The 1,062,500-nt window shown below is 45.1% G+C and overlaps 6 protein-coding genes, 3 long non-coding RNA genes and 1 pseudogene across 27 annotated transcripts in view; 6 read left to right on the top strand and 4 right to left on the bottom strand.

Moving 5' to 3' along the window:
• MRPL45 (mitochondrial ribosomal protein L45) overlaps positions 1-720 on the top strand; it is a 14,517-nt gene extending 13,797 nt beyond the window's left edge. The window contains exons 7-8 of the mRNA XM_056547573.1: positions 159-329; positions 411-720. Coding sequence (XP_056403548.1) covers positions 159-329; positions 411-509 — 270 coding nt within the window. The 3' untranslated portion in view covers positions 510-720. The remainder of the gene's footprint in view (positions 1-158; positions 330-410) is intronic.
• Positions 721-27,534: 26,814 nt separating this feature from the next.
• Positions 27,535-86,165, bottom strand: GPR179 (G protein-coupled receptor 179). Of its 2 annotated transcripts, XM_056549152.1 has the most exons (12): positions 85,961-86,165; positions 85,602-85,712; positions 47,730-47,838; positions 42,786-42,870; positions 42,408-42,601; positions 38,588-38,656; positions 38,394-38,503; positions 38,073-38,311; positions 35,963-36,101; positions 35,110-35,215; positions 34,887-35,030; positions 27,535-30,234 (listed from the first exon to the last, which is right to left on the bottom strand). In XM_056549152.1, coding segments are annotated over exons 2-12 (3,588 nt in total). In that variant the 5' UTR covers positions 85,604-85,712; positions 85,961-86,165; the 3' UTR covers positions 27,535-27,843. The 2 variants fall into 2 exon arrangements, with proteins under 2 accessions (XP_056405127.1, XP_056405126.1); XM_056549151.1 differs by lacking the exons at positions 85,602-85,712; positions 85,961-86,165 and adding an exon at positions 59,565-61,098.
• LOC130297178 (U2 spliceosomal RNA) lies at positions 80,442-80,532 on the bottom strand (annotated as a pseudogene).
• A 252-nt stretch (positions 86,166-86,417) lies between the features above and the next one.
• On the top strand, positions 86,418-139,143 carry SOCS7 (suppressor of cytokine signaling 7). Of its 3 annotated transcripts, none has more exons than XM_056549154.1 (10): positions 86,419-87,147; positions 103,369-103,433; positions 103,509-103,613; positions 105,497-105,598; positions 112,243-112,373; positions 112,454-112,622; positions 122,253-122,381; positions 123,445-123,580; positions 135,752-135,906; positions 137,513-139,143. In XM_056549154.1, the coding sequence occupies exons 1-9, from the start codon at positions 86,558-86,560 to the stop codon at positions 135,870-135,872; spliced, it is 1,548 nt and encodes a 515-aa protein (XP_056405129.1). In that variant the 5' UTR covers positions 86,419-86,557; the 3' UTR covers positions 135,873-135,906; positions 137,513-139,143. The 3 variants fall into 3 exon arrangements, with proteins under 3 accessions (XP_056405130.1, XP_056405129.1, XP_056405128.1); XM_056549153.1 differs by having other exon boundaries at positions 137,533-139,142; XM_056549155.1 differs by lacking the exon at positions 105,497-105,598 and having other exon boundaries at positions 86,418-87,147; positions 137,533-139,143.
• A 34,607-nt stretch (positions 139,144-173,750) lies between these two features.
• On the top strand, positions 173,751-308,023 carry ARHGAP23 (Rho GTPase activating protein 23). Of its 4 annotated transcripts, XM_056547473.1 has the most exons (25): positions 222,674-223,292; positions 241,735-241,911; positions 243,218-243,236; positions 245,290-245,388; positions 246,625-246,703; positions 246,837-246,891; positions 249,681-250,944; positions 251,528-251,683; positions 258,666-258,777; positions 262,099-262,156; positions 270,425-270,562; positions 270,700-270,993; positions 271,818-271,879; positions 273,187-273,311; positions 273,543-273,664; positions 277,476-277,631; positions 283,223-283,301; positions 284,852-284,925; positions 287,282-287,371; positions 289,103-289,228; positions 290,875-290,916; positions 293,612-293,705; positions 293,984-294,006; positions 299,582-299,613; positions 306,768-306,875. In XM_056547473.1, the coding sequence occupies exons 1-23, from the start codon at positions 223,104-223,106 to the stop codon at positions 294,001-294,003; spliced, it is 3,630 nt and encodes a 1,209-aa protein (XP_056403448.1). In that variant the 5' UTR covers positions 222,674-223,103; the 3' UTR covers positions 294,004-294,006; positions 299,582-299,613; positions 306,768-306,875. The 4 variants fall into 4 exon arrangements, with proteins under 4 accessions (XP_056403446.1, XP_056403448.1, XP_056403444.1 ...); XM_056547471.1 differs by lacking the exons at positions 222,674-223,292; positions 293,984-294,006 and adding an exon at positions 173,751-174,322 and having other exon boundaries at positions 306,768-308,023; XM_056547469.1 differs by lacking the exon at positions 293,984-294,006 and having other exon boundaries at positions 306,768-308,023.
• Positions 308,024-365,189: 57,166 nt separating this feature from the next.
• On the bottom strand, positions 365,190-854,402 carry SRCIN1 (SRC kinase signaling inhibitor 1). Of its 12 annotated transcripts, XM_056548575.1 has the most exons (24): positions 854,156-854,402; positions 729,611-729,649; positions 605,532-605,815; positions 482,470-482,586; positions 473,564-473,587; positions 430,548-430,743; positions 430,194-430,392; positions 426,375-426,537; positions 419,553-420,385; positions 417,379-417,471; positions 413,027-413,061; positions 409,910-410,085; positions 405,498-405,673; positions 405,210-405,340; positions 404,383-404,530; positions 401,172-401,490; positions 395,803-396,043; positions 395,358-395,512; positions 395,022-395,174; positions 392,639-392,770; positions 388,123-388,203; positions 385,186-386,439; positions 382,158-382,301; positions 365,190-370,112 (listed from the first exon to the last, which is right to left on the bottom strand). In XM_056548575.1, exons 1-24 carry the CDS (start codon positions 854,175-854,177, stop codon positions 369,981-369,983), a joined length of 5,247 nt encoding a protein of 1,748 aa, XP_056404550.1. In that variant the 5' UTR covers positions 854,178-854,402; the 3' UTR covers positions 365,190-369,980. The 12 variants fall into 12 exon arrangements, with proteins under 12 accessions (XP_056404550.1, XP_056404551.1, XP_056404554.1 ...); XM_056548576.1 differs by lacking the exon at positions 729,611-729,649; XM_056548579.1 differs by lacking the exons at positions 729,611-729,649; positions 854,156-854,402 and adding an exon at positions 649,046-649,184.
• LOC130296721 (uncharacterized) lies at positions 570,030-582,247 on the top strand. 2 transcript variants are annotated; one of them, XR_008849264.1, is made up of 3 exons: positions 570,030-570,078; positions 580,144-580,273; positions 581,993-582,247. It is a non-coding gene; the product is annotated as an uncharacterized LOC130296721 (long non-coding RNA). The 2 variants fall into 2 exon arrangements; XR_008849263.1 differs by lacking the exon at positions 570,030-570,078 and adding an exon at positions 570,799-570,890 and having other exon boundaries at positions 581,993-582,245.
• LOC130296722 (uncharacterized) lies at positions 691,776-702,545 on the top strand. Its single transcript, XR_008849265.1, has 3 exons — positions 691,776-691,795; positions 700,131-700,281; positions 702,152-702,545. It is a non-coding gene; the product is annotated as an uncharacterized LOC130296722 (long non-coding RNA).
• On the top strand, positions 820,777-828,345 carry LOC130296723 (uncharacterized). The gene is made up of 3 exons (XR_008849266.1): positions 820,777-820,826; positions 825,401-825,541; positions 828,095-828,345. It is a non-coding gene; the product is annotated as an uncharacterized LOC130296723 (long non-coding RNA).
• Positions 854,403-1,052,528: 198,126 nt separating the features above from the next.
• EPOP (elongin BC and polycomb repressive complex 2 associated protein) lies at positions 1,052,529-1,054,691 on the bottom strand. The gene has a single exon (XM_056548381.1). The coding sequence runs from the start codon at positions 1,053,862-1,053,864 to the stop codon at positions 1,052,617-1,052,619; it is 1,248 nt and encodes a 415-aa protein (XP_056404356.1). The 5' UTR covers positions 1,053,865-1,054,691; the 3' UTR covers positions 1,052,529-1,052,616.
• Positions 1,054,692-1,062,500: the final 7,809 nt, after the last annotated feature.

The raw sequence follows: 1,062,500 nt of genomic DNA on the forward strand, positions 1-1,062,500 counted from the left end.
GGAATGCCAACGCATTTCTGGCACCTAAGCACCCTTAATCATGGCTGATTCACCCAGTGTAAAATTCTTTCTGTCCCCACCACTTTGTTGAACTTTAGTGCTTATTTCCTTTTTTTGCCCCTTGTAAGCTCTGTGTGTTTGTGAATAATTTCTTCTAGATCTTAATAATTTATGATCGCTTTGGTCGGGTGGAATGTGGGAGTGAAGAGCCACGAGATGTTCTAGAGTACTTGGTATTTGAGCGTCACCTGGTGAACCCATATGGGTCGTGGAGGTTGCATGGCAAGATAGTGCCTTCCTGGGCACCACCCAAAGAGCCCATTAAAAAGGTCAGTAGAGCCAGAAAGATTTTATCCTCATCCTGTTCCATTGCTATGTCAGATTTACCATTTTTTTTCCGGTTTTTGTAGACTGTGCTGTTACCAGGTGCAGAATTGAAGCCTTGGCAGGAGCTGGAAGATGTAGCTGTGGAGAAACAGGAACTCGCACCAAAACAGTGGTATAAATAAGGCACCGGCAGCTTCCTGTCTCGTGCATTACAGTGGTCACATGTGAGAGGTGTCATTTATGTCATCACGTTCAGCCATGGACAATATTGTAGCTGCCTCCGGTCATGTACAGTATACTGTTGTTAGGACATCTATTGTGTGCACAATGGTATGTGCCCTGGTATCTGCAACTTTTGTAGTAAAATTAAATTTTGAGTTACTTTAAGACAGAGTTCTTGGCATCTGTGTTCTGTGTGTTTTATGAATGCCAGCCTGAAAATCATTGGGTTCTAATTAGGGATCGACCGATATTGATTTTTTAGGGCCGATACCGATAATATGTGACCTTTCAGGCCGATAGCTGATAACTTATACCGGAATATTGGTATAAATTATCAGCTATTCTAACCCCCCCCCCCCCCCCCCCCCCCCGGCCACGCAGAAGCCGCTGCAGATCAATGATTTAAAGCGGACGCTTTAAATCAATGAACTGCAGCGGCTTTTGCGGGGCCAGAGACCACCACCGCCGCTCCCGCTTCTCTCCCCCTGCCTGTCCTGGGGTCCTCACAACCACCGCCGCTGCCCCCATTGCATCCCCCATCCCCGGTTTTATAATTACCTGTTCCCGGGGTCCGCGCTACTTCTGGCTTCGGCAGCGTCCTGAGCTGTCACTGTGCGCACTGATGTTGACGTCGCGTTGAGGACGTCACTCGTCATTGCGCTGCCCAGCGCGCAGGACGTCGCAGGAGCCAGAAGTAGCGCGGGCCCCGGGAAGAGGTAATTATAAAACTGGGGATGGGGCTGGCTGGGGAGGCGGGGCGGGGCATTATCGGCATATCAGCAAGGTAATTGCCCATATCGATAATGTCCAAATCGTCAATATCGGCCAAAAATATCGGCCAAACAGATAATTGGTCGATCCCTAGTTCTAATAAAAGGAATTAATAATGAGCAAGTAATGTTAATGACTAGTGTATGCAGACATCATTCTTTTTGTTTGTTTTATAAATATTCGACTCCTTTTTCTTTTATTGGGTAACCTTACCTCAGAAAATACAGTTTTATATATGTCCAAATTTTCTGTGCTGGTTTCTCATACAGGACTTGGGCTCCTGCTATTGCCTGAACCACAGGCACCATGAAACACTAAGAAAGGGGATATACTGGATTAGAAAACAAATCTGATTTCTTCCAAAAACAGCACTACACCTGTCCTCAGGTTGTGTGTGGTATTGCAGCTCAGTTCCATTGAAGTGAATGCAGCCATGTTGTAATACCACACACAACCTGAGTACAGAAGTGGTGCTGTTTTCTAAGAAGACATTCTCTCTGTTTTTCTATTCATGGATAACCCCTCTAACACTAAATTTGTCAGTGCCATTTCCCAGTAATTGTAGTTGAACAGAGCTCCAATTCATCAGCTGATTGACAGCTCGACCAACAATCTGTGATTTTCTCACCTACTTTGCAGCATATTTGGGTGGTGTTGTGTTTTTTTTTAATTTTTATGGTTATCCACCATAAGGTGATTTCAGTACTTACCTGCCAGACCGTGATGGACATGCTCAGGAAGGATCTGTGCTGGTATTGGGGCTAAATGGCTACGTTGTGGTCGCCACACGGCTGTTTGTGAGCTGGCAGCTCAAACTGGTGGGTGGCGAATACGAGATTGCGGGGATCCCCAGCGACAGGACCCCCGCGGTGAGACATCTTATCCCCTATCCTTTGGATAGGGGATAAGATGTCTCAGGGCCGGAGTACCCCTTTAATAGCACTTAGGGTTTGGCTTGCATTAGAAGTCCACAGGCAGCACATAGACACTGGTTATGGACTACTGGGATAGTAATTACATCTACTACAGAGTCACTGCAGAAAGGCAGGAGAGTGTTTTTGGATATGTGCTTAGGAATCGCCAAGTCATACTGTAGTGTATACTGCAAATCTTATACGTAATGCTGTTATTTACATGGTTGACTTTACAATGCATACTATTAAATGGGCACTGTCAGATACAAAAACCTTTAATATGTTATAAAGCATTGCAAAACAATCTCTTTTGCAATTGCTTTCATCAGAAAATTTTTAAGATTTCATGCAGAAAAAGGCAGTCAAAAGACTGGCCACTAGGGGTCCCCCTCCCTGCTTGGACACATACCAGCTCGGCGTGTCCAGTGGTCATCGCCTACGTCATGGACCCAGTGGTGTTATTGACAGCAGGTCCAGCACTGCTCAAAAAAATAAAGGGAACACTAAGAAAACTCATCCTAGATCTGAATGAATGAACTAATTGTCAGAAATACTTTCGTCTTTACATAGTTTAATGCGCTGACAACAAAATTACACAAAAATTATCAATGGAAATAAAATTTATTAACCCATGGAGGTCTGGATATGGAGTCACACTCAAAATCAAAGGGGAAAACCACACTACAGGCTGATCCAACTTTATGTAATGTCCTTAAAACAAGTCACAATGAGGCTCAGTAGTGTGTGTGGCCTCCACGTGCCCGTATGACCTCCCTACAACGCCTTGGCATGCTCCTGATGAGGTGGTCGTCTCCTGAGGGATGTCCTCCCAGACCTGGACTAACGCATCCCCCAACTCCTGGACAGTCTGTGGTGAAACGTGGCGTTGGTGGATGGAGCGAGACATGATGTCCCAGATGTGCTCAATCGGATTCAGGTCTGGGGAACGGGCGGCCAGTCCATAGCATCAATGCCTTCCTCTTGTAGGAACTGCTGACACACTCCAGCCACATGAGATCTAGCATTGTCTTGTATTAGGAGGAACCTAGGGCCAACAGCACCAGCATATGGTCTCACAAGGGGTCTGAGGATCTCATCTCGGTACTTAATGGCAGTCAGGCTACCTCTTGCAAGCACACGGAGGGCTGTGCGGCCCACCAAAGAAATGCCACCCCACACCATTACTGACCCACCACCAAACCGGTCATGCTGGAGGATGTTGCAGGCAGCAGAACGTACTCCACGGCGTCTCCAGACTCTGTCACGTCTGTCACATGTGCTCAGTGTGAACCTGCTTTAATCTGTGAAGAGCACAGGGCACCAGTGGTGAATTTGCCAATCTTGGTGTTCTCTGGCAAATGCCAAACGTCCTGCACGGTGTTGGGCTGAAAGCACAACCCCCATCTGTGGACGTCAGGCCCTCTTACCACCATCATGGAGTCTGTTTCTGACCGTTTGAGTGGACACATGCACATTTGTGGCCTGCTGGAGGTCATTTTGCAGGGCTCTGGCAGTGCTCCTCCTTGCACAAAGGCGGAGGTAGCGGTCCTGCTGCTGGGTTGTTGCCCTCCTACGGCTTCCTCCACGTCTCCTGATGTACTGGCCTGTCTCCTGGTAGCGCCTCCATGCTCTGGACACTACGCTGACAGACACAGCAAACCTTCTTGCCACAGCACACATTCATGTGCCATCCTGGATGAGCTGCACTACCTGAGCCATTTGTGGGGGTTGTAGAAGAGGTCTGTGGTCACCAACTGCAGAACCACTCCTTTATTGGTGGTGTCTTGCTAATTGCCTAGAATTTCCACCTGTTGTCTGTTCCATTTGCACAACAGCATGTAAAATTGATTGTCAATCAGTGTTGCTTCCTGAGTGGACAGTGTGATTTCACAGAAGTGTCATTGACTTAGCTGTGTAGCTGCACTGCCTGTGTGGTGAACACTCCAGCTTCTCCCCATGCTGTGAGGGATGCAGGAGTTTTCCCCACACCGGAGCTCCACAACAGCCGACATCAGAGCGCTTTTACCATCACTGATGCTGTGAGTTCTAGGAGCGCACGGGGAAAACAGCTGATGTCCGCTGGTGCAGCTCCTGGGATCGCACGATCGCTATTCAGCCCTCTCTCCGCCGCTCACTTGTCCGCCCACCACTCACATCTCCCCTAGAGTTAGCATTACTACAACTCCCAGCATGCCCTGACAGTGTGGACATGCTGGGAATTGTAGTTTTGCTAATGCTAGGGGAGATGTGAGCAGACATCTGGAGGGGCGGAGACCTGCAGTGAGGCCACGCCCCCTTCCTTGGAGAGGAATTTGTGGTGAGCTTGGGGGAATGAAGGGATGAACAAGGGTGTTGCAATGTAGTGTTGCTGGGTATAGATTTAACTCTTGATTGTCGTGACGCCAGGGTGGGGCTTCCTCTACCGCCACATGTCCCAAGAGCGATAGGGGGGAATAAAGGATTGTCCACAGCCGGAATTGTAATAAACTTGAAATAACTTTACTGCAGATTTTATGCAGGATGCAATTAACAACAGTATTTCCACTGAATTTAGGGGTATGTTTAGGTTCAGTAGTCACGTAGGATTTGGTAGGATGGAGTTGGATTAACTCATGGTTTAGAATGCGGCTGAAGTAGAAGGCTTCAGGCCTAGATTGTCTTTTCGCTGTGATAACAGATCTGCTTACTTGGAAATCCCAAGGGAAAGAGCACGAGCAAAAGAGAGCGATGATTGGCTAACAGCGTCCCTATATAGAGAAGGGGCAGGATCAAAGCTTATTGGTTCCCCAAACCTGTCAGTCCTAGTACAAAGCATTATGGTACATCACATGACCTATCACATGACCCAAAGGTCCTTAACATTAGCATAACAGAATTATTAAATATCACATGACCTAAGGTCCTGTACATTAATTACACTATAATAAAATATATTAAATAAATACAGTTCTAATGACATTAGGAAGCGACTAGGGGTTAAGCCACCAAGAGAGCCCTATCTGCATGGAGGAACTCTGACTATGGGGACCCACGACTAAGTTACGGGACCAAGTCCAGTACCGGGACACCACAAATTCATGCAAGTGAGCAACAATAAAAGCGTAATAAAAAAATAAATAAAGTTGCTAGACACATAAAAATGAGATGTACAGTGGTCCCTCAACATACGATGGTAATTCGTTCCTAACGACCCATCGTTTGTCGAATCCATTGTATGTTGAGGGACCCGTGCAATGTAAAGTATAGGAAGCTGTACTCACCTGTCCCCGCCGCTCCGGACCAGGTCCTCACCGCTCCCGATGCTGTCCCAGGGGCTCCCGATGCTGTCCCGCTGCTCCGGTGTCTTCTTCACGATCCTCCGGCTTCTTCCGCATCTTCTGCAGGGTCCGGGCCTCCTTTTCTGGTGACGCTATTACGCTGCTGCGCCGGCGCGGCGTGAGTAGTGACGTAATAACGACGCAGGAAAGCGAGGCCCGGACCCTGCAGAAGATGCAGAAGACGCCGGAGCATCGCGAAGAAGACACCGGAGCAGCGGGAATAGGCAGGCGAACCTGCCCGGGATGCTTAAACTGCTATCCGACAGCAGCTTAAGCATTTTGCGCTGTCAGATAGCAGTTAATGCGATGGCCCCGACATATAAAAGCATCGTATGTCGATTTTATCATATGTCGGGGCCATCGTAGGTCGGGGGGTTACTGTACATGGTCAGGATTAGGTACTAAGTAATATATATATATATTCTTGGATTTGACGGGTGCGCTTTAAATCAGACACATGATGGTGTCACGGCGCGCACACTTACCTTTCTGATGTACACACTGTAAAACTGTGTTCATGTCAAGCTGTCGGGAATATAACCTTCCTCTGAAGGTTGTACGACCTCTCATACATGTGTCTGCCCTTATTTATGGTTCATTCATTGACTTAGTCAGGACTCACATCACAAATATCATCAACAAAAGAATCTATTCAATTGTACATGCCCCATAGACAGGATTTATACTTATTTTATCCTGACAGTCTTATTTTTCCTGAAGTGTTTATATTTTGTGATTCTGTGATTTGGATGTTCTCTCGTATGACAGGAGCCTGATATAGAAAGTCATCATGTCAGACAAGTAGGAAATGTCACTCCTGTCACACGTCAGGAAACCGTACACCCGCGACATACGTCTATTGTACTTTATCAGACAAGGATAGATGATTCAAGACCCAGACGGATAGAAGTGTCCTTGATAACTAATAATCAGGGTGTCCTAATGAATGGATTTCCTGCAGATTCTGTTAGGGCTGGGCAGTATACCGCTTCATACCGAATAACGGAATTTTTGTTCTGCACGATATGAATTTTAACTCATTCCGCAATACTGGTCTGGCCCCTCCCCCTCGGGAATGAATTATCAGCCCAGGGCTGCGCTGTCCCCATCAGAGAACTACTCACATGTCACCTGCAAGCGCTGTTCTGCCTCCCCCCCAATTAATTATCAGCTCAGCGCTGTCCCCATCGGGGTAAATACTCACATGCCACCCGCAAGCGCTGTCCTCCTCTTCCTCCTGTTTGTTGCGGCTGCCGACGCTGACACTCTATACCAGTGGTCTTCAACCTGCAGACCTCCAGATGTTGCAAAACTACAACTCTCAGCATGCCCGGACAGCCAACGGCTGTCCGGGCATGCTGGGAGTTGTAGTTTTGCAACATCTGGAGGTCCGCAGGTTGAAGACCACTGCTCTATAGTGTGCGGTATCCCTATGCCCGGGCTGCAAAAAATAAACAAAATAAACTTTAACTCACCTCCCGTTGGTCCGGTTCCGGCCTCATCTGCTTCCTGGGGACGTGAACGTCGGACAGCCATCAGCCTATCACCGGCCGCAGCGATGTTCCGCCTCGGCTAGTGATAGGCTGAGCCCACTGTCATGTAAGAAGCCGGCCAGAGCTCCTTACATGACAGTGGGCTCAGTCTATCAATGGCCGAGGCGGAACATCGCTGCGGCTGGTGATAGGCTGACAGCGGTCCAACATTCCCGTCCCCAGCGTAAGGCCGACGTAGGTGCGTTAAAGTTTATTTTGTTTACCTTTTGCAGCCCGGGCATATGGATACCGAATAGTATAGAGTGTCAGCGCCGGCGGCCGCAACAAACAGGACGAGGAGGGTGGCGCTTGCGGGTGACATGTGAGTATTTACCACGATGGGGGCAGCGCTGGGCTGATAATTAATTTGAGGGGGGGAGGGGAGGAGGAGGAAATACTGTTATATAACGTGGAACCGCCAAAAGTTACAAAAATACCGTGATACACACATTTGGTCATATCGCCCAGCCCTAGATTCTGTGTGTGTGTTAGTGGCCGTACACATAAGATGGCCGACCCAGTCCTGCCGAAGTATGGCCGACATTCATCTATGTGGTTGTCCAGTCTCTGCCTTGTCAGAAGAAGGCTTGGGCACGCTGGTATTCGGCATCATTCTTAGTTCTCAAAGGAAATGAGGTGCCATCAGGATGTTTGCCAACTGAAGTCTAAAGCTAGACATGCGATTTTTATCTGTAGATCATTATTTTTTTCATTTTTGTAAACCCTTCATGGTAGCCAACGCTATATTTTTTCTCTAATTTGTTTCTATTTCTTATGAATTTTTTAATTTCATTTTTTTTGTGCACAATTATGCTGGTAGCCATGATGTTTGATCTGTTCTTAAAGGGGTACTCTGGTAGAATTTTTTTTATTTTTTTTAAATCAACTGGTGTTATACAGCTTTGTAGATTATTTCTATTTAAAAATCTTAATCCCTCCAGTACTTAACAGCTGCTGTATTTGTAATGTCCCAGTACAGGACAGGGTCCCTTACTACCCTATTCCCTGTCAGGTTGAGACCCTCAGTGTCCTGGGGGCTCCGCTGCAGGGTCTCCCCCTGTTGTTTCCAGAATGTTGTGTATACTGCTTTAATGTATAGACAGGATCCTAATGTATAGATAGAGCAGAGGACATGTGAGAGGTTGTCTCAAGGACCTGTAAATCTGTCACAGTTATGTTATGCTGTCACATGATTTGTTGTCACATGTTCTCCCAGAGAGCACCATCTTAACCTATGACCCGCAGCTTGACCAATGGGCCTTAGTCCAGCCCCCACTATATAAAGGGGCGCCCATTACAATTCACTCTCTTCTCTTACCACCTGCTACTGAGCACAGCAAACACCAGAGATCTCAGAGCTAGTGATCAGATACCTGGAAGGCCACAAAGCTACAGTCATTCCAGTAAGTCAAAAGTCTATGTCTGCTGTCACTACAAAAAGTCAAGTCCTGCATATGGTCAAGCTTCAAGATAATTGTCTCAAGTCTATTACAAGTATAATTGGTCCCAGCAAGCTGCAAGGTCTCCTGAGTTCCTGGCGACCTAATTCCACCATAATTCCATCTGTCTTAAACTCAGTAAAGCCTCAACTAAACCATAACTGGTTGTGGACTCTCATTTCACTACTAGCCATTGGAATAGCAGAGATACCGTTCGTGTGGTTCCGGTACAGAAAAAAAACACTATGGCGTCACGAACACTAGGGGTTAACAACATCTTTCCCCCGGGGTTAATACCATCTGATCCCACCATCTACACCGCTACACCCGTGGTCCCGCCATACACTGGTGGTCCACCACATATGCTCTACAGGAAGTTGTATTTCTTTCTGGAGACCACAGTGCTCTCTGCTGACTCCTTTGTCCATGTCAGGAACTGTCCAGAGCAGGATAGGTTTGCTATGGGGATTTGCTTGTACTCTGGACAGTTCCTGACATGGACAAAGGTGTCAGCAGAGAGCACTGTTGTCAGACTAAAAAGAACTACACAACTTCCTCTGTAGTATACAGCAGCTGATAAGTACCGGAAGGATTAAGATTTTTAAATAGTAATTTACCAATCTGTTTAACTGTCTGGCACCAATTGATTTAAAAAAAATAAAAAATTCCATCGGAGTACCACTTTAACAGCCTTCAGAGATATGCTTTACGGCAGGACCCACTGAAGTAGACCATAATGAACAGGACCTGTCTCTGTAACATGAACTGCAAACCAGGAGGTCATTCCAGAGGAAGGGGGAGGCTGCTGTCTGAGCAAAAGCTATTGTATGTACATCTCTTATCCTTTCACTGTACTACTGTCTGTGCTGTGAAGAAAGGCATTACTAGGAAATCATCTGTATCAGTGGCCAGAATGAAAACTGGTAAATTTCCAGATTGTTATAAAATATAGATTCTAAAATGTAAAATTGGAAGAAAACATATGGTTAGCATTAAAAACATTATTTAAAGGGGTAATTTTTCATTTGAACAAAATTTTTATTGGTATTTCAATTATATAACAATAGGCTTTGGAATAGTTTTGTTGAAGTTTGTGAATGATAGCTTTATATTGGAATACAAAGTCAAAATAAAATGAACACTAAATTATAATGTAGCCTGTAACATAAATTAGATTCATTCATGTTATAGTATTATACTCAAACACTTTATATAATTTTCTGATGACACTTTAGGGTAGGGTCACACGTAACGGATCCACTGGTGACCCGACCCATAGTGTGCCTCCAGCAATCCGCCTCTCTGAGCAGCCAAACAGGCCCGCGAGTTGCTGCACGCATGCGCAGTGTATTCTGCGACTCACAGGTCCCGTGTGGCTGCTCGGAGCGGCAGATTTCTCTGCAAGCAGGCCGCTGGGCGGGGTGGCAACAGCTGGAGGCACACTATGGGTTGGGTCATTTGCGGATCCGCAGCGTAAAATACGCTGCGGAGCAGTTACGTGTGACCCTACTGTTCGGTTGCTGAGTTTGTTCCACACTGCTTTTAGCAGCTGACAATTTTCCCAAATAGCCGGGGCATGGGGGAGTGGGTGACTATGTGGGGGTAGGGAGGGGCAGATCACAGGGCCAAACTGCTGGGCTATAACTTCAGGGGGACATGGGGGAAGGAGAGGGGTCGTCACTCCTCTTCTTCATCGACGGCCGGGTTGTCCTTTCCGCAGGCTCCGAATGTACCTGTGGCTGTCCCGGATAGACATGTTCTCCCTGTTGATCACGAGGCGGTTCCTGGCCAGGCCTCCTGGATAGCCTCCATGTCGTGGGTCCCAGGGAACAGACCGTAAAGCACAGAATGGTATGATAGGCAGTTCCTTGGTACAGATACTCTGAGTTCGTGTTCCAGGCCATCCAGCAGACCCTCCACATAGGGGTACCGGGGGAAGTACCGGGTTCTGCACAGGTTGCGGGCATGCATGAATGACCTAAGAGATAGTCCTCCCTTAATGACCATCCATGACAAGTACTTATGTCCATTGGTATGCCGCTTTGAAGCCACATTAGTCCAGACAGTCTCTGCTGTGGCCGTGGGGAGCCCCGGAATGAGCTCCAACAAGTCCTTAGCTCGGATTAGCTTGTAGATGGTCTTTGGCTTCCACAGATCAGGTTTCAGTCCCTCCAGCTGGTGCTCCCTCACAAACCGGACCACGTCTCCAAAGAACCAGGGAGTGTTCCAGTTGTAAGGGATGGAGCTGTCCCACTTGTCCCAGCCGAGCTGTCTCCAGAGGGGCAAGAGAGACAAGCGAGACATGGAACTGCCCACTGAGCCAGTCTTTTCCACAAGAGTCCACTGCACGCTGACACATGCAAAGGAAGCCCTCAGCAGAGCGGGGATATCGGGCACTCCCTTCCCACCCTTGCTGGGCTCCTTGTACATCCCAGTCCGCTTGACACTATTTTGCCCCAGATGAAGTGAAACACAGTCCCAGTGATGGCCTTGCAAACGGTGGCATGGGGAGGCATTGGAGCACAGGCAAAACTTCACTCTGCAAAACCAGTGTTTTGCCCTTTAGTTACCTTTAACCCTTTAGTTACCAGCTTCAAAATTTTATCAAAACTTCATTGCCAGTAGCTCATAGATGGTGATCGGGACCACCGCGGCAAAATCACAGGGTCCCGATCAGCTTAGGGCACGGAAGGAGGTCTCTTGCTAGTTTTCCTCCTATCCAATCGGCCTGTGCTAACACTGATCAAGGATGTGCTATGTCTGCTTCCCTGTCGTCCTAACCAGCAGCACAAGTGGGGTGTTTCTGCCCCTGTGAAGCTGGCAGGACGGTGGAATTTTTAATTCCGCCCAAGCAATTAACATAATTGAACCCCCCATATAAGGCCTCCTCCCCAGGCCATAGTGCTTTTTTTCGTCCTGTGCTGGACAGCAGGACGGGGCAGGCTCATTAAGCCTGCCTGGATTTATATATTTTTTGATACATATGTTCTGCAGCGTGGCTGCTTATGTTTGGGCTTTTTAGCCCTTTCCTTTACAGGTCTGACCTGTGCTTATCTCCTCGCAGCGTTCGCTGCGCTTCTCCGGTGCGATGCTCTGTGTCAGTGCATTCCCCGTGCGGATATGCGCTGTTTGGGAGCTCCGTACCTGGTCAGTGATTCAGGTCGGAGCTCCGCTCTGAGATCGCTGTACCAGCTCCCCCCTTTTTTTGGCGCTAGCGGTGTCGCGTGCGCGGCCGGACGCCGGGACCGGACGCCGGGACCGGAAGTGCGTCACTTTCCACTTCCGGCCCGGCGTCTTCTCTGGTAGTCTCTGATATTCGGAGTTTTCACTCCGAAAATCTACAGGACCCTTTATTTATTATATCTAAGCCTGTGGTAGGCTTATATTGGCTGTTGTTATTAGATTTTTGTACAAGAGTGCTTGTGACCTGGGAACTAGTTTCCCTTCCTGTATCTCATTTCCGGGGATGGAGCCTATTCAAAGTTGGCGCCATCCCCTTCCCTATATAAGGCAGCTCTTGCCTGGTTAGGGTCTCTGCTGTGCTCAGCTAGACCTGTGACTGCAAGACTGGTGTATTTTATTCAGCTTGTTTTTTCTCAACTAGGCTTCCTTGCATAGGTGCCGCCTATTTTTTCCTATCTTAGGGTGGGATTTAAAAAAAAAAAAAAAATATTTTTCCTTAACGGTTTTTCTCTCTCTATCTTTATAGAGGATGTCTACTCCACCCTCCGGTGACCAATACTCCGGACGTAAGGCGTCCTCTAAAAAACGTCACCTTACGTGTGCCGACTGCGACACTCCTCTTCCGGACACCTATGAATATAATAAGTCTCCTGGATGTCGTCCTCCGGCAGATCCTGCGGAACCTACCATCCAGGACATGTTTATATGGATGAAAGAGTTCATGGGGAACTCAATAAATGAGATTAAAAGCTCCTTCTCTGCCAAGAGACCTAGGACATCTCCTAGTCCCTCCTCCATAGCAGAGTATACAGCTATGTCCGTGGGAGACCATTCGGAACAAACAGTGGAAGAAGTCATTTCTCCCTCCATCTTTCCCGTTGAGAAAACTCAGCGTTTACTAAGATCCATCCGGTCAAGGGACCAGGATGCGGATCAAGGGGAAGCCTCAACATCCACCCCTAAAGAACCGCTGGTTTTTAAAGTGGATGACTCCTTAAAAAAGTTAATGACCACTGAGTGGAAACATCCGGACAAACCCCCTGTCCTTACTCGGAGGTTTAAGCTCATGTACCCCCTGGCCCAGTCAGAAGTCTGGGTCCCACCCCCCAAGGTGGATATGGCTGTTACCAGGATAAACAAGCGGGTCCTTGTTCCCACGGACGACGGTAGCAACCTCCAAGACCCCCTCGACAGGAAAGTGGACTCCCTGCTCAGGAGGAATTACTCTGCTGCCTCAGCCTCTGCTACGGTGGCCATTGCCTCTAATGAGGTGGCCAATTTCATCAAGGATCGTATCCTAAGGATCCAGTCCGACATCGATGGTAATGTCCCCAGAGAAGACATTCTGGACTTGTTCAGCACCTTGCTACTGGGTGCTGACTTTCTTTGTGAGGCCACTCAGCAGCATCTAAAATTGGCCGCAAAGTCTATGGGACTATCCTCTGCAAGCAGACGCCCCTTCTGGTTACGCCCTTGGGTGGCAGATACCACCTCCAAGATAAACCTTTGTGCCATGCCTCTTGAACCCAATAGGCTCTTCGGGTCCGAGCTGGACCGAATTATGGAGGGTTTTGCCGATAAAAAAGGCAAGTCCCTTCCTGTGCAGACCTTTCGTGGCCGCGGTAGAGGCCGAGGGGGCAGATCTCAGGGCTCCTCTGGGACCCAGAGGCGCCAAAGTCAAAGATCTAAGCGTGGTGGCGGACGCGGTCGGGGCAAAGACCGCAAGTCTGAGCTATGACTCTCACCCAGATCCCACCAACGTCTCCCCTCTCCCTTCCCCTCCAGAGGTCCTGACAGAAGCTCTGTCTCCAGTTTTTTCTCCAGTAGGAGGCCGTTTGAGTTTATTTCTCTCCAATTGGATGAAGGAAATCCAAGACCCTTGGGTTCTAGAAGTTGTCCGGTCGGGCTACAAAATAGAATTTGTCTCCCCCCCACCAAGGAAATTTTTGCTAACAAAAAGACTCCCTCAACCAGAACAATCCATTCTGGAGGAGTCGGTACTATTGTACCTAGAGAAACGGGCCCTAGAGGAGGTTCCTCCAAACCAGAGAGGCCTGGGAGTATACTCCCCTATATTTTTGGTACCAAAGCCCTCGGGCACTTGGCGAATGATCATAGATCGCTTTCTGAACCGTTTCATAAAGAAAAGAAAGTTCAGAATGGAGACTATTCGGTCAGTCACCAGCATTCTGAATCCTCTAGATCTGATGGTCACCATCGACCTCAAGGACGCCTACCTGCACGTCCCCTTACATCCTGCTCACAGGAAATTTTTGAGGATTGCTGTCACCATAAAGGGTATGGTAAAGCATTATCAGTTTGCCGTACTGCCCTTCGGGATCTCTTCCGCTCCCCACACCTTTACAAAGGTTGTGGCTCCGGTTGTGGCCGCCTTAAGATTAAAAGGCCTGGAAATCATCCCTTACCTAGACGACTGGCTTCTAAAAGCCGCATCTCTAGACATAGTACAGTCTCATCTTCAACTGGCTCTGGATTTTCTCCAGCATTTAGGCTGGATCATAAATTGGGACAAATCAGAGATCGTCCCCTCTACCTCCAGAAGGTTTCTGGGGTTCATAATCGACTCCTCTCACATGACCTTATCTCTGACCCCAGAGAGGAAGGAGAAAGTCGTAAGAGCCGCCGAGTTCTTAATGGTTCCCCAAAGGGTCTCCATCAGAACTCTGATTAAAATGCTAGGCCACATGTCAGCGTCTGCAGAGGCAGTACCTTGGGCCCTATGGCATCTCCGTCCACTTCAAGATCAGCTCTTGAGTGTCTGGAATCGCAACCCCAAAGGGTTGGACAAAAGATGTTCCCTGTCTGTCGAAGTCCGTGCATCCCTCAGATGGTGGACAATTCTGTCAGATGGGAAGTCCTTGATTCAACCTCATTGGATCATTCTGACCACGGACGCCTCCCTTGTAGGCTGGGGAGCCCATCTGGACAAAACTCCGGTACAAGGTACCTGGACTTCTCAAGAGAGACTCCTCTCTTCCAACATGAGAGAGTTGAGAGCAGTCCGTCTAGCTCTCTATCACTTCGCTCCCCTAGTTCTAGGGCAAGCAATAAAAGTCCGTTCAGACAACACGACTGTAGTGTCTTACCTAAACAAACAGGGAGGCACAAGGTCCAAAGTTCTCCTCGAGGAGGCCGGACTAATTCTCTCTTGGGCAGAGACCAATCTATCCCACCTCTCAGCAGTCCACATCAAGGGGGATCTCAATATAGTTGCAGACCGTCTGAGCCGCGGTCTTCCAGTCCAAGGGGAATGGTCCCTGAACGAGGATATCTTCCACAAGATAACCCGGAGGTGGGGTATGTCAGAGATAGATCTCATGGCAACTCGTCTGAATGCCAAGGTGAACAGGTTTTGCTCTCTTTACAAAGAGGACAATCCTGTGGCAGTAGACGCTCTGTCCATTCCATGGAGGTTCAGGCTGGCCTACATTTTCCCTCCACTTTCCATGATACCGAGGGTATTGATGAAAGTCAGGCAAGACCAGACCTCAGTAATCGCCATCATACCATTCTGGCCAAAGAGGTCCTGGTTCACCCAGCTCATGAGGATGAGTCAAGGGTGTTATTGGAGGCTTCCCCACGTGCAGAACCTTGTGTCTCACAACACAGGCTCCTGCCTAGATCTGAGGAGACTCAATCTGACAGCCTGGAGATTGACAGGACCCTACTAGGTAGTGGTCTCTCTTCGGAGGTCTTGAGAACCCTTGCTCACTCAAGAGCAGCATCTACTAATAGAGCTTACTCCAGGATAAATCGGATTTTCCTACAATGGTGTGCGAAGAAAGAGGTAGTTGCCTCAGATCCTCCTTTTTCTGCTTTGCTTCAGTTCCTGCCTTGACAAGGGTCTTAGCCCATCCATTCTAAAAGTGCAGGTTGCTGCACTCTCTGCCTCTCTAGGCAGATCTTTATCTCAAGATCTCCTAATCAAGAGGTTCCTCAAAGGAGCCGAAAGACTTAAGCCTACAGTCCTTAGGCCTATTCCTCAATGGGATGGGATTTGTCTGTCGTTCTCAATGGGTTGAGTTCTCCCCCCTTTGAGCCTTTGGACCAAGTGGACTTTAGGTACTTGTCCCTTAAGGTCACCTTTTTGTTGGCTATAACCTCAGCCAAAAGAATTGGCGAGCTTCAGGCCCTTGCGGCTTTTGAGCCTTATACTCTCTTTTTACAAGACAGAGTCTTGTTGAGATATCTACCGACCTAACCAAGTTATCTCCTTACCAGTTCTGTGCTCAGAGCCTTCCTCTTCTGAGGAAGCTGCTAACCATTCCTTGGACATTTCAAGAAGTCTCAAGATATACATCTCAAGAACTGGTGAATTCAGAAGATCCGAAAACCTTTTAATTTCTTTTTCAGGAGGGAACAAAGGTCTAAAGGCCTCCAAACCCTCTCTGAGTAGATGGGTCAAAGAGGCAATCAGTGAGGCATTTATAGCTCAGGAGCTAACTCCTCCTTCTTTTGTTACTGCCCACTCTACCCGGGCAGTTGCTACCTCCTTTGCTGAAAGAAGGTCCGTTCCACTAGAACAAATTTGTGCTGCTGCCTCCTGGAGCACACACAACACATTTATCAAACATTACCGGGTTAATGCCAAATGTATGGGAGAGCTGGCCTTTGGGCGTTCCATCCTAAGTACCGCTCCTCCTTAGTCCCTCCCTATTTGTGATTGTTACTTGCTAAGTCCCCACTTGTGCTGCTGGTTAGGACGACAGGGAAGCGTTAATTTCTAACGCAAATTTGTTTTCCCTTAGTCCTAACAGCAGCACACAAATTTCCCGCCCTTGTAGTTTGTATAATTTTGCTTGTTATTAAAGCACTATGGCCTGGGGAGGAGGCCTTATATGGGGGGTTCAATTATGTTAATTGCTTGGGCGGAAATAAAAATTCCACCGTCCTGCCAGCTTCACAGGGGCAGAAACACCCCACTTGTGCTGCTGTTAGGACTAAGGGAAAACAAATTTGCGTTAGAAATTAACGCTTTGTTTGCAATCGAATGATTGCATGTAATAGTCCCCTATGGGGACTGAAAAATTGTCTGTAATCACACCCTATTTCCATGTTTCAAATAAAATAATATTATTAAAAATAAGCATAAGCATATGTGTGAACTATTAAAAGAATTGCTGATTTTTGGTCACTTCATGTACGAGAAATAAATGATTAAAAAGCGATCAAAGGGTCCCATCAAAGCAAAAGTGGTATCGATATAAAGATAATGGCCCAGATTTATCAAACTGTGTGAAAATAGAGCAATTTTCCCACCAAAACCAATCACAGTTCAGCTTTCACTTTACCTCAGCTCGTTAGCTGAGCTGTGATTGGTTGCTGGGAGAAAATCTCTCTGTTTTTCTCTCACACAGTTTGATCAATCTGGGATAATGTGTAATTTTTACCAAAAAGTGCACGGCATAGAAACGGAAGCTGTTAAAATAGCAAAATGGTGTTTTGTTTTTTAATTTTGCCTCACAAATAACATTTGAGATTTCATGGTAAAATATGTACCGTATATACTCGAGTATAAGCCGAGTTTTTCAGCACGATTTTTCGTGCTGAAGACGCCCCCCTCAGCTTATACTCGAGTGAACTCTCCACCTGTCAATCCCTTCTCAGTGGTCTTCAACTTACTAGAGTATAAGCCGAACTGAATATAAGCCGAGGCCCCTAATTTCACCCCCAAAAAACCCAGGAAAAGTTATTGACTTTACTATAAGCCTAGGGTGGGAAATACATCATCCCCCCCATGTCATCATCCAGACCCCCGTCATTAACACCCCCGTCATCATCACCTTGTCATCATCACCCTGTCATTATCACCCTGTCATTATCACCCCCGTCATCATCACCCTGTCATCATCCCCCCCCCCCCACCCTTCATCATCACCGCCTGTGAATTCATTGGTCTTCAACCTGCGGACCTCCAGATGTTGCAAAACTACATTTCCCAGCATGCCCGGACAGCCATGGGCTGTCCGGGCATGCTGGGAGTTGTAGTTTTGAAACATCTGGAGGTCCGCAAGTTGTAGACCACTGCGGCCTTCGTCATCATCCAGACCCCCCCTTTAGTTTTCTACTCACCTCCTAGTTTTGCAACATCTGGAGGTCCGCAGGTTGAAGACAAATGAATTCACAGGCGGTGATGATGAAGGGTGGGGGGGGATGATGACAGGGTGATAATGACAGGGTGATAATGACAGGGTGATAATGACAGGGTGATGATGACAAGGTGATGATGACGGGGGGGTGTTAATGACGGGGGTCTGGATGATGACATGGGGGTATGATGTATTTCCCACCCTAGGCTTATAGTAAAGTCAATAACTTTTCCTGGGTTTTTGGGGTGAAATTAGGGGCCTCGGCTTATATTCGGGTGGGCTTATACTCTAGTATATACGATAATGTAATAACAATTGGTAGCGCAAAAAACAAGTCTTTTTTATGGGTCTGTAGGTGGAAATTTAAAAATGTTATGGTTATTAGAAGGCGCGGAAGGAAAATCGCTGCGTTCTTAAGGGGTTAAAATATATTATTGATCCTGCTTAACAGCTTAGACTGACAAATACCTAATGCCAGAATTGCAGGTTTTTTTTTTTTGTTAGTTTTTACATTTCAGCATATCACATCGCAGAAAAAATAGAATAAAAACGGGCAAGAAGTGGAAAATTAAAAGTGTTATGGTTATGAGGAGGCAAAAACAAAAGTACGAGAATGAAAAATCCCTTCCTCCTTACAGTATTGAAATATAATATTGGTGATCTAGCTAAACGGGTTAGGCTAAGTTCACTGTTACGCCTAGCGCTCCGGGTCCCCGCTCCTCCCCGGAGCGCTCACGGCGTCTTTTTCCCTGCAGCTCCCCGGTCAGTCCCGCTGACCGGGAGCGCTGCACTGTCATGGCCGTTGGGGATGCGATTCGCACAGCGGGACGCGCCCGCTCGCGAATCGCATCCCAGGTCACTTACCCGTTCCCGTCCCCTGCTGTCATGTGCTGGCGCGCGCGGCTCCGCTCTCTAGGGCGCGCGCGCGCCAGCTCCCTGAGACTTAAAGGGCCAGTGCACCAATGATTGGTGCCTGGCCCAATTAGCTTAATTGGCTTCCACCTGGTCTCTGACTATATCTGATCTCCTCCCATGCACTCCCTTGCCGGATCTTGTTGCCCTTGTGCCTAGTGAAAGCGGTTTGTGTGTCTAAAGCCTGTGTACCAGAACTTCTGCTATCCACTCTGACTACGAACCTTGCCGCCTGCCCCCGACCTTCTGCTACGTCCGACCTTGCTTCTGTCTACTCCCTTGTACCTCGCCTTTCATCAGCAGTCAGAGAGGTGAGCCGTTGCTAGTGGATACGACCTGGTCACTACCGCCGCAGCAAGACCATCCCGCTTTGCGGCGGGCTCTGGTGAAAACCAGTAGTGACTTAGAACCGGTCCACTAGCACGGTCCACGCCAATCCCTCTCTGGCACAGAGGATCCACCTCCTGCCAGCCGGCATCGTGACATTCACATTACCGTTGCCGATGGAGCTCCACATAGCGAAGCACGATGGCAATGTGAAAGAGGCCTTAGATGGACAAAAATATCAAATGTCAGAATTGTGTTTTTTTTTTTTTTATATATTTTGTCAAGTGGACCAGTTGCCCATGGCAACCAATCAGATTGCTTATTTCATATTATTAACCCCTCAAGGACCAGGCCATTTTACACCTTAGGACCAGAGCGTTTTTTGAACATCTGACCACTGTCACTTTAAGCATTAATAACTCTGGGATGCTTTTACCTATCATTATAATTCCGAGAATGTTTTTTCGTGACATATTCTACTTTATGTTATTGGTAAAATTTTGTTGATACTTGCATCCTTTCTTAGTGAAAAATTCCAAAATTTGATGAAAAAATTGAAAATTTTGCATTTTTCTAACTTTGAAGCTCTCTGCTTGTAAGGAAAATGGATATTCCAAAAAAAATTTTTTTATTCACATATACAATATGTCTACTTTATGTTTGCATCATAAAATTGACGTGTTTTTACTTTTGGAAGACACCAGGGGGCTTCAAAGTTCAGCAGCAATTTTCCAATTTTTCACAAAATTTCCAAAATCACAATTTTTCAGGGACCAGTTCAGGTTTGAAGTGGATTTGAAGGGTCTTCATCTTAGAAATACCCCGCAAATGACCCCATTATAAAAACTGCACCCCCCAAAGTATTCAAAATGACATTCAGTCAGCATTTTAACCCTTTAGGTGTTTCACAGGAATAGCAGCAAAGTGAAGGAGAAAATTCACAATCTTAATTTTTTACACTTGCATGTTCTTGTAGACCCAATGTTTGAATTTTTACAAGGGGTAAAAGGAGAAAATTTATACTTATATTTGTAGCCCAATTTCTCTCGAGTAAGCACATACCTCATATGTCTATGTAAAGTGTTCGGCGGGCGCAGTAGAAGGCTCAGAAGCGAAGGAGCGACGAGGGGATTTTGGAGAGTACGTTTTTCTGAAATGGTTTTTGGGGGGCATGTTGCATTTAGGAAGCCCCTATGGTGCCAGAACAGGAAAAAAAAAACACATGGCATACCATTTTGGAAACTAGACCCCTTGAGGAACGTAACAAGGAATAAAGTGAGCTTTAATACCTCACAGGTGTTTCACGCCTTTTGCATACGTAAAAAAAAAAAAAAAAAAAAAAAAAACTAAAATGTGTGTTTCCCCCCCAAATTTCACATTTTTGCAAGGGTTAATAGCAGAAAATACCCCCCAAAATTTGTAACCCCATCTCTTCTGAGTATGGAGGCACCCCATAAGTGGACCTGAAGTGCACTACGGGCGAACTACAATGCTCAGAAGAGAAGGAGTCATATTTGGCTTTTTGAGAGCAAATTTTGCTCGGGGGGGCATGTCGCATTTAGGAAGCCCCTATGGTGTCAGGACAGCAAAATAACCCCCACATGGCATACCATTTTGGAAACTAGACCCCTTGAGGAACGTAACAAGGGGTACAGTGAGCATTTACCCCCCACTGGTGTCTGTCAGATCTTTGGAACAGTGGGCTGTACAAAATTTTTTATTTGTACAGCCCACTGTTCCAAAGATCCGTCAGACACCAGTAGGGTGTAAATACTCACTGCACCCCTCATTACATTCCGTGAGGGGTGTAGTTTCCAAAATGGGGTCACATGTGGTTTTTTTTTTTTTTTGCGTTTGTCAAAACCGCTGTAACAATCAGCCACCCCTGTGCAAATCACCTCAAATGTGCATGGCGCACTCTCCCTTCTGGTCCTTCTTGTCCGCCCCCAGAGCACTTTGCGCCCACATATGGGGTGTATCTCCGTAGTCGGGAGAAATTGCATTACAAATTTTGGGGGGCGTTTTTCCCTTTTACCTCTTGTCAAAATGAAAAGTATGGGGCAACACCAGCATGTTAGTGTAAAAAATTTTTTTTTTAACACTAACATGCTGGTGTAGACCCCCAACTTCACCTTATCATAAGGGGTAAAAGGAGAAAAAGCCCCACAAAATTTGTTAGGCAATTTCTCCCGAGTACGGTGATACCCCATATGTGACCCTAAACTGTTGCCTTGAAATACGACAGGGCTCCAAAGTGAGAGCGCCATGCGCATTTGAGGCCTGATAGGGGTGGACATAGGGGTATTCTACACCAGTGATTCCCAAACAGGGTGCCTCCAGCTGTTGCTAAACTCCCAGCATGCCTGGACAGTCAACGGCTGTCCGGCAATACTGGGAGTTGTTGTTTTGCAACAGCTGGAGGCTCCATTTTGAAAACAGTGGCGTACTAGACGTTTTTCATTTTTATTGGGGAGGGGAGGGGGGCTGTGTAGGGGTATGTGTATATGTAGTGTTTTTTTATTTTTTATTTTGTGTTAGTGTAGTGTAGTGTAGTGTAGTGTTTTTAGGGTACAGTCACACGGGCGGGGGGTTACAGCGAGTTTCCCGCTGCGAGTTTGAGCTGCAGTGCAAAATTTGCTGCATCGCAAACTTGCAGCCTGATACTCACTGTAAGCCCCTGCCCATGTGAATGTACCCTGTACATTCACAGGGGGGGACCTCCAGCTGGTGCAAAACTACAACTCCCAGTATGCACAGTCCATCAGTGCACGCTGGTAGTTATAGTTTTGCAACAGCTGGAGGCACACGGGTTGGGAAACACTGAGTTAGGAAACAGACAATGTTTCCCAACCAGTGTGCCTCCAGTTGTTGCAAAACCACAACTCCCAAACATTCTCAGGCATGCTGGGAGTAGTAGTTCGGCAACATCTTTAGAGCCAGATGTTGCCGAACTACAACTCCCAGCATGCTTGGAGTTGTAGTTTTGCAACATCTGGAGGACTACAGTTTGCAGACCACTAATACAGTGGTTCCCAATCTGTGCCCATCCAGATGTTGCAAAACTACAACTCCCAGTATGCCAAAACTGTCCAGGCATGCTGGGAGTTGTAGTTCTGCAACATCTGAAGGGCCAGATGTTACAGAACTACAACTCCCAGCATGCCTGGACAGTAAGGGCATGCTGAGGATGTGTAGTTTTGCAACATCTGGAAGGGCACAGTGGTCTACAAACTGTGGACCTCCAGATGTTGCAAAACTGCAATACAGCAATGCATGTCGCTTTACGGCGACGTGCATTGCTGTAAAGGGCCCGACCGCGGCTGAAGATCAACTCACCTGTCGCCGCCGTCTCCGCCGCCGGGATCCGGGTCTTCAGGGACGAGGTAAGTACCGGGGCCGGTCCCCAGCACTCCCCCGTCCCCCGCCGCGTCCTCCGGTCTTCCTCCCGTCCTCTCCGGACTTCCAGGGGCCGGGCAGGGCGGGAGGAAGTAACCGCCCCCCCCTGCGATTGGTCGGTTAACTAACCGAAGAATCGCAGGGGATCGGAGGAGGTGGCAGGCTTGCCACCTCGCTCCTAGTCTTCAGCATGGTCCTGGCTGTCTGTGACAACCGGGATCATGCAAAATTACCGGGCGGTTGGGTCCCAGAGACCCGATCAGCCCGGTATCGCCGCAGATCGCAAGGGCGATTTCCCTTGTGATTTGCGGTGATCGCCGACATGGGGGGCCTACATGGCCCCCCTCGGCGTTTGCCCTGGATGCCTGCTGAAGGATTTCAGCAGGCATCCGGTTCCGATCTCTGCCCGGCGAGCGACAGAGACCGGAAAACGCCAGGACGTTGTGGAACGTCATTGGTCCTTAAAGCCCAGGGTGCCATGACGTTCCACAACATCATTGGTCCTTAAGAGGTTAAAAAGGCTTCTGAAAAAAAAAGAAGCAATCTGATTGGTTGCCATGGGCAGCTGGTTAACTTCCCTCTTCACAGGTTTTGATGAATCTCCCCCATATATGTCTCTGACCATGTTTAGACCGTGCCCGATTGGGAAGCTGCCCAGCCACAGAAGCCACTTGCCGACACTGCTGGATCTTCACGCTTCCACAGAGATTTCACATCATAAAACCAAAGAGGTGGTGATGTGTCCGTATGCCTCTAAAGCATCCAATCCTTTAAAGGGGTACTCCGGTGCTTAGACATCTTATCCCCTATCCAAAGGACAGGCGATAAGATGTGTGATCACGGGGGTCCCGCTGCTGGGACCCCCACGATCTCGGTGCAGCACCTGGCATTCTGTACCGGGTGCTGCCTCCGAGACGTGACGCCATGCCCACTTCATTCATGTCTACAGAATGCCGGGGGCTGCACCGAGATCACGGGGGTTCTAACATCTGGCCCCCCACGATCAGACATCTTATCCCCTATCCTTTGTATAGGGGATAAGATGTATAAGGCCGCCCCAGGCTAAAAAAAAAAAGGTCCAGATTTAACATTCTGCCTAAAGCCAAAACTGTCTGGTTTTGCCCATAAGAACCAATCACAGCTCAGCTTTCATTTTACCAGAGCTCTATAAGCTATAAAGCTGAGCTGTGATTAGTTACTATGGGCAAAACCAGACAGTTTTGTTGTTATGCGCATGGGGAGGAAAAATCCAGGTTTGGAATATGTATTAAATGGAAAAACACTGAACTTGGGAGTCTTAGATAACAGTATATTTAGCTGTAGTCACCAGTGTCTGGCAGCTGCGGCCAAGGCAAATAAAATCATGGGGGGCATCAAAAGGTGCATAGATGCCCACGACAAGGAAATAATTCTACCACTGTACAAATCACTAGTCAGACCACACATAGAATACTGTGTACAGTACTGGTCAGACCACACATAGAATACTGTGTACAGTACTGGTCAGACCACACATAGAATACTGTGTACAGTACTGGTCAGACCACACATAGAATACTGTGTACAGTACTGGTCAGACCACACATAGAATACTGTGTACAGTACTGGTCAGACCACACATAGAATACTGTGTACAGTACTGGTCAGACCACACATAGAATACTGTGTACAGTACTGGTCAGACCACACATAAAATACTGTGTACAGTACTGGTCAGACCACACATAGAATACTGTGTACAGTACTGGTCAGACCACACATAGAATACTGTGTACAGTACTAGTCAGACCACACATAGAATACTGTGTACAGTACTAGTCAGACCACACATGGAATACTGTGTACAGTACTGGTTAGACCACACATAGAATACTGTGTACAGTACTAGTCAGACCACACATAGAATACTGTGTACAGTACTGGTCAGACCACACATAGAATACTGTGTACAGTACTGGTCAGACCACACATAGAATACTGTGTACAGTACTGGTCAGACCACACATAGAATGCTGTGTACAGTACTGGTCAGACCACACATAGAATACTGTGTACAGTACTGGTCAGACCACACATAGAATACTGTGTACAGTACTGGGCACCAGTGTACAAGAAAGATATAGTGGAGCTGGAGAGGGTTCAAAGACGGGCAACCAGGGTAATACAGGGAATGGGAGGACTACAGTACCCAGAAAGATTATCAGAATTAGGGTTATTTAGTTTAGAAAAAAGAAGGCTTAGGGGAGACCTAATAACTATGTATAAATATATCAGGGGACCGTACAGAGATCTCTCCCATGATCTATCTATACCCAGGACTGTATCTATAACAAGGGGGCTTCCTCTACGTCTAGAGGAAAGAAGGTTTCTACACCAGCACAGACGGGGGTTCTTTACTGTAAGAGCAGTGAGACTGTGGAATTCTCTCCCGGAGGAGGTGGTCATGGTGAACTCAATAAAAGAGTTCAAAAGAGGTCTGGATATGTTTCTGGAGAGTAATAATATTACAGGTTATGGATACTAGATTTATAGGGACAGAACATTTATTTAGGGAGTTATTAATCCCTAATATTCAGTTTAGTGGAAAAAGATTCATATAACGTGTATTCGATTGATCTTAAGCCTTGCTAATTCTGGGCTTAGGAGTCCAGTGGGTGGTTCCACTCTGTGACAGCCTTTCCTTATATGACTTTTAATTCAGAAGAAGATGTCAATCATCACTAATATGGCCCCCTTTGGATGGACTTCTTCGCATTAAAAGGCATCTAATGGTCAGTCATATAAGTGATTGGCAGAATCATATAGGAATGACTGCGCATCATTGAGTAGAATCGCCAACTGGACTCCCCTAGAAAGAAAAGAGATGTAAGTGAATAAAATACATGTTTTACAGCATCCTCAAACGTTATATCAATCAGACCAGTTTCTTCTGCTCAGTAACATGAAGCCTGCAGATTAGACAACATGTTCAATGTGGCAGGTTTCCTTTAAAGAGGTACTCTGCCCCTGGTTATCTTATCCCCTATCCAAAGGATAGGTGAGAAGATGTCTGATCGCGGGGTGTCTGGCCACTTGGACCCTCCGCGATCTCGGGGCTGGCACCCCGGCGTTCTGAACATTCTGAACCCCTTCATTCCTATCTATGGTAAGGGGCATAACGGCTGTGGTTGCTCATCACACCCCCTCCTATAGACATGATGGATGGGGCGTGGCGAGACATAACGACCACAGCCAGCCGAACCCAGCAATCTGAATATGAATGTTCAGAACGCTAGGGTGCTGACCACCTGCGATCAGACATATTATTCCCTATCCTTTGGATAAGGGATTAGACGTCCAGGGGCGAAGTTGGTAGTGTAGGTGTGAATTAATGGGGTACTCCTGTGAAAAACAAATGTTTTCAAATCAACTGGTGCCTGTAAATTATACAGATTAGTAAATTACTTCTATTTAGAAATCTTAATCCCTCCAGTACTTACCAGCTGATGTATACTACAAAGAAACAATATCCAACAAAGAAATAGAAACCAGGCACTACAAGGGTTAAAGCAAATAGGTAGACTCAGCTGTGGTAGCCACTGATGTAGGTAGGGGTCCTATACACAGGTCTGTGTGGTGCTCAGTGTCTATCATAGGAAGGTACTGTAATATGTAGCATAGAGAACGAAACAGAGACACGGCAACTCATGAAGTAGATGTCTGTGAAACTGTGATTTATTCAGGCAATGAGGCAAAATCACATGGAATGAGGACTCGCGGGAGTGGGGGAGAGTGGAACAGTCGCGGGGACAAGGCAAAGTCCGTTTCACGTCAGATGACGCTTCTTCTGGCTATCACTGGAGTGGGGGAGAGTGGAACAGGTGCGGGGACAAGGCAACGTCCGTTTCATGTCAGATGACGCTTCTTCTGGCTATCACTGGAGTGGGGGAGAATGGAACAGGTGCGGGGACAAGGCAACGTCCGTTTCACGTCAGATGACGCTTCTTCTGGCTATCACTGGAGTGGGGGAGAGTGGAACAGGTGCGGGGACAAGGCAACGTCCGTTTCATGTCAGATGACGCTTCTTCTGGCTATCACTGGAGTGGGGGAGAGTGGAACAGGTGCGGGGACATGGCAACGTCCGTTTCACGTCAGATGACGCTTCTTCTGGCTATCACTGGAGTGGGGGAGAGTGGAACAGGTGCGGGGACAAGGCAACATCCGTTTCACGTCAGATGACGCTTCTTCTGGCTATCACTGGAGTGGGGGAGAGTGGAACAGGTGCGGGGACAAGGCAACGTCCGTTTCATTACAGATGACGCTTCTTCTGGCTATCACTGGAGTGGGGGAGAGTGGAACAGGTGCGGGGACAAGGCAAAGTCTGTTTCACGTCAGATGACGCTTCTTCCGGCCTCGAGGTCGGAAGAAGCGTCATTTGAAGTGAAACGGACGTTGCCTTGTCCCCGCACCTATTCCACTCTCCCCCCACTCCCGTTATAGCGAGTCCTCATTCCATGTGATTTTGCCTCATTGCCTGAATAAATCACAGTTTCACAGACGTCTACTTGGTGAATTGCCTTGTCTCTGTTTCGTTCTCTATGCTACATATACTACAAAGAAAGTTGTGTAGTTCTTTCCAGTCTGACCACAGTGCTCTCTGCTGACACCCCTGTCCGTGTCAGGAACTGTCCAGATTAGGAGCAAATCCCCATAGCAAACCTCCCCTGCTCTGGACAGTTCCTGACATGGACAGAGGTGTCAGCAGAGAGCACTGTGGTCAAAATGAAAAGAACTACACAACTTCCTCTGTAGTATGCGGCAGCTAATAAATACTGGAAGGATTAAGATTGTTAAATATAAGTAATGTACAAACCTGTAATTTGAAAACATTTGTTTTCCACCAGAATACCCCTTTCATATCTGTTGGTTCTACCGGGGGCAATAGCCCGGCCGAAGACTGCAGCCTGTCTTGACCAAAAGCATGAGAGAGGGGTTAGCTATTTGGCCTTCTTCATAGAGATAACTGCAACTAAGATTTGTGAAATATCATTTTCTTAGTAACTATTATAGTTTTAAATAAAGGACTTTATGTACGAACTAGGAAACCAGGGAAGAAAAGAAATACTTTTTATTTGTAGATTTGGGCACAGACAAAGGATCAGATTTATGTCATCATTTTGGCAAGCAGAACAATTTCTATATTGCCGATATTTTAAAATGCATCTTAAAATCAAATTTTTTTTTAAATTAATATTCTCCTTTGCTGAAATACTCACACGTAAATTTCTGAGGAAATCTGACACACTTGGCTCTGCTTCATCACACTCGCCTTTAGGTTCTACCTCTCACACAATTTATTCATACTGTAACTTTCTCATTTAAAACTTTCTAGGCTATAAATTTTTATATAAACTTTACTGAAAGTCCCATGGACACACATCAGCTTTGCTTCCCGACACCTCGGTCTCATTGACTTCAGTGGGTTCCTCGAGCACTTCCCAGGGACAGATCTCCGACAATTTGTTTGACTTTTCCACACATGCAGCTTCAGCCTTTTGTCTAGTTGTATCTACTGTGTTCTTTACACTGCTCCCTGGTTCATCTGAACATCTCGTACTTTTTTCTACTAGAGAGTAGTGACAGCGCCTCTCATGCTTAGCATTAGTTTCTGAGCCATAGAGGTCACCAATACGGCTCTCGCTCTTACTCATGGTTTTGGTCAGTGGCCGAGGGTCCTCACTTGACCAGCTGCTTAAGGAATCCTGTTTACTCTGTGACTTCACTAGAGGACTCTTTGAAGGCCTGCTCGTCTGGGATGAATCCCAGGTAGATGTTTCATCCATTACCTTTGAAGAAGGTTCCCAGCTGTGGCTCTGGGACTGACTCATGGTTGCAGGAGTCTCTTCAGAATCTAGGCTTTCCCAAGGACATATCTCACCTCTCCTGGCTTCCAAATCCAAACTATCAGAGGTTTTAGACTGAACCGGACACCCATCAAATGTCTTGCTCTGTGACTGGCTGAGTACACCAGGAGAACCTCCAGATTCTTCACTCTCCCATGGACATATGGCATCTCTTTGCTTGCCAAGTACTTCTAGCTTCATGGCAAGCTTGCTACTACTCAAACCTCCCATCTCCAATACCTCATCATCTGCTTCCCAATGACATATATCTTTTCTTGTCTTCTCTGTATTCTTCCTTTCCCAATGACAGCTCTCTGTTCTTGCGTTCTTCTCCTCCCCTTCCCACACATTTTCATTGTGACCTTTTTTTTCTTCTGCTGAAGGGCTGTGGAAAGAAAGGTTGCTGCCTGACTGACTAAGTGGACCTCCTGGACCCTCGCTGTCTGTACTCTCCCATGGGCATATTTCAATTCTTCTACTTTCCACGCTATTTGATTTTTGCTGAAATTCCCTAGGACCCTCCATGCTTTCCCAAGGGCAGACTGCTTCCCTCAACTGGCTCATTCTTTCTAACCTGCTGGCCGGAGAGGTATGTTTGGAGAGTTTTGGAGTAGAATGTTTCTCCTCTTGTTTTATCTGGGTGTCTATACTTTTATTTGGCTGTGGGGAGGAGCATATGGGCCCTTTAGTTTCCGCCATGTTGAATGCTGGAGGTTTTTGTTTCTTTTCCTCTGTATAATTGGATTCTGTTTCCCATGGACAAACCTCTTCAAGCAACTGTTTATTGGTGTCTACAGTCCCGTCTACAGCTTGTCTCATCCTTTCCTTGTTTTCTCTTAACACAGCTGTTCCTTTAAATGCCCTGACTGCAAGAACCAGACTTTTTAGGGTGTTCTTGTATGGCGGCCTTGCGGTTTCTATTGACTCTGACTTCACCCCTGTACCTGTTGTTGCTAAGCCTGTATCTTTGGATGCTTCACTTTGTACTGTTCCAGGCTTAATGGTTAAAGGAGAAGAGTTCTCAGTTTCATTTTGTTTCCAACATCGATGACCCTCCTCTGGACTCTTGGGTTCTTCACTACTGCCTAAACTGTGGTGCTTCCCTACCACATCTCCCTTCTTTACACGTGAGCCATGTGGCTTTTCTGATGAATGAGAGCTGTCCAAACTGCTGCATTTTCCTGGTGCATAGGTGACGTGTTTCTGTGACCGATTTTCACACTGTGTTGGGAGTTCTTGAACTTCCCACGGACAAACTTCTGCTTTGTCAAAGCTGCCACCCAACAAAGGGTTTCGGCTTCCTTCCATTGTTCGCTCTGTGGACATATCTGTTAGTGGTCCCTTTCCTCTAGCACTTCCCATCATGCTATGGGATTTCTGTAGAGTGCCAGGCTGTACACTCAATGGCTTTTTATCAGCTAGTAGATTGTGGGCACTAAGAGATTTACAAACCAAGGGGGCCTGACGAAGAGAATCACCACGTGAGCGTAGTGATACATTCCGAGCAAGATTTCGTCGCATGAGGGAGTCTCGTAAGGAGGCGTCCCGTGCTGAGCTTTCCAAACGTGGGGAAGTGGCTCCTGTATCCTTGGATTCTTGCATGTGGTCATAAGTGCTATGTGACTTTCTTAAGGAGAGAACTCTCTGCCTCAAAGACTCTTCGCGCAGTTTAACACTGCTACTGTCCTGTTGCCTCCGCCTTTGTCCACCGGTAGAACCTGGTGATCCTTCTCGTTCCTCGCGTCCACTTTGCTTTGAATCTGGGACTTCAGTGATACGTCGAATAATAGATCGACCAAGTCCCCTTCGAGAGCTGCGTTTCTTCTGCAGATGGGGATTGTTTAGAGTCATTTTCTTTGTTTTGTGGACTTCCAGCTGAGCATAAAGTTTCTTCAGTTCATCCTGCCGAAAGGAATGTTAAAGGTGACAATCTGTTAGGACTGTGTGACATTATATATTCTTTATACATTGGTCAAACAGGAGTTACAGAACTCTTTTCTATCCTGTGCATATCAGATGGGCTTTATGATACAATGTCCATAATCCTCTAAAACTCCATTGTGGAATGTTCTGCATACAGCAATCTCTGTACAAGCCGTGGATCTAAAAAGGAGGGATTAAAGAGGTACTCCACTGCCCCAGCATTGTGGAGTACCCCTTTAAGTAACAGTTTGGGGAACCAGGGGAAGAAGAGATTTCCCTGAATCAGTACTCCATAGATTTACTTGCATCTCCTTATGTTACCAATACAATTAAATAATCAGTTTCCTGCACAACCATTAAAACAATAGAAAGAACAAGAGCGCTCCCTGGGGTGACACCTTCAGTAAAAATATTAAAAGCAAGTGGGCCAAGGACCAACTCACCTATGTCGGTTGTGCAATATACTGGCACATCACGTTAATTCGCTTAAAGATGTACTCCCGTGGAAACCTTTTTTTTTTTTTTTTTTTTTTAATCAACCAGTGCCAGAAAGTTACACAGATTTGTAAATCACTTCTATTAAAAAAATCTTAATCCTTCCAATACATTTTAGGGGCTGTATACTAAAGAGAAATCTAAAAATGAAATGTATTTCCTGTGATGTCCTGACCACAGTGCTCTCTGCTGACCTCTGCTGTCCATTTTAAGAACTGTCCAGAACAGAAGAAAATCCCCATAGCAAACATATGCTGCTCTGGACAGTTCGTAAAATGGACAGCAGAGGTCAGCTGAGAGCACTGTGGTCAGGACATCACAGGAAATGCATTTCTTTTTTAGATTTCTCTTTAGTATACAGCCCCTAAAATGTACTGGAAGGATTAAGATTTTTTAATAGAAGTGATTTACAAATCTGTTTAACTTTCTGGCACCAGTTGATTTAAAAAAAAAAAAAAGTTTTCAACGGGAGTACCCCTTTAATCGGTTGAGGCTGCTGCACACTCCTCCTCACACTCCAGGCGCGAACAATAGACTCCAATACCACATGACACTCCACGGAGGATCATAAGGCGCTGCCAATGAGGTAGTCCAGATAAATGTGAAAACTTGATTAACTAAAACATACTACGCGTATGAAGAAGAAACCGGTCCGGTTTCGCAACGCGTAGGATGTTTTAATGAATCAAGTTTTCCCATTTATCTGGACTACCTCATTGGCAGCGCCTTATGATCCTCCGTGGAGTGTCATGTGGTATTGGAGTCTGCACAACCATTAGGCGCTTCCTCTGTGATGTGAAGCAGCTAAACCCAGAGGGTAGAGGCTAGATCTGCATAGCAGTGAGGGAAGTGGGACAGGTAAGTATTGTCAGGTCGTTTAGTCATTGGGGGAGATTTATCAAAGTTGCCCATAGCAACCAATCAAATGACTTCTTTCATTTTTAAAAAGGTGTCTGAAGGATAAAAGAAGCGATCTGATTGGTTGCTATGGGCAACTAGTCAAGTTTTCCTCTGCACAGGGTTTTATAAATCTCCCCCATTGAGTTTAGGGGGCACAGCATGTGGCAATCTTATATTCCGAGCCCAGTGTGTGCCTGTATTATATTTTGGGACATGGTATGTGCTAGTATAGAGGCTAGTATAGATCCGAAGACATCTGGACAACAAGCTGTATATAGTTGTGACATAGATGAAAGAGAACGGAGAAGACGTCACCTGTGAATCACTGCATGTAAATGGTTTACGCTGCCACCGATCTAATCTGAGCGCTATGGTCACTCGTGGGGTTCATAGTGAGATGATATCTGGCACCTTTTAGCAAAAGTAACAATTTCCAGCATATCCTTATCATTGTTTTAAGTCATACTGGGAACTGTAGTTTCACGTACTACAATCTTCAGGGGCATGTTTTAACCCCTCTTGGCATTTGGTTTATTTGGTTATTAGTCTGGATTCACACATAGTTCGGTCAGTATTTTAAAAAAAATTTTTTGCCGAAACCAGAAGTGGAACCAACACAGTGGAAAAAATAATGGAAAGATTTGAACCTTTTTCTGTGTTCTGCATCCACTTCTTGTTTTAAAGGGACCCCCACGATCTCTGTGCAGCACCCAGTGTTCATTTAGAAAGATTGGATCAGGCGGTGGGGGTCATGACGTCTTGGCCACGCCCCCTCGTGATGTCACGGCCACACACCCTCAATGCAAGTCTATGGTAGGGGGCGTGGCGGCCGCCACGCCCCCTTCCATAGACTTGCATTGAGGGTGTGTGGCTGTGACATCACGAGTGGGCGTGGCCAAGACGTCACGACCCCCGCCGCCTGATCCAAGCCTTTGGAACAAAATGTTCCGAACGCTGGGGCAACGGCGTACCCCTTTAAAACAAAATACTGACCGGCATACTGGCCCTAATTTACTTACAGCATTCCGACTCTTTTTGTCTGTGTAAATTCTGAATATGCGACAGAAAAAAACAGACAGAATCAGAAACACTCAGAGTGAGGGGGAAAAAAAACTACAAAATGGGGGCGTTTTCAGGGAAAGAGGCGTGTTCTCTACATTTCATCCAAAATCACTCGTCTTTTCTGAAAACCACTCTGAAAATCACGTGAATTTTCTTAGAGGAAAACCCTATACTTTAAAGCATGTATAATGTTTCCGAAAGCAGAGTAAATTAGTAAATAGGTAAAGAAGAATTGTCCAGCGCACGTTCCCGTTAAAATCCAAATCTTTATTCAAGCATATACACCAGGTACGAAGGCAGGGTAGACACAGGTGACGCGTTTCAGCCCGTCAAAGGGCCTTAGTCATACCATGACTAAGGCCCTTTGACGGGCTGAAACGCGTCACCTGTGTCTACCCTGCCTTCGTACCTGGTGTATATGCTTGAATAAAGATTTGGATTTTAACGGGAACGTGCGCTGGACAATTCTTCTTTACCTTGCCATTGCCAGTACAGGGTACAGTCCGTACCAGTCCGTGCGCAGTAGGACGTAGGAGGTCGAGCTGAACACGGATTGCACAGCTTCCACAAATTAGTAAATACCATGGAAAAAAAAAGGTCGGAACAGCAAAAAACACAACAAAACTTACACTGCACTCTTGGTAAATCAGGGCCAATATGTGTGAACCCAGCATTAGGGTAATTATATTTTTCACAATGTTTACACTGCAAACATCCAGCATGCTAAAAAGGGACCTGTTAAAGGGGAATTCCAGGAAAAACATATATATATATATATATATATATATATATATATATATATACACGTATATATCAACTGGCTCCAGAAAGTTAAACAGATTTGTAAATGACTTCTATTAAAAAATCTTAATCCGTCCAGTAGTTATCAGCTGCTGAAGTTGAGTTGTTCTTTTCTGCCTGACCACAGTGCTCTCTGCTGACATCTCTGCTTGTCTCAGGAACTGTCCAGAGTAGGAGCAAATCCACATAGCATACCTCTAATGCTTCGGACAGTTCTTGAGACAAGCAGAGGTGTCAGCAGAGAGCACTGGTTTCAGACAGAAAAGAACAATTCAACTTCATCAGCTGATAACTACTGGAAGGATTAAGTTTTTTTTAATAGAAGTAATTTACAAATCTGTTTAACATTCTGGAGCCAGTTGATTTAAAAAAAAGGTTTTTCATGGAAAACCCCTTTAAATGGGTACTCCGGTGGAAAATGTTAAACAGAATGTTAAACAGATTTGTAAATTACTTCTATACAAAAAATAAAAAAAAATCTTAATCCTTCTAGTACTTATTAGCTGCTGAATACTACAGAGGAAATTCTTTTCTTTTTGGAACACAGAGCTCTCTGCTGACATCATGACCACAGTGCTCTCTGCTGACATGTCTGTCCATTTTAGGAACTGTCCAGAGCAGCATATGTTTGCTATGGGGATTTTCTTCTGCTCTGGACAGTTCTTAAAATGGACAGAGATGTCAGCAGAGAGCACTGTGGTCATGATGTCAGCAGAGGGCTCTGTGTTCCAAAAAGAAAAGAATTTCCTCTATAGTATTCAGCCGCTAATAAGTACTGGAAGGATTAAGATTTTTTAATAGAAGTAATTTACAAATCTGTTTAACTTTCTGGCACCAGTTGATTTAAAGGGTACCTCTCATCAAATAAACTTTTGATATATTTTAGATTAATGAATGTTAAATAACTTTCCAATAGCATGTTAATGAAAAATATGCTTCTTTCTATTGTATTTTTCCCGATCAGTCCTGTCAGTAAGCATTTCTGACTCATGCTGGAGTCCTAAACACTCAGAGCTGCCAGCCTGCTTTGTTCACAGCCAAACAGGCTGTGAACAAAGCAGGCTGGCAGCTCTGAGTGTTCTCCTTTGTGAACAAAGCAGACTGGCAGCTCGTAGTTTTTAGGACTCCAGCATGAGTCTGAAATGCTTGCTGCCAGGACTGGTAGGGAGACCCCTAGTGGTCATTTCTTCATAGTGGAAAATTAAATAGAAAGAAGCATATTTTTTAATAACATGCAATTGTAAAGTTATTCTGCATACATTAATCTATAATATATCAAAAGTTTTTTTGATGAGAGGTACCCTTTAAAAACAAAAAGTTTTCCATCGGAGTACCCCATTAAACATTAAAATCCTTATCCAGGTCTCACTCACTCTGATGTCATCAGGGTCCAGGCTGTGCTCGCTCCAGGCTGATGTGATGCTGCTGTTTAGGTTGGATCTTGACCTCCTTAGGTCCAATTCATCTTCATACACCTCGGCAATTTCTTCTCTCGGAGGGCCTCCTGCATGCAAGAACTAACACAGCCGCTTACATTGGGATCTGGCGAGAGAACATCTTCTAAATAAATGGATGAACACAAATATCATGAATTACCTTGGGCACAAACATCAGGGTGAGTGTCATTGTGACTGTTCCATGTGTGTGAATGAAGAAGAGAAGCAGTGTCCAATCCGGATGAAGTGATGGGACCATAACAAACCTAGAGTGAAGAAGACAATGTAACAGACGGTCACGGGGGAGGCTGTGAATTCTGCATCGCTTATCATGCTACATGGAGTCGGATGGTGCTATGAGTGCGTACCAACAAACCATGCTTATAGGACACACAACCAAAACTAGTTCTAGTTTATTTTAAAGGGGTACTCCGGAGGAAACCTTTTTATTTATTCATTTATTTTAATCAACTGGTGCCAGAAAGTTAAACAGATTTGTAAATTACTTCTATTAAAAAAATCTTAATCCTTCCAGTACTTATCAGCTGCTGACTACTACAGAGGAAATTCTTTTCTTTTAGGAACACAGAGCTCTCTGATGACATCACGAGCACAGTGCTCTCTGCTGACATCTCTGTCCATTTTAGGAACTGTCCAGAGCAGCATATATTTGCTATGGGGATTTTCTCCTACTCTGGACAGTTCTTAAAATGGACAGAGATGTCAGCAGAGAGCACTGTGCTCGTGATGTCAGCAGAGAGCTCTGTGTTTCAAAAAGAAAAGAATTTCCTCTGTACTATTCGGCAGCTAATAAGTACTGGAAGGATTAAGATTTTTTTTTTAATAGAAATAATTTACAAATCTGTTTAACTTTCTGGCAGCAGTTGATTTAAAATAAATTTAAAAAAAGTTTTCCACCGGAGTACCCCTTTAAGGATTATTTTTCAAAAATCGATGTGCGTACCATGGAGTGAAGTTGGAAAACAATGACATTTCCTTGCCCCTTGCCTCACCTGAGAATATGGAATGCAGTAGATATAAGCATCTCATTGTGTATGGCTAGTCCCATGTAACGCGGTTCGTGAAAAGCAGATGGCACCGTACGAGCTCCGTAACACAGGTAACTGCCCCAACAGAGGAAGAGCAACTCGGCTGTGGAGAGAGAACAGCGTTACAGTCAGGGTTTAGTTCTCGGCACTATATATTACCGTACGCTTCTTTCGCCATAATAATGATCTCCTGGTTTATTACTTGTGATATAATATTAAAATCAGATTTTTTTTTACATTTTTTTTTTTTTTTTTTATAATTTTCCCCTGTCGTGAGGGGAGGGAGGGAAGGGGACGGTAGGATAATGTAATAAAATTGTTTGCAATGTTCTGCTAAGAGAATTGTAATATTTATATGTATTTATATGTTTGTTGCAAAAATAAAAACTGGTAATAAAAAATAAATAAATAAATAAATCAGACTGGGCTTTTTTATTTTTTATTTTTATTTTTCCCTGACGTGAGGGGAGGGAAGGGAAGGGGAGGGTGGGATATTGTAATAAAATTGTTTGCAATGTTCTGCTAAGAGAATTGTAATATTTATATGTATTTATATGTTTGTTGCAAAAATAAAAACTATTAATAAAAAAAAAATCAGACTGGGCTTTTTTTTTTTTTTTTTTTTTTTTCCTGTCATGAGGGGAGGGAGGGAAGGGGAGGGTGGGATAATGTAATATAATTGTTTGCAATGTTCTGCTAAGAGAATTGTAATATTTATATGTATTTATATGTTTGCTGCAAAAATAAAAACTATTAATAAAAAAAAAAAATTAAAAAAAAATCAGACTGGGTTTCCCCCCCCCCCCCCCCCTGTCATGAGGGGAGGGAGGGAAGGGAAGGGTGGGATAATGTAATAAAATTGTTTGCAATGTTCTGCTAAGAGAATTGTAATATTTATATTAATATGTATTTGTATGTTTGTTGCAAAAATAAAAACTATTAATAAAAAAAAAAAAAAATCAGACTGGGCTTTTTTTTTAATTTTTTTTCCCCTGTCGTGAGGGGAGGGAGGGAAGGGGAGGGTGGGATAATGTAATAAAATTGTTTGCAATGTTCTGCTAAGAGAATTGTAATATTTATATGTATTTACCATATATGTTTGTTGCAAAAATAAAAACTATTAATAAATAAATAAATTTTAAAAAATCAGACTGGGCTTTTTTTTTTTTCCCCTGTCGTAAGGGGAGGGAGGGAAGGGGAGGGTGGGATATTGTAATAAAATTGTTTGCAATGTTCTGCTAAGAGAATTGTAATATTTATATGTATTTATATGTTTGTTGCAAAAATAAAAACTATTAATAAAAAAAATCAGACTGGGCTTTTTTTTTTTTTTTTTTCTTTTCCTGTCATGAGGGGAGGGAGGGAAGGGGAGGGTGGGATAATGTAATATAATTGTTTGCAATGTTCTGCTAAGAGAATTGTAATATTTATATGTATTTATATGTTTGCTGCAAAAATAAAAACTATTAATAAAAAAAAAAAATAAAAAAAAAAATCAGACTGGGTTCCCCCCCCCCCCCCCCCCCTGTCATGAGGGGAGGGAGGGAAGGGAAGGGTGGGATAATGTAATAAAATTGTTTGCAATGTTCTGCTAAGAGAATTGTAATATTTATATTAATATGTATTTGTATGTTTGTTGCAAAAATAAAAACTATTAATAAAAAAAAAAAAAAATCAGACTGGGCTTTTTTTTTAATTTTCTTTCCCCTGTCGTGAGGGGAGGGAGGGAAGGGGAGGGTGGGATAATGTAATAAAATTGTTTGCAATGTTCTGCTAAGAGAATTGTAATATTTATATGTATTTACCATATATGTTTGTTGCAAAAATAAAAACTATTAATAAATAAATAAATTTTAAAAAATCAGACTGGGCTTTTTTTTTTATTTTTTTTCCCCTGTCGTGAGGGGAGGGAGGGAAGGGGAGGGTGGGATATTGTAATAAAATTGTTTGCAATGTTCTGCTAAGAGAATTGTAATATTTATATGTATTTATATGTTTGTTACAAAAATAAAAACTATTAATAAAAACAAAAATAAAAAATAAAAATAAATAAAAATCGGCTTAAAGGACTTACCCAGGGACATCATGTAGTCCCAGCGATCATAATCACATGTGTAAAAGATCAGGCCTTCTTGCGTTTGTGTGCGGATGACCACAGGAACACCTCTTTGCAAATTCTCCAGTGTCCCTACAGTCCATGCCGCAAGGAACCAGATACAAACCGTCACTATGATGCACAGCATTCGTAGTAAGCGCATACTCGTCATGTAGGGGACGCGCTGGGCCGTCCTCGATAGGAACACTTTCATTACCCTGTTGGCGTAGTAGATGTTACAATATATCAGTCCGTGCAAAGATCAATGCCCAACTGAACTCATATCATCTCCAATCTTACCTGTACAATTTTAGCACAATGGTCCCGTATACTATACAGAACCCAAGTAGACGGAACCATCGGAGTGCTATGCAGCGAAACACGCCGGGTTTAAAATACACGATAAATACCTGCAATCCAAAAAACGGGCTTTTAGGGAAAACAAGAACTTGTCAAGGGCTGATGTATTGCAGCAGATCATATGTGTAACTCACTGGAAAGTAGAGCAGCAGTGACCCGAAAAGGATTGTCTCCAGGAGCAGAAGACCCGAGGCTCGAATCCTCTGTATGGGAAGAGTCAAGATGCAGGGGTTGTCAAGATGTCTCAGGACGTAGATGAGCATCCTTTTGGCAATGCAGCTGTTCCTTAAAGGGGTACTCCGCTGCTCAGCGTTTGGAACAAACTGTTCCGAACGCTGGAGCCGGCAGCTTGTGACATCTAGTCCCGCCCCTCATGACATCACGCTCCGCCCCCTCAATACAAGTCTATGGGAGGGGTCGTGACGGCCGTCACGCCCCCTCCCATAGACTTGTATTGAGGGGGGCGGAGCGTGATGTCATGGGGGGGTGGGGCTATGACCTTACGAGCTGACGGCTCCGGCGCTCGGAACATTTTGTTCCAAACGCTGAGCAGCGGAGTACCCCTTTAACAACATTGTACATATGGAGGTCCATATACTAAAATGAAAATACCTTCAGTACTAACTATAATCATTGTGTAGTTGTCAACTATAGCTATATGGTGATATATAATAGAGAAACTAAAATATCATGGAGTTTAGCCATGTATATTACTTTTATAATACAGCAATGTAAATATACATCGGCATGACCAGGAATGAACATGTCAGCCAATGTTTAGCGATTATCTGCCTGGTTAAGTAAACACCGCTATTCCATATAACGTTACAATTCCTAGGCACTTTTTGTTTAAAGGGAACCTCTCATCAAATAAACTTTTGATATATTTTAGATTAATGAATGTTGAATAACTTTCCAATAACATGTTAATGAAAAATATGCTTCTTTCTATTGTATTTTTCCCGATCAGTCCTGTCAGCAAGCATTTCTGACTCATGCTGGAGTCCTAAACACTCAGAGCTGCCAGCCTGCTTTGTTCACAGCCAAACAGGCTGTGAACAAAGCAGGCTGGCAGCTCTGAGTGCTCTCCTTTGTGAACAAAGCAGACTGACAGCTCGTAGTGTTTAGGACTCCAGCATGAGTCTGAAATGCTTGCTGCCAGGACTGGTAGGGAGACCCCTAGTGGTCATTTCTTCAAAGTGGAAAATTAAATAGAAAGAAGCATATTTTTTAATAACATGCAATTGTGAAGTTATTCTGCATACATTAATCTATAATATATCAAAAGTTTTTTTGATGAGAGGTACCCTTTAAACTTATGCTGTGTCTCTGTTATCCCTGCTGGAAACGTATGAATAGACTAATATCCAGGTGTTACTCCTCTTATTAACATTGGGACTTGTCTCTTTACATTCCAACACTGTCCAGTCAAGTGTGTTATTAAAATGAAGGAAAGTAACAACCAGTTGTCGATGTTTATACTTATACCTAACACATTTCCAAGAGTAATAACAGAGGAACAGTAAGGAGTTCTAAAAAACTTTGAGCTAGAATGATTTCAAGTGCAAATATTTACTAAAGCAGACATGTCAAGAGAACAGACGAGTCCCATTTAAAGGGGTACTCCGGTGGAAAACTTTTTTTTTTTAATCAACTGGTGCCAGAAAGTTAAACAGATTTGTAAATTACTTCTATTAAAAAATCTTAATCCTTCCAGTACTTATTAGCTGCTGAATACTACAGAGGAAATGGTTTTCTTTTTGGAACACAGAGCTCTCTGCCTACATCATGACCACAGTGCTCTCTGCTGACATCTCTGTCCATTTTAGGAACTGTCCAGAGCAGCATATGTTTGCTATGGGGATTTTCTCCTGCTCTGGACAGTTCTTAAAATGGACAGAGATGTCAGCAGAGAGCACTGTGCTCTTGATGTCAGAAGAGAGCTCTGTGTTCCAAAAAGAAAACTATTTCTTCTGTAGTATTCAGCAGTTAATAAGTACTGGAAGGATTAAGATTTTTTAATAGAAGTAATTTACAAATCTGTTTAACTTTCTGGCACCAGTTGATTAAAAAAAAAAAGTTTAAAGGAGATGTCCGGTGCAGAATTTCTCTTCCATCCTTCCCGGGATGCAAAAAAAGACAAAACAAACTTTCACTTACTTTCCTACATTCCCCCGGAGCTCCACAACAGCTGATCGGTCGGCCGGGCTGTTTGCTTCCTACTTCCCTTAGAACGGTACGTCACACAGCGCTTCAGCCTATCACCAGCCGCAGCGATGTCCCGCCTCGGCTGGTAATAGGCTGAAGCGCTGTGTGACGTACCATTCTAAGGGAAGTAGGAAGCAAACAGCCCGGCCGACCGATCAGCTGTTGTGGAGCTCCGGGGGAATGTAGGAAAGTAAGTGAAAGTTTTTTTTGTTTTTTTTTTGCAGCCCAGGCAGGATGGAAGAGAAAAAGTCTGGGCCGGACACCTTTAAATTTCTTGATTTAAAAAAAAAAAAAGTTTTCCACGGGAGTCACCTTTAAGGAGGTCTTGTCACCACTATTGACATGTCTGCTTTAGTAAACAATTGTATTCCTCATAAATGAATGTAACACATTTTTTCTAACCCTTTGTTGTGCCATTCCTCTTTTATTCTTCCTGTAAATTTATGAATAATAAAAAATAAAATAAAAACTCCCAGGGGTCCCATGAAACTACTGTGTCCTACTGCTTCTTCCTTCTGATCTAGCCTGCGGGGGCACTGAGTCTGGCAGTTGTATACATGCAGCAATTTCACATGAATTTTGGTCAAATGAGAACTTGTAGTCACACATTCATTGCCCTGCTAATATGGGAAGTAGGATGTCTCTGTACACCGACCTCCCAAAGCATCTGTCAGAGGCACACAATATAAAGCAGGTAAGTCATATATAGTATGTAATATATAGTATGTAATGCACCAGGTTGCCATGTAAGCTCTTTCCAATAGGGGTTATCCAGCTTTTAAAAACCAAACAATTTTAAATGCACCAAATACAAAAAAGTAACAAACCGTTACTTCCGCCGCCGTTCACACACCTATCGCCCGTTCAGCCTCCAGTCAGTGCTCCAGTGTTACTTTAGCAGCAGACATCACTTATTTGCCGTGGCCAATCAGCGGTCTTAGTCATGTTCCATACTTCTGGCATCATGGCTCCTATCAGCGTTGATGCCATACGGACTCGGCCGCCAAGGCTGCTGATTGGCTGCATTGGCTCAGCACTGTGACGTTCAGTGAGCCCCTCTGAGTTACCAATGAACTTTCACTTTAGGGGTACTCCGCTGCTCAGCGTTTAGAACAAACTGTTCCGAACACTGGAGCGGGCACCGGGAGCTCGTGACATCATAGCTCCGCCCCCTCATGACATCACGCCCCGCCCCCTCAATGCAAGTCTAAGGGAGGGGGCATGACGGCTGCCTGTATTTGTAGCACAGTATAAGTGTTAATTTTACGAAACCTAAAGGGGTATTTCGGGTTTATACATTTTATAAATGATAAGATGTATGATAACAGGGGTCACGCCGCTGGGGACCTCCACGATCTTGGTGCAGCCCCTGGCATTCTGTGCCGGACACTGCTTCTGAGACGGGGACATGACATCACGGCCACGCCCCCAAGTGACGTCACGCCACGCCCCCTCCATTCATGGGTGTGGGAGGGGACGTGACGGCCATCATGCCCCCTCCCATAGACATGAATGGAGGGGGTGTAACGTCATGAGGGGGCATGACCATGACGTCATGTTGCCGTCTCGGAAACAGCGTCTGGCACAGAATTCCGGTGGCTGCACCGAGATGGCAGCGGTCCCCAGCGACCCCTGCGATCATACATCTTATCCCCTATTCTTTGGATAGGGGATGAGATGTATAAACCCGAAATACCCCTTTCATTTCCAAACTTTATGGGAAAAGAAAAACTTTCACAAACTCACTTTGCTCTCTCGGAAGTTGTAAGACACCAGCATACTCAAGAAGACTCCCAACATTGCAGAAGCTTGTAATGACAGCACAGTCACCCGCAGAGCCCATTCTTCTTTCACCGTGCACGGCGAGCTATCCACACAAGTGGCGCAGCCTTTACTACAAGGTAGACAGGACGTGGCCCCAAGGTAAGAGTTGTCTTGGCCTGCAGGGCGTACATGTATATATATAAATGAGTGATACAGACCCATATGGTGTAATCTGGTTTGTAAACACGCAGAGGAATTGTTACACACACGAGAAATACAAAAATGATAATAGCATACATCTATAAGAAGACACACCTATGTACGGATACACATAGACATTTGCACACAGTGTTACATTACCCTCGGGCTGTCTCCTGTAATAGCCAGGCTGGCACATGCATCGGTACCTGCCCAAGATGGAGCCGTCTCTTTCATCCGACACGCACTATGGGGGGATACGCAGCTCAGAACATGCCAACTACATGACACTACTTATACTGGACATTTTAAGTATTCATCCCATACTGGGGATTAAAAATAAACATAAATAGAACTCCAGTTTTGACTGTAATGTCAATATCCGAGGGAAGCTTAAAATATATACATATATTAAAGGAATGTGTCAGCTCTATTGCTGTTAAAGGGGTTATCCAGGAAAAAACATATATATATATATATATATATATATATATATATATATATATATATATATATATATATATATCAACTGGCTCCAGAAAGTTAAACAGATTTGTAAATTACTTCTATTAAAAAATCTTAATCCTTTCAGTACTTATGAGCCTCTGAAGTTGAGTTGTTCTTTTCTGCCTAACTGCTCTCTGATGACACCTGTCTTGGGAACTGTCCAGAGAAGAAGCAAATCCCCATAGCAAACCTCTTCTTATTTATTTATTTATATAGCGCCTACACATTCCGCAGCGCTTGGACCTCTCTGCGGCTTTTGACACTGTGGATCACCAACTCCTCAGTAGTCTCCACTCCATCGGTCTCAAGGACTCTGCTCTCGCCTGGTTTTCCTCCTATCTCTCCGGCTGCTTCTTTAGCGTCTCGTTTTCTGGCTCTACTTCTTCTCCTCTTCCCCTTGCTGTCGGGGTTCCCCAGGGATCGGTCCTGGGTCCTCTACTCTTTTCACTCTACACATCCCCCATTGGAAAAACAATCAGTAGATTTGGTTTCCAGTGCTACCTCTACGCTGATGACACCCAACTCTATACCTCCTCCGCCAACATCACCCCTGCACTCCTACAGAATACCAGTGACTGTCTCTCTGCCGTCTTAGACATCATGTCCTCTTTATATCTGAATATCTCTTCTACTCTGTGCAGTTCCCGAGACAAGCAGAGATGTCAGCAGAGAGCACTGTTGCCAGACAGAAAAGAACAACTCAACTTCATCAGCTGATAATTATTGGAAGGATTAAGATTTTTTAACAGAAATAATTTACAAATCTGTTTAACTTTCTGGAGCCAGTTCATATTTAAAAAAAAGTTTTTTTTTCCTGAAATACCCCTTTAAGCATTGCAATCACTATTGTATAACTACTGATAGTGAACGTCAAACTTATAAAATCACCTTTTTATTTCTCAGCCAAGTGTCAAGGAGGCAGGGCCAAACTGCTCAGGTGTCACAGCCTGGTACACCTCCTCTCTTAACCTCACCTCCCAATATATAGAGCCCATATAGAGCACTGTATGTCAGTAAAGGAGGGGCTGGGAAGTGAGAACAAGGGAGGAGACCTGCCAGGTTGTGGCACTTGAGCAGCTCTCCCCGCCTTTATGACACTTGGCTGGGAAATAAAAAGGCTATTGTAAAAGTTTGACAACCACTATCAGCTCCAGATGCAGGTTGGTTTATACCATAACAGCTATCCATACGGTGTCTGTAGCTAATAGAGCAGACAGATTCCCTTTTAAAAGGTTTGTAAAGGATTAGAAAAGATACAGTTGCACGAAAGTAAGTGACCCCTTCAAATGTACCAGGATTTCTGCATTGATTACTATTAAAATGCGGTTTAATATTTTACTTTGTCACAGTTCTGGACAAACACAAAGTAACTAAACTAATAACACATAGACAGTTGTACTATTCATGTCTTTTATTTAGCCCATTGTGTAAACACCCACAGTGTAGAGAGAAAAAAAATGTGGTAATGACTTCTGTGGTGAACCGATTCACCGATGTATTGTCCATAAAATAAAGTCACAGTCAATAAAGTTATACTCTTCCTGTAAGTGGGCACCCTATTCAGATGACTTCAATCCAAAGAACCCAAGGTTTTAAGTAAAAGAACCACAGAAGCCTTTATAAACCACGAAAACCTCTGTTCAAGTGTCCACAATTAGTAAACACTGAACATGAATGGGGTTCACGGAAGAACGTCACAAAAATAAAAAGACAAACCAACTGGCCCATCTCAGATTTGCCCAAAAACTTCAAGTTCTATGGACAAAAGAGGCAAGAGTGGAACTTTTTAGTACAAATGCACAGTAATGGAGGGAAAAGAGGAGCCTGCACACCAACACCCAAACCTCAACTCAACCATATGGGGGAGGGAACATTATGGTTTGGGGCTTCTTGCTGCCGGAGGACCAAAACGTCTTGGGATCAATGAGGAAACCGTTAATTTATTCGGGAGAATCTAAGGGCTGCTGTCCATGACCTCAAGATGATAAGGTGTTGAGTGATGCAACAAGACAATGAACTAAAAGCACACAAGTGGATAAACAAAAGAATTCACATAGAAGAAAGAGATCGCACTCACCGATCCTGAGCAGCCGTGCTTTATTTCGTGCAGTGAACGGGGGTTACATCTTCAAAGGGCAGGTAAAGGAACGACACGTGTTTCGCGTGTAACGCGAAACACGTGTCGTTCCTTTACCTGCCCTTTGAAGATGTAACCCCGTTCACTGCACGAAATAAAGCACGACTGCTCAGGATCGGTGAGTGCGATCTCTTTCTTCTATGTGAATTGTGTTCTATGGACAGTGTTGGATCTTTCTGAGGTCAGCACCGCTTATTCCTTTGATGTGCAAGTCCAGCCGTGGGACCCCTGACCATCAGGTGTGGCGTATCATATGAAAGCATAGAACACAGGTAGTGCCAGTTGCTTCTACTCTACATTAAGACTGTGTAAACAAAAGAATGGTTAAAAAAATATCAAGTCACAGCCCTGACCTGAAGAGAATTCTAGAAATATTGATATACTGAAATGCATGTACAGAGGGGACTTGTAAGGAGTATATCTGTTTGGGGCCGGCACCGTGGTTGGGGTCATCCTATTAAGGATACAGGGGCCCCAAAAGGCAGGAACACAGGTTGTGAGTCTAGGGCCACACATATCCCTGCCGGCCTGACTGGACTACTTCAAATTTCCTACTCGATATGATGCAAACCTTATTTGCAGCTACAGGAAACATTTGGTGGAGCCAATTTTTGCCAATGGGAGATCTACAGGTTATTAAATCCAAAGGTTCTTTTTTTTTCAGATACACATGACTTACTCCACATTTATTATGAGTTTAAAGGGGTACTCCGCCCCTGCTGGGGACCCCCCCCCGCGATCTCGGCTGCGGCACCCCAGACATCCGGTGCACGGAGCGAACTTTGCTCCGTGCCGGATGACTGGCGATGTGGGGCGGAGGCTCATGACGTCATGGCCACGCCCCCTCAATGCTAGCCTATGAGAGGGGGCGAGACTTGCATTGAGGGGGCGTGGCCGTGATGTCACGAGCCTCTGGTGCTGCACCCAACACTCTAAACGAATACCGGGTGCAGCAGGGAGATCGCGGGGGTCCCCCCACGATCAGACATCTTATCCCCTATCCTTTGGATAGTGGATAAGATGTCTAGGGGCGGAGTACCCCTTTACGATACTTTCTAGACACTTTTTCTCCTTGTTCGGTAAGGTTAGGCGCAGATACTAGTGCTTGCTTTGCACCAATACTTGGGGGCTGCACGTGGACTTGTCACTGTTTAAAGGGAAAAGTCTACTTGCTGCCTGCAAATAAGTGCTACAATTAAGAATACAACTCTTTGCGTGTTATTTATTTAGTTGCATTTGGTTTGTTTAACAATCGGAGCACATTTTATGTGTAATCAATGCAGAAATCCAGGTATTTCTAGGGCCCATGCACACTATGGATATTCTACTCCGCTTGCAGCAGAGTCCTACTGATCTCAATCGGGTTGTGCTGGTCCATAGCAGAACCTTCAACATGTATCTGGACCCTGCCAAAACAATAAACATGTTCATTCTTTTGGTGTAATCCGCTTGGAAAAGCCCACTAGGCAATGAGCCTTTGCTTTCTAATGCTTATTCCCGTAGAAAGAAATTTTACACAAAATAAGCGCCGATTACAGGCGGTGTGGATTCACTGACTTACCATAGTGTGCATGGGCCCGAAAGGGTTCCAATATTTCTAAGGGGTACACTATATGTCAACAAAAGGCTTAAAGTGGTACTCCGCCCCTAGACATCTCATCCCCTATCCAAAGGATAGGGGATAAGGTGTTTGATCACGGTGTTTCCGCAGCTGGGGCCCCCCACGATCTCAGCTGCGGCACCCCAGACATACGATGCACAGAGCGAACTTCGCTCCGTGCCAGATGACTGGCGATGAGGGACAGAGTGATGTCACAGTCACGCCCCACTTGTGACGTTACGGCCGCGCCCCCTCAATGCAAGTCTATGGGAGGGGGCGTGACGGCCGTCACGCCCCCTCCCATAGACTTGCATTGAGGGGGCACGGCCGTAACGTCACGAGTGGGGCGTGACTGACATGACGACCTTCCGGTGCTGCACCCAACGCTCTAAACGAATACCGGGTGCAGCAGGACCCAGTGGCAGGACCCCCATGATCAGTCATCTTATTCCCCATCCTTTGGATAGGGTATAAGATGTCTAGGGGCGGAGTACCCCTTTAATGAACTTGTGTTTCCACTATATCGGCTGTAAAGAATTCAAACCCCACTGCTACTTTTTCCAAAAACAGTGTAACACTTGTACGTGGGTTGTGCATGGTATTGCGGCTGATATCCATTGAAGTGGTTGGGGGTGAGCAGCAATACAACATTCAACAAGGGGGCAGGAGTGATGTTGTTTTGGGTAAAAAAGGAAGAAATTTTTTCCTAATCTTGTACATTCCCTTTAATTCCATCTACATTTACCCCTGTAATATAACATATATATATATATATATATATATATATATATATATATATAAATTCTGGTCGTACTTCGTCCAAGTAACATGGTGTCCAGACCACAGTGATAGACGCGGTTACCTGTGTACTGTTCTCATCACAGCTGTGAGTGTTGGCAAACCAGGTAGAGCTTTGGGAGCATTGGTCTATCCCCAGACTCAACAATCGCACGTCTACATGCAAGGTTCCCCTGTGCGAGGAAGAAATGGGGAAATGTTACACAAGGTATTCAGCACAAATTTCCAGAATATGTCCTAATATGTTCTATAGAAAAAGTCAAAGGGGTATTCCAGGAAAAAACTTTTTATTTTATATCAATTGGTTCCAGAAAGTTAAACTGATTTGTAAATTACTTCTATTAAAAAATCTCAATCCTTCCAATAATTATCAGCTGCTGAAGTTGAGTTGTTTTCTATCTGGCAACAGTGCTCTCTGCTGACATCTCTGCTTGTCTCGGGAACTGCACAGAGTAGAAGAGGTTTGCTATGGGGATTTGCTTCTAAACTGGGTGGTTCCCGAGACAGGTGTCATCAGAGAGCACTTAGACAGAAAAGAACAACTCAACTTCAGCAGCTCATAAGTACTGAAAGGATTAAGATTTTTTAACAGTAGTAATTTACAAATCTGTTTAACTTTCTGGAGCCAGTTGATATATCTAAAAAATGTCCTCGATAACCCCTTTAAAGGGGTATTCCGGCTTTATTCCGGCCAAAGGATAGGGGATAAGATGTATGATCGTTGGGGACCCCCGCAATCTCGGTGCAGCCCCCGTCACACCCCCTCCCATAGACATGAATGGAGGGGAGGCGTGGCGTGATGTTACTAGGGGTCGTGGCCGTGACGTTACGTCCCCGTTTCGGAGGCAGCGCCCGGCACAGGGCTGCACCAAGATTGTGGGATCCCCACAATCTTGGTGCAGCCCTGTGCCGGGCGCTGCCTCCGAGACGGGGACGTAGCGTCACGGCCACGACTTAAGGGGGTATTCTGGCTTTATACATCTTATCCCCAAATCCAAAAGATAGGGGATAAGATGTATGATTGCAGGGGTCCCAGCGATGGGACCCCTGCAATCATACATCTTATCCCCTATCTTTTAGATTGGGGATAAGATGTATAAAGCCAGAATACCCCCTTAAGACGCTCAGTTAAGTTGCATTTACAGTTTCACCAGTCATCACTGGAAACAGCCAACAAGTTCATTAGAGAGATCATAACAGTTTAGTTGACCTTATTGCAATGGGGGACATACAGTATAGGCAAACGGTAACCAAAACATCCAAATTCAACTATTCTCAGCATCTTCTGTGCAAATGACCCTTTAACAGTTGGGTTGGAATATTTTGAACATAACGTTCATGATATTGCATTACAATAACATTACAGATTATGGAGAATAGATTTATAGGGACAGAACATTGATCCGCAGATTTATTCTGATTGCAATATTTGGAGTCGAGAAGGATTTTTTTCCCTAGTATTGGGCAATTGGCATCAGCCTCATAAGGTTTTTTTTTCCTTTTTCTGGATCAACACAGGAGGGTCAAAATAAGGTTATAGGTTGAACTTGATGGAGTCTGGTCTTTTTTTTCAACCTTAAAGGGGTACTCCGGTGGAAAACATTTTTTTATATCAACTGGTGCCAGAAAGTTAAACAGATTTGTAAATTACTTCTATTTAAAAATCTTAATCCTTCCAGTACTTATCAGATGCTGTATAATACAGAAGAAGTTCTTTTCATTTTGAATTTATTTTCTGTCTGACCACAGTGCTCTCTGCTGACACCTCTGTTCATGTCAGGAACTGTCCAGAGCAGGAACAATTCCCCATAGAAAATCTTTTCTACTCTCGACAGTTCCTGACATGGACAGAGGTGTCAGCAGAGAGCACTGTGGACAGACAGAAAAGAAATTCAAAAAGAAAAGAACTTTCTCTGTAGCATACAGCATCTGATAAGTACTGGAAGGATTAAGATTTTTTAATAGAAGTAATATACAGCAAGGAATTGTGGGAGATTACAGTTCTGAAGCCTGGGGACTTGTAAATGCAGCTGTGGACCATAATACAGGCTCTAGATAATGGCGAATATAGCACAATAAGAAGTTCTAAAAGGACTAAAACTTTAGTGGTCTATCCACACAATGGGCAATTAACCCCTTTCTGACCCAGGTATAGGGAGGTCACTCCTATGCTGGTTATTCAATAGTGACTGCGGCTTGTAGAGAATTTATAGACTAGTGTCGTGCCTGTCGGTGATCCATCAACACCCCACGGATACAAGGCCTCTGTGGCTGCCATGAAAGAACAGGTAGCCAATTTCACAGCTCAATACAATAGTATTGCATTGAACCATTGAATTGTATAAGCAATGATTGCTTATACAAGTCCCCTAGGGGAATTAAAAAGAAGTACACATATATATATACATACAGTCATGGCCGTAAATGTTGGCACCCCTGAATTTTTTCCAGAAAATGAAAATTTTCTCACAGACAATGATTGCAGTAACACGTTTTGCTATGCACATGTTTATTCCCTTTGTGTGTATTGGAACTAAACCAAAAAAGGGAGGAAAAAAAGCAAATTGGACATAATGTCACCAAACTCCAAAAATGGTCTGGACAGAATTATTGGCACCCATTCAAAATTGTGGAAAAATAAGATTGTTTCAAGCATGTGATGCTCCTTTAAACTCCCCTGGGGCAAGTAACAGGTGTGGGCAATATAAAAATCACACCTGAAAGCAGGTAAAAAGGAGAGAAGTTCACTTAGTCTTTGCATTGTGTGTCTCTGTGTGCCACACTAAGCATGGACAACAGAAAGAGGAGAAGAGGGGAACTGTCTGAGGACTTGAGAACTAAAATTGTGGAAAAATATCAACATTCTCAAGGTTACAAGTCCATCTCCAGAGATCTAGATTTGCCTTTGTCCACAGTGTGCAACATTATCAAGAAGTTTGCAACCCATGGCACTGTAGCTAATCTCCCTGGGTGTGGATGGAAGAGAAAAATTGATGAAAGGTGTCAAAGCAGCATAGTCCGGATGGTGGATAAGCAGCCCCAAACAAGTTCCGAAGATATTCAAGCTGTCCTACAGGCTCAGGGAGCATCAGTGTCAGTGCAAACTATCTGTCCACATTTAAATGAAATTAAACACTATGGCAGGAGACCCAGGAGGACCCCCTGCTGACACAGACATAAAAAAAACAAGACTTTATTTTGCCAAAATGAACTTGAGTAAGCCAAAATCCTTCTGGGAAAATTTCTTGTGGACAGATGAGACCAAGATTGAGCTTTTTGGTAAAGCACATCATTCTACTGTTTACCGAAAACGGAATGAGGCCTACAAAGAAAAGAACACAGTACCTACAGGGAAATATGGGGGAGTTTTAATGATGTTGTGGGTTGTTTTGCTGCCTCTGGCACTGGGTGCCTTGAAAGACATCATGAAATCTGAGGATTACCAACGTTTTTGGGTCGCACTGTACAGCCCAGTGTCAGAAAGCTGGGTTTGCGTCTGAGATCTTGGGTCTTTCAGCAGGACAATGACCCCAAACATACATCAAAAAGCCCCCAGAAATGGATGGCAACAAAGTGCTGGAGAGTTCTGAAGTGACAGCAATGAGTCCAGATCTAAATCCCATTGAACACCTGTGGAGAGATCTTAAAATTGCTGTTGGGAAAAGGAATAAGAGATACCTGGAGCAGTTTGCAAAGGAGGAGTGGTCCAACATTCCGGCTGAGAGGTGTAAGAAGCTTATTGATGGTTATAGGTTATTTTTTTCAAAGGGTGTGCAACCAAATATTAAGTTAATGGTGCCAATAATTTTGTCCAGCCCATTTTTTGAGTTTGGTGACATTATGTCCAATTTGCTTTTTTTCCTCCTTTTTTGGTTTAGTTCCTATTCACACAAAGGGAATAAACATGTGTATAGCAAAACATGTGTTACTGCAATCCTTTTCTGTGAGAAATACTTCATTTTCTTGAAAAATGTCAGAGGTGCCAACATTTACAGCCATGACTGTATATATGTAGTATATATTTTTATCGGGAGGCGTTTTTTGTTACATACACACACACACATATATATATATATATTATTTATTTTTATTTATTTATTTTGTAACAAAAAACGCCTCCCGATAAAAATGCAAATCACACCCTTTGCTCCTTTTAAAAAAAATAAAATCTAAACTTTAACATAAAACAATTTGATTTTACTGTGCGGTAAATGCTGCAGCTGTAAAAAAAAAAAAAAAAAATTGGCAATTTTTTGGTACCGATAAAAACTATATTTGTCTCTTAATTTGTTGCAGTTACTTTTTTGCAACTTTTTTTGGGTGTGTAGCTATGTGAAAATCATGTCGTTTTTCTGCAGTGGTTGTGAATTTGTCATGTGCTCCTTTTGCTGAAAAGTCGTAAAAAGCCCTAATTTAGTCTCAAATCTACGCCAGCCCTGACCAACCTGGCTTACAAAACTGTCTGTGGTCCGCATTAGTAAAAAAGTCTCACACCTTGTGGCAATGGGTTAAAAGGTCGCAGACAAAGTCACAGAGGAGGAACCATATAAAGTGGTGCACTGAAGGGTAATTACAAAAAACATGTGCACTAGAACAAATTATAGGTGGAGAAAAATTGTTCACCTACACCACCTTTGATAGGTACGTTCAGACGAGCGGATTTGAAGCGGATTTTACGCTGCAGATCCACCGCTGAAGGACCCCTGTATGGTGCCTTTTCATGTGCCTGCTCGGAGCGGCAATACGCCTCTATGTGCAGACACACTGAAACGATGAGCGAGTATACTGCGCATGCTCGTGGCGACTCGCACATTGCAGTGTGTCTGCTCGTAGCGCCATATTGCCGCTCCGAGCAGGCACATGTAAAGCCAGCATATAGGAGGTCCTTCAGCGGCGGATCAGCAGCAAAATCCGCTTGTCTAAAAGGGTACTCCGGTGGAATTATTATTTTTTTTTAAATCAACTGTTGCCAGAAAGTTAAACAGATTTGTAAATTACTTCTATTAAAAATTCCTAATCCTTCCAGTACTTATTAGCGGCTGTATGCTACAGAGGAAATTCTTTTCTTTTTGTATTTCTTTTATGTCACGACCACAGTGCTCTCTGCTGACACCTCTGTCCATTTTAGGAACTGTCCAGCGCAGCATATGTTTGCTATGGGGATTTACTCCCGCTCTGGACAGTTCCTGACATGGACAGAGGTGTCAGCAGAGAGCACTGTGCTCGTGACAGAAAAGAATTCCAAAAAGAAAAGAATTTCCTGTCACGATTCGGCTACAGGTTGTGGATCCACTGTGTCAGCGAGGGATTGGCGTGGACCGTGCAGGTGGACCGGTTCTAAGAGGCTACTGGTGTTCACCAGAGCCCGCCGCAAAGCGGGATGGTCTTGCTGCGGCAGTAGCAACCAGGTCGTATCCACTAGCAACGGCTCAACCTCGCTGACTGCTGAGAAGGCGTGGGACAGAAGGACTAGGCAGAGACAAGGTCAGACGTAGCAGAAGGTCGGGGCAGGCGGCAAGGTTCGTAGTCAAGGTGGATAGCAGGAGTTCAGGTAACACAGGCTTTGGACAACACTAAACACTTTCACTGGCACAAGGCAACAAGATCCGGCAAGGGAGTGCAGGGGAAGTGAGTAGATATAGCCTGGGAGCAGATGGAAGCCAATTAAGCTAATTGGGCCAGGCACCAATCATTGGTGCACTGGCCCTTTAAGTCTCAGAGAGCTGGCGCGCGCGCGCCCTAGAGAGCGGAGCCGCGCGCGCCAGCACATGACAGCAGGGGACCGGGACGGGTAAGTGACTTGGGATGCGATTCGCGAGCGGGCGCGTCCCGCTGTGCGAATCGCATCCCCGACGGCCATGTCAGTGCAGCGCTCCCGGTCAGCGGGACTGACCGGGGCGCTGCAGGGAGAGAGACGCCGTGAGCGCTCCGGGGAGGAGCAGGGACCCGGAGCGCTCTGCGTAACATTTCCTCTGTAGTATACAGCTGCTAATGAGTACTGGAAGGATTAAGATTTTTTTAATAAAAGTAATTTACAAATCTGTTTAGCCTTCTGGAGTTTTCCACCGGAGTACCCCTTTAAAGTAGTATTCCGCCCACAGACATCTTATCCCCTATCTGAAGCACCCCATATGATCTCCGAGCTGCACCCAGCTTTCTAAACAGTATGTTTAGAACGCTAGGTTTGGGCGGCCGGAGATGTGACATCATACCACACCACCTTGTGACATCACACCACGCCCCCTCCATTCATGTCTATGGGAGGCGCCGTGATGGCACGTGTGCTGCACGGAGATCGTGGGGGAGGTCCTTTGTATAGGGGATAAGATGTCTGTAGGTGGAGTACCCCTTTAATCTGCATCACAGTTTAGGGATAGACCCTTCAAATGTTTGAACCATAGTATCATGGCGTGATCAATCTATAACAGAAGTCTCAAACTGTGGCCCTCCAGATGTTGCAAAACTTTAACTCCCAGCATGCCCGGACAGCCAACGGCTGTCCGGGCATGCTGGGAGTTAAAGTTTTGCAACATCTGGAGGGCCACAGTTTGAGACTACTGTTAGGGTGGGTTCACACCACGATTTTCTATACAGTTTTTGGATACGGTTTAAAAAAAAAAAAAAAAAACGTATGCAACTGTACAGAAAACCGTGGCCATAGACTTTCCATTCAAAACCGTATGCACCATATTGCATACGGTTGTCTCCGTTTTTCACACCACACGGTTTTTAACTTTTTTTTTTTCTGGACAGAAAACAATGGCCTACCACGGTTTTTGGTCCAGGTGACCCGTATACGTTTTTTTTTTAACATGGGAGTCAATGGGAACCGTACAGAACTGTATGTGTGTACAGTTCCATCCAGTTTTTACCATACGGTTTTTGACTATGAACAGTTTTTTTTCTTGGAATTTCAATCAAACAAGTGAAACTTTATTCATAATGGAGTGAAAAGTTCAAAACGTATGCGTTTTTTTTCTTAAAAAACGGATGAAACCGGACATCACTTTTCAAACCGTATACGGATTAAACTTTGTACACACGTTTTGATACAGTTTAGTCTGGTTTTGAGGAATCCGTTTTTTTATCAAAAACCTAAAAAAAAACTGTATTGCAAAAAATGTGGTGTGAACCCAGCCTTATAGGGAGTTGAAGTTTTGCCACAGTTTGAGACCACTGTTATAGGGAGTTGAAGTTTTGCAACATCTGGAGGGCCACAGTTTGAGACCACTGTTATAGGGAGTTGAAGTTTTGCCACAGTTTGAGACCGCTGTTATAGGGAGTTGAAGTTTTGCAACATCTGGAGGGCCACAGTTTGAGACCACTGTTATAGATAGATCACGCCATGGTACTATGGTCCAAACATTTGTTATGGGCAAAACCAGACAGATTCAGCTACAGATTGATAAGGGAATTTTTTTTTAAATGAACCTAACTCCCCTAACAAACCCACATGATTTGGTGCACATTTGCTACTGCATATTTACTTACAGAAATGCTGCAGATTTACCGCTAAGGCAAATAGGCAGCATTTCTGACAAGTGTGAGAGCACCCTGAGGCTATGTTTACATGGTGGAATGTGAAAATGTTCATGCTGACATTGCCCAAACTTTGGATAGCTGGCAGGACATGCCAGCGCTAGGACCAGTCTCATAGACGGCAATGCATTTCCATGCGGAACGGCAGAAAGAATACACATGCCTATACTTTCTGTGGACTCCGGAATCGGGATTTCCGAGACAGAAACATCTGCCGCGGAAATTCGTCCATGTGCACAGTGCAGCAGAATCCCATTGAAATCAATTCTTATGCGGAATTCCGCACAGAAATCCCTTCGTGTGAACATGGCCTTATAGCTACAGGTATCATAGCAGCATTTTGTAACAACCCCTTGTGTGTTGATCACATGGCTGGGACTGAGCAATGATAAAAATTGATGGACAACACAATAAGACCTTAAAAACCATCAGAATATATAAAGTATATTGGAAAAATAGATAATAGTTAAAGGGGTACTCCGCCCCTAGACATCTTATCCCCTAACCAAAGACGTCAGATCGCCGCGGTGCCGCTGCTGGGGATCCCCGGGATCTCCGCTGCGGCACTTCGCTATCATTACAGCACAGAGCGAGTTCGCTCTGTGCGTAATGACGGGCGATACAGGGGACGGAGCTGCGTGACGTCATGGCTCCACCCCTCGTGACATCACGGCCCGTCCCCTTAATGCAAGTCTATGGCAGGGGGCGTGACGACCGCCGCGCCCCCTCCCATAGACTTGTATTGAAAGGGGCGGGCCGAGACGTCATGAGGGGCGGAGCCGTGACGTATCGATGCTCCGGCCCCTGTATTGCGCGTCATTACGTGCAGAGCGAACTCGCTCTGTGCTGTAATGATAGCGGGGTGCCGCAGCGATCCCCAGGGTCCCCAGCAGCTGTACCGCGGGGGATTAGATGTCTAGGGGCGGAGTACCCCTTTAATATTTGCTATAATATATAAAACCACTTTTTTGCTTGAAATTAAAATAGCCCTTTAAGCTAATAGCATATAGAAGACACAAATAGAGCCTCAAAGTAGTTGTAGCCTGGATCTACCAATGGGGATGCCACCAGAGATGAGCGAACTTACAGTAAATTCGATTCGTCACGAACTTCTCGGCTCGGCAGTTGATGACTTTTCCTGCATAAATTAGTTCAGCTTTCCGGTGCTCCGGTGGGCTGGAAAAGGTGGATACATTCCTAGGAAAGAGTCTCCTAGGACTCTTTCCACCTTTTCCAGCCCACGGGAGCACCTGAAAGCTGAACTAATTTATGCAGGAAAAGTCATCAACTGCCGAGCCGAGAAGTTCGTGACAAATCAAATTTACTGTAAATTCGCTCATCTCTAGATGCCACATTAAAGAGGTATTCCAGGCCAAAACTTTTTTTTATATATCAACTGGCTCCGGAAAGTTAAACAGATTTGTAAATTACTTCTATTAAAAAATCTTAATCCTTCCAATAGTTATTAGCTTCTGAAGTTGAGTTGTTGTTTTCTGTCTAACTGCTCTCTGATGACTCACGTCCCGGGAGCTGTGCAGATCCTATGGGGATATTCTCCCATCATGCACAGCTCTCGGGAAGTGACATCATCATTGAGCAGTTAGACAGAAAACTTCAGAAGCTAATAACTATTGGAAGGATTAAGATTTTTTAATAGAAGTCATTTACAAATCTGTTTAACTTTCCGGAGCCAGTTGATATATATAAGAAAAGGTTTTCCCTGGAATACCCCTTTAAAGAGGATCTGCTTTCCTAATGTGTCTCTTTTAGTATGTACCTTACCCATAAAATAACAATTCTGGAGCATCTTAAAAATGCATAAAAAGATAATTGACAACTGGGAGGGTGGGGGGTGGGGAGACTGATGGATTGACACAATCTGATATTATCCAATCAGTCAGACTGTGTAGGGACCCCCCATTAGAGAAAGGAGAAAGACAACACTTGTCAAGTCATATCTTCAGAAGAATGGCACAATGCAATGTTTCTATATACTTCAATAGAAGAAGCAGCTCACCCCGTCCACCAGCGCAAACACCAGTGCAAAGGATCCACTTGCTACACCCCCCCCAGGATTCACAACAGGAACAGATGACATGGATTATCCCTCAACAATGTGTAGAGTAGTAAATGTAATTGCTTCATTCAGCATCTATACTGTGAGGGAAGTCAGCTTGTTATATGTTTTTATATACGTTTTTATATACTCTTTTATATACTCCTTTGTATATTTTATACGCCATCTTGTATATCATCAGCCATGTTGTCTATAGTCTGCTATCTTGTCTGTATTCTTTCATTATGAACTAATCATGAACTTCACTAGCAATTATAGTTAAAGGGGTTCTCCCTTGTTTATACTGTTTTTTGTTATTATGTTTGTGTGTTATGTGTGTATAAGTATGTGTTTTTTTGTGTGTTTTGTGACTATGTATATATGTATTTTCTTACCTTTTGTGAAGATCCGGAAGCTGCCCCCTTTTTCTTCCAGCGGCTTGCTGTGCACCTCGGCCTCCGCCATGTTGTGTTCGGTAAGTGTGATGTCGGGGTGTGTGTTCTTGCTTCTGTCCTTCCTATCTTCTGACGTCCGAGGCAAATCTTTTCTTCCTGTTTCTTCCGTGGCTCAACGACGAATCTGCGGCCTCTTCCGGCGCATGCGCAGGTAGTTTTTTTTTTTTTTTTTTTACCAATAAAGTTTTTTTTGTCTAATTGACAAACTGTCTACGCATGCGCAAGTACGCTAACAGCGTAGCGTACGTTAGGTCTACGCTAATAGCGTAGCTTCGCGCAAGCGCAGACAGTTTGTCAATTAGACAAAAAAAACTTTATTGGTAAAAAAAAAAAAAAAAAAAAAACGGCATGCGCCGGAAGAGGCCGCAGACTCGTCGCTGAGCCACGGAAGAAACAGGAAGAAAAGATTCGCCTCGGACGTCAGAAACACACACCCCGACATCCCACTTACCGAACACAACATGGCGGAGGCCGAGGTGCACAGCAAGCTGCTGGAAGAAAAAGGGCCCCTTCCGGATCTTCACAAAAGGTAAGAAAATACATATATACATAATCACAACACACATAAAAAAACACATACTTATACACACATAACACACAAGCATAATAACAAAAAACAGTATAAACAAGGGAGAACCCCTTTAAGAAACTTATATTCAAGGTTACAATTGCTGAGCTTACAGGAAGCTTCAAGGCTATTTAGTGTGAAGCCTCACATACATCGACCTTCCTGCTTAGAGACAGACAGCTGTTATGACCATGTATAATCTGGAAGTGTGCCATCCTTTCATGTAGGTCTATAAGAATCTGGTTTCTGTAGTAAAACGTCAGAAGATTCTGTATACAGCTTTGGAGTCGGTGTCATTTATTCCTAGGCCTGGTCACTTATAACTTCTATTTTGGCCTCAAACAGCATATTTGAAGGAATCCATTGAATTACCTAACAATACTACACGTAGGACACGTACAGGAGCAATTGAAACATCTGACGCGTTTCAAGCACAATGCGCTTAGTCATCATGACGACGCACATTGTACATGAACGCGTCAGTTGCTGGATAATCCATGTCTTTAATGCCATGTTGTTTGTAAAGATGCTCCAGAATTGTTATTTTTGGGATATGTTTTCACTAAAACAGACAGGTCAGGTTCTCTTTAGATAGGGAATAGATAATTTAGGGGGCTAGGTATTATGTAACACAACAGCAACATAAGCAAAGTAAAAAGAAAACCTAAAAGAAAACTGAAGATTAATACATATATATATATATTATTGAAAATTTAAGAAGGCATAAATATGAAGGCCTTCAAACAGGCATGATATGTATAAGACAACTGTTATATAGCAGTTGTCTATGGATTTTCTGATGAATAAGGGGCAAAGAGATAGAAAGGCAGGGATATGCACATGCAACTAGGACCTGGCATTCTCGGGCCATCTGCTCTCTGAGATCTGGTGGACGGGAGATTTGGGGCTTAACAGCTGCTCAGTTTGAGGGCGGATGTGAGTGATACAGAAATCAGCGTGTGAGAGTCTAATCTGTGGGGGGGAGGGAAAATAGAAGGACAGGTGAGAGGCAGAATTGGCGAATAACATGCAAAGTAAAAATAAATATTCATAATTATGTGAACCGTGCATAATAACCGGTATATTATAGTATGACCCAGTTGGTATCATTCCCCTCGAGATTAATAATCATTGTATCATCAACAGAAACATTACAGATACATTTTCAGTCAGACCCTCACCCCCCTCCCATCTCTCTTTTTCTCTCCCTCCTCCATGTTCCAAGCTCCTCAAAGATCCCATCTGTCCTCTTCCCACACATTAATATGGAGGTTCACTTACTTAAACTCTGGACTCAGATCAGGCTTGAGCCCATAAAAAGCAGTGGACAGTGAGACCATCCATCCTTGTACAAAACGACTGCCCTCACACTCCAGAAAGGGTTTTGACCACTGAACATGGCTTGGGTCCACAATGTAGCTGTCCCCCCGACTCCACTTGGGAGTTTCTAGGCTCTGGAGGTCATTTAGTAGAATTGCTTTGGTAAGAGAAGGGTTGGCTTGAAAGATGCTCCAGTTACCAAAGTCTATCCTGTGTCTGACACGATGAAGGGATAAAGACAGGTCCTGAAGCAGAATTTCATGGCCCACCTTGGTGGCCTGAAGAAGCAGCTGGGGTTTGGAGGACATGGGGTGTGCAGTAAAGGAGAGCATGGCCTTGTGTATATGTGGATCCCCTCCTGCCAGACTTCGAACCAAGGCATGATACCATTCCATATCCTCCCTTATGCTGGATTCACGCATGTCACTAGCCTGGAATATCATGTTAAGGAAGTTGGTGGCATGCAGCAAGTAGTCCAGTGGCCTTCTGACATGGTGAAGGAGTATCTCAGGTGGAGTCCCCTGTAGATCTGTTAGCTCAAATCTCCGTGAACAGTTGGCTTCTGATAGCGAAAAAAGGTCACCTGAGTGTAGGAACTGTACAGCTGCCTTTCTGCCCTCTTCATCAGGCTGGTCCACATATGGAGTGGATGGCTCAAATGGCGTTGTTTGGGTTGGCGATGTAGGAGATGATGAAAATGGAAGGGAATAGGAAACTGGAGGAGTGGGAGAAGGGTCTGGAAAAAAGGGGACAGACACAGGAACAGAGGGAGTTGGCAGAGGTGACGAAGATGTTGGTGATGGAGGGGGGGTCGGAGTCGGTGTCCACTCGTCAATGGCATAATTCCAAGAAGGGCTCTGAAAATCCTCATTGGCATGGAGGAAATGCTGGGCATGATGGCACCATAACAGCGCCCACCATAGCACCGCCATCTCTCCGTGAGGAAGAAATCATGCCAGGGATCCCATCCCTGCCAATCGTTGGAGGAGTCTTGGCCAGTTCTCTTCCGAACACGGATACCCCATCGCACAGAAGGACCAAATGCCTGTCAGGGCATGAACCATCAGTTGTCTGATGCCATCTACGGAGGAACCCTAAGCAACAGATATCTGCTACGGTCTCACGTGCACTATGGACGTATCTAGTCCTATCTATTGCACTAAGATTCCCATGCTTCCTTCCCACTCCCTCCTGTCTCACCCCTCCCTCTATCTCTACATCTCTATCCTGTACAGCCCATCACCACTTTCTCTCTCAGACTCCTCTTCTCACTCCCTCTCTTATCGGTCTTCCCTGATATATTATCAATTCCTGCGATTCTCTCTCTCTCTTCTCTCGATTCCTCTATTTCTCTCCTGTAACCCCCTCCCTCTCTATCTTGCTACGGTTAAATGTACGTCACTTCATTCCCCAATCTCTGCCTGGCACTGCCCCCTGCCCTGTGCCCGATACCCATAATGTGGCTGCCTAATCCCTGTGCTTGCTAATAGATCGAGGTGTGAGAGCAAGGAATGCTGGGGGACGATCAAAAGGCTCAACTGAGAGGGAGGAGAGTCTGGGAGATGCAGATGTTATGGAAAAGCTGGCAGATTATCATGGGTACTAGGCAAGATGCGGAGTATGATCGGCATTGTATTTGGGAGGTCAGTGGAATATTAAGGACTGACGTTTAGGAACATAGCCATAGGGAAAAGGAAAAAAAATAATGTTTTTGCATGAATTACTATAGTAGTCGTCATTTCTGGAGACTGCTGGGAATATAGAAAACAAGTTGGCATATGGTGCAACAGTGCACTGCCCTATTTTTTAGTAAATGCCAGCTGCAGTTGACTATCGGAGGTAAGGAGTTACCTCTAAACTAAAGGTCACAGCATAAAAGATGGCATGACTGTACGATGCCGATGGTAGAAAGACCGTGTAGGATGCAGACAGTTTTGTGGTGGTAGTCTTGTGGGAAAAGGGGGGTTTGTTCTGTCTTTTCCCTATGTTAGGAGATGCTAGATGTGTCGTCACACCCTGGCTAAAACTCCATGGCAACTGAGGCTGAGTACTGCCCCCTCCATCAGCAGCATCAGACAGTCTGCTGCGAAAAACAGAGCGAGCGCAGGAACATAGGGCTTCCCTATGATAGACAAGAGATTGAGTAAGAAATGTAACAGATACACCCGAACAGAAGAGACGGGCAGATTATACAGAGCAATATGTATTCAGATGATAGAGATGAGAATATTACTAGATGGTAAACAGCTGTCACATGAGCGTGTGTTTCATCAAGTGTCTATCATGGGTTTATTTTGCTACACGCGTTTTGCTGTAATATAACCACAATCTCAACAAGGACAAGGGTGATGGGGAGGACAATAAACTGGCACAGGGTGGCAGTGACAGCTGGCACCAGGTTTCTGGAGTGACATCATTCAGGGGTAATTTGCTAAAGAGCAAAATAACTGGAAATCAGAGAATTATGAGACAGATATGAACGTTGGCTTCATAAAGACAAAGCCAAAGACACAATTCCTTATAAACATAATTGCAACAAAGGCCATATGTCTTTGTATGAAAATGGAGGCAAGAAAGGTACCGTCAGATGTTACGCACAGTATGACGGTACGCTTATGATGGACCACACAATGCCCAAATAATGCAATAATGCAGTGTAACCATACCATAGGGTGCCCAAGTAACAATGCCAATCAATAGAGTGGAGGATACCACTGGATCCAGTATGGCTAGATTGCTATAATGATGGGCACGGAGTATGGGGTAGGGGGGTTGTTGGGAGGTTTGGCAGGGTCTGTACCAGGATACCAGTTGGGCAAAGCAGCTACTGTACAGGTTACCCAAGCACAAGTACAGTGATCCTTTAAATGGGCACTGTCAGATACAAAAACATTTGATATGTTGTAAAGCATGATAAACCAATAGGTTTTGCAATTGCTTTCATTAGAAAATTTTCAGTATTTCATACAGAAAAGCCAGTCAGACAACTGCCCCCACTGCCTGCTTGGACACATACTAGTCCTGCTGTGTCCATGCGTCATCACCTATGTCATGGACACACTTCCTTGATTGACAGCTGTGAGCACAGGAAAAATCCTCCCACTGTCAGCTTGTGTCCCGCTACTGTCATTGAGGACAAGCTGGGAGTTGTAGTTTACCTAATGCTAGGGGAGATGAGAGCAGACAGCATACTGAGGGAGGGGGCGGAGACCTGCATAGTGAGGCCATGCCCCCTCCCTTTGAGAGGAATTCAGACTAGTGAGCTTAATTAAAAGTGTAATAAAAAAATGAACAAAGGTGATAGACACAAAAATAAGATGTACATGGTCAGGATTAGGTACTGAGCGATATATTTTTAAAAAAATGTTTTTTTGTTGGATCTGACGGGTACGCTTTAACTAACATTGGCAACAGGTTACAATATTTTCAACATATAATGGTCTTTTCTGGACCAATGTAGCGTAAAACCAGACACAACATACAATGCTACAGATAGTCCAGATCTGTGAAACGTGTCAATGGCCGGAAGAACTGACCAATCAGAATGGACATTTTACTGGTAAAACCCCTGTATTACTGGCACGTATGCACTGAATTTCTGCCTGATAGCGCCCCCTACAGTACAGGGAGGTATTACATGTTATGTATTCTCTTTACCTGTACCAGGGTAAGCTGCTCCTTTGGACACCAGGTGGGGGCGGCTCCATGTTACTTTTTTAGGACACTGTGTACTGTACAGGACCCCGAAGAAGCTCCTGTCCTTTACATATACAGTGATTACAGCTCCCAGCAGATCTTTCTTACTTTTATATGTAAGGATTTGCTTTATCTGTATTAGTTATCTACTTATTTTTCTTTAATCCTCACTTTTTCCTATTTTTGGATGACATTTTGGGGTTTTCAGAACCAATTACCAGGTTACCATGCAGTTCTGGTCTCAACATACAATGGTTTCAACGTACAATGGTTTCAACATACAATGGTCGTCTTGGAACCATTTAATATTGTAACTTGAGGGACCGCTGTATTCATAAGAGCCCACATGTCTATAAGTGCTATATTGTAACCTTATGGTTACTATGTAATTGGGACATGTATTGAATAATCTGATTAAATATAATCCAAGAGCATATACAAATAATTTTATGGGTCAATCATTTCTATGGTATGTATTATTGTAGCCGTTCCCTTCTATCTCATCATGTACAGAAAAAATACGTAAGAAGAACAGTGTTATATAAGAACTGCGATAAATAATAATGTTACCAAGGGAAGTGGACAGCTTGACACATGACACAGAGGACAACAAGAATGAGATGCCAGTGACAGCCTGCCCGTTCTCCTCTGGCATGCAGCGTATATAGTGGACAGGGTGACACCTAGCGATAATCATCATCTAGCCCCCTCCCCTCTCCTGCAGGCTCTATATATAATGGATTCTCCGCCTGTGTCGCTTCCAATTAGTGTTGTATGAATGGAGAGAGCAGAAGGACAGATGGCTGTAGTGAGCCTGGGGAGCCATGGATGTGTCACAGATGTGTGGAGAAAGTGTCAAGCACACTAAACCTTCCCTATACTCTACTTCATCTCGTAATATAATGTACAATAAAGAGATTAGAAATAATGGGCGATGACATCAACCATGATAAAAAGCAAGCATTGATTGGGGTTTTTTTTTCTAAGGGGAAATATGTTTTTATCTTTGCACTGAAAATGAAACAGTCACTGAAGCCATTTAAAGGGGTAAGAACATATTATTCCCTATGTACAGGATTGGGGATAAGTGTCTTATTGCAGGGGGTCTGACCACTGGGAACCCCGCGATTTCCTGTCTGGCACCCTGTCTCTCAAGGACACGCCCCTTCATGTATGTCTATGGGAGAGGCTTCATCAGGATGTCTGATGAAGCTGCACTTAAGCAGTGAAACGCGTTGCATTCTGGATAATACACTTAAATTGATCTGACCCTTCTGTTGCTTTGGTCCTGTCAGTGCCGGCTAGATCCTGCTACACTTGGAAACTGGTACCATACTACTTTGATTGACTTTGAAGGAGGGCTGCAGACAGACCTTTTATACTACGTGATTACCATTGTTGTGTATGTTGCTACACAACCACCCAGGATGAGCAGCTTTTATCTTTCCAAGATCCCATGTTATTTACCCTATGGAGCGCCTTCTATCTCTCTTACAGATTCTCAAAGAAAATGACTACTATGCAAAATGTATGGTGGATTGAAAGTCCGTCATATAAAATCTAGTCTGGAAAGGGGAGTTGGTGGTGGTGGTGGTCTTCTCAAAGAGGAGCAATAGATAGCCTTACTAATCATTTGCTCTCATTAACACAATCCATACGTTATTATTCTGTATTTATATAGAGTCAAAATAAATGAGCCCATCATATTAATGGGGTACTGCAGTGTAGGACCACCCGCAATGGGGCACATGGGGGATCACAGGGGGAAATGATGAGACACAGGGGGGATATCGGGGGGGGGGGGTTGGAATGTTGTGGCACAGGGGCTAATAAAGGGAGATTAATAATGTGGCACAGGGAGAACCACAGGGGGAAGGGGATCACTGGGGAAATGATGAGGGACAGGGGGATCACTGGGGGAAATGATGAGGGACAGGGGGATCATAGGAGGAAATGATGAGGCACAGGGGGATCACTGGGGGAAATGATGAGGGACAGGGGGATCACTAGGGGAAATGATGAGGGACAGGGGGATCACTGGGGGAAATGATGAGGGACAGGGAGGATCACAGGGGGAAATGATGAGGGACAGGGGGGATCACAGGGGGAAATGATGAGGGACAGGGGGGATCACTGGGGGAAATGATGAGGGACAGGGGGATCACAGGGGGAAATGATGAGGGACAGGGGGATCACAGGAGGAAATGATGAGGCACAGGGGGGGGATCACAGGGGGAAATGATGAGGGACAGGGGGATCACAAGAGGAAATGATGAGGGACAGGGGGATCATAGGAGGAAATGATGAGGGACAGGGGGATCACAGGAGGAAATGATGAGGGACAGGGGGATCACTGGGGAAATGATGAGGGACAGGGGGGATCACTGGGGGAAATGATGAGGGACAGGGGGATCACTGGGGGAAATGATGAGGGACAGGGGGATTACTGGGGGAAATTATGAGGGACAGGGGGATCACTGGGGAAAATGATGAGGGACAGGGGGATCACTGGGGGAAATGATGAGGGACAGGGGGGATCACTGGGGGAAATGATGAGGGACAGGGGGATCATAGGAGGAAATGATGAGGCACAGGGGGATCACTGGGGGAAATGATGAGGGACAGGGGGATCACTGGGGGAAATGATGAGGGACAGGGGGATCACTGGGGGAAATGATGAGCCACAGGGGGATCACTGGGGGAAATGATGAGGGACAGGGGGATCACTGGGGGAAATGATGAGGGACAGGGGGATCACTGGGGGAAATGATGAGGGACAGGGGGATCACAGGAGGAAATGATGAGGGACAGGGGGATCACAGGGGGAAATGATGAGGGACAGGGGGATCACTGGGGGAAATGATGAGGGACAGGGGGATCACAGGGGGAAATGATGAGGGACAGGGGGATCACTGGAGGAAATGATGAGGGACAGGGGGATCACTGGAGGAAATGATGAGGGACAGGGGGGATCACAGGGGGAAATGATGAGGCACAGGGGGATCGTAGGAGGAAATGATGAGGGACAGGGGGATCACAGGGGGAAATGATGAGGGACAGGGGGATCACAGGGGGAAATGATGAGCCACAGGGGGATCATAGGAGGAAATGATGAGGCACAGGGGAAATGATGAGGGACAGGGGGATCACAGAGGGAAATGATGAGGCACAGGGGGATCCCAGGGGGAAATGATGAGGCACAGGGGGATGCCAGGGGGAAATGATGAGGCACAGGGGGGTCACAGGGGGAAATGATGAGGCACAGGGGGATCACAGGGGGAAATGATGAGGCACAGGGGGATCACAGGGGGAAATGATGAGGCACAGGGGGGATCACAGGGGGAAACGATGAGGCACAGGGGGATCACAGGGGGAAATGATGAGGCACAGGCGGATCATAGGAGGAAATAATGAGGCACAGGGGGATCCCAGGGGGAAATGATGAGGCACAGGGGGATCCCAGGGGGAAATGATGAGGCACAGGGGCATCCCAGGTGGGGAAATGATGAGGCACAGGGGGATCCAAGGGGGGAAATAATGAGGCACATGGGAGATCACAGGGGGGAAATGATGAGGCACAGGGGGATCACAGGGGGGAAATGATGAGGCACAGGGGGATCACAGGGAGAAATGATGAGGCATAGGGGGAAATTGTGAGGCACAGGGGGATCAGGGGGGGGGGGGCAATGTTGTGGCACAGATGCTGATAAAGGGAGAGGAATGATGTATGCCACACAGTGGGGTCAGAATAAGGAGCAGAGGGAATGTGACAAAAGGGGGGAATCAAAGTTGGGTGAATTATGTGGCATTAAGTTCAGAAAGAAAGTAATTAATTTTACATTTATTTTTTTTAACTCAAATTTCCCTGTTAAAATGAAGGTGAGTGTTATACGCCAATAAATACGATAAATAAATACAATAAATAGTTTGTCTTGCCTTAGTATTATCACTGCTTTTAAATGATAATTTTTTGGAAAACATGGTTTCATCCGAGCCAACTTGCAGAGTGGTACTGGATGGATTGAATTGACTGTGTATTTCTGTAGATAAATACCATAGAAAATAAGCCGCAACAAACTGTGTATAAAGATCACTTACAAAATGGAAACAGCCAGGCAGCTGATATGTGAGGTCAGCGGAGTGAGGTGAAATGGAACATGTAAGAAGAATGACAGGACAATCTGTAGAATTGTGTAATTGCTTGTGAAATAATAACATGATGTAATACAAGAAAGACCTAATGAGACAGCGTCTGAGCCTTCTCTATTAGAGGGTACTGACTAATCTATGGATGGGAGAGGAAGGCCTCTAAATATTACCCAGGGGTCCACAGTGAACGTAAATCAGGATGTGACAGGATAGAGCAGTGTTTCCCAACCAGGGTGCAAAACTACAACTCCCAGCATGCCCAGGCAGACAAAGCTTAGCAACAGCTGGAGGCACACTGGTTGGGAAACACTGGGTTAGAATAATAAGACAGTTTTGTAAAAAAAAAAATTAAAATTAAAATAAAAAAAGGCACATGTAAAAAGCTTTATGGTTCCAGCGGCTCTTAATACTTACATTTGAGGGGTGCCCAGGATAAAAAAAAATAATTTACAAATCAACTGGTGTCAGAAAGTTATACAGATGTGTGAATTACTTCTATATAAAAATCTTAATCCTTCCAGTACTTATCAGCTGCTGTATGCTCCAGAGGAAGTTGTGTAGCTCTTTCCAGTCTGACCACAGTGCTCTCTCCTGCTACCTCTGTCCGTGTCAGGTACTGTCGTGAGCAGGATAGGTTTGCTATGGGGATTTGCTCCTGCTCTGGGCAGTTCCTGACATGGACAGATGAGTCAGCAGAGAGCACTGTGGTCAGACTGGAAAGAATTAAACAACTTTCTCTGTAGTATACAGCAGCTTATAAGTACTGGAAGGCTTAAGATTTTTTTAATCTAAATATTATACATATCTGTATAACTTTCTGGCACCAGAGAGCAGAGATGACTGTTATGTTACTATTACTGTGCTTTGTTGCAAGAGGACCTGTGGCCAACCCACCCCAACTTTTGATGTTACTATTATTAAATAGCTTAGGGTGTCCTGAACTTTTTATATTTTTCTTAATACACCCTTCTGTTCACGAGATATGTGTTTATAGTTAGTGTCACGTCAGACAGGGATAAGTGCCACCCTGAGCTCACCCACAGCCACATTCCCTGCCTTCTTGAGTATCTGACCTAAATGATGGATCCGCAACTGGACGGCAGCCCCTGTTCTCAGTAGGTTCAGGGGAGTAAAAAGGTCCAAAAATAATAAACAACACAGTACAAACATCAGGGAAGCAGGTATGGGTACAAAGAATTAACAGGGAAAGTGCAATAAAGGAACCATGGGGGATAAACACACTAACAGATAGAGAGTGGACAAACAAGCCAGGTCCAAACCAAGATTGCAGCAAAGGGACCAAATGTCACAAGTGGAGGTCAGAATACACAGATTAAACAATCAAGGAGTATAAAAGGACTAATGCAGAAGAACTAAATACACAAGCAAATCAAGATACAAACTGAATGGGTATTTATGTGCAGCTGAGAAGGTTGTGGACACTGAGAATAGATGTAATTGACTCCAAGACCGCTGATAGGCCCAGGCATTGTTACAGTAATGCATGATTCAGCTAAACACAGGAAAATGAACTCTAAAGTTAGAACCCGATCCTACTTATTACAGTTTATCTGACAATTCAGATAATCCGTCCGATGGGCGTGAAATTATAATAATGGGAGTATGAATATGAGTGTAATTATACAGTCAGGGGGTACAATCCCGCCCATCACCTGATTATTCAGGTGACTCCCTTTATTAAAATTAAATTCACACCCATCTGATTGACTCCCTGAATTGTCAAACTATAAACCCTCATATCTCAGGAACGGAAGGGCATTTCAAGAAACTGTAAAAAAAGGTGTGTGATCTGGACACCCTAAGATATTTAATGAAAATACATTCTCATTTTTTGAGGGCTTGGCCACAGGTCCTCTTTAAAGGGATATTGCAATTTAAACACAAACAAGTGTTGGGGACCAGAGTTTCACCTCAGAATGGACCGGTAAGTTGCGCATGTGTGACGCCCCTTCATTAATTCCACAAGGTGTCGGACCGCACCACAGTCGCCAGATAATAGATACACGGAGAAACCCAGATGGACTCCAGCAGTTACCCAGATAAAACAAGTGGAGATTCCAGCATCCAATTCCATCTTGGTTATTACAGCAGTGCATACAAGAAAGAAAAGCAATGTTGAAACCCATATAACAAACACAGGTCTTTGTCACGGCCTTCCTGTATGCACTACTGAAATAAACCAAGGTCTTATTGGATGATGGAATTATCCACTTGTTTTATCTGCCCCTCCTTTCAATGTCTACAGGAGTTCATACAACAAAGAGTGTCCTTCGTTCCCACTTTCAGATAAATGAATGATATAGACATGCCTTCTTTTTAACAGTTCTACTTGAATCCCCTTATACAACTCAACTAACACACAATAATCTTACAAGACAGGTAAAGTGCTTAAAGGAGAACTGAGGCGTACATTTTTTAAGTCCCCCTGTGCCTGAGCTGCAAGAACATAAAAAACAAACTTTAACTCACTGTCACGATTCGGCTTCCAGGTAGTGGATCCTCTGTGTCAGCGAGGGATTGGCGTGGACCGTGCTGGTGGACCGGTTCTAAGAGGCTACTGGTTTTCACCAGAGCCCGCCGCAAAGCGGGATGGTCTTGCTGCGGCAGTAGCAACCAGGTCGTATCCACTAGCAACGGCTCAACCTCGCTGACTGCTGAGAAGGCGTGGGACAGAAGGACTAGGCAGAGGCAAGGTCAGACGTAGCAGAAGGTCGGGGCAGGCGGCAAGGTTCGTAGTCAAGATGGATAGCAGAAGTTCAGGTAACACAGGCTTTGGACACATTAAACACTTTCACTGGCACAAGGCAACAAGATCCGGCAAGGGAGTGCAGGGGCAGTGAGCAGATATAGTCTGGGAGCAGGTGGGAGCCAATTAAGCTAATTGGGCCAGGCACCAATCATTGGTGCACTGGCCCTTTAAGTCTCAGAGAGCTGGCGCGCGCGCGCCCTAGAGAGCGGAGCCGCGCGCGCCAGCACATGACAGCAGGGGACCGGGACGGGTAAGTGACCTGGGATGCGACTCGCGAGCGGGCGCGTCCCGCTGTGCGAATCGCATCCCCGACGGCCATGACAGTGCAGCGCTCCCGGTCAGCGGGACCGACCGGGGCGCTGCGGGGAGAGAGACGCCGTGAGCGCTCCGGGGAGGAGCGGGGACCCGGAGCGCTAGGCGTAACACTCACCTTCCTACATTCTCCTGTTGCAGAGATATCAGCGTCCCGTTCCTCCAGTGTTGCTGGCTTCTTAGGCTCGAAACGTCACAGTGCAGGCAGCGTATCGCTAGCGAAGTCTCCCCTCGGCCGGTGATAGGCTGAGCACACTGTCATGTAAGTAGCCTGGGCAGCAGGGAGAAGGCATGACAGTGCGCTCAGCCTATCACCGGCCGAGGGGAGACTTCGCTAGCGATACGCTGCCTGCACTGTGACGTTTCGAGCCTAAGAAGCCAGCAACATCGGAGGAATGGGACGCCGATATCTCCGCAACGGGGAATGTAGGAAGGTGAGTTAAAGTTTTTTTTTTTTATGTTTATTCAGCCCGGGCACAGGGGGACTTAAAAATTTACGTTGCAGTTCTCATTTAAAGGTGTACTCCATCCCTAGACATCTTATCCCCTATCCAAAAGATAGGGGATAAGATTTCTGATTGCAGGAAGCCCAGCCGCTGGGGCCCCCCGCAATCAGACATCTTTTCCCCTATCTGGGTGCAGCTGCAACCATTATGCTGGTTATCTCCTGAGGTGTATATACTGCTTCAATAAAAGGTTTCCATGTACAGAAGAAACCTCAATTTTTTTTCCTTTGTGTTGCACATCCTCAGCTTTTCCATAAATAGCAGGTGTTTCAAAAGTTCGATAATTTCCGGTTTGTTGGGTATAGTCGATTGTAACCAGTGGCGCAAAATACACTTCAATGTTGCCAATAATGTTACATGGATCCCCTTATTGGCTACCACTGTAGGAGTACCACTTCTCTGTGAGACAGGAATATGATATGAAATATACAACTTAATGGAGTCAAATACATCCGTATCCCACACTTTAGAAATAAAACTGCGTACCCCTACCCAAAAGTTGTTAACTTGCTGACAGTCCGGAGACAGTGTATAAGATCGACTTAGGCTTATAAACATTTAGGGCATTGGTGGAGTTAATGGAAGGGGACTCTTTGAACGACTACAGGAATACTCTTCTTGGTGTCTGCCCTTGGGTAACCTACACAAATGTGTTTCACTTAGGGAAGTTATTGTGACATTACAAGAGGGTTTCAGGTAAGCTGTTGTGACATCACAACTGTGGACCAGTCATATGCACTGCTGTGATATCACAAGTGGGTTTCTGTCAGGTAAGTTGTGTAACATCACAAGGGAGGTCCAGTCTGATTAATAAATATGACATCACAAGTAGGTTTCAGTCAGGTATACAGCTGTGACATCACAAAAGTATTTCCACTGCTGTAACTGAACTGTTTCAGTGAGGGAACTATTGTGACATCACATGAGGACTATAGTTAGGCTGTAATGTCTGTTTATTTCTTTTTGTATTTTTCTGTTTAGGTGTGTATTCACACACTAGTTTGATCAGAGCAGTTTGCTATTCCACCTGGATAGGGAATAGTTAATGCTCTGAGTGAATGAAAACTCGGGTGCAGTTATTTAGCCAGAGTTCTCTTGCATCCTGGTGCTGGTTATTGAGTGCAATGTCTGTTTGTGCTATATTCTGACTATGTCTGCTAGAGCATTTACCTTGTATTTATCTTGTAATTTTATCTGGGTTTTAAGCCATGGTTATATAACATGCTCCTTGTATTTTAGTCTATGTTACATTAGTCGGTTTTAGTATTATGTCTGTTCAGCCTTGTCGGTGTTCACATTATGTCTGAGTCTTGCTTGTTACCTGTGCTCTGTATGTTATATTCCTGTTTAGCAATAGATCTCTTTTACCTTTGTGTAGGGGACTCTGGGGGTATGGTTTATTCCCTTTGTCTACCGAAGGTCTTCTGCGGGATTGAGCTATCCTGTTTGTTCATGGAGTCTATTCTGACTCATCTGTTTCCTTGTCTTGTGTCCAGTGTGAACAGTGTCCTATATTTCTATCCTGTTTGGTTCATCTGATCTTTGTCCTTTGTACTTGTACCTGCTTGTGATAGTTCTTAGTAACTTACTTGTTCAGTTTAGTGTTTTGGCTCTCAGTTCTTCTGTTTATCCCCTTCATCTCATATCATGCTTAGTCTTGTGTTGTTCATTTTATCATGTCTGCCATTTATCTGATATTGTTACGCCTAGCGCTCCGGGTCCCCGCTCCTCCCCGGAGCGCTCACGGCGTCTTTCTCCCTGCAGCGCTCCGGTCGGTCCCGCTGACCGGGAGCGCCGCACTGTCATGGCCGTTGGGGATGCGATTCGCACAGCGGGACGCGCCCGCTCGCGAATCGCATCCCAGGTCACTTACCCGTCCCGGTCCCCTGCTGTCATGTGCTGGCGCGCGCGGCTCCGCTCTCTAGGGCGCGCGCGCGCCAGCTCTCTGAGACTTAAAGGGCCAGTGCACCAATGATTGGTGCCTGGCCCAATTAGCTTAATTGGCTCCCACCTGTTCCCTGGCTATATCTAGTCTCCTCCCTTGCACTCCCTTGCCGGATCTTGTTGCCTTGTGCCAGTGAAAGCGTTTAGTGTGTCCAAAGCCTGTGTACCTGAACTTCTGCTACCCATCCTGACTACGAACCTTGCCGCCTGCCCCCGACCTTCTGCTACGTCTGACCTTGCCTCTGCCTAGTCCTTCTGTCCCACGCCTTCTCAGCAGTCAGCGAGGTAGAGCCGTTGCTAGTGGATACGACCTGGTTGCTACTGCCGCAGCAAGACCATCCCGCTTTGCGGCGGGCTCTGGTGAAAACCAGTAGCCTCTTAGAACCGGTCCACTAGCACGGTCCACGCCAATCCCTCGCTGACACAGAGGATCCACTACCTGGAAGCCGAATCGTGACAGTAGATCCGGCCATGGATCCCGCTGAGGTGCCGCTGCCAAGTCTCGCTGATCTTACCACGGTGGTCGCTCAGCAATCGCAGCAGATTGCCCAACAAGGACAGCAGCTGTCGCAGTTGACCGCCACGTTACAGCAACTTCTGCCTCTGCTACAGCAGCAACCATCTCCTCCGCCAGCTCCTGCACCTCCTCCGCAGCGAGTGGCCGCTCCTAGCCTCCGCTTGTCCCTGCCGGACAAATTTGATGGGGACTCCAGACTCTGCCGTGGATTTTTGTCTCAGTGTTCCCTGCATATGGAGATGATGTCGGACTTGTTTCCTTCAGAACGGTCTAAGGTGGCGTTCGTAGTAAGCCTTCTTTCAGGAAAGGCCTTGTCTTGGGCCACACCGCTCTGGGACCGCAATGATCCTGCCACAGCCACAGTCCAGGCCTTCTTCACTGAACTCCGGAGTGTCTTCGAGGAGCCAGCCCGAGCTTCTTCTGCCGAGACTGCCCTGTTGAACCTGGTCCAGGGTAATTCTTCCGTTGGCGAGTATGCCGTACAATTCCGTACTCTTGCTTCAGAATTATCCTGGAATAACGAGGCTCTCTGCGCGACCTTTAAAAAAGGCCTATCCAGTCGCATCAAGGATGTGCTGGCCGCACGAGAGATTCCTGCCAATCTGCAAGAACTCATCCATCTAGCTACCCGCATTGACATGCGTTTTTCTGAGCGACACCAAGAGCTCCGCCAGGAAAAAGACTTAGATCTCTGGGCACCTCTCCCACAGTATCCGTTGCAATCTACGCCTGGGCCTCCCGCCGAGGAGGCCATGCAAGTGGATAAGTCTCGCCTGACCCAGGAAGAGAGGAATCGCCGCAGGGAAGAAAATCTCTGTCTTTACTGTGCCAGTACCGAGCATTTCTTGGTGGATTGCCCTATCCGTCCTCCACGCCTGGGAAACGCACGCACGCACCCAGCTCACGTGGGTGTGGCGTCTCTTGGTTCCAAGTCTGCTCCTCCACGTCTCACGGTACCCGTGCGGATTTCTTCTTCAGCCAGCTCCTCCCTCTCAGCCGTGGCCTGCTTGGACTCCGGTGCCTCAGGAAATTTTATTTTGGAGTCGTTTGTTAATAAATTCAGCATCCCGGTGACCCGTCTCGTCAAGCCGCTCTACATTTCCGCGGTCAACGGAGCCAGATTGGACTGCACCGTGCGTTACCGCACAGAGCCCCTCCTCATGTCTATTGGACCCCACCTTGAGAGGATTGAATTCTTCATTCTCCCCAACTGTACCTCTGAGGTTCTCCTCGGTCTGCCTTGGCTCCGGCTTCATTCCCCCACCATTGATTGGACCACCGGGGAGATCAGGAACTGGGACTCTGCCTGCCACAGGAAGTGCCTCTCCCCCCCTCCCAGTCCCGTCAGGCAAGCCTCTGTGCCACCCCATGGCCCCCGTCCTGGTGTCACACTGCCCCGTGCCAGGCCTCGCCCTCTGCCCTCCCTCCCCATTCCCACTCCTGCTGTACTGCCTGCCGTTGAGGAAACCCTCCATTCTTTCCCGGTGTCCTCATCCCAGGGGAGGCAGTTACTGGACAAAGAGAAGGGGAGACCTAAGGGGGGGGGTACTGTTACGCCTAGCGCTCCGGGTCCCCGCTCCTCCCCGGAGCGCTCACGGCGTCTTTCTCCCTGCAGCGCTCCGGTCGGTCCCGCTGACCGGGAGCGCCGCACTGTCATGGCCGTTGGGGATGCGATTCGCACAGCGGGACGCGCCCGCTCGCGAATCGCATCCCAGGTCACTTACCCGTCCCGGTCCCCTGCTGTCATGTGCTGGCGCGCGCGGCTCCGCTCTCTAGGGCGCGCGCGCGCCAGCTCTCTGAGACTTAAAGGGCCAGTGCACCAATGATTGGTGCCTGGCCCAATTAGCTTAATTGGCTCCCACCTGTTCCCTGGCTATATCTAGTCTCCTCCCTTGCACTCCCTTGCCGGATCTTGTTGCCTTGTGCCAGTGAAAGCGTTTAGTGTGTCCAAAGCCTGTGTACCTGAACTTCTGCTACCCATCCTGACTACGAACCTTGCCGCCTGCCCCCGACCTTCTGCTACGTCTGACCTTGCCTCTGCCTAGTCCTTCTGTCCCACGCCTTCTCAGCAGTCAGCGAGGTAGAGCCGTTGCTAGTGGATACGACCTGGTTGCTACTGCCGCAGCAAGACCATCCCGCTTTGCGGCGGGCTCTGGTGAAAACCAGTAGCCTCTTAGAACCGGTCCACTAGCACGGTCCACGCCAATCCCTCGCTGACACAGAGGATCCACTACCTGGAAGCCGAATCGTGACAGATATCCAGTTTATGAATTGCTTGTTAATTCACTATATTCTGCACTGTTTGAGTTTATATTCTGCCCTGTTGGTGTTTGTGTACTGTCTGGTATATCTAGTTGTCTAGTTGTTTTCCGTTTCTGGCCTGCGACCGACTATGTGTATTATGTGTTTTTTTTCACCACTGCACTTTAGCACAGGAAAGAACCGGTGCCCAGTTGTCGATTCATCGTTTAGGATGGATGGGCAAGTAGGCAGGGAGAGATGTTTTAGGGTCAGTTTAGCTCCCACTCTTCCTGTCCCCTGGTCGGTCCTTGACATAGGCAAGTGCTGTGACATCTTACATTTCTTTCCTTAAAGAGGTACTCTGCCCCTAGACATCTTAACCCCTATCCAAAGGATAGAGGATAAGATGTCTGATCATGGGGGCCCCACTGCTGGGGACCCCTGCGATCTCCCTGCTGCACCCGGCATTCGTTTAGAGCCTTGAAGGCTCGAGACATCATGGCCACGCCCCACCCATGAAGTCATGACCACGCCCCCTCAATGCAATTCTATGGAAGGGGGCATGACGGCCATCACGCCCCCTCCCATAGACTTGCATTGAGGGGGCGTGGCCGTAACATCACGAGAGTGGCGTGGCCGTGATGTCACGAGCCTCCGCCCCGCATCGACAGTCATCTGGCACGGACCCCCCGCGATCAGACATTTTATCCCCTAGCCTTTGGAGAGGAGTTAAAATGTCTAAGGTGGAGTACCCCTTCAAAGTAAGATATAGGTGTCTTTATGTTAGTAGGTAAGCCCAATGGTGGACATGCCATATTCACTATAAAATGAGTCAAATGCCATTCAGTTATCAACCTTGAGGTGCTCTTAAAGGGGTACTCCGGTGGAAAACTTTTTTTTTTTTTTAATCAACTGGTGCCGGAAAGTTACAGATTTGTAAATTACTTCTATAAAAAAATCTTAATCCTTCCAGTACTTATTAGCTGCTGAATACTACAGAGGAAATTATTTTCTTTTTGAAACACAGAGCTCTCTGCTGAATCACGAGCACAGTGCTCTCTGCTGACATCTCTGTCCATTTTAGGAACTGTCCAGAGCAGCATATGTTTGCTATAGGGATTTTTTCCTACTCTGGACAGTTCTTAAACTGGACAGAGATGTCAGCAGAGAGCACTGTGCTCGTGATGTCAGCAGAGAGCTCTGTATTCCAAAAAGAAAATAATTTCCTCTGTAGTATTCAGCTAATAAGTACTGGAAGGATTAAGATTTTTTTTATAGAAGTAATTTACAAATCTGTTTAACTTTCTGGCACCTGTTGATTTGAAGAAAAAAAATAAAATTCCACCGGAGTACCCCTTTAACAGGTTGATACTCGAGCAGCAGGTTGTGGCAAAAATGGGAGTGATCCTTTTTAAGGGGGTGGTTTATAGAAACAGGATAGAGTAAATATAATCAGACCCCTATATGAAAGGAGAACTCCAGGCCATAAAAATTGTCCCCCATACTGCCGGCAGTAAAAAAATAAAGATGTACGTACCTTCCTCCGCTAACCGGTCTCTGCCGCAATCCACTTCCTGGTTGCCTGTGGTCGGATGAATCAGCCAATCACCAGCTGCAGCGCAGTCCGACTCGGCCGGCCATAGTCTGAGCGGCATTGTGAGAACACTTCAGGACACAAAATGCTTCACTACACCGGCACCTGCAGCCAGGGCCGAAAACGTCACACTGCCGCTCAGCCTATCGCTGGCCGAGTCGGACTGCGCTGCGGCTGGTGATTGGCTGATTCATCCGACCACCGGCAACCAGGAAGTGGATTGCGGCGGAGACCGGAGACGGTTACCGGAGGCCCCGGGGGAGCGGAGAAAGGTATGTACATCTTTATTTTTTTTACTGCGGGCACTATGGGGGACAATTTTTATGGTCTGGAGTTCTCCTTTAATATCAGACCCCAAACCAGACCTCTATATTAATTTCAGACTCCAGACCAGTCTCTCAAGATATATTCAAACGCTCTATATTAATATCAATCCACAGACTAGAGTCTTAAACTAATTTCAGACCACAAACAAGACTAAATTAATTTTAAACCTCAGATCAGACCCCCTAAATGTATTCAGGCTCCCTGTGTTAATATAAGACCCCAGGCGACACCTCTATATTAATATTCTACCCAAGTCCTTGGGTATATACAGACTGCAGCCACCTATATTAATATCAGACCCCAACTTAGTTCACCCCAGAGCAGACAAAAAAATATTCAGACCCAGAATAAACTACATTCATATACTCCTCGATATTGGCACTTTAGCAGTCACCTTTCCTGGGTCCAAAGCATGGCTCCCAGTACTCAGATACCCACTGGACTTATAGCAAGGCAGAAGAGTGAGACCAATCAACAGAAAATAAATTAAAATAAAGTGAAAACATCTACATATGGCAGATATGCTTAAGATTTTCTGCACTGATCATCATCAAATAATATGCACCAGATCATGTCTATCTTCTGCAGTTTTTTGCAGGCAGTGTGTAAATGAGATTTTAAAAACCTCATCCACTTTGTTGTTAACTATAAATTGTTACGCCGAGCGCTCCGGGTCCCCGCTCCTCCCCGGAGCGCTCGCAACATCCTCGCTACGGCAGCGCCCCGGTCAGATCCACTGACCGGGTGCGCTGCGATACCGCCTCCAGCCGGGATGCGATTCGCGATGCGGGTGGCGCCCGCTCGCGATGGGCACCCCGGCTTCCGTACCTGACTTGCTCTCCGTCGGTCCTGTCCCGGCGCGCGCGGCCCCGCTCCCTAGGGCGCGCGCGCGCCGGATCTCTGCGATTTAAAGGGCCACTGCGCCACTGATTGGCGCAGTGGTTCCAATTAGTGTGTTCACCTGTGCACTCCCTATGTATACCTCACTTCCCCTGCACTCCCTCGCCGGATCTTGTTGCCCTTGTGCCTAGTGAAAGCGTTCCCTTGTGTGTTCCTAGCCTGTGTTCCAGACCTCCTGCCGTTGCCCCTGACTACGATCCTTGCTGCCTGCCCCGACCTTCTGCTACGTCCGACCTTGCTTCTGTCTACTCCTTTGTACCGCGCCTATCTTCAGCAGTCAGAGAGGTTGAGCCGTTGCTAGTGGATACGACCTGGTCACTACCGCCGCAGCAAGACCAACCCGCTTTGCGGCGGGCTCTGGTGAACACCAGTAGTGACTTAGAACCGGTCCACTAGCACGGTCCACGCCAATCCCTCTCTGGCACAGAGGATCCACCTCCTGCCAGCCGGCATCGTGACATAAATATTGCTTTACAAGATACCGGTCCCTTTAAAAACGACTAAAGTAGGCCATACACATTAAACCCTTAGGGACCAACTGTGTGTTTTTATGGCGGTCACTAAGTGCCCTTAAGCTACGCTGCTCCTTTTTTACAGTGGGCAGATAAAATGGCATCGGACTCCGAGGAGTTCTGCTGTTTCATGACAGCTGGACTCCAGCGCTAACCGCCAGGAATGGCAAAACATCATAACCTGGTGGTTTAACTACCACAGTAAAATTGTCACCTCATCTGCACCTCAGCAACAAAATTGTTGGGTGCTGACAGTTTTCCATGTAAGTGTCCCTAATCAGCTGAGCTGACAGGCATAATATACTGCACCACAGTGTGAATGATGAAATGCACAGTTCGTGACACCAGGGAAACGTTAACCACCATGTTCCAAGGTTTAGACAGTTCTCCTGAGCCAAGCACTGGAGACAACAATGATCACAGATGCATGGTTACGGGACACTTTCTTTTAGTGAGGAAGGAATGATGGTAATATCCTTTACAATACAGATTAGAACAGGGGAGATGAAAAGTAACCCTTGAGAGCCTGTTGCCTTACTGGGACTTGTAGACTTTATTTTATTTTTTTATCTAAGAGCCGAGGAACGTGCTCTCGAATCACCCAAAGTGCAAGAAAAAGTGCAAACGTGTTACACTAAAAAAACGTGCACAGAGGATGCGGTCTATCGCAAGCCCTTCTCCGATAGGAGAGAGGCCCCCAACAAACCTTACCCTTCGCCTCCGGACCAAAAGGTACCTGCGAGGTTCCAGGTTCGATGTCCCTTTTCGCCGAAGCTACTAAGGGACCACAAATGCTCCCGGCATCCCCCTTGGCGTTAGCCAAGGTATCTGTCCGCAGAGCCGATAACGGTAGGTACCCCGCCAAAGCAGGAGTACCCAGGGTGTTTGTAGGGAGGTGCGGAACCTAATGGCCACATACACCTCCCCTAGACCGCCAGGAGGGACACCCAGAAGGGCTACCGCATCCTGACAAATCCTGTGGACACACAATACGCAAAAAGTGACACAGTGAGACAAAAATAAATAAATAAGTGAATGTGTGCAGATATACTGCCCGGACATCCGGCCGGATCTATAATAATGTCTCTGATCCTAGCCAGAAGGCCGGGAATCAAGAGGTGAGTGCCACAAAGGTGAAGAGATCATGGTGCCCGTGCTTCAACTCAGTGAGCCAATACAACCAGTGAGTTTCGGCACCTCGGGGTAACCAATCCCCGAGGCACTAAAGTACCTCGGCTCCAGACCCTCTCAGCCTCATGGCGAGACCCGGAGGTAACAGGTCACATCGGGGCAGCAGTCGAGCTGATTCCTCAGAACCAGCCCCGGAACGCCCTGGTACACCTGCTCCCTACCATGCAGCACCCATCCCCACCAGCTCCATACTGGCGTCGCCTGCCACCAGCATGAAACTGATAAGAACAGATACCACACTTGATCTTAGCCAAAAGGCCGAGATGCGATTTGTAGACTTTATACTTTAGCTTTAGACTTGTGACAATCCACACTGACTTTAGACTGACTGAAAAATATTCCCCCGGAGCTTCTAGCTTATCACAAGGCTTTAGACTGTACATGTATGATGGGGTTCTTAATAATTGCGTGGCTGTAGATTTTATACTTTTCCTCAGTCCTCTTCAGACTATTATATACTTCTCCCAGCTGATCTCCACTCTGTTCCTCAGCTAACACTAGCAAGAACTAGACTGAGACTAGACTGAACAACTCCTCCCCCTACACTACTTAAGGATTAAGGTGGGGGCATGCCATTGGGGCATCAGGATCACATGGTTTACTCTGCATGACTTCCCTTAAAGATACAGTAACACTGATAAACTTGTACATAACACAAAATGGCAACATAAAATACAATTTACCTAGAGTAGTGGGCTCAGAACAGTGACACTGGAAGTGCGTGAGGCAATGTTTATCGGACAGGACAACTTCCTGTACTGGGTCACCACATATGAGCAATAAGGAGAACTAATAAACAATTGCTCTCCTTATCACTTAATAATAAACATAAATATGCATGTTTTCCCCTCACATAACCATTTTTTTTTTAAATATATAACAATGAAAACATAAAAAATAAAACTACAGTGACCCCCCGACCTACGATGGCCCCGACATATGATCAAATCGACATACCATGGCCTCTCAGAGGCCATCGCATGTCGATGTCAGCATCGACATACGATGATTTTTTATGTTGGGGCCATCGCATTAAGTGCTATCCGGCAGCGCCAAATGCTTAAGCTGCTGCCGGATAGCAGCTTAATGTTCCCCGTGTGGTGCGGTGAGTATTACTTACTCCTCCACGATGCTCCGGGGTGCCCTCTGGGTCCAGCGCTGGTCTTCCGGTGTCTTCTCTGCCCTCTCTGTTGACGTCAATACGCTGCTGCGCACGTCATCCAATAGGAATGGCGTACACAGCGGCGTAATGACGTCGCTACGCAGGCCCAGTAAGGCCTTGCGGAAGAAAGCAGAGGACCGGAGAAGACAGCGGAGGACCGGAGAAGACAGCAGAGGACCGGAGAAGACAGTGGAGGACCGGAGAAGACAGCGGAGAGCCCAGCGGAGGCCCGGGGACACCATCTCGAGCGGCGGGGACAGGTGAGTACAGCTTCCTATACTTTACATTGCACGAATCCCTCAACATACGATGGATTCGACAAACGATGGCTCTTTTGGAACGAATTACCATCGTATGTTGAGGGACCACTGTACACATATTTGGTATTGGCTATGTTATTATTTATCCTGCATGGTGAATGCTGTAAAATATTTTGTTAAATGCTGTAAAATTATTTTGTAAATCCATCTTCCAAAATATGGAAAAGAAAGCAATCAAAAAGTTATGTGGACATATGTACCAAACAAATAAAACCCTCACAAAAAAAAACGAAAAAAAAAAATAAAAAATAAACACAACCACTCAGCTGTGAATAAATAGATAAAAATGATAGGTCTAGGTATGTGATGACACAATTTTCTATTTTTTATTTTCATTGATTTAAAAAAAATCGACATATTATGATGTATGTAGGTGTTATTCGTGTAAAATGGGAGTTGGAAATCATCGACATATTCAAAACAAATGATGCAAGAATGAGCCAATGTCTGAAGGGCGGAGATCAGTGCTGCTGTAATACTCATTGCCAAACAATGCACAACCGTCAGTAACCCTCTGAGTCTCGAGAGAAAAAGCTGAACTCATTATTAGTTGATCTGCTGTGAATATGGTGCTAAATATACAGTATTTTGGATGTCACGCAGACAATACTCCATCAGTGCCTACAATCCACCAGCAGTTATCAATGAACAGAAGAAAAAGATATCGTATTTTTCGCCATATAAGACGCACCCAATTTGAAAGATTCTGAACTTTCAACCTGCGGACCTCCAGATGTTGCAAAACTACAACTCCCAGCATGCCCGGACAGCCGTTGGCTGTCCGGGCATGCCAGGAGTTGTAGTTTTGCAACATCTGGAGGTCCGCAGGTTGAAGACCACTGGTATTGGAGGCTATACTCACGTGTCCCCGCCGCTCCGGACCCGTCACCGCTGCCCTGGATGTCGCCCTAAATCGCTGTTGCCGCGTCCCCGGGGTGTCCCCGCCGCTCCGGAACGTCTCTGCTGCCCGGTATCCTCGCTCTTCGTCGCCGCCATCACGGCGCTACGCACGACGCTCCTATTGGATGACGGGACGGCGTGCGCGACGACGTGATGGCGACGAAGGAGAGTGCCGGCCATGCAGGAGATCCCGGCACGGAGCAGACACCGAGGAGGCAGGTAAGGTCCCTCCAGGTGTCCTGTAAGCTGTTCGGGACGCCGCAATTTCACCGCGGCAGTCTCGAACAGCCCGACTGAGCAGCCGGGTTAGTGTCACTTTCGCTTCAGAAGCGGCGGTCAGCTTTGATCGGCGCGTCTGAAGGGTTAATACAGTGCATCACCGCGATCGGTGATGTCCTGTTTTAGCCGCGGGTCCCGGCTGTTGATGGCCGCAGGGACTGCCGCGATAGGACAGGTTTTAATGTGTATTTGCCGAATAAGATGCACCAACTCCCCCCCCCCCTCCCCCCCAGTTTTGGGGAAGAAAGAGTGCGTCTTATACGGCAAAAAATACGGTAGATAATAATAATAATTTTATTTATATAGCGCCTACAGATTCCGCAGCGCTTTTATCAATTAGATAGAAGGAAAGATAGATCAAGCACAGTAATGGAATCACACCGTTTTATAAAAAATACATTGTTTATTCCAATCTATAGATAGATACTCCATGGGGGGAGATTTATCAAAACCTGTTCAGAGGAAAAGTTGTCCAGTTGCCCATAGCAACCAATCACATCGCTTCTTTCATTTTTAAAAAGGCCTCTGCAAAATGAAAGCAGTGATCTGATTGGTTGCTATGGGCAACTCAGCAACTTTTCCTCTGGACAGGTTTTGATAAATCTTCCCCCATATAGATAAAGAAACAATTCCCATAAAAAAACACATTCCCTGATAAAGAGGCAAAATGGTTGTTGAGGTGGCGTGGTGGGTGTCCATACACTTGGTATAGCATGTCTGCTGCAGGTATTATGGTGCATTTTTTAAATCAACTGGTGACAGAAAGTTATACAGATTTGTAAATTACTTCTATTAAAAAATCTTTAACATTCCAGTACTTATCAGCTGCTGTTATGATCCACAGGAAGTTCTTTTCTTTTTGAATTTCCTTTCTGCCTGACCACAGTGCTCTCTGCTGACACCTCTGTCCATTTTAGGAACTGTCCAGAGTAGGAGCAAATCCCCATATAAAATGTATCCTGCTCTGGACAGTTCCTAAAATGGACAGAGGTGACAGCAGAGAGCACTGTGTTCAGGCAGAAAGGAAATTCAAAAAGAAAAGAACTTCCTGTGGATCATAACAGCAGCTGATAAGTACTGGAAGGATTAAGATTTTTTAATAGAAGTAATTTACAAATCTGTTTAACTTTCTGGCACCAGCTGACTTTAAAAAAAAAAACAATGTTTTCCAGTGGAGTATCCCTTTAAGTTGTTTTTGTCTCCACTTTTTAATGATGCACATGTAATGCCCATATTAATTGGGACAGGAGTGACTATTGGGCTGTAAATGTAACAATGTGGTGAGATATAGCTTGTATATACACGAATCAGGTGAGAGGACCTCTGGTGGGCATGTAAACCGATCGGACCCTAGCATATATGTTGTGGGGGTGCAGGGGGACAGTCATTGCGGCTGTCATAGTGAAGCCGGACCTTTTATGATCCTATTGGGTCCGGGCTGCAAAAAGTAAAAAAAACAAACCTTAACTCAGCTTCCGCTGTTCCCCCGTTGCGCTTCTATCGGTCTTTAGTCCTCCTTCGGTCCCGGTCTCCTTCCTACCCGTTTGCATGGATCGCCACACTGTGGTCAGAGTATTGCCGGCCGCAGTGATGTCCCGCCTCAGCCGATGATATGTCTGATGAAGAGGGCAGCCCGCCCTTGAAACGCGTTACATGTAATTTTATTATGAATAAACCTTGAATGTTCATATAATACCCCGGTCTAAGGACAGCGCTTCAATTTCCTCATTCCATGAATGCCATTATGTCCTCCCTTCTCCATCAGCCGATGATAGGCTGAGCGCAGTGTCATGTAAGGAGCCTGGGCCCCACCTGCTGCCCGAGCCTGTGATATGACACTGCGCTCAGCCTACCTCCGGCCGAGGTGGGACATCTCTGCGGCCGACAATACGCTGACCACAGTGTGACGTTCCGTGCACAGGGAAGTAGGAAGGAGACCGGGAAAGGAGGTCCAAAAACAGATATCGTCATAACAGGGGAACGGCGAAAGGTGAGTTAAGGTTTGTTTTTAAGGAGTTAATAACCGACACTGAGAGGATCACTGATATCTGTCATTGACTGTGAGTGCACAGTTGCTGACAGCAGCCATCACTCACAGTCTATAAAGGGAGCGCAAGTCCAGCACTCTCTTCATAGATGGAATGCTGCTCAGGACGTAAATGTATGTCCTGGTGCATTAAAGGGGTACTCCAGTGGAAAACTTTTATTTTTTAAATCAACAGAAACCAGAAAGTTAAACAGATTTGTAAATTACTTCTATTAAAAAATCTTAATCCTTCCAGTACTTATTAGCTGCTGAATACTACAGAAGAAATTATTCTCTCTGCTGAATCACGAGCACAGTGCTCTCTGCTGACATCTCTGTCCATTTTAGGAACTGTCCAGAGTAGAAGAAAATCCCCATAGCAAACATATGCTGCTCTGGACAGTTCCTAAAATGGACAGAGATGTCAGCAGAGAGCACTGTGGTCATGATGTCAGCAGAGAGCTCTGTGTTCCAAAAAGAAAAGAATCTCCTCTGTAGTATTCAGTAGCTAATAAGTACTGGAAGGATTAAGATTTTTTTAATAGAAGTAATTTACAAATCTCAAATCTTGAAGCAGAGAAAAATAGTGGAAAAAGTCGGCAGACTCACCATAAACTTCTTTTTCAGGGTGGTTTCTTTATTGCATACTCACATATAAAAACTGATACAAAAGAAGGGAGAGAAGGATCACGGTGGGGGGTATTCACTGTCTGGCGACAGAATCTGTTTCGCTCGGTGCTCGAGCTTCTTCTGGCCTGGACAACTAGGAACAGTTCCATATAAAAAAAAGTGGTGTAAATAGTGGTGCAAAACTACAACTCCCAGGATGCCCGGAGAGCCAATGGGAATTGTGAAAAGATTAAAGCATTCTGTTGTTACACGTCTGTATATATACGGTATATTTTACAGTATTTTTTTTCCACCATACAAAGCAGTGTTTCCCAACCAGGGTGTCTTCAGCTGTTTACAATTCCCAGCATGCCTGGGAAAGCTGGGTGACATCGACATTACCATTAAAGCTGCTTCACATGATCACACAGCTTTCTCAGACTCCTGAATGGCTGGCTTTGGAATATAAGGAAATGCATGAACAAGCTGGGTGGGAACCTGATGTCAGCACAATAAGTCAGTGTTTCCCAACCAATAAACCTGCAGCCAATGCAAAACTACAAATCCTAGTTGTAGACACACACACATATATCTATCTGTCTATATAAAGCAAATAAATAATTGTGGTGTTGCCCATAGTAACCAGCTTTTCATTTGCTCAGGAATGTTAGAAAATGAAAGCAGTGATCTGATTGGCCGTTACGCACCAGGTGTTTGGCCCATCCCCTTTTTTTTACCTGAACTGAACAACAAAACAATGACAGGTCCAAGCTTATCCACCAAATAAATGGCAACTCAGCTCTCCTGCGACACATTTGTGATATCTCTAGGGGGCGGGGCGTCATCCTCTTGCATGGAAACAGGTCCCGCAATGCCGGAAGTGACGTCGCGGCGTGTCGGATACCGGGGGCGGGCTCCGATGAGGGAGCTGTCGGAGCTCGGGAAGCGGAGCTGGGAGAGGCCGAGGCTCGGGCCGGGGCCTGCGGAGCCACCGGGGACATGCGAGGCGCAGCGGCAGAGGAGGAGGCCGCGTCCTACCGGGTGCTGAGCCGGCTGCTAGGCTGCGGAGCGGAAGAAGAGGCAGCCAGGCCCAGGCTCATGGTGTTCCGGAATATGCTACGAGGGGAAGAGGTGGACGATGCAGAGGCCTCCAAGGAGCCGGGGGCGGGAGTAGAAGCCGTGCCTGCGGAAGGGGCGCCCCAGCCGGCGGAGCTCTGCAACCGGCACCGTAAAGCGGCGCAGCCCGGGGAGGGCCTGGAGCTGCAGCTGGGGGCGCTGGGGCTGCGGGGGGCCGGCTGCCCGTGTGAGGAGACCAGCGATGCCCTGCTGGTGCTGGAGGCGCCCGAGGCAAGAAGGCTGCAGGAGGAGGACGAGGATGGTGGAGTAGAGGCTGCGGGGGCCGGAGCCGGGGCCCGGAGGAGTGCGGCCAGGAAGGGCTCCCTGCGGATCCGCCTCTCCAGGATCTTCCGCACCAAGAGCTGCGCCGGCACCGCGGGGGTGGAGAGGAGAGGAGGAGGCGGGGAGCTGCTGGGGGGCTCCGGGGGCAGCCTAACCGACATGTCCCGGGACAAGGAGCTGGAGCTGGGCAGGTGAGAGCCGCATCTCCCCATAGCAGTCTGCCTGCAAAACTACAACCCCCAACATGCTGTAGAGCTGTGCTTCCCAACCATTGTGCAAAACTACAACCCCCAACATGCTGTAGAGCTGTGCTTCCCAACCATTGTGCAAAACTACAACCCCAAATATGCTGTAGAGCTGTGCTTCCCAACCATTGTGCAAAACTACAACCCCCAACATGCTGTAGAGCTGTGCTTCCCAACCATTGTGCAAAACTACAACCCCCTACATGCTGTAGAGCTGTGCTTCCCAACCATTGTGCAAAACTACAACCCCCAACATGCTGTAGAGCTGTGCTTCCCAACCATTGTGCAAAACTACAACCCCCAACACGCTGTAGAGCTGTGCTTCCCAACCATTGTGCAAAACTTCAACCTCCAACATGCTGTAGAGCTGTGCTTCCCAACCATTGTGCAAAACTACAACCTCCAACATGCTGTAGAGCTGTGCTTCCCAACCATTGTGCAAAACTACAACCTCCAACATGCTGTAGAGCTGTGCTTCCCAACCATTGTGCAAAACTACAACCCCCAACATGCTGTACAGCTGTGCTTCCCAACCATTGTGCAAAACTACAACCCCCAACATGGTGTATAGCTGGGCTTCCCAACCATTGTGCAAAACTACAACCCCCAACATGCCGTAGGGCTGTGCTTCCCAACCATTGTGTAAAACTACAACCCCCAACATGGTGTAGAGCTGTGCTTCCCAACCATTGTGCAAAACTACAACCCCCAACATGCTGTAGAGCTGTGCTTCCCAACCATTGTGCAAAACTACAACCCCCAACATGCTGTAGAGCGGTGCTTCCCAACCATTGTGCAAAACTACAACCCCCAACATGCTGCAGAGCTGTGCTTCCCAACCATTGTGCAAAACTACAACCCCAACATGCTGTAGGGCTGTGCTTCCCAACCATTGTGCAAAATTACAACCCCCAACATGCTGTAGGGCTGTGCTTCCCAACCATTGTGCATAACTACAACCCCCAACATGCTGCAGAGCTGTGCTTCCCAACCATTGTGCATAACTACAACCCCCAACATGCTGTAGAGCTGTGCTTCCCAACCATTGTGCAAAACTACAACCCCCAACATGCTGTACAGCTGTGCTTCCCAACCATTGTGCAAAATTACAACCCCCAACATGCTGTAGAGCAATTCTCCAAACCAAAGTGCCTCTGGCTGTAGCAAAACTACCACTCCTAGCATACCCAGACAGTCTTCGGCTGTCTGGGCATGCTGGGAGTTTTAGTTTTGTAACAGCTGCTGGGCCCCTGATTACACTTTTTCTTATATTCCAAAACAAGGCATTCAGAAGTCTGTGAAAGCTGAGTGACCATCTGAAGGAGCCCAAATGGTAACATTGATGTTAACCAGCTTTCTCAAGCCCCTGACTTGTTTGTTTATGTTGCAAAGCTAGGCAGTCAGCGGTCTGAGAAAGCTGTATGATTATCTTAAAGGGGTATCCAGGAAAAAAGTTATCTTTTTTTATATATCTACTGGGTCCAGAAAGTTAAACAGATTTGTAAATTAGAATAAACGAAGAGCACGTACGTGCACTCACCGCTTAACAGAGACGGGCAAGCCTGGAAATCCGGTAACCGGGTGCCGGGTCACAGCATAGGTGCTGGTGTGTGGCGCTTGGAGGCTACATCGGCAGTTTCGCACGTCTTTGACACATGCAAAACTGCCGGCGGAGCCTCCGAGCGCCACACACCAGCGCCTTTGCTGTGACCCGGCACCCTGTTACCGGATTTCCAGGCTTGCCCGTCTCTGCTAAGCGGTGAGTGCACCTACGTGCTCTTTGTTTATTCTATATTGATACTTCATACATGTGTGTGCACCCCGCAGGAGACACTGATGTAGGTCACCGAGGACACAATTACAAGTTATATAAGGTGATATTGCTTCCTGTGTGCTCTCCCCGTTTTTCCTGCTACATTTTGTTGTTAAGATTTGTAAGTTACTTCTATTAAAAAATCTTAATCCTTTCAGTACTTATGAGCTGCTGAAGTTTAGTTGTTCTTTTCTAAGTGCTCTCAGATGACACTTGTCTTGGGAACTGTCCAGAGTAGAAGCAAATCCCCATAGCAAACCTCTTCTACTCTGTGCAGTTCCTGAGACAAGCAGAGATGTCAGCAGAGAGCACTGTTGACAGACAGAAAACAACAACTCCACTTCAGCAGCTGATAATTATTGGAAGGATTAAGATTTTTTAATAGAAGTCATTTACAAATCTGTTTAACTTTCTGAAGCCAATTGATATATGTAAACTTTTTTTTTTCCCTGGAATACCCCTTTAAGGATCTGTAGTGGTAATAGGAGGCTGTCATCCAGCTTTTTCAAGCCCCTGATTACACATTTCTTTATACTTTCAGTGCACGACATTCAGGGCTAGTAGAAGTGATTGTCACCCAGTTTTCCCAGGTTGCTGACTTGCCTTGCAGCACAACTTGGCATTCAGTGGTCTGAGAAAGTCAAATACTGGCCTCAAGCGCCTAGGTGCCACCCAGCTGGTAACGTGGTTCCTCTTATATTACAATATTACAAAGCTAGGCATTCAGGAGTCTGAGAAAGCTGTTTGAATATACTATGGAGCCATAATAGTGAAGAGGTACTTGGTAGGAGGGTAGCCTCACTGGCAGGTGGAATATCCGACTTGGATGCTTGCCGGATCAAACCCACAGAGTCTTACTGTATTTTTCAGTATTGTCTTTATTGACTGCATAAAGGCAATACAGTTTAGGACAACGCGTTTCGGATATTGAATGGGCCTGAGGAAGGAGGACACACCTCACAATTTCCCCTATACTGCATTGCTCTGCATTCAGGAGTAATACAAAGATGATTGTCACTCAGCTTCCCTAGGCCCCTGTTTTACTTTTTGTGCTGCACAGCTAGGCATTCAGGAAGCTGTGTGACTTCCTCAAGAACCTAGGTATCACCCATCTTTCCCTGACCCATGATTAGACATTTCCTTATAATACAAAGCTAGATATTCGGGTCTTAGAATCCAGTTTGAATGTTCCATGGAGCCATAATGGTAACATAGGTGACTGCCCTAGCTTTCCCAGGCCCGATTACAAGTTTACTTATACTGCAATGCTAGACGTACGGAAGAAACATAGGTGATTATCACCCAGCTTTCACAGGCTCCTGACTTGTTTACCTATATTGTAAAGCTAAGCATTTAAGAGCATGAGAAAGCTGTGATGCCCCAGAGAGTTATAATGGCGAGAGGTGTCACCCAGCTTTCCAAAGGCACTTACTTGTTTTCTCGTGCTGCACAGCTAGTCATTAAGGAGTTTGTGAGACCACTTGAAGGATCTGTAATGGTAACCGCAATGTCACCCAACTTTCCCACACCCCTTGTTTCCCTGAATTGTAAACCTAGGTGTTCACTGGTCTGAGAAATCTGTGTGAAATTCTCAAAGACTTATAGTAGTACAATAGGTGGATGTCATCCAGCTTTCTGAGGCCCCTGATTACACATTTCCTTTAACTGTTAGTGCTAGGCATTCAGGAGTAAACAGAGCTGATTGTCACCCAGCTTTTCCGGGCTGATGACTTACAGGTTTCCTTTGCTGCACAGCTAGGCATTGAGGAAGATGAGAAAACTGAGTGATTGCCTCAATAATATGTAATGGTTACAGGTGTCACCCAGCTTTCCCAAGGCAGTAATTAGAAGTTTTCTTATGCTACAAAGCCAGGCATTAAGTGGCCTGAGAAAGCTGTGTGACCGTTTAAGGTGCTGCAGTTGTGGTTGTCACCCAGCTTTTCCCAGAATAGCTTGTGACTCTTTGATTTGTTCTGTACTATGTACTGTGGAGGTGATGAGATGGTGTCACATCTGCACCGAATACCTGATGTTTCTCCTGGCGGAGGAGCGGAGATCACACCCAGAGGGACCTGCTCGAACAGATTATTCTGATGTTTCTGCAACTATCCTGATCGTCTGAAAATTCTGCTACAACTCTCCTGTGTGTGAATTCATCATTCAGCATCCCTGGTATTAAAGCAACTGTGCAAAATGCTGAACTAAAGATCAGCCATAACAGTAATACCTCTGATAGCTGAAGTGAATATCCTTGATAATGCGGTGACTGGGGTGCATGTTAACCTCTTAACGACGCAGGACGTAAATGTACGTCCTGGTGACGTGGTACTTAACGCACCAGGACGTACATTTACGTCATGAGCATAACCGCGGGCATCGGAGCGATGCCGGCATCATGCGCGGCAGGTCCCAGCTGTGGATTGCAGCCAGGGACCCGCCGGTAATGGCCGACACCCGCGATCCTGCGGATGCCCGCCATTAACCCCTCAGATGCCGTGATCAATACCGATCACGGCATCTGCAGCATCGCGGTCACTTAACAGGATGATCGGATGGCCCGCAGCGCTGCTGCGGCGATCCGATCATCCAGCACGGCAGACGGAGGTCCCCTCACCTGGCTCCACTGTCTTCCGGGAGTCTTCTGCTCTGATCTGCCTTCCCGCAGACCAGAGCAGAAGATGACCGATAGCACTGAACAGGATTAGCAATCGAGTGATTGCTTTAAATAGTCTCCTATAGGGACTATTAAAGTGTAAAAATAAAAGTAAAAAAATAAAGTAAAAGAAATGTGAAAACCCCCTCCCCCAATAAAAATGTAAATTGTCCCATTTTCCCTATTTTACCCCCAAAAAGTGTTAAAAAAAAAATATTTAAATTTATAAATATTATTTTATATACATATTTGGTATAGCCGCGTGCGTAAATATCCGAACTATTAAATAAATTGTAAATTATCCCGTACGGTGAACGGCGTGAACGTAAAAAAAAAAAAAGGTCCAAAATAGCTGATTTTTTATAACCTTTTATTCCCAAAAAAATTAATAAAAAATGTAATAAAAGTTTTGTATAAGCAAATATGGTATTAATAAAAAGTACAGATCACGGCACAAAAAATGAGCCCTCATACCGCCGCTTATACGGAAAAATGAAAAAGTTATAGGTCTTCAAAATATGGGGATTTTATACGTACTAATTTGGTTAAAAAGTTAGCGATTTTTATTTTATATTTTAAGCGCAACAGTAATAGAAAAGTGTAGAATCATGGGTATCATTTTAATCGTATTGACCCAGAGAATAAAGAACACATGTCACTTTTACCATAAATTGTACGGCTTGAAAACAAAACCTTCCAAAACTTGCAAAATTGCGGTTTTCTTTTTAATTTCCCCACACAAATAGTATTTTTTGGTTGTGCCATACATTTTATGGTAAAGTGAGTGATGAAATTACAATGGACAACTGGTTATGCAAAAAACAAGCCCTCATACTAGTCTGTGGATGAAAATATAAAAGAGTTATGATTTATGAGTCCTTAAGGGGTTAAAGGGGTACTCCGTGCTGCACGATCTCCGTGCTGCAGTTTAGAGAGTTGGGTTCAGCTCCGGAGGCGCGTGATGTCACGGCCACGCCCCGCTCATGATGTCACGGCCATGCCCCCTCAATGCAAGTCTATGGGACTTGCATTGAGGGGGCGTGGCCGTGACATCATGAGCAGAGCGTGACCGTGACATCACAAGCCGTGGCATAAGTTCACTCTGTGCACCGGATATCTGGGGTGCTGAAGCCGAGATGGGATAAGATGTCCGGGGGATAAGGATGAGGGAGAGGATGAGGGAGAGGATGAGGGAGAGGATGAGGGAGAGGATGAGGGAGAGGATGAGGGAGAGGATGAGGGAGAGGATGAGGGAGAGGATGAGGGAGAGGATGAGGGAGAGGATGAGGGAGAGGATGAGGGAGAGGATGAGGGAGAGGATGAGGGAGAGGATGAGGGAGAGGATGAGGGAGAGGATGAGGGAGAGGATGAGGGAGAGTTTTTTTGCACCAGATGGATGGTAAGAAAATATTTTTCAATTGGCTGGATAACCCTTTTATGAATTTACTTCTTAAAGAGTATCTGTCATATCCCAAAATGTAAAGGCCATATATTTTTGTGCTTCTAGCACCTATATTTCTCTCATAAATACCTTCTTTTAGTGCTACCTTTTGTGTGTTTTTTTTTTCCCTGTGGTCTGGAGGGGGTGTGTCACTCACTCAACATTCATTCACCTTCTACCTGAGTCTGCTCTTCTGTACTGGGTGACTTCATCCAATCACTGCAGGCTGTTCTGTTTCTCTTCCCCCCCCCCCCCCCCCCCCCCTCCTCTCTGCTGCAGTCTTATAGGACAAAAGTAAGCATAGAGGAGTGCTAGTCCTGCCCTTTGTCCCGGCCTGTGCTTCAGCTGGAACAAAGATGATGCTGGACAGGATTATGTTCTTGATGGTATGGTGACTCCTAGTGGTCTGTTTTTTGTTTTTTTTTGTGTGTGTTTTTTTTTCGTATTTAATTTAAAGGGGATAAAATATTTTTATGAAGTGTATTAGAAAGGTTAATGTTTTGATAAGATGCCACACACACACACACACACACACACACACACACACACACACACACACACACACACACACATATATATATATATATATATATATATATATATATATATTTATTGGGCCGTGACCAGGGCCCCTGAGACTTGCGTGCACCTGCCTATTGACCTTCAGGAAGTGCTGCTTCCCCCTATATATATATATATATATATATATATATATATATATATATATATATATATATATATATACATACACACACACACACACACACTGCTCAAAAATAAAGGGAACACTAAGATAACACATCCTAGATCTGAATGAATGATCTAATCGTATGAAATACTTTCGTCTTAACATAGTTGAATGCGATGACAACAAAATCACACAAAAAGTATCAATGGAAATCAAATTTATCAACCCATGGAGGTCTGGATATGGATTCACACTCAAAATCAAAGTGGAAAACCGCACTACAGACTGATCCAACTTTATGTAATGTCCTTAATACAAGTCACAATGAGGCTCAGTAGTGTTTGTGGCCTCCACGTGCCCGTATGACCTCCCTACAACACCTGGGCATGCTCCTGATGAGGTGGCGGATGGTCTCCTGAGGGATATCCTCCCAGACCTGGACTATAGCATCTGCCAACTCCTGGACAGTCTGTGGTGCAACGTGGCATTGGTGGATGGAGCGAGACATGATGTCCCAGATGTGCTCAATGGGATTCAGGTCTGGGGAACGGGCGGGCCAGTCCATAGCATCAATGCCTTCCTCTTGCAGGAACTGCTGACACACTCCAGCTACATGAGATCTAGCATTGTCTTGCATTAGGAGGAACCCAGGGCCAACCGCACCAGCATATGGTCTCACAAGGGGTCTGAGGATCTCATCTCGGTACCTAATGCCAGTCATGCTACCTCTGGCAACACAGCTCACATTGATGTGCCATCTTGGATGAGCTGCACTACCTGAGCCACTTGTGTGGGTTGTAGACTCCGTCTCATGCTACCACTAGAGTGAAAGCACCGCCAGCATTCAAAAGTGACCAAAACATCAACCAGTAAGCATAGGAACTGATGAGTGGTCTGTGGCCACCACCTGCGGAACCACTCCTTTATTGGGTGTGTCTTGCTAGTTGCCTATAATTTCCACATGTCTGTTCCATTTGCACAACAGCATGTGAAATTGATTGTCAATCAGTGTTGCTTCCTGAGAGGACAGTGGGATTTCACAGAAGTGTCATTGACTTGGAGTTAAATTGTGTTGTTTAAGTGTTCCCTTTATTCATTTTGAGCAGTATATACAGTCATGGCCGTAAATGTTGGTACCCATGAAAGTATTTCTCACAGGATTGCAGTAACACATGTTTTGCTATACACTTGTTTATTCCCTTTGTGTGTATTGGAACTAAACCAAAAAAGGGAGGAAAAAAAGCAAGTGGACATAATGTCACCAAACTCCAAAAATGGGCTGGACAAAATTATTTGCACCCTTTCAAAATTGTGAAAAATTAGATTTTTTCAAGCATGTGGTGCTCGTTTAAACTCACCTGGGGCAAGTAACAGGTGTGGGCAATATAAAAATCACACCTGAAAGTAGATCAAAAGGAGAGAAGTTCACTTAGTCTTTGCATTGTGTGTCTGTGTGTGCCACACTAAGCATGGATAACAGAAAGAGAAGAGAACTGTCTGAGGACTTGAGAACCAAAATTTTGAAAAATATCAACAATCTCAAGGTTACAAGTCCATCTCCAGAGATCTAGATTTGCCTTTGTCCACAGTGCGCAACATTATCAAGAAGTTTGCAACCCATGGCACTGTAGCTAATCTCCCTGGGCGTGGACGGAAGAGAAAAATGTATGAAAGGTGTCAATGCAGGATAGTCCGGATGGTGGATAAGCAGCCCCAAACAAGTTCCAAAGATATTCAATCTGCCCTGCAGGCTCAGGGAGCATCAGTGTCAGCGCAAACTATTCGTCGACATTTAAATGAAATTAAATGCTATGGCAGGAGACCCAGGAGGACCCCACTGCTGACAAAGAGACATAAAAAAGACTACATTTGTCAAAATGAACTTGAGTAAGCCAAAATCCTTTCGGGAAAACGTCTTGGGGACAGTTGAGACCAAGATAGAGCTCTTTGGTAAAGCACATCATTCTACTGTTTACCAAAAATGCAATGAGGCCTACAAAGAAAAGAACACAGTACCTACAGGGAAATATGGTGGAGGTTCAATGATGTTTTGGGGTTGTTTTGCTGCCTCTGGCACTGGGTGCCTTTAATGTGTACAAGGCATCATGAAATCCTGAGGATTACCAACGGATTTTGGGTCTCACTGTACTGCCCAGTGTCAGAAAGCTGGGTTTGCGTCAGAGATCTTGGGTCTTCCAAGAGGTCTATGACCCCAAACATATGTCAAAAATCCCCCAGAAATGGATGGCAACAAAGTGCTGGAGAGTTCTGAAGTGGCAGCAATGAGTCCAGATCTAAATCCCATTGATCACCTGTGGAGAGATCTTAAAATTGATGTTGGGAAAAGGCGCCTTCCAATAAGAGAGACCTGGAGCAGTTTGTAAAGGAAGAGTGGTCCAACATTCCGGCTGAGAGGTGTAAGAAGCTTATTGATGGTTATTTTTTCCAAAGGGTGTGCAACAAAATATTAAGGGTGCCAATTTTGTTCAGCCCATTTTTTGGAGTTTGGTGCAACATTATAGCCAATTAGCTTTTTTTTTTTTTTCCTCCTCCTCTTTTTATGTTTTTATTTTTTTTGTTTAGTTCCAATACACACAAAGGGAATAAATATGTGTTACTGCAATCCTTTTCTGTGAGAAATACTTCATTTTCTTGAGAAAATTCAGGGGTGCCAACATTTACGGCCATGACTGTGTGTGTGTGTGTATATAATATATATATATCGTATTTATCGGCGTATAACACGCACTTTTTAGGCTAAAATTTTTAGCCTAAAGTCTATGTGCGTGTTATACGCCGATACACCCCCAGGAAAGTCAGTGCGCTGCGCCGTGCATAGCAACGACGCAGGGGACGCGCGCCGGAGGCCTGCAGCAGCGCGGACCCGACCCAGGTAATTATGCCACCGGGGATGGGGGGAGGCAACGGGGCAGCGGCGCCGGCAATGGGTGTGCTGCCCCTTCTCTCCCCCTGTCTGTCGGCGCCGATAGCCAGGGGGAGAGAAGAGCCAGCAGCAACGCTCTAGACCCCAGGAAAGGCAGGGGGAGAGAAGCGGGCAGCGACAGCCTCTCTCCCCCTGCCTTTCCTGGGGTATATCGGGGTATACACACGCACCCTCATTTTACCATGGATATTTGGGTAAAAAACTTTTTTTACCCAAATATCCTTGGTAAAATGAGGGTGCGTGTTATAGGCCGGTGCGTGGTATACCCCGATAAATACGGTGTGTATATATATATGTGTGTGTGTGTGTGTGTGTATATATATATATATATATATATATATATATATATATAATATATATATATATATATATATATATATATATATATATATATATATATATATTATGTGTGTGTAATAATTCAGCATGATTTGTATAAGCAGAGCGTCCATGAAGAGGTGAATGCATCATGGGTGAGCCGCCTTTTACTGTTCAGGTCCACAGCTTTGTGACTGACATAGGATTCATCCTCTCCTGGAAAGGATGAAATCCACAAATCTGAACTTTTTGGATAATCCATTGACAGTAAAGATCAGAGGGGAAGGGATCGGTGCTTGACAAGTGGTTGTCAATTCCTACTCCAGTGCTATGTTATGCATTGTCCTGTCCCTATCCCCATCCTTCTCCCCCCCCCCCCCCAAAGACCCTGCACTCTGCATTACAAAATTTTACAATTTTAATTGAAGTTTTTATTCAAAGCGTACCTGTTGGCTTAGAAGATTTAAAAAAATGAGGTGTTTTTTTTCCCGTCAACTCTGAGTGTTGACAATGTGATTTAAGTGCTGATCTGAGCCACTGAGTCTCATCCATGGTGCACAGCTATTTCTTATTGATTCCATTTATGGGACAGGACCAGAGCTGGGCTGTTTGCTAGTAGTACTCACACAGGTTCTTCCTTTCCCTTGCTAGTCTGGCTAATCACAGGACATCTACTTAATCCACTCTGCTATATGCCGTGACATAGTGCCGGTGAAAGTGCTCACACTTGAACAGGCTCGCACTTTGCCTACTGATGATTTACACAGTACAGTATATAGATGACATTTGGTAGGAGAAGATGTTACTGATGCCTTGGGTTTTCAAGGTTCTATGTAAGCAGGAATGAAAATAGCAGCAGCACAGAATGGAAGGGGTTACACTAAACTGCTGTAGTTGAGAAGCTAAAGGGAGGGAAGTTTACACTGCGACACTGTTGACACACATCAGTAGGTACACTGATAATTTCTCAACGGACAGCTGCCCTGAGCCTTATAGGCGATGAGAGATGGGAAGGAAGCCATGATTTACCTTTCAGAAACAATGTGGACCATTTTCAGCAGGCAGACTGGCTTAGCTTGCATATACACAGTGCTCTCTTCTAATTTATCTTGCATTGGCACATGCTTTGCGCAGCCCCCACTTTCTTTTGTTCCGTCCTGATCTAGCTGTTGCCAAAGACAGATTTTCCCTGACAACAGGCAGTGGACAACATATTGCAGAGACATGAGACACCTAGTGGCCAAGACTTGAGCTGTTTTTAGGGCTGTTTTTGGTATGTGTTGAAATACTTGCAGGGAAGTTGTTTGAAATGACAGGGATCATTTAGGTTCAGATCATTGGAAATACTTGATAAGTCAGTGGATGGCAGCATATGACAAAAATACATCAACCAATGACCACATCATTTTGTGGCCAAATTGTGCAGCCGTTGACTTCCACATCTCATGCACATGTCATAGATTGCTCATATTTCTCACTTTTAAGTCCGTTTTGAACACACAATTCCTATGGTCACTAATGAATCTTCCCTTGGAGTGCGTTATTCTCCCTGTGTGTATTCAGTCATGTACTGTGCTGAGCTTACATGTTTTATCACAGACCACCTTGAGCTTCATCTATTACAGCAGAGGTTGTGACTGTTTTATCTAAGGGTACATTCACGTGTGCAGGTTGCTGCATATTTTGCTACCAGTTGAAGTAGTAAAAATCATCTGGATAATCTGTAGCAAAATATGGCTGGACTTACAAATGTCTGGCCATTTGTCATAAATGCCATTGGCCATGCTCGAATCGGGGCGAAAACCTTTGCATTGGATCCATCATTGGAATGACAATATGCCTGATGGCCCATAGGTTTCTCCATACCACATTTTAGTGTATGGAACATCATACGCAATAGGCCCAGGTTCTGCATTTATAATACAGATGACTATACTGATGTCAGGATCAGCTTGTCAATGCATGCTAGTTACTGTTGGGCATAGAGATCCATGTCCTGCAGTTTGGCTGGGGGGGGGGATTGCTCTGGCATGGAAAGACACTTAAAGGCGTACTCCGCTGCCCGGCGTTCGGAACATTTTTGTTCCGTATGCTGGGTGCGGGCGGCCAGGGTTGTCACGCCCCCTCCCATAGACTTGCATTGATGGGGTGTGGAGTGACGCCACTAGGTGCATGACTGTGACGTCACGACCTCCACTGCCCGCACCTAGCGTTCTAAACGAACACCGAGTGCTGCACATAGATCATGGGGGTCCCACCTGCCGGACCCCCGTGATCCTTTTGGATAGGGGATAAGATGTCTAGGGGTGAATTATTTCTCATCTGGGGCTATTTGGGTAGCATACACATTTGACCAACGTGTCATCTGATGACCAATGTAGACGTGGATACAAAGCGTGTTGTGATCACCGAGGCTGGGAGATGCTCGCTGTATGTCGTGTGGGGGCAGTGTTATGACTGCTTCAGCATTCGATATTTTTGAGTTTCTTTGCCATGGGAACTCTGTATTTTCTTGCATGATTTATGACAGGGTGCCAGGCCCTCCTTCGGATCCTCTGTCTGTACACAGTGGAGGTGGCATCACATTGCTCTACAGGCTTTCTGTATTTTCTTTTGGGTTTATCAGACACAGGTTCGGGAGAAGTCATTTCTAGCTGTGTTTTTTTTAATAAAAAAGTGAAATGTGAATGTCGCTCCAAGCTAAATGTCACAGCAGACAAGCGTTGTGTTATGGTTGTGTAGTTGCTAGTTTTGTGTATTAAAGGGGTACTCCACTGGCCAGCGTTCGGAAGTAAACTTTCTGAACGCGTTTTTTGCGCTGCCATGGTCGGCCACACCCTTTGTGACATCACGGACATGCCCCCTCAATGCAAGTCTATGGGACAGCCCCCTTCCATAGACTTGCATTGAGGCGGCATGGCCAACCCCCGCAGCGCAAAGATGGCGTTCGGAAATTTTTTTTTTTTCCCCCCGAACGCTGGCCAGTGGAGTACCCCTTTTAAGTAACCTGGGTCCTGTTACTGCTATGGGTGTTGCATGGATCCATGTAGGGCTGCAACCATTAATCAGCATTAATAATTAAAATTAGAAATAGTTGTCGGCGATTTCTGTTATTGACTAATCGAGCATTGATTAGTTGTTGGGCAGAAATGTCATAATACCGGCTCACGATCCTGAAAAGCAGTGCGCAGGGAAGAAGGCCGCGCCAGAAGCAGCCTGCAAACTGGTAATTACCTGCTCCGACAGCAGCGACTGATCGGCATCCCACAGCTTGGCTCGGCCTCTCTTAGTGTCAGGGGTGGATACAGACAGCGGAGGGCAAAGAATGTGCCTAGGCTCCCCCTATCATACGTCAGTTGTTCAGGAACAACTCGGGTGGACCCCCTTATGTCACTTGCTCAGGGTGTCCCCCACCCATATCAGTTGCTCAGGAGGACACCCCCCTCCCTAATAGTTATTTGTTATATGCCGCAGCTCATTCAGGCCCCCCAAATTAGGTAGCATAGCCACCCCAGACACACACACAGATACTTACCAGGTCTGCGCAAGCTTCTCTCCGGCGGCCTGATAAGTGACGTCACTGACGTAGTCCTGTGCGGGTCTGCGGAGGTACGTCACTTGCGCGACGTCCCTTGTCAGACCCGGGTTGGCCGGCTGCAGAATCTGTCTAAAAAGTGCCTGCTGCGCTACTATCCACTGCGGCCGCTTTAGAACAGTGGGCAACGTGTGTCGTGTTAGGGGGCCCGATCTCACATGCTGGACCGCTGTGCAGCTGAACCTGCTGCACAGGCAATATGTATGCCCCTGCTCAGTGTCCCCAATATGTGGACCTCCTGCTAATTCAAAACTACAACTCCGTATGCCTGTACCTCCGAGGATGTCAGGGCAGGCTGGGACTTGTAGTTTTGCAACAGCCTCTGATTGGAGAACAGTGCTGTAGAGTGACTTGTCAAATGTTGTTATGGAGTTGTGACAGATTTCAGAGAGCCGGTAAGTAAAGCGCGCTACCTCATGCTTACCCCGTTTGCTCTTCTGATTTCTGGGGGTCTCTGCACCTTTAAAAAGTTTTGACATGTTTCTGGGACTTTTCAAATGTTTTCTTAAAGTTCTCGATACACTTTAGGGTCAGAGCTTTGGAGCACTTTAATGACATCATGCACATTGAGGCACATAATGTTTCCAATGCATCTAAACACATTAACCTCTTATTGCCCACCAATACACCTTTTTATGGCGGTCATTTAAGAGTACCTATTCTAGCCTGCCGTGGCAGCGCGGGTCTCCCATGCAGGGACTGTCAGATCTGACAGCCTGGCTCCCACTGTAGTGTTTTGAAATCTCCACTTCCCAGTGACGTGAACGCCTGCATTGATGGGTTTCCATGGCTGGATGTCTGGGTATCCAGACGAGCCTGCATCATAGGCATTTACATTGCCTGTCCGCACTACTATAGAACTAGTACAGTGTATTATACCAGCAATCCACTGATTGTTAAAGGGGTACTCCACTGGCCAGTGTTCGGAAAGTAAATGTTCCGAACGCTGTCTTCATGCTGCGGGGGTCGGCCACGCCCCTTGTGACATCACGGCCATGGCCGTGATGTCACAAGGGGAGTGGCCGACCCCCGCAGCGTGAAGACAGCGTTCGGAACATTTACTTTCCGAACACTGGCCAGTGGAGTACCCCTTTAAATCCCCTTGTGGGACTATTAAGAGTAAATAATATAGGTTTGTGTTCTGTTGAGCTTATAGGGCACGGCCTGGATGCTCTGTTTATCAGGTGTGGCATAAAGTGAGTTACTTACCAATAAATACCTTGCCCTCAGAACACACAGAACCAACCATGACTAAAGGTGTTACTAATGCCGAAAACACGGATGTTATCTGTCTGTAAGTGTCCATTGTTTTTATGGCATCTTAAATAAAGCAGCTTGAACTGCACTTCACAGAGCCAGATCCCTTATTTCCTCTGAGTGACTACAGAGCCGCAGTCAGGCTTGGTCCGCGCAGGAGTGGAAAGTCATTGAACGGGGTGAGCTGGTTTCTTTTTTTCATTACACCAAGTGAATGTAGTTTTACATTGCGGCCATTCTGATAGACGACCTTGGCTTGATTCTGCTGGAATGGGAACTACACTTAAATGGGGATACCGAGAGGACCTGACTCTGAGGACCATATCCACTTCTATACCTACCTTCATACTCTTAAATGGGGATACCGAGAGGACCTGACTCTGATGACCATATCCCCTTCTATACCTACCTTCATACTCTTAAATTGGGATACCAAGAGGACCGGACTCTGATGACCATATCCCCTTCTATCCCTACATTCATACTCTTAACTGGGAATACCGAGAGGACCTGACTCTGAGGACCATATCCACTTCTATACCTACCTTCATACTCTTAAATGGGGATACCGAGAGGACCTGACTCTGATGACCATATCCCCTTGATATGGCAGGGCTTCATGAGGCAAGCCGGTAAAGAGAGGTTTTTGAGGACTATTACATTGATGGCCTATCTTCAGTATAGCTAGTACCTGACTCAGCGCTCCTACTTATCAGCCGTTTGGTGCCCACTTACACAGAAAACAAAGCCAGAAACCGATGGCTTCATACATCGTGTATTGGCCCAGCTGAGTTACTGCAGATCTGCTTCCATTAAAATGAATGGACACTGAGCTGCAGTAACCCATAATGGCCACTATACAATCTGCTTCCGATCTTCTTCTCAGTGTATGTGGGGGCTGCGATTGTGGGGGTTGCGGAGTGTCCCCACCCATCTGATATTGATGACTATCCTGTGGGATGGGAAAGTACTTCACTTTGCTCCGGCTATACTTTGTCTTCGCCTATTGACCTCAGTGACTGAAAGTCTCTGTAATACAAATCTGAGGATTTTGTTATGAATGTTGATTGTATAAGGAGATCGTATGAACTTTGTAATTTGTTTTATCTCAAGATTTGGTGTTTAAAGGGAGAAAACATGTTAAAATTTTAAAGAATATTTACAAAACCATCATCTGGTCCTTTATGTTGACCCCATTGGTGTTGCTGATCTGCAGAGGGCGAGGACATCCCCGCTTGCTATACCTTTCTAACACTCTTTTGGGATTACCAGGGGTATTGGTCCTCCGATCTGTGGTTTGCTGGGGACGTTAAACTGGATGTCTTGTCCTAACCACAGACAAGTTTTAGTCCAACACGTATTAGTTTCACTGTTTGGAGTAAAGTACTCTCGCACATCTTACATAAGTTGTCCTATATTTATGTTTCCATAAGTTGGTCATTTGTGTTTTCTTCACAGGAAGCCCCGTTTAACCAGAACTCAAAGTGCCTTCTCTCCAGTCTCCTTCAGTCCCCTCTTTACTGGTAAGTGATGGGAGAAGCTTATCCTGGTCTTTGGTGTTTCCACTACACTGCCTCATGTGTTTTCTTGTGTGACAGGTGAAACAGTATCTCTAGTGGACGTGGACATATCACACAGAGGTTCATGTTCTACCCACCCGCCTACTCCACCCCCACCTCCTCGCAGGAGCCTGAGTCTTCTAGGTAACGCTCTTTCTATTGTCTTCTGTCATTGTGCCCTTACATGGACTCCTCAATCACACATGTCTTCATTGTAGCCTTCAACAACCAATCAAAATTCAGTTTGAAAAAATGAAGGATACTTTCACGTTTTGTTCCTTTTGTGGTCTGTTTGTAAAATGACCTGAATGTAGTCACTAGCTGTGTATGTTGGGGTCATAGGATTGAATGACTTCTATGCCTATTTGTGCACAGATACGACTGAAGCTGACTTGAGATTCAGAAATCGCATCTGTGCCACAGCACAGTCGTATCCGTGCACAAATAGGCATAGACGTCATTCAATCCTATGACCCAAACATACACAGCTAGTGACTACATTCAGGTCATTTTACAAACAGACCCCAATTTTCTGTCTGATAAGACCATAAGGTGTTGTTGTGGTATCAGAAAGCTCTTCCTATATCTGACACTTTTTTCACACTGCATTAAAAAATAGGAGCATATTTAAAGGGGTACTCCGCTGGAAAACTTTTATTAATTTATATTTAATCAACTGGTGCCAGAAAGTTACAGATTTGAAAATTACTTCTTTTAAAAAAATCTTACTCCTTCTAGTACTTATCAGCTTCTGTATGCTCCACAAGAAGTTCTTTTCTTTTTGAATTTCCTTTCTGTCTGACCACAGTGCTCTCTGCTGACACCTCTGTCCATTTTAGGAACTGTCCAGAGTATGAGCAAATCTCCATAGCAAACATATCCTGCTCTGGACAGTTCCTGACATGGACAGAGGTGTCAGCAGAGAGCACTATGGTCAGACAGAAAGGAAATTCAAAAAGAAGAGAACTTCCTGTGGAGCATACAGCAGCTAAGTACTAGAAGGATAAGGATTTTTTTAATAGAAGTAATCTACAAATATGTTTAACTTTCTGTCAGTTGATTAAAAAAATAAAAAAAAAGTTTTCCAGTGGAGTACCCCTTCAAGCTAAGCAAAATAACAACCGAGAAAAAATGAAGGCCAAAAAAAGTCTGTAAAAGCCAGTGTAAATAGAGTACTCACATATTTTTTTGACACCACAATCACTCAAGCAAAGGGGCGGAAGCACTTAGTTAAAGGGGTACTCCGCCCCTAGACATCTTATCCCCTATCCAAAGGATAGGGGATAAGATGTCAGATCGCCGGGGTCCTGCTGCAGGGGACCCCGGGGATCGCTGCTGCAGCACCCTGCTATCATTACTGCGCAGAGCGAGATCGCTCTGCACGTAATGACGGGCAATACAGGGGCCGGAGCATCGTTGCGTCACGGCTCCGCCCCTCGTGACTTCACGGCCCGCCCCGTCAATACAAGTCTATGGGAAGGGGACGTGGCGATCGTCACGCCCCCTGCCATAGACTTGCATTAAGGGGACGGGCTGTGATGTCATGAGGGGCGGAGCCATGACATCACGCTGCTCCGGCCCCTGTATCGCCCGTCATTACGCACAGAGCGAACTCGCTCTGTGCTTTAATGATGGCGGGGTCCCCAGCAGCGGGACCGGGGCAATCTAACATCTTATCCCCTATCCTTTGGATAGGGGATAAGATGCCAGGGGCGGAGTACCCCTTTAAGCAGTGTGCCCCTTCGGCTTTTCTCGAGGTTATAAGTGTAGAAGCTCATAGAAATATACATACACGCTGCTCGTGTAAAGCCGAACACAACCGGAGACACACAGCTCAGGTATCAGCACTTATATTCACACTGATCAAAACTTATCATAAGTATGAACATTTCTGAATCTTGAGTTACACTTAAGAGGTTTGGAAACAATAATGGATAGGTTCATAGTTGTTTTGTCCATCATGTTGTTGTATTTTTGTTTACTATAGTATGTGTTTATTTTTTTTATTTTTTTCCTCCTTCTTTTAGATGATATAGGAGGTATACAACCCGCGTCTGTTTTAGTAGGTCCTATGGGTTCCTCACTACAGTCGTTCCCGCTGCCCCCTCCACCACCGCCACATGCTCCGGGTCAGACTTTACTACTATTTACCTTAACAAAGTTATCATCTATAGCGATTTTACAGTAAATTTTTATATAATTTTTTTTTTCATACTGCTTTATTTTACACTACATCAAACATTCTGTATCTTTTAATGGACTAAAAGTAATTTAGTGACGGGCTAAGTTCACACATTGTAAAATGAAAACAAACAAAGGCAGTAAAATAGATTTAAAAAGCTCTTTTTTTTTTTTTTTTTTATCTAATGTGTTACATTAAAATCCATTAGTCTATTAGTGCACACAATTGTGTAAATAAAAATAATAAACAGCAGTAATTCCAATGTTGGAATTCCTGGTGTGTTTCTTATTTTTTCACAAATTGTGTGCACTGACAGCTGCTTTTCAATAGACTTAAAGGGGTTATCCAGGAAAAAACTTTTTTATTTATTTATTTATATATATATATATATATATATATATATATATATATATATATATATATATATATATATATATATATATATCGACTGGCTCCAGAAAGTTAAACAGATTTGTAAATTACTTCTATTAAAAAATCTTAATCCTTTCAGTACTTATGAGCTTCTATAGTTAAGGTTGTTCTTAAAGCAAATCCTCTTCTAAACTGGGCGGTTCCCGAGACACGTGTCATCAGAGAGGACTTAGACAGAAAAGAACAACCTTAACTTCAGAAGCTCATAAGTACTGAAAGGATTAAGATTTTTTTAATAGAAATAATTTACAAATCTGTTAATTTCTGGAGCCAGTTGATATATAAAAAAAAAGTTTTTTTTCCTGGATAACCCCTTTAAATGGAACACATCATTGTAAAAGTTGAAAAAGCAAGAGTTTTTTTTTTTTTCTTTTTTACATTACTATGTGTGAACTTAACCTAAAGGAGAACTCCTAAGCACACCAGTATATATGTAAAATACGTTCAGTTTAAGTATGGCATTTACCATGTATACTTGGTTTTGGGTAAATAATGTATACAGTATCTCACATTAGTGCACACCTCAGATTTTTGAAAATATTTTATTTTTACTTAAAAAACGTGAAGAAATGTCCAAATTGGGCCCAATTAGGCATTTTTCTTCTTGTGTCATGTGACTTTTTAGTGTTACAAGGTCTCAGGAGTAAATGGGGAACAGGTGCCCTTAAGGACAAGGATTAAATTTTTTTTTTTTTTTTTGCACTTTTGTTTTTTCCTTCTCCCCTCTAAAAATCATAACTCTTTCAATTTCCACCTATGAGGTCTTGTTGTTTGTGCCACCAATTGTACTTTATTGTTACATCGCTTATTTTACCATAAAATTTACAGTGAAACAAAAAAGTGTGACAAAATTGGGAAAAAAACAAACAAAACATTTTAAAACTTTTGGGAGCTTCCATGTCTACGCAGTGCCGTTTTCAGTAAAAAAAAAAAAAAAAAGACACATTATTCTATAGGGCCATATGATTAAAATGATACTAGTTTGCCTAGGTTTTTTTTAATTTTACTACTTTTAAACTTTTTGTACGAAAATATTTTTTGTACGAAATCATTAGATTGCATGCACTGTTCAATGCTATGCCATTGCATAGCATTGATCAGTGTTATCAGCGCTCCATTGCTCCAGCCTGCCATCGCTGACTGGAGCCTCGGAACACCGATCTGACAGTGGGGAGCCAGGTAAGGGACCTCCCTCCATCGTCTCAGCTGATCAGGACGCCACGATTTTTCTGCAGTGGTCCTGATCAGCCCACTGAGCTAGCCAGGACTAGTTTTCTCCTGAGCGCGCTTCATATAACTGGAGTGGGCAGTGGATGCAAATGTACGTCCGTTGTCCTTAAGAGGTTAAATTTGGAGTTATTGCTCTCACACTCGATTAATGGTCACTGGAAGTTCAACATGGCACCTCATGGCAAAGAACCAAGGATCTGAAATAAAGTATTGTTGCTCTACATAAAGATGGCCTTGGCTGTAAGAAGATTGTCAAGACCCTGAAACTGAGCTGCCAACACGGGAAGCAAGACCATACAGCGGTTTCACAGGACAAGTTCCACTCGACGCCATGGTCGACCAATGAAGTTGTGTATGTGCTTGACGTCATAGCCAAAGGTTATTGTTGAGATATAGATGCCCATACTGGATCAAATTGGTCCCAGAAGGTAGCCTCATCTAAAGATGATGCACAAAAAAACCTACAGTTTCAAGAAGGCTAAGGAAATGGATTACTGGAACTATGTCCTGTGTCTGATGAGACAAAGATAAACTTATTTAATTGTGTCAAGCGTATGTGACGGTAACCAGATGAGGAGAACAAAGACAAGTGTGTCTTCTCTACAGTCAAGCATGATGGTGGAGTGTCATGGTCTGGGTGCTGCTAGCAATGAGAAGTTACATTTCATTGGGGGGAACCATGAATACCAACATGTACTGTGACATACTGAAGCAGAGCATGATCCCTTCCCTTCAGAGACTGGGCTGCAGGACCTTATTCCCAACATAACTCTAAACACTTCCAAGACTAAGACTGCCTTTCTAAAGAAGCTGAGAGTAAGGGTACGTTCACACTGCGAAATTCCGCGCAGTGAACAATACAATCAGTGTGAAAGGGTCTTCTGCGAGACCTGTCCACACTATGGAATTTCTGTGCAAAGAAAGAATATGTTCATTCTTTGCGCAGAATTTCGTGAGTACTGCATAGCCGTCAATGGTGACAGAATCTCCGCTCGCGGAATTCCGCAGTGTCAACATACCCTTAAGGTGATGGCCTGGCCAAGTGTGTCTCCAGACATAAACCCTATTGACCATCTGTGGGGGGGGGGGGGTGCATGGTCTATAAGCTCCGTCATGTCATCATGGTGGAATAGAACAGGACTCTAGGGGCAACCTGTGAAGATCTGGTGAACTCCATGGCCAAGAGGCTTAAGGCAGTGCTGGGAAATAATGGTGGTCACACAAAATATTGACACTATGTGCCCAATTTGGACATTTCCTCTTAGGGGTGCACTCACTTTTATTTGCCAAGATTTAGACATTACTGGCTGTGTTGAGTTATTTTGAGGGGACACAACATTAAACACTGTTAAACAGGCTGTGAATTCACTACTGTACATTGTAGCAGAGGGGCGTTACTTCAGTGATGTCACATGAATAGAAGAAAATATTTACAAAAATGTGAGGGGTGGACTCACTTATGGGATATACTGTATATATAATGTGAGGGGTGGACTCACTTATGGGATATACTGTATATATAATGTGAGGGGTGGAGTCACTTATGGGAGATACTGTATATATAATGTGAGGGGTGGACTCACTTATGGGATATACTGTATATATAATGTGAGGGGTGGAGTCACTTATGGGAGATACTGTATATATAATGTGAGGGGTGGAGTCACTTATGGGATATACTGTATATATAATGTGAGGGGTGGAGTCACTTATGGGAGATACTGTATATATAATGTGAGGGGTGGAGTCACTTATGGGAGATACTGTATATATAATGTGAGGGGTGGAGTCACTTATGGGAGATACTGTATATATAATGTGAGGGGTGGACTCACTTATGGGAGATACTGTATATAATGTGAGGGATGGACTCACTTATGGGATATACTGTATATATAATGTGAGGGGTGGACTCACTTATGGGATATACTGTATATATAATGTGAGGGGTGGACTCACTTATGGGATATACTGTATATATAATGTGAGGGGTGGAGTCACTTATGGGATATACTGTATATATAATGTGAGGGGTGGACTCACTTATGGGATATACTGTATATAATGTGAGGGGTGGAGTCACTTATGGGAGATACTGTATATATAATGTGAGGGGTGGACTCACTTATGGGATATGCTGTATATATAATGTGAGGGGTGGAGTCACTTATGGGAGATAATGTATATAATGTGAGGGGTGGACTCACTTATGGGATATACTGTATATAATGTGAGGGGTGGACTCACTTATGGGATATACTGTATATATAATGTGAGGGGTGGAGTCACCTATGGGAGATACTGTATATAATGTGAGGGGTGGACTCACTTATGGGATATGCTATATATATAATGTGAGGGGTGGACTCACTTATGGGATATACTGTATATATAATGTGAGGGGTGGACTCACTTATGGGATATGCTGTATATATAATGTGAGGGGTGGAGTCACTTATGGGAGATAATGTATATAATGTGAGGGGTGGACTCACTTATGGGATATACTGTATATAATGTGAGGGGTGGACTCACTTATGGGATATACTGTATATATAATGTGAGGGGTGGAGTCACCTATGGGAGATACTGTATATAATGTGAGGGGTGGACTCACTTATGGGATATGCTATATATATAATGTGAGGGGTGGACTCACTTATGGGAGATACTGTATATATAATGTGAGGAGTGGAGTCACTTATGGGATATACTGTATATATAATGTGAGGGGTGGAGTCACTTATGGGATATACTGTATATATAATGTGAGGGGTGGAGTCACTTATGGGAGATACTGTATATATAATGTGAGGGGTGGAGTCACTTATGGGATATACTGTATATATAATGTGAGGGGTGGAGTCACTTATGGGATATACTGTATATATAATGTGAGGGGTGGAGTCACTTATGGGAGATACTGTATATATAATGTGAGGGGTGGAGTCACTTATGGGAGATACTGTATATATAATGTGAGGGGTGGAGTCACTTATGGGAGATACTGTATATAATGTGAGGGGTGGACTCACTTATGGGATATGCTATATATATAATGTGAGGGGTGGACTCACTTATGGGAGATACTGTATATATAATGTGAGGAGTGGAGTCACTTATGGGATATACTGTATATATAATGTGAGGGGTGTAGTCACTTATGGGATATACTGTATATATAATGTGAGGGGTGGAGTCACTTATGGGATATACTGTATATATAATGTGAGGGGTGGAGTCACTTATGGGAGATACTGTATATATAATGTGAGGGGTGGAGTCACTTATGGGAGATACTGTATATATAATGTGAGGGGTGGAGTCACTTATGGGAGATACTGTATATATAATGTGAGGGGTGGACTCACATATGGGATATACTGTATATATAATGTGAGGGGTGGAGTCACTCATGGGAGATACTGTATATATAATGTGAGGGGTGGAGTCACTTATGGGAGATACTGTATATATAATGTGAGGGGTGGAGTCACTTATGGGAGATAATGTATATAATGTGAGGGGTGGAGTCACTTATGGGGGACACTGTACTTGTACTTTATATCATTCGATTCATTTAAGGGATTTTCTGTGGCCTTAAGATATGCCATCAATACCAGATCAGTAGGGGTATCCCAGCACCCCCCATGGATCATCTGATCTGCAGTAATTAATCGAGCCATGTATCCCTTTCATTGTTTACCAGGCACAGTGCTGTACATGTTGTTGCTGTTGTTTTTTAGGACCGTATCTCACTGTAGCTCAGACAAGTCAATGATATGGAGCTATGTGTAGTACCAGACACAACAGTGACAAAACGTATGGAGCTATGCTGGGAAAGGGAACCTGCCATAACGTTCATGCTGCCTAACTAGGACTTATCTGGGCGATCCCCAGTGGCTTCTGCTGCTCCTCCTGAGACATCTATTAATCCAGGCTGGTGGATGCTCTAGCGCAGTGGTCCCCAAACTGTGGCCCTCCAGATGCTGCAAAACTACAACTCCCAGCATGCCTGGACAGCCAACGGCTGTCCAGGCATGTTGGGAATTGTAGTTTTGCAACATCTGGAGGGCCACAGTTTGGGGACCACCGCTCTAGCGACTCATGGTTCAGGAATCATGTAAGTGATGAGCGGTTCCCTTTAATAAAGAGGCCAATATGCATGTTCACCTATTGTGGCCTTTTTAAACTAAAATTATGTCGTCAGTATTAAAGTCTCAGAAAACCCCTTTAATAGCAATCCACTCTCCGTTCTGTTACTTTCTAAAAAAAAAAATTGTGTTAAAGGGGTACTCTCCTGGGAAAAAAAAAATTTTTTTATATTTATTTATTTATTTTTAAATCAACTGTTGCCAGAAAGTTACAGATTTGTAAATTCCTTCTATTAAAAAAAAAAATCTTAATCCTTCCAGTATTTATCAGCTGCTGTATGTGCCACAAGATTTTCTTTTCTTTTTGAATTTCCTTTCTCTCTGACCACAGTGCTCACTGCTGACACCGCTGTCCATTTTTAGGAACTGTCCAGAGTAGGAGCAAATCCCTATAGCGAACCTCTCCTGCTCTGGACAGTTCCTAAAATGGACAGAGGTGTCAGTAGAGAGCACTGTGGTCAGACAGAAAGGGAATTCAAAAAGAAAAGAACTTCCTGTGGAGCATACAGCAGCTCGTAAGTACTGGAAGGATTAAGATTGTTAATAGAAGTAATTTACAAATCTGTTTTAACTTTCTTGCACCAGTTGAAAAAAAAAAAATATATAAAAAGTTTTCTAGGGGAGTTCCCCTTTAAAGCACTGCCTTCAGTATCGCATAGCTGAGCTGCAGTGTAAAGCATGGGGGGAGGTGAATATAGACAATTGAATAACAGTAGGATGTTGGTTCTTCTAAAAGAAACTGAATGCAAAAATGTCTTTGGTAATTTTATTGCAGATCCCCTGCCTCGAGTGGTACCTCTTCGGCCGCCTGAGTGTTTGCCAGTCCCGTTGGTACAGCCCCTTCAATGCCCCATTCTAAGGCAGGATCCTAGTAGTTTTGCAGCAAGCCTGAGAGAACTAGAAAAGGTTACCATTAATCATATAATTCATATATTTACCAGTCTTTTGGGCCTGTGATTTTACTTGGCGCATCTTTCTTCCTGCAGTGCGGTTGGTACTGGGGTCCTATGAACTGGGAGGACGCAGAAATGAAGCTGAAAGGGAAGCCAGATGGTTCGTTTCTTGTACGAGATAGCTCTGATCCTCGCTATATCCTGAGCCTCAGTTTCCGCTCACAGGGCATCACCCACCACACGCGCATGGAGCACTATCGAGGTGAGAGCGCATGGTGGCTACTTATGAGGAAGCAGGATGCAGTTTAGTGGAGAATAAAATAAGTTTGTTTGGCTAATACTCAACCAGGACCGGCTTGGCAAACAAGTGGCCGTGTCACTTTTTCTTTTCGCCCATAGATGCATCTTGAACGTAGTGTTAAAATAGCATTAGGGTAGGTTCGTATAGCAATGCGATGATGAGGATATGGATGGATGAGGATGCATGAGGAGGATGGATGATGGAGGAGGATGGATGATGGAGGAGGATGGATGATGGAGGAGGATGGATGATGGAGGAGGATGGATGATGGAGGAGGATGGATGATGATGGAGGAGGATGGATGATGGAGGAGGATGGATGATGATGGAGGAGGATGGATGATGATGGAGGAGGATGGATGATGATGGAGGAGGATGGATGATGATGATGGAGGAGGATGGATGATGATGATGGAGGAGGATGGATGATGATGATGGAGGAGGATGGATGATGATGATGGAGGAGGATGGATGATGATGATGGAGGAGGATGGATGATGATGATGGAGGAGGATGGATGATGATGATGGAGGAGGATGGATGATGATGATGGAGGAGGATGGATGATGGAGGAGGATGGATGATGGAGGAGGATGGATGATGGAGGCGGATGGATGATGGAGGCGGATGGATGATGGAGGCGGATGGATGATGGAGGCGGATGGATGATGGAGGCGGATGGATGATGGAGGCGGATGGATGATGGAGGAGGATGGATGATGGAGGAGGATGGATGATGGAGGAGGATGGATGATGGAGGAGGATGGATGATGGAGGAGGATGGATGATGATGATGATGGAGGAGGATGGATGATGATGATGATGGAGGAGGATGGATGATGATGATGATGGAGGAGGATGGATGATGATGATGATGGAGGAGGATGGAGGAGGAGGATGGATGATGATGGAGGAGGAGGATGGATGATGATGGAGGAGGAGGATGGATGATGATGGAGGAGGAGGATGGATGATGATGGAGGAGGAGGATGGATGATGATGATGGAGGAGGATGGATGATGATGATGGAGGAGGATGGATGATGATGATGGAGGAGGATGGATGATGATGATGGAGGAGGATGGATGATGATGATGGAGGAGGATGGATGATGATGATGGAGGAGGATGGATGATGGAGGAGGATGGATGATGATGGAGGAGGATGGATGATGATGATGGAGGAGGATGGATGATGATGATGGAGGAGGATGGATGATGATGATGGAGGAGGATGGATGATGATGATGGAGGAGGATGGATGATGATGGAGGAGGATGGATGATGATGATGATGGAGGAGGATGGATGATGATGATGATGGAGGAGGATGGATGATGATGATGATGGAGGAGGATGGATGATGATGATGATGATGATGATGGAGGAGGATGATGATGATGATGATGGAGGATGGATGATGATGGAGGATGGATGATGATGATGATGATGATGATGATGATGGAGGAGGATGGATGATGGAGGAGGATGGATGATGATGATGATGGAGGAGGATGGATGATGATGATGATGATGATGATGATGATGGAGGAGGATGGATGATGATGATGATGGAGGAGGATGGATGATGGAGGAGGATGGATGATGATGATGGAGGAGGATGGATGATGGAGGAGGATGGATGATGGAGGAGGATGGATGATGGAGGAGGATGGATGATGGAGGAGGATGCATGATGGAGGAGGATGGATGATGGAGGCGGATGGATGATGGAGGCGGATGGATGATGGAGGCGGATGGATGATGGAGGAGGATGGATGATGGAGGAGGATGGATGATGGAGGAGGATGGATGATGGAGGAGGATGGATGATGGAGGAGGATGGATGATGGAGGAGGATGGATGATGGAGGAGGATGGATGATGATGATGATGGAGGAGGATGGATGATGATGATGATGGAGGATGGATGATGATGATGATGATGGAGGAGGATGGATGATGATGATGATGGAGGAGGAGGATGGATGATGGAGGAGAAGGATGGATGATGATGGAGGAGGAGGATGGATGATGATGGAGGAGGAGGATGGATGATGATGGAGGAGGAGGATGGATGATGATGGAGGAGGAGGATGGATGATGATGATGGAGGAGGATGGATGATGATGATGGAGGAGGATGGATGATGATGATGATGGAGGAGGATGGATGATGATGATGATGGAGGAGGATGGATGATGATGATGATGGAGGAGGATGGATGATGATGATGATGGAGGAGGATGGATGATGATGATGGAGGAGGATGGATGATGATGATGGAGGAGGATGGATGATGATGATGGAGGAGGATGGATGATGATGATGGAGGAGGATGGATGATGATGATGGAGGAGGATGGATGATGATGATGGAGGAGGATGGATGATGATGATGGAGGAGGATGGATGATGATGATGGAGGAGGATGGATGATGATGATGGAGGAGGATGGATGATGATGATGGAGGAGGATGGATGATGATGATGATGGAGGAGGATGGATGATGATGATGATGGAGGAGGATGGATGATGATGATGATGGAGGAGGATGGATGATGATGATGATGGAGGAGGATGGATGATGATGATGATGGAGGAGGATGGATGATGATGATGATGGAGGAGGATGGATGATGATGATGATGATGATGGAGGAGGATGGATGATGATGATGATGATGGAGGATGGATGATGATGGAGGATGGATGATGATGATGATGATGATGATGATGATGATGATGATGGAGGATGGATGATGATGATGATGATGGAGGAGGATGGATGATGATGATGATGATGATGATGATGATGGAGGAGGATGGATGATGGAGGAGGATGGATGATGATGATGATGATGGAGGAGGATGGATGATGATGATGGAGGAGGATGGATGATGATGATGGAGGAGGATGGATGATGATGATGGAGGAGGATGGATGATGATGATGGAGGAGGATGGATGATGATGATGGAGGAGGATGGATGGATGATGATGGAGGAGGATGGATGGATGATGATGGAGGAGGATGGATGGATGATGATGGAGGAGGATGGATGATGATGATGGAGGAGGATGGATGATGATGATGGAGGAGGATGGATGATGATGATGGAGGAGGATGGATGATGATGATGGAGGAGGATGGATGATGATGATGGAGGAGGATGGATGATGATGATGATGGAGGAGGATGGATGATGATGATGATGGAGGAGGATGGATGATGATGATGATGGAGGAGGATGGATGATGATGATGATGGAGGAGGATGGATGATGATGATGATGGAGGAGGATGGATGGATGATGATGATGGAGGAGGATGGATGGATGATGGAGGAGGATGGATGATGATGGAGGAGGATGGATGATGATGGAGGAGGATGGATGATGATGGAGGAGGATGGATGATGATGGAGGAGGATGGATGATGATGATGGAGGAGGATGGATGATGATGATGGAGGAGGATGGATGATGATGGAGGAGGATGGATGATGATGATGATGATGATGATGAGGATGGAGGATGGATGATGATGATGATGATGATGATGATGATGAGGAGGATGGATGATGGAGGAGGATGGATGATGGAGGAGGATGGATGATGGAGGAGGATGGATGATGGAGGAGGATGGATGATGGAGGAGGATGGATGATGGAGGAGGATGGATGATGGAGGAGGATGGATGATGGAGGAGGATGGATGATGGAGGAGGATGGATGATGGAGGAGGATGGATGATGGAGGAGGATGGATGATGGAGGAGGATGGATGATGGAGGAGGATGGATGATGGAGGAGGATGGATGATGGAGGAGGATGGATGATGGAGGAGGATGGATGATGATGATGAGGATGGATGATGATGATGAGGATGGAGGAGGATGGATGATGATGATGATGATGGAGGAGGATGGATGATGATGATGATGGAGGAGGATGGATGATGATGATGGAGGAGGATGGAGGAGGATGGAGGAGGATGGAGGAGGATGGAGGAGGATGGAGGAGGATGGAGGAGATGGATGATGATGATGGAGGAGGATGGATGATGATGATGATGATGGAGGAGGATGGATGATGATGATGATGATGGAGGAGGATGGATGATGATGATGATGATGGAGGAGGATGGATGATGATGATGATGATGGAGGAGGATGGATGATGATGATGATGATGGAGGAGGATGGATGATGATGATGATGATGGAGGAGGATGGATGATGATGATGATGATGGAGGAGGATGGATGATGATGATGATGATGGAGGAGGATGGATGATGATGATGATGATGGAGGAGGATGGATGATGATGGATGATGATGGAGGAGGATGGATGATGATGATGATGATGATGATGATGATGGAGGATGGATGATGATGATGATGATGATGATGATGATGATGATGATGGAGGAGGATGGATGATGATGATGATGATGATGATGATGGAGGAGGATGGATGATGATGATGATGATGATGATGGAGGAGGATGGATGATGATGATGGAGGAGGATGGATGATGATGATGGAGGAGGATGGATGATGATGATGGAGGAGGATGGATGGATGATGATGATGGAGGAGGATGGATGATGATGATGGAGGAGGATGGATGATGATGATGATGGAGGAGGATGGATGATGATGATGATGGAGGAGGATGGATGATGATGATGATGGAGGAGGATGGATGATGATGATGATGGAGGAGGATGGATGATGATGATGATGGAGGAGGATGGATGATGATGATGATGATGATGGAGGATGGATGATGATGATGATGATGATGGAGGAGGATGGATGATGATGATGATGATGATGATGATGATGGAGGAGGATGGATGATGATGATGATGGAGGAGGATGGATGATGATGATGATGATGATGATGATGGAGGAGGATGGATGATGATGATGATGATGATGATGATGGAGGAGGATTGATGATGATGATGATGATGATGATGATGATGATGATGATGATGATGATGATGATGATGATGATGATGATGATGATGATGATGATGATGATGATGATGATGATGATGATGATGATGATGATGATGATGATGATGATGATGATGATGATGATGATGATGATGATGATGATGATGATGATGATGATGATGATGATGATGATGATGATGATGATGATGATGATGATGATGATGATGATGATGATGATGATGATGATGATGATGATGATGATGATGATGATGATGATGATGATGATGATGATGATGATGATGATGATGATGATGATGATGATGATGATGATGATGATGATGATGATGATGATGATGATGATGATGATGATGATGATGATGATGATGATGATGATGATGATGATGATGATGATGATGATGATGATGATGATGATGATGATGATGATGATGATGATGATGATGATGATGATGATGATGATGATGATGATGATGATGATGATGATGATGATGATGATGATGATGATGATGATGATGATGATGATGATGATGATGATGATGATGATGATGATGATGATGATGATGATGATGATGATGATGATGATGATGATGATGATGATGATGATGATGATGATGATGATGATGATGATGATGATGATGATGATGATGATGATGATGATGATGATGATGATGATGATGATGATGATGATGATGATGATGATGATGATGATGATGATGATGATGATGATGATGATGATGATGATGATGATGATGATGATGATGATGATGATGATGATGATGATGATGATGATGATGATGATGATGATGATGAGGATGATGATGATGAGGATGATGGAGGAGGATGGATGATGATGATGATGATGGAGGATGGATGATGATGATGATGGAGGATGGATGATGATGATGATGATGATGATGATGGAGGAGGATGGATGATGATGATGATGGAGGAGGATGGATGATGATGATGATGATGATGATGGAGGAGGATTGATGATGATGATGATGATGATGATGATGATGATGATGATGATGATGATGATGATGATGATGATGATGATGATGATGATGATGATGATGGAGGAGGATGGATGATGATGACGATGATGATGATGGAGGAGGATGGATGATGATGACGATGATGATGATGGAGGAGGATGGATGATGATGACGATGATGATGATGGAGGAGGATGGATGATGATGATGATGATGATGGAGGAGGATGGATGATGATGATGGAGGAGGATGGATGATGATGATGGAGGAGGATGGATGATGGAGGAGGATGGATGATGGAGGAGGAGGAGGATGGATGATGGAGGAGGATGGAGGAAGAGGATGGAGGAGGCTGGAGGAGGAGGAGGTTGTTGAATGAGGAGGAGGAGGCTGGAGAAGGAGGAGGCTGGATGATGAGGAGGAGGAGGCTGGATGAGGAGGAGGAGGAGGCTGGATGAGGAGGAGGAGGAGGCTGGATGAGGAGGAGGAGGAGGCTGGATGAGGAGGAGAAGGAGGAGGCTGGATGAGGAGGAGAAGGAGGAGGCTGGATGAGGAGGAGAAGGAGGAGGCTGGATGAGGAGGAGGCTGGATGAGGAGGAGAAGGAGGAGGCTGGAGGAGGAGGAGGCTGGATGAGGAGGAGGAGGAGGAGGAGGCTGGATGAGGAGGATGATGGAGGATGGAGATATTTATATAGTGCCAGCAGATTCCGCAGCACATTCCGCAGCACCTTACAGTTTTGGTGGTACAAGTAAAGACAAGTATTTGATCAGGGTTTCCCAACCAGGGTGCCTTGGCTGTCCGGGCGTGCTGGGAGCTGTAGTTTTGCCATAGCCAGAGCCACCCTTATTGGGAAACCTTGTATTAGTCATTACAATATTACACACTAATATTCTAACAGGAGGCGTGAGGTTCTTACTTGTGAGAACTTACAGACTATAAGGAATAGGTTTAAGACAAAGGAAGCAAGTGCTTTGTATGTTCAGTCATATTTTATATATAACAACATACATTACTTAAAGTAAACCAGTCACCAGCTAATCTGAGTATGTAAAGAGCATAGGGAGACAATGCAGAATGATAGTGTGGGGGGCGGGGGAGTGCACAGTGATTTTAGGGGGCTAGTTAGAGGATATTATAGGCCTGCTTATAGAGATGTGTCTTTAGGGAGCATTTAAAACTATGCATTTTGGGTATAAATCTGCGGATTTTGGGTATCTCATTGCAGAGACCTGGTGCAGCACGAGCAAAGTGTTGGAGACCGAGCAGAGAGCACAGTAGGATGGTAGACAAGAGAGGAGACATAGGGAGGTGCAGCACTGAGGAGAGCTTTATAGGGGGGGACTCTATTCTGGATTGAATGGGTAATCAGTGTAGTGACTGTCACAGGGGGAGGCATCAGTGTAATGGCTGGAGAGGAAGAGGAGTCTGGCTGCAGCATTTATGATGGACTGGAGAGAGGAGAGGTTAGAGGAGGGAAGGCCTATTAGTAAAGAATTACATTTAGTGATGGCCAGAGCAACAACCAGGGCTTTAGATATTTCCCTGGTGAGTAAAGGGTGGATTCTGTAATGTGTTTGACGTGCAGGTGACAAAAATGTGAAAGGATTTAATGTAGGAAGTAAAAGATCTGAGTCTAGAAGCACTAAGACAGCAAGCTCGCTGCCCTGGAATAAGGGTAGTATCTCACACTGAGATGGAAATGTCAGGTTTGGGTAGTTTATTTGATGGAGGAAATACAAGAAGCTCTGTTTTAGAAATGTTTAGACCTATATGGAGGACACTGTGTTTGAGACAACAGAGACAGTTGCTGGTACTTTGGAGCAGTGCAGGGGGTGATGTCATGGGAGGAGGTATAGAGCGGAGTGCCATTGGCATACAGATGGTACTGGAACACCAAAGCTACTGATAGTTTGGAGAATGTGGCTGTGTAGAGAGAAAAGAGGAGAGGACCCAGGAGCCGGGACAGGAGGAGATAGAGGGGAAGAAGTAGATTCGGCAAATTATATAAAGAAGGAACAGTCAGAATGATAGGTAGAAAACCAGGAGTGAACAGAGTCCTTAAGACCAATAGAGCAGAGACTCTGAACTATGTTACTGAGAAAGTGGAATGTTCGCTCAGGAAACACAATGCATTTCTGAGTGTAATCTGCAGAAAGAAAGAACATGACTATTCTTTCTGTGGATGCCGGAATCAGGATTTCTGCTGCAGAAACATGCTGCAGAAATTCCGCTGTGTACACAGTGCAGCAGCATCCCATTAAAATCAATGGACTCTGCTGCATTCCGTGCAAAGTATTCCGTTGTAGTTCTGCATGGTGGGAGCGAGTGCTGTGCGTGCTGCGTGCACAGGGCTTTGTCACAACAGGTATTCTGTGAACAGCAGGCAGGACGGCTCTGATCTCCCTTCTCTCTGTATGCCTTGTGCTGTGCATAACAGAGAGGAGGAGGAATGACGGCGTGCCTGCCGTGATTGGCTCCCTGTTCTATGCGTGCTCCCGAGTGCATAACAGGGAGGAGGAATGACAGCCTGCCTGCCGTGATTGGCTCCCTGTTCTATGCGTGCTCACGAGTGCAGCATAGAACAGGTAAGGGCGGAAGTCTTAGGGTGGGTTCACACTACGTTTTCTCCCATACGGGAGCGCATACGGCAGGGGGGAGCTAAAACCTCGCGCTCCCGTATGTCACCGTATGCGCTCCCGTATGTCATTCATTTCAATGAGCCGGCCGGAGTGAAACGTTTGGTCCGGTCGGCTCATTTTTGCGCCGTATGCGCTTTTACAACCGGACCTAAAACTGTGGTCTCCCGTATGGGAGAAAACGTAGTGTGAACCCAGCCTTACCCGGCAGGTGTGACGTAATCTAACGCCCCCCTGCCGGCCAAAGCTCACAATCTGAGCAAGAAAACAAAGGCTGTAACGGGGAATACTAAACATAAAAAAAAATATATATATATATATATATACAGGAAACGAAAAGTAATGCAGCGGGGAACCGAGCAGAGACAGAAAATGAGCTGTATGGATAATGGCAGGTACTCTTTAAAGATAGAAGTCTAGAGGAAGATGAAGAGATTGGGGGCCAATGGAGATGTTTAAAATTGGCCGTGAGGAGTGTGAGTATTTCAGTGGATAAGAAGTGAGAATTAGTAAGTTTAGAAGTTTTATAGAAAGTTTAGAGGTGAACCAGAAGGGTGGCTAGATGACTGGCACTTTAACATAATATGGACAAAAGAGTCTAAGGGTTTGGACCTTAAAAGAGGGGAAAGATAGTGAGCGTAATGGAGGAATGATTTGGAAAGTGCATTGTCAGGAGGGAAGCACACCAACTCCTCTGCCATGCCTGTTGTCCGATCTAGGGGTATGTGACAAGTGAAGTCCACAATGGGTCAGAACAGGAGGGCTGAGCAGCAATATGGCATATTGAGCCTCGGCAACAGGAGGAAGGCTGGGGCTCAATACATCACATCATTGCTCAGCCAATCACTGGAAGAGGAGTGCACTGGGGACCACAGCAGGACAACAGAGGCAATAGGGAGCGGCAGGAGGTAAGTAGCTGTTAAAAAAACATATGCTGGAGTATTTCTTAAATCCTTGTTCTAATCTTACTTTTCAGGCACGTTCAGTCTGTGGTGCCATCCCAAGTTTGAAGATCGGTGCCAGTCTGTAGTGGAGTTCATAAAACGAGCTATCATGCACTCAAAAAATGGGAAGTTCCTGTATTTCCTGCGATCACGGGTGCCAGGTTAGTACCTCACTAATACAAGGTGTGTATGGCTGCTTGGTGTGTCACCACATACTTTCATGATCCCTTTGTTCTATTTGTTGCGCTCAACATATGTATGTTTTTGATTGGCCTTTAGTTGCCTTTATGAAAAACTTTTTTTTAAATATTTTGTAGTACTACTAAGATGACTTTTTTTAAAATATACATTTATTTAAAAAAAAAAAATTAAATTTTACAAAAACAAATCTAAAATGAAAATAGCTGCCACTAGGGGTCATCTGTCCTTATGAAGAAAGACTACTCTGTATTTTGAAGCATACTGGATACTGGCTGTAAAGTGTGTCGGTATCCAGTATAGGAGGTCACCATTGCACCACTACAACCTTCAGCTGTTCTTAAACTACAACTCCCATGATGGGAGTTGTAGTTTTACAACAGCTGGGGGTACAATATTTGTAAAATTCTGTTTTAGAGATGTGTATTCTTCAGCTGTGTGCCTCCAGCTCTTGCAAAACTACAGACAAAGGATGTGTGGGCATGCTGGGAGTTGTAGTTTTGCAACAACTAAAGGCAACACTGCTCTAACACAGTGCTTTACAAACACTGCAACTCCAGCTGTTGCAATGCAAAGCTACAACACCCAGCATGCTTGAACAGCCAAAGCTTCCTGACTCCTGAATGACCAAGAGGCTGATAAGACATTCAGGAGTCTGTGAAAGCTGAATGACACACATAGAGACAGCCATGTTGATTAGGATCTAGCTTTACTAGGAACAGATAAAAAATGTATGCATGAAAACTACTGTGCAGTGATTTGCAGGCTGCTCCCAGACTCTGAGCAGATGAGTCATCCTCAGTGAGGGAGAGAGATGAACACGCCCCCTCCACAAGGCAAGAAGACAAAACAAGTGAGCAACATATAAATGCTATTTGTTAGGGATATATAGGTCCTAGACACATAACAATGATGTTATTCAGTACCTAATCCTGATCATGTACATATCACCTTTTTTTTTTTTTTCTTGCATTATGACAGGTACGCTGTAAAGAGTTTTATTAATCTCACCCCTCTTTATTTTAGGTCTTCCTCCTACCCCAGTACAACTACTATACCCTGTTTCCCGCTTCAGCAATGTGAAATCTCTACAGCATTTATGTCGCTTCCGTATTCGACAACTGGTTCGGATAGACCACATTCCTGAGCTCCCTCTACCGAAGTGAGTGTTAAGGTCTAAGTTCATGTCCATTTTCAGTTCATGGGGTCTAAGTTCTTGATTTTACTCTTAAAGAACTTATCCTAAGATCATAAGTTGGTGCCTCTCCATGGCATATGTGATAAATGGCTGATCATAGGTGGTCCTACGGCTGGAGCCCCCACTCATTGTGAGAATGAAAGTCAGTGGTCTCCCGAGTGATAGAACAGCAGTGAGCATGCTCAACTGGATCTCCATTTACTTTCAATGGAATATCTATCGTGCTCTTCTACTCAATTTACTTGGGGGGAATTCCAGCGTTCAGACACCCATGGATCAGCTAGTTATCCCTGTTCTGAATTAGAGAATAAGTTGTTTTTTACTGGACAACCCCTTTAAATTAAAAATGTGCCACAATATATTGTACAGTGTGTGTGTGTGTGTGGATCAGATTTCTCGGTCGCTTCTCATTGGGGGACACCTATACTGATGGGGTATATGCTCTTGCCACTAGGAGGCGCTGACACTAGGGGAAAGATATACCCACCCACTGGAAGGGAGGTAATCAGTTTTTAGCTAGTGTCAGTAGGAGGCAAGACACAGGTCTGTGAGCTCTCCAGACCTGGTCTTTTATTTTCTTGTTTTTTATCTAAGTACATATAGTTTGGTTCTTTTTCCTTTTGTTATTTTTCTAGTTTGGGCGACAGGAGCATGGCGCTACCTGATCTCCCACATGCGACAAAGGGGCACGGAACATAACAGTATGGGCCGTCAACCCCTTATCGCCAACGGTCAGCACCTGGAAGTTGTACCCTGGGTCCGGGTCCCCCACTGCCCCTGCTCGCCTCGCTATGGCAGCCTGGCATGATGCAGCGTGGCCATAAGCTTGCTGAAGCCGCCTGAGGTGAGTATAAAAGATGGAGTCCGTGGGTGAGTATGATCTGTATGGAGGAGGGCGGCACCAGGATCAGGTGCGCCGTGCACGTGAATCATATAGATGCAATGATAGAAAGAAGGAATTCCGGCACCAGCGACTTAGATGCATAAAGGGTTTAATGATAATACAGCATGTATTATACACAGTGTCGAAACGCGTCTTTGTAACGTGTGTATAATACATCATGTATTATCATTAAACCCTTTTTGCATCGAAGTCGCTGGTGCCGGAATTCCTTCTATCTATCGTGGGTGAGTATGAACCCCTTCCCCTTCTGGCAGGGCCTGTGGCAGGACTTCAGGGGTTCATTTTCTCCCTGGGTCTCTGTTAGCGCCGTTACTCTGTGAACTGGTGTTTGTGGTTTGAGGATATGCTGGTCCTCAACGGGGAAATCTCAGGGGCCATGGTCCTGATTTTATATGGTGTCTGGATTGTCCACCAGTAGTCTCACCTTTCTATATAACAGGAGTTACGGCGGCCGTTCTGTCTCAGGCAGCTGCCAACTTTTGCGGCGGTTCCTTGTACTTTCTGTGCTGGCCGGCGGTAGCCATAATGGCGACGAGTAGCTCTGTGCCCCTCTTCTGCCGAGTTCAGCGCAGGAATTTTGTGTTCAGCGGACTCTCTCCCTGCTCTCTGCTCTGCCTTCTATTCGCCCGACAGGGAAGTTTTGGCATCTTTCTGCGCCTATCATGAACTGAAGTTAGCTCCGCCCCTCTCCTCCCAGCAGCAAGCTGTCTGTGCTTGGCGCGCTGCAGGGGTCATTAGTGCTACCAGGGATGTCAGAGGCTGTATCCCTCCTCTGACTCCCCTGGTTCAGGGCCGTAGTCTCTTCAGCCCGGCTGGAGCATTCCTTGCCGGCTCCGCTGTTAATTCCCTGGTTCGGAGTGGCAGGCGCTCCTATGATACGCTGCTCCTGTGAGGCAGCTGAGCACCCGCACGCTCTCTGGCGCCAGCTGCTTCCCAGCAGACGCCTACACTATGCCCTCTGTCAGCGCACGGTAGCGCAGTAGCAGCAGGGCTTGGCAGCTCTCTCCTGCCGCTGGTTGGACGGGGACTCTGAGCTTACCTCCGCCCCCGTCCCCTCTCCCCCAGAGTGGGACCCAGAAGTTTTTTTTTCTCCTCAGCCAGGCATCATTATGGCTGGGTGAAAGATGGCTTCGCCCTCCTTTCCCTCATGGTGCCAGCAGCTGTGTTGCTGGCCGGGGACTCGGAGCATATATCCGTCCCCCGCCACCTCTCCTGTAGCACGGGTAAGTGGGGTTGTATTTCTCCTCCCCAGCCGGTCGCCATTATGGAGATGGGGGAGTTGGCATAGCTCGGCCCTCCTTCCATCTCATGCAGTGCAGGAGGAGGAAAGTGAGAATTAATAATAGTAAAAAATAATAATAATAAAAAGAAAAAAATGACTTAAATAAAAAATAAAAATATATATTTATATGTGTCCAAACGCCCCCTTGTGGCCATTTACTGCATTCCACCTCTTGGTTTTATTCTTACCAATGAGTTCCCTCTGGCGGCAACTTTGTGTGCTGCATCCTTGCAGTCACTCCATGTCGGCCCTTTTTTACCTATCTAATTGAGCCCCTTAAGGTTAAGAACTTAAGCGACCTACTGTGGCGGGTCGTTTCCATGGATGTATGCTCCCTTGGAAGTCCCTGGGGATACACGTTTTATCTTTTCTCCCCTACTGCCTGTTACCACGCCCCTGTGCCTAGTGTGTCCGCCATGTGGCTTTAATTCCCCGGAGGGTACTGGGCATCCAGAGCAGTGGTTTTCTTATCTGCCGGTCATCTATCGGGAAGGGTTCTTGGCGTGTGCATACACGAGGGATCGACCGATTATAGATTTTTTATTTTTTAGGGCCAATACCGATAATCTGTGGAGGTTAGGGCCGATAATTTATACCAATATTCCGGTATAAGTTATCGGCTATTTATCCACTCCCAACCCCCCCCCCCCCCACCCCAAACGGTCTCTGGCCGGTGTGGTGGTGGGTGCGCTGCGGTGGTGGTGCGGGGGGTAGGTTATTATCGGCAAGGTAATTGCTGATAACGCCCAAAATCGTGAATATCGGCCAATAATCTGTCGATTCCCTCCTCCACAGGTCACCAATCTCATAGTGGCCGCATCTGCGGCTGGCATTTTGGTTCCCCACTACTAGTGGTCGGTGTCCAAAGGAGTGACCCTTTGTATACTATGGACCCATACCAGCAAGCCAGACAGTGGTGTGCGTGGTTCCTCCGCTGCCTGTCATTTATCAAATGTCTTGTTTTCCACTCCACCAGGGGAACTGTTTCACTGAGCACTTTCTTCTGCCAAGATGGAACCATTTCTCTCTTACCCCCCCCCCCCTACATGGGTGGGGTGCCTGGCTGGGCCCTCATGTTTGGCTCAGCGACAGCTGGTTTAGTCACCGTCTGTTGTTTGGGTCCAGCCATTGCTCTCCTCCTCCCTTGGCGCAATTCCCTTTTGACAGTGTTAGTTATGCTTTACCGAGACAACAGTTTTTTAGGTAACCTTCTTGTGCCCAGAACCTTGGAGTTCCAGCTGGGTTCCCATTTGCTTCCCCCTGACAGGATGTTGCTCGAAGTACTCTGATCCGCTGGGTCCAAGACTGGTTAGTCTCCTTGTTTGGGCACTCTCCTTGACTGCTGTGGCGTGCCTTATTTTCTAGGTCGGCCCTCCTGGTTCTTTGTGCCTTAGTGATAGTTGCGGTCTCAGGCATGTGTAGTGATCCTGCCCGGCCTTCTCCGCGATCCCATTTGTTGGGCGCTCTCTCTGTGCCGCCCTTCTTGTCTCGACATAGTAGTATGTCTCCCGGAGCGTTTTGTATATGTTAAGTTTGCTTCCCCTACTGGGGTAGAGCCTCCAGTTCCTATGTCTACTACTCTGGTTTTTCCGGGATGCTCCTTCTCAGGGCGTTCCGCTCCTTATTTTTTTTTTGTCCATGTACTCCAGAGATGGTGGGCGATCCGGTCTGCCGGATTTCACCAGTCGGGCAAATTTCAGCTTATGCGTGGATGTGGTTTCTTTTCTGCTGTGAGGCTCTGTGTCATACTCTCCTGGTCTGCTTTTTCCCACTCGAGTGTTCACGCCGTGCCTCTGGGACAGTGGTTTTTGGAGCATAAGGTTTTTTGGTTCAGGACTTTAATCTTCTGCACCATGCCTCTCTGGAGACGGTTCCCATCTCTTCCTCTTTTCCAGAAGTTCTGGTCTTTACCTTGATTTTGCCCGCTTTTGACCCAGACATCTGCAGCTCTCCCTGGCGTTTTTCTCGCCATGTTCTCTAGTTTTGGTTGGTTCTATTTATGGGCTTCTCTTGTTGTTCCCTTTTCCTTTATTGTTTATCAGCCGGGCTCTCCCTCTGGCTGGTTTTGCGCTTCTTGGAGTTGGTTTGCTACCTCCTTTTGTTACGGCCCATCGGGTCTCCAGAGCGCCCCTTTCTTATCTCTCTATGTGGCATATTTGTTTGGAGGACGGTCCCTTCCTTTGGCGTCCTAGTCCATTTCCATGGCCGACGGGAACTGCCGGACCCACAGTTCCAGGCCTCGGTTGTCTTTTGGCCCAGGGTCTCGTCCATGAGCTTTATGGAGTCTGGAAAGTGCCCTTTCTCTGGTTGTTCTTTCCCACCCCAGGGACTGCTTTTGTATGTCCCATGAGTATAGGTGTCCCTCTATGAAGAGCGACTGAGAAAAGGAGATTTTTTTTTTGTACTCCCTGTAAAACCTAGTGGCAAGAGCATATACCCCATCAGTATAGGTGTCCCTCAATGAAGGCTACGAGAGAGTGATTTTACGGTGAGTACAAAAAAAACTCCTATTTCAAAACTATCCACATCATTTGGGGGAGGGGTAATCACAATTCAATTTTTTTTTTATCGCCAGTGATTTTCAGAGTCTTTATAGCCAACATTTAGAATGGGTTATATTGCATGTTGACACTTAAATTTCATCTTGTGATCAGATGCGTGAGTAATTTTATAACCTTCAGAGCTGTATAGATATATTCTTATACGGATCATGAGGACGAGATCACATGAAAATAACTGTTCAGTGTAACCAGCCAACATTGTCATCTGCTTCTGCCCTAATGTACATTCGTCTGGCTTAGGAGTAGAGATGAGCGAGCTCTTCAGAAATTCTGAACTTTTGAAAAGCAGTCGATTTGTGCCGTAAACTGGCAGTTAAATAGTTAAGTTGCGCTGCTGTGATGCACAACTTAAAGGGGTACTCCATGGTCCCAGCGTTAGGAACATTTTGTTCCAAACACTTGGAGCAGGCGGCGGGGTCGTTACATCACGGCCATGCCCCTTGTGACATCACGCCATGCCCCCTCAATACTAGTCCATGTATTAGACTTGCATTGAGGGGGTGTGGCGTGACGTCACGACTCCCTCCGTCCGCACCCAGTGTTCCAAATGAACGCCGGGTGCTGCACAGAGATCGTGGTGGTCCAAGTGGCAGGACCCCCGTGATCAGAAATCTTATTCCCTATTGGTTTGTTCAATTCTATTCCTTAGCTAGTGATCGTTACCTCACCATGCAGGACTGCGGACAGGCTGTCATGTGATGTTTTTCTGTGATCTGACTGAAACAGATTACACCTATAAACTTTTTGGCAGATTTAGCATATAAATTCTCCATTGCATGTGAATAAGTTTGCAGAAACCCTATAAAATATGCTTGGGATGCAGATAGTTGTTGAATTTGATGCAGAAATCGTCTGACTGATACCCATGAGTGGGATCTTACAAAGCAAAGTGCATAAGAATTCTTGGGGAGGGGGGTGCAACAAAAAACACAATTTAGCAACTTTCGGGGTTGCAGTATTTAGTTTTTACTTTACTTTTACTTTAGTGCACTTAACAGTAGAATTGACTTGTTCTCTTTATTCAGTGGGTTAATACAATTACCGTATATACTCGAGTATAAGCCGACCCGAGTATAAGCCGAGACCCCTAATTTCAACCCAGAATCCCAGGAAAAGTTATTGACTCGAGTATAAGCCTAGGGTGGGAAATACATCATCCCCCCTGTCATCATCCAGACCTGTCATTAACATCTTCATCATCATCATCACCGCCTGTCATCATCCAGACCCTCATCATCATCACCTGTCATCATCCCCTTGTCATCATCCCACACATCCCCCCTTCATCATCCCCTTGTCATCATCCCACACATACCCCCTTCATCATCCCACACATCCCCCCTTCATCATCCCCTTGTCATCATCCCACACATCCCCCCTTCATCATCCCCTTGTCATCATCCCCCCCTTCATCATCCCACACCCCCCCTTCATCATCCTCTTGTCATCATCCCACACCCCCCCTTCATCATCCCCTTGTCATCATCCCCGCCCCCTTCATCATCCCCTTGTCATCATCCCCACCCCCCTTCATCATCCCCTTGTCATCATCCCACACACCCCCCTTCATCACCCCCCCTTCATCATCCTCTTGTCATCATCCCACACCCCCCCCCCCTTCATCATCCTCTTCTCATCATCCGCCCTCAGTGGTCTTCAACCTGCGGACCTCCAGAGGTTTCAAAACTACAACTCCCAGCAAGCCCTGGCAGCCATCGGCTGTCCGGGCTTGCTGGGAGTTGTAGTTTTGAAACCTCCGGAGGTCCGCAGGTTGAAGACCACTGCGGCCTTCAACATCATCCAGCCCCCTCTCACCCCCTTTAGTTCTAAGTACTCACCTCCGCTCGGCGCTGGTCCTGTCCTGCAGGACTGTCCGGTGAGGAGGTGGTCCGGTGGGATAGTGGTTCCGGGCTGCTATCTTCACCGGGGGCGCCTCTTCTCCGCACTTCCGGCCCGGAATAGAGGCGTTGCCTTGACAATGACTTAGAAGAGGCCTCCCCGGTGAAGATAGCAGCCCGGAACCACTATCCCACCGGACCACCTCCTCTCCGGACAGTCCTGCAGCACCGGACCAGCGCCGAGCGGAGGTGAGTACTGTACAGAACTAAAGGGGGTGAGAGGGGGCTGGATGATGTCGAAGGCCGCAGTGGTCTTCAACCTGCGGACCTCCGGAGGTTTCAAAACTACAACTCCCAGCAAGCCCGGACAGCCGATCGCTGCCCGGGCTTGCTGGGAGTTGTAGTTTTGAAACCTCTGGAGGTCCGCAGGTTGAAGACCACTGCGGGTGGAGAGTTCACTCGAGTATAAGCCGAGGGGGGTGTTTTCAGCACGAAAAATCGTGCTGAAAAACTCGGCTTATACTCGAGTATATACGGTACATTGATTCCCTGTTTACATAGGTTTTTTTTTCTATAATTGTGCTATTTTTAACCCATTAAGGACATTGGACGGAAATGTACTGCCTGATCCGCTGAGACTTGGCGCACCAGGATGTACATTTACATCCTATACATGACGCGAGCACCGAACCAGTGCTTGCATCATGTAGGGCAGGTCCACAATGCTATCAGCAGCTAGTGACCCACCGGCAATGGTGGAAATCAGCGATTGTGCTGATGTCCGCCATTAACCCCTCGAATGCTGTGATCAATACAGATCGCAGAATCTGGGGCAATGCATTACTTTTGAATAGATAATCAAATCGTCTGTGGCACGGCTGCAGGGATTGGATCATCCAAGATGGCGAACAAAGTCTCGCCTGCCTCCACCGCTCTCCCGGGGTCGTCTTCTTTGGTCTGACATTGAGCAGACCAGAGAAGATGACCGATAATGCTGATCAGTGCGATGCCTATGCATAACACTGAGCAGTATTAGCAATCTAATGATTGCTATAAATAGTCCCTTATGGGTATATAAAAAGTTGAATTAAAAATAAAAAAAAAGTGAAAAAAAGCCTCTCCCTCAATAAAAATGTAAATCGCCCCTTTTTCATATTTTTCCCTCACAAAGTGTGAAAATTTTATTTTTTGATGTTTACACCATTGACCATGCAGGATAATAAATATTATATTTCAATAGTTTGAATATTTCCCCACCCGGCGATACCAAATATATTGTTACACTTGCCTATAGGGTACTATTTATAGCAATCATTAGACTGCTGTGTATCATTCAGTACTATCAGTGATCTTCCTGTACAACCTGGCTCTGCAGGCTGCACAGGAAGGTCTGCAATCCTGCACAGCGGAGGAGGATAAGAGACCTCTGGTGCTATAGAGACATATGAAAACTTTTGAGTATTCAGACCCCAATCCCTAGATGGAGGCAGGAGAAGTGCACGCTAAGAGTCTTCTCTCCTGACTCTGTATCGCTTATCTGAAACAGCATGTAGAACATAGACACAGAGGGGGGAGAGAAGCACACAGTTGCAATTGGGGTCTGAACACGCAGAACACGTTTTGTTTTTATAGTTTCTTAAATTTTTTATGTCCGTTTTTTTCTTTTATCCTTTCCAGGGCCAAGGGCGTACAGGTACGCCCTCAAGCCCTGGTCCCATTCACTGGGTTTAAGCTGTTCTTACCAGCAGTGAACAGGTTAAACCCGGTGGGTCCCGATTGCTACGGGCAGCCAGAACCCACGGCTAATAACGGGCAATGCCGATGGGGCAGATGCCCAGCATTAACCCTTTAGGCGTCTAAAATGAAAGTGAAACTATCCTGGCAGCTCAGCGGAGCTGATAGGGACCATCTCGACAAAATCGTGATGTCCCGATCAGCTTACCGGACGACGGGAGGGTCCTCACCTCCCTCCTCCTCCATTGTCCGTTCGGCGATCTGCTGCTCCAAGCCTGCTCAGCAGGCTAGATCAGCAGAGAGCCGAGAACAATTATCGATGCTATGCTATGGCATAGCATTGATCAGTATAAACAATCAGAAGATTGCATGTTGTAAAAATAAATAAAATAGTTATTAAAAGTCCCGCCCCGTCCCATAGACTTTCATTGAGGGGGCGGAGCTATGACGTCCAGCGTTTGTTCCAAACGCTGAGCAATGGAGTACCCCTTTAAAACATCTTCCTACATGTATATGTGCAGAATCCTTAATGTTTGGGGGGGGGGGGGGGGAGAATTTATCTGATCTAATTAGAACTTTCTTGTGTAATGATCTCTAGTTGGAGCGTGCACATGTTGATCACAGGGAAGGCTTCCATTATAGAGAATAACCGTGTTGCATTTAGCTTTTTTCCTCTCAATTATTTCCTTTGTCTGCCTGTCATACTCCATATCCTTAGTGTGTGTACAGAGAAGTCCTGCCTGGCGTGCCGTCTCTTCCCTACCACTGTGCAGAGCAGTGGGTGTATGTGTAAATACAATTCTCCATCCTATATAATTATCATCTCCCGCATCAACGCTGATTATTAGTCCCAGCGGGCAGAGCCCCTGCTAAGTGCTGTTTATGTTGTACTGGGAGGTCTGGGGGCTGTGCTGTTGTCTGCTGCCGTCTCACAGCTTGTTCACCCCGTCACAACATGGATGACATAGCTGATTGTAGTACGGCGTGAGACCCACATTAGAGTGCTTGCCATTGTATTTACATTGCATTTACTATGCCTCCCAAAATTCTATTGTCTGGTGTTAACCTCAAATATTGTGTGTGAGAAACAAAAGGATAAATAAAATCAATCTTTATATAAAATCATGAAAAATGTCTCAAAACACATACAAAAGACAAGAACAATTTTGCTCTTTCAGAAAAGAATATATGTGTGTAAGTGTATATAATATATGTTTTTGTGTGAGATAGAGATATATATATATATATATATATCTCTATATACACAGTGCATAGTGAAAGTATTCGGCCCCCTTGAACTTTTCGACCTTTTGCCACATTCCAGGCTTCAAACATAAAGATATAAAACAAATTTTTTGTGAAGAATCAACAAGTGGGACACAATCATGAAGTGGAACGAAATTTATTGGATATTTCAAACTTTTTTAACAAATAAAAAACTGAAAAATTGGGTGTGCAAATTTATTCAGCCCCTTAAGTTAATACTTTGTAGTGCCACCTTTTGCTGCGATTACAGCTGTAAGTCGCTTGGGGTATGTCTCTATCAGTTTTGCACATCGAGAGACTGAAATTGTTGCCCATTCTTCCTTGCAAAACAGCTGGAGCTCAGTGAGGTTGGATGGAGAGCGTTTGTGAACAGCTGGAGCTCAGTGAGGTCGGATGGAGAGCGTTTGTGAACAGCAGTTTTCAGTTCTTTCTACAGATTCTCGATTGGATTCAGGTCTGGACTTTGACTTGGCCATTCTAACACCTGGATATGTTTATTTGTGAACCATTCCATTGTAGATTTTGCTTTATGTTTTTGGATCATTGTCTTGTTGGAAGACAAATCTCCGTCCCAGTCTCAGGTCTTTTGCAGACTCCATCAGGTTTTCTTCCAGAATGGTCCTGTATTTGGCTCCATCCATCTTCCCATCAATTTTAACCATCTTCCCTGTCCCTGCTGAAGAAAAGCCCAAACCATGATGCTGACAGCGGGGATGGTGTGTTCAGGGTGATGAGCCGTGTTGCTTTTACACCAAACATGACGTTTTGCATTGTTGCCAAAAAGTTAGATTTTGGTTTCATCTGACCAGAGCACCTTCTTCCACATGTTTGATCTCCCAGGTGGCTTGTGGCAAACTTTAAACTACACTTTTTATGGATATCTTTAAGAAATGGCTTTCTTCTTGCCACTCTTCCATAAAGGCCAGATTTGTGCAGTATATGTCTGATTGTTGCCCTATGGACAGAGTCTCCCACCTCAGCTGTAGATCTCTGCAGTTCATCCAGAGTGATCATGGGCCTCTTGGCTGCATCTCTGATCAGTCTTCTTCTCCTTGTATGAGCTGAAAGTTTAGAGGGACAGCCAGGTCTTCGTAGATTTGCAGTGGTCTGATACTCCTTCCATTTCAATATTATCGCTTGCACAGTGCTCTTGGGATGTTTAAAGCTTGGGAAATCGTTTTGTATCCAAATCCGGCTTTAAACTTCTCCACAACAGTATCTCGGACCTGCCTGGTGTGTTCCTTGTTCTTCATGATGCTCTCTGCGCTTTTAAACGGACCTCAAGACTATCACAGTGCTGGTGCATTTATACGGAGACTTGATTACACACAGGTGGATTCTATTTATCATCATGAGTCATTTAGGTCAACATTGGATCATTCAGAGATCCTCACTGAACTTCTGGAGAGAGTTTGCTGCACTGAAAGTAAAGGGGCTGAATAATTTTGCATGCCCAATTTTTCAGATTTCTTTTTAACAAAGTTTGAAATATCCGATAAATTCCGTTCCACTTCATGATTGTGTCCCACTTGTTGTTTCTTCACAAAAAAATTACAGTTTTTATATCTTTGTTTGAAGCCTGAAATGTGGCAAAAGGTCGAAAAGTTCAAGGGGGCCGAATACTTTCACTATGCACTGTGTGTATATATAGTAATTTTTTTGCTCTCCAGCCCTGTTGTTGTTATCATCATCATTTTTTTTTTTGTTTATTTTTTTGGCATGCCCCTAGTTCTAGGGTGCTGTACATATAAGGGGTTCAATTAATAACGTACGTTATTTTGTGACGGGAGAAAAAAAGTGCATGTACCGTTTTTTTCTCCCGTCACAAATAACATCCGTTATTAATAACAGGCTATGACGGGTTAAAACGGATAATGTAAAAATCCCATAGACTTTAAAGGGATTTTGTAACGGCCGTTTTTAAGGGTTTTCATAACGGAACATATAACGGCTCTTTAAAACAGATGAACTTTATAGTGTGAAAGCAGCCTAACACACAACATAAATCAGACCGTAAATGACAGACAGGTCAAGAGGGAGAGGGCTCTGCCCGTATGGGCTTACAGTCTTCAAGTTGTGGTTTTGCATCAGCTGGAGAGCCATATGTTGGATACTGCTGCTCTTTAGGAACTGAAATGGAATCCGCTAAGCGTTTTTTAGGAATGGATATATTCTAGTCACAGTGGAACAGTTTTCTGGATTAGAAATAAGGAGGTAAGATGGAATGACAGCAGTGAACCCCCCCCCCCTCCCCCATAATCTCAATTCAGAACTAAGTCTCCCCTGAGAACAGTGTTGTGATCGCATGCCATTCATTTTCTTAAGGAGTTGCCAGAGATTGTTAAATGCTGTACTCTGCATCTTTGCTGGTTTCTATAGAGCATATATGGAGTAGTGGTGGGCACACAAGACTGCTGCTCTGTAAGAGACCAGTTCTATGGGGCATTTTTACCTGACAGATCCGCTTTAGTAATCAGATTTTTTTTGCGTTTACATTTTGTGATATCTTGGACTACAGATTAAAGCTCTATTTTTCCATTTCTTTTTCAGGCCACTCATCTCATACCTGCGCAAGTTCTACTACTATGACCCACAAGAGGAAATATACCTGTGTTTAAAGGAGTCCCGTCAGGTTCCCAAAATGGAATCCGGGACAGAGACCTCCACGTAGCAAGGCTCCCACATGTAACTTGTGTTGGACCCAGGTAATAAGAATTTACTTTTAATCTTAGCTTAAAGGGGTTTTGCCTTTGTCTCCCTTCCACTACAAATTCTTAAAAATAACCCGGAGATAGAGTAGGCTAATTTCCCAGCTAGAGTGTACAGCAGGAACAGAATGTCTGTTACAAAATGTTCACTAGACAGGAAGTGGTGAAATGAAGACAACAGAGCAGACATTTTGCTTCAGAAGCAAAAGAAAAAGATCAGAGCGATAGTAAATGACTCAATCTTTCAGTATACACTCATTTAATGGGGGATTTATCAATGTTTTCACCAGAAAACTAATTAAAAAAGTTGCAGAGGCAAAGTGGAGAAGTTGCCCATTTTAACCTATTAGATTGCTGGGTTCTATGGGCAACAGATCAACTTTCTTTCTGCACTGGTTTTGATAAATCTCCTCCAAAGGTTTATCTTCTAGAGACAACATTGTCCATATGCGCCAGACGGGCATATAAACTTCAAAGTGGGGAGGCTCCTGCCCCGGATCCACACCTATGTGCCAGAGTGCAGAGTCGTTGGGGCTATCCATCCATTTGCAAGGCTGCCATGATTTGCTAAGTGTGCACATGGTAACAATATACATGCTATTGCTACTTTACATTCTGTCCAATACAGTACAATCTCCCAACAGCGGACACTCATGGGGAATTAAAATCTGTCCGCTAAGGGAGATTTTACTGTAACTACATATATTAATGGGGTACTCCGGTGGAAAACATATATATTTTTTTTTTATAAACTGGTGCCAGAATGTTAAACAGATTTGTAAATTACTTCTATCAAAATCTTTATCCTTCCAGTACTTTTAAGCAGCTGTATGCAACAGAGGAAATTCTTTTCTTTTTGAATTTCTTTTGTCTTGTCCACAGTGCTCTCTGCTGACACCTGATGCCTGTATCAGGAACTGTCCAGAGCAGCATAGGTTTGCTATGGGGATTTTCTCCTGCTCTGGACAGTTCCTGATACGGGCATCAGGTGTCAGCAGAGAGCACTATGGACAAAACAAAAAAGAAATTCAAGAAGAAGAGAATTTGGTCTGTAGCATACAGCTGCTTAAGGCTAGGTTCACACTGTGGAATCTCCGGGAAGAAAATCTACAACCGGAGATTCCGGGTGCGGCCAGCGCCGAATGAGTCTGTCGGCGCTAGGACTGCGCGGACACTGCAGTCTCCAATAGACTGCAATTTGTTCCGTGAGTATTTCTGCCTGAAGAATGAGCAACGCCATTCTTCAGGCGGAAATTTTCAAGTGGATTTTCCGTTCACAAATTCCGCTTCACAAATTTCCAAGTGTGAATTTGTGAACGGAAACTCATTCACCATACTATACACTTTAGTAAACGGAATTTCTGCCTGCAATTTCAAAGCGGAATTGCAGGCGGAAATTCCGTAGTGTGAACCGAGCCTAAAAGTACTGGAAGGATTAAGATTTTTTAATAGAAGTCATTTACAAATCTGTTTAACTTTTTGGCACCAGTTGATTTAAAAATTAAATAAATAAATGTTTTCCACTGGAGTACCCCTTTAAAGTGTTGTGTTTGTATGATTTAAAGTTCAGGATATGTTTTCATACTGGAGTAACCTGCAGCAGGTCTTTTTGTTTCTTGTTAGGAAACTTTGTGCTGGTGTAAGTACACTGGACCCACCCCAGCGGATGGAGGAATATGAAGGGGGGACAAACCTAAAGTGGACCACTTTGAAGTCTCCCTCCACATTGGCCCCCTATAAAAGACTAAGGGGTGATAATTTAACTTTGATTTGGGTGTCACACTGCCAGCACCCTGATGCTCCCCTCCCCCCTGATTTCCAAGAGCCGCCCCCACTGGAATGTAAGTTGCTGGTCACACACCGTTCTGCCGGCCTCCTTACTATGTTACAGTATTGTATTTTGATGAAGTTTCATTGTAATGAAAGCGAACATCAGGGGTATTTGCCCTATCATAGCTACTGAACAACTGGCCGTCATCTCCTGCATTGTCTTCAGGGCTTCCTGTGTGTTGAGCACCACTAGATATACATTCACAATACAGGGGGGCTTCATCCCCCAAAGGACAGCTATTTATTTTATTAGTGAAGGTCCGCAGGGACCCTACATCTCATGAACAGAACTGGAAGTCCTCTTGACCTATTGTCACATTGTGGACTGACTGTACTACTGTCGACTGTCTTACCCTGAACTCCTGAAGGGAGGACACATCTGAGTTTTACTACTGATGGAAAAAAGAAATTCTACTTTTTAGTGCTGAATGTCCTTCCGTCCTGTCATGTGACATTTTGCTCTTTCGACTCTTTATAACACTGGATGAAGGTTACCACTGGAGACAATACATTCATCTCTATCAGGATGGGTATTGCTGCCCGGCATACACAGGTTAGGTTGGCCGGTAATTGTTGCACCCGCAGTGCGTGCTACCTGACCGCTGTAGCCACCCCCCAAGCCCACACAGAATTGATTGTGGAGCGAGACTGTTTATCCTATTTTTTTTTATTTTATTTTATTTTTTTATTATTTATCCTGAGGGGTAAGGAATTTTTGTCCTTTTTGTTGCCCTTAAAAGGGAAAATGTAAATGAAACTCATGGAGGAAAGTTATTGAAAAATTATCTCCAGCACAACCTTAACTCCCCCATCCCCACCTCCTTAAATTTACTGAAGTTTGTGTATATTTTTGTTTCAGCGCTTAATTTATTGAAAATAGTCCGTGTAATTTATTTTATTGTCTTTTTGACTCGTTTTTCTTTCTTGTTGGATTTTAATATATGAAAACCGCCGCGGATCTCTCCCTGCGTGCGTATCTGGGATGTCAGAAGAAAACATTTGAAGGTGTCCTCCAAGCCCTGTTTGTATATACTGTGTTATAGGCATGAGATGGACACATTCTTCCCAAGTTAATTTTTATTTTTTAACCATATTTTTTGGTAAACCCCCCCCCCCCCCCAAGAATTATTTCTTTGTAGACGTTTGAATAGGAGATAACTGCAAAAATTGTTTTGTGTTAGTGATCGGTCTTTCTATTTTGTCTCTCCTTTCTCCTCCCCACCCCAAGACATTTAAGCATTCGCCTATGTCTTGATTTCAGCTTATGTCTCTGATTCTGATGACTTGACTACCTTTTTTTTTATTTTATTTTTTTTAATTTTCTTTCTTGCCATGTTGTTAAATACTTCAAGACGGGTGGAGAGCAGGTTTAAAATAAACAATTTAGATAACTTCATCCCGGTGTGTGCTTGTTGTCTACATTACTCTTGTCATTCTATGAAATGTGTCTAGGAGGCTTAGCTTTATTCCATATAAGGTTACAGAAGCATCTATATACAGCTTATTCTCAGGCTAGGCCATCCATATTAGGTTGGGAAGGTGGGGCAGACTCCTAAATGGGGGATTGAAGGGCCACAGCCCTTAGCGCTGCAGACGACCCGGATCTGTCCATTTTGCAGTGTCTTGGCCTTGTTTTGCAGCAGCCTCATTCAGTTGTGTGGCTGTGGGCTGTTACCAGACACAGACACTACAAAATGTACGGAGATATGTCTGCTTGAGAAATATATAATGACTGCAGCACTTACTGGAATGTCTGTTTATTATTAGATTCCATCAATCAGCGGATAAAAGGGGTGCTGGAAATAACACCCACTCATACACAGATAGCGGTCCATCATTGAGTAGGACCACCTACATTACTTAACTCAGAATGATTAGAGATTTACATGAAAACATTAACTTTTCCCACAAAACTATAAATCAATTGGCTCAGCTCCTCCTGCTCTATAACATGATACCTGCAGATTGTACTGTATTGTATATATCATCTGCTCAGCTCCTCCTGCTCTATAGCATGATGTCTGCAGATTGTACTGTATTGTATATATATCATCTGCTCAGCTCCTCCTGCTCTCTATCTTGATACCTGCAGATTGTACTGTATTGTATATATCATCTGCTCAGCTCTTCCTGCTCTATAACATGTCTGCAGATTGTACTGTATTGTATATATCATCTGCTCAGCTCCTCCTGCTCTATAACATGATACCTGCAGATTGTACTGTATTGTATATATCATCTGCTCAGCTCCTCCTGCTCTATAACATGATACCTGCAGATTGTACTGTATTGTATACATCATCTGCTCAGCTCCTCCTGCTCTATAACATGATACCTGCAGATTGTACTGTATTGTATATATCATCTGCTCAGCTCCTCCTGCTCTATAGCATGATGTCTGCAGATTGTACTGTATTGTATATATATCATCTGCTCAGCTCCTCCTGCTCTCTATCATGATACCTGCAGATTGTACTGTATTGTATATATCATCTGCTCAGCTCTTCCTGCTCTATAACATGATGTCTGCAGATTGTACTGTATTGTATATATCATCTGCTCAGCTCCTCCTGCTCTATAACATGATACCTGCAGATTGTACTGTATTGTATATATCATCTGCTCAGCTCCTCCTGCTCTATAACATGATACCTGCAGATTGTACTGTATTGTATATATCATCTGCTCAGCTCCTCCTGCTCTATAACATGATACCTGCAGATTGTACTGTATTGTATATATCTTGTGCGTCATAGCGGGCCGGGACCCGTGGCTAAAAGTGTGCGGCACTGAACCTGGTGCCGCGCGCTATTAACCCTTTAGACGGGGCGTTCAAAGTTGAACCGCCACGTCTAAAGTGAAAGTAAGACATTGCCGGTTAGCTCAGGGAGCTGTTCGGGATCGCCGCGGTGAAATCGCGGCACCCTGAACAGCTTACAGGACAGCAGGAGGGCCACCACCTTCCTCCTCGCTGGCCGATCGCCGAATGACTGCTCAGTGCCTGAGATCCAGGCATGATCAGTGTGTGCAGTGTTATAGGCCCCTATGGGAGCTTTAACATTGCAAACAAAAAGTGAAAAAAAATGAATAAAGATCATTTAACCCCTCCCCTAATAAAAGTTTGAATCACCCCCCTTTTCCCATTTAAAAAAAAACTGTATAGATAAACATATGTGGTATCGCCACATGCGGAAATGTCTGAATTATAAAAATATATCTTTAATTAAACCGCACGGTCAACGCCGTACGCGCAAAAAAATTCCAAAGTCCAAAATAGCGTATTTTTGGTCACTTTTTATATCATGAAAAAATGAATAAAAAGTGATCAAAAAGTCCTATCAATACAAAAATGGTACCACTAAAATCTTCAGATCACGGTGCAAAAAATTAGCCCTCATATCACCCAATATGCAGAAAAATTAAAAATAAAGTTATAGGGGTCAGAATATGACAATTTTTAATGTATACATTTTCCTGCATGTAGTTATAATTTTTTTCAGAAGTACGACAAAATCAAACCCATATAAGTAGGGTATCATTTTAATTGTATGGACCTACAGAATAAAGATAAGGTGTTATTTTTACCGAAAAATATACTACGTGGAAATGGAAGCCCCCCAAAATTAACAAAATGGCATTTTTTTCCTAATTTTGTCGCACAATGATTTTTTTTCCATTCTGCCGTAGATTTTTGGGTAAAATGACTGATGTCATTACAAAGTAGAATTGGTGGCGCAAAAAATAAGCCATAATATGGATTTTTAGGTGGAAAATTGAAAGAGTTATGATTTTTGAAAGGTAAGGAAGAAAAAACAAAAGTGCAAAAACGGGAAAACCCTCCGTCCCCCAGTAATATCTAAACCTTGGCATCAATAGTGAGTACATCCGTATGAGGTAATGTCCAAATTGGGCCCATGGTGTCAATATTTTGTGTGACCACCATTATTTCCCAGCACTGCATTAAGCCTCTTGGCCATAAGGTTCACCAGATCTTCACAGGTTGCCCCTAGAGTCCTCTTCTATTCCTCCATGATGACATGACGGAGCTGGTGAATGTCACAGACCTTGCACTCCCCACCTTCCTTTGGAGGATGCCCTATAGATGGGGTTTAGGTCTGGAGATATGATTGCCCAGTCCTTCACCTTTACCCTCCGCTTTAGCAAGGCAGTGATGGTCTTGGAGGTGTTTGGGGTCTTTATCACATTGGAATACTGCCCTGCACCCAGTCTCCGAGGGGAGGGGATCATGCTCTCCGTCAGTATGTCACATGTTGGCATTCATGGTTCCCTCAATGATCTGTAGCTCCCAGTACCAGCAGCGCTCATACAGCCCCAGACCATGACACTCCACCACCATGCATGACTAAGGCTGGGTTCACACTACGTTTTGTCCCATACTGGAGCGCATACGGCAGGAGGGAGCTAAAACCTCGCGCTCCCGTATGTGACCGTATGCGCTCCCGTATGCCATTCACTTCAATGAGCCGACCGGAGTGAAACGTTCGGTCCGGTCGGCTCATTTTTGCGCCGTATGCGCTTTTACAACCGGACCTAAAACCGTGGTTGACCACGGTTTTAGGTCCGGTTGTAAAAGCGCATACGGCGCAAAAATGAGCCGACCGGACCGAACGTTTCACTCCGGTCGGCTCATTGAAGTGAATGGCATACGGGAGCGCATACGGTCACATACGGGAGCGCGAGGTTTTAGCTCCCTCCTGCCGTATGCGCTCCCGTATGGGACAAAACGTAGTGTGAACCCAGCCTAAGCAAGACACGCTTGTCTTTGTTCTTCTCACCTTGTTGCCGCCGCACATGCTTGACATAATCTGAACTACTGTATTTTTCGCCGTATAAGACCCATTTTTTTCTTCCCCAAAACTGGGGGGAAAAAGTCGGTGCGTCTTATACGGCGAATACACCCCTATCGCGGCGGTCCCTGCGGCCATCAACGGCCGGGACCCGCGGCTAATACAGGACATCACCAATCTCGGTGATGCCCTGTATTAACCCTTCAGACGCGGCAATCAAAGCTGACCGCCGCGTCTGAAGGGAAAGTGACCCTAACCCGGCTGTTCAGTCGGGCTGTTCGAGACCGCCGCGATTTCACCGTGGCGGTCCCGAACAGCCCGACTGAATAGCCGGGTTAGTGCTTACAGGACACCGGGAGGGACCTTACCTGCCTCCTCGGTGTCTTCTCCGTTCAGGGATCCCCTGTATGGCCGGCGCTCTCCTTCCTCGTCATCACGTCGTCGCGTACGTGCGTTGGCGTGCGTAACGACGTGATGGCGGTGACGGAGAGTGAGGATACCCGGCCGGCAGCAGAGACGTTCCGGAGCGACGGGGACACGGCGACAGCGATGGAGCGACATCCAGGGCAGCGGTGACGGGTCCGGAGCGGCGGGGACACGTGAATATTACCTCCTATGCAGTGGTCTTCAATCTGCGGACCTCCAGATATTGCAAAACTACAACTCCCAGCATGCCCGGACAGCCGTTGGCTGTCCGGGCATGCTGGGAGTTGTAGTTTTGCAACATCTGGAGGTCCGCAGGTTGAAGACCACTATTGTGTTCAAAATCTTTATTTTTTTTAGATTTTGCACCTATAAATTGGGTGCGTCTTATACGCCGGTGCGTCCTATCGGGCGAAAAATACGGTAAATACATTTTCTTAATCTTATTGGATCACAGGAGATGGTTCCAGTAATCCATGTCATTAGTCTGCTTGTCTTCAGCAAACCGTTTTTGGGGCTTTCTTGTTCCCCATCTGAAGAAGAGCCTTCCTTCTGGAATGACAGCCATGCAGACCAATTTGATGCAGTGTACGGCATATGCAGAGTACTGACAGGCTGACCCCCACCCCTTCACCCTCTGCAGCAATGCTAGCAGCATTCATATGTTGATTTCCAAAAGACAACCTCTGAATATGACATGTGCATTTCTTTGGTCGACCATAGCGAGGCCTGTTCTTAGTGGAACTTGTTCTGTAAAACCATTGTATGGTCTCGCCCACTGTGCTGCAGCTCAATTTCAGGCCACAATTATTTTATTTTTTTTCAGAATTGTTCTTTGCCGGGAGGTGCCATGTTGAACCTCCAGTGACAAGTATTAGAAAGTGTGAGAGTGATAACAACATTGAATGTGACACCTGCTCCCCATTTACACCTGAGACCTTGTATTAATAGCGAGTCACATGACACTGGGGCAGGAAAATGGCTTATTGGGCCCAATTTTGACATTTCCACTTAGGGGTGTACTTACTTTTGTTGCCAAGGTTTAGACATTCATAGTTGTGTGACGTTATTTTGTGGGAACACAACATTAAAGGGGTATTCCGCACCTGGACATTTTATCTCCTCTCAAAAGGATAGGGGATAAAATGTTTGGCCAGCGGCCGGACCCGCCGCGATCGCTGAGCCGGCACCCCGATGTACTGAACATTTTTGTTCAGAACGCTGGGTTCGGGCGGCCATGGTTGTGACGTCACTCCACGCCTCCTCCATTCAGGTTTATTGGAGGGGGCATGATGAGTGACCACAGTTGTCACCCACCTTCCATAGACATGAATGGAGGGGGCATGGCATGACATCACCACTATGACCGCCTCAACCCAGCGTTTTGAACAAAAATGCTGGCCAGATTTACAAAAATGTGAGGGGTGGACTCGCGTACAGGAGATACTGTTGCCAAGATTTTAAAGATATATTACATGTAAAACTTATACACTCTGGTAACAATTTTTTGGAATAAAAGGAAGCCAGTATGGCTGACTAGGGATGAACTGAACATAAGACAAATTTACATAGAATCTAAAATATTAAAGGCTGTGGGTTCGGAAAAAGCATTTCAGGCATCCAAAGCTCATAGGCAATATAGAAGTGAAATCAAGTGAATAAAACAGTTTCCCAACCAGGCTGTCTTCAGCTGTTGTAAAACTACAACTACCAGCATTCCTGGACAGGTTCTAGCTGTCCCAGCAATCCGGAAGTTGTAGTTTTCCAACAGCTGGGGTCACCCTGGTTGGAAAACACTGGGGACAAGTTACACATAGAAAAAAAAAAATATCCCTCCAAATATTTTTCATTTATATATTTATATCTGATACTTGGCAATAAAAGATGACACTGTACTGTTCACTCGTGCCAATGTCAGAAATGATTCCGGGGTCAATAATCAATGTTTTCCACCCAATATCACTTGACACAAGAAGTATAGATAAGTCTGAGCAGATTAAATTCAGCGTTCACCCACGGGTATTAAGGGAATTGGGCTTAGTAATTGATTAACTAATGCATCTAAACTTCTTAAGGGCCTTTTATACAGCGGAGCCTTTTTCCCCTTGTCCTAGCCCCTGCGATCATCCGATAGGGGGGGGGGAGAACTTTTCTGTTGATCGTTGGGGGTTTTGTGGCATCAGAAATCATTGTTGGTCAGTTGCACTTCTCCGCATGTCAGCAGGGACCTGCAACTATCTCGGAATTGAGGGCCCCCTAGCCACGTATTACAAACAAAGAAAGATACAGCACTCCATGGTGTATTAAAAAATAAACCTGTGAGGTATATAGAACAAAAATTCCCCGCTCACCTATGGAGGTTGTGTTTCCACATACACAACAATGGTGAGCGCATGTAATGGTAGTGTCCGCAGCCGACCAGTCAAACGTAGAAATCGGATGGATAGCTTCAAAGAGGAACACCGGTCTATGCGTGGCGCTGGACACAAGTGATTCACACAAATGGATAAAAGCAAGGTAGTTTATTCTCCCATCATGCAACGCGTTTCACTGCAACAGCAGCTTCATCAGGCATAGTTAGAGACACATGAACAGTGAATTTATCTGGGAAATGGGAAGGTACGTCAGGGGGATGATCCCCGGCGAACCAATCCAAAACACCAGGCAATCTGTATGTGTTATAAAAGTTGCCTGGTGTTTTGGATTGGTTCGCCGGGGATCATCCCCCTGACATACCTTCCCATTTCCCAGATAAATTCACTGTTCATGTGTCTCTAACTATGCCTGATGAAGCTGCTGTTGCAGTGAAACGCGTTGCATGATGGGAGACTAAACTACCTTGCTTTTATCCATTCGTGTGAATCACTTGTGTCCAGCGCCACGCATAGACCGGTGTTCCTCTTTGAAGCTATCCATCCGATCCCTAGCCACTTATGGCTTGGTTGAAACCTCCTGGAGGATGTCAGTAAGCAGTTAAAGGGGTTATCCAGGAAAAAAACTTTTTGATATATATTAACTGGCTCCGGAAAGTTAAACAAATTTGTAAATTATTAGAAAACCTTAACCAATTAATTGTAGTTTACTTCTATTAAAAAAAATCTTAATCCTTTCAGTACTTATGAGCTGCTGAAGCAGAGTTCTTTTCTAAGTGCTCTCTGATGACACGTGTCTCGGGAGCTGTCCAGAGTAGAAGCAAATTCCCATAGCAAACCTCTTCTACTCTGTGCAGTTCCTGAGACAAGCAGAGATGTCAGCAGAGAGCACTTTTTCCAGACAGATAAGAACAACTCAACTTCAGTAGCTGATAATTATTGGACGGATTAAGAATTTTTTAATAGAAGTAATTTACAAATCTGTTTTAACTTTCTGGAGCCAGTTGATCTAAAAAAAAAAAAAGTTTTTTCTCCTGGAATACCCATTTAACACGACTCCTTTTTTTGTTGGTGCTCAGATCTAAGGATAATCACATAGCTGCATGTTATGCTGTCTAGGCAACTCCCATTTGCTGTAATAGAGTTGCGCAAATTGCATAACACAGCTTTTTTAGCTGTATATGGCTTCCCAACCACCTCCAGTGGTCACGACGAAGCCGGATGGGGCTTGGGTGGCACTCTTTCTCAATATAGGCGTGGGACCCATACCTATCAGACATGAAGGGACTTTCCATTAATTCATATTTACTCTTTTAGGTCACGTAAATCAGGACATTGCTCTTGGACGCCTGCGTTTTTTTTGTTACCATGCAGACCATTGACCTAATGTGTCCAGAGCTGGTGATTTTTTTTGTGCCCAGCACCTTAGTTGCACCGCCTAGATCATCCGGTACACAGGTGGTGGTGTGATTCCTGCTATTATGCAGATAAGCCAATACGTTTTAGCACACTACAAGCAGATTCTTCTTACCACTATGCAGCATATTAGGAGAATGTTCTGAAAATTAAGATATTATGGAGGACAAGATTTAGACACATAAACATTTATATTTTAAATGAACACTAACAGACTCGAAAACGTTTCATTTGTTGTTCAACTTGGCAAAATATTAACCTTTCTAATATACTTTAAAAAAAACTCCCCTAAAAAAATCTACTTTTTATAGAAACCATGGATTATAAAAAATAAAAGACTACTAGGTCCCTATACCATCCAGAACATAATCCTGTCAGGCTACAGCATCATCTTTGTCCAAGCAGAAGCACAGGCTGGGACAAAGTCCAGGAAGTGAGGGCGGAACTAACACTCCTCTGTGCTCACTCCTGTCCTGTCTATCAGACTGCAGCATGAAAACAGGAGGGGGATTACAGAGCAACCTGCAGTGATTGGAGGAAGAGACCCAGCACAGCAGACTCAGGAAGGAAGTGAATGCATGGTGAGTGTGGGCGGCCTAAGTGCTTGCCTCAGACATGCCCCTTCCTGAGCAGTGGATGTCAGAATGAGTGAGCAGTAAATTGGAGGGATTTGTAAGCCAAATGCAAAAGCTAGACACATAAAAAGAATTTGCTTGACCTAATGAGTAACATATATAAACGTTGTTTTTTTTCCCTTTGATAATGACAGGTTTAATCATAAGACAACCACTTTAATAATGCATATATGTAAAGCAGAGGACATTATGATGAATATTAAAGGGGTGTTTTGGGTAAGTTAAGAAAAATAAAAATGCCCCAAAGCCACCACCATACTTGCTCTGTGTCCCCTGTAGTTAGCCTTGTGATTTTGCCAGCACCTGTTGCCCCTGTTGTCTCCTAAATATTATTTTTCCTTGTTTGCAGCCCAGACTACAACTCCCAGCAGTCAGTGCGGCTCTGTGTAATGGCTGCCAGCCAACAGCTCTTACTATCTGTGTGCATACTGTGTTGTTGTAAACACACTGTACATGTCTTTTCTTTCAAACTATCCACCCCCCACTACATAAATAAGAATGGCTTTCGTCTTGAAGATGTGGTCTGTAGTTTTACAATTCTTTAAAGAGGCACTGTCATTGTTAAAAACATTTCATATATTGCAGGACTCATAATATGACATTTCACAATATACACCTGTTAAAAACATTTTTAATTTTCACCTGAAATTCAAGCTCAAAATAGCCACCACTAGGGGTCGCCTGTCTTTTAGCCAGACAGACTAGTCTAGATTTTACAGCATACTGGATACCGGCCGTAAAGCATACCGGTATCCAGTATAGGAGATTTCTATTGTGTATGCAAAACTACAGATAAAGGATGTGTGGACATGCTGGGAGCTGCAGATTTAAAACAGCTGGAGGCAACACTGCTCTAACACAGTTATTTACAAACATTGCAGCTTCAGTTGTTACTAAACTACAACTCCCAGCATGCTGAAATAGTCAAAGCTTTCTCTGACTCCTGAATGACAAAGAAGTTGCTCAGACATTCAGGAGTCTGTGAAAGATGAATGACACACATAGTGACAGCTATGCTGATTAGCATCCAGCTTTACTAGGAGAAGATAAAACAGATAGGACATGTATTCATAAAAATGCTGTACTTTTATCTAAAAAATCCTTGCACTAATTTTATAAAGATCTATTCTTATATTTATACATTTTATCCTGTGATGAATTCACCATAATGTCTTCTGATTACTGCAGGCAAGCTCCAAGTATCTTCCTCTGACATGACACAGCATAAAACCAGAGAGGAAAGGGTTACAGAGTAGAGAGTACTGATTGGCTGACTGCACAGGCTTGCTCCTGTGAGGGAGACAGACTGACACGCCCCCTCCAGCCTGCACAATGAAAAAGTAACTCCCCAGCAGATAAATGCTTATATCTCTGGATATATAGGTCCGAGACACATAAACATTATATGCACATGATCAGGATTGGGTCCTGAGTAACATATCACTTTTTATCTTTTTTTTTTTGCACTATGACATGTACGCTTTAAAGGAGAAAACTGGCAAAAATAAACATCCCCTAGCCACAGGATAGGGGATAAGTAGCTGATTGCAGGGGATCCAAGTGCTGGGACACCCCCACGATCACCAGGATGGGTCCCGGCTAGAGATGAGCGAACTTACAGTAAATTTGATTTGTCACGAACTTCTCGGCTCGGCAGTTGATGTCTTATCCTGCATAAATTAGTTCAGCTTTCAGGTGCTCCGGTGGGCTGGAAAAGGTGGATACAGTCCTAGGAGACTCTTTCCTAGTACTGTATCCAACTTTTCCAGCCCACCGGAGCACCAGAAAGCTGAACTCATTTATGCAGGATAAGTCATCAACTGCCGAGCCGAGAAGTTCGTGACGAATCGAATTTACTGTAAGTTCGGTCATCTCTAATCCCGGCGCTCAGTGAGGAGTGTATGCCGCAAGCGGCACGCCCTCCATTCATTTCTATGAGACCGCCGAAAAGACCTGAGTACAGCACTCGGGCATCATCGGCACTCTCATAGAAATGAATGTTGGGCGTGCCTTCTACCAGGAGACACCATGCGCTCCTCAATGAGAGCGCCGGGGTTCTTTCCCAGCGCTCGGATTTCCCGCGATCAGCTACTTATCCCCTATCCTGTGGATTGGGGTAAGTTTACTTTCACCGGAGTTCTCCTTTACTTGCACATGTGATTTATTGATTAATCTAGGATGCACCTGTACGTGTCACTGCTTAAAGCTGCAAGTCTAGGAGACACCTGCAATTACGGACGCGTGCGGTAGCACCACATGTGATAGTTGGGAAAACTTATGAGACCAAATACTGATCTCTATTACCTCCTTTTCAGCATTTGATGCCAAAGTACCTCATAATGTAGTAATGGACGTATGGTGCAGGCTTAGAAGCTAAACCCACTTCATATACAGCAGATGCAGGCAGTGTTATACAGCTGACAGCCATAGGCAGCTACAACAGTTTCTAGGAGGTTAGACAAAGGGGAGGCCCCACTATCATCCTAGGGGCCCTCTGGGTCTTCATTGTGGTATACTGCTGGGTTGTAATGGAAGCCTAATGACAGCCTACATGCCAGCCATGATAGTACTCTAGTACTATACAGTGGTCCCTCAAGTTACAATATGAATTGGTTCCAGGACGACCATTGTATGTTGAAACCATCGTATGTTGAGACCAGAACTCTATGAAAACCTGGTAATTGGTTCTGAAGCCACCAAAATGTCATCCAAAAATAGGGAAAAAGTGAGGATTAAAGAAAAATAAGTAGATAACTAATACAGATAAAGCAAATCCTTACATATAAAAGTAAGAAAGATCTGCTGGAAGCTGTAATCACTGTCTATGTCAGTGTTTCCCAACCAGGGTGCCTCCAGCTGTGGCAAAACTACAACTCCCAGCATGCCCGGACAGCCAAAGGCTGTCCGGGCATGCTGGGAGTTGTAGTTTTGCAACAGCTGGAGGCACCCTCTTTGGGAAACACTGGTCTACGTAGAGGACAGAAGCTTCTTCAGGGTCCTGTACAGAACACGGAATGTCCTAAAAAAAAAAAAAAAGGAAAATGGAGCCGCCCTCACCTGGAGCTCAAAGGAGAAGCAAACCCTGGAACAGGTAAAGAGTACAGAACATGTAATACCTCCCTCTACTGTAGGGGGCGCTACCAGACATCAGTCAGTGCATACACTTCAGTAATACAGGTAAAGAGTAGTACAGAACATGTAATACCTCCCTGTACTGTAGGGGGCGCTACCAGACATCAGTCAGTGCATACACTTCAGTAATACAGGTAAAGAGTACAGAACATGTAATACCTGCCTGTACTGTAGGGGGCGCTACCAGACACCAGTCAGTGCATACACTTCAGTAATACAGGTAAAGAGTACAGAACATGTAATACCTCCCTGTACTGTAGGGGGCGCTACCAGACACCAGTCAGTGCATACACTTCAGTAATACAGGTAAAGAGTACAGAACATGTAATACCTCCCTGTACTGTAGGGGGCGCTACCAGACACCAGTCAGTGCATGCACTTTAGGAATACAGGAGTTTTTACCAGTGAAATATCCATTCTGATTGGTCAGTTCTTCCAGCCATTGACATGTTTCGCAGATTGCATAGCATTGTATGTGGAGTCTGGTTTCAAGTTACAATGGTCCAGAAAAGAGCATTGTATGTTGAAACTATTGTATGTTGAGGCCATTGGAAGTTGAGGGATCACTGTAGTACTTTTACACTCTGCAAGGGATCAGTAAAATGATATAAAATTGTCATACATTAATATTTCTGTGTACCAGTGATCCTGGTACCAGATAAACAAAAATGTAAAAAAAACAAAAACATTACATTGTAAAACTGAATAGTAAAATGAAAAACATAATTGTCATAATTTTTTCTGGAAATGTCAGAATTAATAGGGTATGGCCAGACTTGTCAGATTTTTTGTAGATTTTCCACACTGCAAAATTTCCAGTAGCAGCAAAGTGGACGATAATGTCAAAATCTGAACCACATGCTGTGGAAAAAAACAATAAAAATAAAAAATCTAAAAGCCACATCTACTATAAAATGATACCAATAAAAACTGCAGCTCATCCAACAAAAATCAAGGCTCACAAAGCTTGTTAGACTGAAAAGTAAAAATGTTTTTCTGGGGCAGGAATATTTAGTTTTTTATTAGTAAAACATAAAAAATAATAAATGGGGCACTGCTGTAATCATACTGACCTGCAGAATAAGGTGGATGTGTCTTTTTTTTTTTTTTGTTTCTTTATACTCAATGCGACTGGACATTTTTTTATGCAATGACTTTATATTATTTCCCTCAGCGGAATTTGTACGACTAGAGGACCTTTATAGAGCATCACATGACATGAGCAAAATGTCCTTTTACAATGGCAAGACTCTTAACAGGAAGAGAATGAGCAATGTAAGTAAAGTGTTAAAGGGGTAATCCGACTTAAAATAATGCATCCCCTATCAGGATAGGAAGTGTCATGTTTCGGGGATCCGACCGCTGGGACCACTTGCGATCTCCTGAATGGGGCCTAGCGTGTGCACGCCACCGTTCTATTCATTGTCTATGGTGCTGCCATATAGAGCTAACCACTGCTTGGCTGTCTTCTCCCGCAGAGAAAGAATGGAGCATTCTATCCCCATCACAGATAATGTTCTCTCCCCATCACAGATTATGTTCTCTCCCCATCACAGATAATGTTCTATCTCCCCCATCACAGATAATGTTCTCCCCATCACAGATTATGTTCTCTCCCCATCACAGATAATGTTCTATCTCCCCCATCACAGATAATGTTCTCCCCATCACAGATAATGTTCTCCTCATCACAGATAATGTTCTTCTCATCACAGATAATGTTCTCCCTCCCCCATCACAGATAATGTTCTCTCTCCCCATCACAGATAATGTTCTTCCTCCCCCTTCACAGATAATGTTCTCCCTTCCCCATCAAAGATAATGTTCTCTCTCCCCATCACAGATAATGTTCTCCCTCCCCCATCACAGATAATGTTCTCCCTCCCCATCACAGATAATATTCTCCCTCCCCAATCACAGATAATGTTCTCCCTCCCCCATCACAGATAATGTTCTCCCTCCCCCATCACAGATAATGTTCTCCCCATCACAGATAATGTTCTCCCTCCCCATCACAGATAATGTTCTCCCCATCACAGATAATGTTCTCCCCATCACAGATAATGTTCTCTCCCCCATCTCAGATAATGTTCTCTCCTCATCACAGATAATGTTCTCTCCCCATCACAGATAATGTTCTCCCTCCCCATCACAGATAATGTTCTCTCTCCCCATCACAGATAATGTTCTTCCTCCCCCTTCACATATAATGTTCTTCCTCCCCATCACAGAGAATGTTCTCCCTACCCATCACAGATAATGTTCTCCCTCCCCCATCACAGATAATGTTCTCCCTCCCCCATCACAGATAATGTTCTCCCCATCACAGATAATGTTCTCCCTCCCCATCACAGATAATGTTCTCCCCATCACAGATAATGTTCTCCCCATCACAGATAATGTTCTCTCCCCCATCTCAGATAATGTTCTCTCCTCATCACAGATAATGTTCTCTCCCCATCACAGATAATGTTCTCCCTCCCCATCACAGATAATGTTCTCTCTCCCCATCACAGATAATGTTCTTCCTCCCCCTTCACATATAATGTTCTTCCTCCCCATCACAGAGAATGTTCTCCCTACCCATCACAGATAATGTTCTCCCTCCCCCAAAGATAATGTTCTCTCTCCCCCATCACAGATAATGTTCTTCCTCCCCCATCACAGATATTGTTCTCCCTCCCCAATCACAGATAATGTTCTCCCACCCCATCACAGATAATGTTCTCCCTCCCCCAAAGATAATGTTCTCTCTCCCCCATCACAGATAATGTTCTTCCTCCCCATCACAGATAATGTTCTCCCTCCCCCATCACAGATAATGTTCTCCCTCCCCAATCACAGATAATGTTGTCCCACCCCCATCACAGATAATGTTCTCCCTCCCCATCACAGATAATGTTCTTCCCATCACAGATAATGTTCTCCCCCATCACAGATAATGTTCTCCCTCCCCCATCACAGATAATGTTCTCCCCATCACAGATAATGTTCTCTCCCCATCACAGATAATGTTCTTTTCCCATCACAGATAATGTTCTCTCCCCCATCTCAGATAATGTTCTCTCCTCATCACAGATAATGTTCTCTCCCCATCAGAGATAATTGTCGTGCGGTAATAACTCAATTATGAATTATGGTCATAAAAATATTAATTATGAAAAATGAAATTTTTGGGAAATTATTAAAAATATCAAAATTATGACTAATGTTCTCTCCCCATCACAAATAATGCTCTCCCCCATCACAGATAATGTTTGCTCCCTACTCACAGATAATGTTCTCCCCCATCACAAATAATATTCTTTCTCCTCACGGATAATGTTCTTCCCCATCACAGATGTTCTCCCCCATCACAGATAATGTTCTTCCCCATCACAGATAATGTTCTCCCCCCATCACAGATAATGTTCTTCCCCATCACAGATAATGTTCTCCCCCATCAAAAATAATATTCTTTCTCCTCACGAGTAATGTTCTCCCTCCTCACAGATAATGTGTCTTGCTGACTAGCTCACTGTTTTTGTCTTTTCCTCCTCTTTGTAAAATGGTGAGACCAACATAAACCAATGAAATTATTTTTAATTGGTAAAAATACTATACTTCACTGCATTTTTTTTTTAATATTACCGAAAAGTCCAGAAATTTGACATCTTTCCTATTGGTTCCAAGGGACAAATGCCACGCCCTGTTAATTTTCTTCCTTCCTCTGGGTTAAAACGCCGTTCGTAATTACTTGCCTCTACTCTCACCCAAGAAGCCACTGCTCAGGTCCTCTATACCTTTCGAAGGTCCATATATTAGGTCCTCCTCTCGCATGCCATAGCATTTTCTTGTATTATGTATTGCTGCTTGACTTGAGGTCTTCAGAAGCCAGGTCTCCCTTATCCTAAATGGAAAAATGACCTGATCTTGACTTTTTCTGTGGTGGCCCCAAATAACTCTTAGGCTTCTTTCACACTACAAAATTCTCCATTTTTAACCCCTTAAGGACCCAGCCATTTTACACCTTAGGACCCGGCCATTTTTTTGCACATCTGACCACTGTCACTTTAAACATTAATAACTCTGGAATGCCTTTAGTTATAATTCTGATTCCGAGATTGTTTTTTCGTGACATATTCTACTTTAACATAGTGGTAAAATTTTGTGGTAACTTGCATCCTTACATCAGAGGGCTTCAAAGTTCAGCAGCAATTTTCCAATTTTTCACAAAATTTCCAAACTCACAATTTTTAAGGGACCAGTTCAGGTTTGAAGTGGATTTGAAGGGCCTTCATATTAGAAATACCCCACAAATGACCCCATTATAAAAACTGAACCCCCCAAAGTATTCAAAATGACATTCAGTCAGCGTTTTAACCCTTTAGGTGTTTCACAGGAATAGCAGCAAAGTGAAGGAGAAAATTCACAATCTTCATTTTTTACACTCGCATGTTCTTGTAGACCCAATTTTTGAATTTTTACAAGGGTTAAAAGGAGAAAATGTATACTTATATTTGTAGCCCAATTTCTCTCGAGTAAGCACATACCTCATATGTCTATGTAAGGTGTTCGGCGGGCGCAGTAGAGGGCTCAGAACCGAAGGAGCGACAAGGGGATTTTGGAGAGTACGTTTTTCTGAAATGGTTTTTGGGGGGCATGTTGCATTTAGGAAGCCCCTATGGTGCCAGAACAGAAAAAAAAAACACATGGCATACCATTTTGGAAACAAGACCCCTTGAGGAACGTAACAAGGAATAAACTGAGCCTTAATACCCCACAGGTGTTTCACGACTTTTGCATATGTAAAAAAAAAAAAAAAAATAATTCACTAAAATGTGTGTTTCCGCCCAAATTTCACATTTTTGCAAGGGTTAATAGCAGAAAATACCCCCCAAAATTTGTAACCCCATCTCTTCTGAGTATGGAGGTACCCCATAAGTTGACCTGAAGTGCACTACGGGCGAACTACAATGCTCAGAAGAGAAGGAGTCATATTTGGCTTTTTGAGAGCAAATTTTGCTCAGGGGGCTGGCGCATTTAGGAAGCCCCTATGGTGCCAGGACAGCAAAAAATACCCACATGGCATACCATTTTGGAAACTAGACCCCTTGAGGAATGTAACAAGAAATAAAGTGAGCCTTAATACCCCACAGGGGTTTCACGACTTTTGCATACGTAAAAAAAAAAAGCCACCCCTGTGCAAATCACCTCAAATGTACATGGTGCACTCTCCCTTCTGGGCCTTGTTGTGCGCCCCCAGAGCACTTTGCGCCCACATACGGGGTATCTCTGTAGTCGGGAGAAATTGCATTACAAATTTTAGGGGGCTTTTTTCCCTTTTACCTCTTGTCAAAATGAAAAGTATAGGGCAACACCAGCATGTTAGTGTAAAAAATTTCTTTTTTTACACTAACATGCTGGTGTAGACCCCAACTTCACCTTTTCATAAGGGGTGAAAGGAGAAAAAGCCCCCCAAAATTTGTTAGGCAATTTCTCCCGAGTACGGCGATACCCCATATGTGGCCCTAAACTGTTGCCTTGAAATACGACAGGGCTCCGAAGTGAGAGAGCGCCATGCGCATTTGAGGCCTGAATTAGGGATTTGCATAGGGGTGGACATAGGGGTATTCTACGCCAGTGATTCCCAAACAGGGTGCCTCCAGCTGTTGCAAAACTCCCAGCATGCTTGGACAGTCAACGGCTGTCTGGCAATACTGGGAGTTGTTGTTTTGCAACAGCTGGAGGCTCCATTTTGGAAACAGTGGCGTACCAGACGTTTTTCATTTTTATTGGGGAGGGGCGCTGTGTAGGGGTATGTGTATATGTAGTGTTTTTTACTTTTTATTTTATTTTGTGGTAGTATAGTGTAGTGTTTTTAGGGTACAGTCACATGGGCGGGGGATTACAGCGAGTTTCCCGCTGCGAGTTTGAGCTGCCGCGCAAAATTTGCTGCATCGCAAACTTGCAGCCTGATACTCACTGTAAGCCCCCTGCCCATGTGAGTGTACCCTGTACATTCACAGGGGGGGACCTCCAGCTGTTGCAAAACTACAACTCTATCAGTGCATGCTGGTAGTTATAGTTTTGCAACAGCTGGAGGCACACGGGTTGGGAAACACTGAGTTAGGAAACAGACAATGTTTCCCAACCAGTGTACCTCCAGTTGTTGCAAAACCACAACTCCCAAACATTCTCAGGCATGCTGGAAGTAGTAGTTCGGCGACATCTTTACAGTCAGATGTTGCCGAACTACAACTCCCAGTTGTAGACTCTGATCCCGGCGGCGGAGACAGCGGCGGTGGCGACAGGTGAGTTGATCTTCGGCGGCGGCGCGGGACCTTTGCAGCAGTCCAGACCGCCGTAAAGCGATCTGGACTGCTCCATCTGGCCCCTTACACTACCACTCCCAGCATGCCCAGACAGTCCTTGGCGTCTGGGCATGCTGGGAGTTGCAGTTTTGCAACATCTGGAGGTCCACAGTTTGGAGACCATTGTGCCCTTCCAGATGTTGCAAAACTATACATCCTTAGCATGCCCTTACTGTCCAGGCATGCTGGGAGTTGTAGTTCTGCAACATCTGAAGGGCCAGATGTTACAGAACTACAACTCCCAGCATGTCTTCACTGTCACTTTTTACTTCAGTACATCCCTTGCTCCAAAATGTGTGACGCAATGATAAATCCCTGACCATTGCTCCAGCAAAGACAGATTTGTCTGTCAACAGTGATTTCTCAGTAATCAGCTGCGTGGCAAAAAAGGCGCCAAGCCACCGCAAAAAAAAAAAAAAAAAAAAAAAGGCTAAATTTCCCCCTTTATCTCTATTACCTCTAATGCTAATTGGGGTCTTCTGTGTCCTTTTTGGCGCTGCCAGACATCTAGTCCCACGATATTGGAAGTTTTCACGAACTTCTCGGCTCGGCAGTTGATGACTTTTCCTGCGTAAATTAGTTCAGCTTTCAGGTGCTCCTGTGGGCTGGAAAAGGTGGATACATTCCTAGGAAAGAGTCTCCTAGGACTGTATCCACCTTTTCCAGCCCATCGGAGCACTGGAAAGCTGAACTAATTTATGCATGAAAAGTCATCAACTGCTGAGCCGAGAAGTTTGTGACGAATCGAATTTACTGTAAGTTCGCTCATCTCTACTAACAACAATAGGGCTGACATTTTGCTATCCCTGCCTGTATTTAATTTCATGGATCCACTGTTACATTTTCTGAATATAAACTTTCTCTTCTCTCTCCTCTCATTACAAAAAGATGTGCAGGGGTAGGTCCAACCTACATGCTGTATTGTTTAATATTTCATCCCTCACTTATTCTAAATCAGGGTCCGTCACTGCATTTGTATTAATAAAAACTATATTTTTTTACCATTATTTTAGAGCCGTGTTCCATGTAGGTTTGTGTAGTAATACATGTTACCTCTAGGGGGCAGTATGTTCCATATACTTATTTAGTGTTTGTAGTGCAAAAGCTGATCATGTTTTCACCTACAATATTAGGCTAAATTTGCTTATTTGAACTAATGTGAATGCATTTTTCATAAAAACTTGGCTTAAATGATACAGACCACAATTTTTGCATATAAAACTTTGTAGTGGTTGATTATTTCTGTGTATTTGTGTCTTGGTAGATAAAAAAAAAAAAACTTATATTAGGAATCATCATTTACCAAACCTGTAGACATAATACATTCTATATACAGCACATCCAATCCGGTGAGCGCTCTCCTACATGACCTGATGGCTTCAGAATGGAAATTCCATTTTGTGGGATCTGGTTGCCATGGAAACACTTCCTCCCTGATGTGTTTTGATAGTGGTCTGACTGGTAAAGGATATGAGGCTATATTCACCTTACTTCATGCCGCCAATCCCTATCCACCCAGTGTTACAGTCCGCTCATTCATTCATTCCTGCAGACGTCATATCCTGAGGTATACAGGCCAGTGTGTGTGTGTGTGTGTGTATATATATATATATATATATATATATCCAGTGTGTGTGTGTGTATATATATATATATATATCCAGTGTGTGTGTGTGTGTGTATATATATATATATATATATATATATATATATATATATATATATAACCAGTGTGTGTGTGTATATGTATATATATCCAGTGTGTGTGTGTGTGTGTGTGTGTATATATATATATATATCCGGTGTGTGTGTGTGTGTGTATATATATATATATATATATATATATATATATCCAGTGTGTGTGTGTGTGTATATATATATCCAGTGTGTGTGTGTGTGTGTATATATATATATATCCAGTGTGTGTGTGTGTGTGTGTGTATATATATATATATCCAGTGTGTGTGTGTGTGTGTGTGTGTGTATATATATATATATATATCCAGTGTGTGTGTGTGTGTGTGTATATATATATATATATATATATATATATATATATATATATCCAGTGTGTGTGTGTATATATATATCCAGTGTGTGTGTGTGTGTGTGTGTGTATATATATAACCAGTGTGTGTGTGTGTGTGTATATATATATATATATATATATCCAGTGTGTGTGTGTGTGTATATATATATATATATACCGGTATATATATATATCCAGTGTGTGTGTGTGTGTGTGTATATATATATATATCCAGTGTGTGTGTGTGTGTATATATATATATATATATATATATATATATATCCAGTGTGTGTGTGTATATATATATATATATATATATATATATATATCCAGTGTGTGTGTGTATATATATATATATATATACCGGTATATATATATATCCAGTGTGTGTGTGTGTGTGTATATATATATATATCCAGTGTGTGTGTGTGTGTATATATATATATATATATATATATATATATATATATATATATGACCAGTGTGTGTGTGTGTGTGTGTGTGTGTATATATATATATATATATATATCCAGTGTGTGTGTGCGGGTGTGTGTATATATATATAACAGAAATATATAGAAAAAGACAGAGGAGACACAATGCGCATCTAAGCGTAGTAAAAAAAAAATATATATATAGATAATCTGAGTGTAAAAGAAAATAATTAAATTAAATTAAAAATGGATGTCGGCTCCAAGGAAGGGGGGGGGAGCAGCCGTTTCCAGATTCATGTTTTCAGTTGTTATGTTAGGTTTGCTCACCTTTCTGTGTTGTACCGTGGGCACAACACCAGTAGACGCTTGTTTCCCACTATTCTGGGGGACACAGATTGGAGGAGTGCAGCCGGCACTAGACCCGTTCTCACCGCCGGAGGACGGTCACTGGAATGGAAGAATATCGGTCCCGTGGTCCCGAGAAAAAAGAGAAGTCCTTCTGTGGGCGCTCACCTCCGTCACAGATGTAGTCACAGGTATGTGGAAGTTTCCGAGAACTTGGTAAAATAAAACCGCTTGGACACGGATGTATTTTGGAAAATAAAAAGAAGGTTTATTCCTTCAGCATGCAATACAGCAACGCGTTTCGAGGGGCAGGGACCCCCTCTTCATCAATATTGTTTTATTTTCATGTTATGTAACACACACATGTGATTTTCGCGGGCAAATGAGGTATAAATAAAGGACATCCACACTGCCCAATCAGATAGCCTGATGAAGAGGGGGTCCCTGCCCCTCGAAACGCGTTGCTGTATTGCATGCTGAAGGAATAAACCTTCTTTTTATTTTCCAAAATACATCCGTGTCCAAGCGGTTTTATTTTACCAAGTTCTCGGAAACTTCCACATACCTGTGACGGACTACATCTGTGACGGAGGTGAGCGCCCACAGAAGCACTTCTCTTTTTTCTCGGGACCACGGGACCGATATTCTATATATATATATATATATATATATATATATATATATATATCCAGTGTGTGTGTGTGTGCATGTGTGTGTGTGTGTGTGTATATATATATATATATATATATATATATATATATATATAGCCATTCTGTGTGTGTATGTGTGTGTGTATACTGTATGTGGCAGCTACCCTCTGTGCCATTTCACCCCCCCCCCTTTTATCACCCTCTGTGCCATTTCATCCCCCCCCTTTTATCACCCCCTGTGCCATTTAAATCTCCCCCTGAGCCATTTCATTCCCCACCTTGATTCCCCCTCTTGTTCCCCCTGTACCACTCCTTTCCTCCCCACCTTGAACCACCCCCTGTGCCACATTATTTCTAGTCATTTGATTTCCTGTGTGCCATTTCATTCCCGCCATTAATCCCCCGTGCCATTTTTTCCCCTGCTTCATAATCCCCTGCGCCATTTTATCCCCCCCCCCCCACTTTCTTAATTAATTCCTATTTCATCACCCCCCTCTTGTGGCCTCATGGAATGGACCCTAGTGCCTGTATGAATGGAGCCGAACAGACATGGCAGAAATGTCTCTCTGTAGGACTGTACAGTGGTCCCTCAAGTTACAAGATTGAAGGGGTACTCCGGTGAAAAACTTTTTTATTTTTATTTTATTTTTTTAAATTAACTGGTGCCACAAAGTTAAACAGATTTGTAAATTACTTCTATTAAAAAATCTTACTCCTTCCAGTACTTATTAGCTGTTGAATACTACAGAGGAAATTCTTTTCTTTTTGGAACACAGTGCTCTCTGCTGACATCTCTGTCCATTTTAGGAACTTACCAGAGCAGCATATGGGGGATTTTCTCCTATTCTTAAAATGGACAGAGGTGTTCAGCAGAGAGCACTATGTTTGTGATGTCAGCAGAGAGCACTATGTTTGTGATGTCAGCAGAGAGCTCTCTGTTCCAAAAAGAAAATAATTTCCTCTGTAGTATTCAGCATCGGAGTACCCCTTTAATTGGTTCCAGGACGACCATCGTATGTTGAAACCATTATATGTTGAGACCCTAACTCTATGGAAGCCTGGTAATTGGTTCTGAAGCCACCGAAATGTCATCCAAAAATAGCAAAAGGTGAGGATTAAACAAAAATAAGTAGATAATAATACAGATAAAGCAAATCCTTACATATAAGAGTAATAAAGATCTGCTGGGAGCTGTAATCACTGTCTATGTAGAGGACAGGAGCTTCTTCAGGGTCCTGTACAGCACATAATGTCCTAAAAAAGTAAAATGGAGCCGCCCTCACCTGGTGTCCAAAGGAGCAGCTAACCCTGGTACAGGTAAAGAGTAGTAGAGAACATGTAATACCACCTTGTACTGTAGGGGGTGCTACCAGACAGGGAGGTTTTTTTTTTTTCCAGTGAAATGTCCATTCTGATTGGTCGGTTCTTCCAGCCATTGACACGTTACAGAGATCTGGACTGTCTGTACATTGTATGTTGAGTCTGATTTCAAGTTACAATGGTGCAGAAAAGACCCTTGTATGTTGAAACTATTGTATGTTGAGGCCACAAAAGTTGATGAACTGCTTTCTATTGTCTAATACAGTGGTCTCCAAACTTTGCAAAACTACATCTCCCAGCATGTCCGGCAGTTTTGCAACATCTGGAGGTCCACATTTTAGGGACCCCTGGTATAAAATCTGATTTATTTAGGTTTTGTGGGTGTAGTCCATGGACTGATGCCTTTATGGATTGGTGGAAGGTCAAAGCAAAGAATAAAAAGAGGTTGACATCTATATACTTGAATTTTTTGGTATTATTTTATCAGGCTCCAAAATAGTCCTATTCTGAGACCTATTCCGATGAGTTCTCACGGGGCAGATTTTTTATTTTATTTTAGGAAATGTCGGCTAAGAAAATTTGGATGCGTACATCGGAATTGGGTTGTTTTTACTAGAGATGAGCGCACTTACAGTAAATTCGATTTGTCACGAACTTCTCGGCTCGGCAGTTGATGACTTATCCTGCGTAAATTAGTTCAGCCTTCAGGTGCTCCGGTGGGCTGGAAAAGGTGGATACAGTCCTAGGAAAGAGTCTCCTAGGACTGTATCCACTTTTTCCAGCCCACGGGAGCACCTGAAAGCTGAACTAATTTATGCAGGATAAGTCATCAACTGCCGAGCCGAGAAGTTCGTGACGAATCAAATTTACTGTAAGTACGCTCATCTCTAGTTTTTACACATGGATTTCTGCAGGTCCAATTCTAGTGTTTCCCAACCAGGGTGTTGTAAAACTACAACTCCCAGGATGCCCGGACAGCCGAAGGCTGTCCGGGCATCCTGGGAGTTGTAGTTTTGCAACAGCTGGAGCCACCCTGGTTAAGAAACACTGTCCTATTCAGATGAATGGGACAGTCGCAGAGATTCCTACAACAAATCTGCTAATGAATATAGCCTATGAAGTTGCATTGTTCTTATTTTAACTTTTTTTTTAACCCAGTGTGGGTTATTTCTTAAAGGCCTGTGGTCCCTGAGTTGACCCATTTATCCTTAGAACGGCCCAGCAAAGCTAAAATACCCCTCCACAAGAAGACATCTTTTCCCTCCATCCCTCTGACAAAGAACCAGCCATCGTTCCATCCAGAACCCAGGCCGCGCTCCCTCCGCCCCACCCATGGTAAGTATTTTGCCTCTTTTTGCCATAACTGTTTAACCTTGACCCTTGTTATTCGCACAATTTTTTCGTGTGACACAGGAAGCCTTCTGTCCGGAGAAGGGAGATGGCGGTCCAGGAAGAGTTAATATGGAGAGTGACGCCCTTTTCCTGTTTTACAAATGATTTTTTTTGGCTCAAGGAAACCAGAAATTCCTCAGCCAGTGACGTGTGCATGTGTGTGGCACTGAGAATTCTTCTCTAAGGATAAGGGGAATTATTTATACATACAATACATGCGGAGATACTGTATATATTTATACAGCAACAACTTATGTGTCGGCGCTGCACATACATTTCCTAATATGCATGCACACTTTCTAGGGGCAATTTTAGAAGTAGCTAAATCACCTTTGTTTTTTTAAGTGATGGAAGAAAGTGGGATGTCAATGGGAGAAACTCACGTAAGTATAGAGAATCCATGCGGATAAAGTAGTGCTCTTGGGATTGTTGGGATTCCTTATGGCCGGAGCCTAAATAGTCGATCCCCATCCCAGTCCTCAAGGTTGACCAACAGTCCAGGATTTAAAATTTTCCCTGTTGTATTCTTATGGAGTAACTGAAAAAACCTGGAATGTTGGTGGGTCTTAAAGGACTGGGTTGGTGGTCCCTCAAGTGGAAGATGGAAGAAAGTAGGATGTCAATAGGAGAAACTCACGTAAGTATAGAGAATCCATGCGGATAAAGTAGTGCTCTTGGGATTGTTGGGGTTCCCAATGGCCGGAGCCTAAATAGTCGATCCTCATTCCAGTCCTCAAGGCCCACCAACAGTCCAGAATTTGAACTTTTCCCTGTTGTATTCCTATGGAGTAACTGAAAAAACCTGGAATGTTGGTGGGTCTTGAGGACTGGGTTGGGAACTTCTGCTATATATGGTGGTCCCTCAAGTGGAAGATGGAAGAAAGTAGGATGTCAATAGGAGAAACTTACGTAAGCATAGAAAATCCATGCGGATAAAGTAGTGCTCTTGGGATTGTTGGGGTTCCCAATGGCCGGAGCCTAAATAGTCGATCCTCATTCCAGTCCTCAAGGCCCACCAACAGTCCAGAATTTGAACTTTTCCCTGTTGTATTCCTATGGAGTAACTGAAAAAAACTGAAATGTTGGTGGGTCTTGAGGATTGGGTTGGGAACTTCCGCTATATATGGTGGTCCCTCAAGTGGAAGATGGAAGAAAGTAGGATGTCAATAGGAGAAACTCACGTAAGTATAGAGAATCCATGCGGATAAAGTAGTGCTCTTGGAATTGTTGGGGTTCCCAATGGCCGGAGTCTAAATAGTCGATTCCCATCCCAGTCCTCAAGGCCCACCAACAGTCCAGGATTTGAACTTTTCCCTGTTGTATACCTATGGAGTAACTGAAAAAACCTGAAATGTTGGTGGGTCTTGAGGATTGGGTTGGGAACCTCTGCTTTATATGGTGGTCCCTCAAGTGGAAGATGGAAGAAAGTAGGATGTCAATAGGAGAAACTCACATAAGCATAGAGAATCCATGCGGATAAAGTAGTGCTCTTGGGATTGTTGGGATTCCTTATGGCCGGAGCTTAAATAGTCAGTCCCCATCCCAGTCCTCAAGGCCCACCAATAGTCCAGGATTTAAACTTTTCCCTTTTGTATTCCTATGGAGTAACTGAAAAAACCTGGAATGTTGGTGGGTCTTGAGGACTGGATTGGGAGCCTCTGCTTTATATGGTGGTCCCTCAAGTGGAAGATGGAAGAAAGTAGGATGTCAATAGGAGAAACTCACATAAGCATAGAGAATCCATGCGGATAAAGTAGTGCTCTTGGAATTGTTGGGGTTCCCAATGGCCGGAGCCTAAATAGTCGATCCCCATCCCAGTCCTCAAGGCCCACCAACAGTCCAGGATTTTAACTTTTCCTGATGTAATCCTATGGAGTAACTGAAAAAATCTGAAATGTTGGACTGGGTTGGGAACCTCTGCTATATATGGTGGTCCCTCAAGTTACAATATATATTGGTCCCAGGACAACCATTGTATGTTGAAACCATTACATAGTTACATAGTTTATAAGGTTGAAAAAAAACACAGTCCATCAAGTTCAACCTATATCCCTAATGAGTCCCTACTGAGTTGCTTCAGAGGAAGGCAAAAACCCTAATACTGGAGCTAAAAATTCCTTCCTGACTCCAAATATGGTAGTCAGAATAAATTCTGTCCCTATAAATCTAGAATCACTAACCTGTAATATTATTACTCTACAGAAATGTATCCAGGCCCCTTTTGAACTCTCTTACTGAGTTTACCATGACCACCTCCTCTAGGAGAGAGTTCTATAATCTTGCTGCTCTTACAGTAAAGAACCCTTGTATGTGCTGGTGTAGAAATCTTCTTTCCTCAAGATGTAGAGGATGCCTCCTTGTTATAGATGGGAGAGATCTCTGTACTGCCCCCTCATATATATATACACATAGTTATTAAGTCGCCCCTATGCCTTCTTTTTTCTATACTAAATAACCCTATTCTGATAATTTTTCTGGGCACTGTAGTTGAGACCATAACTCTTTGGAAACCTGGTAATTGGTTCTGAAGACACAAAATTCCATACAAAAATAGGAAAAAGTGAGGATTAAAGAAAAATAAGTAGAGAAATAATACAGATAAAGCAAATCCTTACATATAAAAGTAATAAAGATCTGCTGGGAGCTGTAATCACTGTATGTAGAGGACAGGAGCTTCTTCAGGGTCCTGTACAGTACACAATGTCCTAAAAAAGTTACATGGAGCAGCCCTCACCTGGTGTCCAAAAGAGCAGCTAACCCTGGTACAGGTAAAGAGTAGTATAGAACATGTAGTACCACCCTATACTGTAGGGGGGCGCTACCAGACAGGAATTCAGTGCATGTACTTCAGTAATACAGGTAATACATTGTGATTGGTCATTTCTTCCGACCATTGACACATTTCACAGATCTGGACTGTCCGTAGAATTGGATGTTGAGTCTGGTTTCCAGTTACAATGGTCCAGAAAAGATCATTGTATTCTGAAAATATCGTAACCTGAGGCCCATGTAAGTTTAGCGACCACTGAATAATTTAAAGCTGGAAATATTAAAGTCTAGGATCTTGGTGGGTTTAGACAACCATCTGAAGTTTATGGTGGCCTCCGAACTTTCCTCCAGTAGCGAATGTTGGGCATATTATCTTAGCATGACTGATCCTTTTCTTTCTCAGGAACTTAAAGGGGTTATCCAGGAAAAAACTTTTTTTTTCATATATCAACTGGCTCCAGAAAGTTAAACAGATTTGTAAATTACTTAATCCTTTCATTACTTATGAGCTTCTGAAGTGAAGGTTGTTCTTTTCTGTGTGAGAGCTCTCTGATGACACGTGTCTCGGGAACTGCCCAGTTTAGAAGAGAAAGAAGACAGTCACCTCCAAGGAAGGGTGGAGCTCAGGCGCTGAAGGACCAGGCAGATCTCAGGACAATAATACGTTTATTCCCAGTATGCAGCGCGTTTCGCGCATGTGCACTTCATCAGGCATCAGGGTGCCTGATGAAGCGCACATGCGCGAAACGCGTTGCATACTGGGAATAAACATATTGTTGTCCTGAGATCTGCCTGGTCCTTCAGCGCCTGAGCTCCACCCTTCCTTGGAGGTGACTGTCTTCTTTCTTGTGCCAAATTTGTGGAGCGGCAGCAGTGGATCACCATTACACACCTTTATCCATGCTGTGCTGGCTTATGCACAACTTTCTGTGGTAAGCGCTACTTTACTTTGAGCGTTTTGCATGATCTGGCGTTATTACACTATGGAGCGCTCCTTCTTTGTCTTTTTCCAGTTTAGAAGAGGTTTGCTATGGGGATTTGCTTCTAAACTGGGCGGTTCCCGAGACAGGTGTCATCAGAGAGCACTTAGACAGAAAAGAACAACCTTAACTTCAGAACCTCCTAAGTACTGAAAGGATTAAGATTTTTTAATAGAAGTAATTTACAAATCTGTTTAACTTTCTGGAGCCAGTTGATATATGGATAACCCCTTTAAGCTGCTATAAGAGGAATGAATGTGTATGGAAGAGAAATCCATCAGACAAACAAGCGTTCAGCCGACAGGTATCTCAATATATGGCCAACCTAATTTCGTCATTAAAAAAACCTCTTTAAAATTCAGTGATGAAGCCATTTAAACGTTCGTGCACATAGGCCTTACTAAGCATCCACAGCACGGCATATGACTGATACTGAGTTTATTTTCTGCAAGTAACGTAGAACAAAAAGAGGTGGAGGCACCTGACTAACACACCTTGGGAATAGAGACTAGGGCATGCAGATGAAGCTCCATGGTGAATACTGATGAAACTGGATGCAACGGTGGTGCAAGGAAGTGCAAGGTTTCGTGCAAATGCACTTCTGCCGGCCTCCATGGATGACCGGAATGGTGCGAGAAGCTCAGAGGCTACAAACCAGTAGGCTTCGTGCAAATGCACTTCTGCCGGCCTCCATGGATGACCGGGATGGTGCAAGAAGCTCAGATGCTACAAATCAGTAGGTTTTGTGCAAATGCACTTCTTCCGGCCTCACGAGGCCGGAAGAAGTGCATTTGCACGAAACCTACCAGTTTGTAGCCTCTGAGCTTCCCACACCATCCCGGTCATCCATGGAGGATTCAAGACGCTGATTTCGGACATTGCGGTGGGTTGCTGGATTTCACCTTTTCTTCTTTATTCGAGTTTCTTTTCTGTCTAATTCTATATGCATTCAACAGGATCAAGAAAGGGAATGCTCCTTTGGCTGCTGTAGTATGAAAGAATTCATCAGGGAAGAACATATTGCATAACACAAGGGTAACATATAGGGGCGCGTGAAATTTAAGGCATGTACCAGTCACGTAGCTGCTCTTTGAACACACACCTCTGCCATGTGCTTTTTGAGCCCAATTTTTAATGTGTCTTTTCAGAGAGCAACAAAGTACAGAGATATTATCCCGTAGAAGCTGCATTGTGCTATTGTAAAGGCTCTGTGCACACTGTACTTCATGAAGCTTTTTATGGCTGGTTCTAAATGAGCATAAAAAAATTTGCTTTTTCACCTTTGTTTGTGATGACGTTATTTTAGATTATTAGATGGTTAAAAGCAGATTTGTTGTAATACGAGTGGAACAGTTAGCTTGTATGATGGATGTGTGAAACTGTTGCATGGGAGACATGGAATGAGTCAAGTTTGCACACCAAGTTGACGCTAAAGAGAAACTTCATCCTGTGTCGCATTTTAATAAGTGAATCTTTTACTGACAATTATAACATTTCTCTTAAGACCAGCGACGGGGAGGTCCTCTGCAAATTTAAAGGGGTACTCCGGTGGAAAACCTTTTTTTTTTTTTAATTAACTGGTGCCAGAAATTACTTCTATTAAAAATCTTAATCTTTCCAGTACTTATTAGCTGCTGAATACTACAGAGGAAATTATTTTCTTTTTCGAACACAGAGCTCTGTGCTGACATCATGACCACAGTGCTCTCTGCTGACACCCCTGTCCATTTTAAGAACTGTCCAGAGTAGGAGGAAATCCCCATAGAAAACATATGCTGCTCTGAACAGCTCCTAAAATGGACAGAGATGTCAGCAGAGAGCACTGTGCTCATGATGTCAGCAGAGAGCTCTGTGTTTCAAAAAGAAAATAATTTCCTCTGTAGTATTCAGCAGCTAATAAGTACTGGAAGGATTAAGATTTTTTAAAATAGAAGTGATTCACAAATCTGTTTAACTTTCTGGCACCAGTTGATTTAAAAAAAATAAAAAATAAAAAAAAGTTTTCCACTGGAGTACCCCTTTAAGAGGTTGGGGAAGAAGGCCTCATTCACATGGCAGAATCTGGAAAAATTCCATTGCAGCAGGATCCCATTGTTTTCAATCGGATTCTGCTGCACAGTGCACACGGTGGGATTTCCGATTCAGATTCCGGCCTTTGCAGAAAGAATTGACATGTCAATTAATTCTGTGGAATCCGCTCCGGAATGCATTCCTGCCTACGGAAACGGTGCAGGCTGTCCGCCAGAAATTTTCTGGGAGGACATTCCAGCATAAAATCCGCCATGTGAACATACCTGAATAGTCAGACTGTCCACAGACCACGTGTAGTGCGCAGAGATATAGGAGCTAATGTAGAAACATAATGGCTGACGTTATGTATAGGGCCAGTCTTCTACAAAGTCAATGGGAGTGCCCTGGCTGTTATAGATGTGCGGCAGGTATATATTATCACAGGTTTTGATTTGCTGGGGGTTTAGGGGAAAATGTATTATTATGTTTGGATGGGTTTAAGAGTCTGTTTGTGTTGCAATGGTTTGGCGCAGTCATTTTCTGCGGCAAAAGTGTGCGACTTTTCATAAAGATTTCTAAAGCTGTTGCCTCTATAGTTGTGTTTGTTTAGGAACTTTTGCAGTGGTAATCTATTTACTATGTGCGACTTTAAAAGTCGCATTTTGCTATTGCAACTGGCCTCCAAACAACCAAACTGCCTGTGCTGACTCCAAAAAGTTATAACAGCCAAAGTTACCATATGCCGCGCAACCAATTGATAATTTGATAATGGTGCGCGACAGACAAAATTCCAACCAGGAAACATTTTAAACCACCAGACTGACAACAGCCTATTTTAGTAAATTCCCCCCTTAGGGTATGTTCACACAATGGAATTTCTGCAATTCTGCAAAAATTCTGTTCAGGAAAGCTAAATACAGAATTCCGCCGAAATTCCAGCCCTATTGATTTCAATGTGATTCCGTTGCGGAATTCCACAAAAAAGTCTTGTCTTATAGTTTTTCAAAATGCCAAGAATGCCAGCTGCGGAAATTCTGCTGTCTGAATGGAACTGCTGAATCCTGCTTAAGGGTACGTTCACACAAGCGGATTTTTTGCGGGTTTTCCGCTGTGTATTTGAAAGTGGGCGGGCTCTTCTCGGCTGTCCGCAGCAGATTTTCCGCAGTGGAATTTACGCTGCGGGAAATCTGCCGCAATCCCTACTGACTTCAATGGGGCATACGTGCGGATTTTCCGCAGCGTAAATTCCGCCGCAGAAAATCTGCTGCGGACAGCCGAGAAGAGCCTGCCCCTTTCGAATACACAGCAAAAAACCCGCAAACAAATCCGACCATGTGAATGTACCCTAAAGCAATATGCATGGAAATTCTGCTGTGTGAACATACCCTCAGTGTTCAGACTCTTACAGATAAAATGTTCTCTCCCAGATCTATGCCATGTAACTGAGACGGTCATATAGTGCTAGCCTATGGGACATTTTCAGTTTTGGCAAATAGAAAGAGTAGGGGTTAACTGCTGCCAGACACTGGCACTGACTAATGTCTCTGAGAAGATGCCAGAAATCTACCATGCTGTATCCTGTTGAGTCAGGAGTCCCCCACATACTTTGAAGAAGGCCCCCACATACTCTCAGAGGCCATCGCATGTTGAAGGCAGCATCAACATACGATGCTTTTGTATGTCGGGGCCATCGCATAAACGGCTATCCGGCAGCGCAGACTGCTTCAGCTGCCACCGGATAGCCGTTTACGACGCCCCGTGTGGTCCGCTGATGATCACTTACCTGTCCTCGGGGCTCCGGCGCGTCCTCTTCGGGATCCCCTGCATCGTCGGCGCTCTCCATTGTCGTCATCACGTTGCTGCGCACGCCGTCCCATCATCCAATAGGAGCGGGGTGCGTAGCGACATGATGGCGGCAACGGAGAGCGAGGATGCCGGGGAAGCAGAGGTCTTGCCTGAGCGTCGGGGACACCTCGGGGACGCGGCGACAGCGATGGACGGCGACATCCCGGGCAGCGGTGACGGTCCGGAGCGGCGGGAACAGGTGAGTACATCTTCCTCTAACAGTGGTCTTCAACCTGCGGACCTCCAGATGTTGCAAAACTACAACTCCCAGCATGCCCGGACAGCCAACGGCTGTCCTGGCATGCTGGGTGTTGTAGTTTTGCAACATCTGGAGGTCCGCAGGTTGTAGACCACTGTCCTATACTTTACATTGCACGGATCCCTCAACATGCGATGGTTTCAACAAACGATGGTCCATTTGGAACGGATTACCATCGTATGTTGGGGGACCACTGTATCACAGAAGCGGATTACACCGACAATCAAGTGACTGAGTGGTCAAATTCCCTAATTGGATAAAAAAAAAAGTTTAAAAAAAAAAAGTGTAATAAAATGAAAACACAAATAATTTCCCTTTACACATAGCTTTATTATGTAAAAAATAAAAAAGGATATATTTCAGTTGCATCCTGAAGGGGTTAAGTGATAATCAATCTCAGTGGTCTCCAGCCATTGGCTGCCCGAGCATGCTGGGTGTTGTAGAGCCACAGGTTAGAGACAGCAACCAATCACATTGCATCTTGTATTGTAGTGCAGGTTAGTAAATGAAAGCTGTGTTCCTCCTTGGGGCAAGTGCTCCTCCTTATTAACTAGGGGCAAGTGCTCCTCCTTATTAACCAATCAGATTCCAACTTTAAAATAAATAAATAAAAATTGGTTGCTATGGACAAGCGCTACACTTTTTTTTTTAACCAATCAGATTCCAGCTTGTTATTATCCTTGTTACAGTGTGCGCTCCGGTCCCCGCTCCTGGACCGGAGCGCTCACTGTCCCTGTCCCGGTCCACTAAGTCCCTGCGCGTCCTGGTCAGACACGCTGACTGGGAGCGCAGTGATCCCCGACGGGGATGCGGTTAGCGTGGCGGGAGGTTCCCGCTCACGCGCCGCATCCCGACACTGTCCCCTACCTTCTGCGGCTCCTCGTCTACCCTCTGTGTCCCGGCGCGCGCGTGCCGGCTTCATGAAATTTAGAGGGCCAGCGCACCATTAATTGGTGCCTGGCCCAAAGTCTCCTATAAATGGTTCCTGCCCCTTCCTGCCCTTGCCGGATCTTTGTGCCTAGTGCCAAGAGAAAGTGTTCCCTGCCTGTTGCCGACCGTTGCCCGTGACGTCCGCCTCTGAACTTGCGCTGCCTGCCTAGACCTGTTGCTAGTGACTACCGCTTCTGATCCTGTGCCGCCTGCCCTGACCTTTGCTACGTCTGACTACGCTTCTGCCTGTTCCTCCTGTACCGCGCTATCTCAGCGACCAGAGGGGTTGAGTCGCTATCTGGTGGAACGACCTGGGGGCTACCTGCCGCAGCAAGACCATCCCACTTTGCGGCGGGCTCTGGTGAAGACCAGTAGCTCCTTAGATTCCGTTCCCTGGGTACGGCCCACGCCATCACTCCTCTGGTCCAGTGGATCCACCTCCAGTCCCCTGTCCGGGCCGTTACAATCCTGTTGCGTGTTCAGAATTTTAGCTATTTGCAACTGCTTGATTTTTTCTGCCAATCACATTTCAGCTTGTTATTGTTGTAGCATAGGTTGGGAAAAGTAAGGTGAGATCTGATTGGTTGCTATGTTTTAGCGCTTGACATATTTTTTAGCCAATAAAATTCCAGCTTATTATTGTTGCGTGTAGGTTAGTAAAGGAATCTGTTATATGATTGGTTGCTATGTTTAAGAGCTTCATATTTTTAAGCAAATCAAATTCCAGCTTGTTGTTGTAGAGTAGGTTACAACCAGAAAGCTGTGACCTAATTGGTTGCTGTGTTCACGAGCTTGATTTTTTACTTTTTTTTTTATAGCCTATTAAATTCCAGCTTGTTATTGTTGCGGTGTAGGTTAGAAAAAGAAAGCTGTAATCTGATTGGTTGCTATGCTTAATTAAAGAGCTTGTTTTTTTTTTAAGCCAATCAGATTCCTGCTTGTTATTATTGTAGAGTAGGTTAGAAAAAGAAAGCTGTAATCTGATTGGTTACTATGTTTAATTAAAGTGCTTGTTTTTATTTTAAGTCAATCAAATTCCTACTTGTTATTACTGTAGAGTAGGTTACAAAAAGAAAGCTGTAATCTGATTGGATGCTATGTTTAATTAAAGTGCTTTTTATTATTTTTTTTTTTTTTTAGCCAATCAGATTCCTGCTTGTTATTATTGTAGAGCAGGTTACAAAAAGAAAGCCGTGATCTGGTTGGTTGCTATGTTTAAGAGCTTTTTTTTTTTTTTTTTAGCCAATCAAATTGCAGCTTGTTTTTTTGGTGTAGGTTACAAAAAAGAAAGCTGTCATGTGATTGATTGCTATGTTCTATGGCTTAATTTTTTTTTTTTTAAGCCAAATTCCAGCTTTTTATTTCTATGGAATAGGTTATAAGAACACTGTGATGTAGTTGGTTGCTATGGTTATGCGCTTGACTTTTTTAGCCAATCAAATTCCAGCTTGTTAGTGTCACTGTGTCGGTTAGAAAAAGAAAGCTGTGATGTGATTGGTTGCTTTCTTCTATGGCTTGATTTTTTTTTTTTAAGCCAATCCTGCTTGTTATTTCTGTGTAGTTAGTTACAAGAGGTAGTTGGTTGCTATGGTTATGCGCTTGATATTTTTTTTAGCCAATCAAATTCCAGCTTGTTAGTGTCACTGTGTAGGTTAGAAAAAGAAAGCTGTGAGGTGATTGGTTGCTTTGTTCTATGGCTTTATTTATTTTTTTAAGCCAATCCTGCTTGTTATTTCTGTGTAGTTAGTTACAAGAGGTAGTTGGTTGCTATGGTTATGCGCTTGATATTTTTTTTAGCCAATCAAATTCCAGCTTGTTAGTGTCACTGTGTAGGTTAGAAAAAGAAAGCTGTGAGGTGATTGGTTGCTTTGTTCTATGGCTTTATTTATTTTTTTAAGCCAATCCTGCTTGTTATTTCTGTGGAGTTAGTTACAAGATGTAGTTGGTTGCTATGGTTATGCGCTTGATATTTTTTTTTTCAGCCAATCAAATTCCAGCTTGTTATTGTCGCTGTGTAGGTTAGAAAAAGAAAGCTGTGATGTGATTGGTTGCTACGGGTAACCGCTGTCCGTCTCCTCTCCGGCCTGGTCGCCATGGCTCCGCGCAGTCCCCGCCGGGCCGCTCTTATCAGTCGCCATTCCTGCAGCCTATCTGTCCGTCTCCTTCCTCTTCCCCGTGTCCTCTCTCCCTGTGCCCCCGGTGTGACAGCTCCTCGCCCCCCTTCTCCTCCTCCCAGCGGCGGCGGCTCTGCCCTGTATCTCCCCCTCGCCTCCAGCAGCAGCAGCAGCAGCAGGAGGTGGAGGGGGAGGGGAGCTCCTCTGTCATCCTGTGAGGAGGGAGAGACTTATACACACACACTGCGAGCCGGAGAGACACAGAGGAGGAAGGCTCCGGCCATTGCCAGGGATTCCCGGCCCCTCCACCTAAATGAATGGCGTGGCTTTCTGCCTGGTGGGATCCCCGTCTTCCCCCGCCGCTCAGGTAAGGGATGCCGGTCACCGAGGACCCTCTGTGTGCTCCCGGACGGGCAGGGGCTGGGGGCAGGGTGGGGTTGTGGCTGGCAGATCCTATAAGTAGATGGAGCTCTATGGGATCCTCCTCTAGATCCCACTGGGTGTGTAAAACACATAGGCTGAGGGTCTATATATCCTATTTACTTTATATCAGGGTCATTTCACCATATTCCCTCCTTAGTCCCTGTTCAGACCTTAACCCTATAGACATCTGAGCTGTAATACATGGGATATACATATGGGATCGCCCTACAGGATGTAAAGGCACAAGCTATAACTCTCTGTACTCATCTATCTATACGTTTGCCTCTATAGCCGCTTGCACGGAGTGATCTCTCAGGATGTGGTCCGGATAGCGTTCTGGTTACGTTTTTTTGTTTGTTTTGTTTTGTGTTTATTTATTTATTTATTTATTTTTAAGCCAGATGTTTATGCTGGGTTCACACCTTTGCTGTCCCCAGCCTGAAGAACTGCTCTGGTGTATTGGTTGCATGCCTGACCCCAGCAACACCCAATGGACCCAATTGACAATAACGGGGTCCATCAGGAGTCCGTCATGGTGTCTTGCGTTCTATCGGACAAAATAGCACAGTTGAGCTGCTATTTTATATAGAAACTTCAACAGAGATTCCAACTCTGATATAAACCTTGGTAGCCATAGATGCTTCTGTTAGGATACAATTTTCCATTGACTTACATCCGTGTTTCCCAACCAGGTTGACTCCAGCTGTTGCAAAACTACAACTCCCAGCATGCCCGGACAGCCTTCGGCTGTCCGGGCATGCTGGGAGTTGTAGTTTTGCAACAGCTGGAGTCCCCCTGGTTGGGAAACACAGACTAGCATGGTAAAAGTAAAGGAGCGGCGGTTTGTTGAAAACCGTGTGTTATCCTGGCCGCCAGTGAAAACCAGACAGGATGGAAAACTCCCATTGGAATCAATGGGCGGTTGCCAGAAATGTTTTTTTTTTTCCCCCCGGTAAAAATAGTGTAAAGTGATAACGTAGAGACAAACACTGGTGCGAACAGAGCCAGTGCGGAAGGCACAACAGCCCTTCAGTTGTCTGGGCACGGTGGGAGTTGTAGTTGTGGACCAACTGGGCTTGTAAGAAGTTGTGTTGTCAAGAAGCCCTTAAGTTGATCGGTGTCCCCCTCCCAACCAGTGGCTTTACAGCTGTTGCAAAAGTGGGACTTCCCTTATGCTGGCTGTCAAGACATGATGGGAGTTGTAATTTTGTTGACCTTGATCATTGTTCCCAAACCTGTGGCTCTCCAGCTGTTGCAAAACCACAACTCCCATCATGCCTGTACAGACTTGGGCTACAAACTCCTTACCCCTATGTGTGTGTGTGTGTGTGTGTGTGTGTGTGTGTGTGCATATATATATATATATATATATAATGGCTGTAGGCTCTTTTTATACTTCTGATACACATGGAAAACATATTCATGAATACCAGTTACAGAGGCAAAAAAAAGTGTCATTTAGGGGATTTGAAAAAAATTAATAAATACAGATTTGCCATAAAAAGTGTCATTTAGTCCTATGCCCAGTGGTTTCCATTAGGGGTTCCGTCTAGGGGTCCTTGATATAAAGTATACCATGCAGTATGACACATAGCTATATGGCTGAGGTATTTGCAGAGGGAGTCCCCTGATGTATACCCCCTGCTGGACACAAAAACATGGTGTGGAAAAAAGCCTTAAATTTGTGCATCCATAAGATGCCAGCATGAGCATTCTTACCCATTAAATGGTCATATTTTAACCTGGTTGGAAACATTGCTTATTATGGCCCCGATTTATCAAACTGGACCGAGTTTGACAATAACCAAATTTGCCGACAACAACATAACTGAGCTACCCAGCCGCAGCAGGGAGCTCGCTCTTGTGTCTGTCGTCAGCGCATCCGAAGCATGAAATATGCGTCGAATGTGCTCCGAGTGACTCTACCCTAAACCAAAGTGTTCCAGGACCCCACTTCCTGCCCCTGTATCATGCTGCCCGTGGTTTGGACCGCTTGTCACGATCTGTTTAAAGCTCCCAGGAAATCTTGTGCAGTCCGAGACTGATGCGCTCAGAGGACGTTTTTCCAGAGGTCCCATGCAAACTCTATGGGACTTCCAATAATTCACCTTCTGGTTGAATTACACCCTCTGGTGTTAGTCATGGAGCAAGTCTTGGGAGCTTTAAACATACCCTGTGAGGTGCTATTTAAAGATATGGACTGGAATAAATAAAGCAGTATGTGCCCCGGGTTATACCAGCCACTAGTGCTAAAATAATACTATCTCTGCGTCTGTCTCTTTCTCTCTGCGTCTCTCTCTCTGCGTCTCTCTCTCTGCGTCTCTCTCTCTCTCTCTCTCTCTCTCTCTGCGTCTCTCTCTCTGCGTCTCTCTCTCTCTCTCTCTCTCTTGCGTCTCTCTCTCTGCGTCTCTCTCTCTGCGTCTCTCTCTCTGCGTCTCTCTCTCTGCGTCTCTCTCTCTGCGTCTCTCTCTCTCTGCGTCTCTCTCTCTGCGTCTCTCTCTCTGCGTCTCTCTCTCTGCGTCTCTCTCTCTGCGTCTCTCTCTCTGCGTCTCTCTCTCTGCGTCTCTCTCTCTGCGTCTCTCTCTCTGCGTCTCTCTCTCTGCGTCTCTCTCTCTGCGTCTCTCTCTCTGCGTCTCTCTCTCTCTCTGCCCTCTCTCTCTCTCTCTGCCTCTCTCTCTCTCTCTCTGCCTCTCTCTCTCTCTCTCTGCCCTCTCTCTCTCTCTCTCTCTGCCTCTCTCTCTCTCTCTCTCTGCCTCTCTCTCTCTCTCTCTCTGCGTCTCTCTCTCTCTCTCTGCGTCTCTCTCTCTCTCTCTGCGTCTCTCTCTCTCTCTCTGCGTCTCTCTCTCTCTCTCTGCGTCTCTCTCTCTCTCTCTGCGTCTCTCTCTCTCTCTCTGCGTCTCTCTCTCTCTCTCTGCGTCTCTCTCTCTCTCTCTCTGCGTCTCTCTCTGCGTCTCTCTCTCTCTCTGCGTCTCTCTCTCTCTCTGCGTCTCTCTCTCTCTCTCTGCGTCTCTCTCTCTCTCTCTCTCTGCGTCTCTCTCTCTCTCTCTGCGTCTCTCTCTCTCTCTCTCTGCGTCTCTCTCTCTCTCTCTGCGCCTCTCTCTCTCTCTCTCTCTGCGCCTCTCTCTCTCTCTCTCTCTGCGTCTCTCTCTCTCTCTCTCTCTGCGTCTCTCTCTGCGTCTCTCTCTCTCTCTGCGCCTCTCTCTCTCTGCGCCTCTCTCTCTCTCTCTCTCTCTCTCTCTCTCTGCGCCTCTCTCTCTCTCTCTCTCTCTCTGCGCGTCTCTCTCTCTCTCTCTGCGTCTCTCGCTATCTCTATCATTAGAAATGTTCAGTTTTCCATAGATGGGTAGTTTAATTGACTCCCACATAATCAGTTTGGTATGTTATTTCTGTAGTGCAGTGGTCCCCAACCTGTTGCAAAACTGCAACTCCCATCATGCACGGATTTCTGGAGGCTGGCAGGCCACAGGTTGGGGATCACTGCTTTAGAACAATGTTTTACCAACAGCATGCCTCCAGCTGTTGCAAAACTACAACTCCCAGCATGGCTGTCCTGGCATGCTGGGAGTTGTAGTTATGCAACAGCTGGAGTCACACTATTTGGAGAACACTGCTGTAGAGGGAGGAAGATCTGGCATATCTGGCACCTCTTATCTAAATTGGATTGGACTAGTTCCATGTTTGCCGTAGTGATAAAACTGATATAATGTCACCTCTCCGTGCACATAAATAAGACCGTCATCTATTGTCATTTCCAAGAATGTGCCTGGGAGGGAATGAATCCATTCATAGTAAGCATTGGGCTGGCCAGTTGCATTTTCCCGTATGTGACAAGGTACGCCGACATATAAAGATCATGTTTTGATCTGCTTGCAGCGACATGTATGTTTCGGGGCCTCTATCATTCCTATGGTTTCTGGTGCATTTTTGTGGTTTGCATTAAAGATGTCTTCATCATTTGCTTGCACAGTCTGGTTGTCATGGTAACAGCTCCCCCCCCCCCTTTCTTCTCCGTGATCCAGGTATAGACACAGTTGTTGTACTGTGTACGTAGAGTAGTATCTCGTACCGCCTTCCCCCAAGTGGTTTATCCCACTTACAATAACGTGGCCTGATTTTTATCGGCAAGACCATTGGGGCCCAGCACGGAGCAACTTCCGGCGTCCCATTGCTCCCTGCCCTCCTTACAATGGCATCTCACACACATTATGATGCAGCATGACAATGTGCAATAATAGGGTATTAATGAGAACAATTATTTTTCCTTCAACAATATAGGCTTTGTGCGCCCAACGTGCTGTGTCTGAGTTTTATTCAAAGGTCGCAAGTCTGGAATGTTTATTTGGGAGCATTCTGCGGCATTTCATGATAATTTTGGCCAGTGGGTGACTCCGTTTCATAGTATGCTTTATTCACATTGACCCGGATTTACTAAAACTTTCTGTGTAAACTCTGACTAGGCCACATATATCAAACTGGCTCACTAGGAGTTTGTCACATTATCACCCACTGTTTTCCAAATGTGGTGTCTCCAGCTGTTGCAAAACTACAACTCTCAGCATGCCCGGACAGCCGAAGGCTGTCCGGGCATGCTGGGAGTTGTAGTTTTGCAACAGCTGGAGACACACTGTTTGGAAAACACTTTAGTTTAGACTGACTATTGGTTGTGTTTAGAGGTGAGCGAACTTACAGTAAATTCGAAGGCTGTCCGGGCATGCTGGGAGTTGTAGTTTTGCAACAGCTGGAGACACACTGTTTGGAAAACACTTTAGTTTAGACTGACTATTGGTTGTGTTTAGAGGTGAGCGAACTTACAGTAAATTCGAAGGCTGTCCGGGCATGCTGGGAGTTGTAGTTTTGCAACAGCTGGAGACACACTGTTTGGAAAACACTTTAGTTTAGACTGACTATTGGTTGTGTTTAGAGATGAGCGAACTTACAGTAAATTTGATTCGTCACGAACTTCTCAGCTCGGCAGTTGATGACTTTTCTTGCATAAATTAGTTCAGCCTTCAGGTGCTCCGGTGGGCTGGAAAAGGTGGATACAGTCCTAGGAGACTCTTTCCTAGGACTGTATCCACCTTTTCCAGCCCACGGGAGCGCCTGAAGGCTGAACTAATTTATGCAGGATAAGTCATCAACTGCCGAGCCGAGAAGTTCGTGACGAATCGAATTTACTGCAAGTTCGCTCATCTCTAGTTGTGTTGAACCGCTTCAGTAATTTGCACCAGAAATTTGGCATATTTTGAGCCATGCCGCTTTTTTGGGCATAATGGAAAAGCATACAAAAAGTGTCTAAAACTCATGGGTGCGTTCACGCTGCCGTCTGTCCCCGTTTTTTTTTTTTTTTCCATCCCCGTTTCGGTTCCGTTCTTGTAGGCTGTAAACGGATTAAAAATGGTTTAAAAAAAAAAATCCCATTCATGGCAATGTTTTTTTTTTACATCCGTTTGTACCCGTCTGCACTCATTTAGTTTTATTTATTTTTTTGACGTTAGAAAAAACGGCACATGCAGTATTTTTTCTCCCGTCAAAAAAAAAAAACGGAAGAAAAAACTGATACAGTAAATTTAACATTGAAGTCTATGGAAAACGGATGAGCCTTTAATGTCATCCGTTTGCATCCTTTTTTTGATCCGTTTTTACTTCTGAGCATGCTCAGAACAAAAATATATATATTTTTTGTTTGTTTATTAACTGAGCAATAACGGATCCAAAAGTCAAATTTTTTTTTTTTTGAGACGGGAGAAGAACGGGACGGGATGGCCGTGTGAACGCAGCCTAATTTGCACCAAAAATTTGGCACATTTTGAGCCATGCCGCTATTTTGGGCATAATGGAAAAGTATACAAAAATTGTCTAAAACTCATATTAATGTGCAAGTTGGGTAAAAAAAAATTTTTTTTTTTTTTTAATTTATTTATGCTCCATTAGTAAATCTGGGCATTGTGTATACATAAATATACCCTAAATAAACAAAAAAAAAATCATAAATAAATGCTGCTTTCCATAAGACAGGTAAATAGGGGTAGGTCCACACATACCGTAACTAAATCTGCTGCGGATTTTGATACTGTTGACTTCAAAGGGGTCTGTGAAAACTCCGCAATAGTGGCAGATGTGCAGATTTTCTGCAGACCCATAGAAGTCAATGGGGAGATTTACCAAAACCTGTCCAGAGGAAAGTTGCCCAGTTGCCCATAGCAACCAATCAGATTGCTTCTTTAATTTTGCAGAGCCCTTGTTAAAATAAAAAGAAGCGATCTGATTGGTTGCTATGGGCAAGTTTTGCACTGGTTTTAATAAATCTCCCCCAATTATTATTATTCCCCCCCCCCCCCCCCCCCCCCCGGTATGAATGGACACTCAATTTTATGCTAAATTCTGCATTTATTACACTTGAATTTGAATGCCATTTCAGCGAGTCTGTCCACACAGCGGAATTTCCGTGTGGAAATTTCCACCTTGATCCGAATTCTGCCTGGAGAATTGACATGAAAATTTTTTCCAGCGGAATCAACTAGTAAAATCTCAGTCAGTGGAACTTTGTATTCTCACTTCAAACTCCATGTCAAATAATGACCAATTTCTGCTTCATTTTAGCATGTAGCAGAAAATTTCAGCAATGTTCACACTGCGGGACATCTGCCTGGAAAATTTGCGAACGGTCAACGGCGCGGGGACAGCAATGGATTTTTGAGTGGATTCCGCAGAAGGAATGGACTTGTCAGCTCTTTCTCCGGAGCCTGGAATCGGAATTTCGGCAGTAATTTTTCCCGCCACAGAAATTCACCGTTTGCCCAGTGCAGCAATGGGACTTCAGCTTGGAAATTCACAGTTACCAACCTTTGTCTCTTCTGCAGTTGTAAGACTATCAGCATGCCCAGCCATCCACAGCTTGGAGACTACTACTTTAGTGTAGGTATACACATATGCATTTTGCTGCATATTTTCTGCAGCTGATTTTGCTAACATTGACTTCAGTGGTAGGAAAATACGCAGCAGCAAAATAGAGCACATGTGGCCCTACCCTTAGGTAGGTTTACACGTATGTATTTTGCATGTGTGTGAATGTATCCTAAATGTCATGTGTAGGATTGCCGCAAAAAGATAGACGGCAGGGCAGACTTTTGGGTCATGCTGGGAGTTGCAGTTTTTCAACTGGTGGAGAGCCACAGGTTGGAGACCACTTCTCACAGAAAAGTTGCGACATGCTGCAGTATCAAAATAAAAATAAATAAATAATTAAAAAATCATACATACTGAAGAGACCAAGAGATGCTCAGCCACCATGACTATCCCTGGGATCATGCCGACTAACCTATAGGAGAGAGCTATGCGCAACCAGGAGACAGGCCAGTACATCAGGAGACGTGGAGGAAGCCGTAGGAGGGCAACAATCCAGCAGCAGGACTACTACCTCAACCTTTGTGCAAGGAGGAGCACTGCCAGAGCCCTGCAAAATGACCTCCAGCAGGTCACAAATGTGCATGTGTCCACTCAAACGGTCAGAAACAGACTCCATGAGGGTGGTATGAGGGACCGACGTCCACAGATGGGGGTTATGCTTACAGCCCAACACCGTGCAGGACCTTTGGCATTTGCCAGAGAATACTAAGATTGGCAAATTCGCCACTGGCACCCTGAGCTCTTCACAGACGAAAGCATGTTTACACTGAGCACATGTGACAGACGTGACAGAGTCGTGGAAAACTTTCTGCTGCCAGCAACATCCTCCAGCATGACCGGTTTGGTGGTGGGCCAGTAATGGTGTGGGTTGGCATTTCTTTGGGAGGCCGCATAGCCCTCCATGTGCTTGCCAGAGGTAGCCTTACTGCCATTCGGTACCGAGATGAGATCCTCAGACCCCTTGTGAGACCATATGCTGGTGCGGTTGGCTCTGGGTTCCTCCTAATGTAAGACAATGCTAGACCTCATGTGGCTGAAGTGTGTCAGCAGTTCCTGCAAGAGGAAGGCATTGATGCTATGGACTGGCCGCCCGTTCCCCAGACCTGAATACGATTGAGCACATCTGGGACATCATGTCTCGCTCCATCCACCAACGCCGCGTTACACCACAGACTGTCCAGGAGTTGGCGGATGCTTTAGTCCAGGTCTGGGAGGACATCCCTCAGGAGACCATCTGCCACTCATCAGGAGCATGCCCAGGCATTGTAGGGAGATCATACGGGCACGTGGAGGCTACACACACACTACTGAGCCTCATTGTGACTTGTTTTAAGGACATTACATAAAGTTGGATCAGCCTGTAGTGCGGTTTTCCACTGTGATTTTGAGTGTGACTCCATATCCAGGCCTCCAGGGGTTGATAAATTTGATTTCCATTGATCATTTTTATGTGATTTTGTTGTCAGCGCATTCAATTATGTAAAGACGAAAGTATTTCATATGATTAGTTCCCTTAAATTTTTTTGAGCAGTGTAATAAGCAAATTCATTCTCCCTTAGTATGTCTAGAACTTGTGAGGTAGTTTGGAGCAGCCGTATTAGTCCAGTGATGCAGATGCAAATCTAGTACCACTTGGTGCTCACAGCTTTGTGCCCAGCTGCCAGCCTTGGCCGGAGAACCGTATCTTAACATTGTATATGTGGCAGAGCTTCATGCTGTGGTATTCTGTGTGTGTGTGTCCCATGGAGGGATGCGGTGCTGAATAGAACAGAGTACATTCTGCTTGTGTGGCACTAAGTACATGTTGTATCCTTTCCGTGAAATTCTCAGTATGGCACAGAGTGAAGCCCTGTAATACTCTGGCTATGTGGCACAGAGTAGTCATTGTGGGTCATGTAATAGTTAAATATGACGACAACTATACAGAGCCAACTAAGGACCCATGGAGGATTTTTAACATTAACATTTTAACTGTGTTTCCAAACTAGCGTGTCTCCAGCTGTTGCAAAACTACAACTCCCAGCATGCCCGGACAGCCGAAGGCTGTCCGGGCATGCTGGGAGTTGTTGTTTTGCAACAGCTAGAGTCATCCTGGTTGGGTAGCATTGACTTACACGGTGAAAGTAAAGGAGCAACGGTTTGTAGAATAATCTATAAGACTAATGTGTTATCCTGGTGGCTGTAAACCGTTGCAAAACTACAACTCCCAGCATACCTGGACAGCATGGCCAGACAGTCTTCGGCTGTTCGGGCATGGTGGGAGTTGTAGTACTGCAACAGGTAGCAGTCAGGATAACGCATTCTTATACCTTGTTCTTCAACCCGTCGCTTCTTTACTTTCGCCGTGTAAGTCAATGCTACCCAACCAGGACGACTCAAGCTACAGCCAAAGGCTTGAGTCATCCTGGTTGGGTAGCATTGACTTACACGGTGAAAGTAAAGAAGCAACGGGTTGAAGAACAAGGTATAAGAATGCGTTATCCTGACTGCTACCTGTTGCAATACTACAACTCCCACCATGCCCGAACAGCCGAAGACCGTCTGGCCATGCTGGGAGTTGTAGTTTTGCAACAGCCGGAGGGCCACTTTTTTTTTTTTTTTTATCAACTGGTGCCAGAAAGTTAAACAGATTTGTAAATTACTTCTATTAAAAAATCTCAATCCTTCCAGTACTTATTAGCTGCTGAATACTACATAGGAAATGATTTTCTTTTTGGAACTCGGAGCTCTCTGCTGACATCACGAGCACAGTGCTCTCTGCTGACATCTCTGTCTATTTTAGGAACTGTCCAGAGCAGCAAATGTTTGCGATGGGGATTTTCTCCTACTCTGGACAGTTCCTAAAATGGACAAAGATGTCATCAGAGAGCACTGTGCTCGTGATGTCAGCAGAGAGCTCTGTGTTCCAAAAAGAAAAGTTTCCTCTATAGAATTCAGCAGCTAATAAGTACTGGAAGGATTAAGATTTTTTAATAGAAGTAATTTACAGATCTGTTTAACTTTCTGGCACCAGTTGATTTAAAAAATAAATAAATAAAAAAAGTTTTCAACCGGAGTACCCCTTTAAGGCATTTCTGCAGCTTGTGTGCGGGCCACGCTGTGTACAAAAAGCTTTTACATCTCTTTATTTATTATGAATGACTTCCGTTACTTCAGTTGCTGGAGCGGGTTTACATAAATACAGAATTTTTACAGATTTATCGACTGCATCGCTGAGCACAGGCCTGTGGTATTCGGTTGTTTAACATTATCCGGCACAGGCCAGAGTCTGTCCGCCATGGTACATCTGCTTGAGACTACCACGGAGCATATGGCTACGTGTAAAGCAATGATAAGAATGTATCAATCTGCTTCCCACCTGTATCAGCCACGTTGGCAACATTGTTGTATTTATTTAATTGTTTATTTATTTAATTCTATTGCTGAGAGGGAACATAGTAATAAAAATAAAAATATAAAAAGAAAATGTAAACTGTACTTCAAGCACTAGCTTAAAGTGTACCCGTCAGATCCAACAAAAAAAACTTTTTTTTAAAACATATCACTCAGTACCTAATCCTGACCATGTACATCTAATTTTCATGTGTCTAGCACCTTTATTTATTTTTTTTATCACACTTTTAATTTAGCTCACTAGTCTGAATTCCTCTCAAATTGAGGGGGCGTGGCCTCACTGTGCAGGTCTCCGCCCCCTCCCTCAGTATGCTGTCTGCTCACATCTCCCCTAGCATTAGCAAAACTACAACTCCCAGCTTGTCCTCATTGATAGTAGTGGGACACAAGCTGACAGTGGGAGGATTTTTCCTGCGCTCACAGCTGTCAATCAAGGAAGTGTGTCCATGACATAGGTGATGACTCATGGACACAGCAGGACTAGTATGTGCCCAAGCAGGCGGGGGGGGGGGGGGGGGGGGGGGCAGTAGTTTGACTGGCTTTTTCTGTATGAAATACTGAACATTTTCTAATGAAAGCAATTGCAAAACCTATTGGTTATACATGCTTTACAACATATCAAAAGTTTTTGTATCTGACAGTGCCCATTTAAAGGGCAAGCGGTTTTTGTATTTCTTACTAGAAAATATGGCATAAAGAGTTTGTTAGTTTCTTAGGTCAGGACGTGAGCTGCTTGCCAGCTGTTAAGGTGCTCATTCACATAACAGGACATTTATCTTATGTGTATGGGGGGATCTTTCAACTCTTCCCCCAACAAATGATGGATGTAAGGCATATTGAATATCAGCACCCAATCCTTTTGTTCTCGTTGGGGGTATCTGGCAGCGGCTTACTCCCTTCTCCCCATTGAGAACCCATGCACTCTCAACCAAACCTTGTGTGTCCAATAAGTCAGGAGGGAAACTATTATTATTATTTTTTTTTTAAAAGGTATGTTTGGCCAGCATGTAACATTGCATTTTCCTGGCAGCGGAAATGAGTGGGCAGACACTCTTTTCCCTGGAGATATCAGCTGGGGGATTCAGAACCTGGAGTTTGCCTGACGATTTAGTGGTGAGACTGTGTTCACTTGCTGCGACGCTTTTGCGCACTCTCGGAGAATGGGTAACAAGGACATGGTTTTTAACTGCGATTAGCTCAATTTTTGCAGCGGTTACTGATAAATCGCTGCAAAAAAAAAAAACCCAACTTGTGAATACGGCCTAAAAAGGGTTTTGTCTTGATGAGCAGCTACATCTTCTGATAACATCCTGCAGGTTTGCCATGCAAATCCAAGGGGAGAGGGCTAATTAATACCCATTAACAAGGGGGTCCCATGTGGGCGCATTATGGCCGAAAGTCCCATGGCTCGGATTACCCAATTTGACTGCTAGAAATCCATCTTAGATGAACTTCCTATGGTGGTTGGGACAATTTGCTGGATGCAATGTGACTCCATTGGGTTTCATTAGCTATGATGCAGTAGTACCGTATATACTTGAGTATAAGCCGAGTTTTTCAGCATGATTTTTCGTGCTGAAAACGCCCCCCCCCTCGGCTTATATTCAAGTGAACTCTCCGCCTGTCAATCCCTTCATCAGTGGTCTTCAACCTGCGGACCTCCAGATGTTGCAAAACTACAACTCCCAGCATGCCCGGACAGCCGATGGCTGTCCGGGCATGCTGGGAGTTGTAGTTTTGCAACATCTGGAGGTCCGCAGGTTGAAGACCACTGATGAAGGGATTGACAGGCGGTGATGATGAAGGGGTGGGGGGATGATGATGAAGGCCGCAGTGGTCTTCAACCTGCGGACCTCCAGACCTGCGGACCTCCAGCATGCCCAGATAGCTGATGGCTGTCTGGGCATGCTGGGAGTTGTAGTTTTGCAACATCTGGAGGTCCGCAGGTTGAAGACCACTGATGAAGTGATTGACAGGCGGTGATGATGAAGGGGGGGGGATGATGATGGGGGGAATAATGTATTTCCCACCCTAGGGTTATAGTTGAGTCAATAACTTTTCCTGGGTTCTTGGGGTAAAATTAGGGGCCTCGGCTTATATTCGGGTCGGCTTATACTCGAGTATATACGGTACTGTAAATATGTTTAATTTCCCATAATGCAACAGGTTAGACCTATTGATCTTTAAGGTCAAACCTCTTTTTTAGGTTGCTATATATTAATCAGAAATCCTCTGCAGCCCGCTATGTTGCTATTGGATCATTAGATTCCATTTTGACGACATAGTGTCACGTTATTGCTATTTCTGCAATTATCTAATTTCTTTTAAAGTAGCTTGAAATGAGCAGCTTCGCGTCTTACGTTATTCCCTCATAATTTAATGTTGCCTTTTCCATTGTTCTATGAATTCTTTTTGCGTCCAGCGTCTGGTTCTATAATCTTCATAGCACTGCTTGGGAAGAATGTGCCCCAGCCTGCTTCGCAAAAGGTGATAGTGTCAGACGTGCATTTTTGTGGAGTCCTTTTCAAAAATGACATGCGAGTTTCAGAAATGACATGTCCCCTCTGAAAGCAACTGGTTATTGGGTGTGAAGCCTCGCAGGACTGGAGGAGGGGGTTACAACTCCTACATCTAAATGCAGGTACAAGACTGAGGAATTTGTAAGAAGAGTCAAGTGACTTCAGTGTTGTGCAGTTTGCACATAATATAGTGTCCATCATACGGATGTACGGATCATACGAAAATTAAAGGGGTACTCCCGTGGAAAACTTTTTTTTTTTTTAAATCAACTGGTGCCAGAAAGTTAAACAGATTTGTGAATTACTTCTATTCAAAAATCTTAATCCTTCCAGTACTTTTTAGGGGCTGTATACTACAGAGGAAATGCTTATCTTTTTAGATTTCTCTGATGTCATGACCACAGTGCTCTCTGCTAACCTCTGCTGTCCATTTTAAGAACTGTCCAGAGTAGGAGAAAATCAACATATGCTGCTCTGGACAGTTCCTGAAATGGACAGAGATGTCAGCAGAGAGCACTGTGGTCATGACATCAGAGAAATCTAAAAAGATAAACATTTCTGTAGTATATAGCCCCTAAAAAGTACTGGAAGGATTAAGATTTTTTTTTATAGAAGTAATTTACAAATCTGTTTAACTTTCTGGCACCAGTTGATTAAGTTTTCCACAGGAGTACCCCTTTAACTTATCCCCTATCCAAGTAGCTGATCGCAGGACGTGCTTTATTCATATCTATGGGTGCGCTGATGATGCCCGAGAGCTGCACTTGGGTCTTTTTCGTGCTTCCATAGGAATGAATGGCTCACTGATCGCTCTGGTCCTCGATGGTGATTCTCTTCCTCTTAGAAATTGTGACGCCTGGGCCCGGAGTGATGTTGAGGCCCACAGTGTCATACTGCCCCTTAGCCAATCACTGGCCAAAGCGGGACATCGCTGCGGCCAGTGATTAGCTGAGGGGCATTGTGACACTGTGTGCTCCAGCGTCACTCCAGGCCCAGACGTCACTATTTCTGGCATGAAGAGGGGCACCGTTGGAATGCGGGAGGTGAGTAAAAGTTTTTTGTTTTTTTTTATACATGCCAAAGTTGTAAAGTGTAAAAATTCAAGTCAAAAAATTATCGCAAATTTTTGAGCAAAATCTCTGTGCAAGAATTAAAATTTGCACATTCTCTTATGTTTTGTGCAAAAATTTTGTGCACAAAAGCACAACTTGTGTTCACTTGCTGCCTAATATATCCCACCTAGAGATGAGCGAACTTACAGTAAATTCGATTCGTCATGAACTTCTCGGCTCGGCAGTTGATGACTTTTCCTGCATAAATTAGTTCAGCTTTCAGGTGCTCCGGTGGGCTGGAAAAGGTGGATACAGTCTATAGGAGACTCTTTCCTAGGACTGTATCCACCTTTTCCAGCCCACGGGAGTACCGTAAAGCTGAACTAATTTATGCAGGAAAAGTCAGCAACCGCCGAGCTGAGAAGTTCGTGTTGAATCGAATTTACTGTAAGTTCGCTCATCTCTAATCCCACCCCTTGACAGGCGCCATTGTCACCAGATAGTCACCATTACTCACTTTTATGTATGGCTCATGCGTTGACGTCCACAACCATTTTACTGTGTGTTTATTGCTATAATCTATATAAAATGTTGACTAACTTTGTAAATGCTTTGCATGATGTACTTTTGTAATCATGTTTAGTTACAGTTTATGTAATTGTTTCCCAGCCAGTGTGTCTCCAGCTGTTGCAAAACTACAACACCCTGTATGCCCGGACAGACGGGCATACGGGGAGTTGTAGTTTTGCAAAGGCTGGAGACGCACTGGTTGGGAAGCTAGCTTAAATTGTACTCCAGAGCTGCATTCACAATTCTGTCTGTTGCTTACTTTTTAGACCTAAAGATCCCCTTGAGCAGTATAGCTACATGTCGTGATTCCTTATCCCTTAACGACAATGGACGTAAATGTACGTTATGGGGACGTGGTACTTAATGCACCATGGCGTACATTTACGCGCTGTCATGATCGCGAGCACCGGAGCGGTGCTTGCGTCATGCGCGGCAGGTCCCGGCTGCTATCAGCAGCCAGGGACCCGCCGGGGATGGCGGACATTCGCAATCGCGCGGACGTCCGCCATTAACCCCTCAGATGCCGTGATCAATACGGATCACGGCATCTGCGGCAGTGCGGTACTTTGAATGGATGATCGAATCGCCCTCAGCGCTGCCGCGGGGATCCGATCATCCAGCATGGCAGCCGGAGGTCCCCTCACCTGGCTCCGGCCGTCTCCCGGGGTCTTCTGGTCTGGTCTGAGATCGAGCAGACCAGAGCAGAAGATAGCCAATAATACTAATCAGTGCTATGCCCTGTGCATAGCACTAAACAGTATTAGATATCAAATGATTGCTATGAATAGTCCCCTATGGGGACATAAAGAGTGTAAAAAAATAAAATAAAATAAAAACATGAAAAAATGTTATTAAAAAAAAATTGAAAAGTCCCCTCCCCCAATAAAAACGTAAAACGTCAGTTTTTCCCATTTTACCCCACAAAAAGCGTAAAAAAAAATATTAATACACATATACACATATTTGGTATCGCCGCGTGCGTAAAAGTCTGAACTATTAAAACATATTGTTAATTATCCCATACAGTGAACGGTGTAAACGTAAAAAAAATTAAAAAGTCCAAAATTGCTGCTTTTTTGTCACATTTTATTCCAAAAAAATTTATACAAAGTTTATAAAAAGTAAAACCTAGGCAAAAGTGGTACTGATAAAAACTACAGATCATGGCGCAAAAAATGAGCCCTCATATCGCCCCATTTACGGAAAAATTAGAAAGTTATAGGTGGTCAAAATAGGGCAATTTCAAACATACTAATTTTGTTAAAATGGTTTGAGATTTTTTTTTTTTAAGCGGTACAATTCTAGAAAAGCATATAACATGGGTATCATTTTAATCATATTGACCCACAGAATAAAGAAAACATGTCATTTTTACCGGAAAGTGTACAGCGTGAAAACAAAACCTTCCAAAATTTGCTAAATTGCTGTTTTCTTTTCAATTTTCCCACATAAATAATATTTGTTTGGTTGTGACGTGCATTTTATGGTAAAATAAGTGATGTAATTACAAAGTACAATTGGTGACACAAAAAACAAGCCTTCATATGGGTCTGTGGATGGAAATATAAAAGAGTTATGATTTTTAGATGGCGAGGAGGAAAAAGCGAAAATGCTAAAATAAAATTGGTCGGGTCCTTAAGGGGTTATAGTAGGAGATGAAGAGCGTGGTAGCGGACATGCATTGAAGTCTATGGCAGTTACAAATACACTTGATGTCCACATCTATGTCTATGCACGTTTGTTTTTATCGTGCAATAGTTTTAGTAATCGCTGGATTTGTCTTATTACATCATAGTTTTGTGACTAAATAAATATTTCTCCATAGAGAAGACTGAAATAGGCGCAGTAAATAGCTGCCGTGGGGGTAGATGTGCTCCCATATCTGTATGTACAGTCATACTTTCCTTTTGCATCTCACAAATAGTTTATATACACTTGGAAGTTACGGTCTCGGCTACAAGTTTCTGTTGTTCTTCTGACTTCTTTCTGTTAACATTTTATAAACCAGGGCTAATCCCCATGTGGCAGCCAACAGCAGGCATGTGTACATGTATATACATGCAAATATTCAGAGGAGGAATGTCATCTGCACATAACAACCAGACTCTCAGACATGTCCTTACGGAGTGTGGGACGTGCAGTATACAGCCCTTCACTATTGTATATTGTTCCCAGACTTCATACCAGCTGATGAAACTCGTGCATCTGCAGCGACGCGGACAGATCCCTGGAGTGAACTAGTCCAGAGCAACTAGAGAATGGCCGCCGCTCATTTTGTTTTTTCCTTTTTTTTTTTTTCTTTTTCTTCTAGCTGTATGTAAATGTATTATTATGGCTGGATGGTTCATGGGTTGCAGTACTGCAGCACTCCTGCCAGCAGTTTTCCAGGTTCGGCGTAGTCTTGTATTGGCTGGCCGGGTGACAACTGCTGCTTGGAGCCAGAAATGTGCTCATAGTGGTTGTCACTTCCCTTTCCTCACTTGTCTGTGCAGAGTAAAATTACGTCATTGTATTGATCCTTGTTACCAGAGGCCGTGTATTCAGTTTAAAGAGGTTATCCAGTATAATAACCCCCCATCCGCAGGGGATAAGTATTAGATCGCGCCCACTCCCTGCCCAATGCTCAAGCGATCTGATATGCTCTGAAAGCGCCGAACTATGAGATCAGCGATCATTTACGTCGAGGCTTGGGCCGTCAGAAATTTGTCTTCCTTCGATGAAAAAGACACACTGGCTATGATGTTCTTCCAACATTTATTTGCGGTGTGTGTGTGTGTGTGTGTGTGTGTGTGGGGGGGGGGGGGGTCTGGCAGGTGCCTACCCCCCTCTCCACATTGAGAACATACGCTATCCTCAACCCAATCTAGTTGCCCTTGGATTCTACCCTTTGTTTAATTTCTATTTCTCTTCTAACATGAGTGACAGGGGGAGCAGGCTGCGGAAATAACACCATTGTGGGCTCAACCTAGAAAGATCAATACATGTAAATGAGTTCTAGCTTCTACATCCATTTCCAGTCCAGTAATTCTACCAGGGAAGAAAAAGCTGTTTTATCCTCAGCATTTCCACCTTTTACCATTTTAGTGATTCCTCCTTGGGGGGGATGGAGAGGGGGGCCCTTATCTTCTTTTCCTGACCTGACACAACAACCCTCAGCCTGGGATTATGTAAATGTCCATGAATAATCTAATGCACAAGCAGACGTCAGGTCTTCTTTATCTGTTCTGTGAGTTGCAGTTTGTGAAATGGTTTGCCAGATAGTCTGGAGCCTTCTAGCTAAGCTGGGTAGGGGTTTTAGATGGCCATCTTCTGAGCTATTTATCATTTACAGTTGTTGTGCTCCTTCTCTTCTCGCTTCTCATCCTTTTGACTAAGATCAAGTGTAGTATCTGTTCTGTTAGTTGGTGGTTTAGAAGACTACCAAGGCAGAACGGAGAACCACACAGAGATAAATATTCCAGGTAATGCAGGGAATGACCCAGTGGCTACCCCAGGGTAACCTGAACCTCACGATCTGGCCTTAAGGTCCAGGTTGGGTAAGAGCCAAGGTGAAAAAGTGCCCAGGGAGTGATGCCCCCAGGGTGCCGTAACTCTCGGAGTGTGGCGAACCTACTTAAGTGTAAGAATGCAGCGCCCACTTAAAGGGGTACTCCGTTGGAAAACTTTTTTTTTAAAATCAACTGGTGCCAAAAGGTTAAACAGATTTGTAAATTACTTCTATTTAAAAATCTTAATCCTTCCAGTATTTATCAGCTGCTGTATGCTCCACAGGAAGTTCTTTTCTTTTTGAATTACCTTTCTGTCTGACCACAGAGCTCTCTGCTGACACCTCTGTCCATGTCAGGAACTGTCCAGAGTAGGAGAAAATCCCCATAGCAAACCTATCCTTCTTCAGAAAGTTCTTGACATGGACAGAGATGTCAGCAGAGATAAAATAAATTAAAAGCAGAGAGAAAATTAAATTAAAAAAGAAAAGAACTTCCTCTGTAGTATACAGCAGCTGATAAGTACTGAAAGTTCCACCCCTAGGAGTCCCTATACCTACTGGGACACTAAGCACTCCTGCAGCAGCAACCGACATGTCCATGAGTCATGGACAAGTGATGAGTCATGGACAAGGCTACATGAGCAGACAAACCAATCACCTCCCACCACAAGGAGGAACACGCCCCCTTCCCCTGAGAGGATTTCTAACACTGTGAGCTAATGAAAATAGGTATTTTATAATAAATATATGTGATAAAGGCATAAAAATTAGATGTACATGGTAAAGGATTAGGTCCTGAGTAACATTTCTTTTTTTTACTGTGTGGTCTGACAGGTACACCCTAACTTTACTTGGGCACTCACCTCAAGTGTTCTGTCCTTCCGGCTGTCCACTTTTACATGTTTTGTTACAATGATTTTTCAGAGTGCGGTGCCCTTGTGGATGTCCCTTCTGGAGGTCTAGGGGAGGTGTGTGACTCCATATGGTTCCTTATTGCTTTGTTCCCCGTGTTCTTGATTTGGCAGAGATGCTACTCGAGTTGTGCTCATTGTCTGATACTTGGGTTGCCACAAAAGTAGTTGCTGCCAGGTACAAAGTTTGTCCTCTTTAAAGGGGTTCTCCAGTGCTTAGACATCTTATCCCCTATTGAAAGGATACGGGATAAGATGCCTGATTGCGGGAGTCCCGCCGCTGGGGACCCCCGGGATCATGCACGCGGCACCCCGTTTGTAATCAGTCCCCGGAGCGTGTTCGCTCCGGGACTGGTTACCGGCGACCACAGAGCGGCGTGTGACGTCCCGCCTGCGCCCCCGTGTGATGTCACGCTCCACCCCTCAATGCAAGCCTATTGGAGGGGGCGTGGTCGCCGGTAATCAGTCCTGGAGCGAACACGCTCCGGGGACTGATTACAAACGGGGTGCCGCATGCAAGATCCCGGGGGTCCCCAGCGGCGGGACTGCCGCAATCAGGCATCTTATAAGATGTCTAAGCACCGGAGTACCCCTTTTAAGCTTCAGCGAAGGGGGTATATTGACACTGGACCCTTGCAGGTGCCTTTTGGTCCAGAAGGGGGGGGGGGGTGGCTTATCTTTTAGTAAATGGGCTTGCCATAGACTGCATCCTTGTGTGCTTTTTTTGTGTAACACGTTTGCACTTTTTATGTACCTTGCACTGCCTTTTTATGTACCTTGCACTGCCTCTGATTTAAATAAAAAAAAGTTGGTCTGTTAAAAGTTGAAGTGACCAGTCAATCTCTGCCCGTAGTCTGGCCTTCCAGATATAGGATACAGATCACTTGTTCGGTATCAACAACTTTTCAACTATGGCACAGACAACAGCCAAAAATTCAACATAGCAACTTTTTGACATTTTTCTGTCAGTTATAGGCATATGTTACAAAAAAGGGACTGATGGGCCAAGACTGATGTATGACCAAGATGATATACACTGCTCAAAAAAATAAAGGGAACACTTAAACAACACAATGTAACTCCAAGTCAATGACACTTCTGTGAAAGGAAGCAACACTGATTGACATTCAATTTCACATGCTGTTGTGCAAATGGAACAGACAACAGGTGGAAGGAAATTATAGACAATTAGCAAGACACCCCCAATAAGGGAGTGGTTCTGCAGGTGGTGACTACAGACCACTTCTCAGTTCCTATGCTTGCTGGCTGATGTTTTGGTCACTTTTGAATGCTGGCGGTGCTTTCACTCGAGTGGTAGCATGAGATGGAATCTACAACCCACACAAGTGGCTCAGGTAGTGCAGCTCATTCAGGATGGCACAGCAATGCGAGCTGTGGCAAGGTTTGCTGTGTCTGTCCTGAGAATATAGGCGCTACCAGGAGACAGGCCAGTACATCAGCAGACATGGAGGAGGCCGTAGGAGGGCAACAACCCAGCAGCAGGACAGCTACGTCTGTCTTTGTTCAAGGAGGAGCACTGCCAGAGCCCTGCAAAATGACCTCCAGCAGGCCACAAATGTGCATGTGTCCACTCAAACGGTCAGAAACAGACTCCATGAGGGAGTATGAGGGCCCGACGTCCATAGGTGGGGGTTGTGCTTATAGCCCAACACCGTGCAGGATGTTTGGCATTTGCCAGAGAACACCAAGATTGGAAAATTCGCCACTGGCGCCCTGTGCTCTTCACAGATGAAAGCAGGTTTACACTGAGCACATGTGACAGACGTGACAGAGTCTGGTGTGGGGTGGCATTTCTTTGGGAGGCAGCACAGCCCTCCATGTGCTTGCCAGAGGTAGCCTGATTGCCTTTTAGTTACCGAGATGAGATCCTCAGACCCCTTGTGAGACCATATGCTGGTGCAGTTGGCCTTGGGTTCCTCCTAATGCAAAACAATGCTAGACCTCATGTGGCTGGAGTGTGTCAGCAGTTCCTACAAGAGGAAGGCATTGATGCTATGGACTGGCCCGCCCGTTCCCCAGACCTGAATCCGATTGAGCACATCTGGGACATCATGTCTCTCTCCATCCACCAACGCCACGTTGCACCACAGACTGTCCAAGAGTTGGCGGATGCTTTAGTCTAGGTCTGGGAAGACATCCCTCAGGAGACCATCCGCCACCTCATCAGGAGCATGCCCAGGCGTTGTAGGGAGATCATACGGGCACGTGGAGGCCACACACACTACTGAGCCTCATTGTGACTTGTTTTAACCCCTTAAGGACTCAGCCCATTTTGGCCTTAAGGACTCGGACAATTTAATTTTTACGTTTTCATTTTTTCCTCTTCGCCTTCTAAAAATCATAACTCATTTATATTTTCATCCACAGACTAGTATGAGGGCTTGTTTTTTGCGCGACCAGTTGTCCTTTGTAATGACATCACTCATTATATCATAAAATGTATGGCGCAACCAAAAAACACTATTTTTGTGGGGAAATTAAAACGAAAAAAGCTATTTTGCTAATTTTGAAAGGTTTCGTTTTCACGCCATACAATTTATGGTAAAAATGACGTGTTCTTTATTCTGAGGGTCAATACGATTAAAATGATACCCATTATTATATACTTTTATATTATTGTTGCGCTTAAAAAAAATCACAAACTTTTTAACCAAATTAGTACGTTTATAATCCCTTTATTTTGATGACCTCTAACTTTTTTATTTTTCCGTATAAGTGGCGGTATGGGGGCTCATTTTTTGCACCATGATCTGTACTTTTTTTTTTGATACCACATTTGCATATGAAAAACTTTTAATTAATTTTTTTATAATTTTTTTTTAATAAAATGTATTACAAAAGTAGGAATTTTGGACTTTTTTTTTTTTCGTTCACGCCGTTCACCGTACGGGATCATTAACATTTTATTTTAATAGTTCGGACATTTACGCACGCGGCGATACCAAATATGTCTATAAAAAAAATTTGTTTACGCTTTTTGGGGGTAAAATAGGAAAAAACGGACGTTTTACTTTTTTATTGGGGGAGAGGATTTTTCACTTTTTTTTTACTTTTACTTTTACATTTTTCTACATTTTTTTTTTACACTTGAATAGTCCCCATAGGGGACTATTCATAGCAATACCATGATTGCTAATACTGATCTGTTCTATGTATAGGACATAGAACAGATCAGTATTATCGGTCATCTTCTGCTCTGGTCTGCTCGATCTCAGACCAGAGCAGGAGACGCCGGGAGCCGCACGGAGGAAGGAGAGGGGACCTCCGTGCGGCGTTATGAATGATCGGATCCCCGCAGCAGCGCTGCGGGCGATCCGATCATTCATTCAAATCGCGAACTGCCGCAGATGCCGGGATCTGTATTGATCCCGGCACCTGAGGGGTTAATGGCGGACGCCCGCGAGATCGCGGGCGTCGGCCATTGCCGGCGGGTCCCTGGCTGCGATCAGCAGCCAGGATCAGCCGCGCATGACACGGGCATCGCTCCGATGCCCGCGGTTATGCATAGGGCGTAAATGTACGTCCTGGTGCGTTAAGTACCACCTCACCAGGACGTACATTTACGTCCTGCGTCCTTAAGGGGTTAAGGACATTACATCAAAGTTGGATCAGCCTGTAGAGGGGTTTTCCACTTTGATTTTGAGTGTGACTCCATATCCAGACCTCCATGGGTTGATAAATTTGATTTCCATTGATAATTTTTGTTTGATTTTGTTGTCCGCACATTCAACTATGTAAAGACGAAAGTATTTCATACGATTAGTTCATTCATTCAGCTCTAGGATGTTTTATCTTAGTGTTCCCTATTTTTTTGAGCAGTGTATATCAAACATTGTCTTTGTACCAATAAAAAGCTTTATATAGTTAAAGTTCAGAACAATCCACCTTTCCTGTATATACAGATTGACGGAATAGATTCAAATTTATAAAAATAGATAAAATCCAGATATCGGATCAAAATGAAGAATCATGACCACGTGTGAGGATGATATCATTTTACTGAACTGACATATCCTTTAACATGAGAGCGGCCTCCTTGGTGAGCTGATCTCTGCCGATCCGGCTTCCAAAACCCTCGACAAACAGCTAACTTCACATTGATATTTTTTATTCCTTTGCAGCAGTTAAGTGTTATTTAGATGTTATTTAGTGTGCCAGGATAAGGGCCAGCGCATGGAGATTGTATTTCACATTGGGGCCCCCTCTTATGACCATATATACCCAACCATAGGTGTAAGTCTAATATCTTATTTACAATTGATCACTGAGTGATCACTGAAACCCTGGTTTACCACCCACTAATAACTAAAGTACCTAAAACATAACTTTTATTCTTGCCAACAAAAAAGTTAAAATATAATGGACATATCTCCAGCCAGTATTGATCTTTTGTGCTGCACGTCACTGCATGCTTATATTATTATCTTGTGGCTGAAGTCCACAACAATGTACTGGAGTGTCCACTAGTGATTAAAACCTAACACACATCACCCTCCCGACGTTTCACCTCAAGCTGTGGCTTTATCAAGGACTAAAGGGTCAATGGGTCAAGTCTAATATCTTAACATATCTTTCCCACTTTACTGATTTCTGGATGCAAATGGTTTTCTGCAATGCACACCTACACACCTTCATCTATATAAGTCTGGCTCCTTATATTTGAAATCTGTCTTAGTAGACACAGTTGTGGCAGATGTACCAGGCTGTCCAGCTCTGTAAACAAGGACCGTTTACTTATAAAAATCTCAAAAGTTGGCATAAGCTACCAGTTGGGCATTCTTCCTTGCTAAATGGCCTACAGAAGGTATGTAACACTAAGGGGGACACATTTTGTTAACCCGAGACACTGTATTACACACCAATGTTATGTTATAGTGTGCCACTTGGTAAGTAGGTGGCCAAGATGACCTTAAGGACCAGGTTAGATAATAGCCAGCCCCTTCCATGTCTTTAACTACGAGCTTCTTACCTCGGAGGGGGGGTCAGGCTGCCTGGGAAGGACTGTCAGATGTGTGCCACCGTCTGTAAGTTGCTGAACAGAGCAGCAAGCAGCATGGAGGTGAAGGCCGGTGCTTAGATTCCAAGATGGCCCCATCAATGCTGGCTATATCCTCCGCTTTTGAGGTGCAGCTAGTGCTTGCGGAGGGGGCAGCTACAGCACAGGGATTGGTTACAAATGCGCCCAGACCTCACTGACCACTGGATCCTAAATCTGTCAGATATATGGCATAAACTGTGGATATGAATGGGAATGTACCTTTTGTGGAGGGATAGGAAAGACCACTTAATAAACTTTGAAATGACAGGAATAGTGGCTGTATATTTTTAATATTGGTTAGCCCAATGTTTAGCTGACTGCTATCACTCCTGATTTTCGATATAGCGGAAAGTTTATTTATTCTGAATGGAGAGTGGAGGGGAAATTTGCTCTTAGACAGCTCTGGTAGCGCCATTTCTTTCCAAAAACAAAAGGTTTGGGCAGTTAAAATCCAATATGCCCGACCCATCACTACCCTGTTGGCAGAGAGTCAGGAAGGCCCCCTCATACAAGTTAGAGAGTTGAATGGTCCTCCTAAGTCAGCAGGTTCAGCAGATTCTTAAAGAGGGACCTATTTAAAGGGGTAGTCCAAGGAACTGAACTTATCCCCTATACACAGTGTAAAGGATAAATGTCTGATCGTGGTGGGTCAGACCGCTGGTACCCACCAGAATGGGCCCTGCCAACTCACCCGTCCATCATGCACACAGCAACCTTGTCTCATCCGTTGATTGACTGAGCGAGCCGTCACTCCCGCTTGCCTTGAAAGGTGGGGACCAACGCACACAGTGGACGGATGAGTTAATGGGCCACGTTCGGGAGATCATAGGGAGTCTCAGCCCCTCCCCCGATTAGACACCTAACACCTATCCTGTAGATAGGGAATAAGTTCCGTTCCCCAGACTACCCCTGGTAAAATAAGGTAAATACAAATTTTTTTTTGTCTGAGGCCCAGTGCCATGTCATTTTTTTATGCTGGCGCTGGATTAGCCCTTTAAGGCCCATTTCACACTGTGAACGTTTTGCAGGCAGCAGGCTGGGACCGATCAGAGGTGCGCTTTTTTTTTTTTCGATAAACAGCAAATGCATTTCCGAGCGGATTTGGTAGAAACAATTGACATGTTCACTATGTCAAAATCTGAATTTTCACTGCAGATGTTTAGATCTCTGAAATTCTACCTTGTGCAACAAAATTTTATCTGGAATTTTTCAACAGGATTCTGCTTGAAAATTCCACCGTGTGAATGGGGCCTAAGGGTGTGTTCCCACTTTACAGCTGCCTACTTCTGATGAAACCACTGCCACATGCAGTGGCTGGTAATACAAACATTGGCCACTGCATATGGGCACGGTTTCACCCATGTACAGCAGCTGCTGGGTGGAAATGCACCCTTAGGGCTCGTTGGATTTTGCTGCGTCTTTTAGTGCGTATTTTGCTATGGATTTTCAGCTGCTTATTTTCTACAGCTTTTTTTCTTCTGCTTATTTTTTGCAGCAGAAAGTCAATGATAAAATAAGCAGCAGAAAATAAAAAGCAGCAGATCAGCTGCGGAAAATCAGCACAAAAATCCGCTCGTGTGACCGAGCTACTAGAGTAGGGTCACATGAGCCATATTTTGCCAATGCTTATTTCCCCTACCTATTAAATTCAATGGGTAGCAAAATAGGCAGCTGATTTTGCTACCCGTTGACTTTAATGGGTAGGAAAATACGCAGCAGCAAAATACGGCACGTGTGACCTTACCCTTAGAGTACTCTTGTGCTTATATTTTGCATATTATTGCAGCAGAGAATACACACATGTGGACGCACCCTAAGGGTACGGTCACACAAGCAGATCCCCGCTGAAGGACCGCTGTATGCTGCCTTTACATGTGCCTACTCGGAACGACAATCCGCCGCTACGATCAGACACACTGCGATGTGCGAGTTGCCGTGCGCATGCACAGTATACTCGCACATCGCGGCAGCTCTCGGCCTAGCTCATAGAGCAGGGGGAGCGGCCGCGATGTGTACGAGTACACCGCGCATGGGCAGCAACTCGCACATCACTTCAGTGTGTCCGCCTGTAGCTGCGTATTGCCGCTCAGAGTAGGCACCTGTAAAGGCAGCATACAGCAGTCCTTCATTGGGGGATCCACAGCGTAATACACATTGTAAATCCACTTGTGTGAATGTACCCTTATGGAAGATTCTTTGGATTGGGGAGGGGGGGTGGGGATAGAATAAAACTATTTGTATTGAACAGTGAAGTCACAGGTTTTTTGCAAACATGGTTTAGGTCAAGACATATGCAAACCATTTCCACCCGTATGTAAAACCGCAGTGTGTGCCATTTGTTCCTGTTTGTTCTCCTTGTTTTCTTAGGCCGGCCTCAGTGATTGTATACGTTCGCCCTGATTACCTTTCCCCAATGCATAGTTTCTTTTGCCGCTCTTCTTTGATGTGGGCACTCACATTCTTCCTTGTATTTCTTACACTGGGAGGCTGCATTGTGTTGCAGTCATGATATCTGGGAACCACTTGACACAATTTCCGGCCCATTTATAAAGCACAAGGAGAGCCATGCTGCAAGGTAAAGCTTTTTATAGCAGCGACTTCCTAATAAATACCTGCAGTGGTTTACACAGCGCTTGCTGCGTTTACTGGCGGTGTTTGGTTTATGTAGTTGATCCCTCTGTTCTTTCATAGCCCTAGTTCATACGAAGAGATTGGTGTGCCTATTTGTATTGATAGTTACTGCATGTGAAGGGTCATGGTGGTCCGCTGGATTTCGGCATCGTGTATGACAGTGTTTTCCAACAAGTGTTCCTCCATCTGTTGCAAAACTAAAGCTCCCAGCATGGCCGGACAGCGGTTGGCGGTCCGGGCATGCAGGGAGTTATAGTTTTGCAACAGCTGGGGGCACCCTGGTTTGGAAACACTGGTGTACGTTGTGCCTTTTGAAGGACAGAAACATCAGAAGGGTTGGATTTAACCTGTGTTTCTTTGCGATGAGCGGCATCAGGGGTGCCTGACATGTTTCTCCCCGTCTATTAAAACAAGCATGCTTACTCAGCCATTCACGCACCCTTATTGGGGAGTCTGGCAAGATTTTTGACAGCAGGACAAGTGTTTCGGACAGCATTCTAAGGTCTATTCCCAGAATGCAAATTACCAGTGCAAGCCCTGTACAGAAACAGAGGAAGCAGGAAATGCTGTAAGTTTTCCTCAGTAGCCAGCAGAATTATGAATGCAGCTGTGGGTGGGAAACTGCTACGAAACAATAAGATAAGCAACATACTTGCAAAGTGAATTCAGTCGATTCAGAAAACAGACCTGGTCGCACATCCACAACATGCACAATGATCTAATGCTTCTCAGCAACATTTATTAAACTAACAGGTCATTAGTTTACTTTATGATCATGAAGTGCAAGCCCTGTAGCCACGACACGGCCACCTGTAAGTAGTGGGTCCCTAAAATGAAAATGGCGCAGCACTGAGCGGCAACCACCGCCGCAACACCAGTGCCCACAGGGGGAACGACCCACTGGCAGAGCAGCCCCAATGCAATATATATATATATATATATATATATATATATATATATATATATATATATATATATATATATATATATATTTTTTTATTCAAAGAGTTCTTATTAAAACAAAAGTGGTACATAAAGCAAAAATCAGATGGGGGTACAAGAGTACAATCTCACATAAAGCAGTACAAACATAAAATAAGGCGCAGTGGAGAAAATGAGTCCTTAAATAAACAACAAAAAACTCTCCTGCCTGACACCACTATAAATTATAATCCAAATAGATGTGTGTGTGTGTGTCTGTGTGTATATATATATATATATATATATATATATATATATATATACACACACAGACACACGGAAAGAGAAAAATCCTCCAGCATGACCAGGTAAAATCCACTCTTTATTTTGTCTCTAGTTAAATAAAAACAACTTCATAATACATCAGTGCAGAATGAATTAGAATATCTGACGTGTTTTGGCCTCTTACTCGGCCTTTATAAGGTGTTTGCATTGCAGTAAAAAAAAAAAAAACACACATTTAAAATAACGGTAAAAATTACTAAACTCATCACACCTGGTGTCTGTTTTATTAAGATACAAAACATATACGATCTCATTTGTAATTACAAAGAGCATATAGAAAAGGTTCATATATGTTACACGGTAATATTGTAACACAAAATGTACAAAACACCGATGTGAAACACAACCTCAAAATTCATGTGAACTCAGACCAACTTGAATACTGCTGATGCAATAATCATGCATATCCTGGGGCCAAATATACCGTAAGTGTGTGTGTGTGTATATGTGTGTGTGTGTGTATATATATATATATATATATATATATATATATATATATATATATATATATATATATATACACACACTTCTACACATTGGAATTTACAGGACCCTTTTCACCCAAAAGGTTAGGGGTTTCAGTGGCACGACCCCCAACTATCAGACAAGCCTACGTTCTAGTTTGGATATTTTTTTTCTGGGTTTGGATTGTTCTGTTGCTTTTTTTTTCTCCCCCCTATGTTAATACAACTTTTCCTCTGGTAACGCTGGAAATGCAATAGTTTTATACTAAGCTCATGGCCGGATGACGCAGAGGAGCCAGTGTTCTGCCAGCGCAAATGACTAAATGCTCTGAAAAAGCTGAGAACCCGTCTGCATCGTGTATTACTTGTATTACCCTGGTGTGTGGGATCCAAATGGGAAAAGTCAGGTCAGCAGCCCTCTGTTCTGATTTCCTGTCTCATTGGATTGAACTTTTCCTGCTTTTCCAGATGTCTGCATTTTATCACGACCCCTTACATTCATAGTGACAAACATACAAGGCTGCTGGAAGCTCGGGGTCTGTAAGTCTAATCCAGTTACCGAGGGCAAATGTAGGTGCAATCCATCACTATTTCTGCCCAGTGTTATGCTAAGGCTTCTGGTTTTCGACAGTAAACCATGTTGTGTAGGTTTTTATTGGTGGATTGTGTGACTTACATATTGCCTGGATCAACCAATAACTTCAGTTTGACCTGTCCATTTCCCCCCTAAGATGAGCGTTGCTAGCGGACAATTTATTTAAGGGGTATTCCGGCCCTAAGGCTAGGTTCAGACTACGGATTTTCCGCTTTGAAATTGCAGGCGGAAATTCCTCTTGCTAAAATGTACTGTGTAGTGAATGGTTTTCCGTTCACAAATTCACACTTCGGAATTTGTGAAGCGGAATTTGTGAACGGAAAATCTGCTTGGAAAGTTCCGCCTGAAGAAAGGGGTTGCTCTCTAATAGACTGCAGTGTCCGCGCGGTCCTAGCGCCGACTGATTCAGTCAGCGCTGGCCGCACTCGGAATCTCCTGGCGGAAATTTTATGCCCGGAGATTCCGTAGTCTGAACCTAGCCTAAGACATCTTATCCCCTATCCAAAAGATAGGGGATAAGATGTCTGACCTCGGGGGTCCCGCCACTGGGGATCTCCGCTATCTTGCATTTGGCACCCACCACTTTGAGCTTCACGCCGCGCTGCCAGCTCACAAACTGCCGGGTGCCGGTCGGCACCCGGCAGTTTGTGAGCTGGCAGCGCGGCGTGCAGCTTAAAGAGGTGGGTGCCGAATGCAAGATTGCGGGGGACCCCCGTGGTCAAACATCTTATCCCCTTTCCTTTGGATAGGGGATAAGATGTCTAAGGGCCGGAGTACCCCTTTGACTTCTATAACTAACTTTTTTACTCATTCGACCAAGCAGAGTAGACACTGATAGAGTTATTAAAATGTATTACAATTTATCTTATTCTATTTATATGTATAGGTTGTATCTTATTTATAGTTCCTGTGTAGTTGATTCTCCATAAGCAGCCACGATAGGTCCTAAAAAAACACCAGGTATGAGAAACTTCTGCCTTCATACATTTTTTTATGGGCATCACTCCTGATATGGGCTAAAAACATTCAGATACCGACTAGGTGTCTTTTATAAGTGTCTGTGAAATGTATTCTTATCTGGTCACCAAAAAGTGTAATTTAGGAATTGTCCATGATAATTGTCCATGATAATGCTTTCCATTGATATTGTCGGTAGCTATTTGATACATTGGGCTGCGATGCCTCATTGTGGAGCTTATAATGTGGGAATTATAAAACCTGTATTCATACATAGGGGGGTCCTATCTTTTGGGCACATTGCAGAGATGTTACAAAGAATGTCTGTCACTGTGGATGACCTTGTCACCTGTATTACCCAGATAACCAATTGATTTGACACTATGTAATGCTTCATGTCGCCTGAAGTGGCGCTGCAGGGTAACTGAACACTAAGGGCTTGTCCACACTTTTGGGCTTTCGAAATTCTTCTTTAATCTGTTTCCTTTCGGCTGTAGCAGAAATTAGGCTGACTGAGCATATCTGTTGCAATATGCAACGGAAATAAGAACGAAATTAAGACTAAGTTGAATAGACCTGCTGACAGCAGTTTCTTCGCGTGACATGCGACTGCCAGGGTGGGGTTTCAAAACTTAATATGGATTTATCACAGTGCCCACAGCTTAGGTCTCTGATGATGGTGGCCGATACCGATACCAATAATCTGTGAACTTTGAGGCCGATATCCGATAACTTGTATTGATATTCCGGTATAAGTTATTGTCTATTTTGCCCCCCCCGCCCCTGCAGAAGCAGCTACAGATCAATGATTTAAAGCGGGCGCTTTAAATTAATGAACTGCAGCGGCTTTTGCAGGGCCAGAGACCGCTGCCGCCACCCGCTTCTCTCACCCTGCCTGTCCTGGGGTTCTCCTGAGACAACCACCACTGCCGTTGTCCCCCCCTGCCTATCCTCTGGCCAGAGACCGCCGCTGCCCGCTTCTCTCCCCCTGGTGTCCTCCTGAGTCCAACCACCACCGCAGCTGCCCCCCCTGCCTATCCTCTGGCCAGAGACCACCGCCGCCCGCTTCTCTCCCCCTGCCGGTCCTAAGTCCCACCACCGCTGCTGCCCCATTGCCTCCCCCATTCCCGGTTTTATAATTACCGGGGTCCGCACTACTCCTGGCTCCGGCGACGTCCTGAGCTGTCACTGTGCGCACTAATGGTGACGTCGGTTGAGGACATCACTCGTCATTGCACAGCACACGGCAATAGCGCAGGATGCTGCAGGAGCCAGAAGTAGCGCGGCCCCCGGGAACAGGTAATTATAAAATCGGGGATGGGGGAGGCAATGGGGCAGCGGCGGTCTCTGGCCGGGGGGGCTTGGGTGGCAGGGCATTAGCAGCATATTGGCAAGGTAATTACCGATAACGTCCAAAATCGTGAATATCGGCCAAACCAATAATCAGTCGATCCCTAGCTGCTAGTTCCAGGAGATCAGGAGTGGGATAGGGTGGGTGGTGGGATTTCGCTAGAATATTGAACATGTTCAGTCTACAAAAGACGTCCATTCCCACGTTGGAAGCTCTGCCTCGGAATTCCCGTAGTGTGCTTTGAGTAGCAGAATCCCATTCAATGCTGCAAACGGAAGTAAATTCTGTAGTGTGAACAGGGCCTTGCGAACAGATTCACCTACAGATTATCACAGGGGATCCCAGCAGGGGGGGGGATACATTGCGATCAGTTTGTCATGGGACCCATCTAACAATCAGTGATTATCCATAGTGGAGGCTCTAGAAACACTAAAAATGTCATGTATAATCCATTTATATATGAACCAGGAGGACAGTAAATACTAGACACAATGCACTGGGGCTGCTACCACATGGGAATCCTGAGAGTAGGCTCACAGTGTGGGATGTTTGTAGTAAGCGTGTCCCCTGACATAGGGAGGAGGTGGGTAGACAGGGGACTGTAGAGCGGAGAGGAAGGTGCTAAAACTGCTAGTAATATCCTGTGCTGACTCCACAGGAACCTTGGGCCCGCACTGCCCCTTCCTGCTCACACAGCCCTAACACAGGAATTTCATTCACTTTACTGAGGGATGACCGCCAGTTACCCGCATGTTTCCTGCACCGCCACAAGGGTTTGAAATAGGTTTATAATAAATATATACAGTGATATGTCATATCTCCTATCTGATTGGATGTGAGGAACTAGACCTGATCAGTTAAATGGCGAAAATATTTAATATTTGTAGGAGGAGCTAAAGTGTCCCTGTTATTTGTAACAACTTTCAAAATGTCTTACGAATCAGAGGTTTTGATTGGTTGTTAGAATGAGCCAGGAGAATCATGTGGATGTTCGCTGCTCTTCCTGTGCTGGAGACGGGCTCCATAGGGTTACTATATATAGAGTCTGCCTCCTGCGATAGACTGGGGAGAGAAGAGCCCAGCTGCATGCTTCTTTGGGCTTGTTAAAGCGATTGGTTGGAGTCTCGATGCCCAGACCCCAACTGACCAAAACCTTTGACTTGTCTCAAAAAACCTTTTAGCAAGTTTTTACAAGTGACAGGCACTTTTTAAAGCTCAGGCATTTAGGTGCAGAATTTCAAAAGAATGCCATTTTGAAAAATGACAATGTGCGTAGTTAATTTTGTTTAATTATTATTATTTTTTATAACTTGTCATCTATTTATTTAAATATCTGCATATTGTGGGCTAAGTAATCATGTGGATGGTCCTACTCAGTAATTAACAAAATTAGTGTGTATACAGAGAGAGCAGTCAGTCACTGAGTAGGACCACCCACTTGACTATGTGAATAAATGACAAGTTATCTTGAGACTTTTCACTCAGAACTATATATTATCTGCTCAGCTCCTCCTGCTCTATAACATGATACCTGCAGATTGTACTGTATTGTATATATCATCTGCTCTGCTCCTTCTGCTCTATAACATGATACCTGCAGATTGTACTGTATTGTATATATCATCTGCTCAGCTCCTCCTGCTATATAACATGATGTCTGCAGATTGTACTGTATTGTGTATATATATATATATATATATCATCTGCTCAGCTCCTCCTGCTCTATAACATGATACCTGCAGATTGTACTGTATTGTACATATCATCTGCTCAGCTCCTCCTGTTCTATAACATGTTACCTGCAGATTGTACTGTATTGTGTGTGTGTATATATATCTGCTCAGCTCCTCCTGCTCTATAACATGATACCTGCAGATTGTACTGTATTGTATATATCATCTGCTCAGCTCCTTCTGCTCTATAACATGATACCTGCAGATTGTACTGTATTGCATATATCATCTGCTCAGCTCCTCCTGCTCTATAACATGATACCTGCAGATTGTACTGTATTGTATATATCATCTGCTCAGCTCCTCCTGCTCTATAACATGATACCTGCAGATTGTACTGTATTGTATATATCATCTGCTCAGCTCCTCCTGCTCTATAACATGATACCTGCAGATTGGACAGCATTTTGACAGGTTTCCTTTTAGAGCTGTGTCAAAATAGTTGTTCTGTACTGAGCTTATTCGGGGTTCAGCGATCTGATTGTCCTCAGTTTATGTATGTACTGAAGCTTACCGCAGTGCTCCCGCCTTGCTGCATCCTGTATGATCCCATTGTGAGACCAGTGAGAGTGAGCTGATGGGTGTAACAGGTGCACCTAGCTCTTCCTACACATATCTCTGGTAATATGCTCACACGCCCTGCCCGGCTTCATTCCAGGGCCACGCATCCTAACCCCCCCCCCCCTTCATCATTGTCTGTGCCTGCTCACCCCAAATAATGTGCTCATGTGTGGCCGTGCGTGTTTTATTGTCACCCACCTAGACATGTCAGCTAATCCCAGGTCACTGGGGAGATAATGATCTTTATTCTGTGCATGTGTCTGTGTGTGCGCTCGGGCTTTTATCCTTCACCTAGTAAAACAAAGCTGGAAGAGAGAGAATATTCGAGAAAATAGATGGCGCTTTTAGTGTTGTCACTTATAAGGGGCCTTGTTTGATACCTGGGCTACAGGAAAGTGTAAGAAAAAATAGCAGGGTGTGAAAATAAAAAAAACATCATGTCCAAGGGACTAAAACGGAGCATAATCTTGTCCCTCATGACGATCCACTTGTCCTGGTACACATTGCAAATTTTGGGTTTTATTTTTTACGCCATTCACCTTGTGGTCAAATTTACATGTCATTTTGATACTTTAGGTCGACCTGATTACAGCAATACCAAAAATTCACATCACTCCCCCCCTTTTCCCATTTTCGTGCGTAATTGTCAGAACTATTAGAATATAAATTTATATATCCCTTACGGTCAATGGCGTTAACGTAAAAAAAAAAACATTCCACAGAATTACGTTTATTTTAACATCATATCCAAGAAAAGATAAAGTAAAAAGTGATTAAAATGTCTATATTGTTACCAATTTGGTATTAATCAAACAGCGGATTACGGAGCAAAAAATTAGCCCTCATACAGCCCAGTAAATGGAATGCTTTAGTGGTCAGAAAATGGCAATTAAAGGGGTACTCCGGTGGAAAACATTTATTTAAAATCAACTGGTGCCAGAAAGTTTAAATAGATTTGTAAATGACTTCTATTAAAAAATCTTTACCCTTCCAGTACTTTTTAGCAGCTGTATGCTACAGAGGAAATTCTTTTCTTTTTGAATTTCTTTTTTGTCTTGTCCACGGTGCTCTCTGCTGACACCTCTGTCCGTATCAGGGACTGTCCAGAGCAGCATAGGTTTGAAATGGGGATTTTCTCCTGCTCCGGACAGTTCCTGATACGGACAGAGGTGTCAACAGAGAGCACTGTGACAAAAAAGAAATACAAAAAGAAAAGAATTTCCTCTGTAGCATGCAGCTGCAAAAAAGTACTGGAAGGGTAAAGATTTTTTTATAGAAGTCATTTACAAATTTGTTTAACTTTCTGGCACCAGTTGATTTAAAAATAAAAATAATAATAATTAATAATGTTTTCCACTGGAGTACCCCTTTAAGAAAAAAGAAAATTCTAAATAGTTTAGAATTTAAAATTAATAAAACATGGTGGTAACAAAACAAATGTGTTATTTCTGTAATATTAAAATAACATGTATGTTTGACCACACGTTAAATGGCGTAAAAAAGTAAAACCCCAAATTTGCTAAATTTGCTTTTTTTTTTTCAATTTCAATATTATTTTATGTACCTGGACAAGTAGATTTTGCTCCTTTTTTGGATTAATTTCCATACCCCTGTATTCATTATCATATATATATATATATAATATGTGTTTTTTTTTTTTTTTGCAGACTTACAATAGAGAGTGAGTGGTGAGGACTTTCTTACAGATAGGAGCAGTAGTGCTGTGTATACTGGCAAGCCACAAGGGGCTAGTGACAGCCCCCCGACTGTATTAGGAGCCAAAAATGGCAAACTATGGAGCCAGCCTAGTTTATACTTTTATTATGCTTATTTGTGAATAAAACAGATGAAATAATACTAAGAGACAAAGGAGGACTGGTAATAAGCTTTAAAGGAAAACTGTCGCATATTTTCTCCCGCACTATCCACCGGTATTGGTGGATAGTGCGGGAGACGCTGATTAAAACGAGCCCTACCTTGGTCTGATCCGCGGCGCCGTTCGCCCGCACTTGTAGTTTTAATCTCTGTGTATATCCTGCTGTAACTGGCAAAGGCGGGGCTTCTGCGGGCTAACGGACACTGATGTCAGCGCCGCTCATGAATATTCATCCCTCCCTCTGGTTAGGAGCGGCGAAGAGAGGGAGAACAGGAGGGATGAATATTCATGAGCGGCGCTGACGTCAGTGTCCGTTAGCCCGCAGAAGCCCCGCCTTTGCCAGTTACAGCAGGATATACACAGAGATTAAAACTACAAGTGCGGGTGAACGGCGGCGCGGATCAGACCAAGGTAGGGCTCGTTTTAATCAGCGTCTCCCGCACTATCCACCAGTACATGTGGATAGTGCGGGAGAAAATATGTGACAGTTTTCCTTTAAGGAAGTGTTTCCAAACAAGAGTGCCTCCAGCTGTTGCATGCTGGGAGCTGTAGTTTTGCAACAGCTGGAGGCACCCTGGTTGGTAAACCCTGTCTTAGTGGGAGATTTACCAAAGCTTGTGCAGGTGAACAGGGGAGCAGTTGCCGCCTCTCTTTTTTTTTTTTTTTTTTTTTTTTTTTTTTTCAGTCCCCCCCAAAAATTGAGCCATGGAATCTGATTGGTTACTATGGGCCCCACTGTTCCTTTCTACATGGTTTGATAAACCTCCACCTTAGTCTTTTGTTTTATGCATTGTGTTTTATGAGGCTTATAACTTGTGTTGGATGTTCCATTGTTCTGTTTCATCATTGGAGCAGAACAGCTAATAGAAAATGAAGCCAATGGATCATAGACTTTAATGGAAAACTAACATCTATATATACCGTACATTGGCTACCTGGCTTCAGGAATTTTTCTAGTTCATCCGTCTGCCAACATGCCTGATCCTTCTTTTTTCCAACACCATTTGGGGAGGCCCCCATACAATTTGCAAATCCCACTGAAATTGGAAGGTTCAGCCAACACGTCTTAATGTGTATTGGTGAATTAAAGGGGTACACTGGAGGAATACTTTTTTGTTATTAAATCAGCTGGTGCCAGAAAGTTAAACAGATTTGTAAATTACTTCTATTAAAAAAATCTTAATCCTTCCAGTACTTATTAGCTGCTTACTAGAGATGAGCGAACTTACAGTAAATTCGATTCATCACGAACTTCTCGGCTCGGCAGTTGATGACTTATCCTGTGTAAATTAGTTCAGCCTTCAGGTGCTCCGGTGGGCTGGAAAAGGTGGATACATTCCTAGGAAAGAGTCTCCTAGGACTGTATCCACTTTTTCCAGCCCACCGGAGCACCTGAAAGCTGAACTAATTTATGCAGGAAAAGTTATCAACTGCCAAGCCGAGAAGTTCGTGACGAATCGAATTTACTGTAAGTTCGCTCATCTCTACTGCTGACTACTTCAAAGGAAATAATTTTCTTTTTGGAACACAGAGCTGTCTGCTGCCATCACAAGCACAGTGCTCCCTGCTGACATCTCTGTCCATTTTAAGAATTGCAGAAATATAGGAAAAAATAAAGCCTCGGTGGCGCTCCCAAGGAAGTAACCCGAAGTCGTGGATATTGGTGTAGATGATAATTAATTTATTTTACAGCATAAAGAAATCAAATCAAAGAAAATAGTAAAGCAAGACGCGTTTCGGGAGTCACAGCTCCCTTTTTCAATTGCAGGTGGTTGCTGTATGGCAAGGTGTCAGGTATGAGGTTTTAAATACATAAAATGGCGCCAAATCCAGGGGAGCTGGTGACGTCATGTGAGATGGGTGCCGGGGCCAGGTGTGGACTGGGCACTAGAGACCTAAATAAATGTTTTATAGGTCTCTAGTGCCCAGTCCACACCTGGCCCTGGCACCCATCTCACATGACTTCACCAGCTCACCTGGATTTGGCGCCATTTTATGTATTTAAAACCTCATACCTGACACCTTGCCATACAGCAACCACCTGCAATTGAAAAAGGAAGCTGTGACTCCCGAAACGCGTCTTGCTTTACTATTTTCTTTGATTTGATTTATTTATGCTGTAAAATAAATTAATTATTATCTACACCAATACCCACGACTTCGGGTTACTTCCTTGAGAGCGCCACCGCAGCTTTTTTTCCTACATTTCTGCATTCTCCATACGAACCCACCCCTGGGCTCCGTCCACACACTACAGGCCTGCATACCAAGCTACCATCACCAGCAAAGGATACGCTACCACCTACCCGGGTACCTACCTACACCGGCTAAGAGACCTACACCGCACCCGGCGCCACCTCCACTTTTTTCCCGCCGTATACTGCATTTTAAGAACTGTCCAGAGTAGGAGAAAATCCCCATAGCAAACATATGCTGCTCTGGACAATTGATAAAATGGACAGAGATGTCAGCAGAGAGCACTGTGCTCGTGATGTCAGCAGAGAGCTCTGTGTTCCAAAAAGAAAATAATTTTCCTCTGTAGTATTCAGCAGCTAATAAGTACTGATAGGATTAAGATTTTTTTTTATAGAAGTAATTTACAAATCTGTTTCTGTTACTTTCTCACACAGTTGATTAAAAAAATTTTATAAAAAAGTTTTCCACCGGAGTACCCCTTTTAAGAGTATGGCTTTAGATTTCAACCCTGGACTTTCAAGGGGTGATATCTGTGGTTCTGGATGAATTCACACTGAATAATGCTGAAATAATAAACTCTGAAAAAGCTGAAATATACTAAACTCTGTGGCATCTCTGCACACTCTAGTCTGTGACTTTACTATGGTGGACACATTACTGCAGTGTTTCCTGGCTATAATCAACCACCTAGAGAAAATTTAAAGGGGTACTCCGGTGGAAAACATTTTTTTTAAATCAACTGGTGCCAGAAAGTTAAACAGATTTGTAAATTACTTCTATTTAAAAATCTTAATCCTTCCAGTACTTATCAGCTGCTGTATAGTACAGAGGAAATTCATTTCTTTTTTAATTTATTCTCTGTCTGACCACAGTGCTCTCTGCTGACACCTCTGTCCATGTCAGGAACTGTCCAGAGTAGGAACAAATCCCCATCGGAAAACCTCTCCTGCTCTGGACAGTTTCTGGCACGGACACTGAAAAGTACTGGAAGGATTAAGATTTTTAAATGGAAGTAATTTACACATCAAATTTTACTTTCTGGCACCAGTTGATTAATCAAAAATAGTTTTTAACCGGAATACCCCTTTTAAGTAGTGTAGCTCGCTATAGCAGAAAGAACATACCCGAGATTACTGTTGTTGCCTCCACCCCTCAAGCAGGCCCAAAAATAATTAAAGTACAGAAAATTGTCTTCTGAACAGTCCTCAAGGGAACGTTTCTAAAGAAAAGACAAAGATTAAAGAATGAAGTTTAGTGTCCAGTGAATTAGATTAAATGCTTCCAATCAAATAAATATCATTTTATTTATTTTAAGAAAAGGTACAGTGTTTATATACAGTGTTTCTTACTCCATATGTTTGTATATTCCAGTAATGAGGTAAAGTTTATATTATACAATATTCAAATTATATGAAGTATATCCTTATTAGAGCCTAAATGTGCACATGAGCATATGGCTCCGTTCCTTTCTATGGCAATAAAGTGTGCAGCAATGTATGCAGTACGACATTTTAAAACGTCTTTGAAAATATATCCGTAAAAAATATAAAAGAGTCTCCAGTTATCCTTGGGGTGTAAGGCTTGGTTGGAATAAATCAGATTGCACTTAGGTTTGTATTTTGTAAGTTAAAGGGGTACTCCAATGGAAAAGTTAAATGCAATTTATTTATTTATTTTTAAATCAACTGCTGCCAGAAAGTTAAACAGATTTGTAAATAATTTTTTTTTTAGAAAATCTTCATCCTTCCAGTACTTATTTGCTGCTGCATGATCTACAGGAAGTTCTTTTCTTTTTGAATTTCCTTTCTGCCTGACCACAGTGCTCTCTGCTGACACCTCTGTCCATTTTAGGAAATGTCCAGAGTAGGAGTAAATCCCCATAGAAAACCTATCCTAGTCTGGACAGTTCCTGACATGGACAGAGAGCACTGTGGTCAGACAGAAAAAAAATAAACTTCCTGTGGATCATACAGCAGCTGATAAGTACTGGAAAGATTAAGATTTTTAAATAGAAATAATTTACAAATCTGTTTAGCTTCCTAGCACCAGTGGATTTAAAAAATAAATAAAAAAAAATTAAAATTCAGTAGAGTACCCCTTTAAGTATCAATAAATCCAACACACATTACGGAGTCTCATCCATGGTTATGATTCCGTTTGCTCAGATTGTATTGTAAAGTCTTGTCATTGCAGGGTGATGACACGTGATACTAGCTCCCGATCCCTGGCTGTACTGGTGACTAGAGATGAGCGAACTCACAGTAAATTCGATTCGTCACGAACTTCTCGGCTCGGCAGTTGATGACTTTTCCTGCATGAATTAGTTCAGCTTTCAGGTGCTCCCGTGGGCTGGAAAAGGTGGATACAGTCCAAGGAGACTCTTTCCTAGGAATGTATCCACCTTTTCCAGCCCACCGGAGCACCTGAAAGCTGAACTAATTTATGCAGGATAAGTCATCAACTGCCGAGCCGAGAAGTTCGTGACGAATCGAATTTACTGTAAGTTCGCTCATCTCTACTGGTGACCTCACACCCCGGTGCATTTGGTGGTGTCTGAAATGTTTGGGAAAATAATTTTTTTTTCTACATGAATCCATAGAATACAATCAAAATGTTTCTGCATCTAAAATTCTCTGTACAATGGTTGTGAGAACCTGACCATGGACAATCAGAAAAACTCTGGTCTAATGATTCTGTAAATTCTCTCTCTTGACCATGAGAACAGTTGTGACATATTTTGCATAGTTTCCCTAATGGGTTAATAGTCTTGGCCCACCTCGCCCACTCCCCCTCTACGGTCTTTGTCTTGGGTCTGTATGAATAATTAATTTCAGACTCCCACTTCTGTCAGGGGCTTTGTGTTGTGTTCGCAGGGAGATGTGTTCTCACTGCAGACTCCATCCTGGAGTTTTGGGACTTGTGTCACCGTCCTTGTGAAGTTGTTTTACAGTCTGTTTTACGGAGTGCTGGACAATTGGCAGCTTGTATAGAGCGGTGGTACATGAGAGCTCGAGACCTCACTTCAAAGGGTTTGAGTGCTAGGTCCCAGCACTGTTTTACTTGTCAGGACTGGACTTTGATGGCCTTTGTGTGGACCCATTTTTCTCACATTTTTGATATGGACTACAACCTCAAAGAAAAGTGTCATTGTGACATCAAGGCACTAAATGGTGTTAACATTAAAAACATCCACTTGTGTATTTTATGTCAGGGGTAGACCATGTACTGTAGACTGTCTTAGTCTCAGTCCAGTGACTAGACCAGTGTTTCCCAACCAGGGCACCCTGGTTGGGAAACTAGGGACTAGACTAAGGTGTGAAGTTTTAGGCTCCTTTTACATGGGCAAATGTTGCCTGATAGGCATTAAAGGGGTACTCCACTGGAAAAACATTTTCTTTCAAATCAACTGGTGCCAGAAAGTTAAAGCTAGTGATTGTGTGTCTGTATACAAGAGTGTGAAGTATGCAAGTTAGTGTAAGTATAAAAGTCAGAGGGCGTTAAAATTAAGAAACTTTAAATTCAGGGAGTTTAATTGAAAGATTTGATTATGATTTTTTTTTTTTTTTTTTGCAATCCCCAAATCTAGTGTGGCCTCCATGTTGGAAAAGGCAGTCCAGTGTGGATCTTGCACAATGTATGTAATCCTTGAACAGCAGTTTGAGGGTGGATATTGTTGTGTGAGATTTGTGCGAGTTGTTCATTTAGAAGCCCAGATCCTGGATCTAGAGGAGCAACTGGCGACACTGACATGCATTGACTACTTGGAGAGGAGTCTACTGCTCACTGAGCAAGTACTCTCTGGGGTAGAGGTCGGGGAGGATAGTGGGACGGAGTTGCAGGACAGTCAGGCAGTTAGGCTGCATTCACACCTCGTTTTTTACATACGGGTGCTGGATCCGGCTGGGGGAGGGGAAAACCGGGTGCTCCCGTACCCCAGCCGGATCAGCCCGTGACTCCATTTACTTTAATGAGCCGGCCGGAGTCAAACTGTGACTCCGATCGGCTCAGTTTTGACCCGTATGCGGTCTTGACCGGACCTAAAACCGTAGTATACCACGGTTTTAGGTCCGGTCCAAAACCGGATACGGGTCAAAACTGAGCCGGCCTCAGTCACCGTTTGACTTCGGTCGGCTCATTAAAGTAAATGGAGTCACGGGCTGATCCGGCTGGGGTACGGGAGTGGCCGGTTTTCCCCTTCCCCAGCCGGATCTGGCACCCGTATGTAAAAAACGAGGTGTGAATGCAGCCTTAGCTGGGTTACAGTTAGTAAACGGGGTAGAGGGAAAAGTGTCATGGAGGCTAGTCCTAATCTGCCACACCCCAACAAGTTTGCCCGGTTGGCAGATGAGGGGGATGCCATTTCAGAGCTAGCAGTACTGCAGCAGGGCTCTGGCTCTGACCGCCAGGGGGGTGTCTTCTCCAGTAAGGAGGGAGGGAGGAGTGCAGGGCAGACCAGACAGGTACTGGTAGTGGGGGACTCAATTATTAGGGGGACAGACAGGGCGATCTGTCACAAAGACCGGGATCGCCGAACAGTGTGTTGTCTTCCTGGCACTTGAGTTGGGCACATTGCCGATTGGGTTGACAGGTTGCTGGGTGGGGCTGGAGAGGACCCAGAAGTCATGGTACATATTGGCACCAATGACAAAGTAAGAGGTAGGTGGAATGTCCTTAAAAAAGATTTCAGGGACTTGGGTTGCAAGCTTAAGGCAAGGACCTCCAAGGTAATATTATCTGAAATACTACCAGTACCACGAGCCACACCAGAGAGGCAGCGGGAGATTAGGGAGGTAAACAAGTGGCTCAGAAGCTGGTGTAGGAAGGAGGGGTTTGGGTTCATGAAGAACTGGGCCGACTTTGCTGTTGAATACCGGCTCTACCATAGGGACGGGCTGCACCTCAATGGGGAGGGTGCAGCTGTGCTTGGGGAGAAGATGGCTAGAAGGGTGGAGGAGTGTTTAAACTAGGGACTCGGGGGAGGAAACCTACAACGGGGAAGATAGTGTAGATAGAGAAGGGGGACTTAGTAATGTACCTGGGGGTGGAGCTGAGGGAGGGGTTAGAATAGTTAATAGGGATAGGCTTCATAGGAAGAAAAAACATACACCATTAAATTGCATGTTGACTAATGCCAGAAGTCTGTCCAATAAAACAGAGGAACTGGAGTGGTTGATGTCTGAGGAAAATTATGACATAGTGAGTACAGAGACTTGGGGGGACGATAGCTGTGACTGGGCGGTCAACATACAGGGTTATAGTCTATTCAGGAAGGATCGGACAAAAGGCAAAGGGGGAGGAGTCTGTCTTTATGTGAAATCGAGTCTGAAGGCCGCACTGTGGAAGGATATATGGTAGGTATATGATAATGTGGAGTCATTATGGGTAGAAATATATGGAGATAAAAATAAAAAATAAATCTGATAGGGTTTGTTATAAGCCACCAAATATAATGGAAGAGGCAGAAGATCAATTACTGAGGCAAATAAACAAGGCAGCAAATCAGAATGATGTGATAATAATGGGGGACTTTAACTATCCTGATATAAATTGGGAAACTGAGACCTGTGAATCTCATAAAGGAAACAGGTTTCTGACTATAGCTAAAGACAATTATATGTCCCAAATGGTGCAGGGCCCGACCAGAGGGGGTGCCCTCCTAGACTTAATAACCAACAGACCTGATAGAGTAACTAATGTGCAGGTAAAAGGACACCTAGGAAATAGTGATCATAATATAATACATTATAACTTGTTCTTCAATAAGGGAATCTCTCGAGGGCCCACAAAAACAATGAACTTTAGGTAGGCAAAGTTTTATCAACTCAAAGTAGCCCTAAACAATTTAAATTGGGATAATGTCCTCAAAAACAAGAATACTGACACTAAATGGGAGACTTTTAAAAATATCTTAATATCTCACTGTAAGAGGTATCTACTTTTATGGGAATAAAATGGTCAGAAATAAAAGAAACCCAATATGGATGAAAATTTTTTTTATGGGGACAATAAATTACAAAAATAAAGCATTTAAATTGCTAAAACAGGACGGCAGTGAAGAAGCATTAAAAAGCTATAGAGAAAAATGTAAAATATGTAAAAACAGATAAAAGCCGCAAAAATAGAGACAGAAAGATTAATTACCGAAGAGAGTAAAACTAACCCCAAAATGTTCTTTTACTATATAAATAGCTAAAAGGTTAAAAATGAAAGTGTTGGCCCTTTAAAAAATGATGAGGAAGAAATTATAGATCAGGAAAAAGCAAATATATTAAACAAATTCTTCTCCACTGTGTTCACCGAGGAAAATTACCGTATTTATCGGGGTATACCACGCACCGGCCTATAACACGCACCCTCATTTTACCAAGGATATTTGGGTAAAAAAAGTTTTTTACCCAAATATCCATGAAAAAATGAGGGTGCATGTGTGCGCGTGTATACCCCGATATACCCCCAGGAAAGGCAGGGGGAGAGAGGCCGTCGCTGCCCGCTTCTCTCCCCCTGCCTTTCCTGGGGTCTAGAGCGCTGCTGTCGGCCCTTTTCACCCCCTGGTTATCTGCGCCGCTGCCCGTTCTGTCCCCCTGACTATCGGTGCCGGCGCCGATAGCCAGGGGGAGAGAAGCGGCGCCGACAGCCAGGGGGAGAGAAGGGGCAGCGGCACCCATTGCCGGCGCCGCTGCCCCGTTGCCTCCCCCCATCCCCGGTGGCATAATTACCTGAGTCGGGTCCGCGCTGCTCCAGGCCTGAGTCGGGTCCGCGCTGCTCGGGTCCGCGCTGCTCCGCTGCTCCAGGCCTCCGTCATTGCTATGCGCTGAACGGCGCGGCGCATGACGTCAGAGCGCCGCGCCGTGCATAGCAACGACGCTGGGGACCGGCGTCGTTTCTATGCACGGCGCGGCGCTCTGACGTCATGCGCCGCGCCGTTCAGCGCATAGCAACGACGGAGGCCTGGAGCAGCGGAGCAGCGCGGACCCGACTCAGGTAATTATGCCACCGGGGATGGGGGGAGGCAACGGGGCAGCGGCGCCGGCAATGGGTGCCGCTGCCCCTTCTCTCCTCCTGGCTGTCGGCGCCGCTTCTCTCCCCCTGGCTATCGGTGCCGGCACCGATAGTCAGGGGGACAGAACGGGCAGCGGCGCCGATAACCAGGGGGTGAAAAGGGCTGACATCAGCGCTCTAGACCCCAGGAAAGGCAGGGGGAGAGAAGGGGGCAGCGACGGCCTCTCTCCCCCTGCCTTTCCTGGGGGGGTATCGGCGTATAACACGCACACAGACTTTAGGCTAAAAATTTTAGCCTAAAAAGTGCGTGTTATACGCTGATAAATACGGTAAATACCAGGTGAAATACTGCGAGATAAGATAAACTCCCCAGTACTTGTCACCTGTCTAACCCAGGAAGAAGTACAGTGCCACCTACAAAAAATCTAAATAGAGAAATCACCAGGTCCAGATGATATTCACCCCCGTGTTCTAAAGGAATTAAGTAATGTAATAGACAGACCCCTATTTTTTATATTCAAGGACTCTATAGTAACAGGGACTGATCCTCAGGACTGGCATATGGCAAATGTGGAGCCAATATTTAAAAAGGGTTCAAAAGGTGACCCCGGAAATTATAGACCTGTTAGTTAGACCTCCGTTGTATGTAAATTGTTTTAGGGTTTTCTAAGAGATGCTATTTTGGAGTATCTTGATAAAAATAAATGTATGACTCCATATTAGCATGGGTTTATGAGGGATCGGTCCTGTCAAACTAACCTGATCAGCTTTTATGAGGAGGTGAGCTCCATACTGGACTAGGGGCAATCGCTGGATGTCGTATATCTGGATTTTTCCAAAGCATTTGATACGGTGTCACATAATAGGTTGGTGCATAAAATCAGAAGGATTGGGCTGGGGGAAAATGCGTGTAAGTGGGTAAGTAACTGGCTCAGTGATAGGAAACAGAGGGTGGTTATTAATGGTACTTATTCTGATTGGGTGACTGTTACTAGTGGGGTACCACAGGGGTCAGTCTTGGGTTCTATTCTATTTAATATATTTATTAATGACTTTGTAGAGGGGTTGAATAGTAAAGTAGCAATCTTTGCAGAGGATACTAAACTCTGTAAAGCGGTTAATACAATAGAGGACAGTGCACTGTTACAAATGGATCTGGATAGGTTGAAGTTTTGGGCTGGGAAGTGGCAGATGAGGTTCAACACTGATAAATGTAAGGTAATGCACATGGGGAGGAAAATTCCGGGCTGGGGTTATGTATTAAATGAGAGAACACTTGGGACGACTGACATGGAAAAGGACTTAGGAGTCTTAGTTAACAGTAAATTTAGCTGTAGTGACCAGTGGCGGGCAGCTGCTGCCAAGGCAAATAAAATCATGGGGTGCATCAATAGGGGCATAGATGCCCACGACAAGGAAATAATTCTACCGCTGTACAAATCACTAGTCAGACCACACATAGAATACTGTGTACAGTACTGGGCACCAGTGTACAAGAAAGATATAGTGGAGCTGGAGAGGGTTCAAAGACGGGCAACCAGGGTAATACGGGGAATGGGAGGACTACAGTACCCAGAAAGATTATCAGAATTAGGCTTATTTAGTTTAGAAAAAAGACTACCTAGGGGTGACCTTATAACTATGTATAAATATATCAGTACAGAGATCTCTCCCATGATCTATTTATACCCAGGACTGTATCTATAACAAGGGGGCATCCTCTACGTTTAAAGGAAATAAGATTTCTACACCAGCATAGACGGGGGTTCTTTACTGTAGGGCTGGGCGGTATACCGGTTCATACCGAATACCTATTTTTTTTTTCCCCTCACGATATGAATTTTGCCCATACCGCAATACCGGTCGGGCCCCTCCCCCCTCGAATGAGTGAATTATCCGCCGCAGCGCGCTGTCCCCACATCGGGGAACTAGTCATATTTGACCCGCGAGCGCTATTCTGCTTGCCCGCCCCCCCCCGAATTATCAGCGCAGATAATCTGTACCCACATCATGTTACCCGCGTGCGCTCCTCTGCTCATCCTCATACGATTTGCCGACTGCTAGCGCTGAAAATCTGTACTACAAATAACGCTGCAAAAATAAACAAAACAAACTTTAACTTACCTTCCGACGTGGTCCCTCCTCATGGTCCCTCCGCTGCGGTCCTGAGGATGGGAACGTCACAGAGCCATTAGCCTATCACCGGCCGCAGCGATGTCCCGCCTCGGCCGCTGATAGGCTGAGCCCACTGTCATGTAAGGAGCATACATAACAGCGCGCTGAGCCTATCACCGGCCGCAGCGATGTTCTGCCCCGGCCGATGATAGGCTGGCTCTGTGACTTTCCTGTCCCAAGGTAACTGCAAGAGGACCGCAGATCAGGACAGTGAAGACGGTAGCAGAGCAACGGGGGAACGTAGGCAGGTTAGTTAAAGTTTATTTTGTTTATTTTTGCAGCCCGGGAAACGTTATTTGTAGTACAGATTTCTAGCGCTGGCTGCGCGCAACTCATAGGAGGATGAGCAGAGGAGCGCACGCGGGTGACCTGATGTGGGGACAGATGTGGGAACAGCGCAGCTGATAATTGTGAGCTGGGGGGGGGGGGTGTGGTGGTGTTGGGAGAGAAGCGGTGCCCAGGTCACATGGGGGGGGGAGAATACCGTTAAATACTGTGAAACCGCCATCACTTAAAAAAATACCGTGATACACGTTTTTGCTCATACCGCCCAGCCCTACTTTACTGTAAGAGCAGTGAGACTGTGGAACTCTCTCCCGGAGGAGGGGGTCATGGTGAACTCTGTAAAATTATTAAAAAGGGGTCTGGATACATTTTTGGAGAATAATAACATTACAGGTTATGGATATTAGATTTATAGGGACAGAACATTGATCCAGGGATTTATTCTGATGCCATATTTGGAGTCGGGAAGGAATTTTTACCTCTAGTATGAGTTTTTTTTTGCCTTCCTCTGGATCAACTCAGTAGGGAATCATTAGGGATATAGGTTGAACTTGATGGACTCTGGTCTTTTTTCAACCTTATGAATTTCTTAATTTATTCTGTGCAGTCCTCTTCACCCTCCCTTGTTTTTTTGGACTACCCTCTCTCTCCTACTCTTCCAGTGTCCCTGAGATCTGCATTTAGTGAGAACATGTTTAGGAAGGAAGGAAACGTGAGAAAGACGGAAAGCCATAGAGAAAAGAGAGAGGGCTATGTACGCACGGGGAGCTCAGTGAGTGACAGCGAGGAATGCGCAGGAAGTGACAGTGATTCTGTAAACTTTCTACAAAGCATATAATGCTGGTTATTTCATCTCTGAACCCGCAGCATTGCCCTTATCTGACATAGGCTGACACGTCCCTGGCATATGCCCATCATGGCATTCCTAGCAGTCAGATGCACAGTTTGGCTGACCTGTGTTAGGTGCACCGTAAGCATTCTAGCCTTAAGCAAAACCTGGCATGGCCTGGCAAGCTTTGTGTTAGTAAAAATCTCATCTCGGCACAGTTACATGCATAGCCTGGATCCCATAGATAAACATACAGTGTGTACCCACAGACTGTGTCCTGAGCAGACAGTCTAGGCAGTGTTGATGGGCAGGTTAAGCCTCATTCCCCCAGCCCCCCCCCCCCCCCAATCAGCGGCCAGCCAGCCCCCACTTGTGCTGCTGTCAGCTTTGGGGCTGGAGAGAGACAGTGGTAGGGGTGTGGAGAGGGACAGGGTAGAGGGGGAGAGGCACATGCAGGGTGGGGTGAGGGCCTGTGGCAGCTGCCTCACAGGCGACCAGGAGTTTTCCCCTGTGTATGTGGATGCCTGGCTGTGACTCTTTCTTTGTGTGCCGAGGACCTTCCCCTTCCATGAGTTATGCTTTTCTGTGTTTTTCTTTTGTCTATCTTTTCATCTATCTGTCCGTCTATGTGTTTTCTATGTCCTGCGCTCACTTCCATTCAATCGTCTCTTGTGTACGCCAGCTTCTGTGGTGCAGCAGATCTGTCATACAGATAGCTGATCCTTGACACTCACTTTTCGCTTTGTTTTCGAATGTGTCAACTCTTTACGGTGTCACCTCCTCCCACCCTTTGTCAACTATTGCTTCAACTCTTCCCTTGTCCTTGGGAATGACTGTCAAATGAAGACAAGTTCAGGATAATGGAAGACCCTCTTGTCACTTTCAAGTGGATTTTACGTTGCATCACGCAATGCCAGTCATGCAAAGAAGCATGTCGGGCCCTCAGGGGCCAAATTGGTGTTTGGAGAAGGTAGTGGGAGTAGATTGCAGTTCACCGGAGCCATGTTGCATTTGGCTTGCAAGCTCAAGGAATGGAGAACGAAAGTCGGCAACTCTTCCGACCAGGACAAGGGGTTCCCATTGGGGTATACAGCAAGGGGTAAGATTCATGGCCTATTAACTCCTTAATAGCAGAAGTATGTACGGCTGCCTGTTTTCGCAGTAATGTTGGACTGAAGTATGCAGACAATGTCTAGCTGAATATATATATCCTCTCAGAGAAATGTGTAGTATGCCGAGCAGCATGGTTCTACTTATAGACCATCTCTTAGCAATGCCGAATATTTGGTCTCTGTATATATGCGTCTCCGTGTGTCCAGGACAGTGCACATCTCTCAGCATTGGGTATTTCTCCGTTTCAGGTCCTGTAGTTTCCTTGGTTTCATGACTGTCAGCTGTGTTTTTTTTTTTTTCCCCTACAGCATCGGCATCCGCTTGGATGAAAACTGCATAGTTCAGGGAGAATAAGTTTGGGAACTGCTGATCATTGCACACTAGCATTGGCTGAGCGTGCGGCTACTTTGCCTGTGATCTGTATATAGAAATATATGCCGGCCATAAATGTAACGACTGCTCAAGACAGGAGGAGAAATGACATTGGTAATCGATAATACTGATGTGAAATCTATTGGATGTGGTTATATTGTTGTGTATCATTTACTGTAAAGCACATTAAACACTCGGGTCGTGGATTTTCAGTAGACAGTGAGGCCTGTTCTAAATACGGACTTCCCTGTCTATATTCCCTTAAGTTATGGCACTCATTGATTGAAATGGATAAGTAATAGAATACAGTGGTCCCTCAACATACGATGGTAATTCGTTCCAAACGAGCCATCGTTTGTCGAATCCATCGTATGTTGAGGGATTCGTGCAATGTAAAGTATAGGAAGCTGTACTCACCTGTCCCCGCCGCTCGAGATGGTGACCCCGGCCTCCGCTGGGCTCTCTTCTGTCTTCTCCGGTCCTCTTCTGTCTTCTCCGGTCCTCTTCTGTCATCTCCGGTCCTCCGCTGTCTTCTCCGGTCCTCTTCTGTCATCTCCGGTCCTCCGCTGTCTTCTCCGGTCCTCTTCTGTCTTCCGCAAGGCCTTACTGGGCCTGCGTAGCGACGTCATTACGCCGCCGCGTACGCCATTCCTATTGGATGACGTGCGCAGCAGCGTATTGACGTCATCGGAGAGGGCCGAGAAGACACCGGAAGACCAGCGCTGGACCCGGAGGGCACCCCGGAGCATCGTGGAGGGATAAGTAATACTTACCGTACCACACGGGGAACATTAAGCTGCTATCCGGCAGCAGCTTAAGCATTTTGGTGCTGCCGGATAGCACTTAATGCGATGGCCCCAACATAAAAAAGCATTGTATGTTGATGCTGACAGAGAGGCCATCGTATGTCGATTTCATCATATGTCGGGGCCATCGTAGGTCGGGGGGGTCACTGTATTCTTTTGGCATATATTGACTGCCCTTGAATATTGCAAGTAAAGAAATATAAGAATAGCGTCAGACGCAAATGCACTTGTAACGACAGTGTGCTCACGTGTGCGGCCAGCTGTCCCTTTCTTCATCTTGGTGCAGACGCCTGGTATCATAAGACGAGGGTCTTGGGACCACCATTCTCCTTATCAAACATTTCTGGCATACAAGTGGTCCCTCCAAGTTACAATATTAATTGGTTCCAGGACGACCATTGTATGTTGAAACCATTGTATGTTGAGACCAGAACTCTATGGAAACCTGGTAATTGGTTCTGAATCCACCAAAATGTCATCCAAAAATAGGAAAAAGTGAGGATTAAAGATAAATAAGTAGATAAATAATACAGATAAAGCAAATCCTTATATATAAAAGTAATAAAGATCTGCTGGGAGCTGTAAATCACTGTTTATTTCAGTGTTTCCCAACCAGGGTGCCTCCAGCTGTTGCAAAACTACAACTCCCAGCATGCCCGGACAGCTAAAGGCTGTCCGGGCATGCTGGGAGTTGTAGTTTTGCAACAGCTGGAGGCAACCTCTTTGGGAAACACTGGTCTGTGTAGAGGACAGAAGCTTCTTCAGGGTCCTGTACAGAACATGCAATGTCCTAAAAAAAAAAAAAAAAAATGAATTTAAAAAAAATAATAATAAAAAAAATAAGTAAATTGGAGCCGCCCTTACTTGGTGTCCAAAGGAGCAGCTAACCCTGGCAGAGGTAAAGAGTACAGAACATGTAATACCTCCCTGTACTGTAGGGGGAGCTACCAGACACCAGTCAGTGCATACCCTTCAGTAATACAGGTAAAGAGTACAGAACATGTAATACCTCCCTGTACTGTAGGGGGCGCTACCAGACACCTGTGAGTACATGCACAGGGGTTTTACCAGTGAAATCTCCATTCTGATTGGTCGGTTCTTCCAGCCATTGACACGTTTCGCAGATTCCAAAGCATTGTATGTTGAGTCTGGTTTCAAGTTACAATGGTCCAGAAAAGACCATTGTATGTTGAAACTATTGTATGTTGAGGCCATTGTAAGTTGAGGGATCACTGTATACACTGCATGATCGCCTTTGTGGCATTGCAAACTTATGAACGTACTACAATGATGAATCAGAATTTATGGCTGATATGTGTTGCGGGCCTCATAAAATGGCCTTCACGTTACATCGGGGTTTGCCAACCAGTGTGCTGCCAGCTTTTGCAAAATTAAAAGTCCCATCATGCCTGGAAAACCTTTGACTAAGAGTTGTAGTTCTACAACAGCTGGAGGCTCCCTGGTTGGAAAATACTGTATTAGAGATGGGCAGATTCCAGGGGATCCAGTTGATCAATAAATGTGTATGACGGTCTATCTACTCTCCTGCTGACAGCAGATGATGGATTGTTAACAACGAAATGCATTGACATTTTATTAGCTTTTTTATTTTCTCAGGATGTTTGTTTGTTTTTCACTTTTTTTAAAATTTTTTATGTATTTTAAATGTGTTTCTTTTTCACACGTTTATATTTTTTCATATGTTTCTTTTTCACTTAAAAAAAGAAAAATTGTATTTTTTTCACATTTAACACTACAATAAATGTAGGATTTTATGCTGGAAGCTGGAGACTCTCTTTTTTTTTTAATTATTATTATTATTATTATTTTTCCGTTTTTATGATTCTGCTCCCTGGAATCGGCCTGAGATGTTGTCCGTGCTTCCATTGTCAATACGTATGACTCCTAGAGATTGTCTACATGTTTATGTTTATGGCCAGTGTAAGTAAAAATTTTGGGATTTGTACTGAAAGGATTGGTTCAAGTCTGGTGGTGGATCCTGTGCAATTGGTGTGGGCCCATTACGGGGGCATGAAGAGGCCCCATTGTTCTGGAATCATTTGGGTGCTGTCTGTAAAGCTTGCAGACCCTCACCAATACTAACCCCTGTCATGTAAAATGTCAAGAGTGGCTAAAACAAGAGGGTCACAGATGGAATTACTGCAGAGGTTACCCTGCAGATCTGTGCTGGTAAGATCCACAGCATAAAACAAGTACATGTCTCTCCCATATGCTGCACAATTTTCCGCCTTGTTGATGAGTTGCATTGCAGATAGTAAAATCCACTTTTGCAGTGTTTAACCCACTTTAGGGCATATTCACACATACAGTATTTGCTGCGTATTTGCAGTGCTCAATCATTTAGTTTTAGAGTCTGTATGTCTGAATACATCCTTAAAGGGGTACTCTGGTGGAAAACATTTTATTTTTTTAAATTAACTGGTTGTAAATTACTTCTATTAAAAAAATCTTAAAGGGGTAGTACTGTGGAAAACTTTTTTTTGAATCAACTGGTACCAGAAAGTTAAGCAGATTTGTAAATTACTTCTATTACAAAATCTTAATCCTTCCAGTACTTTTTAGGGGCTGCATGCTACAGAGGAAATGTTTATCTTTTTGGATTTCTCTTATGTCACAACCACGGTGCTCTCTTCTGACCTCTGCTGTCCATTTTAGGAACTGTCCAGAGCAGGAGAAAATCCCCATAGCAAACATATGCTGCTCTGGACAGTTCCTAAAATGGAGAACAGAGGTCAGAAGAGAGCACTGTGGTCGTGACATCAGAGAAAGCCAAAAAGATAAACATTTCCTCTGTAGCATGCAGCCCCTAAAAAGTACTGGAAGGATTAAGATTTTGTAATAGAAGTAATTTACAAATCTGTTTAACTTTCTGGTACCAGTTGATTCAAAAAAAAGTTTTCCACAGTACTACCCCTTTAAGATTTTTTTAATAGAAGTAATTTACAACCAGTTAATTAAAAAAAATAAAATGTTTTCCACCAGAGTACCCCTTTAAGGATGTATTCAGACATACAGACTTTAAAACTAAATGATTGAGCACTGCAAATACGCAGCAAATCTAGTATGCAAATTTAACCACACCTCAAGAATATCACCCTACTGGGTACACAATGAATAAAAAATGAGACAGATGGTTTCTGAAAAAATGCAAATTTTAATAAAAAACAAATATCAATATAAAATAGTAGTTAAAAGATCAGAGCATTAGTAATAATAAACTGTCACTGGGCCCTAATGACAGATAGATGTTGAAGCAACTACCTAAAGAATTCTAGAATAGTCCATGGATATTGCTCCGAATTGGACTGTTAGTCCGGCAAAAAAATACAGTAGATGTTTCAAATGATGGCACAATTGTTAGAGTGGCATTAGATGGATTCGCTCACACTTTATATAGAATGAATGGAACAGTCTCACCCTGGCTTCTGGTTCGGCACTGCGGCGGGCCAATGGAAACAAGTGCTGTATTCTCTGCGATGTTCTCGGCGTGAATGCCTTGGCAGTTGGAGGGTTCCGGCAAGGAGCTCCCTCGTAAGCGGTCCGTGGTGTCAGCAAACACCGATGTCGGTGACGGACTCACACTAGAAGCAGCAGACTTGTGGTAGGCTCAGTGAGCGAGATCAGTAGTTAGTGCAGCAGGTGGTTTGGGTTGCGAACTTCCGTGCCGGATAAAGTCCAGATGTTGTTGGTAATTAAGGTAGTGCTTGTATGTCGCTCTGTTCAGATGAAACGGCCTAGTAAAAACGCAAAGGGAGCCAGCACTGGATGACCACTGGGGATGTGCCCGTAATCCACCCGAGCGCCAAAGACGGGTACATTTCACATTCTCTCCAAAGGAAACAGCAGCAATCGCCAGGTCCAGTGTAGTAGCAAACTGATGTTTATTGCATCAATAACAGCAACGTTTCGGCTAAAAATGAGCCTTTCTCATTTTTAGCCGAAACGTTGCTGTTATTGATGCAATAAACATCAGTTTGCTACTACACTGGACCTGGCGATTGCTGCTGTTTCCTTTGATGAAACGGCCTAGACGCGTTTCAGGGTGCTCAAATTGACCCCTTCTTCAGTAGGCAAGTTGCCTGTCCCTTATAAAAAAAATTAGGGACATCAAAACTTTTGATTGGTCTGGGTCTCAGCACTGAGACCCCCACCGATCAGGAGAACAAGTTGGGATAAGAATGCAATAGCACTCTTTACTTTCTTGTTGGTTTGCTGCTCTAGTATAAATTTACGGGGCACTGTTTTCTAACACGGGAGCATCCAGCTGTTGTAAAACCACAACTCCCAGCATGCCCGGACAGCCAAAGGCTGTCCGGGCAGGCTGGGAATTGTAGTTTTACAACAGTTTCAGACACTCTGAGAAACACTGCTATGGGACAGAGAGAAAAAGAGGGGAGTAATGCGCGTTGCTGTGTGCTTTTCCCTGCTCGTTCTTGTCATCGGTGGGGGTCTCAGCACTAAGACCACGACCAATCAAAACTTTCAACATGTCTCTATGACATGCCAAAAGTTTTTCCAAGTGACAGCGCCCATTCAATGTAAACAGTGAAATCTGCAGCAGATTTTCAGGAATATCTGTGTGGACCCAGCCTGGTGGTAGTAGCAGCTGGTATAAAATCTGTTCTCTGTGCCCGTCCTGGTATCTCCGTTTTGTAGGACCTGACCTTGGCTGATTGCTGCACATGCCTGAGATAAACTCTTATAAAAAAAAATAAAAAAAATTCGGGATGTTACAAAATATCCTCCCAAGTATTTTGTGGAATGTGCTTGAACTTCAGTCAGCCAGCAAACTCTGAGACAAAACATCGTTTCTCAATTCTTTGTTTTTCCTTAGTTGGAGAATTTAGGTCATGCTTTTGTTGCCAAGCAGCCATGATAAAGTAACATCCTGATGGATTCTATTGGCTGTGGACAGTAAGGCCCCATTCACACTACAGGTATCATCCTGTAAAAAAAACCTCCGTTATTACTCCTGGCAAAAAGTTCTGAAAACGGTTGGCAAATAATCCTATTCATGTCAATGGGATTTTTTTTGAACATGTCAGTTATTTTTTTGCTGGCACAAAAGACGGTGCATGCACAATTTTTTTGGTCCGGCAAAAAAAAATTAAAAAAATGGTGAAAAGCCGGATGTTAAAATTTAACATTGAAGTTTATGGGAACCGAATGTTCAAAAAAAAAACATCTGTTATCATGAGTTATTGTCAGGTTTTTGAACATCCGTTTTTTGTACTGAGCATGCTCATTACAGCTTTACAAAAAAGGGGTTAAAAACCTGATTTAAGAAAAAAACCTACGGATGTAACTGGTAGTAACGGATGATAACGGATGAAAGACATCAGGTTTTTTTAAGAAGAAAAAAACCCCATTAAAAATAACAGATGATGGTCATCAGTTATCATCAGTTATTACCAGTTATTGCATCCGTTTTTGTTTTTTTCATCCGTTATTGTAAAATAACTGCAGTATAAAAACAGGATGATACCTGTAGTGTGAAAGGGGCCTAAGGCTGAATTCACATGGGACGGAGTTGCTGCAAATTCGAACAGGTTGAAATCCACTGTGGATTTTGGTAGCATTATAGTAGATGATATTTTACAGATCCCATCCGTATGATGCGGACAGATCTTGAAATCCTCAGCATGTCTGTCAGGATCCGGACTGGTATGCAGCAAGGACACTGGAGGTGGATCCTCTGTGTAAGTGAGGTGATGGCGTGGGCCGTAACAGGGGAACGGAATCTAAGGGGTTACTGGTTTTCACCAGAGCTTGCCGCAAAGCGGGATGGACTTGCAGCGGCAGGTAACCCCCAGGTCGTTCCACCCGATAGCGACTCAACCCCACTGACAGCTGAGACAGGCGCGGTACACAGGGACAGGGCAAGAGCAAGGTCGGACGTAGCAGAAGGTCAGGGCAGGCAGCAAGGGTCGTAGTCAGGGGCAACAGCAGAAGGTCTGGAAACACTGGCTTGGGAACACACTATAACGCTTTCTCAGGGCACTAAGGCAATAAGATCTGGCGAGGACAGGAAGGGGGAAGTGGGTTTTTATAAGAATGGGAAGTGATGACACTGATTGGGCCAAGCACCAATTAATGGTGCACTGGCCCTTTAAATCTCAGAGAGCGGGGCCGAGCGCGTGCCCTAGAGAGCGGGGCCGAGCGCGTGCCCTAGAGAGCGGGGCCGAGCGCGTGCCCTAGAGAGCGAGGCCGAGCGCGTGCCCTAGAGAGCGGGGCCGCGCGCGCCAGGACGTGACAGCCGGGGAACGAGACAGGTAAGTGGATTGGGATGCAACCCGTATCGCATCCCCGCCGGCAGTGACAGTGCAGCGCTACACGGATCGCATCCCCGCCGGCAGTGACAGTGCAGCGCTCCCGGTCAGCGGGTCTGACCGCTGCAGAGAAGAGAACGCCGCGAGCGCTTCGGGGAGGAGCAGGGACCTGGAGCGCTCGGCGTAACAATGTCTTTTGTTACGAATTGGGTAGGAATTAGTTGTAGATTTCATTGCAGATTTTTTTTGCACTTTTAAAGTCAAATCTACAAGTATACAAATTCCGACATGTGCAGGGAGGTGCAGCAGAATCTCATTGAACAAAAAAATGGGAGTCTGCTGCAACTGAATTTTTCTAGTGTGAAAAGGGCCTAAGGGACTGAAATGTTGCAAATGTATTTATTTATCTGCAGATATGTTGCAGATTTTGACTTCTCTATTAAATTTTAAATGTGCAGGAAATCTGCATAATTTTGTTCTTGTGTGAACATACCTTAAGGGGGTAGTCCAGTGGAAAACAAATGGTTTTTAAACTGGTGCCAGAAGGTTAAACAGACTTGTAAATTACTTCTATTAAAAAATATTAACCCTTCCAGTACTTATCAGCTGCTGTATACTCCACAGGAAGTTGTGTAGTTCATTCCAGTCTGACCACAGTGCTCTCTGCTGCCACCTCAGTCCGTGTTAGGAACTGTCTAAAGCAGGAGAGGTTTATTATGGGGGTTTACTTCTACTCTGGACAGTTCCTGATACGGACAGAGGTGGCAGCAGAGAATACTGTGGTCAGACTGGAATGAACTGCACAACTTCCTGTGGAGCATACAGAAGCTGATAAGTACTGGAAGGATTGAGATTTTTATATAGAAGTAATTTACAAATCTGTATAACTTTCTGGATACAGTTGATTTGAATTTTTTTGAGTACCCCTTCAAAGGCTCCCTTTGCATGTAAGAAAAAAAAGTTGTCAGGACTGTCTGACTATCTCATGTTTATAGGGGCCCCTTAACTCTCTCTTAACGGAGAATATTGGGGAAGAGAAGGGTCAGGCAGTGCTGGGCGGTATGACCAAAAATGTTGATCACGGTATTTTTCAAACTTATGGCGGTTCCACGGTATTTGATGGTATTTTTTTCCCACTCATTTCTCCTCGAATGAATTATCAGCCGCAGTGTTCTGGGGGACTAATCATGTTACCCGTAGGCGCTGCTCTCCTTCTCCTCCTGTGAGCCGCGGTGCTAGAAATGAATGAGTTGTGAGCCGTGGGTGCAGGATGGAGGATGGAAGATGTCACCTCCTCCTGCAAGTGCTGAAAGCCAGTGGGCCGCGGGCCCGCGGCCCACTGGCTTTCTGCGCTTGCAGGTGGAGGGGACAGCTTCCGTTCTCCGAACAGAAGTCCTGCGCCCGCGGCTCACAACTCATTAATTTCCAGCGCCTGCGGGTAACCTAATTAGTTCCCCGATGTGGGTAGAGCGCTGCAGCTGATTTCAGTTCATTCATTCGAGGAAGGGGGGGGGGGGGAGGGGCCCGACCGGTATTGCGGTATAGAGAAAAATTCATATCGTACAGAAAAACCACACCGGTATTTGGTATGAACCAGTATATCGCCCAGCACTAAGGTCAGGCATGTTGGGTTTTAACTTCATTTTTGTTCTTAAAGAGGTAAGAGCTTGCCTGACAGTGGCTTACCTCTCTTAGTTAGGGTGTGTTCCCACAGGGCGTATACGCAGCGTATTTCACACTGCGCAAAATTTACGGCAGCAGCGGGAAATACGCTGCGTATTCCTTGCTCACTATACACACAGGGCTTTCCGGCGGCAGCCCTATGTGTGCAGTGAGTTTTGGAGGCGGAGCCGCGCGTCACGGACACGCCGGCACACGGCCCCGCCTCCAAAACTCACTACACACATATGGCTGCCGCCGGAAAGCCCTGTGTGTATAGTGAGCAAGGGATACGCAGCGTATTTCCCGCTGTTGCCGTAAATTTTGCGCAGCGTGAAATACGCTGCGTATACGCCCTGTGGGAACGCACCCTAACTAAGACTAAACTGAGACGCCGGATGATTGTGAACGGTCCCATTCAAATGAATGAGATCGGTTATGGCTTCATGTGCCCTCCGGTGCAGCTTTTGCAGCGTCGGAGGGAACTGACACCTGACGCCAGACATATGTAAAGGGGGCCAAAGAAACATCCTTTGAAGTGTAAAGATAATGTAAAATGATGGGACTGATACTCATGGAGTAGTATGGTCTTCTATGTGTAAAGTTTATACGGGGCGCACTTTCGGTGTGCACATCCCTCTGCAATCCGTATACCGCAGACTGGAAGAGATTACAATGTTCACTGTATTCTGTATTCCTGCCAAGATTATACTGCTGGAAAATGTTTCCTGCTCTGCCCTTGAGCACACAGGACACTGTATTTTATATTTTTCTAGAGATTAGGGTGTCCATAGTTTCCACTGGCTGTAGGTCACGGTGTGCTCTGTGTAGTATCCAGCAGTCTAAGAACGGGATGTCTCGCCAACTCCGAACATCTGCAGTACATTTCCCATACATTTTACTTACCTACCCTTGCAGCTTGGCTGAATGTTAGTGATGTAGTCAGAAGGAAAACCTGTTGTCTAATACCTTACTGCATTATAGAGCAGGAGGAGCTAAGCAGTTGATATATACAATACAGTACAATCTGCAGGTATCATGTTATAGAGCAGGAGGAGCTGAGCAGATGATATATACAATACATTACAATCTGCAGGTATCATGTTATAGAGCAGGAGGAGCTCTATAACATGATACCTGCAGATTGTACTGTATTGTATATATCATCTGCTCAGCTCTTCCTGCTCTATAACATGATACCTGCAGATTGTACTGTATTGAATATATCATCTGCTCAGCTCCTCCTGCTCTATATATAACATGATACCTGCAGATTGTACTGTATTGTATATATCATCTGCTCTGCTCCTTCTGCTCTATAACATGATACCTGCAGATTGTACTGTACTGTATATATCATCTGCTCAGCTCCTCCTGCTCTATAACATGATACCTGCAGATTGTACTGTATTGAATATATCATCTGCTCAGCTCCTCCTGCTCTATATATAACATGATACCTGCAGATTGTACTGTATTGTATATATCATCTGCTCAGCTCCTCCTGCTCTATAACATAATACGTGTAGATTGTACTGTATTGTATATATCATCTGCTCAGCTCCTCCTGCTCTATAACATGATACCTGCAGATTGTACTGTATATATATCATCTGCTCAGCTCCTCCTACTCTATAACATGATACCTGCAGATTGTAATGTATTGTATATATCATCTGCTCAGCTCCTCCTGCTCTATAACATGATACCTACAGATTGTACTGTATTGTATATATCCTCTGCTCAGCTCCTCCTGCTCTATAACATGATACCTGCAGATTGTACTGTATTGTATATATCATCTGCTCAGCTCCTCCTGCTCTATAACATGATACCTGCAGATTGTACTGTATATATATCATCTGCTCAGCTCCTCCTACTCTATAACATGATACCTGCAGATTGTAATGTATTGTATATATCATCTGCTCAGCTCCTCCTGCTCTATAACATGATGTCTGCAGATTGTATTGTACAGCAGTGAGCACTGTGGTCGGACGAAAAGAACTACACAACTTCCTCTGTAGTATACAGCAGCTGATAAGTACTGGAAGGATTAAGATTTTTAAGTAGAACTAATTTACAAATCTGTTTAACTTTTTGGCACCAGCTGATTTGAAAACATTTGTTTTCCCACCGGAGTACCCCTTTAAGTGCATGACTATGATGCTATTGGCATAGTCCAGTACAGAATACATAAATCATCATTTTAGGAGGTTGCATTGCCCCCTCTATTGACCCTTAAATTATAGTTCCCAGTCAGCCAGAGATTACACTTCTTCCATGGTAATATGTAATTACATGCGTCGTGTTCTGGTAGACATAACATTGCTTCTGTCTGCCCAGTGCTGAGTCTGTTCTGTAAATGTTAGTATTCTGCTAAAGCAAGATGGTCCAGATATATCAATCTGCCCGAGACAAATACTGGAGAGATATTCTTTACATACTGGAGATATATGTGTGTGTGTAATATATATATATACATACACACACACACACACACACACACACACACATACAGGCCATTTTATTAGGTACACCCTACTAGTACCAGGTCGGACCGACCCCCCCCCCCCTTTTACTTTCATTCTTTGTGCCATACTTTCTACAAGATGCTGAAAACATTACTCTGATATTTTTATCCATATGGACATGATGACATCACACAGTTCCATGATGACATCACACAGTTCCTCCATATGGACATGATGACATCACACATTTCCTCCATATGGACATGATGACATCACACAGTTCCTCTATATGGACATGATGACATCACACAGTTCCTCCATATGGACATGATGACATCACACAGTTCCTCTATATGGACATGATGACATCACACAGTTACTCTATATGGACATGATGACATCACACAGTTCCTCTATATGGACATAATGACATCACACAGTTCTCCATATGGACATGATGACATCACACAGTTCTCCATATGGACATGATGACATCACACAGTTCCTCCATATGGACATGATGACATCACACAGTTCTCCATATGGACATGATGACATCACACAGTTCTCCATATGGACATGATGACATCACACAGTTCCTCTATATGGACATGACGACATCACACAGTTCTCCATATGGACATGACATCACACAGTACTTCCTTATAGACATGATGACATCACACAGTTCCTCCATATGGACATGATGACATCACACAGTTCTCCATATAGACATGACGACATCACACAGTTCCTCTATATGGACATGACGACATCACACAGTTCCTCCATATAGACATGATGACATCATACAGTTCCTCCATATAGACATGATGACATCACACAGTTCCTCCATATAGACATGATGACATCACACAGTTCCTCCATATAGACATGATGACATCACACAGTTCCTCCATATAGACATGATGACATCACACAGTTCCTCCATATAGACATGATGACATCACACAGTTGCTGTAGATTTGTTGGCTGCACATCCATGATGAGAGTCTCCGGTTCCACCACATTCCAGCGGTGATCTATTGGATGAGATCTGGTGACTGTGGAGACAGTGGAGTCCAGTGACCTTATTGTCCTGTATGAGATGATATCATGTGACATGGGGCATTATCCTGCTTGAAGTAGCCATGAGAAGGTGGGTCCATTGTGGTCATAAAGGGATGGACATGGTCAGCAACATGGTCATGTAGGCTGTCGTGTCAGGCATCAACCAGGCATCGTTCTTCCGGTCTCTCACTGTCCAATCACACCTGTCCTCAGGAGGTGAGTGGTATTGGAGCTCAATTCCATTAAAGTGTAATGGAGCCAAGTTGTAATAGCACCACACCTGTCCTCAGCTTGAGACATAGGAAGCATAAGTAGGGGCACATAGAAGTCTATTGCTGTCTTATAGCCTGGAGGTTGTATGGAAATGTCATATGATAGCATTGGTAGCTCTATGGTTGTAATATATAGAAGAGTCCAAATTAAAGCCAGGCCATCCACCTTTGATCTAATGTTAATGGGGACATCTCCGATGGCAGACGTCAAGTGGGTAGTGGGAACAGAAGAGAGAGCCCTTGGCTGACAGCTATATAACATGTATGGGCAGCTTTAATCTGCCTAGTATTATGATGTAATAATGTTTAGTCTAAAGAAGTGTTTCCCAGAGTGCTTGCAGCTGTTGCAATACTACAACTCCCAAAGTATTATCAAGGCAGTTCGGTCATATGTATGAATGGCGACCATGTAATAGCCTCAGCTTATAGGGGTCAGACCTGCAGAGATCAGGGGGTCATTATAAAGAATCATCTCCTCCATCTACTAACACTTGACTCGAGGCTTGTGCCGACCCTTAAATGGGCACTGTCATTTTTTGCTATTGCTCTCTTGCTCTCCTTATGGTAAATAAAAAATCTTTCTAATGTACTTTGTTAAAAAAAAATTTAGTTTTATATGTTTTTATTTGTGTTAAAAAAGCTGCCACTAGTGCCACTAGGAGTCTCCCTACTTGTCCTGAGCACATTTTCCCCCATCTTTTGCACATAGTTTGGACTCCTGCTGGCCTGGCAGAAGTCCAAAATCGGGAAATGCAGTCTGATGTGCTGAGGAGGGGGGGGGGGGGGGGGGGGGGGGGGTGCAGCCTTAGCCATTCATAGCTCATCTCACACACTGAACTGCTCTGGGCTGTGTGAAGCAGAGTGGGGGAGGAAGTTCTCCCCTGTATGGCTTCAAATGATGTCATGTCTGCTGGGTAACGCCCCTTTCCCAGTCTGTGAATCTGACTAAAACTGAGCAGGAAATACAGAACAATATCATGGTAGAAAACAAACAAAAAAATAATAATAATGTTGTTTATCATGATGGGGACCGTGAACTTGGAGGGGATTATAAAATTTAACAAGATCATGACAGGTACTCTTTAAAGTATCAGTCATTTAGTAGATACCACTACCCTCACAGTCACACGATGCCCCCTGTGCAGCTGTGATTCCTTATTGGCTAGTTAAGGGCCTGTGCATTTGCAGAAATTGCTCCCCCTAGTGCATCTTCCATAGGACATTGTGCAGACGACAGGTCCCCTTTAATGTTGGGGTGGGGACACAGCACTCCAGGATCTTGAGGTTTGCAGTGTTTAGTCTGGTTGTAATGTTGTCTTGGGCCTAGCGGTTTTAATGTAATGCATGCGGCAGGCCTGCACAAATAACTCTGCTAGCTTGGCTTGTGCTCTCTGTGCAGCAATATTTGTAGGGTTTAGTTTTTAAGGTTGATGTAAATCGTGGGCAGGTACTCCGTGACATGTACTCTGGATGGCTTTTGTATAATGTGGGACTGTAGTGTGGATGTGGCGGTGGAGCGTGGCCTGTGCAACCTCCTGTAATCTGCTGCATGCTGCTTTCTTTCCCAATATATCCCTTCAGCTGCTGACGCCGTGCCGGGCAGATCCTAATCATCTAATCTTTCTATGAATTTCTGAGCCACAGAGTCAGCTCTGGGCTGTCTGTGCCAGGGACAGTGTGACATACTGTCTCCCCAGAGCTCCCTACTATCAGGTCTCTTTCCTATTGTGATCACGTAGACCACTATAAGCTGGATTTTCCTGCTACCTCGTACAGTAGAGCCTGTGCCTGGTCAACATATGGAAACAACTTAAAGCCTTACAGCATGAAGCTACGCCCTAGGGAAGTCACATTATCAGCACAAAGCTGTATGGGCGCCATGTACAGGGAAAACCTCCTCGAGGAGACCATGCAAAATTGAACCGAAAAGAATTCTTCTAGATCGGCTGTCCTCTTAAAGTAGAGGTCAATATACGTAACATATAAGGTCGTCTCAAACAGGGGAGCTCATTGCACTGAGCAGTCATAGAGGCAGTATATAGTGTGAATATACACTGCTCAAGAAAATAAAGGGAACACTAAGATAACATATCCTAGATCTGAATGAATGAACTAATCGTATGAAATACTTTTCGTCTTTACATAGTTGAATGCGCTGACAACAAAATCACACAAAAAGTATCAATGGAAACCTAATTTATCAACACATGGAGGTCTGGATATGGAGTCACACTCAAAATCAAAGTGGAAAACCACACTACAGGCTGATCCAACTTTGATGTAAAGTCACAATGAGTCTCAGTAGTGTGTGTGGCCTCCACGTGCCCGTATGATCCCCCTACAATGCCTGGGCATGCTCCTGATGAGGTGGCGGATGGTCTCCTGAGGGATGTCCTCCCAGACCTGGTCTAAAGCATCTGACAACTCCTGGACAGTCTGCGGTGCAACGTGGCGTTGGTGGATGGAGCGAGACATGATGTCCCAGATGTGCTCAATCGGATTCAGGTCTGGGGGAACGGAAGGGCCAGCCCATAGCATCAATGCCTTCCTCTTGCAGGAACTGCTGACACACTCCAGTCACATAAGTGTCTAGCATTGTCTTGTGTTAGGAGGAACCCAGGGCCAACCACACCAGCATATGGTCTCACAAGGGGTCTGAGGATCTCATCTCGGTACCTAATGGCAGTCAGGCTACCTCTGGCAAGCACATGTAGGGCTGTGCGCCCCCCCCCCCCCCCCCAAAAAAAAAAGAAATGCCACCGTACACAATTACTGACCCATCGCCAAACCGGTCATGCTGGAGGATGTTGCAGGCAGCAGAACGTTCTCCACGGCGTCTCCAGACTCTGTCACGTCTGTCACATGTGCTCAGTGTGAACCTGCTTTAATCTGTGAAGAGCACAGGGTGCCAGTGGCGAATTTGCTAATCTTGGTGTTCTCTGGCAAATGGCAAACGTCCTGCACGATGTTGGGCTGTAAGCACAACCCCCATCTCTGGACGTCTGGCCCTCATACCACCCTCATGGAGTCTGTTTCTGACCATTTCAGTAGACACATGCACATTTGTGGCCTGCTGGAGGTCATTTTGCAGGGCTCTGGCAGTGCTCCTCCTGCTCTTCCTAGCACAAAGGCAGAGGTAGCGGTCCTGCTGCTGGATTGTTGCCCTCCTACGGCCTCCTCCATGTCTCCTGATGTACTGACCTGTCTCCGGGTAGCGCCTCCATGCTCTGGACACTTCACTGATAGACACAGCAAACCTTCTTGCCACAGCTCGCATTGATGTGCCATCCTGGATGAGCTGCACTACCTGAGCCACTTGTGTGGGTTGTAGACTCCGTCTCATGCTACCACTAGAGTGAAAGCACCGCCAGCATTCAAAAGTGACTAAAACATCAGTCAGGAAGCATAGGAACTGAGAAGTGGTCTGTGGTCACCACCTGCAGAACCACTCCTTTATTGGGGGTGTCTTGCTAATTGCCTATAATTTCCACCTGTTGTCTGTTCCATGTGAAATTGATTGTCAATCAGTGTTCTTCCTGAGTGGACAGTGGGATTTCACAGAAGTGTCATGGACTTGGAGTTACATTGTGTTGTTTAAGTGTTCCCTTTATTCTTTTGAGCAGTGTTCTATGATAACACTCCCTGTCATACAGCTGACTGCACATAGATGCATGACAAGAAATATTATCCTAGTACAGTCACACTGATGGCATTTGACAACGATCATAGGAGACACATGCAGAACACAGTGCTCTATGGGATTGGGAACTCTCAGCATAGAAATACAGGGATTATTTTCTGATTATCTGTGTACGATCAGCGCAGAACAACCTACAGTCAGGTAGATGGCAAGAACTTGGATACTATGAGTAATATTAGTGGAACAATGAAAGGTAACTAACCCCTGGAATGGTGTAGCCAGCGGGCTGTAGTGATGGGGGCATTGCTGTGGATGGTGGGAGTAGCAGCCTTGTCTGGGGCTCTCACATCTAAACTCAGTGATGCTTTACAATAATCGGGGAGTCCTATGGAATTGGGGTCCAGATCCTGGTATATAAACCCATCCTGATATAGGGTAAAGCGGTTTATACTAAGCCACATATATGGGATCACAGGAAGCTCTGTACACCCCACCCCATGTAATGTGATAAATAGTAGAAGAATAGGACCGGCCCAGCGTTCCTTTCATCAATGTGCCGGACGTGTGGGTGTGATCGCCGCTGGTATTGTGTCTGAAAGTTGGGAGGAGACGGCCACATCTCGGGGGACAGGGCCCTATGAGCGAGGGCAGAAATCTGGATAATGTATCATAGTGATGAATATGCGTGTAAGGCAAAGCCTCCATGTGTAATGGTATCATTTACAAAGGGCGTGGTGTGTGCCCGGCCCCCCTATGTCTGTTAGGCGGTCTGTGCCAGTCGGGCATTGTTTGCAGCTGTGTCCTTTGGGCCCTCTCTCTCTTTCATTCCCCCTCCCATATAGATCAGCTGTATGTGGAATTGACTCATTTCCAGGATGTCTCTGTCTGTCACAGACCCCCCCTCCCCCCCCCCCCCCAAAGCCACCAAAATCATGTCATCATCCCAATAATATGTCCACGGGGTGAAGGTAAATCGGTTTATAAAGGAGCAAATAATCCGTGAAATAGACCCCCCCTCCTGATTCTCTGCCAAACAGACTGTGTGACTTCAGGGCAGTGTAGATTGTGTGTTTTCAGATATACTGTATATAGATATTTTCTCATGTGTGTATTCAGACTGTATTTGTAAATGGGGGAGGACAGCAGGGCTAGTTTATAATATTGGGGGAAACTTCCATAACACTGCCATAAAAAAAAGTTACCATGAAATCCTTTTTATTTCTGCAAAAATTGACTGAAAGCTTTTCCACTAACTTGTTATAAATCCATGTGATGGCAGTAGGTGATAGTGATCCCTGACTAGTGAACCCCCCCGTAACCATCAATAATTATACAGTTAGAGCTGCAATACCACACGCAGCCTATGGTAAGAGTGGCGCTGTTCCTGGAAGACAGCAGCCATGTATTTAATCTCCTAGATTACTTCTGACAAAGCCTTAAGGAACAATCATTTTGTCATCTTGGATTGTAAAATAGCCGTTGGCTGAACGTTTGTATATCTGACAGCTATTGCAGCCGTCCCTCCCCCATATGGACACGCTGCATGTATTTTCAATGGTGACACCTCTACCAGTGGCTTTATCTCTCCTGAGAATAAAAGAATCGGGCATTGAGATTCAAGATGCCCTTAGAGATCATTTTGGGTTTAGCCAACTCTTCTGTATAGGGGCCTCTACATAGTTCATCTCGTGCTAGTGGTGATGATCTTATAGACAACTCCTAGTCAGATATGTCATTTCCATCTATTACAAATATGAAAATGTATGTGAATTGCGGCAGGTGTAAGCTGCACGGTCGTGTTGTATATGATTGTGCTGATTGCTCCTCTTTTTTTTCTTTTGCAGGCCCCCTTAGCCCCACGAGATGGGGGTCGACTCAGCAACTCCCCACCTCCTGAAGAGCCCTTTACATGGGTCGGACCCAGGACACTGATCATCAGGAAAACCCGGCATGGATTCGGCTTCACTCTGCGCCATTTTATTGTGTATCCACCTGAATCCGCTGTACATTCCTCACAACAGGTATGACCCTACCTTACACATACACGCTATATAAAATTTATTGTAAGAACTGGTTGTTAAAACAGGAAGCTGTAAATTGCCAAGAGTATGCTAATGTGTTTTCCCTACATAACTTCCTTACAATCTTTAAAGGGGTACTCCCCTGGATTCTGCACTGTAGTACGAGCCCATCTCTCTAAACATTTTGTTCTGAACGCTGGCTGCGGGGGTTGTGACTTCATGCCACGCCCCCTCAATGCAAGTCTATGGGTGGGGGCGTGGCAGATGCCACGCCCCCTCCCATAGACTTGCATTGAGGGGGCATGGCCTGACGTCACAAGGGGCGTGGCCGTGACATCACGACCCCTGCAGCTCGCAGCGTTCGATACAAAATGTTCCGAATGCTGGGGCAGTGGAGTGCCTCTTAAAGGGGTACTCCGCCCCTGGCATCTTATCCCCTATCCAAAGGATAGGGGATATGATGTTAGATCGCCGCATTCCCGCTGTTGGGGACCCTGGGGATCGCAACTGCGGCACCCCGCCATCATTACTGCACAGAGCGAGTTCGCTCTGTGCGTAATGACGGGCGATACAGGGGCCGGAGCAGCGTGATGTCATGGCTCCGCCCCTCATGACATCACGGCCCGTCCCCTTAATGCAAGTCTATGGCAGGGGACGTGACGACCGCCGCGCCCCCTCCCATAGACTTGTATTGACGGGGGCGGGCCGTGACATCATGAGGGGCGGAGCCGTGACGTAACGTTGCTCTGGCCCCTGTATCGCCCGTCATTACGTGCAGAGCGATCTCGCTCTGCGCAGTAATGATAGCGGGGTGCTGCAGCAGCGATCCCCGGGGTCCTGCGATCTGACATCTTATCCCCTATCCTTTGGATAGGGGATAAGATGTCTAGGGGCGGAGTACCCCTTTAAAAGGACTTCATTCTTCCATACAGTATAGTCAGGATGCTCAAAGATCTCTCAGATGCAGCTATTTGTTTTATCCAAGGTCTGCACATTGTATTCGGCTTTGCAGAGAGATGGGCTCGTACTACAGAGCAGTATCCAGCTTTTATTAGTATTTAAAAAACATTTGCACATTTGGAGATTGATGTGGGTCCAATGCTGACAGTCTGACTGTTCTCTTGATAAGGGTCTTTGTCTTCTTTATACTTTTCAGTTTGAAGTGAGATAAAAATATGCAATGGCCTATCTAGTGTTACATAAAATCATATTGAGGGGTATGTTTGGAGTGTTTTGGAGTAGAATATTTCTCCACTTGTTTTATCTGAGTGATGACTTTTTTTATTTTATTTTTTTCCCCTTGCAGGAAGAAAATGGCGGTGCAGGTATGTGGCCTACGATCGTGTAGATATCTTGCCATAGTATAGTCTATAAATAATTGTAGTCTCTGACCTGGTAAATGCTTTGTTCACAATGGTCTTTGATCTTTCTCTTTTTTGTTCCATTTAGTACCTATAGATTAATATGCTATTTTGACAGTTCACATTTATACAGTCATGGTCGTAAATGTTGGCACCCCTGAAATTTTTCAAGAAAATGAAGTAGTTCTCACAGAAAAGGATTGTAGTAACACGTTTTGCTATACACATGTTTATTCCCTTTTTGTGTATTGGAACTAAACCAAGAAAAGGAGGAAAAAAAGCAAATTGGACACAATGTCACCAAACTCCAAAAATGGGCTGGGCAAAATTATTTGCACCCTTTCAAAATTGTGAAAAAATAAGATTGTTTCAAGCATGTGATGCTCCTTTTAAACTCACCTGTAGTAACAAGTAACAGGTGTGGGCAATATAAAAATCACACCTGAAAGCAGGTAAAAAGGAGAGAAGTTCACTTAGTCTTTGCATTGTGGGTCTGTGTGTGCCACACTAAGCAGGGACAACAGAAAGAGAAGAAGAGAACTGTCTGAGGACTTGAGAACCAAAATTGTGGAAAAATATCAACAATCTCAAGGTTACAAGTCCATCTCCAGAGATCAAGATTTGCCTTTGTCCACAGTGCGCAACATTATCAAGAAGTTTGCAACCCATGGCACTGTAGCTAATCTCCCTGGGCGTGGACGTAAGAGAAAAATTGATGAAAGGTGTCAACGCAGCATAGTCCGGATGGTGGATAAGCAGCCCCAAACAAGTTCCAAAGATATTCAAGCTGTCCTGCAGGCTCAGGGAGCATTAGTGTCAGCACGAACTATCCGTTGACATTTAAATGAAATGAAATGCTATGGCAGGAGACCCAGGAGATCCCCACTGCTGACACAGAGACATAAAAAAGCAAGACTACATTTTGCCAAAATGAACTTGAGTAAACCAAAATCCTTCTGGGAAAAACTTCTTGGGGACAGATGAGACCAAGATAGAGCTTTTTGGTAAAGCACATCATTCTACTGTTTACCGAAAATGGAATGAGGCTTACAAAGAAAAGAACACAGTACCTACAGGGAAATATGGTGGAGGTTCAATGATATTTTGGGGTTGGTTTGCTGCCTCTGGCATTAGGTGCCTTGAATGTGTGGAAGGCGTCATGAAATCTGAGGATTACCAACGGATTTTGGGTCTCACTGTACAGCCCAGTGTCAGAAAGCTGGGTTTGCGTCCGAGATCTTGGGTCTTCCAGCAGGACAAACATACTTCAAAAAGCCCCCAGTAATGGATGGCAACAAAGTGCTGGAGAGTTCTGAAGTGGCAGCAATGAGTCCGGATCTAAATCCCATTGATCACCTGTGGAGAGATCTTAAAATTGATGTTGGGAAAAGGTGCCTTCCAATAAGAGACCTGGAGCAGTTTGCAAAGGAAGAGTGGTTCAACATTCCGGCTGAGAGGTGTAAGAAGCTTATTGATGGTTATAGGAAGTGTCTGATTTCAGTTATTTTTTCCAAAGTGTGTGCAACCAAATATTAAGTTAAGGGTGCCAATAATTTTGTCCAGCCCATTTTTGGAGTTTGGTGACATAATGTCCAATTTTGCTTTTTTTTTCCTCCTTTTTTTGTTTAGTTCCAATACACACAAAGGGAATAAACATGTGTATAGCAAAACCTGTGTTACTGCAATCCTTTCCTGTGAGAAATACTTCATTTTCTAGAAAAATTTCAGGGGTGCCAACATTTACGGTCATGACTGTACATGTGCAAGTTTCTATACACAGACAGGACTTGTATTAGAACAGGCAGGAAATATGAGACTGAGGAGACGCCTGCTTTTTCTTCCCCGGATAGAGTTTACATCAGTGAAATCTTTAGAAGACTGGCAATACTGTCTGTATATGTTTTTATTTGCACTAGGCCGTATAAATGATTCCACAATTTTAGTAGTCTTCACTATCTAACGAAGTGTCATCTTTAACCCCTTTCTTTAAGTCTCTTTGTGTTATACTGTATTTCAGATTATCCCTCTGCATCCAGTCGTCTGGAACCAATGGACACCATTTTTGTCAAGCAGGTTAAGGAGGGTGGACCTGCCCAGCAGGCTGGATTGTGCACTGGTGGGTGAAGGGATGATAAAGGAGAGGGGTTATAGTCATAGAGATTTTCAATGTAAAATGGAATTAAGTGTACTGTTCATTTCCTGCCAATTACATAGCACCAACATGTACCACAGCATTGTACACTCCATAGCAACTTTTTTAGGTTTGACTAATTGTGCATTGTGGTATATGAATACAGTGGTCCCTCAAGTTACAATATTAATGGGTTCCAGGACGAGCATTGTATGTTGAAACCATTGTATGTTGAGACCATAATTATATGGAAACCTGGTAATTGGTTCTGAAGCCACCAAAATGTCAGCCAAAAATAGGAAAAAGTGAGGATTAAAGAAAAATAAGTAGATAACTAATAGAGATAAAGCAAATCCTTACATATAAAAGTAAGAAAGAGCTGCTGGGAGCTGTAATCCCTGTCTATCTCAGTGTTTCCCAACCAGGGTGCCTCCAGCTTTTGCAAAACTACAACTCGCAGCATGCTGGGAATTGTAGTTTTGCAACAGCTGGAGGCAACCTCTTTGGGAAACACTGGTCTATGTAGAGGACAAAAGCTTCTTCAGGGTCTTGTACAGAACACGCAATGTCCTAAAAAAAGGAAAATGGAGCCGCCCTCACCTGGAGCCCAAAGGAGCAGCTAACCCTGGCACAGGTAAATGTACAGAACATGTAATACCTCCCTGTACTTTAGGGGGCGCTACCAGACACCAGTCAGTGCATACGCTTCAGTAATACAGGTAAAGAGTACAGAACATGTAATACCTCCCTGTACTGCAGGGGGCGCTACCAGACACCAGTCAGTGCATGCACTTCAGTAATACAGGTAAAGAGTACAGAACATGTAATACCTCCCTGTACTGTAGGGGGCGCTAACAGACACCAGTCAGTGCATACACTTTAGGAATACAGGTAAAGAGTACAGAACATGTAATACCTCCCTGTACTGTAGGGGGCATAACAGACACCAGTCAGTGCATACACTTTAGGAATACACGGGTTTTACCAGTGAAATATTCATTCTGATTGGTCGGGTCTTCCGGCCATTGACACGTTTCACAGATTTCATAGCATTGTATGTTGAGTCTGGTTTCGAGTTACAATGGTCCAAAAAAGACCATTGTATGTTGAAACTATTGTATGTTGAGGCCATTGTAAGTTGAGGGATCACTGTACATCGTCTTTTGTTGAGGACTAAAGCAATATCTATGTTTGTTGGATGAAACATTGTTTGTTTTTCAGGTGACCGTCTCGTAAAGGTTAATGGAGAGAGCATAATCGGGAAAACGTATTCACAAGTCATTGCCCTGATACAAAACAGGTAAGACATGGGGAGAGGGCATAACAGTGATGATTCTGACACACAGATTTAGCTGAAACAGTCTAAATGTCATTTTTAGTTTCAGCTTGTTACATAAGTTTTTCCCCAACATACTTTTTTTTCCCCCCCCCAGTGATGATGTATTGGAACTCTCTATTATGCCACGGGATGAAGACATACTACAGCTGGTAAGGGCATACATGGCAACCCGCATTTACAACTACACCATTCAGCAATAGAATTTTGTTTTAATTGTCCTGTATTATCTAGTGCTAGCATATATAGCACAGTCGTTTATATACAGTATCTATTAAAGGGGTACTCCACCCCTAGACATCTTATCCCCTATCCAAAGGATAGGGGATAAGATGTCAGATCGCGGGGTTCCTGCCACTGGGGACCCCCAGGATCTCGGCTGCAGCACCCACCTCAACGGCTTCCGGCAACACTGGAGGCTTCGGATCCCGACCACACGAGCGGAAGAGCGTGACATCACGACTCCGCCCCCGTGTGACGTCACGCCCCGTCCCCTCAATGCAAGTCTATGGGAGGGGGCTTGACGGCGGGACTCCCGCGATCTGACATCTTATCCCCTATCCTTTGGATAGGAGATAAGATGTCTAGGGGCGGAGTACCCCTTTAATACCAATCAGCTAAAGCCTCTGACAGATGAAGTAACTAACACTGGTTATCTCATGGCAATAGCGCCTGTCCAGGGGTGAAATATATATCGGGCAGCAAGTGATCAGTCAGTATTTGCCAGTTTGTGATGTCTTAACACCTGGTCAAAGAATCTCCAAAATGGCCGGTCTAGTGTTCCTGGTATATAGTGCTTAGTACCTACCAAAAGTGGTACAAAAAAAAAAGACAACCAGTGACGGTCCTGAGTGCCCAAAACTCATTGATGTTCATTGAAAATAAAGACTACCCTGTCTACTTAGATTACACAAAAGAGCTACTGTACAACAAATTGTTGAAAAAAAAAAATGAATGCTGGTTATGACCGAAAAGAGTCGGGACACACAGAGCCTCTGTGTATGGGGCTGTGGTGCCACAAACCAGTCAGAGTCCATGGTGACCCCTGTCCACCGCTAAAAGCGACTATAAAGGCACACGAGCATCGTAACTGAATTGTTAAGGAAATGGAAAATGCTCTGGTCTGATCAATCATGTTTTCTTTTACGTTAGGTGGAGAGCTGGGTGCGTGTGCGTCACTTACCTGTGGAAGAGTTGGCACTAGAGATGAGCGAACTTACAGTAAATTCGATTCGTCATGAACTTCTCAGCTCGGCGGTTGCTGACTTTTCCTGCATAAATTAGTTCAGCTTTCCGGTGCTCCGGTGGGCTGGAAAAGGTGGATACAGTCCTAGGAAAGAGTCTCCTAGGACTGTATCCACCTTTTCCAGCCCACCGGAGCACCGGAAAGCTGAACTAATTTATGCAGGAAAAGTCAGCAACCGCCGAGCCGAGAAGTTCGTGACGAATCGAATTTACTGTAAGTTCGCTCATCTCTAGTTGGCACCATGCGTTATAGGGAGAATACAAGCCAGTGTATTCGGTGTTATGCTCTGGGCTATGCTCTCATGGGACACCTTGCGTTTTGGCATTCATTTGAATGTTACTATGACACACATAACCTACCTAAACATTGTACAGACCAGTTTTGCTCCTGGCAGTTAGTTGCTCTTTGAATAGGATAATGTTCCCTCCCACACTGGAAAACATTTTCAAGAATGGTTCGCTTAACATTTATAAGAGGTCAAGTTGGTGACCCAGCCCCGAAAATACCCTAATCTCAACCTGATTGATCATATGTGCATGTGCTGTAAAAAAACGTGTGGCCACACCTCACAATTTACAGAGAGGGTATAAAGCAGTGGTCTCCAACCTACGGCCCTCCAGATGTTGCAAAACTACAACTCCCAGCATGCCCAGACAGCCAACGGCTGTCTGGACATGCTGGGAGTTGTAGTTTTGCAACATCTGGAGGTCCGCAGGTTGGAGACCACTGGTATAAGGATCTACTGCTAAATAGGGCTGAAACCGTTAATCGGTAATGAAGATTGTTGTCAATGATTGTCATTATCATTTAGTTGGGGGATGTGGTCTGATGACTGCCTGAGTCAGCTGGATGCCAGCCTCTGGAGCTCTGTGCCACCCTGCTCCCCATCCCCCTCCCCACCATCTACTGACAAGGGTTGACCCTGGGTAGCGACAGTGCCTGTTATGGCAGCTTCCCTCCCTCCTGTGTGGTGGCCATAGCTCTCCGCATGACTACTCTGCTTCTGACTACTCTGCTCCTCGGCTGTGTCCCTTGTCCGCTGCCTCTCCTCCTCTGCAGCTGCTGGGGCTCATGCATGTTCAGCAAGAGGGACAGTACACAATATTAGGCCTGTGGTTTTACTGTTATGGCTGATTGGTGTATGTACACTAAAGTCTATATTCAACTGGCAGCATAAATATGTAATGATTATCTGTATAAGATAATGAATAGAGGTGAGTGAATTTACAGTAAATTCGATTCGTCACGAACTTCTCGGCTCGGCAGTTGATGACTCCCGTGGGCTGGAAAAGGTGGATACAGTCCTAGGAAAGAGTCTCCTAGGACTGTATCCACCTTTTTCAGCCCACGGGAGCACCTGAAAGCTGAACTAATTTATGCAGGAAAAGTCATCAACTGCCGAGCCAAGAAGTTCGTGACGAATCGAATTTAATGTAAATTCGCTCATCTCGAATTATGAAGTATAATTAAGTGATTTCCCCAGGTGCCTCCATTTTATTCAGCTTGGAACTTGCATTTGTGACTTAAATATATTTGGGGCCTTAATCCACCACCCTTAGAAGACCAGCTTAAAATGTATCTGTTTACTCAGCTTTCAGTCTGTAGTTAATTTTGCATGCCATTACTAAGTGAGTCACATTTGGAGTCACATTAGGTTCTTAATATATTTTTTACTGCTTGTAATTTTACCTCCAGGCATACTCGCAAGATGCATATCTCAGAGGGAATGAGCCATACCGTGGAGGTGCACATAGTATTCCTGAGCCACCCCCTGTGTTCTATCCATGGCGGGGTCAGCCACCTGAACATTCTCCTGGGTATCCGGTGAGCTCCAGAGTACAGCGCTCCAGCTATGAGGATTATTCTTCCGTCAGAAGCCCGATGCATGGTGATGTACCAAGGAGCAGCGCTGCCCACCATGACAGCTATTCCAGACCTGTTCCTAATCCTCTCCCTCCCCCCAGACCCTACATGGGGTCCCCATCCTCTTCTGACAGATTTAGAGGGCCAGGCCCTCCATGCAATTCTGCATATGGTTGGACTTCACGCTATCAGCCAGAACCACCAAGTCAAGCTCCTGTAGACTCATGGGAGCAACAAACCAACCCCCGCTGGGTGAGTCAGTGGGAGAGACACCAAGCACTGTGCAACTGGATGTCCCAGCAGACGCCTCGAAGGAGAGGTTCTGCTTTGCCCCCGAGAAGACGTAGTGCCTCACAAGATCGCCTAGGAGAAGTCTCCCATCATAGTAATTGGCCTCATAGTGTGTCTCAGGATACTCTCCACCATGCCCCTGATAATGATTCTTGGGGTCATCGGGCGCAGTCGGACAATTTCCTGGCACGTTATGGAAGGTCGGCGGAGCAACTGGAGCTGAATGCTTTAATATCTCCACCGTATGAACGCCCTATGTGGTCCAGAGACAGACCTCCACGGACAACTCAAGTAGTGTCACGTCCTTCTGCAAGTCAGACTGTGCCATCTGTCCCTAGAGAAGTAGCCAAACCTCCAACCCAGCACTCTAGTTCTGGGGATTCTGGGTACATAGGGTATCGGAGTTATAGCCCATCTTTTCAGCGTCGGACTGAGCTGCTGCATGCTTTTTCCTTTAGGGAGACTGCATTTAGTGGCCTCCCTACATTTAGGACAGCACAATATCCAAGTTCTCCCCCATCCCCGACAGAAAGAAGAGAGCCATCCGTAAGTGTCAGCTCCACAGATGACAGCAGTGCCGCAGAGGAAAGGAGAGAGGAGGTGGTACTGAGGCAGAAGCCTCCATCAGGGCGCAAGCCGCCGGCAGCTGCACGACAAGTCAATGTGCTTTTTCCTGAGGAAGGCAAAGACTTAGAGTTCCCACCTTCTCCTGCTGGCAGTGAGGAGACAACTAGTGAACGACCATTGCAGAGGATACCTCCCTTACCGTTTTCTGAGGAGCCTCTGGCATCGATCCCTTTTATTGGTAAGACGGCATTATTCGGTTCTCTTGTTACTAATGCATTCGCCTAACCTGACAGTGACTCTTAAGGGTGTATTCACACGTACAGTATCCTGTCAATATTTGAAGCTGCAGATTTTGTGTGTGTTCAGTCAATTAGTATATGTTGAAATCTGCAGCTATAAATCCTACACATGCGCAGGATACCGTTTGTGTGAATACACCCTGAGGTTAAGGGTCACACGTGCCGTATTTTGCTGCGTATTTCTCTACCCATTATAGTGAATGGCTAGCAAAATACGCATTTGATTTTGCTACCCATTGACTTCAATGGGTAGGAAAATACACAGCAGAAAATACGGCACATGTGACCCTACTCAAGTTGTGTATTACAATAACAGACTTTCCTGCCGTGTAAGTTACGTCTGATTGAGCAGGTATTTTGTGCGTGACTTATGTAATCCTATGACTGCATTCTGTAAATGACAACATAAAAGAGAATCTTGACTCCCCTTTTTTTATTAATAAGATTTTTGTAAAATTTGGACTCTATATGCAAACTATTTGATGGGAATTAGCATTCTATTAATTTGTCTTTTCTTTACAGATGAGCCAACAAGTCCAAGTATTGACCTGCGAGCCAAACATGTCCCTGCCTCCTGTGTGGTATCCAGCGCTATTAACTCTGCCCCTGTGATCTCTGACAGCCCTTCCTCCCCAACATTTAGCTTTTCAATTGGTCGCCATTACTCACAGGATTGCAGTGAGTGCCCTTTATAGCATATCTTATTACTGATTCACCATGCCGCTCATTTAATGTAAAAGTTATAAAAAGAGGTTATCCAGTATTATAAAAACACAGCTGCTTTCTTCCTGAAACAGCGCCACACCTGTCCCCAGGTTGTGTCTGGTATTACAGCTCGCCTCTATTCACTTCAATGGAAATGAGCTGCCTAACGGCCTACAACTTGAGGACAAGAGTGGCGCTGTTTTTGGAAGAAAGAAGATATGTTTTTCTGATCCTGGATAACCCCTTTAAGATAGGTGATATAGTGAAAATGTTTGTAAAAATACAGATATCAAAATAACAAATATTTAAAGTATTGTATGTTGAAAACTGTGCATGACATCAGCCCTAAAGATTCGTGTTGGTCACATGATTTTTCCTGAGGTGCTCAGCCTTAAAGGGGTACTCCGCTGCTCAGCGTTTGGAACAAACTGTCAAGGCTGTCACGCCCCCTCCCATAGACTTGCATTGAGGGGGCGGGGCATGACATCATGAGGTGGCGGGAGTATGACTTCACGAGCATCCGGCGCCGACTCCAGCGTTCGGAAAAGATTGTCCCAAGCACTGAGCATCGGAGTTTCCCTTTAAAAGCAGGGTTGGGGAACCTTTTTTGTGCCAAGTTCCATTTGGATATTTATAAGATCATTCATAGGCCATACATATAGTGACCGTCCCACCGGATATCCCTGCAGCCTCCCAGGCATATGTCTCTGAATCCTTATTACAATCAGCACAATCTTGCGCTAACTAACCGGAATGTGCTTCATCCCAATAAATGTGTCAGATCTTCCTGTTAAAAAAAAAAAACAGCCTTGGTAGGGCCAGACCGAATGATTTTGTGGGTCAGACATTCCCCACCCCTATCTTGATCTATCTTTTTTTTTTCTTTAATTCAATTGTATGTCATCAGGGCCGCCATCAGGAATTTCGTGGCCCCATAGAACCATAGCGTCTGCCCCCCCCCCCCCCACCCACCCACCTTACCAAAAGCAAAAAAAAATAAAAATTCGTAACTACATGCAGCAAGTCAAAAAATGGCCAAATTTTGGCATGTAAATGAATAAAAAAAGGGTCCGTAAATCATCTTTTGTTCAAAAAGTGGGATCCGGCTGCTGAGACCCTACTGATCATCAAATCAAAGGAACAAAAGAGTTTTCTTGGCCCTCAGGGATAAGTCCGGCCATTGTTATCAAATACTGCGGTATAATTGACAGCAATGGTTTCTTGCACTATGGATCTATGATCAGACTGTGAATTGTAATATACCAGAACAAAGTGCTAAACTTTTCCCTAAGAAATTCTACATGTATTTCTTGGGTGTATTCACATGCGCAGTATTCTGCCCATATTTGATGCACAGGATTTGAAGCTGCAGATTTTATGCTGCAGGTTTCAATGTAAAGTAAATTATCGAGCACAGCATCAAATATGCACAAACTACTGTACATGTAAATACACCCATAGGCACATTTAGATATAGATTATAGACATGCAGTGGCGGATGAGGTACTATAGAGCGACCTTTTCACAAAACCACCAACCCCACAATATACCAAACAAAACTAGTCTACGAATACCACTTCACAAAGGACAAATACGGCCACATCTTTATTATACATTACCACCACACAGTGACCGAATACACTGATACTGAATAAAGCCCGAAGTAGTTACTTTTTTTCCCTCCAGGCCTAGATGGCGACTTCTTCCAGGAGACTTGTTCCCGCAGAATCTGTCAGACAAATATTTTAGGCTCTGCACTTTTCCAGCATCCTGCACCTATACAAACTTTCTATCCATAGTGCTCCACACTGTGATAATTCCTCCTTTTGTGCCCCACATAATAATAATAATAATAATAATAGTGCCCCCACACAGTAGATTGTCCCCCAATAGTGGCCACACACAGTAGATACCCCCATGAAAGTGCTCTGACACAGTAGTTCCCCCATTAATAGTGCTCCCACACAGTGGGGACCCCCTAATAGTACAGTAATTTTATCCAAATATATTGCTCCTCACAGAAGATAGTAGTGATGTTCCGATATCGGTATCATTGCTGTTACTGGACATTTTCATGAGGTCTTGTACTCGTGCAAATGTCCCTGATACCTATTTCAATACCTGCCGGGGGTTCGAGGAAAGAAGGGGGCGCAGAGAAGCATGGTCAGCACTGGGGGGGCGATTAAAGCAGAGGCAGGGAGATGGTACAGCGGCCATGCTAAGTGGAGGGAGGACAGACGGCATCACATCTGGGGTTAGGGCTTCTGATGACTTGGAAAGCTGGGTGAAAAATAGTACAGAGTGCAGGGCTCAGTACTTCTTCGGCTTTATGTGTAGTGCCTGGCACCCAGCTTTCCCAGTCTCCTGAAGGGAATATCTGGTGAGGCAGCTATATTGAAGACATAAAGTACCAGATGTCACACTAGCAGTCTGCCATTCAGGAGACTTATAAAGCTGAGGAAGTACTGTAGGTCCTGCACTAAGACTCCTGAATGGCAAAATACTAGTGTGACACTTCTGGTACTTTACTTCATGTCTCCTCTCCAATATGGTTGTTTCATCAGACAGATACTCCCTTCAGGAGACTGGGAAAGCTGAGTGACAGGCAGTACACATAAAGCTGGGGAAATAGTGTGAGCCCTGCACTGGGTACTGCCTGTCACCCAGCTTTCCCAGTCTCCCGAAGAGCATATACCCATATAGTGACCCACACAGTGGATACACATATGCATACACACACATAAGGGGTCCACATCTTGTACAGCCACCAGCTTCACTGTCCAGCCTAGAGCCCCTCCCTCCTCCTTTTCCCTGACTGCAGAGCTGTATACAGCAGGAGGTCGGGGATCTTACTGAGGGGAGGGGGATGGGCCCAGGAGGGAGGAGAGGGGCCCAGGAGGGAGGAGAGGGGCCCAGGAGGGAGGAGAGGGGCCCAGGAGGGAGGAGAGTGGCCCAGGAGGGAGGAGAGGGGCCCAGGAGGGAGGAGAGGGGCCCAGGAGGGAGGAGAGGGGCCCAGTGGAAAGAGGGAGGAGAGGGGCCCAGTGGAGAGAGGGAGGAGAGGGGCCCAGGAGGGAGGAGAGGGGCCCAGTGGAAAGAGGGAGGAGAGGGGCCCAGGAGGGAGGAGAGGGGCCCAGGAGGGAGGAGAGGAGAGGGGCCCAGGAGGGAGGAGAGGAGAGGGGCCCAGGAGGGAGGAGAGGAGAGGGGCCCAGGAGGGAGGAGAGGGGCCCAGGTGGGAGGAGAGGGGCCCAGGAGGGAGGAGAGGGGCCCAGGAGGGAGTAGAAGGGCTCAGGTGGGAGGAGAGGGGCCCAGGAGAGAGAAGAGGGGCCTGGCACATCTTCCTGCCTGTGTGTGGGGAAATGCTGAGCCCGGGAGCTTCCAAGTAGGTAAGTCCTGCAGAGTCCACGCAGGACAGGGGGAGCTTTTTACTGACATGCAGTGCGCAGTGCAGGAGGAGGGGGACAGCTTGCGGGCCCCTGTATACAGTGCTCCAGGTCTGGGCCCCTGACAGCATTACTGCCTGTACTGCCCTGATGGCGGCCCTGTATCTCATATTACAACTAAGGGTGCGTTCACATGGAGTAATTCAAGAGGAATTTACTCGAGTAATTCCTCTTGAATTCTCCACTGCAAATTAATTCACATCTCCTCTGCCCATTGACTTTAATGTTTTGTCCGCTGTCCTGTTCACACTGCGGAAATTCTGCTAGCGGAATTCCGACGCTGAATTCTGTTCCGCATGAAGAATGAACATGTTCATTCTTCAAGGAGAATCCGCTAGCAGAAATCAATAGAAGTCAATGGTAATAAAAATTCTGCCCAACATCATTTTCGCGCTCAAATGGCTGAAAAACCCTTCACTTCTTTCTCCCCCATTTCCGTGCGCAATTCCGCGCAAATTTCGCGCAAAAATAAAATTAGTTTTTCCGCCCGTAAATTTTTCGGCGTGAATTCCTCTTGATTTACTCTGTGTGAACGCACCCTAAAGGTGAGAAATATGGCTTTGACCTAGGAGATCAGCCATGTTTTTTTTCCTTCTGTTTGTCCGGTGTCCTGGTAAATCAGCTGTTTCTCCTCTTCCTCCTCCTCACTGTCCTGTGTCTGGCAGTAAAACAACTCTCCCCCCAGAAGCCTCCCCCCTGCCCTTCCCTGTCTTGTCTAGTAGGATACAAAGATCAGTTTAGCATTACGGTCATTTATCACTCAGACATGTTAAAAGTTTATTCAGTCGGGAGTTTAGTGCGGAGACCCCCACAGATTTTTAGATATATCCAGGAATGCACTTTACTCTCTGGCTTGGCGCTCAGTTCATCTAATTGCAGGAGTCACTGAGCTGGGGAATAAAGCACCCTGACGCACACTTCTTAGGCTAGGTTCAGACTACGGAATCTCCGGTCAGAAAATTTCCGGCCGGAGATTCCGAGTTCCGCCTGCGCCGACTGAATTAGTCGGCGCTATGACCACGCGGACACTGCAGTCTCCTATAGACTGCTATGTGTTCCGCTAGGATTTCCGCCTGAAGAAAGAGCAACCCCTTTCTTCAGGCGGAAATTTTCTAGCGGATTTTTCATCCGGATTTTCCGCTTCACAAATTCCAAAGTGTGAATTTGTGAACGGAAAACCATTCACCACACTATACATTATAGTAAGCGGAATTTCTGCCGGAAATTTCAAAGGGAAAATTCCGGCGGAAATTCCGTAGTCTGAACCTAGCCTTACAGCTATATCTAGAGATGGGTGGGGTCTCAGCTATATCTAGAGATGGGTGGGGTCTCAGCTATATCTAGAGATGGGTGGGGGTCTCAGCTATATCTAGAGATGGGTGGGGGTCTCAGCTATATCTAGAGATGGGTGGGGGTCTCGGCTATATCTAGAAATGGGTGGGGGTCTCAGCTATATCTAGAAATGGGTGGGGGTCTCAGCTATATCTAGAAATGGGTGGGGGTCTCAGCTATGTCTAGAGATGGGTGGGGGTCTCAGCTATGTCTAGAGATGGGTGGGGGTCTCAGCTATGTCTAGAGATGGGTGGGGTCTCAGCTATGTCTAGAGATGGGTGGGGGTCTCAGCTATATCTAGAGATGGGTGGGGGTCTCAGCTATATCTAGAGATGGGTGGGGGTCTCAGCTATATCTAGAGATGGTTGGGGGTCTCAGCTATGTCTAGAGATGGGTGGGGGTCTCAGCTATATCTAGAGATGGGTGGGGTCTCAGCTATATCTAGAGATGAGAAACATATAGAGATAATAGTCCGTTCGGCACTGCGGCTGTCCCCTTAGGTGGGGATATCAGGACCAGGGCTCTGTGGTATTGGTACTTGCTAATGTCGTGTTGGTGGTGCTCTGGCTTGAAGAACGTATAGCAGGTTCACATCAAAAATTAGAAAGAAATAGAACAGCCAGTCACTCACCAATAGTTCTTTCTTCAGGCTTTATTTCATGCCGATGATAATACTCACATACATGGGGGATACAAAAGGGAAGAGCAGGGGGGTACAGTGGCAACAAGCTCCGTTTCGCACACTTAAGATTAATACTCACATACATGCGGGATACAAAAGGGAAGAGCAGGCGGGTACAGTGGCAACAAGCTCCGTTTCGCACACTTAAGTGCTTCGTCCGGCCTTATGGCTCACATACATGGGGGATACAAAAGGGAAGAGCAGGAGGGTACAGTGGCAACAAGCTCCGTTTCGCACACTTAAGTGCTTCGTCCGGCCTTAAGGCTCACATACATGGGGGATACAAAAGGGAAGAGCAGGGAGGTACAGTGGCAACAAGCTCCGTTTCGCACACTTAAGTGCTTCGTCCGGCCTTTTGGCCGGACGAAGCACTTAAGTGTGCGAAACGGAGCTTGTTGCCACTGTACCCCCCTGCTCTTCCCTTTTGTATCCCCCATGTATGTGAGTATTTTCATCGGCATGAAATAAAGCCTGAAGAAATAACTATTTGGTGAGTGACTGGCTGTTCTATTTCTTTCTAATTTTTGATATATCTAGAGATGGGTGGGGGTCTCAGCTATATCTAGAGATGGGTGGGGGTCTCAGCATGGAGACTCCGACCGATCAAAACTTGCAACATGTTACTCAGAAAGACTGGTTCAGGAACATGGAGAAAATCCTCTGACTCCAAACACACTGGAGACAAGTTTATTCCTGTTTACTTTATCATTCATTATGAGGTTTAATGTTTTTTTTTTTAGGAGCACATTTACATTTATAAGATTTTAGCTTGAATTTTTGCACCAAATTTGAGAATCCTAGCAATTCTTTTTCCTTTCTTTTAAAAACAAAAGACCTGCTACAAAATTCCGAGTTAAATAAAAATGTCATATGTACTTACATCCTAAAAACAGTGTTTTGTCCCTAAGAATGCGGTGAAACCCACATCATTTCTGCAGCTATTTCTGGCCTCTGCAATGCTGAAATCTGAGATGTTTGGACAAGAGAATAGTCTGCAGGTCTCTGGGGAGACTAGTCAGCTGATAATCTTCAGATTAGTGTGTACCCAGAACACAGAGGCGCTGGCTGTAGTGCTATAATTTTATCAGCATGCTCAGATATGTCATTAAAATATGAAGCTTGTTTTCCTTGGATTGACACCAAATCGTTCAAGGATGCATAAGGCTCAGTGGCACGGATTACGCCCGGCTACGTGTGCAGCCCTTGCCTGGTACAGTCAGACATTCCAGCCAAATGTCCGGTGAAAATTTGTGCCAGGCGCGAAAAAATTAAGAAACATTTCAAAAACACTGGGAGAAGCCGTTCAGACATGTTCATATTAAACACATTTCCATTTATATCTTAGGCCAGTTTTTACTAACAGCTGCCAGTTCATAAGCCGTACAGTCGGGTAATTTTTCCATCTGTAAATAAATACACATGTAACACGCCCGAAAGTAATTGACCAGAGTCCAATATTTTATCCCTTCCTTATGTGTTCTCTTTCCTCTGTATTATTTAGGCAGCATTAAGTCCAGTCGGCGTTCCTCTTACCTTTTGGCCATCACCACTGAGCGCTCAAAATCTTGTGACGATGGACTCAACACATTCCGGGATGAAGGGCGGTTGCAAAGGTGAGTTTGAGCTTCTTTCACCACAATGAACACAAGGAGTGCATTAATTGGGTGCCGTAACTTGACCCCCTGCCGATCCTGTTTCCAGCAGGGGGTCATGAGGAAACAGCCAAGTTTAAAGGGTACCTCCCATAAAAAAAAAACCTTTGATATATTATAGATTAATGTATGCAGAATAACTTTACAATTGCATGTTATTAAAAAATATGCTTCTTTCTATTTAATTTTCCACTTTGAAGAAATGACCACTAGGGGTCTCCCTACCAGTCCTGGCAGCAAGCATTTCAGACTCATGCTGGAGTCCTAAACACTACGAGCTGCCAGTCTGCTTTGTTCACAAAGGAGAACACTCAGAGCTGCCAGCCTGATTTGTTCACAGCCTGTTTGGCTGTGAACAAAGCAGGCTGGCAGCTCTGAGTGTTTAGGACTCCAGCATGAGTCAGAAATGCTTGCTGACAGGACTGATCGGGAAAAATACAATAGAAAGAAGCATATTTTTCATTAACATGCTATTGGAAAGTTATTCAACATTCATTAATCTAAAATATATCAAAAGTTTATTTGATGAGAGGTATCCTTTAAAGGGTTTATTCAGGAACAAAAAAAACATCTAATTTCTTCGGAAAACAACTCCACACTGTCCTTAGATTGTGTGTGGTTTTGCAGCTCAGTTCCTTTGAAGTGAATGGAGCCAATTTGTAATGCCACAAACAACCTGAGGACTGGCGTGGTGCTGTTTTTGGAGAAATTAGCTCTGTTTTTTTCTATTTCTGGATAACTCCTTTGATGTGCTTGGATGTTTCTGTGTCTGTTCAGTAGAGATTGGTTGCCATAGGTCTACAGGAAAGAAGCGTTAGAGATAAGCATTGGCGTAGCTAGATGGATGCAGCTGTCACCCGGCTTCCTTACCACAATCGCGCTCTCTGGCTGCTACATCTGCACAATCCTCTCCATTGCCTCCCTGCACTCCTGTCTTCTTGATGTGATGTAGTTTGTTTCTGCTCACACATCCCATAGTGTTGTACACAGAATACAATGGCGTCTTACTTCTGCTCATCCATCTGACACGATGCAGTTTCAGCTGCTGGACCTCCAGTCCCTGCCACTTTCTACCCCAGAGTCTGCAGGAAACAATATGGCACAGATGTCCCTTTTCCCTAATAATGCTGCATGCACAGAAACGTGTCCATTTTAGCTTGTAATATGTTGTGCTAAACAGAATCATATAGAGGGACATTTATCAATGTTTGCTTATGTATTCTTTATTTTTTTAGTAATTTTTTCCTTCCTTTTTTATTGCTTATGTGTGACTTATTTATTAACTGGTTTCATCCTGTTGATAATTTTCTTTCCCTTAAGCAATTTTTCCTTTTTTAACTTTGGTAGTAGCTTTTTCTGCTCCATGTTTGAGCTGGAGTAAATTTAGTCAGTTGTTAACCCTGTTGCGCCTTTTTTCGGCGCAGTTGCGACTGTCGCAGTTAATAAATACCTGACTACCCGTAGTCCATTTTAAAATTATTACTACGTAGTTAATTTTTGGAAAAATTGCTTTTCTCGCTTTCCAGTCAAAATGTTGCACAAAAAATCGCATAGTCGCAGTTGCGTCAATTTTGCGACAATTATAGTAAAGAAAACCTGACTAAACCCGTTTATAAATGTCCATAATAGCCACTACTTATTTCTGAGTAAGGTTCAATTTTACATATAACTTTAGATTTTGTCCTCTAAAACTCCAAATGTAACATTTACCGTATTTATCGGCGTATAACACGCACTTTTTAGGCTAAAATTTTTAGCCTAAAGTCTATGTGCGTGTTATACGCCGATACACCCCCAGGAAAGGCAGGGGGAGAGAGGCCGTCGCTGCCCGCTTCTCTCCCCCTGCCTTTCCTGGGGTCTAGAGCCCTGCTGCCGGCCCTTCTCTCCCCCTGGCAATCGGCGCCGCTGCCCGTTCTGCCCCCCTGACTATAGGTGCCGGCGCCCCATTGCCAGGGGGAGAGAAGGGGCAGCGACACCCATTGCCGGCGCCGCTGCCCCGTTGCCTCCCCCCATCCCCGGTGGCATAATTACCTGTTGCCGGGGTCGGGTCCGCTCTGCTGCAGGCCTCCGGCGTGCGTCCCCTGCGTCGTTGCTATGCGCGGCGCCGCGCCGTGCAGCACATAGCAACGACACAGGGGACGCACACCGGAGGCCTGCAGCAGAGCGGACCCGACCCTGGCAACAGGTAATTATGCCACCGGGGCTGGGGGGAGGCAACGGGGCAGCGGCACCGGCAATGGGTGCCGCTGCCCCTTCTCTCCCCCTGGCTGTCGGCGCCGGCACCGATAGTCAGGGGGACAGAACGGGCAGCGGCGCTGATAACCAGGGGGAGAGAAGGGCCGGCAGCAGGGCTCTAGACCCCAGGAAAGGCAGGGGGAGAGAGAAGCGGGCAGTGACGGCCTCTCTCCCCCTGCCTTTCCTGGGGGTGTATTGGGGTATACACGCGCACACACACGCACCCTCATTTTACCATGGATATTTGGGTAAAAAACTTTTTTTCCCCAAATATCCTTGGTAAAATGAGGGTGCGTGTTATAGGCCGGTGCGTGGTATAACCCGATAAATACGGTATATGGGAGAACTCCTTCTATTATACACCAGGTGAGGGAGCATTGTATGTCTCCCGAATACGCTTGTAAAGTCTAATACGTTTTACTTGAATTAAATAATTTTTAGATTTTTTTTTTTCTTTCTTGGTTTCAAATAAACTTTCATTGACCATAACTTTACTACAAAGCTAACAACATGCCCAACAAGTATAGAAAACACATGAGTACAATGGGGGGAGATTTATCAAAACCTGTGCAGAGGAAGAGTGGTGCAGTTGTCCATAGCAACCAATCAGATTGCTTCTTTCATTTTCCACAGGCCTCTAAAGAGGCCTGTGGAAAAGGAAAGAAGCAATCTGATTGGTTGCTATGGGCAACTACACCACTCTTCCTCTGCACGGATTTTGATAAATCTCCCCAAATGTCCTTTTAGATTCAATACCTGTTTAGTGGTAATGACGGGATTGTCTGAACATCTGTGATCAGTCACTGGGAAGTACCTCTTCGCCCGACTTTAGATGGCAGCTATAGAGAGGTCAGAGGTGGCATTACTTCTCCAGTTAATTGATGTCTGAGGACTTGCAGGCACGTGGTGTGAGTGCGCATTAGTTGTGGCAGCTGGGAAGGTGAGCGGTAAAGTGGAGATCTGGAGACGCAGATGAGGAGAATCTGAAAGCTGGTAATGTCTCTGCTAGAAATTTAATCTGATAATTGTCTCTTCCTCCAACCACAGGAGAGTTGTGGGCCGTGTGCCGAGTCTGCGGATGCTGCGGAGCTTCTTCACTGATGGGGTGAGAAAAGGCATTATGTGTCTATAATTACTGATAACCATCTGGGTGTGTACATCGTTCCTCGCTGCATTCAGACAAAATATCTGGTGTTAAATGATAAAAGTCGGATATTATCTGCCATGCTGATCAGAAAATGTTATCTTAAAGGAACATTGCCCTTTCTGGGTTTCTATGGGTTTAGGATATATCAATTAATGGCGATGTGCTTTAGTTTGCCCAGTAGAAGAAAGGGCACCTCTCACAGTGGGTACTCTGTAAGGACGGAGCAAGGGATGCTGGGAGACAAAAGAACGCAGACTAGATATTGATTACTGCTGTTCATTTTCCCTGTGTGATGAGATGTAAGATCAGCATTCTATACAAAAAAGAGGAATGCAGCAGCACACATTGGTCATTAGATTGAGGCTCTTAGCGCACTTTTTTGATCAAAAACGTGTCTCCCCCCCCCCCCCCCCATCTAGGATGGGACCCTAGCACAAATTTTGAGCCTAACACTCAGATACCAACTCACCTCTGCTGGGCATATAGCCTCTGACTGGGTGACATGCTGGATCCATATACAATTTAAACCACCACCTGGGAGGGGTGGGGAGGGGTGCAAGGGGGAGGGGTGCACAGCTAAAGAGGGTGCCATTCCCCCTGTGTAGTAAATACAAGCAAAAAGAAAAAAGCCAGCACAACAACCTAATACACGGGTGCACACTGCTGTGGCAGATACAGAGTATACAAAAAAGATCAGCATTCTCCCTGGTGAAATTCTAAGCCACATCAGAGGCATGTCATAAAATAAAGGGAGGAGTTTACTTAAGACCAGCATTTTTTATGGCAGTCTTATGTGTATTTTACGCTGCGGATCTGCCAATGACGACCCTAGAGTGAGCCCCTAGTCTGTGCCAGTGTGTCCGCCCGGAGCAACAATCTGCTGCTACAAGCACACACACAGGGATCTGCGCGACTGTAGTAAACTGCGCATGTGCAGTTTTTACTCGGACATCGCGGCCGCGCCTCTTCTCCCGGAGCTACGCAGAGAGCAGCCGTGATGTCAGAGAGTAAACTGCGCATGCACGCGCGTTTACTACAGTCAAACAGATCCCTGTGTGTGTGCTGCTACCAGAGGGCACAGGCAGGGGGCTCACTCTAGGGTCGGTCATTGGTGGATCTGCAACGTAAAAAAGCAATGCGGATCCATTACATGTGATCCTACCCTTAACCCCTTAAGGACGCAGGACGTAAATGTACGTCCTGGTGAGGTGGTACTTAACGCACCAGGACGTACATTTACGTCCTAAGCATAACCGCGGGCATCGGAGCGATGCCCGTGTCATGCGCGGCTCATCCCGGCTGCTGATCGCAGCCAGGGACCCGCCGGCAATGGCCGACGCCCGCGATCTCGCGGGCGTCCGCCATTAACCCCTCAGGTGCCGGGATCAATACAGATCCCGGCATCTGCGGCAGTTCGCGATTAAAATGAACGATCGGATCGCCCGCAGCGCTGCTGCGGGGATCCGATCATTCATAACGCCGCACGGAGGTCCCCTCACCTTCCTCCGTGCGGCTCCCGGCGTCTCCTGCTCTGGTCTGTGATCGAGCAGACCAGAGCAGGAGATGACCGATAATACTGATCTGTTCTATGTCCTATACATAGAACAGATCAGTATTAGCAATCATGGTATTGCTATGAATAGTCCCCTATGGGGACTATTCAAGTGTAAAAAAAAAATGTAAAAAAATGTAAAAGTAAAAAAAAGTGAAAAATCCCCTCCCCCAATAAAAAAGTAAAACGTCCGTTTTTTCCTATTTTACCCCCAAAAAGCGTAAAAAACATTTTTTATAGACATATTTGGTATCGCCGCGTGCATAAATGTCCGATCTATTAAAATAAAATGTTAATGATCCCGTACGGTGAACGGCGTGAACGAAAAAAAAATTTAAAAGTCCAAAATTCCTACTTTTTTAATACATTTTATTAAAAAAAAAATTATAAAAAATGTATTAAAAGTTTTTTATATGCAAATGTGGTATAAAAAAAAAGTACAGATCATGGCGCAAAAAATGAGCCCCCATACCGCCGCTTATACGGAAAAATAAAAAAGTTATAGGTCATCAAAATAAAGGGATTATAAACGTACTAATTTGGTTAAAAAGTTTGTGATTTTTTTTAAGCGCAACAATAATATAAAAGTATATAATAATGGGTATCATTTTAATCGCATTGACCCTCAGAATAAAGAACATGTCATTTTTACCATAAATTGTACGACGTGAAAACGAAACCTTCCAAAATTAGCAAAATTGCGTTTTTCGTTTTAATTTCCCCACAAAAATAGTGTTTTTTGGTTGCGCCATACATTTTATGATATAATGAGTGATGTAATTACAAAGGACAACTGGTCGCGCAAAAAACAAGCCCTCATACTAGTCTGGCGATGAAAATATAAAAGAGTTATGATTTTTAGAAGGCGAGGAGGAAAAAATGAAAACGTAAAAATTAAATTGTCTGAGTCCTTAAGGCCAAAATGGGCTGAGTCCTTAAGGGGTTAAAGGGAATCTGTCAGCTGCAATTCATGCTCCAAAATGCTGTCACTGTTAGGTAGCATTTGTCTCCTTGCTCTTACGGTTATCTATCATATATCTGTCAGTGCTTCCATAACATAGAAAAATGCTTTTTTTTCTTTGTTGCCAAATGACAGAGGCATTTCCAAGTCCCAGAAGTCCTGTGCTGTATCAGCCCTTCATTCCCCCTAACGGCCCTGTCCCTGCTTGATTGACAGGCAGCTGGAAGCCAAGCCTAAATCTTGCTTTGACTCTTTTAAATGGCTTTGACTGTCAAATAAGCAGGGATAAGGATGGGAGGGGGCGTGCCTGATCTGCTCAGGACTGGACACCACTTTAAAGGGGTACTCCGCTGCTCAGAATGCTGAAGCCGGCGCCCAGGAGCTCATGACGTAATAGCCCTGCGCCCCTCATGACGTCACGCCCCGTGACAGCTGACAGACGTCATGAGGGGGCGGGGCTATGACATAATGAGCTCCCGGCTCCAGCGTTCGGAACAGTTTGTTCCAAACGCTGATCAGCGGAGTACCCCTTTAGCACTGCTCCACAGAATTATAGTATAATGAAAAGCGTTCTGGAAGCACAGACAGATATATATGAAAGGTTTTGTATGTTTCTTTGGCCCAGCAGCAGTTTAGAACATGAATTGCAGCTGACAAATTACCTGTAAGAAAACGTTGGTTAAAGTAAGATGTGACAAATTCAACAAGAGGCGCCGGCACAGTGGCTGTTTGTGTGCCAGATATAGAACTCTGTGCCAGATATGAGCTGACATATTTATAAAAAGGCTTATAACGGAGCTCCGGTTCCTGTGGTTAAGGATATGACATCACATGCCCACTCAGCCAATCAGCAGCTGATTGAGAAGGTGTGTGACGTCACACCACCAAATTCAGAAGGGTGCTCAGGCGGCCTTCCCACGCCAAATATGTGCAAGAAAATGCTCTGCCCAGATGATCCCTTTAACCTCCCTGGCGGTATGATTCTTTCTGGAAATTTGTACCAAAAGCGGTACAATTTTTTGCACTGAATCTCACATCTCCCCCATCACATTCCCCCTCCCTTGTCACATCCCCCCGTCACATTCTCCTCCCCTCCTTGTCACATTCTTCCCCCCCTTGTCACATTCTTCCCCCCTTGTCACATTCTTCCCCCCTTGTCACATTCTTCCCCCCTTGTCACATTCTTCCCCCCTTGTCACATTCTTCCCCCCTTGTCACATTCTTCCCCCCTTGTCACATTCTTCCCCCCTTGTCACATTCTTCCCCCCTTGTCACATTCTTCCCCCCCTTGTCACATTCTTCCCCCCCTTGTCACATTCTTCCCCCCCTTGTCACATTCTTCCCCCCCTTGTCACATTCCCCTCCCCCTGTCAAATCCCCCCTTGTCACATCCCCCTCCCCCTGTCAAATCCCCCCTTGTCACATCCCCCCCCCTTCATGTCACATCCCCCCCTTCATGTCACATTCCCCCCCCTTCATGTCACATTCCCCCCCCTTCATGTCACATTCCCCCCTTTGTCACATTCTTCCTATCCCCCCCCCCCCCCTCTCACCTTGTCCTGCAGCAGGATACACTGGGTTTGCCGGCAGATTTCAAACCTAGTGTATTTGCTACAGAACAAGCCCTTTCCCCTTCAGCCAATCACAGGCTTTACACCACTGCGGCCTGTGATTGGCTGAAAAGTGAAAGGTCCTGTAAGATGAATAGAGCAGGGACCAGAGCGCACGGAGGGGAACGACATCTTCAGGGAGCGGGACTAGGTGAGCAAAAGTTTTTTTTACTTTACTACTTTTTCCGTTTACATTTAGCTCAGTGTTTTTCTAACAGGGGGCCTCCAGCTGTTGTGAAACTACTACTCCCAGCATGCCCGGACAGCCTTTGGCTGTTCGGGCATGCTGAGAGTTGTAGTTTTGCAACAGCTGGAGGCCCCCTGGTAGGGAAACACTGACTTTTAGTATTTTTCTTTACCTGCTCTGGCCGGCCCCCGCAACGGGAGCCGACCAGAGCAGATAATCACATGTTTTCCCGGGGGCCGCATCGCTATATCGCATTGCTTTTGCGATATATCGTGCAGCCCGGCCGGGAACTCTGTAATTCTACCCCGAGCGTGACTCGGGGTTACCGATCCTGGCAGGGAAAATTAACCCCGAGTCACGCTCGGGAATACCGCTCAGGAGGTTAAGTCACGCCTCCTGCTGCTGAGCCACACTCACTTTTCTGAAAAATGTTATAAAAACCAGCAAGAAGTCACAAATACCTCCCCCTCCCTTCTGCATTTACTTTAACTTCTCTTGTATTTAACATCTTAATAACCACTTCCAACAAATTCCCATAGTCCTGCTACATTGTCCAGATACCGTGAAGAGTTAGTTTCCCTTCACTTGGGTGGCAGGATACATTAAACTTCCCAGGCAACTTGCATGGGATCTCCCAGCATCACAGTTTTGGGAATTTGTATGATCACTTGAGTCTCGGAGCAATTCATGGGCTACAAGATTGCCTGGGAAGTTTAATGTATCCTGCTGCTCGAGCAAAGAGAGATTTGCACTTTAAACCCTTAAGGACTCAAAACAATCTTGGTTTTCGGACTTTCGTTTTTTCCTTCTCATTTTCTAAAAATTAGGACACGTTCAATTTTGCACCTACAGACTCATATAAGGGCTTGTTGCTTTTGGCATCATTAATTGTACTTTGTAATGACATCACTTATTTTATAACATAATCTGTGGCGAAATGGAAAAAGACACCATTTTGCGAATTTTTAGGGCTTCCATTTCTACGCAGTGCACTTTTCGGTAAAAATTAGACGTTATCTTTATTCTGTAGGTCCATACAGTTACAGGGATACCCAATTTATGTAGGTTTTATTTATTTTACTATTTTAAAAAAATTATAACTACATGCACCAAAATTAATACGTTTAAAACTGTCATCTTCTGACCCCTATAACTTTTTTATTTTTCCACTTACGGGGCTATATCAGGGCTGATTTTTTGCGCCATGGTCTGTAGTTTTTATTGGTACCATTTTTGTTTTGATGGGACTTTTTGATAGCTTTTTCTTAATATTTTTATGGTATATGAAGTGACCAAAAATTTACAAATTTGGACTTTGGTATTTTTTACGTGTACGCCATCAACCGTGCGGTTTAACTAACATTATATTTTAATAGTTTGGACATTTACGCACACGGCAGTGCCACATTTTTTTATTACATTATTTTATTTAAAAAATAGGAAAGGGGGGGTGATTCAAACTTTTATTAGAGGGGGGGGGGCTTATTCACATTTATTCTCTTATTTTGTTACCACTTTTTAAATTTTTTTTTATATTTTTTAGTCCCCTTAGGAGGCTATACCATGCAGTCTTTTGATTGCATACACTGTTCAATTCTGTGTCATAGCATAGCATTGATCAGTGTTACTGGCACTCTGCTGCGCAGGCATGGAGCAGTAGATCGCCGATCGGACAACGAGGAGGCAGGTGAGGGCCCTCCTGTCATCCAGTAAACTGATCGGGACATCGCGATTCTGTCGCGATAGTCCTGATCAGCTCCGCTGGGCTGCTGGGATAATTTTACTTTCAGTTTAGACGCCACGATCAACTTTGTCTAAAGGGTTAATGCCGGGCATCTGCCTGATCGGCGGTGCCCAGCATTAGCCGTTGGTCCTGGCTGCCTGTAGCAACCGGGATCCATGGGGTTTAACCTATTATCCACTGGTGAGAAAGGTTTAAACCCCATTAGCGGGATCAGGGTGTACCGGTACGCCCTGAGTCCTTAAGGACTCGGGAACGGGGGCGTACCTGTATGCCCTGCGTCCTTAAGGGGTTAAAGTAATGGATGACCCTTAGGGTATGTTCACACTGCTCCAAATCATATTACAATGAAAGTTCTATTTACTTTAATGGACTTTCCGCTGCCCTGTTTACACTGATGAATTTCTGCTAGCGGAATTCTGATGGAATTCCTTTTGAATTCCTCAGTGTGAACGCACCCCCAGGGTATATTCAAAGGATAAGAATTGTGTGAGGAATCTATAGACAATGAGCAATAGTCTATCCATATTAGATTGGCTGGGCTCCAGCACCCCTGCCAATCTGCTGGTTGATGGGGTCTCAGCTTTTGTGCGAACGCTGCAGCCTCTTCATTGTTTCCAAGTGCTTGTACCTGCGCTCCTTTAGTTAATAGTGGAGGTGCAAGGTACAGGCAGTGCATAGTTGTATGTTTCACTTGAATGGAGCTCTAATGGAGGTTCAGTGATCCCTCAACTTACAATGGCCTCAACATACAATAGTTTCAACATACAATGGTCTTTTCTGGACCATCGTCACTTGAAACCAGACTCAACATACAATGTACAGACAGTCCAGATCTATGTAACGTGTCACAACTAGAGGAACTGACCAATCAGAATGGACATTCACTGGTAAATCACCTCTATTACTGAAGCGCATGCACTGACTGACTGTCTTGTAGCGCCCCCTACAGTACAGGGAGGAACTACAAGTTCTGTACTACTCCTTACCTGTGCCAGGGTTAGCTGCTCCTTTTGGACACCAAGTAAGGGCGGCTCCATTTGGGACACTGTGTGTACTGTATAGGACCCTGAAGAAGCTCCTGTCCTCTACATAAACCATCGTTTCCCAACCAGGGTGCCTCCAGCTGTTGCAAAACTACAACTCCCAGCATGCCCAGACAGCCAACAGATGGAGGCACCCTGGTTGGGAAACACTGAAATAGACAGTGATTACAGCTCCCAGCAGATCTTTCTTACTTTTATATGTAAGGATTTGCTTTATCTGTATTAGTTTTCTACTTATTTTTCTTTAATCCTCACTTTTTCCTATTTTCGGATGACATTTTGGTGGCTTCAGAACCAATTACCAGGTTTCCATATAATTATGGTCTCAACATACAATGGTTTCAACATACGATGGTCTTTTCTGGACCATCGTAAGTTGAAACCAGACTCAACATACCATGCTACGGACAGTCCAGATCTGTGAAACGTGTCAATGGCCGGAAGAACCGACCAATCAGAATGGGCATTCACTGGTAAAACCCCTGTATTGCTGAAGTGTATGCACTGACTGATGTCTGGTAGCGCCCCCTACAGTACAGGGAGGTATTACATGTTCTGTACACTTTACCTGTACCAGGGTTAGCTGCTCCTTTGGACACCAGGTGAGGGCGACTCCATGTTACTTTTTTAGGACATTGTGTGCTGTACAGGACCCTGAAGAAGGTCCTGTCCTCTACATAGACCAGTGTTTCCCAAGCAGGGTGACCCCAGCTGTTGCAAAACTACAACTCCCAGCATGCCCGGACAGCCTTTGGCTGTCCGGGCATTCTGGGAGTTGTAGTTTTGCAACAGCTGGAGGCACCCTGGTTGGGAAACACTGACATAGACAGTGATTACAGCTCCCAGCAGATCTTTATTACTTTTATATGTAAGGATTTGCTTTATCTATATTAGTGATCTACTTATTTTTCTTTAATTCTCACTTTTTCCTATTTTCGGATGACATTTTGGTGCCTTTAGAACCAATTACCAGGTTTCCATAGTTCTGGTCTCTACATACAATGGTTTCAACATACAATGGTCGTCCTGGAACCAATTAATATTGTAACTTGAGGGACCACTTGTATATGTAATGTAAATAGGCGTGAAACGACACATCACAATCTTGTTTCTCTCCAATTCCCTGCAGTCTTTGGATAGTTTGGTTGCGTCTGAGGACGGTCGGTCTAAACGCCATTCAGCTTCTGAGCTTTCAGATCCAGAGCTCAGTGATGTGCACCGGGAAGGATGGCTGCTCTATAAACAGATTCTCACCAACAAGGGCAAGGTATGGCGGCAGGGGATGTAGAGTAGTTATTTGTATGTTGTGTGACCACTGTTTTTTCTTTTCTCTACCACTCAGTGACCAATTTCCCGTCTACGCCTCGTTCATGGTAAAAATCTATTTCTCTTGTCCCCTTGTAGAAGGTTGGCGGCGGGCTTCGTCAGTGGAAGCGCGTGTACTCCATCCTGCGCCCTCACCTCCTCTTCTTGCACAAGGAGCGTCCAGAGACACGGGGTCCAGGGCCAGGTGAGGAGGAGCAGCCGATCAGCATCCTTGGAAGCCTGGTGGACATCTCTTACAGCGACACCAAGAAGAAGCACGTCTTCCGGCTGACGACACCTGACTTCTGTGAATATCTCTTTCAGGCTGAGGATCGGGATGATATGTTGGGCTGGGTAAAAGCTATCAGAGAGAACAGCCGGGATGAGGGTGAGGTAAGGTGGCTGATCCAGCCTAACAATGCCCTAAAAGCCATCAAAAGGCAGATAAACAATAAAAGGCTAAGGATTAAAGTAGGAGGCATGTAAGAAGTTTTCAGATGTGGAGCACTAATCTGTGCATTAGAGGAAAATAGAAGAGGGTTTATGCAACAGGACATTATGTCAAGAGATAACTGCAGATTCTTCTCTGTGTAACATTGTAATGTTAATTTCTAAATTGTATTTGAATTTGAAGTTAAAGGGTACCTCTCATCAAATACACTTTTGATATATTTTAGATTAATGAATGTTGAATAACTTTCCAATAGCATGTTAATGAAAAATATGCTTCTTTCTATTGTATTTTTCCCGATCAGTCCTGTCATCAAGCATTTCTGACTCATGCTGGAGTCCTAAACACTCAGAGCTGCCAGCCTGCTTTGTTCACAGCCAAACAGGCTGTGAACAAAGCAGGCTGGCAGCTCTGAGTGTTCTCCTTTGTGAACAAAGCAGACTGGCAGCTGGTAGTGTTTAGGACTCCAGCATGAGTCTGAAATGCTTGCTGCCAGGACTGGTAGGGAGACCCCTAGTGGTCATTTCTTCAAAGTGGAAAATTAAATAGAAAGAAGCATATTTTTTAATAACATGCAATTGTAAAGTTATTCTGCATACATTAATCTATCATATATCAAAAGTTTTTTTTGATGAGAGGTACCCTTTAAATTTGTTACATTAAAGAGCTAGAAGTATGTGAATTTTAGAAATGTTAGTATATAAACAAGTAATGTAGGTTACAAGATGTGGGACTAACCGTTCCCATTCCTTTCTCTTCCTCCCAGGACCCTGGCTTTGCCAGTCATGCTTTGATTAACAAGAAGCTTAATGACTATCGCAAAGTGAGGTAAGATGACTATAGCATTGAAGACACTTGTTCCCTAATATCATAAAGCCAATGGGGGGACACACACACTTTTTGGTCAAAAAGTTTACACCAAAAAAGTGTTTGCACAATACACTCCAGTTTTCAAAAAAGTGAATGTGTTGTCACATTTTTTTTATAGCTTTACTTGCAAATTCTGGTGGAAAGTGTACACTAGCAGAGGTTCCGTCAGGCGGCCACCGCCGGCACAGTGGCCCGCAGGGCACTGCACTGTCACCATTGATGGCTATGCAGTACTCGCGGAATTCCACGCAAAGAATGAACATGTTGGGGGAGATTTATGAAATCCTATCCAGAGGAAAAGTTGCTGAGTTGCCCATAGCAACCAATCAGATCGCTGCTTTCATTTTTGAAAAGGCCTCTGACAAATTAAAGAAGCGATCTGATTGGTTGCTATGGGCAACTCAGCAACTTTTCCTCTGGACAGGTTTTCATAAATCTCCCCAGTAGTTTCTTTCACAGTTTCAGCGGCAGAATTGTCCGTCGCTGAAATTCCGCAGTGTGAACGGGTCTCGCAGAAGACCCATTCACACTGATGATAATGTTCACAGCGCGGAATTCCGTGAAATCCGTGAGAATTCAGTGTGAACATACCCTTATATATTGCATTTTTTTACTTGACATTGCAAAATAATATTTTATAAGTATTTTCATACTATATTTATTTTTAAATGGGGCCCGAACATATAATCTAGTGGGACTTAGTTTGAACTTGAGGCATTTTTGGCTTTGTGGTACTGTCACAGTACTGCCATGATTTTCTAAATTTTACAGTGGTTATGCAAATCCCAATTAAATACACCTTTTTTTTTGGGTGGGGGGGGGGGGAGATTTACAATTGGTGATTTAAATTTTTGGCACAAAATGGAAAAAAAATGGTGTGAAATAAAAGTGGTGCAAAAAAATTAACATTTTCTAAGGCAACTAATCCCTTTAAACCCTATAAACCTTTAAATATATAAAGACCAATAGAAAACCAGTAAGAAAAAATGCTGTCATTTGTTTATTTTTTTTTACTTTGGATTTTTAATATGTACCCCAATGTCTTCCTTTTTTATGATGTTGTTTCTAGATCATAAATTCTGTGCTGATTAATATATCTTTAAGCTCCAAACTGTCTTATCATTGCGCCCCTATGCTCTCTCTAGCAGTGACTGCAGGTAGCAAGCATTTACGTGTCTGTCTATGCAGGGGGTTTGGAGCTTTATTTTAGAGAAGCAAAATTCACTTTAAGGATCAAGGTATTAATCTCCTTTTTTTCATTCTAGTGTTACCGGGGCTAAGCCTGACACATCCCCTAAGGGGACAAGAAGTTTAGGCATTCGATCAGATCTGTTATGGGCAACAGGTCTGGCTGCCCCTCGCTCACCCAAGCAGGACAGTGCTGTAAAAGGTAGGACAAGATCTGTTTTTACGAATATCATACTGTGATATAGTTATTGAGTAGCACTAGAATATGTTTGTTTCTCAGTCTCTCTGCCAACTTATTTTTTACTTGATGTAACATGTATCATTTGTTACAAATTGAGTCTTACTGTCTCTATATTAACTGTATTGAAATGACAAAAAATCATGAACATTTTGATACCCTACAAATTGATGACTATAGGATTTTTTTGTCTAGCAGAGGAAGGGCCTTCTTCCAAAGTTCCTTGGGGAATCAACCTCATGAAGAAAAACAAAAAGTGTCCACCAAGGGCTTTTGGAGTAAGATTAGAGGATTGCCAACCAGCAGAAGAGAACAAGGTAAGGGTGCCCTCTGATATGGGTGTTATGCGAGGGCATACGCAAAGGGTTGGTTTCACAGTTTTAACCGTCCCTTTGCTCCCCTTTTTAATGGTATGGCGGTCTTTCCTAGAACAGCAGAGAGAATGAAAAAGAAACAAGCAATGTACATCCCTCTCCTCGGCAAAGCCAGTGCTGATTGGTGGAGCAGCAGCTAGCTGACTTCTCTAGTACTCCACCAATCAGAGCCTCTGCTTGCATGCTGACAGAGACCATGGCACTGCTGCAGAGTAAGTGCTGCTCACACCTCTGTCAGACCGAGCCTGCAGCTGAACGATATAGGTAGTGTACATATTGTACTTACATACCGGCCCTCAGGGCAGTAATCTTTACATGTACAGTCTATAGAGGGGTCCATTGTCCTCTGGGTGAAGTTAGTATACTTTAGTAACTAACACAAGCTAGAGGGCACTGCTGTGGAGAAAGACCAATTGTGTCAGCATGTACTATGGAGGCTAGCGATCTGTCACTGTAACAACGCGGAGTCCTGATGCCTGTGGGTCCGGAGGTGCTGGGAACCAAGAAACCCGAAGTCTCTCAATAACAAACATAAGAAGACAAAAAGGTACCCGCACTCACCGCGAGGAAACAGCAGACCAACTTCTATGGCATCTCAGACAGATCCGACCTTCAGGCTGACAGCAGGGCGCTCAGAGTGGAGGCGACTGCCGGCAAAGTTTTGCGCAGATCACGCTTCTTCCGGCCTCGTACGAGGCCGGAAGAAGCGCGATCTGCGCGAAACTTTGCCGGGAGTCGTCTCCACTCTGAGCACCCTGCTGTCAGCCTGAAGTCGGATCTGTCTGAGATGCCATAGAAGTTGGTCTGCTGTTTCCTCGCGGTGAGTGCGGGTACCTTTTGTCTTTTTATGTATGTTAGTATACCTTAGGGTTGCCACCTTTCTTGCAAAAAAATACCGGCCATAGTAATTTGCATAATTCATTATATATGCGTGATATCACAGGATACACATGCGGTGGAAATTTTGTCCTATTCTGACCCATATAACTTTTTTTTCTCTCCTTATATGGGGCTGTGTGAGGGCTTATTTTTTGCACCCCAGTCTGTCGTTTTTAACAGGACCATTTTAGTTTTGATGGGACTTTTTGATCGCTTTTTTTTAATTAAATTCGGGAGTTGCAGTTAGTTACTAACTACAACTCCCAAGTAAGTAGTAGATATGGCCCTACCTCTGTAATGGTGCCCAAGTAGGATCCTCGTTATGAATATAATACAAACTTGGCACTCATATGCTAGTGAATCAGTGGATTTTTATTATAACAGTCCATAACAAACAATATTGACCTTTCAATCCTTCTCGGACCTTCCTCAGAATTATACTAAAATAAAAAATGACAAAACATCAGAAATCAGGACATGGATGTCAAGGTAAGTACGTGCACATAGGGTGATATATAGAAAATATATACATAATAATAATATGCATATTTACAATGTATAATATATAAAATAGCTCTAAGAGGTAGGCAACAAAGGATTGTGGTAATATGCTCATAGGGTGATGGCAGAAAAATTAATATAGTGGGGGCATATTAGTCATATAGCTCTAGAGCAATATATAGTAAACAACGATTGAGTGATAAAGCAAGTGGTAAATACAATATTGCTGCAACATTATGATAATATATATCACATACATAGCGTCATCCCAGTGGGTATTCTAAAAGGAGCATTCATGAAGAAATTACATATATTAGTCCATAGGAACTCCTAAACTTGGTGAGGATCACATGAATAACAGATGCAGAACATACTGAGAGGCAGGTGTCAAGGATATAAACCTAAAAGGAGCAGGGTAAAACATAGCCAGAATTAAGTCCAGTGGAGGAAAAACTTACCAGGACTGGTGCGGAGGGGAGATTAGAGAGGAAAAAAGGCCGTACTGAAGAGCAGAATGTGCAGTGACCGAAGTCGCTAGAGCAGTCTGAGCGGAAATGAAAGTAGCGCGGCTTTAAGTCCTGAAAACAAGGCTGCTGAGACGTCTCCTGTGCTCTGAATGAAGGAGTCGGGGAAGGGCGTCACTGAAATTCATGTGCATTCCAAAGCACCGATGTGCAGTCCTGGACCCATAGATCGTAAGAGGAAAAGGCAAATAATGTAATAGTAGGAACAGAGAATAATGGAATCACCGGGTAGAAAGGAAAATGCACATTAGAATAGGGAATTCTAGATACAGAACAATAGGAGGAAAAGTGGAGAATGGAATAGAGGCTAAGGTATAAAAGAAAAAAATGAAAAATAGATATACAGCTGTCACGCCCCCTCCATAGGCTTGCATTGAGGGGGCGGAGCCGTGACATCACATGGGGGCGGAGCCGAGACGTCACTATGCTCCGTCCCTGTGATCGCTGGTAATCAGACCCGGAGCGAGCACGCTTCGGGGGCTGATGCTAACGGAGTGTGGCATGGAAGATCACGGAGGTCCCCAGTGGCGGGACCCCCGCGGTCAGGCATCTTATCCCCTATCCTTTGGATAGGGGATAAGATGTCTTAGCGCCGGAGTACCTCTTTAAGAAATATGGGTCAAAAATTATTTTAAAAAAGTTGTACAATGTAACATATTGAAAGGCTGCATTCACACTCTGTAAATTCAGACTACTGTCAAATTCTGTCCCTAAATTCAGACTACATTAGTGCTTGTACCACTACCACCATCATGGAACAGGGTCTGTTCCATGTTGGGGGCAGTAGTACAGGGGCTGCGGGATTGATCGCAGTGGGTCTCACTTCTGAGACCTGATCCGATCAGAAGTTATTAAGCAAGGGAGCGGGCGGCATGCTCCTCCCCAGCGATGTACAGTGTACTTTCATTTTTGAATTCCCCGCTGGGAGCCCTGAATGGCCAGTACTGAGGAGTCATTCAGGGCTCCTGGCGGGGTTTTTAAATAGAAGCGCTGCAGTGGGGAAAGATTTATAGAATCCCCGGGGGGCTATATGTCTGCCCCCCCAGCGCTTCTATATATCTTGCCCGCTACTGCACTGCAAGTCTTTCCCCCGCAGCGCATTTATATGCGTATTGTCCCCGCAGCGCGCGTGTGTGTATGTATGTATGTGTGTGTATATATATATATATTCTCCCCCCCCCCTATCATAAGCCCCCGGCAGTGCTATGAATGAAAAGTTTACTATTAGCAGCGAATTAGGTCAGGAAGCCGTCCGGCCCGATGCGCTGCTGAAAGAATACTTGTCTTTCATAGTGCTGCGGAGGCATAGACATATGGATATATGTCTGACCCCCGCAGCACATCTATATACAGATGCCGCCACAGCGCTATGAATGACAAGCATTCTTTCAGCAGCGCACTGGCTAGATGCGCTGCTGTTAGAATACTTTTCATTCATAGTGCTGCCGGGGGCTTATGATAGCGCTGCAGGGGGAAAATATATATACACATGCGTTGCAGGGGATATATTATTGTGCTGCGGGGGACAAGACATATATAAATGCGCTGCGGGAAGCAAGACTTATATAGCGCAGCAGGGAGCAAGATATAAAAAAGTCTGGAGACCAGACCTATATTTTGTCCCTCAGGCTTTCATGCCTTTGGGGAAATTGTTTATTTTCCACCTTGATTGGAGTGACCTGTGATCAGTTCAGACGGTTGGACTGATAGGGCACTCAGAAGTATTTATTGGGGTGATAGAGAACACGTGTGTGTGTTGTACATTGATGTCTCTGTTCTCCTCTACCTCTTGCTGTGAGTTTCCTTAAAGCCACAGATCTCTAATGAAATACATCCCATGTCACTTGCAGGGGGTTCCTCTGATAGTGGAAATGTGCTGTACACTGGTTGAACAGAAGGGTCTGGAGTATTTGGGAATATATCGTGTTCCTGGAAATAATGCAGTAGTGAGCAGTCTGCAAGAATATCTCAACAAGGGTCTGATTGAATCCAACATACAGGACCAGGTGAGAGAAATGGGGATGGATGGCTAAATAGGTTTTATTTTTCCTGTATTAGGCGGCATTCACACCACGTTTTTGCAATAAATTTCCTGTATACATTTTCAATTTGAAAACCGTACGGAACCGTATTAAAAACCATATGCATTGACTATCCATTGAAAACCGTATGCCAAACGATGCATCAGGTTGTGTCCGTTTTGCATCCTGTACGGTTTTGTCAGGTTTTTTCCAGTACCCAAAACTGTAGCCTACCACTGTTTTTGGTCCGGGTGAAAAACTGTATTGAAACGTATACTTTAAAATTTTTTTTTTATTGGAAGTCAATGGGAACCGTACAGAACCGTATGTGCATTTTGGTTCCATCCAGTTTTTGACTTTGCACAGTTTTTTTTCTTGGAATTTCAATCAAACAAGTGAAACTTTATTCATAATGGAGAGAAAAGTTAAAAACAAATACTTTTTTTTTCTTTAAAAAAAAACGGATGCAACCGGACATCATTTTTCAAACCATATACGGCTTAACATTTTTACAGGTTTTGATACAGTTTAGTCAGGTTTTGAGGAATCCATTTATTTTTTTTTTTAAATCAAAAACCTGATACGGGAACTGTATTGCAAAAACGTGGTGTTTTTGAGCTGCAGGCATGAACTGACAGATAATTGGGTAAGACAAATCATGTCTTTTCTATAGGAGATGGCATTTTCATAAATTGCAAAATGTAGTAACAGGCCCTACTGTGGGCATTTGCTTCAGAACACCATTATGCGTGTGCCATTGTTAGTACTGGCATGAGATCTGTATACAGTGGTCCCTCAACATACGATGGTAATCCGTTCCAAATGGACCATCGTTTGTTGAAACCATCGTATGTTGAGGGATCCTTGCAATGTAAAGTATAGGACAGTGGTCTGCAACCTGCGGACCTTCAGATGTTGCAAAACTACAACACCCAGCATGCCCGGACAGCCGTTGGCTGTCCGGGCATGCTGGGAGTTGTAGTTTTGCAACATCTGGAGGTCCGCAGGTTGAAGACCACTGGTATTGGAGGTTATACCGTCACTGCTGCCCTGGATGTCGCCTTCCATCGCTGTCGCCGCGTCCCCGGGGTGTCCCCGACGCTCCGGCAAGGCCTCTGCTTCCCCGGCATCCTCGCTCTCCGTCGCCGCCATCACGTCGCTACACACACCATTCCTATTGGATGATGGGACGGCGTGCGCAGCGACGTGATGACGACGATGGAGAGCGCTGACGATGCAGGGGATCCCGAAGAGGACGCCCCTGAGCCCCGAGGACAGGTAAGTGATCGTCAGCGGACCACACGGGGCACCGTAAACGGCTATCCGGTGGCAGCTGAAGCGGTCTGCGCTGCCGGATAGCCATTTATGCGATGGCCCCGACATACAAAAGCATCGTATGTTGATGCTGCCTCTGAGAGGCCATCGCATGTTGAAATGATCGTATGTCGGGGCCATCGTAGGTCGGGGGGTCACTGTACTTGTGAGCCTAGCTCTGAATGTCAATCATACAATGCAGGGGGACAGGAGAAGCTTGGAGGTGGGCCTTGCAGTGGCACTAAAGCTGCCCCACTCTGCCTTTTTTGGCACTTGCACCCCAGGCACAAACCTTATTTTATGGCTTACGAATATGTCATCAATTTTGGAAAGGTATGGTTCATTTTATTGCCCCATTATCTATCAGCCCATGTCTATAGGCCAGAGCATGCAGATGGGCTGACAGATTCCTTTTAACCCCTTGAACACATGACATTTTTATTATTGCATTTTATGTCTTCCACTTAGGCTTCTAAGAGTCATAATTCATTCAGTTCCCCATCTACAGAGCTATAGGAGTTCTATTTTGTGCCATAATCTGTAGTTTTATGGATAACACTTTGGCATTGAAGGGGCCATTGTGTTAAAGTTGTGTAGCCCATTAAAGGTGTAATACACATTGCACTAGTTAGAATCAATTTGGGGAGAGGATTTTATTGTATAAACTGGCATGTCAGGTCTTTATTGGTTGCATAAACAGATTATTATTGTTGCAAATTTTTGGAATATTGTTTTTATTAGACAAAGTTAAAAGATTAGAACATACAATGAATGAGCAAGAATTACATGTAAATGTGCACAACAGCGTGCCCTTAAAGGGTACCTCTCATCAAAAAAACTTTTGATATATTATAGATTAATGTATGCAGAATAACTTTACAATTGCATGTTATTAATATGCTTCTTTCTATTTGATTTTCCACTTTGAAGAAATGACCACTAGGGGTCTCCCTACCAGTCCTGGCAGCAAGCATTTCAGACTCATGCTGGAGTCCTAAACACTACGAGCTGCCAATCTGCTTTGTTCACAAAGGAGAACACTCAGAGCTGCCAGCCTGCTTTGTTCACAGCCTGTTTGGCTGTGAACAAAGCAGGCTGGCAGCTCTGAGTGTTTAGGACTCCAGCATGAGTCAGAAATGCTTGCTGACAGGACTGATCGGGAAAAATACAATAGAAAGAAGCATATTTTTCATTAACATGCTATTGGAAAGTTATTCAACATTCATTCATCTAAAATATATCAAAAGTTTATTTGATGAGAGGTACCCTTTAAAGGGAACCTATCTCTTTTAGTTATGCTGCTCTGAGACAGATCTGCTATTTCCCGACATGTCACTTTTCCAGGATACATAGCCGGATAACATATGATTGTGCAGGGTGCTGACATGCAACACGCTCTCCGATCAGACATTCACGGCCTGTACTGAGGATAGGCTATGTGTAAATATCCTGTATGTGATGAAAGGCTTGCCTCCTAAACATGAAACACTAAAAATCTAAATACATTGAGGATGTAAGGCAATATATAGGGAATATTAATGGAACCAATTTTAAGAACAGTTTGCTTCTTTTTAGCAAAACTAATCAAGAGTATAACACTCAGCGGACTGCAAAAACAAGCCTGCCCCAATACATAAACCAAAACCTATATATATCAAGTATATTGTCAGATGGAGGCCAAAAGTATATACTGCAAAAAGTCTACTACACTATCCCATGCTTCACCATGGTATCCCATATTTCGGGATCCTGTACTGTAAATAAAAAAAAAGTACCCTTTAAATGTATACTGTTTAAGGGATATCTTAGGCAGCCCCAGTGACGTCACCATCTATTTATAGACATTATCACATTAGGGTAGATGGCCCCTCAAGTTACAATATGAATTGGTTCCAGGACAACCATTGTATGTTGAAACCATTGTATGTTGAGACTATAACTCTATGGAAATCTGTTAAATGGTTCTGAAGCCCCAAAATGTGATTCAAAAGTAGAAAAAAAGTGAGGATAAAAGAAAAAATAAGTAGATAACTAATACAGATAAAGCAGATCCTTACATATAAAAGTAATAAAGATCTGCTGGGAGCTGTAATCACTGTCTATGTAGAGGACAGGCGCTTCTTCAGGGTCCTGTACAGTACACAATGTCCTAAAAAAGTAACATGGAGCCGCCCTCACCTGGAGCAGCCATCCCTGGCTCAGGTAAAGAGTAGTACAGAACGTATAATGCCTCCCTGTACTGTAGGAGGCGCTACCAGACATCAGTCAGTGCATGCACTTCAGTAATACAGGGGTTTTACCAGTAAAATGCCCATTCTGATTGGTCGGTTCTTTCAGCCATTGACATGTTTCACAGATCTGGACTGTCCGTACTTGTATGTTGAGTCTGGTTTCAAGTTACAATGGTCCAGAAAAGACCAGTGTATGTTGAGGCCATTGTAAGTTGAGGGATCACTGTATTCACACTATGGAATCTCCGCACACAATTTTGCTCAGGAATTCCACTCAGAAATTCCTCTGCATGAAGCTTAAAGAGTACCTGTCACCAAACTAAACTTTTAATATATTGTTCCTTATATAATTATAAGAGACTTATTTTATTTTTATTTTTTTTAATCAACTGTTGCCATAAAGTTAAACAGATTTGTAAGTTACTTCTATTAAAAAATCTTTATACTCCCAGTACTTTTTAGCAGCTGTATGCTACAGAGGAAATTCTTTGCTTTTTGAATTTCTTTTTTGTCTTGTCCCCACAGTGCTCTCTGCTGACACCTGATGCCTGTATCAGGAACTGTCCAGAGCAGGAGAAAAATCCCCATTGCAAACCTATGCTGCTCTGGACAGTTCTTGACACGGACAGAGGTGTCAGCAGAGAGCACTGTGGACAAGACAAAAAGAAATTCAAAAAGAAAAGAATTTTCTCTGTAGCATACAGCTATTAAAAAATACTGGAAGGGTAAAGATGTTTTAATAGAAGTAATTTACAAATCTGTTTAACTTTCTGGCACCAGTTGATTTAACTAAATATATATATATATATTTTCCACCGGAGTACCCCTTTAACCCCTTAAGGACGCAGCCCATTTGGGCCTTAAGGACGCAGACCATTTTATTTTAACGTTTTCGATTTTTACTCCTCGCCTTCAAAAAATCATAACTTTTATATTTTCATCCACAGACTAGTATGAGGGCTTGTTTTTTGCGCGACCGCAATTTTGCTAATTTTGGAAGGTTTCGTTTTCACGCCGTACAATTTACGGTAAAAATGGCTCATTTTTTGCACCGTGATCTGTACTTATTATTGATACCATATTTGCTTATATAAAACGTTTAATACATTTTTTATTAATTTTTTGGGGAATAAAATGTTATAAAAAAGCAGCTATATTTCACCGTACAGTATCATTAACATTTAATTTTAATAGTTCAGATATTTACGCACACGGTGATACCAAATATGTATATAAAATATATTTTTTAACACTTTTTGGAGGTGAAATAGGGAAAATGGGACAATTTACATTTTTATTGGGGTAGGGGGTTTTTCACTTTTTTTTTACTTTTACTTTTATTTTTACACTTTTATAGTCTCCATAGGGGACTATTTATAGCAATCACTCGATTGCTAATCCTGTTCAGTGCTATGTATAGGACATAGCACTGATCAGGGTTATCGGTCATCTTCTGCTCTGGTCTGCGGGAAGACAGATCAGAGCAGAAGACTCCCGGAAGTCAGCAGAGGCAGGTGAGGGGACCTCCGTCTGCCTTGATGGATGATCGGATCGCCGCGGCAGCGCTGCGATCAACAGCCGGGACCTGCCGCGCATGATCCGGGCATCGCTCCGATGCCCGTGGTTATGCTTAGGACGTAAATGTACGTCCTGGTGCGTTAAGTACCGCATCACCAGGACGTACATTTACGTCCTTCGTCGTTAAGGGGTTAAGTTCACCACAGAGATGCAGGATCTCTTTCCTCTCCTGAGCAGTGGTATTGCATTAGTAGTTGTCCTGATGTATACCTCAGACAGCAAACCTTAACATTATGCTTTAATAAAGTTGCTGTCTGGTTTGGACAGTATGTAGTTCAGAAGTCCCCCAAAACTTGCTGATTGTGGGGGGCAACCTTTTATAATTTGGTGACTGTAAGGTGTTCTGAATGATGTGAACCCCACGATTACCACAACATTGTTAATTTTATAAGATATTGTCTGAACTCTACAACCTGTAAGTATTTGTCTGATCTCATTATTATGTGCTTTCAGCGCTGGCAGGACTTGAACGTGGTCAGCAGTTTGCTAAAATTATTCTTCAGAAAGCTGCCTGAACCCCTCTTCACTGACGGTGAGTTTGATAGCTCATGTCCAATATGATCAGTGAGAAGTAGTATAACTGTAGGCAGGAATCACATGATGCTCACTGATGTTGATGCAGAATAAAATGATTAGTGAGAAGTAGTATAACTATAGGTAGGAATCACTGGGGAATCACATGATGCTCACGGATATTGATGCAGAATAAAATGATCAGTGAGAAGTAGTATAACTATAGGTAGGAATCACTTGGCAATCACATGATGCTCACTGATATTGATGCAGAATAAAATGATCAGTGAGAAGTAGTATAACTATAGGTAGGAATCACTGGGGAATCACAGGATGCTCACTGATATTGATGCAGAATAAAATGATCAGTGAGAAGTAGTATAACTAATACTATAGGTAGGAATCACTGGGGAATCACATGATGCTCACGGATATTGATGCAGAATAAAATGATCAGTGAGAAGTAGTATAACTATAGGTAGGAATCACTTGGCAATCACATGATGCTCACTGATATTGATACAGAATAAAATGATCAGTGAGTAGTAGTATAACTATAGGTAGGAATCACTGGGGAATCACATGATGCTCACGGATATTGATGCAGAATAAAATGATCCGTGAGAAGTAGTATAACTATAGGTAGGAATCACTGGGGAATCACATGATGCTCACTGATATTGATGCAGAATAAAATGATCTGAGTGTGTTTACCCAAGACCAGTGTTTCCCTATGATTGTGCCTCCAGCTGTTGCAAAACTACAACCCCAAGCATGCTCGGAGTTGTAGTTTTGCAACAGCTGGAGGTACACTCTGATAGGGAAACCCTGCCCTAGACCATGCACTGATTTGCACATAGTATGGGTTTTCCTATAGTTTACCTTCAGTGAAGTTGTTTTTCCCAACAAAAGGATGTGAGGAAATTGCATAGTTAGGAATTGTTAAATACGTTTTTATTTAAAGGGGTACTCCGGTGGAATTTTTTTTTTATTTTTATATATATATTTTTTTAAATCAACCGGTGCCAGAAAGTTAAACAGATTTGTAAATGACTTCTATTAAAAAATCTTTACCCTTCCAGTACTTTTTAGCAGCTGTATGCTACAGAGGAAATTATTTTTTGTCTTGTCCACAGTGCTCTCTGCTGACACCTCTGTCCGTGTCAGGAACTGTCCAGAGCAGCATAGGTTTGCCATGGGGATTTTCTCCTGCTCTGGACAGTTCCTGACACAGACAGAGGTGTCAACAGAGAGCACTGTGGACAAAACAAAAAAGAAATTCAAAAAGAAAAGAATTTCCTCTGTAGCATACAGCTGCTAAAAAGTACTGGAAGGGTAAAGATTTTTTTTTTAATGGAAGTCATTTACAAATCTGTTTAACTTTCTGGCACCGGTTGATTTAAAAAAAATAAATAAAATAAAAAATGTTTTCCATGTTTTCCACCGGAGTACCCCTTTAACATTTACCCATAAACCTTAGGACCATTCTTATCCCCCTATATGTGAACAGTTTTTTAGGACCACCACTGTGGTAACTGTCTTTTAACGGTGTCATCTGTTTCTTTTAAGACAAGTACAACGAATTTATAGAAGCAAATCGCTTAGAGGATTCCAGGGAGAGGATGAAGAGACTTCGCAAACTGGTACATTTTCCTCTGATTCTCAACATGTCATCATTTTATTTGTGCCATTTTTTTTAGGCAAAATGACTTTTTGGTGAATTTTTGCACAAAGCTAATTTTTCACTTTTATACCCCTGCTACGCCATGCCCACTTAGTGTTTTATTTTGTTAAAATTTGGGTAGGGCTTGGTGGGAAGGGGGGCAACACATTTACAATAATTTACACCAGAAATCTATGCCAGCTCATAGCGGATTTAGGTTACTTAGGCTGCTACACGGGCATTGGATTGATGGGGAGTAGAGATGAGCGAACTTACAGTAAATTCGATTCATCACGTACTTCTCGGCTCGGCAGTTGATGACTTTTCCTGCATAAATTAGTTCAGCTTTCAGGTGCTCCCGTGGGCTGGAAAAGGTGGATACAGTCCTAGGAGACTCTTTCCTAGGACTGTATCCACATTTTCCAGCCCACCGGAGCACCGGAAAGCTGAACACAATTATGCAGGAAAGGCATCAACTGCCGAGCTGAGAAGTTCGTGACGAATCGAATTTACTGTAAGTTCGCTCATCTCTAATGGGGAGGATGGCACCTCTTGATAGATCTGGCACATCTGACCTCAGTTGGCTTTAAAGGGGTACTCCACTGGAAAAAAAAATTTTTTTTTCATCAACTGGTGCCAGAAAGTTAGAGATTAGTAAATGACTTCTATTAAAAAATCTTAATCTATCCAGTACTTATCAGCTGCTGTATGCTCCACAGGAAGTTCTTTTCTTTTTGAATTTCTTTTCTGTCTGTCCATAGTGCTCTCTGCTCCCCCCCCAGATCACCAGAATTACTATAATGAGAACAGATAAGATCCACCTAAGGAAATCTTAAATGTTCAATCATGAGCCCATACATCAGTGTTTCCCAACCAGGGTGCCTCCAGCTGTTGCAAAACTGCGACTCTCAGCATGCCCGGACAGCCTTTGGCTTTACTATTATGAGAGCACATCAGATCCACCTAAGGAAATCTATAAATATTCAATCATGAGCCCATACATAAGTGTTTCCCTACCAGGGTGCCTCCAGCTTTTGCAAAACTACAACTCCCAGCAAGCCAAAGGCTGTCCGGGCATGCTGGGCGTTGTAGTTTTGCAACAGCTGGAGGCACCCTGGTTGGGAAACACTGCCATAGATGATGATGTTGTATTGTTTATTGAGTTTATAGATTTTGTTACAAAAACATGTTCCTATATTGTTTGTATTAAAAAAAAATATATATATATTTAAATTTAAAAACTAAATAAAAACTGCTATAAGGGTTGGTTTAAAGGGATATTCCAGGAAAAAAAACTTTTCTTTTTTTTTTTTTTTAATATCAACTGGTTACAGAAACTTAAACAGATTTGTAAATGATTTCTATTAAAAAATCTTAATCCTTTCAGTACTTATGAGCTTCTGAAGTTAAGGTTGTTCTTTTCTGTCTAAGTGCTCTCTGATGACACGTGTCTCGGGAAACGCCCAGTTTAGAAACAAATTCCCATAGCAAACCTCTTCTACACTGGGCGGTTCCCGAGACACGTGTCATCAGAGAGTACTTAGACAGAAAAGAACAACTCAACTTCAGAAGCTCTGAAAGGATTAAGATTTTTTAATAGAAGTAATTTACAAATCTGTTTAACTTTCTGGAGCCAGTTGAGATATATATATATATATAAGTTTTTCCTGGAATACCCCTTTAAAGCCTCTTTCACACTATGAAATAGTTCCGTTTAGGAACTTCCGTCACAAATTCCGTCACTATATCGGCGAAACGCGGCTGTTAAAAAACCCCTGACTGCCGTGACGAAATCACATTGCAGCCTATGGGGTTTTGTAACTGCCCGTTTGCACCCGCATATGCCCGTAATTCATTACGGGCGTTATACAGTGACGGGACATCGTGGCGGAAAAATTACTGCATGCAGTATACGGGTGCAAACGGGCAGTTACAAAACCCCATATGTCTGATGAAGCTGCTGTTGCAGTGAAACGCGTTGCATGATGGGAGAATAAACTACCTTGCTTTTATCCATTGGTTTGCATCACTTGTGTCCAGCGCCACGCACAGACCGGTGTTCCTCTTTGAAGCTATCCACTCGATCTCCACAAAACCCCATAGGCTGCAATGCGATTTAGTCACGGCCATCAGGGGGTTTTGTAACAGCCGGATTTCGACGATATAGTGACGGAACTTCTGACGGAAGTTCCTAAACGGAACAATTTCATAGTGTGGAAGAGGCCTTACACACAGCATTTTGTGGCAGTTTCCTAACCGCTAATGGGTGATAGTTGTTCGGCATTTGACTTTCTCTGATTCCTCAAGGGAATTTTTAATTTTTTTTTTCACTTCAGATTAAAGAACTCCCCTCATACTATTATGAAACGCTGAGCTTCTTGGTTCGTCACCTGAAGACTGTGGCGGATCACTCAGAGAAGAACAAGGTGAGGAAGCGGGGTCCCTGAAGGTACATGTATTGTGTGATAATGCATAACAGGACAGGAGACCTACATAGAGGGACATTTATCAAGGTTTGCTGATGTATTCCTTATTTTAGTAATTTTTATTTTTATTTTTTTCTTATGTGCGATTTATTTATCAACTGCTTTCATCCTGTTGATAATTTTCTTTCACGGAAGCAATTTTTTCCTTTTTTACTTTGGTAGTAGCTTTTTCTGCTCCATGTTTGAGCTGGAGTAAATTTAGTCAATTTTTAACCTTGTTGCGACTTTTTTTTTGCGCAGTTGCGACTGTCGTAGTTAATAAATACCAGACTACCCCGTAGTCCATTTTAAAATTATTACTACGTAGTTAAGTTTTGGAAAAAATTGTTTTTCTCGCTTTCCAGTCAAAATGTCACGCACAAAAAATCGCGTAGTCGCAGGTGCCACATTTTTAGAAAAAAAAAATTTCACTAAATGGCTTGATAAATGTCTGTCATAGAGCGATACAAGTCATGAACAAGGTACACCTATAATAAACTCATGTTCTCGTCAGACCGGGCTGTAAGGATTGATTCTGTGGGATACATTTTGGGGTTCACTATCTATAGACTATGATTATGGCAGTGACCATCGCCGCTTCATAAGTTCATGTTCACTCTTTTTTTGAATTCCTGCTACACCTGTAATTGTAACTTGAAGGCAATGTCCACACACATTTTTTGTGTCCTTTCTTTTCCTAAAATAACAGCTGCTACGCCGGTGACCCAACCCATAGTGTGCATCCAGCTGTTTCCGCCCCTGCCCTGCTCGCAGCAGCAATCCACCGCTCCGAGCAGCCATACAGGGGCCTGCGAGTCGCCGCGCACATGTGCAGTGTACTAAGACATCATGGCTGCTCTGTGATGTCTGACTACACTGCTGTGCACTTGGCGACTTGCAGGCCCCTGTGTGGCTGCTCGGATTAGCGGATTGCTGCAGGCCAGGGGGTGGAAACAGCTGGAGGCACACTATAGGTCGGGTCACCAGCGGATCCGCAGTGTAAAATACGCTGCGGATCCATTACGTGTGACCCTACCCTTAAAGTGATTATATTTGCTCCCCAAGAAAGACAGATTTCCCGCATAGTTCCGTTTTGTTGTGTGTTCAGGATTTCCCAGGGAAATGACAGGTTTCTGTTTTTTTGGTGCAAACTTTAGCACAAAACACAAGTGCCGTGCACCACAAAAAAATCCCAAATGCACGCGTTACCAGCAGTTTTCCTGTTGAGCTCAGTAATTGGAAAAAGCTGTGGTAACTGGTACAAAAGCCAATTTGGGAAATAAAATAAAAAAAACCTGTGCAGAGGAAAAATGGTACAGTTGCCCATAACAACCAAACACATTTATTTTTATTTTTCATAGGCCTTTTTACAAATGAAAGAAGCAATCTGATTGGTTTCTATGGGCAATTGCACCACTTTTGATCTGCACAGATGGCAGATTTTGCTGGATCCATAACAATATAATTTTTTGTTTGGATTTATTGCAAAATTTCACTTCCCCATGTTATCTGTAACATAATATTGACATGTTGAGTATTCAAAATACAGTTTGCTGGTCAATCTCTATTTCCTCATCCACATGTTGCTACCGATACATAGATTTTTATATGCAAATCCACTGCAGAAAATCTCAGGCTTACAGTATATGGTACATGTGAATATCCTCTAACACACTCTCTTCTACCCTACAGATGGAGCCCAGGAATCTGGCCTTAGTCTTTGGTCCTACACTTGTTCGCACCTCTGAAGACAACATGACAGACATGGTGACACACATGCCAGACCGCTATAAGATTGTAGAAACGCTTATCCAACATGTGAGTAGAAAACACATTTACATTAGGGATGTAAGATTATCTCGATTTTTTCACTTGGCGATACTGAATCGATTCAAAATATTTTTGAATCGATTCTTTTAGGGATGTGGAATTTGTATCTCCTGACGCCCGGAACAGCATGTCCCGGGCATCAGGAGATACAAGTTCCACATTTGTGGAGCCGGGCAGGCCGGATCTGACGCGGCAGCGCTCTGGGTGTATGGAGCGGGCTCCGACTCCTGCCCGCTCCATACTCTGCAGCCCCCGGCTGTTCTCAGTAGCCGGGGGGTCGCGGCTAATAGCCAGCATGCGGCGATCGCCGCTGCTGGCTATTAAAGGAGTAGTCCGGCGCGCACTTTTCTCATTTTATCCCGTCCGGGCTGCAAAATAAAGGAAAACACATTTTCTCTTACCTGCCAACGAGCCCCCGGAGCTCCGGTACACTCCGGTACAGGTGTTCGGTCCCCGGGCTGTATTCTTCTTACTTCCTGTTAGCCCGGCACGTCACACGGAGCTTCAGCCTATCACCGGCCGCAGCGATGTCCCGCCTCGGCTGTTGATAGGCTGAAGCTACGTGTGACATGCCGGGCTAACAGGAAGTAAGAAGAATACAGCCCTGGGACCGAACACCTGTACCGGAGTGTACCGGAGCTCCGGGGGCTCGTTGGCAGGTAAGAGAAAGTGTGTTTTATATTATTTTGCAGCCCGGACGGGATAAAATGAGAAAAGTGCGCGCCGAACTACTAGATCGCCGCTGTCAAAGCTGACAGCGGCGTCTAAAGGGATCTGTGAATGCTCCCTGGTAGGCGATGTATCTAGATATATCGCAATGTATCGTCACCTAGACGGTATCGCGATATATCGGGATATATCGAATCGCCACACTGGTATCGCGATTCGAATCGTATCGCCAAATTCTTGGCGATTCACACCCTTAATTTACATGGCTTCCCTATATTTTTGCCAAGATCAGATCTGTTTGGTTAAACAAGTATTGGATAGAGGATTGGACCCCTGCAAGCCCTGCTTAAACGAAGTACAACTACATGTGGGATTATTGAACAATTGATTTTAATATATAGGAACACTTGAAGATACTTAAAATAAAAACGTTATCTAATGAGGAACGTCTGAACATTGCTGAGTTTTGCGCTCCATAGAGCTCTCGTACTCCCACGATCAGCTTTTACGTTGTATTCCCAACTCCCGAAACTATACCCCAAGTTCTGTGGTCAGAGAAAGAGCCTGAATGCTCTATGACTTCATTTTGTCACCATGAGCTGTGTATAATGCTTATTTATTTGATGTGTCTTAAAGGGGTACTCCACTGCTTAGCGTTTGGTACAAACTGTTCCGAACGCTGGAGCTGGCAGCTTGTAACGTCATAGCCCCGCCTCCATGACATCACGCCCCGCCCCTCAATGCAAGTCTATGGGAGGGGGCGTGGCAGCTGCCACGCCCCCTCCCATAGACTTGCATTGAGGGGGCGGGGCTATGACGTCACGAGCTCCCGGCGCGCGCTCCAGCGTTTGGAACAATCTGTTCCAAATGCTGAGCAGCGGACTACCCCTTAAACAATTATATATCTACTTAATGTACCTGCTCTTTTGCTCTGCAGTAACCTTTCCTGTCTCTCTCTCTTCCAGGCTGACTGGTTCTTTAGTGATGAGCATGAAAAAGCTGAAAAGGTAAATACACCCAGGGTAATATACAGAAATGTATAACATCAAGGTTATTTAATAGGTTGTTACATGACGAAGATCCCAGTGATTGAAGCCCCTATTTACCAGATGCTCAACCACTGTCCTACTAAATTAACTAATTTAAATGACTCCTCTCAATAAAATCACTAAAACCCAGGGCCTAAGCCCGGGGCACAAGATTCCTTTAATGATAATACCGCCCCCCCCCCCCCTTTATTCTTGTTGTTAAAACATAACTTTTATTTCCTAATATTAAGATAACTGTGACAAGTGATTTAAAACCAAGTAACCAGCTCCAGAAATATAAATCAATGGAGGGACGAACCCTCTGTCTGATAGTTATAAGGGTCTGCAGACACCCTATTAATCTGGACAAGCTGGATTACTATATTAAAAAACACAAGTAATTGCCGCCCTCTACTAGTTTCGGAGCATCAGCGCCATCCTCAGGAGGAAAATGTGGACTCCTGAGGACATTTGCCAAAACTAGTAGAGGGCGGCAATTACTTGTGGTTTTTAATATAGTAATCCAGCTTGTCCAGATTAATAGGGTGTCTGCAGACCCTTATAACTATCAGACAGAGGGTTCGGCCCTCCATTGATTTATATTTCTGGAGCTGGTTACTTGGTTTTAAATGGGAAGTCCAGTGCTAAAAAACTTAACCCCTATCCTAAGGATAAGGCATAAGTTTTAGATCACGGGGGGTCCGAATACATCGCTATGGCAGAGCCGGAGATTGCCAAAGGCAGTGCTCTTCCGTGGTCAACACGCCCCCTTCTCGCAGGCTGCCGGGGCCCCATTCAGAAGATCGCGGGGGGCCCCAGTGGTTGGACCCCCCCCGCAATCTGAAACTTATCCCCTATGCTTAGGATAGGGGATACGTTTTTTTCAGCACTGGATATTAGTGCTGGGCGGTATACCGGTATGAACCGGACACCGTTTTTTTTTTTTCTCCCACGGTATGGATTTTTGCCCATACCACTATACCGGTTGGGCCCCTCCCCCACCCTCCGAGTCAAAAAAAAAATTTAAGCTTACCCGTAATGGGGGTGGTCCTGGCCATCCATCCTTCCTGTAGTGTCCGGCGGCATTCCAGGTGGAGGGTGAACCGGTCCGGGCTGTCCTTCTTCTCCGGGGTCCTCTTCTCCACTCCGGGCAGGCTCTGGCCTAGTACGCTGCATAGACGCTGCTACGCCGTGACGTCAGGTGTGTCGCTGCACAGCGGCGTCTATGCAGCGTTACTAGGCCAGAGCATGTCCGGAGTGGAGAAGAGGACCCCAGGAGAAGGACAGCCCGGACCGGTTCACCCTCCACCTGGAATGCCGCCGGACACTACAGGAAGGATGGATGGCCCGGACCACCCTTCCCAGACGGTCCCTGCAGCAACTGGGAAGGTGAGTCAGGGTTCTGGGATGGACAGGGATCTGTATAATATACTATACCTACAGTAGGCCCTCCAGCTGTTGAGGCCCTCCAGCTGTTGCAAAACTACAACTCCCAGCATGCCCGGACAGCCAACGGCTGTCCGGTCATGCTGGGAGTAGTAGTTTTGCAACAGCTGGAGGCACCCCTAGTTGGGAAACACTGACCTATACTATATACTACTATATAGTCCAACATGCTGGGAGTTGTAGTTTTGCAACAGCTGGAGGCACCCCTAGTTGGGAAACACTGACCTATACTATACACTACTAAATAGTCCAACATGCTGGGAGTTGTAGTTTTGCAACAGCTGGAGGCACCCCTAGTTGGGAAACACTGACCTATACTATACACTACTATATAGTCCAACATGCTGGGAGTTGTAGTTTTGCAACGGCTGGAGGCTGTAGGGTTGTTTGTTACATCTATTTAAAAGGGTACTCCACTGCCCCAGTGTTCAGATCATTTAGTTCCAAAAGCCCATTTAGTTCCGCTACGTCACCTCCATGCAAGTCTCAATGTAAAAAAAAGAAATACCGTGAAATACCGTGATACTTTAGAAAAACACAGTGATACTCCTTTTTTGTCATATCGCCCAGCACTACTGGATATCTCCTTTAAATCACTTGTCACAGTTATCTTAATATTAAGCAATAAAAGTTATGTTTTAACAACAAGAATAAAAAAAAGGGGGGGGGGGGTTATTATCATTAAAGGAATCTTGTGCCCCGGGCTTAGACCCTGGGTTTTAGTAATTTGATTTAATTGTGGTTCCTGTCCCACCTTGGGGGTTAATTGTGTTTGACTCCTCTCAATAAGATACATGGACTGGTCAGGAAAAAATTCTGCTATCAGTTTGCATGAGATTCCCCCAGTTTAATAATGGTATTGTCTGACTTATTTTAGGTGGCTAGAATTTGTATTAGAATGACACAGCTTCATAAGACCACCACTTTGAGAAGTGTACCCCTTTATGTATAATGGCCTCCTTCTGTCAGATGATTACTCCTGTAGAAGGCCATTATTCAGTGTAATTACGGGCTTCCATTTGTTCGTTGGGGATTACAATATAGTTAAGATACAGACAGTAAATGGACATTATTTCACCTTCCACCCAGGAGAGCTGGTAAAGTGCAAGTGACCATGTAACCCTTTCATGTCCAGTGTTTAGGGCTGTACATTTAGGGCTGTACATTTAGGGCTGTACATTTAGGGCTGTTGCTTTTCTCCATACTTATTCTGTGTTTTGTCTTTTAGACTCCAGTAGATGAGTCGGATGCACAGTCTGTACCAAATATCGAACACCTTCTGCCAAACATTGGACGGACAATAGCACCAGGAGACACCTCAGGTAACTCCTCCTGTCATCATTACCAAGAAGGAACAGTAGAATTGTGAGGACACAATAGTCTTAGAATGTTTTATTCATGTATAGAATATCCAGCATGTCTTATGACTGTCTATTATACATGTGACACTGCTGGCCGTCTTTACTAGTCACGTCATTCATCTTATGGTGTAAACACAAAGGCCTGATCCACCCTGGCATCTTGTGACTTGAAATAATTCCCAGCCTTTTTTCCTCTCCCCCTTCTCCCAATATCTGTCCTCCTCCTCCTCTTCTCTCAGCGGATCTTCAGCAGCCGTGAACGGTATGGTTGGTTTCTGGCGCTTTCCCTCCTAATCACTTTGGATGGTTGCAAGAGAGATGCCTAATATATCACATATAAATGTAGGACTGTAGAGATGGATAGAGACAGATGGAACTGGAGCCCGGGCAGAGGATTACCTGTCCAAACCAGAGACAAAATATCTAAAATTGCAAAAAAAAGAATAAGTCCTTTTGTTTTGCTGTTTACTGAAGAGTGGCAGCAGGAAAGACTCCCGTACATCTCTCTTGCCTCCACCCATTGCCCAGGGATTTAACACTTATGGCTCTTACTGTGTGGCATTGTCACGCTAATGTCCTGTGTTATTGCTGCTCTCACATACTTACAGAGCGGCCCCAGCAAGGTATCTGCAGGCTCCTCCATATCCCACATATACAGTGTCTCCTGAATATGCACTCAATATCCTTTATTTATTCTTTATTCATTCTTTGATTTTTCCACCTTGAATACGTTTTTCTTATACATCCTCATACTTCTTTTCATAGGAGGCATATATTGCAAAAATGGGCACCTTTGGGGAACTCCTAATATGTCCTAATGAAGCTTAGCTACCCACTTAGCTGGTAACCAAACATGTCAGCCTTTTCTGCCTCAAAGGGATATTACCATCTCAGATTTTTATGGCATATTCACAATGTCCCGTAAGTGAGATGAAATAAGAGAGGACAATAAGAAAGCCTGCTCTCTTCTACTCCTCTTATAGGTCAGCAGGTCACCTCACCATACTTTCTCCTTATGGATGGTGGCATCTTGGGACATGATGGAGGACCCATGTTCATGACATAGGTGGATATGCCATAAATGTTAAATGATATCTGTGGTGCAATATAACTTTTCCCCCTATCCGAAGGAATGGAGATAAGTTATAGATCGCGGGGGGGGGGGGGGGGGGGGGGGGGTCCGAGCGTTGGGGGCCCCCCGCAATCTCCTGGAGGGGGCCCCGGCAGTCTGCAGGAAGTGCAGTTTCGTACCCAGCAGAAAGCCTCGGCAGACATGCCCCCTCAATGTATCTCTATGGGGTACATGGAGGGGGCGTGTTGGCCGCCGCGTCATGCAGGGGCAGAACACCCCCTTTCCAGCATACTGCCGCGGCCCCGTCCAGGAGATCACGGGGGGCCCCAGCGCTCGGACCCCCCATCCTTCAGATAGGGGATAAGTTATATTGCGCTACAGATCTCCTTTAAAGGTGGGAAGACCCCTTTAATTAGTTGTAGGTGTACTGCATGGACATGGCCAGATATTGATGGTGTGGATGGAAATACTCCTTTATTGAGTTGTTTTGGCTCCCAATCAGCATTTCTTTGGATTATTTGGCGAGTCCCACTGCCCTCACCTGTACATCTTTGACAGAGACTGAAACGTATAACGTCTCACAGTTTACCTCCCCATATATCCTTATGTCTTATTTGTACCTGCTCCCATTTCTTCCCACCCACTGCTCTTTTCACCATCACGTCTGAATTGTAGGACTGAATTTTCCTTTGCTTTTAGTTTTGTTTTTTATGCTGGAAATATAGTGAGCTGGATATAGAATTGATAAAGAAGATTTCCTTTGGCAATATTAATACATTTTGAGAAACATGTTTAAATTGCATATCAAATGCACAGCAGACTAAAAGGGTACCTGTTTTTAACAAATCAAAAAAAAAAAAAAAATCATTAGTCTCACTGTGTCATGTCAGAAATTTTGAATAACTGGGGTCATAGGGGGAGTTTTATAAAGACCTGTTCTACGAAAATGTTGACCAGTTGCCCATAGCAACCAAACAGATCGCTTCTTTTTTTAAATTTTTTTTTTTTATATATTTTTATTGGAAATGTTCAGGTTTACAACCAAAAACAATTACACGCCAGGACTTTACCGGGACAGTGACAGACAGGTGGATACAATTGGCATTTAGGTTGAAAGCAATATATAGTCAGGTGAGAACAGACAACAACTGTGAACAACCTCCCTTCCCCCCCCATGAGAAAGCTAAACAATGCCAATTGTAATAATTCGCCCTAGCTATGAATGTGCTGTATCAGTAGTTCAAAAAGCATCGGAAAGGGAAACGCAGCCTGGCTCAAAGACAAGAAGCAAGCACACCATAAAAATTAGGGAGTCAGTAATCTACCCAAAGACCCAGAGATGGCCCTCGTCAGGTACCCTTTCGTGTCCCGGAAAGGCCTCATCACTTTGGCAATTTCATCATCTGTCAAAAATGCTGTAATAAAAGTACGCCATTTTAAAAAAAAAAAAAAGCTTTTGCCGATTTTTTTTTTTGTCCTACGAAGGTCAGTCAGGTCAGAGAAGAGATATTGTTTCATGCGGTCCATAACCTCTGACACCGTGGACATGTCTGGTTTCAGCCAGTGTGACAGAAGATTACGTTTCACCACCAGGATGAATAAGTGCAACAATAAGGAAATCTGAGAGCCCTCCGGAGTGATGTGTAAAAGCAGTAGAGTCTCCTCCATAGGTATAACGGCCCCCAGTCGCCGTTCCAGTAACATATTTAGGGAGGACCACACCTCCTGGGACCTAGGACACGTAATCAGACCATGTAGTAGGTCAGTTCTGATCAATCCACAGTTCGGACAGTTCTCTATACGTTCAGGCCAGGAGGGGGAGTGGGGGAGGCTAAAGCCATAGATGGCAATGGTGCATTATGCGGAACTGTGTATCTCGCCAGGTTTCATTAACAGTGGCTTTGCGGACCTTTTGTCCGCCCTCTAAGATAGGCGACAGTAAATCCTGCTTCCCCAACTTCCCTTCCCAATAAGCGAACAGGGATGATTGAAGTGCGGTCCCCCCCTGTCGATGAAGAAAACAATAAAGTCGAGAGAGAGAGTGTAAACTAGAGTCACCAATCACCAAACAGTCAAATGAGGTAGCAGAATATTCATTGGTAAGGTCAGTCAGACGAGCTCGTAAAAAGGCCATCAGTTGACAGTACGGGAGATAATGTTCTGGTCCCAGCGAGTAAAGATCGGAGATCTCATTAAACGTGAGGTATCTAGGTTCCTCAGTGCCAGATCGCTTCTTTTATTTTGCAGAGGCCTTTTCAAAAATGAAAGAAGCGATCTGGTTTCTATGGGCAACTGGTAGACTTTCCTTTGCTCAAGTTTTGATTAATATCTCCCCCAAAATGCTGAGATCCCAACGATCCCTTAAAGGGGTACTCCAATGATCAGCGTTTGGAACAAACTGTTCCGAACGCTGGAGTCGGGAGCTCGTGACGTCATAGCCCCGCCCCCCTCATGACATCACACCCTGCCCCCTCAAGCAAGTCTTGCATTGAGGGGGCGGGGCATGAAGTAATGGGCGGGGCTATGGCGTCACGAGCTCCCGACTCCAGCATTCGGAACAGTTTGTTCCAAACGCTGAGCAGTGGAGTACCCCTTTAAACAAATGGTCAGTCGAACACTGCACCTGTTTCTCCACTCTTCTCTGGGCTGTCAATCGTACACCGCTCATGCCAATCACAGAACAGTGACCATCAAAAACAAATAAGCACAGATTTCAGAGGTTCATTTTAGGGATCAGTGGGGGTCTCAGCATCTAGACCCCACTGATCAAAATTTTTGACATGTAAGGAGTTTTTCTTTAAAGGGGTACTCCGCTGCTTAGTGTTTAAGACAAACTGTTCCGAACACTGGAGGCGAGAGCTTGTGACCGTATAGCCCCACCCCCTCATGATGTCCCGCCCCCTCAATGTAAGTCTATGGGAGGGGGCGTGACGGCTGTCACGCCCCCTCCCATAGACTTTCATTGAGGGGCGTGACATCACAAGGGGTGGGACTATGACATCACGAGCTCCCGATTCCAGCATTGGGAACTGTTTGTCTTAAACGCTGAGCAGCGGAGTACCCCTTTAAGAGACAGGTGCATTTTCAGGGCATATCCCAGAATTACAATTTATCCCCCATCTATCCACTGAATTGGAGGTATGTGTCGGTGGTTGTCCTTCTCTGGACTCCCACCGATCACGATAATAGGATCCTAGGTGCCCCTAACTGAATAATTCAGCCAAGTCTGAATGGAGGAGCAGTGCGCAAACTTGGGGCCCCTGTGGTCATCATAAAGAGGGTCCCCTCTATTTTCCACATTTCTCCTACATGACGCACTTAGGGTTTTTATTTTTAATCTGGGCCCTTGCCTATCAAACAGTAACCCGGCCACCTCAATATAGGAAGAGGTTATCATGTTGACGCAGTTTCACAATTTTGCTGAAAAGAATCTTAATAAACCTTGGAAGCACAGACATTTTTTATTGTTAGTTAGGCTGCAGAAATGTAGAGGGAAATGAAAACTCCAATACTAGACTACAGTACATAGGGAATTATTTCTGTAAAACAGCCCACGTGGTAAAGGACCCCTCAGTGCAGGACCCCTCAGTACAGGACCCCTCAGTACAGGACCCCTCAGTGCAGGACCCCTCAGTGCAGGACCCCTCAGTGCAGGACCCCTCAGTGCAGGACCCCTCAGTACAGGACCCCTCAGTACAGGACCCCTCAGTACAGGACCCCTCAGTGCAGGACCCCTCAGTGCAGGACCCCTCAGTGCAGGACCCCTCAGTACAGGACCCCTCAGTACAGGACCCCTCAGTGCAGGACCCCTCAGTGCAGGACCCCTCAGTACAGGACCCCTCAGTACAGGACCCCTCAGTGCAGGACCCCTCAGTGCAGGACCCCTCAGTACAGGACCCCTCAGTGCAGGACCCCTCAGTGCAGGACCCCTCAGTGCAGGACCCCTCAGTGCAGGACCCCTCAGTACAGGACCCCTCAGTGCAGGACCCCTCAGTACAGGACCCCTCAGTACAGGACCCCTCAGTACAGGACCCCTCAGTACAGGACCCCTGAGATCTGCCTGAACCAAGGAATCTCTAATGTTACAATGAAATACAGAGAACGTTTACACTGAAGTTTTCTGAACACATTGCTTAGTATTGATCTTCTCTCTCTTTTCCATACTTTTCTATATTTTGGAGTTTTCTCCATCCCATTGTGTGTTGTTCTCCCATTCTTCTCCCCGCTCTCCTCTGATAACTGAGCTGGAGGGGCCTGCAATGTTCCCTTGTGTGTGTAGTCTGTGTGTTGTGTACAGGGATGAAGAAAGATTTTCTTTCTTGGACTTTTTCATCTGTATGTTAGCTTTGTGCCTTGCAGAATTGTACTGGCGGCCATAACAATTAACACCATTCATAATGTGACTGAGCTAAAAAGAGGGATCCCGCAGTACTAAGCAGTGATCAATAAGGCTCAGGACCAATGGTTCTACTGTGGGGGCAAGATACAAGACACTCAGAAGTGATAAGAATAGGATTAGCCTATACCTGGAAGAAGTTGTAACCGGCTGCACTTTTGGTGTTGTGTCCATCATGTATTGTGTGTTAACCATGTGTCTGTGGGTTGGTGGTGACCCATTTGTGCTGTGTATGACGTGTAGAGGGAGTGAAGGTGTAAGACGAGACTAATGTGGTGTGTTGTCGTTTATATAATGTAATCCTGACCTATATATTAACCGTTCCTACCATTGGTTTTTGTTGCTCAGTTTCATGTGTTTTTATTCCAGATTCAACCAACAGTGATTCAGCCAAAACAAAGGTAAGAAACACAGATGTCTTCAGCTCCCAGGCCTGAAAATGTGTATACTGTGATCCCTCAACTTACAATGGCCTCAACATACAATAGTTTCAACATACAATGCTCTCTTCTGATCCATTGTAACTTGAAACCAGACTCAACATACAATGTACGGACAGTCCAGATCTGTCACATGTGTCAATGGCTGGAATAACCGACCAATCAGAATGGACACTTACTGGTAAAACCCCAGGGGGTTTTACCATTACTGACGTGCATGCACTGAATTCCTGTCTGGTAGCGCCCCCTACAGTACAGGGAGGTATTACATGTTCTGTACTCTTTACCTGTTCCACTATTAGCTGCTCCTTTGGACACCAGGTGGGGGCGGCTCCATGTTACTTTTTTAGGACACTGTGTACTGTACAGGACCCTGAAGAAGCTCCTGTCCTCTACATAAACAGTGATTACAGCTCCCAGCAGATCTTTATTACTTTTATATATAAGGATTTGCTTTATCTGTATTAGTTATCTACTTATTTATCTTTAATCCTCACTTTTTCCTATTTTTGGATGACATTTTGGGTCTTCAGAACCAATTACCAGATTTCCATAGAGTTTTATGGTCTCAACATACAATGGTTTCAACATACAATGGTCGTCCTGGAACCGATTAATATTGTAACTTGAGGGACCACTGTACTGGTGTTACAGATCTACATGTTTTCACATTAAAGGGGATCGTTCATTATCATCACCCACACTAACCTGTTGGTATAGACTTGTAGTGTGGGTGATGCTGATGATCCGTGACTCTGTTCCTACGTGCACTATGACGTCCGGTATCCTTATAGTGAACGCCCTTCTTATGCACGTGTGAAATGCCTCTCGCGAGCCCCCCGTTAGCCACATTGCACTTATTCACATCTGTGGCCACAGGAGACATGAACTGACAAATGTATGTGAGAGAGATTTCACACGGGAAGGGATAACCATATGCATAAGGAGGGCGTATACCAATGGTCTCCAACCTGCGGACCACCAGATGTTGTAAAACTACAACTCCCAGCATGCCCGGACAGCCGTTGGCTGTCCGGGCATGCTGGGAGTTGTAGTTTTGCAACATCTGGAGGTCCGCAGGTTGAAGACCACTGGCGTATACTATACCATTGTCATCAGTGTCACCCGCACTACAAGCCTTTACCAACAGGTTAGTGCGGGAAATGCTCTATCAATCAATGTTTATTGTAAAAGACAATACACAAACACAATTCAGAGTGCACTCATAATAACTATTAGAGAAAGGAAAGTAATACAAAAAATAAATGTGCTAAAAAAAAAAAAATATATATATATATATATATATATATATATATATATATATATATAAAAAAAATAATAATAATATATAAATAAAATCGATCAGGCTGGTGTCATTAATCACTGCTCATGCCGGTTACAGTGAAAGTCCTGATCCATATAAAGTGCTTTATAAGCATTTGTAGCCGTGTAAACAGTGTATGTCGTACCTTTCCCTGTGGTGCGCTCCCCAAAGGGGTCACACTTACAACCTCGTGGTTCACAGCCCACACAGCCCAGGAACGGCCTCCTGATTCCCTGTTGTATGAGCTGTGGTGCGTAAGTGCGGCAGGCACGCTCATCACCACAGGCTGTATATGGGCAGGACTACAGGACTTCTTAGACCGGGGATTACCGCTTCTTAGGCCGGGATTACCGCTGGTTCGCTTGCAGGCATTCAGCAGCAGCAGCCCCGCGTTGAGAAACAGCTCAGTGTCGGATAGATGTCCTGAAAAAACTCAAGATTGACATCTGACCTTCATGCAGACAATGTCTGGTATGTTAGGTTACCCCAATAAGGAAGGCTGGAATGCATTTCGGGGTTCCACTTGACCCCTTTTTTACAAAAAACATTGCAGCATATATTTCTTATACTCATTTCTTATATTTAATATTATGTATATGTGTGTGTGTTTATATATATAGATAGATAGATAGATAGATAGATAGAGATAGATAGATATGTATTACACTGCGCAAAAAAATAAAGGGAACACTTAAACAACACAATGTAACTCCAAGTCACTGACACTTCTGTGAAATCACACTGTCCACTCAGGAAGAACACTGATTGACAATCAATTTCACATGCTGTTGTGCAAATGGAACAGACAACAGGTGAAATTATAGGCAATTAGCAAGACCCCCCAATAAAGGAGTGGTTATGCAGGTGGTGACCACAGACCACTTCTCAGTTCCTATGCTTCCTGGCTGATGTTTTGGTCACTTTTTAAATGCTGGCGGTGCTTTCACTCATCCAGGATGGCACATCAATGCGAGCTGTGGCAAGAAGGTTTGCTGTGTCTATCAGTGTAGTGTCCAGAGCATGGTGGCGCTACCAGGAGACAGGGCAGTACATCAGGAGACATGGAGGAGGCCGTAGAAGGGCAACAACCCAGCAGCAGGACTGTTACCTCCACCTTTGTGCAAGGAGGAGCACTGCCAGAGCCCTGCAAAATGACCTCCAGCAGGTCACAAATGTGCATGTGTCCACTCAAATGGTCAGAAACAGACTCCATGAGGGTGGTATTGAGGGCCCAACGTCCACAGGTGGGGGTTGTGCTTACAGCCCAACACCGTGCAGGGCGTTTAGCATTTGTCAGAGAATTCGCCTAATGTGCCCTGTGCCACTGGCGTCTTGTGCTCTTCACAGAAAGACGTGACAGAGTCTGGAGACGCCATGGAGAACGTTCTGCTGCCTGCAACATCCTCCAGCATGACCGCTTTGGCGGTGGGTCAGTAATGGTGTGGGGTGGCATTTCTTTGGGAGGCTGCATAGCCTTCCATGTGCTTGCCATGACTGCCATTAAGTACCGAAATGAGATCCTCAGACCCCTTGTGAGACCATATGCTGGTGCGGTTGGCCCTGGGTTCCTCCTAAAGCAAGACAGTGCTAGACCTCATGTAGCTAGAGTGTGTCAGCAGTTCCTACAAGAGGAAGGCATTGATGCTATGGACTGGCCCGCCCGTTCCCCAGACCTGAATCCGATTGAGCACCTTTGGGACATCATGTCTTGCTCCATCCACCAACGCCACGTTGCACCACAGACTGTCCAGGAGTTGGCGGATGCTTTAGACCAGGTCTGGGAGGACATCCCTCAGGAGACCATCCGCCTCCTCATCAGGAGCATGCCCAGGCATTGTAGGGAGGTCATACGGGCACGTGGAGCCACACACACTACTGAGCCTCATTGTGAGTTGGATCGGCCTGTAGTGTGGTTTTCCACTTTGATTTTGAGTGTGACTCCATATCCAGATCTCCATGGGTTAATAAATTTGATTTCCATTGTTCATTTTTGTGTGATTTTGTTGTCAGCGCATTCAACTATGTAAAGACTAAAGTATTTCATACGATTAGTTCATTCATAAAGATCTAGGATGGGTTATCTTAGTGTTCCCTTAATTTTTTTGAGCAGCATATATACAGTCATGGCCGTAAATGTTGGCACCCCTGAAATTTTTCAAGAAAAATAAGCATTTCTCACAGAAAAGGATTGCAGTAGCACATATTTTGCTATACACATGTTTATTCCCTTTGTGTGAATTGGAACTAAACCAAAAAAGGGAGGAAAAAAAGCAAATTGAACATAATGTCACCAAACTCCAAAAATGGGCTGGACAAAATTATTGGCACCCTTTCAAAATTGTGGAAAATTAAGATTGTCTCATGCATGTGATGCTCCCTTAAACTCCCCTGGGGCAAGTAACAGGTGAGGGCAATATAAAAATCACACCTGAAAGCAGGTAAAAAGGAGAGAACCAACGGATTTTGGGTCGCACTGTACAGCCCAGTGTCAGAAAGCTGGGTTTGCGTCCAAGATCTCTGGATCTTCCAGCAGGAAAATGACCCCAAACATACGTCATAAAGCCCCCATTAATGGATGGCAACAAAGTGCTGGAGAGTTCTGAAGTGACAGCAATGAGTTCAGATCTAAATCCCATTGATCACCTGTGGAGAAATCTTAAAATTGCTGTTGGGAAAAGGCGCCTTCCAATAAGAGAGACCTGGAGCAGTTTGCAAAGGAAGAGTGGTCCAACATTCCGGCTGAGAGGTGTAAGAAGCTTATTGATGGTTATAGGAAGCCACTGATTTCAGTTATTTTTTCCAAAGTGTGTTCAACCAAATATTAAGTTAAGGGTGCCAATAATTTTGTCCAGACCATTTTTGGAGTTTGGTGACATTATGTCCAATTTGCTTTTTTTCCTCCCTTTTTTGGTTTAGTTCCAATACACACAAAGGGAATAAACATGTGTATAGCAAAACATGTGTTACTGCAATCCTTTTCTGTGAGAAATACTTCATTTTCTAGAAAAATTTCAGGGGTGCATTACTGGCGATCACGGGGACGGAGCATTGTGACATCACGGCTCCGCCCCGTGTGACGTCACGCTCCGCCCCCTCAATACAAGCCTATGGAGGGGGCGTGACAGATGTCACGTCCCCTCCCATTGGCTTGCATGGAAGGGGCGGAGCCGTGACATCACTATGCTCCGTCCTCGTGATCGGCAATAATCTGACCCGGAGCGAGCACGCTCTGGGGGCTGATTCTAACGGGGTACTGCGTGGAAGATCACGGGGGTCCCCAGCGGCAGGACCCCCGCGATCAGGCATCTTGTCCCCTATCCTTTGGATAGGGTATAAGATGTCTTGGCGCCGGAGTACCCCTTTAACACATGCACACTAACATGCATGCACACTTATACATGTCTTGTGTATCTGTAGACTGTTAGAAATGAGCCAACTAATGGTTAGTGTAAACTAAAACTAGACAAGGGTAATTTGGCGCATCGCATTTTAGGCTACGATCCAATTCCACTCATGGTTGGCCGTGCACCTTGTCTAACAAGGCACATTTTCCTGAATTATACGATGTGCGCCCCAAATTTTTTTTATTGCTGTGCACCTCAATGTGGAGCCAACATTCTGGTGCACCAGGCATAGTAAATATGGGCCATGACTTTTAGCAATAGGTCTTTTGATTTACACCAAAATTAATACATTGAAAAATGTCCTCTTCTGACCACTATAACTTTTTTATTTTTCCGTATAAGGGGCGGTATGAGGACTAATTTTTTGCGCAATGATCTGAAGATTTTATCGGTACCATTTTTGTTTTGATCAGACTTTTTGATCGCTTTTTATTAATTTATGGTATAAAAAGTGACCAAAAATTACACTATTTTGGCTTTTTTTTTTTTAAGTGTACGCCATTGACAGTGCGGTTTAATTAACAATATATTTTTAAAGTTCGGACATTTACGCACGCGGCGATACCACATGTTTATTTTTATTTAGAAAATGTAAACTTTTATTAGGGAAGGGGTTAAATCACATTTATTAACACTTTATTTTCATAGGGGACTATAACATTGCGCACACTGATTTCCTACACTGATCACTGCTATGCCATAGCATTGATCAGTATTATCGTTGCTCGACTGCTCCTGCCTGGATCTCAGGCACGGAGCAGTCATTCGGCTATCGGTCAGCAAGGAGGCAGGTAGGGATCCCCCCGTGTCATGCAACCTGTTCAGGACGCCACGATTTCACTGTGGCGGTCCCGAGCTAACTGGCAAGGTTTACTTTCGTTTTAGACACGGCGATAAAGTTTGATCGCCACATCTAAAGGGTTAATATCGGACATCAGCCCAATCGTCGATGTCCAGCATTAGCCGTGGGTCCTATAGCAACCTGGACCCAACTGTATGATGCGCACTCACCTGCTGAGTGCACCTCACACGTCCATTTGTGGCAAGGGGTTAACATGCATTCACATGGAGGCTAAAATGGAAGATCGCATCTGTTATTCTAAAATATAAAAAAAAAAAAAAAAAAAAAGCATGTTTTGACATGTCCCTATACAAGTGGAAAAATATATATTTTTTATTTTTTTTTATCAGTTAGGGACTGATGATGAGAACAAACACTTCTCCTGCCTCTCTGTGTCTATGAGACCTGGTCTGACCCCAAGACGTACATTGTAAGTCCGTCCAGATCATGTGACACAGAGTTAAGTACCGTATTTATCGGCGTATAACACGCACCCCCATTTTAATAGGAAAATTTAAGTAAAAAAAATAAAATGTAAAATAAATGACTTGGACTAAATGCCACATCATCCCCCCAACTTCGTTTTCTTCTGCACCTCAGTTTGGTCCTGTCCCCTCCAGTGCCACATCATTCCTTCCCTTTAATCAGTCCCTGTGCCACATTTACCCCTCTCATCGCCACCCCCCCAAGTCTCATCATCCCCCCCCCATGTCTCATCATTTCCCCCTGTCTTAGACCACCACTAGCAATACAGACATTAAGCCTTTAGTGCCTCCCCCCACCATCATTTCCCCGTCTCCTCATCCCCCACCCTGTCTCATCATGCCCCCCCCCATCATTCCCCCATCACTCATCTGCTTCACTGACCGCAGTGCACAAGACCCCCCCCCCCCCCCCCCCCCCGCCTGACCTGACCTGCCGAAGCGCAGCCAGGTTAGGAAAATAAACAAAACTATGAAAAGCGGGGGGAATGATGAGGGAGGGGGAGGTAGGGAAAATTAAAAGTAAAACTGTCACCTGTTTTCTCCCGCACTATACTCAGGTACTGGTGGATAGTGCGGGAGACGCTGATTACAAGGTAGGGCAGATCCGAACAAGGTAGGGCTCATTTTAATCAGCGTTTCCCGCACTATCCACCACACCAGTACCTGTGGATAGTGCGGAAGAAAACAAGTGACAGTTTTCCAGAGCGTGGAGGAGACTCTGCTGGTCACTGATTTTAAAGTGGCCGCGGCCGTACTGCTAATACTTAACAAGCAGGCGCTGCTGCAGCCGCTTTAAATCAGTGACCAGAAGATTTATCGGCGTATAATAGCCAGACAGACTTTTTGCCTTAAATTTAAGTTTGAAAAGTTCGTGTTATACGGCGATAAATACGGTATGTCCCTCTTCCGGCTGCTTTTTGTGATCGGTCATGGTCTACACACTCAGACTACAACCAATTAAATCTTATGATATGTCTCTTCAACATATTACATTTTTTTAAATTAATATCAGTGCCCATTTTAATATCCTGAAGACAATAACTATGTTTATTTTCTTTTAGGCATCTCGAAAGGAGATCTATGCCCGTGATATCCTGTCCATTCCCTTCATTTCAGCAGTAAACCGTAAACGCAGGAAACGAAGAGATGAGAAGCGCTTTGGGAGCAGCACAGAGGAGGACGACTCTGAGCAGGAGGTAACACTATTGGGGCAGCCAGAACAGAATGTAGAGATCATAGGAAAGCAAGAAACGGCTGAAAACCCCCAAGATCCAGTGTGTCCAGAGACCCAAGATGGAAAGTTACTAGATGGAGGGGAGAATGGAGCAGAGACTAAAAGCTCTGAAACTAGGTGGCCAGCTCCAGTAGAGGAAAGGATCCCTGCAGATGCCCGTTCAATCGTGTCTGGATACTCCACTCTCTCTACATTGTGCTCAGAGCCGGCCTCAAGTGTCCGCGGTGGGGATGAGGCTGACGATGAGCGCAGTGAATTCAGCCACATGGAAACAGACACAGAGGTGGGCGGAGGAAGAGAAACAGAACGGCCACGCTCACAGGATTCCTTCACGTCTCAAAGGCTCATTCCTGGAGATACACTAGCTCGTAGAAAATTTGGTAAAGGTAAACTTGAAGGCTCTGAGGAGCCAGTGTCCTCACACTCCCGTACACCTCAGCGCATTAGGCCGGCAGCGGACGATCTTTGCATGGCAGCCATGCGGAAGCCCGGATCTCCAGAAACCAGACGCAGGAAAAGCGCTTGGCGACGACACACTGTGGTGCTCCCTGGGCAGCTTACTGACCTTAATTTTAATGACTGGAAGGAGCCAGTTCTTGGAGCAACGTCTGCTTCTGAACCCAGTGCCCGATTAAGTGGTGGTGCCTGGGCAGAGGGAAGGGACTCGGGACTGAGCAGCTTGGAATCTCAGAAAGCCAAAACCCCAGCAGTCCAAGAACCTGTAGCCAACAAAGGGTCCAAATCCCAGAATCCTTCTCTTCCTGGACTCCGCCATTATTTGTAAACACTCCGTTGTTACCATAATCCGTGAATGCTACAAGATGTTCTCTCTCATTATTCCACAGATGCCATGACTTCAGCCACTTTTGGAAAGAAAAGGATTTTTATTTTTTACATTGTTTTGTCCTTTTATTTTTCTTCTTAAACAGTTCATTCTTGTCTGGTGCCATCTATTCAGACCAGATACTTTACAGGACCTTGCAATGAGTCTTGGAAAGTGTCTACAATATCTCCCCCCCCCCCCCACATAAATGACCAGCCATTCATGCGTGGTTACTACGTTACAAAACAAACAAGCGATGATCCAGCACTTGCAAAACGAAAACAGCTTTATTGAAGATCACTGGACACAGGTAAAACCAAACCATATCATCAGACGCGTTTCGAGCGCATGCGCTCTTCTTCGGTGATCATCACCGAAGAAGTGCGCATGCTCTCAAAACGCGTCTGATGATATGGTTTGGTTTTACCTGTGTCCGGTGATCTTCAATAAAGCTGTTTTCTTTGTTTTGCAAGTGCTGGATCATCGCTTGTTTGTTTTGCATTGGGGTGTCCTGCCGGGCACAGGATCCGGGCGCGGCTACGAGGTGGTGAGCTGGAGTATCTTTGTTTGTGGTTACTACGTTCTCTATCCTGGACACATGAAGTCATCGCATGTCTTCAACGCCAACTCATAGCAGACTGCTGGGAAGGTCAGAGGATCACTTGCAATTCTGCAACACGTTTCCCAAATATAAATTCAAACTCTGGTGCCTTATTCCATTTATTTTTTTTATTTTTACATATTTAACCCTTTTCCTGCTTAGTCTGCAAACTAAAGGTGTTCAGAGGCATGCATATTGGTCTGGATAGATGTGTATATACCCTGCGTAGTATTTATATGTACAGTTTACAGGAAAATGCCATTATTCCAGCACCTAGCGGATCAGTGTGCTGCTGATTCGATGCCGCCATTGGCTCTATGCTTTCAGTGCTTCATCCCAGCTCAACGTGCAGTTTCTATCATTCTTTAGAAAGAATGTGCCCTAGATTAAAGGAATTTTACTGTACATTATTTATTTGATAAATTCTGGTAATCTGTATGTAAAATAATACATACTATATGCACCTACATCAGGTATGCACACCGTATACTGTTTGATGTACTGCCCATTTGCAGACCAGCTAGTTGAAGTAAAATTTTGCAGCTGGGTACCAATGTTTAAAGGCAGTGTTTCCCAACCAGGGTGCCTCCAGCTGTTGCAAAACTACAACTCCCAGCATGCCCGGACAGCCGTTGGCTGTCCGGGCATGCTGAAAGTTGTAGTTTTGCAACAGCTGGAGGCACCCTGGTTGGGAAACACTGGTCTAAGGTAAAGGGAAGGTCACTGGCACTAACCTCTATATACTGGTAGAAAGTGCAGGTGACTTTGTTTTTAACACTTTTCCGCTGTAGCCATTCATCTGGGCGCTGATATGGTATTTTCTTCTTTACTGCACTTAAAGGGGTACTCCACTGGAAAACATTTCTTTAAAAATAAACTGGTGCCGGAAAGTTTAACAGATTTGTAAATGACTTCTATTAAAAAAAAAAAAAAAAAATCTTAATCCTTCCAGTACTTATCAGCTGCTGTATGATCCACAGGAAGTTAGTTTCTTTTTGAATTTCCTTTCTGTGTGACCACAGTGCTCTCTGCTGACACCTCTGTCCATGTCAGGAACTGTCCAGAGCAGGAGAGGTTTGCTATGGGGATTTGCTTCTACTCTGGACAGTTCCTAAAATGGACAGAGGTGTCAGCAGAGAGCACTGTGGTCAGACAGAAAGGACATTCTAAAAGAAAAGAACTTCCTCTGGAGCATATCACAGCTAATAAGTACTGGAAGGATTAATATTTTTAAATAGAAGTAATTTACAAATCTGTTTTTAACTTTCTGGCACCAGTTGATTTAAAAAAAAAAAAAAAACATTTTCCACCGGAGTACCCCTTTAAGGCGGCTGCTGCCGTACCTGCGATGCTTTCTCCGCCCACTTCAGATAACCATGCCCTCTTCAGCCGATAACTCCTCCCACTTCATAGACAAGCTGAGAAAAAGGGGATGAATATTTATAAAAGGGGGTGGGGTTATTGCTGAGCAGGCAAGAGAAAGCAATGCACATACAGCAGCAGCGCCTCCGTCCCGAAACGGCTGCACCGAAGAAGCGTTAGCGCGGGTGACCCTGTTTCTGTCTACCTGTATTTTCAGATTAATGTGGGGGAACCCTGCTGTCAGTTTCCCTTTAAACAAGTGATCAAGGAATAGAAAAACAGAGCCAATTTCTTTCAAAAACAGCACCACACCTGTCCTCAGTTCCATTGAAGTGAATGCAGCCAAGTTGTAATACCGCACACAACCTGATGACTGGCGTGGTGCTGTTTTTGAAAGAAATCTGCTCTTTTTTTCAATTCGTGGATAACCCCTTTTGCGGATAACGTCACACGCAGCAGATTCTTTGCAGAATGTTCAGTGACTGTCCCATTAGTGTGAATAGGGATTACAGGAATCCATACATGCTGTCCAAGCCACCCAAGTGGGATAAACAGAACGGCGTTTCAGTCACAGAAATTTCTGCAACCAATCTCATTTTTGTGGTGATAAGGTTGCAAAATGGAAAAGAATGGGGTCTTGAGTTTTTGCTGTACTAGTTCTAAGGGGGATCCAGCAGGGAGGTGGAGGGGCACCGATTCCAGTTCTACCTACTGATGTCACATGATGAATGTGTATGATAAGTGACCGAAGAAGAAAACAATGTAAGGCCGGGTTCACACCACGGTTTTGCAGTACAGTTCCCGTATACATTTTCAATTTGAAAAACTTACGGAACCGTATAGAAAACCTTATGCATTGACTCTCCATTGAAAACCGTATGCGAAAACATGCATCAGGTTGTGTCCGTTTTGCATCCTGTACGGTTTTGTACATTTTTTCCCCGTACCCAAAACTGTAGTCTACCACGGTTTTTGGTCCGGGTGAAAAACCGTATTGAAACGTATAAGTTTTTTTTTTTTTTTAACATGGGATTCAATGGGAACCGTACAGAACTGTGTGCTGACGGTTCCATCCGGGTTTCACCATACGGTTTTTGACTTTCCACAGTTTTTTTTCTTGGAATTTCAATCAAACAAGTGAAACTTTATTCATAATGGAGTGAAAAGTTAAAAAGTTATACGTTTTTTTTTTTTTCTTAAAAAATTGATGCAACCGGACATCATTTTTCAAACCCTATACGGATAAAAATTTGTACACACGTTTTGATACAGTTTATCCAGGCTTTGAAGAATCCGTTTTTTAAATCAAAAATCTAAAAACATGGTGTGAACCCGGCCTAAGTGAAGGGATTGTTCAAACTGAACAATAAGGGGTAGTCTTTCCTCAAGAGTGTGCCTCCAGCTGTTGCTAAGCTACAACTCCCAGCATACCCGGACAGCCTTGGGCCCTTAAGTTTTCATACCCCTTAGAGTTGTTGCAGTTGTCGCGGCTGCCTACTGTAGGGAAGTTCTCCACATTGGTATAAAGTCTACAAAAAATCTGGGTAATGTGCTTGTACTCTTTGTGATGCCAGATTTTATACATATATATATATATATATATATATATATATATATATAATGTATGTAAATTATTTGTTTTAAATAAATGTATTTACGTGAGGAATGTGTCCATAGGCGACCTCCGCTATATGCTGTATGGATGGTAGACAAGCCATGGCGCAGATAGACCCCCTCCCCGCCTGTCTAAGTATGATAATGATGATTTACTGTTCTATCTAAATTCACACCAATTTACCTCATTGTGACAAGAAGCTTTGGTTTACCTCAGCTTGGTATAGGCCGGGTATCTGCAGCATGCCGTGAATTACATTAGAGCAGGGGGATGGGGGAGGGGGGGGGGTTTGCACTATGTGGAACTACAACTCTCATCATGTCGCTTGATAAAAAATAGAGGTTGCAGATCGGCATTGCGGAGGAAGCTCACCAGAATGTGTATGTCTTCTCCTTGTAAGATCGTAGTCTAAGAAGGTATAGGAAGGGTCTTGGTGAGAATGGACATAGATTAAATATGAAAGAAGCAAAAACTATTTATTGGAATTGCTTAAAGGGGTATTCCAGGCAAAAACTTTTTATATATATATATATATATATATATATGTGTGTGTATCAACTGGCTCCGGAAAGTTAAACAGATTTGTAAATTACTTCTATTAAAAAATCTTAATCCTTCCAATAGTTATTAGCTTCTGAAGTTTTCTGTCTAACTGCTCAATGATGATGTCACGTCCCGGGAGCTGTGCATGATGGGAGAATATCCCCATAGGAGCTGGACAGCTCCCGGGACGTGAGTCATCAGAAAGCAGTTAGACAGAAAACAGCAACTCAACTTCAGAAGCGAATAACTATTGGAAGGATTAAGATTTTTTAATAGAAGTAATTTACAAATCTGTTTAACTTTCCGGAGCCAGTTGATATATAAAAAAAAAGTTTTTGCCTGGAATACCCCTTTAAGTTTCTAGAGATAGTTAGCTAGTTAGGAAAACATATTGGGGGTCCATTATGTATATTGTTATGGATAGTATTTTGTAGAACTGGACAGATGCGGTTGGAGGCTGGACTGGTATAGATGGCTTCGGACAGTGTCTCACCCAGACTGTTAACCATGTCACTACTACAGTCTATAGGCCAGTGTTTCCCCGCCAGTGCGCCCCCAGCTGCTGCAAAAGTACAACTCCCAGCATACCCGGACAGCCGAAGGCTGTCCGGGCATGCTGGGAGTTGTACTTTTGCAACAGCTGGAGGCGCCCTGGTAGGGAAGCACTGTCATAGGCCTACATGTTACGGCTGTCACATGCCAAATACGTGGTTGTAGTTTACAATGATCGTTGTGATGAAGAGGCGGACAGGTTATTGGCTTTTTTTAATGTCTCGGATCAGGGTGATGTCTATTATGGATTGGTTAGTGGGGACATGTATGAATTGTAGGGTTAACGCCGGCTGACCTAGGATAAGACACATGGTCCATTGTAGGCCTCCACACATGATGTTTTCATATTAGAACGAAGCCTGGGAGGTGAATGGATGCTACAATGTATTAGGCTTTCGCGTACACGTTTGTACATTATTATAACAGGTATGTGTTTGAGAGATTTACTAGAAAGCTGTTCCACGTGGAGATGTTTTTTATATGGCAGGATTAAGGACGTATGCATAAAAAGAATGAAAAAAAGAAGAAGGTATTGACTCACCAACAGGCCTTTTCATATCTTTATTCCAAGAAGAGGTAAAACAAGTATTTTTTTTTTCTGTAAACGTCGTTCACACCCCAAGGGCTAGATCACCCAGTGCTTTCTTCAATGCAAACAGGTGACAGCTGTATCAACTGCCGCGGTTCTGTAGAAGCTCAGAGAGTGCGTGAAACAACTGTAGCCTGTTTGCATTAAAGAGCGTGATCTAGCCCTGTGAACGAGGTTCAAATAGGCTACAGCTGTTTCATGCACTCTCTGTGCTTCTTCAGACCTGGGGCTGGTGAAATAGCTGTAACCTGTTTGCATTGAAGAGAGCACTGAACCTCATTCACAGGCCTAGATCACTCAGTGCTCTCTACAGTGCACACAGGTAACAGCTGTTTCTGCACCTATACAAACCTGGGGCACGTGAAATAGCTGTCACCTGTTTGCACTGAAGAGAGCACTGGGTGATCTACTCCTTGGGGTGTGAACGAGGTTTAGGCCTAGATCAAACAGGTTACAGCTGTTTCTATGCCTATACAAACCAGGGGAAGATGAAATAGCTGTAACCTGTTTGATCTAGGCCTAAACCTCGTTCACACCCAAAGGACTAGATCACCCAGTGCTCTCTTCAGTGCAAACAGGTTACAGCTGTTTCACGTGCCCCAGGTTTGTATAGGCGCAGAAACAGCTGTTACCTGTTTTCACTGAAGAGAGCACTGAGTGATCTAGGCCTGTGAAAGGGGTTCAAACAGGTTACAGCTATTTTACCTGCCCCAGGTCTGAAGAAGCACAGAGAGTGCATGAAACAGCTGTTTGCACTGAAGAGAGCACTGAGTGATGCTCATTCTCAGGCCTAGATGAAACAGGATACAGCTGTTTCATGCACTCTGTGCTTCTTCAGACCTAGGGCAGGTGAAACAGCTGTAACTTGTTGGCACTGAAGAGAGCACTGAGTGATCTAGTCCTTGGGGTGTGAACGAGGTTCACAGAAAGTAGATACTTGTTTTACCTCTTCTTGGAATAAAGATATGAAAACGACTGTTGGTGAATTGATACTTTTTCTTTCTTTATATGACTGTTACATATATTTCTAAGCTATGGAGGGTTATAGCACCGCCTATCTTGGATGCAGTTCCTGCCTTTACTCTAAACGGCCCAGTGTCATGTTGGACAGGAGTGGGGGTAGTGCTGGCTACTTGGCCTGTAATGCTAGGATTAGTGAAATGATAGATAAGCTATGGTTGCTGAGGCATGCTGGGAGCTGTAGTGTCACAACAGCTGCGAGCCATAAGTGACAATTCACCTGTGGTGTGATGAGAAGATATATGGCTGGACAGTGCGGTGGTAAACTATCCACCTGTATATGAGAATAATGTGGCCCCTCCACAAGTTACAAGCAAGGCTACAGAATAGTATGGTGCACAGCACAACCCCTGCTTGGCCTAACCTCAAGTGGCCTCCTGCATGTTACCTACAAAAAATCTTCCCCCTCCATCTAGACTAACAATACGCCTTTCACTGCCCTGAAATGAAGGATGTTCTCTGGACAATATGTTTTTAGACTGTTACTGCATTATCTTGTAATATATATAAGTTGTGGCCCCCTCTCTGCTGTACACTCCACGTCTATTGCCTGTACTCTGCACCGCCTATGCCTTTCTATTGTCCCCCCTTCAGATGCCTGATCAGTGCCTCCAAACCATCCCCCGTCCATCCGTATAATCTGTTCCTCCAGCTCCACATGTAACCTGTGCTGTCGTGTATGGTAGAGGAAGACTATGGCTCAGCCTCTAATATACATACCCATTACACCCCCCCATATGCTTTATAACCCTTTTTATATTATCGAAACTGACCTCAAGTCCTAAGCCCCCCACCTTCCATGACATTGTACATATATACATATATTTATATATATTGACTTGGTGCTGCTAACAAACTGTTTATAACTTGTTGCTGCAATGTACGTTCTTACCGATGGATTCATGCAATGGTAGATCATTGGACTGTGCTGCGGGATGTTAACGGCAGCAAAAGGGTTAAAATATGCTCCCAAAAAAAAAAAAAAAAAATGTCTTCGGCTTTACTGAGGTCCACACAGTAACATCGTGCATTGCAAGCCTTCTTGGCAATAAAGGAGTTAATACGACCCAGAATCCTTAGTGAAAGTGTTTTGTATAAAAACTGCTGCCATTCCAGACTAGTATTGTGACTAATGTATAATCCTGTTCTGCATATAATGTAAAGTATTATTTCACTCTGTTCTGTAAATATGGTCTCTAAACGTGTAACATAATATAAAATGTATAAGAATTTTTAATGTTTGTATTTTCTTCTCCAGCTTTTGTTTTGTTTTTTTCCTTTTCTTTTTTTTTTTTAATGGAGATACTGCTGAATAAAGCTTCTTGCATGTTTTAATGACCCGATATTCTGCTGCATTACATAGATTTCCCATCCTTTGTGGACTAGTAGTTTATATATATATATATATATATGTCCTGACTATAAAACTAGAGAGGATATGTACATCACTTCCCCTAAATATCCTAAAGATTCACAAACCTTCTCTACCGCCAGCCATGCCAAAGACCTGACGGGCAACTCCGCAAACTATTTCTTGTTTACTTCTCTATTGATCTACAAATCTACATGAAGAATTCTGCAAGTTTCCTGTTAACTGACACTCACATGACAGGTAAAGTCTTAAAGGGGTACTCCGCTGCTCTGCGTTTGGAACAAACAGTTCCGAATGCTGGAGCCGAGAGCTTGTGACATCACAGCCCCGCCCCCTCATGTCAACACGGCCCGCCCCCTCAATGCAAGTCTATGGGAGGGGGCGTGACAGTCGTCACGCCCCCTCCCATAGACTTGCATTGAGGGGGCGTGGCATGGTGTCATGAGCGGGCGGGGCTATTACGCCAAGAGCTCCCAGCTCCAGCGCTTGGAACAGTTTGTTAGAAAATGCTGAGCAGCGGAGTACCCCTTTAAGTTTCCATAAAACTAATTTCTCCCACTACAACAAGCTATAGTGTCCACAAGTTCTCTTCTCGGATACTTTGTTCCTGACGCAAATCCTTAAAAATAGATAATTTCATTTATAATTCACTATATCGACATTCCAGTGGGTCATAAGTTTATATACACCAGGTTTACGATGCCTTTAATAGCTTAGAAAATTTTAGAAAACAATGTTGTGGCTTTAGAAGGTTCTGATTGGCTGATTGACGTCATGTGAGAAGGTAAATGAAGCAGGTGTAACTGTGGCAGGATTTTAAAGGGGTATTCCGCCGCTAGGCATCTTATCCCCTTAGCCAAAGGATAGGGGATAAGATATCTGATCGCGGGGTTCCCGCTGCAGGGACCCCCGCAATCTGCGCAGCACCCGGCCTGTTGAGCAAACACCGGGTTTCAGCGGCAGTGGTCGTCACGTCACGCACCCTCATGATGTCACGCCATAACCCCTCCATTCATGTCATGCCCTCTCCCTTAGAGTTCTTGCGGAAGTGGTTGTGATGTCACACCATGCCCTCTCAATTCATGTCTATAGCAGGGGGCATGACTGTGGTCTTATATACATGAATGAAGGGGGCATGGTGTGACGTCACAACCACTGCCGCCGAAACCCCAGCAGTGGGACCCCCCGTGATCAGACATCTTATCCCCTATCTTTGGATAGGGAATTAGCTGTCTAGTAGCGAAGTACCTCTTTAAAGGGGTACTCTAGTGGAAAACATTTTCTTTTTAATCAACCGGTGCCAGAAAGTTAAACAGATTTGTACTTCTATTGAAAAAATCTTAATCCTTCCAGTACTTATCAGCTGCTGTATACTACAGAGGAACTTCTTTTCTTTTTGAACTTCTTTTCAGTTTGACCACAGTGCTCTCTTCTGCCACCTCTGTCCATGTCAGGAACTATAATAATGTACATTTACGTCATGCCACGTTAAGTCTTTGAAGTTTCAACCCCCCCCCCCCCCCCCCTTTACCCATTTTTCAAATAAAATGACGTAAATAAACACATTCGGAATTGCTGTGTGCGGAAATGTCCTATTTAAATAAAATAATAACGTTAGTAAAACCACACGGTAAATGGTGAAAACTACCAAATCCCAATTTCATATAACATTAAGAAAAAAAATCAAAAGCCATTAAAAGGTCCCATCAAAACCAAAATGGTTAGAATGATAAAAAACTACAGATCACAGCACAAAAATAATAGCCGGAATAGGGCAATATTATGCATACTGATTGTCATAGAAAAAAATAAAGCCTATATAAAATGGGTGTCGTTGTAATCATATTACCCTACAGACTATATATCCACAAAGTGCACTGCATAAAAGTAAAAAAGATCTTAATTATTATTATTTTTTTTAACTTTATATTTTGTTTCCATACATACAAAACAATAACTAAACCACATTCTAATTACACTACCTAATATTCCAACGTTTATTCGTCCTTAAAGTCCCAAGAGAGGGGAAAAAAAAAAAAATAATAATATATATAAAAAAAAAAAATATATATATATATATATATATATTTATTTATTTATTTATTTATTAGGAGGGAAGGGCGAGAGAAAGCAAAGGTTGTTATAACTTAAATAGTCAGTGGCTTAAATTCCAACCATTTGGACCATGCGTTGATAAATGAGGTAATCCTATCATTAGCTGTAGCTATAGACCAGTGGTCTTCAACCTGCGGACCTCCCAGATGTTGCAAAACTACAGCTCCCAGCATGCCCGGACAGCCAACGGCTGTCCGGGCATGCTGGGAGTTGTAGTTTTGCAACATCTGGAGGTGCGCAGGTTGAAGACTACTACTATAGACCATTCCATACCATTCTACTATAGACTATAAAATTCTTGAATCGGGGTGCTCCCACCACATGTGAAGCAGTGTTCCTACCTGCAGGTTACATCGCCAACCCTTATCTGACGTGCCTGGGTACATTTTAGATATTCTATATGGGGTTAGGTGCCACCTATATAACTTCCTATCAGTCTCAAAATGAGATGCGCACTTAGAGGTCCTGGAGCATAGCACAAATGAATTGGCCCATTGTGAAGCGGAGAAGGACTTTCCCAAATCCGTCTCCCATTTAGCACATAGTGGTACCGTAAGGATTCATCTCCTCCTAACAGTACTTGATACGTTTTAGAGATCCCCGGGAGATCCTCTCCAGTCCGAAAAAGACCTGTTTTAATAGAGAGGTCCGAGTCAGCACTGGGAGAGTCGAGGAATCTACAAAGTTCCTCACTTGTAAAAACCTATAGAAATCTACGCTAAGTAGGTTATATCTCTGTAGGAGTTGTGCAAGCGTGGGGGGCTTCCCCTCCATCAACGTATGTGCTTAAGTACATATACCCTGATCCATTTTCTAAAGTTAGAATTAGGGATTTGAGATTGAGTTCTCTCCAGAGGGACCTCCTCTCTAGTCAATGGAAGCAGTGAGTCCTTAACTATGGGGACATCCCAAATAAAAAAATGCTGCCGCTATTGTCGGAAATTCCACTCTTTGTGTTGTGGTTCCCACTCTCTGAATCCATAGTGCCTTCTTTAGAGTATGCTCCAGAACCAATTGGGTTTTGATTTCTTCCCATTGTTTAGAAGTGTCATTGCACCACCAGTATTGCAACTGGTCCAACACTATGGAACACTGATATCTCTGCAAGTCAGGGCACCCATTCCCCCTATATTTACTGGAAGGTGTAGTAATTTAGCTTGTACTCTTGGTTTCTGGTTTAGCCACAGGAATTGAATGATCTTTCTCTGCATCGCTTTGACCATCAGAACTGGCAGATTACGGAAATAATAAAAAATGCCTTCTCTGCATCTATTGTGAGAAGCAGAGAAGGCATTCCTCACTTCTCCATGACCGAGACAATGACCAGGATGCGTTGGGTACCGTCTGTTATTTGTCGGCCCCGAACAAACCCCCACCTGATCGTTATTTATCAAGTATGGTAGCACACTGTTTAACCTACAAGCCAGGATGGAAGAATACAGTTTTAGGTATTTAACAGTGCTATCGGTCTATAGTGCGCTGGTTCGTCAAGCGATTCCCTTGCTTGGGTAGCGTAACTATCAGGGCCTCCAACATTCACATGGAAATGTGCCATGCCTCAGTACCTCATTGTACAGCCTTGTTAAGTCCGGGGTTTGAAGTGATTTATGTATTTTGTAATACTCATTTTATAATCCGTCTCGTCCCAGAGATTTGTTTTGTTTTAGCTCAGCTATAGCTTTATACACCTCTAATTCAGTAATTGGTTTCCCTAAATCACATAGAGGGTGCTGCGTGACCCGCGGTAATTCCAATTTCTCCAGAAAGGAATTAATGGCCGAGGTTGTTGGCTGGGTTATTAACGGGTCTTTTTTAAAATTATATAAATCATTGTAATATTCTGCAAAAACTTCTGCCATGCCCTTAGAATCTTTGATTTTCTTTCTCTGTTTACTTTTTTACATATAATGAATGCGTGATTTAGATTGACGCATCTTTAACCCATTAATAAAAAGGGACATAAATGTACATCATGGTGCCGTGGTACTTAACGCACCATGATGTACATTTACGCTCCACCATGACTGGGAGCACCGGACCGGTGCTCGCGTCATGCGCGGCAGGTCCCGGCTGCTATCAGCAGCCAGGGACCCGCCGGTAATGGCGGACATCCGCGATCACGCAGATGTCCGCATTAACCCCTCAGATGCCGTGATCAATACAAATCACGGCATGTGCGGCAGTGCGGTACTTTAAATGGATGATCGGATTGCCCGCAGCGCTGCCGTGGGGATCCGATCATCTAGCATGGCGGCCGGAGGTCCCTTTACCTGGCTCCGGACGTCTCCCGGGGTCTCCTGCTCTGGTCTGAGATAAAGCAGTCCAGAGTAGAAGATGACCGAGAACACCGATCAGTGCTATGCCCTATGCATAGCACTGAACAGTATAAAAATGAAAGTAAAAAAAAAGAAAATGTAAAATTTTCTTTTTTCACATTTTGCCCCCATAAAGTGTTAAAAAAAAATAATAATAATTAATACACATATTTGGTATCACCGCTTGCATAAATGTCCTAACTATTAAAATATAATCTTATTGATCCCGTACGGTGAGCAGCGTCACATTTTATTTAAAATAATAATAAGAAAAAAATTGATAAAAGTTTTATATGCACAAATGTGGTATCAATAAAAAGTACAGATCATGAGCTCTCATACCGCCGCTTATACGGAAAAATGAAAAAGTTATAGGTTGTCAAAATAGAAGGATTTTAAACATACTAATTTGGTTAAAAAGTTTGAAACTTTTTTTTAAGCGCAACAATAATAGAAAAGTACATAATCATTCAGTGCATAAAACGCGCCAGCAGGACAAGGTCAGACGCCTGGATGGCGCTGCAATTACTGCGGCTGTTTCACACGATGACGTGCTTCATCAGACTGCATGCTCCACCTGTGTAAGGGGGAGGTAAAGTCTTCCGACCCACGTGGCACAGGTGTATCATCGAGATGGATGTACAAAATTCAAGAACATTAAAATCAAAAAATGTCATCCAATATCCTTCAGTATACAAACATACTAAAGTCCGAGTGGTCATTTAAAGGGGTACTCCGGTGCCTAGACATCTTATCCCCTATCCAAAGGATAGGGGATAAGATGCCTGATCGCGGGAGCCCCGCCGCTGGGGACCCCCGGGATCATGCATGCAGCACCCCGTTTCTAATCAGTCTCCGGAGCGTGTTCGCTCCGGGACTGGTTACGGTCGACCATAGGGCCGGCGGCGTGTGATGTCACGCTCCGCCCCTCAATGCTATCATGCCCCCTCCCGTAGGCTTGCATTGAGGGGCGAAGCCTGACGTCACACGGGGGCGGGGGCATGACGTCACACACCGCCGGCCCTGCGGTCGACCGTAATCAGTCCCAGAGCGAACACGCTCCGGGCACCGATTACAAACGGGGTGCCGCGTGCATGATCCCGGGGGTCCCCAGCGGCTGGACTCCCACGATCAGGCATCTTATCCCCTATCCTTTGGATAGGGGATAAGATGTCTAGGCGCCCGAGTACCCCTTTAAACCGAGACTGCCTAAAGCTCCAGTATTGATTATCCATCTCGCTTCTCTCTGGAGAAGAAACTTCCGCTTCTCAATACCTTCAGTGGGGGGCACTCTTTCGATGCCAAACATTTTCAAACAAGAGGGATTATTGTCATGCACTTCTTGTATATGCGAAATAAATCGGGGTGCACCCTTCTTAGTTTTCAACGAATAGATGTGCTCCCTAAAGTGGGTACTTAGAGATCTGTAAAACCGTTTACACGGGCACACTATGGCATACACGAGACTTTTGGTCTCGCAACATACGGGTCCATTCAATGTTACCTGAACTCCTCCGATGCATATATTTTTTTCAGTATTCATAAACCGCACTTGTAGTTCCCTGCCGGGAGCGATTTTTGTAACCAATTAGCACTCGGATTAGATCTGGCAAATTTGCTCTGTACAATAATACTTCCAATGCTTTTAGTGTTTTTAAGAGATGACCGATTTCTGGCTGCTGATGTTGTGTAGATCAGTATCATTTTGAATGATATACCAATGGTTGTGAATTATTTCTTTAATTTCATCTGCCATAGGACTAAATTTAAAAGTAAAAGCAAAACGTTCAGTGTGAATACTGGTATTAGAAGCCATGTGAACGATAGCGATTTCAATATGCAAGCTAAGGAGCTATATATCATAACGCGTGAATAAAGCTAGCGTACAAAGCCGTTTCTCGTTGCTTCGTAGAAGACGCAGTCACATGGCTTCTAATACCAGTATTCACGTTGAGCGTTTTGCTTTTACTTTTAAATTTAGTCCTATGGCAGATAAATACCCCCCTATTTGTTTAATTTTATCAATTTTGCCTGTTGACCGTTTCTTTTTACCCTTTTTTTTTTCGCTTTGGTTTTCGTGGACATGGACCAGATTTATCATTTGGTGCAAGTTGTTAGTAATTTTAGCTCAAATGTTGAAATCCGCTGTTCACAGCGCCTTTTACACAGAACTTATCACCACAGAGGACGCGTATTTTACCCCTTGTGCAGCCATTTCGGGAGTCCCTCCTGCAGTATATCAGCAAGCGTCGTGATTTATTTTCTTTTGTGGGGTTTATAGCCACCATGTGAAATGGATTTTATTTTCAACTTGGGTAGTTTTTTTTTTTTTGTTACTTTAGTGCAGTGGTCTTCAACCTGCGGACCTCCAGATGTGGCAAAACTACAATTCCCAGCATGCCCGGACAGCCGTTGGCTGTCCGGGCATGCTGGGAGTTGTAGTTTTGCAACATCTGGAGGTCCGCAGGTTGGAGACCACTGCTTTAGTGCTTATCTATCCTGAACCTGTGTGGCCATGTCCAATGCTGGCTCAACGGAGGGTGAAGGTTCCCCAGGATAGTATTGAGCAGCCCTTTTTAATGTATTTTGACGCCTTTACATTTTCTTACATTGCTAAGTGTGTTTTCCAAGTGCAAAATTTCTTGGCGGTGATTTGCGCCAAAAAAAACGGGATTTGCGCCAAAATTGCGCAAATGATGAATTACTGACTAAAGTTGAAATCCCACACAGGACCGTGTGATTTTGAGAAAGTTGTAAAAATGAAAGTGGAGAAGATGCGCCAAACTTTGGCGCAAAAAGACACTGCGCCAAAGTATTGCGCCAAAGTTACGTTAAAAAAGGACACATAAATCCTTTGATAAATACCCCTCATAATTCACAAACATTGGTATATCATTCAAAATGATACCGATCTACACAACATCAGAAGCCAGAAAACGGTCGTGTTTTTCAAAAAAACTAAAAGCATTGGAAGTATTATTGTACGGAGCAAATTTGCCAGATCTAATCCGAGTGCTAATTGGTTACAAAAATCGCTCCCGGCAGGGAACTACAAGTGCGGTTTATGAATACTGAAAAAAATATATGCATCGGAGGAGTTCAGGTAACATTGAATGGACCCGTATGTTGCAAGACCAAAAGTCTCGTGTATGCCATAGTGTGCCCGTGTAAACGGTTTTACAGATCTCTAAGTACCCACTTTAGGGAGCACATCTATTCGTTGAAAACTAAGAAGGGTGCACCCCGATTTATTTCACATATACAAGAAGTTACATAGTTACATAGTTAGTACGGTTGAAAAAAGACATATTTCCATCAAGTTCAACCAGGGAATTAAGGGGTAGGGGTGTGGCGCGATATTGGGGAAGGGATGAGATTTTATATTTCTTCATAAGCATTAATGTTATTTTGTTCCAGGAATGTATCTAATCCTGTTTTAAAGCTGTTAATTGTTCCTGCTGTGACCAGTTCCTGAGGTAGACCGTTCCATAAATTCACAGTCCTCACGGTAAAGAAGGCGTGTCGCCCCTTTAGACTAAACCTTTTCTTCTCCAGATGGAGGGAGTGCCCCCTCGTCCTTTGGGGGGGTTTAACCTGGAACAGTTTTTCTCCATATTTTTTGTATGGGCCATTAATATACTTATATACATTTATCATATCCCCCCTTAAACGTCTCTTCTCAAGACTAAACAATTGTAACTCCTTTAATCGCTCCTCATAGCTAAGATGTTCCATGCCCCATATTAGTTTAGTCGCGCGTCTCTGCACCCTTTCCAACTCCGCAGTGTCCCTTTTATGGACAGGTGCCCAAAACTGAACAGCATATTCCAGGTGAGGCCGTACCAATGCTTTATAAAGGGGGAGTATTATGTCCCTGTCCCTTGAGTCCATGCCTCTTTTGATACATGACAATATCCTGCCGGCTTTGGAAGCAGCAGCCTGACATTGCATGCTATTCTGTAGTCTGTGATCTACAAGTACACCCAGATCCTTCTCTACCAGTGACTCTGCCAGTTTAATCCCCCCTAAGACATACGATGCATGCAGGTTATTAGTACCCAGATGCATAACTTTACATTTATCCACATTGAACCTCATTTGCCAAGTGGATGCCCAGACACTTAGTCTATCCAAGTCATCTTGTAACCTATACACATCCTCTATAGACTGTACCGTGCTACAAAGCTTGGTGTCATCTGCAAAGATAGAAACAGAGCTGTTAATACCATCCTCTATATCATTGATAAATAAATTAAACAACAGCGGGCCCAGTACTGAACCTTGGGGCACACCACTAATTACCGGGGACCAATCAGAGTACGAATCATTGACCACCACTCTCTGGGTACGATCCATTAGCCAGTGTTCAATCCAGTTACAAACTAAAATTTCCAAACCCAAAGACCTTAACTTACCTGTCAGACGTCTATGAGGGACAGTATCAAATGCTTTAGCAAAATCCAGAAACACTATATCCACAGCCATTCCTCTATATACACAGCCCCCCTCTATATACACAGCCCCCTCTATATACACAGCCCCCCTCTATATACACAGCCCCCCTCTATATACACAGCCATTCCTCTGTCAAGGCTTCTACTCACCTCTTCATAAAAGCAAATTAGATTGGTTTGACAACTTCTATCCTTAGTAAACCCATGCTGGCTATCACTTATAATACTATTATCCCCTATGTATTCCTGTATGTAATCCCTTATAAGTCCTTCAAACAATTTACCCACAATGCACGTTAAACTTACCGGTCTATAGTTTCCTGGGGAAGCACTAGAGCCCTTTTTGAAGATTGGCACCACATTCGCCTTGCGCCAGTCCCTTGGCACAATACCAGACACCAGAGAATCTCTAAATATCATGAACAAGGGTACAGATATTACTGAACTTACCTCTCTAAGAACTCTTGGGTGCAACCCATCTGGCCCTGGAGATTTGCTTACATTTATATCACTTAACTTACCTTGTACCATCTCTACATTAAGCCAGTTCAGTACATTACATGATGTGTTACCAGCACTGACCTGTACATGATGTGTTACCAGAACTGACCTGTACATGATGTGTTACCAGCACTGACCTGTACATGATGTATTACCAGCACTGACCTGTACATGATGTGTTACCAGCACTGACCTGGCCAATGTCAGCTCCTCAGTAGCTCCGCTTTCTCTTGATCGCCTGTGACAACCTCCCCATTATTATTATTAAGGGGTCCTACATGCTCTGTTTTTTTGTATTTATATATCTAAAAAAAATATTTAGGATTAGTTTTGCTTTCTTTGGCCACCTGTCTCTCGTTTTGAACTTTTGCTGTTTTTATTACATTTTTACAGATTTTATTAAGCTCTTTGTACTGTTTAAATGTTATCGCTGACCCATCAGATTTGTATTTTTTGAAGGCTATTTTTTTTGTTGTTTATTGCTCTTTTAACCTCATTTGTCAGCCATGTAGGATTTAGTTTTAATCGTTTATATTTGTTCCCCTTTGGTATATATTCAGCTGTATAGTTATTTAGAGTTGATTTAAAGATGTCCCATTTACCTTCTGTATCAGTATTTGACAACACCTCCCCCCAGTCTATGTCCTGTAGTGCAGCCCTCAGCCCAGGGAAGTTTGCCTTTTTAAAGTTATATGTTTTTGCCTTCCCCGCCTGTCTTTGTTTTCTACATTTTAAGTCAAAAGTAACTATATTGTGGTCGCTATTACCAAGGTTTTCCAGCACAGTTACATTACCAACCAGCTCTGCGTTGTTGGAAATGATCAGATCCAACAAGGCATCACTTCTTGTTGGGTCCTCCACAAACTGGCCCATAAAATTATCCTGCAATACATTTAGGAATTGTCGCCCCTTTGTAGTTTTAGCCAACCCCGGACCCCAATCTATATCTGGATAGTTAAAATCTCCCATTATTACCACTGTACCTGCCCGGGCGGCCCTCTCTATTTGTTTATGAAGCCGAACTTCTATCTCTTCAGTGATATTAGGGGGTCTGTAAATTACACCAATTATTATTTTTTCAGTATTTCCCTCTTGTTTGAAAATGTTTGGCATCGAAAGAGTGCTCCCCACTGAAGGTATTGAGAAGCGGAAGTTCCTTCTCCAGAGAGAAGCGAGATGGATAATCAATACTGGAGCTTTAGGCAGTCTTGGTTTAAAGGGGTACTCCGGTGCCTAGACATCTTATCCCCTATCCAAAGGATAGGGGATAAGATGCCTGATCGCGGGAGTCCCGCCACTGGGGACCCCCGGGATCCTGCACGCGGGGCCGGCGGCGTGTGATGTCAGACTCCGCCCCTCAATGCAAGCCTACGGGAGGGGGCGTGATAGCATTGAGGGGCGGAGCATGACATCACACGGGGGCGGAGGCATGACGTCACACGCAGCCGGCCCTGCGGTCGACCGTAATCAGTCCCGGAGCGACTGAAGGATATTGGATGACATTTTTTGTTTTTAATGTTCTTGAAATATGTACATCCATCTCGATATTCACATGATACACCTGTGCCATGTGGGTCGGAAGAATTTTTTACCTTCCCCTTAAACAGGTGCAGCATGCAGTCTGATGAAGCACGTCATCGTGTGAAACAGCCACAGTAATTGCAGCGCCATCCATGTAAGAATAAATCTTGGAGCACGGATTTGGTGAGTGGCCTCTCATTCTATTGTTGCCACATTGGTTACCTGCATGTCATTTGCTGAGATTGAGCACCACCAGCACGGGCCCATCTGTCTCACCTTCCTAAGCAACTTGACCAGCCGCATACACCACAGGAGGAGCAGGTTGTGCCGACCGCCGTCTCTTCCATTAACATCATTTTAATCGTATTGACCCACAGAATAAAGAACACACGTCATTTTTACAATAAATTGTACGGCGTGAAAACGAAACCTTCCAAAATTAGCAAAATTGCGGTTTTCTTTTTCATTTCCCCACACAAATAGTATTTTTTTTGGTTGCGCCATACATTTTAAGGTAAAAAATTTGTGATGTCATTACAACGGACAACTGGTCACGCAAAAAACAAGCCCTCATACTAGTCTGTGGATGAAAATATAAAAGAGTTATGATTTTTAGAAGACGAGGAGGAAAAAACGAAAATGCAAAAATAAAATTTGCCTGGTCCTTAAGGGGTTAATTGTTTGGCTAGTAGTGCCCCAGGGCGGTTCCCTTGCCAACAGTATGATACTCGGAGCTGTCATACTGCTAAATCGAATTTATGTAAATAAAGTTGATGTAGTTTATCATTAAGCTCTGAGATCTCCTTAGATCTATCAGCAGGGCTGCCATCAGGGGGGTACAGCCAGTACCCCAGTCAGGGGCCCGGGCACCCAGGGGGGGCCCTAGGGCTGCAACATGCAGAGACCGATGCTGGCACGGTCCCTTCACCTGCGGGCCCCATCGTTCCCCCTGCGACTGGGCCATCAGGTGAAGGGGGGGCTCCGAGCGACCGCAGCTTTTAACACTAAGTGCACCTTTAAGACACACCCAGCGTTGAGCGTGCACTCGACTGCAGCAGCTGATGTAACAGGAAGGAGCCGGCAGCTCCGTCCTGTCACTTCAGCCTGAGCTTCCTGTGCGGCAGCGGCTCTGCGGAGGCTGTCAGCACAGGAGAGAAGAGAACAAGAGCTGCGGGGGAACGAGGCAGAGGTGAGTGTTTTTTTTGTTTTTTTTTTGTTAGAGGCATTACTGTGCTATATATGGGGGCCATGTGAGGGGGCTTTACTTATATGGGGAAAAGTGACGGGGGCTTTACTTATATGGGGTAATGTGAGGGGGCATTACTATATATGGGGGCCATGTGGGGGGGCATTACTTATATGGGGGCAAAGTGAGGGGGGCATTAATTATTAGTAATGCCCCCCTCACTTTGCCCCCATATAAATAATGCCCCCTCACATGGCCCCCATATATATTAATGCCCCCATATAAGTAAGGCCCCCCTCACATGTATGGGGGCCATGTGAGGGGGCATTACTATATATGGGAGGTCATGTGAGGGGGCATTACTATATATGGGAGGTCATGTGAGGGGGCATTACTATATATGGGAGGTCATGTGAGGGGGCATTACTATATGTGGGAGGTCATGTGAGGGGGTATTACATATATGGGAGGTCATGTGAGGAGGCATTATTATATATGGGGTCAATGTGAGGGGGCATTATTACGTATGGGGGCAATCTGAAGGGTCATTATTATATATGGGGGCAATGTGAGGGGTCATTACTATATATGAGAGCAATGTAAAGGGACATTATAATATATGGGAGCAATGTGAGGGGGCATTATAATGTATGGGGACAATGTTGGGGCCTAATATATGCATATATACAGGGGCACAGAAGGGACTACTATATGGGGCAGTGTAATACATATAGGGGGTTTGTATAGAGTTGAGGACTTTGCTGTAGCGAGGAGCCTAAAATGTTTGTCTGGCAGATTCGGTGAAGACGAGTTGTGATCGGGAGAAATCTTCATGATGACCCAGGACAGAGGGAGAAGAAAGAAAAGTGAACAACTCCGATCAGAGAAGACGCCCCTGTATGTAACTATAATGACTTACATGGTCTGCAGCACCTACTTCTATATAGGGGTTATTGATCTTTTGTATAGTGGTTTTTATTCAATAACAATATAGCGGTATTAGTCAGCGGTAATGGTAGTGGTCATGGTGTGTCAGAATTACTGTATATGTCCCTTATATTGTGGTGTTATTAGTGATACTGGTCAGTGTATAGTGATGCTTTTATTTCCTTACAGTATGGTGATATTATTAGAAATAATATGGAGTCGTGATATTATTTTATGTTTCTAAGCCCAATACGAAGATAAAATCCAGCGTGTGCCGCAGGGAGGGAGGGAGGGGGGGGGGGGGCAGACTACAAGCTGTCACGCCCCCTCCCATAGGCTTGCATTGAGGGACGGAGAGTCACACAGGGGCGGAGGTGTGACATCGCACGCCGTTGGCCCTGTGGTCGCCGGTAATCAGACCCGGAGCGAACGCGCTCCGGGGACTGATTACAAACGGGGTGCCGCGTGCAAGATCACGGGGGTCCCCAGCGGCGGGACTCCTGCGATCAGGCATCTTGTCCCCTATCCTTTGGATAGGGGAAAAGATGTGTAAGCACCGGAGAACCCCTTTAAGGGTATGCAATTCGGCCAGTTGTTGTTGGAGTTCTAATATAGCTTGTCTGAATTGTTTTAAAAAAAAAAAGGAAGTCTTTTTAATAAAATTACCTCTTATGGTTGCTTTGTGAGCGCACCATAAGGTGGTTTCAGACACAGCCCCATTGTCATAATTGTATCTACTGGGGCCGGGAGAAATGATTTAGTAGAAATGTATTCAATCGCCATATTAAATCATCATGTGAGCTAAAAGCTTCTCTTAAACTAAGAAAAATGGGGCTGTTGTCCGACCACGTCATGGTGCCAATTGCTGCGGTTTTTACCAAGTCCAGGCAGTGTTTCTCAACTAAGAAAAAATCGTGTCGTGCGGAGAGGAAAGTGAAGTCTCTCTCACCCGGGTGTTGTACCTGCCATGAGTCCAACATTTCATATTTAGTGTCTTTGCATAGGGTTTTGGTTCGAGTTTAATTCCAGGGAAGGTAGAGTCAATGGATGGCCATACCGTCATATTAAAGTCCCCTACCATTATTAATGTTCCTTCTTTAACTTTATGTACTATCTTTAATAACTTTTTAATGAAATTGTGTTGTTTAGTATTTGGACTATATAAACACACCAATTGCTTTTTATTTTTACATTTCTCCCCTCAATTTCTTTTTTCACTGTAGATTTTATGGATAAAATGAATGATACCATTCCAAAGTACAATTGATCTTGCATAAAACAAGGCCACATAGGGCCCTATAGGTGAAAGATTTTAAGAAATTTTAAAAAGGTGTAAAGGAAAAAACACAAAAATGAAAATTGGCTTTGTCCACAAGGTCAACCCTTTACCGACTTCACAGTCATTTATAATGTTCGGCAACGAGAAACTTTGTGTTTTAGAGGTGGCTGGAAAAATACAAACCCAAGAACAGCTAATATTGCTTGTGAAGATGCTTGGGGAAACCGGTACAAAAGGTCACCAGTAGGGATGTCCCGATACCGATACTAGCATCAGTATCGGGGCCGATACTTGACATTTGCATGGTATCGGGGACTCGTTTAATGTCTATGCCTACGGTTTCCCGACCGTAGGCAAAAACGCGTTCGACCACGTTTTTGCCTGCGGTCGGGAAACCGCATACGTCCGAAAATGCAGCCGACCGGAGGCTGCGGTTCACTCCGGTCGGCTCATAGACATGCATTAAATACGGTTCCCGTATACGGCTGAGTGTGGGCGCTGCGATTAAGCCCCGCCCCCTCCTCCCAGCCGTATACGGGAATCGTAAGTACAAAACGTAGAGTGAACCTAGCCTAAGTAGGATATCATTTTAATCGTATGGACCTACACAATAAACATAAGGTGTCATTTTTACTGAAAAATGTACTACGTAGAAACGCAAGCCCCCAAAAGTTACAAAACAGCGTTTTTTTTTCAATTTAGTCTCACAATGATCTTTTTTTCCGTTTCGCCGTACATTTTTGGGCAAAATGACTGATGTCATTACAAAGTAGAATTGGTGGCGCAAAAAATAAGCCATCATATGGATTTTTAGGTACAAAATTGAAAGAGTTATGATTTTTTAAAGGCAAGGAGGAAAAAACGAAAATGCAAAAACGGAAAAACCCTCGGTCCTTAAGGGGTTAAGGACATCACATCAAAGTTGGATCATCCTGTAGTGCGGTTTTCCACTGTGATTTTGAGTGTGACTCCATATCCAGACCTCCATCGGTTGATAAATTTGATTTCCATTGATAATTTTTGTGTGATTTTGTTGTCAGTACATACAACTATGTAAAGCCAAAAGTATTTCATACGATTAGTTCATTCATTCAGATCTAGGATGTGTTATCTTAGTGTTCCCTTTATTTTTTTGAGCAGTGTATGTGTTAGGGCACCTTCCTTGCCTTGGCCTAGGGGCGGGGATCCTATGGTTCTGGGTTGTCTCCCTTCTTGGGGCGTTCTTCTACTTCCCCCTCCGAGGCTATGGCGTTGGAAGGAGTAATGCTGGGATACTTGGTTGTCCTATTCCTTTCAGGTCCCCTGGTCTCCTCTTTGGCCATTGTGCCACTGGTATTCTGCTGGATTTGTTTTCCCCGTATGTTCTTCCCCATGCCTTTATTTGTTTGTCTGTTTCATATTTTTGTCTTCTGTACTTTGGCTCCTCTTTCTCTGTTGGTGCTTCTCTTGTTTTTTCTTCTTCTTTCTAGGTTCGGCCGGCTGTTGGTGTGGTGCTCCCAATTTCCAGGATCTCCCTCGCTCCCCTCTAACCCTCCGGTTGGTATAAGTAAGTACCTTCCTGCATTGCAACCTCAGTTTTTTTTTGTCTCCTCTTGGCTAAGTCCATCTCCTTAAATGTAAAAGGCCTCAACTCGCCCTCTAAACGGCGACTGTTCCACAGAGAACTGGTGTCGCTAAGAGCTGACAATGTTTACCTCCAGGAGACTCATTCTGACAAGACGGGTACCATTAATTCCTTCACCACATGTATCCCCAGTCTTTTTTGGCTTCTTCGGATAGGAAGGTTTCGGGTGTGGCTATCTTAATTTCTAGGTCCTATCTTTTCCAAGTTACTTCCTCCTATGCCGATCCTATGGGCTGGTTCCTTATTATAGAGAGATCCCTGGGGGGTAGGCAGCTGCTCCTTTGTAATGTGTATGCCCCTAACTCCTCTCAGATACCTTTCTTATGTCGGGTACTATCTCGGTTACATAAACATCCCCCCTCCGCTTGGCTCCTTGGGGGTGATTTTAACCTTGTTTTCTCACTCTCCATGGACCATGTTACCCTCACCCTCGCAGTTGCGCCTGTCCTCTATATTTCCACACTTGCTGTGTGCTGCCTTGCTGCATTACCTCTGGCGCATCAATCACCCTACAGGTCACTCTTTCACTCTCTATTCTCACCCTCATAAACTCCACACTCGTATTGATTATTTTTTCTGTAATCTCCCCATGGTTCACATGCTGTTCACTGCCTCTATAGATCCTACCTTTTGGCCTGACCACAGCCCTGTCTTGCTGTTCTTCTCTCTTTTTTCTACTTGCCCTCGTCGCTGTCATTGTCGTCTTCATGACTCTCTGCTTAAATCTCTTCGTTCCCGGGAGTCGATACAATCGCGTATAATTGAATACTTTGCAAATAATGAAGGCTCGGTGACCTCCCAGGCAATTCTTTGGGAAGCCCATAAATCTGTTGTCAGAGGCCATTGCATTGCCTTGGGTTCGCGTTTTAAACGTTTTTATGAAAGGGGTAACAAGGCCCACACTATGCTTGCGTGGCGACTGCGAGACCGCGTTGCTTCTCAGGCACCCTCCTGCTCTGAAGGACTCCTCTGGCACTCTCCACTATCACCCTGAAGCCATCTCTTGTTTGTTTTTTTTGACTATTATTCTAAGCTTTACTCCCTTCCTTCCCAACTCCCCTTGGACCTGGCGAAGTGGGATGAGGCACTTAAATCTTTCTTCTCCCAATGTAGCCTTCCGTCTCTCTCGGCATCTGAACGTGAAACTCTGGATTCTGACCTGAAGCTGTTCTCCAACCATCTTTGTTGTTTCCTTCCCACCCTTGTGCATAAGGATCAGATGGGATTTATCCCCTGCTGACAAGATGGGGGCAATACTAGGTGAGGAAAATCCTAGGTGGGTCTCGTGGACTTGATCAATCGTTGGTCGGAGCAGGCCTTAATCCTAAGTTTAGATGCGGAAAAGGCCTTTGATAGGCTTGGTTGGCCGTTCCTATTTTCTACCCTCCAAAAACTTGGTATCTATGGTAATTTCCTCACTGCTTTGCGGGGTCTCTACTCCTCTCCTACGGCTTCTCTCAAACATCCTGATGCTTCTTCGGCTATTTTTCCTTTGTTTAATGGCACTAGACTGGGATGTCCGCTGACCCCCGATTTTTGCTCTGTGCATTGAAGCTTTGGCAGCGTTGATACGGGGGGGGATCCAGACATTTCTGGGGTCTCACTTCATTATAGGGAATTTAAGATTTGCTTATTTGCAGACAATGTCCTTCTTACTCTCACTAACCCTTTGTTCTCTTTACCTAACCTGCATAGGATCCTTCAATCCTATGGTCCTGTCTCTGGCTATAAAGGTTAATCTTTCTAAATCTGAGGATTTGTCTTTGAATCTTCCTCCCCTTTTGACTTCTCTTTTGAGTGCTCACTATTCCTTTAAATGGTCTACTTCTGCTGTCAAATACCTGAGTGTGCTTCTTACCCCTCGATATACAACTCTATATTCCACTAACTTTCCTGTCCTCTTCTGCAACCTGCGGGCCTCAATGGAGGAATAGAGGTCCCAATAAATTTCCTTTTTCGGTCGTATTGCGGCGGCAAAGATGACTATCCTTCCTAAATTGCTTTATTTTTTCGAAACCTTACCGGTGCGTGTACCGTTGGCCGCTCAATCTTTAAAATCTGCTATTTTTCATTTTATTTGGGAAGCCAAACGTCACCGCCTTCCTATGTCGGTCATGCTGACCAGTAGGCACATGGGGGGTCTGGGAGTCCCTGATGTAACCAGATATTACTGGGCTGCTCATCCACGACACTTGGCAGCCTGCTCATCCTATCATGCATACAGTAAGTGGACGGAACTGGAGAAACTATGGTTAGCTCCAATTCACCCCAATACCCTTCTTTGGTCATCGCCGCCCCCCCCATGTCCTCTCCTGGGCCCTATGTAATTTTCTCGCTATGTTTCTGATTATTGTTCTAGACGGTTCAGGCTTTTTTCTTCCTTTTCTCCTCAACATTCCTTTCTCTATTATCCTGACTTTCCCCTGGGCTTAACCTCTGGTATGGTTCGGGAATGGGGCTCTAGGGGGCTTTTTTGCTGGGCAGATGTGGTGGGTCCTCTTTCTCATTTTCTTTTGTCCAATTGATTACCCATCGGGACCTGCCTTCCTCTGAGGAGACCCACTACAATCAGCTTCACCATTATTTCTCCCCTAAACAGAGGTCACTGATTGTATCCCTTCCCACGAGTTTTGAACGGCCTTGTAGGGGTGGGCCTCAGACTAAGGGACTCCTTTCTAGTATTTACTCTATTCTGCTCTCTCTGTCGGACAACGACCCCCCCCCCCCCAATTACATGAGCAGTTGGGAGGAGGCCCTTAATGTATCTATTGTGCTCCCTCAGTGGCAGATATTTTGGCAACGGGCTTCTGAGGCATCAATATGTACTGTACAGCATATAAGGAGAGCCAATTTAAAATGCTTATGGGCTGGTATCATACTCCGGTCCTGTTGAACAAACTGAACCCTGATATCCCTCCCCAATGCTGGCATTGCGGAGTGGGATTGGGCACTATCTTTCATATATTTTGGTTGTGCCCCCTTATTACAGCCTATTGGATGATGGTTCAGCGGCTCCTTCGTGCTGTTTTGGGTATCTTAGTTCCTTTGGACTCTCTTGTTCCTATTGAGTAGATTGAGTAGGGTCCTTCCGAAGAAGCCATTTAAGCTCTTTTTGCATGTAACCCTGGCCGCTAAGACTCTCATCACAAAACATTGGAGGCAGATCCTTCCGCCATCGGAGGATGATCTGATGGCTGGGGTCCGTGAGATTCGCTCTATGGAATCTCTAACTGCCTCTCTCAACAACACGATCCCTCAGTTTGTGTCCGTCTGGGAGTCTTGGGACAGATTTGTGGATCGACAGCCCCCGTAATCCACCTCTAGTCAGCTGTGTGTGGTAGAGGGTGTGATGCAGGGCAGATGGAATTACCCTGGGGCAGATGGCATTAACCCCTTGTATTTGTGATGCCAGGGCGTGGTTTACCCTCAATACCACCCAAAGATATACTGCTGGATCCTGGGCTAGGCATGGGGGGCAATAATGACTCCGACGCCAAGTTACGGAACAACGGTAGCTTTACTGAATTAGACAGGTGGAATAGTCTATACAGCTTAGCCAGGCTCACGGAGATGACCAGTGACTTCAGAGACTTTAGGGTTTGCTGGGACTTGTAGTGGACTGGGACAATTCTGATGCAGGCCACGTTGACTGAAGACAGGTTGACTTTGACTGACTATACCCCGTTTGTAGCTTACCAGCTCTGACTTGGACCTGGGGGTTGTGGACTTGTAGATTTGTGGCTGCTTGACAGACTTTAGGCCTCCCCTGAACTCCAGACACACACCTAGGACATGACTGCACTGTGGTTCAGCAAAGACTTAACTGGAACTCAAGAGAGCAAGCTAGCTCCACCCAGGGCTTTTATGGGGGAGACTAGGAGGTCACCATAGGTCACCTTTAGGTCACATGATCACTGATACCTCACTGGGTTACAATCACATGACACTGGTTCTTAAAGCTACAACATTTTATATACATCACATAGCAACAATAACTGTACAAGGGGAACAGATGCAGTGGGCTCAGGGGACACTGCAGGGAGGCTGCCTGACAGGGCAGCAAGGGTACAGGGGTACAACTCCTGTACCGGGCCACCACATGTGCCTCTGGCCTTCTTCCTGTTATTCCTTCTCTTTCCTCTGCCTTTCTCGCTCTCCTCCTTTTTGTTTTATCTTATTTGTCTTGTGGTGTGTTCCTGTGTACCCTCCCCCACCCCCTCCCCCTCTTTATTTATGTTTGTCTGTCAAATGATTGGTTACATTACTGTTCAATTTTTTCCTTTCCTTTCTGGATTGGACTTATTTGACTTTCTTTTTCAATATTTCCCTTAAGTGTGATTCCTCTCCTTTAGTTGTATTCCTGCTGATTGATTATGGTCGTCTATAGCACTTGTTGACTATTGTGACTTTTTTTTGCTTTATCTTGTTCTCGTATACCCTGGTTTATCAAAAATATCTTAATAAAAATGGTAACACATAAAACAAGCCCTCATATGGGTCTGTAGGTGGAAAACTGAAAGTGTAGGCTAGGTTCACACTGTGGAATTTCTGTGTGAGGCACTATTACTGTGTGAGGCACTATTACTGATGTGGGCACTATTACTGTGTGAGGCACTATTACTGATGTGGGCTCTATTACTGATGTGGGCACTATTACTGTGTGAGGCACTATTACTGTGTGAGGCACTATTACTGATGTGGGCTCTATTACTGATGTGGGCTCTATTACTGATGTGGGCATTATTACTGTGTGAGGCACTATTACTGATGTGGGCATTATTAGTGTGTGAGGCACTATTACTGATGTGGGCATTATTACTGTGTGAGGCACTATTACTGATGTGGGCATTATTACTGTGTGAGGCACTATTACTGATGTGGGCACTATTACTGATGTGGGCTCTATTACTGATGTGGGTACTATTACTGTGTGAGGCACTTTACTGATGTGGGCACTATTACTGTGTGAGGCACTATTACTGATGTGGGCACTATTACTGATGTGGGCACTATTACTGTGTGAGGCACTATTACTGATGTGGGAACTATTACTGTGTGAGGCACTATTACTGATGTGGGCTCTATTACTGTGTGAGGCACTATTACTGATGTGGGCACTATTACTGATGTCGGCGCTATTACTGTGTGAGGCACTATTACTGATGTGGGCACTATTACTGTGTGAGGCACTATTACTGATGTGGGCACTATTACTGATGTGGGCACTATACCCTGGTTTATCAAAAATACCTTAATAAAAATGGTGACACATAAAACAAGCCTTCATATGGGTCTGTAGGTGGAAAACTGAAAGTGTAGGCTAGGTTCACAATGTGGAATTTCTGCTTGAGATCAAGCCGGCGGCACTAGGACCGCGCAGACTACATTGCCGTCCCCATAGATGCCTCTGGCCTTCTTCCTGTTATTCCTTATCTTTCCTCTGCCTTTCTCGCTCTCCTCCTTTTTGTTTTATCTTATTTGTCTTGTGGTGTGTTCCTGTGTACCCTCCCCCACCCCCTCCCCCTCTTTATTTATGTTTGTCTGTCAAATGATTGGTTACATTACTGTTCAATTTTTTCCTTTCCTTTCTGGATTGGACTTATTTGACTTTCTTTTTCAATATTTCCCTTAAGTGTGATTCCTCTCCTTTAGTTGTATTCCTGCTGATTGATTATGGTCGTCTATAGCACTTGTTGACTATTGTGACTTTTTTTTGCTTTATCTTGTTCTCGTATACCCTGGTTTATCAAAAATATCTTAATAAAAATGGTAACACATAAAACAAGCCCTCATATGGGTCTGTAGGTGGAAAACTGAAAGTGTAGGCTAGGTTCACACTGTGGAATTTCTGTGTGAGGCACTATTACTGTGTGAGGCACTATTACTGATGTGGGCACTATTACTGTGTGAGGCACTATTACTGATGTGGGCTCTATTACTGATGTGGGCACTATTACTGTGTGAGGCACTATTACTGTGTGAGGCACTATTACTGATGTGGGCTCTATTACTGATGTGGGCTCTATTACTGATGTGGGCATTATTACTGTGTGAGGCACTATTACTGATGTGGGCATTATTAGTGTGTGAGGCACTATTACTGATGTGGGCATTATTACTGTGTGAGGCACTATTACTGATGTGGGCATTATTACTGTGTGAGGCACTATTACTGATGTGGGCACTATTACTGATGTGGGCTCTATTACTGATGTGGGTACTATTACTGTGTGAGGCACTTTACTGATGTGGGCACTATTACTGTGTGAGGCACTATTACTGATGTGGGCACTATTACTGATGTGGGCACTATTACTGTGTGAGGCACTATTACTGATGTGGGAACTATTACTGTGTGAGGCACTATTACTGATGTGGGCTCTATTACTGTGTGAGGCACTATTACTGATGTGGGCACTATTACTGATGTCGGCGCTATTACTGTGTGAGGCACTATTACTGATGTGGGCACTATTACTGTGTGAGGCACTATTACTGATGTGGGCACTATTACTGATGTGGGCACTATACCCTGGTTTATCAAAAATACCTTAATAAAAATGGTGACACATAAAACAAGCCTTCATATGGGTCTGTAGGTGGAAAACTGAAAGTGTAGGCTAGGTTCACAATGTGGAATTTCTGCTTGAGATCAAGCCGGCGGCACTAGGACCGCGCAGACTACATTGCCGTCCCCATAGATGGCAATGCGTGTGTGAACAGATCTCCCAAAAGATCCACCCAGAAATGCATTGCAGTCTATGGGGGCAGCCAGTCCTAGCACCACAAGCTCAATCTCCGGCAGAAATTCTGCCCAGAAATTCTGCAGTGTGAACCTAGCCTTAGGGTTTTCCCACTTTCATTTTTTCCTCCTCACCTTTTAAAAATCATGAGTCCTTCTATGCATTGGGGCTGTACACGTACATGTGGGCACTATTACTGATGTGGGCACTATTACTGATGTGGGCACTATTACTGATGTGGGCACTATTACTGATGTGGGCACTATTACTGATGTGGGCACTATTACTGTGTGAGGCACTATTACTGATGTGGGCACTACTACTGATGTGGGCACTATTACTGATGTGGGCACTTCTACTGTGTGAGGCACTATTACTGATGTGGGCACTATTACTGATGTGGGCACTATTACTGATGTGGGCACTATTACTGTGTGAGGCACTATTACTGATGTGGGCACTATTACTGATGTGGGCTCGATTACTGATGTGGGCACTATTACTGATGTGGGCACTATTACTGATGTGGGCACTTACTGTGTGAGGCAATATTACTGTGTGAGGCACTATTACTGATGTGGGCACTATTACTGATGTGGGCTCTATTACTGATGTGGGCAATATTACTGATGTGGGCAATATTACTGATGTGGGCACTATTACTGTGTGAGGCAATATTACTGTGTGAGGCACTATTACTGATGTGGGCTCTATTACTGATGTGGGCACTATTACTGATGTGGGCACTATTACTGATGTGGGCATTATTACTGTGTGAGGAACTATTACTGATGTGGGCACTATTACTGATGTAGGCACTATTACTGATGTGGGCACTATTACTGATGTAGGCACTATTACTGTGTGAGGCACTATTACTGATGCACTATTACTGTGTGAGGCACTATTACTGATGTGGGCACTATTACTGATGTGGGCACTATTACTGATGTGGGCACTATTACTGATGTGGGCACTATTACTGATATGGGCACTATTACTGATATGGGCACTATTACTGATGTGGGCACTATTACTGTGTGAGGCACTATTACTGTGTGAGGCACTATTACTGTGTGAGGCACTATTACTGATGTGGGCACTATTAATGTGTGAGGCACTATTACTGATGTGGGCACTATTACTGTGTGAAGCACTATTACTGTGTGAGGCACTATTACTGATGTGGGCACCATTACTGATGTGGGCACTATTATTGTGTGAGGCACTATTACTGTGTGAGGCACTATTACTGTGTGAGGCAATATTACTGATGTGGGCACTATTACTGATATGGGCCCTATTACTGTGTGAGGCACTATTACTGATGTGGGCACTATTACTGATGTGGACACTATTACTGATATGGACACTATTACTGATGTGGGCACTATTACTGATGTGAGGCGCTATTACTGATGTGGGCACTATTACTGATGTGGGCACTATTACTGTGTGAGGCACTATTACTGATATGGGCACTATTACTGATATGGGCACTATTACTGATGTGGGCACTATTACTGTGTGAGGCACTATTACTGTGTGAGGCACTATTACTGTGTGAGGCACTATTACTGATGTGGGCACTATTAATGTGTGAGGCACTATTACTGATGTGGGCACTATTACTGTGTGAAGCACTATTACTGTGTGAGGCACTATTACTGATGTGGGCACCATTACTGATGTGGGCACTATTATTGTGTGAGGCACTATTACTGTGTGAGGCACTATTACTGTGTGAGGCAATATTACTGATGTGGGCACTATTACTGATATGGGCCCTATTACTGTGTGAGGCACTATTACTGATGTGGGCACTATTACTGATGTGGACACTATTACTGATATGGACACTATTACTGATGTGGGCACTATTACTGATGTGGGCACTATTACTGATGTGGGCACTATTACTGATGTGGGCACTATTACTGTGTGAGGCACTATTACTGATGTGGGCACTATTACTGTGTGAGGCACTATTACTGTGTAAGGCACTATTACTGTGTGAGGCACTATTACTGTGTGGGGCACTATTACTGTGTGAGGCACTATTACTGTGTGAGGCACTATTACTGATGTGGGCACTATTACTGTGTGAGGCACTATTACTGATGTGGGCACTATTACTGTGTGAAGCACTATTACTGTGTGAGGCACCATTACTGATGTGGGCACCATTACTGATGTGGGCACTATTACTCATGTGGGCACTATTATTGTGTGAGGCACTATTACTGTGTGAGGCACTATTACTGTGTGAGGCACTATTACTGATGTGGGCACTATTACTGATGTGGGCACTATTACTGTGTGAGGCACTATTACTGTGTGAGGCAATATTACTGATGTGGGCACTATTACTGATGTGGGCACTATTACTGATGTGGGCACTATTACTGATGTGGGCACTATTACTGATGTGGGCACTATTACTGTGTGAGGCACTATTACTGTGTGAGGCACTATTACTGATGTGGGCTCTATTACTGTGTGAGGCACTATTACTGATGTGGGCACTATTACTGATGTGGGCACTATTACTGATGTGGGCACTATTACTGTGTGAGGCACTATTACTGATGTGGGCTCTATTGCTGTGTGAGGCACTATTACTGATGTGGGCTCTATTACTTTGTGAGGCACTATTACTGTGTGAGGCACTATTACTGATGTGGGCACTATTACTGATGTGGGCTCTATTACTGATGTGGGCACTATTACTGTGTGAGGCACTATTACTGATGTGGGCACTATTACTGATGTGGGAACTATTACTGATGTGGGCACTATTACTGTGTGAGGCACTATTACTGTGTGAGGCACTATTACTGTGTGAGGCACTATTACTGATGTGGGCACTATTACTGATGTGGGCACTATTACTGATGTGGGCTCTATTACTGATGTGGGCACTATTACTGTGTGAGGCACTATTACTGATGTGGGCTCTATTACTGTGTGAGGCACCATTACTGATGTGGGCACTATTACTGATGTGGGCACTATTACTGATGTGGGCACTATTACTGATGTGGGCACTATTACTGTGTGAGGCACTATTACTGTGTGAGGCAATATTACTGATGTGGGCACTATTACTGATGTGGACACTATTACTGATGTGGGCACTATTACTGATGTGGGCACTATTACTGTGTGAGGCACTATTACTGTGTGAGGCACTATTACTGTGTGAGGCACTATTACTGATGTGGGCTCTATTGCTGTGTGAGGCACTATTACTGATGTGGGCTCTATTACTTTGTGAGGCACTATTACTGTGTGAGGCGCTATTACTGTGTGAGGCACTATTACTGTGTGGGGCACTATTACTGTGTGAGGCACTATTACTGTGTGAGGCACTATTACTGATGTGGGCACTATTACTGTGTGAGGCACTATTACTGATGTGGGCACTATTACTGTGTGAAGCACTATTACTGTGTGAGGCACCATTACTGATGTGGGCACCATTACTGATGTGGGCACTATTACTCATGTGGGCACTATTATTGTGTGAGGCACTATTACTGTGTGAGGCACTATTACTGTGTGAGGCACTATTACTGATGTGGGCACTATTACTGATGTGGGCACTATTACTGTGTGAGGCACTATTACTGTGTGAGGCAATATTACTGATGTGGGCACTATTACTGATGTGGGCACTATTACTGATGTGGGCACTATTACTGTGTGAGGCACTATTACTGTGTGAGGCACTATTACTGTGTGAGGCACTATTACTGATGTGGGCTCTATTACTGTGTGAGGCACTATTACTGATGTGGGCACTATTACTGATGTGGGCACTATTACTGATGTGGGCACTATTACTGTGTGAGGCACTATTACTGATGTGGGCTCTATTGCTGTGTGAGGCACTATTACTGATGTGGGCTCTATTACTTTGTGAGGCACTATTACTGTGTGAGGCACTATTACTGATGTGGGCACTATTACTGATGTGGGCACTATTACTGATGTGGGCTCTATTACTGATGTGGGCACTATTACTGTGTGAGGCACTATTACTGATGTGGGCACTATTACTGATGTGGGAACTATTACTTATGTGGGCACTATTACTGTGTGAGGCACTATTACTGTGTGAGGCACTATTACTGTGTGAGGCACTATTACTGATGTGGGCACTATTACTGATGTGGGCACTATTACTGATGTGGGCTCTATTACTGATGTGGGCACTATTACTGTGTGAGGCACTATTACTGATGTGGGCTCTATTACTGTGTGAGGCACCATTACTGATGTGGGCACTATTACTGATGTGGGCACTATTACTGATGTGGGCACTATTACTGTATGAGGCACTATTACTGATGTGGGCACTATTACTGTGTGAGGCACTATTACTGTGTGAGGCAATATTACTGTGTGAGGCACTATTACTGTGAGGCACTATTACTGTGTGAGGCACTATTACTGATGTGGGCTCTATTACTGTGTGAGGCACTATTACTGATGTGGGCACTATTACTGATGTGGGCACTATTACTGATGTGGGCACTATTACTGTGTGAGGCACTATTACTGATGTGGGCACTATTACTGATGTGGGCACTATTACTGTGTGAGGCACTATTACTGATGTGGGCACTATTACTGTGTGAGGCACTATTACTGTGTGAGGCATTATTACTGTGTGAGGCACTATTACTGATGTGGGCTCTATTACTGTGTAAGGCACTATTACTGATGTGGGCACTATTACTGTGTGAGGCACTATTACTGTGTGAGGCACTATTACTGTGTGAGGCACTATTACTGATGTGGGCTCTATTACTGTGTGAGGCACTATTACTGTGTGAGGCACTATTACTGATGTGGGCACTATTACTGATGTGGGCACTATTACTGTGTGAGGCACTATTACTGTGTGAGGCACTATTACTGATGTGGGCACTATTACTGATGTGGGCTCTATTACTGATGTGGGCACTATTACTGTGTGAGGCACTATTACTGATGTGGGCTCTATTACTGTGTGAGGCACCATTACTGATGTGGGCACTATTACTGATGTGGGCACTATTACTGATGTGGGCACTATTACTGATGTGGGCACTATTACTGTATGAGGCACTATTACTGATGTGGGCACTATTACTGTGTGAGGCACTATTACTGTGTGAGGCACTATTACTGTGTGAGGCACTATTACTGATGTGGGCTCTATTACTGATGTGGGCTCTATTACTGATGTGGGCACTATTACTGATGTGGGCACTATTACTGATGTGGGCACTATTACTGTGTGAGGCACTATTACTGATGTGGGCACTATTACTGATGTGGGCACTATTACTGTGTGAGGCACTATTACTGATGTGGGCACTATTACTGTGTGAGGCACTATTACTGTGTGAGGCACTATTACTGTGTGAGGCACTATTACTGATGTGGGCTCTATTACTGTGTGAGGCACTATTACTGATGTGGGCACTATTACTGATGTGGGCTCTATTACTGATGTGGGCACTATTACTGTGTGAGGCACTATTACTGATGTGGGCACTATTACTGATGTGGGAACTATTACTGATGTGGGCTCTATTACTGTGTAAGGCACTATTACTGATGTGGGCACTATTACTGTGTGAGGCACTATTACTGTGTGAGGCACTATTACTGTGTGAGGCACTATTACTGATGTGGGCTCTATTACTGTGTGAGGCACTATTACTGTGTGAGGCACTATTACTGATGTGGGCACTATTACTGATGTGGGCACTATTACTGTGTGAGGCACTATTACTGTGTGAGGCACTATTACTGATGTGGGCACTATTACTGATGTGGGCTCTATTACTGATGTGGGCACTATTACTGTGTGAGGCACTATTACTGATGTGGGCTCTATTACTGTGTGAGGCACCATTACTGATGTGGGCACTATTACTGATGTGGGCACTATTACTGATGTGGGCACTATTACTGTATGAGGCACTATTACTGATGTGGGCACTATTACTGTGTGAGGCACTATTACTGTGTGAGGCACTATTACTGTGTGAGGCACTATTACTGATGTGGGCTCTATTACTGATGTGGGCTCTATTACTGATGTGGGCACTATTACTGATGTGGGCACTATTACTGATGTGGGCACTATTACTGTGTGAGGCACTATTACTGATGTGGGCACTATTACTGATGTGGGCACTATTACTGTGTGAGGCACTATTACTGATGTGGGCACTATTACTGTGTGAGGCACTATTACTGTGTGAGGCACTATTACTGTGTGAGGCACTATTACTGATGTGGGCTCTATTACTGTGTGAGGCACTATTACTGATGTGGGCACTATTACTGATGTGGGCACTATTACTGATGTGGGCACTATTACCGTGTGAGGCACTATTACCGTGTGAGGCACTATTACCGTGTGAGGCACTATTACTGATGTGGGCTCTATTACTGTGTGAGGCACTATTACTGATGTGGGCACTATTACTGATGTGGGCACTATTACTGATGTGGGCACTATTACTGTGTGAGGCACTATTACTGTGTGAGACACTATTACTGTGTGGGGCACTATTACTGATGTGGGCACTATTACTGTGTGAGGCACTATTACTGTGTGAGGCACTATTACTGTGTGAGGCACTATTACTGTGTGAGGCACTATTACTGTGTGAGGCACTATTACTGTGTGAGGCAATATTACTGATGTGGGCACTATTACTGTGTGAGGCAATATTACTGATGTGGGCACTATTTCTGATGTGGGCACTATTACTGTATGAGGCACTATTACTGATGTGGGCACTATTACTGTGTGAGGCACTATTACTGTGTGAGGCACTATTACTGTGTGAGGCACTATTACTGTGTGAGGCAATATTACTGATGTGGGCACTATTACTGTATGAGGCACTATTACTGATGTGGGCACTATTACTGATGTGGGCACTATTACTGATGTGGGCACTATTACTGTGTGAGGCACTATTACTGTGTGAGGCACTATTACTGATGTGGGCACTATTACTGATGTGGGCACTATTACTGATGTGGGCACTATTACTGTGTGGGGCACTATTACTGATGTGGGCACTATTACTGTGTGAGGCACTATTACTGTGTGAGGCACTATTACTGTGTGCGGCACTATTACTGATGTGGGCACTATTACTGATGTGGGCACTATTACTGTGTGGGGCACTATTACTGATGTGGGCACTATTACTGTGTGAGGCACTATTACTGATGTGGGCTCTATTACTGTGTGAGGCAATATTGATGGGGAGTTTGTATAGAGGTGGGGATTGTGTTTTAGAAAGGAGCCTAATATGTGTGTCTGTCATATTCTGCAGGGACAAGTCATAGCTGTGAGAAGTCTTCATCACGGTCTGGGCCAAATGGAGAAAAAAAAGGAAATGTGAACGACTGCGATCAGAGAAGACGTCGTATGTGAGTCGTATGTAATTGTATTCACCTATACTGTCAGCAGACACTTCCTGGTACCTACCTCTGTATGGTCAGTCAGAACTTGTACAGAGGAAAAGTGATGCAGTTGCCCATAGCAACAATCAGATTGCGTCTTTTTATTCTTCAAAGGATTTCTTAAAATTGAAAGAAGCAATTTGGTTGCTATGAATAACTTCTCCTCTCTTCCTCTCACAGGTTTTCATACATCTCCCCCAGGATGTGGGAATATTCACAAATGTATAGGGCAGTTTTACAGTAACCAGAATAGAGTATATTAGATTATTGCAGAGTGCGGTGCAGTAAAATACTTTGCAACAAGAAGGAAAGATAGTAATCTTCAGCTCACCTCCCACTGGTCTTGCACGGATCCTCAGCCTCTGACACACGTAGCACAAAAAGAAGAAAGTCGATCCAGCGATTCCGCTAAAACATCGATTTATTGGTTATTCAGCAGCAGAAAATATCCCGCATGGATAGAATTCAACACACACCACCTGGCCAGTGATTCACAGCAAAATGGACGCGTTTCGAGCGCGTGCGCTCGAAACGCGTCCATTTTGCTGTGAATCACTGGCCAGGTGGTGTGTGGTGAATTCTATCCATGCAGGATATTTTATGCTGCTGAATAACCAATAAATCGATGTTTTAGCGGAATCGCTGGATCGACTTTCTTCTTTTAGTAAAATACTTTGCAGCACAGTGTTTTACCGCACTGCCCTCTGCTGTAATCTAATTAGAGATATATAATAAAAAAAATAATTGGGGGGGGGGGGGGGCGCTCCATGGGCGAATTAATTGGGGGGGGGGATAGGGGAAATCTGACAATGTGATTTTATGGATTTTTTTTCTCATTCTGTCTCTCATAGTTGAGGTTATAACCTATGATGAGAATTACAGCCTCTCTCATCTTTTTAAGGGGGAAAACTTGCACAATTGGTGACTGACTAAATACTTTTTTTTTGCCCCACTGTATTTGCCATTCAGGGGCATAGAAATGTTAGGTGCGAATATCTGACCTAGCTTTTTCATGTTCCTGAATATATGTGCATAAAGTGATCCAGCTTTGAGCAGATGCAATGCAATGGCAGCCATGTGGTTGCTGTACCAAGCAGATGTGACATTCAGGAGCCTAGGAAAGCTGGGGGAAAGTGTTAAATGGGTTATGTAGCCAAAAGTTTTTTTTTGTTTTTTTTTATTTATTTTTTTATTGCATAATTGTTAGCGAGTCCGGGCAGGATTGGACATACGTGTTACAGGAGAAGAACACCCACATAGCGGCTCCCGCTATCTTCTCCTGTAACATGTATGTCCAATCCTGCCCGGACTCGCTAACAATTATGCAATAAAAAAAAATAAAAAAAAAACTTTTGACTACATAACCCATTTAACACTTTCCCCCAGCTTTCCTAGGCTCCTGAATGTCATATCTGCTTGGTACAGCAACCACATGGCTGCCATTGCATTGCATCTGCTCAAAGCTGGATCACTTTATGGGCAGTGATGATCAGAAATTTATCAGGCGGGATAAAAAAAAAAAACAGTCCCTTGAAGGGATCTACTTAGGACTTTAAATGTATATTTTTGGCCACTTGTTTGCTAGATGGCCATGTATCCACCTTTTGCTGTTCAAGGAACAACCTGCAGAAATTTTAAAGCAGCTCTGGCTGTGACTGGAGAAATGGCATACTTCCATATGTAGATTTATTAGGCTGTAAAGTCTGGTTAAAGTTGGAGTTCCACTTAAGATTTTGAATGTTTGATCGTGTCTAGTACTTTGTAAATATAGAGCACCACTTTGCAGAGGATATAAGTCATTCTAAAGATTATATTAGGGAGCAGCGTAAATATCAATTCCTAGTGACTGATTTTTTTTGTGGGAGCTTTGGTGCAAATCCTATAAGTGAACATAATAGTTCCCGACAACCTTCTGCTGAGAATTAAAGGGGTATTCCAGGCAAAATCTTTTTTTTATATATCAACTGGCTCCGGAAAGTTAAACAGATTTGTATATTACTTCTTTTAAAAAATCTTAATCCTTCCAATAGTTATTAGCTTCTGAAGTTGAGTTGCTGTTTTCTGTCTAACTGCTTTCTGATGACTCACGTCCCAGGAGCTGTCCAGCTCCTATAGGGATATTCTCCCATCATGCACAGCTCCCGGGACGTGACATCATCATTGAGCAGTTGGACAGAAAACTTCAGAAGCTAATAACTATTGGAAGGATTAAGATTTTTTAATTTAAGTCATTTACAAATCTGTTTAACTTTCCGGAGCCAGTTGATATATATAAAAAAGTTTTTGCCTAGAATACCCCTTTAACTGATCGGCAACCAGAGGGAGATTCACGCCCCAGCCCCCTTAATGCAAGTCTATGGGAGGGGGCGTGGCGGCCAATATTCCGGCCCCTGTATAGTGAGTCATCAGACATGGAGCGATCTTCGCTCCGTGAGGCTGATAAGTGGGTGCTGCAGGAGGGACCCCGTGACCAGACATCTTATCACCTATCCTTTGGATAGGGGATAAGATGTCTAGGGCCGGAGTACCCCTTTAAAGAGGAATTCTAAGCCTGAAGCATTCGTTACCCATTCATGAAAGATTCCATGACTAAGGGTAAGGAAGACCGAAACACGTCTGCGTTTCTTGCTTTGTAACGTTGAATATCTGATGAGATAAATATACATCTTTTTTACTGCACCTTCAGTTTGCCGGACATTGCTTTCCTGGTATCCACTGGATAGGTGGTAAATACTATATAGTGGGTGTCTAAATCTTGACAGGAGAGGTAGAGTGCATGCTCAGTTGGCTCTGCATCTAAAGTCCTAGTCATGGTTGTACATCTGAGTTACCAAGGTCTCCATTAAAACTATCATCAGGGGTCCCAGCAGCCGGACCCCCATTGATCTAGTATTTATCTAGTACCCATTTTATATTTAAAAGGTCAAAAAGCTCCATTCTCAGATCGATTGACCATAATGCTCGTTGCAAAGTGGTCAAGGACAACTATATTAAATATCAGGCCTTAAAGGGGTACTCCGCCCCTAGACATCTTATCCCCTATCCAAAGGATAGGGGATAAGATGTCAGATTGCGGGGGTCCAGCCGCTGGGGTACCCAGCATCTCCTGTGCAGCACCCACCTTTAGCGGCTTTCAGAACCGCTGGAGGTCCTCAGGCTGAGTCCATCTCGACCACGAGGACGGAGCATAGTGACGTCACGGCTCCGCCCCCGTGTGACATCATGCTCCGCCCCCCTCAATGCAAGTCTATTGGAGGGGCATGATAGCTGTCACGCCCCCTCCCATAGGCTTGCATTGAGGAAGAGAAGCGTGACGTCACACGGGGGCGGAGCTGTGATGTCCCTATGCTCCGTCCCCATGATCGCCAGTAATCAGACCCGGAGCGAACACGCTGCGGAGACTGATTATAACGGGGTGCGGCGTGGAAGATCACGGGGGTCCCCAGCTGTGGGACCCCCGTGATCAGGCATCTTATCCCCTATCCTTTGGATAGGGGATAAGATGTCTTAGCGCCGGAGTACCCCTTTAACTTAAATAGAAGACCACAACAATTTTATGATACAAACAGTTATCAGTAAGCCCAGAGAGAAATATATCAATATTCTGATAAAGGAAAATTATTAGGACAGATGGAGACACCAAAAAAAGTCACCTGCCCCTTGTTTAACATCAAATATTTCAGAAAGAGTTTACGGTATGTTATTAGGCCATTTATGAAGCTATATTGTGTACTACTACTTTCATACACGTTTTTTTATGGAGTGCTCCTTTATCTGATACACTGTGCTACACCGCGTGCAGGGCCTGAATCTGTGGTCTGTATCCTCAGGCTTGAGAAAGGCCTCATGGTGAGGCTGAAACGTCGCACTTACGTAACATGGATGGGCGAATAAAATACTGTTTTGCATCGTACTGGAGCAGCACTTTTCTGCCTTTGGATGTACAGTGGTCCCCTCAAGTTACAATATTAATTGGTTCCAGGACGACCATTGTACGTTGAAACCATTGTATGTTGAGACAATAACTCTATGGAAACCTGGTAATTGGTTCTGAAGTCACCAAAATGTCATCCAAAAATAGGAAAAAGTGAGGATTAAAGAGAAATAAGTAGATAACTAATAGAGATAAAGCAAATCCTTACATATAAAAGTAAGAAAGATCTGCTGGGAGCTGTAATCACTGTCTATTTCAGTGTTTCCCAAGCAGGGAGCCTCCAGCTGTTGCAAAACTACAACTCCCAGCATGCCCGGACAGCCAAAGGCTGTCCGGGCATGCTGGGAGTTGTAGTTTTGCAACAGCTGGGGGCACCCTGCTTGGGAAACACTGGTCTATGTAGAGGACAGGAGCTTCTTCGGGGTCCTTCGGGGTCCTAGAAAAATTAACATGGAGCCGCCCTCACCTGGTGTCCATAGGAGCAGGTAACCCTGGCACAGGTAAAGAGTACAGAACATGTAATACCTCCCTGTACTGTAGGGGACGCTACCAGACATCAGTCAGTGCATGCGCTTCAGTAATACAGGGGTTTTACCAGTAAAATGCCCATTCTGATTGGTCGGTTCTTCCAGCCATTAACATGTTTCACAGATCTGGACTGTCTGTAGTATTGTATGTTGAGTCTGGTTACAAGTTACAATGGACCAGAAAAGACCATTGTATGTTGAAACTATTGTATGTTGAGGCCATTGTAGGTTGAGGGATCACTTGTATCTGACAAGTTCAAATGAAGACAAAGAAAGAGGATCGCACTCATCAGGAATTCAACTCTTTATTCCGTCACCGATACGTAAGGCATATACATAAGTGGAGGCGGGGGGGGGGGGGGGGCGCAGGAGCTCCGGAACAAGTTGTTTCACACCTGTTTGGCGCTTCCTCAAGCCGGTGAATTCACCGGCTTGAGGAAGCGCCAAACAGGCGTGAAACAACTTGTTCCGGAGCTCCTGCCCCCCCCCCCCCCGCCTCCACTTATGTATATGCCTTACGTACCGGTGACGGAATAAAGAGTTGAATTCCTGGTGAGTGCGATCCTCTTTCTTTGTCTTCATTTGAACTTTTATCCTTCTGTTTCTGGAGACGCACCACTATAGGCAACCCTCTAGCTAGCCCCGCAGCCCCCTCGGATGCAAAGAGTGCCAGTAGCCTTTAATTCTGGTAGTGCCGGGTCCATTTTCTTCTTACCTTGATGTATCTGACAAGTGGTCATGAGTCGGACCTTGATGGGCAGAGCACCCCTTTAGACTGAAAGTCTACACACAGTGCTGATTTTTCTTAGACTAGGTGACATGCCCTCACCAGAGACTGATCTACCATTTATTGCTGGAGCGTTGCATTAACACATCGATCAGTTCTGCCTCACAAAGCCCTTGCCATTCCGTACAGTCATAGTCAGGCCACATTCAGATGACCGTAATACAACCCAGGTAGGGGCAAAATATTTTTTGGGGAAAAACTAGAGTGCATCCAGTCCGTATAGTGTAAGTGCTACTTATGGATCCAGTCAAGACAAAGTAAGACGCCCTATATTACTTCAAGGACATGTCCGGTGCTCACTTTTCTTATTGTATCCGTTCCGGGCTGCAAAAAAAAAAGAAAATAAGCTTTCTCTTGCCTGCCTACGCTCCCCCGGTGCTCCGGTACAGGTGTTCGGTCCCCGGGCTGTATTCTTCTTACTTCCTGTTAGCCCGGCACGTCACACGGAGCTTCAGCCTATCACTGGCCAAGGCGGGACATCGCTGCGGCCAGTGATAGGTTGAAGCTCCGTGTGACGTGCCGGGCTAACCGGAAGTAAGAAGAATACAGCCCGGGGACCGAACACCTGTACTGAAGCACCGGGGGAGCCTAGGCAGGTAAGAGAAAACATTTTTCTTTTATTTTTCAGCCCGGAACGGATAAAATAAGAAAAGTGAGCACCGGACATCTCCTTTCAGGTTAATGGATCCTTTACATAAGGGATCTTACCAATAATGCAGTTATTCTTCACCACCAGTGCACTAGTGGTCATGAATACACCTCAAATTTGTGAGCCCTCACGGGCAGGACTTGGGCAGGAATCCTCTCCCCCTATATCAGTCTATCATTACTGTTTCATGTTCGCTGCACTTCTGTTTGTGTTCTATGCATTATAATCCCATATGTGTGGAGATGTCTGGAACTAAGGGCACTCCAAAAAATAAATAAACAATCATGAAGAACAAATGACCAGTAGATATAACAGTATCATCTTTTTGTTACTTTAGTCAACACCAAGATAATAGGTCTGATTCTTACTGAGGACAAACTATTGAGGTGCAGGTCGATTGGCTCCTCATGAAAACCCGACCATATTACTGATGCAAAAATATTGGCTTAAAGTGTACCAGTCTTATGTCAAATTCCTTTTCTGTCCGCCATGGCACAGCTGCGTGCTCCTCTCTCTGCTCTATGTCTATAAGACCTTGATTGCCCCATTGACTTAGATTGTAAGTCAGTCAAGGTTTGAAGACACAGAGCCGGGAGAGAAAGCACTAAGTATTTCTCCCGCTATTTTTTTTTTTTTTTTTACATCACTGGGACTTTGGATGCAAAAAACGCACCCATGGTGTCTACCCAAATAGAAGATTGTAACAATGTGATCACAATATGATTTCAATTTTTGATCTACAGATCGCCTACCTGTCCTGTAGACCAGCGCTGTCCTCCAAGTTTTTGTGGGTTCCAAGTTTCCTGAAAACTTCAAAACATCCAGTTACATTTATGAACCATATGTTGGTATTTTGGCCAATATAAGGCTGGGTAACACATATAGAATTTTGGTCAGTATTTTGGCCTAAAGCAAAAGTGAAAGATTTGCATCTTTTTCTGTGTTTAGGACCCAAATATAGTTTTTCTCTGGATCTGGTCCATTCCTGTTTTTTTCACAAAAAATTCTGACCAAAACACTACGGGGGAGATTTATCAAAACCTGTCCAGAGGAAAAGTTGCTGAGTTGCCCATAGCAACCAATCAGATCGCTTCTTTCATTTTTGAAATGACCTCTGAAAAATGAAAGAAACATCTAATTGGTTGCTATGGGCAACTCAGCAACTTTTCCTCTGGACAGATTTTGATAAATCTCCTTGTGTGTGTGAACCCAGCCTTACAGCGGATCTCTCTAACAGCAGTTTAACCCCTTAAGGACCCAGCCAATTTTCACTGTAGGACCCGGCCATTTTTTGCACATCTGACCACTGTCACTTTAAGCATTAATAACTCTGGGATGCTTTTACCTTTCATTCTGATTCCGAGACAGTTTTTTTGTGACATATTCTACTTTATGGTAGTGGTAAAATTTTGTCCATACTTGCATAATTTCTTGGTGAAAAATTATAAATTATATATTGATTCACATATACAATGGGGGAGATTTACTAAGCTGTTTAGACTCTTTTTTCTCGTCTAAATTTGTCGCATGGTTTGTCGCTGTCTATTTTTTTGCGACTTTTCTGTGACAAATGGTTTAGAACTTTTCTGTTCCTCGAAAGCATAAATGTCTAAAATAGACTGACTTTGTACATAGTCATGTATTTATCATGTGCGACATTCGCAAACCTCGTATGCGACAGTCGCAAATCGCCTATATACGCGGAAACTTCAGACCAAGGCAAACCTGGCGGAATTTTCTTCCCAAGTATAATTTTGTAGGTCCTACAAGCTGTTTGACAGTGCAACACCAAGGAGATAAGCAAATACCGTATTTTTCGCCATATAAGACTCTCCGGTATATAAGACGCACCCAATTTTAAAGGAGGAAAATCTAGAAAAAAAAAAGATTCTGAACCAGATACAATGTAAAGTATAGCCGTTGGCTGTCCTGGCATGCTGGGAGTTGTAGCTTTGCAACATCTGGAGGTCCGCAGGTTGAAGACCACTGGTATAGGAGGTAGTACTCACGTGTCCCCACCGCTCCGGACTCGTCACCGCTGCCCTGGATGTCGTCCTCCATCGCTGTCGCCGTGTCCCCGTTGCTCCGGAACGTCTCTGCTGCCCGGTATCCTCCCTCTCCGTCGCCGCCATCACGTCACTACGCACGCCGCTCCTATTGGATGATGGGACGGCGTGCGCGACGACGTGATGACGACGTAGAGCGCCAGCCATGCAGGGGATCCCAGCACGGAGCAGTCATTCGCCGATCGGACACCAAGGAGGCAGGTAAGGTCCGTCCCGGTGTCCTGTAAGCTGTTCGGGACACCGCGATTTCACCGCGGCGGTCCCGAACAGCCCGACTGAGCAGCCGAGTTAGTTTCACTTTCGCTTCAGACGCGGCGGTCAGCTTTGATCGCCGCGTCTGAAGGGTTAATACAGGGCATCACCGCGAGCGGTGATGTCCTGTATTAGCCGCGGGTCCCGGACGTTGATGGCCGCAGGGACCGCTGCGATAGGACAGGGTTTTAATGTGCATTTGCCGTATAAGACGCACCAACTTTTCCCCTCCCAGTTTTGGGGAAGAAAAAGTGCGTCTTATACGGCGAAAAATACGGTAATGCATGCATATATTCTGTGTTGTCGCTCTGCAACCACATTTTTTTTTTTTAACATTGTCCATTTACTTTTTAATTTTGTGCCTCATCCCCTTTTATTTTTCGTTTGGTTGTTACTTTCTGCCATACCTGAGCAGTAATGTTTTTGCTTTCAAATGTAAGGATTTTGACCTCAGTTTCCTTGTTTCCATCTCCTTTTTCAAAGTTCATTATATTGAATTTGTTAAAATAAAGTCCAATTAATGCATTGCAATAAACCATGTTTAATTGTAATTTTTCTGCATTACAAAGGTAACTCCAACAGTATGGATGTAAAAACATAAATTAACATGTCTTCTTTTTGCGCTGTCCTATATTTATAGCCGAAATTATAACTAACATCATCTTCATTAAACAGTGTTTCATCTCGTACCCTAAAAACTATAAATGTCAAATAAAAAATTGGACAAATGTTTTTTTTTTGTTAACCTTAATTGTCAATGGAATGTTAAAGGGTTACTCTGGTGTGAACTTTTATAAAATTGAAAATCAAATGTTCCCTGTAAGTCAAACATATTGTTAAATCTAGTTTTCGTTAATAAATTAACCCTTCTAGGAATTTAGAGCAGATGGATAATACAGAGTAAAACCTTTCCTTTTGCCTTTCAAGATTTGCATTGTTCACATTTTTACCACATTGTTCTCTGCTGACATCTGTTGGCCGTAATAGGAACTGTCCACAGCACCATAGGTCAGAACGTACGAATGGCAAAAAAAACAAAAAAGAAAAAAAAAACTAAATAATAAAATAAAGAGAAAAAACAAACCTCTTCAGCTAAAATTTCCGTTTCGCACTGGGAGAAATTTTTGGACTTGAGTTTACGCTTTCTGCTGCCAATAACAGATTCCTCCTGGCCAGAAAGGGGAGCCAGTGGAGGAAAGTCATCAGGTGAGGGGGTTACAGAGGGCTCCATGAGGCAAGACAGCAAACATCTGCTTTCAAAAAGGTGCAATAAAATGAAAATGCACGTAGTTTGATTAGCTGAAGCGTACAGGATTAAGAAAGCAAGGGGGAACAGCCAAATTCCCTATATAAGGAGTACCTACCTGAGTTAAACTAACAAGGCAGCTTCTGTAGTTGGAGAGGGTGTGAGTGATATACGCTCTGTCTAATCTAGACCAGGGAAGGAGGAGGGAAGATCTTGCGACAAATTTAACAAAGTCCGTGCGACTTTTGGTAAATTTGGCGCAAATTAGACCGATGTCTAACACATGCACTGCTCTAAACACAGACTTAAATTAGACACACATGATAAATCTCCCCCAATATGTCTACGTTATGTTTCCATCTTAAAATGTTTTTACTTTAGAAGACATCAGAGGGCTTCAAAGTATAGTAGCAATTTTCAAATTTTTCACAAAATTAGCAAAATCAAAATTTTTCAGGGACCAGTTCTGTTTTGAAGTGGATTTGAAGGGCCTTCATATTAGAAATACCCCACAAATGACCCCATTATGAAAACTGCACCCCTCAAAGTATTCAAAATGACATTCAAAAGGTTTGTTAACCGTTTAGGTGTTTCACAGGAATAGCAGCAAATTGAAGGAGAAAATTCTAAATCTTCATTTTTTACACTGGCATGTTCTTGTAGACCGAGTTTTTGAATTTTTACAAGGGGTGAAAGGAGAGAAATCTTCCTAAAATGTGTAACCCAATTTCTCCCGAGTAAGGCAATACCTCATATGTGTATGTCAACTGTTCGGCGGGCACAGTAGAGGGCTCAGAAGGGAAGGAGCGACAGTGGGATTTTGGAGAGTTAGTTTTTCTGAAATGGTTTTTGGGGGGCATGTCACATTTAGGAAGCCCCTATGGTGCCAGAACAGCAAAAAAACAAACAAAAACATGGCATACTACTTTGTAAACTACACCCCTCAAGGACCGTAACAAGGGGTACAGTGAGCCTTAACACCCCACAGGTGTTTCACAACTTTTCATTAAATTTAGATGTGTAAATAATTTTTTTTTTCCCTAAAATGCTAGATTTCCCCCAAATTTTACATTTTTACAAGGGGTAATAGGAGAAAATGCCCCCAAAATTTGTAACTCCATCTCTTTTGAGTATGTAAACACCACATATGTGGACGTCAAGTGCTCTGCTAGTGCACTACAATGCTCAGAAGAGAAGGAGTCACATTTGACTTTTGCAAATTTAGCTGAAATGGTTTTTGGGGGGCATGTCCCATTTAGGAAGCCCCTATGGTTCCAGGACAGCAAAAAAAAAAAACACATGGCATACCATTTTGGAAACTACACCCCTCAAGGAACGTAACAAGGGGTACAGTGAGCCTTAACACCCCACAGGTGTTTCACAACTTTTCGTTAAAGTTGGATGTGTAAATGATTTTTTTTCTCACTAAAATGCTGGTTTTCCCCAAAATTTTACATTTTTACAAGGGGTAATAGGAGAAAATGCCCCCCCAAAATTTGTAACCCTATCTCTTCTGAGTATGGAAATACCCCATGTGTGGACATCAAGTGCTCTGTGCTAAGTGCTATCGCATTTAGGAAGCCCCTATGGTGCCAGGACAGCAAAAAAAAAAAAAAACACATGGCATACTATTTTGGAAACTACACCCCTCAAGGAACATAACAAGGGGTATAGGGAGCCTTAACACCCCCCAGGTTTTTGACGACTTTGGATTTGTAAATGCGATTTTTTTATTCTTATTTTCCACTAAAATGCTGTTTTTTTTACAAGGGGTAATAAGAGAAATGCCCCCCAAAATGTGCAACCCCATCTTTTCTGAGTATGGAAATACCCCATGTGGGGACGTCAAGTGCACTTCGGGCGCACTACAATGCTCAGAAGAGAAGGAGTCACATTTGCAAATGTTGCTGAAATGGGAGGGCATATCGCATTTAGGAAGCCCCTATGATGCCAGGACAGCAAAAAAAAAAACACATGGCATACTATTTTGGAAAGTACACCCCTCATGGAACGTAACAAGGGGTACAGTGAGCCTTAACCCCCCCACAGGTGTTTGATAAATATTCATGAAGTGGGATGTGAAAATGAAAATTTTTATTTTTTTACCCTAAAATGCTGGGGTTACCCCAAATTTTTCATTTTCACAAGTGGTAAAAGGAGAAAATGTCACCGTAAGTTTGTAAATACATTTCTTTGGAGTAAGGACATACCTCATGTCTTGGCGTAAACAGCGTGCCCACCGGTCTCAGAGGTGCCGGAGATCAGTCAGGGTCCTTGAGCTTTGGCTTTCTCCTATGGAGCCAGAACAGTGGGACCCCCCCTCAAGGGGCATTACATGGGGAAAATAACTGTGGTACACTAAGTAACTAAAACGAGGTACAGTGGGACATAAAATTATAATACAGATTATGTTCCCAGAATGATAACCCAGAGCATAGCCAAAACTAAAAAGTATGCCCGCCCCAAATTCTGGGAATGTGATGTGTGCGGCCATCCCTAACCTGTTGCCTCAAATGCGCACCCAGCTAAGGTGGAGAGAGAGCGCTGCGCATTTGAGACAACATAAAAAGTCCCCAATGATAGTGACTCAGTGACTCATGACCCATTTTTTTTTTTAAATACCCCCAGAGGTCTTATCAGTTTTTTTTTTTATTTTTTAGATGAAACATTATTTTGGGCAATTTAGTGGTTTATGGGGTTAAAATTTACAATGTACTCTGGACTAGGTAGATTGGGGTCAAATTATGGAAAATTAAAATGAGAAGGGAAAATTTAGTACTGCATGGAAGTGTGATACTCCCTGAAGCAATCCTTAATGCAGAGGCCCGGATGATTGGGGCAAGTGTCACACTGAGTAGTGGTGTCCTTCCGTATCCCCCTCCTGTTACACACTCTGCATTTTTTCTGGGATCGTCCCTTCTTTCCAGTGTGGGGGACTTCACCTGGAAAGTGTTGGCCTGGGACGATCCTGGCACCTATAACTCCAGTTCCTTCGGAACTCCGGCCTGCTCTTTCCCGGTCAGCAAAGATCAGGACCTTTAGGACTTCTTCTTGGTACTGGAGGAATGTCTCTGTGTTGCCAGCGTGCTGGGACAGTACAAAAGCATTGTACATGGCAACCTGTACCATGTAGACCGCAACTTTTTTGTACCATACCCGTGTTTTGCGCATGGCCATGTATGGCTTGAGGACTTGATCAGAGAGATCAACTCCCCCATATACTAATTGTAGTCCAGAATACAATCGGGCTTGAGGACCGGTGTTGTGGTACCTCGCACAGGGACAGGTGAGCTGCCATTACCATGAATAGTGGTGAGCATAAGGACATCCCTCTTATCCTTATACTTCACCAACAACAGGTTATCATGGGTCAGGGCACGGGACTCAACCTTGGGAATAGGTGTCTGGATCAAATTTAGAGGGAGGCCTCTCTGGCTTTTCCGCACGGTCCCACAAGCGGACGTCGATCTGGCGGCAAGGGATGTGAAGAGAGGGATGCTGGTATAAAAGTTGTCCACGTACACGTGGTAACCCTTATCCAGCAATGGGTGCATAAGGTCCCAAATGAGTTTCCTGCTAACACCCAGAGTGGGGAGACAATTTGGGGGTTCAATACCGGAATCTCATCCCTCATACACTCTAAACTTGTAAGTGTACCCGGAGGTACTCTCACAAAGTTTATAGAGCTTCACGCCACACCACGCCCGCTTCAAGGGAATATACTGGCGGAAGATGAGTCTCCCCTGAAAACTGATAAGAGAATCATCAACCGAGAGCTCCCTGAGCGGTACGTAGGCCTCCAAAAATTTGGCCCCTAAGTGATCGATGATTGGCCTCACTTTGTAAAGCCGGTCATGGGCGGGATCACTTCGGGGTGGACATGCCTCATTATCTGCATAATGGAGGCATTTCCGAATGGCCTCGAACCGCTTCCGTATCATGACCTTACTGTAAAGCGGGGTTTTGTATAGGATGTCCCCGCTCCAGTAGTGAATTGTCAATCCGGATTCCGGAGTCACCAACAAACTCCAGAACCCGTGGCTGATAACCCTCTGGGGGTCTCCAAACAGGTTCACCGGAAGGGGGCTCCGGTAAACTTGTCTGAGGGGTCAGACTCCTAGTACCAGCGACATTGTCGCTTGTACTAGTGCCGGCCACTGGGCCAATATCATGGGGGGTGCGTGGCTTCGCCTGGCGGCGGCCATACAGGTGTCTCATCACTACTAGATGATGAGGAGTACGATGAAGAACACAGGAATGTAGGATCTTCATCGTCCTCACTGGCAGATTCGGAGTCGGAGGCAAGAATAGCGTATGCCTCTGCTGCCAAAAATGCCTGGCGAGCTATCGCCTTTTTTCTACTATGGCGGGCGGTGGTGATGTTGGGGGGGGAGGGTGTGTGTGTGTGTGTGTGGGGGGGGGAGAGTACATACTGTGTGTGATTGGTGTAACTATAACTGTATGGGGGGGAAGCGCTGCGGCCCCAAAAAAATGGGGGGCCAAATGCAGTGCCCTGAACCCCTAATAGGGCCCGGGTCATGCTGAAAAATTGTGGCGGACCCTTGGGGACCTATTAGGGGGTCGGGGGGGGGATTTTTTTAAACTTTTTTTTTTACTTTTCACCCTACCTTTCCCTGATCTATAGGGGGCTTCTTGTCTTCTGTGGGGGCTCCAATCTCAGCAGAGGGGGGGTCCCTGGCTTCCTCCAGCAGCTCTGACCACTAACTGAACTCAGCCAGCGGCGGGAGCTGCAGGAGGATGCTGTTAACCCCTCCCCTGCCGGCTGCTATTGGCTGCCAATAGCAGCGATCCTGGGGGGGTGACGAAATCACCACCTCCCCATAGATAGAGGAGGTGATTGGGGGTGTATCCTTCACCCCCAATCACCTTGTATCTCCGGGTCAGCGGGTCACCAGTGACCCGCATCACCGGAATCGCAGCGATTCACAAGTGCCATTTCTGTGATTTCAGTCACAGGGTCCTTAAGAGGTTAAAGGGGTACTCCGGTGGAAAACTTTTTTTTTTTATCAACTGGTGCCAGAAAGTTAAACAGATTTGTAAATTACTTCTATTAAAAAATCTTAATCCTTCCAGTACTTATTAGCTGCTGAATGCTACAGAGGAAATTATTTTCTTTTTGGAACACAGAGCTCTCTGCTGTCATCACAAGCACAGTGCTCTCTGCTGACATCTCTGTCCATTTTAAGAACTGTCCAGAGTAGGAGAAAATCCCCATAGAAAATATATGCTGCTCTGGACAGTTCCTAAAATGGACAGAGATGTCAGCAGAGAGAACTGTGCTTGTGATGTCAGCAGAGAGCTCTGTGTTACAAAAAGAATATAATTTCATTTGTAGTATTCAGTAGCTAATAAGTACTGGAAGGATTAAGATTTTTTAATATAAGTAATTTACAAATCTGTTTAACTTTCTGGCACCAGTTGATTTAAAACCCCTTTAAGAGAAAATGGTGTTCCTGACTCCCTGGTGGGATGTCTTGAGGCTGTTCCTACCTTAGAAAAATTGTCTGCCCCCTTTTTTTTTCTTTTAATATATATACTGTTATAGAACTTCTATGACCTGGTGCCTAAAGACAGTTCTCCTTAGCCCCCAATATGGCCGCAATCTCTTGCGCTATGTTAAACGGTAAAGAACAGAACTGCAGCACAATCAACTGGTGCCAGAAAGTTATACAGATTTGTAAATTACTTCTATATAAAAATCTTAGGATCGGTTTACTATGGGGTTTTGCTCCTACTTTAGACAGTTCTTGATATGGACAGAGGTGGCAGCATAGAGCACTGTGGTCAAACTGGAAAGAACTACACAACTTCCTGTGGCACTTACAGCAGCTGATAAGTACTGGAAGGATTAAGATTTTTATATATAAGTAATTTACAAAACTTTTTTTTATATATATCAACTGCCTCTAGAAAGTTAAATAAATTTGTAAATTACTTCTATTAAAAAAATCTTAATCCTTTCAGTACTTATGAGCTGCTGAAGTTGAGTTGTTCTTTTCTGTCTAAGTGCTCTCTGATGACACCTGTCTCGGGAACTGTCCAGAGTAGAAGCAAATCCCCATAGCAAACCTCTTCTACTCTTCTAGTTCCCGAGACAGGCAGAGATGTCAGCAGAGAGCACTGTTGCCAGACAGAAAAGAACAACTCAACTTCAGCAGCTGATAATTATTGGAAGGATTAGATTTTTTAATAGAAGTAATTTACAAATCTATTTAACTTTCTGGAGCCAGTTGATATACATTTTTTTTTCCCTGGAATACCCCTTTAAGTATGTGAGTCACTGTATAGTACCGTATATACTCGAGTATAAGCCGAGTTTTTCAGCACGATTTTTCCTGCTGAAAACAGCCCCCTTGGCTTCTACTCTAGTGAACTCTCCGCCTGTCAATCCCTTCTCAGTGGCCTTCAACCTGCGGACCTCCAGATGTTGCAAAACTACAACTGCCAGCATGCACGGACAGGCATTTCCAGGCATGCTGGGAGTTATAGTTTTGAAACATCTTGAGGTCCGCAGGTTGAAGACCACTGCGGCCATCGTCATCATCCAGACCCCCCTTTAGTTTTCTACTCCCCTCCCCTCAGTGGGAAGGAAGGGCGAGCTGGTCCGGGCCATCTATGCTGCAGGGACCGTCCGGTGGGGAGGTTTAGTCGTTCCAGGCTGTCCATCTTCACCGGGGGGGCCCTCTTCTCTGCTCCGGACCCGGCCCCAGACTAGTTACGTTGCCCTGACGGCGACGCACAGGGACATTCGTCCCTGCGCATGAACGTCCCTGTGCGTTGTTGTCAAGGCAACGTCACTAGTCCAGGACCGGAGCGGAGAAGAGGGCCCCCCCCCCGGTGAAGATGGACAGCCCGGAACGACTAATCCTCCCCACCAGACGGTCCCTGCAGCATAGATGGCCCGGACCAGCTCACCCTTCCTTCCCAACGAGGGGAGGTGAGTAGAAAACTAAAGGGGGGTCTGGTTGATGACGAAGCTCGCAGTGGTCTTCAACCTGCGGACCTCCAGATGTTTCAAAACTACAACTCCCAGCATGCCCGGACAGCCGATGGCTGTCCGTGCATGCTGGGAGTTGTAGTTTTACAACATCTGGAGGACCGCAGGTTGAAGACCACTGGATTGACAGGCGGTGATGATGAAGGGGGGGGGAGTGGGATGATGACAGGCGGTGATGATGAAGGGGGGATGATGACAGGATGATGATGACAGGGCGATGATGACAGTCGGTGATGATGAAGGGGGGGATGATGACGGGGGTGTTAATGACGGGGGTCTGGATGATGACATGGGGGGATGATGTATTTCCCACCCTAGGCTTATAGGCTGAAATTAGGGGCCTTGGCTTATATTCGGGTCGGCTTATACTCGAGTATATACGGTATGTATAATATGTAATGTATATGCTGGGAGCTGTAGTTTTGCAACAGCTGGAGGTCCACTGTTTGGAGACCACTACATACCAACAAGAACATTCATAAGGGCATGTAAAAATGTATCTAACCTGATCGCCCCACCAGCACAAGTTTTCACAGGAATGCCGAGTATTTATTTAACCTGTTAAGGCAAAAAATAATAATAAAAAAAACAACCTAAAACTGAAATCTTAAAATTTTCACACAAAAGAAAAAACACATGAATTTTTTTTTTCACAGAATATTTATGGCATCCATATATTTATACATAGAGCTATATTCTACAGTTGTAGCATCGACTGTACAAAATGACATCATTACCCAGAATCACTGAGAAGAGAGACGCTTTGAGAGGCCTTGAACATTTCACAAATATTAACCATGCTCAGATAGACAGATTTTCTTTTTGTTTTTTTTGTTTAGTTTTTTTTCTTTTTTTTTTTAAAGGAATAAAACAAAAACAAATGTATATATTTCCCTTTCGAGTCAATTTTATGTCCCAAAACATTGTTTTTTTTCCCCTTTTACAACATACAGACAATATTGCTAAATTTATCATGCAAAAACCCGGTGTTCGCATGCTTCCTCGCTCGTGATCACATTGTCCAGTAAATTTATTTATTTATTTACGGCTTTTTCACACTCTGTTTATTTTGTTTACCCATAGTAGGCAGCACTTCTGATGTTTATATAGATGTTTTCATTATACCAAGTTTGTATGGTTTTCCTGCATCTATCCCCCATAAGGCTATGTTCACATGGCGCAATTTCCATGCGGAAATTCGCCTGAAAATTCTGCTATTAGGCTAGGTTCAGACTACGGAATCTCCGGGCAGAAAATTTCCGCCCGGAGATTCCGAGTGCGGCCAGCGCTGACTGAATCAGTCGGCGCTAGGACCACACGGACACTGCAGTCTCCAATAGACTACAATGTGTTCCGTGCGGATTTCCGCCTGAAGAAAGAACAACGCCTTTCTTCAGGCGGAAATTTCCAAGCGGATTTTCCGTTCACAAATTCCGCTTCACAAATTCCAAAGTGTGAATTTGGGAACGGAAAATCATTCACTACACTATACATTTTAGCAAGCGGAATTTCCGCCTGCAATTTCAAAGCGAAATTGCTGGCAGAAATTCGTAGTCTGAACCTAGCCTTACTGCTAAAATTTACTGCACATTGAATTAAAGGGGTACTGCAGCCAAAATGCACTTATCCCCTATCCTGTGTATAGGGGATAAGTAGCTGATCGCAGGAGGGGTCCGACCGCTGGGGTGTCCCGCAATCTCCGGATTGGGCCCTGGCTCTGATCGAGGAGCACGAGCAGTAGACGGCACGCGCTCCTATAATCTCTATGAGGGCTCCGAACAGACCCGAGTTTAGCATTCAGCAATTATCGGCGCTCCCATAGAAATGAATGGAGCAAGTGCCATCTAGCAGTAGACGACACTTGTTCCTCGCTGAGTGAGATGGGGTCACGGAGTTTGCGGGGGATCTCAGTAGTCGTACCCCCTGTGATCAGTTACTTACCCCCTATCCTGTGGATAGGTTAATTTCGGCTGCAGTACCCCTTTAAATGGGGATTTCGTTGTGGAAATTCTGCTTTCCAGAGTCTGCAAACATATTGAACATGTCTTTAAATTTGGCAGAATTTTGGGCGGAATGCCAATGAAATCTATGGGGCTTTGAATTTTGCCAGAATTCTGCCGAAATTCCACTCAAATTCTGCAAAACTGCAAAAATTCCCCATCAAGCTTTGCAGAGCGGAATTTTGAAGGAATAGCTGGATTTCCGCCATGTGAACATAGCCTAAGGCTATCTGTCATTGTCGGGGGTGCCTAAGAAAAACCCCAAACTACACATTGAGTAAAATCGAAATGTGAATATGCCATGGAATCCAATAATAAGAATAATTGGTCGTTCAATGCTGTTTTTCATGGGTGGCCTGTTCTTCACATAATCTAGGTAAGTTATGCAGGGTCAGTCATTTAGAGAATTGTCATTGGTCTACACAATCTGACTACAGACTTGATACATAGAGAATTGTGGGAATATTTTAGAACTGGCATGTTAGCAATAAGGGGGGCGCTTATTGCGTATTTTATATGCAAGAAAATAATAGTAATAAGATAAAAAGAGCAGCTCAGAGTAACGAAGAGGATCAGTGGGTAAGTGCACAGTGCAAAATACTGCCGTCTCCTTATTGGAATAAATAAAACGGACTGCTTTTTTTACTCACTCTCCAGAATCAGCGCCACTCTTGTTCATGGGCTCCATCTGGTATTGCAAGCCTTATTCACATAAAGAGTACCCTGTCATTTGTCACATGTCAAACATTTTGATCAGTGTTCAGACCTTCGCCAATCAGAAGAACGTGCTGGAAGAAGTCTGTGCTGCCGCGCGCTGCTCTTTCGGCTCCCCGTCACGTGATGGAGATGGGCTCATAGACTTACATTGCAGGTTTGTCTTGATCACGTGACAAGGAGTCAGGAGAGAACCTGCTAAGTGTGAACTTCTACCAGGTCGTTCTCCTGGTGGAGGTCTGAACACTCCGATCCATGTCGATCTAAACTTTTGATGTGGCCAATCTTTTTCTAAATGACAGTGGCCATTTAAAGGGGTATTCCAGGAAAAAAACTTTTTTTTATATATATATATCAACTGGCTCCAGAAAGTTAAACAGATTTGTAAATTACTTCTATTAAAAAATCTTAATCCTTTCAGCACTTATGAGCTTCTGAAGTTAAGATTGTTCTTTTCTGTCTAAATCCTCTCTGATGACACCTGTCTCGGGAAACACCCAGTTTAGAAGCAAATCCCCATAGCAAACCTCTTCTAAACTGGGCAGTTCCCGAGACATGTGTCATCAGAGAGACAGAAAAGAACAACCTTAACTTCAGAAGCTCATAAGTACTGAAAGGATTAAGATTTTTTAATAGAAGTAATTTACAAATCTGTTTAACTTTCTGGAGCCAGTTGATATATATAAACAAGTTTTTTTTCCCTGGAATACCCCTTTAAGTATAGCTCTAATACTAATGCAACCCATGTAGTAGTAGAATGTTCAAGTTTTCTTGACCAGACCGCTAACAGTTAGGCCAGGTTTAGACAGGTGATCCCGGGGGCATCCGGCGTTAGGACCATGAAGACATTGCCACTTCTGATAGTCCACAATGTTTTCCACCCGGGATTCCCTGGAAAGAATTAGCAAGATTACGTAGTGTGCACTGTGCAGTAGAATCTCACTGACAGGAATGCACCGGAATTTTCATATGAACAGAATTCCAGGTGGAATCCTATTGAACTCAATGGGCCTTTGAATTTTTGCATAATTTTGTGAAATTCTGTGTGAACATGTCCTATCCACAAGACAGGGATAAGTTTGTGATTGGGTGGGGTGGCTGTGCACATAGTTGGCCGCTGCTCCGTTTTTTTGTCTATGAAAAAGACAGACTGCACATGTTCCATTGATTTCTATGGAAGCGCCAAAGAGGCCCGAGTCCCGCATCACCGGCGCTACCATAGAAATGAATGGAGCGCGTGCCGTCTACCGGTAGATGTCACACGCTCCTCAGTGAGTCAGGGTCCCATTCTGGAGATCGTGGGAGGTCCCACCACTTATCCCCTATCTTGTGAATAGGGGATAAGTTAATTTTGGCTGGAGTTCTCATTTAGGTGACAAGACTGGAGCCTAAGCAGGGAAAGTATGTAGAAGTGGCAACTCCATTTGGTGGATGATAAACAGATTTTATAGGCCATTGTGATTCTATACGATTGTCATACGTGGTAAAGAATCAGGGAATGCTGTAAGGTAAACTAAATATATCTGAAATATATGTATTTCTCATAAAGTTTTATCGGAAATACTGTATGCGTAGACTAGTGCATCTAAAGCGTGGGTTCAGAAATATAGCTCAGCTATCCCAGCACGTGTAATGCTCCAACTTTCTAATATACTGTGTTACAATCTAAGGACAACATAGTAACAGGGAAAATGATCAAAATAAGGCCGTATCTATCTTATGTCTGATACTGTATCAATTATTCCTCTAGGGTGATTCTACTCTGAACATACAGAAATTAAGATTTCATGTATTATACGAGTGTCTGCTGCTATAATAGTAATGGGGTGGAGTGTGGTGGAGGTGGTGGTGGGGTGGAGTGTGGTGGAGGTGGTGGTGGGGTGGAGTGTGGTGGAGGTGGTGGTGGGGTGGAGTGTGGTGGTGGGGTGGAGTGTGGTGGAGGTGGTGGTGGGGTGGAGTGTGGTGGAGGTGGTGGTGGGGTGGAGTGTGGTGGAGGTGGTGGTGGGGTGGAGTGTGGTGGAGGTGGTGGTGGGGTGGAGTGTGGTGGTGGGGTGGAGTGTGGTGGAGGTGGTGGTGGGGTGGAGTGTGGTGGAGGTGGTGGTGGGGGGGAGATAACGTGATGGACGTACAGTCAGAACACAAGCGTTTGCTGTTGCTATAGTAACTTATGAAAGAATGTTCAGAATGGAAAAATATTTATAAAAAGGATTTACCAAGGAAACCTAACAAAATCTACAGGGATGACTTTCCTAGGGAAATGTTTAGTAGTGGTATGAACGTAGGCTGATATTATTTCCAGATTTGACTGTTTTAACCAGTGATTGCCATGCTGTTTCAAGACTACAACTCTCAGCCAACATGTCCAGACCATGTATCTTACAGACATGTCTGAATGGAGTTATGTGGGATTTTAATAAATTCACAACCTAGCCTCACATTAGGCCATCAATATTAGATTGGCAGGGGTCCGACTTCAAAGTTTAAAAATGCTGGTACTTGCAATCGTCGTATTATTAGTAACAGCGGTGCAAGGTACTGCAGCCATGTCTGGTTTATTTGCAGGGAGTGTCCAGAAATAAAAATAATTTTTTTTTCCGAAAACAGCACCAACCCTGTCCTCAACCCTGTACAACTTGGCTCCATTCACGTTAATGGAACTGAGCTGCAATGCCACATATAACCTGTGGTTAGTAAGGCTCCCCTGCCATCCCTGTAAATGGTCCCCTGGGCAGGTAGCTATACTCACCTAGTCCCGCCGCTCCGGCTGTAATGACGCACCCTCAGAGTTGATGGAGCAGAGTTAGCACCCCAACCAGGGGACAACTTACGGAGCTGACAGAGGAGACTTTCTAACTTCATATCCTCACCATGCCTGCGGACAGGAACGTTTCTTCAGAGATGGTAGGAAGAAGATCTTACCATATATAATGTGATGTGTTGCCATGCATTATATATGGTAAAATCTCATGATTGGTTCCCTTTAAACAGGTGATCGGTGGAGGTGCCAATCGAGAATTAATGGTCTATTCAGAATATAGGCGATCATTTTTAAAGCCTAGATAACCACTGTAAAGGTCAGATTGTTGGGGCTTTGTGCAAGGACATACAAACCATAAGGGCAAACTATGAACATCAATGAGGTCCTAGGAGTGTAGGAGACAGTCTTTGGTTGGTCCCTTTGGTACTGAGGGGCAGAAACTTGTGCAGGAGCCTAGAGGAGCTGTATTGTCACTCAGCAAACAAGACTTGGAGAATTGACCTTAATAGAATAGGAATAGAATCAAACACAAGGCCCTAATGCCCTGGATGGCCATACCCAGCACCAAGATATGGGACCCATGTCCTTCTTTACTATGGGGTTCCTTCTCTTCTATGTAAGCTGCTGATGCTGCATTTGTGCTTTTATTAAAGACAATAATCTTTATTTTATTACATAATCCTTCTAAAATATTTTTTTTTCTTAAATAACATTTTCCTCAAGACGTTAATAAGCAACATCCAAAAATAAAATAAAATAAATAAATCTGTTTTAATAATTTAACGCTCTGGTAGATTGCTAGAATTTCTTTGGATCTGTTGCTGTGCCGCATTCATTCGGGGATGTTCTGCCATATACATTACATAACAACCTACAATCCCTAAGAGATGCTTTCAGTGCAGGCAATGTCCAGGAATTTGATCAGACATATTGGATACCTGTGGCACCAAGAGATGACGGGCAGATATAGAAAACCCTGTACAGACCCTAAACCCTGCTTCAGGTTTCTTAGGTCTGGAATAAAATCTTTGACATTAAAATTTTCAGCCCCTCCCCATGTGGAGTTACCCTGTTCGATCGACCCCTCCTTCACCATAAAAGGAAATATTTAAATTTTTACATATATATTTATATTCGGTATTTATTTTATATATATAATATGTATATATATATATATATATATATATAGGTTTGTTCGTAATACAATTGAAAAAAAGATGATTTCACTGAATGGAAATAGCTAGTCTGTGACTCAGATATGACCGTATAGGTTATTCCTTTATCTTTATATAAACTCCACTTCCGTTTGTACAAAAAAAATGAACATTTTACAAAAAATAAAAATTTTAAAATAAATAAATAAAAAGCTAAGCGCACAGTGCGTGAATAGACAGAAGCAAATGGAATAGTGTGACTTGCTCTTCAGGTCTCTCCCCTGTCCATAAAACACACGTTCTTAGACGCACAATTCACCAACACACACACACTTCACATTTAGTGTTATCGATGTCTGTGCTTATATTATACAATGTTATACAGGAATGTCCTACAGTTAAAACCCTATCGACCCGTACGGATTATGCCCATAGGGTGGTTCTGACTCCTTTTGAGTTTCTGACAATCCTATTGATGATGAAAGGCCCGGGAACGTCTCTACATTTGTGCCCCTTAGTCCGCCTTCTGCTCCTACCCATGACTGGTCAGAGAATAGATATTGCTATACAAAGATAACAGTGTTACCATCACCAGTCCTGGCATCTCACACTGTGTGAGCGATCATGTAATACCACGTGCCTGACGACACAGAAGCCACCGCTTCCTTTCCATATGTGCTTTCAATGGTTAACCCAGACGTGGCACAAAAACCCGGACTTACCTTTTCTTTCATACTTCTGGGCTACTGTGAAAGTGCGGGTGCTGTATTAACACCCAAAAATACAATCTGCTCTCTTGGGGGGAGGGTTGGGGGAGATAGGTTGGGGTCTTTGCTTATTGCTGGCAACGCAATACACAAAAAAAAGTCATCCTGACATCTCTAGACTTCCACAGAAACTACAGGAACAACAAATAAATTAGGCCTAAAAATAAAACAAAGCAACATACAATGCTCGGGACCCCGAGATACTGTCCGGTAAAGTTCAGGATTGCGAAGATTGGTATCTACATCATTTGGACAGATGAGCAGCTGCAGGTGTGGTAACAGTCACGCCTGGGGAGGTGGGAGGCACCATGGAATGCGTCGACTGCTGTTTCACGTCTCTCGCTCCTCTCCGCGTTTTCAGCCCTTTGCTGCGTCACGTTTCTCAAAGCTGATAAAACGCAGAAGGGGAAAAAAAAATTGGTGAGAGGGCTCTTAGCCAGAAGAAGCTGGCCATCTTAATAGTCCACACTTCGAGGAGCATGAAGAAGAAGAATTCAGATGAGAAGAGCACAATTGAATAAAAACTTGCAAAGTAGATCATTTAGAAGGAAATAGAGGAGTTCCTTGAACCAAAGGAAGTCAGTACAGGGATAGAGGTTCGAGAAGGTGCGTTTTTATCTGATCCAGGGTTATTCTCATTCACGCTGCCAGCCTCTTTAGATGATCTAGCTGCCTGGAAAGGAGAGTGAGAAGTAGACTGAGGAAATAAGGAGCGTGACATTTTAACCAACACACGAGAGAAACATCTGGATTCTGAATGGATGGAGTCCATGAGATGAGTGAAGAATAAAAAGAAAGAGAAAGGGTGATAAATACGGAAACTCAGCTCAGGACCCCCCCCCCCCCCCCCCCCCCAGAGCGAAGAGCTGCATTGGTCAGTTCTATTTGGGTAGACACGTCCAATCTACATTGACAGACATTAAAACAAATGGCCATATCTCTGAATACCGGCTGTAATGTAACCCATAAAATTGTTGTCGCCTCAACAGACACTTCTGGGGTGATTTCCCATCTTTATAGGGATCTTCTCCATTTCTATCATCAGAAATATCTGCAGATCGTGACAAGTACCGTATATACCCGAGTATAAGCCGACCCGAATATAAGTCGAGGCCCCTAATTTAACCCCAAAAACCCAGGAAAAGTTATTGACTTGACTATAAGCCTAGGGTGGGAAATACATCATACCCCCATGTAATCATCCAGACCCCCGTCATTAACACCCCCCATCATCATCACCCTGTCATCATCCCCCCCTTCATCATTACCCTGTAATCATCCCCCCCTTCATCATCTCCCTTCATCATGCCCCCTTCATCATCACCCCCAGTCATCATCCCACCCCCCCTTCATCATCACCGCCTGTCATCATCCCCCCTTCATCATTACCCTGTAATCACCCCCCCTATCATCTCCCTTCATCATCTCCCTTCATCATCTCCCTTCATCATCACCGCCTGTCATCATCCCCCCCTTCATCATCACCGTCTGTCATCATCCCCCCTTCATCATTACCCTGTAATCACCCCCCCCTATCATCTCCCTTCATCATCTCCCTTCATCATCATCTCCCTTCATCATCACCGCCTGTCATCATCCCCCCTTCATCATCACCGCCTGTCATCATCCCCCCCTTCATCATCACCGCCTGTCATCATCCCCCCCTTCATCATCACCGCCTGTCATCATCCCCCCCTTCATCATCTCCCTTCATCATCCCCCCTTCATCATCACCACCTGTCATCATCCCCCCCTTCATGCTGGGAGTTGTAGTTTTGAAACATCTGGAGGTCCGCAGGTTGAAGACCACTGCCAGGCTTTCGTCATCATCCAGACCCCCCTGCCCCCCTTTAGTTTTGTACTCCCCTCCCCTCGGTGGGAAGGAAGGGTCAGCTTGTCCGGGCCACCTGTGCTACAGGGACCATCCAGTGGGGATGGTTAGTTGTTCCGGGCTGTCCATCTTCCCCGGGGGGCCTCTTCTCCGCACTTCGAGCCCGGAATAATGACGTTGCCTTGATGACGACGCGCATGAACGTCCCTGTGCATCGTCGTCAAGGTAACGTAACTATTCCAGGGCCGTGCCCGAAGCGCGGAGAAGAGGCCCCCATGTGAAGATGGACAGCTCGGAATGACTATCCCTCCCATCGGACGGTCCCTGCAGCACAGATGGCCTGGACCAGCTCACCCTTCCTTCCCTGCCGAGGGGAGGTGAGTACAAAACTAAAAGGGGGGGGTCTGGATGATGACGTAGGCAGTGGTCTTCAACCTGCGGACCTCCAGATGTTTCAAAACTACAACCTTATCCTTAGAAAATTCTGGCGCAAAACCTGGCGCAGACAGAATTTCTGCCGCAATGCGACAGAATCTGGCGCACAACCGACAAAACATGTCGGGTTTGCAATAGTAAATGAGGGCCAATATCTCTGTTCTTATTGAAGTGCCTTACTCATGTTATTAAAGGGGTACTCCGGTGGAAAACTTTTATTTTCTTTAGTCAACTGGTGCCAGAAAGTTAAACAGATTTGTAAATTACTTCTATAAAAAAAAATCTTAATCCTTCCAGTACTTATTAGCTGCTGAATACTACAGAGGAAATGTTTTACTTTTTTTGGAACACAGAGCTCTCTGCTGACACCTCTGTCCATTTTAAGAACTGTCCAGAGTAGGAGAAAATCCCCATAGAAAACATAAGTTGTTCTGGACAGTTCCTAATATGGACAGAGATGTCAGCAGAGAGCACTGTGGTCATGATGTCAGCAGAGAGCACTGTGTTCCACAAAAGAAAATAATTTCCTCTGTAGTATTCAGCAGCTAATAAGTACTGGAAGGATTAAGATTTTATTTATAGAAGTAATTTACAAATCTGTTTAACTTTCTGGCACCAGTTGATTTAACAAAAAAAAAAAAAAGTACCCCTTTATTGGGGATAACATCTCCGATCGCGCAGGGGGGTCTGGCCGCTGGGACCCCCATGATCTCTGGGCCGGCGCTGTAGCGCCGGCCCAGAGATCGCGAGGTGTCACTGCGGCCGGATAACCCCCCCCCCATGCGATTGGACACATTATCCCCTATCCTTTGAATAGAGGATAACATGTCTATGGGCGGAATACTCCTTTAATGTACAATGCATTGGGAAAGTCTTCAGACCCTTTCACTGTTTGTAACTTTTATTATTGTTCTAAAATAAAAACAAAACAATCAAGCCCTCCCCATATCAATCTGCACTCAATACCCCATAATGTGAAACCGAATTTTACAAATGTTTGCAAATTTGTTAAATTAAACTTTTTCTTTCCCCCCCCCTTCTGACAGGGGTGGGGGGAGGGGGTTCTAAATAATAAATTGTGTTGTTGCGGTCAGTTTTGTACTTTGTTTTGAAGTAAGATTTAAAATGTTTTATATATTTATATTTTGTAAGAGATATTGGTGACTAGTAAAAATTTATTAAGGAAAAAAAAAAACTTTGGGTGGACATAAATATTCAGACCCTCACTATATTAAGAGAAATAAGAGGCCCGGGGGTTCAATTTCAGGTGCCAATCTCTGAGATGTTTCTGCACCTTGACTGGATTCACCTGAGGTAAATTCAGATGATTGGACAGGATTTGGAAAGACACAGCCCCGTCTATATAAGATCTCACAGCTGACAATGTATATCACAGCAAAAATCAAGACACGAGGTGGAAAGAACTGCCTGTAGAGCTCAGAGACAGGATTGTGTGTAGACACAGATCTGAAGGAGACAAATGTGGTGGTCCAGTACAGGAGTTGTCCTCCTGTACACTTATCCGTCCTGTGTGGCGGATTCTCTGTCAGTGTCCCCTGGGTCCACATCCCTCTTATGGACTGTCAAGGGCTAAATATGCAAAATGTTCTTATGTTGTATGCTGGTAAGTCTTTTTGAGGCATGTGTGCCTTTAAATATTGTTGCTAAGCCTGTGTAACCAGGGAAGGTGCCAGTGATCAGGTGACTTGTTGGTGACCTATGGGACCCCTCCAAATTGCTCCGATATATAGCAAGGAAGAGTTAGCCTAGTCAGTCTTAGCTAAGGTACAGTTACGTGAAGACCTGAGAGTGTCTGATGTTACTGAGGGAGACCAAGGCCTAGTCACGCAGCCACTATCCGTGGAACCCTCTACAGGTGAAAGTCAAAGCCTGGTAAGCCTAAATACAGGAGAGAAGTCTAGTCAGCATAGTCAAGCCTGTAAAGTCTAAAGCCAGAATGGGACTGCATAATTGAGTACAAGTCCACAAGTCACCTAACGTCCACTGGTCATCTCATTGGGCATAAACTGAGCTGTAAAGACTTTAACATCTATCTGCCTCAGTAAAGCTGCCGTTGTTCCGTAACCTTGCATCGGAGTGATTATTTGCCCCGCGCCTGGCCAGGAACCAGCAGACATACCTCGGGAGGTGTAGAGGATAACCATGCCCTGGCGCCATGAATATCAAGGGTTAATAACATCTGCACTAAGGGTTACAACATCTGCCCTCTATAATTCTTACATGGAAGAAGTTCGGAACAACCGTGACTCTTCCTAGAGCTGTCCGCCCCACCACACTAAGTAACTCAGGGAGAAGGGCCTTGGTAAGAGGACGGCAATAACCCAATAGTCACACCGGCTGAGCTCCAGAGATTCTGTGTGCAGATGGGGGAAACATTCAGAATCATCACTGCAGCCACCACCAATCTGAGCTTTATAGCCAAAAAGGAGCCTCTTTTCAGTAACAGACACACAAACACCCACCTAGAGTTTGCAAAAGAAATAATATATTCTAGTCTGATGAATCCAAAGTTGAACTTTGTGGCCTCATAGCATCATGTCTTAGGGACGCTCTGTGAATGTCATTGAGTGGCCTAGTCAGAGCCCTGACCTGTAGCCCATCGAACATCACAACCTGACAGAGCTGAGAGGATCTGCAGAGAAGAATGTCAGAAAATGCCCAAATCTAGGTGTATAAACCTTGTGGCCTCATCCCCATGAACACTGGAATCTCTGCCAAAGGGGCATATAAGAAGTACTGAGTAAAGGGTCTGAATACTTATGTTACTGCAAGATGTTAGTTTAACCTTTGCAATAGATTAGCAAATATTTTTAACATTCTATTTTTCCATTGTCATTATGGGGTAGTTAGGGGAGAATGATGGGGAAACTTAAAACGCCAACTGTCATGATATTTTAGCCCATGTTGTTACAGATGTCCATAATGTGAGTGTAATCATTCCTCTATCGCTTCTCTTCCTTGTTTTATAACTTATAAAATACATTTATCCAGCGGTCAGGCACAGTCAGATAGGCGTGGCTTGGGGCCTTCACACCTATCCTCTCCTTTCAGCGCTGGGACCGCTGTGTAATGAAGACACAGCCCATCCACAGCGCATGCGCCCCTCCTGACGTGCGCGCACCGCCGCCCTGCATTGACAGAGCGAGTACTCGCTCCCTCACAATGAGAGCGCTCGCTCCCGCTGCCTATGCGCTCACTGCGCAGGTGCAGTACTAAAGGAAAGGAGGGGCGCATGCGCGGCGTCTTACTACACAGCGGTCCCACTGCTGAAAGGAGGGGATAGGCGTGGCGGCAGCGGGGCTTTGCGAACCCCAACCCACGCCTATCCGACTGTGCCTGACCGTTGGGTAAATGTATTTTATACGTTACAAAACAAGGAAGAGAAGTGATAAAGGTATGATTACACTGACGTTATGGACATCTGGAACAACATTGTAGTAGTCTGGGGGGGGGGCTAAAAATTCATGACAGTTGCGCTTTAACATTTTTATTTTTATTGTAAGTCAAGGAGCAACATAAGAAAATGTGAATAAAGTGAGAAAGTCAAAAGAATTTCTGAATACATTGTATCTCTGCTTATAAGTATAAGGAGATGAGTGGGAATGGGGGGGGGGGTTGTTAGGGTTGTTTGTGTTTTCTTTTATTAGGGTTTATTTGTGTTTTCTTTTATTAGGGTTTTATTTGTGTTTTCTTTTATTAGGGTTTTATTTGTGTTTTCTTTTATTAGGGTATAAGTGGCTGATCGCGGCGGTGGGGGTAGGGGGGTTGGCTTGTGTCCGACTGATGGGCTTCCCCCACGATCATCTGGATGCAGCTGACGCGCTCCATTCATTCCTATGGGAGCCTCAAAAAGACCAGTGTACAGCTCTCGGGCAGCATCGGCGCTCCCATAGAAATGAATGGAGCGTGTGCAGTCAACCGGAAGACAACACAAGCTCCTCACTGAGAGCCCTGGGGTCCCATGATCGCGGAGGGCCCCAGTGGTCAGACCCCCCCCCCCCAGATCAGCTACTTATCCCCTATCCTGTGGATAGGGGATAAGTTAATTTTAAGTGGAGTACTCCTTTAACAATGTTCAAAAACCTAAATAAAAATTATATCATAAAAAAAAAAATCGAAAACAGATGGCAACATTCAATAGGACACATTGCAGGTGAAATGTGTGGCTGGCCCCAGATTCACGAATAAATACCATCCCATCGCCGGTGATTTTAGAAGCCGAACCTGTCGGATAATTTCCGGGCTGTTGCTAAGTTGTTCCTTATTTTTTTAGGGATCTGACCACAAGAGCTCCCGCTGATTCTCAGGACAAATGTTCAAGCCATAGATTGTAAGCTCTTGTGAGCAGGGCCCTTATTTTACAGTTTTTTTCCAACCAGGGTGCCTCCAGCTGTTGCAAAACTACAACTCCCAGCATGCCCGGACAGCCGAAGGCTGTCCGGGCATGCTGGGAGTTGTAGTTTTGCAACAGCTGGAGGCACCCTGGTTGGGAAACACCACTTTACTGCATTGAACTGTTTAAGAGAATCTTTCATCTGAATTTGCTGCAGACATTGTGGGATAGATGTTAGGATATAAAAGCAAACTTCCTTCGATAGACCTGGGGGGTGGATAAAATATACCATCACATTATAAGATAGGAATACCCCTTACATTTGGGGAAAAAATGCATAAAAAACTAAATGATGAAACAACAACAATAGAAAAGGTATAGGAGGTATAATACAAACAAATAGACATATATATTAGAAATACCGGTGGGAATATATCTATAGCATAAGAGATTGATCTGGGGATCATTAGTGTCTGGAAAACAAAGATGGAGGTAAAAAAAAATCACAGTGAGAAAAAAATGGTAAAAGATGGGTACAATAAATGGTAAAAGACGGGTATAAAAATAAATATAAAATAGTAACAGACTATTAGTAATAATAATAGTAAAATATGATAAAAGACAGGTATAAAAATAAATATAAAATATTAACAGACTATTAGTAATAATAATAGTAAAATATGATAAAAGACGGGTATAAAAATAAATATAAAATAGCAACAGACTATTAGTAATAATACCTTAATAGTAAAATATGATAAAAGACGGTTATAAAAATAAATATAAAATAGTAACAGACCATTAGTAATAATAATAGTAAAATATGATAAAAGACGGTTATAAAAATAAATATAAAATAGTAACAAACTATTAGTAATAATAATAGTAAAATATGATAAAAGACGGGTATAAAAATAAATATAAAATAGTAACAAACTATTAGTAATAATAATAGTAAAATATGATAAAAGACGGGTATAAAAATAAATATAAAATAGCAACAGACTATTAGTAATAATAATAGTAAAATATGATAAAAGACGGGTATAAAAATAAATATAACATAGTAACAGACCATTAGTAATAATAATAGTAAAATATGTTAAAAGACGGGTATAAAAATAAATATAAAATAGTAACAAACTATTAGTAATAATAATAGTAAAATATGATAAAAGACGGGTATAAAAATAAATATAAAATAGCAACAGACTATTAGTAATAATAATAGTAAAATATGATAAAAGACGGGTATAAAAATAAATATAAAATAGTAACAGACTATTAGTAATAATAATAGTAAAATATGATAAAAGACGGGTATAAAAATAAATATAAAATAGTAACAGACTATTAGTAATAATAATAGTAAAATATGATAAAAGACGGGTAGCAAGGCACTGATGAGTAAGGAAAAAGTATTTTAAGATCTTAGGTTGGTTATTGGGACTGGGGCAGGGGTAGATAGATTGTTCTAAAATGAAAATATAAGAGTGATGATAAAATACAAGAAAAACAAAACAACAACAAAGCAAACATGGCCTCCCATTAGAAATATGGCCACCTGAGCAGAGGAAGGGAATGACATGCTTTTAGAAATAAAGGATCATGAAGAAATGTCCTGAACATAAAAATAAGACAAACAGAACACAGCTTGTCACGCAAGAAATAATAAAGAAAATGTGAGACTCGGTAAGGAACACTGTGCAGGCAGCCATTCTGGGGCCGGAACCACTATCCTTTAACAGGGCACAGTATTGGGGTTTATGTTTCTGTAATTTCTCATGTCACCTGCTCCTAAAATTATTATAACACGATAACGGGCTCCATTGTTTGTAAAAAGGGGGAAAATATAGCAAATCTACAGCTCTACTGACATGTTTGGCTTTAAAGAACATCTGTCAAAAACATTCATCACATCAAGCCTCCCCTATAAACTAGCAGGGGTTAGTGTCCCAATGCCAAATAGTCTTTTTTTTTATTATTCAAATCTTTGTAAAAAGAAGAAACATTTATTCTGTGTTCTACGGTGTCTAAGAGGCGTGGCCAAGGGTCCGATGTGTCTGAGAGGCATGGTCAGGGGTCTGATGTGTCTGAGAGGCGTGGCCAGGGGTCTGCTGTGTCTGAGAGGCATGGCCAGGGGGTCTGCTGTGTCTGAGAGGTGTGGCCAGGGATCTGCTGTGTCTGAGAGATGTGGCCAGGGGGCCTGATGTGTCTGAGAGGCGTGGCCAGGGGTCTGCTATGTCTGAGAGATGTGGCCAGGGGGCCTGCTGTGTCTGAGAGGCGTGGCCAGGGGTCTGCTGTGTCTGAGAGGCGTGGCCAGGGGTCCGCTGTGTCTGAGAGGTGTGGCCAGGGGTCTGCTGTGTCTGAGAGATGTGGCCAGGGGGTCTGCTGTGTCTGAGAGATGTGGCCAGGGGTCTGCTGTGTCTGAGAGGCATGGCCAGGGGTCTGCTGTGTCTGAGAGGCGTGGCCAGGGGTCTGCTGTGTCTGAGAGATGTGGCCAGTGGTCTGCTGTGTCTGAGAGGCATGGCCAGGGGTCTGCTGTGTCTGAGAGGTGAGGCCAGGGGTCTGCTGTGTCTGAGAGGCGTGGCCAGGGGTCTGATGTGTCTGAGAGGCGTGGCCAGGGGTCTGATGTGTCTGAGAGGCATGGCCAGGGGTCTGCTGTGTCTGAGAGGCGTGGCCAGGGGTCTGCTGTGTCTGAGAGGCGTGGCCAGGGGTCTGCTGTGTCTGAGAGGCGTGGCCAGGGGTCTGCTGTGTCTGAGAGGCGTGGCCAGGGGTCTGCTGTGTCTGAGAGGCGTGGCCAGGGGTCTGCTGTGTCTGAGAGGCATGGCCAGGGGTCTGCTGTGTCTGAGAGGCATGGCCAGGGGTCTGCTGTGTCTGAGAGGCGTGGCCAGGGGTCTTCTGTGTCTGAGAGGCGTGGCCAGGGGTCTGCTGTGTCTGAGAGGCGTGGCCAGGGGTCTGCTGTGTCTGAGAGGCGTGGCCAGGGGTCTGCTGTGTCTGAGAGGCGTGGCCAGGGGTCTGCTGTGTCTGAGAGGCGTGGCCAGGGGTCTGCTGTGTCTGAGAGGCATGGCCAGGGGTCTGCTGTGTTTGAGAGGCGTGGCCAGGGGTCTTCTGTGTCTGAGAGGCGTGGCCAGGGGTCTGCTGTGTTTGAGAGGCGTGGCCAGGGGTCTTCTGTGTCTGAGAGGCGTGGCCAGGGGTCTGCTGTGTCTGAGAGGCATGGCCAGGGGTCCGCTGTGTCTGAGAGGTGTGGCCAGGGGTCTGCTGTGTCTGAGAGATGTGGCCAGGGGGTCTGCTGTGTCTGAGAGATGTGGCCAGGGGGTCTGCTGTGTCTGAGAGGCGTGGCCAGGGGTCTGATGTGTCTGAGAGGCATGGCCAGGGGTCTGATGTGTCTGAGAGGCATGGCCAGGGGTCTGCTGTGTCTGAGAGGTGTGGCCAGGGGTCTGATGTGTCTGAGAGGCGTGGCTAGGGGTCTGCTGTGTCTGAGAGATGTGGCCAGGGGGTGTGCTGTGTCTGAGAGATGTGGCCAGGGGTCTGCTGTGTCTGATAGGCGAGGCCAGGGGGTCTGCTGTGTCTGAGAGGCGTGGCCAGGGGTCTGCTGTGTCTGAGAGGTGAGGCCAGGGGTCTGCTGTGTCTGAGAGGCATGGCCAGGGGTCTGCTGTGTCTGAGAGGCATGGCCAGGGGTCTGCTGTGTCTGAGAGGCATGGCCAGGGGTCTGCTGTGTCTGAGAGGCGTGGCCAGGGGTCTGCTGTGTCTGAGAGGCATGGCCAGGGGTCTGCTGTGTCTGAGAGGCATGGCCAGGGGTCTGCTGTGTCTGAGAGGCGTGGCCAGGGGTCTGCTGTGTCTGAGAGGCGTGGCCAGGGGTCTGCTGTGTCTGAGAGGCATGGCCAGGGGGTCTGCTGTGTCTGAGAGGCGTGGCCAGGGGTCTGCTGTGTCTGAGAGGTGAGGCCAGGGGTCTGCTGTGTCTGAGAGGCATGGCCAGGGGTCTGCTGTGTCTGAGAGGCATGGCCAGGGGTCTGCTGTGTCTGAGAGGCATGGCCAGGGGTCTGCTGTGTCTGAGAGGCGTGGCCAGGGGTCTGCTGTGTCTGAGAGGCATGGCCAGGGGTCTGCTGTGTCTGAGAGGCATGGCCAGGGGTCTGCTGTGTCTGAGAGGCGTGGCCAGGGGTCTGCTGTGTCTGAGAGGCGTGGCCAGGGGTCTGCTGTGTCTGAGAGGCATGGCCAGGGGGTCTGCTGTGTCTGAGAGGCGTGGCCAGGGGTCTGCTGTGTCTGAGAGGCATGGCCAGGGGGTCTGCTGTGTCTGAGAGGCGTGGCCAAGGGTCCACTGTACTGTGACTGAGACACAGGGAAGTCCTGCCGACAGCAGCCCTGTGTGTCTTGTTGGCACAGGTGCAAGGCAGTCTGTCAGGCACACTGCATATGCATCACAATCCCTGGAAGCAGAGAGCTCACTGTCTCTAGAGACAATTCACTGTGCGTCACCGAGATTGTTCAGGAGGAGAAGATTACACCTCACTAAAGCCCTCACTGTTTTTTGAACTGTCACTAGAAGCAGGGAGAGAGCTTTATGCCTCTAGGGATTGCATGACAGGCTGACAGATTCACTGTAAGTGCGCTGACAAATCAAACAGGGCTGTGGCTGATAGGACGTAGTGCAGAGAGGCGTTGCGACCCTCGGACACACACAAAAAAAAAAATATATATATATATATATATATATATATATAGAAGACACGGGGTGGGCTGCACCTCAAAAGTATAAAAAGATTGGTGCACGCAGCAGAAGGTCCCAGGAGGTTCCGCCTACTCTCCTTTCTGCAAATGTTTGATTAATTATTTTTCACCTGGTGCACTATTTAACTTATTATGCATTTTATATGTATATTTTAATATATATTGTTATGCACTTTATGGGTCCATATATGGTGAACCTACTGAATTGTAATGCTATGTGTATTGCATCTTTTGTACACTTGTTATGTACCGTATGTTTTTTTTATTTGTTGTTCTTAATTATGTAATTGATGTTTTATTGAACACCGCATATAACTTGCCCTATGGTCATTGTTCACTTGTGCTTGAAAAAGGCCGCATGGGCGGCTGAAACGTAGCGATTGGAATGAAATAAATCACTTGTCACTACTTTTGTGTGCTGCAGCAAATCTGTTTATATATATATATATATATATATATATATATATATATATATATATACTTTTTTTTTTTTACTTAAATAAAAACACGATTGAAAAAAAGGGATGTTTGGCATGGGGAAACTATGGGGGTAATTTGATGTGATGATTTCATGTGACTGATGCATTTTAAAGGGGGTAGTCAGGGGAACTGAACTTATGCACAGGATAAACAATAAGTGTCAGATCTCCAAAATGGGGGTCCCTACTTTCATAGCAAAATAAAGTGGTGCACACTGCCACTCCATTCATTATCAGGGTGGAGGATGAATGAAATGTAAATGATTGCTGGGGGTTTAACTGCTGGGACCCCAAGCAACCTTGAAAATGGGTGTCTTCCCCTCTCTATTTTTGTCTCTGGGACTGGCTAACATAGTCAAGTATAGCACTCAATTTCTGGCAGTATCATAGACAATGAATGGAATGGTAGTGTGAATTCCTGCCCCTCTTTTTTTGATGGCAGACTAGAGACCCCTGTCTGAGACTCGAGATCCCTGGGAGTTCAGCTGGTTAGGCTTCTGTTCATCATAGACTTATCCCCAATTCTTGAATATGGGTAAGTGTTACTGGTGGGACAAACTTCTTAATCTTATTATTACTTGACAGACTTATGAATGGTCTAGTGCAGTTTTTCCCAAACAGGGTGCTACATGCCCGGACAGCTGGGAGATGTAGTTTTGCAACAGCTGGAGGGACAGAAGTTACCAAGAGGCAGACGATACCAAAAACCGGTCTGTCTCACATTACACGGATGGTGCGGATCTCATAATGGCCCTGGTGACAAGCTTTAACACACAAAGTGATGCAGGGTTAGGATGAGACATGAGGTGGTGGTGGTGGGGGGGTGGGGGGGGGGGGGGGTAGCCAGTGTGTGCTAACCTTGTGCTCACATCTTCTCTAGAGATAAACTACCTGCTGGTGGCCCTGGATCCTCATGTATTCCATTCTTTGCTTGGAGTGCTTGCTGCTTTTGTCTCCGCTGCTTTGCTGGACGCTCTTTAGCCTTGATCCCACTGGATTTACCATCTTCATGGGTGGAATGGACATACCCCCACTCTGCACCAAAAAAAAAAAGGCAAAAATGTAATAATTAATATGTAAAAAAATATTCATTTAAAGTGAATTTATCACCTAGACTAGATTAGAGCCAGATACTGAAACATGTTTTTTTTTCTAATCAGTTTCCATTTTCTGATTGTAATTTATTTTACTTTATTATGGGGGCAGCCATCTTGCCTGAACTGCTTTTAACAGGATTTAGTGATATGCTTTACAGCAAGGCCCAGGAACAAATGCACAATAAACATCTCTAGACCCTATTCTTTGTATAGGCATGACCTGTGCAGAGGGCATTCTACAGGGTGGGGAAAGGCTGATCACCTATTGTCTTATCTATACACTTTTGTCAATTCTTTACTGCAATGTTGTACAGATCACTATCCGGCAGCCTATTTCTAATCATCACAGACAGAAAAGGAAGCCTCTGCTTAAAGGAGATGTTTCATACTTAAAATTACAGAAAAACTCATTCCCTATCAGATAATACGTTTTAGATCGTAGGGGGTCCGACTGCTAGGGCCTCCCACGATCTCCTGAGAGTGGCACGTCAAGACTCTGCCTTCAGTTATCTTTGGATTCTCCCATAGAGATAAATGGAGGGGGCGTGGTGGCCCCCGCTTTGGGCAGGGGTCGTGACGTGCAGCTATCTGGGACAGCCGGGTCTCTGTACAGGAGTTTGCAGGGGGGCCCCAGGGGTCGGAACCCCAGCGATCTAATACTTTTCCTCTAACCTGCCGATAGGGAATATGTTTTTCTGTAATTTTAAGTATGAGACATCTCCTTTAATATTTGGCCTAGTGGCCAGAATGAAAACTTCAAGATTTCAGGATTATTTTATAATATAGATCAAACTTTGGACCTGCAAGCATCTGATCATGCTGGGGGTTTTGGTTTTGCAACAGTCGGAGGCCCACAGTTTGGAGACCATTAATATTAAAATGGTTTCACTATAATCCATGGGCCATTCAATTCTTGAACAAAATGGCTGTAAGCAAAAAAAATTTGTTGATCAGGTGTTGTTGTGTTACTTGATGCGTGACTCTTTGACATCCCTCTTGAGTGCTTTAAAAAGCTAAGTCAGGACATTGACAGCTCCAGCAGACACAGGTGTGAACTCCACACCACATTCATAATACACTGACACGGTCAGGGAGGAACTCTACTGTTTCCTGTCACTTATCTGCTTCCTACAGCTGAGTTTTTGGCATCCCCCCGACCATACATGTCACAGAGAGATGTGATGCAGTGACCAGTGGGGTCACACACCTGTGATGGCATCGCCCAATAAGTGAACTTTCGTCAAACCTGCTGCTCAGTGAAGATGGTTGCATGTACAAATTGGAAGAGACAACCGGAACTGTCTGCAACTGCCCAAATGTAGTTAGGATAAACCTATATTAAATTTTCCCAACATTAACACATTAATCGACTACTGCAAAGAATATAATGAAACATAAAACAAACCCCTGGATGCACAGATCTCATTTTGTACCATCCACAGAAGCCAAAAAACTAATGAAGTGTTGAGTAGATGGCGCTTTTCCTGCTCCCAGATGTAGCGCCCACTGGTAGGAGCCATGGTGTAGAGATTTTTACAGCTCCTGTTCATTTCATTAGAAGAAAAAAAGAGCCACATAGTCAAAGGGTCCTTATAGATGTCAGATGGCTGCCATATACGGGTGCCGATCTAGTGACTTGAAGTGGAGACAAAAAACCTAGTCCAATGGCGCGATTAACCACGCAAGAAGTGATTGTAACTTACAAAGGATATTTTATTGGAAAACCCAAACAACACGTATCAAGATGAAGGTGCTCTAAAGCCTTGAAACGCGTTGTGTTTAGTTTTTACAATAAACTATCCTTTGTGATTTACAATCACTTTTTGCCTGGTGGATTGTGCCATATGACCAGGATTTTCTCTCCACTCCAAGTCACTGTATTCCTTGGCTGGCTTGCCCTGATGCTGACACCCACAAGGCTGCACCATCTATGTTATGCTTTTATAGTGGTTGTGTCCATCATACAACCCAGGAAAGTAAGCAGAACCCTATGAGAGGGTTCCCTCTATTCTTTACACGCACCAGGATATACTGCCATACGAGGAGCTCTGCTTTCCTTTTGTTCTTATAGATTATCTAGTAGATCTGACCCTTTATTGTCAGTGCTATCCTGACCATTTTTTAACATGAAGACCCCCCCTAGGAGACCATTATTCTAAGCAATTTTTGGTGGTCATCTGTAAGGCTGGGTTCACATTTGTCCGGCAATTTAACATAGATACCCTGCAGTGTGGTTGTGCAAGATAAAAAAAATTATTGCATACAGCGTTTCTTACATCTACTAGTTTGACACTATGCCCCATTTCACTCTTCGTATTGGTTAATGGGACACCAGTTGCAGTGTAGACAGCTGTAAACCTGTGTTGTCTTGCAGCTGTTTTAGCCCACCCTGGTTAGCTAATGGCTAAACAACTAAAAGACATTTTATATAAGACAACCATTGCATGTATGGGGGTGTCTTAACCTGCCTCAAATGACAGAAGTTGGGTGAATAAAGAAACGGTCATTTTGGATTACTTTAACATGACAGCCATTATTTTCATAAACCTCTACCAGAGGGGCTTGGCAGAGACTTATTCTCCTTTCCCCATTGAAAATACATAAATGCTTGGCATGTATGGGGGAATTAGAAAGGACAAATGACCGCAGGACAAGCATTCAGCTGACAGCTATTGTATGTGTAGGAGGAGCTTGATATACAGTATATACTGCAGTTTATATAAGAAGGACAAAGATGCTAAAGCATTCTATATACTCAAATCCATTGCTGTGGCTGAAAACCTCAGGGCAGACATAAGAAAATGAACAAATTAGAGTGACACCTTAAAGATCTGAGGCTTTGGTAGTAAAGGTGGTTTAGTGTTATGAAGGAAGGGGCTGTCCATCCCTTTGAGAGGTTTTACATTAGTGGTTTCCCCATTCAGATGATGAGAAAGGCTCTTCTGCTCTTGCTTTGAGTCCATGTCTGCATGGAAGCGATGCCCCTGTGGATCATTATGCTCTATGGTAGATGAATGGACACCAATGGAATTAATAGTAAGCTCCAGTTCTCGTATGCTTTCCTCCAGGCTGTCCAGGCGCTTGTATGTGTTTTTGCAAATGTCCATGCTCTTCCATCCCTCCTGGGTGTCCTCTTCAGTCTTAATGTCTTTGGGGACCTGGCGCACACTGGTTTCATCATTTGCCGCAAAGTTCAACATTTTCTGAACATCAATAATGCGGAGTTTGGAATTTCCATCAGGCTGTATATGCGACCCTTCTATGTTTATCTGTTGAGGAACATCTGGATTATTGATAGTTTGAAGCTTTGGTATTTTTACTTGTAAATGTCTGGGTTTTGGCACAGGATAGCTTGGTTTTGGTACGTTTCGGTCCTTGTTGGATCTACCTTCATAGTCACTAGATGACAGTCTCTGCTCTGTACTTCCTCCAAAATCTCCCATTTTCTCAAGTATCTGTTCTTCGTGTTCTTTCAACCCCACTACATCAGCCTGCCTGTCACACCACTGACTTTGTGTCTCCTTCGGACCTTGTGCTTCAGTAGATAAAGCCGAGACTGGATTGTCTTTAGGTTGAGCACTGACATTTCCTGTGGAAATCTGTAAAGAATTCCCACTTCTAAGCTCTTCTTTCATTTCACATAAATGTTTATCTTCTAATAACTTATTTTTCTCCTCCATAGATAATGAGACTATTCTATTATTCCTTATCATGAAGCCAATACTGTCATGCTCTGTGTTTTTGCTGCCCTCATCTTTTATATTTGTCGAATTGGACTGGGGGATGAGATTGTGTTTTACACAGTTATGCTGAGCGCCCACATATCCTGTTAAAGACTGAGCAGAACGGTCTAGGTCTTCAAGGATAGACTCCATGTTCTTCGCTAAACAGGACCAATCTGTCACCTTTTCCATCAAGACACTACTGACACCAAGATTTGCAGAATTGCCATAGTTGACCTCATTAGTAAAGTTATAACTTCCATCTGGAGGTGATGGTGGATTGGAAGACCATTCTGTCAATATAATCTGTGGCAGCGAAAATCTCCCATTGTCCACAGATGGAGAAGATAATTCCTGTAGGATAGACAAAAAAAGTTAAATTGTGTCTAATAGGCCCAATGCCTATTTTCTGTACCACTAAAAAGTGTTGTCCCACCAACAATGCTATGCTTATCCTCTACCCATAAGATATGGGATTGGGGGGTGTCCAACTGCTGGGTCTTGAGTCCTACCCTGTGGATACAAGATAATCTATTTGGGTGGGACATGCAGTATTTATACCACTTACTTCTTACTTTGAAAAAAAGAGAATAAATGAAATCCTGAGTCTCGCCTGGGCATGCGGACACGCTGAGTATGACTGCAATCCTATGGTTTCCTGTTTCTCAAAGTTTACAATGTTTATCCAACATTTCAGAGCTGAATATGTCTTCCAACCTTCACTCACAAGGTACTAAATGTTGTTACAGAACATCTACTGGACAAGCCAGAAAACTTTAAAGAATATTTTAAATTAGGTTCCTGTTAAAGGGGTACTCCGGTGGAAAACTTATTATTATTATTATTTTTTTTTTTAATCAACTGGTGCCAGAAACTTAAACAGATTTGTAAATTACTTCTATTAAAAATCTTAATCCTTTTAGTACTTTTTAGCAGCTGTCTGCTACAGAGGAAATTCTTTACTTTTTGAATTTCTTTTTTGTGTTGTCCACAGTGCTCTCTGCTGACACCTGTGTCCGTGTCAGGAACTGTCCAGAGAAGCATAGGTTTGCTATGGGGATTTTCTCCTGCTTTGGACAGTTCCGGATACGGGCACCAGGTGTCAGCAGAGAGCACTGTGGACAACACAAAAAGAAATTAAAAAAATAAAGATTTTCCTCTGTAGCAAACAGCTGCTAAAATGTACTGGAAGGGTAAAGATTTTTTAATAGAAGTAATTTACAAATCTAATTTCCACACAGGAAGAATGGTAGACGGCACTCACCAGGGAAATGCTTTAACTTCTTTATTTGCTTCAGCAACCATATCAAATCAATGGAGCGGTGTCATGCAGGTTACATGGCATGGCGGAGACGCCAGGGATGCAGCGTGGAGGTAACAGCTGTGTCGTACTTCTTCAGACGTGGTCTGAAGAAGCACGGAAGTACGACACAGCTGTTACCTCCACGCTGCATCCCCGGCATCTCCGCCATGTAACCTGCATGACACCGCTCCATTGATTTGATACGGTTGCTGAAGCAAATAAAGAAGTTAAAGCATTTCCCTGATGAGTGCCGTCTACCATTCTTTCTGTGAGGATATTGAATTCGTTCCGTTCTGGACGTAGCACCCTGAGAGGACTTTTGCTTCATACTTTCCACCTGGTGCACACCTATCACCGTTAACGCAGCAGTGCCGGTAGCTATGCCTTTTCCTTGATAATTTACAAATCTGTTTAACTTTCTGGCACCAGTTCATTTAAAAAAAAAAGTTTTCCACCAGTTGTACCCCTTTAACTCTACAGGTCAAGTTATAGCTCAGTGTATAGAAAAATGTAATTCCAGCATGTGTTTTGTTTAGGAGCAAACATATATGAAATACATGGTTTAATTTTTGCTATATAAAATTGTGTAAACATGTGCCTACTAGTCTATAGTTCTAGTCTTACAGTACAGTAACATTACAGATCTGCTATATTTGGATCAACCCAAAATGGATGGCTATTTTTCTATTTACAATATCAACTTTCACGGACGCAGTTCCAGTTCTGCAACGTACCTGGAGACCAGGAGACAGAGACACACAGGATTCTACCAATGGAACCTCTAAGCCGTCATCTTTGGGAGAAGCATTTCCAGCCTAGTAGGACATGATAATGTTCAGCGCTCAGCAGTTTGGGTTTTAATATTCTTACTAGGTGAATAAAAAGTGGCGGCATACTGTTTGACAGTTCCAGCAAAGTAGAAAGGAAAGGTAGGTGAGCGCAGCTTCACAATGCAAGACAGAAGGAGGTTGAAAGATGGAGGAGGTTCTTTCTGCTCTCAGAAGACACGAAGATCTAGTGAAAATCTTGCAGCTTCTTGTGCGGATTCACGTTTTATAGAAAAGTACAGAGTTTTGGTGTCTACATTTGGACAAGGAGAAGAAGCAAGAGGTCTACAGCCAAAAAAGAGGTGGTCCAATAGGAATGGAGGAAAAGTCAGGCAGGTTGCATAAGAGTCTGTCTTCCTGGGTGAATTCATTGTTAGTTTACAAAGACCAAGTATATGGTAGAGGATTAGAGAGAGAGGTGACTGAAGAAGAAAGCATGGCAGAAGAGGAATCACTCCTAACGTATGTCGCATGCAACACTAAATGCCAACGCAGCCATGCTGGGCATGAGATCTGTAGGGAGCTGTACTCTTCCCGTACGACATTGAATTAACCATCTCCTGCCTATATAGAAGGCATTTCCACTGAATATATTGAGAAGAATACAGAGACTACTGCATTCTGATATTTACTCTTAGCTCCTTCATTGTACATTATGTAATACTCAACCTCAAACCTTGGAAAACAGAAGAATGAACATTACATGCTATAGCGGATTATAACAGCACAATGAAGCACTGTACATAGATCCCACTAAAAACAGATACAAAAATTACCTCCATCTCAACATAACATAGCACCCAAAGACCAAAGCACTTGGAGCCCTGGGAGTAATGACTGTGACATGGGCATCAGAGTATTACGCCCACTAACCAATGAAAGTAGTGCAAAAGAGCATCCTTACAGGGGTACTCCGCCCCTAGACATTTCATTCCCTATCTAAAGGATAGGGGATAAGATGTCTGATCGCGGAAACCATGCCAGCACCACGGCGTTATGAACATTATGTTCAGAATGCTGGGTTTGGGTGCACGTGACATCACACCACGCCCCCCTCCTGCCGATAGGAATGGAGGGGACCTGGCGTGACGTCACAGCCAAGGCTGCCCAAACCTAGCATTCTGTAAATAACGTTTAGAACGCCAGGGTGCCCGCACGGACATCGTAGGGGTCCAGCCATTGGATAGGAGGTAGATGTCTCGGGGTGGCATACCCCTTAAAAAATAAAGAATAGAAATGCTGTTTTTTAGACCCCCTTTACATATGTCTGGCGATCTTGCAGTGTTTCCTGAAAGGGAAACTGATGGTAAAACTGATCCCATTAATTTGAATTGGACAGTTCATATATATCCAGTGCTTTACTATAGATCTGCATGAAAGAATTCTGACACGTGTGGAATCCCACTAAGGGCCAGTTCACACTACGATTTAGCAATACAGGAACCGGATACGGCTGGGAGAAGCGAAAACCGGGCGGTCTCGTATCTCAGCCCGGGCCCGTATGTAATGCATTTCAACAAGCCGACCGGAATCAAATGCTGACTCCGGACGGTTTTAGGTTCGGTGAGAAAACCGTATACGGGGCAAAAATGAGCCCACCGGAGTCAGAGTTTGACTTTGGTCAGCTCATTAAAATGAATGGAGTTCGGGTCGGATCCAGCTGGGTTACGGGAGCAGACAGTTTCGCACCCACCAACCGTATCCGGCACCCGCACAATACAAACATAGCGTGAACCCACCCTAATAGGAGGTATTCAGTCTGGGCACCTAGGGCAGCACCAGCTGTAAATACAGCCCTGCACCTCATTGATACCTTTCCCCCTACGTGTTTTAAACTTAAGGTCAATTTACACGGGTAGATTATTGGGAAAATAAACGTTTGTAGGTACGCTCGTTCCTAAAAAATTGACCCATGTAAGAGGGCCAAGGTTCAGCTGACAAAAGGGAAAATGCTTGTTTCACGGCTGATTGCATCTTTTGTGCAAGTGATAAAATCATCATCATCGGCTTCACATCGCCCTGTGTAAACGGGAGGTGTGCTGCTGACAGTGGTGAAGGGTCCCGTCCAACAATCGTTCCTGCAGCCCACCACATGGTTGAGAGAGCAAATGAGTGCCGATCACAAGGATTGGTGCTTGTTATCTCCAGCCGTCAGCAAGATCCCTTAAAATCTAAAATTCTAAATAGGAAAGAACTTTTATAACATACACCAAAATTTTTATGGCAAATTATAGTCAACCTAGACCGGTAGTAAAGGATACCACATAGAGGAAAAAAATATCAATCTTTATTCAGAAAAAAATAGTAAAATACCCAACACATTTTATGGAGGACTACAATAATCAGCAACTGATGAAAAGCATGCTCGGGCTGCCTGAGAATGCTTTTCGTCAGTTGCTGATTATTGTAGTCCTCCATAAAATGTTTAGGATATTTTACAATTTGTTTGCTGAATAAAGAAATCAAAAGATCTGGAAGAAGGGGTGCTACAATTATATAGGGTGGCTGTGTAGGGAAAAAGAGTACTACAGTAAGTTTTTACTGGGACCTGACACTGTACACACAGGGACTTGACTTATACATATACTGACACACTAGTCATATACTGTATATATTGACACATTAGTCATATACTGACACAGTTAAGTTGAGGCCAAAAAGGCAATCTTTGCTTAATAAATGAGGAATTTATATAGGGACACCTTGCATAAGCTGTTAATGAGGCTCATAACATAGTAATATAGTAACATAGTTTGTAAGGTTGAAAAAAAGACAAGAGTCCATCGAGTTCAATCTAAAACCCTACTCCAAAACCCTACCCTTGATCCAGAGGAAGGCAAAAACCCCACATGAGGCTGATGCCAATTGCCCCGTGATAGAGGAAAAATTCCTTCCCGACCCTAATATGGCGTCAGAATAAATTCCTGCATAAACATTCTATCCCCATAAATTTAGTATCCATAACCTGTAATAATATATTATAACTCTCAAGAAAAACATCCAGGCTCCCCTTGATCTTGTTTATGGAGTCAGACATCACAACATCATGTGGAGAGAATTCCATAGTCTCACTGCTCTTACAGTAAAGAATCTCTGATGATGGTGAAACCTTCTTTCCTCTAGACGTAAAGGATGCCCCCTTGTCATGGTTACCGGCCTAGGTATAAAAAGATCACTAGAAAGATCTCTGTACTGTCCCTTCATATATCTGTACACTATGATCAGATCGCCCCTAAGACGTCTTTCCTCTAAACTAAATAATCCCAAGCTTGATAACCTGTCTTGGTCCTGTAATCCTCCCATACCATTAATTATCTTTGCTGCCCTCCTCTGCACCCTCTCCAAGTTCGCCATGTCCTTCTCATATACAGATGACCAGAATTGGACACAGTACTCCATATGTGGTCTGACTAATGATTTATACAGAAGAAAAACTATGTCCTTGTCACTTGCCTCTATGCCTCTCTTGATACATCCCATGACTTTGTTAGCCTTAGCAGCAGCTGCCTGGCACTGATTGCTAAAGTCAAATTTACTGTCCACCAGTACCCCAAGTTATTTTTGGCAGACTTTTTACATAATGTCTTATTATTTAGCACATAATTATGAATTTTGTTTTTTGGCCCAGGTGTATAACCTCACATTTCTCCACCTTAAACTTCATTTGCCATGCTTGTGCCCAAGCCTCCAGCTTTCCCAGATCCCTCTGTAATATTATGTTATCATCCTCTGAGGTAATCACCTCTTAAGAGGGCAGTTGCCAGCCAGGCACTTTTTATGGGTGTCAGATGGTTTACATCACTATGGGGGATATTATACTCGATATTTTAATTTGTCCAAGCAGCATACTCTGAATATAAGAAGTCTGTATGAGATCCTGGGCAAGGTGGTGAGAACTGGGAAAACTAACGAGCCATTGGTTTTAACTCTTTATTGTGTTGTTGACTGCACTTGATCAGTAGTGTAGTACGCGGTCTGCAGTGTGACACTGCCACACAAACATCCAGTATACAAGGAGCCTATATTTGCAGCAGGACCACAGCTGCTCAATATTAACAATACAGTGCCAGAACGCGCACATAGTGTAACACTTTTCCCACAAGAAATGTAGAATATACAAAGTAGAGCAGATATTGATAGGACTTGTAATACTTTGCTCATGCCAGATGTTATCGGTTATACCAGCTGCCATGAGGCGTTAGACATGCGGTTACCATGTGATTCCCCGTGCCTGCTCAGGACATGTGCAGATGAGTGACAGGCAGCTTAGCATACATTAGTATACATTGTCAGTGAAGTGAGGGAGAGAGGAAGTGAGGCATTAGTTTATTATAAAGGACTTAAAGAGAAGGTGGAGTGAAGGATTAGACTGTGAGAAGTGCACAGCAGACCGGGCCAAGGTGCCCAGAACACAAGCTGTTACCTTCCATCCTCCATGTTCTATGGTGGCCTCATTGGACCACAGATGTGCTGGACGTGGCACCGAATGGGATGCCGCTGAATGCTCAGAATGGAACTGAGGTATAAAGAGGGAGCCAGAACTTCTCTGGAATACCTGGGAAGTCAAAATACAGCAGGATGATGGGAGAAAGAAACCAAACACACAGTGTGTATACCTATAAGGACCCTTCCCCTACTACAAAAAGTACATGAGATGTGTTGTACTCTAAATCATTGGGCATCAGTCTGATGTGTACAGAGGCCTTCTGACTCTCCAGAACAAATAAGAAAGACATTGGGTGTAACATGCCCAATCTTGTATAACACTGGCCTATTTTTCCCTCCATTGAAAGAACCAGGTATACTCAGATGAGCTTATACATTTATGGTAGAGAGTACCGAATTCTCATTGTTTCACCCTGCTGTTATGGACTACCATACTGGCTCTCTTATCGATATTTATGCTGAAGTTCAGCTTAATTTCATCAATAGAAGCAGAACTTCTGGAAAATATGGACCACTTATCTGCATTACATGAGATACAGTATCTAACAGTAGATGTAATGTATACCTGCGATTCACTACTTCACATGGGAAGACTTGCCTTGAATAGAGTGCAAGCAGTTCGTGCAAACGGCTAAGGTAATATCGAATCAGAAGAGATAGAATCATGTAGGAGAAGTGCTATTGCCCCTTTAAACAGCTCAATATGATGATGACCCCATCTATTCAACATTAATGCCCCGTCCCAAGAATAACCAATTCATTTTAAAGAGCTGAAAAACAGTTATTTTTCCCAAACAGCTAGTATTTCACTTCTTACCTTTTGCTGAAGCAAAAAGTACATGAGGTCCACCTCTTAAAAAAAAGATGTTGGTTTCATGAAGTGACAATAAGAAGGGAAATTCTTCTATTTACAGCAATTCAAACAATTCTCGCTTCATTGACTTATAACCCATTAAAACTGCAATGACCCAGTATCTATCTTCTATCTTCGGAGCTCTTCTTTATACCATTTGGCACAGCAGAATCCTAACCTTGTTAGTGGAAAAGTGCAATTACACAGCGGTACCATTAGAGATAATGGCTAAATGGGTCTTGGGAGAACAACAATCTCCAAACAACCCCTTTAATTGTATGAAGATGAATACATTGTCCTACAGTTTGCAATATTGGCATTTTTCGAGAATCGTGCTCACCCTTCCCCAGATGGACATTAGAGCTAAACACCACACCACATTCCACTAGAGGGATACTAAGTCAAAATTGGGACACATCACTCAATGGCATTCAATGTCAAATAGTCTAGTAAAGACATTGAAAGCTGCGTGTATTACATTTATGGCTACAATGAGAAGAAATGCCATCACAGAAAAGGATTTCCACCCAAACAATGAACATATAAATATATTATTCATAGAACCGTTTGATAGCAAGAATAAATGAAATGTCAAATTGAAAAAAAAATCCTAAAAGGGAACTAACAGCAGCGTCATCCACACTAACCTGCTGGTACTGCCTGATGTGGGGGCGATGCTGATCACTAAGGTCTTTTCGATTTAGCTGAATTTCAGACCATAATGGATATATAAATAAAAATACAAATATGTAACTTAGCCTTTTGGTGCACTGGGGGCTTCCCTAACCCCTTGGTGTATTACACCTGCCTGCCTGGTCCCTTAAAAAACGTTCCAATAAAAAATATTCATAACTCTCCCCGCTATGTGGACCAACTGAGCAGGTATAACAGTGCACCAAGGGATTAGAGAATGCACCCAGTGCACCAAAGAGACTAAGTTACATATTTTTATCTACGTATCCACAAAGGTGCAGTGTACAGCTAAATTGAAAAGACCCCAGTGATCAGGGTCACCCGCACCAGGCAGTACCAGCAGGTACCAGGTTAGTGTGGATGATGCTGTTCTCAAAAATGTTCCTAAAAGTCCTGGTAACATCAAAGTGTTAAGGTAATTTAATAAGTTCTAAAAGAGTCCTTCAAGCAGTGCTGGACCTTGTTGTATTGGTTGTCCTCCATTAAAAGAGAAAGCATCTGGGGTGTTATAGCTTTTTTCCTGGCAAATTCTGACAACAAGTAATAAGAACCAGGTAGAAGAAGATATATAAGCAATCTTGGGCAGGGGGTCACCATGTAAATTTGGATCAGAGGGCTAGAAGACCCCTAGCTACTGTTTGGTTGATTCTTCGCTAAAGCAAAATACAATTTTATAAATTTGGATAAAATAGGAAGAAAAAAAAGTAAAAATAAAAAAACTATAAAAATCACTGAGAAAAATTTAATGTTAGAGCATATAGTGTGTTTGGTAGGTAGAAAGTAACTAGGATTTTTTTGGTCATAGATTTCTCACCTCTAGCTCCGCAATAATCCGATCTTCATCGTCATCGTCTTTGATGCCAGAGGCAATGATCGGTGGGGTGGACGCTGGGCGAACCACTTCAGACACAGTTCTACGAAGCTTCACCTGAGGTTTCTGGCTTTCCATTTCCTCAGAGTCGGACTTCTGGAATATGGGGGGGGATGAACTTTAGAAGAGGTGCAAATATACACACTACAAATAAAATTAGAAAGCCTTAGCCATGTCTGGCAATCGGAAAGACCAAGAAGCCTCCATATCAGCCACCTCCAGCTATTCAGGATCTACTCAGTATAAATGGGCCCCTAAAGAGTGGACTCCTTGTCTCACCTTGATAAACACGGTATCCTTCTTGCTGGTGAGGATCACCTCTCCTGTTCGAGCTGTGGTGATCCCATGTGAGGACGGAAAGCTGCGGCGGGGTGGAGGTGGGGGAGGGGACTTAGACGGCTTTTCAGTCCTGTATCTAGGGACTGTCAGCTCATCTGTAATAAATAAGCCAGAAAATGATTAACAAATATCCCAACCACTTTGTATCTGTTCTATGGCCCAAATCTATCAAGCTGTCTGAAAACAAAACTGTCTGGTTTTGCCCATAACAACCAATCACAGCTCAGCCGTAATTTTACCAGAGCTCGTTAGACATAAAGTTGGTTACTATGGGCAAAACTAGGCAGATTTGGTTTTAGACCTATTTGGTTTCAGGCAGATTGATACATGTGGGCCTGTATCTTCTCTGCCATCCTCATGTACATGGTACTTTCTACTCCCTTACCGGAGCCTCTTCTCCCATTGGGATCTAATTTGGTGCTGAGCTTTTGTGCTTGCTGCGGCTTACTGGCACGGTGCTCTGGGGTAGATGCTGCACTTCCAGTTGGTTTATGTTTGGCTGCAAAATCCAAGTCTGGAATAGCCTTCATGAGCTCGGCCTGGGTTTCCTCCAGTAGGCGGTTAATGTCTTTGGCACTGTACTGTGTCAGTGCGGCTCGCTTCTCTTCCCAGTCTCGCTCGGCTGCCTATAATGGGAAGAAGGAAAGAGCTCAGGTAGAAGCCGTAATGACAGACTGCTGGTCACACACAACACTATCAACATAGGGTGGGATTTATTAAGCTTCTATGTCTGATTTAGGTGTAGAAAAGTCGCACATTTTTGCGCAGGCCCTTTTTTGCACATAAGTGTGCGGGTCCTTATGCCAGTCACAGCTGCTCTGACAAAGTAGGCGTGGCCTGGTGTTAAAGAGGCGTGGTATAACCTCACATTTAAATGATAAGAGCTGCAGCAGATCCGGCATCACGGTTATCTTTGCTGCTTTTCTTTTTTGACAGATCAGAACAATATTAAAATAAAAAGAAAACAATCCGTGGTGCAGTCCTAGTGTATTATCGCAACGTCAGCTCAGGAAGACAATATATTAAGTAATTCTCGCTTACGGAAGGCTAAGAGCACAACACCTAAATGAGCGTGTAGTTAAAGGAAATCTGTCAGCAGTATCACCCGCTGTGTCAGCTGTCACACAGGCTTGTAGTGTGCGTGATGCTGGTCATAACGATATTCACGGCATCCAGATTCACCCAGCTATTCTGCCGCAATTTTTATGCAAATGAGGGCCTTGGGGCATGGGCGGAGCTCTGAACCAAGCTAGGGGCACGCTGACATCATCTTCGCCGGGCAGGTGATCCGCCCGGCTCATCAATATTCATAACGCCCACCCTGCTCTTGCGCCCCGTGTTAGTGTATGGCGCATGCGCCGTTTCCTTCCCTGCTCTTGCGCCCCGTGTTAGTGTATGGCGCATGCGCCGCTTCCCTCCCTGCTCTTGCACCCCGTGTTAGTGTACGGTGCATGTCCTGTACACTAACACGGGGCGCAAGAGCAGGGGGTTATGAATATTGATGAGCTGATAGCCCGCCCACCCACCCAGAAAGATAATGTCAGTGTGCTTCTAGCTCGGTTCAGGGCTCCGCCCATGCCCCAAGGCCCTCATTTGCGTAAAAATAAAAAGGTGAATTGCGGCGAAACAGCTGGGCGGATCTGGACGCCATGAATATCGTTATGATCAGCATCACCCGCACTACAAGCCTGTGTGACAGCTTTAGTGCGGGTGATACTGCTGACAGATTTCCTTTAAATGGCCATTGGTCAGCAGCCCTGGGCAGACCCGATAGCATCAGAAGCTTCGGCTATACACACTGTACAAGGAGGACGGTGATGGGCAAATGATCCCAGTGATGGCGCTTCTCCAGAGTAAAAAAATGTATTCCAAGATAAATAGCATAAAGCATAAAAGATAGCACATCCAACACCTTTCGGGTTTGAACTGGACCCTTTCTCAAGTGCATGCAGGATGCACGCACTTAAGAAAGTTTCCAGTTCGGACCCGAAACGCGTTGGATGTGCTATTTTACTTGTTTTATGCTATTTATCTTGGAATAATTGGAAGAATTACTATTGAAATAATTACTCTGGAGATGTGCCATCACTGGGATCATTTGCCCATCACTGTCCTCCTTATACTCATCAGAACAATAGGAATGTATATCATTGGTGATAACCTAGGCCAACAGATTCATCACAGCAGTATGAGAGCGCAATAAAAAATTGAGTAAATGAGCATTTTTGACATTAAATGATTTGGAGTGGTCTGCAGCAGGTCTGAAGATAGGATCATGTATTCCATATCAGCCATGGCCAGGCCCGGACTGGTCCAAGGGACAGGCCATCTGACTGAACAAGTAGGGCTGCGACACATTTAACTATAAGTAAATCTTAGAAGCACTTACAGTTAAAGGGTAGCTCCCACCATTATGTTTTTTTTCTTTCTGTCCCTGCCTATTGCCCTTCTATCCCTAATACCCTCACTACCAGGCAGACTTCCCCAGCAGGCACCACGTCACTGATGCCTTCTGGGGGCCAACTTCCGCCCTTAGTTCTCCTAACAGGGCGTCTCCAGCTGTTTCACCACTACAACTCCCAGCATGCCCTGACATCTACTGGCTGTCAGGGCATGCTGGGAGTTGTAGTGGGGAAACAACTGGAGGCACACCGTGATGGCCGCACATCCCGCTCCCCGCCGCGCAATGCCGGCAATCCCCCCCCCCGCCCCCGTCGCACCGCTCAACTCCCTCCCCACCCCCCCCTTAGTTCACCTACTCAGTGTCCCTCCAGCTGTTTCCCCACTACAACTCCCAGCTTGCCCTGACATCTATTGACATACAACTGGAGGCACACCGTGATGGCCCATCCCGCTCCCGCCGCGCAGCCCGCAACCCCCCTGGCCCCGCTGCGCCGCACAACCCACTACCCCCCCTCCCCTCCCCCCCCCCACATAAAACATTCAGTAACAGACACAACATAGACAATCTTACCTGTCACCGGGGCCTGCCAGGGAGCCTGCGCGCATCCTCTTCATTCAAAGCGCTCGCTCCCGCCTGTCTGATTGACAGGCGGGAGCGAGCACCGCAGTGAATGAATTCCGACTCGTTGCCAGGCTTCAACGAGTCGAAATTCATTAGTGACGTCACTGCCCAATGCATTCGGCCACTAGGAGGGCGATCCCTAGTGGCCGAATTTAAAAGTGATTTTAAACATGTTTAATATCACTTTTTTAAATTAAAGTATATTAGAGATATGTTGTAGTACTTAAGTACTACAACATATACATTTTTTGATTTCATGACAGTGCTCATTTAAATGTGGTGCTGAGTAGTGTTGAGCGGCATAGGCCATATTCGAATTCGCGAATATTCGCAAATATATGGACAAATATTCGTCATATATTCGCGAATATTCGCATATTCGAAAATTCTCATTTTATTTTCGCATATGTGAAAATTCACGTATGCGAACATTTATATATGCGAAAATTAGCACATACAAAATTAACATAAGCGAAAATTCGCATATGCGAAAATTCGCATATGCGAAAATTCGCATGTGCAAATTTTCGTATATGCGAAAATTCGCACACCAGTCTCACATAGTAGTATTACAGCCTTCTTTACACCACACAAGCTGGAAGCAGAGAGGGATGATCACTGTGATGTGTACTGTGAAAAAAAAAACAAAAAAAAAACGAATATTCGTAATTACGAATATATAGTGCTATATTCGCGAATATTCGCGAATAAAATTCGCATTGCGAATATTCACGAGCAACACTAGCGCTGAGCTGTTTGACTGAGCGAACAGCCATTGGCTGATGTGGGCAGCCACAAGATGCCAAACATCCTTCCTCTGTGCTACAGCAGGTGTGAAATCATGCACCGGAGCACAGAGCGGAAGAGAAGAGAGAAGACGGCACACAGGAAGGGCTGCTACAATTACCTAAAGGTGCTTCTTTACTTACCTAAAGGGGGTTGATAGAGAGACTTAATTACTTAAAGGAGGGACCTACCTACTCTTCCCCAATCCACTTATCTACCCACTCTACTATGTGGGACACCAAGAGGGGCAATATTACTGTTTGGAGCAATATAGGTGCTGAAAAAGAATGGAGCCTAAAATGTTTGTCTGGCAGGTTCTGTAGAGACAAGTTGTGGCTGGAAGAAATTGTCATGAAAGGTCTGGGCCGGATGGAGAAGAAAAAGGAAAGTGAACGACTCAAATTAGAGAAGAAATCACCTTATGTAACTGTATATGGTTTCAGTATGCAGGTTGTTAATATGTACAGTGATAATATTTCTCCTTGTATACTGGTATATACTTTTATACAGGATTAGGTCAGTAACCGTATGATGGTAATATGTATGGAGATAATATTCCTCCTTGTATATTGGTAAAATTGGTCTCAGTATACAGGATTTGGTCAGTAACAGTATGATGGTAATATGTATAGTGATAATATTCCTCCTTGTATACTGGTATTATTGGTCTCAGCGTACAGGATTTGGTCAGTAACAGTATGATGTTAATATGTATAGTGATAATATTCCTCCTTGTATACTGGTATTGTTGGTCTCAGCATACAGGATTTGGTCAGTAACAGTATGATGGTAATATGTATGGTGATAATATTCCTCCTAGTATACTGGTATTATTGGTCTCAGCATACAGGATTTGGTCAGTAACAGTATGATGGTAATATGTATAATGATAATATTCCTCCTTGTATACTGGTATTATTGGTCTCAGCATACAGGATTTGGTCAGTAACAGTATGATGGTAATATGTATGGTGATAATATTCCTCCTAGTATACTGTATTATTGGTCTCAGTATACAGAATCTGGTCAGTACCAGTATGAAGGTAATATTCCTTCTTCTATACCAGTGTTATTTGGTAACTATATTAATTATTTAGAGCCCTGGCCATTTGAGGGGTATATGATGGGTTGTGGACTCCACCTGCAGCTATTATTAGTTAATCTATAATTATAGGGTATGCCCTCTGTAGGTGTGCCCTTGAGCGAGTTTTATGGCACACTTGTAAGGTATTGTGGGTCATACAGGCACGTCTTCTTGTTTCAGCCATGAGCACAAATATTAATTGAATTCCCATGAAAGTATATACTGTAAAGTAATTTTAGACCATAAAGGAGTCGACTTGGCATACTCTACTGCACGATCTAACATTAGGCGTGGAAGGACGCACTTGCATGCTGGGAGGGTCAGTTGCCATGGCAACCTTCTGACAACCCAGCGAGTTTCGCGTACAAGTCCTACTCTAATTATCGGGACCCGTGCACAATATTCGCTGGGCCTCAGATGGTTGCCTTGGCAACTGTCCCATCCAGCACGCTGCCGCATCCCTTCATGCCTGATATCAGATAGGGCGGGAGAATATGCCTGGCCAACCACTATACGCTCCTCTGAGACTGGTGTTGGCATACAATACATAAATTCTGCATTTAAATGAATTAATATCATATTCTACCGTAATTTCAGGTGCTTGTAGAATGTATAACTCAGTGTTTTCCAACCAGCGTGCCTTCAGCTGTTGCAAAACTACGACTCCCAGCATGCCCGGACAGCCTTTGGCTGTCCGGGCATGCTGGGAGTCATAGTTTTGCAACAGCCAAGGCACCCTGGTTGGGAAACACTGATGAAATTACTCTTTTTTTTGTCACATACATATTGATAGAGATATCTACATAGATCATTGGACCTTCTACATTGGACCTTCTACAAGCTCACCGCTAGTACTAACCTCAACAGAAACCGATTTTTCAGCTCCCACCTTCTTGTTCTGTGTCTCTGGGACTGTCTGAGTCTTTACAGTCACCATTTCCCCTCGGGTGGGGGTACCGGTATGGGAGGCAGCATCGCTGTGACAGATGGGGTCCCAGCTGGATGTCTGAGACTCATTTAGCTGGGAGAAATTTGTTAGGGGGCTAGAGGGGAGCTCAAAATCTTTGCTTTTAGAGATCTCTCCATCGGTTGCCATTTGCTTGGGAGAGGGATTATGAAGATTCTCTGGGGTGTTCCAAACACCATCATCTACTTGCCTAGAGGACATAAGAACACACCTTAAAATAATAGAAAAAGAGACATTTAGAAAACAGCCAAAAAAAAACAACAACTTTGCACATGGACCCTTAAAGGGGTACACCAGAGGGGAAAACATGTATTTAAATCAATTGGTGTCAGAAAGGTATACAAATGTGTAAATTTCTTCTACGTAAGATTCTTAATCCTTCCAGTACTCATTAGCTGCTGTATGGTCCAGAAGAAGTTGTGTCGTTTTATCCAGTTTGACCACAGTGCTCTCTGCTGCCATCTCTCGGTACCTGTCTAGAGCAGGAGATGTTCCCTATGGGGATTTGCTCCAACTCCTTTGCCATGACAAAGGGCCTTGTGAAACTGCATTAAACGGGCTACATCGTGCTGCGGAATGATTTACACGGAACACTACTATAGATGGCACGTGGAGGCAAAAGGGGTTACTGATTCACTGGGATTGCAAGATGCTATATAAGCAGAAAGGCAACACACAGCAGCAGTATCACAGAAAAGGGAGGGGTTCCATTAAGCACTAAATTGACGCTGCTGAGAAGCCATAGGTAAGGGGGGAGATTACACTGAGGCACTGTGGACAAAGAGCATTAGGCACACAGGTATTAACACAAGGGACAGGTGTCCTGGGCTTTATAACTGGCTAATAGGGGAAGCCTTGATTTACCTTCCAGGAACAGTGAAGATCATCTTCAGCAGGCAGACTGGCTCAGCTTGCAGATACACATCCCAAGCTCTCTCAAACTCTCTCTCTCTCTTTTCTATGCACATATCACATGCTAAGTCCTTCCTCCATTTCCTGATTCATTGTACTGATCTATCTGTTACTAGTGTGAGAAGGATAAAGGTATGGTGGTTGATGGGCGATATGTGTCACCAAGGTTCCTGGCCTTGGTGAGTTAAGAGCCGGTAATTTTGCAGTGTCTGTGCTGCGATGCAGGCTGATACTGTGACTGTAGTATAGCTGGAAGGCCAATCCAGGACGGCTCTTACTGGGAATGATCAAGTGTAGGGTGGGGGTCATTCCCCACAATCCAGGCCGGCTTTTGTTGGCCTTAAAGCTAGGCTGCCTCACCAGCTGAGGGGGATTTTGCTAGTTGCAGCTCGCAGAGCAAGAGAAAGCTGTGTGTGGAGTTCTTCCCTGTGGTTGCTCCAAGAGTGGAAGCTGCTGGAAAGCCTAGCTGGAGGCCTGGAAAAGACTTGCTTGACGCCGCAAGGCAGGAACTCAGGCGTGAACAAACACCTAAAGAATACAGGTGGACTTTTGTTACGTTTTCCTTTGTTCTACGTTTAACCCCTTAAGGACCACGGGTTTTTCTGTTTTTGCACTTTCATTTTTTCCTCCTCACCTTTTAAAAATCATAACCCTTTCAATTTTGCACCTAAAAATCCATATGAGGGCTTATTTTTTGCGCCACCAATTCTACTTTGCAGTGAGATCAGTCATTTTACCCAAAAATGTACGGCAAAACGCAAAAAAAAATCATTGTGCAACAAAATTGAAGAAAAAATGCCATTTTGTAACATTTGGGGGCTTCCGTTTCTACGCAGTACATTTTTCAGTAAAAATGACACCTTCTCTTTATTCTGTAGGTCCATACGATTAAAATGATCCCCTACTTATATAGGTTTGATTTTGTCGTACTTCTGGAAAAAATCATAACTACATGCAGAAAAATGTATACATTTAAAATTGTCATTTTCTGACCCCTATAACTTTTTTATTTTTCTGCATATGGGGCGGTATGAGGGCTCATTTTTTGCGACGTGATCTGAAGTTTTTATCGCTACCATTTTTGTATTGATCGGACTTTTTGATCGCTTTTTATTCACTTTTTCATGATATAAAAAGTGACCAAAAATACGCTATTTTGAACTTTGTAATTTTTTTGCGTGTACGCCATTGACTGTGCGGTTTAAATAATGATATATTTTTATAGTTCGGACATTTACGCACACGGTGATACCACATATGTTTATTTTTATTATGTTTATATATTATTTATATGGAATTTGGGAAAAGGGGGGTGATTTAAACTTTTAATAAGGAAGGGGTAAATGTGTGTGTGTTAAACTTTTTTTTAACCTTTTTTTTTCTTTTACACTTTTAATCCCCTTAGGGGACTTTTAGGAGGAATCATTTGATTCCTCATACAGATGAATGGGATTACATACAATCCCATTTATCAGTGTGCTCTGCGCTCGATTGATAAAGCCTGGTCCTGCCAGGCTGTATCATTCAGAGAGCCGGAGCCGACACAGCAGGAGAGGTAAGCCCTCAGGCTACCTCAGTAGTGGATCGCTCTCCCGCGATCGCGCTGTGGGGGAGCGATCCACCCCACAGGACCACCAGGGACTGGATACAGGCACCTTTAGACGCCGCTGTCAAATCTAAAGGGTTAATAGCCTGGCCGCGGCGATTGCCGCATGTCGGCTATTAACGCCGGCCCCCAGCTGCAAGAATCAGCTGGGGGCCTGCCGGTATGACGCGGGCTCGAGTCGGGAGCCCGTGTCATACCTCGGTAATGGCCATTGGACGTGTATACACGTCCATGGTCGTTAAGGGGTTAAAGACTGTTTGCCGTGTGTGAATAAAACACTGAACTTTAATTTGAAAAGCGCTGTCTCCTTGACTCTATACTGCAACCGCACCTGTTTGCAAGAGCGAGTCAACACACTAGAGACAGATTTCCCCTAACAACAGGCAGTAGTAAGTAGATTGTACAGAAGCAAAAGCCAAGACTGTGGGGAAATGGGTAATTTTTGGTAAATTAGGTGATATACAAATATGTAAAAAAAACAAATAGGTTATCAAATGGATGTAAGTCGTGTGAAATGACAGTGCCCATTTAAGAACCTGAGATCAGCGGGAAGATTAGTATTTTATGTTTGCTGGGAGAACTTACTTGCGTATCTGAGCCAGTGTGTCAGTAACTGTCTTGCACCTCTTCAGCAGCCCATCCAAGCGATGTGGCTCTTCCTTGAGGAACTTCACTGCTTCCACTTCCACGCGCAGAACTATTCGCATTTTACTTTGCAAGCTTGGGAACTGAGCTGCAGATTGGTAAGAGGATCTTATTAAAGTCAGGAAATTACAAAAACAAATGAATATATAGATATTAGAAGGACTTTCAGAGAGTTTTCAATCGGTAAAGTTAAAGGTCGCTCTGGGGGGACTTTAAAGGGGTACTCCACCCCTAGACATTTTATCCCCTATCCAAAGGATAGGGGATAAGATGTCTGATCGCGGGGGTCCCGCCACTGGGGACCCCCGCAATATAGCATGCGGCACCCACCTGTTTCTGGTCCGGAAGCGCTGGAGGGTCTGGGTCCCGACCACCGGAACGGAAGTCTGTGATGTCACGACTCCACCCCCGTGTGACGTCACGCCCCGTCCCCTCAATGCAAGTCTATGGGAGGGGGCGTCAAGCCACCTCCCATAGACTTGCATTGAGGGGACGGGGCGTTACGTCACACGGGGGCGGAGTCGTGACGTCACGGACTTCCGTTCCGGTGGGTGCGCACATGCTATATTGTGGGGGTCCCCAGTGGCGGGACCCCCGCAATCAGACATCTTATCAACTATCCTTTGGATAGGGGATAAGATGTCTAGGTGTGGAGTACTCCCTTAAAGGCCAATCCACCCTTAGCGATTGGACCCACCAACCCTGAATGAGTAGTTCCGGGCCTTTTGCTGTTTGGCATTTGCACCAGACCAGACCCATGTACTTACCCTTCAGCTCTGTTAGTGTCTCTCCGAGCTGTTTGAGCACAACCGCTTTCTCCTCCAGTTCCTGCACAGATATCAGGCGGTGGTTGTGTGCAAGATCTTTCTTAATCTTATCCACTGATTTCTCTAAATCACTGCAAAAAGAAAATAATTAATAATCAAATAAAGATAAATCCTTTACATAAGAAGACCCCCACGCCTCTATTTACTCTGAAGGTCAATGTGTTCTTACCAGTGACCCCAAGATGCGGCCAATGGATGACACATATGTTCTTTAACACGAATACTCACTTAAGCTGCTGAGTTATCAGCTCCTCCTCATTCAGATACTTCAGCCTTTCTTCCTCCACCATAGCTCTTTGCCGCTGTAATGGGTCTTCTTGCTTACGCACGGTGTCAGTAAATCTCACACTGATCTCAGTCTCTGTACGTTTCAACATGCTCCGCACCGTCTCCTGGTTCTGCAGCTAGAGTACACATGGAGGTAACAAATGTATGAATGTCTTCTGCTGGGTTAAATTCATTCTAAAAGAGGTTCTCTGTTTTATATTGATCTCCTGCACGGACCATGTACACACATGTCCACGCTGCTATCTAGAACTGTAGTTATCAGTTTGCGCCATTGTATATTGATGGCATTTTAAAAAGTCACAACTGTATACATGCGACTACTAGAATAGGAGGCAGAGGCCCAACAACTAAGGTAAGCTCCAGGTAATAGTGACTATGTAGAGCGTTTGGGGCGTATAGAATTAAATGTGGCCCCATTGTTGTGTACAATATCCCTTTTCTGTAATATTACTGTTTGCATTATACCCATACTGCGAAATCACATGCAATATAACTATGATATCGATATAGTTGTTTTCCAATGCTGTGTGTATTATCCCTGTACTGTGACATCACTGTGTATGATCCCTGTACTGTGACATCACTGTGTGTATTATACCTGTACTGTGACATCACTGTGTGTATTATCCCTGTACAGTGACATCACTGTGTATTATACCTGTACTGTGACATCACTGTGTGTATTATCCCTGTACTGTGACATCACTGTGTGTATTATCCATGTACTGTGACATGACTGTGTGTATTATCCCTGTACTGTGACATCACTGTGTGTATTATCCCTGTACTGTGACATCACTGTATATTATCCCTGTACTGTGACATCACTGTGTGTATTATCCCTGTACTGTCACATCACTGTGTGTATTATTCCTGTACTGTCACATCACTGTGTATATTATCCCTGTACTGTGACATCACTGTGTGTATTATCCCTGTACTGTGACATCACTGTGTGTATTATCCCTGTACTGTGACATCACTGTGTATTATCCCTGTACTGTGACCTCACTGTGCATTATCCCTGTACTGTGACATCACTGTGTGTATTATCCCTGTACTGTGACATCACTGTGTGTATTATCCCTGTACTGTGACATCACTGTGTGTATTATCCCTGTACTGTGACATCACTGTGTATTATCCCTGTACTGTGACCTCACTGTGCATTATCCCTGTACTGTGACATCACTGTGTGTATTATCCCTGTACTGTGACATCACTGTGTGTATTATCCCTGTACTGTGACATCACTGTGTGTATTATCCCTGTACTGTGACATCACTGTGTATTATCCCTGTACTGTGACATCACTGTGCATTATCTCTGTACTGTGACCTCACTGTGCATTATCCCTGTACTGTGACATCACTGTGTATATTATCCCTGTACTGTGACATCACTGTGTATTATCCCTGTACTCTGACATCACTGTGTATTATCCCTGTACTGTGACATCACTGTGTGTATTATCCCTGTACTGTGACATCACTGTGTGTATTATCCCTGTACTGTGACATCACTGTGTATATTATCCCTGTACTCTGACATCACTATATGTATTATCCCTGTACTCTGACATCACTGTATGTATTATCCCTGTATTGTGACATCACTGTGTATATTATCCCTGTACTGTGACATCACTGTGTGTATTATCCCTGTACTGTGACATCACTGTGTATATCATCCCTGTACTGTGACATCACTGTGTGTATTATCCCTGTACTGTGACATCACTGTGTGTATTATTCCTGTACTGTGACATCACTGTGTGTATTATCCCTGTACTGTGACATCACTGTGTATTATCGCTGTACTGTGACATCACTGTGTGTATTATCCCTGTACTGTGACATCACTGTGTGTATTATCCCTGTACTGTGACATCACGGTGTGTATTATCCCTATACTGTGACATCACTGTGTGTATTATCCCTGTACTGTGACATCACTGTGTATTATCCCTGTACTGTGACATCACTGTGTGTATTATCCCTGTACTGTGACATCACTGTGTGTATTATCCCTGTACTGTGACATCACTTTGTATATTATCTCTGTACTGTGACATCACTGTGTGTATTACCCCTGTACTGTGACATCACTGTTTATTATCCCTGTACTGTGACATCACTGTGTGTATTATCCCTGTACTGTGACATCACTGTGTATTATCCCTGTACTGTGACATCTCTGTATTATCCCTGTACTGTACATCACTGTGTGGATTATCTCTGTTCTGTGACATCACTGTATTATCCCTGTACTGTACATCACTGTGTGTATTCTCCCTGTTCTGTGACATCACTGTGCATATTATCCCTGTACTGTGACATCACTGTGTATTATCCCTGTACTGTGACATCACTGTGTGTATTATCCCTGTACTGTGACATCACTGTGTGTATTATCCCTGTACTGTGACATCACTGTGTATTATCCCTGTACTGTGACATCACTGTGTGTATTATCCCTGTACTGTGAAGTCCCTGTGTATTATCCCTGTACTGTGACATCACTGTGTGTATTATCCCTGTACTGTGACATCACTGTGTGTATTATCCCTGTACTGTGACATCACTGTGTATTATCGCTGTACTGTGACATCACTGTGTGTATTATCCCTGTACTGTGACATCACGGTGTGTATTATCCCTGTACTGTGACATCACTGTGTGTATTATCCCTGTAGTGACATCACTGTGTGTATTATCCCTGTACTGTGACATCACTGTGTGTATTATCCCTGTACTGTGACATCACTGTGTGCATTATCCCTGTACTGTGACATCACTGTGTATTATCCCTGTACTGTGACATCACTGTGTGTATTATCCCTGTACTGTGACATCACTGTGTGTATTATCCCTGTACTGTGACATCACTTTGTATATTATCTCTGTACTGTGACATCACTGTGTGTATTACCCCTGTACTGTGACATCACTGTTTATTATCCCTGTACTGTGACATCACTGTGTGTATTATCCCTGTACTGTGACATCACTGTGTATTATCCCTGTACTGTGACATCACTGTATTATCCCTGTACTGTACATCACTGTGTGGATTATCTCTGTTCTGTGACATCACTGTATTATCCCTGTACTGTACATCACTGTGTGGATTCTCCCTGTACTGTGACATCACTGTGTATTATCCCTGTACTGTGACATCACTGTGTGTATTATCCCTGTACTGTGACATCACTGTGTGTATTATCCCTGTACTGTGACATCACTGTGTATTATCCCTGTACTGTGAAGTCCCTGTGTATTATCCCTGTACTGTGACATCACTGTGTATTATCCCTGTACTGTGACATCACTGTGTGTATTATCCCTGTACTGTGACATCACTGTGTGTATTATCCCTGTACTGTGAAGTCCCTGTGTATTATCCCTGTACTGTGACATCACTGTGTGTATTATCCCTGTACTGTGACATCACTGTGTGTATTATCCCTGTACTGTAGATCCCTGTGTGGATTATCCCTGTTCTGTCACATCACTGTGTGTATTATCTCTGTACTGTGACATCACTGTTTATTATCCCTGTACTGTGACATCACTGTGCATTATCCCTGTACTGTGACATCACTGTGTGTATTATCTCTGTACTGTGACATCACTGTTTATTATCCCTGTACTGTGACATCACTGTGTGTATTATCCCTGTACTGTAGATCACTGTGTGGATCATCCCTGTTCTGTGACATCACTGTGTGTATTATCTCTGTACTGTGACATCACTGTGTATTATTCCTGTTCTGTGACATCACTGTGTGTATTATCTCTGTACTGTGACATCACTGTGCATATTATCTCTGTATTGTGACATCACTGTGTATATTATCCCTGTACTGTGACATCACTGTGTGTATTATCCCTGTACTGTGACATCACTGTGTGTATTATCCCTGTACTGTGACATCACTGTGTATATTATCCCTGTACTGTGACATCACTGTGTATATTATCCCTGTACTGTGACATCACTGTGTATATTATCCCTGTACTGTGACATCAGTGTGTGTATTATCCCTGTACTGTGACATCACTGTGTATATTATCCCTGTACTGTGACATCAGTGTGTGTATTATCCCTGTACTGTGACATCACTGTGTATATTATCCCTGTACTGTGACATCACTGTGTATATTATCCCTGTACTGTGACATCAGTGTGTGTATTCTCTCTGTACTGTGACATCACTGTGTATATTATCCCTGTACTGTGACATCGCTGTGTGTATTATCCCTGTTCTGTGAAGTCCCTGTGTGTATGATTCCTGTATTGTGACATCACTGTGAGATCTTTTCTGGTCACGTTATGGCATTATTGGGTACCTGCAGTTTTTTCAGCTGCTGCAGCTGGTTCCTCAGCTCACTGGCATTGTGCTGCAGGTCATGAAGATGAAGCTGCATGTGCAGGCGAGTGATGGCCTTACTCTGGTCAGCTGGGGTGGCAGTGGAGCCTGGAGTGGGAGTGGACATTGGGGTACCAGCATTTTGAGGTCCGGTAGCTGAAACAGAAGAAACATAATGAGTCCAGCACAGACCAGAATCTACATTGCATAGAAGCAGAATCATATAGTAAACCATTAAAGGTTGGTGCAGAGAGACGCAGCTGACACTGGGCAGTACAGTTGCCGAGGCAACCGTAGAATGCCCAGCGAGTTCTGTGCACAAGCCCTTTTCTGATGACCGGGACTCGTGCACTGAACTTGCTGGGCGTCATATGGTTGCTTTGGCAAATGTCCCATAGCTGTTAAACAGGGACAACAATCCTAATACATTTTCTGCTTTGTATATGTTATCAAATTTACTTAATTTGCACTTCTTCCTTTTACCTTTAGGGGTCAGTCATGACCTGATGACTTTAACGTGCATGTACCTAATATTGCAGGTTCTGTATTCCACATAGCAGCAGAAGTGGCTATTTTTTGGAGCAGTGTTTCCCAACCAGGGTGTCTTCAACTGTTGCAAAACTACAACTCCCAGCATGCTCGGACAGCCGAAGGCTGTCCGAGCATGCTGGAAGTTGTAGTTTTGCAATGGCTGGAGGCACTCTGGTGGGGAATGCTGTTCTGGAGAAACCTAGTAATATCTCCGAAATGAATAACACAAAATGGAGGAAAGAGATAAAACAGAATTTGCCAGATTTCTCACAGTGGCTCACGCAGTCTAAAAGTCTAGTATTAGTTGGCTTATTTTATGCCAAAATTCTCTAAACCAACATTTTGGTGCAAGGTTTTGGAATCAGGCCCCTTCCATTTCCGATAAGCCACAACCCTTTGTTGGGACTGGGAGTACTCCGCCCTTAGACATGTTTTCCTCTATCCAAAGTGGATAACATGTCTGATTGCAGGGGTCCGGTCTCTGGGACCCACCGCAATCCCCAGGCCGGCACTGGGGCATCCATGTCCGTGACATCACGCCATGCCCCCTCCATTCATGTCTATTACACAGCCATCACGCCCCCTCTCATAGACATGAATGGAGGGGGCGTGACATCACGAACACGGAACGCCACAGCGACGGCCCAGAGATAACATGTCTCTGGGTGGACCACCCCATTAAGTATATAAAAATAAATGCCTCCCACCCCCCAAAAATGTGGTGCAAGTCATGTAAGCCAGTTTTTGGCATACATTGCACCAGATTTTTTGGTGCACAGTTTTATGTATTACCCCAAATGTAGCTATAAATAGATGAGATACAATGTTATTTGTTGGTCATCTCAATTTGGGGAGGTACAATGCAAATGAATGGGGTCTGGACACACGCGCACATTCTCTGCTACTAATCAAGAGGTTATCCAGGAAAAGAAAACCAGAGATAATTTCTTTCACAAATAGTGCCACACCTGTCCTCAGGTTGTGTGTGGTATTACGACGTGGTTTTATTCATGTCAGTGGAACTGAGCTGCAATTCCACGCACAACCTACGGACAGGTGTGGTGCTGTTTTGGAAAAAAAATCTGCTCTGTTCTTATCCTGGATCCTGCAATCTCTTATACAAGTGACAGCCCACACAGCCAATCACCGGCTGAGGTGGGACATCTCTGTGGCCAGTAATTGGCTAAGCAGGCAGGAAGGTGGGGGTTGGAGCACACCAAGTCAAGTCAGTAGCCGGGGCCCCATAAAAGGAGATCACAGGGGGTCCGACTGCTGGGATAGGAGATATATGTATGATAAGTTCCCTAAAGTTTTGAGGCAGGGGTCTCAAACTCGCGGCCTGCGGGATGATATTTTGCAGCCCCCTACTTGACAGCAAAGTTTATGTTAATGTGGCCCAACAGGTCGGGGACTCTGGGATACTGCACACCAAGCTACCCCTGGCCCCCCCAGTCCATAAGTTACTCAGGGCCCTTTAACAGTGCAGGGGCATTTGGTAACAGACGTGCATGCCACACACAGGCACGTCTGCTACCAGGAAGGAAGATGTCAGTGACATCCCAAGGCCCCACTGGAGAGGAGCGTAGCGGAGTTTAAAGCTGCTACACAGTACACAACATGAGTTATGGGTTTGGGTCAGCTCCAGAGCCATAGTGTGTATCAGGGCATACTAGGTGTTGTAGTTAGTAACTGCAACTCCCAGCATGCCCCGATACAGCCAATAGCTGTGCAGCTGACCTACAACTTCCAGCATGTTGCACTATATAGTAGCACAGTATAGGTTATGGTGCAACATGTTGGGAGTTGTGGTTTTGGGTGACCTGCAGAGCCATCACCTATCAGGGCATCACTGTAGTCAGTAACTGCAACTCCCAGCATTCCTTGACACAGCCAATGACGCTTGTGGAATACTTGACGCAGACCAGCCTCTTCCTCCAGCGGCCCCAGATCATTAGAGTTTGGGACCCCTGCTTTGAGGCCAATAGGAGGATTTAAACAAATCTGTCCCCTAGAGGCAACAACAGGCAGCCATAATATTAACAAGTATAAATGGGGGCAAGAAAAACCATCACAAGACCTTGGTCCTGGTAAGACATTGGGATAATTGGGACAAAAAGCTGCATTATTTATTTGAAGCCGTTTCCACTTTGATGTCCGGCTGCCACTGACCGTCTGTGCAACTTCATGCCTGACACAATATGAAATTTGATGCTGCAGATTTAGTCATTATACATAAATCCACAGTGGATATGGTAAGTGTGAATGTACCCTTAGGGCATGTTCACACATACAGTTTTACTGAAGATTTTTGACTATTCTCTTTGACCCACACATGTGAGCATAACCACGATTCACAGTGTTTCCAGCCAAAAAAAATGGACATTGCTGTAGATTACAAATCCACACCGCAGGTCAATTTATTTTTTGTTGGATTTTTACCCCAGTGTGTGGACAACATTTCTACAAATTCCATGCACACCGCTGCTCTCCCTTTTTTGCACGAAAATCCGAACTGTGTTTGCCCTGTGTGAACACCCCCCAGTATACCGATATAACCATTACTCACTGGTGGATCCACTGTTTGATGATTCAGTTTTCTCACTAGAAATAGATTAAAATAAAAATAAAGATATAGATTAAAATAAAAATAAAGATTGCAAAATGGAAGACACAATAAAAAACTTATATCAGCAAATAAATGATGATGCTAAGGTAACAAATCACACAGCTTTATCTTATGGCATATTAAGAGGGCACTATATTTCTCAAAAGTATATTAGGAATAAATTGTAATGTGGGATATTCTTTTAGGATCATTTACAGAAAGTTTTTTTTCCCCCATATAAACAATATTATGAGAACGTAATGATACTCGTCCCAAGTAAACGACCAAAATGATCATTTACAACAGATTTCTATGTTTGTTTTTACAAAAATGACTGAATAGAAATAATGTACAGTGATCCCTCAACTTACAATGGCCTCAACATACAATAGTTTCAACATACAATGGTCTTTCCTGGACCATTGTAAGTTGAAACCAGACTCAACATACAATGACAATCTGGACTCTGGACAAAGGCAGTCCAGATCTGTGAAACTTGTCAATGGCCGAGACCAATCAGAATGGGCAATTTACTGGTAAAACACCTGTATTACTGAAGCGTATGCACTGACTGGTGTCTGGTAGCGCCTCCTACAGTACAGGGAGGTATTACATGTTCTGTATTCTTTACCTGTATTACTGAGGCGTATGCACTGACTGGTGTCTGGTAGCGCCCCCTACAGTACAGGGAGGTATTACATGTTGTGTACTGTTTACCTTTACCAGGGTTAGCTGCTCCTTTGGACACCAGGTGAGGACGGCTCCATGTTACTTTTTTAGGACACTGTGTACTGTACAGGACCCTGAAGAAGCTCCTGTCCTCTACATAGACCAGTGTTTCCCAAGCAGGGTGGCCCCAGCTGTTGCAAAACTACAACTCCCAGCATGCCCGGACAGCCTTTGGCTGTCCGGGCATGCTGGGAGTTGTAGTTTTGCAACAGCTGGAGGCTCCCTGCTTAGAAAACACTGACATAGACAATGATTTCCAGCTCCCAGCAGATCTCTATTACTTTTATACGGAAGGATTTGCTTTATATATATTAGTTATCTACTTATTTTTCTTTAATCCTCACTTTTTCCTATTTTTGGATGACATTTTGGTGGCTTCAGAACCAATTACCAGGTTTCCATAGAGTTATGGTCTCAACATACAATGGTTTCAACATACAATGGTCGTCCTGGAACCAATTAATATTGTAACTTGAGGGACCACTGTATTTAGCAGGTGCTTATGGTTGTTTAATCGCGCCTTTAGTGCTCCGACAAATAATTCTGTATTCATTTACTTTGTACAAGATCAAGCAATGAATGAACGGCGATAATCCAGCTAAATGCGCAATAGCCTATTAGTCAGTGGGAAAACAAGTACATGCCACATCCTGATAGATCTGCGGTCAGAGATGCATTGGGGGAGGACGATCTCCAATACACCCTGCAGAACTACTGTCAAGGCCACGCACACAAGGTCCTGACACTGGACATTGTATACTGTGTGCACGCCGCAGAATCGCTGCATTGTCGTCTATGAGGCGGTTCTACCGCTGATTGTTTCAGCCACGCCCACTGCACGCAGACATTCTCCGCTGACCGAATGTCTGCAGTGTGATTGAGCCCTCAGCATCTGGTTTGGAGCCTGAATTTTTTCTGGGGTATCAAGTAAATTCAGGGGTCTCGTCTGAGGTCAAAATTAATTTGGGGGTCTGATTTGAGGCCTAAAGAGTCCCACTTGACCCTTTAAGGACACAGCCCATATATATATTTATTTATAAAAAAAAATATGGCGAAAGGGGTGATTTATAGGTTTTTTTTAAGGAAAAGGGGGGCCCCCCTTTCCTTTAAAAAACTATAAATCACCCCCTTTGCCATCAAATTTTTATATATATATATATATATATATATATATATATATATATATACATATATATATGTATATAAATCTATTAAAATAAGTACATTTTATTTTTTTACATATTTTTTTAAACATTTTTTTTTTTATTTATCTGACACTTCGAGTTATGTGAAGAAAACTTCCCAGCCCTTTTGGGTGACACCAGTAGATGTGAGATGGATCAGGCCATTCACAATAAGTGTTCATAGCTTACTCTCTCCCCACTTTCTGCACAGGCCACAGAACATGCCTAGAAAACTCTCCCATAGAAGTCAATAGGGCCCCCTTCAGTCTATTGTGCCTCTGTCTTTGGGGCTTGCTGTAAATCATATGAATCAATGCTTTTAAAAACATGATGGCTAAGATATTCAGCCCCCAATAATGTACCAAAATCAAGTTTGAAAAAAATGACATTAAACAGAAAATAGAAACAGATTAATAAAAAAAAAAAAAAAAAAAAACATGTTTTAGTATCTGGTTCTAATCAGTACAAATAAATTAATAAATACATAATAAAATAAACATGCATATAAAAATAAAAATTTTTTAATTATGATGATAAATTCCCTTTAATTTTGGGCTCTGGTCTGGTTTTCCCACTTTTAAATGATAAACGTTGATGTAAATATTTATACAAAGTTTGTGAAATGTTAACACGATGACACCTTTACTGCTGGTGTTCAGCTCTGACCTTCCCCTGACTACATATAGACCTTTAATGTGAGCATAACCACGGTGAAAACTTTTTTCTTTCAAATCAACTGGCTCCGAAAAGTTAAACAGATTTGTAAATTACTTCTATTAAAAAATCTTAATCCTTCCTGTACTTATTAGCTGCTGAATACTACAGAGGAAATTATTTTCTTTTTTGGAATGCTCTCTGATGACATCATGAGCACAGTGCTCTTTGCTGACGTTATTATAATAATAATGAGTCTTTATTTATTGTTGTCCTTAGTGGGATTTGAACCCAAGGCCCCAGCACTGTAAGGCAGCAGTGCTAACCACTAAGCCACCATACTGCCCTTAGCATACATCTGCTCTGCATGGTTGCTAAAATGGACAGAGATGTCAGCAGAGAGCACTGTGCTCGTGATGTCATCAGTGTTCCAAAAAGAAAGGAATTTCCTCTGTAGCATTCAGCAGCTAATAAGTACTGGAAGGATTAAGATTTTTAATAGAAGTCATTTACAAATATGTTTAACTTTCTGCCACCAGTTGATTTAAAAGAAAAAAGTTTTCACCGGAGTACCCCTTTAACTAAAACTGGGATAGCACCCTTGGTATATCTTGTCAGGGTAATGTCCAAATCATAGTAGGCATAGTAAGCATTTATTAATTCGATATATTCTGATTATATATATTTTATTGTTTCTTCTATCCTCTAAGGGTATGTTCACACTGGGTAATTTGAGCGGAATTTCCTTGCACGTAATAGCACGTTGGAAATTTGCGCTGTCAACATTACCATTTGTGTGAATGAAAATTCTTGTTTATTGGTTAAATAAAACAAGGTAAAACAAAACAATAACGCGTTTCGGGGTATGGCAACCCCTTCTTCAGATTGGAAAGGTGCACCTTTCCAATCTGAAGAAGGGGTTGCCATACCCCGAAACGAGTTATTGTTTTGTTTTACCTTGTTTTATTTAACCAATAAACAAGAATTTTCATTTATATCACTTTGGTCGTGATATCTTCCACTTCGGATGCCTGAGTGCCTATTAAGGTCCATTTTTTAGTTCCTTTGAATTCTAATGTAGAACTTGGTCAACAGAGACCAAAACACAGTGGTCTCCGAAACTGCGGACTTCCAGATGCTGCAAAACTAGTCCCAGCATGGCCAGAAAGCAAACGGCATCCTCTAATGTAGAACAGACACCAAAACACATAGGGGGGAGATTTATCAAAGCCTGTGTAGAGGAAGAGTGGTGCAGTTTCCCATAGCAACCAATCAGATCGCTTCTTTCATTTTAAAAAAAAGGCCTCTGAAAAATGAAAGCAGCAATCTGACTGGTTGCTAGGGGCAACAGCACCACACTTCCTCTACACTAGTTTTGATAACTTTCCCCCTAGGTCTCCGGTGGGTTATGGTAATAGTAATAGCTGCTTTAGTCCATCATTGGTACACTGGAAAAAAAGAGGCTTCATTGTTGCACTAAGGAAGAAGTCTCCAAACTGTGGATCTCAAGATGATTCAAAACTACAACTCCCAGCATGCCCGGACAGCCATTGGCAGTTTGAAGACCACTAAACTAAGGCATTAGTGATCTACTCACGACCTTTCAAGGAGCCATCAGTAGATCTTCATCTGCATTGCCTAACTTGGTGTAATGGAACAAAACCAGTTACAATAAGTGCCGGCTCCATGTTTATGATCAACAAAGACCCCAATGTTCATCCCCCGCAGTGTCTTCCCTCTCTATACCTGGGATTATCACTGTGGGAGCTCTGCATGAGGGCACTCTGAACCAGTCCTGTCAAACTTGCAATCTGTTTCTCCATGGCTTCCATCCGTTCTCTGCCAAAAAAAAAAGAAAAGAAAAGAAAACAAAGTGAATATTCATTTTCCGTAAGTCAAATAATTGATTTTGTACTCAGGAGACACGGCTTCTAATTCCAGACCAAACTTTGGAAGCAGGGCTCCTTCCCTACTGCGGCTGCAGATACTTCGCTCTCTTGTGTGCCGACAGATCCTTGCACGTACGACTCTCCTACTGAGCCTCAGATCATAATGAAGAAACGCCTGCGCCGACACGTTCATCGGGTTAATGAATAAATGATGCTCCTATGAATAAGCCGGCAGCGGCTCGCACTTCACCAATAAACATCTCATTATGAGAAGTCATCTTGGCATATGGGGCGTTGATTTATTAATACGCTGAAATGTGTTGATTATCAAAATCCGTCTTATTGTGTAGCATGCCGAAGAGCGAGAATCCATAGAAATATTTCTTTAAGCGGGAAACAATCAGCTGTTTCATGCTGCCCGAAGGAAACAGATACAAGCTGCCGGGGCACTAGGATTTACTTTGAAAAGGTCAGGAGTTTCAGACAAGTTCTACTTAAAAAAGAAAAAAAAAGCCAGTGTTGGAGCCCTTCAGAGTAAATATCAAGGTCCCGGCATCCCGCTGCCTGTGTCTGTTTCATGCTGCCCGTGCACACTCTATCGACTGTCATTCTGCTCCTGTAAGCCCTGTTAATGGGTGGTGTGCAAGCACCAGATCCCTGCAGGAACAGTGTGCCTCAGATCTTACCTCAGCCAATACACCAAAGCCTTTTTAGGGTCTCTTTCCACAGTACCTTTCCACAGAACCATTTGTTGTGGTTCGTGGCTTTGGGGTAGAATTGGATTTGGCTCCAAAGGTTATACGACCAGTTAAATATCTGCAAACCATGCATCTGAGGTCATCAATGGCTGAGACCCAAAATGGCTGCCACCGTGTGGCCTAGTGAATACAATATATTCACAGACCAGGTGCATAGACACTTCACTTGGCAGTATTACTGGAGACCAAATGCATTCATAAACACCACACAGACCAACCTATTTGTTAGGAATTTTGGAAGAATTATATCCTAATATCCAATGCACAAATTAACAAGGTAATAAGGTCCATTTGGCCCTAAAAGGCTGTATTCTTTTGAATCTGTTGCCATATCATCTTGTGCTATTGACTTTGTCTCAATTCTGTCCTGACCCTGGCCTGACTCAAGGCACTATCTATATTTCCATCATTCTGCCTTGGCACGGCATCCTGATGTCTACTCTCCATCTATGGCATCAGCCGTTGGTAATGGAGACCATTCCAATCTCATTGCAAAGGTTAAGGCGAAAAATGCACAATACTTTAGACTCCTTTCTCTGGTTTGTTAGTAACACAGCAGTACCCCTAATCCATTTGGGCTTGTTACATAAAAAGATTCATAGAAAATTCATTTACATATCGGTCCTTTGGTATATAGAGACCCAGGTATGGATTCCATGCTGAGGTTAAGTGCCCTATATAACACCACTTCTGCTCCAACCAGAGTCTCTTCATGTTAACCAATAATTTGTGAAATGATTAAGGCTAAGGCCCAGATTTATTGATCTGTCCAAGACAAAACTAGAGTTATTTGCCGATAGCAACCAATCACAGCTCAGCTTTTATATAGTACTGTAAAATGAAATCTGAGCTGTCGGTTGATGTTGGGAAATCAATCCAGTTTTTGTCTTGGACAGATAAAAAAATCTGGGCCTTACTACGTTGACAATGAGATCACAATGTTTGTTTTTAGTCCCTATCTCCACTATTTTATATGACCTTGCTGTAAGCCACCTCTCTGATGGTACTCTGGTATGAAATGCTTACCTATGACAAGCCTATTTTGTAATGTTCCGCATAAAGTTTCCATGCTATAAGTATGAAGAAAAATCTGCCACGTCATGCAGCAGTATCATGTGACTACCTTGAGATAAGTAAGAAAGTGCAGTAACTTGGCTACAAGGATTACAAACGACCAAAACAGATACAGACAGATTAAGTCACAATAGCAAAGTTGCTTTACATATAAAAGTGATTTACAAAAAGCCCAAAAGTAACCGGTCACTGATCTCACCTTGTCTCCACCTCCTTAGTGGGCACTGGAGAGCTGAACCCAGACAGAGGACGTTCCCCTGGTCCAGGGAATCCTTCATTGGTGCCAGAGGAAGAGCTGGGATTCCTTTGCTTACCAACTGGGCTGTCCATAAAAACAGAAGAGGAAGAATCCTTGCGGAATGTCTGGCGAACAGGGGAGGAGCGACTAGAAGGTCCTGAATAAGGGCTATGGGGACCTTGACTCTGGTTAACGTCCACCATCCTTCCATCGGACACCTTTTGTGGTGAAGACGGTGGAATACGGAAACCCATTCCAGGACCATACGTGTCTCCATATATCTGAGAATTAGGTTTGTACATTCCTTCTTCTAGATCAGTCTGTAAAGCAGCTGCAGAGTAGGTGCTCAGAGAGCGCACTGATCCACGCTTGTATAAACCCCCTGGGTATGAGAAAGGGTCCCCAAGTCCAGCTAGGGACTGAGTGGATGTAATGCTAAGTCTTCCTTCATGGACCATTCCATAAGGATCTGAGTAAAGTCCTTCATTCTTCACCAGCACCACATTCTTGTTGGTCATGTCTTCATCGGGCTTCACATCGCGTCTCTCCAAGATAGCACTAGGACTAGGAGAAACTCCTTGGGCTGGAGGAAGACCAGACATTCTGTCCCCATGATGCACAGGACTTCCAGCATAGGAAGGTGGCCGTCCGCCACTGTAAGACATGCGGGAGCGTGCTGGGGAGGAGGACTGAAGTACTGGAGGAGGGGATCCAGAGGCCAAATGAGAAGCAGGAGACATACTATTGAGGCGTCGGGTAGGGGAAGAATCTCTGGATCCATACATCATCTCACGCTGCAAAAAAAAAAAAAAAAATTGCAGAACATGGTCATGAGGGCCAAAACCTTAAATGCAAAAATGTATTATCATGCAAGAGAAGTTAGAACGATGACTATACTGTAGGCCGAGACATGCTTTAATACAGCAACTACTTACATGTAGAACTATACAGAAAAAGGCTAGTGTGCTTCACATGGTACAAAAAATCTAATAGTATAATGAACTGTATAAGGGTTAAAATAGTCATATAGTAAAGGACCATATACTTTCTATCCTACACTAATGATAAGCATGCACATTGTGAGGAAAGCTAACATGATCATGCAGATCTATGAATAGACAAAACACATATATGTATACAAGACATGTGAAACAGGACACATAGAATTCATCCATCTTGTGAAATATTAATTTCATCTATAAGCAGCAACAAATCACCCACTTTCTATCCAATTGCTCCTATGTATGCGGGGCCCAAATACACTGACTATAATGGACAACCACCCTGGGCCTACATCATTTCATTTTCATGTTTGTCCTCTATGAACGTCTTCCCTGGTGAACTGAAAACTTACCTCATATGTGACATTATGTAGACACTATACAGTGGTCCCTCGACTTACAATGGCCTCAGGTTACAATATTTTCAACATATAATTGTCTTTTCTGGACACCATACTCCACATACAATGCTATGGACAGTCCAGATCTGTGACACGTGTCAATCGTTGGAAGATGTGACTAATCAGAATGGACATTCATTGGTAAAACCGCTGTATTACGGAAGTGTATGCAATGACTGGCTCCCCCTACAGTACAGGGAGGTATTACATGTTATATACTACTCTTTACCTGTGCCAGGGTTAGCTGCTCCTTTGGACACCACCATTTAACTTTTTTGGGACATTGTGTACTGTACAGGACCCTGAAGAAGCTCCTGTCCTCTACATAGACAGTGATTTACAGCTCCCAGCAGATCTTTCTTACTGTTATATACAAGGATTTGCTTTATCTGTATTAGTTATCTACTTATTTTTCTTTAATCCATTTTTTAACATTTTCGGGGTTCAGAACCAATTACCAGGTTTCCATAGATTAAGATTACGGTTTCAACATACAATGGTTTCAACATACAATGGTCACCCTGGAACCAATTCATATTAGTAACTTGAGGGATCACTGTACTGTGGAAGTGTTTGGTATGACGGTAATTATGAATTCACTACTATAGGGATGTATAATTTATGAAGGGCTATCTTCTTTACAAATATTAAAGTGTACCTGTCATTTGCAAAAACTTTTTATATAGTGCAGATAATAACATTATGTGTATAGTTGTTAAAAAATGTGTATATCTTTTGGTAAAAAATGCTGTCCCTGCAGCTATTGCCTGTGTGTGTCTGTGCAGAGACGAAGGGGGAGATTCATCAAAACCTGGGCAGAGGAAAAATCGACCAGTTGCCCATAGCAACCAATCAGATCACTTTTATTTTTAAAAAGGCCTCTGAAAAATGTAAGAAGCAATCTGATTGGTTGCTATGGGCAACTTTTTCTCTGCACAGGTTTTGAAAAATCTCCCCCAAAATATGGGTGGACAAACAGGGCTCAGTAAACTGAGGACAGGCAGGGCTCTGTACACTGAGGACAGGCAGGGCTCTGTACACTGAGGACAGGCAGGGCTCTGTACACTGAGGACAGGCAGGGCTCTGTACACTGAGGACAGGCAGGGCTCTGTACACTGAGGACAGGCAGGGCTCTGTACACTGAGGACAGGCAGGGCTCTGTACACTGAGGACAGGCAGGGCTCTGTACACTGAGGACAGGCAGGGCTCTGTACACTGGGGACAGGCAGGGCTCTGTACACTGAGGACAGGCAGGGCTCTGTACACTGGGGACAGGCAGGGCTCTGTACACTGGGGACAGGCAGGGCTCTGTGCACTGGGGACAGGCAGGGCTCTGTGCACTGGGGACAGGCAGGGCTCTGTGCACTGGGGACAGGCAGGGCTCTGTGCACTGGGGACAGGCAGGGCTCTGTGCACTGGTGACAGGCAGGGCTCTGTGCACTGGGGACAGGCAGGGCTCTGTGCACTGGGGACAAGCAGGGCTCTGTGCACTGAGGACAAGCAGGGCTCTGTGCAGTGAGGACAAGCAGGGCTCTGTGCAGTGAGGACAAGCAGGGCTCTGTGCAGTGAGGACAAGCAGGGCTCTGTACACTAAGGACAAGCAGGGCTCTGTACACTGAGGACAAGCAGGGCTCTGAACACTGAGGACAAGCAGGGCTCTGTACACTGAGGACAAGCAGGGTTCTGTACAATGAGGACAAGCAGGGCTCTGTACACTGAGGACAAGCAGGGCTCTGTACACTGAAGACAAGGAGGGTTCTTTATACCGAGGAAAAGCAGGGTTCTGTACACTGAGGACAAGCAGGGCTCTGTGCACTGAGGACAAGCAGGGCTCTGTGCAGTGAGGACAAGCAGGGCTCTGTGCAGTGAGGACAAGCAGGGCTCTGTGCAGTGAGGACAAGCAGGGCTCTGTACACTGAGGACAAGCAGGGCTCTGTACACTGAGGACAAGCAGGGCTCTGAACACTGAGGACAAGCAGGGCTCTGAACACTGAGGACAAGCAGGGCTCTGTACACTGAGGACAAGCAGGGCTCTGTACACTGAGGACAAGCAGGGTTCTGTACAATGAGGACAAGCAGGGCTCTGTACACTGAGGACAAGCAGGGCTCTGTACACTGAAGACAAGGAGGGTTCTTTATACCGAGGAAAAGCAGGGTTCTGTACACTGAGGACAAGCAGGGCTCTGTGCACTGAGGACAAGCAGGGCTCTGTACACTGAAGACAAGCATGGCTCTTTACACTGAGGACAAGCAGGGCTCTGTACACTGAGGACAAGCAGGGCTCTGTACACTGAGGACAAGCAGGGCTCTGTACACTGAGGACAAGCAGGGCTCTTTACAATGAGGACAAGCAGGGCTCTGTACACTGAGGACAAGCAGGGCTCTGTACACTGAGGACAAGCAGGGCTCTTTACAATGAGGACAAGCAGGGCTCTGTACACTGAGGACAAGCAGGGCTCTGTACAGTGAGGCTCTGTGACATTCTATGGGCTCACACAGCAGGATGATTGACAAGCCAGGATAATGCACATAGTCCTGCTTGTCCCATCCTCAGTTCCTGTATTTGAGACACACTGACAATACTTGCAGGGACAGCATTTTTTTACCCAAAAATATACACATTTTTTTAACCAATGTATATTACAAATATACACATTATAGTATTATCTACACTATATCAGAAGTTTTTGCAGACGACAGGTAAGCTTTAAGAAGGGGACCCTCACCCATCTGTCTAGATGCCTCCACATACTTTGATCCGGCCCTCCATACATGCCATACATCGCTCAGAACAAATATATCCACTTCTCAAAGACATCCCTCCATATGTGCCTCAACACATACACACATACAACACTAACACACTCTTACGATACAAAACAGCACACTTGCTCACTTCCTACACACAGGCATACATATGTGTGCTCAGTAAGCCAGTCACATCTATAACTGCACACGGCACGGCACCTCCTCAGGCAGTTTTTACCGAACAGGGCGCCTCCAGCTGTTGCAAAACTACAACTCCCAGCATGCTGGGAGTTGTAGTTTTGCAACAGCTGGAGGCATCTTGATTGGGAAACACTGTTCTAAGGGGATAGGGCATACCGTTGTCCAAGTCTGCCCCCTTGTGCATGTTTCCCATGATCCCTTTTCACCCAATAATCCCTTTATCTTAAATTTTTAAATAGCCTTGTGCCACAAAGCCTCCTTATCACTGTAGCTAGGGAGATCAAGAATCCTCCATAAGGAATGCTTTATTGTACTGTTCCCCTATAGATGCCTATTGCCCATCTCACCCCCCATATGAGCGCAGCCCAATTATAGACATTACATACCAATTAATGAGAACCCCGATACCTTCCGCCTCTCCGTCTACCATAGCCCTGAAAGTAATGAAATGTGCAGAAGGGAAATCCCTGTGTTGTGAAGGATCTGCAGACATTTGTATGCGGGATCACACCTACAGTCTCTAGATAGGAATAGGAACACGGGGGAAGAGAGTGAGAGGAGCTTTACCGAAAAGATGACTCATTAACACAGACAAGTGGAGCGACTGGTAATATATGCAGAGCCAGACTCCTATTACGCTATATACAGGCTGCTGATAATTATTGCGGAGAGCAAGAGGCGGCCTTACCTTATGCAAATAAATGGCAAAACTTGAACTTATCTGGCATCAACGCTTTCTACGCCATGTCTGACACAAAAACTGGAATAAACACAAGCCACGGCGTAGCAAATAATTGTCAGGAACTACACTACACCTGTATTCTATGAAACACAATGCACGGATTAGTCGCTGCCGTGACTGACAATGGGCGTTCACGTCTATGGCAACAATGTGACGGCTTTCAAACCAACGGAAAATCTGCAGGCATCAAACAAGTAATCAGTCTGCAGGACTGGGTTTGTGGGAGGGGCGGAGGACTATAAAAGGTCCACAATTCCCCTCTTCTGGGCGTGTGTTGCGTTTGCATAAACCACCCAACCCACCCTTTCTTCAGGTATTCTCCACTACAGGGTATGCCCTCTACAGGTGTACCCCCGTTCGCGGTCATGGCACCAACCGCTGGTTATGTATATGTATGATTCTGTGTTTATCTCAATAGGTTTGTTGGCTTATAGGTTCAGGTAAGTACTCACGTCCGGAGCCTGAGCACAAGCTATAAAAGGTTCTTCTAGCAAGATTGTGCTGGTATTGCTATCCCGTTATAGTAAGGCTATGTTCAAACGTCCGGAATTTCCGTACTGGAGTTCCGCCAGAGATTACGGAGCAGCAGAGTCCCGTTGATTTCCTGCAGACAGTTTTCCGTGTCCGCAGGAAGAATGAACGTATTTTTTCTGCCGGCACTGCACGGAATGCATATATGAGATTTTACGTGCGGACATTCCAAAGTGTAAACATAGCCTCAGGCTGCAAGTATCATACAGTTTTGTGTGACCCAGAGCCCTGGGCTTGATCAGGCAGCAGTGGGGCTGCCTGGCCACTGGGTCGCTCCCCCTGTGGGCTAGGTGTCCCAGTGGAGGTGGTCGCCGCCCAGTGCTAGGTGTTAGTTTAGTGTCCCATTCTAATCAGGTAACCTTGCACATTTCGATCAAATGGTACAACAACAACCTGTTATTTTTTGAAATTTTGCTGAGAAGCAATAGGATTATTGTACAAGTTTTGTGATATGCGGCCATGTTCTGTTTCTCTATCTGTGCAGGGCTGGCTCTGCCTGTAGGCAAAATAGGTGGCTGTCTAGAGCACCCTCTTGATGGGAGGTGCCGCTCTGCCTGCCACAAAAAAAGTTACAACCTTCATCCGAATCACTCGCTCAGCCAGCATGGGGCGTGTCAAAGGTCGTGCCAATGGGCGGAGTCAAGACGGTTACAAAATAAGCTTTTGCCTAAGGTGGCAAAAATCTGTGACTTATACTGTTTTAATCTGGAGGTAGAATTGAAGTTTTGTGTATTTTTCTCAAAGAAATAGATACCGTAGATAGCTCCAGAGACCCAGGCCCTTTTAGCTCCAGGACAGATCAACCAGGCTTTATTCACAAGACACCGGGTCACTCGTTTATGGTCAACGGGCCAACGAGCATAAGGCAAAGTGTGGCAATTGGTATGGGGTTTTAGCAATCGGTCCCGCACTACCCAGATCTTGGTGGCATTTGTTGGTCAATATGCCCCAAATTCATTCTGTGGAAAACCCTTCCTAATTAAAAAAACAAAAGCACACACGGCAGAATACACACAGTCGACCAACATGTTCACATCTTTAATCCCACACATAGACGCAATCTGGTTGTACAGACAGACGACAGTCATGCACATGCACGGCTCCCATTCCACACAAGGACACACATGCTTCTGGGCTGGGAGCAATCGCTGCCACCTACTTCCGGCCCCCAGCCCAGACCCAGCCAAAGCCGGTGACAGCAGTCTGACCAGCGGTCTTTTCCGCTTACTCTCACGTCCCCGTTGGTGATGTGAGGAGCAGGAAACGAAGAGTAAATGGGCTCCTTCCGGTAGATCTTTATAATACTTCTGTCCTGAATGTCTCTGAGAAAAGAAAAAGAAAGAAAGAAAAAGGGTCAATGAGTAAAAGCCTACTGTAAGCCAGTAGAGGAGAGTCCATGATGTTGCTATTATGTCTGTACTTTAAAGGGGTACTCCACTGGAAAAAAAATTTTTTTTAAATCAACTGGTGCCAGAAAGTTAAACAGATTTGTAAATAGCTTCTATTAAAAACCTTAAAGGAAATCTGTCATCAGAATCACCCGCACTAAACCTGTTACACAGGCTTGTAGTGCGGGTGATCCTGATTAAAACGCTTCTTACCTCATTAAAAACTGTGCAGCGGTTCGCCAGATATCTTCATTTTTTGTTATATGGTATTCCCAGGCTTGGAACTCAGTGGGAGGTCCGCAGCATCAGCACGGACTCGCTTACGTCATTTTCGCCGGGCAGAGCGGCTGCCCGGCTCATGAATATTCATGGCTGCCTCATCGCAGTCTTCCTCCTGGTGTAGGTCAAGTGGGTAGCGCCGCGCATGCGCCACGCGCCGTACACCCGGAAGCGGCGTTCTCCTGCATAGATAGATATGCAGGAGAATGCCGCTTCCGGGTGTACGGCGCGCGGCGCATGCATAACAGGTTTTGTGCGGGTGATTCTGATGACAGATTTCCTTTAAACTTTCCAGTACTTATCAGCTGCTGTAATGATCCACAGAAAGTTCTTTTCTTTTTAAATTTCCTTTCTGCCTGACCACAGTGCTCACTGCTGACACCTCTGTCCATTTTAGGAACTGTTCAGAGCAGCATAGGTTTTCTACGGGGATCTGCTCTTACTCTGGACAGTTCCTAAAATGGACAGAGGTGTCAGCAGAGAGCACTGTGGTCAGGCAGAAAGGAAATTCAAAAAGAAACTAACTTCCTGTGGATCATACAGCAGCTGATAAGTAATGGAAGGATTAAGATTTTTTGATAGAAGTAATTTACATATCTGTTTAACTTTCTGGCACCAGTTGATTAAAAAAAAATGTTTTCCAATGGAGTACCTCTTTAAGTATATATAGTTAAACTTAATCTGCAAAAAAATCTACTTGGTCACTGTATATATAGTGGACACATTCATCTGGCTGTTTATCAGACTTTGCACTATGACTAGATAACATCATGGATCTACATGTTATATGTGCCCACTGAGGGGGCATCATGGCACCTATGATCAAAAGGAAAACATCAGTATAATAAATGGCACATGGTAGAAACGGGGCCCCGTTAGAGATTTTACTGATTTTGCATTAGGACCCAGAAGCTAAGTTATGCATTTGGGCCTATGCCCCCGAATAAAATTTTGATTGGTTGGGGCAGGGCTGTCTTTAACGAAGGACAAAAGGGGCAGCTGCCCTGGGCTCTGGCATTCCTAGGGGCCCTTTAGCCCCACGCTAAAGCTGCAAGCCGCCACCACCGGTCTGTCCGCTGCTTACTTCGGCCAGTAGCCTGGTGAGGCCCCCTTTATGACCGGTCCCCCAGGCTCCAAGTAAAGTGAGCCAGGGCAGGGACGCTGCCTCTTTAAGACGTCCATGCACAAGCACACCTGACGTCACAGACGTGTCCCAGCCTCGGCTGCTCTGTAGCAGAGGGAGATCCTGCCGCTGCTGAGAGCTCCAACTGCTGCTTCTATAAGGTGCAGACACTGCAGAGGTGTACAGAGGGAGGGGTGAGAGTGGGCTAGTTTCAGCTGTGGATGAATTGTGATTAATGTGGAGGATGGGGGGGGTTCTGAGGACTATGGAAGATAACAGGGGGTGTGCTGAGGACTATGGAAGATGACAGGGGGTGTGCTGAGGACTATGGAAGATGACAGGGGGGTGCTGAGGACTATGGAAGATGACAGGGGGTGCTGAGGACATTGGAGGATGAAGGGGGGTTGCTGAGGACTGTGGAGGATGACAGGGGGGATACTGAGGACTGTAGAGGATGACAAGGAGGGGGTGATGAGGACTGCCGAGAATGACGGGGGTGGTGCTGTTGGAGTGTGGAGGATGTTGGGGGTGCTGTAGGAGTGTGGAGGGTGATGGTGACACTGTAGGAATGTGGAGGATAACGGGGGCACTGTAGAAGTGTGGAGGATGACAGGGGGTGGCGCTGTAGGAGTGTGGAGGATGTTGGGGGTGCTGTAGGAGTGTGGAGGATGACAGGGGGAACTATAGGAGTGTGGAGGATGACAGGGGGTGGCGCTGTAGCAGTGTGGAGCATGACAGAGGTGCTCGGAGAGAGGGGCAGGGTGGGGGTCAGAAAAGTGGAGAAGGGGTCTGGGGGCAGAGGAGTGTGAAGAAAAGGGGTCTGAAGGAGGACTTAGCGGTCTGGCTGGGCATAGGGGTCTGGAGGAGGACTTAGAAGTCTGAAGAAGCAGAACTTAGAGGTCTGGGGAGACTTAGTGCTTGTCCACACTGTAGAGATTCCACCGGTGAAATTACGCGGCGGAATTTCACATGCAGCAGAGTCCCATTGTTTTCAATGGGATTCTGCTGCTCTGTGCATACTGTTGAATCGCAGCAGCGGAATTCTGCCAGTGGAATGGACGTACACCCAAAGAATAAACATGGGCATTCTAAGAGGTAGTGCACAGCCACGTGGTCCTATTCGGTGACGCCTGCTGCAAGGGAACATTCCCCTAGCTAAATGTTTGCAGTTTGGACCAGCCCTTAGGGGTCTGAGATTCTGCCAAACAGACAAAACAGTGTCTGGCAGGGTTGTGTTCAGGAGGCACAGTGTATGGTAGTATTATATTCAGGGGGTACAGTATTTGGCAGTATTATAATGATTACTGATGTCATACAGAGGATGAGAATCTGCTGACATAGTGAGGAACCTATGATGTCCGGGCGTCAGACTCTACAGAGAAGATGTAGCTGGAAGAAGTCCTGGCCTCTGGACCAGATAAAGAAGAAAAGGAAAGACCACAGAGAAGACGTCACTCAGGTCATTATATCATTATGTATTCTCCTGACTGTCCCATCAGAGCTGTAGTCACTAGTAATTTCTGCAGTGTTGAAGGGAGAAACTGTAGCCCAATCTGTGGCTCTCCAGCTGTTACAAAACTACAATTCCTATCATACCTGAGGCTCTCCAGTCATGTCGGAAGCTGTAGCTTTACAAAAAACTGGAAAGCCATTAAACCAACGGGATTTTAGACTATGCAGCCCATTTTATTTTTGGGGGGGGGGGGGGCGACTGTTGAGACCCCCCCACCCAAAAAATGGTCTGCATGGTCTAAAATGCCCGGGCCTATTTTTGGTCCCAGTCCAGCCCTGCTGACGGGGGACGTTGCGCAAGTGACGTTCCTCTGCAGACCCACGCAGGAGGGGGGCCTAAAAAAATTGCTTGCCCAGGGTCCAATCAAAATTAAAGATGGCCCTGGCCCTAATAAAATGACAGATACCCTTTAAATATAGTAGTTATCACTGGAATCAATCAAGTGCAATGCAAGGAGTGATTATCAAAGCAGATCTGCAGTAAAATCCAAGCAGGGCCTGGTGAAAGTAAACTCAGCTATATGTTAATGTGTCCTAAAAATACACCCAGCTCTCAAGCATGGCAGAAGCCTGTATTCACCCACTTTTACTTTCCATAGGACATCGCACTGTAGCATCTTTGATGGCCTCTTACCAAATGGTCACTTCTTGGTCTACAGCCCCACCCAATCCATACCTGACATCTTCCAATTCATAGAAGACGTTCCGGGACTCGTCTTTGATTAGTATAGCCGTGTTATGAGACTTCAGCATTCCCATCGTGAGCTTCTGCTGGAACATGTGCACTATAAGAGCATGTAATGTGTCCATACTAGTGATCTCATGAGTGATGTGCACCCGTCTAGTCTCATCGCCATACTGAAGGAACAAGACACCTGGAAGCAGAATAATGTTTAATGCATTAGATCTAGGACTCAATGGTTCATTTAGGCACAAAACTTCTCAGGTAAGTAAGAATTTAATACATGATCAGCACAGATTTATCTCCTAACTAATTCTAACTATAACTCCTATAAAGAAGATCACCAACCTGGTGAACGTAGTTTGGTTTGGCTGGTGGATCGAGACAGTGGCAAGCTTTGTCTGAAACGATTCATTCTGTTGAAGCCAAGTGGCAACTCTGCTTCTGACATGGTTTCCAGGGATTCAGCTGAAGCAAAGGACAATTTGGCTGCTTGATCTGCAAGGCCGGGCTGGGAGGTTTGGGAATGACGTGAGCTCCTAGTCTGCAAACCAAAGAAGTAAGATGATACCATTAACAAGGATACTGCACAGAAAGTAAGGACAATTTCCAAATATCCTACACAAACACCAAACAATCCTTTATACCATGTACCTAAAAAGATTGTCCAGGATTTGAAAACCATGGCTAGTTTTTTTCCAGAAACAATGTCAAAAGGGTCATTGGGTTATGTCGGGTATCCAAAATCATCCACAGACAACCCCGTAACCTACCTCAACCAAACACCACGGTTGTACGATGTCTAGATTTCTTCTAGAATGTGGTGTTACGGTTCGATTGAAATAATGAATGGACCTAATAAAACATTGGTAAGGCTGCTTAAGTGACAAATGCTATGTCCTGAGACATTTTTTTTTAACTCAGTATAGAAGTATTTTTGAGAAAAGCAACAAATATGAAAATACTAGAACACCAAGTGTCAGCAAACATTTTGTCATATGCAAAATTTGTATAGGAAGTCCAATAACTTTTGTCAGCAAGACTTTCTACATCATTTGGTTCTTTTTTTCTTGTGCAAATTTTTTAGTATTTATCTGCAAAATTATGGACTTAAACATTACAGTATATATATATATATATATATATATATATATATACACATACATACATATAAAAGAGGTACAAACTCAAGGGTGCATAGATGTCACATGAGAACAAATGCTGGAGGAACGCACCATGACCAGGTCATTCAGAGACACAGGGTCATCAAACCAATGGCTGAACCAATATAACATACAGTATATCTATTGCTATAAGGATTACCATCCTGTTTCGGATTTATTAAGGGGGTACTCCGGTGGAAAAAAACAATTAAAATCAATTGGTGCCAGAAAGTTATACAGATTTGTATATCACTTCTATTTAAAAATCTTAATCCTTCCAGTACTTAACAACTGCTGTATGTTCCAGAGGAAGTTGTCTAGTTCTTTCCAGTCTGACCACAGTGCTCTCTGCTGCCACTTCTGTTTGAGTCAGAAACTGTCCAGAGCAGGAGAGGTTTGCTATGGGGATTTGCTTCAACTCTGGACACTTCCTGACACGGACAGAGGTGGCAGCAGAGAGCACTGTGGTTGGACTGGAAAGAACTACACAACTTCCTCTGTAGTATACAGCAGCTGATAAGTAAAGGAAGGCTAAATATTTTGAAACAGAAGTAATTTACAAATCTGAGAATTTACATGACTGGATACAGCCCTCTAAGTATGCATATACTACTTAATGTACTACTAAAATAAAAAAGAATAAATAACTGATATGGCTAGTTTGTAAAAAATGTATTAAACTATTAATTGAAAGTCGGGTGGTGAGTGGTGCAGCACACCAATTGCCTCATATGTTTTACCTACCTAACTGATTACATCATAGACTGTATCCAACGAGTGACTATACATACATTTTTATGCAGGCGGTCTTTCATTCGACTTAATACAGATTTTTATCATCTTTTTACTATTATCATTTATTGCTAATTCATATGTTTGTATCTCGTCTGTGGCAAGGGCCCTGCTATAGACGTGACTTTCAATTAATAGTTTAAAGGGGTTGTGCGCTGCCCTGCCTTTCGGAGCTCCGCACGCAGCGTCCGGAAGTTCATTACTCCGAACGCTGTGTGCGGGCTTCCGCGTTCGCGGCCGCTGGAGGTGACGTCACGCACGCCCCCTCTACCGAAGTCTATGGGAAAGGGGCGTGACTGCTGTCACGCCCCCTTCCAATAGACTTTCCTTGAGGGGGCGGGCGTGACGCCACGAGGGGGCCGGGCGTGACGTCCGGCGGCCGCGAACACGGAAGCCCGCACACAGCGTTCGGAGTAATGAACTTTCGGACGCTGCGTGCGGAGCTCCGAAAGGCAGGGCAGCGCACAACCCCTTTAATACATATTTTAAGTAAAACTAGCCATATCAGTTAATTATTTATTTTTATTTTAGTAGTACATTGTTACGCCGAGCGCTCCGGGTCCCCGCTCCTCCCCGGAGCGCTCGCTACACTCTCCCCGCTGCAGCGCTCCGGTCAGATCCACTGACCCGGGGCGCTGCGATTCCGCTTCCAGCCGGGATGCGATTCGCGATGCGGGTAGCGCCTGCTCGCGATGCGCACCCCGGCTCCCGTGCCTGACTCGCTCTCCCTCGGTCCTGTCCCGGCGCGCGCGGCCCCGCTCCCTAGGGCGCGCGCGCGCCGGGTCTTTGCGATCTAAAGGGCCACTGCGCCGCTGATTGGCGCAGTGATTCCAATTAGTGTGTCCACCTGTGCACTTCCCTATATCACCTCACTTCCCCTGCACTCCCTTGCCGGATCTTGTTGCCATCGTGCCAGTGAAAGCGTTTCCTTGTGTGTTCCTAGCCTGTGTTCCAGACCTCCTGCCGTTGCCCCTGACTACGATCCTTGCTGCCTGCCCCGACCTTCTGCTACGTCCGACCTTGCTTCTGTCTACTCCCTTGTACCGCGCCTATCTTCAGCAGCCAGAGAGGTGAGCCGTTGCTAGTGGATACGACCTGGTCACTACCGCCGCAGCAAGACCATCCCGCTTTGCGGCGGGCTCTGGTGAAAACCAGTAGTGACTTAGAACCGATCCACTAGCACGGTCCACGCCAATCCCTCTCTGGCACAGAGGATCCACTACCTGCCAGCCGGCATCGTGACAGTAGATCCGGCCATGGATCCCGCTGAAGTTCCTCTGCCAGTTGTCGCTGACCTTACCACGGTGGTCGCCCAGCAGTCACAACAGATAGCGCAACAAGGCCAACAGCTGTCTCAACTGACCGTTATGCTACAGCAGTTACTACCACAGCTTCAGCAGTCATCTCCTCCGCCAGCTCCTGCACCTCCTCCGCAGCGAGTGGCCGCTCCTGGTCTACGCCTATCCTTGCCGGATAAATTTGATGGGGACTCTAAGTTTTGCCGTGGCTTTCTTTCCCAATGTTCCCTGCATCTGGAGATGATGTCGGACCAGTTTCCCACTGAAAGGTCTAAGGTGGCTTTCGTAGTCAGCCTTCTGTCTGGAAAAGCCCTGTCTTGGGCCACACCGCTCTGGGACCGCAATGACCCCGTCACTGCCTCTGTACACTCCTTCTTCTCGGAAATCCGAAGTGTCTTTGAGGAACCTGCCCGAGCCTCTTCTGCTGAGACTGCCCTGTTGAACCTGGTCCAGGGTAATTCTTCCGTTGGCGAGTATGCCGTACAATTCCGTACTCTTGCTTCAGAATTATCCTGGAATAATGAGGCCCTCTGCGCGACCTTTAAAAAAGGCCTATCCAGCAACATTAAAGATGTTCTGGCCGCACGAGAAATTCCTGCTAATCTACATGAACTCATTCACCTAGCCACTCGCATTGACATGCGTTTTTCCGAAAGGCGTCAGGAGCTCCGCCAAGATATGGACTCTGTTCGCACGAGGCGTTTCTTCTCCTCGGCTCCTCTCTCCTCTGGTCCCCTGCAATCCGTTCCTGTGCCTCCCGCCGTGGAGGCTATGCAGGTCGACCGGTCTCGCCTGACACCTCAAGAGAGGACACGACGCCGCATGGAGAACCTCTGCCTGTACTGTGCTAGTACCGAACACTTCCTGAGGGATTGTCCTATCCGTCCTCCCCGCCTGGAAAGACGTACGCTGACTCCGCACAAGGGTGAGACAGTCCTTGATGTCTACTCTGCTTCTCCACGTCTTACTGTGCCTGTGCGGATGTCTGCCTCTGCCTTCTCCTTCTCTACTGTGGCCTTCTTGGACTCTGGATCTGCAGGAAATTTTATTTTGGCCTCTCTCGTCAACAGGTTCAACATCCCAGTGACCAGTCTCGCCAGACCCCTTTACATCAATTGTGTAAACAATGAAAGATTGGACTGTACCATACGTTTCCGCACGGAGCCCCTTCTAATGAGCATCGGATCGCATCACGAGAGGATTGAACTTTTGGTCCTCCCCAATTGCACCTCGGAAATTCTCCTTGGACTTCCCTGGCTTCAACTTCATTCCCCAACCCTGGATTGGTCCACTGGGGAGATCAAGAGTTGGGGGCCCTCTTGTTCCAAGGACTGTCTAAAACCGGTTCCCAGTAACCCTTGCCGTGACTCTGTGGTTCCTCCAGTAACCGGTCTCCCTAAGGCCTATATGGACTTCGCGGATGTTTTCTGCAAAAAACAAGCTGAGACTCTACCTCCTCACAGGCCTTATGATTGTCCTATCGACCTCCTCCCGGGCACTACTCCACCCCGGGGCAGAATTTATCCTCTCTCTGCCCCAGAGACTCTTGCCATGTCTGAATACGTCCAGGAAAATTTAAAAAAGGGCTTTATCCGTAAATCCTCCTCTCCTGCCGGAGCCGGATTTTTCTTTGTGTCCAAAAAAGATGGCTCCCTACGTCCTTGCATTGACTACCGCGGTCTTAATAAAATCACGGTTAAGAACCGCTACCCCCTACCCCTCATCTCTGAACTCTTTGATCGCCTCCAAGGTGCCCACATCTTTACTAAACTGGACTTAAGAGGTGCCTATAACCTCATCCGCATCAGAGAGGGGGATGAGTGGAAAACGGCATTTAACACCAGAGATGGACACTTTGAGTATCTGGTCATGCCCTTTGGCCTGTGCAACGCCCCTGCTGTCTTCCAAGACTTTGTTAATGAAATTTTTCGTGATCTGTTATACTCCTGTGTTGTTGTATATCTGGACGATATCCTAATTTTTTCTGCCAATCTAGAAGAACACCGCCAGCATGTCCGTATGGTTCTTCAGAGACTTCGTGACAATCAACTCTATGCCAAAATTGAGAAATGTCTGTTTGAATGCCAATCTCTTCCTTTTCTAGGATATTTGGTCTCTGGCCAGGGACTACAAATGGATCCAGACAAACTCTCTGCCGTCTTAGATTGGCCACGCCCCTCCGGACTCCGTGCTATCCAACGCTTTTTGGGGTTCGCCAATTATTACAGACAATTTATTCCACATTTTTCTACCGTTGTGGCTCCTATCGTGGCTTTAACCAAGAAAAATGCCGATCCCAAGTCTTGGCCTCCTCAAGCGGAAGACGCCTTTAAACGACTCAAGTCTGCCTTTTCTTCGGCTCCCGTGCTCTCCAGACCTGACCCTTCCAAACCCTTCCTATTGGAGGTTGATGCCTCCTCAGTGGGAGCTGGAGCTGTTCTTCTACAAAAAAATTCTTCCGGGCATGCTGTCACTTGTGGTTTTTTTTCTAGGACCTTCTCTCCGGCGGAGAGGAACTACTCCATCGGGGATCGAGAGCTTCTAGCCATCAAATTAGCACTTGAGGAATGGAGGCATCTGCTGGAGGGATCAAGATTTCCAGTTATTATTTACACCGACCACAAGAACCTCTCCTACCTCCAGTCTGCCCAACGGCTGAATCCTCGCCAGGCCCGGTGGTCTCTGTTCTTTGCCCGATTTAATTTTGAGATTCACTTTCGGCCTGCCGATAAGAACATTAGGGCCGATGCTCTCTCTCGTTCCTCGGATGCCTCAGAAGTTGAACTCTCTCCGCAACACATCATTCCACCTGACTGCCTGATCTCCACTTCTCCAGCCTCCATCAGGCAAACTCCTCCAGGAAAGACCTTTGTTTCTCCACGCCAACGCCTCGGAATCCTCAAATGGGGTCACTCCTCCCATCTCGCAGGTCATGTGGGCATCAAGAAATCTATGCAACTCATCTCCCGCTTCTATTGGTGGCCGACTCTGGAGACGGATGTTGTGGACTTTGTGCGAGCCTGCACTATCTGTGCCCGGGATAAGACTCCTCGCCAGAAGCCCGCTGGTTTTCTTCATCCTCTGCCTGTCCCCGAACAGCCTTGGTCTCTGATTGGTATGGATTTTATTACTGATTTACCCCCTTCCCGTGGCAACACTGTTATTTGGGTGGTCGTTGATCGATTCTCCAAAATGGCACATTTCATCCCTCTTCCTGGTCTTCCTTCAGCGCCTCAGTTGGCTAAACAATTTTTTGTACACATTTTTCGTCTTCACGGGTTGCCTACGCAGATCGTCTCGGATAGAGGCGTCCAATTCGTGTCTAAATTCTGGAGGGCTCTCTGTAAACAACTCAAGATTAAATTAAATTTTTCTTCTGCATATCATCCCCAGTCCAATGGACAAGTAGAAAGAATTAACCAGGTCTTGGGTGATTATTTGCGACATTTTGTTTCCTCCCGCCAGGATGACTGGGCAGATCTCCTTCCATGGGCCGAATTCTCGTATAACTTCAGAGTCTCTGAATCTTCCTCCAAATCCCCATTTTCCGTGGTGTACGGCCGTCACCCTCTTCCCCCCCTCCCTACCCCCTTGCCCTCTGGTCTGCCCGCTGTGGATGAAATTTCTCGTGACCTTTCCATCATATGGAGAGAGACCCAAAATTCTCTCTTACAGGCTTCATCACGCATGAAGAAGTTCGCGGATAAGAAAAGAAGAGCTCCTCCCATTTTTTCCCCTGGAGACAAGGTATGGCTCTCCGCTAAATATGTCCGCTTCCGTGTCCCTAGCTACAAGTTGGGACCACGCTATCTTGGTCCTTTCAAAATTTTGTGTCAGATTAATCCTGTCTCTTACAAACTGCTTCTTCCTCCTTCTCTTCGTATCCCTAATGCCTTTCACGTTTCTCTTCTTAAACCACTCATCCTCAACCGTTTTTCTCCCAAATCTGTTCCTCCCACTCCTGTTTCCGGCTCCTCGGACATCTTCTCTGTCAAAGAGATCTTAGCTTCTAAAAAGGTCAGAGGGAAAACTTTTTATTTAGTGGATTGGGAGGGTTGTGGTCCTGAAGAGAGATCCTGGGAACCTGAGGACAACATCCTAGACAAAAGTCTGCTCCTCAGGTTCTCAGGCTCTAAGAAGAGGGGGAGACCCAAGGGGGGGGGTACTGTTACGCCGAGCGCTCCGGGTCCCCGCTCCTCCCCGGAGCGCTCGCTACACTCTCCCCGCTGCAGCGCTCCGGTCAGATCCACTGACCCGGGGCGCTGCGATTCCGCTTCCAACCGGGATGCGATTCGCGATGCGGGTAGCGCCCGCTCGCGATGCGCACCCCGGCTCCCGTACCTGACTCGCTCTCCCTCGGTCCTGTCCCGGCGCGCGCGGCCCCGCTCCCTAGGGCGCGCGCGCGCCGGGTCTTTGCGATCTAAAGGGCCACTGCGCCGCTGATTGGCGCAGTGATTCCAATTAGTGTGTCCACCTGTGCACTTCCCTATATCACCTCACTTCCCCTGCACTCCCTTGCCGGATCTTGTTGCCATCGTGCCAGTGAAAGCGTTTCCTTGTGTGTTCCTAGCCTGTGTTCCAGACCTCCTGCCGTTGCCCCTGACTACGATCCTTGCTGCCTGCCCCGACCTTCTGCTACGTCCGACCTTGCTTCTGTCTACTCCCTTGTACCGCGCCTATCTTCAGCAGCCAGAGAGGTGAGCCGTTGCTAGTGGATACGACCTGGTCACTACCGCCGCAGCAAGACCATCCCGCTTTGCGGCGGGCTCTGGTGAAAACCAGTAGTGACTTAGAACCGATCCACTAGCACGGTCCACGCCAATCCCTCTCTGGCACAGAGGATCCACTACCTGCCAGCCGGCATCGTGACATACATTAAGTAGTATATGCAAATTCTCTGTTTTTAACACGAAGGGCAACACAGCCAACTCGGTATACATTGTATTTTATAGTGTGAGCCACCCACAACCCTTTGTATAATTTACAAATCTGTTTAACTTTCTGGCACCAGTCGATTTGAAAACATTTGTTTTCCACCAGAGTTCCCCTTTAATAGACACAGACTTCTTTTTTAAGACATGATTCTCCTTCAGTATTAATGTTCTAGTACAGTAAATGTCACTAGGCTGTTTGTCACTGTGCATACAAGCCCCAAGGTTCCCAGCTTAACAAGATCTTGTTAAACCATCGTCTACTACGGATAAAGTGTAAATATTTCAATACATTTCAGAGGATGGTGATGATGCTGTAGGCGACAATGAGTGCCTCTGCGCTTCCAAACTAGACATAAAAACTGTGTAAGGTTTTCTCATGTTCCTGTGTAACAATATGAATGAATAGAATGATAAGTGCAAGAGAAAACGTGTATACCACTGCAGATATAGACGTCCAGTGGCGTACCAAGGGGGGGGGGGGGTGCCACTCTCAAGGGGGGTGCCAGGGGCGAACTGACCCGCCGCCGCTGCTAAGGTCCGGGACACTCGTCCCAGATCCCCAGCAGACAGCGCTACATTCTCCTGTATGCACGATACACGCACATACAGGAGAAGGCGTCCCCTCTGTGCGAGCCGCATCTGCAGCTTAACAGAGGAGACGTGACCTCCGCCCCCACGCAGCACGCAGCACAGGCGCCGTTGACGTCACTCATCCGGCTCCTGTACTGTGGAGGGGAGAAGACGCGGGCCCCTGCTGAGGAGATCGCTGCGTGGGATATCAGGTGAGCATCCTTTTTTTATTTAATTTTTTTAACCCTGCCTATACCTATAGGGAAGGGGGGGTGCTCTGCATATACCTATAAGGAAGGGGGAGAGAGAGGGGGGGTGCTCTGCATATACCTATAAGGAAGGGGGAGAGAGAGGGGGGGTGCTCTGCATATACCTATAGGGAAGGGGGGGAGAGGGGGGGTGCTCTGCATATACCTATAAGGAAGGGGGAGAGAGAGGGGGGGTGCTCTGCATATACCTATAGGGAAGGGGGGGAGAGGGGGGGTGCTCTGCATATACCTATAGGGAAGGGGGAGAGGGGGGGTGCTCTGCATATACCTATAGGGAAGGGGGGAGAGGGGGGTGCTCTGCTTATACCTATAGGGAAGGGGGGAGAGGGGGGTGCTCTGCATATACCTATAGGTAAGGGGGTAGAGGGGGGGTGCTTTGCATATACCTATAGGGAAGGGAGAGAAGGGGGTGCTCTGCATATACCAATAGGGAAGGGGGGAGAGGGGGTGCTCTGCATATACCTATAGGGAAGGGGGGGAGAGGGGGGTGTTCTGCATATACCTAGAGGGGGTGCTCTGCATATACCTATAGGGAAGGGGGGAGAGGGGTGGTGTACTGCATATACCTATAGGGAAGGGGGGGAGAGGGGGGGTGCTCTGCATATACGTATATGGAAGGGGGTAGAGGAGGGGAGTGCTCTGCATATACCTATAGGGAAGGGGGAGGGGGGTTCTCTGCATATACCTATAGGGAAGGGGGGGAGAAGGGGGGTGCTCTGCATATACCTATAGGGAAGGGGGGGAGAGGGGGGGTGCTCTGCATATACCTATGGGGAAGGGGGTGTAGCTCTGCATATACCTATGGGGAAGGGGGGTGTAGCTCTGCATATACCTATGGCAAAGAGGGTGGGGTGTAGCTCTGCATATACCTATGGGAAAGAGGGTGGGGTGTAGCTCTGCATATACCTATGGGAAAGAGGGGGGTGTAGCTCTGCATATACCTATGGGGAAGAGGGGGGTGTAGCTCTGCATATACCTATGGGGAAGGGGGGTGTAGCTCTGCATATACCTATGGGAAAGAGGGTGGGGTGTAGCTCTGCATATACCTATGGGAAAGAGGGTGGGGTGTAGCTCTGGATATACCTATGGGAAAGAGGGTGGGGAGTAGCTCTGCATATACCTATGGGAAAGAGGGGGGTGTAGCTCTGCATATACCTATGGGGAAGGGGGGGGTGTAGCTCCACATATACATATGGGAAAGAGGGGGGTAGCTCTGCATATACCTGTGGGAAAGAGGGGGGGGGGTAACCCTGCATATACCCATGGGAAACGGGGGGGGGGGTGTAGCTCTGCATATACCTATGGGAAAGAGGGGGGAGTGTAACTCTGCATATACCTATGGGAAAGAGGGGGTGTAGCATAGCTCTGCATATACCTATGGGAAAGAGAGGGGGGTGTAACTCTGCATATACCTATGGGAAAGAGGGGGGGTGTAACTCTGCATATACCTATTGGAAAGAGGGGGTTACCTGGCTACCTACCTACCTGCCCTTTTACTGTGCAGGACACCAAGGAGGGCGTTATTACAGTTTGTGGGCCTATAGATGGAAAGATTGTGTAGAGGAGGCCACTGAATATATGCAGAGTCTGACATGTTTTTCCTGCAGATGTTAAGATATCCATATGGCGGTCTTATCCGGACGGAGAAGAAAAGGAAAGAGGACGCCGCTGATCAGAAAAGACGTAATTGTGAGTCCCAAAATGTAACTGTAATCACTTATATGGTATACACATCCTGTGTACAGCTGATATCTACCGCCATATGGTCCTGTATATAATCACTTATATTGTATACAGATTCTTTATAGTATACTGGTCTGTATATAGTGGTTTTATTCAGTACAGTATGGCGGTATTATCCAGTTGTTGTGTGGTGGTATATATTTACTCCTTGTATACCAGTATTATTGGTCATGGAAATTTACCTACGTAAGTGTTTCTTACATATATAAATTTTAATTTATTGCGTGTGGGATTTGGGTGGAATAGGGGCGTGGCAGAAGATTGACAAGCTGCAGAGCCTAGCAGGGGCCCTTGCCTTTTTTTTGGACCGGGGACCCTGAGTGTTGTCAGTCCGCCCCTGGGGGGAAGGGAGGGAGGGGGTGTAATTAAGGGGGGTGCGTGTGTGTGTGTGTGGGGGGGGGGGGGGGGGGGCAAACAAAGGGTCTGCCCCGGGTGCCAAATGCTCTAGGTACGCCCCTGTAGACGTCATATACAGTTCTTTATGTGTGTACACAGACATCTTCTTGCTGTTTCAGAAGGAATTCTTAGCTGGACAATTTCATATCAATGGCAAATCAAACATATTCTGAAGAAAAGCTAATTTGCATTTTTTTTGCCCATGTAGCAAAATATGTCCACCAAGTGGGTCTCCTCAGTGAGAACCAATACCACTCCTCGAAATGTACAAATGGATTGACAAGTGGGTGTCACCGTGTGTCCCTGCATGGTCTGGAATTGTCACTAGTGATCGGATAGTGTCAGAGTGCACGGGGACCCACACCACTGACAAGACACATGTCAGCACCCACTTAGCCACACATGAATATGCAAGAGGAACGGCATAATGCAGAATTCCAAGAACAAATGCTACAGAAAGGGTATTTGTGAATATGTCACTATTACTGAATACATGGGCGACTAAGACTAATGAGGACATTTCCACAGTTCTGCTCCTGCATCCTACATCTGTCTACCCAGATGTAACCTTAGTAAACTGAAGACTTTACATATTATAGGAATTGTTATATTCTATTTTTTTTTACTTTTAAAATATTATATATTCCATAAGAATACGTTCACACGTACAGGATCCTGCGCAGATTTGATGCACAGGATTTTCTGCTGCAGATTTCAATGTAAACCAAATGACTGAGCACCGCTTCTAATCTGCAGTTACAAATCCTGCGCATCAAATTTGCGCAGGATCCTGTACATGTGAACGTACCCTTAGGGAGCCATTAAAGGGAATGTGTCATCAGCATCACTCGCACTAACCTATTGGTATAGGCTTGTAGTGCAGGTGACCCTGATGACAAGGGTACCTACTGTTTGCTGATCCGTGCCTCCTTTACTTCTTTTTTTTTTTTTATATGATAATGAAGTTTCTAGGTGTACGGTGACATCCGGCCTGGATCTTCATAGTAAACGCCCTCAACCCCTGTGATGATTTTTCTGCATATCGCCTGAGGCCATGAATTTGCATGCGTAATGTCCCTAACAAGAGACATTAAGTGAAATCTCTCTGCTTGCGAGATAAATTTTATAGGTGATCAGCATAGGGGAGGAGGATCAGCAGAGAAGAGGAGGGCGTTTATTATGAAGATCCAGGCCGGATGTTACAGTGCACTCAGGGCTTGGGAACACCCCACAGCATGCACCAAGCTTCTTCATTTGCATTATAAGAAAATGAGGAATAAAAGGAGGCTCGGATCAACAAACGGTAATTACCATTGTCATCAGCACTACAAGCCTGTAGCAATAGGTTATTGTGGGTGATGCTGATGACAGATCATCATGCGGACATTCCTTGTGGATTCCACCTTCCTCCTAAGGGTGCGTTCACACTGAGTAATTCAAGAGGAATTTACTCGAGTAATGCACATCTCCTCTGCCCATTGACTTTAATGTTATTTCTGCTGTCCTGTTCACGGAATTCTGCTAGCGGAATTCCAATGCTGAATTCCTTTCCACTTGAAGAAAGAACATGTTCATGCTAGCAGAAATCAATAGATGTCAATGGTAAAAAAAACAAAAAAAAACGGCGGAAATGGCTGAAAAACCCTTCACTTCTTTCTCCCCCATTTCCACGTGCAAAATTCTATTTTCCGCACGTAAATTTTTCAGCGTGAATTCCTCTTGATTTGCTCATTGTGAACGTACCCTAAATGTGTGCTACAGAAACACTTCTGTGGGATAGGACCAGATGGACTAACCTTCAATTTTTACATGCACCAATGAGCCTTGGGCACCAATTATGCTGTTACCGGGCCAATGGTTGTCTATTCTTGAAAATCTTTTGGACAGTACTGACCACTGCATACCAGAAAAACTTGCCACAGGACCTGCTATTTTGGAGATACTTTGACCTAGACATGTATTCATCAGGTGTCAAAGTCACTCAGATACTTATGGTTGGCCATTATTCCAGTTTAAAGGGATACTCTGGGCAATTTATAACTTATCCCCTATCCACAGGATAGGGAATAAGAGTCTGATCACGAGGGGTCCGGCCGCTGGGATCCCCAAGCAATCTTATGGCCAGCGCCCCATCTCCCCCATGCAAAGAGCTGTGTTGATCACTGCACAAAGTGGTGGTCGACACGCCTTCTTCATCGATTTCTATGGGATAGCTGGAGATACACAAATGTTGTATACCCTGAATGCTGTATACACTAAATGATGTATACTCTAATGCTGTATCTCTGGCTCTCCTATGGAGATGCATGGAGGGGGTGTGTCAGCATGTGGAGAGCCGGGGAGATGGACAGGAGATCATTGGGGTTCCAGTGGTCGGACCCCCCATGATCAGACACTTATTCCCTATCCTGTGGATAGGGAATAAGTTGTTTAGTACCCAAGGTCCAATGATTCTCATCTCTCCAGTCATTGTTTTTCATGTTATAGCTGATTGATGTATATCTACCCCATTGGTTACCCATCATACTGCATGAATAAGCATACAAATAAAACAACACCATTACCATACATAATTATAAGGAATGGCAGGTTTAGAACTATTCACCAATATTATAAAATATCTGGAAAGACGTGATATTTGAAGGCTTGTTTTCCCTTGAGTTGTAGTAAATGCGCCATGACTCCAGATCGGCAGAGACAGTGGCGTACACGCTGGGTTCTCTTCCTTGGCACATGCCTTTTTTTCTCATCTCCGTAAAGTTCAGAGAGCACATTTCTTGCAGGCGGGTAAAGGGTACCTACTGACAAGCTGAGCCCTGCCTGAGATATGAGGCTATTTGGGCCTGACCGTCCCTGACCTCTTATGGAACATTAATCGGAGCGTCGGTAATAGCTTTTTAAAAGAGCGGATTCATCTGTCAGCGCTTTAATGGTGATGTCATCAGAGCGAGCGAGACTGAAAAAGTGGCACTATTTAACCCCTCGTGGGATGAAAATATGACAACTTTTGCACAGATCATTTATTAAAGGAAATCTGTCATCAGTATCACCTGCACTAACCTGTTATAGAGGCTTGTAGTGTGAGTGACACTGATAAAAACGATACTTACCTCATCACGATCCGTCACTGAGTTTCACCGTTATTCTGCTTTATCATGGTATGCTAATGAGCAGCTTGGGGCATGGGCGACAGTGGAGCCGGGCATGGTGGCGTCACTGCTGCCGGGTAGGTGCTTGGCCTGGCGCATGAATATTCATATTCCCCCCCCTCCCTGCTCGGGCAAGGAGGGGGGAATATGAATATTCTTCCGCCAGACAGAGTGCCGATCTAGAAGCGGTGACATCACCGTGCCCAGAAAAGTGAATGTAGCCCTGCCCATGCCCCAAGCAGCTCATTAGCATACCACCAAAAAACGGGATAACTGCAGAACGCAGCTACGGATCAGGAGGAGGCAAGTATCGTTTTGATCAGTGTCACCCACATTGCAAGCCTGTATAACAAGTAAGCTTGGGTGATACAGATGACGAAAAATCCCAATTTAAAAACTAAAAGTAAAATATGTGCAATGCTATGTTTATATAGACACAAAAAAAAATTGTAATGTCATGCAGTGGAAATATAGTACTGCCCACTTCATTACTAGAGACAACACTTGCTGTCCCTGCAAATATAATTCCACCTATGCACCAAAGGTGCACTCAAAGGTTGTAGGTGCAACCAAGCCTGAAGTTCTTGTTGCCTCAAAAAAGAGAACAGCAGCCATGTAAAGTTATAAGAGAAAATGTATGATTTGCAACTTTTTCACATCTTATGTTCAAGCTTGCACTTTCTCCTTTATGCCAGTTTTAATTGCGCAAAATGTATCCTATTGTTGCGTGATGGATCTGCACATTTCTTCATTAAGTGGAACAAATTTGAACAAAAATTTTAGAAAGTGTCAGCGTTTTTTCCCCTTCTTTTTGTGGTTTTTACAAAGTTGCATGTGCCTAAAATACTCACACTTAAAGGAGATCTCTGTCGAAAATGTACTTATCCCGTATCTACAGGATAGGGGATAAGTAGCTGATCGCAGGGGGTCCAACCACTGGGACCCCCGCGATCACCAGGACAAGACCCGACGCCAGCACATGCTTCATTCATTTCTATGGGAGCACCAAAAAAAACCACAAGTACAACTCTCTGACAACATCGGCGTTCCCATAGAAATTAATGGAGCGTGTACAGTCTACCAGTAGATGACATGGGCTCCTCACTGAGAGCGCCAGGGTCCCATCCTGGAGATCGCGGAGGGCCCTAGCGGTCAGACCCCCTGCCATCAGCTACTCATCCCCTATCCTGTGGATAGAAGATTAAATTAATTTTTGCCAGAGTTCTCCTTTAAGCCATGCCCATTAAATACTCCAGCCAAGCGTCTCTATTGGATGAGGAGCCAAAACATTATATAAACCCCCCCAATAGTGACTCATTCTAAAGTCAGTGATGTATTCATTGTATACAGAACAAAAAAAAAATAGCTCTGCACCAGGCTAAAGGTATGTTCACATGTCCATAATCTGCTGCGGAAATTCGGAAATTCCACTGTGTATTTTCTTTATCTAAGAGGCGAGGAACGTGCTCTCGAATCACCCAAAGTGCAAGAAAAAGTGCAAACGTGTTACACTAAAAAAACGTGCACAAAGGATGCGATTCTATCGCAAGACCTTCTCCGATAGGGGAGAGGCCCCCCAACAAACCTACCCTTCGCCTACGGACCAAAAGGTACGAGATTCCAGGTTCAATGTCCCTTTTTGCCGAAGCTACTAAGGGACCACAAATGCTCCAGGCATCTCCCTTGGCATTAGCCAAGGTATCTGCCCGCAGAGCTGATAACAATCGGTACCCTGTCCATGCAAAAATTCCACTGTGTATTTTCATATGCAGAAATTTTGCTGCAGAAAACACACAGCGGATTTGGCAGATCCTAATGGTAGATTTGTAGATACAACTATGTCATTGTGGAAAAAATGTTGCCTCGCTGTATACAGTTTTATCTATAAGCTGGCCTCTCCCATAAGGTATATTACCCGGTGCAGAAATGTCAGCTATCTACATATAGGTGGCACTAACGAGTTTTCCTTCTTCTCAAACAGAGATAATTTGCATAATTTTTCCCATAGTACATTGCCATGTAGTACACCTGCTGGTTCTCCTCAATGAGATCAAATACTACTCACATTTTAATGAACGCCAAAAATAGCAGCAGAACAGTGAGAAAACCATAAATAATTTAAATTAAACAATATGAACAAAACCAAAAGTACATTAAGGAAAATCTAACACAACTACAGTCAGATCCAGCATGAATTACAGTGCCATGTCTGTTTGCAGACAGCACTGCCCATGGCTGTGTATCACCATCTGCCAGGCACGTGTTTACTGGGGAGACTGTTGTACATAACCAGGCCCTGTCTATGGTATCACCGGATGCCAGTCTCTCACTTCTGTTACAGAGCTGGTTGTGTATGACGAGGTCTCGTGCGGATATTACCAGCTGCCTGTCTCGCACTGCTGATGGACTTGGCTGCAAGTAGAACTTGGCAGAAGTAAGGCTGCAGATGTTTTCTACACGTATATCTTCAATACTGTCTGTTGTGTACTGTCCCAATTTTCACGGATGAAGTCTGGAGTACGGTACATGTCCGGTGCTCGGTGAGATGCAGGTGGGAAAATGTTCATAGTCTAAATACTTGTGTATATAAATATATATATATATATATCTATATATATATATATACACACATTTTCTGTCTGCATGAGATATTTCTATAGTATTCTACCACTTTATTTACATATGTTGTTTTTTTTTAGTAATTTTGCCTGGTTAGCTTATATTAGCAATACCTTGTATGTCATTTGATATTACTACTGCAGTGACTAAAAAATACAGTCATACTGTTATGAAATAAATATCACACCAATATCACCACTATACAAAGGACAAATACTTGTGCCACCCTATAACCACCACCACCACATAGTGACTGGATAATACTACCCGCAGTACACAGACCAATATCCCCCATAAAGTGACCATATAGTCAACAGTGCAGCTCTATACAGGCTCTGCAGAGCATATAAGTGATTACAGTGCATTCAAATACAGTGACTTACGGGTGACACTTCTCGAAGATGTTCTCTTTCCTTTTGTTCTTTGTCTAGCACAGACCACCATAAAGGCCTCTCCCACCCATCAATCTAAGAAGAATCTGCCAGTTAAACACCTTCACTTTTCCAGTACATTCCCCACCTTTCCCTACCCTCAGTGCTGCACAGAATGCCTCCATTGGTGCCCTACATAGTATGAGTGAATAGATACGATTAGTTATGTTGGTTTCTAACAAAAAAAAAAACACCAAATATATTGACCAAAATCTACAATTTAAAGGTTATGCCAGCTGAAGGGTATTTTTTTTTTATATGTAAAGATGCCCAGAATTTTTCTTATAAAGGGGGGAAAAAATAACAAAAAAAAACCCCTTAACTTACCTCCTGTGCTCTCCAATAACTTCAGTATTGCTGCTCTGATCCCCGATGTAATCCTCTTCCTGGTGCCGGGGTCCTATATGTCACATTACTGCTCAGCCAACCACTTATTGAGGCAGGACACCGCTGTGGGCAGCTATACACTGAGCTCCACGGTGACGCAGCGACCCCAGACCTAGGAAGAGGATTGCACCAGCGACCAGAGAAGCAATACTGGAGGCATCAAAGCAGCGCGGTAGGTAAGTAAAGTTTTTTTTTTTATAAAACACAGGCTTTAACATAAAGTACAATGTATCACGATAAGCACTGGACTTTCTATATCCTTGGAAAAGTACCTATATTGAATTATGTTTCCCTTGACTCCTCGATCTTTTCTGACAAGTCTTCTATTTTGAGGTCTCCTTGTCACTTTGACCAATTGTACTTTAAATGCTGAGTCGTCACATTACAATAATTCGGTCTACCTCCTGACTTCAGACGCAGACAAGTATACTTCTCCATTTATTATTTGGGAAGCCAGTGACCCAGACAGAAGGGAACCTTTTCTTATGAAATAAACAAGCCTTTTAGATGGCATCTTCCTGCCGGTTCTGATGTCTGGAACAGAGACCATTAGACAGTGAGATCAAATGCGAATGTGAAGTCACTGCTTTGGCTCTTGTTTATCCACTTTCCTTTTATTTTGGCAGTGGTGACATTTTAGGATGCAGTACGTGGTGACTTTCAGAGTGATGTGCCAACATTAAAGATAAGTCCCCCTCACTTCAAGTCAGGCTTACTAAAGTAAACAGATCATATGAATTGTGCCGTCTTTTCTTCGGGGTGAATGTGAATCTTAGTTTGTCCCTTTGTCACAAGAGTAATAACCACAGCAACATAAAACAAAGTAAACTACACAGAAGTCAATCAAATAGATTAACATCATAAAGAGACTCTCTGTATTTCCTTATTGAAACGTTACACAATACCAGGCCCTCCCCTCTTATGGGTTGATCTGAACAGCAGCTACTTTGTCTCCTACACAAAAAGGGTACTGGGGCGTTATACCAAAAAATGTATTAAAATATACTTAAAGGGGAACTCCAGTACCTCACAACTTATTTCCTATCCCCGGGGAGGGCATAAGTTTCTGATTGTGGGGGATTCAACCACTGTGACTCCCGGGATCTCCTGCCAGGCACTGTCCTGGTTCTCTCCATGCACTGAGCTGGCATCGCTCCATGCACAAGGCTGTGGTCCACATGCCCCCTCCATGCATCTCTATGGTAGAGCGAAGATATGTGAGCCGGCTCCCCACGTCCAATGCACAGAGAAGAAGAGCTATAGTAATAGGGGAATTACTGGCCAGAACTTTGCCACTATAGGACCAATTAAAGTAAGTGACCCTGCGTTTTAATGCTGTTCACTGCAGCACAGCTTATTGTTGGCCGCAGCTATGTCCCGTCTCAGCTGATCAAAGGCTGATCTCAGTGTGACATACTGAGCTCTAGTACCAGGAAGAAGACCGCACCAGAGAATAGGAGGAGGATACCAGACGCATCGTGGCAGGGACTGGAGGTAAGTCCAGGATTTTTTTGTCTTTTTTTTACTGCCTGCAACTTGCCAGGATAAAAAAAAATAAAAAGTTCTATCCCGGATAACCCCTTTAAATACATTTTCCAGGGCTGTTTTATTAATGACAATCTTTAAGGTTCGCCATTAGTATCTCATTGGTTAGGGTCCAACTTCCGGTACAATCTTAACTTCTTACCAGACACGGCCCTGTAGCAGCTCACACGAAGGCTGATGTCCCTATGCTGATCTGTTGGGGTCCCGGGAATCAGATCCTCACTGATGGGGTGTTGATGGCTTATACTAAAGCTTGGCCGTAAACATAAAAAAGCCTGGAAAACCCTTTAGAGTCAAAACTATAATTTGGAATCAATTAAAGGGGCACTCCGGCAGAAAACATTTTTTTTTTTTTTTATAAATCAACTGGTGCCAGAAACTATAAATTACTTCTATTATCAGACATCCTTTGGATATGGGATAAGATGTCTTTGGCCGGATAACACCTTTAACATATGTTGCAACTACTGAGCAATGCCAAGTACAACCATACAAAAAAGCCTAAATGGTTTTTGATAAATCATTTGACCTGCGTCACTTTTTTTCTATGTAATTGCATTAATAAATATTGCTCATTGAGTCATGTAAATCATTAGAACACTATTTTACATACAATAAGCAGCAAGAAGCCATTTTTTTGGGTGGCGATCCCCAGTGATGGCCGCTCATACTCTTCATATCTGTTGCTGGAGTTACTTGCTGTAACTTTTCAAGGTCATGTAAACCATTTAACGTTAACATTATGGCCTATGAGCAGCTTTCATTTTCCACAACTTCATTTCCACTGTGTTCATGTTGTAAACCGCCAGGTGATTATACCGTTCTACTCTGCCATAGGAGACTTGCTCAGTGGTGTGTGTGATTCCTAACAAGCTCCGAGGACGCATGAATAGGCCCCCTCTAAAGTCATGATCCAGACAAGTGATCCAGGTAATGGAACTGCATACACGGCATATTTCATGCAAGCGGCAAGTAGATAAAATAAGGGAAATGTATTTGTATTTATATTTGAGAGTTCCTCAGCTGTTTAACCTGTAGTAAATGAAGTCTAGAACACCTTGTATACACTGTAAGCTTATGGGGAGTTTAACCCATAACATACAATACATAGTTTGTAAGGTTAAAAAAAAAAAAACCCTACTGTGTTAATCCAGAGGAATGTTAAAACCAATTGCTGATGAGGCTTATACCAACATGACTAGTTTAGAGAAACCATTTTCATAAAGTATGTACATTATTTTGAAAATGCTGCGGAATAGCAGGGAAGTTCACCCCTTCCATAGTTGGATGTGAAATCCATAGTAAATCGGCAGCGCCAACCAACACGAAACACATGAAGCTGCATGTGGCATCTGTTACATCTTGGCATATCATGGAGGGTGTAAGTAAACATTACCTTCCCCAACCCATGCCATCATTGGAATAACAAAACTCCGGCTTCCACTGACTGGTGCTTCCGGCATTGGTGACGTGATGTCACACGGCCACTCATCCAATCAACAGCTGAGGCGGGACATAGCTGCGGCTGCTGACTGGCTGTGTAGCATCAAGTCACCAAACCCTGAAGCACCAGATTTCTGTGAGTCCGGGGGCTGCAGGGGGGGGTGAGTGGATTGTAAATAGAGTGGAGCTTGCCACAGAAACAAAACCATGACAACAACAACAACAACATGATGTTGTGATGTCTGACTCTTTATCCTCTGGTATGGGGCAATCAGCATTTGCCTTCTTCTAGATCAATACAGTAGAGTTATCGGTTGAACTTTGATTTTCAGAGGCAGAAGTTTCAGCAGCAAAGCTCCAATGGGCCAGTGTAATCACAAAATTGATATAGAACATTTTGTGACACAAATGACATCACTACTCTTCCCATACAGAAGCCGAAACAACATTGTTTCTTTTTTTAATTCTATCGTCTCTCACCAGTCTGATGGCAACTCTCACAGCTAAGAGAGGTCAAACCCCAGTCTCTGGTTTAATCACAATGTTGGTAAGAAACTGTCTGGAGCCGAGTATGAAAAGCGTAAGAGAGGTGTTATAAGAGGGTTACACAAACTGTAGAGAGGAGACTATCAGGACATTACAGGAGCGGTATAGAAGGGTTACACAGACTGTAGAGAGGAGACTATCAGGACATTACAGGAGCGGTATAGAAGGGTTACACAGACTGTAGAGAGGAGACTATCGGGACATTACTGGAGCGGTATAGAAGGGTTACACAAACTGTAGAGAGGAGACTATTGGGACATTACAGGAGCGGTATAGAAGGGTTACACAAACTGTAGAGAGGAGACTATTGGGACATTACAGGAGCGGTATAGAAGGGTTACACAAACTGTAGAGAGGAGACTATTGGGACATTACAGGAGCGGTATAGAAGGGTTACACAAACTGTAGAGAGGAGACTATTGGGACATTACAGGAGCGGTATAGAAGGGTTACACAAACTGTAGAGAGGAGACTATCGGGACATTACAGGAGCGGTATAGAAGGGTTACACAGACTGTAGAGAGGAGACTATCAGGACATTACAGGAGCGGTATAGAAGGGTTACACAAACTGTAGAGAGGAGACTATCAGGACATTACAGCAGTGGTATAGAAGGGTTACACAGACTGTAGAGAGGAGACTATCAGGACATTACAGGAGCGGTATAGAAGGGTTACACAGACTGTAGAGAGGAGACTATCGGGACATTACAGGAGCGGTATAGAAGGGTTACACAAACTGTAGAGAGGAGACTATCAGGACATTACAGAGGAGGTATAGAAGGGTTACACAAACTGTAGAGAGGACACTATCAGGACATTACAAGAGCGGTATAGGAGGGTTACACAAACTGTAGAAAGGAGACTATCAGGACATTACAGGAGCGGTAGAGAAGGGTTACACAGACTGTAGAGAGGAGACTATCAGAACATTACAGGAGCGGTATAGAAGGGTTACACAGACTGTAGAGAGGAGACTATCAGGACATTATAGGAGCAGTATAGAAGGGTTACACAAACTGTAGAGAGGAGACTATCAGAACATTACAGAAGCAGTATAGAAGGGATACACAAACTGTAGAGAGGAGACTATCGGGACATTACAGGAGCGGTATAGAAGGGTTACACAGACTGTAGAGAGGAGACTATCAGGACATTACAGGAGCGGTATAGAAGGGTTACACAGACTGTAGAGAGGAGACTATCGGGACATTACAGGAGCGGTATAGAAGGGTTACACAAACTGTAGAGAGGAGACTATTGGGACATTACAGGAGCGGTATAGAAGGGTTACACAAACTGTAGAGAGGAGACTATTGGGACATTACAGGAGCGGTATAGAAGGGTTACACAAACTGTAGAGCGGAGACTATTGGGACATTACAGGAGCGGTATAGAAGGGTTACACAAACTGTAGAGAGGAGACTATTGGGACATTACAGAAGCGGTATAGAAGGGTTACACAAACTGTAGAGAGGAGACTATCGGGACATTACAGGAGCGGTATAGAAGGGTTACACAGACTGTAGAGAGGAGACTATCAGGACATTACAGGAGCGGTATAGAAGGGTTACACAAACTGTAGAGAGGAGACTATCAGGACATTACAGCAGTGGTATAGAAGGGTTACACAGACTGTAGAGAGGAGACTATCAGGACATTACAGGAGCGGTATAGAAGGGTTACACAGACTGTAGAGAGGAGACTATCGGGACATTACAGGAGCGGTATAGAAGGGTTACACAAACTGTAGAGAGGAGACTGTCAGGACATTACAGAGGAGGTATAGAAGGGTTACACAAACTGTAGAGAGGACACTATCAGGACATTACAAGAGCGGTATAGGAGGGTTACACAAACTGTAGAAAGGAGACTATCAGGACATTACAGGAGCGGTAGAGAAGGGTTACACAGACTGTAGAGAGGAGACTATCAGAACATTACAGGAGCGGTATAGAAGGGTTACACAGACTGTAGAGAGGAGACTATCAGGACATTATAGGAGCAGTATAGAAGGGTTACACAAACTGTAGAGAGGAGACTATCAGAACATTACAGAAGCAGTATAGAAGGGATACACAAACTGTAGAGAGGAGACTATCGGGACATTACAGGAGCGGTATAGAAGGGTTACACAAACTGTAGAGAGGAGACTATCAGAACATTACAGAAGCAGTATAGAAGGGTTACACAAACTGTAGAGAGGAGACTATCAGAACATTACAGAAGCAGTATAGAAGGGATACACAAACTGTAGAGAGGAGACTATCGGGACATTACAGGAGCGGTATAGAAGGGTTACACAAACTGTAGAGAGGAGACTATCAGAACATTACAGAAGCAGTATAGAAGGGATACACAAACTGTAGAGAGGAGACTATCGGGACATTACAGGAGCGGTATAGAAGGGTTACACAGACTGTAGAGAGGAAACTATCAGGGCATTATCAGGAGCGGTATAGGAGGATTACACAAACTGTAGAGAGGAGACTATCAGAACATTACAGGAGCGGTATAGAAGGGTTACACAAACTGTAGAGAGGAGACTATCAGAACATTACAGAGGAGGTATAGAAGGGTTAGACAAACTGTAGAGAGGAGACTATCAGGACATTACAGGAGCGGTATAGAAGGGTTACACAAACTGTAGAGAGGAGACTATCAGGACATTACAGGAGCGGTATAGAAGGATTACACTGCCTGTAAAGGGGAGACTATCAGAATATTACAGGAGCGGTATAGAAGGGTTACACAGACTGTAGAGAGGAGACTTTCACTTAATCTGGGTGCGGTGTTCACAACGGCCAGTCCAAACATTTTCCAACAAATGGTCTGTATTCTAGAGACAGGAGCAAAATCATGGGATAAAATTTATTCCCTAACCACAGGAGCCATAGTAAAGTGGTATTCCATCCAAAATGTTTACCTCTCGAGTATGTTCACACTGCGGAATTTCCGTGGAATTCTGCACAGTGAACATTTCCATCAGTGTGAACGGGTCTTCCGCGAAATTGTTCCGCGCAAAGAAATAACATGTTCATCCGCGGGCACTGCATAGCCTTCAATGATGACGGTGCAGTGCCCCGCGGTCCCACAGCCGAAGTATCTTCGATGGCGGCCACCTAATGGAATCTCCGCTCACGGAAATTCACGATCGGAGATTCCGCGGTGTGGACATACCCTAGATTGGTGGGAATTCACCCAATGGGGTAGTAATCAATTATAACAATAAAGAACCCAGAGTGTTTGTCAGGTAATCTGTAAAGCTAGCATACTGAAATCATCAAAGTGCATATATGTATGCCTAAATATGTTTGTACAGACCTTAAAGGGGTACTCTAGAGGAATTTTTTTTTTTTCAAATTAACTGGTGCCAGAAAGTTATACAGATTTGTAAAGTACTTCTATATAGAAATCTTAATCCTTCCAGTACTTATCAGCTGCTGATAAGTACTGGAAGGATCCCTCATCCCTCCCCCCCTCCCCCTAGACTCTATTGTGAGCGACCTGTGTTTACTTTATCTAGGCCTGACTCAGATGAAACATTTTGTGGTTTTTTAATCTTTATTTTATGTTCTTGTTAGTGTTTATAGACTTTTGCCTTCGTGTATTAGACCTCATTAACAATATTTCTTGTGAAGTATATGAATAAATGCACAAGTTGAAGGCAGGTTGAGTTACGATGTTTGTAGTCTGTGATACTGTCTTGTCTATTTGATATGTTATGTGACTAAAACAATAAAAACAGATTTGTTAAAAAAAAAAAATTTTGCAAACCTCTCCTGCTCTGGACAGTTCCTGACATGGACAGAGGTGTCAGCAGAGAGCACTGTGGTCACACTGGAATGTACTACACAACTTCCTCTGGAGCATACAGCATCTGATAAGTACTGGAAGGATTAGGATTATTATATAGAAGTAATTTACAAATCTGTATAATTTTCTGGCATCAGTTGATTTGAAAACTTTTTTCCCTCTGGTGTACGTACCCCTTTAAATTCATTTATTAATCAATGGACATTCACATAAATGCACGTAACCCAAATATAAATTAAGAATGCTAGATGACTACTATCACTAATGTGACTACTACTATCCCAGTCTTAGACGTTGGCTGTCCAGGCTTCCTGGGGGGTTGTAGTTTTGCAACATCTGGAAGTCCACAGTTTGGAGACTACTGTTGTAGAGGAAAGAAGGTTTCTACACGAGCACAGACGGGGGTTCTTTACTGTAAGAGCAGTGAAACTATGGAACTCTCTGCCAGAGGCCTTGCAAACCATGTTACCATGCCAATGCATGCACAGTACAAACTTATGTGCCATACTTGTATCCCCAGATCACCATGAACAGCCCAAAATAACACAGTTAATCACCAGAAGAAACTATAATCTCTTAGGCTGCATTCACACCACGATTGCAGCCTACGGTTGCCGGATCCGGCTGGTGGAGGGGAAAACCGGGCGCTCCCATACCCTAGCCGAACCGGCACTGAAATCTATTCACTTTAATAAGCCGAACGGAGTCAAACAGTGACTCCGGTTGGCTCATTTCTGCCCCGTTTCAGGTTTTGTGACCGGATCTAAAACTGTAGTGTACTACGGTTTTAGGTCCGGTCACAAAAGTAGATACGGGCAGAAATGAGCCAACCAGAGTCACTGTTTGACTACGGTCGGCTTATTAAAATTAATGGATTTCAGCGCCGGATCGCCTGGGGTAGGGGAGCGCCCGGCTGCAATCGTGGTGTGAATGCAGCCTTAGTCAGGTTTTATTTAACCAGTACTTAGGTTTTTCTTAGTTTAACACAGCTAAGTAATAAAAGAGGTAAAGAACCAATAGGATATACAGAGAGGGCAAAGTGTATAGTAGATTTCCTCAGAATTAATACATGTGGTCTTAGCCGTCTTGGATGGTGTAATTTGGCTTTCGCTTGGACTATAATATTAATGTTACATTTTTCTAGGCTTCTTGACAGGTACATATTAAACTGTGTGTAATTACCATGAAAAGTGTTTATCAAGGGAGACAGAAGGGCGAGAGTCATTGCTAGTTACGGGCTGAGACTATACACTGTACTCAGAGATACTACAGATGTTTTCACACATGTCCTTTCGGCTGGTCTTCGCTTTTGGAAGGCGTCTGACCATACAGGTAATGATAACCTAACTTGTTCCCTTTAAATAGACTTTAAACAGACATTGTCAGATCCAAAAACTTTTTATATGTTGTTACTGATGAAAATGAAACCCCTTTTGTAACATGGTTGTTTAATTTTTTTTAGAACATTTAATAAAGAAAACGGCTCCAGAAAATCCCACCACTAGTGGTCCCCATACCTACTGGGACACTAACCAGTCCTGCAGCAGCATCAGGCTTGTCCATGAGTCAAGGGCAAGAGAAGAATCATGGACAAGGCTGCATGAGCAGACAAGCCAATCACCCCCCCACCACCACCAAGGAGGGACACGTCCCCTCCCACCACACACCAATCACCTCCCACCACCACAAGGGAGGGACACGCCCCCTCCCACCACAGACCAATCACCTTCCACCACCACAAGGGAGGGACATGCTCCCTCCCACCACACACCAATTACCTCCCACCACCAGAAGGGAGGGACATGCCCCCTCCTACCACACACCAATTACCTCCCACCACCACAAGGGAGGGACATGCCCCCTCCCACCACACACCAATTACCTCCCACCACCACAAGAAGGGAAATGCCCCCTTCCCCTGAGAGGATTTCTAACACTGTGAGCTAATGAAATGAGTGATTTTTATAATATATATGGGGGATAGAGGCATAAAAATTAGATGTACATGGTCAGGATTAGCTACTGAGTAACATAATTTTTTTTTTGAGGGATCTGATAGGTATTTGCTTAATAAAAAGACCTTAAGCTATACTAGAGATCGTTTTACATTTGGGCCTCTGCAGCGACAGCCCAACACCTCTCCTCTTAGCAGTAAAAAGTGACATCATCTAGTCAATGACCACTGCTGAGATGTGCGCACCAGAGACAGGAGATGGCACAGCATGGGAGGAACAATGCCAGAAACCATGTAAACATGAAATGGGGAGGAGGAAGTTCATTCCTCCCCATTTCATATCCAATCCCCTCCATTTCATAGGGTAAATGGAATGATATGAAGGGGGAGATGTAATAAAATGAAGGGGGACATGTAATAAAATAAAGGGGAACATGGAATGAATGTGGGCGTGGAATGAAAGAGAACATGAAATGTAGTGGGGCATGGAGTAAAGGGGAAATCAAATGAAGGGACATGTAATAGAATTAAGGGGGACATGGAATAAAATGAAAGCAACATGGAAGGTATGGGGGCATGGAATAAAGGGGTACATGGAAGGAAATTAAGGGGGACATGAAAAAGAACGAAGGGGAACACAGAATGAAGGGGGGGGGGGGCATGGAATAAGGGGAAAGGACATGGAATGTCACCACCCCATAAAGTAGTCGTACATTCAGGAAATTTTTTCATTCAATAAGTTCCAAAGTTGGGGTTGTCAGGGTTGTCTTATAATTGAGCAAAATACGGTAATGGAGTATGAGCAAATCCGGACAGCTTCTGACATGGACAGAGGTGTCAGCAGAGAGCACTGTGGTCAGACTGGAAAGAACCACACAACTTCCTCTGGAGCATACAGCAGCTGATACGTACTGGAAGGATTAAGGATTTTTATATAGAAGTAATTTACAAATCAGTTTAACTTTCTGGCATCAACTGATTTTAATGTTTTTGCCATCCAGAATACCAGTTTAATGTGCTAGAGACATTGGCATTCCTCTTAGAAGTGCACATAAATGCTGCTAAGTTGCCACATGGGCAGATATCAGTTTCAGTAATTTATATTCTCTCTTTGGCATTATGTATGCCCAGCGCTCATTCACTCCAGTTGAACCAACCAGAGACTCAATATGAAACCCTAATTTACCATATGTTGCTGCTCAATAAATTACACTTACACTCTGCACAGGAAAATAAAAGGAGTCTGTAAAATTAATGTTATTTATTGCCATAGAAAACAAATATGAAATGCACGGGAGGAGCCCAGCAACCTTTATAAAAATGCAGATTTATCATTCCACGTCTGACAATCAATCAGATATGTGCAGCAAGGCAGATGCAGGAGCTGCGCTTAAGATTAATTGTACGACGGCCAACCATCGCCATCCTGCAAAATAATGATTTCACACATACCACCACATCTTATTTACAGCTGAGATGATCTTTGGAGGAATCATGAAAGCATCAGGGTGAATTACATAGATCTATCTGTTTTAACAGCATTTAGAGGCCGGGCACAATAGACTGAAGCTGTCCCATTGATATGAATGGGAAAGGGATCTGTCTGGGTGTGCTCTGTGACCTTTGCAGAGGTCATTCTAGAGCAGGGCTTTCCAAACTGGGTCCCACAACACATGTGTTGGCAGCAGTCCCAGAGCGTGCCCAGCGGTGGACCATCCTGTCCACCGCTGGGCACGGTTCTTAGGTAGCTAATCCTGAACAGGCAGCCGGCGCCACAACCACTTCAAATCAGTGAGCAGCGGTGGCTGCCAGGACTGCACAGGAAGACATCACTAGTCAGACCCTGAACCAGAGCCTGCCAGAGCCAGACTGGGGATAGGTGAGAATCAAATAGCACAGGAGGGGGGAGGGTGGGTGACAGAGGCGTATGAACCTTTAGAAATCTGGGGGGGGGGGGGGGGGGATAGCATTCTAATCGGGTGTGGCTTTGCAAGGGCGGATTCACAGAGGGGGTGGAGCCACAAAAGGGGAGGGACCATTCAATGTTTCCTCAATGGCTCATCAGCCCGGCAGGGCATTGTGTGCAATTTATGATTTATGACCAGGAGAATTTGTAATCTGACTTTGTTTAGTTAGACTGGCATAAAAAGACAGTATTATCAGCATCTTAGGCTGCTTTCACACTAAAAAATGTATCCGTTTTAAAGATCCGTTTGAAGTTCCGTTATAAAAAACCTGAAAATCGTCCGTTAAACGTCCGTTAGAAAATCCCATTATAGTCTATGGGATTTTTACATTATCCGTTTTAACCCGTTATAGCCCGTTATTAATAACGGCCGTTATTTTGTGACGGGTGAATGAACGGAAGAAATAGTGCATGCACTATTTCTCCCGTTACTATATACCGTCTTAAAATAACATCCGTTATTAATAACAGGCAATAACGGGTTAAAACGGATAATGTAAAAATCCCATAGACTATAATGGGATTTTCTAACGGCCGTTTAACAGACGATTTTCAGGTTTTTAATAACGGAACTTCAAACGGATCTTTAAATCGGATACATTTTATAGTGTGAAAGCAGCCTTAACTGTGAGTAATTTCCTGTGTTACTTGGACCAAGGGAGCATCATCAGTATCCCTTGGGAATCTAATATGAACTGGTTTATCTATGTTTCTTAACAGCATATTAATTAAAAGTTAAGTTTTATACACTTCCCCCACCCCCCATCATACTTAATATTTTTGGGAGTCTGTTCATCATAGTGCCTGATGAAGCTGCGCATGCGCAGCGAAACGCGTTGCATCCAATAAACCTGCCCTGATTTTATGCTGCTACTCCTCCTGGCTCCTTCATCCAGCGCCGATATCTCCTACTCTTACGGTCTATCTGCCTACTTATCATAGTGAGCAGACACTTTATATATCTACGGCTTATTCATTTGGGGTTACGGTCCCGCCAGCGCCCAGCGTTCGTTCAGCGCTCGGCCCGGCTAATCTATATTCATTGCCTCCCTCCGCCTCCTGCCCACTCTGTATTTTAGTCTACCGTGTACTGTATGGGGGACATTTATCAATGTTGGTGTAAAGTAGTAAAGATTTTACCCCTGTTTGATGGTTTATTGTTTGCACAGTTGCTCAAAATTTACCAAAAGGTGCACAGGACTTGATAAATTTTGTGCAATTATAGAAACCAATGAACTGAAGAGATTGGTTTAAGCTTTGTGCTCTGGCATCTGACACTTTTGTATGTGTCCTATTAGGTGGTGTAAGTTTGTGCAAAAAAAAAAAAGCACTTCTAAATTTAATTTGCGCAAATAATAAATACAGCTCCACTGCAAAAAGTGGGGTACAGTGCACCAAATAGTAGACAACTTTGAAAGATATTCTACTGAAAATTGCGCAGAAAATGCAATTGCGCAAAATTTGCAGGGACATTTAGAACATTGGAGTGGTGCAAGCCCAATGATAAATGTCCTCCTATGTGTTTATGTATGTATCTCTACCAAACAGAGTGTAGTGTAGCTAGCTTTTGAAAAACAATAACTCCCAGCATGCCAGACAGCATTTGGCTGTCTGGGCATGCTGGGAGTTATAGTTTTGCAACAACTGTAGACCCACTTGAAGACCCACTATGAAGCTGCACTGAGGCCGCTTCCGGGTGTACCCAGGAAGCTGTACATGCGCAGTAGATGAGAATACAGAGCGGGGAGAGGCAGAGGAAGGCAATGAATACTGATCAGCAGGCCCGAGTGCTGAACGAACAGAGCTGACGTCACAGTGCCCTAGGCAAGGATTGTAACCCTGCCCGTGCCAATTGTTTACCATTTGCATATTTTGAAAAATGAAGATAACAGAGCAACGGATGTGGGCATGGTGAGCAATACCAGACAGTATCACTGGTTAGTGCGGGTGACTCTGCTGACAGTTTTCCTTTAAATATAGTACAATAAACTTAATTGAAAGACAATAAAAAAATAAATAAGCAAATTACATTGCAAAAAAAGAGAACTAAAGTACCCAGCAGGTCTCCCCTCCACAGACATGTCTCCCCTCTTCAGTCTCCCCCATAACACGTCTCTCCTCTTCAGCCTTCCCCATAACACGTCTCCCCCCCCCCCCCCTATAGCAGGTCTCCCCTCACTGAACTCTCGGCTCCCTTCCACAAAGCTGGCCCCCTATTCAGCCTCAACACCCAGAAACACCCCCCCCCCCCCCCCAGTTACCTCCAGACAACAGCCCCACACACACACATAGCAGAACTACCAGTAATAAGATCAGGTTCCCCTCACCCAGTGCAGCATATCTTCCCCCGAGCAGCATCATTTCCTGTGCCAGCAGGAGGAGCATAGAGGAGGAGCCCGAGGAGCAGAGAGAAGGAGCCAGAGGAGAGGAAGAGCAGAGAGGAGGAGCCAGAGGAGGCAGAGAGGAGAGGCAGCCAGGAGTGTCCTGTCTGTACTGTGGAGCCAGGAGTGTCCTGTCTGTACTGTGGAGCCAGGAGTGTCCTGTCTGTACTGTGGAGCCAGGAGTGTCCTGTCTGTACTGTGGAGCCAGGAGTGTCCTGTCTGTACTGTGGAGCCAGGAGTGTCCTGTCTGTACTGTGGAGCCAGGAGTGTCCTGTCTGTACTGTGGAGCCAGGAGTGTCCTGTCTGTACTGTGGAGCCAGGAGTGTCCTGTCTGTACTGTGGAGCCAGGAGTGTCCTGTCTGTGCTGTGGAGCCAGGAGTGTCCTGTCTGTACTGTGGAGCCAGGAGTGTCCTGTCTGTACTGTGGAGCCAGGAGTGTCCTGTCTGTACTGTAGGTCAGACTCTGTAGCCTCTGCTCACTGTGTGAGATTGTATTGTTTGGTTTTCTCGATTTCTTGTGTTTTTCTCTTACAGGATTGAGCGGAGTGTTAGAGTAGCATGCTGTGCAATGTATAGCTTAGAGAACCTTTGCTGTGTATTGTACTGTCATGCTTTGTGTGATTGTAATTTATTGTATGACTTGTAATGACTGACCGATCAATAAAGCTCCGCTCGCTGTGTGCGCCTGTCGTTCTTCCCTGAACAGGAGAGAAGAGAAGAAGAGCTGCCTCATGGCAGCTACAGCTCTGCCTGTAAGTACCCAGCAGCCGGTACCAGTGGCAGGGAGGAGCTAGCCAGTTCCAGTTGTTAGTTGAGGTTCAGTCAAGTGAAGACCTGAGAGTGTCCGGTGTTCCAGAGGGAGACCAAGGCCTAGTCATGCAGCCACTATCCGTGGAACCCCCTACAGGTAAAAGTCAAAGCCTGGTAAGCCTAAATACAGGGGAGAAGTCTAGTCAGCATAGTCAAGCCTGTCAAGTCTAAAGTCAGTGTTGGGTAATGGAGTCCAAGTCCACTACAAGTCCCAGCGCGCCAACAAGCCTCCTGAAGTTCACTGGTCATCTCCTTGGGCCTAAACTGAGCTGTAAAGACTTTAACATCTGTCTGCCTCAGTAAAGCTGCCGTTGTTCGGTAACCTTGCATCGGAGTGATTATACCTCGGGTGGTGTAGAGGATAACCACGCCCTGGCATCACAAACACTGAGGGTTAATACCATCTGCCCTAAGGGTTAACAACATCTGCCCTTCCAACACCCTCTACCACATAACTCCTTTAGTCTCTCTGTAGTCTGACTGCCTCTTGTTCTCTCCAGCCACCCAAGCTCTGCCATATTCAAATGTATCGGACTGAGTTGCACTACTAGATACAGCCACTACTAAAAGTGCAGCACTGTGCCTGGTAAATGCTGAAGATAATCAGTCATAATCACAGTAAACAATCCTATGGATAGGCCATCAATATTCTATCCCTTTAATATACAGCAGTTACCATTTAAGAGTCCATTACTAGGATTGTTTCACAGTGCCCCAAGCCAGCTGTTTAAGTATATGTAGGATAGGCCATATTTAGGCAAGGTTATCTTATTATAAAATAATTCTAAAATAGAAAAAAGTTTTTCTTCTTAGAGAATTGTTAAGTGCTCCATAACATACGATGTGTAATATATTTCTGCCAATTTACAAAGAAAGGAGTATGGGCTGTATTGTGCCTAGGCATTGTAAGGTAAAGCAAATGGTTAAAAAAACAGATAGCAAGGTTAAACCAAAGAATTACACGGTGCTTAGACGACAGGCAATGCAGGAGACAGGAAAATAGGATAAGGTGTCTATCTTGTTACACTGTACAGGGACTCTTTAATCCCTGAAAGGGACCATGACTGTAAAGTAATATAATACGGATACTCTTCTAAGGGTCTTATTCCTTAGCTGCAAATAAAAATATAGGTAAAAATGCAAAAAGTAAGAGAAGGAAAGAGGAGGGAAAAGTGAGTAAAAGAAACCTAAGATGAACAGCAGATCTGTCAGAGCGCAAAGACTCAGCGTGAGGAATGAGAACTCAGCCCCATAGAGTCGGCCTAATGAAATTGTTCTGACGGAGATTAGTGACAGTACATTGAGCATTATAAGGTCATTGGCACTGGAGACGGGGGGAGACTGATAGATTAGAGACTGCTCGCTCCCTCATAGGCACAATTGCCCTCGATGGTATTAACAGCCGGCAGGATGAGACGCTGCATCTCAGTTTTGGAACGTTGTTTAAAGTAGGTAAAATAATGGAAATGTCCACATGTAAACTGGGGATGACAGAGGTGCCCAGGAGACACACAATGGACAGGTAAAGAAGAGTTGTGAGGAGATCGGAATGTTGGATATTAAAATCAATGAAACTACAGTGATTAACCCCTTACTCCAGGGAAGAATATATATATATATATATATATATATATTTATTTATATTTATAAGCTCTAAAGCCACCACACTATCTGGATATTTGCCCATGTTTTCTTCTCTGGCTGCTAGATTTCTTTGCCATCCTTCCCCCTCGCTTGTGTACATCACCCAGAAATCATTGCAGCTCCGCTCTGCCAGTCAGCTCCCTCTCTGAGAGCAGCCCCCATCCTCCTGTTGTGAGCAGCAGAGAGAGGTTCACTGTCTGATTGGCTGAGGCTGCACACACCTCCCAGTTCTCAGCACTAAAGGGAGCATGAATCATCAGCGCAGGGCAGAAACCATGTAATCTGTGTCCAAACCCATCTCTAAAAGAAGCCTCGAACCTCCTCAGAGACAGAGTGGATGGCTTAATGATGTAATTCCCTAACTTCATGGACATCCGTGACAACCAAAGAGGAGAAACTGCTTTATATAGCTAATGAATGATATTAAGACAATTAAATAGGTTGATGAGCGGGAAAAGATGGGCTATGGATTTAGTTCCCCGAAGTTCCGCTTTAAGTCTAATGCAGCTCACACATAGAGGCGGATTTCTGCTGTATGGGCGTCAGCTGCGCATACAGCAGAAAGCAGTGCTGTCTGCCTGGGGATCCGGGACAAGCGTCCTGGATCCTCAGTAGCAGCCAGCGGCGGCAGCAGGTCCTTTACCGAATGGACCAACAGGTCAGTCCGCCCCTGCTAGGGACGGATAGGGGAGCAGTGTTTCCGATGGTCTTAGGCGACCCCTGTGAAAGGATCCTTCAACCCCCAAAGGGATCACCACCCACAGGTTGAGAACCACTGTCCTAGTGTCTATGTCTGTAATGGAGCGGAGAATCTCATAACAGAGACTGATGCGACTGGACAATTTCTGTAGAACAGCATTTAATATGTTTAGTACCTTGTCTCCCTATTGTAGAGCTAAGCCTCTATGCCTTGGGGACCATAGTCCTTTATGTTACATGAAAAAAAAAAACACCAGCACTTTAAAGGTGTTATCCACCATAAGGTCATTTTAGTACATACCAGCCAGGCAGTAATGGACATGCTTAAGTAGGTTCCGCGCTTGTCTTGGGGCTTAAAGGAGTACTCTGAGCTAAGAAAACGTATCCCCTATCCCGTACGGCCCCCTTATCCCGGAGTACTCCTTTAATGGCTGTGTTGTAAGATTACTATAACGCTGTGGCTATCTTTTTGTTAACTGGCTATTTCCTGTTGGAGTTCGTTCCCTATAAACTACAGGTCCCATGATTCCTTGTTTGAAGTGTGAGGTCACTTTTCTCCCTCCCACATATCAGCCACCCCACCTATTGCAACACACTTGTGATCCTTTCCCTGCAATAGACCAGTGTTTTCTGACAAGGGTGCTTCCCGCTGTTGCAAAACTACAATTCTTGCAGAATGAGCTCCCTCCCACACAGCGGTCGCTCCACGCATTGAAGCAGACAGGCTCCTTTTCATCACCTGACTAGTGATGAAATGTCTCGGGCCACACTGCAATTTGGGAACAACATATTCACATGTTTAGTATTTCCTATGACAATTGCAATGCGTATTTAAAAGATGATAAATAGCAGAAAGCAAAAAAGGTTGAGACTTGGATTTATGCCATGGATGTGCCAGAGGATCCACATGACCATTCGCCATCTTGTCGTTAATTTGAGCTAATCTTTGGATATTCCTTGGGACAGGCTCATTCTTCTTGTTGAGGACTATTTTTCATGTTACATAGTTACATAGTTAGTATGGTTGAAAAAAGACATTCGTCCATCAAGTCCAACCAGGGAATTGAAGTGAACCAGGGAATTGATGTTAAGGACAAAAAGTCATTTTTTTTCAGGGCATGTAACAAAATTAGATGAGCTTTAGGTGTGGACATGGGGCCTAATCCAAACAGAATCCTGAACATGTGAATGGGGTCTAAGTGGACAGTGCAGGAGATCAGTGACATGTCACGATGTGTTATCACACACCACTTATAAAATCACCACAATCTCTGCTATTCCTCTATACAAATGTTTGCAGACGTTGAGTCACTTGCTTATGCCTACAGTAACCAAGTTACCGTCAGTTCCCAAATGACTCCAACTCTTCCCCCACACACCTCCTCAAACAAACATCTCCTGACCTTTACCGGCTTCTCAGCAACCAGCAAGACTTCAGGAAAAACTGTTCTCTCACTGATCAGTGGCATGTTTAGGAAGCAATGCTCCTTCTCCCTGCGGGTTATAGAGGTCTCCTAGGCTATGGCAGGGCTCCCAGGGAACAGACGCTAAAGCCTCGCTCTCCCTATTAAGTTGGTGCATTGTATACGTCCTGCAGAGAATGTATTTTATCCAGAGAGAAACTAATGTTTATCAAAGCCTATAAAAACATTGAGACATTCGGTTCTGGCGCGGGCATGTGAGGAGTGCGTAGTCTGAGCCCCTGCACCCCGGACCTCATACCCACACCGTACTGGCTGTTTGGAGAGGCACTTACCTGCAGATCCAGCAGCCAGAGGTCCAGGAAGGGATCGGGAGCGCCGGAGGTCTGGAATCTTCCCTCCGCTGGCAGCGGAGACTGCAGCTGACCGGAGGCCCATTACTGCCTGCACGCCAGAGCTGCCATCTTCAGCCTGGACACGCGTGTATGCCCTCAGCAGCGAGGACAAGGACACTCTGTTGAGCTGGGGGTCAGCATCAGCAGAGACAGGCAGCCCCAGTGCTTATAAGTGACTGCCATTTGGCACAATACCACTCCAGCCATGCCATAAAGGGGTTACAAGTCACCCTCCTGTGGAACCTCCCCACGTGTTAGCTCCTGCATCATCAGCAGCCATACCTGTTTGAGAGGCAGACTGTGGTGTTAGTGCACGGCATTGATGGACATTGTGAGGGTCCGGAGGCCCCTCTACATTCCTGTTGGCAGTATCCGTTTTCTGCTCTTCTTGGCCCCAACCCATGGACCGCTACCCCAATAGGGTCCCAAAGAGCGTGTACACAAGCAGTGGCACCCCCCCTCCATGCCTGCACCAGACCCAGCTACTACCTCAGCACTTACAAAGGGTGCCCAGAGCCAGCCTGAATTTATGGAGGTTGTTAACAGCTAACCACTGTTCATTTCTGAGGGAGGTACCCCAGCGCCACCTGCACCCCTTCAGCTCCCTACTTTGGGGGGTGACTCGGAGGTCTACTTTTCCTCCAATATGGATCTCCAGACGCTAGCAATGGCCATGATTAAGCTGATTACCCCTACTATACTGCTGACCCTTGAAAACACCATGCGCTCAACGTTAGCACAGCTTCAAGCAGATTTGAGCGCTCAATCGGACCGTCTGGGTGAGGCAGAACAGCGCATTATCATGCTGAAAGATGAAAATCGCGGTCTTGCTACCAGACTTTGCCAAAATGAAACGGATCTCTGCTATGTCAGCAGAAAACTGGAAGACCTGGAAAATAAATCACGCCGGAACAATTTGCGCATAGTGGGTTTTAGTGAATCTTTCCTCCCTTCTGATTTGCAGGACTTTTGTGAAAGTGATTTACCCAAGGCCTTAGGACTTGCACACAAATGCAGAGTCGAGAGAGCTCACCATGTAGGTCGGCCCCTGACTATCCCCACTCAGTCTCGGCATCCTGATACCTCTTCTCCCAGGCAGATCATATTCAACCACTTATTTTTCGCAACAAGAAGTTATTGCTTTTTGAGGACTTTTCAGCTGACGTACCCAAACGACAAAGAGCTTATAGTAAAATCGGCACCAAGCTGTTCAAAGCAAAAAGGCGTTTTCAACTCCAGTATCCAGCCACTCTGAAGGTGTTTCGTCCAGATGGCTCCTTCTCTTCCTACCAAAGCCCTGCTGCAGCAGAGGCCGCATTACAGGATATCACGAGGGAGCCTCTTTGCCACCCTCGCTCTCCATCTGACCACTCCCCATCTCCCAGAGGTCGTGGTGACCCGTCTTCCCATTCATCGAGACATAGGAGTAGCCATACGAGGTCTCCGGGCAAGTCTTCTGGGATGCAAAGCAGGAGTAGAAGCAGTCGATTCTCCTCTCCAGACTAAGTATCATTTTATTGCCCAACTATTGTTATTCATATAAGAGAGGGGGTCTAATGTTCCCAATGGGCCATTTTTCTCTCTTTTCTTTGGGGTCTGTATAACCATTATGCCTTCTGGGATAGCTGTCATCTATTGCTATATTTAAATGCTATTCTTGGGGCCTGGGTGACCATTGTCTGATGGTGTGACAATCTGCCCCCACACATGATTGGCCTTGTGGGGTTTCACACTGATTAGGGGGTGGGGGTCTGGGGTTTTCCCCCTGTCGTGCACTCCTTAGTGATTATTCAGAGGCTCCCCTTTTTGTTTATTTCTACCTGTCTAGTAGTTCTTTTAATTCACCTGCTGGCTTTAGAAGGCCCCACTATTTGTTACTATCTGTTACTGATCCAGGCCCTGGCACCTGTTTAGCTGACCATGTAGGGGTCCGGGGTGGGAGTTCTGGCTGCCCACATGTCTGAAAAAAGTGAAGTCTATTACCCATTTAGCAGCCGCTCTTGTTCTATACTGGGGGTTGGTCTGTACCGGGATTTTTGTGTTTATGTTTTGGTTCTACTTATGGTCTGATCTGCACCTCTCTCTGTTTTGGTCTCTTTCCCCTCCCCCCTGGGTCTTCTCCACAATGCATGGTCCACTTGTATTTCAATCTCCTAGAGCTCTGCTGTCTCCTCTGTTGACTACTTCTCTCTTTCTCCCGCACAATCCAGATGTGTCTGTCCTACTCCCATTCCCTTCTCCACCTCTTGTCCATCTGCTATCAAGTATGGTTCCCTTTCCCTCCTCCTAGCCCCCAGGGGGCTATACATTTGATACGTGTAAGGTTGTGACATGGAATGTTAAGGGACTGCGTTCTCCTCAAAAACGTATGAAAATTCAGCATTTTCTGAAAAGCCTGCATCCAGTTGTGGTCCTTCTTCGGGAGCCTCACCTTTCGGAACAGGACTTTCAGAGAATGCAGAAGCTGTGGGTGGGCAAGGTTTTGGGAAGTTCAAAGGTATAGGGCAAATCTGGAGTTTTGACACTGATTAACAAGTCTTTCTCACACCGCATTCTCTCACATGACAGGGATGATGAGGGACGCTTCTCTCACTTACAGCTAGTTCATAATGGCAATACATATCATATTTATAATGTTTATGCTCCCAACAGTGATAACTCTTCCTTTTTCCAATCTCTAGCTGATACAGTCAATGGAGCTGATGGACCTTTTACCATTCCGGGTGGGGACTTGAATTCGGTGACTGACCCACTAGTAGACCGTAGACACTCGACTCACCCGAGTACCTCTCCGCATCAGAGTGACCCGAGTCCTCTCCCTTTTCTTGACACAAACGGGGCTACATCCGGAAGGGTGTGAGTACACACACTTCTCACATGCTCACAGCTCATGGTCTCGCACTGACTGTTTCCTGGTCAGTCCCCTGCTGGGATTTCTGGGACTAGGATGACATTACTGACATCAGGGAAGCAGTGCGAAAAAATGTAACTAATGAAAGGTGGAGGGAGACTTATTACAAGGTTGCTCATGCCGCCTTATATGACTTTAATATCTTGGCCTCTCCTTCATTCCCGGATAGGATCACTCACTGTCCAAAGTGCAAGGCCCCGCTCACCAACACGTACCTTGGGGTCTGGGAGTGTTCTCACACAGCTGATTACTGGAGTCTCATACAGTCGTACATTTGGGACCATTGGAGGGTGCGAATCCAGTTTACACTACAGTCATTGATATTTCACCAGTTATGCCCACCAGAGGGGGGAGGGGAGGAGAGGCTACCACGATTTCTTCATATTGTACTTTTCGTGGCACTACGGTGCCTTTTCGCCAAATGATTAGACATTAGACCCTATTACTCCAGATTTGCCCATGCTGATAGCCCAACTGAAATCTTTTCTAACTGTGGACCGATTGGACGGTACTCTGACATGGGAACCAAAAGTTTTTTCCAGAAATGGAAATCTTTCATTATTACTCACTTTGACTCTCAGGGGATCGCTGAAATTGAATGGCCATTTAGATACACCACATGGTATATTGTGGAATCTCTGAGAGGGTTTTTAGGAGCGCTACGCTTACCTGATGCTTGATTTACTATACCCACTCTACATTGGTGCTTTTACTTCTGTTTTGATCCCCTGGGAGTCAGAGGACAGTACCGTCTCCTGGGTCATCATTTATTTTTCTCTGTGGACTATGTCTGGTGGGTTTCATGTTCAGGGAGGGTTTTTTTTGTTGTTGTTGAACTGGGTGAACTTTTGGTTCCGGGTCGAGATCCCTGATATGACTTGTGGGATGTTACGGTTTTTACCTTATATTTTCACCACTGTGACAACTTGTTCTGTTTTGTTTATTGAAAATGTGTTTAATTAAAAAAAATATATATATATAAAAAACATTGAATGAAATATTTTTCATGGTTTATCACGTAGTGGCATAGACTTACTTTGGATACAGTAGTCTTTTTTAACATTGATTGAAAAAAGACTTCAATATAGATTTGAAAACAAATCTCTACGTAAGTGTTGTACATTCATTACAGTAAATAACCCATTAACAACCAATAACATTTATTCTCATCATTGGGCCGCAATTGGTTTTTGGAGCGAGCTTGGGACTCCATACCGGGCAGCTCCCAGCTGATTTATCCACATAAGGGATGCCGCTAATAGCCTGCACAGAGCAGTCTCCACTGCCATTATTTAAACAGACCAGTCCCTTATCATTGGTGTTCAGTGGTTTGGATCAGGGGTTGGACTGATTTTTCCTGGATCTGTTAGTACAGCCTGCCCTCGGTAGGCTGTGGGAGCAGATCTGTCAGGTCATGAACCAGGGCTTTCAGAAGGCCTTGGGCTGCCATGACCATGGATAGTCTCCCTGCGATCTTGTTGTGGGGAGACTATCCATGGTCATTGCAGCCCAAGGCCTTCTGAAAGCCCTGGTTCAGGACATAACAGATCTGCTCCTAAAGCCTACCATAGGTAGGCAGTACTAGCAGATTGCCAATAAATCAATTCATACAATCAATGCAATGCACTTAAATTAAAGGAAATCTGTCATCAGTATCACCCGCACTAATCTGTCATACAGGCTTGTAGTGCGGGTGATACTGATGAAAAAGATACTTACCGTGTCCCGATCCGTCCAGCCATTCTGTCGTTATTTTGGTTTTTCTTCATATGTAAATTAGGTCCTGGGGCATGGGCAGAGCTCCGGGCACCCCTACGTCATCACCCTACCCCCGGCTCATCTATATGCATATGCATGCGCCGTAGAGTAAACCAGCAGCGCAAGGAGGGAGGGGGATAATGCATATGGATGAGCTGGGCGGATAGCCCACCCGGCCGAAGATGACGCACGGGTGCCCGGAGCTCCGGTTGTAGCTCTGGCCATCCCCCAAGTACCTAATTTACATATGAAGAAAAGACAAAATAACGGTGGAACGGCTGAACGGTTCGGGAAACGGTAAGTATTGTTTTTATCAGTATCGCCCGCACTACAAGCCTGTATGGCAGGTTAGTGCGGGTGATACTAATTACAGATTTCCTTTAAATAAGCAATCAAATGATCGCTTATCGAAGTCCTTTTAAATAAGGGATTTTTAAATAAAAAACCAAAAAACAAACATACAAAAGACGATTTGTTCGAAATGTCCGACATAGGAAATTTTTATTTTTGCATGAAAATTTTTTCCTCTTTCCTTCCAAAAGCCATAACTCTTATTTTATTTAAAGAGCCATATGAACACTTGTTTTTTTTATTTATTTATTTTACCATAAAATATAAAGTGAAACGGAAAATTTTTTATTAGTAAAGTGAAAAAAATAGAATATATATTTTTTTTTATTTAGTTTCGTTTTTCGACATTCATTGTGTGGTTTTTGTACCATAGTTTTTACCAGTATCATTTTGGCATAGAACAGACTTTTTCCATTTTTGTGACACAAAAAATCACAATTCTGGCTTTTTTTTCCCATTTCAACAACATTGTATTAGGGACCCCAATAGGGACATGTTTCCTGAAATGCATGCTAGCTATATGTTTATATAGATTTTCACTACATTTTCCCCAATTTATGAAGTAAATTATAATAAATGTATCAGGCTATGGAAACCCCCGTCCAGCAGCCCACTCTTTTAAAAACATCCAAAAAGGGGGGAATACAGCTCTTCAGTAGTAAAAAAGAAAAGCATCTTTTTTTCATCCAACAGGCAACATGCAATACAGGACAATAAAAGAAGACACTTTTTGGGTTAATATGACCCTTTATCATGGCATAAATAACACATGAATAAAACATTATTTATAAGGCCCATTTTTGCCATGGGATGGTAAAAAAAAAATTATAATTGATATTTAATTGCGAATTAACCCCTTGCAATATGAATAAAAAGCTTATATATAGACATTTTGCATTGTATTTTTTGTATCCTTTGTTTATCTGTGCAGACTTTTTAACATTAATCTGGTGTTCATGGCTTTCAATACGATCCTCCATATTTTCTCTATCTTTATGACATATCAAAGGGGAACTCCGGTGGAAACAAGTAGAAAACAAATGTTTTCAAATCAACTGGTGCCTGAAAGTTAAACAGATTTGTAAATTACTTCTATTAAAAAATCTTAATCCTTCCAGTACTTATTAGCTGCTGCATAAAACAGAGACATTTGTGAATTTATTTTCTGTCTGACAACAGTGCTCTCTGCTGACACCCTTGTATGTGTCAGGAACTGTCCAAATTAGAATCATATCCCCATAGAAATCCTCTACTGCTCTGGACAGTTCCTGACACGGACAGAGGTGTCAGCAGAGAGCACTGTGGTCAGACAGAAAGGAATAGAAGTGATCTACAACTCTGTTTAACTTTCTTGCACCAGTTGATTTGAAAAAAAAAAATTCCACCGGAGTTCCCCTTTAAAGGGGTACTCCACCCCTAGACATCTTATTCCCTATCCAAAGGATAGGGCATAAGATGTCAGATCACCGGGGTCCCGCTGCTGGGGACCCCGGAGATGGCCGCTGCAGCACCCCGCTATCATTACTGTGCAGAGCGAGATCGCAATACAGGGGCTGGAGCATCGTTACATCACGGCTCCGCCCCTCGTGACGTCACGGCCCGCCCCCGTCAATACAAGTCTATGGGAGGGGGCGGGCCGTGATGTCATGAGGGGCGGAGCCATGATGTCACGCTGCTCCGGCCCCTGTATCGTCCATCATTACGCACAGAGCGAACTCGCTCTGTGCAGTAATGATGGCGGGGTGCCGCAGCGGTGATCCCCGGGGTCCCCAGCAGCGGGACTTTGGATAGGGGATAAGATGCCAGGGGCGGAGTACCCCTTTAAGTTACAAATCTGAAACACTGCAAAGGGATAATTCAGGAAAATATAGGTTGGCAATATAACTGGCTTCAAACAATGTCCACCTACACACAAGACAATCCACACAGTAAATGGCACATGCAACACCCAGGTTACCATCGGGGATATACTGACCTTAAAGCTCCAGTAGTTTGGTTGCTAATAAGAATAGCAAGAAAAAAAACAGGTTAACTTCTTGTTTCACATCTATGTCACATTAGTCCATTCATAGATTGGCAGGCGCACCAGTCTCTGCAGTCAGTATTGTGTTTGGACCTTTTTAGTTTTCTATATCAAGGAAAAGTCAAGTCAACTCTTCATGTCCTTATTCTATTTATTCCGCCAATATATGTAAAAACAATGAGGGAGATTTGTCAAGAGGTTCAAAATGTCGATTCGTTTATGAGTCTGGAAAATAAAATAATGCTAATAGTGCCAAAAATTATCAAAATGTCACACGTAATGTACAATACAGTGTTCCCTCAACATACGATGGTAATCCGTTCCAAATGGACCATCGTTTGTTGAAACCATCGTATGTTGAGGGATCCGTGCAATGTAAAGTATAGGACAGTGGTCTACAACCTGTGGACCTCCAGATGTTGCAAAACTACATCACCCAGCATGCCCGGACAGCCGTTGGCTGTCCGGGCATGCTGGGTGTTGTAGTTTTGCAACATCTGGAGGTCTGCAGGTTGTAGACCACTGTTAGAGGAAGTTGTACTCACCTGTCCCCGCTGCTCCGGACCGTCACCGCTGCCCGGGATGTCGCCGTCCATCGCTGTCGCCGCGTCCCCGAGATGTCCCCGATGCTCCGGCAAGGCCTCTGCTTCCCCGGCATCCTTGCTCTCCGTCGCCGCCATCACGTCGCTACGCACGCCGCTCCTATTGGATGACGGGACGGCGTGCGCAGCGACGTGATGATGACGATGGAGAGGATCCCGAAGAGGACGCGCCGGAGCCCCGAGGACAGGTAAGAGACATCACCAGAGCCGTAAACGGCTATCCGGTGGCAGCTGAAGCAGGCAAGGTGTTTGCCAAACTTATAAAATCGCCTTTTTATTTGTCAGCACAGTGTCAAGATGGCGGATCTGAGCACAATCTGGCACATTCCCTAACTTACCCTCACCTCCCAGCCCTTCCTTAAAGGGGTACTCCGGTGAAAACCTTTTTTCTTTTAAATCAACTGGTGGCAGAAAGTTAAACATATTTGTAAATTACTTCTATTAAAAAATCTTGTTGTAATCTTGATGTAAGTTTTGCAATAAACTACAGCTGCAGCTGAAGCTTGGTGAGTCCTCCGCATTTTTTCTTCCTCTCCAGTGTTGAAAGATATTTGTAAATGACTTCTATCAAAAAATCTTAATCCTTCCAGTACTTATTAGCTGCTGAATGCTACAGAGGAAATTCCTTTCTTTTTGGAACACTGATGACATCATGAACACAGTGCTCTCTGCTGACATTTCTGTCCATTTTAGCAACCATGCATAGCAGATGTATGCTAAGGGCTTGATGGCTCAGTGGTGGACTTGGGTTCAAATCCCACTAAGGACAACAATAAATAAAGCGTTATTATTATTATAATAACGTCAGCAGAGAGAACTGTGCTCATGATGTCATCAGAGAGCATTCCAAAAAGAATTTCCTCTGTAGTATACAGCAGCTAATAAGTACAGGAAGGATTAAGATTTTTTAAAAGAAGTAATTTACAAATATGTTTAAGTTTCTGCCACCAGTTGATTTAAAAGAAAAAAGGTTTTCACCGGAGTACCCCTTTAATTGGCCTACTGACCCCTGTACACCAGTCATGGAGGGTCTGGAAAGAGTAGACAAGTGTAGAGGCATGCCAGGTTGTGACACTTTAGCTTAGCTCCACCTCCTTGACACTTGACTTGCTTTTAGCAGGAGAAAAGTTACAGTTTACTTTTATACCCCAACAGCTACCCCACTGTTTCTGCAGCACATTTTACAGATTCTAAGGTTGCAACAAACGATAAACTGCACAAATCAATCTGTTGGCAATAAATTGATTGATGAATCGGGGGAAAACGGCAAAATTACCAAAATCTTGGAAAAGCCGGGTTGTAGCGCAAACCACAAGGACATCTGCTTGTTAGGTGCAAAGGTTTTTTTTATTAAGCCAGACAACAACGCGTTTCAAGGCAGCCTCTTTTGCCTCTTCCTCAGGTAAAAAGGCTTGTGTACAGACAGTGGGACAAGCTTGGTTTTATATACTGACATATTGGCGCCAAAATTGTAAAACAAAACCAGATAGGCCCACTGGGCGGGCGAAATCTACGTCATGCAAGAGAAAGAAACTGGTAAAATCCCAAATAACATTAATAAGAGAATGTCCATATACACTATAACATATAAGATAGTAAAACCATGTAGAAACTCTGTTAAATGGCACCCCCTTAGATGCTGATGCGGAGGACCTATTATTACTTGGCACAGTGTTTCCCAACCAGGGTGCCTCCAGCTGTTGCAAAACTACAACTCCCAGCATGCCCGGACAGCCTTTAACTGTCCGGGCATGGTGGGAGATGTAGTTTTGCCACAGCTGGAGGCACCCTGGGTTGGAAAACACTGAGGCACTGTGGAGGTGCAGGCAACATCAGTTAGGGCATAAAGCGATCTAAGAGAAGGTCCTTTTACTTACTTTGCCTGTGGTTTGTGCAGATACATTCATGCTGTCTTGTAATGCTGGTGAGCAGCTGGAGGGGCCGGACAACACTCTCAGCGGCATGCCCCCTCCCCACCCTAACCCGCTCCCAGCATGAAGCCCTGTATGTCAATCGTGTAGGACCAGCAAAGTAAGGAAAAGGACCTTCTCTTAGATCGCATTATGCTCTAACCGATGGTGCCTGCACCTCTATACCTTGTACACAGGCTAGGGCAGCATTGCACTCCACCCCCACCGGCTCCCAGCAGGGAATATGATGTTGCTGTGCGGTGATTTCATATTCCCCGCCGGGAGCTCCGATTGGTCAGTCGGTACCGACCAATCAGAGAACCTTGCGTGAAATATAATATCACAGCACTGTAACTTCATATTTCTGTGCTGAGAGCCGGCCAGGGAGCGGGCTCCGGTGGGAGCACAGTGCTGATCCAGAAAATGAGTTACAAGTGTCATAAAGCTGGCGCTATGACATTTGTAACTGTTTTTTATGGATGACGGGATTCATTGACAACGAATCCAGTTATCGATTTTAATGTACAATATCGATTAATCGTTGCAGCCCTAACAGATTCCCTTTACATTATTAATTTAATTTGTTAGATAGAATAGTGTTATTTACTTCAGTAGGACTGCAGCATAGAGGCAGTAGTCATCCACTGGTAAAATAATTGGTAAAAGAAAAATATGCTCACAATGGGGCCACAGATCTTTGGTTGGAACAAACATTGGGGGAGATTTATCAAAATATGTTGAAAGGAAAATTTTTAATTGCCCATAGCAACCAATCAGGTTGTTTCTTTCATTTTTCAGAGGCCTTTTCAAAACTGAATGAAGCGATCCGATTGGTTGCTATGGGCAACTCAGCAATTTTTCCTCTAGATAGGTCTCCCCCATTGTGTTTTATATCAATATCTAAGAAAAGTGCTGCATGTGATCAATTCTAATCCGTATAATGAATTACAAATCCAGAGCTAGCATCTCCTTTAGTCATGTGTCCCAAATGCATCTTTTGTACAGTCAGGGTTAAATTGTATGATTAAATCCTGTCCAACCCAATGGCTACATACTATCTTCTGCTATCTGAGCCAGACAGAACAATGAATATGGATGTGCACAGAGCTGCCTACCAGATCACAAGACAGGACATTTTACCATGGGATCATAAAGTTGGTAACTCCATATGGTTGTCCACTGAAAGCAACAACCTTTGTATGGTGTCAAAAGTATAGTAAAGCAACTTACTAAGAATAAGTTATTATCCATACTGCACATACCTCTGCATATGAGCTGTCTGACTGTAGCTGTCACATCCCTCCACACTCTGAAAGCAGAGAGCTCCAGTCCCTGCTCCCCCGTCGCTTCTTGTCTGCTAAGGACCAGACCATTTATGTGAAGAGGGGGAGCTTGTATTACTGCTCATTGGATTTTAAGGCAGCCAGAAGCTTTTATCAGATAAGATGGCAGTGAGTACTGTGCCTGAGAAAAGCTTTCTTCTGCCTTAAAATCTAACAAGCAGCAATGTGAGCTCCCCCTCCATATTACTGGTCTCCCTTGAGCAGACAGAAGGAGAGGTGGATGCAGGGACGGGAGCTCTGCTTTCAAAAAGTGTGACCTGATGTCGCAGGAGAGAGCAGAAATGAAGTGGAGAGATTTCTGCATTAAGTTACTTATTATATTTCTACACCACACACAGGTTATTTCTTTCGCCCGACAACCCCTTTAACGCTGTAATGGACTATGAGGGACATTTATCAATCTTTGCTTATGTATTCTTTTTTTTAGTAATTTTTTCCTTACTTTTGTTTTGCTTATGTGTGACTTATTTATCAACTGGTTTCAGCCTGTTGATAATTTTCTTTCACGTAAGCAATTTTTCATTTTTTACTTTGGTAGTAGCTTTTTCTGCTCCATGTTTGAGCTGGAGTAAATTTAGTCAATTTTTAACCCTGTTGCGACTTTTTTTTGCGCAGTTGCGACTGTCGCAGTTAATAAATACCTGACTACCCTTAGTCCATTTGAAAATTATTACTACGTAGTAAATTTTTTGGAAAACTTGCTTTTCTTGCTTTCCAGTCAAAATGTCGCACGAAAAATCGAGTAGTCGCAGTTGCGACAATTTTGCGACAATTATAGTAAAGAAAACCTGACTAAATCCGTTGATAAATGTCCATATATAAGTTTCTTTTTTTATGTCTTTGGCTGTAAAAATGCTTTTGGCAAGCATTACATATACATTAGTGTGACTTTTTCTTATTTTTCCAAATAAATGCTAAATGCTAGGCTCCTAAAAACAGCAGCAACATTTTAGTCAAAAGGGACTTTTGGTCCACGTTTGGTTGATATGGCAGCCAGATCCGGCAGGGGAATTTTAAAACCACCTCCTGCCGTATTCCTGCTGGACTCGTGCCATACCCCACTCATTTTAATGAGGTGACCGGAATCAGATAGTAATTTCGGTAGGCTAATTTTTCTACCGTATTTGGTTTTTGAACCGGACTGAAAACCGCGATCTGCTTCACTTTTCAGTCCGGTTCAAAAACTGGATAAAGCGGGAAAGTGAGCAACTAGCTGACTCCGGTCACCTCATTGAAATAAATGGCCTATGGTATAGGTCCGGCAGGGATACGGCAAGAGGTGGTTTGGTAATTCTCCTGCTGGATGCTGCTGCCTTATGTCCCAGACATAGGCCCTCATTTACTAAGAAAATCGGGTTGTAAGTCTATGTTGCTTTCTTACCCGACTGCTTTTTTCCCCTGGTATTTATTATTATGTTGCATCCTGTTTGTCGCACGTGGGTTTTGTAGGTTTTGGTTTCCAACTCCTCTGAGCTGTCGGGAAAAAATCCACAACAATTCAACAAATTCGGGTTGGAAACCTTAATAAATATGTGGGAAAGCTCAGAAATGTCGGGTAACGCCCCTTTTTCGGGTTTGGGAGAATCCACATCGGGTCCATCGGGAAAAAATGTCGCATAGTGTCGCAGAATGGCGCATGATATCTGCGACATGGCGCAGACAAAGATGCGCCAAAAAAACCCGACAAAAGAGGTCGGGTTTAGAATAGTAAATGAGGGCCATAGTGTGAATGCAGCCTTAGGTGGTCAGCAGTTTTGAGGGCTTTGAACTGCATACAGATTCCCTTTGAGTCAAAACCAGGAGTGAACCCAGAACACAGAACCAATATAAAACAGATCAAATGAAGAATACCACTAAAATACTGGTGTGTAAATGAGGCCTTAAAAAGTAAGCTAAAATGTTGCCAGAGTCAGTTACAAGATTGTTTTCTCTAGACTGGCGCCTGTGTTAGCATTGTGAGTACTCCCATGGCACATCCTCTTTAAAGGTAATAAACCTGGTTCTGCACTTATAAATGGCCGTATAAAATCCTCAGTAAGAATAATGTGAACCTAAAGCAGCGGGGAAAGTAAACTCATATACAAGAATAGACTGTTTACTGTAGCTCCACTTGTTTTCTGCATAACCTATTTCATGTTGGGCCTAGACATGGACACATTAGCCAGGAGGTCTCCAAGATGATGACCGAAATAAACAATTCCTCCAATACACACAATGCATTTTATTGGATGCTGCTGAATGCTTCTAACTTAACACAGAGGGACAGGCATTGTAATGTTGGCCAGCATCCATAAGCATTGGATTAAAAAATGACTATGACCACAGAATAAGTAGTAAAATAAAGCAGATGTTTGAAGATCTCCAAGAGATTGCAGGGAGTATTCCAAATAATCTGCGTCAGGTCCATGGACCTGACAAAAAGAGAATCAGTCTCTTGAAACGTGTTGTCCCAAATGAAACAATTCCTTTTATATTTTTATTGGTGTCGGTGTTCAGTTGGTACAATCGATGCGGTGTGCACCCCACTGAGACCATTTTTATTCAACGAAACCCTTGTGGATCTTCTGTGACAGGATGCCTCCTTGTGACTGGTCTGGGATGGTACAGTTGTCCAGTTAAGGGAAGAAAAAACGATGTACGCCAGTACACCTGACGAAGGGGCTCCTATGCCCAGAAACGCATAGTTTGGTACTACTATAAAAAGATTCTTGTAATATTAACTATCACTGCCGGATTGGTAGATCACGCCGCATGGTCGTTTTTTCTTCCCTCAACTGGACAACTGTACCATTGGGTAGACGTGTTCCCCTTTCCAATACCCCGAAGGTATCTGCACTCCCTATACTCTGCATGTGCATAGTGGTTGTGTCTGTTACATAACAAAAAAGGTGAGAAGACCCCTAGATCGTCTCCCTTTTCCTATTTCTCTCTACATATCAGATGCCCCATGAGGAGCTCTGCTTCTTTTTGTCTTAGATATACATAGACCTGGTATGGTGGAAGCCACTGTACAGTATGTGGTGGCCCAGTACAAGAGTTGTGCACCCTTACCCTTGCTGCTTCTTTCAGGCAGCCTCCTTACAGTGTCCCCCTTATGTATATATTGTTTGCCATGTGTACTATATAATGCATGTAGAAAGTGTTATTACTTTAAGAGAGGTTAACATGTGATCACCAGTTGTCATATGAGTGTAACCCAGGAGATATCAGTGACCATGTGACTTAAAGGGGTACTCTGCCCCTAGACATCTTATCCCCTATCCAAAGGATAGGGGATAAGATGTCAGATCGCCGGGGTCCCGCTGCTGGGGACCCCCGGGATCGCCGCTACGGCACCCCGCTATCATTACTGCACAGAGCGAGTTCGCTCTGAGCATAATGACGGGAGATACAGGGGACGGAGCAGGGTGACGTCATGGCTCTGCCCCTCGTGACATCACGGCCCGCCCTCTTAATGCAAGTCTATGGCAGGGGACGTGACGACCGCCACGCCCCCTCCCATAGACTTGTATTGAGGGGGGAAGGCCGTGACATCATGAGGGGCGGAGCTGTGACATAACGATGCTCCGGCCCCTGTATTGCCTGTCATTACGCGCAGAGCGAACTCGCTCTGTGCAGTAATGATAGCACGGTGCCGCAGTGGCGATCCCGGGGGTCCCCAGCAGCGGGACCCCGGCGATCTGACATCTTATCCCCTATCCTTTGGAGTACCCCTTTAAGGGTGACCTATGGAACCCCACTAGAGTCTCCCCTATAAAAGCCCTGGAAGGAGTCTCTTCTCTCTTTCTGCTGAGTTGCAGTGCAGTCAAGTCCTAGCGTGTGTCTGGAGTCCATAGAAGGCCTCAAGTCAGTCCAGCATCCACAATTCTACAAGTAAGCTACAACCACAGCATTGTCAGTCTCAAGTCAAATCAGTCACAGTCGTCTATTGTCAAGTCAGAGTGTCCTGCACTAAACTAGTCCAAATCTACTGCAAGTTCTTAAGGTCTCTGAAGTCACTGATCACTTCCGTGTGCTTGGCTGAACTTTATAGACCGTACCATCTGTCACTCAGTAAAGCTACCGTTGTCCGTAATTTGGCGTCTGAGTCATTATTGCCCCCGTGCCTAGCCCAGGATCCAGCGATATACCTTCAGGTGGTATTGAGGATAAACCACGCCCTGGCGTCACAAATACAAGGGGTTAATTCCATCTGCCCCTAGGGTAATTCCATCTGCCCTGCATCTCACATCCCATACCACAAGTACATCTCCAACTACAAGTGAGATAAGGTGTTAAGCACTTAGACCAACACCACAAGGTAAGCAGTTTATCTGCCCTCTTCTTAATTACTTTGTCACTGGCACTAGGTGGCGCCCTTGTTTGTTCTGCTTTTTCTTTTCACATATCTTGCTATTCTCCCAATCATCTGCCACCAGGATAGATGGAGGGGGGTTCACCGAGACTAAAGAGAGAAACAAAGTCCCCAAAGCCTTCATGTTGTGTACGAAGTCAAATATGCATAAATACATTTCTTACAGACTATGACCGATTCTCCTTTGTTATAATGTGTGTTTAGGTCTTTATTATTTTGCAGTCTATGTACTTCAGTTCAATGGTGCTTCTAGGTAGGGTTGTTATTGTCTAAAATAATTACAGGAGAGACTGCTTACAGAGTATGTCATCTGCTTGTTCATTCAGCCCCAGCAGCACCTGGCAGCGGCAGGAATACACCCAGGATACAGAACACCAGGTTAGCTAAATTGGCGTGAAATTAAATGGTGCTTAGGATGCACGGATGATGCACACCACTTCATAATACCGAACCCAAGTGATGCTCTAGGGTGTACCCGTCATATCAGACAAACCCTTCACACCAAATGATTGCCCAAAAAGGTGTGTTTGCTTTAGAGTCAGCTAAAACTGATCATCAATCCTCCAGCCAGGCCATTTGGGCTCCCCAGAGAGTGTACATAGACTGCCTGACCTTCCAGGAATAAAAGAAAGAGGTGGGGGGTGCTTACCGATGATGGGTTATCTAGGCACACAGGCACTGCATTCTCCTGTGTCTCTCTGTACATCAGAGCATCAGGGTTGCACGAGGTCCCTGCAAGCAGGATAGACGAAGAGCCTTGGAGCAGCTAGAGAGAAAAGGGAAACAAGGTAAAAAAAAGATGTAAAATGCAGTTTATAGATCTAGTCTTCATTTTAATAGGCTTTGCAGAATGCCACTTAATTGGAGAATGCATTTATTCATTCATTTAATTTATTTTAATTTATTTATTTTTAATTTTTATTTATTTTAGTTATTTATTTTTAAATATTTTTTTTACAAATTAATTTATATTTATTTCATTTATTCTTTGCATTTATTTAATTTATTTTTATTTATTCATTCATTTCTATTATATTTTATTCACTTACTTATTTACATTTATTTTTATTTATTTAATCATTTATTTATTTATTTTATATATTTATTTTTTATTTTATTTATTTATTTATTTTTGAAAACTGAATGCATAATCCCAACTGCAAACCCCCTCCCCCCCCCCCCTCCTAACGCATCTCAGGTCAAGTGCATGAAATTTCAAGTGTTTCCCAACCAGGGTGCCTCCTGCTGTTGCAAAACCACAACTCCAAGCATGCCTGGACAGCCAACGGGAGTTTATGGTTTTGCAACAGCTGGAGGCACTCTGGTTGAAAAACACTGGGCTTCGTGATACAATAAAAGAGTAAACAGGATAGACTGTCGCCCCCTCATTAGGGTTTTAGGTTGAACTTGATGGACTCTGGTCTTTTTTCAACCTTATATATAACTATGTAACTGATAAATGCTTGTTAAACACAAATAACTAATCCGTCAATCACATGGCAGCAGCGCAATGTATTTAGGCATGTAGTCGTGGTCTAAACAACTTGCTGACGTTCAAACAGAGCATCAGAATGGGGAGTAAAGGGGACTTTGAACGTGGCACCAGCACCGCTGTTGGTGTCTGTGTATTTCAGAAATTGCTGTCCTACTAGGATTTTCACACTCAACCATCCCTAGAGTTCATAGAGAATGGTCTAAAAAAGAGAAAAGATCCAGTAAGCAGCAGGTGTGTAGAGGAAAAGGCCTTGTTGATGTCAGAGAAGAATGGACAGACTGGTTTGAGATAAAACAAAAGCAACAGTAACTCAAATAATCACTTGTTACAACCAAGATATGCAGAATACCATCTCTGAATACATAACATATCCAACCTTGAAGCAGATGGGTATCAGCTGCAGAAGACAACACTGGGTGCTACTCCTGTCAGCTAAGAACAGGAAACTGAGGCAACAATTCACACAGGTCACCAAAACTGGACAATGGAAGAATATTGTCTGGTCTTATAAGTCTCAATTCCAGCTGTGACATTCAGACGGCAGGGTCAGAATTTAGTGTAAACAACATGATATTATGGATCCATCCTGCCCTGTATGAGGTTCAGGCTGGTGGTGGTATCAAGGTATGGAGGACATTTTCTGGACATACTTTGGGCCCCTCAGTACCAATTGAGCATCGTATAAATGTGACAGCCTATCTGAGTATTACTACTGACCATGTCCATCTCTTTAGGACCACAATGGACATTCTGATGATACTTCCAGCAGGATAATGCCCCATGTCACATTACATCATCTCATACAGGACAATGAGGTCACATGACATCTCATACAGGACAATGAGGTCACATGACTCCAATGGTCTCCACAGTCACCAGATCTCATCGAATAGATCACCGCTGGGATGTGGTGGAACAGGAGATTCTCATCATGGATCTGCAGACGACAAATCTGCAGCAACTGTGTGATGTCATCATTAGTGTTGCTCGCGAATATTCGTAATACGAATTTTATTCGCGAATATCGCATATTCGCGAATATATCGCTATATATTCGTAATTACGAATATTCGGGTTTTTTTCACAGTACACATCACAGTGATCACCCCTCTCTGCTTCCAGCTTGTGTGGTGTAAAGAAGGCTCTAATACTACTGTGTGAGACTGGCGCGCGAATTTTCGCGTATGCGAAAATTAGCATATGCTATTTTTCGCATATGCGAAGTTTTGCTTATGATAATTTTGTTTATGCTAATTTTCGCATATGCTAATTTTCGCATACGCGAATTTGCGCATATGCGAAAATACATTGAGATTATTACGAATATTCGCGAATATATGACGAATATTCGTACATATATTCGCGAATATTCACGAATTCGAATATGGCCTATGCCGCTCAACACTAGTCATCATGTCCATATAGAGGAACTGTGTGATGTCATCATGTACATATGGAGGAACTGTGTGATGTCATCATGTCCATATGGAGGAACTGTGTGATGTCATCATGTACATATGGAGGAACTGTGTGATGTCATCATGTCCATATGGAGGAACTGTGTGATGTCATCATGTACATATGGAGGAACTGTGTGATGTCATCATGTCCATATAGAGGAACTGTGTGATGTCATCATGTACATATGGAGGAACTGTGTGATGTCATCATGTCCATATGGAGGAACTGTGTGATGTCATCATGTCCATATAGAGGAACTGTGTGATGTTATCATGTCCATAGGGAGAAACTGTGTTATGTCATCAAGTCCATATGGACTAAACTCTCTGAAGAATATTTCCAGCAACAAAGAATGAAGGCACAAGGGGGTCCACCCTGAGATTAGCAATGTGTACCTAATAAAGTGGCCAGTGAGGATAAACTTCTACAATTGGATAAGGTTCATTATTATTATATAATACCATACAAACAACAAAACTAGTATCATTAGGGATGATGTACCGCATATTATCCAAAGCAGTGAGGGTTAGTGCTGTGGTAGAATAAAACAAGTAAAAAATAGAACAAATACAGAGTCTAATATCTTCAAACTATGCAACAATATAGCCGTCCTAAAAAGGCCCGCTGCTAGCATAACCCCTCATTATGGAGGCACAGAAGGCAACTCACACATACGCTCAATTGGGTATAGTCTATAGTATATAGTATTGGGTACAGTCTATAGTAGATAGTATCGGGTATGGTCTATAGTAGATAGTATTGGGTATTGTCTATAGTAGATAGTATTGGGTATTGTCTATAGTAGATAGTATTGGGTATGGTCTATAGTAGATAGTATTGGGTACAGTCTATCGTAGATAGTATTGGGTACAGTCTATAGCAGATAGAATTGGGTATGGTCTATCGTAGATAGTATTGGTATCGTCTATAGTAGATAGTATTGGGTATGGTCTATAGTAGATAGTATTGGGTATGGTCTATAGTAGATAGTATTGGGTATGGTCTATAGTAGATAGAATTGGGTATGGTCTATAGTAGATAGTATTGGGTACAGTCTATAGCAGATAGAATTGGGTACAGTCTATAGTAGATAGTATTGGGTACAGTCTATCGTAGATAGTATTGGGTACAGTCTATAGCAGATAGAATTGGGTATGGTCTATCGTAGATAGTATTGGTATCGTCTATAGTAGATAGAATTGGGTATGGTCTATAGTAGATAGTATTGGGTACAGTCTATAGTAGATAGAATTGGGTACGGTCTATCGTAGATAGTATTGGATACAGTCTATAGTAGATAGTATTGGGCACAGCCTATAGTAGATAGTATTGGGTACAGTCCATAGTAGATAGTGTTGGGTACAGTCTATAGTAGATAGTGTTGGGTACAGTCTATAGTAGATAGTATTGGGTACAGTCTATAGCAGATAGTATTGGGTATGGTCTATAGCAGATAGTATTGGGTATGGTCTATAGCAGATAGTATTGGGTACAGTCTATAGTAGATAGAATTGGGTATGGTCTATCGTAGATAGTATTGGTATCATTTATAGTAGATAGAATTGGGTATGGTCTATAGTAGATAGTATTGGTTACAGTCTATAGTAGATAGTATTGGGTATGGTCTATAGTAGATAGTGTTGGGTACAGTCTATAGTAGATAGTATTAGGTACAGTCTATCGTAGATAGTGTTTGGTACAGTCTATAGTAGATAGTATTGGGCACAGTCTATAGTAGATAGTATTGGGCACAGTCTATAGTAGATAGTATTGGTTACAGTCTATAGTAGATAGTATTAGGTACAGTCTATCGTAGATAGTGTTTGGTACAGTCTATAGTAGATAGTATTGGGCACAGTCTATAGTAGATAGTATTGGGCACAGTCTATAGTAGATAGTATTGGGCACAGTCTATAGTAGACAGTATTGGGTACAGTCTATAGTAGATAGTATTGGGTATTGTCTATAGTAGATAGTATTGGGCACAGTCTATAGTAGATAGTATTGGGTATGGTCTATAGTAGATAGTATTGGGTATGGTCTATAGTAGATAGTATTGGGTATTGTCTATAGTATATAGTATTGTGTACAGTCTATAGTAGATAGTATTGGGTACAGTCTATAGTAGATAGTATTGGGTATTGTCTATAGTAGATAGTATTGGGTACAGTCTATAGTAGATAGTATTGGGTACGGTCTATAGTAGATAGTATTGCGTATTGTCTATAGTACATAGTATTGGGTACGGTCTATAGTACATAGTATTGGGTATTGTCTATAGTAGATAGTATTGGGCACAGTCTATAGTAGATAGTATTGGGTACAGTCTATAGTATTGGGTACAGTCTATAGTAGATAGTATTGGGTATTGTCTATAGTAGATAGTATTGGGTATGGTCTATAGTAGATAGTATTGGGTATGGTCTATAGTAGATAGTATTGGGTACAGTCTATAGTAGATAGTATTGTGTACAGTCTATAGTAGATAGTATTGGGTATTGTCTATAGTAGATAGTATTGGGTATTGTCTATAGTAGATAGTATTGTGTACAGTCTATAGTAGATAGTATTGGGTACAGTCTATAGTAGATAGTATTGGGTATTGTCTATAGTAGATAGTATTGGGTACAGTCTATAGTAGATAGTATTGGGTACGGTCTATAGTAGATAGTATTGCGTATTGTCTATAGTACATAGTATTGGGTACGGTCTATAGTACATAGTATTGGGTATTAACTATAGTAGATAGTAAAGTGATGTAATGCTTGCTCAAGCACAACGATAGTCTGCTACACAATATGCATCATGGGAGATGTAGTCCACAGCATCTGCAGTGCCAAAGGTAGCCTTCTCTTATCTTTTTTTGCTTGAGAGAAATGTAACTTTATTAAAATGTTAGTGTAGCACTGTGTGTAATGTAAGGTGTAGGGTTCTGTATGTTATACTCATGTGCTATAAGGTATGTATGTAATCTTTACTGCACTGTGTTTTAGCCTGAAAAGTGTCTCACAATATAGTATGTTTGCATTTCAGGACAAATTGACATGAAGCTATTTTCAATCTACCCCAAACCGGCTGTCTACAGGTGGGTGTCTTTTCCTTTTGGAGGATACTCTGGTTTGGCTGACAATTCCTAGCCCTGTTACACGGCTCCTCTAGGAGTCAGACTTGGCTACCTCCAGTAGTTGGCTGAAGACAGACTGTTTTCTTCCTTCTGGAGGAGCGTTGTCTGGCCTACAAGCCTCCCTACACCAGCTTATTATCTCTTCAAAGAGAAACACTACTGAGGCTATGAGTAAGAACCTATGAGGTTCGAAAACCCGTCAGTCCACACTAAGTGCAATTTCTCCATGCATTATTTGCACTTTTTTGTATGTTTTTGGACGTAGCGGTCTTGTTGATTAAATAAAGAATAAAGATTTTTTTTTACTGTATGTGCAGGCAAAGTTGTCTGCTTAGAAACACTACTCCCCAAGTCTTGCTTGGAGCCAGTTAGGATGTCTTATGATGGCTTACTGAATTGGGTATAGTCAAGACTCATTCACATAAGCGTACATGGGGCATTACTGTGTCACTAGTTTCACACAACTTACTAAATGGCTTAATGCATTTAGTTTGATATGAAATGACACTAGGGGCTCATGCACCCAAATCAGGTTGGACTTTCTGCATCCAGCAAGCATTGCTGTAATCAATGAGCAGTAAGAGCGCGAGGACATGCACTGTCCCCATTGATGGCAATGCAGTTCCACTCGGTAGAGCCATGCGCAGGACTGTTTTCTTCATCCCACTCTCGCTGAACTTCTCACCATTGCCGCCTGCTCCCCCAAGGCCTGTGTTCCATACCCACCCGCTCCGCAAATATTTTTGGGGGGATTCATCAAAATGTATGCAGAGGAAAAGTTGACCAGTTGCCCATAGCAACCAGATTGCTTCTTTTCTCAGAGGCCTTTTCAAAATAATTTTCTTTTTTCAACTTTTTTTGGTCAACTTTTCCTCTGCACAGGTTTTGACGAATCTCCCCCTTTGTCACAGCTATTATAGATGGTACCCTCTGTGCCATTTTATTACCCCCCCATGCCATTTAATCAGTCCCCCTGTGGCATTTCAGAGGTTTGCAGGACTGCACAGAATTTAGTAGGACCCGCTGTATGTTCTGTGATCACCCGCTCCCGCCCACAACAACCTCATTACCGCCCGCAAGTTTTTTTTTTTTTTATTGGGTCCCACAGGATCTACAGGATCTTAATCCCGATACAGGGCTCTACCGCGTAGTATTCCGCCAAAAGAATTAGTCCAGATTTTGCATTTCTGGAGCGGAATCAGTGCACACAGTGCGGCAAAATCCCATTGAAGATAATGTGGGACGGAAATTCCATAGTGTGCATAGGCCCTATGGGAAAGTAACCCTATAAAATGGTACCCCATGGTGCGCCACAGGGACTCCGTGGACAGCATTTTCGTATGATTTCAGTACGACCCTCATTAGCAGAGCCTAAACCCCTAAGTAGGTAGGACTGTGCAAACACCACAATACAAAATACACGAAACAAAACCTAATATTCACAGGAGACCAAATTGATGAATACAAATCCAATAATTATGCCTACACATTATGCTCCGAAAATGTATTTTTCACAAAAAAAAAAAAAAAAAAAAAACACCTTCAAGCTAAATGAGTGTTAATTGTTTATGTGTTAAATTCGACTAAATGATCAGGGGCTTTACAGCCATCTGACACTGTCACGTCTGGCGCTCTCCGATGAGTGAATGCCGCACAAATGTACAAAACGGCCCTTTAAAACGTGAAATCGCGTAGTCGTTCATGACGCTGCCTATAATTAATGAAAAGAGATAATTCCGTGCCGTAATGTAATTGTCAGTGTATTCATTATCAGCAGACTGCGGCTTATGGCGGTGGCCTCCTCAGCTCGGCCTCCTCCTCCTCCTCTCAGTTGGAGGATGCGCTGCAGCTCCCGGTCTCCTGTGTCCACCCGTCACCTTCACTTTGTCACAATCCTGTCAGTTCCATAGCACTTCCCACTACGTGATTTTCTCCCTATGTTTCAATTGTCTTTAACGCCGGCTAGAAACGAACAAGCTTTTATCACCTCTGAAGCGTTTAATGCAAAACGATAAGAAGAAAAAAGTGCTCGTGAGCGTCCGGGGCCAGTGTTTCCCAACCAGGGTGCCTCCAGCTGTTGCAAAACTAAAACTCCCAGCATGCCCGGACAGCCAACGGCTGTCCGGGCATGCTGGGAGTTGTAGTTTTACAACAGCTGGAGGCACCCTGTTTGGGAAACACTAGACGACACAGTAAGGGGGTGCATACTGTACACTGTGATGATTATAGCTGAAGGAGATCTGCAGCAGTATATAACTTATCCCCTATCTTCCGGACGATGGGACCCCCCGCCATCTTTTGTACAGGTCCCCGATTCTGCCACGGCCCTACCGTGCAGGAGGCATGTCGGCCGCAGCATGAAGCCACGACTGAAACGCCCCCTCCATGTATCTCTATGGGAGAGGTGGAGATGCAGCGTTCGTGCATCCCCACTTCTCATAGAGCTGTATGGAGGGGGAGTGTGAGGTTGACGACACTCGCATTAGTCGCGGTAATGTCCGGTCCCCGTGCGGGAGATCCGATCAGATCAGACACTGCGGATAAGGGATAAGTGTCTAACACTGCAGTACTCTTTTAATCAACGGTTCAGACTGTGAAAGTAACTGTCAACAAGTTTGCCGGAAGTAGGTAAGACACAGATGTCAACATTTTTTTTTTTTTTTTTTTTTAAAGAAAATGATTTCTTACCCCTATTTGCCCGGGCTGCCAGAATAAAAATAATAAACCTTAAAGGGGTACTAAGGTGGAAAAATATTTTTTTTTTTAAATCAAACTGGTGCCAGAAATTAAAAAGATTAAAAGATCTTAATCCTTCCAGTACTTATCAGCTGCTGTATGCTCCACAGGAAGTTGAGTGGTTCTTTTCTGTCTGACCACAGTGCTCTCTGCTGTCACCTCTGTCCATGTCAGGAACTGTCCAGAGTAGGAGCAAATCCCCATAGCAAACCTCTCCTGCTCCGGACAGTTCCTGACATGGACAGAGGTGTCAGCAGAGAGCACTGTGGTCAGACTGGAAAGAACTACACAACTTCCTGTGTAGTATACAGCAGCTGTTAAATACTTTTAAGATTTTTAAATAGAAGTAATTTACAAATCTTTCTGGACCCAGTGGATACGATTTTTTTTTCTCCCACTGGAGTACCCCTTTAATCCTTCCAGTACTTATCAACTGCTCCAGAGGAAGTTGTGTAGTTCTTTCCAGTCTGACCACAGTGCTCTCTGCTGACACCTCTATGGGGATTTGCTTCTACTCTGCACAGTTCCTGACACGGAAAGAGATGGCAGCAGAGAGCACTGTGGTCAGACTGGATAGAACTACACAACTTCCTCTGGAGCATACAGCAGCAGATAAGTATGGGAAGAAATAAGATTTTTAAATAGAAGTAATTTACAAATCTGTATAACTTTCTGGCACCAGTTGGTTTGAAAATGTCTGTTTTCCACTGGAGTACCTCTTTAACTTACCTTCTGCCACTGGAATCAGTCTCCTGTCCTTCAGCCCCAGTCTTCTTTGGCGCCTGACATGTCACACTGGGCATAGCTAATCGATGTCTGGCCCTGGCCGGTGATAGGCTGATCGGCAGTGTGATGTAACGTTACATGACACTGCCGTTTAGCCTATCACCAACCAAGGCGGGACACCGCTTCGGACGGTGATTAACTGAGCCAAGGGTAATGTGTTGGGCACCAAAAGTTGATAGAACACCAGGGCCTGAGGACGGTAGAGAGGAATGTAATTCCAGTGGCATCGGGGAAGTAGCAGAAGTCAATAGGAATTTCCAAGTGTCATGTAAACAGGGCCTAAGCGGTTATCACAGCAACAACACATCTACACCATTTTCAACAGAATATCTATGTAATTTTCAGCCCGGAATTTGCCTGCCCCCACACCACATCACACAAATTAACAGCAAGTAAATAGCACGGTGTCTTATAATATTAATATATTAAAAGTTTAGTTTGGTGACAGGTTCTCTTTAATATTATAAGTATCTTCTATCTTGATCAGAGTTTAGTAATCAGGAAGCCTCCAGCTGTTGCAAAGCTACGACTCCCAGCATGCCTGGACCAGAGGTGATCTTAAAGGGGTACTCCGGTGAAAACCTTTTTTCTTTTAAATCAACTGGTGGCAGAAAGTTAAACATATTTGTAAATTACTTCTATTAAAAAATCTTAATCCTTCCTGTACTTATTAGCTGCTGAATACTACAGAGGAAATTATTTTCTTTTTGGAATGCTCTCTGATGACATCACGAGCACAGTTCTCTCTGCTGATGTTATAATAATAATATTAATGCTTTATTTATTGTTGTCCTTAGTGGGATTTGAACCCAAGTCCCCAGCACTGCAAGGCAGCAGTGCTAACCACTGAGCCACCATGCTGCCCTTAGCATACATTTGACTTCACAACAGAGATTGAAGTGCTGGCACTGCTCTCCCTCTATATATTCTCCATTAAACAGTCTGTGTGCGTACTCTAGCAGCGTATCTTCATGCGGTGGTGCTCATGTACTGCGATAGTGATAGGATGAATGCAAATCCAAATAATCAAGAAGAAAGTACAGGCAACTCACCACGTTGTAGTAACTTCGTGTTTATTACTGGGACATGCAGGTAAAGCGGCTCCACGCCACACCGGGATGCCGAACACTAGTGCGTTAACCGATGACAGCTGTTTCTTTCCTTTCAGGAACTTCAACAGATCGTCTCCATTCACCTGTGCACGTGACTATATATCTCCTCCTTTACTTGTGACGTCGTGCCGAGGTGAGCAGAGCTTCAATCTTACAAATAGATTTACCAATATTAGATTTATAGAAAAAGGAAAGGAAAGAAAGGAAAGAAACAGCTGTCATCGGTTAACGCACTAGTGTTCGGCATCCCGGTGTGGCGTGGAGCCGCTTTACCTGCATGTCCCAGTAATAAACACGAAGTTACTACAACGTGGTGAGTTGCCTGTACTTTCTTCTTGATTATTTGGCTTAGCATACATTTGCTATGCATGGTTGCTAAAATGGACAGAGATGTCAGCAGAGAGCACTGTGTTCGTGATGTCATCAGTGTTCCCAAAAGAAAGGAATTTCCTCTGTAGCATTCAGCAGCTAATAAGTACTGGAAGGATTAAGATTTTTTAATAGAAGTAATTTACAAATATCTTTCAACACTGGAGATGAAGAAAAAATGCGGAGCACTCACCAAGCTTCAACTGCAGCTGTAGTTTATTGCAAAACTTACATCATAGGGGTACACGGACGGGGAAGTTGTGCGGAGGACGCGGGGGTGTAATCTCGGTGACGGACCGTTGCACGCTTCTGAGTTTCGTCAGACCGGGAGTGACGGGTTCACAGGAAGAGGTGTGCTTAAAACAGGTAAGTGTAGTGACGCTGCAGGTGAATCTGTGCGTCATTGGCTACAACACCGTTACATATAACTCTTAAAAAATTATACAAGTGCAAGTTAAAAGCAAACTTCTTATCTAATGAGACAATTATATTCAATATGCCAACTTATAACAAAGCACTATACTCTTGTTTGTCATTTAAGCGTTTCGCTGCTATTGAGCAAATAGTGAATATAGCGCAAGGTCTGAATAAACACCAAAAATTGTTGAAAAATGAAGCCAGGTGGATCATCTGGCTGGTGCCACCGGCCCGATGGCTTAAATGACAAACAAGAGTATAGTGCTTTGTTATAAGTTGGCATATTGAATATAATTGTCTCATTAGATAAGAAGTTTGCTTTTAACTTGCACTTGTATAATTTTTTAAGAGTTATATGTAACGGTGTTGTAGCCAATGACGCACAGATTCACCTGCAGCGTCACTACACTTACCTGTTTTAAGCACACCTCTTCCTGTGAACCCGACACTCCCGGTCTGACGAAGCGCAGAAGCGCGCAACGGTCCGTCACCGAGATTACACCCCCGCGTCCTCCGCACAACTCCCCGGTCCGTGTACCCCTATGATGTAAGTTTCGCAATAAACTACAGCTGCAGTTGAAGCTTGGTGAGTGCTCCGCATTTTTTCTTCATCTCCATTGTTGAAAGTGTTATCCTCTATATCTTCAGCGAGACAGCACCGCACATAGAGTTCATACAGCAGTTAAAGGGGCCGTACACTATAAATATCCGGACATCAACCTGTTAACTTTAGTGGTGCCGAGTACCCTCTGATAGACTGTTATAATTTACAAATATGTTTAACTTTCTGCCACCAGTTGATTTAAAAGAAAAAGGTTTTCACCGGAGTGCCCCTTTAAAATGGCTCCGTTCTGTTCCCTGCCGCAAGTTAAACTGTTAGTTTGGTCTCCTCCCGGCCTGGTAGGAGACCAAACTCAGGAAGTGGGTACGGGGCATGGCGAGGCACAGCTCTCACAGGCTTCAGTGACGTCACGCCTGCTCAGGAACGCCCACTTTGTCCTGTCGGGAGCTCACATAATGTGAGCAAGGGGAAAGGTTTAAACAGCTTATAAAGCTTGGAACATATTTTTTTTCACAGCTGGAGGGGTGTTAGGAGTAGTAAGGGAATATAATCTGAGTTAGCTTACAAAACATGCTTTGATGACAGGTACTCTCTAACAAAAATTATATGTGGTTGAATACATAATCAAAAATATATTGGACAGGACACTTTAAAACAAATTTTCCCCCCATTTAAAAAAAAAATTTTTGGGGGGAGAGGGAGGGGTTTGCGTGCATTACAATGATCATCATGTATATAACTAGTTAGGTGGCCTCTAATAGATAAAGTGCCGAAGCCCACAGGTCAGAAGAAATGACCTCCTATGGAGGTTTTTTGTATGTTAGAGGCCACATTGGTGTCAACTTTTCTGCATAGAAGTCAATGAATATTGAAAGATCAGTCAGCAGGATCTAAGGCTGCATAAGCGTATTACATGACACAACCCCTGACCTGATGACCTCAACTGATGGCTGTCAGGGTCTCGGGTCACCAGGAACGCGGTCAGGTGGGGATTTGCATTCAGAATACAGTAACAGTCTGCAAGGCTGAAAAAAGACGGTGGGGTTTTAGGTTGAACTCGGTGAACTCGTGTTGATCCAGAGGAAGTAAAAAAAAAAAAAAAAACACGAGGCCGACACCAACTGCCCCACGACAGAGGAAAAATTCCTTCCCGTCCCCAATATGGCAATCAGAATAAATCCCTAGATCTCCATAAATCTAGTATCCATGACCTCTAATGTTATATGAAGGCAAAAAATGCACATGTAATGCACTGGTGTAACACTAGCCTTTTCGAAACTTTTGCGTACTGATGGGTTGATGCTTTAATTAACAAACATTATGTATTATATCAGATTTAAAGGGAATCTGTCACATTAAAAATGGAATTGAAGTAAAAGGAAAGGGTTCTTTCACAAGATAATATTAAATTATTATTCCATGTAACACAACGTGTTTCTAGTCCATACCAGGCTCTTCATCAGGATCTATTTACCTGACAAAAAGCCCCGTAGAGTCTCGAAATGCGTTGTGTTATGTGGAATAAACCTACATTTTTTTTGCTTGGTGGAATAAACCTTTTGCTTTCCTGCTACTCCAATGACATACCAGCGTGTGAGAGCAGGACAAGCAGGGCTTGGGAACTGAGGACAGGCAGGGAATGATCATAGAATTAAATATATAAATAAATTAAAACGTTTGACTGAATTTTTCCCATTTCAAAATCTATATTAATGTGTATGTCTATGTCTGCTGGTTTTGTGTATATATTGTGTAGATAGTGTAGATGTCTAGAGTATCTCCCATAAGTGAGTCCACCCATCACATTATATACAGTTTCTCCCATAAGTGAGTCCACCCCTCACATTATATATACAGTATCTCCTATAAGTGAGTCCACCCCTCACATTATATACAGTATTTCCCATAAGTGACTCCACCCCTCTCATTATATATACAGTATATCCCATAAGTGAGTCCACCCCTCACATTATATATACAGTATCTCCCATAAGTGACTCCACCTCTCACATTATATACAGTATCTCCCATAAGTGAGTCCACCCCTCACATTATATATACAGTATCTCCCATATGTGACTCAACCCCTCACATTATATATACAGTATCTCCCATAAGTGAGTCCACCCCTCACATTATATATACAGTATCTCCCATAAGTGAGTCCACCCCTCACATTATATACAGTATTTCCCATAAGTGACTCCACCCCTCTCATTATATATACAGTATCTCCCATATGTGACTCAACCCCTCACATTATATATACAGTATCTCCCATAAGTGAGTCCACCCCTCACATTATATATACAGTATCTCCCATAAGTGAGTCCACCCCTCACATTATATACAGTATATCCCATAAGTGAGTCCACCCCTCTAATTATATATACAGTATATCCCATCAGTGACTCCACCCCTCACATTATATATACAGTATATCCCATCAGTGACTCCACCCCTCACATTATATATACAGTATCTCCCATAAGTGACTCCACCCCTCACATTATATATACAGTATCTCCCATAAGTGAGTCCACCCCTCACATTATATATACAGTATCTCCCATAAGTGAGTCCACCCCTCACATTATATATACAGTATCTCCCATAAGTGAGTCCACCCCTCACATTATATACAGTATTTCCCATAAGTGACTCCACCCCTCTCATATATACAGTATCTCCCATATGTGACTCAACCCCTCACATTATATATACAGTATCTCCCATAAGTGAGTCCACCCTCACATTATATACAGTATATCCCATAAGTGAGTCCACCCCTCACATTATATATACAGTATATCCCATAAGTGAGTCCAACCCTCACATTATATACAGTATATCCCATCAGTGACTCCACCCCTCACATTATATATACAGTATCTCCCATATGTGACTCAACCCCTCACATTATATATACAGTATCTCCCATAAGTGAGTCCACCCCTCACATTATATACAGTATATCCCATCAGTGACTCCACCCCTCACATTATATATACAGTATATCCCATCAGTGACTCCACCCCTCACATTATATATACAGTATCTCCCATAAGTGACTCCACCCCTCACATTATATATACAGTATCTCCCATAAGTGAGTCCACCCCTCACATTATATATACAGTATCTCCCATAAGTGAGTCCACCCCTCACATTATATACAGTATTTCCCATAAGTGACTCAACCCCTCACATTATATATACAGTATCTCCCATAAGTGAGTCCACCCCTCACATTATATACAGTATTTCCCATAAGTGACTCCACCCCTCACATTATATACAGTATCTCCCATAAGTGAGTCCACCCCTCACATTATATACAGTATTTCCCATAAGTGACTCAACCCCTCACATTATATATACAGTATCTCCCATAAGTGAGTCCACCCCTCACATTATATACAGTATTTCCCATAAGTGACTCCACCCCTCACATTATATACAGTATCTCCCATAAGTGAGTCCACCCCTCACATTATATATACAGTATCTCCCATAAGTGAGCCCACCCCTCACATTATATATACAGTATCTCCCATAAGTGAGTCCACCCCTCACATTATATACAGTATCTCCCATAAGTGAGTCCACCCCTCACATTATATATACAGTATTTCCCATGAGTGAGTCCACCCCTCACATTATATACAGTATCTCCCATAAGTGACTCCACCCCTCACATTATATATACAGTATCTCCCATAAGTGAGTCCACCCCTCACATTATATATACAGTATATCCCATCAGTGACTCCACCCCTCACATTATATATACAGTATATCCCATAAGTGACTCCACCCCTCACATTATATATACAGTATATCCCATAAGTGAGACCACCCCTCACATTATATATACAGTATATCCCATAAGTGAGTCCACCCCTCACATTATATACAGTATATCCCATAAGTGAGTCCACCCCTCACATTATATATACAGTATTTCCCATGAGTGAGTCCACCCCTCACATTATATATACAGTATCTCCCATAAGTGAGTCCACCCCTCACATTATATACAGTATATCCCATAAGTGAGTCCACCCCTCACATTATATACAGTATATCCCATAAGTGAGTCCACCCCTCACATTATATACAGTATATCCAATAAGTGACTCCACCCCTCACATTATATATACAGTATCTCCCATAAGTGACTCCACCCCTCACATTATATATATACAGTATATCCCATATGTGAGTCCACCCCTCACATTATATATACAGTATATCCCATAAGTGACTCCACTCCTCACAGTATATATACAGTATCTCCCATAAGTGAGTCCACCCCTCACATTATATATACAGTATATCCCATATGTGAGTCCACCCCTCACATTATATATACAGTATCTCCCATAAGTGAGTCCATCCCTCACATTATATATACAGTATCTCCCATAAGTGACTCCATCCCTCACATTATATATACAGTATCTCCCATAAGTGAGTCCACCCCTCACATTATATACAGTATATCCCATAAGTGACTCCACCCCTCACATTATATATACAGTATATCCCATAAGTGACTCCACCCCTCACATTATATATACAGTATCTCCCATAAGTGACTCCACCCCTCACATTATATATACAGTATATCCCATAAGTGAGTCCACCCCTCACATTATATATACAGTATCTCCCATAAGAGAGTCCACCCCTCACATTATATACAGTATATCCCATAAGTGAGTCCACCCCTCACATTATATATACAGTATATCCCATAAGTGACTCCACTCCTCACATTATATATACAGTATCTCCCATAAGTGACTCCACTCCTCACATTATATATACAGTATATCCCATAAGTGAGTCCACCCCTCACATTATATATACAGTATCTCCCATAAGTGACTCCACTCCTCACATTATATACAGTATCTCCCATAAGAGAGTCCACCCCTCACATTATATACAGTATATCCCATAAGTGAGTCCACCCCTCACATTATATATACAGTATATCCCATAAGTGACTCCACCCCTCACATTATATATACAGTATCTCCCATAAGTGAGTCCACCCCTAACATTATATATACAGTATATCCCATAAGTGACTCCACCCCTCACGTTATATATACAGTATCTCCCATAAGTGAGTCCACCCCTCACATTATATATACAGTATCTCCCATAAGTGACTCCACCCCTCACATTATATATACAGTATCTCCCATAAGTGAGTCCACCCCTCACATTATATATACAGTATCTCCCATAAGTGACTCCACCCCTCACATTATATATACAGTATCTCCCATAAGTGACTCCAACCCTCACATTATATATACAGTATCTCCCATAAGTGAGTCCACCCCTCACATTATATATACAGTATCTCCCATAAGTGACTCCACCCCTCACATTATATATACAGTATCTCCCATAAGTGACTCCACCCCTCACATTATATATACAGTATCTCCCATAAGTGACTCCACCCCTCACATTATATATACAGTATCTCCCATAAGTGACTCCACCCCTCACATTATATATACAGTATCTCCCATAAGTGAGTCCACCCCTCACATTATATATACAGTATCTCCCATAAGTGACTCCAACCCTCACATTATATATACAGTATCTCCCATAAGTGAGTCCACCCCTCACATTATATATACAGTATCTCCCATAAGTGAGTCCACCCCTCACATTATATATACAGTATCTCCCATAAGTGACTCCACCTCTCACATTATATATACAGTATATCCCATAAGTGAGTCCACCCCTCACATTATATACAGTATATCCCATAAGTGAGTCCACCCCTAACATTATATATACAGTATATCCCATAAGTGAGTCCACCCCTCACATTATATATACAGTATCTCCCATAAGTGAGTCCACCCCTCACATTATATATACACAGTATATCCCATAAGTGACTCCACCCCTCACATTATATATATACAGTATATCCCATAAGTGACTCCACCCCTCACATTATATATACAGTATCTCCCATAAGTGAGTCCACCCCTCACATTATATATACAGTATATCCCATAAGTGAGTTCACCCCTCACATTATATATACAGTATCTCCCATAAGTGAGTTCACCCCTCACATTATATATACAGTATATCCCATAAGTGAGTCCACCCCTCACATTATATATACAGTATATCCCATAAGTGACTCCACCCCTCACATTATATATATAGTATCTCCCATAAGTGAGTCCACCCCTCACATTATATACAGTATATCCCATAAGTGACTCCACCCCTCACATTATATATACAGTATATCCCATAAGTGAGTCCACCCCTCACATTATATATACAGTATCTCCCATAAGTGAGTCCACCCCTCACATTATATATACAGTATATCCCATAAGTGACTCCACCCCTCACATTATATATACAGCATATCCCATAAGTGACTCCACCCCTCACATTATATATACAGTATATCCCATAAGTGACTCCACCCCTCACATTATATACACAGTATCTCCCATAAGTGACTCCACCCCTCACATTATATATACAGTATCTCCCATAAGTGAGTCCACCCCTCACATTATATATACAGTATCTCCCATAAGTGACTCCACCTCTCACATTATATATACAGTATATCCCATAAGTGAGTCCACCCGTCACATTATATATACAGTATCTCCCATAAGTGAGTCCACCCGTCACATTATATATACAGTATCTCCCATAAGTGAGTCCACCCCTCACATTATATATACAGTATCTCCCATAAGTGAGTCCACCCCTCACATTATATATACAGTATCTCCCATAAGTGACTCCACCCCTCACATTATATATACAGTATCTCCCATAAGTGAGTCCACCCCCCACATTATATATACAGTATCTCCCATAAGTGAGTCCACCCCTCACATTATATATACAGTATCTCCCATAAGTGAGTCCACCCCTCACATTATATATACAGTATATCACATAAGTGAGTCCACCCCTCACATTATATACAGTATATCCCATAAGTGACTCCACCCCTCACATTATATATACAGTATATCCCATAAGCGACTCCACCCCTCACATTATATATACAGTATATCCCATAAGTGAGTCCACCCCTCACATTATATACAGTATATCACATAAGTGAGTCCACCCCTCACAATATACACAGTATCCCCCGTAAGTCAGTTCACCCTTCACATTTTCATGTGACAACACTGAAGAAATGCCCCTCTGCTACAATGTAAAGTTAATGTTGTGTCCCCTCAAAATAACTCACAGGCATTAATGTCTAAACCTTGGCAATAAAAGTAAGTGCACCCCTAAGAGGAAATATCCAAATTGAGCCCAAAGTGTCAATATTTTGTGTGACCACCATTATTTCCCAGCACTGCCTTAATGGGGTACTCCGTTGAAAAAAAAATTCTAATCAACCGGTGCCAAAAAGTTTAACAGATTGGTAAATTACTTCTGTTAAAAAATCTTAATCCTTCCAGTACTTATTAGCTACTGAATACTGCAGAGGAATTATTTTTCCTTTTGGATTTCTTTTCTGTCTGACCACAGTGCTCTCTGGAACTGTCCAGAGCAGCATATGTTTGTATGGGGATTTAGTCCTGCTCTGGACAGTTCCTGACATTAACAGAGGAGTAAGCAGAGAGCACTGAGGACAGACGGAAAATAAATTAAAATAAAAAAGAATTTCCTCTGCAGTATACAGACGCTTATATGTACTGGAAGGAATAAGATTTTTTAATAGAAGTAATTTACAAATCTGTTTAACTTCCTGGCACCAGTTGATTTAAAAAAAAAAAAAAAAAAAGTTTTCCAGGGGAGTACCCCTTTAAGCCTCTTGGCCATAAGGTTCACCAGATCTTCACAGGTTGCGCCTAGAGTCCTCTTCTATTCCTCCATGATGACATGACGGAGCTGGTGAATGTCACAGACCTTGCGCTCCCCACCTTCCTTTTGAGGATGTCCCACAGATTCTCAATAGGGTTTAGGTCTGGAGATATGCTTGGCCAGTCCACCACATTTACCCTTCAATTCTTTAGCAAGGCAGTGGTTGTCTTAGAGGTGTTTGGGTTGGTCTCATGTTGGGAATACTGCCCTGTGGCCCAGTCTCTGAAGGGAAGGGATCATGCTCTCCTTCAGTATGTCACATGTTGGCATTCATGGTTCCCTCAATGATCTGTAGCTTCCAGTACCAGCAGCGCTCATACAGCCCCAGACCATGACGCTCCACCACCATGCTTGACTGTAGGTAGGACACACTTGTCTTTGTTCTCCTCATCTGGTTTCCCCCACACATGCTTGACACCATCTGAACCAAATAAGTATTTCTTGGATTAATGGAACCATGTCCTTAGTCTGCATTTCTCTTCAGCAAACCGTTTGCAGGTTTTCTTGTGCTTTATCGTTACAAGAGGCTTTCTTTTGGGACAACAGCCATGTAGACCAATTTGATGCAGTGTGCGGCGTATGGTCTAAGCACAGACAGGCTGATCCCCTACCCATCCCTTCAACCTCTGCAGCAATGCAGGCAGCCCTCATACGCTGATTTTAAATAGACAATCTCTGGATAGGATGCTGAGCACGCACACTCAACCTTATTGGTCGACCATAGTGAGGCCTGTTCAGAGAGTTCTTTTCTATGAGGTGCCATGTTAAACTTCCACTGACCAGTATTAGAGAGTGTGAGAGCCATAACATCAAACCTAAGACAAATGCTCCCCATTCACATCTGAAACCTTTTTGTTGCCAAGGTTTAGACATTTATAGCTGTGTGTTGAGTTATTTTAAGGGGACACAGCATTAAACACAGTTATACAGGCTGTGCACTCACTAGTTTACATTGTAGCAGAGGGTCATTACTTCAGTGTTGTCACATGAAAAGATATCAAATATGTAAAAAAATGTGAGGGGTGGACTCACTTATGGGAGATCCGGTATATAATGTGAGGGGTGGACTCACTTATGGGAGATACTGTGTATATAATGTGAGGGGTGGAGTCACTTATGGGAGATACTGTATATAATGTGAGGGGTGGACTCACTTATGGGAGATACTGTATATAATGTGAGGGGTGGACTCACTTATGGGATATACTGTATATAATGTGAGGGGTGGACTCACTTATGGGAGATACTGTATATATAATGTGAGGGGTGGACTCACTTATGGGAGATACTGTATATAATGTGAGGGGTGGAATCACTTATGGGAGATACTGTATATATAATGTGAGGGGTGGACTCACTTATGGGAGATACTGTATATAATGTGAGGGGTGGAATCACTTATGGGAGATACTGTATATAATGTGAGGGGTGGGCTCACTTATGGGAGATACTGTGTATATAATGTGAGGGGTGGAGTCACTTATGGGAGATACTGTATATAATGTGAGGGGTGGACTCACTTATGGGAGATACTGTATATAATGTGAGGGGTGGAGTCACTTATGGGAGATACTGTATATATAATGTGAGAGGTGGACTCACTTATGGGAGATCCGGTATATAATGTGAGGGGTGGACTCACTTATGGGATATACTGTATATATAATGTGAGGGGTGGAGTCACTTATGGGATATACTGTATATATAATGTGAGGGGTGGACTCACTTATGGGATATACTGTATATATAATGTGAGGGGTGGACTCACTTATATGAGATACTGTATATATAATGTGAGGGGTGGACTCACATATGGGAGATACTGTATATATAATGTGAGGGGTGGACTCACATATGGGATATACTGTATATATAATGTGAGGGGTGGACTCACTTATGGGAGATACTGTATATATAATGTGAGAGGTGGAGTCACTTATGGGAGATACTGTATATATAATGTGAGGGGTGGACTCACTTATGGGAGATCCGGTATATAATGTGAGGGGTGGACTCACTTATGGGATATACTGTATATATAATGTGAGGGGGGGACTCACTTATGGGAGATACTGTATATATAATGTGAGGGGTGGACTCACTTATGGGATATACTGTATATAATGTGAGGGGTGGAGTCACTTATGGGAGATACTGTATATATAATGTGAGGGGTGGAGTCACTTATGGGAGATACTGTATATATAATGTGAGGGGTGGAGTCACTTATGGGAGATACTGTATATATAATGTGAGGGGTGGACTCACTTAAGGGAGATACTGTATATATAATGAGAGGGGTGGACTCACTTATGGGATATACTGTATATATAATGTGAGGGGTGGAGTCACTTATGGGAGATACTGTATATAATGTGAGGGGTGGACTCACTTATGGGAGATACTGGATATAATGTGAGGGGTGCAGTCACTTATGGGAGATACTGTATATAATGTGAGGGGTGGAGTCACTTATGGGTTATACTGTATATATAATGTGAGGGGTGGAGTCACTTATGGGAGATACTGTATATATAATGTGAGGGGTGGACTCACTTATGGGATATACTGTATATATAATGTGAGGAGTGGAGTCTCTTATGGGAGATACTGTATATAATGTGAGGGGTGGACTCACTTATGGGATACACTGTATATATAATGTGAGGAGTGGAGTCTCTTATGGGAGATACTGTATATAATGTGAGGGGTGGACTCACTTATGGGAGATACTGTATATATAATGTGAGGGGTGGACTCACTTATGGGAGATACTGTATATATAATGTGAGGGGTGGAGTCACTTATGGGATATACTGTATATATAATGTGAGGGGTGGAGTCACTTATGGGAGATACTGTATATATATATAATGTGAGGGGTGGAGTCACTTATGGGAGATACTGTATATATAATGTGAGGGGTGGACTCACTTATGGGAGATACTGTATATAATGTGAGGGGTGGACTCACTTATGGGAGATACCGTATATAATGTGAGGGGTGGAGTCACTTATGGGATATACTGTATATATAATGTGAGGGGTGGAGTCACTTATGGGAGATACTGTATATATAATGTGAGGGGTGGAGTCACTTATGGGAGATACTGTATATATAATGTGAGGGGTGGACTCACTTATGGGATATACTGTATATAATGTGAGGGGTGGACTCACTTATGGGAGATACTGTATATATAATGTGAGTGGTGGAGTCACTTATGGGAGATACTGTATATATAATGTGAGGGGTGGACTCACTTATGGGATATACTGTATATATAATGTGAGGGGTCGAGTCACTTATGGGAGATACTGTATATATAATGTGAGAGGTGGTGTCACTTATGGGAGATACTGTATATATAATGTGAGGGGTGGACTCACTTATGGGAGATACTGTATATTTAATGTGAGGGGTGGACTCACTTATGGGAGATACTGTATATATATAATGTGAGGGGTGGAGTCACTTATGGGATATACTGTATATTTAATGTGAGGGGTGGACTCACTTATGGGAGATACTGTATATATATAATGTGAGGGGTGGAGTCACTTATGGGAGATACTGTATATATAATGTGAGGGGTGGAGTCACTTATGGGAGATACTGTATATAATGTGAGGGGTGGACTCACTTATGGGAGATACTGTATATATAATGTTAGGGGTGGACTCACTTATGGGAGATACTGTATATATAATGTGAGGGGTGGAGTCACTTATGGGAGATACTGTATATATAATGTGAGGGGTGGACTCACTTATGGGATATACTGTATATAATGTGAGGGGTGGACTCACTTATGGGATATACTGTATATAATGTGAGGGGTGGACTCACTTATGGGAGATACTGTATATATAATGTGAGGGGTGGAGTCACTTATGGGAGATACTGTATATATAATGTGAGGGGTGGAGTCACTTATGGGAGATACTGTATATATAATGTGAGGGGTCGAGTCACTTATGGGAGATACTGTATATATAATGTGAGGGGTGGACTCACTTATGGGAGATACTGTATATATAAAGTGAGGGATGGACTCACTTATGGGATATACTGTATATAATGTGAGGGGTGGACTCACTTATGGGAGATACTGTATATATAATGTGAGGGGTGGAGTCACTTATGGGAGATACTGTATATATAATGTGAGGGGTGGACTCACTTATGGGACATACTGTATATATAATGTGAGGGGTGGAGTCACTTATGGGATATACTGTATATATAATGTGAGGGGTGGAGTCACTTATGGGATATACTGTATATATAATGTGAGAGGTGGACTCACTTATGGGATATACTGTATATATAATGTGAGGGGTGGACTCACTTATGGGAGATACTGTATATGTAATGTGAGGGGTGGAGTCACTTATGGGAGATACTGTATATATAATGTGAGAGGTGGACTCACTTATGGGAGATACTGTATATAATGTGAGGGGTGGACTCACTTATGGGAGATACTGTATATATAATGTGAGGGGTGGAGTCACTTATGGGATATACTGTATATATAATGTGAGGGGTGGAGTCACTTATGGGAGATACTGTATATATAATGTGAGGGGTGGAGTCACTTATGGGAGATACTGTATATATAATGTGAGAGGTGGACTCACTTATGGGAGATACTGTATATATAATGTGAGGGTTGGAGTCACTTATGGGAGATACTGTATATATAATGTGAGCGGTGGACTCACTTATGGGAGATACTGTATATATAATGTGAGGGGTGGAGTCACTTATGGGAGATAATGTATATATAATGTGAGGGGTGGACTCACTTATGGGATATACTGTATATATAATGTGAGAGGTGGACTCACTTATGGGAGATACTGTATATATAATGTGAGGGTTGGAGTCACTTATGGGAGATACTGTATATATAATGTGAGGGGTGGAGTCACTTATGGGAGATACTGTATATATAATGTGAGGGGTGGACTCACTTATGGGAGATACTGTATATATAATGTGAGGGGTGGAGTCACTTATGGGATATACTGTATATATAATGTGATGGGTGGACTCACTTATGGGAGATACTGTATATATAATGTGAGGGGTGGACTCACTTATGGGATATACTGTATATATAATGTGAGGGGTGGACTCACTTATGGGAGATACTGTATATATAATGTGAGAGGTGGACTCACTTATGGGAGATACTGTATATATAATGTGAGGGTTGGAGTCACTTATGAGAGATACTGTATATATAATGTGAGGGGTGGAGTCACTTATGGGATATACTGTATATATAATGTGAGGGGTGGAGTCACTTATGGGAGTTTCTGTATATATAATGTGAGGGGTGGACTCACTTATGGGAGATACTGTATATATAATGTGAGGGGTGGACTCACTTATGGGAGATACTGTATATATAATGTGAGGGGTGGACTCACTTATGGGAGATACTGTATATATAATGTGAGGGGTGGACTCACTTATGGGAGATACTGTATATATAATGTGAGGGGTGGAGTCACTTATGGGATATACTGTATATATAATGTGAGGGGTGGACTCACTTATGGGAGATACTGTATATATAATGTGAGGGGTCGAGTCACTTATGGGAGATACTGTATATATAATGTGAGGGGTGGACTCACTTATGGGAGATACTGTATATATAAAGTGAGGGATGGACTCACTTATGGGATATACTGTATATAATGTGAGGGGTGGACTCACTTATGGGAGATACTGTATATATAATGTGAGGGGTGGAGTCACTTATGGGAGATACTGTATATATAATGTGAGGGGTGGACTCACTTATGGGACATACTGTATATATAATGTGAGGGGTGGAGTCACTTATGGGATATACTGTATATATAATGTGAGGGGTGGAGTCACTTATGGGATATACTGTATATATAATGTGAGAGGTGGACTCACTTATGGGATATACTGTATATATAATGTGAGGGGTGGACTCACTTATGGGAGATACTGTATATGTAATGTGAGGGGTGGAGTCACTTATGGGAGATACTGTATATATAATGTGAGAGGTGGACTCACTTATGGGAGATACTGTATATATAATGTGAGGGGTGGACTCACTTATGGGAGATACTGTATATAATGTGAGGGGTGGACTCACTTATGGGAGATACTGTATATATAATGTGAGGGGTGGAGTCACTTATGGGATATACTGTATATATAATGTGAGGGGTGGAGTCACTTATGGGAGATACTGTATATATAATGTGAGGGGTGGAGTCACTTATGGGAGATACTGTATATATAATGTGAGAGGTGGACTCACTTATGGGAGATACTGTATATATAATGTGAGGGTTGGAGTCACTTATGGGAGATACTGTATATATAATGTGAGCGGTGGACTCACTTATGGGAGATACTGTATATATAATGTGAGGGGTGGAGTCACTTATGGGAGATAATGTATATATAATGTGAGGGGTGGACTCACTTATGGGATATACTGTATATATAATGTGAGAGGTGGACTCACTTATGGGAGATACTGTATATATAATGTGAGGGTTGGAGTCACTTATGGGAGATACTGTATATATAATGTGAGGGGTGGAGTCACTTATGGGAGATACTGTATATATAATGTGAGGGGTGGACTCACTTATGGGAGATACTGTATATATAATGTGAGGGGTGGAGTCACTTATGGGATATACTGTATATATAATGTGATGGGTGGACTCACTTATGGGAGATACTGTATATATAATGTGAGGGGTGGACTCACTTATGGGATATACTGTATATATAATGTGAGGGGTGGACTCACTTATGGGAGATACTGTATATATAATGTGAGAGGTGGACTCACTTATGGGAGATACTGTATATATAATGTGAGGGTTGGAGTCACTTATGAGAGATACTGTATATATAATGTGAGGGGTGGAGTCACTTATGGGATATACTGTATATATAATGTGAGGGGTGGAGTCACTTATGGGAGTTTCTGTATATATAATGTGAGGGGTGGACTCACTTATGGGAGATACTGTATATATAATGTGAGGGGTGGACTCACTTATGGGAGATACTGTATATATAATGTGAGGGGTGGACTCACTTATGGGAGATACTGTATATATAATGTGAGGGGTGGACTCACTTATGGGAGATACTGTATATATAATGTGAGGGGTGGAGTCACTTATGGGATATACTGTATATATAATGTGAGGGGTGGACTCACTTATGGGAGATACTGTATATATAATGTGAGGGGTGGACTCACTTATGGGAGATACTATATATATAATGTGAGGGGTGGACTCACTTATGGGAGATACTGTATATATAATGTGAGGGGTGGAGTCACTTATGGGATATACTGTATATATAATGTGAGGAGTGGACTCACTTATGGGAGATACTGTATATATAACGTGAGGGGTGGAGTCACTTATGGGATATACTGTATATATAATGTGAGGGGTGGAGTCACTTATGGGAGATACTGTATATATAATGTGAGGGGTGGACTCACTTATGGGAAATACTGTATATATAATGTGAGGGGTGGACTCACTTATGGGAGATACTGTATATATAATGTGAGGGGTGGAGTCACTTATGGGATATACTGTATATATAATGTGAGGGGTGGACTTACTTATGGGAGATACTGTATATATAATGTGAGGGGTGGAGTCACTTATGGGAGATACTGTATATATAATGTGAGGGGTGGAGTCACTTATGGGATATACTGTATATATAATGTGAGGGGTGGACTCACTTATGGGAGATACTGTATATATAATGTGAGGGGTGGACTCACTTATGGGAGATACTGTATATATAATGTGAGGGGTGGACTCACTTATGGGAGATACTGTATATATAATGTGAGGGGTGGACTCACTTATGGGATATACTGTATATAACGTGAGGGGTGGAGTCACTTATGGGAGATACTGTATATATAATGTGAGGGGTGGACTCACTTATGGGAGATACTGTATATAATGTGAGGGGTGGACTCACTTATGGGAGATACTGTATATATAATGTGAGGGGTGGACTCACTTATGGGATATACTGTATATATAATGTGAGGGGTGGACTCACTTATGGGGGATACTGTATATAATGTGAGGGGTGGACTCACTTATGGGATATACTGTATATATAATGTGAGGGGTGGACTCACTTATGGGATATACTGTATATATAATGTGAGGGGTGGACTCACTTATGGTATATACTGTATATATAAGGTGAGGGGTGGACTCACTTATGGAATATACTGTATATAATGTGAGGGGTGGACTCACTTATGGGAGATAATGTATATAATGTGAGGGGTGGAGTCACTTATGGGATATACTGTATATATAATGTGAGGGGTCGAGTCACTTATGGGAGATACTGTATATATAATGTGAGAGGTGGACTCACTTATGTGATATACTGTATATATAATGTGAGGGGTGGAGTCACTTATGGGATATACTGTATATATAATGTGAGGGGTGGAGCCTCTTATGGGAAATACTGTATATATAATGTGAGGGGTGGACTCACTTATGGGATATACTGTATATATAATGTGAGGGGTGGACTCACTTATGGGAGATACTGTATATATAATGTGAGGGGTGGAGCCTCTTATGGGAGATACTGTATATATAATGTGAGGGGTGGAGTCACTTATGGGAGATACTGTATATATAATGTGAGGGGTGGAGTCACTTATGGGAGAAACTGTATATATAATGTGAGGGGTGGACTCGCTTGTGGGGGATACTGTATATAATGTGAGGGGTGGACTCACTTATGGGATATACTGTATATATAATGTGAGGGGTGGACTCACTTATGGGATATACTGTATATATAATGTGAGGGGTGGACTCACTTATGGTATATACTGTATATATAAGGTGAGGGGTGGACTCACTTATGGAATATACTGTATATATAATGTGAGGGGTCGAGTCACTTATGGGATATACTGTATATATAATGTGAGGGGTGGACTCACTTATGGTATATACTGTATATATAAGGTGAGGGATGGACTCACTTATGGAATATACTGTATATAATGTGAGGGGTGGACTCACTTATGGGAGATACTGTATATAATGTGAGGGGTGGAGTCACTTATGGGATATACTGTATATATAATGTGATGGGTCGAGTCACTTATGGGAGATACTGTATATATAATGTGAGAGGTGGACTCACTTATGTGATATACTGTATATATAATGTGAGGGGTGGAGTCACTTATGGGATATACTGTATATATAATGTGAGGGGTGGAGTCACTTATGTGATATACTGTATATATAATGTGAGGGGTGGAGTCACTTATGGGAGATACTGTATATATAATGTGAGGGGTGGAGTCGCTTATGGGATATACTGTATATATAATGTGAGGGGTGGACTCACTTATGGGATATACTGTATATATAATGTGAGGGGTGGAGTCACTTATGGGAGATACTGTATATATAATGTGAGGGGTGGACTCACTTATGGGATATACTGTATATATAATGTGAGGGGTGGACTCACTTATGGGAGATACTGTATATATAATGTGAGGGGTGGAGCCTCTTATGGGAGATACTGTATATATAATGTGAGGGGTGGAGTCACTTATGGGAGATACTGTATATATAATGTGAGGGGTGGAGTCACTTATGGGAGAAACTGTATATATAATGTGAGGGGTGGACTCGCTTGTGGGGGATACTGTATATAATGTGAGGGGTGGACTCACTTATGGGATATACTGTATATATAATGTGAGGGGTGGAGTCACTTATGGGAGATACTGTATATATAATGTGAGGGGTGGAGTCACTTATGGGAGATACTGTATATATAATGTGAGGGGTGGAGTCACTTATGGGAGATAATGTATATATAATGTGAGGGGTGGAGTCACTTATGGGAGATACTGTATATATAATGTGAGGGGTGGAGTCACTTATGGGAGATACTGTATATATAATGTGAGGGGTGGAGTCACTTATGGGAGATACTGTATATATAATGTGAGGGGTGGAGTCACTTATGGGATATACTGTATATATATAATGTGAGGGGTGGAGTCACTTATAGGAGATACTGTATATATAATGTGAGGGGTGGACTCACTTATGGTATATACTGTATATATAATGTGAGGGGTGGACTCACTTATGGGATATACAGTATATATAATGTGAGGGGTGGACTCACTTATGGGAGATACTGTATATAATGTGAGGGGTGGACTCACTTATGGGAGATACTGTATATATAATGTGAGGGGTGGAGTCACTTATGGGAGATACTGTATATATAATGTGAGGGGTGGACTCACTTATGGGAGATACTGTATATATAATGTGAGGGGTGGACTCACTTATGGGAGATACTGTATATAATGTGAGGGGTGGACTCACTTATGGGATATACTGTATATATAATGTGAGGGGTGGAGTCACTTATGGGAGATACTGTATATATAATGTGAGGGGAGGACTCACTTATGGGAGATACTGTATATATAATGTGAGGGGTTGACTCACTTATGGGATATACTGTATATATAATGTGAGGGGTGGAGTCACTTATGGGAGATACTGTATATGATGTGAGGGGTGGACTCACTTATGGGAGATACTGTATATGATGTGAGGGGTGGACTCACTTATGGGAGATAATGTATATAATGTGAGGGGTGGAGTCACTTATGGGATATACTGTATATATAATGTGAGGGGTGGACTCACTTATGGGAGATACTGTATATAATGTGAGGGGTGGACTCACTTATGGGAGATACTGTATATATAATGTGAGGGGTGGACTCACTTATGGGATATACTGTATATATAATGTGAGGGGTGGACTCACTTATGGGAGATACTGTATATATAATGTGAGGGGTGGAGTCACTTATGGGAGATACTGTATATAATGTGAGGGGTGGACTCGCTTATGGGGGATACTGTATATAATGTGAGGGGTGGACTCACTTATGGGATATACTGTATATATAATGTGAGGGGTGGACTCACTTATGGGATATACTGTATATATAATGTGAGGGGTGGACTCACTTATGGTATATACTGTATATATAAGGTGAGGGGTGGACTCACTTATGGAATATACTGTATATAATGTGAGGGGTGGACTCACTTATGGGAGATACTGTATATATAATGTGAGGGGTGGAGTCACTTATGGGAGATACTGTATATATAATGTGAGGGGTGGAGTCACTTATGGGAGATACTGTATATATAATGTGAGGGGTGGAGTCACTTATGGGATATACTGTATATATAATGTGAGGGGTGGACTCACTTATGGGAGATACTGTATATATAATGTGAGGGGTGGACTCACTTATGGGATATACTGTATATATAATGTGAGGGGTGGAGTCACTTATGGGATATACTGTATATAATGTGAGGGGTGGAGTCACTTATGGGAGATACTGTATATATAATGTGAGGGGTGGAGTCACTTATGGTATATACTGTATATATAATGTGAGGGGTGGACTCACTTATGGGATATACTGTATATATAATGTGAGGGGTGGACTCACTTATGGTATATACTGTATATATAATGTGAGGGGTGGACTCACTTATAGGAGATACTGTATATATAATGTGAGGGGTGGACTCACTTATGGGATATACTGTATATATAATGTGAGGGGTGGAGTCACTTATGGGATATACTGTATATAATGTGAGGGGTGGAGTCACTTATGGGAGATACTGTATATATAATGTGAGGGGTGGAGTCACTTATGGTATATACTGTATATATAATGTGAGGGGTGGACTCACTTATGGGATATACTGTATATATAATGTGAGGGGTGGACTCACTTATGGTATATACTGTATATATAATGTGAGGGGTGGACTCACTTATAGGAGATACTGTATATCAATCTGCGCAGCTCAATTTAATTTGAAACACGGTGGCTGCAGATTGGATTCCATTTTAAATGTAACAGGTGCCCTGTAAGAAATCCCTCTGTTCCTCTTCCCATTACATTATATTATACTGAGGTTAGGCAGACACTTCTGCTACCTATTTTGAAGGAAAAAGTGTGCAGATGACAGCTTATAAATATAGAAAAAGGAAAAAACACATTTGCATTTGTTTTCTAGATTAGAATTTACTAACACCCACTGTCATCCGAGCCCATTTGTCTGGAAAAAGAAGGAAGCGCAGCAGAAAATGGGGAAATTGGCAAGTGTGCATGTAGGAATAAGCTGGTTGTAGGGGACTTATATTACATGTAAATGTCATGTGATGTGAAAAATATGATAATATTAATAAACAAACAAATACATATATATTAAGACAACAGTGGGAAACATCAATATTTTCATTATTGTTTCCCAGTGTGCACTAGACCTCCACCATCTATTGGAAGGACTGTGTCAGAGAGACTATATATATATATATATATATATATATATATATATATATATATATGCGGCAATGGAGGAAAATGCTAATTAATTTAATCTAAAATTCATCTTCCAGCAAAAGAGTCAGGCGAATTTGCACAAGTCTGATGATATCAACCCACTAAGGTGAAGGACAGAGAACAGTGTGTGGCACTACAGAGCAGGTACACAGATGGCAGTGTATAGTGTTAACTGGAGGCTATACAAGCACGATTGTCAATCACAATGCAGCGTAATGTGGTGGCTTTTCAATCTCGCTCGGTTCCCCTGATGCATGACATCACATTCTAAGTTACTGAGCTTTAACATGGATGATATATTGGCTTTACAAGGAGACTGGAAATCGTTTTGGACACTGACAATGAGTATTTAAAGGGTCACGGGAAGGCAGAGATAGGAATGAATGCCCTGACTGATGCAGAAAATGCAGACAACAATGTGTGCCTGTCAATGCCAGGCCAAGAGGGCATGAGATATGGCAGCAGTGTGGGGCACTTTCTTGGCAGGGAGATTGTGTGAAATGAAATCTACCGTAAACAAGGCTCTCAGGTAGCTTCTCCCGGCAGACAATGCTGGCTCTGAGCCTATTTACACCTGTCTGGAGGATTTCTCCATTTACAGCAACCTGGAAGCCGAAGAGCAAATGGAACAGGTTGCAGACAGAGGAGCGTAAAAGCCTGAGACACCACCATGTAAGAAGACGAGGAGGGTATGAGGAGGAGACCATGAATGAGCCTCAGTCTTACCTACTCTATGGATCTCTAAATCCTGCACTGACTGCTAATCCATCAGAAGAGGCACCTCCGTGCAGCGGGGACGAGGAGATCAGCACCATTCCTCTTGGTTACATGATGCTGTCTAGAAAGGAGGATGTGAAGGGGCACGTACTGCACCCCCCTGCCCGTTTCATGCACGAAGCACTCTCCCAGGGCTCTGTCCGGCTTCACCATTCCGCCTGGCACAACCCTGACCTTAGCGATGCGAGTCCCGCGCTCCTTCGCCTTTACCATAAAGATGTGGTTGCTGTGGAGACCGCACTCCACCTGTCTTCCCTGCACTTTGCAGCCAGAGTCTCTCTCGTAATCCAATGCAACAAGGAGCGATGCTGGCAGATCAGCCCATACTACAAGACAGAGCATCTGCTGCCACTGAGGAGGGAGGGAAGGAGCAGCCGAGGAATGCAGATCCAGGGGTTCCTGCAGCCTGATCCATCAGAGGAGGGAGGAGAGGAGGAGATGGAGGCAGGCTCCGCTACAGCAAGACACCTCCTTCATGAGAAGGGGGCAGGGTGTCCTTACACCTGCACAGTGTAGATAAAGCTAGGAGCCCCAACCCCAGCAGTCACAGAGAGCGTGTATTATCCTCCAGCTTTATCTGAGGGCCAGCTGCTGCAGCCCACTGATAGGGACAGGGGGCTATTAGGGTTAGGAAATTCAACTAATCTGATACCGATTTCCCCTATCTGTAGCAGTGATTCCCAGACAGCAGGAGACCAGAGGTCCTTGTGTGGTTCAATGTCTACTATAAGTCACCTACACTTGATGCTGCTGGCTGCCAGGTCACATCCCAAGGCTACATGAGGACAATGGTTCACAATATGTTGTATATAACCTATGGCAAGAGGAGACTTCTGAAGATGGTGGGATTCAACGGCGCTGACCAGGAGCAGACACGTCAGGTAGGTAGGAAGGTAGCTTTATTAAAACAATGCAAATGCGTTTCACCGCAGGTGCAGCTTCATCAGGCCTGATGAAGCCGCACCTGTGGTGAAACGTGTTGCATTAATAAAGCTACCTTCCTACCTACCTGACGTGTCTGCTCCTGGTCAGCGCCGTTGAATCCCACCATCTTCAGAAGCCTCCTCTTGCCATTGTCTCGCTCGGATGGGAAGGCTGCAGACTGGACCTACCTCTCACCACTCTGACCACTGTTGTGTGTGAGCTTACACAACCGCACTTGGTAAGGGCATTTTCCATTACACTTGTGGACCCTATACCTGTGGTATTACGCTATGGAGCGCTCTCTCTCTTTTCTTTTTAGCTCGTAAAAAAAAAAACAGTAACTAAAAGAACCGAAACACAGTGTGCTATGGACCTTTCCTGCAACTCTGGATTTGTAAAGTCTATTCACATTGGACGGTAAGAGTAAAGGTATGTGCACACTATGGAATGGAAATTCAACAAGGAATTTCCTAGCTGAATTTCCACAGTGGATTCCGCCGGAAGGGTAAACAGGTCTGCGGAATCCGTCAGAGAGGTTCATTTTCCAATGAGACGGTGCGAACTGCCGAATATAAGCGCCAATTCCGGAGCGTTGCTCCGGAATTGGCGCTTATATTTGTCAGTTCGCACCGTCTCATTGGAAAATGAACCTTTCTGACGGATTCCGCAGACCTGTTTACCCTTCCGGTAGAATCCAATCTCAAATGAACCAGAATTATTTGGCACAATATTTGGAGCAGAAATAGAGACCCATTTACTTAACGGCATTTTACTTGCAAATTTCACCTTAGGATATGTTCATACCACGGAATCGCTGCTCAGAGATTCCGCTGCCCTAATCTATCATTGGTGTCATTGGGTCTTTCCATCATCTATTTACACTGCATAACTTCAGTTCACTTCGCTGCGGGTCTGCACAGTCCTAGAGCCAAAGGATTTTGGCAGATGCCACTCAGATGGAATCTCTGACCAGGAATATACCCGGGCGATGATTCCGCCGTGTGAACATACCCTTAATGACTGACATGCCGGTTCTTACGGCTGAATTTGAATCCACGTAGTAAATATCGGTGCGTAAACTGTGTGTAAACAGAGTTGCCGAAATCCTATTAGACTCAGTTAGAGACTTTGAAGTGGAATTCTCCTCAAAATCAGCATGACTTGACCCAAAATTACTCTGGGTGAGACTTATGAAAACCTATGCAAGGGAAGAGTGGTGCAGTTGCCCATGGCAACCAGTTTGCTTCTTTCATTTTTGAAGATACCTGTGAAAAATGAAAGAAGAAAATCTGATAGGGTACCATGGGCAACTGCACCACTCTTCCTCTGCACAGGTTTTGATAACTCTACACCTCGGTATACACAAGCTCTAAGTCTAAAAAGGGATGGAAATTAGGCAAATATTACTTATAATGCTGCAAAATGAAAAACAACACAGCAACAAGAAAGTGGATGAGGTCAGAGGCGTAGCTTGTAGCTTCGGGGCCCCGATGCACAATCTGCCAATTATTGTTCTGTTCTCTTATGGGGCAGATGTGCTTTGGGGCCCCCTTAGGCACCAGGGCCCCAGTGCGACTGCTACCTCTACAGCTACGCCCCTGGATGAGGTTGGACAAATCTCACTCACATGCTGCAGTTTCCCCACATGTTTGACTGTCGGTGCAGACTTTTCCAGAGATCAACAAAGGGAACATAAAGACAGAAAAAAATATGGAAAAAAAATGTAGACCCAGGAAGCACTCCAGTAAGGTTTAAGTTCACACAGGACATTGAGAAAGGGTGTGTGGGTTTATAACAGGACCACTTACTGGACTGCTGCCGGGATCTTCATAAGGCTGGGTTCACACTACGTTTTGATGATACGGTCACCGGGGGAGAGTAAAAACCCGGCGCTCTCATATCCCAGCCGGATCCGGACCTAATCTCATTCATTTGAATGAGCCATGTAGTCACTCCGGTCGGCTAATTTTTGCCCGTATCCGGTTTCCTGACCGGTTTTCACTACCCCCCCCCCCCCCCCAGCCGAATCCGGTGACCATATCATCAAAACGTAGTGTGAACCCACCCTTACTTCTTCATGTGCCGTCACATCAAGGCTTCAGCCAATTGAACAAAGCTTGGAGGGGGACCAAGGAAGTGTCAGCAAAGGAGCGGAAAATAATCTGTATATGGCTTTATTTTTGGTACGGATTTGGCTTACAGATCCCCAATAGATTTATAATCAGACATGAGGCAGAATTACCCACAATAAATCCAACTCACGTGGACCTGGCCTTAGTGTTAGAACTTCCTAACTTCCAGGCCATAGTAACATTTAGCTCATGTAAATGAAGAATCAGATAAGCGATGATCAACACGTTGTCACCTTATAGAACAAACAACATTTGGTTCAGAGAATGACCGCAGGTCATAGTGTGAAATCTCACCATGTATGGCCGGCACCTTATGCATTATTTTATAAAGAGTCAGTGGACAACCCTGGGATGAGATCATTGCAGAACCGGCCAATGCAGCAATAGATGGATGATCACATTAGGGATCGACTGCTTATCGGTTTGGCCGATATTATCGGCCGATATTCACGATTTTGGACATTATCGGTATCGGCAATTACCTTGCCAAGATGCCGATAATGCCCTGCCTAACATCCCCCGCCCCGCCAGCCAGAGACTGCCGCCACCGCTGCCCTATTGCCTCACCCATCACCGGTTTTCTAATTACCTGTTTCCGGGGTCCGCGCTACTTCTGGCTCCTGCGACGTCGTGTGGTGTCCTGCGCGCTGCGCAGCGCAATGACGAGTGATGTCCTCTACGCGACATCACCGTCAGTACGCACAGTGACAGCTCAGGACGCCGCCGGAGCCAGAAGTAGCGCGGACCCCGAGAACAGGTAATTATAAAACCGGGGATGGGGGAGGCAACGGGGCAGCGGCGGCGGTGGTGGTTGGACTAGGGAGGACCCCAGGACAGGCAGGGGGAGAGAAGCGGGCGGCGGCGGCAGTCTCTGGCCCCGCAGAAGCCGCTGCAGTTCATTGATTTAAAGCGGCAGCTTTAAATCATTGATCTGCAGTGGCTTCTGCGGGGCCGGGTGGGGGGTAAATAGCTGGGATCGGTATAAGTTATCGGCTATCGGCCTGAAAGGTCACAGATTATGGGTATCGGCCCTAAAAAAATTGATATCGGCCGATCCCTAGATCACATAATACAGGGGCAAGGTGGGCTTGTTGGTTCTACTCTTATCCACCATCTTTTATATACTAATTCCCTTTTCCAGACATCCCATTTAATAATACACGAGAACATCATATGTAAATAGTGGCACATGTTTTCATGTCTAGGGTGGAATCACACGTGCAGTAATTCTTAAAAACTGCACCAACTGCATTGACACAAGAAATTGATCAAATGCAGTCACAAGCCGGTGTGTTTACTGGATCCAGTCAGCAGGTGGCACCGTGTTGTATAACTAAAAAAACAGGTTCAAATGCTGCATGTTTTGTGAGATCTCTTAAATCTGGAGTGTTTTTTAAATTTTATTTTTTTTATTAAGTAAAACAGATGTACGACATAATCACTTCCTCACATAGTGCAGATTTGGTCAATATGATGCATATTTTTTTTAAGCTAAAAGCAAGAGTGGATGAAAAATGGAGAAAACCTAAAAACATATAACAGAGGTAGTAGAAGGATGCACTCACCCGATAGACTTGCTTAAAGGAATATTTATTCACAAACAGCATACAAACGTACAGCAGGTAGAAACAGAGGAGCGGCCTCACGCTGTGAGGCCACTCCTCTGTTTCTACCTGCTGTACGTTTGCATGTTGTTTGTGAATAAATATTCCTTCAAGCAAGTCAACCGGGTGAGTGCATCCTTCTACTACCTCTGTTATATGCTAGTAGACTCTACATCATTGGGAATGCACCCCCGTTGGGCATCGACTGAGAGCAGCTGGTGTCTACTAGTCGAGTGGCCGTTTGTTATCGTCAGCAGTGCCGGACTCTTCTGTTCCTATTTGTGACTAGGAGAAAACATTAAAATATTTCATCAGAAGTGTATGTACACAGGCTGGGCCGTATAGTAAACCTTCAATTCATTCAGAGCCCAGACCCCCAAATGATCATCCCAACAGCAGAACATTGAGGCACAAGCCCCCAGACATATGTTTTGTTCACCTCCACAATTAAATAGTTAAAGGGGTACTTTTCAAATCAACTGATGCCAGAAAGTTATACAGATTTGTAAATTATACATCTTATCCTTTGGATAGGAGATAAGATGTCTGATCTTGGGGGGCCTGTCATGTCTCCAGTCCCGGAAACCCAGAGTTTTTAGAAACTGAAGCAGTAGCCTGGCACAGAATGCTGGGTGCTGCACGGAGATCGTGGTGGGTCGCAGCAACGGCCCCTGCAATCAGGAGGGGTACTCCGGTGCTTAAACATCTTATCCCCTATCCAAAGGATAGGGGATAAGATGCCTGATCGCGGGAGTCCCGCCGCTGGGGACCCCCGGGATCATGCACGTGGCACCCCGTTTTAATCAGTGCCCGGAGCGTGTTCTGATTATGGTCGACCGCAGGGTGGGCGACGTGTGACGTCACGCCTCCGCCCCCGTGTGACGTCACGCTCCGCCCCTCAATGCAAGCCTACGGGAGGGGCTATCACGCCCCCTCCCGTCGGCTTGCATTGAGGGGCGGAGCGTGACGTCACACGGGGGTGGAGGTGTGACGTCACACGCCGCCGGCCCTGTGGTCGCCGGTAATCAGTCCCGGAGCGAACACGCTCCGGGCACTGATTACAAACGGGGTGCCACGTGCATGATCCCGGGGGTCCCCAGCGGCGGGACTGCCGCGATCAGGCATCTTATCCCCTATCCTTTGGATAGGGGATAAGATGTTTAAGCACCGGAGTACCCCTTTAACTCAACTGTTAGAACCCCAATGAATAGGCCAGAAGAAGTGCGATTACAGCACAAAACTACTGGTTGTAGCCTCTGAGACCCCCGTGCTATCTCCGGATCTCCAAGTCACGACATTCGACATTGTACCAGACTCTTGCGGTGAGTGCAGGATCATTTCGCCTACTTATCATTGTACTGCATTTATAGTATTTCTACCACCGCTATTCTGGAAGTATATCACGGATATTGGATCCTATTGGACTAATGTGATTTCAGGTGCACCTGTTCAGGCTAGTTTTTGTAGTGCCTCCATTAGTTCTTATTATTATATTTTAAATTACAGTCATTATCTCTTTGTGTGTATCCTGCCACCAGAGCGTGCGTGGTCAGGGTTACGTTATAACTATAATTCTGCTAGTTTGTGGGACCCCAAAGCTGGAAAGAATGGAGCTCCCTTTTCAATCATCTAGATGTTTATTTTCCATTTTCTTCCTCACATAAGCAGAACTGTATAAAATACTCTTCTTGCCTGTGTTGCCATGCAACTCCCATTTATCAGGTTCCTGCGGTACATTTCCTTTGTTTAAAAAAAATAAAAGCGTGAAACATTTGTTAATCCATAGAAATGAAAAATAAGAATGACGGCGAGTTTAGTTTAGTTAATCTCCCAGTATAACACAGACGACATACATGGATGGATAAGCCATAGCATTTAAACCACTTAAAGGTGGTGGAATACATCGGACAGCAAGGGACCAGTCATTTCTTGAAGGAGACATGTTGGAAGAAGGAAAAATGGGGCAAGTGGAAGGATCTGAGCAACTGTGACAAGGGCCAAACAGTCATGACTGATGATCGAGTCAGAGCATCTTATAAAGGTCTACTCCGGGGAACTAAACCCATAGCCCATCTTTGCCCTCTCATCAACCTATTTAATTGTCTTAATATCATTCATTAGTTATATAGAGAAATGTTCCCCTCTTTGGTTGTCCCTTACATGCATGAAGTGAGGGAATGACATCATCCAGCCATCCACTCTTTCTCTGTCCAAATCCCTTTCTAAAAGAAGCCCCCAACCTTCTAAGAGACACAGACCATGTGGTTTCTGCCCTGCACTGGAGTCATGCTCTCTATAGTGCTGAGAACTGGGAGGTGTGTGCATCCTCAGCCAATCAGACACTGAATCTCTCTCTGCTGCTGAGAGCAGGAGAGTGGGGGCTGGCATAGCAGAGCTGCAATGATTGCTGGGAGATGTAGGAAAGGGGAGAGAAAGATGGCAAAGAATATCAAGCAGCAGGAGAAGACAACTGGGGCCATGCATATGAGGCAGGATGGTTTACAGGGAACAAATCCAGGACGTGTGACGGCTTTCCTTATAGCATAGATATTCTATGCCCCATATTAGTTTAGTCGCACGTCTCTGCACCTTCTCCAGCTCCACACTGTCCATTTAATGATCTGGTGACCAAAACTGAACAGTATATTCCAGGTGAGGCCATACCAAGGTGTGATGTCAGGTTGAGACCCTCAGTGACCTGGGGGCTCCCCTGCAGGGTCTCCCCCTGTTGTTTCCAGAATGTTGTGTATACTGCTTTAAGAGCAGAGGACCTCTGAGAGGTTGTCTCAAGGACCTGTAAGTCTGTCACCTTATGTTATGCAGTCACATGATTTGTTGTCACATGTTCTCCCAGAGAGCACCAGCTTAATCTATGACCTGCAGCTTGACCAATGGGCTTTGGTTCAGCCCCCACTATATAAAGGGGCCGCCATTACAATTTCTCGTTTCTTACCACCTGCTACTGAGCACAGCAAACACCAGAGATCTCAGTGCTAGCGATCAGATACCTGGAAGGCCACAAAGCTACAGTCATTCCAGTAAGTCAAAAGTCTATGTCTGATGTCACTACAAACAGTCAAGTCCTGCATATAGTCAAGCCTCAAGATAACTGTCTCAAGTCTATTACAAGTATAATTGGTCCCAGCAAACTGTGAGGTCTTCTGAGTTCCTGGCCACCTCTCTGGGAATATGGCCTTAGCTGTGAAGATAATACCATCTGTCTTAAACTCAGTAAAGCCTCCGTTAAACCATAACTGGTTGTGGACTCTCATTTCCTTACCTAGCCATTGGAATAGCGGAGATACCGTTCGTGTGGTTCCGGTACCAAATACCACTCTTAAGTCACAAACACTAGGGGTTAATAACATCTTGCCCCAGGGGTTAATACCATCTGATCCCACCACCTACACCGCTACACCCATGGTCCCGCCATACACCGGTGGTAAACCACAAATGAATTTTAAAAAGGGGTAGTATTATGTCCCTGTCCCTCGAGTCCATGCCTCGTCTGATACATGACAATATCCTGCCGGCCTTAGAAGTGGATGCCTGACATTGTGCTGTTCTGTAGTCTATTATCTTCTCTACCAGTTTAACCCCCAAGACATACAGGTTTTTAGTACCCAGATGCATAACCCTATACGCTTCTGTGGGTGCCGTATTACACATCGTATAACTTGGAGGTTGTACAAAGATGTAGTGTGAATGAGACTTAAGCCTGATTTCTCAGCAGACTTGGCATACAGAGTTGTGAATGAATAGTGTGTGAAGGGGCCATTAAAATGCAAACACCATGCAGCTGGAGGAGGAATTAGTTTGCCAATATATAAGCTAAAGCCCTTTTGTGGCACAGCCTCACCGACTGCGCTGCCAACAACACACGTCATGCGGTAGTCACAACTATTTTTATCCCAGCACTGGCTAAGCCTCCATTACCGGTAGCCATTTTGGTGTCGCTTTCCTATGTACTTTAGCTCCACATTACATTCTGTAGGACTTGATTTCTATTTGACTGTAATATATTTGACAAGCTCTCATCTCAGCCCACAGAGCATACGAGAGAGATCTTGGCTCCGTTCGCTCACTCAGCAGAGGGAACATTTGGCTCGTCCCAGATTGATTCGCCAAGATGCCAAATTAACAGATAATTATCAACAAAATTTTAGGCAGACAGGATGAGGATCAAGATTAAAGAGCTGGATAAAGGAGTGACAAGTAAACGTGGTGACAGCGACGGGGAGCGAATACACACGAAGGCGAGAACGACAGCCACAAAATGTTTTGTCTTCTATATTGTCACATTGTTGATAAAATACAAAGAGTAATGGCTGCCGCGCTATAGGCGAGTGAATACTGTGTGAATATCTGCTCGGAGTACTACCGGACTGATGTCATTACATCATATTAAGGCAACCGCCATGTCTCCTGTCATCCAGCTTTGATTTCTCCTCACATCCAGTGTCGTCTTATCACTTATATCTTTTAACTCCCAGACGCAGAAGCTGCCATAATGGTGGTTAAAGACACAGTAGCCTTTTCTGCTCTCTTCTTAAAGTAGATTTCGAACTAAAAACAATAAATCATTAAATCCATTTTTCTTATGATCATCTGTCAAGTGTGTCCCTGGACTTCTTATCCCCTATCCAAGGGACCCCCGCAATCTCCGGCATGGCACCCTGTAATCCGCTGCAGGGAGCGACCACAGCGATCACACCCCCTCCATTCAGGTTTATGGGAAGGGGAATGATGGGTGTGGTCGAGCGACACGAACGAAGGGGGCGCGGCGTGATGTCACAACCAGGTGCGCACGAAGCCGGCATTCTGAAATAAATGTTCAGAACGCCGGGGTGTTGGCACTGAGATCGCAGTTTTCCCCTAGGCTGGACCCCACGTGATCAGACATCTTATCCCCTATCCTTGGATAGGAGGATAAGATGTCTAGGGACAGAGTACCCCTTTAAAGCAGTACTCCAGGCTAGTTTTTTCCTCCCCCATATCATGCACACTCCCAATAACTGTTCCTACAGGGACAGTCATCTGTTCAGTTCCAGTACAGCTGCATCCATGTGTGTGTCACAGAAAGTGGTCTGTCCTGGGTCAGCTGATTTTTTGTGGACAACAAGATGACATCATTTATCAGACCCCTCCCAGCTCTATCTGTACACTGCTGCTGCTACTATCTCTATAGGATCAGGATTTATAGAATATTAGATTGTCTATCCATGTATCGCAAGTTCTAAATTATTAGTCTTACTTCATATGAAACTCATTATTAGCAGGGGTGTGGAAATTTTATAAAAAAAACTACTTGTCCACGGGACTAAAATGGAGCAAAAACTACTAGTCCCTCATGACGATCCACTTGTCCCGGCCAATTTTCGCTTTTACGCCCTATAATAGCCATAACAACTATAATGATACCTTTTCATTTTTCAATAACATATTCTCTGAACCAAAAAATATATATATATTTAGGGAAGTGAAATTGAAATAGTAAAAGATAATTTTGCAGATTTGGTGGTTTTCTTTTCTGCGCCATTTACCTTGTGGTTGAGGTAACATGTTAGTTTTATACTTTAGGCGCCTGATTACAGCGATACCAGATTTGTATCGTTTACGTCATGTTTTACTAATTCTGGACTTTTTCTAATTTTTTTTATTGCCATTTTTTAACCCCTGTAGCTTTATTTTTTTTCCGCATACCAGGCTGTATGAGGGCAAATTTTTTGCGCCATAATCTGACTTTTTAATCGCTTTTTAACTTTTTTTTCTGGGATATTATAAAAATTGCAAATCTGTGGTTTGGTATTTTTTTTTTACATTTACCGTACGGGATACATAATGTTATATTCTAATAGGTTGTACAATTACACACGAAGCGATAACGAATATGTTTATTTTTATTATGTTTACGTGTTTTTATATAGGAAAAGGGGGTGATTTGAACTTTTAACATGGAAGGGGTTAAAGGAGAACTACGGGATTGAACATTTTATCTCCTATCCTAAGGATAGGGGATAAGTTTCAGATCGCGGGGGTCCGACCGCTGGGGCCCCCCACGATCTCCCGTACGGGGCCCCGGCTCTCTGCCTTCGGCAATTTCTGGCTCTCCCATAGCAGTGTATGGAGGGGGCGTGTTGGCCACTGCTTCGTGTGGTGGTCAACACGCCCTCTCTAACCAGAGAGCCGGGGCCCCGTACGGGAGATCGCGGGGGGCCCCAGCGGTCGGACCCCCCGCGATCTGAAACGTATCCCCTATCCTTAAGATAGGGGATAATTTTTTCAATCCCGTAGTTCTCCTTTAATGAAGCGGTCTTCAAACTGTGGCCCTCCAGATGTTGCAAAACTACAACTCCCAGCATGCCCGGACAGCCAACGCCTGTCCTGGCATGCTGGGAATCGTAGTTTTGTAACATCTGGAGGGCCACAGTTTGAAGACCATGTGTGTCTTTCAAACTTTTATTAAAACTTTTTTTTTAACACTTTATTACACTTATATGAGGAATCATTAGATTCCTCAGACAGATGAATAGATTCTATTGAACTCATTGATCTGTCTGCTCTGTGATCCATTGATAGAGCCTGGTCCAGCCAGGATCTATCAATGACAGAGCCGGGACAGGAGGGAGCAGAGGTAAGCCCTCCGGCTACCTCTATAGTGGATCGCCCCCATGCGATCACATGTCCCTTTAGACGCTTTGACAGCGGCGATCTAAAAGGTTAATAGCCAGCCGCGGTGATCGCCGCATCCTGGCTATTAGCGGCGGCCCCTGGCTACTGAGAACAGCCGGGGGCTGCAGAGAATGGAGCAGGCAGGAATCCCGAGCCCGCTCCATACTCCCATGTGAGCGCCGCATGCATCTCCCCATGCAGACGCACCTCCTCCCCTCAGCTCTCCGAAGCTACAGCTGGGGGAGTGAAGGCAGAGGACGCAGGTCTGCACGGGGAGCAAGAAGCCATGCCCCCTCATCTCCCCCCGCACGTCTGCAGAGCAGGGGAGAGAAGACAAATACACAGCTTCTCATCTCCGCTGCTCTGCTTCGGAGGACACAGGTTTTTAAAGGCGGGGCTGCAGAGTATGGAGCAGGCAGGAGTCGGGTGCCCGCTCCATACAGATGCAGATCGCCACCGCGCTTGTCAGGTCCGGCCCTGCTTCCCTGAAGCCGGGCTAAGGGCCGGACAAATTCACCTGCCCGGCGCCCAACTGCTTGTCCCGGGCGTCGGGCGATAGGAATTCCACATCCCTGTATTAGTCTTACTTCATATGAAACTCTTGGATTATTTGTATGTCTATTGGAACATCTATCTATTCTATATATATATATATATATATATATGTATATATATATAAAATTCAATGTTTGTGTATGTATGTATGTGTGTATGTTCCAGCATCACGTCCAAACGGCTAGATTGAAAAGATATTAACATGAAACTTGGCACACGTGTTATTTATATGTCAACAACCAACATAGGATAGGTGATTTAACCCTTACTCGCCCCCATTTGCCAGGGGCGGGGTTTTTGTTTAAAGTCCCATACAAGTCTATGGGAAATATATGTTACTGCATAACTTCCAAACGGCTGGAGATATTTCCATAATACTTGGTCACATGTTACTTTATATGTCCACTTAAACTATAGGCTAGTTAATTTAGCCCATAACTACCCACAAATGTGAGGGTCGTGGCTTTTGTTTAACATCCCATGCAAATCAATGGGAAATGTATGTTCCCACATAACTTCAGTACGGCTGGAGATATTTCAATACCTGGTACACCTATCACTTATATAAAAGATGGGTTTTTGTTTCATGTCCCATGCAAGTATATGGGACTTCCAGTACCTTACTCCACAATCTCCGCTCTGCATCTCCTGGTGAATGTGTCAGTCCGGCTTGTAAGCCGCACCCCATCTCACAAAGACACGCCCACTGTTTAAGCCCCACCCCTTTTATTATCTACCCTTTTTGTGCATCGGTCTGGCTTGCAAATCACACTCAGTCCCACAAAGCCACATCCCCTTCTGATTTCAGCTTACAATATCTTCATCAGAAATCAGTCCCATCTGAGGACAGGATATGAGGACGGGATATGAGGTTGGTATATGAAGACGGGATGTGAGGACGGGATATGAGGTCAAGATAGGAGGACGGGAAAGGAGGTTGACATAGGAGGTCGGGATATGAGGATGGGATATGAGGACGGAATATGAGGACGGGATAGGAGGTCGGGATAGGAGGACGGGATAGGAGGTCGGGAAAGGAGGTTGAGATATGAGGTTGAGATATGAGGATGGGATATGAGGTCGGGATATGAAGTCGGGATATGAGGACGGGATATGAGGTCGAGATAGAAGGACGGTATAGGAGGTCAGGATATGGGGTTGGGATATGACAACAATATATATATTATATATATTAGGGTATGTTGACACGTACAGGATCTGTTGCATATTTTGTGCAGCTAATTTTCCTGTCCAATAACTTCAATGGGTAGCAAAATCAGCTGCAGAATCCTGTAATTGAAAAAAATATATAATAATAAATTTTGCAAGTTTTGGGGAGTTTTCGTTCCTGCGCAGTGCCCTTTACAGTTAAAATATGATTTACTTTTGTTTCATTTTATTCACAATTTTTTTTAGTACCCATAGGGAACTATTACATGCAATCTTTCGATTACAAACTGTGTTCAATGCTGTGCGATAGCATAGTCTTGATAAGCATTATCGGCGCTCTGCTTCTCTGGCCTGGAGAAGCAGAGAGAAGATCGGATGACATGGAGACAAGTAGGAACCCTCCATCCGTCATGCAGGTTGATCGGTACCCCGCAATTAAGCACATTTTTAACCATTTTAGATGCAGCGATATACAGTACTTTGATCTCGGCATGTCAAGGGTTATTGAAGGGATAATGATAACTTACCCAAAGATGATGCAATGGTTACTGAAGAGAAGTAGTCCGTCAGTCTCTTTGGGAAAGATGGTAGCCTGAATACCTAACCCCAAATAATCTTACATCACTGGTAATGAAATCCTAGAGGTGCGATGTTAGTTTTTAGCTTGTGCTGCTGAAGCTGTGTATAGCAAAGACATCAGTTTTAACTGCTTTATTGTTCATGCTTTAAAGGCTGGAATCTCAGCTATAAAATGTTACTTTACCGGAGGCTATTATGTCAAGAGTATAAGTAAAAGTGGTAACAAAATAGGAGAAGAAAAAATAAAAAATCTCCTCGAAAATTCTGCTAAAGTGGAAAAGGCCTCAACACAGCTCTTCGACATTTTCAATGCAAACAATATACACTGCTCAAAAAAATAAATAAAGGGGAACACTTAAACAACACAATGTAACTCCAAGTCAATGACTCTTCTGTGAAATCACACTGTCCACTCAGGAAGCAACACTGATTGACAATCAATTTCACATGCTGTTGTGCAAATGGAACAGACAACAGGTGGAAATTATAGGCAATAAGCAAGACATCACCCAATAAAGGAGTGGTTCTGCAGGTGGTGACCACAGACCACTTCTCAGTTCCTATGCTTCCTGGCTGATGTTTTGGTCACTTTTGAATGCTGGTGGTGCTTTCACTCTAGTGGTAGCATGAGACGGAGTCTACAACCCACACAAGTGGCTCAGGTAGTGCAGCTCATCCAGGATGGCACATCAAAGTGAGCTGTGGCAAGAAGGTTTGGTGTGTCTGTCAGGGTATTGTCCAGAGCATGGAGGCGCTACCAGGACACAGGCCAGTACATCAGGAGACGTAAAGGAGTGCAAGGAGGAGCAGGAGCACTGCCAGAGCCCTGCTAAATGACCTCCAGCAGGCCACAAATGTGCATGTGTCCACTCAAACGGTCAGAAACAGACTCCATGAGGGTGGTATGAGGGCCCGACGTCAACAGGTGGGGGTTGGGCTTACAGCCCAACACCGTGCAGGACGTTTGGCATTTGCCAGAGAACACCAAGATTGGTGAATGTGCTCTTCACAGATGAATAATATATCACTGGGAAATTATTCTTCAATAAGAACACCCCTTTCCCCATGAGACTTCTCACTAATAGGGTGTATTGATAAAGATGCCCTTGGAGAGAGAAATTATGCTATATATGCGAAGTTAAGGAACATCCAATAAGGCAGCGATGCAAAAATAATATATAACTTTTATTCTGATTCTGTATCTAAAATACGAAAATTGTAAAAGTCCATAACTGGCAGTATAATTGGTCAACACAGGACCGTGCTCAAAAGATGGGTATAGGGTAACAGGTGAGTACCTATATCTAAATAGTCCTACCTCATCCTAGGACTATCCCTCACTACGTTTAGTGTGGGTGGGGGTGGGGTTTAGTGATTTCCACTCGCAGGTGGTTGGCTAATTATTCTCTCATACTCCTGTCCAACGCGTTTCTCCCACTTGTTTTAGGGGTTCATCAGGGAACCGAGGAGGAGATACTAGGCTACCAGTATATAATCATATCACACCAGGGTACATAGAAATAGGTATATATGGACTAAGTTCAAATCAGTAGATAGTCAAGATCAATAGATGGTCTAATACCGACCAGATAAACAATAGATAGAAGAGATAGATGTGTCAGTCAGTCACTGGCAAGTTGGAACCACAGTTGATGTCCAGATTGGTAAGTTTGCAGTCCGAAACAGTCATTCGGAGTGCTGTATACACCGTCAAAGAGTCCAAAGTCAGTCTAATAACCGCAAGCCACCATGTCATAACTTTAAATTCAGTAAAACATAAAGATTATTTATATGTAACACCACAGCCATATATGTGTCATCACATCCATGTAGGTTCCAATATTGGCAATAGCATAGAGTGGTTGTTACTTCCACACATAAATATAGTGCCACTCAGGTTCTATGCATATGTAGATGAACTTGGTTTTGAATAACCATGTATGAAGGCTTGGGTGGTTAATTCTCCTATGTAGACTGGCGGTGTTTATAGTTTATACTCTGGACCATGTGATCCCAGCAAATGATAATGCCCTGGTGGATGTACTGACAGATTGCCATCTAAGGTCTAATTAGACCTTCCACTTTGGGGCCCTATCCTTGGCCTCTAGGTGCTTGGACATCACTGGATGGAGGTGATGTCCAAGCACCTAGAGGCCAAGGATAGGGCCCCAAAGTGGAAGGTCTAATTAGACCTTAGATGGCAATCTGTCAGTACATCCACCAGGGCATTATCATTTGCTGGGATCACATGGTCCAGAGTATAAACTATAAACACCGCCAGTCTACATAGGAGAATTAACCACCCAAGCCTTCATACATGGTTATTCAAAACCAAGTTCATCTACATATGCATAGAACCTGAGTGGCACTATATTTATGTGTGGAAGTAACAACCACTCTATGCTATTGCCAATATTGGAACCTACATGGATGTGATGACACATATATGGCTGTGGTGTTACATATAAATAATCTTTATGTTTTACTGAATTTAAAGTTATGACATGGTGGCTTGCGGTTATTAGACTGACTTTGGACTCTTTGACGGTGTATACAGCACTCCGAATGACTGTTTCGGACTGCAAACTTACCAATCTGGACATCAACTGTGGTTCCAACTTGCCAGTGACTGACTGACACATCTATCTCTTCTATCTATTGTTTATCTGGTCGGTATTAGACCATCTATTGATCTTGACTATCTACTGATTTGAACTTAGTCCATATATACCTATTTCTATGTACCCTGGTGTGATATGATTATATACTGGTAGCCTAGTATCTCCTCCTCGGTTCCCTGATGAACCCCTAAAACAAGTGGGAGAAACGCGTTGGACAGGAGTATGAGAGAATAATTAGCCAACCACCTGCGAGTGGAAATCACTAAACCCCACCCCCACCCACACTAAACGTAGTGAGGGATAGTCCTAGGATGAGGTAGGACTATTTAGATATAGGTACTCACCTGTTACCCTATACCCATCTTTTGAGCACGGTCCTGTGTTGACCAATTATACTGCCAGTTATGGACTTTTACAATTTTCGTATTTTAGATACAGAATCAGAATAAAAGTTATATATTATTTTTGCATCGCTGCCTTATTGGATCTTCACAGATGAAAGCAGGTTTACACTGAGCACATGTGACAGAGTCTTGAGACGCTGTGGAGAACACTCTGCTGCCTGCAACATCCTCCAGCAGGACCGGTTTGGCGGTGGGTCAGTAATGGTGTGGGGTGGCATTTCTTTAGGGGGCCGCACAGCCCTCCATGTGCTTGCCAGAGGTAGCCTGACTGCCATTAGGTACCGAGATGAGATCCTCAGACCCCTTGTGAGACCATATGCTGGTGTGGTTGGCCCTGGGTCCCTCCTAATGCAAGACAATGCTAGACCTCATGTGGGTGGAAAGTGCCAGCAGTTCCTGCAAGAGGAAGGCATTGATGCTATGTACTGGCCGCCCGTTCCCCAGACCTGAATCCGATCGAGCACATCTGGGACATCATGTCTTGCTCCATCCACCAATGCCCCTTTGCACCACAGACTGTCCAGGAACCGCCACCTCATCAGGAGCATGCCCAGGCATTGTAGGGAGTTCATACGGGCACGTGGAGGCCACACACACTACTGAGCATCATTTTGACTTGTTTTAAGGACATCACATAAAGTTGGATCAACCTGTAATGTGGTTTTCCACTTTGATTTTGAGTGTGACTCCATATCCAGACCTCCATGGGTTGATACATTTGATTTACATTGATAATTTTTGTGTGATTTCGTTGTCAGCACATTCAACTATGTAAAGACGAAAGTATTTCATACGATTAGTTCATTCGTTCAGATCTAGGATGTGTTATCTTAGTGTTCCCTTTATTTTTTTGAGCAGTGTAGTTTAAAAAGCTTTTGAAGTCTTTATGTGCATACAGGAAAAATCATCTATAGATCAAATATGGATTTTTTGGGGGTTGGAAGCCTACTATTATATATGGTTGCTGTTACGCCTAGCGCTCCGGGTCCCCGCTCCTCCCCGGAGCGCTCACGGCGCCTTTCTCCCTGCAGCTCCCCGGTCAGCGCTGACCGGGAGCGCTGCCCTGTCATGGCCGTTGGGGATGCGATTCGCACAGCGGGACGCGCCCGCTCGCGAATCGCATCCCAGGTCACTTACCCGTTCCCGTCTCCTGCGGTCATGTGCTGGCGCGCGCGGCTCCGCTCTCTAGGGCGCGCGCGCGCCAGCTCCCTGAGACTTAAAGGGCCAGTGCACCAATGATTGGTGCCTGGCCCAATTAGCTTAATTGGTTCCCATCTGTTTCCTGGCTATATCTAGTCTCCTCCCTTGCACTTCCTTGCCGGATCTTGTTGCCCTAGAGCCTAGTGAAAGCGTTTTTGTGTGTTTATACCCTGTGTACCAGAACTTTGCTATCTCCCCTGACTACGAACCTTGCCGCCTGCCCCCGACCTTCTGCTACGTCCGACTTTGCTTCTGCCTACTCCCTTGTACCTCGCCTATCTTCAGCAGCCAGAGAGGTGAGCCGTTGCTAGTGGATACGACCTGGTCACTACCGCCGCAGCAAGACCATCCCGCTTTGCGGCGGGCTCTGGTGAAAACCTGTAGTGTCTTAGAACCGGTCCACTAGCACGGTCCTCGCTATCCCTCTCTGGCACAGAGGATCCACCTCCTGCCAGCCGGCATCGTGACAGTAGATCCGGCCATGGATCCCGCTGAAGTTCCTCTGCCTGTTGTCGCCGACCTCCCCACACTGGTCGCCCAGCAAGCCCGACAGATTGCCCAACAAGATCACCAGCTGTCGTACTTGACCACCATGACTCAGCAACTCCAGTCGCAGCTACAGCAGATTCAGTCTCAGCTACAGCAGCAGCAACCATCTCCTCCGCCAGCTCCTGCACCTCTTCCGCAGCGAGTGGCCACTCCTAGCCTCCGCCTGTCTTTGCCGGACAAATTTAATGGGGACTCTAAGTTTTGCCGTGGCTTTCTTTCCCAATGTTCCCTGCATCTGGAGATGATGTCGGATCAGTTTCCTACTGAAAGGTCTAAGGTGGCTTTCGTAGTCAGCCTTCTGTCTGGAAAAGCCCTGTCATGGGCCACACCGCTCTGGGACCGTGATGACCCCGTCACTGCCTCTGTACACTCCTTCTTCTCGGAAATTCGAAGTGTCTTTGAGGAACCTGCCCGAGCCTCTTCTGCTGAGACTGCCCTGCTGAACCTGGTCCAGGGTAATTCCTCCGTTGGCGAGTACGCCATACAATTCCGTACTCTTGCTTCTGAACTTTCCTGGAATAATGAGGCTCTCTGCGCGACCTTTAAAAAAGGCCTATCCAGCAACATTAAAGATGTTCTGGCCGCACGAGAGACTCCTGCTAGCCTGCATGAACTCATTCATCTAGCCACTCGCATTGACATGCGTTTTTCTGAGAGGCATCAAGAGCTCCGCCAGGAAAAAGACTTAGATCTCTGGCCACCTCTCCCACAGTCTCCACTGCAATCTGCGCCTAGGCCTCCCGCCGAGGAGGCCATGCAAGTGGATCGGTCTCGCCTGACCCTGGAAGAGAGGAATCGCCGTAAGGAAGAGAATCTTTGTTTGTACTGTGCCAGTACTGAACATTTTCTGGTGGATTGCCCAATCCGTCCTCCACGTCTGGGAAACGCACGCTCACACTCAGCTCTCGTGGGTGTGGCGTCTCTTGATGCCAAGTCGGCTTCTCCACGTCTCACGGTACCTGTTCGGATTTCCACTTCTGCCAGCTCTCCCCTCTCAGCCGTGGCCTGTCTGGACTCTGGAGCTTCTGGGAATTTTGTTCGGGAGTCCTTTGTGAATAAATTCCATATTCCGGTGACCCGTCTTGTCAAGCCACTCCGCATCTCCGCGGTCAACGGAGCCAGGTTGGACTGTACCATACGTTTCCGCACGGAGCCCCTTCTTATGAGCATCGGATCTCATCACGAGAGGATTGAACTTTTGGTCCTCCCCAATTGCACCTCGGAAATTCTCCTTGGACTTCCCTGGCTTCAACTTCATTCCCCAACCCTGGATTGGTCCACTGGGGAGATCAAGAGTTGGGGGTCCTCTTGTGCCAAGAACTGTCTAAAACCGGTTCCCAGTAACCCTTGCCGTAACTCTGTGGTTCCTCCTGTATCCGGTCCCCCTAAGGTCATTAAGGACTCTGCCTGCCACAGGAAATGCCCCTCCCCCCCTCCCAGGCAAGCTTCTGTGTCCCCTCATGGCCCTCGTCCTGGTGTCACACTGCCCCGTGCCAGGTCTCGCCCTCTGCCCTCTCTCCCCATTCCTACTCCTGCGGTTCTGCCTGCCGTTGAGGAATCCCTCCTTCCTTTCCCGGTGTCCTCATCCCAGGGGAGGCAGTTACCCGATAAAGAGAAGGGGAGACCTAAGGGGGGGGGTACTGTTACGCCTAGCGCTCCGGGTCCCCGCTCCTCCCCGGAGCGCTCACGGCGCCTTTCTCCCTGCAGCTCCCCGGTCAGCGCTGACCGGGAGCGCTGCCCTGTCATGGCCGTTGGGGATGCGATTCGCACAGCGGGACGCGCCCGCTCGCGAATCGCATCCCAGGTCACTTACCCGTTCCCGTCTCCTGCGGTCATGTGCTGGCGCGCGCGGCTCCGCTCTCTAGGGCGCGCGCGCGCCAGCTCCCTGAGACTTAAAGGGCCAGTGCACCAATGATTGGTGCCTGGCCCAATTAGCTTAATTGGTTCCCATCTGTTTCCTGGCTATATCTAGTCTCCTCCCTTGCACTTCCTTGCCGGATCTTGTTGCCCTAGAGCCTAGTGAAAGCGTTTTTGTGTGTTTATACCCTGTGTACCAGAACTTTGCTATCTCCCCTGACTACGAACCTTGCCGCCTGCCCCCGACCTTCTGCTACGTCCGACTTTGCTTCTGCCTACTCCCTTGTACCTCGCCTATCTTCAGCAGCCAGAGAGGTGAGCCGTTGCTAGTGGATACGACCTGGTCACTACCGCCGCAGCAAGACCATCCCGCTTTGCGGCGGGCTCTGGTGAAAACCTGTAGTGTCTTAGAACCGGTCCACTAGCACGGTCCTCGCTATCCCTCTCTGGCACAGAGGATCCACCTCCTGCCAGCCGGCATCGTGACAGTTGCATTCACTTCTAAATTATGCTATATTCTTATAATGGTTTAGCAATTTTGGGTTCACATCACAGATACAGGTTACACCATAATTTAGGAGTTATGGCAGAGGCTGTCCGAACATGCTGGGAGTTGTAGTTTTGCAACAACTGTAGCCACCCTGGTTGGGAAACACTGCCCTACAGCTTATATCACCATCTCCCAGTCATATACACACACATATATATATATATATATATATATATATCTCAACAATTGAAAAGTTTTGTAAGAATGATGCCTTGCACTAATAAATGCCACAGGCAGAGAAGCAGACAGGGATGATTCGCAGGTGCTGCAACCTCATTGATTGGGTGATAGTCTGCTATGAAATGAGATGTTCTGCAACAGCATGCTAGTTTTGCAACAGCTGGTTGGGAAATGCTGGGTTATGGTCTGCAACTCGTGGAGAGCCACAGGTTGGAGAACTCAAGCAGCTGAAGACAAAAATCTCTACAGCATGGAAACTTGCCAAAAATAAATTGCACCCAAAACTGAACCAAACCCAGTTTGGGAAGATTTTTTTTCCTTTCATGGAAGACTGACTAATGTCTCAGGAGGTATTTTCCCTTCTTTTCTCTGGATCAATAAGGGGATCTATTGATTTGCTGCCAGCTTCCTTTCATCCATCAACATCCTCTTCCTTCCACCGTCTGAACTTAAAGAACATGTCTTTTTTTCTTGCCACATTAAATTATGCAGTAAGTGAAGGAAACCTAGTGGGTCTAAGACCCTTTTTATTTTTAAATTTCACTTATGGGGTCATACACATGCATGCTCAGCTTGGCTCGGTATAGTTGTGATCAGAACCTTAACCCCTTAAGGACACAGGGTTTTTCCGTTTTTGCATTTTCATTTTTTCCTTATCACCTTCTAAAAATCATAACGCTTTCAATTTTGCACATAAAATTCCATATGATGGCTTATTTTTTTGCGCCACTAATTCTACTTTGCAGTGACATTAGTCATTTTTCCAAAAAATCCACGGCGAAATGGGAAAAAAAATTAATTGTGTGACAAAATTGAAAAAAAAATTTCATTTTGTAACTTTTGGGGGCTTCCGTTTCTTCACAGTACATTTTTTGGTAAAAATGACACCTTATCTTTATTCTGTAGGTCCATGCTGTTAAAATGATACCCTACTTATATAGGTTGGATTTTGTCGTACTTTGGAAAAAAATCATAACTACATGCAGGAAAAATTATACATTATAAATTCTCATCTTCTAACCCCTATAACTTTTTTATGAGGGCTAATTTTTAGCGCCGTGTTTTGAAGTTTGTATTGGTACCACTTTTGTATTGATCTGACTTTTTGATCGCTTTTTATTCATTTTTTCATGATATAAAAAATTACCAAAAATACGCTATGTTGGACTTTGGAATTTTTTTGCGCTTACGCAATTGACCGTGTGGTTTAACCCCTTAAGGACCAGGCCATTTTACACCTTAGGACCGGAGCGTTTTTTGAACATCTGACCACTGTCACTTTAAACATTAATAACTTTGGAATGCTTTTACCTATCATTCTGATTCCGAGATTGTTTTTTCGTGACATATTCTACTTTATTTTATATGTAAAATTTTGTCGATACTCTCATCGTTTCATAGTGAAAAATTTCAAAATTTGCAGAAAAAATTGAAAATTTTGCATTTTTCGAACTTTGAAGCTCTCTGCTTGTAAGGAAAATGGATATTCCAAATAAAAAAAAAATTTATTCACAAATACAATATGTCTACTTTATGTTTGCATCATAAAATTAATGAGTTTTTACTTTTGGAAGACACCAGAGGGCTTCAAAGTTCAGCAGCAATTTTCCAATTTTTCACAAAATTTTCAAACTCACTATTTTTCAGGGACCAGTTCAGGTGTGAAGTGGATTTGAAGGGTCTTCATATTAGAAATACCCCACAAATGACCCCATTATAAAAACTGCACCCCCCAAGTATTCAAAATGACATTCAGTCAGCGTTTTAATCCTTAAGGTGTTTCACAGGAATAGCAGCAAAGTGAAGGAGAAAATTCACCATCTTCATTTTTTACACTCGCATGTTCTTGTAGACCCAATTTTTGAATTTTTACAAGGGGTAAAAAGAGAAAATTTATACTTATATTTGTAGCCCAATTTCTCTCGAGTAAGCACATACCTCATATGTCTATGTAAAGTGTTCGGCGGGCGCAGTAGAGGGCTCAGAAGCAAAGGAGCGACAAGGGAATTTTGGAGAGTACGTTTTTCTGAAATGGTTTTTGGGGGGCATGTTGCATTTAGGAAGCCCCTATGGTACCAGAACAGCAATAAATCCCCACATGGCATACCATTTTGGAAACTAGACCCCTTGGGAAACGTAACAAGGGGTAAAGTGAACCTTAATACCCCACAGGTGTTTCACGACTTTTGCATATGTAAAAAAAAAAAGAAAAATTTCACTAAAATGTGTGTTTCCCCCCCAAATTTCACATTTTTGCAAGGGTTAATAGCAGAAAATACCCCCCAAAATTTGTAACCCCATCTCTTCTGAGTATGGAGGTACCCCATAAGTGGACCTGAAGTGCACTACGGGCGAACTACAATGCTCAGAAGAGAAGGAGTCATATTTGGCTTTTGGAGAGCAAATTTTGGTCGGGGGGCATGTCGCATTTAGGAAGCCCCTATGGTGCCACAACAGCAAAAAACCCTCACATGGCATACCATTTTGGAAACTAGACCCCTTGAGGAACATAACAAGGAATAAAGTGAGCCTTAATACCCCACAGGGGTTTCACGACTTTTGCATATGTAAAAAAAAAATATTTTTTTTCACTAAAATGTGTGTTTCCCCCCAAATTTCACATTTTTGCAAGGGTTAATAGCAGAAAATACCCCCCAAAATTTGTAACCCCATCTCTTCTGAGTATGAAGGTACCCCATAAGGGGACCTGAAGTGCACTACGGGCGAACTACAATGCTCAGAAGAGAAGGAGTCATATTTGGCTTTTGGAGAGCAAATTTTGCTCGGGGGGCATGTCGCATTTAGGAAGCCCCTATGGTGCCAGGACAGCAAAATAACCCCCACATGGCATACCATTTTGGAAACTAGACCCCTTGAGGAACGTAACAAGGGGTACAGTGAGCATTTACCCCCCACTGGTGTCTGTCAGAACTTTGGAACAGTGGGCTGTACAAAATTTTTAATTTGCACAGCCCACTCTTCCAAAGATCTGTCAGACACCTGTGGGGTGTAAATTCTCAGTTCACCCCTCATTATATTCCGTGAGGGGTGTAGTTTCCGAAATGGGGTCACATGTGGTTTTTTTTTTTTTTTTTTCGTTTGTCAAAACCGCTGTAACAATCAGCCACCCCTGTGCAAATCACCTCAAATGTACATGGTGCACTCTCCCTTCTGGGCCTTGTTGTGCGACCCCAGAGAAGTTTGCGCCCACATATGGGGTATCTCCGTACTCGGGAGAAATTGCATTACAAATTTTGGGGGGCGTTTTTCCCTTTTACCTCTTGTCAAAATGAAAAGTAAAGGGCAACACCAGCGTGTTAGTGTAAAAAATTTATTTTTTTACACTAACACGCTGTTGTAGACCCCAACTTCACCTTTTCATAAGGGGTTAAAGGAGAAAAATCCCCCAAAAATTTGTAACACAATTTCTCCCGAGTACGGTGATACCCCATATGTGGCCCTAAACTGTTGCCTTGAAATACGACAGGGCTCCAAAGTGAGAGCGCCATTCGCATTTGAGGCCTGAATTAGGGACTTGCATAGGGGTGGACATAGGGGTATTCTACGCCAGTGATTCCCAAACAGGGTGCCTCCAGCTGTAGCAAAACTACCAGCATGCTTGGACAGTCAACGGCTGTCCAGCAATACTGGGAGTTGTTGTTTTGCAACAGCTGGAGGCTCCATTTTGGAAACAGTGGCGTACCGGACGTTTTTCATTTTTATTGGGAGGAGAGGGGGGCTGTGTAGGGGTATGTGTATATGTAGTGTTTTTTACTTTTTATTTTATTTTGTGGTAGTGTAGTGTAGTGTTTTTAGGGTATAGTCACACGGGCAGGGGGATTACAGCGAGTTACCGCTGCGAGTTTGAGCTGCCGCGCAAAATTTGCTGAATCGCAAACTTGCAGCCTGATACTCACTGTAAGCCCCCTGCCCATGTGAATGTACCCTGTACATTCACAGGGGGGGACCTCCAGCTGTTACAAAACTACAACTCCCAGCATGCACAGTTTATCAGTGCATGCTGGTAGTTATAGTTTTGCAACAGCTGGAGGCACATGGTTGGGAAACACTGAGTTAGGAAACAACCAGTGTGCCTCCAGTTGTTGCAAAACCAAAACTCCCAGCATTCACAGACATGCTGGGAGTAGTAGTTCGGCAACATCTTTAGAGCCAGATGTTGCCGAACTACAACTCCCAGCATGCTGGGAGTTGTAGTTTTGCAACATCTGGAGGACTACAATTTGCAGACCACTAATACAGTGGTTCCCAATCTGTGCCCTTCCAGATGTTGCAAAACTAGAACTCCCAGTATGCCAAAACTGTCCAGGCATGCTGGGAGTTGTAGTTCTGCAACATCTGAAGGGCCAGATGTTACAGAACTACAACTCCCAGCATGCCTGGACAGTAAGGGCATGCTGAGGATGTGTAGTTTTGCAACATCTGGAAGGGCACAGTGGTCTCCAAACTGTGGATCTCCAGATGTTGCAAAACTGCAACTCCCAGCATGCCCAGACGCCAAGGGCTGTCTGGGCATGCTGGGAGTTGTAGTTTACAGGGTCCCAATACAGCAATGCATGTCGCTTTACGGCGACGTGCATTGCTGTAAAGGGCCCGACCGCGGCTGAAGATCAACTCACCTGTCGCCGCCGCCGCCATCTTCCTCGCCGGGATCCGGGTCTTCAGGGACGAGGTAAGTACCGGGGCCGGTCCCCAGCACTCCCCCGTCCCCCGCCGCGTCCTCCGGTCTTCCTCCCGTCCTCTCCGGACTTCAAGGGGCCGGGCAGGACGGGAGGAAGTAACCGCCCCCCCTCCTGCGATTGGTCGGTTACTTAACCGACGGATCGCAGGGTATAGGAGGAGGTGGCCGGCTTGCCACCTCGCTCCGATACTTCAGCATGGTCCTGGCTGTCTGTGACAGCCGGGATCATGCGAAATTACCGGGCGGTCGGGTCCCAGAGACCCGATCAGCCCGGTATCGCCGCAGATCGCAAGGGCGATTTCCCTTGCGATTTGCGGCGATCGCCGACATGGGGGGCCTACATGGCCCCCCTCGGCGTTTGCCCTGGATGCCTGCTGAAGGATTTCAGCAGGCATCCAGTTCCGATCTCTGCCCGGCACGCGGCAGAGACCGGAAATACAACAGGACGTTCTCTAACGTCCTTGGGCATTAAAGCCCAGGTAGTGAGGACGTTAGAGAACGTCCTATGTCCTTAAGAGGTTAATTAACTATATATTTTTATAGGTCGGACATTTCCACACGTGGCGATACCACATATGTTTATTTTTATTTACACAGTTTTTTTTTCATGGGAAAAGGGGGGTGATTCAAACTTTAATTAGGGAAGGGGTATAAATGACCTTTGTTAACTTTTTTTTTTTTTCACTTTTTTTTTTGCAGTGCTATAGCTCCGATAGGGAGCTATAGCACTGCACACATATATCTCTTATACTGATCCCTGCAAAGCCATAGCTTTGCATGGATCAGCAAGATAGGGGCTCGATTGCTCAAGCCTGTAGCTCAGGCTTGGAGCAATCAAACGCCGATCGGACGCGACGGAGCAAGGTAAGGGGGTCTCTGCTCGCGTCCTAGCTGATAGGGACATCATGATTTTATCACAATGTCCCGATCAGCCCGACTGAGCTGCCAGGAAGCGTTTACTTTCACTTTCAGATGCGGCGGTCAACTTGATCACACCATCTGAAGGGTTAATAGCGCGCGGCACAACGATCGGTGGCGCACGCTATTAGCCCAGGGTCCCGGCTAACATAGCCGGGACCGACCCGGTGTGATGCGACCGACCCAGTGTGACCCCGTTTTAAACACAGGGAGCGGGCATAGGGTGTACAGGTACGCCCTTAACAGGTTAAAGGGGTACTCCGGTGAAAAACAAATTTTTTTTTTAAATCATCTGACGCCAGAAAGTTAAACAGATTTGTAAATGACTTCTATTTAAAAATCTTAACCCTTCCAGTACTTATTAGCTGCTGTATGCTCCACAGGAAGTTATTTTCTTTTTGAATTTCTTTTCTGTCTGACCACAGTGCTCTCCGGACAGTTCCTGAGACAGACAGAGGTGTCAGCAGAGAGCCCTGTGGTCAGACAGAAAATAAATGTAAAAAGAAAAGAACTTCCTCTGGAGCATACAGCAGCTGATAAGTACTGGAAGTATTACGATTTTTAAATAGTAGTAATTTACTAATCTGTTTTAAGGTTCTGGCACCGGTTGATTTAAAAAATATTGTTTTTCACCGGAGTACCCCTTTAAAGGGATACTCTAGGAAAATTATATATACAGTACAGACCAAAAGTTTGGACACACCTTCTCATTCAAAGAGTTTTCTTTATTTTCATGACTTAAAATTGTAGATTCACAATGAAGGCATCAAAACTATGAATTAACACATGTGGAATTATAGACATAACAAAAAAGGGTGAAACAACTGAAAATATGTCATATTCTTGGTGGAAAGTGTCCTCAAGTGCAGTCACAAAAACCATCAAGAGCTACAAAGAAACTGGCTGACATGCGGACCACCCCAGGAAAGGAAGACCAAGAGTCACCTCTGCTGCGGAGGAGAAGTTCATCCGAGTCACCAGCCTCAGAAATCGCAGGTTAACAGCAGCTCAGATTAGAGACCAGGTCAATGCCACACAGAGTTCTAGCAGCAGACACATCTCTAGAACAACTGTTAAGAGGAGACTGTGTGAATCAGGCCTTCATGGTAGAATATCTGCTAGGAAATCACTGCTAAGGACAGGCAACAAGCAGAAGAGACTTGTTTGGGCTAAAGAACACAAGGAATGGACATTAGGCTAGTGGAAATCTGTGCTTTGGTCTGATGAGTCAAAATTTGAGATTTGGTTCCAACCACCGTGTCTTTGTGTGACGCAGAAAAGGTGAACGGATGGACTCTACATGCCTGGTTCCCACCGTGAAGCATGGAGGAGGAGGTGTGATGGTGTAATGGTGCTTTGTGGGTGACACTGTTGGGGATTTATTCAAAATTGAAGGCATACTGAACCAGCATGGCTACCACAGCATCTTGCAGCGGCTGCTATTCCATCTGGTTTGCGTTTAATTGGACCATCATTTATTTTTCAACAGGACAATGACCCCAAACACCCCTCCAGGCTGTGTAAGGGCTATTTGACCAAGAAGGAGAGTGATGGGGTGCTGCGCCAGATGACCTGGCATCCACAGTCACCAGACCTGAACCCAATGAAGGCAACAGGGCCAAAAAGTGCTAGGCATCTCTGGGAACTCCTTCAAGACTGTTGGAAGACCATTTCAGGTGACTACCTCTTGAAGCTCATCAAGAGAATGCCAAGTGTGTGCAAAGCAGCAATCAAAGCAAAAGGTGGCTACTTTGAAGAACCTAGAATATGACATATTTTCAGTTGTTTCACACTTTTTTGTTATGTGTATAATTCCACATGTGTTAATTCATAGTTTTGATGCCCTCAGTGTGAATCTACAATTTTCATAGTCATGAAAATAAAGAAAACTCTTTGAATGCGAAGGTGTGTCCAAACTTTTGGTCTGTACTGTATGTATATAAGCTCCAAAGCCATCACACTACCTGGATATGTTCCCTGTAAACCATAATGCATGGTATGCTCCTGTGGCCCCTGTTGTCTTCTCTGGCTGCTTGATATTCTTTGCCATCCTTTCCAACCCTTGTCTACCTCTCCCAGCAATCATCAGATCTCTGCTCTGCAAGCCAGCTCCCTCTGTGAGAGGAGCCCCCACCTTCCTTCTCTGTGAGCAGAAAGAAGTTCAGTGTCTGATTGGCTGAGGCTGCACACATCTCCCAGTTTTCAGCACTAAAGGGAGCAGGACTCATCAGTGCAGGGCAGAAACCATGTGGTATGTCTCTCTCAGGAGGGTGGGGCTGCTTTCAGAGAGGGATTTGGACAGAGTCAGAATGGATGGCTGGATGATGTTATTGCCTCACTTCATGCATGTAAGTGACAACCAAAGAGAAAAAACAGCTCTATATAGCTAATGAATGATATTTAGGCAATAAACTTGATGAGAGGGAAAGGATGGGCTATGGGTTTAGTTCCCCGGAGTACCCCTATAAGGGTATGTGTACACATATATAATCCACAGCGTATTAAGTACCTGTGACCATATCAGATAGATGACATACATTAACCCCTTCCATGTTAAAAGTTCAAATCACCCCCTTTTCCTATATAAAAACATGTAAACATAATAATAAACATATTTAGTATCACTGTGTGCGTATTTGTACGAACTATTAAAATATAACATTATGTATCCCATATGGTAAATAACGTAATTGTAAGAAAAATACCAAACCACAGAATTGCAATTTTTATAATATCCCAGAAAAAAAACGTTAAAAAACGATTAGATCAATACCAAAATGCTAACGATACCAAAAACAGATTTGTGCCAAAAATGAGTCCTCATACAGCCTGGTATGCGAGAAAAAAAAAAATATATATATATATATTTTGGGTTCAGAGAATATGTTAACGAAAAATTAAAAGGTATGATTATAGTAGTTAGTTAGGGCTATTATAGGGTGAGGAGGAAAAAATTACAGTGTAAATGCGAAAATTGTTCCGGACAAGTGGATCGTCATGAGGGACAAGTAGATTTTGCTTTGTTTTGGTCCCCTGGACAAGTAGTTTTTTAAATCAAATTTCCACACCCCTGCTAAGGGTACGTTGGCACATGTTCCTGTATTCTCTACTGCATATTCTCTGGTGCTCATTTTCCTACCCACTAAGGTCAATGGCTGAAAAGGGTCAAGATCTTTTTTCCTGGGTCCTGTGCAGCTGCAGGACCTCCATGCACCTACTGGTAGAATCACTGGGCCATAGATCCACGATGAGGTGAGCGGTCTTTGCTTCTTTTTTTGGCTGGGTCCCCATCGTGGCCAGAGATTGGCTGAGAGGGCATTTCCTGCGGTGTCGACACAGAGGAAGAAGTGTTATCCAGGAACCACCAGAACGGTGGCTGCAGGGGATAGAGGCAGGTAAGTATGTTTAGTTTTTTTTGTTTTGTTTTTTCTTTAAGTCACTTTCATTCCATTTTAAAAAAAATCTACCTCACTGTAATATCCCATTGTTATTATATATTGAAGCTATAAAATTGGAAATGTGACTTAAACTACTAATATATTTAACATATATATTAAATGTATAAAAAAATGGAAATGTGAATAAAACTACTTTACATATTTTAGCATTATTAACAAATGTGCTATATGGACCAATAAAAATACATGTATGGGTCCACTGTGTATTGAAAAAAACTGCCTGTGTTTGCATATAAGTCAGTGGGTTAAAGGGGTACTCCGCCCCTAGACATCTTATAAGATGTCAGATCGCCGGGGTCCCGCTGCTGGGGACCCCGGGGATCGCTGCTGCAGCACCCAGCTATCATTACTGCGCAGAGCGAGATCGCTCTGCACGTAATGATGGGCAATACAGGGGCCGGAGCATCGTTACGTCACGGCTCCGCCCCTCGTGGCGTCACGGCCCACCCCCGTCAATACAAGTCTATGGGAAGGGGGCGTGACGCCCCCTGCCATAGACTTGCATTAAGGGGATGGGCCGTGATGTCATGAGGGGCGGAGCCATGATGTCACGCTGCTCCGGCCCCTGTATCGCCCGTCATTACGCACAGAGCGAACTCGCGGTGCCGCAGTGGCGATCCCCGGGGTCCCAAGCAGTGGAACCCCGGCAATCTGACATCTTATCCCCTATCCTTTGGATAGGGGATAAGATGCCAGGGGCGGAGTGCCCCTTTAAAGGGGTTATCCAGGAAAAAACTATTTTTTTTTTTAATATATCAACTGGCTCCAGAAAGTTAAACTTCTATTAAAAAAATCTTAATCCTTTCAGTACTTATGAGCTTCTGAAGTTAAGGTTGTTCTTTTCAGTCTAAGTGCTCTCTGATGACACGTGTCTCGGGAACCGCCCAGTTTAGAAGAGGTTTGCTATGGGGATTTGCTTTTTAACTGTGCGGTTCCCGAGACACGTGTCATCAGAGAGCACTTAGACAGAAATAACAACCTTAACTTTAGAAGCTCATAAGTACTGAAAGAATTAATATTTTTTAATAGAAGTAATTTACAAATCTGTTTAACTTTCTGGAGCCAGTTGATATATAAAAAAAAGTTTTTTCCTGGATAACCCCTTTAAATTTAAAAATGCATGATCCGTTTTTGCAGTATTTTTTTCAATAGCCTTTTTTTTTCCCCTCATCTGCAGTTATACAAATAGAAAATCATTTACCCCCAAAAAATGGAACAAAAAAACAAACATAAAAATGAAACAAAGCGACAAAAAAAAAAAAAAAAATCCTTATTGTTCAAAACATATATGAATCCTTACTTGTATTTCCTTTACAATAAAATAAATAACTGGATCATACACTGAAGGCTGACACAACCATCAGAGCAGGAGAAACACGTCTAGTAGCTGAAGGTCGCGGAGACCTTGAGGATTCTCCTCCACCAGTGAATGAAACATGTCTGCAGGATACAATATACCAGTTATGTCTGCTAAGGGGAAAGAATTAAGTGATGCAGCTAAAGACAAGATTGATGCCAAATAAAGTCACTTGTGAAATGTATCTTATTAATAACCATGTAAGAAAATCTCTGTGTGACTTCATGGTGGCCTTCGCTGCACAAGGATATCTGGATTCCTTTCGTGCTATGGCCCTATACACATTATGGGGGGTATTTATCAAAGGATTTACCGTATTTATCGGCGCATAACACGCACTTTTTAGGCTAAAATTTTTTGCCTAAAGTCTATTTGCGTGTTATACGCCGATAAGTCGCTGCAGTTCAATGATTTAAAGCAGGCGCTTTAAATCAATGAACTGCAGCGGCTTTGCAGGTGCAGAGACCGCCAGCGCTGCCGTCTTCTCTGCCCCTGCCTGCCCTGGGGTCTGGAGCCCTGCTGCCGGGGATGGGGGGAGGCAACGGGGCAGCGGTGCCGGCAATGGGTGCCGCTGCCCCTTCTCTCCCCCTGGCTGTTGGCTCCGCTGCCCCGCTGTTGGCGCCGGCACCGATAGTCAGGGGGACAGAACGGGCAGCGGCGCCGATAGCCAGCGGGAGAGAAGCGGCGGCAGCAGGGCTCTAGACCCCAGGAAAGGCAGGGGCAGAGAAGCGGGCAGCGACGGCCTCTCTCCCGCTGCCTTTCCTGGGGGTGTATCGGGGTATACACGCGCACACACACGCACCCTCATTTTACCATGGATATTTGGGTAAAAAACTCTTTTTACCCAAATATCCTTGGTAAAATGAGGGTGCGTGTTATAGGCCGGTGTGTGGTATACCCCAATAAATACGGTATGTGTTTTTTTCACGTAACTTTGGTGCAGTGTCTTTTTGCGCCAAAGTTTGGCTCATCTTCTCCACTGTCATTTTTACAACTTTCTCAAAATCCCACGGTCCTGTGTGTGATTTTAACTTTAGTCAGTAATTCATCATTTGGCGCAATTATGGCGCAAATCCCTTTTTTTGGCGCAAATCCCTGCCAAGAAATTTTGCACATGGAAAACACACTTAGCAATGTCAGAAAATTTAAAGGCGTCAAAATACATGAAAAAAAATTTTTGTTTTGAAAGCAGCGACGCCTCCGGGGGCTGCACAATACTATCCTGCGACATAGTTGTCTCTGAGGGACCTTCACCCTCCGTTGAGCCAGCATTGGACATGGCCGCACAGGTTCAGGAAAGGTAAGCACTAAAGCAGCGGTCTCCAACCTGCGGACCTCCAGATGTTGCAAAACTACAACTCCCAGCATGCCCGGACAGCCAACGGCTGTCCGGGCATGCTGGGAATTGTAGTTTTGCAACATCTGGAGGTCCGCAGGTTGAAGACCACTGCACTAAAGTAACAAAAATAAAAAAAACTACCCAAGTTGAAAATAAAATCCATTTCACATGGTGGCTGTAAACCCAACAAAAGAAAATAACTCACGTCGCTTGCTGATATACTGCAGGAGGGACTCCGAAATGGCTGCTCTACAGGGTAAAATACACTGGGGGACATGTATCAATAATGGTGTAGCAATGTGTGATTTTATGTATGTTTTTTTTTTTGCGTCAAATGGAGCATATTTGCGCCAAAATGATCAATTGTCGTACACAAGTTTGTAATTTTGGCACAAATGTAGCCCTACAAAAGGCGCAGACCCCAGAATTCCAGGCAGTAAATCTGACTTTGGGACATTCTATTGTTGTAGCTATTTTCTCTGTCACTTTATTCATGGTGTAGATTTGCGCCTAAATGAAGGTATTTGCGCCTAAACTTGCGCCAAATCGAAAAGTCGCAATTAATGAATTCCAGACCAAAGAATGATTGTAACTGAAATCACGACTAACAAAGTGAGATAAACCATTTTTCGCAATTGTTTGTCGCAAAAAATGACATAAAGGAAAAATTGCGACAGATCACAGACGAAAAAAACAGGGTAAAAAGCTTCATACATATCCCCCCCCCCTGTCCTCTGTGGTGGTAAGTTCTGTGTAAAAGGTGCAGCTGATTTCAACATTTGAGCCCAAATTACTACGGTAACAACTTGCACCAAATGATAAATTTGGCTCATGTCCACGAAAACCAAAGTGAAAAAAAAAAGGGTAAAAAGAAACTGTCAACAGGCAAAATTAATAAATACCCCCCACTGTGTGGAGTGTCCGTCTCGATAGAACCAGCAACAAAATACCCTTATTAGGGAAAGGTGTCCAACACTAAGAAACAACGCACCTCAAATAGCACCTATGTTAAACCTATATAACCCTAATAAAACATAACTTGTAATGTACAAATTCACTTATATTGCCAAAGAACCCCCAGTGTAACAGAATGTGTTTATGAATACAGGGGTCCCTCAAGTTACAATATTAATTGGTTCCAGGACGACCATTGTATGTTGAATCCATCGTATGTTGAGATTAGAGATGAGCGAACTTACAGTAAATTCGATTCATCACAAACTTCTCGGCTCGGCAGTTGATGACTTTTCCTGCATAAATTACCGGTAGTTCAGCTTTCCGGTGCTCCGGTGGGCTGGAAAAGGTGGATACAGTCCTAGGAGACTCTTTCCTATGAATGCCTCCACCTTTTCTAGCACACGGAAGCACCGGAAAGCTGAACTAATTTATGCAGGAAAAGTAATCAACTGCCGAGCCGAGAAGTTCGTGACGAATCGAATTTACTGTAAGTTCGCTGATCTCTAGTTGAGATCATAAAACTCTATGGAAACCTGGTAATTGGTTGTGAAGCCAACAAAATGTCCTCCAAAAATAGGAAAAAATGAGGATAAAAAAAAAAAATAAGTAGATAAATAATACAGATATGGCAAGTCCTTACATATAAAAGTAATAAAGATCTGCTGGGAGCTGTAACTCTTTTTATTATAAAAATGAAAAACAAATCTGATACAAAACATAAAACTAAAACAAGCTCAACCAGCTATAACAAACATAACATAAATAAAATTACAAAAACAAAATCTGCCTAACCGGCCAGCCCAAATTTACTAAAATATACTTTTACTTTTTTCCTCATACCAAAAGACAAAAAACACACACAAACACTCATTCCAAAAAAAAAAAAGAACATAAAAATAGCCCAACTTGGCTTAAAAAAAAAAAAAAAAAAAAAAAATTTATAAAACATAAAATAAAGCACGACTTGGCTATAAAACAAAAGAAAAGGAACATAAAAGTAGCACAACTTGGCTGTAACTCAAAAATTACCCTTACCCAGGGGAAAAAAAAAAAAAAAAAAAAAAAAAACATTATTTTATAATATTTCGGCACAACTTGCTACTAAATAACACTCTGCCTCCCAGCCAGAGATCCACCGGTGAAAGAAGGGCAGGGAAAAACAGCGCGGAGACGCGGCCGGAGAGAGGGCCCAAAGAGCCCAGCCCCACGCACCGCCCCCGCACGGCCGCAAGGCCCGCGAAGCACGCCCAGCACGGCAAGAAGCCGAGGACGGCCAGAGAGGACCCGCGCACGGCCCAGAAACCGGCGAGCGCCGGACCCAAAAAGAGCAAGCCAGAAGCAAAGAAGAGGACAACACCGCCGAAAAGCGAGACCGCGAAGCCGGAGGCGAGGAGAGCAGAGACACCAGAGGGGAGCAGCCCCCCCAAGGAGGAAAAAATTAAATATAAAATTTTATACACAAACATGTATTTAACATGCATATACGCAAGCATACACATACACACATATATATATATATATATACATACACATGTATATACACATAAACGCACACATATATATACACATAAACACATATGACACCACTTAACTACTGACCCGACTGCCACTATACACTATATAATATAAAATAATATAAAACAATATAAATACAAAACACAATATATACAAAAATCACTGAAAATACACAAAAATATACTACAGAAAATAACGGAAAGCACCTACACTAAAACTGTCCCCTCACCCACACCACCCCTCCTGTACATGGGTCAGAGTCCATACCGTCCATACCGTTCTCAAAGTCCAGTCCTTCACTGACCCATGTCAGGACCCCAAAACACCACAAAACCACCACCCACAAATACACCCTCCCCACCTAACACTCCTCCCAACCAACTTATATACAAACTTATACATTCTGAACCACCACCCCTTTTAGGCCCAAGTTTGGTTGCCTGTAAGCCCTTCATACCATGTAATTGAAAACAAAACAAAAAGCTAATGTGCACATGCATCAGCCCACCACCAGGGAGAAGGATGGCAGACCTGATACATAAATCATTTTATACTCTTTCCCTAACTCCCCCTACAATTCTCCCTAATTCTATCCCTACAAGAAATCTGACCCTGCCCTCACCCTATCTCTACCCCTATAACAACCCCTAACCAAAAATAAAAGGTACTCTACCCAAAAGGTTTAGTACCTAGGGCACATGAAATGAGAAACCTCTCCACAGGAGAGAAGCCCTACTGGTACCAAGACTGCCATACTCCAAAGACCTGATCTTCCCGAGGTCACCAGTGATGTTCCTACATACCTCCACCTCGGAGAGGATTTTCTGTTGGGTCGACACTAAGCACCGTGCGTTCCACGTGTAGTACCTAACCACTAAACTGACTAAGAATAAAGTGCCCCGATCTCGGCCACCCGGGTTCCTGAATGCCCCATAAGCCCACTCCGGATAGGCAAGGCCGGCAAGTTGACTCCAGCCGATGGAAGCGCCCACCCTGTTATAGACCCCTATGTTAAAGGGACAATGAAGCAGGAAGTGGTCCATGCTTTCCAGCGTGTCCCCGCACTCTTCTCGGGGACATCCCCGGTCATCAGAGTTCCTGTACTTCAGGTTGTCCTTTACACATAGCTTCCCCTGAAAGCAGCGCCAGGCCAAGTCCCAAAACTTCTGGGGGATCCTTTTCATGTTTAAAAGATACAACCCCACCCTCAGATCCCGACCTGGGCAGTCCCTGAGCGCCAGAGGCTTCTGGAAGTGGGTCAACAGAACCCGTTTGTCAAGGAACTGCCTTGACTGGGTCCTGATCTCCCACACTCCCAGACCCCACCGACGTATCGCCTTCAGAGTCGGGGTAGCGTAAGCCGGAAGATATCCATGTGGTGTACGGAGGTCCTTCACTTGCCCTCCTGTCTCCCATTCCTGGAAGAAAGGCCGAAACCACTCCTTGCAGGAGAGTACCCACGGAGGAGCCCTCTCTTTCCAGAGGTTTGCAATGTTGGCTTTCAAGAAGGTGTTCGTTAAGAACACCACGGGGTTTACCATAGATAAACCCCCTAGTCTCCTCGTGCGGTACGTAACCTCCCTCTTGACTAGGTTCAACCTGTTCCCCCATAACAGTTGGAAAAACAGGCTGTAGACCCTAGTGTAGTAAGCCTCTGGTAAGATACATACACTGCCCAGATAGATAAACAAGGGGAGCAGGTACGATTTGATCAGGTGTACCCTTTCCCTGAGGGTCATAGACCAACCCTTCCACTGGTTCACCCTCTGAGTGGCATCCTGGAGCTTACCATCCCAGTTTTTGGTGGGATAATCATCCTGGCCGAATGTGATGCCCAGAATTTTTGCTGACTCTTGGAGCCCTGGAAGGGTGTCAGGGAGATCAAACGTGGGATCTCCCCCTCCCAGCCAGAGACTTTCACACTTATCCCGGTTGATCTTGGACCCGGATGCCTCCGAGTAGCGGTCCACCTCTGACATCACCACATCGACCTCCTCCCGTGAGGAGACGAAAATAGTGACATCATCAGCGTACGCCACCACTCTCTGGGCGACATCCGGCTCCGCCAGAGTCATCCCGACTCCCGCCAACGGCCCACAATCTACCCTCCGGACGAAGGGATCGATTGCGAACACGTATAACAGCGGGCTCAAAGGACAACCCTGACGGACCCCGGACCCCACCTCAAAAGAGCGGCCAGACCAACCGTTCACCAGCGGGAAACTCTCTGCCCCTGCATATAAGGTGACAAGCCAATTCACAAAAGTACTCGGTAAGCCATATCTCAGGAGGACGGACCAGAGGTACTCGTGGTTCACCCGATCAAATGCTTTGGCCTGATCCAAGGACAGCATGTACCCCTTCCAGAGACCCGCACTACTCCGCTCCACTGCCTCCCTGACACTGAGGACAGCACTTAAGGTGCTTCGGCCCGGAACAGAGCAGTGCTGGGCCCCCGAAAGGAGCCGGGGTGCAAACTTCACCAACCGATTAAACAGTATCTTGGCCAGAAGCTTCCTGTCCGTATTGAGAAGAGCTATGGGCCTCCAATTCTCAATCCGGCTAGGATCTTTACCCTTTGACAGAAGAATCAGGGCTGACCTCCTCATTGACTTTGGTAGAGTGCCCGAGGAGAGACACTCATTGAATACCTCAGTCAAGAGGGGAGCTAAAGACTCCTTAAAGGTCCTGTACCACTCGGATGTTAAGCCATCCGGACCTGGTGACTTCTTGGGGGCAAGCCCCTCGATCGCCAGTCTCACTTCCTCTTCCCTGATTTCTTCTGCCAAAACATCAAGAGAGGGGTCTACCCCTGGCTCAGGAATAGTTTCAGCCAGGAAAGCCGACATCCCGTCTCGATTTAGATCCTTCCTTCCCAAGAGGTGCGAGTAGAAGGATCTGACGACCTCCAGGATCCCTGATCTGGACCGATTCAGAGATCCCGTACTATCAATCAGTCCTGAGACCACTTTACTACTCACTGACATCTTACAGTTCTTGTAAGGGTCGGGCGAGCGGTACCTCCCGTAATCCCTCTCAAAAACCAAAGATGCGTGCCTATCGTACTGACACCTCATCAGCAAGGATTTCACTCTGGAGATATCCTCCCGGCTACCTCCAGTCGAGACAAGGAGCTCGAGTTTCCTCCTCAGACCCCGATACAGGCGGTACCTATTCAGGGACCTGAGGCTCGAGAGCTGGCGGAAGAACCCCGCAACCCGCTTCTTGAATATCTCCCACCACTCTGACTTACTACTACAAAAGTCCAGTAAAGGTACCTGACTCTGAAGAAAGTCCTCAAAGGACTGTCTTATCTCCGCTTCCTCCAGGAGGGACGAATTCAGCTTCCAATAACCTTTACCCATCCGGGGGGTCTCTGAAACATTCAAGGAAAACAAAATCATACAGTGATCGGAGAATTCCACCTCAACCACGGACACTGCGGAAGAGACGGCTTCCTCCTTTAAATAAAACCTGTCTATCCTAGACCTGCAGCTACCTCGATGATAGGTGAAACCCACGTGGCCTGAGGGGCTCCGGATGTGGGCATCCTCTAGGCGAGCTTCCCTAACTATATTATTGAGGGCCACGCTATCGTAAGCCAGCGGACCATTGGAACCTCTCCTATCTTGGGACCTCGTGACATTATTGAAGTCCCCTCCAAAAATCACTTGCCGGCTAGTAAAAAGGAAGGGCTTAATCCTCATAAAGAGATCTTTGCGGCCCCACTTGGTTTGTGGGGCGTAGATGTTAATGAGCCGGAGCTCTTGCCCCTTCATGAGGACATCTAAGATCAGGCACCTCCCCATTTCTAACTCAATAACCCGTCGGCATTCAACCGGAGCGGTAAAAAGGACCGCCACCCCACTATACGGCTCAGCCGCAAGAGACCAGTGGGAGGGCCCGCGCCTCCACTCTCTTCTGGCTTTTACCAGGGAGGCTAGATCTGACAACCTGGTCTCTTGCAGATACAAAATGTCGGCTTCAACACGGCCGAGAAAATCAAAGGCTGCGAATCTAGCCGTATCCGACTTTATGCTGGCACAGTTAATGGATGCCAGCGTCAATGGGGTGAGTGCCGCCATCATGGGTGATTAAGTTAGACGGCCTCACCTTTATTTCTTCTTCCCCTTCTTCTTCGTGCCCTCATCCCCAGAAGAAGAAGAAAGGGCAGGACCACTTTTAACCCTTTTTTTGGATTCGCTCTGATCCATATGGTCCCCGTCTCCGTCCGACCCCGGTCTAGCCCTGCCCTCCGAGGAAGGTGCCTCAACAGGACAGGGCCCAGTTCCCCCCAGAGGCTCTCTCTCCCTAGGCACCCCGCCCTCACCTTCCCCCTCCAAGGAGGGGGAGGAGATGTTATCAAGGACGAGGTACCGGTTTGACAGGTCAACCAGAGGGGGGGCAGTCAGGCTTCCGCTTTGGACCCGGCCCGCAGTACGAGGGAGAGAGGGCTTGGACCTCTTCTTTCTCCCTTTCCTTTTGCCCTTGTCTTTCTTTTTGGCCTTCTCTACACTCTCCTCATCCACACTTTCATAGTGGGAGGAATCGGAAGAGTCGGCCATATTGCCTTCCTCTTCGCCCAGTCTCCTGACCTCCTCATCCAGCACGTCCTCCTCCAGGGCTTCAGTCATTTCAGGGCCAGCTTCAGGAGCAGGGGCCGGAGCTACCCCCGTCACTTGGGCACTCTCCTGCTCCCTACTCCTCCTCCGATTTTCCTCCCGCCTTAGTTTGGCGGGGCCCTTCTTCCTCACTAGCCCTGGTGCGCCCCCATCCCTGCTCGTACCCTCTCCAGCCGAGGCAACCTCACAGCTCTCCCCAGCCGGAGCGGCCGCCGCACGGGCGAAGGCGCTAGGACAACGGCTGAAAGGGTGCCCGAGGACACCACACAGATGGCAGCGGATCTGCCTACAGGATGCGGCCAGATGACCCACCCCACCACACAAAGCACAGACCTGTACAGTACAGGCTGCGCTAAAATGGGTGGGGCTACCGCACCTGTGACAGACCTTAGGCTGCCCCTGGTAGAAGACCTGGATCCTGTCACGTCCAAGGAAGGCGGCTGACGGAATGTGGGCAACCGTACTCCCTGAACGCCTGAGTTTGACGGAAAACGTCCAGGCCCCGGACCAGATCCCGTGCTCATCAATGTTTTTCTTGGGCATGTCCGTCACATCCCCATACCGACCGAGCCAGGTCATGATGTCGTAACAAGAAAGTGACTCGTTACGGGTCAAAACGGTCACCTTCTTGACCGAGTTCTGACGGGAAATTGCCTTTACGGCAAAATCCCGCCAGCCGGGCTCGTTCTTCGCCACCTCGTAGTTTGACCAGAAGAGTTCGAGACCCTCTGGCCGAACAAAGCTGACGTCAAACTCGGACGTACCGTAGGGGTGGATCAGGGCAAAGATGTCACTCGCCCTGAATTCCATCTGGAGGAGGAGCTCAACCACTTTAGCGCGAGGTGGGCACGCATCCTCACCCCTCCAAATCAGACGGACCACATTCCTGCGGTTATTGTCCTGCCCGGTTGTCGGGAGGGACCAGACCACCTCCCCATTCTGCTCTCGGAAAGCCCCCAAACCGTGCCTCTCTATCCAGAAAGACAGGTCGACCTCACCCCTTCCCTCTACCTGGATCGACCTGTCTCCCCTACGCAGAGCCTCCAGGAGGCGCTGTTGCAAGTAACCCCCGGGGATGGACGGAGACGGGGACCCCCCTGGACCCCCGGCAGCGACATTAGCATAGCTCCTAGGAGCAGTCACTGCCGGGGGGGCAGCCGGGCCAGACCCAGACCCAGACCCAGAACCACCATTCACACCACCACTCACATCATCCTTTTTTCCATCCATACCACTACTCCCACCAACATTCACTCCACTGACACTCCTCTCATCCACAACACTACTACACTCAGCATTCTCACTCATACCCTGCCTGACTGATTCTGGGCTGGCTGGGAATTGTAATACCGCTGGCTTAACTACAGACTTTTTTTCTGGCTTGACTGCTGCTGACGATGGCTCCTCCTTCTGAATGGACACCGATCCCGGCACCGGGACACTCCCCCCCCTCACAGGGGAGTGCCCCGCAGTGCCCACAGAACAAACTGTACTCGGGGGACCGCCCCCCGAGCACACGGACTCAACGCTCTCTGGCGCCCGGACACTCCCCCCCCTCACAGGGGAGTGCCCCGCGGCGCCAGTAGTGCCCACAGTACTCGGGGAACCGCCCCCCGAGCACACGGCAGCGTAACTCTCCTCTGGCACTTGGACACGCCCCCTGCCACCCTGGGGCGGTTCTGCAGTGCCAGAGCTGCCCGGCATGAGCCCATCCTGCCCTTCCCTACCGACAGGATGGGTGGGCTTCACAACTATTGCGCCCTTAGCCGTTGCTGACGCCTTACTGTACTCCCCGTGCTGGCCCCGCTCCACCTCAGGAACGGGGTCTGGCAGTTTGGGGGAGCCCGCAGCCTGAACCAGCTTTGCAGCTGGCCCAGACTGCTGGAAGGGGACAAATACATATTGTACCGTCTCCTTTGTCTTCCTTTTCTTGGACCTCTGCTTTACCACCACATCTTCACACTCCTCGTCCCCAAAGGTGAAATTCTGGAGGTGGGCTGGGGACTCCTGCATCACAATTGCCCTCAGCAGACCCCCAGCCTCACCCTCCACGTCATCCTCCTCACTCTCGCTTGGCGGAAGTGCCACCTGTCCAGCCTCAATGTAGCTGTCCTGGGTCTGGGTGTCACCTGGAGTAGCTACAACTCCCACACTTTCCTCCATCTTCTCCTCTTCACCACCATCCTCACTATCTTCACCGCCACTACTCTCCCCATCATCCACCTCCACCTTACCTGGGGATTTCGTGGCGGCAAACCGATCGCTGTTGATCAGCTTCTCCTTGAAGAGACCGCTCCCCTCCAGTATCTCCGCTCTCCTCGCCTCCAGCTTCACAATCTCGCCCTTCAGCGATGTTATCCTCTTCTTCAGTTCTGGCTTGCTCTTTCTGGATCCTGTACTCATCAGACTCTGGGTCGCACGCAGATCCTCTCTGGCCATCCTCAGCTCCTTGCCGCGCTGCTCGTACTCCGCAAACCTTGCGGCCATGCGGGAGCAGTATGTGGAACTGGACTCGCCGGGCCCACTCTCCGACCACATCTCCACACTGCCTTTCCGTGCCCTTCTTCCACCAGTGGATCTCTGGCTGGCACCCGTAGCCTGGGTAGCAGAGCCTGCATTGCTGCAGACTCTGCCTGATCTTCTCCCGGCCGGAACAATGGCTGTCGAAGTTTTCACTCCACTTCCCGCCAGCCTGGAACGGGGAGTGGAGCCACGAGGCTCCATTGCAGGAGCTTCTTCCCCAGGAATCTGCCACAAACCTGGGGAAGGCTTGTTGGAAATCTCTGCTTGCTTCTGCTCTGCTGGAAGTCTCAGGAGACACACCCGCACACACCCTGCTGGGAGCTGTAATCACTGTCTATGTAGAGGACAGGAGCTTCTTCAGGGTCCTGTACAGCACATAATGTCCTAAAAAAGTTACATGGAGCCGCCCTCATCTGGTGTCCAAAGGAGCAGCTAACCCTGGTGCAGGTAAAGAATATAGAACATGTAATACCTCCCTGTACTGTAGGGGGCGCTACCAGACAGGAATTCAGTGCATACACTTCAGTAATACAGGGGTTTTACCAGTAAGTGTCCATTCTGATTGGTCAGATCTTCCGGCCATTGACACGTGTCACAGATCTGGACTGTCTGTACATTGTATGTTGTGTCTGGTTTCAAGTTACAATGGACCAGAAAAGAGCATTGTATGTTGAAACTATTGTATGTTGAGGCCATTGTAAGTTGAGGGATCACTGTACGGGACACATAATACGTCTCATATACCAGCATGGCTGGTCACACTGTATAGGTGGATATCAGGAGTGTATTAGCCTAAGGCTGCTATCCAAAGGCCACCAATGCTGTGACAACAATTAAAACAATAACAGACACAGCCTCCGGACTAGTTTCTCTCTATGCGAGCTTCATCAGAGGTACAGGCTAGTGACTGAGTATTCGTCTCGAGTATATCTAAAGATATAACATTTCTAATTTAAAAAAAATTTGGAAAATTTTTTAAAATTTTTGGTAAAATAAAAAAATAAATGGGTAATTTTACAAATTTAAAATCTTCTGAATTCTGGATGTTTGTCTCCCCATTTTACTGAGAAAAGGAAAAGAAACATTTTTTACTAGTGAGTCAGACTCTGAAAATAGGAAACCATTATCTGCGATTGGGGAGGGAGAACATTATCTGCGATTGGGGAGGGAGAACATTATCTGCGATTGGGGAGGGAGAACATTATCTGCGATTGGGGAGGGAGAACATTATCTGCGATTGGGGAGGGAGAACATTATCTGCGATTGGGGAGGGAGAACATTATCTGCGATTGGGGAGGGAGAACATTATCTGCGATTGGGGAGGGAGAACATTATCTGCGATTGGGGAGGGAGAACATTATCTGTGATTGGGGAGGGAGAACATTATCTGTGATTGGGGAGGGAGAACATTATCTGTGATTGGGGCGGACTGAACAAGGGCCCGCCGCTGCCACTACTGAGGATCCAGATCCCCAGCAGACAGCGCTGCCTTCTCCGGTATGTTATATTTACTCCTTGTATACCAGTATTATTAGTCATGGAAATTTACCTACATTGTGTTTCTTACATATATAAATTTTAGTTTACTGTGTGTGGGATTTGGGTGGAATAGGGGCGTGGCAGAAGATTGACGAGCTGCAGAGCCTAGCAGGGGCCCTTGCCTTTTTTTTTGGTCCGGGGGCCCCGAGTGTTGTCAGTCCGCCCCTGCCTGTGATGGGGAGGGAGAAAATGTGGCTGTCCGGGCATGCTGGGAATTGTAGTTTTGCAACAGCTGGAGGCCCACTGGTTGGTTGGAGATCTGAAATGTGATGTAAATTCACAGTTACATTTAAAGAATATTTTTTACTATGTGGTCTATGTGCAGAATGAGGAGTAGATGACTTCTGGATGCTGTTTGCATTGAGGAGCACAAGCAGCAAAGTAAATAGGCTCAGGCGATGTTCATACATCCAGGATTAGCCGCTGGCAAATCCTGACCTGTGTTTCGCTAAGAAACTGTGACAGACATTGTCATTCCCTGTGGCTAAAATGCGGCTTTCACATGCAGAATACTGAGCATACTATAGTAACAAGTATCAAATACCCCATTCATTCCAGTGTGAATCCTGAATGTGTGCACATACCCTCAGTCATTTAGTATTTAAACTGCTATGGAAACCCAAAGCTTATACCTCCACCCCAAACCTCACCCGTCATAATACAAACTATAGAAAGGCACGGGATTTAGTTACATTCCCTAGTTTATTCATTAGGCTATGTGACAATCTGGCAGTGTTATTTGGTCACTGTATGATATGGTTGTTTGAATACTATATGATTTATTATTATGGCACCATATGAAAAGAGGGGGAGGGGGGGAGTCAACAGTAGGTAATGCATAAGGGCAATCATTTTTTACCCCTTAAAGGGGTATTCCGCCCCTAGACATCTTATCCCCTATCCAAAGGATTGGGGATAAGATGTCAGATCGCCGCGGTGCTGCTGCTGGGGACCCCGGGGATCCCCGCTGCAGCCCCCCCGCTATCATTACTGCACAGAGCGAGTTCGCTCTGCGTGTAATGACGGGCGATACAGGGGACGAAGCCACGTGACGTCATGGCTCCGCCCCTCATGACATCACGGCCCGTCCCCTTAATGCAAGTCTATGGCAGGGGGCATGACGACCGCCGCGCCCCCCTCCCATAGACTTGTAATGAAAGGGGCGGGCCTTGACGTCACGAGGGGCGGAGCCGTGACATAACGATGCTCCGGCCCCTGTATTGCCCATCATTACGTGCAGAGCGAATTCGCTCTGTGCTGTAATGATAGCGGGGGGCTGCAGCGGCAATCCCCGGGGTCCCCAGCAGCGGCACCATGGCGATCTGACATTTTATCCCCTATCCTTTGGATAGGGGATAAGATGTCTAGGGGGGGAGTACCCTTTTAGGGACCGGGCCATTTTTCATTTTTCCTCCTCACCTTCCGAAAATCATAACGCTTTCAATTTTCCACCTACAGACCCATATGAGGGCTTTTTTTGCGCCACTAATTTTACTTTGTAATGACATTGTCACGATGCCGGCTGGCAGGTAGTGGACCCTCTGTGCCAGAGAGGGATTGGCGTGGACCGTGCTAGTGGACCGGTTCTAAGCCACTACTGGTTTTCACCAGAGCCCGCCGCAAAGCGGGATGGTCTTGCTGCGGCGGTAGTGACCAGGTCGTATCCACTAGCAACGGCTCACCTCTCTGGCTGCTGAAGATAGGCGCGGTACAAGGGAGTAGGCAGAAGCAAGGTCGGACGTAGCAGAAGGTCGGGGCAGGCAGCAAGGATCGTAGTCAGGGGCAACGGCAGAAGGTCTGGAAACACTGGCAAGGGACACACAAGGAACGCTTTCACTGGCACTAAGGCAACAAGATCCGGCAAGGGAGTGCAAGGGAAGTGAGGTAATATAGGGAAGTGCACAGGTGATAACCCTAATTGGAACCACTGCGCCAATCAGCGGCGCAGTGGCCCTTTAAATCGCAGAGACCCGGCGCGCGCGCGCCCTAGGGAGCGGGGCCGCGCGCGCCGGGACAGAACAGACGGGGAGCGAGTCAGGTAGGGGAGCCGGGGTGCGCATCGCGAGCGGGCGCTACCCGCATCGCGAATCGCATCCCGGCTGGCAGCAGGATCGCAGCGCCCCGGGTCAGAGGACGTGACCGGAGCGCTGCAGCGGAGGGGGAGAAGCGAGCGCTCCGGGGAGGAGCGGGAACCCGGAGCGCTCGGCGTAACAGTACCCCCCCCCTTGGGTCTCCCCCTCTTCTTGGAGCCTGAGAACCTGAGGAGCAGACTTTTGTCAAGGATGTTGTCCTCAGGTTCCCAGGATCTCTCTTCAGGACCACAACCCTCCCAGTCTACTAAAAAAAAATTTTTCCCTCTGACCTTTTTGGCAGCCAAAATCTCCTTGACCGAGAAGACGTCCGAGGAGCCGGAAACAGGAGTGGGAGGAACAGATTTGGGAGAAAAACGGTTGAGGATGAGTGGTTTGAGAAGAGAGACGTGAAAGGCATTAGGGATACGAAGAGAAGGAGGAAGAAGAAGTTTATAAGAGACAGGATTAATTTGACACAAAATTTTGAAAGGACCAAGATAGCGTGGTCCCAACTTGTAGCTAGGGACACGGAAGCGGACATATTTAGCGGAGAGCCATACCTTGTCTCCAGGGGAAAAAACGGGGGGAGCTCTTCTTTTCTTATCTGCGAATCTCTTCATGCGTGAAGAAGCCTGTAAGAGAGAATTTTGGGTCTCTCTCCATATAATGGAAAGGTCACGAGAAATTTCATCCACAGCGGGCAGACCAGAGGGCAAGGGGGTAGGGAGGGGGGGAAGAGGGTGACGGCCGTACACCACGAAAAATGGGGATTTGGAGGAAGATTCAGAGACCCTGAAGTTATACGAGAATTCGGCCCATGGAAGGAGATCTGCCCAGTCATCCTGGCGGGAGGAAACAAAATGTCGCAAATAATCACCCAGGATCTGGTTAATTCTTTCTACTTGTCCATTGGACTGGGGATGATATGCAGAGGAAAAATTTAATTTAATCTTGAGTTGTTTACAGAGAGCTCTCCAGAATTTAGACACGAATTGGACCCCTCTATCCGAGACAATCTGCGTAGGCAACCCGTGAAGACGAAAAATGTGTACAAAAAATTGTTTAGCCAACTGAGGCGCAGAAGGAAGACCAGGAAGAGGGATGAAATGTGCCATTTTGGAGAATCGATCAACGACCACCCAAATAACGGTGTTGCCACGGGAAGGGGGTAAATCAGTAATAAAATCCATACCAATCAGAGACCAAGGCTGTTCGGGGACAGGCAGAGGATGAAGAAAACCAGCGGGTTTCTGGCGAGGAGTCTTATCCCGGGCACAGATAGTGCAGGCTCGCACAAAGTCCCCAACATCCGTCTCCAGAGTCGGCCACCAATAGAAGCGGGAGATGAGTTGCACAGATTTCTTGATGCCCGCATGACCTGCGAGATGGGAGGAGTGACCCCATTTGAGGATTCCGAGGCGTTGGCGTGGAGAAACAAAGGTCTTTCCTGGAGGAGTCTGCCTGATGGAGGCAGGAGAAGTGGAGATCAGGCAGTCAGGTGGAATGATGTGTTGCGGAGGGAGATCAACTTCTGAGGCATCCGAGGAACGAGAGAGAGCATCGGCCCTAATGTTCTTATCGGCAGGACGAAAGTGAATCTCAAAATTAAATCGGGCAAAGAACAGAGACCACCGGGCCTGGCGAGGATTCAGCCGTTGGGCCGACTGGAGGTAGGAGAGGTTCTTGTGGTCGGTGTAGATAGTAACAGGAAATCTTGATCCCTCCAGCAGATGCCTCCATTCCTCAAGTGCTAATTTAATGGCTAGAAGCTCTCGATCCCCGATGGAGTAGTTCCTCTCCGCTGGAGAGAAGGTCCTAGAGAAAAAACCACAAGTGACAGCATGCCCGGAAGAATTTTTTTGTAGAAGAACAGCTCCAGCTCCTACTGAGGAGGCATCAACCTCCAATAGGAAGGGTTTGGAAGGGTCAGGTCTGGAGAGCACGGGAGCCGAAGAAAAGGCAGACTTGAGTCGTTTAAAGGAGTCCTCTGCTTGAGGAGGCCAAGACTTGGGATCAGCATTTTTCTTGGTTAAAGCCACGATAGGAGCCACAATGGTAGAAAAATGTGGAATAAATTGCCTGTAATAATTGGCGAACCCCAAAAAGCGTTGGATAGCACGGAGTCCGGAGGGGCGTGGCCAATTTAAGACGGCAGAGAGTTTGTCTGGATCCATCTGTAGTCCCTGGCCAGAGACCAAATATCCTAGAAAAGGAAGAGATTGGCATTCAAACAGACATTTCTCAATTTTGGCATAGAGTTGGTTGTCACGAAGTCTCTGAAGAACCATACGGACATGCTGGCGGTGTTCTTCTAGATTGGCAGAAAAAATTAGGATATCGTCCAGATATACCACAACACAGGAGTATAACAGATCACGAAAAATTTCATTGACAAAGTCTTGGAAGACGGCAGGGGCATTGCACAGTCCAAAGGGCATGACCAGATACTCAAAGTGTCCATCTCTGGTGTTAAATGCCGTTTTCCACTCGTCCCCCTCTCTGATGCGGATGAGGTTATAGGCGCCTCTTAAGTCCAATTTAGTGAAGATGTGGGCACCTTGGAGGCGATCAAAGAGTTCAGAGATGAGGGGTAAGGGGTAGCGGTTCTTAACCGTGATTTTATTAAGACCGCGGTAGTCAATGCAAGGACGTAGGGAGCCATCTTTTTTGGACACAAAGAAAAATCCGGCTCCGGCAGGAGAGGAGGATTTACGGATAAAGCCCTTTTTTAGATTCTCCTGGACGTACTCGGACATGGCAAGAGTCTCTGGGGCAGAGAGAGGATAAATTCTGCCCCGGGGTGGAGTAGTACCCGGGAGGAGGTCGATAGGGCAATCATAAGGCCTGTGAGGAGGTAGAGTCTCAGCTTGTTTTTTGCAGAAAACATCCGCGAAGTCCATATAGGCCTTAGGGAGACCGGTTACTGGAGGAACCACAGAGTTACGGCAAGGGTTATTGGGAACCGGTTTTAGACAGTTCTTGGAACAAGAGGACCCCCAACTCTTGATCTCCCCAGTGGACCAATCCAGGGTTGGGGAATGAAGTTGAAGCCAGGGAAGTCCAAGGAGAATCTCCGAGGTGCAATTGGGGAGGACCAAAAGTTCAATCCTCTCATGATGAGATCCGATGCTCATAAGAAGGGGCTCCGTGCGGAAACGTATGGCACAGTCCAATCTTTCATTATTTACACAATTGATGTAGAGGGGTCTGGCGAGACTGGTCACTGGGATGTTGAACCTGTTGACGAGAGAGGCCAAAATAAAATTTCCTGCAGATCCAGAGTCCAAGAAGGCCACTGTAGAGAAGGAGAAGGCAGAGGCAGACATCCGCACAGGCACAGTAAGACGTGGAGAAGCAGAGTAGACATCAAGGACTGTCTCACCTTTGTGCGGAGTCAGCGTACGTCTTTCCAGGCGGGGAGGACGGATAGGACAATCCCTCAGGAAGTGTTCGGTACTAGCACAGTACAGGCAGAGGTTCTCCATACGGCGTCGTGTCCTCTCTTGAGGTGTCAGGCGAGACCGGTCGACCTGCATAGCCTCCACGGCGGGAGGCACAGGAACAGATTGCAGGGTACCAGAGGAGAGAGGAGCCGAGGAGACGAAACGCCTCGTGCGAACAGAGTCCATATCTTGACGGAGTTCCTGACGCCTTTCAGAAAAACGCATGTCAATGCGAGTGGCTAGGTGAATAAGTTCATGTAGATTAGCAGGAATTTCTCGTGCGGCCAGAACATCTTTAATGTTGCTGGATAGGCCTTTTTTGAAGGTCGCGCAGAGGGCCTCATTATTCCAGGACAATTCTGAAGCAAGTGTACGGAATTGTACGGCATACTCGCCAACGGAAGAATTACCCTGGACCAGGTTCAACAGGGCAGTCTCAGCAGAAGAGGCTCGGGCAGGTTCCTCAAAGACACTTCGGATTTCCGAGAAGAAGGAGTGTACAGAGGCAGTGACGGGGTCATTGCGGTCCCAGAGCGGTGTGGCCCATGACAGGGCTTTTCCGGACAGAAGACTGACTACGAAAGCCACCTTAGACCTTTCAGTGGGAAACAGGTCCGACATCATCTCCAGATGCAGGGAACATTGGGAAAGGAAGCCACGGCAAAACTTAGAGTCCCCATCAAATTTATCCGGCAAGGATAAGCGTATCCCAGGAGCGGCCACTCGCTGCGGAGGAGGTGCAGGAGCTGGCGGAGGAGATGACTGCTGAAGCTGTGGTAGCAACTGTTGTAGCATAACGGTCAGTTGAGACAGCTGTTGGCCTTGTTGCGCAATCTGTTGTGACTGCTGGGCGACCACCGTGGTGAGGTCAGCGACAACTGGCAGAGGAACTTCAGCGGGATCCATGGCCGGATCTACTGTCACGATGCCGGCTGGCAGGTAGTGGACCCTCTGTGCCAGAGAGGGATTGGCGTGGACCGTGCTAGTGGACCGGTTCTAAGCCACTACTGGTTTTCACCAGAGCCCGCCGCAAAGCGGGATGGTCTTGCTGCGGCGGTAGTGACCAGGTCGTATCCACTAGCAACGGCTCACCTCTCTGGCTGCTGAAGATAGGCGCGGTACAAGGGAGTAGGCAGAAGCAAGGTCGGACGTAGCAGAAGGTCGGGGCAGGCAGCAAGGATCGTAGTCAGGGGCAACGGCAGAAGGTCTGGAAACACTGGCAAGGGACACACAAGGAACGCTTTCACTGGCACTAAGGCAACAAGATCCGGCAAGGGAGTGCAAGGGAAGTGAGGTAATATAGGGAAGTGCACAGGTGATAACCCTAATTGGAACCACTGCGCCAATCAGCGGCGCAGTGGCCCTTTAAATCGCAGAGACCCGGCGCGCGCGCGCCCTAGGGAGCGGGGCCGCGCGCGCCGGGACAGAACAGACGGGGAGCGAGTCAGGTAGGGGAGCCGGGGTGCGCATCGCGAGCGGGCGCTACCCGCATCGCGAATCGCATCCCGGCTGGCAGCAGGATCGCAGCGCCCCGGGTCAGAGGACGTGACCGGAGCGCTGCAGCGGAGGGGGAGAAGCGAGCGCTCCGGGGAGGAGCGGGAACCCGGAGCGCTCGGCGTAACAGACATCAATCTTTTCACCACAAAAAATCAACAGCAAAAACAGAAAAAAAATATTTGTGAGGCAAAATTGAAGAAAAAAAAAACCACGCCATTTTGTAATTTTGGGGGCTTCAGATTCTACGCAGTGCATTTTTCGGTAAAAATGACACCTTATCTTTATTCTGTTTCACAATGTTTTTATTGAATTTTATAAACATAAGAAATGTAACATATAACATATTATGACACAGACGCAAGGATACCTAATTTATATAGGTTTTATTTTACTACTTTAAAAAAATTCTAACTATATGCACCAAAATTAGTACGTTTAACCTCTTCACGACACAGGGCTTATGGATACCGGTTTACTGGCCGACCAATCAGGGCACCTGCTGCGGGTGTCACTCCTGCAACCCGCTCCGCCCCTCTTCCGGAGGACGTGAGCAGGTGCGGGAAGAAGACCCCGGCAGCTGGGGACCCCGATCCCCGGCGTCCCTGCTGGGATCGGGGCCCCAGGAGCGGTGTGGATCAGCAGTTGGAGCTGAGTGACAGCCTCCTGCTGTTGCTTAGCAACAGCTCCCAGCATGCAAAAAGGGCATGCTGGGAGCTGTAGTTATGCAACAGCAGGAGGTAGACCACCACAATTCCCAGCATTCCCTTATGGGCATGCTGGGACTTATAGTTTTGCAACAACTGGAGGCACATTTTTTCTATGGAAAAGTGTACCTTCAGCTGTTATATAACTACAACTCCCAGCTTGCACAAACAGCTAAAGTGGATGCTGGGAGTTCTAGTGGTGCATCTGCTGGTTGCATAACTACAACTCCGAGCATACCCATTGGCTGTCGGTGACTGCTGAGAGTTGTAGTTTTGAAACAGCTGAAGGCACACTGGTTGTGAAACTCAGAGTTTTTTTTTTACCTAACTCAGTGTTTCACGACTGGTGTGCCTCCAGCTGTTGCAAACTACAACTCCCAGCATGCACCGTACATGCTGGGAGTTGTAGTTTTGCAACAGCTGGAGGCACACTGGTTGTGAAACACTGAGTTAGGTCACAAACTCAGTGATACATAACCAGTGTGTCTACAGCTGTTGCAAAACTAAAACTCTCAGCATGTACAGTCTGTCAACGCATGCTGGGAGTTGTAGTTTTGCAACAGCTGGATGTTCCCCCCTCCCCAATGTGAACGTACAGGGTACACTCACATGGGCGGAGGTTTACAGTAAGTATCCGGCTGCAAGTTTGAGCTGCGGCAAATTTTCTGCCGCAGCTCAAACTGCCAGCGAGAAACTACTGTGAACCCCCGCCCGTGCGACTGTACCCTAAAAACACTACACTAACACAAAATAAAATAAAAAGTAAAAAACACTACAAATTCACATGCCCCCCTCCCCAATAAAAATGAAAAACGTCTGGTACGCCACTGTTTCTAAAACGGAGCCTCCAGCTGTTGCAAAACAACTACTCCCAGTATTACCAAACAGCCACTGACTGTCCAGGCATGCTGGGAGTTTTACAACAGCTGGAGGCACCCTGTTTGGGAATCACTGGCGTAGAATACCCCTATGTCCACCCCTATGCAAGTCCCTAATTTAGGCCTCAAATGCGCATGGCGCTCTCACTTTGGAGCCCTGTCATATTTCAAGGCAACAGTTTAGGGTCACATATGGGGTATCGCCGTACTCGGGAGAAATTGTGTTACAAATTTTGGGGGCTATTTTCTGCTTTTACCCTTTTTAAAAATGTAAAATTTTTGGGAAAACAAGCATTTTAGGTAAAAAAAATATATATATTTTTTTACATATGCAAAAGTCGTGAAACACCTGTGGGGTATAAAGGTTCACTTAACCCCTTGTTATGTTCCCCGAGGGGTCTAGTTTCCAAAATAGTATGCCACGTGTTTTTTTTTTTTTGCTGTCCTGGCACCATTGGGGCGTCCTAAATGCGGCATGCCCCCAGAGCAAAATTTGCTTCCAAAAAGCCAAATGTGACTACTCCTCTTCTGAGACCTGTAGTGCGCCAGCAGAGCCCTTTTCACCCCCATATGGGGTGTTTTCTGAATCGGGAGAAATTGGGCTTCAAATTTTGGGGGTATTTTCTGCTATTACCCTTTTTAAAAATGTAAAATTTTTGGGAAAACAAGCATTTTAGGTAAAAATGTTTTTGTTTTTTTTACATTTGCAAAAGTCATGAAACGCCTGTGGGGTATTAAGGCTCACTTTATCCCATGTTACATTCCCCGAGGGGTCTAGTTTCCAAAATGGTATGCCATGTGTTTTTTTCCCGCTGTTTTGACACCCTAGGGGCTTCCTAAAGGTGACATGCCCCCCAAAAACCATTTCAGAAAAATGTTCTCTCCAAAATCCCCTTGTCGCCCCTTCTGAGCCCTCTACTGCGCCCGCCGAACACTTTACATAGACATATGAGGTATGTGCTTACTTGAGAGAAATTGGGCTACAAATACAAGTAAAAATGTTCTCCTTTTACCACTTGAAAAAATTAAAAAATTGGGTCTACAAGAACATGCAAGTGTAAAAAATGAAGATTTTGAATTTTCTCCTTCACTTTGCTGCTATTCCTGTGAAACACCTAAAGGGTTAAAACACTGACTGAATGTCATTTTGAATACTTTGGGGGGTGTAGTTTTTATAATGGGGTCATTTATGGGGTATTTCTAATATGAAGACCCTTCAAATCCATTTCAAAACTGAACTGGTCCCTGAAAAATATCGAGTTTGAAAATTTTGTGAAAAATTGGAAAATTGCTGCTGAACTTTAAAACCCTCTGGTGTCTTCCAAAAGTAAAAACACATCAATTTTATGATGCAAACATAAAGTAGACATATTGTATATGTGATCCCAAAAATGTTTTGGGGAATATCCATTTTCCTTCCAAGCAGAGAGCTTCAAAGTTAGAAAAATGCAAAATTTTAAATTTTTTCATCAAATTTTGGGATTTTTCACCAAGAAATGATGCAAGTTACCACAAAAATTTACCACTATGTTAAAGTAGAATATGTCACGAAAAAACAATCTCGGAATCAGAATGATAACTAAAAGCATCCCAGAGTTATTAATGGTTAAAGTGACAGTGGTCAGATGTTAAAAAAATGCTCTGGTCCTTAAGGTGTAAAATGGCCTGGTCCTTAAGGGGTTAAAATTGTCATTTTTCTGACCCCTATAACTTTTTTATTTTTCTGCATACGGGGATTTATGAGGGCTCATTTCTTGCGCTGTGATCTGAAGTTTTTATTGGTACAATTTTTGTTTTGATGGGACTTTTTGATCACTTTCTATTAGATTTTTTAGGGTACACAAAATGACAAAAAATACGCAATTTTGGATTTTTTTTTACGTATACGCCATTGACCATAGTAACCATGGGACACAGCAAATGAGGCGTCAGAGATCCAGGATATTAAAGAATGGCTTCTGAGTTTATTCCACAAAGTAGATACATGTGCACATGTGCCATTCTTTAATATCCTGGACCTCTGACGCCTCATTTGCTGTGTCCCATTGTTGCTATGGACTTTTTTCCAGCCATGCCAGGCTGGTATAGACACGTGCAATAGTCAGATAGTGCCGAGTGCTGAACCCTGATTTCCCTAGGATTACGCCATTGACCATGCGGTTTAATTAAAGTTATATTTTTATAGTTTGGACATTTATGCATGGGGCGATACCACATTTGTTTCTTTTTGTTTACATTTATTTAATTTTTTTGTTATGGGAAAAGGGGGGTGATTTAAACTTTTATTAAACTTTTATTAGGGAAGGGGGTTAAATCACATTTATGAACTTTTTTTACACCATTTTTGTAGTCCCTATTACATGCAGTCTTCTGATTGCATACACAGCATAGCATTGATCAGTGTTATCAGTGCTGAGCTGCTGAACAGGCATGGAGCAGCAGATCGACGATCGGACGGAGAGGAGGCAGGTAGGAGCCCTCCTCTTAGCTGTTCGGGATGCCGCAATTTCCCTGCAGGGGTCCCGAACAGCCCAACTGATATGCCAGGAACAGTTTACTTTCACTTTAGATGCGGCGATGAACTTTGATTGCCCCGTCTAAGGGGTTAATGCTGGGCACCACCGTGATCGGTGATGTCTGGCATTAGACACAGTCCTGGTGGCTGATACAGGTACGCCCTTAGTCCCCAACAGGTTAAAGAAGCCATTTTTTCATTTTCTTGCCTATAAAATGCAGGCTCACCATCACTAGTTGTACAACGGTTGATTCCAGAGCTGCTGCATCCGTGTGTTTTATTATTCTAATTTGATCATGTGATCACCATGCTGACCTTTTGTGTACTTGGCTTAAAGTGTACCTGTAATTTGCAAAACAGTTTTATTTCATGTAGATAACATTATATGTATATTTTTTATATACATTGGTTAAATGCTGCCTGTGTGTCTCTATGTAGAGACAAAATAGAAGAAGTAAGAGCGGGATAAAAAGGGCTCCTGGCCAGGGCCAGATTATCATTGTAGCTTTTGGAGCTCATGCTTGGGGCCCGCTCCCTCTGGGGGCCCCGCTCCCTCTGCATCATGCAGGTCCTGGTCGGCAGTCACTTAAAAACAGGGATCTCCACACAGAACATGATGGCAGTGACTGCCCGACCAGGACCTGCTTTGTACCTTCTGAATGCTGGAGGGGATGATTTCTTTGAGGACCTGTGGTGATAACACGATCATGTGACTTAGAGGCGAAGTTAAAGTTCCCAGAGCAGCCAGAAGTGCAGAGTGTATGTGGTGAGTTATTCCTGCAATCTGTTGGTGTGAAGTCACTGTATACAGCAGTGTTTCCAACCATTAGTGTCTTCCAACCACCCTAGTTGAAAGACACTAATATACAGTATATACATGTGAGCTCCAAAGCTGCACTCACTATTCTGCTGGTGGGGTCACGGTGTACATTATTGTTTCCCAACCAGGGTGCCTCCAAGTGTTGCACAACTACAACTCCCAGCATGCCTGGACAGCCAAAGTCATTTTTAGGCATGCTGGGAGTTGTAGTTTTGCAACATCTGGATGCTGGTGAGGTCACTGTATACGTACATTACATTACTTACCCTGTACTGATCTTGAGTTATATCCTGTGTTATACTCCAGAGCTGTACTCACTATTCTGCTGGTGGGGCACTGTGTACATACATTACATTACTTGTTGGGGGTTGATGTCAGTGAACACTTAGTGGTGATATTGGGGGTGATGTTACCGGTGAAGTCAGGGGGTGATATCTGAGCACTCAGTGGTGATGTCGGGGGGTGATTCAGTCAGCCCTCAGTGGTGAGCATAGGAGACGACAGTGAATGGCGTAAATGTAAAAAAAAAAAAATAGCAAAGTCTAGAATTGCAGCTTTTTTGTCACATCATATACCATAAAAAAAATTTAAAAAAAGTGATCATAAATTCCCATCTAAATAAAAATGATACCAATAAAAACTACAGATCATGGCATAAAAAATGGTCCCTGATATTGCCTTGTATACAGAAAAATAAAAGTGTTATAGGGTTCACAATGGCAGAGTATAATACAGGATGTAACTCTGGATTAGTACAGGATAAATAGTGCAAATTTATATACACAGTGACCCCACCAGCAGAATAGTGAATGCAGCTGTGGAGTATAATACAGGATAAGTAATGTATGTACACAGTGACCCCACCAGCAGAATAACAGCTGTGGAGTATAATACAGGATATAACTCAGGATCAGTACAGGATAAGTAATGTAATGTATGTACACAGTGACCCCACCAGCAGAATAGTGAGTGCAGCTGTGGAGTATAATACAGGATATAACTCAGGATCAGTACAGGATAAGTAATGTAATGTATGTACACAGTGACCTCACCAGCAGAGTAGTGAGTACAGCTCTGGAGTGCTGACCAATTAGTTGCGGGTGTGGTCGTGCTTCAGCTGTGCTGTGTGTGTCTGCTGTGTCTCCTGAGCTCCAGGGATTTCCATCTGTTCCACCTGGGGCCTGCTTCCTCCTCCCCAGGGAGGGAGTGGGTTTCCAGGCATGAGTGAGGGAGGCGAGGCCCAGGCTTCTGCTCCTCGGAATAGGCCGCAGGGGAGCAGTAGAAGCCAGCAAGCGGCCGGAACATCGGAGGATTTGGGGGTGAGGCGTTCCACCAGGAGTCGCAGCAATGCTGCTCCAACTCCCCCCACAGAGGTGAGGAGCTCCAAGGCTGGATCCACCTCGGGAAAGCTGGGTGTTTCCAGCGGAAAGCTGGGTTCATCAGGAAGGAGGCAGAGTACTCACGGAGGTGAAGCCGACCTCAGTGAGGAAGGCTGGGGAGTGCTGAGGACCCGGGAGTCTATTTCCACCTATACGTCCCGGGTAAAAAGTCACCTCCGTGAGTATGAAGACGCCTGTAAGGCCATCAGGAGGCTCGGAGAGGGACTTCGCTGTGCCCGTGCCAGGGCTAAGGTAACTCCTAAGAGGAAAAAGGCAGAGATCCAGGCAGAGATAAAAAGACTTATGGCTGAAATACAAGCTTTGGAGGAGAGGAGAGCAGAATTACTGGCGAAGAGTGGTCCATTTAAAGAAAAATTGGAAAATGGAGAAAGATTCAAGGTAATGGAGGAAAAGGAAAATAAAAGGTTGATGGGGCTGCAACCTGAGAGCCAGGTGGATGATGCGGAGGAGATGGAGGAAGAACAGCAGCCAGATCCACCTGGTGGCCTGCGGCAACAGCAGCAGGCCCCGTACAGTGGGCCCCCTGCACAGCAACCAGCAGTATCAACTGCCGACTCAGGGGAGGACAGTGATAGCAGCTACCAGGGAGGGGCGCTAATGGCCCAGATCCGCATGCTGGAATCCCCAGTGTGTCCTCAGAATCTGGTGTTTGGAGATGAGCTCCCAAATGAGGCACCTGGGGGTAAGAAGAAGAAGACCAAGCCAAAGCAGCAAGAAGTGGTGAGTTACATCTACACCCCCCTCCCTGTAAACCCTGAGTCGGCCGCAGGGTCAGCTCATTGTGCAAGCCCCGTTACCCAGCCCAGCCCGTGTTCTGTGGTGGACTCGGTGCAAAGGTGCGGGGAGAGTACAGATACTAAAAGGGCGCAGAGCTCCATGCCTGTTTGCAGTAGCAGGGATGGAGCAGAGAAGGCATCGGTCGCAAGGCCGTACAGTGAGGGCGGCCCAGCGGTGGGCATAGAGGCAGACTCCGGTGCTGTAGTTTGCTCCCCTGTGGGAGAGGGGGGTGACTCAGTGCCGGAGGTAGTCGTGGTGGCTAAGGGAAAAATAGATTCTCCCAAAAGTAGAAAAAAACTTTTGTTTTGCATTGGCGCCGCTGATCCAGATCAGCGGCGCCCAGGAGCTGGACATTCTAGTACGGATGAGGCGGAGGGTACCGGTAAAAACAGGGCTGGGGCCGCTAATAAACAGGCTAGGCAGGCTTCCCGGTCCTTGTATAAGGGACCGGTGACCTGTCCTGTGGTGATGGCTCCAGCCCTGGTACCCAGTGATGCTGACAGTACAAAATCTGCGCCAGAACGCATCGGTCCAGCCAGTATGAATGTGGAGGTTAATGTTGGAGTGACTGAGGGTGTGAATGAGGGGAATAATTCATCTGTTACTAAAAATCTGTCTGGGGCTTTGAATAGTGGTTTGGGCTGTAGCACGGGTGGAGGTATGGGGGGCACATCAGCTAAAATAGGGGTCAATGGTTTGGGTATGGATTATGTGGAGGAGGGTGGTGAAGGGGCACAGATTAGTGGTGGGAATGTAGGGCCTGGTCCCGTTGCACCCCCAGCGGTGGCAGCACCCATCCGCAGCTACGCGAATGTCACCGCTGGGGGAAGGGGGGCAGCTTCCTCGTCCTCTGGCTCTGGGGAGAACAGTTTGCAGCAGCGTCTCCTGGGGGCCTTAAGGAGAGGGGAGAGATCGATCAATGTAGAGGGTAGGGAGGTTGATCTATCCTTCTGGATAGAGAGACATGGTCTTTCAGCCTTCCGAGAGGAAAGAGGGGGGGATAATGTGTGGTCCCTCCCTACAGCCGGGCCAGGTGGTCTCCATAGGAATGTGGTCCGGCTGAGGTGGAGAGGCAGTGACACATGTCCTCCAAGATCTAAAGTTGTTGAGCTTCTGCTGAAGTTGGGCTTTAAGGCAGCTGACATCTATGCCTTGATACATCCTTATGGTACCCCTGAGTTCGATATCAGCTTTGTTCGGCCGGAGGGGCTTGAGCTCTTCTGGTCGAATTATGAGTTGGTAAAGAATGAGCCCGGCTGGCGAGACTTTGCCATTCAGGCAGTGTCTCGCCAAAATAATGTCAAGAAGGTGACCGTTTTAACCCGTAATGAATCGCTTTCTTGTATTGACATCATGACGTGGCTAGGTCGGTATGGTGAGGTGGTGGAGGTCCCAAAAAAGAACAGGGATGAATATGGCATCTGGTCAGGGGCCTGGACGTTTATGGTCAAGCTTAGGCGTTCAGGAAACACCGTTACCCATATACCATCTGCGACCTTCCTCGGAAGGGATCGTATCCAGATCTTCTACCAGGGTCAGCCGAAGCTCTGTCACAGATGTGGTGACCCCACACATTTTAGTGCCAATTGCACTGTGCAGAAGTGCACTCTGTGTGGGGAAATAGGCCATCTCGCTACATCTTGTGCAGAGATTAGGTGTCACCTGTGTGGTGACTTAGGTCACCCATTCAGTCGCTGCCCTCGTTCCTTTGTCAACGCGGTTGTTGCCCCGGTGGGAGTAAGCCGTGAGGTGGATTCTGCTGGGGGGATGGCTGTCGGTGATGAAGGTGTGCAGGGGCCAGGGAAGAAAAGTAAGCAGAAGACGCCTGCCCAACTGAGGCGTCTCGAGAAGCGTCAAAGGGACAGGGAGATTCAGGACTCACAGGAGCATCAACCAACTGGGGTGACTCCTGATCCTGTCCCTGCGGCCAGTCTTACTGCTGAGGCCCTGGGGGATAGTGAACTGGATGAGGAGACTGGAAGGATCCACAAAGAGGGGGATGCCGTCTCCTCACTGTCCTCCCATGGTGGGAGCGCGGATGAGGACAGTGGGGGATGGGCAGGAACAAAGCGGGGTACTCGGAAGAATAAGAAAAGGAGAGATGTAAGATCTTCTCCCACCTGCCAGATGCCAAAGGAAGGTACAACTGATCTCCCTCTGATTGGTCTCTCCAACCGGTTCCGAGCCCTCCGCGACATTTCCTCTTCGGAGGAGGGGGTGGCTGGGGGTGAGGTTCCGGATGTTGCGGTGGGGCTCACAGGAGACGCTGAGTCCTCTCTCCCTGGGGAATCTATGTCTTCAGGGGGGGAGACAGGCCCAGAGTCAGGGGACGAGGAAAATGTATATAAAGGGAAAATGGACACATCTATTTCACTTAAAAGGGGTAAACCATCATCTGATGAGGAGGGTGGTGGGGTGGATGGGAAGGATGGTGGGAAAAAGAAAGCTGTCTAACTCAATCACCCTTGATGGCGGCACCCTCTCCGTTGACTCTGGCATCCATTAATGTTGCCAGCATAAAGTCTGATATGGCTCGATTTGCGGCCTATGATTTTTTTGCCCATATTAATGCTGATATTTTATTTTTGCAGGAGACCAGGCTAACAGATATGTCATCTATCTACAAGGCTAAAAGAGAGTGGAGGAATGGGCCCTCCTACTGGTCTCTTGGGGCCGAGCCGTATAGCGGAGTGGCGGTCCTTTTTACCGCAGCGGTAGAATGCCGACGGGTTATCGAGTTAGAAATGGGGAGGTGCCTGATCTTAGATGTCCTCATGAAGGGACAAGAACTTCGCCTTATTAACATCTACGGCCCACAGTCTAAGTGGGACCAGAAGTGTCTCTTTATGAGGATCAAGCCCTATCTTTTTACAAGTCGGCAGGTGGTCTTTGGAGGGGACTTTAATGCTGTCACGAGGCCCCAAGACAGGGGAGGTGCCAGAGACAAGCTGACTTATGATAGCGCCGCCCTTAATAGCATAGCGAGTTAGGCTCGCCTGGTGGATGTCCACATCCGGCACACCCCAGGCCACGTGGGATTCACCTATCATAGGGGTAGTTGTAGGTCTAGGATAGGTTTTATTTAAAGGAGGAGGCCGTCTCTTCAGCAGTATCTGTTGTTGAGGTGGAGTTCTCCGATCACTGTTTAATTTTGTTTTCTCTGAATGTCGCAGAGACCCCCCGGATGGGCAGAGCCTATTGGAAGCTGAATTCGTCTCTCTTGGAAGAAGCGGAGATAAGACAGTCCTTTGAGGATTTTCTTCAGAGCCAGGTACCATTGCTGGGCCTTTGTAGCAATAAGTCAGAGTGGTGGGAGATCTTCAAGGAAAGGGTTGCGAGATTCTTCCGCCAGCTCTCGGGCCTCAGAAGCCTAAACAGGTACCGTTTGTACCAGGGCCTGAGGAAGAAACTTGAGCACCTTGTCTCGACTGGAGGTAGTCGTGACGATATCTCCAGAGTGAAGTCCTTGTTGATGAAGTGCCAGTACGACAGACACGCATCTTTGGTTTTTGAGAGGGATTACGGGAAGTACCGCTCGCCTGACCCTTACAGAAACTGCAAGATGTCAGTGAATAGTAAAATAGTCTCAGGACTGATTGATAGTACGGGATCCTTGAAAAGGTCCAGATCAGGGATCTTGGAGGTCGTCAGATCCTTCTACTCGCACCTCTTGGGAAGGAAGGATCTAGATCGAGATAAGGTATCAGCTTTCTTGGCTGAAACCGTCCCTGAACCAGGAGTAGACCCCTCTCGATGTTTTGACAGAGATGATCCGGGAAGAGGAAGTCAGGATGGCTATTGATGGGCTTGCCCTCAAGAAGTCACCCGGTCCGGATGGCTTAACATCTGAGTTCTATAAGACCTTTAAGGACACTTTGGTTCCCCTCTTGACTGCGGTTTTTAATGAGTGTCTATCCTCGGGCACTCTGCCAAAGTCAATGAGGAGGTCAGCGCTGATCATCCTGTCAAAGGGTAAAGACCCGTTCCACATTGAGAATTGGCGTCCCATAGCGCTTCTCAATGTGGACCGAAAGATTCTGGCAAAAGTGCTGTTTAACCGGCTGGTGGAGTTTGCACCCCGGCTCCTTTCGGGGGCTCAGAATTGCTCTGTTCCGGGCCGCAGTACATTTAGTGCTGTGCTCAGTGTCCGAGAGGCTGTGGAGCAGGGTAGGGCTGGCCACTGGAAGGGGTACTTGCTGTCCTTGGATCAGGCAAAAGCGTTTGATCGGGTTAACCATGAGTACCTCTGGTCTGTTCTTCTGAGATATGGCCTGCCGGGGGGGTTTGTTGATTGGCTTAAGATCTTGTACGCAGGGGCAGAGAGTTTCCCGCTTGTGAATGGTTGGATTGGCCGCTCTTTTGAGGTTGGGTCTGGCGTCCGTCAGGGTTGTCCTTTGAGCCCGTTGCTGTACGTGTTTGCAGTTGATCCTTTCCTTAGGAGGATTGATTGTGGACCGTTGGCGGGGGTGAGAATGGACCTGGCGGTGCCGGGTTTGGCTCTGAGGGCGGTAACGTATGCTGATGATGTCACCGTGTTTGTCTCCTCACAAGAGGAAGGCCAATGGGTGATGTCAGAGGTGGACCGCTACTCGGAGGCATCCGGGTCCAAGATCAACCGGGATAAGTGCGAGAGTCTCTGGCTGGGAGGGGGAGATCCTAGTTTTGATCTCCCGGACGCCCTTCCAGGGCCCCAGGAATCTGCAAAAGTTCTCGGCATCGAATTTGGCCAAGGGGATTACCCCAAACAAAACTGGGACAGCAGGCTTAAGATCGCCGCTCAGAAGGTGGATCAGTGGAAGGGTTGGTCTTTGACCCTCCGGGAAAGGGTTAACCTGATCAAAACATTCCTGCTCCCTTTACTGATATACCTGGGCAGTGTATGCATGTTGCCAGAACCTCTTTGGACCCGGGTCTACAGTGTGTTCTTCCAGATGTTATGGGGGAACAGACTGAACCTAGTGAAGAGGGAGGTTACTTACCGTACAAGGAGACTAGGGGGGTTGTGTATGGTCAACCCCGTGGTATTCCTAGTGAATACCTTTCTTAAGACCAATATAGCAAACCTCTGGTCAGAGAGGGCTCCTCCGTGGGTATCCTCCTGTAGGGGATGGTTTCAGCCTTTCTTCCAGGAATGGGAGACAGGAGGGCAAGTGAAGGATCTTCGCACACCACACGGGCATCTCCCGGCTTATGCTACCCCGGTTCTGAAGGTTATTCGTCGGTGGGGTCTGGGGATGTGGGAGATTAGGACTCTGTCGAGGAAATTCCTTGACAAGAGGGTCCTGTCTTCTCATTTCCAGAGGCCATTGGCGCTCAAGGACTGCCCAAGTCGGGATCTGGAGGTGGGTTTAGAGCTTTTGAATTCTATCAGGATCCCCTTGAAGTTTTGGGACTTGACTTGGCGCTGCTTCCATGGGAAACTGTGTGTGAGGGACAATCTGAAGTGCAGGAGCTCTGATGACCGGGGATGTCCCCGCGAAGAGTGTGGAGGCATGCTGGAAAGCATGGAGCATTTTCTGCTTCATTGTCCCTTTAACACAGAGGTTTACACCAGGGTGGGCGCTTCCATTGGTTGGCCTCGGCTGGCCAGTCTCTCCTATGCGGAATGGGCCTATGGGGCATTCAGAAACCTTGGAGGCTGGGACCGGTGCACTTTATTCCTAGTCAGCTCAGTGGTTAGGTACTACACGTGGAACGCACGGTGTTTAGTGTCGACGCAGCGTAAAATCCTCCCTGTGGATGTGGTGGTTAGGAACATTCTCGGTGACCTGGTGAAGGTGTGTTCTCTGGAGTACGAGAGGCTGGGTGCTGGCAGGGCCTCTCGTCTATGGAGGGGCTCTGCCTTTAAAGTGCCTTAGCCTGTTGTCCCCCCCTGGTGGTGGGCTGATGCTGGCACATTAGTCTTTTTGTTTTGAGCAGTTGGTTTAAGGTAATATAGGGCTTGCATGCACTGAACTTGAGCTTTAGGGGTTTGTTGTTTGGCTTATAGTGTTATATGTACTTGTTATTGTATTTATTGTTGTAGTCTATTTGTATACTTATGTATTGTATATATTGTTAGTCTGTGTATATTTTATGTAATGTATATATTGTATATATTGTGTGATGCCACCTGGGGTTTGGGTTTACTTTAGGTTGGGTGGTGGGTTAAAAAGGGGGGAGGGGGTTTGTATGGGACTTTTATATATACAGAAAATCCTGGACTGGTTCATGGACGTCTGGTAACATGTACTGGGGGCATGGGATGCGGGACCAGCTCAGGGCCAAAAAAAAAAAAAAAAAGTGGTGTTATTTTGTTTGTGTTGGTTTTTATTATTTTGTATATATTATTATTGTTGTTGTTGTTATTCTTTTTGGTATATTACTGGTATTGGGTTTTTGGTATTGCAACTGGGCCAGGAAATTCACATTTAGTATTAGTGTATATAGTTTATTAGTATGGTATGGGTATTATGGGTATTATAGGAATCTGTCTTTTGTAAATATTGTATATATTTGTTTGTGTGCAGGAATGAGTGTGGGGTGGACCGGTGTTGTATTTTATGCTATTGTGTTGGTTTTTTGATCATTATATTGATATGTTCTGTCGGATATGATATGTTTATGTTTTGTAATTTTTTTATTGTTATGTTTGAAATTTTAATAAAAGATCTACAGGATATAACTCAGGATCAGTACAGGATAAGTAATGTAATGTATGTACACAGTGACCCCACCAGCAGAATAGTGAGTGCAGCTGTGGAGTATAATACAGGATATAACTCAGGATCAGTACAGGATAAGTAATGTAATGTATGTACACAGTGACCCCACCAGCAGAATAACGAGTACAGCTCGGGGGAGTATAATACAGGATGTAACTCAGGATCAGTACAGGATAAGTAATGTAATGTATGTACACAGTGACCCCACCAGCAGAATAGTGAGTGCAGCTGTGGAGTATAATACAGGATATAATAGCGTTCCCACATATGTTATTTATTGCACCATGGAGCGCTCCTTTTTGTCTTTTTTGTCTTCAGGAAAAGGATGGATGCCGAACACCTTCCAGGAGTGAGGGACCATCCTGGCACAGCAGCATTCCACCCTTTTGGCCAGAATGGATATCATGTAGGCTGGGACAAAAACTTAAAAGTAGGGATGCACTGAAAGGTAAACTTTGGTGCGAAACCGAAAATTTAGGCCTTGCTTGGCCGAAAACCAAAACCAAAAATGGATTGCCCCGCCCCCTTTGATGTGATGTGACCAAAATCAGCCATTTTTGCATTTTGGAATTTTTTTTGCATTTAACCCGCTCACAGTGCAGGATCAGAAACATAATTTAATAGTTGGGACAATTACGCATGCGATGATACCAAATTTATTTTTATAATTTGTTTCATATTTTTTATATGGAGAATGGGAAAAGGAGGGTGATTTAAATTTTAATACACAAGGGCTTAATGGATGTTTTTAAAACTTTTATTTAACTTTTTTTTTTTTTTTGCATTCATTAGATTCCTCATACAGAGAACTCCATTGATCTGTGTGATCTGTGCTCATTTGGTTGAGCCTGCTTCAGCCAGGCTTAATTAAATGAAGAGCCGCGGACACCAATGATGCAGAGGTAAGCCCTTCGGCTACCTCCACAGCGGATTGCCCCCCACAACTGCGCTCCACTTCTTCACACTGCGTTCGAGGATATTACCCGCAGTGATGTTGACACTTTCGTGCCTGCAGACAGTGATGTAAAGTAGAAAGCCCCTAGCCTGTCAATTATGTCGGTCTACGTGTGATCCCAGCAAATAGCGGTGACCAGTTTTGGTCATGAATCCGCCCCCTTCCCCAATAACTACTTGAGTAATTAGCATATGGCAAACCAGTTATTTTTCTGTGGATTGCATGAACAGCCTGCTATACCACAGACATGGTAGGAAGGATTATTAAAAGGCCCATAGCACTGTGTGAGCTTATGAGGTAAAACCTGGGGACAGTTTCACTTTAAATATAGATCATATACACATTACATACTGTACATACATGATACACACACACCACACATACTGTACACATTACATTTATGCATCATATACACACACCACATACTGTACACATTACATACTGTACATTCTCTGTCATATACACACACTGTACAAATTACATACTGTACATGCATGCATCATATCCACACCACACACACTGTACACATTACATACTGTACATGCATACACCATACACACACACTGTACACATTACATACTGTACATGCATACACCATACACACACACTGTACACATTACATACTGTACATGCATACATCATACACACACTGTACACATTACATACTGTACATGCATACATCATACACAATACATATTACATACAGTACATGCATGCATCATATACACACAAAACACACACACTGTACACATTACATACTGTACATGCATACATCATACACACACACTGTACACATTACATACTGCACATTTTTCCATCATGCACACACTTTATACAGATACACACATGTCCTTTATATATTCATCCCCCCCCCCCCCCCCCCCCCCCCGGTTATGTTCACATGGTGGAATGCCTGCAGGACATTCCGCTGCAGCAACATCCTATTGAATTCAACGGGATTCTGCTGCTCTGTTTATACGGTGGAATTTCTGCAGCATCTGCCGCAGTAATCCCCATTCCAATGTCCGCAGATTTGAGACATAGGCTCGCTCTCCGTTAAATGCATTAGGCCAGATATTCAGAAACGCATGCCAGCTATTTAGAATTATTAAAATGATGTTTTGTAAGCTGAAGATAATGAACATGATGGCGACTTCTTCAATCTTCTCTTTTTATTTTTTTTAATTCTTTTTTTAATCTGTCACATTTTAGGCCTTTGCTGCTCGCAACGTTTGATACCAGAATACCCAGGAGAGTGATTCATTATCTGCACATCTGCCAGGATCCTCTCAGAGCCAAAACTCCTACAACCAAATAAATCGGATCCTGTGAAAGTCTCTGTGTTAAAATGTCTTAAGCTCAAAACTGTTTTTTTCTTTCTTTTATGTGTAAAAAAGCGACAGGAGGGCCTCTAGCTAGGGGACAGGGGAATATATATATATATATATATATATATACACATTACATAGCAAAATGCAGCCCTGCGCCTGCTCTCAGGGACACGGCTGGTATTTAAGAATGCACGGGCGCCTGCTGACATTATCAGCCAACCCGTTACGTGTCTGATTAGCGGCAACATAATTAACCAGAAAAACTAAGAGAAGCCATGGAAGCCTGGGGAAGAAAGGGAAAAAATAAAAATAAAAAACGCTGAAAATGTTAACATATGATGAATAAGATAAACACGCCAAGGCTTGAGAACAGAGCCTGCAAATAAATCATAAGTTATGCTTGTGTAGACACAGATCATACGGCCGATGAAGCCAATAGCAAGTATGGAAATATGAGTTGTCAGCCTTAAAGGGGTACTCTGCAGGAAAAAAAAATGTTTTCAAATAAACTGGTGCCAGAAAGTTTAACAGATTTGTAAACTACTTCTATTTAAAAAATCTTAATCCTTCCAGTACTTATCAGTTGCTGTATACTACAGAGGAAGTTGTGTAGTTCTTTCCAGTCTGACTACATCGTGTCAGGAACTGTCCAGAGAATGAGGAAATTCCCGAGTTATGAAACATTCCTGACACGGACAGAGGTGGCAGCAGAGAGCTCTGTGGTCAGACTGGAAAGAACTACAAAACTTCCTCTGTAGTATACAGCAGCTGATAAGTACTGGATTGATTAACATTTTGAAAAAAAAAGTCATTTAAAATCTATATAACTTTCTTGCATCAGTTTGAAAACATTTTTTGTCCTCCAAATAGCCCTTTGGAAGGGGATATTCAGGGTGAGAGAAACAGAGCTTATTTCTTCCAAAAATAGCCCGTCCTGTCCTCAGGTTGTGTGTGGTATTACAACTTGACTCAATTCACTTCAATGAAACTGAGCTGCAAAACCACACACAACCTGAAGACATGTGTGGTGCTTTTTTTTTTGTTTTGTTTTTACAAAACCGGCTATTTTTTAACCCTAGGTCACCCTATTTAATGTATTATTCAAGGAACACTTTTATTAAACCGGTTGACACTAATGTTGATGTTGAAATTATTTTTACCAATTCCATTATACTTACACCCACAGAAATTGTCATTGGTCCAAAGCTGTGGTGTTTGTTTCCCCCTCCAATTCCTTTACATGACCCCCCGCCAATTTGCCTCCCAACTCTGTTCTTCTGTAGAGAGGGTCTCCACAGCGTCACCCCCTGTGGCAAAGGGAACTGGACCAACAAGGGTCACAGGGCAGCATATTGTGGTAACTTGACTACATTGACTATGCTGCTATATATTAGATGTGGATTTATTTCTTTACTGCTGTCCTTTTCTGTGATGGATCACAAGGAGTTGTCATTTTTTGGGAGCTAGATAAAATGTGTATTTTATTTCAATAATATTGAGATAATACCGAGCTAAACCTATTAGAACTGCTAGTTTGTATGCTGCGGTTGTGAAGCGTGGCTTCAGGGATTCCTGGACACCATGCTGCCAAATTGTCTGGAGAAGGGCCAAAAATAAGAAACCCTGTAGGTCGCCTCAGGTGGGAGGCTTGTGGTTGTATTCCCATCCCATCATGCTAGGGGAGCAGATGTTTGGTAATAAAACAGGTGCATTTCCCACCAGGTCTGCCCCATCAGGTGTGTCCTGCTTTAAGAACTAACTAGATTAGAGTGTCACTGTACTAAAGCTGTGACCATTTAAAAGGGGGCACATGTCTGCAAGTGATGGACGATACTATACCATGGGCCAGTGCCTAATGTGGTAGCGGGGTGTGATAAGGGCAGATGTTGTTACCCTAGGGGCAGATGACATTAACCCCTTGTATTTGTGACGCCAGGTAATGGTTTACCCGAAGGTATACCGCTGGATCCTGGGCTAAGCACGGGGGGCAATTAAGACTCAGATGCCAAGTTACGGACAACGGCAGCTTTACTGAGGGTAGACAGTTGGTAAAGTCTATACAGTTCATCCAGGCCCCAAGGAGGTGACCAGTGATGCAGAGACCTTTAGGGCTTGCTGGGACTTGTAGTAGGACTGGACAATTGAGTGCAGTCCACACTGACTTGGGACTGACTTGACTCATAAAGCTGTGACACACACACACTAGGCACGACTGCACTGGACCTCAGCAGGAAGCAAGAGCTATAAGAGAGAAGCTCCACCCAGGGCTTATATGGGGAGACTAGCAGGGAGCCCATAGGTCACTCTTGGGATCACCTGGTCACTGATACCTCCTGGGCAACAATCACATGACATAACTCTTAAAGATACAACACATTTTATAATACAATACATTGCAGAACATATGTACAGGGGGGGGGGGGGCAGGTACAGAGGGCCCTGGGGACACTGAAGGAGGCTGTCTGACAGGACAGCAAGGGTACGGGGCAACATCTCCCGTACTGGGCCACCACACTAAGCTGCAGAGACTCAATACAGAGACAGATTACTGTGACTGAACTGTATGAATCAAAATTCGAACCATGATCCCAACTAACAAAAGCATTCAAAGCTTGGTGGTTGTGAATTACGTTAGTGGGAACCATTACGTGTGTTAAACTGCACATATAGTAAATGAAAAGAGCTTAAATTTCATTTGTGCAAAACCTCTGTTCTGGACTACGTCCTACATCCTTGAATCCAAGGGTCAATTTACACGGCAGAATTTCCACTTGCAGAATTCCACCTCAAATTACAGCCCATAGACTTCTATGGGATTCCCCACTCCCATTCAACCTTCCGAAATTCCGTTTGCAGAATTTCCGCACAGATTCCGCACCAATTCCGCAAGTGGAAATTCAGAAGTGAGAATGAAAGTGTGGAATCCCATCGAAGTCTATGGGCTTTAGTTTGAGGCTGAAACTCTGCAATATCCGTATGAATAGACCCTAAGATAGGGCCCCAACTTACCATGATACATTGATATCAGCGTTGGGCTCTTAGGTGGCAGAGGGGCCCATACAAGCACTAGGGTCAGGTACAATTGCTTCCTCTCGGCCACCTATAACAATATCCCTATCGGCGTTGTCACTAGGACATTGTGACATCCCATGAGGACCAAGCCTTCTATGTCTCAATGCAAATGTTCCCTCATTTAACATAGACATGACTTGAAGTATTGCCCTAGTGTCCTCTATTGTAGTCAAGCTATCCTTGGGTCCTGGGGTAAAACTTCAACCTCTCACTATAGCTTTACCTCATTTAATCGTAAAAAAATAAAATATTCGGATTGTATGGATTTAATGATGATGACATATTTTAGGACATATTACTAGAGCAGTCAAATATAATGTGGAAATATCTCTATAACCAGCATGTGAGAGTGAGGGACTGATCAGTGCAGAAAGTGAATGGGTTAAATGTCTCTGGACTATCTGACAGGCAGAGAAATCACGCAGCCGAATTCAGAGCATTCTCATTCCAAGCTGCACCCGTCCTCTCACTGCCATGTCAGACCTGTCTACGACTAGAAGAGATCTGAGTAGCCATTTCAGAAAGGTTTCACTTTAGATGCATCTACCACTCGAGACACCATTCACACTATGTGACAGAACCACCCCAAATCTTTTATACACCACTTCAAAAGCCGGGAAGAGTCTCCTGCACCAGACTACTGTCTCCTGGCAGCGGAAGTGAAGCGGGGATTCATTTATCAAAGCAAAGATGTCGCCGTACCCAATGCAACCTCCGCTATGGCACATACTTGGCAACAAAGACAGCCGAGTGCATGATATTTAATTTGTCAAACGTGATGCCCGATCCTCTAGATAGTGCCGCCATTACATGGTTAACTGTCTCTGTGATAAGATCTACATTGTTATGCCATCACTGTTAGACTGAGCATGGTGCAATATATCAGAATACAATATATAACTGCAAGAAGTGTCCGACATTGTGGCTAAGGTTGCCACCCGGACGGTATTTTACCAGCACAGCCGGTACAGTGGTCCCTCAACATACGATGGTAATCCGTTCCAAATGAACCATCGTTTGTTGAAACCATCGTATGTTGAGGGATCCGTGCAATGTAAAGCATAGGAAGTTGTACTCACCTGTCCCCGCCGCTCCGGACCGTCACCGCTGCCCTGGATGCTGCCCTCCATCGCTGTCGCCGCGTCCCCGTGATGTCCCCGATGCTCCGGAACGTCTGTGCCACCCGGGATCGTCGCTCTCACGTCACCACGCACTCCGCTCCTATTGCATGACTGGGCGGCGTATCGTAGGTCGGGGGGGTCAACCAATCCTCCAACAATCAGAATGTTTCACCATAACCTATACCAGTGTTTCTCAACCAGGGAGCCTTCAGTAGTTGCAAAACTACAACTCCCAGCATGCCCGGACAGCCATTGGCTGTCCGGGCATGCTGGGAGTTGTAGTTTTGCAACAGCTGGAGGAATCACTGACCTATACTATATACTACTATATAGTCCAACATGCTGGGAGTTGTAGTTTTCGTTTGGGGCAGCTGCTGAGCCACAGGCTGTATCAGGTCATGCTGGGTGTTGTAGTTAGTAACTAACTGCAATTCCCGAATTTAATTTAAAAAAAAAAAAAAAAAGCGATCAAAAAGTCCCATCAAAACAAAAATGGTACTGTTAAAAACTACAGATCGGGGTGCAGAAAATGAGCCCACATACAGCCCCGTATAAGAAGAAATAAAAAAGTTATAGGGGTCAGAATAGGACAAAATTTCCCCCGCATATGTGTATCCTGTGATGTCACGAATATACAATTAAGTATGCAAATTAGCATGGCCGGTATTTTTTTGCAAGAAAAGTGGCAACCGTAATTGTGGGTTACAGGAAAGTAAGGCGGTACACCCAGATTCATCTATACTATAGACAAACTATCATTTCCTCCAACGTAGCGACGGGATTGAGAGGCGCTGGACACACAGTCTAAAGGGATCTCAAGATTATTCACCCATGTTGCAATGCGTTTCACAGTAAGACTGCTTCATCAGGCGTTTCCTGATGAAGCAGTCTTACTGTGAAACACGTTGTATCATGGATGAATAAACTTGAGATCCCTTTAGTCTGTGTGTCCAGCGCCTCTCAATCCCATTGCCACGTTGGAGGAAATTTTGGCTTTTATGTTTGAGGTTGGACGTGGAGCGGCAAATTACTACTCTGTTCCATAGTTACACTTGGTGGAGTGTAACTCTATGTGGTAAGCAACACTTTTACTATACCAATCCTGGTCTTAGACGGTATCACACATACGGAGCGCTGTCTGTGTCTTGTTTTAGATAGACAAACTATAACTTTGGTGACTACTTTATACAACATTTAGCATTGCTGTGATCAGTGTTTGAGCATTGAACAGTAGGCACATGTATCCCTCAGGTGTGTGCATTGATATAATCTGGCTTAAGGCCTATCATCTGTCTAAATTAATTTTCGGCAATGTTCCCAGCAGGGATGAAGGTAATGGATAGTGCCCCCCCCCCCCCCCACTGGTTTGGAAACTCAGATCTTCTATATGGTAATGACTTCTGTTACGCCGAGCGCTCCGGGTCCCCGTTCCTCCCCGGAGCGCTCGCCTCATCTTCGTTGTTGCAGCGCCCCGGTCAGATCCACTGACCGGGTGCGCTGCGGTCCCGCCTTCAGCCGGGATGCGATTCGCGATGCGGATAGCGCCCGCTCGCGATGCGCACCCCGGCCCCCGTACCTGACTCGCTCTCCCTCGGTCCTGTCCCGGCGCGCGCGGCCCCGCTCCCTAGGGCGCGCGCGCGCCGGGTCTCTGCGATTTAAAGGGCCAGTGCACCAATGATGGTGCCTGGCCCAATCTTCCCAATTAGCTTAATTGGCTCCCACCTGTGCACTTCCCTATATCACCTCACTTCCCTTGCACTCCCTGGCCGGATCTTGTTGCACTTGTGCCTAGTGAAAGCGTTCCCTTGTCTGTTCCTAGTCCGTGTTCCTGACCTCCTGCCGTTGCCCCTGACTACGATCCTTGCCGCCTGCCCCGACCTTCTGCTACGTCCGACCTTGCTTCTGCCTACTCCCTTGTACCGCGCCTATCTTCAGCATCTTCAGCAGCCAGAGAGGTGAGCCGTTGCTAGTGGATACGACCTGGTCACTACCGCCGCAGCAAGACCATCCCGCTTTGCGGCGGGCTCTGGTGAAAACCTGTAGTGGCTTAGAACCGGTCCACTAGCGCGGTCCTCGCCATCCCTCTCTGGCACAGAGGATCCACTACCTGCCAGCCGGCATCGTGACAGTAGATCCGGCCCTGGATCCCGCTGAAGTTCCTCTGCCAGTTGTCGCTGACCTCACCACGGTGGCCGCCCAGCAAGCCCGACAGATCGCCCTTCTAACCCGTCAGCTGTCGGAAATGTCCACCATTTCGCACCAACTTCAGTCGCAACTTCTCCAGCAATCTTCTCCTCCGCCAGCTCCTGCACCTCCTCCGCAGCGAGTGGCCACTCCTAGCCTCCGCCTGTCCTTGCCGGACAAATTTAATGGGGACTCTAAGTATTGCCGTGGCTTTCTTTCGCAATGTTCCCAGCACTTGGAGATGATGTCGGACCAGTTTCCTACTGAAAGGTCTAAGGTGGCTTTCGTGTTCTGCCTTCTGTCTGGAAAAGCCCTGTCATGGGCCGCACCGCTCTGGGACCGCAATGACCCCGTCACTGCCTCTGTACACTCCTTCTTCTCGGAAATTCGAAGTGTCTTTGAGGAACCTGCCCGAGCTTCTTCAGCCGAGATTGCCCTGCTGAACCTGGCCCAGGGTGTTTCTTCCGTTGGCGAGTACGCCATTCAGTTCCGTGCTCTTGCTTACGAGTTGTCCTGGAATAGTGAGATTCTCTGCGCGACCTTTAAAAAAGGCCTATCCAGCAACATTAAAGATGTTCTGGCCGCACGAGAGACTCCTGCTGACCTACATGAACTCATTCATCTAGCCACTCGCATTGACATGCGTTCTTCCGGATGGCGTCTGGAGCTCCGCCTGGATATGGACTTTGTTCGCACGAAGCGTTTTTTCTCTCCGGCTCCTCTCTCCTCTGGTCCTCTGCAATCTGTTCCTGTGCTTCCCGCCGCGGAGGCTATGCAAGTTGACCGGTCTTGCTTGACACCTCAAGAGAGGACACGACGCCGCATGGAGAATCTTTGCCTGTACTATGCCGGTACCGAACACTTCCTGAAGGATTGTCCTATCCGTCCTCCCCGCCTGGAAAGACGTACGCTGACTCCGCACAAAGGTGACACAGTTCTTGATGTCAACTCTGCTTCTCCACGCCTTACTGTGCCTGTGCGGATATCTGCCTCTACCTTCTCCTTCTCTACTATGCTCTTCTTGGATTCCGGATCTGCAGGAAAATTTTTTTTGGCCTCTCTCATCAACAGGTTCTACGTTCCTGTGACCAGTCTCGCCAGACCCCTCTACATCTATTGTTTTTACAATAAAAGATTGGACTGTCTCGTACGTTTCCACACAGAACCCCTCCTAATTTGCATCGGACCTCATCACGGAAAAATTGAGTTTTTTTTCCTCAGGTTCTTTGGCCCCAAGAAGAGGGGGAGACCCAAGGGGGGGGGGTACTGTTACGCCGAGCGCTCCGGGTCCCCGTTCCTCCCCGGAGCGCTCGCCTCATCTTCGTTGTTGCAGCGCCCCGGTCAGATCCACTGACCGGGTGCGCTGCGGTCCCGCCTTCAGCCGGGATGCGATTCGCGATGCGGATAGCGCCCGCTCGCGATGCGCACCCCGGCCCCCGTACCTGACTCGCTCTCCCTCGGTCCTGTCCCGGCGCGCGCGGCCCCGCTCCCTAGGGCGCGCGCGCGCCGGGTCTCTGCGATTTAAAGGGCCAGTGCACCAATGATGGTGCCTGGCCCAATCTTCCCAATTAGCTTAATTGGCTCCCACCTGTGCACTTCCCTATATCACCTCACTTCCCTTGCACTCCCTGGCCGGATCTTGTTGCACTTGTGCCTAGTGAAAGCGTTCCCTTGTCTGTTCCTAGTCCGTGTTCCTGACCTCCTGCCGTTGCCCCTGACTACGATCCTTGCCGCCTGCCCCGACCTTCTGCTACGTCCGACCTTGCTTCTGCCTACTCCCTTGTACCGCGCCTATCTTCAGCATCTTCAGCAGCCAGAGAGGTGAGCCGTTGCTAGTGGATACGACCTGGTCACTACCGCCGCAGCAAGACCATCCCGCTTTGCGGCGGGCTCTGGTGAAAACCTGTAGTGGCTTAGAACCGGTCCACTAGCGCGGTCCTCGCCATCCCTCTCTGGCACAGAGGATCCACTACCTGCCAGCCGGCATCGTGACAACTTCACTATTGGCTGTGGATGAGCAGATGTCTGTACACTGTTGCCTTCAAAATGCCCCTATTTTAAAGGGGTATTCCAATTTTTTTTTTTTATTTGACTATGCTACAGGGGCTGTAAAGTTAGTGTAGTTCATAATATAGTGTCTGTACCTGTGTGTGACGGTTTTCTTACAATTCTTATGTGATTTTCACTCCAACATTTATTTTTCCCAGCATACAAAATTACTGTTGTCTCAAATTTTTCCCAGCTTGCAATGCGGTCGAGACCTGACTCACTAGTCAGTTGATGACAGGAGCCTGTCTGCTTCAATGGGTGGAGGGATCAATCTGCAACTAATGCAACAGCTGTAGGCACCCTGATTGAAAACCACACTGATTTGAATGGATGCAGCTCATTTATGTTTCAATGGGTGGGGTGGCTGATGTGTGGGAGGGAGGTAGATGGAATTGTGGGATTTGTAGTCAAAAAAAGAAAAGTCAAACAGGAAATACTAGTTCACAAACAGCTAGCCACAGTGTTATGGTAATCTCACAACATAGCCATTTAGCCACAAGACAAACGCCGATCCTTCCTAAGCATGTCCATTGCTGTCTGCCAGGTACGTACTAAAATCACCTTATGCTGAATAACCCCTTTAAGGTTATTTTTTACATGTGAATTAGATACAGGTCCTCGGTGAAATTGGATTTATGTAAAGAACTTTATACAACATGATATTCAAAACTATGGAAGGAGGAGATGTCGTCTATAGCCGACGCACCCATCATTTCGTTTATATAGAAAATGAAAGCAGTGACATCATTGGTTTATTTGTTCATCCCTGAAGAAACGGTTCCTGGAATCCCCAAAAATCGTCTGGTATAGTGCCCCCTGTCATTTCTTATACAATGACTGCTGCAGGGGGAAGTCAGTATTAGAGGAGTAGTCCCATCTCATATGGTTAGGGTACACCATCACTTTATGATCAGTGGGGACCTCCCTCTGGGACCCTCACAGATCCTGAGAATAAATTGATGCAGCCCCCTTCCCATTCTTTTTGTGCACAGTAGTGCCCCATACAATGGTACCGCAGCTCAGCTCCATCTAAGGCTGGGCTCACATCACATTTTTGCAATACAGTTCCTGTATACATTTTAAATTTGAAAACCGTACGGAACCGTATCAAAAACCGTATGCATTGACTCGCCATTGAAAACCGTATTCCAAAAGATGCATCAGGTTGTGTCCGTTTTGCATCCTGTACGGTTAAGTCTGTTTTTTTTCCTGTACCCAAAAGCGTAGCATACCACGGTTTTTGGTCCGGGTGAAAAACCGTATTGAAACGTATCAGAATCAATGGGAACTGTACAGAACCCTTATGTGCGTACGGTTCCATCTGGTTTTCACCATACGGTTTTTGACTTTGCACAGTTTTTTCTTGGAATTTCAATCAAACAAGTGAAACTTTACTCAGAATGGAGTGAAAATTTAAAAACGTATGCTTTTTTTTCTTAAAAAACGGATGCAACCGGACATCATTTTTCAAACTGTATACGGATTAAACTTTGTACACACGTTTTGATACAGTTTAGTCCGGTTTTGAGGAATCCATTTTTTTTATCAAAATCCTGATGTTGTAAAAACGTGGTGTGAACCCAGCGTAAGTGAAGCGCTGAAGTTCCCTCCACAGCCAGGTGGCCAGGAGCAATTCTAGGCAGGGAAAAACAATAAAGGGGCCACAGGGCCTGTACATACTGTGGTATTTAACTCAAGGGTATTTGAGTGTAAATCACTTCTCTGCATACAATCTATACCCGATGTGTCGAAAAATGTATTCTGTGCCGAATTGTTGAAAAAAAATATATATATAGTGCATAATGGCCCTCATTTACTATTGCAAACCCAACATGTTTTGTTGGGTTGTGCGCCAGATTCTGTCGCATTGCGCCAGAAATTCGCGCCAGAATTGAAAAAACCCCGACTAACTCTCCATTTTGCAAAGAAAACCTGGGAAAAGGGGCGTGGCTGCTGGGGGAAAGGGGGCGTGGTCTCAGAAAAGGGCGTGTTCCCGACATTTTCACAAAAAAACTACATATTTACTAAGGTTTCCACATAAAATGTGGTGGATTTGAGCTGAGGAAAAGCAGACAGATCAGAGCAGGTGTAAAAAAAAGCAAAGTGTAGGGAAAGTGGAAAATGTAGGGAAACCTTAGTAAATACCGAGGAAAATAAATTGTAGGGAATTAAAACCCACTAAGAAACTTACACTCCACTCTTAGTAAATAAGGGCCAATGTGGAGTGTTGTCACAAATTGTACTGGATTCAGCATGTTCTTGCGTGATTCAACCCTGACAAAGTTGTGTAGTCCTCTTATTGTCAGTCTGGTGTTGTCTCAGCAGCTCCCTGGCTCTAACCTCTCTCTAGAAGGTGTGGCTGGTTCTTTTCTCTAGCCCCGTTCTGAGTGAGGTCATCATCTCTGGAGTATCCCTTACAGCAGTGTTCCCCAACTAGAGTGCCACCAGCTGTTGCAAAACTACAACTCCCAGAATGCCCGGACAGCCAAAGGCTGTCCGGGCATTCTGGGAGTTGCAGTTTTGCAACAGCTGGAGGCACCCTGGTTGGGAAACATTGCCCTACAGCCTACATCACCATCTCCATGTCACATACATATATCTCATTATTTGAAAATGTGTGTTGTGTTTACAGCATCCTGCCTTGTGCTGAACAATGCCCCAGTCAGAGGATCAGACAGGGAATGAATAGCAGGTGCTGCAACCTCACTGATTGTGTGATAGTCTACTGTGAAATGAGATGTTCTGCAACAGAACTGGGCAGGAAACTGGCAGGAGTGCTGTGGGAGGGGAGTATGCAGGGTGGGAGGTAGTGAAAGCAGTGCATTCTGGGAATTATAGTACTGTGCAACTGCTCAACCGGGAAGTACAACCAGGAAGTGAAGGACTGAAAATAGTTTTAAAATAGGGGAACATTTTTTACCTGATGTACCCCCCCCCCCCTTTAACACATTGATTACACACTGCAGATTTTACCTATGGATTTCCTTGGTTACAATCAGCAAAGCACAATATTAGGGGCTATTTTTCCAGCTGAAAAAAATAAAAATAGATTTTTCTGACAAAAAAAAAAATTAAAAAATCTTTTTTATTTCTCTTACCTCCAACTTGTTCTTGTATCCACTTTTTGCAGTAAAAACAACCACTGACAAAGACAGATATAAATCCATACTGTACATGCACCCAGTACAAATACTAAGGTTAAAAAAATTCAGCACAATCCCGAGAATCATAAATATAATAAACGTGACTATGTAACAATGTGGGTTACTAGACAATATGTAATATCTAAAGGGAACCTGTGTTCCCTAAACCGCGGGCAGCATAAAACTGGTGTAGGAATAGTGATGCCAGGACACCATGAATTACTCAGACTACCGTAGAAGCTAATCATAGTTCATAAATGCCACCAGGACCCAGGTAAGTAGTCCTCGGGGGCGGGTCCCTGCAATTGTTCACCACTCCGCTAGCTTAAGGGATGCATCTCTCGCTATACACTGGTAGGTAGATACGGATCACTTAAAGGGGTAATCAGGAGGAAATATAATGTTTTCAAACCAACTGGTGCCAGAAAGTTAAACAGATTTGTAAATCCTAATTCTTCCAGTACTTAGCTGCTGTATACTCCACATGAAGTTGTGTAGTTCTTTCCAGTCTGACCATAGTGCTCTCTGCTGCTAATTCTGTCCATGTCAGCGACTGTCCGGAGAAGGAGAGGTTTGCTTTAGGAATTTACTCCTACTCTGGACAGTTCCTGACAAGGACAGAGGTTTCAGCAGAGAGCACTGTGGTCAGACTGAAAAGAACTACACAACTTCCTCTGTAGTATACAGCAGTTGATAAGTACTGGAAGGATTAAGGTTTTAAAATAGAAGTCATTTACAAATCTGTTTAACTTTCTGGCACCAGTTGATTTAAACATTTTGTTTTTGCCTCCGGAGTACCCCTTTAAGCTGGTTGGCTGTGAGTATGACTAGTTACCCAGGTCCTGACAGCATTTTTAAATAATAGGATTACTCTAAAACTCCCGAGACCCTCAAAGTAATACATAGGTTTATGACCTTGTGATGCCCGCACCAGTTTTATGCTGCCCATGGTTTGGGCAGTATAAAAAATGATGACAGGTTTATAAAGAAAGAAAAAAAAAATCCCACAAAACCGTATCCCTTTAAGTGGTGGAGCTGTCAGGGAACATGAATGAGGATGGACGGGGCCATCTATTTCTTCTAAATCCCCCGCTCCGCGCTTACGTATTAATTGACTGCGATCACAAATAACACATATTAAATAGGTGATTTTTATTGCAAGAAAACAAAAATTAAAATTCTACAACCGTATTTTCTCTTGCTGCAACAGGGAACACTAATTGTTTCCTGTCAGCTAAACCCATTATTTCTGATTACAAAGTTATTTAAATCTCACGCTAAATAGATTTACACGGATATTTTTCACAAAACAATTATGTCGGCTGTTGGGGCCAAATATAATTCATGGAAAAGGATTGTCAGCTCAAATGGGGTAAAAGCAGATTTCACGTGAGTCAACACCCCCCCCCAAAAAAAATAAAAAAATTATTATTAATAAATAAAAAAATGTATAATTAAATAAAAAATTAAAATAAGAAAATAATAGAAATTAGTACATGAAAAAACTGCAGGATAGTAAGAACAAGAGTCATATCAGCCCAAAGCTTCTTGATCATGACAAGACGCACCATGAAAAATTTTACCGATGCAGTTTATTGCAATAACATATAAAACATAGTTACATAGTTACATATTTAGTACGGTCGAAAAAAGACATATGTCCATCAAGTTCAACCAGGGAATTAAGGGGTAGGGGTGTGGCGCAATATTGGGGAAGGGATGGGATTTTATATTTCTTCATAAGCATTAATCTTATTTTGTTCCAGGAATGTATCTAATCCTGTTTTAAAGCTGTTAATTGTTCCTGCTGTGACCAGTTCCTGAGGTAGACCGTTCCATAAATTCACAGTCCTCACGGTAAAGAAGGCGTGTCGCCCCTTTAGACTAAACCTATTCTTCTCCAGATGGAGGGAGTGCCCCCTCGTCCTTTGGGGGAGTTTAACCTGGAACAGTTTTTCTCCATATTTTTTGTATGGGCCATTAATATACTTATATACGTTTATCATATCCCCCCTTAAACGTCTCTTCTCAAGACTAAACAATTGTAACTCCTTTAATCGCTCCTCATAGCTAAGATGTTCCATGCCCCATATTAGTTTAGTCGCGCGTTTCTGCACCCTTTCCAACTCTGCAGTGTCCCTTTTATGGACAGGTGCCCAAAACTGAACAGCATATTTTAGGTAAGGCCGTAACATAAGAACACAACAACCATCATTCTTGTCTAATAAAGAAAAGTGAGCGGAATATGGGGTTGGGACGTTGCAGCAAAGCTATGGAGATGATGAGCTGGATAGGGGTTTATACCAACAATGACATAAAAGCGTTATTTTACACTCACATTATAGGTGTGGCGGGATCTTTACTCTAGCTCCGCTCCGGCTGATGTCATCTCTGTACTATTCCCTACAGCAGTGTTCCCCAACCAGGGTGCCTCCAGCTGTTGCAAAACTACAACTGCTAGAAGGCCCAGACAGCCGGGAGCTGTAGTTTTGCAACAGCTGGCGGCACACTGGTTGGGATTGCCCTACAGTCTACATCCACATCTCCCTGTCATTTACATATATCTCATTACTTGAAATGTTGTGTTGAGAATGAGTTGTGTTTACAGCATCCTGCCTTGCACTGAACAATGCCGCAGTCAGAGGAGCAGACAGGGAATGAATAGCAGGTGCTGCAACCTCACTGATTGGCTGATCAGTCTGCTGTGAAATTAGATGTTTTGCAACAGGGCAGGAGTGCTGTGGGAGGGGAGTAGGCAGGGTGGGAGGTAGTGGAAGCAGTGCATTCTGGGAATTGTAGTACTGTGCAACTGCTCAACCAGGAAGTACAACCAGGAAGTAAAGGTCTTGGACCCTTAAAATAAATAATTTTAGATTTCACACCAGTTACTGTCTGATCGTGTGGTGCCAACTCCTTGCACCCCCGCCGATCAGCTGTTCGGCAGAGCCGTGGCACATACACAGTGAGCGGCCAAAGCTGTTGGCTTTGTTCATTGTGTAGTGGTGATGCCAGGTAACTGCAGTTCAGCTTGCACTGGAGTGAATGGGAGTTGTACTGAAAAGATCCAGCGCCACCACTAGAAACAATGTACAGAGCCAGCTACTGTTGGCTGTCTATAGACTCTGCCGAACAGATAATAGGCACGGTGCAGGGGGTGGTTACGGCCATCAATGTTAAAGGGGTTATCCAGGAATAGAAAAACAGAGCTAATTTCTTCCAAAAAAGCACCACATTTGTCCTCAGGTTGGGTGAGGTATTACAACTTGGCTCCATTCACCTCAATGGGACTGAGTTGCAATACCACACACAACCTGGTGCTTTTATAATCCTGGATAAACCCTTCAAATGCACAGAAAACTTTAGAGGGGTATTCCTAAGTTGATATTTATGGCATGAAATGTCTGATTGATGTGGGTCCCACATCTAAAGGGGTACTCCACCCCTAGACATCTTATCCCCATATCCCCACGATCTCCCTGCTGCACCCGGCGTTTGTTTAGAGCAGTGGTCTCCAACCTGCGGACCTCCAGATGTTGCAAAACTACAACTCCCAGCATGCCTGGACAGCCGTTGGCTGTCCAGGCATGCTGGGAGTTGTAGTTTTGCAACATCTGGAGGTCGGCAGGTTGAAGACCACTGGTTTAGAGCATTGGGTGCAGCGCCAAAGGCTGCAGCGCCCCCTTAATGCAAGTCTATGCATAGATTTGCATTGAGTGGGCAAGCGGGGCGTCACCGTGACAACACGAGCCTCCGCACAGCATCACCAGTCATACGGCACAGAGCAAAGTTCGCTCCGTGCACCGGATTTCTGGGGTGCCGCAGCAGAGATCGTGGGGGTCCCAAGAGGCGGGACCCCTGCAATCAGACATCTTATCCCCTATACAAAGGATAGGTGATAAGATGTCTAGGGACAGAGTACCCCTTTAAGGGCCCCCTTGCAGCCTCTTGCTTGTGGCAGCTGGAGGGGATTGGGCAGTGGAACAGGCAGTTTTAGGGGTTGATGCGATTAATAACAAGCTATGTACAGCGCTATAAAAATGTTGGTGCTATAGGATATTTTCTCTTTCGGAGCAGCAATGGGTTTTGTTGTAGATTTGCAGTGTGCAGGAAAACTGTGACATGTTCCAACGCAAATGTATTCTCCCCTTAGTGCCCTGATGTATAGAGGTCCTTACAGTACATTCACACATATATAGCAGGTGAATGTGCACTGATGTATACAGGTCCTTACGGTACATTCACACATATATAGCAGGTGAATGTGCACTGATGTATACAGGTCCTTACAGTACATTCACACATATATAGCAGGTGAATGTGCTCTGATGTATACAGGTCCTTACGGTACATACACACATATATAGCAGGTGTATGTGCACTGAGGTATACAGGTCCTTACGGTACATTCACACATATATAGCAGGTGAATGTGCTCTGATGTATACAGGTCCTTACAGTACATTCACACATATATAGCAGGTGAATGTGCTCTGATGTATACAGGTCCTTACAGTACATTCACACATATATAGCAGGTGAATGTGGTCTGATGTATACAGGTCCTTACGGTACATTCACACATATATAGCAGGTGAATGTGGTCTGATGTATACAGGTCCTTACAGTACACTCACACATATATAGCAGGTGAATGTGCACTGATGTATGCAGGTCCTTACAGTACATTCACACATATATAGCAGGTGAATGTGCTCTGATGTATACAGGTCCTTACAGTACATTCACACATATATAGCAGGTGAATGTGCTCTGATGTATACAGGTCCTTACAGTACATTCACACATATATAGCAGGTGAATGTGCACTGATGTATACAGGTCCTTACGGTACATTCACACATATATAGCAGGTGAATGTGCACTGATGTATACAGGTTCTTACAGTACACTCACACATATATAGCAGGTGAATGTGCACTGATGTATACAGGTCCTTACGGTACATTCACACATATATATAGCAGGTGAATGTACACTGATGTATAGAGGTCCTTACGGTACATTCACACATATATAGCAGGTGAATGTGGTCTGATGTTTACAGGTCCTTACAGTACACTCACACATATATAGCAAGTGAATGTACACTGATGTATACAGGTCCTTACGGTACATACACACATATATAGCAAGTGAATGTGCACTGATGTATACAGGTCCTTACAGTACATTCACACATATATAGCAGGTGAATGTACACTGATGTATACAGGTCCTTACGGTACATTCACACATATATAGCAGGTGAATGTGCACTGATGTATACAGGTACTTACAGTACATTCACACATATATAGCAGGTGAATGTGCACTGATGTATACAGGTCCTTACGGTACATTCACACATATATAGCAGGTGAATGTGCACTGATGTATACAGGTCCTTACGGTACATTCACACATACATAGCAGGTGAATGTGCTCTGATGGTTCAGCTGACAAGGTACGACTGTGCAGGGACAGTATTTGGCATTTCATTCTCCAAATGTCACCGTCATCATAGAGCACTTCCCTGGTGGTTCTCTACAAAATCCCTCACAGGAGTGCCTGTCCAAACCAAAACATGTGAGCCATGATATATTCAACAGACTGTAGGAAGCACTATTTATTTGCTTCTATGGTGGTACAGACAGGACCCCTGCATGGTGGCCCACATACTCTGTCTTCCTCCAGTGCTATTGTTCCCTTAGGGTATGTTCACACAGGATAGATTCATTGCAGATTTTCTGCAGCAGAAAATTCACAGCTAAAATCTGCTGCATCTGCCCTATATACCACTGGATGTAAAAGTAATTGTGCGGATCGCTGCCGGTTTTGATGCAGAAAATCCACAGCATACATGCCCTGTGTGAACATACCCTTACATAGACTCTGAGGCCTTCAAGTTCCCTACTAATAGTCCTGATTCTGACTAAACCTGCACCTTTATACCTCAAGTAAATGACTTCCTATTGCTTCCAACAAAAAGAGAGGACCTATGGATGGAGGGTTATAATCAAAGACTATGTACAATTGATCGCTAAGCAGTCACTTGAACCCTATATTTCCCATCCAATATTAAAACGTAACCTTTATTGAGCCACAACGTTAAAAACTTTAACTCACTATTTGCAATTGGACCGTCTTGTATGCATGCTACTGCATGCTAGTACGAAATTTTGTACAGAGGTATTGTGGCTGAGGTCCACAATACTCAATGTAGTGAGTCAAAATTAAAAACAGCAACACATCGCCCGCCCAGGGCAGGCGGGCGGTGTGTTGATGTTTTTAATTTTTACTCACTACATTGAGTATTGTGGACTGCAGCCACAATACCTCTGTACAAAATTTCGTACTAGCATGCATATATAAGAGGGTCCAATTGCAAATAGTTAGTTAAAGCGTACCTGTCATAGTGCAAAAAAGAAAAAAAAAATCCCCATCATGTACATAGGGATATTTATCTCCTAGACAAATAAAAATAACAAATAGCATTTATATGTTGCTCACTTGCTTTGTGTTCTTGCCTTCTGGAGGGGGAGTGTCTGTCTCTCTCCCTCACTGTGGATGACTCAGTCTGCAAATCACTGCAATCTGTAACCCTTTCCTCTCTGGGCAGTCTGCAAATCACTGCACAGTAGTTTTTATGCATACATTTTCTATCTGTTCCTAATACAGCCAAATGCTTATCAACATAGCTGTCACTATGTGTGTGTGTCATTCAGCTTTCACAGACTCCTGAATATCTGATCAGCTTGTCATTCAGGAGTCAGAGAAAGCTTTGGCTGATCAACCATGCTGGGAGTTGTAGTTTTGCATTGCAACAGCGAGAGCTGCAGTGTTTGTAAAGCACTGTGTTAGAGCAGTGTTGCCATTAGCTATAGCAAAAATACAACTCCCATCATGCCCACACATCCTTTATCTGTAGTTTTGCAAGAGCTGGAGGCACACAGCTGGAGAATACACAGCTCTAATACAGAGTTTTACAAAGATTGTGCTCCCAGCTGTTGCAAAACTACAACTCCCATTATGGGAGTTGTAGTTTAGGAACAGCTGAAGGCTGTAGTGGTGCACTGGTGAGCTCCTATACTGGATACCAACACACTTTACAGCCGGTATCCAGTATGCTGCAAAATACAGAGTAGTCTGCCAGCATAAAGCCAGATGACCCCTAGTGGCGGCTATTTAAATTTTTGATTCTATAGTAAAATTGACTTTTTTAATATATGTATATTTAAAAAAGTCATCTTTTTTTTTTTTGCCAAAATGGTTTTTATTAAGATTTTTCCAGAACATAATAAGCAGCAGCATCAAATGATGCAATGAAACAGAGCTCATACCAAGCTCCAAACATACGTACATGTACAATGTTTTTCAATCAACAGTTACAACTAAACCAAGAAAACATTGACAGTGGTATATAGCTATATTCCAATTAGTAAGATTAAAAGCAAGAATGGTCATTTAAACTACTAGTATACTGGTAGAATGAACAAATGTAGTCAGTGCTCAGAGAGTGACAGCAATGTTACAAAATGAATGACCACAAGGTCAATGCTGCATGTGAACGGTTTTTATAAGTGCTCAATACGTAGAACAGCTAAGTCGGCAGGGATGATTCTGGGGGGGTGACAGTATGAAGGGAGCCCGATCATCCGTACAGACTATTTCCCACTATATGTCTACACAATGGGGAGACTGTTTCCACCTCTCCCACCTACTAGTAAAAGCACGAAAACCTCCAGAACCAAGGGCAATAATCTTTTCAAAGGAGTAGGTGGTGTTGATTTTTGCTATCAGAGATTCAATAGAAGGGACATCGGCTGACTTCCAGCGACTTACTAACGTAATCTTAATTATTATACAAATTATGCAATAGAGGACCCTATGTTGTTTAGGTATAGAGGTTAAGTCTAGAAATAATAGTACAGATTGTGGTGTCCATTGAACATTGTGGCCTAGAACTTCCTTCACTATCTTTGCACACGAGGACCAAAAGGGTTGGATAATAGGGCACTCCCAAAGGATGTGATAAAGTGTGCCTCTGTTCCCACACCCCCTCCAGCACCTGTCCGATACGTCCATATAGATCAGAGCTAATTTATCAGGTGTATAGTACCACCGTAAGATAGATTTCATTGCAGACTCTATGTGTGTAGAACATTGAAAAGCAATATGTATATGTTTGAAGGCTAGTCGCCAAGTTATCAACGGAAAAGACATCTGTAACTCTCTTTCCCATAACCTCAGGGGATAGGGTTTAGTGTCACTATGATTTTGCATAAGAGCGGAGTAAAATGGTTTCAAACCCTTTTGTGTGGACTGAGTAGGCCAAGTGCCGCACCGTCCATTTCCCCTGGAGATGGAGTAAGGCCTTGCAAACAATGTCTAATTTGCAAAAATTTATAGAAATCTTGTTTGGGTAGGTTAAATTTAGCGGCTATGTCAGAAAATGGCAGCAATATGCCCTTATCATAAATGTGGGTAACGTGAGTGATGCCCCTGTGGAACCAAGATGATATGTCTATATTTGGAATAAGGGCTTGCAAAAAAGTGAGTGGGACGTCCGCTAGGGACAGTCTAACTGGTTTAGCCATATGCGTGATAAAAAAAGTCCATGCTACGTAAGAAGCTTTAACGATAGGATTAGACAATTTTGGGGGTAGAGATGACCAAAAGGGAGCGTATAAAACATCCTTAAGTAAAAAAGGCGCCACTGAGTGGCTCTCCACGTCTAGCCAGGGGAGAGTCCGTGATATGCACCACCAATGCCGCAACCCCGATACTAGGGTAGCTATATAATAGTAGCGTATATTTGGAGAGCCTAAGCCTCCAACAATTCTAGATCTGGACAGTATGTGTGGAGCCAGCCTGGGTCTCTTGCCCGCCCATATGAAGGAGGAGAGTGCCTTTTGTGCTTTGAGAAAGAATGTGGCAGGGAGCGAGATGGGAAGTGTTCAGAAGAGATAGAGAAATTTAGGTAAGAGGAACATCTTAAAGGTTGCCACCCTTCCCACCCAAGAGATTTCTGATTGTCCTAGGCGAGATATGTCTGCTTGAATGTCCGTTAGAAGTCGTTCACAGTTATGAGGATAGAGTAGCTTAAAAGGGAAAGAAAGCTGGACACCCAGATACTGGATGCTAGTTGTGCGCCAGTCGAATGAGTAAATCAATTGTAATTGTTGTGATAGTGCGGGAGTAAGGTTGATGGGGAGGGCCTGGGTCTTTGTATCATTAAGGTGATAATATGACAGAGCACCATATTTGGCTATGTTATCCATTACTGCTGGAAGCGATGTCACTGGGTCGGTAAGAGATAGGATGACGTCATCAGCATATAGGGCTATGGTGTGCTCACTACGACCAATTGTGACACCTGACACTCTAGCATCTTGTCTAATAGATTGGGCCAATGGTTCCATAGACAAGATGTATATCAGTGGAGATAGAGGACACCCCTGCCGGGAACCGTTAGTGATCGAAAATGGCTTCGAGAGCGAGCCATTAGCCAACACTGTCGCTGTAGGTTGTGAGTATAAAGAGGTCAGGGCCGTGAGAATACCACCCGAAAATCCCATGTGAGCCAGGACCGAGAAGGCGAACGACCAACGAAGTCGGTCAAACGCCTTCTCTGCATCCAAGGCGAGGAGCACCGACGGGATAGAGGCATGCTCCAGGTGATGCAGTATATTTAAGAGTCTCCTAGTATTGTCCGAGCCCTGTCGCCCAGCAACAAACCCCGACTGGTCAATATGAACCAAGGAGGGCAAAACCAGGGAAAGGTGGCAAGCCAGTAGCTTCGCATAGATTTTTATGTCCTGGTTCAATAGAGATATAGGTCTAAAATTTTGAGGCCTGTCTTGTGTCTTTCCCGGCTTTGGCAGGGTGGTAATAACCGCTTGCAGATTCTCCAGTGGGAACCTGCCAGTGCGGGTCGCTGTGCGGCAGAATCCAAGAAGGTGCGGGGACAAAACATCACTAAATGCCTTGTAATATGATGCATCAAACCCATCTGGGCCAGGTGCCTTGCCTCTAGGGAGGGATTTGATAATTTGTACGATCTCCGAAAGTGTGATATCCTGATTGAGAGATTCTAGTTGTATTGGGGATAAAGTAGGAAGGCTAAGGTTAGAGAGATAGGATTGTATAGAAGTGGACAGGTCAGGGGGGGTCGGAATGGATTCCTGTAGATTATACAAGTGTGCGTAAAAACTACTAAACCCATTGGCAATGTCTGTAGGTGTATAAAGTTTAGTATTAGTGACAGGATGTAACAAGTACGGTATCCGGGATTTAGCTTGACGTTGCTTTAAACGGTTCGCTAGGAGCTTGCCGGCTTTATTATCTTGAGAATAATATTTGGCCTGTAATTTTCTATATGATTTTTCATAGGATGTTAGTAAGAGGCAGCGAAAGCTACGGCGTAAGGCAGCAACCTCCTCCGCGTGCAACTGGGAGGGATCCGTCTGATTGACAGATTCCGCTTGTTTCAATTGGGCTAGTAAATCATTCATAGTCTGTATTCTCTGTTTTTTCAAGATCGAACAGTACTTAATGCAAGAACCCCTTATGACCGCTTTGTGGCAATTCCACAGTAAAATAGGATCCGAAACTGAACCCTCATTGTGAGTGAAGTATTCCTTGATGTCATTTTTGAGGCATTCACCAAATTGCGGATGAGACCATAAGCAGGGATTATTGCGCCAGGCATAAGCCGGGGGGGGGGGGGGGGGGGGGGAAACTGCACTATCTCTAAGTTTTAGAACAATAGCTGCGTGGTCCGACCATTTTATAGGTTCAATTTCTGATTGCTGAGCAAGATCTAAGAGGGATCTGCCCACCAGAAATAAATCTATTCGGGAATACGTGTTGTGAACTCCCGAGTGGAAAGTATATTCCCTCTCGGACGGGTGATGTATGCGCCATATATCATAAAGGTCCATAGCAGAAAGCAAAGAAGACAAAGAAGCAGAAGAGAAGCGGGAAGGAGAGGTAGAGTCCAGGTGAGGGTCGGAGACAATGTTAAAGTCCCCATTAATGACTGGAGATCCCCAGGCTGAACCCCCAACAATTTTTAACAGGCGTTTCAGGAAATTCAGCTGACCCGAGTTAGGGTTAAAAAAGTCATCTTATCTTATTTAGTACTACAGAATATAAAAAGTTTTTCATAATGACAGTTTTCTAAAGTTTTTAATGTTGTGGCTCAATAAAGGTTACATTTTAATATTGGATGGGAAATATAGGGTTCTAGTGATCACTTGGTGATCAATTGTACATATTCCTATGGATTCTGTTACACACACTACATCTTTCTTGATTCTACTGGATTAGCTGAACAAAAGCTGAACATGTAAGACCCCCTGTGATCCGACTCATCTCCCGACATCACGAAGGTGGATAATATCCTTCCCGCGATCATAAAAAAAGAGAAGAAACCTCCCCCTCTCGACATTAGACGCTGGATAAGAATGTGATACATAATGCGGATCACCCAATGTCAGGTCAATTATATGATTGAGTTCAGGTTCACGATTGCTGACATTTGCGTCATGCCATTTAAAATTCTCTCAGTTTTTCCTTTGTAGGAGATAGATTGCCCCTCAGGTATAAAGAGAAGCTGACAGCATTTTAAATGCCACGTTGTGAAATTCAGCAAACGTTAAGTCTATGCTTTATTTTTCTACCTTGTAGAACTCCACCCAAATGGTTCTTCTCACCCTTGAAAGAGCCTTGAAATGTGCAACGCTAAATGTGTCAAATATACATTGTGTCCATAGGAAAAAATGGGACAATGACCTCCTTATAGGTTCTACAGTGTGCAAGAAACATTTGTGGGTGGCCCTGCTCTCACCTGGTCTCGAATCCTCTCCTGCTGACCACGGATGGCCAAGGCGTGTTGAGGGTACTTGTTCTTTAGGTGATCCATGAAGGCGTCTCTCTTCCTGTCCATATCAGACTTCTGGAGATTGGTCAGGGCCTCCAGGCTCTGGGCAGCGATCACAGTGTGCCGGCGCTCTGAAGTGTGCACCAAGCCCACATTGGAAAATCGCCTTGTCCCGTTACCGAGAGTACGGTACTCTCGGGGGTATTCAGCATCGTCCGCAGAGATCATGTGTGTCCCAGACCGGCTGGAATCTGCAGAAAGAGGTAATAGAACAGGAGAAAAAACATTAACAAAACACTCAGCGGTCAGCAAGCCATTGGGCCTGCAGTATATGTAATTGTTAAAAGGATTTGGGGCCTCTGTGGGATCACAATGCATTAGACATGCATATAGGTCATTCTCTTAAGGCATGAGAGCACTACTGACAGAAATAGGCATGCTATTCCTTTAGGATATAAACATTGTCTTATATCTTTTTTTATTAAGAACAGGTAATGAATTCTTTGTAGAGTTTGGCATTCACGAGGGAGAATTGTGTGACACTCAGCAGTTATGAATTTACAATTATTTAAGAAAACTGATTTATCATACAGAAATGTTGAAATGTTACTTTTATTATTTGCTATTGTTGTGTAGATTTTGTCTAACTTGGAAAATTAAATCGTACCCGTCATATCACAGAAAAAATATAATGCTTCTATATGTTACTCATTAGGACTTGCAGATGGTTTACATGTCATTTTTATGTGTCTAGCTTCTGTATTTGGCTCACAAATCCCTCTGTTCCGCTAGTCACTCATTCTGACATCCACTGCTCAGGAAGGGGCATGTCCGAGGCAAGCACTGAGCCTGCCCTCACTCACCATGCATTCACTTCCTTCCTGAGTCTGCTGTGCTGGGTCTCTTCATCCAATCACTGCAGGCTGCTCTGTAACCCCATCCTCTCGGTTTTCAGTCAGATAGACAGGACAGGAGTGAGCACGGAGGAGTGCTAGTCCTGTCCTCACTTCCTCTACTTTGCCCCAGCCTGTGCTTTAGCTGGGACAAAGATGATGCTACAGCCAGATATGATTATGTTCTGGATGGTATGGGGACCCCTAGTGGTCTTATTAGTATAGTCAATGTCCAGCTATCCAAGCTAAATACAATGGATCTAGATGCTCTTCTGGAGACTAGCTTGGTTACACCTTCTATATTTCAGAATTTCCTGCTCCATTTTGCATTGATGACCACTGGTGACCAGGGAGAGCTGGTGTGGCATCTTTACTGATGCAGTGTAGGATAAGAGAGAGAACGGGACTCTACACACCTCTCAGAGAGCAGGAGCCCATTCATAAGATCTGGGGGGGGGGGGGGCAGTGGTCGGACCCCCGTGATCAGACACATATTCCCTATCCTGTGGATAGGGGATCAGTTTCTTTTTGCTATACAACTCCTTTAAGTTTTATTTGTCTCATGGTCAGAATTGAGAACTGCATAAAGCACATTACCGAGCAATGTCAGATCCTTCTCACTGTACATACTGTTACCGACACTGCCAATAAGCATAGCCTCTAGTTCATCTGTTCTACATCTACTTCCTTACCCTGAAGAGACGCACAGGAGCCAATGTTAAGGTTTCTCTACAATCTCCTGGTTTCTGTCTTCTTAACCTTGATTCATTATTCATTTTAACAAAGGAGAAGAAAATGTATCTCTCCCTTTTAATTATTTATCTATAGCAAATCATTGATGTAGGAAAGATGAAATGTGAATTTTTTGTATAATTTTGCTCATATGCATTTTAAATATGCCTTGTGATCTTAGAAGACAAAATCTGTAAAGCTTCTCCTTTGTTATTGGCATCAGTGGGGGTCCCAGCAGTTGAATTCCCCTCTCAGCCTGCCATTAAAGGGGTTGTCCTACTAAGACAAACCCCTATCTATTTACCCTATAAGGTCATGTGGATGTCATTGATGAGGCTTCCCCCCCCCCCCCCTCTATGAGGTAACAATGAACAGTCTATGATTTTATGGATTTAGCCCATTTATTGAAAGGGAAGCTATTATACCAGTCACTATTCATGGCCTATATAAGGATTGGCTGGCAGCAACTTCCTCTGGTGATAATGTGGTGGCCCAGCACAAGCTTTTCCAGATGCTACCCATTGGTGCTGTGGTAGGTTTGCTGGATGCATAATATGTCTGTCTGGTCACCTCCTACATATAGGTCACATACGAGTCACTGTCTGCAGCAAAATCATTCCTGAAACCAGTTCCAGCCCCAAAGCGAGGATACAGTCTATGTTTTTGCTTTAAGAGGTTTAGCAAGGATAAGTTGTACAAGGACCTTGCCGAGTTTTGCTGGAAGTTGTGTGGGCCTCTGGTTGGACCAGTACCAATCTGTTTGCCAAGTCAGAAAACACTACCTCTGGATGTTGTGGTTTCCAAGTGCGGAACACACTTGTCCATCTGCACTGTCAGGTGGATGTCATTTTATCATGTCTGCTTATCAGCTGTGTGAGTTCCCGGTAATGTGATTGGGGGTGGATCCCACTAAGATTTAGAATAAAATCGGGTTTGATATTGTTCACACTATGCCTTGAAAAAGGGGTCTTATCCCGAAATGCGTTGGTTGTTGCACTATATTTTTGTGTACATGTTTTTATAAGGATTAATAAAGCATTCAAATTTTATTCTACGGAACTGGATCAGAGTGCTGGTTTTCCCTTGAGGGAAGGATTTCTCTTTGTCTTAAAAAGAGTTAATCTTGTCTGTGCAGCAGGATGCACAAAGAACCACATGAGCACTTTGGCCAATCAGGACCTCCTGCCCTGCTCCGCCAGGTCTGTCTAGACAGGGAGGAGCTAGTGAGTTTTCATGAGTTCAGTGGAGAGAGGAGAGTGAGTGGAGGTTAAATCCAGATCAGACCTCTGCTGTGGGACCTGTACCTCGCCATATGAGGTCAGGCCTAGGACGCAGTTGTTTCTGAGCGACATGACCCTTCACCAGGATCCCGCCGACCAGGTCGTCAATCAGTCAAGTCTGTCTGCTCAAGTTCAGAACCAAGTACACTGTGGGGAAAAGAGCCATGTGAGCTGACGGGTCCCATTAGCAAAAGAAGATGATAACAAGAGTGAAAGCCTCCGGCAGCTCTGGTCCATGCGGGTCCACCCTGACGGTAAGCCCTTACACAGGATTCTTCAAGTGGAAGAGCAAGTGAATGTCAGCTCCAAAGTCAAGTCAAGTTCAGACCAGTCAACATTATATCTAAGTCAAGAAGGACCATAAGTCCCGTAGCGCCAAGGAGCAATTGTGGTTCTCTGTTGCAGCCTTCAGCGAATATTGCACTAAAGTGAACTGTTCCTGTTTGTACTGCAAATTCCTGAAGTAAAGTCAAAGTGGTTTCCCTAACCTGGTATTTGTGGTATTTCTTTAAAGGGCACTTGGCACTGGCAACCACGTATCCTTGGTAGTGTGGTGGTTAACACTCCTGACGTCACAAACTCTAGTCACGAACACAGCACCCCTAGTCTACACAACAAGCCACCCTTTAGTGACCACAATGTGACTAAATTCTTCTTCTCCTGAATGCTTTAAACTACTATACAGTCAAGTTTCTGTATTGTACCGAGTCTTGTAAGGAGTTAAGTTTTACAAAATCTGGCTTCAGAGGTCTCATTCCGAGACTCGGTACAATACTCGGAAATATCTGGAAAGGTGTGAGACACAGGAGGGAAATTGGGTATTATCACTACTTAGCTATGCGACATACACTTCAAAGACCAATACCCTCATCATACTGTTTTTCAATGCATTTCCAAGCAGAATCCGCAGAAAGAATTAACATGTCTATTCTTTTTGTGGATGCCGGAACGAGGATTTCCCCATCTGGAAATTCCACTGTGTGAACAGTACAGCAGAATCCCATTGAAATCAATAGGACTCTGCTGCAGTGGAATATCTGTGCAAATTATTAGTATTATTATATTATATTCCACTGTGTAAACATATCATAAGAGAGTATACGTGCAGTGTAGTACATTGTATACTTACCCCCACTGATACATATTACAGAAGCCCCTCCCCCCCTCTTTTTTGTTCTTTTATGTACTGTACAGTATTTCCTAGGCAGAGTGCCATTTATAGGGATATGTCACATGACAAATAAAAATTTTTGTAATTTCCTACCAGATTTTTTGTTGTTGTTTGTTTTACACATGGATACATTTTGTACATAGAAAATGAGAATGTAACATAAAGAATGTTTACTGATGTTTTTTTTTTGTTTTACCATTATTCCATCCCTGTGCTGAAAAAGACATCTATATACAGCGACCCCCCCCCCCGACCTACGATGGCCCCGACATACGATCATTTCAACATACGATAGCCTCTCAGAGGCCATCGCATGTTGAAGGCAGCATCAACATACGATGCTTTTGTATGTCAGGGCCATCGCATAAACGGCTATCCGGCAGCGCAGACTGCTTCAGCTCCGGCGCGTCCTCTTCGGGATCCCCTGCATCGTCGGCGCTCTCCATCGATCGTCATCACGACGCTGCGCACGCCGTCCCGTCATCCAATAGGAGCGGCGTGCGTAGGGACGTGATGGCGGCGACGGAGAGCGAGGATGCCGGGGAAGCAGAGGCCTTGCAGCAGCGTCGGGGACACCCCGGGGACGCGGCAACAGCGATGGAAGGCGACATCCAGGGCAGCGGTGACTAGCGGTGACGGTCCAGAGCGGCGGGGACAGGTGAGTACAACTTCCTCTACCAGTGGTCTTCAACCTGCGGACCTCCAGATGTTGCAAAACTACAACTCCCAGCATGCCGGGTGATGTAGTTTTGCAACATCTGGAGGTCCGCAGGTTGGAGACAACTGTCCTATACTTTACATTGCACGGATCCCTCAATATCTGATGGTTTCAACATACGATGATCCGTTTGGAACGGATTACCATCGTATGTTGAGGGACCACTGTAATTCTATCTAATGAACAAAGCCCCTGTGCTCCCCTTGTTCTTGACGCTCTCATGCTTCTTCCGTGTTTCCTTCTGGCTTCATTAACTACTGAGCATCCCTTTTGCCCGAAAATGTAAAGTAAACGATAAAAAGAAAAAGAAAAAAAATGGAGCCATTAAAGATCTCACTGATGGCTGTGCACTGCCCTCAGAAATGCTAAACAGACAGGAGAATTGGCCTTTCCAATATGGCATTAAATACAGTTTGTTGAGAATTGCTAGGATGGATGTGAACAGGGGGAAGCCTGTGGATAGGGAATAAGTTGTTAAAGGGGTTATCCAGGAAAAAACTTTTTTTATATATATCAACTGGCTAGAGAAAGTTAAACAGATTTGTAAATTACTTCTATTAAAAAATCTTAATCCTTTCAGTACTTATGAGCTTCTGAAGCTAAGGTTGTTCTTTTCTGTCTAAGTGCTCTCTGATGAAACCTGTCTCGGGAAATGCCCAGTTTAGAAGAGGTTTGCTATGGGGATTTGCTTCTAAACTGGGCGTTTCCCGAGACAGGTGTCATCAGACAGAAAAGAACAACCTTAACTTCAGAAGCTCATAAGTACTGAAAGGATTAAGATTTTTTAATAGAAGTAATTTACAAATCTGTTTAACTTTCTGGAGCCAGTTGATATATATATATATATATATATATATATATATATAAAAGTTTTTTCCTGGAATACCCATTTAAGTTCCCTTTTAAATCTCAGATTGGAGTGCAGGAGGCTCGTGGAGCGATAGGACCTCTGGGATACGGTGCTGTATGGAGAAAATGGCAGCATATAGGGCTATTTTCCCCTAGAAGCAATATTTCCAGGGGAAAACAACTTTACAGTATGCAATGGAGCATGGCGCAATGGAGCATGGCGATTTTCAGCTGCGGAAATTCTGCTTGTGGTGTACTGGCCTGTAGTGTGGGTGACACTGATGACAGTGATACTTATAGGTCCTAGCTCTGTGCCTGCATTCCACCACAATTCCCCACTTCAGTACATGCAAATGACTTGCTTGTTGCAAAGGGGGGGGGGGGGCACATTCCCAAGCTCCCCATTCATAGTGATGTCCGGATGGCATCTTCATGGTAACGCCTCCTCCCCTGTGCTGAGCTTTTGCAGAGAGGAGGCTCCATAGGTGTTAATAGGAAGATGGTGGCCATGTCAGCTAATCTAAACCCCGTGACTACCCCGTGGAAGTCCCTATCAGCTGCACCCAAAAGGAGAAAAACATTGATTTTAGCAAATTGAGAGCTCTCCCCGATCAACTTTTATCGTGGCACATAAAGAGTTAATAACACTGGATCCGCCACCATTCACAGCAGAGATCAGCATCCCCTACCTGTAGAATGACCTCAGAAAAGGTCACATAGAATTCTCAGTAGTCTCTCCAATTTATCTGAATGGGACATGTCCTTTCTGGCTCTCTATTGACCATTACAAATGCTGTTAAAAACAGCTCAGGCAAGATGGTTGCCCTCATAATAATGTACCAAAAAAATAAAATAAAAAATAAAAGATTAAAACATATTGCAAAAAAAATATAACAGTCTCAGTGTCTTCCTCAAATCAAGAAAAAAAATCTAGATAATCTAGGTGAAACATTCCCTTTATGAATACAGTGGTCCCTCAAGTTACAATATTAATAGGTTCCAGGACGACCATTGTATGTTGAAACCATCGTATGTTGAGACCAGAACTCTATGGAAACCTGGTAATTGGTTCTGGAGCCACCAAAATGTCATCCAAAAATAGGAAAAAGGGAGAATTAAAAATAAAAAACTATGTAGATAACTAATACAGATAAAGCAAATCCTTATATATAAAAGTAATAAAGATCTGCTGGGAGCTGTAAATCACTGTCTATGTCAGTGTTTCCTAAGCAGGGAGCCTCCAGCGTTTGCAAAACTACAACTCCCGACATGCTGGGAGTTGTAGTTTTGCAACAGCTGGAGGCACCCTCTTTGAGTAACACTGGTCTATGTAGAGGACAGAAGCTTCTTCAGGGTCCTGTACAGAACACGTAATGTATAAAAAAAGGAAAATGGAGCCGCCTTCACCTGATGCCCAAAGGAGAAGCTAACCCTGGAACAGGTAAAGAGTAGAGAACATGTAATACCTCCCTGTACTGTAGGGGGCGCTACCAGTCAGTGCATGCACTTTAGGAATACACAGGTTTTACCAGTGAAATATCCATTCTAATTGGTCGGTTCTTCCAGTCATTGACATGTTTCGCAGATTCATAGCATTGTATGTTGAGTCTGGTTTCAAGTTACAATGGTCCAGAAAAGACAATTGTATGTTGAAACTATTGTATTTTGAGCCCATTGTAAGTTGAGGGATCACTGTATTGGAGAAAATGTATCAAAACCTGTGTAGAGGAAGAGTGGTGAAGTTGTCCATGGAAACCAATCAGATCTCTTCTTTCATTTTTAAAGAGGCCTGTGAAAAATGAAAGAAGCAATCTGATTGGTTGCCATGGGCGACTGCACCACTGGGTTTTGATAAATCTCCCCCATTGTCTTGGTGCTACAGAACTATCTTTGGAGTGACCACAAATGAACATCTTGTTACCATAAATTCCAAGATCATCACCACAACTTTACCGTATATACTCGAGTATAAGCCGACCCGAATATAAGCCGAGGCCCCTAATTTTACCCCAAAAACCCAGGAAAAGTTATTGACTCGACTATAAGCCTAGGGTGGCAAATACATCACCCCCCCCCCCATCATCATCATCCAGACCCCCGTCATTAACACCCCCGTCATCATCACGCTGTCATCATCCCCCTCGTCATCATCCCCCCCCCCCACTTCATCATCACCGCCTGTCAATCCCTTCAATCAGTGGTCTTCAACTTGCGGACCTCCAGATGTTGCAAAACTTCAACTCCCTGTAGTTTTGAAACATCTGGAGGTCCGCGCGCAGGTTGAAGACCACTGCCAGGCCTTCGTCATCATCCAGACCCCCCCTTTAGTTTTCTACTCACCTCCCCTCGGTGGGAAGGAAGGGTGAGCTGGTCCAGGCCATCTATGCTGCAGGGACCGTCCGGTGGGGAGGGTTAGTCGTTCAAGGCTGTCCATCTTCACCGTAAGGCCCTATTCTTCATGCGCAGGGACATCCCTGTGCGTTGTTGTCAAGGCAACGTCACTAGTCCGGGGCTGTCCAGGAGCGGAGAAGAGGGCCTCCTGGTGAAGATGGACAGCCTGGAACGACTAACCCTCCCCACCGGACGGTCCCTGCAGTATAGATGGCCTGGACCAGCTCACCCTTCCTTCCCACCGAGGGGAGGTGAGTAGAAAACTAAAGGGGGGGTCTGGATGATGATGAAGGCCTGGCAGTGGTCTTCAACATGCGGACCTCTAGATGTTTCAAGACTACAACTCCCAGCATGCCCGGACAGCCGATGGCTGTCCGGACATGCTGGGAGTTGTAGTTTTGCAACATGGAGGTCCGCAGGTTGAAGACCACTGAGAAGGGATTGACAGGCAGAGAGTTCACTAGAGTATAAGCCGAGGGGGGCGTTTTCAGCACGAAAAATCATGGTGAAAAACTCGGCTTATACTCGAGTATATACGGTAGTTCTCCAAGGTCAGGAAGACATCACAGAGCGACACATAAAATGTGATATAAAGTGGCGTTTATCAGCCATGCAGTGGTTCCCCAGATATCGTGTCCTCACATTGCACTCGGACACTGCAGGCCTTATAACTGGAGGAGCACAGAGGACTAAGCCACAGGAAGGGATGCGATGATCGTGATTTCTATGACAAGCCATATAATAGATAAATGTTCAGGTTGGTTATTATTTACATACAAAACCCACATAGAAGACCTGGAAGACTGAACACCGGGGTGCAGGGAACAGTTTGGATTCTACTCTTGTGTTCTGTGCGCACCCTCAGGTGACTTGTACGCCACTCAATGGCTTTAGGTACAAACACGACAATTGAAACACGTGAAGACGTGGCGGAGTTCCATGTAGTTGATGATCAGACCTCATTCATTTTCTAACATGCCCTGGAAAACTGCTAAAACTGCTATCTGGCTGCCATGGGCGATATCTCCTGTTCTTCTGCCCTAGTTTTTATCCATCACACAATGTCTTCCTTTGTAGTTGTCTAATATATACTTTTTAAATAAGTGAAGACGGTCCTAGCCTCGCTACTATTTAGCTGCAACCCAGAATTCGATTCCCTGTTGCCACCATTACTGTTCATCTGATGGACATCACACACGTACAGGGATAGGAAGAACAAGAACCCTGCAGATACTTTATACATGAGGATATAGAGAGAGGGAGGAAGGCGCCTCATGTGTGGGATCAGTAGATCTTGTTGGTGGGGGTAGGGGACGGCAATTGTCAAGCCGCTTACCAAAGTTGGTTGTGCGCCCACACACAACAAGGTAAAGTGCAGAAGAGATATGGAAGAAGGTCCACTGCAGCCCTCCTGGGTAAAAGCAAAATCAAAACCGAATGACCAGGGAGTCAGGAGTTTGTCTGGCGCAGAGAGGAACCATCAAGCAGCCAAGTAAAATCAATGGATTTATTAGATGCAACGCGTTTCGCTGCGCATGCGCAGCTTCATCAGGCATGACAAGCCTTCTCTTGTCATGCCTGATGAAGCTGCGCATGCGCAGCGAAAGGCGTTGCATCTAATAAATCCATTGATTTTACTTGGCTGCTTGATGGTTCCTCTCTGCGCCAGACAAACTCCTGACTCCCTGGTCATTCGGTTTTGACATGAGGATATAGTCAGACATTGCACTTGACATGCAGTTTATTGCCAGGACTACTGGAAGTGCACTGTCACAGTGTTATGGTAGTCAAGGCACAATAATGTGATATGGCTGCTACACTTGAACGCACCCCGATAGGAATTGTCCTTACAAAGTGGAAACACATTTTCCTAACCACTAACTCAATATTAAAGGGGTACTCCGCCCCTAGACATCTTATCATCTATCCAAAGGATAGGGAATAAGATTTCTGATCGTGGGGGTCCGGCAGCTGGAACCCTTGCGATCTCTGTGCAGCACCCAGCGTTCGTTTAGAACGCTGGGTGCTGGCGGCGAGGGTCGTAACATCATGACCACGCCCCCTCGTGACATCACACCATGCTCTCTCAATGCAAGTCTATGGGAGGGGGCGTGGCGACCGAGCCGAGGCCCCGTACAGGAGATCAAGAGGGGTCCCAGCGTTTGGACCCCCGTGATTTAAACACTTATCCCCTATCCTGGGGATAAGTTGTTTTAGGCTGCAGTTCTCCTTTAATGACATTATCCAAGATTAAAAAAACAGGTGCTTTAGCACCACTCTAATCCTCAGTTTACGTGTGGTATTGCATCTCAGGTCATCTGAAGAGAATGCGGAATCGTAATTCCACACATGACCTGAGAGGAGGTCATGTGTGGACGAAAGCTGCAGTGTTTTTCTAATTTTGGATAACCTTTTTATAAAAGGTGAACAACTATATAAAGAAGAACAACAGTGATTTATTATCTGTAAGTAACACTGCATTATTCTCAGCTACGTTTTTTGAATGAGAGATTTTAAGTAATTTACAATGAAATACCCGAGCATGACAGCTTAATAGGAATTAACAGCAGAGTTTATTTTATAGCTCACAAATGAACAATTCTGAAGTAGACTACAGATATGACCTAAACCCCACATGAATGATGCCATAGCCAGCAGCTGGGCACCCTCCGCTAATGTCCAGAGTGAAGGCTTCTCACGAGCCGGTGACCCGAGTTCTGCTCTAATGGAGTCCTTATCATTCATTCCTTTTCTCGGCTCAGCCTCCAAACTGAACACTAGCCGCCGGCTGGATCAAATGGGCTAGTCAGACACGAGGAAAAAATCCCCCCAGAAGCGGCGATCACATCAGCTCGGAGCTCCTGGCCGGTAATTACACGCGCGGGAGGTTGAATGTGCCCGGCGGCCTCTGTCCTTATTGTTGGGAAGAATTATAGGAATGAAACAACAGAGAAATGCTTCTCCCGGCCAAATCCTTCAACAGAACAAAAAGCAAGAGGACATCTATCAGCTCCTCTCATCAGGGAAACGGGTGCGGATAATTACTGACATGCGGTGCGGCTAGTCATCTCTATAGTGCCTTGTTTTATTATTGAAGAAGAAGTTGTCCATGAGATATTTCAGAATATTCAGTGTAACAATAATCAGAATAAAATAGGTTGGAGGTTTTTTTGGCTCACTTTTGTCATCCGGCACAGAACGTATGGTGATAGGTTGAATATTTAGAATAGTCAGAAATGCTCAACATTTTCCAACAGAATAGAAAATACTTGTTTGATTAGCTGGTCCTTTATGGCCAACTGGATCTAGCAGGAAATCCTGGGCTGATGGTGGTTCTAATGCACCAAGATCCTTCATGTCAACGGGGTATACAAGGGTCAAGGGAACCTGTCATGAAGATCATGGTATCCTAACTAAGGGCAGCATAAGGCCAGGTTTCCAGACAGGTTTTTTTCTGGCATTTTTGGGACAAATGCCAATGCAGTTTTTGAGTCAAAGCCAGAAGTGTATAAAATAAATGTGAAATATAGAGGAAGGACTTATACTTCTTTCTACTGGATCCCCTTCTGACTTTGGCTCATAATTGAAGTAGCAGTTTTCAAAAACTTTTTCAGGCGGAAAAAACACAATTTTATTTATTTTTTTCAACATGAACCTATTAAAATAGGCAGCGCAAATCTGACATCTCTTATTAGAGAAAATATCTCTGTCACTTCTCCCCTTTCCCTTTCTAACTAGTCATCATTTACTGCAAAATCCCTTGATAAGACTGGCCAATCCCTGGAGGGATTTTCCCAAAATCAACCAATCAGAGCTCAGCTAACCAGCTCTGGTAAAGTGAAACCTGAGCTGTGATTGGTTGCTGTAGGAAAATTTCTCTCACACAGTTTGATATATCTGGGCCAGATTCTCTATTTTCTGCTTTTGGTAAATGTTTTATCTTACCCCAAGTTCTTTATTCACAGCTTATACTGCTCAGTGCTCCCCCTTAATGTCCTCCATACTGCTGTTTTGAAGGTTGGGCTATAGAAATAAAGGGGAGCAGGATCTTCTCTTATATGTGTACAGTGTATGAGAGACATAATAGCAGCTAGTGCCCGCTCATTGGATTAGAGTTAAATGAATATTAAAGATGGAACCTGCAGATGGGTTTACATTAAAAAAAATGTCATATACAAGTAATATGTACGATGGCCTAGAATAGTGTTATTTCTCATGTACACACAACCTCTTATTCTAAAAAGCCACTTGAAAGTCACCATATGCAGCACACAGAAAACAACCCAGAAATGCTGAACTCAATTGACTCATAGAACCAATTCATAAAACAGAACTAAAGGTTGTTTTATGTAAGGAAAAAGCTAGTTTTCAATACTGTGAAATGTTAGTATTAGGCTCTGAGCTTTTCCCACTATGTGGTCAACTATAGCACAGTGGCCATATGTTGTACTCAATAACATAAACATCTATAAAAAGGTACCTCAGTACTTTGGAGATATATAGTAATGGGCTTCCATGGGGGGGGGGGGGCTGTCCAAGTGGAAAAATGCCCATTAATAACAATTTGATGACACAGGACAAGTATACTGACTGTGGCCATCAACAGTACATGGAGAGGGCTCGGGACTCAAGCTCAGTCCATACCCAGTGGCACCTACCTGCTTTTAGAAGCCAAGGGTCACCGTTAATAGCATGTAGATCGTACTGTGGGTTGAGATTGTGTATAGTATTGTAGCACAGGTTATGAAAAAATACTATTTTACTGAAAAATTGAAAGGTGTCATTACGAAGTACAATCAGTCCCGCCATCGTACCATACAGCTCCAGGACAGTGGGATTGTATGCTCAATATATTCTGCTCATAAGGCATCCAATTAAATCAGAATGCCCAAATATATGCTACCATAGCTATAATAATAATGATAAATACCCCATATAAGAGTAGCACAAAAATAATATACAATACCCAATTGACTATGCTTAGTCTATCTATGTTAATTTATAAAGGACTTTAGGTTTACCCAAGCTGGGATTCAAGATGAGTCCTTGAGGCTCTGAAAAATCAGGCCATGCTATTTGCCTTATGTGGTGCTGTGCCCATTAGTGTTTTTCCAAACAGTGTGACTCCAGCTGTTGCAAAACTACAACCCCCAGCATGCCCGGACAGCCAAAGGCTGTCCGGGCATAATGGGTGTTGTAGTTTTACAATGGCTGGAGGCACCCTGATTGAGAAACACTGGTCTAGGCCTTTTCTCTTACCATTATCCAAACATGGCACTTTAGTAGCTTTTCCCAGAAGGAGATTTGGAGAGGAAAAAAAAAAGAAAAAGGATTGAGTACGTCATGCTCGATCCATTATTCTACCAGGGTCTTATTAGGGCACTCTCTGGAGTGCGATTAGATAGAGGTCTGTTTTGGGAATTGGTTCTTCTTTAGGATCGGTTTAAAGGGGTACTCAATATTTTTTTTTTTAAATCAACTGGTGCCAGAAAGTTAAACAGATTTATAAATGACTTCTATTAAAAAGCTTAATCCTTCCAGTACTTATCAGTTGCTGTATACTACAGAGGAAGTTGTGTAGTTCTTTCCAGTTTGACCACAGTGCTCTCTGCTGACACCTCTGTCCATGTAAGGAACTGTCGAGAGGACAGGTATGCTATGGGGATTTGCTCCTGCTCTGGACATTTCCTGACATGGACAGAGGTGTGTGGTCAGACAGAAAAGAACACTGTGGTCAGACAGAAAAGAACTACACAACTTCCTCTGTAGTATACAGCAGCTGATAAGTACTAGAAGGATTAAGATTTCTTAATAATTTAAAAAATCTGTACTATAATCATATAAGAAAGCAAGGGGTGGCACACCAAACAAGTAAGACAGGGAGCGCATCCACTAGTGCGAATATGTACCTAATCGCGATCCTTCGTCCAGCCTTATGACAACGACACCATAAGGGGGTGCAATATATCAAGTGTGAAGATATTGAAGTAAATATAGCAAAGGAGCAATTACGTGCACTCGCCGCATAGAAAGTGTCTTCAATCCAGGAGGCTGAAGGACCAGGGGACGTCCATAGATGACATTGAAGCACTCGGAGGCAACACCAGAAGCTTCACACGGTACTCCGTGCTTCTTCCGGCCTCAAGAAGCATGGAGTACCATGCGAAATGGCTGGCGTTGCCTCTGAGCGCTTCGGTGTTCCTATGGTCCTGGTCCTTCAGCCTCCTGGATTGAAGACACTTTCTATGTGCTGAGTGCACGTATTTGCCCCTTTGTTGTATTTAATTAAAAAATCTGTTTAACTTTCTGGCACCAGTTGATAAAAAAAAAAAATTTAAATTTTTTTCCAACGGAGTACCCCTTTAAATAGTGGTTTTGTCACTGGGGAGTTTGTATAAGTAGAGGTCTGATCTGGGGTCTGCATAAATAGGGGTCAACATGTTTAGGTAAGAAAACAAAGCAGCACTCACCGCAACTGGGGCTTCTTGGTCGTAGTGGGAAGATCAGTGTGAAGCTGGTAACGGACATCCGGGGAGCTCAGAGGCAACCACCGTTTTGTAAGACTTACTTCTTCCAGCCTTGAAGAAACACATCTTACGTACGAAACAGCTGTCACCTCTAAGCACCCCGGTATGTCTGTTACCACCTTCCTGCTGATCCGCCTAATGCATTGAGAATTCATCTAAGAAGCGTCAGTTGTGGTAAGTGCCATTTCATCTTTCTACCCCTACATGTGACTCACTATTGTACTTGAACAAAGCACCACAATACTGGACTACATGGACTGATTCCCGGCCTAAGACCCACCAGCAATGCAGATACCTTACCTCACTGGCAGTATACATAGTTAGTGGTGCCATCCCCTCCTTCTTGTGCTATATGAATAGGGGTCAAGTTGGTGATCTAACTTTGGGTCATTATAAAGTTCTGTAGCGGGGGTCTATAGAGAGGGGTTTGTGGTGTTTATAGGCAAGTGTCTAATTGAGTTTGGTCTAGGGTTTGTATAAGGGCTCATTTACACTACGTAATATCTACTCAGCGATGGGAGTTGTAGTTTTGAAACAGCTGGAGGCACACGGTTTGGAAAACACTAGTGTACATTAACCTCCTTCTGCGCTCAGTTACAGCACCACGTTCGGTCTGCAATACCGCTACAGCAAAACATAAAATGCTGCAGTGGTTTTCATACAAGGAATCTGGCAGGTGTCTGGATGTGTTTCTACCACTCATTAGAAATGTGCTTAAGATCCCTGGTCCATTACATTGTGAGAAATATAAGAGAACCTTTCAAAGTCATAGAGCCTGTCACGATCACACCCTTTTGGTCCAGCCAAGACGCTAGAGAGAGTGTTATGGTGCAAGGGTTAAAGCCGCCAGACCTCTGGGTATCCACTACTAGTCCCAGAAAGTCACCAAATTAACCCTCAGATAAACGTGTTTCCACCCGAGCTGCCTTCAGAAAGGTGAGCTCATATATTTAGAGATCAAAGACCAGAGCTGATTAATTAAACATTTAATCTGATAAAAGGTATCACAGTGCTATGCATAAAAATAAACATACAGATATAAGAATATATATAAGAGTTTAGCAAAAGAAGTTCAGAAAGCAAAAATGAAGTTCTTACAGCATGATGATATCAGTCCATGAGAGAGTGCCAGCTGTTCTTAGGATGGTCTTGTCAGCCTGTTGCCCAGCATTGAACACCCCACTTTTAGTCTAGCATTGTTTAAATATATATCTGCTTTCTTGGGAGGGAGACTCCATTCCCCCCTCACCTCTGATCCCACCAGGGGGTCTTCTCTCTTCCTGGCCCCTTATCTGTTTGATAATAGGATGGGACCATAGTGCATGACTTCAAAAAAGCCTTTGACTTCAAAGAAGATGTAAACACACAGCCAGACCCCCAATAAAAGCAATACACAAAAAACACAGGATACACTGTCTGAATGACCCCTCACCCCCCAGGTCTTAGTTTATACATAGATGCAATTATAAAACACATGTATGTTTCCATAATCAGGCCTTGGGCCTGACAGAGCCACTAAGACATAGCCACTTAATTAGAGCGAGACTCAATATAGCGCTGATATTTATGCTGCCATTTTCAAACATGCTGCAATGTGTTTGATATGTACACCGCTCAAAAGAAATAAAGGGAACACTAAGATAACACATCCTAGATCTGAATAAACAAACTAGTATGAAATACTTTAGTCTTTACAAAGTTGAATGTGCTGACAACAAAATCACACAAAAATGATCAATGGAAATCAAATTTATCAACCCATGGAGGTCTGGATATGGAGTCACACTCAAAATCAAAGTGGAAAACCCCACTACAGGCTGATCCAACTTTGATGTAATTGTCTTAAAAAAAGTCACAATGGGGGAGATTAATCAAAACCTGTGCAGAGGAAAACTTGCCCAGTTGCCCATAGCAACCAATCATCTCGCTTCTTTCATTTTTAGGAAGGCCTGTGAAAAATGAAACAAGCAATCTGATTGGTTGCTATGGGCAACTGGGCAACTTTTCCTCTGCACAGGTTTTGATAAATCTCCCACAATGAGGCTCAGTAGTGTGTGTGGCCTCCACGTGCCCGTATGACCTCACTACAACGCCTGGGCATTCTCCTGATGAGGTGGCGGATGGGCTCCTGAGGGATGCCCTCCCAGACCTGGACTAAAGGATCCGCCAACTCCTGGACAGTCTGTGGTGCAACGTAGCGTTGGTGGATGGAGCGAGACATGATGTCCCAGATGTGCTCAATCGGATTCAGGTCTGGGGAACGGGCGGGCCAGTCCATAGCATCAATGCCTTCCTCTTGCAGGAACTGTTGACACACTCCAGGTACATGAGGTCTAGCATTGTCTTGCTCATCTGTGAAGAGCAAATGGCGCCAGTGGCGAATTTGCCAATCTTGGTGTTCTCGTTCAAATGCCAAACGTCCTGCACGGTGTTGGGCTGTAAGCACAACCCCCACGTGTGGACATTGGTCCCTCATACCACCCTCACGGAGTCTGTTTCTGACCGTTTGAGTGGATACATGCACATTTGTGGCCTGCTGGAGGTCATTTTGCAGGGCTCTGGCAGTGCTCCTCCTGCTCCTCCTTGCACAAAGGCGGAGGTAGCGGTCCTGATGCTGGGTTGTTGCCCTCCTACGGCCTCCTCCACGTCTCCTGATATACTGGCCTGTCTCCTAGTTGCGCCTCCATGCTCTGGACACTATGCTGACAGACACAGCAAACCTTCTTGCCACAGCTCGCATTGATGTGCCATCCTGGATGAGCTGCACTACCTGAGCCACTTGTGTGGGTTGTAGACTCTGTCTCATGCTACCACTAGAGTAAAAGCACCGCCGGCATTCAAAAGTGACCAAAACATCAGCCAGGAAGCATAGGAACTGAAAAGTGGTCTGTGGTCACCACCTGCAGAACCACTCCTTTATTGCACAACAGCACGTGAAATTGATTGTCAATCAGTGTTGCTTCCTGAGTGGACAGTGTGATTTCACAAAAGTGTGATTGACTTGGAGTTACATTGTGTTGTATAAGTGTTCCCTTTATTTTTTCGAGCAGTGTATTCCCTGATGAGGGATGGGAGGGAGATGGAGGAGAAGAGAATAAACACTAGATGAAGAGACTGGGAGGGGGGGTTAAGGGGTTACGTAGACGAGGAGCGCGAGTCTGAATGTGACACTGAGTAAGATGTTAAAGGAAAAGAGAACAGGTCAAAAGAGAATGATGGAGGAGGAGAGTATGGGGAGAAGAAGAAGAAGATAGAAGTAAGAGCTAATAACTGAGGAAATGGTTTTAGGTAATGAGAGATGCAGACAGAGGAGGATATTCGTGGTCTTCAGAAGATAGAAATATTGAGAAAATAGATTAAAAGAGACAGATGTAAGAAATGTGTGTTAGCGTAGAGGTAAAAGAAGCGAGAGGACAATGAAGGATAAGAGATGAGACGATAGGAGAAGAAGTGTGACCGCCAAACTGATGGAGATAATAGGTAGGAAGCTGGGAATTAATGGAGGTAGAACCATTCATGAGCGACGAAGGTAGATAAGAAATTATGGAAAATTAACATTCAGTGAGAGTCTCTTCAGAAGGCCGGCCGTAGGATATGCAGCTCTGCAGCGTACATGAAAGGGTGAATATGCTGCCTCAGCCGGGACAGGAGGGCGATGTGCAGGAATTATTGATTTTCTGAGAAAACCTTACACGGTTTATATCGATCACGCCTGACTCCTTCCACGCTGTGTCACCTGCCTGGTGCCAGCCATGCCAAGTCCTTACACTTGAGGAAGCGGCAGGGACTATGGACCCCCACATGTCATAGAGCGTGCTGAGCATACAGGACTGGAAGGAGGACAGCATTAATAGACTATACAGGACTGGAAGGATGGCATTAATAGACACTATACAGGACTGGAAGGACGGCATTAATAGATTCTATACAGGACTGAAAGAAGGACGGCATTAATAGACTATACAGGACTGGAAGGACGGCATTAATAGACTATACAGGACTGGAAGGAGGACAGCATTAATAGACTATACAGGACTGGAAGGACGGCATTAATAGACACTATACAGGACTGGAAGGACGGCATTAATAGATTCTATACAGGACTGAAAGAAGGACGGCATTAATAGACACTATACCGGACTGGAAGGACGGCATTAATAGACTATACAGGACTGGAAGGACGGCATTAATAGACTATACAGGACTGGAAGGATGGCATTAATAGACTATACAGGACTGGAAGGACGGCATTAATAGACTATACAGGACTGGAAGGACGGCATTAATAGACGCTATACAGGACTGGAAGGACGGCATTGTTACGCCGAGCGCTCCGGGTTCCCGCTCCTCCCCGGAGCGCTCGCTTCACCTCCTCCGCTGCAGCGCTCCGGTCACGTCCTCTGACCCGGGGCGCTGCGATCCTGCTGCTAGCCGGGATGCGATTCGCGATGCGGGTAGCGCCCGCTCGCGATGCGCACCCCGGCTCCCCTACCTGACTCGCTCCCCGTCTGTTCTGTCCCGGCGCGCGCGGCCCCGCTCCCTAGGGCGCGCGCGCGCCGGGTCTCTGCGATTTAAAGGGCCACTGCGCCGCTGATTGGCGCAGTGGTTCCAATTAGGGTTATCACCTGTGCACTCCCTATATTACCTCACTTCCCTTGCACTCCCTTGCCGGATCTTGTTGCCTTAGTGCCAGTGAAAGCGTTCCTTGTGTGTCCCTTGCCAGTGTTTCCAGACCTTCTGCCGTTGCCCCTGACTACGATCCTTGCTGCCTGCCCCGACCTTCTGCTACGTCCGACCTTGCTTCTGCCTACTCCCTTGTACCGCGCCTATCTTCAGCAGCCAGAGAGGTGAGCCGTTGCTAGTGGATACGACCTGGTCACTACCGCCGCAGCAAGACCATCCCGCTTTGCGGCGGGCTCTGGTGAAAACCAGTAGTGGCTTAGAACCGGTCCACTAGCACGGTCCACGCCAATCCCTCTCTGGCACAGAGGGTCCACTACCTGCCAGCCGGCATCGTGACAGTAGATCCGGCCATGGATCCCGCTGAAGTTCCTCTGCCAGTTGTCGCTGACCTCACCACGGTGGTCGCCCAGCAGTCACAACAGATTGCGCAACAAGGCCAACAGCTGTCTCAACTGACCGTTATGCTACAACAGTTGCTACCACAGCTTCAGCAGTCATCTCCTCCGCCAGCTCCTGCACCTCCTCCGCAGCGAGTGGCCGCTCCTGGGATACGCTTATCCTTGCCGGATAAATTTGATGGGGACTCTAAGTTTTGCCGTGGCTTCCTTTCCCAATGTTCCCTGCATCTGGAGATGATGTCGGACCTGTTTCCCACTGAAAGGTCTAAGGTGGCTTTCGTAGTCAGTCTTCTGTCCGGAAAAGCCCTGTCATGGGCCACACCGCTCTGGGACCGCAATGACCCCGTCACTGCCTCTGTACACTCCTTCTTCTCGGAAATCCGAAGTGTCTTTGAGGAACCTGCCCGAGCCTCTTCTGCTGAGACTGCCCTGTTGAACCTGGTCCAGGGTAATTCTTCCGTTGGCGAGTATGCCGTACAATTCCGTACACTTGCTTCAGAATTGTCCTGGAATAATGAGGCCCTCTGCGCGACCTTCAAAAAAGGCCTATCCAGCAACATTAAAGATGTTCTGGCCGCACGAGAAATTCCTGCTAATCTACATGAACTTATTCACCTAGCCACTCGCATTGACATGCGTTTTTCTGAAAGGCGTCAGGAACTCCGCCAAGATATGGACTCTGTTCGCACGAGGCGTTTCGTCTCCTCGGCTCCTCTCTCCTCTGGTCCCCTGCAATCTGTTCCTGTGCCTCCCGCCGTGGAGGCTATGCAGGTCGACCGGTCTCGCCTGACACCTCAAGAGAGGACACGACGCCGTATGGAGAACCTCTGCCTGTACTGTGCTAGTACCGAACACTTCCTGAGGGATTGTCCTATCCGTCCTCCCCGCCTGGAAAGACGTACGCTGACTCCGCACAAAGGTGAGACAGTCCTTGATGTCTACTCTGCTTCTCCACGTCTTACTGTGCCTGTGCGGATGTCTGCTTCTGCCTTCTCCTTCTCTACAGTGGCCTTCTTGGACTCTGGTTCTGCAGGAAATTTTATTTTGGCCTCTCTCGTCAATAGGTTCAACATCCCAGTGACCAGTCTCGCCAGACCCCTCTACATCAATTGTGTAAATAATGAAAGATTGGACTGTACCATACGTTTCCGCACGGAACCCCTTCTTATGAGCATCGGATCTCATCATGAGAGGATTGAACTTTTGGTCCTCCCCAATTGCACCTCGGAGATTCTCCTTGGACTTCCCTGGCTTCAACTTCATTCCCCAACCCTGGATTGGTCCACTGGGGAGATCAAGAGTTGGGGGTCCTCTTGTTCCAAGAACTGTCTAAAACCGGTTCCCAGTAACCCTTGCCGTAACTCTGTGGTTCCTCCAGTAACCGGTCTCCCTAAGGCCTATATGGACTTCGCGGATGTTTTCTGCAAAAAACAAGCTGAGACTCTACCTCCTCACAGGCCTTATGATTGCCCTATCGACCTCCTCCCGGGTACTACTCCACCCCGGGGCAGAATTTATCCTCTCTCTGCCCCAGAGACTCTTGCCATGTCCGAATACGTCCAGGAGAATCTAAAAAAGGGCTTTATCCGTAAATCCTCCTCTCCTGCCGGAGCCGGATTTTTCTTTGTCTCCAAAAAAGATGGCTCCCTACGTCCTTGCATTGACTACCGCGGTCTTAATAAAATCACGGTTAAGAACCGCTACCCCTTACCCCTCATCTCTGAACTCTTTGATCGCCTCCAAGGTGCCCACATCTTCACTAAATTGGACTTAAGAGGCGCCTATAACCTCATCCGCATCAGAGAGGGGGACGAGTGGAAAACGGCATTTAACACCAGAGATGGACACTTTGAGTATCTGGTCATGCCCTTTGGACTGTGCAATGCCCCTGCCGTCTTCCAAGACTTTGTCAATGAAATTTTTCGTGATCTATTATACTCCTGTGTTGTGGTATATCTGGACGATATCCTAATTTTTTCTGCCAATCTAGAAGAACACCGCCAGCATGTCCGTATGGTTCTTCAGAGACTTCGTGACAACCAACTCTATGCCAAAATTGAGAAATGTCTGTTTGAATGCCAATCTCTTCCTTTTCTAGGATATTTGGTCTCTGGCCAGGGACTACAGATGGATCCAGACAAACTCTCTGCCGTCTTAAATTGGCCACGCCCCTCCGGACTCCGTGCTATCCAACGCTTTTTGGGGTTCGCCAATTATTACAGGCAATTTATTCCACATTTTTCTACCATTGTGGCTCCTATCGTGGCTTTAACCAAGAAAAATGCTGATCCCAAGTCCTGGCCTCCTCAAGCAGAAGACTCCTTTAAACAACTCAAGTCTGCCTTTTCTTCGGCTCCCGTGCTCTCCAGACCTGACCCTTCCAAACCCTTCCTATTGGAGGTTGATGCCTCCTCAGTAGGAGCTGGAGCTGTTCTTCTACAAAAAAATCCTTCCGGGCATGCTGTCACTTGTGGTTTTTTCTCTAGGACCTTCTCTCCAGCGGAGAGGAACTACTCCATCGGGGATCGAGAGCTTCTAGCCATTAAATTAGCACTTGAGGAATGGAGGCATCTGCTGGAGGGATCAAGATTTCCTGTTATTATCTACACCGACCACAAGAACCTCTCCTACCTCCAGTCGGCCCAACGGCTGAATCCTCGCCAGGCCCGGTGGTCTCTGTTCTTTGCCCGATTTAATTTTGAGATTCACTTTCGTCCTGCCGATAAGAACATTAGAGCCGATGCTCTCTCTCGTTCCTCGGATGCCTCAGAAGTTGATCTCCCTCCGCAACACATCATTCCACCTGACTGCCTGATCTCCACTTCTCCTGCCTCCATCAGGCAGACTCCTCCAGGAAAGACCTTTGTTTCTCCACGCCAACGCCTCGGAATCCTCAAATGGGGTCACTCCTCCCATCTCGCAGGTCATGCGGGCATCAAGAAATCTGTGCAACTCATCTCCCGCTTCTATTGGTGGCCGACTCTGGAGACGGATGTTGGGGACTTTGTGCGAGCCTGCACTATCTGTGCCCGGGATAAGACTCCTCGCCAGAAGCCCGCTGGTTTTCTTCATCCTCTGCCTGTCCCCGAACAGCCTTGGTCTCTGATTGGTATGGATTTTATTACTGATTTACCCCCTTCCCGTGGCAACACCGTTATTTGGGTGGTCGTTGATCGATTCTCCAAAATGGCACATTTCATTCCTCTTCCTGGTCTTCCTTCTGCGCCTCAGTTGGCTAAACAATTTTTTGTACACATTTTTCGTCTTCACGGGTTGCCTACGCAGATTGTCTCGGATAGAGGGGTCCAATTCGTGTCTAAATTCTGGAGAGCTCTCTGTAAACAACTCAAGATTAAATTAAATTTTTCCTCTGCATATCATCCCCAGTCCAATGGACAAGTAGAAAGAATTAACCAGATCCTGGGTGATTATTTGCGACATTTTGTTTCCTCCCGCCAGGATGACTGGGCAGATCTCCTTCCATGGGCCGAATTCTCGTATAACTTCAGGGTCTCTGAATCTTCCTCCAAATCCCCATTTTTCGTGGTGTACGGCCGTCACCCTCTTCCCCCCCTCCCTACCCCCTTGCCCTCTGGTCTGCCCGCTGTGGATGAAATTTCTCGTGACCTTTCCATTATATGGAGAGAGACCCAAAATTCTCTCTTACAGGCTTCTTCACGCATGAAGAGGTTCGCGGATAAGAAAAGAAGAGCTCCCCCCGTTTTTTCCCCTGGAGACAAGGTATGGCTCTCCGCTAAATATGTCCGCTTCCGTGTCCCTAGCTACAAGTTGGGACCACGCTATCTTGGTCCTTTCAAAATTTTGTGTCAAATTAATCCTGTCTCTTATAAACTTCTTCTTCCTCCTTCTCTTCGTATCCCTAATGCCTTTCACGTCTCTCTTCTCAAACCACTCATCCTCAACCGTTTTTCTCCCAAATCTGTTCCTCCCACTCCTGTTTCCGGCTCCTCGGACGTCTTCTCGGTCAAGGAGATTTTGGCTGCCAAAAAGGTCAGAGGGAAAAATTTTTTTTTAGTGGACTGGGAGGGTTGTGGTCCTGAAGAGAGATCCTGGGAACCTGAGGACAACATCCTTGACAAAAGTCTGCTCCTCAGGTTCTCAGGCTCCAAGAAGAGGGGGAGACCCAAGGGGGGGGGTACTGTTACGCCGAGCGCTCCGGGTTCCCGCTCCTCCCCGGAGCGCTCGCTTCACCTCCTCCGCTGCAGCGCTCCGGTCACGTCCTCTGACCCGGGGCGCTGCGATCCTGCTGCTAGCCGGGATGCGATTCGCGATGCGGGTAGCGCCCGCTCGCGATGCGCACCCCGGCTCCCCTACCTGACTCGCTCCCCGTCTGTTCTGTCCCGGCGCGCGCGGCCCCGCTCCCTAGGGCGCGCGCGCGCCGGGTCTCTGCGATTTAAAGGGCCACTGCGCCGCTGATTGGCGCAGTGGTTCCAATTAGGGTTATCACCTGTGCACTCCCTATATTACCTCACTTCCCTTGCACTCCCTTGCCGGATCTTGTTGCCTTAGTGCCAGTGAAAGCGTTCCTTGTGTGTCCCTTGCCAGTGTTTCCAGACCTTCTGCCGTTGCCCCTGACTACGATCCTTGCTGCCTGCCCCGACCTTCTGCTACGTCCGACCTTGCTTCTGCCTACTCCCTTGTACCGCGCCTATCTTCAGCAGCCAGAGAGGTGAGCCGTTGCTAGTGGATACGACCTGGTCACTACCGCCGCAGCAAGACCATCCCGCTTTGCGGCGGGCTCTGGTGAAAACCAGTAGTGGCTTAGAACCGGTCCACTAGCACGGTCCACGCCAATCCCTCTCTGGCACAGAGGGTCCACTACCTGCCAGCCGGCATCGTGACAGGCATTAATAGACACTATACAGGACTGGAAGGACGGCATTAATAGACACTATACAGGACTGGAAGGATGGCATTAATAGACACTATACAGGACTGGAAGAAGGACAGCATTAATAGACACTATACAGGACTGGAAGGAGGACAGCATTAATAGACTATACAGGACTGGAAGAAGGACGGCATTAATAGACACTATACAGGACTGTAAGGACGGCATTAATAGATTCTATACAGGACTGAAAGAAGGACGGCATTAATAGACTATACAGGACTGGAAGGACGGCATTAATAGATACTATACAGGACTGGAAGGACGGCATTAATAGATTCTATACAGGACTGGAAGAAGGATGGCATTAATAGACTATACAGGACTGGAAGGACGGCATTAATAGACACTATACAGGACTGAAAGAAGGACGACATTAATATACCCAATTCAGGACTGGAAGGACAACATTAATAGACACTATACAGGACTGGAAGAAGGACAAGATTAATAGACCCTATACAGGACTGGAAGGACGGCATTAATAGATTCTACACAGGACTTGGAAGGAGGACGGCATTAATAGAATATACAGGACGCCATTTAATGGGACTATCAGGAAGAATCATCAACGGCCAATTAAAGATAAAACATTGCAGCGTTTTCTGCTTGTAACTGATTCAAATCATCTGGATGTTTAATTAATTTGATCCATTTGATTCAGATGATTAGTCGTAGAGACTGACAGCAATACAAACAGTAACAAAGGGGAAAACACAATGTAACAGAAGAACATGAGAACAAGTGTTCAATATAAATTCGCTTGGATTCTTCTCCTTGTGCCATTATCCCCCCCCTCCATCTTAATCCCCTTGTGCCATTATTCCCCCCTCCCTCTTAATCCCCTTTTGCCATTATTCCCCCCTCCCTCTTAATCCCCTTTTGCCATTATTCCCCCCTCCATCTTAATCCCTTTTTGCCATTATTCCCCCCTCCATCTTAATCCCCTTTTGCCATTATTCCCCCCTCCATCTTAATCCCCTTGTGCCAATATTCCCTCCTCCATCTTAATCCCCTTGTGCCAATATTCCCTCCTCCATCTTAATCCCCTTGTGCCAATATTCCCTCCTCCATCTTAATCCCCTTTTGCCATTATTCCCCCCTCCATCTTAATCCCCTTGTGCCAATATTCCCCCCTCCATCTTAATCCCCTTTTGCCATTATTCCCCCTCCATCTTAATCCCCTTTTGCCATTATTCCCCCTCCATCTTAATCCCCTTTTGCCATTATTCCTCGCTCCATCTTAATCCCCTTGTGCCAATATTCCCCCCTCCATCTTAATCCCCTTGTGCCAATATTCCCTCCTCCATCTTAATCCCCTTGTGCCAATATTCCCCCCTCCATCTTAATCCCCTTTTGCCATTATTCCCCCTCCATCTTAATCCCCTTTTGCCATTATTCCCCCTCCATCTTAATCCCCTTGTGCCAATATTCCCCCCTCCATCTTAATCCCCTTGTGCCAATATTCCCCCCTCCATTTTAATCCCCTTGTGCCAATATTCCCCCCTCCATCTTAATCCCCTTGTGCCAATATTCCCCCCTCCATCTTAATCCCCTTTTGCCAATATTCCCCCCTCCATTTTAATCCCCTTGCGCCATTGCCCCTTCCTCTGATAACCCTTTTGCCATATCAGATAATAATGACACAAGGGGATTAAGTTGGAGGGGGGAAAATGGCAAAAGGGCATCAGAGGGAGGGGGGAATAATAGCACAAGGGGAATAAGATGGAGGGGGGGGATTGGGAATGGTGCAAGAGATTAAGATGGAGGGGGAGAGGGATAATGGTGGAGGGGGGGATGAGGGGAGATGGGGAGTAAAATAAGCACAAGGCATTACATTTTAATGCCTTGTGTTTTATTACTCCACATCCCCCCTCCGCCATTATCCTTCTCCCCTTCCATTTTAATGCCTTGTGCTCCATCCCATACATCCCCCCTACGTCCCATACAGTCGTTTTTAACTTTTTTTTTGTTTTACCTGGCGTCCTGCGGTCCCGTTGCCTGCTCCTTCCCACAGCGCATCCCGTTCGGCGGGGCCGCACTGACGTGTGATGTCCTCCTGCACTGTGCGGCAACTCCGCGCAATGTCAGGGGAGGTCACACGTCTCCCCGGCAACCACGCAGCTCACTTACAGTAGCATGGCCGGTATTTGTCAAACCCCCAAACAGCCCCTGGTGTACCCCTAGGGGTATGCGTACCCTAGGTTGAGAACCCAGGCACTAGAGAGTCTCCTCCAAAAGTATATGTAGGCAATGGTTTAAAGGGGGGGGGGGGGATCCTGCCCTTGGTCAGTACAACAGACGTGATGAGATGTCTTTGATGCAGCTCTGGGGGTAATAGGCAATACTCCACTAAAAATAGTATGCAGACTGAATGAGGAGGTACCATAACAGGTGAGTAATGGGACCCAACATTTTAGTATATTTATACTGCTCTTTTAACAGTTTGATTGGTTATATAGGCGAAGAATAAAAAGAATATTCTAATTTGAAACAATGAACCTTTGCGTCTATATTTGAAAGCTTACAGAACACAGTCCCTGCTCCAGAGATGTACTTAATCATGTATCACCCAGAGCTCAAGAGCCAAGCTCCATGTGATTGACAAGTCTGAAGGTTGGCGTGCAGGGTGAATGGGATGTTGACTGACTACATTGTTCCCTTACGGAATAAACCAGAAGATATCAGAGCTTCCCGGGACTCTATGTCAACCTGACTTAATGATTTTTACTGGGAATGAGCTCTGCGTATGCCGCTCAAGATGGGGGATGACATAAAGAAGTAAATTATGAATATCTTGGTAGCACAAAATAAAATTGGTTTATTTGTTCAGTAAATCTATCAGCAACACACATTTTCCGGAAAATAAACTGCAATCCCAGGGCCTGTGGCTAAAATAGAGGCACAGTAATACAGCTGGGTGCAGGATATAAAAAGACAAATGGTACAGTTTTCATATAAGGGCAGCAAGCGTGCACCCCACAGAGGTGCCCAAAATTTTAGAGCCAGGCGACAGAGTCCCTGCTGGTTTACAGACACTGTTGGTTTTCTTCTTAAAATTAGGTATTTGTTTCCCTAAGGGAATATTCACATGGGCCAGTAGGAAGCTGCACCACTACCACTGACAAAACCCTCAGCATTTAGAACAAACTATTCCGAACGCTGGAGCCAGCAGTGGGAGCTTGTGATGTAATAGCCCCACGCATCATGATGTCACTTCCCGCCCCCTCAATGCAAGTCTATGGGAGGGGGCGTGACATTCGTCATGCCCCCTCCCATATACTTGCATTGAGGGGGTGGGGTGTGACATCATGAGGGGGCGGGGCTATGACGTCACAAGCTCCTGGCGCCGGCTCCAGCTTTTGGAACAGTTCGTCCCAAACGCTGAGCAGCGGAGTACCCCTTTAACCACACAGTAAAGACAAGGTGCCTCACTGCTTTTTCTTGTTGTCTTAAAATGCAGTGATATAAAGTCTTCCTAAAGGCAGGTTTACTACTGAAAGAGAGACAGAAATGTGCAACAAACAAAACAAAACAAAAAAACTGGCCTCACATATATCCGGTGTCCAGCATAGGTGAACCAAGCCTAAATCTCGATGCAACTGATGCCACAACTGTTGACAACATGCATGAGTTGTCATCAGTTGTGTAGCATCCGGATTGTTTCTAGAAGCCGGACAGGGGAATGCAGCAAGCTGGTCCGTTGCCGTCCAGCATGTCCAACCATCCGGCGTCCAAATTGAGACACTGGATGATTGTGAACTGTCCCATTCAAATGAATGGGATTAGTTCTACCATCAGTTTTCCTCCGGTGCACGCCAGAGGGAAACTATGCCGGACAACTGATATATGTTAAGGTGGCCTAACAAACAGTCCGCATATCACATTCATTAATATGGTTTTAGATACTTTTTGCCGTTTATGACAAAGGGGTGTGGCTTTCTAAAAAGCATGTGTGACTTAAAGGAGAACTCCAGAATATAAAAATTGTCCCCCATACTGCCGGCAGTAAAAAAAATAAAAATGTACATACCTTCCTCCGCTCCCCCGGTTCCTCCGGTAACCGGCTCCAGTCTCCACCGCGATCCTCTTCCCGGTTGCTGGTGGTCGGCGAGTCATACTGCACTCAGCCAATCACCAGCCGCAGCGAAGTCCCAACCCGGCCGGCGATAGGTTGAGCGGCAGGGTGAAAACGCTTCAGGACACAAAATTCTTCACTACACCGGCACCTGCTGCTGGGGCCGAAAACGTCACACTGCCGCTCGGCCTATCGACGGCCAAGCTGGGACTTCACTGCGGCCGGTGATTGGCTGAGTGCAGTATGACTCGCCGACCACCAGCAACCAGGAAGAGGATCGCGGCGGAGAACGGAGCCGGTTACCGGAGGCCCCGGGGGAGCGGAGGAAGGTATGTATATCTTTATTTTTTTACTGCCGGCAGTAAGGGGGGCAATTTTTATATTCTGGAGTTCTCCTTTAAAGTGATGCAACCAGATGCCAAAATTCTGACAATTCTCATGCAAGATTCTGATGAAGTTAATACCAAAGAATAAATAGATGGTCTACACCTAGACAAGACAGTCTAAAAATGCACCAAACAGTCTAAACCACTGTGGTATTACAAGGAGGGTCTCTCTGAAATACACTAATCTCATTACTGGTCTATGGTACAAATTAGTACTGCATGGATGCTACGTCATTGAAGGTTTCCTGCGTACATCCCTACATGTGTCGTGTTGAAAACCAGAGTTGTGTGAGTATAGAAAGTATACATATTGCAGCACTGTAAGCCAACCTGTAAAGATCCTCATCAGTGAAGATAAAGCCTATTAGACTGTGGACATTACCATCTGCATATCTCTGCATTGCAGCTGCTTTAGTCATTACACTTTCACACGCTAAAGAGCACCTCAGATTCCCAAAATGTAGTAAATCTTCTATAATAAGCATTATCTAAAAGGGACAGTGACCAAATGTCCATTCACTGGCTACAAAGCTATAACATTCCAAGCTCCGCCAACGTAACTATTATACTGGATTTGCACAAGAAGTTCAAGTTGTTAACGTTGTTTCATAGAATCCTAATGTCCAAAGGTCTTATCTTTGCACTTTGCACTACAAAAACCCCGATAGATTGGATTCACCACCCTGCCACGTGACATACCACTTGAATACTACTTGAAGTAGAGCTGGGCGGTATGACCAAACATGTGTATCACGGTATTTTTGTAAATTATCGCGGTTCCACGTTATTTAAAGGTATTTCTCCACCGCCCCCTCATGTGACCCGTGGGCGCTGCTTCTCTCTCTCCCCCCCAGTTTATCAGCCCAGCGCTAGAGCTGGGCGGTATGACCAAATATGTGAATCACTGTATTTTTTGTAACTTATGGAGGTTCCACGGTATATAACAGTATTTCTTTCACCCCCACCCCACCCCCCAACCCCAAATCATGTGACCCGCGAGCGCTCTTCTGCTCCCCCCCAAATCATGTTACCCGCCAGCGTTGTTATGCTCCCCCCGCCAAATCATGACCCACGAGAGCTCTTCTGCTCCCCCCCAAATCATGTTACCCGCCAGCGCTGTTATGCTCCCCCCCCACCAAATCATGTTACCTGCGAGCGCTGTTCTGCTCCCCCCCAATTAATTATCAGCCCAGCGGGGTAATACTCACATATGTCACCCGCAAACACTGCCCTCCTCCTCTTTGTTGGGGGCCGCCGGCACTGGAACTCTATACTGTACACAAGTGGTCTCCAACCTGTGGACCCCCAGATGTTGCAAAACTACAACCTACAACTCCCAGCATGCACGGACAGCCAACGGCTGTCCGGGCATGCTGGGAGTTGTAGTTTTGCAACAGCTGGAGGTCCACAGGTTTGAGACCACTGCTGTACGCTGTATCCCTATGCCCAGGCTGCAAAAGATAAAGAAAATAAACTTTAACTTACCTCGTCGGCCTTTTGCTGGGGACTGGAACGTCGGACAGCCGTCAGCCTATCACCAGTCGCAGCGATGTCCCGCCCCGGCCACTGATAGGCTGAGCCCACTGTCATGTAAGAAGCCGGTATGGGAAAAATTCATATCGTGCAGGAAAAAAAATGTTGGTATTCGGCATGAACCGGTATACCGCCCAGCACTAACTTGAAGTACTACTACTCTCCTCAGACATGATGCTCATTGTACATACATTGTATTTTCAGGCCAATTCATATCGATCAGTTCAGATATCACAGTATGAGGCCTTAGAACTCATCTCAGATCTTCATTACTTTGTCAGTGATCGATCAGGTCTGTGAATTGTGCAGCCGAAAAAAGCCTCTAAGCATACAATGTGGTGTAACCTGCACACCGAACCTGCACAATTGCTGTAAAACTGACAAAGATATACAGTCTTAAGCACATTAGTGTTTCATTGTAATTAATGCCAAATTGTAATTTGACTAAAATGTTTTACCGCACCAGCCGAATCTCAGTGAACGACAATGGCCAAGATTTATCAAAATGTGTGAGAGAAAAAGTGGAGGGATTTTCCCAGAGGAACCAATCACAGCTCAGCTAACGAGCTGAGGTAAAGTGAAAGCTGAACTGTGATTGGCTGCTGTGGGAAAATCCCTCCACTTTTTCTCTCACACATTGGCCCTCATTTACTTAGAAAATTGGGTTGTAAGTCTATCTTTCTTTCTTACCCGACTGCTTTTTTCCCCTGGTATTTATTATTATGTCGCATCCTGTTTGTCGCACTGGGTTTTATTGGTTTTGGTTTCCAACTCCTCTGAGTTGTCGGGAAAAAATCCACAACAATTCAACAAATTCGGGTTGGAAACCTTTATAAATACGTGGGAAAGCTCAGAAATGTCGGGTTACGCCCCTTTTTCGGGTTTGGGAGAATCCACATCGGGTCCGTCGGGAAAAAATGTCGCATCGTGTCGCTGACTGGCGCACGATGTCTGCGACATGTCGCAGACAAAGATGCGCCAAAAAACCCGACAAAACAAGTCGGGTTTAGAATAGTAAATGAGGGCCACTGTGAAGCGATTTTATTGAGTGTTTCAGAAGGAAATAGACACAGTCCTCTCCACTTATCACTCTGGAAAAGCTGGGATATAAAGGATGACTGGATGTGACAGCTGAGATCAGAATACTGATGGTGCGAGGCTTAGGGGGCTTTATACTGTCTGTTAGGGGAGCTCAAACTTAAAGTACATGCAGGTGTATGCACTAGAATGCATCAAAGAGGAACTGTAGCCAGTATAAAAAACATTTTTTTTATAGTTTTTATATCATTTTGTAACCTTGGTGCCCCAAATCCAAATCTATTTTAATTTTTTTGCTATGCTATCTAGACTTGGGGGGTGTGAACATAAGATTGAGGGGGCGTGAATCAGGCACAACCCCCTATTACTGAGATATAAGGATTATTTAGTTGTGAACTTTTCCCTAAATAATCAGGTGGGCATGAACATAAATTAAAGGAGTATTCCAGGAAAAAACTTTTTTTTATATATATCGACTGGCTCCAGAAAGTTAAACAGATTTGTAAATTACTTCTATTAAAAAATCTTAAACCTTTCAGTACTTATGAGCTTCTGAAGTTGTTCTTTTCTGTCTAAGTGCTCTCTGATGACACATGTCTCGGGAACCGCCCAGTTTAGAAGAGGTTTGCTATGGGGATTTGCTTCTAAACTGGGCATTTCCCGAGACACGTGTCATCAGAGAGCACTTAGACAGAAAAGAACAACCTTAACTTCAGAAGCTCATAAGTACTGAAAGGATTAAGATTTTTTAATAAAAGTAATTTACAAATCTGTTTAACTTTCTGGAGCCAGTTGATATATAAAAAAAAGTTTTTTCCTGGATAACCCCTTTAAAAGGTGGATGTGGACGCTAGGCTCGGGGGATGTGCCTGGATTTGAGAGCTACAGAAAACTACACAGACCACTAGGGGTCTCACTACACTGATTTTGCAACCCTCTGTTCGTAATCATGAATATCCGACCTTAGCTACATACTCGGAGTTGGATTTGATTAAAAGGGTATTCCGCCCCTAGACATCTTATCCCCTATCCAAAGGATAGGTGCCGCTGCACCGTAATGACGCGCAACACAGGTGCCGGAGCATCGTTACGTCACGGCTCCGCCCCTCGAGATGTCACGGCCCGCCCCTTTCAATACAAGTCTATGGGAGGGGGCGGCGGCGGTCGTCACGCCCCCTGCCATAGACTTGCATTAAGGGAACGGGCGTGATGTCACAAGGGGCGGAGCCATGACGTCACAAGGCTCCGTCCCCTGTATCGCCCGTCATTACGCACAGAGCGAACTCGCTCTGTGCTGTAATGATAGCGCAGTGCCGCAGCGGGGATCCCAGGGGTCCCCAGCAGCGGCACCGTGGCGATCTGACATCTTATTCCCTATCCTTTGGATAGGGGATAAGATGTCTAGGGGCGGAATACCCCTTTAAGAATGGGCAGTGTTTTCCCTCCGCTGTGTGTTCCCGCTGCCCTGCTGTATATCAGCTGCCTACCAGCATACTGTGGAGAGCAAGTCTGGGAGCGGAGGTATAGCATCTCAACAGAGAACCCCATCTATGTTTGGCCAAAATGCACTGGCCTTTGATTGGCCAAGCCTTGTGCCAGATCCTAAGGCTGCACACAACTCTAGGAAGAGGTGGGGGAGCCTTTTTGACCTATGTCACAACAGGAGGGAACTCCTGACAAATACAGGACAGCAGCAAAGCACAGAACTCATACAACGTAAAAAAAGGTTACAAAGGGTTAAAGTGGTACTACCGTGGAAAACTTTTTTTTTTTTTTTTAAATCAACTGGTGCCAGAAAGTTTAACAGATTTATAAATCACTTCTATTAAAAAAATCTTAATCCTTCCAGTACTTTTTAGGGGCTGTATACTAAAGAGTAATCCAAAAAGAAATGCATTTCCTGTGATGTCCTGACCACAGTGCTCTCTGTTGACCTCTGCTGTCCATTTTAGGAACTGTCCAGAAAAGCATATGTTTGCTATGGGGATTTTCTCCAGTTCCTAAAATGGACAGCAGAGGTCAGCAGAGAGCTTCTTTTTTGGATTTCTCTTTAGTATACAGCCCCTAAAAAGTATTGGAAGGATTAAGAGTGTTTAATAGAAGTGATTTACAAATCTGTTTAACTTTCTGGCACCAGTTGATTAAAAAAAAAAAAAAAGTTTTCCACGGTAGTACCCCTTTAAGAGAAAACAAACACTACAACTAATGACAGTAACACTTTTCACTAAATATGAAAATCCCTATAACTTGGAAATGAGGGGCATAGGAGGAAAAGTGTTGAAATCACCTGAGGGTACAAAATTGCACAGAATATGATAATTTTGTATTTGTCAGAAAATGTGATGAGATTTATAATAACTTGGAATTAAATGGGTAAAAATAATCGAAGTGTTATGTAAATAATTATGTCAGGGACAGGACACAGGCTGCTTGGATTCTGCTTGTGAGGCCATTTGTGTTGAAATGTCTTAGGCCTAAGTGCCCCACATTAGACCATAACTATCTTATGTGTACGGAGGTTTCCAGACTCTCCCCCACCAGATGACGTCTGAGGAATGAACAATTTGCCATGTAGAATTTCAAGTCCAATCCTTATGTTTTGAAGGGTGATAAGCCATAAGGATGTGACAGTAGCTTATTCTCCTCTCCCCATAGACAACACAATAAAAAGGGTTTTATCCAACTTCCAGTTATTTAAATGGGCACTGTCACCAACTTTATTTTTTGATATGTTGTAGTACTTATGTACTACAACATATCTCTAATATACTTTTATTTAATTATTTTCATTAAAAAGGTTTAATTTACATTTAAAAACCGGCCACTGAAAAAGGACTGATTTTGGAGTGGCAATCAGTCCTTTTTCAGTTAGGCTGCACTCGCTCCCTGCCTGTCAATCAGAAAGGCGGGAGCGAGCGCATTGGCTCCCCGGCCACTGGCTGGGAGGCCACTCCTCCCGCACATCGCCGCCGCCTCGTTGCCGCCGCTGTCCCTGCACACCCGCTGCCGGACTCTGCAGTAACTGCAAGTGTAATGAGGCAACGGGGTATGCGGGGCGGGGGAGGGGTTGGGGGGGGGGGAGTAAACGGGCTAGTGCCGTGGTGGTGGTGGGGGGGGGGTAACGGGCTAGCAAAAAAAAAAATAGGATGGTGGGAGCTACCCTTTAAAGCGTCACCATGTTTGTCACATTGTACAGAATCTATCGATTCCTGAGGAGCCCCATTATGGTCCATGGGGTCCAATTGGCACCGCTGGAGTACAAGAAGGGGGATCAAGCCCTGCCTCTATGATGGAGCAGAGCAATGAAAAATATATTGGCATTATAAATGGCCCCATGTGCATTTCTCTCTCAGTGAATTATAGGAACATCAAGTACTTGTGCGCAGCTTCTGCACCATTTGATTTCCTACTATATGCATCCTCTGGGCACACCATAAAGCGATGGGATGCAAGAAAACCCACACTTCTCTTTTAGGAATATTTGCCCAACACCCCCCAGTCTAATGTGTTGTGCTGACAAATGAAACATACAGTCATGGCCATAAATGTTGGCACCCCTGAAATTTTTCAAGAAAATGAAGTATTTCTCACAGGAAAGGATTGCAGTAACACATGTTTTGCTATACACATGTTTATTCCCTTTGTGTGAATAGGAACTAAACCAAAAAAGGGAGGAAAATAAGCAAATTGGACATAATGTCACCAAACTCCAAAAATGGTCTGGACAAAATTATTGTCACCCATAACTTAATATTTGGTTGCACACCCTTTGGAAAAAAATAACTGAAATCAGTCGCTTCCTATAACCATCAATAAGCTTCTTACACCTCTCAGCCGGAATGTTGGACCACTCTTCCTTTGCAAACTGCTCCAGGTCTCTTATTGGAAGGCGCCTTTTCCCAACAGCAATTTTAAGATTTCTCCACAGGTATTCAATGGGATTTAGATCTGGACTCATTGCTGCTACTTCAGAACTCTCCAGCGCTTTGTTGCCATCCATTTCTGGGGGCTTTTTGACGTATGTTTGGGGTCATTGTCCTGCTGGAAGACCCAAGATCTCTGACTCCAGAGAGACCCCACATTCCTAATGAAATAATGCATGGAACATGACATGCCCAATCCTTTTTTTCCTCAAATCTCCTACTTCTAAAGAGCTACTAAAGTGCCATATTAGAATAATGGTACGAGAAATAGCTTTGACCAGTGTTTTCCAATCAGAGTGATTCCGGTTGTTGCAAAACTACAACTCCCAGCTTGCCCCTTACAGCCAAAGGCTGTCCAGGTATGCTGGGAGTTGTAGTTTTGCAACAGCTGGAGGACCCCTGGTATACAAAGAATACATGTGCCTGAATTACATGCAGGTTTGGGTGCGAGTTTCGATCACAGCTCCAAGGCCTTTTATGATACAGAACACACCCAAAACATACAACCATAACAACAAGCTCAACAAATGGAGGCTGCTAAACAAAATGGTAGCACATAAAACGTCAGACAGAAAACAAGTACGGCAAATAGCTCGAAGGGTAGAGAGGAAAATATTAAGACAAGGTGACGGGGTGCACTACTGCGAGCAGCCAGCAGAGGGCGAGCAGCAGAACACATCCGTAACCTGCGCCTGATAACAGTTGTATGATCTATTAACAAGGTCCCTGATCTGATGGACATTATTCGTATACAACGAGAGATCCGCGTCTAACATGACAACCAGAAACGGGGCTATGAATATGGTCATGGCTTTCTTCTAAACTGCAGCAAAAAAAAGCATTGAGAATACTCTAAATCCTCCCCTTCTGATAATTCCTGTGCACTGCTACTTTTAGACAAATACAATTTGCGCAAAAAATCCCAACCCGGGACTGGATTAAATCTATAACTGAAAAGGAACAATGATACGCTCCAATGGCTCCTGACAATATCTGATTTTCCAGGGCGCGGTTATTGCAAATAAAATGAAATTTTTAAAGGGGTATTCCGGGCAAAAACATTTTATCCCCTATCCAAAGGATAGGGGATAAGATGTCTGATCGCGGGGGGCCCGCTGCTGAGACCCCCCACGATCTCCCTGCAGCACCCGCATTCTATGCGGCAGCTGCGTCTCCAGTTTCGGAAACCTCCGGGTTTCCTAGACTGGGGACGTCACGCCACATCCCCTCCATTCATGTCTATTGGAGGGGGCGTGACGGCCGTCACGCCCCCTCCCATAGACATGAATGGAGGGGACGTGACGTCACGTCCCCAGTCCCGGTAACCCGGAGGTTTCCGAAACTGCCGCATAGAATGCGGGTGCTGCAGGGAGATCGCGGGGGGTCCTTTGGCTAGGGGATAAAATGTTTTTGCCCGGAATACTCCTTTAACTTGGTTCCCATATTAAAGAATACATCAATAAATAAAAATATTTGTATTATTATTATTAATAGTAATAATACAATTTAAAGAAAAAATGAGTATATATATATATAAAAGGTAGAAGCGGCACTCCGGCTTGTAGGTGAAATAATCACAAAATTTATTCACACATCTGTGCAGGCAATGTTTCGGCTCGACAATAGAGCCTTTCTCAAGCTTGAGAAAGGCTCTATTGTCGAGCCGAAACGTTGCCTGCACAGATGTGTGAATAAATTTTGTGATTATTTCACCTACAAGCCGGAGTGCCGCTTCTACCTTTTATCTATACTTCGTGGGAATTGGTCTGTTCCCGGAGCCTGGCACCCACGTGGATCTTGAATCCTGTTTCACGGTGCTCCCCATACCTCTTGATTTTGTTATATATATATATATATATATATATATATATATATATATATATACACACACACACACACACACGCATATAAATAATCTCAATTAATGTATATCAATGAGTAGCAGAAGGGTGTCTACCCAGGTTGTAGGGGGTTGGGTCGTTATAGCCGTGGCCCAGATGGAAAGCGTCCATTCTTTGCAAATGTGGCATTGAACAACCCTCATTCACATTCTTCCAACCTGCCTCTCTCTGGCTGATAGGGGGCGCAGTAGACCCCCCCACCATGAGTTCTATATACCCTAATATGATATATATGATAAAGGGTGGATTCATGAGTGGCATTACTTTATATAAAATTATATACCAATGTTAACAAGCAGATTTGATGCAGATTTCACCCTTAGCAGTAAATTTACATCAAAATCTGCATGCGAGACCTGTCGATATTACTGAGCACTTGTTTGGCAAAAACATACATCACTTGTAAGTTGACACCCCGAGGAAGCATTTATATAGCAAAGCGTACGTTGGGGTATGTATGCAGAGGAATTAGGGTACCACATGCAGTAGATGTATTTTTTTAAAGATTTTTTCATATGCCTATGTTGTTGGTGCTCTATGTTTTTGGGGTTCACTTGTAAGTTCACCGTAAGCATACGGAGAATACATCTGTATGATTGAAGTCAGTAGTAGTCCAGGATTGGAAACACACAGCTGCCTTCTTCCCGAAACAGCACCATACTTGTCCACAGTTCCCATGTGGTATTGCAGCTCAATTAAAGTAAATGGAGTTGCAATAACACACATAACCTGTGGACAGGGGTGGCACTGTTTTTGGAAGAAGCTACATTTTCCTTAATCCTGGATAACCCTTTTAATGGGGAGGTTCTCTGTTCAGGATACTCCTCTGTGGGGCAGACTATAGTAGTGTCTCTTGTTCTGGAAGACTGGCATTATACAGACAACCCAAAGATATGACTACGTAATGCACAAGTTCCTCTGTAATGGCACTGCAGCGGAATTAAACACATAAAGGGGTTGTTTAGGAAACAGAAAATATACACTGCTCAAAAAAATAAAGGAAACACTTAAACAACACAATGTAACTCCAAGTCAATGACACTTCTGTGAAATCACACTGTCCACTCAGGAAGAACACTGATTGACAATCAATTTCACATGCTGTTGTGCAAATGGAACAGACAACAGGTGGAAATTATAGGCAAATAGCAAGACACCCCCCAATAAAGGAGTGGTTCTGCAGGCGGTGACCACAGACCACTTCTCAGTTCCTATGCTTCCTGGCTGCAACCAGGAGGTGCAACCAGGAGACAGGCCAGTATCCATCAGGAGACATGGAGGCCATAGGAGGGCAACAACCCAGCAGCAGGACCGCTACCTCAGCCTTTGTGCAAGGAGGAGCAGGAGGAGCACTGCTAGAGCCCTGCAAAATGACCTCCAGCAGGCCACAAATGTGCATGTGTCCACTCAAACAGTCAGAAACAGACTCCATGAGGGTGGTATGAGGGCCAGACGTCCACAGGTGGGGGGGTTGGCTTACAGCCCAACACCGTGTAGGATGTTTGGCATTTGCCAGAGAACACCAAGATTGGCAAATTTGCCACTGGTGCCCTGTGCTCTTCACAGATGAAAGCAGGTTCACACTGAGCACATGTGACAGAGTCTGGAGACGCCATGGAGAATGTTCTGCTGCCTGCAACATCCTCCAGCATGACCGGTTTGGCGTTGGGTCAATAATGGTGTGGGTTGACATTTCTTTGGGGGGCCGTAAAGCCTTCCATGTGCTTGCCAGAGGTAGCATGACTGCCATTAGGTAACGGGATGAGATGCTCAGACCCCTTGTGAGACCATATGCTGGTGGCCCTGGGTTCCTCCTAATACAAGACAATGCTAGACCTCTTGTAGCTGGAGTGTGTCAGTAGTTCCCGCAAGAGGAAGATATTGATGCTATGGACTGGCCCGCCCGTTCCCCAGACCTGAATCCGATTGAGCACATCTGGGACATCATGTCTCGCTCCATCCACCAACGCCATGTTGCACCAAAGACTGTACAGGAGTTGGCTGACGGTTTAGTCCAGGTCTGGGAGGACATCCCTCAGGAGACCATCCTCCACCTCATCAGGAGCATGCCCAGGCGTTGTAGGGAGATCATACAGGCACGTGGAGGCCACACACACTACTGAGCCTCATTGTGACTTGTTTTGAGGACATTACATCAAAGTTGGATCAGCCTGTAATGGGGTTTTCCACTGTGATTTTGAGTGTGACTCCATAGCCAGACCTCCATGGGTTGATACATTTTTGTGTGATTTTGTTGTCAGCACATTAAACTATGTAAAGACGAAAGTATTTCATTTGATTAGTTCATTCATTCAGATCTATGATGTGTTATCTTTATTCTTTTGAGCAGTGTATTACATTTTCTGCTCCCTGCCACTCCACTTCTGAGACAGGAAGGGGCAGGTGCTATATTAATGTGCAGCTATTGGACATTGGCATGATTTCGCCCACACGAGATGATCACGATATGCCATCTGCCCCCGCACATGTAGGAAGATATAGGCCCAGATTTATCAAAACCGGTGTAGAGGAAAAGTTGGCCAGTTGCCCATAGCAACCAATCAGATCGCTTCTTTCATTTTTAACAAGGCCTCAGAAAAATGAAAGAAGCAATCTGATTGGTTGCTATGGGCAACTGGTCAACTTTTCCTCTGCACAGGTTTTGATAAATCTCCCCCCAAAGTTCTCAGTGCAGAAGTGGAAGGCCGGGAAGCAGAAAAGGTAATGCCCATTCATCTAAGGCTTCTTTCATACTACAAAATTACTCCGTTTTTAAGATCCGTTCAAAGTTCCGTCTTAAAATCGGCTGTAAAACAGCAGTTACAAAATCCTATACGGCCGTTAGAAAATCCCATTATAGTCTATGGGATTTTTACATTATCCTTTTTAACCCGTTATAGCCCGTTATTAATAACGGCGGTTATTTTGTGACGGAAGATAGTAACGGGAGAGATAGTGCATGTACTAATACTTGTTAATAACGGGCTATAACAGGTTAAAAAGGATAATGTAAAAATCCCATAGACTATAATGGGATTTTCTAACGGCCGTATAGGATTTTGTAACTGCCGTTTTACAGCCGATTTTAAGACGGAACTTCGGACGGATCTTTAAAACTGAGTCATTTTGTAGTGTGAAAGGGGCCTAAGACTAAAGTCAGTAGGTTCATCATACAGTCTGAATTCTCCACCAACTCATGATGTCAGTGAAGAGAAGGGTCAAACATGTTGGATTTATACTACCTGACCCTATTTTTCTGGCACTAGAGCTAAACGCTCCTTTACTGCCACGCTTCACCACAGATCACTGGGAGAAGGACACGTTGTGATAAGATTATTGTTAAAGAAGGGATAAAGAAGTGGACAACATAGATACAACAGGAGAAAATCACTATGGTACCACAGGTACAGAAAACAGATAACAAGCCAAAACATCAAATACGATACACAAGAGGAAAATGAAGTAGCACTCACCAATTAGTGTGTCAATAGTATTCTTTATTGAAGCTCTATGTGAACAGGACAGCATACAAAACTTGGGCCAGTACGGTGGGAGAAGTGGCAATACAGGTGCATGGTTGAGGCAGCGGCCTGTTTCACGTCACAAAGATGGCCGGAAGAAGCATTTGTGATGTGAAAGGGTCCGCCGCCTCATACAAGGCGCTACACTGGTACCACCACTCCTCCCGAAGTACTGGTCAAGGTTTTGTATGCTGTCCTGTTAACATGGAGATACAATGAAGAATACCATTGACTCGCTGATTGGCGAATGCTGCATCTTTCCTTCTTCAACAAACTATGTCAATGCAGACAACCAATTGCATATGTCCATAATTTTCTTACATCTGTGACCCAATGGCTAACCACCACCATAAAGACAAATACTGGCATAGTGTGGGATTACATCATCTGAGTGACTATCTGAGCATCATGAAAACAGAAAACCATTCAATATATCTGCAACCTTCCAGGCAGAGCGACCAATGCAGAGATCAATGTGCTGGAAACGTGTGTTTTTTTAAACTATGTTTGGAATTTTTATAATGATTTCCTTTTAAAAGGGGAGGATGATATAATCCAGAACATAAAGTCACAGGTCATTGAACAATCAGATCTAAAACAATTAAAGGGGTATTCCAGGAAAAAACTTTATATATATATATATATATATATATATATATATATATATATATATATAAGGTAGAAGCGGCACTCCGGCTTGTAGGTGAAACAATCACAAAATTATTCACACATCTGTGCAGGCAACGTTTCGGCTCGACAATAGAGCCTTTCTGGCTCTATTGTCGAGCCGAAACGTTGCCCGCACAGATGTGTAAATAATTTTGTGATTGTTTCACCTACAAGCCGGAGTGCCGCTTCTACCTTTTTTCTGTACTTCGTGGGAATTGGTCTGTTCCCGAAGCTTGGCACCCATGTGGATCTGGAATCCTGCTACACGGTGCTCCCCGAACCTCTTTCTTTTGATATATATATATATATATCTCAACTGGCTCCAGAAAGTTAAACAGATTTGTAAATTACTTCACTTAAAAATCCTAATCCTTCCAATAATTATCAGCTGCTGAAGTTGAGTTGTTCTTTTCTGTCTGGCAAAAGTGCTCTCTGCTGACATCTCTGCTTGTCTCGGGAACTGCACAGAGTAGAAGAGGTTTGCTATGGGGATTTGCTTATACTCTGGACAGTTCCCGAGACAGGTGTCATCAGAGAGCACTTAGACAGAAAAGAACAACTCAACTTCTGCAGCTCATAAGTACTGAAAGGATTAAGATTTTTTTTTTATAGAAGTCATTTACAAATCTGTTTACCTTTCTGGGGCCAGTTGAAAAAATTTTTTTTTCCTGGATAACTCCTTTAATGTGCATATGTATTGGCTTCAATAAAATCTGACAGAATCCGGACAACAGCTAGATACGGGGGGCTCAGCGGAGGAACTCAATTGGGCTCCCTACCTATTAAATAATGCAGTGGTCATCAAACTGTGGCCCTTCAGATGTTGCAAAACTTCAACTCGCAACATGCCCGGACAGCCGTTGAAGTTTTGCAACATCTGGAGGGCCACAGTTTGAGACCACTGATCTATATTTATAACACTTCTAAAGTTCAAATAACCTAAAGGGGACACACTTTTATCTATATCTGTAGTATAGTTAAACATCCATTTTAGGCTGGGAAAAGGAGGGTTGTAGTGTTACTTCTTTACTGGAAGACCAGAGAAATCCCTGCACCCCCACATGATCACTATTTTTCCTATTTGCAAACATGAGTGCATAGCGGCTTTCTAGGCTTCATTTCTAGGGCCAGGGTCCTTTAGGAGCTATAACATTAATAGGCACTGCTCATTACACAACCCATGTGACCAATTTCTTCCCTTTTTATGTAATATGGGTTTTGTCTTACATTTATATCCTATGGCAGTGGTCTCCAACCTGCGGACCTCCAGATGTTGGAAAACTCCAACTCCCAGCATGCCCGGACAGCCTTTGGCTGTCCGGGCATGCTGGGAATTGTAGTTTTGCAACATCTGGAGGTCTGCAGGTTGGAGACCACTGGCCTAGATCAGCGGTCTTCAAACTGTGGCCCTCCATATGTTGCAAAACTACAACTCTCAGCATGCCCGGACAGCCAAAGGCTGTCCGGGCATGCTGGGAATTGCAGTTTTGCAACATCTGGAGGCCCGTAGGTTGGAGACCACTGTCCTATGGTAACATGAGAAACACCATGTTCCATAATGAAGACTCCCTTACCCATATACAAGCCTCAACAGAAATGCCACCATGTAAATACATGCCAATTTACCCAGCTGGTGGTTTTCTGGCTCTAAAGCTTCCCATTTATGAAACATTGCCCCCGGCAAGATTTACTCATCCAAAATGCAGAGATATGAAGCAGCAATTGTATGAGAAATCACATCTGCATTCAGTCCACAGAGTATAGGCACAGAATGCGGGCAGGTTCTACATAATGCATAAAGTCCAGTGTAAGATGCTGAGGAATCACTCACCAATACATCACCATCCAGGAATACCACATGAAGCGCGAGACTCTTACCTGTGACAAAAGGTTGGTGACACAGGGTGGAATGGACAATTATCTGAATTGATCATCCTGTTCTGATCTTTGACAGTCTTTTTTCCCCACAGCCAAAGTGCTCCCGGGCAGAGAATAACAAGGTAAAGATTGACTAGTTATAATGATTAGGTGCCGCCAACCCCTGACGTCCAGTCTTCTGCCGGGAATGAAATTCAATCTGTAGCCTGGAAGGACCTTCCCTGCGTCTGATCACCTGGCGTAAACCAGGAAAAGAGGCAAGACTGTGTAGACCGACGTCCATGGATCTGAGAAACACCATCCAAAGACTGACGCAATAATCATGTAGGCGAACCTTCAACACCGTTTATTGCTGCAGCTCGGTAAATCCTCAAGGAGTCGGCCAGACCCCTAAAGGACCATGAACAAGGCGACAGTAAGCAGAGCGTGAAAAATAGATGAAAGCCAATGCAAAAGGACGAATAGTATCGTAGTGACAATGCTCCGCAAAACCCGAGCCAAGAATGAATGGGGAAGAAAAGCTCCCAGCTACAGTGTGTGTGAGAAATAATACAGAGCAGCAGCAAAAGCCGGAATCTACTCTATACTATTCATCAGGAGCTGAGCGGAGTCCAGGCGCGCGCACACATCGCCTCGGGAGAATGGAGGAATCACAGATGCAGCCAGTACCTCTTCTACACTGCACTGTACCATCACTACCTCCCCCATCTCTATGGGGGCTGCATGCTAGTGTGTGCAATTTAACACAGTTCAAAGCATCCTGAGAATACTAACTGTAAGACAGCAAGTGTGCGGATATATTTATCATGCCGGTAGAGAGGTGTGCAGCACACAACATTAACCATGCACCTTTCTGCAGTGTAATGTCAGGCTTCTGGAATAAATCTCAAATTCTGCGCTAATGTTAAAGGTAGGCAGATGAGAGATGTAGAGAACAAATACAGGACATGGGAAAATACAGAAGAGGTTATGAGATTGTGCTATGGTGGGTCAGGTCATTGTACTTCTTACTAGGGATCGACCGCTTATCGGCTTGGCCGATATTATCGGCCGATATTCACGATTTTGGGCATTATCGGTATCGGCAATTACCTTGCCGATAATCCAATAATGGCCCCCGCACCGCCCCCACCACGCCGCACCACCCACCACACCGCGACCGCCCCCCTCACCGACCCACCGCACCGCGTCGCACCCCCCCACCACACCGCCCCCATTGCCTCCCCCATCCCCGGTTTTATAATTACCTGTTCCGGGGGGCCGCGCTACTTCTGGCTCCTGCGGCGTCCTGCGTTACGCTGTGCGTAATGATGAGTGACGTGACGCGACGTCACCGTCAGTGCGCACAGTGACAGCTCAGGAGGACGCCACCAGAGCCAGATGTAGAGTGGACCCCGGGAACAGGTAATTATAAAACCGGGGATGGGGGAGGCAATGGGGCGGTGCGGAAGCGGTGTGCGACGCATGGGGGTGCGACGCGGGCCGGTGGGGGACACGGTGCGGCGGTCGTGGTGATAGGACTCAGGAGGACCCCAGGACAGGCAGGGGGAGAGAAGCGGGGGGAGGTGGCGGCCTATGGCACCGCAAAAGTCGCTGCAGTTCATTGATTTAAAGCGCCCGCTTTAAATCATTGATCTGCAGCGGTGTCAGGGGGGGGGATAAATAGCCGATAACTTATACCGGAATATCGGTATAAGTTATCAGCTATCGGCACCAACCTCCACAGATTTACGGTATCGGCCCTAAAAAATCGATATCGGTCGATCCCTACTTCTTACCTTACAGAACATTCGCTTGTCGCAATCTACAGCTAGTCATAGCCAGTTGTTTTTGCATTGCCCATGGTTTTTGTTGACTCTTATTTCTATAAACACTGGCATTGGCCACATACCACATACACTGTTGTGATACAATGTGCAGATGGGAGGTATTTGGGGTGATAAACGCTGGTTGACCCATATGTGTTTGGCTGCCTTCTCATATACAGTACAGTGGTCCCTCAACATACGATGGTAATCCGTTCCAAATGGACCATCGTTTGTTGAAACCATCGTATGTTGAGGGATCCGTGCAATGTAAAGTATAGGACAGTGGTCTACAACCTGCAGGTTGAAGACCACTGGTATTGGAGGTTATACTCACGTGTCCCCGCCGTTCCGGATGGTCACCGCTCGGATGTTGCCTTCCATCGCTGTCGCTGCGTCCCCGGGGTGTGCCCGACGCTCCGGCAAGGCCTTTGCTTCCCTGGCATGCTCGCTCTCTGTCGCCGCCGCTCTCTGTCGGCAACGTGATGACAACGATGGAGAGCGCCGACGATGCAGGGGATCCCGAAGAGGACGCTCCGGAGCTCCAAGGACAGGTAAGTGATCGTCAGCGGACCACACGGCGAACCGTAAACGGCTATCTGGTGGCAGCTGAAGCAGTCTGCACTGCCGGATAGTCGTTTATGCGATGGCCCCGACATACAAAAGCATCGTATGTTGATGCTGCCTTCAACAAGCGATGGCCTCTGAGAGGCCATTGTATGTTAAAATGATCGTATGTCGGGGCCATCGTAGGTCGGGGGGTCACTGTATATGGAACTTACATAAGCAGGCATAATTGACCAACCTTCAGATCACTGACTCCACTAAAGAGAGAGAGTGTCTGTGCCTCAGCACAATAAAATATGGGTCACTCTGAACTTCTTTTGATATTGTAAGTGAACAAAAGAGCTGCAGAATCTAATGTGGAAGATGTAAGAGAAAAGAAGAAAAAAGAAGCCACAATAGATGTGTGGTTAGTTTGGCCATTCCTGACATCAGACAGAGGCCAGTCACTTCAAATTTTGGCCAAACTTTTTAAGGGGATCTGTCAGTATCACCAGCACTAACCGCTTATAGTGAGGGTGATCGTGATGAAAAGGATACCTACCTACCCCCGATCCATCAAACGGTTCTGCAGGTATTCTTTTTATATTCTAATCAGGAGCTTCAAGACTTGGTACAAGTCTTTACCAATATGTTAATGCAGGCGATAGCGATGGCAGATTCCCTTTAATAACTGAAAGAACTGTACATGGAAATTTAGCCACATAAGATGAAGCCAATCTAATCAATTGTAACTATTTAAGAAGACTTGACCCTGTTCTGTATTTGGCCCAGGAGCTTGAATAGGTTATCAAAGATAACCCGTTTGTAAATCTGGCTAAAGTTTTTTTCCTCTGATGAAAACTGTCTGCTCTGTTGTCTTCATTAGCCCAACTTCCTGTCTGGTCAGAACACTCTAGCTAGGAATTCAGCCAACTCTCTCTCTCTTTCACACTATACCTTCTTGATTATAACCTCAACCCATCACACAGACTGTGGGATGGAGACAGATTTGGCTGTATTCCTGGAAAAGGGGTTCATAGAAACGGGAAGTCTATTCTAGTGAAGTTGGGCTCATTAAAACAACAGAGCAAGCAGTTTGCATCAAAAGCAAAAGGAAAGCATGAAAGACCACAAAAAGGTAAAATAACGGTACCAATATATGTTCATTTATTAGACAGCTGAAAATAGGTTTCATCTTTGAAAACTCCTTTAAAGGATAGGGGATAAGTATCAAATCACAAGGGGGCCAGCAGTCCGCAGGAAGGGTGCGTGTTTGACCACCTCAGGAAGCGGTGGCTGACACTCCCCCCTCAAAAAAACTCTATGGTAGAGCTGGAGCGCAGCATAAGGCAATCTCCGACTGTGCCATAGCGCTGCATTGAGGAGCTGGGCCGTCACCGCTTTGTGCGGTGGTCAACACGCACTGTTTGGCCAGAGAGCCGTACGGGAGATTGCAGGGGGTCCCAGCGCTCGGACCCCCCATGATCTGAAACTTACCCCCTATCCTTAGGATAGGGGTTAAGTTTTTATATACCAGAATACTCTTTTAAGAATACATAGGAGTCAATAACACTTTCAAAAACCCCACTAACGTTTGGCTGACAGTTCTTGCTTCCCAACACACATGAACGTCATCTTGGCCGAATGTTCATGTGTTCTCTATGGAGAAGGGAGGGGTAAGCCGCAGTCAAACAGCTCTGGCAGTGTCTTAACTTTCCTAGGACAATAGGGTCGGACAGTTGAAATCCAACAAGTCCCCTTTACCCAACATTATCTGTCAGAGTATAATTAGGAGGTTGCCATACACTTCAGACAGTCAGCCGAAGACTTTGGCCTAAAGCGTATGGGCATCTTTAAACCAAATTTTAGTGACCCAGTCACATATCCATTTAATCTCAAACTTCAGTGACCTACTTGAGCCTGCCAAAACCATTCGAGTTGTCAGATTTAGACAGCCCCTGTCCATATGGAAGTCAATGGTGGAACATATCACCCATGTCTACTCAAACTAAATAACTGGTTATCCTATGAACTGGATTTCCTATAAATTGTGTTTTTTTTTATAGCATTCTACATACAAGTTCTGCAGTTGCTGGAAAGCTTATCCATAGTACCAGCATGCTTTAGAGAAAGAGTTATTTCTGCAATTCTGTCTGAGCCTGCCATTTGTGAAGCTCAGGGATGTGTCATTTAGCACAATATGTTCCCTGTGCTGTGGACTATAGGAAATGTTTAATGTGGGTGGCATCAGCTGAGCTGTTATACAGGATTTCTGATATCTCTTACATCCTAGAAACAGAGGACGTAAAGGATGTGGAAAAATTCACATTGCTCTACTGTGCCGGGCACAAAACAAATCCAGAAATCAATAGCCCAGCACAGAAAACAGCTGACATGTAATATATCCCACTTAACTAAACCTTATCTACTAGGATGTATGGCTGTGAGGGAAATGAAAACTGTATGACTGTGAGGGAATTGTCTTAAATAGGGGATTTAGGTAGCCTTTTCTTTATTTTATAACAGGCAGTCTTGAATTTCATGATAAATGGGGACACTCCGCTCTAAAGTTTATACCCCCCCCCCCCCCCCGTGCCAGCCCATTAGTGCTGATGGTTCTTTTGACATAATGTCTATATGGTCTTGTAATACAATCATCTGATGTCATTACACAATGTGACTATATCGATGACAGCTATACGGTTTACTGCCTGAGTATTCTATCTTTGACACTGGGTTATGGCTATGCATGAAGTATATTTGGCCAGCTAAGAGCTGCTTAAAACTGTTACCCTCTCTCCAGGCTTTAGTACATACCTGACAGACAATAATGGACCTGCTTAGGAAGGATCCATGCCTGCCTTGGGACTAAATGGATGTTAAGAGTCCACCATAATGCTGCTGCTGTCTTTTTGACAACTGGCTATTTCCTGTTGGAGTTCCCTCCCTCTGAATACAAGTCTCAAGATCCCTTGTTTGCAAAGTATGAAGTCACTTTTCTCTCTCCAACACATCAGCCACCTTACCAATTGAAGCACACTTGAGCTCCCTTTCATGCTGTACTGTGCTGTAAACTACAATGCAGCCCCATGGAGAATGATCTCCCTACAATCCAGGGGTCGCTCCACCCATTCAAGCACAGACAGGCTCCCTGTCTTCAACACATGATTAGTGATGTAATGTCTCGGGCCACACTGCAACCTGGGAAAAACTGAGACACTCTTTTAGAATGCTGCTAAAAATGAACTTCAGGGAAAAGATCACATAAGAATTGTGAGGCCAGCCATCAAACACAGGTACAAACACTATATTACGAACCACACTAACTTTACAACCCCTGTAGAATAGTCAAATAAAAAATCCTGGAATACCCCTTTAATACTGATATTTTTGAAGACCACACAAAAGATGTCACTCAGACCAGAGCAAAATGGCTACTCTTGGTATTAATTGTAATGCCTCGCAGGAACCAACTTGGTCCCGAGTTACCCAGGGAAGACCTTGACAACTAATTCCTCACAGTCTCCTCATGTCCACTCTCTCTGTAGGTCTCACTCATCTTCTCCTCTACTCCTTCCTACAAACCTGGTTCATATAAGTTCTGGACATCTAACACTCCCTGCAGAAGGTTCTGAATACTTATTAACCAACTAGGAAAATGTTGTCAGGAAGAAGCCAATACGTAAGTGCTTTAGAGAGTTAACTCTGTACCATCTATGTATAACTATATAATAACACAGCATTAAATAGTAACAAAGCAGGGTCTTGGGATACTGCACTCACTAAGAAAGCAATAAAAAATGGGTGCAACAACTGTGTGGCAAAAACATGATATAACTCAAGCTTAACGTAACAAAAGCATGATAGAAAAAATTTCCAACCCCAACAACCTTGGAACTGAGACAAGGCTTATAGGACGCTAGAGGACATACCACAAGCCACTGAAATAAATTAGCATCAATTCTCCAAGGCCAAGTTTCCATTCAGATTCTGCAAGATCAGCAATAATGGAGAGGGATCTCGAGTCCCATCTTAGAGGTTGGTGCACTCCTGGGTGTGGGAGATCTCCTGTGACCAGGATGAAGGAACAAGCAGAGTAGTCATAAAATGTTCAATATGGATGATGACAGGCCAAAAGAGAAAGAGACTTAAGACACATTGGAGATCAGAGAGACATTGTGCATTGAGTTCATGGTGTGCCATGGAGATTACCTCACAGGCATATATAGTGTTAATGAGCCGGGCCTGCGCTGTCTGTCCTAGCTCACAGCTGTGGCAGGGACAAGATGATGTAACATAAGACACATAGGGTCCCTGGGGACACATCTGTAACCATGTGCCCGCTTCAAAACACATACAAGTAAAGATGAGGCATAGTGCAAGTGAAAAATCTCGACTACATCAAGCCTCACGTCTTTACTTGTGTGTTCTGTCTACATGCCACGATACAGACGATAAGGTTATATAGTATTATTATTGTAATGTTCATAAAAATGACAGTATTGGCTATCCTTGCACATATACTTTTATTTAGCAGGATCCAAAAAGCGTGGTGTGAATCGCACTAAATAAACGTATACATGCAGTAAATGGCCAGAACATAGTCCCTACTTGACTGCATTCAGGCCATTAAACTGAATGGACCCGCTGTATACATCTGCATCCTTTCTTTTTTTAGGATGCAAAAGCATACTACTGACAGCATCGGTACAGATTTATTTATTTTAACCAACATGCAACAAAAAAACATCTACTTACCTCCTTCCGCTCCCCCAATGCCTCCATTGTCCTGCTGCCATCTCCTGTGTGCTGCTCTTCCTGGTTCCCCATGGTCAATATGTCATATTGCAGCTCAGCGAATTGCTGACCAAAGAGATGTCCTGCCTCGGCGAGTGATTGGCTGAGCGGCAATGTTACGTAATGAGCCCTGGCACATGGAAGAGGGCTTGGGATCGATACATACGTTGTCGCTCATTCAATCACTGGTTGAGGCGAGGCGTCTCTGTGGTCAGCAATTCACTGAGCAGTAGAGATGAGCGAACTTACAGTAAATTCGATTCGTCACGAATTTCTCGGCGCGGTAATTGATGACTTATCCTGCATAAATTAGTTCAGCTTTCAGGTGCTCCCGTGGGCTGGAAAAGGTGGATACAGTCCTAGGAGACTCTTTCCTAGGACTGTATCCATCTTTTCCAGCCCACCGGAGCACCGGAAAGCTGAACTAATTTACAAAGGATAAGTCATCAACTGCCGAGCCGAGAAGTTTGTGACAAATCGAATTTACTGTAAGTTCGCTCATCTCTACTGAGCAGCAGCCTTAACCACAAGGAACACGGAAAAGGAGTGGACCATGGACAGAAGAGGTACCAGGGGAATGGCAGCAGGTAAGTCATTTTTTTTTTTTTTTTTATACCTGACAGAATGGGAATGTTGGTAAAAAAAAAAAAAAAAAAAAAAGGTAAAAAATAAATAAAAAAGGTAAAAAAAAAAAAAGCCATCCGGCAGTATTGCTTAAACTAATCGAAACATGGTAAAGATTTGTGCAGTTCCTTAAACGTTTTCCACTCCAGTTGCAAAAAAATGCATGAAATCTTACGTTTTGTGACAACACTTTTGAGTGGTATTCTGGGGACAAGACAAAACATTACAAAAAAATGAAGTTTTCAAAGTAACTGGTGCCAGAAAGAAGCAAACCTTCCAGAGCAAACCTCTTCTGCTACGGACAGTTCCTGTCATGGAAAGAGGTGGCAGCAGGGAGCACAGCGACAGATTAGAAAGAACTACATTACTTCATCTGGGGCATATAGCAGCTGATAAGTGATGGAAGACTTGACATTTTTTTAACAAAAGTAAAGCACAAATCTGTATATTTTTCTGGCGGAGGTTGATTTGAAAAATGTTTTTTTTTTGAGTGTATATAAACCTTGGAGTGTAGATTAGCAGTATATATTAGGGGCTTGTTAAAGCGTTTTCTTAGGCCAAGTTCATGCCAGCGCTGAGCTCCGTTCAGAGGCCAAGTCAGTTAAAACTACGGGACTTTAGCAGAGATAAAATAAAAAAAACATAGCGCAAGCAGTAATTTTGTTTTCCGGTCAGCTTCTGCAATACAGCCTGATGGAAACCCGACAGACCCCACTCAAAATCAATGGGACCCAACAGTGTGTTGTGCTCCGTCCCGTTCCGCATAATGGGACCCATTGAATGGACAGAATTTAATGCTAATGTACACCTAGCTTTAGTTGTTATACAGAGAAAAAAAACAATATTTACTAGCAAAATCCTCTGCTGCTCCAGCTTTGATAAAGCAATGCCAAAGATGATCACTTGCCTCAGCGGTCTTGTGCCGTACCTGCGAGTATCATTGCCAATGTCAGTACCTGGGTGTCTTGCCGTTGGCCAACGGCAATGGTCAGGGAGAAGTTTGCCTGTGCATTAACCCAAGGTGCGTCACCAATAAGGAATAATAGGTCTAGCTTAGTATTACCCAATTGGGGTGCCTCCAGCTGATGCAAAACTACATTTCCCAACATGCCTGGACAGCCAAATAGTGACCCCCATGTCAATAAGATCTATCGGAATCGGTTGTTCTCCGTTGTTCATCGCACAGTCCTGCTTATTTTTTTCTTTTTTGTCATGAGTGGACTCTATGGCAGAGCTCCCGAACAGAGCCTTGGCAGCACACACACACAAAAAAAAAGATCTGTAGTCAACCAAAATGGCTGCCAACCATCCCAAGCTTCAATGCTCATTCTACACATAGAAAGTTGAGAAGAAATAAAGTTTTAAGGTCTGACCTTTTAAAACTATATATCAACAGGCAATAATATAATAAAACCTGATTATTTTGGACAGCCTGCTCTTACTAGCAGAGATGTGTGGGACTTCGGTCACTTTTTAAAGCCATTCATTATTGTTATTATTTGGCATTTTGCATATTCGAGAAATGCGAGGAGCACATTTTCTGGTGTCAGGATTGCGGGGTAATTTGTGTAAATCACAGCAGTTTGCGATAGGATACATTGTTTACTTTTCAGAAATTACATTTCCAAGTTTAATTCCAGGAGAAAGTGTGATATTTTGAAAAATGGCATTTGTATCATAAATCACCAAAAATGATAGAGCAGCAAACAGCCTGCTGCAAAGTTATGTAAATGCTGCAAAATAATAGTCCTAAAGTGAGGTATATTTATATAAAATGTGTACCTGGGAAAATTATCAAAAAATACAGCTGTTAAAGGGAATCTGTCAGCTCTATTGCTGCTAAGCGCTGCAGACACTGTTGGATAGTTGTTATGGTATAAAAGGAAAAATCTATTTTTTTCTGGAACTGATGGTGGATGTCAAACCCACCGAAACATCACCTATATATTTTTCAAACTAGTGCCAAGGAGGAGATTCCAGGCTGCTCAAGTGCCACAGCCTAAGTGCCGTTAATTTACTCCAGGGTGCATGTGCAGAATTTGCAAGACAGCTCCTTAAGGTTAGCTGCTCAACACATCCTCTCACTAGAGAGGCTAACTCTAGACTCTCTACACTTTCAACTCTCAGTAGAGAGAACAGACCAGAGAAAGCTTCTCACTTCCCTCTTGAATGTTCCTAGCTGTGTGTATGGATGTCTTAACCTTTCACTGCTCACAGCCATACCTGGTACAACACAGTTTCAGTATTATAAAGAGTTATATTTGAAAACACAACAGGAATACACATGTAACAAGGCACTAGTAGGATGACACCCAACCACAGACCCTACAGGAATTCCAGTGGGACACTGCACAAGCATAGGGATCTAAAACTCATGTAGCTCCAAAGTCTCCACCTCTACGTATAGCATTTACAATGTAGACAGGGTGCAACAATAGTACTTTTTTCATCTATGTAATTTCTTTAATCTCTGCTTTATTACCTATTTTAACCCATTTTAATACTTTAATAGTGCTAAACCTGTAAATTATTTCATTACTTGTTCTATCCCGCCATCTCTGTTCGGGGGCCTCCGCCTCTGGTTTCTCCAGTCTCTGACAATGCCAATTTTACACTATGGATGTCAATTTTGCAAAGTGACACTGTGGACGTTTTCTGCAGCAGTAAAATTTAAAATCTGTCACATAGGATTCAAATTTTATCCAAGTGTAAAAGAATTGAAGACTTTTCTACACTTCATGGCCCCAGAATGTCACACCGTATTTGATACTGTCTTTGTCAAGAGATCACTCATGGAAAACACAACTTTTCAAACTGCAGATTGGTTCTAGTTAAAAGGACAAAGACGAGACCCATTTGTCTGTTTTACACATTTTTCCTTTCTTGACACACATAAAAATATGGCTACTGTACATGTTATGATAGAAGGCTTTGGAGGTTCTAAGCTAGTCATTACACCATCCCAACCTAAGCTAGTCACACACGTGTTGTTTGGCCTACATTCAACTCTCACAACTCCACTGTGGGTTAGACACATTTTCTGGTGATTTATCTCTCAGCTTTAAAGTGAATTATGAGGATATCCTAAACTTAGTAAAGATAAAAGGTTTTCAGATTTCACAGGGCAATCCTCATCAAACTAATATAGCACTGGTTTAGAGGACATTATGTACTGCTGCAATGCCTGGCCCGACCCTAGGTCCAAAGCCCCCAACTGAAAACTTTACAGAGCCTTATAATGCTTTCATTTCAGGTCATCAAGTCTGCCATTGGTGCCCAGACAAACAGTAAAAAAAAAAAAAAAAAAGAGCTAGAAGCAGACAAGAAGCCCCAGGACATAAATAATTGGTACAACTGTAACTAGGCAGTTAAGTTGTTACATTCAGTTGCAGGTGACATAGGTGAGAGGGGTAAAGTATAGAGGGGGTTATAGGGGCAGTGTCAGAGAGGAGGGGCCAGGCAGCATAGCGGAGCAAATGAAAAGTTTCCCGCCCTAATTTAGGTTCTGCTTCTTGTCAAAACAGCAGTAGCAGGAGAGGGAATTGGAGGCACGCTATAATAATGATGGTGGTTTAGAAGATGCTTTCAAAAGTGGGCTGAGGATGGTATCCAGATTATTGATACATTTTTTGCGGGCATAGACCCCAGGGAGGGGTTTTGTCTCTGAAAATGGTGTCCTGGACCTGGTGCCTCATGGCTAGGGGTAAAGTAGGAGGCCATTACCCAGAAAAAAAGAAGCAAGGTGCCTTCATGTTTTTCTCCTGTTAGTTATAATATTCTCCTGCTAAAGTGTGATAATAAAATGGAGTCTGTTGTGGCCTTTATACCCCCACCAAGTGTCATTCTATTTTTTGGGGATTGGCATGTGGTGAGGGTGCAATGAAAGGGCTGATGTTATTACCCTAGGGAGTGGTTATCCTCTACACCACCCAAGGTATGGCCGCTGGTTCCTGGGCCAGGCGCGGGGAAAATAAATCACTCCAATGCAAGGTTATGGAACAACAGCAGCTTTACTGAGGCAGACAGATGGTATAGTCTTTACAGCTCAGTTATGCCCAAGGAGATGACCAGTGACTTGGTAGACTTGTGAGTTTGCTGGGACTTGTAGTGGACTTGGACTTAATTATGCAATCCCAAGCTGACTGTAGCTGACCTAATAGACTCGACTTCGGGGAGCTAGAATCTGATGAAGTCGATCACCAGAAACCGGATCCAGAGAATTTTGGTACAACAGTCCTTTGTGCACAAACAGTCGCTTCATCTGTCGCCACAGACGCTTCAACTCGTAATCACAATGGCAGACGGGTTAGTAGTCCAACAGATTCCCCATGACTCAACTTTTATCTTGGAGAGTCTTCCAGGTGTACAGGTCTTCTTTAACCTTTTCGGACCTGACTTCACTGTCCATGAGGGTGGTAACAACATTCTGGTTCACAAACCGTTGGTAAAATGGGGGCATCTCCACGTCTTCCCACTCGTCTTGGACAGGTGGCTCTTCGCCGGGGGTCATCCGAGACAGTACATCGGCATTGACATTCAACTTGCTGCTTTTGTACTTGATAGTGAAGCTGTAATTAGCTAATCTGGAAGCCCATCAATGTTCAAGGGTGGCCAATTTGGCAGTGTTCAGGTGGGCCAAAGGATTATTGTACGTGTAGGCAGTAAATGGCGTGGCAGCCAAATAATCTTTGAACTTTTCTGTCATGGCCCATACCAGGGCGAGAAGTTCCAGTTTGAATGAACTGATAATTCCGATTCTTGACTCTGGGACATGTACGGCACCATATGATGGTTTCAGTGTTGGGTTGTAAGGTCACCGACCTGATATCTTGAACACTCGCCTTGCTTGTTGGCAAACTTCTGTTCTGCTTGTAGGTGGTGCTGCACAGCTTGCTGGTCTGAAGGGGGCATATGGGGACAAGAGGCATAAAAGGCATCTACAATCTCAGTAAAACAATTTCTCATAATGTTCACCCCCAATACAAATTCAGCAGACCCCTTATCTGTCACATTAGTTACAATCACTCCCTGCCCAGTAAGTAAATGTTCACCCAATTGAATAGTTGGCTCCCAGTATCCATGTCTGGGGACTGGTTGCCCATTACCCACAACTACTCTGAAATTAACATCATCAGGCTCACACAATAAACTAGCATCCCAATGTTGGTAGAAAACACCTTTAGATATGGTAGACACTTGTCACCCTGTATCTATTAACACCTCTAAAGGTACTCCTTCTACGATAACTGTTACAAGGGGGCAGGAGGCGACAAAAAGTGAGAGTCCTGATTTAGGTCGTTCGAGGGTTGGACCTGATGACTGTGTTCCTGAGGGCCGGTCCTCGACCTCAGGGTGAATCCGTCTAAATCCCAGCACTGCATTTTCCAATGGCCGGGCTTGTTACAATAGGTGCAAAAAGGTCTCTGAGTCCCCGAATACCTATTAGGTGGAGAATTACGGTCACTGGGATGGCAGGGAGCAGGAGCAGGGAAAGGTTTTCTAGGTGAGGACGGTTCACGGTCAGGTGGAGCAGGCCGGGCGGCAAGCTCCTTAACAGATTTAGTCAATTGTTCTATGTCCTGCCTAACACTCTGTACATCCGAGACTGTGGTGATTGGCAGAGCAGGTTGCACTGGGGCAGAGACAGGGGACAGTGATGGTATAGGCCTGACCGTCACCCCTAGTGATTCCTGAGCAGGTGTAAGGGGAGTACAAACCTCCTCTAACTCAGTCCAGGGCTCAATTACTTGGATAGCCAGTCTTTTAAAAGCAGGAAATGACATGTTGGGATTTTGGACTGCTAACATTCTCATTTGGGCCTTGTCCTACTTATTATGGGCTCCATCAATAAATCTGTACATTAACACTTTGTTGCCCTGTTCGGAAGTTTAACCATCTAACTTCTGGACAGTCTCTAGGGCATTCTGTAGGGCTACAGCATATGCTCTCAAGGTCTCACCTGGCTTCTGTCACCTTTTATATAGCAGGAGATGTACCTCTGATGGAGAGTGTGACTCAAATACCTGGTACAGTGCTTTAAAAAATCTGCTCCACAGTCGCCTTCTCAGATGCTGGCCAGGTGTGGACTTCCTCTAGTGCCGGTCCCTGGTGTTGTCCCGTTAGCAGTTGCACCTGTTGGTTAATAGGGAAAGAGTAAAAGACAAAAACTCTGGATCCTCTCTTTGAAATCCTTCAGGGTGAAGGGGTCTCAATTGTAGATAGGGTGGACAGAATTCCGCATGAATACCGGTGAAGATGTTGGAACACCAGGATTGTTGATGCTTGCTGGAAGCAGGACACCAGCTGCTGGACCAGGTGGCGGGCTCGCCACTAAAAATGAAGGGGCGCTGATGCCCGGTTGATTTGAGGTACTTGGTTGAGACATCTTGTGGATTTTTGAGTGCGCTGTCGCTTTAAGAAAGATGAAGTGCTACAGCGGCTCCGGTTTGGATGATGGGGGTAACAACAGCAGACACTCCCCCTCTATTTTGCAGGTACCTGGTAACAGGAGACTTAACAACCAGACTTGCAGGCAATACCAGGATAGTGATAACAGACTTGGGTACCGGAGACTCTATATTGATGATCGGTGATGCTTACAGAGATTGCAATCCTGCAATCCAGCCCTGTCTTTGTGAGCAACAGCTGGAGATGAGCACAGCAGCCGGAACTTCCAAGATGGCTGTGCCCAGGGAACTTCCTGCTTGGGTCTGGTCAGGAAAATCTTCCCCTGTGCAACACAGGGTGGACCTTTTGGTTCCTCCTCACTGAATTGAAAAAGCATGACCGCTGAGGACTGACGTGGGTGGAGCTGCACGCTGGACCAGATTAACCATTTCAGGTACAGACTTTACACAGGGCTGCACGACTTTTACACGGTTCACAATGGCAGACAAATGTTTCTTCTGCTCCCCCTCTATTTCAAAAGTGCCTCTCAACATACAAGTTTCACTGTCAAAGTCCCGTACACTTTCTGGCACAATTTCTGCCGTGCGTTTTTCTCTGCTATACTGGACACAGTTCAGACTGGGGGGTACTTTTTTGCAAAAGTTGTGTTGAGGGTGCGATTGAAAGGCAGATGTTATTACCCTAGGGGCAGATGGCATTAACCCCTTGTGTTCGTGATGCCAGGGCGTGGTTATCCTCTACACCATCCAAGGTATGGCTGGTTCCTGGGCCAGAAGCGGGGAAAAAATCACTCCGATGCAAGGTTACGGAACAACGGCAGCTTTCCTGAGGCAAACAGATGGTATAGTCTTAACAGCTCAGTTAGGCCCAAGGAGATGACCAGTTACTTAGGAGACTTGGGGACTTGATGGGACTTGTAGTGGACTTTTACTTAATTATGAAATCCCACGCTGACTTTAGCAGACTTGATAGACTTGACTATGACTGACTAGACTTCTCCTCTGTGGTTGCTTACCAGGTTTTGACTTTCACCTGAAGGGGTTCACGGTTGGGTGAAGCGTGGCTGCGTGGTTAGGCCTTGGTCTCCCTCAGGACACCAGACTCTCTCAGGTCTTGACTGTTCTGCTCCTCAGCTAAACACTGAAACTAGCTAGCTCCTCCCTGGTATATAAGGGAGCAATTTGGAGGGGTCCTATAGGTAACCCACAAGTCACCTGGTCACTGACACCTTCCCTGGTTACATGACTTGGTAAGAACATTTAAAGGCATATGAACATTAGAAAGATAAATTAATAAATAACATAGGACACTGTTAAACATTTAGGATACACATAATGAAGGTGGACTCAGGGGACACTGAAATAGAGTCTGCCACACAGGACAGAATGGGTACAGGAGAGCAACTCCTGTACTGGGCCACCACAGGCAAGTTTGGGGTGGTTTAAAGAGCAAACACCATACATTATGCAGTGGCCATGCTCGATTACTGCAGCTAAGCTTCCACTGAAGTGAAACCTGCAAAACCACTATACAATAAACAGACCTGTCTGCTCCTGGACTCCCACTGGTTAGGTCGGCCATCAATAAAACATTCCAGAAAACCGCCCTTTAAACCATCAGAAAACCTGATGTACTAGTGCACTTTGAAGCCAGTAAGTAAAATCAGATGTGTCTGCACCATTGTTTAACTCCTAATAAGCCTGGAAAATATGATTTTCTAATGAATGTCTCAATGTAATGAGCTTAAATGCATAATTGGCTTAAAGATACTTAATGTCAATGCGATCTTTTGCTCCTATGTAACATCTGGTGAGGAAAGTGGAATGAATACAAGGACGTTTATATACCAAGGGCTTAAACGTTTGTACTCATTGGTCTAAATCACCAGGGCATCAATTACATACAAATACCCTCAACACATGCACATTTGCATACAATAGCTGCTATTGTGAATAAATCATGTAAATTTAGTTATTAGCATGTTCTGTGCATTGCATAAAAATGTAGACCTGCAAGCGCTGAAGATGTACAACTTGTCTGATGTGGCCTAATGTGTTATTGTTCAACAATTGTGAGATGGAATATACAAGAGGTACATGTCTGAGGCGATGGTGGACTGGTGGTAGTTGTAGCCAGCAGACAGCAGGAGTGGTGGTAGTATTATCTAATCAGTTTAGAAGCAAGAAAAATGAGACTGCACTTACCATCCAACGCTGTTTTATTTGGTCATGTGAAGGTGCAGGCCTAGTGTGGCGGCAGAGGCAGGGGCAAACCGTAACAGCCTGTTCCGGTCTGCCCCTGCCTCCGCACCTGCCTGCACCTTCATATGACCAAATAAAACGGTGTTGGGTGGGGAGTGCAGTCTCTTTTCTTTCTTGCTTCTAAGTATTTTTTTAAATCAACTGGTGCCAGAAAATTAAACAGATTTGTAATTTTCTTCTATTAAAAAAAAATCTTAATCTTTCCAGTACTTATCAGCTGCTATATGCAGGAATTTTTTTTTTTCTTTTCTTTTAGATTTTTTTTTATGTCTGACCACAGTGCTCTCTGCTGACACGTCTGTCCATGTCAGGAACTGTCCGGAGTCAGAATAGGTTTGCTATGGGGATTTTCTCCTGCTCTGCATAAGCAAGTCAGAAAAGAAAGGAAATTTAAAAAAAAGAACTTCCTGTGGAGCATACAGCAGCTGATTAAGATTTTTTTAATAGAAGTAATTTACAAGTCTGTTTACCTTTCTGCCACCAGTTGATTTAAAAAAAAAAAAATGTTTTCCAGCGGAGTACCCCTTTAAGCCTCTTTGGGACCAACTTTATTCCAAAAGACCCCAGTCCTTTTCCCTGCCCGTAATTCATATACCCTAGTCTTGCAAGTGCCGGGCCATCTCTTCTTTTAGTTTACATTATCTAATCAGTGACATCAGGCAGGAAAGTTTTACATTCCTAATTGATCTATGTCTGATTCATTTTAACATGGCAGACAACTTTGTTGGCTTAGGGGGGTGACAACTCTTGTCATGCAAACCACTCTCTAATGCTACACTGAATGGTGGACAAGACAGAACACCCATGGCAAACCTGGAAAGTTCTGGCCAAATGTATAATCTGCAGCATATGCTGGGAGCCAGGTAAAAGTATTGCACATTTATTACCCACAATGCAACACATTTTGCGGTAATACAGCATCATCAAGCAGCATTGGAGTGGCTACAGGGTCCCGGCTATGGCTTACACGCTATTTCCAATGTTGTACTTGGTTGGTACGGTGAGCAGGTACCATATTGAAAATATAATCTTTGGTATTTAACTATATCACACCAGGGAGTGTTGTATTTCTCTTTTATTGTAGTAAATGTATAATCTGGTGTCCCAGAAGTCCGTGAGGGTATGAGCTCATGTGTCTGTCAGTGAAAGGGCACAGCTTAGGTATGCATCAACCTGGATGTTTAGGTGGTGGTGTACAGCTCTGGAGAGGATTCATTATAGGTTGGAATAACTGATGTGAAAATGTTGTCATCTTGTACTCCAGCATGAAGATAATGCTGCTACTGCTATTGCTTCTTGCAGGGGTGCCATTGGCAGAGGGAGTTTGAGCATTGAGCCTTATAAAAATCCAATATGTCCACCTCCTCAGAAGCTTTAAAAAATCCCCCCATTCTGGCTTCATACTGAGGGTCTAAGAGTACAGCTATCCAGTACTCATCTCTTTCCTTTATGCTTGTAATATGTCCATCACTACCCAAAGAAAGCATACAGCTCTCTATACTTTCCAGCTTTTCAGAGGCCCTGGCTTGTTCCGTCTCTGTCCCATTAAGCCAAGGTTGGTTCCATGGTCCTCGTTGTCATATTCATCATCATCACTGTCACCTTGATTGGGTTCCTCATCGCCTATCCCTTAGACAGATTAATTCTCCAAATCCTCTTCCTTTCTCATTCTACTCCTCCACAAGAAAAACATCCATACTGCTGCCAGCCAGATGTGAAATTTCCTCCATCCCTCCTTCCTCAATCATCACGAAGGTTTGGTCCAAAAGGAATCAGTAGCATATTATCACTAATTCCACTGTGGTCCTTGCTGACAAATCTTGTTGCCTCTTCAAAAGGTCTGAGCGTGTAACAGGTATATCTGATTAGCTGTCAAAGCCTTTGCTGAAAGTCACACTGGCTCCAAAAATTATCTGCTGCATTAGGAAGTCTGTCACTGCGGATTGTTGCTGGTACAGGGAGTCCAACATGTGTAATGTTGAGTTTCACAGTGTTGGAATATCTCAAATGTGACGGTGTTAAGAAAGACTTTTTTTTGCGCTGTAGATCTATGAGGGTATGTTTAAAAGCATAGGAATTGCTAAACCCAAAGCAAACTTTTCTTCCCATAGCCAGCACATCACTGAGAGTGCCACAATTTCTCAGGAAACATTTGACAAGATTTAGTACATGTGCCATGCAGGGAGAGAGTGTGCAATGCCACCTAGCCTTATCGCTTTTTGTGCCATTATCAGCTACCATGTTTTCAATGTCAGACTACTAGTAGAGAACCAGTGTGAAACTTCATGCTGCAGATAGGGTAGCAACTACTCCACTGTGTGGCTCCACAACATTGCAGCCAGGGGCGTAACTATAGGGGGAGCAGAGGTAGCAGCTGCACCAAGGCTCAGGTGCCTAGGGATTCCCAAAGGCACCTTTGCCCCATAAGAAAACTCCAGCATTGTAAATGGCGCAGAGTAGATACGGGGTCCTGTAACAGATTTTGCATTGGGGCCCTGAAGATTACTTCTTCTGATTTTAATGTAATGGCTGATGGGTGAAAATACTTTCAATATCCTAAACAATATAACCCTACGCAATATTGTTGTTTAATGAATATCTTAAAAGATTTATATGGAGTCTGAACGCTCTAAAGTTTCTTCCGGTGTGCGGCTATATTTCAGCCCTGAATGGGCGCAGCTCACCGCCGTAGGGTGTAAGGTTTAACAGTACGGTTGGTTTGACAGATGTGGAATTCACAAACCTGTGTTCCTTATGGCGACCTTGTGCTTGTAAATATAGTTCTGTGCATTTGTAGAGGCTTCTGGACTGTTTTATGGTCCTGTTTTCAAACGCTAACAATTTTCATAGGTGACAAAATATTTACATACTTCCTTATTGAGGAGCAAAAAAAATGTGGCGAGTACAAGAGCTGTATTGTATAGATTTATGAAAGGAAGTTCAGATTCTCGCTAGTTATTAACTTGTAAAGTTTATAAAGTTTACCTTCTATGTGTGCATATATATAAATAAAAAATATATATCTACATACATACATATACACTCATTGTATAATATCTATACTAGGGCTGGGCGGTATAGCGGTTCATACCGAATACCGAAATTTTTGGGCTGCACTTTTTCCCATACCGCAATACCGGTTGGGCACCTCCCCCTTGGGAATGAATTATCAGCCCAGCGCTGCGCTGTCCCCACATCGGAGAACTAATCATACGTGACCCACCAGCGCTGTTCTGCTCCCCCCTTCCCCCCACCAAATCATGTTACTCGCCAGCGCTGTTCTGCTCCCCCCTTCCCCCCACCAAATCATGTTACTCGCCAGCGCTGTTCTGCTCCCCCCTCCTCCCACCAAATCATGTTACCCGCCAGCGCTGTTCTGCTCCCCCCGCCAAATCATGTTACCCGCCAGCGCTGTTCTGCTCCCCCCCACCAAATCATGTGACCCGCCAGCACTGTTCTGCTCCCCCCCACCAAATCATGTTTCCCGCCAGCGCTGTTTTACTCCCCCCACCAAATCATGTTACCCGCCAGCGCTGTTCTGCTCCCCCCCACCAAATCATGTGACCCGCCAGCGCTGTTCTGCTCCCCCCACCAAATCATGTTACCCGCCAGTGCTGTTCTGCTCCCCCCCACCAAATCATGTTACCCGCCAGCGCTGTTCTGCTCCCCCCCAAATCATGTTACCCGCCAGCACTGTTCTGCTCCCCCCCCCCCAATTAATTATCAGCCCAGTGGGGTACTACTCACATATGTCACCCACAAGCACTGCCCTCCTGGGTTTTATGGCTAAATAGTTGTGAATAGTGATGAAACGTACTGAAATGTAGCCATTGATTTACATTGTGTCATATTGGCAAACAGTGTCACGGTTTGCCTATATTTCATATATATTTTAATACATTTGAAATGTATTTATTAGCTGCTGTGTATTTCTTTTCTGTCTGACCATAGTGCTCTCTGCTGTCCATGCCAGGAACTGTCCAGAGCAGAATAGGTGTGCTATGGGGATTCAGACTGGAAAGAACTACACAACTTCCTGTGGAGCATACAGTACCTGATAAGTACCTGAAAGATTAAGATTATTAAATAGAAGTAATTTACAAATCTGTATAACTCACTGACACCAATTGATTTGAATTTTTTTTTTCCCACTGGAGTACCCCTTTAACTAATGCTAAAAACACATGCTGCTGTGGGGCACCCATTTCCCATGGACCCATGAAAAAAACAAAACAAAAGGACAGTAAGGTATACTTTTTCAGTATACACAATGGCGTATTTGACTATGATTTTGCATGCAGCTAAATTAAAGGGGTTATCCTGATAGTCCTGGGCTGCCGCAATTCAATATTAAGTATTAACTTACCTCCTGCCACTCGCCCGTCCTCTGGTGTGGTCTTCTTCCTGCTTTTAGGGCCTGACATGTCACACAGCTAATCACCGGCTGGAGCAATGTCTCTGCCATTGATGGGCTATGGGGCAGCTTAAGGTATTGAGCCCCAGCACTCGTCTTCTTCCTGTTACCTGGGCCCAGATCGTCACACTGCCTCTCAGCCTATCACTGGCCGTGGTTGGACATCGCTGTGGCCGGTGGTTAGCGGAGCAGCAGTCTGACATGTCAGTACCCAAAAGCAGAAATAGGACCATACTGAAGGATGGGACAATGAAATCAGCAGCATCGGGGGAGCGGCGGGAGGCAAGTTAAAGGGGTTATCCACCATAAGGTGATTTTAGTATGTACCTGGCAGACAGTAATGGACATGATTAGGAAGGATCTGCGCTTGTCTTGGGGCTAAATGGCTATGTTGTGAGATTACCATAACACTGTGGCTAGCTTTTTGTGAACTGTTTTTTTGACTACAAATCCCACAATTCCATTTTCCTCCCTCCCACACATCAGCCACCCCACCCATTGAAACAAAAGACATTTGGTTTTCAATCAGGGTGCCTCCAGCTGTTGCATTAGTTGCAGATTGATCCCTCCACCCATTGAAGCAGACAGGCTCCCTGTCATCAGCTGACTAGTGAGTCAGGTCTCGGCCACATTGCAAGCTGGGAAAATTCTGAGACAACAGTCATTTTGTATGCTGGTAAAAATAAATATTGGGATGAAAATCACAGAAGAATTGTGAGAAAACCGTCACACACAGGTACAGACACTATATTATGAACTACACTAACTTTACAGCCCCTGTAGCATAGTCAAATAAAAAAAATTCCTGGAATACCCCTTTAAGTTTTATCATTTTAATTGCGGCAGAGTAGAATACAAAATTTCACTGGATAACTTAACGTAAAAACCTATTTTGTGAGAAAGATGGATACATAGCCATATTTGTCCTTTTTAATTTAGTAAAGTTATTTTGTGTCCAGAGGGGCCTGTGTTTTTAGATGAAGTATTTTAAGTGTTTCCCATTAAAGTTCTCCCATAGAGATCATAGAGCAGGACAGGTCTATCCTCCATGAATCACCCGTATGCTCTTCGGCTGAATCAGTTATTTCCACAAGAAACTGTAATTAAATCTCGGACGGCTGTGAAGTCAAAAGCCCTACGAAAATGTGGAATTAAACGGATGGTATCAGCAGCTAAAAACACTCATTACGGACATTAAGACCATATTTAACTGTGGAGTAATATTATTGATCGCAAATCTCTAAAGAGCTGATAAACCACATCACTGGCCCTCAGAAAAGTCATGTTCGCTTACTTTATCTCTAAAGCTATGAAGGAAAATAGGGAAGGATTCTATCCGCTCTCAGTTTTAAAGGGATTTTTTACGCACAGATGATGAATCGGGGCCTGGACTGAGACTATAGCAACTCTACCGTATGCAAAGGGAATGGTAAGTCACAGAGTACGAGCAGAAGACGTGGATCTTAATTCATTTTAAAGCATTGAACATTACATTATATTCCTAATCTCAGGGATCAAGCTGCAACATTTAGGGTCATACTCTACTCAGTGTACAGAGCCCTGCTTGTCCTCAGTGTACAGAGCCCTGCTTGTCCTCAGTGTACAGAGCCCTGCTTGCCCTCAGTGTACAGAGCCCTGCTTGCCCTCAGTGTACAGAGCCCTGCTTGCCCTCAGTGTACAGAGCCCTGCTTGTCCTCAGTGCACAGAGCCCTGCTTGCCCTCAGTGTACAGAGCCCTGCTTGTCCTCAGTGTACAGAGCCCTGCTTGTCCTCAGTGTACAGAGCCCTGCTTGTCCTCAGTGTACAGGGCCCTGTTTGTCCTCAGTGTACAGGGCCCTGCTTGTCCTCAGTGTACAGGGCCCTGCTTGTCCTCAGTGTACAGGGCCCTGCTTGTCCTCAGTGTACAGAGCCCTGCTTGTCCTCAGTGTACAGAGCCTTGCTTGTCCACAGTGTACAGGGCCCTACATCTCCTCAGTATACAGAGCCCCGCTTGTCCTCAGTGTACAGAGCCCTGCATCTCCTCAGTATACAGAGCCCTGCTTGTCCTCAGTGTACAGAGCCCTGCTTGTCCTCAGTGTACAGAGCCCTGCTTGTCTTCTGTGCACAGAGCCCTTCTTGTCCTCAGTGTACAGAGCCCTGCTTGTCCTCAGTGTACAGAGCCCTTCTTGTCCTCAGTGTACAGAGCCCTTCTTGTCCTCAGTATACAGAGCCCTGCCTCTCCTCAGTGCAGAGCCCTGCTTGTCCTCAGTGTACAGAACCCTGCATCTCCTCAGAGCCCTGCTTGTCCTCAGTGTACAGAGCCCTTCTTGTCCTCAGTGTACAGAGCCCTTCTTGTCCTCAGTATACAGAGCCCTGCCTCTCCTCAGTGCAGAGCCCTGTTTGTCCTCAGTGTACAGAACCCTGCATCTCCTCAGAGCCCTGCTTGTCCTCAGTGTACAGAGCCCTGCATCTCCTCAGTATACAGAGCCCTGTTTGTCCTCAGTGCACAGATCCCTGCTTGTCCTCAGTACACAGAGCCCTTCTTGTGCTCAATATACAGAGCCCTGCCTCTCCTCAGTGCACAGAGCCCTGCTTGTCCTCAGTGTACAGAGCCTGGCATCTCCTCAATATACAGAGCCCTGCTTGTCCTCAGTGTACAGAGCCCTGCTTGTCCTCAGTGTACAGAGCCTGGCATCTACTCAGTATACAGAGCCCTGCTTGTCCTCAGTGTACAGAGCCCTTCTTGTCCTCAGTGTACAGAGCCCTGCTTGTCCTCAGTGTACAGAACCCTGCATCTCCTCAATATACAGAGCCCTGCTTGTCCTCAGTGTACAGAGCCCTGCTTGTCCTCAGTGTACAGAGCCTGGCATCTCCTCAGTATACAGAGCCCTGCTTGTCCTCAGTGTACAGAGCCCTGCTTCTCCTCAGTGTACAGATCCCTGCTTGTCCTCAGTATACAGAGCCCTGCTTGTCCTCAGTGTACAGAGCCCTTCTTGTCCTCAGTGTACAGAGCCCTTCTTGTCCTCAGTATACAGAGCCCTGCCTCTCCTCAGTGCAGAGCCCTGCTTGTCCTCAGTGTACAGAGCCCTGCTTGTCCTCAGTGCACAGAGCCCTGCTTGTCCTCAGTGCACAGAGCCCTGCTTGTCCTCAGTGTAAAGAGCCCTGCTTGTCCTCAGTATACAGAGCCCTGCTTGTCCTCAGTGTGCAGAGCCCTGCATGTTCTCAGTGTACAGACCTCTGTTTGTCCTCAGTGTACAGACCCCTGCTTGTCCTCAGTGTATAGACCCCTGCTTGTCCTCAGTGCCCAGAGCCCTGATTGTCCTCAGTGCACAGAGCCCTGCTTGTCCTCAGTGTACAAATCCCTGCTTGTCCTCAGTGTACAGAGCCCTGCTTGTCCTCAGTGTACAAATCCCTGCTTGTCCTCAGTGTACAGAGCCCTGCTTGTCCTCAGTGTACAGAGCCCTGCTTGTCCTCAGTGTACAGAGCCCTGCTTGTCCTCAGTGTACAGAGCCCTGCTTGTCCTCAGTGTACAGAGCCCTGCTTGTCCTCAGTGCACAGAGCCCTGCTTGTCCTCAGTGCACAGAGCCCTGCTTGTCCTCAGTGCACAGAGCCCTGCTTGTCCTCAGTGTACAAATCCCTGCTTGTCCTCAGTGTACAGAGCCCTGCTTGTCCTCAGTGTACAGAGCCCTGCTTGTCCTCAGTGTACAGAGCCCTGCTTGTCCTCAGTGTACAGAGCCCTGCTTGTCCTCAGTGTACAGAGCCCTGTTTGTCCTCAGTGTACAGAGCCCTGTTTGTCCTCAGTGCACAGAGCCCTGCTTGTCCTCAGTGTACATAGCCCTGCTATGCTGAAAGCTGAACTCATTTATGCAGGCTAAAGTAATCAACTGCTGAGCTGAGAAGTTTGTGACGAATTACTGGAAGTTCGCTCATCTGTAGTGTCTATTTAAAAAAAAAAATGTATCTCCTATTTTTCTTTTTCGTGATAAATGCTAGATAATGAAATGTTCTATTTTCCTTATGTTTCCATTTTCTGATTGTCAGTTTTTATTTCCTTCTTTGTACTTTAGTATGCAGGACAGCCATTTTGCCCAAGCATTTGTTAACCGCATTCAGTGATATACTTTACTGCATGAACTATGGACATAGATAATAGACAGGAGTTGTCCCATTCAGATGAATTAAAGACGCTATTGAGCATTCTCTGAGACCTTTTCAGAGACCATTCTACAGGGAGAGGATGCAGAGTTTTGCTGTGAATGGTAGTGGATCCAGTGATATCTATATACTGGTGTCACTTTTCCCTGTACTCCTACTCCTTTTCTGTCCTGAGAAGAAAGGCATTACTGGGAAATGATCTGTACAGAACAGGAAGTCTCAGACCTAGTGGGCAGAATGAAAACTGCAAGATTTGTTTATTATTTTAAAATATAGATAGTAAAATGGAAAATTTGAAAAACAAACTGTAAAAAAATTATTAAAAAAAAAAATGGATAACAAAAATCTGATTTAAACAATGGGCTATTTTTGAAGACACTTTCCATTTACGTGAATAGATCCTTTTATGAATAAAATATTGAATGTTTTTGTGATAGTTAATGTTACATTCTTTTTTTCTTTTTAACACATTTGCAATATTAGGTTTAAATCAATTTAACACCCAAGCTGATAAACAAGGATAATTGTTGTAATGTTTGAGAAATTATAACACATGAATACTTTTGATTCATGAAAAAAATTTTAAACAAACAAAGTCTAAACCATTTTGACTCCCACAACTAATTTCTTTAGCTCTGAGTTTGTGCGACACAATTGACTAGTGCGACACAAAAAAACGTGCGAGAGAAAAATAACCGACATGTGCGACAGAATAGTAAATAAGCCTGAAAAAAAAAAACGAGTGATATTGAAAACACTCCAGAATAAACACTCCACTCTTAGTAAATCAGGGCCAATGTGTGAAGGCATTGTCATACTGAAATCATTGCACACCGTGGCACGTGACGTGACAGGCTCTGATACTTATTAAACATTGGTTCCCCTGAGTTTGGTGCCCTATAGTTTATATGTATATATAAGTATATACTTACAAATACTTTTACTTTTATGGACGGGTGGTAAAACCCCTGCTTACATTGGGGAACGTGTTCTATGACCAGCCTTAGGCCATGTTGACACTGCTGAAAATGTGCGAATTGTCGCCCCTCCCCCCTCAATCCCCTCCTTGAAAAACCCGGGTGGACATTCGGGATTTCCACTGTGTGCACAGTGCAGCAGAATTCAATTGGAATCATTAGGACTCTGCTGCAGCAGAACTCCCTGCGGAATTCGTCTCTGAAATTCTGCTGTGTGAACATAGCCTTAACACGTCTTTCTTAGTTTGTGCAGGTACAGTAACCCCCCGACCTACGATGGCCCCGACATATGATAAAATCGACATACGATGGCCTCTCAGAGGCCATCGCATGTCGATGTCAGCATCGACATACGATGCTTTTATATGTCGGGGCCATCGCATTAACTGCTATCCGACAGCGCAAAATGCTTAAGCTGCTGTCGGATAGCAGTTTAAGCATCCCTGGCAGGTTCGCTTACCTATTCCCGCTGCTCCGGGTCCACTTCGCGATCCTCCGGTGTCTTGCGCATCTTCTCCAGGGTCCGGGCCTCGCTTACGTCACTATGCACGCCGCGCCGGCGCAGCAGCGTAATAACGTCACCAGAAAGCGAGGCCCGGACCCTGCAGAAGATGAGGAAGAAGCCGGAGGATCGCGAAGAAGACACCGGAGCAGCGGGACAGCATCGGGAGCCCCTGGGACAGCATCGGGAGCGGTGAGGACCTGGTCCGGAGCGACGGGGACAGGTGAGTACAGCTTCCTATACTTTACATTGCACGGGTCCCTCAACATACGATGGATTCGACAAACGATGGGTCGTTAGGAACGAATTACCATCGTATGTTGAGGGATCACTGTATATGAATAGGAATTGGCCATGGTCCCACAGTAAGGGAACAGAACGTATATATATGAAGGCTTTATTGTTTTATTTTTCGCACATGTAAAAGAATGTGTTCACAAGCCTCAGTAGCTGTATGCTCAAAAACCACATGTGTAAACCGGCATGGCTACAGTTTTGCAGTCCGGTTTTACAAAACACGTTTGCCATATAAAAATTTGTTAGAGAAAAAAAAAAAAACATGCTTTTCCAAAGATAGAGAATCACTTCTTTCCCTGCACTTCCTACCACAACAAGATGCAGCTGTTTCGGGCTCTTTCAGAATAAAAAAATACGCAGTCTTGTTCTCTTGTCTCCAAAGACGGCAATTAAGACAAGTTCTCTTCCTGTTGGGTTTCCGGCTCGGAGCGAAAATAAATGTCACCTATTCAGACTGCGTCAGACCAGCCTGCACCGGTGGCTATGGAAAGATGTCAGCTCATGTATTTCTGTTCCGTAATTACAGATTGATTGAGATTCTCATCAGCCGCACAGGACGCGTCATCCTCCGTCTGATACAATTTACAGTCTTATTTCTATCATTTACTATCATTTTCCCACTGATGTTAATTCACCGGAGCTGTGCGTACCTCTTACCATATTGACAGCTTCAGGTTCTATAAAACGTATTCCATAGTATTGTGAGGAGCTTCATGGACATTGCACAGTTGTATGGAGGGAAGTGTTAACATTTTTCTCTAACTTATTTAGGAGAACTGCATGTATATCACTTTTAGGTCCTGTTCACACTATAGAAATTCCACTTGTGGCAGAATCTCATTGATCACAATGGGATTCTACTACTCATTTCACACTATGGAACTTTCAGGGCAAAATTGAATTCCATTGGAAGTCCCTGCACTGAGCTATATTAAACGGGGTGTCGCTTACTGTACAAAGCAATATGCATTTAGTGCCAATTCTGGAAATTCCGGGTGGTAATTCCTAGAGTGAATGGGCCCTATGACTTGTTCTTTTTTTATGTTGTCTTATGTACAGTTTATATGTTGTATATGTACTGTGTATAATTTGGTTCACTGTATTATACTGTATAGACCTATGTTGTACCCTGGACTGCCTCAGCACAATGTTATTTACTGACTACCAGCTTGTAGAAGATGCCAGCATCAGCACCGACCCAAGAAGAAGGGGTGTGCGACAACACTGTGAGGAGACGGCAGTGTATAAAGGGCAGTGTATATAGAGCAGTTTTTGGTGCCAGAGGGAGAGCGTTTGGTCAGAACAAGTGTGTGGTCCACCGTCCCAGGCTTGTTGTCAAGGGAGCATCGGCAGGTTGGTGGCCAGAACATGCAATTTTTGTGATTAGGCTGCACTCTAGTTCTTCTGATGGAGACGCAGTGTATCTGAGGCGCCGCAGTGGTACAGAGCAGCAGGGCAAGGCAGAGATATTGGGAGACTGGCTGCCTGTAGCCCACCAGAAAGGCCTGTTAAATCCAGTCTGGTGAAATAGATTGGTGGAAGACAGTGAGAGGTTGTCCTAAGAAGTTTTTGGAAATTAGAAATGATAAAGGAGTTTCTCTCCTCCTACATCATGGGAAGAGTTCAAGTCATCAGGAGGTCTATGGGATGGCAACATTGGCCTGTAGAGACAAAGATCTACGGTCTGAAGTATGGTTACGATTTATTTGATCAGTGTTTGCTAGGGGGTGCTAGCTGCACCGAGATCTAGGGACCATGGTCGACATTTATCATTGTCTTTAGACTGTTTATTGTGTCTAGAAAAGGGGCCTTTTAGTTTACACATTTCTGCTGATTTTGAGTTGCAATCCACTGATTTTGGCAATACACGATATGGAAGGCTTTTGTCAACTGCGCCTTTTGTGAAAAGGCGCAACAAAGCAAAGCCACTGAAAAGTCTCTAAAACTAGACTAGGCCAGACTTAGCTTAGCTGTTTGGTGTATGTGAAGAGAGAAATTTCAGAAAATGTGACCTGCACAAAATTTATCAAATGCTCTGTGACCATTTAATAGTTTTGGTGCTCCTACACATTACCAGCACACAAAAAAAGGTGTAGAAAAATGCTTCACTTACACCTACAATGATAAATGCTTCACTTACACCTACAATGATAAATGCTTCACTTACACCTACAATGATAAATGCTTCACTTACACCTACAATGATAAATGCCGGCCTGTGTTTCTACTACAGTGAGTATTGGGCGATGCACACATTGTACACTTACCACCAAGGGTAGCTGGAAGTGTCTGTGAAAGTGAGTGGCATAGCGATCACAAGGACAAAATGACAAGTGTAGTCCCGTAAGTACCTCCTGGACAGGGAGTAACCCAGAAAAACAGGCTAAAGCTGGAACTCGCTTTGAGTAAAACTCAGTTATTGGTCAAGACTATTTGGAAAACTGTTCCTGTTCTTTAAGTGTTCAGCAATTGTCAAGTGTTATAAGCAAGAACCAAGTATAACTTGTCTTTAAGAATGTTCAGCAACTATCAAGTGTGTTGTGTCACAGAATGCCTTTGGTACAGCTTTGTGCTAAAGAGACATAGGTACTCTGACACTGAATAGTGCCTCCATAGGGTACCGTGTTATGGCATCTGTACATATGATGGAGTACTATATATGATTTGTTTTTCCACATATTTTATATGATTTAGAAATAAACTGTCCTCTTCCATTATGTTTTTGCTGTGACAATGAAATTGTTTTGGGATAGCCATGGGAATAAACCACAACTTAACATCTAAATATACTCTTAGGACTGGTCCATTTACAAAGCACTTCAGCATTCTGTGTTATGATGGAACTGAAAATGACATGATAATGATATAATGGGAGCCAAAAGGCTGTGCTGTGATGACTTATTAGGGTATTTTCACATGGCCGAATGTCCATGTGGAATCCCGCCGGAATATTCTGCATGGACATTCCGCTGCGGCAAAGTCTCATTGATTTCTATGGGATTCTGCTGCACTATTCACACAGAATCCCATTGAAATCAATGTCTGTGCAGAATATTCCGAAATCCCGGTGTCACGAACCGGCAGGCCAGGTAGTGGATCCTCTAGACCAGAGAGGCGATGGTGCGGGTCGTACTGAGGGATCGGTTCTAAGCAGTTACTGGTCTTCACCAGAGCCCGCTGCAAAGCAGGATGGATTTGCTGCGGCGGTAACTACCAGGTCGTGTCCCCCAGTAACGACTCGACCTCTCTGGCAGCTGATATGGCGTGGTACACACGGAGCAGGCAAGAGTGTAGTCGGATGTAGCAGAGGTCAGGGCAGGTGACAAGGGTTCAAAAGCGAGTAGTCGGTAGCAACGGGTTCGGCAACAGGCAAGGCAATACAAGGCTACAGGGAACGCTTTCTCAGAGGCACAAGGGCCCAAAGATCCGGCAAGGGCAGGAAGAGGCAGGTTACATTTATTGGGAAGGGACAGGGGTCAGTAACCAGCGCACCAATCAATGGTGCGCTGGCCCTTTAAATTTACAGAAGCCGGCGCGCGCGTGCCCTAGAGAGCGGGGCCGCGCGTGCCGGGAGGCAGAGACTGTCGGCGCAGGGAGCGAGGAGGAAGGTAAGACAGATCGGGACGCGGTGTGAGAGCGGGGACCAGCCGCCACGGCAGCCGCGTCACCGACACAAGAGGACCCGTGCTCCCGGTCAGCGCATCTGACCAGGAGGCGCCGGGATCCCGAGGAGGGGGGCCGAGGAAGCAGACGCTCCGGTCCGGAGGAGCTCACTGTGACACCCGGTTCTGGCATCCGCAGAAAGAATGGACATCTCTATTCTTTCTGCAGACTTTGTTCGGAAATGTATTGCCATGGTTTTGCCATGAGATGGCGCATTCCTGAGCGGTTCTAGTGTCCTCCGGATCGGATATTCCACCCATTTTACGCCGTGTGAACATGGCCTAATGGTGTCCATTGCTTTGATGGGAAATAGTGATGCATGCAGTGCTGTGACAGAATCTGCAACAAACAGAACCTAACCCACACTCTTCCTTATTATATCTGTGCTACTTATTTATTTAACCCTAAGTGAGCTCAATGGGCTCTTATCTGTTTTTCCTTTATGTGGCATGAAAGTACCCAAAACTGTCAATTTCACGGCCAGCCAGAAAATTACAATACACCACAGAATAATAAAAGGGCTGTTGTAGATCTGTAGGGATGACAAGTGGCTTGCATTTTGTACCTTGAATACACGTAGTATAGACTGCAGTCAACAAGGAAATCCCGGTGATCTCACCATTTCATTTACAAGCTCAGTATGAAGTTCCGCAACAATAGAAAACCATAGACGCGCATAACAAGGTCAAGAGAAAGCAACAGATACCTACATGGCGGGGAGACCTGGGGATGTGCTGGTTCTTAGAATATCACAGTTAGAATTAAAGCGTTTTATCAATTTAAGTAAAATTCAGAAATTGTTGCTTTGTGATATTGTCCTCAGGATCCCGGTGAAATGACCTCTCACACAATCTGCAGCCGGGGAGGTTGTGCAGATCGGCGCTGGGAAGCTATTTTCTCCAGAAATGAAGCCGCATATTGTGAGAGAATAGAAAAGTGAATCTCCAGCGGTTTAGAGATATCAGAATCAATAAGCAAGGAAATGAATGTCATTTAGATAGAAATAAAATGCCAGGGCTTGGGAGGAAAGGTAAGTGAGAAGAGAGAATGCTGTCAGGACGGGGGATGATAAATTGAGAGCAAGGAAAGTAAATGAGACAGAGGTGGCCAATCCAATATATGTATCTACGGGGACATGTGATGGAGCCGAGGGGGCGAGAGAATGGAGGACTCAGGAGCAAGTGAATCAAATGAAGAAAACTAGAATTATGTGGAAATAAAAACTCCGTAGGTTTCTACCGACAGCACTCAAATGGATTTCTGGAAAGATGGTGGAAATAAATAAGACTCCATTGCAAAATTCTATTTCACTGTTGAGTGCCCTATGGCTCGCTGTATATAGGGCCTTCTATGTGGTGGACGTGTAGCGGTCAGAGGAGTAGGGGACCGCAGTGCAGGATTCAAGTACGGTACAGCAGACAATGAGGCTGGAGCAGAAACCGGCTTTATTAACCAACAGAGTATAATGGCCGGAGAATGATGTTAACAGAAATAACAGATTACATAGGTTTACAGCAAAGTTAACTGTAACGTGATACATAAAATGGCGCTCCCGCCAACGCACACACAGAAATACAGGCTACTCTGCTATATGATCCTATCTGTTTCCCGCTAACCGGGACACGTTGCTGCAACGTTCTGTCTAAGGGAACCTGCTCTATGCCCTATCACAGGTCAGCACCGGTGCACACTCACAGTTCTGTAGGTACAGCTGCTTTGTCTCAGTCTTTGTGATGGTGGATGCAGTCAGGTCTCTGGATCTCTCCCTTGCTGTCTACAGCTGCAGTCTCTTATGCACTGGTCTGGGTTTCTTTGCAGGTTGCTTATCTTGTTCTGTCACTTGGCGGTCACTGCAGTCTGGTCCCTTGCTCTGTAACTTGCTTGTTCTGGGATGTTCTCCTCTCTTTCTCTGGTTCTCAGCTGCAGTCTGTAGCATCACAGTTCAGCTCTGTCTCCTCTGGCCGGATACTGTTGCTCTGTCCCTGGATTACACTTTGTACAGTCCCTCAAGGCCACTTTGTACAGTCCCTTTCCTCAGCTCAGCACAGCCATAGAGAGCCGAACACCACACTGACCTAGGAACTTCCTGCTCCTCCTCCTCTCCAGAAAGATCTCTTCTCTTAAAGCAACAACAACAACTGTGTCTTATTCTCACTTCCAACAACTGAGACATCTTGTGGCTGAAAGATGTATGACAGTCTGTGGGAATTTCCCACTATAAGTACAGTGTACTGGAGTTTAGTCATTCTAGGGGCTGACCCCCCCCCTACAGACGCAAAGCAAGGCCGAATCTCGCCTTTCTACTTACTGAGGTAAAAAGTTGAAAATTATAAGGAAATATTTACATGCAAAATACCCGCAGCATATACACTAAGGGGGAGATTTATCAAAACCTGTCCAAGAGGAAAAGTTGCCCAGTTGCCCATAACAACCAATCAGATTGCTTCTTTCATTTTTAACAAAGCCTCTGCAAAATGAAACTAGCAATCTGATTGGTTGCTATGGGCAACTGAGCAACTTCTCCTTTGCACAGGTTTTGATAAATCTCCCCCTAAGAGTACATGCAAAGCATACTGTATATAGTGGTCACATGGGGGAGATTTATCAAAACCTGTGCACAGGAAAAGTTGACCAGTTGCCCATAGCAACCAATCAGATCACTACTTTCATTTTTCACAGGCCTTTTTAAAAATGAAAGGAGCAATCTGATTGGTTGCTATGGGCAAGTGGTCAACTTTTCCTCTGGACAGGTTTTGATAAATCTCCCCCCCATAGTTACCAAAACATTACTGCATACCCAGTCCTGACTGCCTTGCGTTTCACATCTGTGACCAGCCATCATTTACAGGTCATGGTCTCAATGGAGCCAACAGTACAGAGACAAGAGACAAGGGGGTAGACCTTATGACTTATGGCCACTCTATGAAACGTGCCGCCCGTCGGGGTCTCTACAACCTGCTGCCTTAGGCAAGATACTCCTCGCACTTCATCTTAGATACGGCTGATGTTGCCACCTGGCCGGTACTTTGGCCGCCCTGCCGGTAGTTTTATATTAAAAATACCGGCAATGCAATGGCCGGTATTTATCCAACCAATCCTCCAACTCCCTAAATGTTGCTTCATAACCTATACCAGTGTTTCCCAACCAGAGCGCCTCCAGCTGTTGCAAAACTACAACTCCCAGCATGCCCGGACAGCCGTTGGCTGTCCGGGCATGCTGGGATTTGTAGTTTTGCAATAGTTGGAGGCACCCCTAGTTGGGAAACACTGACCTATACTATATACTACTATACTGTCCAACATGCTGGGAGTTGTAGTTTTCGTTTGGGGCAGCTGCTGAGCCACAGGCTGTATCAGGTCATGCTGGGAGTTGTAGTTAGTAACTAACTGCAACTCCCGAATGTAATAAAAAAATAGAAAGCGCTCAAAAAGTCACATCAAAAAGAAAAATTGTACTGTTAAAGGGGTATTCCAGGAAAAACAGTCACGTCTTCTAGTTACATCACGCCACGCCCCCTCCATTCATGTCTATGGGGTGCTGCTTCTGAGACGGGGACGTGACATCACGATCACGCCCCCTAGTGATGTCACACCACACCCCCTCCATTCATGTCTATGGGAGGGGACGTGACTGCCGTCATGCCCCCTCCCATAGACATGAATGGAGGGGGCCTGGCATCACTAGGGGACGTGATCGTGACGTCATGTCCCCGTCTCCGAAGCAGCACCCCATAGACATGAATGGAGGGGGCCTGGCATCACTAGGGGACGTGATCGTGACGTCACGTCCCCGTCTCCGAAGCAGCACCCCATAGACATGAATGGAGGGGGCCTGGCATCACTAGGGGACGTGATCGTGACGTCACGTCCCCGTCTCCGAAGCAGCACCCCATAGACATGAATGGAGGGGGCCTGGCATCACTAGGGGACGTGATCGTGACGTCACGTCCCCGTCTCCGAAGCAGCACCCCATAGACATGAATGGAGGGGGCCTGGCATCACTAGGGGACGTGATCGTGACGTCACGTCCCCGTCTCCGAAGCAGCACCCCATAGACATAAATGGAGGGGGCATGGCGTCACAAGAAGGCGTGACTGTGACGTCACGTCGCAGTCTTAGAAGAAGCACTCGGCATAGAATACTGGGGGCTGCACCGAGATCGTGAGGGTCCCCAGCGTCGGGACCCCTGCGATAATACATCTTATCCCCTATCCTTTGGATAGGGGATAAGATGTATAAACCCGAAATACCCCTTTAAGAACACACACAGGCTGGCATTAGAGCAATACTTGGCATTATTAACAGGGAGACTTCTAAAAGAATGGATTAGTTTAACATCCTTTGTGCATAAAACACACCTGGTTATCAATAGGATATCAAAGGGTAGAAGACATCCTCCTTTCCTCATTCACATTCGGTTCCGACCATCATCTATTAGCATATATTTCATTCTATTTGCTGTTGTTTTGCAGACTTTCAAAGACTACAAATCCCTGACCGGTTTTGATGATGTGGATGGCGCAGAGGTATGCTGCTGACACATGAGTTGGAGTGCTGCCCTATCAGAGGGATAAAAGTACATCCATTCCTACGACAAGGAATACAGTGCAGCATGATTTTAAAGCCTTTTTATTTTATATGAATAGAGAAGAAAAGAAAAAAAAAAAACTATATTGATTTGTGATAGCCTGGGGGATGTAGGGTATGGGGAGTGTAGCTGTGCGGTAATTAAAGGGTGCTTGTTAACCCTTGCTATTCGTGACGCCAAGGTGAGGTCTCCTCAGTAATGCTTGTCCTACCGCCGCCCTTCCCAAGAGTGATAGGGAGGTAGATAATGATAGAATGTCCACAACCGGAGAGTTTTCTGAAACAGGTATAACGTTTACTGAAGATTTTCTGCAAGCTTCATAAACTGAACAGTCTCTATGCATACAACTGCTTTCTCTGGAGATTGACAAAGGTTGGGACTTTAGAAATTTGGAGTCTTTAAGTATTATGCGCTGTTCCACTGGATTTAGGGGATTTAGGGGTCCAGTAGTCACGCTAGCTTTAGCGGGGGTAGTTTAGAACTCACGGTTTTAGTTCTGCTGAGGCCGGTAGGTTTTTAGGCCTAGCGTGTCTTTGAAAGTTGCGCAGATCCGTCCTGCTAGTCCGGCATCCACGAGAGCAGCAACCCAAGAGAGCGATAATTGGCTACAGCTCCCTTATATGGGCAGGGGCTGGACTAGTGCTAATTGGTCCATTACTGATGTCAATCACCATTACAAAGATTTATGGGTAACACGTGACCCAAGGACTTCCTAAGGTCCTCCAACATACCATAGAGGTTATTAACATGGTCACATGACCGAAGGTCCTGCGACACTAAACAAGGTAAGTACTATACATTATATTAAATATATATTATTATTAACCTGTTGGGGACGAAGGGCGTATGCATACGCCCTTGCGTCCTGGTACTTAAGGACGAAGGGCGTATCCATACGCCCGTGGGAATTTCGGCCCCCGCCGCGCGCCGGGTGGGGACCGGGCCGGGGTGACTGCTGATATCTATTAGCAGGCACCCCGTGCAAATGCCCAGGGGGGTCATTAGACCCCCCCATGTCGGCGATCGGCGCAAATCGCAAGTGAATTCACACTTGCGATTTGCGCCGATTCCGGGTCATTACGGGTCTATGGTGACCCGGTGACCCGGAATAGAAGGGGGATCGCGGGTGTCTAAGACACCCACGATCCCTCTAAAGCGATAGGAGTGAGGTGGCAGAGTTGCCACCCCTCCTATCTCTGCTATTGGTGGTCTAGACGCGACCACCAATAGCAGATCTGGGGCGGAGGGGTTTACTTTCGTTTTCCCCGTCCTGCCCTCCCATAATAGGCGGGGCAGAATGGGGAAACCGAAGAGGAGCGGCGCCGGAGTCCACTTACCCCTCCGGAGGCAGCGGAGCGACGGGGATCGGCGGTGGGCGACAGAGATCTGCGGCGGCGTGCGGCAGAAGAGGACGGCTCCTGGATGCGACGGAAGCCGGTGAGTAGTTGCCTAGCAACATCTAGAGGGCTACAGTCTGAGACCACTATAGTGGTCTCTAGACTGTAGCCCTCCAGATGTTGCAAAACTACAACTCCCAGCATGCCCAGACAGCTGTTTGCTGTGTGGGCATGCTGGAATTTGTAGTTTTGCAACAGCTGGAGGTCTGCAGTTTAGAGACCACTGCACAGTGATCTCTATACTGCCCTCTAGATCTTGCAAAACTACAACTCCTAGCATGCCCACACAGCTGTTTGCTGTCTGGGCATGCTGGGAGTTGTAGTTTTGCAACATCTGGAGGTCCACAGTTTGGAGATCACTGTTCAGTGGTCTCTAAATTGTAGCACTCCAGATGTTGCAAAACTACAAATTCCAGCATGCCCACACAGAAAACAGCTGTCTCGGCATGCTGAGAGTTGTAGTTGCGTACCTCCAGCTGTTGCATAACTACATCTCCCAGCATGCCCTTCTGTGATCAGACATGCTGGGAATTGTAGTTTTGCACCAGCTGGATGCACACTGGTTGGAAAATACTGAGTTAGGTAACAGAACCCAACTCAGTATTTTCCAACCAGTGTGCCTCCAGCTGTTTCAAAACTACAACTCCCAGCATGTACTGACAGACCGTGCATGCTGGGAGTTGTAGTTTTGCAACAGCTGGAGGCTCATTGGTTGGAAAATACTGAGTTAGGTAACAGAACCTAACTGAAGGTTTTCCAACCAGTGTGCCTCCAGCTGTTGCAAAACTACAACTCCCAGCATGTACTGACAGACTGTGCATGCTGGGAGTTGTAGTTTTGCAACAGCTGGAGGCTCACTGGTTGGAAAATACTGAGTTAGGTAACAGAACCTAACTGAAGGTTTTCCAACCAGTGTGCCTCCAGCTGTTGCAAAACTACAACTCCCAGCATGTACTGACAGACCGTGCATGCTGGGAGTTGTAGTTTTGAAACAGCTGGAGGTTTGCCCCCCCCCCCCCCCTCCATGTGAACGTACAGGGTACATTCACACGGGCGGGTTTACAGCAAGTTTCCTGCTTCAAGTATGAGCTGCGGCAAATTTTTCCCGCAGCGCAAATTCCTAGCGGGAAACTCACCGTAACCCGCCAGAAAAACTCACTCTCCTAAATCCCATTGTTGCTCCTTCCCTTCTGAGCCCTCTAGTGCACACGCCGAACACTTGACATACACATATGAGGTATTTTCTTACTCAAGAGAAATTGGGTTACAAATTTTGAGAGGATTTTTTTCCTTTTACCCCTTGTAAAAATTCAAAAACTGGGTCTACAAGAACATGCCAGTGTAAAAAATGAAGATTTTGAATTTTCTCCTTCACTTTGCTGCTATTCCTGTGAAATACCTAAAGGGTTAACACACTTACTGAATGTCATTTTGAATACTTTGAGGGGTGCAGTTTTTATAATGGGGTCATTTATGGGGTATTTCTAATATGAAGACCCTTCAAATCCACTTCAAACCTGAACTGGTCCCTGAAAAATTTCGATTTTGAAAATTTTGCGGAAAATTGTTGCTGAACTTTGAAGCCCTCTGGTGTCTTCCAAAAGTAAAAACTCATCAATTTTATGATGCAAACATAAAGTAGACATATTGTATATGTGAATCAATATATAATTTATTTGGAATATCCATATTCCTTATAAGCAGAGAGCTTCAAAGTTAGAAAAATGCAAAATTTTCAAATTTTTCATGAAATGTTCAAATTTTTCACCAAGAAAGGATGCAAGTATCGCCGAAAATTTACCACTAACATAAAGTAGAATATGTCACGAAAAAAACTATCTCGGAATCAAATTTATAAGTAAAAGCATTCCAGAGTTATTAATGCTTAAAGTGACAGTGGTCAGATTTGCAAAAAATGCTCACGTCCTTAGGGTCATAATGGGCTCCGTCCCCAAGGGGTTAAATATATACAGTTATTAGCATTAAAGAATCAGACTTAAGGAGAGGCAACTAGGGGCTGTCCCACCTGAGGGACCCTACCTTAGCGTAGTTACTCTGACTTTGGGGACCTCTATACTAGTTACGGTATGTAATACGGTACCGGGCCACCACAGATTTTTTTGGGAAAAGTTTTTACTTAATACCCAGCTGTCATGAAATGCGCATTGCTAAGCAGTGAATTGCTGACACCAGAGCAAGCGCACATGAATGGGTCTGATTGCCTGACTACGGTAGACATAACGTCTGTAGTCATCGGGGGGGCGGTAAGTACGGGAAGGCGGTAACAAGTAATGCATGATGTGTGTGCCCACTGACCCATTATTTACGCAAAGCTGCAATTCTCCCATCTGCGGAGTAAACGCTTCGGTTTCTGAAAACATTTCCCTCATTATAGTTAAATGCTTCATCCCTTTTAGCAGCAGCCAACCTGGGGCAAGAGCTGAACGTTACGGGAAACATTAACTCTTCTCTTCAGACAAGGGCTTCCCAACCAGTGTGCCTCCAGCTGTTGCAAAACTACAACTCCCAGCATGCCCGGACAGCCTTCGGCTGTCCGGGCATGCTGGGAGTTGTAGTTTTGCAACAGCTGAAGGTACACTGGTTGGGAAACACTGCTTCAGACTGTAGTCCTGGTTGATGCGATCCAGTTACAGGAATTGAGAAGATTGAACAATATAAGTCAGATCTGCAACTTTCTCTCAAGCTTGTGTGAAACTACAACTTCCAGCATGCCCTAATAACAGCAGGAGAGCCAGATGTCGAAGACTGATGTTGGCATCATACAGAAGACAGAATACCTCCTTTTATAAATCACTATATACATGCAATGATCCTCTGTTAAACACAAAAGGCGGTCATCTAATCATCTTCATCTATGGCAGGATTTCTCAACCACAGATGCTGGGAGTTGTAGTTTTGCAAAAGCTGGTTGGGATACACTGATCTATGGCGTCAGACACAGTGAGCTAGAGTGATGTCCATCATTGATCTATAGCATTCATTTAAGTTTTTTATTTTATTTTTTTGCTTTGTTTCGATATATCCCCTGATGAACACCATGTTGATTTTTCAGGGAGGAAACTGGTTGGGAGAATTTTTTTTTTCTGCCCTTGTGTTTTTGGACACAGAATACTAGGGTGAAAGGGAGGAGATTTTTTTAATTTTTTTTTGGGCTAGGCAGGGTCAGTTTAGGCTGCTGACTAGGCAAAAGTCCTCCCGAGTATCAAGAAGGGCATCATCTAATGACCTTCATCTATGGCAGTGATTCTCAAACAGAACGCCTCTAGCTGTTGCAAAACTTCGGCTGTCAAGGCATGCTGGGAGCTGTAGCTTTGTAAAAACTGGAGACACCCTGATTGGGAAACACTGATCAAGAGTGCCTTCACACTCGCAGAATTCCGCGCGAGGAGATTCCATCTGGCGACCGCTGCCGAAGTACATCGGCGTTAGGATCATGCAGCACTGCGCCGTCACCATTGTGCTCCTGGACTTCCGTGCAAAGAATGAACATGTTCTTTCTTTGCGCTGAATAATTCCTTAGTGTGAGAGGGTCTCACGGAAGACCCATTTACACGCATGTTAATGTTCACTGCATAGAATTACGTGGGAATTACGTAGTGTGAACTTACCATTATGGTGTCAGTCTGTCAGACACAGTGAGCTAGGGTGATGGTCAACAGTGATCAATAGCATTTTATATTGTCTTCTTTTGCTTTGATATCACCCCTAATGAACACCATGTTAGTTTTCAGGGGGAAATGGGTTGGGAGTTTTTCTTTTACAATTTTTAATTGTTTTTAATTTTTTTCTTGTCTTGTGTTTTTGGACAGGGAATACTAGTATGGAGAAAGGTTTTTTTTGTTTTTTTTTTGTTAGGCAGGATCACTTTGCCGACTAGAGCAAGTCTTCCCGAGTATTAAATGCCACATCTTTTATGTGTTTTCAGACAAAAGTAATGACCTGACCCTTTAGGGATTGCACAAATGTATGAATCGGAAGTTGTCCAATTGTTAGTACATCCTCTGGCCTTGATTTTTTTCTGTCTATTTGCAGTTGCTCAACCTATTGAAAATGATAGGGTCCCTATTACCCTTATCTTCCATCTAACGTATGATGTATACGTTACAAAGCTGTTACACCGAGCGCTCCGGGTTCCCGCTCCTCCCCGGATCGCTCGCAGCGTTCTCCTGTTCGCAGTGCCCCGGTCAGACCCGCTGACCGGGAGCGCTGCAATAATGTCCCTAGCCGTGATGCGATCCGCGATGCGGGACGCGCCCGCTCATGATTCGCATCCTGGCCCACTTACCAGACTCGTTCCCCGTTTGTGTTGTCCCGGCGTGCGCGGCCCCGCTCCCTACGGCGCGCGCGCGCCGGCTCTCTAAGATTTAAAGGGCCAGTGCACCGGTGATTGGTGCCTGGCCCAATCAGTCTGATTAGCTTCCACCTGCCCCCTGTCCATATAACCTCACTTCCCCTGCACTTCCTTGCCGGATCTTGTTGCCATTGTGCCTTGAGAAAGCTATCACTGTGTTTGCCATTTCCAGTGTTCCTGACCTCTTGCCGTTGCTACTGACTACGAACCTTGCCGCCTGCCCCGACCTTCTGCTACGTCTGACCTTGTCTCTGCCTAGTCCTTCTGTCCCACACGTCTTCTCAGCAGTCAGCGAGGTTGAGCCGTTGCCGGTGGATACGACCTGGTTGCTACCGCAGCAGCAAGACCATCCCACTTTGTGGCGGGCTCTGGTGAAAACCAGTAGCAACTTAGAACCGGTCCGCCGGCACGGTCCACGCCAATCCCTCTCTGACACAGAGGATCCACCTCCAGCCTGCCGAATCATAACAAAAGCCATGTGTCTGTATTGTTATCTGTTTGGTTACTTTCTTACCCTATATAGTGTCTGACCATGGCTTTAAAAGTATAATAAAGGTTTTAGAGGCAGTTATTTTGGGTGCAGTGATCGTTAGCTCAAAAAATAGTAGCCTGATAACCAACCACCATTTTGACTGATTAGGCCACCTTCACATATGTCTGGCAACCAGAGTGTCTCCCTCCGGCGTTGTATTAAAAGCATCAGAGTGAAAATGATGGCAGAACTCATTGGTTGGTGGATACACTGCAGAGCGTTGTACAGGGGTTCGCATTTTGTTGCATTTTTCCGTTCAGAAAAAATGGCCGTCGGATCCTGAAGAGCTGATGTCAACTGATGCACTTTGTTATTGGTTGTGGCATCAGTCTTGGTGAGTTTTAGGCCAAGTTCACAGAGCTGGATGCCTGCCTTAGCATGAAGAAACCATCTACAGGTTTACTTCAACAGTCTCTTACAGAAAGTACCAAGGCGCATTCATTAACCAAGCTGTCTGTTACAATTTAGCCTCAAAACACAATGTAGGCAGCTCAACAATAGGGATCGATAATTAAAGATAAGACGTGGTACTCACCAGTCTGTTGCTCCCTATTACTCTTTATTTACTTAACTTGCATGTTTAAGAGAAAGCAAGAAAGAGGGTGGTGGTGGAGTGTGGAGGTGCAGTATAACAAGGCAACAGCTGTTTCATGCAGGAAGGATCTTTTTCCAGCCATGGCCTTTACTTCACCCCTGTACCCATCCACCACCCTCTCCTATGCTTTCTGTGATATACACAAGTTATGTAAGTAAAGAAGAATACAAAGCAACAGACAATATGAAGGGCAACTTCTGCATGGAGTTTGTATCTCCTTACCATGTGTGCATGGATTTCCTCCAGATACTCCAATAACACCCTAAAATATTTGGAATTGAGATTGTGAGCCCCCAATGGCAACATGGACTGATGACATGTGAGTAATGACCTGCTCTATATAGCCTTGTAGGCACAATAAAGATGGATAAAATAAACAGCATCCAGCAGGAGCTAATGGAAATGGAGGACGGCTGCTTACATACCAGAGGCATTATATATATAAATATATATATATATATATATATATATATATATATATATATACACACACACACACCATGAAATGGATGGGATTATCACCAAAGCAAGTCTTTCAATCAACTTTTCATGGATATGGTTTTCTCAATTGTCAATCTGATTATTCCAAAAATATAACTCCGGAACTTTTCCTGCCATAAGTGATCACACAGCATGGTCTTGGTGCCAATCTGCAATCTGCTTAAGTAAAAAATAACTGGTCCATTTCAATTTTTCATAGAACCTGCAGCTTTTCCAGCCTGGAATGGTTTGTTTTTACAAAAAGTGCCACGAAGAGACCGGATATGCTTTGAATGACAGAGATGACACTACCTGTGCAATATATTCAGTGCAGTTTAACAGACCCATGCAAGGACCAGGTACTGCAGCTTTAACATGGACACTTAAATAGGACTACATTAAAGTCATCTGGAATTTTTTGGGCAAAAGTAATATTTTATTTACCTATTCATAAAAAAGACTGTATTCCCAGTGTAAGACCAGACCTGACGTTATACCATCCTGTGACCCTTGCTTACCAATACTAGCTTTACTTGTGATGCTGAAAAACATGAATTCCTAACATATGCTGGGAGTTGTAGTTTTGAAACATCTGGAGGTCTGCAGGTTGAAGACCACTGCGGCCTTCATCATCATCCAGACCCCCCATTTGTTTTCGACTCACCTCCCCAGTTTCTCGGTGGGAAGGAAGGGTGAGCTGGTCTGGGCCGTCCATCTTTGGCCATCTATGCTGCAGGGACCTTCCGGTCCCTGCTGAAAAACTCGGCTTATACTCGAGTATATACGGTATATCTTTAATTTGACCATAAAATGTACCATAAAAAATAAATAAAAAATAAATTATTTTTCTTTTTACGCTGTTCTAAGTGTGGGTGATTTTAATTTTTAATGGAGTTTTTTTTAATTTATTTTTTATACTTTTCAAACTCTTATGGACACGGCAAGCTTTATTTAGCATTTTCTTTTTTCCCCCTTGATTTTTAGGAGGCATAATTCTTATTTTTCTATTCCCATTTACCTATTGTGATCTGGAGACGGAGTTTTCTTAAGTCCGATACAACTCTGTCTTCCAGATCTTGAAAGTCTTCCAGAAGTCACAGGCTCAAAAGTGACCTTGATATTTTTGAACATATCCTGCCTCCAGGATCATGATTAAAGGTACCATTTAAGCAAACTTAACCCTTTCAGGACTTTGGACATAATTGTACGTCTTGATGCCCTGGTACTTAATTCACCAGGATGTACAATCTTGAGATTCATTGGACCATCTGCAGAAAGATCATGGGGATCCTATGAGTCAAGATGGCGGCTGAAGCTCTCCTCTCCTCTGGCAATCTTCTTGTATGGTCTGTATTTACTGATCAGTGCTATGCCAATGCATAGCACTGATCAGTTACATTGGTGCTGTTACGCCGAGCGCTCCGGGTCCTCGCTCCTCCCCGGAGCGCTCGCTACATCCTCGCTACTGCAGCGCCCCGGTCGGATCCACTGACCGGGTGCGCTGCGATACCGCCTCCAGCCGGGATGCGATTCGCGATGCGGGTGGCGCCCGCTCGCGATGCGCACCCTGGCTCCCGTACCTGACTCGCTCTCCGTCGGTCCTGTCCCGGCGCGCGCGGCCCCGCTCCCTAGGGCGCGCGCACGCCGGGTCTCTGCGATTTAAAGGGCCACTGCGCCACTGATTGGCGCAGTGGTTCTAATTAGTGTGTTCACCTGTGCACTCCCTATGTATACCTCACTTCCCCTGCACTCCCTCGCCGGATCTTATTGCCATCGTGCCAGTGAAAGCGTTTCCTTGTGTATTCCTAGCCTGTGTTCCAGACCTCCTGCCGTTGCCCCTAACTACGATCCTTGCTGCCTGCCCCGACCTTCTGCTACGTCCGACCTTGCTTTTGTCTACTCCCTTGTACCGCGCCTATCTTCAGCAGTCAGAGAGGTTGAGCCGTTGCTAGTGGATACGACCTGGTTACTACCGCCGCAGCAAGACCATCCCGCTTTGCGGCGGGCTCTGGTGAACACCAGTAGTAACTTAGAACCGGTCCACTAGCACGGTCCATGCCCATCCCTCTCTGGCACAGAGGATCCACCTCCTGCCAGCCGGCATCGTGACAGTAGATCCGGCCATGGATCCCGCTGAAGTTCCTCTGCCAGTTGTCGCCGACCTCACCACGGTGGTCGCCCAGCAGTCGCAACAGATAGCGCAACAAGGCCACCAGCTGTCTCAACTGACCGTGATGCTACAGCAGCTACTACCACAGCTTCAGCAATCATCTCCTCCGCCAGCTCCTGCACCTCCTCCGCAGCGAGTGGCCGCTTCCAGCCTACGACTATTCTTGCCGGATAAATTTGATGGGGACTCTAAGTTTTGCCGTGGCTTTCTTTCACAATGTTCCCTGCACTTGGAGATGATGTCGGACCAGTTTCCTACTGAAAGGTCTAAGGTGGCTTTCGTAGTCAGCCTTCTGTCTGGGAAAGCTCTGTCATGGGCCACACCGCTCTGGGACCGCAATGACCCCGTCACTGCCTCTGTACACTCCTTCTTCTCGGAAATTCGAAGTGTCTTTGAGGAACCTGCCCGAGCCTCTTCTGCTGAGACTGCCCTGCTGAACCTGGTCCAGGGTAATTCTTCCGTTGGCGAGTACGCCATACAATTCCGTACTCTTGCTTCCGAACTATCCTGGAATAATGAGGCCCTCTGCGCGACCTTTAAAAAAGGCCTATCCAGCAACATTAAAGATGTTCTGGCCGCACGAGAAATTCCTGCTAACCTGCATGATCTCATTCATCTAGCCACTCGCATTGACATGCGTTTTTCCGAAAGGCGTCAGGAGCTCCGCCAGGATATGGACTTTGTTCGCACTAGGCGTTTTTTCTCCCCGGCTCCTCTCTCCTCTGGTCCTCTGCAATCCGTTCCTGTGCCTCCCGCCGTGGAGGCTATGCAAGTTGACCGGTCTCGCTTGACACCTCAAGAGAGGACACGACGCCGCATGGAGAATCTTTGCCTGTACTGTGCCGGTACCGAACACTTCCTGAAGGATTGTCCTATCCGTCCTCCCCGCCTGGAAAGACGTACGCAGACTCCGCACAAAGGTGAGACAGTCCTTGATGTCAACTCTGCTTCTCCACGTCTTACTGTGCCTGTGCGGATATCTGCCTCTACCTTCTCCTTATCTACTATGGCCTTCTTGGATTCCGGATCTGCAGGAAATTTTATTTTGGCCTCCCTCATCAACAGGTTCAACATTCCGGTGACCAGTCTCGCCAGACCCCTCTACATCAATTGTGTTAACAATGAAAGATTGGACTGTACCATACGTTACCGCACGGAGCCCCTCCTAATGTGCATCGGACCTCATCACGAAAAAATTGAGTTTTTGGTCCTCCCCAATTGCACTTCCGAAATTCTCCTTGGACTACCATGGCTTCAACGCCATTCCCCAACCCTTGATTGGTCCACAGGGGAGATCAAGAGCTGGGGTACCTCTTGTTTCAAAGACTGCCTTAAACCGGTTCCCAGTACTCCCTGCCGTGACCCTGTGGTTCCCCCTGTAACCGGTCTCCCTAAGGTCTATATGGACTATGCTGACGTATTTTGCAAAAAACAAGCTGAGACTTTACCTCCTCACAGGCCTTATGACTGTCCTATTGACCTCCTCCCGGGCACTACTCCACCCCGGGGCAGAATTTATCCTCTGTCCGCCCCAGAGACTCTTGCTATGTCTGAATACATCCAGGAAAATTTAAAAAAGGGGTTTATCCGCAAATCCTCCTCTCCTGCCGGAGCTGGATTTTTCTTTGTGTCCAAGAAAGATGGCTCCCTACGTCCTTGCATTGACTACCGCGGACTTAATAAAATCACGGTAAAGAACCGCTACCCCCTACCTCTTATCTCTGAACTCTTTGATCGCCTCCAAGGTGCCCACATCTTTACCAAACTGGACTTAAGAGGTGCTTATAATCTCATCCGCATCAGGGAGGGGGACGAATGGAAAACTGCATTTAACACTAGAGATGGACACTTTGAGTATCTGGTCATGCCCTTTGGCCTGTGCAACGCCCCTGCCGTCTTCCAAGACTTTGTTAATGAAATTTTTCGTGATCTCTTATATTCCTGTGTTGTTGTGTATCTGGACGATATTCTGATTTTTTCTGCCAACTTAGAAGAACACCGCCAGCATGTCCGCATGGTTCTTCAGAGACTTCGAGACAATCAACTTTATGCCAAAATGGAGAAATGTCTGTTTGAATGTCAATCTCTTCCTTTCCTAGGATACTTGGTCTCTGGCCAGGGACTACAAATGGATCCAGATAAACTCTCTGCCGTCTTAGATTGGCCACGCCCCTCCGGACTCCGTGCTATCCAACGTTTTTTGGGGTTCGCCAATTATTACAGACAATTTATTCCACATTTTTCCACCATTGTGGCTCCTATCGTGGCTTTAACCAAGAAGAATGCCAATCCAAGTCCTGGCCTCCTCAAGCGGAAGACGCTTTTAAACGGCTCAAGTCTGCCTTTTCTTCTGCTCCCGTGCTCTCCAGACCTGACCCATCTAAACCCTTCCTATTGGAGGTTGATGCCTCCTCAGTAGGAGCTGGAGCGGTCCTTCTACAAAAAAACTCTTCCGGGCATGCTGTTACTTGTGGTTTTTTTTCTAGGACCTTCTCTCCGGCGGAGAGGAACTACTCCATCGGGGATCGAGAGCTACTGGCCATTAAATTAGCACTTGAGGAATGGAGGCATCTGCTGGAGGGATCAAAATTTCCAGTTATCATTTACACCGATCACAAGAATCTCTCCTATCTCCAGTCTGCCCAACGGCTGAATCCTCGCCAGGCCAGGTGGTCTCTGTTCTTTGCCCGTTTTAATTTTGAAATTCACTTTCGCCCTGCCGACAAGAACATTAGGGCCGATGCTCTCTCTCGTTCCTCGGATGCCTCGGAAGTAGAGCTCTCTCCGCAACACATCATTCCTCCTGACTGCCTGATCTCCACTTCTCCAGCCTCCATCAGGCAAACTCCTCCAGGGAAGACCTTCGTTTCTCCAACGCCTCGGAATCCTCAAATGGGGTCACTCCTCCCACCTCGCAGGCCATGCGGGCATCAAAAAATCCTTGCAACTCATCTCTCGTTTCTATTGGTGGCCGACTCTGGAGACGGATGTTGTTGATTTTGTGCGGGCCTGCACTGTCTGTGCCCGGGATAAGACTCCTCGCCAGAAGCCTGCTGGTCTCCTTCATCCTCTGCCTGTCCCCGAACAGCCTTGGTCTCTGATTGGTATGGACTTTATTACAGACTTACCCCCATCCCGTGGCAACACTGTTGTTTGGGTGGTCGTTGATCGATTTTCCAAGATGGCACATTTTATTCCTCTTCCTGGTCTTCCTTCAGCGCCTCAGTTGGCAAAACAATTTTTTGTACACATTTTTCGTCTTCACGGTTTGCCCACGCAGATCGTCTCGGATAGAGGCGTCCAATTCGTGTCAAAATTTTGGAGGGCTCTCTGTAAACAACTCAAGATTAAATTAAACTTCTCTTCTGCTTATCATCCTCAATCCAATGGGCAAGTAGAAAGAATTAACCAGGTCCTGGGTGACTATTTACGGCATTTTGTTTCCTCCCGCCAGGATGACTGGGCAGATCTTCTACCATGGGCCGAATTCTCGTACAACTTCAGAGTCTCTGAATCTTCTTCCAAATCCCCATTTTTCGTGGTGTACGGCCGTCACCCTCTTCCCCCCCTCCCTACTCCCTTGCCCTCTGGTTTGCCCGCTGTGGATGAAATAACTCGTGATCTTTCCACCATATGGAAAGAGACCCAAAATTCTCTCTTACAGGCTTCATCTCGCATGAAAAAGTTTGCCGAAGAGCAAAGAAGAGCTCCCCCCATTTTTTCTCCCGGAGACAAGGTATGGCTCTCCGCTAAATATGTCCGCTTCCGTGTCCCCAGCTACAAATTGGGACCACGCTATCTTGGTCCTTTCAAAATTTTGTGCCAGATTAATCCTGTCTCTTACAAACTTCTTCTTCCTCCTTCTCTTCGTATTCCTAATGCCTTTCATGTCTCTCTTCTTAAACCACTCATCATCAACCGTTTCTCTCCCAAAATTGTTTCTCCCACTCCTGTTTCCGGCTCTTCGGACATCTTCTCCGTAAAGGAGATACTGGCCTCCAAGAAGGTCAGAGGGAAAACCTTTTTTTTGGTCGATTGGGAGGGCTGTGGTCCTGAAGAGAGATCCTGGGAACCTGAGGTCAATATCCTAGACAAAAGTCTGGTCCTCAGGTTCTCAGGCTCCAAGAAGAGGGGGAGACCCAAGGGGGGGGGTACTGTTACGCCGAGCGCTCCGGGTCCCCGCTCCTCCCCGGAGCGCTCGCTACATCCTCGCTACTGCAGCGCCCCGGTCGGATCCACTGACCGGGTGCGCTGCGATACCGCCTCCAGCCGGGATGCGATTCGCGATGCGGGTGGCGCCCGCTCGCGATGCGCACCCTGGCTCCCGTACCTGACTCGCTCTCCGTCGGTCCTGTCCCGGCGCGCGCGGCCCCGCTCCCTAGGGCGCGCGCACGCCGGGTCTCTGCGATTTAAAGGGCCACTGCGCCACTGATTGGCGCAGTGGTTCTAATTAGTGTGTTCACCTGTGCACTCCCTATGTATACCTCACTTCCCCTGCACTCCCTCGCCGGATCTTGTTGCCATCGTGCCAGTGAAAGCGTTTCCTTGTGTGTTCCTAGCCTGTGTTCCAGACCTCCTGCCGTTGCCCCTGACTACGATCCTTGCTGCCTGCCCCGACCTTCTGCTACGTCCGACCTTGCTCTTGTCTACTCCCTTGTACCGCGCCTATCTTCAGCAGTCAGAGAGGTTGAGCCGTTGCTAGTGGATACGACCTGGTTACTACCGCCGCAGCAAGACCATCCCGCTTTGCGGCGGGCTCTGGTGAACACCAGTAGTAACTTAGAACCGGTCCACTAGCACGGTCCACGCCCATCCCTCTCTGGCACAGAGGATCCACCTCCTGCCAGCCGGCATCGTGACAGGTGCTCTGCTACTAGAGACTGCCTTGCTTTATGCATATTTTGTTCTTATTTTTATTTAATCCTTTTTTCCCTATCTAGGTTAAGTTTTAATTTCAACATACAATATTTTTTACATACAATAGCCGTCCTAGAATCAATTAATATTGTAACTTGAGAGATTGCTGTGGGTGTAGGGGACTTAGAGGTATCAAAAGTAGCAAGTCCAGAACTCCGACTGTGATAAATATATATTCGGAAACTCAATTGCACAGAATACTGGGCCTAGAAAATCACATTGTGTTAAAAGTAAAAGTATAGAAAAATCACCAGTAATATAAAAGAACTTGAAATGTTCTCTTCCCTTAAGTGTGGTAGAGGGTGTATTGCAGGGCAGATGGAATTACCCTAGGGGCAGATGGCATTAACTCCTTGTGTTCATGACGCCAGGGTGTGGTTTATCCTCAATACCACCCGAAGGTATACCGCTGGATCCTGGGCTAGGCACGGGGGCCAATAATGACTCTTACAGGACAACGGTAGCTTTACTGAGTTAGACAGGTAGAATAGTCTATACAGCTTAGCCAGGCCCAGGTGACCAGTGACTACAGAGGCCTTAGGGCTTGCTGGGACTTGTAGTGGACTGAGGCCACACTGACAGATGACAGGTTGACTTTAACTGACTTGACCGAGACTGACTATACCCCATTTGTAGCTTACCAGCCTCTGACTGGGACCTGGGGGTAGTGGACTTGTAGACTTGTGGCTGTGTGGTTGACTTTAGGCCTCCTCTGGACTCCAGACACAATCTGTAAAGCCCCTATAGTAGTGGTCTCAAACTGTGGCCCTCCAGATGTTGGAAAACCAACTTCCAGCATGCCTGGACAGCCAACTGCCAAGCTGTCCGGGCATGCTGGAAGTTGAAGTTTTGCAACATCTGGAGGGCCACAGTTTGAAACCACTGCCCTATGGAGTTGGTATTTTTGGAAAACACAGAAAGAGAAAACACTTTGAAAAGTTACAGAGTTACATCAGAAAACAAATTACGAACTGGACATATATTTACTGGTGATTTCTTTGACCCAGGGTGGTATTCTGCGCAGATTTCATGCGCAGGATTTTCTGCTGCAGATTTCAATGTAAATTAAATGACTGAACGCAGCTTCAAATCCTGGGCATCAAATCTGCACAGAATACTGTACGTGTGAAAAGACCCTACAGGAGATCTCTGGTGAAAAATAACTTACTCCTGTGGATAGGGGATAAGTAGCTGATTGTGGGGTCAGACCACTGCCCCCCCCCCCCCCCCCCTGCAATCACTGGGACAGGACCTGGCGCTCAGTGAGGAGCGCGTACTGCAGTTGCCATGCGCTCTATTCATTTCTATGGGAGAAGATACGAAAAGACCTAGGTCCAGTTCTTGGGCATCATTGGTGCTCCAATAGAAATTAATGGAGTGCCGGTGTCCCGTCCCTGTGATTGCGGGGGGGACCCTCCACGATAAACTACTTATCCTGTGGATAGGGGACAGCTTCATTTTCAGCAGAGTACTCCTTTAATGCTCAAACTGCAATATCTGTATGCTCAGGGATCCAAGTAAAGTTTTGCATGCGTTCAGTATGGATTTGTTACTACTCTGAATTATTCAACACAAGGCGCACTATCTATCTATTTTACATCACCCAGCCCTGCAAAAAGAAGAAATAATTTCAGATGTATTCATGTTTTATCACTACCGTCACTCTACCAAGTCAGATGAAAGAGGAAGATTCGCAATGAAAACTTCATGAAGCCTATTGGGAGAGGACAGACGGGGGCAACAGATAACAGATCTACGGTACGGAAGAGGGACAGCGCTTGTGTTTTCATGATAGTAACATCACCCCTTGCCTGATAGTACATCACCTTTATAGATACTAAAATAAAAAAGGACAACTCACTGCATTCTACGCTAGATTTCTGAGCCAATAGAAATGTGCAAGTGTTGGGCAAAGCACGGGAGCGGCTGCATAAACAATAAGTAAAAAAGCAAAGATTGGGTTGCAAGAACAAAGTAAAAAAAAAAATGTACTGGTACCCGTCATTATTAATAACATTTAATATATTATAGATTAGCCTATTTGAATTACCTTTCTAATATACTTAATACAATTTTGTAACTATGTATTAAATTAACCCCTAAAAGTTTGGCCACCAGGGGTCCTCCTTCTGGTCCTGCATGCAGATTGTCTCCTTCAGCAGCCTGGCAGGGACAAGTCAGCAAATGCAGGTGGGACCTCAGCTCAGCACAGTGTATAGAGTGTATAGAGCTGAATATATAAGGTCCCTTTGGAAGCTATTGGGCAGAGCTGACACACTGTAAGTTCAGTGGCGAGAACTGAGGTGGGGGGTGTGGGCTCAGCCAATTACAGCCGATTTCACACTGAACTTCTCTGGGCTGAAATGGAAGGATTAAAAATTTTTTTATCAGATACTCTTTAAAGACAAATAGAGGTAGTACAGGCTAATGCGGCTTGAGTATAACTCTTACCAAGCGCGGCGCATGCGTTGAACATGAGAAATACCCGCGGCTGTCACCTTTTCCCAGCATTAGCCATCACAAAGAAGCAGATTCAGGCTAAAATATTGGCTCCCTATGGTAGTACACAAGGCATATGTTGGGGTCCAGAGAAGCGCTATTTGTATGCACATATGCGGCTTGAGTATAACTTTTTTAAAGCCGACTACCAGCGATATCTCGGGTTCAGGAACACCACATGAGCTAATGCTGTCTATAAACATCACTGTTTTTATAACCTACTGTTAATAGATGCCTGTAGAGCCGTACGCATAACTGCACTGTGTGTGTTGCCATATGGCACAGTTCTATGTATTGGCACAACAAGAAAAAATGGAGTCACTTTATAGAAATATACAAAATCCAAAGTTTATTAAATCACATATATAAAAACACATTGGAGGCATAACACACTCAATGGGGGATAGAAAACAAAAACACCAAGGTGTCACACTGTACCCGGTACATTAGAAGTAGTAACATATAATAAATATATATATATATATATATATATATATATATATATATATATATATATACAATAAAGAGCTAAAAAAGAAAAACAGCCCTATAGTAATCGGTACATACTTAGATAATGCACGGTCCCGGGGAACAGGATGACACCACCCCAACTCAGCGTTTCGGACAAGCCTTTGTCGAGGGGTCTACCCCTCGACAAAGGCTTGTCCGAAATGCTGCGTTGGGGTGGTGTCATCCTGTTCCCCGGGACCGTGCATTATCTAAGTATGTGCCGATTACTATAGGGCTGTTTTTCTTTTTTAGCTCTTTATTGTATATATATATATATATATATATATATATTTTTTTTTTTTTTTTTAATTATATGTTACTACTTCTAATGTACCGGGTACAGTGTGACACCTTGGTGTTTTTGTTTTCTAATGTGTTTTTATATATGTGATTTAATAAACTTTGGATTTTGTATATTTCTATAAAGTGTCTCCATTTTTTCTTGTTGTGCCATTATGTATGGGAGTTCATACTAGCTGTAGTGATTTGGGTTTACTTCTGCATCTTGAGTGCGTTACTATTAGTAATTGTATTACATAATATATATACATTTTTTTCAGTCAATGTATTTTGATGCTTTATAGTAACCCTATCCTTTTTGTGTTTTTTGTATTCACAGTTCTATGTATGTATTCTCATCTAAAAGCAAATCTAGGGGAGAACATCTCTATGATACAGCAAGCAACAACTTTTCATTTTATTTTTTATTTACTGTGGATTTTGTATACATTTGAACGTTTGTGGTGGTACAGTAGAGTTCTACAGATGCCTATAGGTTCCATATAACAGCTCTGTACAGCTCAGAGGTAACATTTCTAATTTACGGCACATGTGCCATTCCCAGCTGTAGATCTGCTTCCCCCACTATGGTGTGTTCCGCGCACACTTAAAGGGGTATTCTGCCCTTAGACATCTTATCTCCTATCCATTACATTTTTTTCAAAAGTTTTTCTTATCTTTTTAAAAAAAAACTGTCTTTCAACACTTTAGCTCTTGCAGGGGCCCTTTTCAGTCATTTAAAGGAGATGTCCGGCACAGACTTTTTCTATTCCGTCCTGCCCGGGCTGCAAAAAAAGACAAAACAAACTTTCACTTACCTCCATATGTTCTCCTGGAGCTCCGCAACAGCTGATCGGTCAGCCGGGCTGTTTACTTCCTACATTCCCCCGGAGCTCAGCAACAGCTGATCAGTCGGCCGGGATGTTTACTTCCTATTTCCCTTAGCCCGGTACATCACACGGCACTTCAGCCTATCACCGGCCAAAGCGGGACATCGCTGCTGACAGTGATAGGCTGAAGCGCCGTGTGACGTACCGGGCTAAAGGAAGTAGGAAGCAGACAGCCGGCTGACCGATCAGCTGTTGCGGAGCTCCGGGAGAACATATGGAGGTAAGTGAAAGTTTGTTTTGTCTTTTTTTGCAGCCCGGCAGGACGGAATAGAAAAAGTCTGCGCCGGACATCTCCTTTCATTGCTTATATCGGTCGATGTAATGAATATGTGTTCCATTGATCTATGAGAGCACCACTTTATTTGCATTAATAATTAAGTTACGCAGGCAATGAGGCCTGGTACAGCAGTACCAATCGGTCCACTAGACACCAGGGATTCACACCAAACTGCTTAAATGCAGTGATCAATAGCGAACACAGTTGAATGACCAGCATTAAAGTGATCACTGATGTCCGTCATTACAGGCTGGTGTCCGCTGCAGACGGTAGCCATTGCCCGCAGGGAGTGGCACAGGCCATGCTCCCAAGCACATGGTTTTTTTGTCACCTCTGTGCTTCCCCCTTTTAACAGCAGTTGGTTCCACCTGAGGCTACTACGGGATATGAGATGACTGAAATTTTGGTACTATACATCTTGGGGTCCTACCTATACACTAATCCTCCCCAGGAGTGTTGTGTGATAATCTTAAAATTTGTGGAGAAAATCGTACTATACGAATAACATTTGATTTACAACCAGATCCACCGCACACGAATTCAAGCGGAATTTATCTGCAATCAAAACACAGAATTCCGCCTAACCTAAGGTGGTATATAAAATGAGAGGTCTAAACCCAAGAACTTAAAGGGGTACTCCGCTGCTAGACATTTTATCCCCTATCCAAAGGATAAGGGATAAGATGTCTGATTGTAGGGGTCCTGCTGTTGGGGCCCACCGTGATCTCCCGCCGCACCTGACGTTCGAAACAAATGCTGGGTTCCTGCAGCAGTGGTCGTGACATCACACCACGCCTCCTCATGATGTCACGCCACGCCCCCTCCATTCATGTCTATGGGAGGGGTCGTGTCAACACGCCCCCTCCCATAGACATGAATGGAGGGTGCGTGGCCGTGACATCACGATCATGGCCTCTGGTTCCGAGCGTTCTGAATAAAGTGTTCAGAACGCTGGAGCACCAGAGTACCCCTTTGAATGTTCTTAAAAGCAAATCAATGTAAAAGGGAACCTGACCTCAAATTGTACAATTTATAACGTGTGGAAGGAGGAGACCCTCCTGCATATCTTGCGAGCTCTTAAGACTCAGATAGAGGCAGTGGGGGACATTTATCAAAACCTGTGCAGGGAAAAAAAGTTGACCAGTTGTCTATAGCAACCAGTAAGATTACTTCTTTAATTATGTGAAGAACAAAAGAAGCAATCTGATTGGTTTCTATGGGCAACTAGTCAGCTTTATTCTGCACAGGTTATAATTATACAATTTAACAAATAATATAATAATAGGTAACAATTCTCCCCCAAATGTACTAAATAAGTAAATAAAAACTTTTTCTACACTGGAGGCTCAATGTTTAGTAAATTATTTCAAATTTAGAAAAAAAAAAAGCTTTTTTTTTCCCCACAAAAACGCTATATGTATCACCTAAGATTTACCACTAACAAAGTCCGGTATGCCACAGGGGCCGACTTCTGAACAGTGTATCTGCCATTTTGGACATGTCCGTTCCCCGCACCCGCAGTCTTGCCTGTTGGCAGGTTTGAAGATCTACGGCTGAGCGCCCGGTTTTATTTCTGTAGAACAAAACAACTTTACTATGATCTTTGTCAAAATTACATTCTGTAGAAAATAACTCTTACAGGGGAAACTTTGCTTTGGCCTCCGCTGACCGCCTGGCTATAAGCTGCCAAGTGTATCCTTGAGGTGAGACCTGACTAATAGTATCTGTGTCCATAGACTGTGCACACAGTCCCTAAAGATGAATTACAGCCGGAAGAGCTGCCAAGACTATGAGAAAGCGTAGACACCCGTCCTTTGTGCTGCTGTAAATTCTTAGTTGCTCTTGCTGTATGCTTTTAGAATTTTGCATTATTTTTACTCAAACCTTTTGTGTTTTAAAATCCTAAAATCCCCCTCACCAACCCAAATCCAATTCACCTGATACAGGAATCCCCCAAATTTTTTGTGAATACATTTTTTACTGAGGTAAATTAAATGTTTAATATATATTGTCCGCATTGTTTGGGTTAATACTATTATATTATATTACTTTAAAAGCAGGTGTGATGTCCCAGTACGGGATAAAGTCATACAGTACTTAGGCCATCAGGTTGAGTCCCTCAGTGTTCTAGGGGCCCTCCTGCAGTGTCTCCCCCATAGTAATATATTATCTATAATGTTATATGTGTGTTATGTATAAAGGACCTTTAAGGACCTTCGAGTTAGTCACATGATTATGTGTTCACATGATGTGTTTGTTACCCAGAGAGCACAACTAACCAGGTGACCTGCAGCTTGACCTATGGGCTTCTGGCTCAGCCCCCTTTATAAGAGGGGCAGCCATTACAATCTCGCTCTTCTACCACACTTACTACTTCTACAAGCCACCTACAGTCACATGCTAGTAAGTCCAGTCTATGTCTGCTGTCACTACCTACAGTCCAGTCAAGTCCAACGTCAAGTAAATTTTAGTCTGCATGGCTGAACCAAAGTTTATCAAAGTCACTACAAGTCCCAGCAAGCTGCGAGGTCCTTCTGTGTTACTGGCCACCTCTCTGGGATCCTGGCCTATCTGTCAAAACTATTTCCATCTGTCTACCTCAGTAAAGCTACTGTTAACCCTTACCTGCTCTTGGACTATTATTGCCCTGCCTAACATTGGGATAGCGGTACTACCGTTCGGGTGGTTACCGGGAAAACCACGCCCTGGCGTCACAAACATTTAGGGGTTAATAACACCTTGCCACTGGACTACAACATCTGCCCCATACAATTCACCTTCGCACTCTGAGACACCCCGTGGCTCCGCCACACAAACATGGCCGCTTAGTAAAATAATTCTTGTAAAAATTGTGAGGTCATGTTCAGAATGGAGAAGTCAACGTATGGATACATAGCAAGCTTTGCAGTGGTAATTATCATTAAATTGTACCTGTCATTTCACAAAAAAAAATGCTTCTATATGTTACTCTCTAGGTCATGCATATGCTTTACATGTCTTTGTTATGTGTCTTGCTTCTGTATGTGTCTCACAAATCCCTTTCATCTGCTGCTTACTCATTCTGATATCCATTGCCCAGGAAGGGGAGTGTCGGAGGCGAGCACTAAGTCCGCCGTCACTCACCATGCATTCACTTCCTCCCAGAGTCTGCTGTACTGTGTCTTTTTATCCCATTACTGCAGGCTGCTCTGTAATTCCATCCTCTCTGTTTTCCTTCTGCTGTCTGATAGGACAGGAGTGAGCACAGAGGAGTGCTAGTCCCACCCTCACTTACTAAACTTTGTCCATGCCTGTGCTTCAGCTTGGACAAAGGTGATGCTGCAGCTGGACAGAACATGTTCTAAATGGTATGGGGACCCCTAGTGGTCTTTTTTTTTTTTCACCAGGATTTTTATAATAATTAGATACAATTTTTTTTATAAGGTATATTAGAAAAGTTAATGTTCTTCCAAGATGTACACGTTTTTGTTTATGACAGTGCCATTAAAAAAAAAAAAAACAACAACAACACTACCTAAACATATTAATATGAAGAACTGATCGTTTCCCAGCAGTAGCAACCAGTGCAGTACAGCTGGCAACATCCATGCCAAGGACAAGAAGAAGGCAAATGATGTGCGAATGTTGGAGCACAGACAGAAATAGCAGTGACATAGAGATCCATCTATGGCGGGTTCTCCAGAGGTATTTTTAATTATAAGCGCTCACGTTCTCTGCAGATTCTATACCAAAGTTATTAAAAAAAAAACAACTCCTTGTCACAGTGAATCAATGTCACCGAAATTTGGTGATTACATCAAGGAGATTATTTAGTTCAGTCATTTACTAGATAATAAGACTGCTCGGTATTACAGTGAGAGGAAATGCCGCATATGGCTTAGTGAGCTCATTTCGGAATTTCATGGCTTCTTCGACATTTCTCACCATGTTTAGTCCCAGAGATGCAAGTTAGGACGTAACTAGAATTCATAGGACCCCTCACTGATTGACTGCTGTGACACCCCCCCCCCCCCTTCCCCCAATCTCCTGCACAGCACTTCTGTGGGGGGTCAACACTGCCCCACTATGCATCTCTATTGGAGAGCCGGAGATACACATGTACATCACTCGTGGATGGGAATCAGTTTTTCAAAAACAGATTACCCCCTTTAACTCATCATAATACTCAGTGATAATATAAAAAATATGCAAAAATAAAAATAAAGGCAGGCAGATGTAAAAAATAAATATGTAAAATAAAAATAATTCATTTATTTACATAGCACCAACATATTCCTCAGCGCTGTACAAAGATTGTCGTCACTCCCTGTCCCCACTGGGGCTCACAAACAAACTCACCTATCAGTATGTTATGGAGTCTCACGGGATACCAGGAGTCCCCTGAGGACACTCAGGCAAAAACAGGGAGAACATACAAATTCCCTGCAGATGTTGGTGGGATTCGAGCCCAGGACCCCAGTGCTGTAAGACAACAGTGCTAACTACAGTGCTAATACAAATTAAAGGGGTACTGCAGCAGAAGCTAACTTATCCCTATCCACAGGATAGGGGATAAGTAGCTGATCGCAGGGGGTCTGACTGCTGGGACCTCCAGTGATCTCCAGAATGGGCCCCGGTTAGGAGCACATGCGGTAGACAGCACATGCTCCATTGATTTCTATGGGAGCTTTGAAAAGACCCGAGTCCGTCCAGCACTTGGCAATCATCGGCGCTACCATAGAAATTAATGGAGCGCATGCCGTCTTGTGGTAGAGGACACATGCTCCTCACTGAGAGAGACAAGGTCCTGACTGGGAGATTGCGCGGGGGGGGTCCCAGCGGTCAGACCCACCACGATCAGCTACACATACGTTCATTTCGGCGGCAGTACAATTATAATAATGAATAATAATAATATTATTAGTAATACAAATTATTATTAATAATACTGATACTAAATATTGTTAATAATAAATAATAAATATTATTATTATTATTGTTAATAAATGATAGTACTAGAGATGAGCGAACTTACAGTAAATTCGATTCATCACGAACTTCTCGGCTCGGCAGTTGATGATTTATCCTGCATAAATTAGTTCAGCTTTCAGGTGCTCCGGTGGGCTGGAAAAGGTGGATAAAGTCCTAGGAAAGATTCTCCTAGGACGGTATCCACCTTTTCCAGCCCACGGGAGCACCTGAAAGCTGAACTAATTTATGCAGGAGAAATCATCAACTGCTGAGCCGAGAAGTTTGTGACGAATCGAATTTACTGTAAGTTCGCTCATCTCTAGATAGTACTAATAAATATATTATTATTATTTTAATAATACCAATAATAAGATAAATATTACAAACTATTAATAATAATAATTATTATTATTAGTATTATTATTATTAATATTAATAATAATCATAACCATAATCATAATCACAACTACTAACAAAAATATTTTTATCATCATGATTAATAATAATAAATATATTATGCATTTGCATCAACTTCTAGTGAAAAGGCATCCAGATAAGAGAAACTTAAGGGGTACTCCGGTGAAAAACTTTTTTTTTTTTTTAAATCAACTGGTGCCAGAAAGTTAAACAGATTTGTAAATGACTTCTATTAAAAAAAATCTTAATCCTTCCTTTACTTATTAGCTGCTGAATACTACAGCGGAAATTCTTTTCTTTTTGAAACACAGAGCTCTCTGCTGACATCTCTGTTCATTTTAGGAACTGTTCAGAACAGCAAATGTTTGCTATGGGGATTTCCTTTTACTCTGGACAGTTCCTAAAAACATCTTGTAAACCTTATGTAACCAGGAAGCATTACATAGGTAATTGGACATCAGTGAAACAAACTATTTCCATGATCATGCAAAGAATCCGTCACTTCAATGTATTCAGGCAGTCAAGCCCAATGGTTATTCCCTGCTGCTTTATTCGGGACCGTTTTTTCCTAATAAGTGTCAAAAACCTGCTCAGTGTTCATTATTTACACATAATTAATCCAAACTTGCGAGCGGAGTTCCCTTCTGTAGGCGCAGACGCATCCTGGTGTTCTTTATACCTGGCTGGTAAGCAACGTTCCATGACCACAAATATGTTGCAGGTGTACAGTGTTAGTATAGATCAGTGGTCTCCAACCTGCGCACCTCCAGATGTTGCAAAACTACAACTCCCAGCATGCCCGGACAGCCAACGGCTGTCCGGGCATGCTGGGAGTTGTAGTTTTGCAACATCTGCAGGTCTGCAGGTTGGATACCACTGGTATAGATACTAGATAAAGGCAGCAAGTGGATAGTCCGTTCTAAAGGACAGTGTTTCCCAACCAGGGTGCCATCAGCTTTTGCAAAACTACAACTCCCAGCATGCCCGGACAGCCTTCGGCTTCATAGTTTTGTAACGGCCCTTGACACCTTGGTCTCCTTACACTTCTGTGTGGTCTGGAAAGTCATAGAGAATAAAAAATAAAAATAAAAAAGAAAGATCATAAGGGAATATTTGGGATATTTACAGATCCTCCCAAATAAACGAAAATGTATTTACTCCCACTGGTGGGCACAAAATTAAAGCAGCACTCTGGGATTTTTTTATTTTGTTTTATTTACAGAGTGCAACATAGGCTATGGTTAGAGAATAATATAGAGGTTCTTGTGCATGCCCTTTGTTTACCTGTTTTAGCTGATGTGGCAGGTATGGGGTTTAAGCCATACTGATGCAAATTTTTTACTAATGCAGCCTACGCTTCCCCGTGAATCCTCTTGCACTGCTGAGAGAGGGCGTTAAAGGTAGAACCCCAGCAAAAATGAACTTATCCCATTTCCGCAGCATAGAGGATAAAGGAGGTGATCATGGGGGGGGGGGGGGGGGGGGCAGGCTTTGATTTTTGCTACCCTTGGCAAACTGATTTTGCCGCAACTTGACAAGCCCCACCTTACTACTGGGGTGACACACTGTAACAAAACTCCTCCTCATGTAATCTCCTTACTACAGGGGTGACACACTGTAACAATCCTCCTCCTCATGTAATCACCTACTACTGGGGTGACACACTGTAACAAACTTCCTCCTCATGTAATCTTCTTACTACTGGGGTGACACAGTGTAACAAACCTCCAACTCATGTAATCTCCTTACTACTAGGGTGACACAGTGTAACAAACCTTCTCCTCATGTAATCTCCTTACTACTGGGGTGACACACTGTAACAAACCCCCTCCTTGTGTAATCTCCTTACTACAGGGGTGACACACTGTAACAAACCTCCTCCTCATGTAATCTCCTTACTACTAGGGTGACACACTGTAACAAACCCCCTCCTCATGTAATCTCCTTACTACTGGGGTGACACACTGTAACAAACCTCCTCCTCATGTAATCAGGGTTTCGCTAGATGGGCCGGTGCTTCAGATGCTGGCTAACTTTATTGCTGCGGGGAAAGTGGCGCCCCTGTCAAGAGTGCACTCTAGGCGGCTGCCTATTTTGCCTAAAGGTCGAGCCGGCCCTGGGGGGCGGCTGTCTGGGTGCGACCGATGGGACTCACCGTGATCTTTGGGACCTGGCACTCTCAGTGAGAAGCGTGTGTCATCTACTAGTAGACGGAACACCCTTCATTAATTTCTATGGGAAAGCCGATGATGTCCGAGTGCTGTACTTTTCAGCACTCACATTGAAATGAATAGAGCGCATGCTGTAGACAGCACACACTCTATTCATTTCAATGGGAGTACCAAAAAGACCCGAGTGCAACACTCAGGCATCATTGGCGCTCCCATAGAAATACCCTCTCCTCAAAGAGCCGGGTCCCGTTTCGGAGACCATTGGGGGGGGGCAGCGGTCGGACCTCTTGCGATCAGCTATGTATCCCCTATCTTATGGATAAGGGATAAGTAAATTTTTGCTGGAGTTCTCCTTTGAACGTGCACCTGGTTGGCTACTTAGGCTTCTAGTGCTGATTAGACTCATAAGTGGGTTGAGGTCAGTTCACACTATAAGCTATTTTGATGAGTTTTCTTATTCAAAAGGCTTTTATTTAGAGGAATATTGCCATGAGATGATTTGACCTATAATCACAATTAAGGTGTTTCAGGAGATTTGAAGTCTTCGGGCTGTGTTCACACAAGTTTTTACAGAATTTTGGCTGCTTATGCTGCTATTTTCCAAAACTTCTGAAAAAAATTATACATTTTACCCTGATTTGCACAATTTCAGTAAACTAACACATTTTTTGCTATGATTTTTGGGAAATAACAGCAAAAACCAAAGCAAAAAATGCAATGTGTAAACACAGTTTCAGAGTAGGTGTATATATACTATATATAGAGATGAGCAAACCAAAGCCATACAACATGAGTTTGGTCAGAACTTTGCTAAAAGTTTGGTTGGCTAGAATTCAAACTTCATCGGGTTCAGTTTGTCAGAACCTGGTAGAATATCATCCACATGGAAGAGAAGAATAAAGGATGACATGACATCCAGGAATGCCATAATGCCTTTCAAACAGCTCTCCTAGCCAATCAGAAAGCAGTATAGGGATGATGTCAGAGCCACTATAAAAGCCTATGCACATGGCTTCAACAGCCATTTTAGAGATAGCAGGTATTAGGTGAAGATCTCTGTGAGGGACATTAAGCAGTTATCAACACAGATAGAAATGGGACCACATACATTATACACACACACACACACACATATATATATATATATATTTATATTCATATTTATTAATAATTGCAGTAAAGCAGCAGAAAGCATTCTGCATCTGTTCTGGCAGTGCAAAATCTGATTTTATTAAAAGTTAAGTGTGACAGTAAAAAAGCTGCATAGAGAGTTATGTGTCACTTTTGTGCACTTTCTAGGACGCGTGTATAAAACATACACATTAAACAAAAACAAAAATGCAGTGTGAAACCTCCCTGAGGAGAGCCTAGTAATGCACACACTAAAGGCATCGCAGTACACATTTGCATTTCTAACACAAAATATATGCAAGAAAGCACCTTGTCAGTAACACAATATAGTGGCAGAATAAATCAGTCAATAAATACAGCAAGTTCCCCTACAGGGTCGAAGTGGAGGATGAATTCATCTATAAATCAAAAAGCTTCTACATACAACATCAATGAAGGAGATCATCAAAGAAGAGCGCACAATACCAATGCGCCACCAGGAACCAACCTCTCACTGCTGCCCATTGATCACTTGACAATATAAAGAGAAGCAGTAAAGCCGCTGTATCTTGGAGCAGCAGGTGTGTATACTACAGTAGTGACCATAATAAATGTTCCTGCGGAGCCTGACTGTGTCGAGGCCAGCAGCATGTTACACAGAGCACACGATCTTTAGTCTAAACACTGGCCAACAATTTCTAACATTTACACTGTGGCTATGACTGACAATACACAATATATAGCAGAAGTGTATGCAGGTAACTGTATGGTGACACGTGGAGTCCCCCCCGCGGCCACCATTTATTATAATACAAGCCTTCCATGCAGCGTGGGCTACTTTGAAATATTTGCATGCTGCTTTCAATGTTATGACAACAATGAGGAAAAATACCAGCATAAAGAAGCATGTGGCAGTTTTAGTAGTGTCAATAACAGTTATTTAACATCTAGATATTAAAGGGGTTATCCAATTTAGAAAAATTTACCCCTACCCAAAATATACGGGAAAAGTGTCAGATTGACAGGGACCCCCATGATCTCCTGCACTGCGCTCTGGCTCACCTCGTGCACTGAGCAGGGGTTGACACACACCCTCCATTCATCTCTATGGGGACACCTGAACCGCTGTACTCGTGTATCTCCAGCTCTTCCATAAAGACGTATAGATGAGGAAAGCCGGGGAGCAGGGCGATTCCACGGCCGGAATCGCAAAACTCCAACCTGCGGTTTGTATTTATTCAATCAGCGGCTGATTGAACGAGCGGACGCTTAACTTAAGTCATGCAAACCCGGAAACCCCGGACACCGAGAACAGAGTTCCAGGATTCCGGAGGCGGCGCGGAAGGTATGAGGGGGTTGGTTTTTATTGTCCCTCTCCCCAAGCAGATTTCACCGAAATACCCATTGAAGTTTATAATGCCCCATTCAGCTCACTATACTGTAATTTCTTGAACTTTTTATATGGAATTTTAACAAAAAATCTGTGAAGATCTGCTGTGCCTCAACGTGCTCTAGTGGGATCTTCACACTGGACTGCTGCAGATATTTTGTGTAGTACAGCAGCAGCAGTCTTCAAACGGTGGCCTTCCTACTGTTGCAATACTGTAACTCCAAGCATGCCTGGAAATTCAATGGCTGGTTGGGAAACACTGGCCAAGACAAAGAATACTGATTGGAGACCACTTTAGTAGAGTATTAGCAAGATAGATGAGTTTTGATTAACTAATGCCCTCCTCCCACCAGGTTGTGTCAGTAGCAACAGGCACTAGCTACACTATAAAAAGCTTTATTAATTGTGACAGCGAATATGTTGTATACTGTGCAACATGTGTTGCATGCAGAATGCAATACATAGGGTGCACGGGGCGAAAATTAAAAAGAAGGATTTATGAACATCTTGCCATTCGCCCTAATTTTTCCTCCCGATCAATGTCTGGTTTGACCAGGCATTTAGTGGAGCACCATGAAGGGAAAAGTAACACCATTTCCATCCAGGGAATTGAAAAAGTACCCCCCCAAACGGGGGGGTGATTGGTTACATGCCCTTCACACGAGAGAGGCTTTTTGGATCCTAAGGATGGAAACACGTGCTCCTATGGGTCTTAACTATAGAAATGACCTCATGTATTTTTACTAAATTAGTATTTTTTTCATTCAGCCTTATATGGTGTTTTCTGTATATCATTTAACCGTGGCTATGGTAGAACCTACTTACCCTCTGAGTTTTATTTTATGTTGCGATTCCTGTCCCCTATTGCAATATGTGCTTACCCACAGGTTCCCATGTGTCTGAATACTAAAATATTTATGAATTTATCATGTCTCCGAGACAGTCTCAACACATGTTTATATATATATTTTTTCTATTAGTGGTCTTGTGCGCATTGTATTTAAGCATCTAACTCGCCCAATCGATAAACATGTTTATTACAATATCATATTTTGCTATGGGTTAAACTCCCACGTATGTTATTATATTTATATGCGAGTTTGGACATATAGGTTGGAATTCACAATATGCGCTTTATATATTTACTTATTACCATATTCTGTTTTTAGTGTGCCCGGGGTTTTTTCTAATGCTGACTATGTTATGACAGTCTAACCACCCGGGTATACCCCACGAGCGGCCGCTGCACTATTATACTGCATTGTTTGCATACATTGGATGTTACCATACCTAGACTGATATGACATACAGGTCACTCATGGGTTAATCAGCCATCTTTTTCCACCTAGTCAGTTCTCACCTGGCCGCACCTTCCTTTCTCTCTGACTACCTTCCTTATGCCACGTCACATCCTGTTTGACGGAGGCGGGGAGTTTTTTCCACGGTGGGACCCGACCATATGCCAGTGGGTATTTAAACCCCCGTGTGACTAGGTAACAAACCCAATGACTAAGAGCAACTGCTCGAAACGCGTCGGCGTTTCACCCCCCTTTTGTTTTTAGCGACATGTCACTTGCCACCTTGTGGCGATTTTCCATGTTTTAATTAGTTGCCATTAAAGGTTAAGTTTTATTGGATACCTCAACCCAGGAGCTGGACCCCCTCCATTTGATTAACATACTGCAGATGAAATGCACACAGAAACAAACCTGAAATGTAGATTTAACAAAAATTTATGTTGGGAAAATGTTGCAGATTTTCCCCATGAGGCAGTCAAAAATCACAATAAATTTGCAGTGTTGGGATTTTGCTGTTGAAGTGCACTATGACATTTTCAGTTTTTACCCCCTGGGGTTATTGTTGTGTATTACCCTGCATTACATGAAATGTCCATTAGTGGACTGCACAAGCAACTGAGCAGTGACTAAATCTGGGGAAGGAGGAGCTTTGTGGACATATGCTCCTTCCCATCTTCGATTTTTCAGTTCCCTCCGAGCAAATAGATAGACATCCTGCAAAGGGTCTTGGTTCAAAGAGTGCTACAGGGGAATCTGCTAGCAGGTTGAACAAGATCCAGTGCTGGTAGGAGGAAAGCCTCTGTGACCAGTGAAAAAACTGGACTGACCTGATTTACAGCCTGTAGAAGGGCCTGAAACCCTTCTTCACTGTTCCACAACAGGGCACCCTGAACTCACATACAGATAAAAGACCCGGAGATCTGTCTGCAGACATATTAAGAATTTCAGCCTACTCTAAGTAACACTGTGAAGCAGGACATTGTATGGGCCCCATCTATTCCATGTGCACCAACTGAAGGTACCCAATATCCGCTAGGGTGAAGATAAAAGGTGGATTGCAGGTGTGCATGTGGATGAGACCTATATACACATTGCATTTGTCAAATTTTTTGCTATTCTATACCATACTGTTTGCATTAATCTCTCAGATGTTCCCTACGGGACTCCACATCCATACCCTTAATGTTAGCCTAGCATTTCCATTCAACCCTAATAGGGCACACACCTTCTATGGCTTCACTTTCATATAAACACACACAAAAACCCCACCAGATGTGTGAATTCATCAGCAATATGTGCACCATTGGACTGTTGTTTGTATTATAATTATCATAATAAATAATAATAGGTATACCCCTTTAATGGTTATATTGGATTTGGATTGTTATTTTCAGCCCTATTTTATAAGGAGACATCTAGTTCAGGTTTATTTAACAGAGCTTCTTCTGCACCTTGTTTTTCTTGCTCATTGCTTCTTTTATGGCCTAAAGGAAAGCGTGATTGTCCAAAATTCATCTTTCCTTTGCATACAGAACGATGACTCAGCTTGTATAATTTTAAGTGAGAAACGATAGGAAGTCGGCCTGAACAAATATTAAAATTAAATTCACACGTCTTCCAGATTAGTCAGTTACGCTCCTGTGCAAACATTAAGAGGGAATTTATGGCCAAGAAACTTTGAGAAGCGTGCATCACGTAAGCCCACGGAGGCTACAGAGGAGACCTCTTTCATGAGGTCAAGGAAATCAAATGAAATAAAAATTAGCTTTGAGCCATTATTTATTCCAATCTGCTCTGTAGCCCGAGAATAATAGGATTATTTACCTGTGTCATTTGTAAAGCCCCATAGCAGACAACAGCTAATCGAGGCGGCTGCTTCTGTAAGGCCATATAGGATTACTAATAAAGTGTCTCTATGAAAAATATAAAAGAAATTCTATCTCCATCAACACATTCGAAAGGTCAATCTCTGAGACAGATCAATACCGACAGAGGTCAGAAATAAAATACTGGAGGGCTTGACAAATCCCAGGCATAAGAATTTCGCGTTAAGGTTTTGGTCAGCCCTTTCCAATAAGTATTGACCATCTTGTAAAATAACCTGTGTTAGTTACCTCCACCTCAGTTCCTGTGCTGATCCTCTGTCGGCACTCAGTGGAGGTCAGGACCGCAGCAGCCAATCAGCGGCCTTGTCGGTGACACTTTGTGCTCAGCAGTCCGGAAAGGCACTGGAGCAGTCACATGACCCCAGAGCCCCGACAGAAGACATCCGACGCTGAGCACCGAAGGCAGAACAGGGGATCGGCATAGGGACAGAGGTGGAGTTAAAAAAAAGAGTTGTTTTTTTTTAAAGATTACAGAACACTTGAAATTGTGACACACAGGGGGGAAGATAAGGCGACAGTAATGACTAACACAGGGAGAGAGGAGGTACAGATATGTGATGTGTCTGCATCATCATGTAAGGTCCCAGACCACGGACTGTAGAGCTACACCCAACGCCCCTCCCCCCCTTGTGCTAGAGACCAGAAGATGATTTTTTTATCAGGGGCTGGATTACAAAGCACCGTTCTGGTGCACCAAGGGTCTGGGAACGCCACCAGTGCATCAAGAACTTCATTAGCATATTCAGATTTATCTATTTTTCTCCTGATCTGTGCATCAGAATTAAAAAATGTAAACGCATCACCAGCACTATTACCCGGTATAAACTAGTAAGTGCGGGTGGTGCTGCTGAAAGATCCCCTCCCTGCACTTGACCACTATACTACACTGTCTAGGTTGGCTTTAAATCTTTTATGTGACTATTGATAAGATTTACCTTTCTGCTGGGTAATGCGAGCCTCATCGTGCCCCCTTCTCCACCAATGATCAATGAAAAGCTATAGATACTCCACTCTCCTGCATTCGTAGGGCCCATTTTTTCCAGTATCAGAAAAATCTTGTGCCCTGGGCCAGCAGCTACTAGAGCAGTGCCCCGCTTTAATTTTTTTGACTTTAAAGCACTAACCCCAAATAAATGCCCCCCAAATAAATGCCCCTGCCAGCATTCCCTAGTTTATAGGATATGCAATTCAGAATTATATGAACAATGGAAACAGTGAAACCCTGCTTGGTGTCTAAGACTAATATATAATATATGAACTAATTCAACATCCAGTCATCTGATGACTAATAAATTATATACATTTTGCAATTCAATAGTTTAATTTTTTTTTATCCATTTGCCCAATATGGTTCCCTTCGATCCCTTTTAGTATTTAATAGCTTCTTACAGGGGAATAATTGACTGCTGACACCTCGGCTTTCCCTTTGTGATAAGATAAGTACTCGGAATTATAGATCTAAAAAGAAGGTAATAAACTTTAGACGCAGAATGCATTTCTTTTCGATATATAACAAAAAAAAGCCCTGTTAAAAGCTCCCTGTGCCCGTTCTATTTCTCTTTGTCTGCTGGAAATAGAGAATCTGTAACAATATACTTATTATAGGACATTAGCCTTGTCCTAGGATTCTGTTTAATCTCTGGTGTGATTCAGTAGTTTACTATCTTATAGCCCATCAATGGGAGTCATTCACTCCCCTGTGTAAGGCATTACGAGGCCTCATTAAAGGCGTATTACACAGCCCAACCCCTGCCCAATACCAGGGCAGATCTCCTAGATGGGCACCCATTCAATGAGCCTATTACATGGCTTGGTTATCGGGCTGGATCGTTCTGTGGCTCCATCTATAATTAATTGGACGCACATCAACTACACAGGACAATGTTTGGCCAATAAGGCCCCAATCACACTACAGGTATCAACCTGTAAAAAAAACTCTGTTATTTCTCCTCGCAAAAAGTCCTGAAAACGTCCGGCAAAAAATCCCATTCATGTCAATAGGATTTTTTGAACATCCTTTTGCATCAGGCATGTCCGTTTTTACTAATGTCAGTTATTTTTTCTCGGCACAAAAGACGGTGCATGCACTAATTTTTGGTCTGGCAAAAAAAATGGTGAAAAACCGGACGTTAAAATTTAACATTGAAGTCTATGGGAACCAGATGTTCAAAAAAAAAACAAAAAAAACATCCGATATTATCAGTTATTGTCAGGTTTTTTAACATCTGTTTTTTTGTACTAAGCATGCTCAGTACAGCTTAACAAAAAAGGTTAAAAACCTGATTTAAAAAAAACAGATGTGGGGGGCGTGGCTAGCACCGGACGCGAGCGGTTGCATGAAGCAGTAGCTCCCGCTCCAACGCCCGTGTACGCTATATTCCTGCCTCGATCCTGGCCCAAATTTCGGTCCGGACCCGCTCACGCGCCTCCGGGATGCCGGCTACACAGAACTCGACCTGAAATAAGGGCGGCGCGGCCGCGGACCGGCTGAAAGAATTTACCCGCGACCAGTCTCAAGATGGCGCCCGGGCCGCGCATTCATCCTCCAGGCCCCAGCCGGGACCTTCCCCGTCCAGCCCTGCTAATCCTGAGGTAGGAGATCGGACCCTGGAACCCACGCTGAGGGAGGTCTCATCGCAGCTTCTGGCTGCTATCACCTCCTGCCAGACTACGCTCACAGGCAAGCTGGAGGAGGTTAAAATAGATGTGGGGCTACTGAGACAGGACATGCAGGCCCTGAGGGAGAGAGTCACCCAGGCAGAGGGACAAATTTCCACCATTGAAGACACCCTGGCCCCTGTTCCTACCTCCTTATCTGATCTCACTTCCCAGCTGGAATTGAGTAGACAGAAGGCTGATGATCTAGAAAATAGACTGAGGAGGAATAATATACATATTATTGGGATGCCTGAGCGGGCGGAGTGCTCCTCTCCTGGGGCCTTTGTGGAGCAATGGCTTAAGGACTCCTTACCTGATGCCCCATTCTCTATTGCATTCACTGTGGAGAGGGTGCACCGTATCTCCACAAACCCCCCCCCCCCCTCTCCTGGGGCCCCTCCGCGGCCTATACTGGCCCATATTCTGAACTGTAATGATCGAGACCTGATACTGCGACTGGCGAGGAGGGCTCCTGACCTGGTTTGGGACAACGCTAAGGTTTCCATATTTCCTGAATTCTCTGCGGACCTACAGCGACGAAGAGCTACGTTTGTGGAGGTGAAGAGAAAGCTGCGAGACCGTGGCATCGCCTATTCTATGGCTTACCCGGCCATACTACGTGTGGTGGATGGTGATCGCACCGTGTTCTTCGTGGATCCGGGAGAAGCCGCTGATTGGGTGCGGAGCCGGCTTGGATCCCCCTCGCCACTGAAGTCTGCTGATGTTCCTGATCCGTTTGCTCTGCTGTGGACTCCTGATCCGGTGTTGCTGATGAGTACCCCTCCCTTCCTTTTCCCTTCCTTTTTCCTTTCCTTTTTCCTTCCTTTTTCCTTCCTTTTTTCTTCCCTTTTCCTTCATTTTTTTTTTCCTTTCTCTCCCCCCCCCCTCCTCTCCTGGGGGCTCCTCCTTCTATGGCTGAACATCCCTGTAAGCCTCTGTACGGCCCGGTTTGTTCCAGCGGGCGGGACTGAGTTGGGCTGAACCCATGTGGACTTGACACGGGCTCCCCCCGTAAGGCCAAGAGCCGTGATGGTACTATGTTCCCAACCTGATTGTCCGTATTGACGCTTCGGTTTTGTTTTTTGTTTCATTGTTTTCTGCTGCCTCAGACCTTGGGACTCTCCTTTTTCCATATATACTCGGGACGCTATGCTGATTCGTGGTCTTGACTGTGCTATATCATTGCTATCTGTTTTTGATCCTATGTATTCTCTGCCCTATTTTAGTTATGGCTGATTTACGCTTCATGTCTTGGAATGTCAGAGGGTTGGGTTCCGTTAAAAAGAAAGCACTGGTTTTCTCTCATATCTGTAGATATAACCCACATATTATTTGTCTCCAGGAGACACACATGGTTCCCGATAACTTGAGAGTGTTTAGTAGGCCATGGGTGCAGTGGGCTGGGCACTCCTGTCATTCCACTTATTCACGGGATGTCTCCTTATCGATTCATAGGTCCTTGCGGTGGGAGGTGGATTGCTTATGGGTAGACTCTCTTGGTCGTTATGTATTTGTACATGCTTATATTAATAATACCTCTTTTGTTATCCTAGGTGTATACAATCCACCCCCCCCCCCCCCCGGCCACACTGGAGGTGCTACATCTGGCGGTCACCTTTGCTGCGGGACTTCCTCATGCCCGGGTGTTATGCTTGTGTGATTTCAACCTCCCTCCAGACCCCGTGATGGACCGCTTTCATGTGTCACCACCACTGTCTCCGCCATTGACTCCCACTCCCTTGGCCTCTCTTCTAACTGAGGTAGGATGGCTGGATGTGTTTAGGTGTAAGAATCCTCGACTACTGCAATATTCCTGTTTTTCTATTGGTAGTAATTCCTTATCACGTATAGATTTAGCATGTTGTAACCCACTTTTCTATGCCATGGTCCTTCCTTATAATTAATCAGCCCTCAGGTACAGCCGGTCTAGTGTGGGAGACCCTTAAAGCATATCTCCGTGGCTGCCTTAAATCCACTATTTCCTACATTAAGAGGGAGTCGGCTATTCGAGAGACGGAGTTGGCTCGCACTTACCTGGAGGCCGCATATGTGGCTGACCCTACTGAGGCTAACAAGCATGCCTGGCTTACCACTGGTAGACAATAGATGCTTCATCTTAACGAAAAAATGAATCGCAAATTGTTTTTCTCCAAGCAGTTTTACTTTGAACACGGTAACCAGTCCAGTAAATTGTTAGCTCACCTGGTTAAACAGAACCAGGCTGCCCCCCCCCCCCCCCCCCCCGATTGTCAGAATAGCTTCAGACACTGGACAGGTCTTGGTAGATAGCACATTGATTGCTCAACGATTCTCTCAATTCTATTCTTTTTTGTATGCCTCCCAGGTCCGGTATTCCTCTGGAGACCTGGCCTCATATTTGAACTCTATCAGGTTCCCCGTGCTCTCTCCCGACTCCGTCTCTCTATTGGACTCTCCTATCTCGCTAGAGGAAATATCTGAGGCTATTGGCGATATGCAGAACGGAAAGGACACTGGCCCTGATGGCCTACCTGTGGAAGTGTACTCACGTTATGTTACCCTTTTGCAAGATCCCTTACGGGCTATGTATAACGATGCCTTTGATTCTGGCCACCTCCCTCCGTCCCTGTATGATGCTAATATAGTGGTTCTCCTAAAACCAGATAAGAATCCTCTTGAGTGCAGTTCCTATAGACCCATTTCCTTAGTTAATGTAGATTAAAAAATTCTCACGAAAATACTTGCTAATAGATTGAACAGAGTTGTCCTCTCCATCATTCATGGAGATCAAACAGGCTTTATGCCTGGCAAGTCCATCTCAGAGAACATACGGAGGGTCCAGGTACAAATTGGGAGGGCGTTGGATGAGGACTCGGCATTGGCCTCTCTTGAGGCTGCCAAGGCCTTCGACTCCGTAGAATGGGTGTACCTTCGGGAGGTTCTCCTCCATTTTGGCTTTGGCCGCCGCTTTATACAGTGGGTGTCGATTCTTTATTCTTCCCCGCAGACCCGAGATGTTGTGAATGGCATTGTCTCGGACCAGTTTGCCCTGGGAAGTGGAACTTGTCAGGGGTGTCCCCTGTCGCCGCTCCTTTTTGCGGTGGCGGTGGAACCCTTGGCCCTTCTCCTCCGTCAGGACCCCCTGTACTCCGGTATCATTATAGATGGGAGGGAGGACTGCCTGGGATTATATGCCGATGATATGGTTTTATTTATGTCCCGGCCCCGGGAGACGCTTCCCCGTGCCATTGATGTAATTGATCGTTTGGGGGATTTTTCAGGCTTACGCATAAATTGGATGAAGTCTGCCTACATGCCTCTCCAGCAGCGACCTGGCCCCTCTACGCTCTGTGGCCTGGCCGTTGTCTCCCATTTCAAGTACCTGAGTATAGATATACATAGAGACCCCCCTTAGATCTCCAGACTAATGTCCTGCCCCTCATTTCCTATGTCAAATCTAAATTTTGTGTATGGAGCACCCTCCCTTTAGCGGTCCCTGGTTAAGATGATTATCCTTCCTAAGCTCCTTTATATCCTTGAACACTCCTTCAATCCGGTCCCTGTGAGTTTTTTTTACATCCCTTGACTCCTTACTCCCGACCTTCATCTGGGGGACTGGTAGGTCTAAATTGAAACTCTCCACTCTGCAGCGCCCTAAGGATTTGGGGGGGGGGGAGGACTGCCCTAACTAATTTTCAGACATATTATGTAGCCGGCCAGCTGCGTTACCTCCGACATTGGGTTTCTCCTGATTCTCAGTCGCCTGCGGAGCTACACCTTGCCTCCTTTTTAGGGCTCACTTCTATGCGTGCCTTCTTAGAAGGTGCTCCCCCTAGGACACGTAGGCTCCTTCCTTTACACCGCCTAGCACTGCAGGTGTAGCGCCAGGCACAAGCACTTGCCTCCTTCACAGATATTAAGGATGACCTTCCCCTGTGGTATAACCCTCACTTCTCTCATTTGACGGACGCCCTAGACCCCCCTTTCTGGATTGCACATGGGGTGACACAGTTGGGTAACTTGTACCAGCTTGACATTCTAAAGACTTTTACACAGATCCAGACTGACTTTGGGGTCCCCCGTGGTGCATTCTACAGATATCTACAACTTCGGCATGCCCTGACTGCCCATCTCTGTGTACCCCCTCATTGGAATCCTTCGGTCCCAGGGTCCACAGGGTCTTGTTTCCATGCTCTACACTCATCTCACTAGGGCTAAACTTGCCATTGCTGCGGACAAGCCGGAGGCTTATTGGAAGGCATGCGTCCCTTCACTTACGGCGGAGGACTGGTCCGAGATGCTGTCCTCTCATCTATCAGTATCTCCGGCAGCCAACAATAAATTAATTCAACTCTACATTATTCCTAATTGTTATCTTACTCCGATTAGACTTCACAGATGGGATGCCTGCCACAGATGTTATTCCCCTAGAGCTGAATTTGGCATTTGATATGGCAATGTCCCTCCCTTCAGTCATTCTGGCATAGTATTGTAGATTTCCTATTGTCCTTCATCTCTATCCCGATAGCCTTGGACCCCCTGATTTGTCTATTTGGCTTACTCCCCGAAGAGTCATGGCAACACCACATGCAGATTTTTCTACGTGAGGTGTTGTTCCTGGCTAGGAAAGCGGTGGCCCTGCGATGGATGGGCCCGCGTCCTCCCTCACTCCCACAGTGGAAGAAATTAGTTAATAATGTACTCCCATATGAAAAACTAGTCTTTCAGCATAGGAAATGTCCTGATAAATTTCAGAAAGTTTGGGGTACCTGGTGTAGCTCCCCCCTCACTCGATATTCACCATCTGCATTTACATCATTGATGTACTCTGGGGCTTTCCCTCGAAATCATTCCCTCTAGGGCAACAGTAGATGATAGCTTCAGTCCCTCAACCATTTCTCTCATGAGTCTGGCCTATGACGTATAGCCCCGACTTCCTACTAAGCAGTTGTCTGGCAGCACTTTTAGTTTTAGTTATATTTATTGTTCTTAGGTTGGGATTCCCCTGATGATGAGAGTCTGCGTGGATGGTATTGTATGACCTTATGCTACAGTTTTAAGAATGTTTTCTGTACTTTTATACTGTCGTACATATTTCCATTCGGTGGAACTGTTGTAAATTCCTCTATTCAATCTTCAATAAAACGAGTTAAAAAAAAAAAACAGATGTAACTGGTAATAACGGACGAACAACATCAGGTTTTTAAGAAAAAAAAAAACATTAAAAATAACAGATGATGGCCATCTATTATCATCTGTTATTACCAGTTATTGCATCCAGTTTTTTGCATCCGTTATTGTAAAATAACGGCAGTAAAAAAGCAGGATGAAACCTGTAGCGTGAAAGGTGCCTAAGGGGGGATTTTTTTGCTGGTCAATACCTCTTCAGGGCCAGTAATGGCCCCATGTTTTCATGCCCTTAGTGGTCACCATCTAGTAAATTGGGGAAGTAGGCTCACATGTTACAATTCAGATGAAAGGCAAGATGGTAATAATCAATGAGACCAGGCATTTTTAACCTTTACAAGACCAGAAATTTTTATGTTTATTTTTTCCTCCTAGGGTTCTAAAAGCCATAACTCTTACTTTCCCATCAACACAGACATATAAGGTTTTTTGCAGGCCCAACTGTACTTTGTATTGACACTTTTTTTTACTCAATTAAATGTGGCAAAAAAATAAATGTATTCATATTTGTGAAGTAACAGTTAAAAAAAAAAAAAAAAGTATCCAATCTTGTGAATTTAGCAGGTTTGGGTTGTTTTTTCACAGTAAACTTTACAGTAAAACTGGCATGTTCTCTTTATTCTGTCAGTACGCTTACGATACCCAATTCATATAGCTTTTATTTTCTTACTACTTTTACAAAATGTCAACTTTAAAATCACTCTTATGGCTGTAACTTTATTTTTCTCTATGGAGCTGTGTGGGGGCTCATTTATTGCACCATGATCTGTAATTATTTGTACCTTACTTTTTATTTAAAGGGGTACTCCAGTGGAAAACTTTTTTTTTTTTTTTTTTAAATCAACTGGTGCCAAAAAGTTAACAGATTTATAAATTACTTATATTAAAAATTATTTTCTTTTTGGAACACAGAGCTCTCTGCTGAATCACGAGCCCAGTGCTCTCTGCTGACATCTCTGTCCATTTTAAGAACTGTCCAGAGCAGTAGAAAATTCTCATAGCAAACATATGCTTCTCTGGACAGTTCCTAAAATGGACAGAGATGTCAGCAGAGAGCACTGTGGTCATGATGTCAGCAGAGAGCTCTGTGTTCCAAAAAGAAAAGAATTTCCTCTGTAGTATTCAGCAACTAATAAGTACTGGAAGGATTAATATTTTTTTAATAGATGTAATTTACAAATCTGTTTCACTATGTGGCACCAGTTGATTATAAAAAAAAAAAAGAAAAAAAAAGAGGTTTCTACCGGAGTACCCCTTTAACTACTTCTGGGATGTGACAAAAACACAGCAACTTTGTTGTTTGTTGTTTAATGCAGGATCGATATATTATTTGTATTATATGGTTATTTTCATTTGAAAAAAACTTTTGACATGTTGACTTCTGCAGCAAGCACTTTACTCCCCGGCTGTAAATTTACTGCATTAGTCAATGTAGTGTAGGATGGAGTGGGCAGTTCATCGGCTTATTACACGCAATCGCAGTGGGCCACAGGACTGAAACCCGGTGTGATCTAAACTTCTGAAGTGTCTGGATGAGATGTCAAAAACAACCTTGATGCTTACCTAGCCCCAGGCCCGAATGTCTTTGATAGATCCTGTTCTCCTCTATGTGGTACCGATGTCCCTCTTTAGAGACCAGCAGCTTGCATTAGGACCTTCACACAGAGCCAATCACTGTCAACATTGTTATCCTGTCTCATACAGTGATTGGCCGAGCTGGAAGGTCCTGCAACCAGCAGCTTGCGTTTGGACCTTCACACAGAGCCAATCACTGTCCACATTGTTATCCTGTCTCATACAGTGATTGGCCGAGCTGGAAGGTCCTGCAACCAGCAGCTTGTCTCTAAAGAATAAAACACTCAAGACACTGGGACCGCTGGGAGAAGAACAGGATCTGTGGCAGACCTATGAAGGACTGGGCTAGGTAAGCATTTTTTCCCCCAATGTTTCCCTGGCACCATATATAGGGAAACTGACATCAAATGGGGATGGGAGGGATAGACCTGAATTCAGGGGTAGGGTTTAAAATGGGGGACATGAAATGGGGGGATTGGACATGAAATGGGGGGATTGGACATTAAATGATTGTCACTTATGTACTACAACATATCTCTAATAAATTGTCATTTTTTTGGGGATTATCAGGGTGAAATTTACGTTTAAAAAACGTCCACTAGGGGTCACCCTCCTAGTGGCCGGCTGCAGCCTGGCGTGACGTCACGCCTGAAAAAGGACTGATTTTGGCCTGGCAATCAGTCCTTTTTCATTTAGGCTGCTCTCGCTCCCTGCCTGTCAATCAGACAGGCGGGAGCGATTGCATTGGCTCACCAGGTCACCTGGGAGGCCACTTCTCCCGCACATGTCATCGCTGTCCCTGCACGCCCACTACTGGACTCTGCAGTATCTGTAAGTATAACGGAGGAAACGGGGTATGCGGGCGGGTGGGGGGGTTTGTGATGGAGGGAACGGGGTATGGCAGGGGGGGGGGTTGACAGAGGGAACGGGCTAGCGCCGTAGCGCCTCATGGCACTAACTTATAGCTTATCTACACAGGGTGCCTCCAGCTGTTTCACTACTACAACTCCCAGCATGCCCTGACAGCCAATAGATGTCAGGGCAAGCTGGGAGTTGTAGTGGTGAAACAGCTGGAGGCACCCTGTGTAGGTAAACTAAGGGCAGAAGTGTTGTCACCAGCAGGCATCAGTGACGTGGTGCCTGCTGGGGAAGTCTGCCTGGTAGCGAGCACACTACCAGGCAGACAAAAAGTTATTTTTAATATAGTAAAAAGAAAAATTAAAAGCAGGGAGAGGGTTAGGGATAGATTGGCAATGGGCAGGGACAGAAAAAAAATAGGATGGTGGGAGCTACTCTTTAAATAAATGGTGGGAGGGAGGAATTGGATATGAAATGGTGGGGGGGGGGGATTGGACATGAAATGGGGGTGGATTGGACATTAAATAAATGGTGGGGGGGTTGGACATGAAATGGGTGGATAACTTAACCATTTGTTTATTATATCGCAATTTCAAATTTACCTATATAAATTGCAGTATGGCATTTTCTCTAAATCGTGCAGCCCTAATCTACATTGTGCTTTTACCCTGTGTATATTGTTTTGGAGGGTAGAAGGAGTCGGAGACTTCAAATGTGCTGCATTGCTAAACCTGGTTGCCATAAGAATATGGAGGACGGATTGTCAGGGACCGACTGGGGGGACAGGGAGAGTGAGCCCTAAACTGACCCTAAAACCTGCCTACTTGCCCATCCACCCTAACCGGTGGATCGACAACTGGGCACCGATACCTTCCTGCACTTAAGTGAAGTGGCGTAAAAACACATAGTCTGTCACAGACCAGAACATTAACAGATAACTACTAGAAAACCAGATATACCAGACAGAATACACATACTAACAGGTAGAATATAAACTCACAAACAGAACAGCAGAATATAGTGAATTAACAAACAGTTCATAAACCGGATATCAGATAAACGGCAGACCTGATAAAATGAACAAGACGAGGCATGATATGAGTATACAGCAGAATCTAGGAGATGAAGGGGATAAACAGAAAAACTGAGAGCCAAAACACTAAACTCAAATAAAGAAACAAAAAACACTAAACACTAAACTGAACAGGTAACATAGAACACTGTTCACAAACCGGTACAAGTACAAATGACAAATATCAGATCGACCAAACCGGATATAAATATAGGACACTGTTCATACTGGGACACAGAACATACAAACTGGACTCCCCACTCCACTATAGGAGTAGCCATTAATAATAAAGCCAAAAAGGCTACTGGCCAGCGGACACACTCCACTGTGTGGACAAAATTTTCACCCAGTAGGAAACAGAAATATAATACAATATATGAAACACTAGACTAGAACCGGATGAGTCTGAATAGACTCCAGAATACCAAACAGGAATATAACATACAGAACACAGGGTACAAGCAAGACTCAGACACAGTGTGAAAACCGAAAGAGCAGAACAAACATAATCCTAAAACCAACTAATGTAACACAGACTAAAATACAAGGAGCATGCTATATAACCATGGCTAAAAACCCAGATAAAATGACAAGATAAATACAATGTAAATGCTCAAGCAGATATAGTCAAAATACAGCACAAACAGACATAGTAGTATTGCACTCAATAACCAGCACCAGAATGCAGGAGAACTCTGGTTAAATAACCACACCCAAGTTTTCATTCGCTCAGAGCATTAACTATTCCCTATCCAGGTAGAATAGCAAACTGCTCTGAACAAACTAGTGTGTGAATACACACCTAAACATAAAAATACAAAAATAAATAAATGGACATTACATGGATATTCTAACATTCCAAGGAATCTGGTCTAAATCAAGATGGAATATAGCTTGGAAGCCCTGTTGTGGAAAGGAGTCATATCATCAAACGAATGGGTACATTCCAAGTCCAGCATGGAGGGGTATTTGTGGACCTTCTTGATGACATGCCATGGATTTCATGTGAAAGTCTGGCTGGTGTGAGATACCAAGGCATCTGTATTTTTTTTTTTTAATAGCTCCAAATAATTATTACATTTAGACATGTTCAGAGGCCACTACAGAGCCAACATCCACTGTGATATGGAATAGGAAGTCTCCAATACCTTCTCCCATTTAACCACGAGTGTCATTTTTATAAGTAACTATTCCAAGAGTCAACTTCATGCAGGCAGCCAAAATGCCTTTACTAGGACTCTTCCAAATAAACATTGTATTTGCGTAAACCAGATACATGGTCTTTCAAAGCACAAAACTTATCTGTAGAAAGAACATGTCTAATCTGTGAGTGTTGGAAAAACTGAACAAGTAAAACAACTAAAGTAGTTATTACTGAGAATTGCTTAATAACACCTTTGTAAAACAAATCTGCTATAGAAACAATAGAAGACTGTAAACCATAAAGAGGAAATCATAATGGCTGGTGTAGATATTGGGACGGATTCCCTAGGAATATAAAGCAAGTTTTCTTTATACACAAATATTGCCCACACTAGAGTCAGACATAGATGGTAAGGGGGGGGAGAGAAATCCCTGGGTATTCTGCCATAAATAAGGATTTTTCCAACAAGGAATATAATAAATAAGTCTGGTCCAAAATGGCAGCTGTATTGTAAGCTGCTGGATGCGGAACAGCCATCTCACCATCTTTGACAGTACAGAGTAGTAAGAATAGTAGATCTTTCACAATTTGATCAAGGTCTGTAGTGGAGCTAAAATATAGGTATGGAAGTAAGTGGCAAAGGTTCACATTCTTTGGCAGGAGGATCATTTTTACCAGAGACATATAAGGGGCTAGGGGTCCATAATGGTGCAGGGGCTCAAGTGAAAAATGGCACTTCTTAATATTACATATATATAAAAAATAGGTAAGGTAAAAGGGCTAAAGAAGTTTTTACCTTGTAAAATACACTAATTAATCTAAGCAGTGGTAAGGGCATGCTGGGAATGGTTATTCTACTGATCATAACTGCAGAACTAACAAGTGAAGTCTGATGGGACACAGTCAGGCAGAATATACTATAATATCTATGACTCACAAATGACGTCTTCTCTGGAGTCTTTTTTTTTTCTTTGCTCTATATGAAGACAAACATAAAGTAATTATACATAGCTCCATATAGTATTAGGTCACTCATAAAGCCCCATATAGTAGTACGGCCCTCATAAGGTCCCCTCCTACAGTGCCCATATAGTATTAGGCCCCTCATACAGTCTCATATAGTAGTATGGCCCTTATACAGCTCCATATAGTAGAATGGCCCTCATATAGCCCCCTCCTACAGTGCCCATATAGTATTGGGCCTTTCATATAGTAGTAAGGCCCTCATACAGCTCCCATATAGTAGTTAGGCCCCTCATACAGCCCCCTCTATAGTAGAAAGGCCCCCCATACAAACTCTATAAAAGTAGTAAGGGCACTCATATAGCCCCCATATTGTAGAAAGGCAGCCTTACTTCTATGGGGGGTATATAAGGGGCCTAACCAAGGTCCCTCATATAGCCCCGCCCCCCCAATTAAGCATTTATTAACTATTAGGCCACCCACACTGACCATTTTAGTAGTTAGATGGCATGCACCCTAACAGCCTGCATATAGTGGTCCTCTAATTCTACACAGCTCCATATAGTATTTAAAACTAATTATAAATATAGTAATTAAAGTAATTATATGTCAAGTAATTATACACAGTCCATATAGTAGTGAGGCCCCTCATACAGCTCTCCTATAGTAAGTAAGGCCCCTCATACAGCCTGCCCCTATAGTAGTAAGGCGGCCTTTCTACTATAGGGGGGCTGTATGAGGGGCCTTAGTAAGATATCCTTGATCTCAGTCATTAGTGGCAGGTGTCTGCCCACTCCATACACCTCTTCAGTGGGCAGAAACCTGCCACTAATGACTGAGATCAGGGATATCTTACTAAGGCCCCTCATACAGCTCCCCTATAGTAGTAAGGCCGCCTTACCACTATAGGGGGGTTGTATGAGGGGCCTTACTTACTAAAAGGTTAATTTTATTAATAAAATAACATACATACATATTACATGGCACTGTGCATAGTCATCACTCATATCAGTCTCCGTCCCCACTGGGGCTCAAAATCGAAATTCCAAATTAACCTATCAGTATGTTTTTGTGGGATGAAACCCAAAAGTAAACCTATGCAAACATTGGGAGTAAATAATTTCATGCAGATTCCTTGCCCTTGGTTGAATTCTATCCAAAACTCTGGTGCTTCAAGGTAACATGCTAACCATGAACTCTCCATACTGTTCAAGATTTTCCAAGAAAGTTTAACATGTGACGGATGTGGACCCCCTGTGCTACCAAACCAGTTTGGCTGTGGGCTGTGCTCAAGAGTGGAGTCTAACCTGCTCCAGGATTAGGAAGCTTGACCTTTGCTGCTGAAGGGTACAAGGCTGCTTCCCAAGCATGGTCCCGGTGTGGGTAGCAGTTGTCTCAGCAGACCAGGGGGCATTGGTGCATGGGGTTATACTAGCAGTCGGGGTCAAACACAGGAGAGTCAAAATTGTACACAGAGGTCAGGCAGACACAAAGTCAAGAAGAGGCTAGAGGGTCAAGGCAAGCAGAACAGGATCAGGGTGGATAATCTGGGGTCGGTTACAGGGGAGACTGTAGAGAAGGGACCAGACAGAGATTGGAATCCAGAAGACAGGCACAGGTTAATATATATATATATATATATATATATATATATATATATCAGGAAACAAGTCAGCATACCTTCACAATAGGCACTATGAAATCACAAAAACACTCAGGTACCACAAAACAGGTGTAGTTGGCTTTAATAGGTGTTATGGAGCTGTGATTGAAAGGGAACGGATTTAGGGACACATTCTGGCCCATTAAATTCCAGCATGCAAGTGAAAACCCCAAAAGACCGAACAATATTATTAGGATATAACAAAGAAAAACTATACCTATCCGCAATGTCTTGAGCCGTCTATCCATCCAGGAGACATAAGAATATCTTGACAACTGGGTGTTTCATTCCCGCTATCAATAGGGTGTTGAAACACCACATAGTTGTCATTTCAAAGTAGACATCAGGAGAGGCCACAGGTACTCTTTAAATATAAAGCCAAAGTTGGACATTCCCAGTCCTCCCATAAATGCTCAAAATATTGATGGACCTAATGAAAACTACATTAGTCAGTATATTGTTATCGTTGACCTCTATCAGTATTGATCTGTCTCAGAGTTTGACCTAATATTTTATTGGGTTTTTACCTTTTGGATGAAGTTCAAGAGCTGGACAATGGAAAAAAGGAAGTCATTAAAACCATAAAAAAATACTCTAACCACAAAAAGGTTTCCGTATGAATTAAGCCATAAAAAGACATCTATGCAAGTGGAAAAAACAACATTTACTCTAGAAACAACAGGGAAATTGTCCAACACTGGGAGTAAGGAGGGGTTTGCACTTCCCATGGTGTTAGTGATCTGCATAGTTCATGAAAGTCCTGTCAAAATGGAGACTGTTGGCTAGTTTGGCAATTTGCATTACAGAGGGGGTATCCCTGGTCAAAACAAAGTAGGGCTTAAAATCTTCCACAATGTCGCATTCACTGATTGGTAGGTGATAATGGGCTTCAGAGAACTTCCCTCCCGAAACCACAACAGTACCAGCAGTTATTCCTTCACATTGCTACTTATCGGCTGGTCCAGGACTGTTGCACCACAACAATAAGATTCTGCCTACATAACTTGTTGAGTTTTGAACACAACAAATAGAGCAGATGAGCCGTATCCTATAGGGCAGTGGTCTCCAAATTGCAGCCCCTCAGACAGGGCCGGCCTTACAATGGGCCCTGCTGGGACCATTGAACCCAGATGGCACCTTCACATTTATGTGTGTGTGTATGATAGATGTGTGTTTGTGTGCATGATGTGTGTATGATAGATGCAGGGCCGGCCGTACAATGGGCTCCACTGGGTTATTTGTCCTCTTGATATGCAATGGCATAGTACTTTTTCTTTTTTTGATGGTGTAGGGGGGTCACAGTATTTCACTCTTGGACCCAGGCAGCACAATGTCTTGGGCCGGCCCTTCGGCTGTCCGGGCATGCTGGGAATTGTAATTTTTCAACATCTGGAAGGCCACAATTTGGAGATAGGGGATACCTATTTGCTGCTATAGGGGATACCTATTTGGCTTTTTCTTTTGTTATGGATAGACTGCCCTATAGAAGCGCTACTTGGATTTGGTTTATGTGCAATAGGGCTCATGAGACACTTCTACGCAGCATGTCTATAAAGCATGTGCAAAACCCTTTCAAAACTGCTGAGAACTCTCTTCAGGATGATGGGATTATTGATTCAAATAAAAGCAACCCGACAGAACACAATAAGCCACAACTGGACGAGCAAAAGTGCATTTTCTGTAAATCACAGGTTAAAATAAGAAGTCCGATCTTTTACGGACAGAGGTACCAAATCATGAGGAGGAAGAGATTGACTCTGGTTACCATATAGTGCTACCGACGGGCAATTCGCATTAAGTTATGGTGTTCAAAGCATTGTTTTCAAAGCCTGGCTGCTGATAATTATTGTAACAGGCATGAAGTGGGAGACGCATGCCTCCGTCTCACACTGCCACTTTTAATATTCCACCCGCAAGTCTGGCGGGGGTCTTATCATTCCCCATCACAGACAGATTGGTTTAGCTCTGCCAGACTTTTCGAGCCCTCACCCAGGTCAGCGCTGTCACTCCCAAGGCACATCGGAGGCTGACCTTTCAAATAGATGGAGAAATAATTACAAGGCTGTCATTAAAAAGGCAGAGGGATTTTTAGGCCTAACATCTTCCTGGAAAGGGCGACTAATCCCCCCCCCCCCTTCATTTTGTTTGGTTTGACAGGCGGAATGTAAGTCTTGAATTGCCAAGTGGTAAGTTGTGTCATGCAGGCCAGTGATGGCGCATGCAATCAGGACACATTGATCACGGTACAAGCGCAGAAGCAGCGGGCACTCACAAGGCCATTATTCCTGGCAGAATGCTACGGCAGGAGGACAATTAGCACAATTATTGCCTGTAGATGAAAATAAATAAACTGTAACCTCCCTCCTTCCCTCCTCATCCAGATGGATATTTCTCCTCATACGCAGTAGCACTGAGACAGCTGAGATATGCAAGACCACTGCCAACTTACTTCACTAATTCTCTTCTTTATACAGAAATGGGATTGGCACAGGCTGCGCCGAGAGGGAGGCTATTCTGTGTCCTTAAATGTCCCCAACGTCTATTAGAAGTCCTTGTTCAGCACTTCGCTCCCATAGCAAACATAATCTATCATCCTGCTAACTAAATGACTGTATATAAGACACAGGTATCTAAATAGTTAATGAATGCATTTTTATGTAATGTGATGGCATCTGCATCAGGATTCCATTAAATAGCTGCTGCATTTTCCCTTCTCCATGCCCAGTGAATATTCTGGTTGGCTAAAAAGCCACCAGATGTCTAAGGACAATCATAAACTCCATAAAGCTCTAAGGCCGGGTTCCCACTTACGAAGCTCCAGATGAAAAAATTCCGTCTGGAGCTTCCAAGCGTGCTTGGCGCTGAAGACCATGTGGACATTGCCGTCCCCATAGACAGCAATGTCCACGAAACAGATTCCGCCTGAAGAACGAACAAGATCATTCTTTTGGCGGCAGAATATCAGTTTCGAAATTTCATCCGCTAATATTCCGTAGTGTGCACTGTCTAGAGGAATCCCCTTTTTCAGCAATGGGATTCTGTTGCACCAGAATTTCCAGCCAGAACTTTAAAACTGAATTCCACTTGGAAATTCTGTAGTTTCAACTCGGCCTAACTCCTCCAAAAATCTGAGGGCAATGCAAGCTGGGGTACAAACTGGATAGAAGAATAGTGTGGGATGGTACAACCTGACAAGGACTTTGGCCAAACACTTCTCACAAACTACAGTAATACACTAAGGCCCACAGTGATATAGACTAGCCTTTCATAAACCCCCATAAAAATAATAAATAAAAATTTACTTATTTAATTTAAAAAAATGTTGGCGTATATAGTCCAGCAAATACTATGAGAGGAAAATGTAGAGGTTCGTGTGTATTCCTTAGGCTGCTGGTGCTGGAGTTTACCCAGTTAAACTTTTAAGACTCATAAGTGGGTAGGGGTTAATTCACATTAGGTGCAGTTTTCTTATTCAATGTTTGTTTTATAGAGAAATATTGCCATGAGGGTGAAAACTATTTGACATATATTCCCAATTGAGGTGTTTTATGAAGATCTGAAGTGTTCAGGCTGTGTTCACATGTTGAATTTTTACTAGATTTTTCCCACTTTTTTCTGCGTTATGGCTGTGTTTTTTATGCGATTTTCCAAAATCATGGTACAAAAAGCATGTTTTTACTGCGATTTGCACAATTGCGGTAAAGTCACGGCAATACTCAGGTGAGCATTTCATTATTGTATACAATTGTTATGGCCCAAACGCATCTTCCGTGTATTGATGTGTGAATTATGAAATACAAGGCATCTTTTTTCATTGGACTTGCCTTTGTCCTATGAGTACTGCCCAAGAACACCAGAGTACCACTCACACACTTTAATCCTGTTCCTGCTCTAATAGGAAGAATGGTCTAAGCCAGAAGGAAGAAAAGCTGTACAAGTGCTTATCTGCCATCAATGGACTCCTTGTGGGCTTCCAGCTGGAGTCAGTGCTGTGTGGCTTACAAGTCACAGAATTTTTTGCCTGCAATAGAAAATTATAATAAAGCAAACTGTGAGTAAAAGACCATTCACCACAGTGAGCCAAGCTGTGAAGACCCTCCTCTATAGAGTTTATATAACGAGACTGGATTCATACCCCCCAGCAACACATATAGCATAAGTAGAGACTTTCCTACAGGACTTCTGCTGCTAAAGCAACTAAAGGGAATGGGTCCTCATGGGGACATACAATCTTATTTGCAATAATATCAAATCAGCAATAGTGTTTCTGGATGTAAACAGAGTTGAACGCATATCAAGAAATGACTGTAAATACAATGGCCGGCATTTATCATTGTAGGTGTAAGTGAAGCATTTATTATTGTAGGTGTAAGTGAAGCATTTATCATTGTAGGTGTAAGTGAAGCATTTTTCTACACCTTTTTTTTTGTGTGCTGGTAATGTGTAGGAGCAACAAATCTATTAAATGGTCCCAGAGCATTTGATACATTTTGTGCAGGTCACATTTTCTGAAAATTCTCTCTTCACATACACCAAAAAGCTAAGCTAAGTCTGGGCTGGTGTCGTTTTAGAGACTTTTCAGTAGCTTTGCGCCTTTTTCACCTTTTCACAAAAAGGAGCAGTTCATAAAACCCGTCCATATCATGTGTTTTTCCAAAATCAGCAGAAATGTGTAAACCAAAAGGCACAAAAAAGGCGCAAATAAACCCTGCTTGCGCCTTTTTTGCGCCTTTTGTAGACACAAAAAACAGTCTTAAGACAATGCTAAATGTCGGCCAATGTACCTTCACCTCATTCTGAATATGCACACTATAATAATTTGCAATTCTGCTCTGGACCACCAGAGGACGCACACATCCAGGTTTCCTGAGATCAGATAACATCAAGGACACTCAGATTACAGTAACATGGACTTATGCAGAATCATATCACCTAATATTCGCAGGGTGTATAGAAGGAGTGAAGAATTTAACGAAACCTTAGTCTCCCCCCCCCCCCCCATAGGGTTCTCTGTAAGGAGAGATATTCCTGGCTCCCATTCCTGCCATAACGAATGGATCCTAATCCAGAACGGATAAGTACATTTTCTTGCATGTGACTGAGAACCCCTTCCTTTCTCTGCGGCCATGGTTCTCGGGTCTGATGACTGAAATGTTAAAGACTCTCATTTGTTTTACACAATTACCCTTTCTTCCTCTCAGGGCATCTGCCAAGGTTCCGCGCACACTAAATACAGGCAGAATCCAGTTTACCCTGGAGGGCTCCTCCTTCCAAAATAAGAACAAAAAAAGTCTAATAAAAATAGAAGAAACAACGCGGCTTTTAATTAGAGAAATAACGAGGCTGTCGGAGTGATTAAGTGACATCATAATCATCTATCATCTGTGGGAAGCGGAGAAGTATTGAGAATCAATGAGAGGGCGATGTCACCATTATCACTGACAGACATTATTAAGTATGCAGAACGCTCGCAGGCTGGAGGGCTAGATCACTGGCATACACTGGGCTGACACACTAGTACGGAATATTGCTGAATAAAGCTACACTACTACTGATTAAAATAGAGGCGTGACTTCAAGTGCTTGGGCCCCAGTGTATAATGTGCAACGGGGCCCTGAATTACCATGTGCCATTGATTACATTGGTGTCTAATGTTCTCATTTAGGCTTGCTATCTGTGCACTAGGGATGCAGCTGACGATTTACTTTACTTTATCAATTAGATGGCCGATTAATTGGATAGAGGGGGGGAAAACGGAATTAGGGGAGCAGGAAAGAGTTAACGGCAGGACGGGAGGAAGTGGGTACCACATCGTGAAGAGTTAACAGAGGGATAAGAGAGGGGACATCACCTTAAGGATTAACAGAGGGTAAGAGCTTGGGCTGAAACAAATACCGTATTTTTCGCCATATAAGACGCTCCGCCATATAAGACGCAGCCAATTTTAAAGGAGGAAAATCCTCGTCGCTCCGGAACGTCTTTGCTGCCCAGGATCCTCGCTCTCCGACATGTTGCTACGCACGCCGCTCCTATTGGATGACGAGACGTCGTGCGCGACAACGTGATGACGACGACGGAGAGCGCCGGCCATGCGGGGGATCCCGGCACGGAGCAGTCATTCGCCGATCAGACACCGAAGAGGCAGGTAAGGTCCCTCCCTCCCGGTGTCCTGTAAGCTGTTCAGGAAGCCGCGATTTCACCGCGGCAGTCCCGAACAGCCCGACTGAGCAGCCGGGTTAGTTTCACTTTCGCTTCAGACGCTGCGGTCAGCTTTGATCGCCGCGTCTGAAGGGTTAACCCCTTAAGGACTCAGCCCATTTTGGCCTTAAGGACTCAGACAATTTAATTTTTACGTTTTCATTTTTTCCACCTCGCCTTCTAAAAATCATAACTCTTTTATATTTTCATCCACAGACTAGTATGAGGGCTTGTTTTTTGCGTGACCAGTTGTCCTTTGTAATGACATCACTCATTATACCATAAAATGTATGGCGCAACCAAAAAACACTATTTTTGTGGGGAAATTAAAACGAAAAATGCAATTTTGCTAATTTTGGAAGGTTTTGTTTTCACGCCGTACAATTTATGGAAAAAATTACATGTGTTCTTTATTCTTAGGGTCAATACGATTAAAATGATACCCATTATTATATACTTTTATATTATTGTTGCGCTTAAAAAAAACCACAAACTTTTTAACCAAATTAGTACGTTTATAATCCCTTTATTTTGATGACCTCTAACTTTTTTATTTTTCCGTATAAGCGGCGGTATGGGGGCTCATTTTTTGCGCCATGATCTGTACTTTTTTTTGATACCACATTTGCATATAAAAAACTTTTAATACACTTTTTATAATTTTTTTTTTATAAAATGTATTAAAAAAGTAGGAATTTTGGACTTTTTTTTTTTTTTTTCGTTCACGCCGTTCACCGTACGGGATCATTAACATTTTATTTTAATAGTTCGGACATTTACGCACGCGGCGATACCAAATATGTCTATAAAAAATGTTTTTTTACGCTTTTTGGGGGTAAAATAGGAAAAAACAGACGTTTTACTTTTTTATTGGGGGAGGGGATTTTTCACTTTTTTTTTACTTTTACTTTTATATTTTTTTACATTTTTTTTTACACTTGAATAGTCCCCATAGGGGACTATTCATAGCAATACCATGATTGCTAATACTGATCTGTTCTATGTATAGGACATAGAACAGATCAGTATTATCGGTCATCTCCTGCTCTGGTCTGCTCGATCACAGACCAGAGCAGGAGACGCCGGGAGCCGCACGGAGGAAGGTGAGGGGACCTCCGTGCGGCGTTAAGAATGATCGGATCCCCGCAGCAGCGCTGCGGGCGATCCGATCGTTCATTTAAATCGCGAACTCCCGCAGATGCCGGGATCTGTATTGATCCCGGCACCTGAGGGGTTAATGGCGGACGCCCGCGAGATCGCGGGCGTCGGCCATTGCCAGCGGGTCCCTGGCTGCGATCAGCAGCCGAGATCAGCCGCGCATGACACGGGCATCGCTCCGATGCCCGCGGTTATGCTTAGGACGTAAATGTACGTCCTGGTGCGTTAAGTACCACCTCACCAGGACGTACATTTACGTCCTGCGTCCTTAAGGGGTTAATACAGGGCATCACTGCGATCGGTGATACCCTGACAGGGTTTTAATGTGTATTTGCCGTATAAGACACACCAACTTTCCCCTCCCCAGTTTTGGGGAAGAAAAAGTGCGTCTTATACGGTGAAAAATACGGTCATCGGTTAATTGGTAACTAATCAATTATGAAAATAATCAATAGTTGCAGCCCTATTATACACGTCATATTGCTACAAATCCTTACCGTAACACACACATTAAGGGAAGGGTCAGAAGTAGCGCATCCGCTGTGTATTTGATGCTGCGGATGCGCTACTGCTCGTCCCTACAGTGTGCCTCCAGCTGTTCCCCCTGTGTCTCCTGCTTTCAGCAGCAAACCGCCGCTACGAACAGACACAGAGGGAGCTGCAATTTGCGCGTGCGCAGTGTACTGCAGGAGGAGTGACCAAGACATCTGGAGAGCTGCGCATTGTGCACGACTCACACCTCCCTGTGTGTCTGTCCAAAAAGACAATGTTGGGGCCATACATCCCCTGAAGCTCCTTTTCATCTTGGCATTTGATTGGCTGAGTGAGCAGGTCCTGCACCGAGTGCTCGTCTCAAAAGCAAGGAGAAGACCCCTGTCAGAGACCAGGTGGAGACAAGGAGCTGCAAGGGACCGGGTGTAGCCAAGAAAGTTTTTTATTTTTTTGTTTTGTTTTGTTTGTTTTATTGTCTTTTTATTTTATTTTTTTAAACCACCAAAATACGCCTTTTCTTTTTGTCCTGACGACCATAAATTTTCTTTCCTTTGCTCAAAAGCAGCATCACCAAAATATGTACTCCTGCTTTAAGATGTTAGTGAGATAGTATAATTTTTTAATCACTGTAAATTCTTTCATATAAAGCCAAAGCACATATATTGGTACTGCTGCTATGGACCAAGGGAAGGAGAATTTACCATGAGTTAAAAAATGACACTTTCCCTGTACAAATCATGGATGGGCTGGTATCATACACCCGCTTTGTTGCATAAGCTAAATGCCGCCATTCCCCCTAATTGTTGGAGATGGGGGAAGGATATTGGGACTGTGTGATATATGTTCTGGATTCATCCGTCTATACAGTGGTCCCTCAACATACGATGGTAATCCGTTCCAAATGGTCCATCATTTGTTGAAACCATCGTATGTTGAGGGATCCGTGCAATGTAAAGTATAGGACAGTGGTCTACAACCTGCGGACCTCCAGATGTTGCAAAACTACAACATCCAGCATGCCCGGACAGCCAATGGCTGTCCGGGCATGCTGGGAGTTGTGGTTCTGCAACATCTGGAGGTCCGCAGGTTGAAGACCACTGGTATTGGAGGTTATACTCATGTGTCCCAGCCGCTCCGGACCGTCACCGCTCGTCACCGCTGCCCTGGATGTTGCCTTACATCGCTGTTGCTGCGTCCTCGGGGTGTCCCTGAAACTCCGGCAAGGCCTCTGCTTCCCCGGCATCCTCGCTCTCCGTCGCCACCATCACGTCGTTACGCACGCCGCTCCTATTGGATGACGGGACGGCGTGCGCAGAGCCGTGATGACGATGATGGAGAGCGCCGACGATGCAGGGGATCCCGAAGATGACGCGTCTGAGCCCCGAGGACAGGTAAGTGATCGTCAGCGGACCACACGGGGCACCGTAAACGGCCAACCCATGGCAGCTGAAGCAGTCTGCGCTACCGGATAGCCGTTTATGCGATGGCCGCGACTTACAAAAGCATGGTATGTTGATGCTGCCTTCAGAGGCCATCGTATGTTGAAATGATTGTATGTCGGGGCCATCGTAGGTCGGTGGGGTCACTGTACTGGGTTTCTGAAAAGAGGTTAAAAGCTTACTTCTAGATGTTCTGGAAGTTTCGGTCCCTCTGGATCCCTTAATATACCTCCACAAAGCTTCTCTTACATATTCTGCTACAAAGTCATTGATCGGTAACTTCTGGAAATGTCAGGCCCCTCCCCCAGCCTCTGATTCGCTGGCTCGTATTGGGGAGGTTAGATTACTCAGGTACTTTACAGTGTCTCTAAATAAGGTACCGGTAGATCTGTTTTTTTTTGTTTGGGACCCACTGGACACATATGTGGCACTATCTGAGCATTGGCTGGCTTAAGAGTCTCCCCCACCCCATTGTCTTTTTGGGTGTCCTGTTTGTCTTGTCCTTTTTTATAACTAGGCCCAGGCCCTTGTGATTCCTTTATTTCTAATTTTGATATTTAGACCCCTTTTTCTTCTGCCAATGCCGATGCATGATTGTTCGTACATGAACCCTCATGGTCTTTGCCTTATTTCACTTATTTTTTTTCCCTTTGTTATTGTTTTGATTGTGTTCTTTGATCTTCTGGCCATAACCCACTGCAGAAAATGTCTTTGCACAATCTGTTTTCCTTTAGATAGACAAAGCCCCTTATTCAGAGAGTAAAACTGAAGAGTTGTGACCATTGCACTAACCCACGGCACTTATGGGTCCCCTATGGGTACAGCCGACTATCAACTCTGCCTCAGGTTGGACCATAATGTGCCCTTCTCCGTTACACTATAATGCAGTGTTGCTCTATAAATGACCACATGTGTTTGTTTTCTCTTATTAAAGCTATGGCTCTGCAGGTAAATTAGGGTACATGGGGGTTCAGGATGCCAAGCGCTGTAATATAGTCCTGCTACATTTTTTCTCCTCCATGCCATGTCCCTTACTGAAGCAACGTCTCTGTAAATTAGGGTAGCAGCGGTAAAGGTTGCACCACGGGAAGAAGCACTACACTGCCGCTACTGGGGGGGGAGTGTGGAGACCCCAGAAGAAAACAAAGAATACATAGAGGGACCTGTGTGACAGAGCTGAGGGAACACAGATTGTTCACACAGTCATGGCTAGGTTGCACAGCATAGCCCAGCAATGCCCTCTAGGTGCCACAAAAACACTTAGGGAATTATTGGGGAAATGTTTGGGGAGTTGTATTGCCTAAGAGGCCTGACTATTCTCCTGGGGGTCTCACTTTTATACCAGGAGCAAATATGATAATGTTCCTGTATAAGCAATTCCCTCCTGTGTACAAGGACTGCTTAAGAAACACTCTGCTTAGGAGCCTTAAAGGGGTACTCCACTGGCCAGCGTTCGGAAGTAAATGTTTTGAATGCGGTTTTTCACGCTGCCGGGGTCGGCCTTGCCCCTCATGACATCACTGCCATGCCCCCTCAATGCAAGTCTATGGGAGGGGGCGTGACGGCCGTCACGCCCCCTCCCATAGACTTGCATTGAGGGGGCATGGCCGTGATGTCAGGAGGGGCAAGGCCGACCCCGGCAGCGTGAAAAACCGCATTCGAAACATTTACTTCCGAACGCTGGCCAAAGGAGTACCCCTTTAAAACCTTCCGCAGCTATCTAAAGTGTATGGCCAGCCTAACAATAGTATTAATTAACATAAAGGTCAAGATCTACAGGATAAACATTGGGGAAAGAAAGAGGCCAGACTGAAGTGTGTAACATGGCGCGCCATCACCCTTGAGCTGATGGACTGGTGTCAGTACACAAGGACATTAATCTTGCCATCACAGCTTTACTGGGTCAGCAGCCCTGAGGAAGCTGGAAGAAAGATAAGCTACATTATGATGACAAGCAGCAGTTTCCTAGCCAGGTGACATCTACCAAGAGCCGGGCTCTCAGCGTGTCCTACAAAGGACACTGAGCAGGAGCTGCCATGCAGAACCAAGCTGAGCAGTACTGTACGTCTCTAAATTCAATCTCAAGTCTTAAAGGTATACGCGGAAAAACCACCACGATGTAGGAAACTGTGACAAAACCTATAAATGACAGTGAAACCTCTTCAAAGACCACTTCTTCAAGAAGACCAAACCCTAACCCAGAACAGATTTCATGTAACTAATTTTCAATTTCACTATTTATTATGTATTCTTTGGAATACACCACTTTTTTTGTGTAATTTCTTGTGGCCACCACTTTTTTGGTGTAATTTTGGGTATGTTGTTAGAGGAATCTCCTAAACATGTACATCATGAAAGCCCTCGCATCGATCTCCAGTCTTCAAATGTACAGAACCAGAAATACTCTGTCTATGCTTGGATGCGTCTGTGCAGAAACAATAAGGGATATTGAATTATATAAGATCTATTAGAATAAAATATATTTCAAGATATGGTTTTGTTCATTACATATTTAAGTAAAGTATCGTGAGCGTTCCCATCCATCAAGTGTGGACAGACCCACAACTGGTGGTGCTTCCTCCAGGGGCCCCTGAACTAGAGTGTGCCTTCTTTTGTGTCTATTTTCTCTATGGCTGATCGGCCGTGTATTTGGCAAAGGTAAGACGTCAAGCCATCTTGCATCCTGTGCCTAGCGTAGTGAGGGGCCCCATTTTCTTTCCCCTTCTAAACTTAAAAGGAATACTGTAGTGGAATATAACTTTGGATAGGAGATAAGATAGATCGCATGGAGTCCGACCGCTGGGTCCCCCCCGCGATCTCCTGTACAGGGTGGCCGACATGCCCCCTCCATGTATCCCATAGAGATACATGGAAGAGGCGTTTCTGCCGCGGCTTCATGCTGGAGATGGCACGGCGCTTCCTGCGGACTGCCGTGGCCCTGTACAGGAGATTACCGGGGGGGGTCCTTCGAATAGGGGGTAAGTTATATTCCACTACAGCACTCCTTTAAATCAATGCCAATGCCAGACACACTTATCCTACCCTATCAGCCTACAGCTTCTTGCTGCGGGCATCTTCATCACCCACAATACATCATATACTAGAAAGGAAAGTAACCACTCAAAAGTACAACTGGTCCTGCAAAAACACATACGACCCTATCAACAGAAGAAAAGAATAATAGCTTTTAGAAGGAGAAAAGGAGCCACAAGGGCCTTAGATGATAAGTGCACCATGAACGTAATTCATTTGCCAGGGTTCGGTAGGAGGGTTCTGTGCCAGCTGTGCCATGATGTAACACAACGTGAAAGGGTGCAGCCACAGCGCAGCTTGCAGAAAGCCTGGCATTCGATTTCCCGGGCTTCTGTAAGCGAACTATGTTGTTAAAGTACGCAACCGCAACATGCAAGACGGAAACCTGGTAAATCAAATACCAGGCTTTCACTTCCGTTCCACTGTGTTGCGGTCTTGATGCTCTTAAAGGGGTACTTAAAGGGGTACTCCGCTGCTCAGCGTTAGAAACAAACTGTTCCTAACGCTGGAGCCGGCGCCGGCGCCGGGAGCTCGTGATGTCATAGCCCCGCCCCCCATGGGGGGCGGGGCTATGACATCACGAGCTCCCGGCGCTGGCTCCAGCGTTCGGAATAGTTTGTTCCAAACGTTGAGCAGCGGAGTACCCCTTTAAAGGAAAACTGTCAGCAAGTTCACCCACACTAAACCCAATACACTGGGTTATAGTGTGGGTGAACAGGAGTTCATACAGGGGTCACTTACTTTTTTTGGTCCATCAGCCGCCGAGTTAGGCCCCTGTAAAGCTCCTTTCTTCAGTGTATGATTAGCGCTTTCAAGGCGGGACCCCCGCCGGCCATCTGCTTCGGCCTCCCGCACTGAAGTTTCTACGCCCGCCCCCATTGTTTGAATATTCATTATCTTCAACTCCACATCCTAGTGACGTGGAGTGACATATCCCCTGAGCGCAGCGCTCTGTTTGCAGAGCGCATGCGCATGATGCCGTGTGTACGTCGATACTGAGGCCTCGCTACTCCCGACTTCCAGGTGTAGCGAGGGACCGGCACATGCGCAGTGGCACTGCGCAGAGTGAGAGCAGTACGCAGAGGTCTCACGTCATCAGGACGTGAGAGCTGGGTAAAAATTTTATGCGCATGCGCTCTACAAACAGCTCTGCGCTCAGGGGATATGTGACTCCAAGTCACTAGGACGTGGAGTTGAAAATAATGAATATTCAACCAACGGGGGGCGGGCGTAGATAATCCTGTCTTGAAAGCGCTAATCATACACTGAAGAAAGGGACTTTACAGGGGCATAACTCGACGGCTGATGGACCAAAAAAAGTAAGTGACCCCTGTATGAACTCCAGGGTATTGGGTTTAGTGTGGGTGAACTTGCTGACTGTTTTCCTTTAATATCAAAAAAATTTAGGCTGTGCTTGGCCGAAAATATATTGCCCCACCCACTTTAAAAAGGATTTTATTACACATACTAGGCAGATTACTTGAAAAATGCTCTGCAGCTGACCTAAAGCACTGCGCCGTTCCCATGCTGGGAGTTGTAGTTCGCTTTTAACTAACTAGCTCTGCGGGCTGGGTGGTGACAGAAGGGGACGGGGCAGAGCTGTCACCTGAGCAGGTGTCCGGTCCCACTGCTTGCGGTTTATCCCTAATAATAAATATGTATATATAAACAACAAACAATAGCAGCAAGAAAACCACACTATCATGCTAAAGAGGGTGCAGTCTGTGAGGGACTGGGTCCAATGTCCCAATATGGGTCCAAAGCAACCAGACCCTCCTCACATAACAATGCTTCTCACTTTTTCCCCAGTCCCCATCCTCATATAACAGTACTCCACTTTCTCCCCAGCAGCCCCCCCCCACTCATAACAGTACTCCACTTACTCCCCAGCCCCCCTCCTCACATAACAGTATTCCACTTTCTCCCCAGCAGCCCCCCCCCACTCATAACAGTACTCCACTTACTCCCCAGCCCCCCCCCACTCATTACAGTACTCCACTTTCTCCCCAGCAGCCCCCCCCCCACTCATAACAGTACTCCACTTACTCCCCAGCCCCCCTCCTCACATAACAGTACTCCACTTACTCCCCCGCAGCCCCCCTTCTCACATAACAGTACTCCACTTACTCCCCAGCCCCCCTCCTCACATAACAGTACTCCACTTACTCCCCCGCAGCCCCCCTTCTCACATAACAGTACTCCACTTACTGCCCAGCAGCCCCCTCCTCACATAACAGTACTCCACTTACTCCCCCGCAGCCCCCCTTCTCACATAACACTACTCCACTTACTGCCCAGCAGCCCCCTTCTCACATAACACTGCTCCACTTACTCCCCAGCCCCCCCTCCTCACATAACAGTACTCCACTTACTCCCCAGCAGCCCCCCTTCTCGCATAACAGTACTCCACTTACTCCCCAGCAGCCCCCCTTCTCATATAACAGTACTCCACTTACTCTCCAGCAGCCCCCCCCTTCTCACATAACAGTACTCCACATACTCCCCAGCCCCCCTCCTCACATAACACTACTCCACTTACTCCCCAACCCCCCCCCCCTCCTCACATAACAGGACTCCATTTACTCCCCAGCAGCCCCCCCTTCTCGCATAACAGTACTCCACTTACTCCCCAGCAGCCCCCCCCCTTCTCACATAACAGTACTCCACTTACTCCCCAGCCCCCTCCTCACATAACACTACTCCACTTACTGCCCAGCAGCCCCCTCCTCACATAACACTACTCCACTTACTGCCCAGCAGCCCCCTCCTCACATAACACTACTCCACTTACTCCCCAGCCCCCCCCCCCCCATCTCACATAACAGTACTCCACTTACTCCCCAGCAGCCCCCCCCCCTTCTCACATAACAGTACTTCACTTACTCTCCAGCAGCCCCCCCCCTTCTCACATAACAGTACTCCACTTACTCCCCAGCCCCCCTCCTCACATAACAGTATTCCACTTACTCCCCAGCCCCCCTCCTCATATAACAGTACTCCACTTACTCCCCAGCCCCCCTCCTCACATAACAGTACTCCACTTACTCCCCAGCCCCCCTCCTCACATAACAGTATTCCACTTTCTCCCCAGCAGCCCCCCCCCACTCATAACAGTACTCCACTTACTCCCCAGCCCCCCCCCCACTCATTACAGTACTCCACTTTCTCCCCAGCAGCCCCCCCCCCACTCATAATAGTACTCCACTTACTCCCCAGCCCCCCTCCTCACATAACAGTACTCCACTTACTCCCCAGCAGCCCCCCTTCTCACATAACAGTACTCCACTTACTGCCCAGCAGCCCCCTTCTCACATAACACTGCTCCACTTACTCCCCAGCCCCCCCTCCTCACATAACAGTACTCCACTTACTCCCCAGCAGCCCCCCTTCTCGCATAACAGTACTCCACTTACTCCCCAGCAGCCCCCCTTCTCATATAACAGTACTCCACTTACTCTCCAGCAGCCCCCCCCCCTTCTCACATAACAGTACTCCACTTACTCCCCAGCCCCCCTTCTCACATAACACTACTCCACTTACTCCCCAACCCCCCCCCCCTCCTCACATAACAGGACTCCATTTACTCCCCAGCAGCCCCCCTTCTCGCATAACAGTACTCCACTTACTCCCCAGCAGCCCCCCCCCTTCTCACATAACAGTACTCCACTTACTCCCCAGCCCCCCTCCTCACATAACACTACTCCACTTACTGCCCAGCAGCCCCCTCCTCACATAACACTACTCCACTTACTGCCCAGCAGCCCCCTCCTCACATAACACTACTCCACTTACTCCCCAGCCCCCCCCCCATCTCACATAACAGTACTCTACTTACTCTCCAGCAGCCCCCCCCCCTTCTCACATAACAGTACTTCACTTACTCTCCAGCAGCCCCCCCCCTTCTCACATAACAGTACTCCACTTACTCCCCAGCCCCCCTCTTCACATAACAGTATTCCACTTACTCCCCAGCCCCCCTCCTCATATAACAGTACTCCACTTACTCCCCAGCCCCCCTCCTCACATAACAGTACTCCACTTACTCCCCAGCAGCCCCCCCTTCTCACATAACAGTACTTCACTTACTCTCCAGCAGCCCACCCTCCTCTCATAACAGTACTCAACTTATTCCCCAGACCCCTCCCCACATAACAGTACTCCACTTACTCCCCAGCCCCCCCTCCTCACATAACAGTACTCCACTGACTCCCCAGCAGCCCACCCTCTTCACATAACAGTACTCCACTTACTCCCCAGCCCCCCCTCCTCACATAACAGTACTCCACTTACTCCCCAGTCCCCCTCCTCACATAACAGTACTCCACTTACTCCCCAGTCCCCCCTCCTCACATAACAGTACTCCACTTACTCCCCAGCCCACCCTCCTCAAATAACAGTACTCCACTTATTCCCCAGGCCCCTCCCTCACATAACAGTACTCCACTTATTCCCCAGGCCCCTCCCTCACATAACAGTACTCCACTTATTCCCCAGGCCCCTCCCTCACATAACAGTACTCCACTTATTCCCCAGGCCCCTCCCTCACATAACAGTACTCCACTTACTCCCCAGTCCCCCTCCTCACATAACAGTACTCCACTTACTCCCCAGCCCCCCCTCCTCACATAACAGTACTCCACTTACTCCCCAGCCCACCCTCCTCACATAACAGTACTCCACTTATTCCCCAGGCCCCTCCCTCACATAACAGTACTCCCCTTACTCCCCAGCCCCCTCCCTCACATAACAGTACTCCCCTTACTCCCCAGCCCCCCTCCTCACATAACAGTACTCCCCTTACTCCCCAGCCCCCTCCCTCACACAGTAATAGCATTAGGTTTCCCTTTCCTCTCTCCCAGTATAAGAGATCTTCCCCCGAGCAGCTCCTGTAACTATGTGACGGCAGGAGGAGGAGGAGTCAGGAGCAGTGAGGAGGCAGAGAGTAGAGGTGAGTGTCCTGTCTGTACAGTATGTAGACTCTGTATGTTACGGACCTCCGCTCACTGTATCAGCCTGTCAGGAGTCTCAGGACCTGTGTGTGATGCTGCGGTGCACATATGTCCTGACGCTCCTGACAGGCTGATTCAGTGACTTGTCCGGACACTACACCGGGCCACAGGGAGCTGGCCTACCGGGAATTTTCTTGATATCCCGGTAGACCAGTCCGGCCCTGGACATCGCATGTGAGTGTGGCCTTTGTGCACAACACTCCCTGCTTGAGAAGCCAGCTAATAAAGCTGGATCAGAACTCTATAGTGGGCACTGATGGAAGCACTGTGGCTATTTTAACCCCTTAAGGACAAAGCCCATTTTATTTTTGCGTTTTTGTTTTTTCCTCCTTGCCTTCTAAAATTCATAACTCTTTTATATTTCCATTCCCAGACCCATATGAGGGCTTGTTTTTTGTGTGACTAGATGTTCTTTGTAATGACATCACTCAGTTTACCCTATAATGTATGGTAAACCCAAAAAATTATTTTTTGTGTAAGGAAATGTAAACAAAAATCATAATTATGCAAATTTTGGGGGGTTTCATTTTTGCGCTGTACACTTTGCGGTAAAAATTACATGTTTTCTTTATTCTCTGGGTCAATACGATTAAAATGATACCCATGGTTACATACATTCCTATTATTGCACTGCTGTTAATAAATCTCAAACTTTTTTTTACAAAACCAGTATGTTTAAAATTGCCCTATTTTGACCAACTCTAACTTTCTTATTTTTCCATATTTAGGGATGTGTGAGGGCTCATTTTTTGTGCCATGATCTGTAGTTATTTTGGTACCAAATATATAGTATAGTTATATATGTATATAGTTTTGTTTTGCATATATGTGACAGTTTTATCACTTTTTATAAAAAAAAAGCTGAAATTTTCGACTTTTTTTTTTTTTTTTTTACCTTTATGCCGTTCACCGTACGGGATAATTCACATTATATATTTATAGTTTGGACATTTACGCACGCGGCGATACCAAATATATTTATTATTTATCTTTTTTAATGATTTTTTGTATTAATATGGGGAAAATGGGTGATTTAAAACTTTATTGGGGAGGGTTTTTTTCCCTTTTTTTCCCCCTTTTTTAAACTTTTTTTTAGATTTTACACTTTTTTAGTCCCCACAGTGGACTATTTATAGCAATCTTCAGATTGCTAATACTGTTTAGTGCTATGCATAGGGCATATCACTGATCAGTATTATTGGCGATCTTCTGCTCTGGTCTGCTGAAAGCAGATCAGTGCAGAAGACCCCAGGAGACGGTCGGAGGCAGGTGAGGGGACCTCCGTCTGCCATCTTAGCTGATCTGATCCCCGTGGCAGTGCCGGGGGAGATCAGATCAGCCATTATAAGTGCCACACTGTCGCAGATGCCGTGATCTGTATTGATTGCGGCATCTGAGGGGTTAATGGCAGACATCAGCGCGATCGCTGATGTCCGCCATTACCGGCGGGTCCGCGGCTGCTGACAGCCGCACCATAAATGTACGGAGCTGTGCGCTAAGTGACACTATGCAGCGCTGTACATTTATGGTGCATGGCCTTAAAGGGGTACTCCGCCCCTGGCATCTTATCCCCTATCCAAAGGATAGGGGATAAGATGTTAGATCGCCGCGGTCCCTCTGCTGGGGACCCCGGGTTAGATCGCCGCGGTCCTTCTGCTGGGAGCGAGTTCGCTCTGTGCGTAATGACGGGCGATACAGGGGCCGGAGCAGCGTGATGTCATGGCTCCGCCCCTCAAGACATCACGGCCCGCCCCCTTAATGCAAGTCTATGGCAGGGGGCGTGACATAACGATGCTCCGGCCCCTGTATTGCCCGTCATTACGTGCAGAGCGATCTCGCTCTGCGCAGTAATGATAGCGGGGTGCTGCAGCAGCGATCCCCGGGGTCCCCAGCAGCGGGACCCCGGCGATCTGACATCTTATCCCCTATCCTTTGGATAGGGGATAAGATGTCTAGGGGCGGAGTACCCCTTTAAGGGGTTAATATAAAGAAATGAACTATTACACAGTGCAGTTTTGTTGTATTTTTTAAGCCAAGACTGGGACTGTACTTAAACAGGAGAGCAAGTTTTTTCTTTAAAGGGGTACTCAAGTGGCCAGCATTCGGATGCCCCCTCCCATAGACTTGCATTGAGGGGGCATGGCCGTGATGTCATGAGGGGAGAGGCCGACCCCGGCAGCGTGAAAACAGCATTTGAAACATTTATTTCCGAACACTGGCCAGTGGAGTACCCCTTTAACCCCTTAAGGACTCAGCCCATTAGGACCTTAAGGACAAAGACAATTTTATTTTTAAGTTTTCGTTTTTTCCTCCTCCCCTTCAAAAAATCATAACTCTTTTATATTTTCATCCACAGACTAGTATTAGGGCTTGTTTTTTGCGCGACCAGTTGTCTGTTGTAATGCCATCACTCACTTTACCATAAAATGTATGGTGCAACCAAAAAAATACTATTTGTGTGGGGAAATGAAAAAGAAAAACGCAATTTTGCAAATTTTGGAAGGTTTTGTTTTCACGCTGTACAATTTATGGTAAAATTGATGTGTTTTTTATTCTCTGGGTCAATACGATTAAAATGATACCCATGATTATACACTTTTCTTTTACTGTTGCGCTTAAAACAAAATCGCAAACTTTTTAACCAAATTAGTACGTTTAAAATCCCCCTATTTTGAAGACCTATAATGTTTTTCATTTTTCCGTATAAGCGGCAGTATGAGGGCTCATTTTTTGCGCCGTGATCTGTACTTTTTATTAATACCATATTTTCTTATACAAAACTTTTATTACATTTTTTATAAAATTTTTTGGGAATAAAATGTTATAAAAAAGCATCTATTTTGGACTTTTTTTTTTTTTTTACGTTCATGCCGTTCACCGTACAGGATCATTTACATTTTATTTCAATAGTTCTGATATTTACGCACGCGGCGATACCAAATATGTATATAAAATAATTTTTTTACACTTTTTGGGGGTAAAATAGGGAAAATGGGACAATTTACGTTTTTATTGGGGGAGGGGGTTTTTCACATTTTTTTAACTTTATTTTTTTACTTTTATTTTTACACTCTTATAGTCCCCATAGGGGACTATTTATAGCAACCATTCGATTGCTAATGCTGTTCAGTGCTATGTATAGGACACAGCACTGATCAGGGTTATCGGTCATCTTCTGCTCTGGTCTGCGGGAAGGCAGATCAGAGCAGAAGACTCCCGGAAGACAGCGGAGCCAGGTGAGGGGACCTCCGTCTGCCGTGCAGGATGATCGGATCGCCGCGGGAGCGCTGCAGGCGATCCGTTCATCCTGTTAAGTGACCACGATGCTGCAGATGCCGTGATCTGTATTGATCACGGCATCTGAGGGGTTAATGGCGGACATCCGCGGGATCGCGGGTGTCCGCCATTACCGGCAGGACCCTGGCTGTGATCCACAACCGTGACCTGCCGCGCATGATGCCGGCATTGCTCCGATGCCCGCGGTTATGCTCAGGACGTAAATGTGCGTCCTGGTGCGTCAAGTACCACATCACCAGGACGTACATTTACTTCCTGTGTCGTTAAGGGGTTAATGCATCAAAAACTGCACCAAACTTAACAGCATGATCCTGGCATAATGCTGCATGCTCTGCATCTGAACAAGGTGCAGAATACAGAAGATATACCGATCTACTGCTGGAATCTGTTCCAAAAAACCCTCAAACCGTTCCAGCACTCTCACCCAAGGTGTTCATGCTTGGTCAGGTGTGCACACACTTCTTCTCACACTTTATGCAACGGAGACATTAGTGGGAAATTAATTACACAGGCCGCGGAGCAGGCGGGCCCTCCGAACACCACCGAGAAAGGTTAACTCCTTTGCTGCTAGGTCAGACGCAAGCTGTGAAAGCTTTAAATAAAAGGTAAGTAACAGAGGAGCGGTAAGAATGAAGAAGAGTTCTATTCTTCCGTGCTCGCAGAACATGCTGTGATCCTGCTCAGCGGTTCGTCTTCATTTTGTAAGACAGCCATTTCAGGAGAGAAGCACTTCGTCCTTGAACGTCCTTGAGCGTGCGTGCTGCAAACTGTGCACTGTGGCTCCTGAGAGCCACTGAATTGTGCACTGTAGGGGGCCCAATGCCCCCGGACAATTACCACAGTGTGAGCATCGTGTTTTACTATTGTGCTACACGGATCCAGACCAGTGAGGTCTACCGTTAACCCCTTGAAGACATCTCATTTTCAGTTTTGGTTTTTTATCATTTTCTAATTGCCGTAACACTCAATTTTCTGTCTACAGAGATGTACGAGGGCTTGTTTTTTGTGGGACCAACTGTACTTTCTAATGACACCTTTCTTTTAAAGGGGTACTCCGGTGAAAAACTTTTTTCTTTTAAATCAACTGGTGGCAGAAAGTTAAACATATTTGTAAATTACTTCTATTAAAAAATCTTAATCCTTCCAGTACTTATTAGCTGCTGAATGCTACAGAGGAAATTCCTTTCTTTTTGGAACACTGATGACATCACGAGCACAGTGCGCTCTGCTGACATCTCTGTCCATTTTAGCAACCATGCATAGCAGATGCATAGCAGATGTATGCTAAGGGCAGCATGGTGGCTCAGTGGTTAGCACTGCTGCCTTGCAGTGCTGGGGACTGGGGTTCAAATCCCACTAAGGACAACAATAAATAAAGTGTTATTATTATTATTATAATAACTTCAGCAGAGAGAACTGTGCTCGTGATGTCATCAGAGAGCATTTCAAAAAGAAAAGAATTTCCTCTGTAGTATTCAGCGGCTAATAAGTACAGGAAGGATTAAGATTTTTTAATAGAAGTAATTTACAAATATGTTTAACTTTCTGCCACCAGTTGATTTAAAAGAAAAAAGGTTTTCACCGGAGTACCCCTTTAAGCAGATGGAATGCAGTCTGGACCAGAAGGGAGACGCCTAGTGGCCAGATTTATAAGGCCATGGAAGTGACAGACATTTATTTTCTTTATTTTTTTTAACAGGGATTAAATTACAGATCTTATTTATTTCACCCTCTATATCATATGCAAATATTTTTTTATGACAGTGCCCATTTAAAATAGCTTTTTTTCTGACCCTTATACATTTTTCATTTTCTCACTATGAAAGTGTAACGGGCAATTTATTTTTCTTGTGCCATAGTCTGTAGTTTGTATGAGTACTTTTTGATTGTTTTTTATGTTTTATTTTTTGGGATGTGATGTGACCAAAAAAATTCAGGCATTCGGTATTTAAAAAACATTTTCTTTTACATTTACACGATTCACTGTGCAGTTTAGTTTAAATAGTCTTGACAATTCTGCACACAGGGATACCAAATATGTTTATGGGTTGTTGTTTTTTTGAGTTTACAAATTTTTTTTTTTATTTGAACAATAGGAAAAGCACCACCTTCCTTTTCCCATTGTTCAAATAAAAATGTAAACAAAAAAACCAAAACCTAAAAACATATTTGGTATCAGCGCGTAGGTAATTGACCCAACTATGAAAAAAATTACGATTATAAAACTGTATTGGAATTTTTATTGGGGGAATTTTTCAAATATTTATCCACCCAATCATGCGTTGTATAACTGTTTAAATGCCGCAGTAAAAGTTTTTCATTGTCAGCTATTCAAGGCAGCTTTTTGATGCTGAAAAAAATCCAGGCACTACTGAGTATGAGTTCCAAGCCCATTTCATACACTCTTGGCACCACATGTCAAGCCTACATGTCCTGTGGCGTCAAGAGATTAATCTCAAGCAATGGTTTATTTTAACTTAAATACTTAAAGGGGGAATCTAAACCTAATATCAGGCTGTATGTGGGATTACAACTTGGCTCCATTCATTTCAACGAAACTGGGCTGCAGTACCACACACAACCAGAGTGAAGTGGCAGAGTTTCTTGAAGAAAGTAGCTATATTTTTCTGTTCCTGGATAATCCCTTTAAAGTACAGGGTGGGCCATTTATATGGATACACCTTAATAAAATGGGGATGGTTGGTGATATTAACTTCCTGTTTGTGGCGCATTAGTATATGTGAGGGGGGAAACTTTTCAAGATGGGTGGTGACCATGGTGGCCATTTTGAAGTCGGCCATTTTGAATCCAACTTTTGTTTTTTCAATAGGAAGAGGGTCATGTGACACATCAAACTTAATGGAAATTTCAGAAGAAAAACAATAAGGTGCTTGGTTTTAACGTAACTTTATTCTTTCATGAGTTATTTACAAGTTTCTGACCACTTATAAAATGTGTTCAATGTGCTGCCCCTTGTGTTGGATTGTCAATGCAACCCTCTTCTCTATATACTGCTATATACTACTATATACACCGCAGGAGAAATGCTAGCACAGGCTTCCAGTATCTGTATACACTGCTATATACTACTATATACACCGCAGGAGAAATGCTAGCACAGGCTTCCAGTATCCGTATACACTGCTATATACTACTATATACACCGCAGGAGAAATGCTAGCACAGGCTTCTAGTATCCGTATACACTGCTATATACTACTATATACACCGCAGGAGAAATGCTAGCACAGGCTTCCAGTATCCGTATACACTGCTATATACTACTATATACACCGCAGGAGAAATGCTAGCACAGGCCTCCAGTATCCATATACACTGCTATATACTACTATATACACCGCAGGAGAAATGCTGGCACAGGCTTCCAGTATCCGTATACACTGCTATATACTACTATATACACCGCAGGAGAAATGCTAGCACAGGCTTCCAGTATCCATATACACTGCTATATACTACTATATACACCGCAGGAGAAATGCTAGCACAGGCTTCCAGTATCCGTATACACTGCTATATACTACTATATACACCGCAGGAGAAATGCTAGCACAGGCTTCCAGTATCCATATACTGCTATATACTACTATATACACCGCAGGAGAAATGCTAGCACAGGCTTCCAGTATCCATATACTGCTATATACTACTATATACACCGCAGGAGAAATGCTAGCACAGGCTTCCAGTATCTGTAGTTTCAGGTGCTGCACATCTCGTATCTTCACAGCATAGACAATTGCCTTCAGATGACCCCAAAGATAAAAGTCTAAGGGGGTCAGATGGGGAGACCTTGGGGGCCATTCAACTGGCCCGCCCACGACGACCAATCCACTTTCCAGGAAACTGTTCCTCTAGGAATGCTCGGACCTGACACCCATAATGTGGTGGTCACCATCTTACTGGAAAAACTCAGGGAACGTGCCAGCTTCAGTGCATAAAGAGAGAAACACATCATCATGTAGCAATTTCTCATATCCAGTGGCCTTGAGGTTTCCATTGATGAAGAATGGCCCCACTATCTTTGTACACCATATACCACACCATACCATCAATTTTTGTGTTCCTACAGTCTTGGAGGGATCTATCCAATGTGGGTTAGTGTCAGACCAATAGCGGTGGTTTTGTTTGTTAACTTCACCATTCACATAAAAGTTTCCTCATCACTGAACAAAATCTTCTGCATAAACTGGTTTTTCCCATTCTGCAGCACCTGAAACTATGGATACTGGAAGCCTGTGCTAGCATTTCTCCTGCGGTGTATATAGTAGTATATAGCAGTGTATACGGATACTGGAAGCCTGTGCTAGCATTTCTCCTGCGGTGTATATAGTAGTATATAGCAGTGTATACGGATACTGGAAGCCTGTGCTAGCATTTCTCCTGCGGTGTATATAGTAGTATATAGTAGTGTATACGGATACTGGAAGCCTGTGCTAGCATTTCTCCTGCGATGTATATAGTAGTATATAGCAGTGTATATGGATACTGGAAGCCTGTGCTAGCATTTCTCCTGCGGTGTATATAGTAGTATATAGCAGTGTATATGGATACTGGAAGCCTGTGCTAGCATTTCTCCTGCGGTGTATATAGTAGTATATAGCAGTGTATATGGATACTGGAAGCCTGTGCTAGCATTTCTCCTGCGGTGTATATAGTAGTATATAGCAGTGTATACGGATACTGGAAGCCTGTGCTAGCATTTCTCCTGCGGTGTTGTTATCACTGTGTGAAGAGTGGGAGAAGAGGGTTGCATTGACATACACAATGCACAATGGGCAGCACATTGAACACATTTTATAAGTGGTCGGAAACTTGTAAATAACTCATGAAAGAATAAAGTTACGTTAAAACCAAGCACATCATTGTTTTTCTTGTGAAATTCCCAATAAGTTTGATGTGTCACATGACCCTCTTCCTATTGAAAAAACAAAAGTTGGATTCAAAATGGCTGACTTCAAAATGGCCGCCATGGTCACCACCCATCTTGAAAAGTTTCCCCCCTCACATATACTAATGTGCCACAAATAGGAAGTTAATATCCCCAACCATTCCCATTTTATTCAGGTGTATCCATATAAATGGCCCACCCTGTAGTATATACTACAGTGTCCAATATATATTCATGTTATGGTCCAATAATTTGTATACAACAAAGATACCATGAGCCTCAAGACACACTAGGATCATACAGCATCTTGTTTCTGTAGAGACGAAGAACACTTTTGTGAATTAGTAATGGAAAAATATGATGAATATGATGCTTCTTTTCAATATTTAACACTTCTGTGAATTAGACCTTATTAGTGTAAAATACCAGAAAATACCATAATTAATAAGAATTCCACAGCCACTTGCTGGTCATCTCATGACTAATGCAAAGTATGAGATGTTTTTAGCATTCACGCAAAACCAGAGCCTTCTGCATTCCCTATTACTTCCATCAGAATTAATGAATGAATCTCAATAGACTGTGGGATTTACCGTATATACTCGAGTATAAGCCGACTTGAATATACGCCGAGGCCCCTAATTTCACCCCAAAAACCCAGGAAAAGTTATTGACTCGACTATAAAGGGTGGGAAATACATCATCCCCCCCATGTCATTATCCCCCCTGTCATCATCCAGACCCCCGTCATTAACACCCCCCTCATCATCACCCTATCATCATCACCCTGTCATCATCACCCTATCATCATCACCCTGTCATCATCACCCTGTCATTATCACCCTGTCATCATCACCCTGTCATTATCACCCCCATCATCATCACCCTGTCAACATCCCCCTGTCATCATCACCCCCATCATCATCACCCTGTCATTATCACCCCCATCATCATCACCCTGTCAACATCCCCCTGTCATTATCAACCCCATCATCATCACCCTGTCAACATCCCCCTGTCATTATCACCCCATCATCATCACCCTGTCATTATCACCCCCATCATCATCACCCTGTCATTATCACCCCCATCATCATCATATATATATATATAGCAGGTGTGTAACATTTTTTCTGGTGAAGAACCGGTGACCGATCTAGTACAGTTTAGATCAGTCATACCGGCGATTAGGGTTCAGAAAAGGCAGTACTTGCGCCATTCTTTTGGAATATGGTGCACTTCATTAAGAGGTTAACAAAAATGACTATAAAATTAATATTTTAATAAAATGTGGCATAAGTGGGCAGAGAGACACAAATCAGCTGGTATAAAAGCTCTAGGGAATATAATATTGCACCTCAGTGATGGATTCACAGCATGGACTGCTCAGTACTGCTCTATAATGTCCTCCACCTTTTTACTGCTGGTGTGCTATAGAGATACGGGTAGCAAGAAGCCCTTTTCTGTGTGTGCAGCATATGGGAGGTATCATAAAAGTTTTACCTACTAGGTGAGGGGTAACAGAATTAGAGAGGGAGCTTGCAGGGGAGAAAATTGGTTTAAAAAAATGCTACATGCAGGTTATATAATGGTCAGAAATAGTGCACACATGTACACACACGACAGCTTGTCGTAAAAAGTTTGTAGAATGGCTAGTGACCATTTAAAGGGGTTGTCTACATTGGACTCACTATTTTTACTAAAACAGCACCGATCACAGGTTGTTCAGCTTCACAGACCTAAAGCAATCAGCTGTAAACAAGTATTCAGTGCCACCCTATAAGGTGCCCATTGGTCTGCTCAATGGACTTGTACATTTTCTGAACTTTACATGGGCACGAGATGGCTCATGGATAAGGCTGTAGGAGGAACACAGCCTGCAACAACACTGCTGTTACACAGAGTTTTACCAAACATGTGCCTCCAGCTGTTGAAAAACTACAACTCCAAGTATGCCTGGACAGTCAATGGATGTCTGGGCATGCTGGGAGTTGTAATTTTGCAAAAGCTGAAGGCACACTGCTGAAGGGATCACTGCTGTGAAAAAGAGTTACTAAACACTGTACCTCCAACTATTCCAAAACTACAAAGTCCCAGCATTACAGGACTGCCTAATGATGACACACATGAATGACATAGGAATATGTAAGTTATACACTCACTATATTGTCTTTGGTGGTAGAGTACAGGCAATCCCTAATAATCATTGTGTGTGCGTGTGTATACAGCATAAAACCAGAGAGGAAAGGGTTACAGAGCAGGGCTGCTAGGCTCCCTCCCCCAGAGCAATGAGTCAGCAGAGTGAGGGATGGGAGGAGTCATCACAATGCAGGCAAGAGTAGGACATGCCCCCTCCCTTTGGGAAGATGAAAAAGACATTGAGCAGCTGGAATATGCTATTTTTAATGACATATAGGTGATAGAGACATAAAAATTACATGTACATGATCAGTATGAGTACTGAGTAACATATAACAGTTTTTTTGGGGGGGATCTGACAGATATGCTTTAAAGGGGTACTCCACTGCCCCAGTTTTCTGAACATTTTGTTCCGACTGCTGGGTGCGGGCTGCGGGGGTCATGACATCACGGCCACGCCCCTCATGATGTCACACCACGCCCCCTCAATGCAAGTCTAATCTTACCCCTTTAAGATTCAACAAGTCCTCTTGTCAGCTGCCAAATGGGTCAGAGATTTGCAATAACAAAAAAAAAATGTGCATTCTAAAAGCTGTCTAGCAGTTTAGCTCAATTTCGTTCTCCATTAAGGATCTACGGCTGACCATATACAAATGTGTGCACACAAAGTCATACATAACATTCTGTTTGATTCTGTGACTACATTGACATTTATGTAAATATTTAAATAATCTGTATGTTCTGATGGCAGCCTATGCCAATTATTCAGACATGGGCGGTGATATGAAGGCAATCTGTTGGAGACTGCTGCTGATTCGGACACTTTCTCTTCCTGACACAATGCGGATGTTACATGTGGGCAGCCATGGACAGGCCTGTAACAAGCAGTGCAAGGGACAGATCCCTAGGGAAACTTTATTGTGATTGACACTATGACCAGAGGTGTAGCTATAGAGGTAGCAGTCGCATCAGGGCCCGGGTGCTAAAGGGGGCCCCAGAACACACCTGCCTCATAACCGCCCTCACTTACTGGACTTTGTCTTGTGCTTCACACCTGGGACAAGGATGATGCTGCAGCCGGACAGGATTATGTTCTGGATGGGGACCCCTAGTGGTCTTTTTTATAAGCCATCATTTCTATAAAAAGGAGAACATTCACTATATGCATATGGCCAAACACTCACTATATGCATACGGCCAAACGATATACAGTACATGTATAAATATATACACATACACCCATGTCATAAACATACACACAATGTTCAATTTCCCACTGTTCCCCAGAAACGTTTCGAGCCGTCTCCTGGCTCCTGACTGAGATAATCATTATCCCCATTGAACATTGCTGTATGTAGCCGCCAGCAGCCTGCTGAGAGTCTTTGTTTGCTCTGGACCGAAGCCTGCCGAATCTGCACAAAGAATACTGAATGTCCACATGTAAGGCCTGATGATTATTAAGATTACAAGGTCCAGTAGAGAGACAAGCATGGTTCTCTCTATTCCCCCTACAAAATCTCTTTAGCCTTGCAGAGATATATAATTGGGGGGGGATGAAACAAAAACATTCTTTACGTTCTTTCATTCAATTTCATGAGTACTTGTAGTATCGTAATATGTATCCTGGCTTGTCACTAAAACCTTCATCCTAATATTATCTAGTTCCCCCTCATTCTTTCAAAACAGTTCTGACCCATCAATACCTGGACTGTCCAAGATCTACAAGATCTTTGAAGGCATTTGGAGTCATGATGTGAGCAGCAGATCCTTGAAGTCCTCTTAGCGTGGCATCTATGGCTCAGACTTGCTTTTCTAGCACATCCCACAGACAATCTGGACAATTTGGAGGCAGAGCATCACGTTTATCGTCTTATGGTGGCCATACATTTTCAATCACTTGCAAGTGAATGTTTATACGGCCAACAGTAATCTCTTCTGACCGCCCCATACATATGATTGTTTGGAACAAGCAAAGGATAGATGTCCAACTGGCACTACTGAAAATACCCAGGGAGTAACGCAGTTCCCCTTAATCCAATAGAGATAGGTACAGCCACTATGTTCAGCCTTTTGATGGCGGTGGTCAACAGAAAAGTCCACGCAATTATGTAACTTCAAACAGAGAGAATGAAAACCGTCTTTACACCCATCTTTAATAAAAGCCTGAAGATCATTCTCTCTGTTTGGAGTTATATGATTGTTTGGCATGGCCAAAAATTTGGCACCAATTTATCCCTCCAAAACCAAAAAGGTTGAGTGCTGGAAATCTGTTGGTGAAACGTGTAAGCCGCCATACACCTTAGACAGTCGAGAGAACCCGTCGGCAGTGGTGGGTTCTGCCAACTTTAGTATAAGTATGGGCAGCATAATTCCTAAAAGTATTCCTAAAACTATTTTGCAGTGCAGCCAGGGCAATATCTAGCTAATAGAGGCCACTGCCAAAAGGGAATAGCACTGCTATGAAGGGGCAGGGGGGACTTAGTCTGTAATGTTTCTGAAGGTGGACAAAACCTTTTAAGATCAGGTCTCTGTCCTAGAACTATATGAACAAGTTTTAGAACAGAAGAGTACATTTAAGTCAGGTTTCAGATACAGTTCCCCATCACAGTTGCTTAGTTATAGTCTTTACGTAGGTGGCATGTGCCTCATCCACATGATGGCAGGACCCAGGGTTTCCCAGCTGAATATTTCCCAAGACATAACACTGCCTCCGCCAGCTTGTCTTCTTACCAAAGTGTATCATGGTGCCATCTTTTGCCCAGATAAGGAACACTTATTCACTCAGCCAATCACAACAAGTGTATCGGGATACTGCATACTCCCCTTGATATGTCCAGCTCCAATGCTACATCCTCCCCGCTGCAGTTTGATTGGAACATCATCGAGAAAGTTGAAGCTGCGCATCATCGGGGGGGGGGGGGGGGGTGTTTAAACAGAGGTGGGATACACCACACCTCCAGAGCAGAACTCTTATGTGACATGACCTTTCTATTGTTATCATATTGTCCTATTAGTGGGGATCACAGTAGTCGGAGCTCCATCAATTTGATTATGTTATAGTAGTCATTTTAACATTTTCTGTGAAAACTTATTTAGGCATCTATCTAGATATCTAGATCCTGAATCCTAAACAAGTGTTACTATAGCTGGATAGGGTTAAGTATAAAGACCGCGTCCTCTTGGGGTGCTGCACGATGTAGATATCAGCCTTAGGCTTCTTTTACACTGCTGTTAGCACACGGCAATGTGACGGACGTCGGAGGAGCCCGGGGGAAATAGTGGGAGAAAATTTTTTGCTTGTGCCGTCTTTTTCTTCTGCTATTCCCGTCAAGAAACAACGGTGCCCCATAATAGTAAATGGGAGCCCCTGGGACCCGTTGTTGCCTGTTTCTCCCCACCATGAGAACGGCCATTAAAGTCACACACACAAAAAAAAAAAACTTTAACGGCCGTTCTCAACGGGGAGCAACGGCAGTGTGAAAGGGGCCTTATATGAAAACAATACTGGTAGAGGAAAATGATGGGAGCACTCACCACTGAATCCTGCTGTGAAATTTATTAACAGTCCATAAACATGAACAACTTACCCTTGTTCAAAGAACAGAGCTAGGACAGCAGAAGCGTGCATCTGGGCTACAGCCACTGTTTCACGACGGTACGGGTGTAAAACAGTGGCTGTCGCCTGGGTGCATGCTCCTGCTCCAATCAATTTCCTCTACCAATATTGTTTTAATAGCATAATCCCCATGATCAAACCGCAAGTTCTGATATAAAAGGCTTTTTCTCCTGAGCACCACATCCAAATAATACTGTCAGTATAAGAGAGAATGAGCAGATATTGGCGGTGGCTGATGTCTGAGCTGCCCTGGGCAGCCATGAATTAAGGTGCTGTAAATTATTAATTATGCAACGTAAGCGCCGTCCTCTGCTACCTCCGGTTATTGTTAGATGAACAGTTGCTGCCATAGAACAGTCGGCAAATGCAGAATAAAAATGGAAATTAAACAACCATAAAAGCTTCTTATTCTAAGGCAAGTGCTGCCCTCAAGCTGTGCTTCCATAGGACTGTATGCCGCTCACAATGAATATACAAGGTTCTGTCCTAGTATCAGATATGGGTTCTGTAAGCTCCACATCATAAACCTTCAGAACTGAACGCATGTATTTACAAGGGAAGAACTAGTCAAATATAACTATGTATTACAAACCGGCGGGATTATATCCAAGGTTCTGTGCACTAGCATCAGTTTCATGCATATTGCCTTAAGACACAAAAATTTTAAGGGGTACACCGGTGGTCAATATGTGTTTTTCCGTTTTTTGATTTACCCTATTTGTTCTGTTTCATTTCTATTCCTGTTGTTTAGGTGACCCTATTTCCATTCTTTGTTGTCTTTTTTATCCCACACTTTGTTTTCCTATCTTTGCTTCTTTTTCCTGTTTGTTGCTGTGCTGAAAACTACAAATCCCAGCATGCCACATGTCTTGCTGGTTTGGGGCATACCCACCCTACTATTTTCCCGGGTCGGCCCCCTTATACACAGCACACTAATATAATCAGCCCTGGTTGAGATACACTGTCATACACACACAAAAGGGACTACAACTCCCAGCATGTGTCATTCAGGAGTCTTTAGTTTGTGGTATTACACTAGCATGCTGCCTCCATAGTCTTCTGGGGGTTGTAGTTCATCACACCTCTATAGGGCATACACCAGTGTTTCCCAACCAGGGTGCCTCCAGGTGTTGCAATACTACTACTACCAGCATGCCCGGACAGCCAAAAGCTGTCCGGGCATGCTGGGAGTTGTAGTTTTGATACAGCTGAAGACACCCTGGTTGGGAAACAATGCACTTTGTTTGTAATATACTGAATAGGCAAGGCCAGTGTTTCCCAATCAGTGTGCCTCCAGCTGTTGCAAAACTACAACTCCCAGCATGCCCAAAGACTGTCAGGGAATGCTGGGAGTTGTAGTTTTACAACAGCTGGAGGCACACTGGTTTGGAAACACTGGTGTAACATGATGTGTATGCTGAATAGGCTAGGACAGTGTTTCCCAACGAGTGTGCCTCCAGCTGTTGCAAAACTACAACTCCCAGCATGCCCAAAGTCTGTCCAGGCATGCTGGGAGTTGTAGTTTTGCAACAGCTGGAGGCACACTGGTTTGTAAACACTAGTATACACACACATAACAGGGACTACAACTCCCAGCATATGTCATTCAGGGGTGTCCCCCCCCGCCTCCTTCACACATAGAAATCAGCCCTGTGCGAGCTAACCTTGTAGCGCCCCCCCCCCCCCATTACGCCATAAACATACACGAAGAGGAAAAAATCTTTGTAACAAATGTTTTTACCAGTCCCCCTTAAGCAGACTCAGACACCCCCCTTCACCAGTCCCATGTTCTTATTACTCAGTCCCCTGTCACTCATAATCAGACCATCTCCCCCCCCCCCTTCACCCCTTAATCAGACCCTCCCCCCTTCACCAGTCCCTCTTAATCAGACTTAGGTTGGCAGTATAAGTTCCCCACATTAGGTTGGCAGTATAAGTGCCCCACATTAGGTACAGTACAGTTCCCCCACATTAGGTGCAGTATAGTTCCCCCACATTAGGTGCAGTATAGATCCCCCACATTAGGTGCAGTACAGTTCCCCCACATTAGGTGCAGTACAGTTCCCCCTCATTAGGTGCAGTACAGTTCCCCCACATTAGGTGCAGTACAGTTCCCCCACATTAGGTGCAGTATAGTTCCCCATATTAGGTGCAGTACAGTTCCCCCACATTAGGTGCAGTACAGTTCACCCACATTAGGTGCAGTATAGTTCCCAACATTAGGTGCAGTATAGTTCCCCACATTAGGTGCAGTACAGTTCACCCACATTAGGTGCAGTATGGTTCCCCACATTAGGTGCACTACAGTTCCCCCACATTAGGTGCAGTATAGTTCTCCACATTAGGTGCAGTATAGTTCCCCCACATTAGGTGCAGCATAGCTCACCACATTAGGTGCAGTATAGCTCCCCACATTAGGTGCAGTACAGTTCCCCTACATTAGGTGCAGTATAGTCCCCACATTAGGCGCAGTATAGTTCCCCCACATTAGGTGCAGTATAGTTCCCCACATTAGGTGCAGTACAGTTCCCCACATTAGGTGCAGTACAGTTCCCCACATTAGGTGCAGTACAGTTCCCCACATTAGGTGCAGTATAGCACCCTACATTAGGTGCAGTACAGTTCCCCCACATTAGGTGCAGTATAGTTCCCCACATTAGGTGCAGTATAGCTCCCCACATTAGGTTTAGTACAGTTCCCCCACATTAGGTTTAGTACAGTTCCCCCGCATTAGGTGCAGTATAGTTCCCCCACATTACGTGCAGTACAGTTCCCCCACATTAGGTGCAGTATAGCTCCCCACATTAGGTGCAGTATAGTTCCCCCACATTAGGTGCAGTACAGTTCCCCTACAGACATACAGCCTACAGCCATATAGTGTATGGCTGGAGGCTGTATGCCTGTTTACTGCCCCACTTCAGTGTTCCGACCACCGCACCTCCGGTCCGGGGACCCCGAGGACCAGGGTCACGATCTTCTGCTATGGCCTATGGGTCATAGCAGTAGGTCCCGGGACCAGGGAGCGGAGGTCGGAACACTGAAGAAGACGTGCTGACTTACCATGCGCACGCGTCCTCGTCAATGCTCCGCTCCGCTTTTCTCCTATGGGCACACGCAGGGACGTCCCTGCGTGCGCTACCTCCCCGTGGCCCCTGCATTTTTAAAGTTAACGTGGGGGCAACCGCAGAGATATTACCGCCGGGACATCCTTGTGTCCTGAAAAGATTTCTTGGGACACAGGGATGTCCTGAATGTGACGGGGTCAATTGCAAAAAACATGAACATTAAAAGAAGATGCAATATAGCCAAAAATCGTAACCACCGGAGTACCCCTTTAACCTGTTAAGGACCCAGGGCGTACCTGTACGCCCTGAATCCGCTCCCGATCTACAACGCGGGTCGGGCCCGGCCGTTGTTAGTGCTAATAGTGTGCGGCATTGATCGCGCTGATGTGCGCTATTAACCCTTTAGACGCGGCGTTCGTCTAAAATGAAAGTGAAACCATGACAGTTAGCTCAGGGAGCTGTTCGGGATAGCCACGGTGAAATCGCGGCATCCCGAACAGCTTACAAGACAGCCGGAGGATCCCTACCTGTCTCCTCGCTGTCCGATCGCCGAATGACTGGTCAGTGCCTGAGATCCAGGCATGAGCAGTCAAGCGGCAGAATCATCGATCACTGGTTTCCTATGAGAAACCATTGATCAATGTGAAAGATCAGTGTGTGCAGTGTTATAGGTCCCTATGGGATAACAATGATCAGTGTAAGAGATCAGTGTGTGCAGTGTTATAGGTCCCTATGGGATAACAATGATCAGTGTAAGAGATCAGTGTGTGCAGTGTTATAGGTCCCTATGGGAGCTATAACACTGCACAAAAAAAGTGAGAAAAAAAGTGAATAAAGATCTTTTAACCCCTTCCCTATTAAAAGTGTGAATCACCCCCCTTTTCCCATAAAAAAAAAACTACTGTGTAAATAAAAATAAACATATGTGGTATCGCCACGTGCGGAAATGTCCGAATTATAAAAATATATCATTAATTAAACCACACGGTTAATGGCGTGCGTGCAAAAAAATTCCAAAGTCCAAAATAGTGCATTTTTAGTCACTTTTTATATAATGAAAAAATGAATAAAAAGCGATCAATAAGTCCGATCAACGCAAAAATGGTACTGCTAAAAACTTCAGATCACAGCGCAAAAAATTAGCCCTCATAACGCCCCATATGCGCAAAAATAAAAAAGTTATAGGGGTCAGAAGATGACAATTTTAAATGTATACATTTTCCTGCATGTAGTTTTGATTTTTTCCAGAAGTATGACAAAATCAAACCTATATAAGTAGGGGATCATTTTAACCGTATGGATCTACAGAATAAAGAGAAGGTGTCATTTTTACCGAAAAATGTACTGTGCAGAAATGGAAGCCCCCAAAATTTACAATATGGCGTTTTTTTTTTTTCAATTTTGTCTCACATTGATTTTTTTTTCCGTTTCGACGTAGATTTTTGGGTAAAATGACTGACGTCATTACAAAGTAGAATTGGTGGCGCAAAAAATAAGCCATCATATGGATTTTTAGGTGAAAGATTGAAAGAGTTATGATTTTTTAAAGGTAAGGAGGAAAAAACCAAAATGGAAAAAAACTGAAAAACCCCGGGTCCTTAAGGGGTTAATACATCTGTGTTACAAATAATAAGTTTATGTCCAGCAAGGGTACAAACCTTACCAAAGCTGCACTGCATTATACGACATTTAGGGCCCAGTCAATGAAATGTAACTGAAGTGCAAAACAGCCAGCGTGCAATAAATCTAATATCCAGAAATATAGACTTGGCCATAGTCTGCCCCATGGCTTGCCTCAACTGAGCCCCTAGGAACCACCCAACTTGCCCCCATATATTAGTTGTAGGCCCTTCAGTGCTAATAGTTGTCCCCATATATGTTGCCCCAAGCTGTCAGATGTGCCTCTGTGCCCCATTGCTCCTATGGTCTGGAGGAGCAGTGGAGGACAGTAGCTGACAGACCCGGACTAGTTACCATCCTGGAGCCAAGCCAGCCAAGTGTATTTGTCAGATCTCTATTCTTCCAGGGTGTACCCCTTGTTACATTCCTCGAGGGGTGAAGTTTCCAAAATGGGGTCACTTGTGGGTTTTTTATTTTTAGCATTTATGTCAGTACCTCTGCATCTATCAGCCATTGCAGTGCAAATCCCCAATTTAGGCCTCAAATATGTATGGTGCTCTCTCACCCCTGAGCCTGAGGTGCCTAACCTCCTCTGTCTGCAAACGCTGATCGCCAGTCTCCGCTCATGCTCATTGATGTGCCCCCGCACACTAGTGCCACCCTTCTCCTAATGCTCCCCTCCTAGTAATAGGTGTCATCAGGCGACTAAGGGTGGCCATCTTGGCCCAATCACCATGAGACACTGATCGCGGACCTGGCAACCAATATGTATGTCACTGTGCCCCAGATAGTGTCCCTGCGCCCCACAGTATGTCACTGAGCCCTAAGTACCACATGTCCTCTTGGGGTTAAAAAAAAAATAAAAAAGTTGTGCTGCAAACGTTCAGTTAAACAAATAGACAGTATTACTGGCCAAATATTGCGATTTCTCTTTAGTTTTATAATTAAATCATGTGAGGTTAGTGTTTTCTCTATTATTTGTGATTACCATAGTAAAATCATGAAACATTTTTCATTTACTAGCACTCGAGTATAATATCAAGGGGCGGACTGACCGGCCGGTCCAATCAGACGTCGTCCGAGGGCCCAGCTGGGTTAAAGGCGTGCCGCCAATACTGAGGATCCAGGACACTAATCCAAGATCCCCAGCAGACAGCGCTACATTCTCTGGTATGTGCCATACACGCACATACAGGAAAAGGCATCCCCTCTGTCTGAGCCGCATCTGCAGCTTACACAGAGGAGACGTGACCTCCGCCCCCATGCAGCACGCAGTACAGGCGCCGGTGATGTCACTCATCGGCATCTGCACTGTGGAGGGGAGAAGACGCAGGCCCCTGCTGCTGAGGAGATCACTGCGTGGGACATCAGGTGAGCATAATTTTTATTTATTTTTTACTCTGGGGAAGGGGGGCTCTGCCTATACCTATGGGGAAGAGGGGGGGGGTAACTCTGCCTATACCTATGGGGAAGAGGGGGGAGGGGTAACTCTGCCTATACCTATGGGGAAGAGGGGGGGGGTAACTCTGCCTATACTTATGGGGAAGAGAGGGGGGGTAACTCTACCTATACCAATGGGGAAAAGGGGGAGGGGTAACTCTGCCTATACCTATGGGAAACGGGGGAGGGGGGGGTAACTCTGCATATACCTATGGGGAAAGGGGGGTAGAGGGGTAACTCTGCCTATACCTATGGGGAAGAGGGGGGGGGGGTAACTCTGCCTATACCTATGGGGAAGAGGGGGGAGGGGTAACTCTGCCTATACCTATGGGGAAGAGGGGGGTAACTCTGCCTATACTTATGGGGAAGAGAGGGGGGTAACTCTGCCTATACCAATGGGGAAAAGGGGGAGGGGTAACTCTGCCTATACCTATGGGAAACGGGGGAGGGGGGGTAACTCTGCAAATACCTATGGGGAAAGGGGGGGTAGAGGGGTAACTCTGCCTATACCTATGGGGAAGAGGGGGGAGGGGTAACTCTGCCTATACCTATGGGGAACAGAGGGGGTAACTCTGCCTATACCTATGGGGAATGGGGGGGGGGGGTAACTCTGCCTATACCAATGGGGAAAAGGGGGCTTAACTCTGCCTATACCTATGGGGAATGGGGGGTTTAACTCTGCCTATACCTATGGGGAAAGGGGGGGGGACGACTCTGCTGCCTATACCTAAGGAGAAAGGGGGGTTAACTCTGTTCCTATACCTATTGGGAAGGGGGGGGGGTTAACTCTGCTGCCTATACCTATGGGGAAGGGGGGGGTTAAGTCTGCTGCCTATACCTATGAGGAAGGGCAGGGGGGCTAACTCTGCTGCCCATACCTTTGGGGAAGGGGGTTAACTCTGCTGCCTAGCAGGGGCCCTTGCCTTTTTTTGGTCCGGGGGACCCGAGTGTTGTCAGTCCGCCCCTGATAATATCTTATGTTATATATAGGGATACACCAATACCAGTATAGATGCCAATACTGGACATTCACTATATTATTGCACTCTTAGTTTTTCACATTATTGTTCATCTGTTTTTCACATTTATTTTTGCCTTACTTATACCAATAATTTCATCACTCTTAGTTTGGCAATCACATAATTGTTTCCATGTAGGATAGCGCAAGCCTTGGCGTATTATGCGCTGAGCACTTCTGATTTTCTCGATTCACGTTTATGACAAGAAATGGTAATGTCTATTTTAAGATGGATGCAAGGAGCTGTGTCCTCCAAGGTGCATGCACGGGTCCATGGCACCTCCATGATCTTCCCTGTCCTCATATCATTGAGGAGGCAAATCTGTGTCCTCGTTGGCGCATGGATGTCGCATGTCTATCAGTATAGTATTTGGCCAGTGTGTCTCCTCTTGTGGTATTTATAGCCTCCCGTCCCCCTCCCCCCCAGAGGAATACGAGTGATCATACTTGCTTGCTACGCTATTTGCACCTTAGCACTTTGCTACAAATACTAGTAAAAAGCTACATGAAGGCAATGTGTTCTTTCTGCTTTATTATTGCACTTTATGGGTCACAGTATCCAACAGTATTAAATGCTGGTCCAGCAGTTTATTGGAGCTTAGTGTAATCATTTCTGTTCTGCCTATGGAACATAGTGCACAATTGGGATAACTGTTTAGGATTGACTGGGTTTAGTGCAATTCTATTTTCCATCACTCCTGTATTCTGGAATTGTAGAGGACATAAAGGACATATATAGTGCAATATAATACCATCATTGTGACTATAGTATGGTACACCTATAGATTTACTATGACTTATCTGAGCACATATATTTGTATTTCTTGCCCTTCCCCACCATTGTTTTATCAGACATATGTGCATATGTTTTTATAGGTACTGCCATTTGGTTTGGTATTTGGACAATAAAATATTCTTGATTTATATACTCTACTGGGTGTTTATTCAAGGCACGGTTTTTGTAGGTTTAAGTAGAGCTGGGCAGTATGACCAAAAACGTATGACCAACATGGTATTTTTGTAACTTATGGCGGTTCCACGGTATATAACGGTATTTCTTTTACCCTCCCCCCAAATCATGTTACCTGCGAGCGCTGTTCTGCTCCCCCCTCCCAAATCATGTTACCCGCCAGCGCTGTTCTGCTCCCCCCTCCCAAATCATGTTACCCGCCAGCGCTGTTCTGCTCCCCCCCTCCCAAATCATGTTACCCGTCAGCGCTGTTCTGCTCCCCCCTCCCAAATCATGTTACCCGCCAGCGCTGTTCTGCTCCCCCCTCCCAAATCATGTTACCCGCCAGCACTGTTCTGCTCCCCCCCTCCCAAATCATGTTACCCGCCAGCGCTGTTCTGCTCCCCCCTCCCAAATCATGTTACCCGCCAGCGCTGTTCTGCTCCCCCCCTCCCAAATCATTTTACCCGCCAGCGCTGTTCTGCTCCCCCCCTCCCAAATCATGTTACCCGCCAGCGCTGTTCTGCTCCCCCCACTTAATTATCAGGTATTTCTTTCACCCTCCCCCCCCCAAATCATGTTACCTGCGAGCGCTGTTCTGCTCCCCCCTCCCAAATCATGTTACCCGCCAGCGCTGTTCTGCTCCCCCCTCCCAAATCATGTTACCCGCCAGCGCTGTTCTGCTCCCCCCCTCCCAAATCATGTTACCCGCCAGCGCTGTTCTGCTCCCCCCACTTAATTATCAGGTATTTCTTTCACCCTCCCCCCCCCCAAATCATGTTACCTGCGAGCGCTGTTCTGCTCCCCCCTCCCAAATCATGTTACCCGCCAGCGCTGTTCTGCTCCCCCCTCCCAAATCATGTTACCCGCCAGCGCTGTTCTGCTCCCCCCCTCCCAAATCATGTTACCCGTCAGCGCTGTTCTGCTCCCCCCTCCCAAATCATGTTACCCGCCAGCGCTGTTCTGCTCCCCCCCTCCCAAATCATGTTACCCGTCAGCGCTGTTCTGCTCCCCCCTCCCAAATCATGTTACCCGCCAGCGCTGTTCTGCTCCCCCCTCCCAAATCATGTTACCCCGCCAGCACTGTTCTGCTCCCCCCCTCCCAAATCATGTTACCCGCCAGCGCTGTTCTGCTCCCCCCTCCCAAATCATGTTACCCGCCAGCGCTGTTCTGCTCCCCCCCTCCCAAATCATTTTACCCGCCAGCGCTGTTCTGCTCCCCCCCTCCCAAATCATGTTACCCGCCAGCGCTGTTCTGCTCCCCCCACTTAATTATCAGGTATTTCTTTCACCCTCCCCCCCCAAATCATGTTACCTGCGAGCGCTGTTCTGCTCCCCTCCTCCCAAATCGTGTTACCCGCCAGCGCTGTTCTGCTCCCCCCCCTCCCAAATCATGTTACTCGCCAGCGCTGTTCTGCTCCTCCCCAAATCATGTTACCTGCGAGCGCTGTTCTGCTCCCCCCCTCCCAAATCATGTTACCCGCCAGCGCTGTTCTGCTCCCCCCCCAATTAATTATCAGCCCAGCGGGGTACTACTCACATGTGTCACCCGCAAGCACTGCCCTCCTCCTCTTTGTTGCGGGCCACCAGCGCTGGAACTCTATACTGTACGCCAGTGGTCTCCAACCTTCGGACCTCCAGATGTTGCAAAACTACAACTCCTAGCATGCCCGGACAGCCAACGGCTGTCCGGGCATGCTGGGAGTTGTAGTTTTGCAACAGCTGGAGGTCCGCAGGTTTGAGACCACTTCTGTACGCTGTATCCCTATGCCCGGGCTGCAAAAGATAAACAAAATAAACTTTAACTTACCTACGTCGGCCTTACGCTGGGGACTGGAACGTCGGACAGCAGTCAGCCTATCACCGGCCGCAGCGATGTCCCGCCCCGGCCAGTGATAGGCTGAGCCCACTGTCATGTAAGAAGCTGGCTGCTCAGCCTATCACCTGCCGGGGCGGGACATCGCTCCGGCCAGTGATAGGCTGACTGCTGTCCGACGTTCCCGTCACCAGCGTAAGGCCGACGTAGGTAAGTTAAAGTTTATTTTGTTTATCTTTTGCAGCCCGGGCATAGGGATACAGCGTACAGCAGTGGTCTCAAACCTGCGGACATCCAGCTGTTGCAAAACTACAACTCCCAGCATGCCCGGACAGCCGTTGGCGAGTAACATGAGCAGAACACGAGCAGAACAGCGCTGGCGAGTAACATGATTTCGGGGGAGCAGAACAGCGCTGGCGGGTAACATGATTTTGGGAGGGAGGGGGGAGCAGAACAGCGCTGGCGGGTAACATGATTTGGGGGGAGCAGAACAGCGCTGGCGAGTAACATGATTTGGGGGGGGAGGCGGGGAGCGGAACAGCGCTGGCGGGTCACATAGGATTATTTCCCCGATGTGGGGACAGCGCAGCACTGGGCTGATAATTAATTCATTCCCGAGGGGGAGGGGCCAAACCGGTATTGCGGTATGGGGAAAAATTCATATCGTGCAGCACAAAAATTTTGGTATGAACCGGTATACCGCCCAGCCCTAGGTTTTATGCATAATGGAAGAAGGTGGCCTGGTCTGTTAAATCACATGTTCTTTTATATTACGTGGACAGCCGGGTGAAAGCACAGTACTTACCTGGTGAATAGATGGCACCTGGAACACTGTGTTAAAGGGGGGTCCGACCGCTGGGGCCCCCTGCGATCTCTCTGTACTGGGGCCAGGCTCTCCGGCCAGATAGCGGGTGTCGACCTCCGCACGAAGCGGCGGCTGACACGCCCCCTCAATACATCTCTATGGCAGAGCCGGAGATTGCCGAAGGCAGCGCTTCGGCTCTGCCATAGAGTTGTATTGAGGGGGCGTGTCGGCCGCCACTTCGTGCGGTCAACACGCCCCCTTCCCGCAGGCTGTCGGGGCTCCGTACAGGAGATCGCAGGGGGCCCCAGCGGTCGGACCCCCCGCGTTCTCAAACTTATCCCCTATCCTCAGGATAGGGGATAAGTTGCTCACCACTGGGTCACCACTGGACTACTCCTTTAAGACAAGACAGTGTGAGGCTCTTGGCAATGTTCTCCTGAGATGTCCTGACACAACCTACCTTAGCGATGTTTCACACCAAGCACCAACCTTCATTGGCAGTGGCTTTCCGTGTTGGCTGTGCCCTGGCCATACTTCTGTCAATTTCCTCAAACAATTCCTGAACTATTTTTTCATGTTTAAGGTGTTGACTTGGGCTACGAATTCCTCAGATCTTCATTCAGAGTATCTGAGGGATTTGCTGGAGAACAAGTGCGATCCACCTCACAACCTACAAAACCTTAAAGGGGTATTCCAGGAAAAAACTTTTTTATATATATATCAACTGGCTCCAGAAAGTTAAACAGATTTGTAAATGACTTCTATTAAAAACTCTTATTCCTTTCAGTACTTATGAGCTGCTGAAGTTGAGTTGTTCTTTTCTGTCTAAGTGCTCTCTGATGACAGGTGTCTCGGGAACCGCCCAGTTTAGAAGCAAATCCCCATAGCAAACCTATTCTACTCTGTGCAGTTCCCGAGACAAGCAGAGATGTCAGCAGAGAGCACTGTTGACAGACAGAAAACAACAACTCAACTTCAGCAGCTGATAATTATTGAAAGGGTTAAGATTTTTTAATAGACGTAATTTACAAATCTGTTTAACTTTCTGGAGCCAGTTGATATAAAAAAAAAAAAGTTTTTTCCTGGAATACCCTTTTAAAGTTTTGCTGCTAACATCTTGGTGCCAGATACTAGAGCAGTGGTCTTCAACCTGCAGACCTCCAGATGTTGCAAAACTACAACTCCCAGCATGCTCGGACAGCCGTTGGCAGGTTGAAGACCACTGTACTAGAGTATGCCTCCAGAAGTCTTGTGGAGTCCAGGTTAGAACTTTTCCACAAGGAAGATCCACTAAATAATAAGGCTGCAGCTAACGATTCATTTTATTAAAGGGGTATTCCAGGAAAAAAAAAAAATTATTTATATCAACTGGCTCCAGAAAGTTAAACAAATTTGTAAATTACTTCTATTAAAAAATCTTAATCCTTTCAGTACTTATGAGCTTCTGAAGTTAAGGTTGTTCTTTTCTGTGTAAGTGCTCTCTGATGACACCTGTCTCGGGAAACACCCAGTTTAGAGACAAATCCCCATAGCAAACCTCTTCTAAACTGGGCGTTTCCCGAGACACGTGTCATCAGAGAGCACTTAGACAGAAAAAAACAACCTTAACTTCAGAAGCTCATAAGTACTGAAAGGATTAAAAAAAAAATTTATAGAAGTAATTTACAAATCTGTTTAACTTGCTGGAGCCAGTTGATATATATAAAAAAGTTTTTTTTCCTGGAATACCCCTTTAAGTAATTGATGAAAATGATTTGTTGGTTCAGCCCCGATACCTGTCTCTGAAGCGCGCTCCGGATCACCTGTTATTGCCTCTGTTCGGGCGCCGGGGTGGAGCTTCAGGATGTCACCGCTGGAGTTTCCCCAGTCCTGCGCGCAGTGAGGCCCAGCAGCGGTGATGTCAGCAAGCTCCACCCAGCGCCCGAACGGAGGAAGTAACAGGTGATCTGGAGCATGGATCGGACACAGGTATCGTAGGGCTGAAACAAAAAATCGATTAGAAATCAATAATAATTAGTTGCAGCCTTACTAAATATAGAAAGGTGGTTTTACAGTAATCTATATATATAAAACTCAATGTGTATGTATGTATGTGTATGTATGTGTGTGTATGTATGTATGTGTGTGTGTATGTATGTGTGTGTGTATATATGTGTGTGTGTGTATGTATGTGCGTGTGTGTATGTATGTATATATGTGTGTATGTATGTATATATGTGTGTATGTATGTATATATGTGTGTATGTATGTATGTATGTGCGTGTGTGTATGTGTATGTATATATGTGTGTATGTATGTATATATGTGTGTATGTATGTATGTGTGTATGTATGTATGTGTGTGTGTGTGTATGTGTATGTATATATGTGTGTATGTATGTATATATGTGTGTATGTATGTATATATGTGTGTATGTATGTATATATGTGTGTGTGTATGTATATATGTGTGTGTGAATGTTCCAGCATCACGTCCAAACGGCTAAAGATATTAACATGAAACTTGGCACACATGTTACTTATATGTCAATAACAAACATAGGATAGGTGATTTAACCCTTACTCGCCCCCATTTGCCAGGGGCGGGCTTTATGTTTAAAGTCCCATACAAGTCTATGGGAAATATATGTTACTGCATAACTTCCAAACAGCTGGAGATATTTCGATAATACTTGGTCACATGTTACTTATATGTCCACTTAAAATATAGGATAGTTAATTTTTAACCCTTCACTACCCCCATTTGAGAGGGTCAGGGTTTTTGTTTAAAGTCCCATACAAATCAATGGGAAATGTACGTTCCCATATAACTTCCGTACGGCTGGAGATATTTCAATACCTGGTACACATATTATGGGTCGGGATAGGACGGGATAGGAGGTCGGGATGGGAGGTCGGGATAGGAGGTCGGGATAGGAGGACGGGATAGGAGGTCGGGATGGGAGGTCGGGATAGGAGGTCGGGATAGGAGGTAGAGATAGGAGGACGGGATAGGAGGTCGAGATAGGAGGACGGGATAGGTGGTCGGGATAGGAGGTCGGGATAGGAGGTCGGGATAGGAGGTAGAGATAGGAGGACGGGATAAGAAGTCGGAATAGGAAGTCGGGATAGGAGGTCGGAATAGGAGGTCGGGATAGGAGGTCGGGATATGAGGATGGGATATGGGGTTGGGATATGACAACAATATATGAAGACGGGATATGAAGTCAAAAGCTTCCTCCTCTGTTTATTTTCCTCCCCAACAAGGATTAGGAAGGAAAAACCGGGCAACGCCAGGTACTCAGCTAGTGTGTATATAAAATGTAACCTTACGATTGTAGCTTTGTGCCGGCAGCCAGGTAACTTCCCGCCATGAACAGCAGTGGATTTGATGTTTACAGGACAGAGAGACAGGTAGATTATGGTTTTGGAGGCGGCACAAACAGCATAATCTCTGCAGAGCATTAGCGGCATTTTTCTAAAGGTCTTCTAATGGCATTTCAAAACTGTCCAAAGACACCACTATATAATTTCCATAAAGAGAGTAGCGGTAAAAGTACAATATATTATAGTAATATTCCCCACAAATGCCACTTACATTTACTCACAAGGCATTGCTCAATATTTAAAGCCCTTCTGAACATTCATGCTGGAAATGTCAAAGGGACATCTTGGAGTTGAAGTTAAAACATTATTTTGTGAAAACTCTTTTACAAAATAATCGTGTGCAATTGCAAAGATCTAGTAGGGGAAAAAGAAGAAGAAGAAGAAGAAAGCGTAAGTGTAGCATACGGTTATACACACACAGCTTTACAGAGAAAACTCAGTAATGCAGCTCTGTAAATCTCATCGTGTCCCCAAGGGCATTATTTAAATGAGCGTCTGGTTCACACAGAGGTTCCCACCACATCCTCCTGCGTGCATTACAGGATAGCTGCTTAAATCCCGCACCAGATTAAAGTAGAATCTATTTTCCCTCCATAAACATTTTCCAGACACAGTTTACCTTTAGGTGATGTCTTCACCTAGCGATTGGTTACACATGAAGTGTTGTGGACCAGTCGTCCTCGGGCCAACTAAATCCAGGCAGGAACCTCAGGTCTTGCAACCAGGGGACCCCAAATAACTGGACCTCCAAGCCTATCCTTACCAGTCATCAAACTGCAGTCAATGCTGACCTTGCTTACTGGCACAGACAGGGCCGGTTCTGCCTATAGGCAAAATAGGCAGCCGCCTAGAGCGCCCTCTTGATGGGGGCGCCGCTCTGCACTCTGCAAGAAAGTTAGTGGCCAGCTAGCATCTGAAGCCCCCACTCACCCGAAGCACCTGCCCAGCCAGCACCATCCTGTCGCTCCAGTAGTAAGGTAATTACATGAGGAGGAGGTTTGTTACAGTGTGTCACCCCAGTAGTAAGGTAATTACATGAGCAGGAGGTTTGTTACAGTGTGTCCCCCCGGTAGTAAGGTAATTACATGAGGAGGAGGTTTGTTACAGTGTGTCACCCCAGTAGTAAGGTAATTACATGAGCAGGAGGGTTATTACAGTGTGTCACCCCGGTAGTAAGGAGATCACAAGAGAAGGAGGTTTGTTACAGTGTGTCACCCCAGTAGTAAGGAGATCACATGAGAAGGAGGTTTGTTACAGTGTGTCACCCCAGTAGTAAGGAGATTACATAAGGAGGAGGTATGTTACAGTGTGTCACCCAGGAGTAAGGAGATAACATGAGAAGGAGGTTTGTTACAGTGTGTCACCCCAGTAGTAAGGAGATTACATGAGAAGGAGGTTTGTTACAGTGTGTCACCCCAGTAGTAAGGAGATTACATGAGAAGGAGGTTTGTTACAGTGTGTCACCCCAGTAGTAAGGAGATTACATGAGAAGGAGGTTTGTTACAGTGTGTCACCCCAGTAGTAAGGAGATTACATGAGGAGGAGATTTGTTACAGTGTGTCACCCCAGTAGTAAGGAGATTACATGAGAAGGAGGTTTGTTACAGTGTGTCACCCCAGTAGTAAGGAGATTACATGAGAAGGAGGTTTGTTACAGTGTGTCACCCCAGTAGTAAGGAGATTACATGAGGAGGAGGTTTGTTACAGTGTGTCACCCCAGTAGTAAGGAGATTACATGAGGAGGAGGTTTGTTGCAGTGTGTCACCCCAGTAGTAAGGAGATTACATGAGGAGGAGGTTTGTTGCAGTGTGTCACCCTAGTAAGGTCATTACATGATAAGGTTTGTTACAGTGTGTCACCCCAGTAGTAAGGAGATCACAAGAGAAGGAGGTTTGTTACATTGTGTCAACCCCCAGTAGTAAGGTTGGGCGTGTCAAAGGGTAAAGCCAATGGACAGGGTCAAGGGGCGGCAAAATTAGCTTTCACCTAGGGTGGCAAAAATCCTTGCACCAGCCATGTAGAGAACAGGAATAGCGGAGCCACGGATACTTCAGGTGAGTAGCTTTATTGTATAAAACATGCAACGCGTAGCGAAACGCGTTGCATGTTTTATACAATAAAGCTACTCACCTGAAGTATCCGTGGCTCCGCTTCTCCTGTTACGGACAGCACCGGTTGATGCTGTCTTCCTCTGAAGTTCCTTCTCACTTGATACTACCTCTAGACAGGACGGCTGCCCTTGGAATCTATTGTACATGCGCTTCCCATTGTTGTGTATGTTACACAACCAACCGTGGTAAGAGGCCATCTTCCTCCACCCCCTCCCCCCCTTCCCTGTGGGACTAATTGGAGTCCTGCCCATGAAAGCGCCTTCTACCCTTTCTATTTGCAGATTGGGACCAGCCCTGGGCACAGGACACAAATAGGTAGAGATAAAGAAAACTCTAATGTCCTACAGCTGAACTTCAGGACCTTGGAGAAGGCCTAGAGACATTGCAGGGAGGAATACTCTGCCACCAGCTGCAGAGAGAGGAACATTACAGCGCACGTTTTGTCTCGCTTCCTAATTCTATTCAGATTTTCTCATTACATTTTACATATTCATAGCGACTGTGGGAAGCGGCATGCACTGCGGTGGTAAATAGCCGCTGTAAGCACACGTTCCCATAATAATAGCAAATACACAAAACCCCAAAAATAACCCGTCTTCCTGCGTGAATGATGAGAATCGGGTGATCGCAAGTCATAAAGAAGGCAATACCTCTCATATACGTGATCCAAAAGCTAATAAAACGGGTCTATATAATGTTATTGTCTCGGGTATATGAAATGTGGGATTCAATAAAGCTGTAGCACTATATCTATTCTAAAACTACAAGTGATTGGACTTTCCCAACCAGAGGGAATGGCGGCAGACTCGCGGCTTCATTATTATGGCTACACAATTCCTAATAATGAGATCCATGGCATCTGGTGAGCCGCAAAACGAGCATTGATCTATATACACCGACTAAGATCGAAACACAAAAACATAAATAGGTGAAATAACAGAAAAGTAACTCAAATCTGAAACAGTCCTCCCTCCATTATATAAAATGAATACAGTGGTCCCTCAACATACGATGGTAATCCGTTCCAAATGGACCATCGTTTGTTGAAACCATCGTATGTTGAGGGATTTGTGCAATGTAAAGTATAGGACAGTGGTCTACAACCTGCGGACCTCCAGATGTTGCAAAACGCCAACACCCAGCATGTCCGGACAGCCAACGGCTGTCCGGGCATGCTGGGAGTTGTAGTTTTGCAACATCTGGAGGTCTGCAGGTTGAAGACCACTGGTATTGGAGGTTATACTCATGTGTCCCCACCACTCCGGACCGTCACCGCTGCCCTGGATGTCGCCTTCCACCGCTGTCGCCGCGTCCCCGGGGTGTTCCCGATGCTCCGGCAAGGCCTCTGCTTCCCCGGCATCCTCGCTCTCCGTCGCCGCCATCACATCGTTACGCACACCGCTCCTATTGGATGATGGGACGGCGTGCGCAGCGACGTGATGACGACAATGGAGAGCGCCGACGATGCAGGGGATCCCGAAGAGGACGCGCCGGAGCCATGAGGACAGGTAAGTGATCGTCAGCGGACCACACGGTGCACCGTAAACAGCTATCCGGTGGCAGCTGAAGCAGTCTGCGCTGCCGGATAGCCGTTTATGCGATGGCCCCAACATACAAAAGCATTGTATGTTGATGCTGCCTTCAACATGTGATGGCCTCTGAGAGTGATCGATGCTGAAATGATCGTATGTCGGGGCCATCGTAGGTCGGGGGGTCACTGTATGTTTGTCTCCTCTAATGGTCCAGGGGTCCTTTGAAGGGTACTTCAGCCAGAATTAACTTATCCCCTATACACAAGATAGGGGATAAGTAGCTGATCGGTGTGTGTGGGTGTGTGGGGGGGTCCGACCGCTGAGGCCCCCCGCAAACTCCTGAATGGGACCCCATCCTGCTCAGTCAGAAGCTCCTGACTCAGTGGGACAGGGTCCTGTTTAGGAGATCGCGGGGGGCCTCAGCGGTTGGACCTCCCGCGATCAGCTACTTATTCCCTATCCTGTGAATAGGGGAAAAGTTAATTCTGGCTGCAGTACCCCTTTAAAACCTGTGCATTCCCTATAGTTATATCCAATGCAAAATGATCCTTTTAGTGGCATTATTATTTAGCATCTTCTGTCCGTTTGCCTCTCTCATACAGGGCATATAAAAAGTTACATCGTGCCACCCATTTGCCCCCAAATTCATATGTTGAGAACCCTGTAGCCCAAGAATACAAAATGCTAATGGATAAAATAGAGACCCCAATTGATTTTAAAAGGATTCTGCTGCTCTGTGCACATGGCAGGATTTCCGTGGTTAATGTTTCTAATTCAAATCTTGGATTCCACTGAAAAAAAAATTATTAACGGAGTACTCAGGGATAGGGACCATCATGGATAGGGACCATCCCATAGACATGGATGTAAGGGGTGTACTGTTTAGAATGCAAGGTATAGCACAGTGATTGCTCGGGGGTGGGTATTCCCAGCGGTATTCAGACATCTTGATCCGTGATCAGACATCTTATCCCCTATCCTTTGAGTAGGGGATAAGATGTCCAGGGGCAGAATACCCCTTTAAGATGTTCATTTTTGCAGCAGAATTGTCTCAAGAATGCATTGCAGTCTATGGAGATGGTGCATTTCCAAGCAGTCCTAGTGCCGGTTCGTTCTCCTGGCGCCTGCTTCCTACAGAACGTCTGGCCAAAAATTCTGTCATGTAAAATAGGCCTTAAGGTAGCCAATCTTCCCTTTCACCGCTGGTAGCAGTTTCTCTAAGGCCTGTTTATGGCCTATGACCTGTAAGTGGCCTGTTTGTGGTATCCCGGTACAGGACCTTGTCCTGTCCCTGTCTTAAGTCCCCTCAGTTAGAGTCCCTTCATTTCTCCAGGGCTCTCCTGCAGGGCTTGCCTCTTGTTCGCCTTGTATAAATGTGTTCCTGTATATTGCTCCGTCTGTATATAATGGTTGTACAAATGTTTAGGACCTTCCTGGGTCATGTGATAATGTCATGTGATGTACCCAGAGTGCTCTGGGTTCAGGACCTACAGGCTTTGCAACCAATGGGATTAGTCCAGCCTCCTTGGTATATAAGGGGCTGCAGTCACTAAATTCACTCTCTTAGGACCTGGACATTAAGCCAAGCACAATCAGCATATCGCAATTCATCTTAACTAGGCCAAAACCTAAAGAACCAGCAGCCACTAAAACCGTGAGTTATAAAGCTCTATCTATACATTTCTAGTGACTACTATTCAACTCAAATCCTTTAATTAGTAGCACAGTGGCCTGCTTACAGCTCAAGACTATTAGTCCCAGCAAAGACTGTGAGGAACCTGCATCCCGGTTACCTCAGGAGAAACTGTATAATTGTAAAGACTGTTTGCTCAAGAAGTTAAGTAAAAGTTCCAGTTATCTCATAAATTCTGCTGTGGACATTCCATTTATTCCCTGACGTTTTTGGGCCAGTTGGCGGCAGGACCTTCTATACCAAGCAAACCTCCCCCTGGCATCACGACAAACCAAGGGTTAATACCACCAGACCCTGTAACATCATTGCAACACCCCAGACACCACAAGTCATTCTATTCCTGTGAAGTTAGTGGACTGTGGCATCTAGGACATGTTAGCCCACTGAGCACTTGACAGGAATCCACGTGCTAGAGTATTCAACCTAAGAAGTGAATAAGGGGTTTGCATGCATGTTAAGTTGTCATTGTGGACTCTGCATTGACCTAGGAGAACTTGAAGCAGATTATTAAAGGGTACCTTTCATCAAAAAAACTTTTGATATATTATAGATTAATGTATGCAGAATAACTTTCCAATAGCATGTTATTAAAAAATATGCTTCTTTCTTTTTAATTTTCCACTTTGAAAAAATGACCACTAGGGGTCTCCCTACCAGTCCTTTTTTATAGATTTCAGACTCATGAAGGAGTCCTAAATCTCAGACTGCAGCGGGAACACAGACAAACTCAGCACTGCTCACTGCCAGGGAGTCTGTCTGTGTCCCGGATGCAGTCTGAGATTTAGGACTCCTGCATGAGTCTGAAATCTATAAAAAAGGACTGGTAAGGAGACCCCTAGTGGTCATTTTTTCAAAGTGGAAAATTAAATAGAAAGAAGCATATTTTTTAATAACATGCTATTGGAAAGTTATTCTGCATACATTAATCTATAATATATCAAAAGTTTTTTTGATGAAAGGTACCCTTTAAAAGAACTGCATTGCTACCCCTAGTTGAAGCTGAACTGATGAATTAAACTATTGTCCACAAGAAGAAAAAAAAGCTTACAGTCGGCACTGCAACGCAGAGATAAGCAAATAGTGTGCACAGCAGCCAACACACCTGCAGGTCCGCGCTCAATGCTTCAATCACAGCGCTAAATCCTTAAACAATAGATCCAGTAATCCAATAATAGAAGATATGGAGGCACTCGTGTAAACAACAAACAATTTCTTTTATTGTACGGTCAGGTCACATGGCATGGCCGACGGGCCATTTCACACACACCTGCTCTTAATCATGACCTCTCAAGGTCCAGAAGAGGTCATGATTAAGTGCAAGTGTGCGTGAAACGGCCCGTCGACCATGCCGTGAATCTGTGACCTGACCGTCCATTAATACAAGAAATTAAACCTTGCGCAAACGTTGTAAACCAAGAGCGACCAGTAACTATCAAGCCTATTGGTGCCATCTGGAGATTACTGTAATCAAATGCATTGTGACCCCTCAGGTAACCATGAATTCTAATGTCTCACTGTAATGTGAAGTAAACTAAAGTCATTCCTTCTAATAAAGTTGCAATTGTTTGTTTAAGGGAGAACCCTAGACCACCTCTTACCCGCAACACAGCGCTGCAGAACACGCTGTCCCTATGACATGAGAGATAATAGAATATATGATTACATTTCAATGTTAAAAATTCTTGGAAGCCTCCATCTGGGCAAAGTCTCTTCTAGCATTCTGAGGATATTTAGTATTCAGAGATAATGGGACTTCAACCTGTCACACCAGGATTGTAAGCCAAAATGCAATTGAAGTGTCACATATGTTTATTTCTGTGGCAGGTTTAAAATATGCAATAAGGAAGCGGGAGACAAAGGGTCTTTCTTTTCTTCTATTTTTAAAACATTACGACAGATTATTGTGCCTGCTTTAAAAGTCAAATGATCGGTGGAAGCAGCTGAACGGTAAAAATATATTAACTGCAGAGAGTATAGCAGTAAATGAGTCATTACAATACGTTTTCTCATCACCAGAGTTTAATTGTAGTCGTACAGCTGAGCGGAGCCGGCAGGAACTAATATGACAAGATACAGGCATTATAAGAAGACACATCTAACCCAGGTGCCCTCAAGAAACCCAGAAAAAACTTTTTTTTATTTATTTTTTATTTTTTTAACAATAATGTGGTGGCCCAGTACAGGAGTTGCACCCCTGTACCATTGCTGCCCTGTCAGGTGGACTCTATTTCAGTGACCCCCTGGGCCCCCCTTTTCATCTATGTTCCATAAATAGTTCTAAGTGCCTATGTAATCTAATGTAACGTATATATATTGTTATGTGCCTTTAAATACTATTGTCATGTGTTGTAACCAAGGAAGGTACCAGTGATCACGTGATTTATAGGGTGACCTATGGGATACCTTCAGAGTCTCCCCATATAAACCCTGGGAGGAGCAAGCTAGTCAGTCTAAGTCTTTTCTGAGATCCAGAACAGTGAAGAATGTCTGGTGTCCTGAGGAGTCCTAAAGCCTACCACGCAGCCACGCTTCTACAAATCCAGTGCCCCACAGGTGAACGTCAAAACCTGGTAAGCTACATACGGGATGAAGTCAGTCCTAGTAAAGTCAGTCAAGATCAGTCTGTATACAGTGTGGTCCTGCAGCAAATTGTCCAAATTCACTATAAGTCCCAACGAGCCCTAGAGTCTCTGAAGTCACTGGTCACCTCCTTGGGCTTAACTGAGCTGTAAAGACTATTACACCTACCTACCTCAGTAAAGCTGCCGTTGTTCCGTAACTTGGCATTGGAGTCATTATTTGCCCCGTACCTAGCCCAGGATCCAGCGGTATACCTTAGGGTGGTATAGAGGTTAAACCACACCCTGGCATCACGAATACAAGGGTTTAATGCCATCTGCCCCTAGGGTACTAATATCATCTGCCCTCATCACACCCTCGCCACAATTATAACATGAATCATCGGCACAAAAAGGAAGAGTATGTTCACACTACGGCATCTCTGCCCAGAGAGTCCGTCTGCAGCACATGCCACCTAAATCCATTGGCACTAGGACCGTGTGGATATACACCACCAAAGTTGACGGCAATGCAGTCCGTGTGGAACATGTTTATTCTTTCTGCGGGTCTGGAATCCTGAATTTCCTCAGATTCTACAGTCTAAATGGGTCAGTGGAAAACTTATTTACACCGATTTAAAGGGGTTATCCAGGAAAAAACTTTTTTATATATATCAACTGGCTCCAGAAAGTTAAACAGATTTGTAAATTACTTCTGTTAAAAAATCTTAATCCTTTCAGTACTTATGAGCTTCTGAAGTCAAGGTTGTTCTTTTCTGTTTAAGTGCTCTCTGATGACACGTGTCTCAGGAACCGCCCAGTTTAGAAGAGGTTTGCTATGGGGATTTGCTTCTAAACTGGGCGGTTCCCGAGACACGTGTCATCAGAGAGCACTTAGACAGAAAAGAACAACCTTAACTTCAGAAGCTCATAAGTACTGAAAGGATTAAGAGTTTTTAATAGAAGTAATTTACAAATCTGCACAAAAAGACAAAACGTAGGTGCACTCACTGCTCAGCAGAGACTGTAGCGTGCAGGGGTCCGGTTCACCGGGAGTTGGATCTCAGCGATGGCACAGGAAGTATGGCGCTCGGACTTCCTGCGCCGTCGCTGAGATCCAGCTCCCGGTGAACCGGACCCCTACACGCTACAGTCTCCACTGAGCGGTGAGTGCACCTACGTTTTGTCTTTTTGTACCTTTTTGTTACTTCATACTTGTGTGTGTGCCCCCGCAAGAGACCCGAAGATAGGTACCGAAGTTTGGTTACGTTACAGTCCAGGTGATATATGCCCTTAGTGTGCTCTCCCCTTTCTTGCCTGTGTTTGTATACTAATTTACAATAACTTTCTGGAGCCAGTTGATATATAAAAAATTTTTTTTTCCCTAGACAACCCCTTTAAGGTTCATGAAGAATTTCCTAGCAAAATGCTGCTTGAAAGTTCTGTAGTGTGAGCGTACCCTAAATGTGTGGCCCAAGCCAGGTCCCTTCTGATCTAATGCAAGTTAGGAGTTGGCAAGCTGAAAGTACACGCCCTAAGCGTAGGTTTACACTACAAAAATTCCGCTGCGGAAATTGATCCGCCAAAAGATTAAATATGTTCATTCTTTCGGCTGGATTACGCACGACTGCATAGCTGGCGATGGTGCTCAAGCAGGTCCGCGCCGTCTAAGCACCAAAGGATTTCAAGAACGGCGGCTCAGAAGGAAACTGAGCAGAATTCATGTTCGGAATTCCGTGTGAAGATTTTGTCGTGTAAACATATCCTAAGCATGAAAATCTTATATTCTACAAGGTCCAGAGAGTAAACTCCTGAGAGCAGAGAATCAATAAGTCAGGTATGAGATTCGCACTTTGCGGATTGATATTCAATGCCTCAGACGCTACTAGATTTGGGCAAGTGGGTTTTCCGACTTTGAAGTAAAGTGATTCAATCGTATCTTGTAATGGAAACCGATCAACTCACACAAACTGCAAGTCTCACACATTGAGAATTGATTCGCTCGTCTTTAAACTATTTTTTGTGCTTGAACAAAAAAACTTTACATTTTTCAATGGTGCCCGATGTCTGTATTCCAAGAAACCCCAGGGGCTCCAACTATAGACATGTAAATGCTATTCAGCAGTTCTAGTTTTACGTATCAAGAACAAAAGAAGTTTGATCCAAGTTTGTTTTGTCAGCATCGGATTTTCATATGCAAAAAAAACACTCCATGGCTAGGTGTGAATATAGCCATAAAGAAACACTCCACGAGAAAGTGATGCTAGTGCAGGCCCTATAGGGGAAAAGCATGGCTCGAAATCCACAGCTCACCAAAAAGCTATGTACCACTTCTCTGCTCCCTTTACTTGACATATCAGGTTTATTCCATAATGCAGCAATTTTTAGAACCCTCTTAAAGTGGCCACGAACCTTTTAATATCTTCATTTGGCCAACAGCTATCACTCCTCATCGCCCCATATACTTGAACATTTGGCATAGCCAACCAACAGAGACGAGGGGCAAGCTTTGCCGTAATAGGCGACAGCTTATCTCTTGGAGAACAAAAGTCCAAATCCAACATGGCCAACTCTACTCTCCACCAACATCATCTGTTAGAGAGAGAGGGGGGGAGGGGGGGGGAGACCTTCACACTCTTAAGGTTATATCAAAACATTTATTCCATCCTCCACATCAGGTCAAACAGAAGAACAATGTAAAACACAATGGCACTCAAAGTCAAACAAATATATGTAGACAACCATTGATATAATAAAAGTTTATTTAGCAAATTGAGATCAAACAGCATAAAGAAAAAAACTTTAACACCCACAGGGCCCAAAAGTAGTAGTAATAATAAATTACTACTTTTGGTCACCCACAAAGACCCTCTTGGTGTTCCATTTTTTATATACGCTGTATGATCTTAATTTGAAAAATAAACTACAGTATAATTACTTCAATAGTTGTCTACATATAATATACAGTTTAATATAAAATAAAACATTTCCCATGAGTACAACGCATTTCTGGGTTCACAAGACTACTTCATCAGGTACTTCATACACTTAAAGGGATTATACAGGAATAGAAAAACAGAGCTAATTTCTTTCAAAAACAGCTCCATGTCTGTCCCCAGGTTGGGTGTGGTAATACAATTTTGCTCCATTCACTTTAATGGAACTGATCTGCAGAACCACACCCAACCTGGAGACAGACTGGGAGCTGTTTTAAAATAGTTTTTCACTGGAGTACCCCTTTAAAGGGGTTACCCAGGATTTTTATTTTATTTTTTTCAAAATCAACTGGTGCCAGAAAGTTAAACAGATTTGTAAATTATTTCTATTTAAAAATATTAACCCTTCCAGTACTACCAGCCAAACATGTGACTAAATGTATGGTGTATGGGAAACTTTAGGCCTTGTGCATAATGTGTTTTTCACATGGGGATTTCGATGAAGATTTCACATCAAAATCTGCATGAATATCCACATCAAGAATTGCCATGAAGAACATGTCAATTACTGATGTGGTTTTTAAACTAAAGTCCAAAAACATTTTTTCATTCATGTAGATTTACAGATTTGATATTTGTTTTATTTTATAGTTTGATGGTTTAATATGTTGAGTAATCTGCCCTATGGGGAATACATTTGTGTGCCATGGACAGAAAAACAGAAAAACGCAAGGAGTTACTGTAATTTAAAAAAAATAAAAATTTATTTTTTTCTGCTGAAAAGACTTTCGTAATTTTTTTTTCTATAAAAATGTATTTATAGTGAATTGTATTCAGATGACCCAGCTGTTTTTATAGTTTACGGGGGGGGGAGGTTCCTTAAGAATATTGTACCAAGTGAATGCAATGAAAAACATTTGCCTGTCTAGTAAAAAAATTAATAAAAAAATTTGAGGAACAGAATGAAAACAGCTTCCAGTGGTATAAATATTATTCATAAAACCCAGGGCCAAATTCGGGAATTTGACAGCAGGGAATTTACTCCATGCATATTCAATGTGAATACATACAGTATATAGTCAGTGTTATATATTGAACTGTCTCTGGTCTGCTATAAGCCTACAAATCACACTGTCCTACACAGAGGAGCTGGGAACAAGGCAAGAAAATTCAGCCCTCTAAATATAAGATGCTTTACATGTCTTCATGTGTGGTGTCCCGGTACAGGACCTGTTATTACAAAGCGTTTTTGGGTTGGTTGACGGTGGTTACCATACCGGAATAACCACACCCTGGCGTCACAAGCATTAATTGGTTAACAACACCTTGCCCCCAGGGTTAATACCACCTGACCCTGCTACATACTGCACCACCCCAGACACCACACATGTGTCTAGCTTCTGTATTTGACTTCCAAATCCCTCAGTTCCGCTGCTCACTCACTCTGACACCCACTGCTCAGAAAGGTGCATGTACGAGGCAGCACTGAGCTCACTCCCATGCATTCACTTCCTCCCAAAGTCTGCTGTGCTGTTTCTTCAAGTATAATAAATGAATAAAAAGTTCGATTACAATCATTGAAGTCCTAAATTCTCTCTCTTCTGTGTCTTTAAATGGGCGCTGTCACCAACTTTATTTTTTGATAGGTTGTAGTACTTATGTACTACAACATATCTGTAATATATTTTCATTATTTATTTTTTCATTTTCATGGTGAATTTTACGTTTGAAAACCGGCCACTAGGGGTCTCCCTCCTAGTGGCCGGCTGCAGCACGGCAAGACGTCACGCCTGAATTGGGACCGATTGCGGCCGGGCAATCGGTCCTAATTCATTTACACTGCGCTCGCTCCCTGCCTGTCAATCAGACAGGTGGGAGAGAGCGCATTGGCTCCCCGGCCAATGGCTGGGAGGCCACTCCTCCTGCACATGTCGTCGCCACCGCCGCTGCCCCTGCACGCCCGCTCCCGGACTCTGCAGTATCAGTAAGTATGGAGGAGAGTTGTTTAGGGGAGTTGGTGGTTATAACGTATAACAGGGGTTGTAGGAGACTGGGGTTCCGGGTTTCAGAACGGGGGGGGGGGGGGAGTGACGGAGGGAACAGGGTAGCGCCGCATGGCACTAACTCATAGTTCATCTACACAGGGTGCCTCCAGCTGTTTCACTACTACAACTCCCAGCATGCCCTGACAGCCAATAGATGTCAGGGCAAGCTGGGAGTTGTAGTGGTGAAACAGCTAAAGGCACCCTGTGTAGATGAACTAAGGGCAGAAGTATCGGCCCCAGCAGGCATCAGTGACGTCACGCCTGCTGGGGAACTCTGCCTGGTAGTGAGCATTTTTAATATAGTAAAAAAAAAAATTAAAAGCAGGGAGGGGGTTAGGGATAGATTGGCAATAGGCAGGGACAGAAAAAAAATTAGGATGGTGGGAGCTACCCTTTAAATACCTACATACAGAGGAAAAACTAGTTGTGGTGACCACAGGGTGTTGCAATGGATGTAGCAGGGTCTGGTGGTATTAACCCCGGGGGTAAGATGTTGTTAACCCCTTAGAGTTCGTGATGTGGTTGTTTTGGTATAGGGACCACCGACAACCAGCCCAGAAATGGCATGCAATGAATGAATGCCCACAGCAAGGGTTTTGAAGTAACTGGAACTTTTACTTAAAATACTCAGGAAACAGTCTTTACAATAATGCAGTTTCCTCAGAGGCAACTGGGACACAGGATCCCTCGCAGGCTTGCTTGGACTTGTAGTTATGAGGATATTTAGGCAGGCCACTGAGATACTAATATATTCCTTCAGCTGAGTTGTCGTTACTTGATTTGTGGAGATATTTGTAACTCACGTTTTAGAAGTGGCTGCTGGACTTTAGGCTTTGGCCTAGATGAGATGAATTTGCTGTATACAGGACTTTGTGCTTCCTTTTAGGTCCAGGTCTCAAGAGAGCGAGAATAGAGAGTACAGCCCTTTATATACTAGGGGGCTGGACTAAAGCCCATTGGTTGCTAGTGCCTGGGGTTCCTGTGCCCATGGAACTCTGGGTATATCACATGACAGTAGTTCACATGACCAACACTTTATACACTTTTGTACAACTTTACACATATGAACAATAGATACACATAAAGAATATACATTGCATTTATATCAGGCAACAAGGGGGGAGCCCTATGGACCTAAGGGACTCTTCTTGAGGGGACTTAAGGATGGTACAGGACAGGTCCTGTACCGGGACACCGCATAGTTATTCATCTAGATATCTATTAACCCCAACAAAGATTTACACCATGCTGATAAGCAATAGATAAGGCAAAGAAAGCTCCAGCCAAAAAAAATGACAAGACCACAGTGCCCCTGGATTGCTATTTGTACCCTGTAAATCATTGTAGAATCCAAAGCAGAATTCATAAAAATTTGACACAGTTTTGGATGCGGGTTAACCCTAATCCTCGTTCTGGATACCTGACCCTGGATGATGGGATGCTTCTTAGGACAAAATTGATGCTCATTTTAGTGTGAATTTCTGCTGTTTTATGCTCTAGGGGCTTTTTAACACAATTCCGCAGTTTTTTTCTTCCAGGCCTATCAAACTTCATATCTCCTAGGGCTGCAGTTGTGACCTGGCTACTCTAGTATGTGGCTTTTCATTTCACTTATGCCCCTGTCCAGGCGGGAGCCCTCCTATTGACAGACGCTTCTACTGCCTTCTGAGTGCAGTGAGATTTGTACAGAGAGACACAGAAACAAGTGTGGTGGCCCAGTACAGGAGTTGTTACCCCTACCCTTGCTGCCCTGTCAGGCAGCCTCCCTGCAGTGTCCCCTGCCCCCCCCCCCTGCATCTGTTTTACTGTAATTGCATATTATCCCCTTTGTTATGTATATAAGAATGTTGTATCTTTAATAAAGGTTAACATGTGATCACCAGTTGTCATGTGCGTTGTCATGTGATTGTTACCCAGGAGGTATCGGTGATCAGGTGACTTAAGGGAGACCAATGGGACCCTACCGGATTTTCCCCTATAAAAGCCCTGGGAGGAGTCTCTTCTCTCTCTTAGTTCCTGAGTCTTTGCTGAGGTGCAGTCGAGCCTAAGAGTCTGGAGTCATAGGAGCCTCAAGTCAAGTCTGCAGCCACAAGTCTACAAGTAAGTCACAGCTTAGTCTGTCTCCTGTCAAGTCAGTCAGTCACTGTCATCTATTGTCAAGTCAACGTGGCCTGCGCTAAATTGTCCAAAACCACTGCGAGTACCAGCAAGCCCTTAAGGTCTCTGAAGTCACTGGTCACCTCCGTGGGCCTGGCTACACTGTATAGATTGTACCATCTGTCACTCAGTAACGCTACCGTTGTCTGTCCGTAACTTGTCGTGGGAGTCATTATTGCCCCCCGTGCCTAGCCCAGGATCCTGCGGTATACCTTCGGGTGGTATTGAGGATAAACCACGACCTGGCTTCACAAATACAAGGGGTTAATGCCATCTGCCCCTAGGGTGATTCCATCTGCCCTGCATCTCATATCCCATACCACACAAGCAGATCCCACACTCCACTGCAATGGTCATGTCCTACACCAAGGAGTACAAGGAACTGCATTGCAATTCTTTGGTGGTAACATTCAGAAGGAAGGCCCCAACAGGGCTCTACCTATGCATGTACTATTAAACTGTCTACACAATTTAGCCATAGGACAAAAAAATTGCACTTTTTTGCCCATATCATGCATACTCTCCATTACTAGTCCTACAGTGCCATTTGTTTTATTCCAGCACAGTTTTATAACTAATTTGGTCATGTGTTCACCAGTCGTCCAGTGCCTAATGGTTAGAACAGGAGGTCAGACTAGAACTTCCTGTGGGCTACAGGATGACATCACCTAAAAAAGATACCCCCTCCTAATAACTCCCAGACCCCTCCCCTCCCAGCTCCATCTGCTATCTCAATGGGATCAGGGTAGATAATATTTACACACCACCTCTAAGGCTGTGTTTTTTGCAAAAAAAAATTTTCCTCATTTATTTTATTTTATTTTTTGGTGTACTCTTTCACAAATCAAAGCAAAAATTTGAGACTGTACCACAATTATGCAAAATCGCTACACAGCCAGCTAAAATGCAGTGAACAACCTCAGGACATGAAGTCTTCATAAAACACAAATTGTGATTATAGGTCGAATCCCTTTTCTCCCCATGGCAAAAATTCTCTCAAAATGCACTTTGAGTAAGAAAACGCATCAAAACTGCTTATTGTGAACTGACACCAACCAACCAACGTCTAAGGCTAAGTTTCTACTTGTTTTTTTTGTCCTGCGTTTTTTTCTGTAAAAAAAAAAAGAAAAAAGCGCCAGAAAAAATGGCAGTGCAATTTCCTGCGTTTGCCGTTTTTTTTTTTAGTTATGGAGTTTTATTGCATTTTTAGCACCTTGGCACTTTTTACAGCCTTTCCTGGGAACAGACCCTTTTTTTCACAGGTGAACCCCCCTGGGAGGAGTCTCTTCTCTCTCTTAGTTCCTGAGTCTTTGCTGAGGTGCAGTCGAGCCTAAGAGTCTGGAGTCATAGGAGCCTCAAGTCAAGTCTGCAGCCACAAGTCTACAAGTAAGTCACAGCTTAGTCTGTCTCCTGTCAAGTCAGTCAGTCACTGTCATCTATTGTCAAGTCAACGTGGCCTGCGCTAAATTGTCCAAAACCACTGCGAGTACCAGCAAGCCCTTAAGGTCTCTGAAGTCACTGGTCACCTCCGTGGGCCTGGCTACACTGTATAGATTGTACCATCTGTCACTCAGATAAACGCCAAATGTAAAACCTACATGGCGTCTTTTCACTCCCATAGACTTCTATTAGAGAAAAGCGCCAAGATTTTGACTAAAAAATGCCATAGGCTAAATATTTGCAAAACCGCCAAGGAGCTGAAAAATAAAAAAAATAAAAAAAAAAGAGTAAAAAAACATGGATAAAGGATAAAAAAAAAAAAAAAACCACCAAAATGAAAAACGCCAAGTGGAAAAAGAATTTAGCGATTTCTCATTGGCTTACAGCTAACATCTGGTCGCAGCGTTTTTTGGCCGAAAAAAACGCCATGCGGCAGATTTGGCATTTTTCTCTGCGTTTTTCCCCCAAAAATAACCAAGAGGAGACTTAGCCTAATGGGTTCACATGGGTGATCTCCAGCACCAGCAGCCAGAAGAGATGACCAGGTGCAGTGATCAAATGCCTGACCACAGCCAGAAGGTTTATGGGACATGAAGGTTGCATTACAAAACCCACATACGGTAATTGTGTATTTGTAAACCAAGATGGAGCCTATCCAATGCCTGCCATATCAGAAAAATAGGTAAAGTATACACATTAGTTCTTGAAATGCCTCTTTAAATCTGTTACAGCCCCCACAACCCATCTTCCATATGGCCTATTACCCTCCCCCCCTCACCCCCCCCCCCCCCCTCAACACACCCCTCTAAGTTTTTCGCACCTGTTTAGGTACTTCGTTGCAAAAACCCAATTTTCACAACTTCTTATAGTCTGAATAAAAGAGTATTTTAATGAAGGTGTATTCATTCATATGCTGATTGGAGCTGGCTAGTCCCTCTCACCAAGCACCTGGTATCCATTAGATAAAAAGTGTGCGGCTCCGATTTTGTCTTTCATGTGCTTTGGGAAAAGGTTTAATTTTTTCCCCTCTACTAATGTGAATTCCGTATTATTTTTACCTTCTCAAAAAAAAACTAAAGTTAAATGTACAAAATCAGCGCGACAAGTTTCTAGTCAAGTTTTCATTCATTAAATGAAAGAAGCCACAAAAATCAATCAGCAACTTTTCCCCGGCGCCCCTCCAGAATAGATGCAGGAAAACACATGTTCACATTTTGACAAATCTCATCACTCAGATTTTGACAGTACTTGAGTATTGAGCTGGTGCCAAGCGCACGGGGCCCGGCTGTCAATACACTTCAGTTACATGCGCCCCCAAAGTAAATCATCTCATCTGCCTTCTCCTTGGCTTTGCCAAGTCTACAACAAAGAGGTAAAATTAAGGAAAGAAATCCATAGTACCAAGAGGTTAGGTGAACAAAAGATTACACGGGAAGAAAAACAACTGACGGTAATTCAGTTCCGGGTGGCATTCAGTAAATCTTTTTGCAAATTCTGTGCGGAATTTACTTAGTGTGCATGGGCCCAGTGTAATATATATATATATATATATATATATATATATATATAATTTATATATTCTGGAGTCTGGGCAAGCTGTGAGCAATATCCATTTCCTGGGGGGGTTACTACAATCATGTTGAGGTTGCAATAGCACCTAGGCCCTAGTGCTTGATCTAGCCTAGTGATCTCTCTGCCAGAGAAACCAGTGTTTTTGGAAATTCTGAGCGGAAGCTCTAGTGCACACATCGAAAGTTTTGTATTTGAACCTCCGACACAGATCCATATTCCCGACAAAAGAATAACCATGCTTTCCTGCATTCAGTGGAAACCGCTCGAAAAAGCCCATAAGATTTTATGTCCGTGAAACAAAGAATAAATATTTTACTCTTTGGTCCTTTCGTGTGGTTTAGTTCATGATAGGCAATTAAAAAATTTCCTCTGTGTGAACATGGCCTCAAGGTCATCATTCATTCAAAATCCACCTTGTCTGTCTCAAGATGGATCTGCTCACTAAAGTATCAGGTTACAGCTGCCCATATCAGTCTATAAAGAGGGGGGGGGGGAGGGGAAGTGGCAAAAGAAATAGACAGATGGTCTAGAAAGGGTTTTCTCTCAATCCAGTGCTTTATTCACATGGCAGAATTTCCACACATCCGCACCAATTGCGCTTTTGCATTCATTTGGGTGGTTTCTGGCTTGTGTGGATTTTGTGCGGCATTGGTGCAGAATCCGCAAGGTCTTTTTGTATATTATGTGGGTTATTGAGATATAGGGAAACAGGACCTCCTCTTCCTGTGTACGCAGAAGACATAGAAACTAGTCTACACCCACTAGCTCAGAGAAACTTAAAGGGTCCCTCTCATCAAAAAAACTTTTGATATATTATAGATTAATGTATGCAGAATAACTTTACAATTGCATGTTATTAAAAAATATGCTTCTTTCTATTTAATTTTCCACTTTGAAGAAATGACCACTAGGGGTCTCCCTACCAGTCCTGTCAGCAAGCATTTCAGACTCATGCTGGAGTCCTAAACACTACGAGCTGCCAGCCTGCTTTGTTCACAGCCTGTTTGGCTGTGAACAAAGCAGGCTGGCAGCTCTGAGTGTTTAGGACTCCAGCATGAGTCAGAAATGCTTGCTGACAGGACTGATCGGGAAAAATACAATAGAAAGAAGCATATTTTTCATTAACATGCTATTGGAAAGTTATTCAACATTCATTAATCTAAAATATATCAAATGTTTATTTGATGAGAGGTACCCTTTAAACTAGACATGGAGCCTGAAGAGGGGAAAACTGGTGAAAAATACCATATAATGGCCAGAAATAGTACTGCTTCTCTAATACACATACATGACAGCTTATCCTGAGTCACCTGAAAATGTAGGTATGCTTCAGATTTCTTCAAGATAGTTTTCCTTTTCAGTTTGGTAACAGAAGTATAATATGTATTATACATGAGAATTCAGAACATAGTGAAGAAAAAGATAAATCAAAAAAGTCTTCATCCAAAATACATACCTCCTATAATACATTTGGAGTCATTTAACATTTTATGAGATCTTTATGAGATTTACTATGCACATTTTACTCCGTTATAAGATAATTTTTTTAAGATTAATCACCTCATAATATTTGCATGAGGAAAAAAAAAAAATTACCAAACCTTTTCACACAAGATCAGGAAGCCTTTTCCTATAAGATTTAAAAGGGTCTGTTACGCCGAGCGCTCCGGGTCCCCGCTCCTCCCCGGAGCGCTCGCTACACTCTCCTCACTGCAGCGCTCCGGTCAGATCCACTGACCCGGGGCGCTGCGATACTGCCTCCAGCCGGGATGCGATTCGCGATGCGGGTAGCGCCCGCTCGCGATGCGCACCCCGGCTCCCGTACCTGACTCGCTCTCCGTCGGTCCTGTCCCGGCGCGCGCGGCCCCGCTCCTTAGGGCGCGCGCGCGCCGGGTCTTTGCGATTTAAAGGGCCACTGCGCCGCTGATTGGCGCAGTGGTTCCAATTAGTCTGATCACCTGTGCACTTCCCTATATCACCTCACTTCCCCTGCACTTCCTTGCCGGATCTTGTTGCCATCGTGCCAGTGAAAGCGTTTCCTTGTGTGTTCCTAGCCTGTGTTCCAGACCTCCTGCCGTTGCCCCTGACTACGATCCTTGCTGCCTGCCCCGACCTTCTGCTACGTCCGACCTTGCTTCTGTCTACTCCCTTGTACCGCGCCTATCTTCAGCAGCCAGAGAGGTGAGCCGTTGCTAGTGTATACGACCTGGTCACTACCGCCGCAGCAAGACCATCCCGCTTTGCGGCGGGCTCTGGTGAAAACCAGTAGTGACTTAGAACCAATCCACTAGCACGGTCCACGCCAATCCCTCTCCGGCACAGAGGATCCACTACCTGCCAGCCGGCACCGTGACAGTAGATCCGGCCATGGATCCCGCTGAAGTTCCTCTGCCAGTTGTCGCTGACCTCACCACGGTGGTCGCCCAGCAGTCACAACAGATAGCGCAACAAGGCCAACAGCTGTCTCAACTGACCGTTATGCTACAGCAGTTACTACCACAGCTTCAGCAATCATCTCCTCCGCCAGCTCCTGCACCTCCTCCGCAGCGAGTGGCCGCTTCTGGTCTACGCCTATCCTTGCCGGATAAATTTGATGGGGACTCTAAGTTTTGCCGTGGCTTTCTTTCCCAATGTTCCCTGCACCTGGAGATGATGTCGGACCAGTTTCCCACTGAAAGGTCTAAGGTGGCTTTCGTAGTCAGCCTTCTGTCTGGAAAAGCCCTGTCTTGGGCCACACCGCTCTGGGACCGCAATGACCCCGTCACTGCCTCTGTACACTCCTTCTTCTCGGAAATCCGAAGTGTCTTTGAGGAACCTGCCCGAGCCTCTTCTGCTGAGACTGCCCTGTTGAACCTGGTCCAGGGTAATTCTTCCGTTGGCGAGTATGCCGTACAATTCCGTACTCTTGCTTCAGAATTATCCTGGAATAATGAGGCCCTCTGCGCGACCTTTAAAAAAGGCCTATCCAGCAACATTAAAGATGTTCTGGCCGCACGAGAAATCCCTGCTAATCTACATGAACTCATTCACCTAGCCACTCGCATTGACATGCGTTTTTCCGAAAGGCGTCAGGAGCTCCGCCAAGATATGGACTCTGTTCGCACGAGGCGTTTCTTCTCCTCGGCTCCTCTCTCCTCTGGTCCCCTGCAATCCGTTCCTGTGCCTCCCGCCGTGGAGGCTATGCAGGTCGACCGGTCTCGCCTGACACCTCAAGAGAGGACACGACGCCGCATGGAGAATCTCTGCCTGTACTGTGCTAGTACCGAACACTTCCTGAGGGATTGTCCTATCCGTCCTCCCCGCCTGGAAAAACGTACGCTGACTCCGCACAAAGGTGAGACAGTCCTTGATGTCTACTCTGCTTCTCCACGTCTTACTGTGCCTGTGCGGATGTCTGCCTCTGCCTTCTCCTTCTCTACTATGGCCTTCTTGGACTCTGGATCTGCAGGAAATTTTATTTTGGCCTCTCTCGTCAACAGGTTCAACATCCCAGTGACCAGTCTCGCCAGACCCCTTTACATCAATTGTGTAAACAATGAAAGATTGGACTGTACCATACGTTTCCGCACGGAGCCCCTTCTAATGTGCATCGGATCTCATCACGAGAGGATTGAACTTTTGGTCCTCCCCAATTGCACTTCTGAAATTCTCCTTGGACTTCCCTGGCTTCAACTTCATTCCCCAACCCTGGATTGGTCCACTGGGGAGATCAAGAGTTGGGGGCCCTCTTGTTCCAAGGACTGTCTAAAACCGGTTCCCAGTAACCCTTGCCGTGACTCTGTGGTTCCTCCAGTAACCGGTCTCCCTAAGGCCTATATGGACTTTGCGGATGTTTTTTGCACAGGCCTTATGATTGTCCTATCGACCTCCTCCCGGGCACTACTCCACCCCGGGGCAGAATTTATCCTCTGTCCGCCCCTGAGACTCTTGCCATGTCTGAATACGTCCAGGAAAATTTAAAAAAGGGCTTTATCCGTAAATCCTCCTCTCCTGCCGGAGCCGGATTTTTCTTTGTGTCCAAAAAAGATGGCTCCCTACGTCCTTGCATTGACTACCGCGGTCTTAATAAAATCACGGTTAAGAACCGCTACCCCCTACCCCTCATCTCTGAACTCTTTGATCGCCTCCAAGGTGCCCACATCTTTACTAAACTGGACTTAAGAGGTGCTTATAATCTCATCCGCATCAGAGAGGGGGATGAATGGAAAACGGCATTTAACACCAGAGATGGACACTTTGAGTATCTGGTCATGCCCTTTGGCCTGTGCAACGCCCCTGCCGTCTTCCAAGACTTTGTTAATGAAATTTTTCGTGATCTTTTATACTCCTGTGTTGTTGTATATCTGGACGATATCCTGATTTTTTCTGCCAATCTAGAAGAACACCGCCAGCATGTCCGTATGGTTCTTCAGAGACTTCGTGACAATCAACTCTATGCCAAAATTGAGAAATGTCTGTTTGAATGCCAATCTCTTCCTTTTCTAGGATACTTGGTCTCTGGCCAGGGACTACAAATGGATCCAGACAAACTCTCTGCCGTCTTAGATTGGCCACGCCCCTCCGGACTCCGTGCTATCCAACGCTTTTTGGGGTTCGCCAATTATTACAGGCAATTTATTCCACATTTTTCTACCGTTGTGGCTCCTATCGTGGCTTTAACCAAAAAAAATGCCGATCCCAAGTCTTGGCCTCCTCAAGCGGAAGACGCCTTTAAACGACTCAAGTCTGCCTTTTCTTCGGCTCCCGTGCTCTCCAGACCTGACCCTTCCAAACCCTTCCTATTGGAGGTTGATGCCTCCTCAGTGGGAGCTGGAGCTGTTCTTCTACAAAAAAATTCTTCCGGGCATGCTGTCACTTGTGGTTTTTTTTCTAGGACCTTCTCTCCGGCGGAGAGGAACTACTCCATCGGGGATCGAGAGCTTCTAGCCATCAAATTAGCACTTGAGGAATGGAGGCATCTGCTGGAGGGATCAAGATTTCCAGTTATTATTTACACCGATCACAAGAACCTCTCCTACCTCCAGTCTGCCCAACGGCTGAATCCTCGCCAGGCCCGGTGGTCTCTGTTCTTTGCCCGATTTAATTTTGAAATTCACTTTCGGCCTGCCGATAAGAACATTAGGGCCGATGCTCTCTCTCGTTCCTCGGATGCTTCGGAAGTTGAACTCTCTCCGCAACACATCATTCCTCCTGACTGCCTGATTTCCACTTCTCCAGCCTCCATCATGCAAACTCCTCCAGGAAAGACCTTTGTTTCTCCACGCCAACGCCTCGGAATCCTCAAATGGGGTCACTCCTCCCATCTCGCAGGTCATGTGGGCATCAAGAAATCTGTGCAACTCATCTCCCGCTTCTATTGGTGGCCGACTCTGGAGACGGATGTTGTGGACTTTGTGCGAGCCTGCACTATCTGTGCCCGGGATAAGACTCCTCGCCAGAAGCCCGCTGGTTTTCTTCATCCTCTGCCTGTCCCCGAACAGCCTTGGTCTCTGATTGGTATGGATTTTATTACTGATTTACCCCCTTCCCGTGGCAACACTGTTATTTGGGTGGTCGTTGATCGATTCTCCAAAATGGCACATTTCATCCCTCTTCCTGGTCTTCCTTCAGCGCCTCAGTTGGCTAAACAATTTTTTGTACACATTTTTCGTCTTCACGGGTTGCCTACGCAGATCGTCTCGGATAGAGGCGTCCAATTCGTGTCTAAATTCTGGAGGGCTCTCTGTAAACAACTCAAGATTAAATTAAATTTTTCTTCTGCATATCATCCCCAATCCAATGGACAAGTAGAAAGAATTAACCAGGTCTTGGGTGATTATTTACGACATTTTGTTTCCTCCCGCCAGGATGACTGGGCAGATCTCCTTCCATGGGCCGAATTCTCGTATAACTTCAGAGTCTCTGAATCTTCCTCCAAATCCCCATTTTTCGTGGTGTACGGCCGTCACCCTCTTACCCCCCTCCCTACCCCCTTGCCCTCTGGTCTGCCCGCTGTGGATGAAATTTCTCGTGACCTTTCCATCATATGGAGAGAGACCCAAAATTCTCTCTTACAGGCTTCATCACGCATGAAGAAGTTCGCGGATAAGAAAAGAAGAGCTCCTCCCATTTTTTCCCCTGGAGACAAGGTATGGCTCTCCGCTAAATATGTCCGCTTCCGTGTCCCTAGCTACAAGTTGGGACCACGCTATCTTGGTCCTTTCAAAATTTTGTGTCAGATTAATCCTGTCTCTTACAAACTTCTTCTTCCTCCTTCTCTTCGTATTCCTAATGCCTTTCACGTTTCTCTTCTTAAACCACTCATCATCAACCGTTTCTCTCCCAAATCTGTTCCTCCCACTCCTGTTTCCGGCTCCTCGGACATCTTCTCCGTCAAAGAGATTCTGGCATCAAAGAAGGTCAGAGGGAAAACCTTTTTTTTAGTGGATTGGGAGGGTTGTGGTCCAGAAGAGAGATCCTGGGAACCTGAGGACAATATCCTAGACAAAAGTCTGCTCCTCAGGTTCTCAGGCTCTAAGAAGAGGGGGAGACCCAAGGGGGGGGGTACTGTTACGCCGAGCGCTCCGGGTCCCCGCTCCTCCCCGGAGCGCTCGCTACACTCTCCTCACTGCAGCGCTCCGGTCAGATCCACTGACCCGGGGCGCTGCGATACTGCCTCCAGCCGGGATGCGATTCGCGATGCGGGTAGCGCCCGCTCGCGATGCGCACCCCGGCTCCCGTACCTGACTCGCTCTCCGTCGTTCCTGTCCCGGCGCGCGCGGCCCCGCTCCTTAGGGCGCGCGCGCGCCGGGTCTTTGCGATTTAAAGGGCCACTGCGCCGCTGATTGGCGCAGTGGTTCCAATTAGTCTGATCACCTGTGCACTTCCCTATATCACCTCACTTCCCCTGCACTTCCTTGCCGGATCTTGTTGCCATCGTGCCAGTGAAAGCGTTTCCTTGTGTGTTCCTAGCCTGTGTTCCAGACCTCCTGCCGTTGCCCCTGACTACGATCCTTGCTGCCTGCCCCGACCTTCTGCTACGTCCGACCTTGCTTCTGTCTACTCCCTTGTACCGCGCCTATCTTCAGCAGCCAGAGAGGTGAGCCGTTGCTAGTGGATACGACCTGGTCACTACCGCCGCAGCAAGACCATCCCGCTTTGCGGCGGGCTCTGGTGAAAACCAGTAGTGACTTAGAACCGATCCACTAGCACGGTCCACGCCAATCCCTCTCCGGCACAGAGGATCCACTACCTGCCAGCCGGCACCGTGACAGGGTCTTCCATCCCTAGACATCATATCCCTTATCCAAAGGGTGCCGCGATCTCCGCAGCGGCATTTTGTGTCGTCATGCCACGCCTCTTTATGACATCACCCCTCCATTAATGTCTATGGGAGGGGGCATGGACATGGACTAGAGATGTGACACCACGCCCCCTTCTGACATCACACCACGCCCCCTCCATTCCTGTTTATTCATAGACCTGAATGGAGGGGGCATGGCATGGTGTCACAAGGGGGCACAGAATGCTGGATGCTGCACAGAGATCGCAGGGGACCCTCTCGATCAGGCATCTTATTCCCTATCCTTTGGGTAGGGGATAAGATGTCTAGGGGCAGAATACCCCATTAATCTAGTCTCAGCTTAGGACTCATACACAGAACCATAATATGCTGGCCTGCACAAGCCCTTATAGCTCAAAGTTGGTCATAAGCAGAGATGAGCGAACCAAACCTGTGGAACCAGAGTTCGGTCAGAGCTTTGCTAAAAGTTCGGTTCAGCTAAAAAACTTTAACTTCAGTAGAACCAGCTAAGATAACATAAGCTACATGAAAGAAAGGATAAGAAGAAATAATAAATAAAGTGTCCACTAGGGATCGACCGATTATCGGTTTGGCCGATATTATCGGCTGATATTCACAATTTTTGACGTTACCGGTATCGGCGATTACGTTGCCGATAATCCGATAATGTCCCGCCCCCCGCCCAGCCCCCACCACACACCACACTGCATGCTGCCGCCGCCCCCCCCCCCCCCCACCGCACGCCGCCCCCATTGCCTCCCCTAATTACCTGTTCCCGGGGTCTGGGGCCCGCGCTACTTCTGGCTCCTGCTGCGTCCTGCGTTACGCTGTGCGTCCTCAACGTGACGTCACCGTCAGTGCACACAGTGACAGCTCAGGACGGGAGCCAGAAGTAACGCGGAACCCGGACCCCAGGAACAGGTAATTATAAAACCGGGGATAGGGGAGGCAATGGGGCAGCGGCGGTGGGGGCGGTGTGCAGTGCAGGGGTAGGATGGCTGGAGGGGGCAGCGACGGTGGGGGCGGTGCGGGGGTAGGGGGGATGGCTGGGGGCAGCAGCAGTTGGAGTAGGGGGGGAATGGCTGGGGGGCAGCGGCGGTGGGGGGGCGGTGTGCGGTGCGGGGGTAGGGGGGGATGGCTGGGGGGCAGCGGCAGTGGTTGGGAGGACCCCTGGACAGGCAGGGGGAGAGAAGCGGGTGGCGGCGGTGGTCTCTGATTCAGTCAAAACCGCTGCAGTTCATTGATTTAAAGCGCCCGCTGGTGGTGAAATAGCCGATAACTTAGACCGGAATAACGGTATAAGCTATCAGCCTGAAAGGCCACAGATTATCGGTATCGGCCCTAAAAAAAAACGATATCGGTCGATCCCTAGTGTCCACACAACTTACTTTACTTGTGCAAAAAAGTTGTTGAAAGAATGATGGTGTAGGGTCAAGCAAAAATGTAAAAAGGCACATTTCATAAATAAATGAGCACTACAATGTCAAACAGAAGAAACATTCTACAACACGACAAAAGAACTCCCAGCTACACTATGTGAAAAAGTGCAACATTTTTGCACAAAATAGCCACTGTGGAAACATTTGCGTCTAATATAAACAACTCTGTTCCTCCTCCAAATGATGTGCTGCAGGTGATAACACAATGGACTCCCAAACAACCATACAAAGGAACGTGCCTAAATCATAAGAAAAGGTTAATAAAAATTGCGAAGAAGTATATGAAATGAACTTACACCTCAGAGGGGAGCATATCCCAGTCAAGTATAGTTCTTGGAAACCCAGACATCTAGGTAAGTACATTCAACACCCATTTATTAGAAACTGCATGGAATGACTAGAATGTAATGTAAAACTATAAAAACTACACAAACACACACATACCAGGGCCATTCCCCCTTGTTCAGAGATCTCTAGATTTCTGAATGTTATACTTGTAAACTGGCCAAGACTAAAGAGGTGCGGGCGGATATGCTAAGACGTGTCAGTTCCCTACCTACCGTATTTTTCGCCATATAAGATGCTCCGGCATATAAGACGCACCCAATTTTAAAGGATGAAAATCTAGAAAAAAAAATATTCTGAACCAAATACAATGTAAAGTATAGGACAGTGATCTTCAACCTGCGGACCTCCAGATGTTGCAAAACTACAACTCCCAGCATGCCCGGACAGCCGTTGGCTGTCCGGGCATGCTGGGAGTTGTAGTTTTGCAACATCTGGAGGTCTGCAGGTTGAAGACCACTGGTATTGGAGATAATACTCACCTGTCCGCGCCGCTCCGGACCCGTCACTGCTCGTCACCGCTGCCCTGGATGTCGCCCTCCATCGCTGTCGCCGTGTCCCTGGGGTGTCCCCGTCGCTCCGGAACGTCACTGCTGCCCGGTATCCTCGTTCTCCGTCGCCGCCATCACGCCGCTAAGCACGCCGCTCCTATTGGATGACGGGACGGCATGCGCAACAACGTGATGACGACGAAGGAGAGCGCCGGCCATGTAGGGGATCCCGTCACGGAGCAGACACCGAGGAGGCAGGTAAGGTCCTGGAAGCTGTTCGGGACGCCGCGATTTCACCGCAGCGGTCTTGAACAGCCTGACTGAGCAGCCGGGTTAGTGTCACTTTCGCTTCAGACGCGGCGGTCAGCTTCAGATTAACCCCGAGTAGATGAGTTGATAAATGTGAATCCAAAAGCTTCGCACACGGGGACAGTCCCACCATGTGAATTGTGGTTCCCGTATGTTGGCATCCCTGAGGAGAGGTTGAGGGAAACATCCTTGCCACTTTGGTGGGGACCAGGCACCATCTAAGTAAGACCCTTCGTGCCCCACACAATGCTTCAGGAACAGTTTAATTGGAGACTTCAGTGGAAAACTTAAAAAAAAATTTTTTTTTAACCCCTTAAGGACTCAGGGTTTTTCCGTTTTTGCACTTTCGTTTTTTCCTCCTCACCTTTTAAAAATCATAACCCTTTCAATTTTGCACCTAAAAATCCCTATGATGGCTTATTTTTTGCACCACCAATTATACTTTGTAATGACGTCAGTCATTTTACCCAAAAATCTATGGCGAAAAGGAAAAAAAAATTGAAGAAAAAACGCCATTTTGTAACTTTTGGGGGCTTCCGTTTCTAGCGCAGTACATTTTTTGGTAAAAATGACACCTTATCTTTATTCTGTAGGTCCATACGATTAAAATGATACCCTACTTATATAGGTTGGATATTGTCGTACTTCTGTAAAAAATCATAACTACATGCAAAAAAATGTATACGTTTAAAATTGTCATCTTCTGACCCCTATAACTTTTTATTTTTCCGCATACGGGGCGGTATGAGGACTCATTTTTTGCACCGTGAACGGTACCATTTTTGTATTGATCGGACTTTTTGATCGCTTTTTATTCATTTTTTCATGATCTAAAAAGCGACCAAAAATACGTTATTTTGGACTTTGGAATTTTTTGACCATTGACCGTGCGGTTTAATTAATGATATATTTTTATAGTTCGGACATTTCCGCATGCGGCGATGCCATATATGTTTATTTTTATTTTTGTTTACATAATGTTTTTTTTTTATGGGAAAAGGGGGGTGATTTGAACTTTTATTAAGGAAAGGGTTAAATCACATTTATTAACTTTTTTTTTTCACTTTTTTTTGCAGTGTTATTGCTCCCATAGGGACCTATAACACTGCACACACTGATTGCCAGCACTGTTCATTGCAAAGCCATAGCTTTGCAATGATCAGCGTTATCGGCGGTCGATTGCTCAAGCCTGCATCTCAGGCTTGGAGCAATCAATCGCCGAGGGGACACGCCGGAAGCAGGTAAGAGGACCTCCGCTCGTGTCCCAGCTGATCGGGACACCGCATTTTCACTTCGGTAGTCCCGATCAGCCCTGCTGAGCAGCCGGGCAGCTTTCACTTTCATTTTAGACGCAGCGTTCAACTTTGAACGCCGCGTCTAAAGGGTTAATAGCATGCGGCATCGCGATCGCTGCCGCGCGCTATTAGCCCCGAGTCCCGGCATCAGTTACATGCCAGTACCGACCCGATATGACGCGGGGTCACCGCGTGACCCCGCGTTATATCGCGGGAGCCAGCCAAGGACGTAAATATACGTCCTTGGTCGTTAAGTGGTTAAATCAACTGGTCCCAGAAAGTTAAAACAGCTTTGTAAATTACTTCTATTTAAAAATCTTAATCCTTCCAGTACTTATCAGCTGCTGTGTACTACAGAGGAAGTTCTTTTCTTTGTGAATGTTTTTGGTGTGACCACAGTGCTCACTGCTGACACCTCTGTCCATGTCAGGTACTGTCCAGAGCAGGAGAGGTTTTCTCTGGGGATTTGCTCCTGCTCTGGACAGTTCCTGAGATGGACAGAGGTGTCAGCAGAGAGCACTGTGGGCAGACAGAACATAAATTCACAACTTCCTCTGGAGCATACAGCAGCTGATAAGTACTGGAAGGATTAAGAGTTTTAAATAGAAGTAATTTACAATTCTGTTTGACTTTCTGGCACCAGTTGATTTAAATAAATAGTTTTCCCCTTTAAGTTCACTTTACTTTTCAGTCTCAGTTGAATACGAACACATGCTACTTCTCATACACCTGTACGGAGCATGAATCAAGCTAACGGCAAGATGTTCCTTATTTTGGAGGCAGCTTAAAGCTCTTCCCTCCTAGGAGGCCATTACTTTAGGTGCAATACGTCAATCTTACTGCAATAAGACAATCTTCCATAGTCCGGGGTTACCCATACTGCAGTGCATCCCGTCACCTGTCATCTATCCAGCCCTGTTCTCAGCCCTTGCGTCCTCTATAATGATGGAATGCCCAAGAGATAAAGCCGCGGTGCACAGAAACACCACACGGCACTACACATAACCAATAATTCCCACCTATTTTGATAGTTACAAAAGCAACTTCTTGTCATCTCTAAATGCATTGTTCTACTTTATAGTCCTGGAAGCCATTCCCGCCTGTCCTGTTATAATAAATAATGAAGCGGCTGTATAAAGTGGTAGGTAATGACTTGTCATAAATTCCAGTGATGGGCTGGATGAGATTTGGTCATTAAATACCTTAGGGCGCAGTCACACGGCCATATTTTTAGACCACATTATCCTACTTTTCTCTGCAGAGATCTGTTCCTGACAAGAAATAATGGAACACGGACCAAAAATATGACCTTGTCAACGCACCCCTAGCTTGGTTGGGAAGTTTCAGCTCCTTGTCAGCCGTCTGCAAATCTATTCTTACATAGAGTGAAAAACAAAACATTTCCAGATCTTGCAGTTTGATCAGGGGCAAACCCCCTCGGGTTACAGGTTACAGTAGCCATTTATATACTCCCTCATTTATAATCTAACACTCAAACAATTGTTTTCTTAGTACCAGTCCTTTAACTGTAAAGAACCCTTTTATCTATTGATGATGGTGCTGGTGCCTTGTATCACTATGAACGCTAACCTGGGGCGATAGACACCAGGACAAAACCTGCCAGACCTCGCTATAGGTCAGTCTGGCCTGTTATTTAAAGGGGTTCTCCGGTGCTTATACATCCTATCCCCTATCCAAAGGACAGGGGATAAGATGCCTGATCGCGGGGGTCCCGCCGCTGGGGACGCCCGTGATCATGCAGGCAGCACCCCAGTTAAAATCATTCCCAGGAGCATTTTCGCTCCGGGTCTGATTACCGGCGACCACAGGGCCTGCGGCGTGTGACGTCACGCCTCCGCCCCCGTGTGACGTCACACTCCGCCCCTCAATGCAAGCCTATGGGAGGGGGCGCGACAGCTTTGGATAGGGGATAAGATGTCTAAGCGCCGGAGTACCCCTTTAAAAACTGCACCCCTTAAAAGGGGTACTCCAGTGGAGAAATTATTTTTTTTTAAATCAACTGCTTTCAGAAAGTTAAACAGATTTGTAAATTACTTCTATTTAAAGAATCTTAAAGGGGTACTCCAGTGGGAAACTTTTTTTTTTTAAATCAACTGGTGCCAGAAAGTTAAACAGATTTGTAAATTACTTCCACTAAAAAATCTTAATCCTTCCAGTACTTAGCTGCTGTATGCTCCACAGGAAGTTATTTTATTTTTTAATTTCTTTTCTGTCTGACCACAGTGCTCTCTGCTGACACTTCTGTCCATGTCAGGAACTGTCCAGAGCAGGAGAGGTTTGCTATGGGGATTTGCTTGAACTCTGGACAGTTCCTGACATGAACAGAGGTGTCCACATAGAGCTCTGTGATCAGACAGAAAAGAACTACTCAACTTCCTGTGTAGCATACAGCAGTTGAGTGAGTACTGGAAGGATTAAGATTTTTAAATAGAAGTCATTTACAAATCTGTATAACTTTCTAGCACCAGTTGATTAAAACATTTTTTCCACCGGAGTACCTCTTTAAAGGGTACACTGGGGGAATTTTTTTTTTTTTTAATTAACTGGTGCCAGAAAGTTATACAGATTTGTAAATTACTTCTATTTAAAAATATTAATCCTTCCAGTACTCACTCAACTGCTGTATGCTACAGAAATACAGTTGTATTTCTTTCTGAAGTTCTTTTCAGTCTGACCACAGTGCTCTCTGCTGACACTCTTTTTTTATTATAAAAATACAAAACAATTCCAAAAAACAAGAACACAAAACAAGCTTAACTAGCTACAACAGAAATGTAAAATAAAATAAAACCCTGCCTAACCGGCCAGCCCAGCTTTAATAAATTCCAAAATATACCAAACTACAACTATTATACACCTAAGCAAACTATGAAATTCACACTCACTCACACACATAACAAAAATAAATAAATAAATAAATAAATATTATTTGCTCAACTTGGCTAATTAAATGAAATAAATAAACCAACATAAAATTCAGCACCACCTGGCTATAACTCAAAATCATCCATACTTGGGAAAATAAATAAATAAATAAATAAAGCAACAGAAAACATAACACACGCATAATCTCCAAAACTAAGAAAGACACACACACACACACACATATATTGAGAATGAAAATAACAACAGCACAACTTGGCTTATTAAAAAAAAAAAAAAAAAAAAAAAATTACAAATAAAAAAAAAAAAAAAGAGGACACCTCTGCTTTTTAAATAAAAGTTATATATACACACAGACAAAAAACACCTATATACAATAATAATACTACATAACTACAACTGGTCCGACTGCCCTTTTCTTATGGCTAATGCAACAATATAAAACGAAATACATGACACAATATACCAACAAATAAATAAAATAAAACAATAATATAAAACAATATACATAGCACAGTATACATACAAATATAATAAATGTGCCTCACAAAAATACCTACAAAAACCCAAAAATAAATCCTACACTAAAACTGTGCCCTCTCCCACACCACCCCTCCTGTACATGGGCCAGTCCATAACCGTTCGTACAGTTCTTAAGTCCAGTCCTTAACTGACCCATGTCAGATCCCTTAAGGAAGAAAGAGAAAAAAAAAAAAATAAATAAACAACACCCACAAATGCCCCCTCCCCACCTAGCACTCCAACCTACCAACTAAATACAACCTTACATACAAGACCATAACCCAATTTAGGTCCAAGTTCAGTGCCTGTAAGCCCTTCATACCATATCAGCTGAAAACAAAACAAAAAGCTATGGTGCACATGCAACAACCCACCACCAGGGAGAAGGATGGCAGATCTGATACACTGAAGAAATTTAAACTCTTTCCCTAACTCCCCCTACTATTCTCCCTAATTCTATCCCTTTATCAAACTGACCCTACTATCACCCTATCTCTATCCCTGTATGCCTTTCCTTAACCAAAATAAAGGTACTCTACCAAAAAGGTCTAGTACCTAGGGCACATCAAAAGAAAACCCTCTCCATAGGAGAGAAGCCCTACTGGTGTCAAGACTGCCATACTCCAAAGACCTGATCTTCCCGAGGTCACCAGTGATATTCCTACAGACCTCCACCTCGGAGAGGACTTTCTGCTGGGTTGACACTAAACACCGTGCATTCCACGTGTGATACTTAACCACTAAGCTAACTAAAAATAAAGTGCCCCGATCTCGGCCACCGAGGGTCCTGAATGCCCCATAAGCCCACTCCGGATAGGTAAGGCCGGCAAGCTGACTCCAGCCAATGGAAGCGCCCACCCGGTTGTAGACCCCTACGTTAAAGGGACAATGAAGCAGGAAGTGGTCCATGCTTTCCAGCGTGTCCACACACTCTTCTCGGGGACACCCCCGGTCATCAGAGTTCCTGTACTTCAGGTTGTCCCTTACACCTAGCTTCCCCTGAAAGCAGCGCCAGGCCAAGTCCCAAAACTTCTGGGGGATCCTTTTCAAGTTTAAAAGATACAACCCCACCCTCAGATCCCGACCTGGGCAGTCCCTGAGCGCCAGAGGCTTCTGGAAGTGGGTCAACAGAACCCGTTTGTCAAGGAACTGCCTTGACTGGGTCCTGATCTCCCACACTCCCAGACCCCACCGACGTAACGCCTTCAGAGTCGGGGTAGCGTAAGCCGGAAGATATCCATGGGGTGTACGGAGGTCCTTCACTTGCCCTCCTCTCTCCCATTCCTGGAAGAAAGGCCGAAACCATTCCCTGCAGGAGAGTACCCACGGAGAAGCCCTCTCTTTCCAGAGGTTCGAGATGTTAGCTTTCAAGAAGGTGTTTGTTAAGAACACCACAGGGTTTACCATAGATAAACCCCCTAGTCTCCTCGTACGGTACGTAACCTCCCTCTTGACTAGGTTCAACCTGTTCCCCCATAACAGTTGGAAAAACAGGCTGTAGACCCTAGTGTAGTAAGCCTCTGGCAAGATACATACACTGCCCAGATAGATAAACAAGGGGAGCAGGTATGATTTGATCAGGTGTACCCTTTCTCTGAGAGTCATAGACCAACCCTTCCACTGATTCACCCTCTGAGTGGCATCATGGAGCTTACCGTCCCAGTTTTTGGTGGGATAATCATCCTGGCCGAATGTGATGCCCAGAATTTTTGCTGAGTCTTGGGGCCCTGGGAGGGTGTCCGGGAGATCAAATGTGGGATCCCCCTCTCCCAGCCAGAGACTTTCACACTTTTCCCGGTTGATCTTGGACCCGGATGCCTCCGAGTAGCGCTCCACCTCTGACATCACCACATCGACCTCCTCCCTCGAGGAGACGAAAATAGTGACATCATCAGCGTACGCCACCACTCTCTGGGTGACATCCAGCTCCACCAGACTCATCCCGACTCCCGCCAACGGCCCACGATCTACTCTCCGGACGAAGGGATCAATCGAGAACACGTATAAAAGCGGGCTCAAAGGACAACCCTGACGGACTCCGGACCCCACCTCAAAAGAGCGGCCAGACCACCCGTTCACCAGTGGGAAACTCTCTGCCCCGGCATACAAGATCTTAAGCCAATTCACAAAAGTACTCGGTAAGCCATATCTCAGGAGGACGGACCAGAGGTACTCGTGGTTCACCCGATCAAATGCTTTGGCCTGATCCAAGGACAGCAAGTACCCCTTCCAGAGACCCGCACTACTCCGCTCCACTGCCTCCCTGACACTGAGGACAGCACTTAAGGTGCTTCGGCCTGGAACAGAGCAGTTCTGAGCCCCCGAAAGGAGCCGGGGTGCAAACTTCACCAGCCGATTAAACAGTATCTTGGCCAGAAGCTTCCTGTCCGTATTGAGAAGAGCTATGGGCCTCCAATTCTCAACACGGCTAGGATCTTTACCTTTTGAGAGAAGAATCAGGGCTGACCTCCTCATTGACTTTGGCAGAGTGTCCGAGGAGAGACACTCATTGAACACCTTGGTCAAGAGGGGAGCTAAAGACTCCTTAAAGGTCTTATACCACTCGGATGTTAAGCCATCTGGACCTGGCGACTTCTTGGGGGCGAGCCCCTCGATCGCCAGTCTCACTTCCTCTTCCCTGATATCTTCTGCCAAAACATCAAGAGAGGGGTCTACCCCTGGCTCAGGAATGGCTTCAGCCAGGAAAACCGACATCCTGTCTCGATCTAGATCCTTCCTCCCCAAGAGGTGTGAGTAGAAGGATCTGACGACCTCCAGGATCCCTGATCTGGACCGATTCAGAGATCCTGTACTATCAACCAGTCCTGAGACTACTTTACTACTCACTGACATCTTGCAGTTCTTGTAAGGGTCGGGAGAGCGGTACTTCCCGTAATCCCTCTCAAAAACCAAAGATGCGTGCCTATCGTACTGACACCTCATCAGCAAGGACTTCACTCTGGAGATATCATCACGACTACCTCCAGTCGAGACAAGAAACTCGAGTTTCCTCCTCAGACCCTGATACAGGCGATACCTATTCAGGGACCTGAGGCTCGAGAGCTGGCGGAAGAACCCCACAACCCGCTTCTTGAATATCTCCCACCACTCTGACTTACTACTACAAAGGCCCAGTAAAGGTACCTGACTCTGAAGAAAATCCTCAAAGGACTGTCTTATCTCCGCTTCCTCCAGGAGGGACGAATTCAGCTTCCAATAACCTTTACCCATCCGGGGGGTCTCTGAAACATTCAGGGAAAACAAAATCATACAGTGATCAGAGAACTCCACCTCAACCACGGACACTGCGGAAGAGACGGCTTCCTCCTTTAAATAAAACCTGTCTATCCTAGACCTGCGACTACCTTGATGATAGGTGAAACCCGCGTGGCCTGAGGGGCTCCGGATGTGGGCATCCTCTAGGCGAGCTTCCCTAACTATATTATTAAGGGCCACACTATCGCAATCCAGCGGACCGTTGGAGCCTCTCCTATCTTGGGACCTTGTGACATTATTGAAGTCCCCTCCAAAGATCACCAGCCGGCTAGTAAAAAGGAAGGGCTTAATCCTCATAAAGAGATTTTTACGGCCCAGCTTTGTTTGTGGGGCATAGATGTTTATGAGCCGGAGCTCTTGTCCCTTCATGAGGACATCTAAGATCAGGCACCTCCCCATTTCTAACTCAATAACCCGTCTGCATTCAACCGGAGCGGTAAAAAGGACCGCCACCCCACTATACGGCTCAGCCGCAAGAGACCAGTGGGAGGGCCCGCGCCTCCACTCTCTTCTGGCTTTCACCAGAGAGGCTAGATCTGACAACCTGGTCTCCTGTAAAAGGAAAATGTCGGCTTCAACACGGCCGAGAAAATCGAAGGCTGCGAATCTAGCCGTATCCGACTTTATACTGGCACAGTTAATAGATGCCAGCGTCAATGGGGTGAGTGCCGCCATCATTGGTGATTGAGTTAGACGGCCACACCTTTACTTCTGTTTCCCCTTCTTTTTTGCCCCCTCATCCCCTGAAGAAGAGGAAAGGGCAGGACCACTTTTCAACCTTTTCTTAGACTCTGATTGGTCCATGGGGTCCCCGTCTCCGTCCGGCCCCAGTCTAGCCCTGCCTTCCGAGGAAGGTGCCTCCGCAGGGCAGGGCCCAGTTCCCCCCAGAGGCTCTCTCACCCTAGGCACCCCGCCCTCACCTTCCCCCTCCAAGGAGGGGGAGGAGATGGTATCGAGGACGAGGTACCGGTTTGACAGGTCAATCAGAGGGGGGGCAGTCAGGCTTCCGTTTTGGACCTGGCCCGTAGTACAAGGCTTAACAGAGGGCTCCGACCTCTTCTTTCTCCCTTTTCTTTTGCCCTTGTCTTTCTTTTTTGGCCTCTCCCCACTCTCCTCATCCACACTTTCATAGTGGGAGGAATCGGAAGGGTCGGCCATATTGCCTTCCTCTCTGCGCAGCCTCCTGATCTCCTCATTCAGCACATTCTCCCCCAGAGCTTCAGTGGTTACAGGGCCAGCTTCAGGACCAGGGGCCGGAGCTACCCCAGTCACCTGGGCACTCTCCAGCTCCCTATTCCTCCTACGAGTTTCCTCCCGCCTTAGTTTGGCGGGGCCCTTTATCCTCGTCACTAGCCCTGTTGTGCCCCCATCCCTGCTCGTACCCTCCCCAGCCGAGGCAACTTCACAGCTCTCCCCGGCCGGAGCAGTCGCAGCACGGGCGAAAGCACTCGGACAACGGCTGAAAGGGTGCCCGAGGACACCACACAGGTGGCACCGAATCTGCCTACAGGATGCGGCCAGATGACCCACCCCACCACACAAAGCACAGACCTGTACAGTACAGGCTGCGCTAAAATGGGTGGGGCTGCCGCACCTGTGACAGACCTTAGGCTGCCCCTGGTAGAAGACCTGGATCCTGTCACGTCCAAGGAAGGCGGCTGACGGAATGTGGGCAACTGTACTACCTGAACGTTTGAGTTTGACGGAAAACGTCCAGGCCCCGGACCAGATCCCGTGCTCATCCAAATTTTTCTTGGGCATGTCCGTCACATCCCCATATCGACCGAGCCAGGTCATGATGTCATAACAAGAAAGTGACTCATTACGGGTCAAAACTGTCACTTTCTTGACTGAGTTCTGACGGGAAATCGCCTTTACAGCAAAATCCCGCCAGCCGGGCTCGTTCTTCGCCACTTCGTAGTTTGACCAGAAGAGTTCGAGACCCTCCGGCCGAACGAAACTGACGTCAAACTCAGACGAACCGTAGGGGTGGATCAGGGCAAAGATGTCACTCGCCCTGAATTCCATCTGGAGGAGGAGCTCAACCACTTTAGCGCGAGGCGGGCACGCATCCTCGCCCCTCCAAATCAGACGGACCACATTCCTACGGTTATTGTCCTGCCCGGGTGTCGGGAGGGACCAGACCACCTCCCCATTCTGCTCTCGGAAAGCCCCCAAACCGTGCCTCTCTATCCAGAAAGACAGGTCGACCTCACCCCTTCCCTCTACCTGGATCGACCTGTCGCCCCTACGCAGAGCCTCCAGGAGGCGCTGTTGCAAGTAACCCCCGGGGCCGGACGGAGATGGGGACCCCACCGAATCCCCGGCAGCAACACTGGCATAGCTCCTAGGAGCAGTCACTGCCGGGGGGGCAGCCGGACCAGACCCAGACCCAGGAGCACCATTCACACCACAACTCCCATCATCCATACCAGATGTTGCATTCACACCACCACTACTCCCACCATCATTCACTCCACTGGCACTCCTCCCAATCACAACACTACCACCCCCATCATTCTCACAACCTGCACTCACTTCCTGCCTAACATATCCTGGGCTGGCTGGGACCTGTAGTACCGCCGGTTTTAATACAGGTTTTCTTGCTGGCTTAGCTGCCGCTGGGGTCAACGCTGATGGCTCCTCCTTCATAGGCGATGTTACCACCTGAGTCTGGGGCTGCCCCACCGGGCGCACCCCAGCTCCTCCCACAATGCCACCACTAGGCTTGCCCGACCGTTCAGGCTCTGCTGATGACACTGACGCCCGGACACTCTCCCCCCTTACAGAGGAGTGCCCCGCAGCGCCCGCAGAAACCACAGTACTCGGGGGACCGCCCCCCGAGCACACCGACCGACCTTTCTCTGCTTCCGACACCCGGACACTCCCCCCCTCACAGGAGAGTACCCAGCAGCGTCGGTAGTGCCCACAGCACTCGGGGAACCGCCCCCCAAGCACACGGCAGCATAGCTCTTCTCTGGCATTTGGACATGCCCCCCGCCACCCTGGGGCGTCCCAGCAGCGCCAGAGTTGCCCAACATGAGCCCATCCTGCCCTTCCCTACCGGCAGGACGGGTGGGCTTCACATCTATTGCGTCCATAGCCATTTCAGACGCCATTCTATACCCCCCTTGCTGGCCCCGCTCCACCACAGGAACGGCGTCTTGCAGTTTGGGGGGCTCAGCAGCCTGAACCAGCTTTGCAGCTGACCCAGACTGCTGGAAAGGTACGAACATGTACTGCACAGATTGTTGGGTCTTCTGCTTCTTTGCTTTACGCCTGACTTTTCCATCCTCGCACTGATCTTCACCGAAGGTGAAATTCTGGAGGTGGACTGGGGATTCCTGCATGACAATTGCCCTCAATAAACCCCCAGCCTCACTCTCCACATCGTCCTCCTCACTGTCAGTCACAGGGAGCGCCACTTGGGCAGGCTCTATGTAGCTGTCCTGGGTGTCACAGGGCATAGGAACAGACACAGCATCCTCCACCACATGCGCTCCTTCCTCTACCTTCTCCTTAACTCCTTCACTGCCATCCTCACTATCTTCACCGCCACTACTCTCCCCATCATCCACCTCAACCTCCACCTTACCTGGGGATTTCATGGCGGCAAACCTTTCATCATTTGCCAGCTTCTCTCTTAGGAGACCGCTGCCCTCCAGGATCTCTGCCTTCCTCTCCTCCAGCTTGGTAATCTGGGCTTTCAGGGCTGTGATCCTTTTCTTCAGCTCAGGCTTGCTTCTCCTGGACCCAGAGTTTGCCAGACTCTGAGTCCCACGCAGATCTTCTCTTGCAAGCCTGAGCTCTTTACTGCAGCGGTCGTATTCCGCAAAGCGTGCGGCCATGCGGGAGCAGTAGGTCTCACTTGATTCTTTGGGGCCTCTTTCAGCCCACATCTCCAAACTCTTCCTCCTTGTTTTCCTTCCACCACCAGATCTCTGGCTGGCACCTGTTGCCTGATGAGCAGAGCTTGCATTGCTGCAGACTCTGCTGGATCTTCTGCCTCCGGCTGGAACAATGGCTGTAGCAGTTTTCTCTCCACCCCCCGCCAGCCTTGAAGAACGGGGAATGGAGGCCTGAGGCTCCATGCAGGAAAGTTCTCCCAGGGAGCCTGCCACACCCCTGGGAAAGCCTTGATGTAAAATGCTGCTTCTCTGGATGTCTGGAGCTCAAAAGAGACACACCCGACAGCTTCTCACACAGAACTCCTCTGGACTACAGGATGTGCTCTCTGCTGACACCTCTGTCCATGTCAGGAACTGTCCAGAGTACAAGCAAATCCCCATAGCAAACCTCTCCTGCTCTGGACAGTTCCTAATATGGACAGAGGTGTCAGGAGCACTGTGTTCAGACAGAAAAGAACTCCAGAAAGACATACAACTTCCTGTGGAGCATACAGCAGCTGATAAGTACTGAAAGGATTAACATTTTTAAATAGAATTAAAAAATCTGTTTGATTTTCTGGCACCAGTTGATTTAAAAAATAAATAATTGTTTTCAAATGGAGTACATTTTTAAGGTGGTTTACAGAATTTAAATTTTTTTTTTTTTAATCAAATTTCAACTTTTATCAATTTTTTTCAGTAACAGCAGTTATTAACAGAAAAATTCTACTGAATATTACCCAAATCTGCAGTTTTTAGAAATACTTCATGTGCAGCCCTATGATACTACATGTCGCATTTTTACCAAGAACACAGAAGTAAAAGCCCCAAAATTTGTTATAACAGTACCCCATACATGGATAAAAGCTGCTGTTTGGGCATACAAAGAGCACCATTTTGCATATTTAGCACAGATTTAGCTTGAACTGGTTTGGGCATAATTTGTACCTTTTTATTATTTTTTGTTTGACGGAGCTGTTAGATGGCCTTTTTTTGTAGGACAAGCTGTACTTTTATTGGTACCATTTTTTGCAATACATGTTATCTTTTGATCATTTTTCTTTTGCCTTTTGTTTGAGGTAAGGTAAGCAAAACTCTGGTGTGCAGTTTGCTTGTTTTTTTTTTCACAGCGATCAACATGTGGGATAAATAACTATACAGTTTATAATACAAGTCATTACGGAAGCAGTAATACCTATTTGTTTGTTTTTTGTCTTATTAATAATAATAATAATAATAATAATAATAATGGCTTTATTGGATAAAGGGCAATTAAAGAAAAGAGTTTTTTTTCCACTTAATTTTTTTTCTTAAGGGACTTGAAATTGAAATTCCGCCGTGTGCAAAGTGCAGCAGATTCCTATTGAAATCAATGGGACTCTGCTGCAGCTAAATGTCCATGCTGAATATTCCGGCAGAATTCCCCCATATGAAGATAGCATTAAACTGGCAGACCGCATGTGAAGCCCAGCCTGTAGTTGGGCCTCATAGGCTTCTGTAGCTTGCAGACTTCTAAGGCCTTGATTGTGCGTCCTGGAAAACCATCACTATACAGGGTTGTTGATTGGCCCCTGCCAATCCCATAGATGTAGCAGATAGTACTAATCACGATTTTGGGCATTATCGGTATCGGCAATTACCTTGCCGATAAGCCGATAATGCCCCGCCCCCCGCACCGCCCCCACCGCACCGCAACCGCCCCCCCCCCAACCCGCCGCACCGCGACCGCCCCCCCCGATCCACCGCACCGCGTCGCACCCCCCTCCGTAGTGCTGGGCGGTATACCGGTATGAACCGGATACCGTTTTTTTTTTTCTCCCACGGTATGGATTTTTGCCCATACCGCTATACCGGTCGGGCCCCTCCCCCACCCTCCGATTCAATAAAAAAAATTAAACTTACCTGTAATGGGAGTGGTCCGGGCCATCCATCCTTCCTGTAGTGTCCGGCAGCATTCTGGGTGAAGGGTGAACCGGTCCGGGCTGTCCTTCTTCTCCGTGGGTCATCTTCTCCACTCCGGGCAGCCTCCGGCCTAGTACGCTGCAGAGACACCGCTGCGCAGTGACGCCTGTGCGCAACGACGCACCTGACGTCACGGCGTAGCGGCGTCTATGCAGCGTACTAGGCCGGAGCCTGCCCGGAGTGGAGAAGATGACCCCCGGAGAAGGACAGCCCGGACCGGTTCACCCTCCACCCGGAATGCCGCAGGACACTACAGGAAGGATGGATGGCCCGGACCACCCTGACAGGTAGGGGGAGAGAAGCGAGTGGCGGCAGCGGCCTATGGCACCGCAAAAGCCACTGCAGTGCATTGATTTAAAGCGCCCGCTTTAAATCAATGATCTGCAGCGGTGTCGCGGGGGGATAAATAGCCGATAACTTATACTGGAATATCGGTATAAGTTATCGGCTATCGGCCCTAACCTCCACCGATTATCGGTATCGGCCATAAAAAAACGATATCGGTCGATCCCTAGTACTAACCACAGCATTTAGGGTTAAACTGCAGAGAGTGGAGCTTAATATTTAAAGAGGTATTCCGCCCCTAGACATCTTATCCCCTATCCAAAGGATAGGGGATAAGTTGTCAGATCGCTGCGGTCCCGTTCGCTCTGTGCGTAATGACGGGCGATAAAGGGGGACGGAGCAGCGTGACGTCATGGCGCCGCCCCTCGTGACATCACGACCCGTCCCCTTAATGCAAGTCTATGGGAGGGGGCGTGATGACCGCCACTCCCCCTCCCATAGACTTGTATTGAAAGGGGAGGGCCGTGACATCACGAGGGGGCGGAGCCATGACGTAACGATGCTCCGGCCCCTGTACCGCCCATCATTACGTGCAGAGCGAACTCGCTCTGTGCTGTAATGATAGCGCGGTGCCGCAGCGGGGATCCCGGGGCTCCCCAGCAGCGGCACCGCGGCGATCTGACATCTCATCCCCTATCCATTGGATATGGGATAAGATGTCTAGGGGCGGAATACCCCTTTAAAGGAGTACTGTAGTGGATAATTATAGATTATTTTTCAGGGACCAGTTCAATTTTGAAGTGGATTTGAAGGGCCTTCATATTAGAAATACCCCATAAATTACCCCATTATAGAAACTGCACCCCTCAAAGTATTCAAAATGACATTCAGAAAGTTTGTTAACCCTTTAGGTGTTTCACAGGAATAGCAGCAAAGTGAAGGAGAAAATTCAAAATCTTCATTTTTTACACTCGCATGTTCTTGTAGACCCAGTTTTTGAATTTTTACAAAGGGTAATAGGAGAAAAAGCCCCCCCAAATTTGTAACCCAATTTGAAATGTGGATGTAAAGTGCTCCATGGGTGCACTAGAGGGCTCAGAAGGGAAGGAGCGACAATGGGATTTTGGAGAGTGAATTTTGCTGAAATGGTTTTTGGGGGGGAATGTCGCATTTAGGAAGCCCCTATGGTGCCAGGACAGCAAACAAAGAAAAACCACATGGCATACTATTTTGGAAACTACACCCCTCAAGGAACGTAACAAGGGGCACAGTGAGCCTTTACACCCCACAAGTGTTTGACGACTTTTCGTTAAAGTTTGTGCGTTTACAAAGCCCCCCCATGGTGCCAAAACAGTGGACCCCCCCACAAGTGCCTCCATTTTGGAAACTATACCCCTCACAGAATTTAATAAGGGGTGCAGTGAACATTTACACCCCACATTTTTCATTTTCACGGACCACTGTTCCGAAAATCTTTCAGACACCTGTGGGGTGCAAATGCTCACTGTACCCCTTATTACATTGCGTGAGGTGTGTAGCTTCCAAAATGGGGTCACATGTTGGGGGTCCATTGTTCTGGCACTATGGGGGCTTTGTAAACACACATGGCCTTCAATTTTATGGACAAATTTTCTCTCCAAAAGCCCAATGGCGCTCCCTCACTTCTGAGCATTGTAGTTCGCCCACAGAGCACTTTACATCCACATAGGGGGTATGTTCTTACTCAGAAGAAGTGGGGTTAGAAATGTAGTTAGTTAGCGTTTTTTTTTTCCTATTTTCCCTTGTGAAAATTTTTTTTTTATGGTAACACCAGCATTTTAGTTAAAACATTTTTTTTTTTCATTTTCCCATCCAACTTTAATGAAAAATCGTCAAACACCTGTGGGTTGTTAAGGCTCACTATACCCTTTGTTACGTTCTGTGAAGGGTGTAGTTTCCAACTCCCAGCTGTCTGGGCATGCTGGGAGTTGTAATTTTGCAACATCTGGAGGGCTACAGTTTAGAGACCACTGTATAGCGGTCTCCAAACTGTAGCCCTCCAGATGTTGCTAGGCAACAACTCACCGGTTTCTGTAGTCTGCACCAGGGAGCCGCACCTCATCACCACCCGCTGCCAGTAAGTGACTGCCGGTCACAGCAAAGTTCCCCCGTTCTGTCCGGACTACCGTGAGTGGGCAGAGCGGGGGAACCGAACTTTAACCCCCCCGCCCCAATCTGCTATTGGTCAGTCGCTTCTGACTGACCAATAGCAGGGATAGGAGGGGTGGCACCCCCTTCAGGGGTATTGTGGGTGTCTTGGACAGCCCCGATCCCCCTTATTTTCCGGGTCTCTGGTTACCTGGTATGACCCGGAATCGTTGCCGGTCAATTCAGACTATTTGCGGCGATCGCTGACATGGGGGGGTTTGCACAGGGTGCCTGCTGAATGATTTCAGCAGGCATCCCCGTCCGGTCCCTGGTGAGCGGTGGGGACCGGAATTCCCACGGGCGTACAGGTAAGCCCTATGTCCTGAAGTGGTTAAAGGGGTGCTCCTGTGGAAAACTATTTATTTATTTATTTTTATCAACTGGTGCCAGAAAGTTAAACACTTTTGTAAATTACTTCAATACAAAAATCTTAATCCTTCCAATACTTATCAGCTGCTGTATGCTCCACAGGAAGTTCTTTTCTTTTTGAATTTCCTCTCTGTCTGACCACAATGCTCTCTGCTGACACCTCTGTCCATGTCTGGAACTGTCCAGTGTAGGAGCAAATCCCCATAGCAAACCTGTCCTGCTCTGGACAGTTCCTGACATGGAAAGAGGTGTCAGCAGAGAGCACTGTGGTCAGACTGAGAGAAAAATCAAAAAAAGAAAAGAACTTCCTCTGTAGTATACAGCAGCTAAGTAGTACTGGAAAGATTAAGATTTTGAAATAGACGTAATGAAATTCAATTTGATTTATTTGACTTGACTTTATTTGAGCGGATTTTTTCAGATTTAAGTATTTTTAATTTTCCACCTACAGACCCATATCAGGGCTTCTTTTATGTGTGACTGATTGTACTTCGTCATTACATCACTTATTTTACCACAAAATAGACAGTGAAGCCCCCAAAAACTCATTTGTAGGGCAATTTCTTAAATTTTAGAAGTTTATGGTAAAAGAACACATTCCGGCCTCATTTACTAAGCTGAAACCGACCAGTTTTTGTCCGTTTTTTTTTGGCGCAGAGTGTCTGAGACATGTCTGCATCAGACTGCGCCAGAAAAATCTGCCAAACCCAACATTGCACTGTGAAAAGCCTAAAAAGGGGTGTGGTCGGTCACAGAGGGGGGTGTGGCAGACCCAAAAAGGGCCATGGTTTCACAACCCAACCGATTTACTATTGAATTTATAGAAAATCCTGTGGATAAATGGCTGGAAATTTCCACCTAGAAAAAGCTGGTCAGAAAATTTTCCTGACTTTTCCCAATAGTAAATAGAGAGGAATCCTACAAGTCTGAAACTACATTTCCCACTAGTAAAAACCCAAAACTCTTAGTAAATGAGGCCCAATATCTTTATTCTGTACGTCCATTCAATTACAAAGATACCCAATGTATATAGGTTTTGTTTTATTTTACTACAAAAAAAAACCTTGTGAGTACAGGAGTATTGCTAAGAATTGTTTTCTTCTGACCCCTGTATTTTTCCATATATGTACAGGGCTGTATGAGGGTAATTTCTGAAGTTTTTATTACCATTATTGTTTTACGGGACTTTAGATTTTACTTTTTTTTTCTGGTATGCAATTTAAAGACTTATTACTGGAGGGGCTTATTCACATTTCTTAAAGGGGTATTCCAGGCCAAAACTTTTTCTATATATCAACTGGCTCCGGAAAGTTAAACAGATTTGTAAATTACTTCTATTAAAAAATCTTAATCCTTCCAATAGTTATTAGCTTCTGAAGTTGAGTTGTTGTTTTCTGTCTAAGTGCTCTCTGATGACTCACGTCCCGGGAGCTTTGCAGTTCCTATGGGGATATTCTCCCATCATGCACAGCTCCTGGGACATGACATAATCATTGAGCAGTTAGACAGAAAACTTCAGAAGCTAATAACTATTGGAAGGATTAAGATTTTTTAATAGAAGTAATTTACAAATCTGTTTAACTTTCCGGAGCCAGTTGATATATATAAAAAAGGGTTTTGCCTGGAATACCACTTTAATTTTTTTTACCACTATTTTTTTAGTCCCCATAATTGACTATTACCTGCAATCGTTCTGTTGCAAACACTGAACAATGCTGTGCTATAGCATAAGCAGACTAGAGAGGCAGAGACCAGAATGGACGGCACAGAGGCAGGTAGGGACCCTCAGACCATCATGCAGGCTGACTGGGACAACCATAAACACTCTGCCAGGGTCTCAATCAGCTGCCAAAAAAGAAGAAGTCTTGTGAAAAAAAAAACATATCCCCTATCCACAGGATAAGGGATAAGTTTTAGATCGCAGGGGGGGTTGAGCACTGGGACCCCCCTCTATGGGAGAGCCTTAGATAGCCGAACGGCAAATTGGACATAATAACACAACAAACTCCACAAATGAGCAATATTGTGGAAAAATAAGATTGTTTCAAGCATGTGATGCTCCTTTAAACTCACCTGGGGCAAGTTACAGGTGTGGGCAATATAAAAATCACACCTGAAAGCAGATAAAAAAGGAGAGAAGTTCACTTAGATTTTGCATTGTGTGTGTGTGCCACACTAAGCATGGACAACAGAAAGAGAAGAGAACTGTCTGAGGACTGGAGAACCAAAGTTGTGGAAAAATATCAACATTCTCAAGGTTACAAGTCCATCTCCAGAGATCTAGATTTGCCTTTGTCCACAGTGCACAACATTATCAAGAAGTTTGCAACCCATGGCACTGTAGATAATCTCCCTGGGCGTGGACGGAAGAGAAAAATTTATGTAAGGCGTCAAAACAGGATAGTCCAGATGGTGGATAAGCAGCCCCAAACAAGTTCCAAAGATATTCAAGCTGTCCTGCAGGCTCAAAGAGCATCAGTGTCAGCGCAAACTATCCCTCGACATTTAAATTAAATGAAACGCTATGGCAGGAGACCCAGGAGGACCTGACTGCTGATACAGAGACATAAAATTACAAGACTACATTTTGCCAAAATGAACTTGAATAAGCCAAATTCCTTCTGGGAAAACGTCTTGTGGACAGAGGAGACCAAGATAGAGCTTTTTGGTAAAGCCCATTATTCTACTGTTTACCAAAAACGGAATAAGGCCTACAAAGAAAAGAACACAGTATCTACAGTGAAATATGGTGGAGGTTCAATGATATTTTGGGGTTGGTTTGTTGCCTCTGGCACTGGGTGCCTTGAATGTGTGTAAGGCAGCATGAAATCTGAGGATTACCAATGGATTTTGGGTCACACTATACAGCCCAGTGTCAGAAAGCTGGGTTTGCATCTGAGATCTTGGGTCTTCCAGCAGGACAATGACCCCAAACATACGTCATAAAGCCCCCAGAAATGGATGGCAACAAAGTGCTGGAGAGTTCTGAAGTGACAGCAATGAGTCCAGATCTAAATCCCATTGATCACCTGTGGAGAGATCTTAAAATTGCTGTTGGGAAAAGGCGCCTTCCAATAAGAGAGACCTGGAGCAGTTTGTAAAGGAAGAGTGGTCCAACATTCCGGCTGAGAGGTGTAAGAAGCTTATTGATGGTTATAGGAAGCCACTGATTTCAGTAATTTTTTCCAAAGGGTGTTCAACCAAATATTAAGTTAAGGGTGCCAATAATTTTGTCCAGCCCGTTTTTGGAGTTTGGTGACATTATGTCCAATTTGTTTTTTCCTCCCTATTTTGGTTTAGTTCCATAAACATGTGTATAGCAAAACATGTGTTACTGCAATCCTTTTCTGTGAGAAATACTTCATGTTTCAGGGATGCCAACATTTATGGCCATGACTGTATATGGAGGGGGGCGTGGCGGTTCCCGATGTCATGACGCACCGCTGTGGAGGAGAGACGTTTTTTTCGACGAGACTTCTCCTTTAACAACTTTAGTTGCCGCAATCTACTTTGATTACAGGATCTAAAGTGTTCATGCCGGATGTCAGTGAGTTCACCGATGCCAGTCATTAGCGCTATATCTTACCAGGTATGATGCATTCTTAGCTTGTGATCGTGCTTCATACACCCCGACTGCAACCCGTGTGTACATGTACGCCCTGTGTCGTCTTAGGGTGCATTCACACTTAACTAATCAGCCGCAGATTTTAATACCACTGACTTTAATGGGCCAGCTGAAAAATCAGCAATAGTGGCAGATAAGTTATGTGTGAACCTATCCTAAGGGTTAAATATATGGTGCAAAATAAACATGGTCCAATACAGATCCTTGCGGAAGTACACTTCTAAATAGCCCTGGTTGGCATGTTCCATTTATGCTCCTCTTCAACATCCCATTTGAGACAAATACAAAAATATAAAACAGAACTATAACGGAGATATAGATATAAAAGAGAAAGAAATAGTAACATAATAGAAGAGATTCCCCTTCTCAAGACCTTATCATTATCAGCCACAGTAGAAAGATGCTGCAAAGAGTAATTCTCTCTCTGGAGGGACTCCGCCCGTCCATGCATTAAACGGACACCCCTAGGATTTCAGGGAACACTGTGTAATGTTATATTTATCCTACAGCTTTGTTACAGTGGAAATGAAGACTCACTGGGAACTTCCCCATTGAAATAATGGTGTACTGGCGGGTTGGGGTCTACCTACCTATGATCCGCAATCACCTGAAGGAAATCCACGCTCTCCTCTGCCTAATGGTAAAGTCAGGTACTGTGACACTTCTGTAGAACTGACCCTATGAAGAATGAATCTAAGAAACTTAAATGGAGAACTCTGTAAATGATCAAATTCAATTCCTTTAAAATATATGTGAAGGAATTCTGTCTGGGCCCGGGGCTTTCCAAATATTTAATCTGCCAGCACAGATCTGTGCTTCCTCTGTGATACTCTGCGCTATATTCTATCTTTTATAAAAATGGATCCACATAAGCTACTCCATGTACCCAGCCCTCCTTTAAAGGAGAACTCCGGAATATAAAAATTGTCCCCCATATTGCCGGCAGTAAAAAAATAAAGATGTACAAACCTTCCTCCGCTCCCCCGGGGCCTCCGGTTACCGGCTCCGGCCTCCGCCGCAATCCACTTCCTGGTTGCCGGTGGTCGGAGAATCATACTACGCTCAGCCAATCACCGGCCGCAGTGAAGTCCCGACTCGGCAGTGTGACGTTTTCGGCCTCGGTCGCAGGTGCCGTGTAGTGAAGAATTTTGTGTCCTGAAGCGTTCTCACACTGCCGCTCAGGCTATCGCCGGCCGAGCTGGGACTTCACTGCGGTTGGTGATTCGCTGAGCGCAGTATGATTCATCCGACCACCGGCAACCAGGAAATGGATCGCGGCGGAGACCGGAGCCGGTTACCGGAGGCCCGGGGGAGCAGTGGAAGGTATGTACATCTTTATTTTTTTACTGCCGGCAGTATGGGCTACAATTTTTATATTCCGGAGTTCTCCTTTAAGCGCTTATCACTGAAAAAATAAGGTTTCTCTTTGTTACTCACTTGGTCATGCAGATGCATTTCATGTTTATTTTATGTGTCTAACTTCTGTATTAGGCTCACAAATCCCTCTTTTCTGCTGCTCACTCATTCTGACATCCACTGCTCAGGAAGGGGCGTGTCCGAGGCAAGCCCTGAGCCCGCCCTCACTCACCAATCATTCACTTCCCATTGAGTCTGCTGTGCTGGGTCCAATCACTACAGGCTGCTCTGTAACTTCCTCCTCTCTGTTTTCCTGCTGCAGTCTGATAGGACAGGAGTGAGCACAGAGGAGTGCTAGTCCCACCCTCACTTCCTGGACTTTGTCCCAGCCTGTGCTTTATGTGGGACAAAGATGATGTTGCAGTCAGACAGAATTATGCTCTGGTATGGGGACCCCTAGTGGCCCTCACCCACTGCACTGCTGCTTTTGGCTATAGCCCGGTGATGTTACTGGCACTCACCTGTTCTACCTCTGTTGAAAGTTTTTTTGTTTTGTTTTATAAATGAATTATAAATCATGACAAGCAGACATAAATCCCAAAACATTAGGAATAGAATAAACAAATAAAATAAAAAGATCATAGAATAAGGTTTCAATTGAACTCATAGAAATCGTATGACACCAGGACTAAGGCTAGGTTCAGACTACGGAATCTCGGGGGGCAGAAAATTTCCGCCCAGAAATTCCGAGTGCTGCCAGCGCTGACTGAATCAGTCGGCGCTAGGACCGCGCGGACACTGCAGTCTCCAATAGACTGCAATGTGTTCCGCATGGATTTCCGCCTGAAGAAAGAGCAACACCATTCTTCAGGCGGAAATTTCCAAGCGGATTTTCCGTTCACAAATTTCGCTTCACAAATTCCGAAGTGTGAATTTGTGAACGGAAACCCATTCACTACACGATACATTTTAGCAAGTGGAATTTCTGCCTGCAATTTCAAAGCGGAATTGCAGGCGGAAATTCCGTAGTCTGAACCTAGCCTAAGGGTTCAGCTTAAAGGGTACCTCTCATCAAAAAAACTTTTAATATATTATAGATTAATGTATGCAGAATAACTTTACAATTGCATGTTATTAAAAAACATGCTTCTTTCTATTTAATGTTCCACTTTGAAGAAATGACCACTAGGGGTCTCCCTACCAGTCCTGGCAGCAAGCATTTCAGACTCATGCTGGAGTCCTAAACACTACGAGCTGCCAGTCTGCTTTGTTCACAAAGGAGAACACTCAGAGCTGCCAGCCTGTGTTGTTCCCAGCCTGTTTGGCTGTGAACAAAGCAGGCTGGCAGCTCTGAGTGTTTAGGACTCCAGCATGAGTCAGAAATGCTTGCTGACAGGACTGATCGGGAAAAATACAATAGAAAGAAGCCTATTTTTCATTAACATGCTATTGGAAAGTTATTCAACATTCATTAATCTAAAATATATCAAAAGTTTATTTGATGAGAGGTTCCCTTTAAAAGAGTTTCCTAGACAGATCCTGAGAAGGAATGTAAAATGTTAAGTAGAACGGGATAAACCATTGGCGCTCTAAAGTCAATTGGACTTGGAATCCAAACAAATAAACATTTCAAATATGTTTACTATTGTATACAATTTAATTTGTTTGGATTCTAATTGACCTTAGAGCACCAATACTTTGGTTTATTTTCGACATATTTCACAAGTAAAGTGTACGGGAAGCTTCGCCCACATGCTGACGCTAAAGGTTTCCATAGGTTTACATCCTAATTTTACCTCTAATGTTTCTATTTTCTAATTTAACCAGTTCGTTTTTTTTTATTCCAGAAACTATTCAAGAAGCAAAAACACAAGCGAGGATTAGTATTTAATTCTTCTCAATAACAGGCCCTGGGGGTGTTGTCTCAGCACGCAATAAAATATCTGGACAATACCGTCAGCAAAAGGCTCCCAGCAGTAGGATATTACTGCTGCAATTTCTTCCTGAACATAGAAATCTGTCTGGGGACACGATGTACCATTGTGTGTCGACATAATCTAGATCTAATACTCTGATCAGCATATACTGTTCGCTTCAACTCCCAATATGCATAATGTGGAGGAATCTCCGTTCTCTGCTAGCAAATAAACCCTCGCAGAGAGCAGAAATGCAATAACATTGGGGTATCAGTTGATTTCCCGAAAAGTCATACATCTAAATACAGTGATCCCTCAACCTACAATGGCCTCAACATACAATAGTTTCACCATACAATGGCCTTTTCTGGACCATTGTAACTTGAAACCAGTCTCAACATACAATGTACGGACAGTCCAGATCTGTGAAACGTGTCAATGGCCGGAAGAACTGACCAATCAGAATAGGCATCTTACTGGTAAAACATCTGTATTACTGAAGTGTATGCACTGACTGATGTCTGGTAGCGCCCCCTACAGTACAGGGAGGTATTACATGTTCTGTACTCTTTACCTGTACCAGGGTTAGCTGCTTCTTTGGACACCAGGTTAGGACGGCTCCATTTTACATTTTTAGGACATTGTGTACTGTACAGGACCCTGAAGAAGCTTCTGTCCTCTACATAGACCAGCGTTTCCCAACCATGGTGCCTCCAGCTGTTGCAAAACTAAAACTCCCAGCATGCCCGGACAGCCGAAGGGAGTTGTAGTTTTTCAACAGCTGGAGGCACCCTGGTTGGGAAACACTGACATAGTTATTTACAGCTCCCAGCAGCTCTTTCTTACTTTTATATGTACGATCTTGCTTTATCTATATTAATCTACTTATTATTTTTTAATCCTCAAGTCGGCCGCCCCTCCCCATAGACATGATTGGAGGGGGCTTGATATAAAGTCACGAGGGGAGTGGCCATGATATCACAACCACTTCCGGGTGCTGCGGGAGATCGCAGGGGGCCCCAGCACCGGAACCCAGCGATCAGACATCTTATCCCCTATCCTTTGGATAGGGGATAAGATGTCTAGCAGCGGAGTACCCCTTATAAAGAAGCACTGTTTTTATTTGTTTGTTTTATTTTGCCTATATATCGTGCACACTCGTCACCACTTGTCCTACAGCACCATTTGTTGTATTGCAGCACAGCTGTATATGTGTGTTTTATTACTCTAATTTGGTCATGTGATCACCAATCTGAGGCCATGTTCATACGTCCGGAATTTCTGTGCGGAATTCCACTGGAGATTCTGGAGCAGCAGATTCCCATTGTATCCAACAGGATTCTGCTGCGCTGTGAATACGGAAGAATTTCTGCGCCAGATGTTTCGGGCACATAAATTCAGTTTTTCGGATCCACAGATAGAATGAACATGTCCATGGACTCTGCACGGAATTCATAGCCGTCAATGAGACGGCGCATTCCTATGCGGTCTTTGGGCCGTCATTTTATGTCGGCGCCTGCAGTTTCCAGAATGTCCGCATAGAGATTTTCCGTGCGGACATTCTGGACGTGTGAACATAGTCTGACTCTCCAAATCTTTCAGTACCTATTGGTTCCAGAAGGAGGTCAGACTGATTCCTGTGAACTACATGATGACGCCATCACCTACCAGATCTCTCGAGCTCCATCTGCTTTCTCCATGGGATCAGGATATATAGTAGTTATACACCTCCCCTATGGCTGGGTTCACACATTGCATTTCTTGTTGCTTTTTTCAGTTTTTGCTGGGATTTCAAAATCACAGCAGAAATGGAGATTGTACAGCAATTGCGCAAAATATGGTAAAAACTTGTAATTTTTGCCACGATTTTGGAAAATCACTGCAAAAACAGCTGAGGCCCCCTTCACATATGTCCGGCGGTGTTTCCCTTCTGCGCTGTAGAAAAAGCAACGGAGGGAAACTCATCATCGAACTGATCCCATTCATTTGAATGGGACACTTATCCAGCGTCTGAATTTGCATGGAACACACCAGACAGGGGAACGCATCTTGTTGTGTTCCACTGTCCGGCATGCACAATAATCAACCCGGATCCTAAACAACTGATGCACTTTTGTCATTAGTTGTGGCATCAGTTGCAGCGAGTTTAGCCAGACAGATGTGAACCTAGCCTACGGCAGTGTTCACATGTTGAGTGGCAAATTCAGCAAAACTTCAATGTTCAGCCTAAAGACATCAAATCTTCATAAAACAAAACAAAAATGTTCTCAAAGACACACAGATTAAAAAAAAATCGCATCAGAACTGCACAGTGTGACTTAACACCAACCCACTTATATGTTTAATGAGTTCACCTGGGTGATATCCAGCACTAGCAGCCTGATGACATGGCCAGGTGTAGTGATCAAACACCCCAGCCAAAGGCAGAATTCATGGAAAATGTAGGCTGCATTACGCAACCCACATCATTATGCATGCCTGCCACATCAGCAAAAACAGGTAAGCAAAAGGCATACACAAGAAACTACACTATTCTCTAAAATGTGCTGCACTATATAAGCAAAAACAATCCTGAATGGTTATTTAACTTAAGGCTCCTGGGTCCGGTTAAAAAATGTTTCCAGGACCCCCCATAAGCCATTTATAAGACAAGAGTTTTCTTATGTGTCTACAGACCCCTCATTCATCTGGGCCCAGGTGGGACTTATACCGCTTAACCCCCTCAAGTTACACCCCTGACAACATCCCTCAACCTTGATTGGCCATAACAGTAATGAGACATCCTTAGAAGTAGAGGCAGCATTGAGGACATTAGAGAGCAGTACTGAGAATTGTAAGCTCATAAATTCTCTATTGCTTTTGTCTCTCTACAGCCACTTCCCCCAAGAGACATGTAGGAGTATCATGTAATCTGATCCTTCAGTGAGCTGCTAGTCTGTTTTGCCTCTCAGGATGACTTTGAACTCTTTTTAAGAATGAAGGATAGGTTTAAGAATACCAACTCCTAAGGGTAACTATATCACTTTGTGAACTGTTCTAAATCACATGAGAACGGAGTGTACCGTACAAAAGTACATTATGTCGGTTTGCAATATATTGGGATAGCGGTAGAACGTAATTCACATGCTATATTTTAAAAATTTTTAATATATGCTTTGTATTCAAATATCATACCTCCCCACAAGGGCCCTGTGGTAGGAGGCATTTATGTATTAGATTTGTATTATTTATTTTATGTCTCATTTGTAATATTTTTTATATTAAATTTGTACATCATTTAAAGTGAAGCACAGTCCGATTTATTTATTTTTTCTGTAATTCCATCATCATGTACCATTTTATGGTATTAGTCTAGAGGCATTTGGTACCTCCCCTTTTTTTCTTATATAATATTTTGTACTAGTATTTTTTGGTGTAAGTACTTTCCATTTAGCCTCGATTAATTTATATTGTGAGCTGCACATACCCCAATTTTTTAATTTATAAATCTGTTTAACTTTCTGGCACCAGTTAAGCTGCTGAAAGAAGACAAGAATGACTTGTAAAACCACACGGCAAGTTTCTTCAATAAGATTCTTCACAAGCAAAGTATCATTGGTCTGTAAATTACTTTTTTTTCTTATCCACTGCTGATTCTTTCCAGCACCTGTGTGGACACTTTATTTGTGGCATACCGGAATATGATAATACAGCGCTCCCTCTGCGTCATTACCGTTACTTTATCACCCTTGTCTGAGTACAAATCACTCTAATCAGCCTAATTCTGGGCATAAAGGCCCCATTACCATTAGCAGCATCCGGTCTTTCTGGTTTTACACGTCCCTAATTCCGTAAACCAAAAGGCAGCCATTTATACTTTGCACTTTAGACTTTGATTTAATGGTTTTTCATATTTTTAGGATAACATCTCTATGCTGAAAATGGTTAATTTAATAATGCTTAATCTGACTAAAATCAAGCCTAATGGCACATCACTTTTGAGCTGCATATATCTTGCAATAAAATCCCATTTCATTACAAATTAATGATGTAATATTAGGCATAACAATGCATTTCAACCTAAAATTCAGATATTGTCCAGGACTCGGAAAAAGAGAGGGGGGGCTGCTTATATATTTATTTTTGTTCTGGTAAGGCCATATCTACATGACGAAATTTTTGCAGAATGTCCGCCCAAAAAAATTCTGGTGGACATTCTACAAACAGCCAAAATAGGCGCAGACTTCATAGACCCCAATGCATTTCTGAGCGGATTCCACAGAAGGAATTTACATGTCAATTCTTACTGTGGAGGTCGGAATCGAAATTTCACGGCAGATGTTTCCACCGCAGATATTCCGCCTTGTGCAGCAGAATTCCATTGTAAACAATGAGACTGTGCTGAAACAGAATTTCCAAGAATAATTTTTCTGCCAGATTCTGTTTGGAAATTCCACCATGTGAACAAAGCCTTACTGCTCCATTCAGGTCTATAGGCAGTGTCTAGTATTGCAGTTCAGCCCCATTGAGTCCATAGACAAAAAGAGGTTTCTGCAATAATAGGAAAAACCTATTTTTAAATCCCTGTGTCTGGCCCAGGAGAAGCTGTCTCCAACCTCGGACCGTGTATAGGCTAAAGGTGCCCTGGCGTCACGAAATGATAAGGTATTTCCTAGCACCCCTGTGGCTACCACATTTGCATTATAGTTTTCTTTGAGTCGGTTCCACTTCTGCAGAAAGGTGGTGTGTTCGACTACAGCACAAAGTGGCGTCTATCATGCCCCCTCAATACAACTCTATGGGGGGAGCTGAAGCGCTGCATTTGACAACCTCCAGCTCTGCCATAGAGCTGCATTGAGGGGGCGTGTCGGCCGCCGTTTTGTGCAGTGGTCCACAGGCGCTATTTGGCCGGAGAGCCGGGGCCCCAGCGGTCAAACCCCCACTGATCTGAAACTTATGCCCTATCCTTAGGATAGGGGATAAGTTTTCATATCCCTGGAGTGCTCCTTTAATGGATGCATATTCGTATATGTCTAATTATTATTTGGGACGTGCTTTTTCAGGATAGAGGATGGTGTTTTATAGCTCCTAAATTTCTAAAATATTACCCAAGACAAACCTTCTTTTGTCCCCTATCCTCTGTGAAACGCACAATGATGATCACTGTACCAAATGAGCCGCCATCTCCGGTTACTGTAGCAATAATGAGCACAGCAATGTCTTTTGTTCTTGAACTCTATGGATTTCTTCAATCCTTCCCACCATGTAGCACAATGTCAGAAAAGCTTTCTGTCTCATCTGTTCCAGGCAGGGGAAACAAGACTGATGCTTATTACACCATATAAACAATTATCTGAAACGAGTAAAAATACTGCGCTGAACGGATCACGTGATAATCACGTTATATGGATCTTATGGAGGAAAGAACATAGCAACGAAAAATAGAGTTAATGGCTTTGACAAACCAACAAAATAATAACTAAAAAGAAAATGAAAAGCGCTCCATAGCATAATACCGCCAGTACTGATAAACGCTTAGTGAAATTTGGTGCTTACCAAGGATGGTTGTGCAAGCATAGTACAACATAGGAAAGCGTGTGAAATGGTGTCCAAAGGCTTTCGGCTGCCTTTCCATCAGAGACGGCGCACAAAATATCAGCTCGTTCCTCCAAAAACAAATGGGATGAATCCAGGCACTAGAAAGGGACTACCCAAACGTACGTTTCCCTATTGTAAGCTTCATCAGGGGGCGTCATTTGTTTTTGGAGGAACGAGCTGATCTTTTGGGCACCCACTCACTAAACCCAGAACGCATGTTTTCGTGTCTTTAGGGAACATAACACTGTATACTTGCCTGATTGAAGAACATCTCTCCAGAACTGACCTAGAGCAGGAGGGCATATGCATCATATAAAACACGTAACAAACATACAGTACCATCATCAGCGTCTCGTCCCCTGACGAAACTTACAATAGCGAAACGTACGTTGGGGTAGTCCCTTTCTAGCGCCTGTATTCATCCCATTTGTTTTTGGTGGAACGAGCTGATCTTTTGTGCAACAAAATAATAAGGCTCAGAGAAATAAAATGTGTCCCTCCCAACTACGAAGTTCACTAAGGTTTAGTAACGTGGTAATAAGTGTGTTACTACAAAAATATAGGGGAATGTATTGTTTTTATAGGTTTTCTCTTTAGCCTGTGAATGATGCGGGAAGACGGAATTAATTGTACAAACAAAGCAAGTGGTATTCAATGCCACATTATGTTCTAGATGACTTGTTATTTTGGCATTTCTGGGAGAAAACCCTAAAAGAATCAACCAAACAAACAATTAATTGAAAATATAGAAAAAATAAATGTTTCAACTTGACCAAACAAGCATAGGTTTTTCTTAGAGCAGACGATGAACACCTCCAGATATATCTAGGAGCCACTTATCTACAATGTACCGTATTTTTCGCCGTATAAGATGCACTTTTTCTTCCCCAAAACTGGGGGGAAAAAGTTGGTGCGTCTTATACGGTGAATACACCCCTATCGCAGCGGTCCCTGCGGCCATCAACGGCCGGGACCCGTGGCTAATACAGGACATCACCGATCGCGGTGATGCCCTGTATTAACCCTTCAGACGCGGCGATCAAAGCTGACCGCCGTGTCTGAAGGGAAAGTGACACTAACCCGGCTGTTCAGTCGGGCTGTTCGGGACCGCCGCGATTTCACCGAACCCGAACAGCCCGACTGAATAGCCGGGTTAGTGCTTACAGGACACCGGGAGGGACCTTACCTGCCTCCTCGGTGTCTTCTCCGTTCAGGGATCCCCTGTATGGCCGGCGCTCTCCTTCCTCGTCATCACGTCGTCGCGTACGTGCGTCGGCGTGCGTAACTACGTGATGGCGGCGACGGAGAGCAAGGATACCCGGCCGGCAGCAGAGACGTTCCGGGGCGACGGCGACAGCGATGGAGCGACATCCAGGGCAGCGGTGACGGGTCCGGAGCGGCGGGGACACGTGAGTATTACCTCCTATGCAGTGGTCTTCAATCTGCGGACCTCCAGATGTTGCAAAACTACAACTCCCAGCATGCCCGGACAGCCGTTGGCTGTCCGGGCATGCTGGGAGTTGTAGTTTTGCAACATCTGGAGGTCCGCAGGTTGAAGACCACTATTGGGTTCAAAATCTTAATTTTTTTTAGATTTTGCACCTATAAATTGGGTGCGTCTTATACGCCGGTGCGTCCCATAGGACGAAAAATACGGTAAATAAAAGGATCATACAGGATTGGATGATACAGGATTAAAAAAATAATAATCCCCTAACAGCATCTGAGGGTCTGTCGGGTCTGTTACATTCATTTTAGCCTATGGGGTCAAATGATGTTCTGCCTGGTACCATATATTGTTGATCCAGAGAAAGAAAGAAAAATTAATAAAACTTCATGAGGCAGAAGCCAATTTTTTTTTTCATTTTAGGGGTAAAAATTACTTCCTGAATCCAAGACTGGAAATCGGAATAAATCTCTGGATTAATGTCCCAGAAGAATGACTTAATTCTATCAAAATCTTCTATTATGTCAAGCTTATATAGGCCTGATCCAGGATTACTGCCAAAACGAATTCCAAAACGAAACCGATAAAACCTATTAAAGTGGTTGTGCCGCCAACAACTGTTTTGCCTACCAACAGGATACGGGATAACTGTACGATCGCTGGGGGTCTCACCACAGACTGCTAGTCAAAAAGAAGAAGCCAACCAACGAGCTAGTTTGTTTGCTGATCGATGGCCCTATTACAGATGAGGATATTAGCCTGCGTAACAGGTCCCCAAGCACCCGATAGGTGTGTACACTTTATCCCACTCTTGGATGCAGAAGCTTGACTTCTGCCACTAGATGGTACCAGATCGCTCCTCAAGCAAGGACCTTGTGTGGGTAGCAGTACAACTTCAATATGGACAGTACGGAACTACAAAAAATGCTCAGGCTCTAAACAGAACGCGTCTTTCATTTTGGAGAGGCCTTGTTAAAAATAAAAAAAAGAGAGCTGATTGGTTGCTATGGGCAACTGAGCAACTTCTCCTCTGGACAGGTTTTATAAATCTCCCCCATTGTCCCTTAAAATATTGGCATGTGCTCACCCTAGGGGCTAGTGATGGTACAGAGTCAGAAAAAGAACCATGGTGGCAGAAGATGGAGAGACTGAGGAGGGCATTGACCGGTAGCAGAGGATTTGACGGGATGGGGTAACTGACAGGACTTTGGCGGGAGCCACATGCCAGGGTTACAAATACGATTCTTCACCTGGTGGCATCTGCAAAGTGATATGGTTCTGACCCTGTAAGGGTCACGGCAGGTGGTGGATCCTCTGGGCCTGTGTGGATGATGACGTGAGCCGTGCCAAAGAGCGGAGTCTACGGTACCACTTGTTTTCACCAGAGCTCGCTGCAAAGCGGGACGGTCTTGCTGCAGCAGGCGGCACCCAGGTCGCTACCCCTGGCACGACTCGTCCACACAGGTAGCTGGGATGAAGCGTTGTACAGAGGATAAAGACAAGACGTGGTCAGGATAGCTGAAGGTCAGGGCAGGTGGCACAGTAGCAGGGTCGGGTCACAGAACAAGGATCAGGTACACAGATAGGCACGATTACAGGAACACAGTAGCTTTCTCAGATCCGACACAGGGCAGGGGGAGGTGCACACACTTATAGGGAAGGAACAGGTGAAGACACAAATTATGGCGTACTGGCCCTTAAAATCACAGCACTCCGGCGCTCGTGCCCTAGGAGGTGGGGGCACGCACTCCGGGACTGAAAACACGGAAGACCAGGGAGGTGAGTGACGGACTGGAACTCGCATGCGGGCGAGTCCCCCGATGCGAATCCCTGCTGGCAGCGGGGACATGGGAGGAGAGCGCTCACGGCCAGCGTGTCTGACCGGAGCTCTGATGTTACAGACCCTAGTGTTCAGTTTTAGTGGTGCTATTTGTGGACCACAGTATCCACAGCTGCCTAAATCAGTGGCTGGCAATCTTGGTCCAGGTATATGTGGTATACGATTATGTGATTATGATTATTTAAGATACAGTAAATGGTCACAATGTTCAAAGATGACACTGGTGACAAACTAACACATAGTCCTTGAAGGTAATTCATCTGACAACCATAGGCAAAGAAGGGATTACCTACTCTAATCCATATTAAATGCCTATTGGCACAGATAGGTTTGCTCCAATCCTCTGTGGTGAGATTCAAGCATTAAAAACCAATATAAAGAGTTTGTGTCACCCGGAGCACATACAATAATAAAGAAATATAGAAGAGAACTGATCATTTTTTTCAAAAAGTTTTTTTTTTTTTATTGCAAAATTCTGTAACTGAAGCAGAAATCAGAAAACTTCCTAAACCCTTCAATGTCATGGAGTGGTATGACTAGGATAGTTTAAAGGCTAGAATAGGACCCTTAAAAATTATTTGATTTAAAGACAATTGCAAAAGAGAAATGGCCATAAAAAGTGACATGTTGGTAAGAAAAATACATACCAAACTACAGTATGTCTGCTGCGGGTTTACTTGATATGGCTATTCTTCTTATGGGCCTTTCACACTATGGAGAATCCACACGGAATTTCCAGGAGGATATGCTATGTGGATTCCACCTTGCAGCAACCTCCTATTGATTTCAAATGGAATTTAAAGGGGTACTCCGGCCCTGAGACATCTTATCCCCTATCCAAAGGATTGGGGATAAGATGTCTCACCACGGGGGTCCCGCTGCTGGGGACCCTTGCAATCTTGTTTTCTCCACCCACCTGTTTGAGCTGTACGCCGCGGTGCCAGCTCGCAAACACGTCCCCCTCACGTCACGCCCCCCCTCACATAGACTTGCATAGCAGGGGGCGGGGGTGACGTCATACGGGAGCGGAGTCGTGACGTAACGATACTCCGGCCCCTTGGTCGCCACCTGGCTGTTTGCGAGCTGGCACCGCCACATGCAGCTCAAACAGGTGGGTGGCGAATACAAGATTGCGGGGGTCACGCTCCCTTCCATAAACTTGCATAGCGGGGGTGACATCACACAAGGGTGGAGTCATGATGTCACGATACTCCGGCCCCGTGGTCGCCACCCAGCTGTTTGCAAGCTGGCACCGCAGCGTGCAGCTCAAGCAGGTGGGTGGCGAATACAAGATTGCGGGGGTCCCCAGCGGGAGGACCCCTGCGGTGAGACATCTTATCCCTTATCCTTTGGATAGGGGATAAAGATGTCTCAGTGCCGGAGTACCCCTTTAACTGCTCACATGATGGAAGTTCCTTAGCGGAACCGCAGACAAAATGGATTCCGGCTTATCCGATTCCAAATCATTTACTATACAACTTTCTCTGTATGAACGATTCCTTAAAGGAGTACTCTGGTGAAAAACTATATTTAAATTTAATTTAAATTCAACTGGTGCCAGAAAGTTAAATAGATTTATAAATTATACCTAAAACAACAATACTATACAGTCCTACTAGGTTGACAATAGAAAAGGAATAAAGGAAAGGATATACAGTAGAATAAGTCAGATGTCGTCTAAAATTACTTATTTGTCAATAATTATGCTACGGTGTCCTCTGCAGGGCCCTTGCATTGGACATAATTAGACAATTTAAATAAAAGCAATAATAAAAAATCATGAACTTGATTAAATAGCAAACAACTAGTTCCCCAAAAGGTAAGCAATTACTTATAGTATTAGCAATGTCTCTTTGATGGGTCTCGCTGTAAATACACACTTTCGTATCTCGCTGTAGTGTGATTACGTTAATGCAGGGGTCAAGTCATGGGAAAAAAAAAGTGTGGGAACTCACCCAAGATTTCCACTTAAAGGGGTACTAGACATCTTATACCCTATGCCCTGCTGGGGACCACCACGTTCTCCCTGCTGAACCCGGCATTCGTTTAGAGCGTTGGGTGCAGCTCGCTCCATGCACCGGATGTCTGGGGTGCTGCAGCCGAGATCGCGGGGGGTCCCCAGCAGAAGGACTCCCGTGTTCAGACATCTTATCCCCTATATTTTGGATAGGGGATAAGATGTCTAGGGGCGGAGTACCCCTTTAAGGGCTGGTCCTGCAGGACTCCTGCTAATGGGAACTGCGTTCCTGCCCTGGAAAAAGTGCAGAAACTGTGTTCCCATGAGTTCCTGCGGGACTTGAGCCCTGCGTTAAAGTCAATATGCAGTGCTGCAAGTACACTCTTTTTGTCCCACACTATAGTGTGATTGTGCTATAAGTTACCGTAATAGTTTGATATTAAGTAGCAGAGTTTACTAGAGATGTCGTGACCGTGTGTCTGATGGTCCATCTCTAATGTTGATGGCACAGGCGGCGCCGAGCCGTAAGTCTATTGCTGAGAACGACTGGTATGTAGCAGGATAAGTGCGCTCTGCAGCACTGTAGACCCCCTGTTTGCAGCCCACTCTACCCTGGAGGCACAGGGCTAGTTAGAATATAAGTCACGAGTGGGGTGGGGATTGGTACCAAGTACCTATTACTAGGGATGCACCGATATATCGGCGGCCAATACATATCGGCCGAAAATAGCTATTTTGGGGAAATGCCGAAACAACAAAAAATTTGCCGATAATGACCCACCTCCCCTGCCCGCCCACAGCACAAGTTACAAACACTGCCAGTGCCAGAGGCGTAGCGTGGGGGGTGCAGGGGGAGCCGGCCGCACCGGGCACAACATCTGGGGGGGCGTGCTCTCCGGAATAGGAATACTTCTTTTTATGTGCCCGGGCCGGCACATAAAACTACAACTCCCAGCATGCCCGGACCGGCAAAGGGTGTCCGGGCATGCTGGGAGTTGTAGTTTCACAACAGCTGGAGGCCCCCTGGTTTTTAGTATACAGTATTAGTTTTTATATGCTCTGGTCGGCCCCCGCCTGCAGCCACACACGGGAGCCGGCCCGGGCACATAAAAAGAAGTATTCCTATCCCGGACATCCCTGTGTCCCGAAAAATCTTTTCAGGAAATAAGGCTGTCCGTCGGTCACTCACCATTCCCCGTCCAGCACGCGTCCTCCTTCGGCCCTTCGCTTCTCCGCCTCTATGGTTGTACGCACGGGACGTCACTGACGTCCCGTGCGTACAACCATAGAGACGCAGGAGGACCGCAGGATCATCGCAGGAGGACGCGCGCTGGCCGGGGCCTTGTAAGTGACCGGCGGCGCGTCATCTTCTTCAGTGTTCCGGTCACCGCTCCCCCGGTCCCGACACCTACTGCTATGGTCCATAGGCCATAGCAGTAGATGTGACCCCGGGCCGGAGGAGCGGTGGCCGGATCACTGTGGGGGCAGCAGTACGGACATACAGCCTCCAGCCATACACTGTATATGGCTGGAAGCTGTATGTCTGTGGGGTGGGGGGAAGCTGCCTACTATTGTGGGGGAACTGCTGACCTAATGTGGGTGGGGGGATGCCTACAAATGTGGGGGGAGCTGCCTAATATTGTTGGGGGGAGCTGCCTAATATTGTGGGGGAACTGCCTACTATTGTGGGGAACCTGCCTACTATTGTGGGGGAAATGCTGACCTAATGTGGCGGAGCTGCCTACTATTGTGGGGGAACTGCTACTATTGTGGGGGAGCTGCCTACTATTGTTGGGGAGCTGCCTATTAATGTGGGGGAGCTGCCTACTATTGTGGGGGAGCTGCCTATTAATGTGGGGGAACTCCCGACCTAATGTGGGGGAGCTGGCAATCTAATGTGGGGGAATCTAATCTAATATAATGAGTGAAGCGCTGCATTTTACCAGAAGACTGGGAGAAGTCATTTTCGGTTTCGGTATCGGTTTCGGCTGGACATTTTTTTTTATTTCGGTTTCATTTCGGTTCTGAAATTTCCATTTCGGTGCACCTCTACCTATTACACATGGTGCCAGTGAATTGTGCTCCTTTCAATCTGGGGGATCGATGTCCCGGATGAGTCTCACATTGTTACTCAGCAAAGTAAGTGGGGTTCCGGGGAGCGCACGCTCCGCTGGTGGGATGATGTTCTCCAAAGTTTACAGTATTGCAGTAAGGGTGAATAGTGATTCATGCTTGCCTGTATTGGGGTGTTTGCGATAATAGGGTGGCCGGCTAGACGCGTTTCAGGGAGCCAGGTCCCCTTTTTCAATAGCTGATGGCAGCAGTAGTATGAATCATACTTTATCAGCTGCTGTATACTACAGAGAAAGTTCTTTTCTTTTTAAATTTCTTTTCTGTCTGACCACAGTGCTCTCTGCTGCCACCTCTGTCTTTCTCAGAAACTGTCCAGAGCAAGAGAGGTTTGCTATGGGGATTTTCTCCTACTCTGGACGATTTCTAAAACGGACAGAGGTGTCAGCAGAGGGCGCTGTGGTCAGACAGAAAAGAAATTCAAAAAGAGCAGAACTTCCTGTGGAGCATACAGCAGCTGATAAGTACTGGAAGGGTTAAGATTTTTTTTAATAGAAGTAATTTACAAATCTGTTTAACTTTCTGGCAACTTTCTGGGTACATTGTACGGGTGCCCTATATATTACAGAGCCATAAAATATGGTTCCATTATGAGTTCATGTGCATTCTTCCCTGGATACATTTATCAGGTCCCAGACATTGCTTACATTAAGACAGCTTGTACATTACTACATACATTATTGATAAACCTGTCCCACTGTATCAAAGTAGAGACAAGTTAGATTAAATTTATCAACTGGAGGAGGGTGGATGTTGCTTAGGACAATGTAGAGACTTCAGTCACATACACGTTGGTCAATGATGGAGGACAAACCACAAAATCAGATATAGACCATACCCAAGTAAATAAAAATAATAAAAAAAAGACAAAAAAGCAGAAACCATCCATCCCGTACACTAAAAGACATCTATGGAGAAAAAACAGACATGGTCGCACATTTACATCTTGCATAGAGACCCTGTGCTTTTCAGTATATTAGATCTCTCTATCTATATCCATCTATATCTATCTATCTACCTATACATTATAGGTCTATAGGTCGTTAATGTATGTTATAATCATAATGTGCAAGCCTGCAGTCACGTCATGGCCACCTGTGTGTAGCAGGTCCCTAGCAAAATGGCATGTCGCTGAGTTCCGACCACCACCGTCATGACTCCAGTGTCTATAAGAATAACGGCCCCGTGGCAGAGGAGCTCCAATGCCGCCCGATCTATTCAAGTGCCACCCCACAGACACTGCGCCACGGCAACGACACCCACCACACAGCACCACACCAGTGTGAACAGATGGCAAAGCTCATTCCCCATATGCTCCCAGTCCGAGGACTAGAAGGCTGCCAGGAACAGAGCCCTTTGCAGTCTCCTGGTGATTAAAGGGGTATTCCGGGCAAAAACATTTGATCCCCTATCCAAAGGATAGGGGATAAGATGTCTGATCGTAGGGGGGGTCCGCTGCTGAGACCCCCCTGTGATCTCCCTTCAGCACCCGCATTCTATGTGGGTACTGAATCTCCAGTTTCGGAAACCTCCAGGTTTCCGGGACTGGGGACGTGACATCACGCCCCCTCCATTCATGTCTATGGGAGGGGGCGTCACGCCCCCTCCCATAGACATGAATGGAGGGGGCGTGGCATGGTGTGACGTCACGTCCCCAGTCCCAGAAACCCAGTCCCAGAAAGCATAGAATGCGGGTGAGAAAGGGGGATCTCAGCAGCGGGCTGATCTCAACAGCGGGCCCCCGCGATCAGACATCTTATCCCCTATGCTTTGGGTATAAATGGAGGGGGCATGGCGTAGCGTGACGTCACGTCCCCAGTCCCGTAAACCCGGAGGTTTCCGAAACTGGAGATTCAGCACCCGCATAGAATGTGGGTGCTGCAGGGAGATCGCGGGGGGTCTCAGCAGCGGGCCCCCATCAATCAGACATCTTATCCCCTATCCTTTGGATAGGGGATAAAAAAAATTTGCACGGAATACCCCTTTAAATAGACCTGGGATGAGTAGGTGGGGCTGGATCTTTGTGCAAGATATAGCTGTGCGGCCATGTCTGTTTTTCTCCATTGATGTCTTGTTCTGTTCAGTATAAAACTGCAACACCTGGCGGCTGAGTTATATGTTACATACACCAAAGCCCAATGTCAGATCTGAGGTCATTGTATTTTCCTTTTTGGCATTTTTCTGTTATGGTAATAACCATTTGTTATAGCGCGGTGGTTAACAGACACAATATTTGGACCTTTGCTGCTGTCCCCTCCGTGCTCAGCCCTGACCTAATTACCGATAATACGGTTACTTGCTGGTGTGCAGCACAATTAACAATAATACCGCGTAGAGGCGAACGCTAAGAGTTATGGAAGGGCTGTATAGCTGCAAGGGCATACAATTACAGCACAATTACAGCGGACCTCTTAAGTAGGAATTGACCAGGATTTTTATTTTTTTTCCCCTCAACGAAAGTAGTTCTAGTTGGATAATGTTCTCTTAACCTTGTGGTGTCAATGTTCGTGTAGAATGTGAAATAAAATCAAGAAGATTTAAAGGACAACTGTCTGGGCCCAAACTCTAGAGACCTTCTTCAATTATCAAACCTGACCTTCGGTGGTATCCTATATGTTATGGCTATGCTTTTTCTGGGGTGTGTTCCGTGGAGTGACAGATCATGTTTATCTGGCAACTGATGGAGCAGTCTGGGTTTGGTGAATGCCAAGAGAACGATACTTGTTGTTTGGTGGTGGTGGTGGAGGGATAATTCTATGGGGTTGAATTTTAGGGGATGGCTTAGGCCCTTTAGTTAGAATAAATTGATATGTTAACTCTTCGGTGTACTAAGACAATTTCAGACATTAGTCACCTCCAGCTTTGTGGGAACACTTTGGGTTCTGCCCTTTTCTGTTCTAGCATGACTATGTCCTAGTGTACAAAGAATGGAGGGGGAGGCTGGTGTGGAAGAACTGGACTGGCCGCACGGAGCCATGATCTCAGCCTTATCCAATCCCTATCTAGCCTAAAATAGAATAAAGTTTGTGAGCCAGGCCCCTTCCTCCAACATCAGCATCTGACCTTAAAGGAGTACTCCACCCCTAGACATGCTAATCCCAGTTCCAGGCCTGCGCTGCAGTGTTATGGTCACGGCCTGGGGCTTCCGTGATTGTGATGCCACGTCACGCCCCCTCCATGCATATCTATGGGAGGAGGCGTGACGACTAGTACACAGCCGTCATGCCTCCTTCTATAGACATGAATGAAGGGGACGTGGCGGTTGTGTTCTCCAGTCATCCGGCACAGAGCAGAGTTTGCTCCGTGCACCAGATGACTGGGGTGCTGTGGCAGAGATCGCGGGAGTCCCCAGCAGCCGGACCTCCCACAATCAGACATGTTATCCCCTATCCTTTAACCCCTTAATGACAATTGACGTAAATGTACGTCATGGTGCCGTGGTACTTAACGCACCATGATGTACATTTGCGCTCCGCCATGACGGCAAGCACTGGACCCGCCGGTAATGGCAGCCAGGGACCCGCCGGTAATGGCAGACATCCGGGATCACGCGGATGTCCGCCATTAACCCTTCAGATGCCATGATCAATACAGATCACGGCATCTGTGGCAGTGCGGTACTTTGAATGGATGATCGGATCACCTGCAGCGCTGTCGCAGGGATCTGATCATCCAGCAGGGCGGCCGGAGTACCCCTAACCTGCCTCCGGCCATCTCCAGGGGTCTTCTGCTCTAATCTGAGATTTACTTAAAACCATCACATTTGTCCTCATTTACATATATGTATACCATAAACAACTGCTTTTACCAACTTTGCTTCATGGGGAAAACCCTATAAAAGGTAAAGTTAAAAAACAAAAACACAGACTGGAGTACAATAAATGTGAATGGGGCGTTGAAAACACTATCCACATGTAAAGGAAAAAAAAGCATGCTGTGGATTTTCAACTTCAGAATAGGTGAAATCCACAGGGGGATCGCAGTATAATCCATAGTAAAATGCCCAGGTCATGCATGCAAAAATCAGAAAGAGCCAACCCTATCTGTATTCGTCCTTAGGCGATGTTCACTTGTTGGATTAGAATGGGACAAAAGCAGAACTCCATGACTGACCCTCAAATATATGCCAAAGATAAGCATGGAGTGTATACTTGCTGTCATTCATTGCTTTATCCATACTGAGTCCATAGAAATAAATTATGTCGCCTAATACACCGGAAATTTATTTCAACCAAATCAGGCAGAATGTTCCCAATGCAAGTGAAGGGAGTTACAGAATATAGATTGTCATTGGATATGATGGAGATTTCTATGCTGAAATCAATGTAAATCCAATATGGGCATAAAAAAGGCCTTAGGTTATGTTCTTATTCATAAAATAATGTATTGAACGCTTGCAGGTCCTGTTATGGCATTATTGTTAGCTCCTGTTTACTTAAATATATGAATGTAATCCTGCACAAACGTATTACATGAAAAAAATGACAACCCATTAAAGTGTTTTTCAGGGACACCAGTCATCAATACTTTCTGATGTGTGAGATACAGTGAGAGGAAGATAATTCTGGTAAAGTCTAATGTCAGACCACACTATCCGAATTAAAGGGAATAGGTCAGCAGTGTCACCCTCATCAACCTGCTGATACAGGGTAATGGTACGTTCTCACCTGGCGTATTCTGCTGCGTATTTGCTGCTGCGTATTTTCTTATCCATTGACTTCAATGGGAAATAAATAGTGCAGGTGACACAGATTCCAATGTTGTTCACCTTTTCTTCCTAAGTGGCCCTGTTCCTGAGTTATGGCTGAAAATCTAATGAAGTGCTTTGGTGCACTGGGGGTGTTCCCATCCCCTCGGTGCACTCTTCTCCCCATCCCCTCCTATCACATGATGATCATCATCACAGGTCCTTCAACCACTTTATTTTGTATCCTTCTGTGCCTATCTTTTTTGTCCTTCTTCTTAGGGCTGGGCGGAATACGGGTTCATACCGAATACCAAAATTTTTGTGCTGAAACAATATGAATTTTTCCCCATATCGCAATACCGGTTTGGCCCCTCATCGGGGAACTACACACATGTCACCCGTGAGCGCTGTTCTGCCCCCCAATTAATTATCAGCCCAGCGCTGTCCCATCGGGGTAAATACTCACATGTCACCCGCAAGCGCTGCCCTCCTCTTCTTGTTGCGGACGCCGGCACTGACACTCTATACCAGTGGTCTTCAACCTGCGGACCTCCAGATGTTGCAAAACTACAACTCTCAGCATGCCCGGACTTGTAGTTTTGCAACATCTTGAGGTCCGCAGGTTGGAGACCACTGCTCTATACTGTGCGGTATCCCTATGCCCGGGCTGCAAAAAATAAAAAAAATAAACTTTAACGTCTTGGGGACGTGAACGTCGGACAGCCGTCAGCCTGTCACCGGCCGCAGCAATGTTCCGCCTCTGCCGGTGATAGGCTGAGCCCACTGTCATGTAAGAAGCCGTCCAGAGCTCCTTACATGAGAGTGGGCTCAGCCTATCACCGGCCAAGGCGGGACATCGCTGCGGCTGGTGATAGGCTGACGGCTGTCCGACGTTCATGTCCCTAGCGTAAGGCCGACGTAGGAACATGCGTTAGTTTATTTTGTTTACCTTTTGCAGCCTGGGCATAGGGATACCACGTACAGTATAGAGTGTCAGCGCCAGCGGCAGCAACAAACAGGACGAGGAGGGCAGCGCTTGCGGATGACATGTGAGTATTTACCCTGATGGGGGCAGCGCTAGGCTGACAATTAATTTGGGGGCGGGGCGGTCAGGCGGAAGAGGGGGAAATACCGTTATATACCGTGGAACCGCCAAAAGTTACAAAAATACCGTGATACACACATTTGGTCATACCGCCCAGCCCTACTTCTTCTCCTATCACATGATTGTGACATCATCACAGGTCCTACACCTCCATCATGTAGCAGATACAGAACAGGTCCCGGTCAGGCAGTCCCTGCTGTTGTGTTATGTGTGGAGATCTCGGCTCCTCAGTGACTGCCCGACCAGGACCTGCTGTGTATCTGCTACATGCTGGAGGTGAAAGTTCTGTGATGATGTCACAATCATGTGATCAGTACATGTTGGGGGCGGAGCTCAGCAGTGCAGGATAGAAGAGAATGTGGCTGAAGGACCTGTGTTCCTGATGATTATAGGAGTGGGTGGGCAGAAGAGTGCTCCAAGAGGCTGGGAACACCCCCAGTGCACCTAAGCACTTTATTTGGATTTTTGGGGTATAAAAAAGGTCCTTTGGATAGGGATAAGTTTTTTAAGATAATTTTTTTTCCCGCTAAACTACTCCTTTATTTCTAGAAATCAGTATAGTGCTGAGATCACAGTGTTCATGCATATGACCTCTCACATGTACCCATGACATATTAGAAGATCATTGCTGACTGAATTGCCCTTTAAATACCTGGAACTCTCCCAGGTGATTCAGAGAAATTGGCAACAGTAGAAGTTTTCATATAAAATATTCAGATGTATAGGCCCGAAATATATTGATCTAATGTTCTCATAGGAAGAAATTGAATTCTGACATCTTATAAAATCATTGCGTTTAACAACAGGCCATATAATACTGCAGTGGGCCGATCGATGTAATGCTTTGACATCATTAAACATGTTGAGCATCATGTCTATAAATCCTGAAGATATAAAAGATGTCAGAGGAACGTCTCTGCCCTGTAGAATAAGCAGATGATAGATCTGTCCCATTAATGTCAGTTGCGCAGATGACACTTGTTTTGTGTCTTACAAAAGCCCAAATGTTCTTTTCGTAAAACCTGTATGACAACAAAAGAAGTGTAAAATACCTACTTTGATTTTGAACCAAGGCCCAGGGGTGTATGCTCCACTAAGGTGGTCACACATGCTCAGTTCAACTACAGTCTCCTAGTCTGACCAGGAAGTACTAGTTGGTCTCCACTGCACATGCAAGCAAGGAGGATTGTGGGAAAGTGTGAAGTGATCAGATACATGAGAGGGAAGAACACTTAAAGGGGTACTCCGCCCCTAGACATCTTATCCCCTATCCAAAGGATAGGGGATAAGATGTCAGATCGCAGGGGTCCCGCTGCTGGGGACCCCCGGGATCTCGGCTGCGGCACCGCACTATAATTACTGCACAGAGCAGACTCGCTCCGTGCGTAATGACTGTCAATACAGGGGCCAGAGCGTCCTTACGTAACGTAACTCAATACAAGTCTATGGGAGGGGGCAGGGTGATTTTCACGCCCCCTCCCAAAGACTTTTATTAAGGGGGCGGGCCGTGATGTCACGAGGGGTGGAGCCGTTACGTCATGATGCTCTGGCCTCTGTATCGCTGGTCATTACGCACAGAGCGAGTCCGCTCTGTGCAGTAATGATAGCGGGGTGCCGCAGCCGAGATCCCGGGGGTCCCCAGCAGCGGGACCCCAGCGATCTGACATAGGATAAGATGTCTAGGGGCAGAGTACCCCTTTAAAGGAGTTTTACCATTAATATATAAATGGGTTGAAACTGACGCATTATGTGAAATTAAACAGAGTACAAGTAATTATGAAAAATGTATTTGTTTTGAAAGACCGCCCTGCCAATAGACTGGATGTGCTCTTTTTTTACTTGTTCTGTGCTGTTTTTTGCTTGTTGCTAAGATACCTCTTGTAGGCAGCGTTCTCTTCTGGTCAGGCATGCTCAGGTGCTCACTTCTTTATACACAGAATGAATATACAGCCACATAGACTGCAGTATATACAGCTGCTACACTGCATACAGTTCACTTACGTACCCCACAGATTATCTTAGGAAAAGAGAACAGGTTAAAAAGAAGGTAGGGACAATGAAGTAAGGTCATGTCTGCACTATTTTTCAGAGGAGGACCTTTAATTTTATTTAACCTAACAAAATATAGAGTTTGCTGGGATAAGTGGATTCTGGTAAAACCCCTTTAAATTACATTTTTTTTAAAACAGAACATTTGTCCTCCTTTACGCACACACATATGGTACTCATCTGATTTTACCAACTTTGCTTTGTAAAATAACCCCTTTAGAAAGTGTACCTGTCGTAAACAAAAACTTTTTATATAATGTAGATAATATCATTATATGTATATCTGTAATATACATTGGTTAAAAAAGTGTATATACACTGAGGACAAGCTGGGCTCTGTGCAGTGAGGACAAGCAGGGCTCTGTACATTGAGGACAAGCAGGGCTCTGTACACTGAGGACAAGCAGGGCTCTGTACACTGAGGACAAGCAGGGCTCTGTGCAGTGAGGACAAGCAGGGCTCTGTACACTGAGGACAAGCAGGGCTCTGTGCAGTGAGGACAAGCAGGGCTCTGTACACTGAGGACAAGCAGGGCTCTGTGCAGTGAGGACAAGCAGGGCTCTGTACACTGAGGACAAGCAGGGCTCTGTACACTGAGGACAAGCAGGGCTCTGTACACTGAGGACAAGCAGGGCTCTGTACACTGAGGACAAGCAGGGCGCTGTACACTGAGGACAAGCAGGGCTCTGTACATTGAGGACAAGCAGGGCTCTGTACACTGAGGACAAGCAGGACTCTGTGCACTGAGGAAAAGCTGGGCTCTGTACACTGAAGACAAGCAGGGCTCTGTACACTGATGAAAAGCAGGGCTCTATATACTGAGGACAAGCAGGGCTCTGAACACTGAGAAAAAGCAGGGCTCTGTACACTGAGGACAAGCAGGGCACTGTACACTGAGGACAAGCAGGGCTCTGTACACTGAGGACAAGCAGGGCTCTGTGCAGTAAGGACAAGCAGGGCTCTGTGCAGTAAGGACAAGCAGGGCTCTGTGCAGTAAGGACAAGTAGGGCTCTGTGCAGTAAGGACAAGCAGGGCTCTGTGCACTGAGGACAAGCAGGGCTCTGTACACTGAGGACAAGCAGGGTTCTGTACACTGAGGACAAGCAGGGTTCTGTACACTGAGGACAAGCAGGGCTCTGTTGCTCTGTGACATTCTCCCAGCTCACACATCAGGATAATTGACAAGCCAGGAGCCTGTACAGAGCCCTGCTTGTCCCGCCCTCACTTCCTGTATTTGGACTCCTCACAGAGACACACAGGCAATAGCTGCAGGAACAGCATTTTTCCCACCCAAAAATATAAAAAAAATTAATCAATGTATATTACAAATATACATATTTATATTATCTACATTATATCAAACGTTTTTGTTACTGACAGGTACACTTTAAGCCCCTACTTAAAACCAATTTATATCTATAGCTCTTTATCTACACACACACATATATATATATATATATATATATATATATATACTGAGCTGGCAAATGAGAAGTTGTAGTAGAAAGTAATAAATCCAATAAATCAGAACTGCTTACAAAGTAAACTTCGCACTAGGCCTACTCAATCATACGTGCAACGCTTGACAGTGATTTACACGACGCTGAACATTTTACACCAAGGTCATCTGGTAAAAGGATAAAAGTTTGATAATAATATAAAAAGTCAATGCACGTACATTACTCCTAAAATACAATGACACCCACTGTCACATATAGTTCGTATCTTGTCCGTATTCTGTCACATGGTCACATGACCTACAGGATAGCCGGTCAAGTTATTTAATTCAGGGATTTATAGGGTTTCACATAAAAAATGTTAATGCAAAATATAGAAGTCTCTAAAACAACAATAGATTTCAAAAACTATTTTCCTTCCAACCAAGTAAAGGAAATCAAATATATACATATATTGCGGAGGTAGCGTCATAAGGTTACACTTTGCGTCAAGGTGTGCAAATCGGTTACCCAAGAGGTCATCAATCCAAGTACATACATTCTGAAAGCCATTTTAGCAAAGCAGCATTGTTTTGGTGTCCATAAATCACCCGGCATACCCCAGTCCGGAGTCGACCAGGCCAGGTATAAATAAATAACACAGTCATTGTTACTGGTCCCAAGAGCTTGCAGACCAAGGTGACACCTTAAAGGGGTTATCCAGGAAAAAAACTTTTTTATATATATATATATATATATATATATATATATATATATCAACTGGCTCCAGAAAGTTAAACAGATTTGTAAATTACTTCTATTAAAAAATCTTAATCCTTTCAGTACTTATGAGCTTCTGAAGTTAAGGTTGTTCTTTTCTGTCTAAGTCCTCTCTGATGACACCTGTCTCGGGAACCGCCCAATTTAGAAAAGGTTTGCTAAGGGGATTTGCTTCTAAACTGGGCGGTTCCCGAGACAGGTGTCATCAGAGAGGATTTAGACAGAAAAGAACAACCTTAACTTCAGAAGCTCATAAGTACTGAAAGGATGAAGATTTTTTTAATAGAAGTCATTTACAAATCTGTTTAAATTTCTGGAGCCAGTTGATATATAAAAAAAGTTTTTTTCCTGGAATACCCCTTTAAATTGTGCCATAGAGTAACCTGAATTGTATAGCACAGTGGTCTACAACCTGCGGACTTCCAGATGTTGCAAAACTACAACTCCCAGCATGCCCGGACAGCCGTTGGCTGTCCGGGCATGCTGGGAATTGTAGTGTTGCAACATCTGGAGGTCTGCAGGTTGGAGACCACTGCTATAGTAGAAGTTGATTTGGTTTTTCCTTCCCTTGCAGGTCCCTCTTTACTCAGGAATTTCTCTGAACCTTAACGCCCTTTACATAGATATAAAGTCATTGTTAGTGGTCCCAAGAGCTTGCAGTCCAAGGTGACACCTTAAATTGGCTCATGGAGTAACCTGAATCCTGTAGTACAGTGGTCCCCAACCGGTGGACCTCCAGATGTTGTAAAACTACAACTCCCAGCATGCCCGGACAGCCGTATCAGTCCGGAGTCAACCAGGCCAGGTATAAATAAATAACACAGTCATTGTTAATGGTCCCAAGAGCTTGCAAACCAAGGTGACACCTTAAATTGGGTCATGGAGTAACCTGAATCCTATAGTACAGTGGTCCCCAACCAGTGGACCTCCAGATGTTGTAAAACTACAACTCCCAGCATGCCCGGACAGCCGTATCAGTCCGGAGTCAACCAGGCCAGGTATAAATAAATAACACAGTCATTGTTAATGGTCCCAAGAGCTTGCAGACCAAGGTGACACCTTAAATTGGGTCATAGAGCAACCTGAATCCTATAGTAGAAGTTGATTTGGTTTTTCCTTCCTTTGGAGGTCCCTCTTTTCCCAGGAATATCTCTGAATCTTATCGCCCTTTACATAGATATCACTCTCTTTGTTTTATCACTGAATTACTTCTCAGCCTCATTGTGTCCAGGATCCCAGACTAAACACTAGAAACAATCACATGCAGGATGATGTTGCAGCATCTATACCATCTGATGGGTCTATCGATACATTAAAGATTAAATGCAGGAAAAAAGGCAAAGACGTCAATGCAGAGATTTCTGATGTAATGTACGTGGATCGCTCAGCTATTGTTATATATATATATATATATATATATATATATATATATATGTGTGTGAGGGAATAGACTCTGCTGGAGGGAACCAATTTATATATATATATGTGTGTGTGTGTGTGAGGGAATAGACCCTGCTGGAGGGAACAACATTAATAACCTGCCCCTTGGAGCCTCGGTGGCCCTGCTTAATTAGCAATACTGGCATAAGAACAATAACACACATACACACGGTGCCCAGACACTCGGAGACAGTTCTCTACAGCTGGTATGTATATAGAATTATGTTGCCAGCATCCAGTTTCTAGGGCAGAAAGCTGAATGTTCCCAAGAGCCCTGAATAAACCTTGTCCGCTCCTTATGCTGACAGCTGCCTCTCTACAGTCTCTACAGTCTTCTCTGCTACAATGTCCTTTGTGAGAGCATCCTAATAGCAATCCTGCCCTGCTCTCCCTTCATCTATCCCTGCTCTCCCTTCATCTATCCCTGCTCTCCCTGCATCTATCCCTGCTCTCCCTTCATCTATCCCTGCTCTCCCTGCATCTATCCCTGCTCTCCCTTCATCTATCCCTGCTCTCCCTGCATCTATCCCTGCTCTCCCTTCATCTATCCCTGCTCTCTCTGCATCTATCCCTGCTCTCCCTTCATCTATCCCTGCATCTATCCCTACTCTCCCTTCATCTATCCCTGCATCTATCCCTACTCTCCCTTCATCTATCCCTGCTCTCCCTTCATCTATCCCTACTCTCCCTTCATCTATCCCTGCTCTCCCTTCATCTATCCCTGCATCTATCCCTACTCTCCCTTCATCTATCCCTGCATCTATCCCTACTCTCCCTTCATCTATCCCTGCTCTCCCTTCATCTATCCCTGCTCTCCCTTCATCTATCCCTGCTCTCCCTTCATCTATGCCTGCTCTCCCTTCATCTATCCCTGCTCTCCCTTCATCTATCCCTGCTCTCCCTTCATCTATCCCTGCTCTCCCTTCATCTATCCCTGCTCTCCCTGCATCTATCCCTGCTCTCCCTCCATCTATCCCTGCTCTCCCTTCATCTATCCCTGCTCTCCCTGTATCTATCCCTGCTATCCCTTCATCTATGCCTGCTCTCCCTTCATCTATCCCTTCTCACCCTTCATCTATGCCTGCTCTTCCTTCATCTATCCCTCCACCCATGCCTGCTCTCCCTCCATCCATGCCTGCTCTCCCTCCATCTATGCCTGCTCTCCCTCCATCTATGCCTGCTCTCCCTCCATCCATGCCTGCTCTCCCTCCATCCATGCCTGCTCTCCCTCCATCCATGCCTGCTCTCCCTTCCCTGCTCTCCCTTCCCTGCTTTCCCTCCATCTATGCCTGCTCTCCCTCCATCTATGCCTGCTCTCCCTTCCCTGCTCTCCCTCCATCTATGCCTGCTCTCCCTTCCCTGCTCTCCTCCCGCTCCTCTACAAGGCGTCACTGTGCCTGCGAGCATCTCCTTCTTGTCGAGCACAGAGGTGAGAGCATCTGCAGCATCCTTACTTCGCTCTGAGGGAACCCATCCGCTCAACACACAATTAAAGAAATACCTGCTACTTAAGAATGGATGCACAATTTGGGGGGGAGACATGCCTTGAGAAGGTGTGTTGCCCATGTCGCTTCCTTCCTTTCCAGCTTTCTCCTTGCGAGTCGATCAGGCCCAGCCGAGCATTGAGGTGGGAGGTGTGTATGAGGGAGAGAAGGAGACGGAGTGAGGGAGTGTGTGGTGATGTGCAGGGGAACACAACAGGAAGCGCTCAGTCTCTCATGATACATTAATGGGCAGTGATCATTCCTTGCTCTCCCTCTCTCTTAAAGGCTCCTACGTTTACAGATAGGATAGGTGTGAGGAATGATGGCGGTATATCATTATGCTAATGACTGGCAGGAGCTGAAGGGGAAGGACCAAAGATGGCAAATGTCATTCATAAACATGACACCAAGGCACCAGGGCGCTGGGATTCCCTACAGATACCTCCTCCCTCCCTCATAAAATACTCAGAAGACAAAGGCCTGGATAGGAATATTGATTAGGATTTGGCATAGAACAAATACACATGATAGATAGCACCTTCTTGGCTTTAACACCTCAATGATACCGTATGCAAGTCCGAGAGGTGAACTTGATCTTGTGCGCCCTTACTATGGCTGGCCATACACGCTCTAGATGGCTTCATCCCATGATCAGTAGTGTTGGGCGCGAATATTCGCATTTCAAATTTTTATTGCGAATTCGCAAATATTGCGAATATATTCGCTATATATTAGAAATTACGAATATTCACTTTTTTCCGCACATGCGCATATGTGGATACAGTGACCCCCCGACCTACGATGGCCCCGACATACGATAATTTCAGCATGCGATGGCATCTCAGAGGCAGCATCAACATACGATGCTTTTGTATGTCGGGGCCATCGCATAAACGGCTATCCGGCAGCGCAGACTGCTTCTGCTGCTGCCGGATAGCCGTTTACGGTGCCCCGTGTGCTGTGATGATGATCACTTACCTGTCCTCGGGGCTCTGGAGCGTCCTCTTAGGGATCCCCTGCATCGCCGGCGCTCTCCTTTGTCATCATCACATCGCTGCGCACGCCGTCCCATCATCCAATAGGAGCAGCGTGCGTAGTGACGTGATGGCGGCGACGGAGAGCGAGGATCCCGGGGAAGCAGAGACGTCCGAAGCGTCGAGGACACCACGGGGACCGGGCGACAGCGATGGAGGGCGACATCCAGGGCAGCCGTGACAAGCGGTGACGGTCCAGAGCGACGGGGACAGGTGAGTATAACTTCCTATTCTTTCCATTACATGGATCCCTCAACATACGATGGTTTCAACAAACGATGGTTCATTTGGAACGGATTACCATCGTATGTTGAGGGATCACTCTATTCGCATATGTGAATATGCACATATTCCTTCTTTTCACTTGTGAGCCAATTAGAATGATGCAAATACACTTGTCAGAGGTTATCAACAACATCTCTAGCAACCAATAGTAAAGTTGCCCACCACCGCACTGTTTTCTTCCTCGAATATGCGAATAGAACGAATACGTGAAATTTGCGAATATAAGATGAATATTCGTCTATATATTTGTGAAATATCGCGAATTCGAACATGGGCAATGCCGCTCATCATTAATGATCAGCAGAATCTGGGCTGTATATGGGAGAGGAGCTGACGCTTTTGACTGTGGGATGAATGTGCTCAGGGTCATAAATATGATCCATAGAAATGTAAGATTCCATCTAGCGCTGTCAATCTGCACATTTGTGAGCAAATCCTTCAGACTGCAAGTCAATAATGCAGACAAGACTACATAAACTGAATAATAAACTCGAGACTGATAAGTTTTATCATAAATTGAACATTGGTAAACCTATGGTTAAATATTAGAAGATCACATATTAAGCCCCCAAAATTACCTAGCATCCATGTCCTAAAAGGATTGTTTACAATACAAGAGCAGTGAAACAAATAGCCAACGTCCAGGGGGTGTAGGTAGGTACCCCAGAAACCTCAGCCAACTCTGTATACCAAGAAGATGAACAGCGGTGGCCCCTCATATGAAGAGCACGTCACTGACTGAATAGCTAACATCTCAAAAAAACGTACACAACTCCCGACAAAAAATATGGAAACGTCATACTTCAAATAGAGAAAAAAATAAAGTTAAAATCAGAAAAAAAATTAAGAAATAAAAATGAGGTGGTTCAGGGAGGAAAGAAAAGGAAAACTAAATAAAAATAAATGGGGAAACAAAACAAAAAAATAAGAAAAAAGAAAAAGGTGAAGGGATGGACAATAAGCGTAGGTAGAAAAATCGACCAACCCATCTTAAAAACTCCTGTGTGTCCCTAAAAGAATCGCATGGATATCCAAGTCGGTCCCTACCAGTTTCTCTATCTTACAAATACATATCAAGGGTCTTCGCAAAACACAAATCTTGTTGGGATCACAGTAGTCTTCCAGTACCTAGGTATAAGGGCAACACTTAAAGGGGTACTCTGGCCCTGAGACATCTTATCCCCTATCCAAAGGATAGGGGATAAGATGTCTCACGGCGGGGGTCTTGCCGCTGGGGACCCCCGCAATCTTGTATTCACCACCCACCTGTTTGAGCTGCACGCTGCAGTGCCAGCTCATAGCCGGGTGGCGACCACGGGGCCAGAGTATCGTGACATCACGACTCCGCCCCCGTGTGATGTCACCCCCCGCTGTGCAAGATGTCTCAGGGCAAGAGTACCCCTTTAAAGAGGTACACCCGTGGGAAACTTTTTTTTTTATCAACTGGTACCAGAAAGTTAAAAAGATTTGTAAATTACTTCTATTACAAAATGAATCCTTCCAGTACTTTTTAGGGGCTGTATGCTACAGAGGAAATGTTTATCTTTTTGGATTTCTCTTATGTCACAACCACGGTGCTCTCTGCTGACCTCTGCTGGTCATTTTAGGAACTGTCCAGAGCAGGAGTAAATCCCCATAGCAAACATATGCTGCTCTGGACAGTTCCTAAAATGGACAGCAGAGGTCAGCAGAGAGCACTGTGTTCGTGACATAAGAGAAATCCAAAAAGATAAATATTTCCTGTAGTATACAGATGCTAATAAGTACTGGAAGGATTAAGATTTTTTAATAGAAGTAATTTACAAATCTGTTTAACTTTCTGGCGTCAGTTGATAAAAAAAAAAAAAAAGCTTACCACGGTAGTACCCCTTTAAGTGACAGTCTTAGAAACAGTCCGGAGGAAAAGAGAAAACAAGGTAATACCCAGTGTAGGAGAAAGTGAATCCAAGTAGACCTTATTATATAGACTAAACACAGATGCCCAGAAAGGGCCATGTATTCTCTCAATGACCCAAGTCCCACAGCTTGGCAAGATCTATGAGCGCTTTCACTTTCTCTGGAGACCAATTTTAATTTTAAGATGTGTGCAAAAATGCAAATTAAAAGAAAATTTCAAAAAAAATAAAAAATAAACTTTTCCTCGACATTGAGTAATTCCAATGCCTCATTTGAAAAAAAACAGGTATTAATGAAAATTACATTTGCTTGTGTGGTGTCCCGGTACCGTATTGCATACCGTACCTTGGTTAGGGGTCCCCAAAGTCAGAGTTCCTAGTAACTGTGGGGGTCGGCTTCTTTAGTCATCCCCTAGTCACCCCTCAAATAGTTAATATTCTAGTAAATTATAAGTAAATGCTGTATATTATATGTATGCTTACCTTCATAGCGTCGCAGGACCTTAGGTCATGTGATTCGGGTTGGTACTCTACTCTAAAAGGACCTTTGGAGGTTCATGGGTCATGTGATTACCCATAATACTTTGTAAAGCTGATTGACAGATGGTGTGGACCAATCCTAAAACGGCCAGCCCCTGCCCATATAAGGGAGCTTCAGCCAATAGACGCTCTCTTGGGTTGCTGACACTTCATGAGGACAGACCTCCGCAACTTACAACGACTGCTACTAGGCCACAGCCTGCCTGCCTCGGCCTGAAACGAAACAGCGAGTTCTTACAACTTCCCCGCTTATGCTAGCGAGACCTCTGGACCTAAACATACCCCTAAATCCAGCGGATCTATGCTTACAAAATCCTACTAATCTAAAGAATTTACAAAAGTCCCAACCATACGTCAATCTCAGCTGCGCTGTACATAGACTTTGTTATAAAGACTGTCCCTGTTATCCCAGGTTACAGAAAATCTTCAATAAAGTTTTCAAAAGTTTTCAAAAGCTCTGGTTGTGGACATTGCGTTTATTCTACAACTCCCTATCGCTTTTGGGAAGGGTGGCGATAGGCCAAGCATCACACTATTAACCCTCACCCTGGCATCACGACTGACAAGAGTTAATTGTACCCTTGATATACCTCACAGCAACACCCCAACTGCCATACACCCCCCCAAGGCACCACACTTGTACGTACAGGGGAACAAAAAGAAAATAGACGCTCCCTCAGGGTTCAGAGCACTGAGCTGAATGGCCACTTACCTTCAGTTGTGCTTTATCACAGGTACAACTCTATGGTCTACATGAGTAGGGCCTGCGTTTCTACGCAGTGCATTTTTTAGGTAAAAATGACACCTTATCTTTATTCTGTAGGTCCATTAAAATGATACCCTACCTATGTAGGTTTGATTTTGTCATACTTCTGGGAAAAATCATAATTACATGCACGAAAATGTATACGTTTAAAATTGTCATCTTCTGACCCCTATAACTTTTTTTATTTTTCCACGTAAGGTGCGGTATGAGGGCTCATTTTTTGCACCGTGATCTGAAGTTTTTAGTGGTACCATTTTTGTATTGATTGGACTTTTTGATCGCTTTTAATAATTTTTTCATGATAGAAAAAGTGACCAAACATACACTATTATTGACTTTGGAATTTTTTGCGCATACGCCTTTGACCGTGCAGTTTAATAACAATATATTTTTATAATTCGGACATTAATGCACACGGCGATACCACATATGTTTATTTTTATTTATACAGTTTGTTTTTTAATGGGAAAAGGGGGTGATTCAAACTTTTATTAGGGAAGGGGTTAAATGATCTTTATTAACTTTTTTTTGTTCACTTCTTTTTTTGCAGTGTTATAGCCGCCTCTAGTGGCTATAATACTGCAATAACTGATCTTTTACATTGATCAATGGTATCTCATAGGATACCATTGATCGATGAATGATTTTGCCGCTTGACTGCTCATGCCTGGATCTCAGGCGATCAGCTATGCAGGAGGCAGGTAAGGACCCTCCTTGTGTCTGCCAGCTGTTCGGGAGGCCGTGATTTCGCAGTGGCGGTCCCGAACAGCCCACTGAGCTAACCGGCAGTGGTTTACTTTCACTTTAGTGAACGCCACTGTGATAGCCTGGGGGAGTAGGATATATGGGGAGTAGCTGTGCGGTGACTAAAGGGTGTCTGGTTAACCCTTTCTATTTGTGACCCCAGGGTGAGGGCTCCTCTGTAATGCTTGTCCTACCGCCACCCTTCCCAAGAGTGATAGGGAGGTATGGAATAATTGAATGTCCACAACCGGATAGTTTGCTGAAAACAGTTGGAACTTTACTGAAGATTTTATGCAAGCTTCATAACCAGAACAGTCTCTATACATGCAAAGTCTCTTAGAGATTGACAGTGGTTGGGACCTTAAGCGTTTTAGAGTCCTTAGACAGATATGTGCTGTTCCACTGGATTTAGGGGATCTAGTTTCGGTCCAGTAGTCGTGCTAGCTTTAGCGGGGATTAGTTTAGAACTCACGGTTTAGTTTAGGCTGAGGCCGGTAGGTTTTCTGGCCTAGCTTGTCTTTGAAAGTTGCGCAGATCCGTCCTGCTAGTCCGGCATCCACGAGAGCAGCAAACCAAGAGAGCAATAATTGGCTACAGCTCCCTTATATGGGCAGGGGCTGGACTAGAGCTAATTGGTCCAATACTTCTGTCAATCACCTTCACATAGAATTATGGGTAGCATGTGACCCAAGGACCTCCAAAGGTCCTCTAACATACCATAGAAGAATTAGCATGGTCACATGACCAAAGGTCCTGCGACGCTAACATGGTAAGCATACTATACATTATATTAAATATACATTATTATTATTAAATATGTACATATATAAACATTATGAAAATAGAGTAGAAGAGAGGCGACTAGGGGCTGTCTCACCTGGGGGACCCTATCTGAACGTAGTAACTCTGACTTTGGGGACCACCATACAAGGTACGGTATGCAATACGGTACCGGGACACCACACCACGTTTAAAGGGTTAATAGCGTGCAGCACCGCAATCAGTGCCACACGCTATTAGCCACGGATCCTGGCTGATGAAGATCACTGTCCAAGATCGAAACGCGTTGCAAATAAAACTTTAATATCTGACTTGGGGACCAGCACCTTCATTTGAGGAACCTATTTTCTAAAAATGTCTTTGCTGCACTCCCAACGGATAGACTGACGTCACCCCGGGAAGTTCCTCGTGGCAGCGGTCTCGCCGTTCTCTCTCTCCAGACGCTACTGTAGGTGTTGTGCCCTAAGCGCAACCCCTTTGGGTAAGAACCCATCTTTGATTTTCCTCGAATCCCACTGCCAAACGGTCCTCACTAGGGGCGCACCTCTTGCTGCTTTTTTCTCCCTTTTCCATATTTGTTGTATTTTGCGATGATATCCTTCATTTTAGTTTTTTGAGAGATGAAATTCTGTGTCCTCAGGAGGTTAAGAATGTCCAGAAACTAAACAAACATTGTTCTGTCTCATCTGTAAATTGTGTTTTTGTTATAAAAAGTCGGGTGAACATCCGATTCCTCTATGCACTGCGATTCCATAGTGTACGATGTATACAGTACGGACAAAATGTTCTCTAATACCGTACTATCTTGCAATATAATTATGTAAGCCTGAGGGTGCACTACTGAGATTCTGAAGACAGCATGGCCCTCTTTGTTGTGTGTCAGGTGATATGTTGCCATGGAGACCTAGTAGAGATCAAATACCTCGAAATTACTCTACTTCTTAACTGGTCTAAAAAGTATCACATATATACAGTGGGGCAAAAAAGTATTTAGTCAGCCACCAATTGTGCAAGTTCTCCCACTTAAAAAGATGAGAGAGGCTGTAATTCTCATCATAGGTACAGTCATGGCCGTAAATGGTGGCACCCCTGAAATTTTTCACCCCATGAAGTATTTCTCACAGAAAAGGATTGCAGTAACACATGTTTTGCTATACACATGTTTATTCCCTTTGTGTGTATTGGAACTAAACCAAAAAAGGGAGGAAAAAAAAGCAAATTGGACATCATGTCACACCAAAATTATTGGCACCTTTTCAAAATTGTGGAAAAATAAGATTCTTCTTTAAACTCATCTGTGGCAAGTAACAGGTGTAGGCAATATAAAAATCACACCTGAAAGCAGATAAAAAGGAGAGAAGTTAACTTAGTCTTTGCATTGTGTGTCTGTGTGTGCTACACTAAGCATGGGCAACAGAAGAAGGACTTAAGAACCAAAATTGTGGAAAAATATCAACAATCTCAAGGTTACAATTCCATCTCCAGAGATCTAGATTTGCTTTTGTCTACAATGTGCAACATTATCAAGAAGTTTGCAACCCATGGAACTGTAGATAATCTCCCTGGGTGTGGACAGAAGAGAAAAATTGATGAAAGGTGTCAAAGCAGGATAGCCCGGATGGTGGATAAGCAGCCCCAAACAAGTTCCAAAGATATTCATTCTGTCCTGCAAGCTCGGGGAGCATCAATGTCAGCGCGAACTATCCATCAACATTTAAATGAAATGAAACGTTATGGCAGAAGACCCAGGAGAACCCCACTGCTGACACTGAGACATAAAAAAGCAAGTCTACATTTTGCCAGAATGAACTTGAGTAAGCCAAAATCCTTCTGGGAAGACAACTTGTGGACAGATGAGACCAAGATAGAGCTTTTTGGTGAAGCACATCATTTTATTGTTTACCAAAAACGGAATGAGGCCTACAAAGAAAAGAACACAGTACCTGCAGTGAAACATGGTGGTCATTCAATGACACATTCATGGCACCCAGTGCCAGAGGCAGCATAACCTCTGGCACTGGGTGTCTTGAATGTGTGCAAGGCATCATGAAATCTGAGGATTACCAATGGATTTTGGGTCGCACTGTACAGCCCAGTGTCAGAAAGCTGGGTTTGCGTCCGAGATCTTGGGTCTTCCAGCAGGACAATGACCCCAAACATATGTCAAAAAGCCCCCAGAAATGGATGGCAACAAAGCACTGGAGAGTTCTGAAGTGGCAGCAATGAGTTCAGATCTAAATCCCTTACCTTAGAATTGCTGTTGGAAAAAGGCGCCTTCCAATAAGAGAGACCTGGAGCAGTTTGCAAAGGATGAGTGGTCCAACATTCCGGCTGAGAGGTGTAAGAAGCTTATTGATGGTTATAGGAAGCCATTGATTTCAGTTATTTTTTTTCCAAAGGGTGTGCAACCAAATATTAAGTTAATGGTGCCAATCATTTTGTCCAGACCATTTTTGGAGTTTGGTGTGATATTATGTCCAATTTGCTTTTCTTCCTCCTTTTTTGGTTTAGTTCCAATACACACAAAGCATATAGCAGGCATGTGTATAGCAAAACATGTGTATAGCATGTGTATAGCAAAACATGTGTTACTGCAATCCTTTTCTGTGAGAAATACTTAATTTTCTTGAAAAATTTCGGGGGTGCCAACATTTACAGCCATGACTGGAAACCTCAACTATGAGAGACATAATGATTTTAATTTTTTTTTTGCAAATTACAAACAAGCAAGATTTCTTGCTCTCACAGACCTGTAACTTCTTCTTTAAGGGTATGTTCACACGAGCGGATCCCCAGCACATATTACGCTGTGGATCCACCACTGAAGGACCGCTGTATGCTGCCTTTAAAGGTGCCTGCTCGGAGCGGCAATCTGCCGCTACAAGCAGGCACACTGTTATGGGTGAGTCGCCGCGCGCATGCGCAGTATACTCGCACATCGCGTCTGCTCTCGGCCTAGCTCAGGGAGCAGGGGGAGCGGCCGCGATGTGTACGAGTACACCACGCATGCGTAGAAACTCGCACATCGCAGCAGTGTGTCTGCTCGTAGCTGTGTATTGCCGCTCCGAGCAGGCACATCTAAAGGCACCCTGTAGGGGTCCTTCAGCGGCAGATCTGCAGCGTAAAATACGCTGTGGATCTGCTCGCCTGAACGTACCCTAAGAGTCTCCTCTGTCCTCCACTCGTTACCTCTATTAATGGCACCTGTTTTAACTTGCTATCAGTATAAAAGACACCTGTTCACAACCTCAAACAGTCACACTACAATCTCCACTATGACCAAGACCAAACAGCTGTCAAATGACACCAGAAACAAAATTGTAGACCTGCACCAGACTGGGAAGACTGAATCTGCAATAGGCAAGCAGCTTGGGAGCAATTATTCAACTGTGGGAGCAATTATTAGAAATTGAAGACATACAAGACCACTGATAATCTCCCTTGATCTGGGGCTTCACGCAAGATCTCACCCCATGATGTCAAAATAATCACAAGAATGGTGAGCAAAAATCCCAGAACCACACGGGAGGGACCTAGTGCAGAGAGCTGGGACCAAAGTAACAAAGGCTACCATCAGTAACACAATACGCCCCCAGGGACTCAAATAATGCAGTGCTAGACGTGTCCCTCTACTTAAGCCAGTACATGTCCGTCCCGTCTGAAGTTTGCTAGAGAGCATTTGGATGATCCAGAAGAGGATTGGGAGAATGTCATATGGTCAGATGAAACCAAAGTAGAACTCTTTGATAAAAACTCAATTTGTCGTGTTTGGAGGAGAAAGAATGCTGAGTTGTATCCAATGAACACCATACCTACAGTGAAGCTTTGGGGTGGAAACATCATGCTTTGGGGCTGTTTTTCAGCAAAAGGAAATAATGAATGGGGCCATGTATCGTGAGATTTTGAGTGAAAACCTGCTTCTATCAGCAAGGGCATTAAAGATGAAACGTAGATGGGTCTTTAAGCATGACAATGATTCCAAACACATCGCCCATGCAACGAAGGAGTGTATATATATATATATATATATATATATATATATATATATATATATACTCACACATATATTGATGTCTAGGCAGACATCAGCAGGAACTGTGGAACTGTAAAACTCCATACATTTAACTCCATATCTGAATAGTGTATAGCACAGTGATGCCGAATTGCTATTAGATTCCCCATGCAGATAGTACTGAAGACTCACTAGCATTTTATTTGTATTTATGAATTGAAACCTTAAAATATATATTATATATATATATATATATATATATATATATATATTTATTCATTTTACGACTATAGTTCCTTGACCAGAAGAGTAGATAGAAACAAGATATGTGCTGAAAAATCAGATTTGTTAGTACATTGTTACCATTTTAACCAGGGAGAGCTTGAAGTTTCCTTGGCCTGGGGTAAAAATCAATGTATGCATAACTTCCAATCATCTCCACCATCCTTAACCATTGATCCGAACATCAGAGGGAGGAGAGGTCATTTGTAGACTTACATTGTGTTGTGTGCAATGTGTTACTCTCTGGTAAGAAGTCAAGTAATGCATTGTGAGGCTTAAAGTGAATGTATCGCCTAGATTTAACCCCTTAAGGACCCAGCCAATTTTCACTGTAGGACTCGGCAATTTTTTGCACGTCTGGCCATTTTCACTTTAACCCCTTAAGGACCCAGGACGTATGGGTACGTCCTGGGTCCCGATCCAGCGATATAACGCGGGGTCACACGCATCATATCGTGGCGGGCCCGGCGTCATAGTGAAGCTGGGACCCCCCTCTAAAATCGCGCGGCACTATTAACACTTTAGCCGTGCGCTCAAAGCTGAGCCGTGCGGCTAAAAACGAAAGTGAAAGTTGCCGGTTAGCTCAGGGAGCTGTTCTGGATCGCCGCGGTATAATCGTGGCATACCGAACAGCTGTAGCACAGGAGGAAGGTCTCTTACCTTCCTTCCTGCAGTCTGATCGCCGATTGAATGCTTCAAGCCTGAGATCCAGGCTTGAGCATTCAATTGCCGAAAACACTGATTGATCCATTCCTATGGAGATGGATCAATCGGTGTAACAGATCAGTTAATGCAATGTTATAGCCCCCTATAGTAGCTATAATATTGCATTAAAAAAGTTTTAAAAAAATCATTAACCCTTTCAATTATCCCTTCCCCTAATAAAAGTTTGAATCACCCGGCATTTCCAAGAATAAAAAAAACTGTGTAAATAAAAATAAACATATGTGATATGTGGAAATGTCCAAATTATAAAAATATACTGCTTTGTAAACCGCACGTTCAATGGCGTACGCGCAAAAAAATTCTAAGTCCAAAATAGCGCATTTTTTATAACTTTTTATACCACAAAAAAAGTGATCAAAAAGTCTGATCAGAACAAAAATGGTACCGCTAAAAACGTCAGATCACGGCGCAAAAAATGATTCCTCATAATGCCCTGAACACAGAAAAATAAAAAAGTAATAGGGGTCAGAAGATGACCATTTTAAACATATACATTTTCCTGCATGTATTCATGATTTTTTTCTGAAGTGATACAAAATCAAACCTATACAAGTAGGGTATCATTTTAACCATATGGACCTACAAAATAAAGATAAGGTATCATTTTTGCCAAAAAATGTACTGCGTAAAAACGGAAGCCCCCAAAACTTACAAAATAATGTTTTTTCATCAATTTTGTCGCACATTGTTTTTTTTTTCCCGTTTCACCATAGCTTTATGGGTAAAATGACTAATGTCATTACAAAGTAGAATTAGTGACGCAAAAAATAAGCCATCATATAGAATTTTAGGTGAAAATTTTAAAGAGTTATGATTTTTTTAAGTTAAGGAGGAAAAATTGAAAATGAAAAAAACGGAAAAAGCCTGGGTCTTTAAGGGGTTAAGCATTAATAACTCTGAGATACTTTTACCTTTCATTCTGATTCAGAGATTGTTTTTTCGTGACATATTCTACTTTATGTAAGTGGTAAAATTTTGTCGATACTTGCATAATTTCTTGGTGAAAAATTCCAAAATTTGATGAAAAAAAATTAAATTATATATATATATATATATATATATATATATATATATACACACACATTGTAAGGATTCCTCCTTGGGGATTAGCTCCGGGATCGTCCTGGACACTGCCACAGGACACGTTTCCACTCAATTGGACCGCTTCTTGGACCGCTCACAGTTCGCTGTGTGTTTCCTCAACAGGGTCCGTGTGTCTCCCCCTACAGCGACATGCTGTTACCCAGGGAGAGCCCCAACTATTCTGTTTCTTTTCCTTTTAAACACACTTTCCTTTCCTGATACCTCATTAATCAGGCCACAGGTGGAGCATTCTGCAGAGATAGCAAGGGAAATACACCCTTTCCTTGCCACACTGCCACAACATAAATACATATACATATATATATATATATATATATATATATATATATAATGTTTTTACTTTTGGAAGACATCAGGGAAAATTCTAAATCTTAATTTTTTACACTGGCATGTTCTTGTAGACCCAGTTATTGAATTTCTACAAGGGGTAAAAGGAGAGAAATCCAATTTCTCTCAAGTGAGAAAATACTTCATATGTGTATGTCAAGTGTTCGGCAGGTGCAGTAGAGGGCTCAGAAGGGAAGGAGCGACCGTGGGATTTTAGCGAGTGTACTCTGCTGAAATGATTTTTGGGGGGCATGTCCCATTTATGAAGCCCCTATGGTGCCAGGACAGCAAAAAAAAAAAAAACACATGGCATACTATTTTGGAAACTACACCCTTCAAGGCACATAACAAGGGGTCCAGTGAGCCTTAACACCTGTTTGACCACTTTTCATTAAAGTTGGATGTGTAAATGATTTTTTTTTTCACTAAAATGCTAGTTTTCCCTCAAATTACATTTTTTTTTACAAGGAATAATAGGACATAATGCCGCCTAAAATTTGTAACCCCATTTCTTCTGTGTATGGAAATACCCCATGTGTGGACGTCAAGTGCTCTGCTGGCGAACTACAATGCTCAGAAGGGAAGGAGCGCCATTGAGCTTTTTGAAAGAGAATTTGTTTGGAATGGAAATCGGGGGACATGTGCGTTTACAAAGCCCCCGTGGTGCCAGAACAGTGGACCCCATTTTGGAAACTACACCCCTCACAGAATTTAATAAGGGGTGCAGTGAGTATTTACACCCCACTGGCGTTTGACAGATGTTTGGAACAGTGGGCTGTGCAAATGAAAAAAATTTTTTTTCACTAATCAAACTCAAAAATCTGTCAGACACCTGTGGGGGGGGTAAATGCTCACTGTACCCCTTATTACATTACGTGAGGGGTGTAGTTTCCAAAATGGGGTCACATGTGGGGGGGTCCATTGTTCTGGCACTATGGGGGCTTTGTAAACACATGTGGCCTTCAATTCCAGACAAATCTTCTCTTCAAAATCCCAATGGCGCTCCTTCTCTTCTGAGCATTGTAGTTCGCCCGCAGAGCACTTTACATCCACATATGGGGTATGTTCTTACTCAGAAGAAATGGGGTTACAAATTTGGGGGGCATTATTCCTATTTTCCCTTGTGAATAATAAAAATAATTTATTTTTTCATTTTCCCATCCAACTTTAATGAAAATTCGTCAAACACCTGTGGGGTGTTAAGGCTCACTATACGCCTTGTTACATTCCGTGAGGTGTGTAGTTTCCAAAATGGGGTCACATGTGGGTATTTATTTTTTTGCATTTATGTCAGAACCGCTGTAAAATCAGCCACCCCTGTGCAAATCACCAATTTAGGCCTCAAATGTACAGGGATAGGAGGGGATGGCACCCCTGCCACCTTACTCCTATCCCTTCAGGGGGATCGTGGGTGTCTTAAACAACCACGATCCCCATTATATTCCGGGTCACCATAGACCCGTAATGACCCGGAATCGCGCAAATCGCAAGTGTGAATTCACTTGCGATTTGCTGCGATCGCCGACATTGGGGGGTCTGATGCCCAACCCCTGGGCATTTGCGCAGGGTGCCTGCTGAGCGATATCAGCAGTCACCCCGGTCCGATCCCTGCCTGCTGCGCGGCAGGGACCGAAATTCCCACGCCTGTACATGTACGTCATGGGTCCTTAAGTACCAGGGTCCCATGATATACCGGTACGACATGTGTCCTGAAGAGGTTAAAAAATTATTATTATTTTTTAAACAGACAGAATCATGTTTTTTCTTCTAATGTGTATTTTTTTTAACTATGTGGTGACTAGGTGGTGCAGGTAATAGTGTAGAGTATGTTGGTATTAAAGGAGTACTCCGGTGCACCCTTTTTTCATTTTATCCCGTCCGGGCTGCAAAATAAAAGAAAACACACTTTATCTTACCTGCCAACGAGCCCCCGGAGCTCCGGTACACTCCGGTACAGGTGTTCGGTCCCCGGGCTGTATTCTTCTTACTTCCTGTTAGCCCGACACGTCACACGGAGCTTCAGCCTATCACTGGCCGAGGCGGGACATCGCTGCGGCCAGTGATAGGTTGAAGCTCCGTGTGACGTGCCGGGCTAACAGGAAGTAAGAAGAATACAGCCCGGGGACCGAACACCTGTATCTGAGCTCCGGGGGCTCGTTGGCAGGTAAGATAAAGTGTGTTTTCTTTTATTTTGCAGCCGGGACGGGATAACATGAAAAAAGTGTGCACCGGACTACTCCTTTAACCCTATGTTGTAGTGATGCCAGGATGCGGTTTCCCTAGATAAATGGTCCTACCGCCAACCGTCCCAGAAATGGTAAGGAGAAATAATTGAATGTCCACAGCAGATATTTGATGAAACCGGAATAAAATGTACTGCATATTTTATGCAACTGCAGGAAACAGAACAGTCTTTGAATAGAGGACTGTAGTTCAGGTTCCTCATTGGTTTGCTGGTACTTCTGAATACAATGAGCTTTAGTTTGCTAGCCACTGTGCTACTTGTTTGAAGATATTTGAGTTGCAGTAGTCACACAGGATTTTAGTAGTTTTGAGCTGGATAACTCACGGTTTAGTGGCTGCAGAAGATAAGGCTTCAGGCCTACCTTGAATTGATGATTTGTGCTGAGATGTGCTTTCTCTAATAGTCCGGCAGGAAGAGAGCAAGAATAAAGTGGCAGCAGCCCCTTATATATTAAGAGGGCGGGACAAAAGCTCATTGATCAGCCAAACCTGTCAGTCCTGACCTAAGGAACTATGGGTATGTCACATGACCCAAAGGTCCTTAAACCATAGCATAACATAAATTAAAGGCACGTCACCTCTAAGGTCCTATACATAGGTATCCTATATGAATTAAATATATAAATATACATATTAAATATCAACATATTAAGAGGTGACTAGGGGTTAGCCCGTCAGGAGAGCCCATTATCATGGAGGGACTCTAGCTGAGGGGACTCCAGACAAAAGGGACAGGACATGTCCTGTACCGGGACACCACAACTATTATTAGGGCAGCCATCTTGCCTGAGTAGTTTTTAACAGCATTTAGATATTTGCTTTATAGCAAGCCCCATGGACGTAGACAAAAAGCGGGGAGCTGAGCTGTGAGCATTATTCTTGTTTTCTCTATATACTGGTGTCACCTTTCACTGTAAGGGTATGTTCACATGGCGGAATGTCCGTGCAAGATCGGATGGAATATTCTGCACAGACATTCCGCTGCAGAATATTCCGCTGCCCATTGATTTAGCTCAGAAAATCATTGCTGTCTATAAGACCGTGCATTTTCAAGCAATCCTAACGCCCGCCGGTTTATTGAAATGTGTGCAATGTCCGCACATGTTTTCAGTGTAGACATTCCGCACATTTTACACTGGTTTTAGGTCAGGTGGGGAAAACCGCATACGGGGCAAAAATGAGGCGACCGGAGTCAGTGTTTCACTCCGGTCAGCTCATTGAAATGGAGGGGCAAGGTGTGCATAACTAGCTTGCCCCCTGACTGGTGAGCAGTTAAGGGGTTAAGAAATGTACTGCCAAGGTTTTTAGCCCCCTCCCCCGCCTGTAAAACTTGTGGGTAAATATAGTGGTATGTCCCATGGGTGGGGGGGAAGGAGTGCCCCAATCAGGGGTTTAATAGTTTCCCGGGCTTTCAGGGGCCCTCCCCTGGGTATTTATAGCTGTGGTGCCTCCCTTCCCCCCTCAATCTGCCCAGGACTTGGAGTTTTGGCTGCTGGTGGGTATGTTGCTGCCCCTTATTTATGGCCCGGATGGAGCAGGAGGGTGAGGGCTGGCATGCTCGCTTGTGGCTGAGTTGGCCTCCCCTCCTGTTGCGCCCGTGGCGGGTTCGGGAGGCTGGCGGACCTCTTATCAGTCCTGTCCTCCTTTCCCACTGTAATCCCTGTGACCCTTGTCCCGTTCCCTTTGCCCTCTCCCCTGCCTGTGCTTTGATCCTTCTCTCCGGGCGTGCTCCTTGAGCAGGCTCTGATTTCCTCCTTGTCCCCTCCGTCTCTTTTTCCTCCCTGTTGCAGTCCCCTCCGCCTCCTCCCCCCCCTGGTGCGGTCCCCTTCGTCTCCTCCCCCCCCCCCCTGTTGCGGTCCCCTTCGTCCCCCCCCCCCCTGTTGTCCCCTCCGCTCTGGAGGTGGCGGCCCCTGGGTGGCTGCTGCTGTTTTAACCCCCCTTTTGCGCAAATGGACGTTTATTAATGTCCATTTGCGCGTCCCCAGCTATAATGCATTGCTATTAGCAACCAGGACCCATGCTAATGCCGGACATCGCCGATCTGGCAGATGTTCGGCATTACCTCTTTAGACGCGGGGATCAGAGTTGATCGCCGCGCCTGAAAGTGTAATAGCAAGCATCCCGGCTGCTCAGTCGGGCTGATCGGGACCATCGCGATAAAATCGCGATGTCCCGATCAACTGGGACGCTGCAGTAGGGTCACTCACCTGCCTCCTGCGTGTCCACTCCTCGATTGATTGCTCCAAGCCTGAAATTCAGGCTTGAGCAATCAATCGTTGATAACACCGATCATTGCCATGTTAATACATGGCAAGTGATAGGTGTTAGGATCAGTGTGTGCAGTGTTATAGCTCCTATGGGAGTGTGAAAATAAAAAAAGTGTGAAAATAAAGTTGAAGGATTTGAATAGTTAAGTTAATAAAGATCGTTTAACCCTTGCAATATTACACGTTTGGATCACCCCCCTTTTCCCCATACAAAAAATAAATAAATAAATAAAATAAAATACCGTATTTATCGGCGTATAACACGCACTTTTTAGGCTAAAATTTTTAGCCTAAAGTATATGTGCGTGTTATACGCCGATACACCCCCAGGAAAGGCAGGGGGAGAGAGGCCGTTGCTGCCCGCTTCTCTCCCCCTGCCTTTCCTGGGGTCTAGAGCACTGCTGCCGGCCCTTCTCTCCCCCTGGCTATCGGTGCCGCTGCCCATTCTGTCCCCCTGACTATTGGTGCCGGCGCCCCATTGCCGGCGCCGATAGCCAGGGGGAGAGAAGCGGCACCAACAGCCAGGGGGAGAGAAGGGGCAGCGGCACCCATTGCTGGCGCCGCTGCCCCGTTGCCTCTCCCCATCCCCGGTGGCATAATTACCTGTTGCCGGGGTCGGGTCCGCGCTGCTGCAGGCCTCCGGCGTGCGTCCCCTGCGTCGTTGCTATGCGCTGCATGGCGCGGCGCATGATGTCAGTGCGCCGCGCCGTGCATAGCAACGACGCAGGGGATGCACGCCGGAGGCATGCAGCAGCGCGGACTCGACCCCGACAACAGGTAATTATGCCACCGGGGATGGGGGGAGGCAACGGGGCAGCGGCGCCGGCAATGGGTGCCGCTGCCCCTTCTGTACCCCTGGCTGTCGGCGCCGCTTCTCTCCCCCTGGTTATCGGTGCCGGCGCCCCATTGCCGGCGCCGGCACCGATAGTCAGGGGGACAGAACGGGCAGCGGCGCCGATAGCCAGGGGGAGAGAAGGGTCGGCAGCTGGGCTCTAGACCCCAGGAAAGGAAGGGGGAGAGAAGCGGGCAGCGACGGCCTCTCTCCCCCTGCCTTTACTGGGGGTGTATCGGGGTATACACGCGCACACACGCACCCTCATTTTACCATGGATATTTGGGTAAAAAACTTTTTTTACCCAAATATCCTTGGTAAAATGAGGGTGCGTGTTATAGGCCGGTGCGTGGTATACCCCGATAAATACGGTAATAATAATAATAAAAAAAAATAATAAAGAAATAATAATAATAACAATACATAAAATACTGTATATTACAACAAACATACACATGTGTGGTATTGCCGCGTGCATACATGTCCGTAGTATAAAAATATATCGTCATTTGAGGCGCTCCGTCTATGGCGTACGCGTAAAAAAATAAATAAATAAATAAAATTCTATAAATAATTCAATCAATTACTAAAATACATAAATAAATAATATTACTTGAATAAATAAATTTCACAGTCCAAAATAGCGTATTTTGACCCCTTTTTATACCGTAAATATGAATAAACAACGATCTCAAACTGATCAAAACGACAATGGTACTGCGGACAGCTTCAGATCACAACGCCAACTATATGAGCCCTCATACCGTCCCCACTCCTTTGCCCGGCTCCTCACCCCCACCACACTAGCACTCTCCCCCTGCCCACTGCTGCCGTGGCTGCTGCTGCCCCCCTTTTTCCTTGTGCTTTTCCAGTGCTCCCCATGGTTCTTGCAGCCACTGCGCACCCCCCCCCCCCGCACGCCTCCCCATCACCTCTCCTCCCCGAGTTCCCAACCCCCCCCTGCTGCCGCTGCTGTCCTTCTTCCTCCTGCCTCTCCAATGCCCCCCGTGGAGGGGTAGGGAGTGCTCCCTTGATTTCGTGTTGCTCTTCCCCCTCTGGGGCCAGATGGGAGCATAGACGTATTTGTCGCCGCTCTCGCTCTGGCCCTGGGAGGCGACACAGGCGGTGTTTTTTGGGCCTTCTGCTCACCTGCAGGGAGTAGGTGTTTCGGTTCTTCCCGCAGGGGTTCTCCCTCGGAGTCCTCTATTGCTGGTTTCCCGGCGTGGTTTCCGGCGCCGTTCTGGGCGGCGGCCAAGTGCCCGCGACCCGGCGGTCTCCAGCGTGCCTTGTCCCACGCCTGCGGCGGTGGTGAAGTGGTTCCTCCAGCTGTTGTGCGTCTCCATCTTCTGGAATTGGTGAGTGTTCTGATGCGGGGCTTGGCCCCTTCCCTGATTTGTGTGCTTATGGTTACGTTCTGTGTAGTGTTCGTTCTTTTGTTCCCATGTGTTTGTTGAGTTTGGGTCTCAGATATGGGTGTTATGTCTATGTTGGTCTCTGGTTGTGAGTTGGGTACGTCTCTTCTTGACGGGGTGCTTTGGTAGGGTATCATTTTTGCAGTGCGCGCTTGGGTGTGTGGTCTTTTGGCCTTACGCTCTGGGTGGCCGGGGTTTTGCTGACTTAGCTCCCGAGGCTTGTTCCTTTTCCTGAATCGGTGGCTGCCACCCAGTTACGGTTTTGTTTCTTTGGGTTTTGTCCCCCTTTGTTTGGTTTATCTCTCCGTCTTAAGTTGTAGTCTCTCTCTGCTGCTCCATTTGTCCTAGTGTATTTGTCTGATGTTTTTTCCTGTTTTGCTCCCAATCTCTTGTAGGCATGGGACTCCTGTGTGTCGTGCTGGGTGCTTTGTGTGATGTGGCGGTGGGTAGGTTTTGCTTGAGTCTCCGGTGGGTAGGTTTCACTTGAGTCTCCGTTTGCCTTGCCTTGTGAGTTCTGTTCCTGGTGGTATTGCGGAGGGTGATTCTCCTGTGCTCTATGCTTGTTGGGGTGTGGTTTGTTGCTGCAAGGCTGACACGCAAATTTGTGAAGCGTCCATCTTTTGTTCTCGCTTCGGCAGCACATATGTTAAAATTGGAACGATACAGAGGAGATTAGCATGTCTTCCGCATGCTGTGTTGGCGTTGGTTTGCTGCTTTCCTGTGGTCAGGGAGTGATTGCGTTTTTTCTGTTTTGGTTTCCTCAGGGCTCGCTAGATGCCCCGGTTCCGGTCCTTGCTGGTTTACTGAATGTTCCACGTGGAATGTGGTTCTGGGCGGAGTTTTTTCTTGCAGGTTGTCTCTGGCCGCCTAGGGTGTGTGGTATCTGTGCCCCTGGTGCACTGACGTTCCGGTTGGTTGGGGTTTTTTTCAGGAGCAATGCAGTGGACAGGCCTGCTTTCAGTCCCCCGTTGCAGCTTATGGGGAGCTCGCTCTGTTCCCAGGTGTGGCTGGTTTGGTTGGTTGTTGGTGTGGTGTTTGGTTTTTCCAGTGGTGCTGCAGGGTGGTTTACTCCTGGGTGTCTTGGTAGTCAGTGGGTTTCTGCCGTGCTTGGGTTTTGTTTGCGCTTTTCCCTTGGTGTTGGTTGTGGGACTTTGGGTGCTTGCTTCGGCAGCTCATGTTCTAGAACTGTAACGATACTGTTACGCCTAGCGCTCCGGGTCCCCGCTCCTCCCCGGAGCGCTCACGGCGTCTTTCTCCCTGCAGCGCCCCGGTCAGTCCCGCTGACCGGGAGCGCCGCACTGTCATGGCCGTTGGGGATGCGATTCGCACAGCGGGACGCGCCCGCTCGCGAATCGCATCCCAGGTCACTTACCCGTCCCGGTCCCCTGCTGTCATGTGCTGGCGCGCGCGGCTCCGCTCTCTAGGGCGCGCGCGCGCCAGCTCTCTGAGACTTAAAGGGCCAGTGCACCAATGATTGGTGCCTGGCCCAATTAGCTTAATTGGCTTCCACCTGCTCCCTGGCTATATCTGGTCTCCTCCCTTGCACTCCCTTGCCGGATCTTGTTGCCTTGTGCCAGTGAAAGCGTTTAGTGTGTCCAAAGCCTGTGTACCTGAACTTCTGCTATCCATCCTGACTACGAACCTTGCCGCCTGCCCCCGACCTTCTGCTACGTCTGACCTTGCCTCTGCCTAGTCCTTCTGTCCCACGCCTTCTCAGCAGTCAGCGAGGTAGAGCCGTTGCTAGTGGATACGACCTGGTTGCTACTGCCGCAGCAAGACCATCCCGCTTTGCGGCGGGCTCTGGTGAAAACCAGTAGCCTCTTAGAACCGGTCCACTAGCACGGTCCACGCCAATCCCTCGCTGACACAGAGGATCCACTACCTGGAAGCCGAATCGTGACATCTCTAGGGCGCGCGCCAAGACCATCCCGCTTTGCGGCGGGCTCTGGTGAAAACCAGTAGCCTCTTAGAACCGGTCCACTAGCACGGTCCACGCCAATCCCTCGCTGACACAGAGGATCCACTACCTGGAAGCCGAATCGTGACAGTAGATCCGGCCATGGATCCCGCTGAGGTGCCGCTGCCAAGTCTCGCTGACCTTACCACGGTGGTCGCTCAGCAATCGCAGCAGATTGCCCAACAAGGACAGCAGCTGTCGCAGTTGACCGCCACGTTACAGCAACTTCTGCCTCTGCTACAGCAGCAACCATCTCCTCCGCCAGCTCCTGCACCTCCTCCGCAGCGAGTGGCCGCTCCTAGCCTCCGCTTGTCCCTGCCGGACAAATTTGATGGGGACTCCAGACTCTGCCGTGGATTTTTGTCTCAGTGTTCCCTGCATATGGAGATGATGTCGGACTTGTTTCCTTCAGAACGGTCTAAGGTGGCGTTCGTAGTAAGCCTTCTTTCAGGAAAGGCCTTGTCTTGGGCCACACCGCTCTGGGACCGCAATGATCCTGCCACAGCCACAGTCCAGGCCTTCTTCACTGAACTCCGGAGTGTCTTCGAGGAGCCAGCCCGAGCTTCTTCTGCCGAGACTGCCCTGTTGAACCTGGTCCAGGGTAATTCTTCCGTTGGCGAGTATGCCGTACAATTCCGTACTCTTGCTTCAGAATTATCCTGGAATAACGAGGCTCTCTGCGCGACCTTTAAAAAAGGCCTATCCAGTCGCATCAAGGATGTGCTGGCCGCACGAGAGATTCCTGCCAATCTGCAAGAACTCATCCATCTAGCTACCCGCATTGACATGCGTTTTTCTGAGCGACACCAAGAGCTCCGCCTGGAAAAAGACTTAGATCTCTGGGCACCTCTCCCACAGTATCCGTTGCAATCTACGCCTGGGCCTCCCGCCGAGGAGGCCATGCAAGTGGATAAGTCTCGCCTGACCCAGGAAGAGAGGAATCGCCGTAGGGAAGAAAATCTCTGTCTTTACTGTGCCAGTACCGAGCATTTCTTGGTGGATTGCCCTATCCGTCCTCCACGCCTGGGAAACGCACGCACGCACCCAGCTCACGTGGGTGTGGCGTCTCTTGGTTCCAAGTCTGCTCCTCCACGTCTCACGGTACCCGTGCGGATTTCTTCTTCAGCCAGGTCCTCCCTCTCAGCCGTGGCCTGCTTGGACTCCGGTGCCTCAGGAAATTTTATTTTGGAGTCGTTTGTTAATAAATTCTGCATCCCGGTGACCCGTCTCGTCAAGCCGCTCTACATTTCCGCGGTCAACGGAGCCAGATTGGACTGCACCGTGCGTTACCGCACAGAGCCCCTCCTCATGTCTATTGGACCCCACCTTGAGAGGATTGAGTTCTTCATTCTCCCCAACTGTACCTCTGAGGTCCTCCTCGGTCTGCCTTGGCTCCGGCTTCATTCCCCCACCATTGATTGGACCACCGGGGAGATCAGGAACTGGGACTCTGCCTGCCACAGGAAGTGCCTCTCCCCCCCTCCCAGTCCCGTCAGGCAAGCCTCTGTGCCACCCCATGGCCCCCGTCCTGGTGTCACACTGCCCCGTGCCAGGCCTCGCCCTCTGCCCTCCCTCCCCATTCCCACTCCTGCTGTATTGCCTGCCGTTGAGGAAACCCTCCATTCTTTCCCGGTGTCCTCATCCCAGGGGAGGCAGTTACTGGACAAAGAGAAGGGGAGACCTAAGGGGGGGGGTACTGTTACGCCTAGCGCTCCGGGTCCCCGCTCCTCCCCGGAGCGCTCACGGCGTCTTTCTCCCTGCAGCGCCCCGGTCAGTCCCGCTGACCGGGAGCGCCGCACTGTCATGGCCGTTGGGGATGCGATTCGCACAGCGGGACGCGCCCGCTCGCGAATCGCATCCCAGGTCACTTACCCGTCCCGGTCCCCTGCTGTCATGTGCTGGCGCGCGCGGCTCCGCTCTCTAGGGCGCGCGCGCGCCAGCTCTCTGAGACTTAAAGGGCCAGTGCACCAATGATTGGTGCCTGGCCCAATTAGCTTAATTGGCTTCCACCTGCTCCCTGGCTATATCTGGTCTCCTCCCTTGCACTCCCTTGCCGGATCTTGTTGCCTTGTGCCAGTGAAAGCGTTTAGTGTGTCCAAAGCCTGTGTACCTGAACTTCTGCTATCCATCCTGACTACGAACCTTGCCGCCTGCCCCCGACCTTCTGCTACGTCTGACCTTGCCTCTGCCTAGTCCTTCTGTCCCACGCCTTCTCAGCAGTCAGCGAGGTAGAGCCGTTGCTAGTGGATACGACCTGGTTGCTACTGCCGCAGCAAGACCATCCCGCTTTGCGGCGGGCTCTGGTGAAAACCAGTAGCCTCTTAGAACCGGTCCACTAGCACGGTCCACGCCAATCCCTCGCTGACACAGAGGATCCACTACCTGGAAGCCGAATCGTGACATCTCTAGGGCGCGCGCCAAGACCATCCCGCTTTGCGGCGGGCTCTGGTGAAAACCAGTAGCCTCTTAGAACCGGTCCACTAGCACGGTCCACGCCAATCCCTCGCTGACACAGAGGATCCACTACCTGGAAGCCGAATCGTGACAGATACTGTGTGGGTTGGCGTGGCCCCTGCGCTTGGTTGCGCTCTAATTTGGTGATGCTTTTCTTTTCTAGGGTGTGATTTGAGTGATCGGGGGCGTTTTGTCGGTTTGACATTTGGGGCGTTGTCACTGCTATTATTTCTTTCTTTCGGCTTTCTGCCTGCGCTTGGCTTGTTGCACCTAGTGCTTTGCTGTTTGTAGTTAAGGTTTATTTTGGGGCTGTGCTCCCTGGGGACGGTATTGGGTGTTGACGCTTTGTCCCGTTCTCTGGAAGTGGTTCCAGAGGTTGCTCCCTCGGGTGGAGTCGGAAGGTTTGCTCATGTGGCTGTGGAATGGGAGACCACCACGGGTTCGGGTCCCGGGGTAGGACAGAGTGATACAGGTTGTGGTCAAACTTTCGGCCCGTGGGTTATCGTGCAGAGTGGTGTATTTCTTGGTCCGCTTTGGTGGCTCCTGCTACTTGGTCGCACTCACGGTGAGGCGCTTGCGAGTGGTTGGTGTTGGTGTGGAGGCCGGGATGTCGAGGAGGGTCCCGGAGGTTCCAAATGTGTCTGTGGATAGGGGATTTGTTTTGCGTACCTACAAGGCTCTGCTGTTTGATTTCCTATTTCGTTTTGATAGGATGTGATAACATAAGTTAACTGCTGTGTCTCCTATCCAAGGAGGTTTGAGATTTGGGCTGTGTTCTCCGTGTATCCAATTAACATTCTTAGTATGTGACGCTGGGTACTCTTCACCTGTTCGTGTGAATCACCTACTAATCAATGCAAAAAAAAAAATTAAAATAAAAAAAAAAATTGGGTGGCTTTCTCGCTGTGCTGCGATCCAGTGGGGTGAGGTTGCCGCACGGCGCATGGCTGGGGGTGATTTTTCTTTTCTGCTTTGCATTTGGTGGGATGTTGGTGTATACCTAGGGGCTGGGCCCGCGAGTGGGTGGCCTTGCTGTCGGCGACCGTTTTTTCCTACCAGTTTTTGGGTCGCTTGGTGTCTGATGTGTTTTTGGGTGCCTATTTTGTGCGTTTGCAGGCCCGTCGGTCCGAGACTGCTTAGGCAATCTGGGACACATAGCTTGTGCTGCATGAGGTTCCACGAATGACTATTTTTTCCGGTTGTCGTCCTCCCCCCATTTTTTATTTTTTTTTGCTCCTCGCCCCCGATTGTCTGTTTTGGGTTTTTGCTTTTCTTTGATAGGATGGGGTGTTGTGAGTTTGGGATTCGCTCTCTTTTGTATCGGTGCCGGCGGAGATGGCTTGGTTTCCGGAGAGGGTAGCGCAGCGCGTGGGGCGCGGGCGATTTGCATGTTGTGTTTCTATTTTTGCCCAGTTTGATGTTTCCCATATGTGTTTTGTTTTGCGAGCGGCTTTCCGCAAGGTGGTGCGTGTGCTGCGGCACTCTTCGGTGTATGGGCGAGTCTGAGAGATGAGTTCACACAAGAGTTAAAAAAAAAAAAAAAAAAAGGAAATGCAAAAACAAAGGTCCTGGCGGCAGGTACCTCGGATTTCCTGGAGAGGAAAAGTGTTGAGCAGATTTCCTGGAGAGGAAATGTGTTGAGCGGATTTCCTGGAGAGGAAATGTGTTGAGTGTGTCCGGCAGGTACCTCGGATTTCCTGGAGAGGAAAAGTGTTGAGCGGATTTCCTGGAGAGGAAATGTGTTGAGTGTGTCCAGGGGGCTGAGGTGGCCCCAGGTGTTGGCTATCCAGTGTCTCTTGGGTGGGGGTCGGAGCCCAGTGTAGGGCTAACTGGTCTCCTCCGTGGCGGTAAGAAAGCAGGGTCAACCCAGGGTAGACCTCCACACAGGACAGTGTGGCAGCATCTCTCGGGTTGGCAAGAAGCCAATCGATGTCTTTGTTACAGTTAAATTGTTATTTATATAAGTAATTTTATAAATAAAGCTGTGGCCGATCCCCACCCACGGAAAAGTTGAATTGTTGTTGTGTCAGTTATTATTTCATTATTTATTGTAGTAAGGGGGAGGGGGAGTTATAGCCTGCTAGGAGCTAATTTGGTCTCAACAGTCTGGAGGGGCAAGCTGTGCATAACTAGCTTGCCCTCTGACTGGTGAGCAGTTAAGGGGTTAAGAAATGTACAGGCAAGGTTTTTAGCCCCCTCCCCCGCCTGTAAAACTTGTGGGTAAATATAGTGGTATGTCCCATGGGTGGGGGGGGGGGGGGGGGGAGGAGTGCACCAATCAGGGGTTTCATAGTTTCCCGGGCTTTCAGGGGCCCTCCCCTGGGTATTTATAGCTGTGATGCCTCCCTTCCCCCCTCAATCTGCCCAGGACCCAGAGTTTTGCCCTCCCTCCCTCCCTTTTTTGTATCTCTGTTTATTGTAAGTCACAGCTTGGCAGTAAGAAGACGGTGAAAGCGGGGTCAACCCGGGGTAGACCTCCACACAGGACGGTGTGGCAGCACCTCTCGGGTTGGCAAGAAGCCAATCGGTGTCTATGTTACAGTTAAATTGTTATTTATATAAGTAATTTTATAAATAAAGCTGTGGCCGATCCCCACCCACGGAAAAGTTGAATTGTTGTTGTGTCAGTTATTATTTAATTATTTATTGTAGTAAGGAGGAGGGGTAGTTATAGCCTGATAGGAGCTAATTGGGTCTCAACAGTCTGAATTACATATGGGCAGCATACGGCAGGGATACGGGAGCACCCGGTTTTAGCTCCCCCCAGCCGTATGTCTAAAAACGTCTAAGTGTTTAATGTTAATAAAAGTGTTTGTATGTTGCAGATCCTTTTCTGCCTATTTACCCTCAGACAGAGTTGGCCCTGCTTAATCGCCAATTGATCAATAAGAAAACAACCTGGCGTGCCCCAAGTTGGAATACCAGAGAGCTGTTGCGTCTGTCAAGGCACATGCACAAACCTTCAGACTAAATACAGCCATGACAGCCAAAGCATGCTGGAAGTTGTAGTTTTGCAACAGCTGGAGGCATACTGGTTGAGAAACACTGGCCTAGACCATTGTGACTAGGATTGTCACCGCTCCCTGGTATCAAAACTTGGGCTCTCACTTTGCGCTCTCCAGTTTATTAGGTTTATTTAAAGCAATTTGGCTCACAGAGCAATGCAAATAGATGAATACTCACTCTAGCTGCTTGTTAGAAAATACAAGGACAGCAGTGGTGTCTCCAGCTGTTGCCAAATGTGAAATAAAATCCAACATGATAATACTAGCTTGTTTAGCATATCCTAATGGTATGTAATAATCTTTATTAATATATTGATCTTAGTTAAGAATAATGTATTGATAGGTCACACAACCCTGCTTGGAGCTTAGGGGAAGATTTAGCAACACCTGTCCAGAGTAAAGTTACTAAGTTGCCCATAGCAACCAATCAGATCACTTCTTTCATTTTTGACAAGGCCTCTGAAAATGAAAGTGATCTGGTTGGTTGCTATGGGCAACGTTTCCTCTGGACAAGTTTAAATAAATCTCTCCCAATTTTAGTTCTTCTTTGCTTACTCTGTTAGAATAGAGGACTCCTTACTACATAACTGGTACCCCATGCTTGAAAGTAATTTCACTGGGGTCTGACATTTTCTTAAGCCAAGTTGGTCATGGTCAGCCCAGCAACCCACAGCGTTTTTCCAAAAACATCTATTTCAAAAAAGACGCCAATAATTGCGCAAAAAAACAAAAACGGGAACAGCTTGATAAATCTCCCTCAGGCTCTCCTTGGCTATAGCTCAGACAAATACTGGCTTAAAAACAGGTTGTTGCAATCTAAACTGAATTAGGGTACGTTCACACGGGCAGATTTATTTCCAGGTTTCTCGCTGTGTATTTGAAAGGGGGCGGTCTCTTCTCGGCTGTCCGCAGCAGATTTTCCATGACGGAATTTATGCTGCTGAAAATCCGCCGCAAGCCCCATTGAAGTCAGTAGGGTCTGTGGCGGATTTTCCGCAGCGTAAATTCCGCCGCTGAAAATATGCTGCAGATGGCCGAGAAGAGCCCGCCCCCTTTCAAATATGCAGCGGGAAACCCGCAAAGAAATCTGCCCATGTGAATGTATCCTTAAAGCGGGTTTAAAGAGGGATCTGCGTGTACTTGTACCCAACATCTATACCTACCCAACATCTATGTAATTTGTTGTGTTTGCAGCATTTACTGAAATCAAAAGCTATTTCAATCAAACTTTTAACAACATTCTAACTTTTTAAACATTTTAACAGGTCACGTTACATTTTAACATAGGACCCTTTATTTGATAGCAGCTTCACAAGTCTTGCATCCATTGAACTTCTGAGTTTTTGGACAGTTTCTGCTTGAATTTGTTTGCAAGATGTCAGAATGGCCTCCCAGAGCTGCTGTTTGGATGTAAACTTCCTCCCACTCTCATAGATCTTATGCTTGAGAATGCTCTAAAGGTTCTCAAAAGGATTGAAGTCAGTGGAGGATGGAGGCCACACCATGACTCTCTCATTTTAACCCCATAGCAGCCATTGATGCAGAGATATTCTTTGCAGCATAAGATGGTGCATTGTCATGCATGAACATGATTTTATTACAAAAAGCATAGTTCTTCCTTCTGTACCAGGGAACAAAGTGGTCAGTTAGAAACTCCAAATACTTTGCAGAGGTCATCTTTACACCTTTGAGGACCCTAAAGGGGCAGACCAGCTCTCTTCCCATGATTCCGGCCCAAGACATGACTCCACCACCTCTTTGCTGATGTCGCAGCCTTGTTGGCCGTCCACCAACCATCCATCTGAACCATCCAGGGTTGCACGGCACTCCTCAGTGAACAGGACTGTTTGAAAATTAGTCTTCCTGTATTTTTCTGCCCAATGCAGCCGTTTCTGCTCATGAGCATTGGTTAGTGGTGGCCGAATAGAAGGTTAATGTACAGTTGCAAGACTCTCAGAGGCACCAGCAGCTACAAATATCTGTTTTCTGCTATGTAATGGTATTTTAGCAGCTGCTCTCTTGATCTGATGCATGGATCTGGCAGAAATCTTCCTAAATGTGCCTTATCTGCATGATTCCGTCTGTGCTCTGAATCAGCCACAAATCTCTTAATAGTGCAATGATAATGTTTAAGTTTTTGTGGAATGTCTAATGTTTTCATACCTAGTCCAAGGCATTGAACTATTTCACTTTTTTCGGCAGCAGAGAAATCCTTTTTCTTCCCCATATTGCTTGAAAATGGTGTCTGCTTGATAATTTGGAACACCCACCTTTAGTAGTTTTTCCTTAAATTGGGCTCACTTGGCAATCTAATTATCACAGGTGTCCAATATAGTTTTCAGTGATCAAAAGAGCCCTGAGACACAATGCCATCCATTAGTTAAACTGAAAAACTACATATTTAATCTTTGTGACACTTAAATAGTATTTTCAGAATAATTTGGAACAGGGTGTATACTATAGACATTATAGTCCATCCTTACCAGCAGGAGACCACTGGATTTTCAAACAGTGGGGGAGGATTTGCAGCCAAGCAGCTAGGACACTTCACTGGGTTAGGAACATCCACTTGACAACACCTAAGCATTCTGTGCATGTGTGAATAAACCTTGTCCTTGTTATCCCAGCAGTATGATCCACAATATAGGGATGATTCAACCAGATTCCTCATAATCGATTTAGGAATCTTCGTAGGTTTGGTCAAAACTGCAGACAAATTTCCTTTAAATGGAATTTGCCATTTTTAACAGATCCCAGGTCAGAAATAAAACCTTTAAAGAGCAAGTCCCAAATGTTATGCCCATGTGATCATCTTCAGCGTGGGGGGAGACAGGCCATACTGGTTGGTACATTTGTCGAGGCAACAGCACGACACTCGGCAAAATTATATGCACCAGAAAAAGGCTTGTGCACAGAACTTTACTGAGCGTGGTATGGTTGCCTCAGCAACTGTACTGCCCAGCATGGCCTGTGTCTCCCCATGCTAGAGCTTTTTACCTGATGGCCTATCCTTATAGGTGGAGGTACCCCTAAAAAGGTCACATGCTCGGTTGTATACACCTTGGTGTATCTGCAGCAACAATGAAGTGAGTGGAGTGCTGTGGCTCCTTTAGGTTGGTATTAAAGCTACAGGGCACAGAGGTTACAAAGATGTTTGGTAATAAATAGGCTTGGAAACCTCAACTTTGCAGCAAATGTCCCTCATATTGCCTAGACCCACAACTACACCAAAATGTCCGTCTCTGCCATTATAACTGAGCCATACAATGTAGTGCAATTAGCCAGGTACTAGAATACCAGCATGCCTAGCTGCATCTAGATACATACATCATTTGAAGACATTATCGACAGGAAAAATTTTTACGGCGCAGTGAGATTTTATCATAAATAAACCCACATTAAATGCAACAATAAATGACAAACTATTGCTTAGTCTTCTAGCTGGAGCAGTTTCATTGTTGGAAAAACACAGGTAGAAAATATAGCTTTATTTGTACGCAGTGCCTGGCACTTTTCCTGCAATATATCATTTTCTGCAGTCCTATAATGTGTCATGTAATAGTCAGCTATACATTACTCACCACCACAAGGTAAGGCTGATAATAGACCAGAGGCAGGGGGCCGGATGCTTGCAGAAATGCCTAATTTCTTCCAAAAAATTCAGACTGTCAGAAAGAAAGGAAATTAAAGGACTTCGCCAACCAGTTTGCGAAGTAACATGTACTGTACACCTGTAATTCTAGATGCGACGGGGAGGGAGCTGGGAGGACACAGACTGGAACAGAACACATATCAAATAACCAGCCTGGAGTAGCATATGCTACATGCAAATCTAGATACAAACACGTCTTTGAATTCACGGCTGATCCGTAGGAAAGTAGTCTGATCCTTGGCTTTCATCCATTGCTGACTGCCATTACAAAGCACAGAAGAATACATAACATTATGCTCATGTCCTTCTCTCTGACAGGTGATCTTCAAGATTGCAGAGGGATTATGGCAGCGCTGCGAGCATGGATGGCACCAGAGACTCCAGCAAATGATCTGAGTTAATTACCTCTGCCCTCAAGACCCTATTAATGGAAATTAATGTTAAAAGGACAGGGAATAAATAGTGCAATTTTCCATTTACTGGAAGATAATAAAAATCCTATGAGAAATGGCAGATACCGACGTTCTTCATAACAATTTGTCATTAGGCAGCTAACTGATTCCTAGTGAAAATGGAGAAGTTATCATATATTTCATCAAATATTTAGAGGTCTTTTAAAGGACGAGAAAATATTCTGCGACAGCACATCCTTTGACACCAAAGATGACAGTTTCCCTTTAAGAAGGGACACTTAAATGAACACGGTCAGATCCAAATAATTTTATATGTTGTTACTGATGAAAGTTAAAAAGACATTTCGGACTGCTCCTGAAAATCCTACCACTAGGGGTCCCCATACCTACTGGGACACTAACCAGTCCCGCAGCAACATCAGGCTTGTCCATGAGTAATGGACAAGAGATGACTCAATTAAAAGGCTGCATGAGCAGACACATCAATCCTCTCCCACCATCATGCCCCCTTCCCCTGAGAGGATTTCTGAGCCATCATCAATTGGGCAGCTATAGGTCATTCCATGGTCCAAAATCTGTTTCAAATAGACTTGTGTTCTGCTGCAAAAGATATACAGAAAGCGCTCAGTGGTGTTTATCCTCAAGATAACTTGGTTAATAGCTCATAAAATGTGCGCTTACCAACGGTGGTTGTTCAAGCCAAGTACAATTTTGGGAAAGGCATGATAATATCCAAATGGGCCCCCCTGCAGCCGCTCCTAGCCACAAATCAAGTCAATAGACCAACCATTTTTCCTCCAGGCACTGGCTTGGATAAACAGGCCGAGAGTCTTTGCAAATACAAAAATGTATTTACACATAATGCAGAGATCCACTTCCTCAGGCATTGTGTTCTGCTGGACAGGGATGTATTATTGCCATAGTCCAATGGAGGATTCTCTGGTACACTAGTGGGTCAATGTGCCCTGCCAACAGCTCCAGCCTTTTATGTACAAGTAACCCCTAGCAACTAGTCTAAGGATACTTAGTCCCTCAGGTCAGGGGTAAGCATACATTAAAATATTCGAAAATCACATCTTACCTCTTACTGCCATTATTATTACTGTTACGCCGAGCGCTCCGGGAGCGCTGCACTGACATTCACGATGGGGATGCGATTCACATAGCGGAACGCGCCCGCTCGCGAATCGCATCCCAAGCCACTTACCCGTCCCGGTCCCCGGCTGTCACGTTCTGGCGCGCGCGGCTCCGCTCTCTAGGGCGCGTGCGCGCCAGCTCTCTAAGATTTAAAGGGCCAGTGCACCAATGATTGGTGCCTGGCCCAATCAGTCTAATTAGCCTCCACCTGCTCCCTGTCTATATAACCTCACTTCCCCTTCACTTCCTTGCCGGATCTTGTTGCCTTGTGCCAGAGAAAGCGTTTAGTGTTGTCCAAAGCCTGTGTTCCAGATCTTCTGCTATCGCCATTGACTACGAACCTTGCCGCCTGCCCCGACCTTCTGCTACATCTGACCTTGCCTCTGTCTAGTCCTTCTGTCCCACGCCTTCTCAGCAGTCAGCGAGGTTTAGCCGTTGCCGGTGGATACGACCTGGTTGCTACCGCTTTGCGGCAGGCTCTGGTGAATACCAGTAGCAACCTAGAACCGGTCCACCGACACGGTCCATGCCAATCCCTCGCTGACACAGAGGATCCACATCCAGCTAGCCGAATCATAACAATTACATATTTTGCATAACATTTTTAAAAGAAATCTGGCAGCTCTAAGTCACGCTCAAACCTACAAATAGTTAAAACCTGTCCTTAGCTGACCTGACTCTTAGCTGATGGCTGCAAAGTTATAAAGTAATGTTTTACTTCTAAGCTCGAGAGTCATAGAGGCTAGGCTGTTCTGCATAATGCATGCCTCCTCCCTCCCCAACCCTGCATTATTGATGTACAGGGTGGTGGAAGCTAAACCCTGTGCATGCTGCAGCTGAGGCCAGCCTCTATGACTCTTCAGTTTGAAAGTAAGAACTACATGCCATGTCTGCAACTCAAATGCAGATGCTTCACACGTCTTTCATGTGTGTCTAGCTTTTGTATTTGATGCAAATGTGGTGACCCATGGTGTATGGCGGGACCATGGGGTGTAGCGGTGTAGGTGGTGGGGCCAGATGGTATTAACCCCTGGGGCAAGATATTGTTAACCCCTAGTGTTCGTGACGCCAGGATGTGGTTGTATGGTGTAGGATATCACATGACCATATCACATGACCTTAGGAAGATCCTATACAGATTAAACATCCTAATAACCTTTGCACATAGCTTACATTCACTGTGCAACACTTATAATAAATGTACATGAGTAATATACAATAGAAATCATAATAATGACTAGGAGGACTTGAGGGACTCCAACTGAGGGGACTTTAGGAAACTGTACAGAACCATGTTCTGTCCCGGTACACAAAAAAAACCCTTACTTAATATAAGTCGCCCTCGACGTCTGTCCCCGTAGGGAGAGAAGCGAAATGGCCACTGGACTGTATGCAGTCCTGAAGCATTACAAACAACGTCCAATTCCAGGCTGATGAAGCGACTATGGAAAAGGAAGAATTGGTGATAAGAGTCTCTGTATAAAATCTCCATACATGCTCCGCAAATCTGACAAACAAAATCACTCTAGGACTTGCTTGAGATAAGGATTCATTACCTTATGAATATACCTATGACTATAATGACATGACTTATATTTATGACAGTTTTTTTTTAAGTAGGTATGACTATGGACTATGCACAACTAGTTACTACGCATATAACAGACATAGCTGACTATACATTTCTGACTGACTAGGACATTTTATGACACTGGACTATATCTGACATTCTGTTATGACTATGACATCACACTTTATGAGTACTGCGATATTTGATTAGTACTATGATATATCTGACTATGACTGACGTTTGACAGACTATTAGACTTGGTATGCATGGTGACGGCAATGCTTATACATACACATTGACATTATACCACTGTTTATTTTTTTTGCTGTTAGACACGGGTTGCGGATTGGGTTGCCGGAGGCTTTCTGCCCAATGCCTTGACTACTAGGGTCTATCGGCAACACCTATCAGGTATCACTAGAACACTTTAAACAATACTGTACACGTGTGCAGTAAACCATTTACACTTTATTACATTTTATTAGGCATAACTTTTAATACCTGTAGACATGAGGGTTAAGTACAGCTAATACAATAACTGGTCTGGTCATTTTAGGTCCACCTGTTATTCTTGTGTGCAAAATGGTGCACAAAATATATTACTTTAACTACATGTACATTAAAGTTCATGCATCGCTCAGTAGTCCCAACACACTATGGAGTCTCTGGTTAGAATCACTGCCATAGCCGGGCACAAGACCTACAAAAACGTTGCAGGATAAACAGGTACTCTTCTTGAACGTTGCTGTTGTAGTAAACCTGTAACAATAAGAATGTACTTGTGTACAGAACAGTTAGTCATATACCCATAGTAGGTACAGTCATTGTACACAAAACTTTAGATAGGCACTCTTTTATCCCAGCCTCGCCTATTCGTATGCTTCCTAGATTGGGACATAACTCTAGGAGCGCGAGACTGTACCCCCTTCGAGGGGGTTAGCAAGAGTGTTCCACGCCACATGGGTAAATCGTGACTGAGCAATGGTCGGGCTGACAGAGACCACTATTCTTACAGCAGCAGCTTGTGCCACTGGGGAAATTGTAGGTGCCTGTTGGTCCGGCCAAACCTCTTTGACATCCTGAGTAGGCCGAGGCACATTTGTTGGTGCCTGTTGATCAGGCCACACCTCCATGACTGGAGTAGACTTAGGCACATCAGTTGGTGCCCGCTGATCAGGCCACACCTCCTCAGGGGGAGAAGGCCTGGGCACATTTTCTGTGAAGGAAGATGAAGAGCTGGATCTCTTAAGAAACTTGGAAACCATAGCGGACGCCTTGGGCATGTAGATCTTCTCCTCAAGGGTGGCATCTGGGATCTTTCTCAGTCTCAGCCCAAAAGGATCTGAGTCCCAGTTGTCCGAAGGTGAATGGCAGCTGAGTTGGATTCTTTGGCCTTGTGACGGCTGCTGCCCACTCTCCTCGCAGACTCCTTACCGGAGTATACTTCACAATTTAACCTTTCTCCAGGGAATGGAGTGCTGGGGGAAGATAGTCTCTTTGGACAGCTCTCCTGTTGACAAGGATGATGCCCCCATGCCGGCAGTCCATGAGTGTGCCAAATCCCCTGACTCGGTCAAATTTCACAACAGTAGCGCGGTGGCGCTCCAGGGGTGGCTCACCTGCCTGGGGTTGTTCCAGCTTTCGGATATATAGGGCCTCCAACTTTTTTGTGTCTTGCTGCTGCTCTTGGCGCACCTCATACGGCAGTAGCATCGGCCCATACTTCTCTCTATGTTGTGCCCTCAGTTCCTCTACTATAGCAGCAACTTCGGCTTCTCTGCAGGCTCTTTCGGCCCTGGCTGTAGGAACTGGGGGATGGGGCTTCCCTGGCAAGGGAAGAACGTGCTCCCTCATATACCGGATTAATGTAGGCTTATTGCCGAATAGTGTTGAGCGGCATAGGCCATATTCGAATTCGCGAATATTCGCGAATATATGGACGAATATTCGTCATATATTCGCGAATATTCGCATATTCGTTATATTCCCGTTTTATTTTCGCATATGCGAAAATTCGCGTATGCGAAAACTATCATATGTGCACATTAGCATATACAAAATTAACATACGCGAAAGTTCGTATATGCGAAAATTCGCATGTGCTAATTTTCGCATATGCGAATTTTCGCACGCCAGTCTCACACAGTAGTATTAGAGCCTTCTTTACACCACACAAGCTGGAAGCAGAGAGGGATGATCACTGTGATGTGTACTGTGAAAAAAAAAAAAAAAAAAAAAAAAAAAAAAAAACAATATTCGTAATTACGAATATATAGCGCTATATTCGCGAAATTCGCGAATTCGCGAATATGCGATATTCGCGAATAATATTCGAATTGCGAATATTCGTGAGCAACACTATTGCCGAACAACCATCGGGGTAGAGGGGGTGACTGTGGGAGTGCAGTAGCTTCAGCAGATTTCTGGGCCTGGGTCTCTCTCTCTGAGCTAGAAGTGGAAGAGGGTGTAGAAAATGCGGCCTCAGCCGGGGTACTTACTTCCGACTCCTCGGTAGCAATCTCTGCCCAAGATCCCCAGGTCCTATGGTGAGGAGACAGCCTCCCCGGCGATCCTTCCGGGGTGGCTGGCCATTTGTCGTCCTTTGGAATTGGTGGCCGGACTAAAGCCCATTGGTATCTGGTTGCCTGTGGTTACCTGTGTCTCTGGAACTCTGGGTATCAGGTGATCACATATCACATGACCATATCACATGACCTTAGGAAGGTCCTATACAGTTTAAACATCCTAAAAACCTTTGCACATAGCTTATATTCACTGTACAATACGTATAATAAATGTACATGAGTAATATACAATAGAAATCATAATAATGACCTAGGGGATCCTGCAGGAGAGCCCTGTGGACTTGAGGGACTCTACCTGAGGGGACTTTAGGAAACTGTACAGAACAAAGTTCTGTACCGGGACACGACACAAATAGGACAGAAAAATAACTTTTTATGTTATTAGCTTTTTATGTAGACCTGAGCCCTTGTGTCAGGGATTTGGGAGCTGCTGGTCTTTGGTACAGAGTCTGTTGAGGAATTGTGAAGAGGCTTGAAGTATAGAAGATAGTGGAGTATTCCTGGCAAGAAATCCTCCTGGAATCCAACTTCGTGACTAAATACTCACCAGCTAAAGAGAACATGATACATCAGTAATGATAAAGCAAATGCGCTGTTTATTGCAAGAAAGGCAGGGACAATGCATTGTAAACGACTACTCTCTTCATCAGGTCCAGCATCGTCTTTACTTCAGTATTTTGGCTCACAAATACATCAGTTCTGCTGCACACTCTTCATCCAATCACTGCAGACTGCTCTGTTTACAGACAGAAGCCTGATAGGACAGGAGTAAGCATAGAAGCCTGCTGTCTCGCCCTCACTTCCTGGACTTTGTCTCAGCCAGTGCTTCAGCTGGGACAAAGATGATGCTCCAGCTTGACAGGATTATGTTCTGATAGTATGGGGACGCCTAGTGGTCTTTATTAGCCATAACTTCTATATAAAAAATAAATAAAAATAAAGTACATAAAATTGTTTTATAAAAGTATATTAGAAAGGTTAATGTTTAGCCAAGATGTACAATATATAAAAAGCTTATTAGGACAGTGAACATTTATGGAAAAATTAAGAATGGAAGCAAGTGAAAAAGAACAGGTTTCCTTCTGTTAAGGATACATTCCAGGTTTTGACAATTACTCATGCAAAACTGGTATGAATAAAAAAAAAATAATAATAATAATAAAAAAAAAAAAAAAAAAAAAAATATATATATATATATATATATATATATATATATAAATATATATATATATATATATATATATATATATACACACACACTGTATTTTTCGCCGTATAGGACGCACAGGCATATAAGACGCACCCAATTTTAAAGGTGCAAAATCTAGAAAGAAAAGATTCTAAACCCAACAGTGATCTTCAACCTGTGGACCTCCAGATGTTGCAAAACTACAACTCCCAGCATGCCCGGACAGCCGTTGGCTGTCCGGGCATGCTGGGAGTTGTAGTTTGGCAACATCTGGAGATCCGCAGGTTGAAGACCACTGGTATAGGAGGTAATACTCACGTGTCCCCGCCGCTCCGGACCCATCACCGCTCGTCACCGCTGCCCTGGATGTCGCCTTCCATCGCTGTCGCCGCGTCCCCGCGGTGTCCCGGATGCTCCGGACGTCTTCTTCCCCGGGATCCACGCTCTCCGTCGCCATCATCACGTCGCTACGCACGCCGCTCCTATTGGATGACGGGACGGCGTGCGCGACGACGTGATGACGTCGAAGGAGAGCGCCGGCCTTGCAGGGGATCCCGGCACGGAGCAGACACCGAGGAGGCAGATAAGGTCCCTCCCGGTGTCCTGTAAGCTGTTCGGGACGCCGCGATTTCACTGCGGCGGTCCCGAACAGCCCGACTGAGCAGCCGGGCTAGTGTCACTTTCACTTCAGGCGCGGCGGTCAGCTTTGATGGCCGCGTCTGAAGGGTTAATACAGGGCATCACCGCGATCGGTGAGGTCCTGTATTAGCCGCAGGTCCCAGCGAAAAATACGGTAATTTAATATCTTAATATGCAATGAGATCTAGCAGATCTGTGGTATCTGTACAATATTTTAACATCATTCTTTTCCTTCATAGGAAATCTATTTCCGAAAAAACCTCCCACAATTGAAGCCCACATGCCCACTGCAGCTTACGAGCAGAAAATGAGCAATGCTATTTCAATCTAACATCCTGAGAAGAACAGCCAAGTGTTATGAAGCCAGCATAGCCATGCCAGATATTATGATTGTTATCTCATCAACATAAATGCTGCCACTGCCTAAGCTAAGGTATGCATAAAATGAGCAATACCATATTTTTTCCTAACTGTCTCAGGACCAGTCCTTCTTTCATGGAGAGAATTTATACAAGGGACTTTTTAAATGATACAAAAGACAATATATATGGTATATGACTGATTCTTAAAGGGAGCCTGTCACATTGAAAATGCAGTCCAATCTGCTGGCATTATGTTATATAGATGGGGAAAGTTCCAGGATAACTTGTCATTTATCTCTGAAATCTCTGCTCATTATTGACTAGTCAAGTGGGCGGTCCTACTTAGTGTTAGATTCCAGTCCTATATGCACAATTATACATACATTTATAGAAAAAACAAAAAACTAAAGCACCCAGATGAAGTTTGAGTAGACACTGGGCCTTGCCCCAAGGGGGCGAAACAAAGCTTCCCCTGCTGCCCTATGAAAAGGCTCTTAGTGACTACTGTAATGTCCCAGTACAGAACATGGTTCTGTACTACCCTTAGGCCCTGCCAGGTTGAGTCCCTCAGTGACCTGGTGGCTCTCCTTCAGTGTCTCCTTTACTATTATATATTTTATTTTATGGTTAGTCAGTGTCCTAAGGTATAGTCAGTATAAAGGACCTTTGGAGGACTCCAGCAGTGAAATGTCACATGTCATGTCTATGTTGTCCCATGTTACCCAGAGGGTACCAGTTCAACACATGACCCGCAGCTTGACCAATGGGCTTTGGCTCAGCCCCCCTCTATATAAGGGGGCAGCCATTACAAGTCTCGCTCCTCTCTTCTATAACTTTACTGAGACCAGCAAACACCAGAGATCTCAGTGCTAGTGTCCAGTACCTGGAAGGCCTCCAATCTACAGTCATTCCAGTAAGTCAAGTCTATGTCTGCTGTCACTACCCATAGTCAAGTCCAGTCTAAAGTCAAGCCTCAAGATAATTATCTAAGGGCTATTACCAGTCTAATTGGTCCCAGCAAGCTGCGAGGTCCTTCTGTGTTTCTGGCCACCTCTCTGGGAATCTGGCCTAGCTGTGAAGATAATAACACCTATCTGACCTCAGTAAAGCCTCCTTTAAACCATAACTTGGTTGTGGACTCTCCTTTCACTGCCTAGCCATTGGAATAGCGGAGATACCCTTTGTGTGGTTCCGGTACCCAAAAACCACTCTGGCGTCACGAACATTAGAGATTAACAACACCTTGCCCCTGGGGTTAATACCATCTTGCATTGTTGGACTGAGAGACGCAGGAAGGCCATCTAGGTTGTTCAAGCTGTAAGGAGGTGTTAACACTGAGGCCACATACACAACTAACAGGCATCCCACCTCATTTCTGAAACAGTTTCGAGGGTTCCACCCTCTTCCTCACGTATGTGCAGTACAACAACCCACTACCTTAAAGGAGAACTCCGGAGGTTTTTTTTCTTATTATGGCCATTGTGTGGGATATTAAAATTAAAAAGACATAAAAAACAAAAACAAAAAACAATTAAAAAACAAACAAAACAAAATCTACTTACCTCCAGCGGTGCCTCCGATGTCCTGCTCCGGTCGCAGCAATGTTCCGCCTCAGCCAACAAATCACTGAGCTGCAGTATGACAACACATTGGGCCGGGGTTCTTTTGTAGACAACAATCACGCTGCAGCTTCAGGAAGATGACAGCTGCGGAGGACTAGAGCAGAATACCGGAGGCAACACGGGAGCACAGGGGGTAAGGCTGCATTCACACCTTGTTTTCAGCCTACGGTTCCCATACCCCAGCCGGACCGGCGCTGAAATCCATTTACTTTATTGAGCTGACCAGAGTCAAATGGTGACTCCAGTCACTCATTTTTGACCTGTATCTGGTTTCCTGACCGAACCTAAAACCGTAGTATACTACGGTTTTAGGTCAGGTCATAAAACCGGATAGTCCTGCCATGAGTCCTGGCATTGACAGCCAATAACTATCAACTTTGTTTGCATTTATTTAGTGGGCAAGAAACTTGGACTGCTGTGGACTGGAACTGTACTATCTTTAGTAACAAATCTTTATGGAGTATGGAGGCCTGGTGTTGAGCGCAAAACATTTCAACAAACTGTTGTGATGACCTGGGGGGGGGGCCATCGCATATGAGTCAGTCACCCCTAGTAGTGATAAGAGAGATACTCAGCTTGCAGAATGCTACAGCGGAAAATCCACAAGTGGAATTTCAGCTGCAGGAAACCCACTACGGATGTGCTACGTGTGACCCTTGCATAGAAGAATGCAGAATTCTATTCAGAGTCATTTATTTGTTAGTGTACAGATATTTTTTACCCTTTATCTGCGACATTATGTTTTTAACATTTAGCACCAACAGCCAATTGTTATATTTGTTACCAATAGATTCAGAACAACTGAAGAAAAACATGGCTTTTGTGTCTTTGTTGCTTTACTTTCTTGTTTTTACTCTCTTTAGGGCAGTGAACCATGACTTCAGGAAGTTCTGCCCCACTGGTTAAATGCCCTGAAAAAAAGTACTAAATATACTTGACGTAACGAATGGTAAAATGTATTTAAAAAAAGGCAATTTCTACTTTTCCATGCAGATTTTAAATGCTTCATATTTGGTCAAATTTCTTTATCCAACACCCACACACATAAAATATTATATATATACATGTATATATATATATATATATATATATATATATATATAATGTGTGTGTGTGTGTGTGTGTGTCTCATCAACAGTAGTGACCAAATAACTGATAAAATTACTCCTCCGGGCAAGAGCAACTTACAACCCGATTATCTTGATAACATCTGCAGCTTAAATGAACCATAGAATACCATCTTAAACTGGATTCAACAAACTACAAATTATTATAGAGTGACAAAGAGAGACAGATAGATTATATATATACCCTGGCATTGCCCGGGTTTTCCTTTCTAATCCTTGTTGGGGAGGAAGCTTTTGACTTCATATCCCATCCTCATATATTGTTGTCATATCCCAACCCCATATCCCTTCCCCATATCCAGTCCTCATATCTAAACCTCATATCCCGTCCTCATATCCCGACATCATATCCCATCCTCATATCTCAACCTCATATCCCGTCCTCATATCTTGACCTCCTATCCCGTCCTCATATCCCGTCCTTATATTCCAACCTCCTATCTCATCCTCCTATCTTAACCTCATATCCCGTCCTCCTATCCCAACCTCATATCCCATCCCCATATCCCGTCCCCATACCCCGACCTCATATCCCATCCTCATATCCCGTCCTCCTATCTCAACCTCCTATCCTGTCCTCATATCCCGACCTCATATCCCGTCCTCATATCCCGATCTCATATCCCGTCCTCAGGTGGGACTGATTTGTGATGAAGATATTGTAAGCTGAAAACAGAAGCAGACATGGCTTTTTTGGGACTGGGCATGATTTGCAAGCCAAACCGATGCACAAAAAGGGTAGAGAATAAAAGGGGTGGGGCTTAAACAGTGAGCGTGTCTTTGTGATATGGGGTGTGGCTTGCAAGCCGGATTGACACATTCACCAGGAGATGCAGAGCGGAGCTTGTAAAGTAAGGTACTGGAAGTCCCATATACTTGCATGGGACTTGAAACAAAAACCCATCTTTTATATAAGGGTGTAGGTAAGAGTTAATTTAACTATCATATCTTTTTATTTGCTATATAAGTAATATGTGTACCAGGTATTCCTGAATTATATCTAGCTGTACGGAAGTTATGTGGGAACATACATTTCCCATGGATTTGGATGGGACTGTAAACAAAAACCCCGACCCTCAGAAATGGGGGTAGTTAAAGGTTAAATTAACAATCCCATATTTTAAGTGGACATATAAGTAACATGTGACCAAGTATTATCAAAATATCTCCAGCCGTTTGGAAGTTATGCAGTAACATATATTTCCCATGGACTTGTATGGGACTTTAAACAAAAACCCCGACCCTGTCAAATGGGGGTGAGTAAGGGTTAAATGACCTATCCTATACACATATACACTCATTGGGGGAGATTTATCAAAACCTGTGCAGAGGAAGAGTGGTGCAGTTGCCCATAGCAACCAATAAGATTGCTTCTTTCATTTTCCACAGGCCTCTAAAGAGGCCTGTGGAAAATGAAAGAAGCAATCTGATTGGTTGCTATGGGCAACTGCACCACTCTTCCTCTGCACAGGTTTTGATAAATCTCCCCCATTGAGTTTTATGTATATACACACACACACACACACACACACACATACATATACATACATACACACACAATGCACCCATTTTTGTAAATGTGCTGTTGCCCTAAAACAATGTCCGGTCGGCTCACACTTTATTTTCTTACACTTTTTAAAATAGCACTGTGTTGAGAATCTTGGTTAAATGAACCATGCTCAGATAAACACTGAAGGTGCAAACACTGATGAATGAGATTTTTAATGTGAGCCATTTTTTTTATACTAATAAATAGAATGATATGTCTGCCCAAGCTATAACTTTCAACCTATTCATACAAAGGAATCTCCGCAGGGACAAATACCGGGCTGAGATTCCATGGGCAGCATGTGCCTAAGCCGGCGCTATGACCATCCGGACGTGCGGCGGCCTTATTGACGGTAAAGCAGACCGGGTGGAATGTAGGGAAAAGAATTAAAAGGGAAACTGACAACCTGTTCACCCGCACTAAACCCAATAAACAGGGTTATAGAGGGAAATTTATAGAAACCTGTCTAGAGGAAAAGTTGCTGAGTTGCCCATAGCAACCAATCAGATCGCTTCTTTCATTTTTCAGAGGCCTTTTCAAAACTGAAAGAAGCGATCTGATTGGTTGCTATGGGTAACTCACCAACTTTTCCTCTGGACAGGTTTGGATAAATCTCCCCCATAGTGTGGCTGAACCTGATTAAAAAGAGGCATAACCGAGATCAGTGGTCCGATCCGGAGATCCAGGCTGTATAGATTCACCGTTGCCAATGTCCCCTGCGCAATGGGGATGGGAGCCAGTATACAGTGCTTCCCTGCCTATGTTCCCTTCTGCTGTCATAGGTCCGCCCATCTCTTAAATATTCATAGACCCTTCGCATATGGAAACACAAGGGTGGGCCTATGGGAGCAGAGAGAACAGAGGCACGGATAAGGGGGTTGGAGATGGGGGTCTGGTGGTGGGGGTGTTGTCCATATTAGTGTCTAAAAAAAGGTAGAAAGGTTAGTATGGTATAGCGGTGTGTAATGCAGGGCAAATGTTGTAACCCTGGGGGCAGATGTTATTAACCCCCTTTTGTCATGATGCCAGGGCGAGGTTTAGCCTTAAGCATCAAAGGTAATACAGCTGGTCCTGGGCTAGGCACGGGGGCAATGAAGACACTGACGCCAAGTTACGGATAGCGGTAGCTTTACTGAGAGTAGACAGATTACACAGTCTATGCAGTACAGCCAATATCCCAAAGAGGTGACCAGTGACACAGGGGGACCTTACAGGCTTGCTGGGACTTGCAGTATATAGAGACACTTTAGTGCAGGTCACGGTGACTATAGAGAAGACTTGACTGACTTGACAATTGACATGAAGATGACTTTATCTTACTTGAGCTGACTTTGTGGCTGCAGACATTAGGCTTGAGGCCTCCAATGAGGCTGGAAGAAGCTCATTACTGTGTGCAAAACCACCGGCAGTCGCCTCTGAGCGCCCCACGCCAAACTTGTCAGCCCGCCCGGTGGAGAGCCCGTGAGAGTAGTTGTGTGACCCTATCTACTGCAGTGAGTGCAGGACACCTGTCTTATCTACGTTTGTTACTCCTTTGCTACAAAATTGGGAGTAGGCAAAATTTAAAGGAGTACTCCGCTGCCCCAGTGTTTGGAACGTTTTGTTACGAACGCTGAGTGTAGGCGGCAATGGGTTGTGGCGTCACCCCACACCCCCTCAATGCAAGTCTATGGGAGTCTCCCATAGACTTGCATTTAGGGGGTGTAGTGTGACATCATGAGGGGCGTGGCCCTGAGGAATGCCGGGTGCTGCACAGAGATCGTGGGGGTCCCAGCTGCAGGACCCCCCTATCAGACATCTCATCCCCTATCCTTGGGGGAGGAGTACCCATAGAAAAACATAAAGCTCATAGTAGAGACAGAAGATATTGTCTGATCGGAACCAAATTTTGCATGTGAGTTATCCTTATGGGTGGGTAACTTCTTCCAGGTATAAGAATTCTATCAGAGAAATAAGTGGAAGAACAAGCCACCCTATTAGACACCCCTAGAAGTGTAACCAATTCCTTACATTTATACATTTGCCCAAGTGTCTTGAAGATGACTCCCACTGAGGACGCGGTTGTATGGCCCACAGAAAGTGACCCTTGCTCTGGCAAGCCTGGCCTGTCCATGTCTTACATGGCTGACCATTCATTCAATTAGTTGGCGTCAGCTTCATTTACCCTACGTGGCAAGATGTGGCTCTCCCTGGCACTAATAGACGATCATCGGGGGATTAGAGAAACCAGACCTGTGTTTGTCAGATTGCAGGACCAGCTTCTATATACAGACCCGTCTTACATCTGTCCAAAGAGCGCTCCATCTCATCTCCCTTTCTGAGACGTACATATACAGCAGAACATAGACTAAGCTGCTGCTACTAGTTCATAACATAATAAAATCATCACAGTTTAACAATATGATGTGCAAATATATATATATATATATATATATATATATATATATATAATGATCCGCCCCATTGATTTTTCTAACCTGAAACACCAGACATTTCTCACTAGAACTGCGCGATAAACCTCTATCAGACGAAGGTCAAAGTTTTGGATTATACGCTGGCGGCGAGTTTACACATTGTAGCGGGCAGGACATACTGTTTATGTACATGTACAGCGTAATGTTTTCTTCAGCATGATCAATCCAGATTTACAGACACTGCCAGTTGCCATACAGCCAGAGAAAGAGGCTGCTGAATATTGATCTGCGTCCAGGCAGAGAAAGGCAGTCAAGTGTGCTAAATCGAGATGCTATTTACACTCTCAGAGTCTCTCATTCTCGCAGCTGAGGCGCACATTGTATACTCCTGAGGGAGGGGAAGGGGGGGGGGGGGGGGCGTCCTCCCATGGATGGAGGAGCACTCTCCTCGCAGGGACATATTGAAGGGGGATTGTGAAGAGGCCTTGTTCACTCTTTGTCATTGACATTGTCAAGATGCCTCTCACTATGGCGGATATTTTTTATATTATAGGCCCAATGCATCGAAGAATATGGTAACCTTAAATAGCTAATACAAAAAAGACACAAAAAAAAAAAAAAAAAGAGGTCTTATTTTTTAAAGGGGTACTCCACTGCTCAGCGTTTGGAACAAACTGTTCTGAACGCTGAAGCACTTCATGACGACACGCCCCGTCCCCTCAATGCAAGTCAATGGAAGGGGGCGTGACAGCGTCACGCCCCCTCCCATAGACTTGCATTGAGGGGTGGGACATGATGTCATGAGGGGCAGGGGCACCATAATCTCTTCACCTTGTGGCACTCACCCTTGGTATCCCGGCCTTCTGGCTAGGATCAGAGAAATTTTTATAGATCCGTCCGGATGTCCGGGCAGTATATCTGCACACATTCACTTATTTCTTTCTTTTTGTCTCACTGTGTCACTTTTTGCGTGTTGTGTGTTCACAGGATTTGTCAGGATGCGGTAGCCCTTCTGGGTGTCCCTCCTGGTGGTCTAGGGGAGGTGTATGTGGCCATTAGGTTCCGCACCTCCCTGCAAACACCCCGGGTACTCCTGCTTTGGCAGGGTACCTACCGTTATCGGTTCTGCGGGCAAATACTTTGGCTAACGCCAAGGGGGATGCCGGGAGCATTTGTGGTCCCCTAGTAGCTTCGGCGAAAAGGGACATCGAACCTGGAACCTCGCAGGTACCTTTTGGTCCGGAGGCGAAGGGTAAGGTTTGTTGGGGGGGCCTATCTCCTATCGGAGAAGGGCTTGCGATAGTCCGCATCCTTTGTGCACGTTTTTTTAGTGTAACACGTTTGCACTTTTTCTTGCACTTTGGGTGAATCGAGAGCACGTTCCTCGGCTTAAAAAAATAATAATAAATAAATAAATGACGTCATGAGCTCCCGGCGCCGGCTTCAGCGTTCAGAACAGTTTGTTCCAAACGCTGAGCAGCGCAGTACCCCTCAAGTGGCCCTCAAGCTGTTGCAAAACTATAATGTCCAACACCCAAAAACTACAACCAGACATTTTAAAAATCATTTAACACTTCCTACTCTATCCCTCAGTGCCTATGGTGTACATACCATATATACTGACCATACAGCTGCATGAGGCCAAATTCTGAGCCCCATTCTAGTAGAAAACTGTTCAAGACTTTTCTCCCTAGGAAACTGCATTGTCAGCAAATAAAGAGATTGGGATATTGACCTAAGGGAAATAAACACCAGATCTTTCTATCATGGAGGACTAAATTAGACAATAATCTTCTATGTGCCCCCTTTTTTTTTTTTTTTTACAATACATGCCACTGCCCCTTCCCACATCTTCCATCTTGTGGTTGATCTTGTGTTTGAAGCTTTCTCTTCTTTATTTTCAACTACTGTACCTGCAAACTATAAAAACAACTTCGTACAGATGAGCTGCTTATCTACCATTCCTGACAAGCTTTCCCAAACTGCACCTCACCCCTTGTGCACCTGACCCAAACCCATCCTCTACATTACCACTATGTTTATTTTTGGCCAAAGGGATCTCCTCAACATTGCTCAGCATATCCTCTTTTTCCAAATATTACCCTATCTCATTTGGTTTGCCTCAAAACTCCTTAACCATCATGTCTAACTGGAACAGTCCAACCTCAATCCTAACTGACTTTTCGACCAGCTCCAATCTGGCTTTATACCCCACCACTTTCCTTAAATGGGTGTTCCTGGCAAGATTTAGATCATCAATACCAGATTGGTGGGGTGAAAACCAACTGGCACCACACCAATGAGTTGTTTGTCAGAGCAGAGGCATTGGCATACAGAGAACAGAGACAGAGGCAGACAGCTCCATCTGTGGTGTCCCAGCACCGATGGCTGTCCTGTGGCTTTGGACTGCTTCAGGCAGCACAAGGTGTTGGGCCCACCAGAGACTAACTGTTATACCAATTATGTTCGCACTTTATTGCAAAGTAACATATTTTTCTGATTAATTTTATTATTATTTGTATATATGTTATTCCTGTGTTACTGTACCCTTAAGAGAGAGCAGTGAACCCCATGTAACCCTTTCTGCCAATGGGAACCCCTAAAGTCTCCCCTATATAGAGTAATGGGGGGAGGAATTGCCCCAGTCTAGTGGCTCCTGAGCTACAGCGTGGTTCAGGTGTGTCGTGCTGTGTGCGCCAAGGGAAGGCCTAGCTCAAATCTACTTCATCTGGTCATTCTTCAGGGATCTCGCATACGGTAGAAGTTCATGCCCCGGAGGAGAAGGCCTCAATACCTTGACAGAACTTTACCTACCAGGATTCATCTACCCATCTTACAAGTCAGTATTAATCAGTTTGGTGAAAGCACCACAAGTTCCAGCAAGGCAACAGGGCTCACAAGGGGTTGTGCTGCATCCTCTCACCCCAAACCAACTGTCCATGTTATACCATCTGCGCCCTGCTCAGTAAAGACAGATATCCGTAACCTAACGTTGGTGTGTTCATTTACTCCCCGTGTCTGTCCCAGGAGAAGCTGTCTCCAACCTTGGACCATGTATAGGATAACGGTGCCCTGGGGTCACGAATAGTGTTGAGCAGGAATATTTGAAATGTGAATGCTTACCACGAATAAAGGCACTTCGCAATTTCGCGAATATTTAGAATATAATGATATATATTGATAATGACGAATATTTGTTTTTGAATGCGTATTTGCATATCGGCACTTCCAGACTGGACACTCATCCATCCCTTCTTTTAGGTGAAAGATATAATTGCGCATGCGCACTATGCACATTTTATTACGAATTTTTACATGGGGAAAAAAAAGAGAAAAAAAAGAACATAGCGAATATGCGAATTTCGCAAGCATAGGTCGAATATTCGTCCATATATTCGTGAAATATAGCAAATTCGAATATGGCCTCTGCCGCTCATCACTAGTCACGAAGTGATCAGGTATTTCACCTAACACCCCTGTGGTACCACACATCCTCTGTGTAGTGGCTGTTACTGCAGCTCAGCTCCCATTCACTTCACTATAAGCCTTTACTAACATTGAACTAACATTGAAATCAGGAAGAAATGTTTGTTTCTTTTTAAACTGACCACAGGTTGTCTTTAAGGACTTAACACAATTTGTAAGGCTGAGGAAAGTCATTTGTCCATCCAGTTCTCTAGCTTACTAGGCAAGTGTCCTCAGTGACCCCCCCGACCTACGATGGCCCCGACATACGATAATTTCAACATGCGATGGCCTCTCAGAGGCCATCGCATGTTGAAGGCACCATCAACATACAATGCTTTTGTATGTCGGGGCCATCGCATAAACGGCTATCCGGCAGCACAGACTGCTTCAGCTGCCACCGGATAGCCGTTTACGGTGCCCCGTGTGGTCCGCTGACTATCACTTACCTGTCCTCGGGGCTCTGGCGCGTCCTCTTCAGGATCCTCTGCATCGTCGGCGCTCTCCATCGACGTCATCACGTCGCTGCGCACGCCGTCCCGCCATCCAATAGGAGTGGTGTGCGCAGCGACGTGATGGCGGCTACGGAGATCGAGGATGCCGGGGAAGCAGAGGCCTTGCCGGAGCGTCGGGGACACCCCGGGGACGCGGCGACAGCGATGGACGGCGACATCTCGGGCAGCGGTGACGAGCGGTGACGGTCCGGAGCGGCAGGGACAAGTGAGTACAATTTTCTCTAACAGTGGTCTACAACCTGCGGACCTCCAGATGTTGCAAAACGACAACACCCAGCATGCGCGGACAGCCAACGGCTGTCCGGGCATGCTGGGTGTTGTCGTTTTGCAACATCTGGAGGTCCGCAGGTTATAGACCACTGTCCTATACTTTACATTGCACGGATCCCTCAACATACGATGGTTTCAACAATCAATGGTCAGTTTAGAACGGATTACCATCGTATGCTGAGGGACCGCTGTATACATTTTGCCATGTAAATTATTGGTGTAAATGTATTCAGTCCGTTTGAGGGCCTAGCAACAGCATGCACCTATTCTGCAATAACAAATAAACTTATACGGTATTAAAATTTTTATGTCTAAAACTGTTCCACCTGTAGGTCATACAGAATTGTATCGTTGTTCTATGCCTGTAAAATAATTGGACCAAAGAATATTTATTACTAGCTGCCTGTAAAAAACAATGTGTCACTCTTGAAAAAAAAAATAAAATATAAAAGATACTGTTAAAAAGAAAATGTTACTTGGCCTAATATCAATCTTAGCGAGGCTAAATGTCAGAAAGTCCTGTGGAAAAAAAAAGACATATATCCGATGTCTGGCTCCCCTGAAACTGGGCAAAACTCGCCACAACTGATGCCAGAAGTGCATCAGTTGTGTAGCATCCGGTGTTCATTGTTTATGATCACCAGACAGGGGAATGCAGCAAGTGGCGTTCCCCCGTCTGTGCCGGTCCGGTGAGTCCAATTGAGATGTCAGATGATTATGAACTGTCCTATTTAAATGAATGGGATCAGTTCTTGCTTCATTTTCCTCCCAGTACATTTTCTGCAACCCACATATGTAAAGGAAGCCTTAAAAATATCCTCTCTTATAAATGTCTTTCTTTTCTGGATATATGCAGTTGTAAAGTTTTCTGTACAATTTACAAATAATAGATGCCTGCTATGCAGAAAGGTTGGTGCTGTGCACCGCTCACAGATAGTAGAATCCTGACGTACTGTTTGCTCTGTTGATGTGAGCATCCATGATGTGAATCGCTGCTGCATATCCTTTCTAATTTTGATGCTTTCCCCTTCACACTGGTGACGACACACTGTTGTAGGTCGGTCGCAACAGTCACAGGCACTGCCCTATTTGTTCTCTTTAATGAAAAAAAAAAAAAAAATCACACAGTGAGGTTGCAGCACCTGCTATTTATTTCCTGTCTGCTTCTCCGCCTGTGGCATTGCTCAGCACAAGGAAGCATGCAAAAACCCACCTGATTCTTCCCTAAATGTTCCAATAAATGTATATGTGTGTATGACAGGGAGACTGTGAGGGGCTGGTCAGAGGTGATGACATCACTCAGGGGGCGGGGCTAGAGCTCAAAGACAAGATCTAGCCAAGCTTCCTGAGACAGAGGAGGATGATGCATGGTCTTAAAAGGGACAGAGAGAGACAGAGACAGACAGATAGAGACAGACAGGGAGAGACAGATAGGGAGAGAGAGAGACAGACAGACAGAGACAGACAGAGAGAGACAGACAGAGAGACTTGGAAGCTGCTAGTACAATACCACATCGGAAATTGTGGGACTACACAACTTCCTTCCTATCAGTATGCTTTTGGAGTATGGGAGGAATGCTGGGAATCTATACAAAAACAGGGAGGACACACACACACACACACACACACAAAAAAGAACAAAAAAAATGAACAAGAGAATATATAAAAAAAACTGTGCACACATTGGTCCGTGTCTCCCTCTTTCCTAATATGCAGTGACCACTCGGTAAATAGGTGTTTCTATGGAGATTCACTAATCTTTAGATTAAATGCGCAGAAAGCAGAGACCCAAATTCACCATAAGCTAAATGCACCATGACCAATGTACCTTTCAGCCTAACTGTGTGAGGCAATGCGCAATGACCTGTATTTCCGTACGGACTACATATTTACCATGGAGAGTGAGCAGTCTTCATGGTAACATCTATGCACCACGCAGTCACCCCTTGATAAATGCTGACACTCTCTGGTGGAGAAGAGATATAGCAAAGGATCCATAATACATAAACCAAGAACAATCCAGGGTTAGAAGAGTTAACCGTGGTCCCAATTCCTTTGTAGATAATTTTCTTACTCAACCTTAAATTATAGAGTACCTGTCAATAAACCATATTTTCTAAACTAATGCAGATTATATTCCCTGACTACTCCTAACACCTCTCCTGCCCTTAAAAAAAAGCTGTGTATCATACCTTTCCCCTTGCTCACATGTGTGAGCAACCAGGAGGAGAAAGTGGGCGTTCCCCAGCAGACGCAACTTCACTGAAGCCTGCAAGAGCTGTGCCACGCCATGCCATGCACGCACTTCCTGAGTTTGGTCTCCTGCCAGGATGGGAAGAGACCAAACTGCTTGACTTGCGGCAGGGAACACAACAGAGCCACCTAATGGCCATTTTTTCAATCACATTAAAAACATATAAAAGGTTGAGAACATTAAAAGAAAGTAAATAGCAAAGTGTCTTATAATTACATAAGGAACAATATATATTGTTTAGTTTGGTGACAGGTACTCTTTAAGACTTATTTTTATGACACCATGGAGAGGAATAAAGCCAATTTAGGTTTACCGTGTTGCAGTATAGATCTCTTTATACCACATTTAATATAACATGTAAATCCTATTTAACACAATGGATTACCTAGACTGCTGCTCACAAATGTAAGTATCCCAATCTCATAGTACGAAACTAAATGGGATGATAAACACAGCGAACTAATGCGCCATTGGAAGGAACATCTTGAGAGAAAGCTCCATTATTGCAGTAAGGGTAAGGCTAAGTTCGCATGGCTGTTTTGCTCCGACCCGTCAAGGGTCCATTCAGGTCTATTTTTTTGGGGGGAGGGGGGGGATGGGCAAACGAACCCCGACACAACTGACACCGCTGGGTCCAACTGACTTGAATGGGGTCCGTCAGGTGTCCAGTGTTTTGTAGGAGCTGAGTAGAGAGAAAAAATAACTATTTTTTTCTCGGCTCGACTCCTGTCCTCCCGTACGCTGGTAGTGTGAACCAGCCCTAACAGGCAGATTATATTAGCTGAGAGAGCCATCACAAAATATTCTGTGGCCGGGTTTACACTTAGAATCTCCAGCTGGAATTTTAGCGATTCCGAGAATTGCCGTCCTGATTGCCGCCAGAAAATTAGGCAAGTTCAATTTTCTGGCGGAATTTTTAGAACAGAATTTTCTGATGCTAAATTCCACAGCGTGAATTGGTTAACTGCATTCACCTGTATTTTATCTTCAGGATGCAGAATTTCCGACCTAAATTCACAAGCAGAATTCCGGTCGGAAATTCTGTAATGTGAACACGATCTTAGCGTGCTTACTAAACATTGCTGACTTTTTGGTTAGATGACAGGGATGCTTTTACGGCATGCTCCTGTGGGCACCATTTACACGGCGGAATGTCTGCCCGCAGAAAAAGCTGGAGCTAGCACCACTCCGAGACACGCTGTCTCCATAGACGGCAATACATTTTCAAGAGGATTCTGCAGAAAGAATTGACATGTTCATTCTGTCTGCGGAGTGCAGAATTTAAATTCTGCCATGTGTACGGCGCAGCAGAATCCTATTAAAAGGGTACGGTCCTACGTGTCGCTTATGGAAAATTTGCTGCACAGCTGCGTATTCTCCAATTACCACACACAGGGTTACCCGGCTCAGTGGGGTTTGGGGGCGTGACTTTGATGTGTGACCCCGCCCCCAAATCTCACTGAGCACACAGGGCCGGGTAGCCCTGTGTGTATGCTCAACACAGAATACACAGGCTGCTTCCCGCTGCACAGCACAATTTGCACAGCAGGAAATATGCTACGTTAGCGCTACGTTGGTACCCTAAAACAATAGTCTGGAATTTCAGCTGTGTGAACAAGGTCTTAGTGGGTGCAGCAAAACACACTAACCAATTTAAGTAGAGTATTTAATAGTACTTCAAGAGACTCTCTGTAACCCAATAGAAAAACTTTGTTTGATCGTCATGTATGGGCAGGGAGGGGGGGGAGCCCTGATCTCACCCACTCCCTCACCCTGCCTACTTGCCTATACGCTCTAAACAGCGGATGGACAACCACGGTGACGGTCCGTTCCTAAGTTAAAAAAATAAACTACAAAAACAGACACAGGTCAGGATATAGTCAGGAAGCACTCAACTAGCTGAGTCTGTACCAGGAAATGTCAAAGGTGACAAGTTGCAAAAACAAAAGAAAGGTCAGAATGCCAAGTCAAGAAGTCAAAAATACCAGATGATCAGGATTACAGATACAAACGCTAGCTACTGGAGAAACTCTTTCGCAGGCAAGGTCTGAAAGCACATAGAAGGTTTAAATAGGCAGCTACACAGGTCAGGTGATCTAAACAAGGTCAGCTGACCAGCCCAGAGCTAGGCATAGCCACAGCAACCAGATAAACAAAAGAGTCTCAGAACCGATTAACCCTACGGGTTCTGACATTAATCCAGTGTTTCCCAACCATGGTGCCTCCAGCTGTTGCAAACCGACGACTCCCAAAATGCCCGTACAGCCGTTGGCTGTCTGGGCAAGCACACCGTTTTAATCAAAAGGAAAAACTCACAAGTAACTGACTACCCAGCTAAGTAACTTTCCATTTCTAAACTATAAAAAAAGTATTTACCCTCATCCAGAGGTTTTATTCTATTTTTATAACATTTAAATAATGAAGTTTCATAGAAATTAGTTGCAGCACACAATACAGTTCAGTTGCTATTCAAGCAGGATAAAACATGAGGAAAAAAGTCTAATGCCTTAAAGTGTACTTTTTTATATAATGTAGATAATACTGTGGTATGGGGAGTGATGCAAAGGGCAGATGGAATTACCCTAGGGGCAGATGGCATAACATCTTGTATTCGTGACGCCAGGGCGTGGTTTATCCTCAATAACACCTGAAGGTATACCACTAGATCCTGGGCTAGGCACGTGGCCAATAATGACTCAGATGCCAAGTTATGGATAACGATAGCTTTACCGAGGGTACACAGCTTGTAAAGTCTATACAGTTCAGCCAGGGCCCAAGGAAGGGATCAGTGACTCAGAGACCTTAAAGAGTAGCTCCCACCATTATATATTTTTTTCTGTCCCTGCCTATTGCCAATCTATCCCTAACCCCCTCCCTGCTTTTAATTTTTATTTTTACTATATTAAAAATGCCTTTTGTCTGTCTGGCAGCGTGCTCACTACCAAGCAGAGTTCCCCAGCAAGCACCACGTCACTGATGCCTGCAGGGGGGGACTTCCGCCCTTAGTTCATCTACACAGGGTGCCTCCAGCTGTTTCACCACTACAACTCCCAGCTTGCCCTGACATCTATTGGCTGTCAGGGCATGCTGGGAATTGTAGTATTGAAACAGCTGGAGGCACCCTGTGTAGATAAACTATCAGTTAGTTTCATGCGGCGCTGCAGCGCTAGCCCGTCCCCTCCGTCCCCCTCCCCCCGCACCATACCCCATTCCCTCCATCACAACCCCCCCCCCCCCCCCCCGCATACCCCGTTCCCTCCATCACAAACCCCCCTCCCGCATACCCCGTTCCCTCATTACACTTACTGCAGAGTCCGGCAGCGGGCGTGCAGGGACAGCGGCGGCGGCGATGTGCGGGAGGAGTGGCCTCCCAGCCAGTGGCCGGGGAGCCAATGCGCTCGCTCCCTGCCTGTCTGACTGACAGGCAGGGAGCGAGCTCAGGCTGAATGAAAAAGGACCAATGCCCGGCTGCATCAGTCCTTTTTCAGGCGTGACGTCACGCCATGCTGCAGCCGGTCACTAGGAGGGAGACCCCTAGTGGCCGGTTTTCAAATGTAAATTAAACCATTTTAATAAAAAAAATAATAATAAAAGTATATTAGAGATATGTTGTAGTACATAAGTACTACAACATATCAAAAAATAAAGTTGGTGACAGTGCCCATTTAAGGGCTTGCTGGGACTTGTAATAGATGGGGTCAATTTAATGCAGGCCACGTTGACTTGACAAATGGTGACTGTGACTGACTTGACTGATGACTGACAATACTGAGACTGTAGTTACTTGTAGCTGCTTGTGGCTGCAGACTGGACTTGAGGCCTCCTATGACTCTGGACACTCTCTAGGACTTGACTTGACCTCAGCAAAGACTTAAAAGGAAAGAGAGAGAGCGCTAGCTCCACCCAGGGCTTATATGGGGGAGACTAGCAGGGAGCCCATAGGTCACCACGGGGATCACCTGGTCACTGGTACCTCCTGGGTAACAAACACATGACAAGTCTCATGGTGAACAGTCTTAAAGTGACAAGGCTTTCTGAGCACATTAAATGGTAAAATACATTAGAAACATATTTGCCTGTACATGGGGGGACAGATGCCAGGAGGCCCAGGAAACACTGCAATGAAGCTGCCTGACAGGGCAGCAAGGGTACGGGGTAACACCTTCCGTAATGGGCCACCACAATACCATATGTATATTTGTAGTATACACATTGTTTTTTTATATATATTTTGGGGTGAAAATGCTGTCCCTGCAGCTATTGCCTGTGTGTCTCTGTGGACAGGACAAGAAGGGTTCTGTGCAGGCTTCTGGTCACAGAGTTGTGTGAGCCAGGGTCCTTTTGAAGAGCCTCAGTGCACAGAGCCCTGCTTGTCCTCAGTGTACAGAGCCCTGCTTGTCCTCAGTGTACATAGCCCTGCTTGTCCTCAGTGTACAGAGCCCTGCTTGTCCTCAGTGTACAGAACCCTGCTTGTCCTCAGTGTACAGAGCCCTGCTTGTCCTCAGTGTACAGAGCCCTGCTCCATGTCCAGAGTCCGCCTGTCTCTACCTGACAAGTTTGATGGGGATTCTAAGCTCTGCCGTGGGTTCCTGGCCCAGTGTTCGCTGCACCTGGAGATCATGTCGGACCACTTTCCCACGGAACGGTCTAAGGTGGCATTCATGGTCAGTCTGCTATCTGGAAAGGCCTTGTCCTGGGCCACACCGCTTTGGGACCACAACAATCCTGCTACTACTACCATCCAGTCCTTCTTCACCGAACTACACAGTGTCTTTGAGAAACCTGCCCGTGCCTCTTCCGCTGAAACAGCCCTGCTAAACCTCGTCCAAGGAGACTCTACAGTGGGCGAATATGCCGTACAGTTCCGTACTCTGGCCTCTGAGGCCTGGAATAATGAGGCTCTCTGCGTGACCTTCAAGATAGGTTTATCTGGCCACATCAAGGATTGTCTGGCCGCACGAGAGATACCTTCCTCCCTGTCTGATCTCATTCATTTGGCTACCCGCATTGATATGCGCTACATTGAAAGACGTCAGGAGCTTCGCCAGGAAAAAGATCTTGTTCGCACCATGCGTAATCCGCGCCTGGCTCCTTTCTTTCAGCATCCATTGCAACCTGTTACTGTGCCTTCCGCCGAGGAGGCCATGCAAGTGGACCGGTCTCGCCTGACCCAACAAGAGAGGACTCGCCGTAGGATCGAGAACTTGTGTTTATACTGTGCGAGCTCTGAGCATTTCTTAAAGGACTGTCCTCTTCGTCCTCCGCGTCAGGGAAACGCGCGCACCTAGTGAACGTGGGAGAGGCGTTTCTAGGTGTGAATTCCTCCTCTCCACGTCTTACCATTCCAGTACAGATTTCCTTGCCCACTAAGTCTTACTTCTCTGCTGAGGCCTTTCTGGAATCCGGTTCAGCAGGAAATTTAATCGAAGCCTCACTCATCAACAGGTACAATATTCCTGTTACCCGTCTCGTCAAACCTCTCTTCATAGCCTCGGTGAATGGAGAGAGACTGGTCTGCACCGTGCGTTATCGCACTGAACCCCTGCTCATGAACATTGGGGTTCACCATCTTGAAAATATCGAATTTTTTGTATTGCCCAATTGTACTTCAGAAATTGTTCTTGGCTTGCCCTGGCTCCAGTGTCACGCACCTATCCTCGACTGGGCCACTGGGGACGTTAAGAGTTGGGGACCTTCCTGCCACAAGCAATGTCTTAAGTCGGTTCCTGTCAATCAAGTCTCCATCACTGCTCCATTGCCTGGTCTTCCTAAGGCCTATCAGGACTATTCAGAAGTTTTTTGTGAAAAGCAAGCAGAGGTCTTACCACCACATAGACCCTTTGACTGTCCTATCGACTTTCTCCCTGGTACCACTCCGCCCCGTGGAAGGATTTACCCACTCTCCGCTCCAGAGACACAAGCCATGTCTGAATACATTCAGGAAAACCTAAAAAGAGGTTTTATCCGAAAATCTTCCTCTCCAGCCGGAGCTGGATTCTTCTTTGTTTCCAAAAAAGACGGATGTCTACACCCTTGTATAGACTACCGCGGTCTTAATAAAATCACAGTAAAGAATCGCTATCCTTTGCCTCTGATCTCCGAACTCTTTGACCGACTGCATGGGGCAAAAATTTTCACCAATCTGGATCTAAGGGGCGCATATAACCTCATCCGTATTCGACAAGGTGATGAATGGAAAACCGCCTTCAATACTAGAGATGGTCACTTCGAGTACCTTGTCATGCCCTTTGGACTTTGCAACGCCCCTGCAGTGTTTCAGGACTTTGTTAATGAGATCTTTCAGGACATGCTGTATTCCTGTGTGGTAGTCTATCTAGATGACATCCTCATTTTTTCCCCCAACCTAGAGGAACATTGCCTCCATGTCCGTCAAGTGCTTCAGCGACTACGCCAAAATCATCTTTACGCCAAAATTGAGAAATGTTTATTTGAACGTAGCAGTCTTCCCTTCCTGGGATACATTGTGTCTGGTCAAGGTCTTCAAAGGGTCCCTGATAAGCTATCTGCAGTAGTAGATTGGCCTCGTCCCACTGGCCTACGAGCTCTCCAAAGATTTCTCAGATTTGCAAATTATTATCGTCAATTTGTTCCCCACTTCTCCACCATCGTTGCTCCTATCGTAGCACTGACTAAGAAAGGTGCTAATCCGAAATCCTGGCCGCCACAAGCGGAGGAAGCCTTTAACCACCTCAAAGCCGCCTACTCCTCTGCTCCAGTCTTGTCCAGACCAGATCCTCTGAAGCCTTTCTTCCTCGAGGTTGACGCCTCCTCAATTGGAGCCAGAGCTACTCTCCTACAAAAATCCGCTAAAGGAAAAAATATCACTTGCGGATTTTTCTCCAAAACCTTTTCTCCTCCTGAAAAAAACTATTCCATAGGAGACCGTGAACTTTTTGCTATTAAGTTGGCACTTGAGGAGTGGAGACATCTTCTGGAAGGATCCCTTCATCCCGTCACCATCTATACTGATCACAAAAATTTGTCTTATCTTCAATCCGCCCAGCAGCTAAATCCTCGACAGGCTATATGGTCCTTGTTTTTACCCGTTTCAACTTTCAAATCCATTTTCGTCCTGCAGACAAGAATGTCAGGGCTGATGCTCTATCACGTACCACCGATGCCTCAGAAGCCGAGACCCTTCTTCAGCACATCATCCCTCCTGAGTGTCTGATCTCTTCTGCTCCTGCTTCTCTGGCGCCTATTCCTCCAGGAAAAACTTATGTCCCTCCACGTCTTCGCCTCTGGATCCTCAAGAAGGGCCATTCCTCCCTTCTGACTGGTCACGCTGGAATCAAAAAATCTATACAGTTGATTGCCAGACACTATTGGTGGTCCTCCCTGGAAAAGGATGTGACCGATTTCGTACAAGCCTGTACAGTGTGTGCACGTGACAAGACCCCACGCCAGAAGCCTGCAGGTCTTCTCCTCCTCTGGCGGTACCTGAACAACCTTGGTCCCACATAGCCATGGACTTCATCACTGACCTTCCTTTATCCCATGGCAACACTGTCATCTGGGTGGTCGTTGATCGTTTTTCCAAAATGGCTCATTTTATTCTGCTTCCTGCCCTTCCTTCTGCGCCACAGTTGGCGAAGCAATTTTTTCTGCAGATTTTTCGTCTTCACAGGCTTCCCACGCATATCATCGCGGATAGAGGCGTTCAATTTGTGTCAAAATTTTGGAGAGCTCTCTGTAATCAATTAAAGATCAAATTAAATTTCTCTTCCTCCTATCACCCCCAATCCAATGGACAAGTGGAAAGAGTGAATCAGATTCTTGGTGACTACTTGCAATATTTTGTCTCCTCCCGCCAAGATGATTGGGTCGACCTTCTGCCCTGGGCTGAATTCTCGTACAATTTAAAAAAATTCTGAATCTTCCGTCAAATCTCCATTTTTTGTGGTGTACGGCCATCACCCACTGCCCCCCCTTCCCATTCTCACTTCATCTGGAGTTCCTGCCGTGGATGAATTAACCCGGGACTTCTCCTCTATCTGGAAGGAGACTCAAAAGTCGCTCTTACTGGCCTCCTCTCGTATGAAGAGACATGCAGATAAAAAGAGAAGAACTCCTCCTGTCTTTGTCCCTGGTGACAAAGTGTGGCTCTCTGCCAAATACATACGGTTTCGTGTCCCTAGCTACAAGTTGGGTCCTCGTCACCGCAGGCCATTTAAAATCAAAAACCAAATCAATTCTGTCTCCTACAAGCTCCACCTTCCTTCTTCTCTTCGTATTCCTATCTCTTTCCATGTATCTCTTCTCAAACCTCTTATACTTAACCGTTATTCCCCCCTAGGTCACTGTTCCTGCTCCTGTTTCTGGCTCTTCTGATGTCTTCTCTGTCAAAGAGATCCTTGCCTCCAAGATCGTCCGAGGTAAAAGATTTTTTTTAATTGATTGGGAGAATTGTGGTCCAGAAGAGAGGTCCTGGGAACCTGAAGCCAACATTCTGGACAAAGAGCTTGTCCGCAGATTCCTGGGCTCCAAAAAGAGGGGGAGACCAAAGGGGGGGGGGGTACTGTTACGCCGAGCGCTCCAGGTCCCTGCTCCTCCCCGGAGCGCTCGCGGCGTTCTTCAGCGTGTAGCGCCCCGGTCAGACCCGCTGACCGGGAGCGCTGCTCTGTTGTCACCGGAGGGGATGCGATCCACGTAGCGGGACGCGCCCGCCCGCGGGTCGCATCCCAGTCTCCTCACCTGCCCCGTCCTCCTGCTGTCCTGTCCCGGCGCGTGCGGCCCCACTCTCTAGGGTGCGTGCGCCGGCTCTCTGAAATTTAAGGGCCAGTGCACCATTAATTGGTGCCTGGCTCAATCAGTACCAATCACTTCCCACATTATAAAAACCCACTGCACCTTCCTGTCCTTGCCGGATCTTGTTGCCCTAGTGCCCTGAGAAAGCGTTCTGTGTGTTCCCAAGCCTGTGTATCCAGACCCTTGCTGTTGCCCCTGACTACGAACCTTTGCCGCCTGCCTTGACCTCTTGCTACGGCCGACCTTGCCTTCGCCTTGTCCTTGTGTACTACGCCTATCTAAGCTGTTAGTGAGGTTGAGTCGCTATCGGGGGATACGACCTGGGAGTTACCGCCGCAGCAAGTCCATCCCGCCTTGCGGCGGGCTCTGGTGAAAACCAGTAACTTCTTAGAACCAGTCCCCTGGTACGGCCCATGCCATCGCCTCACTAACACAGAGGATCCACTACCCGCTTCCAGTCCGGTTCCTGACAACCATTACTTACCCACCATCAAACCAGTCATACTGGAGGACGTTGCAGGCAGCAGAACGTTCTCCACGGCGTCTTCAGACTCTGTCATGTCTTTTACATGTGCTCAGTGTGAACCTGCTGTTACACCTTGTGCTCCGGCCAGACACGCTGGCAGTGAGCGCATTCCCCCTCTCCCGTCCCCAGCCGACGGGGCTGGGATTCGCATCATGGGAATGCGCCCGCATGCGAATCTCAGCCCGTCACTCACCTCCGTCCTCTGCTGCTTCCTCTCTCTCTCTAAGATTTAAAGGGCCAGTGCACCCATAATTATGGTTTACACCTGTTCCACAGTTATAAGTTTCTGCACCTCCCACACACCCTTGCCGGATCTTTGTTGCCCTAGTGCCTGAGAGAAAGCGTTATTTAGTCTTGCCTTGCCGTGTTCTGACCTTTGTTCCATGACCTGACCTTGCTCCTGTGGTTGTGGTTTGTCAGTCGCAGCAGTTGACCTATCAAGCACAGCAACTAAGTCAATTGTCTTCCATGATGCAACAGCTACTAGCCATGCAACAGCAGTCACAGCCGCAACCTGCTTTAGTGTCTCCACCTGTTCCTGCAGCATCTTCTGGGTCCAAGCTGCGTTTACCTTTACCCATGAAGTTTGATGAAGACCCTAAGTTGTGCAGAGGCTTTGTGACACAGTGCTCCATGCTTCTGGAGCTCATGGCGGACCAGTTCCCGACTGAATGAGCTAAGGTGGCCTTCATCGTCAGTCTTTTGTCAGGAAAAGCCCTGGCCTGGGCTCCTCCTCTCTGGGACCGCGGTGACCCGGTGTCCTCTAACTTGACCACTTTTCTTGCTGAATTTCGCAGCATATTTGAGGAACCCGCACGTGCCTCCTCTGCCAAAACGGCTCTACTGAACCTCTGCCAAGGGAATTCCTCCGTTGGTGACTACGCAGTTCAATTTCGCACATTTGCCTATGAACTGGCATGGAACGATGAGGCCTTGTGCGCTACATTTAAGAAAGGACTCTCCAGCAAAATAAAATATGCCCTGACTGCACGAGACCCTCCGTCTTTCCTGTGTGAACTAATCCTTCTAGCCACATGTATTGATGTACGTTTTGCTGAGATGCAGGAAGAACTTATAATGGAGAGAAAACCTGCCAGAACACGGCAATTTCCTCGCTTGGCACCCGTGTTCCAACATCCTCCTCTAAAGTCTTCTTTACCTCTTGCTGAAGAGGCCATGCGAGTGGTTCTTTCTCGCTTAAAGCAACAGGAAAGATCTCAACAACGCGGTGAGAATTTGTGCCTTTAATATGCCATCCAGAGCACTCTCTCAATGACTGTTCTGTTCGTCACAGTGTCCGGGAAACGCTCGCACCTAGGAGACATGAGAGAGGCGTCCCTAGGTGTGAATATTACCTCTCCATAATTGACCACTTATGTTCAAATTTACGCTTCTGCCAAGTCCTCATTCTGCACTTCTACTTTCTTGGACTCAGGGTCTACTGGCGATTTCATAGATGTCTCCTTGGTCCATAAATATTGTATTCCTGTATCTAGGCTGGATAAGCCTTTGTTCATTTCCATGGTAAATGGACAAAATCTAGACTGCAAGGTGCTATACAGCACAGAGCCTCTCGTTGTGCAAGTAGGAGCCTTGCATAAGGAAAATATTGAATTCTACCTGCTTCCTCACTGTACATTGGAGCTTCTCTTCAGGCTTTCCTTGGCTTCAACTGCATTCTCCGCAACTTGACTGGAGAACTGGAGAGATTACACGCTGGGGACAGTTCTGTCAAAATCATTGTCTCACACCAGTCCGGACTAAAGCTGTTTCTTTCTTACCTCCTATGCCTGGTCTGCCTCTTCCGTCCCAAGATTTTTCAGATGTATTCTGCGAGAAGCAAGCCAAGACTCTACCTCCACCTCATCCTTATGATTGTCCCATTGATTTACAGCCTGGAACCAGACCTTCTCATGGAAGAATTTATTCATTATCTGTTCCTGAGACGCAAGCCATGACAAAATATATCCAGGGGAGTCTCCAAAAGGGATTTATCTGAAAGTCCTCCTCTCCTGCCGGAGCAGATTTCATCATTGTTGGTAAGAAGGATGGTTCTCTCCGTCCATGTATTGACTACAGAGGACTTAACAAGATCTCGGTCAAAAATCATAATCTTTTCCTCTGAACTTTTTGACCGTCTCCGAGGAGCCAATATCTTCTCTAAGTTGGATTTGCGAGGAACATTTAACCTAATCCGTATCCGTGAGGGAGACGAATGGAAAACGGCCTTCAATACCCGTGATGGATATTTTGAGTATCTATTGATGCCTTTCGGTCTCTGAAATGCTCCAGCAGTTTTTCAAGAATTTGTCAATGATATCTTCCGAGATAAATTCTTTTCTACACCTGTGTTGTCGTGTACCTAGATGACATCTTGATCTTCTCTACTAATTTAGAGGAACATCGTCTGGGTCTACAGCGCATGCAGAAGAATCATCTCTACGCCAAACTGGAGAAATGCCTATTCGAGAAATCTAGTCTCCTGTTTCTCGGTTACATTGTTTCCCATCTAGGCCTGCAGATGGACCCTTAAAAACTGACTGCGGTATTGGATTGGCCTCGCCCTACTTGACTTCGGGCTATTCAATGCTTTCTGGGATTCGACAATTATTATCGCCATTTTATTTCCCATTTCTCATCTTCGGTCGCTCCGATATTGTCTCTCACTAAAAAGGGTTCAAACCCCAAGTCATTGTCTCCTGAGGCTGACCTGGCCTTCTCTCGCTTAAGGACTGCATTTGCCTCTGCTCCCGTGCTTTCAAGACCTGATCTGGAGAAAACCTTTGCTTTGGAAGTGATGCTTCTTCCGTAGGAGGTGGTGCTGTTCTTACTCAGAAAAACTCTAAGGGCAAGACTGTAACTTGTGGTTTCTTCTCCAAAACTTTCTAGCCAGCTGAGAAGAATTACTCCATTGGAGGTCAATAACTCCTTGCTATTAAGTTTGCCTTGGAAGAATGGCGACATTTATTAGAAGGGTCTTCCCATCTGGTCAGCATCTATTCAGACCACATGAATATTCTATATCTTTAGACTGCTCAGCGATTGAATACCCAACAGGCAAGGTGGTCATTATTCTTTTCCAGATTTAATTTCTTTATTCACTTCCGTCCAGCTAACAATAACATTAGAGCAGATGCTCTTTCAAGCTCCTCTGACGTTGTAGGTTTGGACTCCACGCCAAGGCATATTATTCCTCCAGATCGTTTGATTTCTGCAGCTCCTTCTGTACTTCAGCAAGTTCCTACTGGAAAATACTTTGGGGGAGATTTATCAAAACCTGTGGAGAGGCAAAGTTGCCCAGTTGCCCATAGCAACCAATCAGATTGCTTCTTTCATTTTTCACAGGTCTTGTTAAGAATGAAAGAAGCGATCTGATTGGTTGCTATGGGCAACTGGGCAACTTTGCCTCTCCACAGGTTTTGATAAGTCTCCCCCTTTGTGCCCACCAGATTGAGACGGAAGGTACTGAAATGGAGTCATTCTTCTTTGTTGGCAGTACAAAAACCTTACCACTTATCTCCTGGCATTACTGGTGGCCGCATCTTGAACGTGATGTCTCTGATTTTGTCCGTTCCTGTGTTACATGTGCCCGTGATAAGTCTCCTCAGCAGAAAGCTGCGGGACTCTTACAGCCGTTGCCCATCCCGGAGACTCCCTGGTCAGAGATCGACATGGGCTTCATTACCGATCTGCCTCCATCCTGTAATAACATGGTCATCTGGGTCGCGGTTCATTGGTTTTCCAAGATGGCTCATTTCATCCCTCTACCTTGTCTTTCATCTGCTCCACAGCTGGCGAAGCACTTCTTACAACATATCTTTCGCCTACATGGTCTACCAGGTCATATCGTCTCGGACCCCGGAGTTAAGTTTGTTTCTAAGTTCCGGCGAGCTCTCTGTCCTGTAATCAACCTGGACTTCGCCTCTGCCTACCACCCTCAGTCCAACGGTCAGGTGGAGAGGGTAAATCAGAACCTGGAGACTTATCTTCGCCATTTTGTTTCTGCTCGTCATGACGACTGGGTTGATCTTCTTCCTTGGGCCGAATTCTCCTATAATCATAAGGATTCTGAGTCCACGTGGTCCTCTCCATTTTTTATTGTTTACGGACATCATCTCTGTTCTCCTCTTCCAGTTCCCTCCGGACTTCCAGCTGTTGATGAACTTGTCCGTGACTTCTTTTCCATTTGGCAACAGACTTGGCACTCTTTATCTCTAGCCTCTTCCTGCATGACAACCCAGGTAGATAAGAATAGAAGATCTCCATCATTCTCTCCCGGTTTGGTTATCTTCCAGGTACATTCGCTTCAAAATTCCCAGTTATAAGTTGGGTTCTCGTTTCCTGGGTCCATTCGAGGTTTTACAGGAAATCAATCCAGTCTCATATAACAGGATTTTTTATGTAAGAAATTAGATAAATTAGAACTAGAGATAATTAACAGAAAGACTAAAAAATCTTTATGGCAAAAACCAAACAATGCAGAACAAAATAGTGAACAAGTAATAAAAGAAACATACACAATTCCCGCACAGAATAAATATGCACCACTTGCAGATGATTTCTTAGGACGAGATGTTCCCAGAAGGGCACCTCCACAGCCAAGCCATTACCCATGGCAACCACGGAATTATCCATACAGACCACACAACAGATCTTATCACAAACCATATTATTATCCTCCAACACAGTACAGACGTTACAATCCAACCAATCCCATCAACCAGAAAACTCATACGCCCAATCACTCCACAACCCACCAGAACATTCATGCACCACAGGATCCATCGCACATTCCAAAACCAAGAACACAGATAATTCAAGCAGAAATACATCAGTCCACAAATCACAATCCTACCCCCAAAAAAAGAATACACGAAGAAGAACCAGGCATAGAAATTCTACCACAACCACCGTTAAAAATAGGCAAACTCCAATAACTCCAGCTGAAACATCCATTATTAACATCAGTAATCATCAATTAACCACTTAAAACACTTTTAGAGAAGGGCCTAAAATTTGCGCCCACCTATCCCCTTAAAAAATGTGATGCATATGTAGGAATAGAAAAATTTATACGTAATTTATGCTTTAAAAAATATTTTTTAAAACATCCTGGAGAAAAACAACCATCCCAATCAGAATACATACAGACGGATTGTAAACCAAAATCTTGTTTTTTTCCCAAAGTAGAGATGGGTCCAGAGATCATTACCTTTAAAAAATTAGTTGAACAAGATTTACGTAAAATACAGTAAGGGAAATATTACACCTTTAGAGAGAAAACTATGAAGGAATTACAATCAAATTTAGATTTAACCATACGCCCAGCTGACAAGGGGGGGTGGTGTGGTACTCCTTAATACAATTGATTATAACGAAGAGTGTTGGAGACAACTTAACGATCAGATTACATATAAAAAACTGTCTACTGACCCTACTGAGGATTTCACCATACAATTGCACGAGTTATGTAACACAGCACTGGTGAAGGGTATTATCACTACCAATGAATCTAAATTTATTTTGAGCACTCAGGGAAGATTGCCCGTGTTTTATTGTCTACCTAAAACTCATAAAAATATGCAAACACCTCTGGGTAGACCCATTGTATCTGGGATAGGTTCTTTAACATCTAACCTATCCCAATACGTTGATACATTTTAACAACCGATCGTTCAAAAGACTAAATCTTATATTAAGGACACGACCCAAGTGGTGGCCATGGTAGAGGCCTTCCCATGGGAGGAGCACCACATCATGTCCACTCTTGACGTGTCCTCTCTATATACTATAATACATCATAATTTGGGCCTAAAGACAGTGAGAAGATTCCTGGAAGATGGTGATATTAAACCAGACCAGGTGGACTTTATAGCACGGGCAATTCACTTCATTCTCTCTCACAACTATTTCTTTTTTGAGGGTGATTTTTATTTACAGCAGACCGGTATCACCATGGGCACCAGATTCGTGCCAAATTATGCTAATCTTTTCATGGCATCTTGGGAGGAAGACAACATCACCCCCAGACTTGGCGCAGATCTGGTGCTCTGGCGGCGGTATATTGATGATATTTTTTTAATTTGGGGAGGTTCTCTATTTGATTTACAACACTTCATTCACCAGTTAAACACTAATGATCACAATCTTAATTTCACTTCCACTATTAGCACCACACATATTGATTTTTTAGATCTACAAATTAAATCACATAAGGATAAGTTAATTTGCAATACATTAGCCAAACCTACAGCAAAGAATAGTTATTTAACCTATAATAGTTGCCATCTACCACGTTGGTTACTGAACATCCCAGTTGGACAGTACCGTCATTTAAAACGCAATTGTACTAATAATGACTCTTTTTTAGAAGAAGCTGAAGTCCTCACAAAACAATTTATAGATAAAGGATATCCGGAGGTAACTCTTAAACACTCTCTAGATAAGGTAAAGCTATTGGACAGAAAAACTTTTTTCATTTCAGATAATAAAGATACACAAAAACAAATACCAGAATTTAAAATTATTTTACCATTCAACAACTCTCACAAAAAAATTTAAAATGTAATTTCAAAGTACTGGGAAATTGTAAGACAAGATACAATTATAGGAGAATCATTACCACACCACCCCCCTATTGTATATACAAGGGCACCCAACTTAGGAATAACGGTTGCTCCTTCTATAAGACTCCCCACTAGCAATAAGCATGGTAGTACCAGGATGTCCACAAAAGGATTTTTCCGTTGTGGAACTTGCAATAACTGTCGAACCACTACAGATTCTAGAAAAATAGTCGAGGTACAGTCCCGGACTAATAATTTTAAATGGACAATTGATGAATGCATTACATGCAACACAAAAGGAGTTATTTACATTATGGAGTGTGCCTGTAAAAAACTATATGTGGGGAGGACTAAAAGAACATTTAAATTAAGAATAGCGGAACACATTAATAACATAAAAAAAGGAGATTTGAAACATCCATTATCAACACATTTCACAATAAAGACCCATCAAATCTGAAATTTGTGGGTATTCAAGTTATTAAGCCAGATTGGAGAGGAGGAAGTCACATGATCAAAATGTCCTGGGCAGAAAGCAATATGGTATATGAATTTGGAACCATGGAACCAAGGGGTCTCAATTCCAGTTTTGAGCTTTTTGGTTTCTTGTAATGGGGTTGCCCTTGGACCACCGACCACCGCCGAGTACAACTTCTGTCGGTGGGCAGTGTTCTGAAGGTTACCCCATAGCCTCTCCTACAGCCCAGATATTCCACGTTTATCATTGTACATTTTTCTTTCCTATATGAGGTATTTATTTATGATTATTATTTGTTCTGTCTTTTTTGTTTCATTTATTTATTATTTCACATTTCATTTATTAATTTGTATCTTTTATATTTTATTTTTATCTATTTATCTTTTATTTTATTTGATCCTATATTCTTTTATTTCATTTTATTTTACATTTTTTATTTTCATTTTAATTTCAATTTTTTTTATATATTTATTTTTATTTTCATTTCTATTTTTATTTGTCCCAATTTTATATATTTTTACATATTTTCATTTTTTATCTCTTATTTTTCATTTATTTATTTTACACTTTATTGCATATTTTATTTGAGTTCTAAATTAATCATATGTGTTACGCCGAGCGCTCCGGGTCCCTGCTCCTCCCCGAAGCGTTCGCGGCGTTTCTCTCCCTGCAGCGCCCCGGTCAGACCCGCTGACCGGGAGCGCTGCACTGACATTGCCGGCGGGGATGCGATTCGCATAGCGGGACGCGCCCGCTCGTGAATCGCATCCCAAGTCACTCACCTGTCCCCCTCCCCGGCTGTCGTGTTCTGGCGCGCGCGGCTCCGCTCTCTAGGGCGTGCGCGCGCCAGCTCTCTGAAATTTAAAGGGCCAGTGCACCAATGATTGGTGCCTGGCCCAATCAGCCTAATTAGCTTCCACCTGCTCCCTGGCTATATTACCTCACTTCCCCTGCACTTCCTTGCCGGATCTTGTTGCCTTAGTGCCTTGAGAAAGCTACTTCTGTGTTTACCATTACTGTGTTCCTGACCTCCTGCTATTACCATTGACTACGAACCTTGCCGCCTGCCCCGACCTTCTGCTACGTCTGACCTTGCTCTTGTCTACTCCCTTGTACCGCGCTTATATCAGCAGTCAGAGAGGTTGAGCCGTTGCCGGTGGATACGACCTGGTTGCTACCGCCGCTGCAAGACCATCCCGCTTTGCGGCGGGCTCTGGTGAATACCAGTAGCAACTTAGAACACGACACGGTCCACGCCAATCCCTCTCTGGCACAGAGGATCCACCTCCAGCCTGCTGAATCATAACAGTAGATCCGGCCATGGATCCCGCTGACGTGCCGCTGCCTAGTATCGCTGACATATCCACGCTGGTCGCCCAGCAATCCCGACAGATCACCCAACAAGATCACCAGCTGTCGTACTTGACCACCATGACACAGCAACTTCAGCCACAGCTACAGCAACTTCAGTCACAGCTACAGCAGCTGCAACAGCAGCAACTGTTACGCCGAGCGCTCCGGGTCCCCGCTCCTCCCCGGAGCGCTCGCTACACTCTCCCCACTGCAGCGCTCCGGTCAGATCCACTGACCCGGGGCGCTGCGATTCCGCTTCCAGCCGGGATGCGATTCGCGATGCGGGTAGCGCCCGCTCGCGATGCGCACCCCGGCTCCCGTACCTGACTCGCTCTCCCTCGGTCCTGTCCCGGCGCGCGCGGCCCCGCTCCCTAGGGCGCGCGCGCGCCGGGTCTTTGCGATTTAAAGGGCCACTGCGCCGCTGATTGGCGCAGTGATTCCAATTAGTGTGTTCACCTGTGCACTTCCCTATATCACCTCACTTCCCCTGCACTCCCTTGCCGGATCTTGTTGCCATCGTGCCAGTGAAAGCGTTTCCTTGTGTGTTCCTAGCCTGTGTTCCAGACCTCCTGCCGTTGCCCCTGACTACGATCCTTGCTGCCTGCCCCGACCTTCTGCTACGTCCGACCTTGCTTCTGTCTACTCCCTTGTACCGCGCCTATCTTCAGCAGTCAGAGAGGTTGAGCCGTTGCTAGTGGATACGACCTGGTCACTACCGCCGCAGCAAGTCCATCCCGCTTTGCGGCGGGCTCTGGTGAAAACCAGTAGTGACTTAGAACCGATCCACTAGCACGGTCCACGCCAATCCCTCTCTGGCACAGAGGATCCACTACCTGCCAGCCGGCATCGTGACAGTAGATCCGGCCATGGATCCCGCTGAAGTTCCTCTGCCAGTTGTCGCTGACCTCACCACGGTGGTCGCCCAGCAGTCACAACAGATAGCGCAACAAGGCCAACAGCTGTCTCAACTGACCGTTATGCTACAGCAGCTACTACCACAGCTTCAGCAATCATCTCCTCCGCCAGCTCCTGCACCTCCTCCGCAGCGAGTGGCCGCCTCTGGTCTACGCCTATCCTTGCCGGATAAATTTGATGGGGACTCTAAGTTTTGCCGTGGCTTTCTTTCTCAATGTTCCCTGCACCTGGAGATGATGTCGGACCAGTTTCCCACTGAAAGGTCTAAGGTGGCTTTCGTAGTCAGCCTTCTGTCTGGAAAAGCCCTGTCTTGGGCCACACCGCTCTGGGACCGCAATGACCCCGTCACTGCCTCTGTACACTCCTTCTTCTCGGAAATCCGAAGTGTCTTTGAGGAACCTGCCCGAGCCTCTTCTGCTGAGACTGCCCTGTTGAACCTGGTCCAGGGTAATTCTTCCGTTGGCGAGTATGCCGTACAATTCCGTACTCTTGCTTCAGAATTATCCTGGAATAATGAGGCCCTCTGCGCGACCTTTAAAAAAGGCCTATCCAGCAACATTAAAGATGTTCTGGCCGCACGAGAAATCCCTGCTAATCTACATGAACTCATTCACCTAGCCACTCGCATTGACATGCGTTTTTCCGAAAGGCGTCAGGAGCTCCGCCAAGATATGGACTCTGTTCGCACGAGGCGTTTCTTCTCCTCGGCTCCTCTCTCCTCTGGTCCCCTGCAATCCGTTCCTGTGCCTCCCGCCGTGGAGGCTATGCAGGTCGACCGGTCTCGCCTGACACCTCAAGAGAGGACACGACGCCGCATGGAGAATCTCTGCCTGTACTGTGCTAGTACCGAACACTTCCTGAGGGATTGTCCTATCCGTCCTCCCCGCCTGGAAAAACGTACGCTGACTCCGCACAAAGGTGAGACAGTCCTTGATGTCTACTCTGCTTCTCCACGTCTTACTGTGCCTGTGCGGATGTCTGCCTCTGCCTTCTCCTTCTCTACTATGGCCTTCTTGGACTCTGGATCTGCAGGAAATTTTATTTTGGCCTCTCTCGTCAACAGGTTCAACATCCCAGTGACCAGTCTCGCCAGACCCCTTTACATCAATTGTGTAAACAATGAAAGATTGGACTGTACCATACGCTTCCGCACGGAGCCCCTTCTAATGTGCATCGGATCTCATCACGAGAGGATTGAACTTTTGTCCTCCCCAATTGCACTTCTGAAATTCTCCTTGGACTTCCCTGGCTTCAACTTCATTCCCCAACCCTGGATTGGTCCACTGGGGAGATCAAGAGTTGGGGGCCCTCTTGTTCCAAGGACTGTCTAAAACCGGTTCCCAGTAACCCTTGCCGTGACTCTGTGGTTCCTCCAGTAACCGGTCTCCCTAAGGCCTATATGGACTTTGCGGATGTTTTCTGCAAAAAACAAGCTGAGACTCTACCTCCTCACAGGCCTTATGATTGTCCTATCGACCTCCTCCCGGGCACTACTCCACCCCGGGGCAGAATTTATCCTCTGTCCGCCCCAGAGACTCTTGCCATGTCTGAATACGTCCAGGAAAATTTAAAAAAGGGCTTTATCCGTAAATCCTCCTCTCCTGCCGGAGCCGGATTTTTCTTTGTGTCCAAAAAAGATGGCTCCCTACGTCCTTGCATTGACTACCGCGGTCTTAATAAAATCACGGTTAAGAACCGCTACCCCCTACCCCTCATCTCTGAACTCTTTGATCGCCTCCAAGGTGCCCACATCTTTACTAAACTGGACTTAAGAGGTGCTTATAATCTCATCCGCATCAGAGAGGGGGATGAATGGAAAACGGCATTTAACACCAGAGATGGACACTTTGAGTATCTGGTCATGCCCTTTGGCCTGTGCAACGCCCCTGCCGTCTTCCAAGACTTTGTTAATGAAATTTTTCGTGATCTTTTATACTCCTGTGTTGTTGTATATCTGGACGATATCCTAATTTTTTCTGCCAATCTAGAAGAACACCGCCAGCATGTCCGTATGGTTCTTCAGAGACTTCGTGACAATCAACTCTATGCCAAAATTGAGAAATGTCTGTTTGAATGCCAATCTCTTCCTTTTCTAGGATACTTGGTCTCTGGCCAGGGACTACAAATGGATCCAGACAAACTCTCTGCCGTCTTAGATTGGCCACGCCCCTCCGGACTCCGTGCTATCCAACGCTTTTTGGGGTTCGCCAATTATTACAGGCAATTTATTCCACATTTTTCTACCGTTGTGGCTCCTATCGTGGCTTTAACCAAAAAAAATGCCGATCCCAAGTCTTGGCCTCCTCAAGCGGAAGACGCCTTTAAACGACTCAAGTCTGCCTTTTCTTCGGCTCCCGTGCTCTCCAGACCTGACCCTTCCAAACCCTTCCTATTGGAGGTTGATGCCTCCTCAGTGGGAGCTGGAGCTGTTCTTCTACAAAAAAATTCTTCCGGGCATGCTGTCACTTGTGGTTTTTTTTCTAGGACCTTCTCTCCGGCGGAGAGGAACTACTCCATCGGGGATCGAGAGCTTCTAGCCATCAAATTAGCACTTGAGGAATGGAGGCATCTGCTGGAGGGATCAAGATTTCCAGTTATTATTTACACCGATCACAAGAACCTCTCCTACCTCCAGTCTGCCCAACGGCTGAATCCTCGCCAGGCCCGGTGGTCTCTGTTCTTTGCCCGATTTAATTTTGAAATTCACTTTCGGCCTGCCGATAAGAACATTAGGGCCGATGCTCTCTCTCGTTCCTCGGATGCCTCGGAAGTTGAACTCTCTCCGCAACACATCATTCCTCCTGACTGCCTGATTTCCACTTCTCCAGCCTCCATCAGGCAAACTCCTCCAGGAAAGACCTTTGTTTCTCCACGCCAACGCCTCGGAATCCTCAAATGGGGTCACTCCTCCCATCTCGCAGGTCATGTGGGCATCAAGAAATCTGTGCAACTCATCTCCCGCTTCTATTGGTGGCCGACTCTGGAGACGGATGTTGTGGACTTTGTGCGAGCCTGCACTATCTGTGCCCGGGATAAGACTCCTCGCCAGAAGCCCGCTGGTTTTCTTCATCCCCTGCCTGTCCCCGAACAGCCTTGGTCTCTGATTGGTATGGATTTTATTACTGATTTACCCCCTTCCCGTGGCAACACTGTTATTTGGGTGGTCGTTGATCGATTCTCCAAAATGGCACATTTCATCCCTCTTCCTGGTCTTCCTTCAGCGCCTCAGTTGGCTAAACAATTTTTTGTACACATTTTTCGTCTTCACGGGTTGCCTACGCAGATCGTCTCGGATAGAGGCGTCCAATTCGTGTCTAAATTCTGGAGGGCTCTCTGTAAACAACTCAAGATTAAATTAAATTTTTCTTCTGCATATCATCCCCAATCCAATGGACAAGTAGAAAGAATTAACCAGGTCTTGGGTGATTATTTACGACATTTTGTTTCCTCCCGCCAGGATGACTGGGCAGATCTCCTTCCATGGGCCGAATTCTCGTATAACTTCAGAGTCTCTGAATCTTCCTCCAAATCCCCATTTTTCGTGGTGTACGGCCGTCACCCTCTTCCCCCCCTCCCTACCCCCTTGCCCTTTGGTCTGCCCGCTGTGGATGAAATTTCTCGTGACCTTTCCATCATATGGAGAGAGACCCAAAATTCTCTCTTACAGGCTTCATCACGCATGAAGAAGTTCGCGGATAAGAAAAGAAGACCTCCTCCCATTTTTTCCCCTGGAGACAAGGTATGGCTCTCCGCTAAATATGTCCGCTTCCGTGTCCCTAGCTACAAGTTGGGACCACGCTATCTTGGTCCTTTCAAAATTTTGTGTCAGATTATTCCTGTCTCTTACAAACTTCTTCTTCCTCCTTCTCTTCGTATTCCTAATGCCTTTCACGTTTCTCTTCTTAAACCACTCATCATCATCAACCGTTTCTCTCCCAAATCTGTTCCTCCCACTCCTGTTTCCGGCTCCTCGGACATCTTCTCCGTCAAAGAGATTCTAGCATCTAAAAAGGTCAGAGGGAAAACCTTTTTTTTAGTGGATTGGGAGGGTTGTGGTCCAGAAGAGAGATCCTGGGAACCTGAGGACAACATCCTAGACAAAAGTCTGCTCCTCAGGTTCTCAGGCTCTAAGAAGAGGGGGAGACCCAAGGGGGGGGGTACTGTTACGCCGAGCGCTCCGGGTCCCCGCTCCTCCCCGGAGCGCTCGCTACACTCTCCCCACTGCAGCGCTCCGGTCAGATCCACTGACCCGGGGCGCTGCGATTCCGCTTCCAGCCGGGATGCGATTCGCGATGCGGGTAGCGCCCGCTCGCGATGCGCACCCCGGCTCCCGTACCTGACTCGCTCTCCCTCGGTCCTGCCCCGGCGCGCGCGGCCCCGCTCCCTAGGGCGCGCGCGCGCCGGGTCTTTGCGATTTAAAGGGCCACTGCGCCGCTGATTGGCGCAGTGATTCCAATTAGTGTGTTCACCTGTGCACTTCCCTATATCACCTCACTTCCCCTGCACTCCCTTGCCGGATCTTGTTGCCATCGTGCCAGTGAAAGCGTTTCCTTGTGTGTTCCTAGCCTGTGTTCCAGACCTCCTGCCGTTGCCCCTGACTACGATCCTTGCTGCCTGCCCCGACCTTCTGCTACGTCCGACCTTGCTTCTGTCTACTCCCTTGTACCGCGCCTATCTTCAGCAGTCAGAGAGGTTGAGCCGTTGCTAGTGGATACGACCTGGTCACTACCGCCGCAGCAAGTCCATCCCGCTTTGCGGCGGGCTCTGGTGAAAACCAGTAGTGACTTAGAACCGATCCACTAGCACGGTCCACGCCAATCCCTCTCTGGCACAGAGGATCCACTACCTGCCAGCCGGCATCGTGACAGCAACCATCTCCTCCACCGGCTCCTGCACCTCCTCCGCAGCGAGCGGCCGCTCCTAACCTCCGCTTGTCCCTGCCGGACAAATTTGATGGGGACTCTAGACTCTGTCGTGGTTTCCTGTCACAATGTTCCCTACATTTGGAGATGTTGTCGGACCAATTTCCTACAGAACGGTCGAAGGTGGCTTTCGTGGTTAGTCTCCTGTCTGGGAAGGCTTTGTCTTGGGCCACACCGCTCTGGGACTGCGATGATCCTGTCACCGCCACTGTACAGTCCTTCTTCTCTGAGGTTCGCAGTGTCTTTGAGGAACCAGCCCGAGCCTCTTCTGCCGAAACTGCCTTGTTAAACCTGGTCCAGGGTAGTTCTTCTGTAGGCGAATACGCCATCCAATCTCGTACCCTCGCCTCTGAATTATCCTGGAATAACGAGGCTCTCTGCGCGACCTTTAAAAAAGGCCTATCCAGTAACATCAAGGATGTGCTGGCCGCATGAGAAATTCCTGCCAACCTGCATGAACTTATCCACTTGGCCACCCGCATTGACATGCGTTTTTCTGAGAGACACCAGGAGCTCCGCCAGGAAAAAGACCTTAATCCCTGGGCACCTCTCTCACGGTATCCTTTGCAATCTACCCCTGTGCCTCCCGCCGTGGATCGGTCTCGCCTGACCCTTGAAGAGAGGTCTCGCCATAGGGATAAAAATCTATGTCTGTACTGCGCTAGTACCGAACATTTCTTGGTGGATTGCCCTATCCGTCCTCCATGTCTGGAAAACGCACGCTCGCACCCTGCTCACGTGGGTCTGGCGTCTCTTGGTACGAACTCTTCTTCTCCACGTCTCACTGTGCCCGTGCGGATTTCTCCTTCTGCCAACTCCTCCTTCTCAGCCGTGGCCGTCGTGGACTCTGGTTCTTCTGGAAATTTTATTCTGGCCTCTTTGCTTGATAGATACTGCATTCCGGTGACCCGTCTCGTCAAGCCGCTTTACATTTCTTCGGTCAACGGAGTGAAGTTGCACTGCACTGTGCGTTACCGCACAGAGCCCCTGCTTATGAACATTGGACTGCATCATGAGAAAATTGAATTTTTGGTCCTGCCCAACTGCACCTCTGAAGTCCTCCTCGGTCTGCCATGGCTCCAGCTTCATTCTCCCACCCTGGACTGGACCACCGGGGAGATCAAGAATTGGGGTCCTGCTTGCCGCAAGAAATGCCTCACGTCTGCTCCCAGCCCCGTCTGTCGGGCCTCAGTGTTTCCTCCTGTGCCTGGTCTCCCCAAGGCTTATCAGGACTGTGCCGTGCCTCCTCATAGCCCCTGTCCGGGTAACACTCTGCCCCATGCCAAGCCTCACCCTCTGCCCCCCCTCCCCATTCCCACTCCTTCTGAACTGTCTGCCGTTCAAGGGCATACCCAGGACTTCACTGTCCCCCAGAAGGAGACTCTACAATCGCTCCCAATGTCCTCGTCCCATGTGGAGCGACATCCCGACAAAAAGAGGGGGAGACCTAAGGGGGGGGGGGGTACTGTTACGCCGAGCGCTCCGGGTCCCTGCTCCTCCCCAAAGCGCTCGCGGCGTTTCTCTCCCTGCAGCGCCCCGGTCAGACCCGCTGACCGGGAGCGCTGCACTGACATTGCCGGCGGGGATGTGATTCGCATAGCGGGACGCGCCCGCTCGCGAATCGCATCCCAAGTCACTCATCTGTCCCGGTCCCCGGCTGTCATGTTCTGGCGCGCGTGGCTCTGCTCTCTAGGGTGCGCGCCAGCTCTCTGAAATTTAAAGGGCCAGTGCACCAATGATTGGTGCCTGGCCCAATCAGCCTAATTAGCTTCCACCTGCTCCCTGGCTATATTACCTCACTTCCCCTGCACTTCCTTGCCGGATCTTGTTGCCTTAGTGCCTTGAAAAAGCTACTTCTGTGTTTACCATTACTGTGTTCCTGACCTCCTGCTATTACCATTGACTACGAACCTTGCCACCTGCCCCGACCTTCTGACCTTGCTCTTGTCTACTCCCTTGTACCGCGCTTATATCAGCAGTCAGAGAGGTTGAGCCGTTTCCGGTGGATACGACCTGGTTGCTCCCGCCGCTGCAAGACCATCCCGCTTTGCGGCGGGCTCTGGTGAATACCAGTAGCAACTTAGAACCAGTCCACCGACACTGTCCACGCCAATCCCTCTCTGGCACAGAGGATCCACCTCCAGCCTGCAGAATCATAACAATATGCACAATAGGAATTTGGGTATAATTATGTTTGGGGAGTAATTTATTTTATATTATGTTTGTCATATTGGTTGTAGCAAACAATATTTTTGTACTGCTCCATTAAATGATTCCTTGTAGCCATTGTAGTAAGTTTAGCGACATTTTGATAAGTTCAATGTGAATAGGGTTCGATTGGACCTATTTTGTGCTATTTCAGTTGCTCCACTCCATGTTTTTGCTCGTAATCTATTCCTTATCCTATGATGCGAATACCTTGCTTTCTTTAGGAACAATAATCCACGACAGGTGTAGTCTTAAGATATAAACAGCATCACTTTTCAGGTTTTATATGCACATTTACCTACTGAAGAAGGGGACTACAATTCCCAGTACCCTGAAACGCGTCTAGGACTTGGCACTATTCACACCATCTACTGGTACGCATCCAATTACCAGTGTCCGCACCTAACCCCGGTACCTGAGGAGTTAATCCAGTCTCCAGTCTCCCGCTTCACCTGAGGAGTTGATTCAAGCTCCAGCCTCCCGCTTTGTTTGTTGGCATCTCACCCTCAGATCCCCACGTGGGACACCACTCCCATGTGTACTGTCCCTCCTGCCAGAGTGTCGGAGTTGTCACCATCCAGCTATCCACGGAGGAGCGGCTGCAAGGGACTGCTCGGACCATCGCGTCGCACCCCACTGCCATCGGGGTTGCTAATCCAGCGTGAGATCGCCACTTACCATCTTGTGGCTACACGGGAGAGCCTTCAACAGCCGCATTCCACCGGTCCACGCCAGTGAGAACCAGGCGGCTGCAGGCGGTGAGAAATACAATTATTAATGTTCCTCCAATATCTTTATCATCTAATCTACTGACTATCTGGAGTCTGATTCTGCATTATTCTGCATTATTTATCAAGTGCACTTTAAACATCTGCTCCGTAACGGGACTAACGTTTAATATTCTATAGTCATCCATCCAGTATTGTTACCCCACTAGGGCCCAGTGGGGTATCTACTAGTGCCTGTATATGTGTAGTACATTTTATTATATTATATTTTATTGAATTCAATTTTTGTACTAGTGATGTTGTATTTTATTCTATTCATTTACGATTCCACACACATCATTATGCACCCCAGATGGTGAGGTTCTTGAGGTAAAAGCTATAAATTTGATTTCTATTTTCTCTCTGACGCCGGTGGGGACCGGTTATAGCTTTAACTACATCGCACCTTTTGTTGTGAGCTGCACCTTACTTGAAATTTTCATATAAACTCCGTTTACCATCTTCTCTACGCATTCCTAACTTTTTTCATGTGTCACTCCTCAAGCCTTTGGTAATGAACCATCACTCTCATAGGAATACTGGCTCCTCTGATGTCTTCCAAGTTAAAGAAATTCTAGCCACTAAGACTGTGCGAGGGGATTTGGTCCTGAGGAGAGATCCTGGGAGCCCGAGGAGAATATCCTGGACCGTACTCTCCTAAAGAAATTTTTGAGCCTCAAAAAGAGGGGGAGACCAAAGTGGGGGGTACTGTTACACCTTGCACTCCAGCCAGACACGCTGTCTGTGAGCGCATTCCCCCTCTCCTGTCTCCAGCCAACGGGGCTGGGACTTGCATCGCGGGATGCGCCCACATGCGAATCTCAGCCCGTCACTCACCACCATCCTCTGCTGCTTCCTCTCTCTCTCAGCTACGGCGTGCGTGCCCCCGCCTCGTAGGACGCGAGTGCCGGAGCTCTAAGATTTAAAGGGCCAGTGCGCCCATAATTATGGTTTACACCTGTTCCACAGTTATAAATTTCTGCACCTCCCACACACCCCTGCCGGATGTTTGTTGCCCTAATGCCTGAGAGAAAACGTTATTTAGTCTTGCCTTGCTCTGACCTTTGTTCCGTGACCTGACCTTGCTCCTGTGCCTCCTGCCTACTGACCTTCTGCTTTGACCCTGACTACACACCTGTGCTGCCTGCCCTGACCTTCTGCTATCCTGACAACGAGTTGTCGTATCCTTCCTGTGCCTCAAAACTCCTCAGCCGCCTGTGTGGTCAAGTCGTGCCGGGGCTAGCGACCCGAGTGCCGCCTGTCGCAGCAAGACCACCTTAGGTTCCGCTTCCTAGCACGGCCCCCGTCATCAGCCACACAGGTCCAACTGATCTACTACCTCCAGCGTTTCAGTCTACTAACCATGAGTCTTACACCTGCTTTCACCTGTGAAGAGCATAGGGCGCCAGAGGTGAATTTGCCAATCTTGGTGTTTTCTGGCAAATTTGTGGACGTCGGGCCCTCATACCCCCCTCATGGAGTCTCTTTCTGACCGTTTGAGTGGACACATGCACATTTGTGGCCTGCTGGAGGTCATTTTGCAGGGCTCTGGCAGTGCTCCTCCTGCTTCTCCTTGCACAAAGGTGGAAGTAATGGTCCTGCTGCTGGGTTGTTGCCCTCCTACGGCCTCCTCCACATCTCCTGATGTTCTGGCCTGTCTGGTGGTAGCGCCTCCATGCTCTGGACACTACGCTGACAGACACAGCTCGCTTTGATGTGCCATCCTGGATGAGCTGCACTACGTGAGCCACTTGTGTGGGTTGTAGACTCCGTCTCATGCTACCACTAGAGTAAAAGCCCTGCCAGCATTCAAAAGTGACCAAAACATCAGCCAGGAAGCATAGGAACTGAGAAGTGGTCTGTGGTCACCACCTGCAGAACCACACCTTTATTGGGGGTGTCTTGCTAATTGCCTATAATTTCCACCTGTTGTCTGTTCCATTTGCACAACAGCAAATTTGCACAACAGTGAAATTTATTGTCAATCAGTGTTGCTTCCTGAGTGTAACGCCGAGCGCTCCGGGTCCCGATCCTTCCCCGGAGCGCTCGCGGCGCTCTGCTCTGGCTTGCAGCACCCCGGTCAGACTCGCTGACCGGGAGCGCTGCTCTGTGTCCTCCTGCGGGGATGCGATCCACACGGCGGGACGTGCCTGCCCGTGGGTCACATCCCGATCATCTCACCTGCCCCGTCCTCCTGCTCAGTCCCGGTGCGCGCGTCCCCGCTCTCTAGGGCGCGCGCTCGCTGGGTCTCTCAGATTTAAAGGGCCAGTGCACCATTAATTGGTGCCTGGTCCAATCAGTTCCCAAGCACTCCCCACACATAAAAACCCACTTCTCCTTCCTGTCCTTGCCAGATCTTGTTGCCCTAGTGCCCTGAGAAAGCGTTCTGTGTGTTCCCAAGCCTGTGTATCCAGACCCTTGCTGTTGCCCCTGACTACGAACCTTTGCCGCCTGCCTTGACCTCTTGCTACGTCCGACCTTGCCTTCGTCTTGTCCTTGTGTACTATGCCTATCTAAGCTGTTAGTGAGGTCGAGTTGCTATCGGGGGATACGACCTGGGAGTTACCGCCACAGGAAGTTCCTCCCGCCTTGCGGCGGGCTCTGGTGAAAACCAGTAACTTCTTAGAACCGGTGCCCTGGTACAGCCCACGCCATCGCCTCACTAACACAGAGGATCCACTACACACTTCCAGTCCGGTTCCTGACAGTGAGATTGACTTGGAGTTACATTATGTTGTTTAAGTGTTCCCTTTATTTTTTGAGCAGTGTATATCATGTTTAACAGCACGCGCAATGCAAACAGAAGCACCTAAAATGCCCCTGGGAATGTGCCTAGATTTAGTAGGCTCTATAATTAAATACAGTATCTATGTTTACCAGTTTAAAACCATTTACACTGATCTGTATTGAATTATATTTGCAACTAACGTTTAAATCCAACCAGTCTTCAATGTGTTTCTCTGATTAAATAAACCTATTTATTATAGCAGCAAAGCACCACAAATAGACCTCAGTGCAGTCATAGAACCAGTCTGTCTCCATTTCTGCTAGGAAAAAAAAAGGGGATTGGTTCCTGATGAAGGCAGGGATCTTACTCACGTATATTGAAGGGGTACTCCGCTGCTAGACATCCAAAGGATAGGGGATAAGATGTCTGATCACTGGGGTCCCGCCGCTGGGGTCCCCCCCCATGATCTCCCGTAGCACTCAGCGTTCTAATCAAACGGTTCGGCGACAATGGTCATGACATCACACCATGTCCCCTCCATTCCTGTCTATGGGAGTGGGCGTGATGGACAAGATGCCCCCTCCTATAACCATGACTGAGGGGGAGTGGAATGACGTCACGAGGGAATGGCTGTGACATCATAATCACGGCTGCCCGCTCCAAGTGTTCTGAACATAATGTTCAGAACGTTGGGGCACGGGAGTACTCCTTTAAAGTTTCTGGGTTTTACCATGAAAAATCTGGTTGGCCATGTGCCTTCTACTATATCAGTGATCAAGAGATACTGGACTTTTCATTTAAAAAAAATTAAAAAAACACAAGAGAGATTCATTAAAGGGGTACTTCGCCACTAGACATTGTATCCCCTATCCAAAGGATAGGAGATAAGATGTCTGATCGCAGAGGGTCTGGCTGCTGGGACCCCCTGTGATCTCTCCGGTGCACTGTGTCATCCGGTGCACTGTGCGAACTCCACTCCATGCCAAATGACGGGCGACCACAGCTTTCACATACCCTCCATTTATATCTACGGGAGGAGACGTGACAGCTATGTTCTATCTGTCAAGACCCCTCCCATAGATGTGAATGGAGGGGATGTGGTGTGACATCACGAACATGAAAGCTCCGTGTTCAGAATGCTGCAGCATGACAACAGAGAGGAGGGGGTTAAAGAGCTGCCTGCAGTGATTGGATAAAAAGACCCAGCACAGCAGACTCAGGGAGGAAGTGAATGCATAGTGAGTGAGGACGGGCTCAGTGCTTGCCTCAGACATGCCTCTTCCTGAGCAGTGGATGTCAGAATGAGTGAGCAGCAGAACAAAAGGATTTGTGAGCCACATACAGAAGTTATGGTCATTGCCCCATGACCTCTGAGGACGTCACACCTAGTGACGAAACATGTTAGGAGGGGCGCTGTAACAGTGTTTTAATATCCGCACTAACACCTTACCATGGCATACACTGCAGGTATGCCAGGGGAAAGGGAATTATAAAGTGCGCTTGTTAAGCGACTGATACTAATAACAGACTGGTGTTGGATGTGCTGGGCTTTTAATTCACTGAATATGGTCACCATTTGAATTGATTTAAGTTATTATAATAAAAGTTACGTTTTATCTTTAGGGTACGTTCCCACACGGCGTATTTTGCTGCGTATTTGCTGCGTATTTGGTGCTGCGTATTTTCCTACCCATTGACTTCAACAGAGAAAATAAAATACGCAGCAGCAAATACGCAGCAAATACGCCGTGTGGGAATGTACCCTTAGGGTACGTTCCCACACAGCGTATTTTGCTGCGTATTTGCTGCGTATTTTGTGCTGCGTATTTTCCTACCCATTGACTTCAACAGAGAAAATAAAATACGCAGCAGCAAATACGCAGCAAATACGATGTGTGGGAATGTACCCTTAGGGTGCGTTCCCACAGGGCGTGTACGCAGCGTATTTGACGCTGCGCAAAATTTATGGCAGCAGCGGGAAATACGCTGCGTATCCCTTGCTCACTATACACACAGGGCTTTCCGGCGACAGCCCTATGTGTGTAGTGAGTTTTGGAGGCGGAGCCGCGCGTCACAGACACGCCGGCATATGGCTCCGCCTCCAAAACTCACTACACACATAGGGCTGCCGCCGGAAAGCCCTGTGTGTATAGTGAGCAAGGGATACGCAGCGTATTTCCCGCTGCTGTCATAAATTTTGGGCAGCGTCAAATACGCTGCGTATACGCCCTGTGGGAACGCACCCTTAGAGTGAGGGATAAAAGTAGATCCTTCACTCGGTCTCATCAGGCAGGGCTGCTTTCAAATTAACATACAGAAGTTAGACACATAAAAAGGCGTGTAAAGAATCTGCATTACCCAGCGAGTAACATATATAAGCGTTCTTTTTTTCTGTGATATGACAGGTACGTTTTAAATATTAACACATAAAACGACTGCATCCTATGGCATGCAGGCCGGCTGGTTGCTATGCCATAAAGGTACAAAGGGGGAGATTTATCAAAACCTGTTCAGAGGAAGAGTGGTGCAGTTGCCCATAGCAACCAATCAGATCGCTTCTTTCATTTTCCACAGGCCTCTAAAGAGGCCTGTGGAAAATGAAAGAAGCGATCTGATTGGTTGCTATGGGCAACTGCACCACTCTTCCTCTGCACAGGTTTTGATAAATCTCCCTCAATATGCGGTCACAGATCTTTGCATAAACCGTAAGAAGCATCTCCTTGTCACAGGCGTAGATGATAAACGATACATGCGCTGGAAATCTCTGTAGTACATGTGCCAAAGGGCAATGTATGTATTGGGGGCAGAACGCAGGTCTAAAACTGGGTTATATATTCTAGTTATTGTGTATTCAGATTTAAATGCATGGTCATTTCATGTAAGAATGGATCATATGCAGCTTTATTATCACTTGTACAGTGTCCCGGTATATACTAGCTGCTGTTGTCTTGACAGCATAGACTAGACTTGTGTCAAGACTCAACAATGACCAGCAATTTATCCTGGGTTTTTGGCTGTGGGGACTTGTGGGTCGTCACCTGACCCTATAAACCCATGTTGCATCTAAAGTCATCGGGGGAGATTTATCAAAACCTGTGTAGAGAAAGAGTGGTGCAGTTGCCCAAAGCAACCAATCGAATTGTCCTTTCATCTTTCTGAGGCCTTTATAAAAATGAAAGGAGCAAACTGATTGGTTGCTATGGGCAACTGCACTACTTTTCCTCTACCCAGGTTTTGATAAATCTCTGTCATGTAGCCCAAGCTCAATGGAAATCACAGAGACTTTCTACTAAAAGAGTACCTGTCATTAGTAAAGACTTTTGACATGCCCTAGCGACATGTCAAAGGTTTTGATTGGCAGGGGTCTGAGTGTTCAGACCACCACCGATCAGGAGAACAAGTCAGGAAAGTCTGCGCTGTGGTACACTCCCCCCTTCCTGTGTCACGTGATCAACTTACATGGTGATGTGGTTGCCCAGTACGGGATGGTGTTTCCCCGTACTTCTCCTGCCCTGTCAGGCAGAGTCTCTCCATGTCCCCAGGGCCCCCTTTATGTATTATCCCCTGTGTATATAAGTTGTAATATTGATAATGTACTGTTTCTTTAATTGTTATACCATGTCATTGTTACCCAGGAGGCACTAATGACCAGGTGACCCCCCAAGTCCTTGCACAGCCCCCCAATATAACCAGGGGAGGGGCTGCAATCGCTGCAATAGTTCCTGAGGTCCAGTGCAGTCACGTCATCTAAGTGTGTGTGTCTGGAGCATTGGAGGCCTCAAGCCTAAAGTCTGCAGCTACCTGTCAATTTAAAGTAAGCCAAAGTCATCTCATTGTCAGTCATCACATCAAGTCCACCTTATAGTCACCATGGCCTGCGCCAAAGTCTGTCTAACTACTGCAAGTCCCACCAAGCCTGCGAGGTCCCCCTGTGTCACTGGTCACCTTCCTGGGATATTGGCTGTACTGCATGGACTGTGTCATCTGTCTACCCTCAGTAAAGCTACCGTTTGTGTCTTCATTGCCCCCGTGCCTAGCCCAGGACCAGCAGTATTACCATTGGGTGGTTAAGGCTAAACCATGCCCTGGCGTCATGACAAGAAGGGGTTAATAGCATCTGCCCCTTGGGTTATAACATCTACCCTGCACCTCACACCCCGACACCACAGTGAGTTTCTCTACATCATGTGACACTGAGCCGGGAGAGAACGTGCTGAACATGCACGTCTCCTGAACACTCAGACCCCACCGATTAAAAAACTATTCACATTACACTAGGACATGTCAAAAGTTTTCCCTATGGACAGTGGCCATTTAAAGATTATGGCCCTGAATTATCAAAATGTATGAGCAAAAAATTGGAGAGATTTTGTCCACAACAACCAATCACAGCTCAGCTTTCATATTTTAACAAGCTCTTGTAAAATGAAAGCTGAGCTGGGATTCGTTGTTGTGGTCAAAATCTCTCCAATTTTTCTCTCATACATTTCGATAAATCAGGGTCTACGTGATAGTGAAACATTATATAACACTGGCTCGGTGTTAACCATTTCCTCTACCATAGGCACAGTATTTGGATACAGACCTTGTGCAGCAAATAGGAAATGTGAAGTAATTTGTACTCATACTGTTAATGTAGCATTTTCCGATGCTTACATTAATCCTGAGAAGATATATTCTTATTTGCATACAAATTTCCATTAAATAAGAATCATCTGAAATCTGTGGTGTGTGAAACTGGTGAGATGTGTTTCCCATCCCCTGCTGTCAATGAATCATGCAGGAATATATAGTATGGCGCGCACTGCAGATGTGTGCAGTATTTGCATATCGCCATGTATATTTCACAGCGCTGGAAGGAATAGACGCTCTTTATGAAAGCAAAAAAGGAAACAATGATCCTGTAAGAATACAAGATGGCAGATACTTGCTTTCCCATATAGGAGACACAGGATCAGCTGCTGTAGTCACACTGTCAGTATCCTGTCATCACTGGCACCATTATCATTCTGAAGCATTGGGGGCCCCTATCTGTACTTTTCACAGATTAAAGGGACCTTTACTGCGAAATGGCGTGTAAGGGATGGTGAGGTATTAGGAGGCTGAGGGGCATGAACCAAGTCCAGAGGGCGCGAGTTTAAAGCTCCTAGTCATACCCAAATACAGTTCCCACCTATCTGAAGCCTTAAAGGGGTACTACGGCGTTTAGACATCTTATCCCCTATCCAAAGGACAGGGGATAAGATGTCTGATTGCGGGGGTCCCGCCGCTGGGCCCCCCTGATCTTGCACGCAGCACCCCAGTTAAAATCAGTCCCCGGAGCGTGTTCGGGGATAGGAGATAAGATGTGTAAGCGCCGGAGTACCCCTTTAATAAAAAATAAAAAAAATAGGGATAGTTAAGCAAATAGCAAAACCCCGACCTCTTAGAATTGGAGGAGGGCATAGCAAGAAAGTGAAAACACTGTTGTGATCAGGGCACCTGAGGCCATAAACAGGGACGTCCACACAGACATTAAAAAGGGGCTATTATGCCCTATTATGCCATTTTTACAGGCATATTATGGTATTTTGTGCAAAATCATGGTAAAAAAAATGCTATGATTTTGCAGATTGCAATAATGTAATGTTGTTCTAAAGCTGTTTGGGCAGCACAAAGCCTATGGAACAGCACAAACACTGGTACAGGACCTTTCAGGACCTGTAATGACATCATCAGGTCCTGGAAAGTACAGCATAAGTGCACAAAAGAGGCCATAAGAGGGCAAGTATGGAGGAAAGTGGGGAGGGGGAGATATAAATACCAATGTATGTGGTGGTGGAGAGGTCATAGGGAGCTGTATATAGGGGTATAGGGAGCAGTATATGTATGTGAGATAGAGGTCCTGTATATAAGGGGGGGAGCAGTATATATATAGGAGTATGGATAGGGGCATATGGAGTAGTATGTGTGAGATAGGGGGCCATAAGAAGCTGTGTATAGGAGGCAGTGTGTGCCTTTTGGATCGATTTTTTTGGTGTGTGCCTTTTGGATCGATTTTTTTGGTCTGTATGCCAAGATTTACCCCTTAAAGGGGTACTCCCCTGGAATTTTATTTTATTTTATTTTTTTATGAACTGGTGACAGAAAGTTAAACAGATTTGTTAAATACTTTTATTTAAAAATCGTAATCCTTCCAGTACTTACCAGCTGCTGTATACTACAGAGGAAGTTCTTTTCTTTTTGAATTTCCTTTCTGTCTGTCCACAGTGCTCTCTGCTGACACCTCTGTCTATTTTAGGAACTGTCCAGAGCAAGAACGGTTTGCTATGGCGATTTGCTCCTGCTCTAAGCAGTTCCTAAAATGGACAGAAGTGTCAGCAGAGAGCACTGTGGACAGACAGAAAGGAAATTAAAAAAGAAAAGAACTTCCTCTGTAGTATACAGTAGCTGATAAGTACTGGAAGGATTAAGATTTTTAAATAGAAGTAATTTACAAATCCGTTTAACTTTCTGGCACCAGTTGATTTAAAAAAAACAAAAAAAAATGTTTTCCATTGAAGTAACCCGCATTTTCGTTTTTCCTCCTCACGTTCTAAAGCGATAACTTATTTTTCCATCCCCAGACCCATATAAGGGCTTGTTTTTGCAGGACCATTACAAAAAAAATAAAAATAAATAAAAACCACAAAACCCACACTTTTCAGACAAAATATTTTTCAATATACGGGGCTTTAGGAGGCTAATTTTTTGTTCCATGATCTGTGTTTTCATCAGTACCATTTTATTTTATTTTGGTACCGCTTTTTATTATTTTCTACTGACATATGATTTGACATCACTGTGCGCATTATGCCTGTATTGTGACATCACTGTGTATATAAACGACATACTGTATTGTCACTGTGCACATTATCCCTGTACAGTACAGGGATAATACACACAGTGATGTCCCAGTTCAGGGATAATATGCACAGTGATGTCACAGTACAGGGATAATAAACACACAGGGATGATACACACAGTGATGCCACAGTACAGGGATGACACACACAGTGATGTCACAGTACAGGGATAATACACACAGTGATGTCACAGTACAGGAAGAATACACACAGTGATGTCTCAGTACAAGGATAATACACACAGTGATGTCACAGTGATAAGGATGACCCTTATGTTTCTGATGACTGATCAATATATTAATACTGATATGCCATTGCTGATGCTGGAGAAAGATATTTGTTAACTACCCTTAACCCATAAATCAGTTTGCAATTTGCTCATGACTAAGATGGAGAACTTGAGATGACGTCAGGAGGACCAAGATAAGAAGTCGAAAGACAAAATATCTGACGTACAGAAAACTCTGGAATTTCCCGGTAGAAGAACTTCTGCCAAGAAAGAAATGGATGCTAAATATGCTAATATATACAGATGCAATACTCAAACAACCAATCAAAATGTAACATTATGATTTTGACAAAATAACTAAACCTCCTCTTTTGGAGGGGAATGAACACCAGGACTAGTTTCGCCAAACTGGCGAAACTAGTCCTGGCGTTCATTCCCCTCCATGTCCTCCAGCTCATGGATCTATCTCCGATGATCTGAATAAATCAACATCTTCTAGTTTATACAGTGGGTGAGTGCAGTATCTCTATTTTTCTTCTTCTCCGTCATTTTTATGGACTACTGAATTCATACCTGCACCCCCAGGAATTACTGATACCTGAAGCTCCAGGATTATACCTTCATGAACTGTTCTTATATGGTTGTTACTTAGGGAGATCAGTCACTGGTGCCACTCATTTCTCTTCACTTGGATAATACACACAGTGATGTCACAGTACAGGGATGATATACACACAGTGATGTCACATTACAGGGATAATACACAGTGATGTCACAGTACAGGGATAACACACAGTGATGTCACAGTACAGGGATAATACACAGTGATGTCACAGTACAGGGATAGTACACACAGTGATGTCACAGTACAGGGATGATATACACACAGTGATGTCACAGTACAGCGATAATACACAGTGATGTCACAGTACAGGGATAATACACAGTGATGTCACATTACAGGGATAGTACACACAGTGATGTCACAGTACAGGGATAATACACAGTGATGTCAAAGTACAGGGATGATACACAGTGATGTCACAGTACAAGGATAATACACACAGTGATGTCACAGTACAGGGATAATACACACAGTGATGTCACAGTACAGGGATAATACAAACAGTGATGTCACAGTACAGGGATGATACACAGTGATGTCACAGTACAGGGATGATACACAGTGAAGTGCTGTTTTTTTACCTGAGTCCTGCCCTCCAAAATGTCTGTGCACATCCCTGGCAATAATGGCACCTGGTATATGTATGTATATAATGTATTGGTCAGTACTGGTATAATGGCTCCTGGTATCTGTATGTATATAATGTATTAGTCAGTACTGGTATAATGGTTCATGGTATCTGTATGTATATAATGTATTGGTCAGTACTGGTATAATGGCTTCTGGTATCTGTATGTATATAATGTATTGGTCAGTACTGGTATAATGGCACCTGGTATCTGTATGTATATAATGTATTGGTCAGTACTGGTATAATGGTTCCTGGTATCTGTATGTATATAATGTATTGGTCAGTACTGGTATAATGGCTCCTGGTATCTGTATGTATATAATGTATTGGTCAGTACTGGTATAATGGCACCTGGTATCTGTATGTATATAATGTATTGGTCAGTACTGGTATAATGGTTCCTGGTATCTGTATGTATATAATGTATTGGTCAGTACTGGTATAATGGCACCTGGTATCTGTATGTATATAATGTATTGGTCAGTACTGGTATAATGGCACCTGGTATCTGTATGTATATAATGTATTGGTCAGTACTGGTATAATGGCACCTGGTATCTGTATGTATATAATGTATTGGTCAGTACTGGTATAATGGCACCTGGTATCTGTATGTATATAATGTATTGGTCAGTACTGGTATAATGGCTCCTGGTATCTGTATGTATATAATGTATTGGTCAGTACTGGTATAATGGCTCCTGGTATCTGTATGTATATAATGTATTGGTCAGTACTGGTATAATGGTTCCTGGTATCTGTATGTATATAATGTATTGGTCAGTACTGGTATAATGGCTCCTGGTATCTGTATGTATATAATGTATTGGTCAGTACTGGTATAATGGTTTCTGGTATCTGTATGTATATAATGTATTGGTCAGTACTGGTATAATGGCTCCTGGTATCTGTATGTATATAATGTATTGGTCAGTACTGGTATAATGGCACCTGGTATCTGTATGTATATAATGTATTGGTCAGTACTGGTATAATGGTTCCTGGTATCTGTGTGTATATAATGTATTGGTCAGTACTGGTATAATGGCTCCTGGTATCTGTATGTATATAATGTATTGGTCAGTACTGGTATAATGGTTCCTGGTATCTGTATGTATATAATGTATTGGTCAGTACTGGTATAATGGCTCCTGGTATCTGTATGTATATAATGTATTGGTCAGTACTGGTATAATGGCTCCTGGTATCTGTATGTATATAATGTATTGGTCAGTACTGGTATAATGGTTCCTGGTATCTGTATGTATATAATGTATTGGTCAGTACTGGTATAATGGCACCTGGTATCTGTATGTATATAATGTATTGGTCAGTACTGGTATAATGGTTCCTGGTATCTGTATGTATATAATGTATTGGTCAGTACTGGTATAATGGCACCTGGTATCTGTATGTATATAATGTATTGGTCAGTACTGGTATAATGGCTCCTGGTATCTGTATGTATATAATGTATTGGTCAGTACTGGTATAATGGCACCTGGTATCTGTATGTATATAATGTATTGGTCAGTACTGGTATAATGGCTCCTGGTATCTGTGTGTATATAATGTATTGGTCAGTACTGGTATAATGGCACCTGGTATCTGTATGTATATAATGTATTGGTCAGTACTGGTATAATGGCTCCTGGTATCTGTATGTATACAATGTATTGGTCAGTACTGGTATAATGGCTCCTGGTATCTGTATGTATATAATGTATTGGTCAGTACTGGTATAATGGCACCTGGTATCTGTATGTATATAATGTATTGGTCAGTACTGGTATAATGGCACCTGGTATCTGTGTGTATATAATGTATTGGTCAGTACTGGTATAATGGCACCTGGTATCTGTATGTATATAATGTATTGGTCAGTACTGGTATAATGGCACCTGGTATCTGTATGTATATAATGTATTGGTCAGTACTGGTATAATGGCTCCTGGTATCTGTATGTATATAATGTATTGGTCAGTACTGGTATAATGGCACCTGGTATCTGTATGTATATAATGTATTGGTCAGTACTGGTATAATGGCTCCTGGTATCTGTATGTATATAATGTATTGGTCAGTACTGGTATAATGGCACCTGGTATCTGTATGTATATAATGTATTGGTCAGTACTGGTATAATGGCACCTGGTATCTGTGTGTATATAATGTATTGGTCAGTACTGGTATAATGGCTCCTGGTATCTGTATGTATATAATGTATTGGTCAGTACTGGTATAATGGCTCCTGGTATCTGTATGTATATAATGTATTGGTCAGTACTGGTATAATGGCTCCTGGTATCTGTATGTATATAATGTATTGGTCAGTACTGGTATAATGGCTCCTGGTATCTGTATGTATATAATGTATTGGTCAGTACTGGTATAATGGCTCCTGGTATCTGTATGTATATAATGTATTGGTCAGTACTGGTATAATGGCTCCTGGTATCTGTATGTATATAATGTATTGGTCAGTACTGGTATAATGGCTCCTGGTATCTGTATGTATATAATGTATTGGTCAGTACTGGTATAATGGCACCTGGTATCTGTATGTATATAATGTATTGGTCAGTACTGGTATAATGGCTCCTGGTATCTGTATGTATATAATGTATTGGTCAGTACTGGTATAATGGTTCATGGTATCTGTATGTATATAATGTATTGGTCAGTACTGGTATAATGGCACCTGGTATCTGTGTGTATATAATGTATTGGTCAGTACTGGTATAATGGCTCCTGGTATCTGTATGTATATAATGTATTGGTCAGTACTGGTATAATGGCTCCTGGTATCTGAGTGGGATTAGGTACTGAGCAACATATACCTTTTTTTTTTTAAGGTTATTTGGAGTGAAACTCAAATTGGTAAGATTTTTCATCTTGTGACATAATGGGGTTTATTTATTAAGAGTGGAGTGTAGTTTTCTTTCTGGGTTTTGATTTCCGACAGGAATTTTCCCACAGTATTTACTAAGGTTTCCCTACATTTTGCTCATTTTACAACTGTTCTGATCTGTCGGGTTTTCCTCAGCTCAAATCCACCACATTTTCTGTGGAAACCTTAGTAAATATGTTGGGATTTTTTAAAGCTGTCGGTGACACGCCCCTTTTGTCAGGAGTCCGCCCACTTTTCCCAGTGACCACGCCCCCTTTTGGGGGTTTTCTTGTGAAATGGAGGGTTTTGGTTTTTTTTGGTGGCAAATTGTGTCGCATGGAACGTGCAACACAATTTGGGTGCAAAACCCGACAAAAAAGAGTCAGGATCACGTTAGTAATTAAACCCCATTGTGACAATAAAATAATAAAATTTTGGCTCGGCTCCAACTGGCTTAGCCACTAATGCGTTTTTTTTTTAAACCCCCTCACAAGAAACCTGATTAATAGAGTCCATATTAGTCTTTTAGTGATGGATTCCAATTTAGGGTATGTTCACATGTATATGCTGCAGATTTGATGCTATGTTCAGCTATTTATATTGATTTACACAAAATAAAATCCACAGCGTATATAGCATGCGTGAACATACCCTTAGGCATCCATCACAGCCTACCTTTTAAAGGGGTTTTCTGATTTTTTTTCCCTAAAAATTTATGGGCTATCCTAAGGATAGGCCATCAGTATTAAATCTGCAGTGATCCGACCACTCCAGATAGACAGAGACTGCGGCACTCATCATTTTCGGTGTGCACTGTGCTGGCAACGCAGAGTTGTCCTGTTTCTTTGAATGCTACTGTGGTAGCCCTTGGGGGGTGTATGGTAGTTGGGGTGTTGTTTCAGTAGATGAGATGTTAAGGTTAACCCTATAGTTCGTGACGCCAGGCTGAGGGCTAGTATGCTGAGGTAATTCTCCGGCCTATCGCCGCCCTTCCCAGTAACGATAGGTGCATGTAATAAAATGACTGAAGGTCCACAAGGTAGTTGAACTTGAACTTGGATAACTTTACTTAAATGCTTGCGGTACATCCAATGAACAATAACAGTCTCAGGAATACAGTCTCTATATAGTTCAATGACTGACAGTTGTTGCAGACCTTGACTTCTGATATAGTCTGAGAATTTAGGGTAATTTGCGAAGATCCGTCCAGATTTAGGGGATAGATAAGGTCCGGTGATCTTGCAGAGTGCTTAGGGATTGATACACTCACGATTCTGAATAGATCAGCCGTTGCCGCAAGGCTCGGGCCTAACTCACTGCGGAAGACAGCTGTGCAGATCCTGCTCGTTTGACAGCCTGGGAACAAGAGAGAGAATAATGGCCGTCGCTCCCTTATATGGGCAGGGCCGTTTTGGATTGGTCCGAGTAACTGTCACTCACTGTTACATGGAGTGATGGGCGAAATACATCACAGGGACCTCCAACGGTCCTTAACCCCTTCATGACCCAGCCCATTTTCACCTTCATGACCTGGGCATTTTTTGAAAATCTGACCACTGTCACTTTAAACATTAATAACTTTGGAAGGCTTTTACTTATCATTCTGATTCCGAGATTGTTTTTTCGTGACATATTCTACTTTATGTTATTGGTAAAATTTCACTGATATTTGTATCCTTTCTTGGTAAAAAATCTAAAAATTTCATGAAAATTTAGAAAATTTAGCATTTTTCTAACTTTGAAAGTCTCTGCTTGAAAGGAAAATGGATATTCCAAATAAATTACATATTGATTCACATATACAATATGTCTACTTTGTGTTTGCATAAAAAAATTGACAAGTTTTTACTTTTGGAAGACACCAGAGGGCTTCAAAGTTCCGCAGCAATTTTCCAATTTTTCTCAAGATTTTCAAAATCGTAATTTTTCAGGGCCCAGTTCAGTTTGGAAGTGGATTTTAAGGGTCTTCATATTAGAAATACCCCATAAATGACCCCATTATAAAAACTGCACCCCCAAAAGTATTCAAAATGACATTCAGTAAGTGTTTTAACTCTTTAGGTGTTTCACAGGAATAGCAGCAAAGTGAAGGAGAAAATTCTAAATCTTCATTTTTTACACTCGCATTTTCTTGTAGACCCAATTTTTGAATTTTTACAAGGAGTAAAAGGAGAGAAATCACCCTAAAATTTGTAACCCAATTTCTCTCGAGTAAGGAAATACCTCATATGCGTATGTCAAGTGTTCGGCGGGCGCAGTAGAGGGCTCAGAACGGAAGGAGCGACAATGGGATTTTGGAGAGTGAGTTTTTCTGAAAGGGTTTTTGGGGGGCATGTCCCATTTAGGAAGCCCCTATGGTGCCAGAACAGTGCCCCCCCCCACATGTGACCCCATTTTGGAAACTATACCCCTCATGGAATTTAATAAGGGGTGCAGTGAGCATTTACACCCCACTGGCGTTTGACAGATATTTGAAACAGTGGACTGTGCAAATGAAAAATTTTATTTTTCATTTTCACAGACCACTGTTCCAAAAATCTGTCATACACCAGTGGGGTGTAAATGCTCACTGCACCCCTTATTACATTCCGTGAGGGGTGTAGTTTCCAAAATGGGGTCACATATGGATATTTATTGTTTTGCGTTTGTCAGAACTGCTGTAACAATCAGCCACCCCTGTGCAAATCGCCTCAAATGTACATGGCCCACTCTCCCTTCTGGGCCTTGTTGTGCGCCCCCAGAGCACTTTGCGCCCACATATGGGGTATCTCCGTACTCAGGAGAAATTGCGTTACAAATTTAGAGGGTCTTTTTTCCCTTTTACCTCTTGTGAAAATGAAAAGTATAGGGCAACACCAGCATGTCAGTGTAAAAAATTTATTTTTTTACACTAACATGCTGGTGTAGACCCCAACTTCATCTTTTCATAAGGGGTTAAAGAAGAAAAAGCCCCCCAAAATTTGTAAGGCAATTTCTCCCGAGTACGGCGATACCCCATATGTGTCCCAAAACTGTTGCCCTGAAATACGACAGGGCTCCAAAGTGAGAGAGCACCATGCGCATTTGAGGCCTGAATTAGGGATTTGCATAGGGGTGGACATAGGGGTATTCTATGCCAATGATTCCCAAACAGGGTGCCTCCAGCTGTTGCAAAACTCCCAGCATGCCTGGACAGTCAATGGCTGTCCGGCAATACTGGGAGTTATTATTTTGCAACAGCTGGAGGCTCCGTTTTAGAAACAGTAGCGTACCAGACGTTTTTCATTTTTTGGGGGGGGGAAGGGGGGCTGTGTAGGGGTATGTGTATATGTAGTGTTTTTTACTTTTTATTTTAGGTTAGTGTTAGTGTAGTGTAGTGTTTTTAGGGTACAGTCACATGGGCAGAGGTTCACAGCAAGTTTGCCGCTGGAAGTTTGAGCTGCAGGGCAAAATTTGCGCCATATCAAACATGCAGCAGTCACTGTAAACCTCCGCCCATGTGAGTGTACCCTGTACATTCACATTGGGGGGAGGGGGCAAACATCCAGCTGTTGCAAACTCCGAGCATGCCCTTTGGCTGTCCGTGCATGCTGGGAGTTGTAGTTTTGCAACAGCTGGAGGAACACTGGTTTGGAAACACTAAGTTAAGTAATAAACTTTCAAGTGTTTTGCAACCAAACTTAGTTTTTCCAAACCAGTGTGCCTCCAGCTGTTGCAAAACTACAACTCCCAGCATGCATGATCTGTCAGTGGATGCTGGGAGTTATAGTTTTGCAACAATTGCAACAGCTGGAGGCACTGAGGTAGGAAACGGACAATGTTTCCCAACTAGTGTGCCTCCAGTTGTTGCAAAACTACAACTCCCAGCATGCCCATGCTGGAAGTTGTAGTTCGGCAATATCTGAAGGTTCAGATGTTGCCGAACTACAACTTCCAGCATGCTTGGGCAGTCTGGGCATGCTGGGAGTTGTAGTTTTGCAACATCTGGAGGTCCACAGTTTGGAGACCACTGTATAATGGTCTCCAATCTGTGCTCTTCCAGATGTTAGAGAACTACAACTCCCAGCATGCCTGGACAGACTGAGCATGCTGAGATTTGTAGTTTTGCAACATCTGGAAGAGCACAGATTGGAGACCATTATACAGTGGTCTCCAAACTGTGGGCCTCCAGATGTTGCAAAACTACAACTCCCAGCATGCCCAGAAAGCCAAAGGCTGTCTGGGCATGCTAGGAGTTGCAGTTTTGAAACTCTCAGAGGCAGCAGTGAGATCGCTTTACGGCGATCTCACTGCTGCCAATGAAGATGCCGCACTGCTGCCGGAAACTCACCTCCGGGACGCAGCGCCGCCGGGACCGCATGGAGGACGTCGCTCGCTCTTGGACCGCTCGGGACACCGCTCGGACAGGTAAGTGACGCCGGGGGACGGGTCAGGGACACTTAGCAGAGCGGTGTGTGTCCCGATCCCCCGTGATCGGAACTCACACACCGCGCTGCTATCAGCTAGTCAGATTTGACCAGCTGATAGCAGCGATCGCTGGGGTGGGGTGGGGGATGAAACCCCCCGTGGTCGCACGGTAAGATGGCTGGCTATCAGTGATAGCCACCATCTTTCTGGGGCGCTGCGGGATGCCGCGAGTAGCGGCAGTAATGTTCATGACGTACCTGTATGTCATGGGTCGGGAACACCTTGCCACCCATGACGTACAGGTATGTCATAGGTCGGGAAGGGGTTAAGCATAAAAACCATAGAGTTAACCTGATTACGTGACCCGCAGGTCCTGCTACACTCCGTACAGGTAATTAACCATTTATATACATTTGTACAATTATATTTATATAAATCCTAAATAACTGCTTGATAAGTAATACCTAGATGAGAGGTGACAAGGGGTGGACTAGATAAGAAGAACCCCGACGTCCTAGGGACTCTGGCTATGGGGACTTCTACACACAGGTACCGTATAGGATGCGGTACCGGGACACCACACTACAACACTGCAGTACCTGGAACCAATAGTCACTAATGGACAATGAAGAATCTGTGGCATTCACGTATGCACTGCAGCTTCTTTAATCTGCGGATTGGTAGGAATGACAGGAGCCAGAAACCCTGCCAACCTAAGGATAGGTTTACACTTAAATAGTGCACCCGTTAGTCGTATCTGTCGGCATCATGCCAAAAACAAGATGTCTATGTATATTATACTGTTAACATGAGCAGCGGACCCCATTGATTTTAATGGCTGAACAGCCACCCATTGCCTCCGTTCATGACATGCGCTATTTACAGCAGTAGATTGCGTTTTTAAATCCACTGTAAATAGCGCATTCGCCCTAAAGAGCCATCCTGCTGAAAAAAATGCTTCCACATTTTAAATTAATTAAATTTCAATATATAATCCCCCCCCCAATATATACATATACAATCAGTATATCCCTACACCTATAACATTCAAATGTATATCTCATTCAAATAAGTTGGTAAATGTCTATAACGCATTGGGATGTGGTATATGGCTTTATGACTGCTCTATTTCCTTGCCGAGCGGCTGCCTCACCCTCGGCAGCGGTACAAATCCAACCACAGCTCACCGTTCCCTGCTAGAGAAAATTACCCTCAATTTCACAGCAGACACAAAAAGAATGAAAAAAGGAAAAAGCATTAACTATTATGACTCTGCCTGCAGAAGAGGTCATTCCCAGTGTATACGTGGCAGCCCCCAGCGGCTCAGCCCTGGCAGCGGAAGGGTTAAGACCCAAGGACCAATTACTTTCTGTATGACACATATCACACAATGAGGTACTTCAGTATTGCAATATACCTGCTAGGTGTTATGCAAGAAGGGAAAAAACAAAACAAAAAAAAAAACATGCAATTTAACATCCCATTATCAAAACACAGTGCAAAAAAAAAAAAAAAATCATGTATTTTTGGGGTGTTTCAGAACATCCACTAATGCAAAGTGGACAAATACACCATCCAGCTGAGAAAAAAATTGGTCCAGAGAGAAGCATTTCCAAAGCTTAAAATGACCTGGGATTGAAGATACAGAGAGATTTCTGACTTGGCGTCATTTGGAGGATTTATCGTTAGCTGACCCCCAACTGGTTAATAAAATGTCACCTTTACAGCCAGAACGCTTAGGCCCTTTTTTGCTAGAGAGAAAGAAAAAAAAAAAGATAAACATGAAATAGGCCGCCTTCACACACTCTTTTTGTGGCATGTTTTTGACTTACCGTATTTTTCGCCCTATAGGACGCACCGGCATATAAGACGCACCCAATTTTAAAGGTGCAAAATCTAGAAAAAAAAAGATTCTGAACCCAACCGTGATCTTCAACCTGCGGACCTCCAGATGTTGCAAAACTACAACTCCCGGTATGCCCGGACAGCCGTTGGCTGTCCGGGCATGCTGGGAGTTGTAGTTTTGCAACATCTGGAGGTCTGCAGGTTGAAGACCACTGGTATAGGAGGTAATACTCACGAGTCCCCGCCGCTCCGGACCTGTCACTGCTGCCCTGGATGTCGCCCTCCATCGCTGACGCCGCGTCCCGGGGGTGTCCCCGACGCTCCGGACGTCTTCTTGCCCGGGATCCACGCTTTCTGTCGCCATCATCACGTCGCCGTCATCACGTCGCTACGCACGCCGCTCCTATTGGATGACAGGACGGCGTGTGCGACGATGTGATGACGTCGAAGGAGAGCGCCGGCCATGCAGGGGAACCCGCCCCGGAGCAGACACCGAGGAGGCAGGTAAGGTCCCTCCCGGTGTCCTGTAAGCTGTTCGGGACGCCGCGATTTCACCGTGGCGGTCCCGAACAGCCCGTCTGAACAGCCGGGTTAGTGTCACTTTCGCTTCAGACGTGGCGGTCAGCTTTGATCGACACGTCTGAAGGGTTAATACAGGGCATCACCGCGATCGGTGATGTCCTGTATTAGCCGCGGGTCCCGGACGTTGATGGCCGCAGGGACCGCTGTGATAGGTGCGTATTCGCCGTATAAGACGCACCAACTTTTCCCCCCCAGTTTTGGGGAAGAAAAAGTGCGTCTTATACGGTGAAAAATACGGTAAAAAAATTGCACTTTTTTTCTACTTCTTGCATACGTTGCTCTATTTTTTCTAAATGTTTTATTGCACATGTTTTTTTTCCCCATTTGTGCTTTTTCAATTTCAAGCCGTCTGATTCTTTGAATCCTTTGAGAAAATGACGTCTCACAAAGACTGTGGGGAAAAAAAGTGACAGAAAACACAACGCACGTTTTCACGTGTATTTTTTAATCAAAACCTGAGGAAGAGTTGCTGAGTTTCCCATAGCAACCAGATGTTTTTTTCAGAGGCCTTTTCAGAAATGAAAGAAGCGATCTGATTGGTTGCTATGGGTAACTCAGTAACTTTTCCTCTGGACAAACACTACAAACATAAATGGAGGTACAGCGCTTTATCTTTCCCTATTAACTTCCAGCAGCATTTTGTTATACAAAAATAAATGCATTTTTTCTGAACCTTTTGGGTTTTTGTTTGGGATTTTTTGCAGAACCATTATAAACAGCATATGTGTATTAAGCCTTAACATGATCTGGTTAAAATGCAAAAAGTTAAATTGTATTCTCTCAACCACTGGACTTACCATCCCTGGCATCTTCATTAGAGATGAGTGAATTTCTGAAAATTCGATTTGGCCGATTCGCCAAATTTTTGGAAAAAATTTGGTTCAGTCTGAATTTATTTGCAGTGAATCGCTATTAACCCCTTAACGACACAGGACGTATATTTACGTCCTGCGCCGGCTCCCGCGATATGAAGCCACCCTGACTGGCCTGCCTGGCGCTAAATAGCTGCACTCCAACTATCCCGCAACAACGCATCCACCTTCCTCAGAAATTAAAAAATATTAAAAACATACTATGCCGCACCATGAAAATCCGGAATCTGGAGGCTTTTTGGTTTCATTTTGAGCCCGCAGCCAGCGCAGCACCAACAGGCACATAAACAATAGTGAAGCCACGGAAAAAAAAAAAGAAAAACCCGGCTTGGTACGTTACCCACCCAAAAATGTGCACGAAGCTATATTACTATGTTTTTTTCTTTTTTTTAAGGAAAAAATTTAGTGCCACATATGGGTTATTTATGTAGTCTGTAAAAATTCTTACACAATTATTTTCTGCCTTATTCTATTTTAACACAACATTAATTAAAAAATTTAGTGGGTGCACCAGCATGTACGTGTTCCAAAATTAACAAGGTGTGCAGTGTGTGTTTTCAACCTTAAAATTAATAGTTATTAGTTATATAATTCATTTTTTCTATAATTAGCATTAATGTAGTAGCTTTGTTTCATGATGCAGAACAAGAACAGTTGTTAAAGTGGCTGTTAATGTCCTTTTCTGCAGTCATATGCACTTTCTGTAAGCCAGGTTGAACCTGGAATACATATGCGACTTTTAAATGGAGATGCAACTTTTTTTCTTCATAAATAACGACATATCGCATTTGATAAATACATGATCACTGCAAAGTAAAAAAAAAAATTACTATGTGAGCAGATTTCGGAAATGTGCTTTGGAATAAGCAAAAATCAAAAAGTCGCAGCATGTATAGAAAAGTCGCACGTGCGCAAGTACGTGTGACTTTTTCACGCAAAAAAAATCTACTACAGAGCTTGAGAAATCTCCTTCATAGTGGCTGAATGACACAGCCTGGAGTTTGCGGCAGCAAGAGAAGACTATATAGTGGCTGAATGACACTGCCTGGAGTTGGCGGCAGCATGAGAAGAACATATAGTGGCTGAATGACACAGCGTGGAGGTGGCGGCAGCATGGGGAGACCATATAGTGGCTTAATGGCACAGCCTGGAGTTGGCGGTAGCATGAGGAGAACATATAGTGGCTGAATGGCACAGCCTGGAGTTTGCGGCAGCAAGAGGAGACCATATAGTGGCTGAATGACACAGCCTGGAGATGGCAGCAGCATGAGGAGACCATATATTGGCTGAATGGCACAGCCTGGAGTTGGTGGCAACATGAGGAGAACATATAGTGGCTGAATGACACAGCGCAGAGGTAGCGGCAGCATGAGGAAACCATATAGTGGCTAAATGAGACAGCCTGGAGGTGGCAGCAGCAGCATCAGGAGTCCTGAAAGGGACTCGGTGACAGAGTGGTGCTGATGCAGAGTAATGTGTGTTACTGGGGAGCAGCGCTTTAAATCTGCTTGGCACTATCCATACTTGTGAAGTGTTGGTGTGGCACCATGTTCAATCTACTCTGATGCATCAGGCATTGGTGGGTGGAAATCCTGGGTCAGTCTATCCACATTTTTCGTGGACAGATGAGTTCTCCGCACTAAACACCCGCTCTGATGGCACACTACTGGCCGGGCAGGACAGCTTTTCCAGGGCAAACTCTGCTAGTTGCGGCCACAAATCAAGTTTGGCTGCCCAGAAGTCCAGCGGACCTTCATGATGTGTTGGCATGTCAAGGTATGCCACCACTTACTGGTTCAGGTCCTGCTCCAGGTCTATCTGCTGCTGATGAGTTGCTCACTATGTGGGTGAAGGAAGGTACTCATCAGTGACTGTAGACTCAGGCTGCTGCTGAGGGAGCTGGTACTGCTCCTGCCACCCCACCCCTCCCCAGCAGCCATGGCAGTGGAAGGTGAGCGCAGAGGGCCCTGAGTCAGACATGCGAGAGGATGGAACGATGGCGCCGATAGGCATCAGCCAACTGACTACGTAGGATGTCTCTGTAGTAGGTCAGTTTGTCCTCCCTCTCAGGGTGTAAAAAAAGGCCCCCATTTTGTGCCGGAAGCGAGGGTCAAATAAGGTGGAGAGCCAGAAGTCATCCCGGTGCCGAATGGTGGCATTCATCGTGCCATTTGTGCAAGTGACTGCATCGTGCCATTTGTGCAAGTGACTCAGAGGGACTCCCTGCCTCCATCTACGTAGGATGTCTCTGTAGTAGGTCAGTTTGTCCTCCCTCTCAGGGTGTTAAAAAGGCCCACATTTTATGCCGGTAGCGAGGGTCATATAAGGTGGAGAGCCAGAAGTCATCCCGCTGCCGAATGGTGGCATTCATCGTGCCATTTGCGCATGTGACTCTGAGGGACTCCCTGCCTCCATCTCCACTGCATACTGCCACGGTATGTCTGGGTCCTCTGTCTTGCCTTCCTCATAACCCTCTAGATCCTCTGGCTACTCATCCTCTCCTGTCAGATGACTAGAAAAATCACCCATTTTGCAAAACCTAAACTGTGCTCCACTGTGCCCCAACACCTCCTCCTCCAGTTCAGTCCCCACAGGGCTCATGTGGCTGTGAGATGTAGGCGCCACATCCCCAGAGCCCTGACCAGCCATTGTTTCCAACACGTGTTGTAGGAAATGAAGCAGTGGAATGACGTTGTTCATCCCGTAATACTGGCGACTGACTAATAATGTGGCTTCCTCAAAGGGCCTGCGCATACGGCAGGTGTCACGTATAAGTTGACATTTAAGTTACACAGGGGAGTACCCCTATCCCCTTGGATCATCAAGAAATCAGTGATGGGTTTTCTCTCTTCATATTGTCGGTCTAACATATGGAGGGTGGAATTCCAATGTGTGGCAATGTCACAAATCAGACTATGTTGGGGGATACAGTTCTGACACTGCAGCTCACAGAGGGTGTGCTTTGCGGTGTACGAGTGGCTGAAGTGCATGCAAAGCTTCCTTCCCATTGTTAGGATGCCTTGCAAATGGGGGGAACACTTCAGGAATCGCTTAAGATTGGACACGTGCCATGCAGGGCGCATGGCTCAGCCTTCCTTGTCGCTGATGTCCTCCTCAGGTTCCTCAACAGTGTCCGCTTCAGGACCGTGAACGCTGGCAACACCAACTTCCACGTTACTCTCCTCATCATTACCTATCTGCCTTGCGAAGGAAGTGGCGGATGTCTCCTTCACTTCTTGGCTGGGCAGTAGCTGCTGACTGTCCTCTATTAGATCTTCCTCACTGAATAGTGGAGCTAAACCCACAGCATAAGGGGAAGGAACAGCATAGAACAGAGACAATGGGAGGACAGGGACCATGGTTGCCATCAGAAATTTTGGGGCCCCTTATACGGCTTTAGGCCTGGGCCCCTTCCCTAATGCCCTACCCTCAGCACCTCCAATAATGCTTCCTTGGTGTCCCAGGGAGTAGGTTAGTGTGTTGGGGGAAAAGGTAGGGGGATCGGGTGGTGATGGGTAGGTAATATTTCTTCCACAATTAGTTAATGCTTCCATTAGGTAGGTAGTAGGTTTTGCCTCTGGTAGGTAATGCCCCCAGTAGGTAGTGCCCATTGTAGATAGTAGGTGATGCAGTAGATAGTGCCCCTAGTAGGTAGTTAGCAGGTAATGCCTCCAGTAGGTAGTGTCCCCCAGCTGAGTAGTGCCTCTAGTATAAAGTGGCTCCAGTAGGTAGTGGTCCCTGGTAAGTTATGTCCTCAGGTAGGTAATGCCCCCAGTATATGGAGACATCATTGGCAATAAGAGTCTGAAGAGCACTCCAGTTGATTTGCAGTCAGGGGGTAGTAATGAGGATCTGGAGGATGACTGTGAGGACACCAATGAGTAGTGTGATTTGGAGGATGAGGTTACTGATGAGGACATTGATGGTCCATCTGTATCCAAGTCAAGACCTCTTTACTCTCAGGTTGTGAAGGGTCTGGTGGCCCCTTCTAAAAGGGGGGGGGGGGGGGTACTGTCAGAACCTATAGGGTGAAAAGGTTCTGACAGGTTCTTTGTTGTTTTTTGTTGCTGAGTTACGCCTGGCTGTCTGACTGGTCAGCTGACCTTGATTGGAGCACCTGTTCTGGCTCCATAGCTGGCAGTCTACTCCCTGTCAGTGCTTGCTATAGAGCTCAGTTTGTACTTTAGCTAGCTGTCTTCTGTATTTGTTATATCTGGCTTTTTGAACCTATGGCAATTCTCTCTAGTAATAGCGATTTTGTACTGTGACATCTCCTGATATGATAAAAAAAATGATAAAAAAATCTGCACATCACAGCTGGACACAGGGCCCCCAGCCCTCCACCACCTGCCCACAATATTGGCACCCAAACCGAGGGTTTTTTTGTGGGTACTTACAACCCCCAGCCTTCTCTGTTCTCTTCTGGGGTTTACCCCTACCATCCTCCCTTTCACCCACAGTACCCTAGCAGTGAAATTATCCACGCCAACCCCTCTGCCTCATCTGCTTTGGAGTCATTTTCTTCCGAACCCACATATCACAATATGTGATTTTTTGTAGGAGCATCTTTTAACCTCTTAAGGACGCAGGGTGTACCTGTACGCCCTGCGCCTGGTCCCAGTATATAACGCGGGGTCACGCCGTCATACCAGGTCAGTCCCAGTGGGTAATGAAAGCCGGGACCCTGGGCTAATACCGTGCGGCACCAATCATTGTGCCGCACTATTAACCCTTTAGACACGGTGTTCAAAGTTGGTCGCCGCATCTAAAATGAAAGTGAAAGCTTCCTGGCAGCTCAGTCGGGCTGATCGAGACCATCGCGGTGAAATCGCGATGTCCCAATCAGCTAGAACGCGAGTGGAGGTCCCCTTACCTACCTCCGTCGCGTCCGATCGACGATTGATTGCTCCAAGCCTGAAATCCAGGCTTGAGCAATCGACCACCGATAACACTGATCTTTGCCATGTGAATGCACGGCAATGATTTGTGTAGCAGATCAGTGTGTGCAGTGTAATAGCCACTAGGGGGGGCTATAACGCTGCAAAAAAAAAGTGTGAAAAAAAGATAATAATGATAATTTAACCCCTTCCCTAATAAAAGTAAGAATAACCCCCCCTTTCCCATAAAAAAAAAAACTGTGTAAATGAAAATAAACATGTGGTATCGCCGCATGTAGAAATGTCCGAACTATAAAAATATATGGTTAATCGGTCAATGCTATATGCGTAAGAAAAATCCAAAGTCCAAAATAGCGTATTTTTGGTCACTTTTTAACCCCCTTAAAGGGGTACTCCGGTGAAAACCTTTTTTCTTTTAAAATCAACTGGTGGCAGAAGTTAAACATATTTGTAAATTACTTCTATTAAAAAATCTTCCTGTACTTATTAGCTGCTGAATACTACAGAGGAAATTCTTTTCTTTTTGTAATGCTCTCTGATGACATCACGACCACAGTTCTCTCTGCTGACATTATTATAATAATAATAATAATAACGCTTTATTTATTGTTGTCCTTAGTGGGATTAGAACCCAAGTCCCCAGCACTGCAAGGCAGCAGTGCTAACCACTGAGCCACCATGCTGCACTTAGCATACATCTGCTATGTGTTATGATTCGGCAGGCTGGATGTGGATCCTCTGTGTCAGCGAGGGATTGGCGTGGACCGTACCGGTGGACCGGTTCTAGGTTGCTACTGGTATTCACCAGAGCCCGCCGCAAAGCGGGATGGACTTGCTGCGGCGATAGCAACCAGGTCGTATCCACCGGCAACGTCTCAACCTCGCTGACTGCTGAGAAGGTGTGGGACAGAAGGACTAGACAGAGGCGAGGTCAGACGTAGCAGAAGATCTGGAAACACTGGTATGGCAAACACAGGAAACGCTTTCTCTAGGCACAAGGGCAACAAGATCCGGCAATGCTGGGAAGGGGAAGTGAGGTTATATGGACGTGGAGCAGGTGGAAGCTAATTAGACTGATTTGGGCCAGGCACCAATCATTGGTGCACTGGCCCTTTAAATCTTAGAGAGTTGGCGCGCGCGCGCCCTAAGGAGCGGAGCCGCGCGCGCCAGGACGTGACAGCTGGGGACCGGAACAAGTAAGTGGATTGGGATGCGATCCGCGAACGGGCACATCCCGCTGTGCGAATCGCATCCCCGTCGGCAGTGTCAGTGCAGCGCTCCCGGTCAGCGGGTCTGACCGGGGCGCTGCAGAGAGGGGAGCGCCGCGAGCTCTCCGGGGAGGAGCAGGGACCCGGAGCGCTCGGTGTAACAGTACCCCCCCCCTTAGGTCTCCCCCTCTTTTTGTCTGCTTGTTGCTTCACATGAGACAAGGCCATTGGGAGCGATTCTTGAGTTTCTTTCTGGAAGACAGAGAAGTCCTGGGTAAGTTCATCAATGGCAGACAGTCCAGAAGAAGTGGGAATGGGGAGGGGGGGGGCAGAGGGTGAAGGTTGCCACGGGGCAGAGTGTTACCAGGAAGGGGGCTATGAGGAGGCAAAATCTCTGCTCGTTTTTTGCACAAAACATCGGCATAGTCCTGGTAGGCCTTGGGGAGACCTGGTATAGGAGGAGTCACTGAGGTTTGACTGACGGGACTGGGAGCAGACGTGAGGCATTTTTTTGTGGCAAGAAGAACCCCAGCTCTTGATCTCCCGGTGGTCCAGTCAAGGGTAGGAGAATGGCATTGGAGCCATGGCAGACCAAGGAGGACTTCAGAGGTGCAGTTGGGCAGAACAAAAAATTCAATTTTTTCGTGATGCAGTCCAATGCTCATAAGCAGGGGTTCTGTGTGGTAACGCACAGTGCAGTCCAATTTGCCTCCGTTGACTGAGGAAATGTAGAGCAGCTTGACGAGACGGGTCACAGGGATGTTGAACCTATTAACAAAAGAGGCCAAAATAAAATTTCCCGCAGAACCAGAGTCCAAGAAGGCCACAGCTGAGAAGGAGGAGTTGGCAGAAGGAGAAATCCGCACGGGCACAGTGAGACGTGGAGAAGCAGACTTCACACCAAGAGACGCCACTCCCACGTGAACAGGGTGCGTGCATGCGTTTCCCAGACGTGGAGGACGAATAGGGCAATCCACTAGGAAATGTACGGTACTAGTGCAGTACAGACATAGATTTTTATCTCTGCAGCGAGTCCTCTCTTCATGGGTCAGGCGAGACCGATCCACTTGCATAGCCTCCTCGGCGGGAGGCACAGGGGTAGATTGCAAAGGATACTGGGAGAGAGGTGTCCAGAGATCAAGGTCCTTTTCCTGGCGGAGCTCCTGGTGTCTTTCAGAAAAACGCATGTCAATGCGGGTGGCCAAATGGATAAGTTCATGCAGGTTGGCAGGAATTTCTCATGGGGCCAGCACATCCTTGATGTTACTGGATAGGCCTTTTTAAAGGTCGCGCAGAGAGCCTCGTTGTTCCAAGATAATTCAGAGGCGAGGGTACGCAATTGGATGGCGTATTCGCCTACAGAAGAATTTCCTTGGACCAGGTTCAGCAAGGCTGTTTCGGCAGAAGAGGCTCGGGCTGGTTCCTCCAAGACACTACGAACCTTAGCGAAGAAGGACTGAACAGTGTCAGTGACAGGATCGTTGCGGTCCCAGAGCTGTGTGGCCCATGACAAGGCCTTCCCAGACAGGAGACTAACCACGAAAGCCACCTTTGACCGTTCTGTGGGAAATTGGTCCGACAACATTTCCAAATGTTGGGAACATTGAGACAGGAAACCACGGCAGAGTTCAGAGTCCCCATCATATTTGTCCGGCAGGGACAAGCGGAGGTTAGGAGCAGCCACTCGCTGCGGAGGAGGTGCAGGAGCTGGCGGAGGAGATGGTTGCTGCTGTAGCTGTGGCAGAAGTTGCTGTAGCATGGCGGTCAACTGCGACAGCTGCTGTCCTTGTTGGGCAAACTGTTGTCCTAGTTGCGCTATCTGTTGAGACTGCTGGGCGATCACCGTGGTAAGGTCAGCGACAACTGGCAGCGAGACCTCAGCGGGATCCATGGCCGGATCTACTGTTAGGATTCGGCAGGCTGGATGTGGATCCTCTGTGTCAGCGAGGGATTGGCGTGGACCGTACCGGTGGACCAGTTCTAGGTTGCTACTGGTATTCACCAGAGCCCGCCGCAAAGCGGGATGGACTTGCTGCGGTGGTAGCAACCAGGTCGTATCCACCGGCAACGGCTCAACCTCGCTGACTGCTGAGAAGGTGTGGGACAGAAGGACTAGACAGAGGCGAGGTCAGACGTAGCAGAAGGTCTGGAAACACTGGTGTGGCAAACACAGGAAACGCTTTCTCTAGACACAATTGCACAAGGGCAATGCTGGGAAGGGGAAGTGAGGTTATATGGACGTGGAGCAGGTGGAAGCTAATTAGACTGATTTGGGCCAGGCACCAATCATTGGTGCACTGGCCCTTTAAAGCTTAGAGAGCTGGCGCGCGCGCCCTAAGGAGCGGAGCCGCGCACGCCAGGACGTGACAGCCGGGGACCGGGACAAGTAAGTGGATTGGGATGCGATCCGCAAACAGGCGCGTCCCGCTATGCGAATCGCATCCCCGTCGGCAGTATCAGTGCAGCGCTCCCGGTCAGCGGGTCTGACCGGGGCGCTGCAGAGAGGGAACGCCGCGAGCGCTCCGGGGAGGAGCAGGGACCCGGAGCGCTCGGCGTAACACTATGCATGGTTGCAAAAATGGACAGAGATGTCAGCAGAGAGCACTGTGTTCGTGATGTCATCAGTGTTCCAAAAATAAAGCAATTTCCTCTGTAGCATTCAGCAGCTAATATGTTTAACTTTCTGCCACCAGTTGATTTAAAAGAAAAAAGGTTTTCACCGGAGTACCCCTTTAAGGACCCGGACTTTTTCCATTTTCCATTTTCATTTTCAATTTTTCCTCCTTAACTTTAAAAAAATCATAACTCTTTAAAATTTTCACCTAAAATTCTATATGATGGATTATTTTTTGCGTTACTAATTCTACTTTGTAATGACATTAGTCATTTTACCCAAAAATCTACGGTGAAACAGGAAAAAAAATCAATGTGCAACAAAATTTATGAAAAAACACAATTTTGTACGTTTTGGGGGCTTCCATTTTTACACAGTACATTTTTCGGCAAAAATTACACCTTATCTTTATTCTGTAGGTCCATACGGTTAAAATGATGCCCTACTTGTATAGGTTTGATTTTGTATCACTTCAGAAAAAAATCATGAATACATGCAGGAAAATTTATACATTTAAAATTGTCATCTTCTGACCCCTATAACTTTTTTCATTTTCTGTGTTCAGGGCGCTATGAGGGCTAATTTTTTGCGCTGTGACCTGAAGTTTTTAGCGGAACCATGTTTGTTCTGATCAGACTTTTTGATCACTTTTTATTCACTTTTTTGTGGTATAAAAAGTGATTAAAAAATGCGCTAATTTGGACTTTGGAATTTTTTTGCGCATACACCATTGAACATGCGGTTTAAAAAGTGGTATATTTTTATAATTCGGACATTTCCGCACGCGGCGATACCACATATGTTTATTTTTATTTTTATTTACACTGTGTTTTTTTTTTACACTTTTCTTATGCAGAATTATAGCTCCCATAAGGGGCTATAACATTGCATTCACTGATCTTTTACACTGATTGATCCATCTCCATAGGAATGGATCAATCAGTGTTTTCGGCGATTGAATGCTCAAGCCTGGATCTCAGGCTTGAAGCATTCATTCGGCGATCGGACAGCGCAGGAGAAGGTAAGAAGACCTCCTCCTGTGCTACAGCTGTTCGGGATGCCACGATTATACCGCGGCGATCCCGAACAGCTCCCTGAGCTAGCCGGCCACTTTTACTTTCGTTTTTAGCTGCGCAGCTCAGCTTTGAGCGCCGGCTAAAGGGTTAATAGCATGCGGCACTGCGATCAGTGCCGTGCACTATTAGCGGCGGGTCCCGGCTTCACTATGACGCCGGGCCCGCCATGATATGATGTGACCCCGCGTTATATCACAGGACCGGGACCCAGGACGTACCCATACGTCCTGGGTCCTTAAGAGGTTAAATCATGAAAAAATTTATAAAAAGCGATCAAAAAGTCCGATCAATATAAAAATTGTACCAATAAAGACTTCAGATCACGGTGCAAAAAATGAGCCCTCATACCGCCCCATACGCGTAAAAAAAAAAAAAGTTATAGGGGTCAGAAGATGACAATTTTAAATGTATAAATTTTCCTGCATGTAGTTATGATTTTTTTTAGAAGTGCGACAAAATCAAACCTATATAAGTAGGGGATCATTTTAACTGTATGGACTTAAAGAATAAAGATAAGATATCATTTTTACCCAAAAAAATGCACTGCGTAGAAACTGAAGCCCCCAAATGTTACAAAATAAAAAATTTTCTTCAATTTTGTCGCACAATGAATTTTTTTCCCCTTTGCCGTGGATATTTTGGTAAAATGACTAATGTCACTGAAAAGTAGAATTGGTGGCGCAAAAAATAAGCCATAATATGGAATGTTAGGTACAAAATTTAAAGTGTTATGATTTTAAGAAGGTGATGAGGAAAAAAGGAAAATGCAAAAAAGGAAAAACCCTGCGTCCTTAAAGGGGTACTCCGCCCCTAGACATCTTATCCCCTATCCAAAGGAGGGGCGGAGCCATGACGTCACGCTGCTCCGTCCCCTGTTTCGCCCGTCATTACACACAGAGCGAACTCGCTCTGTGCAGCAATGATAGTGCGTGCCGCATCAGCGATCCTGGGGGTCCCCAGCAGCGGGACCGCGGCGATCTAACATCTTATCCCCTATCCTTTTGATAGGGGATAAGATGTCTAGGGGCGGAGTACCCCTTTAAGGCTAAGTTTTTTTTCTGGCAGTTTTTGGAAAACTGCCACTGCAGTTTTTGAGCCAAAGTCAGAAGTGGATCCATAAGGGAGAAGAAGTATAAGTCCTTACTTTATATGTCCTATTCCTTTTGAATACACGTCTGGCTTTGGCTCAAAAACTGCAGTGGCAATTTTCCAAAAACTGCCAGAAAAAAACAAGTGAAAAATTAGCCTAAGGGGATATTTTCATGTTGCCTTGTTTGTATGTTGTTTCTCAAGCTATTTATGTTGTTAATTTGTTTATTGGAGCCATTGGTGCTTTACATTTCAAAATGTTTGCAAAGTCTGATTTTCAGGCTAGTTCGAAAAATTTTCAATTCCCCTCCAAAACATTGTTGTCTGTCCACTAATTTATATGAAAACATAATGAGATCCTAAAGGAGGTACGGGGTTTTTATCTTGTGATATTGATCTTACAACATATCCATGGTCAAGTATAGGTGATTCCAAATGGGAATTGAATGGAGGCGGCAGTTTTTTTTTCTAAAATTACATTGTGAATATCAAGGAATCACTTTTAAAATACCTTAGACTATAATCTAGTAGCATTGACCATTGATATCTTGTGGTATGTATATGGCAAACTCAACTACATCGCACTATTTGCAATACAGGACCTCAAGGGGGCCTGGTTACTACATACAACATTTAAAATCGGTCTATTGAGAATTTGTTTTTGTGAGTCTGCCAACTAAACTCCATCTACACTTCAATTGGATACACAATACAGAACACTGAATAAAGGATATGGTAATTCTATATTTTTAAAGCCATTGAGCCAAATTAAAATTTGAGTTTACTACTCATCCTTTGATATAAATATAATAATTGGGAAAATAATGCATGAAACAAAATTTACAAAGGGTGATGTTATTCATCTCTAACAAAAAGTACCTAAAACATAAAAAAGCACAAAAATGAACATCTTCTTGGGTCTTTAAGCCATCTTCAAATGGACAACTGTCACGATGCCGGCAGGCAGGAGGTGGATCCTCTGTGCCAGAGAGGGATTGGCGTGGACCGTGCTAGTGGACCGGTTCTAAGTCACTACTGGTTTTCACCAGAGCCCGCCGCAAAGCGGGATGGTCTTGCTGCGGCGGTAGTGACCAGGTCGTATCCACTAGCAACGGCTCAACCTCTCTGGCTGCTGAAGATAGGCGCGGTACAAGGGAGTAGACAGAAGCAAGGTCGGACGTAGCAGAAGGTCGGGGCAGGCAGCAAGGATCGTAGTCAGGGGCAACGGCAGGAGGTCTGGAACACAGGCTAGGAACACACAAGGAAACGCTTTCACTGGCACAATGGCAACAAGATCCGGCGAGGGAGTGCAGGGGAAGTGAGGTATAAATAGGGAGTGCACAGGTGAACACACTAATTGGAACCACTGCGCCAATCAGCGGCGCAGTGGCCCTTTAAATCGCAGAGACCCGGCGCGCGCGCGCCCTAGGGAGCGGGGCCGCGCGCGCCGGGACAGAACAGACGGAGAGCGAGTCAGGTACGGGAGCCGGGATGCGCATCGCGAGCGGGCGCCACCCGCATCGCGAATCGCATCCCGGCTGGAGACGGTATCGCAGCGCACCGGGTCAGTGGAGCTGACCGGAGCGCTGCGGTAGCGAGAGTGAAGCGAGCGCTCCGGGGAGGAGCGGGGACCCGGAGCGCTCGGCGTAACAGTACCCCCCCCCCTTGGGTCTCCCCCTCTTCTTAGAGCCTGAGAACCTGAGGAGCAGACTTTTGTCTAGGATATTGTCCTCAGGTTCCCAGGATCTCTCTTCAGGACCACAACCCTCCCAATCGACCAGAAAAAAGGTTTTCCCTCTGACCTTCTTGGAGGCCAGTATCTCTTTTACGGAGAAGATGTCCGAGGAGCCGGAAACAGGAGTGGGAGAAACAAATTTGGGAGAGAAACGGTTGATGATAAGTGGTTTAAGAAGAGAAACGTGAAAGGCATTAGGAATACGAAGAGAAGGAGGAAGAAGAAGTTTGTAAGAGACAGGATTTATCTGGCACAAGATTTTGAAAGGACCAAGATAGCGTGGTCCCAATTTGTAGCTAGGGACACGGAAGCGGACATATTTAGCGGAGAGCCATACCTTGTCTCCAGGAGAAAAAATGGGGGGAGCTCTTCTTTTTCTATCAGCAAACTTCTTCATGCGTGATGAAGCCTGTAAAAGAGAATTTTGGGTCTCTTTCCATATGGTGGAAAGATCACGAGATATTTCATCCACAGCGGGCAAACCAGAGGGCAAGGGAGTAGGGAGGGGGGGAAGAGGGTGACGGCCGTACACCACAAAAAATGGGGATTTGGAGGAAGATTCAGAGACTCTGAAGTTATACGAGAATTCGGCCCATGGTAGAAGATCTGCCCAGTCATCCTGGCGGGAGGAAACAAAATGGCGTAAATAATCACCCAGGACCTGGTTAATTCTTTCTACTTGCCCATTGGATTGAGGATGATATGCAGAGGAAAAGTTTAATTTAATCTTGAGTTGTTTACAGAGAGCCCTCCAGAATTTTGACATGAATTGGACGCCTCTATCCGAGACGATCTGCGTGGGCAACCCGTGAAGACGAAAAATGTGTACAAAAAATTGTTTTGCCAAATGAGGCGCTGAAGGAAGACCAGGAAGAGGAATGAAATGTGCCATCTTGGAGAATCGATCAACGACCACCCAAACAACAGTGTTGCCACGGGATGGAGGTAAGTCTGTAATAAAGTCCATACCAATCAGAGACCAAGGCTGTTCGGGGACAGGCAGAGGATGAAGAAGGCCAGCGGGCTTCTGGCGAGGAGTCTTATCCCGGGCACAGACAGTGCAGGCTCGTACAAAATCCACAACATCCGTCTCCAGAGTCGGCCACCAATAGAAACGAGAGATGAGTTGCACGGATTTCTTGATACCCGCATGACCTGCGAGATGGGAGGAGTGACCCCATTTGAGGATTCCGAGGCGTTGGCGTGGAGAAACGAAGGTCTTCCCTGGAGGAGTTTGCCTGATGGAGGCCGGAGAAGTGGAGATCAGGCAGTCAGGGGGAATGATGTGTTGCGGAGAGAGCTCTACTTCCGAGACATCCGAGGAACGAGAGAGAGCATCGGCCCTAATGTTCTTATCGGCAGGCCGAAAGTGAATTTCAAAATTAAATCGGGCAAAGAACAGAGACCACCTGGCCTGGCGAGGATTCAGCCGTTGGGCAGACTGGAGATAGGAGAGGTTCTTGTGATCGGTGTAAATAATAACGGGAAATCTTGATCCCTCCAACAGATGCCTCCATTCCTCAAGTGCTAATTTAATGGCTAGAAGCTCTCGGTCCCCGATGGAGTAGTTCCTCTCGGTCGGAGAGAAGGTCCTAGAAAAAAAACCACAAGTAACAGCATGCCCGGAAGAATTTTTTTGTAGAAGGACCGCTCCAGCTCCTACAGAGGAGGCATCAACCTCCAATAGGAAGGGTTTAGATGGATCAGGTCTGGAGAGCACGGGAGCCGAAGAAAAGGCAGACTTGAGCTGTATAAAGGCGTCTTCCGCTTGAGGAGGCCATGACTTAGGATTGGCATTCTTTTTGGTTAAAGCCACAATAGGGGCCACAATGGTGGAAAAATGTGGAATAAATTGTCTGTAATAATTGGCGAACCCCAAAAAACGTTGGATAGCACGGAGTCCGGAGGGGCGTGGCCAATCTAAGACGGCAGAGAGTTTGTCTGGATCCATTTGTAGTCCCTGGCCAGAGACCAAGTATCCTAGGAAAGGAAGAGATTGACATTCAAACAGACATTTCTCCATTTTGGCATAAAGTTGATTGTCACGAAGTCTCTGAAGAACCATGCGGACATGCTGGCGGTGTTCTTCTAAGGTGGCAGAAAAAATCAGGATATTGTCCAGATATACAACAACACAGGAATATAAGAGATCACGAAAAATTTCATTAACAAAGTCTTGGAAGACGGCAGGGGCGTTGCACAGGCCAAAGGGCATGACCAGATACTCAAAGTGTCCATCTCTAGTGTTAAATGCCGTTTTCCATTCATCCCCCTCTCTGATGCGCATTAGATTATAGGCACCTCTTAAGTCCAGTTTGGTAAAGATGTGGGCACCTTGGAGGCGATCAAAGAGTTCAGAGATGAGAGGTAGGGGGTAGCGGTTTTTTACAGTGATTTTATTAAGACCGCGGTAGTCAATGCAAGGACGTAGGGAGCCATCTTTTTTGGACACAAAGAAAAATCGGGCTCCGGCAGGAGAGGAGGATTTGCGGATAAAGCCCTTCTTTAAATTTTCCTGGATATACTCAGACATAGCAAGAGTCTCTGGGACAGAGAGAGGATAAATTCTGCCCCGGGGTGGAGTAGTGCCCGGGAGGAGGTCAATAGGACAGTCATAAGGCCTGTGAGGAGGTAAAGTCTCAGCTTGTTTTTTGCAAAAAACATCCGCAAAGTCCATATAGGCCTTAGGGAGACCGGTTACAGGGGGAACCACAGGGTCACGGCAAGGAGTACTGGGAACCGGTTTAAGGCAGTCCTTGGAACAAGAGGGGCCCCAACTCTTGATCTCCCCAGTGGACCAATCCAGGGTTGGGGAATGGTGTTGAAGCCAGGGTAGTCCAAGGAGAATTTCGGAAGTGCAATTGGAGAGGACCAAAAACTCAATTTTTTCGTGGTGAGGTCCAATGCACATTAGGAGGGGTTCCGTGCGGTAACGCACGGCACAGTCCAATCTTTCATTGTTAACGCAATTGATGTAGAGAGGTCTGGCGAGACTGGTCACTGGGATGTTGAACCTGTTGATGAGAGAGGCCAAAATAAAGTTTCCTGCAGATCCGGAGTCCAAGAAGGCTTTAGTGGAGAAGGAGAAGGTAGAGGCAGATATCCGCGCAGGCACAGTAAGACGTGGAGAAGCGGAGTTGACTTCAAGGACTGTTTCACCTTTGTGCGGAGTCAGCGTACGTCTTTCCAGGCGGGGAGGACGGATAGGACAATCCTTCAGGAAGTGTTCGGTACTGGCACAGTACAGGCAGAGATTCTCCATGCGGCGTTGTGTCCTCTCTTGAGGTGTCAGGCGAGACCGGTCAACTTGCATAGCCTCCACGGCGGGAGGCCCAGGAACGGATTGCAGAGGACCAGAGGAGAGAGGAGCCTGGGAGAAAAAACGCCTCGTGCGAACAAAGTCCATATCCTGGCGGAGCTCCTGACGCCTTTCGGAAAAACGCATGTCAATGCGAGTGGCAAGATGAATGAGTTCATGTAGATTAGCAGGGATTTCTCGTGCGGCCAGAACATCTTTAATGTTGCTGGATAGGCCTTTTTTAAAGGTCGCGCAGAGGGCCTCATTGTTCCAGGATAGTTCTGAAGCAAGAGTACGGAATTGTACGGCGTACTCGCCAACGGAAGAATTACCCTGGACCAGGTTCAACAGAGCAGTCTCAGCAGAAGAGGCTCGGGCAGGTTCCTCAAAGACACTACGAAATTCCGAGAAGAAGGAGTGTACAGAGGCAGTGACAGGGTCATTGCGGTCCCAGAGCGGTGTGGCCCATGACAGAGCTTTTCCAGACAGAAGGCTGACTACGAAAGCCACCTTAGACCTTTCAGTAGGAAACTGGTCCGACATCATCTCCAAGTGCAGGGAACATTGTGAAAGAAAGCCACGGCAAAACTTAGAGTCCCCATCAAATTTATCCGGCAAGGATAGTCGTAGGCCTGAGGCGGCCACTCGCTGCGGAGGAGGTGCAGGAGCTGGCGGAGGAGATGATTGCTGAAGCTGTGGTAGTAGCTGCTGTAGCATCACGGTCAGTTGAGACAGCTCGTGGCCTTGTTGCGCTATCTGTTGTGAGTGCTGGGCGACCACTGTAGTGAGGTCAGCGACATCTGGCAGAGGTACTTCAGCGGGATACATGGCCGGATCTACTGTCACGATGCCGGCAGGCAGGAGGTGGATCCTCTGTGCCAGAGAGGGATTGGCGTGGACCGTGCTAGTGGACCGGTTCTAAGTCACTACTGGTTTTCACCAGAGCCCGCCGCAAAGCGGGATGGTCTTGCTGCGGCGGTAGTGACCAGGTCGTATCCACTAGCAACGGCTCAACCTCTCTGGCTGCTGAAGATAGGCGCGGTACAAGGGAGTAGACAGAAGCAAGGTCGGACGTAGCAGAAGGTCGGGGCAGGCAGCAAGGATCGTAGTCAGGGGCAACGGCAGGAGGTCTGGAACACAGGCTAGGAACACACAAGGAAACGCTTTCACTGGCACAATGGCAACAAGATCCGGCGAGGGAGTGCAGGGGAAGTGAGGTATAAATAGGGAGTGCACAGGTGAACACACTAATTGGAACCACTGCGCCAATCAGCGGCGCAGTGGCCCTTTAAATCGCAGAGACCCGGCGCGCGCGCGCCCTAGGGAGCGGGGCCGCGCGCGCCGGGACAGAACAGACGGAGAGCGAGTCAGGTACGGGAGCCGGGATGCGCATCGCGAGCGGGCGCCACCCGCATCGCGAATCGCATCCCAGCTGGAGACGGTATCGCAGCGCACCGGGTCAGTGGAGCTGACCGGAGCGCTGCGGTAGCGAGAGTGAAGCGAGCGCTCCGGGGAGGAGCGGGGACCAGGAGCGCTCGGCGTAACAACAACCTGTTGATCAACAAAAGGCTGTCAATTTGTCCAGGGAACGGCACCTTCGGGAGACAGGAAATAGGAACTGAAGGCTTCTCTAACCACTAGCGCTTGTTGAGATGTGTGTACCGAACCCCATGACCCAGCAGACTCACCCCATGACATATGTTCCTCCACTTCTATATCGGGGCTAGCATAGTCCAGAATATAGTTGTGGAGAACATATGTAGCTTTAATGACTGCTTCTACTGTGTCAACATCCAACTGAATGGCAATGGTCAAGATCCTCCACTTCCCAGCCATGATCCCAAAGGCGCACTCCACAAAGCGTTCTGTCCGGCTAAGCCTCTGGTTGAACACTAGCTTCCAGGTTCATCCAAGACAAAAACATAGGGAAGTTGATGCATGGTACCCAGAAGTGGGTTTGGTGGAGGAAGAGTTACTTGATTTTGCATTACATGATTGCCAAATTCAGAAGGCATCAGCACCCGTGAGTCTCCAACTTCAATAGGCTCCAACTTCAATAGCAATAAACTTGTACTGAACACATCAGCCTCCGCCATCAGGACCACAGAAAAATAATTTTTGTAATTGTAGAAGCGTGATCCTGATCCCGGTGGCTGCTGTACACGAATATGCTTACCGTCGACAGCCCTTATGCCGTTCGGGAAGTGGGCCACAGACTGAAATCCTGATGCTGCCTGAAGCCATCTCTCCTGTGTTGGACTGGGCAACGAAATTGGCTGCATGTACTTCCAAATCAAGGTGCATGTTTCCTTCACAATCCCGCTGACGGTTGATTTGCAAATGTAACGAGGCATAACTCTCCCCAGTCGCAAGAAATCTGAAAGAGAAAAAAAATTAAAATAACATTGATAGAAAATTTAATTCCACATATGACTCAAAAAATATATGACATTTACCTCAAGGTGATCAACAGACGCTCCATTGGTGAGATAGCTTTGCACAATTTTGTGTTGAAACGCTGAAGAGGTGGTCCCACAATGGACAAAAGATTATCAAATGCCTCGATTGGCATACGGACAAAGTTGTACAATTTCGCAGGATACCTACATTTTATTAAAAAAAAAAAACATTGCAAAAACCCTGGAACACACACATAAAAAAATAACATGAAACATATCCACACATCAGCATAAAGATGACCAATATGACCACGGTCGTCACGCATAAGATTTATGGGGTGAACCCAATAGCTTCCAACTAAATACATCATACAAAATGAAAGAGAGTTCACATTGGGCCAACACATCTAAAGTTGATTTAAACATCCTCAAATTTACAGATAAGTACAAAAAAACATTGTTACCTGAGGCTGCCTGCGACAACGCAATACATTAACCAAAATGCTCATCAAAACAAATTAGGAATATTTGCATTAGATGCATGAAGGAAGGTACCCGGCTTATGTGCATTCTCAGCAGTATGACGGAGGCCGCCAGGGGCAAGGGAAATGTAACATGTGAGCAGCTCCACTGTATGTGTATGAGTCATAGAAGTGCTACCTGAATCAGGCCTGAAATTAGACCTCTTAGGGTAGGTTCACACTGCGGAATCACCAGGCGGAAAATTTCCGCCCGGAGATTCCGAGTGCAGCCAGCACCGGCTGAATCAGTTGGCGCTAGGACCGCACAGACACTGCAGTCTCCAATAGACTGCAATGTGTTCCGCGCGGATTTCCACCTGAAGAAAGAGCAGCGACATTCTTCAGGCGGAAATTTTCAAGTGAATTTTCCATTCACAAATTCCGCTTCACAAATTCTGAAGTGTGAATTTGTGAATGCAAACCTATTCACTATACAGTACATTTTAGTAAGCGGAATTTCTGCCTGCAATTTCAAAGCGGAATTGCAGGCGGAAATTCTGTAGTGTGAACCTAGCTCTAGGTTGATCTACTGCTCCAAATTAGGTAATACGTGCACGGAGAAAAACACGCTGACTCTCTTATTGGGTCAAAGCAGTTCTCTGGTTTATTGTATTGTGTACACACAAGATATATCCTTCAGTAGGGCGTAGCACATTGTGTAAGCATCTAATTGGTTAGAAGACTACTTTACGTAAGTATTGCATCATATTTTCTGTGCCAAGCAGGGTGGTCACACAGGGCATAGTCCAGGATGTAACCACCATCTTAGAAGAATGATCTTCATTTTATATCTGTTATCCATAACATCATTTTCTAAGATGTGTCTCTGAAATAGGTGGAGATCTATAAAATATACAACTGCATACATTGCCTGGATGTACATGGCTTGAATTCTACTGCAAAATCCATGTCACAAAAGGGTAAAATCTGAAGAAAATCTGAGAAAAAACACAGCACAGCTCAGTACATACATTTGTGACTGCATTTAGTACAGCATCTTAGTCCTATTCAAGTGGATGGCAAAGAGCACCGTACAAACATTTGTGGCTGTGTATAGTACTGCAACTTAGTCCCATTCACGTTGGATAGTTGTGGATGAACCTGGTACTGCAGCTTCACTTGAATAGGGCAAAATGGCGTACATACATTTGTGGATGGTCTGGTACTGCAGCTCCCATTTACTAGAATAGCACAGAGCACCGTACATATATTTTTGAATTCATCTGGTACTACAGCTTCCATTTACTTGAATAGCACAGAGCGCCCCACATACATTTGTGAATGCATCTGGTACTGCATCTTAGTCCAAATAAATGGCAATGAGTGCTGTACAGACATTTGTGGCTGTGTCTAGTACTGCAGCTTAGTCCCATTCATATTGTATGTTTGTGGCTGTACCTGGTACTGCAACTTGACTTGAATAGGGCGAAGCTTCGTACATACATTTGTGGCTGCATGGTACTGCACCTCCCATTCACTTATATAGCACAGAGCGCCCTACATACATTGTGGCTGCATCTGGTACTGCACCTCCCATTCACTTAAATAGCACAGAGCGCCCTACATACATTGTGGCTGCATCTGGTACTGCACTTCCCATTCACTTAAATAGCACAGAGCACCTTACATACATTGTGGCTGCATCTAGTACTGCAGCTCCCATTTATTGAAAAGCACAGAGCACCCCACATACATTTGTGGCTGCATTATCTTAGTCCAAGTGAATGGCAAAGACTGCCGTACAGACATTTGTGGCTGTGTCTAGTACTGCAGCTTAGTTCTATTCATTTTGTATGTTTGTGGCTGTACCTGGTACTGCAACTTGACTTGAATAGGGCGAAGCTTCGTACATACAGTACATTTGTGGATGCATCTGGTACTGTACCTCCCAATTACTTGAATAGCACAGAGCGCCCTAAATACATTGTGGCTGCATCTGGTACTGCAGTTCCCATTTATTTCAATAGCACAGATTGTCCTACATACATTGTGGATGCATCTGGTACTGCAGCTCCCATTCACTTAAATAGGACAGAGCACTGTACATACATTTGTGGCTGCATTTAGTACATCAGCTTAGTCATATTCAAGAAAATGGGAAAGAGCGCCGTACAAACATTTTTAGCTGCATCTGGTGCTGCAGCTCCCATTCACTTGAATAGCACAGAGCGCCCCACATACATTTATGGCTGCATTTAGTACAGCATCTCAGTCCTATTCAAGTGAATGGCAAAGGGCGCCGTACAAACATTTGTGGCTGTGTCTAGTACTGCAGCTTAGTCCCATTCATGTTGTACGTTTGTGGCTGTACCTGATACTGCAACTTGACTTGAATAGGGCGAAGCTTCGTACATATAGTACATTTGTGGATGCATCTGGTACTGCACCTCCCAATTACTTGAATAGCACAGAGCGCCCTAAATACATTGTGGCTGCATCTGGTACTGCAGCTCCCATTTACTTGAATAGCACAGAGCGCCCTACATACATTGTGGCTGCATCTGGTACTGCAGCTCCCATTTACTTCAATAGCACAGATTGTCCTACATACATTTGTGGCTGCATCTGGTACTGCAGCTCCCATTCACTTAAATAGGACAGAGCGCCGTACAAACATTTGTGGCTGCATCCGGAACTGCAGCTCCCTTTCACTTGAATAGCACAGAGCGCCCCACGTACATTTGTGACTGCATTTAGTACAGCATCTTAGTCCTATTCAAGTGACTGGCAAAGAGCGCCGTACAAACATTTGTGGCTGTGTCTAGTACTGCAGCTTAGTCCCATTCATGTTGTACGTTTGTGGCTGTACCTGATACTGCAGTTCCCATTGACTTCTATAGCACAGAGCACTGTACATACTTTTGTGGCTGTGTCTAGTACTGCAGCTTAGTCTCAATCAAGTGAATGCAGGGCGCTGTGCCTTGATAAGCTGCGGCCCCTCCATCCAGCTGATTGGTATATTGTGGCAATAGTCGGACCCTATTGCCTGTTTTATTTGTATATTATATCTGTTTTTCATGAGATTCGCTATATATTTGAAATGACGAATATTCACTTTTTTCCGCATATTCGCATAGTAAAGTTGCCCACCCCCCTCACTGTTTTCTTCCTCGAATACGCAAATATGTGAATATATAACGAATACGCGAAATTCACGAATATAGGAGGAATATTTGTCTTTATATTTGCAAAATATTGCGAATTCGAATATGGGCAATGCCGCTCATCACTAGTTTCTAAACCATAAGCTGGACCATTACCCAATGGGACCTACAATGCAGCATTTGGGTATGATCAGAACCCCCCCCCCCCCCCCCCCCCCCCGGAGATCGTGCACTAAGAATTCTGCAAACAGGTGGAATTGCTCTTGAAGGCGTCTGGAGCGTTAAAAGCGGCATTACGATGGCTCTTCATCCACTTTATCATCACAAACCAGCCTGGATTTCTCCTGCAAGTCACCTGCCTCCTGTTTTGTTACCCAAAAAACGCGGCGCACAATTGTGAGGTGGTTGCCATGGAAACCTACAATCCTCACAAAGCTTTAGTCATCACACATGTGAATGCTGCCTGGTATCCTCCGCACATTGTGTTCCTGCGACAGATGCCTTAATGTCACAGAGTACGAATAACACAGTCTTATTGAGAATCTCAATAGCTGCGATAGTCTGCGAGGAAGAGAAGCGTTTTTCTGTTTTTTTTTTTGTTTTTTTTTTGTATATCGACATGGCTGCCTTGGTTACCGTAAAATATGCAATAGCAAGGTATGATGTAGGGATTTAGGGATTTATCGTATTTCATGCCCTACCTCCCTTAGAGAAAACATGCGGCATCTTCTGCCCTTTCTGGAGCTTGGTAATGTCTCTCATTCAAGGAGTAGATGTTGCAGTGAGCGACTGCTGCCATCTGCTGGTGACGGTTGTCAAATGCAGCCTTGGAGGTCAGCGCAAAGCCTACGAGACAATGAAAACGGAAAAGCAATGATCTAATGTAGTGGTCTCCAAACTGTGGCCCTCCAGATGTCGCAAAACTACAACTCCCAGCATGCCCAGACAGCCAACGGCTGTCTGGGCATGCTGGGAATTGTAATTTTGCTACATCCGGAGGGCTACAGTTTGGAGGCCACTTATCTAATGCTACCTAAACAGAGACATGTCCTTTTTTCTAATCTATTTCCATTTCTTGTTATTTGTACTTTGTTATTGGGGGATGGGGGGGGGGGGGGGGGGGGTCCATAATGCCCAAGCTTTGTGCACTACATTCAGTTTCCACTTGCTATTTTTTTTTTTTTTTTTTACACACATCTTGGCCATTTTTTCTGCGGTTTTGGCCTCAATTTTCCAAAATCGCAGCATTCTGAGACTATGGCATTTTTGCCAGCAAAAGCACCAATGTTTCAGCATCTATGGAGGTAAGTAGTGATGCATAGCATCACTACTTAACTCTGCTGGCCAGACAGTGTACAGCGATGCATAGCGCAGCACTGTAAATGGTCTCTGCTCCTAGCGAGACTGAGCTGTGTTTGCTGCTATACAGCCTTTGCATAGGTCCTGCCCAGCAAGAATATACAGTAGAGCAGCAATCTGTATAGATCATTTCTTTACTGTAACCCCTTGCTAGGCTGAGCACTATGCGATAAACAGGGCCATCTTTAACGCAGGCCAAAGGGGCAGCTGCCCTGTGCCCTGTCATTCCTGGGGGCCCAAAGCAGCTAGCCCTTTAGCCCAATGCTAAAGCAGCTAGCCACCGCCGGCTAAAGCAGCGCCCCGACCTTTAAAACAGTGAGCCTGTGGCCGGGACTGACGGCGAACATCACGCAAGTGACGTTCCTCTGCAGACCCCCGCAGGAGGACGTCAGCGACCTCACATGTCAGTCTCAGCCGCCACAGGAAAGAAGAATCTTTGGACAGCCAGGTGAGTGTGTCTGTAAATATATCTGTCTGTGGTGTGTGTCTGTAAGTGTATGTCTGTAGTGTGTGTCTGTAAGTGTATGTCTGTTAGTGTATATCTGTTAGTGTGTCTTGGTCGGTCAGGTGGGGGGTGGGGTAATGTGCTGTCTAACTGTATGTGGGGAAACTATGCTGTCTACCTAATGTGAGGGAACTATGTGAGGGAACTCTGTCTACCTAATGTGTAATGTGAGGGAACTATGCTGCCTACCTAATGTGTAATGTGAGGGAACTATGCTGCCTACCTAATGTTAAGGGAACTATGCTGCCTACCTAATGTGTAATGTGAGGGAACTATGCTGTCTACCTAATGTGTAATGTGAGAGAACTATGCTGTCTACCTAATGTGTAATGTAAGGAAACTATGCTGCCTACCTAATGTGAGGAAACTATGCTGCCTACCTAATGTGTAATGTGAGGGAACTATGCTGCCTACCTAATGTTAAGGGAACTATGCTGCCTACCTAATGTGTAATGTGAGGGAACTATGCTGCCTACCTAATGTTAAGGGAACTATGCTGCCTACCTAATGTGTAATGTGAAGGAACTATGCTGCCTACCTAATGTGAGGGAACTATGCTGTCTACCTAATGTGAGAGATCTATGCTGTCTACCTAATGTGAGGGGACTATGCTGTCTACCTAATGTGAGGGGACTATGCTGTCTACCTAATGTGGGGGAACTATGCTGTCTACCTAATGTGAGAGAACTATGCTGTCTACCTGTCACGATGCCGGCTGGCAGGTAGTGGATCCTCTGTGCCAGAGAGGGATGGCGAGGTCCGCGCTAGTGGACCGGTTCTAAGCCACTACAGGTTTTCACCAGAGCCCGCCGCAAAGCGGGATGGTCTTGCTGCGGCGGTAGTGACCAGGTCGTATCCACTAGCAACGGCTCACCTCTCTGGCTGCTGAAGATGCTGAAGATAGGCGCGGTACAAGGGAGTAGGCAGAAGCAAGGTCGGACGTAGCAGAAGGTCGGGGGCAGGCGGCAAGGATCGTAGTCAGGGGCAACGGCAGGAGGTCAGGAACACGGACTAGGAACAGACAAGGGAACGCTTTCACTAGGCACAAGTGCAACAAGATCCGGCCAGGGAGTGCAGGGGAAGTGAGGTGATATAGGGAAGTGCACAGGTGGGAGCCAATTAAGCTAATTGGGAAGATTGGGCCAGGCACCATCATTGGTGCACTGGCCCTTTAAATCGCAGAGACCCGGCGCGCGCGCGCCCTAGGGAGCGGGGCCGCGCGCGCCGGGACAGGACCGAGGGAGAGCGAGTCAGGTACGGGGGCCGGGGTGCGCATCGCGAGCGGGCGCTATCCGCATCGCGAATCGCATCCCGGCTGAAGGCGGGACCGCAGCGCACCCGGTCAGTGGATCTGACCGGGGCGCTGCAACAACGAAGATGAAGCGAGCGCTCCGGGGAGGAACGGGGACCCGGAGCGCTCGGCGTAACAGTACCCCCCCCCTTGGGTCTCCCCCTCTTCTTGGGGCCAAAGAACCTGAGGAAAAAAAACTCAATTTTTCCGTGATGAGGTCCGATGCAAATTAGGAGGGGTTCTGTGTGGAAACGTACGAGACAGTCCAATCTTTTATTGTAAAAACAATAGATGTAGAGGGGTCTGGCGAGACTGGTCACAGGAACGTAGAACCTGTTGATGAGAGAGGCCAAAAAAATTTTTCCTGCAGATCCGGAATCCAAAAAGAGCATAGCAGTGAAGGAGAAGGTAGAGGCAGATATCCGCACAGGCACAGTAAGGCGTGGAGAAGCAGAGTTGACATCAAGAACTGTGTCACCTTTGTGCGGAGTCAGCGTACGTCTTTCCAGGCGGGGAGGACGGATAGGACAATCCTTCAGGAAGTGTTCGGTACCGGCATAGTACAGGCAAAGATTCTCCATGCGGCGTCGTGTCCTCTCTTGAGGTGTCAAGCAAGACCGGTCAACTTGCATAGCCTCCGCGGCGGGAAGCACAGGAACAGATTGCAGAGGACCAGAGGAGAGAGGAGCCGGAGAGAAAAAACGCTTCGTGCGAACAAAGTCCATATCCAGGCGGAGCTCCAGACGCCATCCGGAAGAACGCATGTCAATGCGAGTGGCTAGATGAATGAGTTCATGTAGGTCAGCAGGAGTCTCTCGTGCGGCCAGAACATCTTTAATGTTGCTGGATAGGCCTTTTTTAAAGGTCGCGCAGAGAATCTCACTATTCCAGGACAACTCGTAAGCAAGAGCACGGAACTGAATGGCGTACTCGCCAACGGAAGAAACACCCTGGGCCAGGTTCAGCAGGGCAATCTCGGCTGAAGAAGCTCGGGCAGGTTCCTCAAAGACACTTCGAATTTCCGAGAAGAAGGAGTGTACAGAGGCAGTGACGGGGTCATTGCGGTCCCAGAGCGGTGCGGCCCATGACAGGGCTTTTCCAGACAGAAGGCAGAACACGAAAGCCACCTTAGACCTTTCAGTAGGAAACTGGTCCGACATCATCTCCAAGTGCTGGGAACATTGCGAAAGAAAGCCACGGCAATACTTAGAGTCCCCATTAAATTTGTCCGGCAAGGACAGGCGGAGGCTAGGAGTGGCCACTCGCTGCGGAGGAGGTGCAGGAGCTGGCGGAGGAGAAGATTGCTGGAGAAGTTGCGACTGAAGTTGGTGCGAAATGGTGGACATTTCCGACAGCTGACGGGTTAGAAGGGCGATCTGTCGGGCTTGCTGGGCGGCCACCGTGGTGAGGTCAGCGACAACTGGCAGAGGAACTTCAGCGGGATCCATGGCCGGATCTACTGTCACGATGCCGGCTGGCAGGTAGTGGATCCTCTGTGCCAGAGAGGGATGGCGAGGTCCGCGCTAGTGGACCGGTTCTAAGCCACTACAGGTTTTCACCAGAGCCCGCCGCAAAGCGGGATGGTCTTGCTGCGGCGGTAGTGACCAGGTCGTATCCACTAGCAACGGCTCACCTCTCTGGCTGCTGAAGATGCTGAAGATAGGCGCGGTACAAGGGAGTAGGCAGAAGCAAGGTCGGACGTAGCAGAAGGTCGGGGGCAGGCGGCAAGGATCGTAGTCAGGGGCAACGGCAGGAGGTCAGGAACACGGACTAGGAACAGACAAGGGAACGCTTTCACTAGGCACAAGTGCAACAAGATCCGGCCAGGGAGTGCAGGGGAAGTGAGGTGATATAGGGAAGTGCACAGGTGGGAGCCAATTAAGCTAATTGGGAAGATTGGGCCAGGCACCATCATTGGTGCACTGGCCCTTTAAATCGCAGAGACCCGGCGCGCGCGCGCCCTAGGGAGCGGGGCCGCGCGCGCCGGGACAGGACCGAGGGAGAGCGAGTCAGGTACGGGGGCCGGGGTGCGCATCGCGAGCGGGCGCTATCCGCATCGCGAATCGCATCCCGGCTGAAGGCGGGACCGCAGCGCACCCGGTCAGTGGATCTGACCGGGGCGCTGCAACAACGAAGATGAAGCGAGCGCTCCGGGGAGGAACGGGGACCCGGAGCGCTCGGCGTAACACTACCTAATGTGTGAGAACTATGCTGTCTACCTAATGTGGGGGAACTATCCTGTCTACCTAATGTGAGAGAACTATGCTGTCTACCTAATGTGAGAGAACTATGCTGTCTACCTAATGTGAGGGAACTATGCTGTCTACCTAATGTGAGGGGACTATGCTGTCTACCTAATGTAATGGGGACTATGCTGTCTACCAAATGCGACGGAACTATGCTGTCTACCTAATTTGGGGAAACTATGCTGCCTATCTAATGTTTTTGGATTCTACAGATCAAAGTTTAATATTGTTTATTTGATTGCTAATTGTATGTTTATTGTTGTTAATTGTATGTTATTTATTAATATTCATATTTTTTTTTATCAATAGCCAACATAGGTATTTGTTTTACACAAACCACTCCTTTGCACAATTCAAGTCCCTCTTTATTGCGTAAAGTCTTATGTGACAGAGATTAAACAAGGTTACAGGTGGCAAGTAGGTACTATTACAGGTTTAGCTAAGGAGCTGTTTGTTAACCAGATGTCTGTGTTTACATTAATAAAGGTTTTTAAGACAAGTCTAAGATTTGTGTTTGGTTTTTTTTCAGGGGAGGTGGTGATGAGGTATTGAGATTGTGTGCGTGGGGGGGCAAAAAAATTGCTTGCCCAGGGTCCAAATCAAAATTAAAGATGGACCTGGCGATAAAACAGTTAACTAGCGCTGCTGCTTTATATAGATGGCTGTATACTGTGGACAAATTAGTCCACTTACCCACCTTGTTCTAGTGATGATATCACTAGAGGCGGGACTACACCGGAACATACCAACCGTGTTCATGTCTGCTAAGTTAGGCTCCATTCTCATTGTGCGTTGAGTGGAAACCGTCACAACGACATTACGAGTCCATTACAAAGACAAGCCAAGTGTTAGCCCCAAAAACAGTTAGCGCTAACCCCCAATTATTCACCTGTGTAGAGGTCATTGTGCGGAGAGGGGTAGGCTAAGCTCCAAACACTAGCTCTGGGAGAGCTGCAATTAGAGTTAAAGCACCCAAAGCAGGAATCTACTGAAAAATACCATATACAAGTTATATAGAAATAGTGCTGCTCCTCATGTACATACAAAGGACGGTTTATCCTAAAAAGTCACCTGAAATGACAGGTAAGCTTTAGGGTAGTCTGGGATAAGAAAAAAGGTTCATATGTTGTGCCTGGTATAGATTAGGCCCAACTGACTGGAACTGAGCTGCAGTACCAGACACAGACACATGGAAAAGAGGGGTGCTGTTTTTTTGCAAACAACAGAACAAACCAACAAAACAAACACAGAAAACCCCTCTTAGGGTGCGTTCACCCTACGGAATTCCCGCGGGATTCCACCTGGGGCGTAGTTCCGCCGTGTGAACTTAACATTAGTGTGAATGGATCTCCACGAGACCCGTTCACACTGTGGAATTTCAGTGGCAGACAATTCCGCCACTGAAATCGTTCAGCGCAAAGAAAGAACAAGTTCATTCTTTGCGCACATTACGCAAGCACTGCACAGCCATCAATGGTGACGGCTCAGTGCGCGGGGTACTTTCGGCGGCGGCTGCCAGACGGAATCTCTGCTCGTGGATAGTGAATTTATTTGGCATTGTGGGTCCTGAGTTATATATCCTGTGGGCTAAATAGTAGGACAGTCCTGATCAATAAGATTTTGCTGTAGTAATGACTTATACATGTTGCATTGATAGAAATATTAGAATAATTGGAAGTAGATTTAATAAGAAACACATATATCATTGACAATAATAGCCAACAAATATATAAGAGCTGATTGTATAGTACATAGAATCATATACGGCTCTCGAGGTTCTGCTTACATTTTATTGCAACACACAGTACACAACGATATTGTTTATGTAGGAAGATGACGCGAAAGACGTCCCATGAGGCAGGATATGGAGCACATCACAGGAGAATAGATGGATCCCGGCAGAAAAGCCAAGGGAAAAGTAGAAAAAGCGCGGGCAGAATAACATAGTGCGACCAAATGTGTAGACATGGAATTTCAATCTACCTACAACCTCCTTTGTCCTTCAGATCTGTAACCTGACTGCAGAGCTGTGTATAGTGGGCCAGAGTCTGTCTATAGAGTCCATACTACTGTATAGCTTGATATCCAAGGACCACTGTCTATAGGTGCAGGCAGCCTACTGTTTTTCTCTGTTTGCCTTCAATTTTTATTGTACAAATTCAAACAGAGATACATGTGGTATAGTGGGGTGCAATGCAAGGCAGATGTTGCAACCCTGGGGGCAGATGTTATCAACCCCTTCTTGTCGTGACGCCAGGGCGTGGTTTAGCCTTAACCCCCCCGAAGGTAATACCGCTGGTCCTGGGCTAGGCACAGGGGGCAATGAAGACACCGATGCCAAGTTACGGACAATGGGAGCTTTACTGAGAGTAGACAGATGACACAGTCTATGCAGTACAGCCAATATCCCAAAGAGGTGACCAGTGACACAGGGGGACCTCGTAGGCTTACTGGGACTTGCAGTATATAGATACACTTTAGTGCAGGTCACGGTGACTATATATATTGACATGAAGATGACTTTGAGCTTACTTGAGCTGACTTTGTGGCTGCAGACTTTAGGCTTGAGGCCTCCAATGCTCTGGACACACTCTGAGACGTCTTGACTGAACTGGACCTTAGGAACAAGAGGTAAGAGCTCCAAGAGAGAGATTGCAGCCCCTACCCTGATTTTTATAGGGGGGCTTAGCAAGGATCCCATAGGTCACTTGGGGGTCACCTGGTCACTAGTGCCTCCTGGGTAACAAGCACATGGTATAATATTTAAAGCAACAGTACACTAGTAATGCAAACATATATACAATAGGGGTTACACTGTAGAGGGGGCCCTGGGGACGTCCCTCCGACTCTGCCTGACAGGACAGGAGAAATGTACTGGGACACATCATCCCATAATAGGCCACCACATACAAATTCTGTCTGCTTTATCACATGTTGTAGTATAGTGTTGTTCTATGAGAAATATCCAAAATATGGTACCTTTCACCATATGGCTGCAAAGCCTCCTGCACATAGGTGATGGCTCTACCATGTGCATGAGGCCAAATTCTCTTACTAAATTATTGGAATACATTTTGGATACATCTTTTCATTCAATGGCTTTTACTGTTTTGTTTTTATTTTATTTTTTTCTACTCTGTTGTCTCAGCCTCTCCCATAGAGATGAATGGAGTGTTTTGACCTTGCTCAAGCATAGCAGAGCCGAGGTCGAGCTGGGGCAAATGGTCCCAGTGGTCAGAACCCCTGCGATCAGACATTTATCACCTATCCTGCGGAAAGGGGATACATTTCTTACCGCTGGACATCTTCTTTAAGGAGGAGGTCGTCTATGAACCAGTATTAGGCCATGTTCACATAGTTGAGAATGTGTGGAGTGCCCGCCTGAAAAAAACCACAGGTGGACATTCTGCACATTTGCACGTTCCAGGGCGGCCGGACCACTTGGAAATATAGTAACCCCCCGACCTACGATGGCCCCGACATACGATAATTTCAACATACGATCACTCTCAGAGGCCATCGCTTGTTGAAGGCAGCATCAACACATGATGCTTCTGCATGTCGGAGCCATCGAATAAACAGGTATCCGGCAGCGCTCACTGCTTCAGCTGCCGCCGGATAGCCGTTTACGGTGCCCCGTGAGGTCCGGTGATGATCACTTACCTGTCCCCGGAACTCCAGACCGTCCTCTTCGGGATCTCCTGCATCGTAGGCACTCTCCGTCGTCGTCATCACGTCGCCGCGCACGCCGTCCCGTCATCCAATAGGAGCAGTGTGCATAGCGACGTGATGACGGCGACGTGAGAGCGACGATCCCGGGCAGCAAAGACGTTCCGGAGCAGTGGGGACACCCCGGGGATGTGGCGACAGCGATGGAGGGCGACATCCAGGGCAGCGGTGATGGTCCGGAGCAGCGGGGACAGGTGAGTATAACTTCCTATACTTTACACTGCACGGATCCCTCAACATACGATGGTTTCAACAAACGATGGTTCATTTGGAACGGATTACCATCATATGTTGAGGGACCACTGTATATAGACGCATTTATAGACGCATTGCATTTCCGAGTAAAATCCGTGGAAACAATAGACATATCTATTCTTTCTGCAGTTCTAAAATCGGGATTTACGCAGCATGTTTCTCCCATGAAATCAATGGGACTCTGCTGCAGCAGAATGTCCAGGCGGAATATTGCTGCAGAATTCCTCGCCGACATTCTGCTGTGTGAACAAGCCCTCACTTTGTAAGATTTTCAAATGAGAGGGATTCCCTGGCCCCCATAGAAACTCCACTTTTGTTGCAGGAAAAAATACAAAACAATTTGTGTGGTTAAAAACCATCTCGCACCCTACCACACTTGCATTTTGACCATGTAAGAAATTTCAGGATTTCAAATCTGGTGAACAGATTAAAAATGTTTTGTTTTTGTTTTTTAAATTAATAAAATTAAAAACCATTTGAACTATAACACCACAAACGGTGTCTATACAGTAACCCCCCTGACATGCGATGGCCCCGACATATGATCAAATCGACATACAATGCTTTTATATGTCGGGGCCATCGCATTAACTGCTATCTGACAGCGCAAAATGCTTAAGCTGCTGTCGGATATCAGTTTAAGCATCCCGGGCAGGTCCACTTACCTATTCCCGCTGCTCCGGGTCCACTTCGCGATCCTCCGGCGTCTTCCGCATCTTCTCCAGGGTCCGTGCCTCGCTTTACGGCGTCGTTATTACGTCACTGCGCACGCCGTCCCAGCGCAAAAACGTAATAACGTCACCAGAAAGCGAGGCCCGGACCCTGGAGAAGATGCGGAAGAAGCCAGAGGATCCCGAAGAAGACACCGGAGCAGCGGGACAGCATCGGGAGCCCCTGGGACAGCATCGGGAGCGGTGAGGACGCGGTCCGGAGCAGCGGTGAGTATTAAATGCACTTTTTAAATTGCACGAATCCCTCAACATACCATGGATTCAACAAATGATGGGTCGTTTGGAAGGAATTACCATCATATGTTGAGGGATCACTGTATAATTGAATGCAGAGAGGGCAACAAGAAGTATGTCAGTTGCACGACTAGGAAATTAAAGGGGTATTCCAGGAAAAAAACTTTTTTTTTTCTTTTATATCAACTGGCTCCAGAAAGTTAAACAGATTTGTAAATTAAGACAAAGAGGCAGTGCAGCTCAATCTACCATCTACTCCGAGGTTAACTGATAGGTCTGAAAACCCCAAAAGACCCAGTAATCAACAAAAACAAATATATAATAAGAAATAATTACTTCTATTAAAAAAATCGTTCAATAATTATCAGCTGCTGAAGTTGAGTTGTTGTTTTCTGTCTGGCAACAGTGCTCTCTGCTGACACCTCTGCTTGTCTCGGGAACTGCACAGAGTAGAAGAGGTTTGCTATGGGGATTTGCTTCTAAACTGGGCGGTTCCCGAGACAGGTGTCATCAGACAGAACTTAGAAAGAAATGAACAACTCAACTTCATCAGCTCATAAGTACTGAAAGGATTAAGATTTTTTTAATAGAAGTCATTTACAAATCTGTTTAACTTTCTGGAGTCAGTTAAGGTAAATCAGCTTTGGGAATAGGCTAAACATCTATAAAGAACTCTTATTTTACTATTTTTTTCCAGCAATTTCTCTTTTTTTCACATTTATAATTTTCCTTGTTCAATTACAAAAAAATAAACCTCAAACAGCAATTATGATGTTCTATTTGTGCATTAGATCCACATTATATTATACTTATGTTTATCCTCAGCAATACAGTGTGTGACTTGAGGCAATCTTTCATATTCAGTAATATTTATTCATCTATTTATTCATTTTTATCTATTTATTTTCCATCAGAAGGAAGTATTAATATGCATTGTGTGTTACAATATTATTAACACACGTAAAGTTATATAATTCATGTAGAACAGTGTTCACTTTGTATTAATTCCATTGGATATCCTGAAATGTTTTTATTTGGTTGCACTCTTTATCTTGTTTTTAAAGGGGTACTCCGGAAGAAAAAAAAATATTTTTAAATCAACTGGTGCCAGAAAGTTATACAGATTTGTAAATTACTTCTACATATAAAAATCTTAATCCTTCCAGTACTTATCAGCTGCTGTATACTACACAGGAAGTTGTGTATTTATGTCCAGTCTAACCACAGTGCTCTCTGCTGTCACCTCTGTTCATGTCAGGTACTGTCTGGAGCAGGAGAGGTTTGCTATGGGGATTTGCTCTTACCCCAGACAGTTCCTGACATGGACAGAGGTGTCGGCACCAACCGTTTGCAGGAGCATGTAATGGAATCAGTCCATAAACCTCAAGTTGAAGAGACATACTACAGGGTGGGGTGGGTGTATATGGATACACCTTAATAAAATGGGAATGGTTGGTGATATTAACTTCCTGCTTGTGGCACATTAGTATATGTGAGGGGGGAAACTTTTCAAGATGGTGGCCATTTTGAAGTCGGCCATTTTGAATCCAACTTTAGTTTTTCAATAGGAAGAGGGTCATGTGACACATCAAACTTATTGGGAATTTCACAAGAAAAACAATGATGTGCTTGGTTTTAATGTAACTTTATTCCTTCATGAGTTATTTACAATAAAATGTGTTCAATGTGCTGCCCATTGTGTTGGATTGTCAATGCGCCTCTTCTCTATATACTGCTATATACTACTATATACACCGCAGGAGAAATGCTAGCACAGGCTTCCAGTATCCATATACACTGCTATATACTACTATATACACCGCAGGAGAAATGCTAGCACAGGCTTCCGGTATCCATATACACTGCTATATACTACTATATACACCGCAGGAGAAATGCTAGCACAGGCTTCCAGTATCCGTATACACTGCTATATACTACTATATACACCGCAGGAGAAATGCTAGCACAGGCTTCCAGTATCCCTGTACACTGCTATATACTACTATATACACCGCAGGAGAAATGCTAGCACAGGCTTCCAGTATCCATATACACTGCTATATACTACTATATACACCGCAGGAGAAATGCTAGCACAGGCTTCCAGTATCTGTATACACTGCTATATACTACTATATACACCGCAGGAGAAATGCTAGCACAGGCTTCCAGTATCCGTGTACACTGCTATATACTACTATATACACCGCAGGAGAAATGCTAGCACAGGCTTCCGGTATCCATATACACTGCTATATACTACTATATACACCGCAGGAGAAATGCTAGCACAGGCTTCCAGTATCCGTGTACACTGCTATATACTACTATATACACCGCAGGAGAAATGCTAGCACAGGCTTCCAGTATCCATATACACTGCTATATACTACTATATACACCACAGGAGAAATGCTAGCACAGGCTTCCAGTATCCGTGTACACTGCTATATACTACTATATACACCGCAGGAGAAATGCTAGCACAGGCTTCCAGTATCCATATACACTGCTATATACTACTATATACACCGCAGGAGAAATGCTAGCACAGGCTTCCAGTATCCATATACACTGCTATATACTACTATATACACCGCAGGAGAAATGCTAGCACAGGCTTCCAGTATCTGTATACACTGCTATATACTACTATATACACCGCAGGAGAAATGCTAGCACAGGCTTCCAGTATCCGTGTACACTGCTATATACTACTATATACACCGCAGGAGAAATGCTAGCACAGGCTTCCGGTATCCATATACACTGCTATATACTACTATATACACCGCAGGAGAAATGCTAGCACAGGCTTCCAGTATCCGTGTACACTGCTATATACTACTATATACACCGCAGGAGAAATGCTAGCACAGGCTTCCAGTATCCATATACACTGCTATATACTACTATATACACCACAGGAGAAATGCTAGCACAGGCTTCCAGTATCCGTGTACACTGCTATATACTACTATATACACCGCAGGAGAAATGCTAGCACAGGCTTCCAGTATCCATATACACTGCTATATACTACTATATACACCGCAGGAGAAATGCTAGCACAGGCTTCCGGTATCCGTATACACTGCTATATACTACTATATACACTGCAGGAGAAATGCTAGCACAGGCTTCCAGTATCTGTATACACTGCTATATACTACTATATACACCGCAGGAGAAATGCTAGCACAGGCTTCCAGTATCCGTATACACTGCTATATACTACTATATACACCGCAGGAGAAATGCTAGCACAGGCTTCCAGTATCCATATACACTGCTGTATACTACTATATACACCGCAGGAGAAATGCTAGCACAGGCTTCCAGTATCTGTATACACTGCTATATACTACTATATACACCACAGGAGAAATGCTACCACAGGCTTCCAGTATCCGTATACACTGCTATATACTACTATATACACCGCAGGAGAAATGCTAGCACAGGCTTCCAGTATCCGTATACACTGCTATATACTACTATATACACCACAGGAGAAATGCTAGCACAGGCTTCTGGTATCCGTATACACTGCTATATACTACTATATACACCGCAGGAGAAATGCTAGCACAGGCTTCCAGTATCCGTATACACTGCTATATACTACTATATACAACTCAGGAGAAATGCTAGCACAGGCTTCCAGTATCCGTATACACTGCTATATACTACTATATACACCGCAGGAGAAATGCTAGCACAGGCTTCCAGTATCCATATACACTGCTATATACTACTATATACACCGCAGGAGAAATGCTAGCACAGGCTTCCAGTATACACTGCTATATACTACTATATACACCGCAGGAGAAATGCTAGCACAGGCCTCCAGTATCCGTATACACTGCTATACACTACTATATACACCGCAGGAGAAATGCTAGCACAGGCTTCCAGTATCCGTATACACTGCTATATACTACTATATACACCGCAGGAGAAATGCTAGCACAGGCTTCCAGTATCCATATACACTGCTATATACTACTATATACACCGCAGGAGAAATGCTAGCACAGGCCTCCAGTATCCGTATACACTGCTATATACTACTATATACACCACAGAAGAAATGCTAGCACAGGCTTCCAGTATCTGTATACACTACTATATACACCACAGGAGAAATGCTAGCACAGGCTTCAGTATCCGTATACACTGCTATATACTACTATATACACTGCAGGAGAAATGCTAGCACAGGCTTCCAGTATCTGTAGTTTCAGGTGCTGCACATCTCGTATCTTCACATCATAGACAATTGCCTTCAGATGACCCCAAAGATAAGGGGGTCAGAACGGGTGACCTTGGGGGCCATTCAACTGGCCTACGACGACCAATCCACTTTCCAGGAAACTGTTCATCTAGGAATGCTCGGACCTGACACCCATAATGTGGTGGTCACCATCTTGCTGGAAATACTCAGGGAGCGAGCCAGCTTCAGTGCATAAAGAGGGAAACACATCATCATGTAGCAATTTCTCATATCCAGTGGCCTTGAGGTTTCCATTGATGAAGAATGGCCCCACTATCTTTGTACCCCATATACCACACCATACCATCAATGTTTGTGTTCCAACAGTCTCGGAGGGATCTATCCAATGTGGGTTAGTGTCAGACCAATAGCGGTGGTTTTGTTTGTTAACTTCACCATTCACATAAAAGTTTCCTCATCACTGAACAAAATCTTCTGCGTAAACTGAGGGTCCTGTTCCAATTTTAGTTTTGCCCGTTCTGCAGCACCTGAAACTATGGATACTGGAAGCCTGTGCTAGTACTTCTCCTGCGGTGTATATAGCAGTATATAGCAGTGTATATGGATACTGGAAGCCTGTGCTAGCATTTCTCCTGCGGTGTATATAGTAGTATATAGCAGTGTATACGGATACTGGAACCTGTGCTAGTACTTCTCCTGCGGTGTATATAGTAGTATATAGCAGTGTATACAGATACTGGAAGCCTGTGCTAGCATTTCTCCTGCGGTGTATATAGTAGTATATAGCAGTGTATACGTATACTGGAAGCCTGTGCTAGCATTTCTCCTGCGGTGTATATAGTAGTATATAGCAGTGTATACGGATACTGGAAGCCTGTGCTAGCATTTCTCCTGCGGTGTATATAGTAGTATATAGCAGTGTATACGGATACTGGAAGCCTGTGCTAGCATTTCTCCTGCGGTGTATATAGCAGTGTATACGGATACTGGAAGCCTGTGCTAGCATTTCTCCTGCGGTGTATATAGTAGTATATAGTAGTGTATACGGATACTGGAAGCCTGAGCTAGCATTTCTCCTGCGGTGTATATAGTAGTATATAGTAGTGTATACGGATACTGGAAGCCTGTGCTAGCATTTCTCCTGCGCTGTATATAGTAGTATATAGCAGTGTATACAGATACTGGAAGCCTGTGCTAGCATTTCTCCTGCAGTGTATATAGTAGTATATAGCAGTGTATACGGATACTGGAAGCCTGTGCTAGCATTTCTCCTGCGCTCTATATAGTAGTATATAGCAGTGTATACAGATACTGGAAGCCTGTGCTAGCATTTCTCCTGCGGTGTATATAGTAGTATATAGCAGTGTATACGGATACTGGAAGCCTGTGCTAGCATTTCTCCTGTGGTGTATATAGTAGTATATAGCAGTGTATACGGATACTGGAAGCCTGTGCTAGCATTTCTCCTGCGGTGTATATAGTAGTATATAGCAGTGTATATGGATACTGGAAGCCTGTGCTAGCATTTCTCCTGCGCTCTATATAGTAGTATATAGCAGTGTATACGGATACTGGAAGCCTGTGCTAGCATTTCTCCTGTGGTGTATATAGTAGTATATAGCAGTGAATACTGGAAGCCTGTGCTAGCATTTCTCCTGCGGTGTATATAGTAGTATATAGCAGTGTATACGGATACTGGAAGCCTGTGCTAGCATTTCTCCTGTGGTATATATAGTAGTATATAGCAGTGAATACTGGAAGCCTGTGCTAGCATTTCTCCTGTGGTGTATATAGTAGTATATAGCAGTGTATACTGGAAGCCTGTGCTAGCATTTCTCCTGTGGTGTATATAGTAGTATATAGCAGTGTATACTGGAAGCCTGTGCTAGCATTTCTCCTGCGGTGTATATAGTAGTATATAGCAGTGTATACGGATACTGTAAGCCTGTGCTAGCATTTCTCCTGCGGTGTATATAGTAGTATATAGAGAAGAGGGCTGCATTGACAATCCAACGCAATGGGCAGCACATTGAACACATTTTATCCCCTTAAGGACCCGACCAATTTTATTTTTGCATTTTTGTTTTTCCTCCTCGCCTTCTAAAAATCATAACTCTCTTATATTTCCATCCACAGACTAGTATGAGGGCTTGTTTTTTGTGTCACCAATTGTACTTTGTAATTACATCACTTATTTTACCATAAAATGTATGGCGCAATCAAACAAATATTATTTATGTGGGAAAATTGAAAAGAAACCGCAATTTAGCAAATTTTGGAAGGTTTTGTTTTCACGCTGTACACTTTCCGGTAAAAATGACATGTTTTCTTTATTCTGTGGGTCAATACGATTAAAATGATACACATGATATATGCTTTTCTATAATTGTACCGCTTAAAAAAAATCTCAAACCATTTTAACAAAATTAGTATGTTTGAAATTGCCCTATTTTGACCACCTATAACTTTCTCATTTTTCCGTATATGGGGCGATATGAGGGCTCACTTTTTGTGCCATGATCTGTAGTTTTTATCAGTACCACTTTTGCTTAGGTTTTACTCTTTATTCATTTTTTATAAAAAAATTTTTGAATAAAATGTGACAAAAAAGCAGCAATTTTGGAATTTTTTTTACGTTTACGCCGTTCACTGTACGGGATAATTAACAATATATTTGAATAGTTCATACTTTTACGCGGCGATACCAAATATGTGTATTAATAATTGTTTACGCTTTTTGAGGGTAAAATGGAGAAAAACTGACGTTTTACTTTTTATTGGGGGAGGGGATTTTTCACATTTATTTAACTTTTTTTTTTTTTTTTTTACACTTTTTATGTCCCCATAGGGGACTATTCATTGCAATCAGTTGATTGTTAATACTGTGCAGTGCTATGTATAGGACACAGCACTGCTCAGTATTATCGGTGATCTTCTGCTCGATCTCAGATCAGAGCAGAAGACCCCGGGAGACGGCCGGAGCCAGGTGAGGGGACCTCCGGCCGCCATGCTGGATGATCGGATCCCCGCGGCAGCGCTGCGGGCGATCCGATCATCCATTCAAACTACCGCAATGCCGCAGATGTCGTGATCTGTATTGATCATGGCATCGGAGGGGTTATTGGCGGACATCTGCGCAATCGCGGATGTCCGCCATTACCGGCGGGTCCCTGGCTGCTCATATCAGCCGGGACCTGCCGGGCATGACGCCAGTACCGCTCCGGTGCTCGCGATCATGTCGGCGCGTAAATGTACGTCATGGTGCGCTAAGTACCACGTCACCATGACGTACATTTACGTCCATTGTCGTTAAGGGGTTATAAGTGGTCAGAAACTTGTAAATAACTCATGAAAGAATAAAGTTAAGTTAAAACCAAGCACATCATTGTTTTTCTTGTGAAATTCCAAATTAGTTTGATGTGTCACATGACCCTCTTCCTATTGAAAAAACTAAAGTTGGATTCAAAATAGCCGACTTCAAAATGGCAGCCATGGTCACCACCCATCTTGAAAAGTTTCCCCCCCTCACATATACTAATGTCCCACAAACAGGAAGTTAATATCACCAACCATTCCCATGTTATTAAGGTGTATCCATATAAATGGCCCACCCTGTACTATTCAGATTTATCAAACTGTGTGAGAGAAAAAATAGAGAGATTTACCCACAGCGACCAATCACAGCTCAGCTTTCCCTTTACCTCAGCTCGATAGCTGAGCTGTGATTGGTTGCTGAGGAAAAATCACTCAATTTTTTCTCACACGGTTTGATAAATCTGGGCCATTGGGTGTTGCGTAAAGGAAACGACCCTAAAAACATAAGCAAATAGGCAAAAGAACTGATGAAAAAGAAGAGTTGTATTCTAGAATGGGTAATTCAATGTCCTGACTTGAGATTTAAAGGCATAGCCTGAAGACTGCTGTGCAGGAAAAAGAGACCTCAACATTGTGAAAATTTCATTTGCAGCTGCAGGAAACATTAAGATGATTGCTGATGAAAGGAGGAACTATGGGTAATTAAATTCAAGGGTTCCTTTAATTTTTTTTCCCTTCACTCTGGATGTTTACTCAATGTACTTAAGAAAAGACATGAACAGTAAAAGTTTGTGTGTTATTAATTGTGTGTTTGTCTATTATGGTGATTTAGAGAACAATCAGGCCACGTTTTTAAGTAATCAATACTGATATCCAGGGAATTCCAAAGGGTTAAATTGTTATTCCAATGATACATAGATAGATAGATATGAGATATATCGATAGATATATACAAGCAGGAGAATACAGCAGCACGCTGCTAGCACAAAGATACAGATGAAACATGAAATGCTATATTGTTACAATGAAAAATGAAAAATTGAGGTGCTTCGCTCACCATTTGCCCAAATAGTTTGGACCATCCCACCACAATAAGTGACCTCATTGGGACGGACCCTACACTGTGAATGTGCCTCTGTGAAGTCAGTTACCAGGCTTGTAAGGTCTGAAACATTCAGCACCTTAAAAGATGGGTGGGGTCCAGGAACCAACATGGAGGTAGCCACTCCCCCATATGTATAACAAAAAAAGGATAAGTTGGCCAGCACATTCTGACACCAAGCTACTGCATGGACTCGGCATACAGGTGCACGCTGCTAGGCTAAATATACACAAGCAGGAGAATACAGCAGCACACTGCTAGCACAAAGATACAAGTGGCCACCTCCATGTTGGTTCCTGCACCCCACCCATCTTATAAGGTGCTGGATGTTTCAGACCTTACAAGCCAGGTAACTGACTGCTCAGAGGCACATTCACAGTGTAGGGTCCGTCCCAATGAGGTCACCTTATTGTGGTGGGATGGTCCAAACTATTTGGCCAAATGGTGAGCAAAGCACCTACATTTTTTATTGTAGCAATATAGCATTTCATGTTTTATCTGTATCTTTGTGCTAGCAGTGTGCTTCTGTATTCTCCTGCTTGTGTATATTTAGCCTAGCAGCGTGCACCTGTATGCCAGGTCCATGCAACAGTTTGGTATCAGTATGTGCTGGCCAACATATCCTTTTTTGTGGATAGATAGATATATAGATAGATTATATATATATATATATATATATATATATATATATATATTTGTGGTCAGGACTTTGAACCGTGCATGGGCTTACCTGTTATCTCCTGCCAAGGCCACCTGCAAGAAACTAGATTTACCAAGACCTAACACAAAACTCTACTTATAACATAGAACAGCGGTTGAGGTGTGCCTGAAAACCGCGTCGAGGATCCGCCTATAGAGGGCATTCCCTTATGTATGGTGATGAAGAAAAGGGTGAGGAGGGTGGGTTTCGCCAACCCAGCATACGCCCAGAGGGAGGGGCCGATGGATGTTAAATAGCCAAAGCCCCTCCCACAAATTCAGCCTGATAGGCTTCCCACTTGTGGTCAGGACTTTGAACCGTGCATGGGCTTACCTGTTATCTCCTGCCAAGGCCACCTGCAAGAAACTAGATTTACCAAGACCTAACACAAAACTCTACTTATAACATAGAACAGCGGTTGAGGTGTGCCTGAAAACCGCGTCGAGGGTCCGCCTATAGAGGGCAAAAATACACCACCAGTTAGGGTAATTAAGTATCATTTATTTATAATGCCAAAAATTGAAATGCCTCTGCCATTTCCCTTGAGGGATCTGGGACATAAGTGGTATATGCATCAGAACGCCACCTCCCCAACTTCTGGATGACATGTACAGGCACCTTGTGCCTGGAGGCCGCCGATGCTGCTCCTATGCGGAATGAGTGACCTGAGAACTCTCTGGGGTTGTGTCCTAAATTGCCAAGCAGCGTGCGGACATGCGATGTGAAAAGAGAAGTGGTAAGAGCACCCCCACCGAAAGGCAACAGTGGCGACTCCGGAGGCTTATCATGGAGGAACTCAACCAGTTGTGCCAACACCGCCACCGGGCACCAGTTGTTGCCTGAAGGAAAATACTTAACCACCGCCCCCCACCTACAAGTTTTTGTGACAGACAGTGAAACTTCGAACCAAGAACCCTGCCACCTTAAATGAGCCTTCTGTGGATGTGTCGCTCCCCGCCTGACACATGAAAATTCACCCGGCCGGAGGAAGCCATAGAAGGCTAGATAAATGGCAGATTTGATTATCAGACTGCGCTCGAAGCCAAACGGGTTATTGGCTAATGCGTCAGACATGGCTCGGAACAGCTCGCCGCTGATCGGTTTCCTGAGAGGTGGCGCTGTGGCGCTACGAGCCACCACCCCTCTGAGCGCAGCCTTGACAGCCTGAGATGATAGGATAGACAGCCTGTCTGGGTGGGATAAAGAAATGAAATGCTGAATGCCCGAAAGGTAAGATTTGATAGTGCTATGAGACAGGTGCAGAGAAGAGTGGCAGAAACCGATGAAAGATAGAATGATAGTGGTGTCGTAAGAAAAGGGGATGCTATGTTGCGACAGATATGACCTGAAGATGTCCTGTGCTGCATGATAGGCCTTTCTGGTATTGGGGCTAAGGCGTCCGACATTAACTCCCGGGCCACCTGTGTGTAATAATTCAGTCCAAGATTAATTGTGCCAGGCAAGGGGGTTGTGTTCCTACTGCATCTGCTTGCGGAGCCACCTGTGAAAAGAGATGGAAATTAGCCCTGGACAGAGCATCTGTGGCCGTGTTGTCTACCCCCGGTATGTGTCTGGCTACAAAATTGAAGTTGTGTTGTAAGGACACCCAGACTAGTCTGCGCATGAATGACATGACAGTAGCATGCCCGGAACTGCCCTTGTTGACCATGGCAACTGTCGCCTGATTGTCACACTGAAACTCCACCGTCTGCCCTGACCACTTGTCGCCCCATGTCACTGCAGCTGCTACAATGGGGAAAACCTCAAAAAGTGCTGAAGTGCTGCTGAAGCCTGCCAGAGCCAATACCTGCTTGGACCATTGGCCCGCCATCCACCTGCCGCCCCACACTGCACCATAACCTATGGAAGATGACGCATCGGTGCAGATCTTGGGGGACAACTCGGAGGCTGGCGGGACAAACATAGCCGTCCCATTCCATTGTGCCATGAACCTATCCCACATGTTCAGGTCAGCCAGGGCTTGGCAATCTAACCAAACCCTACTGTGTTGATGAGGGACACCATGCAGCAAAGACAATATTCTGGATACGAACGCTCTGCCCTGCGGGATTGCTCGCATAGCAAATGCCAGCATTCCCAGCAAGCTCTGCAACTCGCCCTTGGTCGTGACCTGGGAGACCGTGTACTTGTGGATAGTGTCTCTGATACGGTTGAGTTTGTCAGTGGGCAAGCTGACTTGCATTGCGACTGAATCTAGGATTACTCCCAGAAAGGTGAGACACTTAGTTGGACCGACCGTTTTCTTGGGAGACACTGGCACCCCAATATCAGTGAACAGTTTCAGCAATCTGACCAACTGGTCCGGCTCTTCCCTCGGGCGACTGAGCAGAAGAAAGTCATCCAGATAATGGATGACCTGGCTGCATCCAGAGACATTAACCAGCAGCCAGTGCAATGCCTGGGCCAGTTGGTCAAACAGCCACGTGCTGCTCTTGCATCCGAAAGTCAACTTGGAAGCAAAATAATATGCCCCCTGCCATTTGAGCCCAAACCATTGCCACTGGTCCCTGTGCAATGGCAGCAACTTGAAGGCGTCAGAGATATCCGCCTTCGCCATCCAAGTCCCTGGGCCGAGCGCCAAGATGACCTGAATAGCCTGGTCTATGGAAGAATAATGCATGCTAAACTCCTCGGATGGAATGAGAGAGTTGATACTGGGGACAAGTGACCCATGAGGAGCCGACAAGTCAAATATCAGTCTCTTTTTCCCATTGAACTTGCCTGTTACCACCCCTACCGGACTGACCCTCCAAGACCTGAATGGAGAAACTAACAAGGGGCCAATCATATAACCTTTCATTAGCTCAGCATTTATTAATTCAGTGACAACAGCGGGATCGTTTACGGCAGACAGCAGATTGTCGCATTCAAATGTGGCCTGCGGCAGTGTGACCATGCCGGCGTGGAAGCCTCTATCAAAACTATTGATCATCCATTGGACCCAATCTGGGTCCAGGTGATCCGCGAGCAGAGCGGCCAGGACTGGGGTACGTACCCCGCCTAGTCATGCTGGCCCTTTCTGCCTACATGCAGAGCCCGGATGTGCCCTGAAGCAGTAGAAGCAGACGTGTAATAACCTGCAATTGCTGAAGTTGCACGAAGACATGTTATAGTTGTTACAAATTTGTGAGCCTCCAAAATAGTGTACTGGACGGCCCAACTTATCCACGGAAGGTGCGGACCTGCTGAAACTGTCCGTGGAAGTGGACGGTCTGGTGGCGCCCTGCTCGCCCTGTTGAGCCAGCCCTACACACCACGCCGTAGTATGCGTGATTAATTGACAGGCGGCACATGCGGGGAATTTGAGATTTGCGAAGTGGCTGCAGAACATCTGTGAATCTTCGATGCTCCAGTCCGTGAGGTACCCATCTTGGCTGAAGGCCGCCGCTGCCATGGCTGAGAAACTTCTATGATAATCGTAGAAATGGGTACCACCGTATTTGTATGCGTATTCAGTAACCCTCAGCAAATACAGGTCGAGCTCCTCTCTGCGCTCCGGCCTGGCTGAGCATATCACCTCCCTGTATTTGCTGAAGGCAATCACAAACTCGTGGATATTTAGCTTCCGTTTCAGCCTGGTGTCCTTACTCTTAAGGACAACAGATAAGTCAGCGCACGCTACCGTTCTAGTGTCCTCAACGTCGAAGGCAGATAGCAACAGGGCCGCCAAATTGATGTCCTTCCCTTCCAATATGTCCTTTCTCAGGGCCGCTGGAACAAAATGGACTGGTGACACCCTTGGTGGCCCAGAGCGCCTACCTGGGTTGCCTACCGGAACAGGGGCAGACATCTGTGTAGGCGTTGGCGCCTGCAATGCTGCTGGAGCTGGAGGCCCCTGAATGCCCCTTCTCTCCAGAGAATCCAGCCTGCCCAACATGGAAGTCATCATTGCATGCAGTTCAGAGAGGGTGGACTGGCCCGAGGTCCCCTCCTGACTGTCGCCAGCCCCCTGATCCGCCATGAGGAGTTTGTACAACTCTGCTTTTCGGGCGGTTGCTGGAAATGGAATTGCTCTCTTGCGCAACTCCTCCATCAATTTGGGGATCGTCCAAGCCCTGTAAGCTGCAGAGGAGGGCGTCCCTCGTACGGAGCTTCTAGCTGGTGTATCAGGGATGGACATCGGGTCCTCTATGTCTGACACGTGAGACATGACCTGTCCGGGCCGTAACGGGTGCCGGGGAAAAAAACGGTAATCGTGAGTCACCAGATATGAGAAACGTGTACCCCCCTTGCTGAGTACTGACTGACCTTACCACCACTGTAACACAACAGTAAGACGTCTGAAACGAACAGCAAATCGACTGTAACCCTGCAAACAACCGAATACATACTTAATGTTAGCTTACAGCTGCAGACTGCCCGTGCAATGTGGCCGAACCCAAGAGTGCTGACCGTAGTGCCAGTGCGACCCAGAGTACCACCTGAATAGTTTGAAACGAGGCCTGACCGTGTGTCTGACCGAGAACGTGTGCATGACGCGTATAGTCATGAATAATTAAACCGTGAACACCTCCTGACTGCGAGTCAAGATTACAGTGTGCACCGTTTCTAACTAACTAGCGATGGCTCTGAAGACGTGTCAGCAACCACCGCAGGCGAGTGGTCACCCTTGAAGAAGAGTCAAGATCGCAGTGACCACTACCCATGTAAACGAAATGCTCTGTATGCGTGACAGTAGCAATGACGCCTTGAACCCTATCTGACATGTCGAGTCAGATATACAGTGATTCAGGGTCTATGTGTAACAGCAGCAGTGCGTAACATTAACTAATGTAACAGGAGTATTAAGCATTTGACTGAAATGACGTGAACTAGCGTCTGCTAGCGAAAGTGATGACCACCGTGAAACGTGAATAAATAACATGAACAACCGCCGTACGGTTGGTACTGACCGTAGCCAAGTTTGCAATGACCAGGAACGTAACGACCACCTAACTGGATACAGACCACCTAATCTGCAAGAGAAACTAACAGTGTACTAACCATATGGTTTACGCGCCACCTACCACCCCTGACCCATACATGCTGGCACCCCCTAGCCCCCCCCCCCTATGCCTGAAACTACCCCAACCCCACTAATTACTTGACTACCCCAAGCCTCTGACCCGGTACCCCGATATGCATGACCACCACCCCCCCTAAACCGAAGCCACAGTAATATGGATTATCGTATTATTAACTTTACAAGCTGCCCCTTGTCTGCGACAGTGCATGTGTCAGGAACTGTGGCCTGACACCGGTGTACCATGAGCCAGCCCCTTATTACTGCATGGTACCAATACACTCTGTAAGCCTAACACATTTCCTCACACACATTTTATTTTTATTTTTTCCAGCGCCACCTGCTGGCCATCCGTGGAGCTATACCGCCGGCTCACTGGCATGCTGTGACCCCGCCCGTTCAGAGCCCCGTGTTACACGTTAGACGCCGGCACAGGGAGACCCACGTGGGTCGCGTCTCCCCGCGCCTGCCATGCCGCCAGCTGCCGCTGGATCCAGAGGCCGTGTTCACTGCGGCCAGCCCGGGCACGCGCCGCCTACATAACACGCTGGGTGCCGGAGCCTGCCCGCCAAACGAGGGGAGCAAATAGCAACAGACCAGGGCCCCAGTAAAAGAAACCTGCCGGTCACCCGGCACTTACCTGCACCACCACACACCTGACCCAGCGTACGCAACGAAAGAACCCCCGCAATTTCGCCAACCCAGCATACGCCCAGAGGGAGGGGCCGATGGATGTTAAATAGCCAAAGCCCCTCCCACAAATTTAGCCTGATAGGCTTCCCATATATATATATATATATATATATATATATATATATATATATATAATCTATGAGAAAGATAGATACATAGATAGATACAGAACAAACAAAAGAGGTTCCGCAGCACTCCAATTGTTTAAACGTGTTTTTATTGACCCATGGTCACATGCAATACATACATAGATGGATAGATATGAGATAGATACATAGATAGATAGATACATAGATATGAGATAGATATGAGATAGATAGATAGATAGATAGATATGAGATAGATAGATAGATAGATAGATAGATATGAGATAGATAGATACATAGATATGAGATAGATATGAGATAGATAGATAGATAGATAGATATGAGATAGATAGATAGATACATAGATATGAGATAGATATGAGATAGATAGATATGAGATAGAGAGATAGATAGATAGATAGATATGAGATAGAGAGATAGATAGATAGATAGATAGATAGATATGAGATATATATGAGATAGATAGATAGATAGATAGATAGATAGATAGATAGCACTTCCACTGGATGGAAACAGATGGTTTCATGCAGGAAAATGAAAAGTCTTGGTCAGAGGTTCGCCATTGAGATATCTAAAAACTAAACACTGCAGCGGATAGATACTGTTTATGTGAAGTAGATCCATTGGTGCTGTAAACAAGTGTATCATGATTTCTCAGTAATCCAAAACCAGATTAAACAGAGCTAATTTCTTTCAAAAACAGCTTCACGTCTGTCCCCAGGTTGGGTGTGGTATTACAACTTGGTTCCATTCACTTCAATGGAACTGAGCTGCAGAACCACACCCAACCTGGAGACAGACGGAGAGCAGTTTTTGAAAGAAATTAGCTCTGATTTTCTATTTCTGGATAATCCTTTTAAGTATTTATTTTGATGCATTTACACAGTGCCAACATACTCTGCAGCGCAGTACAGAGAATGTAATTACACACATAGGTCCCTGCCCCCACTGAACCACATTAGTACACTAACAGATAAGTTTAAGGTCAGCTGTACACTTTGAAATTTCTGACCATACAAAATCTGTCCGGAGTCAGTCAGCACTAGGACCGCATGGACATTGCCGTCCCCATAGACAGCAATGCCTGTGGGGCGTAAATCCGCCAGAACATTGAACTTGATCAATGTTCTGGAGGAATTTTTTGAGCCAATTTTCCAGTATGTGCTGGCCAACATATCCTTTTTTGTGGATAGATACATAGATAGATAGATATGAGATAGAAACATGGATACATAGATACGGTCAATGGCGTACGCGCAAAAACATTCCAAAGTACAAAATAGCACATTTTTTGTCACTTTTTATATCATGAAAAAATAAATAAAAAGCAATCAAAAAGTCCGATCAAAACATATATGGTACCGCTAAAAACTTTAGGCCGCGGCGCAAAAAATGAGCCCTCGTACCGCCTCGTACACGAAAAAATTAAAAAGTTATAGGGGTCAGAACATAACAATTTTAAACGTATAAATTATCCTGCATGTAGTTATGTTTTTTTCCAGAAGTACGAAAAAAATCAAAAGTTACAAAATGGTGTTCTTTCTTCAATTTTGTCGCACAATGATTTTTTTTTCCGTTTCATTGTAGATTTTTGGGTAAAATGACTGATGTCATTACAAAGTAGAATTGGTTGCACAAAACATAAGCAATCATATGGATTTTTAGGTGCAAAATTGAAAGAGTTATGGTTTTTTAAAGGTAAGGAGGAAAAAATGAAAGTGCAAAAACGGAAAAACCCTTGGTCCTTAAAGGGGTACTCCGCCCCTAGACATCTTATCCCCTATCCAAAGGATAGGGGATAAGATGTCAGATCGCCGGAGTCCCGCTGCTGGCGACCCTGGGGATCGCTGCAGCGGCACCCCGCTATCATTACTGCGCAGAGCGAGATCTCTCTGCACGTAATGACGGGCAATACAGGGGCTGGAGCCTCGTTACGTCATGGCTCCGCCCCTCGTGATGTCACGGCCCGCCCCCGTCAATACAAGTCTATGGGAGGGGGCGTGGCATTCGTCACGCCCCCTGCCATAGATTTGCATTAAGGGGACGGGCCGTGATGTCATGAGGGGCGGAGCCATGACGTCACGCTGCTCCGGCCCCTGTGTCGCGAACTCGCTCTGCGCAGTAATGATAGTGGGGTGCTGCAGCGGGGATCCCCGGGGTCCCCAGCAGCGGGACCGTGGCGATCTAACATCTTATCCCCTATTCTTTGGATAGGGGATAAGATGCCAGGGGCGGAGTACCCCTTTAAAGGATTTCTCTAAGCTAAAACTTTTAACCCCCGCTGTGCCCGAGCTGTAAAACTATACATAATAAACTTTCACTTACCCGCCTACGATCCCCCGTTGTTCCGATATCGCCATCCCGTTCTCCGGTCCCGGTCTCTTCCACTTCCTGCGGGTCGGTGACTTCACTCTGCACTTAGCCTATCAGTGGCCGCAGCAATGTCCCGTCGCGGCCGCTGATAGGCTGAGCGCAAAGTGAAGTCACCGACCCGCAGGAAGAGGAAACTGACAGGGACCGGAGCATGGGCGGCGATATCGGAACAACGGGGGATCGTAGGCAGGTAAGTGAAAGTTTATTATGTATAGTTTTACAGCCCGGGCACAGCGGGGGATAAAAGATTTCAGTTGGAGAACTCCTTTTACCTCTCATCAAAAAAACTTTTGATATATTATAGATTAATGTATGCAGAATAACTTCCCAATTGCATGTTATTAAAAAATATGCTTCTTTCTATTTAATTTTCCACTTTGAAGAAATGACCACTAGGGGTCTCCCTACCAGTCCTGGCAGCAAGCATTTCAGACTCATGCTGGAGTCCTAAACACTACGAGCTCCCAGTCTGCTTTGTTCACAAAGGAGAACACTCAGAGCTGCCAGCCTGCTTTGTTCACAGCCTGTTTGGCTGTGAACAAAGCAGGCTGGCAGCTCTGAGTGTTTAGGACTCCAGCATGAGTCAGAAATGCTTGCTGACAGGACTGATCGGGAAAAATACAATAGAAAGAAGCATATTTTTCATTAACATGCTATTGGAAAGTTATTCCACATTCATTAATCTAAAATATAATCAAAAGTTTATTTGATGAGAGGTATCCTTTAAGGGGTTAAGGCGACCAACAGTCCAGGATTTCATCCTGTTGTATTCCAATGGAGTAGCTGAAAAAACCCGGAATGTTGATGGGCCTTGTTGGAGAACTGGATTGGGGACCACTCCACTAGAGCAATGTTTCCCGACCTGCGGTTCTCCAGCAGTTGCAAAATCCCATCATGCCCAGTTGTGCAACATCTGGAGAGCCGCATGTTGGGGACCATGGCACTGGAGGGAGCACTCGTTACGGTGATCAGTAATTAATCATTATAGGAGGCCAGACAAGAAGGAGGAGCATCTGTGGCCTCATCTGTCACTTATTATGGCTCTAATGCCAGGAGGACAAGAGGAAGGAATTTTTAGCAGTCTGGAAAGGTTCACAGATCTAATAGCCAAAGTCTGTGGAAAATGAATGCTAGTTGTGTAGGGGCAAAGGTCAATAATTACCAGAATCCTAATTATATGTAAAGTGGGGAGGGTGGACAGGATCACCCAGCAAAGACTCCCACAGTAAAATCCTCAGTCATCTCTTCTGTATCATTCACGGAAAACGCTAAAGCAATTCTCAACTTTTTTTAAAGCAAAATTTTAAGTTGAATATCTTTGTGAAATGTGGTGAGGGTGTGATGGAGGGCAGATGTTATCACCCTAGGGCAGTGGTCTCCAACCTGCGGACCTCCAGATGTTGCAAAACTACAACTCCCAGCATGCCCGGACAGCCAACGGCTGTCCGGGCATGCTGGGAGTTATAGTTTTGCAACATTTGGAGGTCTGCAGGTTGGAGACCACTGCCCTAGGGGCAGATGGCATTAAAGGGGTACTCCGGCCCTGAGACATCTTATCCCCTATCCAAAGGATAGAGAATAAGATGTCTCACCGTGGGGGTCCCGTCGCTGGGAACCCCCGCAATCTTGTATTCGCCACCCACCTGTTTGAGCTGCACTCCGCAGTGCCAGCTCGCAAACAGCCGGGTGGCGACCACAGGGCCGGAGTATCGTGACATCATGACTCCGCCCCCGTGTGACGTCACCCCCCGCTATGCAAGTCTATGGGAGGGGGCGTGTTGACGAAGCGGCTGCTGACACGCCCCCTCAATACAAATATAGCGAGCCGGGGCCCCCGTACAGAGAGATCGCTGGGGGGCCCCAGCGGTCACACCCCCCCGCAATCTGAAACTTATCCGCTATCCTTAAAGGGGTATTCCAGGCAAAAACTTTTTTTATATATATCAACTGGCTCCGGAAAGTTAAACAGATTTGTAAATTACTTCTATTAAAAAATCTTAATCCTTCCAATAGTTATTAGCTTCTGAAGTTTTCTGTCTAACTGCTCAATGATGATGTCACGTCCCGGGAGCTGTGCATGATGGGAGAATATCCCTTGCATGATGGGAAAATATCCCCATAGGAGCTGCACAGCTCCCGGGACGTGAGTCATCAGAAAGCAGTTAGACAGAAAACAGCAACTCAACTTCAGAAGCTAATAACTATTGGAAGGATTAAGATTTTTTTAATAGAAGTAATGTACAAATCTGTTTAACTTTCCGTAGCCAGTTGATATATAAAAAAAAGTTTTTGCCTGGAATACCCCTTTAAGATAGGGGATACGTTTTTCACCACTGGACTACCCCTTTAATGGAATTCCTGCAGCGGAAATTCTGGAGCAAAAATTCTGTTGTGTGAATGGGACAGCGAAATCCCATTGATGTGAATTGATTATAAATTCATGCAGAATTCCGTGCAGAAATCCTGCTGTGTAACATAGCCTTAGAATTTATTCCAGCAAAGACATACCGTATTTTTTGGCGTATAAGACGCACTTTGTCTTCCCCAAAACTGGGGGGGAAAAGTTAGTGCGTCTTATACGGCGAATACACATTAAAACCCTGTCATATCGCAGCGGTCCCTGCGGCCATCAACGGCCAGGACCCGCGGCTAATACAGGACATCACCGATCGCGGTGATGCCCTGTATTAACCCTTCAGACGCGGCGATCAAAGCTGACCGCCGCGTCTGAAGCGAAAGTGACACTAACCCGGCTGCTCAGTCGGGCTGTTCGGGACCACCGCTGTGAAATCCCGGCGTCCCGAACAGCTTACAGGACATCGGGATTGACCTTACCTGCCTCCTCGGTGTCTGCTCCGTGCCGGGATCCCGTGCATGGCCGGCGCTCTCCTTCATCGTCATCACATCGTCGCGCACGCCGTCCCGTCATCCAATAGGAGCGGCGTGCGTGGCGGAGAGCGAGGATCCCGGGCAGCAGAGACGTTCCGGTGTGACGGGGACACCCCAGGGACGCGGCGACAGCGATGGAGGGCGACATCCAGGGCAGCGGTGATGGGTCCGGAGTGGCGCGGACAGGTGAGTATTACCTCCTATACCAGTGGTCTCCAACCTGCGGACCTCCAGATGTTGCAAAACTACAATTCCCAGCATGCCCGGACAGCCAACGGCTGTCCGGGCATGCTGGGAGTTGTAGTTTTGCAACATCTGGAGGTCCGCAGGTTGAAGAACACTGTCCTATACTTTACATTGTATTTGGTTCAGAATCTTTTTTTTCTAGATTTCCCTGCTTACATGCCGGAGCGTCTTATATGGCGAAAAAATACGGTAGTACAATAGCAACGTTTCGACCCTTTACATGTGTTGGTCTTATTGCTTGACGAAGACATGGAAAGGGTTAAAATGTTGCTATGGTACTATGTCTTTGCTGGAATAAATTGTAGGCGTGCTGGATGTATTCCGTACAAACATTTGGATGTCACACAGACATGTCAAAAGTTTTTTTTTTATTAGTCTGGGTTTTATTTTTTAGGCCCCCACTTGGCTGAGCGCTTCTCCTGTCTGCTCATGGCAGGATACAAGCTTTTACAGAATCCGTATCCTGCAACGAGGAGAGGAACAGAGAGAGAGAGAGAGAAGCTCTTCTCCCTGCCCGTTCTGACTGAACCCCCAGATCGCCACAGATCAAAGCTTTTGCAACGATTCTATGACATGTCGAAAGGTTTTTGAGCCCAGTTATGAATCATTATATGGAGACACCATACACCAGCACATAGACACCATACACCAGCACATAGACACCATACACCAGCACATAGACACCATACACCAGCACATAGACACCATACACCAGCACATAGACACCATACACCAGCACATAGACACCATACACCAGCACATAGACACCATACACCAGCACATAGACACCATACACCAGCACATAGACACCATACACCAGCACATAGACACCATACACCAGCACATAGACACCATACACCAGCACATAGACACCATACACCAGCACATAGACACCATACACCAGCATATAGACACCATACACCAGCACATAGACACCATACACCAGCACATAGACACCATACACCAGCACATAGACACCATACACCAGCACATAGACACCATACACCAGCACATAGACACCATACACCAGCACATAGACACCATACACCAGCACATAGACACCATACACCAGCACATAGAAACCATACACCAGCACATAGACACCATACACCAGCATATAGACACCATACACCAGCACATAGACACCATACACCAGCACATAGACACCATACACCAGCACATAGACACCATACACCAGCACATAGACACCATACACCAGCACATAGACACCATACACCAGCACATAGACACCATACACCAGCACATAGACACCATACACCAGCACATAGACACCATACACCAGCACATAGACACCATACACCAGCACATAGACACCATACACCAGCACATAGACACCATACACCAGCACATAGACACCATACACCAGCACATAGACACCATACACCAGCACATAGACACCATACACCAGCACATAGACACCATATACCAGCACATAGACACCATACACCAGCACATAGACACCATACACCAGCATATAGACACCATACACCAGCACATAGACACCATACACCAGCACATAGACACCATACACCAGCACATAGACACCATACACCAGCACATAGACACCATACACCAGCACATAGACACCATACACCAGCACATAGACACCATACACCAGCACATAGACACCATACACCAGCACATAGACACCATACACCAGCACATAGACACCATACACCAGCACATAGACACCATACACCAGCACATAGACACCATACACCAGCACATAGACACCATACACCAGCACATAGACACCATACACCAGCACATAGACACCATACACCAGCACATAGAGTGCCTGCGGCTCTGTAATACGGGGCCATAGGGATTCTGTACAGGCTTCATACGCAGTGTATAGCACCGAATACTGAGTTCTGTCTTTTTTCAGGAGTCTAATATTTAAATTCAGAATTCTGATTTTTATTACAGAAATCTGACTTGATCTCCTGATTCTGACTTTTTTTACGCATGATTTAAATTTCTACCACAGAATTCTGATTCAGAATGACTGATATTTTATCTCACTATTCAATTTTTTTTCACAGAATTCTGTTTATTTATTTTCTTAAATCAGGATTTTGACATGGTATCTCAGTTCTGACTTTGCATTGTGGTGCCTTGGGGGGGGGGGGTGTATGGCAGTTGGGGTTGTTGCTGTGAGGTAAATCACGGGTATAATTAACTCTTGTCAGTCGTGACGCCAGGGTGAGGGTTAATACTGTGATGTTTGGCCTATCGCCACCCTTCCCAAAAGCGATAGGGAGATGTAGAATAAATGCAATGTCCACAACCAGAGCTTTGCTGAAAACTTTTGGAAACTTTACTGAAGATTTTCTGTAACCTGGGATAACAGGGACAGTCTTTATAACAGAGTCTATGTACAGCGCAGCTGAGATTGACGTATGGTTGGGACTTTTGTAAGTTCTTTAGATTAGTAGGATTTTGTAAGCATAGATCTGCTGGATTTAGGGGTATGTTTAGGTCCAGAGGTCTCGCTAGCATAAGCGGGGAAGTTATAACAACTCACTGTTTAGCTTCAGGCCGAGGCCGGCAGGTTTTGGCCCAGTATTTGTCATTGTAAGTTGCGCAGATCTTAACTCTCCCACGATCCGGAACCCAAGAGAGCGACTATTGGCTGCAGCTCCCTTATATGGGCAGGGGTTGGACGTTTTAGGATTGGTCCAAACCATCTGTCAATCAGCTTTACAAAGTATTATGGGTAATCACATAACCCATGAACCTCCAAAGGTCCTTTTACCTACCATAGAGTACCAACCCGAATCACATGACCTAAGGTCCTGCGACGCTATGAAGGTAAGCATACCTATTATATTGTTACGCCGAGCGCTCCGGGTCCCCGCTCCTCCCCGGAGCGCTCGCTACACTCTCGCTCCCGCAGCGCCCCGGTCAGATCCACTGACCGGGTGCGCTGCGATACTGCCTCCAGCCGGGATGCGATTCGCGATGCGGGTGGCGCCCGCTCGCGATGCGCACCCCGGCTCCCGTACCTGACTCGCTCTCCGTCGGTCCTGTCCCGGCGCGCGCGGCCCCGCTCCCTAGGGCGCGCGCGCGCCGGGTCTCTGCGATTTAAAGGGCCACTGCGACGCTGATTGGCGCAGTGGTTCTAATCAGTGTGTTCACCTGTGCACTCCCTATGTATACCTCACTTCCCCTGCACTCCCTCGCCGGATCTTGTTGCCATTGTGCCAGTGAAAGCGTTCCCTTGTGTGTTCCTAGCCTGTGTTCCAGACCTCCTGCCGTTGCCCCTGACTACGATCCTTGCTGCCTGCCCCGACCTTCTGCTACGTCCGACCTTGCTTCTGTCTACTCCCTTGTACCGCGCCTATCTTCAGCAGTCAGAGAGGTTGAGCCGTTGCTAGTGGATACGACCTGGTCACTACCGCCGCAGCAAGTCCATCCCGCTTTGCGGCGGGCTCTGGTGAACACCAGTAGTGACTTAGAACCGGTCCACTAGCACGGTCCACGCCAATCCCTCTCTGGCACAGAGGATCCACCTCCTGCCAGCCGGCATCGTGACAGTAGATCCGGCCATGGATCCCGCTGAAGTTCATCTGCCAGTTGTCGCCGACCTCACCACGGTGGTCGCCCAGCAGTCACAACAGATAGCGCAACAAGGCCATCAGCTGTCTCAACTGACCGTGATGCTACAGCAGCTACTACCTCAGCTTCAGCAATCATCTCCTCCGCCAGCTCCTGCACCTCCTCCGCAGCGAGTGGCCGCCTCAGGCCTACGACTATCCTTGCCGGATAAATTTGATGGGGACTCTAAGTTTTGCCGTGGCTTTCTTTCACAATGTTCCCTGCACTTGGAGATGATGTCGGACCAGTTTCTTACTGAAAGGTCTAAGGTGGCTTTCGTAGTCAGCCTTCTGTCTGGAAAAGCTCTGTCATGGGCCACACCGCTCTGGGACCGCAATGACCCCGTCACTGCCTCTGTACACTCCTTCTTCTCGGAAATTCGAAGTGTCTTTGAGGAACCTGCCCGAGCCTCTTCTGCTGAGACTGCCCTGCTGAACCTGGTCCAGGGTAATTCTTCCGTTGGCGAGTACGCCGTGCAATTCCGTACTCTTGCTTCAGAACTTTCCTGGAATAATGAGGCCCTCTGCGCGACCTTTAAAAAAGGCCTATCCAGCAACATTAAAGATGTTCTGGCCGCACGAGAAATTCCTGCTAACCTACATGAACTCATTCATCTAGCCACTCGCATTGACATGCGTTTTTCCGAAAGGCGTCAGGAGCTCCGCCAGGATATGGACTTTGTTCGCACGAGGCGTTTTTTCTCCCCGGCTCCTCTCTCCTCTGGTCCTCTGCAATCCGTTCCTGTGCCTCCCGCCGTGGAGGCTATGCAAGTTGACCGGTCTCGCCTGACACCTCAAGAGTGGACACGACACCGGATGGAGAATCTCTGCCTGTACTGTGCCGGTACCGAACACTTCCTGAAGGATTGTCCTATCCGTCCTCCCCGCCTGGAAAGACGTACGCTGACTCCGCACAAAGGTGAAACAGTCCTTGATGTCAACTCTGCTTCTCCACGTCTTACTGTGCCTGTGCGGATATCTGCCTCTACCTTCTCCTTCTCCACTAAGGCCTTCTTGGATTCCGGATTTGCAGGAAACTTTATTTTGGCCTCTCTCATCAACAGGTTCAACATCCCAGTGACCAGTCTCGCCAGACCTCTCTACATCAATTGCGTTAACAATGAAAGATTGGACTGTGCCGTGCGTTACCGCACGGAACCCCTCCTAATGTGCATCGGACCTCATCACGAAAAAATTGAGTTTTTGGTCCTCTCCAATTGCACTTCCGAAATTCTCCTTGGACTACCCTGGCTTCAACACCATTCCCCAACCCTGGATTGGTCCACAGGGGAGATCAAGAGTTGGGGTACCTCTTGTTTCAAGGACTGCCTTAAACCGGTTACCAGTACTCCCTGCCGTGACCCTGTGGTTCCCCCTGTAACCGGTCTCCCTAAGGCCTATATGGACTTTGCTGATGTGTTTTGCAAAAAACAAGCTGAGACTCTACCTCCTCACATGCCTTATGACTGTCCTATTGACCTCCTCCCGGGCACTACTCCACCCCGGGGCAGAATTTATCCTCTGTCCGCCCCAGAGACTCTTGCTATGTCTGAGTACATCCAGGAAAATTTAAAAAAGGGCTTTATCCGCAAATCCTCCTCTCCTGCCGGAGCCGGATTTTTCTTTGTGTCCAAAAAAGATGGCTCCCTACGTCCTTGCATTGACTACCGCGGTCTTAACAAAATCACGGTAAAGAACCGCTACCCTCTACCTCTTATCTCTGAACTCTTTGATCGCCTCCAAGGTGCCCACATCTTTACCAAACTGGACTTAAGAGGTGCTTATAATCTCATCCGCATCAGAGAGGGGGATGAATGGAAAACGGCATTTAACACTAGAGATGGACACTTTGAGTATCTGGTCATGCCCTTTGGCCTGTGCAACGCCCCTGCCGTCTTCCAAGACTTTGTTAATGAAATTTTTCGTGATCTCTTATATTCCTGTGTTGTTGTGTATCTGGACGATATCCTGATTTTTTCTGCCAACCTAGAAGAACACCGCCAGCATGTCCGCATGGTTCTTCAGAGACTTCGTGACAATCAACTTTATGCCAAGATGGAGAAATGTCTGTTTGAATGTCAATCTCTTCCTTTCCTAGGATACTTGGTCTCTGGCCAGGGACTACAAATGGATCCAGACAAACTCTCTGCCGTCTTAGATTGGCCACGCCCCTCCGGACTCCGTGCTATCCAACGTTTTTTGGGGTTCGCCAATTATTACAGACAATTTATTCCACATTTTTCCACCATTGTGGCTCCTATCGTGGCTTTAACCAAAAAGAATGCCAATCCTAAGTCATGGCCTCCTCAAGCGGAAGACGCCTTTAAACAGCTCAAGTCTGCCTTTTCTTCTGCTCCCGTGCTCTCCAGACCTGACCCATCTAAACCCTTTCTATTGGAGGTAGATGCCTCCTCAGTAGGAGCGGGAGCGGTCCTTCTACAAAAAAATTCTTCCGGGCATGCTGTTACTTGTGGTTTTTTTTCTAGGACCTTCTCTCCGGCGGAGAGGAACTACTCCATCGGGGATCGAGAGCTACTAGCCATTAAATTAGCACTTGAGGAATGGAGGCATCTGCTGGAGGGATCAAGATTTCCAGTTATTATTTACACCGATCACAAAAATCTCTCCTATCTCCAGTCTGCCCAACGGCTGAATCCTCGCCAGGCCAGGTGGTCTCTGTTCTTTGCCCGATTTAATTTTGAAATTCACTTTCGGCCTGCCGATAAGAACATTAGGGCCGATGCTCTCTCTCGTTCCTCGGATGCCTCGGAAGTAGAGCTCTCTCCGCAACACATCATTCCTCCTGACTGCCTGATCTCCACTTCTCCAGCCTCCATCAGGCAAACTCCTCCAGGGAAGACCTTCGTCACTCCACGCCAACGCCTCGGAATCCTCAAATGGGGTCACTCCTCCCATCTCGCAGGCCATGCGGGCATCAAGAAATCCGTACAACTCATCTCTCGTTTCTATTGGTGGCCGACTCTGGAGACGGATGTTGTTGATTTTGTGCGGGCCTGCACTGTCTGTGCCCGGGATAAGACTCCTCGCCAGAAGCCCGCTGGTCTTCTTCATCCTCTGCCTGTCCCCGAACAGCCTTGGTCTCTGATTGGTATGGACTTTATTACAGACTTACCCTCATCCCGTGGCAACACTGTTGTTTGGGTGGTCGTTGATCGATTCTCCAAGATGGCACATTTCATCCCTCTTCCTGGTCTTCCTTCAGCGCCTCAGTTGGCTAAACAATTTTTTGTACACATTTTTCGTCTTCACGGGTTGCCCACGCAGATCGTCTCGGATAGAGGCGTCCAATTCGTGTCAAAATTCTGGAGGGCTCTCTGTAAACAACTCAAGATTAAATTAAACTTTTCTTCTGCTTATCATCCTCAATCCAATGGGCAAGTAGAAAGAATTAACCAGGTCCTGGGTGATTATTTACGGCATTTTGTTTCCTCCCGCCAGGATGACTGGGCAGATCTTCTACCATGGGCCGAATTCTCGTATAACTTCAGAGTTTCTGAATCTTCTTCCAAATCCCCATTTTTCGTGGTGTACGGCCGTCACCCTCTTCCCCCCCCTCCCTACTCCCTTGCCCTCTGGTTTGCCCGCTGTGGATGAAATAACTTGTGATCTTTCCACCATATGGAAAGAGACCCAAAATTCTCTCTTACAGGCTTCATCACGCATGAAGAAGTTTGCTGATAAGAAAAGAAGAGCTCCCCCCATTTTTTCTCCCGGAGACAAGGTATGGCTCTCCGCTAAATATGTCCGCTTCCGTGTTCCCAGCTACAAATTGGGACCACGCTATCTTGGTCCTTTCAAAATTTTGTGCCAGATCAATCCTGTCTCTTATAAACTTCTTCTCCCTCCTTCTCTTCGTATTCCTAATGCCTTTCACGTTTCTCTTCTTAAACCACTCATCATCAACCGTTTCTCTCCTAAACTTATCTCTCCCACTCCTGTCTCCGGTTCTTCAGACATCTTTCCTGTAAAGGAGATACTGGCCTCCAAAAAGGTCAGAGGAAAAACCTTCTTTTTGGTTGACTGGGAGGGCTGTGGTCCTGAAGAGAGATCCTGGGAACCTGAGGACAATATCCTAGATAAAAGTCTGGTCCTCAGGTTCTCAGGCTCCAAGAAGAGGGGGAGACCCAAGGGGGGGGTACTGTTACGCCGAGCGCTCCGGGTCCCCGCTCCTCCCCGGAGCGCTCGCTACACTCTCGCTACACTCTCGCTCCCGCAGCGCCCCGGTCAGATCCACTGACCGGGTGCGCTGCGATACTGCCTCCAGCCGGGATGCGATTCGCGATGCGGGTGGCGCCCGCTCGCGATGCGCACCCCGGCTCCCGTACCTGACTCGCTCTCCGTCGGTCCTGTCCCGGCGCGCGCGGCCCCGCTCCCTAGGGCGCGCGCGCGCCGGGTCTCTGCGATTTAAGGGGCCACTGCGACGCTGATTGGCGCAGTGGTTCTAATCAGTGTGTTCACCTGTGCACTCCCTATGTATACCTCACTTCCCCTGCACTCCCTCGCCGGATCTTGTTGCCATTGTGCCAGTGAAAGCGTTCCCTTGTGTGTTCCTAGCCTGTGTTCCAGACCTCCTGCCGTTGCCCCTGACTACGATCCTTGCTGCCTGCCCCGACCTTCTGCTACGTCCGACCTTGCTTCTGTCTACTCCCTTGTACCGCGCCTATCTTCAGCAGTCAGAGAGGTTGAGCCGTTGCTAGTGGATACGACCTGGTCACTACCGCCGCAGCAAGTCCATCCCGCTTTGCGGCGGGCTCTGGTGAACACCAGTAGTGACTTAGAACCGGTCCACTAGCACGGTCCACGCCAATCCCTCTCTGGCACAGAGGATCCACCTCCTGCCAGCCGGCATCGTGACATATATACAGCATTTACATGTAATTTAATAAAATATTAACTATATGAGGGGTGACTAGGGGATGACTAAAGAAGCCGACCCCCACAGTTACTAGGAACTTTGACTTTGGGGACCCCTAACCAAGGTACGGTATGAAATACGGTACCGGGACACCACAGCATCACATACGTCTATTTTGTTTCTCAGGATTCTGGCTTTTTATCCCAGAATTTTGACTTTCTTTACCTAAGAATTTTGATTCTTATCACATACAGTATATTCTATCTTACTTTTTATCTTGAAATGTTAACATTTTATCAAAGAATTCTAACTTTTTATTTTAGGATTGTGTTATTTTACTTGTTTTTCATGGCTCCAGGGCTCCGGGGTGTCTCCGTGTATAATTAAGAATCTCCATCCCTTATATACCAGATACAAACATTCATATGCTGCCTATTATTTTATCACTTATTTTATCAGTGACATTATGTTTTCTTTTCTTTTTTTTTTTTTTTTTTTTGCTTTTGTTTCTTTATTGACAAAGAAAGATGCACATTTGTAGATGGAAAAGCCTGTATCATCTGCTCAGTATTATTTGTGTTTACTATGTAGCATATGTTGTTTGTTTTTGTTTTTGTTTTTTATCCACTTGTTTAGACAATCAGTCTAGTCATCTAGGCTTTCCGAGATATTGGGGCTGTAGGATCCTGACATATACAGGAGACATTTGACGGCATAAATGCAGCGCACCACATACAAGCTGGGAATGGAGATTACGCGTATATTAACATGTGACAAATTTGTTGCAGAAATCTCAGCCCATTCCTATGAATGAAGGTTTTCGGACATCAAGTTTGAACCGGGACCGGTTCTCAGCAACAGATTTTCAGTAGCAGAATTTCTGCTGGGAAAAATCTGCTTAAGACCCCAATAAAATCAATGTAATCTGTTGCAAAATTTCTGCAGCAAAATTTAGCTGCTGAAAATCTGCCGCGGAGGGCCCCGTTCGAAGTCGCAAATACCCTGTGAAAGGGTGTGTTCACATGGCGGAAATTCAGCTTGGAAATTCTTTCAAGTTTACTGCACATTGTGTTTGAATGGGAATTCTGCCGTCCTATTCACAGCGCAAAATTCAGCATTACGTATTTCACACAGCGGAAAATATGTGAAATGTCTGCCTGTAAAATAAGGGCAGGTATTCTGCACATTGGCTTCATTCAGCAGAACTAGGACTGCGTTTCTGCGGACGCTGGAAAACCCAGAAGAATCCCATTGAAATCAATGGGACTCTGCTGCTTAGAATTTCCAAGCACAATAGTTCCGCGGAATTCTGCTCAAAAATTCCGCCAAGTGAACATACCTTGAACCTGACAAAAGTTTTTACGGAATTCTGCACAGAGCCCATTGAAGTAAATTGGACTCTGAATTCTTCTGTGTTGAGCGCACAAAATTCTGCAAAAAATGTGCACAAATTCTGCAGCCAACTTTGCAAAAAGTAATTTGAGCAAAATTCCTCCACGTGAACATAGCCTTGGCCCGCATTCATACGGTGGAAATTCCAAACGGACTTCCGCTTGGAATGTCCGTACGGAATTTCCGCTGCAGCAGAGTCCCCTTGAATTCAATGGGATTCTGCTGCTCTGTGCACACAGCGGAATTTCCATGCCAGATGTTTCCAGCACGGAAATTCCTTTTTTGTGTCCGCATGCGTTCCTTCTTTGTGTAGATTCCACACGGAATGAATAACCATCTATGAGACGGCCCATTCCATGTGATTCTGCTGTTGCCCCACACTCTACAGAATGTCCACACAGAGATTGCGCATTCCAAAAAATGTAAAGACCTGTCTTTAAATTTTGTGGAATTGTGGTCAGAATCCCATTGGACTTAATTCTGTGTTTTGAGCACACAAAAATTCAGCCAAAATTCAGCTTAAATTCTGCAAAAATTTTCACATTCACATTCAAATTTTCAGAACAGGATTTGAGCAGAATTGCAGATTTCCGGTCATAAATCACTACACAATGAAAAATCTGTGCGGAATTCCGCATGAATTTTCTGCCCTGAATTCTGTGTAAATTTATTGCCCATTAACTTTAACGGGGCAATCTCATTCACACAGCAGAATTCCCGCATGTATTCAATCTGCTGTGGAATCATGCAGAAAGCATTCAGATTTCGCAGCACAAATTCCGTATCAATTCCACAGCAATTCCCCAGATGCGGAAAAAGATTCTGAATTCTGAAAAAACAAATGCGGGCGTGGAATTAATGCGGACATGTGGATTTTCCATCGTGTGAATGCTGCCTTAGGATACATGCAGATTTTTGCAGCAGATTTTCCTGCTGATTTTCTGCAGCGGATTCTGCTCCCCATTGAAGTCAACGGGTAACAAAATCTGCTGCAGAAAATCTGCAGCAAAAATCTACACATCTAAATGTACCCTAATAGTCATAATAACAAAGATTAGGAAATACTGGTAATAATAAAGTCTTAGGACATTGCCTACACATCTTATGTGCTTTTTCCTACATCATCCGATCATATCCTTTGTGATGGTGACTCCAGAATGTTATCACAAGAATCTTCCCACAATACCCAAGTGCGCTCTGAGAATAGTAGAACGCTCCTATCTCAGTAAATGAACGCTCTTAGACACTTATCTCTAAATATATTGTCAGGGGAATTTCCTTTCTGCCGTCTGAAAATGTTTAATCTCTGACAATATGTCAAGTAGCTGAGCGGCAGCAACTATTACATTAATGCGCAGTTTTTACACATTCTCGGGAATCTATCCAAACACAAGTGTAATGTGAGCATTATATATATATATATATATATATATATATATATAATCAGCAGCAAATACATTTACCTAGAACACTGTTTACCAACCTGGGGTGCCTCCAGCTGTTGCAAAACTATAACTCCCAGGAAGCCCAGACAGCCAACGGTAGAAGTCCGCACGGAATTTCCGCCGTGTGAATGCGGCCTAAGGCCGGGGTGTTTACACTGCGGAAAAAAGTTGTCCGCGGTCTGGAAAAATATAAGTCTGGTCTATGCAGAATTCGTGCGGAATGCATGCGGATTCTGCGCAAACTATCACTGTTCAATTAAACAAAATCTTTTTACTGAGATGCGGAATCATGTGGAATCCGTGCGGAAATTTCTGCATGGATTGTGCACGAATTCCGCACCGATTCCGCATGTGTTTAAAAACTGAAGAATTCTGCACCGAACCAATGCAGATGCAGACATCATGCAGATAGGCGGATTTTTCGCTATGTTCACACGGCCTTAGGCTATGTTGGCATGGCAGAATTTCAGCATGGAAATTCTGCATGGGTTTAAAGCCTATCCACTTCAATGGGATTCCACAGTCCCATTCACACAGCAGAACTTTTGCTGCGGACGTTCAGCACCTAAAATTCCGCAAAAATATAAGTCATGTCTTATATTTTTCCCAAATTCAGCTGTGGAAGCAAATTTAAGTCTTCCAAGAGCTAGCGGACTGGCTGCAGAAGATATCGATTGGGGCCGAAGAAGCCTGTCTGAAAGTCCCACTGCTGGATCCTGGGGGTCCTGGCCCGGGATACCAACCGAAGAGTCAGATGTGAGTACTTTGGCGCAAGCAGCGTTTTCTACCCCTTCCAGCCAGTCCAGCCCAGAGTCCACCCACCAGGCCCAGAAGTCTGCAGCACTCCCCTGATCACCCCCACTTCCAGAATGGGTGTTTGGCGATGAGCCACAATTGATTGAGTATATGCACCGGTATTTACTTCCTATGTCTGGGAAAGAGCATCCCCCTGTCCTAGCAGCCTTGTCCGAGTGGGCCCAGCTAGAAGCACAGACAGCTGCAATCATAGAGGAACTGAGGGCACAGAGGAGATGAGAGTACAGCCCAAAAGAGATGCCCTATGAAGTGCAACGGGCCCAACAAGCTGACACTAAAAACCTAGAGTCTGTACGTTCGTATGTTGGACCACCCCTTAAGAGGCGACGAGCCACAGTCATCAAATTTGACTGAGTCCGGGGGTTTGGAACCTTAATGGACTGCTACCATGGGGTCACTGTCCTTGTAAACCGTCGGTCTGTCAAGTGGGACTACCTTCCCCCGCACCTACACTCCTTAGAGAGCAGAGAGATAGCGGAGTACACCCCAGTGCAAGAAGAGAATGGGCGGCAGCTGTGACAAGACCAAAGAACCCCACACAACTCCCCTTTGTCTGCTTCCCCTCAGAGGACTGGGAGTCGGATCCCTTCGAGCTACTATCTCCAGAAGTCCAAGTCAAGGAGGAAGAGTATCTGCCTGAGGTGCCCATCATGGCACTTAAGTATCAACAGAAGAAGTCATCTACAGATGTGCCCAGGCCTACTCCTGGTATTGAGGAGGTTTGGCCTGCTCATTGGGCACCAACTAAAGTGCCTCGGCCTACTCCTGCTGAGGAGGAGGTTTGGCCGGCCCAACAGGCACCAACACTTTGTCTCCCAGTGGCGCAAACTGCTGCAGTACAGATGGTGGAAACAGTGAGCCCCACCATCACTGATTCTACATTGTCCCAGGTGTCGTGGAACATCAGAGTCAGTCCCTTAGAGGGGGCACAGTCCCGTGGTCCCCGCTATATGTCTCAGCCTAGAAAGCACTCTGACCGGCGAGGCTGGGATGGCAAATTTCTAGGTCAAGCTCACATGTGTTCATCTTGTTTCTTTTACTGCTACTAAGTCGTGAGACTGACAATTGTTTTGTGGAAGTACCACTGTTGTTTTACAGGTTCAACGTAACGTTCAAGAAATGCACCTGGTGGACTAACCAAGAACTACCTGTAACCATTCTGCATAAGTTTATGTGCCCGGCTCACTCCGTGATCCTTTAATACAGACTCTGACGTACCAGAACTGTGGAGCGGTACTATTATTCTTGCAAATAGTAATAAATTGTTTTCTGTTTTGCACAAGTATATGCCGTACTAGGTACTTTTGTGAAGTTAAACCACTGGGACACCTTGTAATAAAATGTATATAAAATGTTTGCACAAAATGTCTATATTATCTAATGTTCTTTCTATCCATGGCATTTGTACAGGAGGTATCCTGAGCCTATCAGGAAAAGCGTAGCTAGTCACTTCATTGCCATAAAATGCACGTTAGTGTAAAAAGCGCTTATGTATATAATAGCCAGTAGTCAAGGAAATATGTTATTATTGTCTAGTCCTGTCTAGTCATTAGAGAGTATCTAATTCTTGAGTAATTTCATGCACAGAAAGTCAACCTAAATATACAACAGTCAATAATGTACATAGTATATTTTTGTGTATCTAAAATAGTCATATATCATATCCAGTTAGGACTGTAATTATATAGTAGTTGTACATTCAGTCCACAAAATGTATCATGTCTAATGTCTGTTGTTTCTTGTCCACTGTGCACAGGGTTCTCTTGTGGCCAAAGAGATCACCTGAAATTCGTAAGTAGCACATGAAAGTGGCAGAGCTATTGTGTACATATGTAATATTGTCATGTGTTGTCAAAAGGTTATTCGCTGCTAACTAAATGTTATGGGGAGAAGTAGCAGAAGCTGATGGGCCCCATTAGCACAGGCATCAGGGTAGATAGTAGAGAGCCTCAGGCACAACATCCTACAACAAGATAAAAGGAAACCTTATCCATAATGTTGTTCATCTCACCTAGTTCAAATACCCGATTGTTTGAGCATGTATGGCCATTGTTCAAAATGCCACATAGACTCTTTCCCAGTTTACCAGCCCTGTGCAGGACATTCACTAAAAACTGTTATTGTGCGGCCTCCAGTGGTCACTTCATCTCATTCGCCCTCCAGAACTATACGCCGAGGACGGCTTTTGTTAAGAAGGGGGAGTTTGTGGTGGCCCAGTATAGGAGTTGCCCTCCTGTACCCTTTTCCGTCCTGTGTGGCAGACTCTATTTCTATGTCCCCTGAGTCCACCTCCATTCCACAAACCCTAAATGGTTAACAGTGCCTTATGTGATTTATTAAATTGTCTCTTTGATGTTAATATGCCTTTAAGTGTAGTTACCAAGTTATGTAACCAGGGAAGGTGTCAGTGACCAGGTGACTTGTGTGGTGACCTATGGGACTCCTTTAAATTACTCCCATATATACTGGGGAGGAGCTAGCTTAGTCAGATGAGTTCTATGCATGCTGAGGAGCAGTACAATCAAGACCTGATAGTGTCTGGTGTCCTAAGGGAGACCTAGGCCTAGCCACGCAGCCACGCTTCCATCAACCGTGTACCTCTTCAGGTGAAAGTCAAAACCTGGTAAGCGACCACAGGGGAGAAGTCTAGTCAGTCATAGTCAAGTCTATCATGTCTGCTAAAGTCAGTGTGGGAGTGCATTATTCAGTCCAAGTCCACTACAAGTCCCAGCAAGCCCACAAGTCTCCTAAGTCACTGGTCCTCTGCTTGGGCCTAACTGAGCTGTAAAGACTATAACGCCTGGCCCAGCAACCAGCGGTCATACCTCGGGTGGTTTAGAGGAAAACCACGCCTTGGCGTCACGAACACAAGGGGTTAATGCCATCTGCCCCTAGGGTAATAACATCTTCCCTTTCATCGCACCCTCACCACACATTAATGTATTTCACTTGGATTCCATTGATAGAATGACCTAGATCATCCTTTCTGTGGTGTAAACTCTGCTGCTGAAATTCCATAGTGTGCACTGTGCAGCGTAATCCCATTGAATTATAAATTCCGTAGTGTAAACCTAACCTAAGTGTCTCATTGTACATTGTGTGATGCACCACCCATACAGAACCTAAATAACTGCAATATAGTAAAGCTAGTCCACTTGCCACATTGCTCTATATGCAGCATGTTAAATCAGATGCCATTGTATGCATGGTATTCTCCATACAAGCACGGTTTTAGGGTCAGGTTCACACTGCAGAATTTCCAAGCGGAATTCCGTTTTCATATCCTGCTCTTAAATTCCAATGCAACAAATGGATTCCACACAGTGCACACTACAGATATTCTGGTGCCAAAAGAATGGTCTTGTCCATGGGGATGGCAATGTCCGCACGGTCCTAGTGCTGACTGATTTAGTCGGCTCTGGCCGTACTTGAAAGCTCTGGACGGAATTTTTCCATATGAAGCATTATAAGTGTGAACAACCTGGCCTTAGGGTCTATTCGCATGGCGGAATTTCCGCACATCCGCACAAATTCTGTTGCTGCATTCATTTGGGTGATTTTTGGCTTGTGCGGATTTTGTGCGGAATCCACATGCGGAGATTCAGAAGTGTGAATGACCGTGCGGAATCCAATAGAAGTCTATGGGCTTTAATTTAAGGCGGAATCCACATGCGGAATCTGTGCGGAATTCCACATGCGGAAACTCTGCCGTGTAAATAGACCCTAAGGGGTTATAGGGCTGGGCGGTATGACCAAATATGTGTATCACGGTATTTTTGTAACTTATGGCGGTTCCACGGTATATAACGATATTCCCCCCCCAAAAAAAAATTAATTATCAGCCCAGCGCTGCGCTGTCCCCATTGGGGTAAATACTCACATGTCACCCGCAAGCGCTGCCCTCCTCGTCCTGTTTGTTGCGGGCCGCCGGCGCTGACACTCTATACTGTGCGGTATCCCTATGCCCGGGCTGAAAAAGGTAAACAAAATAAACTTTAACACACGTTCCTACGTCGGCCTTACGCTCTTCCTTGGGACGGGAACGTCGGACAGCCGTCAGCCTATCACCGGCCGCAGAGATGTTCCGCCTCGGCCGGTGATAGGCTGAGCCCACTGTCATGTAAGGAGCCGGCTTCTTACATGACTGTGGGCTCAGCCTATCACCGGCCGAGGCGGAACATCGCTGAGGCCGGTGATAGGCTGACTGCTGTCCAACGTTCCCGTCCCCAGGAAGCTGGTCCGGACCGACGGGGAAGGTGAGTTAAAGTTTATTTTATTTATCTTTTGAAGCTCGGGCATAGGGATACAGAAATTTCGGTATTCGGTATGAACCGGTATACCGCCCAGCCCTATAAGGGGTCATGTTAAAAATTAAAGCAGCGATCTGATTGGTTGCTATGGGCAACTCAGCAACTTTTCCTCTACACAGGTTTTGATAAATCTCCCCCTAAGTGCTTCAAGGAGGAAATAGTTGCAGAACAAAGCATTTGTACAGAAATGCAATGACCAGAATACAGCACACAATATGGATTATATAGTGTACCGCAACATGTGCAACATTCTCAAAGTTTATGTTTATGAGACCTAGTAGGCTAAGTCCGTATATAACAAGAGAAAGAGAGAGACCTAACACAGTGTTACACAATACACCATTTCCTCAATGTGGGGAGAGTGAGGGTCTATTCACACGGCAGAATTCGGAATTCCACCTCAAATTAAAGGGGTACTCCACTGGAAAACATTTTCTTTTAAATCAACTGGTGCCAGAAAGTTAAACAGATTTGTAAATTACTTCTGTTAAAAAAAATATTAATCCTTCCAGTACTTATCAGCTGCTGTATACTACAAGTTCTTTTCTTTTTGAATTTCCTTTCTGTGCTCTCTGCTGACACCTCTGTTTATTATAGGAACTGTCCAGAGTAGAAGAAAATCCCCAGTTCCTGACATGGACAGAGGTGTCAGCAGAGAGCACTGTGGTAAGACAGAAAAGAGATTCAAAAGTGAAAAGAACTTCCTCTGTCGTATATAGCGGCTGATAAGTACTGGGAGGATTAAAGGGGTATTCCAGGCCAAAACTTTTTTATATATATCAACTGGCTCCGGAAAGTTAAACAGATTTGTAAATTATTTCTATTAAAAAATCTTAATCCTTCCAATAGTTATTAGCTTCTGAAGTTTTCTGTCTAACTGCTCAATGATGATGTCACGTCCCGGGAGCTGTGCATGGAAATACAAAAAGAAAAGAACTTCCTTTGTAGTATAGCAGCTGATAACTACTGGAAGGATTAAGATTTTTTAATAGAAGTAATTTACAAATCTGTTTAACTTTCTGTCACCAGTTGATTTAAAAGAAAATGTTTTCCAGTGGAGTACCCCTTTAAAGCCCATAGACTTCTATGGGATTCCGCACTCCCATTCACACTTCTGAATTTCCGCTAGCGGAATTCTGCAAGCGGAAATTCAGAAGTGTGAATGGGGAATCCCATAGAAGTTTATGGTCTTTAACTTGAGGCGGAGGAGATCGCAGGAGGAGAAGACTTGATCTGTAGTGGAATTCAAGGAAAAGATAATCCCATAACAAGGCACTGAAATTCCCATAGATAAAGAGAATAGAGAAGATACAGAGAAGAGTGTTAGATGCTATGAAAAGATCATTTATTGTAACAAATTTTATGTAACATGACAGAATCTTAACTTTGTTAACTGTTTATAATGGATATATATATACACAGTACAGTGGTCCCTCAAGTTACAATATTAATTGGTTCTGGGACGACCATTGTATGTTGAAACCATTGTATGTTGAGACCAGAACTCTATGGAAACCTGGTAATTGGTTCTAAAGGCACCAAAATGTCATCCAAAAATAGGAAAAAGTGAGAATTGAAGAAAAATAAGTAGATAACTAAATAGATAAAGCAAATCCTTACATATAAAAGTAATAAAGATCTGCTGGGAGTTGTAAATCACTGTCTAAGTCAGTGTTTCCCATGCAGGGAGCCTCCAGCTGTTGCAAAACTACAACTCCCAGCATGCCCGGACAGCCAAAGGCTGTCCGGGCATGCTGGGAGTTGTAGTTTTGCAAAAGCTGGGGCCACCCTGCTTGGGAAACACTGGTCTATGTAGAGGACAGAAGCTTCTTCGGGGTCCTGTACAGTACACAGTGTCCTAAAAAGTAACATGGAGCCGCCCTCACCTGGTGTCCAAAGGAGCAGCTAACCCTGGTGCAGGTAAAGTGTACAGAACATGTAATACCTCCCTGTACTGTAGGGGGCGCTACCAGACACCAGTCAGTGCATACGCTTCAGTAAAACAGGGGTTTTACCAGTGAATGCCCATTTTGATTGGTCGGTTCTTCCAGCCATTGACACGTTTCACAAATCTGGACTGTCTGTACATTGTATGTTGAGTCTGGTTTCAACTTACGATGGTCCAGAAAAGACCATTGTATGTTGAAACTATTGTATGTTGAGGCCATTGTAAGTTGAGGGATCACTGTATATATACTGCAGGAACTCATGGGAACGGAGTTCCTGCACTTTTTCCACAACAGGAATGCAGGTCCCATTAGCAGGAGTCCTGCAGAACCAGCCTTTAAAGGGTACTCTGTCCCTAGACATCTTATCCCCTGTCCAAAGTATAGGGGATAAGATGTCTGATCGCGGGGGGTCCTGCTGCTGGGGACCGCCGCAATCTCGGTTGCGGCACACCAGACATCCGGTGCACGGAGCGAGCGAGCTGGATGACTGGTTGTCACGATGCCGGCTGGCAGGTAGTGGATCCTCTGTGCCAGAGAGGGATTGGCGTGGACCGTGCTAGAGGATCGGTTCTAAGTCACTACTGGTTTTCACCAGAGCCCGCCGCAAAGCGGGATGGTCTTGCTGCGGCGGTAGTGACCAGGTCGTATCCCCTAGCAACGGCTCAACCTCTCTGGCTGCTGAAGATAGGCGCGGTACAAGGGAGTAGACAGAAGCAAGGTCGGACGTAGCAGAAGGTCGGGGCAGGCAGCAAGGATCGTAGTCAGGGGCAACGGCAGGAGGTCTGGAACACAGGCTAGGAACACACAAGGAAACGCTTTCACTGGCACTAAGGCAACAAGATCCGGCGAGGGAGTGAAGGGGAAGTGAGGTGATATAGGGAAGTGCACAGGTGTAAACACTAATTGGAACCACTGCGCCAATCAGCGGCGCAGTGGCCCTTTAAATCGCAAAGACCCGGCGCGCGCGCGCCCTAGGGAGCGGGGCCGCGCGCGCCGGGACAGAACTGACGGAGAGCGAGTCAGGTACGGGAGCCGGGGTGCGCATCGCGAGCGGGCGCTACCCGCATCGCGAATCGCATCCCGGCCAGAGGCGGTATCGCAGCGCCCCGGGTCCGTGGAACCGACCGGAGCGCTGCAGTGAGAGGAGTGTAGCGAGCGCTCCGGGGAGGAGCGGGGACCCGGAGCGCTCGGCGTAACAGTACCCCCCCCCTTGGGTCTCCCCCTCTTCTTGGAGCCTGAGAACCTGAGGACCAGACTTTTGTCCAGGATATTGTCCTCAGGTTCCCAGGACCTCTCTTCAGGACCACAACCCTCCCAATCCACTAGAAAGAAGGTTTTCCCTCTGACCTTTTTAGATGCTAAAATTTCTTTGACGGAGAAGATGTCCGAGGAGCCGGAGACAGGAGTGGGGGGAACAGATTTGGGAGAGAAACGGTTAATGATAAGTGGTTTAAGAAGAGAAACATGAAAGGCATTAGGAATACGAAGAGAAGGAGGAAGAAGAAGTTTGTAAGAGACAGGATTAATCTGGCGCAAAATCTTGAAAGGACCAAGATAGCGTGGTCCCAACTTATAGCTAGGGACACGGAAGCGGACATATTTGGCGGAGAGCCATACCTTGTCTCCAGGGGAAAAAATGGGAGGAGCTCTTCTTTTCTTATCCGCGAATCTCTTCATGCGTGAAGAAGCCTGTAAGAGAGAATTTTGGGTCTCTCTCCATATGATGGAAAGATCACGAGAAATTTCATCCACAGCGGGCAGACCAGAGGGCAAGGGGGTAGGGAGGGGGGGAAGAGGGTGACGGCCGTACACCACGAAAAACGGGGATTTGGAGGAAGATTCAGAGATTCTGAAATTATAGGAGAATTCGGCCCAAGGTAGAAGATCTGCCCAGTCATCCTGGCGGGAGGAAACAAAATGTCGTAAATAGTCACCCAAGATCTGGTTAATTCTTTCTACTTGTCCATTGGATTGAGGATGGTATGCAGAAGAAAAATTTAATTTAATCTTGAGTTGTTTACAGAGAGCCCTCCAGAATTTAGACACAAATTGGACGCCTCTATCCGAGACGATCTGCGTAGGCAACCCGTGAAGACGAAAAATGTGTACAAAAAATTGTTTAGCCAACTGAGGCGCTGAAGGAAGACCAGGAAGAGGGATGAAATGTGCCATTTTGGAGAATCGATCAACGACCACCCAAATAACAGTGTTGCCATGGGATGGGGGTAAGTCAGTAATAAAATCCATACCAATCAGAGACCAAGGTTGTTCGGGAACAGGCAGAGGAAGAAGAAAACCAGCGGGCTTCTGGCGAGGAGTCTTATCCCGGGCACAGATAGTGCAGGCTCGCACAAAGTCCACCACATCAGTCTCTAGAGTCGGCCACCAATAGAAGCGAGAGATGAGTTGCACAGATTTCTTGATGCCCGCATGACCTGCGAGATGGGAGGAGTGACCCCATTTGAGGATTCCGAGGCGTTGGCGTGGAGAAACAAAGGTCTTTCCTGGAGGAGTTTGCCTGATGGAGGCTGGAGAAGTGGAAATCAGGCAGTCAGGAGGAATGATGTGTTGAGGGGAGAGTTCAATTTCAGAAGCATCTGAGGAACGAGAGAGAGCATCGGCCCTAATGTTCTTATCAGCAGGCCGAAAGTGAATTTCAAAATTAAATCGGGCAAAGAACAGAGACCACCTGGCCTGACGAGGATTCAGCCGTTGGGCAGACTCGAGGTATGAGAGGTTCTTGTGATCGGTGTAAATAATAACTGGAAATCTTGATCCCTCCAGCAGATGCCTCCATTCCTCAAGTGCTAATTTAATGGCTAGAAGCTCTCGATCCCCGATGGAGTAGTTCCTCTCCGCCGGAGAGAAGGTCCTAGAAAAAAACCCACAAGTAACAGCATGCCCGGAAGAGTTTTTTTGTAGAAGGACAGCTCCAGCTCCCACTGAGGAGGCATCAACCTCCAATAGGAAGGGTTTAGATGGGTCAGGTCTGGAGAGCACGGGAGCCGAAGAAAAGGCAGACTTGAGCCGTTTAAAGGAGTCTTCTGCTTGAGGAGGCCAAGACTTGGGATCGGCATTTTTTTTGGTTAAAGCCACAATAGGAGCCACAATGGTAGAAAAATGTGGAATAAATTGCCTGTAATAATTGGCGAACCCCAAAAAACGTTGGATGGCACGGAGTCCGGAGGGGCGTGGCCAATCTAAGACGGCAGAGAGTTTATCTGGATCCATTTGTAGTCCCTGGCCAGAGACCAAGTATCCTAGAAAAGGAAGAGATTGGCATTCAAACAGACATTTCTCAATTTTAGCATAGAGTTGATTGTCACGAAGTCTCTGAAGAACCATACGGACATGCTGGCGGTGTTCTTCTAGATTGGCCGAAAAAATTAGGATATCATCAAGATATACAACAACACAGGAGTATAACAGATCACGAAAAATTTCATTAACAAAGTCTTGGAAGACAGCAGGGGCGTTGCACAGGCCAAAGGGCATGACCAGATACTCAAAGTGTCCATCTCTGGTGTTAAATGCTGTTTTCCACTCATCCCCCTCTCTGATGCGGATGAGGTTATAGGCGCCTCTTAAGTCCAATTTAGTAAAGATGTGGGCACCTTGGAGGCGATCAAAGAGTTCAGAGATGAGGGGTAAGGGGTAGCGGTTCTTAACCGTGATTTTATTAAGTCCGCGGTAGTCAATGCAAGGACGTAGAGAGCCATCTTTTTTGGACACAAAGAAAAATCCGGCTCCGGCAGGAGAGGAGGATTTACGGATAAAGCCCTTTTTTAGATTCTCCTGGACGTATTCAGACATGGCAAGAGTCTCTGGGGCAGAGAGAGGATAAATTCTGCCCCGGGGTGGAGTAGTGCCCGGGAGGAGGTCGATAGGACAATCATAAGGCCTGTGAGGAGGTAGAGTCTCCGCTTGTTTTTTGCAGAAAACATCCGCGAAGTCCATATAGGCCTTAGGGAGACCGGTTACTGGAGGAAGCAGAGAGTTACGGCAAGGGTTACTGGGAACCGGTTTTAGACAGTCCTTGGAACAAGAGGGCCCCCAACTCTTGATCTCCCCAGTGGACCAATCCAGGGTTGGGGAATGAAGTTGAAGCCAGGGAAGTCCAAGGAGAATTTCCGAGGTGCAATTGGGGAGGACCAAAAGTTCAATCCTCTCATGATGAGATCCGATGCTCATTAGAAGGGGCTCCGTGCGGAAACGTATGGAACAGTCCAATCTTTCATTGTTTATACAATTGATGTAAAGGGGTCTGGAGAGACTGGTCACTGGGATGTTGAACCTGTTGACGAGAGAGGCCAAAATAAAATTTCCTGCAGATCCAGAGTCCAAGAAGGCCACAGAAGAGAAGGAGAAGGCAGAGGCAGACATCTGCACAGGCACAGTAAGACGTGGAGAAGCAGAGTGGACATCAAGGATTGTCTCACCTTTGTGCGGAGTCAGGGTACGTCTTTCCAGGCGGGGAGGGCGGATAGGACAATCCCTCAGGAAGTGTTCGGTACTAGCACAGTACAGGCAGAGGTTCTCCATGCGGCGTCGTGTCCTCTCTTGAGATGTCAGGCGAGACCGGTCGACCTGCATAGCCTCCACGGCGGGAGGCACAGGAACAGATTGCAGGGAACCAGAGGAGAGAGGAGCCGAGGAGAAGAAACGCCTCGTGCGAACAGAGTCCATATCTTGGCGGAGCTCCTGACGCCTTTCGGAAAAACGCATGTCAATGCGAGTGGCTAGGTGAATAAGTTCATGAAGATTAGCAGGCATTTCTCGTGCGGCCAGAACATCTTTAATGTTGCTGGATAGGCCTTTTTTAAAGGTCGCGCAGAGGGCCTCATTGTTCCAGGATAATTCAGAAGCAAGAGTACGGAATTGTACGGCATACTCGCCAACGGAAGAATTACCCTGGACCAGGTTCAACAGGGCAGTCTCAGCAGAAGAGGCTCGGGCAGGTTCCTCAAAGACACTTCGAATTTCCGAGAAGAAGGAGTGTACAGAGGCAGTGACGGGGTCATTGCGGTCCCAGAGCGGTGTGGCCCAAGCCAGGGCTTTTCCAGACAGCAGGCTGACTACGAAAGCCACCTTAGACCTTTCAGTGGGGAACTGGTCCGACATCATCTCCAAGTGTAATGAACATTGGGAAAGGAAGCCACGGCAAAACTTAGAGTCCCCATCAAATTTATCCGGCAAGGATAGTCGTAGTCCAGAAGCGGCCACTCGCTGCGGGGGAGGTACAGGAGCTGGCGGAGGAGATGGTTGCTGGAGCTGTGGTAGTAACTGTTGTAGCATAACAGTCAGTTGAGACAGCTGTTGGCCTTGTTGCGCAATCTGTTGTGACTGCTGGGCGACCACCGTGGTGAGGTCAGCGACAACTGGCAGAGGAACTTCAGCGGGATCCATGGCCGGATCTACTGTCACGATGCCGGCTGGCAGGTAGTGGATCCTCTGTGCCAGAGAGGGATTGGCGTGGACCGTGCTAGAGGATCGGTTCTAAGTCACTACTGGTTTTCACCAGAGCCCGCCGCAAAGCGGGATGGTCTTGCTGCGGCGGTAGTGACCAGGTCGTATCCCCTAGCAACGGCTCAACCTCTCTGGCTGCTGAAGATAGGCGCGGTACAAGGGAGTAGACAGAAGCAAGGTCGGACGTAGCAGAAGGTCGGGGCAGGCAGCAAGGATCGTAGTCAGGGGCAACGGCAGGAGGTCTGGAACACAGGCTAGGAACACACAAGGAAACGCTTTCACTGGCACTAAGGCAACAAGATCCGGCGAGGGAGTGAAGGGGAAGTGAGGTGATATAGGGAAGTGCACAGGTGTAAACACTAATTGGAACCACTGCGCCAATCAGCGGCGCAGTGGCCCTTTAAATCGCAAAGACCCGGCGCGCGCGCGCCCTAGGGAGCGGGGCCGCGCGCGCCGGGACAGAACTGACGGAGAGCGAGTCAGGTACGGGAGCCGGGGTGCGCATCGCGAGCGGGCGCTACCCGCATCGCGAATCGCATCCCGGCCAGAGGCGGTATCGCAGCGCCCCGGGTCCGTGGAACCGACCGGAGCGCTGCAGTGAGAGGAGTGTAGCGAGCGCTCCGGGGAGGAGCGGGGACCCGGAGCGCTCGGCGTAACACTGGTGATGCGGGACAGGGGCTCATGACGTCACAGTAACGCCCCGCTCAATACAAGTCTATGGGAGGGGGCGTGACGACTGTCACGCCCCCTCCCATAGACTTGCATTAAGGGGTCGTGACATCACGAGCTTCCAGCGCTGCACCTAATGCTCTAAACGAATGCCGGGTGCAGCAGGGAGAACATGGGGGTCCCCTTTGGATAGGGTATAAGATGTCTAGTAGTACCCCTTTAAGTGGAAATCTTGGGTGAGTTCCCACGCTTTTTTTCCCAGGACCCCTGTTTATATATATATATATATATATATATATATATATATATATACATATATAATGTATGCAAAATGTTGCTGAATCATTTATTTAACAATAGAAAACTATTCACTTGATCCGGCAAGTATCATGAAAATTTAGATACAAAATCCGTTTAGAGTTGGATCACATGGTTTCCTAGTTGCTGATACATTTATGAGGGAGGTACTTATGGAATTAAAGCGGCAACATATAACTGACTACTAAACATGACTACTGACTACTAAACATGACTACTGACTACTAAACATGACTACTGACTACTAAACATGACTACTGACTACTAAACATGACTACTGACTACTAAACATGACTACTGACTAGTAAACATGACTACTGACTACTAAACATGACTACTGACTGCTAAACATGACTACTGACTACTAAACATGACTACTGACTACTAAACATGACTACTGACTACTAAACATGACTACTGACTACTAAACATGACTACTGACTACTAAACATGACTACTGACTACTAAACATGACTACTGAATACTAAACATGACTACTGACTACTAAACATGACTACTGAATACTAAACATGACTACTGACTACTAAACATGACTACTGACTACTAAACATGACTACTGACTACTAAACATGACTACTGAATACTAAAGATGACTACTGACTACTAAACATGACTACTGAATACTAAACATGACTACTGACTACTAAACATGACTACTGACTACTAAACATGACTACTGACTACTAAACATGACTACTGACTACTAAACATGACTACTGAATACTAAACATGACTACTGACTACTAAACATGACTACTGACTACTAAACATGACTACTGACTACTAAACATGACTACTGAATACTAAATATGACTACTGACTGCTAAACATGACTACTGACTACTAAACATGACTACTGACTACTAAACATGACTACTGAATACTAAACATGACTACTGACTACTAAACATGACTACTGAATACTAAACATGACTACTGACTACTAAACATGACTACTGACTACTAAACATGACTACTGACCACAAAGCTGAACGCGTTTTGAAAGTGGTATCATATGTTGCGCCCAGATATGATCTTATGGCGTCAGATCGGTATTCCAGGTACGGCTTATTATCTAAAACTACTACTTGATCTTTGACGTCCCTAAACATTATTTCCTATTCCTATTATTCCTTTCTCTTTTTTTTTTTTTCTTCTATTGATTAAAAGGATAGAGTTTCACTAACCAGCTGAAGTTCGGGGTCAGATTACCTAAAACAGTGTCCAATAATTGGATTTCTATGCCGAGGCCTGGCTTCGAGCTGCCCCCCTTTCCCTCCCACCCTATTTCCTATTGTATGCTGGGAGGGTAAGGTGACTGTATCATTTATTTAAAGTTGTTTTGAAACATCAGGCCCGTGGGTGGGAAATCTGGGTGTGTGGATGGGAACAAGCCATTTTGTTCTTTGTAAAAAAGCGTCCAGGAGGAGGGGGCAGCGGGGAGACCCCCCCCCCCCCCCCCCCCCGGCTCACAATAACCCTTTGTCTGCTCTTTTCCATTGGTCACATGTAAACAAAGGATGGAGGAGAATTTAGTGACACAAGTCCCTTTCCCCCCCTCCCACCTCATGCAGACCCCTCACTCCTGCGGCTTCACAGCATGAACTTCACCTCCAGCCCCCTAATAACCAATTAACAGTCAAACACTAAGTCATAAATGCATTAAGTGGCTCCAACCCTACTTACACCTTCACTGCACTCCCTGCAGACCTCTACATAAGGGAACTGTGCCAAACACTTCTCTTCAGAATACAATGTACTGATAGAGATACTGGATTAGAAAAGGTTAACACAAAGCGCTGGGGATGGAAAACGGCAATATAAAAAAAAAAAAAAACTTAAAGGGATACTCCACTGGAAAACATTTTCTTTTAAATCAACTGGTGCCAGAAAGTTAAACAGATTTGTAAATTACTTCTATTAAAAAATCTCAATCCTTCCAGTACTTGTCAGCTGCTGTATACTACAGAGGAAGTTCTTTCCTTTTTGAATTCCCTTTCTGTCTGTCCCCAGAGCTCTCTGCTGGCGCCTCTGTCCATGTTAGGAAATGTCCAGGGCAGGAGAGGTTTCCTATGGGGATTTGTTCCTGCTCTGGACAGTTCCTGACATGGACAGAGGTGTCAGCAGAAAGCACTGTGGTCAGACAGAAAAGAGATTCAAAAGTGAAAAGAACTTCCTCTGTAGTATATAGCGGCTGATAAGTACTGGAAGGATTAAAGGGGTATTCCAGGCCAAAACTTTTTTATATATATCAACTGGTTCCGAAAAGTTAAACAGATTTGTAAATGACTTCTATTAAAAAATCTTAATCCTTCCAATAGTTATTAGCTTCTGAAGTTTTCTGTCTAACTGCTCAATGATGATGTCACGTCCCGGGAGCTGTGCATGATGGGAGAATATCCCCATAGGAACTGCACAGCTCCCGGGACGTGAGTCATCAGAAAGCAGTTAGACAGAAAACGGCAACTCAACTTCAGAAGCTAATAACTATTGGAAGGATTAACATTTTTTAATAGAAGTAATTTACAAATCTGTTTAACTTTCCGGAGCCAGTTCACATATAAAAAAAAAGTTTTGGCTTGGAATAACCCTTTAAGATTTTTAAATAGAAGTAATGTACAAATCTGTTTAACATTTCTGGCACCACTTAATAAAAAAAAAAAAAAAACTGTTTTTCAGTAGAGTACCCCTTTAACATAGATCCTAAAAAAGGAAGTAAAATATGAAAGCTTTACATATTACAGTAGATCCAAAGGCTATGTTCACACTACGGAATGTCTGCACAGAGAATCTCCGTGAGGATATTCTGCAAACTGTGGGTGTTTATGGCGGCGTTAGGATCGCACAGGAATACGCCGTCTCATAGACAGCTATGCATTCCGTGCAGTGTCCGAATAAAGAATGAACAGGTTCATTCTTTCTGCAGACGCGGAATTCGAAATTTCTGTGCCTGAAACATCCGGCACGGAAATTCCACCGTGTGCACACAGTGCAGCAGAATCTCATTGAATTCAACGGGACTCTGTTGCAGCGGAATTTCCGTGCAGAATTACAAGTGGAATTTCGCACAGAAAATCTGGCATGTGAACATAGCCTAAGGCAGTGGTCTTCAAACTGTGGCCCTCCAGATGTTGCAAAACTACAATTTACAGCAGTGTTTCCAAAATGGAGCCTCCAGCTGTTGCAAAACAACAACTCCCAGCATTTCTGGATAGCCACTGACTGTCCAGGCATGCTGGGAGTTTAGCAACAGCTGGAGGCACCCTGTTTGGGAATCACTGGCGTAGAATACCCCTATGTCCACCCCTATGCAATCCCTAATTTAGTCCTCAAATGGGCATGGCGCTCTCTCACTTTGGAGCCCTGTCGTATTTCAAGGAAACAGTTTAGGGCCACATATGGGGTATCTCTGTACTCGGGAGAAATTACACTACAAATTTTGGGGGGCTTTTTCTCCTTTTACCCCTTATGAAAATGAAAAGTTGGGGTCTATACCAGCCTGTTAGTGTAAAAAAAATTTTTTTTTACACTAACATGCTGGTGTTGCCCTTTACTTTTTATTTTCACAAGAGGTAAAAAGAAAAAAAGACCCCCAAAATTTGTAACGCAATTTCTCCTGAGTACGGAAATACCCCATATGTGGGCGTAAAATGCTCTGCGGACGCACAACAAGGCTCAGGAGTGAGAGCGCACTATGTACATTTGAAGCCTAAATTGGTGATTTGCACAGGGGTGGCTGATTTTACAGCGGTTCTGACATAAACGCAAAAAAATAAATATCGACATGTGACCCCATTTTGGAAACTACACCCCTCACAGAATGTAACAAGGGGTATAGTGAGCATTAACACCTCACAGGTGTTTGACAAACTTTTGTTAAAGTTGGATGGGAAAATGAAAAAAATTTTTTTTTTTCACTAAAATGCTGGTGTTACCCTAAATTTGTAGTTTTCAAAAGGGAAAATAGGAAAAAAGCCCCCCAAAATTTGTAACCCCATTTCTTCTGAGTAAGAAAATACCCCAAATGTGGATGTAAAGTGCTCGGCGGGCGAACTACAATGCTCAGAACAGAAGGAACGCCATTGAGATTTTGAAGAGAAAATGTGTCCGGAATTGAAGGCCACGTGTGTTTACAAAGCCCCCATAGTGTCAGAACAATGGACCCCCCCCACATGTGACCCCATTTTGGAAACTACACCCCTCATGTAATGTAATAAGGGGTGCAGTGAGCATTTACGCCCCACAGGTGTCTGACAGATTTTTGGAACAGTGGTCCGTGAAAATGAAAAATTTAATTTTTCATTTGCTCAGCCCACTGTTCCAAAGATCTGTCAAATGCCAGTGGGGTGTAAATACTCACTGCACCCCTTATTAAATTCTGTGAGGGGTGTAGTTTCCAAAATGGGGTCACATGTTGGAAGTCCACTGTTCTGGCACCATGGGGGGGCTTTGTAAACGCACATGGCCCCCGACTTCCATTCCAACCAAATTCACTCTTCAAAAGCTCAATGGCGCACCTCCTCTTCTGAGCATTGTAGTTCGACCGCACGGCACTTGACGTCCACACATGGGGTAATTCCATACTGAGAAGAAATGGGGTTACAAATTTTGGGGGTTATTTTCTGCTATTAACCCTTGCAAAAATTTTAAATTTGGGGGGAAACACACATTTTAGTGAAAAAATATATATTTTTTTTTAAATATGCAAAAGTGGTGAAACCCCTGTGGGGTATTAAGGCTCACTTTATTCCTTGTTACGTTCCTCAAGGTGTCTAGTTTCCAAAATGGTATGCCATGTGTTTTTTTTTTTTTTTGCTGTTCTGGCACCATAGGGGCTTCCGAAATGCAACATGCCCCCCGACCAAAATTTGCTCTCAAAAAGCCAAATATGAATCCTTCTCTTCTGAGCATTGTAGTTCGTCCGTAGTGCACTTCAGGTCAACTTATGGGGTACCTCCATACTCAGAAGAGATGGGGTTACAAATTTTGGGGGTATTTTCTGCTATTAACCCTTGCAAAATTGTGAAATTTGGGGGGAAACAAACATTTTAGTGAACCTTTTTTTTTTTTTTTACATATGTAAAAGTCGTGAAACACCTGTGGGGTATTAAGATGCGCGTTCTGTGCCCATGGCAGAGGTCACAGAATGGAAAAATCAGATACTCCTCTGGCGCTCGCAGGATCCGTGTTGGTGGTAAATTAGGTGAGAGGCTTCAGGTGTGGTAAAGAATTTAGTCTTTATTGCTTCATAAAGGACAGACAGGACAGACAACGCATTTCAAGGGATCGCCCCTCTTCCTCAGGTCATGGGTCCTGTGGGGTATTAAGGCTCACTTAATTCCTTGTTACATTCATCAAGGGGTCTAGTTTCCAAAATGGTATGGCATGTGTTTTTTTTTTTTGCTGTTCTGACACCATAGGGGCTTCCTAAATGCAACATGCCCCCCAAAAACCATTTCAGAAAAACGTACTCTCCAAAATCCCCTTGTCGCTCCTTCGCTTCTGAGCCCTCTACTGCGCCCGCCGAACACTTTACATAGACATATGAGGTATGTGCTTACTCGAGAGAAATTGGGCTACAAATAAAATTATAAATTTTCTCCTTTTACCCCTTGTAAAAATAAAAAAATTGGGTCTACAAGAACATGCGAGTGTAAAAAATGAAGATTGTGAATTTTCTCCTTCACTTTGCTGCTATTCCTGTGAAACACCTAAATGGTTAAAACTGACTGTCATTTTGAATACTTTGGGGGGGTGTTTTAATGGGGTCTTTTATGGGGTATATCTGATATGAAGAGTCTTCAAATCCACTTCAAACCTGAACTGGTCCCTGAAAAATAGTGAGTTTGAAAATTTTGTGAAAAATTGGAAAATTGCTGCTGAACTTTGAAGCCCTCTGGTGTCTTCCAAATGTAAAAACTTGTCAATTTTATGATGCCAACATAAAGTAGACATATTGTATATGTGAATTAAAAAAAATGTATTTGGAATATCCATTTTCCTTACAAGCAGAGAGCTTCAAAGTTAGAAAAATGCTAAATTTTCAATTTTTTGATAAAATTTGGGGATTTTTCACCAAGAAAGGATGCAAGTTACCACAAAAATTTTCCGCCATGTTAAAGTAGAATAGGTCACGAAAAAAACAATCTCGGAATCAGAATGATAACTAAAAGCATTCCAGAGTTATTAATGTTTAAAGTGACAGTGGTCAGATGTGCAAAAAACGCTCCAGTCCTAAGGTGTAAAATGGCCTGGTCCTTAAGAGGTTAAGGTCAACAGGCATTTATGAAATGCCAAACCCACTTGTTTTTTCCTTTGGTCTTTTTAATCCCAACCAAGGTGACTCCGGCTGCTGTAAAACTACAACTCCCAGCATTCCTGGAAGGCGAAAACACATCATAGCTACAGCATGCTGCATTTTGGAAAAACGGTCTCTGACCCAAAAAACTGCGCTGACAACAGAATAGATAGTGTTTTATATTCCCGAATTGTGTCTCAGCTAACATCCAGAGATTTATCCAAACCCGTCCAGAGGAAAAGTTGCTGAGTTGCCCATAGCAACCAATCAGATCGCTTCTTTCATTTCTGAAGATGCCTCTGTAAAATGAAAGAAGCGATCTGATTGGTTGCTATGGGCAACTCAGCAACTTTTCCTCTGGACGGGTTTTGATAAATCTCCCCCTAGCTAGTGTTTTTCCCAGCATCCTATGGGTTATGGGTTTCACGTATACAGTTAACCGTTTTCTGATGCAGTTTTTTGAAGCTGTAACCATATATAGGAAATAAGCCAACATCTGTCACAAAACTACAACTCCCAGCATGCCCGGACAGCCAATGGCTGTCCGGGCATGCTGGGAGTTGTAGTTTTGCGACAGCTGAAGGCAGCCTGGTTGGGAAACACAGTACTAATACATATTCTTTTGAGGGGGAAAAAAAACTTTTCAGGGCCAAAAACACATCTATCCTATATCTAAGGCCAAGCTTCCACTTATTTGGGTTTTGGGACTGCCCAGTCGATTAGCATTTTTTATTTACATATTCTTTGGGGTTTTTTTTTAGTTTTTTTTTTTTAAATAGTGTGTTTTAGTGTGTCTTGGCATTTTTTTGTTCTTTGCTGTTTTTTGTCCTGCGTTTTTATCATGACAAGTTATGTGACCTTAAAAAAAAAAATAAAAAAAAATGAGGGGGAAAAGTCCCCCAAAAAACAAAAAATGCCAACTGGGTTTAGCGTTTCATAAACGGGATAAGTTGCAGATTGCGGGGGGTCCGACCGCTGGGGCCCCGACAGCCCACGGGAAGGGGGCGTGTCAACCACCGCATGAAGCGGCGGCCAACAGGCCCCCTCAATACAACTCTATGGCAGAGCCAGAGCGCTGCCTTCGGCAATCTCCGGCTCTGCCATAGAGATGTATTGAGGGGGCATGTCGTCTGCCGCTTCGTGCGGTGGTCGACACCCACTATCTGTCCGGAGAGCCGGGGCCCCGTACAGAGAAATCGCAGGGGGCCCTAGCGGTCGGACCCCCCTGCGATCTCAAACTTATCCCCTATCCTTCGGATAGGGGATCCGTTTTTTTCACCACTGGACTACCCCTTTAAGAATAAAAAATCATGAAACTTTATTTCTTTTATTTTTTTATCCACAAAAAGTGTGTGTGTGAATGAGGCCGATTATAGACAGAACTTTTTGGGGTTGTATTTGTATTAGGGTAGGGTCACACGTTGTGTATACGCTGAGTATTTGACGCTGCATACTTCAATGTTATGTGTTTATTATTACTTCCATAGACTTTGCTGGCACAAAAATATGCAGTATCAAATACACAACGTATGTGCTACGTGTGACCCTGCCCTAGAAATGTAATATTGGTAATAACACGTGGTGGTGCGGTAAACTTTTTCTGTGTATTTTCAGGTTTTTTATGTCAAATTGTTCATGTAATCTGTACAAAATCTGTGCACCCATGGGGGCGTTGTGTCCTCTCGGAATGCTGGATCTTAATGTTATCTTTATCTCATACAAGGATTAGATTAGCAGCTCTGTAGACGAGGTATAGTTCTATAATGGGTTTTTATCACTGTTTTTATATGTATATATTGCATTTTAATGTGTCTTTGAATTATCTCCAAACATGAAGACAAAAAATAAATAAACTTTCTTTATTTACTAAAATCATTCATTTTTAACATTTAAAATAAGCAGAATTTAATGTTATATAGGTAAACCTACTAAATAATAATAATAAATATATAAAAGAATAAATACATCTATATATATATATATTTTACTTTGTGTGTCTAACATGAACTTATTGATGTCCCGACTTTTTCGGAGCGATCCTCTTTGTTTTGTGTTTTGGTTTTTTTTCACATCTCACCCCCCTTCCCCGGTCTCCCAATGACTTGCCCACCCCCATAAGCATTTAATCCTGGATCAATAGCAAGAGCTCTCATTTACTAGCCCACAGGCAAATCCTCTTTTGTAAATTACATGTGTTTTTATTTTGCCGTGAATTTCCTCTCTCCCTGGAACCAGCCTCAGACATTTGGTGGCTTTTTTTCCTCCAATAAACAGAATTGGAATTTCAGGATTGGATTAAAATCACCCAATTTTAATATTTAGAACTAGTAGAATTCTTGTAATAATAGATAAACCTACTAGTAATATATATGTGTGTGTGTCAGATATAAAGGAAGAATATATCATTTTTTTTTAAGTTGCTTGACTGTTCTTAGTTATATTTTATTTATTTAACATAACATCTTGTAACCCAATATTTGTTGTTAAAGATTGTTATTTTAATATTTTTACTCTCTCTCTCTTATTTATATATATATATACTTTTTTTTTTTTCCCCTAGCCGGATTATTTAGACAAAAGTATAAAAGAGGACTTAAAGGGGTACTCCACTAGCCAGCGTTTGGAACATTTAGTTCCGAACGCTGTGTACATGCTGCAAGGGTTGGCCACTCCCCCTCTTGACATCAGGCCAGGCCCCCTCAATGCAAGTTTATGGGAGGGGGCGTGACGGCCCAGGCAGTGCGTACACAGCGTTCGGAACTAAATGTTCCAAACTCTGGCTAGTGGAGTACCCCTTTAAGTCCTATTTTATACTCTTGTCTAAATAATCTGGCTAGGGGGAAAAAAAAAGTAAATAAATAAAAAAAAGTAAAATTAAGTAAATTAAAAATATTTAAAAAAAATAAAGCGTACCACTTTAAAGGGGTTATCCTGAAATAGAAAAACAGAGCTAATTTCTCTCAAAAACAGCTCCATGTCTGTCTCCAGTTTGGGTGTGGTATGACAACTTGGCTCCATTCACTTCAATGGAACTGAGCTGCAGAGCCACACCCAACCTGGAGACAGACGGGGAAGTGGTTTTTGAAATAAATTTACTCTGTTTTCTATTCCTGGATAACCCCTTTAAAGCAAAAAATTGGGTGTGAACACAAAAAGGGGGAGATTTATAAAAACCTGTGCAGAGAAAAAAAGTTTCCCAGTTGCCCATAGCAACCAATCAGATCTCTTCTTTAAATGGCACAGGCCCTTTTAAAAATGAAATAAGCCATCTGATTGGTTGCTATGGGCACCTGGGCAACTTTTTTCTCTGCACAGGTTTTTATAAATCTCCCCCAAAAATGTCTGAGGATAAGGTTGTAAGAAGGCTCAAAAAAAGAGTAAACCCAACCTGCTTTTGTCAGGTTGTGGACCAAATGGTGTCTGCGCCAGGATTCATGGTGCAATGCGTCAAAATAAACCTACAAACCTAAAAAGGGGGCATGGTAGGTCAGAAAAGGGGCGTTGAAAACAAAAAAAGGGGCGTGTTCTCATAACCTGACCTTAGTATTATTGAATTCACACAAAATCCTGTGAATAAACGGCTGGAAATTCCAACCAAGGAAAAGCTGGTCAGAACTTTCCCTACAGTGTGTCCCCATAGTAAACAGAGCGGAATCATGTAAGTCTGAAACTACATAAAAAAACCAACACTTGTTCACACAAAGGAATTTCCGAGCGGAAAATTCAGCTTGGAAATTCCATTGCAATGGGAAATTGTTTTCAATGGGACCTCAAAGAAAATGATATGTCAGATGAATTCACTTGGAAAGGCATTGCCGTCTATGGAGACAGCATATTTCCGTGCGGTCCTAGTGCTGGCATGTTCCACAAGCGGAAATTCCGCCTCAAATGAAAGTCCAATAGACTTCTATGGGATTCCACACTTCTGAATTTCTGCATGCACAAATTCCACACAAAATAAGGGTGGGTTCACACCACGATTTTTCTATACAGTTTTTGGATACAGTTTTTAAAAAAACGTATGCAACCGTACAGCAAACCGTGGCCATAGACTTTCCATTCAAAACCGTATGCACCATATTGTATGCGGCTGTCTCCGTTTTTCAAACCACACGGTTTTTTACTTTTTTTTTTCTGGACAGAAAACCGTAGCCTACCACGGTTTTTGGTCCGGGTGAAAAACCGTATTAAACTGTATAAGTTTTTTTTAAACATGGGAGTCAATGGGAACCGTACAGAACTGTATGTGCATACGGTTCCATACAGTTTTCACCATACGGTTTTTGACTTTCCTAATTTTTTTTTTTTCTTGGAATTTCAATCAAACAAGTGAAACTTTATTCATAATGGAGTGAAAAGTTCAAAACGTATACATTTTTTTCTTAAAAGACGGATGCAACCGGACATCATTTTTCAAACCGTATACAGATAAAAATTTGTACACACGTTTTGATACAGTTTAGTCAGGTTTTGAGGAATCCTATTTTTTTTAAATAAAAAACCTGATACAGGAACCGTATAGCAAAATCGTGGTGTGAACCCGGACTTAGCACAAGCCAGAAACCACCCAAGGAAGCAGAAGCGGAATTGGTGTGGAAATATACGGGTAAGATACGGATTTTTCCAAATACAATGCGATTATCCTGAGGGATCTGTAGCTGTGATCTGTGAGGTCCCCTAAATCCCGTCAATAAGCTGAGATGTCTTCTAGACATACACAAAGCAGCTGCAGGAATGCAGAATGCATCTGAATAGACCTAGACAGGTAACTCTTCCTGGGATGTGTACAAAGGCAAGAAATGGTAATTTTGGAGACAAAGGTCAAAAGACTTGAATACACAAAGCAGTCGCCCGTCTTGTTCTTTAACCCTTCAGCAAGTGGAGTTATATATATATACAGCATGTATAGAAGAGAACTTGAATTTTTAGGCTTTCATGCCTCTTTAAAGGGGTACTCCGGCGCTAAGACATCTTAGTGGGGGGCGGGGCCGTGACGTCGCTATGCTCCGGCCCCGTGATCAGGCCCCCGCGATCAGGCATCTTATCCCTTATTCTTTGGATAGGGGATGAGATGTCTTAGCGCCGGAGTACCCCTTTAATATGGTGCTGCACATAGGGCAATGCATCCAAAGCAAGGTTTCCTACATCTCCTTTGGCTGTCCAGGCATTCTAGGAGGTGTAGTTTTGCAAGAGCTGGAGGCAAATTAATTGGGAAACACTGCCATAGGGATATCAGCAGCAATATACAGATAGAGCTGGGAGGGGAGGCTTATATCTACTATATATCCAGATCTCATAGAGCAGTGTTTCCCAGCCAGGGTACCTCTAGCTGTTGCAAAACTACAACTTACAGCATGCCCGGACAGCCTTCGGCTGTCCGGGCATGCTGGAAGTTGTAGTTTTGCAACAGCTGGAGGCACCCTCGTTGCGGGCATGCTGGGAGTTGTAGTTTTGCAACAGCTGTGGCTCATTGGTTAAGAAACTCCGCCATAGCAATAGCAGTATACAGATAGCGCTGGAAGAGGAGGTCTATGACTAATATATATCCTGATCCTATAGAGATAGCAACAGCAGTATACAGATAGAGCTGGGAGGGAAGTAGTATAACTATTATATACCCTGATCTCATAGAGCAGTGTTTCCCAGCCAGTGTGTCTCCAGCTGTTGCAAAATTAGAACTCCCAGCATGCTGGGAGTTGTAGTTTTGCAACAACTGGAGGCACATTGGTTGTGAAACACTGCTTTAACGATAGCAGGAGCAGTATATAGATAAAGCTGGAAGGGAGGGGGTATCACTACTATATATCCTGATTCCAAATAGATAGCAACAGTAGTATATATATATATATATATATATATATATATATATATATATATTATATCCTGATTCCATAGAGATAGCTGCAGCAGTATAAAGATAGAGCTGGGAGGGGAGTTGTATGACTAGTATATATTCTGATTGCATAGAGATAGCAGCAGCAGTATACAGATAGAGCTGGAGGGAAGGTGTATAACTACTATATATCCTGATCTTAAAGAGGTAGCAGCAGCATTATACAAACAAAGCTGTAGGGGAAGCGTTCAACTTCTATACATCCTGATTCTATAGAGATAGCAGCAGTATACAGATAGAGCTACAGGAGATGTGTATAACTACTATATGTCCTGAATTCATAGAGATAGCAGCAGTAGTGTACAGATAGAGCTGGAGAAGAAGTGTATAGCTACTATATATGCTGAAGCCACATAGATAGCAGCAGCAGCAGCAGCAGTATACAGACAGACCTAGGAGCGGAAATGTATAACTACTGTATATCCTGATCTCATACAGACAGCAGCAGTATAAAGATAGAGCTAGAGGAGTGGTGTATAACTGCTGTATATCCTGATCTCATAGACCAATTTTTCACAGCCAGTGTGCCTCCAGCTGTTGCAAAACTACAACTCCCAGCATGCCCGGACAGCCAAAGGCTGTCCGGGCATGCTGGGAGTTGTAGTTTTGCAACAGCTGGAGGCACACTGGTTGGGAAACACTGATATAGGGCACGTACAGAGCCTTAGGGCAAATACATAACGATACATTTGAATAGGTCAATAGGAGAAAACCAAGCCTAACAGACTGGACATTTAGATTTAGACTCGTATTTATTGTTGGATACACAACTAAGAGACACAAACGTTAACATAAAACTTCCCAAGATCTGACACTTTTGTATTCTTGTGGCGGATTCCTGACTATATGGTTCTCTTGTATACGTAGAAGGGTACGCCAGCTTTTAAGACTACCCCCCCCCAAGTAACTAAGTGTGTTATCACAAAATGACAAAGAACATTGCATGTCAGCTCATGTATATCACCATTGGGGGATCAAAGGCAGAACATTTGTTTTTCACTCCAAAATTCCCCTCCCCTATATAATGTGACATGATCCAGAAGGCACGGCCCAGGTTGTGATGTATAGGTATGTGCAGGGTTAACGAGATCTTCAAAAAAACGTTTCCAGGGATCCCTACACCCCCCAGGCAGGTTCGGATGTATATACTGTAGAAACGTAAGCCATGTATGCATCTATAAACCCACGGATGTTTGTGAAAGAAAGCTAACAAGAGGGGGCGCTATTCAGTTCTATCACATGTTCGTCAAATATACATCAAAAAGACAGTGTTTCCCAACCAGTGTGCCTCCAGCTGTTGCAAAACTACAACTCCCAGCATGTACAGCCTAAGGCTGGGTTCACATCACGTTTTTGCCATACTGTTTTCAATCCGTTTTTCTAAAGAAAACCGTATGGCAAAAAAAACGAATGGAACCGTATGGGAAAAAGTAAACCGTGTGTTTCACAGTTCCGTCCGTTATTAAAAAAAAAAAAAAAACATACATTTTTGAAAATTTTGTCCATTTTTAATGGGAGGGGTGTTGGGTGGGGACTTTAGGATGAAAATGCGCATATGCAAAGTAAAAACTGTATACGGTTTCCCGTATGGAACCGTATACATGTGCATTTGCCAATGACGTCCATGTTAAAAAGAAAACTATGCGGTTGCAGTACGGGAGAAAACCGTATTGCAAGCAAACCGCACGCATACAGTTTTCAATTATTATTATTATTTCATCAATAAAGAAAATGTATACGGGAAACATACTTGAAAAACATGGTGTGAACCCACCCTTAAAGGGGTACTCCTTTCCTAGACATCTTATCCCCCATCCAAAGCTGCGGCAACCCCAGACATCCGGTGCACGGAGTGAACTTCGCTCCGCTCCGGATAACTGCCGATGCGGAGGCTCGAGACGTCACAGCCACACCCCGCTCCTGATGTCAAGGCCACGCCCCCTCAATGAAAGTCTATGGGAGGGGGCGTGATGGCCTCCCGTATAATTACATTAAGGGGCGCAGCCGTGACGACACGAGCCTCCGGCGCTGCACCCGACACTCTATACGAATGCCGGGTGCAGCAGGGAGATGCGGGGGTCTCCAGCAGCGGGACCCCCGTGATCAGACATTTTATCCTGACATGCTGGGAGTTGTAGTTTTGCAACAGCTAAAGGCACCCTTGTTTGCAAACACTTACATAGGGCATGATGGTGCAGAGGCTTAGGGCAAATACACAACAATACAATAGAAACAGCGAGGACTTTGGCTGTCCGAGCATGCTGGGAGTTGTAGTTTTCCTAAAGGCACATTGGCTGGAAAAACACTGCTGTAAAGATAGCAGCAGTATACAGTTAGAGCTGGGAGGGGAGGTGTATAAGGGGGCGCTATTTAGTCTGATCACACATTTGGCGAATATAACCCGAACAGACACTCTAGAGCATGTTTCCCAACCAGGGTGCCTCCAGCTGTTGCCAAACTACAACTTTCAGCATGTCCGGGCAGCCTTAGGCTGTGGTTTTGCAACAGCTGGAGGCACCCTGGTTGGGAAATACTGACATAGGGTACAGAGCCTTAGGGCAAATTACACATCAATATATTTGAAATAGCAAGGACTTTGGCTGTCCGGGCCTGCTGGGAGTTGTAGTTTTTCAACAGCTTGAGGCACATTGGTTGGAAATACACTGTTATAAAGATAGCAGCAGTATACAGATAGAACTGGGAGGGGAGGTGTATAAAGGGGCACTATTTAGTCTTATCACACATTTATCAAATACATGTCAGACACTCTAGAGCAGTGTTTCCCAAGCTGGGTGCCTCCAGCTGTTGCTAAACTACAATTCCCAGCATGCCCGGGCATGGGGTTCTGCTAAACCGTGCACGTGACAAAAATGAGCAGCCAAAGCTTTATCCATTTCCTATAGAGCTTCCAATCGGACCTTGGTAGAAAAGGATCGTCCTATGTAACCTATAAGACAATGGCTGATATCACTTACACCTATGCAAATATTTCTAGCTGTTCCAAGACATTTTACTGGACCTTCCATTAAAGAACATTAGGCTGGAGTCAGAAATGCAGTTTTTTTCTACGTTATTTTTTAACCAAAGTGGAAAAATCTTAAGTGTTTGGCGTCCTCCCGATGGTGTTGGGGCAGAGAAGGATCGGTCATGGTGGATTTCAACTGTAAAGAAACATGGATACAATACTGAGGGTATTTCATCCATAATTCAGATCCGTATTATGGGCCTATATCTATATGCGGAGGCTCTATGGGGGAAACGTATCAAAACTTGTCCAGAGGAAACGTTGCCGAGTTGCCCCTAGCAACCAATCAGATTGCTTCTTTCATTTTTAACAAGGCCTCTGCAAAATGAAAGAAGAGATCTGATTGGTTGCTATGGGCAACTCAGCAAGCTTTCCTCTGGACAGGTTTTGATAAATCTCCCCCTATAGTTAGGCCTGAGGCTTCCTTGACATTTTTTGGTCTGTGGAAAAAAAAAATGCCACAAAAAAAAACGATAACTCTTATTGTCCTCTATGAAGCAGTCTTTATGGCATTTTGGTTTCAAAATAGTGTAGATTACAGTATTAATTGTGACAGCAATTTATGATTTAGGTTTATTTAGTCTTTTGACTGACATGACATTAAAGGGGTACTCCGGCGCTTAGACATCTTATCCCCTATCCAAAGGATAGGGGATAAGATGCCTGATCGTGGGGGTCCTGCCACTGGGGACCCCCGTGATCTTGCACGCAGTACCCCAGTTAAAATCAGTCCCCAGAGCAAGTTCGCTCCGGGTCTGATTACCGGCGACCACTGGGTAGGAGGCGTTTGACGTCTTGCCTCCGCCCCTCAATGCAAGCCTATGGGACAGCTGTCACGCCCCCTCCCATAGGCTTGCATTGAGGGGCGGAGCGTGACGTCACACGGGGGCGGAGGCGTGACGTCACACGCCGCCTGCCCCGTGGTCGCCGGTAATCAGACCCAGAGCATGCTCCGGGGACTGATTTTAACTGGGGTGCTGCGTGCAAGATCACGGGGGTCCCCAGCAGCGGGACCCTTGCGATCAGGCATCTTATCACCTATCTTTTGGATAGGGGATAAGATGTCTAAGCGCCGGAGTACCCCTTTAAGTCTAAGTTTCCACTTGGTTTTTTTCTTTGGCAGTTTTTGAAAAATTGCCACAGAAGTTTTTGAGCCAAAGCCAGAAATGTATTCAAATGTATTCAAATTACATATAAAGGAAGGACTTATACTTCTCCGCCCTTATGGATCCACTTTTTGACTTTGGCTCAAAAACTGCCAGAAAAAAAAAACCCAAGTGGAAACTTTAGGCTAAAGGGATTATCCAGGAATAGAAAAACCATTAATTTATTTCAAAAACAGCTCCCAGTCTGTACCCCAGGTTGGGTGTGGTTTTACAACTTAGCTCCATTCACTTCGATGGAACTGAGCTGCAGAACCACACCCAACCTGGAGACAGACAGTGATCGCTTTTTCAAAGAAATGTGCTCTGTTTTTCTATTCCTGGATAACCCCTGGATTTAGTCATTTAAATAGTTTTAGTATTTTTGTGCTATTTTTAACATTACTTGAGTATTTGAGTTTGATAAATATTTCAATACTTATTAACTGCATATATATTTTAATATCATTACAAGCACAAACATTTCTCAATAAAAACAACAAAAATTAATTTGAAATAAATTGTTTTAGTTTTAATCGACTGTCATAAGATTTTAGTTGACCAAACAATACGGGAGAGCCAGAGATACTCGAACACTGTGTCTCCAGATCTCTCATAGAAATGCATTGAGGACGCGTGCTGACCACAACTCTGTGCATGTGGAGAGTCAGTGCACCGGGCACATAGCAGAAGGGGGGTGGGGGTTAACTCTTGTATATTAGTATAGGTGTTCTCTGTGTGGCTTTTCTTTTCCCCTGTGTTTCCCATGTGATTCAATGAATACTATTGAAGAATTGTGGTGGGGGAATATGTAAAAAAATTAAATAAAATAAAAAATTATAAATAATGCCCATATACATGTACACATGTTGATTTTTCGGGTGTTTTTTTTAACCTATAGAAGTTAAATGGGCACTTTCAGATACAAAAACATGAAAAAGAGAGCACAGAGGAGTCCTATCAGACAGGAGAGAGAGCACAGAGGAGTCCTATCAGACAGGAGAGAGAGCACAGAGGAATCCTATCAGACAGGAGAGAGCACAGAGGAATCCTATCAGACAGGAGAGAGCACAGAGGAATCCTATCAGACAGGAGAGAGCACAGAGGAACCCTATCAGACAGGAGAGAGCACAGAGGAACCCTATAAGACAGGAGAGAGCACAGAGGAACCCTATCAAACAGTAGAGAGCATAGAGGAGTGCTATAAGATAGGAGAGAGCACAGAGGAGTGCTATAAGACAGGCGAGAGCACAGAGGAGTGCTATAAGACAGGAGAGAGCACAGAGGAGCACTATCAGACAGGAGAGAGCACAGAGGAGTCCCATCAGACAGGAGAGAGCACAGAGGAATCCTATCAGACAGGAGAGAGCACAGAGGAGTGCTATAAGACAGGCGAGAGCACAGAGGAGTGCTATAAGACAGGTGAGAGCACAGAGGAGTGCTAGCTCACCCTCACTTACTGGACTTTGTCCAGGTTTGTGCTTCAGCTTGGACAAAGCCATGATTTGTATAAAAAGGAAATAAAATTTGTATATAATGAAGTATATTAGAAAGGTAAATTTTTTGCCAAAATGTACAACAAATAAAACGTTTTTGAATCTGACAGCGTCCATTTAAAGAATAGAGTCAGAGTCAGAGTAGATGCGATTTTAAAAACCATCACCGAGCCAAAAACACTTAGGAATCGCTCACGTCACTGCTGAGCAGAAAAGATGGGAGTTGAGTGGAGAAAAATTTCTGCAAGCGTAAATTCAGAAGTGTGAATGGGCTATGGGCTTTAATTTGAGGCGGAATTCTGCCGTGTGAATAGACCCCAAGGCTAGAACTTGGGTCCATAATGCGGGTGTAACATGCCCACGTGTGGGGGCACTTCCTGTCAGCTTCACCCAATCCTGAAAAAAGTTAAAATAACAGGGAACAGATCGTTTCCTCTATAAAAATAGACTTTTCGGTACCAACTTGATGCCTTAGTTTCATCCATTATGATAAAACTCTTCTCTGGTTTATGAAAGAAATCTACGGATTCTTAATAAAGCCCGAGATGAGTTTTCCTCATGGTGGGCAAAGCTGGAAATTAAATAGATCTTTTATTGGGACAACAGATGGTGAAATATTTAGACAGTGAGACATGGCCTGGAATCCCCTCTCTACTTCAGAATGAACTATTTGTAAAACGTTATAATAAACAAAGTCACAAAGTATATAGACAAAACAACAAACGCGATCCTTCAGCTTCAACATTGATGTTTATTGATCAGTTTGGCTTTCGTATTGCACAACAGAAACCAGAAAAATCTTACACGTCATTTCTACCTCTGTGTGTATTTAAGGCCAGAAACCCGAAATAAATACAATGACAATAAACTTGGCGTCCAGGCAACTTCGATTAAAACCGTATGGGGGGGGGGGGGGGGTTGCAATGTTGGAATACCGGAATGGTATGTGGGACTGTGTTTTCAGAAATAAATCTTGTAGGACGGGGCCTGGCTACACATCCCCCACCTCTCCCCACTGCCTTTAATAGGATCTCATTTAGATGTAAATAGCCACTTACTGAAAGATTCCGGTTAGTATGGAGTAGAGGTTGGCACAAGATCTCAAGCGAGATGCCCCTTTGATGCATCACTACAGGCCTCCTCTTGCCTCCTAGAGAGGAGGGGAGGGGGCCAGGGGGGGGGCGATGTAGGGGGGGGGGGGGGACCTCTCCTGTGTGGATTTGGTTTTGTGCCTGACATACATGGGTCAAGTCTGCATTAACCCTTGTCTTGCTAATTTGCATGAAAATCAAACAGCTTTTCTCTAGTAAAAAGGAAATAAAAAACTGTTGCAAAAAATTCATGATATTAAGTTAACCCATTCCCTGAGACCCGATCAGCGATCCGCATCCACCAGCTTGCGATCCGGACTCAGTCTATTTGTTTTATAACTTAATTTCGTTTTTTTTTTTCCATTGCAAGGAGCCTAGGAAACCTTGTGTGAACGTCTGTTTTCTCCTGCACACAATAATCAGATTAGGGAGCTGACCCCAGTGCACTCGGGGAGGTATACATGGGCTACGCAGGCTGTGGTTAACCCTTTCAGTGCAAAATAAAACAAATTACAGTGCTTAAATATGTGCCATTTGACTAAAGGTGAAAAACTACAAGGACCAGCATGCTCTGCCAGACCTCCATAGGGCACACTGGATCTTTTATCGAAATACAAGTGGCCCACAGGTTGCATAACTCTTATGCGGGATCATTATAGGGTTAAAAGAAGTTGGGCATAGGGTCAGCAGCTGGATGATAACCTCTTAATTCCTTCCTGCAAACACTAAACCTACTGTTGGTTACTAAAGTATATCCTGTAACTTCAATAATGATACATGATGTTCTAAGAATTTAAAAAAATATAAAAAATAAAATAAAGTTAAAAACTATAAAAAAAAAAAAAAAAAAAATTTACTTTTTTTCTTCTAAACTTTCCCCACCCCCATCCGCCTCCCTCTTTCCATCATCTCTCACCTCTTCACTTTCCATCAGGCTACAACCATCTAGCTTTATCTGTCTACCTCTCCACGCCACATGTCCTGTTTTATTTAATTTTTTCTTCTTTTTTTTTTTTTCAATTATAATTATTAATTCTCAAAAGCCCCCCAGGAAACTTGTATCCGGTTGACAAAGATAACTTTGGTATGTTTACACAATTTTTTTTTTTTTTTTCCTAATATAATGAAAATTACTTTCTGTCTCCTTTTGGTTTTTACCACAAAGTTTGTGTATTAAGAAAAAAATAATAATAATAATCCAAAACAAATTCTCAGAAAAACAGAAAACCAAAAAAGTCAATAAACATACAACAGATTTCAAATAGAATAAAATTAAAGAAAAAACAAACAAAAAAGAAAGAAAAAGTTACAAAAATATTTTGCTCTCCAAAATATTTATCCTAAGCAATAATAGCACTAGAGATGAGCGAACTTACAGTAAATTCGATTCGTCACGAACTTCTCGGCTCGGCAGTTGATGACTTATCCTGCATAAATTAGTTCAGCCTTCAGGTGCTCCGGTGGGCTGGAAAAGGTGGATACATTCCTAGGAAAGAGTCTCCTAGGACTGTATCCACCTTTTCCAGCCCACGGGAGCACCGGAAAGCTGAACTAATTTATGCAGGAAAAGTCATCAACTGCCGAGCCGAGAAGTTCGCGACGAATCGAATTTACTGTAAATTCGCTCATCTCTAAATAGCACCACAGCTGAAATGCAACAAGTGTTAACTCACACAAAAAAAAAAAAAAAAAAAGACAAAAATAAAATTTAAAAAAAACCAAAAAAAACTGCATTGATCTCACCTCCATAGAGTATTAAAATAAATACATATAGTTTGATTGTTGGCTATGGGGGCTGAAAGCAAAGTCAGAGCCAAAAAAAGAAATAGCACCTAGGCCTAAACCCAAATAGATCCACGTAGTGGCATGATGTACCCATCACGCCAATGGGCACAATAGTTCCTAGGTCTTTAAACGGTGGACCTCCAGCTGTTGCAAAACTACAACTCCCAGCATGCCCGGACAGCCGTTGGCTGTCCGGGCATGCTGGGAGTTGTAGTTTTGCAATGGCTGGAGGTCCACAGTTTGGACACCACTGCAGTAGAGGCAAGAGATGGTAATCCAACCAGGTCACGCATGGTTTCAATAACATGTTCACTTCCAAAATCACAGATGACCAATGGAGAATGTCCTAAATTTGAGACTAGGAGGTAAAGGGATGGCATTTCCTCCTGGGTGCCAGCCCCAGACAGGGTGAGTTCTAGGCACAGCTTTCGGATCCTGTGTCTTTAAAGAATAAGCAGGACACAGGTCCCCGTCCTCTCCCACCACAAGAGAGGGGGGCGTCGGAAAATTCCCCAAAAAACTAAACGGGGGTCTAACAGGTGCGTGAGGGTTAGAAGCCGATCTTCTTCCAATGTCCCGTTTCTTCTTCTTCTTTAGGAGCCCTTTGCCCTTAGGCCTCCCTGGCTTCTTGGCACCTGGTGACTTACTACATTTTCGGGTGATGGCAGGGTGCAAGTCTCTCAGGTCTGTTCTGAACCCCCTGGCGTAACACCATAATTTGGACTGCCGGACCAGCCTATCGAATTGTTGTACCCGGGGCTCCGGTTCCGCAGGGGGAGAACTCGCGTCACATTTCCCCTCCTCCTCTTCTGGAGGTAGCGACGCTTCTTCTTCATTGTCCTCTGCTATTTTTGGCGACTGGCCGCATTCCTGGGTCACGCACTTTTTATCCTCCAAGGGCTCTTTAGTTTTGGTCTCCTGGGGCGGCGTTGGGCTACTAACCGGCAGAGCACTTGGCGACTCCTTCACCGGTTGGGTTGGGGTTCCGCAGTCACGGCTCCGCGTTATTATTTGCCGACTTATCTTATTAATCTCCACCGACCTGTAGACGTCGCCGCTACTGTCCGATTCGGTGTCGGAAGAACTCGTCTGGTCCGTGATAGAGTCTAAGGGGCTGGAGTAGCCCACGGAGGTAGCCGGGCTATGTGGGGCACTTGGAAAGATATCCACCAGCTCGGTTGGGAAGGTGGCCCTCATCCTGGAGGGCACACACTCCTTCTGTGGCGTTTCGGGTGCCTCATCTTCAAGTTGCGTCCATTCTTTAGAAATCACAGTATTCGGCCCCCAAGATGAGGAGCAAAGGACGCGGAGGTCCTCCCTGGATATGAGACAACACTGCACGGCTCGACTTGGAACGGATCGAAGAGCCTTCAAGGCGCGCAGTTCTCGTAGGTCACAGCGTCGGCTCTGTATGTGCAGCCTTTCCATGCGCCGGCAGACACGCCCCCGAGGAACCCCTCTCAGTGGGCCGCTCAGCACCTCGGAAAGTGCAAAAAGTTGCCGGCCTCCAACATGTAGATAGCCCATCCTCATGCCGGCTATTTCCTGGTATCCTGCCCGGGGCTCCATCAGGGTCCATGTGGCTTTCAGAGCTTACAGTGAAGAAAAGTTGGAGGCCCACCGTAAAGTCAGTAAAATGCTGCACAGCCTCCCCCCCACATCCTCTCGGGTCCTGGGATCAGCTACTTAGAGTCCATGCAGGGATATAGGATCTGTACATGAAGCCTGGGCTGCAGGTGGTGTTCTGGAGCAATAGTCTGCAGGAATAGTCACAGTCCACATACAAACTCCATCTCTGGATTCACAGGTGCAGGCAGTCGGCTCCTCAGACAATAGTGAGAGCACAGTCAGCACGGAGGCGCCGTCCCCTCTGAGCAGCGGCAGCAATCAGCCCCGGTCTCCGGTACGCGTTGTACCGCACGCACGGCGTTGTGTAGTCTTCTGCGCTCTCTCCGCCCCGCCCACCACACTCAGGACGAACAGCCGGCCAATCAGCGAGCTACACGCCGTGTCCTCATTGGCTGATCCCTACCGTGACGTCACATCTTCAAAAAAAAGTTTACCCGCCCCCTTCCCTCCCCTTCGCCGATATCTCACAAAGAGACGGTGCGGTGTATGAGAAATGTATGGCTGCTGGCCGGGGCCGGTGACCGCCGCCTCCTCCGGGATCCCCGTGGATGAACTTTCTACAACACACGTGTGTCCCTATAAATAATCACACGGAAAGGGCGGCTGTGGGTGTATACAGGACGGTGTATATATACGGAGCGCATGGATGTGTGGGCTTCTTTGTGTCCCCGGTATCAGTTATTAACGGGTAGAAACCGCACCGTATATACAGCCTTGTTCACACCGGACGAGAAACGGGGAATTTATTATAGATAATAAATACATCGAAATACATCGTATTATTCCACCGATCTCTACGAATATTTATTACATACACCATCTACATATATATCTTCTCACACACACAAATATATATATATACACATACACAGATATATATACACACACATACATAAAATATATATATACACACATACACAGATATATATACACACACATACATAAAATATATATATATACACACATACACAGATATATATACACACACATACACAGATATATATACACACACATACACAGATATATATATACACACATACACAGATATATATATACACACAGATATATATATACACACATACACACAAATATATATATACACACATACACAGATATATATACACACACATACATAAAATATATATATACACACACATACACAGATATATATACACACACATACATAAAATATATATATATATATACACACATACACAGATATATCTTCTCACACACACACAAATATATATATATATACACATACAATATATATACACATACAAAAATATATATTTATATACACATACAAAAATATATATATATACATACAATATATATATATATATATATATATATATATATATATATATAGTACATATAGGTATAAACATTTATCAATATATTTATCTCACATAAATCAACCTGAATTTTTTTATATTTATATATATTGTATTTATATAATCTCATATTTGTCTATCTATTATATATATATATATATATATATATATATATATATATACCTCTATCTATTATATATCCCATATCTATCTATCTTTATACCTAATATTTATCTATCTATCTATCTCATATCTATCTATTTATCTCATATATCTATCTATCTCATATCTATATATCTATCTCATATCTATCTATATATCTATCTATCTCATATCTATCTATCTATCTCATATCTGTCTATATATCTATCTCATATCTATCTATCTATCTATCTCATATCTATCTATCTATCTCATAGCTATCTCATATCTATCTATCTCATATCTATCTATCTATCTCATATCTATATATCTATCTCATCTATCTATCTATCTCATATATCTATCTATCTCATATCTATCTATATATCTATCTCATATATCTATCTATCTCATATCTATTTATCTATCTCATATCTATCTATCTCATATCTATCTATCTATCTCATATCTATCTATTTATCTATCTCATCTATTTATCTATCTATCTCATATCTATCTATTTATCTCATATCTATCTATCTCATATCTATCTATCTATGTATCTCATATCTATCTATCTATATATATATGTATCTCATATCTATCTATCTATCTATCTATCTCATATCTATCTATATATGTATCTCATATCTATCTATCTATCTATCTCATATCTATCTATCTATCTCATATATCTATCTATCTCATATTTATCTATATATCTATCTCCTATCTATCTATCCATCTATCTCATATCTATCTCCTATCTATCTATATATATATATATATATATATATATATATCTATCTCATATCTATCTATCTCATATCTATCTCATATCTATCTATATATCTATCTATCTCATATCTATCTATCTATCTCATATCTATCTATATATCTATCTATCTCATATCTATCTATCTCATATCTATCTATCTATATATCTATCTATCTATCTCATATTTATCTATATATCTATCTCATATCTATCTATCTCATATCTATCTATCTCATATCTATCTATCTCATATCTATCTATCTCATATCGATCTATCTCATATCTATCTATCTATCTATCTCATATCTATCTATCTCATATCTATCTATCTATCTATCTCATATCTATATATCTCATATCTATCTATCTCATATCTATCTATCTATCTATCTCATATCTATCTATCTATCTATCTCATATCTATATATCTATCTCATATCTATCTATCTCATATCTATCTCATATCTATCTATATATCTATCTATCTCATATCTATCTATCTATCTCATATCTATCTATATATCTATCTATCTCATATCTATCTATCTATATATCTATCTATCTATCTCATATTTATCTATATATCTATCTCATATCTATCTATCTCATATCTATCTATCTCATATCTATCTATCTCATATCTATCTATCTCATATCGATCTATCTCATATCTATCTATCTATCTATCTCATATCTATCTATCTCATATCTATCTATCTATCTATCTCATATCTATATATCTCATATCTATCTATCTCATATCTATCTATCTATCTATCTCATATCTATCTATCTATCTATCTCATATCTATCTATCTCATATCTATCTATATCTCATATCTATCTATCTCATATCTATCTATATAACTATCTATCTATCTATCTCATATCTATCTATCTATATATCTATCTATCTCATATCTATCTATCTCATATCTATCTATCTATCTATCTATCTATCTATCTGATATCTATCTATCTCATATCTATCTATATCTCATATCTATCTATCTATCTCATATCTATCTATATAACTATCTATCTCATATCTATCTATCTATCTATCTATCTATCTATCTATCTATCTCATATCTATCTATCTCATATCTATCTATATATCTATCTATCTATCTATCTATCTGTATGAGTCTATTACTTTGCACACAATCCTCTCAGACACTTTGCAGAACATTTCTTCCCTCATATGATGCGGTATTTCGGACATTATACATAATAATACATAGAATAGTCCAGGATTATATCGGATTATCTCCCCTGTCGCCTTGTGCTGGACAGAATGTAACCTCTGCGCTACAACACAAGGAAACGCGTAAGCACGCGGTATAGTGGTTGCGGTATAGTGGTTGCGGTATAGAGGTTGCGGTATAGAGGTTGCGGTATAGAGGTTGCGGTATAGTGGTTGCGGTATAGAGGTTGCGGTATAGAGGTTGCGGTATAGAGGTTGCGGTATAGAGGTTGCGGTATAGTGGTTGCGGTATAGAGGTTGCGGTATAGTGGTTGCGGTATAGTGGTTGCGGTATAGAGGTTGCGGTCGGGAGGTTGCGGTATAGAGGTTGCGGTATAGTGGTTGCGGTATAGTGGTTGCGGTATAGTGGTTGCGGTATAGTGGTTGCGGTATAGAGGTTGCGGTATAGTGGTTGCGGTATAGAGGTTGCGGTATAGTGGTTGCGGTATAGTGGTTGCGGTATAGAGGTTGCGGTATAGTGGTTGCGGTATAGTGGTTGCGGTATAGAGGTTGCGGTATAGAGGTTGCGGTATAGTGGTTGCGGTATAGAGGTTGCGGTATAGTGGTTGCGGTATAGTGGTTGCGGTATAGTGGTTGCGGTATAGTGGTTGCGGTATTAGAGGTTGCGGTATAACGTACATAGGCTGCTGTACAACGTGTGTGAACGATCTCCTATGTTTATAGCGGATTGTATCAGGCGGGACTGCCCGGCCTGGAGAGAGAGGCTCGGCGGGGATACAAAGAGGGGCCCGGAGTGTTTTGTAGTAACGAAATAAAAGCGACTATTGTGTCCGCAGCGGAAACTGCACCCGCGGCTCCTGTACGGGGACAATTACCGGGGAATTCAGGAGATTTCGTTGGATATTTCATGTCCCGGGAACTGTTTGCCATACTGAATATGTATCGGGTTATTGCCTTTACACGGGGGTGACACCGCCGCCTAGTGGCGCTGAGCGGTCATTGTTTCCTGTGGCTTTCATTACCGATGACCATGCAGTGCACATGACGGAACATGACGATTTATGGAAGGGAGATAAGTAGATATGAGACAGATAAGATAGACACATAAAGATAAAAAATATATGAGATAGATAGATAAGATAGATACATAAAGATATAAGATAGATAGATTGGATAGCTAGATATGAGATAGATATGAGATAGATAGATATGAGATAGATATGAGATAGATATATAGATAGACACATAAAGATAAAATAGATACATAAAGATATAAGATAGATAGATTGGATAGCTAGATATGAGATAGATAGATAGATAGATAGGAGATAGATATAAGATAGATAGATAGATAGATAGATAGATAGATAGATATGAGATAGATATGAGATAGATAGATATGAGATAGATAGATATGAGATAGATAGATATGAGATAGATAGATAGATAGATATGAGATAGATAGATAGATATGAGATAGATATAAGATAGAATGGATAGATATGAGATAGATAGATAGATATGAGATAGATAGATATGAGATAGATATAAGATAGATAGATAGATATGAGATAGATATAAGATAGATAGAATGGATAGATATGAGATAGATAGATAGATATGAGATAGATATAGATAGATGCTGAAAACCTGACAAATCAATATCATTAAATGTATCTGCACATAAAGTCTAAAAAGCAAAAGCATAAGGCAGCAAAGATAATAATGTGAGGGACTAAAAATATATATGACCATTTTCACAATGCAGTGCAGAGTGATGCCCCTTGGTGGCATTCCTCAAATATTGCACCCATATTTATATTGTATGATGGGCAGAATCCTTTTTTTAATTATTCACTGCTCAAAAAAAAATAAAGGGAACACTTAAAGGGGTAGTCCAGTGGTGAAAAACTTATCCCCTATCCTAAGGATAGGGGATAAGTTTGAGATCGCGGGGGGTCCGACCGCTGGGGCCCCCTGCGATCTCTCTGTACGGGGCCCCGGCTCTCCGCCGAGATAGCGGGTGTCGACCCCCGCACGAGGCGGCGGCCGACACGCCCCCTCAATACATCTCTATGGCAGAGCCGGAGATTGCCGAAGGCAGCGCTTCGGCTCTGCCATAGACTTGTATTGAGGGGGCGTGTCGGCCGCCGCCTCGTGCGGAGGTCGACACGCCCCCTTCCAGCGGGCTGTCGGGGCTCCGTACAGGAGATCGCGGGGGGCCCCAGGGGTCGGACCCCCCGCGATCTGCAACTTATCCCCTATCCTTAGGATAGGGGATAAGTTGCTCACCACTGAATCACCACTGGACTACTCCTTTAAACAACACAATGTAACTCCAAGTCAATGACACTTCTGTGAAATCACACTGTCCACTCAGGAACCAACACTGATTGACAATCAATTTCACATGCTGTTGTGCAAATGGAACAGACAACAGGTGGAAATTATAGGCAATTAGCAAGACACTCCCAATAAAGGAGTGGTTCTGCAGGTGGTGACCACAGACCACTTCCCAGTTCCTATGCTACCTGGCTGATGTTTTGGTCACTTTTGAATGCTGGCGGTGCTTTCACTCTAGTGGTAGCATGAGATGGAGTCTACAACCCACACAAGTGGCTCAGGTAGTGCAGCTCATCCAGGATGGCACATCAATGCAAGCAGTGGCAAGAAGGTTTGCTGTGTCTGTCAGCGTAGTGTCCAGAGCATGGAGGCGCAACCAGGAGACAGAACAGTATATCAGGAGACGTGGAGGAGGCCGTAGGAGGACAACAACCCAGCAGCAGGACCGCTACCTCTGCCTTTGTGCTAGGAAGAGCAGGAGGAGCACTGCTAGAACCCTGCAAAATGACCTCCAGCAGGCCACAAATGTGCATGTGTCCAGTCAAATGGTCAGAAACAGACTCCATGAGGGTGGTATGAGGGGCCGACGTCCACAGGTGTATACCATCCAAACAGAGGCCAAAATGACCCAGTTTTGGACTCCACTGAGTAATGGGGGGGGGGTTATGGATATGTATACCATATATCAGTGTTTCCAGCTGTTGCAAAACTACAACTTCCAGCATGCCTGGACAGCCTTCAGTTTTGAACATTCCCCACAGTGTTAAAAACGTTTGTTAAATATAAATATATATATATTTTTTACATGTTTTCATTGGTTTTGTTTTAACATTTGCCCTTCATCCTTTCCTTTACAATACTCTCTACTTTGGTTTAACAAAAAAAAGCTGCACCTAAACTCCCACAAAAACTGAACATAAGATGTCGGCCCTAGTGTTCTTTTTTAACAAAGGCCTCAAACTGTGGCCCTTGAAGAGTTGCAAAACTTAAACTCCCAGCATGTCCGCTTGTTGTCCGGGCATGCTGGGAATTGAAGTTTTGCAACATCTGGAGGGCCAATGTTTAAGACCACTGCTCTAAACTTACCCCAAAATTCTATAAACACATCTGACTGTAAAAATAATAGAGAAAAAAAATAAAAATAAGAAAAGCGTGTCATTTTCCAAAAGGCTTTGTATGAAACCAGACCAAAGGTATTTTCACAGATTCCGCAAGCGGAGATTCCGTCTGGCGGCCGCCACCGAATATATTCCGGAATTCCATGCAAAGAAAGAACATGTTCTTTCTTTGTGCTGAACAATTTCATTGGCGGAATTGTCCACCGCTGAAATTCCTCAGTGTGAACGGGTCTCGCGGAAGACCCATTCACACTGATGCTAATGTTCACTGTATGGAATTCCACTTATGGAATTTCGCTCATGGAATTCCACGGGAATTCCGCAGTGTGAACATACCCTTAGGCTACAATCAAACTTTTAGAGTTAGATAACGCTTCTAAGCCAAAACCAGAAGTTGATGAAATGGGAGGAACTTTAAATGGGTACTCCACCCCTAGACATCTTATCCCCTATCCAAAGGATAGGGGATACGATGTCTGATCACGGGTGTTGCCGCTGGGACCCCCCACAATCTCCGGCGCAGCACCCGAGTCATCCGGTGTTGCCGTCACGCCCACTTCCATTGACGTGAATGAAGGGGGCGTAGTTAGGCGTCAAGAACACAGCAGTTCCATGTTTCCGTGTTCTGAACACATCGGCACCAGCCGTGAGATTGTGGGGGTCCCACTGGCCAGATCCCCCGTGATCAGACATCTTATCCCCTATCCAAAGGATAGGGGATAAGATGTCTTAGAGTGGAGTACCCCTTTAAATTCCTCCTTTATTCTTCCCATTTCATTCTAATCCAATTCTGGCTTTTGTTCCGTAAACTGCACGATGAAGATAATGTGTGATTCCAACTTCGGGTATTACAATAATATAAAGATTTGCACTCTGTAAGGTGGGCTGCTCGCGGATGCATCGTCCAACAGAAGGAGAAACCATCCCGGCACTCACATATTCTTCAGGAGGAACTCTTTTATTTATTCTTCAGACAATACAAAGGAAAAACAAATTGTGACCAATCATCCTTAGTGATTCAATTTGGCAGCCAGCGATTGACGTCTGTGGACACCTGACATTACATGACAGTAGAAAACACCTTAATGCAAAGGATATTCTTATTTCAGACAAAAATGTGTGAGTCACTAAGGACGCACATGAATCCTGTGTACATGAATCCTCTCTATTTATTATTTAACCATACTATCAGTCAGGACAAGGTTTGGGGGGTTCCTATTTCCAGGTTTGGGGGTTCCTATTTATGGAATACCTTGTATACATATCATATCTTTATATGTCTTATTAAAGGGCCTGTAAGTGTATGGATGATGGGGGTCCAACCACAGCCAAGTCCCAAGTTTACCATTTGAATGCAGTCACAGTCTCAAGTGTTCTCCGCCGATCCATTCTGCCAATGGGACTGCCTGATTAAGTTGAGCGATGCACAAAGAGAGAGAGATAAGAGAGAGAAGAAGAAGAAGAAGCAGAGAGAGAGAAGAAGAAGAAGCAGAGAGAGAAGAAGAAGAAGAAGAGAGAGAGAGAGAGAGAGAAAGAAGAAGAAGAGAGAGAGAAAGAAGAAGAAGAGAGAGAGAAGAGAGAGAAGAGAGAGAAGAAGAAGAAGCAGAGAGAGAAGAAGAGAGAGAAGAGAAAGAGAAAGAGAGAGAGAGAGA

This window comes from Hyla sarda, chromosome 12 (genome assembly GCF_029499605.1).
Source record: "Hyla sarda isolate aHylSar1 chromosome 12, aHylSar1.hap1, whole genome shotgun sequence".
Taxonomy (NCBI): Eukaryota; Metazoa; Chordata; class Amphibia; order Anura; family Hylidae; genus Hyla; species Hyla sarda.

Coding starts and splice junctions, on each gene's coding strand:
- GPR179 (XM_056549151.1), bottom strand. CDS start 60,535: ATGGCGGTGCTATGGTGGGCGCTGTTATGGTGCCATCATGCCCAGCAT. Junction 38,504..38,587: donor CACTGCTGCTCTACTTTCCA/GTGAGTTACACA, acceptor TTTGGATTGCAG/GTATTTATCGTGTATTTTAA. Junction 38,312..38,393: donor ATTGTGCTAAAATTGTACAG/GTAAGATTGGAG, acceptor CTACGCCAACAG/GGTAATGAAAGTGTTCCTAT.
- SOCS7 (XM_056549154.1), top strand. CDS start 86,558: ATGCGAGGCGCAGCGGCAGAGGAGGAGGCCGCGTCCTACCGGGTGCTG. Junction 103,614..105,496: donor CAGGAGCCTGAGTCTTCTAG/GTAACGCTCTTT, acceptor TCCTTCTTTTAG/ATGATATAGGAGGTATACAA. Junction 123,581..135,751: donor CCTGAGCTCCCTCTACCGAA/GTGAGTGTTAAG, acceptor TTTCTTTTTCAG/GCCACTCATCTCATACCTGC.
- ARHGAP23 (XM_056547469.1), top strand. CDS start 223,104: ATGCCAGTCATGCAAAGAAGCATGTCGGGCCCTCAGGGGCCAAATTGG. Junction 251,684..258,665: donor CCATTACTCACAGGATTGCA/GTGAGTGCCCTT, acceptor TGTATTATTTAG/GCAGCATTAAGTCCAGTCGG. Junction 262,157..270,424: donor GGAGCTTCTTCACTGATGGG/GTGAGAAAAGGC, acceptor AATTCCCTGCAG/TCTTTGGATAGTTTGGTTGC.
- SRCIN1 (XM_056548574.1), bottom strand. CDS start 613,641: ATGGACAGCCTTGAACGACTAACCCTCCCCACCGGACGGTCCCTGCAG. Junction 405,341..405,497: donor CTGATAACTCAGCAGCTTAA/GTGAGTATTCGT, acceptor TTCTTTTTGCAG/TGATTTAGAGAAATCAGTGG. Junction 386,440..388,122: donor CTCTGTCTCCTGGTCTCCAG/GTACGTTGCAGA, acceptor TCTATCCTACAG/GAATTATCTTCTCCATCTGT.
- EPOP (XM_056548381.1), bottom strand. CDS start 1,053,864: ATGGAGCCCCGGGCAGGATACCAGGAAATAGCCGGCATGAGGATGGGC.